The 1153433-nt window shown below is 42.4% G+C and overlaps 5 protein-coding genes and 3 long non-coding RNA genes across 33 annotated transcripts; 4 read left to right on the plus strand and 4 right to left on the minus strand.

Annotated features, from left to right (window-relative positions):
* Positions 1–177137: 177137 nt before the first annotated feature.
* EPHA6 (EPH receptor A6) lies at positions 177138–927339 on the plus strand. Of its 12 annotated transcripts, XM_053308757.1 has the most exons (19): positions 177143–178678; positions 259770–259834; positions 364698–365361; positions 538775–538930; positions 551224–551559; positions 677394–677518; positions 694225–694272; positions 694663–694825; positions 712628–712736; positions 718930–719000; positions 723568–723693; positions 731084–731269; positions 767713–767838; positions 785008–785069; positions 815441–815650; positions 884414–884563; positions 897164–897357; positions 909397–909546; positions 918334–927339. In XM_053308757.1, the coding sequence occupies exons 1-19, from the start codon at positions 178576–178578 to the stop codon at positions 918446–918448; spliced, it is 3159 nt and encodes a 1052-aa protein (XP_053164732.1). In that variant the 5' UTR covers positions 177143–178575; the 3' UTR covers positions 918449–927339. The 12 variants fall into 12 exon arrangements, with proteins under 12 accessions (XP_053164736.1, XP_053164742.1, XP_053164737.1 ...); XM_053308759.1 differs by lacking the exon at positions 767713–767838 and having other exon boundaries at positions 177144–178678; XM_053308758.1 differs by lacking the exon at positions 694225–694272 and having other exon boundaries at positions 177144–178678.
* LOC128350439 (uncharacterized) lies at positions 358203–366780 on the minus strand. Its single transcript, XR_008319326.1, has 3 exons — positions 366600–366780; positions 364749–364880; positions 358203–358682 (listed from the first exon to the last, which is right to left on the minus strand). It is a non-coding gene; the product is annotated as an uncharacterized LOC128350439 (long non-coding RNA).
* LOC128350438 (uncharacterized) lies at positions 405764–484193 on the minus strand. 6 transcript variants are annotated; one of them, XR_008319322.1, is made up of 10 exons: positions 483739–484129; positions 483531–483623; positions 420013–420139; positions 417947–418011; positions 412975–413036; positions 412249–412325; positions 411577–411661; positions 408826–408877; positions 408591–408726; positions 405764–405898 (listed from the first exon to the last, which is right to left on the minus strand). It is a non-coding gene; the product is annotated as an uncharacterized LOC128350438 (long non-coding RNA). The 6 variants fall into 6 exon arrangements; XR_008319323.1 differs by lacking the exons at positions 412249–412325; positions 483739–484129 and adding an exon at positions 484152–484193; XR_008319325.1 differs by lacking the exon at positions 412249–412325 and having other exon boundaries at positions 483887–484129.
* A 13046-nt stretch (positions 927340–940385) lies between the features above and the next one.
* On the plus strand, positions 940386–960711 carry ARL6 (ADP ribosylation factor like GTPase 6). 3 transcript variants are annotated; one of them, XM_053308773.1, is made up of 8 exons: positions 940386–940404; positions 941734–941903; positions 944701–944762; positions 946822–946890; positions 948036–948130; positions 952660–952789; positions 956566–956621; positions 960144–960711. In XM_053308773.1, exons 2-8 carry the CDS (start codon positions 941781–941783, stop codon positions 960167–960169), a joined length of 561 nt encoding a protein of 186 aa, XP_053164748.1. In that variant the 5' UTR covers positions 940386–940404; positions 941734–941780; the 3' UTR covers positions 960170–960711. The 3 variants fall into 3 exon arrangements, with proteins under 3 accessions (XP_053164748.1, XP_053164746.1, XP_053164747.1); XM_053308771.1 differs by lacking the exon at positions 940386–940404 and adding an exon at positions 940496–940772; XM_053308772.1 differs by lacking the exon at positions 940386–940404 and adding an exon at positions 940779–940945.
* A 7210-nt stretch (positions 960712–967921) lies between these two features.
* On the plus strand, positions 967922–1061037 carry CRYBG3 (crystallin beta-gamma domain containing 3). 2 transcript variants are annotated; one of them, XM_053308755.1, is made up of 22 exons: positions 967922–968064; positions 983911–983983; positions 987190–987611; positions 1002106–1006987; positions 1009641–1009688; positions 1010238–1010353; positions 1011779–1011923; positions 1013685–1013818; positions 1017287–1017401; positions 1025683–1025718; positions 1026868–1027001; positions 1030618–1030744; positions 1036036–1036178; positions 1036614–1036740; positions 1037684–1037716; positions 1042367–1042476; positions 1043876–1044002; positions 1046593–1046732; positions 1054881–1055004; positions 1055360–1055518; positions 1056925–1057084; positions 1058938–1061037. In XM_053308755.1, the coding sequence occupies exons 1-22, from the start codon at positions 967922–967924 to the stop codon at positions 1059024–1059026; spliced, it is 7587 nt and encodes a 2528-aa protein (XP_053164730.1). In that variant the 3' UTR covers positions 1059027–1061037. The 2 variants fall into 2 exon arrangements, with proteins under 2 accessions (XP_053164730.1, XP_053164731.1); XM_053308756.1 differs by lacking the exon at positions 967922–968064 and adding an exon at positions 968308–968335.
* A 4914-nt stretch (positions 1061038–1065951) lies between these two features.
* RIOX2 (ribosomal oxygenase 2) lies at positions 1065952–1084568 on the minus strand. Of its 4 annotated transcripts, none has more exons than XM_053311073.1 (10): positions 1084346–1084568; positions 1080708–1081140; positions 1076853–1076972; positions 1076452–1076580; positions 1075735–1075838; positions 1073184–1073286; positions 1071065–1071230; positions 1068745–1068833; positions 1068248–1068352; positions 1065952–1066687 (listed from the first exon to the last, which is right to left on the minus strand). In XM_053311073.1, the coding sequence occupies exons 2-10, from the start codon at positions 1081134–1081136 to the stop codon at positions 1066529–1066531; spliced, it is 1404 nt and encodes a 467-aa protein (XP_053167048.1). In that variant the 5' UTR covers positions 1081137–1081140; positions 1084346–1084568; the 3' UTR covers positions 1065952–1066528. The 4 variants fall into 4 exon arrangements, with proteins under 4 accessions (XP_053167048.1, XP_053167049.1, XP_053167046.1 ...); XM_053311074.1 differs by lacking the exon at positions 1084346–1084568 and adding an exon at positions 1083011–1083034; XM_053311071.1 differs by lacking the exon at positions 1084346–1084568 and adding an exon at positions 1082195–1082896.
* On the plus strand, positions 1083569–1105982 carry LOC128351493 (uncharacterized). 3 transcript variants are annotated; one of them, XR_008319802.1, is made up of 5 exons: positions 1083569–1085178; positions 1097438–1097545; positions 1099656–1099680; positions 1104033–1104125; positions 1105824–1105982. It is a non-coding gene; the product is annotated as an uncharacterized LOC128351493 (long non-coding RNA). The 3 variants fall into 3 exon arrangements; XR_008319801.1 differs by lacking the exon at positions 1099656–1099680 and adding an exon at positions 1101211–1101287; XR_008319800.1 differs by lacking the exon at positions 1099656–1099680.
* GABRR3 (gamma-aminobutyric acid type A receptor subunit rho3) lies at positions 1092919–1143334 on the minus strand. 2 transcript variants are annotated; one of them, XM_053311076.1, is made up of 9 exons: positions 1143158–1143334; positions 1126352–1126464; positions 1114566–1114633; positions 1110703–1110926; positions 1108154–1108236; positions 1105836–1105976; positions 1100417–1100569; positions 1097420–1097616; positions 1092919–1095927 (listed from the first exon to the last, which is right to left on the minus strand). In XM_053311076.1, the coding sequence occupies exons 1-9, from the start codon at positions 1143298–1143300 to the stop codon at positions 1095625–1095627; spliced, it is 1425 nt and encodes a 474-aa protein (XP_053167051.1). In that variant the 5' UTR covers positions 1143301–1143334; the 3' UTR covers positions 1092919–1095624. The 2 variants fall into 2 exon arrangements, with proteins under 2 accessions (XP_053167051.1, XP_053167052.1); XM_053311077.1 differs by lacking the exons at positions 1126352–1126464; positions 1143158–1143334 and adding an exon at positions 1114966–1114988.
* Between the last annotated feature and the right edge of the window lie 10099 nt (positions 1143335–1153433).

Here is a 1153433-nt window from a genome sequence, read left to right on the forward strand (position 1 = left end):
AGCTTCAGTGAGGGGGGGGGCATTTTAAAATCTTGTCTCTGGGCCCACTCCAACCTTGCTATGCCCCTAGTTGAGGAGGAAGCTCCTCCCTCATACTGGCTGTGATTGCCAGCTGGGGCATTCCTGCTTTCCAAAAGAAAGTCCATGCAGCCAGGTCCCCCTCACCTCTGCAATCTCCCTGGCTGTAATGGTGTTCCTGGCAGTTATGTCTGAATGCAGACAGGTAACCGTGTGGTGAGGGGAGAGTGGAACTGGCTGTGTTACATAAAAATGTGGTCTCTCTCTCTCTCTCTCTCTCTCTCAAGATTGCACATGGACTATCACTTAGTATCTTTTCCCCCCTCAATGGATTTGCAATCTAAACCAACCACCCACCCCCACCCTGGACCTATAACCCCATCCACATACTTAATAAATATGTCATGTGATATGAGAATTACCTAAAACTGGCAACAAAAAGCCTCCAGTTTCATAGTTTGACTCCTAGATAATCAGCCACTGCCACACTTTCCAATATACATTTAATTTCTCTCTTGAAATGGTATGGTAATTTCTCATTGCCTTTCTATCAGCAGGAAATTCAGTCGTACGGGTGGTATACCTCCTGTTCTTTGGTTTCATTAGCCGTCAGATTCTTGTAGGCTGTACTGGGCTCCGAAATATATCAGCCAGTATTAAATGTATTTTAAATGTTAATGGTTTAGCTCAGTAATAGTGTCACTGGCCTCTTCAAAGTCAGTGTAGAAGCTTCTTATCCAGACAGACCTTTATTTTATCAAGCTTTTAAAGACACAGAGCTATACAACACATTATATAATTTTCCATACTACACTTTGAATCTCTGTTCTGTTAACATAGGTTTTTCTAAGAGCAGACCCACATTTGATTAAACAAATGTGTACTTGAATGTTACACCTTCTGAAGAACTGAGACAGCCTCCAAATTGAAAGGGCACTACTACACACAGCCCTACTTCCTCTCCTGCTTACCTATACACCTCATACATCCATCATTCCATATCTCACAATTTCTGCTCTGGTGTTCCAGGCTGTGAGCGGGGCAGGGCTGTCTCTCATCAGAGCAGACTTCGTCACACAGTACAGGTGGCCCTCATTATTCGCGAGGCTTCTATTCCCACCTATTTCCACATATAATGAAACTGTGAATAAGGAGACCCTAACTCTGTGGGAATGGGGGGGGCAGGTTCCTAAGGACACTGAAGTGGTCTTGAAAAACACAAGAAAAAGAAGGGTGGAGCAGAAATAAGCACAGTACCATGCCCTTCAGCTCTCCAGCAATGCCCTCAAAACTTCCAAATCCTCAAAAAAAAAATTTTTTTTGAGCAGAAAAGAACCACAAAATGGCTCAGCACAATAAAATGGTGGCAGGAAATGATGTCAGCAGTCATTTCCAGCCACTTCAGAACTGAGGATTGGCTAAAATAATCCTATATTCACCTTGCAAATAAAAAGATCTGTATATGCGATACTGTGGGTGCCGGGACCTTGGGTAATGAGGGCCACCTGTATTTCCACACTCTATAGATCAGTCACCAGCAAATCTGGGAGCTATGCCAGTCCACAGCTGAAGGTTTGTGTAACTTCATAAGTGAAAGTCGAATAGAAAACCTCTGTTAAGGAGGTCTCTCAGCAGGGAACTTGCTTTCACCAGATATTCATCTTTCCTCCTCTTTTAAATCTATTAAATGTAAATCTCTTCTACAGATTTACATGGACATTCCCTTCATTATCTTTGTCTAACCTCTCCTTCTTACTAATTAGTCTTAATGGATTTTATGGCATTTTATTTTTTACAGGTCATTTTTTAACAAAAGCTGGAGCTGCTTATTTCTGTTTGCTTCAAAGACTACTACACCAGGCCAGACTCACTCAAAACAGATGGATCCACTCAATTGATACCAAAACAGCATCGTTCTTTTAATTTGTACTTGACTAAGCAGTCTAGTATATAATAAAGTAAGAATTGGCCCCATTATATAATACCTTGATTGTGTTGCTTTTATAAGTTGCTCTGAATAGAGCTTTCTGATCCTTTGAATGCAATTACCTATCAATGCAAGCAAGTTTAGAAGTGGCAACTTATTATTTGATACTCTCAGTTAATAAAGGTCCGGGTTACGTGTAATAGGAAACTGGAGGTTCCTTCATCTCCGGTTCCCAAAACTGGACATACAAACCAATTATAGTTAAACAAAAAAATGGACCCGTTTCCCTCCCCTAACTCCATTTGCCACCTTTGGTTTGTAGTAAGTTTTGCTGCCATAAACTGTATTTTGGCAGTGCTGGAGTTATGTCCAAACCTGGGAGTGCAGTTTGCCTTCACCACAAACCAGAGTTGAGGAAGGAAGCTCTTCCTTTGCCCTGGATGCTGTTGGCTGCATGGACTGTCCTTCAGGAAACCTGCACAGCTAGCTCTCCCACCTCTCTACAGTCTCAACCAATCAAAACTGCAGAGAGCCCCCAGAGCATTACATCCACTAGACGCGCAGTTCCATGTTATATGTGACCTGGCCACGGATTGAGTCGTTTGAAATGGTGTACTCTTTCAGCTTCCTGAACTCTATAACATTTTTTGTGCTTATCAATACACTTTTCAATTGTCTATCAATATCAATAAAATTGCTCAATAAAATAAAATGTTCAATAAACTTATCAATAAAATGTCCAGTTGCCCTTGTAATATCAGTGGCAATCAAATTTATTTATTTGTTTGTTTGTTTGTTTACGGTACAAGACCAAACATAATGTGCATACAACAAGCAGCAATAATACAATTATCAGAAGAAGAAAAAGAAAAAGAAAAAGAAAAGAATAACACATAAAACATATCAATTAAAATTAGTTTAAACAGTTCTTATTTTTATGTGCAGCTGCTATCAGTGGTAGTCAGATACACTCACATTTTTCATTTCAGAACCAGTCAAAAGTTGTGGACGTGAAGAGGTTGAAGAGATTTAATGCTGAATAAATTCCACTCAGTTTTAATTTAAAATTCAGGTAAAGGTCAGATTTTGATCACTGGCAATTACTGGCAATTAAATGTAGGCTTCAGGGTTAAGTTGCATCATGATTTCTTTGTCATGTATTCATAAGAATGTTTATAATAAAGTTTTACGAGTTTATTGTGAATTTCCTATCAGAGCAATAAGCAGCCTTCATTCCAAAGCAAAAATTGGCGCTAGCAGCTGTCACTTGGACAGTGAACAGCCACAAAAAGAGGGTATTTGGGGAACATTTAACTCGTGAAAAAATGTTCACATGCAAGCCTCATGGTAAGGCTGGAAAAGTGAAACAACCTAAAAATTTTACTTTGGAAGGATTGCAGTATATACCTATTCAGACATTATAAATGAAAACCACTGTACAATGGAGCCAGCATGGTGCAGTGGTTAAAGTGCTGGACTAGGACCGGGGAGACCCGAGTTCAAATCCCCTTTCAGCCATGATACTAGCTGGGTGACTCTGGGCCAGTCACTTCTCTCTCAGCCTAACCTACTTCACAAGGTTGTTGTGAGGAGTAACTTAAGTATGTAGTACACTACTCTGGGCTCTTTGGGGGAAGGGAGGGATATAAAATGTAATAAATAATAATAATGATGATGATGATGTTTCAGCACCTTAGTGAGTTGGAAGTTCTCCCCCAGTGCAGCACTCACCCCTTCCAGCTTGCCCACTCATGTCTGTATTTGTGTGAGGCGGGAAGCACCATAACCATGCCATGATAGCCAGTGCTTCCATGATTGGCAGCACTGGGCAATCCAGGAATTGCCAGAGATTTAATCAAGGTTTCCTTAGTGGCATGCTGAAGTGGTAACAGACCATATAAGAAGTGTAAGCAGTCAGGTCTGCATGAAGGCAGACAGGGGGCTGTTTCAGATAGTGATTTATTCTAACTTCAACACAAATTCTGACGGGAGATGTAACAAGCCTTCCATATGATGTCATGTAAGTTCTTAGTGCCATCTACAGCCAATAGATGAAAAAGCTATGTCTTTTTCTAGTATTAAAAACACACTGCTTTTCCATTGATTGCCAGCAGATCAATGGAATATGATGATCAACTTATGCATCATATTTGAACAGCATGTGGACAAGCTGTTACATCTTCCATCTGAATTTGTGCTGAAGATGGAATAAATCACTATCTGAAGATTCCAGGGTCAGAGTGCTGGTAGGTAACTAAGCCAGGGGCGTAGCAAGGTTGAAGTGGGCCCAGAGACCAGATTTTAAAATGGGGCCCCTCACAAAGTCCAGGGCCTCCGCACACCCCAGGCCCCCAAGGATTTAAGTCTGATATTTCAAAATAAGTATGCTGCCTAGAAATACATTTCACTGAATACACACACACACACACTTCACAATATATAGTGATATACATTGAGTACTATATATTTGTGCTACTTTTAATGCCTAGAACACACTAGAAAGATGAATTATTAAAATGGGACCCTCGCTACAGATTAGCAAAGGAGACTTTCAACCATGCAGTGTGAGCCTATGTATGTTTTCTCAGAATTTTGAACAAATTCAGTAAAGTTTGATTGCAGGAGGTTTTTCACAGGAGGCTTTTAAAGCCCTTTAACACACATCTCCTCCCGAATGGAGGTGCTGCATTCACATGTTGGCCAGATTGACCCTGAAGTCCCTGCGAATTATTGGGGAGCAGTTCACACACAAGAAAAATAAAATAAAATAAAAGCACCACACATGCTTCACAGTTCTCACTCAGACCTTCTGGGTTGCAAAACAACTTGAGCATAAGTGTATTTATAAATGAATGAATGAATAAGTAAATATAATATTGTTTGTTTCAGAATTTTTTATAATTTTCTGCCATGAAACAAGCCACTTATAGGATTTTTTAGATAGGTTTTTTTAAGCCAGCAAATTTTCCAAGCTGTTTTAAATTAAATATTCAGAGACTTCTCAGTCTCTCCCCCCCCTCCATATCAAAGCCCTAGGGCAAGCAGATCCCTATATATGGGCGGCGGAGGGGGTGACCACAAAAAGGAGTTCACATTCTACCTGGCAAATGCTGGGCTGGGCAGAGGGTCTGCTGCAGAGAGCTGTGGGGGCCACTCTGCCTGCCTGCCACCTCCTTCCTTGCTTGCTTGCTTGCTTGGGGCCTCCCTGCAAGCCTACTCCAGTTCAGGCTTCACTGAGGCCTACACGGATGCCTCCCTGGAAGACCCACCCACCCACCGATCAGCTGATTGGTGGGGAGAAAAGGAGCTCTTTGCAGGCAGCTTGTCTGCTGCTTAGATTGCCGGCCAGGAGGACAAGGAGAGAGGGCTAACAGGGCAAGTGGCTGAGGGGACCTGGGGCTGGGCAGGGGGCAATGGAAAGTCATGTGAGGTGTCTCTGGGGGGGGCAAGGCAGGGGCGGCCCCAGGCAACCGCCTCCCCTTGCCTAATTGTAGTTACGCCCCTGAACTAAGCATCAACCAAATGTTCATTTGAGAGACTAGTAATGCAGTCTTATATAAAGGAACAGGCTCTAGGACATTATAGTATAAGGTAAAATGCCATTGGTTCTGTGAATCACCTGATGCACTCACTGATTCAGTAGGTTTAATCTGTGTTTGGCAGCCAGCAGCTGCCTCAGTGGTACACAAGAACAGCAGACCACTGGCTTAATGTACTTGCAATGCCATCTTCTGATCAACTTCCTCAGTGTTGTAGGATGTGAAGACCTGGATTCTGGCTCCTAGCTTTTCTGGTTTGAGACCAGTGGCACTTTTAAAGCCTGTCTATTGACTCTTTTAGGCTGCAGGCTCTTTTAGGCTGTGTTCAAGCACACTTGCACACTATGAGACATGTTGAGGAAACACATACAGGATTGGGCTGTTAGTTGGACATCACATAACCATAACAAAATTATGAGGTTATTCACACAATCAAAAACTGTGTTCTACACAGGTTTGGGAGCTGAGTGTGCTCCCAATTATCTATTGTTAATTATGGCAGAGGCTTTTTCAAGGTTACAGGCCTGAGTCTCTCTCAGCCTTATCTTGGAGATGCCAGGAAGGGAACTTGGAACGTTCTTCATGCAAGCATGCAGATGCTCTTCCCAGAGTGGTCGCATCCCCTAAGGGAACATTTTACACTGCTCACACATGGATTATCCCATTCAAATGCAAACAATGGTAGACCCTGCTTAGCAAAGGGGACAATTCATGCTTGCTACCACAAGACTAGCTCTCCTCCCATACTCTACTCTACTGTTTTTGCAGTCATCCTCATGTTATATCTAAGGTGTAATTCAATCCCTAATACATGATCAAACTGTAGGTCACATTTCAGTCATTTTTAATCACCTGTATGGCACTGACCCCAAAATTTATAAAACAAGCCCTAGTAGTACTTTCCATAAATATATAAATAACATGTCCCAAAGATGTAATTTTCTTACAATCTGGACTTCCTGTTTGGTTTGAGCTATGGTGCAATATGCTGAAAAGAAAACAAGTCTTTAGAGATCACAAACAACCAATTTCACAGTACAAGCAGACATAAATAGAGCTGAATTCCCTTTCGCAATACACTATTCATCTTTGTGCTTCATTGAGTTCAAAGAAAAGCATTTTTCAGAGTTTAAGCAATTACGTTTATTTTTCCCCTCCTTCCCTAGAAAGGAAATTATCGCAAAAGCATGGGATTAGGAACCACCATGATATTGGAGGTATCTTCTGTGTATGAAATTTCAATTTAGCAAAGCATGTAAAACCCTAAAGGCAGTTAAGATGTAATATACTAAAACTATTTTGTTTTCACAGTATATTTATTTTGTATCATCATTGACCCAGGCTAGTTATGGAATTAAAATGGCCAAGCATTTGAGACATGTAGCAATGTTTGCTGCAGCCTGTCATGCTGATGATTTACTGGGCAAATTAGTCTACTTTAAAGGGATGTGTGCTTACAAAATGAATCCCAAAAGGCAGAGAGAAACTAGTACATGGACATGCTCGAAATTCAGATTAGAAACCTGACATTCCAATCTGACTGGGAGCTTTGAAATGGAAAGGAACCTGGAGGAGATTTTGAAGTAATAGCTTAATCATTTCCCTATAGCAAGCAATGCCATGTTAGCTAGGCTGAGTTTGAAGATTTCTGGCATCTTGAAGCAATACAAAATACATCTTGCAAATAGTTACTTCTCTGTTACCCACTATCCTATATCCGTCTAGTAATCCACATATCCCCATGTTTTCTTCTCCTCCTTCTTCTTGCATCCTAGATAGCTCTTACCAGGGAAGTTCCTTCCAGCCTTGTGGAGCTCTTCTAGAGCACAAGCAGTGCTCAGATGTCCTGTGGAGCAATAGCACATATGCAGAAGGACTGGGGGAGTTGTGTGCAGGTTCAGCATATCTCCGCAGAGCCTCCTTCCACACATGCTTTGTTAGTCAAGATGTCACTCACTGTTACATCTGTTACAGGCATCTGTTACATTCTTTTAAAACTAAAAATACTCTTGCTGTAGAAAATTTAAGCAAAAGATAACCCCAAAAGGAAAAAAAATATTGATCAACTTGGCTAGTCTGTGCATTCTGGTAAAGATCGTTTTCACAACACTTTCATTTCAGTCTTACTGTTCATACCAGTGTTACAGTTATACTTATTCTTATGAACATGCAACTGAAGTTATGTGGACCAAAAATGAAGTAAGATTACCTCTCCCAGCAGGGCCAGATTAAGCCAGTGCAGGGCCTGTAGCATATGTTATAAAGGGGCCCTAAATTTTTTTTTAAATGCACATAAATATTAAAACGTAAATTATTTACTTGCATAGTAAAGTAATTCAATTTTTTTCATTTGCTATATTTTGGAGTATGGGAGACCAAGCCACAAACTCACACTTACTACAACAACAGTGAACATTTATATACCGTTTTTCAATCAAAAATTTCAAAGTGATTTTCAATCAAAATTCTCAAAGTGAAAAATAAAGAGTGGATAGATGCTTCTCTGTCTCCGAAGGGCTCACACTCTAAAAAGAAAAATATGGTAGGCACCAGCAACAGCCACTGGACAGATGCTGTGCTGGGCCTTCTCTTAAAAGGGACATTTAGCAGAAAAGGGATATTTGATCTAATATGGACCAAATAAAACAGGTAAAGTTTTAACTTTAATTCCCAGTTGGAAGCCGGGCATGCGGGGCCCTCAAAAACGCGGGGCCCATAGCAAATACTACATTTGCTACTACGTTAATCCGCCTCTGTCTCCCAGCACTTTTCTGTAAGAGGCAGCAAATATCCTCTGCCGCTATCCAAATGTATTGTTACTGACTACACCAGAGCTGTAGGTCTTTATGTAAGTGTGTTCCCACAGCTAATGCCAGGAAAGGGAAAGGGCAAGGGCAGAATTCTGGTAGATGGCCAGATTTTCTGTGAATATTTGGCACAAAAAGTTCCCATATCTAATTGCAGATCTTTACAGATTTCATCCAGTGAGTTTTTCTGATCTTTAAGATACCTTTGGGGGAAACCTCTTTTGTAAAATCTATAGAGACATCAGTGCAATGCATAGAATTAGTTTTCTTCTGAATTCTTCTAGTTTAATAAACCAATATTTTTTCATTAAAGCCTGGGAGTTCAGTCTGTTTTCAATTTAATCAGGGATGCAAGAACCTGTACAAATTATTTTATCTATTTTGATTTTATCTAATACAATATTGACTGATGCTTTCTAATGTTTCAATGCTAAGTACACATTTTTGAAGCAAGTTCTGTTTAAATAAATTGGACATAAGTAGATAGATATTCTGGATAGGATATTCTGGATGGAACATTCTGGATAGAACAAATCAATCCAGAATTTTCACTCGAGCCACAGATGACCAGGCTCAAACTATCATACTCTGGACACATTATGTGAAAACCCAGCTCCCTTAATGCTGGGAAAATTTGAAGGAAATTAGAGAAGAGGATGACCATGCAGCAAGGTGGATGGACTCAATTGCGACAGCAATGAATGCACCACTGAGTGACCTTAAAGGCCAAGTTGAAGACAAATCATCCTGGAGAGAATTTATCTATGTGGCCCTTAAAGGTTTACACTGACTTGTCAGCACTTAATCAATCAATCAATCAATCAATCAATCAATCAAGTTAGAGATGTTCTTACTATTAAGGCATATTTAATTTATGTTGGGTCAGCTGATTCTTGCTCCTCAAATTTAGCATGGCTAGCTGAATTTCAGGCTGTACCAAGTCACATATAAAGTGAAATAAATAGAAAAAAGAATAAATCTATAAAATAAGCTTGATTCAAACTGACATCCAAGCTAATGAAGCACTTGTGCAAATGTGTTGTACTAGGGGAAAACTGTTAGGTTTGTACTAACACAGATTTTTAAAAACACAAACACGATTGTGCTTGCACAACAAGGTGTACAACCTATGGTAGACTCCTTAGATCTGGCAGGAGATCTTTGTGCAATAGCATCTCCATGACTTTTCACAGCTATGTGATCTCCTTGCACTTGTACAACTTTAGGAACATAGGAAGCTGCCATATACTTTAGGAACATAGGAAGCTGGTCTGGAATGCAAGCTTCAGACTTGGCATAACTAACTAGTGCAGCATCCTTGTGCTACCACAATGACCATTTGCAAGTGCACTATTATGATATCGGCCAATAAGATTAATAAAACATGCAATTAAACCATAAGAAAATGCATGTGTATAAAGAAACACAGCAATGGTTAATCATTAAAGACTTACTACAAGAGTATTCAAGGCAGTGTACAGTTCTGAATTATCACAGGAACATAGGAAGCTGTCTTCTATCGAGTCAGATTATTGGTCTATATAGCTCAGTATTGTTTTCACAGACTGGCAGCAGCTTCTTTGAGGTTGCAGGAAGGAATCTCTCTCAGCCCTATCTTTGAGAAACCAGGGAAGAAACTTGAAACCATCTGCTCTTCCCAGAGTGGCTTCATACCCTGAGGGGAATATCTTACATTCCTCATACTTCTAGTCTCCCATTCATATGCAACCAGGGTGGACCATGCTTAGCTAAGGGGACAAGTCATGCTTGCTACCAGAAAACCAGCTCTCTGCTCTTTTTCTGTCTCCCAACTTTGTCTGTTGCACAAACATTTCATTAGTCTGGATTTTAGCCACCATGAACACAATGATTTATTATTATTATCTTCTACTACTTCTTCATTTTCCCATTATCATTCCTCTTCCTCTTCAAAAAATAGCATTCAACACATACATGAAGATTTCCCACTTCATGCACTATAGTACTGGTTCAGGAATAATTCAAGGGTACTCAATATTTATGCCTGATATTAAATGAAATTTCAGAATCTGGTAGGTACAGATTATTACTGAACTGGGGCTTTCATAAAATCTAAATCAAAGCCAAACAAGTAGAAAAAGTGGCAAATTCCACGGCCTTTTTTATTTTATTGCATTTGTTTGTGATTGTTAGGGGTGTGCACACAGAAGTGGGTTTGGAGGTTATGTTCAAATTCAGACCAAATTTGAACTGAGCTCCTGGTCCACAAGCTGGTTCAGTGTGGAACCAGCTGGTGGTCCAGTCAGTTTGGTTGAACGTGATTGAACCAGTTCAACGCGGTTTGAGGGCTATGCTTGTAAAGGGTAATCCAGTGAGACTGAGGCAGTGAAGCAAAATGGAACCCTGCCTTTAAAAGGGTTCTAAGGGCATCTGGGGGCAGCCTTACCGGCTTCAGCGGTGGTGGCAATGCAGTGGTGGTGGCTCCTCTAAACCCTACCGGTACTCCACCCAGCAGCACAGACTGGCGGGGGCCAGGTTCTGGCCTCTGCGGAGGTGAAGAGTGAAAAATTTGTGTGCATTACCACACAAATTTGTATGTTCACACATATGGCCTCCATGCATATTTGGAGGTCACGAAAATGGCCCACATGGCTGGTGGGGGAGTACCAGTGGTGTTTAGAGGGGTTGCCTCACTGGTGCCAGTAAGGTGCCTTCTCGCTGCTCCCCTGGCCACCCTTATAACCCTTTTCAAGGCAGTGTTGCCCTTTGCTTCAAAGGGGGAATCCTCACTGGATTCCCATTTACAAGCAGAGCCCTCAAACTGGGTCGAAACGGTCTGTATCGGACTGGGCCCAGTCCAGTTCAAATTCAGACCAGCCACCTTTTTTTGAGACCTGTCCAGTTTGAATTGAACTCAGTTTGATTCAAACTGGTTCTACACACCTCTAATGATTGTGGCTTTATTCTTATGACTCAGAAAGGCAGCTCATAATTGTTATTGGAAAGACAGGATATAAATTACCTAACTAAATAAATGTTACTCACAAAATGTTGAAATTCCTGCACACGCCAAGCTCCATTAATGTGTTTTTGTTTTAGAATTATTTTTGGATGACAAAGCTATTAAACAGTTAAATAATTTAAAATGAATTCTTGTTCATATTCAACCACAGGGCATGTTCGTATTTATTTAATACAAAGTTCCCTGTATTTTAAACAGGTCTTCACAGTTTTCTGATAGATTATAGCTGTCTTTATTGTTCCATTGGCTCATTTAGCTACAAAGAAGACAACTCAAAAAAGGTTCTGTATGTGGGATATATTGATTGTACAAAAGCAGCATCTGAGAACAGGGTTTGCCTCTAGTTTCTGGCACAGTAGATAAAGCCGCAGGGCTTACTATAGGCTGAAATAACCAAATCATCAGACCATTCCCCCAAACAAAAGGAAAATCAATCTTCTTTTTGCTGAGTTCTCCTCAGGCCAAAATCTGTACTTCATGTATATTTGTTCAACTCCAGTGGAATTTGCACACAAATAATCTAAGGATCTCCCACCTTGGGGTGTGTGTGTGTGTGTCTTTATCACACCTGAATCTTAAGGGATAACATCTAAAGATGTGTAATATGTTCTGTCTGTTGACAGTTTTATTTCAAAAGGAGATTTCTTAAGCTCCTATCTGTGCTGGTCATCACTAGAGTTCAAGTGGATCATGCTGACCTAGTTTAACCTGAGATGTATTTCTTCTTGTTATGCCATGTCTCAAAGAAAATGGTTGTGAAAACACATAATAAAAAAGAGAGGTGAGGAATCGCTGTCATTTTACTTACGTTATGATCACATATTATCATTCCACTTATGTTATTTTCACCTATTTACTTAATATGTGAAACATTAAGCATGTCTATTAACAAAGCATTATAAAAGACTTTTTAAAACTATGGTCACAAAATTATTTTTCCTTTTTAAAATCTGAAGTGCCTATTTGGTCATATTTTTTGCAAAGTTGGCCTCACAAAAACCAATTTTATTCACACTAGGGGAAAAGGATTAGGGTTTGGTTTTTTGTCCCCAGACCCTAGCCCAAGAAGACACAGATACCAAGTGTTGGGTATAACTTTATTAATCAGTTAATTAATTGAGTAGCAGACTGTAGGAGGGGAACACTCCACAACCCCTGACAGTGAGGGCTTAACAAAGACTGGGTTCAGACTTCACAGTCCTACCCTGCGTTCTAAGTGGGCAACACACCCTGACTCCAGAAAGAAGCAGGTAAGAACCCGCTCCTGTCCCTTCATAGTCAACCCTGCAGGGGTCTGGACACTTCAAGGCTTTCACATCTCCTGGACCGCTGAGCCCTAGCATTTGTGAAGTCCTGAAGCCAGTTTCATGGCCAACCAGTGTCCCTCCGCCACAAAAACCACAAGGGAGTGATTGACCAATCAACCTCACTGATGTTAAATCCCCCTTGCTGACAATCCAGCCCGCACTGTCCCTGCCACCCAGGGAGGTTAGCCTAGCTTAACCTCCTGGCCCCAAGACTCTCCAACATCACAGGCCAAGTCCCATCCTCAAGTTGGATAGATAGAGGTTGCACCCCTCCACTGACAAGTGGACTCCATCCGGCCTGAACAATAAGGGGTGGGCATGAACTAGGCCTGGTTGTGCAATAACCGCCCCTCCAGAGGTTACCACAAGCCTCCCAATAGCAATGGAGGCTTTATGCCTAGCCCACTCAACCCCCCTTAAACTTTGAACCCCATGCCAGACATGGCACTGTAGCCACTCAGCCCAAACAATACAAACCCCGAGCATCCAAGTCCCCCAAACTCCAAAGTCCCAGGAGGCCTGATGGATGATGGAGAGCCCAGTCTGCTGACTCAAATCATTCTCCCACAAGTGAATAACCAGGACCTCGGGAGGGGGTCTCCTGGCTCCTGAGACTGGGAGCAACTGGTCCCAGAGCATCCCCCGCATCCCGAGCCAGTAAATACAGGCATGCTGACCCAAACCAAGTTGGGTACCGAACTGGGAGGTGCTGGCCCACTTGAAAGCCCAGAAGACCAACGGGTGGCCTCAGATAAGGACACGAACCAGAGCCACTGCCCCGCCAGCACCTGCCAAGAGAACATACAGTTGAAAAAACCAGCTGCTGCTGGGCATAAAGTGCCGAAGCGCACATATCACTAAACCCAGCTGCTGCTGGGCACCAGGCGCCTTAGCACACATAACACAGGAGCACCTTCAACTGCCAGTGCCTGATCCTACTAACTTCATTGTCTGGAAAACCAAGACAACTGGCCATGGTTGCTGCACCGATCTGAAATGAGTGCAGACTGAACTACTGTGCTGGTCCCCTAGAGAGGAGAGCACCCTCTTCAGCACAGACCACAACTGATACTGCATCAATGTGCCACCATCCATGTGCACAAAGAGGCAACCCTCAGCACTGGGTTTATTTTTATTGTTTATTTTATTGTTAAATTTATATACTGCCTTTCATTAAAGCAATCCCAAGGCGGTTTACAGCAAAAAAAAATTAACACAAGATGGTAAAAAAGACACAATTAAAATATCAAGTGGGGAAAAAATATTAAACATATCTGATTAAAAAATTAAAAACAAAAGCATAAAAGCAATAAAAACTATAAAGAGCAGCAGCAGAGAATCAAATAATGCCTGGGCAAAAAGCCAAGATTTTAAACTTTTTCTAAAAGCTGTGATGGAGACCAATGAGCGAATAGCCACTGGGAGAGCATTCCAGAGTCTGGGGGCAGCAACAAAGAAGGCCCTGTCCCGCGTGCACAACAACCGAGCCTCACTCATTGTTGGCACCCGGAACAGAGCCCCCTCAGATGACCTCGTCAAGCGGTCAGCAACCCTTGGAAGCAGGCGGTCACTCAGGTATCCCGGGCCCAAACTGTTTAGGGCTTTAAAGGTCAAAACCAGCACCTTGAATTGGACCCGGAAACAAACTGGTAGCCAGTGCAGCTCTTTCAAAATGGGTGTGATGTGCTCCCACCGGGCAGCTCCGGATAAAACCCTAGCTGCCGCATTTTGCACTAGCTGCAGTTTCCAGATGTTCTTCAAGGGCAGCCCCACGTAGAGCACATTACAGTAATACAGCCTTGACGTGACTAAGGCATGGGTAACTGTGGCCAGATCTGCCTTCTCGAGAAAGGGACGCAGCTGACACACTAGCCGAAGCCGTGCAAAGGCACCCCTGGCCACCGCCTCTACCTGAGCTTCCAAAAGCAGAGCCGGGTCCAGTAATACCCCCAAGCTGTGTACCTGCTCCTTCAAGGGGAGTGCAACCCCATCCAGAACTGGGAAAATCTCCTCATCCTGATCTCCTACTGACCAACAGTACCTCCATCTTGTCTGGATTCAATTTCAGTTTATTAGCCCACATCCAACCCATCATGGCCTCCAGCCCCCGATTCAGGACATCCACCGCCTCCTTAGGATCAGATGACAAGAAGAGATAGAGCTGAGTGTCATCTGCATATTGCTGACAACTCAGTCCAAGTCCCCAGATGACCTCTCCCAGCGGTTTCATGTAGATGTTAAACAGCATGGGGGACAAGACCGAACCCTGCGGGTCCCCACAGGCCAATGGCCATGGAGCCGAGCAGTAGTCCCCCAGCACCTCCTTCTGGACCCTCCCTCCAAGACAGGATTGGAACCACTGCAACACAGTACCTCCGATTCCCATACTCGAGAGGCGGCCCAGAAGGATACCATGGTGGATGGTATCGAACGCCGCCGAGAGGTCCAGCAGAACCAACAGGGACGCACTCCCCCTGTCTAGTTCCCGGCATAGCTCATCCACTAGAGCGACCAAGGCAGTCTCAGTCCCATATCCGGGGCGGAAGCCAGATTGAAAAGGGTCCAGATAATCCGTATCATCCAAGACCCTCTGTAGCTGGGATGCCACCACATGCTCTATCACCTTGTCCAAAAAGGGCAGGTTAGAGACCGGTCTATAGTTGTTCAGGTTGGAGGAATCAAGGGAGGGCTTTTTTAATAATGGTCTCACCATCACCTCCTTGAGGCACGATGGCATCTTGCCCTCCCTTAATAAGGCACTGATAATCATCTCCAACCATCTACCTGCCCCCTCCCTGGCAGCTTTTATTAGCCATGAAGGACAAGGGTCAAGAGCACACGATGTCACCCGCACACTGCCCAGGATCTTGTCCACATCCTCAGGCTGTACCAACTGAAAAGAATCCAATACAATAGGACCAGATGGTACCAGAGGCACATCTGCCGGAACTGCCAAAAAGTCCAAGTCAGCACGGATGTGAGCGACTTTATCCACAAAGTGACACGCAAACTGATCACAGCGGGCTGCGGATGGTTCCTCCCCCATTACCTATATGGTCAAGGTCATATAACACCAAAGTGCCGCTACAGGGCATAGCCCTGGAACTCTGACCGAAGCCAGCCTGACAATCTGTTCCCTCACCTTCTGGTCTGTCTTGGATGATCTCAGGAGCAGCTGCATCTCTTCATCCTTCAGAAGCAAGTCCCCAAATTGGAGACAATGCTCATGAGATGCACACCCACTGCTTGGCAGGACCGCACTAGGCCAAAAGGCGCCAAAGAAGGAGACCAGCATGACAGCCTGAAACAAAACCACATCCCATTCAAAACTGCAGGCAGATTGCAACCGCCCCACCATTGTGGCGACCAACTCAAATGTCAACTGCCGCCTCTGATCCCGACACTTAGGGAGCCTCCTAGCCAATCCTTCAAGCATGCAACACACCCGACAATCGCCGGTGCTGTCCCACACACCCCTGGCCTGAGCCTCGAAGGACAACGCTGACATGTACCCCACCAAGGTTGAAACTGCCCTACCTGCAGCATGTAAATGAACCAGAAACTGCATGATATTCATTCGTTCATTCATTCATTCATTCGATTTCTATACTGCCCTTCCAAAAATGGCTTAGGGTGGTTTACACTGAGAAATAACAAACAAATAAGATGGAACCCTGTCCCCGAAGGGCTCACAATATATGTGAGGGGGGGATATGTGAGGAGGGAATGGGCCCATCCTCAGACAGGCCCTTGCCCTGCCTAAAAACAACAAAAGCGGCTACCTTGGCAGAATAGCTAACCCTGGTACTGGGTGCTAACGAAGCCTCAATAGCCCGCTGGGCTTCTACTTGCCAAGCTGCCACAGGGCTTCTGGCATGGGATCTGGTTCCGGCAAAGACTCGGGCACCAGCTCCCTGAATCTGTCCACCTGAAAACTGTTGGAAATTCTCTGTGGTGAGAGAATCCCTTTCTCATTATAGCAGAGTGCACAGAGGCACAACACAGTGGTAGTTTAGTTAGCGATGCGTGTATGCTGAGAGTAAAGTAACTTGGAGCCAATTCATAGTTTCAAATCAATATATAAGGCATTTATTAAGGAACTCCATTCTAGATAGGAAAGTGAGGAGTTAGGATCTCTAATCTATCTATCTAGCTGGATGCAGATGGATTCTGCATCTTCTCTACACATATGGTGCCGGGAGAGAGGCTTGCCATGTTGCAACGTAGAAGGGCAGGTAGGAAGAAAGAGAGAGAAAGGAAGTTGATCCCTAAGAGTAGCAATCTACATTTCAAAGGGATAGTGTCAGAGCAGTGGAGAAGGGATGACCAATGTCTTGACCCTCTAGCCCTCTGACTTACTAGTCTGTCCTCCACTGTCTGAGACAAGAGACAGCACAAAGTCCTTTAACTTCCAACAAAGACAGGGCATCAGCAATGTCATTCTGCAGCCTGGGGACATGTCTGGCCACAAAAAGAATGTTAAAACTAAAACACCACAGCACAAAAACCGGAAGGAGGCCCATGACTCACTGGGAATGGGAGGTCTGGGCATTGACCACCTGAACAACTGCCTGGTTGTTGCACCAAAAATGCACGGTGGAGTTGGCCAGCTCTGCGGGCCAAGAAGTGCACAGCCACCGCAATGGGGAACAGCTCCAAAAAGGTGAGGTACTGAGTAATCCCCTTATCTATCCAGCTCGGCGGCCACTGGGCCGCACACCACTGGCCACAGAAATATACACCAAAACCCACACACCCCGCTGCATCAGAGTGCACCTGGAGCTCAGCTTCCAGGAGCTGCTCGCCCCTCCAGAAAAAACCCATTAAAGCCCCTAAGAAAAAACATCCAAACAGCCAAGTCCTCTCTAATGCGCACCGCGAGTTGCACTCTGTGGTGAGGCAACCAAAGGCCGGCCATCATATCACACAGGTGCCTCAAGAAGGCCTGGCCAGGGGCTACAACCCTACAGGTGAAATTAAGATGCCTAACCACTACCTACAGGTCACGGAGCGTAGCCTTACGCACACACCCCAGGGCCACCACCAACTCAAGCAAAGCCGCCAACTTCTCCCATGGCAAGTGGGAGCATCCTGCTACAGTATCTAGCTCAATCTCCAAAAAGGACAACCTGGTGGTGGGCCCCTCAGTTTTATCTTGCTCCAGGGGAACACCCAATTCCCGGGTCATCTGAACAAAACAGGCTAACAAATGCTGGCATTCAGAGGAGGCCACCCTTCCTACAAAAAAAAAAAAAAGAAAGAAAAGAAATAGTGCACCATGCACCACAAGCCAGCCCGTCTCCTTAAGGCCCACTCCAAAAATGTGTTGAAGGCCTCAAAGGAAGCACAAGAAACCGAACAACCCAGTTAACTTGAGCCCTATCAAAATAAAATTTACCAGCGAAGGAAAAACCCAGGAGGTCAAAGTCCACCGGACGCACTGGCAAGAGGCGAAAGGCAGACTCAATGTCACACTTTGCCAAAAGGGCAGCTACCCCACATGCACAGACCACCTGCACTGCCTCATCAAAAGAGGTGTACCGCACGGAACACAAATGATCAGGAATGCCATCATTAACAGAAGACCCCCATGGGTAAGATAGGTGATGAATAAGGCGATACTCTCCTGGGGCCTTCTTAGGGACCACCCCAAGAGGGGATACCCTTAAATTGGGAAAATGACGGGTGTCAAAGGGACCCAACACCCTATCAGGGACCCAGCACCCTACCGGCCGCTACCTCCTTGCCTATCTTCATCTCAACCACCTCTTCCATCCCCTCAACTGACTTCAAATTCCGAGCCATAAAAGCAGCTCACTTAGATTAAGACAGTATCCTAAAGCCGTCCAAAGAACCCCGACCTATGAAAACAGCCGCCCCCTGAGCGGGATAATCCCACAACCAAGACACCAGCACATGCAACTTAATTGGGCTGGGGCCCTTTTCCTGCAGGAGGGGAAGGGGGATTACCTTTCCTGCTGTTCCCTGGCCGATTCCTGTGGCCAGAGCTCCACCCTCTTGCACAGGGACAAGCTGAGCTTGGTTGCTTCACCCTGAACAGCCCACAGGCATGTTTAAACTTGCAGGCAATCCTAGCGCACCAGCCCCCATTGTTGAACTCCCAGCAGACCAGGTGGGGTTGAACCCACTGCTGGCCCCCACTGGACTGGGCCGTAATTGCAGAAGGCAATTCTGTAAGGGAACGTCCCATGGCAAAGCGGGATCCAAAGCCGCCTTCATGCCAAAATTTTCATTGTACCATGACTAGGCAGATCCAACAAAGTCAGACACCACCCAGTGAATGATGTCGAAATACTTTACTAACACCAGCCCCCTAGCAGGCTGTGCCCGCAAAAGCATTCCCATATAGGTAGTGTAACCCGAGAGCCAATTGTTCCATGTCTTTTCCACGGGCTTCCTCTAGGCAGCTTTGTGGTCTTTACAGGATTCAACCTCCTTGTGTTTAACCTCAGGTTCCCTAAACAGAAGGCTAAACATATCTATGTACTCCCTTTTCAAAATCTTCTCCTTGGTGGCGGACAATAGATGATCACCCAAGGGAAGCCCCACAGACCCGTAAGGGGAGTGCTGAGGGCACAGCAATACTCCCATCAGATAAAAGCCTGACACACACACACCCCCCCGTGGAACTTACCATAGGCGACGGACCTGGAACAGCTGAACCTCTCCAAACTTGCCCTACCACCTCTTATGTGCTAGTCAGGGCCCCTGGGATGCCAGGGAAAGCCCCTGGCTGACACCCCAAACCCAAAGGAAGGTATCGGCCAGGGATATGCGGGCTATGAACCGGTACCTTCTGCAGGCAGTGGTGTGGTGTGATCACCTAGCAACAAGGGCGCAGGACTGCTTCCACCACTGGGATCCACCGGTGCTAGTGAGATGGGTGTCGACACCTCTGATGGCACAGAAACAGGAAGATCGCCAGACTCCATCTGCAAAGGATCCTCCTCATCGACCAGGCCAGCAGGTGCAGCTCCACATTCCAGAGATGCTAACCTGTCAGTGACTTCAATAATTGTGCTTTAACAGCCCCCGCAAGTGCACTTCCCAAGCTGCAAAGGCACCCCGGATGGACCCGCACACTTATCTGAGGGATTCTTCTTAGCATACTACAGGGCCTCCATCCACTGAATGAGGCCCTAATTTGCACCATATCTGCCTCATCCTCATCAGAGGAAGAAGGCTGGGGTGCAGGTTGGTGCAGGGGCCTAGGAGGCTGGTCCCCAGTTTTTCCTCGGGCCTTCTTAGGGGGCAAGTATATATCATCCACAAGGCCAAAGCCAAAGGCAGGAGACTCCACAAGGCCGGAACACAGGCCCAAGCCAAACAAGCCCTGCCAAAGGCCTAGTCATTGGGCCCCAAAAGGCCCCAAAATTGCTCCCAAATCAAGCGGACACACACCCAGAGCAGAGTAGACACCCAGGTGCAAATTAGACCACCAGTAGCCCCCCAGACATGATCTGCCCGCAGATGGCCAGCAGGATGCCCCATCCAGACCCAGGCCCACCACCCAGGAAAGGCCAAATGTCCCCACCGGGGTTTGAAAGGCTACCTAGAAAGCCTGACAGGTCCCAACAGCCCAGATGCTGACCAGGCAAGGCCCAGCAGGCCCGCTGCACACCCCACCAGGGCTGTGTCCCTCCCTGGGTCCTCCTGGCACCCCCCCACTGGGCCGGAGCCCACTATCAAGGCACCACCATGCCGATAATGTCACCACCCCAACAACCCTCGCTGTAGCCAGGCTGAAGCCCCAATCCCCAGGTGCTCCCGCTCCACCACCACTGCCGATGCCGCCACCACCACCAATGCAGGCCAAGCTCCACCACTGCAATCACCATTGGCACAAAAGAGAAGCCCAAAGGCCGATCTCAGGAGGAGCTCCTGGTGAGCTCCTCCTCAACTGAAAGCCTGGCACCGACTGAAAGTTTAGGGCAGGGAGCAGCCGTAGCTGCTGCTCTAACCCTGCCCCATGAGAGGCCCCTGACCAATGGGAGGTCTTCCAGGGCTCATGCTAAGGCGGGGCTGGAACAAATCACCCTCCTTGCAGCATGAGGCTTTGGGAGGAGCATTTTTGTTGAAGTTATGACTTATTCCAAGCCTTTGGATGTTTCTTAAATCCTGCTAAATTAAACAGCATTTTTTTCTTAATGAAATTTGCAAAGGATTGAAGTCATTGACACTGAGAGCCAGTGTGGTGCTGTGGCTTGTGTGTTTCACTTGGCTATGAAAAACCCTGGTTTAAATCCCTGCTCAGCTGTGACGTTTACTTGGTAGCCTTGGGAAACTCATTATTTCATGGCCTAACTTTTCCCACAGGACTGTAGAGCTATTCTAAAGCTTAAAATGTATCTCTTTGCAGGAATAATAAAATGCACAAATAAAAATGGCCTCATGCACAGTGGGAATATTTCTACAATACAAATAATTTACAAATAATATATGAATATTTATTATTAAAATTCTTGGTTTTTAAATTATTAATGTTGCATCCCTGTCTCAAAATTGTTGGTTATTTTATGTTTGTTCTCCAGGTTTGAATTATTACTCCTCCAACAGTAATGATTTTGGATGCATGGGGAAAGGCTGTACATCAGTGGCAGAGCACATGCTTTGTATGAAATTGGCCCCAAATTCAATCCCTGACATCTCCAGATAGGATTGGGAAAGAGTGCTGCTTGAAACCCTAGAGAGTTGTTGCCAGTCAGTATAGACAATACTGAGCTAGTTGAACCAATATACTGATGGCTTCACACAACTACCAGCAACCTATAAGTGGGGGAAATGCCAAGAATATGTTGGGAATCAAGAATGTGTACTCCTGATGGACATGTGGTTGAACTCACCCAAGTCTGGTTCCCAAGATTCTCCACCCAAGATTCTCCTGACTTCCACTCAGCTTCCATTAGCAAGATTTGAAGTCAGGCAGAGAGCAGTAACAACAACAACAAATATTTATATACCGCTTTTCTACAAAAGTTTCCAAAGCAGATTACATAGAGAAATAATAAATAAAAAAGATGGCTCCCTGTCCCCAAAGGGCTCACAATCTAAAAAGAAACATAAGACAGACACCAGCAACAGTCACTGGAAGTACTGTGCTGGAGGTGGATAGAGCCAGTTACTCTCCCCCTGCTAAATAAAGAGAATCACCATGTTAAAAAGGTGACCCCTACTAACTTTGCCCAGTTAGTAGGGGTCAGCACTGGAACAAGACTGGGTGGATTCAGATGACACACCCGCTGGGATCCTTTGATATTTTCCTCACTTACAGATTTGCCAGCAGTCATGTGAAGGTGTGTAAGGCAGTTTTATAAGTGCAGGAAAAATCCAGTAGTTGATCCAATGGCTCTAGTGCGTACCCAAAGGTTTGAATGTATACATAGAATGTTACCACACAGACCTTCTCCAGTTTAATCAAGTGATGCCAAAAGCATTAAGTGTCCTTCTCAAGAGCACAGACCATTCCTTAACATGGGTCTGGTAGAGCACATTAAAATTTCACACCTGAACTCTGGAACAGAGATAAAGCACCATCCCGAAGAATATAATGACTCCTTTTCGATTTTTACTCCTTTTTCATCCTAGGAAAACAATTCAGTTCAAAAATTATATCTGACATCTTCAATGAACTTTAAAAACTCAGTTAATTTACTTCCCAACTCCTGGGAGGGGGGGGAATTCCATTCAGAGACAGCTTAAATTAAAAGCACACTTTAGCCCTCTTCATGAGTTATGCACATTGGGAAACACCTATATCGGGCAGCAGCGATATAGGAAGATGCTGAAAGGCATCATCTCATACTGTACAGGAGATGGCAGTGGTAAACTCCTCCTGTATTCTACCAAAGACAACCACAGGGCTCTGTGGGCACCAGGAGTTGACACTGACTCAACAGCACACTTTACCTTTTACCTTACGGTGGCAAAAGGAGCATTTCAAACGCAGTCCACAAAGAGAGATCCTTCCTATCACGTTCCCAATCAGTGTTTGTTCAATCTTCCCAATAAAAAAAATTCAATTAAACATTCTGGATGGCTTTTAATTGAAAACATTTAATTGAAAACATTTACCGGGATGTTTAAATGAAAATTTTATGACGGTTTTATGATGGTTAATTCTGTTGCCGAGTCCTTCTGTTTTCTTGCTATTTAATTTTATAATTAGATTCTTTTTTATTTTATGTTTCATTTTATTATAAACCACTTTCTATAATTGTATTTTTAGAACAACTGTGAAGCTGTTCTCATGTGCACCTAAACCAGGCTAGGGAAGCCCAGCCTGTGTTAAGCCGCTGGGATCAGGCATCAGGCCCAATCCTGGCAGGTCAGCACCTAGCCCAGCCTTTTAACCTGGCTTTTAGCCAGGCTTAAAAGCTCAAGCAAGCCCTTAACACAGGCTCCGGGATCATGTGTTTGCTGGGCCTGTGTTCAGCCCCAGTGGACACAGAGACCGGTGCCTAAAACGCCCATTCAGGGGGTGTCCTACAATGTACCATGTTGCATGGTGATATCCAGAGGCTAGGATGCATTGTCCCAGCCTCCAGAGCTCCACACTGCACCTCACAGCATGGATCATCTGGCAGCACCGTCCGCGCTCCCAGAAACATTTCAGCAATGGTCTGGGGGGGAAGGTGAATTGGACCAGCCTTCTCTCCCCTCTGCCCACCCAGTCATATGACTGGTCCTTGTATTTTATAAATAAAAAATAGGGCTATGCAAGTCAGATTGGGCATTTATGAAATGGTCCAATATTGTCCATTTGGGGGGGGGGGGTGTTGGTGATATTCCCGATTTGAAATAGGGAAGCCTATTTTGGGTTGAAGTTCTCTAACACGATTTGGGAAATCCCAAAGTATTTCAGAACTCCAAATAGAAGCAGGGGCCTACACTCCCCCGCCCGCCCCCCCATCATGGCTAGGGGGAAGAAAAAAAGACATATTATTTCTTGTTTACAAAGTCAGACAGGTGTTATTGACTGGTTTGTTTTATCCAGACATCGAGTCCTTCCGAAGGACCTGGGATGGCTGAATTTTATTATCAATATTGTTGTTGTTGTTGTTGTTGTTAATAATAATAATAATAATAATTCAATTTCTATACTGCCCTTCCAAAAATGGCTCAGGGCAGTTTACACAGAGAAATAATAAATAAATAAAATGGATCCCTGTCCCCAAAGGGATCGCAGTCTAAAAAGAAACATAAGATAGACACCCGCAACAGTCACTGGAGGTACTGTGCTGGGGGTGGATAGGGCCAGTTTCTCTCCCCTTGCTAAATAAAGAGGATAAACAGTTTTGCCATCTGTTTGTTCATCCGCCCACCTGCCTGCCCATGTATTTATTTTTTAAGTTTTCAAAAAGTTCTTAGCCAGTTATTTTACTGCAGAAGATTATCTGATTTTACATAATTTCCCCTGCCATTTCCAGATATGTCATTACTTTCCTCCCACAATTCCCTGGGACTACAATTTCTGGGTTATAATTTAAAAACAACAGATGGTCAAATTATCTTCTAAGATACACAGGGTCTGGCCATCCTTACCTACTTGTGGGGCAACTTTCTGAGCCCGCTGTCTAACCAGTTTTCATGGCAATTTTTTTTTAACTTTACCCATAGACTTCTATGGAGATTTTGCTGATAAAAAATCAGGTCCAGATTCTGACATTCTGAGGGTCCCAAGGACCGGAAATGTACATCTGTGGTTCCAGATGGGATTGGGTCTGATCCCATCCAATCTGAAATTTGTGATTGTGTACATGCCACCTAATGGTGCAATGGGGAAATGACTTGCCTACCAAGCATGAGGTTGCCGGTTCGAATCCTGACTGGTATGTAATCCCCTCTATTGGGAAGCAGCGATATAGGAAGATGCTGAGAGGCATCATCTCATACTGTGCAGGAGGAGGCAATGACAAACCCCTCCTCCTTTGTACAAAAGAAAAAACACAGGGTTCTGTGGGCACCAGGAGTCAACACCAACTCAATGGTACACTTTAGTTTACTTTACAGCCCTAATAAATAATACCATATTTATAAGTAGTGCCTGACATATCACACAAGTAACATTTTATGGTTGGCCAGTAACATTGCATGCACACAATTTGTGCAACTGTGCAAATTGTGCAACTGCAATAATTGTGCAAATGATGTTTCACAAAATTAATCCCATCATTTCAAATGAGCTTACTTTTGTGTAACATCATTTGTGCAATATTTTCAGTTGCACAAATTACATAATTACATAACTTGCACAGTTGCACAAATTACATAAATTACATAACTGAACTGACGTATCTTTGTACAGCATATCAATTAGTTTTTTATTTATATTTAAATAATATTTAAATATAAATATATAATACTCGCAGACAACAGGGAGAGGGGCACGGGTAACCATGCACAGCATTCATTGTAATATGATTTCTGAAGAGGATAAAACATTCCTTGCTTTCCCTCATGTCACTGGCTCGTATGCAGAGGGTTTAGAGCTGCAGTGCAATGATGCTAATAAGATTGATGCAGTGGGGAAATGCTTGACTAACAAGCAGAAGGTTGCCGGTTCGAATCCCTGCTGGTACTATATCGGGTAGCAGTGATATAGGAAGATGCCAAAAGGCATCATCTCATACTGCATGGGAGGAGGCAATGGTAAACCCCTCCTGTATTCTACCAAAGATAACCCCAGGGCTCTGGGGCGCTAGGACTTGAAATCGACTTGATGGCACACTTTACCTTTACCTTTAGTAACGCTTACCTAGATTCATCTGAGTCTGTATTATTAGTGTGCAGCTGCTGCAGAATTTCTCCTTTGAGAAGAATCCACTGTAACAAAAAGTTACAGTAAATGTGGTTTAAAAAGTGGTTCAAAAAGCTACAGTAAAAAATGCAGCTGCAGTACAAAATCCGTGACCTGAACTCAGCCCCAATACTGTCTGATCTTTTAATTAAAGAAGATTACCATACAGCTTTGCACATTCGTTCCTTCTCAATCACTTGCCAAATCCTTCCAAATCCAAGCTTTTCTATTTTAAGACCGTTTAGAGTCAGTGCAGCTTTGATTCACCATAGTGCCAGTCAGCCATTGTTGTCCCTTGCCCTATGAATGGCAGATGAATCGTGATTAAAACTCCAAACTCACAACTTTGAGATTTCATTTTTAAGTCAGCTCCTTTGAAAATGTCATGTGTACATGTGTTGCTGGAGCAAATGCAAACAATGTAGAAAATTGGATTTCTGTAAAAATGCCAGTAGGGCACATGGATGTCAGGAAGAATGACTACAGCAAGGGTGGATATAATAATTACTGTCAGCTTCACCTCTGCTAGGAAAGAGGAATTAAAACCTAGTTCTGCCATGTATGTTGTTCCACCATTTAGTCTAAAAGCACCCCGAGCCAATAGTATTTTTGAAAACAAGTAAAATTGTATCCCACAAGTTAAACTTTGGCATAACTAGCGAAGTTATTTAATGCATATACAAATACAAAAGAAGGAGAGGGGGAGGAATGGAGCATGGGTGGGTTCTCTTAACATCCCTGCAATCATCACCTTTAAGTGAGCAAAGGGCACCTTTTAATACAAATATGATGGATATTTATATACCGCTTTTCTACAGAAATCCCCAAAGCGGTTCACATAGATATAAACAATCAAATGAATGAATGAATAAAATGGCTCCCCAAAGGGCTCACAATCTTGAAAAGGAACATAAGAGGAGAGGAGAGCTGGTTGTGTGGTAGTAGGCATTTCTTGTCCCCTTAGCTAAGCAGGGTCTGCCTTGGTTGCATATGAATGGGAGACTTGATGTGTGAGCACTTTAAGATATCCCCCTTAGGCAGGGGCGTATCTAGAGTAGGGCAGGCAGGGCACATGCCCCAGGCATAACTTGAAGGGGGGGCGCCATTTTTTTAAATGGAAAAAAAATTAAATGGCCACCGAAAACAAAATGGCCACCATGCATGCTCAAATGACCTCTGCAAGGCCCTAGTATCTGGGGAAAGTCAAATTCTCCATTTATTTTTAACACTTATGTAATAGTGATGCTACAATGCATAGTAGAGAATTAGCCAGGCACTTCTGTTTAGTTTTCGAAGTACACCTCCATATAGTATTTGGGTATTTCATGAGCCCCAGCATACTGCAATTTGTACTTTTCCAGCATTTTTTGGTCTGGCTATGTCCACTGCTAAATAGTTTTTGAAATATTAAAAGATTAATGAGCTTAACTTGTATTTTTGAGCTGATATTATGGTAAAGTAATCTGAAAGATGGGTGTCAGATGTTTGGACAGGGGGCGCAATTTCAGTGCTTGCCCTAGGCGCTATTTTCCCTAGATACGCCTCTGCCCTTAGGGGATGGAGCTGCTCTGGGAAGAGCAGAAGGTTCCACATTCCCTCCCTCGCTTCTCCAAGATAGGGCTGAGAGAGATTCCTGCCTGCAACCCTGGAGAAGCTGCTGCCAGTCTGTGAAGACAATACTGAGCTAGATAGACCAATGGTCTGACTCAGTCTATGGCAGCTTCCTATGTTCCTATGTAAGATAGATACCAGCAACAGCCACTGGAGGGATGCTGTGTTAGGGATGGATAGGGTCAGTTGCTTCCCCCCTGCTAAATAAAGAGAATTCCCACTTTAAAAAGGTAACTCTTTGCTCAGTTAGCAGGGGTCTGAGCACTGAGCTCAGTTAGTAGGGGAAACTGAGCACAGGGGGACTGAGCACCACTTTTAAATTGGTGATTTTCTTATTTTTAGCATGAGGAACGCAATTGTCCCTATACAAGCCCTCCACTGGCTGTTGCTGCTTTCTAACACACACACACACACACGTGTGGAGGGGCAGGGAATGGTCTGTAGTTTTCTATGTAAACTGCTTTGAAAACATTTGTTGAAAAGCAGCATATAAATACTCTTCATAGTAGTAGGAGGAGGGAAAGATAATGGGGCAGTATGCCAGTTATGACCCCATGTGAGCCAAACATGGAAGAAGCCAATCCACAGATAGTGAAGGGTCATATCCTCATGACATCACCCCACCAGTTTGTCATACTGTCTCTCAGACTGACAAAGGGATGCCACAGCACCTTAGATTTTTATTTGTTTGTTTGTTGGATTTAAAATATCTATTTAAAATATTTATCAAATATTTATAATAATTCTAGCACATTACTGCTTGGGGTGGCTCACAACATTAATAATATAGATACAGCGTATAACAATAAGAAAACATTAAAAAAATTTGACCAGGCAAAAACTACATTTAAACATTACAAACTGTAAATGTTTCCAATTAAAAGTAAAAAGCTAAAAGCTAAGAAACCTTCCAGATATAAGCAGGCGATAAAACATTAGAATGCCTCTTTTAAAAGATGTGTCATTAATTAATTTAAAAAACAAAACAAAACACTGAGGGAGGAAGCATGGCAAAGCTCTTCCTGGAGTCTGTTCTAAAGTTGTGGGGCCACAGCTGAAGAAGCCCTGTCTCTAGTTTCTGCCAGCTGGATCTTTATTAGTGGCAGGGCCTGGGATTCCAAATGGAGGGCCCTGACAGGTTCATATGAGTGAATGTGGCACCCTGGCCCCAAGTTGTGTCAGGCTTTAAAGGTGAAGATTAGCACCTTGATCTAGCCCAGGAGCAGACTGATAACTACTGAAAGTGCCACAGGATGGCTGTAACACTCATGAAGTGCCCACAAGGGTGCCAATATGGGTGCTCACAAGCACCCTTGCAGTAGCATTCTGGGCCAGCTGATGCTTCTCAACTGTCTTCAAGGGCAGTCCCATGTAGAGAGCATGGCAATCATCCAATCTGGATGTCACGAAAACATGAGTGACTGTTTGAGTGCAGCAGGTCTGACTTCTCCAAGTAGGGTCATAACTGGCATTCCAGCCATAGCACTTCTACACATTGCTGCCATCTGCACCTCCAAGGACAGTGTGAAGTCCAGAAGCACCCCCAAGCTGTGAATTTTGTGTTTCAGGGAGAATGTGACCCTGTCCAAGACCAGATTTACCTCCCTACTTGGATGACCAGTTTTACCAACCCAGAGTACTTCCATCTGAGCGGGATTAAGTGTTTTCCCACACACACACCACTAATCCCTACCTTTTTGATTGCATTACATCGACATAAGGGGAGGAGGCATGTTCACCAAACACAGAAGTCCTCAGAGCACAGACTCACATTTTTTAAAACAAATATTTATATACCACTTTTCAATAAATATTTCCAAAGCGATTTACACAGAGAAATAATAAATAAATAAGATGGCTCCATGTCCCCAAAGGGCTCACAACCTAAAAAGAAATATAAAATAGACACCAACAATAGTCACTGGAGGTACTGTGCTGGGGGTAGATAGGGCCAATTACTCTCTCCCATTCCCTGGGGAACAGTGGTGGATCTGTTCCCCAAAGAATTAACGAGAGACATTTGCCTATGGCGGCAAAATTTCAGGGGCAGCAAATTTTGCCCCTCCTCAAATTTTGCCACCCCTCTCTGTGGGCAGTGGCTGCTGCAGCAAGGGTGGAGGGAGCAAGGAGGAAGTCCCCCTCTTTCACCTTATTTTTAAAAAAGGCAAACATTTTTTGTTTAAGGTAAAAGGGCAGCAAAAGCCTTTTTGCCTATGGGTGGCAAAAAGCTTAATCCACCCCTGCTGAGGAAGCAACACTTTCTTCAGGAGAACACTTTTTTTGCCAAGGAAGGAATTGGAACAAGCCACAAGGGTAGACACAAGTCCCCTCAGGAAACGGAAAATGCTGGCAGTTTACCACAGAAAGACACAAAATAGGAACCAGGAGAGGTAGGTTCAAGTCCAGGAAAGACCAAGGATAAACTCACATTTTGCATGACTGAACAGCAATAACCATGTCAGAAACAGAAGACGAGGGACATTCATGCCTCAAACCCATATAATCTAATTTGCAGAGCAGCTCTCTAACCAACCAATGACATGAGGATACAGAAGAAAGACACATCATACCATGGGGGCATATGTCATCTCCCTGCATTACCCTTTTTTCTATGTGCATGGACAAATGGTGACAGAGCTGAACTGTGAATGGGATTCCCCATTGGGAAAGGATGGAAAGAATTCCCCACAAGCAGGCACACCTGAGATACTACAGTTTCTCAGCCAATTAGAAGGAGCACTGCATCAGCCAATCAACTGGCTCTCACATCACATGGCTTGACTTTTGCTCTAGCCATCCTAGCTAGCCACACACATTCCAGCTGCTTGTTAACCCGGATATGTGCTTGCCACTCCCACCACAGGGGTTACAAAGCCCATAGGTCAGAGAAAGGTGCAATTGGCAGTTGCAGACCCTGAACTCAGGTAGCATGGGATACTTGCTCATTCCCTTTTAGAGGCCCTGCCTGAACAACTATGAAGCGGAATGGGGGCAAATGGATCTTTTGTGCTAATCCCTGATAACAAAATAACAACTGTGACAAAGTGAGCATACAAGATGGAAGAGCACCTGAAAGAACTGCATGTGTGTGGACTTGCCAACCATTCCGAAGGCTCCTGTGCCTTTGCAAACTGCATAACAAACAATAGCGTAGGAGGTGTTGTTGGGCAGGGGAGGATCCAGAGGCATAGTGGTGCAAGAGTAAAGTTCCACCCCCTGTGAATTAATGTTGAGTCTCTTGGAGATCGGCAGTAACAGAGAGTAAAAAAAAGGTTAACTTTTCTCCCAGCCCTATTGGTTCTCCTGGAATCTTGTGCTCCTCCCCCACCTGGAATTTGTAAGTAACTGTAGAGCCGAGGAAGCTGGCTGGTGATCTCCCTCCAAGAAGGAAAGTAACACATTTTGTAAAAACCAACCTTTGCTGTTTGTTTTGTTTGTGTGTGATTTGTTCCCCTTGGTCTACTGTGAGCTACTGTGTTGCTCCCCTCACAACTCCCATGAACCGTGTGTGTGTTGTACATGTGAGAGAATTCCTACGTGTGTGTGTGTGTGTGTGTGTGTGTGTGTGTGTGTGTGTGTGTGAAAGAGAGGGTTTTGAGCTTTAAAAACAACACACATTTTCGAAGTATGCCAAAACTGTTCTATTGCAAACTGACAAGAAAAACCCTCTCCATCCCAATAGCATACCTTCTTGTGAGCAAATTAGTCAGTGCAAAAGTAATAAAAGCTTTGAAAAGAATGGGAGGGGGAAAGAATGCTCTGACAAAATGAATCTGTTTTTGTTCCTGTATTTTGTTCCTTAAGATACACTGCTTATAGCTCTATTCTGGTGTCTGTGTGTGGGTCGCCGCCCTTATTAAAAATATTTTTATGCTGCTTTTTTTAGCAACAGTTCTCAAAATGGCTTAAATAGAAAAACATGAGAAAATGGTTCTCTTAACATATTTCCCCTTTTAAACATTACTATATATATATTTAATTCGTGTACCTGTCGCTAATCCCATGTTTGGCAGCTCTCACAAGTTTTCGTGAGCAGCTACCGGACTAGCGATGGGGACAGGGGAGAAAATAGGGATGGCTGCCACCAGGAGCAGGAGACAGTGGCCACTCGGAACAGAAGGAGGCAGCAGCCCGGCCAGCCCGAGGAGGCAGTGGCCCGGCCTGGCCAGCGGGAGGAAGTGGCCGCTTCCAGGAGTTGTTGACCCCACCATCCGCCTCCTCCACCACCACATCCCCATCGCGGCTCTGGCCATGGCTGTGCCTGCCACTACCCGTGCTGCCCGCCGCTGCCCGCAAGTGTAAGGAGCTCTCGGGCCAGCAAGCTTCCTGTCTCTGCTGCTCTGGAAACTGCCGCATCCAGCCCTGCTTCCCCCTGCACAGGCCTGAAGGGCAGGAAATTCAAAGAGACGTCAGAACAGGCTGAGGAACTAAGGAACTAAAGGAGTGATCACAAAACAGGTCCGAAAATTTTTCCAAAATACAAAACTTCATTTCTGAAATTGGGTCATTTCAATTTGGGTACAAAAATCTTCATTGTGTCATTTTCCATTTTCGTTAGGTGTACAAAATGTCTGAAAGTGCCATTTTTGGACACAAAACATTTTGTACCCGAATCAAAATGCACGCCCCTACAAACTAGTGGGGAGGAGACCGTTGGATATCTTTAAGAGAGCATGAAAGCGTTTAATTATCAAAATGTGTTTAGGCTGTGGGTCCAAGCCCTGGATCTTTTAAGTACCTAGTAACACCTCTGTAAGAGAGAGAGGAAGAGTGGTAGGATTGTCCATGCAACAATGGTATTGGCAGGTATGTTCAGAATTTCATATATATATATATATATATATATATATATATATATATATATATATATATTTCCCTGAGTGTATTTTAGTGTAAAAAGTAGTGAAATCAGCTAATTTAAATGGCAGCGCAGGGGTGTGTGAGAAAAGGAATTAGAGCAAGAGCAGAGAGGAGGAGGAAGACAGAAGGTGGTGTGAGGTGGTCTCAAGGCTATGTGTGGCTTCCTAGAGGTGCATCAGAATCTAATATGGCCCACCAGCAGATTTGAGTTTGACACCCCCTGGCATAGTGCACTTGCAAGAGAGAGAAAATCCAAGCCCCAATATTTTTATATTGGGGGGATCTTTTATGGGGTGGGAAATTCCTGTTGCACCCCTTGTCATTTCCTGCTGGATCTGCCCGTGTTGTTGGGGTTTTGCTGCAACTGTCAGTCATGGAGTTTGAAAAGCAGTAGAGACCTGTCTGCAACAAGTAGATTAGAAACTCCAAAGACATCAAGCTGAAATCACATTGGTCATGCTATGAACTTCCCTTGTGGTCTGCACAACCTGGACCATATGGAAAGTCCAGTCTTATGCATGGTTGGGAGCTTTCTTTAGAGAGCAAAGAGAGAAAGAGAGAGACTGGTCAGTGGCAGTCGGAAGAATATAAAGGTTTTGTATTCCTGCTTATATCACTGATCAAGATGCCTGCTTCCAAAGAGTGCTTCCACATACTCTATTAATAAGTTATTCTAGAGCAGTCCTCTGTGCTATCACAGCCTTCATGATTGACTGGGTCTTCATTTTGGAAAAGATTTATGGCTAGTTTGAAGTATGACAATAATTTATGGAGTTGTTTTGCCCTGGTTACATATATATATATATACACACTTCATAAGATCAAAGCTTTACAATATCCATGCAAATCAGATACATACGGTGGTAAAACATATCTTGCAACATCATCTTCCAGCAGACAGATGATTTTTTCTTTTTTAATACCAAGCAATAATGTTGAGAAACTATCAGCTGCCTAAGGAAAGTTGGACACCCATTTCCTATTAATGCTAGGTGGGATTGGACATCCAAATCCATTAGGGTGTCTGGAGAACTTCAGCCTTAATATTCATAGCTTGAACACTTCTGAAATTCATGTCAACTTCTGAACCTGCCTACAACTGTAAGTATAATTCTATAAGTAAATATTGTGAAAGGCTCTATGAATATATTTATTCCTAGTGATGCCATATAGAGCAATAGAACCTGATCCATTACAACAAAAACTGATGTAAGAAACACAGATCATGTGAAGAGAAGCACACACCAACAGACTGTGGGAATAAAAGACAGCATGGCTATAATTTATCTAGATTTTAAAAGTACCATTTTAGTAATATAATGTTATGATAGGTAGAGGAAATGGTGATGGAGGAAAACACATTATCAAATTATGTCAAATAAAGATGAAGTGGTATTCTCTGGAACCACATATTGATTGGTACTTAAACCAGCATTATTCAGCATATCAGTAAATGACCTAAGGGAGAATCAGATCCTTTCAGTAGCACAGATGACTCCATATCCCGTATCACAGATTACTAGTCTTAACACAGTATATTAAACTGTGTTCAAATTCCTCCTTTTAATTTGCTTACAGCTTCCTACAAATATTTAAAGAGGAGGGCATCCTTGAGTGTCTACCTAAACACAATTTTAAATTCTTGAAAAATCTGACAATATTTTTAGCATGAAGCAAACTGGAGGAAAAACTAAATATATGTTTTACAAATATAAATATTTTTGCATTCCCCCCACACTTCCAGTAATGTGGTTGTGACTTTACAGTTAAAATGTAGTTTTAAAATTACATTTTACTTAATTGCACATCTTTTTAAAATAAACCCATGCAGCATGTACCACAAAGCATGTCACATGAAAGGCACTCTTCTGAAGGCAATTTACCATGCTTGCTCAACCACATGTGCACCTTTGTTTTCAGATCAAAAGAATTGCTCAAAACCTAATTTGCAAGCACAAAATAACCAATGGTTTACAGTTGAAAAAAATCACAAGTTAGCCCAAAGCAGGGGTGTTGCTACACCCCACAAAGGATCTGGGGCCGGCCCAGACCATCATTTTCCTTTAAGTTTACTCTGGGAGTCCTGGGTGGCAGGATGATGGCAGCAGCAGAATTACCTTGATGGCAGCAGCAGAACAAAAAAAGCATGACAGTACCTAGCCTGCGAAAAGCTGGGAAGTGGCGCATGCGCATCCGCCACCACTTCCCTGCTCACTTTTGTTCATTGATCTCCTCTACAGTGCTTGGCTAGGACACCCTGTTACAAACCAGCACTGAGGTATGGATGGAAAGGAGAGTGAAGGCATACCTGTCCTTAATTACATGTAACCTTAATTACATAGTGTAGTGTAGTGTAGTGGTCAGCATAGTGTAATGGTTAGAGTGTTGGACTAGGACCAGGAAGACCTGCTTTTTCATCCCCATTCAACCATGAAACTCACTGGGTGACTCTGGGCCAGTCATGTATCTCTCAGCCTAACCTACCTCACAGGGTTGTTGTGAGGATAAAAATAACCATGTACACTGCTCTGAGCTCCTCGGAGAAAGAGCGGGATATAAATGTTGATGTTAATAATAATAATAAATAAATAAATAAATAAATAAATAAATGTATCATTGATTATATTGTATATAACAAAAAGAGAAGGAATAGAACTGCCCAGTGGAAGCAACATCAAGAACCTGGAAGAGAAAGAACATTACAAATACTTGGGCATACTCCAGGCTGATAATATTACACACACTGAAGTTAAAAGAAAAATTACAAGTGAATACATCAGGAGAGTTAGAAAAATCCCTAAGTCCAAACTCAATGGCGGGAACACCATACAAGCCATAAACACCGGGGCTATACCTGTTATCAGATACACTGCAGGAATAATAGACTGGACCCAGGCAGAGCTAGAGACGCTAGATGGTAAGACCAGGAAAATCATGACCATCAATCATGCTCTGCACCCCCGCAGTGATGTAGATAGTTTATACCTCCCTTGCAGCTCAGGTAGAAGAGGAATGCTGCAAGTACATCAAACAGTAGAGGAGGAGAAAAGAGGCCTTGAAGAATATATCAAGGACAGTGAAGAAGATGCACTTCAAATGGTCAATAACGAGAAACTATTCAAAATCAATCAAACAAAGGCCTACAAGAAAGAACAAGTCAAGAACCAAGCAGAAAAATGGAAAAAATAAGCCACTGCATGGTCAATATTTGCACAATATAAGTGGAAAATCAGACATCACCATGACCTGGCAATGGCTTAAGAAAGGCAACTTGAAGAAAGAAACAGAGGGTTTAATACTGGCTGCACAAGAACAGGCGCTAAGAACAAATGCAATAAGAGCAAAAGTTGAAAAATCAACAACAAACAGCAAGTGCCGTCTTTGTAAAGAAGCCGATGAAACCATGGACCACCTAATCAGCTGTTGTAAAAAGATCACACAGACTGACTACAAACAAAGGCATGACAAGGTAGCAGGGATGATACACTGGAACATCTGCAAAAAATACAAGCTACCTGTAGCCAAAAATTGGTGGGACCATAAAATTGAAAAAGTTGTAGAAAATGAAGATGCAAAAATATTATGGGATTTCTGACTACAAACAGACAAATATCTGCCACACAATACACCAGATATAACTGTAGTCAAGAAGAAAGAAAAACAAGTGAAAATATTCGACACAGCAATACCAGGAGATAGCAGAATAGAAGAAAAAGAAATAGAAAAAAATTAGAAAATACAAAGATCTACAAATTGAAATTGTGGCAGAAAAAGACCAAAATAATCCCAGTGGTAATTGGCACCCTAGGTGCAATCCCAGAACAACTTGAAGAGCACCTCAACACCACAGGGGCCACAGATATCACCACCAGTCAATTACCAAAAGCAACGTTACTTGGATCAGCCTATATTCTGCAATGATGTCTATAACAACAGCAACAACATTGACAATGAAATCCAGCCATCCCAGGTCCTTGGGAAGGACTCGATGTCTGGATAAAACAAACCAGTCAATAACAACTGTCTGACTGTGTAAATAAATAAATAAATAAATAATCCTTGATTATATTGTATCCTTGATCTTCCTCAATATCTACAGTTTTTATCTAGATCAGGTACACACACTGTGAGTTGTTTCATATCTGTCCTTAAGACTGCTGTGAGGAAGGCTAAGGGGGTCAATCTTACCAGAGTGACTTAAAGAGTCCTATCCTCAGGGTGCCAGAATTCCTTTTCAAGGGCTAAGCCAACAGTCAGTCAAGGTTAGCAGTGGGTTGCCCAAGGTAGTCAGGTATGCCCATATCAAGCCTATACAGGGACGGACTCAGCCTCAGAAACTCCATTCCAAGTTTCAGTGATTTAGCTCTAAGGTTCCGACAGTTTCCTGGTAGTACCCTGTTAACTTGCCAAAGAGGTACCTTTTAATGTGGTGATTCTCTTTATTTGGCAGTAGGGATGTGCGAATCGATTCGGATACAAATCGATTTGTACCCGAATCTAGCTGATTCGGGTGATTCAGAGACAAAACAAATCACCCCTGTGGTCCATTGGCTAGATTTGGGTACAAATTTGATTCGAATCGATTCGGGTTTCGGATCTGTCCTATTAATTTCCCCAGATTCCCAGCTTTCATTTTTTTTAAAAAGCTAAGCTCTAGCCCTTATGGAAGTGGAGTTATGGAGCAAAATGTGTGGTCACTATTTTTTAAGTGTTTGGATTCTTTGGTGTATAATAACTTTCACTCAATGAATCCTTATGAGGATTCATTACAAACCTTCATTTCTTCTATTCATTTTGACTGTCTTTTAGACAGTGCCGATTGTCAACTGCCATGTGCCAACTACACCCCGCTCCCACCCGCAAGGCAGTGAGGTACTACTCAGTTTAAGTTAAGTGCCTAATGGGTGGAGGCTACCACCCAAATTGCAGAGGAATTGGGCAAAGGGCTGGTTTTTGGTGAATTGTTGAAGGTTTAGTGTCTTTGAGGCAGATTTGGGGCATAAGGTGGGAACTGGGGTGGAAGAGTGTGGTGAGGTGGTAGTGCCTAATGGGTGGAGGCTACCACCCAAATTGCAGATGGATTGGGCAAAGGGCTGGTTTTTGGTGAACAGTTGAAGTTTACTCATCTTTAAGGTTTTTCCCTATAAGGTATAATGGAGGTTTCAGCAGCCCCATAAGTGCACTTGGAGGGCGCTGGGGTGGCCCAGAGTGAGTGGTGGTGTAGTGAACATAGGGTGCCAGCCACTCCCATGGGGTTGCTAACCCATGGGGTACAGGGCTCTGTTGTTTCTGAGGTGGTCTGAGTGTAGATTCTATGGTAGCAAATGAGAGTGGATTCATGGTTTGTATTGAAAATCTCATTTGCTACCAGAGAATCTACATTCAGAACACATCAGAAACAACAGAACCCTGAACCCCATGGGCTAGAAACCCATGGGGGTGGCTGGCACCCTCTGTTCACTACACCACCACTCACTCTGGGCCAACCCAGCACCCCACAAGTGCTGGGGAAATTAAAAGGACAGATCCGAAACCTGAATCGATTTGATTCGGATCGGCCGTGATCTGCATCCGAATCGAATTTGGGGTGATTTGGGTGGGTCAAATTCGTATCCAAATCAAATCAGGGCTGTTTCGATTCTGTTACAGATCGAAACACAGAAAATCCGAATTGCACACCCCTATTTGGCAGGGGGAGAGTAACTAGCCCTATCCACCCCCAGCACAGTACCTCCAGTGACTGTTGCTGGTTTCCTTTTAGATTGTGAGCCATTTGGGGACAGGGTTACATCTTATTTGCTTGTTATTTCTCTGTGTAAACCACCCTGAACCACTTATTGAAGGGCAGTATAGAAATTGAATTTTATTATTTTTTATTATTATTATTATTATTATTATTTAGATGCAGGAATTCACCCATAGCAACTCCCCCAATGACAAATAGGTATAGAAATCAAATTATTATTATTATTATTATTAATAATAATAATTATTATTATTATTATTATTAGTAGTAATATAATATAATTATATAATAAAATATATTATATTATATAATATATACATATATTATTAAAATAATATATTAATATAATATAATAATTAATATAGTTAGTAGCAGGTGGAGGAGGTGCTGGAAATAGAGGATGGTATTTGTGCCTCTGGTGTTCAGGCAAGTTCCTTTGTGTTCAACTGGAAGCTGTTTATTAGTTAATAAGTGTTGCATCACTTCATCTGCTATTCTTCCAGGTAATAATTTGAACATGGTTGGCAGGCAGGTTATCGGTCTCTAATTATTTGGAACTGCACCTTTTGCTGGGTCTTTCATGATGAGATGAGTTTTCCCAGTTGTTAGCCATTGTTCAATATCACCTCCTTGCAAAATGTGATGAACTGTTTTGATAGTTGTTTATGAAGACTTGTTAGGTGTTTAAGCCAAAAGCCATGCAGTTCATCGTCGCCTGGCGCAGTCCAATTTTTAATTTTCTTTGCTCTTTCACTTATTAATTCTGGTGTTATTATTAGATCTTGCATTTGTTGGTTACATTTTTTGACCTCTTTCATCCAGCCTGATTTTTTATTATAATCTATTGGATTGTCCCATAATTTCCCCCAGAATTGCACTGTTTTGCTTTATTTGGTGTTTCTACGTTTCTTGCAGTTTCTCTTTCTATGCTTTGGTAGAAACATCTCTGATTCGACTGGAATTGGAGATTCTGCCTGTGTTGTGTAATTCTGGCTTCGTATCTGCTAATTTTCTTTGACACTGCTGTTATTTGCTGCTTTATTATTTCCAGGACTTCTCTAATTTTCCTTGAATCTAGGTGGTATTTTTGGATCAGATACTGTTTGGTGTTTTAATTCTTCAGCTTCTTGTCTTTCATATCTTTCAATTTATTAGCATCTGATCTAAGCCTGGAGATTTAGGTGATGTACTACTTTCTTTTTTTACAGGTCCATTGATCTTATATCTGAGCTCTTGTGTTGTTATTGTTGCTGCACTGTACATTAGTTGGGTTGTTTCTTGCAAATTATTGGTTGTTATTTCTGCAAGTGCAGCATTGACATCTTTTAATGCCTGAGCAAGTTGTTTTTTGGCAACTGTTTTTAGAGCTGGAAGTCGAACCCTGGTGGTTGTTTGGTTCATGTGCTCAGTTATTTTTTGCTTTAGTTCTTGTTGCTTTTCTGTTAAATGGCATTTGGGTTTTTGAGGTGAAGACACAGGGGAGGTTGCCTGGTTTTAATTTTGAAACAGTTCAGCAACAATGGCATCCCCTATTTCCAACACAGGCGCGTAACACTGATAGGGCAAGGGGAGACAGTTGTCTGGGGGCCCCACTGCCTGGAGGGGCACCCCAGGGGCACCTCATGTGACTCCCCATTGCCCCCTGCCCAGCCCCATAGCCTCTCAGCCACTTGCCCTCTTCGCCGTCTCTCCTGCTTGTTCGGCTGGCCGCAATGGAAGCAGCAGGCAAGCTGCAAAGAGCTCCTTTTCTCCCGCCTCTCAGCTGATCGGTGGGTGGGCGGGGCTTCCACGGAGGCCTCCGTGTAGGCCGCAGTGAAGCCTGAACTCGAGTAGGGCCCAAGCCAGCCAGGAAGGAGGAGGCAGCCAGAGTGTTCTCTGCAGCAGAAGAACCCTTGCTGCCCTGCTTAACCCAGACCAGCATTTGCCAGGTAGAGTGTGAACTCCTTTTTGTGGTTACCTTTCCTGGCCCCCCCCATATAGGGATCTGCTTGCCATAGGGCTTGGATATGGGGAGGGGGACCGAGAAGTCTCTGAATATTTATTTTGAAACAGCTTGGAAAATTTGCTGACTTAAAAAAAACTATCTAAAAAGTCCTATAAGTGGCTTGTTTTATGGCAGAAAATTGCAAAAACTTCTGGAACAGTATTTTATTAATTTTATTTATTCATTCATTCATTTATAAATGCACTTATGTTCAAGTTGTTTTGCAACCCAGAAGGTCTGAGTGAGAACTGTGAAGCATGTGTGTTGCTTTTATTTTATTTTTCTTGTGTGTGAACTGCTCCCCAATAACTTGCAGGGACTTCAGGGTCAATCTGGCCAACATGTGAATGCAGCACCTCCATTCCAGAGGAGATGTGTCTTAAAGGGCTTTAAAAGCCTCCTGTGAAAAACCTCCTGCAATCAAACTTGACTGAATTTGTTCAGAATTCTGAGAAAACAAACATAGGTTCACCCTGCATGGTTGAAAGTCTCCTTTGCTAATCTGCAGCGAGGGGCCCATTTTAATAATTCATCTTTCTAGTGTGTTCTAGGCATTAAAAGTAATACAAATGTATAGTACTCAATGTATATCACTATATATTGTGACGTGTGTGTGTATTCAGTGAAATGTATTTGCAGGCAGCATACTTATTTTGGAATATCAGACTTAAATCCTTGGGGGCCTGGGGTGTGCGGAGGCCCTGGACTTTGGGGAGGGGGGCCCATTTTAAAATCTTGTCTCTGGGCCCACTCCAACCTTGCTACGCCCCTGTTCCAACACCTCCTCCACCTGCGCCTGAGCAACTTCTTCAGTTGGTGGTAATTCTTCTTCCATATCTTGAGCCTATGTTGCTCTTTGCAGTTCTTCCAGCTCAACTTCTGTGAATACATTATTTCCTTGTTGGCATTTTTCGTATATTTGTTCTGATTAAGCGACGTTTCTTCCAGTAACCTTGCAGTCTCCAGCCCTGTTTGCTCAAATGAAGATCCTGAGCCCTGTAGCCCACTTGCCACCAGATGTCCAGGGACTCCAGCATCTGGTGCGGTCCTTGTTGACCCGGGCGATGACTGATCCGGTATAGATTTATTAAAGTTACGTCTCACCATATTGTTGATGGGAGAGGCACTCTTCGTCTAGTTCCTCTGGTGAAACCTGTCCATTATGGCTGGACCTCTGGCAGAGCTCTCACCTTCCTCAGAGCATGCAAGCCCCACAACCATGCCAAGGTAGTGCCTCACTGGGGGTCTGTATTATTATTATTATCTCTTGTTTACACAGTCAGACAGGTGTTATTGACTGGTTTGTTTTATCCAGACATCGAGTCCTTCCCAAGGACCTGGGATGCCAGAATTTTATGGTCAATTGTTATAGATATCGTAGCAGAATATAGGCTGTTCCCAGTAAAGCTGCTTTTTGTAATTGGCTGGTGGTGATTTCGGTGACCCCTATGGTGTTGAGGTGCTCTTCAAGGATTTTGGAACTGCACCCAGGGTGCCAATTACCACTGGGATTATTTTGGTCTTTTTATGCCACAGCCTTTCAATTTCAATTTGTAGATCTTTGTATTTGGTGATTTTTTTTCTATTTCTTTTTCTTCTATTCTGCTATCCCCTGGTATTGCTATGTTGATTATTTTCACTTGTTTTTCTTTCTTCTCGACTACAGTTATATCTGGTGTATTGTGTGGCAGATGTTTGTCTGTTTGTAGTCGGAAGTCCCATAATATTTTTACATCTTCATTTTCTTCAACTTTTTCAATTTTATGGTCCCACCAATGCTTGGCTACAGGTAGCTTGTATTTTTTGCAGATGTTCCAGTGCATCATCCCTGCTACCTTGTCATGCCTTTGTTTGTAGTCAGTCTGTGCGATCTTTTTACAACAGCTGATTAGGTGGTCCACTGTTTCATCTGCTTCTTTACAAAGGCGGCACTTGCTGTTTGTTGTTGACTTTTCTACTTTTGCTCATATTGCATTTGTTCTTAGCGCCTGTTCTTGTGCAGCCAGTATTAAACCCTCTGTTTCTTTCTTCAAGTTGCCATTCTTAAGCCATTGCCAGGTCTTGGTGATGTCTGATTTTCCACTTATATTGTGCAAATATTGACCATGCAGTGGCTTATTTTTCCATTTTTCTGCTCGGTTCTTGACTTGTTCTTTCTTGTAGGCCTGCTTTCTTTCATTGGTGTTGAATAGTTTCACGTTATTGACAATTTGAAGTGCATCTTCTTCACTGTCCTTGATATATTCTTCAAGGCCTCTTTTCAACTACTCTACTGTTTGATGTACTTGCAGCATTCCTCTTCCTCTTCCACCTGAGCTGTGAGGGAGGTATAGCCTATCGACATCTCTGCGGGGGTGCAGAGCATGATTGATGGTCATGATTTTCCTGGTCTTACCATCTAGCGTCTCTAGCTCTGCCTGGGTCCAGTCTATTATTTCTGCAGTGTATCTGTTAACAGGTATAGCCCCGGTGTTTATGGCTTGTATGGTGTTCCCACCATTGAGTTTGGACTTGAGGATTTTTCTAACTCTCCTGATGTATTCACTTGCAATTTTTCTTTTAACTTCAGTGTGTGCAATGTTATCAGCCTGGAGAATGCCCAAGTATTTGTAATTTTCTTTCTCTTCCAGGTTCTTGATCTTGCTTCCATTGGGCAGTTCTATTCCTTCTGTTTTTCTTATTTTTCCTCTGTTCATTATTAATGCAGCACACTTGTCTAGTCCAAACTCCATTGCTATATCGCTACTGAATATACGGACAGTGTTTAGCAGTGATTCGATTTCTGACTGGGACTTTCAATACAACTTCAGATCGTCCATGTACAGCAGATGGTTGATTTTACGATGTTTTAGATGTTTGGTATCCGAGGCCTGTTTTGTTTAGTATTTGTGAAAGTGGGGTCATGGCGATTCCAAACAACAGAGGGGATAGTGAGTCCCCTTGGAAAATACCTCTTCTAATGCTAACCTGTCCAAGTGTCTATTATTATTATTATTATTATTATTATTATTATTATTATTGATTCAATTTATATACCACCCTTCCAAAAATGGCTCAGGGCGATTTACTCAGAAAACTAATAAATAAATAAGATGGATTCCTGTCCCCAAAGGGCTCACAATCTAAAAAGAAACATTAGATAGACACCAGCTTCCGTCACCGGTGCTGGGGATGGATTGGGCCAGTTACTCTCCCCCTTCTAATTAAAGAGAATCACCATGTTTAAAGGTGCCTCTTTGCCAAGTTAGCAGGGGTATTGAAGTCAACAAAGTCAACAACAGGGGTATTTAAGTCAACAAAGTGAGTATTTAGCTCACTATTTTATAATATCAAAAACATTCATTTTGCAGTGCCAGAAAAAAACTTGTTTTATGAGAAACAGAAAGCAGTTTCTATTAGCCTTTCTTTATGAAAAAAAGTCAATAATGATTGACTTTTTCTTCTAATTCTTTCTTTATCTCCTTCAATCAGTAGAGGAAATACTCATTCTGCTTGTTTGCTCTAGGCTAACCTTGTCATTACTGAAACTGATCACACAATAGATGCAGAGAGAAAAGGAGTTCTTTTGATATCATTTCAGTTCATAGGGTAAGTCTATAAACATTCCAGTAGTTAGCTGACTGTCAGATAATTTAGTAAAATTATGTTAACAGTGCAGTAAATAAATCAAACGTACATTCGGGAATAGCCAGAGTTCAATTATGGAGGCCAAATTTGGTGTGCAGAAGGTCCCAGGTTCAATCCTTGGCTTTGCTGCTTGAAACCTTGGAAATGGGATACAGCACAAGGGATCTGCTTCTTTTCACTGCAGTAATGTAGATGTTGCATGTGTGTTTTTGGACATTTTAAGGAGAAGCCAATTATTTAAGGCTTATGAATGAGAATGCCCTTTGTCTCTGTATTCCTTGCCCTAAAGTCAGCTACCTCAGCTCATTCCTAATTGGCCCCAGTCTCCTGGTTCGTTTCTAAATTAACTGCTTCGTTTCTAATTTATGATCTGCTCTAATACCTGGCATAGGTTTGGTCGTGATCTTTTTAGACTCCTCTCAAGAGGAGTTAAAATCAACCTTATCTTGATCAAGAATGTAGTCTCCACTTGTTTGTTATCAAACAGAATAAAAAATTAGGTCTTTTGATTTAAAAATATATGTTAGCAGGACTATAGCAGAAAAGAGGAGAAAACTATTCAGTAAGTACCCGCTGTTCCTCCAGTTTGCTAACAATGATAATGGATTTCCAGGAGATCCATGCAAGAATTAAAATGAGCCTTCCTTCCCCCTCCCCCATACAACTGTTAGTATATTGGAAATCTAAAACAGGTGTGTTTTACAGATGATGGCAGATGTCTGTAGCATCAGAAAAAAATCAGTTTCTCAGAAATACCCTTTCCACTTACATGATCTAGAAAGAAAGATAAAGAAAAGAAAACAATTGCTTTTTAAATTGTGGGAAATAGCTCTCATGTACATGCTCCTTCTGGAGCAAAACTGAAGCAATGCAACCTGCCCCCTGTCTCTGCCCAGACACAGGGAGAGGTGGAGGAGGTGATTAGGTCAGCAAGGAGGAGGGTCTGACAGAGCTGTCAGGTTTCTATATGAGTTACACCATGACAGCAGGGAAACTCCAGACCCAGTGGAACGCCATGCAACAACATCTCTCATTCATATCCTATATGTTTGGATTGCAGAAGACCATAATGCCAGTTGTTATTGCTACATAATTGAAGATGAAAAGAAAAATGTAAATTCCTATAATTAAGCAAATGTCACTGACCCATGAAACTTTTTTATAATATTGCTTCTTGGCCTGAGTCCTGCCCAGTAACCTGTTGACAAATAATTAACAGCATACAGTTCAATTGTTCATCCTCTGTGTCAGGCATAAGTTCTCTGTCTTGATCAGACTCTTTGATCAATAAAGTTCACGTTTCAAACATTTTCAAAGCAGAAGAAAATGGATAACATTAATCCAAATCTGAAAGACAATCTTTTGCATTTCAGCTTGATTTTAAAACCTTCCATTATGTTACCAACAGAGTAGTAATCAAGAGGACTTCTCACTTGGATCAGTGGAATTTTTCTCTCTCTAAGGCAATACTCCTAAGACCAAGAAATCTGAGACTTCTTGATCAGAATAGGAAAATCTTGCTTACCGAAGCAGTCTCTTGTGAGAGGGTCATTTAGATGCTCTGGAGCATATGAAAGCAACTCTGAGTGTAATTGCAATTCACTTTTAGATTGTATTACTTCTTCTTAGACCTTTGCCTTTTTGCTTAAGTATACTTTGTTTCAGACCCTTTGATATATTCATCAATGTTCATAAAAGTGACAATGCACAGTTTAAAAACCAACAGAAGAACAAATAGTATTTTTATTTACGTTTATTAGATGTTCTATTATTGATTATAATAATAATTATTAAAATAATAATAACATTAATTATTATTAATAATACAGGAACATTCCGTATAGATTTCAATCATCACAATAGAATCAGACCAAAAGAATCTGAGGGCAGATGCTAATCAACATGTTTAAATTTGTCTTCGTCTTAGAGATTCTTTGTAGTTTCAAAATCTATACTGGGGAATGGCAGCTAGCAGATGGAACATTTTAATCATGTTTATGGCAGTCTGAAAGTACTCTTTATGAGCATTTGGGTCTGTACTAAAACAGGAAATTTCTATCCTTCATATCATTATTATTAATTATTATTTATACAACACCATCCGTTCACAAGGCCCCTTACAGAGATACACAGGCAAACACAGATTCCTGATCCCAAGGGGGTTTACAATTTAAGACTGACAATAGGGAAAACAATAACAGGAGAAAGGGAAGGATGGGAAGAGACACAAGAGTGGAGAGGCAAGAATGGGGGCTATTTTATTTATTTTATTTTATTTTTATTTTATTTATCACATTTATATACCACCCTATATAAAATCTCAGGGCAGTTAATGATTTAATGCCAGTCAAATGCAAGTACATATATTTAGAGCATTATTTCAGCTGAGAAGGATGACTGAGAAGATTAGCCATATGTCCAATTCCATGGACTTTGAAAAGAGATTTGAAAGAAGGAGGTGACAGAACATTTATGTGCAGCGAGAGAATTTCCTGCATAGTGGGCAGCAAAGGAAAATGAGGGAATTGTGGGAATCCTGGCACTGTGAACTCTATATGGAAGGGTTTAGTCCTCCAGTAATGCATATAAATGGATCACACTATAAATGATCCACTATAAATGGATCGCACTCCAATGATTTCCAGGCTACTGTAGTTTCATGGACTTGATTAAAATGTTTGAGGACAGCACATCTGAGCATCCCTTCTTTCAGCTGCACAGGGATTCCTGGAGCTGTTTTTGTTAACATTATCTCTATTAAGCTTATCATGACATGCAAAGAACAATTAGTACTAAGGAGAGAAATGTACAGGTGAAACTCGGAAAATTAGAATATCGTGCAAAAGTCCATTAATTTCAGTAATGCAAATTAAAAGGTGAAACTGATATATGAGACAGACGCATTACATGCAAAGCGAGATAAGTCAAGCCTTAATTTGTTATAATTGTGATGATCATGGCGTACAGCTCATGAAAACCCCAAATCCACAATCCCAGAAAATTAGAATATTAAATGGAACCAAGAAGACAAGGATTGAAGAATAGAACATTATCGGACCTCTGAAAAGTATACAGTGTACTGTGCTTGATTGGCCAGCAAACTCGCCTGACCTGACCCCATAGAGAATCTATGGGGCATTGCCAAGAGAAGGATGAGAGACATGAGACCAAACAATGCAGAATTGCTGAAGGCCGCTAATGAAGCATTCTGGTCTTCCATAATACCTCATCAGTGCCACAGGCTGATAGCATCCATGCCACGCCGCATTGAGGCAGTAATTGCTGCAAAAGGGGCCCAAACCAAGTACTGAATACATATGCATGCTTATACTTTTCAGAGGTCCGATATTGTTCTATTCTTCAATCCTTGTCTTCTTGGTTCCATGTAATATTCTAATTTTCTGAGATTGTGGATTTGGGGTTTTCATGAGCTGTACACCATGATCATCACAATTATAACAAATTAAGGCTTGACTTATCTCGCTTTGCATGTAATGCATCTGTCTCATATATCAGTTTCACCTTTTAATTTGCATTACTGAAATTAATGGACTTTTGCACGATATTCTAATTTTCTGAGTTTCACCTGTATGTAATGTATCTAAAAGCTGCTTATTGGAAAGTAGTTTAGTGTATCATGACATTTAAGCTTTTGTAGGGTAAATGTGTGACTTTTTCCTATCTTCTCTACCTTACTGCCCAAAGCTTTAGTTTCTTATTCTTCCCTTGTTTACCACCAAACTGCTTCTCAGTTGGGATTTAATCTAGAGACCTGCTGCTTGTCTCCATTTCTGCTCTACTTATATATTTGTAAATAAACCAAGTTTTACAAAGGCACCTCTGAAGAGCAACTCCTCAGAGTAAGAACAGAAATGGGGGGAGGGAGGAGAGGAACAAAACCTTCCTTCACTCGTGCTTGGCAGTACTGCTGCTACCACCACCACCACTCTTCTTCTTGTGTGCTGGGGTGTGCCATGGGATGGGGGATGGAAGGAGGGGGGGGGATAAAAGCCTCATTGCTCCTCACATGCTGCTGTTCCTTTTTGTGTTGCTGCTGCAGCAAAAAGAGCAGGTGGCAGAGAAGGGTGGAGATCTTGAAGCCACTGTTATTGTTACTGTTGTTGATACTGCTCCTGGGGTAATTGGCAAACACTCCTGACCATTTGTTTATTTGTTTTTTTGACACATTTGTATACTGCCCAAAACACAAGTCTCTGGGCGGTTCACAACAAAACAATAAAAACAACAAATAAAAAGGTTAAAACTTTACAACAATATAGAATTTAAAATGTTAAAACTATTAAAAATCAAACAATTAAAACAGTTTCTAATTTAAAGTCCGGGTTAACAAATGTATCTTTGACTGCCTTTTAAAAAGTTGTAAGAGATGGGGAGGCTCTTATTTCAACAAGAAACGTGTTCCAAAGCCTTGGAGAAGGCCTGTCCCTGAGTAGCCACCAGACAAGCCAGTGGCAACTGCAGATGAACCTCTCCTAATTATCTCAATGGGCGGTGTGGTTCATAGCAAACTACATTTGGGCCTGGATGGAGCAGCTCATTTTCAGAATAAATTTGTGCAAAGCTTTGATTGCAAAAATGACTGACAGAAAGTTTGAAGTTCAAAAACAAAATCAGGTTTATTTAAGGGTTTCAGGTACAGGAAAGAAATCTTGATTAGCAAGCAACACAATATTAACTAACAAGGCTAATATATCACTAGGACTAAATTGAAGCTCATAAAGAGGCATTTTGGTTTGATGTCCAAATTAAATCCACTCCAGCATGACCAGAGAAATGGTCTTAGAGAACAGATTTGGATTTAAATAGAGAGAAGAAGAGGGGAGCCAGAGACTTTAGAGCAGAGATTAGTTATATCTAAGTCCATCCGGTGGGTTGTGTGGACCCTTGTATCTCAACTGATGTTGAGGCACCTCTTTCCTCTGGGACAGGCAGAAAGGCAGAAGGCAGGAGTGGGGACCCAAGTGCTACATGAGGATCCAAGAACCAGGCAAAATCCAAAGAGGGTCTGATCTTCGGAGATCAGTATATGGAGGCAGCCAAGCACGCTGCCCAGATGGGGCTTGGAAGCAGGGCTAATGTTGGAGATGACAAGCTGAACGGGAACGAGAGTCCAGGCTAAGCAAGATGGTGTAGCTAATGCCCAAACATGCACATGCAACAGGTGAATACAAGGAAGCGACTCACGGTTTAGTGGTCTCCAGGACTGAAATAGGCAGTGTCTTGCCCTGAGACAGAATGCTAACCATACATTCTATTGGAAAGGGTGAGAATGGTGATGAACAAAAGAATACATTGTGTCCAGTTCAAACCTTGCTGGTTATGCTTCTCCCAGTACAATGAGGTGAATAGGTTAAGGAACCTGTGTAGGCTGGAATGAAATGGGCACATCAGAGGGACCTTGGGAGTATCTAGGAATGTTTTAACAAGCCTGCTTCCTGTGTCCCGAGCCAGCTATTAACACTTGTGTTAGAGAAGAAGATGTGCCTGTTATCTCATTCATTCCTGCGAAGGTGATAAGCTTGGACTAATCCAATGTGCCAACATAGGGGGAGAGAGCATTTGGCTAATTCTTTAGAAGAATAGTGCTTAATTAACTCAGGTCTACTCTGGCTTCCTTACCTGGATTGGAATCAGGCAGGTGAGCAGGGGATAATTCTCCGGTAGTCATGGGTTAAACTAGAGCCACCAAGCTATGTGCCAAGTGACATACCCCATGAGTTAGCTCATATGAACCGAGTGGTGAATTTCCAATCCCCTGGGTTCAGAGAGGCAAAAATTGAAAATACAAGCCTGTAGCTCCAAAGCAGGTGTAGGGTGCTGTTGGGAGCCCCAAACAGGTGATTTGGATCATTTATCTCAGGTTGATTCAGTAAGTTATCCAAGGTATTTTCTATTTTTGGAGGGAAGAACTTGGCAAATGTCTGAGATAATTTGAGGAATGATCTCAGCACTCCACCCATCAAATCAGATTGCCTAATGCCTTTTCTATTTCCCATGGGGCATAATCATTAAGACTTTATAGTCAAAGATGAGGGTGGGTTTTCTGGCATTGTCAAAATCACAGAGTCTTCACTCCCATACAGAACAATTCCCTCCTCAGTCGATGATCCAGATTAGCTCCCCTACATTTTCCATTTGCCAAAATCAAAAGTAATGGGAAATTCAATCACAGACCCACATAGTCTCATTTAGTTTGTGGGATATAAATATAACAACAACAACAACAACAACAACCAAACATCTGCCACACAATAAACCAGATATAACTGTAGTCGAGAAGAAAGAAAAACAAGTCAAAATAATCGACATAGCAATACCAGGGGATAGCAGAATAGAAGAAAAAGAAATAGAAAAGATCACAAAATACAAAGATCTACAAACTGAAATTGAAAGGCTGTGGCAGAAAAAGACCAAAATAATCCCAGTGGTAATTGGTGCCTTGGGTGCAATTCCAAAAAACTTGAAGAGCACCTCAACACCATAGGAGCCACAGAAATCACCATCAGCCAGTTACAAAAAGCAACTTTAATGGGAACAGCCTATATTCTGCGATGATATCTATAATAACAGCAACAACATTGATAATAAAATTCAGCCATCCCAGGTCCTTGAGAAGGACTCGATGTCTGGATAAAACAAACCAGTCAATAACACCTGTCTGACTGTGTAAACAAGAAATAATAATAATACTTTTTTTAGGGAAGTGTTATCCCTTTGAAGTATCAGAAGAAATGCACAGCTTTTACTTGCAGAAACAACTGATCAGAATAATAGTTTTCACTGTCCTTGTGACAAAGATGAAATCGAGCACCATCAGGTGCTCTTCCCAAACCTTCATTATCTATTGCCCTCCCACACCTTTTGCACCTTAGAAAAACTGATGAGACATATGAGTTAATGACCAGTGAAACTGCTTATAATGCCAACATTTAAAGCATCATTTATCTCTGAATTATAGGCTATCAAAATATCAAAGGCAACTGACACCTAAGAGATTGTTCTGGCTTTCAGTAAACACAGGCAGACATAAAAAACCCAATGTGGCAATTATCCAGAGATGAACATGCATGTGTGAACTCATCCTTAATGCAATATAGCTGCTTGGCTCTCGTACCAAGCCTGAAATATTACTTCTTTGACTTTTGGGGTTAATCTCTTGAGTGTATATTTCTTGCTTTCTTTGACTGATAGATCTTTGAACCTCCTTTATAAACTTTAGAAATAATAAAACTTTGTGGGTAACAGTAAATCTGCTTGGCAGAGAGAAGAATGTGAAACAGCTGTCCCTCACAGAATGCACACACTCTCTCCCGCCCTCCCTCATCTCTCTCTCTCTCTCTCTCTCTCTCTCTCTCTCTATCTATCTATCTACATATACATATGTGTGTATGTGTGTAGTATATTCTGGATGACATTGACAGAGACTCTCTAAGGCTGAGGTGTCAAACTGCAGTCCTCCAGCTGTGGCTCTTGGCTGATCATAAGAACAGCTTCATTGGATAGCCTGCAAAGCAGGCTATTATCTAAGAGAGATGTCAGAAGTGTGTTTTGAGCCTCCTTATGTAGACCAGATCAGATAGTCAAGACATCTTGAGTTTGATGCCTTAAACTACCAGCCATCCTGAAGCTGGGTGGAGGGAAGGAAAGTGGTTATTTCATCATCAAAAGTGCACTTTGGTGAAGACCCAATCATTTGTCAGTAAGCTCTGGATACTGCATACTATTTGTACTATTACTGAGTACAAATGTCTTCATTACAGGCAAAGAAATAGTATATTGCCTGTCTGAATTTCAAGGGTTTTCAAAATATGCATATTCATTATTCCCCTCTTTTTATTGTTCTTGTTAATGATAATGGAAAAGTTCAATAAATTATAGATTTAAAAATCTGTATCAAGTTTTTAATGTTTCAACCAGGAATGAGGGTGTGTGGGGGAACCCTGAAGCAACTCTCTTCAGGAAACAGTTCTTTAAAATATTTTCTGCAGAAGAAATCAAAGGTAGATAAGCTGGGCGGGGGGAGGAAAATAAAAGAAAAACTACCACCATAAAAATGAAGAGAAAAACCATAAAGCTGCTAGTATAAAGGATTCCACATTGGGAAAATAATAAAAAGCTACTTAAGCAACAAAAAAGGAAACAAAGAAACCATTAGAGGAAAAGGGAAATGCTTAAAAAGCAGAAAATCGTGACTACACAATGTTGGAAAGTTCCTGGTGCATTAGTATGCTTCTGTTATCTGAACAACTGAGATAATTTTTGAATTTCTAGTTTTATGAGCAGGTTGGTATTCTTATTATATAAACTCCTATTATTGGGCCTTCCATCTACACAACAAAGCCAACCATTTCTGTATATAATCTGTCTGTTTTTGTTTAATGGAGTCAGTCTTTTAAAATCTGTTCATAGTATTATAGATTTTGGAAAACTATCTTTTGTTAGGCTTGCTAATACTGAGGATCATTTGTTGAGATTTCATCAATAGAAGCTAAGAAGAGAGGTTACTTACATGATAGCTTGGAAATCTCTCTCCAGCTTTTGGAATGTAATATTCATTAAAGATTGGGACAGGACACCCTCCAGCTACTGGGATAGGGGAGAAAAACCATTTGTAGCACTTTGAATTCAGAGAGGGGGAGAGAGAGATGAGGGTTTAGCTTGAGTTAGCTAAACTGAGAGGTAGTCTCAGAAGCACTAAAACAAATTGATCTCTGGAAATCTGATGCAGGGGAGCAGATATGCTGTCTACTTAAGAAGTATTGATTTGCTCCCCCTATGATCTCCTTGTGTATTTGTAAATAGATATTACAACAACAATACCATAAGTCAGCAGTGCTCTCTTATCCAAAGGATTCTAAAACTTGTAGTGTTGCCCCTGAATTTCCCACCACTCAGGGATGTGGAAAATGTGTATCAATAAGTTCCTGGAAAGAGAAGTTTCAGGGAAACTCAAGATACAGCTAACTGCAAATTGTAGAATGCCAGAAATGCCATTAACCACTGTCCATTTAATTACTTCACACTAGCACCACTCAATTCATACAGGGAAACATGTACATTTCACCTGTGAAATGTGTCCTTTCTTTGAATGGGAGGCCTACATATAAACAGTCTACAATACTAGTAGTTGTCATCGTCGTCCATTGGGCCACACAATAGTTTATGATACATGTGTACTTTAAAGATCAGTCAGTTGGGCAATTTCTCAGAATAAAGGAAACAATGAACTCCGGACTCCCTTTGCTCCCATCTGTCATGTGTCAGGCCTGTTCTTCTGAGCACTTCTGAGACTTAAAGGCTTTGGCTACTTTGGCTTCCAAAGTTCAGATATGGAGAACTGACTGGAGACTTTAGCTGGCTTGTAGTCAGTAGTGAGCATCATTTGGCAGCTGCTAAGGGTCCAGCAACATGAGAAGTCCCACTAATGATTCCTGAGATAACATCTACTTAAGAGGGCAGTTGTGCTGAAGCCACTGAAACTGGAACTTATTCTGGCCTTTAGCCTAAAAGCACTCCAACAGATAATCTCAGTCATTAGCTTTGGCAGGCAAAACAAAAAACAAAAAAAACTCTGCGCTTCCACTGAGGTCTTTATGAGTGGTGATCCAGACTAAAGTTACTGGTTTCCCCTATCCTTCCCAGAAGTTAGTGAAGGAAATGACTTGAGCCCTCAGCCTAGGAAACAAAAACAGATGAATGCATATGGAAAGGCACCTCTGTCTGGGGTCTCTTGGTACTAGTGCATGCATATTATACTTTGTCCACAATGTTTCTCACTCTTACCCTTTCTGCTCTGCTCATCTGGATGCCCAAATGTGTCTGAGCATTCAGCACTTGGCCAAGGATTCCACATTGCCCCTGGCAACTGTTGAGTTGCCAAGAACAGGAAAAGATTCTGTTGAAGGAGTTTTTAAATTAATATTTATACGTCTGGTTTTCGCTGCCTCAGTGTCTTTCTGCACAATTGCAGGCTCTAGTATGAGACTGTCAAAGGTGTCCAGGAGATATAAAGGCATGGAGGCATGGGGACAATTGAGCAAGGGGGGGACAACTGTCCCTCAGATGCCAGGGTCTGGGTGGGCCACCAAGGCACTCCTCACCCTCAGTCAGGGTACCCCCTTGACCCCTCCCATGCTCAGCCAGTGAATGAAGGGCTCAACAGCTGGGAGTGTGAGGTGCACCCCTTTCATTGAAACACTGTCTGGGCTGGGCTGGGGTGGAGAAGCCCAACCCATTAGCATTTCAATGAAACACTGACTGGGGAGGATAGGAGAGGGTGTGAATGGACCTTGTCCTGGGCAGTGGCCATACACCCTGCATCTAATGTCACATACAAGGAATGTAGCCATTCCTGGGGATGGGGCCAGTCAGTCCCTGAAGTTTCCCCAGTCAGTGATTCAATGAACTACTGGCCCATCCCCGGTAATGCCTATGCCCCCTGTGTCTGACATCAGATGCAGGGGGCGTGGCTTGGCACACAAAGCATGCACAATTAAAAATAGCAAGGGGGGGGAGCCGCTGGCAGGACTTTGTCCTCCAGCCACAGGCAAGCACCCTATGCCTCTGTATAGTCAAGTCATCTACACACTGGATTAGGGGTGTGTATTTATTCCAGAGTAAATGAAACAATAAACTGAAGTCAGGCCCACGCAGTTCAATGGTCAAAAATGCATTACTTATGAATAGGTATAAACCCTATTTGTACATATTTCTTGCACATATGGGGATGAGGGGCCATGTTCCCTGTAACAGGGAAGGCTGGGAATGACCATATTTGTAGCCAACAACATCTTAGAATCGCTGCTACAGTGAACACTGGAAAAGGGTTTTGCCAATAAATTACTTGCACTTTATAAGTAATTGAACTGGAAGCAACTTTAACTGAGAAACAAGAGTTTGGTATTTATTACTAACTAAAACATAGGCTAAGAAAACAATAGACAGACAAAGGGCTGGGTCATACATAAGGACCCGTGGTTCTGCACCCCCTCCACCTGCTTTCCAGACTACGCTCCAGAGGATCTCTGTATTACTGCCAAAATACAGTTTATGGCAGTGAAATTTACTGCAAACCAAAGGTGACAAATGGAGTTAGGGGAGGGAAACCATGGGTCCTTCTTTAAAAAAAAAAAATTGTTTGAACTGTAATTACCCGGATTCATATGTTCAGGTTTGGGAGACCGTTAGGCATGGTTCATCCCCCTCTTTCTGCATAAGAGACTATTAGGCTGGGTTCAAACATAATGGAAAATGGGAGGTCCCTTTACCTCCAGTTTCCCATTATGTATGAACTGGGCCTAACAGTCCCTTATGCAGAGAGAAGAAAAACCTCTCAGTGTGAATTCAAGGCAACAAGTGAGGAGCAGACAAAAAAACTGTGTCTCCATCCCTCAAGTATATGGATACATTCAAATAGAGAAGCATGCCCTGTAAAAAGAATTGAGACACTGAAGTCATTCACAAAATCAAAAACTGTGTTCTACCCAGGTTTGGGAGCCGCGTGTGCTCCCAGTTTTCAGTTGTATGGAAGCGAGATAGAAGAAACTCCTGGTTAGAAGTGATTGAGCCGTTTCTCATGCCAGGAGCATTGAGGGTCCAGGTGCCAGGATGCGCCCACCCATGTCATCCTGCCCCCTGGAGCTCCAATAATGCACCGCACGAGTGCATGGTGCATTTTGGGGATACCCCTGCCCTGAGTCTGCAAGCAGCAACGGCTGACACAGGATGAGGTTAGGAGAGCACTTGCTCTTCTAATCCCGTTTTGACGGGTGGCGCTGTAGGTGGGTTTACCGCTGTGGCACCACTGGGATCCAGCCTGATCCTGGCTGTTCACACATGTGTGTAAAACCAGGCTGGGTTTCCTTAGCCCAGTTTTGCATGTGCATGTGAACAGCCTCATTGTGTGGAAGCAAGGTAGGAGGGATACCTTGGTAGCTTTTAAGCCGACCGTGCTTTCACACAATCACTACTAACCAGGTTTTCTTCTTACCTTGCTTCCACACAACCAAAAATTGGGAGCACACACAGCTCCCAAACCAAATGTCTGTAGAAAATCCCAGGGGCCTTACCTTCTTCCTGCAACAGCAGAAAATTGCACATCTGCCTAGCTCATGCTACCAATTTCCTTTCCTACAGTGCCCAGGATGAAGTGTCATTCTTGGATACTGTGCCACAAAAATTGCAGCTTTCAATGAAGCTGCTATTTCCCCCTGTAGTGCCCCAGAACAACTCTTCATCCATGGCATTGTTTGTGGGGGTGGGGGGATGTGGTGGCTGCTGGGAAGCAGCTACACAATCACTACTGTCACAAGTGGCAACAAAAATGGGGAGTAAGGAAATAAATTACAGGCTAATGTAAGAATAACAAAATGCATGGAGACAATTAATGAAAACATTCTTGCACAAGTGCAACACCGGAGGATTACCTTTTGAGCTATGTGTATGGATTTAAATATCACTTTGGGAATGTCAGAAGTCAACTGCTTCAATCAGCTACAGGGCTATAAGTTTAGATGAGGTCATCACAGCTCTGAGCTCAGAGGAATCAATGCAGAGGCAGGGAGTAGAAATGATGGCATTTGTTGGCTCACCAATAACCCTCAGTTTTAATCTCTCTGTTCTGCCTTATCTTTTAAGAAGGATAAGGTAACATTGGTTGGATAATTGCAAAAGTGATGGGGAGAAAACTAAGAGGGAAATCATGAAGCCTATCATGAAAAAACATTTTCCAATTTCTAACTAGCTCTAATTCAAGGAAACTAAGATCAATAGTAATCAAGTCACTTTACCCTTGCAAAATAGACCATCACCTTGGCTTTCTAGGCTTGTATTAAGAACAACCAGTTATCCTAACAACAGTATCTAACATCAATAGGTGGCTGTAGTACTGAGTGGCCATTGAAAAGTGTCATTGAAAGTGTTGACTCAATCAGTGGCAACTGTGAAGAAGGCTAGTTGCTTACTTGGAATCATTAGGAAGGGGTGTGAAAATAAAACTGCCTTAATTATAATGCCTTTATACAAAACTATGGTGCAGCCACATTTGGAGTACTGCATGCAGTTCTGGCCACCATATCTTAAGAAGGACATTGTAGAATTGGAAAAGGTTCAGAAGAGGGCAACCAAGATGATCTAGATGAAGCCTAGAGCACCTTCCTTACAGGGCAAGGCTACCACACGTGGTGCTTCTTACTTTAGAAAAAAGATGACAGAGGGGAGACATGATAGAGGTCTATAAAATAATGCATGGTGTAGAGAAAGAGAAATTTTCTCCCTCTTGCGTAACATTAGAACCAGGATGCATCCCATGAAACTGATTGCCAAGAGAGTTAGGACAGACAAAAGGGAGTATAGCCATCCCTCACCAACCCCAAGGGTTACATTCTTACAAAAACCCGGGTTGGCAGATTTGCAGTTGGAGAGCAATAGGAATGAATGGGAAATGGGATTAGGGGAACCACGATTGTAAAAACACCTCAAAATCAAGGGTGGTGGTCAAAAATAGCCCCAAATCACCAAAAATCCTTTAATATCACCAATAGAGGAACGATCAATTGAATCTTGGGGAGTTCTTTAAAAACCCCTCTCCCCCCATCATTCAAATGCTCTTTAAGTCACCAAAAGCCACCAAAAGATTCAGCAAGGGTCCACAAAGAGGAATGAGCAGATTGAACTTCTGAACACGCCTCCCCATCACTAAAAGGCCTCATTAACTGTGGATTCTCAGGTTGTGTTTGGCAAGATCGGCCATAATTTCCCATTCACAGATACTTAAAACTGTGGTTGGTAAACCTGTGGTTGGAGAGGGATTACTGTACTTTTTCATATGATGTATAATCAGCCTATGGAATTCACTGACAAGATGTGGTGATGGCCAACAGCCTGGATGACTTTAAGAGGGGTTTAGATAAATCCATGGAGGACAGGTCTATCAATGGCTACTAGTCTGAGGGCTATAGGCCACTTTCAACCTCATAGGCAAGATGCCTCTAAATACCAGTTGCAGGGAAACAACAGCAGGCGAGAGGGCATGCACATGCCTCTTGGCTGTGGGCTTCCCAGAGGCATCTGGTGGACAACTGTGTGAAGCAGGATGCTGGACTAGATGGGCCTTGGGCCTCATCCAGCAGGGCTGTTCTTATGAGTCCTTCTGTTAACATTAAACCTCCCCTCAGGCGCGGCTTGTGAACTCTCCTCCGGGGTAGGCGGCGGGCGGCTTCTTTAAGGTAAATGGAGCTGGTGCTCCGTGCTGCCCAGCAGCCCCTGCAGTGGGGAATCGCCTCCGCCGCTCACCTGAACGCTGGCGGGGGCTCACCTCCGCAGGAGCCAGGTGAGTGGCGGAGGCGATTCCCCACTGGGGGGCTGCTGGGTGGCACGGAGCACCTGCTCAGTTTACCTTAAAGAAGCCCCCCCTGGAGGCGCGTTCACGCCACGCCTGCCACGCCTGCCTCCCCTTACACCTGTTCCTATGTATTTCCCAACATAGGAAGAGCTCTCCTGCTCAGACCAAAAGTTCATCAAGTCCTGTATTCTGTTTCCGAACTAAATGCCTTGGAGAAACTCATAAACAGGTTGTGAAAGGAGGAGCCCTTCCCTGCTGCTTGCTCCCTGCTGCTTGCTCACCAGCAACTTGTATTCAGAAGTCTGAACATGGAGTTACAAATGTAGCCAGTGATCAACTTTTCATCCATCCTCTTTTAAGGTCATCTAAGCCTGTGACCATCACCACATTCCACAGCAGTATGAATTCCATAATTTAACTGCTTAGTTAAGATAATTAACTATCTGATGTTGTTATTCTGACTTTTCTGAATATCATCCTAATCAGCTACAGTTCATAGTTCCAAACTATAGTATTATGGGAAAGGGAGAAAACTGTCCACTTTCCCCTCAACACGTATAATTTTATAAGCTTCATTATGTCTCCACCTTAGTCACCTTTTTCCTAAAGAGCTTCAAACTTTTTAGCTTTTCCTCATAAGCAAGGTGCTGCAGTCTTCATGTTAGTTGCCCCTTTCCCAGTTCTACAATGTCTTTTTTGAAATGTGGTGTCCTGTCGGGATATGCATTGTTCAAAAGATTAGACTGGGATCCAATTCTAATTAAGTGCATCAGTGTGCCAATGCACCAGGGGTGCCTGCATTGAATCCAGCCAATGTATTTGAGACTTTATCTGGCAAAGCTTTACCTGTGTACTTGAAAAGGATTCTGCCTTGATAGAGTTTAAAATCTCTACTTTCAGAGTTTAAAATCTCTACTTTCTTCTTCCACCAACCCATAATGCTCTGGGAGCATCATAACATTTCAGACTTTCACCAGTGCATTACTGAGGGTGGCCAAAAGAATCTGATGTTAACTGATCAGATATGAATTGAGGATCATTGAAATTCAACTTGTCAAGAAAAAAAAAACCTGCAGAAGAGTCAAATTATTAGGAACTGGCTGACTGAAATTGAATATGTATACTCACCCAAAGACATCCATAGAAAGGAAATCAGATGTTAATTTATTAATGAGCAGCTCTAAAATAAATACCTTGTGGAGAGGTAGAGTAGGGGCACTAGTTGGGGGAGGGGGACAGATGTGCTTAAGATGCATGCAGCCACATGGCATCTAGAAACAACCTGAGATGTGCTTACTTTATACTGAATGAGATGTAAGTGCTTTATTGTGGCTTGAAGCACCATCCATTTCAATGAGATCTAACTGTGCACTTTTCACTGCATTATGCACTTAATGAGAGAAAGCACTGATCAATAATTTTAAAAAAATATATCACTTTTCAATGATAGGAATCAACAATGACAGCATTTAAAGTTTCAAACACATAACTATTTTATGATACTTTTGTGAAAGTAAATCCTTGGCCACATTCACATGTAACATGAAACCACAGTTAAACAGGGCAGAGGTTGGAACTCCATTATGTCAAGCACAGTTTTTCAACAAATGTAACCCGTGATTTGTCTCAACAAACTCCAGTTTGAATTTTTCAGTTTCTAGTGAGTTTCACCGCTGTAACCTGAGCTTTTCTGGCAGCAGTGTTATATCCAAATGTGGATGGCACAATAACCATGGTTTTGTTCACTTTCTGGAATGGTAATCATAGAGACGGTGGTGCATACCCATGTGCAATCACACCTGCTCCATGCCTGCAGTGCTTCTCACTGGCTACCTCTCCGAGCACTCACTCCACCCCCATCTCCAATCCAACAAAAACAGTTGCCTGACAATAGGGATGCCGTGGCATCCCATCCCAAGCTTGTCAGGCTGTCAAATGGCAAAGTCACACAGGGACATGCCCTCTTCTCACTCTGTCCCTTGCTCCCTGCTCCTGGCAATCAGGAGAGAAAGGGGACGGGATGGCAAGACGTGCACTGCATGCTTTGCTCTCCAAAATGGAAGTTACAAAGATGTATGTTCACAAACACATGAACTCAAGATGGCAAAACCAGCAGGGCAACCCCATTAGAGTGCTGGGACGCAAATATATGGAAGGGTGGAGATATCCACGGTTGGGTTTAAAAGGCAGCCCCGCCCAGGAATTCATGAATGGCTCAAGTCTAACTTTTTTGTACAATGATGTTAGGGAAGGGGGCCCCAGCCCCTTCCCCTTGGGGGAACATGTCCTGTCCCTAGGCTTACTCATGAGAAGAGCTGGTTAACAGGATCAGCATTTCCCCAGTGAAAGGAGTAATTCCTCATATGTGATGAGGATGGATGCTGCACCTAAGTGGACCACTCACTCATGCAAGTGTAACGCCATGGGGATACCACCTCACAACTCATGAGAAAAACCATCTGTAGGGACAGAGATGTTGGGCAGAATCACTAATACTGTGTAGTGACATCCCTTCTCCCATGGACCACTCTCTCACACAAGTGTCAGTCCATGGGGGCCAGAGGGCATGTTGACACCTTACCCACAGTCTGGCGATGCAAGTGCTATGGAGCTTGCTGGGATGAGGCCTTGGCAGACCAGGAAGAGGGAGGGGTTCTCCTGCCCTGAAAATGGAGGATGCTGGACCACGGTTGGACCAACATCTGCAATGCGATTCACAGTTTGAAAAATCAATGGTGGATCCAGTAACCTCCAGTTTCACGTTACATGTGAATGTGGCACAATTACATGTGAATTACATGTGAATGTGTTGTTTAAAGGCTCTTTTTGAGGTTTGCATTAGAAAAGTTTGGGAAGATAATACATCATACATTTTTTTAAGAGCTTCTACCTATGATCATCAGAGCAAGTTTTAAGTCAAGAGCATGACATTTTTAAAAGGACATGTACGGAGATTCTGTAATTTCTGTCAAACCTTTAATGTGTTTTGCATGATAATGCTACCACAGAATTACTTGGCTTAGGGCCCAGAGTAATTATGTTTCTCAAACTGCTGTCTTAGCTTACTGCCAAAAGTGGCAAAGTAGGCATTTTCCCTCAGACAACACTGTTAATGAAAACTGTCAAAGTCCTTTCAACCCTCCTTATTTTGTTATACTTAAGTTGTCATTGCACTCGTAGATTTCTTCAACTCATGCTCTGAAAAAAAATCCATTGCTTGGCTGTACATTCATTCTTCATTCTTTTATGGCAACACAATGAAGAGTTTCAATTGACTCTGGATTGTTTCAGTTTAAAAATAATCCTTTCTGTAACTTTAAGGGGGAAAATCTGACAGTTTCTCTCAGTTTGGTGAAGATACAGGCCTATAATATTTCTTGCACTGCACTAAGCTGAATGGAAAGGTTAGTGGGGCAGAGTTTCATTTTGATTCTCTGGTTAACTATCTTTGGAAACAACATAAACTCAAGAGGTCAATGTCATAATGATCAAACATTTGTTTTTGCAAAAACTTCACCAAACCTTTGCACAACCCTCCTCTTCATAGGATTGTCAGATGTTTCTAATTTAAGAGACAATGGCTAACATACTGCACAACTTTATGCACACAATGGAATGTAAGGTTTGCACAGCTGTGCAAGAGAGCTGATGTGCAAGTTAGGGGTGTGCACAAGCCATTCGATGTAGAACTGGTTCATATCGAATCAAGCCGGTTCAGCAGTGTGATCGCAGACCAAACTGGGGCCTGTTCAGTTTGTGATTGAATCAAATCAAGCCTGGTTCAAGGGGACAGGTTCTACATCGAAGGGAGCTGGAAGGGAGGGCCGGTGAGAAAAGGAATGTTACCAAGCCACTTGTGCAAACCTCTGAGTTCTTGGGCAGTGCTGGGGAGGGGGCAAGTGGCAGTACTGGCAGCTGTGTTGGCCAGTAAGGAGAACTTTACATTACTTTTGTCACTCTCACCCCCCTCCCCCTGGCTCCCTTTGATGTAGAATCAATCTGCTTGAACCGGGCTTGGTTTGGTTTGATTGTAGACTGGTTTGCCGCCGCCCACCACCCCTTTGTAGATTTCCCCAACCCTTTACACTCAGCAGATTCCCCTTTACACATATAGCCAAACTGCTGAACAGCTTTGGTCAAATGGACTGGACTGGACTGGCCTGTCGGTTTGATTAAACCGGTTTGGCAGTGTGTAGTTTGGTTCGAATTGGATTCGGATTCAAACCAAACTATGAGTTCTGGTTTGTGTACATCCCTAGTGCAAGTATAAAAATTGCAGAGTTACACAGCAGTGTAGCCATGATATATAATGGCTGCACTGTTGCACATCTCTGTTTGCACAATTTTTGCACTTGCACATCAGCGCTCTTGTGCAGCTGCATAAATGTTACATTCTACCATGTGCATAATGTTGTGCAGTATGTCAATGCCTATCTTGTCCTTTTATTTTCAATAGGACTATTTTGAGTAATTTTCCTCATCATGTCAGCTAGCTATTTTATTTCAAGGTACTGTCCCTCTTTGAATTTAAGTTTTCCATAGTGTACAGATCCCTTTTGTAGATCATTACATTTCAATAGAGAATAATTAATTTCCCTTATTTCAAATCAAACACTCCTGAAATGAAATACTATAAAAAATAATCTGGCAGCTGAATTTACCAAACAAGAACAATGAATACTTAGTGAGATCATTAACACAATCAAAAACTGTATTCTATCCAAGTATGGGAGCTGTTTGTGCTCCCAATTTTGTGTGGAAGCAATGTAGGAGGAAAACCTGGGTAGAAGTGATTGTGTGGACTCAGGGCAGGAAGAAAACCTGGGTAGAAGTGATTGTGTGGACTCAGGGCAGGAAGAAAACCTGGGTAGCTTTTCCTTCTACCTTACTTCCACACAATCACTTCTATGAAGGTTTTCCTCTTATTTTGCTTCCACACAACCGAAAATTGGGAGCACACACAGCTCCCAAACCTGGGTAGAACACAGTGTTTGTGTGAATGGCCTCACTATGTACTCATGCATGCACATGCGCACACACATACACACACAGGGTATTCAGATAACGGAGGCGGCAGGAGGGCAAGTGGGGTGAAAGCTGTGCAAAACACAGCTCAGATCTCCAGAGGCCGGGACACATCGTCTTGCCCTCCACAAATCCCACAATGCACCACACGATGAGCACAGGGGTATCTCATGGCATACCCCTGTGAGATGGGCACTCTAGGTACCCATCTTGGTGAATACTTGGGCTTTACACTCTTGCGCCCTTAACCCTGGCTAACAGCCAGGCTTCAAAGTAACATTAGGCTGGGCAGGAGCACCAGCATCCGTGTGGATCCTGGTGCTTCACACACACAGCCTAACCCAGGCTAGGTGGCCCTTGCCTGGGTTAGAATGCACGTGAGTGAAGCCTCAAAGAATTCTGAATTACACCTTTTATTCTCTAGTACCTCTAGTAGGTTTGATTAAGTCAGGGTTGGTGTCAGGAACAGAGACCTCATTCTGTCATCACTTGAGCTATATTGTCAAGTAGTCCCTTCCAATGTGAATTAATATTTCAAGGGAAGACTAGCCTTCCAGAGCCTAATTGACTAGGGCGGGGGGGGGAGAGACTGCTTAGCATTACTGTAACTTGGCTTGTGATAAAAGCATATGTTTTTATTCTCTTTTCAGTACTACCTTTGCATATTTTAACACATAATAGTTTCCATTATCCATTAAGCATCATGCTCCCTATTTAGTTACAGAAATCATGCTACCACTATTTGTATAGTAGTAACTGACACTGCAAGCACATGATTCAATCTGCCAACCTGTTTGTAGACTAATATAGAAAAATAAGGAACATTCAAACTGACCAGGTATGCAGATTAAATTGATTGAGACCAAAGGAAGAAGCACTGGGGAACTATGCATATAAAGAAAGTTTAGCAAGCTTCACAACTAAACAATAAGGCCACATTCACACAAAATGGGAAATAAGAGCAAAAGGGGCCAGATGTTGCCAAGCCTGCATGTCAAAATATTTGCAACTGCGGTCCCAGTCTGAAAGCACCCCGAGGTTGTACTCCACAAACTCCAATTTGAGTTTCTGCCAACTTTAGGGGCGGGGGGGTCCCCTGGCCCCCACCGCCTGCTGATAACATCATCCAAGCCCTCAGGGCAGAACAGAATTGCTTGGATTGGCAGAAATTCAGCTTGTAGTGAATTTTGCTGCTCACACCCAAGGTTTGAGTTCCATGGGGTTACATGCGAATGCAGCACTGGAGGTTGCATTTGCTGTAACCATAGATAAGGGAGGAAGCTCCTCCCTCTCTCCAGCTGTGATTGGCTGTGCGAGCTGTCCTTCATGCAAGAAGGAAATCCACACAGCCAGTTCCCCTCCTTTCTGCAGTCTCCCTGACTGTAGCCTCCCTGCTCTCCATTACATCCTAATTCAAACAGGAGAGCGGGGTGGGGTGGGGAGTGGAAAGAGGCCTAAGGGTTGAGTCCACTATGTCTTATGAGAGAATGCAATGCAAATATAAAGTTGGCATTTTTCTGCCTGGGGCAGTCTTTTAGTGAGATGAGGTGAGATGGTTGCCTGAACCATCTTTCCTCCCTTTGCCACACTCCATCAGAGCAGCCATTAATTTGCAAATAGACATTCCAAGTAGGGTTGCCAACTAGGGGCCTTTATAGGGGACATATGAGGACCAAATGGGGTTTTGTTGTTGTTGTTGTTGTTGTTGTTGTTCTGCATTAGGAGGGATAGAGATTATTTTTGGGACCAAACTAAATTAATTAATTAATAATTTACTTACTTACTTAACATATTTCTGTACTGCCCCAAACTTACATCTCTGGGCTGTTCACAAGAAAACAAAAGAAATGACAACAGAAAAAGTTAAACCATTACAACAATTTTAAACAATATTTTAATTCAATGTTAAAACTAATAAAACAGTATTTAATTAAAAGCTTGGGTAAACAGCTGCATCTTTAAAGACTTCTTAAACATTGTCCAAGATGGGGAGGCTATTATTTCAGCAGGGAGCATGTTCCAAAGCTTCAGGGCAGCAGCAGAGAAGGCCCATCTCTAAGTAGCCACCAGACAGGCCAATGGCAACTGCAGATGAACCTTTCCTGATGATCCCAATAGGTGGTGGAGTTCATGACAAAGAAGATGTTCTCTTAAATATCCAGGACCCAAGCCATTTACGGCTTTATAGGTTATAATTAGCACCTTGTATTTTGCCCTGAAACGAATTGGCAGCCAGTGTAGCTCTTATTACATATGGGAGTAATATGGTCTCTCTGAGATGACCCAGAGACCAAACTGGCTGCCAAATTCTGGACCAACTGTAGTTTTTGTGTAGCCCCACATAGAGCATATTGCAGTAATCCAGTCTGGAGGTTACCAGTATATGTACCACTGTTCTGAAGTCATTTATTTCAAGAAATGGACACAGATGGTTTATCAGCCAAAGCTGATAAAAAGCACTTCTGGCCTCTGCCTCAACCTGGGACACAAGGGATAGGCTTGGATCCAGAAGCACCCCCAGACTGCACACCTGTTCCTTCTGGAGAAGTGTGACTCCATCCAGAACAGGCAGATCAAACTCATCTCCCGAGTTTTGACCCCGCACAATAAGTACTTCCATCTTATCTGAATTCAGTCTCAGTTTGTTACCCCTCATCCAGCCGAGCACCACCTTCAGGCAGGCATTTAGGGAGGTTATGCCCTCTCCCGATGATGTTGACATGGAGAAATAGATTCGGGTGTCATCAGCATACTGATAGCACCCTGCACCAAATCTCCTGATGGTCTCCCAGCAGTTTCATGTAGATGTTAAACAAAATCAGAGACAATATGGAAGCCTGAGGGACACCATACAAAAGCATTCCTTCAACGGCTGGTGCTGGTGTTACCTTGCATTTCTGTTTAGATTGTGAGCCCTTTGGGGACAAGGGAGCATATTCTTATTTATGTTTCTTTGACAACCACTGTGAAACTTTCTGTTGAAAAGCTGTATATATGTGTTTGTGGTTGTAGAGAACAGCAAGTGAGTGGGAAACCATGCAGGCACCACTGTGTCAGCATGCAAAGAGACTGGCTCAGCAGCTCGCTGGCTGCCCTGCCTCAAGCCATGAGGTGAAGTTGCTGGCCTAACTAGGGAGAGCAGCCTGGGTGAGGAGGACGGAGGACTGTGTGTGCGGTAAACCTAACCAGGAGATGAATTTACGGTTAAGAAGCAGGGGCCTTGGGATCTAAGCACATAAACCAGGCCTGCCCAGTTGTGGCCTCCCAGCTGTTTTGGGACTCCCATAATCCCCAGCTTCAGTGGCCAATAGCTAGGGATTATGTGGGTTGTAGGCCAACATCTGCAGGAGGGCTGCAGCTGAACAGGCCTGACATAGATAGTAGACTGAGCAGACATACAGCTCACTTGGTCATCAGCTTCACAGTGGTGAGCTGTATTTATTGCTGTATTTGTTGTCAAATTATCCAATTTTTTATATATATATATATATATATATATATATATATATATATATATATATATTTCACTTTTTTGGTGACGGATATCGTGATGGATTTTTTGGTGATTTGGTGATTTATTTGGTGATGGATATTTAACCATCTGGACCTGGCAGCCCTAATTCCAAGATGGTCCTCTTCTCCTCCCCGTTTTCCTTTTTCAAAGTGGCTGCACTGACTTGGCTCATAGATGAGTTACATTGTTACATTATATTTCAGTTACTTGGCCTTATCTGATATAATATACATCTATTTGGAAGCCTGGAATCAAACATGTGATATTATTCTCATTAATGAAAAAGCAACATCTTTTGAATTCTGGCCTTGACAGAAAGAAAGCCAGCTTCAGCTCATAGCACTGCAGCCAGGATGCCTCAAAGGAAACACAATAAGTTTCCCAAACATTGATACTGTATTATTTCAAGAACACAAGCCGTCAAATCCCCTTAATTCAACTCCATCAAAGACCTAGACAATGATGTTTCTTGTTTAAAAAATGATGGTGAGACACCTCTGCTGCATAAAAGGTTTTGGATAGTATGCACAGCTTTAGAGGCTGTTATGTTAAATGTGACATTATTCTGTTTCCAAGTCAAATGCTCATTTTAAAAAAATGTCCCTCCTCCCCAAATATATGAAACGGATCAAGTATTTCATGTTGTAGTCATTCATGGCCTATTTTGCCTATTTGGTCTTTTACCAAAAAACACCAGTTTAGTTTTACTATTATTAATAATAAGCTCTGTCTAGCAAAAAAATACCATATACTTTTAATAACCATCTGAAACCAATATGCATTATGGACAAAAGATTTTACCTGCTCATAACAATATTGGAACCTCAGAATCCTCCCAAAATCAAGGGTGGGGGGAAATCTTCAGAGATCTTTCCAATTGCCTAACATGTCCCACAGTGTCATGCAAGCAGTACAGAACCTCCTGCCCTACTCCTGTGGGGTTCTCAATCAGCCAGTGACAGTATGATTGCACAAGAGTAAGCAGTATCTGTTCTTCCCTCCTGAGCAGCACTGTCATAAAAATTTTTGACCTCTGCTAACTGGGCAAAGAGGCACCTTTTTAATGTGCTGATTCTCTTTATTTAGCAGGGGGAGAGTAATTGGCCCTCTCCACCCCCAGCACAATACATCCAGTTACTGTTGGTGGTGTCCATCTTATATTTCTTTTTAGATTGGGAGCCCTTTGGGGACAGGGAGCCATCTTCCTTCCTTCCTTCCTTCCTTCCTTCCTCCCTATTATTTCTCTAAACCACTTTGGAAACTTTTGTTGAAAAGCAGTATATATATATTTGTTTGTTTTCTTGTTTGAGAGCCTCATCACAGCATGGGCAATTCTGTACTGCCTGTGTTACGCTACGGGACATGTCAGCCAAAGGGTGCCAGAAGGCATCCCTTTTTGGACAGAATTTTGCTTGACAGTTGTCCATTTGATAACTCTCAAATTTGTTTTAGTATATTTGTGTTGATTTGTAACGAGAATCAGAAATCTTCTATCTATACTCATACGGAAGATTTTAGACCTAAGCATTTTCTGTCCACCAGATCAAAAGCTGTTAAATCCAAGCTTGCTGTTGTACTTTGAGATCAAATGACACAAACTGTCCTTTTTGAAATGTTGATTGCTCTTCTGATGTTTATTAGCTTACTCTTCCACCTTGCCAAGTAAATATCTAATATATATGTATTTTTAGAAGTCTTTATTACATTTTAAAAATAGATGAGGTTGATTAAACTGCAGTCCTACCCATTAGAGAATGTACTAGTACTGTGTATGAAGTGACATTGTTTTCCAAAACCGGAGCCCACCATGATGGGTTACATTTTAAAAGTTCTGGTGGTGACATGTCCCACCTCATTGTTTGGCCCTATGTGCATGTTTCCCCAAGCTTAATAGCAGCATTGGGGGTTTGGGGTGGGGGCAATTAATACAAATATGGTGAATATTTATATAATGCTTTTCAGCAAAAGTTCCCAAAGCGGTTTACATAGATATAAATAAATAAATAAAATGGCTCCCTATCCGCAAAGGACTCACAATCTTGAAAAGGCACATAAGATAGACACCAGCAACAGTCACTGGAGAGCTGCTGTGCTGGGGATGGATAAGGCCAGTTGCTCACCTGCTGCTAAATAAAGAGAATCACAACCTTAAAAAGGTGCCCCTTTGCTCAGCTACCAGGGGACTAACTGAGTTCTCTGCATAAGTTCAGAACCATGGTGTGTAGAGGGAGGAGTTTAACCTTTTCCATGCCATAGTCTGATCTGGATCTGCCACCACCTAAGCTGCTCTTTAAGCTTGAAAAACAAGCATGTAGGGCCAGACTATATGCTTAACAAGATAAAGGGACATAGGAAGCTGCCATATACTGAGTCAGACCAAAGGTCCATCTAGCTCAGTATTGTCTACACAGACTAGCAGCAGCTCCTCCAAGGTTGCAGGCAGGAATCTCTCTTAGCCCTCTCTTGGAGATGCCAGGGAGGGAACTTGGGACCTTCTGCTCTTCCCAGAGCAGTGGCTCCATCCCCTAAGGGGAAGATTTACAGTGCTCACACATCAAGTCTCCCATTCATATGCAACCAGGGTAGACCCTGCTTAGCTAAGTGGACAAGTCATGCTTGCTACCACAAGACCAGCTCTCCTTTCTCATATAGTTTGTCTCTTAGTATCCCCACATTGCAGGTAAAGGATGGTGGCTGAGGTGGTTTATCTAAGGCCATCTAGTAAAATTGTGGCTCAGGAGACATTTCAACCAGGGATGCCATTCAGTCTACAGTTCACTTCATAGACGCAGAGTAGCATCTACCCAGGAGCCAGTTTCTCTGATGGAAGCATTTGTTGCAGTTTGTTGCTACCATTGACATGATAAAGGGCTTGTGGTAGGGCAGGGAAAGACACTTCTATCATCTGTGGATTGCAAGTGTCAAGGGAGCATTTAGTCTGATGGCTGCAAACATCTTTGCTTCAGCTACAACAGCTATCTGATGGCATCTGCACGTCACCAGATCTCTAGAGGGAATGAGATATGGTGGATTGCATAGAAACTGTGAGACACCATTGTTTCTCCAGACATCTGGAGGAAAGGAGAAAGGCTTTGTTTACTAGAGCAACCAAATGCCCCTTCACACAAAGAACATTTGTCAGACTGTCTCAAGGAGAGAAAGCACTGCTGTGCTCATATTCAATCAGACTGGTATCAAGAAAGCCACAGGAGGTACAGTAGCTAGAGGCTGAGCATCTGTCTCGCATACAGCCAGAGTGCTAATTTTTTCCTTCCTTTTTAAAAAAAGAAGAGGAAGCATGTATTAATTTGGAAACAATTTACAGAGTAGTTTTCTTCCTCTCACCAGTACAGTAATTACCATCCTATACTCTGCATTGTTTAATAATACATCCCTTGGTTTTGGTCAACAAAGCCATTACTCTTTTCATTCCATACAGGCATTTCATAAACATTGTTTTCTTTTACAAAGCATTTGCTGGGCAAAATGAGACATTGCCCTAAGTATGATGTGCCTCAAGACAGCATCCCCATGTTGAGTTTCCCTTTCTCCATCTCAACATATTGTAGAAGACAATATTGGGACATCATCATCATCATCGTCATCATCATCATTCTGCCATATATTTTGTCATCTCCACTCCACATTACTGACTGACTATAGAAGGACTGTTGTGGGGCTGGGCAGCTGTATACCCTCTTGCCACCCCAGTCAGCATAATACCAGAAGTGGTCAGTGCACATGCATGAGTCACGCTTGTGCACGCACGCTGGCCACTTCCAGTATTATGCTGACCAGGGTGGCAAGAGGGTATACAGCCACCCCATGACAGCGGTTTTGGAAGCAGCACTGGAGGGGAAAATGTGGAGGGGGAGGTAAGGACACTTTTCCCGTGCCTTAAAGCTAACCTCCACACACATTCAAACCGGCTCGAACACTGGTTTTTCAAACCAGTTTGGCAGTCTGTGGATAGACTTTGAACCGGTTCGTGCTCATCCCTAGTCGTGTGCACTCTGTGAGTACAATTTTTTTCACCCATAGGGAACAAAGGGGAACTCAGAACACCCCATTGTTCCCCATGGGTAGGTCTTAGGGACACCAGTGTGGTAGGGTGTGATGGGTGCTACCTACTACAAAATAAATGGACAAGCAGGTGATTTTAAAAAAAAACACTTCCCCCCAAACCCCCATAGGATTCATTTCATAACGAATCGCCATTTTTGTTATGAAATGAATCCTATGGGGGTGTGGGGGGAAGTTTTTTTTAAAAAAAATTGCCTGCTTGTCCATTTATTTTGTAGTAGGTAGTACCCATCACACCCTACCACACAACTTACTGGTGTCCCTAAGACCTACCCATGGGGAACAATGGGGTGTTTGTTATGATGATTCGAACTTTGAACCGGTTCATGCTCATCCCTAGTCGTGTGCACTCTGTGAGTACAATTTTTTTCAGCTGTAGGGAACAATGGGGAACTCAGAACACCCCATTGTTCCCCATGGGTAGGTCTTAGGGACACCTGTAAGTTGTGTGGTAGGGTGTGATGGGTGCTACCTACTACAAAATAAATGGACAAGCAGGTGATTTAAAAAAAACAACTTCCCCCCAAACCCCCATAGGATTCATTTCATAATGAATCACAAAATCCTATTTGTGCACATCTCTAGTGATAAGCGGGAGATCACACCTACCGATGCTGGCCTCCTCTTATGATTACATGCACCGTTAACCTCATGGACCAACTCTTCCTTATTAGCTAGGATCAAGTCAAGGATAGCCAATCCCCTTGTTTCTCTCTTGGCCTTCTGAAAGAGGAAGTTGTTAGCAAGGCATGTGAGGAATTTGGTGGAAATTCGATGCTTAGCACAGTTTTTCTCCCAACAGATTATCTTGTTTTCCCAAAATATCTCTCCTTAGTATGGCGGTCTGTAAGAGCCTGTGCAGCGGGGAAATGACTTGCCTAGTGAGCAAGAGGTTTCTGGTTCAAATCCCCGCTGGTATGTTTCCCAGAATATGAGAAACACCTATATCGGGCAGCAGCGATATACGAAAGTGCTGAAAGGCATGATCTCACACTGATGGAGGAAGCAATGGTAAACCCCTCCTGTGTTCTATCAAAGAAAACCACATGGCTCTGTGGTCACCAGCAGTCGACACCTACTCAAGGGCGCAACTTTACCTTTACATTAAGATCCTGCAGTTATATGGTTGCCTTTATTTCCTTCACCATTTATTTTCAATGGGTGCTTTCCACTTGGCTACCATGGTCCAACTGTATTGTTTGTGTTCACATCTGAATTTATTTAAGCAACATTTCTGCATTTGTTAGGAAGTTCCATAGCAATCCACATTTTCATTGAAATGTAAATACTTGTAGACTGAATGTGGAAAGCTTTGTTATACTCCTTTTCACATTCTTTTAAAACTTGCCATTACAATGTATTGCAATTACAATAAGCAAGGAAAAGCAAACACCATTTTGAAAGAGTTTTACCTAGCAGCCTATTCCTATATTTTTTGCAATGCATAACAATAATTTTTCTGTAATTCATAAAGTGTAGATTAAACATAAGAAGAACATAAAAAACAGCCCCACTGGATCAGACCAAGGGTTCACCTAGTCCAACATCCTCTTTCCAGCTAGATGCTTCCAGGAAGCCTACAAGTCAAACACCAAGGCTTTATCATCTTTAGAAGCATACTTGTCGATTTTACATTAAAAGTAAATCTAGCTCTATGTTCAGTTTATAGGATACCCGCCGCTGCACTGGGTCATCAGCACTCATACTGCAAAAAGAGCCAGCTGAAGGTCACCAGTGCTCATTGTCTTAATCAAATGCATGCAGAAACAATTTGCAGATTGTTATTGGTAGCAATGTTTATTTAGGGTGGCATCAATTATATGGTGCTTTGAACAATAAGCACATCAGACTGGATTACATACTTTAAGTGGGGCTGCTTTTGAAAAGTAGTTCACAGACCACACAAGCTGCCGATCCATGTGACAGGGGTGCTTTCTGCCTCCACTAAACTTTAAACCCCACCAATGTGGCTTGTGAAGGCAGGACGTTTCCATGGCTTCAAAGGAATGTGTGTTCACATATCCACCAGTGGTGAGACGCAATAAATAAATAATAATAATGATGAGAGCACAGAAAGGGTTTTGGGTGGGCAAACTGTGTCCCACATATTAGATTTCTGAAATAGAAATGGCAGAGGGAGGCACTTTCAGGGGGGAAGGAGGCACTTGCCACCCCTGCCCCCCTCTGGAGCTGCCAATGCGAGTAGCAGCTGGTGTGAAAGCAGACACATAGGAAGCTGCCATATACTGAGTCAGACCATTGGTCTATCTAGCTTAGTATTGTCTTCACAGACTGGCAGCAGCTTCTCCAAGGTTGTAAGCAGGTATCTCTCTCAGCCCTATCTTGGAGAAACCAGGGAGGGAACTTGGGACCTTCTGCTTTTCCCAGAGCGGCTCCATCCCCTGAGGGGAATATCTTACAGTGCTCACACTTCTAGTCTCCCATTCATATGCAACCAGGGCAGACCCTGCTTAGCTAAGGGGACAAGTCATGCTTGCTACCACAAGACCAGCTCTCCTCTCCTCTTTAGTAGGCATGGTGCTGGCCTGCTTTCACAAGGTGCACCAGTAGAGAAGCAGTGATCATGCCTGTGGCATTGATGGTGGCAGGCTGCATGGAATGGGAGCCAGTGTTTGGAAGCTTCCACAAGATGCTGCAGCTAAAATGTTGACTAGACCATGTTTCTTCAATCTACTTTGGTTACCAGTCTATTTCCAGTTTAAAGTCCTGGTTATTGTTACTATGTTTATCAGAAGCTACATCTGAGATACAGGGAGCAGAGATCATCATTCCCTGATTAACACATCAGAATAAGACACAACTGCTAGTCATGTTTTGATAAATCACTGGGAAACAGTTAGTTCTACTGAAAATGGAGATGTTTCATAGCATAGGAACACAGGAAGCTGCCATATACCGAGTCAGAACATTGGTCTATCTATCAGTACTATCCACACAGACTGGCAGCAGCTTCTCCAAGGCTGCAGGCAGGAGTCTCTCTCAGCCCTATCCTGGAGATGCTGCCAGGAAGGGAACTTGGAACCTTCTGCATGCAGCATGATTATGGTCTGAACATCAGCAGCATTATAATTCACAACCAACATCTGAAAGGCTTGCATGGGGCTACGCTTGGTGAAACGCGTCCCTCCTCTGAGAAGAGATCATCATGTGAGTGTCTGATTCACAGTGGCTGAGATCCTTACTAACAAACTGCTTGCGATGGCTGTTGTACTAGCACCTAACTGTTGTACTAGCTACTTGCGCTAAGTTCGGAGCTTGCATTCCAGAGACTAGTGTTGTGCTTGCACAACATTTGTGCAACCGGCAGCATGCCTAATTTTATTTGTTTTAAAGGGAATGTTTGTGCAACAGCCCTCTAGCAGAAGAGTGCAATTTTTCAAATCCCCATTTTTTTAGTGCACTGTGTAAGCTTCTTGCACTACTGCAATTCTGCTCATTATACAAGTGCTTTGTTACACAGGATGTCAGCCAGTGAATCCCCACCTCCACCCCTGATGCAAACAATATTAGAAGACAGGAAGAACAGGCATGGCCCAGTTTCTGTGCTCTGTTGGCATGAGAACCTCTTGGGTGATGATCTTCATCACTCTTTGGGCATATAATGGGGCTAAGGGTGCATTTTGGGCCTCCATCTGCAGGAGTTATTAATAGGATCTATCTGGAAGGCCATAGACAAGCTCTCATAAACTGCTAATGTATCAGTGAATATATATGGAAACTGATGCATTAGAATTTCTCATCTTTGGGGGCAAACAATATGTATCCCTTGACCACTGATTTCAAATGGTATGAAGAATTTTGTGGTTCTCTTTTGTAGCCTCTCTGTGACAAATCTTTCTACAAAATAGTTATGAATGGCATGTACAATCTATCTGTTAGACACAAAGACAACATTTTGGTCTCTGTAACTTGAGGTGATAGTGCTGATAAAACTGGATAAATGCATTTTCTACAATGGATCCTCCAGAATTGAAGCTGAATTTCATTTTACATTGATTTTTATGGCTGTAATCATTTCTGACTCTCGAGAACCTAAGAAAGTTGAACAGAGTTACATTTTTTTTTTAACTTGTTGCTCAAGGAATGCCTCTAACTTGTCTGTGGGTTGGGCTGAGTAATTTTATTCCAGCCGGCATAACCTGAGATAGCATCTTTCTGTAAAAGTATATTTTAAATCCCATTTAGTCCTGGAAAGCACAGGAACAAAGATTTTGACCTCCATTATTTATAAACCCATTACAGAAGGTGCCTGTTCTTACTACAATGAAAGGGTTTTTTTAATAGACCTACATAGGGAACTGTAACAGGAATATAATTTAGCCAGATATGATGGAATAAATTAATACCAAATGCGGAGCTCCAAGACTGTATCCAACTCATGAGAAAACCATTCACACCTTACATTTATCAGCTGGCCCTATGAACTTGGCTTCTTGTTCAGAATGTGCTGGCTCAAAATCCCAGCTTCCAGTTCCTTGAGATGGAGATGCTGAGGGGTGTCCAATGCTGCTGGGATGCATGGGAACTCGTTTCCAGGGTCTTGTGGCCTGGTTTATTGAACCAGGAGGCACAGAAAACCAACATTTCCATGCATCCAAGCAGCAAGGGACACTCCCGAGTATGCTTACAAGCATCCTTAAGGATTAAGCCTCTGCTGTCACCAGTCAGTCCTCCACAATACTGCTTTATCTTCCCCACAAGGGTAAGATCTTTTGGAAAGAGAAGTGGGAAGAGGAGCTGGCTGTCATGGAGCTCATTACAGGCCAGATCTAAACTTGGGTGGGGTGGGGGGGGGGGCGTTGGACCTGGGACTTCCAAATAGGAGAACTTATTTCCAAATCTCCCATTCCAAATTTCAGTACTCACACTTGTTGCTACCCAAAAATCTTTCTGCATGGAAATGAGTCTGGGCTACTTTAATATGTGGAAGAAAGTCAAAATGTAGATCATGAGAATACTTCATGCTAATGCTGCACTTTCTTAAGGGTTCAAGGATACATGGTAACATAGCATGGTATGTATTGTGGCATTTGTCCACCCTTACCACTCCGGTCGCCAACAAGCCCACTGTGGAATGGCTGGAGAGATGGGAAATTGACATTGGCCCCATCTCCATGGCTACAGAAGCCAAGGAGAAGCAAATGAGCCAAGCCAAAATGGTCTTGGCCAGCTCTGACAGGGCCACAGTGGAGGAGAAAAAGTCTGGATGTTTCACAAGACTCTCTTTGAAGACTTTGGGTATGAGGAGCCTGCACCAGGTGACTTAAAGCCAGTTAAGTCACAGCCAAAGAAGACACACCAAATGCAGTTGGAGATTGGAGGCTTGCCCCAGAGAATGGAGGATGCAACAGGTAAACCTCCTTTTCTACTTATAGGTGAGGCCACAGGAGATAAAGAAAAACAAGGAGAAGATGTGGCTGGCAGGTACAGAGCTGCAGAGCTACCTGGAAACACACATCCCCACCGCAGATATAGGGTGAGAGCTCCAAAGGCCTACAAGGCAAAGTGGAACTGCACCAGTCATCTCACAGTAGCTGCAGCAGCCACTCAGGGAAGGCCCACAGGCAGATGTGCAGAAGCACTTTCCCACAGCAATCCCATTGCTGTGGTAAGATATGGGGTAGTCTTTACTGGAGTCCATGACACACAGTACTAGTTACTATGCAGCTCAGAAAAAAGCTTGAGCAAAGTCATTCAGCCTCTTTCAATGAGGTCACTCACAGTACTCCTATTTACAATTTGGGCCTTACATTTCAAAGTTAATCTCTCAGATCCAGAGGGAAGCACCCTTGTTTTTTATGTCCAGGTAGGCTTCTTGCTGATTGTACAAGGCAAGTTACTAGTTATTTTGAAATACTGTCCAAAACACTGAAAAAGAGTTGTTAATGTATCGTTCTTCATTTAGCCTGAACTCCAAATGTTTATAGGTATATAAATCTGAAGTGTGTTGCTGGATGCTCCATGAATTGTAAATGTAGATACTAAAACTAAGGGACATTGTGTCTTGCTTTATAAAGACACCAGTGACTAACAAGATCTTAGATCTAAACTGACCAGAGTAGTTCAAATAAACTAGTGTTGTATTTTAAAATGAGAGAGGGTTCCCCTGCTTTCAACCCCGCCACCCCATCTTAAAGAAAAGCCAGTAAACATCTGAAAAGAGAAGCAGAAACTAATTGGATATGAAGCATATAAAGCCAACTGGTATATGTATTTCTGTCTTCATGTCTGCCAAGCGGTAAATATCAAAATACAGTACAGACATAGTACAGGATTTTTTTAAAAAAAATCCCAGTCCTAAGCAAGGACCCAATTCCATATGTTGCCAATTTCTTAAAGCCATCATTGGAGAGCTGCCTCTGGATGCTCGTCCATCAGACAACAGTGTCCCAAGGCATACTTTGAGGGCAATGATACAGCCACTTATCTGAACCTCAGCACAACTAGATCTGTTCAATTGGGGGATGGGCAACACCATGTGAATAGCCTTGCCTGATGCCACAGGATGCAAATGTAAAAAACAGGCAACTACACCCTTTTGAAACTCACCACTTTACTCTGGCTCTCAATTGATGCCAGGGCGGTGGGGAGGGGAGTTGTACCTGCCACTGATGAGGTGGACACATCATGCTGTGAGTTGGGGCTATAGAAGCTAGCCCCACTTGATGTTGGCCCAGCTGGTCACCTTTGGGGTGAGTAGCAATTATCTCCAAAATGACCTCCATCTTTGTTGGGGATTGTTCTTTGCATCTCCCAAACTGGTGCATCTCACATGCACAGTGTTATTTAGTCATGGTTGCCTAACTAGAGCAGCCGCTGGTCACAATTGAACATAGGTACAAAGTGATAAGAACAGCCTTGCTCGATCACACCCAAGGTCCATCTACTTGTAGTCCAGCATCCTGTTTCACACAGTGGCCCACCAGATGTCTCTAAGAAGCCCACAGGCAGGATGGGGGCATGCTCTCTCTCCCTTGCTGTTGCTCCATGCAACTGGTATTTGGAAGGATCTTGTCTCGGAGACTGGAGGTGACCTATAACCACCAGACTAGTAGCCATTGATAGACCTGTCCTCCATGAATTTTTCTAAGCCCCCTTTAAAGCCACCCAAGGTGGTGGCCATCACCACATCCCATGGCAGAGAATTCCATAGATTAACTTCACACTGTATATAAAAATTACTTCCTTTTGTTACTCCTAAAATTCCTGGCTTTCAGTTACATGGGATGACCTTTGGTTCTACTGCTGTGAGAGAGGGTGAAAAATTTATCTCTGTCCACTCTTTCTATTCCATACATAATTTTATACACCTCTATCATGTCTCCCCATAGTTGCCTTTTTTTCTAAACTAAAAAGCCCCTTGCCTTATATGGAAGGTGCTCAAGGCCCCAGATCATCTTGGCTGCCCTCTTTTGCACCTTCTCCAGTTCTATAATGTCCTTTTTGATGTCTGGTGACCAGAATTGTACACAGTACTCCAAATGTGGCTTCACCATAGATTTGTATAAAGGCATGATAATATTAGCATTTTTATTTCCAATCCCCTTCCTAATGATCCCTAGCATGGAATTTGCATTTTTTTTTTAACCACTGCCGCACACTGAGTCTACACACTGAGAGCTACACTTGGTGGAGCTGTCCACCATGACCACAAGATCTCTCTCCTGGTCAGTCACTGACAGCTCAGATCCCATCAGTTGGGGATTTTCACCCCAACATGTATCACTTTACACTTGCTTATATTGAACTGCATTTGCCGTTTTGTTGCTCACTCCTCCAGATTGGAGAGATTGTTTTGGAACTACTCACAATCTATTTTGGATTGTGATTTGGATTTGGATTTGGATTTGGATTTGGACACAGCAACATCTTTGGTGAGCAACTAGAAGTTTTGTAACAGCTTCTCAGGGTTTGGGGACATGAGATGTCTGGGAATTTACCTTTTTTTGGCAATTTGCTTATACAATATGCTCAGGAAACCTGTCTTAACACAGACAACTGTGTGACATGAATAGCAGGCAGCAGGCAAATGACTGCTGCTGTTCTTGGACCTGGTTTGCATGCCTAGGAATGGGTACAAAATTGTACCCACACTCTATGCTATTGCCCAAGTTTTAACCTGTACAAAGCTGTCTCATCTCTTAGTCATTGGTCCAGGTGGAAAAGACTTTTTTGTGGTGTCATTCTGACTCTGGAATGCTCTCCTGGCTTCTGATTAGTTTTAAAGAGGCAAAGACTTTTGTATTTGCACTGGCTTTAGTGCTTTATTGGATGTTTCTATTTCTGAATTCTATCTGTGAATTTTCTCTACTGTTCTTACTGCTTCACTGTTGCTTTTATTGTTTAATGCTATATTTTCTAGAGTTCAATTTTACCTGTTCTGTAAGAACATAAGAAAAGCCTTGCTGGATCAGGCCCAAGAACTATGTATTCCAACATCCTGTTTAGCACCAGATGCCTGTGGGAGGCCCACAGGCAGGATCTGAGGGCATGCCGTCTCTCCTGCTGTTACTCCCCTGCAACTGGTATTCAGAGGCATCTTGCCTCTGAAGCTGGAGGTGGCCTATAGCCCTCAGACCAGTAGATATTTTACAGTTTTGTGAATCACCCTGAAAATTTCTGAAATCATATGATAGAGTATAATTATAAAAAATGAATAAATTAAATAAATGTAAGTGGAACTTAGCTACTGCAATGAATGGGACTTGATTATCTTGACCCATTTCAAACTGGCTTCAGGGCAGGCTGTTGGGTTGAGATGGCCGTGGTCGGCCTGATAGATGACCTTCATCAGGGAATTGACAGAGGCAGTGTGACTCTGCTGGTTCTTTTGGATCTCTCAGCGGCTTTCAATTAGGGATGTGCCAAAACACAATTTGGCTGTCCAAATCGCAGGCACCTCCCTTTAAATTTTAGGGCTTACACAGCCCCTTTAAAACAGAGTAGGTCTTTATTTCTCCTCTTCTTGCCACCATTGTTACCATCCCAGTGCTCCTCCCCAGCTATGGCCGTGCACCAGTGGGTGTCTCCCAGCTGCCCCTGTGCTGTGCCAGCACACAGGGGCAGCTGGGAGATGTCCCAACAGCACATGGGCATAGCTGTTGGGACATGGCGGCGAGTGGAGGAGGAGCAGGTACAGACCTGTTCTCCCTCATATTAAAGGAGCTGTATAAGTCCTTGAATGTAAAGGGAGGTGCCTCCATTTGGACAGCCACATTACATTTCAGCACATCTCTACTTTTGATACCATTGACCATAGTATTCTTCTAGATCTCCAGGTGATCTGGGGATAGGAGGCACTGTTTTACAGTGGTTCTGGTCCTATGTCTCAGATAGATGTCATATGGTGACACTTGGTGACACTTGCTCTTCAAAATGAGAGCTACTATATGGGGTGCCTCAGAGCTTCATTCTGTCACCAATGTTTCATAACATCTACATGAAACCGCTGGATGAGATCATCAGGGGATTTGGTGCTTGGTGTTATCAATATGCTGATGACATCTAAATCTGCATCTCCTTGTCATCAATAACAGGAAATGATACTACCCCTTAAATACTAGCCTGCCTACAAGCAGTAATGGGCTAGATGAGGGATAATAAATTGAAGCTAAGTGCAAGCAAGATGGAGGTGCTCATTGTTGGGGGGTCTTAATCTGCAAGACAGGATAGAACTTCATATTCTGGATGAGGTTATATTATCCCAGAAAAAACAGGTCTGAAACTTGGGAGTGCTCTTGGACCTGGGTCTCACTCTGGTACACCAGGTTGAGGCTGTGGCCAGGAGCACTTTTTATCCACTGTGATTGATTTATCAAAGCCACCCATCCCTTGAGGAGAATGACCTGAAAACAATGGTACACCAGCTGGTAACCTTCAGGTTGAACTACTACAATGGGCTTTATATAGGGCTGCCTTTCTACATGGTTCGGAAACTTCCATTAGTTGAAAATGTGGCAGCCAGATTGGCTTCTGGGGTATCCCAGAGAGACCACATTATGCCTGTTTTTAAATAGTTGCACTGGCTGATGTTTCCATCAAAAAATACGTTTCCAGGCAAAGTACAAAGTACTTGTTATTACCTTTAAAGCCCTGATTGGCTTAGGTCCAGGTTACCTAAGATAATTCCTTTCTCTACAAGATCCCCACTGCTGATTAAGATCATGAGGAGGGGTCCATTTTCATCTGGTGGTGACCTGGGATTGGGCCTTCTCAGTTGTTGTCCCTAGGTTGTGGAACACACTCCCCATGGATATAAAAGGATTATCTTCCTTGGAGGCATTCAGGGGAGCCCTAAAGACCCATCTTTTTAGCCTGGCTTTTAATGATATCTTAAGATTAAGATATCTAGACTTAAGATATCTAGCTTAAGACTAAACCAGGGATTCTCAACGTTGGGTCTCCTGATGTTATTGGACTTCAGCTCCCATAATCCCCAACCAAAGGCCACTGGGGCTGGGGATTATGGGATTTGAAGTCCAATAACATCTGGGGACCCAACATTGAGAATCCCTGGACTAAACTGATGACAATGGGTATAGCAACCAGCCTCAGAACTGACAATGAAGACACTGAAGTGGTGGATAGCTTCTGCCTTTTAGGATCGACTGTCAACAGTAAAGGATCCAGCAATCAAGAAATACACTGCAGACTAGCACTTGGTAGGGTTGCAATGAAGGCCTTGGAAAGCATATTTAGATATCATGATGTGTCTACACCTACAAAGATTAGAATTGTTCAGACAATTGCTTTTCCTGTGACACTCTATGGATGCGAAAGCTGGACTTTGAAGAAGCAAGACAGAAAAAGCAGTGATGCTTTTGAACTTTGGTGCTGGAGAAGACTTTTGAGGATACCATGGACAGCCAGGAAAACAAACAAGTGGATCATAGAACAAATCAACCCAGAATTTTCACTTAAGGCACAAATGGCCAGGCTCAAACTAGCATACTTCAGACACATTATGCGAAGACCCAGCTCCCTTGAGAAGTCCATAATGCTGGGAAAAGTTGAAGGAAAGAGAAGAAGAGAATGAGAACAGCAGCAAGGTTTATGGACTCAATCACAACAGCAATGAATGCACCACTGAGAGAGCTTAAAGGCTAAGTTGAAAACAGATCATCCTGGAAAGAATCTATCTATGTAGTTGCTAAGGGTCAACACTGACTTGACGGCAATCAATCAATCAATCAATCAATCAAGCTTTAGTTTTAATTTTAATGTTTTAATCTGGTTTAAATGTTTGCCTGCTTGCCTGCTTGCCTGCTTGCTTGTTAGTTACATTTGTATCCCACCCCATACAAAAGAGTCCCTGGGTGGTTCACAATTTAAATTGTTTATTATGTGTGTGTTTTTTAAATGTAAACTGCCCTGAGCCACATTAGGAAGGGTGGTATATAAATTGAATAACATGGTGTGATGTGACATGACATGACATTAACATAACATGTGGGCCATCTCGCCGCATGAATGCACTTGCTCCTTCTGAGCCCTACCCTAATTTTTTTCTTTCTGGTACCACAATGGAAAAAAGGCAGAGGGAACTGTTTAACCCTTTCCACTCCTGTTATTTTTCAGTTCAAAAATCACTCTTCCCAAATTGCATTTTCACCCAGAACAAACAAACAGAACAGGGAATATTGAAGAATCCTGTGTTTTGACCTCTGTAGTTTAAAAATCATCTTGAGGAGGGTGATATTGCAACCAAAAAAGACCCGGAGGTTAGGCAGCTTCTTTTCATGCACTCAGATGAAGCTTGCCCCATACTCCTTCAGGTTTTCAGAAATTGATTAATCAGTCACAGAACTCTGCATAATGTGATTTGAGCCACAGTAAGTTTATTTCTAGGAGTGCCACTCAGCTCCCATAAACTAAATAATAAAATGAAAGATATCTCGCAAAGATACACCAAGAAAAGAAATTTTATTATGGTAGGAGTAGCCAAAGGGGCTTATCCTTCTAAAACTTAAGAACACACATCTCCATCTGATTAATCTTGTGGTAGTAAGATTTAACCACATTAATAAAGCCTTGTTTCTAATGCTATTACTTCTTGGGGGAGGGTGTGTTATGTTTCTTTTATTAGTTGTACAGCACTTCTTGTATGAAACCCGTTAAAGAGTGCTTCTGTGGGCAGTCATTATAAGACAGTATTTGTTTTGCTCAAAGCAGAGAACATGATGAAATCTCTGTGAAAACTCTGGCTTATCCTGTGTTTGGGGATACAAAATGACTGCTACTTCAAGCCTCAGTCTCTTCAAGCATGTCAGAGAAGCCTAGCATACTAGATCTCTTAGAGTGCAACAGCCGCTGTGAGGGATATTCCAAAGGTATCTGCAAGAGCTGGGAAGTTTCCCATCAATGTTTATCACATAGAGTATATAGCAAGTTACAAGAATGAAAGCCAAGCATAAAAGAGAGCCAGAGATTTAACAAAGTGGGCAATCCCACAATCAAAACTGCAAAGCCCAACATTTTGTGTCCCAGTGTTTCTCAGAAGAAAGTAGATGTTGTTAATTTTCATTTTAAAATAGATCATTCAAACATGCCAGGCATTCAGAACTTCACTTACAAATACTAATTGTTTGCTCATTAACATACTCTAGCCGCATTTTTATTCACATAATCATTATAATTAAAGAGTAGCTAAATATGTTCTCAAGGAGTGTTTAAATTGAGTGGTAGTTTTAGTACACATAAGGATTGCTAAATTGTTCGTCTCTAAGTGAATTAATCTACACTATAAACCATAGATTAGGATTGCAAGGATACTCTAGTAAAAACACACTGAAATAGCTGAAGTCATCTCTTACTGCATTGATTACTATGGAAGGGTGATTAAACTACATTAATGTTTAATTAATCCATGGTAGACCACATAGAGATGCCTGCTAAACTATGGAGTCAAATAAAAAACCGGATCCATAGAAAGTAATGCTTCCTGGACTATTTATTCCGAAGTGCTTTTGTAACTTCTCTCAGTTTAGCAGTGTTAAATAAGTGAATGGGAGTTGCTCCATACAGGAATTTATTTCCTTAACGGTTGTGAGCATGTCCCAGATTCAAAGTGCATGCCACACTGTTTGCAGATGGCTAGAAGCAGGTGCACATTGGGTGAATCCAGATGGTGGTTTTGGATGACAAAAGAGATGGATGGCAATCCATTATCACTCATATGGAACCTGCAATATTCAATATCCAGTGAAAACTTTGACCATGAAAAGAAAAGAAAATATGCCAAACACATTTGATCTGCTGATACAAAATTCTGAACAAGATCTTCTACACATGCAATGCATTGATGGTCACAGAGTGCTGAGGTGGAAGAATAGACTACACCATTTCTAATAGTGAGTTCAGCAAGAGTCAGAGGAAGGTAAGCAGGAACACAGACAGCTTATTGTGGAGCTAGGTTCATTCAGGCTGCACACAAGACACCCAAGAGCAGCAAACTAAGATGTTCCTTCTGTTGCGATAACTGACATTTTTAATTGTCCTGCTGTCAGGTTGGGGTTTCCAGTCTGCTTTGGGTTTCCAGGCTGCTTTATCCTCTGAATGAACTGTTTGTGCTAAGGGGTAATGCCATATTTTTGAGGCACTATCTCAGATAATGCTGAGAATCTTCCTGGATTGCCAGCTGTTCTGAAGAGGGGTCCTTGGCATCAGAGGATGGGGTTAGGGCTGCCTACTCGGGCTATGCCAGTGAAGATGTCATTGCTTTCTGAGACTCTTTTCTGAGGATACTGCCTTCTGAGGATGGTTTCTGCACCCAGCCTTCTCTATCTTCTGTGTCTTTACACTGTGACTAGAGTTGAACTCCTGGACCATGGCATTGCAAACCCTAAATGGGGGATAAAATATGTGATCCACCATATAAATACATTTAAATACATTCCATTTGTGCATCATGAGTTCTAGCCCATCCCTCTAACATGAGAACCTTGTTCAGGTTTAAGACTGTGGTAGCTGCACCAGCAAGCCCCACTGCTCCAACAAACTCGTAAACCATGCTCCTCTGATCTCCAAGCATACAGCATGTGTCTGCAGACATAAGCATTACTCAGTAGAGATCTCCCCAAGAGGGAGAATGCCAGATACTCTTTATAAACAAATGCTATATGCATGTGAAGGGTGTGTGTGCTTAAGAGTGTATCGAGAGTGAGAGGGATGGGACATACCGGCTGTCCAGCCAGCTCTTTTACCTCGGGGAGCACTGCCAACAACCCACATAGCTTTTACCTGCTCCTCTGTAATGCCAGGTGGGTCCAAAATAAATCTGAACTCATCCATGATTTGATCTTGGATGAAGGGGCCGACCTAGTATATATTACCGAGACTTGGTTGGGGGAGGCTAGTGGTCCAGTTTGGTCCCAGCTTCTCCCTCGAGGATATTCTGTAGATGAGCAGGTGAGGGGACGTAGGCGGGGAGGTGGTGTGGCTGTGGTATATAAGGATAACATCTCCCTTACCAGGATCCCTGTCAGGGTATCAGACCATACTGAATGTGTGTACCTGAGTTTGGGGACCAGGGATAGATTGGGACTTCTGTTGGTGTACCAATCACCTCGCTGCCCAGCGGAATCCCTTACTGATCTCACAGACTTGGTCACGGAACTCGCGTTGGAGTCTCCCAGACTCTTGGTGCTGGGGGACTTCAATGTTCATTTTGGGACCAATCTGTCCGGGGCAGCTCAGGTGTTCATAGCGGCCATGACAACTATGTGGTCTCTGGACCGACGCATATTCAGGTCACATGCTTGACTTGGTATTTTACTCTGAGCAGGTGGTGTTCCGTGGGTAGGGACTCCTGTGATTTCCCCATTGTCATGGACGGACCACCATCTGGTTAAGGTTGGACTTACAACCACTTCCCACCTCTGCAGGGGCAAGGGGCCCATTAGAATGGTCTGCCCGAAGAGGTTATTGGATCCATTAAGATTCCAAGAAGCCTTGGAGGGATTTAATGTTGGCTTTGCTGGTGATCCTGTTGATGCCCTGGTTGAGAATTGGAAAAACTTGCTCACCAGCGCAGTAGACACGATTACTCTCAAGCGTCCCCTCCAACCCACTTCAAAATTGGCTCCTTGGTATTCAGAAGATCTATGGGGGCTGAAGCGTCAAGGTAGGCGACTAGAGTGCAAGTGGAGGAAGACAGATTGCGACATAGAGCACATCTAAAGATCTATGCTCAGGCAATACGTGTGGCAAAGAGGCGGTTCTTTTCTGCCCATATTTCCTCGGCAAATTCACATCCAGCAGAGTTGTTAAGGGTTGTGAGGGGATTAGTATCTGCCCCCGCTCCCTTCAACCAGAATTTCGAGTCATCAGTTACCCGCTGTGATGTGTTTAAAGAGTTTTTCGCAGATAAAATCTCTTGGATTCGGGCCAACCTAGATGGAGACTCCACAATTAATTTGATGTCTGAGCTGGAGGTTCCCAACGACTCCTCTTATGTGATTCAACTGGATCGGTTTCAGTTCGTGACTCCTGAGGATGTGGACAAGCTGCTTGGATCAGTGAGGCCTACCACTTGTTCTCTTGACCCTTGTCCAACATGGCTTGTTCGATCTAGCAGGGAGGTTGTTGTAAACAGCCTGGTGGATATCATAAATGCTTCTCTGAGGGAGGGCAGGATGCCTCCTTGTCTTAAGGAGGCAATCATTAGACCTCTTCTAAAGAAGCCTGCATTAGATCCCTCGGAGTTGAGCAATTATAGGCCTGTTTCCAACCTCCCATGGCTGGGCAAGGTAATTGAGAGGGTGGTGGCCTCTCAGCTCCAGGTGGCCTCTCAGCTCCAGGTTGTCTTGGAGGAAACTGATTATCTAGACGCATTTCAAACTGGTTTTCGGGCAGGCTATGGGGTAGAGACTGCCTTGGTCAGCTTGATGGATGATCTCCAATTGGCAATTGACAAAGGAAGTGTGACTCTGTTGGTACTTTTGGATCTCTCGGCGGCTTTCAATACTATTGACCATAGTATCCTTCTGGAACGTCTGAGGGTGTTGGGGGTGGGAGGCACTGTTTTACAGTGGTTCCACTCCTACCTCTCGGATAGATTCCAGATGGTGTCTATTGGAGACTGTTGCTCTTCAAAATCTGAGCTTAAGCATGGTGTCCCTCAAGGCTCCATACTTTCTCCATTGCTTTTTAACATCTACATGAAACCGCTGGGAGAGATCATCAGGGGATTTGGAGCTGGGTGTTACCAGTATGCTGATAATACCCAGATCTACTTCTCCATGTCAACTTCTTCAGGAGCTGGCATATCCTCCCTAAATGCCTGTCTGGAAGCAGTAATGGGCTGGATGAGGGAGAATAAACTGAATCCAGATAAGACGTAGGTATTTATTGTGCGGGGTCAGAACTCTAGAGACAATTTTGATCTGCCTGTTCTAGATGGGGTCACACTTCCCCAAAAGGAACAGGTTCGCAGTCTGGGAGTACTTCTGGATTCACACCTCTCCCTGGTTTCTCAGGTTGAAGTGGTGGCCAGGGGTGCTTTCTATCAGTTCTCTACAAAGTTCAGGAACATGTACACTTAAAAAAAAAAATCCTATCTTTTTGTGCTCCAGTTGCTCAAGCAATACATATTTGTTATTCTCTTTTCACAGAAATTCAGAGGAACAAGCTGTTACGAATGTCAGGTTGTATATATGTCGCACATTACATTTTCCCTGCCAAGCATATAGTCAACCATACATCTGAAAGCAAGAGAGAAGAGACTCAAAATCATGGAATATTGATGAAATTGGTTTAAGCATAAGTATGCCAGGTTGCTGTGGAGCCAATCGGATTTCCCAATCAGCGATTTGAGTATCCGTGACAGGGAAATTGTGACTGCCCTCGCCAAATACAACCCTCGCCAAATACAAGTATCGCAACCGTGACCTGAAGTTTGGTGAGTTTTTATTTTTACAGTTTGGGGGGATCATTTTCAGGGGTCAGGGGGCAATTTTGGGGAGTTTGGGTGATTTCCAGGTGTCTGGGGCAATTTGGGGGGTGTCATTTCCGGGGGTCAGGGGGACATTTCTGGGGGTCAGGAGCAGTGTTCCCTGTAACAGAGATTCCCAGATGTTGTTGACAGAATCCCAGAATCCTCAACCAATGGCCATTGCAGCTGGGGATTGTGGGAGCAATAGTCAACAACATCTGGAAATCCCTATTACAGGGAACACTGGTCAGGGGGTAATTTTAAGGGGTCAGGGGGTGATTATATCTATTTTTCACCTTATTTTCAGTCTTTCCAAGATTGCAGTTCCCCTAACCTCCTGTTTGTCATTGTTTTCAATGGCTCGTCTACCACAAATTCACCAACTGTGAGGTTTTCCGATAAAGAAACCCTTGCAGTTGGCAAGGGACAAGCCAGGGACAACTATACTGCTATTATTTCATCATTTCGTTTTTCAAAGCAACAGTAGAAACAACATCTTCTTCTTAGGATCCTGGCATCACTAGAAGACTGCCTTGATATGATTTGAGAAAGCCTTTTAAAAATTATTTCTATATGGAATTGTGGATTAAACTGTTTTACAAAAGATTCCTTACCAGGTTATCATTCATGCAAGCAGATTGTTTTTAGAAATGTCTTCACAAAAAAGTCATTGTAAAAAAAGTTGTTTATTGTATAGGAAAGTTTTATAAGGTCAAAAATATAGGCCCCAAGACAAGAAAAACAGTTAAAATGATTAAATGAGCCCACAGCCAGCACTTGGATATGGAGGCAAGGACTCAACTCCAGAGGAGAACATGTAAGGCAAGGGGAGGGAAAACCCCCAAATTCAAGGATGAGTCTCCTAAGTCTCATGTATACATTTATTGGTTGGCTTAATACATTCCTATACTGCCTTTTAAGATAAACACATTTTCAAGGTAATTAACAGTTTCAAAATGTACATAAAACAAGAACACAATGTAAAAAAGGAAAGAAATCACAAATTAAAATGGCAGCATAAAAGCATTAGGTTTTCACTTCCAGATTTGGAAGCTGTGTGTCATAATTGCAATGGGGCACAACTATCTTAACTGAAACTTTTCTGGCTATGATTGGCTGGATTGGAGGCAAAACCTTCCTAAGTTGACAGAAGGCACTTACCACCTGGCATCAGCAGTGAGACAAGTGTCTGATGCTGCTGCTGCTGCCCGCTTCCCCAAAGAATTATTTAACATTAAAAAGTAAGAGGACTGCCACAGTCATTGATGCTGCTTCAAGTGAGCTTGCCATCCTCTCATCTTCTCATGCCCCATCCTCTCATATTTCTGCTGGATCTTTGAGAAAGCTCCCTTCCCAACAAAATTGTTCCCCTCATCTCAGCTGTAGGCAAAAAAAGCAGTGAAAATAAGGAAGGAAATTTAAGGTAGCCCTGATACAGATCAGGTAAATTCAAGTTTGGTTCATGACAGAGGATACTCCTGGATACAACTTCTAGAAAAAGGTCAGGAAAGGTTGCACTGTGGGTGGTGTAGAATTATATGTCAAACAGGGTACAGAATCCAACAACTTAGAAAGGTTACAGGGATTCCTGCCCCTTCAACCCAGCAATAACACCAAATATTTCAGCCCCAGCCCTAGTCTATATGAAGGCAATTGAAATCACCTTCATATAGTGCTGCAATGATTTTGCCTCTCTGATTTCTAATACCATGTAATTTGACAAAGGTATATATTAATAAACTAATATCAATAATAGGAGGTTCTATTCATCTTAGTATTGCCAAAATGAGGGTTAAATACCAAATAATTGCTCTTTAACCAAACAGGGACAAGGTAGCAGAAAGGCATGCTCATACCTGTCACTGGCTTCAAGAGTGTGACAAAAAAGGAAAAAGCTTTTTGCAAACCTCTATCCATCAAACCAAATCATTGTTGTCTGCTGCTGTGTAAAAAATTGACTTTCTCTCTAAGCCAAACACATTCAAATCCCCTTGAAAGACCATTCGTTTTAGCTGACTGCTTCTCTCTAAAAAATTCCCTTGCACTCACAATGAAACAGATGCCAAATCAAGTAGGGTTGCCGAAACAAGAACCAATTTAGTTGCATTGGGTTGGACTTGAAAAGAGATCTATGTAAAACAGCTGGACAGAACATATGCAGGGAGGTTACATTGAAATAGAAGGTCCATTCACAGCTGAATTAACACTGTAGTGCTAAACTGTAAATGGGAAAGGATATTTCAAGAAGCAAGCACCAATTACTAAGTGGTGTACCAGGAACTGCAGCCACTATACTACACAAGCTACTTATGATGAATTCACTGCCCTCCCATTTGCATTCACAGTAATTGGCACAGAGATTCTCAGAGTCCGTGATCTACTTACTGTAAAGTGCTTTGGGAGCAATCTTATTTAATAGTGTGGTATAAATATATAATTGCCCCATGTGGCTTATGGATGTCAGCACCTAGTATTCAACAGAGCCTCCATCTTTGATTATCATGTGTTTTATGATTTATTTATTTATTTTGCCAGCTTCATACGTTATTTCAAATTTCAGAGCATTTCAGAGAGGGGTTGCTACAGCCCAGAAGGATCTGCACCAAGCATCACAGATCTCATTGCAGATTTTCATTCAAGATTTCCAATGTTTTTGGAATCTCTATGAAAGCTGCTCCTACTCTAAGGCATCCACTGAATTTTACTAGCCATAATGCATAAGTATGGTTGGAGACATCCTTCATTCTCTTTCAGCTGTAAGCTTAGTGCTGAATTGATCTGATTTTACATTCTGTTTTTTCCCAGGCTATTTTTAATCAATTCAATTTATCTTTTCTTTTTTATGGCACATTTTAAGGACAGATTGTGGGACTGTGATACAGTGCCTCATTCAAGGTGGTTCTGTGAATGCAGCTTCAAAGGAACATTTTTGTCTGATACAAGATGGGGTTTTTCTACTTTTAGTAGCAGAGCTGGAGAAAGGCGCGCGCGCACACACACACACACACACACACACACACACACAGACACACTGGCCTTTGACCAATAGACTTCTTTGACAGCAAGCGGAAAATGCTTCCAGCTCAGTAGTTTCATATCTAGTAGTGAATGTGTTATCCCAAGAGTTCAAATCTGAATTGTTGGCCTTCTGTTATTTGGCTTCACAGAATTGTTTGGCATAATTCAGGCCCTGACCAGAGTGAGACACAGAGATATTGGACATAGAGAGACAGAAGAAAAAGAAAAAGAAAAAGAAAAAGAAAGAGAGAGAGAAAGAGAGAGAGAGAGAGAGAGAGAGAGAGAGAGAGAGAGAATCAGTCTAATCTGTAGATTAGAGTGGATGATAGAAGAATGTCACCTGCCAAATGCCAAAAAGACATAATGGGGCTATTCACAAAAACAGCCCAACTCAGGCCAGGGCAGCCCAGCCTGAGTTGGGCTGCTCATGTGCAGTGCTGGAATCGCTCCCGATCCTGAAGCTTCCACCTCTGCTAGCCCGACTTTTAACCCTGGCCCTTAACCGGGGTTAGATGGCACGAGCACACCCTCAAGCCCAAGTCTGGGATTGTGTGTGTGTTCGGGCTTAAAATAGCCCAAGTGCACATGGAGTCAGGTGCCTAGAGCGCCTGACTCATGGGGATATCTGCCAATGCATTATGCTTGTCATGTGGTGCATTATGGGATTCCCGGAGGCCTGGACTCATTTTCACAGCCTCCAGAAACCAGGAGCAGTGTGGATCCTGTGAGCACACAACAGCACACCGAAGAACACCTTGATCATCTGGGAGGAAGGTAGGTTCGATCCTGCCTTCTCCTTTGCCCGCTCACCACACCCATGTTATCCTCATGAGAATGACCTTAATACATTATACTGGTAGCTAGGGGTGTGCACAAAGCATTTCACACACAACCAGAAGGGTGGAGAGTGGGTGCTTTGAAAGCAGGAAGTCAGGTATTACCTGCCCCTCCACCACTCCTCTGTTGCCCCCCGCCACCCCACCATGGTGCAGTCACTATTAAACAGCATGCCATGCAGCTGCAGGGCTGCTCCCAGCACCCCTCAGGGGCATTGGCGCATAAAGGGCATCTGTGCCTACACATATGCCATTTGCATGGTCAGCAACACCACGCTGACCATGGAAATGGCGTCCACACATGCACAGACACCATTTATGTGCCAATGCCACCTGCGGGCTGATGGGAGCAGCTCTGAACCTGAGTGGCACAGTGTTTAATACCAACAGCGCCACAGTGGGGTGGTGGGAGGTGGTGGAGGAGTGACGGAGGACTGGTGAGATTTGCCTTCCTCCTTTTAAAGCGTGCACTCACCCTCCACCAAAATGATTCAGCTGGGGCAGCTTGGAGTGTTTTGAGGCCTCAACTTAGAGGCGTCAAAACTAGGAATGTGTGAATTGATTTGACTCGGATCTGATCGATTTGAGTGATTTGGCCTCGAAACGAATCTGCCCAGTCACTCCTGGCCAAATTTGAGCTCAAAGAGTCTCCCCAGATTTGATTCAAATGGAATCAATATTTGAGTGTCCCTTATTAATTCCCCCAGATTTCCAGCTTTTGTTTGGGCGTGGGGGTGTGTGTCTAAGCTCTAGCCCTTGTAGAAGTGGAGTTATGGCCCCCAAAAGCCGTGTGGTGCTCCCTGCTTGAATAGGGTCTTTTCCAAGGCCCACTCCTTGCTGCTTATGAGGGGTGTGCATGTAACTGGTATGAACAGTTAGGTTCAAGACAAAACCAGACTTGAACAGAACAGGGCATGTTCAGTTTTGGCACCCTGTACATTCAGCTCATATCAAGCTAATCCAGGGGTCCTAACACACACACATTTTTTAAAAAAACCTCACTGCCTCCAATGGTGCTGTCTCAGCCACAAGGGGTCTCTGGCAGTTCCCCCTCCCCCACTGGCTTCTCCCCAGTCTCCAATCGGCCCAGTTCAGGCCATTTTAGTCTGTTTGGGGCCTGTTCTGGGCCTCTTCATGCTAATGGTGGCCACTTTGAAGGCCACTGTTCATGTGCACTGGCCATCTGCATGGCCAGGTCATGGCCCAGGCCATGCAGCTGGCCAGTGAGCATGTGTGGCCTCCAAAACAGCAACCACCAGCACAAAGATGCCCAGAACGGGCCAAAAACAAACTAAAATGGCCTGAACTGAGCCAACTGGAGACCAGGGGGAGGCCAGCGGGAACAGGGAGGGGGAACTGATGGAGAGCTCCCCACAGCTGCGACAGCATCTCCCCAGCAGCATTAAGTCTAAAAAATATTGTGTGTTAGACCCCCAGTATGGCCAGGGGGTGGCGGGGGTTGGCTTGGGTTTGAGCCGAACCGAGTCTAGTTCAGCTTGAGGACAAGCTGGGGGCAAGCCCTCGAGCCAGCCAAGTCCAACGTCGGACCAGCTCAAACTCAAGCCGGTTTGCATATCCCTGCTCCTTACTATCACCAACACACACACACACACACACACACACACACACACACACACACACCTGTTTCTGAATATCAGACAATCATCTGGAGCTGAATTCAAGACTATGCTGATCAAAGACCGAAATACAGACTATGCCTATGCCTGAATTCAAGACAGCATGAAGGCAATTTGTTAGAGAAAGCACAATTGGCACACTTCCCCCCTGTGAATAGAAGTGCTATATGCACTAATCTAGGTTATATGCCTAGATAAGGGGTTGTTTGGATCTCAACCATTGCTTTGCTGTAAGATTGAACTTCTTGTGAATTGCATTTTACTTCTGCTTTTAAGATAGTCTACTATTATGTTAGTATGAGATATTAAGTGCCTATAAGTGTGAAATAGTTTCTGACTGATATTTTTCATTTGGCATAGAAGGGTTTTATCCACATATATTAAAATGCTTGGAATGTAAATAACTCTCTTAGTAAAAATAGTTTTCTATTCCAAAATTACATTCACTATTTATGGCCAATGAAAATTATTGTACCGTGCAGTTCTGACTTAGTGTAAGTATATAACTTCTGTATTCATTTTCCTAATAGCTTATCTTCTCAATATTCTAGGGAAAAGAAATCATGTGGGTATCTTGGTTATTTATTTGATAGTCACTGCCTACTACTCCAGAATAAAAATTCTGTAAGCCTGCAATACTAAAAACACTTGCTAGGGTGTAAGGCTCATTGGACACATAAGGACTTACTTCTGAGTAAGCATGCATAGCAAGGTTTTGGGACATTTCCTAAAATCTGTAATTTATTTGAAATGAACCAAGCAAATATAATTTTACCGGCTAAATCACATTAACCTACTAATATCTGATTTAGTAATATCAGATATATTAACCTTGTAAATATCTGATATCTGTGCTATCCTCTAACTGCAGCTGAAAATGCAAAATGAACATATTGCCAAAGGGCTCTATAAAAAGTTAGAGTAAGCAGTTTATGCCATGATCCTTCCTGAGTTAGGTCCTCTGGGCTGAGCGAGATAAGATTACTCCTAAATCCTTTCTAAAGCCCCTTGAGCCCAAACATGCAATGAAAAAGTGACACTCTTCCATTAGTAGGAGCTCCTGCCAATGGGGTACTACTAGCACAAGGGGCATAAGTGGGTGGAATAGGTTGTGCCAAGGATGAATGAAGTTCTACCCAAGGCTCATCCCTGCCCATCAGTATGTTATAATGTTACTAGCAATTTTCAGCCCGTTAGATAAACGGGCGCTAGTAGACCACCCCCGCCCCCCCGAGTGCGGCCGCCAGCGGGCCCAGTCCTTCCCAGTCCGCCCCGCCACCTTCGGCCTCCCCTTTCTGGCTTCCCCCGCTGCCTCGGCCGTACCTATAGCTCCGCCGCCACCTCGCCCATACTCCCTTGGCGACAGGCCGCCGCCATCGGGGGCCAGTCGGCCAGCTGCCGCTGCCTCACCCGCACTTGTGCCGCCGCCATCGGGGCCAGTCGCCCGCCACGGCCACCGCCGCTTCACCCGCATTCTCGCTGGCGGCCGCCGCCGCCATCGGGGCCAGTCGCCCCGCCGCGGCCACTGCCACCTCTGGCCGAGGCCGTGGCTCCCCTGCCGCCTCGCCAGCACTCTTTTCTCGTTGGCGGTGGCCGCTTCTCCTAGGCCGCCGCTTCCCCTGTTCCAACATGGCCGCCCGTGTCTGGGCGGCCGTGTCTTTTTGGGCCGATCTGGGCATGCGCTCCGCGCATGCCCAGATCGGCCCAAAAAGACACGGGCAGCACGGCCGCACGCCGAAGGCTTTTATGGTATAGGATGCCCTGGCAATCCTGGGATTGTAGTAATTACCACTTAGGGATGTGCATGAAAACAGTTTTTCGGGTTCAGTTCTTCCTGCTACCACACCGGAGCCTAGATTGACTCGAATTCAAGCCAGTTTGGGCCCAGTTGGAGGGGGGCTTCCCTAAGTGGTATTTCTTAATAAATTGAAGTACTCACAATCTCACAGTTGCCCTGGAGGTGGCTGTGGTGGCAGCTGCAGTTGCTTGGGCGGGGGGCTATGGTGGACGTGGGTGGACTGTGGCAGCTCCCCCTACCATTGCTGGCCTCCCCTCAAGTCTCCCAGGGCAGCTTTTGCCCTGATTGGGCCCAGTTTGGACCTGTTTCATGAGAGTTTGAGTACTTCTGTGCATGCATGGAAGTCATTTTTTGGTAACCTTTGCACACATGTGTGGTCCATTTGCATGAGAGCAGGAGGGGTGTTCCAAATGCTCAGCATGGAAAGCAAGCATGGTGTACAAGTTAGAAAGTTGGAAAGGAACAGAGGAGTGTCAAATTCTGTTTTCCATTCAGCCATGAAGCTCAGTAAGTGACCTTGGGCCAGTCATCATCTTTTAGCCTAATCTCCCTCACAGGGTTGTAGAGAGGATAGAACTGGGGTGGGGAAGAACCATGTACACTGTCCTAAGCTCCTTGGAACAAGGGTTTTATATATATTTGCAAACTTTTTATAGCTGAGGCACCCTTTTACCCCTAAATTAGAACTGGAGGGATGGTTCACTCTTATACCTCAAGAGTTTGCTCATAGAATACATAAGAGTAAGAGCCCATCCTTGAGGTTTCTACAGGAATTGCTATTCTGGGAATGCTTCCTGATTGGAATGGTCAAGGCAAGATAAGTGACATGTCAGGCAGCCTAATCTAAGGATGACTAATTCTGTAGCATCTTGGTACTGGAAGTGATTCAGTGCTTAAATCACACTCAGTGCAGGATGACATAGGATGGTAGCTCACTAGTAGAGCACATGATTTGCATACAAAAGGTCCCAAGTTCAACCCCTGGCATTTCCAGGAAGTGCTAGGAAAAAATCCTATCTAGAAGATGGATCAAGGGTCTGTTTCAGTAGAAGGCAGCTTTTTTTGTTAATTACCCACCATCTCCCCAGTACAGGCTGGTATGTGGTCATTCTGCTTGCAGGGAGGACTATTTAATTACTTTGTTTTAATTGCTTTGCTTTGCATGACTGACTAACAGCCCTCTCACAGCACACTAGCATACCCCACACCGTTTGGGATTTACTGCTAGAACATAATGGCTGCCCCTTATCGGGGATTCTGCAGATCTACAGAAGTGTCCTGTGCTTTAGTGATTTGATCCTGTTCTGAAGTGTTGGGCAAGGAGGCAAAAGTCCTTTCTGGCCATTTTTTGAGACCTATGGAAAAACATTTCTGACCTACTTATAGATAAAAAGGCATCAGGCTCATCAGGGGCATAGCAAAGTTGGAATGGACCTCAAGCTCTCTAATTTTTCTCTCTGTGTGCGGAATGAGTTTTGTTCTGGGCGGACGTATCAAGGTAGTGTGCATACACATGCATTCAGAGTGGGGCCTTCCTGATTCAATCTGAGCAGGATCTAAAATTAACTGAGCAGACATCAAAAAACATTTGTGCGTGTGCATATGTTCATGACTTAGAGGGAACACTGACCTCAAGACATGAAGAGAAGATGGACTCTTACCCCCCCCCTTCTTCTATGGAGAACTGGAAGGGGAAGAGCAAAGCGCAAGCTGACATTCAGCTAATACTTGGCTGGTGGGCTCCCTCTCCCTCAGGGTCCCAGGGACACCCTGCCCCCCCCCATTCAATTATTTCTACTTGAGTTGCCATGGTGGAACTTTTTTCACCTACTTTCTACTGAGACATGTTTAGGCTCTAGGCCTGTTGTGGTTGCTAAGCTAATAAATAGTGTATTCTATAAATGTTTCACCTTTGTTGCACTCACTGTATTGGTTGCCAGTTTGCTTCTAGGTCCAAAGTGCTGGTTATCACCTATAAAACCCTTCAGAGTTTGACACCTGTGTACATTCAGGACTGCCTGTCCCATCCAACTTTGACCCACCCTGTGTGGTTGTCTCAGGTGGGTCTTCTCAGAGTTCCAGGCCCAGGGGAGGTATGTGGGACCCGGGCTTGTGGTTGGGCCTTCTCTGTTGACCCAACCACAATTCACCCAGCCTCCTGAGATTTGTAATGCCACATCCCTTGTGTCCTTTAAGAAGCTTTTGAAAACATATTTATTTTGCCGGGCTTTTAGGTGTGTTTGTGTTCCCCCTTTTTCTCTTGTTTTTGTTGTTGTTTTAATTTATGTAAACCCCCTTGAGTCTATGGAAGTCAGGCAGTCAATAAATTTTCTAAATAAATAAATAGATATATAGACAGATAAATAAATAAATATTCTCAGTCATATTTCAGATGAGTGCAGGCTTTGGGATGTTAAACCATTCATGGTGTTAAACCAAAGGGACCATTGCAGCAAAGGGTCATTCAGGGTTTGGGAGCCTGGGTGACTAGGAATAGAATCACTTTGGGGAGTGACTCAACTCACCCACTCATAAGCTTGGGAACCCTCGATGCAGAAAACTGTATGGCATGGAAGAAGTGAGAAGTTATCTGACTGCTTGCAACTCTAATCCTGGCTGTTTTCCCCAGAAGTGGGATATAGGCTGTGTCCCATGGTGGGAGGAGTGGCCCAGACTCCATCTTACTTACTTACTTACCTACTTATCTACTTACTTACTTATTTTCTGTGTAAACCACTTTGTAAACTTTTGTTGAAAAATGATACATAAATTGTTGTTGTTGTTGTTGTTGTTGTTAATAGAGTAAGTATTGTTAGCTTGTTGGCAGATTCTGTAGTCAGTTTAATAAAATTTGGCCTGAGTTCAATTTATCCTGCATGTCCTGTCTCATATTGAGATCTGGAGGCAATAGCGAATGTAGTGAGATAATTATATGGTCTGTTACTAGCAAAGTTTTTCTGTCAGGGTTCCAGAAGCCTCCCTGCTTATGTTCAATTCTCCAGACTTAGAGATCGGACTCCGAATATGTTCAGGAGCTTCACAGCATTGTGCACATGGGGACAGGTCACTTAGTGGCAATGGGCTAGTCATGCCTAGATTTGTCTACAATAGAGCAAATTGGAATGGGGAGCAGATGCACACCTTCCCTATATGGGAACCCCCTAAGTAGACCCCAGAAGTAACTCCAGGTTGAGTTAACTTGCTGTCAAGGCCATCCTGCACTCAGGGTTAACTGTCCTGGCTTTCCCTCTACTTACACAAAAAGATGCAGTGAGCTAATGTGTGAATTGGCTCAGCAAGAAGAGATAGATAAGCATGTTAAGGTAAATCCCTACCCCCCAATATCACAGGAGGTTGAGCAAGCAAGGAACCTAAAAGATGCACCCATCAAAAGAACCCAGATTAGATTACAAGACTTCATTCTTTATGCAGATCTCCTTCCTCATGTCTATACATTCGATTTCCCATGACAAAAATCCTTGGCATGCCTCCAGGATTCACACATTGTTACACTCAGGAAGAGTGATCAGCAACAATGCATTCTGTGCAGCTCCATCCTGGCATCCCTAATCAGAAGGAAAGGGCAAGAGGAATTTGCCCCCAATGCATGTTTTGGGATATAAAGTAGGTATACTCACTTCCAGGAGCCAGTGTGCTCCTGTTTCTACCCTCACTCATTGGATCCCATCTACACCACACACTTTGGAGTCACCAGAAGCTTGGGCGATCTAGTGCACACCCGCCATCACAACCGGGGGTGTCCAGTTTTTTTGTGCCACTTCCCAGATCAGTCCTCTTGCTGATCCATCCAGCTAGCCTAGCTGCCACAGTGAACTGGCCCCATGGAGGTACCCTCCTTGTGGGCACCTCTCCTTCTACTAATCTCTGCAACCCTCCTGCTTCCTACCATGCTGTTTTGGAGAAACGAGACTCTGCAGCCATCCCCAGAAACCTGAGCTCCTGTTGTCCAGATCAGGTGAAAGTGAACATTTGCCCTGCCACTGGGCCCTCTCTATCTCTTTCACAGATCTAAGCTACCCCATCTCTCTCTCTCGCAAGCCTCTTTCTCTTGCCTGCCTGAGAACGTACACAATTAGCATTTAAGCTAAAATGCCTCATTGTAGTTTCATTTAGAAATGTATTTTTGATAGATTGCTTTAACCACATTTCTTTCTTCTTTGTACCCCCACTACAATAAATATCTTCTTTTTATTTTGAAACTATAACCTTGTCCCAGTACAGTCATTTCTGGAGTGCAAAAATCTGCACAAATTGACTGATGTGGAGATGACCCCTTTTAGAGCTAATTCCCCCACAAAGCCTGAACATTGGGGTACTGACCAAACACTCCAGGGCAGTACCCAAGTTTCCCCCTAAAATTCTTCACTGATCACTAACATTGTTTCTAAAGGTTACTAATACAATTTTACCAATCAAAGATAGTCTTGCATTAGAGATATTTTTCAGGGACAAGTGTTTCAACCCCAAACAATGGACAAAATACATGGTTTGTAGGGCTCAGATATCATTATGGGGATTTTGCTGCCAACATAAACATCAGTGAGTGGCAATTTTGTCACTGACCTCTGTGGGCAAAGGATCAGGATGTGCCTAATTAAAACTGACAGTATCTATCAAAGCTAGTGAGCTTTAACAAGGCTTCTAGGGAATTGCCTAATTACTTGTGTGAAAAGGGAGTTAAAAGATATTTTTCATTCCATAGTGCCTCCTAAGAATGCTTCCATTGTGGTGCCATCATCTTCTGACTTATCTACAGAATGTTCTAGAACAGACCTGCTCAACTTAGGCTCCCCAGCTGTTTTTGGACAACAACTCCCATAAACCCCAGCCACAGTGGCCAATAGCCAGAGATTATGGGAGTTGTAGGCCAACATCTGCAGGAGGGCTGAAGTTGAGCAGCCCTGTTCTAGAACATCTCCAGTCCCTGCGATCCATAAAAAAGAAGAGCAGCATTATCAGAACTCCCTAGGTTGGTATTGCCAATCCACAGACAGCAAACAGGTTGAAGGTTTTGCCTTTCACACTGCCTACTGATGTTCAGAGCACTCAAGAATCTGATGCTGTTGCTGTTAAGTTGCCATCTAGGCCCTCAAAAGCAGGAGAGTGTGTGCAGGATCCTTATAACAAGACCAGGAGTCGGTCACTGTTGTTGCTTCTTCAACAGTGGGTAACTCTCCTCTCTTACTATGAGTCCAACACACACTCCACCCCCGGAGGCTTATGGATCCTGATGGATTCCTGACAGCTCTGGGGAGTTTCCTGCTGAGAGAGTGGATGATCCTGTTGATGCCCTGGTCTCCCTTTGGGATGAGGAAATGGGTCGTGTGATTGACATGGTCATACCTAGTTGCCCTCTCCTGACACGCTGACCGGCTCCCTGGTATACAGGTGACTTGCAGACAATGAAGCAGGCTGGTAGACAGCTTGAGTGTTGTTGGTGGAAAACTCAGAATGAATGTGACTGAACACAGGCTAGAGCCCATATTAGGGGCTATTCTATGGTGGTGATGGCAGCAAAGAAATCCTACTTTCCTGCCACCATTGCATCAGCTCAATGTCATCCAGCTGAGCTTTTTCAAGTGCTTTGGAGCTTCTTAGGTGAGGACCCCAAAGACCATCAAATGGAACCCTTGGCAGCCCGCTGTGACCAATTTGCAGATAAAATTGCCCATTCTACTTGGATACCAAGATTTTTGCAAAACTGGAACTGGATGTTGCCAATGCACCATCTGGTCTTCTTGTATTAGATGGTTTTCAGAATGTGTTGGCTGAGGAAGTGGACAGTCTGCTTGGAAGGTTGAGGTCTACTATGTGTTTCCTCGACACTTGCCCTTCATGGTTTGTGAAGGCTTCTAGGGAGGGACTGGGTCCATGGGTGGTGGGGGTGGTGAATGCCTCTCTAGAACAGGGAGTGGTCACCCCTTGCCTGAAGGAGGCAATCATTAGGCCCCTCCTTTAAAAAGTCCTCATGGACCCAGATGACTTAAATTACTTTTGACCAGTTTCAAACCTCCCCTTCTTGAACAAGGTGTTAGAGAGCGTTGCGGCGTCTCAGCTCCAGGCAGCCCTGGATGAATCTGATTACTTAGATCCTTTGCAGTCTGGCTTCCAACCTGGATATGGGACTAAAACTGCCTTGGTTGCCCTGGTGGATGACCTACACCAGGAGATAGACAGAGGGAGTGTAACTGTATTGATCCTCCTGGACCTCTCAGCGGCTTTTGATATCATCAACCATGGTATCCTCCTGGGATGTCTCTCTGGGTTGAGACCTGGGGGCACGGTTACATGGTGGCTCTGCTCCTAGTTGGAGGGTCATCAGGAACGCAGCCAGCCGAGCAGCAGCCTAGGTCCAGCCCCACCTGATGGCCCCTCTGTTGGTGTCCTGTGGACCCTGAACAACCCACCCCACCCTCGCCCGGGCTACCAGGAGACCTGAGCGCTTGCCAATCTTTTTCAAGAAGCATTTGCTGACTGAAAGCATCTATTCCCCTTTCTCTCCCTCAGAGAGGGAGAGAAAGGGAGAATAGATTCTTTCAGGCAGCAAACGCTGCCTGAAATGAAAAGGAAGGGCTCACTCGGGCTCTTCAGAGCTCAAGGCCACGACCCCTTTAATCATGACATCTGCGCAAAAGGGGCATGGCCTCAAAATCTGAAGAGCCTGAGTGAGCCCTTCCCTGTCATTTCTGAGGGAAAGAAAGGGGAATAGACGCTTTCAGGCAGCAAATGCTGCCTGAAAAAGTCAGTAAGCACTCGCTGGCTCCCGGTAGCCCGGGCAGGGGCAGGGGAGTTTGGGGCTCTTCTGGAGCCCAAGCCACGCCCCCTCAGGGGGCAGTAGCGGGTCCTACCATTGAGGCCCTGGGTTCTTTGAACCCTTTCGCACAATGGTGTCTTTGCCCCTGAGGATCATACTCAGAAAGTGGTACTGGAGGATGCCTGCTTCACCCCTTAGCCTTTGGCCTATGGGATGCCACAAGGACCTATTCTGTCCCCCATGCTGTTTAATATACATGAAACCCCTGGGAGAGGTCATCCATGGATGTGGGCTGCAGTGCCATCAATATGCTGATGACACCTAGCTCTACATATCTTTTAAGTCAGCAGACACCAGGGAGACAGTGGATGCTCTGAACAGGGGGTTGGAGGCTGTTCTGGACTGGATGGGGGCAAACAAGCTGAAACTTAATCCAGATAAGATGGAAGTGCTCTGGGTTGGTAGAACAGTTCATCTGAGTAATGAGGTAAATCTGGTCTTGGATGGGGTCACACTCCCTCTGAAAGACAAATTCTGCTGCTTGGGGGTGCTTCTTGACATGACGTTGTCCTTGGAGGCGCAGGTGGCGGTGGTGTGCAAAAGCTCCTTTTACCAACTACATCTGGTACACCAGCTGAGACACTACTTAGAGAAGTTGGAAGTCAGTCTTTCATGCATAGGTAACATTCAGATTGGATTACTGCAATGTGCTGTACTTGGGGCTGCCCTTGAAGACTGTTTGGAAGCTTCAGCTGGTTAGAATGCGGCTGCAAGGATGCTCGTGCGTGCAAGTCATTTCCTGAGTATCACACCCATCCTGCAGCAGCTTCTTTGGTTACCAGTCTGCTTCTGGGCTATATTCAAGGTGCTGGTCTTGAATTTTAAAGCTCTACATGGCCTGAGACCAGGGTACCTGTCAGACCACATTCACCCATATGAATCTGCCAGGGCCCTCCGCTCATTGTTTCAGGCCCTGCTCATTGCCCCACCACTGAGTTCTGGTTGGCGGGGACTAGAGACAGGGCCTTTTTGGTTGTGGCCCCTCGGCTTTGGAACGCTGTCCCTGAAGCGCTTCACCATGCTCCCTCCCTCAGTGTTTTTAAAAAAATCAACTAAACACATCTTTTTTAAAGAGGCTTTTAAATGCTCCATCTTTGGCTATATCTGGTAAGTTCTTTAGCTTTTTATAATTTTCAGATTTTAGCTTTTAAAATAACTTTTAATTTGAACCTAATGAGTGTGGTTTTAACCTGACTCCTTACTTTTTTGTTAATTTTATTACTTTTATTGTGCCTTGTATCTATTTTATTGTTGTGAGCCGCTCCGAGAAGTAGTGTACTGGAGGGGTGGTATATAAATATTTTAGATAGATAGATAGATAGATAGATAGATAGATAGATAGATAGATAGATAGATAAAAACACTTTCTGCCTCCTCCTTTTGTCAGCTACAGGAACATAGGAAGCTGCCACACGGAGACGGGCCTTCTCAATTGCTGCCCCGAGATTGTGGAATGCGCTCCCTGCTGAGATACGATCCTTCCCATCTCTAACTATTTTTAAAAAAAACATTTGAAGACCCATCTCTTCACCCAAGCTTTTTCAGCTTCTTAAATTTGTAGGTTTTAATTTTATGCTGTTTTTAAATTGTTAAACTGTTTTAACCTTTTATATTTGTTTTAATTGTTTTTCTGTCACTGTTAACCGCTCAGAGACGAAAGTTTGGGTGGTATATAAGTTAAACAAACAAACAAACAAACAAACAAACAAACAAATATATCAAGTCAGACCATTGGTCCATCTAGCTCAGTATTGTCTACACAGACTAGCAACAGCTTCTCCAAGTCTGCAGGCAGGAGTCTCTCTCAGCCCTATCTTGGAGATGCCAGTGAGGGAAGTCACATGTAGTCTCCCATTCAAATGCAAACCAGGGTGGACCCTGCTTAGCAAAGGACCCCGCTTACCACAAGACCAGCTCTCCTCCCAGGAGATGGGTAGCTCTTGGACAGCCTGAAAAAACCTTGTGGTAAGAGATAGCTTTAGGAAGGAGGTCCAAAGAGAAATATATTTGGAGGATAGCAGGGTCTTGCTGCTAGGTCTGTCCTTCTTTTGATTACTTCTATGCCTGTAGTTCAGGTAGTGCAGGATAAAGGAAACTCTAGGCATAATTGGCTCAACTACATTATCTGGAAAAGCTGCTCACATCTTTCTCCCTGCCGCCACCACAAACAGACACCTTGGTATTTTACAGGCTTCAGCTTCTATGCTGAAGTTATGTCCTCACAACATAAGAGGAAAAGATACAAAAACAAAGCTGTGTTGACATTTCCTAAATAACTGGATTATGAACCTATCAAACATACTTAATAAAATAAGGCTTCAGTCCAGAGGTCAGTTACAATTTATAGGTAACTGTGTGTAGGATTGTATCTTAAATGTGAGATTATTTTGCTAATAGTGTATATTTCATAATCAGTGCCCTATTTCTTATTCTTCAGTTAAAAGGGAGGTATTTTTTTCTTTTAGTCTTACCTGATTTTACTTTAGGATTTTAGTTTAGTTGGAAATTAATAGACTATATTGCACATGACTACACAGCTCTCTGTGAGTAATGAATAGATTTCAGAGCTGGAAAAAACTGCTACACTTAATCAGTGAATCAATTTCTTTCCCCCTTTTGTTATGGCAAAGATTAAACTAAGCGCTTACACTGGTGTAATTCCACTGGAATCAGTGGGACTATGCCAGCACAATGTCATTGCCCAGTAAAATACATGAGTCAACCTTTTTCAGACCATCGGTAAGAAGTACAGACCACACAAAGGCCATTCTGTTGGGTTTCTGAGAATTTTAAGAATTATTTATTTATTTATTTATTGTTAAATTTATATACCGCCTTTCATTAAAGCAATCCCAAGGCGGTTTACAGCAAAAAATTTAAACACAAGATGGGGGGAAAGACACAATTAAAATATTAAGTGGAAAAAATATTAAACAAATCTGATTAAAATTTTTTTTAAAAAAGCATAAAAGCAATACAGACTACCGTATAAAAAGCAGCAGCAGAGAATTTAAAAAAAATGCCTGGGCAAAAAGCCAAGATTTTACACATTTTCTAAAAGCTGTGATGGAGACCAAGGAGTGAATGGGCACTGAGAGAGCATTCCAGAGTCTGGAGCAGCAACAGAGAAGGCCCTGTCCCACATGCACGACAACTGAGCCTCCCTCATTGTTGGCACCTGTAGCAGAGCCCCCTCAGATGAACTTGTCAAGTGGGCAGCAACCCTTGGGAGCAGGTGGTCCCTCAGGTATCCTGGACCCAAACCGTTAAGGGCTTTAAAGGTCAAAACCAGCACCTTCAATTGGACCCGGAAACAAACTGGTAGCCAGTGCAGCTCTTTCAAAATGGGTGTGATGTGCTCACACCGGGCAGCTCTGGATAAAACCCTCGCTGCCGCATTTTGCACTAGCTGCAGTTTCTGGATATTCTTCAAGGGCAGCCCCACGAAGAGCGCATTACAGTAATCCAGCCTTGACGTGACTAAAGCATGGGTAACTGTGGCCAGATCTGCCTTCTCGAGAAAGGGACTCAGCTGGCACACTAGCCGAAGCCGTGCAAAGGTACCTCTGGCCATCGCCTCCACCTGAGCTTCCAAAAGCAGAGCCGGGTCCAGTAATAACCCCAAGCTGCGTACTTGCTCCTTCAAGAGGAGTGCAACCCCATCCAGAACCGGTAAAATCTCCTCATCCCGATTGGCTCTTCTACTGACCAACATTACCTCTGTCTTGTCCGGATTCAATTTCAGTTTATTAGCCCACATCCAACCCATCACGGCCTCCAGCCCCCGATTCAGGACATCCACCACCTCCCTAGGATCAGGTGACAAGGAGAGATAGAGCTGAGTGTCATCCGCATATTGCTGACAACTCAGTCCAAGTTCCCGGATGACCTCTCCCAGCGGTTTCATGTAGATGTTAAACAGCATGGGGGACAAAACCGAACCCTGCGGGACCCCACAGGCCAATGGCCACGGAGCCGAGCAGTAGTCCCCCATCACCACCTTCTGGACCCTCCCCCCAAGAAAGGACCGGAACCACTGCAACGCAGTACCTCCAATTCCCATACTCGAGAGGCAGACCAGAAGGATACTATGGTTGATGGTATTGAACGCCGCCAAAAGGTCCAGCAGAACCAACAGGGACACACTCCCCCTGTCTAGTTCCCGGCAAAGGTCATCCACTAAAGCGACCAAGGCAGTCTTAGTCCCATATCTGGGGCAGAAGCAAGATTGAAAAGGGTCCAGATAATTAGAAGAACTTAGTGTCCCAAAGATCTCCTCTTCTCTCCTCTCCTCTTCACATTTATATTCTGCTCTTCCTCCAAGAAGCCCAGAACAGTGAGCATGGATTATATTTATCCTCACAACTACTGTGAGGTTGAGAGAGAAATAGTTGAGAGAGAAATGACTGGCCCAGAGCCACCCAGTGAGTTTCATGGCTGAATAGGAATTTGCTTTATAGGCCATCAAAATGCTACATATAACACTACAGAACAGATTAGTTGTTTGCCTATTCATCTGACTACTCATTCATAAGCTTCCTACGAATATACATGTATATAGAAATATAGGCTCATCTAATTGTAAGTATGTTCATGTTGTTGAGTTTGTGCAGCACCTCAAAATAATACACGCCCATAACATAGCAATCAATTTCCCTTTTAACAAAGGTATGAAGATCAATATCCATTACTTGATGCTTCAGCTGTAGCTGCAGTATCTCCCTACAGTGCCTTTACCGCTCCCAAAAGCACTTATCATTGTGCTCAATCCTATTGGCAGATTATGTAATTTGATACTTCTGATATTTTACAAGCCAGTGCAATTACAATATCAGATATCCTTTGCCAGTAGATTCCTCCATAATGTCAAATACTATTTCACATGCAGAAAAAATGCAGCTGCTTCATTTGCCATAGAAACTGGAAGTCTTAAGAAAGTCACTAATGAGATTTTACTATGCCACTTGATCCTGCAGTCATATCAAAATCCCCTCCTCTATTCCAACTGTAAATCAACGTCAGTGAAAATTTCAGCCTTGTATATAGCCTGAGAAATGTATCAGCTTAGATTCATTCTTAGGGTTGGAGATGATCCTGTGTATGTCAGTGGCACTCATCAAAGATCAGTATAGGAGCATCTGCTATGAGAGTTAGGGATGTGCACAAATTGATTTTTTAAATTTGATTTGTGCCCCAAACAAATCACCCCTGATTTGTTTTGTGTCCAAATCTACCCCACCCCCAATGATCCCAGATTCGATTTGTATTTGCTTAGATTTGATTTGGATTCGGATCAATTCGGACCACTTAACAAGGTACTCAGGGCACCAAATTTTGGTGGTAGTTAGGTCCCCATGGATGCTACCTACCACCCAAATTTCAGGACGGTGGGACAATGTTTTTTAATTAATTAATTTAGTTTTTACTGATTTTAAACATTTCTGCCATAGGAAATAATGGGCATTCAACATTGCCATATTCTAACCCTTACACAGATCTCCAGATTTTATTTTATTTTTAAAGCTAAGCTCTAGGCCTAGTAGAAGTGGAGCTATGGAGCAAAATGTGTGGTCATTATGTTTCAAGTGTTTGGATTCTTTGGTGTCTAATAACTTTTCCTCATAATGAATCCCTATGAGGATTCATTGCACACCTTCATTTCTTCTGTTCGTTTTGACTGTCACTGCACAGTGCCATCTGACAACTGCCATGTGCCAACTACACCCCACCCACCCACATGCAAGGCAGTGGGGTATTCATTTTAATTTTTAGGAATATTGAAATCTTTAGATTCTTTGGTGTCGAAGAACTTTTCCTCATAATGAATCCCTATGAGGATTAATTATACGCCTTCATTTCTTCTGTTCATTTTGACTATCACTGGACAGTGCCAACTGTCAACTGCCATGTGTCGACTACATCCCCCGCACACACACTGGGGTATTCAAGTTATTTTTTAGGTATTTTTTGAAGTGTTTAGATTCTTTGGAGTCTTCATTACACACCTTCATTCTTTCTGTTCATTTTGACCCCACTGCTTTGCAGGTGGGGGTGGGGAATTAGTGGCATCCCATGTTCAAACTAGCCCGCAGTCCACAAGCCACTGGGTACTCAGTTTATAGTTTAGGAATTTTTGAGGTGTTTAGACTCTTTGGTGTGCAATGAATCCTCATAGGGATTCATTATAAGGAAAGGTTATTAGACATCAAAGAGCCTAAACACTTGGGAAAAACCCTAGAACATAAACTGAGTAGTACCCCACTGCCTTGCGGGTGGGAGTGGGGTGTAGCTGGCACATGGCAGTTGACAGTTGGCACTGTCATGGGAGATGAGTTGGTCTTGTGGTAGCAAGCATAACTTGCCCCCATAGCTAAGCAGGGTCCACTCTGTTTAAAAATGAATGGGAGACTAGAAGTGTGGGCACTGTAAGATATTCCCCTCAGGGGGTGGAGCCACTCAGAAGAACATCAGAAGGTTCCAAGTTCCCTCCCTGGCATCTCCAAGACAGGGTTAGAGAGATTCCTGCCTGCAACCTTGGAGAAGCCGCTGCCAGTCTGTGAAGACAATATTGAGCTAGATCACGCCTGCACAACATAAGGCCTTTTTTCTTGGCCCGCAGGGCCATTCTGCTTGCCCCCCGCCTCCCTCCTGACCCAAACTTCTGTGTATTTTTTTTAAAAAAAATCTTTCAATTTCTGCCGCCATGCAGCCGAGAGATGACTGCCGGGGGGTGAGCCAGGAGTAATATGTCTCTCCCCCACCCCGGCGGGGCAGTGGAGGCTCCCAGAGCAACACACGGCCTGCCATTTGGCCCCGTGTCTCTTCCCAACTGTGAGGTGTGCCTGTGCAGTGGAAAGATCATTGCAAGCAACGATCTTTCCACTGTGCAGGCGCACCTTGCAGTTGAGAAGAGACGCGGGGCCAAAGGGCAGGCCCGGCGTCACTCTGGGAGCTGCCGCCACCCCGCCAGGGGTGGGGTAGAGAAGGACTACTCCTGGCTCACACACACACACACCCCGCCATGCGGCAGCAGAAAGATAAAAGAAAAAGCACAGAGGTTGGGCAGGATGGGTTGGTTCCTGTCATGGAGCCTCAAACCCCCCCACCCTCTCTCTCTCTCTCTCTCTCTCTCTCTCTCTCCAAGCCTCCTGCCCCACCATTTTCCTCTTTCTTTCCTCTCCCCCTCTTTCTCTCTCTCTCTCTCCATCACTCTTTTTCAAGCCAAGCCTCCTGCCAAATCCTTTCCCCCTTTCTTCCCGCCTCTCCCTTCTCTCTCTCTCTTTCTCTCGCAAGACAAGCCTCCTTTCCCTCTTTCTTTCTCCATCTCCATTCTCTCTCTCTCTCTCCACCCCCACCCACCGCCACCCTCTGAAGCCAAGCCTCCTGTCCCATCCTTTCCCTCTTTCTTTCCCTGTCTCACTTCTGACTGAAGTGTAATCTTCTCATCCAAAATTATGAGGAAAACCTTCTCTAATTTTTTCCCTTACAAGTGCTCCATGTTTTAAATGTGGTGATTTTGGAGAGGTGGAAAGGGAGAACAATGCATTTTATTATGTATTTTGTACAGATTGTATTATATTTATTTTATTAGAATGAATTTTAATTCAATTTATATTATATTATATTATTTATTTATTTAACATATATTTATACCACCCAAACGTACGTCTCTGGGCGGTTTACAACAAGATAAAAACAAAGGTAAAACATTAGTTAAAAACAAAAACAAGAAATTTAAAACACAACAATTAAAAAAAAACACCAATATTCTAAAAGCAACATGAAAACAATCAAAACAATATCAGTTAAAAGCCTGGGTGATAGGGATGTGCGAACCGGTTCGGATCCGAACCGGTTCGGGTCCGAACCGGTTCCGGTTCGGAGGTTCGGATCGAACCGAACCACCCCTGGTTCGGTTCGAATCCGAACTGAACTGGGGGTGGTTCGTTTCGAACCGGTTCGGACCGGTTCGGATCGGTTCGGAAAGCTGAAAATTGGTCAGATGGTAGCTGGCACCCAGGGGTACCTGTCACCCAAACCCCAAAGCAATCGGACACTCGTACGATTTTTTATGAATTTTTGAAAAATATTTTTATTTTTCTCTCATAGGATATAATGGGACCCGAACCAGGCCATTATTTCTTATTGTGGAGCACTCATGGGTGCCAACAACCATGCAAACCCTGAAGCAATCAGACACCCCTATGATTTTTTATGAATATTTGAAATATTTTTAATTATTTTTCTCATTGAGTATAATGGGACCCGAACCAGTCCATATCCCCTGTTGTGGAGGACCTAGGAGCACAAAAGCAGGGTGGGTGGTAGACAGGCATGGGTGCCTACCACCCAAAAAATCTCAAGGCAATTGGACACTCCTCTGATTATTGGTGAATTGTTAAGTGTTTTTGAATTCCTCATAGAGAATAATTAGGATTGCAGCAAATGTATAGCTTCACGTCGGGGGGAAAGGGGTGTCGTAGAGTGCAGTGTGGTGGGTGGTAGTTCCTAGGGTGGGCAAGGAAGCTATCAGAATTATTTGAAAGGAATTGGGCAAAGAGGTGATTTTTAAGTGATTTTTGAAGTTTACGCGTCTTTAAGGTTTTTCCTCATAATAAGTTATAATGGAGCTTTCAGCAGCCCTATAAGTGCACATGGGGGTGCTGGGGTGGCCCAGAGCAAGTGGTGGTGTAGTGCACATAGGGTGCCAACCACCCCCATGGGTTTCTAACCCATGGGGTACAGGGATCTCTGGTAGGGGCACCCCCATGGGTACAGGGTTCTCTTGTTTCTGAGGTATTGAGTGTGGATTCTATGATAGCAAATGAGATTTTCAATGAGACACCATCAATCCACTCTAATATGCTATCATAGAATCCACACTCCGCCTCCTGCTTCTTCTCTGTGTGTGTGCTTAGTAGGGGTGTGCAATTTGGGATTTCGGGTGATTTGGCTCGGACCCGAACCGAATCACCCCCGTTCTGTTTTGTGCCCAAATCTGGGTCACCCGAATCACCCTTGATTTGGTTCGGATTCGGATTTAATCCAAATCCGAATCGATTCGGGGGGGTAAAAAGGGGCCCAGGGGCAAAATTTTGGGGTGGGGTGGTAGTGCCCAATGGGTAGAGTCTACCACCCCAATTTCAGGGGGATTGGGCAAAGGGCTGATTTTTGGTGAATTTTTAAAGTTTTAGTGACTTTGGGGCAGTTCGGGGGCATAGCATGGGATCTGGGCAAAAGGAGTGGGGTAGGGTGGTAGTGCCTAATGGGTGCAGGCTACCACCCCAATTTCAGGGGGATTGGGCAAAGGGCTGATTTTTGGTAAATTTCTGAAAATTTCATATCTTTGGGGCATATTGGGGCATATTGGGGCAGAAAGTGGGGCCTGGGGCAGAATAGTGGGGTGTGGTGGTAGTGCCTAATGGGTGGAGGCTACCACCCCAATTTCAGGGGGTTTGGACAAAGGGGTGGTTTTTTGAGAATTTTTGAAGTTTTAGTGACTTTGGGGCAGTTTGGGGGCAGAAAGTGGATCTGCCCCAAAATAGTGGGGTGGGGTGGTAGTGCCTAATGGGTGGAGGCTACCACCCCAATTTCAGGGGGATTGGGCAGAGGGCTGATTTTTTGAGAATTTTTGAAGTTTGGGTGTCTTTGGGGCAGATTGGGGGCAGAAAGTGGATCTGCCCCAAAGGAGTGGGGTGGGCTGGTAGATAGTGCCTAATGGGTGGAGGCTACCACCCATCCCCAATTTAAGAGTGATTGGGCAGAGGGGTGAATTATGGTGAATTTATTTGTATGAGGTTTGTCTTCATAAGGTGAAGTGTGCTAAATTGATTACTTCCTCATATTATTCATAGTAAAGGAATGTGAAAAAGTGAAAGTGGGGTCATGAGAGTTGTTTAATTGAAAAATATCTCATTTGCTATGATAGAATGAGAATTCACACCTTTTCTATTCACCATAATTCACCCCTCTGCCCAATCACTCTTAAATTGGGGATGGGTGGTAGCCTCCACCCATTAGGCACTATCTACCAGCCCACCCCACTCCTTTGGGGCAGATCCACTTTCTGCCCCCAATCTGCCCCAAAGACACCCAAACTTCAAAAATTCTCAAAAAATCAGCCCTCTGCCCAATCCCCCTGAAATTGGGGTGGTAGCCTCCACCCATTAGGCACTACCACCCCACCCCACTATTTTGGGGCATATCCACTTTCTGCCCCCAAACTGCCCCAAAGTCACTAAAACTTCAAAAATGCTCAAAAAATCACCCCTTTGTCCAAACCCCCTGAAATTGGGGTGGTAGCCTCCACCCATTAGGCACTACCACCATACCCCACTATTCTGCCCCCGCCCCCACTTTCTGCCCCAATATGCCCCAATCTGCCCCAAAGACATGAAATTTTCAGAAATTTACCAAAAATCAGCCCTTTGCCCAATCCCCCTGAAATTGGGGTGGTAGCCTGCAGCCATTAGGCACTACCACCCCACCCCACTCCTTTTGCCCAGATCCCATGCTATGCCCCCGAACTGCCCCAAAGTCACTAAAACTTTAAAAAATCGCCAAAAATCAGAGGAAGGTCCAATCGACTTGAAATTTGGGTGGCAGGTAGAACACAAGGTCCCCTTTCAAACCAGCTATTTTTGAGATCCGAACCGGTTCTGTTCGGATCCGAACCGGTTCGGATCCGAACCGAACCGGGGGGGTGGTTCGGCAAAACCAAAACCGAACCACCCTGGTCCGGTTCGGACCCGGTTCGGACCCGAACCGAACCGGGAGAACCGGTTTTATGCACATCCCTACTGGGTGAACAGATGTGTCTTTAAAGACTTTTTAAAAATTGTCAGAGATGGGGAGGCTCTTATTTAACTAGGGAGCACATTCCAAAGTCTCGGGGCAGCAACAGAGAAGGCCCATCCCTGAGTAGTCACCAGACAAGCCGGTGACAAATGCAGATGGGCCTCTCCTAATTAATTTAAGTTAATCTTGGCCTGCCAGAACTTCAAAAGTTACATTTTGATAAAAATTCATTTTGATTAATTTCACTTTAATTAATTGATTTATATTAAGTGTTATTTTAATAATCAGAACCTTAAAAATTGACCTTGGCCCCCATGAGCTAAATCAGGGTCGGTTTTGGCCCACCAGGTCATTTGAGTTGTGCACGCCTGAGCTAGATAGACCAATGGTCTGACTCAGTATATGGCAGCTTCCTATGTTCCTATGTTCCACTGTCCAAAAGACAGTCAAAATGAATAGAAGAAATGAAGGTGTGTAATGAATCCTCATAGGGATTCAGTGAGGGAAAGTTATTATACACCAAAGAATCAAAACACTTGAAAAATAGTGACCACACAATTTGTTCCATAACTCCACTTCTACAAGGGCAAGAGCTTAGCTTAAAAAAAAAAAAAGACAGCTGGGAATCTGGGGAAATTAATAGGAGGGATCTGAATCTCGAATCGATTTGAATCAAATCAGGCACATTTCGATTTGTATCCGAATCCAGCCAATGGAACACAGGGGTGATTTGTTTTGTCTCCAAATCACCTGAATCAGCTAGATTTGGGTACGAATCAATTTGTACCCAAATCAATTTGCACATCCCTAATGAGAGTAGCTTTCCAAGCATCCATAGCAGCACGTAGGAAGCATACCAGTAGAACATTCTCCATGTGGTATCTGAATGCCCATAACAAGTTTAGTACATAGCAACACATTGCAACTCAGCACTGACTGAGTAAAAATCACAGCTGCCGAGTGAGGATCATGCAGTAAGGATCATTAAAATAGCTGTTGATCTTGTTTGGGAGCACTAAGACTGAACCCACTCAACAATTGTGACCTGAATGTATTTGTTCCACATCTTAACAGTAATCATTTTGGCTCCAAACAATGAGAAGCGCAAAGCAAATGACAATGAGGAATAATGTTCATTTTAGAGCAGAGAGACCAGAAGGATATTCACACGAGCAGCCCAGCCTAGCCTAGCCTCCAAACCCTGCTTTTTATCTCAGCCTTTAGCTGAGGTTAAGGGCGTGAGCATGCCCTTAACTCCAGCATCAAGGTCCTCGTGAACACTTTGGCTGCTTGCAGCAAGAGCAGACACAGATATGGATGACCAGAGCATCCATCTCCCGGGGGAATGCCCCAATGCACCGTGCTCAATGTACAGTGTATTATGGGATTTCCAGAGGCCAGGACACATTGTCCTGGTGCTCATCTCCTGGGGGAATCCCCCAATGCACCACACTCATCACATGGTGTATTATGGGGTGCCCGGAGGCCCGAAGAAATTGTCCCGGCCTCCAAAAATCCATGCTACTTGGAGCAGCAAAAATCATCTGGGAGCATGAGATGCACTCCCAGCAGCATTCTGTTGATCATTTGGGGGGAGGGAGGTAAGTTAGCAAAGCTTTTTCCCCTGCCCACCTGCCCACACAATGATGTGCATACTCTTCAAGTTTCAAGTCCTCACTGTGCCACAAAGCTTAGTGGGTGATCCTGGACAAGTATTTATCTAACCTACCCCATAGGGTTGTTGTGAGAAGAAAGTGTGGAATATAGACACTGCCCTGAGCTTCTTATGGGAAGAACAGGATTCAGGGAAATCATCTAATAAAACAAAAAAGATTATGGCTGACACGCAGAGTAGTATTCCAAGGACAAAGCAGAAGGCTACAACCTGCAGGCAGAACCTTCCTGAGACACAGGTGATCCCTCATAAGAGCATCCTACATCACGGTGGGACAGACCCCACCCCCCACCCCCAGGATCCTTTGCCCTCCCTAATATACATATCCCTTCCTAGGGACTCATCATTTCCCCTTCCCTTTCCTAAGTAACAGGGAAATAGTGTCCCCCAACACACACACACACACACACACACACACACACACACACACACAGACTGATTGTGCTTGTGTGGGACTATTTTGGTGCAGGGCTCTTAGGAGGGCAGCAATACCATCACTGTCAGAAGAAGCGCTAGCATGGCATGGCATGGCATTTAAATGGATTTCAATGCCCTTTCCATGCCGAAGACAGGTGGAACACTCTGAAAATTCACGATTGTATTCAGCATGCCCCTTTCAATATTGTGGCCCATCACGGCTACTCTGCTAATGTGCTGACACTTTGCCCACAGTCTGGCCATGGAGCTTGCTGGGATCAGGCTTGGTGGCCGAGCAGCAGGGAGGGGCTCCCCTCTCCTGTAACTGGAGGTTGACAGACCGCGGTTGGACTGCAATGCGATTTTCAGTTCAAAATTGAAACCGCAGGTTTGCCAACCTCTGGTTTCATGTTAAATGTGAATACAGCCAATGTTACGTATTCAAGCTGATGTTAATTCAGCTGGGTCTGTGACATTTTAGAACAAAGGTGCAGAAGGTTTAAGCAGGGAAGTACAATGTATCTTCAAGTGCCTGGCTTTCCTTACAGGAATCAACTTACACAACTCTCCAAAGACAAGGCAATGGAAATGAAATTAGCAAGGAAATGTAAAGAGATTCATATTGGAAACAGTTCAAAGGCTCTGCCTTCCGCAGCCTCGGTGTTCTAACTTGTTTCCGGAGAGCTTTTCCTTTATAACACACTAGTCCTAAGTATATTTACTGCAATGTACATCTCATGGATTTCAGTGTGATACTTATATTTCCAAATTTATGTGCTTAGATCTGAGCTGAGGATTACTACTTTACTTTCAATACTCTGCTGATGACAATTTAGTTAATTGGCACACTTGCATGTTCTCTCTGCCCTGTTTAATGGCCTCTCCTTTCTGATTGTCCTTGCCTACTCTAAGTTTCAGTTGCTTTGAATTTTAAGAAGCATAACCCGCAGATTTTATCATCTTCCTTTCTTGTTTTAGGAATTTATTCTGGGTGAGTACCAAGAGTGTGCTGCCAGTATTACTCCTTGATCAATGGAGTGTCCCCAACCCAGCCCTTCATTTCTATATTACATTGTGTCAGCCAGAGGCTTAAACACATTGAAGTTTCTGCTGTGTTATTTTTCTTCATTCAGTATATCATCCCCAGAGAGCACCAGGGAATAAATAGATTTTGTGTCCAGGTGTTATGTCTGCATTGTGCACATATCAAGCTATTGCCATGCATCTAGGCACTGGAAGAATGTAATGGAGACACATGTGGGGTGCAATACCATGCTTTCATAATACCATTTTATTTCTTGGAAGACTTCGGAAACACTATTCAGAGTGTTGGCTCCCAGATGTGAGTAGAGATTCTTTCTTTGGTGGGGGGCAGAGTTAAAGATTAAGTACACTTGTAAACAGTGTCCTTTACTACAAAACATTCGGAATATCACATTTTAATCTGTACATGCATTATATAATAGTGAGTCCTTTCTCATGATAACTGAGAAGGGCTTAGCAGGTGGGCAGGGAGGAAGGTTTTGTTACCTTCCCTTCCCCACAGACAATCCATGGAGGGCACTGGGTGTGCAGATCACGCACCCAGATGATCCTCCATTACCTCCAGAAGCATGGAGGGTTAGGGGCTGTAATGCATTGTTCCACTTCCCCGCCCCCAGCTACCATAATGCACCACGCATATGCACGATGCATTGTGGATTCTCGCAGCACCGGCCATGAATCCTGCAGTCTGCCAGCCCCAGCAAGCAGCAAGGCAGACAATTGAAAAAATGGGGCTAAGGGAGTGCTTGCTCCCTTAACCACATTCAAGCTGCGGGCTCCACAGGCAGGTTTGCTGTGGTGGCAGCCACTTGCCTCCTGCAGCTTCTCATGAGTAGCCAAGAGCGGGCTTGGCTGCCTTCACCAATATCACCACTTGTGTGGTCAATACTGAACAAAGTTACTCTATTGTTTTAGGTAATGTTCTCAGAATCAGTTACTTACTTGCTAGCTAGTTGCCCTTCACTCATATTTATTAGTTGTCTTCATTTTCACATGGATAAATTCCCCATAATATAACAACATGCAGATGTTTTCAAGCAAAAAGTTCTCAAAGTGAAACATAGGAAGCTGCCATATACTGAGTCAGACCATAGGTCCATCTAGCTCAGTATTGTCTACACAGACTGGCCATGGCTTCTCCAAGGTTGGTTTACAAGTCGTTTACATAGCAAAAGACAAAAGGACATAGGAAGATAGGAAGCTGCTGTATACTGAGTCAGACCATTGGTCTATCTAGCTCAGTATTGTTTACACAAACTGGCAGCAGCTTCTCCAAGGTTGCAGGCAGGAATCTTTCTCAGCCCTATCTTGGAGAAACCAGAGAGGGAACTTGAAACCTTCTGCTCTTCCTAGAGTGGCCCCATCCCCTAAGGCGAATATCTTACAGTGCTCACATGTGGTCTCCCATTCAAATGTAACCAGGGCAGACCCTGCTTAGCTAGGGGTAGCATGCCTGCTACCACAAGACCAGATGAGGGAGCAAGCAACAACAATAACAACAGAAGTGCGTATTGAGGAATCCAGCCAGGACTGAGAAGCCAGTCAGAGGCCAGGATTGAAGCAAAAAAATCAGGACCAAGATGCAAGCCAGGACTCAGGACTGAAACCAGAAGTCAGAGCCAAGGAATCAAGCCAGAAACCAAGGCTGAGATGGAAGCCAGGAGTCAGGACCAAAGCCAGAATAACTCCTGCTAACTGAGCAAAGAGACACCTTTTAAAGTAGGGAGTCTCATATTTAGCAGGGGGAGAGCAATTGACCCTATGCAATCCCAGCATGGAATCTCTCCAATGGTTCTTGCTGGCATCTACCTTGTATTTCTTTTTCGATAGTGAGCCATTTTGGGACAGGAAACCACCTAATTCAACATTTATTTCCCGTAAACTGCTTTGAGAACTTGCTGTTGAAAAGTGGTATATAGACATTCGTAGTAGCAGTAGCAATAGTAGAATTCAGAATCTAAGAGTCAAGTCAGAAGTCAGGACCAAGAAGCAATCTAGGACTCAGGACCAAACCAAGAAATCGGACCAAGCCTGGATTTAGGAGTGAAGCCATAATTTACTATCCAGGGAGTCAAAGTAAAATTTGGGAAAACCCCAGCCCAAATAGGAAGCTCTTATTATAGAAGGAGCCAGACTGGGTGGGGTCAGTAAAGAGCCTGAGAGCCTTTTGACTCCATGTTGAAGTTTCTGGCTGTAGTTTTTGTAGCGCGTTATACCTTGCACAGGCACTTCCTGTTATCATAATGAAACAGTAAAAATGTACCCTCGCTGGTAAGGGGTTTGTTTGTTTTTAAATTGTACACAGTTATCAATGTTTTAATTTACTGGAAAGTTTTTTAAAAATCATTTATGTATAGTAACTGGTACATAACATACACCTTATATGGTAGTGCATAGTTATTATCAGATGGGATGTGCATCCCCCTGGGAGAGAGAGAGAGGTGATGGATACCTTTATTTTCTAAAAATACATCAAAAATTATGATGTTCCCAGCTCACTAAAACATTCATAGCAATGAACAAATAAATCGATAGCAAATATTAAGCTTTCCCCCCATGCATTTGCTATAACAATTTATTGAATGTTTAACAGCTCCACAGTGGAAGTCACACATGTTTTATTTAAGTAATAAATTATGGTTGTCAGTGTGCAGTGCATCTCATGTAAGGAAAGAGAGAGAAGTTGTGGAAATTTTACATCCTCCTTTCTCTTCACCTCTACTTGATAACTGAACCCAGTACTAAAAAAAGTTAAATTTTGCTGCAATAGGTTAATTGGTTGAATGAAAAGAATATTCTGATACCCAACACATTTGCTTGGAAGTGTGGCCTAGTGAATTCACTGGAATTTGCTTGTGAGTAAGTAATTTAAGAATGACAGCTTTATGGAGGTGTGGTTGAGGCAGGCATCCTGCTGAACAAATTCCACTGCAGAAGTGCTATGGACAATGCAAGAGGTGGCAACAAAGACGAAAATGTACTTGGAAGAATGAATACTATGCAGATCAAGGAAAATAACTTAAAGGATACTGGCTGACATCTTGACTATCAAAGTGCGTGCACAAGAAGGGACTACCAGAATGCCCTATGAACCTGCATGCAACTCCTGCAGTACCCATGCTCATGCGCTTCTTTGCAGCTTCCCAGTCCCACTGCATGCACACTGTTGCACAAGAGCCATTAGAGTGCAGAGCACTCCCCACATTCCAGAAGCACCCTGGAAGGTCGGAAACATCTCACTGCCCCTCAGCTACCTGTTTCTCATCTTACAGAGCACTTCTGTGTGGGAAGTGTGGCGAGTGGGCCAAACTCTAATGGCTCTTGTACAATAGCATGCATGCAGGGAGACCGGGGAGATGTGGGGATGCTCCCAGTGCACCTCCCCCTGAGTCCCCTTTTATACATGGACTTCATTAATCAGGATGTCAGCCACTAGGTACAATTCAGCTCACATTAAGCATGTTCTAAAGTCCTATTGATTCCATCAGAAGTGAGTTAAGCATGAGTTAGAGTGCTTAACTTCAACTGGATTGTGCCAACTGTTTTTTTCCACTTATGGTTTCAATAACCCTAATTCAGGTTCAATAATTGCCTACTTTGTCAAATGAGGGGAGCGGAATTATGAAGCTCTTTGCCATGTTGCAGTCTCTACTAAGCCTTACAGCAAGCTTCTCCCCCTCCCCTAATTACTTTAACTAGTCCAGGTACAGACATTGGGTCAAACTACAGGTGAGTGAAGGGGTTGAAGCTCCCCTCCCTGGATTTCCGAGCGAGAGGCAATCCCCCCCCCCGCCAAGTAGCATCAGCAAGCTCTCTTGCTGTCAAGTTCGTCAGTCCCTTGTTGTCTTTGCAGCAACTCAGCAAGTTCTTAGGAGGCAGGCTGCTTGCTTTGTTTGATAAGACAAGCAATAAAGCAAAGATAAGACAGAGAAAAGGACTTTCATCAGGCAGTGGGTAATATTGCCTGCAAAGAAACAATGGAGAAAGAGCCTGGAGGGAGTCAAAGAAAGATTAACAGGGCTGGTGGAATACATAAGAACAGCCCTGCTGGATCAGACCCAAGCCCTATCTAGTTCAGCATCATGTTTCACACAGTGGCCCACCAGATGCCTCTGAGAAGCTCACAGGCAAGAGGTGAGGGCATGTTCTCTCTCCCTTGCTGTTGCTTCCCTGCAACTGGTATTTAGAGGTATCTTCACTCTGAAGTCGAAGGCATTCCCTTGAGGCACAAATGACTTCACTCGAGGTCGACCAGGCTCAAACTATCATACTTTGGATACATTATGCATAGACCCAGCTCTCTTGAGAAGTCCATAATGCTGGGGAAAGTTAAAGGAAAGAGAAGAAGAGGATGACCAGCAGCAAGGTAGATGGTCTTGATTATGACAGCAATGAATGAACCACTGAAAGACTTTAAAGGCCAAGCTGAAAACAGATCATCCTGGAGAGAATCTATCTATGTGGTCACTAAGAGTTGGCACCTATTTGATGGCACTTAATCAATCAATCAATCACTCTGAAGTTGGAGGTGACCTATAGTCACCCGATTCGAGCCATTGATAGACCTGGCATCCATGAATTTGCCCAAGCCCCTGTTAAACCTATCCAAGCTAGTGGCCATCACCACATCCCATGGCAGAGAATTCCATAGATTAATTATGCACTGTGTAAAAAAGCTTTAGGACCTTTTTGTCAGTCCTAAATTTCCCGGCCTTCACTTTCATGGGATGATCCCTGGTTCTAGTGTTGGGAAAGAGGGAGAAAAATTTATCTCTGTCTATTCTCTCTACTCCATGCATAACTTTATACACTTCTATCATGTCCACCGTAGTTGCCTCTTTTCCAAATTAAAAAGCCCCAGATGCTGTAGTCTTGCCTTATAAGGAAGTTGTTCCAGCCCCCTGATCATTTTGGTTGCCCTCTTCTGCACTTTTTAGAGTTCTACAATGTCCTTCTTAAGATATAGTAACCAGGCTGCAAGCCCCCCATAACAGGGTTAACGGAATGCTCGCTCAGTTAACCTCATTTAAAGGGGAGGACATTTAGGCAGGCTTGCCACTGGGAGACATATGGTTCCTGTTGCAGCACACGAGCAGCAGAAACCGGGCTGGGCTCCCTTACCCTGGTTTCTGCAGCTCGTGTGAATCGCCTCAAAGAGTAGAGCTGGTCTTGTGGTAACAAACATGACTTGTCCCCTTTGCTAAGCAGGGTCCCCCCTGGTTGCATATGAATGGGAGACTCCATGTGTGAGTACTATAAGATATTAGGGGATGGAGCCACTCTGGGAGGAACATCTACATGTTCCAAATTGCCTCCCTGGCATCTCCAAGCTAGGGCTGAGAGATATTTCTGCCTGCAACCCTGGAGAAGCTGCTGCCATTCTGTGTAGACCAGAGATTCTCAACGTGTGGGTCCCCAGATGTAATTGGACTTCAACTCCCATAATTCCCAACCAAAGGCCGCTGGGGCTGGGGATTATGGGAGTTGAAGTCCAATAACATCTGGGGACCCACACGTTGAGAAACCCTGGTGTAGACAATGCTGAGCTAGATGGCCCTAATGAGTTATTGCTGGAGAATGGGCCTCTCCTAATAAGGGGGAAAGCCTGGGAAAACCCTCTGTAGTTAGCTACTCTTCAGTGCTTTGACTATAATGCATTTGTTTTAATTCATGTAAAAGGTTTATTGATTTTTATTTTAGATTGTGGGCTTCAATTTACAGACTGAAAAAATGTATTCAATTTTTTAAACTATGTGATCAATTGTTGATTAAGAGTGATTTCTGGAAATATAAATAATGAATGCATATAGATGAATACAGCTATGCCTATCCTGGGTTTAGTCATAGGAACACAGGAAGCTTCCTCATACTGATTCAGACAATTGGTCCACCTAGTTCAGTATTGTGTACACAGACTAGCAGCAGCCTCTCAAAGCTTAGGGTTAGTCCCCAACCCTAACTCTAACCAGGTCTGCCCTGGTTGCATATGATTGGGAGACTAGAAGTGTGAGCACTGAAAGATATTCCCAAGGGATGGTGCCACTCTGGTAAGAGCAGAAGTTTGGAAGTTCCCTTCCTGGCTTCTCCAAGATAGGGTTGAGAGAGATTCCTGCCTGCAACCTTGGAGAAGCTGCTGCCAGTCTGTGAAGACAATACTGAGCTTGATAGACCAATGGTCTGACTCAGTACATGGCCACTACCTATGTTCCTATGTAATGCTCCACTGTTATTCAAAGCAAAAAAATGATTATAAATTCCTATGAGGTTATGACCTGTTCTGGAATACTGTGCTGATGCTTATGGGGCACTGGGAAGTCCACCTAGTCTTCTTTCCATTCCTTTGCCCAGATTTCATGCAGGATAAAGACCAGATACCAGCCATCCCCGTGGTTTCTGATTTAGTCTCTTCTAAAACCTAATCCTGATTGCAGAGTGGATAATGGCATTAACAATTTGCAGCCTGAGCCAAACATCAGTAAAACCTGTGTTCAACCAATGAGCTTATTCACTATTTTTCAATATATATCTCAGATGTGAATATGCATATTCTCAGATAATTTTGCTTGCACATCTTAATGTGTGCTGTGGTTTTAAAAAATAATGAATTAGAAGACACCCTAACTATGAATCTCAGTTTTGAACCTCAAAAGGCAAGGCATTGGTGAAACATGACAAATGGGTGAACCAGTCAATGGTTTTGTATACAACCAATCAAATATGCCATGGGTTTTCTCTGATTAGTTTTATGCAAATAGTTGCTTCGACTTATGCAGAAAAAACTTTAAAGCTTTAATTCTTCCCTATACTACAACATTGTCAACCATGACTTTACTATTCTGCTAAATTATTTTGGCATGTGATTAATTACTTTAGTACATGCATGTATGTGTGTGCAAGACAGAAAGAGAGAGGAAAAGGCAAGGCAGGAGAGAGAGGGTGAGAGAGAGTGAGTATACACAAGTTATACATAAAGAATTGCTGAATACACACTCTTAAATATCATGATATTTAAAACCCTACATCGGGTATTTTTAAAAATCATGCATTTGAAATGTTATATACAAAGTGCATGTATAAAATGTAATTTTATACATGCATTTTGGAAATGCTAAATGATAACAGTTTTCTTCCTCCTGTACCTACAGAATAGTGAAATGATGTACCTACAATGTACTGCATAAAGTGTGCGTAAAAATAAAACAAATTAAACCTATAATAAGGTTAGAAATTATATCCTCCCCATGAAGACTTGAAGGCATATAAGTAACTAATTGCACAGTAGTAGCATTAATCTTAGGTAGAATCAGATATTAAAACATTGCCAATGTACTGCAGTAGTAAGGGCAAACTAGCTGTCCTTGCTCCACAGAAATGGTAGTCTCAGGGGTGTAACTATAATAGGGCAAGGGGAGACAGTTGTCTGGGGGCCCACTGCCTTGGGCCCCCACCCCGCAGAGGCAAGTCACATGACTGACTCCCCCAGCCACGTACCTGCCCAGGCTTCCTTCAGTTGTATTCATCCTCCAAAATTGATGTGAGTGTTAAGACCTGGAGCTACCAGAACAGCATGTCTTTCTCTAGTACCATTAAATGACTAGCATCGTCCACAATTTACAAAACCCTTTAAAAATAATTTAGGATGATGTTCTATTGTGACACATAGGAGATAGATAGATAGATAGATAGATAGATAGATAGATAGATAGATAGATAGATAGATAGATAGATACTTCGGCAGGTTTGGCTTTTTTAAAGCCAAACTTTGGGTTATGGCTCATTTGACCCACGAGTATACCCCTTAGGTTCTGGCAAACCTAGATAGATAGATAGATAGATAGATAGATAGATAGATAGATAGATAGATAGATAGATAGATAGATAGATAACCACCTTTCAGATGAGTTGGCCATTGAACTGCAGTCTGACAAGAATGCAAGAACTCCAAAAGAGTTCAGACATGACAGCAGGGAACTCAGTCTGACTATTGGAAGGTTCAGATTCCTGGGGAGCCCTGCTGTTGTGATTTGCTTTAGGTGTAACATCACTGCTAACTAGAGTTAAAGCTAAGATTCCCCTGTAAAAAGCTTTCAACCGCTTTCAAAGCTGGGTTTCAGACTCAAGTTAAGAAGTGACATCTGTTTAGCATTACTACTTAGCAAGAACCTGCAAGAGGTCCTGAACTCTTTACTATGGTTAGAAGATCAGGATTGTTACATCTGTACTGGATCAATTTCTGAGATCTGTGTTTTTGATGTAGTGGTCTGCTCATTTCCCCCTCTACACACACTTATATAGCAAACATGAGGAGCAGGAAGCAAGACTGCACCTACCAGAAACAGGATCATATCCATCAGATACAGCCTCACATCCGTGCATGCACTAGCTCCTAGCCTCCAATGTCTATGTATTTGGCAAAGTGTCTGAAAGGGATGATCATATGTGTACAGCTGTACACAGGTAGACTCTCCTCACTATATTTACTTAATTACTTACTTACTTGATTTATTAATTATTTATTATTTATTGATTTGATTTGTATTCCTTCCAAAATGGCTCAGGCGGTTTACAATTAAATGGCGGTTTACAATTAAAACACACCACTAAAACAGTAAAGAGCTAAAACAAATTAAAAAACAATATAACAATTTAAAAACATTTTAAAACAACAATTAAACAATTACAGTGATTAAAAACCCCAAAATTGGGTTTTGAATTTTAAAATAAACCAGAAATTAAAACCCCCACAATTGAAGAACCTGAGAAAGCTTGGGTGAAAAGAAGGGTTTTCAGGTGTTTTTTTGAAAATTGCCAGAGATGGGGAGGATTGTATCTCAGCAGAGAGTGCATTCCACAATCTCAGGGCAGTGACCTAGAAGGCAAGTTGACAGTAACTGGAGACAGACCTCCTCAGATGACCTCAATGGGCGGTGGGGCTCATAACAAAGAAGACGCTCTCTTAGGTACCCAGGGCCTAAGCTGTTTAGGGCTTTGTAATTTATAACTAGCACTTTGTATTTTGTCCAGAAACCTACTGGCAGCCAGTGTAACTCTATCAGTAAAGGAGTAACTTGGTCTCTCCGAGATGACCCAGAGACCCACATGGCTGCCGCATTCTGAACCAACTGAAGTTTCCGGACTATGTACAAAGGCAGCTCCACATAGAGCGCATTACAGAAGTCCAGTCTGGAGGTTACCAACAAATGTACTATGGTTTTGAGGTCATTGATCTCGAGAAACGGGCGCAGCTGGTGTATCAGCTGGAGCTGATAGAAAGCACCCCTGGCCACCACTTCAACCTGAGAAACCAGGGAGAGGTGTGGATCTAGAAGTACTCCCAGAATGCGAACCTGTTCCTTTTGGGGAAGTGTGACCCCATCGAGAACAGGCAGATCAAAATTGTCTCTAGAGTTCTGACCCCGCACAATAAGTACCTCCGGCTTATCTAGATACAGCTTCATTTTATTCTCCCTCATCCAGCCCATTACTTCCTGATGCTTCCAGACAGGCATTTAGGGAGGATATGCCAGCTCCTGAAGAGGTTGACATGGAGAAGTAGATCTGGGTGTCATCAGCATACTGGTAAGACCCAGCTCCAAATCCCCTGATGATCTCTCCCAGCGGTTTCATGTAGATGTTAAAAAGCATTGGAGAATGTACAGAGCCTTGAGGGACACCATACTTAAGCTCAGATTTTGAAGAGCAACAGTCTCCAATAGACACCATCTGGAATCTATCTGAGAGGTAGGAGCGGAACCACTGTAAAACAGTGCCTCCCACCCCCAACACCCTCAGACATTCCAGAAGGATACCATGGTCAATAGTATCGAAAGCTGCCGAGACATCCAAAAGGACCAACAGAGTCACACTTCCTCTGTCAATTGCCAATTGGAGATCATCCATCAGGCCGACCAAGGCAGTCTCCACCCCATAGCCTGCCCGAAAACCAGTTTGAAATGCGTCTAGATAATCAGTTTCCTCCAAGACAACCTGGAGCTGAGAGGCCACCTGGAGCTGAGAGGCCACCACGCTCTCAATTACCTTGCCCAGCCATGGGAGGTTGGAAACAGGCCTATAATTGCTCAACTCCGAGGGATCTAATGCAGGCTTCTTTAGAAGAGGTCTAATGATTGCCTCCTTAAGACAAGGAGGCATCCTGCCCTCCCTCAGAGAAGCATTTATGATATCCACCAGGCTGTTTACAACAACCTCCCTGCTAGATCGAACAAGCCATGTTGGACAAGGGTCAAGAGAACAAGTGGTAGGCCTCACCGATCCAAGCAGCTTGTCCACGTCCTCAGGAGTCACAGACTGAAACTGATCCAGTCAAATCACATAAGAGGAGTCATTGGGGACCTCCAGCTCAGACATCAAATTAATTGTGGAGTCTCCATCTAGGTCGGCCCGAATCCAAGAGATTTTATCTGCGAAAAACTCTTTAAACACATCACAGCGGGTAACTGATTACTCCAAATTCTGGTTTGGGGGGGGGGAGAGATACTAATCCCGACACAACCCTTAACAACTCCGCTGGATGTGAATTCGCAGAGGCAATACGGGCAGAAAAGAACCGCCTCTTTGCCGCACGTATTGCCTGAGCATAGATCTTTACATGTGCTCTATGTCGCAATCTGTCAGATTCGAGTCGAGTCTTCCTTCACTTGTGCTCTAGTCGCCTACCTTGCCATTTCAGCCCCCATAGATCTTCTGTATACCAAGGGGCCAATTTTGAAGCGGGTCGGAGGGGACGCTTGGGAGCAATTGTGTCTACTGCGCTGGTGAGCCAGTTGTTCCAATTCTCAACCAGGGCATCAACAGGATTACCAGCAAAGCCAACATTAAATCCCTCCAAGGCTTCTTGGAATCTTAATTGATCCAATAACCTCTTCAGGCAGACCATTCCAATGGGCCCCTCACCCCTGCCAAGGTGGGAAGTGGTTGTAAGTCCAACCTTAACCCGATGGTGGTCTGTCCATGACAATGGGGAAATCACAGGAGTCCCCACCCATGGAACACCACCCCGATCAGAGTAAAATACCAAATCAAGCGTGTAACCTGCAATATGCATCGGTCCAGAGACCTCTTGGGATAGGCCCAAAGTTATCATTGCTGCTATGAACTCCTGAGCTGCCCTGGACAGATTCGTCCCAAAATGAACATTGAAGTCCCCCAGCACCAAGAGTCTGGGAGACTCCAACGCGAGTTCCGCGACCAAGTCCATGAGCTCAGTAAGTGATTCCGCTGGGCAGCGGGGTGATCGGTACACCAACAGAAGTCCCAATCTATCCCTGGCCCCCAAACTCAAGGACACACATTCAGTAAGGTCCGATACCTTGACAGGGACCCTGGTAAGGGAGATGTTGCCCTTATAGACAACGGCCACCCCACCTCCCCGCCCACATCCCCTCACCTGTTCCTCTACAGAATATCCTGGAGGGAGAAGCTGGGACCAAACTGGACCACTAGCCTCCCCCAACCAAGTCTCGGTAATATATGGATGAGTTCAGATTTATTTTGGACTGACCTGGCATTACAGCGGAGCAGGGAAAAGCTATGTGGGTTGTTGGGAGTGCTCCCCGAGGTCAAAGACCTGGCAGGACAGCCAGAAGGGGAGACCGCTATTAAGTTTCTGGCTACCCTTCCCCTGGAACGGCCCGCTGACCTGCCAACATTACTTCTTTTATATACTACCCTTCCAATAATGGCTCAGTTATGATCCCCTTCCAACCCCTTCCAGCATGCCACTCAACATGTAAAGGACAGGGGTTGCCAGGCATGAGGAATGTTAGGGTCATGGTGGTCAGCAGTCCCAAGCATTCTTCCTTCCATACACTGGGGGTACATTTGGGAGTTGGGAACTTGTGAAAATCCCTTCCATTGTAGCTGCGCAGTTTTCAAGAGTGGTGGGAAAGGTTACTACCCCACCCCTCGTGAAAAATATGCAACTACTATGGTAGGGATGTTCACAAGTTCCCAACTCCCAAGTATTCCTTCAGTGTATGGAGGGAAGGATGATTGGGACTGCGGCCCATAAATAAAGATAAGAGCAAATAACCCAGAACAGTAAACATGGGTATGTTGGATTCTGGCTGACTGTGAGATTTGCCCATCTACTAGATGATGAGAACAGTATGTCTCTAGTCAAGTCTCATTTTTTATGAAAAAGCAAGTAAATAAATAAAGAACTTCTACAAGGGAAACGGCTTTAGGATGTGGAGCTATGTTGTGATATTCTTCACAGGCACTTACTGTTCTTATTCACTATTTTTAAAGCCAGACTTGTTATTAAAACAAGTACTAACTATCAATGAAAGCTTTCAGAAGCAGTTGGGAAAGATTATTGCCAAGGCTTTTGCAGGGAAAAATGATAGCCTAGTTCTCTCTTTCTCACACAATGCCTTAGTACAAGCACAATAGATTCTGAACAATGTTACTAGAACTACACGGCTCCCTACCATCGCTTGTTTTATTACTGTACGAAGTGTGATTGTCTGTAGGCTTCAGTCAAACCTCAAGGAAGTGGTTCTGTACAATAATCCTATTCAGAGACTCTCCATTCTTCTCTTTCATTTACATTTGAATGTACTGAACTTTATACTTTGCCATGCATCACTATTCATTGGATTAGATCATTTTGCCGGGAGAAGGAATAACCTCAGTACAAGCTGGAAACTTTTTATGTTAAAAAAAAAAAAGTTTCATATTTGAAGGAATTACAATTCTTCCCCACATCTCTTTTCTCATCTTTGGAACTAAATCTTCAGTTATTCATTATCTATAGCTCTTTCAGCAGTAGAGTTTGGGAAGAGAAGAAGATTTCCTATGTTCTTGGTTTAGTTCTATAGCGTTCAGCAGGGAATATGGGGACTGTTCTGTGAAAGGCCTTTTTATCAAGTCACTGGTAGTGGGCCAAAGCATATTGGTGCCTCAGGTACCAAAGACCACCACCCCTCATCATCTGCTTCCTTACCTGGCTGCATGGCTGGTGATGTATTATATATATGTTATACCAACAGGCAGGCAGGCAAATAGCTGGACTTCCTCTTCCTTGGATGCTGAATGTCAAAAGCAGAAAGGGAAGGAAGTGGTAGAGGAAGTATAAGAGGAGAGAGTGCTGCTCATAAATTAAGCTAAAGAGTATCATCTTCTCTTCTCTCTAACCGTAGCTCAAGACAGTGGGGTGCCTCAAGAGTTCACACACACACACACACACACACACACACCAGCACTCGCTTCAGGATGCTGCATGGAAGTCTGGCCCTTCCACCATCTGATTAACACGGGAAACCCACCTTAAATGCTACACATCCCAGACATGACCATTGTCTGTTCCTGTCAGTTATATGTACTGCACACATCTGGACTAAGGAGGATGTACAGGGCATTGAAATAATGCCCTGCCTCCCAAAGTGACATGCCTTCTATCTATCTATTTATCTATCTATCTATCTATGAGCCCCTGGTGGCGCAGTGGTAAAACTGCCGCCCTGTAACCAGAAGGTTGCAAGTTCGATCCTGACCAGGGGCTCAAGGTTGACTCAGCCTTCCATCCTTCCGAGGTCGGTAAAATGAGTACCCAGAATGTTGGGGGCAATATGCTAAAATCATTGTAAACTGCTTAGAGAGCTCCGGCTATAAAGCGGTATATAAATGTAAGTGCTATTGCTATTGCTATCTGAAACATTTTAATATACTGCCCACTCCGAAGACTCTGGGCAGTGTACAAAAGCTTACAGAGCAAGACAGCATTAAAATTACATTCTAAATTAAAAACTAATGTAACTAACAAAAAGAAAAAAACAAATGGGTAAACTACAGGGTAAAAGCCTGGTGAAAAAGAAAAGTCTTCAATAGAGATTTAAAAATCGACAAAGAAGGAGCTAAACTAATCTGAAGGGGAAGGGAGTTCAGAGAAGTGGAGCAGCAACCAAAAAGGCCCTTTCACGGGTCCTAGCACCCCGAACCTCTCGGAAATCAGGGACTGACAAAAGGGCCATTTGAGAAGATCTGACCGGACGGGATGTAACTGGATAGGAGAGGCGGGTCTGTAGGTAGACAGGCACCAAGCCCTGCAAGGCTCTGAAGGTCAAAACCAGGACCTTAAATTGAACTCGGAAGTGAATAGGCAACCAGTGCAATGACTTCAGGAGAGGTGTTACCCTGTCATATTTTCTGGCACCCATGAGTAGGCGAGCCACTGCATTCTGGACCTGTTGTAACTATCCGTTTGTTGGTCCTAGATTTCCTGGCAATCAATTTCATGGGATGACCCCTGGTTCTAGTGTTATGGGAGAGGGAGAGGAATTTCTCTCAATCTACTTTCTCCACACCATGCATGATTTTATAGACCTCTAACATGTCTCCCCACAATCATCTTTTTTCTAAACTAAAAAGTCCCAGGTGTTGTAGTCTTGCCTCATAAAAAAGGTGCTCTAGGCCCCTGATCATCTCGTTTGCCCTCTTCTGCACCTTTTCTAGTTCTACAATGTCCTTTTTTAGATGTGGTGACCAGAATCGTACACAGTACTCCAGGTATGGCAGAATCATCGTTTTGGATAAGGGCATTATAATATTAGCAGATTTATTTTCAATCCTCTTTCTAACGATCCCTTGCATAGAATTGGCCTTTTCCACAGCTGCCACACATTAAGTTGACACTTTCAATGATTATGTATAATGCATGTGGGCCACCCCAGCACCCCCAAGTGCAGTTATGGGGCTGCTGAAACCTCTATTCTTCCCTATGGAGAAAAACCTTAAAGCCCCTTGTGGGGTGCTGGGGTGGCCCAGAATGAGTGGTGGTCTAGTGCACAGAGGGTGCCAACCACCCCCATGGGTTGCTAACCCATGGGGTACTGGGTTCTGTTGTTTCTGAGGTGTTCTGAGTGTAGATTCTTTGGTACCATATTAGATTTTCCATGACAAACCATGAATCCACTCTCATTTGCTAACATTAAAGACACGTAAACTTCAAAAAATCACTTAAAAATCAGCCCTTTGCCCAGTTCCTTTCAAATAATTCTGATAGCTTCCTTTCCCCCCTTGGGCACTACCACCCACCACACTCTGCTCTAGGCCACCCCTTGGCCCCCAACATGAAGTTATACATTTGCTGACACCTCTATGCTTCTTTATGGAGAAAAACCTTAAAGACACGTAAACTTCAAAAATCACTTAAATATCAGCCTTTTGCCCAATTCCTTTCAAATAATTCTGATAGCTTCCTTGCCCACCTTGGGAACTACCACCCACCACACTCTGCTCTAGGACACCCCTTTCCCTCCGACGTGAAGCTATACATTTGCTGCAATCCTCATTATTCCCTATGAGGAATTCAAAAATACTTTAAAAATTCACCAATAATCAGAGGAGTGTCCAATTGCCTTGGGGTTTTGTGGGTGGTAGGCACCCCTGAGTTTGAACTGGTTCAAATTGAACTACTCCCTGTTTGGTTAGAATTCGAACCTGCAGCTTGAACCTGATGGCTGGTTTGTTTAGAATTCAAACCTTCGAACCACCCCGGTTCGAATTTGAACTGGTTCAAATTTGAACTGGTTTGCACATCCCTAAGCACAACCGCTTACTCAGCTGTACAAGATGCCAGCACCCATGTCTTGTCCCTCATGTTGTGGGCACAAACCTGCCCCCCGCCACATTTCACAAGCATGGCAGTAGCATTCTTGTAGGGCTAGTTCACATAAAATACCTGTGCATCTTTTTGGGGTTTTTTGCTCCAACAGAGCATCTGAACACATGAAAAACTTTAGTATTAACTGGGCCTTACCACAAGTACAGCCACAGCTCAATTGCAAATGAATTCTTTCTAGCCCCCATGAGCATTTGTGGCTGTCTCTGTAAGAGTGTAAATTCAAACTAATAGATTCTCTATTCAGCAGTGTAGTCACTGCTGAATAGTGGTGCAGGGGAAAATGCTTGACTAATAAGAAGCAGGTTGCTGGTTTGAATCCCCACTGGTACCTATATCGGGCAGCAGTGATATAGGAAGATCCTGAAAGGCATCATCTCATACTGTGTGGGAGATGGCAATGGTAAACTCCTCCTGTATTCTTCCAAAGAAAACCACAGGGCTCTGTGGGCACCAGGAGTCAAAATCGACTTCACGGCACACTTTACCTTTATTCAGAGGTGTACATAAAGTTCACAATGATATGGAGTATATAAGCAAGAATAAAAGCATTCCTACATGTTTTTGTAGGAATGAATAAACCCGAGTCTGATCAATTCCCAAAATGAAAATGTATTTCTCTTTGGGGATGCGAAGGGTCCTAGTATAATCAATCTAAACAATTATTGATCATATGATTATTATATCTTATACAGCAAAACAATTAATACTTTTCTTCTCTTGCTCTTCTTTCAGTTTGACCATATCTTTCTCAACACAACACCTTAGCTACAACCCAACTAGTGATGAGAAGAGATACTGTGCTTTATCACTCCTGCCCTTTAGGTGGCTAGTTCAGCCATATTTGTCCTGCCATTGAGGTGGGTAGGTTTTCTGGGCATGATCTCCTCTTATACTGATTAACTCAATTTTATTGTGCTGTTTTGATTACATCCTGTTTTCAATTATATTAGCTGCCTTGAGGCTATATGGCTACAATATGGCATACAAATAAAATACAAATAATTATGTATTACTGTGCTTAATGGCTTGATAAGACACTTGTAGGGAATAAACATTTTTTCTTCAGACTCTGCTGTATCGTCCCACATTTATTTGTTTATTTAAAATAAATATAAAATAAATAAACAAAAACATTAATGGACATATAATATACATTTCATTCATTCATTCATTCACTCACCCACTCACTCATTTCATTCAGTTTATACACCGCCCCTCCTGAAGTGCCTCAGGGTGGTTTAATTAAAACTAAAACACATAATAAAACAAAATAATAAAACATTTAAACCAGATTAAAATTAAAATGAGATATCCTTAAAAGCCAGGCTAAAAAGATGGGACTTTAACATACATGATTTTGCTAATCTTGTGTACAATCAATGGTACAGTGTCAAAGGAACTGTGAATGTTCAAGAAACATTCATCCTGCACAAAGTTGTTGTTTTTTTATGGAGAAACAGCAAAGTTTCTGAAATAATTTTTTTAGACATCTTGGATATATGTATAAACAATGGTGATATCCTTGAGGGAGAATTGCAAAGGATAGAGATAGTGGGTTTTCTGAGGAGAATGTTTGGCTTGGCCTTCAGCAAAGGTTTGAAAATTAAATTCTGTTTTCAGCCAAACAGGCAGAGAATCCTGCATTTGTAGTTACTGGAACCAAGGGAGTGGCTAGAGCTGTAGCCAAATAAGTGGCTGGAGTTCATCATAATAGACCTTTGAGATATAAACAGTTCTCTATAACTTTTTTGTGGATGCATCCAAAATGAGATGAAAAAGTATCACATGTTATGTTGAATGCTAGTAGAGCACTAAACTTCCTATACCATGCATTTTGTGTGCAATGCATTTTAAGGGCCTGTATCCAGTTTCACTTTAAAAAAAAACATGTTTGAGTGAAACTACATCCAGAGGTGCTCTTATCCCTGGACTTCAGGGCTGAAGTCCAGGGCCTCCACAGCCCCTGCTCCCCCCCCCCTTTAGTCATTTCCAAGTGGTTTGGTCGCCCAGTGGAGCAGAATTATGCTTAGTTTGCAGGGGAGGGGGGCCTCCAAAGACCTCTAGGTCCAGGCTCCAAAATTACCTAGGTGCACCTCTGACTACATCTGTACACTCGTACAGCCTAATGTCTGAATGGGGCTTCTGTGACTGGTTGGGTTTCCTCTGCCTGTCTCTCTGAGTGCTGGCAAGCCAATGATCGAAGAGAAAGAAAAATCACGAATTCTGATTGGCTTTTGAGCACTAATTATGCAAAGTGGGCAGTGAGTGATTATGCTAATTACTGTAGCTTGAGCATTGGAGACATAAGCCCCATTCAGATGCTATGGAATTCTCCTGCACTCATGCTTACTTGAAAAGCAGGAGGAAGTCCTGCCCCGCCGCTGTCACTCACCCCCTCAAGCCCAGCATTCCTACTTACCACACAGTTTGAAGGGGGAAGCACTCTAAATGGATCTTGATCCTGTGCTTCCCTTTTCAGACAAACGATGTGGTTGTAAGCATGAGTGCAGGAGTGCTCCATAATGTCTGACTTGGGCTATAGTGAACAATATTTTTGGAAGTGAAAGGAAACACAAGGAGCCAGAGGAAGTAAAGCCCTCTATTGGAAAGAAGTGGAAATGTCCACTCAATCTAATCACTGTCGGTCTGCAGCCCTTGGTCAAGGGTGCTGGTAGTTCCAAGTCCTGTCCCCTGCAGGGTCCCACACTCCAGTGGGGAAGCCTGGCTGTCCTCATTGAAGAGGTAGGAGGGGGTGAGTTGATGCAGGCCCCTGAACTGGGTTTATTCATCGTCCTTTCCAGAGTAAATGGAATACAGACCAGATTGCAGAGACTGTCCAGCGGCATCCACAAACTGCGCTAGCACAGGATCTACATGCCCCCTGGTTTCCATGAAGGTTTCCCCAATCCTTGGCACATTTGTATGCTGTGTGGCAGCAATAGGTGTGTATGAGGGCCCAGGATACACGGAGCTTGCAGCCACCTCTGGTGCCTTGGAAAGGGTTGCTGGCATCGATGGCAGGAACAGCACTGCCAGATAGAGAGGATGTAATCCCAAAAGGAGGGGTGGCGTGCTGTCACCCCAGGACCCAGGAACAGCTAGGAACCTTGACTGCCAAAGGAGGGGAAGTTGGGATGGCCGCATGGGACACCATGGAAATGGCTTCAGTTTATGCACAGGCAAGGGCGATGGAGGCAGCGGCCATTCCTGGAGAGGCAGTGGTCATGTTGGCTGCATGCAGAATGGGCCTGCTTATCCCCTGCACAGTATTAGGGGCAGCCATCTGGCTAGCCCTTGGCCAGTCCATGCTGTGGCCCCTTGGGTGACATCCCTCCTATCTAGTAGGACAGATGCCAGCGGGTCATAGTGGGCCATGGTCCTGGGCTCTACTCCAGAAAGCTTATTGTGTGAGGTCACCTCCTTAAATTTCTTTTTGAGGTGCTCCTTTGAGATGCTCTTTTTGCACTGGATCGCAGTGCATTTGTACCCACAGAACAACATCTGCTGGGAGCAGATGTAGTCTGGTGAGGGGCATTGATGTATAATGGGCCAACCCCCTCCAAAATTGCATTCAGGGTGCCGTAATCTCAAAGAGGAGGGGCCCTGTAGAGGTGCAGTGCTTCAATACTTTACAGCGGTATGTTGTGCACACCACTGTTTCTGCACAAACAGCTGCCAGTATGGCTTAAATGGTGTGACATGTGAAGTGGTGCATAGGTATACCAACTCAGTTGTCACCATCCACATCTTTCTTTTGTGTGTGTGTGTGTGGGGGGAATACCCAGTTCCTGTGGAAAGCAGCAGAAAGCCGGCAAACCCCAAACAGATAGTATCACTTTAAATATTCTAAATGCGGGGCCCTAGCATCACTGTTGCGAGGCAGAAGCAGGAAGAGGAAGGAGGATGGGGAGGGCATGGCCAGTTCCTGTGGAAAGCAGCAGAAAGCCGGCAAACCCCAAACAGATAGTATCACTTTAAATATTCTAAATGCGGGGCCCTAGCATCACTGTTGCCAGGCAGAAGCAGGAAGAAGAAGGAGGATGGGGAGGGTGTGGCGATTTCTCTGAGAGGTGGCCATCAAGAACCTCAGTGTGCATAGAGCTACCACATTCCTGGGTGGGTCTGGGCTACCCTCTCTATGATTGCAGTTGCAAAAACAGCATGAAACTGGTTATGGCGGCATCAGAGTTTGTATGTAACGCTGCCATCCCCAGACCTCAGGTTGGAGTGGCGAAACTCAATACAAACAGAAGGTTCATACTTGAGTTTCGTGAGGCAAACTACAGGTTGTTGCATACATTTGGACATACAGGAATTCCAACGTCTGCCCTATTTAATGACGGTTTCATGTTATGTGCAAATGCAGCCAGAGAAAACAAACAGAAGAAAGAAGAATAGATTGCATGTGGAGGGGAGACAGGGAAGAAGAGGGCAAACATAATGGGGGTGCTGTCCCACCTGTCCATAATAAGGGGCCTCCCTTGGACAGGGCAATGAGCCTCAGGCCTGTTATAGATCAAGTTATGATTGGCTGTAAAGTCTCTGCAGAAAGACCAGACACAGCCTTCCTAGAAGAGGGAAAGAGAAACAGGCAGGGGATTGGAGATCATTTCATAGAAGCTTGTCAAAGATCTGAAAGAAGGGATAAGAAAGGAATATTGAAGTCCTGAAGGGAAAAGGGAAAGAAGAAAGAACTGTGAGTAAGGGGAGACTTCGGGAAATAGCTGTTAGAGAAAACTTCATGCCTTAACAACCAGTAAGGAGAAGCCTTGGACAAGTTGACTAAAAAAAAAAAAAGTGGTGTCTTCATGATTCAGCTGCCAGTGGCAGCCTCATATTTCAGCAATGCCAACTTTCAGCAGCCTGGTAAGAAGAAAGAATTCCAGTCAAGATGTAGCTAAGCTCTGTGAGTGTTAAGTAGGTGCTGTGTTTAAAGTAATGTCCTTGGCTAGTTCTAGGCTTGTACTTTGTCTGCCTGGCCCACCACACATAAGAATGCACACTTATCACACACACGCACATCCTTCACCCTGCCTTGGCAATTGGAAAATCTCTCCCAAATCATGTGGTGGTGGGGTGATTGTTCTGAACTGTCCCTGTGATTGTGCTAGAAATACTAGTCTCAACTTGTATTTCTAGCATGTGAACGTATATTTCTAGCATGTTCAAACATATGACCCATCCTACACAATTAGGAAAAGGTGTCCTGGTGGGTCAGAAAAGGGGAAGGATGTGTGCTCTCATGGTGCATGCATGTCCTTATCACATGTGATGGGCTGGGTTGATGAAGTATAATTCTAACTGGCCCTATATTTAGTAGGGAAGTGACCTAATGCAAGGTTAATGCTAAATCCCTTCACTACTGTATTAAGGTAGATCTGATCCAATATATTTTTTAATTAGCATAAGCCTAATAGATTTTCTTTTTCATAAACCTTAATTATATTTTGGTCTGTTCTAAAAACAAAACAAAACTGGTCTCATTATCTTTCTATAATGCACCTAGAACAGAAGCAAGGATATAAGTAAAAAGGGTAAATCAACACAACATCCACAGACTGTCAGAGGCTGACATCATAAAACCCTGGTGATGTGTGCATGAAACACTGCAATCATACTTGAGCTGCTAGATGCAGGTCACACACACCACAGCACTCTTGAATGCTGCAAGTACTATTAATCTGCATGGGGAGTCCACATTTCACACAGAGATGGTATTGGCTGGATTAGGACAAATATGTGTGTTCCACTGAAATCAATAGAGTTGCAGTGACTTTATTTTCGCTGGATTGCATTTGCCGTCAGCAGCCACTTTATAAATCTTTTTAGCCCATGAAAGTTGCTTAAATTTATTATTTCATTTACAGATCTCGGAGAAGTTCCACATATGCACCATTTGTTATATAGTCCAAAGAAATTATTGGGCTTACATTTCTTCTGAAATTGCCCAAATTGTCAAGCTCATTTTCTTCGTCTGCTTTCAAAAATTTCTCGTGTGATGTATGGCTTGATAAGGGCTATGTACAAGAGCTTGTAGGATGCAAGCAATCCAGCATCATATTTAGCTTCTATATTAAATAATGGCACACTGATTGGTCCCTGGAGTAATTTACACCCATGGATTAAGTGTCAAGATTGAAAAATTGCACTTTAAATCATCTCATAGCTGTAGTGAGAAGGTTTAAGCTACAGCTCAGTCACTGCTCTCTTGAATACTATATTTAGTCACTCTGCATGGATTCAATAAACCGAGCCTGGGAATTGATGTGTAAATGATCTTTTTTTTTTTTCCCCCTCATGGGACTCATACCAAAATGTAGCAACTTTAATATAAAACAGAGCCCTGAAACCCTATTTCTTAAAGAAGACATTTGAGCACCTCCTTGCCTTAGAAGTGTACTATTAAATAGAATATTACATGGGCTTTTGTGATGGAAGCCAGTATAACATAAATATTATTTGTAGCAAATGTCTTTATGTGGAAAGGGAATAGATTGTTTAATATAGTCTCTTTGTAGCAGTCACCTGGCTGAAGTTATTCCTAGCGAGGAATTAATGCCACCATCCAGTATTGGAGAGTTATTTATTCATTTATTCAGATGTTTAGCTCAGCCTATTCCTTGTATCCAGGGCAGATCAAAAGTCTCTCATAAGTATAGAAATATTTGCTTATGCATCCCATTCTTTAAAATGTTCATTCTGGCCACTTGAAGTGAGCACTTTATTCTGAAGGACAGACAGACAGATTTACAAAAGGTGCTCAGGACAAGTTAATATTTTTAGGAGGAAGCTTTGCCATGAGGTGGGAAATGCCTGTAATCATTTTGTGGCCTCTTGTTCTCATATATTCACATATACAATAAAGCTGCTCCTTCCCCATGGCTCCCACCAAAGCAGGAGGGCATTGTTACATCCTGCTCTCCAGGAGATAAGACATGTTGGCAGTATCAGTGGCATGGCAGCAATGGAGCAAAGGGCCAGTCGGCAGCAGTCAGTGAGGTTATTTAAGCTAGCCGTTTGCTGTGTTGGCTCTCTTCATCAATTAGCTCAGTCCACCCTTCAGTGTAGGACCAGCTAGTGTAGGATTTTTTATCCCCACAATGATTGGCTATTGAAGGTGTTTTATTCACTTGGCTATGTCCCCCACCCTGCCCCTTCACTGCACATGGATGCTTTTAAGGGCACTTTGATAATTAGTCAATGATGTTGTAAATAGGGTAGTCCTGGTCACAATGGTAGGTCAATGCAGAGAGGATAACTTCAGAAGGGATGGTCTTCAGAAAGGATTATTGTAGCATTGTCATTGGTGAGCAACCAAAGGTACTATTATAGTGCAAAGGGTTTTGCTTTCATGGAACCAGCTTTCAGGGGTTTTGAGTCCACAGGGGTTTGTGAATTGGCCACTTTTGGGGATTTGTTTGTATCACCCACTCAGAGCTATAAGGCTTGGGACATAGTGACTCAGGCAAACCTCCCACAAGTACAGATAATTTGTGAGGCCCTGAAGGTGATTGCTACTGTTCTCTGGGCTTGGTTTCCTCATCTAAGAAAGGATGGAGGCAGGAATCGCTTTGGCTTAAACTTTCTCACCCTAGAAGTCATACCTGCACTACAACTGATTCCTTATGTTTCAGATAAAGGTTTAAATGTTGATTTAATAATTGTGGACCAAATTTAACATTCACATATCTCAACTCTTATTTGGGACCTCTTCGCAATTATATATGTATTTCAATTACTGAGAAATATATATCAACACTGAAAAATGTATTTCAATTACATGTAAAAACATGTAAATACTGAATTACATGTATCAATCATCATTTGGTTAGGTAGTATTCACTATACTATGATCATATAATGTACACTCACTCAGATATTGGGATTCTTGTGTGCCTTAAGCATACAGGTCAGTCATGGATTATTACTCTCTTCATGCTCTTGGTTTCCTAAACTGAAGGAAAGAGAAACCAAAAGGGCATGTAAGACCACCCCATTCCTAGTGCTTAGGTGTGTAAGCCACAAATCACTGAGATTTATGTCATTCTTGTGTGGGGCAAAGAATCCCAAAATGATGAATCCCAAAAATCTTGTAGGTTGTCTTGAAGTTGCCCACAACATTAGATGATGGCAGCTAAAGTGAAATGTGAGTGTAAACTCCAGGGGGCATGGACAGAATAATAAGTCTAGAATAAAGTGGGGGAAATCAAGAAGATCTTTTTAGAAACACTCTTCTAAATGCTTCCTTTGCCGTTCCTTCTGATAAACAGTCAGAAATGTGAGAGCACCACATTAAATGGGTCATTGTGTAGCCCAAATCCGTTTGCAGATTTTGTTATACGATCACTGGCATTTGTTTAAAGCTTTAACAGGAGTTGTTTGCTGATGAAATCAGTAATGGTGGCTCCAGGACAGCCTGCTCATCACTGATGGTATTCCCTAACATGTGCAGCCATATGGTTATGTGGGCCCTTTCTAGGCTGCACCCTGGAACAATAAGGCACAACAAACTTGGTCAGTGTGCCCTGCATTAACCAAGTGTGTCGCCTAGAAAATGTTTCAAAATCCCCTACAGTGTTCAGAGATTCCTTGATGGTGGGAATGTTGAAAACTGCTGGGTTATGCACTCCCCTGTGCCTCTACAATATCTTAGTGCTGGTCAGCAGCTTGTGGATATTGCTAAAAGGCAAACAGAGGTGGAAAAATCAATATTTTCAGACATTGTACTTTACACTATTTTCTAGAGCCATGGCTGACATCCTGACTAATGAAATATGCATGTTTTGAGGGACTGTGAGGGTGAGATGGGTTCATACAACTTCATACAACTCTCTCATTCCCCCTGCACAGAAACTGTTGCTGAAGGTCTGGATGTTGGTCATAGGTTATTAATTAAATTAAATATAATAATTAAACATGCATGGAAATCTATAATGTCCAGCAACTTATGTACACAAACGTTGGAAATGTTTCTGTGTCTTTCACCTGGATGCCAGATGCACTATTCACAGATACAGGGAGGACATTTTCTATTACCATTTTCCTATTTGGAGTCAATGATACCTCAGATATACTTTGTTCTTGTAAGAATTAGATGGGAGACCCCCGCCAATCTCAGATCATGTGGTGATGCTGTAACAATCAGCTCTGGCTAAATGATGTCACTCAAGGGAAAAAGCCAGTTCAGAATTAGGTCAAAGCTTCTCGTTGAGGAATCAACAAATATTCATAAAAAGCATCCACACCCACCCACACACATGCACGCATGTGCTCTCTCTCTCTCTCTCTCTCTCTCTCACACACACACACACACACACACTCACTCTTTGGCTTAGTCCCATTTACAGATAATTTTATCTTCATCTCAGCACATGGGGAATTTTGAAAATGTATGACCCTCCAACTTGTTTAAGGCTTGTTGCTTTTGTAGATAATTGAATATAATTCAGTGTGCCAGTATAATTAGTTCCCATACATTCTCACAGCTAGATACTTCAGCTGTGAGAATGTATGATACTATGATAGTTTAATTCAGCATCATATTTCAAGACTGCATTATCTCCTTTAGAAATCATCTCACAGAGATAGTTATTGTTTTGTGAATGGAGACATAATATATTCAAATTGCAAATGGTAAGAACAATCACACTAAGAGCTCCCATATTAAATGGAACAGAAGTGCTCTTTTCACTTCAGAACTTGCTAACAATATTCTTTTTCTTGTGCATGCAATTCTACCATCTTTCACCTCTTCAGCTGCTCTTTCCATATTTTAAGCCAGAAATGCAAATTATGCTCCTGTACTCTGCATTAGTCAAATTCTGTTTCTTATTTAGCTATAATCCCAGCTGAGAAAGAACAGTCATTTCAACATAATAATGATAGAATATTCCACCATCCATCTATTCATAGTATCAGAAATCAGAAGGTATTCAAGAGCAGGTATTTGTCTTAATTTGGCCAATGTTTGAAAGTTACACCAAGGAATTCGAAACAGTGAACATTCTCCAAAACTAGCATATAGTCAATCTGAAGGCTAAGAGCTGGCTCATTATCTCATGGCAATGTAAGATGGACAGTTATCCTGGGTGGAGATCCATTTGGAACCCCACTGAGCAGTCTAAATCTGTATGCGTGCCCCATAAGATGGGCCCTGCTCACTGGGGTTCCATATTCAACATATCTGAAGTACATTCCAAGTAATGGATTCTGTACTGATTTTTAACACAAGATGACTTACCAAACAGCAGTGTGGAATGGTCATCTGGTTCAGCTCTAAAAAATGTATTTTTATTTGCTTATTACTAAATAGTAATTCAGTAATATTCAGCATTGCCTAGGGCCTCACAGAGGCCATTTGAGCATGTGCAGTGGCCATTTTGTTTTCAGCGGCCATTTTTTAAATTTTAAGAAAATGGTGCCCCCCTTCAAGTGGCACCCAGGGCACGTGCCCTGCTTGCCCTACCCTAGATACGCCCCTGTCTGGATGTGCTCCCCATCTACCTTCTGGTGCAACTTCAAATGGCTAAAGGTCCTTTTGAAGTGTGACTGGAACTAAATTAGGATGAGGATCTTTGAATGCTGACAAAAGTGTTACAAAAAAACGTAGATGCATATAATATCACTTCTGTAGGAGAAGAATGCAGCTCAACTCCTATTAGCAGAGCAGAGCCAGTTTACAGAGAATTCAGCCAAGCAAGAGGTCTGGAGACTGTTCTTTAAGTTTGAAGGATTTATTTAGAAGTTATAAAAGAATAGGAAAGCTGAGCTTAAGGTTGAAGGAGGAGAGAGACTAAACCAACAGCCAGAGAGACAAAATGAAAACTAACACCGGAAGAACAAAGAGGGGAGGAGTCTAACACTTTTATCCATGACCCTAAACATGGAACTCCAGTGGTCACTATGAGACATTTCAGCTGCGAGCTGATGCTGCCAGGGTCCTAGCTCCAACAATTTCAATGTGTTATTCATCCAAAATAAAATAAAACCATGTATGAAGATGCAAGAACTAATATATCAGGTGACCTCAGTAGAGCAAACACAAACTTTTGCAATGAAAACAGCTTACCATAAAGTACAAATATAAAAATAATACTAAATTCTGAGGTAGCTTCTGCTTCACAAGCACCTCCCCCATAGCACCATGTAAGATTAAACTGATATATCCAAAATTGGCATGGCCTTATTTTGTCATTGCCATTTATTTCCTGCTCTAGGGATTTATTGTTACAAGATGTGATTTAGTGCCTGCAGGTGAGTCTTGTTATTAGTGACTGCCAATTTCATAATAATCATACTAGTGGAAAAGTAAGAATTTGAGTGTTGAGAAGTAACAGATATGAGCTATTTCCATTCATAAGAACAGGTTCAGCAATAAAGCCATGGATGAAAATTCTAATATATGGCCGCATTCACACAATCACAAGGATCCTGGTTAAAAGGTTAGTAAGGAGTAGTTAAGTCGAGTGGAGCTGATTGTTCAAACCCAGAATTTCAAAGCAATCCTGGTCACTGCTCCAGTTAACCAGCATTAACCACAAGAGACAACCAGAATTGAATCCTGGTTATTTATTCTTGTTAAATGCTGGTTAACTGGAGAGGTCTGACCAGGATTTCCTTGAAATTCTGGGTTCACACAATCAGCTCCGCTGAACTCGCTAATCCTGTTTAACTTTGTAACCAGAACCCTTGTGATTATATGAATCCAGATTTGATCACAAGTTAAAACAGCACTCCATTATGGAAGAATAGGAATGTGATTAGAACTTTACACAAATGCCTGGTTCAGACATGCCTGGTTCAGACATTTAACAGACCATTTAACAGTCTTTATGAAGTGGAGCCTACAGTCACATTTGTGTTAATTTGTATAATTTCCCCCATCAAAGAAATATATCCATTATTCAAACAGCACATCCTTATGGAAGAATAGCCGCATGAGCTGGCCTCTATAAGACTGGCAAGAGCCTCTGGGTAATGAAGGAGTGGAAGCGTGGATGCCTGATTTATGTAATTTTTTCCCTTCCAAAAGTATGTGTCTGAATCATGCATTCATAAGGAGCACCCATATCACAGATGACGTTAACTGTATGGTGGCAGGAATTTAGGTGGGCCTCTAAATCCCTAAGCCAGGCATACTGTACACTGGCTGTTCTTCAGGATATATTCTCTCTCATTAGGGAGAAAAGAAACAACACCATGAAACTTGAATGTGAAAGGTGTATCTTAGAACTTCACATTATTACATTACCTTGCTTTAAATTAGCCAGTGGAGGGACTGCAGACGAGCGGTAGCAGCATGCTCTATACATATTTACAAATATAAATGTCAGTCCTTCACATTCCAAGATAAAGTACAAATGAAATACTTCTATCTCTACCCCTTATTTCCAGCACAGAGAGAAACACACTGTTTATACTTAAAGTAATATCATCCTGTAAGTTCCACATTGTTTACTGCCTTTGCTCGTAGCATTCAGCTATTCCTCAGATGTAGAATTTATCCTTTCCCTGTTGATTTTCTTTTTAATAAATTCACATCCACCTCTGGCTATAGCATTAAAAAATCATGAGAAAGGAGTTTCAGCTATTTATAATCCAAGGCAAAAGTGCAAAGCATAGGTGTTAGAGTCTGGTGTAGCCTGTTCAATGTTTCAGCTACCAAGATGGAACTAAAGTGATTGAGCACCAACTATCTTATTAAGAATGCTGGCATTCCCTTTTCCAAAGTCTGCTTTCCGCTTCCCTTCGCTTCCCTTCCCTTCCCTTCCCTTCCCCATAATATCAATTCTCTTGAGAATGAGCTGAAACAATTTGAAGCTGGGGAAATGTACCTCCATATGCTCTTACACCGGTGAAAGTAGAAGAGCTTGCACTTCTCTCAAAAACCACATCTGCCCTTGTTCACTCCAGGACACTATTGTTTGGCAACAACCCTTCTCTACCCCTACATAGATGCCTGTAGTTTGATCTGACACAGGATTGCCAAATCAGGTGGAAGTTTGATTTGCATGCTTTCCCCCACTTTTTTGAGTGGAATGCTGGATTCAGTGTGAGTCTTGCTCATGCTGCAGACTATGTGTATAAGAGAGGGGAGGGACTTGCACACTTCCATTACTCTATTGCAACACTTCTCTAGACACAAATGTGTCTTTAGTGTCTACCGTTTATTGAATTCTTTGCCTTTGCAGAACCATCAAAGTCTATGCCTGAGGATATTCTAAAACACTTATATGATGGGGATAGGGCCAGTATGTCTGAAGGAGAATTTTCATGTAGAAATTTGTGTGACTTATCATAGAAATTCTAGGTAGAACACACTCAAACTCTCTGATGCATCTTTGCTCTACAGCTTCAAAGTATGTTAGTCAAATCCATATGTAGAAATCTAAGTATCGTTCTTACATTACGTTTCTATATTATATATTGCAACTAAAGCAGAGACTACAATGGCTAGGTTGGTAAGGCTGTGCAGATGGGATGGGATTTAAGTTTGATGTCCAGGGGGAGAAAGATTTCTGTATGATGTCACTGATTATTGCCTCAGTCCATCGTTCAGTAGGCAGACACTCCCTATGAAAATTGCCCCTATGGTGCCCAGAAGACATCCCATGTCCTCAAAGAAGGAAGTTGCATTGATGCATTTAAGCAGGGATAGGCAACCTTGAATCTCCAGCTCACCAGCCACAATTGTATGTATGCTTATTACTTTTTTATACATCTGTCATACTACATTTCCTATGCTTGGCACATGGGCAAAACACATGAATTGTACATAACATGCAAAGTGTGCATGGCACAAAATGCATTTTACCAGGTTAAAATTTCTGATACATTAAGAACAATATCTTCTTATATAGAATTTGAAACAGAAATGCACATAGTTTGAACTTTATCAAAAGTTCATCCAATATAATAACAGCTGTGCAAAGCTTGGGTCCTGAATGTCAGTTTGCTACATTCTGTAATAGAAGACCTGGGCAGACACATTCACGATAGCACTCCCGCAAAAGAAAGAATGGTAGTTGTGGGCCATGTGGTAGAATCTGAGTTGCACTCTGCCAAAGTAGATTTGTGTAGTTAGTTGTCTGAGGAGCCAAATTCACAAACAATCTGTTATGATGAATATTTAAATACTGTAGTGGGTTTGTGTATTATAGGACTGCTGGGCATGTGGGTAAACCTCTTAGTTATAGGTTAACAACTACATGCAAAAGCTTGAAATGAAAATTTCAAGCAATTTTCAACCACACCAATAAGTAGCAACATCCCAAGCTTTTGCATGGATTAACTGAATAGCATTACTTGACTTCTATGTTAGTCTAAAACTTCAGGACTCTCTTAAATGCTTTCATCAGAACTAGATTGCAGACCTGGTTCCACTGTGTTATAGGGCCTTACCTGAAGTTTTTCAGAGAATCTTCTGATTATCTGACTTCTTAACTGAAAAATCCAAATGATGTGTGCATTGACAGCAGTCAGCAATGTACAGGCCTGTTGCTTAAGCTCTTTAGGCCCTCCTTCTACTCTCTTTCTCTTAACTGGCAGGCCACCTATCAAGGCCTAGCAATTGCTTCTTTAAATTTGATTTTGGCCCATATGTGGCACAGCATATAAAGCCTTATCTTATGTCTGAACATTTTTAACATGTCATTTTACCATTTCTGAATAGTACCACATGAACAATTGGAAGATCAATTAAAAGATCTTTTTAAAAAGAAGACTTTAATACTAATCTATGACAGAAAAAGTTTTGAGTGGGTTTGGAACACACACACACACACACAAATGGACAAAAACAGGCTTTATCAGCAATGAGGCCTCTGGCATTCCTCAGAAAAATGCATGAGGTAAGCACTGCAGGGCAAATTAGCCCCAAAGTCATATAAGAAACTACCTGTAATGAAATAATTCTGATGATCATATATATTTTGCCAAGGCCACCTTCTTTCCAGCTTCTGTGCCCATTGTATAGTATATGATTGCCATCATCATACAGGATATGACAAAAGCTCTTGTGTATTCTTTCTCCCTAGCACCAAACTCTCCCAGATTAAAAGCCTAAGGCTCATTAAACAGGTGGGGAGGAGTACATTGCAGTAGAAATATTGCAGTTTGTCAGGACTGCCTCATCCCAGAGCAGAAACCTTTCTGTAAAACCTGCACACAATTACATTTTAATGATTTTATCTTGGCTCATTAGGAGAGCAGTCACCACAGAGACTTTAAGAATAATCATACAGATGGGCCAATGATACAGCTATGTAGTTCTGGAATAGAACTACAAAGTCAGAATTGTTAAAGGCAACAAGAATTAAAATATAAGTTTAGCATGGTCTGTGTCAATGGTCCCAAGTAACAACTCAACCTGCACCAAATAACAAGTTGTTCAGAATGAAGAGCCAGGATAATCAGTAGTTAAAGAGGACCAAAGACCTATCTGGTTGCTCAGGCCACCTGATCCTGGTGGATGGAAAGCTGAGGTATGCCAGCTGAATACCTGCTGGCCAATTGCAGAATGGCTGTGTCCCGCAGTCACAAGGAGTAACATGCACAAGCTCCAGAACATAGGAAGCTGTCTTATATTGAGTCAGACCACTGGTCCATCGAGCTCAGTTTTGTCTACACTGATGGCAGTGGCTCTTCAAGGTTTCGGGCAAGAGTCTTTCCCAGCCTACCTGCAGATGCCAGGGATTGAACCTAGGACCTTCCGTATGCAAAGCAGATGTTCTACTACAGAGTTCTGATCCCATTGCTTCTGCTGCCAAATCCCCTGGTTCAAGGTCCTCAATGCCTTTGTGAGGTTTATTGTGCTAAAGCAACATATTTTAGACTTATCATCACCATGGATATTTAATATCATTTTCTTTATATGGTGGGTCTGTTTGGCAAGCTCAATTTAAAGCTGTCTTTAAAACTGTAAATTTGCCTTCATGCATTTAATATCAAATGCCCTAAGAGCAGTTCACAGACAGATGTGAACAGATAGGTGTTTCCCCTGCTAACTGAGCAAAGAGACACTTCTTAAAAATGGTGATTTTTGTTATTGAGCAGGAAGAGATCAACTGGCCCTATCCAGTGCCAGCACAGCATCCCTCCAGTGGCTGTTGCTGGTGTATATCCTATGTTTCTTTTTGGATTGTGAGCCCTTTGGGGACAGAGATCCATCTTTTTTTCTTTCTTTAATTTCTCTATGTAAACTGCTTTGGGGACTTTTGTTGGAAAGTGATTTATACATATCCATAGTAGTAGATGTGAACTAATTTAAACAAGGAATCCTCTTTACAACTGGCCTTTGGAATGCACTCCCTGTTGAAATAAAATCCTCCCCATCTCTGACAATTTTAAAAAAGGCACTGAAAACACTTTTATTCACCCAGGCCTTTAATTAGATTTATAGATTTAATATTTAATAATAAATATTTTAATATTTTCAATATTAGGTTTTCAGTGTTTTCAATATGTTAAATGATTTTAATTGTTAATTGATTTGATGTTTTAAATGATTTTAATTGTAAACAGCCCAGAGAAGCATGTTTTGCCTGGTATAGAAATATCTTAAACAGATAGAAGGATAGATAGATAGATAGATAGATAGATAGATAGATACTATAATATATTCAATGGATAAAATAAAATCTTTTCAAGCTTTTCTTTTAAAAAATGCTATAAAATTGTTTATAAAACCCTATGAGCAGAACAGTGAAAATGTTTAATGTATTTAAATTGTACAGCTAAAACACAGGGATAATCAGAAGATGAGATAAATGGATTTGTTATTTACTTTGAGCTTCATTCCTTCTACTGAGTGAGCAGTAACTGCACATAGAAGACTCCGCATAAGGCATAATAGAGCCCTGTTACCTTTTTCACATTGGCTCTTGTACATACTGTGAGTCATCAAAGGGAATGGGAAGCTTGTGTACCCATCCCATATCCTAATTCAACCCACAACCTTTGCTTGCCAAGGAACACAAGCTCTGATTTCACATTCCTTGACCCAACAAAATGGGTAGGCCTGGACAGAAACAGGAACACACGTCCTGTACACAATTCCCATATTATAGGGGACTACCATTCCCCATAATGGCTGCTGAATATCTATTGGCTGGCAGCACAGGGGAGGGAGAAAAGGTACCAACGTCTTAAAACAAAATGTTAAGCATGTATACTCCAGAAGAGAATTTTCCTAAATAATCCTACTTTGCTAATATCAGATTACATAGTGGGTTTTTAATACATAGAAATAAAATCTGAATAAAGAAGATAGTGCAAAGAAAATGAAACCGGCTCTCTTTACTATTTGTGGTTGCCGCTTAGGGAGAAGTTAAATTAAGTACAGTCAGACAGTGGGACATTATAAACTAATAATAATGTTCTAATTCTCTTATCTAAAACATTATTACAGTATTGACAGTTGTACTACATGATATTCTTATTAGCAGAGGGCCCCATCTCTCCAGGGTCAACTGAAGATATCAAGGGAATGTCTACAGTAAATGCATTTTATTGACAAAAGCAAAACTGAAGGTTTCTAACCTATTATTTATTACACAAAATAAATATTTTAAAATAAAACACCGGGCTAAAAGTTCCAATGTTACACATGCCTTTTGCTTGAACAGCAAAGCAATTAAAAACAATTAAAATTGTTGATTAAAAACAGGTATTGTTTTTAATGTAAAAGTCAAAGCATTATAAATGGAAGAAAACAGTTTGGATCTATCCAAATCATATATGATTTCTCTGAACATATTTTAAAACTGTGATGTGTGCTCTGTGTATAAACAACTTGTCAAAGTTCACTGTCCCAAGTATGAATATGGTTAAACATGAAAATATTTTATGTACACAAACCTCCAAATGTGGTTCATTCAAAGGATATCTGCATTTAATATGAAGGGCCATTCATTTTATGCCTCTACTAGAAAATTTGAATGCAGTGTGTGTGTGTGTGTGTGTGTGTGTGTGTGTGAGAGAGAGAGAGAGAGAGAGAGAGAGAGCGCACACATAATGCAATCAATATTATTAACATTCATTTGAACACAATCTAAAGGAAATTTTACACACCTATATCCTGTTGAAATAGAATAATTTTAAACGCACAATTATTCATTTATTTCAATGCACTTTCTCCAGATTATGCTCAATATATCTGATTGCTTCAACTGGCTTGCATGCAATTTGTCAGTACATTATAATTTACAATTTCATAAGTAAATAAATTATCAAGTGCACAATGTTCAAGGGGCATAAATAATTGACAACCTGGAAATGGTGCAATAGGCATGCTCTTAGTGGAAAATATAAACTACTACAGTGTATCTTGAATACTTAATCAGTCTGTACTTAACAAATCAAAGTCCATTATTGAACTGTACTTATTATTTTATTATATTATATTATTTATTTATTTGATTTATATACCGCCCTTCCAAAATGGCTCAGGGCGGTTTACAGTTAAAACAAACCACTAAAACAGTAAAGAGCTAAAACAAATTAAAAGCAATATAACAACTAACAATTTAAAAACATTTTAAAAGAACAATTAAACCATTACAGTAATTAAAACCTCCGAAATCAGGTTTTAAATTTTAAAATAAACCAGATTTTAAAACCCCCCAAATTTAGGATGCTGAGTAAGCTTGGATGAAGAGATGGGTTTTCAGGTGTTTTTTGAAAATCGCCAGAGATGGGGAGTAATGCACTTATGCATGTTATTGTATTTTGGTTTGTAAAGGAAACCATGGCTTGACATATCAAAAACTTGTTCTTCATTTTGGAAACTCTTGTTTTGCAGAAGGCTAGAATCCATATTCATTTGTTGCATAATGGAACAAGCCTTTCTGTAACTCATCTTAAGTAGAGGAGATGTTGCAACATGACAATTCAAAAAACAAGCTGGACTAAATAAACACCATGATATAATCTTTGAGCAAATCTTCATACTTTGGTTAAATTCAGATCCCTTCAAATTAACTGATCATTTTGGCATAAATCAGATTTATGCAGATTTATGGAACAAAGCAATATTTTTATTTTATTATTTATTTAAAATATTTCTATACCACACAAAACTTGCATCTCTGCAATATATGTAAAAAAATAAACATGAAACAGCCTTATACTGAGTTAGCCAACTGGTCCATTTATCCTAGTACAATCAAATCTATCTGTAAGTAAGTAAGTAATAATTTATTATGGTCAATGACCAGTCAACATACACACCAAAAGATAAATCAGCATAAAACAAAACAAAATTAAAACAGTAAAACTAGATAACCAAACATCAAGTTATACAAAAATCTCAGTTACAACTACTCAGTTGTTCCCATCTCAGTTTACAGGCTGCTACATAAATACATACATGTGACTGCTGCATGTTGATCTGCCAAAAGATAGGAGATGTAATACTCTTCTGATTGACCAGGCCTATTTTTTTTTTAATGATTTGATTCAGATAGTACAAATGCCCCTATAGTAGGCACAGTGTAAAAGAACATGTAAGACAGCCTCAATGTCACCTGAACCACCTGGACATAACCAGTTCCTTAGCAGTATCCCCTTAAATCTGCCATCCAAAACAGCAGAAGGGAAGGCAAGGTATTAAACTGTGCCAGCAAAAAGGCTTTCTTCTGATTTTAGGTGGTCAAGTGAGTGAGGTATGTAGCTGGCCAGGGGTATTCTGAGAAACAATTTCAAGTCTGGTGATAACCAGCCTTAAATTCAATTGCTTTTCCATATCTGTCACATGCTGTTTAAGAATTTCTTTGGCAGCATCATGACCCAAAACCAATAAATATTGTGGCAAAATGCCATATCTGCCCAAATTGTCATAAAGGTTCTATTACTATCCATGGTCATTCCCTGTCTTACAACCTGAGATCTTTTTAACTAGAGTTACTGGAAACTGTACATGGAACTCTCATGAAAAATTTGTGCTAAATTACTGAGCTACGGCTCTCCTAGGGCCAACTGTGTTGTGCATGGCTATCTAGTTTGGGCACATGCAGTCAGAAAAATAGCCTTGCACAGATTAGCACGTCTTTCTTTCTTTCTTTCTTTCTTTCTTTCTTTCTTTCTTTCTTTCTTTCTTTCTTTCTTTCTTTCTTTCTTTCTGTTTTGTCTTAAAAGAATAGACTGACAACATTTAACATTGCCAATCCTGCTCTCTTTGAAACATTCTTAAAGTGGGGTGGGGAGTAGTATACTGCGATTTTCACAAAAGATCAGCAGCTAGGACTTTAATTAAATAAGCTACGTTAAGTTATATTGTGAATCATTCATCTTATTGGGGCAGAAGTTGGGGTGGGGGGACTAACCATCAAAAGTTGGTAATATTTACAGCAGTCTTACAGTCTAAAGGAAGTTACTTCCAAAAATAGGAAAAAAGAATTCTGCATGAAGACACTTGGTATATGTCTTCTGTAACAAGCTAAAGCTACTCTGAGAACAATGATTACTATTTCTGCCCACAGGCAAAGATCTATGAAGTGTGAAGGTGAGGCAAATAAAGAAAGAGTACAATACTCTAGAAGTCCAAGATTCATGAACAATTGTACTCTTTGTCCAGTGATTAAAATGTGAGGAGTCCCATACAATTGGTTGGATTTACTGGCTGATGGTGAAATTGAACTCTGGGCATGGTTTTGAGATTTAAAAGGGAACAGATGAAGTGATTTCTTCATTCCAGCCAGGATTTAGACTTGTTTATGATATCTTCAACTGGATCACCAGAAGGTATGAGCAGGGCATATAAAACTGTATTATAGTATGTCCAGCCTGAAATTGGTAGAGCCCTATGATGGAATTTACAGCAATAGAGGGACAAACAAATTGCCACTCCAATCAGTAGACTGGGATGGAATATTCTATGGCCAGCTATATATGCTGTAATAATTTATGCAACGGCCATTTTCATTGTGCTGTCAGCTAGATGGCCAGTCTTGGACCAAATATCCAGGAAGAATGTTTTGGCCATTGGTTGTAAATAAAGTATCTATCAGGAAGAGTGGCATGGCATGTTGTCTGCCTACTCAGCAACATTGCCCATTGGAGTCAGTGAAGAAGGTGGAATAAACCACCATTTGGAAATTGCTTTAGTTGGGCATTGCTAAAACTGGTCAATTTTGATCTGAACACAGCATATTTTATTTAGAAAATGGAGTGAGTGCTGCTTGCTCTTATAGTCCATCCTCTGCCCCGCCCCCCGCCCCCACAGACATATAAAATCAATCTGCTAACTCTTCTTTCCTGGGAAGAAAATGGGATAGGGATATGTGAACCAGCTCACCCTTGAGCTGGTTCAGCATTGAGCCAGTCCAGCTCAAGGTCAAGCTGAACACCACCCACCCACCCCGGCGGCTCAGGGCTGGTTCAGGGGTTCTACAGTTTTTTAAAAAACCTAAACCTTTTTTTTTTTGGTGGCCTCAAGGGGTGCTGCCGTGGCCACAGGGAGGTCTCTGTTGGTTCCCTTCCCCGCTCTGGCATCTCCCGCCCAGTCACTCCAGGCCCTTTCGGGCCATTTGGGGGCTGTTTCAGTCCATTTGGGGGCAATTCTGGCCCTTTCTGATGTTGCATCAGCCATTTTGGCAGCCACCATACTTACACCCTGGCTGTTTGCATGGCCGGGTGGCCATGGCCAGGACGCATACAAATAGCCACAGGGCAAAATGGCTGCCACCAGAGAGGGCCTGAGGCCATACAAAAAAAGTTAAAAATGGCCTTGGGGCGAATGAGGGTAGGCCGGTGGGGGGGGAGGGGGAACCGATCATGACACCCACCCCCATGGCTGCCAACAGCACCACCCAAGGGCCTCAGAGTTTAAAAACAAACAAACACCTCCCTGCCATCCTCGAAATGGGCCCAAACTGGCTTGAATTTGAGCAGAGTCGGACCCCTCATCCACAGGTGCCAAAACTGAACTTTCTCGGTTTTGTTTCGAGCCCAGTTCAGACTCGAACCAAACCCTAAAATGGGATTGATGGTAACACTGATGGTCTGGTAATGAAGACATTAAAATGAAAACACAGAGCTCTGTTTTCCAACGAAACCTTGCTCTGCTGGCAAAGTTCCTTTGTTGCTTATCCAGCATGTGCTGTAGCCTGGCTTAAAGTGAGAGGTAAGACAGTGAGTTCCTTACATTGTTTTGGCTGGGACCAATTGCCATTTGAGAGCCAGCATGGTGTAGTGGTTAGAGTGCTGGACTAGGACCGGGAGACCCGAGTTCAAATCCCCATTCAGCCATAAAACTAGCTGGGTAACTCTGGGACAGTCACTTCTCTCTCAGCCTAACCTACTTCACAGGGTTGTTGTGAAAGAGAAACTCAAGTATGTAGTACACCGCTCTGGGCTCCTTGGAGGAAGAGCGGGATATAAATGTAATAGTAATAATAATAATAATTTGGTTCTTCCTCTCCCAGAACCATCTCCAGTAATGACTATTCCATATGGTCATTATCACATATTATGCAAGAGTAAGTACCTATATTTTTCTCTTCTATCCTCTTCTTTTTCTATTTTTATTCTGTCTATTATATTCAAGTCTTTATTTTAAATTATAAACCACTGTTGAATATATTGGCTGAAAGACTGTATATTCATGTAGTAAGAAGTTAAGTAAGTAAGTAAGTAAGTAAGTAAATAGTCACACAAAACTAGATGCTATAAGAAAGAGGAAACTGATAAATGGAAAATAATATAAAAGGCATTCCTTAAGATATGTTGATCAAGACGCAGTTTCGGAAGTTGTTTCATCTGCTTATGTTGCAGTAAACACACATGAAAATTTGCATAAATAAAGCATGCTGTTAACAATTTCTATTATGCCTGATCTGATCATTTTAGGACACTATTGCTGTGTTCCCTTTATGATGGGCAGCTGCCAGCATCCAAAGCTTTAATGGAGCAGTGCTCCACAAGTGGAATATCCTTTCATTTATGGAAATGTATTACTTCATTTATTTGTGATCCATGCAAATATTTTTCTTGCCCTTTTTAATGTACAGGTACTTTTTCACATAGGCTGAGTGATTAGGGATCTTCCTGTGAAATTTAGCAAAACAGACAAGATTGATTCTGTTGCTTTACAATATTGAAAGAATTCAAAATGACCACAAAGCTGAACAAATGTATGCATGTACAAATATATATTCTGGAATAATAACATAAATGAGATTACAGCAGCATATAGTTAAATGAGTACACAAGCTTTAGAGCAATGGGTAATAACATTCCTTTCTTGCTTCACATGCTGAAATTCAGCCTAAATATAGAAATGAACCATTTGTCCATTGTCTGTTAATAATCTATTTGCTGCATGTGCCTTTCTGAGGCTCATGAATGAGACTCTTGGCTATACTAGTCCCTCTAGTGGTGTCCTGTATAAAGCCCACAATTATAAAGGCTTAGTTTTGTTTCACACGGAGAGTCCTATATTGCTGAAATCTATTCAACAAAAACATTGGCAAATATATGTATTCATATTCCAAGGAACCCTTTATAATTCTGGATACACAATGGTACCATAGCTTTTGTGTGCCTATAATAGGATGCATCATTCAGAGCAACAAGAGAGATAAAATATATTTTCTATACAATGTCTAAGGTATAATCAGGCAGATTAAAATGCTAGTCACAGAGCTTTTATTATTACTTTGGTAGCAGAATGGACGGTGCAACTAAAGCAAAGCTCCTGCATAGCCTCTAAAGGGTCATTTCAAAATAACTGTACAATTCAGTAAGGGACCAACACCAAATTTCCAGTAGCCACAATAAATATTCCTGATGATATAACAGGGAGAGTTCCCTTTGTAAGGTATATATCCTGAAGATAGTGATGCCCTGATTAGGCCCAGAAGTAGTAATATCACATAAACACAGAAACTAACGAATTGGATAGAATGAATTATGCCACTGAATATATAAATGGCATTCTTATTTCCATGCACAAAATGGCAGATGAATGTAACTGCCTGCAGGGAGAACACTTTTGAAATATTTTGATAATGTTACATCAGAATGTAACTCCTTTGCATATACTGCGGTACACACATATACCTCAACATGATTAGCCTCTTTGTTTTTAAAAAAACCAAAAAAACCCACCCTCCAACCCTTTTAAAAATCTATGTCTGTTTAGGGATGTGCACAAAAGGCAATTGGAGTAGCAAATCACAGCACATCGCCTGCACAATTACCATGGAGGGGAGCAGTACCATACCTGCTCCGCCACCGCTCTCCACCACAGGAAGTTAGTTGGCACTCCCTGCAGCTAGCATTGTGTGCTGGCAGGGCATCTCCCAGCACGATGCTAGCAGGTACATGGCCTCCGCACATGTCATGGTTGCTGACCACATGAATAGCTGCTGTGCATGCATGTAGGCCATGTCTGTGCCAGCATCACCTGAGGGCAGCTGGGAGTCGCCCCACTGGCACACGATGTTAGCTGTGGGGAGCACAGCTGAGCCTCCTGTGGCAGTGAGTAGCAAAGGAACAGATATGAACCTGCTCTCCTCCCTGTTAAAGGTGTGGGGAGTAGCTGCTATTCGCTACCCAAATCATATTTCGTGCACACCCCTACATCTGTTTCACATTTGTGCCACAGGTAAATTTGTACTCATGTTAGTGAATGTTATAGAGAACACTGATCTACAATAGCAATAGCAATAGCACTTACATTTATATACCGCTCTATAGCCGGAGCTCTCTAAGCGGTTTACAATGATTTTAGCATATTGCCCCCAACATTCTGGGTACTCATTTTACAAGTGAGCATCAAGAAGAAAAAATATATTTCCTACCAAATAAGAAAGCTTATGATCTGAAATATAGCACTTATATCATATGACTCACTGTTTTCAAGAGAAGTTCATCAAACATTTGCACAGTAAAAGCAAAGTTTTTAACAGAAGGCAAATGAAAGGACAGATTTTCTCTTGGGCTTTAGCTGTGGTTACACTACAAAATCCAGTCCATTCAGGGGGAAATGCTGAATTTATGTTGGTGGAATATTTAAAATGCAAATGATCAGTATTTATTTTCCATCAAATTTATCCCTGTGTCTCATGTCATAATACTTCACTCATTCATTCATGTTCAGTTCTGTAAATCAAGTTATTAAGTTTTACAGGGGGAGAGACCTCAAACTTAAAAAATCATGTGAAGACTAACTATTGAATAGCTAAGATCCGAACACTAGTCCATATATTTCATGTTCATTTGTTTTATTTTCTACACCATATTACTGCACTGTGGCATTGGACTATGACTGTTTGGCATTATTTCCTTATCCCAGTTTGATAGATAATGCCCACCTCTGCAATTCCACCTTGGCACCTCCTTGTATAATTGGCATCATCTTTTCCATGCATTATCAACTTTATTTTGTTTTCCATATCTGTATGTGAACACATGCCCTGTGGCTATACAAACTATACAGATAACATTCTCAACATATTGTGTATCCATCCTGTGGTTTAACAAGGTCAAATGCTGTCTTCTTCAATCACCTTCTCCATTGTGATTGAGAAGTCTATCCAAGTGTGTAATAATAGTCCAGATCAACAGTGAAGAAGGAGGAGCAGGAGGAGGAGGAGGAGGAGGAATTTAGGGATCCAAAAACAGTTGAAATCTCTTTTAATATGACCAGTATATTTTATTTATGCCTCCCCTTCTTGGTAGATTCTAGAGACCTGAAAAGCTGGCAACAAATTTAAATAACTTTTCCTTGGGATATATACTTCTTAGTTAAAACTTCAATGTTGAAGCCATATAAGGATAATTTAGTCTTTCCTTATTTTGTATGCTATTATGGATCAAAACAACTATATTGGTTTGGATTGTTGATATTAAGAAAGGAATGAAGATTTATATAAGATGAAGATTTGTATAAGAGCATGCACTGATACCAATAGCTTTAAAAATCCTCCCATGGTGGAAATATGGGATATGTTACTTGGACAGAGGTTAAGCCTCTTCATTGATTGACATTACAGAACTATAGAATAAAATTTTGTCTGACTGCCTCTTCATTTGCTCAAGTTTAGAGCAAGTGGACACTTTATCACAATGACAAGTTTAGTGATTTTTTTCCAACTTGGAAAAACACAATGACCATCATCCAGACTAACAAAGCACTAGTGCATTTTAGTCTCCAAATGAACCTGTGAAGTTGATAAACTTGTTAAGAAATGGTGGTAAATACTGTAAGGAAGAAAGGGCTACATACTAATGTATATAAATTAGTTGAGTTTTGATTTGAAAAGAATTTGCTTCAATGCTTATGAGCAAGAGATTTAGTAAAGTCAATCCATGATGACTTCGCAGGAAAATCTATAACATAATCAAACATTGTTCATTATGTTTGTCTTTGAAAAAAGTAGTATATAAATTGCTGTATCTTGTACAAAATCTTTAGCACAGACAATTTTAAATGCTAGGAGTGCCAAGTTGATCACACATATTTTTATATAAATAGGTGAGTTAGTAGTTGGTGTTATATCAAATCCTATTAAAATCCTATGAAATTTTATCTTTCAGATAACAGGTATAACACTGAGGTGATGCATCTGTTATATTGCTGAATTACCTGTATAAAGAATATTTAACTTATAGATCATTAATACTAAATATGTTTTGTAGTTGGCAAGGTTATATTAGCCAAGCATTGGAAATCATCTGTATTCTAGTTAATATGGAGCATCAGCATGCTGGAAATTCCGGAAATGGATAAACATCAAGATAGCAAGAAGAAACACATACAATGTATTCATTTCTGTCAAATGGTAGGTGGGTAGGAAATGGATTGCATTTTTTAATATATTGGAATATTTAATGTGATTATATAAAATTGAAAAACCAGTGATTGCCAGTATCAGAGGAGATAGCAGAGCAATGCATACTTGTAATGCATGCCTTTAAGTTATCTTCAACCACAGCTTCAACTTCCCTATTTCTGGCATTCAGTCTTAATTTTCTTGTAATTCAGACTCTAAATAATTAATATAGAATATAAATTGTTTATTTAACAGTGAGTATTGTTGTTACGCAGGAATCATTTCATTAAGCAGCTTTGATGGAACTATCAGAATATGATCCATTTCCCCTTTTCCTGTCCTACTATTGTCACTATTATGTTAGCAATTACATTAAAGCACGTGTGTCAGCTTCAGCTACTGCAAGCATGTTTAATATAAAATAATATTTTCTTAAGTAAAGATGGTTTCAATACAGATAATTTATAATGATGATGGACTATTAGAAACAAATAGTCTCTGTAAACTTGAATGGCAAGAAAACTACTAGGGATTTAAAATAATGGTCAATAGTCCAAATCCACATAACATGATATCAAGGAATAATTTAGGAAATTATGTGGGCCAATATTGCCTATACAGACAAAATTATATTACACTAAGATTGAGACTGCAATCCGGAACACACTTAGCTCAGAGTATATCTCATTAAACTCAGTGAGACATCCTTGATAAACATGGTTATGTTCAGACTGTCACAGACTATCCTAGATATAAAGCTTAACATGCACTCCACAACCAGAGGTTTTCCCCGTTCATTTGGGACAGATGCATGCACAGAGATTTCACGGATGTTAAAATTAAAACTAGATTAATTTATTTAAGTAGTAGATTATTTAACCAACATCTAAGTGCACAGTCCTCTGGGAGATTCTAATTCACAGGCTCCACTGAAACAAATGGATGTAATGCAATAGCACTGTGCCATTATGTTCCCTTGTATATCTCTACATTTCACTTACACAAGCACTGGGCTGTTGTGAAAATAATTGAGATGATAATTTGTGAATCAAGATCCCTTTAAGCTGAGTTCAAGCTATGGATGAGAAGCCAAAACCAGGCTTTTGCCTGGTTTGGTTCCACAACTGTGTTATAGTACATTATCCATGCTAAATGCTACTGAATGGAATCAGCCATGCATTTAGCAACTTGCTAGTCTAAATCCTTCTCCACATTGTTAGAATGCCTTCCAAACACAGCAAGGATTAGATAAAGGCCACCAACTTAAATACAGATGCAGCTTATCTGAAACAGAACCATTCAGGTAATTCTCCAGCCTGAGGTCTGAGGCAAATACCAGTGAAACTTACAGGTGAAACTCAGAAAATTAGAATATCGTGCAAAAGTCCATTAATTTCAGTAATGCAAATTAAAAGGTGAAACTGATATATGAGACAGACGCATTACATGCAAAGTGAGATAAGTCAAGCCTTAATTTGTTATAATTGTGATGATCATGGCGTACAGCTCATGAAAACCCCAAATCCACAATCTCAGAAAATTAGAATATTACATGGAACCAAGAAGACAAGGATTGAAGAATAGAACAATATCGGACCTCTGAAAAGTATAAGCATACATATGTATTCAGTACTTGGTTTGGGCCCCTTTTGCAGCAATTACTGCCTCAATGCGGCGTGGCATGGATGCTATCAGCCTGTGGCACTGATGAGGTATTATGGAAAACCAGGATGCTTCATTAGCAGCCTTCAGCAATTCTGCATTGTTTGGTCTCATGTCTTTCATCCTTCTCTTGGCAATGCCCCATAGATTCTCTATGGGGTCAGGTCAGGCGAGTTTGCTGGCCAATCAAGCACAGGACACTGTATACTTTTCAGAGGTCCGATATTGTTCTATTCTTCAATCCTTGTCTTCTTGGTTCCATGTAATATTCTAATTTTCTGGGATTGTGGATTTGGGGTTTTCATGAGCTGTACGCCATGATCATCACAATTATAACAAATTAAGGCTTGACTTATCTCGCTTTGCATGTAATGCGTCTGTCTCATATATCAGTTTCACCTTTTAATTTGCATTACTGAAATTAATGGACTTTTGCACGATATTCTAATTTTCCAAGTTTCACCTGTATGAGCAAAATAAACATCACATTCTTGGATAGAGGGACAACAATTGTAGTAGAGTTTGAAGGTCCTCAATTTTATTTTGTAACTATCTGGAACAATGGCCGACATTCAGAGTCATTCAGACTAACATTGCACTGGCAGAAGAACAGGTCCACCCTCAGGGAGGCACAGAGGCCTGCACAGGGAAGGGGGATTGGTGAAGATCGCCTCTCCCTCCATGCATGATGGAAAATGTTCTTCTACCAGTACCATTAGTCTGGATATCAGCCATTCTACTTTATGACATGGGCTTTCAGCAAAAGGAAACATTACATAGGAACATAGGAAGCTGCCATATATTGAGTCAGACTGGTCTATCTAGCTCAGTATTGTCTTCACAGACCAGCAGTGGCTTCACTAAGGTTGCAGGCAAAAATGTCTCTCAGCCCTATCTTGGAGAAGCCAGGGAGGGAACTTGGAACCTTCTGCTCTTCCCAGAGCAACTCCATCCTCGAAGGGGAATATCTTACAGTGTTCACACTTCACGTCTCCCATTCATATGCAACCAGGGCGGACCGTGCTTAGCTAAGAGGACAGGTCATGCTTGCTACCACAAGACCAGCTCTCCTCTGCATTCACATTCACACTTTCCATATTAATATTTTAAAAATTGCTATGGAGTTCTGGACTATTTTCCGGTTTGTGGAGGAAGGACTAAATGGGGAAACAGAAAGAATGCCAGTTTTTCCTTGTATGCCATGGCACTTTGTCATGATGCTATGACATTTTAGGTAATAACCAGGACACTGCAGTGGGCATAAATCTGTGCATTTGTGCTGATGAGGGGAAAAGACAGTTTCACTGGGTGCTATAGTGTGCCATCTGCATGTGAGGCTGTGTTCATCTGAGAAACACCATACCCTAAGAATGATGATGGTTATTTCTATTACTACTGTTTTAAACTTATTCCCCTACCTGTTAAGTTCAGGGCAGCTTGCAAAATGTAAAATGTTAGGCCTGAAACCTTTAATTAAGTGGTGAGGTTAATTAATTCAAGTTTAATTACAGATTTTAAAAACATACCAGTTAATTAATTGAGAAAGTTATCAGCTTTGTTTAAAAAAAAAGTCTTTTGATGTTTCAAGGGAAACTGCTGTTGGAGGGAGGAAAGGAGCAGAATGAAGTTCAAAAGAAGAAAATTTGCGTCCCTGCTAGCCATGTCAGCATCATTGGTATTGAAGCATCACTTCTGATAGGTCTAAAAAGTGTATATTGTACATGCGTTCAAATGTCTGTACAAATCTACATGTATATAACCTGAGCACAGGTTATAAATGCAAGGTACAGATAGGAAGTGTACTATACTGTGCATACGATGAATGTAATATGTAAATAACAGTATGTGCATACAGATCCATATGTGAATTTACTGTATGCAGATTGTACATGCATTGAACAAAATGTATGAATGGACTTGCGTCCCCATGCTACGTATGAAAAACATTTTCAAGCCCTAGAACTCCCAAGGCACAAATTGTATAAGCAGAACAGCACTTGTTGTGCACCACCCAGAGCTGCTGCATGGGGTGGTATAAAAGTGTAACAAATAAATAATAAATAAATAAATGAATACTAAGAAGGTGTAACTATAATGATGAAATATGCATATTCTACAACCCACATGTTTTCTCAAAGACCTCTTTTAATGCATAAAAATATAAAACATAAAACAGATGTCCAGAACTAGCAAACTTTTCGATGTAACACATCAGCTTCAGTGCTATACACAGTGCTATACGCTTTTAAATACAATAGCTAAGCATCATGACTCAGCAAACTGACAGCATAGCCAATCCTATTACAGTACCAAGGCCGGACAATCTTGTTACATATCTCATAATGAGAACATGAAAATAACAACCCTTGCTCAATAGACAATGAATTTCATCGCTTCCCTCATTTCCTCTTTTATATTTATAGTGGGACAAAGCTGTTGTATATACATTGCAAATAAATATCCATTCTATCTATCTATCTATCTATCTATCTATCTATCTATCTATCTATCTATCTAAAACTGCTTTGGAAACTTTTGTTGAAAAGTGATATATAAATATTTGCATTCATATTTGTATTGCTTCCTTTATCTTCTATTTTCTCACATCTGCCTCCACATCCAAAATAGATATCTTTGTATTCACTGTTTGATGTTTCTCTTTAGCATGCACTGCCCATGGTTTTATCCAATCTTTATGCTGTATATTTGCCAAATGCTCCTTGTATCATTTTATCAAGGGTCTACCTGTCTCCTCAATATAAAACTGCATGCATTCCATACAAACCATTTTATATGCCACCTCTTTGTTTGACACCATCTTTCATTGTTCTCACAAATTTGGCAATCCTCCATTTAACATTTGTTATCATATGGTCTTGACTTCACTAAATGCTTTCTCAAGGTCATAGGGGCTATACAAATTACATTAACTTCTAAAACTTTTTTCTTCAAAATCCACTGTGCCTCCCAATTAAACCTATCTATGACATATATCGTCTTAAATACCAGGACCCTTCTCTGAATTCAGGTCTCCTATACTCTTTTATTCAGAATCTATAACCACTGATTTTCACTATTTCCTCTTTCTTTCTAGATATTTTTATGTTCTGTCTTGATGATACCCCCATAGCTCTCTGTATCATACCTTTCAATGTCTGTACTTTTATCTCCTGTGGATGTGCTGACTTACTATTCATTATTATTTTCTTTTTAGTTGGTTTTATATACCACCATGTCTCAACTCGTATTTTTTATTAGTTAATTACCTTATTTACCTGAATCCATGATTAGGTTTTTTCCAAGGTATTTGCTGTTAGAATTTGGGGGTCATCTTAAATTCAGGGTCTTCTTCCTTCTGAATCAATACAGATATAGCTGGTATTTAATCTGTATGGAGCCATTGTAAATTCAAAGTCATCTTCTATTTATGTAAATATGGTAGTTAATTATTCGGTTATAAGCTGGACAAACAATTGGTTAAAACACCTTGCATCAGTTGACAGCCCTAAAAAAAACCCAAAAGGATAAATAATGACCAATCCCCTAATTATTCTCTGAGGTGCTTCACACAATCGGTGTGAAGGGTTCTGCTCTCCCCGCAGCCAAGCAGCTGCTCCTAGCTGGATGGCCAGATTGGCCGCCCAAATGACTGCCAGCTCCATCACAGAGCCGACAGGGGTGGCTCCCGGAAGTTCCGATGCCCTGTGCGAGAGTACAGGGCATCCTGGAGAGACCCCCAAGCCTAGGAGGCTGCTTGCAGCCTACCAGCAGGGTCTCCTCATGTGTTGCCATGGTGCAGAGCCGCACTGTGTTGACACACGATTAGAAAACCCAGGTTAGTGGAGCACTCGCTCCGCTACCCTGGGCTAAGGAGAGGGCTACTTTGGCGGGCTTGCCACCAGAGAACCACTGGGCTTGCTCGCGAGCCCGCTGGTTCTTACAATGGGGAAAAACCGGGCTGGTTTTTCTCCATCGTGAGAATAGTCTCTCTGCCACCAAATACTGAAATCTATGGTGCATTGGCATTTGGCATGCACGCACACACACCCCAGTGCAGTGTTGGTTTGGAACTCTTCAGAAGCATGGTGCTACACCAGTGCACTGAATGCTTTGTTAGTCAGGATATAAACACTGTCTGACATTATGCCTAATCCTGTTGAGGATGGGGGATTATTGTGGCACGACTGCTGAGAGCAGCACCACTGGGGAGGATGCAAGTAGTGCTACCAGCATTACCATGGTTTCTCCCATTGTGGTGAATCAGAGAAATTATGATAACTCTGGACTGAGAAATAAATCCTCTTAATAAAAAGCAACTTTTTTCTCATTTTGATGTGAACGTCTATCAGCTATTCTCCTACTGTGAACTTTATGATGACCTTTCCTCTCTTTATTTCAATGCATACATTATTTGCTGCTTTAAAAAAAGATTTTCTTTTGGAAAAGTATCCTTGCTATCAATAAATTATGCATACAACTGGAAGACAAATTTTGTAGATGTTGTTTTTGTATATCCTTTCCTACCTATCTTTTTAAAAAGGCAGTATTTTGTACTTTGTCCAAGAATGTATTTGCATCAATAAATTCCAATGTACATGGGGTTTTTTATTTGAAAGAGTAATTCCTGTATAAAAGGGTGACATTATGCATGTAACTAACAATATGTGGAAGATATAAAACTGACAAGATACGTAAAGGGCTTCTTTGTGTATTTATTTATTATAACCCCATATTCATTTATTCATTATAGTTTATTTCACTTTTTTGAGAAATATTATCTCCCAAAGTGACTCACTTCATAATAAAAATATCAATACATAGAATATATTGCAGCAGGATATCTCTCACTCAACTAAAAAATGAACTGATTTCTGTTCACCACCACCACCACCCAAGATCTTCTGGTTCACCTTCTGAGCCAATATGGCATTCATAAAAGTTCACCAACTTCCCATCAGCCTTCCAAACCCCACAAAATGTATCCTTTAGTCACTTTAGCCAGCATTGGAAGGCAGTGAACAGTGAGTAGTAGGTGGAGAAAAGTCCCTTCATTCATTCTCCTGTTGCCCTGGTCTACAGGGCACCAGAGATAAAGTATGAGGTGCAAGCGTTCCCCCCCCCCCATTAATCTTTTCCATTGTTGTAGCTGATGTGCTTGGTCCTCAATGGTAATGACAATGGCAGTAGCCCTTGCAAAACTGCAACTTGCAGAAGCCACTGAACCCCTCTTTCTGATGTTCTGAAGATTGAATGGATCTGGTCAGGATGAGGAGTGCAGAGGGAAAGAAACAAGCTACTTTTGCCATGTGCCTTACCTTTGGCATGCCATGCACAAGGGCAGGGATTTAGAAGGAACCTCTTTGCACCCACCACTTACTGCTTATTGCCCACTGCTGGTGGAGGACTGAGTAAAGGGCAATTTGGAAGGATTTGGAACTGGTGCGAAGAGGAAGGATTTTTCCAGACCTGAGCTTGGTGGCTCTGTAAGTTTACCCTCCCTTTCGAAGGGTCTTTTTGAGCCCACAAAGTTCATTTCCGTGCCCAAACTGAAAGAGCTTTGCTGATATCACTCCCTTTTTTCCAGTTCATGCTTCTCTCTGGGCATCCAACAACTTCACTGTGACCTTGTATGTCCAGGTCAAACTGTCATGTCTTCTCACATAAAAATCATTTCCAAGATGAACCAGCGTGGTGTAGTGGTTAGAGTGCTGGACTAGGACCAGGGAGAGTCGAGTTCAAATCCTCATTCAGCCTTGATACTTGCTGGGTGACTCTGGTCCAGTCACATCTCTCTCAGCCTAACCTACTTCACATGGATGTTGTGAGGAGAAACTTAAGTATGTAGTGCATTGCTCTGAGCTCCTTGGAGGAAGAGCGGGATATAAAATGTAGAATAAATAAAATAAATAAAATAAAATAAATATAATTCCAAGACGATATACAATATAACTCTCTCTCTCTCTCTCTCTCTCTCTCTCTCTCTCTCTCTCTCTCTCTATATATATATATATATATATATATATATATATACACATACAGTAATCACATACCAGTCTCTCTCTCTCTCTCTCTCTCTCTCTCTCTCTCTCTCTCCCTCCCGCCCCCCCCCCCCGAAATAGAGGATGGAGGTTAAAATTATTATAACAGAGATTCATACAATGATAAATCGGTAACAGATCACTTTCCCTAATAGAAAATATTAGAGATTTTGAGACTTCTAGTTGAAACAAAGATAACTAAGGCGTGACATGATGAAACTTCATAAATTATGAATCGTGTGAAGACTACTGAGAAAGTAAAAAAAAGGACTTGCTCTTTTTTAGAAGGACTAGGGGGCACCTGATGAAGAGAATTGGTAGTAGACTTGGAGCAGACAAAGGGAAAGAGGTCTTCTTGACTCCTGCAAACTTTGCCCACTTTGGAAACTTTTGTTGAAAAGTGGTATATAAATTGTTGTTGTTGTTCATATGATGCATATTTAATTCATGGATTCACCACATTTTGGAGAGGTTTCTGGATGCTTGAGGCAACCATCATTTCTTCTTTATGTGCTTGCAGAAGCTTCTTTCTAACCATGTTAAGGGCAAGATAAGATTGAATTAATACCATGGATTTGCTTTTGTGATGATGATTGTCTTCCTTACATGACAAATCAGAAACTGTTTATATCCCTGCCATTTTGGAGACTGGAAATTCTATGTATACAGATCTTTACAGTATAGATCTTAGCTTTTCTTAATTATTTTCACAGCACAGGATTTTGCTAGGGTTATAGGGTAAAACCACTGATTGAAGGCTTGCTTTCATTGGTATGTTGTGGTCACAGACACTTGCACAAGACGGCAATTTGAGTACAGTAATAACAAAAAAACAATTTTCTGTCATGATTGGACATATACTCTACGCAAGGGATTGCAATCATGCCTCACATTAGCACAGTGTCCTATGGGAAGAATTGCTTTTCTTTATTGCAAACAATCTCAGCATAGTGTGTAGACTCATTCGTGTCACATCACACCAAATAAGAAGATAATACAGGCACAACAAAAGGCAGAGTTATTGTTCAAACAGAACATTCATCTGTAGTGATGATAACCATGTCTGCTCCTGAGCCTGAAACACTTTCTTCATTATGCTTTAGCTGGATGAGGAGAAAGATATATGTAACTAGTATTTTGAAGCCCGTTATAATAACGGGCGCTAGCCTTTTCCTCTCCCCTTTACTGTTTTGTTTTTTTAAAATTCTGACGACGACTGTTTTGTTTTTTTAAAATTCTGACAACGACGCTGCCGCCGAAGTCCCACCCTCCCTCCCTCCCAACTTCCGAAACCACCTTTCCCCTCCCGTGACAGTTGAGAAAAGAAAGACCTAAATTGAAGAGGGAGAGAGGAGCTCGCAAGCAGCGCTCCTCCCTCTGCAAAGGCTCTGCCCGAACTGGCGCTTGGGGCGGAAAGGACGCCTCTTGCGTCCTTTCCGCCCCAAGCGCCAGTTCGGGCAGAGCCTTTGCAGAGGGAGGAGTGCTGCTTGCGAGCTCCGCTCTCCCTCTTCAATTTAGGTCTTTCTTTTCTGAACTGTCACGGGAGGGGTAAGGTGGTTTCGGAAGTTGGGAGGGAGGGAGGGTGGGACTTCGGCGGCGGCAGCATTTTTCTTCGGCCGCCACCCACCGCGGCCCGTGTCTCTGGCCGGGCCGGCCACCCAGGGCTCTGGCGGGCCCGCCACCCACCGCCGCCGCGGCTCCAGCAGGCCCACCACCGCCGCCCGCGGCTCCAGCCGGGCCCTCCGCTGCCCGGGGCCTCTCCCTTGTCACCGCGGCGTGTCCTCTGGCCAAGGCGGCGGCGGCCAGTGTCCCCCGGCGCCGGTCACCCGGCTTCTTCGGGGCGGCCGCTTCTGGCCCCCCAAGATGGCCACCGGGTGCCGGTGGCGTGTCTCCCTTGCTCTGTTCTGCGCATGCACTCCGCGCATGCGCAGAACAGGCCAGGGAGGCACGGACACACGCTTGGTGTCCGTCCACGGACGGACACCAAGCGTTTTATTATAGAGGATGGTAATAAGTCTGGTTTGCATTTCTTGTTATACTATGCCATGGTTTACAATCTCAGTGTTTTCTCATTTTCATCTGCAAGGCACCTATACAAGGAGGCAAGACGCCTCCTAATCTTAAGGAGGTGATTATTAGACCACTTTTAAAGAAAGCTGCATTGGATCCCTCAGAGTTAGCTAATTACAGACCTGTTTCTAACCTTCCATGGTTGGGCAAGGTGATTTAGCGGGTGGTGGCCTCTCAGCTCCAGGAAGTTTTGGATGATGCAGATTATCTAGACCCATTTCAAACTGTCTTTCGTGTGCGCTATGGGGTTGAGACTTCCTTGGTAGGCCTGATGGATGATCACCAACTGATTATCAACAGAGGGTGTGTGACTCTGCTGATCCATCTAGATCTCTCTGCGGACCTGAGAGATGGTTTAGATCTGCCTATTCTGGATGGGGTTACACTCCCCCTGAAAGATCAAGTACGTAACTTGGTAGTGCTCCTAGACCCAAAGCTCTCCCTGGTTTCTCAGGTTAAGCCGGTGGCCAGGTGCGCTTTTTATCAGCTTTGGCTGATACGTCAGCTACATCCATTTCAAGAAGTAAATGACTTTAAAACAGTGAAACATTTGCTGGCAATCTCCAGACATGACTACTGTAATGCGTTCTGTGTGGGGCTGCCTTTGTACATAGTCTGGAAACTACAATTGGTACAGAATGCGGCAGCCAGATTGGTCTCTGGGTTAACACAAAGGGTCCATATAACACCAGTTTTGAAAGAACCACACTGGTTACTGATATGTTTCCTGGTGAGATACAAAATGCTGGTTATTATCTATAAAGTCTTTAACGGTTTGGGCCCATGCTATTTAAGAGAGTGCCTCTTTGTCATTAACCCTTTTGCCTGTTACGATCTTCTGGAAAGGTGCAGTTACGGTTGCCACCAGCTCGTCTAGTGGCAACTCAGGATGAGGCTTTCTCTGCGGTTGCCCCAAGGATTTGGAATATGCTCCTTGCTGAAATAAGAGCGTCTCCTTCTCTGTTTGTTGTCAGGAAGACCTTCAAGATTCTCCTGTCCTTTCAAGCTTGTAATTAGAATTTTAATAATTTTAATAATTTGTTTTATATTGTTTTTATTGTGATTTTATGTGATTTTTAATATTAAAATTTGTATACAACCTAGAGATTTACATATCAAGAGGAATTTTAAAAATGATAAATAAATATGATAAATATACTGAAAGCTGGTGGTGTTGGTGGTGGTGGGGAGAATGGGAAACAAGCAGAAAGAATAAAATCTGTGATGCTATATACGCTCATGACAACCCATTACATAGCCCACACCAATAGATAGATAGATAGATAGATAGATAGATAGATAGATAGATAGATAGATAGATCCAGAATAACCCTAAATAAATAAACAACTACATGCTATATAATGGGATTAGGGATCAACTTTACAAATCCATCTGACATTATATTTAGATATGAAGCTCATTGGAGCAGAGAACCCTCCTCCTCCTCCTCCTCCTCCTCCTCTTCTCTTTTTGTTACTCTCTAAAATGCCATGAACACTGATTACACCACTAGTGTAATCAGATCCTCCAAGTTTCAGTATTCTTTCTGGAGCCAGGTGTTGAACTTCACCTTATATGGCAAAGATGAAATACAGAAAGATATGCACAGGTGTAGAAGCTGAATTGTGGTTTCATAAGACATTGCAGATGCTTACTGAAAGTAGAAACAGTATAACAACATGAGATTGTTAGATTCAAAAGGTTGGGAATTTACCCTTTGAATGCCATTTGAGGTTATTTTAACAAAGTCTGTACAAGTGTTTTGGGAATGGTGTGGCATAGATCCATTGTCCAAGTCTCCTTTCTGAAAACCTTGGTGAGCCACTGCCAATCAGTGTAAAAAATACTGATCAGATGAACCAATGCTCTGGCTCAGTGCACAGCAGCTTCATATGCTTGGGTGAGTGGGCAACAAAGTGGCAAATGCGGTTCAGTGTTGGCAAGTGTAAAGTGATGCACATTGGGACGAAAAACCCCAGCTTCAAGTATACACTGATGGGATCTGAGCTGTCAGTGACTGACCAGGAGAGGGATCTTGGGGTCGTGGTGGACAGCTGGTTGAAAGTGTCGACTCAATGTGCGGCAGCTGTGGAAAAGGCTAATTAATTCCATGCTAAGGATCATTAGGAAGGGGATTGGAAATAAAACGGCTTATATTATAATGCCCTTATACAAAACCATGGTGCCGCCACACCTGCAGTACTGTGTACAATTCTGGTCACAACATCTAAAAAAGGACATTGTAGAACTGGGAAAAGGTACAGAAGAGGGCAACCAAGATGATCAGGGGCCTAGAGCACCTTTCTTATGAGGCAAGGCTACAACACCTGGGGCTTTTTAGTTTAGAAAAAAGACTGCGGGGAGACATGATAGAGGTCTATAAAATCATGCATGGTGTGGAGAAAGTGGATAGAGAGAAATTCTTTTCCCTCTCACATCACTAGAACCGAGGTCATCCTATGAAATTGATTGCCAGGAAATCTAGGACCAACAAACGGAAGTACTTTTTCACACAACGCATAATCCACTTGTGGAATTCTCTGCCACAAGATGTGGTGACAGCCAACAACCTGGTTGGCTTTAAGAGGGGTTTGGAACGTCATGGAGGAGTTCCATGAAAAAAAGAAAGAAATGCACACTCCTATTAAGAACCTCTCCCTTGATTATTGTAGATATTTCCATTTTCCCACCTTTAGTATTGGTAATATCCATGCATTGGCTTGAATAACTGCAGAATCACAATGTTGTGTATTCCTGTTCTCACATTTTAAAAATCAATGGCTAACATCCAGACTAGGTTTTTCAGTGGTACTACCTAGGACATACTCTGAAAGAGTAAGAGCTACCCCTGCTAACTTGGCAAAGAGGCACCTTTTAATGAGGTGATTCTCTTTATTTAGCAGGGGGAGAATAACTGGCCCTATCCACCCCTAGCACAGTACTTCCAGTGACTGTTGCTGGTGTCTGTCTTGTGTTTCTTTTTAGATTGTGAGCCCTTTGGGGACAGGGAGCTATCATTTATTTTTTATTTCTCTATGTAAAGTGCCCTGAGCCATTTTTGGAAGGGTGGTTTAGAAATTGAATTAACAACAACAACAACAACAACAACTATCAGATGCTAATTGTGGATGTCTTTATTCTGGCAGCAGCTTTTCAGGCAGTCTGAAAACTGCCTGAAGTTGCAGGGAGGAATTTCTCTCTGTCTTATCCTGGAAATGCCAGGGAGAGAACTTGGAACCTTCTGCTCTTCCCAGAGCGGATCCATCCCCTAAGGGGAATATCTTACAGTGCTCACACATGTAGTCTCCCATTCATATGGAACCAGGGCAGACCCTGCTTAGCAAAGGGACAATTCATGCTTTCTACCACAAGACCAGTTCTCCCCTGAAATTCTACACATTCTTATTTGAATCCTAAGAACGACACTTCCTAGTTGGAGTTAATAAAGTAATCATTTGTCCTCCTATAGCAAGAGGCATTGTTTTCTTGTGGGGAGTTTTGAAGTAGATTCTAGGTTAGAATAGTTAAAATAGTTGGGAGTTTGTGCATGTAAAATGGAATAAAGACAACCACAATTAGCATCTTGTAGTTGTGATAAGAGAAATAAACTGTGTGTGTATTTAAATGCCAGGTTACTTGTCAAGAATTTTTCTTCCATCCATCTAGAGATCCTAGATGAGAGTGCAAAGATGAATTTGATCTCTAACCAACTGTCTACAGGTTAACAAGTAGGAAGGAACTATCACTGAGTGTAGGGGGTACTAAACTAGAATATACTTTAAATCAGACTATAAATAAGCTTAGATTTTAAAACATTAATTCAACTACATTGTAAATACATACTTTTTTCTGTATGAATTAGTTCTTATATTGCTTATAATCTTTATAATCCTTCAAATATAGAGCTATTCATATAAACACCAATATAATGACATTTCTCTTTAGTTTAATTTTCATAGTAATTTTTAAATATTGTCCACATATAATAATATGGAATTTGCAACTTCAGTTTTACCACCAAGATTTCTAACCAAGAAGAGGTTTATCTACCTTTGTAGCAGGTCTAATCTAAAACAGACACACAAACACACACACATCTTACCTTAGTTACAGGTGAAACTCAGAAAATTAGAATATCGTGCAAAAGTCCATTAATTTCAGTAATGCAAATTAAAAGGTGAAACTGATATATGAGACAGATGCATTACATGCAAAGCGAGATAAGTCAAGCCTTAATTTGTTATAATTGTGATGATCATGGTGTACAGCTCATGAAAACCCCAAATCCACAATCTCAGAAAATTAGAATATTACATGGAACCAAGAAGACAAGGATTGAAGAATAGAACAATATCGGACCTCTGAAAAGTATAAGCATGCATATGTATTCAGTACTTGGTTTGGGCCCCTTTTGCAGCAATTACTGCCTCAGTGCGGCGTGGCATGGATGCTATCAGCCTGTGGCACTGATGAGGTATTATGGAAGACCAGAATGCTTCATTAGCGGCCTTCAGCAATTCTGCATTGTTTGGTCTCATGTCTCTCATCCTTCTCTTGGCAATGCCCCATAGATTCTCTATGGGGTCAGGTCAGGCGAGTTTGCTGGCCAATCAAGCACAGTACACTGTATACTTTTCAGAGGTCCGATAATGTTCTATTCTTCAATCCTTGTCTTCTTGGTTCCATGTAATATTCTAATTTTCTGGGAATGTGGATTTGGGGTTTTCATGAGCTGTATGCCATGATCATCACAATTATAACAAATTAAGGCTTGACTTATCTCGCTTTGCATGTAATGCGTCTGGCTCATATATCAGTTTCACCTTTTAATTTGCATTACTGAAATTAATGGACTTTTGCACGATATTCTAATTTTCCGAGTTTCACCTGTATTCTCTTGGACTATGTTATGCTGTGTGTTTAATTATTCTCTTGAACTGTGTAATGCTGTGTGTTTTATTTCTTTCACAACTGAAAACAAGATATATGACCTTTCTGCCAAATGCCTTTTCTATCCCTAATGATGTATAACTCACATTCCTTGGTTAAACATGAAATTTGAAAATAACTAATATTGAACTCTTAATGATTTAACTGCACATAGAGTGGCTGACATCCAGACAAAGGTGCCCATGAATAGCCCCCCTTAAATTAATGGGACAAGTTAGTCATGACTAACTAGTTCCATTAATTACAATGCAGCTACTCATGAGTAATTTAGTCTGGATGTCAGCCAGGGACATGGCATTTTAAACTTTCTACAAAAACAGAGTGTGTAGTGGACTACTGAGAGTACATTGATTGTGTTTTATGAAGAGAAGATGTCAAATTATCAGCCTCATTCTTTTCTGCAACAGTTTTGTAAAGAATGTATATTTCAGGTACTATTCACTTTGTATACCAGATAAGATTGGCAGCTTTACCTTAAGATAGTGATGCAATGCAAGATAATTTTAAATTTTAAAAACATAGAAATTGGACTGAGATGCAATAGAATATGGTACATATGGAGGGGCCCCATTGAGGAAGGGTTCCATTGGCATATTAAATGAACAGTGAATTTTTAAATGCACTGATGCTCTTAAAAGTTATCACTGTTTTAGATTTAAACCATGTTCAGAAACTAAGACTAGGATTTTACATCCCATTAATACAGAGGAATGTACTTCTAAGTCAGTGGGTCTTAATATGGGATCTGCCAGATGTTGCTGAACTACAACTCCCAGCATGCTCCAGCCATAAATTGTGGCTGGGGATACTGGAAGTTGTACTTCAGCAACATCTGGTGGACCCTACATTAAGAACCACTGTTCTAAGTCAACAACGAGGATCAGTCTATGTGTGCTAAACTGTAGTGATAGCTTATTAAAATAAAATGTCAACTTTACTCCTTTTTAACATTATTTATTTCTTTTAGTTCTGTTAATTGATTTTTCAAAACTGTTACATATCATCAGCAACTCCTTCAGGAAAATGTTGTTATTCCTGAGTGTTATGTTGCTCTGGGTTTTTATTTATCTTTTTAAAGCAATACACTATTTTTAAACAGACGGTGCAGCTGGTTTGGATCACAGTGTCTTTTAATACCTGGGATATTGTCAAACTTCCAAGTAATCTCATTGCACATTACATCCTGAAGAATGCCTTACAAGACAACCTCAGAGAATTTTGATCTATACAGTATGGTAAGAAGAAGGGGGGGGGAACACGATTGTGCTCCCTCCAGATCTAGACAAGTTGCTGACAGAAGATTGCAGACAAAGCATGCTTCACAGCTGTTTCTTGACTAATAAATGGTTTATAAGCATGCCATCAATGTGTGCCAGTCGGCAAATTTGCTTTGTCTGAGTTTCTATACATTTTTAAAGCACAAAGGAAAAAAATAACTGAAAAGTTGAATAGTTTGAGAGCTCATCTTAGCTCAGCTCTGAGGACAGTTAATTAACATCAAAAGAATGTAATAAAACTTTTGTGTGTGACTGCCAAGAGCAGGTCTATGTGATTAAAGCTTTTCATTTGATTCTGTACTAATGAAATAAAGAATTTTGCAGTATATGTTTTAGTTTTGTACAGAATATAAAGTAGAATTAAAAATGGTCAGGGAAGATTGCCATTATTGTTTTTAACAATGTATAGAACTCTAGCCTGATTCTCACTTCTTCTTTTTTAAGTATACATGTTATAATTTTCCAAATTAACTCCACAATTACATTTGGAGATCATCAAGCTGACTTATAGTTTTTCCTTGTGTTTTCCTTGTGTTTTCCTTGTGGCCTTCATACTTGTGTTTCTTTTAAAAAGTCCTGAATGTGAAATATGTCTTTCTGTGTTTTTTTTAAAATAACTCAAATATTCTTGTATAACTATGAGGTTTTGAAGATTTTTGAGAAAGCTTATAGTTTGTATTGTATTGTAGTCATGGTTAAATGACTACATTTAACTATAAGTCACAAAAATATTCTACACATACAGAGATAATTAAAAGAAATAGAAATATTAGTACAATTTTCATGACTCAAAAATATGCAGGTGTGATCAGAGGCAATTAATCAGAAATGCTTCAACGAAAGAAAACGTAGCTAAGTTCTAATGTTAGTCATTTTCCCTGCACAGTTGCATGTTTGCTTCTTAAGTCTTCTAGAGTTCAAGGTTATTTGGAGTTCAGCCTCTACTCCGCTTGGTTGTGCAAACATATTTTTTTTGTGATATTGTCAATCACTTTTACTGTATCCTATGGCATGGCACGAGAATGTAAATATAGAAATAGATAAAGTTAGGGCCAGGATTTGTAGCTTGTTTTTTTAAGTAATCAGACCCTTTAATATTTTTTTTAAGTTCTGATTAAGTACAGCTAGATAATATTCTCAACTTTCTTTAAAAGATTCATGTAACAATTTTATCCAGAGGACATCCTATATGATATTTAATTAGACTACTTAAAACATGCAGATAGTAGCCCTGAATTTGGAGACTGATTCCAATGTTAGTGCAGCTATGTCTTTCAAAACAGAATAGGAAAAGCCATAGATAAGTGGTCATACACATGTATTTGGCTTGTGGACAGTACCAGGTTTAATCTCCACTTAAAAGAATCTCCAGTACCAGAGATGGGAGTCATATGACAAACCACTGCCTGAGACCTTGGAGATCTAATGCAAACTATTACAGCTTCATACTTCACTTATATATAAACAAGATATCTTATCAAAAGGTACATATTGAATGTGCTAAGGCAAACGTTCACATCTAAAAATCAAATGACGCTTTGGGTGCCCTTGTGTTTTCATTCAGTCTTAATAGAAAAGTTTGTCTTGTTGTAGCTGTAGCTGAATGGAAACTCTGCAGATATTCCACTGTCCTTGATCCTGGGTACCATCAGTTGTACTGCCATTCCTTTTTAAAGATAGACATTCAGTTCTCATTCACTGTATCCTTCTGCACTTTTCTATTATCTCATTCTCACTGCAATCTATGTTGCCTTATGCATTCTCCCATTGTTCTTTTGTATATATTTTTTCCACTTCAGCATATTAGTTTAACACATCTCCTTTGTTTTAAGCTTACCTGTCACAATACCTGTCATGTTGCTCAGAGACATGAGTTTGGGGCAGTATAAAAGTGTAATAAATAAATAAATAAATAAATAAATAAATAAATAAAATCATTGGGATTTATATGCCAGTTTTCATTTTAAAAAACCTCAACATTACCAAAGACCTCAAATTCATTTATATAACCCCAGTAATCCTTACCATGATCCTGTAAAATTTTCCTTTGCTATTATCCCCATATTACATAGAATCTGATTTATAATGAATCAAACCACTAATCCATCTAGGTCAGCAGCATTAATGGCATAGACTGGCAGCAGCTCTCCAGAGTTTCAGATAGGACTCTTTCCTAGTCCTATTTGCAGATGTCAGGGACCAAACACAGGACTTCCTGAATGCAGTGCATGTGCTCTCCCACTGAGCTATGGGGCTAAGACCACACAGTGAGTTCATGGCTGAAATGAGATTTTAACTGGAGACTTCTAGCTCATAGTGCATGGTCTTAATCCATAAAATCACATCACCTCGTTGGTCAACTTGCTTCTCATGTCCCTCTTTCTTCTGTGACACAGATGTACTGAAGAGTCCTAAATGCCCAGCACATTAAGAAGTCCCCATTAGATCCAATGGTCATTTGCCATTAATTTCACGTATTCTCTGAAGGTTTGTATTGATAAAGGAGACAAGTAGGACACAGAGAAAGAATGATTTCTGTATACACAAGTGAACTTAAAAGGGGAAAGTTTATTATGTTATTAATAAAACAGTTATTTGTATTTGAAAATTTGTATTATTTCACCTGCACTTAATCTGCACCGGTTTTTAAAGAGCGTGTAACCTTTTTACATTAATTGAGTTATAACTCAAAAAAGTAATGTTTAAATTAAGAGTACTCAAAAGGTAAGGAAGATACTCAAAGGCTTGTGAGCTTCTGAATCCTACAGAAATCAGAACCTTACAAGCCTTTGAGTACCTTTGTACTCTTCATCAGGCTAGACAGTGAGTGAAAGGATAAAGGGAAGGGGATGTTGGAACTGGCCAACAGTCTATAATCTGTAAATCTGAAAGATGGAATTTAGAGTACTTGATGCAGCCACTTAGATCAGCCTACCCACAAAGAGGCTGCTTGGATAAAGGAATTTGGGGGGAAATCCAAAATATGGAGGTAACACCCCCCCCCTTTTTGCTTCCTTTAAGCAGTCCTGTGTGTGCGTATTGAAACTGCCTGACACCGTCTACATTCTCTAAATTGAATTTTTAGATTTTACAAACTGCAGACTGTTGGGGTTTCTCCAACATGTCTCCTTTCCCTCCTCCATTGTCTTGCATACCATCTAGCCTGATGAACCTAGCCTGTGGGACTAAAATAAGTTCATTGTACATGCTTTGTTTCTTGTTGGTTGGTCCTAATAACAAAATTGCTTACTTTGAATTCTGGATACTTCTTCTAATTGACCTACAATATTGCAATTAGTATAGTTAAGTGTTCTGTTGTGGATGAGGGTAAGTGACATGTGGAAGTATATTCTTTCCCCATTTCCCTCCCACAACTTTGTCTCTTTCTCTCTCTCTTTTTTTTTAAAAAAATAAGGAAACGTCCAAAATGGCCTTAGCCTTGAACATTCTGAGTGAGAAAATAGGAACAGGAATCATTGCACAGAGAAGGAAGAAGCTTGTATTGGAGAGGGACAAAAAAGAAAAAAAAAAAAGAAAGAAAGCTAAAGATAACAAATTGCCACCTGTGCCCGAAGGATTACCAGTGTCCTTTTAATCTAATGCAATTTAAAAGTTTAGCCACAGACGCCCTCCAAGAGCAAAGTGGAGGGATCTCTTTGTTTTGTTTTTTTTTGTCTTGTCAACTAACCCCCTCTAGTGCTGAACAGGCTGCATTTGACCTGCGGGCTGCTCGCAGCTACTAGGCAGCTCTTTCCTCTGCCTTCTGCATCCACGTCCATACATACCGGTCTCACCTCTTCTCAAGAGAACAACTGAGGAGAAGGTGACAACAAGAGTCCGAGCTTTTTCATCGCTGGCTCCTCTTCCTTTCTCCCCTTCCATTCGCCCACATAAGGATCCAGTAGTGTTACTGTGTTTTCCCCCTCCCCCCTGTTTTGGCGGGGAAGGAAAGAGAGAGAGATTTCTGCAGCAAGCGGTGGCTGCTGCCTGGTATGGTTGCTGCTCGGAAAACCTCAGCAGCCCTCCTGCCGGCTCGGACGCCAGGTAACATCAAGCCTGCTTGTCTTGACCGAGGACTGGTTTACTCCAAAAAAGCAAGAAGAGAAGGCAGTCGTCAAGAGCGCGAGTCGAAGCTGATGGGAAGCCACGGAGATGTCGGTGGGCGCAAGGAAGACCAACCCAACGGAGTCTAATCTGCGACTGCTTGGCGTCCGGGAGCCACCGTCCCAGCCAAGGGGAGCCCGTCGCGGCGGCTGGGAAATCCTGCTTGGCAAGTTTTCTTGACGGCTCATCAGGAAACGGCGAGGAGCTGTCCAGCATTTCAGCACTTTCTCGCGGCGGAGAGAGACGCTGCCTTGGGAGGGACCTTCCCATCACCAAGGGCGGGAATTCTCTTTTCCGGGCGCTGTCCCTCATGGGCAGGCGGGGGGCCGGACACGCTGCAAGGGGGCTACCGGAGATGTTGCTCCCCAGGAGGCTGCTGCCGTTGTGGGCTTTTTTGCAAGAGGGCAGGCTGCTATTGAAAGGCTGAGCAAGGAAGCCAGAAGAAAGAAGGCAGCCAGGTGGGCGCCACCAGCAGCCTGCATAACCCGTCCCCCCCCCACCCCGCACCGCAAACACACACACACCGCCCGAGCCAGGGAAAGTTTGCCTGCTGAGCTCTTCACCTTCTCAGCAAGCTCTTCACCTTCCAGACGGTGCCCCTTGGCCTTTCTTGCTGCCGGGTCTCGCTCTTCTCAGGACGCCCTCCACTCCCCTACCCTACGGTGGATGAAACTGGTCCAGCTTTGGCAGCACCTGGTAACCTGGACCCTCCCTTCCCCTTGGGGCCTTGGGCATTGCCTCTTAGCCTGGAGGAGGAAGAGAACCTGAAGCCCCCACCCCCTCCCAGGGGCCAGGACGAGGGGCTCAAGCACCAGCCATGGGGAGCTATGAAATGAGGGGCTTCCTTTGGAAATTTAGTCTCATCTTCCCTCTGCTGACAGCATGTCCAGGTGGCTGCAGTCACATCTCTAGCAACCAAGGTAAAGGGAATTTGTTGGGTGGGTAAGGTAAATGATTGGGGGGGGGGGCTGGAGAATATTATTGAATGTGCAAAAATAATCAATGTGTTCCCTTTCTGAAGCTGCATGGTAGCTTCCGGGGAAAAGCAGTCCTCGTAGACATAACAGGATCACTGAATCTTCCTGACGGACTAACGGAAGCTTTGCTTCCTCTCCTCCATGAGTGTCAATTGACTTGCCCCACTTAGGTGACTGATGGGGAGGGAAGGCTTTGCATTATAATGCACTATGGAGAGGGAGGCAAGTTCAGATGGTAATTGCTGGATTCCCCAGGCCCCGGCCACAGTGGCAGGTCAATTATTCTAAGGTTGAAGAGTGATTTGAAGCTGTGCCACTGATTAGAAGCCTCGGTGAAACTTCAGAAGCACTCAATTTTTAGTTTACATAAATATCACGACTCTGGTTTTCCTCAGGTGAAAACTGTTCAGCAGAGCTTGAAAACAGACTATGAGCTTAAAACATTACTTCTTGATCAAAGGCATTTATGCTCTTTCCACAGGTTTCTTGTAGATGAGTGGGTGGATTTTGTAACTAAAAAAACCCAGAGGGGCTCTGTTTTAGTAGTGCAACCTGAATGGTAACCTGAAAGCCAGTGCCTCTGTGTTTCTTCTCATTATGCTGTTCTTCTCTCACCACTGTGCCAGTAAAGTGCCCTTATGTGGCCTCCTTCTGTCCCAAGACAGAAGTGAAACTTAGTTTCACTTCTGTCTTGGTAGTAATCTTTGGGTGGGATTCACAGGCTATCAGCATTGCTTCCACATATGCACAGGGCACATCTCTGAGTTCTTGCTGGAGCAGCTTCCAAGTCCACTGAAAAGTTACTTCAGAAAGTAACGAGAGCCCTCTGAAGTAGCCTCAAAAGCAACACAGTGTGGTAGTTGCATGGGGAAACCCAGGTATCCCCAGTGCACATGCACCATGCATATATATTTGAATGTGTATGGAAGTAGCAGTAGCAGGCCTTTATTTTCTGTGTCAAAATATACATATGGGCAATTGAGATTAAATATTAAGATATCTAAACAAGAGCTCTCACCATTGTTAACATATCACCATTATCAAAACAGAATGTTTCTGTTGTGCCAATTATTTCATATCTTTTGTCTCACTTCATACTTGCATTTAGGTAATACAGTAAGTTTTCCAATTTTACAGATGGGAAACTGAAGTTGAGAGGGGGCAATTTCTCATAGGGCACACAGTGAATTCATGGGTATTCAAAGATTGAACCAAGATATCCTAGAGCCTAATCAGGCATAATATGCCATAGAATATATTAATTCTCCCACAAAAATATCTCTGGATTTCCAAAATGGTTGAGATCAAAGCTTTTATGTGAACAGCTATGATGGCTGGGTGTGGTAAGCTTTCAAGTGGGCCTTGTGTTTCTCAGGAGATGTCTGAGCAAGTCAAAAGCTTGATATTCTACCCTGTCAATATAATTGGTCTCATGAAATGTATCGTATGAGCCATTCTGGATCCCACTTTTCTTTCTTTGGGGAGTCTCATGGAAGCCAGTCTTATACTACTTAGTGATCTGTGACCACTCATGCTGACAGGAAAATCCACAGGATGTCAACTGATGAACTCCTATTGATTTCTGGGAGTGTGGAATTCTGTGCTTACAGGGGACATTGGACAAAAAAATACAATCCTCAAAGCAAGGTTTTATTGGAAAAGCCTTCTTAGTTATTTGGCTATGTGTGAGGGTGTTGTAAAGAAACATGTAGTGTAGGTGGCAGAAAGAAATAATCTGTGCTGCTATTGGCAAGGTTAAGGACAGGATTTTTCTTCTAAAGCTCCCTGTTTCCAAAGATTTGTAATTGGACGAGCAAAGTTGATCTGGGCTGAAAACTAGAGAGCAAAGATATGGGTGTGTAATATATTTTTTGATCAAGAAGTATAAATATTAGACTTGGATTTCAAAACTAATTTAGTGTTCACATCAAGTATTCAGTCTTATAGGCTCTTGCTACGCAACATGGACTGAATGAATCCATAAATATCAAACAGCATAAGATTCTTGATCTGATACCATACTTGTAGTGAATGTCTGAGCCCATAGATGCTGCAATCTTAAATGTACTTCTTAATGTCTTATATTTTCTAAATGCATTTAGAACTGAGGCCTTACGCTTTGATGATAGGTGCATGATGCAAGTTGGCTGTGTTTTATTTACCATGCTTGGTTTTAAATTTTTTAACTCTCTGGCATCCTCTGTACAGTTAGTTTACACTAACATAGTGCTATGCCTAGCTGTCATAAAAGAAGTACAGTGACTAAGGAGCTAGGGCCTGATTCCTGGGTACCTGACTATACAATATACGTTAGCCTTTCAAGCAGTGCCTGTATTACTTTTGTGTTTAGTGCACCATCAATACCTTGCTATTTATTAAATGGGAGAAGGGCATTAATTTTTTTTTTTAAAGCAAGAAAAGCAAAATGATGGTGAAACCCACACATTGTGTGCTATGCAGCATCATGCTAGAGGTAGGAAATCTTTAAATTTTATATTTATATATATATATATATATATATATATATATATACACACACATACACACACAACACATACACATACACACACACACACACTCATATATATATATATATATAGAGAGAGAGAGAGAGAGAGGAGGGCATGCATTATTCATTATTGCAGGAAAAATTAGAAACAATTAAACTTATGCTTTGCACTTAAGCTTAACTGTTCTTTTCATGACATCATTTTAACATCTCAAATTAAAAAATGTGACAATTTTGCTCCTGAAATATCTGGGTCCATTAGAGCTTGCCCCATCTATATTTTTTTAAACTGAATGTTACCTATTTTTGCTATAGTCATTTGACTAAAGAATGTCTTGCAATAAATAGTAATTAAAAGGATAGTCCAGGTCATGTTAAAGACAACTTTGTATTCATTGCACACCTCTCTCTCTCTCTCTCTCTCTCTCTCTCTCTCTCTCTCTCTATATATATATATATATATATATATATATGAAATTCTACATGAAGCAAAAAACAACAACAACCAGACAATGTTTCTGGAGAGTATAGAGAGATGCAGTTGAAAAATGAACACAAAGCAGATTTTGATGACTATTAATACCTCTGGGTTTTGCTTTGTTTAAACATATTCAGCACACCTGATACAAACATTTTATATTTCTATATAGTCTGCTAAAGTGGTTGTTTAAATATAGCAGCAAGGTCACTGCTTCTAACTAATGTACGCTACATGGTTCATTAAAAAAATTGTTCCAAAATTTTTAATGTATGTAGTGCCTTATATACAGTATATAGCATGGACATGGCATTTTACAAAGTATGAGCGAACAAAACTGTGTTCCAAGGGGCTTACAATCTAGACATTTACACAAGGGAGACCTGAGAATGGGTGAGGGAAATTGAGACATTGGATAAACAAGGGAAGAACGTGATTATTTCAATTATATCATGAACACCAAGACTTAGTGTTCATAGATGACAATTCTGACTTATAATTCATGTTTTAGTCCAGAGAAGAGATGACCAACCTTGCATAGTCAACTTTTTAAAAAGGTAGAAACCCTGTGCACTTCAGATGCATTTTCTTCTCCATCGTCATCTTCATCATCATCATCAGAGTCATCTATACAATATTTTCAAGCATATGATAAACTTTATATCTTGTTCTCTTCTTAAATTGCTAGAATGGTGTGAACATTTCCACCCTCTGGTTCCATCCCACATTGTCCCACTAATGTTTATATATAGGAAATCATGTGCGACAGACTGGTTATTTGATTATCCCATACACCAGCATTTCTGTATGGAACACTTTTGACTGTAGTAGATAGGGGGTGGACTTTAAATCCAACCCTCCCCACAAATTCCTGTCCCCCCACCCAAATCCTTCCCACTATATTTTCCTTAATTCATTGCCAGCCTCTCTAGATAGAATAAGCCCTCTTAAATATGTATAGTAACCTGATATATCATAGGTATGGACAATCAAAGACCATATGTAACAGATAAAAAATAAAAGAAATAATTTTATTTACAGGACAATAATGAATGTATTTCAGATACTTGTATTGTTTCAGTTTCTTTAATATTCTTAGTGTTCTATAGGCAGAAGTAATTGCTTGTTTGTTAATGAAGCTCTCTCTTAATTAATCTTAAATCAAATTACCCTTCTCCTATTTCTATTATTTTCTATTGCTGCTCCAGCAAATTAACCATACTCTAAGCTTAACCTGCTCAAATTTTTGTGGAAAGGCTAAGTTACTCCTGGTCTGGCTTCAACACACTGGACACACATAGTTTGATTACCTCACAACATACCTGTTGAGGATGCAGCTGAGCCACTGCTTCCTGAAAGTGTTATCTCTCCTTACATAGGAACATAGGAAGCTGCCATATATTGAGTCAGACCATTGGTCTATCTAGCTTGGTATTGTCTTCACAGACTGGTAGCGGCTTCTCCAAGGTTGCAGGCAGGAATCTCTCTCAGCCCTATCTTGGAGAAGCCAGGGAGGGAACTTGAAACCTTCTGCTCTTCCCAGAGCGGCTCCATCCCCTGAGGGGAATATCTTCCAGTGCTCACATTTCTAGTCTCCCATTCACAAGGGTGGGCCCTGCTTAACTAAGGGGACATGTCATGCTTGCTACCACAAGACCAGCTCTCCTCTCCTTCTCTGCATGACCATGCATGGCCCACACTGCTTTCAGAAATAGTGGCACTGCTTTTAGTCAGACCCTGAAGACCCTGAAGAGGCATCTGGTGGGCCACTGTGGGAAACAGAATGTTGGACTAGATAGGCCTTGGGCCTGATCCAGCAGGACTCTTCTTATGTTCTTATATCAACTACTTCAGTCTTCCTTTCTCTCCTTCAACTCTCTGCCTTGCTTCTTCTTTCTTCTTCTTCCTTGGCTGACTTGTTCTGACTGTTCCTTTCACCTTGATGAATTTGACCAATTCTCTAGGAAAAACTAGCATAATATGTACTTTGGTCAGACTGGCCCACTAATCTACTTTTCTGGTTTTTTAGGCCTTGTTCCTATTGGCCTATATTGAGACTTCTAGATGGTCAGAAGAAATTATAATTAACCAAAGGTTGAACAGTCCACTTCTGTCCAACCACTTTGTGTGCCTTCTAATACCTCCAAATCACATACCTGTAGAGGTCCATTCTAGACACCTTACAGATGAGTACATAACAGCAAAGCAACCTTCCCCCCACTTTCTATCTCTGATAACTCAACTGCCCAACAATGTGACACCTTGGCTCAAGTTCACTTCAGCAATGTTAGCCAAATACACCCCCTCACCCTGATTACTTATCTTCTCCCACCCAGAACACACAGTTCAGTTACCACTATAATGTTTTTCATAATATTAAATTATATGCCAAAATAATAGGGGGTTTTCTCCAGTTACATAGCCTGTAATCATGTCATTGGCTATCTCACGGTATTACCTATGGTATAAACCTAGTTATGGTATAAACCTAGTTAATGGTATAAACCTAGTTAACAACATTGATATATGATGGAGATACAGGGAAGCAGTAATCAAGCTGCTCTAGTACCTGAAAAGCAAGCCAAAAGTACTAATTGCATCATCCTTATAATAACTGCCAGAACGTATTTCTATTACCATATAACAGTGGGCTGGGGATGATGGGAGCTGTAGTTCAGCAACATCTGGAGGATCCCAGTATGGGAAACACTGCCATATAACCCAGGAGAGGTGGGATATGAGTGAAAGAGAGGTTTATCTAAGGCCACCTAGTGGCCAACATCTTGATTTATGACATATGCATGCAACAAAGAAAACTCACTCATACAGTCATTGGGGACACAGTTTCAGGGATCACAGAGTACTTCAGAGAAAGGAGATCAGCAAAAATTGCCTCCCTTTTGTGTGTGGCTGCCCATTCTGTTTTACTCTGGAATGCATCAGATGTGCATGTGCCTCCTTTACTGAACAATGTGCTTCAGAAGTCAGGATGTCAACCAGCAAGGTCATAGCAGAGTTGATATTTGAATTAAAGACCTCCAAGCTTATTGTTCATGTGCTTAAACACCAAAGTATACAAATAATTGTTAAAAAAATAGCCTTTATATGATGATAGCTACATGCACTGTGGAAAGGAAAGGATCTTGATGTTATGTTTACCCTATAATAGATGCACCTAGTGGCAATGTTTAAATGAAGAAAAATTAGGATTTTCATATATTACTGTATGATAGAAAGATCAAAACAAGTTACCTCCAAGACCCTAGCAAAAACTTTCAGTTCTACTCTCATATATTACATCAGGAAGCTACATTGATGTCGGAGTATGAATTCCCTAAAAATATATGCGTAAAACAAACTTGGTGGAAAAGATCCTTAGGGTACCTACAGAAGCCAATGCCTTTTATTCCAGTCAAATTGGTCCAAATTAATTATCACCTCCTGAGTTTGAATTGACACTCAATATGGATTACTGTCACTACTATATCAATAGGCAGGTATTAGAAAGTGGTCCGTGTGCATGTGTTAGTGTGTGTGTGTGTGTGTTAGTGTGTGTGTGTGTGTGTGTGAGAGAGAGAGAGAGAGAGAGAGGTCATTTTACCGCTCTCTCATCATACTGTGTGTGGATCCAAAGCTGGTTTATCAATATCTCTGAGTACCAGTTAGTTGCAGGGGAGTAACAGCAGGAGAGAGGGTATGCCCTCAACTCCTGCCTGTAGGCTTCTAGTGGCATCTGATGGGCTACTGTGTGAAACAGGATGCTGGACTAGATGGGTCTTGGGTCTGATACAGCAGGGCTGTTCTTATGTCCTTAATGATTTGAGGCTGTGTTATCAAAGAAACAGACCTCATTTTTGTTTTTGTTTAATGATGTTACTCAGTAAAATGCCATGATGGAATAATAATAATAATAATAATAACAACAACAGTAACGATACCTATAACCATTGACAATATGCAACGATATCTATAACCATTGACAATAAAATTCTGGCATCCCAGGTCCTTGGGAAGGACTCGATGTCTGGATAAAACAAACCAGTCAATAACACCTGTCTGACTGTGTAAACAAGAAATGATAATAATAATAATAATAATGATGATGATGATGATGATGATGATGATGATGATGGTGAAGATGATGGTGGTTGCTGTTGCTGTTGCTGCTGTATGCTCTCATCATTATGCTCAAACCATTATTAATCATTAGTACAAAATGGCTACATTAACAGCACCCACTTTAAATATATGCCAGACAACTTTTGCTTTAAGATGATATGTAACTTTTTAAAGAAGAAACAAAACTGAAGCAAAATTCTTAGCCCTGAGGTGAAATAGTATAAAAAGGAACATTGCAGAGGTAGAGTCATTGACTGCATAAATTCCTATGAACAAGTACCAATTAATTATGTTTAATTGAAAACATGCATTTATAGTTTGTTTCTTGTGGAGTGAGCTAAAGTGAAATAAAACATTTCACTGTAATATTTCATAACATTAATTTTACCAATGCATTTGTTTAAGACAATAAGCAAAAAGTTGAATCATTTTTATTTGCAACGTACTCTATCAGATAGAATGAAATTTTGAACTTGGCTTTGTTATGAGTAGTCAATGACTTTCAATTAGAATTAGAATTAGAATTTAATTCAGTGATCATGTAAAAAGCTACACAGGAAAAATCTCCAGAGAAACAAATACATTGGGTGTGATCAAGAGAAAGGAATGACTTGTATCATGCTGAAATCAATGGGGTTTGTTCTCAAGTAACATTTTGTAGGGACCTGACATTAAGGCTCATTGATTTCAAAGGTGCTGTTCTTAACTTAAGAATGATATCATTTGAAATAATCTTATTAAGAATAAGAATATGTTATCAAAATTACTTGGGATTGTAGCCATGCAATGTGGATACTTTTTTCCATAGAGAGAGAGAGAAAGAGAGAGAGAGTCTGCACTTTATCTCTCATCTCTTCCTTCTCAAAAAAAATCATCCCCAGAACATGGAAATAGAATTCTAACGGACTACCAAACAAAAAACCAAAAACCAACCCATAGGCTGATTTGTTTTGTTTATTTAAAATTTGTATTCATGAGGTGGCAGCTTTTGGGTTCTGTGCTGTTCTAATCGAACGGAAGCTTTAATTCTTTAAATTTAGTTTCTGTGCTCTTCACTGGCTTTTCCTCCCTTGTAAATCAATGGATGGTGCCTTGTTCCATCTGTGGCAAGGCAGACTGAAACAATAGTATTGACAAGACAGTGAACTTTTCCATTCATCTTAATTGAGTGGTAACTTCAAAAATAAATTGTGACCGAGGTAAGGACTGGTCTCCACTATTGAAAAGATCTTGGACAGCCCCGATAATTGCTTACAGAACATTGCACACAAGCACTGCATCAAAAATCAACTTGAAATCAAGTCCTCCTGGGTCTGTGAGCTCTACTTGGAAATAGCTTTTTTTCCCCCAGTTCCATAGTTCTCTGCCATTAGTATTCAACCTATAGCCTAGCCATTGATGGGGTTAGATTTAGAACAGTAGATTTGTTGTAGTTCTTTATTTGACTTCCAGGTTCATAATATTTTTTGTCCTTTAATCTAAGGGGAAATATTTTTATACTCAAAGCCCCCCCCCCAAATTTCACAATTAGAACATGTAAAGGTAAACACGAAGTAAATATAGAATATTCACTTTACTTGCCAGACTTGTCTTGATTGCATAACTTGTTCCTTGATGGATGATTAAGATCTACAATGGTCTGAGGGAAAGGGTCACGAATGTTTTAAAAATGGTAATGATAACAGATGTAAATAAGCAAAATTATAGATGCTGGGGTCAACACTATGGGATTAAGACCTCTCCTGAATAAGGATGTTCCAGTCCTTTATAAATGAGAACTCACTGACAAACTGCATGAGGCAAGACTTTTCATATTTACATCTTTTGAAGTGCTAAATTGTAGCCAAGAGGATTAGAAACATTCTTTAAAATACAATTTAAAAAGCTAAATACTATAGCAGATTTGGCTTCACATTCTGTGTTCAACACACTATTGTAGCTGTGCTAGGACAGAACCAAAATGTGGAATTGTTTCACAAAATAATCCACTCCTTGTTAAACTCCCACATTTTGGCAATCATTTGGGAGGTCTGAGAAACAGAGCAAAAATGTTCTTCCTCCAAAAAGTATTTCCCTCACACTCATTTGGCTTTATGATGTCATTCAGTACTGTAAAATCTTCACACTGGCTAAATTATCCCTAAGTGGCTGGATCAGGTAGCCAGCAAGAAGAAGTGAAGAGCCTTCCTTTTTTTTTTTTTTTTTTTAAGCACCAAATTAGTAATTGCCAAGGACAGAGTAGGGGAGTAAAAAACCAAGTCAGGGTTTCAGGGCTACTTCTGGAGAACACTAGACATTCTAAGTCTGGGCCCATACAAGCAAAAAAGCATGCAGCCTGACTGCATAGGTTCCCAATGATTTTGCAAGCCTCAGGTAACTGCTTCTAGTTGCCTGGACCACTTCCAGGGAAAGGGAAAATTGGTTCAGGACACTAGTATAGCACCCATGCTTCCTATGCTTGTACGGTGCAGCATTAATCAGGATGCCGGCCATTATTTATATACATATATGAAGATGCTTTATACATAATCATTGGAAGTGTCGACTCAACGTGCGGCAGCTGTGGAAAAGGCCAATTCCATGCAAGGGATAATTAGAAAGAGGACTGAAAGTAAAACAGCTAATATTCTAATGCCCTTATACAAAACGATGATGCTGCCACACCTGGAGTACTGTGTACCATTCTGGTTAAGACATCTAAAGAAGGACATTGTAGAACTGGAAAAGGTGCAGAAGAGGACAACCAAGATGATCAGGGGCCTAGAGTACCTTTCTTATGAGGCAAGGCTACAACACATGGGGCTTTTTAGTTTAGAAAAAAGATGACTGCAGGGAGACATAAAATCATGCATGGTGTGGAGAAAGTGGATAGAGAGAAATTCTTCTCCCTCTCACATATCACTAGAACCAGGGGACATCCCATGAAATTGATTGCCAGCAAATGGAGGTACTTTCCCACAGAATGCATAATCAACTTGTGGAATTCTCTGCCGCAAGAGGTGGTGACAGCCAACAACCTGGATGGCTTTAAGTGGGGTTTGGATAACTTCATGGAGGTGAGGTCTATCAACAGCTACTAGTCGGAGGGCTGCAGGCCACCTCCAACCTTAAAGGCAGGATTCCTCTGAGTACCAGTTTCAGGGGAGTAACAGCAGGAAAGAGGGCATGCCCTCAACTCCTGCCTGTAGGCTTCCAGTGGCATCTGGTGGGCCACTGTGTGAAACCGGATGCTGTATTAGATGGGCCTTGGGCCTGACCCAGCAGGGCTGTTCTTATGTTCTTATAATCAGACCATTTCGTCAATCTTATTCATTATTGTATATTTTGATTGCTAGCAGGATTCCTGTTTTTCCCAAGCCTGCTTGGATGTGCCAGGGGTTAAACCTGGAACCTTTTGCTTACAAAGCGTGTGTTCTGCCTCTCCCATAACCTTTTGGGCTTCCTTGAAACTCATTTTTTTAAATGATTCCTACCCGACTGTGTGGCCAGGATGGCCAGCAAAGCCCACACTGTTCTCCAAGGTGAGAGGGAGGGATGCTGCTCGAAAGCCAAGTAAAGGCCTAGACTAGCACACTCAGAAACTGCTCACTTGCTCCACCCACCCAGACTATCCACCCAATCAGCAAGCCCTCCTCCCCCAAGCCTCATGCTTCAACTATGGCTGGGTGGGGCAATACTGCCATGCCTGAGACAAGCTCAAGCAGGTGGCAACATGGTCTATTGCATATATGATTAATATAAAGTGTTCTGTGGATAAGAGGGATGAATTCCTCCTATGACTATTCAGTGCATTTGGGCACTTTGCAAAATATGTACACTCTGGTCTTCCTCATTTGTGAAGATATTTCATTACAACAGTGATATAAAATTCTAAGGTCAAAGTTTAATTTCCTTTTCATTAGAATTAAACTTGCGTGGACCTCAGAACTCAAAATACAGGTTAAATAACCTTTCAGTTTAAGATTGTTGCTTTCAATCTGTGTCTGAGATATATCTTATCTCCTTAAAGGAGTTGCTAAAAGTAGAGAAATCACTGGGGAGCCTGCCACATATGTACACCACTGACAACATAAGCATTAGCAAAAACTTCCTGTTGCCAACAATGCAGGTGCCATCCATTTCCATCGGTGTAACGGATGATAGGAAATGACCATATGAACAGCTGTCTCATTAGGGGTTGGGAGATCTTGGCATGCAGTAATGGGTACATAGTCCATTCTCCACTGAGACTATACCAGTTTTAGGGTTTTGTCTTTTTACTTTAAAATAGTTGTTATTATTGGGGTAATTCTAAAGCCAGGTAAACTGTGTATGTTTACTTCAAGTGAGATCATATGATATAGAATTGAGTGGAGCAGAAAGTTTTGGTTCAAAAGAGGGTAGAAAGTAGGGATGTGCAAATTGATTCGTGTACGAATTGATTTGTACCTTAATCTAGCTGATTTGGGTGATTTGGAGACAAAACAAATCACTCTTGTGGTCCATTGGCTAGATTCGGGTACAAATCAAATCATGCCTGATTAAATTCAAATTGATTCGAGATTCGGATCCCTCCTATTAATTCCCCCAGATTCACAGCTTTCATTTTAAATGAAAGCTAAGCTCTAACCTTTGTAGAAGTGGAGTTATGGAGCAACGTGTGGTAACTATTTTTCAACTGTTTGGATTCTTCGGTGTATAATAACTTTCCTTCAATGAATCCCTATGAGGATTCATTACACACCTTCATTTCTTCTATTCATTTTGCCTGTCTTTTTGACATTGCCAACTGTCAACTGCCATGTGCCAACTAGACCCCCCTCCCAGCTGCAAGGCAGTGGGTTACTACTCAGTTTATGTTCTAGGACAGTTTATATTCTAGGCTCTTTGGTGTCTAATAACCTTTCCTCATAATGAATCCCTAGGAGGATTCATTATACACCAAGGAGTCTAAACACCTCAAAAATTCCTAAAATATAAACTGAGTACCCAGTGGCTTGTGGGTTGTGGGGTAGTTGGACCATGTGATGCCACTAATTCCCCACCCCCACCTGCAAAGCAGTGGGGTCAAAATGAACAGAAGAAATGAAGGTGTATAATGAAGACACCAAAGAATCTAAACATTTCAAAAATACCCAAAATAATACCCAAAAAATTAACTGAGTACCCCAGAGTGTGTGTGTGTGGGGGGGTGGTTGTTGTTGTTGTTGTTGACACATGGCAGTTGACAGTTGGCACTGTCCAATGATAGTCAAAATGAACAGAAGAAACGAAGGTGAATAATAAATCCTCATAAGGATTCATTATGGGTGGAAGTTATTAGAAACCAAAGAATCTAAACATTTCAATATTTCTAAAAATAAAAAGAGTACCCCACTGCCTTGCAGGTGGGGGGGGGGGGTTATAGTTGGCACATGGCAGTTGACAGTTGGCACTGTGCAGTGACATTCAAAATGAAGAGAAGAAATGAAGGTGTGCAATGAATCCTCATAGGGATTCATTATGAGGAAAAGTTATTATACACCAAAGCATCCAAACACTTGAAAAATAACTACTACACATTTTGCTCCATAACTCCACTTCTACAAGGGAGCTCAGCTTTCTTTTTTCTAAATGAAAGCTGGGGATCCATGTTAGGGTTAGGATATGGCAACTTTGAATCCCCATTGTTTCCTATGGCAGAAATGTTCAAAGTCAGTAAAAATGAAATAAATTCATTAAAAATCGGCCAAATGTCCCACTACCTTGAAATTTGGGTAGTAGGTGGTACCCATGGGGCCCTATACACCCCCCAAATTTTATGCCTCTAGGACCTTGATAAGTGTTCCAAATTGGTCTGAATCTGAATTGAATCAAAGCAAATACAAATTGAATCTTGGGTGATTTGCAGGTGGTAGATTTGGATACAAAACAAATCAGGGGTGATTTGTTTTGGGCAGAAATCAAATCAAAAAAATTGATTTGTGTACATCCCTAGTCGAAAACATTTTGTTCTCCTTTGAGTTCGTGCTGTTATCACATAACCAAATCTAATTGGTCCCTCATTGCATGAAATCACCACACTGGTTACATCATTCCTGAATGACCTATCCCTAGTGTTAAAATGACTTTCTTTTTATCTTCAGTACATGCTTGAATATAAATTATTCATAAGTGTTCTTAAATAATTTTTGTTTGAAACATCTGGACCTGGGTGTATTTGTTAATACTTTCAGTGCACGAATTCTGGTGTACTAATTTCCTCTGTCAACTTATGTAAAGGCACTGCATTGGAGCTAATTCATGAAGCCACATTTTGGAAACATAATGTGCCATTTTGTAAAAGCACTGTAGCTGGGATTATTTTTTAAAACAGAGGTTTGACCTGCATGCTTGAACTGATAGTGCTATTGCATTTATGTGAGAGATGCTAGGACCTGATCATGCAGTGACTCACATTTAGAGCTCTAAAGAAACCATTGATTTGTGTCAGAGTATCATCATTATTCTTCATTAGCATGAGGAGTCTCAATCTATCCCATCTGATGCATTAAGGAATATCTCCTCCACACTGTTAAGGGGCTTAAGTAGCAAACAGCTGCCGTTAGGGTTACCAGCTCCTGGCCCAAAGATGTCTCCCGTTCCTGTAACATATGAATGAAGGGATAAATTTGACAGTGTTGCAGCTTCTGAAACATTGCTCCATCTGTCTTCCTCTCCACAGGGACTCTACCATACTGTAGCGGAAGAAACCCTACCTGCCAACTTCTCCCTGCCTACAGATGTTAAAGGAGTAATGGTTCCCTTAGGGTCAGGAGTTTGCAGCCCAAGGCACCCTAGAAATTCTTACGATATGACCATTGCACTTCCCATGTCCCAAGTGGGGAGACTCAGGCAAATCATCTCTGTCACCAAGGCTTATATTTAAAATGTGAGTAATAGATGAAAGAGAGATCAACCACTTTCTCCTGCAGCTTTGATTCATGCCATATTTCCTGAGATGGAGCAAAGGGAGCTATACATTCCAGTTGCGCTGACTGCAGGTTCAGTGCACCTCATTCCCTTTTTCTTTCAGCTGAAGCCCTGCTATATGAGAGGAAAAGCTCTAAGTTGACATGAATAACAAATGCTCTGCAACGGAAGGTCCCCAATTCCTAGTAGAAGAAGTTCAGACTACCTAGCTACTCTGCTAGTTCATTTATGATTCATCTAATTAGTAGCTTTTTATTACTTACTGAAGTATATATAAAGTGATCCTGTGGCATATCTTACATGAACTTTCTTTGGTTGCCATTGGGCACTTTAGCACTGTGTGGGAAGCAACTCTTGTTAAAGGAGAGTGGTTTTTTTAGTATTGGTTTATCTTGTTGCCACCAAGGAAGACACAGCAGGCAAGATTCAGATATAAACAAGTTGTCACTTTATTCAAAAGCTCTTACTTAAAGCCTGCCTCTCTCTCTCTCTCTCTCTCTCTCTCTCTCTCTCTCTCTTTCATTCTTTCTTTTATTCTTTCTTTCTGTTTGGGTTCTCAAGGGACAAACATATCAAAAACAAACTGGAAAAGGGCTACAGATATAGGATACAATACACTCCTCATCTTTAGAAAAAGAATCATAATTAATTCAAAGCCAAAGGTAGCTACAAAACCTGAAATTTTCTAAACTGCCTCCTTTGTCTTATGCATCTTTCCATGGTTTAAAACACATCCTGAAGCAGTTGGAAGGCAGAACAGCTTCTGGAATGCTGATTTGTCCAGTGGCATAGGGAGCACATTGGCAGCTTCCCCATGGCGGCAGTGCACTTCCCCAGTCAACTCGGCCAGTCAGCTTCCCCATGGCAGCAGTACATCGCCTACGCTGGTGGTGATGGCACACATGATGGTGGCAGTGGGTGGCAGCCTCACCCCAGTGACAGTGTGTGCCTATCCCATATGGCACCATTGGGGATGGATAGGAAGTGTTGGTGGCTGAAGGAGTACACTGGTGGCGCAGTGGTAAAAGAGCCCCTGGTTAAGAGCCCCTGGTGGCGCAGTGGTAAAACTGCCGCCCTGTAACCAGAAGGTTACAAGTTCGATCCTGACCAGGGGCTCAAGGTTGACTCAGCCTTCCATCCTTCCGAGGTCGGTAAAATGAGTACCCAGAATGTTGGGGGCAATATGCTAAATCATTGTAAACTGCTTAGAGAGCTTCCAGCTATAGAGCGGTATATAAATGTAAGTGCTATTGCTATTGCTACACCACAGGGCATGATCCGCAGTGCAGAGCACTGCATGAGCGGGGGGAGAAACTCTGTCAATGAGTGAACAGCAGTCCCAGGGGTGAGCAAAGTAGCCCCAGAGGCAGGGCAGCATGGGTCCTTGGAACGCGTGCACCCGATAATAGCCCCAACCCTGGATTTGTCCTCCATCATTCATGTTTTGAGGGCTTTTTAGTTAAAAAGAGTAGCTAGCATGCTCTTCATATTCTTCTTCCGGGTCCTTAGCAAGTCATGAAATGTTCCATCCCCTCCCCCGATCTTTGAGGGCAGTGGAATCCCTTCATATCTACAATTCAGAATGGCCTTTTTGGAACTCTGTAACACAGTTTCAGTCAAATGAAGTCTCCAGATTCAAATCTGTGTTGTGTGGGTCTGTTTAATTACCTGCATCTTATTTATATTTCTCTTGTTTGTCATTGAGATATTCAAGAAATGTCACTTTCATGCTGGAGTGAGAGCTGGACAGGTACTTAGTCTTGCATGAACACTTTGCACCTGCTTGAAAGTTGTCATTAGGTGTAGAGGTGTCCTATAAACACAGAGTGACCTGGTTCACACAATCATCAAATTCAGAGTAGGAGGTAGACTACCCTGCTTTGCATGATCATGTCAGCTCACAAAAATTCCTCCAGCCCAGGTTGCTCAAAACAGGGTAATCCAGTTTTCCTACCCTGCTCTTAACCATGGTAGGAGGAGAAGAAAGATCTCCTCCTTGACTCTTTGATTGTGTGAAACCACTCACCCCTTCTCTACAGCTACTGGGTCCCAGGAGGCACAGAAACAATAAAGAGCTGTGGCTGGAGGGGCTGCCATCCATGGTCATGACACTCGGCAAAGCATACTTTATGATACTATAGCTGGTACAACTTCATCAAAGTTGGATCTGCCTCCTGCTCTTTTGTGGCCAGTCAGAGGGCAGTTGCTGTCATCATGAGGTTTTCCAGTGTGCTGCCAAAGCATGCTGGGAAGGCATGGAGTCCTCTGAGGACTTTCAATTCCTGATTTCAACAATGGATGCCTGTCATGACCCAGACTCAGAAAAGTCAGAGGAGGAGCGGGAAGATTTGGTTGGGAGAGCAGGCTCAGAAGCACAGCAGAAGGATTTGGCTGTGAGAACAGATTCTGAAGCTGAGGTGGAACGGCAGCAGACAGGGGAATCTGAACAGCTGGCAGAGATGAGGAGAGGAGACTGATCAGGAGGAAGGACTGATCAGAGGAGACTGATCAGGAGGAAGCTGGAATTTAACCTGTGTTAAAAAGACGTCTCAAGAGAAAGGTTCAGTGGGAGACACACAGGCGTAAGATCTCGCGGGACAGGGAATAGAAATGCTGAGTCAGGACAGCCTGATTGGCTGCCGGTTATCTCGAGCCCTATAACAAGCAAACGCTGTTCCTGAGACGGTACTGTCAGCAACATTGCCTACTGCAGACAGTGTTCCTTGTGCTTATAATTGTTCAACTTTTCTTGTTTCAGCCTGTCCTTGTTTTGTTCCTTCCTTGCTCCTTTATTTCAGTTATTGCTCAGATATCATAGAGGGGGGTACCTAGTTTAGTTTCAAGGGGACTTTATTTTGTTTCTACTATTTTATCTTTGAGAGTCATCCTTCGCTTTTGTCCATGCAGCTAAGCTGCTACTTTCTTATCTACAGAATTTCTATCTTGACTCACAGAAGTGGATCTGGAGGCGCCATAAATCCTGTTGGGTCAGCCATGCCAACATATTTACAACAATGCCATGCCTGACTTAATAATGTGTTTCCTGACTCAAACAGAAATTATGGTCATGTGCTGCTAAGGGTGTAGGAGGTTTTTAACCCACTCCTAAATGGTGGTGTAAACAGACCTATTGTCTCTCCTTAGGAATCTTCTCTTGATGCTAACAGTCAAAGTGTATAATCTCTTTTACCAATCTGTTTTTCTCCCATGCAGACCCTTTGTCTTGGATGGTACAAGGAAATGGTTTTGTGCTTGCCATTAAAGGAAATATTTCTGTGGACGTTAATCAAACTTATTATCTATCATAAAATGTTAAGGAACCCCTCCCTGACAAAATAAAAAATAAAGACATGATGCTTAATCTCTTTGAAATGTCTTTTGGAATACAGTGTCCCACACAAATTTTACATCCTTTTTAAGGAAATGGCACAAGGGAGCTATTTTAGTAGCAAATTGCTTTACAAACATGGAGTAGTATTCACGGAACCCAAGAAAATACAAAGGTTTTTATTTGTAGTCTGGCTATGGTAAATGAATAAATGACTTATTATATAAGGTAAGGTCAGTATGATTCTTTTGGGCATATCAGTGACCTTGATTAGGGATGTGCAGAACATTTTGCGGTCGGAACATTCCAACTATGAAACAGCTGTTCCGCATGCTTCAAGATCGAAACAGAATGCCCTTAAAATAAAGGACCTATTTCGAGCTGGAAACAGAACAACACAATTTCAATCAGAATAATTTGAGTGTTCCGATCACTATTTTGGAGGGCTGTTTTTCTCTTGCTGATTGGTTTACTGGCACTGGCTTCCGATTGGCTTGCGGCCTCCTTTCTTTGTGGCTGACTTGTTATCATCCCAATCAAATGTTGTCATGGGCAACTGTATCCCCATTGGCTGTGGGGAGCGAGGAGGGAGGCTGTGGAGAGCCCAAGGAAGGATTTGCAAAATTGTGTTGAGAGAGAGAGAGATTCCCTTTTACTGTGTGCATTTGCAGTTTTTTTTCAAGTCAGGGTTTTATTATTATTTCTTGTTTACACAGTCAGATAGGTGTTAATGACTGGTTTGTTTTATCCAGACATCGAGTCCTTCCCAAGGACCTGGGATGGCTGGATTTTGTTATCAATGTTGTTGCTGTTATTATAGATATCATCGCAGAATATAGGCTGTTAACAGTAAAGTGGTTTCTTGTCATTGGCTGATGGTGATTTCTGTGGCCCCTATGGTGTTGAAGTGCTCTTCAGGTTGTTTGGAATTGCACCTAGGATGCCAGTTACCACTGGGGTTATTTTGGTCTTTTTCTGCCACAGCCTTTCAATTTCAATTTGTAGATCTTTGTATTTTGTTTTTCCCCCCTATTTCTTTTTATTCTGTTCTGCTATCCCCTGGTATTGCTGTGTCGATTATTTTAACTTGTTCTTCTTTCTTCTCGACTACAGTTATATTTGGTGTATAATGTGGCAGATGTTTGTCTGTTTGTAGTCGGAAGTCCCATAATATTTGTGCATCTTCATTTTCTACAACTCTTTCAATTTTATGGTCCCACCGATTTTTGGCTACAGGTAGCTTGTATTTTTTGCAGATGTTCCAGTGTATCATCCTTGCTACCTTGTCATGCCTTTGTTTGTAGTCAGTCTGTGCGATCTTTTTACAACAACTGATTAGGTGGTCCACTGTTTCATCTGCTTCTTTACAAAGGCGGCACTTGCTGTTTGTTGTTGATTTTTCAACTTTTGCTCTTATTGCATTTGTTCTTAGTGCCTGTTCTTGTGCAGCCAGTATTAAACCCTCTGTTCCTTTCTTCAAGTTGCCATTCTTAAGCCATTGCCAGGTCTTGGTGATGTCTGATTTTCCACTTATATTGTGCAAATATTGACCATGCAGGGGCTTATTCTTCCATTTTTCTGCTCGGTACTTGACTTGTTCTTTCTTGTAGGCCTGCTTTGTTTCATTGGTGTTGAATAGTTTCTCGTTATTGACCATTTGAAGTGCATCTTCTTCACTGTCCTTGATATATTCTTCAAGGCCTCTTTTCTCTTCCTCTACTGTTTTATGGACTTGCAGCATTCCTCTTCCACCTGAGCTGCGAGGGAGGTATAGCCTATCTACATCACTGCGGGGGCGTAGAGCATGATTGATGGCCATTATTTTCCTGGACTTACGATCTAGCATCTCTAGCTCTGCCTGGGTCCAGTCTATTATTCCTGCAGTGTATCTGATAACAGGTATAGCCCAGGTGTTTATGGCTTGTATGGTGTTCCCACCATTGAGTTTGGACTTTAGGATTTTTCTAACTCTCCTGATGTATTCACTTACATTTTTTCTTTTAACTTCAGTGTGTGCAATGTTCAGCCTGGAGAATGCCCAAGTATTTGTAATGTTCTTTCTCTTCCGGGTTCTTGATGTTGCTACCATTGGGCAGTTCTATTCATTCTGTTTTTGTTATTTTTCCTCTGTTTATTATTAATGCAGCACACTTGTCTAGTCCAAACTCCATTGCTATATCGCTACTGAATATACAGACAGTGTTTAGCAGTGATTCGATTTCTGACTGGGACTTTCCATATAGTTTCATATCATCCATGTATAGCAGATGGTTTATTTTACTTGATGTTTTAGATCAGGGATTCTCAAACTTGGGTCCTCAGGTGTTATTGGACTTCAACTCCCATAATCCCCAGCCTCAGTGGCCTTTGGTTGGGGATTATGGGAGTTGAAGTCCAATAACACCTGAGGACCCAAGTTTGAGAATCACTGTTTTAGATGTTTGGTGTCCGAGGCCTGTTTTGTTTCGTATTTGTGAAAGTGGCATCATGGCAATTACAAACAACAGAGGGGATAGTGAGTCCCCTTGGAAAATGCCTCTTCTAATGCTAACCTGTCCATGTGTCTCACCACTGATTGTTAACTGTGTACTCCACATGCTCATTGCTTTTTTAAAATAAATATCTGAATGTTTTTGCTGACACCAGTTGTTTCTAAACATTTTAGTATCCATGCATGAGGCAATGAGTCGAAGGCTTTCTTGTTGTCAATCCATGCAACACTTAGATTGGTTTTTCTTCTCTTGCAATTTTCTAAAATCATTTTGTCAATCAGCAGCTGGTGTTTTGTGCCTCTGGTGTTCAGGCAAGTTTCTTTCTGTTCAACAGGAAGCTGCTTATTAGTTAATAAATGTTGCATTACTTTATCTGCTATTATTCCAGTTAATAATTTGAACATGGTTGACAGGCAGGTTATTGGTCTATAATTACTTGGAACTGTACCTTTTGCTGGGTCTTTCATGATGAGATGAGTTTTCCCAGTTCTTAGCCATTGTTCAATATCACCTCCCTGCAAAATGTGATTGAACTGTTTTGATAGTTGTTTATGAAGGCTTGTTAGGTGTTTAAGCCAAAAGCCATGCAGTTCATCGTCGCCTGGGGCAGTCCAATTTTTAATTTTCTTTTCTATTTCACTTATTAATTCTGGTGTTATTATTAGATCTTGCATTTGTTGGTTCATTTTTCAACCTCTTTTACCCAGCTTGCTTTTTTATTATAGTCTATTGGATTGTCCCATAATTTCCCCCAGAATTGCACTGTTTCTTCTTTATTTGGTGTTTCTATGTTTCTTGCAGCTTCTCCTTCTATGCTTTGGTAGAAACATCTCTGATTCGACTGGAATTGTCAGTCAGTCAGTCAGTCCTTTATTGCGGCCATAGACCAGTACATAGTTAAACATACATACTTACCAAAAAAACCTCAACATAATAAAACAGACAGATTATAACACAATACTGACAGGTTAAAATTAAGGCAGTTGTGGTGAACTCCAGATAGATCTTACTAAAAACCTTACTGAGCAGAGGAATTGGAGATTCTGCCTGTGTTGTGTAATTCTGGCATCGTATCTGCTAATCTTCTTTGACACTGCTGTTATTTGCTGTTTTATTATTTCCAGGACTTCTCTAATTTTCCTTGAATCTTGGTGGTATTTTTGGATCAGATACTGTTTGGTGTTTTCATTCTTCAGCTTCTTGTCTTTCATATCTTTCAATTTACTAGCATCTGATCTAAACCTGGTGATTTTATTTTCTAATCTAATCTTCCATTTAGGTGATGTACTACTTTCTTTTTTACAGGTCCACTGATCTTATATCCAAGCTCTTGTGTTGTTATTGTTGCTGCACTGTACATTATTTGGTTTGTTTCTTGCCAATTATTGGTTGTTGTTTCTGCGAGTGCAGCATTGACATCTTTTAATACCTGAGCAAGTTGTTTTTTGGCAACTGTTTTTAGAGCTGGAAGTTGAACCCTGGTGGTTGTTTGGTTCATGTGCTCAGTTATTTTTTGCTTTAGTCCTTGTTACTTTTCTGTTAAATGGCATTCGGGTTTTTGAGTTGGAGGCAAAAGGGAGGTTGCCTGGTTTTGATTCTGAAACAGTTCAGCAACAGTGGCATCCTCTATTTCCAATGCCTTCTCCACCTGCGCCTGAGCCACTTCTTCAGTTGGTGGTAATTCTTCTTCCATATCTTGAGCCTGTGTTGCTCTTTGCAGTTCTTCCAGCTCAACTTCAGCTCAAGTATTAACAGAAGTTGAGCTGGAAGAACTGCAAAGAGCAACACAGGCTCAAGATATGGAAGAAGAATTACCACCAACTGAAGAAGTGGCTCAGGCGCAGGTGGAGAAGGCATTGGAAATAGAGGATGCCACTGTTGCTGAACTGTTTCAAAATGCCTTTTTCGTAATCCTGAGAATCGCGGTTTTTGTTAATGTATGTGGCAATAATACACAGCTACTCTTTCATGTATTTACACTATTATGTGTGTCCAATTTGGGGGTATCTTTACCTGATTAGAATTTTTTGATTGTTGTCGTACTATATTCTCTCGACCTTATCATCCTGATAATGTTACTGTGCCTTACCATATTTGGCATACTCCAATGAGGCTTGCTCTTACGGATGATGTTCCTTGAAAAAGTTAATTACTACACTTCTTTAACAACATGATATAGTAATGTTCTGAAAAGCAGGATGATGATGCCGATGATCTGCAAGAGAAACAGAATTGCTAATAAATGTGACAATAATACATAGCTGATTTCTTTATGTGCTGATACTGGTTTGGGTGACCATTTAGTAGGTGTTTTCACCTGATTAGAATTTTTTAATTGGTATCAAACTATAAATTTGCTAACCTTGTGGCCTGTTAAGCAGTAAACGCTTTTCTTTCAGCAAGATGTAAAAGGAAAGGTTGCCTCTATAAAGATTGTAAATCTCAACAAGAGATAAGTGGGTATGTATTGTTTTATGTATAAGAGGGGAGGACAACGTTGATACTATTATGTTTACTTATGGAAACTCTTGACTGTGAGACTTGTCAGTTCTTATCTTACTGTTACAGAATTTATGAGTTCTCTGACGAAGGACCAACCAAAATGGGTTTAAGAATCCTGGGTTAACGCATAAGGACTTTTACAAGAACTCTCTCACAGGATCTTCTTCTATTTAGCAAGAAGTTTCAGCCTCTTTTGATGCTATATTTCTATACATGCATGCTCAGTCATCAGTATATCAACACCTCTATTTTATTTGGAAATTGCCATCTACATTGGAGCAATCATCATTCTACATATGGACTTATATACAGTTTGTAGTATTTTCATGTGTATATTCACTCCTTGCTATATTGTTGTCTTATTACTAGAGTTTAAATATTTGGCTACATGCATGTGCAGAATTTTTGTCAGACCATTGGTACTTGTTCCAGTTTACTGGATTATGATTGTTATGGTTTCATTCTAATATAGCATCTTGAATTTGTTTCACAGATATTATTGCCTCCTTCCCTCTATATGTATTTCTGGTTATTTTTCCAGTATTAGTAGAGGTTCCGCTACCGTTAGCTATTTTTTGAGTCTCTGAGCAATTACCTCTGCACGGTTTTTTTGCATCTTATCTCTCCTGTTTTTTGTGCATCCCGTTTTTTTGCTACTTATATCCACCTAGACACATGGGGAGAAGGATGAGGAGGAGTAGAGGGCAGTGAGTGGGGTAAGGTCCAACAGAACTTTTAGACCATTGACAGAGTTCTGCCTTAACAGCAATTCCAACTATTGGAGACTTCAGGCTTGCATGAAGGAACTCCATCCAACAGTTCCCAGTAAAGAGCAAATTGGGTCTGACATTTCCCAATACAGGGTAAATGTATTGAACATGACATGGTGCACAGCTCTAAGGTCTAACATCTGCAAACCCCATGCATGCTTCTTTGAGTTCCATGATTAAAGGAAGGTGTAATATAAATACAAGTAAGTAAATCTAGTGCTTCAAATTGTTGCAACTAATGCAGACTCTCACACATTTGTGGGAAGGTTTATTCTAAAAGGTTTATTCTCTATGAAAACTTCTCCAGGTGCTAACTCAAGGTCAGTGGCATCTCACCAGGTGGCAATAGACTTTATTAGGAGGAGTGCTCAGCACATGTAAGCATTGAGCACTTGTTGGTTTTGCACTGTTTTCCCAAAAGTGATAAAAATGTCCCCCCATAAACAAAGAGAGGCTTCCAAGGGAACCTCCCTCACACTCCTAAATGCCTTCTCACCAACAGTACACAGTTCTTTTTGACTCTTGACCACATGTTTTCCCTTCAGAATGCTTAGTAACTTCAAAACAATTTAACTGCTCTTTAGAAGGAAGGACTCTGCCATTACCTCTTCAGCTCCCCGCCCCCCACAGTTCCTACAATGCTGATCAACCTTTCCTCTTTATGCATCTTTCTTCTGACTCTGTGCTTCCTCCAATTTTTTCCAGGAATCCTTTACTTCTTCAGTCTCGTGTCTGAAGAACACAAGAGCCTTGCTGAATCAGGCCTAAGGCTTATTTAGTCCACCCTGTTTCCCACAGTGGCCAACCAGATGCCTCTGGGAAGCCCATAACCAAGAGATGAAGGCATGCCCCCTCTTCCACTATTGCTCCCCTGCAACTGGTATTTAGAGGCATCCTGCATCCTGCCTCTGAGCCTGGAGGTATCCAATAGCCATCAAGACTACCAGTCATTAATAGACTTGTTCTTTAAAATTTGTTCAAGCCCCCTTTAAAGCTGTTCAAGCTGATGACTATCACCACATCTCATGGCAGAGAATTCCATAGATTATGTGCTGTGTGGGGTGTGGGGGCACTTCTTTTTTGTCGGCCCTAAATTTCTTGTCAATCAGTGTCATGGGATGACTCCAGGTGTTAATATTGTGAGAGTGGAAGTGGGGGGAGATCTCTCTTCACAGTGTATACTTGTATTATGTGCTGGACTGGCTTTAGTAATTCCACATGAAGATATTCCATGTATGCTTAGAAGTACACTCTTCTATATTACTTCCTATGCTCAAAGTCGAAGACATAACAACAACAGAAATTATATAATTTAATGGCTTAAACTAAGCCCTTAATTCTAATGTCCTTGCAGCTTTTCTTATCTTTCACTACTTTCCTTATTTGTATCTCCAACTCCTCTTCCAGGCTTCTGTGACATCAAAACAGAGGGACTGGTAAATGTATTAGTGAACTGTGTTTACTGGTGAACTTACAATGAAGTTTAAATTGCATGCACCACAAAAAACACCACAAAAAAGAGGGTATTCTCACGATCACTGGAAAGCGGGCTAAGGGAGCTTAGCCCGCATTCCAGTCATTATGAGAACCAGCGGGCTCACAGGCGAGCCTGGTGTTTACCTGGTGGCTAACCCGCCAAAGTAGCCTCCCCTTAGGTAAGGTTAGTGGTGCAAGTGCTCCGCTAACCCTGGCTTCCTGATCATGTATTGCCACGGCGTGGCTCTGTGGAGTGGCAGCACATGAGGAGACCCCCAGCCGGGAGGCTGAAAGCAGCCTCCTGGGCTCAGGGGTCTCTCCAGAATGCCCCACGCACCCACGTGGGGCATTGTGGAACTTCTGGGAGCCGCATGGCCCCTGCTCCCTGCAGCCCCCGCCGACTCCATGATGGAGCCAGCAGTCACATGGACAGCTGATCCGGCCACCCAGGCCGCTGCCTTGATAATCTGTGGGGAGAGCAGGCTAAGCCTGCTCTCCCCGTAGAACTCCCTCCAGTGGGTCTCACTGAGCGTGAGACTAACCTCTGAAAGCGTTTTCAACTCTAAGCTTCAAAACAGCAGATTATCTTTAGTGGAACAGAACCTACATGCAAGAAGGTTAGGTGATGGTGGCACCAGAAAAAATATGTTGGTGGAACAGAAGGAATGAAGTACATTTCTAAGTCAGGGTGTGTCACACACATTCAATGTTTGAAAGAAATGTAATGGTCTGTTAGCACTCTCATTGTAAACACAAATGGAAGTGAGTCCATAGTAACTGCTCTTTATATACCTCTATGCTATATAATTCATGATAATAAATAAAAGCCCTTTTTTCAAGTTACCACAGGAGTCCAGAGATAGGTGGTTGGCAGGGGAACAAACCCTTCTGGATGCTTGCCATCTCTATATCATAAGCACTGCTTGTGAGTTTAAGCCTTAGACAGAGATTCTGAATTGCAAATGGAGTAACCCAAACCATTACCCCAGATTAAGGAATACTGGCCAACATCCTGACAAATGCACTTTGAAAGACTGTGGAAATGTGTGTGGGAGTCCTGATGCAATTTCCCAGTTCTCCTGTACATGTGCTGCCCATGCTGCAGAAGCAGCCTGTAAGATTGGAAACAAGTTGCTGAGGTTTTGTGTGTGTTTTCAAAAAACAAGATGAAGAAAGAATGAGATGTCAGCTTGTATTTTGTATGGGCCACACTGGAAAAGGAGTCTTTCACAGTAGAGCTCCTTTGTCACTGTCCGGTCTCAATTTATAGTCCAAAACAACAAAGGTGTGTAGAGTTTTTCATGTAGAAATGTAGTTGTCTGATCTGGCTGTGACACAGGAAATCTTGTCTGATACAGACATTTACATAAATTTTCTCCTAGCCGAAACCAACTTTAAGGTGACAGTAAGGTTGTAAAGAAAATTATCCAGAACACTCCATTAAATTTTACTTAAGATTTTATTATACACATAAATTGTTCAGAGACAGAAAGAGGAATGATCCACAGTTTTTACCCCTCCTGGGCCTTTGTAGAAAAATGCCTACAAGCCTGTAAAATTTCATATCATTAAAAAAAAAATCATTCCCTCTCAATTAAACCTCTTACCCAATTATTACTGTGAAATTACTGACAGTAAATTACGTTTTATCTTTATCAAAAAGAAGTGTTCCTTTTCATATATAGATAGATGGATTTTCATTATTAAAACAAGATTTCATCTGTAAAGTAAGGTTATCAAGGGTTATAGCTTTGCCAAGTGACTTATTTGCTGTATCATTTAAGAAATATTTGCCATATTATTTTAGAAATCTGCACTTTGCATTTCCTTTAATCAGGAAAATATGAATTCTGTCATTTTGTTATTTACTATGGTTGTTGAAAGTGTAGTATTTTATTATATTACAATGTGCATTGATCCCTACAGCGGTTTTGACTCCTCCCACCCGCACCCAACCAAAAGCAAAGAGAAAGAAGAAGGGGGGAAAATGAGCTCTCAGATATAGGATTCTTGAAAATTATAACCAGAAATGCTAACTTTTAGTGGCTGACATCCAGACAAAGGCTGTGCTAGTGCAAACACGTAACACTAATACAAGGATATTGCTCTAGCTAGTTCTACTAATCCAGGAGCATGTGTTCCGAACTACTGCTGCACGGATGAAGTCTGGGGCATGTTTCCTACTATAAAACCTCTTTCTCAGTCCATCTAGGTTGCAGGGAATGAGGCAAAGCTTTCTTCTATTAGGGGTGTGCATGGACTGGCTGGTCTGGTTCGGTTTGAGTCAAAACTGAAACCGAACCAGACCAGGCCTGTTCAGTCCAGCATCCCCTCAAAACCGCCCCCCAGTTCAGCTTGGTTTGGTCCAGGGTGTGTGTGTTCACGAGTTCTTTTTAAAATTTTATTTCTTCAAACTTACCCCCTCCAGGGGAGTTGTCTGAGGCGGCGGGGGTGTCTGTGGAGGTTCCCCCTCCCCTGCTGGCCTCCCTTAGTAAAAAAAATTGGCCACGCAGAGGCCCATTGCACAGGTGTGGCAGCCTCCAAAATGACTGGTGCGCCGGAGGGGAAGGCTGAAAACTGGCTGAAGAATGGCTGAATTGAATTTTTTTTAACTGGAGTGGGGCAGCAGGGGAGGTGGAACCTCCACAGATCCCCCCGCTGCTTTGGACAACTCCCTCAGAGAGGGTAAGTTTGAAAAATTAAAAATAAATTTTTAAAAGCTTGTGAGACCCCAAACTGGCCGGAGTGGGAGGGTTCGGTCCCGGGTCAGACCAAACAGGGGGTGGTTTGATTCGACCCTGAACAGTTGAATTGTACCAGTTCAACATCAAACATGTTCGACGTTGAACCTGTTTGTAATCGGCGGCACTCCTCCCAGCTACTTTTGCATGCCAGTGGTGCTCTCCCCCAGATGCCCTTGCACGATAATGGCATGCACATGGCTGCCACACATGCGCATGTCCATGTCATGCAAGGGCGGCTGGGGGAGAGTGCCGCTAGCCCACAAAGGTAGCTGGGAGGAGTGCTGCTGATCCAGGAAGTGGTGGTGAGTGACCGAAGAGCAGGTATGCACCCACTCTCTTCCATTTTAAAGGGGCGGGGGATGTGTTCCGAATCACATGTCGAATTGTGATTTGTGAACATCCCTGAGAGTGCAAGAGATCCAGCTTTGAGCATCTGCTGAGCTACACAACCTTGCATATGTGCATCATTGTCCCACTAGTTTAGAGTTAGTCTCTCCAATACTAACTTTGATACTGATACTAACTGTGGTACAAAAGTCTTCAGAGTTGTTTGTTCTTAATCATACAAACTATCGAGAAGTTTGCGAATAGATTTATTCACTGTAGCTAGAATAGCTCATACACTGGGAACGTAGGGCAAATCTGGATGTTTTTGCCTTCTGTGACCCTCCTGAAAGGTGCCTTACCCTTCATGAACCTGAAACACATTCTTGTGGGCTATACAAGAGACCCAAAACCATGTTGAGATTTCTTCAGGTTACATTAGGAACCATGATAACCATGGCCAGAGGTGGGGGCCTTATTGGTTGGGGAAAGTACAGCTTGTTTTGGAGCTCTGCCTTGGGATTCTATTGGCCAAACCAATGGTCTGCTTCCTCAGTGTTACATCTCATAGAGGCATCCCTTATTGTAACTCTGCAATACAAATAACAAGCCAGATTTCCAATTGTTCTTTAACAATTGTTTTTAAGGTTTTGAATTGTTTTAGCTGCTTTATTGTATTTTAGAAATTTTCACTCCCAATCATTGATTGATTTTAACTGTTTTATGATATTTGTGAACTGCCCTGAGCTATTCTGTAAGGGCGGTCTAGAAATCAAACAAATAAAGAATAAATAAATACATAAATAAACTTCCATATAATCTTAATTTGCCATGTAGTTTCAATGGAATGAGCTCCTGTTACTTTAGATAAGACATCTTCAGCCTAAATGGTCATTCTTTCCTCCCAGTCGTTGAGTAGAAACAGGTAATTGGAAATGGGCTGATATAAGAACAAACAATTTCCTCTGGGCGCTTTCCAGATTACCCACTATAACTGTAGTAAAATGCTTCGGCTCGGCAGGATCAAATTGAGAATGATCCTCAGAATCTACAATGGAAAATACAGCTACTTTTTTGCAATGGACATACAATGTTATAGCACTAAATCATAGCGATAAAATCCAAAACAAGGCACACAGAGGACAGCATATGAGAGTGGTGTCACAACACAGGAAGTACAGAAGCACACTTAGCAGATACATTTTGACACTGTTGTAGGAGTTAATTGGGAAAGTGCCCTGAAGACCCACTTCTTTCCTGTTTGTAGCCTCTCCTCTTTCGATAGTGGTAGCACTACTTATGTGAATCTAGTGAATGCTGCATTGTCTTTCATTATCCTTTTCATATACTGGAGCATGTTTAGGGTGAGCAAGCAAACATGAAGAGAGACCAGGACAGTGGCATTTGGTGGTGATGATCAATACCGGGCCAGTTGTGGGGGAGGGATTTCGCCTGGGCATCAAGCTCAAAGGGGGCCTCAAATTTATAAGTTGATTAATTTTTGGTGCCTTGTTTTGTTTTCAAGTGTCATCATTTTTTATTTTTCTTATGGCTAGGGGTCTCAAAAGCTGAAAGTGTCCTGGGACTATCTGGACATCTGAGAGTGCCTGGATTATGTGCATTGAGAATGCTATGTGAACAGATTATATCTGCATATAAACTATACACTCACAATGGGAACCATGAGAATTCAGGATCCCCCACACAAATAAGCCTACCTGCAGACAGTGTATAGGCACACAGGGATGTCATTTACATAATCAAAATCTGTGTTCAATCCAGGTTTGGGAGCTGTGTATGCTCCCAATTTTTGGTTGTGTGGAAGCAAAGAAGGAAACCTTGATTCCATATAATCACACCTACCCAGGTTTTCCTCCTACCTTGCTTCCACACAACCGAAAACTGGGAGTGCACACAGCTCCCAAACCCGGGTAGAACACAGTTTTTTGATTGTGTGAATGAGCTCAGAGCCACACAGCTTCCTGAAAATACCTAGTTTTGGAGATTGAGCCTGCTGCCATAATCACAATTCCTTCCCCTTGCACATGTGTTCACTCACTAGATACATTGTGTGAAAAGGCTTGTAAAAGGCACAAGTGAAAACATCATATAATTTTTCTCATCCTGCTAGCAGAAAATTAAAAAGCAAGACCAGTGTTACCTGGTACTGCCTTTTTTCTGTACCAATGAAGATTGGACAGTCAGCTTTATCTGTAACAAAACAAAGTGTGAAAGTAATATATACACATACAGAATACAGACAGTAAAATATATATTTGCAAAGAATCCTGCAGTCTCAATCCATTTTATGGTTTCTGTACCTAGAACAAAAGGGGGAAAGTCTCACATAGTAAACAGTATCAGTGGTGCATGTAATAAGTGATTTGCCATGGCTGAGGCCCTCTGGTTAGACTGAGGTTGCAGCTGTCATTTATATATTCTGAATGTTAACTGCTGTTTCCTAGGCATTCTAGGAGGTTTGCTGCTGCTGCTGCTGCTGCTGCTTAGATATTCCAACTGTTACCAAGAGCAATCTCTATTTTCTGGTCCCTATTTCTGGCATAATGTTTTATTTTACTTCTTCTTTTGGTTACCTGTTCTGTGTATGGGAAAATGGGTTACTCGCCACCTAGGTGGCCAGATTTGGCTTTAAAAAAGCCAAATTCTGGCTTATGGCCCATTTGACCCATGAGTATACCCCTTAGGTTCTGGCAACCTTGCTGGCCACCACAAGATTGAATTTGTAGTGTATTGAAAGGATTTTCCCAACAGCAGATTGGCCTACAAACCCATAGCCCTCTTTAAAGATAGTGAGTCGGGTCTCACGATCAGTGAGACCCAGTTTTGGAGTGTGTGTGGGGAGAGCAGGCTAAGCCCACTCTCCCCGCACATGAGCGGGGAAGGAGCCCTGGGCAGCCGGATCGGCCGCTCACACAATTGCCGGCTCTGTGACGGAGCTGGCGGGGCCTGAGGAGCTCAGGGGCAGCGTGGCCCCCAGAAGCTCCAGTATGCCCTGCGCAAGTGCGCAGGGCATACTGGGGAGACCCCTGGAGCCAGGAGGTAGCTTTTTGCCTCCCCTCCAGGGTCTACTCAGAAGGGAGCTACTCACAATTAGCAGCTACTCACAATCGGAAAGCCTGGGTTTGCGGAGCCTGGGTTTGCCCGGGTTTGCGAAAGCCCACAGCTACTCACGATTGGAAAGCCCGGGTTTGCGGAGCACTCACTCCGCAAACCCGGGCTTTGGGGAGGGCTAAAAAAGCAGGCTAGCCACTTGTAAGCCACTGGGCTCTCTTGGCTGATCGTGAGAATAGCCCCAATGGCTGACATCCAGACTAGTGTTGCATTGGTGCTACAGTTAGGCTATTCACATGATGAAGGAAAACAGGGCTAAGGGAACACAGCCTGGTTTTCCTCCATCGTGAGAACCACCAGGCTTGCAGGCGAGCCCGGTGGTTCAATGACGGCTAGCCTGCCAAAGTAGCCCTCCCCTTAAAGGAGGTTAGCGGAGTGAGTGCTTCTCTAACCCTGTTTTTATACAGGGTTTTAAAAAGGGGTAGGTTAACCCACTCCCCCTGTAGACCCACCTGAAGCTCTTCTCACTGATTGTGAGAAAAGCTTCAATGGCTGAAATACAACCAATGTATTTTAATCGCACATCCCTCAGGGACCAATTTTCAGGAGGAACAATGGACTTCCAAGAGAAGGGGAGATTGCTGGAAATTGTCCAATGATGCAAATTTGGTCTGGATGTCAGTCTCTGTTGCACCAGTGCAGTGAATCTAGGTAACAGCCATTATCTCTAAAGAGGATTGTGGGTCCTACATGTGTGGCATTGGCATGTCAACACAACATGCATCTGAATCATGAATCACTGCCGTGCTAGTGTTGTACATGCAGAGGACAGCAATCCAATTTAACATCTCACTAGCAGAGTGTAGGCCACATGGGTATGTTTATACTTTATGCTCTCAGCATTACTTTTGGCATCATTCAGCATATTGCAGGCTAGCAGGCAATATAGGATTCCTGCATATCCAGCCCTGATTCTTGTCACAAGAAAGGATTTGCAATCTACCCAATCCACATGGCCGGGGGGGGGGGGGAAGCAACCACAATAAATCCCAGACTCCGTGTCTCCTTTTTAGACAAGTTCTGCCTCCTGTGCTTCCAACTCCCCACATAAACAGAAATCAGGGAAAACTTTGTCTGTGAATGTTCCTACCCATGTATTGTGTAGTGTAATGATCGATGTGTGCAGAATACACCTATCCTGCATTTTCCACCAGGCTCTTTTAAAATCAGTCCACAATTTAGAACGCCACAGAGCTGTCAGTCACCTAGGCAGTTTTCAACCATTCTTCCCTATGCTTATGGTGCCCAGAAACATTTTCTTTTATAAGTCAGCCTCATTTACAGATGGCAGGCGAATTTAAATGTGCATATATTTTTAACTGATTAGAATAGATAATTGAGCAGTGGCCTTCTTTTATTTTTGTTCTGGAAGAGATGGCAAACATAGTACTGCATTTGCACAGAGAAAGCGGTGGTCATTTTTTCCATATATAGAAATAATTAATGTGGTAGACTGTACAAGCTGGAGAGCAGAATGATCCTGATTGTGTGTCTTGCTTCAATAAGTGTTAGCCGAGGAGCAAAGTCCGCCATGGCCTTTAAATCAATGTCTATTGAGAATGTATCTCTTTCTTAGAATCTGCCTCAAACTGCAGGTCTTTCATCTCGACCCCCTAGGAGTGAAAATGACCAGTTAAATGACTGTGAAGCCTATTACTGCTTCAAAGTTGAGAAGAATTTTTACATGCATTAGGAAGCCCCCAGCAGTCTCATTAACTGTATTTCAGGATTATTAAAACACTCTGCTGAGAGTAGGGACTGGCTTCCTGCCATAATCCCCGTGGATAGCACCATTCAGACTTGTAATATCTGGTAATGATCTTTGTATCTCAAAGTTTAAACACTTGAAAAGCTAGTCCGATTCAAGAGAACAAAAAAGAAAAGGGAAAATTAGATGAATGAAATGAAAATAGTCAGAAAGATTTGTAATTAGCATTTGGTTGAAGAATTGTGATTCTGTATTTCTAAACGTTTTAAATATATTTGGTGGCAAAAACCCAAAGCCAAAAAAACAAGGTTAGGTGCATTTTTTAAATACATAAGCAGATAATAAGGCTATGCACACGAGCAACCATTCCTCAGTTTAGGGAAGCCCTACCTGGGTAGGGCTGCTTGTGTGCAGCACCGGGGTCAGTCCAATCCCAGCACTGCATCCCCTGCAAGCCCAGGTTTTGTACCCAGGCTTTTACCTGGGTTAGGGCACAATTGCACCCTTTGCCCCATATATGGGGTCATGTGTATGCTCAGGCTGCACGCAGACTGAACATACACAGAGTTGTGTGCCCAGGCCGTCTGACTCCTGGGGGAATCCCCCAATGCACTGGGCTCATGGCCTGGTGCATTGTGGGATTCCTGGAGGCTGGGACAATAAGTTCCAGCCTCCAAAGATCTACACTGCACGGAGCAGCATGGATTGTGTGGGCGTGTGGTGCTGCACTGAAGAGGACGTTGGGGTCATTTGGGGGGGGAGGTAGGTTTCACCCTGCCTTCCCCCCACCCGCCCACCCGGTTGTGAGTATAGCCTCCATATGTCTTTAAAAACTGTGCATTTTACTGATTTGTTCAAGCAAATTTCTGGCACAATGGTCCTTGATACCTGGAAGCTAAAACGAATTCCCCCAATCCAAATTTTTGTGGGGGTCCAGTGTAACTTAGCTGCAACAAGTTCAGGAACAAGAGTGTCAAGCACATGATTTTCAGTGTTGGTGCATTGAAACATCCCATCATCACCTGCAGCCCATTTATGCATACTATGAATTTCTAGTATTTTAGGATATGTAAAGCTGCAAGCCACTAAACACTGTAGAAGATAAGATAATTGAATGCTATAGGCTGACCAAGCACATATTTTCAACACAAATTATCTCTTTTCAAAAAAAAAAAAAATCAACATTACTTTGAATTGAAAAAGTAATGAAAAAAGTAATACTAACCAAAGCACCTGGTTACTAACTGAACTCTTGATTATAAATTTATCTGACTAGTGTTACATTTACTCTAATGATAGCCTGGAGTCAGATGGTATCTACTTGCACACAATTGTTTTTATCGCGTTTACAGATCAATAACTCTGTCACTGAAGAAGTAATCCCCAAACCACAGAATTATAAATCAAATCCAAGCATTTTGTTCTCTTCTTTTAACTCTTTATTTTCAGTTATACAATGTAAAGTACAAACACCCACTGGCTGACATACCATGCAGGTTATTGACTGTGTTTAGTGCACCACTGCTGCATCTTCCTAATGGCAGATGCAAAAGTATACACTTGCAGAAATGCTGAAATTGTGAATAAGAGTTACACGATCATATGGCCATTATTTCTAAATAGCTGTGTGATCATGATACTCCCTTGTGCAATTTCAGCATTTCCATAAGGGTATGATTTAACACACTAAACATGTGCAGGAGCTGTATGGCATGTTAGCCAATATTATACATTTTGGCCGGGTTCAGATGTAACACAAAACCGGAGTTAACTGGGACAGAGGTTGGAACTCCAGTACATCCAAATTCGTGAAACTGTGGTTTGGTGCCAAAAGCAACCTGTGGTTTGCCCCACCACCTCCAATTTGAACTTTCGGTTTGCACAAAGGTTTGCTGCCAAGACCTCCAGTTTGGCTGCTGAAGCATTTTATCCAAACCTGGATCCAACCATAACCATGGCTTCGTGCTGATTTTCAAACCGCAGTCATACTCCTTCTGTCACCTTTACAGCTATAGAGTTGCCTGGCAACAAGGATGACACCACACTGCATCCCTGGCTTGTCAGCCATTCAAAAAGCACAGTCACACAGGGGCATTCCCTCTTCCCACTCTATCCATCACTCCATGAACCTGGCAAACAGGAGGGAAAGCAGATGGGATAACTGGATGGGCACAAACTGTTTTGCTCCCTGTGAAGGAAGTGACAATGATGTATGTTCACAAGCACAAACACTCCAGGGGCAACATAAGCAGGGCACCCTATCACAGCACCAGGAGCAGAACAAATGGCTGAGGGGGAGGTGGCCAGGTTTAAAACGCAAAAGGCAGCCCCAACTCTGGATTCTTGAGCCGCAAATTTCTATTTCTTGTACAAAAAGGTTGGAGAAGGGAAGCCCAGCCCCTTCCCTTGTGGTGTACCTGTGTGGTCCCTAGACTTACTCATGAGAAGGGCTGGGCAGCAGGACAGCATTGTCAACAATGAGAGGGGAGATCCCTCCTATGTGATAATGATGGGTGCTGATCATGAGCAGACCACTCACTCATGAGAGTGTAAGGCCATGGGGACATCCCCTCACAACTCATGAGTAGGACTATCAGTGGGGAGGGGAGATAATCGCCAAGCAAATTCTGTAATGATGCCTGACAGCAAAAGATCCCCTTCTCCACAAATAGCTCTCTCAAGAAAGTGACAGGGCTTTAAATTGAGCCAGGTTGCTCTATGGAGGAGAGCTGCCAGGATGGGTACCCTGGCAACCACTTTCCCTGTCTTGGCAACCCCCGCCAAAATAGTTGTCAAAGCATGCCCCCTGCCAGTCCATCCGCCCATGTGGACATGTGCATCCTTGCTTGTGCCCTGAAATGGAGACCCGCTCTCATGGGGTTGCTGGAAATTGAGGCTCCCCTCTCCCATGATTCTCTGCACTGGCAGATCTGGGTTTGCCCTTTAAATTTCTCTCTCTTTCCCTCTCCCGCCCCTCTAAATCTTGGATGCTGTTCTTGCCTTGTACACCGCCCTAAGTCTGTGGATTGGGCAGTATATTAAATCTATAAATAAAGAAAGACAGACAGACAGACAGCACCGTGTAATTTTTAATGGGAGCAAAGATCTTTCCAGGCATCAGCATCAATCTTCAGGTAGAACAACACTGTAGAACAGGTGTGGAGCTACCATTGGGTTGTTGTGTCCAAAGAAGATGTGGCACCTTACTTCTGGAGTAAACTTGCCCTCACTCACTTCAGCTAGGGATCATTAGGAAGGGGATTGGAAATAAAAATGTTAATATTATCATGACCTTATACAAATCTATAGTGTGGCCACATGTGGAGTATTGCATACAGTTCTGGTCACTGTATCTTAAGCAGAACATTGTAGAACTGGAAAAAGTACAGAAGAGGGCAGCCAAGATGATTAGGGGTCTGGAGCACTTGTGAGGCAAGACTATTGTATCTGGGACTCTTTAGTTTGGAAAAGAGGCAATGAAAAGAAGACCTGATAGAGGTGTGTAGAATTACGCATGAAAGTGGACTACACTAGAACTAGGGGTCATCCCGTGAAACTTATGGCCAGGAAATTTACGATTGACAAAAGGAAGTACTTTTTCACACAGCGCATAATTAATCCATAGAATTCTCTGCCATGGTATGCTGTGATGGCTGCTAGCTTGGGTGGCTTTAAAAGGGGCTTGGACAAATTCATGGAGGACAGGTATATAAACAGCTACTAGTCCGGTGACTATAGGCCACCTAAAGCATCAGAGGCAAGATGCCTTTAAATACCAGTTACAAGGGAGCAACAGCAGGAGAGAGGGCATGCCCTCAGCTCTTGCCTGTGTGGGCTTCCCAGAGGCATCTGGTGACCACTGTGTGAAACAAGATGCTAGACTAGATAGGCCTTGGCCTGATCCAGCAGGGCTGTTCTTATATTCTTATAATTAATAAAACAAATAAAACTATATAAAATGTAAAAATAATGAAATGAATTAAAAATAACTAAAAACAGTTAAAATCATATTTGAAATTGAAAGTCAAAAGGTTAAAACCCACCATATATAAGCTGTAGATAAAATATATATTAAAAAACCCATTTTCATATTTTGAAAACTATTGGAATATTTTCTAACTATTGGAAAAAATCTTTGAAAACTCTCCAGTAATAGCAAGCAAGAGAATTGACAACTGTACCTGCTTCTTCTGTTAGTTGTCCAGGTTCAAAACAGCTCACTGTATTGATAACCCTCAAAGGGCCTCCATGACAGAACTACAGTTGTTGGTGGTCACTGGGACTAGATACACCCTCATGGCTACATGTATTCAAGCAGGTAGCAGTTTTAAAATACGGTCCCATTCATGCACATGGGCACTTTTTCAACGGTCTGCATGTCAGGGCCATAATTGTTGAATTGACCCTAAACCAGACTAGAACAGACGTATCCAGCTGGACCCCATATTTTATTTTTACTTATTAGCACGCATGAAACATATACTACCACCATCTGGTTAAGGTTGGACTCACTGTCACACCCCACCTTTGCAGGGGCAAGGGGCCCATTAGAATGGTCTGCCCGAAAAGGTTATTGGATCCAATAGGTTCAAAGAAGCCTTGGAGGGATTTAGTGTTGGCTCTGCTGGTGATCCTGTTGATGCCCTGGTGGAGAACTGGAACAGAAGGCTCACCAGCGTCCTCTCCGACCCACTTCAAAATTGGCCCCTTGGTATATGGAAGAACTATGGGGGCTGAAGTCGTGAGGTAGATGACTGGAGCGCAAGTGGAGAAAGACTTGAATACGACAGATTACAACTTAGAGTACATTTGAAGATCTATGCTCTGGCAATACGGGCAGCAAAGAAGCGATTCTTTTCGGCCCGTATTACATGTGCAAGTTCACATCCAGCAGAGTTGTTCAGGGTTGTGAGAATGCCAGTGAGAATCAGGATTTGAATCAGCTGCATCCATTTCTTGAGATAAATGACTTCAAAACATTAGTACATCTGCCAGTCACCTCCAGACTTGAATCAGAATTTGGAACCATCTATTACCTACTGTGACTTGTTTAATGATTTTTGTGCGGATAAAATCTCTCGTATTTGGGCTGACTTGGATTTAGACCCCACAATTACTGCAGTGTCTGAATCGGAGGTGTCCAGTGACTCCTCGTATGTGGTTAGGCTGAATCAGTTTCAGTTTGCGATTCATGAGCATGTGGACAAGCTGCTTGGAGTGATGCGGCCTACCACCTGTTCTCTTGACCCTTGCCCAACATGGCTAATGTTATCTGGCAAGGAGGTTGTTGTAGAAGGCCTGGTAGAGATCATAAATGCTTCTCTGAGGGAGGGGAGGGCATCTCCTTGCCTTAAGGAGGCAATTATTAGACCACTTCTGAAGAAACCTGCCTTGGATTCCTCAGAGTTGAGCAACTATAGGTCTGTCTCCCACCTTCCATGGCTGGGCAATGTAAATGAGAGGGTGGTGGCCTCCCATCTCCAGGCAGTCTTGGATGAAACTGATTATCTAGACCCTTTTCAGACTGGCTTTCGGGTGGGCTATGGGGTTGAGACTGTCTTGGTCGGCCTGATGGATGATCTACAACTGGGAATTGACAGAGGAAGTGTGACTCTGTTGGTCCTTCTGGACCTCTCGGTGGCTTTCGATCAACCATAGTATCCTTCTGGAGCATCTGAGGGGGTTGCGGGTGGGAGGCACTGCTTTGCAGTGGTTCCCCTCTTACCTCTCAGGCAGATTCCAGATGGTGTCCCTTGGGGACTGTTGTTCTTCAAAAACTGGTACTCAGGTATGCAGTCTGGGGGTGCTTCTGGACACAAAACTCTCCCTGGTGTCCCAGGCTGAGGCAGTGGCCAGAGGTGCCTTTTATCAGCTTCAGCTGATATGCCAGCTGCATCCGTTTCTTGAGACAAATGACCTCAGAACAGTAGTACATCTGCTGGTCACCTCCAGACTTGACTACTGCAATGTGCGCTATGTGGGGCTGCCTTTGTACGTGGTCCGGAAACTGTAGTTAGTCCAGAATGCGGTAGCCAGGTTGGTATCTGGGTCATCTCGGAGAGACCATATTAATCCTATCTTAAAAGATCTACACTGGCTGCCGATAAGTTTCCATACAAAGTACAAGGTTTTGGTTATAACCTATAAAACCCTAAACAGCTTGGGCCCTGAGTATTTAAGAGAACGTCTTCTTTGCTATGAACCACACCACCCATTGAGATCATTTGGAGAGGTCTGTCTGCAGTTGCTACTGTCTCATCTGGTGGCTACCCAGGGACGGGCCTTCTCCACTGCTGCCCTGAGGCTTTGGAACACACTTCCTGCTGAAATAAGAGCCTCCCCATTTCTTACAACTTTTAAAAAGGCAGTCAAGACACATTTGTTCACCCAGGCTTTTAATTAGATATTGTTTTAATTGTGTTTTAATAGTTTTAACATTTTAAATTTTAATTGTTGAAATATTTTAATCTTTTTATTGGTTGGCTTTATTGTTTTGTTGTAAACTGCCCAGAGAACTTGGTTTTGGGTGGTATAAAAATGTGTTAAATAAATAAATAAATAAATATACATCAGCCACCACCTTTTGCTTTTGTTGCATGTTTTCCAAACTGAAAAGTGAGAGAGGTGTGGCATGTTGTCAAAATTCTCCAGCACTTAACGAATGCATTTATGCATTACTGTACTTATTTGTATTTATCACTCTGACAGGGCATGCATCTTGCTTGGAAGATATGCCTCCAGAAAAATATGCTCATTGAAACTGGTGACACAGATGGATATTTTGCGAGCAAGAAGACAGAATCAATAATAGATTAGGTTTGATTACATGTTGACATTTAGTACTAGGTATCCAGGCTGTTAAAATTTATTGACAACAGAAAATTTCTTCTCCTTATCTGCAATGATACTTTTATTCTTTGTTCAAATAGAGAACATGATTTGTAAAGGTTAATGCACATGCAATGATAAAACTCACAAGAAAAAAAAGTTCATCTAGTTCAAGATCCAGCTTGCTATAGAGATTCTATCATTACAAGGTATGTAGGAGGATATGCAGCCTTTGGGAAACATTTTGGAATGTAACTGAAGTTCTTGAGCCTGCTTGTTCTCTGACAATACAGTCACATTCCTGTCATTTATTTTATTTTGGTGAGAGTTTTCTTAACTGCTACCAATTTTAATATAAAGAAATGAGGCCATCAGTTTCCTATAGCCATTTTAATTTGCTACTCCTAGTGCTAAAAAATATACAAATAAATACTAGTTCAGAATGGGGCCACATAATACTAATAAATCTAAAAATAGAGCGTCCTTGGCCTCGATCTGCTCTACATTTGTATCCAGCCTATATTTGAAGCTTGCAGACTTCATTTTGCACCTTATGCTTTGACTCCTTAGGGTGAATTAACAAGACCAATTCCTACACTACAAAGTGACATTTTGACATAGCTCAGGTGAGCCCAAATGGGTTACAGTGTTGTGAATTTAAAACAGATTCAGATCACAGACCAACAAAAGTTCAGAAAATCTCTTTATTAAACCAAACTTTGATAGGGCTGTGGTTTGAATGCATGATGACTCGCTCCAAGGCAAGGGTTGACACTGATATTTACCATGAGATTAGGACTCTTTAGTTCTGTGCTCACAAGCACAACTGTTCAGCTATCTTGATAGACCCATAATCAGTAAGTTTAGTTTGTTAGAGATAAATCTGAATTGAATGTGTGCTTCTTCTGATGGGAAAAACTGATATGAGCATCTATTCAATCTTCTCAGAATGTTCGCTGTAATAAAATTTATCGCAGAATTCCAGCCTTGATAAAATGCAAAAGCAAAATATGCTTGCAAATTTAAATATTGCTCTTATCCACCTTTTATACAGTGTGCATGAGCAAAATTAACCCTTCCTGACTACAGCACTAGCAACGTTGAGAGAGTCTGGCATTACTGCTTCAGTATTGTGGGGAGCATTTCGATAGCCTGCATACACATTGCCCAAATGAATCTTCATATGTGCCTTCCAGTTTCTCTTGGCATGAAATTCAGTGCAACCCTGTACATTATGTTCCTGTGTTTTGTTCTTCTTTTGCTAGCAAGATGTGAAAAGGAATATATAAAAAGTATGTGAGGGCCAATTCATATGACCAACCTGCAGGTGTCCCTGACCGGGGAGCGGCAAGGGATTAAAACCAGATTTGCAACATGGTAAGGTGCCATGAGTGAAAATTATAAATGTTATATGTCAGTACGCCTCATATTTGGAAGGGTTGCAGTGGCATGCTAAGAGAGTTTTGAGTGGGATATTTCAGACATGTCATTTACTATGAAGCTTGTGCAACTGAGTTAGAGAAGGTACTTGTCTGTGCATCAGGCATCATGATGAAGCAGTGGGTTCCTGAATCCACCCTGACTAGAAATAGAACTTGAATCTCAATATTTACACACACAGGTGTGTGTGTGTGTGTGTGTGTGTGTGTGTGTGTGTGTTTAATTCAAATACTTCAATATGTATTTTTGCCCTTATCCTTCAGAGAGGTCAGATAATTTTTATGAGCAAACTAATATTCACATTCCTTTTCCAAGGGTTACATCAAATGTCAAATGTTCTAGGGCACTTAATACTTTTTCCTTGAAGATAATGGTTTACTAGAGTGATTGCCTTTTTTAAATCTTTGTAATTAGTCACTATGCAAAACACATTTTGCTGAAGCTGTGATGCTGCAAATATAGAATTTCTAAAGCATCCACTGTATTGTTGATGTAGCGTGCAGCATATATATTTGGCTTTGCTTTTGCAGCTCCTCAGCAGCACTCCAGAGATTCTTAGTGACATTCCCTTTGCCTCGCTGGGTTACATAAGAGGCACTTAAGGCTGAAGTGGACCTTTGGAGAATTACTTTGAACTGAGTCAGTCAAAGTGACATTACTTCATTTTCAAGAGTAGTGATGCAACACTTCTGCTGCACTCCACCTGCCTAATCATCCTTCCCCCAGACATATTCATTACAGGCCACTGGAAACCTCAGAAGAACTGCTTTCTTAGGCCACATTTGTCACAAATTCCCTTTTTAAAAAAAATGCATAACAGCAGGTTTTGTGGCTTCGAAGGAACTGAGGAGCCCAAAAATAGTTATTTAAAATTGTTATTTCAGCTCAGAGATGCTCAGGCTTCAAAATATCTAGGAGCTACATCTACAGAATACACAGCCTCTCTGCTTTTAGGGGCTGGATGGTTGGGTTAGCAAGAGTTCGGCAACCTCAGTCCTTGGGAACAGCACAATGTGGAATAGTTCTGGGTGATGCTGTACAAATTATTAACACTAAGGAAGAGGTTTTTTAATATATATCATAAGGAATTAAACTTTCTGGTGACTGGGCTGAGCACCCTCCACCTTCTAGAATTCTTAGTGTTGATGCCTTCCAGTGGCTGGCTGTTGTTTCTAGGGGAAATTCAGATAAGATGAAGGTGGATATCACTATGGGTGTGAAGCTTGACTGGAGAGATTAATCTAATCATGAGGCTCTGGTCTTCAAGTCCAATCAGTAGTGAGGAATAGATCTTACACTTGGACAGGGAGTTGGCCCTGTTGTGGAATTTCTTTAGTACCTTTAATTTTTCTGGGGACACTTCATAATATATGCATACCAAGCTTAGTTAATTTCCTTTGCATGTTCTCTTAGACATTGCATTCCAATCTCAGTATTTTGATGCTTGGTCTATTCGGGCACCTTATGTTCATGCTCAGGGTATGGGCAATCAGAGTGGCATTTCCTAGCCCTCTACAATCTCCTTAATGTCCTGAGAACACTTAAGAAATGCCTGACCAGAATAACCCATTTCCTTGAATCAGAGTAACGTATTCAGGCAGAAGTAATGTACTCAGGAAGAAGTGATTCAGCCAAAGTTCAGTATGGGGCTGCATTAGGAATAGATGGGCATGGCAACAAACTTGACAAGATGCACAGTTTCCTCTTTATGGGCTTCCCTCCTTCTTTGAGTCTAGAGTATGGCTTATAACTGGAATATACTAATATATACTAGAAGAATTTATTTTCTTTGTTGATTATTTCCAGCCTCACCCATGTCACAGTTAGTTCATTGGGACTGGCCTGTGCTTTCTTAGGCTTCCCAGCTAGGTGTATAGATTGTAGTTTATTTTCTTGTTCAGCTCTGTTGTTGATTACTCCATACAATTTGTTGTGGGAGGACCAGAATGAGGGGAAAACCTGAAGGGTCAGAAACCAGACAGATAACTTTGGACATGGAGACTTGTGACCATATAGGGAAGTTACAATTTATGGTGGACTGTCTGACACCTGGCTATAAAAGACTGAATAGTTGTTTTAGGGCTGATGGCAGCATACTTCTCCAGTTCATTACTCTCTCCAGACAAGATCCACCTTCCAAGCTGAAAACCAAATTTGGGAATTGTCTTCTCCAAATTGTGCTTGTGTGTGCCTTCTCACTTAGCTTGTTGTCCAGCTAGTTAATGAAGTTTAGATTATTATGGTCTGCACTAAGGTGAATACAACTAGCTTAAATAATTGTCATGCCTGATGTTCCTCAGCAAAGATTATGGTCTTGAATCCAATATCAATCAATCAATCAATCAATCAATCAATCAATCAATCAATTTATTGAGATCCATAGAATCCAATATATTTGAACTGGTTGTGTGTTTATACAAATATTTTTAACATATTGTTACCTGATGTGAAGGAACGAGGCCTAAACTCCCTCTCTTTGTATACAGGATTTTATGTTGCAATTGCCTTGCTTATTCACTGAAGCTCTTCTCACGATCAGCGAGAAGAGCTTCAGGTGGGTCTGCAGGGAGAGCAGATTATCTTATCCTTACCCCTGAGACGATGGCCAAGCTGTCATGATTACCAGCTCCATCACAGAGCCAGCTGGGGCAGCAGGGATCAGGGGCCTCCTGGCCCCAGGAAGTTCCAGAATGCCCCACACAAGTGCGCGGGGCATTCTGGGGAGCCCCTCAACACCAGGAGGCTTGTTGTAGCCTCCTGGCCATGGGTCTCCTCATGAGTCGCTGCATCACGGCTACTCATGATAAAAAGAAACAGGGTTAGCAGAGTGCTTGCTCCAAAAACCTCGTTTAAGGGGAGGGCTAGCCTGGTGATTCCTCACAATGGAGGAAAACCGGGCTGGTTTTCCTCCATTGTGTGGATAGCCTCATTGTGTTAAGAAAGCTATGCAGGGGTCAGATGTTCATTGTTCCTGTCCTACAGTTTGGTTTTGAAGAGAGAAGAGTTTGAATGTTTTTATTTTGGAGGGAAGTGGAGGTTTGATTTTATTAGGTATATTTTGAAAAATTGAGGGAACTTAAGTTGTGTTGATTGGATGGTTTTGAAAAATGGGAGAGAAGTTAGAGAATATAAAGAGGCTGCCTTCAGCAGAGTTTAGTGTGCAATTCAGGTTGGAGAACTGAAGAATCCAAGTGAAGAGTGCTGTACAAATTGGAGTCAGGAGGAGCTAGAGTCAGAGTGAAGATCAAGTGGACATCATAGCTGGAAAGAGTTGCAGAGCTGGAGTGGGAACATAGGAAGCTGCCATAAACTGAATCAGACCATTGGTCTATCTAGGTCAGTATTGTCTTCTCAGACTAGCAGCGGCTTCTTCGAGGTTGCAGGCAGGAATCCCTCTCAGCCCTATCTTGGAGAAGCCAGGTAAAAAAAGAACTGAAAAGAGTTGTGTGTCATTAGGTGGCTGGATAGCTAGAGTGTATTTGGATGAACAGCTGAAGTGGTGAGCCAAAAAACCTGTGGTTTCAGTTCATTTGTTTTTCTGTGATGTGCCACACTGTATGGCCAGATGCATGGCAGTACATCTGTCATCTTTGACATATGGTTGTTGAGAAACAACAACAATAATAGAATGCTATCAATATCTTGGTGATTTACAAGGTAACAGCAAGGTCCCATCCCTGAGGTACTTAAAATCTAAAATTTAACAGAGGGAGGCAAGAATAAACAGGGAAAGAATATGTTCTGATATATCACATATATAAGTGTTGGCCACGTTTGAGAGCTGATAATCCCCTGCTAACTTGGCAAAGAGGCACCTTTTAACATGATGATTCTCTTTATTTAGCAGGGGGAGAGTAACTGGCCCTATCCACCCCAGCACAGTACCTCCAGTGACTGTTGCTGGTATCTATCTTATGTTTCTTTTTAGATTGTGAGCCCTTTGGGGACACAGATCCATCTTATTTATTTATTATTTCTCTGTGTAAACTGCCCTGAGCCATTTTTGGAAGGGCAGTATAGAAATCGAATAAATAATAATAAAAATAATAATAAATGTGGCAAGTCATGAAGTCTATGGTCAAATCTCATTTAAGCCATGAACCCGCAATCTTTCTCCTCTAATACATTGGGATAATACAGAACTATAGTACAGGGATGATGTACAGACATACTTTTAACACATGAAATTCATTACATATATACTGAAACTGAAAACTTGGCCTCCATAGAGCAACAAGCCTGCAAATATGAAATATTTCTTTGTAATGTGCAACATAGTTTTTATCAGCTAGCACATAGGAACTATGTAGGATATAAGCAGCACAAAAGATATTACGCAAATTGTGTTTTAAAAGACACATTTGTCTTTTAGTAGAGGCATACATTATAGGGTGAAGGCTGATTGTCATTTTTAACAACAACATGATATCAGTCTGTGCACTAAAGAGAATAACATTTTCAAGGCTCCCAGTTGCTAGCATGTACTTCAGTTTGACAGCTTGGCCCAGCACCTGTAAAATGTGCATGCTGTTAAGGCTTGGTGTTTAATGTTGTAAATTATAAATGAATAGTGAGTGCAAAAAGTGACAGACTGGATCAGTTAAGAGATTATTGCAAAATAGAAGACATCACATTGCCTAGCATGCAGGCATTTACCTGCATACTAAATAATGAGTCTTTATACTAAATAATTAGTAAATCTACTAAAGCTTTTCAATTTTATTTGTTCCTATTGGGTGAACAAACATAGCTATAATGTTGGCTTTTTGTAATAGCTTACAGGAAACATATAATTAAATATAGTTTGGTAGCAAATATATAAATATTTGTTATGGTAGTAGTAGTGGTAGTACAGATACATGGATCTGAATGCACATACTGTTATTCTCATATTATGTTTAATGTGCATACAGCAGTAGACTTCCTCTCTGCATTTTAGGGAGCCTGTATCCAGGTTCATTTTTCAAATGAAAGTTGATCAGGCAAAAACTTGTGCATATGTAGAGACACTAGAATTTATTTATTTATTTATTTATTTATTTATTTATTTATTCATCATTTATTTATTTATTTATTTATTTGCATTTATATCCTGCTCTTCCTCTGAGGAGCTCAGAGCGGTGTACATGCTTATATTTATCCTCACAACCTGTGAGGTAGGTTAGGCACATATAGTGAATGCACATACTAAGGTCATTCACACAATCAAAAATTGTGTTCTACCCGGGTTTGGGAGCTGTGTGTACTCCCAATTTTTGATTGTGTGGAAGCAAGGTTAGAGGAAAACCTGGGTAGAAGTGATTGTGTGGAAGCAAGGTTAGAGGAAAACCTGGGTAGCTTTTTCTCTTACCTTGCTTCCACACAATCACTTCTACCCAGGTTTTCCTCTAAACTTGCTTCCACACAATCAAAAATTGGGAGTACACACAGCTCCCAAACCCGGGTAGAACACAGTTTTTGATTGTGTGAATGAACTCATAGTGTTATTTATTTTGCATATTTGTATACCTCACACTACCGAGTCTCTAGGCAGTTTACACCAATAAAACAAACCAAGAAATTTTAAAACAATTTAAACATATAAAACTTCAAATTAAAATAGCTTCCCATAAAAACTTCTAGATAGCTAACAAGCTTGGATGATGTGTCTTCAGCTGTTTCGTAAAAGCCAACAAGGATGGATAAGCTCTAATCTCAGCAGGAAATGTGTTTCCTAAGTTCTGGGGCAACTACAGAGAAGGTCACCGGACAACCCAGGGGCACCCTCAGACAAACTTCCCCTGATGTTTGAATCAGGCACTATTTTCTAGGGATGTGCAAACAGGTTCAGGGGTTCGTGGTTCACGGTTTTGGTTTGGGGGTTTGATGGTTCAAGGTTCAAACCAAGCCGCCCCCCCGTTCAGTGCAGACCCGGACCAAACCTCCCCCAAAGTTCAGGGGTTCACAGGTTGAATTTTTTTTACCTTATACTCCCCTCAGGGGATTTCCTGGAGGCGGCAGGGGGTGGTGTCCACGGAGGTTCCCCCTCCGGCCTTCTAAATCACCCCCTCGCCCCATTTGGGCACTCTTCAGCCGGGTTTTGGCCTTCTCCCGGCAGCCTGGCAGCCATGTTGGGGGCTTTGCACCTGCGCACATGGCCTCTGCATGGCGCCCAGCCCCCATGAAGGCTGAAAACCGGCCAAAGAGTGCCTGAACGGGGCGAGGGGGTGAGCGAAGAGCGGCCGAACAGGATGAGGGGGGTGATTTAGAAGGCCAGCAGGGGAGGAGGAACCTCTGCAAACCCCCTCCTCCCCCACCGCCACCTCCAGGAACTTCCCTGAGAGGAGCAGAAGGTGAAACAAAATCTTTAAACAATTTTCAGTATGTGAAGCCCCCAAACCCGAACCAAACAGGTGGAGGTTCAAGGGGGTGCTGGACCAAACTGGCCTGGTTGGATTTGAGGCCAGTTTGCCCTCAAACCAAACTGGGCCAGCTGGTTTTGTGCATACCTCCACTATTTTCTAAATCAGGCACTATTAGTAGTTGATGTATTATTTAAATAAGATGGATGCGTGAAGTCTGCAATCCTGTGTACACTCACCTGGAAGTTAGATGACTGATGCTGGGTTTTGCCCAGGACAGAATTGAGATTCCCAGTGTAGCAATAATGTCAATCTGGGTAACCAACATTCAAATGCAATTCCTGTGATTGTGAGAACTCACCCTTAGTGTATTTGTTCGTCAACTGAATGCTTAGTTATAAATCCAGCCTTGTGTGTATGTTGGGTTGCCAACCCTCCAGAATTGGCCTGGACTCTCAAATCTCCAGGAGTCTATTGAGAACAATCTTGGAGATGTTAATGGTGTTCTATTATCTTAACAAGGGGCTTATTGTTGAAACAATGTAACGTCATCATTGTTTCAGTCAAAGTTGGCAACTCTGTGTGTCTATTTTGAGTTGCTGGTCTGTCTATCTATCTATCTATCTGTCTGTCTGTCTGTCTGTCTATCTATCTATCTTTCTGTCTGTCTGTCTGTCACATTTGTACCACCTATAATCATCTCTCAGAACATTTCACAACTAATTAAAACATATGTAAACTTTATAATCAATAGTTAAAACAAATAAATTAAAATAAAAAATGGTTACCCAAAAATGTCTTACAACTCGTGATGGATCAGATTCAAAAACCTTGTGTGGAACAGAACTGTAAGTACCTTGAATCTGTATGAGATGGCATGTTATATTGGGCAAAGAGCAACCTTTGTTAGTATGTGAAATACAGGCCTACAGATATAGGAGGATGCTATATGTGTAGCAAGAAAGTTGGACAGATCACACAGGCCTAAAAACACAATGGGGCTATTCTCACGATTAACAAAAATCAGGCTAGGAGAGCCTAGCCCGATTTTTGTTAATCGTAAGAACCACCGGGTTCACAAGCGAGCCCGGTGGTTCTTGAGCGGCTAACACGCTCAAGTAGCCTGCCCCTTAGCCTGGGTTTGCAGAGCGAGCGCTCCGCAAATCCAGGCTATTTGCTCGTGAGCAGCCATGGCGCGGCTCCGTGCTGCAGCTACTCATGAGTAGACCCTCAACCCGAAGACGAAAAGCTGCCTCCCAGCTCCGGGGGTCTCCCCAGTATGCCCTGTTCACTCACGCAGGGCATACTGGGGCTTCGAGGTGCCGCACGGCCCCCGCTCCCCCCAGCCCCCGCTGGCTCCATTATGGAGCTGGCAATCATGTGGGCGGCCGATCTGGCTGCCCAGTGCTCCCTGCCCAGTCGTCTGTGGGAAGAGCGGGCTTAGCCCACTCTCCCCGCAGTTTCAGCGAAAGCGGGTCTCATGGATCGTGAGACCCGCCTCAGTGAGGTGAGTCTCACAATCAGTGAGACTTTCTGGGAAGGAGTTTGAGGGGAAAGCGGGCTCAGACAAGCAGGAAAACAGCCCTGGGTGGCCAGATCAGCCACTCACACAAGTGCCGGCTCTGTCACAGATCCGGTGGGGGCTGCAAGGATCGGGGGCTGTGCGGCTCCCAGAAGTTTAAGGCTGCCCTGCGCTAGTGCATGGGGCATCCTGGAGATACCCCCAGGGCCGGGAAGCTTGTTTCAGCCTCCCAGCAGGGGTTTCCTCATGTGTTGATGTGGCATGGAGCTGCGCCACAGCAACACATGATCGGAAAGATGGGGTTAGCAGAGTGCTCACTCTGCTAACCTCATATAAGGGGAGGAGGAATTAGGAGGGTTTGCTGCCAGAAGCCGCATGGCTTCCGTGGCAGCAGGCAATCCAGCAAAAGCGGGCTAGGCTCCCTTAGCCCGCTTTTGCCCGATCATGAAAATCCCCTCAACTGTTTTTTAATGCTTCAACTATGGTCTGCATTATTTCCACCCAACAGCTACAGCTCCCAGAAACCACATGAGATGCAGAGGTCCTAAAAGTATTAACACAGCACCTCCTGGCATACATAACAGAAAGCTGGAGCAGCATCTTGAATTGAACGAGATTCCTTTAGAAAAACGTGTGACAGAATTGCTGAAATATTATGGGACAAAAAACCTGCAGTATTTTAGATTATTTGATTTGTTCAGAGAAGCCTGCAAGCAAGTCATTTAAGAAAAAGTGAAAAATGTCCAATAATATTTATTACCAACCTCATAAACACATACTTATCATATGAGAAAGTTCACATTTCACAAGAGGCACCCAGAATACAACAATTAGTCTCCAGGTGGCCAAATTTGTGTAGCTGTTTGTAAGATCAGATATCACCTTTTTGGTTCAGACTTTTAATTTGTAAGTTATTTGTATTAACCATAAGGTTGCTGTAATCCACCAAGTACCACTAGATGGAATAGGTGGAGGGATAATAATATATTGATGAAGTAATATATTATTATCCAGTATGTGTAAACCTTGTTATTGTATCTGACCTCTGACCAAAATAAAGACTATTACTACTACTTTCATAGTTTGAGGCAGAATTTTAAAAAATCAGAATGCCATGATTTCAAGAAGGGCCTTCATGATGAATTAAGGGATAAGTTAGTATTATTATTATTTATTTACAGAGTCAGACAGGTGTTATTGACTGGTTTGTTTTATCCAGACATCAAGTCCTTCCCAAGGACCTGGGATGGCTGGATTTTATTGTCAATGTTGTTGCTGTTATAGATATCGTCACAGAATATAGGCTGTACACAGTAAAGTTGCTTTTTGTAGTTGGCTAATGGTGATTTCTGTGGCTCCTATGGTGTTGAAGTGCTCTTCAAGGTCTTTTGGAACTGCACCCAGGGCGCCAATTACCACTGGGATTATTTTGGTTTTTTTCTGCCACAGCCTTTCAATTTCAATTTGTAGATCTCTGTATTTGGTGATTTTTTTCTATTTCTTTTTCTTCTATTCTGCTATCCTGTGGTATTGCTATGTTGATTATTTTGACTTGTTTTTCTTTCTTCTCAACTACAGTGATATCTGGTGTATTGTGTGGCAGATGTTTGTCTGTTTGTAGTCGGAAGTCCCATAATATTTTTTCATCTTCATTTTCTTCAACTTTTTCAATTTTGTGGTCCCACCAATTCTTGACTACAGGTAGCTTGTATTTTTTGCAGATGTTCAAGTGTATCATCCCTGCTACCTTGTCATGCCTTTGTTTGTAGTCAGTCTGTGCAATCTTCTTACAACAGCTGATCAGGTGGTCCACTGTTTCATCTACTTCTTTACAAAGGCGGCAATCGCTGTTTGTTGTGGATTTTTCTACTTTTGCTCTTATTGCATTTGTTCTTACTGCCTGTTCTTGTGCAGCCAGTATTAAACCCTCTGTTTCTTTCTTCAAGTTGCCATTCTTACGCCATTGCCAGGTCTTGGTGATGTCTGATTTTCCACTTATATTGTGCATTATTATATTGTTTATTATTATTATTATTTACATTTTATATCTCACTCTTCCTCCAAGGAGCCCAGAGCAGTGTACTACACACTTAAGTTTCTCCTCACAACAACCCTGTGAAGTAGGTTAGGCTGAGAGAGAAGTGTCTGGCCCAGAGCCACCTAGCTAGTATCATGGCTGAATGGGGATTTGAACTCGGGTCTCCCCAGTCCTAGTCCAGCACTCTAACCACTACACCATAGCTGGCTATATAGTCTTCACTGTGAGAGTATACAGGAGATTATAGCTGAGGAAAATGTTGCTCATATAACCTGTAGAAATTGGAGTGGCAATGGAAATAGCTGCTAAGGATGCACTGTAGCTCTGAAGCAAGAGCTAGGGAAGAAATGTGAATGAACAAAATGGCCTACAGCTTGCTTCTAAGGAATTTAGATACTCGGTGAGCCACAATGGCATACGGTATATCATCACACCATAACACCCAGCCACCAAATTTGTGCAAACAGTGTAGCAAGCCCTGAAATGAAAGCAAATCCCTAAAATTAAAGCTGGTGAAGCTATTCTCATGACCAGGAGAAATCGGGCACCTAGCCCAATTTCTCCTGGGCGTCTGCTGCTACGGCAGCTGCGTGGCTCCCGGCAGCAAACCACCAAAAGTACCACTCCCCTTAAATGAGGTTAGTGGAGCTAGTGGTCCGCTAACCCCATTTGGTTGATTGTGTGCTGCTGTGGCGCGGCTTTGCGCCGCAGCAGCAACACATGAGGAGACCCCCGCCGAGAGGCTGCAAGCAGCCTCCCGGGCTTGGGGATCTCTCCAGGATGCTGCGTGGCACCCAATCCCTGCAGCTCCTGCCAGCTCCATGACAGAGCCAGCAGTCATGTGGACAGCCAATCCAGCCACCCCAGGGCTGCCCTTTGATTGTCTGCGGGGAGAACAGGCTAAGCCTGCTCTCCCCGCATACCTGAAAGAAGCTCTTCTCTCACCTCGTAAGAAGAGCTTCAAAATGTTTTATTAGCGTATTGCAATGTTTCGCAGGCCACTTGTGATGTTGATGTCAGAAACTGACATTCACACTTGGACTTATTAAAACCAGATTTGTGCATACAAATCAGCAATCAGCAACTTCATCAAGGATCTACAGGAGGGTGGGATGAGCCTCAAGTAGCTACAAGTAGATTAGACCGTGAACTAAACAAATGGTGTCCTGATATTTTCCCTAACCAGAAAGTTCTTTTGTCTTATTCTGTCCAGCTATAAGTATGTTCCAGAACATTTTGTCATCACAAGGTAGTGGATATAAACTGAATCCAAGACACTTCTGTCAGAAAGTGGTCCTGTTGATGAATGATTATGCACTTTCCCCAAGGGCAACGTACATGCCTTTTCTTTTTCCCCTTTTAATTTGACAACGAACCTCTAAGGGACGTTAGTACAGGTCGGGAATTCTTTATCCGGACTCCTGAAATCCGGAAAGCTTGGACACCACGCCGAGAGAGAGGAAAAAATGCTTGTAGCTTCCACCTCCTCCAGTTTGCAGGAGCAATCGCTTATGGCCCCTATGCTTACTGTTGTTGATTCCTCACTCATTCCCTCTCCTTTTAGTTCTTCCCCTCTGGCTTTGCTATCTGCCTTTTGTCTACTGCCTCTCAAGCTTCGCTCCCAGCAGGAGGGAAGGAAAGGAAAGGGGAGGAGGGGGTAAGACAAACAAAGGTGGTTTTTAAAAAAGGTATATATACACAAGAGTTTAGGAGATAACAGGGGCATACAGGAAACAGATGAGTAAAGATCTAGCAGAATAAATACGAACAAACAGGAATAGGTGAGAAGAGAAAGAGAGAAACGCTGGCTAGACTTCAGCAACTGATAAGAGCCCTCCTTCAGGGCGGAGCCAAGCCAGTTTTGTGAATGGGATTGCACTGCCACTCACACGCTTCTCAAGCCGGTCTGAGAGAGGGGAAGGAGGGGAGGCAGAAAGGAGTGCGATCCCATTGAGAGCGTCTGAGTGTTGTTTATAAAATCAAAGAGAGACTTTAAAGACAAAAACCATTGTTAATGAGGCAGATGACTCTGGAGGAAACATTCAAAAAAGCCATCCAGCAGAATGACTCCTCATCCAGAGAGGACCCACTACCTGGTCCCTCAACTGCTTCTGATGTTCCTTCTCACGATAATGAGATTGTTTTAATCTGAGTTTCATTTCCACTAAAATGCCATGTCTGAGTAAATGCAATGCTTATTTGATTATATACTTTAAATAAAACCTTAAAAAAAACAGTAATCTTTCATGCCCAAGAGGTCAGCAGGCCGTTGCAGGGGAAGGGAAATCAGAAACTTAATAGCTGTTTCCCCTTCCGGCTGCCCTGCCAGCTCTTTGACCTTGGGGAGCAGTGCCAACAACCCGCAGAACGTTGCCTTGCTCCTTTGTAATGCCAGGTCTGTCCAAAACAAATCTGAAGTAATCCATGACTTGATCAAGGATGATGGGGCTGATCTGGTGTGTATCACAGAGATTTGGTTAGGGGAGGCTGGAGGCCCAGTTTGGGCCCAGCTTCATCCTCCAGGGTACTCTGTAGAGGAGCAGGTAAGGGACTGTGGGTGGGAAGGTGGAGTAACTGTGGTCTTTAAGGATAATATCTCCCTTACCAGGATCCCTGTCAGAGTGTCTGATCATATTTAATGTGTGTACATATGCCTGGGGACCAGGGATAGATTGGGACTTCTGTTGGTGTACCGATCACCCTGCCACCCAACAGAATCCCTAACTGAGCTCGCAGACTTGGTCTCGAGTTTGGTGTTGGAGTCCCCCAAGTTTATGGTACTGGCGGACTTCAATATCCACTTTGGAACTGGGTTGTCTGGTGCAGCTCAGGAGTTCATAGCGGCCATGACAACTATGGGCCTATCCCAAGTGGTCTCTGGAACGACACATGTCATACTCTTGGTCATACTCTTGATCTGATCTTTCATTCTGATCAGGGTGGTGTTCCGTGGGTGGGGACTACTGTGAACTCCCCATTGTCATGGACAGACCACCATCTGGTTAAGGTCGGATTCACAGTTGCATCCCACCTCTGCAGGGGTGAAGGACCTATTAGAATGGTCTGTCCAAAAAAGTTATTGGATCCAATAGGATTCCAAGAAGCCTTGGTTGGATTTAATGTTGGCCCTGCCGGCGATCCGGTTGATGCCCTGGTGGAGAATTGGAATAATCTGCTCACCTGAGCAGTAGACATGAACGCTCCTAAGCATTCTCTCTGACCCGCTTCAAAAATGGCTCTTTGGTATACGGAAGACCTACAGGAGCTGAAGCGGCAAGGTAGACGACGGGAGCACAAGTGGAGGAAGACTCGACTCAAATCCAACAGATTACGACATAGAACACATTAAAAGATCTATGCTCTGGCTATATGCGCAGCGAAGAAATGTTTCTTTTCTGCCCATATTGCTTCCGCAGGCTCTTGTCCAGCAGAGATATTCAGGGTTGTGATGGGGCTAGTAGGGCCCCCTACACCCCTGAATCCAAATTGGGAACCATCAGTTGCCCTCTGTGATGCTTTTAATGAGTTTTTTGTGGACAAAGTCTCTCGTATTCGGGTTGATCTAGATTTAGACTCCACAGTTATCGCAGTGTCAGCAACTCCTCTTGTGTGGTTAGACTGGATCAATTTCAGTTTGTGACTCCTGAGGATGTGGACAAGCTGCTCGGAATGGTGTGTCCTACCACCTGTCTGCTTGATCCTTGCCCAACATGGCTTATACTATCTTGCAAGGGGGTTGTTGTGGAGAGCCTGGTGGCAATTATAAATACCTCTCTGAGGGAGGGCAGGATGCCTCCTTGTTTAAAGGAGAAAATTATTAGACCAATTCTTAAGAAGCATGCCTTGGACCCCTTGGAGTTTAATAGCTACAGGCCTGTTTCCAACCTCCCATGGTTGGGCAAGGTAATTAAGAGGGTGGTGGCCTCCCAGCTCCAGGAGGTCTTGGAGGAAACTGACTATCTAGACCCATTTCAAACTGGTTTTTGGGTAGGCTATGGGGTGGAGACTGCTTGGTCGGCCTGATGCATCTCCAATTGGGAATGGACAGAGGAAGTGTGACCCTGTTGGTCCTTTTGGATCTCTCGGCGGCTTTCTATACTATCGACCATAGTATCCTTCTGGACCATCTGAGAGCGTTGGGAGTGGGAGGCACTGCTTTGCAGTGGTTCTGCTCCTACCTTTCTGGCAGATTCCAGATGGTGTCTCTTGCAGACTATTGCTCTTCAAAATCTGAGCTTTTATATGGGGTCCCTCAGGGCTCCATACTGTCTCCAATGCTTTTTAATATCTACATGAAATCATTGGGAGAGATCAACCAGAGATTTGGTGCTGGGTGTTATCAGTATGCTGATGACACCCAAATCTATTTCTCCATGTCAACATCATCAGGAGAAGGCATATCCTTCCTGAATGCCTGCTTGGAAGCAGTAATGAGGTGGATGAGGGATAACAAACTGAGACTGAATCCAGACAAGACGGAGGTACTTATTTGCATGGTCATCACTCAGGAAGCAATATTGATCTACCTGTTCTAGATGGGGTCACACTTCCTCAGAAGGAACAGGTACGCAGCCTGGGAGTGCTTCTGGCTCCACACCTTTCCCTGGTTCCCCAGGTTGAGGCAGTGGCCAGAAGCGCTTTCTATCAGCTTCGGTTGATACGCCAGCTGTGTCCGTTTCTTGAGGTTCACTATCTCAAAACAGTAGTACACTTGCTGGTAACCTCCAGACTTGATTACTGCAATGCGCTCTATGTGGGGTTACCTTTGTACATTGTCCGGAAACTACAATTAGTACAAAATGCGGCAGCCAGGTTGGTCTCCGGGTCATCTCGAAGAGACCATATTACTCCTATATTACAGGAGTTGCACTGGCTGCCAATAAGTTTCCAGGCAAAATACAAAGTGCTGGTTATAACCTATAAAGCCCTAAACAGCTTAGGCCAATGGTACATAAGAGAGCGTCTTCTTCTGCATGATCCCCATCATCCACTACATACATCAGGGGAGGCTCGTCTGTGGCTACCTTCATGTCATTTGGTGGCCACCCAGGGATGGGCCTTCTCTGTTGTCGCCCTGAGACTTTGGAACGTGCTTCCCGTGGGAATACGAGTTTCCCCATCTCTAGCGGCTTTTAAAAAGTGCCTAAGGACTTATCTTTTTACCCAAGCCTTTTAGCTTTTTAGCTTTTCAACTTTTTAACTTTTAAAACTTTTGATTGTTTATTATTTGTTTTAAACTGTTTTTAGTATTTGTTTGTTGTGAACTGCCCTGAGACCTTGGGTTAGGGCGGTATAAAAATGTGCTAAATAAATAAATAAATAAATAAATATCTCATTTATGAAAATATTCTGAAATCTGAAAAAATCTGAAATCTGGAACACCTCTGGTCCCAAGCAGTCCAGATAAAGGATTCTCGACTTGTACGAGAGTCAATGAAAAACAAAGTCATCTGATGAGTCTCATGGCTGATGGAACTTGAAACTTTTTCCAGCCAAAGTCTACTAATATTACACTAACTGGCTCTTTCTAAATAGTTTACCCGATAATATTCTGCAAAAGGATGAATTCATAGCACTTCCTGCAAGATACCCCAAAGGTGCTTTATTGGTTTGCCATCCAGCATAGCTTCTGTGCCTTTAAAAGCTGCATGACAGGCAGGGACATAATAGCATAGCAGTTCTTGATAGACTGATGGGGAAAGCACCTGTGGAGTCTGAATTCAGTAATCAAGAGTCAACATGCAACACACCTGGAATCTTGTGTCATTTTTCCTGAGAGAAGGGAAGTATTGGTAGCTGTAAGCTTGCCTTAAGCAGAAAAAGGTAATTTAAAGGGTGAGTTGGAACCATTTCAGTAGTAGAGTCTGTCAGGCTGCCATTTTTGGCTTATTGGTTTTGAAACTCTGTGAAGTGCTTTAGGGATACTGTGAGCTCTACTGAGGATCCTAGGACCACCCAATGTCCATGGTGTTTGGAACCCCTGATTTAGTCAATCCTGTTCCATTTTCTCTGGCTTCTTTCCCAGTTGCTCCTACTTAGACAATTTTGTTCCTTTTTTAACCTCCCTTTCTACCAACATTATACAGCTTCTGCTTCTTAGTTCCTCTAACAGCTTTTTTCTATGCTCCCATTAGTAGCTATTTGTTTCCTCAGTTCTCGGCCTTCTCTCCCTGTGCTTTTTTTTTTAAAGCTTCTGTCTCCTCTAACCTAGTTTTGCCTTAGGTTTCTGTATCTCAGCCCGCTGCTGACTTGGTCACAATGCCTCTAAGCTTTCTCCCTTCAATTTTTCAATTTTCAATTTTCTCCCTTTAATTTATTTCTATATATAGAATATTTATGAATGCCTTATCAATTTAAAAAAAAACTCTAAGCAATGTACAAAAGCATAAAACAACAAACATAACATCATACAAGCAAACCAAACAACTTTAAAAATAACAGCCCATCAGCAGAGCTTTCTTCCCTCTTGGGTCCACTTCTCAATGAGCCTGTTCATTATCCCAGCACATCTCCTCCTGTATCTAGAGCCTTGGTGAGCTCTAGCCAACTACCCTCCAGCATTTCCCAGATGAAAATAAGGAAAGAAACATAGCCTTCCTATTCTCAGACATATACCACTTGAGCACCCCCACAACTGAAAATCATTCTCTGCCTGCTGTACATTATAATAATGGACTCTGCAGTAACATGACTCTGTGCTACCTTGAAACTCAAGCTGGTATAAAGTAAAGATGTGTTAATATGTTTAATCTCAGTGGACCTGGTTGCACTTTTTATAGAATAGCTGCATCCCAAACTCATTCAACATTTACTTTGGATAGGCAGTTGGGGAGAAATAGAAGGAAAGGTATCTCGTATTGGATAACTAAGAAAATAGCGACTTAGTTGAAAGTATCTACCAAGAAAATATCCACCACAGCCTGAAAATATCGACCACAGCAAATCACATGTGTGTGTTTTGGTACATGGATATTTGATTAACATATACTAGACAAATGTTCTGATAATATTATCAGGCCATGTGAATCCTGGCGCTGCCCCGCCACCGTGTGGTCGGCTGCTGGGGGAATGCCGCCACAGCAGAAAATGTGTTTCCCCAGCAGCCCAGAAAATGGAGCAGCAGTTGCGCAGGTAAGAACCTGCTGTACTCTCTTTTAAAAGTGCCACATGCCGCCCCCCCACCCCACGTGGCGCTACATTCGAACCACTGAACCGGTTCATGATTGGGCCGAATCAGAATGAACTGGTTCATCAACCATGAATTGGTTCATATTCGAACCAGTGCAAACACCTCATTTCATGCACATTCCTAATATTTGCATGCATGAGCACTAAATCCAAGGCTAAAGTTCCAGGGCAGGGAGTTAAATCCTCAAGTCTTGCAATCAAGTGCACATGTTACACAATTTTAAAAGGTATCCCTCAGATACCAAAACACAAAAATGGGCAGCAATTTACAGAAATTTACCAGAAATAGATAGCAGGGATTACCATCCCGTTAGTTCAGCTAATAGAGGAGGCAATTACATGGTGACACAACTGCCAAAAAAGTAGTGAAACTGCAACATAGATTGTACATTAATCATTATGGCACAATTATAAACTAACACTTTTACTCCTCAGCTGACATCTAGTATGACAAAGAATGTTTTGTCTAGGATATCTTGTTTCTGATCCACTTTCCTAACAGTGGCAGAGTTGAATTAAAACCAAAGTCCATTTCTGACCTGTATATTATTGAGATAATGATGAGAAAGATGAAACTGTTTGAGATACAGGACAGCTGTCATTGGTGATTGAGATAGTGGTGGCTAACCAGCTCCAGGCAGTTTTGGAGGAAACCGATTATCTAGACCCATTTCAAACTGGGTTTAGAGCAGGCTATGGGGTTGAGATGGCCTTGGTTGGCCTGATAGATGACCTTTATAAGGGAACTGACAGAGGGAGTGATTGTGTTCATTCTTTTGGGTTTCTCAGTGGTGTTCAATACCATCAACCATGGTATGTTCTGGATCGCCTGAGGGAGTTGGGGATAGGAGGCACTGCTTTGCAGTGGTTCTGCTCCTATATCTCAGGCAGATTCCAGATGGTGGAGCTTGGTGACAGTTCCTTTTCAAAATAGGAGCTATTATATGGAGTCCCTCAGGGGACATCTACATGAAACCGCTGGGTGAGGTCATCAGGAGATTTGGTGCAGTGTGTTATCAGTATGCTGATGTCACCAAAATCTGTTTCTCCTCCTCCTCCTCCTCCTCATCATCATCATCATGAAATGGCTTTCATTCCCTAAATGCCTGCCTATGGGCAGTAATGGGCTCGATGAGGGATAACAAATTGAAGCTGAACACAAGCAAGACGGAGGTGCTCATTGTTGGGGTTCAGAATTTGAGGGATGAGTTAGATCTTCCTGGGCTAGATGGGGTTACACTCCCCCAGAGGAACAGGTACACAGTTTGGGAGTCTTCTTGGATCTAGGCCTCACCCTGGTATCCCAGGTGGAGGCTATGGTCAAGAGCAAATTACATCAACTTTGGTTTATTCAACAGCTGCATCCATTCCTTGAAGAGAACGATTTCAAAACAGTGGTGCATCAGCTGGTAACCTCCAGGCTTGACTATGGCAATGCACTGAGACTGCCCTTGTACATAGTTCTGAGCTCAATCTGATCTTTAGCAATGCATTTCATAAGTCGTTTATATATTTTTCTCTTCTTTTTAAATTTTATTTACACGATGCATTGTTTGTATTTCTTGTATATTGGTCTACAACTGTAATAAATTTCTGATCTGTTCAGAATGCAAAAAAAATGCATAGTTTGGAAACTTCAGTTAGTTCAAAATGTGGCAGCCAGATTGGTCTCTGGACTGGGGCAACCCGGAGAGACCATCTTATGACTGCTGTCAGACAGTCATAACTGGTAGGTACAGGTCACCTTAGAGAGTGCCTTCTGTATGATCCCCATCACACATTGAGGTCATCCAGAGAGGTCTGTCTCCAGTTACCACCCGTACATGGGGTGGCGACTCAGAGCAGGGCCTTCTCCGTAGCTGCTCCTGCACTTCTGGCAGATATCCATAGTCTTGGCCCATTGTTGGCCTCCAAGAGAGCCCAAAGGCTTACTTATTGGGCCTGGCCTTCCAAGGTTTTAAAATTGTTTAAAAGTATTTTTAATTGGTTTTAAATGGCTCTGAACTGTTTTAGATTTGGTTTTATATTGTTTTGTTTGTTTTAAATGGTGTTTGTTGTATTTTACTGGTTGTGCATTGCCCAGAGCCTTTGGATAGGGCAGTATAGAAGTGTAAAAGATAGATAGATAGATAGATAGATAGATAGATGTTATAATAGCTCTGCAACTTAAGTTGTCATTTTCTTATTAAGTTCCACATCTAAGCCCCAAACAAACCTGAGAAGCAGTAGCATGTCTAAGGCCATTCAGCAAGTTCTCAGCAGAAAAATGATTTGTACTTCAGTGACCCGTATCCTACTGGATCCAGATTCACATAAGCCTCGCAGTGTGAAAATGGTGGAGCTATTCCCACGATCAGGCAAAATCAGGCTAGGGGAGCCTGGTCTGATTTTGCCTGATCATGGGAGCCACCAGGCTCGCAGGTGAGCCCGGTGGCTCCCAGGTGGTTAACCCACCTAAGAACCCCTCCCCTAAAACCGGGTTTGCGGAGCAAGCGCAAGGCATGCTGGAGCTTCCAGGAGCCAATCTGCCCCCACTCCTCCCAGCCCTCACCAGCTCCGTCACGGAGCCGGCAATTGTGTGGGCGGCCGATCCAGCCGCCCAGGGCTCCCTCCCTGATCATCTGCGGGGAGAGCGAGCTTAGCCCGCTCTCCCCGCCCTGCTGCACAAACTGGGTCTCACTGATTGTGAGACCCAGCTCAGTTTATTTTAATCTTGAGCTATTTTCACAAATCACATCATTTTCTGACTCTATAGTTCCTAATTTTTGATGACTAAAAAATAATAATCAGTCATTGCTCCCAGTCAAATGAATTATTTCATTCCCCCTGGTTACCACACTTGCTGACATATATGTATGTTACACACATGTGTACCTATGCTTTTGGGACAACTTGAGGGAAATTACTCAAACCGAGCTTAAACGTTTGGATAACAATAGACCACAGTCTAGATCAGCAGTAGGCAATCTTGACTCACCAGGTGCTGTTGAATCACAACTCCCATCAGCCCCACTCAAAATTTATTGTGGCTGAGGATAATGGGGGGTTGCAGCTCAACAACAGCTGAAGAATCACATTTGCCTACCTCTGGTCTAGACAGAGGCAAGGCAATATTAGCATACCTCAAAAGAGCAACAGAACAGAGGCAAGACTTTTGAAAAAAGATATTAAGGCTTTCCTCACGTGCAGCTGAGCCCAGGCTAGGGACACGCAGCCTGGGTTAGGCTGCACGTGAGAACCACCACCTAGCCCTGCTTCTTAGCCCAGCTCTTACCCAAGGTCAAGGGAGCAAACACTCACTTAACCCAGGCTACGGGCTCATGTGTGAACTGGATTACTACTTGTCCAGCAACACATAGAGACACGAGCCTAGAGTGCCCATCTCTTGGGGGAATCCTCCAATGCATTGCACGTGTTGCTCAGTGCACTGTGGGATTCATGGAGGCCAAGACAGCGAGTCCCGGCCTCTGTTTACCAGTGCTGCCAGAAGCAGCATAGAGATTAATCTATGCAATCCAAAATATGTTTTTTGTAAACCTTGGTAGACTTATGGTTGTACAGGGAGTGAACACAACTCCTGAATAAGAGAGAGAAAGACAGCAAGTGAGTGAAGGCTCTAATAGTGTCAGTTGATGGGCATTGGATTGTGGGCAGAAAAAGGAAGAGAAAGACAAAGAAAAAACAAGAAAGATACAGAAGAGCGGCTTTGATAACTATCCTCAATCTGCTTTTTATGCATAACACCAAAAGGGATTCACATGAAGCAATATTTAGGGATCCTAGCTACAGTGGTTTTGCCAAAGCAGTAGGCAAGAAAGAGCAGTGGTGTGCCAGCTTGACATGAACTTCTAAGATCTGTGGCACCCATGCCCACAGCTAGCAAAGAGGATCACTGGGTTTCCCAGGCAGTTGGTTGCAGAGTTTAGTCCACAGCAAGCAAATGCAAGGAATGGCCCTTCCTGAGTGATTCAAAGAGGCACTTCACACGATCGGTGTGAAGCGCTGGAGGGGGTTCTGTGGGGAGAGCGGGCTTAGCCCATTCTCCCCACAGATGATCAAGAGGCAGCCCGGATCGGCCAGATTGGCCGCCCACACGATTGCTGGCTCCATCACGGAGCCAGTGGGGGCTGCGGGTATCATGGGCTGCGTGGCCCCCGGAAGTTCCAGGATGCCCCGCATGAGCGCATGGGACATCCTGGAGAGACCCCCGAGCCCGGGAGGCTGTTTGCAGCCTCCTGATTGGGGGTCGAATTGTGTGTCGCGGTGAGCTGTGGCAACACACTAGGGATGTGCACGGAACCGCGGAGCTGCGGTCCGGCACTGGGGTAGGGGGTTCCAAATAACGGCGGGGGGGGGCTTTACTCACCCTCCCAAGAATGGTGCCGTATTTATGTGAGTAAGCGGGCGGCAAACCTCCCTGCCGCCCGCTTCATTCCCCCTCTCGGCGTTCCCTCCGTTCAAATTCTGAATTGGGCGGCAGGGTATCTCCCAGTCCCTGCCGCCCTCTTTGATGCCCCCACTCAGCTGGTGGCCGCCCCATTCAAGCCTTCAGGACCCCTGCCGGCCCGGCCCGGCCCGGCCCTTCCCTTCCCTTCCCATCCCATCACAAGGGGGACGAGCGGCAGAGCTCCCTGCCTTCCCCCTTGCTGGCTGCACTGCAAATGGCTTCTAAGAAGCCTTATTTGCGCATGCGTGCAAAAGAAGCCTTTTTCACACATGCGCGAAAAAGGCTTCTTAGAAGCCATTTGCAGTGCAGCCGGCAAGGGGGAAGGCAGGGAGTTCTGCCGCTCGTCCCCCTTGCGATGGGAAGGGAAGGGAAGGGCCGGGCCGGGCTGGGCCGGCAGGGGTCCTGAAGGCTTGAATGGGGCGGCCGCCAGCCGAGCGGGGGCATTAAAGAGGGCAGCAGGGACTGGGAGATACCCTGCCGCCCGATTCAGAATTTGAACGGAGGGAATGCCGAGAGGGGGAATGAAGCGGGCGGCAGGGAGGTATGCCACCCGCTTACTCACATAAATACGGCGCCATTCTTGGGAGGGTGAGTAAAGCCCCCCCCCGTACTCCTGTGGAACCCCCCACCCGAACCAAAACCACCCCGTGTCCGGACCGGTCTGGAAGCCTTTAGAATGGCCTCCGAACCGGTCCGTGCACATGACTACAACACACAAGCAAAAAGATGAGGTTAACGGAGCACCCGCTCTGTTAAGCTTGTCTAAGGGGAAGGGTAATTAGGCGGGCTAGATGGCTTGGGAGCACCTGGCTCGCCTGTGAGCCTGGTGGTTCCCATGATCCCTAGAAAGTGGGCTAAGCTCCCTTAGCCTGCTTTTCAGTGATCGTGAGAATAGCTTCAAAGATTTGCTCCAAGTCCAGGGAACTCTTATGCAGTCAAATAAGAGTTAACCCATGATGACCCCTGTGGCCTAGCCCTCTTGTTTTTTTATTTTGTTTTTGTTTTGTAAATAAGCCCTTGTAAATAGGGTTGTGCATTTTTTTCTGTTTTATTTTTGTCATGAATCCAAAACACCCCCATTTTGTTCTTTGTTCGAAACCAGCCAATCTGAAACACCCCAATTTTGTTCTTTGTTCAAAATTGCAAAATCTGAATCCAAAATGTTTTGGATTTTAAAAAATGGCCCCAGGGCAAAACTAGTGGGTTAGGGTGGCAGTGCCCAATGGGTGGAAGCTACCACCAAAATTTCAGAGGAATTGGGCAAAGGGCTGATTTTTGGTGAATTTCTGAAGTTTAAGTTTAAGTTTGAAGTTTGAGTTTGAAGTTTTTCCCATAGGGAATAATGGAGGTTTCAGCAAAAGTATAGCTTCACATCGGCAGGAAAGGGGTGGCCCAGAGCAGGTAGGGTGGATGGTAGTGGCCAGTGGGGGCAAGGAAGCTGCCAGAATTATTTCAAAGGAATTGGACAGAGGGCTGATTTTTAAATATTTAATGGTGTTTATGCATCTTTAAGGTTCTTCCCCATAGGGAATGATGGAGGTTTCAGCAGCCCCATAACTGCACTTGGGAGGCACTGGGGTGGCCCAGAGCAAATGGTGGCGTAGAGCCCATAGGGTGCCAACCACCCCCATGGGTTGTTAACCCATGGAGTACTGGGTTCTGTTGTTTCTGAGATGTTTTGAGTGTAGATTCTCTGGTAGCATATGAGAGTGGATTCATGCTTTGTCATTGAAAATCTCATATTCTACCAGAGAATCTACACTCAGAACACTTCAGAAACAACAGAACCTAGCACCTCATGGGTTAGCAACCCATCGGGGTGGTTGGCACCCTATTTTCACTACACCACCACTTGCTCTGGGCCACCTTGGTGCCCCCAAAGTGGAGTTACAGGGCTGCTGAAACCTTAAAGATGCGTAAACTTCAACAAATCACAAATAATCAGCCCTTTGCCCAATTCCTTTGGAATCTGGGTTGTGGCAGCCTGGCAAGCACCCATTGGGGCACTACCACTCAACCCACTCTTCTGCCCCTGAATCCATTTCCAGGCTGGCATGCAGTAGCCATAGCAGGCTGGGAGGCTGGGCTCAGGCTGGCAACAAGGCAGGTATAGGCAATGGCAACTTGAGGCATGCAATGCTGCAAACTAGTTCTCCCGCGCTCTCTCTCTTCAATGAGACAGTAAGGCAGAATAGCAACGACTAACTTACTGAATGTATTGAAATCCCCTCCTTGAACTCCCTCTCCACCCTTGCCGCTTCTTCGACCCTTCCCCTGGCCAATGTGGGGTCAGTAAAGAGTGTCAAGAGCCAAGAGAGCCAATGGGGAACAAGGAGGGAATCGTCGGCAGGTCAGCCCATGCTTTAGGACACCGATCGGAAGGCTGGAAGGGCGGGAAATTCAAAGAGATGTCAAACACAAAATGGAGACTGACTCAGAGATTGCCACAACATGGAGGTCTGAAACAACAAAACGTTTTGTAGCTTAAATAGGAACGTTTTGTTTTGTATAAAAAACTTTTGGATCTGGAAAATTGGTGTTTCTTTTTGTCTTACAAAACACCCGCAATAGGCTGTTTTGGGTACAAAATGTTTTGTATCTGAAAAGTTCAGCACATCCCTATTTGTAAATGAATTGTATTATTATTTGCATTGATTTTCCTAAAACATCATTTTTGCAAATGGATTGTGATTTTTAAAATGCTTGCAAAATCCCTGTTTTCAAGAAAAGCTGGTAGGATCAAATGTTCATGGCTTCTGCTCAAGCAAGATCCTGTTAAAGATTATGCAATGTACTGAGTTAATTTTGGACAATAAGGGAGCTTTGATTTAATTGGCTGCATTTTGTAAAATGGAAGGAACTGATTGGGTTGTTTTAAAATGGTTAGAGAAAAATTATGAATATATAGGAGACTGCTTTGGCAGACAGAAGAGAATCGGAAGTCACCGGTTGAAGATTGAAGAAGTTGTGATTTGGAAATCAGCAGTGAGAGTAGAGTTTTGGAAGTCAGATTTGGAGACCCCTGGGAGAAATCAGGAGAACAGTGCAGTTGGAGATCAGAAGTCAGAAAGCTGAAAGAACTGAGTACAGTCCAAGTGGAGGAGTTGAGGCCAGTCACAGCTCAAAAATAGCTTGCCCAGACTGAGAGAACCAATGCTGTGGCTGTAGAAAGAGCTGAAATCACAGAAGAACCAGGCTGGATTGAACCCCAGGCCTGTACTATGACCAGAACAAGAGAAGGAACATGCCAGTTGCTAAAGGCAGTGGTGCACCTAGGGGCCCAGACTGCTTCTGCCATGAGCTCCCCCCCGCAAGGCCCCCCTGCATTGGGGGGGGCCTCCTGCTGCCACCCCACCCTGCCCCACTGTGCCGAATCACCAAAATCTACCTTAATTTTAGCCACCAGTGTGTGTGACCGGGGGCGGGGTGGGTAGGTGGTGAGCCGTGCAGGCTTCCCCCGCCGCAATTACTTGTTTATCTTTAAAAGAAAAAAAATAGTAGGTTCTGTTTCCTTCATCCCACGGCTATTGAGCTTACCACTCTTCCAAAGTTTGTTTTTGCCACAGAGGTTTGAAAAGTTGTTGTGGTAGACTCAGCCTAGAGCACAAACTTCTACTTGGTGGCAGCAGTTAAACTAATAATTGTCAGGGAGAGCCATGTCTCGTAGGGGTGTGCAATTCGGATTTTCAGTGCTTTGATTAGGATCCGAACCGAAACACCCCTGTTCTGTTTTGTATCCGAATATTGCCCATCCGAATCACCCCTGATTCGATTCGGATCTGAATTAATCCGAATCTGAATCGATTCAGATTTAAAAAATGGGCCCTGGGGCCAAAAGAGTGGGGTGGGGTGGTAGTGCCCAATGGGTGGAGGCGACCACCCAAATTGCAGAGGGATTGGGCAAAGGGCTGATTTTTGGTGAATTTTTGAAGTTTTAGTGTCTTTGGGGAAGATTGGGGGCATAAGTGGGCTCTGGGCCAAAAGAATGGTGTGGTGTGGTAGTGCCTAATGGGTGGAGGCTACCACACCAATTGTAGAGTGATTGGGCAGAGGGCTGATTTTTGGTGAATTTCTGAAGTTTACGTGTTCCCCCCCCCATTAGGTATAATGAAGGGTATATTGCTTCATGTTGGGGGGAAAGGGGTGGCCTAGAGTGGTGTGGGGTTGGTGGTAGTGCCGGGTAGGGGCAAGGAAGCTACCTGAATTTTTTCAAAGGATTTGGGCAGAGGGCTGATTTTTGGTGAATTGTTGAAGTTTACGCGTCTTTAAGGTTTTTCCTCATAAGGTGGTATAATGGAGCTTTCAGCAGCCCCATAAGTGCACTTGGTGGGTGCTGGGGTGGCCCAAAGCGAGTGGTGGTGTAGTTCACATAGAGTGCCAACCACCCCCATGGGTTTCTAACCCATGGGGTACAGGGTTCTGTTGTTTCTGAGGTATTCTGAGTGTGGATTGAAGTCAATGGGATGCAAAAAGGCGGGAAATTAAAATAGACGTCATTGCTCAAAATGTAGGGGGGAGAAGAAGGCCACAAAATGGAGCTCCAAAACATCCGAATATTTCGGATCCCAAACGGGTGATTCGTTTCGGATCCGAAATTATTCGGATTTCTCTGAGGGTGGTTCGGTTCGGCTCCGAATCACCCGAAATTCACTGTTTCGGTTACAGATCATTCTGTACCCAAAACGTTTCGCATTAGGGATGCCTAATGTCTCGTGTTAGCAGCAGGGCAGATCCTCCAGACATGGTGGCAAAGTGGTGGGATAGACAGCTATTCCTTCACAAGCCCTCACTGAGAGTGACCCAAGAATTCTTAGTTCCAAGAATGTCCAGGGCAGTCTTGGGCAGGTCTCCTACACAAAGAACACTCAAGGATAGTGATTTCAGCTCATCTCAGTAGTTTTGGAACCCACAAAACAGTATTCCAAATTAGGGACTCAGTTGTCTAGTGATTCAGGTTAGATGAAAAGGCTTTGAGCACACTATGGATGCTCAGTTGGACAGACTTCTGGGAAGTAGAAGGCAGTTTGTGCCACAAACCTCCCAAAAGACTGTACCCAGGGGTTCAAGGACAGAGACATTTTGTAGGGTGTTGCCCTCTGCAAGATTCCAAAGGTGGGGGAAATGCAAAAGGGAATTTTCCAGAACAGGACCTAGAGGAAATGTGTGAATGTGACCACTGTTATCTAGATCTCAAAACAAGAAGGTTCTTTTGTGTCAAAACTAATTAGCTGACTGGACACTTGCCTTGATTGTATGATAGGGTGCAACTGTTCCAAGTTCCTAGGAATAATCTTTTGTTTAAGACTCCTGGCTTGCTTTCTTTAAACTCTGGCATCATTAGGTACTCAAGAAATTTCCCCAGAGGGTATGTCACCTTCCCTGAGGTAGCTTAGCACTAGTTTCAGATTCTATCTATCTATCTATCTATCTATCTATCTATCTATCTATCTATCTATCTATCTATCTATCACATTTATATACCACCCTATATAAAATCTCAGGGTGGTTTACAATTTAAACCAAAAGAGTGGTTTACAATTTAAACCAAATGGCAACTAAAACCTACACATATAAACAGATTAAAATTACCACAAATAAAACTTTACAACATCAAGTTTTAATGATGTTTTGCATGACATGGCAGTTTGACTTAACTTGGGATTTGCCTTCTCCATCTAATATAAAATGCCTATCTGTGCTTAGGATCCTGCTCAGCCTTGCTTGGGTTCAAGGCCTCGGTTCCAATGAGATGGGAGGAAGGCTGCCTAGTAGAAGGCTTAAATATTGTTCACTTTTACAAGTGACTGCTTACAAAGACATGTGCCCAATGCTTGTGTGCACTGATGCACATACTGAGCTCCAGCATGTGTGGGCCATGTAAAAAGAATGCTTTCCTCCACTGAAGTGAATGCAGAATCCCTTGATGGTTGAACAGTTTTGAATGCAGATTAGAAACTCCCTCTCCATAGCAAACAGATGAACTAGGAGTTTGCCTTAATCATGCACAAACTGGGACACATAAGGCCACCTCTGTTGAAAATCTATGAATTGTCTGTTAGTCTGCTGTGATTTATTCTTCCCCTGTCGCCTCCAGTTCCATTCCATTATAGTAGAAAATAGGAAGTTTATGCCCATAGTCACTCTTCCTCTTTCTGGTCTAATGTAAATTTTTAAATCCCTCTTATACTTTTTGTTATGCTTATAGATTAGGCGCTTTTGGAAAACAGGCAGCTATTTGTGGCTTCTGAATGTGTTCTGATTGTACTATTTACTTTGGGCAGAACAATTTGCACAGCGGTAAAAATTATAGTTAAAAATACTAACCCTAGGTAGGCATCTATTATACCCATTATCCCAGAAAGATTTCTATGCAAATATTGTCAAAGATTTCTGCATAGCAAGAGCATTTTTAAAGCCCTTAGAATTGTTTTGGTCCCTAGGAATGTATAAAAATGGCTATCAAAATGCCATCTAGTGAAAGGCAAAATAAAGAAAACTGCATTGTTAGGAAGTTTGTATTTTAAATTATTTAATTGCCTAACATGACATGCCAAAGAAGCAATAATTCCATTCAGTTGTGCAGTTTGCTTTATCATGCTTCAAGCCTTAGTTTTAACCACTGGTTGAAGAATAAATTGGCACCAAAGAACAAAATTTATGTGGAACCTTCTTGAGACACACTACTGTATTGAGAAAGGAAAGCTTTCCCATTCAGGCAAGTTAGCATCAGAAAGCCATATTCTAGCTACAAGGCTAGTTTACCAAGAACAAAGTCTATCTTGTTCCATAGAGAGGAAGAAGATGGTTAAGGACATATAGCTGAGACTACAATCTTATGCACATATTCTTTCTCAGACTCACCGCCCCCTGTGACAATACCACCCACCCCCAATTACAAAAATAACCACAGAGGCATATAATTTTTTAAAACTTTGGGGCTATTCTCACGATCAACAAAAATGGGGCTACGAGAGCTTAGCCCCATTTTTGTTGATCGTGTAAACCACTGGGCTCGTAGGCGAGCCCGGTGGTTTACGAGCGGGTCGCCTGCTCAAGTAGCCCTCCCTTTGCAGAGTGAGCGCACCGCAAACCTGGGCATTCTGATTGCGAGTAGCCGCGGCACAGCTACTCACGAGGAGACCCCAGAGGGGAGGGAAATAGCCACCTCCTGGCTCCAGGGGTCTTGCTGATTGGCCCCCACTCAACTCAGCCCCTGCTGGCTCCATCACAGAGCTGGCAATTATGTGGGCAGCCGATATGGCCACCCAGGGCTCCTGCAGTGATCGTCTGTGGGGAGAGCGGGCTTAGCCCGCTCTCCCCACAGGATTGGCAAAAGCGGGTCTTACTGATCGTGAGACCCACCTCTTTATGTTTCCAAAATTGAAAGAAAAAATACTAATGGAGTCATTGTTTATTTATTTATTATTTCTCTGTGTAAACCACCCTGAGCCATTTTTGGAAGGGCAGTATAGAAATCAAATAAATAAATAAATAAATAAATAAATAAATAAATAAATAAATAAAAATTGTAAAGTTATGAACTTCTGCATATGGGATCTTTCTTTCATCAATGAATACGCGCATGCATGCAAATGCAAAGTAAAAGTTATGACTGAGTCATTATGTATTCCTTTGCTATTAGTTAGAATGATTGTTCCAGACTTCTGGCCAAGCTATAGGTTTGAGTGTGGGGGTAAAAGAGCAGGTTGATTAAATGCACATCTGAAAAACCTCAGATCTGTCTAGGGTCAAAGGCTTAGTAAATAGAATGTGGGGCATGTACAAAATTCTTTTCTTTTGTTCCTGGGGTAACTTCTTCTGTTGACTGTGCTATGCATGGTGTTTTTGGATCCCTTTGGGGGATCTTAGAGGCTTTGGTTATAAAACATGCAATTTCCCAAGAAAATGAAAATGAGTTAAATAAAAATATTATTAAATGCAAAGTAGAGGCTTGGTAATGAGAGAACTTGAGGGTATTCCCACATTGTGCAGAATACACAAGATGGTTAATGTATCTGGGCTATAATACTTGGCCCCTGCTTATACTAGTTACTAGAGATGTTCACGAATTGTTATTTGCTATTTGATTCGACATCAAATCGCAAAAACTCAGATTGATTCCTCGAAACAGCCAGCCATTGCTGGCTAGTTCGATGAATCAAATCTTTTTTTTAGTGTGATTCGCCCATAGGGAACAATGGTGAACTCAAATCACCCCCTTATTCCCCATGGGTAGGTCCTAGGGACACCAAAGAGGGATGGGTGGTAGGGCATGATGGGTGCTACTTACCACTCAGCCCACAAAAGAAATGGTTAATTATACAATTTTTGATGTATTTTTTAAAACTTTCCCCCAAACCTCCATAGGATTCTTCATTTCAGGGTAATTTTATTCAAGGTTGAATATAAAATCACCGCCAATTTATCAGGAATTGATTTGTGCATTGATTTGAATTGCACAACTCTACTAATCACACACACATACACACACACATGCTATACTGAGGAGTGGGGAAGGCAAGAGGATAGAGGGGTATGAGGGATAGAGGCAACAATTTGGATTTGAATGAAATCAGGTACAGAGGGAAGGCAGTATCGATCCAGAAATCTGATAAGAGAGTGGAATGAAGAAGTACAGAAACCTGAACAGGTTATTCTGTGTGTTTGTTATTTGCTATGGCTAGCATTGAGGGCCCCATGGCATTCAGTTGTTGTTTCTCCCTGCCTGGAGAGGGTAGAGTCAGTTAGGTCTGTGGGAGGGACGACATTCCTGTGTCTCAGTTTGAAGCCAACTCAGGAGGTGAGCAAGCTTTTCTAAAGAGAACAACATCAAGCTTTCCCCCACTTCAAACTAACAGAAGGAGGGGAGATTTTAAGAGGCTGGTTTTTCTTTAAGGGAGAAGTCCTAGTCTGCCTGGATGGGGTAGAGTCAGCTAGGACTATGGGAGGCCTCACATTCCTTTGAGCCATATCCTGTAGAACTGGAAAAGATGCAGAAGAGTGCAACCAAGGTGATCGGGGCCTAGAGCACCTTTCTTATGAGGCAACCCTGGGGTTATCTAGTTTAGGGGGGAAAATCTGCAGAAAGACATGATAGAGGTCTATAAAATCATGGCTCATGTGGAAAAAGTGGTAGAGAGAAATACTTCTCACACTCACATAACACTAGAACCAGGGATTATCCCATGAAATTGATTGCCAGGAAATTTAGGACCAACAAATGGAAGTACTCTTTCACACAACACTTGTGCAATTCTCTGATACGAGATGTGGTGACAGCCAACAACCTGGAAGAAGGGTTTGGATAACTTCATGGAGGAGAGGTCTATCAATGGCTACTAGTTGGAGGGCTATAGGCCACCTCCAGCCTCAAAGGCAGGATGCCTCTGAGTAATAATAATAATAATAATAATTCAATTTCTATACCGCCCTTCCAATAATGGCTCAGGGTGGTTTACAAAGAGAAATAAATAAAGAGTACCAGTTGCAGGGGAGTAACAGCAGGAGAGAGGGCATGCCCTCAACCTCTGCCTGTAGGCTTCCAGCGGCATTTGGTGGGCCACTGTGTGAAACCGGATGTTGGAATAGATGGGCCTAGCCCGATTTTTGTTGATCATGTAAACCTGGCGAGCCTGGTGGTTTATGATTAGGTAACCCGCTCAAGTAGCCCTCCCTAAAGCCTGGGTTTGTGGAACGCGTGCTCTGCAAACCCGGGCTTTCTGATAATGAGTAGCCATGGTGCTGCTCTGTGCTGCGGCTCCTCATGAGGAGACCCCCATAGGGGAGGCGAAAAGCCGCCCCCTGGCTCCTGGGGTCTTGCCAGCATGCCCTGCGCACTCGCATTGAATGAAGCATTGCTCCATTTCCCCCTCTGCCAGACTGTCGCTGCCACACCGCCACCTACGCCTCCTCCCTTCCCCCCATCTGGGCCTCAGCCTCCTCCTCCTTTTCCAACTAGAGGAGGAGGGAGAGAGGAGGATGAATGGTGGTGGCGGCTCCCCTCTGGCAGCCCAGAGAGACCCAAGGTGGTGGCCTGGGGGCAGGGGAAGGAGGAAGCCAGAGGAGGATGGAGGGAGGAGGATGGGCAATGGCAGCTCCCCCCACCCAGCAGCCCAGAGAGACTGCAGGTGGAGTACAAAAAGGTTAAAAAAATTGGGAGAAGGTTTATCATACATTGTTCAGCTCCATCCTTTTGTACCCCAGGTTGATCTTCTGATGAGTGGTGCATGGGTCTCTCCATGGCCTCCCACTCTCATGAGAGAGTGGTCTGCTCTGGAGCAGCATCCATCATTATCACATAAGTGGAATATCTCATGTGACTGGAGTCAATACTGCTCCTGCTGGATGTCTCCACTTGTGAGTAGCACCAGATACTGCATGCTTTTACCCAAATCAAATCATCTTTATTACTGTCATAGACCTGCATAGAGTACAAGGCAAGAAATGAATTCCAAGCTTTAAAGGCGTGAAAGACATAAGAGGCATAAAGGATATAATTGTGAAACTATACGATTCTGGAAGTTATGCAACTGTAAAATTGTAAAATCAATAAAAATGTAAAAGTTATGAGAAACTGTAAAAAGTATACAGTAAAAGCTATGGGACCATAAAACTTTTGTGTGGTGCGTTTTAGGGAGCTGTGGTAGAGAGTGGTGAGTGTGCTGGAACTGTGCTATAAGGTTGGGCGCTGTGTCTGGTTTAGCAGAACCTGCTACCTGTCAATAGCCTATAGATTTTAGATGCTGCTGCACAGAACCTGACAATGTTATGTGTGATAGCGGGCTTAGTGTCTGAGAGCAGTAAAGATGTTAAAAATGGGCTTGAACATCCTTGATACTTGTATAGTAGCAATAGGATGAAGTTGGAGCGGATGTCTCTGTAGTACGAGCAAAGGATGAGGATGTGCACTGTTTTTTCAAGCTGCCCAGAGTTGCAGAGGCACTTGTCACTCCAAGGGTGGGATCTTTCTGTAACAGCCTTCCAGCACGGCTGAGAGAAGGGTGTGGCATCGGGCCAGCATGAAGGGCTTCCTGTAATTTGGAATTTCCAACTGTGTTAGGTATGCTGTGGGGGAGGCAGAGTATCTAAGTCCTTCACTGATGAGGAAGTCTGGGGTCCTGCCTAGATCAGTTTGACTCTTTATGTCCATTATGCACTGTTTGATAAATGCTTTGGCCTGATCGTATCCCTTGTCAAATAGGGAGATGCTTTTACCCAAGGTGAAGGAGCTGGGTCCCCCTTCCCCAACTTCACTGTACACAAAATAGAGCAGACATGTTCAAGAATTCCTGGGTGAGACTGCCTTTTAAACCTTACCCCAGTTATTTATTTATTTATTATTTATTTATTATTTATTGCATTTCTATACCACCGAGTATAGAAATCTCTAGGCACTGTACAAATTAAAACATAATATAAAAACATTTAAAATTCATAAGAACAGATAAAAATCACAGTAGATAGAAACACACATTAAAATTTAAAATTTCAATTTCAATAAAAAGCCTGAGAAAACAGATATGTCTTTAGGGTCCTCCTAAAAACAAACAGAGAAGGAGATGCTCTTATTTCAACCAGGAGCGCATTCCAAAGCCCTGGGGCAGCCACAGAGAAGTCTCGGTTCTAAGTAACCACCAAATGAGTTGGTGGCAACCACAACCGGACCTCTCCAGATGATCTTAATGGGCGACAGGGTTCATGATGGAGAAGGTGCTCTCTTAAGTACCCTGGACCTAAGCTGTTGAGGGCCTTATAGGTAATAACCAGCACTTTGTATTTCGTTCGGGGACATATCGGCAGCCAGTTCAGTTCTTTTAGAATTGGTGTTATATATGGTCCCTTCGGTTAAACCCAGAGACCAATCTGGCTGCCGCATTCTGAACCAATTGTAGCTTCCTAACTATGTACAAAGGCAGCCTCACGTAGAGTGCATTACAGTAGTCAAGCCTAGAGGTTACCAGCAGATGTACCACCATTTTAAGGTCATTTGTCTCCAGAAATGGACGTATCTGGTGTATCAGCCAAAGTTGATAAAAAACACTCCTGGCCACAGCCTCAACCTGAGAAACCAGGAATAGTTTGGGATCCAGGAACACTCCCAGACTACGAACCTGATCTTTTAGTGAGAGTGCAACCCCATCCAAAACAGGCAGATCTAAACCATCTCTCAGATCCTGACCCCTTACAGACAGTACCTCCATCTTGTTAGGATTCAACTTCAGCTTATCTCTCATCCAGCCCAATATCATCTCCAGGCAGGCACTTAGGGGTGGTCATGCCATTTCCTGATGAAGTTGGTATGGAGAAATAGATCTGGGTGTCATCAGCATGTTGATAGCATCCAAGATCAAACTTCCTGACTATCTCTCCCAGCGGTTTCATATAGACATTAAAAAGCATTGGAGACAGTATGGAGCATTGTGTAACCCCACACTTTAGTTCCCATTTTATTCCAAGCAACCCAGCAGGATAACATGGTCAATGGTATCGAAAGTCGCCAAGAGATCCAAAAGAATCAGCAGAGTTACACTTCCTCTCTCAGTTGCCAACTGGAGATCATCCATCAGGCCAACCAAGGTAGTCTCAACCCGATAGCCTACCTGAAAGCCAGTCTGGAAAGGATCTAAATGATCTGTGTCATCCAAAACTGCCTGGAGCTGAGAAGCAACCACTCCCTCAATCACTTTGCCCAACCAAGGGAGATTAGAGACAGGACTGTAATTAGCTAACTCTGAAGGATACAATGCAAGTTTTTTCAAATAAGGCCTAATAATAGCTTCCTTAAGACAAGGAGGCATCCTGGCCTCCCTCAGAGAAGCATTTATGATGTTTACAAGACCCTCTTTGATAATATGATTGCCAGATGAAATAAGCCAGGTTGGGCAAGGATCAGGAGAGCAGATGGTGGGGTGCACAGTCTGAAGCAGTTTGTCCACATCCTCAGAAGTAACTGAAAGCGATCCAATTCAATCCCACAAGAGGGGTTGCTGGGTACCTCTACTATAGACTCTGCAGTAAGTGTGGAGTCTAGTTCAGCATGAATACAAGATAAAAGCTGTTCAACACATTTCAGCAAGTAACAGACGGTTCCAAGTTTGAATTCAAGGCAGAGGGGGTACAAACTAGCCCCCTCACAACCCTAGACAACTCAGCCGGACGTGTACTTGTAGAAACAATGTGGGCAAAGAAGAACCGCTTCTTTGCCATCCACACTGCCATATCATAGATCCTCAAATAAGCTCTGTGTTGCAATCTGTCAGATTCACACTAAGTCTTCCTCCACTTGGGCTCTAGTCGTCTATCTCACCACTTCAACTCCCACAGTTTATTCAAATACCACGGGGCTGACTTTAAAGCAGGTCGGAGAGGACATTTAGGAGCGATTGTGTCTACTGCTCTAGTAAGTTCATTATTCCATACTTGCACCAGAGCATCAACAGAATCACTAGCAGAGCCAGCTTGAAACCCTTCCAAGGCTTCTTGGAATCCTATTGGATCCTGTTGGATCCAATAACCTTTTTGGGTGGACCAACCTAATGGGTCATTCATCCCTGCAGAGGTGGGTTGTGGCTGCAAGTCCTACCTTAACCAGATGGTGATCCATCCATGACAGTGGATGGATCATGACAGTGGATGGATTATATGGGATAGGCCCATATAACAGGGGTCCCCACCCACGGAACACCACCCTGATCAGAGCAGAGGACCAAGTCGAGTGTGTGACCAGCATCATGCATTGGTACAGAGACCACTTGGGATACGCCCATAGTCATCATGGCGACTATGAACTTTTGAGCTGCACCTGACAATCCATTCCTGAAATAGACACTGAAGTTTCCCACCAACAACAACCTGGTCCACTCCAATGCCAGCTCAGCAACCCGGTCCATCAGCTCAGATAGAGACTCTGTTGGACAACAGGGTAATCGGTATACCAACAGAAGTCCCAATCTATTCTTGGTCCCTTGACTTAGGAACACACATTCAGTATAGGCCAACTCTTTGACAGGGCTCCTGGTAAGGGAGATAGTATCCTTATAGACCACAGCCAACCCACCTCCCCGCCCACATTCTCTCATCTGCTCCACCACGGAGTAACCCATTGGGAGGAGCTGGGACCTGAGCTGAGAGGTATAGCTGTTCTGCCATATGTTATCTTTGCAGCAAACTAATTGGGTTGCCCAGTTTAGGGTGCCACCATGACTGCATGTGCTTATGAACAACATACTTCTTTATCAATTATTTTTTGGAGACCAAAACACATAGTGCCCATCTTGCCATCCCTTTTCTCTCCGGGTTGACAGAAGGGGGAACAAGAGACACAGTGGAAAGGGAGCTTTCCCAAAGTGACTTCCCTCTTTGACAGGCTTAGAAGCTTGGGATGAGACAACATGGCATCCCTGTTGTCAGGCACCAGCTTTAGGAGCATGGAGAAAGATGGTGGGGCAAGTGCTTAGAGAGGTGGCAAGCGAGAAGCATGGCAGGCATGGAGCAGATGCTTCCCTTGGTGGGTCTAGGCTGCTTTGTCTATGATTTCTATTCAAGAAACAGCACAAAACTGCAGCACCTGCCACATTCAAACCTCAGGTTGGAGCAGCAAAACTCGTTACAAACCAAAGGTTCCAATTGGAGTTTGGCAGGGAAAACCGAAGGTCACTTCTGCCACGAAACTACAGTTCCACACATTCAGATGTACATGATTTCTAATTTCTGCCCTATTCAACTCCAGTTTGGCATTAGGTGTGAATGGAGCCAATGTCTGAATAGGGCTCAAGTCATGTTTGTCGATGTAGTCTGTTTTATTTGTGAGGTTTGTGGCATTTTTATTGTTATTTTATTTTATTTTATGCTATTTACACACAGTCTACCAGACGTTATTAACTGGATTTGGTACTTTAATTATCGGGCCCTATCCAAGGGTCTAGGATAACCAAAGAAGAATTAAAGGCATTGCTGTAGTATTCGTGCTGTCCCGAGTAGTGTGGCCTTCTGTAGTAGATGTGTTGTAATTTTATTGATGCCCAAGGTGTCAAGATGGTGTTCAAGTTCTTTTGGTATTGCACCAAGGGCACCAGCAACTATTGACACCACTATTGTTTTCTTTTTCCAGAACCACTCAATTTCAATCTGAAGGTCCTTGTATTTAGTTATTTTCTCCAATTGTTTTTCATCGACTCATCTATCCCCTGGGATTGCAATATCAATTATCAGAACCCGATTCTTCTCTGTGACTGTCAGATCAGGTGTATTGTGCGCTAAATGCCTATCAGTTTATATTCGAAAATCTCAAAGGATTTTTGCCTCTTCAATTTTCTGTGTCCTTCTCAATCAAGAGAAGGATTAATTCTTGCTTCCTGGCAATTTGTATAAAAGTTCCAGTGGATCATTGCAGCAACATTGTTGTGTCTTTCCTTATACTCAGTCTACGCAATTTTCTTACAGCAACATACAAGGTGCTGTTATTACGCTATTTACACACAGTCTACCAGATGTTATTGACTGGATTTGGTACTTTAATTATTGGGCCCTTTCCAAGGGTCTAGGATAACTCAATGTCAAAACTATACAATCACAGAAAATTTAGCAATTATGATTTGTTTCTTTAAATCGAACCCATCGAAATGTGGATTCCAGAAAAGAATGTATGTAATTTGGAGATAAAAACATCTGAACTCAGAAATTATGGAACATTGATTCATAATGTGAAAGAAAGTATTTGCTGCTGCTGCTGCTGTTATTATTATTATTTCTTCAAAGGGCCTCCCTATGCACACATACATGGGAATATATCACAAGAAGTTTGTGGGAATTATTTTTGAACAAACATGCACTGAGTCTTTAAATCTATGGGCCTCCCTTTGTATACTGTACATCCCATTATGTATGTTGGCTTTCATTACCTGGGTGGAACTGAAATAACATTTTCAGCAATCTTGAGTTTGTGGAATACAGACTATAGTATCCAAACTCCAAGCTTTCTTCATTTTCAATCAAATCAAAATGGCTTTCATAGTTTTCACCCAGGGTTTACTTAGTGGTACTCTGTAGCCTCCTCTTTGGATTATGTAAATTAAAAGCACTTCCATGTGATGCTTGTCTTAGCTCTATAGTAAATAAGGGATAACTAACAAAAAATTAAGCATACCAACCCAATAAGGACACCAACACAAAATAGTGCCCTTTTATGTGAAGCTTATTACAACTGGACATCTTGTGTGTTCATAAGTCTTTGAAACCCAGTGGTCTTAGCTTGTATTTTTTCCAAGCTGATTCCTTTGTGATTTCATGTTCTGATTCTGTTACTTTTTGTTATTCCAACAATGCATACGAACTGCTAACAAACTTTCCCTGAAGAATAAGCAAATCAGAAAGTTACCACAGAGACTAGACTTTATGGTCACCAAATGCTGGTATTGAACTGTCATTTAAAAATTGGAAAAATACTAGGCACATAATGCACTATCTACAGAGGTTTACAGTTTTAATATAAATTGCTGAAGACAAAACTCACTGCCCTTGGGTCTTCCAAAAGTGAACTTTATTTTTCTCTATAGAGCAATTAAGCACTCTTTCAAAGTTCTATGAACTACCTAAAACTATGCTGGATGAATAATGCAAAATGAATGTTTGCACTTCTATTTGGAATTTAATTGCCTTTGCAGTTCAACAAAGTTTTTCTCTTTCTTCATTCACATTCGTGACTGCACCATTTTAAATTTACACAATAGGTATGATATGAGCAGAAAGTGTGTGGAACACCTGCATAGCAGGCAGCAATCTTTTGGTAAAGTTTTTCCCATCATTGTCTTTCCATGCCAGAAAAAGTTTCATAGTAATATTATACTACAAGTTATTACTGGATACATTTCTATCTTCCCGTTCCTCCAGGAGCTCAGGGTGATGTATGAAGTTCAAGTTTTGACTTAGACTACTAAACTCATGAGTGACTTAAGAAAGTAGTATTGTATATACCCGAATCCAAAACTAGGTATTTTACAAGTTATTTGATGTTGGAAATCAGGGGGTTATCAATTCAGAATTCAGAGAATTCTTGTTTTCAGATAAATACAGGTATAATCCATATTTTAACCTGTATTTCCTAAGGGTCATCTTAAATTTTGGTAAATACAATATTAAAGCTTTCCCCCATACAGTCTCTTTTGTGACTTGCATCTGAGTACTGAGTAGCATTTCTTTTAATTTATGTAGTTCCTGTTGCTCAAAATCAGAGGGCATGATCCAGACAAAATTAAAGCCCTTCTAAATTCCATTTATTTCAGTGACAGAGTTCCACATTGGTAAAATCAGTGAGAATTTACAGTGCTTAACCTTGACTAGATCTTATCCTGAATCCCTTTTTGATCCAAGGAGTTTATTTTATTGAGAACATATTCTTATAACAAGTATGATCCACAAGTTGGAGACTTAAGCAAATAAAAATGTAAAAACAGCATTCAATCCTGTGATTCATGTTACAGAATTACAAGATCAAAAACAATTCCATTAGATGGCACTAGAATAAATGCATATAATCAGTACTTTGCATGACAGTAAAAATGATTAACAAAAAACCAAGTCAATATGGTTAGTAGTGTATGTTTTTGCATAATAAAACACCTACAAATGAATATGCTATTTTCCTTACTATTCTTGGTGAAACTTGTGTCAAAGCCACTATCCTATAGAGTCAAAGTGCAATTGCTGAGAAAATAGGGTGTGTGCATAGTTGGGATTTGCATGAACCTTGGTTCATCCACTGGTTCAAAGCCAAACCAGTTTGGTGGGTTAAGCGTCGTGCACGGGGGTGGCAGCAAGCAGCAGCTTTGAAAGTGAGGATAGCAGATCCTTACCTGCTCCACTGCCATTCCATGCAGCTTCCTGCTGTAGCGGTGCGCCCCCCCCCCATCAGCCCACATGTGAACTGGTGCAACATTTCCTTGAGAGGGAGCCACAAGCTTCTCCCACTGGAAACCAGGTTTTGGCAAGTGGCACAGGAAGGTCCCATGCTGTTGAGCAGGCCTGCACAACATAAGGCCCAGGGCCAGATACGGCCCGCAGGGACTTTTTTGCTGGCCCCAAGACTGGCCCAAAGTATTGTGGTGCTCGAGCTGAGGTGCAAAATGCCGCCTTGCCCCATGGACCGGGTGGGGGTCAGCCCCCTTTCAAAACTGACCTTTGAAGGCATTGAAAGTGCATGGGGGACAAGGAAGAGAAAAGGTTGCTAGGAGCCTCCTCTTCCCTCCTCATGCTGTGAGTAACTAATACTTGCTCTCATTAATATTTTTAATAATTTATTTTAATGTAATCATTAATGTGCTGAAAATTTACCTCAGCCCCTGCCTACCAAGTCATGGTTGGTTCTGGCCCACCAGGGTATTTGTCTTGTGCACCCCTGCTGTAGAGGTTCTGATGTTGTTACGGGTAATATCAGAAGAGATCTTCAGTTATGTTAGGTCATGCTTGTTTGTTTTTTGCATGTTATGTTTGAATTCTTACTACAGAACATTGTCAAGGTTTGGGGTTTTTTTTGTCAGAAGCACTATGTATATTAAATTACTCAAGCAAATATAAGAAAGCCCTATTTTTATTAACAGGTGTACTGATACCCATAATAGGACTACTATACAGATATGAGAAAAGCTTTTTCTTTGAACTAAATTAAATTAGTATTTGTTAGCACTTTAATAACATCCTAATTATTATTATTTTTAATTTGTAGTTGTGTTGCTTGATACAACCACTGCAATTGGAGAACTAGGATGGAAAACCTATCCTCTAAATGGGGTAAGTCTCTGTCTCTCTGCTTACATTCTGATTATTGCGCTTTTTAGAATAAACCATGGGAAATGAATAGACAATATCCTAGTGAAACGGAGTCAGTGGCTTACATCCTGAATAATGAAGCATGTATGCTTCAAGGGACTGCAGAGGTGTGACTGGAGCACTTCTGCAGCTCCCACTTTCCCACTGTATACATGCCATGGCACTGAAGCCCTTAGAACCTGAAGTGCTCCTTGCAATCTGGAAGGGCTCTGTAAGATCAGAAACATGTCGCTGGCCCTCAGTGATGTGTTTTTCATCTTACAAAGCCCTTCCGGAGACCAGGGAGCACTCCAGATTCTAAGGGCTCTAGCATGACAGCATGCATACAGAAAGAAATGGGGAGTTGCACAAGGGCTCCTGTCACGTCCCTGCAGTCCTTCAAAGCCCACACAGAGGCTGTTCTCATGACTGCACCATAAGAGGGTAGCCTGAATTTTTTACCTGGCATTTGACCAAGGTTAAATGAACCTGTAGTTCATTTTACCTCAATAGGCGATCATGTGAATGATTAACCCCAGGTAAAAAGGCTTCCACCCGGTCTACCGGGGAAATCCTCTCGCTCACAGCTTTTGCCTTTGCTGCACTGCCGCTTGTGCGGGTGCATGGTGTGGTGAGGCAGATGCCGCCACTCATCTGCCGGGGAAGACAGCCGAGCTCCTGCTTTCCCTGCAGACCTCCCCAGTGGCAACATGAGGTCATGAGAATGATCACACTTAGTCAGAATGTCAGTCAGTGTACTCAATTCAATGCCCACACTCACACACACATGAAAAACAGAATTGAATGAGTAAAATGTTCATGGTTTGGGGGTTTTTTTACATCTGACTTTGTAGTGAATATCAGAGCAGAGCAGAAATCCACATGGTTAATATATGGTGACTTTGTGGTGAATGTCAGAACTGAGCAGAAATCCTGATAGTATATGGTGCATACAAAATAGCACAATATACAAACCATTTCTCAAGATTTCTCTTTTGAATACATATCCACCACTGAGTCAGCCATAAAATGTATATCTTCTTTTCCTATATATCTTATTTTTCTCCCCGTTTGTGAAATTGTTGGTTTACTGTTTTGATTGACAAAGTGCATATGAATAAAATCATATTCCCCCCTTGAATTTCATCTAGGCATTATTTGATGTTGAAGATATGAACATTATATATAGAGTTATCAGGGTTGCAAACAGCAATGAACTCTCTGCAGAAGAGTGTCCTATTGCTAGCTTTGAAAGTCATGTATCATGGCAATCGGAAAGTCTCAAGGTATGCTTGCAGCACTCAGCTCTTGGATTTTGTCCTGTGATATTATGCAACAATACAATATTAAATATGAAAATTGTTGCTGAGAGGTATTCTATAAAGCATCAGCTCTCACAGAAAAGCTAGTGAATGCGGGCTGTTTACCACATTTGGTTGTAAGTTGCTGTAGTGTTCTGTCTGGAAATGATACCAAAATGTGTGAATGTCATAGGTATGCAATAAACATAAAGAGTAATTCTATACATCTTGGAGGAGAAATTTTTACTATAGTAAAGTTGGTTAACTAGCTTTTAAAATAATAGTCCTCTGCATCATATCAGAATCATTTTTGGCTATGTAAAACATCTGACATTGCCTTTGTGGAGACATGCTGATTTATGTCCTACTCACGCTGGTCAGGTAATTTCAGACGTTCATTGTTATATGAGATAAGTTCTCGATGAAGTTCCTTTGTATGCCAGCATTGTTCTGATTTTCCAAAGTGCAATTCATTCATGGGAAGAACCCATATTCCTACCTCTCCATATGTGATCTCAGACTTTAGCATTGCCAGTGTGGCATAGGAAAGACATATGCACTAGTAGCATCCACACTCCATGGCAAGAAGTTTTCCTTAGAAATCTCTTGGAAGAAGCTTCTGGACTTGGAAGTCACAAGGGAGGAACTTTTGGAGAGAGAGAAATTAAGTCCATGTGCTTGCCTGTTCATAGTAGGGCTTTCAACCCTATGAGTTAATAGCTGGAAGTAATTTGTGTGGAATGATTTGGTGATTAAAACATAAACATGAGAACAGCTCTGAGTTCATAATTCAATATGGTGCCAGCAAAACAGAGAGAGAGGGATTTTTCCCCTGTTTGAAGTCATCCATTTTCAAGCGGCTACACTTCAAAGATCAGGTTATGCTTTCCACTTTGCCAGTTCACTTAACAGCACATTGAAGGAACTTGTATAGTTCCAACTTTTAATTAAGATGCAGTATATTTAAGCATTTAATCCATTTTATAGATTAGCTTCTTATTGCAAGAACTCTTTAAATTAAGATGTTCCTTTGCCAGTATATAATTTATTTTTGTGTGTTGGTATTGTCTTTTCATTGAGGAGTATTTGAACTCATATAGACAAGTATTGGACATAATCCACTAGGAGATTCTCCTACACAACTTCTGTGCTGCTCCCATTCAATTCACTAGCGTTCACACAGAACATCCTGGTGGATTGTGCCCATTGCACCCTAAAAGTGTTGTCTGTTATGCTTTGGGTTATTTTTTTTTTCTAGAAAGAAAGATATATTATCCTTTCTTGATACCATAACATACATTTTTAAAGTCTTTTTAGTGACTCATCCTTCAGGGACTTTAGGAACATTTTTTAATCTTAGCCTGTTTTCAAGTTTATGGATTACATTTTCCAAGGTTTTACAATCCGTTTTTCCCCCCTCAGGCAGTTTTTCCAGTCTATTAATAGATGCCATTTTACATTTTCTTTTGCAAGTTCTGTATCTTAGATTTTAAATTTTGAAATGCTTTTCTAGAGAAAACAAAGACAAACAAAATATGGGTGCAGACTGACAGCAAGCTGTACTTTCATTGATTATATTTATCTGCAGAATCCCTTTTAAAAACAGCAGAACTATAGCAGGCAAAAGACTCAGATTCTTAGAGTATGTCAGCTGAGTTCAGCACTGATGTATCTGGCATAGCAGGACCTATCAGGTTACTCCTCAGTCACTGAGGTTGTCCACAGATGGCACAGCTTGATGTATCAGAGTATGTTTTCTAGCATCATTTTTAAAAGGCCAGTGGGTTTCAATAATATGCCTAACCACAAGTGTGACTGATATAAGTACTACGAACTGTGCCAAAATACTGTCAAGTGTTTTGAAGCACGTAGCATCTAGAAAGGAAAAGAAAAATCTTATCTGAGAAAACCAGCTGTGTTGACCTCTTGCTCTAGGCTTATTTGACTGCAGTAGCAGAGTTTTTCCAATGTGCCTTCTGGTATATTTTTCATTGATCACTTGAATTCAACCAGCATATATGCAGTGAAGATTTTTATTTGTTTATGTTTAAATTATTTGTACTCTACACTCCCATCCACTATGGATCCACAAAGTGGCATACAATTTATTCATTATTCATATATTTTATTTTATTGAATTTCTATACTGCCTGATATAGAAATCTCTAGGTTTTGTACATATTAAAACATAATATAAAATATAAAACATTTACAATTCATAAAACAGATAAAAATCCCAATAGATAAAAGCACATTTAAATTTAAAATTTAAATTATGTTAAAAGCCTGGGAAAAGAGGTACATCTTCAGCGTCCTCCTAAAAACAAACAGAGAAGGTGATGCTCTTATTTCAGCAGGGAGTGCATTCTAAAGCCCTGGGGTAGCCACAGAAAAGGCCCCGTCCTGAGTTGCTACCAAATGAATTGGTGGCAACCTTAACCGGACCTCTCCAGATGACCTTAATAGGCAACAGGTTCATGACAAAGAAGGTGTTCCCTTAAGTACCCTGGACCCAAACCATTAAGGGCTTTATAGGTAATAACCAGCACTTTTATGAAGGAGAAGACTATCAATGGCTACTAGGTGTAAGGCTATAGGCCAGCCCCAAAGGCAGGATGCCTCTGAGTACCAGCCGCAGGGGAGTAACAGGAGGAGAGATGGCATGCCCTCAACTCCTGCCTGTGGCTTCCAGCAGCATCTGGTGGGCCACTGTGTGAAACAGGATGCTGGACTAGTTGGGCTTTGGGCCTGATCCAGCAGGGCTGTTTTTATGTTCTTGTGTGCTTTGTATTTCATTGGGAAATATATTGGCAGCCAGTGCAGTTCTTTTAGAATCAGTGTTATATGGTCACTTTGGGTAAACCCAGAGACCGTACAATGGAGTTAAAGATATCAAAACCATATTAAAAACCAGTATGTGAAAAATAAATATAAAGATAAAGATAAAAACAGCATATTTCTGTCAAATAATCCAGCAAACGTCCATGTTCACTCAGAAGTAAGTCATACACATGCAGATGCTCAAAGCCTTAGGCATTGTTTCTGTTAGTGATGTGGAATAAGGACTTTGTATATACATACAAAGAATAAAAGTTGTCACACATCCTGCTCTATATAGTGAGGCTGTTCTCATGAGCAGGCAAGTCAGGGCTTGGGCAGCTAAGCCTAGCCTTGGCTGCCCATAAAAACCTCCAGGAAGTGTGCACCTCCAGGCAGCACCTTGGCAACAAACCCAGCTAAAAAGCCAGGCTCTTAAATGAAGTTAAGGGAGCGAGTGCTCCCTTAAGCCCAATTAACTTGCCCATGTGTCAGCACTGGCTGCTTTCAGCCAGCACTGAAACACTGATGGGTGCTCATCCATCACTGGGCGATCCGTACAATTAACCAGGCATGCACACTGTGGGTTGTGGGATTCTTGGAGGCTGGGTCAATAGGTCTCAACCTCAAAGCAGGGCTGATTGTGTGGAAGCGCAGAGCGCACTCCCACAAGGCTTACAAGGATCATTGGGAGGAGGGGGAGGCAAGGTTTGGGAAGCTTTTCCACCGCGCTCCCAGTATGTTGTGTGAATGCTCCCAGTATCTGTCATTTTTTGTGCTAGGTGAGCCTCTTCTACTGAACTAGCCCATGGGGATGGTGAGTAGGTGTGCAGGGGCATTGTTTTCCTTCTGGGGAAAGTGCTAGGATGACTTACACTTCCCAGATGCCCCTACACATCTTCCCAGTGTCCTTGTGCACCTTCCCAGCCATCCTTGTGGGCTTCAGTTCTATGGAAGAAGCTCTGCTGGCACTGAAAATGTGTGGAGCTGATTGCTCACTGGAGGAGTGGTACCCATTTGTCAGAATTCGACATTCCAGTACCCAGAAATATCTAAATACAAATTACTATATCCTTTCATTCTTTTGGAAAAGAAAATTAGAGTAGATCCTCCTGCTTTCTTCTCCCATGAGTTTCAAAATGTTGTATTTCCAGATCCCATATCTTCACTGTCTCTCACTCCCAACATCTTTCCTTTCAGAAAACTGTCTTATCACCATTTTATCATGAGGCCCGCCCATTGGCTAAGGTAACCGGGGTGGTTGCCCCCAGCCCCATGCTTCCCCAGACCCCGCACTCTCTTGCCCACCCCAACCACCCAGCCCTTGCAACCTAGAAGCAGCAGTGCATCTGCTACTTGGATGAGGAGCACCCATGTGGACTGCAGGGAGACTTTCTCCTCCTCTCCCCACCTGTGGCTGCACACACTTTCTCCCTTAACCCTGTCCCCTGAGTGGCTGACACTTGGAGGAGATGTGTGTGGTCTCAGCCCAGGACTTGAAAGAACTCTGGTCACTCTTTCCTCCTGGCCGAGGATGCTAAACGTTCCACCAAGTCCCAGACCAACCTTTGAGCAGCAACACTACCGCTACTGGGCACTGGCGGGGGGTGGGGCAGGTTGTGGTGGGCAGGAATGTTCACACATGGTGTCTGAGGGACCCCCCAGACTCTGTCTCCCAAATGGCTGTTGCTCGGAAGGGGTGTGAGGGCCAGTCCGGGACTCAGAGGAACTCTCAGCACTCTCTCAAAGAGGCTGCCTGTAGAGGGGTCGGTGGTGTAGAGGGCAGGAACTCACTCCCTGGCACCTGCCTGGCACCCACCCTCCTGCCTCCCACCTGCTGTGGCCAGGAGGGTGCCCGGGCAGGTGACAGGGCAGTGGTGGTTCACTCTTCCCCTCAACCATCTCCTTATGAGGCCCTGCACATGCTGATTCATCCCCAGCCCTGTAGCCTCCTCAGGACAGTCCTGTAACTTCTTATTGTTGAATAAGGAAAGATGGTGGGGGGACATTCTTCGTGTAGTAAATCACTGTTTTAGAATTTCTGGGATGATGTATAAGGGCTTTGTTTTCTGTCTTGTGCTGCTTTGCTCAGTATTTCAAGCTACAGGTTTTCTCACATTTTCAATCATTTGTCAGTTTCTCACTATTATAAGCCTATAACAAAAGCCAGACTCAGTACAGTATTTGAAAAAAGTTAGCAGAGCTATTTCTCATGGGACATACTAAAATTAGAAGGCTGTTTCATGAAATGTGCATGTAGTGTGAGAGTTAATGTTGCCATTTCAGACTTTCCAAAAACAGGAGACCTTTCATGTAGATACTGAAACAAGAAAGAACCATTTTCATCTTTAGATAGTAAGAAAGTTTGAGAATGAGTGGCAAGCATTTGAATATAAGCAAATATCTGGCCATTCTAATGCAACAGTGGTACCTTGACCTACCTAAGCCCTGTCCACATGATTCCAGTCTAGGGGTGTGCAAGAACTGTGGTTCATGCACTGGTTCGAATATGAACTTGTTTGTGGTTTGGCGAACTGGTTTATCCTGGTTTGACTGATCCATGAATGGGTTCAGCAGTTCAGGTGAGGCACTGTTCCTTTAAAAGGCAGTAGTGCAGATCTTTATCTGCTTTTCTGCCACTCCATGCATCTTCATGCTGCAGTGGCACTTCCCCCAGCAACCCACACACAGTGCCGGCATGCACATGGCTTCCAGGGAAGGAGTCAACATATACCTCTCATGCTGCAACTATTATCTCAGCATTTTTCTCTGCCTTTCTGTGAATAATAAAAATATAGCAGGTCATGAGGCTCTACACACAATTGGTGTGTAGAGCCTAATAGGGTTCTGTGGGGAGAATGGGTCAAGCCCACTTTCCCCGCAGATGATCATCAGGCTAGCCCTGGGTGGTTGGATCGGCCATCCACACGACTACTGGCTCCATCACTGAGCCAGTAGAGGGCAGCAGGGATCGGGTGCTGCCCAGCCCCCAGAAGTCCCAGGATGCACCACACAAGACCCCCAAGGCCAGGAGACTTGCTGTTGCCTCCTAGTCAGGGGTCTACTTGTGGGTCGCTGCAGAGCTGAGCCATGGTGACTCATGATCAAATAAATAAGGTTAGCAGAGCGCTCACCCACTAAACTTGTTTAGTGGGGACAATTAAGTGGGCTAACTGCCAGGAGCTGCGTGGGGAAACCAGGATGAGCTCCCTTCACCCGGTTTCCTCTGTGCTTGTGAATAGCATCGATGTTTTCCAGGGATAGTGATGCTATGTGAGGAAAGCAGTGTCTGAGGATTTCTGCCTGTTTCACAGTTGTTAAAAACCCTGCCAAGCAAAGAGGTGGCAAACTAACTCTCACCACAGCTTCAAAAGTGATAGCTCTTTTCTCAGTGGATCAATTTGCAGTTTACATTCCTAAGGTTAGCTTTACAAGGAAAAGGGCAACAAACATTATTAATTTTTAAATGAATGCTCCTGAGACTGGCATCCACATGGTTCCACTATCAAGAGGGGAGGTTCTTGTGAATATTCCAGCTCATCAGTAAGCTGGGCTTGCCTTTTTTTTTTTTTTTAATATGCGCACCTGTGTCTAAAATAGCTAATTAGAGCACATCTGCATTGAACAGTCTAGTGTAAGCACCCCGGATTGTTTGGCTACAGCAGAACTCCTGAGAGCATGTAATCCCAGTGATTGCAGCTATTGTAAATGCTTCCTTGTCAGTTAGTAAGCTTCCGATGAAATTAACCACAGATGTAATTCACTTCAGAAACATATTCCACTCCCTAGTGAGCACTTCTGAGGTTTTGAATAATTTCCAGTTGCTGATTTATTTATTTTTTAAAAAGTTTGAGGAAAGAGTCTTTGGTTCTACATTTTTCACATTATACAAACCATTGTTTGGTATTGTTGGTTTGGAGAATGTGGGGGCTTGTTGTTTACTTCCAGCTGACATATGGCTTTGGTCTTTTCTTTCATAACGATCTACAGTGTATTTTTCACTCAGCACTGGAATATTTGTCTCCTCCTAACCCAATTTGATAATATGGTTAGGCTCTCTAGCATACATATTTTTTCTTGCATTGTTTATCTCATACCTGCCAGCTCACTAGCAGGGTTGTTTGTTTGTCTTTTTTGTAATACATGTTTGTGGCTTTTCAAGGCTTTTAAAGAATGCCCATTTGTATACTTCCACTTTCACTCTTGTCCAGTTCAGATTATACTTTACCAGCCAATGTTATTATAAAGGAGACATGCTAAGGGTGCACTCACCATGAAATCTTCCACAGATGCCCCAACATCCTACCACCATGTTCCTTTATTTTATTTTAATATATTTCTATACTGCCCCAAACTTGCATCTCTGGGCAGTTTACGATTACAAATTATTGCATGAGATGAGCTGTTATTTATTCATTATTTATTTGATTTATATACCTCCCTTCCAAAAAAAGGGAGCCAGCATGGTATAGTGGTTAGAGAGCTGGACTAGGACCAGGGAGACCCGAGTTCAGATCCCCATTCAGCCATGATACTTGCTGGGTGACTCTAGGCCAGTCACTTCTCTCTCAGCCTAACCTACTTCACAGGGTTGTTGTGATGAGAAACTTAAGTATTTAGTACACTGCTCTGGGCTCTTTGGAGGAAGAGTGGGATATAAATGAAACAAACAAACAAACAAATAAATAAATGGCTCAGAGTGGTTTACATTAAAAAAACAATTAAAATCAATTAACAGTTAAAATCAAAACTGTAAAAAAAGCATAAAATTAATTAACAGTTAAAACATTTTAACAGTTAAATACCCTGGAGAACCAGGCTGAATATTTACAGCAGTTAAAAACAATTTACAACAAATTAAAAACCCTGGAAGACCCGGCCAAACAGTTTTTGCCAGTTTTAAGGGCTCTCCGGAAGGCCAGCAATGAAGTCAGATTACAGATTTCTGCCGGGAGTGGATTCCACAGCCCTGGGGCAGCTACAGAGAAGTCCCGCCTCTGAGTTGCCACCAGATGAACCGGTGGTAACTGGAGACAGACCTCCCCAGATGACCTTAACGTGTGGTGGGGATCATGTAGAAGAAGGTGCTCTCTAAAATAACCTGGATTTTTCACCATAAAGAGATATGTCAGGAAAGTGTTGGAATGTCTGCACTTTCAGCACATCTCCTTTCTAGTCTCTGATTTCAGAAATGCCTCCTTAAGAGTTGTGCAGCCCTCAGGGAGATATTTTTGAACTCATAAAGTCCTCATCCTCTCCCTCCATTGCTGCTGCTTCTCCCTCCGTGCATGTTTGCCTACTCAGCAATGCTCTATTATGTGCTTCTGCATGGTTATTGCAGCCATGCTGTGCATTGCCACCTAACTAACACTGCACAGAATGTGAGCCAGAGTATGCATAGTTGTTTCAAAATAGTTCATGTATGATGTAATATCATTGCCCAGGAGTACCATTGCACAGGAGAACAAAAAAGAGTCTTGATGAAATCATATGTATAAGCATATCAAAATTGCTTTTTTGTTTTATCAGTGTATATCTGCAGTGTTTGAGAAAGGGAGAAATGCAAATAAGGTGCAGTGAGTTATATGTTTCAATTCTGGAACCACCTTTTAAATTCCCATACCTATATTGTTGTTTAGAAAAGTGGACGCAAACTCATGAGAAGATAAAGCACTAGAATGAGGGAAATGGTTGATGCCAAGTTAATATATCCACATACATTTCAGTATAGGAAGTGGTTGTTTATTATTTATTTATTTATTTATTTATTTATTTATTCTGTTTCTATACTGCCCTTCCAAAAATGGCTCAGGGTGGTTTACATAGAGAAATAACAAATAAATAAGATAGAACCCTGTCCCCAAAGGGCTCACAATCTAAAAAGAAACATAAGATAGAAACCAGCACTGGAGGTACTGTGCTGGGGGTGAACAGGGCCAGTTACTCTCCCCCTGCTAAATAAAGAGAATCACCACATTAAAAGCTGCCTCTTTGCCAAGTTAGCAGGGGGTTAATCATGTTCAATTCAAGATGTGCCCAGTATCTGAAAATATGTTGAAACATTTTCTATATCAGGATACACCTGGTCATCTTGCACAAGGCTGAAAGTTTGCACCATACTAGTGAAAAAATTGTCAGATTGAATGAAACTGCCTTGACTAAATTGTGCTTTCTGCTTGACTAAATTGTGAATTAAGATGAAAGTTTTTGCTAAATGGTTGGTTTTTGTGGTGGTCCAGGATACTTTACAATATGGGCTTTGCCGCTGCACATTAGCCCACGGAAGGATTCACAATCTCCTTGAAGCACTCTGAAGCTCTTCCCATCACATGTGGAGTGCGCTTGGAATCTTTGGCACCAGAGCTCTTTGTCTCTCATCCGCCATTGTGTGTGCTTCCTCAGGATTCGCTCTTCAGTTGTCCTAGGTTCCTGGGAAACAACAGTTAAATGGTTTGCTTACTTGGTTTTATTGGACTTTGGAACATTTTTTGGCTTCGTGTCTCAGTTTTATTTACCTTTCTTGGTCTAATGGACTCTAGAAAAGCATTCAAGTGGTGTTCCTCCTGCTGTGGGACCTTGCCCTCCTCCACTAGGTACAACCTTTGTCTCTTTTGCCTCAGACAGGACCACAACGTTTGCACCTGCAAGATTTGTTTATCCTTCTCAAAGCAAACTAAGAGGAGCAGGGAGTTAGGCTTGAGGGCCACTTTATACAAAACTGCTTTATGCCTTGTAACCCAAATACCTTTGACCCCGATACCCTGCTAACTTGACAAAGAGACACCTTTTAATGTGGTGTTTCTCTTTATTTAGCAGGGGGAGAGAGTAACTGGCCATATCCACCCCAGCACAGTACCTCCAGTGACTGTTGCTGGTGTCTATGTTAGGTTTCTTTTACATTGTGAGCCCTTTGGGGATAGGGAGCCATCTTATTTATTTATTATTTCTCTGTGTAAACCACCCCGAGCCATTTTTGGAAGGGCAGTACAGAAATCAAATGAATCATCATCATCTTCATCATCATCATTGATGTCGGTGCTGTTGAAGCTGAACTTGGCCTCAAAGTGTCCCCAGCAAAAGACTGTGCAAGGTGCTTTCAAAAAACCTTGGTATCTCCTGGCTCTGACTTCAAAGTCAACTTGCCCACTGTCCTCTAGGGATGTGCGAGATGGTTCACTTTGAGCCAGTCTCAACATCAAGCTGGCCCAGTTCTGGCAGTCTGTGTTTGAACTGGACCACTGGCAGTCTGTGTTCGAACTGGACCACTCTTGACTCTAAGAACTGGCTTGTGGGCCAGCTCGGAGCTAATACTTGTAAAGGGGGATCCAGCTGGTTTTCCCCTTTACAAGTAAAGGGGGATTTCCTCTCCTAATGGGGGTGGCAAAAAGGGAATGTTTATCATTAGTTTCCTGACAGCGGTGGCAGCAGTGGGGGCTCCTCCAACCCCCTGCCAGCCTCCCAAATGGCAGGCTGGGTCAGCTGTGGTCTGGTTCAGGCCTTCAGCTCACACACCCCTACTGTCGTCGCACATCCCTCCAGCTCATACCCTCCGGCTTTGGGTTCCCCCAGGCTTATTGTTTTGGGGGATTTCAATGTCCATGCTGAGACCCCCCTAGTGGGTGCGGCTCAGGACTTCATGGCCTCCATGGCAACCATGGGCCTGTCTCAGTTGGTATCGGGCCCTACCCACGTGGCGGGACACAATCTGGATCTGGTTTTTGCAGACCGGGAAATAAATGATCTGGAGGTGGGGGGATTTAAGATCACTCCTTTGTCATGGACAGATCATCATCTGGTGGGGTTTAGTTTGACTGCTCCGTCTGCCCTCTGCAGGGGTGGTGGGCCAATTAGGATGGTCCGCCCCCGGAGGCTTATGGATCCACTTGGATTCCAGACGGCCCTCGGGGAGTTTCCAGTGTCCAGAGCTGGTGACCCTGTCGAGGACCTGGTTGACCTCTGGAATGGAGAGATGGCCCGGGCTGTTGACACGGTTGCTCCTAAACGCCCTCTCCAGCTTGGTGGAGCCCAATCTGCTCCTTGGTTTTGCTCAGAGCTGAGGGTGATGAAGCAACTCGGACGACGGCTAGAACGACGCTGGAGGAAGAGTCGCCACGAATCCGACCGGACACGGGCTAGAGCCCATTTTAGGGACTATGACGTGGCGGTGGGGGCAGCGAAGAAATGCTTTTTCTCCGCCTCCATTGCGTCTGCTCAGTGCAGACAAACAGAGCTGTTTCGTGTGGTAAAAACCTTGCTCCACACATCCCCCCAGACAATGGGGGAGGAGTCATCTACAGCTCTTTGTGAACGGTTTGCCTGTCGCTTTGCAGATAAAGTTGCTAGCATCCATGCTGACCTCAGAGTTTTGGCAGTTCCGGCAGATGTGCCTCTGGTACCATCTGGTCCCGTTGTGTTGGATTCTTTTCAGTTGGTGCGGCCTGAGGATGTGGACAAGATCCTGGGCAGTGAGCAGGCGACTTTGTGCACTCTTGACCCTTGCCCTTCATGGCTAATAAAAGCTGCCAGGGAGGGGACAGTCAGATGGCTGGAGGTGATTGTTAATGCTTCATTAAGGGAGGGCAGGATGCCATCGTGCCTCAAGGAGGCGGTGGTAAGACCACTATTAAAAAACCCTCCCTTGATCCCTCCAACCTGGACAACTATAGACCTGTGTCTAACCTCCCCTTTCTGGGCAAGGTGATGGAGCGTGTGGTGGCGTCCCAGCTGCAGAGGGTCTTGGATGATATGGATTATCTGGACCCTTTTCAATCTGGATTCCACCCCGGGTATGGGACTGAGACTGCCTTGGTCGCTCTAGTGGATGACCTATGCCGGGAACTAGACAGGGGGAGTGCGTCCCTGTTGGTTCTGCTGGACCTCTTGGCAGCGTTCGATACCATCGAGCATGGTATCCTTCTGGGCCGCCTCTCGAGTATGGGAATCGGAGGCACTGCGTTGCAGTGGTTCTGGTCCTTTCTTGGGGGGAGGGTCCAGAAGGTGGTGCTGGGGGACTACTGCTCGGCTCCGTGGCCGTTGGCCTGTGGGGTCCCGCAGGAATCGATCTTGTGCCCCATGCTGTTTAACATTTACATGAAGCCACTGGGAGAGGTCATCCGGGGACTTGGACTGAGTTGTCAGCAATATGCGGATGACACTCAGCTCTATCTCTCCTTGTCATCTGATCCTAGGGAGGCGGTGGATGTCCTGAATCGGGGGCTGGAGGCCGTGATGGGTTGGATGTGGGCTAACAAACTGAAATTGAATCCAGATAAGATGGAGGTACTGTTGGTCAGTAGGAGAGCCAATCGGGATGAGGCAATTCTACCGCTTCTGGATGGGGTTGCACTCCCCTTGAAGGAGCAAGTATGCAGCTTGGGGGTACTACTGGACCCGGCTCTGCTTTTGGAAGCTCAGGTGGAGGCGGTGGCAAGGGGTGCCTTTGCACGGCTTCGGCTGGTGCGCCAGCTGCGTCCCTTTCTCGAGAAGGCAGATCTGGCCACGGTTACCCATGCCTTAGTCACGTTGCGGCTGGATTACTGTAACGCGCTCTACATGGGGCTGCCCTTGAAGAATATCCAGAAACTGCAGCTAGTGCAAAACGCGGCAGCGAGGGTTTTATCCGGAGCTGCCTGTTGGGAACATATCACCCCCATTTTGAAAGAGCTGCACTGGCTGCCGGTTCATTTCCGGGTCCAATTCAAGGTGCTGGTTTTGACCTTTAAAGCCCTAAACGGTTTGGGCCCGGGGTATATGAGGGACCGCCTGCTCCCAAGGGTTGCTGCCCGCCTGACGAGGACATCTGAGGGGGCACTTCTCCGGGTGCCGACAATGAGGGAGGCCAGGCTGTCATGCACTCGGGACAGGGCCTTCTCTGTTGCTGCTCCTAGACTCTGGAATGCTCTCCCAGTGGCCATTCGTTCCTCGGACTCCATCACGGCTTTTAGAAAGCTTGTAAAGACTTGGCTTTTTACCCAGGCTTTTACATAATTTTACTGCTGCTTCTGTGTGTTTTTATCTGTTGTATTGTTTTTATGGCTGTTTTTATGTTTTTAGCTTGATGTTTTTTATTGCTTTTTTATTGTATGTTTTAATTTTTGTAAACCGCCTTGGGGTTGTGTTTTTAATGAAAGGCGGTATAGAAATGTAAAAATAAATAAATAAAATACACCTCTACTGTCCTCTACAGCAACACCTCATGAACCTTGGTCATTGATACCGTTGACAACGTCTTAGGTTGAGTGCTGTCTCCATCCATGGTTCAGGTCATCCATTCTCACTCTCCTTCCTCCTTTCCGGAGATCACTGAGGCAGCTTCAACTATTCCTCCCTTGACATCAATCACCCAAGTCCCAACTCCAGCATCGCTCTTGACATCAACCACCATACCAGCTTCCTTACTCGGCCCCTCCAGAGTTCACACCTCTCTGCAGCTGTTCCTGATATCAACTATGTTGCAATCTAACTTGTTTACAGACCCACAGCTCCTGGCTTCCATCCTGACATTGCTGGCCTTTGTGTCTAATTTTTCATTGATATTGGCGATATCAAAGGACTTTCCTCTCCTGCATGATTTTGACTCCGTCCTAGGATCACCTATGACTACACCCTCCGACTCAACGTTTAAGGTCTTTTCCTCACAATCTCAACATCGATGAGTAGGCTAGGTCCAATACCCCACAAGTTCCTAAAACACTTCCTGCTTCCCCAGGGAAGGCAATACTCTCCTTCACATTACACAGCTAACCCCTGGAAGAAATGACAATGCTTTTCTCTTCCAGCCTATTCTCCTACTTACAGGAGAATAGTGGATTATTGGAGCTCTTGATTCTGGCTATATAAGGAGGATGGGAAGTATTCATTTAATGTACTTTCACTTTCTCTCTCTTTTCATTATGAGGAGTTCAGGCTTTGGAAATTCAGAAGTCTCAGGTTGACCACTAATTCTCAAAAACAAGCTTTTCCTTCTACCAGGTCCTCTCCTTTCAAGTGCCCTCTGGACTCTCCCCCTGTTCCACAGCCTCCAGCAGAACAGAACATAGACCTTAAATATAATTTTGGATCTTTGACAACAACAAAGACTTTGGGCAATCAGGTTGTCTGCTGTCTGGCCAATGAGGAAGAAGGCAGATGCTTGTTTCATTACAGGGAGTGTGATGTAATTTGCTAATTAATTAGCATGTCATCCAGGGTGGATTTGATTTAAATCAAACTGATTTAAATCACGATTTAAATCATGATTTAAATCACTAGCAGGGTGGATAAAAAAAAAATCTGATTTAAATAAAAAAATCTGATTTAAATTTTAAAAAATCCAATTTAAATTAAAAAAAATCCAATTTTTTGATTTAAATTGGATTTTTTTGATTTAAATCGGATTTTTTTGATTTTTATCCACCCTGCTAGTGATTTAAATCATGATTTAAATTGTGATTTAAATCAGTTTGATTTAAATCAAATCCACCCTGATGTCATCAAAGGTGGGAGTAGAGGAGAAAGGTGCTTGCATTTTTCAACGTATATACTGTATATGCATACATATAACCATATGTAATCACATTTTCTATCACATAAGGGGCTTCTATGCTGCTGACAACAACAACAATAACAACAACAACAGCTCCCAGTGAGGCACTACCTTGGCATGGTTGTGGGGCTTGCATGCTTTGAGGAAGGTGAGAGCTATGCCAGAGGTCCAACCATACTGGACAGGTCTCATCAGAGGAGCCAGATGATGAGTGCCTCTCCCATTAACAATATGGTAACTTTAAAAATATATACTGGATCGGTCATTGCCCGGGTCAACAAGGACGGCACCAGGTGTGGAGTCCCTGGACATCTGGTGGCAAGTGGGCTACAGGACTCAGGATCTTCAGTTGAGCAACCAGGGCTGAAGACTGCAGGGTTACTGGAAGAAACGTCGCTTAACCAGAAAAAATATACGAAAAATGCCGACAAGGAAATAATGATCTGCTATTACAAGTCTAGTCCAACTATAAGAGGTTATTTTAAAAGAATGCACCAAATTTGGAAAGAGAAGCATCCAGATACAGAAATAACAGAACAAAGGCTAGCAGACTAGAGAAGAGTCATAATTAAGAAATAAAGTATTCACGGAAGTTGAGCTGGAAGAACTGCAAAGAGCAACATAAGCTCAAGATATGGCAGAAGAATTACCACCAACTGAAGAAGTTGCTCAGGTGCAGGTGAAGGAGGAGTTGGAAATCGAGGATGCCACTGTTTCAAAATCAAAACTGTTTTTTGAACTGTTTCAAAATCAAAACCAGGCAACCTCCCCTTTGCCTCCACCTAAAAAACCTGAATGCCGTTTAACAGAAAAGCAACAAGAACTAAAGCAAAAAATAACTGAGCACATGAACCAAACAACCACCAGAGTTCGACTTCCAGCTCTAAAAACAGTTGCCAAAAAACAACTTGCTCAGGCATTAAAAGATGTCAATGCTGCACTCGCAGAAATAACAACCAAGAATTTGCAAGAAACAAACCAACTAATGTACAGTGCAGCAAAAATAGCGACACAGGAGCTCGGATATAAGATCAGTGGACCTGTAAAAATAAGAAGGTAGTACATAACCTAAATGGAAGATTAGATTAGAAAATACAATCTAATTAGATTTTAAGGCTTAGATCAGATGCTAGTAAACTGAAAGATATGAAAAACAAGAAGCTGAAGAATGAAAAGACCAAACAGTATCTGATCCAAAAATACCATCTAGATTCAAGGAAAATTAGAGAAGTCTTGGAAATAATAAAGCAGCAAATCACAGCAGTGTCAAAGAAGATTAGCAGATAGGAAGCCAGAATTACACAACACAGGCAGAACCTCCAATTCCACTAGAATCAGAGACATTTCTACCAAAGCATAGAAGGAGAAACTGCAAGAAACATAGAAACACCAAATAAAGAAGAAACAGTACAATTCTGGGGGAAATTATGGGACAGTCCAATAGATTATAATAAAAAAGCAGGCTGGGTAAAAGAGGTTGAAAAATGTAACCAACAAATGCAAGATCTAATAATAACACCAGAATTAATAAGTGAAAGAGAAAAGAAAATTAAAAATTGGACTGCCCCAGGTGACGATGAACTGCATGGCTTTTGACTTAAACACCTAACAAGCCTTCATAAACAACTATCAAAACAGTTCAATCACATTTTGCAAGGAGGTGATATTGAACAATGGCTAAGAACTGGGAAAAATCATCTCATCATGAAAGACCCAGAAAAATGTGCAGTTCCAAGTAATTATAGACCGATAACCTGCCTGCCAACCATGTTCAAATTATTAACTGGAATAATAGCTGATGAAGTAATGCAACACTTATTAACTAATAAGCAGCTTCCAGTTGAAGAGAAAGGAAATTGCCTGACTGACAAAATGATTTTAGAAAAATGCAAGAGAAGAAATGCAAATCTAAGTGTTTCATGGATTGACTACAAGAAGGCCTTCAACTCATTGCCTCATGCATGGATACTAAAATGTTTAGAAACAACTGGTGTCAGCAAAAACATTCAGATATTTATTTTTTAAAAAAGCAATGGGCATGTGGAGTACACTTTTAACATTCATTGCCGGGACACTTGTACAGATTAGCATTAGAACAGGCATTTTCCAAGGAGACTCGCTATCCCCTCTGTTGTTTGTAATTGCCATGACTCCACTTTCACAAATACTAAGCAAAACAGGCCCCGGATACCAAACATCTAAAACATCAAGTAAAATAAACCTCCTGCTCTATATGAACGATTTGAAGTTGTATGGAAAGTCCCAATCAGAAATTGAATCACTGCTAAACACTGTCTGTATATTCAGTAGCGATATAGCAATGGAGTTTGGACTAGACAAGTGTGCTGCATTAATAATGAACAGAGGAAAAATAACAAAAACAGAAGGAACAGAACTGCCCAATGGAAGCAAGGTCAAGAACCTGGAAGAGAAAGAACATTACAAATACTTGGGCATTCTCCAGGCTGATAACATTGCACACACTGAAGTTAAAAGAAAAATTGGAAGTGAATATATCAGGAGAGTTAGAAAAATCCTAAAGTCCAAACTCAATGGCGGGAACACCATATAAGCCATAACACCTGGGCTATACCTGTTATCAGATACACTGCAGGAATAATAGGCTGGACCCAGGCAGAGCTAGAGACGCTAGATCGTAAGACCAGGAAAATAATGACCATCAATCATGCTCTGCACCCCCGCAGTGATGTAGATAGGCTCTACCTCCCTCGCAGCTCAGGTGGAAGAGGAATGCTGCAAGTCGATCAAACAGTAGAGGAGGAGAAAAGAGGCCTTGAAGAATATATAAGGGACAGTGAAGAAGATGCACTTCAAATGGTCAATAATGAGAAACTATTCAACACCAATGAAAGAAAGCAGGCCTACAAGAAAGAACAAGCCAAGAACTGAGCAGAAAAATGGAAGAATAAGCCACTGCATGGCCAATATTTGCACAATATAAGTGGAAAATCAGACATCACCAAGACCTGGCAGTGGCTGAAGAATGGCAACTTGAAGAAAGAAACAGAGGGTTTAATACTGGCACAAGAGCAAGTTCTAAGAACAAATGCAATAAAAGCAAAAGTCGAAAAATCAACAACAAACAGCAAGTGCCACCTTTGTAAAGAAGCCGATAAAACCGTGGACCACCTAATCAGCTGTTGTAGAAAGTTCGCACAGACTGACTACAAACAAAGGCATGACAAGATAGCAGGGATGATACACTGAAACATCTGCAAAAATTACAAGCTACCTGTAGCCAAAAATTGGTGGGACCATAAAATTGAAAGAGTTGTAGAAAATGAAGATGCAAAAATATTATTGGCCTTCTGACTACAAACAAACATCTGCCACACAATACACCAGATATCACTGTAGTCGAGAAGAAAGAAAAACAAGTGAAAATAATCGACATAGAAATACCAGGGGATAGCAGAATAGGAAAAAAGAAAAAAGAAATAAATCACCAAATACAAAGACCTACAAATTGAAATTGAAAGGTTGTGGCAGAAGAAGACCAAAATAATCCCAGTGGTATTTGGCGCCCTAGGTGAAATTCCAAAAGACCTTGAGGTCTTTTCCTCAATTGAGGTCAACACCATAGGGGCCACAGAAATCACCATCAGCCAATTACAAAAAGCAACTTTACTGGGAACAGCCTATATTCTGCAACAATATCTATATTAATAACAGCAACAACATTGATAATAAAGTGCAGCCATCCCAGGTTCTTGGGAAGAACTCAATGTCTGGATAAAACAAACCAGTCAATAACACCTGTCTGACTGTGTAAACAAAAATAATAACAGAATTTATATACCAACAAGTATAAAAATCTATAGGCAGTATACAGAATTAAAATCATAAAACATAACACATTTTAAATTCATGAAATCATAATAGATAAAAACACATTAATAACATGTTAATTTTTTAAAAAAATATGGATTAGTAAATATCACTTTGGTTTGGATCTGTTGGAATTTTATACAGACTTTTAGCTGTTCTTTGAAAATTGCTGAGCTAGCTATGTGCTGAGAGAATTCTCAGCAAAAGAGAGGAAGTTCATATGCATGATCCAGATAATTAAGAAAACTACGGGGGAAACTGCCACTGCTCTAATGCTTAAAAAGGGATAGGATATTTAGATAATTTTCCCTCTGATTTAGAAGTCTTTTGATGCCCACCCATCAGTAGGTGACCGCCTACTAGTCCAGTCCAACCACCTACTCCATTTGAGCAGCCAGCTCAACTCCTCTGGAAGTTCCCTCTGTTCGCAGTTAACATCATTTAGATGATTACACTTCCATTTCCGAATCAGAGGATGTCTCTACACTAATGCATAACCCATCAGACCCTTTTCCTGATGATCATGTACCAAGCAATCCATCCAACTCTCCTATTGAGGAGACTAAATCTTATCATATACAGGTAACAGAGATAGCCAAAGTGCCGGGCCTGGAACCTAAATCACTGGCCCAAGAAGTCAGGGACTCTGTCTATGACTTAATGGCCTCTACATTTACTTCTCACTCTGCAGTTCTCCCGATGCTTCCTGTGTTAGTTCTACTAAGTCGGCATGGATAGCTCCATCCACTTCCACATCCACTTTGAAGTGCTTAGAGAATTTTACAGGGTGCAGGAGGAACGCTGTAAATTCCTGTTTAAATACCTTCCACCTAACTCAGTAGTGGACTGCACTATGGACAATAGGTCTGGGCAAAAACACTCTGCACCAATTGACAAGGAAGGCAGGTTGGTCACAATTTTTCTCCTCTTCTTCCCTTTCTATGAAATGAAGAACTATATAGCCTGTATGGCCAAGCATTACTCCATGTGGGAGAGCCTCAGAGATGACATAAATAATGCCCCTGAAGCAATCCAGACAAAATTTAGAAAACTACTTTTTAAATCAGCTGGTATCACATGTCAAAATCTAAGTACTAAAGAGAGGAGAGCTGGTCTTGTGGTAGCAAGAATGACTTGTCCCCTTAGCTAAGCAAGGTCCACCCTGGTTGCATATTAATGGGAGACTAGAACTGTGAGTACTGTCAGATATTCCCCTCAGGGGATGGAGCTGCTCTGGGAAGAGCAGAAGGTTTCAAGTTCTCTCCCTGGTTCCTCCTTATTTATTTATTTATTTGTTTATTTAAGATATTTCTATACCACCCAAAACATGCATCTCGGCGTGGTTTACAATTAAAATAATAAAAAACATTAAGTCAATTAACAATTAAAACCATTCAAAAGATTAAAAACATTTAAAACCCAGCATTAAAATTATTTAAAACTATATATCTAATTAAAAGCCTGGATAAATAAGTGTGTCTTCAGTGCCTTTTAAACTGTGGTCTGAGATGGGGTGGCACTTATTTCAACAGGGATCACATTCCAAAGTCCAGGGGCTGCAATGAAGAAGACCCATTCCCGAGTAGCCGCCAGATGGGTTAGCAGCCGCCGCAGTCGAACCTCTCCAGATGATCTTAGCAGGCGGTGGGGTTCAAGGAGAAGAAGACATTATCTTAAATACCTGGGGCCTAAGCTGTTTAGGGCTTTATAGGTAATGACCAGCACCTTGTATTTTGCCCGGAAACATATCGGTAGCCAGTGCAATTCCTTCAACACAGAGGTAATATGGTCTCACCTAGATGACCCAGAGACAAACCTGGCTGCTGCATTTTGTATATTGTACTTTTCAAACAATAAAAAATGCTTCAGGTTGCATTTTTTTAATCTTGTTATTCAGATAATCAGACATAATAAAAGTTAGTGTCTTGGGCTACGGTTTTGCGTCACAGTCAAAAGCATAATAGCAGTACTTCCAGTGACTGTTGCTGGTGTGTGTCTTATGTTTCTTTTTAGAATGTGAGCCCTTTGGGGACAGAGAGCCATTTTATTTGTTTGTTATTTCTCTTTGTAAAGCGCCCTGAGCCATTTTTGAAAGGGCGGTATAGAAATCAAATTAATAATAATAATAATAATAATAATAATAATAATAATAATAATAATAATAGTAATAATAATAATAGCAGCATATTTTAATGGACATCTTACAACACACCAAAAAGACAGGTTCTAATGGCATTGTTAATGGTACACATGGTGGTATATTTACTTCAACCTCAGTATTTATGTGCTGACACAGCAAGTTATAGGATAAGGATTGCTGTCCATTAGAAGGGCATAACAGAAGAAAAATAAGCAGGGCATTGTAAGGGCAGAAGGATTAATGGCCATTTAGTAGAACTTGACAATTTGAAGAATGGCTGCAGGACATTCATGCCTTGAAAATGTCTTGATTTTTAAATCAACTCATTTTCCCCCATGATGTTATAATAGGCACATTTAGCATTGATTATACATAGAAGGTATTCTTACAATCTGTGGAAAGCAGGCTAAGGGAGCTTAGTCCGCTTTCCACAGATCATGGGAACCACCAGGCTCGCAGGCAAGCCCGGTTTCCCCAAAGCGAGTAACCTGCTCAAATACCCCTCCCCTTAAATGGGGTTAGTGGAGCGAGTGCTCTGCTAACAACATTTTTTTGATCATGTATTGCCGTGGTGCAGCTCTGCGCCATGGCAACACATGAGGAGACCCCCAGGAAGGGGGTCTCTCCAGTATGCCCCGCGCACTCGCATGGGGCATCCTGGAACGTCCAGGGGGCATGCGGCCTCCGATTCCCACATCTCTCGCCAGCTCTGTGATGGAGTTGGAAATTGTGTGGGTGGCCGATCCAGCCACCCAGGGCTCTGCGGGTGATCCTCTGTGGGGACTAAGCCCGCTCTACCCGCGGACCGCATTTTGGCAAATCTTACTGATCGTGAGACTTGCCTCACTGAGTCAGTTTACATTAACTAGTAGCTCCTATGAGATTACTCTGTGGATATGTGGAGTCTTTATCAGGTTCTTAGTTGGACAGTGCCCATTATGAACCAGAACCTCTATGTGAGGGCTTTTCTTTTCTTTTCTTTTTTTTGGAGCTACTTTTATGAAAATTGTAGACAATGCCCTCATGAGGATTCAGGTTCACACAAAGGCACTTTATGCCAGAGCACTTCCTGGCCACAAGCCTGGTTTCCTTAAGTATTATTGTTATTAAAAACATTTATACCTTTTCATTGCACTACTGCTTGGGGCGGCTTACAACGTTAATAAAATAGATACAGTACAGAATTAAAAATTAATAAGGTTAAAAAAGTTAAAAGTTCAGGCTAAAACCACAATTAAAATAAGTTTTAAAAATTGAAATTGAAATTTATCAATGAAAAGTTAAACACTAAGAAACCTACCTACCAGATAATAGCAGATGATAAGATATTTTAAAACCTCTCTAAAAAGTTGCATCTTCAATTCTTTATTAAAAATACCGAGAGAAGGAATATGGTGAAGCTCTTCTGGGAGGGCGTTCCAAAGTCAAGGGGCCACAACCAAAAAGGCCCTTTACATACCCTTGAGCAATTTATGTGGAGGCTGCCACCTTATGTGTACTAGCCCAGGGTTTCTTAAACTTGGGAACCCAGAGGTTGTTGGACTATAACTCCCATCATCCTCAGCCACAAAGGCCATGTCTGGGGATGATGGGAGTTGTAGTCCAACAATATCTGGGGGCCTAAGGTTAAGAAACCCTGTACTAGCCAATACTTAACCATATCTTTCTAGAAGAAATATATAGTTAATATTAACATCATATTCCCAAAAAGAGGAAAACCCATATTGCTCAAGGCATTGCACAAAGTGATTGTGTACCCAAAAACTCTATAAGAAAGACAACATGAAAGAAGATAAGAATAAATTAAGTTGGAGAAGAGAAAGGCAGTTGTTTAAGGAGGTAATATTTTTACTCAAAACTACACACCTTTGTACAAAAATAATATTAAGACACACAAAAATGGAAAGAAGACAGTGGGGCTATTCTTACAATCACAAAAATCAGGCTAGGAAAATCCTAGCCCAATTTTTGTGATCATAAGAACCACCAGGCTCGCAGCCAAGCCCGGTGGTTCTGGAGCGACTAACCCGCTCCTGTAGTCTACCCCTTAGCCCAGGTTTACGGAGCGAGCGCTCCGCAAACCCGGGCTATCTGCTCGTGAGTAGCCACGGCGCAGCTCCACACCACAGCTACTTGTGGGTAGACCCCCGGCCGGGAGGCTTAAAAGCAGCCGCCCGGCTCAGAGGTCTCTCTAGTATGCCCTGTGCACTCGCGCAGGGCATACTGGGGCTTCCAGGGGACACAAGGCCCCCGAGCTCCCCAGCCCCCACCGGCTCCGTCTCGGAGCCGGCCATGGTGTGGGCAGCTGATCTGGCCACCAAGGGCTCCCTCCCCGCTCGTAAGCGGGGAAAGCGGGCTTAGCCCGCTCTTCCCGCTCACTTCCCAATATCGGGTCTCACATATCATGAGACCTGGTCTAGTGACCTAATTTGTGTGCTGTACTGGTCGTTGATCGAAATAAAAGCTGACTGACTGACTAATTTGTGTGCAAATTAATTGTGTTGAGAGCTGGTGTGGTATAGTGGTTAGAGTGCTGGACTAGGACCAGGGAGACCTGAGTTCAAATCCCCATTCAGCCATGAAACTAGCTCGGTGACTCTGGGCCAGTCACTTCTCTCTCAGCCTAACCTACTTCACAAGGTTGTTGTGAAAGAGAAACTCAAGTATGTAGTACACTGCTCTGGGCTCCTTGGAGGAAGAGCGGGATATAAATGTAATAACAACAACAACAACAACAGCTGGCCTCTCAGTGTCTTTAGTTAGGTGCATGTCCCACTGCAGAATTGTACCTAAGTGCACACTATAAATGGCTATATATTTAACCTGTGTTGCATTTTGATTCCTCTTCTGTCTTTATAGCTTTTCAATTCCTTTAATATTAATGTAATGTGACACATAATGAGGCTGTTCTTGCTCATAGCCTCACCAAGGCTAGGGAAGCCCAGCCTGGGTTAGGCTGTGCATGAGAACATCATCCGGGCCTCCGTTGCTCCATGCTACATGGTGCACCACAAACTGTCTGTGAGCATGGTCCGCACTCCTAGAACATTTATGCAATCAGCAGCGGGAAGGTGAGTTGGACCACCCTGCCCTGCTGCCCACCTGTCCAGCTGTGTGAATAGCCCCAATATGTTTGTAATAGTGGATACTATTTCTTTGTGAAAACAAGGCTAGTTGTTAAAAAAAAATAAATCAGTAATAATAGTTGGTTGGTAGACCAGTACATATAATATTCCTTGCTAATTTTCCAGCAGGATGACCTCTATCTAAGACTTCATGCTGGGAACCTATCATCTCCTTTCTTCCCGAATGACTGTTGCAATGCTTAGCATAAGGAACTCAGAAGGAGGTAAAATCTATGTAGAATACACATCGCTGGCTCAAGTATATTAGTTTAACTGTAATAGAGTGTATATTTAATGAGGTTTTTTTACTCTTTTCCCAACTTTTAATTTTTTCCCCTACTACTGAATTTGTTAAGCCTGTATTTGTGGCTCCTTTAATACCCTTCAGAAAGTACTGTTAAATATGATTTTTATTCACAGTGTACAAAAAACCACAGTGGGTGGCAGTGTATGTGATTGTTTAGAGCCTCGGATTCTTTAAAAAAGTCAAAATGTTAGTGAAGAATGTTTAAAAAGAATACCAGAACATTTCTATCAATTAAGACTGAAATCAGTGGGCAGCTGCCGATATATGTTAACCTCTTAGGCTATATACAGAAATTACATTTAAAAGTACTTGTTTTGTTTCTAAGTAGTCATCTGCAACTAAAAATTTCACAGACTAATGCAAAACAGTTGATGTTTGATTCCTGCCTCCATTACCTTTTTGTTCTCACTGACACCTTTGTCTTTTTAATTTATTGTCTTTCATCCTTTAAAAATCCTCCATGGATCCCTCACCTGTCCACTTTCTCTCTTTTGAATAGCACACCCCTGTAATAATTTGGGTTCCATACAAGGACAGGCACTGGAACACTTCTTTATTGCAGAGAAAATAAAAATAAACTGTGCTGAGTACAGCCTGCACAAACTGGTTCTAAGTGGAAAAAGCTCCACCTTCCCCATTGCTCTGTGTCAGGGACTATCTCAAAATTACAACAATCATAACATCCCCTTAATCCCTTATACTCTTAGTACTTCATCCAGATTTACTTAAATCTCTGCTTTTTAGGTCTCTACCCATTGTTCCCTTTCTCTCTCTTGGTTGACCAGCCTTTTCAACCTCCTTTCCATTCAGCTTTTTGGTCCTTAGTCTGCTTGTTTTCCCATAATCTACCTCTGCCATTCTATCTTCTTGCAGAACCTATACTTAGTTCAGTTCCTTACAAAAGCTGTTATATTCTGAAAGATTATTGCTGATCAAGTATGTTCAAACCATGGAGCTTTCAACTTTGCCCCCTAGTCTCCCAGAGATATTCCATGGATATCTTTGCTGTTCTGAATAACATATGCACTTTAGAGGTTCGTGGACTCCTCCTGCCCCCCACCCCCGGGAAAACCATTTACACAATGTAATGCATAGTATAGTGGTGAGCCCTGTAAGGAGCAGAGCCAGCCAACCAACTCACATGGTTGCACGCACTATTATGCATGCAAAGAAATGAACAATATTTCTGGTTGTGCCACAACTTCCATTCTGTTTTGCTTTCTTGGTGTGTGTGTGTGTGTGTGTGTGTGCACGTTCATGCACTGAGAATGGAGAAAGACTAAAGTTAGATATATAAGGCTGGGCCTGGCCTGTAGACCATCCTGGAAAGCCAAGATCCTAAATATGTTTTACTTATATTATACATTAGGCTTTGTCAATATATGCCTCACTCCTGCTCTAGTTGCACATTGATACACCTGACTGGTTGCACTAATTGTGGACTGACATGCTCGTACCATTGGGATAAATGTAGTGCTTACAGACATCCATGCTCAAATGCATATTCTGATAGACTTCAGCCCCCGCTCACCCAATAGTTTACACAAGACACTGTGCATGCTAGCTCCTTCTTGTACTTTCCAATGGAAACTAGGAATGCTTGGGATAATTGTACCAATGGAACAATGTTATCCTTGGCAGAAGTTAAACCTGGTGGTTTAACCCATCCCTACTGCTGATCAAGTATGTGCATTTTATTAGAAGTTGTCAAGTGAAAGGCTGGTATAAGTCAGAGACAATAATGATATTATACCTTTGCTTTATTGAAAACTGAATTAAGCACCTGTGAAGTACTGATCTAGTCTTAGAGTAAGAAGCAAGGATGTTAAATATTCTCTTACCCACTCACACTGGTCAATCAAGGATGGAGTCAATATCTTTCAAACACTCAACAATCATAATCACAAGATAACAAGATGAAGAAATGAGGATATTTTCTGTGGATGGCATGCATACATGTCCTATCCTATGCCATCCCATTCCCAAGGCCCCTTGGCCTATGGGAAAGGCTGAGGAGGGTAGGAGGAGTGCTGTGATGAGGTGGTGGGAAAGGAATTTCCCTTGTGAGAGCTTCCACATGCACTTTTTAGGATCCATCTGTGGCATTTCATTAAAAGCGATACATTAAGAGATATAAAATACGAGTTGGGGACATTCAAGGAATCAAATGTTGTGTATAACAAAGCCTCCATATTACAATAACAGAAGACTGTTGAGGTCAGGAATTAAATTAAAAGCTTCACTTCACCTAGCCCTGAACCTAAGCAGTATGGTACAATTGCCCCATAGTGCTGACTGCTGAGGAAGTGTTAAGAGAATAGGAAGCTGCCCTAGTACAGGAACTTGAGTGGTAGAGCATGGGATAGGAGGATATATGTGTCTCGCAGTGTTTTAGAGAGTTTGAGTGGCAAATTGGGGTCAAGGGATCTGGACAAAAAACAGATGAACTTTGAAACAGATCTCCGCTGCTGCCCCAGAGCTTTGGAACACGCTCCCTGCTGAAATGAGAGCCTCCCCATCTCTGACACCTTTTTAAAAGCCTTTAAAGACGCACCTATTCACCCAGGTTTTTAATTAAATATTGTTTTAACAGTTTTAACACTGTTTTATAATGTTGTTTTAAAATTTAAATTGTAATGTTTTAACTTTTACTATGTCATTTATTTTGTTTTAGCTACTGTTTTAAGTTTTCTGTTGTCATTTATTTTAACTAATGTTTTAACTTTTTGTTTGTTTGCTTGCTGTACACCACCCAGAGATGTGAGTTTTGGGTGGTACAGAAGTGTGTTAAATAAATAGAATAGAATAGAATAGAATAGAATAGAATAGTGCAGCTAACATTACAAGTAAATTTAGTTTTTAAAACTGAGATTTTTTTTCCTAAGAGTTCTCAGAAAATACCTGCAGTTCATGAACCACTTCCAAATCAAAAGGAGGGGAGCATCCATCATGAGTGAATATTGAGCTATTCACAGCTCAGTATGTGAATAGGATAGTGATGCTATAAAGTCAATTAGAGTTGGCTACATGGCAATATCAGAAAGGACAAACTGATATTAAGCCAGTTGAAACAGAGAACAAGAGAGGGCAATGTTAATGAACAGATGGACATCATTGCAGGCATTACCGATCTCTGAAAGGGCAGAGGCTTTTAAATGGTGTTATGAAAGTGAATAGCACTAGTTATATCAAAAGATCATGACCTTGTGTTTACTTATGGATCAAATAAATGGTTGACATTCCTGGAAGAAAATTTGGACGCTTTTGCCTGAGAGTCTCTTTCAGGGGTGTAGCAAGGTTGGAGTGGGCCCAGAGACAAGATTTTAAAATGGGTCCCCCTCCTCCCCCACTGAAGCTCAGCTCATGAAGTAAAGAAATCTTAAATGAGGCTGAATAGTGGTAACAAAAAGCAGAGTAAAATTTATTTATATATATATATATCCTATGTGCCAAAACAGAACATCATCCTAAATTATTGTGGACGATGCAAGTCATTTCATGGTACTAGAGAAAGATATGCGGTTCTGGTACCTCCAGGTCTTAACACTCACATCAGTTTCGGAGGATGAATACAACTGAAGGAAGCCCGGGCGGGTGTGCGGCTGGGGGAGTCAGTCATATGACTTGCCTCTGGGGGGACCCCCCAAGGCAGTGGGCCCCCAGACAACTGTCTCCCCTTGCCCTATTATAGTTACACCCCTGGTCTCTTTGTTCATGGCATGGAAGCAATGGCAATAGAGGATAAGCAAGTGAGTTGTGCTTCCTTTTAACATGCTTCTCTGGCCTCATATAAAGGGAGTACTTGCACATCTCCCCCCCACCCAGAAAAATGCAGACTGTTCAAATATGGGTACAGTCTTCACATCTTCATGGAGGGGAGACACATTTTCCAACTTTGCACAAAACGAAAGATTGTGGGAAAGAGTGTGTATGACTTGCCTATACATCTTTTTTTCAGCCATTCTGACTCATGTACAGACCGGTCAACTCTGTTTTCAATAGAACTAATGTGTATGTGCCCATTATTTTCACAGAATTTGTTTTGGATAATGAAATCTATTTTGAGGTCTGTGGACCCCCCAAATATTATATTTAGAAAATGGTTTAAAAATCAGATTTGTTCCAATATTTAACTGGTCAGAAAAATATAGTTTGTGTCTTTTTTAATATATTCACATATAACAATGAAAAAGACAGACAATGTAAGGAATAATAAATCTCAGATATCTGAGATCCCAGGAAAAGATGGGGAATGAGCTTGCCTCCAGAATATAAAACCAATGTTTATGGAAATTCAAGACACATAGTTAAGTATCTCTGTATATGCTCTTATGTCTTTTTAGAGGCTGAGGAAGTACCACTGACAGTAATTTTATTCAGCACCATTTTCTTAAAGCTATCAAGTGGAATAGTTGCATATCACTGCCTCAAAAATTGCCAAGTTTCCCCAGATATAGTGATTCAGGAGCAAAGTTCAAGCACACGTCATTAGAGAGTCTATTACTGACAAAAAGATTCAAACCCTCCTCCCAGACATGACTCTGTAACTTAAAGTCATGTGTCTGCTTATATTAAACGTAGCACTATATTGTTGCATATGTCAAGGTAGTCTGAAGAGCAATCAAATGGCAGACTGGAACCAGCATGGACCTACATATTTTCATTATCTCATCCATCCTCGCAGGTAAGTAAAATTTTCTTTTACAGAGGAGCTATTCCACACTTTATGCCCAAGGTCATAAAGTAAGTCTTAGATAAATCTTAGATAAGCAGCCTAGTCACTAGATAGCACTGGCTGTCTGAGAAACTACATCATTTTCCTTTAACATGTTGGCCTTTGTTTAGAATAGAATCATAACACAGTCAGAATAATTTAATATACTAAGAGAGAATTGGGCTTGAACTTGGCAGTCTAGCTTCAAGTATGACAACTTCTGTTTATTTTAAAATCACAACTTTCCTGTGTCCTGTACTTTTTAACTCAGAAAAGTTAAATTTTGTTTTGTTTTCTCTTTGATTTCTTTTTCTTCAGCCCATGAATTGGTGGCCCACTGTGTGAAACAGGATGCTGGACTAGATGGGCCTTGGGCCTGATCCAGCAGGGCTGTTCTTATGTTCCTAATCTCTGACTTGGAAAGGAGAGGGATGGAAGTCTGCCTAGCTCCCATCTTCCCCCTTCTCTGTCCTGGGCTACCCACTGGCCCTCTTGAGCTGGAAACAGCTCTTTTCTAGTAGCTTCTGTGTTCTCTCTCTCTCTCTCTCCCAGTGCAGCAAGCCATGTACATGTGCACAAGAGGCCTGTGGCCTCTTGTGAGACATCCAGAACTCTCATTGCTGTGGCATTGTGGCTGATGCTGGTTTTGGTCACCATGGTCAGCTAGCACTCTTCATGGCTCCTATGTCTTGTGTATGTACCCATGTGGAAGTTTTATTTTTTCTACGAGGGATAATAATTATCTTACCAATAATCACACTGTGGTGTCTTCACAAAAGTCTATCAGACAGAAGTTGTCCCTTCATGGTGGCTGTTTTATATTTTAAAAAAGCATATGAATCAATGAGGTCTCAGTTCAGTTCTTTGAAGTGCACCAATTCATTGCCATATTTGACTTTCTTTCTTACTTATTTTATATCCTCTAAAAATAGTATCTCATGTTCCACAGTTGTAGGAGAGCAGTAGAAGGGCTGCACATTTACAACCCCTGCAAACTGGGCAAAGAGGCACCTTTTAAATGTGGCGATTCTCTTTATTGAGCCGTGGGAGAGTAACTGGCCCTATCCACCTCCAGCACAGTATCTCCAGTGACTGTTGCTGGTGTCTGTCTTATGTTTCTTTTTAGATTGTGAGCCCTCTGGGGACAGGGAGCCATCTTCTCTCTCTCTCTCTCTCTCTCTCTCTGTAAAACCACTTTGGAAACTTTTGTTGAAAAGTGGTATATAAATATTTTGTTGTTGTTACAAAGAGGCAATGGAGAAGGCTTATTCTGTACTATGGTTGAAAACACACAAAGGTGGTGATGGGAGTGTTTTTTGCTTCTTTACCCTCCCTGAAAAAGTCCTCTTGGCTTTCAGAAATATGTCCCCTGAGGGCTGTGCAACCCTTAAATACACATTTCTTGAAGCCAAAAGGACTTTTTGAGAAAGTGGGGAGAAGCAAAAAAATGCTTCCTTCCCTGCCTCTGTGTGCACTCAGCTGCAGAGCAAGCCTTTTCCACAGCTACTCTGCAGCTTCCTTGAGAGGGCATAGCCTCCTCCTCCTCTTCCTCCTTTTTACCTTCCTATGGCTACAGAACTTGTAGGCCAGTGTCTCATATGTAAAACCCTTCCAATTAATTACCTTCACACTAAGAAATCTGACAGGTGACTTAAGGCTTACTGAGAAATGGAAGTCCCTCTTGGACCCATTCTAATGAGGGGATCTGGTCCCTGTCCCAGATTCATCCAGCCAATCTCAAGTTTTTTAGTTAATGTGAATAAGAAATATCAACTTGGTGAATTTCAACAAGTTAATAAGCACTGCAACTAACAGATTCATTTTAATGTTACACTTTGCACAACATGTTTGGATCTTTAAATACAATGCAAATGTTATAATTCTAAAGTGCAAATCCCGGAAGACATCTTAGTATTCGTTTTGGGCCCTATAAATATATAAAAACATTGTAAAGAACCCATTGTAATTACATAAGGGGGAAATGCTTTTTAGCTTCTGATTACTGATATAAACACTAAATCATTAAATACAAATTATGTCTGTTCATTGCACTGTCCTCCTTTGGGATCTTGTTGAATTAGAAATTGTAGCATATTTTTTAAAAAAAATATAAATTCAAATTTTGGCATAGTTCTAACAAATAGGGGAAGGGCAACATGAATCTGGGTAGATTACTTATTCACAAATCTGACATTGTATGTAGCACAAAGCATCTCAAGTAGTCACCAGGCAGAATAGTTGAAGAGCCTCAAACCATGAGAGCTGAATTCATGAACTATGTTAGGTGGTATATTAGTCTGGTTAAGCTACAGAAATATGTAAAGCCAAGTATGTTATGTAAAATATGAAATGTGTAAAGTGTAGTATAGTTCACAGAAGTAATAAATGTGTTGTCTGCTGTTGCAAACTACGTCACTGCAAGTGTTTGGATTGAAAAAGGAGGGGCAAGGTTCTATTGTACTCAGGCCTGGATCCAGTCTTATTTTTAGTAATCATTCGTGTTAGGAATGGAGTGTACACATATCAAGCTTGACATCATCCTGAATTGAGGGTGCTCAATGGTGGCTGATGCTTCAAACATATGGTTCTACTGAGCAATCTTGAACATGATTTTGCCTTTCTATCAACCTTCTCCAGGTGTTCAGATCTTTCCACAATTAGAAAACCCACCATGTTAGGAGGAGTCATCACCTCTGCCAACTACTTGAGATGACAGTAGTCAATTCAAAAGTGGGCAGCTTTTGACATCTGGATATAGCTGGCTGGCTGCCTTGTTGTGTATGGAAGGTTTTCATCTGAGTATTTGATAGTGGCCATGTGCCAATGCTGCACAGTGCCTAGACTGAGGCAGTTCCTGAATACATGCCCTATATGGAAATCATTTCTAATTTTTTTAATTGATGGTTGAAAGCTAGTCAGTTAATTAAAACTAAAAACACATCACTGGCTGTATTTATCCATGCCTCTCAAGTTGCTCTGTCTGTGGTCTGCTTCCCATGTCTTTTTTTAATTACTTTTGTTATGTTTTGCACAATATGCTCCTATTGTGATTTATATTGTCAAAAAGGACTAATAAAAAGGAAAGCACTGAACACATAATTTATGAGGACAACCAAATCAGCTTATTGCACCAGTAGACATGATTGTTTCCCTAATTAGGGCCTTCTTATGTTGAGAAATATGAGTATCCATTGCAAGCCATAATAGCTTAAAAGGTTGATGGAGTTCCTTTTTAACTTCAGCATAGCTAAAGTGATTGCTTTGGCTCTCTGTTTCATGTGGGATAGCTAAGGGGATTGACTTTAGCTCCCTGATTCTTGCCATGATGATTAAGGGGATTTGCTTAAATACCCCATTTCATGTGGTATAGCTACTGTAAAAGGATTAACTTTAGATCTCATTTTCATGTGGGATAGCTAAAGGGATTAGCTTTAGCTCCTCATTTCATGCCACAGTAACTAAGGGCATTTACTGGAGCTGCCCATTTAGTTACACTAAGAACTCTTGCCTTTTATAAATGCCTTGGTTTTTTTTCCTGCTAGTATCAGATAAAAAATAATCTGGTTGTATTTATATTTTTTACAGTTAGCACTGCATGGCACTTTATCTTGTATGAGAGTTTTAATTGTTAAGAGGTGAAAATAACCACCACCTTTTCTATATACTATGGATTTCAAAAAAGCCATACCACAGCTGTCCATTTTTAGCCTAATTATACATCTACACATTTCTGCCTTTTACCCTCTGTTCACCACCAGCTCATCTGCTGTCTTTCCTCCACTTCTATCTGCTGTGCAGCTGCAAATTTGACTTTATTTTCCCAAAGTTCTCTCCATCCATTCCTCTTCCAGTACATCTCTAACAAAGTCTGTTTTGACCCACTCTTCCTTACCTTAATTATTTATGTATCACCCTCCCACGTCCCTGCTATTTATTGTCCAGCAGTGAACCAAGCTCACACTTTATGTGTAATGTACCTACAGTCTGTGTACAGTACATGTACAGACCTATATATGCATACAGTTATCCAGACATTATGTTCAACATACAGATCTGCAGATTGATAGACAGATATAGTTATTCAGACATTATGGTCAACACATGTACAGTAGTACGCTTCCTATCAGTACCCAGCATTTGAAGTTATCAGGTTCACTTTTAAGATGAATGTGTATTCAGTCATTCACCCAGCAACATATACATGGTTAAGATCCTGACTGTCAAAGCAGGTGCAGATGTGAGCTAGTTGTGAAGCCATTTTTTTCTGTTCCATCTATGGTACTTTAAGCTTTTACTCTTGACTAAATAATGTATTTGAATATTTCTTTTCATATTCAAAATCTTTCATTCTTATTGAGCACTACCATACATGATACGGGATTCTGGTAAGTGTGGTAAACAAAAAATGATGCAAATTTGAGCAAAAATACCTGAGGGATATAGGAAGTGAAAAGTATTTTGATACTAGTATCAAAAATGTCCAAGAAAGTACTGCAATCTGTAGGTTGGATTCTGAATTTCATCCAAAGTGAAATAGAAGTCACAATTTCAAAGTTCCTACATATTCCAAGCATCCAAAAAATTACAAGTACAGTAAGGCTAAATGTCTTTCATTGCAATTAGTGAAATTGCTGGGAGAATTCTGCCTTCCCTAAATATGACTTACAGCATGGTCTATACATATTCATACTGCAGTGGTTCTCTGCAATAGCTGTATCACAGGGAAGACTGCACTTACATTTTCCATGTCAGTAAAGCTTTGTCATGCAAAGTTATGAGTCTTCTGTGTTCTACTCTGCACACTGATTTATTTCTTTTCACCACCATGACTATGCCATGACTCTTCCCCCGCCCCCTTTTCTCTCCTTGAGTTGTGGAGCATATTTTTTATTCTGGGCAGGTAATTCCTTTCTAAAATTAACTTCTCTCTCTTGCCTTTCATCTTTTTCTGATCTTGGCAGCTACATTAAGGATCTTTGATGTCAATACGGTTTACCCTTCTAGCAAAGCATAGGCTAATTGTTATTTGGCAACTACGTTTGCATGATGGTTGACTACCTGTTACTCTGTACTGTTAAACTGCTGCTCTTTTCATGAAGCCCCCATTTATTGTTACTCTCAATATTTTATTGCCTACTGCATTGTTGTTTTTGATTTTCATTTGTTCCATTGTGCTCACATTTAAAGCAATCTAGTTTCGACCCCCCTCTCCCCACCAGTTTTATCCACATGAAGGCAGACATTTGCTTCTATAGAGTTCCAGTGCTTATGGATATGCTTTTTGGTCCATTCATTGAGGCAATTTTTGCATAATTTTGCATAATAACAAATACTAGTGTTTTTCTTTAAATCTCTTTGAGTTCAGCTAACACAACCAATTCATCTCTAGTCCATGTACTGTTTACTGCTGGTACAGTATTCATTGCCTGCTTTGTCTTTTGGTCTTTTCTGACCTAAGATCTGTCAACATTAGTCTGTAACATGGAGCTTAGGGACCCAGCCAAGGTTAATATATGTCTGTGACAAAAGCACAATATTCTGGAGTATAAACACATCTTTCTGTCCCCGTATCTTAAAAATATGAGAGATTTATTTCATACCACACTTTGGAAAGAGCAGATTTTTTTGAGTCTATGGCTATGAAGTGACTACTTTTCAAAGTGTGCTATTACCAACTTCCCTTCCCCCCACACAAACACTTTTGAAATGGTTTAATATGTGCTTTTACTGAATTGATGTAAACTATCCCAGGCATATACTGGCCAAGGGCCATGTATTTTTAATAAATACTTTTTAACCTTTCAGCATTGTGCTACCATGCCAGCTGTGGAAACATTATCTGGATTCTCACATTAGATATGCCAAATCCCATCTTTCCTCCTGACAATACTGTAGTTCAAATGGTATATACAGGAAACCATTTCTGCTTCTTTAGTTAAACCAATTATCCTCCTTCTATCGCAACTGCATCACCTCTAATGGATGATGGTCCTTACCCCCTACCCCATCCTTGCATGAATGGACACTGGCCATACCTGATGGAAAAGGCCATGAACAGTCAAGGAAGAAAAAGTAAACAGCAGGAGCTTTAACAGACAGCAGCAGGCTTTACCATGGGTTTACTGTGAGGGTTTACTGTGTGCTCAAATTCGCCCCCAAAAACAGATGCAAAAAGTGGATTTTTTTTACCCATGACATAAATTGAGCTAGGCTCTAATGCACAATGGGAAGAGAGCTGGTCTTGTGGTAGCAAGCATGGCTTGTCCCCTTAGCTAATCAAGGCCCACCCTGGTTGTATATGAAAGGGAGATTAGAAGTGTGAGCACTGTAAGATATTCCCCTTAGGGGATGGAGTTGCTCTAGGAAGAGCAGAAGGTTCCAAGTTCCCTCCTTGGCATCTCCAAGACAGGGCTGAGAGAGATTCCTGCCTGCAATCTTGGAGAAGCCACTGCCAGTCTGTGAAAACAATACTGAGCAAGATGGACCTGTGGTCTGACTCAGTATATGGCAGCTCCCTATGTTCCTATGTAACCCAAATCGTGTGTGAAGTGCTTCTCAATATCTCACATGGACTTTGGCATGAATCTGGCCAATGTCTCTGGTGGAGAAGTGAGCTAAAAGTCCTGTCTGGGAATGCTCCAGGTAGCAAAGAAACTGTTAAAATAAAGGAATATCAACCTTAGCCTTGGCTCTAGTAGAGTAAAATTTCTCCACAAACTGGCACTGTTGATCTAGTTTCTCACTTAGGGGTGAAGCCACCATTGAGCAAATAGGTTCAAAGAACCCAGACTGCTGCCAATCAGGGGCCACACCCCTGCCTCTGATGTCAGATGCAGGGGGCATGGCTTTACTTGCAGAAGGGGTCGTGCACCAGCAGGCAGGCTCGGCGCCACTCTGCAGTAGTCCTCGGTGGGTGATCCGCCACGCCGCCGCTCGGCCCCCTACAGGCCATGCCAACGCCGCGGGCAACCCGCCACGCTGCCGCTCGGCCCACTACAGGCCATCGCCAATGCCGCGGGCGACCCGCCGCGCCGCCGCTCGGCCCGCTACAGGCCATCGCCAACGCCGCCGCCCGCCCGTCTGCCGCCGAATCACTGCCGAATCGCTGCCACCGCCGGCGATCTGCTGCCTGGGGGGCACCGCGCCGCCGCCAGGTATGTGGGGGCCGAGGGGGCGGCGGGGGGACACCATTTCAGGGCCGGCCAGCCTGGGGCGCCGTTTCCCCCTGATACGCCACTGCATGGCTGGGAGCTTTAAAGGCAGGGAGAGCAATCCTGGCCATACTGTGAACATGGCACTGGTTGTTATTTGCCCTGGGGAATGGCTTTGCTGGAAAAGAGGGCTGTGCACCCCATTTGGGAGCAAATACCAGCTAGGACCACATTCATAGCATGGCCAGGAACACTCTCTCTGCATTAAAGGCAGAGAGAGCAGCTCCTAGCCACACTGCAAAAGCAGGGCTGGATAGTATTTGTTCTCAAACAGAGCGTGTAGCCTGGTTTGCAAGTGAAGCCACGCCCCCTGAGTCTGATGTCAGATGCAGCAGCATCTGACATCAGATGCAGGGGGGATGCCGTGGCAGGAAGAACACAGGTCTCCAGCTGGCTTCCTCCACCACTGTTCACACTGGATCCTAGAATCTGCACTCACTGCCAGATCTATTGGTGGAAGACAAAGCAAGTAATAAAAACATAAGTAATAAAAACGGTGAAACAGGTTAAAGAGCGTAAAAGGGAATCAGGGTGGATAAGAGTTATTAAGAACTGCAGAAGCTTGGAAGTTTCTGAGAATAACCTTGCTTAGACATCGAAATGGCATATAATAAGAGCTCCTTGCTATGGTCAAGATTTATTAAAATATGATTCCAAGGAAAATTCAGTCAGTCATACAAAAGGAATTTGACATGTTGGTTGTGACAGCTCAGCTTGACATTGTAGGTTGAATCAATAAAAAATGAGTAAAGGCTTATGTAGTGCAATTTACCAGTGGAGAACATTTATATAATATAAGGAAAGGAGAAAGCTTTAACAGGAAAAATACTAATGCCATACAGTAGCAGATGAGACAAACAGTGGTAGTAAAAAGGCAGGATGAGCATTCACACATGTAAGGGATATTCCAATATTACTGTTTAACCCCAAATGAAATAAGTGAACATTTGTAACATATAGTGTAAACCATACTTGGTATACACCACTAATTAAATATACCTTGGCTTTAAAGGTGTATTCATTGGTTGCTGTGAACCCACAATGGTGCGTCTATGGGTCCTGGGTTTAGTTTTGCAAAAATATTTACAGAAGTTGCTAGAATAAACAAAAAAGAAGCAACCCATTTTCCAATGCATATGTGAATTTAAATAACATGTTTTTAAAAACAAACAAACAAATTTATCTAATCATGTATCTTATAACACACCAGTTTTTAAAAGGAACTGTTCTGGATTATAGGTTTTTAAATAAAGGAAAAGAAAATCCAAAGGCAAAAAATATTTAGGAGGTTTTTTTAATCTGATGGAACATAAAAAACAACCTCCTAAACATTTTTTCTTTGGATTTTCTTGGTTAGGAATTTCTTTTTATCTTTTAATGTGATAGAACACATTAAAATAGAAATGCCTAACAGCTATTGCTTTCATTGCTGGTTTCCTTTCACACTTTCTAACTGAACAAAGTGGGGGGAAATTCTGGGATCTATAACAACTGTTCGGGAATTTGCTGGTGAACATATCTCTCATCCCCTTACTTCGAACTAGGTTCACAAAAAAGGAGTCTGATCATTTTCTTATTCAAAACTGAATGGTCTCTGAACATTACTAAAGTGCCTTTTGTAAACTCATAAAATACCAAAGCAATCTTGCATAGCGCTCAGATAAACAGTACAGTTTCTGGGCTGTTTTCTTTTAAGGCAGCTGCAGATTCTGTAGCAAGTGAAAATATCTAATTAGAGACACTTCACCTATTTTCTTATGGCAGCCTTAGAGCAAGGTAAAGGTAAATAGGAAATAGCTTCATGCTCCAGAATCAAAGACCCACACTCATAGAACACAGACAATCTGCTGACTCAGAGTCTTTATATTAATATACAGGATCCTGATCTGTGCAAAAAGGATACAAACTTCAGAGCTATTTGAAAAACAAAGTAGGAGACTTCTGGTATCTAAGCAGTAGTTCAGTAACTTTAAGAGTTCAACAAGCACTGATGCAAATCAGTTGCTCTGAGTCATTGGTGATCACATGATCACATGATCACCAGGGCATTTTTCACACAAGGTTTTTTGCGCTCATCTCCTTCAGAATGGAGGTGTGCGTTCCCATATTGGCCAGATTTGCCCCAAGTCCCGGTAAGCTATCAGGGACTACTTCACACGATTCTGAGTTTTCATTGCATGTTAGAGTGTAGCCTGATTTATATCAAGGGTTTAAAAAAAAAATCCACTTTTTGCATTTGGTTTTTTTGGGTAACTTCAAAGTTGCAGTAAAACCTTGCAGTAAACTCATAGTAAAGCCTGATGTCTGAAAAATCTCCTGGGGTTAATGCCAAGTGACACATTGATTATAAATCTGCTCTGTTTGGTATATCCCTATTGTTAGGGAGTTATATGATATAATATTCAGTTAAAAATCACGAAGAAACAAGGTGCTATCTCACTTTCTTTGCTAGTGGAATTTATTTGCACATACGAAACAAAAAGAAGGAAAATGTCACATTATTGCAGAGATATCCACTAGAAGATCACTGGCATAGCTAGAAGAGAGGGGGGGCATGTTTACCCTTCTTCCCAGCGGCCTCTTGGAGTGAGGGAGATAATGAAGAAAATAGGGAGGTGTGGAGCTGGGGCCCCCTCAGGATTCTTTGAACCCATCTGCTCAATTATAGCTAGACCCCTGTTACTGGCAACTTGTCCTTGTGACAGTTAGTTCATCACATGCTAAACAGCAAAGCAAATCCCTCATGATACAGAGCATAAATTGGTTCCATCTAGACTTTAAGTGTGCTCTGAAACAAAATTGAGTTCCTCTGTGTGCAGGCTTTCCCCATTCACTTAAATGAAGAGGGCAGTTCCTCATGTGCCATCCTTAGTATACAAGGAACTACACTCTCCAGTGGGATATGTATGGGCCTTTGAACACCATGCTGAAAAAGGATCATTTGCCTAGGAAAAATATGTAGTTGACTGAAGGACTGTTCCAAAAGAGGGGCAGACTTGTTCTCTGCTCCCAAAGGGCAGGTCTTCGATATAAAGTGTGTTAAGTTACAGAAGGGGTGGTTTTGGTTGAACAATAGAAACAACTTCTTAACAATAAGAGCAGTTTGACAATGGAATCTCTTACTTAGTGGGGTGATGGGCTCTTTTTTCCTAGACATCTTCAAGCACAGACTGAAATGCTAGCTCCGGATTTGTTGGATTGAATAGGACAAGATGGCCTACAAGATCCATTTCAGCTCTGATTCTATAAATGACAGTTTTGAATTAATCTTGTCTGCAATTGTAACCCTAACCCTAACTCTAAGTTTAAAAGTGTAGTAGTTTGAAGTTTAAACTACTAAAGTTTAAAAGCTTAGTAGATGTGCTTAACTTTTGGCCAAAAGTCACCCTTTAAAAAAAATGTTGGTCCGTTTAAAAATAAGAATTCAGTTAGCTTAGGTTAGGTTAAAATTGGAAGTGTGTTGCAGATATAATTCATTAATCCTTTGTTCATCTGTACTGAAATACTTTTTTTGGAAATACTGTTTCATTGTTACATGAAGCTTCAGTAAGTCCACTGAACACATCTTTTCTTCCTCTAGGAAATGGTTACTTATGTAACCTAGAGATGATTCAGTAAGAAGTGCCTTTTGAAGTTGGTTAGAGACTGAGCTGTGCTCCATGTGATTTTGACTTTTGTAGATTAAAGGGATGCTGTTCTCTTGTGACATTACAATATTACCAGGTTAGAACTGTTTATTGAGTGAACAAAAAAAAAAGACAGTCAGCATCTGCAAGTCATGACTGCCTATAACTCTGTGAAGAAAGCTCCCATGAAGAAAGTTCTAATGTACCTTAAGCATGTGCATTGACTAATTTGTCTTCTTTAATGTATAGCCTGCTTAATGAAAAATAGTTAAGGTAAACAGCTGCCAGAATTTACAGGGATTAGAATCCCAGAAAAATATCGCAGTTCTATCACCTTTAAAAATTAATGATCTAAAAACTCTGGCAGCTACTAAAAACCTGCTATGCTGTTGACTTACATCAATAAGCATTATATATTCTCACAGAAGCAATCCTCACAATTGCTCCAGGAGGCTACCCACTTCTGCAGGGAGGAAGCTTGATCTAGTTTCATACTTAGTGCTTACCTCCCCACAGATGATCACTGCCTCTTCCCTGGGCAGCCGGATCAGCCGTCCACATGATTACCAGCTCTGTCCTGGAGCCAGTTGGGGCGGCAGGGATTGGAGGCCGGCTGGCCCCTGGAAGTCCCAGAAGTACATGGGGCATTCTGGAGAGCCTCCCGATGCCTGGAGGCCTGTTGCAGTCAACCAGTCAGGGGGTCTCCTCGTGGGTTGCCGTGATGCAGAGCCATGCTGTTGCAACTCACGATCAGGGGGATGGGGTTAGTGGAGCACTAGCTCTACTTACCTCATTTTAGGGGAGGAGGAATTAGGCAGGCTAGCAGCTGGGAGCTTCATGGCTCTCAGTGCTGCACCATGGAAAAATGGGCTGTCCTCCCTTAGCCCAGTTTTCTGCGGTCGTGAGAATAGCCTCAAAGTCTCTTAATTCTTGTGATTTATTTATGCTTTTGCAACAAACCATGATTTTTTTAACCATTCTGGGTAAGAACCATGCATGTGTGAGAATATGTAACCATTTATGTAGCTCTGACATTACAAATCAAGATGCAGTGCAATTACAATCAAAGCAAATAAGTGTGAAAACAGGGCCAGTTCAGGTAATACATCCATTGGTCCATCCTAAACATGTGGGCAAAGAGCTCATCTCTACCAGTGCTTTGCCCCCTATCTGCAGATTCATATAGTATTAATTTGCCCATTTAAGGATGAACTGGCCCCTGCATGATCAGGAGGTAACATGCCACGCGGGCATACATACATACATACATACATACATGTCAGTATGTATCCCTCACTTATTTTAAAATAAGTAACCCTCACTTATTTTAGAGGGTGGTTTTGGAGAATTGTTCGAACTGGCCCACAGCCTATTCTAAAGCAAGGAAGTGTAAATGATCAGGGGCAGGGTAACAGCTTTGCCATCTTTAGACTACAATGCCAACTGTCCTACCTTGGATGTATTTAGCTGATCCCTTGACCAACAGGGGCACATCAGGCCCTGTAAAACCCTTCCAAGCTGGTGTATCTGAGCAAAATGTTTGAGAAGTAACACAGACTTCTCCCATTCTGCCTCAATATCTATTGGTACCCAATTACATCTCGCTCTAACTGAAAACTCTGTCCCTAGTCCTCTGTTTCATCTGTCTCACCTGGTACCCAACCCTTGCCTTTCCTCAGTCATGCCTCTAGCCTTCCATGCCTCACTCATCCAAACTAACTTTCCTAATGTGGCCTATCTTGTCTCCTGGTCAAAACATGACAGATATAATATTGAAATGCAAGAGGAACAGCCAGATTTTCCATTTTTAAAAATGCTGTTCAAGATCAAGGAACAGGCATTTGCAAAGAATTCTATCAACAATTGTATATGAAGGGGGAAATCCCTAACCTCAAAAGCACAACACACACTGAAGTATTTAACAAGGAAATAACCCCAACTGAGTATTATTACTATCTAACTTTGGGGCCTCTACTAGATAGCAGCATTCTTTCTGAAGGGCTTTTTTCTTTTTATTGCAGCAGGTATGTTGCTAATGTTGTGATAGTTGGTTGTCTTGCTGTCTGCCTATCCTTAGCTGATGTGATAGAAGTGGAATATATCAAAGGCTTTGAAGATAATGATGCTATCCTCACACTTGCTCACACAGGCAGGTGTGGGGGGAGGCAGGGTCTGACTCATTTCTCCCCCACCCCTCGATGATCCAGAACATGCTGCTGGCTTACGCTCCCTGATGATCAATGCTGCTCTGTGCAGTGCAGATTTTTTGAGGCCAGAACTCATTTCCCCAGCCTCCAGATATCCCTCAATGCACTGTATGACAAGCAAAATGCATTGGGGGATACCCCCATGAGATGGGCACTCTAGGTGCTCACCTCTGTGTGAGCTCGGTCTGCAAGCAGCCCAAGTACACACAGGATCCTGGCGCTGGGGTTAAGGGTGCAATTGGTAAAGGCCAGGCTTCCAAGTAGGGTTAGGCAGGTGGGCAGTGCGGAGGTGCCCTAACCTGGGTTAGGCTGCTCACGAGAACAGCCTGAAAGTGTATTATCCCTATATTCTACTTAAGCTATTTTACAGCATTCCAACTACATATGTGAGTTTTTCACTGTTAAGTAAGTAGTCTTGAGTGCCAGGAATTGACCATAACATCAGCCTAAAGATCATCCTTCAAAAAAGATCAACATCCAAAGGAATGTTTTAGTTGCTTCTTAATATAAGACTGGTCAGAGAGCTCTCAGTACAGCTTCCATTCTGATCAGATTAATATAATATTGGGCTTAAGCTAGTAAACTGGGTAATTATAGCCTGAGCCAGTATTGCCTTGGCCATTAAATTGCTTGGTAGTCTTAGATGAGTCACTAGACTGGTTCACACAATCATCAAAATCAAGGGAATAGCAAGATGGCATTGGGAACAAAAATTACTGACTAAACCATCTGTCAGGATTTTCATCAATCATTTGGTCTTATCACTTCTATCGGTCAGATGGAGGTTAGTATGTGTGCGGGGCTCCGTCCTCCTCCTCGAGGTGTGAGTCTAGGGGGTCTTCAGACCCTGAAAAGTCTGGAAAACCCTGGATGAACATCTGGAGAGACCTTCCTGCAATCATCGGACCGAATGAAGAGAGGCTTTCACCGCCTAATTACCGACGACCTGCTCTTTTCTTCTTATCTTTACTAATAAATCTCTGAGATGTCCACGGCCGTGAGTTTGGCGGATTTACGTTGTTGCTGTTTTTTTTAATCTCTCTTTACTGAAAGCTTTTGCTTACTTATCACTATTTTTACTTTGCTGGAGATCTCAGCATTCCAATGCTAACAGCTTTCCGTTTTTGTCTTGAAGAATTTTTTGAAATGTCTGATATCCCAGCAATTACTTATTTCTTATTTTATTCTTGAACTTTAAATTACTCACAGCATTCGTTGGAGACTATTAAGGGGTTTTTCTTCTTCTCCCTATCTCTTCGTGAACTTCCCCTTCCCCCACTTCGAACCTTCCAGCAGAGAAGTATTTGCAATGGAGAAGAGGAATGGAGAAGATGACAGGCTTGGGCAGAAGAATGGCTTGTTTTTTATCTTTTGATTTGGTTTTTTTATCTTACCATTTTTGCAGAGCCACATATCCAGCCAGTTCATGTCTGTCTTACAAAGCCCTACTTGGACAAACTCTGTTTACCTGCTTTCTGGGAGGATTTGTCTTTGACTGCTCTGAAAAGTTCCATTTACAGTTCCCTCTGTTTGCATGTCTGACAAAGTGTTTTATGGCTGAATAATCACCCTTTCGTCATTAACTATCTACCCAAGCTCTGACTGGAGAAATGAAAGTGTTGGGACGGAGTTAGCTGAGACTGTGACTTTACTTTGAAGAATTCCATACCTCCTACTTGGCTGAGCTGGAGTGATGAAGATTTATAATAGAACAAACCTGAAAGTTTTAATTTTATTTGAAAGTTTACTCACTTCAGCTGTTTACTTTGTGTGTGTGTATTAACAGTACTACTTAGCTTTTAGCTGCTGTGAGGTCTATGCGGAAGGATTTCAATTGGAGAGATTTCTTTGCGCAGAAGCTTTTTCTTAGGTATTTCAAGGTTATAGTCCTGGCACTATTTGGTCTCTCCTGTATGAGAAAATGTCTCTGGACACAGTTTCTAAGATTTCACATTAACCCTTTGCTGGGTGAGCGAGTAGATTCTCAAAGCCTCAAAGATTTTAAATGTTGACTCCCACTTTTTTCTTTGATGCATTTCTCCTTCTCTTTGACTTTTCAAGATATGTGATTAATTCAAGGTTTACTTTATCTAAAGGTTTTAACTTTGAGTATAAGCATATATTGTACCTCATTAATTGGCTTGCCAATGTATTCCCTGTGTTCAATGCACTTTCTTAAATGTATTTCTGTATTGCTTTTCCTCTCCCCCCCTCCTTTTCCTACCAAACAATATTTAGGGAATTCCATACAGGGTCTAATATTGAAATAACCTCAGCACTTAAAGTCTTAACCTAAGGAGTTAACACGTATCAGCATGATTGAAACTGAATTATATGTGATTATTTTGGGTTTCGTTTGTATCTGTAACCCAGATAATACCAAGCCTTAATACTTGGCCCCTCAAGGCATTCCCTGTGTTAACTGTCCTTTATATTTTAAACAATAATATTTAGGGAGTTCTAAATTAGGTCCAATATGGGTAACAAGCTAATCAGGAATTAAGTTGCATTGTGGGAACCCGATGGTCTAATAGACCTAAGGAATTGTCACATATATCTTCCTGTTTTTTCTTTTTTAGGGACATAATGAGAATGTATTAAGAAAGGGGGATTTAGGGATGAATTGAGAATATCCTTGCAAACTTAATTCTTAGAAACAAAGTGTTGCAACAATGCAAACATATCCAAATATATGGAACAGGATTATTGGTTTTTCCTTACCACAGGACATTATAGTTTTAAAGGGATAAGAATGACAAGCAGCTGAAGGGTACTCTGTTTCTTCTATTAGTTTCAGTTTACTATTCCCTCCTCTTTTCCTACAGGTTTTTATTATGAATATCTGAATAATAATTATTATACTTAATAATAACACTTTGAGAAGTTTAGCTGAAAGCAAACAATTGGAAGCAAATTGTGAAGGATTAGATACATGTATACAGGGGATAATGTATTGCCATTTTTTTGCTCCCAGTTGTAGGTTACAAAGATCAGTCAAGGCTGAATTTAGTCCCCTCCATTTATCTCTCCAGTATGTTTATTTGGTTTTTATTACAGAGGAGTGGGACTACTAAAGGCTTAGCTGATCTTTGTTCATTATTTTACTATGGTTTTTGTATTCCAGTTTGCGACTGAATTTCATGAACTGGTGGATATGTGGCTTTGTATTTATAACACACATATTACTTCCGGTATGCCAGAATTAGCATTTTTTAACTCCTATTTTCCTCTCCATTGGATAATCTTGGTTGAAACCATTTTGCATATATAGTTGCCCAATAATTAACTGAATTTAGGGGGAATGTTCTGTGAGAGTTCTAAACTCTACTCCCTCTGATGATTAGGTTTTTAGTCGAGCCTACAAACATTAACAAGCCTTCTCTGTATAGCTGTTTGAATCTCCCACGGATTTTTTAGGAGGTAGCAGAATGGTTTTTGGAGGAGAGAGCTAGTATGAAGGGATTGAAGCAACTTAGGGTGTGATTTGAACACAGTGACATATAGAACTAACATATGTCTTGCCTGAGAGATCTTTCCCCTTTATTGTATGGATATTACAGTATTATAAATGGTACTGAAGTGTACTTAATAATGTATATTAGGATATATTTGAGACATATTTGAAGTACACCCAAAATTACATGTTTGTTTTTGAGCTCTTATGTAGGATTAATCTTTATTTAGATTCCTGTATTTGTTATCCATAACATTGAAATTCATTTGGAAGAGAACTGTTCAGCACCTTGCTGGTGAAGTCTGCTACTGCGGTTCCTATTGTAAACTGGTTATTCAGTTGGATAGAACAAGGCATTTAAAATTCTTTGAATTCATTTTCAGTTTGGCTAGAATCACGGATGACCTGTGATCATTCTAGATTGTCTCAGCCCAGCAGCTTAATATATAAGTTAATATATTATATCTCTCATTTAATGTTGATGGGATGGAAAAGGCTAGAAGATCCATGATTTGTTTAGGAAACTTCCTTTGTTGAGTATTGGAGAATAACATATTACAAAACATACTCTATTAAATATATACGTTACAAGACATAGTTATCCCACTTATTGAAAGTTCAAATAAATTTTGTTTCTTATTATTACTTATACAGGTCTTAATTCAGAAGTAGGACAAAATTAGAGAAAGGGGACTTATATTCCCCTCCCTATAGAATACAGAATCTTATCAATAATACCCAATATCATTTTTGTGTCTGTGATGCTCAAACCACAGCGTACTGGAGATGCTTTGCCCTGAGTTTGAAATAATTGTATGATATCTACTTTATATAGCATAGTTGGGTTGGCTCTCTCCTTCTCAAACCGTTTGATAGTGGGATGATCAATCACGTTGGGACAGACTTTTTCTTTTCTAATTTCCTGCAGTGGAGTTCAAGATTCTTTACTGATTGCTATTGATGCCTGATGCCTAGTTTAGGACCCTTTAGATTCAACTAACACTACTGTATTTTTCCTTCGTTTTGGTTTTGAAGGATAGACTTTGTATGTAAACTTGTTTGGTCTTGTTGGATTCTCAGAGATGTAACCTTTCTGTTTCTACTTGTAATACTAATAAAAGCATTTTAAAACAACAACAACAACAAAATCAAGGTAGGAGGCAGGCTGCTGTGGTTTGCATGATGATGTGTGCTCATAAGAATCCATCCGGCCCAGGATTATTCAGAGCAGGGCAACCCAGCTTTCCTGCTCTGCTCTTAACCAAAGTAGGAAGAGAAGAAAGATTGTCTGGTCATGCAGCCTACTCACCTCTTCTGCCGAGTCACTGGGACTCAGTAGATCTTACCTTGCATAGAAACAATAGAAAGCTGTGGCTACAGGGAGTGCCATCAACGGCACACTCTATGATTTTGTAGCTGAAGCTGCTTCAGCAGGGCTGTGTGTGCCTCCTGCTTTTTTGCAGCCAATCAGAGGGCAGCTGTTGATGTCATGAGACTTTCCAGTCTGTTGACAGTGCAAAGCATGCTGGAAAGGGATTCCAGGTCTTGGAGGATTTTCCACCTTTGCAGCTCCCAATTTCAACAATGGACACTGTCTCTTAACTGTGTTAAAACTGTCTTAACACTGACTCAGCTATGTGTTTACTGGGTTTGCTGACCCAAACAGAGGTTCTGCATGTGCTGCTAATGGGGTAGGAGCTCTCCCACCCACCCCCAAATGGTTGTGTGATGAGGCCAGTAGGAACAGTAATTACCTACTACATCAGGTTGTTGCAAAGATATATGTGATAGAGCCTACAATGTTCTTTGAAAATGAATGACGTCAGAGAAATTGTTGGTGAGCTCAGGACCTCTTGAAATTTTTCTTCTTGAGCAATGGTTTTGGCAGGAAAGGGCCACACTCCATGTATGCATGCATTGATGAAACATCTTATATGACCATTTTCTACTATAACTGTTGCTCAAAAGGCATTCTGAGGGTGACGGTTATAAAGAATAGAGGAATGACTCCCCAGGAGTCATATGGCAGTCCCCCCCCCCCGAATAGCCAAATTAACAACAAGTTAACCCCCTTGTAGACCATGTCAAGGGGCAACTACTAAAATATACTTTATTTTGATTTTCTTTTCTTTTTTTAACTTTGCCTCTCTGTTTGTGTGAATCCATACCTGTGTTCATTTTAAGAGTGAAACTGAGTACAGGTTCCTCAAATGCATGGCACAGTTAGGAAGGCTACTGCTGTACTGTTCCAATATAACCTGTTAATAACTGTACTTGTGTATGCTGCTCATAGATTGTTCAAGTGTTGAACATAATGTGTGGACAGGGCTTAGGCTAGCTGGGCTGCCACCTATCGTCCTCTTGGGAGCTGCTGTTAGTCCCATATTAACAAAGTTGCCAAACATATTTTCACATTTTGCTTCTGTTCTGTACAAAATAAACTGTATTTCTTTATTTTCAAAAGTTTTGGTCTCTGACTGTGATTTCTTTTTGGAGCACTCTAATGTGTCACAGCACTTTCTGATCCTTAAGTTACTTGCACTTGCAGATTTGATTCTGAGTAATTTTCCCAGTTTAACCTGGCATAGGTGCACACGTGTGTATAAAATATGGGTATGAACAGATGTTGTAAAATTGTCAGGGGGAGGACTTCCAAATTTTGCTTAATAGAGCAAATTAAGTCCAGTCTGGCTAAATCAGGAACCTGAAACCAGAAATAGTAAAGATTATCAGTTTTTCAGGGAACTATTTTCTTGCATCCACCATTTCTGCTGCCAAACAGGAACTTTTAAAAGTTCGATAGATGTGCACTTCCCTGGCCACCACTAGAATTGCAGTTCCTTCCCCTCCATAAGCTATGTTTAAATGTCAGCATGGCCTTGAAAATTATCTAATTGCTCTGAATAAATGCAGTCCGAGGAAAGCTTTTACCTGCCTCAGATTTCAGTTAATGCCTTTTACACTGTTAGAAGGAAGATATCACCATATCCTTTATAATGTGCATTATTTTTATCTGCAGAGTGGAGAAATTGAGGATTTACTGCTTTATTTGTTCTGCCATCCCATTACAGAGAGAATGGAGGATAAAATTCCTCCCTGAGCTGCCCAAAGGTCATGATTATAATCTTTCCCCTCTTCCGCACTAACTTTGGGTAAAGCAAGACAAAACTTTGTGGATGTCCATGGTCTTGACTGGATAATGTACTGATTTTATATTATTACCTTGCTTTAAAAAGTAATATTGTACAAACCTGTTAGGACTTATGTCGGAAACAAATACATTTAAATTGAATCTATACAATGTATTCAAATTGTCTTGCGGGGGGGCTTTTAATAAAGAAATTAATGACATTGTACAGTCTAACAAATACTTAATTCGCAATTTAAACGTTTATAAAAATATAATGTCTGGTTCTTCTGGGGACTTCCTTCCTTGCTTCTTTTGGTGTGGTTGCTGTTGTTTTTTCTGCTAAGGAGAAAATAACTCTGTTTTTGGCATACATTATTCTTTTTAATTGTAAAAGTTGTAACATATGAAATATGCCTCCAGCTCCTAACTTGAACATATCTTATTTAACAAGTGTACCCCTTTTTTAACAAGTGTACCCCTTCTGTTGTATCCCTTTAGCTCAGGTACCCCATAAAGATTGTGTGTGCATGTGCATGAATGTAAATGTTATAGTTATGAGACAGGCTACTCCAGTCACTGGTCTACATCCAGACTAAATTACTCATGAGTACTTCCACTGAAATAAACTTTCTGAAGTTACTTCCAGTTGAAGTAATCTTGTTTCATTCATTTCAGTAAGACTGCTTACTGAATGAGCAGCACATGGAAGCAGGAGAGCTCTGAGTAGCCCCTGGGAGCCCTGAAAGTACCAGTAGGCATTCTAATACCTCGGCCCTTGTTGGGAGCCCCCACCTTATAAAATAGTGTGATGAGTCAGGGCTTAATGAGTAAGGGGGTCTCATTTACACACATATACACACACATACATACACACACACGTAGAAAAGTTGGAAAATATTTGCCTATTGATTACTTTGAAGAGAGTTTGGAAAGTTTGGCATGACAGAGTATAGAAACTATTTCCCTTTAAGCTTTTTAAGGACGTGAGACTACTCCTTATCTTCCATTCCATCTCAGATCTCAGTTTTTCAGAATTATTGGTACTGAGGAAACGTGTGATAAATATTGCAAAAGCGACTGTATATCATTGGGTCAACCTTTTTTTGAGTGCAGTACTGTGCATGTTCTTGGGCAATGCACACAAATCTCTGATCTTGCACAGAATTGTGCTCATCCAATGAATATTCTCCCCCCCCTTCCCTCCTCCTGAGCAGTATGGACAGAAATTTGTACATCCAGCTACTGATTCCCCCCCTTTTTCAGTGTGCACAAGTTTCCATATCCAGTCAACCAAATAGTGATGCTGTTGGAAATTAAATTGAATACAACCAGATAAATGGGTCTGCTCCTTTGTATTTACAACATCCACATAGGAAATACTACCTGATTATTAGTGCTCTCCTATCTAAAGAAGCTCTTGAAAGTCAGTGCTGAAGTCCTGATACGTGTAGAACAGAATACGGAAAGGGAATTTTCATCCCTTTGGATCAATAACTGCAGCTCAGTAGGGAGGCTAAAGACACAACATTGCAGACCAATTTATTCTAGGGCAGAATTTGTTCCAGGATGAGGGTAGTCCTGTGCACTGAGCAAGACATACAATTCACAGAAGCCTGAAATAATTAATTTGATCTGCTCATCAAAAGCAAAGGCCTGCATTAGACCTTTAGAGGAAACTGATTCCTTGAAAAAAGAACCAGATGTGGCACACTTGACTGTACAGTGAGCAAAAGTGCTCATGGATTCTAAACCCAACCTATCACAGCAGCTGTGGTATTTGGCATCAGTAAGCAAAGAAGAAACTGAGAACTGTAAAACTGTAGAGGTTTACAGTACATCCAGGTAGGTCTAGACAGCAGTGTGTAAGTGGGGAAAATTAAGGTTACATTAAGGTCAGTATAAATCTAGCAACTTGAATCTTGAGAAGTCTTATGCAAACTTCCTAGAAAGAGGTCCAACAAAACCTTGATTTATTTCAGATTCCTAGACATACTTGCAATTTAAATATTAATACTTATCATATTAAAAATGCTTCATAGACACCAGTTCCATGTTCTTTAAGGCACCCCATGCAAAGTTGGTGGGTCCACAAAAAGCAGCTGAGATTTAATGAGTCTTTTGCATCATAGTGAGCTGGTAGCATATCCTGTGTCAGAATTTGGAATTCTTTGTACTTCTCTCTCTCTGTACCCTATATCTCTGTCTTTGTACCTCTCTCAAGATACCCTACCAAAATATCCTACCAAAAGCATGAACACCTGGGGGGACCCCCTCCAAATTGCAAAGGTTTTCTAGAAGAATCAGTAATAGAATATATTAAAATAATAATTTCTATACAGATTTTCATCAAACGATTCTATACAGAAGAATCACAATTCTTAATTACAGAGGCAATCCCATCAGACACAGAAAATATGTTTGATTATGACCTGCCTTGGGTGCTCTTGTAAGGATAAGCATAGTTTTATAAATACATAAAATAATAAGGCTTTACTTCTTTCCACATACCTGACACTCTCAAATAACTCTAGGAGGTTAGTGAAGCAAACTTCCCCAAATTTTTCATAAAATTTGTTCTTCTGTATGCTTCATCATTTTCCCTTTCTGCTCCCCACCAGTTTATCAGATCAGATCATCTTTAATTTCCTCATCATTTTTTTTAAATCGGTTTTTAAAAAAATATTTTTTAATTTAAAAAAATTTTAATTTTTTTAATATTTTTTAAAAATATTGGCTACTTTCCAATATTCTAGTACAGAAATTGAATCTAGTGATAAACTGCATAATTTTATTAGAAAATTAGTAGGTTAATGTTTAAGTTCTTTAATTGGATGCTGTTTGGCCCCAGTGGGATGCATCCAAAAAAAGTTAGTGAATGCCAATGAAGTTCTCAATCAACAAGTTAGTTGTGACTAACTTGTCCTCTTAATCAATTAAATGGAACTTAGTCGTGATTAATTTTCTTTTAATACAACCCAGTGATTGAAAATTTGAATTTCTCAAAAAGTCATTTAACCTCTTGTCATTCCGATTCTATTTGAAAAACTGGATCAGATTCCCTTCCTCAAGATGTTAATACAGGCATTGATATGCATTGCCTTACAATGGGTCAAATATATAGATATCTGAACTCTGGATAACTCTATAATAGTTAGATAACATCAAAACACAGTAAAACAATTTGTAATATTGTTATCTCTATAATTTAATAATTCATTATGCACAATTTGTGATCAAATCTCCACTGCAAATAAATCTCTAAGTGCTGTTTTATTAGTGTAATTAAACAAAAAGATAAGTTTAATTTTTTATACCTATCCAGCCATATTTGCCAATATTTGGAGATTTGTTGGATGGTTCCCTGCTATCCCCATATCCTGTGGAAACTCTAGGAGTTCCTATGTATTTTCAGCAGACTAACTTTTTTTGGTTGTTCAAGTGTTTTAAAATAAATTTCCACAAATACTTCAATGGAATGGAAAACTGGGCTAAAATAAACAAAATGAAATTCAGCTGAGACAAATGTCCTGTTATTTGGAGTAAAATAAAATAAAATGCACAAATATAGAGCTGGAGATGCTGGTTTTACAAAATCACATGTGAAAAGATACTTTGGATTGCAGTTGATCACAAACTGAATATGAGTCAGCAGCATTTATGCTGCAGCAAAAAAGGCTAATGTCATCTTTGGCTGCTTGAACAAAACCATCATTTTGAAGTCAGAAGAAGTAATAGCTCAATTTTATTCCTTACTGATCATACTTCATTTGGCATACTGGCTGACGTGCTGACTAATGAAACACTTGCAAAGTTGTGCTAGCACAAAAAGATCACATAATTGTGCTAAAACTGCAATTGCTATTACACAATTGCACAGAAATTTACAACCATTGAGATGTGTACAGTTGTGCACTATTGCAGAAATGCAAATTTGCTTGCAGTAGCACCACACTAGTCTGGAATACAAGCTCCAGATGTAGCACAAGTATCCAGAATAAGAGCCAGTGTGACTCTTTTCCAGAAGTGCTTCATTTGTCAGGATGTCAGCCACTTGTCCAGTTCTGGGCAACACACTTTTAAGATGTAGACAAGTTGGAACAGGTTCAAAAGACAGCAACAAAGATTGTCAGGGCACTGGAAAACAGGTCATATGAAGAAGGGTTAAAGGAACTGGGTATCTTTTAACCTGGAGAAGAGAAAACGGATCACATGGGAGCACTCTTCCAATACCTTGGACTATCACAGCAACGAGGACAAAGAAGTGAGGAATTACTGAAGGCTGGGTTTTAGTTGAGCGTGAAGATAAACTTCTTAATAGTAAGTTTAACAATGGCAAGGGGGCTCTCCCTTGCTTGAGGTCTTCAGGCAAAGACGGTACAGCCATTCCCACATCGAGCACAGATCTGTTATGATTTCCTACATCAAGTACAGATTACAGCCATTCCCACATCGAGCACGGATCTGTAATGATTTCCTACATCAAGTACAGATTAGGACCAGAGGCCTACAAGCCCCGTTCCAATTCTGTGATTCTCTGATAATTCTGACTATGGGATAAATCCCACACTTCTCTTAATTAATAATATGAGTGCAAAGAGTTTTTAAGGTGCTCCTTAAAATTTCCTTTTAAAACGATGTTTTGATAGTATTTATTATATGAAGTTATACAACAAATATTTGTACAAAGTCTAAAGCTACAGAAACATAAAATTTAAAAATACTGTATGATGAAATATCCTGTTTTAGTAGGCAAAGGAATAATTTGAAAATGCAATTTTGTTCTTTATACTTGTTCCTTACATTGTCAGTATGTCTTATGAATTATTATTTTTTACACCCTAGTGGGAACTCCTAAATTGCAATTTAAATATCAACTTGAAAATAGGAAATAAAGATGTTTTTAAAAGAATGTGGATGAATTTTTTAAAATGCCATATAAAAAGCAGTTTCAGAGTATTAAATATTGACACTATGTACAGCATAAACATGGCAACAAATATAAATTGTTAAGAGTACTAAATTTGTGGTATAATTTTTCAGTCCCTTCAACCACTTAATGGTAAACTCAGAGCCCAAAATGCATGTTATTTAAAGCATTTATGTGGTGTATCACATTCATTTGTTCTCTTTCATACAGTATTTATCCAGGGTAGGACATTGCAAGTATTTCTCACTGAAAAAAAGAATGTTTTTAAAGTCCAACTATTTCATCAGATTTTTTTTTTTAAAAAACAGTTTAAAAAATAACCCAGACAGACTCAGTCTACACATTGCAATTTTCTATGCTTGTGTATCATTTTGACACTGTCAAGTTATGTGGGTGAAAAAAAAAGTCTTTTAACCTATCCACCCTCCTGTGTTTGTTAATCCTTGCATGTTTTCATTTTCTCTTATCTTTTCTTTTTCTGTACTACCATAATGTGTGTTACTATTGTAGGATTCCTCACTATTGATTCTTTTGTTGGTTATAGATATAAATCTTCTTTCAGTTACTCTATTTTCTCTGTATAACTAGTTCTTTTCTGTGCATATGTGTGTGTGGGTGTTCATTCATTCTTACCTGGTTCTCTGCTGCTTTTAACCTAAGTAACAATATGTCAAACCTAATTTAATCTCGGTACAGGAAAAGAACTTTTTGCACTTTGCTGCTCCCTATGTTAATTGTGAACCCATGTTCCCTCTAAGGCATGCACATGTGTGCACACTCACACGTTTGTTGATGTCCACTCAGTTAAATTTATATCCTGCTCGGGTTGAATCAGGATGGCTCCACTCTGAATGCATGCATGCACACAGTGTCTTGATATTGATGTCCAGAACAAAACTCATTCTGCACACAGATGAAAAAAATTAGAGAAAGCACTGTTGTGAACCCTTCTGATTATGGCTGAGAGACAGTGCCTTTGTTGATGTCCATTTGAACTTCTGCATTTGCATAGAAATCAATAAAGGTACAGGAACAGTATATATGGATAAATGGTGCAGTAAATGCCTGGCCACAGCTTTATTAAAAATAACAATGTAGCAATATTTACCAAAAAAGCTTTATAAAGGAAGCTGGATGTCTCAAGTACTACCTTGCTATATCCTAGGGGAAATGGACTGAAATAGCTTCCTGCCTACGTTCCCCATGTCCTGTTTGGATCTAAGCTAGAGGATGCCAGCCTAGAACCCTCACTAATGAGAAGTTTAGTGAAGGTACCAAGGCAGACTCCAGATGCTTGGCTGAAGTCTGCCCCAGCTTCCCCACAAGATTGATGACCAGCTAGAGGTTGCCCTAATCTCTAGTCAACACCATCACGACTCCTCTCAAAGAAAGCTCAGGAACCCTACATCACCGCCTACCAGCCTTCCTTCCTTCCAGCTATGCTGTCAAGTTGCGATAAAGAATAGCAGGCTAAAATATCCCAGTGATTGTAAAAATGTATACACTCAATCAGAGTAGAAGTCAAAATTATTTCATGGACCCCATACAATGTCTGCAAAGCCTGCAGTGACCATACTAGGGAGGGCTCACAATCCCACCCTAATTCACTGCAGGGAAAACAGCATGACAGATTCATATATACTCTGCTTTCTTCTCACAAAAATATTGCAAGATGGCCTGTAATTGGGCAGAAATCACACAGCATCACCTAGCACATGTCCTTATTGTCTTGTTGCAAATAATTCCCTGCTTATGGTTTCCAGAGAGAATTACTTGTTCCATTGACTCTCTTTGGGAATCAAGCATTTTGCTTGTGTCAGAGTCATTCATAGGTCTAAAGGTGTTTGTAGATAAGAATATAAGAAGATATGCAGCATGGCTTGCTATTTGGAACTTTCCAGACACATAGAGCTTGCCTGGATTCTGTCCCTTTGCCTCACATAGGGAAGAAGCATGAATACACACAATATCCCACCCCACTTGCAGTACAGTCTTGCAACCACATTAGAGGTGTGCACAAAACCAGAAAACCCAATCTGGCTCAAATCGAACCGGACTTGGGCCAAACCAGATTCAGTTCAGTTTTGTGCACACTTGAGCGAGGCTGGAAATTGTAGCCATGACAAGTAGAGTCACCATGCAAGAGCCTCCTAATGATGAAGAGAAAGTTATGAATAAACCATTATCACTTTCAATTTAGTCTCTTTCTTATAAAATAGGTATAACTTTTTGTCATGTCACCTAAAATAGCGTTAGAAGATTGCAGGTTAATCTTACAGCAATCTTAATCTGTTTACCATGAACTGATTTTATTTATTTATTTATTTTAGCCTCTCCAATGCTGGAATTTTGGAGATTTCATTTTAATGGGTTTGGATATTAAAATTCAGCATACTGCAGCTAGACTAGTCTATCAATTTGACTAAAGCTTTTATTATTGCATTAAATTTTTAAATTAAAGATGGCAGATTTGAACTGCCATTTATGGATCAGCCATTTCAAGTTTATTGAATGTAAGTAATAAAGCATTCATAGCTAAATAAATTACCATTTGCTTGGATATAAAGAATCATGAAAGAAATATTGAACTACCCAATCTTACTTTGAGAGTTTCATTGATTCAAAACGGCTGTAGTATGGTATATCTTATTTAATTTGCTGCTCCCATTTTATTGCAAATAGACAATAACCAGAAAGTAAATGGGATACAACAGTCCTGAAACAGGAAATATATTTTGTTACATAATATAAATATATTGAGAGAATTATTGATCATAATAAAACAATGTGAGAAATACCTTGACAATTGGCATGCAACATTCAGCATTTTTAAGACTGCTAGGTCATTTTGGTGTGATTTTATTTATTGGTCATAATATAGACAAAGATAGTACCTGTGATGCTGTATTGAGCTATAATTTAAGTACATTTTCTTGAAACGCCTCTTTCTGTTGTGGCCTCTAGATATTGCTTTGGTAACAAATGCATTCCTAGTACACCCAAAACTATTTTACACACTTTTCAGAGGAGTACCTCCATCAGGGCCACTGAAGCTGGCATGGGAATAGTGGCAGCACCAGAATAAACCTTGGGGGTTGGGACAAAATGCATTATAGGTGGGTGAGCTGTGTCACACATATTAGATTTCTGAAACAGAAGTGGGGGGCATATGGGGACAGGCAAACTATTTATCTGAAGAGGCACTTGCCACCTTATCCCATCCCTGTATGGGAAGCCAGCATGTGATTCAGGCAATCTATGTGGGCGAGGAAAGTGAGAGGGATAATCCATCTACTGAAGGAGATTTTTTGTGAGAGATGTGTTTAGGATCCGTGTGCTAGCACTCTTGGGAATACAATGTAGAGCAAACAATTTAGCCAATTATAGGCACCAATTGCTACTAAGTATTTTCAGAGCTAGAAATCCAGCGAGAGCCCAGCACAAGGTGTTAAGAACCTCTTCCTTGATTTTTGTAAATATTTCTACCTACCCACCTTTGGTTTGGGTAATATCCATGCAGTGGCTTGAATAACTGCAGAATCATATTGTTGTGTATTCCTATTCTCACATTTTAAAAATATGAACATAACAGCCCTGCTGGATCAGGCCCAAGGCCCATCTACTCCAGCATCCTGTTTCGCACAGTGGCCCACCAGATGCCGCTGGAAGCCACAGGCAGGAGTTGAGGGTAGGCCCTCTCTTCTGCTGTTACTCCCCTGAAACTAGTACTCAGAGGCATCCTGCCTTTGAGGCTGGAGGTGGCCCACAGCCCTCCAACTAGCAGCCATTGATAGACCTCTCCTCTATGAAGTTATCCACACCCTTCTTAAAGCCATCCAGGTTGTTGGCTGTCACCTCATCTTGTTGGAGAGAATTCCACAAGTGGATTATGCATTGTGTGGAAAAGTACTTCCATTTGTTGTTCCTAGATTTCCCGGCAATCAATTTCATGGGATGACCCCTGGTTCTAGTGTTATGTGAGAGGGAGAATAATTTCTCTCTATCCACTTTCTCCACACCATGCATGATATTATAGATCTCTGTCATGTCTCCCCCCAGTCATCTTTTTTCTAAACTAAATAGCCCCAGGTGTTGTAGCCTTGCCTCATAAGAAAGATGCTCTAACGCCCCTGATCATCTTGGTCGCCCTCTTCTGGACCTTTTCCAGTTCTGCAATGTCCTTTTTTAGATGTGGTGACCAAAATTGTACACAGTATTCCAGGTGTGGTCGCTCCATAGTTTTGTATAAGGGCATGATAATATTAGCCATTGTATTTTCAATCCCCTTCATAATGATCCCTTGCATGGAATTGGCCTTTTTCACAGTTGCCGCAAAATGTTTGACTAACATCCAGACTAGGTTTTTCAGTGGTACTACTTAGGACTTACTCTGAAAGAGTAAGAGCTACCCCTGCTAACTTGGCAAAGAGGCACCTTTTAAAGTGGTGATTCTCTTTATTTAGCAGGGGGAGAGTAACTGGCCCTATCCTCCCACAGCACAGTACCTCCAGTGACTGTTGCTGGTGTCTGTCTTGTGTTTCTTTTTAGATTGTGAGTCCTTTGGGGACAGGGAGCCATCTTATTTATTTGTTATTTCTCTGTGTAAACCACCCTGAGCCATTTTTGGAAGTGTAGTATAGAAATTGAATGAATGAATGAGTGAATAATGACTACTCAATTTCTGTAGGTCAAAGTGCAAGCACTGGCCAGCCAATAATGTGGCAACTTTTTTTAAATTTAAAACTTTCCTTAACTTACAACTGGAGTATGACTTGTATCTGTGGACTTCCTGGTAATATATAGAACTAAAGCACTGTCTTTATAAATGATTTAGTCAGGATGCCTTGAGCCAACAGAAACTCTAGATCTCATTGCCTTTTAGCAAACAGTAATGGGTTTTTCAAATGTCCACAAACTGAAGAAATGTCCACGTATAGGGAAGCAAGAGGTAAGGTAATTAATGTTGTTGGTTAGTTTCCCTTATTAATGAAGTTTGCTTTACATTTTCAAACTTATTCAGAAAGTGAATCAGATTCTTATTAGAAAACACTGCCTTTTTGGATTAGGCCAAACCTTCCAGTCTGCTTTCCAGGCTAGTTTTCTCTTCTTGACCAAAACCATGTGGCAGGAAAAAATGGGATGGGTATCGAGGTCGGCAGCAAATCTGCAGAGGAGATAATCCTGCATCCCACTGTACACATGGTTTCACCCAACCTAGTTCGTTGCTCAGAAGGAAGCTAAAGGGTTGCCTTGGGTCCTGCGAGGCTGAAGGAATTTTCTACCTACTTGGTTGCATTGGCTTCTGCTGCTTGATCCAGGATGGAGGAGTGAGTGAATGAGGCTTCTTTAAACAATGGAGGCCTTTCAAAATAATGAATTCAAGTCATAGGACCATAATATACTATGACTGTATTGTCTGACACTACTGTAAAGTTAAGAACAGCCCTGCTGGATCAGGCATAAAGCCCTTCTAGTCCAGCATTCTTTTCCCCACAGTGGCCCACCAGATGCCTCTGAGAACCCCACAAGCTAGAGGTGAGGGCGTGCCCTCTCTCCTGCTGTTGCTTCTCTGCAACTGGTATTTAGAGGCATTTTGCCTCGGAAGCTGGCGTGGCCTATAGCCATCAGACTAGTAGCCATTGATAGACCAATCTCCATGAATTTGTCTAAACCCCTTTTAAAGCCATCCAAGCAGGTGGCCATCACCACATCCTGTGGCAGAGTATTCTATAATTATGTAGCTTAATTATGTACTGTGTGAAAAAGTATTTCCTTTTGTTCATCCTAAATTTCCTGTTGATCAGTTTTATGGGATAATCCCTAATTCTAGTGTCCCAGTTTGGTGGATGGGAAAGCAAAAGGGGGAGTGGCAAATTATTTTGCGGGGAGCACCTATTATCCCTAGCTACCCATTGGAATCATCCCTTGCATCCCTTAGACCTAATAGGAAGAAAGTCCTAGAAGAGATAAAAGAAAAATAGAATGTGGATCTTGAATCACAGATATCTTAAGCCCAGTGGCATAGTATACTGCAACACATTTCAAGATCCACACCAGATTTATGCCTTAAATTAATACTAGGGATGTGCACAGAACCGGCTGGCCTGTTTTGGTTCAGGTCTGGACTGGACTTGAACCTGACTGGACCAGTTCAGTCCAGCACCCCCTTGAACCCACTCCCAGTTTGGTCCGGTTCGGGGGGAGGTTGCAATTTATTTTTAAGTGGAAAATTTTTTTTTACCTTTCTCCCCTTCAGGGGAGTTCCTTAGGGCAGTGGGGGAGGATCTGTGGAGGTTCCCCCTGCCGTCCTCCGTAATCACCCTCTCTGGCCCACTTGGCCAGTTCTTCAGCCCACTCGGGCCTCTGTAGTTTGGCATGGCAGCCAAAATGGCGACCACCCCGCATGCGCAATTGGTCTCTGTGAGGCCCTGGGCCATGCCAGGCTTTGCAGAGGCCATTTGGGCTTGCATGGCAGCCACCATTTTGGCCACCACGCTGAACTACGGAGGCCTGAACAGGCAGAAGAACCAGCCAAACGGGCTGGAGGGGGTAATTACAGAGGCTGGTGGGGGAGGGGGAACCTCCACTGCCCCAAGGAATTCCCCTGAAGGGAAAAAGGTTAAATTGCGATCCCCCCAAACTGTCAACATTGAACTGGTTTGGGGTCAAAACTGTTTGCACATCCCTAATTAATACTGCAAAAAAAAAAAAAATGCTATGTTCACTTATTGATCAGCCACAAATATATTATCTTTAGAAATTTTGAAAAATTATTGTTGATGTGGCTCTGTAGGGATTAATACATGTCCCTGTATGTTCGCTGGAGAATAAGAGAAGAAAGAAGAGTTCTTCTCATGGTAAGAGTCAGCTTTTTGTTTCTTTTTGTCAGAGTATTCGTCCATCTAGCTCAGTATTGTCTAAAATACTCTGTCCTCCTGTCTCTCTGTGGCAGGCAGGATGGAAGGAAGGAAGTTATGTATTTTTCCAGTACCTTTTATGCTTTTCTAAAAAGTTTGTCCCAGTGGAGATCCTGTAGAGAGTGTGGGTGGTGGTATCAAAAAGAAAAAAAAGAGAAAAGGGATGAGAAAAGGGAATTGTTTCTGAATAAACTTTTAGTTAAGTCCATATAAGATTACTTTGTGTTTGTGAGGGTTAGCTCATTCTTTAAATATTAATACTGCTTATAAAAATACAATTAACAGAAAACATAGCTATAGGTGGCCCTTGTTATTCACGGGGGTTCCATTCTCACCTATAGGAACAAATACAGAAACAGGGGATATCAAAACTTTGTATCAATGGGAATTGGGGTAGGGGGTTCGGTATGGGGTAGTGTGCACAAAACTGGGTTGCCCAGTTCGCTGAACAGGCATGTTCGGTTTTGCCACCCCTGAACACAAACATCTGGTTCGATTTAGGTTTGGGCGTGGAGGGGGGTTTCATTAAAAAATTTTCCAGAGGTTCCCCTCCCCCTGCTGGCCTCCATTTAATTCCAAATCACCCAGTTCGGGCAGTCTTCAGCCTGTTCCTGGCCTGTCCTCAGTGGCGGCGGTCATTTTGGAGGCTGCAGCACAGAAGCGCCTGGATCAGGTGATGGTGAGTTTAATTAGATTTTTTAAAAAGTTTTTATTTTTAAAAAATGAACCTGAACTGGGCATTGTTCGGTCCGCGATTGGGCCAAACAGGGGCTAGTTCAGTTCAGGTGTAGTTCTACATGAAACCATAGAACTGGCCATGTTCAATGTTGAAAGGGTTTGAATTCGAACCCGTTCACACATCCCTAGGGTTAGGTTCCTAACAAAAACATAAAGGGTCAAAAAAGCAATGGGGGGCAGAAATAAGAGAAGAAAAGGATAGTGCCTTATTCTACAGGTCTCCAGCAATGCATCACCAAATCCCACAAATGGTCAATTATTTATTTATTTATTTATTTATTTATTTATTTATTTATTTATTTATTTAGAACATTTATACCTCACCCCTCCAGTACATTACTGCTTGGGTTGGCTCACAACATTCATAAAACAGTTACAATATAAAATCAGTCTCATAAACATAACCAAATTAAACAAGTTAAAAATCCAAGCTAAAACCACAATCAAAATTAGCTTTTAAAATTCCAAATTAAAACCTTAAAGCTAAAAACTAAGAATTATAAAACTAAAAACTAAAGAACCTACCAGATATACACAGCAGGTGAAACATTAAAAAGCCTCTTTTAAAAGATGTATTTTTAGTTGTTCTTTAAAAACACTGAGAGAGGGAGCATAGCCAAGCTCTTCAGGGAGGGCATTCCAAAGCCGAGGGGCCACAACCAAAAAGTCCCTGTCTCTAGTTCCCGCCAATTGGATCTCTGTTAATGGTGGGGTCATGAGCAAGGCCTGAGATGAAGAGCGGAGGGCCCTGGCAAGTTCATATGGGAGAATGCAGTCCAACAGGTACCCCTGCCCCAAGCTGTGTAGGGCTTTAAAGGTCAATACCAGCACCTTGAATCTAGCCCAGAAGTGGATTGGTAGTCAATGAAGCTGACTCAGGATTGGTGTAATACTTGTGAAGCAATTTGCACCCACAAGCATCCTTGCGACAGCATTCTGAACCAGTTGAAGCTTCCAAATTGTCTCCAAGGGCAGCCCTATGTAGAGCACATTGCAGTAGTCCAATCTGGATGTTACCAAAGCATGAGTGACTGAGGTCAGGTATGACTTCTCCAAGTATGGTCCCAGCTGTAGCTGGTAAAAGGCACTTCTGCACACCATTGTCACCTGTGCCTCCACGGACAGCGTTGGATCCAGAAGCACCCCCAAGCTGCAGACTTTGTTTTTCAGAGGGAGTGTGACCCTGTCCAAGACCAGATTTACCTCACTACTCAGATAATCAGTTTTACCAAAGCAGAGCACTTCTGTCTTATCTGGTTGTTGTTGTTTTTTAAATAGACACAAAATGGCTCTCTGCTAAAAAATAGCAGCTGGAAATGCCATTGGAAGTAATTTTCAGGTCATTTCCGGCTACTCTAAACCATGGATAGGTAAATTTCACCTTTTTCTCTACTGGCGGATAATGAAACTGGGTCTCTAAGACCCAATTGTGGCTATACAAAACCGCTGATATGGTGTTCACAGATAACAAGAGCCACCTGTATGCCAAAAAAATTCCATTTTAATTATTTGATAATAAAATATATTTAAAATCAAAGCTTACTGTAATAAGTATACAAATGCTCCTATTTTTAAAAGTTCTCTTCAGTAGATAATATTTCAACACAGAACTTGTCTTTTGAAATTATAGTTAAACGTTTTCAAAGAAGAGATCTTGAAAATGTGACAGTTGAGCACTCAGTAAATTAATTACTACTTGACCAGAACTATGACCTTCCTTCTGCGTGGGAAAGCTCAGGTGTACACGTGGAGCTTCAGATGGACAAAGACAATTGTTCAAGCTTTGGACTCAAGTGAATATCAAAACAGCAAGTTCTGTTAGGAAGGACTGAACCATAAAATGGACCAGACACCCAGACACTGGACCCCATTGCTGATCTGCATTCAGTTATCTACAGTTTATCTTGTGAAACTATTTGTTCTATATAAGGGGCAACAAGAGTTAAATTGTAGCACTGGCGATTTGGAGGCATTTTGGCAGAAACCTGTACTGGGGAAAGTGTTCTAGAAATGTGAGCAATGATAAATAGAATAGTTTACTTGGTGAGGATAAATATATTTCAAAAATCTCTCTGGAGTTTCCCTCCAAAGCAGGCTTCCAGGATCTTGCTCGCCATGCTCAATAACAAAAATGGGGATCACAAAAAATAATAGGAAGCAACCTGAAAATAAGTGATCAAAAAAGAGGAACAATGGTAGAATGGATAATCTACTAAGAATAACATTCTAATGTTACAGATGACCATGCAAGCTGCTCATAATAAATGTAATCACTATTCATCTTTAATTGTTCTTCAGTAATAAATATATATAATACAAAGTAATAATATTAACATAAGGAATAAGAAAGGAACATTGTTCCTTTCCATCCACCACATCACAGCTTCTGTTCATCAATGATTTGATTCAGCTTGGCAAACACAGAGACTTTGTGGTAGACTTTATCATGCCACTTGCTTCTATTTTATGACTATTCAAACACAGTTATTCTGGTGTTTTGTAGACCCCACTGTGATACCTGCTTCTGTTTCATTATTATTTGTTACCAGTAAAGATTTTGTATGATTACTATATTCTTGATTTGTTAATATTATTACTTTGTATTATATATATTTATTACTGAAGAGCAATTAAGGATGAATAGTGATTACATTTATTATGAGCAGCTTGCATGGTCATCTGTGACATTAGAACATTATTCTTAGTAGATTATCAATTCTACCATTGTTCCTCTTGGTTTAGGAGGTTTTTTGATCACTTATTTTCGGGTTGCCACCATGCTCACTATGCAAGGGAGCCAATGCTACCTGGCAAGTGTGTTGAGCCCAAATCTTTGTGCCAGCCTTGTTGCTGGAGAGGTGGAGCATTGTAATACCTGTCCCTTCCCTAGTTGTGGAGTTGGGAGGTTGATTAGCCACTGTGTGTCAAAGATACTTGAAATGCTTTGGTCTTCACCATGCTTTACTATTCAGGAATGGGAAAGAAGGCAAGAGCCCTTGGCTGCCACTCAGCTACCATGTCAGAATACCATGGCTGAGCAAAAGCCAAAAGGACAAGCATCACATTTTCCTGTTTTGGGAAGGTGAAGCAGAGGCATCTTTGGCTGCATTCAGTCATGGTGCCTGGTACACTTCAGCCAAGACCACATTCAGATGTAACAGAAAACCACAGTTAAAGGTGGCCAAGGTTTTGATTTGGAACTCCAGATTGTGCTAGGGATGTATGAATCAATTTGGGTACAAAACTGTTTGTACCTGAATCTAGCTGATTCAGGTGATTTGTAAAAACAAACAAACAACCAATTGCTCCTGTGCTCAATTGCCCAGATTCAGGTACAGAACAAATCACCCAGATTTGGACCTGAAAAAATTCAGAGATTCAGACCTCCATTTTGTGACCACAGTGGGTTGGGTGGTAGTGCCCAATGGGTGGAAGCTACCACCTAAATTTCAAAGAAATTGGGGAAAGGGGTGATTTTTAACAAGTTTGTGCATCTTTAAGCTTTTCCCCATAGGGAATAATGGGGATTTCAGCAGCCCCATAACTCCTTTGGGGGGGCACCAGAGTGGCCCAGAGAGGGTTGTTATGTGTGCTAGTTCCCAATGCGTGGAAGGAAGCTACCACACAAATTTCAAAGGTGGGGGGAAGGGGTGATTTTAAACAAATTTCTGAGGTTTGTGTGTCCTTAAGCTTTTTCCCATAGGGAGTAATAGGAATTTCAGCAGCCCCATAACTCCAAATGGGGGGCACCAGGGTAATCCAGAGTGGATTGTGATGTAGCACACTTGGGGTACCAGCCACCCTCAAAACTACAAGCCCATGGGGTACTGGGTTTTGTTGTTACAAAATCCACTATTTTGTTGATATTTGATTCTCTGGCCATTCATCATTTTGCTCCAAGATGATGAATGAACAAAGATGAATAAAGTATGCAAAATTTCGGAGCAAAAATGATGGATGAGCTAAGAATCCACTATCATTATTCATTCATCATCTTTGGTACAAAATGATGAATGACCAGAGAAGAGGGCAAAGGAGCATCCTTGGGCTGAGGTGGTGGTGGTGGTGCAGGGGGTACCCTGTACTAGAGGAGCTTTGAACTCTGTTCCTCCATCAGATTCTTCTGACTCCATTTCTGTCAGGGAGAGGTCAAAATTGGAGGGGGAGTCATGACACCAAGGGGCAGCTGAACAGGTCCCTGCTCCAAAGCAGAGAAGACAAGTGATGAGGGGATCCTTAGCTTCTGTTTGGCTGCAGTACCCAGCACACCTTGGCACCTTCCCTGCTTTGGAACAAGAAATGGAGCAGTGACCTCAATTAATCAGTTTCATTGCCCAGGACACCTCAGCCAAATTGCAGTCAAACAGGTACCTCTAGACCTCTCTTTCCACCTCCAAAGCAGGGACAGGAGGCAGAGGGACCTTGACACTCACTTGGGCTCAGCATCGAGGGTACTTCAGCTGAGTGGTAGCCAAAGGAGTATGCTTGCTGTCTCTCTTTCTCCTAGAGCAAGAAGGGATGATGGGGTGAGGGAATCTTTATTGGCTACTGCTCATCCAATCCAGCAAAGTGGAGAGCAGTCAGCCATTACTTTGGCTTCATAACCAAGGGCAGCTGAAAACTGGATCACTGCACCACCATTGTCTCAAGCTTATGCCACAGTATTACAGTCATGGGAAAAGTTGTATAGTGAACTTTTCTAGTCACATTCTTTTGTCTAGGATCCCATTTGGTACATTATTTTGGAGATGTTAAATCAGCTGACAATGATGATTCAATCAACAAAATCCTGCCCAGTGGTCATGTGGACAGCAGTGTAATGGAGCAAGACGTTTTCTTATTGGAGATAAGAAGAATGAATTAGGAAACTGTTCTGGGGATGCTGGGAGAGCTTTCTTTCCATGCAACAGACACTGGCATGAATCCAACCTTGCATAAGCAGAACCAAATACAGTATGTGCAATGTACACCTGCCTAATTGTGTCAATTCCTATTTCCCCCTGCAGGCTCTCATGCCACATACCATGCCATTCTCAAGTTCCCCTACCCTTCATGATTTCATGATACCTAAAATTAACTTACCTATAATGACTATTGCTTGTTAACTTATATCCTGATTTTCCATCTGATCAAGCACTTTACATATAACAGAGAAATTTTAATTTCAGTCAATAAACAACAGCAGCAAAACCAAAAGTTAAAAAGGCATCAATAAAATCCAACACCCTAAAAGCTAAAGAGCCAAAATCAAAAGTATAACAAAACAAGTCTAGTCATATAATTTGTTAGGCTTCTCATAAACATGAGTTTTCTTTATTTATGGAGAGCAAGTCTTTTCGAACTACAGTACTTGGTAGAATAGTGCAGTTATGGGTAGACTAAATACATTTTGCTTATGGGATTGAGCAGGGTGGATTTGATTTAAATCAAACTGATTTAAATCACGATTTAAATCATGATTTAAATCACTAGCAGGGTGGATAAAAATAAAAAAAATCCAATTTAAATTAAAAAAATCTGATTTAAATCAAAAAAATCGGATTTTTTTTATTTAAATCAGATTTTTTTTATTTAAATTGGATTTTTTTGATTTAAATCAGATTTTTTTTATTTTTATCCACCCTGCTAGTGATTTAAATTGTGATTTAAATCAGTTTGATTTAAATCAAATCCACCCTGGGATTGAGCCCATCAGAAACTATAATGGGTGAATTGGTTCTATGGCTCATTTTGTTTGAAATGTTATATACGTGTTTTACAGGAACAGGTTTGATCCTTTTTAAGAAAATCAGATATTCAAATGAATCATTTAAGTTTCATATTTTATTAATGCAAGTGCTGCTGTAAAATGCATATATATATATATATATATATATATATATATATATATATATATATGTAAAAATCTTAGAACAGTTCTTGTCTACTGTATGAAAATGGCCCTTTGCCCTTCTCTCATGAAATTGTGAGGTTATCCCTTGGCAGAAGAGAGCCTACAGCTTCTTACAAGAACAGCACTGAAAAATACCACTTTTGACTTGCCTTGTTTCTACGTCATAGGGTGTTGTGTGTGGGCGGGGGGAGGCATTTTCCCTTGGATCTCTGAGTGGCATGGGTGCTTCTGTGGGAAAGGGAGTTTTTTCTGAGACTTCAGCCATGACTGCATCCTCAGAAAAAAACTCAATATCCCAGAAGAACTTGTGGGACATAACTAAGGGCGTAGCTTAATGAAGGGGGGAGGGTCCATTTTAAACTGAAGCTGAGAAAGTGCATGTGTCCTCCCTCACTTCCAGAGGGAAGATAAAGCAACATGAAGCCCTGTCCTTATCCAGTAAAAGGTAAGAGTCAGCATGAGGAGAGGGCAGCACGGGGAGGGCTCCAAGAGACACGTTGAATCTATGATGGAGTTTAACAATGACAGCAGGAAGCCTCCCAACAGTTCTGAATGTCAGAAGCCCCTTGCTGTCATTGTGAAACTTCCTCTGATATTGGGCAGCATCCACACTTTTGACGGAGTAGTGCATGCTTGGCTTCATGAATGGAAAGAGAGTTCCACTTGCTCAGGGACTCCTTACCTGAATGCAGCTGTCTAGGGATGTGCACATTAGGTGTTCCATTCTAGGAGCACCAAACCGGTTCCGGCAACCGGTGTTCGAAACTGTTCCGAGGACAGGGGGTTTCTTTAAATGGCAGGGGAGGCACTGCCTGCCTACCTGCCAGCCCTCGACCTGCCATCCCCCCCCCCCCCGCCCACTGGCAGTCTTCCCAAAAGCAGGTGTGTTGGGATGCAGCATGCCTCCTTGCCTCCCAGAACAGCTTCGCCACACAAATCACCACACAAATGGTGTGTGTACGGCATGCACATGTCCGTCGGCCATTTGCATGGTGATGCTGGTCCGGGCTGCAAGGAGGCATACTGCAGCCCCAAACACCCACTTTTTGGAAGAGCGCCAGTGGGGAGAAAGTGGCAGGGTGGGGGCTAGCAAGTAGGCAGGCAGCACCTTCCCTGCCATTTAAAGCAAACCCCTCCAACCTCCCAGGAGTGCATGGAACCAGTTCCATGCACATCCCTACAGCTGTCCTCCTGTTCAAAGATAGAGCTTCTGTTGATGGTGCTGTGCTGTACCAAAGGTCTGGATGCTGCCCAATAGATCTCATACTCGTTTCCTGTACATATAGCAGTTAGAAGACTGAAGACCTGCCTTGTGAGAGGTGTAGAATCCTTGGGGTTACACATGTTGCTCATTTCAATGTGCAACAGCTGTGAGTGCTCCTGCTGCTGAACTTGTCAAGACTTCCGTAGCCATGCATTCTCTGTCTCCCTGAAAAAAGGTGATTAGTGCTTTCCAAAGGGATGGTGCTGGTCCTTTTTCTAGTAGAGGGTGGACTCTGTGTGCGCATACATGTATCAGGTGTTCACCCTCTGACAGAGCCACCCTGCTTCTCCTATACCCTTCCTATGGGGTTTCTCATCCCTGGAGTACTTCAGTTAGAGAGAGAAGGGGGTTCTGCCTCCCAATTCCTCCTCTTCCCAGTGCCTTGGTCCCTCAGCCTTGCTCCTCACTGGAAGCCCCAGACTGTCCCTTTAGGGCACATCTGCTTCTTCATTGGCATGATCCTGTACACAGGCTGCCTTTCAGACTAGTGTTACGCTAGTGCAATGAGAGACGTGCACTCTTAAGAGACATGTGTGGAGCACGTTAGGTTTCAGTGCTCTGAGATGTTGTGCAGCCACTAGTTGAAAATCTTCTCAGGACACATACAGGATTGTGCAATATAGTTCCACCAAGAACTAGCCTGGAATAGATATTCCTTTGAGTTGCATCCTTATGCTACTGAAACAGCAAGAACAAAACTAGTCTGAATGTCGGCCACCATTAGCAGAATCAAGTAGTAAAACTTTCCCCATTTTACCACTTCAGACATCAGGTAGTGTTAGACTACATGTTTAAATGGTTTCCCCTCAACTAGAAGAAAAGCATATCAAGAAGCATTCAGTCCAGCCACTTTCCTATCATGCTATTTTTGTCTGTGTATGGTGTTTTTAATGGGGAAATATACCATATACTTCCTACAGTTTAAAGTAGAACATTCCAAGAAAAGATTTGTCACATGATGCTTCTGCTTATCGTGCCTAACTTATTCTTTTAATTTCAATTGGATTTCCTTGAGTAAATTTAGTCAGGCTATCAGCCAGTTACTCCAGTTACATATTGGAATTTCAATTACCCAGAGGCCTGAAAGACTCCTAATCTTATTTTATTTTAAAGTTTAACTTTGGATTTGGATTTTTATAAGCATACTTGTTTTACAGATTGATTCAAGACACTGTAAGTATAATCTTGAGGGTAAAAATATATACACAAAAGTAATTTTTGAGTAAAAGGTCCTGCTCCTGTCTGAGAAGAGGAGCACTGAACAATAAGCAAAGGAAGGTCCCCAAATTGGTTTTATTTTCTTTCCACTTAGCTATCCTTCAACTTGACCTTCAGAGATAATTCTCATGGAGTTAAAAACAAAACTTTATTACCCGTGCCCAATAGACTAAAGGTTTTTGTTTTTTTTTTCCATTTTCATACCATGCTAATGATTTTCACCTCAGTGAATTTTAATTAAGGAGAAATAACTAGCTAGCTTGATAGCTCGTCACACTGATGTGTGACCATGTGAAGTCTACTTGTGAATATATACAGGTAGTGGAGATAGGAATTTGACCATTGCAAAGACAGAAGGATGCTATTTTTACTACAAGGAAAACACATAGCCTATCCACATTTCTCCAATTAAAATACCATTCAGTATTAATGGCCCCAGTGAGGAAAGTTAATGTAAGTTTAGGCAATCAGTTCAAGCTATTGGTTGTGGAAGACTGGGCATGTGAGGAGCAGCAGTAGCAACCACTCTGTATTGGGAAATATGCAGCCAGGATCAACTCCATGATTTATGGAATGGGAAGGCCGTTTCTGGAATAATTCATGGCATACTGTGTGATGGCATCTGAAAAGTGTAGAGTATTGGAAGTTTTAGCCGAACATTTTTATCTGGCAAGTATCAATAATTTTCATTTGTTTTGTAAGCATGGAAAGAATGACTTATAATTTCTTGATACAAGTCCTTCAAAATGTAGCCCATTTCCTAAAAATGTGTGTAAAATACATAAAAATATATGGATTTGCTTACAAGAGAACAAACTGACCTATTTTTTTAACCTACTGTTTGCTGTAAACAAGTTTGTGAAGTGGCTGTATCACTTCTACATCATTCCTCAAGGCTTGTTTTCCTTGATATCAAGAACTAGCAAGTAGCACCGCACAATTTCAGATTGAGCCTAAAATGAGTATATGAAAAGCACAAATGACATTTAAATACTTAATTTGATTATATTCTTATATTTTCATATCCCTTTCTATCAGCTTATTTTCAATTGTTTAGCAATATGTATCTTATGGATTGTTATACCATATGTATCTCATGCATTGTTACAAGATTAGACTTCAGACTTCTGTAAGGCATAATTAATTTATTGAATTTGTTACTAAAAACATAATGGCTACTAGCTATGATGGTTAAAAAAGGAATTAGATAAGTCAATGGAGAAATTGAGAAATCTATCAATGGTTGCTAGTCATGTTGGCTGTTGAACCTCCAGGTTCAGGAGCAATATGCTTAGTAAGACTTTGAAGGATCTGAAACTTTGAAGTAATGAGGGTTGGAGGAAGTAGGAGCAAATTTCCTTCATCTGAATGCAACTTTGATGTCAGGTAGATAGAATTAGAATAAATTAAATAATTCTTTTTCCATACAGGTTTAAATCAGCCCCAAATAATCTAGGGCAGTGGTTCCCAATCTGGGGGCCTCCAGATGTTGCTGAACTACAACGGGGGATGGTGAGAGTTGTGCTTCAGCAACATCTGGAGGCCCCCACATTGGGAACCACGAATCTGGGGGGAGACTAACATTTAGAATGATAAGGTTTTAGTAAGAATTCAGCTGCCTCCCAGAATTCCCATAAAAGATGCAAAGCCAGGCTTTTCCTGAATTCATTTTGCATTAAGCTAACTGAAGCATTGTTACACCATATACCACCTGGGAATTATTCGCACATGGCTTCATACTGTGGGATAAATGTTGAACGAACCCACTTCAAATCACACTCGTGGCATTGAGGGAAGCTGCTCCTCCCCTCTGCGCTTGGGTTTTGTTTTGATGCAAGTTCACATGTTTTCCTCTGTGTTCTCCTTCTAAATAATTGGTGGGGGGGGTACTAAAGAGCTACATCTGCATTTCTAAAGAGAGTATGCTTCTTATCATGCTAATGATTCAATGTCAATGCCTCTCCCTATTTGCTCCAGCATTTTCAGAAAAAGAGCTTAAAACCAGCATTTTTAAAACCCGGAAACACCTTGAGATAAGCTAGAATTTGCAAGACAAAGCCCGATTTTTGTGTGTAGTGGGTCCAAGGATCTCGAAGGGACTTCAGGGTAAGTTTGGCTGGTGTGTGAACGCACACATTCTCTTCTGAAGAAGATTCGGGGCAGAAGCCCTGTCTGTAAAGCCTCCAGTAGACAGGGAAAGCCATGATGGCTGCTGACTCACCATAACACAGGGATTTCAGAGTCGTATTCTTCAGTGTATCCCTCTACTGTTCCAATATCTCTTCTAAAAATCCTAACACCTAATATAGGAGTAGCACCTTGGCCTACCGCTCCTGGAATAATCCTTTCCCCTTCTCTTTTCCCCCTGAAAATTGTTGGAGGAGAGTCAGGTCTCAGCAGAGCAAAAATATTTCCAGCATTTGGAAGATGAATAAAACTACATATTTCAGCAGTTGCAAACTGTCATATGGAAGAGAGGGGTCCATACAAGTAGTGGGTTTGTTATTAAGCAATGGCTAGTAAACCAAGTCAAAATCTGTGGACTCCTGATCTAACTAAGTTATACAATGACCATGATGTGAGCACATAATATATTGTGCAAGTGGCCCATTGAAAAAATCAGGAATGTGAGAGGAAAATACTCAGAAAATAGGAGGGGAACCCAGAAGCCGGTATTTCTGCATCATTTTATTCCATATTAATGGAAGTTGCCATTACATCTTCTGTTAGTAATTTTGTCTGCATTTCAGTGCTCATTAGGAAAATACCACCTTCAAAAATACCACCTTTTGTGAGCTACTGCTGGCACAAATCTGGCCAAGTCATAATGTATGAACTGGTATTTTATGGTTTCATGCAGTGGGACAAACATTTCTAAGCCATCAACACACACCTCATCTGAAGAATGAGATTGCATATAAATGGAACATCAAGTAAACATTCTGCAGGTACTGGCTGATGCCCAGACTAACAAAGCACCAGTGATATGGGTGAAGTGCTTCTAATGCAGTATTAGTATTTGCAAGAGGGAATTTCTATGCTGCACAATCCACAGGGATATATATTTGGATGGTACAGAGTGCTTCTAGTGTTGTCAGCATTCACACACCCACATCCACACACACACACACACACACACCCCCCAAGCTGGAGCAGATTTAGTTGAACTCTTCAGAAGCACTTGTGCTTTTTTCATAGCACTGGTGCTTTGTTAGGCTGAATGTCAGCCACTGAGAAAAAGAAGAGAGGGGACGCCAGCAGGTTCCAGGAAAAATATGCTGCAAGTTTAAAGTATGTCACAAACTGTGAACTGTGATCCTTTTAGAGGTTGATTGACAGTGTCAAGACGACAAAGAAGAATTACCAGCATGAGAATAAGATTTCAGTGTGGCCAGGAAAAGCTTTAATTGAGATCTTAGAGCATTTGTGTTAGAGTCAAAATGTCAGTCACAAGAAAACAAATCTGTGTGGGAGTCTGTGAGAGAATAGAAGCTGTGAGTCACTATTTTTAGTTTACAGTTCTTAGCAGAGAAGCAAATGAAACATCAGCAAAAAAAAAAATGGTTCAGAGATTATTTTTCTGAACCAGAACTGAACCTAAACCTAAAATCTCTTAGTTGCCTTGAACCTGAGCAAGAACCTAACACCTAAGCACAAAGAGAAGTAACTCATAAGTGATTCAATATTTGCAATAAAATGAATCTCATCTTTTAATTTCATGATTTATTTTTCTGCTTGTTATCCAGTTTAATACATTTGTATTTAAAAATTAAAAAAATAATCATAAAAATATTTTCTCAAATTAAATATTTACCATATTAGTTTTATAGGTTTGATTGACTTATTGATTAAGTGCCATCAAGTCAGTGTCAACTCTTAGCGACCACATAGATAGATTCTCTCCAGGATGATCTGTCTTCAACTTGGCCTTTAAGGTCTCTCAGTGGTGCATTCATTGCTGGGAGATGGCACAACCATAAGATTTCAATTTTAAAAGATAGACAAACTAACACATATAAAGCTACATTCAGCTAAAAGGAAATTAGAGGGGTACTGATATCTGTATGTGGGAGACATATGATAACCTTCAGAATCAATACACATTGAGGGCACTAGGCAGAAATAGTAAGGCAGAGATAGAAGGTTACACTGTCAGACCAAAGGTGAAAAAGCTGTTTTTCACTGAAAAAGGCTGACTTTTAACATTGTATTGAATTGCAAAAAAAAAACTTTCACCAGACTTATCTAACATTTTAATATATTTTATTTATTAAACATTTATACAACCTGATCTAAATGATGTCAGGAGGTTCATATTTGTGTTTGTAAAGAATGTTTATAGTCTCAATCCAAAATTAAGCCCCTTTAGTTTCACAGCATGTGAGGAGGCATATGCAATTTTCACTCTCCTTCCTTTCCCCTTCAAACCCCTGTTCACTGCCAGAAATATGTCCCTGAGGGACCTTTTGGCTCTTTAGTATAAGGGTTCCATCTTGTCATTCCTTTGCTATGTAGATCACTTTGAGTATAATTTTTGTTGTTTAAAAGTAGTATACAATAGTCTCTTTTTGTGTTAAAAAAAACCACAACCCATCCAACAACTTTGTTTTTACATATTGTAAGCCCTTTTGGAAAAAGGGGTTATTTTATCATTCCTTTTGCTGCTGCTGCTACTGCTGCTGCTGCTACTACTACTACTGCTACTAAGTTGTAAAGTTGTGCGGTCAAGTTGGTGTTGACTCCTGGTTACCACAGAGCTATGTGGTTTTCTTTTGGTAGAATACCGGAAGGGTTTACCAATGCCATCTCCCATGTATGAGATGATGCCTTTAAGCACCTTCCTATATTGCTGTTGCCTGATATAGGAGTTTTCCATATTCTGGGGAAAACACCAGCGGGGATTTGAACCAACACTTTTCCTTGCTCCTCCTGCTCCCTAGGCAGGTTACTTCACCGCTGCACTGTTAAGTGGTTTCTACTATGAATATTTATATACCGCTCTTCAACTAAAGTTCAAAAAGCAGTTTACAAAGGAAAATACATAAATAAAATGGCCCCTGTCCCCAAAAAGCTCACAATCTGAAAGAAACATAAGGCACATACCAACAACAGCCACTGGAGGGATGCTGTGCTGGGGATGGATATGGCCAGTTGCTCTCCCCCTGCTAAAAATGTGCCTCTTTGCTCAGTTAACAGGGGGTAAGTTAACAGGGATATAGTTTGCTATGTAAACTATTTAGAGAACTATTTTTTAAAGTGGTATATAAATATTTTTAATAATCAAATTCTAATAAGCATTAATACTGCTGTTCTAGGCAGCCTGACTTCTTTGCGTTGAATCTGTTCTTCATAATGATTTGTTCCTTCATGCCCGCTCTAGGCTGCTATTTAACTACCATTTAATCACTTATGCTGCTGACATTTATTGATCACTGTGGGCATATTCGCTCATTAATTTTTTAGATGTATCCCAAAGACAGTATGAGTGTACAGCAAAAAATTAAAGAGTAAATGCAAATATTGTTTGCAGATACAGATATGCTCATCAGGGAACCAAGGTCGACTCACTCAGTGAAAGACCTACTGGTAAGTTTGCCCTGTATAATGTGTGAAATGGTCCCCTGCTAGATAATCATTCTGATGGTTTCAGTGGGCTGATGTCATCTTAACATTCTGTCGGCTTCTCTTAAATCTCCAAAGTTGGTGTGACCTGAGTTTGCCCTCTCTAACTACTGTGGTTTGTGACCTGAATTTTTCCTCAGGACACAACAGGACAGCCTAATTTATGCAGAAAGCTGGTGATGCTGATACACCTTCTGTTTTGCCTTTCTTATTAATGTTTTTGCTCTAGTATAGCCAGCTTATTTCCAGACAATATATACCTTTACTTAATAATGAAGCAAAGCTGTTCATATTAGCGCCTACTTTATCATACTCAAGAACAAGCAAAATTAGCATTGCTGGCTACAAGAGTTACTCCATGAAGTCGTTCACATGACCAGGTGGGTGGGGAAGGAAGGCTGGTTGAACTCACCTTCCCCCACAGACGAGTGATCTGGATCCTTTTGTTGCACCAGCCACACAGCTCTGTCGGGAGCTGCACAGAGCAACAGATGCTGGAACTCATTTTCCGGTCCTCTAGGCACAATGAACATGGAATCTTGGGGGGATTCCCCCATCAGATGGGCACTCTAGGCACCCGTCTCTGTTTCTCTTTGGCGACGAGCCAGGCTTGGGAGTGGGGTTAGGCTGGGCAGGAGCATGGGGATCCGTTTGTATCCTGGAACTCCACATGAGCAGCCTAGCCAGGCTAGGCTGCTTGTGAAAACAGCTTCTATGTGTTCTACTTGGCAAGAGTCTGGAAATGTGAAAAGCAAATTACATATCAGGTTACATATTATACAATAAGGCCTTTCACATGAGCATCTGGGGCAAATTTGGGGCAGGGTAGAATTCCTACCCTGTTCTTGACACAGCCCCTGTTTGACTTTGAAAGCTCAGCGTGTGTGCACATACTAAAGCTGCAACCTCTATTTTAGAATCTTGGAGTTGGATCCTCTGAGGAGCGAAAGAGCAATCCCAGAATGCAGTGTGCTGACTGGAGACTGGAAATCCCCATTACAGCATCAGCTGTAATGATTGGTCATGAGGGGGCTGGAGGCAGGACAGCCCTACCATTTGTGTTGGAAGCATAGGACCACAGAGGGTGCTTTGCAAAGCAGCACATACATCGATAGCAGACCTTCTGTCTATGCCATTTTCACAATCACAAAGATTATTGGACTGCTAGAAACAGTGAATGCACCCAGATGATCAACATTCCATGGTAGGACAGTTCCTCTGTTTGTCCTATATCAGTAAAAACCAAGGCACAAATTTGGGCTATCTACATTTGAACAAGCTGTGCTGGAGGCGTAACATAAAGATCTGCTACAATACATACTGTATTGAAGGACAATTTCCCCCATGTAAATAGAGCCCAGAGATTAATTTAAAAATATTTATATTAACACAACATATTGTTACCAAATGTTCCAGTTCTCACATGCTGGACTTAAATGATAGTGGAGGGTCTTTACGTGGATATTTTCTATAAAAATTTAATAAGGAATTTGTAGAAAATCTCAAACTGTAGAGAGAAAGTACATAAAACACAATTTGTTTCCAATATGATACTGTGACAAACTACATAAATTAAATAAACTGCTGTCAAAACAAAAAAATGTAGAACACCTTTCTGGTGCTCACTATATACAGATTACTTGAATTTGCTATTATCATGTACACAGCCAGTTTCCAGGCTACTTGTTTTATGTGTTGCTTAAAAAAATAATATTCAGATAAACACAAAGTTATTCCTCCCGTCCCTTCAAACTATTCATATTCTCAACTGTCTCTGTGTCTTATGACTTGCATGTTGTTGTATCTAGCATACCTTTGGGATGAAATAAACATTTAGTAACTTCCTAGTTGGCAGAAATTGTATTACCATGCTTTATCATTGTTAGTGATTTCCTTCCTCATCTCCCCAGTGCTAGCTAGTGTTTAATATTAAGGAGCAGTATAATGTTGAACATTTGTGTGATTAGCACTTCCCAAGTAATAATCAGCTGGGAGGTGGATGATGGAAATAAATGCAGGCATGTGACTGAACAGGAACTTGTCCTCCAGTCAGAAAGCCACATGCTTCATTACTGCACACAGGCTGCTTAAATCCCATTGAAGACAATGATACATGGACTCATTCAAATAGTAGTACAAGGAGTACTTGCATTAAGTAACTGCTTGCAAGATAGATCTGTTCATGTTAGCTTCAGAGCAGGAAGTGACATGATATTGGCTCTTTATGAATAGAAAATTGCAAACTGTTTTTCCTTTAAGAAGCAAGAAACAAAAAAATTTTTTGGCATTCTTGGGCCATTTCCTCTATAAATGAGCAGCTGCATGTACTAAAAAGTATGCTTGGCTCAAGTGGAATATGTATATTAAGTGGTGTATTAGGGTGGTGCATTTTGGTTTTTTTTCTGTTTTGTTTTTTGGCCGCATCCGAAACACCCTCATTTTGTTCTTTCTTCGAAACCAACCAATCTGAAACACCCCAATTTTGTTCTTTGAAATTGCACAATCTGAATCTGAAACATTTTGGCTTTTAAAAAATGGCCCCAGGGCAAAACTAGTGGGTGCAGGTGGTGGTGCCCTGTGGGTGGAAGCTACCACCCAAATTTCAGAGGAATTGGGCAAAGGACTGATTTTTGGTGAATTGTTGATGTTTAAGTTTTCCCCCATAGGGAATAATGGAGATTTAAGTAAGCTTTATGTCGGGGAGAAAGGGGTGGCCCAGAGCAGAGTAGGGTGGGTGGTAGTGCCCAGTGGGGGCAAGGAAGCTACCAGAATTATTTCAAAGGAATTGGGCAGAGGGCTGATTTTTAAAGATTTAATGGAGTTAACGCGTCTTTAAGGTTCTTCCCCATAGGGAATGATGGAGGTTTCAGCAGCTCCATAACTGCACATGTGGAGCACCAGGGTGGCACAGAGCTAGTGGTGATGTGGAGCACATAGGGTGTCAACCTCCCCCATGGGATGCTAACCCATGGGGTACTGTGTTCTGTTGTTTCTGAGATGTTTTGAGTGTACATTCTCAGGTAGCATATGAGAGTGGATTCATGGTTTGTTATTGAAAATCTCTATGTGCACTACACCACCACATGCTCTGGGCCACCCCAGTGCCCCCCTAGTGGAGTTATGGGCTGCTGAAACCTCCGTTATTCCCTATGGGGGAAAATCTTAAAAACGCATAAACTTCACCAAATCACAAATAATCAGCCCTTTGCCCAATTCCTTTGGAATCTGGGTTGTGGCAGCCTGGCAGGCACCCACTGGGGCACTACCACCCAACCCACTCTTCTGCCCCTGAATCTATTCCCAGCCTGGCATGCAGTAGCCATAGCAGGCTGGCAGGCAGGGCTCAGGCTGGCAACAAGGCAGGCATAGGCAATGGCATGGCATCATGGTAACTTGAGGCATGCAATGCAAACTAGTTCTCTCTTTCTTTCTTTCTCTCTCTCTTCAATGAGTCAGAAAGGCAGAATGGTGACTACGTTTCCTTAAAACCAAGGTGGCAAATCTGGAGAAGCTCAGAGAGACAGAGAGGCATGTGGACGAGACCTTCAGGGACATGATAGAGACATCCCACTCCAGGGCTGATAGCTCCTCTGCTGTCAGGGAGAATGAGGGTCTCAGGCAAGGAGGACATCGGTCTGATGAAGAGGGGAATGCTCCTTTAGAAGGGAATGGATGATGAGCCCATATCCTCTCACACAGGGGATACTCTTCTGGGGGGTGGGGGCCTCCTTGTAGTGGGTGATTCGATCATTAGAGGTATAGAGAGATGGGTTTGTGACCTGCGACTGCACGGTGACTTGCCTGCCTGGTGAGAAGGTTGCGGACATCACGCAGCATCTAGATAGGCTCTTAGGCAGTGCTGGGGAGGAGACAGCTGTTGTGGTGCATGTCGGCACCAGCGATGTGGGGAAATGTAGTTGGGAGGTCCTGGAAGCCAAATTTAGGCTGATAGGTAGCATATTGAAGTCCAGGACCCCCAAGGTAGCATTCTCAGAAATGCTACCTGTTTCATGCACAGGTACAGTGAGACAGGCAGAGCTGAGGGGTTTCAATGCGTGGAAGAGACGTTGGTGCCGGGAGGAGTGGTTTAGATTTGTTAGGCACTGGGATACATTTTGGGGCAAGCAAGGCCTGTACAAAAGGGATGGGCTACACTTGAACCAAGATGGAACCAGACTGCTGGCATTTAAAATAAAAAAGGTTGCAGAGCAGCTTTTAAAATGATGCCTGGGGAACAGCCGATGGGAGCTGGGCAGTATCCCGTGTGGCAAAAGCCATCCTTTAAAGTGCGAGGGTGCAAAGGATTCAGATAAAACAGAAGGGGACAGAGCAGTACCGCATAAAGAGCAGACGAGAGACTGTGCCAGCTCGTCAAAGAGTCAAAAGAAAGATAGCGTACATCAGGTGAGAGATTCAACATATAGGTGCTTATATGCCAATGCCAGAAGCCTGTTATCCCTGGATATAAACTCTGGACACTGTTATCCCTGGATATAAACTCTATAGAAAGGACAGGGAGGGGCACCTTGGAGGTGGAATAGCACTGTTTGTTAAAGAAGGCATAGAATCTAACAAGCTAAAAAACTTGGGTGGACTGGAGTCCTCCACAGAAACCCTGTGGGTGACAATACAAGGCCTGAAATGGAACATGCTACTGGGGACATGCTATCTCTCTCCTGATCAAAACGCTGACAGTGACTGGGAGTTGCAGCAGGAAATCAGGAAGGCATCAAGGAGAGGCAGGGCTGTAATCATGGGTGACTTTATTTACCCACACATAGACTGGGTAAATTCGCAGTCAGGTCATGACAAAGAGGTCAAATTTCTAGATATGCTAGATGACTGTGCCCTAGAACAGTTGGTCTTGGAACCGACCAGAGAGAAGTCAACCTTGGACTTAATTCTGAGTGGCACCCAGGACCTGGTGCGTGATGTCAGTGTTATCGACCCTTTAGGGAACAGTGACCATAGTGCCATCAAATTCAGCATACATGCAGGGAGAGAATCACCAAGGAAGTCTAACACAGACATTTTTAATTTCAGAAGAGGAAACTTTTCTAAAATGAGGAGTATGGTGAAAAGGAAGCTGAAGGGGAAAATCAGGAGAGTCACGTTGCTCCAGAGTGCATGGAGCTTACTCAAAACCACAATACTAGAAACCCAGTTAGATTGTATACCCAAAAAGAGGAAAGGTACCACTAAGTCCAGGAAGATGACAGCATGGCTAACGGGTACTGTCAAGGAAGCCATAAAAGGGAAGAAGACTTTCTTCTGAAATTGGAAGGCCTGTCCAAATGAAGAGAACAGAAAGGAACACAAACTCTGGCAAAAGAAATGCAAGGTGACAATAAGGGAGGCAAAAAAGAGTTTGAGGAACATTTAGCCAAAAGTATCAAGGGGAATAACAAAAACTTCTTTAAATACATAAGAAGCAGGAAACCTGCCAGGGAAGCACTTGGACCATTAGACAATGAGAGAGTGAAAGAGATTATTAAGGAGAATATGGAGGTTGCAGAGAAGCTGAATGAGTTCTTTGCGTCCGTCTTCACAGCAGAGGATACTGAGCATATACCTGTTCCTGAACCAGGCTTTTCGGGAATGGCAGCTGAAGAACTGAGCCAGATAGAAGTGACGAGAGATGATGTTCTAAACTCTGGAAAAACTGAAAACTAACATATCACCAGGGCTGGATCGCATCCATCCAAGAGTCCTCAAAGAACTCAAATGTGAAATTGCCAGCCTCCTTGCTAAAATATATAACTTATCCCTGCAGTCAGGTTCTGTACCAGAGGACTGTAAAGTAGCAAATGTAACACCGATTTTCAAGAAGGGATCCAGGGGTGATCTGGGATATTACAGGCCGGTATTACAGGAAGGGGATTGAAAATAAAACTGCTAATATTATAATGCCCTTATACAAAACTATGGTGCGGCCACACCTGGAGTACTGCGTACAGTTGTGGTCACCACATCCAAAAAAGGACATTTTAGAACTGGAAAAGGTGCAGAAGAGGGCAACCAAGATGATCAAGGGCCTGGAGCACCTTTCTTATGAGGCTAGGCTACAACACCTGGGGCTCTTTAGTTTAGAAAAAAGACGACTGCGGGGAGACATGATAGAGGTCTATAAAATCATGCATGGTGTGGAGAAAGTGGATAGAGAGAAATTCTTCTCCCTCTCCCATAACACTGGAACCAGGGGTCATCCCATGAAATTGATTGCCAGGAGATCTAGGACCAGCAAACTGAAGTACTTTTTCACACAATGCATAATCAACTTGTGGAATTCTCTGCTATGAGATGTGGTGACAGCTGTTGTGAACTACACCTGGTTTCGCACTCTGTACATGCTCAGAGGGAAAGAAGCAAAGTCACATCATACACAAACTGAATTGGTTCTTGGAGATAGTGACCATGTAGGATCTAGGTGTGCAAACAGAGATAGAGAGAGACACACTCAGAAAGTTCAATGGGCTTTATTATAAAAAGTTGCTCATCAGGACAAAATAAACACATGTTTCTGATTCAAAGTGTAGTGTAACGTGCCTAACTAACATATGTGTGTGCAATCAGTAATTACAGCTATCTAACAATCTAACAAATCCTAAATAAAACATTTAGAGAGAAGCAAAGAAAGAAGGAGGAGGGGGACTTAGGAAGGGGGTAGCAGTGATTAGTAGGAAGGAGGGAAGAGGGATCCAAGGCTTGTGAAGGCCGCGTATTACCAGGATCAGAGGCTTGAGAATGGTGAATCTTTCAGCTGAAGGAGAGAGGCTGTAGCTGGGAACAGCAACTTGGGAGCAGTGGTCTGGCTTCTGGTGGTCAAGCAGACAGTTTGCTCAGAGCGAGGCAGAGAGTGAAGGTACCATGGCTGGGTGAAGTCTTGACTTCTCACTGCGCAGTGGAAGTCACAGACAGTCCCTGTCCATGGACAGAGTTCCTGCTTGTTGCCCCGCGGCTTGGGCAGCAAACCTTTGGATTGCTCATGATCAGATCTTGCTTGTAGGCCAAAGACTGCCTGTAGACAAGAGACTGCCCATCCTCTGTCCAGTAAGCCTCATTCTTTATAGTTGTATCTTCCTTTGATCTCCCATCATCTTTCCTGGGTCCCAAAAGGTGACAACTTGCTGTTACCTTCTGGATAATGTCTTTTTAATTATTCAGGCAGTCCAGGGAAATCTTAATCCCATCTTCTATTAGCTGCTATCTTGAGGAGGGGACATTGCCCAAAGCCAATCTGCATCTCTGAGCTGCAAATGGGCATCTTCTCTTGTCCCAGATTTGCCAGCCTCATCCCATGTGGTGTTAAGGTGTTAGTAAAGTAAGAATTAAAGTCTCTTTGTTTGCATTTACCTATGTTGAATTTCTATAGAGAGCAATTGAGTATAGCAGAGCAATCATTGACAAAGTGTAACATAGACTTCTTGCAACAGGAAAGGGGAGATCAGCCCCTGGCCTCTTCCACAGACATTATCTGATAGTGAGTTACATTTTAGCATATTGATTAGCTCAGGCCTAGCCCTTGTGTTTCTGTGAGTGCCCATTTCACAAAACAATGCTGGATTGCCTCCTCTTTCACAGAGCAGTACATGAGGCAGTCCTGAGATCTGGGTGTCAGTTCACCTTGAGTTCAGGCATTTAATTGAACTCTTATAAAATGGAATCAGACACAGGCCTGCGTTCCATATAATTCTGGGCTGCTGGCTCTGGGTTTAATGTTGGGGTCAGGGGGGTGTCCCCAACACAGCCAACAACCTAGATGGCTTTAAGAGGGGTTTGGATAATTTCACAGAGGAGAGGTCTATTGATGGCTACTAGTCAGAGGGCTGTAGGCCACCTCCAGCCTTGGGGGCAGGGTGCCTCTGGGTGCCAGTTGCGAGGGAGTAACAGCAGGAGAGAGGGCATGCCCTCAACTCCTGCCTGTGGCTTCCAGCGGCATCTGGTGGGCCACTATGCGAAACGGCATGCTGGACTAGATGGGCCTTGGGCCTGATCCAGCAGGGCTGTTCTTATGTTCTTACTAACTTGCTGAATGAATTGAAAACCCCTCCTTGAACTCCCCCCACCCTTGCCCCTTTTTCGAACCTTTCCCTGACCAATGTGGGGTCAGTAAAGAGTGGCAAGAGGCAAAAGAGCCAATGGGGAACAAGGAGAGAATTGTCAGCAGGTTAGCCCATGCTTTAGGTCACCTATCAGAAGGCTAGAAGGGCAGGAAACTCAAGGAGATGTCAAACACAAAATGGAGACTGACTCAGAGATCGCCAAAAAATGGAGGTCCGAAACAACAAAACATTTTGTAGCTGAAACAGGGATGTTTTGTTTTGTATACAAAACTTTTGGATCTGGAAAATGGGTGTTTCGTTTTGTCTACAAAACACCCGAAACGGGCTGTTTTGGGTACTAAACATTTTGTACCTGAAACATTTCGCACATCCCTATGGACATTAAATAACTGCCATCAGTATATTTATACCCCAATACCTGATAACATTTCCCAGTGTGAAAACAATTGTACCCAAGTAACTGCCTGTGCGACTTAGGCCATATCTTTCTGTGTATGCAGAAAGGACAACGTACCCCAACACAAAATGATAGATACTAGCATTACCTGAGCAGAGCATCTGCACGCTAGTACTTTATTGGTCTCCTTGCCCCCCGCCACAGTCCCTGCTGTATTGCTCTGTGCATTAATTTCATAAACATTCAGTTTTTGATCTCTTGATTGCCTGATACAATAGTTAGTGAGTCAAATGATCTTACTAAGTTGACCATGACTAAAAAATGGAGGAAGGAGATGTCCTCAAACAACCTGTGGGGCGATGAAGCCTGTCATTTCAGTTAACACCTGACATGACCCAACATTGATCCCTGTCCTCAATCACACAGTCTGAAGGATATCTCTCTCTCTCTCTCTCTCTCTCTCTCTCTCTCTCTCTCTCTCTCTCTCTCTCTCCTTCCTCCCTCCCTCCCTCCCTCCTTCCCTTTGTTTCTCTCCCTCTTTCCTTTTCTCCTCCTTTCTCTTTCCTCCCCTCCCTTGTTTCTCTCTCTCTCTTCCCCGCTTCCTTCTTCCTTCCTCTCTTCCCTTGCCTTTTCTTCCTCTCTTCCCCTTCCCCTCTTTCTTCCTCTCTTCTCCTCCCTTTTCTCTCTCTCTCTCTCCTTTCTTCTCTCTTCCCCTCTTTCTCTCTCACTCTCCTCCTGGAGTCTCTTCTCTCCATATCCTCCAACGCACACTTCTTCTTGCCCCTCCCCTGGTCTTCAGCCACCTCCATGCCTTTCCACTGCACCCCCAACAGCAGGAACAGGGAGCCCACTTCAGCACCTAGAGAACAGCTCCAGCATGCACGGCCTTCTCCAACCAGGTCCTGGTACTTCTGCTCCCTCTGGAGGGGGCTGCAGGTGGAAGTCCTCCATCTCCAATTCTGCCTATCCTTTTTGGCTGCACTTCACTGCCAGTGCCAGCCAGTGAGCTGCCAAGAAGGTGCCCTTTCACGAGGCCGCATTGCCTCCTGAAATCAGCAACAAGAGGAGAGTGGCTGCTTGGGGCATGTGGGGAGGAGGTTGCTCTGGGAGCCTCCCCTGAACAAAGGAAGCTGCTGTGGCCACCGTTGGGAGCAGCTTTACCTTGAGGAGGGAGCGGAGTGTGTCCCTTTTTGTGGGGCTGCATTTAATGAGGCAGCCACCCTGTTCCGTCCTGCTCTGCCCTGCTCCATCACTTGGCCCATCTCCTCCTCAGGCACCTCTGGCGTTCCATGCTTTCTCTGGCCCCCCACCATCGCCTTCTCTCCCCACCACCACCTTCTCTTCTCCCCCCACTTCTCTTTCCCCCTCCTTCTCTCCCTGCTGCTTCTACCACCAGCCAGCTGCCACTTCCTCCTGCCACCTCCTCCCTCCCATCGCCAGCCAACATTGCTGTTTTCTCCCCCATCCCTGAACTCTCACAAGAGCTGCCACACATGGGATTAGCCACGGGTACATTTTAGAGAAATAAACATAAAGATATAATCTGAAAGTGCTGTTCAGTATATTTTAGTGTGCTATTTGTTTAACTTAGAGCAGGTTAGATTGAGAACTTGTTTCGCAGTGCTACCAGCAGCCAAGTAGTCAACAACATATGTTTGACTTCTGGTTGCTAGACTCTAAATTTCTTCTTCATTGCCAAAATTCTTAAAATCCATATTTTCTACAACTCAAGGTGTTCAAAAATTTAATGTCATAAAATCCCAAAAACCATTCTTACAGCTAAGGTTCATTCTTCCTTATCCATCGTGATGCTCAAATATTGGAAGCCAGCCCAGAGCACTTGATTCATCCAGCTAAAAACATCTGGGAGAACAGAGATATTAGTATTACCCTAATAAGTTTTCTACTCGTTCATTCATATGATAACATAGGTGAACATTACTTTGACCCTTGGGCCACAGGTAACACCAAAATCCATTAACTTTAATGATCCCATTGTGAGAAGTAAAAGCTCAAGATTTTAAGACTATAATATTCTGTAGCTCTTTGATCTAGTTTCCTTTTTATTATATGAAGTTAGGCATCTCATTACTGCACAGATCTTTTAACAAATAGAAGTACGAATTGCATTACATATTATTTTATCATGCAGACAAACTATCCACAGAGATTGAAAATGAAGTACTACTATTTCAAAGAATATCCTGAATGTGAAAATATCTAAGCACATTTAGTTGCATAGTATAAATGTGCTGAAAACTAACATTAACAGTTTTTTAAAAACCCTTTAAATTTGCAAAAATTTAAAAAGTGCAAAAACCCTGAAAATGGTTCCAGAGTTAAACCCTGATCCCCTGCTAACTTGGCAAAGAGGCTCCTTGTAGTGTGGTGATTCCCTTTTTTTAGCAGGGGGAGAGTAACTGGCCCTATCAGTACCTCCAGTGACTGTTGCTGGTGTCTATCATGTTTCTTTTTAGATTGTGAGCCCTCTGGGGACAGGGATCCATCTTATGTATATATGTATTATTTCTCTGTGTAAACTGCCCTGAGCCATTTTTGGAAGGGTGGTATACAGGTGAAACTCGGAAAATTAGTCTATCGTGCAAAAGTCCATTAATTTCAGTAATGCAAATTAAAAGGTGAAACTGATATATGAGACAGATGCATTACATGCAAAGCGAGATAAGTCAAGCCTTAATTTGTTATAATTGTGATGATCATGGCGTACAGCTCATGAAAACCCCAAATCCACAATCTCAGAAAATTAGAATATTACATGGAACCAAGAAGACAAGGATTGAAGAATAGAACAATATCGGACCTCTGAAAAGTATAAGCATGCATATGTATTCAGTACTTGGTTTGGGCACCTTTTGCAGCAATTACTGCCTCAATGCGGCGTGGCATGGATGCTATCAGCCTGTGGCACTGATGAAGTATTATGGAAGACCAGGATGCTTCATTAGCGGCCTTCAGCAATTCTGCATTGTTTGGTCTCATGTCTCTCATCCTTCTCTTGGCAATGCCCCATAGATTCTCTATGGGGTCAGGTCAGGCGAGTTTGCTGGCCAATCAAGCACAGTACACTGTATACTTTTCAGAGGTCCGATATTGTTCTATTCTTGTCTTACCACTGCGCCACCAGGGGCTCCTTTACAAATGGCTATCTTCCATCTCTTTTAATCTTCAAAGAAATGGTTCCATAACCTCTCAAATTACTTCATTCCATTGTTGAACCAGGAAGGTTAGAAGATTGTGGTGCTGCATTTAGATTCAAACTCAGGAATGGCATCTGATATAAGCCTAGAAGAGCTGTTAATAAATTGAGCATTTCATTCAAAATGTTTCACCTTGTTGTGAACATTTGAGTCTACCAACACACTTTAATTCATAAAACATTCATACTTTATTTAAGAAAAGAACAAAATAGTGCTGACTTCAGCTATAGTTATATAGAAAGTTTCCCATGCAGGCCAATAAATGTCAGTTTTGATGTTTCAGCAGAAGTTACACATCATGTTTAAATAATAGTTCTGACCCTGCCTTTGGGATATTGTCGCATGCAAAAGACAAGGAGGAAAATACAATTTAAATGCTATCTTTCTACATGTGCTACAATCAGACTCAGTACACACTACAATACTTGGCAGCAATACTGGGCAAGAATCCATCTGATTCAGATGACATTTTTGGCATTGCTTGCCAGAAACACTTACTCCTTTTCTTACCATTGAAAGTGCCCTTTTTTCATTTCATTTTTAATATATTTTTCTTTTTTTTGTTTGTTTAATTTTTATTCTGAGGCATTCATGGTAGCAAACATGCCCCATCATTTTTATCCTCATAATAACAATTTGAAGTAAATTACTCTTTGAGATTCAGTGGTCCAGAGTGACCTAGTAAGCTTGCTGGCTGAGTAAGCATTTCAATCTGGGTCTCTTCTACTTCTTTCGGCGGGGAGGCGGGGCAAGATGGCGATGAACTAACAGCCTATCTTCCAAGCTCCTGCCCAAGCCTGGACATTTCTCCATCCCAGGCACGCCATCTAAGGGGCTGACACCATCCAGGGGGAACAAAAGACTGCGAAATAGTCCCACCAGCAATCCCCCCCCCCCGATGAAGGAGCAGGGAAGGAGAGGAAGACCAAACAGCTGAGAATCGAAAACTTCCTCCCCCCAGCCGAGGCAGCGCCGGGTACTTCATTTGCTGTAAGTACCTCAAACAGATTTGCAGCCCTGACTACGACCCCCTCTGACAGACCAGCTCCTCGGGAGGTTAATAGCAACCCACCCACTCCCAAATCATCACACAGAAGAAGGAGAAAAGGGGCCCTTCCAAGAGAAAACCCATGCAGCACTAATGCTGACCAAGCAACTTGTCCACAGCCAGATGTCATCACATAACAGCTGAGTGACGTTTGCCTGATTGCTACCGAACGTCTTCTCCTGGTTCTAGGGCATCTAAACTAATTTTGGGGGCAAATAGAGACTCTAACTCAGGCTTTTGCCCAACTCACAGCTAAGTCCCAGCAAAAGGTTAACAACTCCGAGGACGTCATCACAGCCCTCCCCTCCTCCTCGGCAACTGAAACTCCTTATTGGATGCAAAGAGTCCTTCAACACAAACAAATCCTAATTTGTTTTCTTAGATGCGATGCCTTTTTATGGACTAATAAAACAAGGATTCTTACCTCGCTTTCCCAAATTTTAAACTCCCAAGTTTCTTCCTCAGAGATTGAACACTTCTATTTTCTGCTATCTCAGCTGGATCACAAAAGATTACTTTTAGAGTTTAAAGCATCCAGAGTACCTACCCAGTTACTTCACATTAAACACCTTTTGAGAACATATAAGATTACTCCTCAGCTTGTATTCAAAGATTTTGGCACTAGAGACTTATTCAACTGCTCAGGTAAAGTCAAATGCAAGAAATATGGCACCGCCTCGTCAATTCCAACATCAAGGTCACATTCCCAGCCTACTACTTCTGATAAGATGATGCCAACTCACCCAGCTGAATTGGCTAACTGTCAAACATGCAAGCAAGATGACCTGATGCAGCTTAAAAATAAACTGGCTGCCCTCCTCCAAAGACTGTATCCGGATAGACATGATGATGGTCATCTCAGCCCAACTTCAGACAAAGATACTGACCTAGATATCACTGACCCTATGGAAATTCAGTCAAGATCTACAATCAAAATACTCTTAAGGGTTAATCCAGCTGACTTCACCATTGACTTAGGGACAGAGAGTGACAGTGATCAATCCTCTTGCGCCCCCCTCCCCTAACAAACAGCCTAGCACAGCAAATGCAGAGGCCGCTAAAAGGATGAATTTATGTCCAGGAGTGATGTTGCCTACAGACCCACACTTTGACAGTGTCACTGCTCTTCTTGTCCCATACAGGCTGCTTACACCTCGTAGCACCCAGCCCTGCATTGCAAAGCCCTCCCCTGCTACGGATGCTGTGGAAATGACAATGGGTATGGAGGCAGCTCAGGAGAGGGAAGGGGAGTCCCCCCCTAGCAATAACCCAATATACAGAGACAACACAACAACCCCTCATAGGAGAAGTGCCTCCCACAGAACTGGAACAGGGAATTGACTTAACCCCATCCACTGAGGCTCAACCAGACAACGTGGAAGTCACTAAAGATGCCTCTCAAGACCCAGGCCCCCAGACCATCCCAGATGCTACAGAAGACATCACTACATTGGATGAAAGGCCCCAGACAATGGTGAACAGGACAATCAAGCCAACCCATCAGAGGTGGGGAACAAGGTGGCTTCTCCCTCCAGCCTGCCTGGGCTGGATCCAGATCACCTGGCCGATATGTTGCAAGAGACACCGGGCGCCCTAGTTGCTGATAGTCCAACACCAAATGCCCAATGATATTCATCAGACCAGTATAAAATTGCAATCCTAACATGGAATGTCAATGGCTGGCACGCATCTTCACTGACTATTTAGCCTCCCACAATAGTATACTGATACAGGAAACTTGGACTACTGGGGAGCTACTGCTCAATGGCTTCCACTCACATACCATTGGAGCTTTACCTGGGGCAGGTCATGGCAGATGCAAAGGAGGTCTGGGTGTACTCATTGCTGCAGCTCTACACGCAGCCTCCAGACTGCTCCCACCAATCAAACAATATGCAATGGCCATCGATGTGAATTGCTGATAAATATCTATCTCCCGCCCCAACGCAGAAAAACACAGTTTAGAACATTGTGGACTGAGCTAGAAAACTATGTAGCAGATCTCATCCACTCCAACCCCAATGCCTATGTGGTGCTAGGTGGTGACTTCAGTGCTAGGATGGGTCCAGATGACTCCACCTTATACTCCCAACAAAGGGCCTATCCACCCAGCCCCAGGGCTGATGCACTCCCTCTTAGCCACCTCTCTAAGGATCAAAAGTCAAACTACGCGGGTCTCCACTTGAGCCAACTGGCCATGAGACTTGACCTTTCCGTCTTGAACGGCTCATTTGAAAGTGACCACCCAGCTAAGTTCACCTTTCTCACCGGCACCAGAATGAGTCTGATCGACTACTTCATTATATCAGGGAGCCTGCTACCGCTAGTGTGTCATGGCTCAGACTTCAGAATCAGAAGAATCAGAGCAGGAGGACTCGCCTGCTAGTGAGCCACAGCAACAAGAATTGGCAGAGAAACCAGAATCTGGAGCTGAAGATTCTCAACAGCTGCCAGACTTAGTTTCTGATGAGGAAGAGCCTGGGATTTCCCCTGTATTGAGACGACGTATCAAGAGACAGGCTCAGTGGGACTCACGCAGGTGCAGGAGATCAGAAGAAAGAAAGCCAAACTGCTGACTCAGGGAAGCCTGATAGGTTGTTGGTTCTATGGAACCATATATATTCAACAGTCTCCATGGCTGAGTTGCTGTATGCAACTTCGCTGGCAGCTTATAGTGTGCTCTTGCATATTATATCTTTTCCGTGTTCCAGTTTGTCTTGTCTGTACTTCCCTGCTTTGTTCCCTTTATTCCTTGTTCTGTGTCCTTCGCTTGTTTCATTCCTTGTTTTGTCTTTTCCTTCCACTTATTACTCGGTTATTGTTAGAGGGGGGTACCTAGTTTCAGTTCAGGGGACTTTATTCATTTACTGTTTTCTTTGCGAGCCTTTTATTTTCCTTCATCCAGTTTCGTTGCTGCTTTCTGTTTACTTTCATGGGGTTGTAAATCCTGTAGGGTTAGCCGGGCTATCAGTTCACGACATAGTGGAGGGAGTGGAGGTTATTCCTAAATTTGAAAGTGACCATCTTCCTATCATGCTACTCCTAAAACCATTTATCCATCAGTCTCACATTGAGAGCCACTACGGGCCCACTATATCTGCAGTGGAGGGAGTACATTGCCACACCAAATGGCACTCGTGGCTTGCACTATATATCACGTCGTCAGTCGGCTACTCCCTGCTGAAAAACAACATTCGTCACTATATGTCGACAGCGTGCAGCCAAGTCCGGTCGAGACCCTGACACCTCTAACCCTTCATGGTGATTATCATTCTATATGGGCTCAGACAATTGAGATGAAATTAGCTACCCTGGGCCTTGCCCCTCTGTCCCTGATCAACATGGGATACGATCAGGCAAAAGCTATCATCAAACAGCGCATCACAGACACTGAGCGTCAAGTGGCTCTCAGCAGTGCCCCAAAGTTTTGTATAAGTGAGAAGCTTAGATATATGGCCTCTCCGGCAGCATACCTTTCTTTGGAAGCCCCAAACCACAGAAGGGTGTTCACTCTGGCCCGCTGCCATGGTCTGCCCTCAGCAGTAATAGAGGGTCAATACAGAAACATCCCGTACACAGAGCAATTATGCCCCTGAGGCTCAGAGCAAATTGAAACCACTGAGCATGTCCTTCTATACTGCCTGTTCTGCAGAGACATTCGTGCTGCCCTTATTTCTCCACTGCTGAACAAGCTTCCGGGGGAAACAAATCACTTCTTTATTCAATTGCTGCTATCTGACTCTAACCCTCATACCACAAAGATCATTGCCAAGTTCTGTGTGACTGCGACTGGCATCCAGAGAAAGATGATAGCTGATGGGCTCCCCCAATTTGAGTCCTGATAACACTCGCCTCCATATTAATTGCACCATGGCAATGCATAATATTTTATTAGATTAATGCAGTGTAACTTCACCATTTAGCGTATTTTAGGGTATTTTACCATTTAGTGTAATTCCGTGTAACTTTACCAGTTTTAGTAATAGTCCAATTTATGGCAACCATTATAGTTTTAACCTTTCTTAATTTTAATTCTAGCTTTTTACCACATATGAAATCATTTTTAGCTATTGTTTCTTTTTAGTGGCTTGTCTTCTTTTAAATTGTAATTATTTTAAATTTTAACCTTTTCACAATAGTTATCCTCATATTTGCAATTACCTCTATCAACACATAACATTTCTCCAGTATTACCTTCATTTAATGTGTAATTTTATGCTGGTCTCTGACCATAATAAAGCTTGATTCTGATTCTGATACTTCTTTCGGCTTGTACATAGCCCAAAGTGAGTTATTTTCTAAGAAAGTTAAGAGTCCTAAGTAACAGTGGTTGACATGTTGACATGATGAAGAAATTTGTGTCGGTTTTTTCCTTTTAATTTAAATGGGACTACTTTGAGAAATTTTCTACATCATGTCTGCAGTTGAAATTAATTAGGCTTATGTTAGTCATTAATGGTGCTTCAATCCCAAAGGCTGACATTCTGCACAAAGTAATATGGACAGTTCTGAACTACCCACACTGCCAGTAGTGGCCAGTGTGGGTGCTGCCAGGGGGGTGGTAAGAGGCAAATTAGTAGGTGCTTACCTCCATTCTGGCTGTACCTGCAAGCTTCTCCAAGCAGCAGTGCATCATCTGGCATTCCCTGTGGTGGGGGATTGGCCTTGCCACTCACCTGGCCACCAGCGATGGATCAGCTCCTCAGAAGGCAGGTGAGTGGCAGAGCTGATTCCCCACCACAGGAAGTGCTGGGTGATTAGCTGCTGCTCCAAGCAGCTTGTAGGCATGGCCAGTGTGGAGGTAAGCAACTACTAATTTATGCTTAAAGATGCCTCTTGCCACTGCCCTGTCGGCACTCGCACCAACCTCTTGCTGCCTCCAGCAACCAGCCTCCAGCGCCCGACCGTTTGGGAGGCAGGCAGATCTCTCACCACCATCCCCATTGCTCCTCCGCCACACAGCAGCAGCAGTAAAAGTTTTTTTAAAACCCAGATCCCCCGAATTCCTGGAAATCACCCCCTGACCCCCAGAAGCTACCCTCCCCAAACCTGCCAAAAAACCCACCAATCTTTTTTTTTTTTAAGCCTCTCCAAACTGTGAATACTTGGGTCGTGGTTTGCAAGGCGGTCACAGTTTCCCAGTTGCCAGGGGCGTATCTAGGGGCAGGGCAGGCAGGGCACGTGCCCCGGGCGCCACTTGAAGGGGGGCGCCATTTTTCTAAAATTTAAAAAAAAAATTAAAATGGCTGCTGAAAACAAAATGGCCACCGCGCATGCTCAAATGGCCTCTGTGAGGCCCTAGGCCATGCCAGGCCTCGCAGAGGCCATTTGAGCATGCACAGTCACCATTTTGTTTTCAGTGGCCATTTTAAAAAAATATTTTTTAAAAAATATGGCCACCGCACATGCTGAAATGGTCCCTGCGAGGCCCTAGAGGCCAGAGAGGGGCGGGGGAACCTTTGCAGATCCCCCCCCACAGCCTTTAGGAAGCCCCCCGAAGGAGCTACAGGTAATTTTTTTAAATTAATTTTTTTAAAAAAAAATTAAAAAATTCTAATGTTTTTAAAAAAATTTTTAAAAAATTAATATAATATAAGTCACTGTACACATATTCAGTTTGGCACTATGTACAGAGAATCAGATGGGTGTCAGATGTTTGGACAGGGGGCACAATTTCAGTGCTTGCCCTAGGCACTATTTTCCCTAGATACGCCTCTGCCAGTTGCAGATACTCACATCTGCGATTGGGAAACCCGCGATAGGTGAGGGATCACTGTACTCAGTACATAAACAAACAAGAATCATTTTTGCAACTTTTAGTTTTCAAGAAAATGAACTTTAAAAGTAGCCTAGCAGCAGGGTGATGTAATTATCAGCCCATTGGTTGATGTGATTATGACACCACAACTCTACTTATTCTGGAGGAAGCAGAGCAGTGATGTCATAATCATGTCAGCCAATGGGCTGATAGTCACATCACCCTGTTGCTAGGCTACTTTTAAAGTTCATTTTCTTGAAAACTAAAAATTGCAATAATGATTCTTGTTTCTTTATCTACTCAGTATGTGATTGAATGCAGTTTTGGGAGTGACAATGAAATCTGAGAGTTAAGAAAATACCCTGTTTTAGCTGATCTACTAGGCACTGATCTTTGCTTTGAACACCCCCTTTTCTCCTTCTATGCCCCTATTACTCCTCAGTAAAGTAACTCTTTGAGGCACTTCACACAAGCAGTGTGAAGCACCGAAAGGAAGTATGTGTGGAGAGCAGGTGTGACCCACTCTCCCCGCAGACGATCGCTTACCCTTCCTTGGATGGGCTGATCGCCTGCCCAGATGAGTGGCGGCTTCCCTGCAGCACTCTTGCACCTCGCTCCACTGCCCCGGGCATCAGGTGCAGGGAACCACTGCCTCATGCTGCCCCACCCCCCAGAGCCTCAATAATGTACTGCATAGTGCACAGTGCATTCCTGGGGGCCCCCCTCCCACCCCCAGTGTGTCAGCCACGGCTACAAGCAGCTGTGGCAGAAACATGATTACTTAGCTCAGATTTGGGGAGCACTCACATCCAAAACCTGTGTTAAGTGGTGATCTGCTTAAGAGGAGGAGCCCCGTGATTCCCAGCGGTTCTCATGCACAGCAAAAACCAGGCTGGGCTTCCCTAGCCCATGAAACAGATTAAAACCTTTGTCTCAGAGCAGCTCACATAAGTGGGGTGAGGGGAATCCTGAATCATCCCTGGTGAGCTGCCTGGCTAGGCTTCTCCTAAAACTAATCTATAATAGAACAGTATGCAAAGCACGCACACAAAGATATATAAGTTTCTAACACAAAAATCTGACTAACAAGCTGTTCCCTGTGCTGTATTCTCTTTCCCTTGAAAACACCTGATGAGAATCGAGCTTCCTGAAATCCTGTATCTCAAGGATCTGAAGTTATTCCATGAGAGAAACCTCCAAGCTGGCTTTGACCATGAGGGATCAAAAACTCCATGCCTCTCACTCAGCCTTTCTGCACAAACTTCTCTCCCACAAAGACTACCTTTCTTGTTCCCAGAATACCCAGGAACCGCTCTCTGGATCCCACCCACCTGGTATACTGATTGGCTGCCCTGGAGTTCACCAGCCTTTCAGTCAAGAGAAGGGTTCACTCCCTGTTAACTCTTTAGAGGGAGGGGAGGCTGATCACTACAGCCCAGTTTTCACTGCTCATGAGAATAGCTTCTTTGTTTTCAAAGCATGTGTCTACATTCTTTTTCCTTCCAGTTCATCCATATTGTGATCAACTTTCCCAAATACTTTAAGGTTAACATAGCTGTTTACTGGTCTGCATGCATTCAAATCTAATTTCCCCTACTTTAAGCAAAGCATAGTTATGAAGGGTGGCCGTTATCAAACTTCAGAGCCGAGTTGGTAACAAAGCTAGCAGGCAAAAAGACAGAGGCTGAAGAACCAGAATTGATGTATTGCTGCTGCTCATTTCTTCAGCTAATACAAACTCAGACTGTGGTCAGTGATTCTAGACAGAATGAGCCTTATCTAACTGATATGCTTCACTTCCAAAGTGAATCAATGCACATATTTCTCTGCATTTAATAGGGAAACATGCACTGTGGTGACATGTTCCCTTAGGCTTTTGCCCACCTGTCTCTAGTGATGTACTAGAGGCAGGTGGGCAAATGAGGTGGAGAGACATGTGAGGCTAGGGTCCAACAGGTGAGGCTAGGGCTCCTTGGATGTGGGGAGAAATGTAGCTATTGGCACCATTGCGCATCTCCCCACCCTCATGTCATTTGGCGCATTTGGTTGGCCCTTGCTCCAGGGGTCAGGATGAGTGTTGCTGGTTGTCCTAATGGAGGCTGAATAGGATTTTGTTTATTGTTTGCTTCCCAAAAGATTGGCTGTCTTGAGGCTTTTTTAACCTACTCCATCCTGTCCTTGTTAGCTTGTGTTAGATCACAGAGGGAAAGTTCAGTGCAAGCAGGGGATAGCTGTTGGGATTAACTGTTGGGCATCTTTGCCATTCTTTCGGGGAGGAGTGGTCAATAAGTCCTTAATGGCAGGTAACATGAGCACTGGTCATGTGTTAGCAAGCACAAATTGTACCCTTTGCTAAGTGGGGTACACCCTGGTTTCATTTGAATGGAAGACTACATGTGAGCTCTTTAAAATATTCCCGTTAGGGAATGGGGGCTTTCTGAGAAGAGCACCTGCATACTTGCATGCAGAAGGTTCCAGGTTCCCTCCCTGGTATCTCCAAGATAGGGCTGGAAGAGATTCCTGCCTGCAACCTTGGAGAAGCCACTGCCAGTCTGTGTAGAAGGTACTGAGCTAGATGGACCAATGGTCTGAATCAGTATATGGCAACTGCCTATGTTCCTATGTTCCACTGTGATTGAAATGCTCCCTACTTTGGCGACACCTCCCACCTCAAAGGCTGAATAACTTGGGTGATGTCTCTGAAATTCCCTGACCCCCTTCAGGATTGGCAAGGAAAAGCAGGGATCAGAATCCTTCTGATCTGCTGATCAGATCTGCACAACAGATTTTTGTCCAGATTTCAGCCAATAAAGTATTTGAGGGGAAAGAGTGCTTTGTAAACATTATAGATCTGTTTTTGCTGATAAATATCCTGAAGTGATGTTGTCATTTTTGTGGGAAGGCCAAAAAATAGTCCAGGGAAATGTCGCACATGAGCCTATGGTTTTTGTTATACCAGTCATATTACAGTTTAAATTAACTCTGTTTGTGACCTGTCTTCCATTCTTCTCTGGAGGCCAACATGTTTCACTGTATAATGTGGGTGATTCTCAGTCAATTGTGCTGCTGCAGTCATCTAAGGAACTACAGGCGGTCTTGCAAGAGTGCAAATACTTAACATTTTAAATACTTAAATTAAATACTTAATTTCCAATCTAAATAGTGCTTCTGGAATGCAAGTACATTTCAAGTATTTTTGCTCTTGCACAAAAGTGCAAGATTCTCAGTGGCTCTTTCGATGCCCACAGTAGTGTGGGTGGCTCAGAACTGCCTGTGGAACATGACAGTACACTACCATACATTAAAATGATTATATGATTAGCTATAGTGTTTATATTAGATCATCACTGCCCTGAATGTAATATAAATTATCCAAGTACAATAAATTCAACCCCTGTTTTATTCTTTGAAATTAGGCACCATTTAAATGCAGGGTCCTTGTTTTCCTCCTGAAGAAAGAGGATTTTCACGATTAACTACATTACTTAGAGCAGAATTCAAAGCCGATTTGAAGTTCAAACCAGATATTGATTCAAAGTGAATACTGAAGTAGTTTCAAGGAAACTTTCATATGAGGATGATAGTTTAACCTTTATGAGGAGAAAGAATTGCTTTGTAAAATTTAGCTTTAAAAGTAATTCCCTGCAGCAAGACAATGTACTGTGATTCAGCTGTTCAAATCTAAACTGTTGCAATTGCTGTTTTCTATTCTACTGCTTTACCAATAAATAAATAAATCTTTGTATCATTTTAATCAGACTTTTTGTACTTGCTGCAGATTTTTTTAAATTACATTTCTCATTGAAGCTATAATCATAAATACATTTTTAGCAGTCTTGTTTAATTCAGTTAGGACTTACTTTTTAATAAGCGTATTTAGGATTTGAATGTACATCTGTCCTCAACCAGGTCAATTCCAGAGGAATCCCCTTTGCTTTAAACAGGTCTAAACTAAACTGTCTGCAAATTGCAGTCTAGCACCCTTTTTCTGGGGGAAAATAGTTTAACAGCAATTACTTCAAAGATTCATTATTGCCATTGTGATATCCTGGATGAGATAAGTCAGGCCTGGCCCACCACCAGTGATAAGCCACTGCCCCTAGTCCTAACCCTATGCAGCACATTGATTTCCCCACACACTATCAATCTGCTCTTCTTACATTATCTCTCAACTTGACTCCACCCACCACATCATGCATGCCACACAACACAAACCGATTTAATTTCATCACCCAAGATGCACAGAGCATACTATGCACATTTTTTCTTCTAACCTCCATCTTCCCACCCACACTCTCCCATCTTCTCTTGTCAGCTGCTTCTCTCATTTGTCCAACTCTCTGCCTCTTCAGAAGGGAAGTGCTGTGAAAGGAAGTACAGAGGAATAAGGTGATGAACCATGAAAAGCAGCAGCTACCTGAAGCGGCCATCTCACATTGGTCATTATTGGACTGAACTGGGACTAGTGCAATTTTTTGTGATGGCTGCAATATGTCCAGTGTGGTTATGTGATTCTCCTTCTGCCTTCAGCCATGCCCAAACATCACAAGCACCATTTGCATTTGTGATGCAGAACAGCAGGCTTTCAGCGTTAAAAATGCCACTAGAGGAGTGGCAGCAATAAGCTTCCAGACAATAAAAAACATTTATCGATTCTCAGGAGGAAAAAATGGGACTTGCTTGCAACCCTTTGTATTAATGATAAACTGGTAAAAGGAACCCAGTGATGAAGACTTTTGAGTTGAAATGTGTTTGGTGAAAATCAATTTTATGGCATGTCCTACAAAAACAAAGTGGGTGGCCCACATGTTGTAATTATGAAGAGATTTTTCAATGTCAGTGACTTATATATTGCTAAAAATAGAACTGTATTTTGGATCATTATTGAGCATATCTTCTGCTGATCGATTATATAGATTGCTATATAAATATTAAGTAATGAATATATGTTTTGTATATTGTATCCTTGATTCTCTTTTATGCACATTTACAATATTTTTTAGATTAGATACACATTCTATTTTCTGTTTGTTTTCAGGGATACATCTGCCAACATGTTATCCCTAGTGCATCCAGGTGAATGCCCATATCATGTCAAAGGTTGGGTTGCAGTGTTCCCACAATGCAATGAAATCAGAATGATGCTCAGAGTACCCCATCTGAACAGTGCACAGCAAGTCTTAGTTTATAAATTAGGCTGAGCTAGGCTTTTTGGACACAGAAATTAGGCTGTATTAAGCTTTTTGGAGACACAAAATAAAAAAAATCCCTTGGATAAAATATTTCTATCAACTATATGCAGAAATGCATCCATAGGTTTTCTCCTATAAGGTGCCAATAACTGTATTTGGCCTACTTAGTTTTTAAGATGATCTTTTCCATTGTAATCTATGACAGTCTTCCAGTCTCTAATGAAAAATATAAACAATTACATAACTAGAATCAAAGAGCTTTAAGGACTGTCAACAATCATCTACAGTAGGCCGTCACCAGCAATGAGAGAGGTTATAGTGGCTGACATCTTGTAGTTCTATAAAGATGGAAGAAGCAAAGGGACTGTAATGCACCTGCAATGAAGCCTTGTTGCACAGCCTGCTGAGTGGGGAGCAATTTCCACTGCTCATCCCCTCCCTCCAGAACTTTTACTTCTAGGAATACAGGTGAAACTCGGAAAATTAGAATATCGTGCAAAAGTTCATTAATTTCAGTAATGCAAATTAAAAGGTGAAACTGATATATGAGACAGACGCATTACATGCAAAGCGAGATAAGTCAAGCCTTAATTTGTTATAATTGTGATGATCATGGCATACAGCTCATGAAAACCCCAAATCCACAATCTCAGAAAATTAGAATATTACATGGAACCAAGAAGTCAAGGATTGAAGAATAGAACAATATCGGACCTCTGAAAAGTATAAGCATGCATATGTATTCAGTACTTGGTTTGGGCCCCTTTTGCAGCAATTACTGCCTCAATGCGGCATGGCATGGATGCTATCAGCCTGTGGCACTGATGAGGTATTATAGAAGACCAGGATGCTTCATTAGCGGCCTTCAGCAATTCTGCATTGTTTGGTCTCATGTCTCTCATCCTTCTCTTGGCAATGCCCCATAGATTCTCTATGGGGTCAGGTCAGGCGAGTTTGCTGGCCAATCAAGCACAGTAGACTGTATACTTTTCAGAGGTCCGATATTGTTCTATTCTTCAATCCTTGTCTTCTTGGTTCCATGTAATATTCTAATTTTCTGGGATTGTGGATTTGGGGTTTTCATGAGCTGTATGCCATGATCATCACAATTATAACAAATTAAGGCTTGACTTATCTCACTTTGCATGTAATGCGTCTGTCTCATATATCAGTTTCACCTTTTAATTTGCATTACTGAAATTAATGGACTTTTGCACGATATTCTAATTTTCCGAGTTTCACCTGTATGTCCTTGAGCATTGAGTAGCCTTCAGGGAGATTTCTGGAAGTGAAAAAGTCATTCAGGAGGGAGGAGGCAAGTGGTAAAAACTCCTGCCCCCCTCTATCGCTACTGGGCTGTGCATTGCAGCTCCATGTCTGTCTCTTTGAAATACTGAAGTACTACTTTTGTGTTCATAGCACTACGAGACACAGACAGCAGCCACTGTAACTGAACCATTTCTGAAAAACATTGCCCAACTTTTCTTTTTAAAATAAGCAGCTGTCAGGGGGACTGTTCCTTTGTGTATTCCGTCTTGTATTCACAAGCCTATCCCTCAAACAAAATTCAGGAAAATGATGTAATTTATTAATGCTATCCTGGTGTGTATCAGTGCTAACTGGTGTGTGTGTGTGTGTGTGTGTGTGTGTGTGTGTGTGTGTGTGTGTGTGTGTGTGAACTTTGCCTCCTAAAGGCACAGTTTATATACATATGCTTCATTCATAAGCAACTCTGTATGTATTGGTTATTCAGTATAAAAGGTAACAAAATGGGAAAACAAAAAGTAGCAAATGAAACTTCACTGACTACTTCTTGATGCAGCTCATTCTTTGCTCAATTCCTTTTGCAGTATGAAACTTTTGCTAATAAAGAACCTACAACTTCTGTTCTTCAGTTGAAATCCATTGCTGTTCCCAGTAGCAAAGAAAAAAAAGTGGCATCAGTAAATTTATCACTTTCTTAAATATTTGACGATAGTTTCATCCTCCTTTATCTTCCTTTAGTGTCAGTTTAACACAATATTTTTCCAACATAAATCTTTCACTTTACATTTTATGGGTGTAAACATGTGTTAATCTAAAATCTTGGACACATCTACATTTCTTGGCAAATACAAAGAGAAAATGGCTGTCATGGGTGATTTCAGGAACTGACAAGGCATTCCTTGCTTTACCTAGGAGTTGTCTGAGGTTGAGCTAGCTATTTGTCACAGTTCCAGATGATCACAGAAAAGCAGGCCTTCAATATTTTCCTCATTTCCAAATGTGTTCCCCCTATGTGAATTTGCCTACTATCTCTCTAAGAAGAGTTACATTTGTCCTTCAGAAGTGATTCTGTAGAATAGAGAGTTTTTATTTCCATAGATATTAAGCAAAGTACGTTATCCACTGCTTTCAAACCAAGTCTGCTTTGTAAACCAAATAATATATTTCAGTGTTTTTTGTGTAGCTAACAATACCACACTCTTAAAACTAATCTGCCTAGTTTGATTTAGCAATCATGAAATAGATGTTTCAAGTATATGCAAAAAGAACAACAAATTAGTAGCTGCACTTTTAAGGATTGTGAATAGGGATGTGCATGAATCTATTCATTGCAATTTGATTCAATTCTGATTAAATGAGCCTGATTCAATTCAAGCTCGAATCTGCTGCCCTTGAATCTGGGTAAATTCAATTTGAATTTGATTCAATTTGAATTCAAATAAATTTCATGGCATTTTTGAGGGTTACGGGGCACCAAAGTGGCTTAGGTGGCAGGGCCCCATGGGTGCCAACTGCCACCTAACCCCCAAAGGAATCTCGCAAAGGGATGGAGTTTTAGGAATTTTATTTGTTATGGATTCTCGGTTGTGAAATCTTCACAGTGTGGATCTTGGTTACAAAATAACTTTTTCATAGAGATTCCCTATGAGGAAGCTATTTCACAACCAAGATTCCACACATAAAAAGTCCTAAAAATTCACCCCTGGCAGTGATGGCAGAAGCTTGGAAAGGACAAAATGGAGATCACTGGGGACAAAATGGAGGCTCAAATCACTAAACTGATTTGAGCTCAAATAGATGGTAATTCAGTTTGATCTTGAATCTGGTAAGCATCCTAAAGGGTGATTGGATTCGGGTTCAAATCATTTGAATCCCCCGTATTTGAGTCAAATCAATTTGGCCATGAATCACACATCCCTAATTGTGAACTCCTACTAGCAAAAAATGCACATTGAGTATAACTTGAATAAACTTTGAGTATCTGAACATATAATTTAGAGCTGCTAATTCTGAGTATGTTGGCAGCAGTGAGAGGGGGAAGCAGTATGAAACACATATTGCAGAGAACTACAAGAGTGCAGGACCATATTTGGCTCAGGTTAGCAGGCCTTGACAAGATCAAGAGTTAACAGGGCAGTGCTACATTTTTGTTTAGTTATGGCAATTGTGCGGGCTTTGAGTTAGGGTGAAATCATGCATGAGTTTGTGGGAATCATCTGCTTCATGATAATTCAACCCCTTGAATTAATGGTGAGCTAAATGGATTGCAGGGTAGAACTGTGAGATCAGTGTCCTCCAGACCTATGCTTTGGAACAACTAGGCTTCACTTTTTGAACTAGAATTTACACTGTCATCAGGGTCAGTCATCTGAGGCACTTGCCAAGGGCTAATTAGGATAGGAGTGCACTTTGGCAGCAACACTGGAGACCACCATCTTCCTGTACATATCATTCAATGTCCCCAGCCCTGCAGCACAACAATGGCAGCATTACATTATAGGTTAAAAAAAGACTGTGGCTGCCAATGCATCTGCCCATCCCCCTGCCACCACTAATGGGTCTTGCAAAGGCACTTGGCTGACTTGGCTGTACACACACACACACACACACACACACACACACACACACACAAACATTGCATAGAACACATTATTAGTTTGTTCACAGGACTGGGTGGGGTGGCGGACAGGCGGAGGGAGGCCTTGTTAAACTTACCTTCCCCCCTCAGATGGGCACTTGACCTTGCCGGGAGCGTGGACCACTCTCCCAAACAATCTGCACTGTGTGCGTGCAGCACAGAACTGCGGAGGCTGAGACAATGCATTGCAGCCTTCGGAGATCCCACCACTCAACATTCACGATGCACTGAGGGATTCCCCCAAGAGACAGGTGCTCTAGGTGCCCATGTCTGTGTGCAGCTGGGCTGGAAGCAGCCCATACTCGGACATGAGCAGATAGCCGGGGTTAAGGGAACACGTCCTCCCTTAACCTTGGCTAACAGCTGGGTTGAAAAGCCGGGCTAGGGAGTTCTGCCCTGTCAGGATTGGGCCCAATCCCAGTGGCTCTCATTTGCAGCCTAACCCAGGCTGGACCAGGGTATTAACAAATGAGAATCAAAATTTATTTTGAATGTAAAAATAAAATACTTTGTGCTATTTCTAATGTAAGAGATATTTCCAGAAAGCTAATAATTTTGATTTATTTTCCAATCCTGAATGTATGTACTTGGATGTAAATTTCACTGGTTTAAAAACTAGACTAATAGATTATTCATGGGTGGATCAGTAAGATAGCCCAGTCCTCAGTTGGCTATATTGCTGGGCTATATCAGTTTTTCATGGGAAACCACTTTGATTAAATTGCCCTGAAATGAAAAGAACAATCCTGGAATTTGCCATGGTAGGAAGGAGGCATGAAAACTAATAATCTCCTTGGAATTGTTATCTTGTAATGTTCACAAAGAGGTTGTTTTAGACAAATACCTTCCCATGTGAAACTGTGGTGATACAGCTAATGTCTGTGGAGGGAAGTATGTCATTCCCATTTTATTAATTGCTTCCTACTTACAAATAAATATGTTTATAATAATCATTAATAACTGGACAGAGCTGGATTATGAAAACAACTGTTTTTTAATACACAGCATCAAGTCTGCCTCCAAGATCTTAGGGCAATGCTGTACCTCTTCAAAAATAAATATAATCATTAAGACGACAATTCCTTCTATTCTAGTGGAAATTCTAATCTTCACTATCTTCCTCTGATATTTCTGTTTGTTCCTTGGCAATTCTGGTTTTAAACTAGTACACATTGACAACAAATTTGAACTATTTAAAAAATTAATTTCATTATAGTCTTTGCCTATAATCTGTACATGTATATAAGGGTTGTTTTTTCATGAAATGTCTTTTCTTTCCAGTGGGATGCCATAACAGAAATGGATGAATATAATCGCCCCATTCATACTTACCAGGTATGTAATGTCATGGAACCCAACCAAAACAACTGGCTTCGTTCAAATTGGATCTCCCGTGATGCAGCCCAGAAAATTTATGTGGAAATGAAGTTTACTCTGAGGGATTGCAACAGCATTCCATGGGTACTGGGAACATGCAAAGAAACATTTAACCTCTACTACCTGGAATCAGATGAATCCCATGGAATTAAATTCAAGCCAAATCAATACAGTAAAATTGATACTATTGCAGCTGATGAGAGTTTTACTCAGATGGATTTGGGTGATCGCATCCTGAAACTGAACACAGAAGTTCGTGAGGTGGGACCAATAAACAGGAAAGGATTTTTTCTTGCTTTTCAAGACATTGGTGCATGCATTGCTTTGGTCTCTGTCCGTGTTTACTACAAAAAGTGCCCTTTCACTGTTCGGAACTTGGCTATGTTTCCTGATACTATTCCAAGGGTTGATTCTTCCTCTTTAGTGGAAGTACGAGGCTCCTGTGTGAAAAGTGCTGAGGAACGGGACACTCCAAAATTATATTGTGGAGCAGACGGAGATTGGCTTGTGCCTTTAGGAAGATGTATCTGCAGTGTTGGGTATGAAGAAGTGGATGGCTCCTGCCACGGTAAGACAATTGTTCATTTGCATTCTAAGCAACTTTTGTTTGTAATTAATTACATAGGCTGCAATTCATTTTTTGTTGAACTTACTAGCCATAGACTTTTAAGAGGAGCTGCACTAAACTCCTGATCTAGTTTGCTGTTAAATGCTTCTCAAGGTATATTCAGTTAAGGGCTGTAGTTGACAAAGGATTTGCAAACAACGGGGGAAATAAAGTTGTTAGCATGAGTAAGACACTCATGGGGAAAACTTCATATTTTATTGTCAGTCATGAAGAATAAAGAATTTAAGTTCCTGTATAGATACCAATTAATTAGAAGTGCAATATATATGATGAGTTCAATGGAAAAGAAAGTATTTACTGCTGTGTGCCTACCAAATTTGGAATGACTACATAAGTAGAAACAATATCAACTATAAAGCCAACATATATTATATGTTTAAGTTGGGAGCAATACTCATACCTTAAAAAGAATACTAGTATTTTTTCTTGGAGAAACTAGAGATAATGATGGTACACTCCAGGTACTTGCTAGAGGAAATACACTGCAGTATGTAGATTTCTGCTGCTGAACAGTTTTGCTGGTAATAGTGGTTGCTCTGATTGTACATAAAATAGATTTTTCACTGTGAAACTTAGCAGAATGACAGGAGTATGTGGAAAAGGAAGATAATTATATATTTGTTGTATATTTGTGTGCTGGTTGATATGAATGTTGCCTCTTGCTAATGGTGAGAAGGGAATTAATTTTCTTCTCTAGAAAATACTTGCCGTTTATGGTTAAAGTTATGAAGAGTGAACAAAGGATTTGTATACTTCATTTATTAAAAATGAAGGGTAATTGTTGAAAGTTGTGGTTCATGGGACTTTTGTGTTCATGGAGCTGTGTTGCAGGTCATTGGAAATTTATGTTGTGATGTAGGGTGGATTCAGGAAACTATTTGGGCCTTTTGTTTTTCAATCAGCAAAGGAATATTCAAGCAGAACTAGATTTTCTGAAGAGCTACAATATACAATGGATGATGCTATCACCACACTCCAGCAAGCTAGGTTATTACAACTTGTGAGTAATGGCTGTGGAATCTGTCACACACTGGACCCATTCAAACAATTCCCAGTGCTTAGGAGCTGCAAAAGCAAAGACTCTTTGGATTATGGATAAGTGAATACTCAGATACAGATCCCTCTGATATCTCTATTACCTTTAGAGTCAAATGAAAACAAGATGAGAGGCACACTACCTTTGTGGTCTCCATCTTTTTCACCCATCGTTCTTTGTCTGAGTATACAAAGCCTAAGTTGGATGATGGAACAGTTTACATAGTTTTCATGTACGTAGGAAGGCCACTACACACTTGGAACCCTGGCATTCGAGTCATCATATGAGGAAACCGTAAGTGGATTCTTTTACTACGCTTGGTCTTCAATCTGGAAATGTGTAATATGAATACACTATTACCTTTTTTGGTGTAAGGGTTGCAGAATTCTTTAAAAACTAGAACATAGTCAGGAGCCATGTTACCTTAAGAACAGCTTATTTCAGTCTAATCCTCCCAAGCCCCTACCTCAGATAACGTTCTTTTTGGCCCACCTTTAAGTGAAATATTCTTGATGGGTACTAAAGATGGGACTTGTGCTGTGGTGTCAACCCACCTGTCAGGCTCCTTCTTTCACTGTTTTTAAATGGCAGTTGATCATCTCTTATTTTCACCTGGGTTTTGGATTGTACTTCCATTAGATCTGTGAAAATTCCGTCTGTTTCTAGGTTACTGCTTAAATATATTTTATTTGTATTGTATGTTTTTAAACTGTTTCTGTCATATATTTTTTTAAAACTGGCATTGTATATGAACAAGCTTTGCTGCTTTAATTGTTTTGTGTTGTGAGCTGCCTATTGTATTTATATCCAGCATAAGCGAAATAAATCATGAAAATAAATGAATGGGTTTGCTGTGAATTATGATCTAAATATCCAGTACTGGAAGCGAGTTCTCTTGTCCTGTGATTCTGTGTATGCTCTAAGCCTGTAGATTGGCTTTTTCTGTTTTCTGCAATACATTTGGATTGTATGTGTTCAGGAAGAGGATCAAACCTGCTGCTGAACAAGCAGTGCCTTAGCGGAAGCATAGTAAAATGTAGGAGTACCTGAAAGCATGTTTATTCAAGTATTTTATGTAATTGCTCAGGGAGTGGGAAATGAGTGTTTAAACATTTCATGTTATGACTATTTTAGTGTTTCCTCAGTTTGGCTCGCTGTAGGGATTAGTAGTTTTATAAATTATTCTCAAAGGTGAATGACATTTTCATACATCTGTACATCATTGAATGAACATTTCCGCTTGGCGCCACACTTGATGTGTTCCCAATTCAGCACAATACATTTATGTCCCTACGTGTGTGAATGATTCTGAGGGAAGCTGCAGGATTAAGAGCCCTAACAACAATTATAACAGAGAACAGCTCCTGTCTTCTGATTCACTTGTCAGCTTTCTATATAAGCAATAAATTGCTGTGCTATATCACAGACTTGAAAATCTGCCTGGAAATCTATGAAAAATGTGCACAGCAGCAGAGAACAGGATTAAGTGCTAGGCTGCCTGTGTTCTTTGGCTCTGATGTGGGAAACCAAAAAAGCATCAGCCCAGATTTGCTGTGCCTTGGGAAAGCCGTGTGTGTGTGTGTGTGTGTGTGTGTGGTGTGTGTGTGTGTGTAGGCATGCTGCACAATAAGGTGTATCTCATGTAACCTCAGACTTCTGACCAGGCGCGTAACAACGATAGGGCAAGGGGAGACAGTTGTCTGGGGGCCCCACTGCCTGGAGGGGCCCCCCAGAGGCACCTCACGTGACTCCCCATTGCCCCTGCCCAGCCCCAAGGCCCCTCAGCCACTTGCCCTGTTCGCCGTCTCTCCAGCTTGTTCTCCTGGCCGGCAATCCAGCAGCAGACAGGCTGCAAAGAGCTCCTTTTCTCCCGCCTCTCAGCTGATCGGCGGGTGGGCGGGGCTTCCACGGAGGCCTCCGTGTAGGCCGCAGTGAAGCCTGAACTCCAGTAGGGCCCAAGCCAGCCAGGAAGGAGGAGGCAGCCAGAGAGGCCTCCACTGTTCTCTGCAGCAGAAGACCCCCTGCTGCCAGGTAGAGTGTGAACTCCTTTTTGTGGTTACCTTCCCAACCCCCCCCCACCTGGATATATAGGGATCTGCTTGCCATAGGGCTTTGATATGGGGGGGAGGGACTGAGAAGTCTCTGAATATTTATTTTTAAACAGCTTGGAAAATTTGCTGGCTTAAAAAAAACTATCTAAAAAGTCCTATAAGTGGCTTGTTTCATGGCAGAAAATTACAAAAACTTCTGGAAGAAACAGTATTATATTTATTTTATTCATTCATTTATAAATGCACTTATGTTCAAGTTGTTTTGCAACCCAGAAGGTCTGAGTGAGAACTGTGAAGCATGTCTTCTGCTTTTATTTTATTTTATTTTTCTTGTGTGTGAACTGCTCCCCAATAACTTGCAGGGACTTCAGGGTAAATCTGGCCAACATGTGAATGCAGCACCTCTATTCCAGAGGAGATGTGTGTTAAAGGGCTTTAAAAGCCTCCTGTGAAAAACCTCCTGGAATCAAACTTGACTGAATTTGTTCAGAATTCTGAGAAAACAAACATAGGTTCACCCTGCATGGTTGAAAGTCTCCTTTGCTAATCTGCAGCGAGGGGCCCATTTTAATCATTCATCTTTCTAGTGTGTTCTAGGCATTAAAAGTAAAACAAATGTATAGTACTCAATGTATATCACTGTATATTGTGACGTGTGCGTGTGTGTATTCAGTGAAATGTATTTCCAGACAGCATACTTATTTTGGAATATCAGACTTAAATCCTTGGGGGCCTGGGGTGTGCGGAGGCCCTGGACTTTGAGTGGGGGGGCCCCATTTTAAAATCTTGTCTCTGGGCCCACTCCAACCTTGCTACGCCCCTGCTTCTGACACTATTCAGAAGCCACAATGCTACAGGTCTGATGCCATTAAAAGATGGTGGCTGACATCCAGACTATGTTGCACACACTGTATTATGTTTTGTGTGAGCAATCTCCTCTTCCCCCTGCAGCCCACTGTGCTTCACAAAAATATGTCCCTGAGGATTGTTAGAGTGAGTTTGTTTTGAATAAAGAGAAGAGAGTCTGTTTTTGAACAGTTGTCTTTATGCACAAATTCTATATTGGCATATATAAATGTATTGCTACAATAGTTTGAGATGATAATATATTTGGATCCTAATATTTGCTATTAGGATGTTTGCTATTAGGATATTTGCTATTAGCAAATAAATTTTGAACAATGCAGCATAAGAGATTTGCTGCATCATAAACCCAAACATGTATGACTGGGATGCAAGTGCTTTCCTTTTCTGGATATTCATAAAAATGGCATGATGTACCACATAGCTCAGATAAGTGGAAATGCAAAAATCAGTCTTACGTTCTGAAAATACCTATACCACCCATTTCACTCTAGCTGAAATGCTCAAATGAGTTGAGACATTATATGAATGTATAATATGCCATCATGATTTTGTGTAAATTGGTTTAAAAAGCAAATCTTTGATGTTGCAATTTTGTTTCCATTCACCCTGTAAGAAACAAAATGATTAATTAAAGACCATTTTTCATGTCATTTTTCCTGACAGAGGAACAGGAATCCTCAAGTTACTCCTTTATCTCAAGTGATCCAATATTAATTATGCATATAAGAGCATCTCATCAGAAGTATATTTGTTGAAGATATATATTAATTTTTCCCTTAAAGTTTTTGGACCTCTGACTTGGAATGGTATTCTTGTTTTGCAAAATTTGATGCAGGAAGTAGCATAAAAATCTATAATACCTATAAAAGTCATAACATAATTTTGATGGTCTGATATATCAATCATCCCTACCTAAGTACTGTTTGTCACTAATTCAGTTCCTGGTAGCTAAAGGCAGTTTTTATGGTTCACTAATAAAATAAATGAATATTTTATTTTAGTGTTGAGTAGTGAAGTACAATCCTGTTTTGCAAATCACTTGCTGTTATGGTGGTTGTAGCTACATTTCATTTAATGATCTCAAGAAAATGTGTGCAGATTGCTAAGTCAATGAGAGCATTCCAGCAGTTATAAACAAAGTAAGTTCAAATCCTTTGAACTTGTTTTGTCCAAACATTGGAAAATATCCTGAACAAAACTTCCATGAATGGTGCTTGTTATGCATGTGCAAGGGAAGGTAAATTTCTCGGGTCTTCTTTCCCTCTATAGCCCATGGAAATATGTCTTTGAGGTCTGCAGCTCTCAGGGATATTTTGTGGGGGACATGGGAGGCTGCAGAGTAAAGGGAAGTTCTGTGATCACCCCCGCCCCCTTGCATGAGCAGAATTTCTTCTATTTGTGGAAGTCTTCATCTGAATGTTGGCTAGCATTTGTAAACTATTTGCAAAATTCAGGAGTCTGTGTTCTATCAAATAGAATGTCATAGATTTTTGAAAAAAATTACAGTCTCTTTTCAGAACTCATCACCAGGACTTTTTTGAACTCTCCTTACCTGCTAAAGTAAATATCTGTGACATCCTGTCTAAGGAAGAATTAGAGCTACAGTAGTGCACCAGTGTAGCACCACTGCTTTGAAATCTAGACTAATGCTTCACTGGTGCTTACATAGTTGATTTGATTTGGCCTTGATTTTGAGAATTGAACCCGAATCAATTTGACCTGTGTGGGGTGGGTGGGAAGAGGAGAACCTCTGAATTACTATACTAAAAGGGGGGGGCAGTGCTGGGGTGCACTGAAAGTAAATAATGAATTACTGTCCTTTGCAGAGCCTGCAGCGTTGACCATGACCTCCGACCAGCAGTCACCAAACTCATGCAGCCACTGGCCGCTCCTGCGAAGAGATGCCCACCCCGATCATTTTTTTAACCCTCTCCACTACTCTGGCAGGAGCGGAGACTTATGGCTGGCTGTGGCTGCTGGGGAGGTGGTGATCAGACCCACCACCTGTCCCCACCAATGCAGAGTAGGCAGCAGGCAGCAGGGAGGCAGCGATGGGACCGCCATCCCAACCTGTAGCTGGTCTGGCCAGCACTAGCCTCCTTTAAATCTCCTATGCATAGGTGTGGGTAGGGCATTTAATGGGAAAGCCCTGTGTTCTTTTAATAGAACACTGGTGCTTTAGCGCAAAAGGTCCATGTGCACCCCTAGTCCTTAAAAGCATAAGAACAGCCCTGCTGAATCAGGCCCAAGGCCCATCTAGTCCAGCATCCTGTTTCACATAGTGGCCCACCAGATGCCTCTGGAAGACTACAGGCAGGAGTTGAGGGCATGCCTTCCCTCATGCTGTTACTCCCCTGCAACTGGTACTCAGAGGTATCCTGCCTCGGAGGCTGGAGGTCGCCTATAGCCCTCCAAATAGTAGCCAATGATAGACGTCTCCTCCATGAAGTTATCCAAACACCTTTTAAAGACATCCAGGTTGTTGGCTGTCACCACATCTTGTGGCAGAGAATTCCACAAGTTGATTATGTGTTGTGTGAAAAAGTACCTAAGTTTCCTGGTTCTAAGTTTCCTGGCAATCAATTTCATGGGATGACCCCTGGTTCTAGTGTTATGGGAGAGGGAAAAGAATTTATCTCTATCCACATCATGCATGATTTTATAGACCTCTATCATGTCTCCTCACAGTCATCTTTTTTCCTAACTGTATCACCCCAGATGTTGTAGCCTTGTCTCATAAGAAATGTGCTCTTGGCCCCTGACCATCTTGGTTGCCCTCTTCTGTACCTTTTCCAGTTCTACAGTGTCCTTATTTAGGTGTGGTAACCAGAATTGTACTCAGTACTCCAAGTGTGGCTGCACCATAGTTTTGTATAAGGGCATTATAATAACAATAACAATCCCAGCACCAACGTCTCATCCACACATTGAAACCCCTCAGCTCTGCCTATCTCACAGTATCTGCACATGGAACAGGTAAACATTTCTGAGAATGCTACCTTGGGGGTCTTAAACTTCAATACTCAATCTATCAGCCTAAATTTGGCTTCCAGGACCTCCTGGCTACATTTCTCTACATCGTTGGTGCCGATGTGCACCACAACAGCTGTCACCTCCCCAGCACTGCCTAACAGTCTATCTAGACACTGCATCATGGCTGCAAACTTCTCACCAGGCAGGCAAGTCACCGTATGGTCGACATACGGGTCACAAACCCATCTCTTTATACCTCTAATTATTGAATCGCCCGCTACAAGGAGGTCCCCACTCTCTGGAGGAGTATCCACTGTGCAAGAGGATATGGGCTCATCTTCCACGGAAGGGGTCCCTTCTAAAGGAGCATTTCCCTCTTCCTCAGACCAATGCCCTCCTTCCCTGAGACCTTCATTCTCCCTGACAGCAGAGGAGCTTTTAGCCCTGGAGTGGGATGCGTCTACCACATCCTTGAGGTTTTCATCCGCATGCCTCTCTTTCTGTCTTAGCTTCTCCAGATCTGCCACCTTGATCTCGAGGAAATAAACTTTGTCTCTGAGATCCAGGAGCTCCTTGCACCGAGTACACACCTATGACTTCTGCCCATGGAGCAAATAGTCATACATGTGACACTCTGTGCAATACACTGGGAAGTGCCCCCTCCTCCGTTGACTTTCTATCTTCATAAGTGTTGTGTTGTTGTTTTTTGACAGTTTACCATATTTAGAGATAGTTTATTAGAAGGATAGGTTTCAGCTGCATTGGTCAGCTATTTAACTGTCCAAACTGCCTTTCTCAAGAATCAGTATTTGTATGAGGAAGGGATTTGTACTTACCTTCTTATCTCCATGGGCTCCTTCTGATCACAGAGACTTGTTCCAGGCTCACCTATACACTTCCCACTAAACTCCCACAAAACTCAAATGCCCTGTTTGCTATCCCTGTTGGCTATGTGCTGTGCTCTCAGTACTTCACCTTTTATGTAGAGAGTAGGCTTCAAACAGGGACACAGGATGTGGCTCAAAGGAATTTGAGGCCTCCCACAGCCCTAGCTGACTCCACCCCCTCCAGGCAGGGAGAAACAAAGACTGGATGCCACAGGAGTTTGCTAGCCCTGACAAAGGCTAGCCCTGGCAAATAATAAACACAGAGACTAGGACTTATCCCTTAAAGAGAAACCAGCCCCTCAAAATCTCCCCTCCTCCTGTTAGTTAGTTTGAAGGGGGGAAAGGCTTGATGTTCTGTTTAGAAAAGCTTCCTCACCTCCTGAAGATGCTTCTACTCTTCCCAGAGTAGGCTTCAGACTGAGACACAGAATCCATGGCTTTGATCTACAGGTCAAGAAATTTTGTTGAAAAGGATCAAAGTCAAATGTTCTAAGTTCAAGATCAGCTAGACCTGAGTAGGGATGCACAAAATGATTCAAGCTCTCAACAGCCATTTCAAATGTTTCATGCTCAAAACAAAACTCAACCTTTTGGGGAAATTTTTTTTAAAAAGTTAAATATTGGCTACTTGCCCATTTTGTTTGTGGATTGAGTGGTAAGTAGCATCCATCATACCCTACCACCCAACCCACTTTGGTTTCCTTAGGAGCTACCCATGGGGAAAAATGGGGTGTTTCAAGTTCCCCATTATTCCCTATGGCTGAAACACTCAAAACGGACTCAAAATGTTTTGAGTGTGTTGATGAATTGTTTCAAGCTCAAAACAAAATGCAAAATCCATTTCTTGCACACCTCTACTATGAAACAAAATATCAACATGACCTCTCATCATCAGAACTTGCAGTAATTTCTATTTGAGCTATCGAGCTACTCCAATTTTACAAAATGTGTTAATTAACTTATAATTCGCTTCTTTGCCTGAAGTTCTAAGAAAAAAGATACCTAAATTAGAATTAACATCCAGAGTAGAATAATGTTTTAAAATGTTCAGCCTTCATATATGGCAATATGAAGCACCTTAATTTTTGTGTGTGTGAGGATATGCATTTAGAAAACTGATAGTTCTATTGTGCAGTACCCAAAGATCCAAAATTGTTTCTTTTGCACATTCTCAACGCAGGTAGTCTATTGTCCTTTCATAAGGTTTTCCTGTGTAGATTTATTTTAGCAGCCAAAGTTGGGTGCCCAAATAGAAAAGCTTGTCCTACGAAGACTGAGGAAATTATTACTATGACCAAACTTCATTCTCATATTTATCTCTCATTCTTATATTTATCAGAAATGCTCACATTCTCAGAAATTCTCAGACCATGGATGTCTTCCGTATTGCCTGCTATCCCTTCTTTTTCTATATTGAAATGGCTGGAAAGTGTGGGCAGGGTAAGAATTCAATTATCACCTCTCACTCATCCATGTACCCAGGGGTGGATTACGAATGAGGCAAGGGTAAGTGATGGCCTCCAGCAGTCTCTATGTCCTGGGACAGTCCATTATGGGCATCCTACCTTGCTCTCCATTACTTGGGCTTGTTGCCTCACCTGCCATGCTGTACCCTGCCCATAGGCGTAACTATAGGGGGGCAGTGGGGGCACGTGCCCCGGGTGCCACTTGGCAGGGGGTGCCAAAAAGTGCCCCCGCCAATTTGCCGGAAAATTTTTTTTTTTTTTAAATTTTTTTTTTTTTGTTCAGAGCAGTCCCCCTCCCCCGGTCCCGCCCCCCCCCCCCATTGGCATTGCTCATCCAGCACTGGGCGCTGCGGCATCTTCATAGTCCAAGTCTCTGACTCTCACTCCCCGGCGCGCCCCGCCGCCCCGCCACCAGTCGCGCATGCGTCGAGAGGAGGACACGCACCAGAGCAAACTTCCTGAACAACTCCCTCTTCTGAACAACTTCCTGAACGCCCGAACCAGTTCCCCTTTTTGCTCATTCAAGTCCTTCCTCCCCTATAATCTAACCACGTTTTAACTGAAAAGGTTCAGGGAGGGGGAGATGGGGGGATGTGGAACCTTGGGTTCCACATCCCCCCATCTCTCCCTTCATAGACTTTTTCACTATGTAATGCAAGCTAATTTAATTATATGTCATCATCAAAATGGATTAGCTGTTTCAGCCCATCAGGAAAGTCTAAACCTCCACCAATTTAATTAACCAGACTGAAAATCAGATGAACAGAGAATGTTTTAATGGAAGGTGGTATATAAATTTAACAATAAGTAAAACTATCATTAGGAGCAATTAGCGATTACTTAAACATTGGTGCTGCCAAGCAATTTGTAAATAAAACTAGAAGCCCTTTGAAAATAAGCTGGAATTAATTGTAGGTTGGGCAGGGGGTGAAAGTATATACTTCTAAACATTTATTGTTAAATTTATATACCACCTTTCATTAAAAACAACCCCAAAGTGGTTTGGTTTTAGTCATGGATTTTAATTTTAATTGCTCTTTTTGTCTATGTGATGAAGATTAGTTAAATCTGAGTGGTCTTAGGCAACCAATGTTGCATCTGAAATGCCATTTCATTTTTTATTGTCATAAATACTCTCCAACCAATTTAAATAGCAAAGGTGTATATTATTGCTTTATTCAATTGCAGGGAATCTCAAAAAAGCAGGATTTGCAACTAAGGCAGTGCACATCTTCTCTAAAATGGCCCTTTTATAGTTTTTCTAACTTTGAAATCATAACATAAAACAAAGCATAAATGCATAAATGCTTCCCCCTCCATTTGAAACCTTTTCTGGTGTAAATAGCGCGCGGTTTTGGAAAAGGGGAGTCTCTTTAACAGCCGGAGAATAAGGAGTCTTTAGCACTATCACCCTAGTCCCTCGAATTACTTTGGAGTCCTTGGTTTTCGTTTTGTTAAAATACAGTCACTCACAAGGGAAAGTCAGGAACAGAACCAGGGCGTGAGGGAGGGGCATCATAATCATAATAATCATCATTGCATCATAATTCTGATGTTTGAGATACAAGCCAACTTCACAGGGTTGTTGTGAGGAAAAACCTAAGTATGTAGTACATTTTGAAATTTTTGGTAATTTTTGTAATTTTTTAAATTTTTAAAATAAAAGTTTTCTGAAACGTGTGTCAGTCAGATGTATGTTGGGGGGGCGGCGGGGGGGGATGCGGCGGGGGGGGCGCAATTTCAGTGCTTGCCCCGGGCACCATTTTCCCTAGTTACACCTCTGACCCTGCCTTGCCACTCAGCGTTCCCTTCTGCTGCCACCTGTCGCTAGTGCAGTGCTAGACAGCTGGATGGTGGGTCTTTTTCTCATTTGCTTTCTCACTCTTTTGTAGAGCGAGAGAAAAGCTCTATACTGTGCAGAGATCAGCACACTGAAGAGCTATGCTGCACAGTGTTAAGTATACTGCACACAGTATACAGATTTTATTTCAACTCTAGCTTGAGCTATGGGCTTTGGAATTTAGGCACTCTGCAAGATAAGTACAGTAGTTATTTTTAAACAACAGTGCACTACATTTATATGCAAATGTCAGATGCCTGATAACACTGATGTTTGAAACAGATCTATAAAGCCTTGTGACAAGTTTGCTTCACACACTAACCATTTAAATTCAGTACATTTATATGCACAGCGTATAATAGCTACTACATATGTATAAAATCAACAGCTCACCCTAATAGGAAATTATCAAGGTCATAGCATCTACTTCTTTAGTGCCATCCTCATAAAAATTCAGACCCAAAGAAACATTTTAATAGCTTTGCATTTGGTGAAAAGAGGCACTGCAATATCAATATGTACATAGATTTTAATAATCTACTTAATACAGATCTGTATGAAGACAGAAAAAAACCCACCCATAATCTTATATTTTAAAATATCACTCACTATCACCTTGTGTGTGTGTTTACATGTTAAACTCAACGTGACATTTTGCTAATAATTTATACCGAATATGGATCTGTTTCTATAACTTCCTGTGAGTAGAATCTGGTGAAAATGACTGATTGTGACTCATGGTGTTTTGTTTTGGTGATATGGACCAATAAAAATGTTGCACTGATGGATGTCAATGCCCTTGTGCTGATAATCTCATGAGATATACATCGTCAGATAGTCAAAGATGTTAGGCAAGAAAGGTATGTTTGATGAAGATATTGGGACATTTTCTCAATGCCTCTATTAGTTTATGGCAGCATGGAGAAAATGCCTCAGTTCCTACGCTGGACTTAATTCAGGTGGTCTAGTAACTTGGCTTCAAAGCTAATCAATGTTCATACCTTCAATTTAACTGCAAGTGTCACTATAAGAAACTATTAACATTGCTATCTTATCATTTGCCATTAAGTTCGAAACATCGCACAGGATTTTCAAAATAACATTAGTAGATAAAAATCACATTCAGTTTATAGCTTTAATTTGGCTATTTTAACATGTATGAGCACACCCAGAGCTGGAAATGTAAACAAAATGGTTAAAAATTCCACAATAGAAAGCTGAACATCTACTTGGTTTTTGCATTAAATACAAATGTCATCGTAGGTATACACATTCAACAATAAAAAAGTTTGTGTTAAATTGTATATTTTTCCAGAGGAGTTTGGGGGGAGGGGATTTATGAATAAAACTTTGACCCATATTAGAGGTCATTCTGATGTTTCGGTAACTTTTCCTTCTGATAATGATTATGGATGCTATTGGACTATGCATCATTTTAATTAGAATTAACACTTTCATCTTGTCTATGAATACATATGTAAGATCAGCTTTAAAATATTTAACATGTGGGAATTCAGTCAAGCTGTCATAGCAAAATTAAGACATTTTACATACATAACAACTATTATATAATAAGTAAATTCCAAATAACTAAGCATTCATTGTTGGCATTTGGAGTGAAATCCTTCTGTGCATATATTCCCATGTCCTTTGGGAATTTATGCACACTTTGATCATTATCCCTTTGAAGTAACACTTCTTTAAAGAGAGACATTTCAAGTGCAGTCTTCAACTCTGTTAGATGTTTTACTGGTAGGTAGGAGACTTATTTTACATAATTTATTCTCTAGTTAGAAAGCATTTCCTAGTGAAAGCATACTGCAAATGTAAGTTTGAAATACTACCCATCTTTATCTCCTAGGAATATTTACTTTGTGGATTACACAGAAAGAGTTTGAAAGACCATCCTTATTAGGTTATCTGCCATCAATACAAGTTTGGTTCTTCTATGATATTCTCCAGTGTTATTACAAGCTTGTAGGCTTCTTCCAACATTATCTTAGATGTCATTTCCATTTCTAACGTAATCTATTGTTATAATGTAAATAAAGTCTTGGAGTCTTTGGCCAGGAGTGCTTTCTATCAGCTTTGACTGATTCGACAGCTGCGCCCATTCCTCAAAGAGGATGACCTCAAAACAGTGGTGCATCAGCTGGTAACCTCCCGGCTTGACTACTGCAATTCACTCCACGTGGGGCTGCCTTTGTACATAGTCCGGAAACTTCAGTTAGTTCAGAATGCAGCAGCCAGATTGGTCTCTGGGGCAACCCAGAGAGACCATATCATGCCAGTTTTGAAACAGTCACACTGGCTGCCGATATGTTTCCGGACAAAATATAAAGTGCTGGTTATTACCTTTAAAGCTGTTAATGGCTTAAGTCCGAGTTATCTAAGAGAGTGTCTTCTTCTACATGATCCCCACCGCATGTTAAGGTCATCTGAGGAGGTCCGTCTCCAGTTGCCACCGGTTCGTCTGGTGGTGACACAGAAGCGGGCCTTCTCTGTAGCTGCTCCTGGGCTGTCAAATGCACTCCCAGCAGAAATTCATAATTTGAGGTCACTGCTGTCCTTCAGGAGAGCCCTCTAAACCTATCTGTTTGGCCTGGCCTTCCAGGGTTTTAAATGATTAACTGTTTTAAATTGTTTTAAATAGTTGCCCTGATTTCCAGAGTTTTTATCTGTTTAATTGATTTTATTGTGTTTTAATAGTTTGATTTTAATTTTTAATTTGTTCTGTTTTTATCATCCTGTAAACTGCCCTGAGCCATTTTGGAAGGGCGGTATACAAAGCTAATAAATAAATAAACAAACAAATAAATAAATTTGAAAAAGTTCCTGGACAGTGATGAGGGGGGCAGCCTCTAGTTGTTTTGGGGCTACTTCAAATGATACCAATTCAGCAGAAATGAAGGAAGTGTGGCTCTGCCAAGAGCATGCCCCTCAGGACAATCTCCACAGACATCTTGACATTCTCCCAGCATGTCTCTTGATCACGTGTGGGGATCATTCATTTGAATGGCCCTTGAACACATGCAACAAATACATGCAACAAATACTAGCTACTAGTCTGATGGCTATAGGCCATCTTCAGCCTCAGAGGCAAGATACAGCTAATACCAGTTGCAGGGGAGCAATGGCAGGAGAGTGGGCAAGCCATCATGCCCTGCCTATGGGCTTCTCAGAGGCATCTGGTGGGCATCTGTATGAAACAAGATGCTGGACTAGACAGGCCTTAAGCCTGATCCAGCAGGGCTATTCTTATGTTCTTAAATACTTGTCTCCACAAGGAAGGAGGACAGCCTGGAGGAAATGCTCTTGGTGTGGCCTCACTTTCTTCACATGTGCTGGGCCGATATAGTTTGAACTGGCCCATCATGTGCTATCACAGTGGGTTGTGACAGATCTAACAAGGCCTTCCTATACGAAGTACTGAGAATGACTGGAGTACATGAAGGGCTGGCTTGAGCACCTACTGCCTGAGATGAACACCCATATCACATAGGGCATTTTGCCCCCACTCCATGTCCACTGCGTCCTGCCTGCTACTCACCACTGTCTAGCACAGTGCAAAGGTGTATGGATGGCCATTTTCTCAGTGCTAGGAGGGCCCTTTAGGAGAGATGGAGCATCCTCTTAGGGGCTCAAGGAGCACAAGAAGCACTGTGTATTCCTTGCAAGATGGTGCAGTGCCTTAAGAGGGCTCCAATTTCCCACCACATCTAGTGCTGGGCAAAGCACAGCACGGCACAGTGAGAATGGTTGTCTCCGCATAGTCCTAGAGCAGGGCTGCTCAACTTCAGCCCTCCTGCAGATGTTGGCCTACAACTCTCATAATCCCTGGCTATTGGCCACTGTGGCTGGGGATTATGGGAGTTATAGTCCAAAAACAGCTAGCGGGGCCTACGTTGAGCAGACCTGAGCTAGAGGGACTCTCCCTCTGAAAGCTTCACACAGGCCTAATCAGCTGCAGGAAATCCTGATCAAGAACAGCAAGGCATGAGGAGGGGGCAGGGGCACACTTAGAACCAGACCTAGAGGCCCAGGTAGAATCCTCTGCTGTGTGGGGCCGCTCAAAACATTACCTAGGGGCCCCCTCTGTGGCCTACCCACCCAACCTGACCCCACACCTGAAATGTCAGTGGGCTGGCTGTCATTTTGCCTCATTTGGAAATGGCATTGGCCTGGCCTGTCCAGTGGGGGTGCAGGCTCCAAATGTCTGCACTTTGAGGGGGGCCTCTCTAAGTGCTGGCGTCGTCGTCTGCATGGGCCGCCAGCGCATGTGTTGCTAGGCGGCGGGGCAGGCAGGTGGGGGGCCTCCAGTGGTGGCAGGGAGGCCATGCCACCATGTTGTGCAGCACCCAAAACAGAGAAGGAAAAGCACTGGGTGTGGTGCTCAGTCGGCCTCGCTGCCAGCCACAGTCGTGTACAAAAGTTTTTGTAGACAAAAAAAAAATGCCCATTTTCCAAATCCAAAAGTTTCGTACACAAAACAAAACGTCCTTGTTTCGGCTACAAAACGTTTTGTTGATTCGGACTTCCATTGTGGGGCGATCTCTGAGTCAGTCTCCATTTTGTGTTTGACATCTCTTTGAATTTCCCACCCTTCCAGCCTTCCAATAAGTGACCTAAAGCATGGGCTGACCTGCTGACAATTCCCTGTTTGATCCCCATTGGCTCTTTTGCCTCTTGCCACTCTTTACTGACCCCACATTGGCCAGGGGAAGGGTCGAAGAAGGGGCAAGGGTGGGGGGGGAGTTCAAGGAGGGGTTTTCAATTCATTCAACAAGTTAGTCACTCTTTCGCCATTCTGCCTTTCTGCCTCATTGAAGAGAGAGAGAGAGAACTAGTTTGCATTGCATAGGATGCCTCAAGTTGCCATGATGATGCCATGCCACTGCCTATGCCTGCCTGCCTGCCTTGTTGCCAGCCTGAGCCCAGCCTGTTATGGCTACTGCATGCCAGCCTGGGAATGGATTTATCTGCTGCATTGCTTTTTTGTTCCAGAAGAATTTTTTTTCACCCCCTTGAGAGATGCCATGCCATTGCCTATCCCTGCCTTGTTGCCTGCCTGAGCCCAACCTGTAGATTCTCTGGTAGCATATGAGATTTTCAATGACAAACCAGAATCTACCCTCAAAACATCTCAGAAACAACATAGGTTGGCACCCTATGTGTTCTACACCACCATTTGCTCTGGGCCACCCTGGTGCCCCTCCATCATTCCCTATGGGGAAGAAGCTTAAAGATGCATAAACTCCATTAAATATTTAAAAATCAGCCATCTGCCCAATTCTTTTGAAATAATTCTGGCAGCTTCCTTGCCCCCACTGGGAACTACCACCCACCCTACTCTGCTCTGGGCCACTCCCTTTCCCCCCAAATGTGAAGCTATACCTTTGCTGAAACCTCCATTATTCCCTATGGGGAAAAGCTTAAACTTCAAAAATTCACCAAAAATCAGTCCTTTGCCCAATTCCTCTGAAGTTTGGGTGGTAGTTTCCACCCATTGGGCACTACCACCCCCACTGACTAGTTTTGCCCCAGGGCCATTTTTTCAAATCCAAAACATTTCAGATTCGGATTTTGCAATTTCGAACAAAGAACAAAATTGCGGTGTGTCGGATTGGCTGATTTTGAACAATGAACAAAATGGGGGTGTCTCAGATTTGGGCCAAAAACAAAACAGAAAAAAACAAAACGCACAACCCTACTGTTCTTATGTTCTTATGATTTCATTATTACCTTTTTGCAATGCCATTGCTATTGTTCTTTTGTATATATACAACATGTACACAATTTCTCCTCTTCCTATGGTCTATTATTGTTGGGTTATCCTTTGTACTGTGGCTTCTTTATTTTGGGGAAGGAGGCCTTTTCCCCACCCACTGGTCTCCCATCCAAGGGACTGATTAAGTGCACACCTGCCTAGCTGAAGGAAATATTCTGAGAGCCTTGTTCTTGCCCCCTGTCCTCCCTTGTACCCAATTGTGCTGTATTTTATTTTGTTGCCTCAAATTCCATGGCTTCCCTAATACAGTATCAGTTTACATAGCCTGCAAATTGTGCTTCCCTGTGTGGTGAGCGCTAATGCTATCTGGCACTTGGGTTACATCCAATTGCACCTTCTGTGCAGCACTAGATCACCAGTTTGCATGTGGTTTCAGTGCCAGAGCCCAGCCGTGGAATTCATGAAGCAAGAATACATGGAAGTGCTCTTGAGCATGTGGCAGAGTGCAACTGCAGACAATACTCCCTGCACATCAAGAGACTAGAGGGAAGGACTAGGGTCTGGGTGGTGCAGTACTGAGTTCTGTTATATTGGGGTTTGGGGTCTTGGAGTGGCTAGGAGAGTCAGGTGTGAGAGAGTGTGTGATGGGTCTCCGAGAGAATCTGTTTCTTGCTTCAGGTGTTACAAACTCTTTTCTGGGTGTGTTTGTGTGGCGGGTGGCAATGGCTTGTACTCATTCCCTGCTTCTGTTCAAGCCAAACCCCTTCTCCATCAAATAACAAATCCGTCTCCCTCCCTCTCTCCTCTTTTTCTCCCTATCCTTCCTTTCTCTTTCTCTTAAATTCTTTATCCATTTTCATTTTCCCTTCCTTTCATCTCCCCCTTCATTCAAAATCTTTTTGGATCAGTTAAAAATTGGACTCCTGGGAAACAGAAGGGGGAGTGGGGGGAACATGTGGGTTGGGAATATGTTAAGTTGTTGCATCATGATGCAATGTTTCTGCTAATGCATATTTGCATAAATATAGCTGTTTTATATTCTTACATTCTTGTGAGTTCATTTGCTGTTTGTGCCCTCCACGTGTTTAAAAATAATTTGTGTCACAGTGTGTTTGTGTATGTGTGGGATGATGATGATGCTTTAACTTGCAGCAGCGGGGCGGGGGGGGGGCGGAACTCCAGAGGCCTTTAGGTGATGATGCTTAACTTGGGGAAGGGGGCTTCTGGGGGGGGAGAGAATTCAAAGGCCTTTAGGTCCAGACTCCCAAATCACCTAGGCGTGCCCCTGGGAGGGGATATTTAACCCTTTCTTCTCACATCACAGTCCTGATTACATTAAGACCCAAAACCTCCTATTAGCCCACTGGGGGAGCTCCCATTGGTGCCAATGGGAAGCACCAGCTGCTAAAAGCAGCTTCAAGGGTGTGTGATTTTTATGAGAACTGAAGCATGGGAGAAAAGGGTGAAATATTCCCTTGCTATGTGCTGCAGTCCTGTTCTTTATTGTACACCTCCTTACTCAGTGGTGCCAGCATGATGTAGTAGCCCTATCCACTGCTAGCCCAGTACTTCCAGTGTCTGTTGCTGGTGTCCATACCTTATGCTTCCTTTTAGAATGTGAGCCCTTTGGGGACAAGGATCCATCTTATTTATTTATTATTTCTCTATGTAATCTGCTTTGGAAACTTTTGTTGAAAAGTAGTATATAAATTGTTGTTGTTGTTGTTGTTGTTGTTTGTTGGTTCGAATGTTACACTGGGACCAGGCAGACCCTAGCTCAAATTCAGCCATAAAATTCTCGGCCTAACCTGTCTCACAGGCTCATTGTGATGATCAGCATAAGCATGTACACCATTCTGGGCTCCTTGGAGAAAGAGCAGGATATAAATATAATAAGACTGTTCACATATGCAGCCCCACCTGGGCTGCTTGGGTGAAGCACCAGGGCCAATCCTGGTGCTGCCCTGCTGGGGAGCCTGAAGTTCCCCCCTGGGCCTTTACCCAGGTAGAAGGGTGCAAGTGTGCCCTTCTCCCTGGGTCCCCAGTCGTGTGTGCTCAGGCTGCCTGCAGCCATTCCTGGCACGGTACATTGAGGGATGCTGGCGGACTTCCTCCTCCATCTCTCTGCTCTGCCACTTGCTGAGGCGCAGCTTGTATGCCATGTGAGCAGCAAAGCCTTCAAAGAAAATTGGATTGTGTGCAGGGAGGCAGGGAGGAATCTGCCTCCTCACCAACCTCCTCCCTGGCAAGCTTTTTCTGTCATGTGTCACACAAAAATGACGCCAAAGATTTCTTCAGTTTCTGCAAGAGCTCAATCTTATGTGCAAGCAGAACCATGATAATGGCTGTAGAAACTACATCTTGTAGGACTGCATGAGCTCTTGCACAGGTATTTGAGGACAGCATTAGCGAGTCCTTTCCACTCAGCATGTGTTAGCGACGACCTAGACTAGGCTTCTGCAGTATTCCAGTCCCATGCTGCTGTACTGTTGCCTTGCTTTAAAAGGTAGAGATAAAGTCTGCAAACACGATTTTAGAAATGTTTGCCCTATTGTCCCTTTTGCTCTAGTGCTTTAGTGCTTAAAATTGTTTTCAGTTGTTGTGTTAACAGACATCTTGGTTTATGGGTGCTGTTGTAGATTGGAAAACTAACAATAAACTCCTGCTTTTCCATAATATTTCTTGTAAGGATATAGAAGAAAGGATTCTCAGATCTATTTTTGCCAGTATATTTGTGGCATAGTAGACATTAATAAATGAAGGCAGTTGGGAACTCTTTTACAGGGGAAGCTGTTTATATTATTATTCCCATATAGCTGTGATTTTTTTAAATAAATAAAAAATCATCAGAAAATCCAAGGAATCACTATCATAATTATAACCATCACTTCTGCTGTGGCAACTGCTTCACACAAATGACTTCTTATATGAACAGGAGTCCACATGAATCAATATTGGTGGATATTGCATCAGATAAGTAATTCTGGAAGCCAGATTAAGAGATTGCATAAAAGAAGAAGGGAGAACAGATGGCACAGAAGAACTGTGTTTAGAGAGAAGGTGTCTTTGGATCTATTAAGATGATCTTTTGACAGTTGTAAAGTAGTGCCATTGGATCCAAAACAGTTATGCAAGATATAATATTTAAATACAGGAGAACCTCGTTATTCACGGAACCGCTATTCGCAGTTCCACAAGATGTCTCATTGACACCCATTTTCAGTATCTGTGGATATGAAAGACTTAAAACCCATGTATCCACAGTTCCTAGAGGGCCAGAAGTGACTGCAGAAGTCACTTCCAGCTGCCATTGTGTCTATCGGAGCCATTTTGTGGCTCATTTCTTGGGAAAAATTGTGAATCATTTTCCATGATTCTTCACAGTTTGGGGGGGAGGCATTTCAAGGCTTTGGGGTATACCTGGACACATCCTGGACACACGGAGCATTGTACAGTGCAATATTTCATGTTTTTTCAGTGGGTATTTTTGAACTTTTTAAGCACTTTTCCTCCTTCCTTGAATATAACCTACCATTTCCCATAGGAATAATGCTTTGTTATTTGTGGTTCTATTACACACGGTAGTAAGTAAGGAACAGAACCCTTGTGAATAATGAGCTTTTCCTGTACTGATTGTCAATAAACATTTTTAGAGAATCTGAGTATGCATTGAAATGGTACATAATGCCTGAAAACAGTTCACAAATATTATTTTGAGGCCTCCAGTCTCTTTTCGGATATTCAGAAGTTCCATAGACTATTATTACACCCTCAGCCTCTTGCTGAGGAACAGCATTGCCCTACCCATACCTTGAAGCTGCATGAGGCATCAGGTGGGGATCGGGCTGGAGTGTAGTGAAAGGTGTGACTTATTTAGGGTTTTCATTACTTCATTCATTCCATAGTAATACCTATTTTATATAATACTTGTACCCCTATTAGACCTTGGGTTATTTTTATTTGTTAAATGTATGTCCTTCTCAGTTCTGTGAGATGCAGGCTGGTTTATTATTTATTTATTTATCATATTTTTATACTGCCTGATATGTATATCTCATTTATAGGTGGTGGTGGTGATGAAATAATATAATTCAAAATAACAATAAAAATCAGCAATAAGGTTCATGTTTGCACCATAGATATAATACTGAGACGATCTTGTCACCTTTTTCATTTGTGGGCTAGAATCCAAACAACTGCACAATTATTTTCACTTTTCCCAAGGGCTTCTGTTTTTGTTTGTATATCTCAAACAGTAATCACCATAATGTAGAGCATGCTGCATCTGAAACTGAGAGAACCTTCAAAAGCAAATTGTGGTGTGATATGGGTGCTTGCTGTTCAAAGATGAAAAACTAAAAATCCCACCAAGACTGCCAGTCTCAATGACAAAATAAGCCTGGGCCACAATTATCATCATCTGCTACGCACTGCAAGCAGCTATCTTATCCCATGGCAAGTGTCATAAAGTTGAACTTTAGGTGTCATCGTTGTAAGGTTGAAACAAGGTGGCAATTTACAAATATCTGTCTTAAGTCGAATGCTTCCTGTACTAGTTCAGTTCCATGAATGCATGACCTGACAGATGGCTGGCACAGTCAACTTTGAAAGTTTTAAATATGTGGAACAGTGGGGCTGAATCTAGCCCTTTGGAAATTAGTCTCACTCACTTCTGGTCGATGAGGATGCATTGCATACTCATGTGCAGCAGACAGCAGTTTGTATTTGAATGATGGGTAAAGATCCATTTAAAACTGAATCAGGAATGATAAGCTTCACTGAAGAACTCTTAGTTCCTTACACATGTAAATATTAAAAACTAAGCAAATGCGTATTTCAAAACAGGAAATAATGAACTTTGGCAACTTAGTTTATTCCAGTGGATAAAGGTCTGTAGAGCAAGTACTGTTTTTGTTTCGTCATCAAATTAGAGGGTTCAGTATCCAAGGGTTCTTTGTGCCCCAGGGAAGCTTTGAGTGTGTGTTTCTTGGTGAACAACTCTCCGGGAATGTATGGTATGCACAGCACATTGATATGGCATGTCGGTCTGCTGTTTACCGGTGTGTGTGTGTGTGTGTGTGTGTGTGTGTGTGTGTGTGTGTGTCAAAAATCCTACTGGGATGTCAAGCCCCTTAGACTCAGATTCTGGCCAGTGAATGCCCAAATTAAATTTTGGCAGTATAACATAAAAATATGAAAGTAAAGCATCATCTATGACTTTTCCTATGGCTAACTGCCAAATAACTACTGTTTTGGGTTAAAAAAAAAAAAAGCCTAGGAGTATGAAAGATTCTGTTTTGATGCTTATGGAGAAAGCCTCTTCAAAAATTTCCTCTATTTTCTATAACCTTCCCCCCACTCCCTTTGCATTTAAACATAGAAAATATGTTGCATTGAAAACACAACAACTCCCTTAGGAAAGCATTCTAGCAGCAGTCAGTATTCAGTTATTCACCATGTGTCTGCTGTGAGAAATGTTTATCTCCCTTCTCCCTTAGGTAGCAATGGCTTTCTCTCTTCTAAAAGAATATCTACTGGTCAGTGTATTTCTAATTCTCTCAGAACAGACATTTGCATATCAAAGACTTGGTATGAGTAAACATACTTCATGGTTCCATATGTGATTTCATTCCCCATTGAGACCTAAAATAGGAACAGAGTGCTACTAGTGAGGAAATGTTTGTCCTTCAAGTCCATACTGCTTTTCCTTTGAATTTTACAGCAAGCTCTGGCACATTTTATTTGTTGCAAATACTTTTCAACCATCTCTTTTCACTTTAAACATGTCTAAATAAAATAAAGACTACAGAAGGAATGTCTCCTAACAAACCTTAAAAGCAACCCACTTTTTTTTTTTTTTTTTGCAAAGGAAGAAAACAATGTCTTACCTTGTTTCTTATTGTCACAAAATGTGTTGTTGATTTATTGGACTTGCAGGGACAATTTCAGTGATTAAAAAAATAAAAATAAATTAAATTTGTTGCTAAAATGAAATAGCACTTTAAAGCCCTCTATTCATTATTTCATATAGAAGATCCCCAAAATGTTCAAAAACAAAAAATTCTGGGACCCTTATTTTTCTGTTGCTTATTTTCCCCAGGCAATTATTTATTTTTTCATTTCATTTTTATTTTATTTAACATGTCTTTATGCTGCCCAAAACTCATGTCTCTGGGCAGTTTACAACAAGAATTAGAAGATCTAAACAATGTACTTAAGAACAAAAGTATGTAAGAATGATCCTGTAGGAGCCGTAGTGTCAAACTCAATGAAAAACAGTTTGATTGCAAAGTAAGCAATCCCCCAACATTGCTTTTAAATACACTAGTTCTCAACATGACCTGAATTGCTGAACTATTGACAATTAATTTTTGAAGCAGAAAGTTATTATTAAAAAAAATCACCACCCATCAGTCTTTCCACATGAGTGGAAATTTCTGGTGAGTTTATTGTGGGAAGCTTTCTTTTGAACACACTTGTCAGAACAAAAATTGATTATAATATGAATATGATATTAGAGAGGGTTTAATAATCCCTTCTCTAAAAGAAAAGGAGTCGGTCTAATGCTCATTCATATTTGTGTATTATTTAAATATATGAACTTGCAGTTTCTAGCACTGTGGAAATAACTTTTCCTTCTGCCCTAGTGAGCTTAATCTCAAGAGCTCTTAATCTCTTGTCGATACACACTGAAGGAACAGAAGTATAAGAAAATTGTTCAGATCAGCTAGCTGATCTACAGGAGCGAAGTCACATTTCATCATCAGTATAACCAAAAGTAGTAGAGGAATCAGTAACTGGAGATCCATTATGTTCCTTGTGCTTTATTGTCTCTTTCAGCTAAAGCTGATGCACCAGGAGTAGTAGATAGTAAACGTATCCTTCTCAACTTGCTAGATGTTTGTACTAAGGGCACAAAGTGGCAAGGGCAGTTAATAATTATCACACACACACACACACACAACACATGCCAGATATACCCAAACACATCTGATCTTTGCTTGATTTACTATTTCTTATCCACTAGCTCAGCACGAATCAGATTTCAAACGTCGTAAAGACAGCAAGGTTTTAGCCAATTTCAAACCATACAGATTCAGCAATATCCTTCTCTCTTCACCATGGCATGTAAATTCATTCAGCTCCACCCTTTTCCACAGATTTTAAGTTAGATGGCAGCTTCCACAGGGAAGGACTACAGAGGAAAGCAAGAGTTACATTAAGGATACACTTGAGATGTAACCACACTCAGAAGAGACATTTGGAACTTCCTAAGCTCACAAATCATCAGAATCCATAGGAAAGATGTATTGTGTTCTATAACCTCATTGCCCTCTAGTAGCACTTTTCCAGAAGGAGACCAGCTGTCACTGGCTAGGTTCCCATTAAACTGTTCAGTAGCAGCTGCAGACAGCACAACAAAGGCTTAATGGGGCTTTAAGTATTAATTCCCATTTTGATATTTTCTAGGATATCTTTCCCCCCGGCTAGGCTACCATGTCCAGATAGCAACATGCTCAGCCTTTTGACACACAACTGTGTGGAGGCAACTTCATGAAGCAAAATGTTGTGAAGCAGCTTTCTACTAGACTTGTAAATTGACTGGAAGAGAAAATGCTGCTATTTTTTAAATGCCTGGGATACCTGTTGCTGAACAAGATGGGGGAAAAGTGACTTTACCCCACTTGCAAACTTTAAACATTTTTATGTTTGAAAATATTCTTAATGTTCTTGAACATGTTTTGCCTCCTGTTTGATCTGTACCACAATTCACTACAATGTGTGCACATGGTGCTAGCCTACATGAGATGTGAAAAGGCTTCAGCCATAGCCAGGTATTGTGTGAGCTTCAGAACAGACTTCACCACCAAGATAGTAGCAGCAGCAGCAGCAGCAGCAGCAAGGAGAAGCCTGGCTTCTTCAATCCCAGGCCGCGTAGCTAGAAAATAGCGCCTAGGGCAAGCACAGCAATTGGGCCCCTGTCCAAACATTTGACACCCATCTTTCAGATAACTTTACCATAATATCAGCTCAAAAATACAAGTCAAGCTCATTAATCTTTTAATATTTCAAAAATTATTTAGCAGTGGATGTAGCCAGACCAAAAAATGCCAGAAAATGACAAATTTCAATATGCTGGGGCTCATGAAATACCCAAATACTATATGGAGGTGTAATTAGAAAACTAAACAGAAGTGCCTGTCTAATTCTCTACTATGCATTGTAGCATCACTATTACATAAGTTTTTAAAATCAATGGAGAATTTGACTTTTCCCAGATACTCTGAAAATAATTAAAGGATATGCAGAGTCAACTGTGTCACTGCTTGGAATATGTTCTAGTATTTCAGAAAGACAGTTTTCTAGTATTTCAGAAAGACAGAAAGACAGAGAAAGAGAGCAAGGAACTCCCAGTGGGCCTTAATACTAAGGATTTCACACTGATTGAAAGACAAACTCACCATTAATAGCCATATTATTAAGACATCACATTTAACTCACTTATCACAAGAAGCAAATTAAGAGAAAATGAATACAATCCTAGCTCATAAGCTTCAGCTCATTATTCACAAGCCCTGATTCTCTGTACTTAGTGCCAAACTAAATATGTGTACAGTGACTTATATATATATATATATATATATTTTTTTTTAAAAAAATTACCTGTAGCCCCTTTGGAGGGCTTCCTAAAGGCCATGGGGGATCTGCAAAGGTTCCCCCTCCCCCCACTGACCTCTAGGGCCTTGCAGGGACCATTTGAGGATGTGCGGTGGCCATTTTTAAAAATAAATTTTGTTTTTTTTAAAATGGCCACTGAAAGCAAATGGCTGCCGTGCATGCTCAAATGGCCTCTGTGAGTCCTGGCATGGCCTAGGGCCTCACAGAGGCCATTTGAGCATGCATTGTGGCCATTTTGTTTTCAGCGGCCTTTTTTTTTAAAAAAAATTTTTTAATGGTGCCCCCCTTCAAGTGGTGCCCAGGGTACGTGCCCAGCCTGCCCCACCCTAGATATGCCCCTAGTAGTTGGCATGGTGAGTGGTGGCACTGTAGTGATAGAGAGGAAGAGGAGGGGGTGGGTGATTACTCACAGTTGCATAGTGTGAGTGACTAATTTGTTTTGCTCATTCACTTACTTAGGATGAGGTAAGGCAAGGCAAGGAGTTGCATAGATAGGAGCTGCTGACAGTAATAGCAGAAGAACAATGGGTGAGCAGGCAGTGAGGGAAACTAACTACCGAGGTGAATCTCTGACCCAGACTGGCACCAGCAGAAGAAGGGTGATCTCAGCAACAGAGATAGTTGACAGTGTTGGCAATGGAGTTCCAGTGCATTGACCTTTTGCATGAACTATCCTAATGACCACTAGGGGCACTGGGAGTAAAGGTAGCTAGTGAGGGTCTCCTTGCCTGTCCCTGCAGTGCTTTCTTCTGCTCTATGACTCCTGCTTTGACTTCTGAGGTACTTCCTGTAGTGAGTCAGTCCTCTTCCTTTCCTCCTGGAGAGAAGATGGAAACATCTCTCTCTCTCTCCCTACCTATTCACTATGTAGCTTATAGACAGGAAAGGTCTTTCCTAACTCAAATCTAATTCATCAATAAATCTATTTAGTTTAGACTCTACAGTGACCTCGATGCATGTTACTTAAATAGCTGCAACAACTAAACTCTGCACTCTGCAATTAGTGGTAGCTTCCTTGGTGCTTTGCTAAATAATCACAAACCGCAACAGGCAGATGGGCTGTGCAAGTTTGAATCTGGTTAGGTTAGTCAGATGTGGTTTTCCTAGCGGTGTGCAAAAGACTGTCCGGAATGCTGGCAAGCAAGGTTATAGATGGAGGGAAAGCATGAGGCGCAACTTCTGCATTAAATTTGTGGGGAGGAAAAAGACACTTTGGGGGGAATTCAGTAAAGTAAGGGGGGAACTTCTCAAATGCTTAGGTGGCGATCTGGATCCTGCTGGTGCAGGAGAGTCCTCCCCTACTCAGAATTCCAGACATACAAATCCTATCCATGCACTAGAACAAATATCAGAACCAAGCTGACATTGGAACTAGAATTTTAGGACTTTTCTCCCACACATGTTTCTGGATGTATGCATGTTTGATATTTCATGGACTGATGGAAAGAATTGCAGGAGGAAAACTGTCTGGGGAAGGGTTAAATTGCTAAACCAGTCACTGCTTCTCCACTTCAAAGCAGACTCACTCTGCTGTTTTGCAATTGTATGGTGAAGGTCCATGTTTTGAAACATTGTGTTCTGCCCTAAGAAACAGTGTGGTAGATTGCAGGATGTCCCAAATTACAAGGAAAGCACCCTGGGAATAAGCAAGAAAAGGGCAGGCATAATTTATATTGATATGAATTTAGACAGTGAGTCTACCCCTGTACACAATCTTGTACACACAAGCCCTTTTGAAATTATGAAAACAGCTAGCAGTTCTTATGTATTCAAGAGGCAAATGGGCAGTGAGCTGAAAGAGATTCAGCCCCCTCTTCCCCAGCATAATCAGAGAATCTTAAAATACCTCTTTCATCCTGGAATCAACAATTGCGAAATACTAGCAGGACTATCATAGATTAAAGAAATTTTTTGAGAAACACATTAGCTTATTAGCCAGGTTAGTAAATACTAGCCGACCCACACAGAGCATCTGCACACAATTTGGGGCCAGCTTTCCCCCCCGCCCCACTCTCTCCTGCCCTCCCTCCCCCTCCTGCCCCACTCTCTGCTGCCCTCCCTCCCCGTCCAGCCCCACTCTATCCTGCCCTCCCTCCTCCCCCTCCCCCACTCTCTCTTGCCCTCCCCCTCCCCGCACTGAGTTCTGTACCTCCGCTGCCACAAAGGGTGGCCGAAAAGGGCCCCGCCGCCACTGCTCCTCCTCCCGGGTGGCGAACAGGAAAGTTTCGCTGCCTGGTTCCCTCCCGCCCCGGTCTCCCATGGGTGCCTTGCCTCCACGGGTGAGCTGGACCCACCGCCTGCCGCCACCTGGCTTCCGCAGGCGGGCTGGGCCTGCCGCCCGCCTGGCCTCCACGGACGAGGCCAGCCGCTGCCTGGCAGGCCCACCGCCTGGCCAAGTACCAACTCCGCGGCCCACCGCTTACCTCCGCAGTACACTCCCCCCATCTTCTGCCCCAGTCCACTCCCCTCCAGCCTTCTGCCCCAGTCCCCTCCCCCAAGCCTTCTGCCCCAGTTTGCTCCCTCCTCCGTTTCCCCCTCTTTCTCTTTTTCTCTCTCTCATTCATGCTTCCCCCCACCCACCCACCGCTTTTTAGCCTGCTTGTGTTTTCCCCACTGGCTGTTGCTGCCTCCTCCTTCCTCCAGTCCCTGGTGAGTCAGGCGGCCAAGCGTTCAGCCGGCTCCTTCCTGCACATCCCTCCCTCTAGCTAGCATCTTCCGAAGCGGCTAGCCATTTGTCTATGCCCAGCCAGGTTCCGCCGCTTTCTCTCCCCACAGCTTCCCCCTCCCTACTTCCCCAGTCCGTTCCTCTCCGCTTGCCCGCTTTCCTTCCTTTCCTTTCCTCTCCATGCAGCCACTTCCCTATGTGGCCAACCGCTGCCCAGCCAATCCGGCGCCTCCGCTGCCTAGCCAATCCGCTGGGTTGCCGGGACGCATCTCCACAGAGGCACGTCTGCGGGAATTAATATAATAGTTATGGATGTAAGTAAACAAGTCCCTGTGGGGCATTAGATATTGAGGTTATTCACACAAGAGTGCAAAACCGGTTTTGCATACCCATGTGAACCACCGGGATCATGGTGTAGTATATGTAAGTAGTGCTCCTGAAGTATGGGTGTGCTACTTTAAATATTTGTGTTCTTGCAGAAGACAGCTAAAGATTCCTTAGCAGCCTGCAGCACTGCATGGAGTTCAGAACTGCCAACATTTTGTTGTGCAATATGTCAGCCAGTAACTTTACAAAAGAATCACCTAAGATTAGTCCCAATATTTGAAGAATGACATGGACCAAGGCCAACAGGGTAATAATCAAGCAATTGTGAAAATATTGAAAGTTGCAAGAGATATGAGAGACTACAGAAATTGCTGTATTAAAAAAAAACAAATTAGGATGGCTGGTCAAGATAACCATTAATGGACAAGGTAACATTTACTGTTTATGCAAAAGGAGGAGGAGGAGGAGACCACCCCACCCCCCCAGCCATTCACCACAGCTGATTATTTAAGAATTCCAGAAATGCCTGATGCATGCATAGGACCTTGGAGAGAATTTTAAATAGTCCCTTTTAAACTGAAGTCATGGAAGAAAGCTTGCTGTGTTTGTGTGTTTTCTCCAGAGCAAAGATAGAGCAACTTGCAGCCTTTCCCCTGCTCCTAGCCACACAAAGATAAAGGTAGAAGAGGAAAGGACAGGCAAAGATGGGTCCAGCAAACCAGTCAGATCCCTGGTGTGACACACACAACATAATAGTTGGGAAGAGCCAACATGGGTGCTTCCTAACCATGCCCCTTTTGGATTGCATTGTATTGTGTAGGAATCTGACACTGGGGGCTGTGCAGAGGCCTAGTATTCTTTCCCTTGGTAAAAGATCAGTATCGGATGGAGGAACAGCAAGTAGTGTAGAAATTGCCAGATCCTATCATTGCCAGATCCTATCATTGGTTTTAGGAACCCATCGTGCAAGATGTCTGAACACCAAATACAAGTGAAATTGATTGAAGTCAGTGTTTAAGTTTAATTAACATTTAACAATGTTAATAGTAGTAAATTGTTGAACAATGTTAATAGTAGAGGTATGTGATCCAGGACTTACCAGCTTTTCTTTCTATTAGTTCCCAAAGTGGTTTACATTATTATAACTAACTAACCAATTAAATAAATAAATAAATAAAATGGCTCCCTATTCCCAAAGGGCTCATAATCTAAAAAAGAAACACCAGCAACAGCCACTGGAGAGATGCTGTGCTGTGGATGGATAGGGCCAGTTGCTCTCCTCCTGCTAAATAAATAGAAGTACCACTTTTAAAATGTGCCTCTTTGCTCACTTATCAGGCTTTAGTGCACTCTGCATTAAAATATGCAGAGTGCAAAACACTGGATGTAATTTACAGGCCAAAAAGCCCCCTGTCCTAAGATAGTGTTACTGGGCTGAATTTGTATATAATTGCACTAAGTGCAGACAAGGATATCCAAAAATTATGATTTTGTTATATACTGCAAGTATTTTGATAATTTCAGACAGCATCTAACAGTTTTATTTATTTTTAATGGCTTTGAATGTCTTCTAGTTCAATAACCAATCAGTGAAGGAAACTGCTTGAGCCACTTGTTTGAAAATTTCCAGTAAAGGAGACCCCACAAATGAATGAAATGGACTGTTCCAGTGTGGAACAGCTCTTACTGTTAGAGAACTCTTCCTAATGCGTAGCCTAAATTTTTATTCCTTTTAATTTCAACCCCTTGCTTCTACTCCTGCCTTTAAGAGCAACAGAGAACAAATCCACTCCTCCTGTATGTAAGACCTTCAGATATTTGAAGACAGGTACTGGATCATATCCCTCCTTTGTCTTAGGCTGACTCCATCTTCAAGGGAAATATTGCTTGGTGATGTGTTTTTGCATTTCCCTCCCTACCTTTGAAAATGGCTGTAGGAGTTTGATATGGTTCTACAGCTATTTTCAGTTCTGAAACAGGGGCATAACTAGGGTTGAGAGGGGACATGTTTGCCCCTCTCCCCAGCAACTCCTTACACACCCAGCCATGTCTCCACCATGTGACATCACACACAGGGGATGTGGCCACCACCCGGAAGGGCCAGCCCAGCCCAGCCCTCCTATCTCAGGAGCGACTCAGAGAACGAAGAAAATAGGGAGGGGGAGGGGGCGGGTGTCTCTCAGGAGCTGAGTGACTTGGGTTCTTTGAATCTGTTCACTCAATTATAGTCTGTCCCTGCTCTGAAACCTTTAATTGTGCATGTACCGTATTTCATTTTGATATGTCAGTGTTCCTTGGAGTTAGAGCATTACAAACCAACAAATAAAAATACTAACCCGGGCAGTAGTTAAACCAAGGGGCCCACTACAGTTTCTAGCCTTCATTGTGTCACCCTATATCGGAAGGCTGTCTGAAAATTTATACATCTGAAAATTTATACATCATCTATCTGTAGTAACTTGCCATCTCATGTTAATGTATGTTAATGTTTTACTCAACATGACTATTAATATTATTTAGTACAGTATTAGAGCAGGATTGTCTTGTTACATGGACTGCAAAAAAATGGTCTAGGGATTGCTGTTACCCTGATAAGTGGACAGTGCACATGTGGTCCAATCTAACATCCTACTTCTTTGCCTGAAAAAAACTCTGAAATGGGGGAAAGGATAGTAAATTTGTAAACTTGTATGGTAAACATTTACATATTGTATTACATATATTGTAAATTTGTATTTTGATTAATTGTCATGGCTTCTTCTAGAGAATCTTGCAAACAGTGGTTTTGTGAGGGTGCTTACAATATTGTTATAGTTCCCTAAGCCCTTCCCTGAACTAAAGTTACCAGTTTCCCCTGGTGACTGATGAATCTGTTTACTAGGGATGTGCAATTCGATTCAACCTCAAATCAATTTGGGTCAAATTTGGGGGTGATTCGGGGGTTTGGCCTCGAATCCAATCATCCTCAAAATAGAGCTCCATTTGGGGTCAAGGAGAATCACCCCCGATTCAACTGGAATCAATTTGGGTGATTCGAGTGCTGTTTTTCCAGGGAGAGCTGGTGTACCAATTGGGGACAGCAGGTAGACCAGACCTCCACTCCGGACTTTGAGCATCTGGAGGACATTGGAGGAGAAGGTTGATTCATCAAGGAAGCCAGCCATGCCAGCTATTTTGGACAAATCAATTCAAGCTTTTGCAATTTGATTCAAGCTTGAATTGCATCAAAAAAAAAAATTGTGCACACCCTTACTGTTTACCTCAGTATAGATGAACCCCATTATCTGTGGGCCACAATCTACTAGAAAATTCCCTGGTATGAATTCCATCAAAATGAATGAGAGATGCACAAGAGCACAATAACAGGAATGCAGATATAATTCAAGTTCATAAAGTGCAGGATGCTATCAGTATGCTGATGACACCCAAATCTATTTCTCCAAGTCAACCTCATCAGGAGAAGGCATAACCTCCCTAAATGCCTGCCTGGAGGCAGTAATGGGCTGGATGAGGGATAATAAACTGAGACTAAATCCAGATAAGATGGAGGTACCTATTGTGCGGGGTCAAAAAACTCAGGAGATGAGTTTGATCTGCCTGTTCTGGATGGGATCACACTTCCCCAGAAGGAACAGGTCTTCTTCATCATGAATTCCACTGCCTATTGAGATAATCAGGAGAGGTCCGTCTGCAGTTGCCACTGGCTCATCTGGTGGCTGCTCGGGGATGGACCTTCTCAGCTGCTTACCCGATGCTTTGGAACACACTCTCTGCTGAAATAAGAGCCTCCCCATCTCTGACAATTTTTTTAAAAATCTTTACAGACACATTTGTTCATTCAAGCTTTTAATTAAATACCATTTCAGTAGTTTTAACATTGTTTTAAAATACTGTTTTAAGGTTTTAAATTTTTTTAATGTATTGACTTCTTGTTGTCATTTATTGTAACCAATGTTTTATTTCTCTGTTGTCATTTACCTGTTTGACTTTTCTGTTTTTTTTTGTAAAAATATATTAAATAAATAAATAAATAAATAAATAAATAAATGCTTTATATCGGCTCCCCCCACCCCCAAAGTCCCATATCTTATTTAAGGATTCCCCACCAAATGGTAAAAACATTTACCACAGTACAAACATTCACCACAGTACTAGAAGCTTTCATTACCAATGTTGTGAATTTTGGTAATTCTCCAGAGGGCTGAATGCCAATGGCTTACATGACTTGCAGCACAATGTAGGCTGTGCTATGCCCACCTTCACCAGTGCAGGGCTATAACAGAAAGAGTAATACTGGTGTGCAAGAGAGCAGTACTGGTACTGCTGACCTGTGTGTTCATACATCGTTTGCTGCTTCCATTGGGAATAATGGAAGTAGCGTGAAATGTGCAGTTGCACAAGAGTTAGCCGTGCCAGTATTGCCTTCTTGCTCAGCAGGATCACCAAGTGTGTTAGAGTAGGGATTTGCACAGAACTGGTTCCATGCACACCCGAGAGAGTGGGGGGGGTCACTTTAAGGGACAGGGTAAGGTTCCTCCTACCTTTCCCTCCCTGCTCCACCACTTTCCCCTCCTCCAGCACTCGCTTAAACCACATGGGCGTGAGACTTCAGCGTCCCTGCTTGCAGCCACGTTCAGCATCGGCCAGCAGCCCCACACTCATGGTCCTGTACGCGCACATCTTCCATGAGAGTAGGGACACAGGGCAATGCTGAATGTAGCTGCAAGCGGGGATCCTGCAGTCCTGTGCCCACGTGGTTTAAATGGGCGCTGGAGGAGGGAAAGCATCTGGGCAGGAAGACAGGTAGGAGAAACCTTCCCTGTCCCTTAAAGCAACCCCTGCCTTTCGAACCAGCTCGAATGCCAGCTGATCGGACCAGTTCAGCACTCCAGAAAAGAAGCACCAAACCGGTTCTGTGCACATCCCTATGTTAAAGCCCCACAGTGGCATTGGTGGGCCTGGCATCGCCCATGTTATGCTGCGGAACATGTAAGCCACTCTGTAGCAGTTCAATTTTCCTTACAACCTGATGGTAACTATTGAGCAAGATATAGCCATTTTGCAAAGTATTTCACCTTGATATTTAATTTTAGTGTCTAAGGGTGAAAAAGGTCCCAATCTGGGACTGAAGAATTTTCCAAATCTGTGGATATTGATACACTTTATCACATAATTAAATTAATATGTGATATTTCACATATAAATTAAATCTTGTTACGGATGATAATACCATTCAAAAGGAAATTACAGTTTTTACTGATTCCCATAGATCGTGTCCGGATGTCCGTGACCTTTTCCTGTAGATTGTGTCCAGGATGGATTCAGATTAGAATCTATGTCTTTGATGCAAGTGGTGATATGGGTGGAGTAGTACTGCAGCTGAAATTGTATTCTTTTTCCCAGTCCAATGAGTACATATTCTCATTCCTCGGTATTCCTATTGTTTGTATTTGTTTCTTTGCACTAATAACAGTGTGAGTACTTGCTCTAACTTTAGATATTTTCCGTATTGTTCTTATTTATTAACTCTACTGATTAAAAACAATTTCAGGTATTTACCTTGGGACCTTTAGGTTCTGCTGCCATAATTTTCCTTTACACTCCTCCTCAGGGCTAAATGTCACAAAAGTGATTCTTCAGGCATTTGTCTGAAATCTTAATGTTCCTTATCTCCTTGTGATAAGAACCTTAGCATTGGGGGGAAATGATTTTCTTCTAGTTATTTCAACATAATACTTGACCTTTTATTTTTAATGGTAAATTTCCCCAGATACATGCTTCACACATACTTGGATTTGATTTTGATGTTTGATGAGTTTCTATCTACACTATCCACAGCGGTCTAGTTACTGGTTTCGTTGATTGTGAGGTTTACTGTTGGTATTAAGAGCATTTCCCCTGTGTTGCCAGTTTCTGTGATGACGTTTTCTTTCCTTAGCCAAAGCATTAATGTTTCATGTTTGCTCTTTACTTTTGTCATATGCAGCAGAGAAATCCGTCTACTATATTCTCATACTGGGTAACCTATAATCTACTTTTTTGCAAAGGACTATTCCAATTCCCTCTTAAGTTAAATGATGTCTTTTGGCTAATAACAATTGAAGTCAGGTCTGCTCTTTATAAATAATAAATGCAAGCTCATTTTAAGCTCATGGTTACATACTTTTAGTAAGTAGCAACATTTAAATGTTTATCTTTAAAAGATGCAGAGGTCATTCACATAATCAAAAACTGTGTTCTACCCAAGTTTGGGAGCTGGGTGTGCTCCTAATTTTCAGTTGTGTGGGAGCAAGGTAGGGGGAAAACCTGGGTAGTTTTCCCCCCTACCTTGCTTCCACACAACCAAAAATTGGAAGCACACACAACTCCCAAACCTGGGTAGAACACAATTTTTGATTGTGTGAATGACTTCACACTCTCTTTTAAACTGAAGTGGCTTGCTCACATCTTCAATATAGCCATCACCATTTTTTTAGTTGTAAACATACGTTATAAAATGACCGTGGCCATAGGCAGATATTAAGATAAAGGAGATACCACTAAAAATGAGAACCCCACTTTGTGTTTCAGCCTTTTCGCCCTCCATGTTTCATTTCCATATATGTGTCCTATTGTCAGCAACACAGTTTGGCCTGGAAATGCAATCACCCATGTGATTTCATGCCAAGTTAGTTTTCTGATCATGTCATGGCAGCCTGCACATATATCCATATCCACCCTATAGTGTAAATGATATATACAGTGATGCATGTGAAGGGATGCAAATTACAATCATGTGAGTAGACCTTCCCAATTGTAAAGTGTTTGTTGAGCAGCTTTGAAAATACTGGGCATGCATTTTAAATTAACCATGACAATTAAATACAAGTCCATTGATGTGGCTGAAATATACTGAAACCAAGTGGTAAGTTGTTCATACACATGACTTACCATCAGAGGCGTATCTAGGGAAAATAGTGCCTAGGGCAAACACTGAAATTGCGCCCCCTGTCCAAGCATCTGACACCCATCTTTGAGATAACTTTACCATAATATCAGCTGAAAAATACAAGTCAAGCTCGTTAATCTTTTAATATATCAAAAACTATTTAGCAGTGGACGTAGCCAGACCAAAAAATGCTGGAAAACTACACATTTCAGTATGCAGGGGCTCATGAAATATCCAAATACTATGTGGAGGTGTACTTGGAAAACTAAACAGAAGTGCCTGTCTAATTCTCTACTATGCATTGTAGCATCACCATTACATAAGTTTTAAAAATTAATGGAGAATTTGACTTTTCCCAGATACTCTGTAAATAACTAAAGGATATGTAGAGTCAACTGTGTCACTGCTTGGAATATATTCTAGTCTTTCAGAAAGACAGTTAAAATGAGAGAAAGAGAGCAAGAAACTCCCAGTGGGCCTTAATATTAAGGATTTCACACTGATTCAAAGACAAACTCACAATTAATAGCCATATTAGCCACCAGGAGCCCCTGGTGGCGCAGTGGTAAAACTGCCGTCCTGTAACCAGAAGGTTACAAGTTCGATCCTGACCAGGGGCTCAAGGTTGACTCAGCCTTCAATCCTTCCGAGGTCGGTAAAATGAGTACCCAGAATGTTGGGGGCAATATGCTAAATCATTGTAAACCGCTTAGAGAGCTCCGGGTATAGAGCGGTATATAAATGTAAGTGCTATTGCTATATTAGCAAGACATCACATTTATCACAAGAAGAAGAAGACATCACACTTATCACAAGAAGCAAAGTAAGAGCAAATGAATACAATCCTAGCTCATAAGCGTCAGCTCAGTATTCACAAGGCCTGCTTCTCTGTACATAGTGCCAATCTGAATATGTGTACAGTGTCTTATATTATTATTATTATTATTATTATTTTTACCCGTAGCCCCTTTGGGGGGCTTCCTAAAGTCTGGGGGGGTTGCAAAGGTTCCCCCTCACTCCGCTGGCCTCTAGGGCCTCGCAGGGACCATTTGAGCATGTGCAGTGCCCGTTTTTTAAAATATTCTCTTTTTTTTAAAAAAAGGCCACTGAAAACAAAATGGCCACCACGCATGCTCAAATGGCCTCTGCAAAGCCTGGCATGACCTAGGGCCTCACAGAGGCCATTTGAGCATGCATGGTGGCCATTTTGTTTTTGGCAGCCATTTTTTTTAAAAAAATTAATTTTACAAAATGGTGCCCCCCCCTCAAGTGGCGCCCAGGGCACGTGCCCTGCCTGCCCTACCCTAGATACTCCCCTGCTTACCATATGTATTTGTGTCATGAACACAGTTCTATAACTGGGACTTACATAGCACTCTTACTCATCAGTAGGTACAGACAATGGTGTGGAGGCTCCACACAAGTGTGACAGCAAATAGTGGATTTCTGGATAGAGACTTTTTGTACTCAGAAACTGAATGACGTATGATGATTCTATATCACGACAGATGCCTCTTGTATGTGAGGAAAAAGCAAGAAAGCTGATCTGGTGTACAAATCATCCTTCACTAGAGTGGGGCCAGAATGTCTTCCTGTGAACATGAGCTCTACAGTATTAAAAAAAAACCAATTGTGTGCACAGAAATGTAAACAATTTTTTAAAAAAAGAATTAGGATTTGAACATTCCTAATGGAAATGAGTGTGGTGTCAGTGCCTAGATCTGGTAAATTCGAACAGTGATGTAGGCATTTCTTTATGGAAAATAGCTGGATAGCGCAACAAGAATAATATTCATGGGGATATAAAATTCAGTGGAATGAAATTAAATATATTTCTTGATTTAATATTATATGTTCATATTTTGCTTCTTTTGAAGACCAAGGTATGGAATAGAATTTGTTAAATGCTTCAGCCCTATTGATTTTTTATTTCATTTATTCTATAATGTTAAAAATAACCTTGCTGATCAATTCTAATTGTTTTTTAGCAGTCCCAAGTTGTCACCAGAATGAAAATAATTTAATTTTAATTATGTCAAATCCTGCAGTGGCAATCTCAGGATATGTTTTTTTGTTTTTGTTTTTGTTTAACTTAAATGCTAGGAGAGTGATGTAGTTGTGTACCACAGAGAACAAGAAAAAGTAATTTGATTAACTACTGTTCCACATCTTGAAAAGCCTTTCACTAGCGCTGTACCTACAGAATTCTGAATTCCATTAGATTAAATAAGAAGTGATGAGAGTTAAAGCAGGGGATGTAACAAATATTATTCATCTAACCAGACAGAACCTCTGTAAATTATAGTTTATCATACTTTGATAACTATGTTCATTACTGTAGATCTGTAGAAATGTGGTTCAATGAAAGCAGTCCTTTAAAACACACATGCAAGAATGTGCTTTGTTCTCTTGTCTCTGGTAAACTAGACTAGGAGCTAATGCAGATGTTATACTTACCTAGATATAGGAGTAGACACAGAAACGGACAAGGGTCACCGTTGCCATGTGTGTTCTTCACTACGAATGATGCACATTGTTGTGTCACAAAGGAAGATGTTTTAAGGAGACACCCACCCCAATTTTCTCTTTCATGACTGCTTGATAAACTGCCCATAGTTAAGGGAAAAGTTATATAGGCTTTCCCCCCCGCCCTTTTGGGCTCAACCCTTTTTGAAGATGGTGTTGTTGCATACACCTCAGGTGAACATAGGACACCAGTACCTTAAGACTAGCAAGAGACAATGCCTAGACAGTCAAATTCAGGAGGTCTGTCAGCTGCATCAACTGCCCAAGTGGACAAATGACTGATAAATATGCCATGTTACACTAATGTGAATGGTCAGAATGCCACAGGGGATTCCTTGCATGCCGTATCATCATGGAATCCACAACATGCATTTCTTAGATGTACAGCAGGAGACTCAACAAGCATGTGGTATGCCTCACAAATGATTAGAAACATCATGTGAAAAGACTAGAAATCACAAGGTAAATGTGGAGACCCCTTACACTTATACAGAATGATCCTAGTTCACCTTTTTGCTGGAACCCTCAGGGTCAAACTAGACCTGCTTTTAAGAAGTGCTTTAGAACTCTTTCCCTCTGAGTCATTTTTCTACTGAATGTCATCTCCCAAAGCTGTTCTTTGCCCTTGAAGCAGCTACTTGCAGCAAATAGCCGCTTCAGGCAAATTGCTGCTTTGAGGTCAGTTTTCAGCAGGAAAATGCCATACAGGGGGGAAAGTTGACCTTCTCTTCCATGTGTGCCATAGTCCCAATCAAAATTGGGGCCTCCTGAAACTGCTGTTTTAAAAGACACAGCTTTCCGTTAGAAGCGCAGCTCCTTGTGTGTGCCAGCCCAGCCCTAAGAAGCTGCAACAACTTCAAGAAATGGCAGACAGAGAATAGTCTCTGACTCTGTACTCTATAAAGTTGGAGGTAGACCACTGACTTGACAACTTGTGGTTGTCAAGCCTGACCTGCTTGTAACTACTTGGCTAATCTAGCTTCCTGCTGTCACTGGCTGGACATGGAGAGCTCATCTGTTCTGTCCTCTTTTTACTGGATCAGCCTTAGTCATTTGTGCTCACTTGTGTTCCACCTCATGTCTGAAGGTCCCGTGAATGTCCGACAGTCATGCAGATGCTTATTTGGAATTGGACAGTTCCCTTTGTTTTGTTTGGCATGCACTGTGGGGTGATTTCACTCATCACAGACTATTGTTTTTGGCTAACATGCTGTGCAGCCGTAGGTACAGAGGTGTAACTAGGGAAAACGGCACCCAGGGCAAGCACTGAAATGGTGCCCCCCGCGCCCCCCCACCGCCCCCCCAACATACTACATTATACTTAGGTTTTTCCTCACAAGCGCCTGCCGCCGCCAAGCCAGGCCACTGACTGGCTGCCAGGCGCCAGCAAAGCAATGGGGGGGGCGCAGGCGGCGCGGAAGGGACCGCTCGTGGGGAAGGGGGCACCGACGCACTCCCTTGACTGCTGCAGCGCTCCTGCACTGAGCAGGAAACATTTGTATTAAAAAAATTTAAAAAAAAAAAATTAAAAAATTTGGTCATGGCGGCGCCCCCCACGTGACCAGAAAAGATGGTGCCCGGGGCACATGCCCCCCTGCCCCCCCTATAGTTACGCCTCTGCGTAGGTAGGTAGAAGGGTGGCACATTCACAGGGGCCCCTCAGCATCCATGAGGTGAAAACTTGTTGTGCAGTCAAGCAGGCATAGAGGAGGAGCCATTTTCATGTCTCTCTACTCCCTGCAAAAGTCTTTTTCATTTGCAAGAATATGTTCCTGAGGGCTGTGTGATTCCTGCAAGTGGAAGGGTCTTTTGCAATGATGGAGAGCTGTGAAAACTGCTCCTCCTCCCAAAATTTACAAAAAGCCTTCACTGCAGCAACACTAAAGCCCCCCTGTGAATATGCAGCCCTTCTTCCTCCCACCTCCTGCTGTGCAGCATGTGGGCCACTGTTTCACATCTCTGCTATGCCTCCAACATACTGTCCTCCTTACACTGAAAGTTTGTGTGTGTGGCCATAATCTGAAAACCTTCAAAACAATGAAGTCAAAATCCAATTTTCTCTTCTCTGGATATTATATTATTACTGAAAGGATAAGTAGTAAATCTACACTGTCAACTACTTGTGAATGTCAAATGTGATCTCTGCATCTAATTGTTGTCTTGTATTTTTTTTCAATACTGGATCATATCAATACTGGATCACCCTTGCATTCTACACATAAATTCAGCATTTCTCAGCTGAAGGGTATACATTTGTATGTTTCGAGGGAATATCATACCATATTAGCAGTAAAGAGAGGTAGCATGAGGCAAAATATATTTGTGGCCTGAGAACTAATTTTGTAAAAATGGCAATGATTGCTTTGTACTAGTTGTCAAATTGATTTTATTACTAAACTAACAATGAAATTTCTTATGAGGGGGGAAGATATCTCCTCTTGCAAGTACTGCCTTCTGTCAAAACTGTATTTTGATTGATGTGATCACAGAATTTGATGAATAGCCTAAATGACAGAACATTTGGGGTCATAAAAGTGGAGTAACACAGCTGCTATAAATACAAACCAATGCACCATATAGCTACCATGGTCACTCATCGTGTCTTGGTGATTTAATGCTTGCATATGACCTTGCCTTAGATTAGCTGCTTGGTGAATGCTGAGAAGTATTTAGCAATTCTCATGATGTATGACTTGAACTAGGTGAACATGGCATTAAGTTGTCAACAGCTTAACTTCCAAACCTTGAGAGTTCTTCTCCTCACTGTTTGCTTTGCATATGCGCAAAGGTGTGTGTGTGTGTGTGTGTGTGCACACGCGCATGCACGCACACATGTATCTACCCATTTTCAGCTCCCTGTCTAGCTTCTTCTCTTGCACTTTCTTCCATGTGAGGGTACCCCTTACTGCATATAGTAATATGGTTTCAGAGCGATGCATCCAAATGCAAACCAAGGTGAATCCTTAGCAAAGGGGACAATTCATGCACCCTATTGCAAGACCAGTCCTCCACCCCAAGATAGAGGATTCAAAGAGAGAGTTCAAAGGGGTGGCTCCAAATCCACCCCTGACTGTAATACTTAGTGGTGGACCATATTTTAACTTCATCTTCACTCTTGACACTGAAGGCAAAGTGGTGTTGTGGCTTTATTTTGAAAAAGATGCTCCTAGAAAGAGGTAGGGGTTTTAAACCTTATGGTCCTGGGAACAGCACAAAGTTTCGTGGGAATCATAGTATTTTCTACTTCTTCTACTACTACTGCTTAGATACCGCTTTTCAACAAAAGTTCTTAAAGCAGTTTACATAGAAAAATGTTCCCAAAGGGCTTATAATCTAAAAAGAAACAAAAGGTAGACAACAGCTAAGGGAGTGCAGAACCAGTTCAACCAATTCAAATTCTAACCAGACCACCACCACCTAAAAAGGTGGTCGGTCTGAGTTTGAACTAGACAGGACCCGGTCCAGACCGGTTCAATGGCTATGCTTGTAAAGGGGAATCTGGTGGGGATTTCCCTTTACAAGCAAAGTGGTGGGGGATCCTTTAAAAGTTGTAAAGGACAGCTGGAAGTGTGGCTGGGGTGGATGGTGAGAGGACATCTTACCGCCTTCAGTGATGGCAGCAGCAGCTCCTCTAAGCCTGGCAGTGTGGACCACCCAGTTCCACTGCCCATCTGCTCTGCTGGTGGGGAAGCAATGGTGGGGCTTAGAGGAACCACTGCCACTGCACTGCTGAAGCTGGTAAGGTGTCCTCTAGCTGCCCCCCTAGACACTCCCGGCTGATCTTACAACACTTTCAAAGGAAAACGCCACACCATTGCTTGTAAAGGGAAATTCTCACTGATTCTTCTTTACAGGCATAAGTTCAAGGCATAGCCCTTGAACCAGGTCAAACCAGGTCAACTGAACAGAACGGACTGCTTGGCAGTTCGATCTAACTGGCTTGTGGACTGAAGATTCCGTGCAAACCCCTAACACCAGCAACAACTACTGAAAGGATGCTGTGCTGGGATTGGAGAGGGGAAGTTGCACTCTAGGGATGTGCAAACCGGTTCAACATCAAACAGGTTCAACGTTGAGCCGGTTCAGTTCAATGGTTCAGGGTTGAACCCAACCACTCCCTGTTCGGTCCAGCCCCAGACTGAACACACACACACACACCCGACTGATCAGGGGTTCGCGAACGTGTTTCTATTTATTTCATTTCATTTTAAAAGTACCTTTACTCCCTTCAAGGGAGTTCCTTGAGGTGGCGGGGGGTCCACAGAGGTTCCCCCTCCCCCCGCCGGCCTCAATGCAGCCTGAACTAGCCCATTTGGCTTGCTCTTTGGCCCATTCAGGCCTTTTCCCTCTGCATGGTGGCCATTTTGGATGCCGCCGCAGCACCTGCACAATTTGCCTCTGAGAGGCATGTGTCATGCCAGCCCTCTCAGAGGCCAATTGCGCAGGCACAAAATGGCCATCACATGGAGGTGGAAGGCCCAAATGGGCTGAAGAGCCAGACGAATTGGCCAGTTCAGGCTGCATTGAGGCCGGCGGGTGGAGGGGGAACTTCTGCAGACTCCCCCCCCCCCGCCTCAAGGAACTAAATGGAGCCCCAAATGGAGTAAAGGTGGGGGGGATAATTTTTTAAAAGGTCCATGAAACCCCCCCCCCGACTGAACCAAACCGGGGGGGGGGCGGTTCGAGGAGGTACCGGACCGAACTGGCCCAGTCAGGTTCGAGTCTGGTCCAGATTCAAACCGAACCAGGCCAGCTGGTTCTGTGCACATCCCTATTGCTGTCCCCCTGCTTAATATAAGAGATCCACCACTTTAAAGATGACTCTTTGCTCCATTAGCAGAGCTAATAGCAGCCCAGAAAAGATGATGACTCTTACCCCCCCATACCTAAGAGACAGCCCCAGACCCTTCTCCACCACCACCAGACTACTTTGTACCTACAGACCGAGCCCCCACAGTCACACTAGATGCAGCCCCCAGAGAACCAGCCCCCATAGGACCCTTTAAGTGTAGTTCCTCGAGACATATCCCCAGCTTCCCATTTCCATGGGGAAGCCCCTGCAAGATCCCTTCAGCACAGACAAAGCCAGAGAGACCCTTCAAGACCAGCTCAGGAGCTAAAGCTTGGGTGCCAGACATTTGCCTCAAGATGGGACTACTCGAGAGGAGGACTAGCTGGGGTCTACTTGGGATTCACCTTGGCTTGAAGGAAAGGGTGTGGTCCTCTTGTAGCCAATATAAACTCCTTCCTGCTCCCGGGCCATTACTGGTAACAGCAGTTTGCTGCAGGAAGGCCTCTCTCCCTTTGACCAGCTCCCAGATCCTGAGCCCAGCTGTTCATGAAATTTTGGAGAAGTTTAATTATAAAAAATATTGATTTTCAAGTACATTTAAGGATGTTCTACATTCTCATATTTCGCTTTATAACTTACACTCAGTCTAACCACACTTTCTGTTCATTTTTCACTTCCTCTGCAGTGATACCTACATGAAAACATTCAAGAGATACAGCTTAAACATTTAATTAATTTATTAATTTAACACATTTTTATACCTCCCCATAAGCAAGTCCCTGGGTGGTTCACCATCTAAGAAAAACAACAATTAAAACATTAACACAATTAAAACAGTCTGAAAAACAGATAAAATCTCTAAAACCTAAAACTTTAAAACTATAAACTAAAAGTTGGACTAAACAGGTATGTTCTCAGTTTCAGTTATTAGTTCCTATACTTCATTATCATGATGGATAGGAACTAATTGTTCAAGATGTATCTCTTAAATGATACAGATACAGACTGTGTTACAGATATCACTGTGAATATAAATATGAAAGAGAAAGAGGAACTGAAAGTGTAGGTAAAAGGAGGATAAGTTATAAAGAGAAAATATATGAGATTGTAGAACATCTATATCAATAATATGGGGTGGAAGTGAAAGTCAGCACATTAATTCTAATTTCCATTATTACCATTATGAGTTAAAGTCAGTCTCACCTTCAATGTACTTTTAAACCAAAGGGTTGGTTTTTAAAAAAAAATCATTATGATTTTAATTCTTAGTGTGTGGACACAAAAGAGAGAGTACAGGCAAAATAGAAGACAACTGAGGCATATGAAAAGAGAGCAGTAAAGGAGAACATACATTTATTACAAAGAGATTCAAAGGAAATTTATAAGTACTACAACCCACAAGACTAATCTGAAGTCACAAGTATATCACATCAACCTTATAACAGAGATGAAGATACAACAAATCTTGAAATGAGAAAGATACATAAGAGCCCAAACCAGAATCTATTCTGATGGAGTAACAAGTAGACTTTTTAAAAAAAGTATTCCAGATATTAGTTGATGATTAAAGTTGTACCAGTATAAAAAAAGGAAAATTGTATTATTTATGCTTAAATAAGAATCAATGGGGCAATTATTTAAAAAGAAGGGGATATGATATATTGAGCAAGCTATGAATGCATTGAGGCTGTTCACATGAGCAGCCCTTCCCAGGTTTGGGCATCCCTACCTGCATAGGGCTGCTTGTGTGAACCACTGGGATTGAGACTGATCCTGGCTATGCCCTCCCCAGTAGCTTGGGATTTTTATCTGACTGTTTACCTAGATATAAGGGACCGAGTGTGCCATTTTACCTAGGTACTGAGTAAATGCAGCCCAAGCATACACAGAGTTGGGTGCCTAGAGTGCTGGACTCATGGCAGAATCCCTCAATGCACTGTGTTCATCGTGCAGTGCATTGTGGGATACCTGGAGGTCGGGACGCATTTTTCCTGGACTCCAGAACACTGCTCAGCTCGCAAAAGCACTGGTTGTGTGGGCTCATGAATCACCACATCAGATTTTCTGGGGAAGGGGAAGGTAGGTGCTACCCTGGCTCCCCCCTTGCCCTCCCCAGCACTTTCAAAGGTCATGTGAATGACCTCATTATCTCTTATAGGATTGTGCATTTTGGGTTTTTTTCTGTTTTGTTTTTGGCCCGAATCTGAAACACTTCCATTTTGTTCTTTGTTAGAAATCAGCCAATCCAAAACACCCCAATTTTGTTCTTTGTTTGAAATTGCAAAATCCGAATCCAAAATATTTTGGATTTTAAAAAATGGCCCTGGGGCAAAACTGGTGGGTGGGGGTGGTAGTGCCCAATGGGTGGAAGCTACCACCCACATTTCAGAGGAATTGGGCAAAGAGCTGGTTTTTGGTGAATTTTTGAAGTTTAAGATTTTTCCCATAGGGAATAATGGAGGTTTCAGCAAAAGTATAGCTTCAAGTTGGGAGGAAAGGGGTGGCCCAGAGCAGAGCTGGGTGGGTGGTAGTGCCCAGTGGGGGCAAGGAAGCTGCCAGAATTATTTCAAAGGATTGGGCAGAGGGCTGGTTTTTAAAGATTTAAAGGAGTTTACACATCTTTAAAGTTCTTCCCCATAGGGAATGATGGAGGTTTCAGCAGCTCCATAACTGCACTTGGGGGGCACTGGAGTGGCCCAGAGCGAGTGGTGGTGTAGAGCACAGAGGGTGCCAACCACGCCCATGGATTGCTAACCCATGGGGTACTGGGTTCTGTTGTTTCTGAGATGTTTTGAATGTAGATTATCTGGTAGCAGATGAGAGTGGATTAATGGTTGAAAATCTCAAATGCTACCAGAGAATCTACACTCAGAACACCTCAGAAACAGCAGAACCCAGCGCCCCATGGGTTAGCAACCCATGGGGGTTGTTGGCACCCTATGTGCACTACACTACCACTCGCTCTGGGCCACCCCAGTGCCCCCCAGGTGGAGTTAGGGGTCTGCTGAAACCTCCATTATTCCCTATGGGGAAAAACCTTAAAGATGCGTAAACTTCAACAATTTCTAAGAAACCAACCTTTTGCCCTATTCCTTTGGAATCTGAGTGGCAGTGGGCACCCATTGGGGCACTACCACCTGACCCACTCTTCTGACCCCAAAGCCCCCTTTCTGCCCCAAATCCACCCCAAATAGCATCAGCATCACACATCAACAACAACAGCAGAGCTTTGCAAAGAACCAGGCAGATTTCCAAAAGTCATTCACATCCACCCCCCCCCCCCGAAATGCAATTGATCTACACACAACAGTGTGAAACAACAACAATGAAATGCACACTGCCCCACGCAGTGTGCACACTGCCTCACTGGCCAATGAGGGTACATTTTACCTTTAAATTTCCTTAAAAGGAATAAGGAGGCAATTGCCAGCAGATCAGCCCATGATTTCACTGGCCAATCTTCAGGCTGGAAGGGCTGGAAATTCAAACAGATGTCAAAACTCAAAATGGAGACTGAAGGAGAAAGACTTTTCATGATTGCAAAATGGAGTTCCGAAACAGCCGAAACAACAAAACATTTTGGATCCAAAACAGGGACATTTTGTTTCGGCTACACAATTTTCTGTTTTGAACATTGGGTATTTTGTTTCGGCTACAAAACAACCAAAATGGCCTGTTTTGGGCACAAAACATTTTGGATCCAAAACAGGGACATTTTGTTTCGGCTACACAATTTTCTGTTTTGAGCATTGGGTATTTTGTTTCGGCTACAAAACAACCAAAATGGCCTGTTTTGGGCACAAAACATTTTGTATCCGAAATGAAACGCACACCCCTAATCTCTTCCTACCAGAAGCAACAAGTGCACTCCACACTTATGTATTGAATGCTGAATAAAAATCACTATATTTGCAAACACAAGATGGTGCTGGCCTGTTCTTGAAAGACCTGAAGTATAGCACTCCTGACCTTAATCCCATCTCTTCAAGATACTATAAGCTCATAGGTGCTGCTCAAGCAGACCAGTTGCTTTCCCCTGTCCCACCTTCCCCTCTTTTTCACCTTCAAGTATCGTCAGCGTTCTGTATTTCCTAGGAACACCGTCCATGCTCAGTCCTTCCTGGGCCATTCTGTATTTTCTGTATTCATTTAAAAGAAAAAATTGTGCAGAAACTTCCTACCTCCTTTCATTGCCCAGCTAATTTAGAGACCATTAGCTCAGTATAATATGGAATTATTATGAATAAATTTGACTGTATCATTGAATTTAAGATATATAAAACCTGTGTAAACAGGACAAATATGGCCCACCAGGTGCTTAATAATGCTCCTATATTCAGAGGCGTAACTAGGGAAAACAGCGCCCAGGGCAAACACTGAAATTGCGCCCCCCCATCTCATACTGTGTGGGAGGAGGCAATGGTAAACCCCTCCTGTACTCTACCAAAGACAACTTCAGGGCTCTGTGGTTGGCAGGAGTCAACACCAACTCGATGGTGCGCTCTCTCTCTCTCTCTCTCTCTCTCTATAGATATATATATATATATATATATAATTGCCATATGAAATAAAGTATTCTTACTTTGGAAACATTAGAAAAATACCTGTGTTATCAAGCAAACCATTAGAATAGTTTATTAGGATACTTAACAATTTAAGTGAAATAGTTAGAAATAGTTAAAAATTATAATATTTCCATGCAAAATTTTAAAAGAAGATGGCGAGAGCTCTTAAAGAAAAATAAATACTTTCAGCGATTTGTATTTTGGTAAGAAAACTCATTCTGACCTTGAGATTGCGTGCTAAATATATTACCTCGGAACGAAAGTGATGTGTTCTCATTACAGCATCTGGAAAGGAAAGAGGAAGGGGAAAACCGAGATGGAAAACTAGGGAAGGGGAAAACCGAGATGGAACTGTATCTGTCTCCATTTCAGAGTCATTAAAGTTCTACTGAACGGCTTGCTCAGTAATTTAAGAAAAAGGCTCCCTGTCATCATCATCATTAGTGATCAGCACCAACTCAGTCACCATTGAAGGGATCTGGGAGGCTCCATGCAGAGCTAGCCTCAGCAGCCAACATGTATATTATTTAATCAACTAGAAGTTGCTGGGAAAAGTTCTAGCGTACTTGAGCAGCGGAAGGAGGGGTGTCTCTGTGTGTGTGGCGGGGGGGGGGTTCCCAGTCAGCCACTTAAGATTTCACTAAGGGAGGGGGTGGAGACTCGGCTGCGGCAATCTCTGCTCCTCTGAAATGCCTTAACCCCCGGCAGGCAAGCAAGCAAGCCGCTCCCCAAAGAAGCGCCCCCCTCCGGGTTGCCATTGTGCAGACACACACACCTTGTTGTCCTTGTAATAATGTGATGAGTGCGACACAGATATAGCAGGCAGCTGGCGGCAGCAGCAACACAAACGCTCTGGGCTCTCCCACCCTGCCTTGTGGTCACCGCCGAGTCAACGCACGCAATGAAGAAGTCCACGTGCAGGCGGCGAGCTCTCTTCCCACTTGCCAGACACGCATGCGTGGCGTGTCCTCCTCCCTCCCGACACGCATGTGTGACTGGTGGCAGGGGGCGGCACCACGGGGCGGGGCGGGGAGTGAGCTCAGGCTAGCGGAGTGATATGAATGAAGGAGACGTTGACGACGATGCTGAAGAAAGAAGAGCAGCAAGCAGGCAGGCGGCTGCAGGCAGGCACTGTCTCTCTGCAATTTTAGGCGCCCGTGGCGCCCGGGGGGGGGCGCCAGGACCCGGGGAGGGGACTGCGCCTTGCGGACTGCCTGCTGTGCAGTGCGGACAAAAAAAAATTTTTCGCACCAAAAATTTTTTTTCACACACAAAATTTTTTTTTGTAAAAGGCAGGGGACCAGTGGGGGCACTTTTTTGCACCCCCTACCGAGTGGCGCCTGGGGCACGTGCCCCCCCTGCCCCCCCTATCGTTACGCCCATGCCTATATTTCCTTCTAGGCAGACAGCAAGAACAAGTGGTTTTCTGAGTCCCTGATGGACTGCTGGGTTTATGTGTTATGTCTTTGCGGACTCACCATATAGAGTAATATATATTCATATCAGAATTCATATATTTGAAGTAGTACTATGGTACCTGGTTTATCATGGCATGTGCTTAGGCGCATTTACCAGATTTCTGCCAAACAGCTTCCACTGTACAGGAAGCAATGTTTTGGAGTAACTGCTTGCTTGCTTGCTTGCTTGCTTGCTTGCTTGCTTGCTTGCTTGCTTGCTTGCTATAGTGGCTAATTAAGTAGCTATAGTGGATATTAAGTGATACCAAGTTAACACAGTCTGCCAAAGATGCATGATACAAAGGTTTTTAGGTAAAGGTGAAGTGTGCCATCAAGTCAGTGTTGACTCCTGGCGACCAGAGAGCCCTATGGTTGTCTCTGGTAGAATACAGGAGGAACTATTGCCATCTCCTGTGCAGTATGAGATGATGCCTTTCAGCATCTTCCTATATTGCTGCTGCCCAAAATAGGTGTATCCCATAGTGGGGATTCAAACCGGCAACCTCTGCCTTGCTTGTCAAGTCATTTCCCCACTACACCATTAGGTGGCTTCACAAAGGTTTTTAGGGACTTCATTACAGAATTTCCTCCTATTCCTTTGAGTTGGGAATTTTTTTCTGACAAACCTAGTTGTTAAAGCTATCTTTATCCCTGAAGACCCACAAGAAGCCAATCCAATTTGGGCATTCCCACTGGCTGTGGCAAAAGTGAAGGGCATCTGTTGCAGTTGGTGGATCCTGTTTTTTAACTTGGATTTTAAAAAACTAATGAGCCCTTTCTCATGAGCAGTGAGAAATGGCAAGAGGGCTAGCGGGGAGGAAGACTGAAAAAGCCTTAAAAAGCTTACCTCCCTGCAGACGATCCAGTCCTTTCCTTTGGGAAAATCACCAGCCCAGACTATTACCAGCTGTTGCCAATAGCTCCAAGGGTCAGGGTGTCGGATGCATTGCCCATGTTGCCCTGCCCCCTGGAGCTCCCATAATGGAGCTTCCATTATGGGGATCCATCCTCTCCTCTCCAAAGCCAGCTGGGAGCCCTGCAGTCTGCCAGCCCCAGCCAATCGGTAAATGGGGTTAGGAGAGCGCTCGCTCTCCTAACCTCATTTTGGATGGGGGCTTCATAGGCAGGTTTGCTGCAGCAGTGGGATTGGGTCCAGTCCCGGTGATACACATGTGCTTGCAAAACTGGGCTGGGCTTCCTTAGCCAAGTTTTGAATGCATGTGTGAATAGCTTCAATATATGCTCATATGCTGTGCAAAAATGGTACTACATTTCCACTTTACCTAAATTATTTGAAAGGCATATGTGTGCATAGAAACATGTGCCCAGAGAGCTGCTAAGTTTATTGTATGTTTTCAGACATGTTATATGCCCTTCAAATGATACAAATGTAGTCTACCTGGGGTGGAAACATGTGTGGTATAAATGGGACTTGAGAATGCAAGAATCGCCCTGCTAGATCAGACCATAGATTCAGTAATTCAGATCCTCAGTCCAGGTGCTTCTGAAAGCTCACAAGCCGGGTATGCAGTCAATAACATTCAGCCTTCAGCTGGGTGTGCTTCGGCACATCCAACTTCTTCGGATTGTGTTCATTGGCTGATATCCTGACTAATGCAGCATAGGTGTACCAGGAAGATGCTTTGTTACAAGGTCTGCAGGAGGTGTGTCATCTAACAACCTCCATAGGGGTGAAGCTATAATTGAGTGAAGGGGTTCAAAGAACCCTGGGGCCCCAGCTCCTAAGGGCCCCCCAGCTCCACACCTTACTATTTTTCTATTTTCTTCATTATCTCCCTCACTCCAAGAGGGGCAGACACAGACCCTCTCCCCTAGCTATGCCCCTGATCCTCCTTTTCTTTGTTTTGGGCCAAATGGGGGAAATCAGTGTCAAATGGTGCAGACCCATGAACAGTCATAAAAAATAGCTTAAGAGCTGTGCAGGAGAGGCAGCCATGACATGGATGCACTGGAAAGAAAGAGGGTGGAGATGTGACTTTGAAGAATTGCTTTACTGAAGGGTAATAGAGGTACAGAAAATGAAAACATGGCTGACCTAGTATACTGAGTTGCTATACTAGGAAGGGGGGTAGAGGTCAAAGGGTGAAAGAGAGAGAGAGAGAAGAGAAAAGCCATATGTCATATCCCCCTTGGTGGTGGTGATCTTTATCTCCAGGGAGCTCAAGCACAGAGCGAGTTCATGGGCATACCTGGCAGTGTGAGATGGCAAGATGTATGCTGGTGTACAGGTAGCAAGTGTGGCAGATGTGATAGCAGCAGCAAAAGCATAATCCCAGGTTCGAAGGGGGCTCTTTTAAGCAAAAATATGTCTGGAAGTTAGTGGGAGACTGACCGATGGTCCCCTTCAGCAGTTTCTTGATGACTTCAGGAATTATAGCTCCTGATAAGGCAAGAATATTGGTTATAATTAGGTTATGTCTGAGTGGTGCTTCCCTGTATACTCCATGAAGAGGATATTTTAAAAGAGAGAGAGAGAGAGAGAGAGAGAGAGATCACAGAGCAATCACTTGGTCACAGGAGGAGCAAATATCATAACTTCTGGCATGGACTTGCTCAATTCTGCTAACAATGGGAAGAGTTGAGTAGAGCTTGGCTCAACCTTGGGGATTCTTATCAAATAAAAGAAGGAAGAGAGCTGGCATTCCTTTCTCTTTTGTTCCTTAACGTTCAGACTTATCTGTTCCGTATTTCATCTGCTTATGCCATACTGCAATCAGGGAGGGTATTTCCTTGGGTTTGTGGCAGGTCTTTTGCAATGGACTTGAGTATTGCCTTTTTAGGAAGATCCTTTGTCAGAATGATCATTTACCTGGAATAAAGTCAGTGTTTCTCTTCCAAGCAATCATAGAGACAGAAAATGGTTGAGGCTTAAGTTTAGGAAGTACACTAAAGTACCCCAAAATGGTGAAGCGAGTGGGTCTGGTAACAGCATCCATGCTGTGAAAAGCTTTCCCCCTATCTGAGTGCATGGAATGATGTTTGCTGATCTTCCTCATCTTTGGAACTGGCCTGTTCCTTCCTAAAATATGTCTCTGAGGGTCACACTGCCCTCAGGGACATATTTTCCCTTTGAAGGCAGGGAAGTTCAGTGGAATCACCGTCACCCACCCACCTCACACACATGCATACACACACATGCTCCATAAGTAGTAGAGCTCTCTGGCTGCGTTAGCACTAGGCTCTCACTGCATGGATGCAGCTCTCTCCAGCCTCTCACCTTGATTATCGATCAGGATGTCAGCAGTTGTTCTTAAATGTAATATAGGAAGCTGCCCTTTGTTTCCAAGCCACATTGGGAATCTTTTTTCCTGCTCTAATGTAAGGTTAGGATTCATAGTTGTAACGTAATGTAATGTAATTAATGTAGTTAAGTAAAGCCAAATCTAAATCTAACAATAAGGAAAACTAGGGGAAGCTCCCAAGCATCAAACAACAGATATTCTGAAAAATGTCTATATAACCTCAAAGTTTTTCCTAATAAACAGTGATGAAAAGGTAATTGGGTTAAGATTTTTGTTCACATACTTTGGGCTTCAGGATCAATGCCAGGCAGCAAATTTCATTCAGTGGTTAGTTAATAATCATAATTGACCAATTTATCATTGATATATATATGGCTTTAATTTTAAAAAAATCTTATTCAACTATGGAGGTAAAAGGCAGGTATTACCATTTATAATTTCATAAGAAAATAACCACAGTAACCTAGTTCCTCACCTTGTAAAAGTAAAAATTGAAAGTGGCATGGATTGTTTTTACATCTACCATTGGCAGTGACTGTCCTATTAAGAAAAAGTATGGTGATAATTTAGCAAAGAACATGGCATACATAAAATGAAAATATTCTGTAGCATTTAATGTTTTGAATGGGAAATAGAGTAATAAAAATTAAATTGAAATTTGGTCTGTCTCCTTAATTGCTGTGCAATGCACAATAATTGATAGCTAAAGTTCTAATCATTTTAAATGTAATTACATTTAATGATTGTAATTGCCACTCATATAGTCTATCCTAATAGAGGTCTTATTCACAAAACTGTTATCTTCCTGTCATATAAAACTGTGAATTGAGAATTTACAACAGTTTATTCAGAATGGACTGCTAGCTCTGGTTATCAGAGGCCAGAATAACAGCAAGACAATAATGGTTGTGTTTTCATATTGTTTGATGCCTGCAGTTTTGTGCATGCACGGAACACTTAAGTAGAGCCAAATCTAAATTACTATGTGATTGTAATAAAGGGACAGCTGGCTCCAATTCTCAAAGTAATCTATTGTTCTGGTGGTGTGAATGAATTTGCACCAAAAGTCAGACCATTTGTCCAGTATTGTCTACAATGACTGGGTGCAGGTCACCAATGCTTTAGGCAGGAGTCTCTCTGACCTGGAGATGCCAGGGAGTGAACCTGGGACCTTCTTCATACAAGCATGCAGATGTTCCTCCACTGAAATATGGCCCCATCCCTGAAGGGAAATATCTTGCAGTGCTCACATCTAGTCACTCATCCAAATACAAACCAAGGAGGACCCTGCTTAGCAAAGAAGACAGTTCATGCTTGCTATCCCAAGACCAGCTCTCCTCTCTCACTGTCTCCCTCAGGCATTGTTTTGCAGCCTAACTTGCCTGTGTTCTAAGGATAAATTGACAAAAGAACCATGTACACCACTTTTGAAGACGTGTGGGATAAAAATACAAAAAAAAATTAAATCATACCTAGAGGGTTAGGGATTTACAATTTTGACAAGTTCTACATACATGCATATTGACGCATGTAATAAGTGGAAAAGCAGCCTGCTCTATCACAGTAATACCAGGGTACGCTAATGCTGTCCTTTGCCATACCTGGGCCTTCTACATCTATGTTAGTCCCAATGCAACGCGGCACCAACACACAGCACTGCATTGATATTAATCCTCTGGGCCATGTGCAAACACCACATGATGGTTGAATTTGAAGTCTGGACTGGGAGGGTTGAGGAGGAAACCAGGAGTGGGACAAACAGGCCAGGGACCAGCAACAATCTGAGAGTCAAAACAGAAGCTACAAATTGAAAGCCAGCAATCATATCAGGAACTGAGATCAATTTAATTGGTGTGTGTGTGTGTGTGTGTGCGCTGGCACTGTGCACAGGTGCTTGGAACAAGCACTGCCCCATCAGGAAGCTGCATGGGGCGCTGGAGAACAGGTAAGGAACAGCTCTCCTCTTTCTTAAAGCTCCCGCTCCCCACTCCCTGCTCCCCTCCCTGTGGCACCGAACCAGTGCTCAAGCCTTGGTGCATTCACATCCTTACTGTGTAGGAACAGTGTCTGAGAGCTCTATGTTTTAGTAAGGCCGTTGCACTTCAGCAATTTACTACATGGGGCAGTTGTATAAAGAGGCTATGGCTCCCAACCTCAACCCAGGCAGCTCCTAACATCTGGATTGGAAAATAATGGCAGAAGGCTTCTTAGTCGAGAAAATACAAAGGGCATTTTGCTGCAGATTTACATTTATGAGGCCAGTTAGATGTTTGTAAACTGCCCCATGGGCCCAGGAGCACAGTCATGTGAAGGAAGGAACATTTGACATGACATATTCATGGATATAGCGGCATCTTCCTAGCAGCTATTTGTGTGATCACTGTGGCATATTTTTCAGCTGCCATATGCATATGAACTGACAATGACAGTGGCAGATGTGACTGTAGCCACAGGGGTAAGATCAGCTGTTTCATGTGGAGTGATCTACAAACATCTGAACTGTAAGGCTATTTGAAAATTTCTTAACATTTGAAAACTTACTAGATGTCTGGCACTTCAGTCTCTTCTCTCTGAAATGGTAATTCGGTTTTCAATACACGTGGAACTTGAAGTTCAAGTCAGATTTCTTGTTTACCACTCAGCTCATTTTTGGGAAATCTTTATAACACTGTTACAAAAAAAAGAGTTGTGCTGTGGAGCAGTGCATGTAATAAGCCATTATATGTACAGAACATGTTAAAACAGATGAAGCCATATTTCAGTCCACTATTTTGGTGAATTGTGAATTGCCCTTAAGTCCTGTTGATTTAATTGTGCCATTTATTTTTCTCCCTGTTACCAAGTATTCATTGTCCTGGCCCCATGGTTAAAGGCACACTTGTGCCCTTAAAACCTGTCTAAAGGCGAGGGCAAAAGGTCAGGCTACCCATGCAGGCAGTGCAACACAGGTCGTAACCTGTTAATTCTGCACAAAAATTGCTTCCCCTCCCCTCCAAAAGTGTATGTAGACCCTGCAGGTGCCATTTCCTGCAGTGTGGACCCACAGCAGTTTTGTATGTGATTCTTTTGTGGGGAAGTAGAATAGAATTAAAGAGTTAAATTACCCTCTACCTCCATGCTGTGGTCCTGGTATAGAGTGTCCCCTACTATTGGAAGGTGAAGGCAAGCTCAAAGAAGACTATAATGCATTTAACATAATCAGGTTGTTCACATGACTGCTGGGGTTGGGGAGGGCAGGGGGAGGCAGGATCCTACCTTCCTCCATACAATCTGCTCCTCTTCAGGGTGCTTCCTCTCGCACGCCCCCATGACTGGCATGGTGGCCACCCGACATGGAATTGGGAAGAGGAAGTCCTCCCTCATCCCACAATGTATTGTGTGGGCAGTGGAGAGGCAGCCTGCTGCAATGCAGCAGGGCTTCTCTCCCTGGCCGAACTGCAGTTGGGGCTCTATGGCCGCCACTCCTGGTGGCCATTTTCAGAATCCCAATGGTGCACACGACCAAAATGTGAGGCCAGAGGGACTCCTTTTCCGTCCTACCTCACTTTTTGTCCAAGTAGTGGATCTGAGCTACCCGGGGTGGCAGCAGCAGGGGTGGGAGACCTCCTAGTCTCCCGGACAACATGGGCTGCTTGAGTAGGAGGGATTTTACCCAAGCAGTTGATGTCAATGGCCTTAATGTCTAGTTTGGCCCTTAACTGCTTGGAGTCAAGCGGTAAAGCTTTTCCTAGACTGAACCACTTCAGACTATAAGTGGAGAGTTGCATGTTTAGATGTATATCTGGGGAAAGGCTAAGTTGAACTTCCTCACTGCAATGACCATTCTATACGTGCAAATAAATTTTAAATGAGGTAACTTTCAAATATGTTGCTACCCATTTGGAGCCTTAATACTTAAGAAGAATTAACACTTGGCTCTGCTCAATGTAAAAACTGACCTTTTGTGAAGTTAGGACTGCATTCTTGGACAAAGATCAGTTAAAGGCAAAGCAATGAATAAAGAAAGAAAAATACAATTATTCTGAAGTAGCAATAAACATACTAGTCTGGTCTACTCAAGGGAGATCTTCTCATGCTTGCCTAAGTTTCTGAGTCATCAGCAACATAAGAAACAACTGCATCTAGTCTGTTACTGTTCATTCAGCTGTGCTATGACTGATAATACAGTATCTGAGAAAGTGCTTTTTATATATTTGTTGCTCATTTATTATAGGTTACAAGGAATAGCTCAAAGTCTGCAGTACAAGTAATTCTGGAAATGAATCTGGTACATGTATTTCAAGCTCTTTTCCTTCTTCATTGTTCAGCAATAATTTCTAGAAAAATGTGCTCAATAAAAGATGGATAATGCTTTTGATGCATTTAGGTATTTTGAAATGATCAGTGGTCTGAAAGTGTGACATTTTGCCCTATGTTTGTTCAATACTTAGTGGGGGAAGGAATTACTCTTCCACATGTCCATATCAGCCAGAATAATTTTTGTACAACAACTTTGCCTGTTACAGAGAGAGAGAGAGAGAGAGAGAGAGAGAGAGAGAGAGAGAGAGAGAGAGAATGATCTAAATTCTTTCCTGGGGAACAACATTAAACCTGAATTTTTAAAATAAACAATATTTTAACATAGAAGTTATTTCATTTAACATACGTACAAAAAAGATTACAACACCTTTATACATTATACTTATTATACTCTCTATAGTATTTTACTTAATCTATTCAGTAAGAAAGACTGTGGCTGTGTCCTTGGACAGCAGTCCAAGGACACAGCAGAAGCTGTGCCCTTGCATAGAGAGGTTGCTCTTAACACAGTCAGATACTCCTTGACCAGCACAGTGTGCATTCAGAGGGAAGAGGGAACAGTTTTCACATTTTCTTCCTGTCTCCAGAAAGGCTCTGGTGTGCATGGAACCATTTTTGGCAATTCGGTTCTAATTCAAAGTGAATTTTAAGTGACCCGCCAGTCTCCAAACTGGTTTGGTTGAAAAAGCCGGTGGTCCAGTCCATTCAATCAAAATGGGTCAAACTGGTTTGAACTGGTTCGAGGGGCTATGGTTGTAAAGGGGAATCTGGTGAGGATTCCCCTTTACAAAGGGGAATTCTTCCTTTAAAAGGCTTCTAAGTGCAGCTGGGAGGGGGGGCGGTGACAAGAGGGCACTTTACCAGGGGCAGTGCCACTGGCTCCTCTAAACCCCGGCACTCCCCCATCAGCATGGCCCGAGTAGCAGCGGCACAGTTCCAGCCTCTGCCGACGTGTGGAGGCCACACATCTCCTCTGCTTCTGCACAGGCCATGCTGCTGGAGGGAGCACCGGGGTTCAGAGGAGCTGCTGCCGGTGCCACCACCAGTAAGGTGCCTTCTTGCCACTGACCCCAGCCACCCTTAGAAAGATTTTAAAGGCAGGATTCCTCTTTGCTTGTAAAAGGGAATCAGCACTAGGTGTGTAAAGGGGAATCATTTTGGTAAACCAAATCAGACTTAGGTTTTAGCTGCTGTTTGTTTAAGTTGTAAACCACCCTGAGATTTGATATGGGGCAGTATATAAATGTTTTAAATGGGGAAAAATATTGATTATAAATATAATCAATATGATAAGTACAACCTAATATGCCTATTACATATAGGCATATTAGGGCATCACAGCAAATCTTCACAGTGTCCTGCTTACAAGAAGTTAAAATAACTATTTACATAATCACCCTCAGTTTCAGCAGAGGCCATGACTTGCATTAAATATCTCAATATTTGATTGAATAAGTGACATATTTTGTCAAAATCTACATAGGGTCTCAAATCGCTGTTAGCGTAACCAGTTTCATCCTGTTCCCAAATGTATGTAACCAAGACTGAACAAAAATGCATTGGTAAATGTGTATTTTCACATTAAGCATGTGTATTCCTATTACTTTCAGGACTCACATTAAACCTTTTTCTTAATATCCTTTAGTATTGAGTAGTAACATGCCCTTTCATTTCTGGACAATTTTATTTATTTATTTATTTATTTATTTATTTATTTGGCCAGGGAAGAGGTGAGACAATTTAGTAACTTGGCAACCACCATAACCACCCACAGCCATTTTTGAATTTATCTGGGAGTGGTTGGATGGTTTGTCTTAGTAACAATCTTACACAAACATACCCATAGAAAAATGACCAATCAAGTCAGCAGCTTAAGAGCAGTGATGGGCTTCCTAGAAATCCATTATATGAAGAGGCATATCTAGGGAAATAGCGCCTAGGGCAAGCACTAAAATTGCGCCCCTTGTCCAAACATCCAACACCCATCTTTCAGATAACTTTACCATAATATCAGCTGAAAAATACAAGTCAAGCTAGTTAATCTTTTAATATTTCAAAAACAATTTAGAAAACTACAAATTTCAGTATGCTGGGGCTCATGAAATACCCAAATACTATGTGGAGGTGTACTTGGAAAACTAATGTCTAATTTTCTACTATGCATTGTAGCATCACTATTACATAAGTTTTAAAAAGAAATGGAGAATTTGCCTTTTCCCTATTTACGCTGAAAATAATTAAAAGATATGCAGAGTAAACTGTGTCACTGCTTGGTATTCTAGTATTTCAGAAAGACAGTTAAAATGAGAGAAAGAGAGCAAGAAACTCCCAGTGGGCCTTAATACTAAGGATTTCACACTGATTGAAAGACAAATTCACCATTAATAGCCATATTATTAAAACATCACATTTAACTCACTTATCACAAGAAGCAAAGTAAGAGCAAATGAATACAATCCTAGCTCATAAGCTTCAGCTCATTATTCACAAGCCCTGATTCTCTGTACATAGTTCCAAACTGAATATGTGTACAGTGACTTATATTATATTAATTTTTTGAAAAAAAAATACCTGTAGCCCCTAAAGGCTGTGTAGTGGGTATGCAAAGGTTCCCACTCCCCTTGCTGGCCTCTAGGGCTTTGCAGGGACCATTTGAGCATGTGTGGTGGCCATATATATATGGCCACTGAAAACAAAATGGCTGCCACACATGCTCAAATGGCCTCTGCGAGGCCTGGCATGGGGGCCTCACAGAGGCCATTTGAGCATGCACAGTGGCCATTTTGTTTTCAGTGGCCATTTTTAAAAAAACAATTAATTTTAAAAATGGCACCCCCTTTCAAGTGGCGCCCAGGACACATGCCCTGCCTGCCCTACCCTAGATACGCTCCTGATTATATGCATGTTGTGTTGTCCTGCATAGTTATCGTGTCTTTCCTATCAGACAACCAGCCCTAATTTCCTTGTAAAGCAATAACTGGTGACTTGCATCACAACACTTCTTATTTCTCATGAACGCACCTCTAGGAAATATTTCTGGCTCTTTGCATTATCTACACAGTATGCTATTTGTGTTACTATTATTTAGAATATTCAGTGTCTATCCATATAGTGAGTTGATTCACCTAACTCGTGACCTGAAACAACCCGCCACTTTCAGCCCCAAGCCTCTCTTAAGCAAAATACTAGCAATCATCTTGAATTGTGCAGTAGCTTTCTGATGTGGACAAATGTCCCCCAGGGATCAGGGTTAGATAGCCCAATGCATTTTGCTTTCCTTGTCACCATAAGCAAGATTTGCACATGGGCTGGGTGGTTACATATTAGCCAGCTACACTGCAGCTACACAGCTAGAACCTGAAATATTAAATAGGTTACATTCATTTCACCAATCCATCTTCTTGTTTTGTTTCTGCTGCTATTTTTCATTTAAAGCAAGAAGATAACTGAAAAGAATTCCTGCAGTTAAACAATATGAAAGATAGAAGCCTCCCTTTCCACACATGGAACTACAAATGCTAGATAGAGATAAAGTGCTCTGCTAAAGACTACTTATAATCATGTGGTATTTTCCCCTTCGATATCACAAACATTCATGCCAATATCCTCTAAGGGTTGAACTAGATGTTATTTTAAGCATGAAATCTTAAAATAGCATGCTTGTTATGTATTTAGTAAATAATAGCTGGATTGGAGGCCCTTGAAGTTTGGGACCATGTGGCAGATCGAGCTCTCCACAGCTATTTGCTCTGGAGAAAAGCTCTTATTGGCACCAGCAGTAGCCTTTTTTCCAGGGCAAACACCTGCTGCAGTGTAGCCATCTAGATAGGGACCATGGAGGACAGATTGAACTAGCCTCCTACATGGCATGCTATGATCCAGCTACTGTTTACTGAATTACAAACAGTAGACTAATCCCAATAATGTACTTAAACCAGCATCTAATTTGACTCTAACTAACTATTTACCAGGAACAGTGGCTGTTTTCGGTTACCAATTCCTGTTTGACTTTGGAAGATTTGGGAGGTGCCATTTATAGTGTTAGTGTGTGTACTTGTGCACTAGAGTTGTGACTATCAGAGTCACCTCCCTTCTCCAAGTTTGAAGATAAGTATCTGATTCGGATGTATCTTGTCTCAAGTGCAGTGAAATTCATTTTGAACTGTAAACTGTATTATAGGGCCATTGTGCAATTTATAGTCTATTTTTTGACAGAAAGAAGGCTTATGAGATCACCATGGCCGCATGTATGTGATCATGTACCCCTTGTAAACGCTTGTGTTTACAGTCTGTTACAAATCAAATTTACAGCCATGAACAGGAGTCTAGGAGACCATGAAGGTGATATTTTTAGACCTGTGCTTTATCGGAATTCTGATATTGGAATTGACCCAAAATTGGCAATATCAGTAAAATCAGAATCAATTGCAATCCGATACCAGGAACCCGGTATTGTCCATGTTTAGGGAGGAGGAATTCTCTAAATAACCTTCCCTCCCTCTCGCACTATATTATAGGCACGGGCATTGCCTCAGAGTTGGGGGAGGAGGGAAGTATAGTCACTCCACTCCTTCGTCTATCAGTGGGAGCAAAGGTCTGAGCTCCTCTCTGGGAATCCACCAGACCAACAAACCCCATCCCTGCTGGTCGTCTCCTCTTCGGCAGCCCCTGACTTAAATAAAGCCCTACATTTAGGACACTCCTCCCCAGTTCCAGCTTGCTCCTTCTTCTCTGGCCAGGCGAGTGGATGGGCCACCCAATCCCTGGCCTCCCAAGGGGCCTTGTTCTCCAACTCCACCCCCTTCACTAGCATCTCCCCACAAGGCTGCAGCTGTGGAGCTAATATCATTGCTATTCCCTCTCCACCCTTCGGCTGCCTCTTGGGCTGCCCCACCCATCCCCCAGCAGCTGTTGCCCACCTCTCTGAGCCCTTCCTGACTTCTGCGAGGTGATTACTGGGGTTGTCCTGGCACCTGGAGCCCTCTGCTTCTCCCGGCACACTGCCGTTTGACTGGGTCAACCACCCTATCTCATGGAGGAGGGTAGGAAACCCCAAGAGGTATCATATTGGAATTATTGGAATTAGGGTTCTATCATCGGATTTCCAGTCCAACTTTTCCTCAGATTCAAAACAGAGACTTGTCATTCTGTACTATGTCTGTGCCTGTAGTTGAGAGAGTTCAGAACTTTCTGCAAAGCCATTCTGGAAAATAAAATGGGGAGCAAAAAAGAGGGTGGATATTTTTTTCTACAGGAAGGCAAAGGGTAGATTCCTCCACTTGAGGATAAATAATGGTCTCAGTGGGGGCTTAGGTTTTGGGGGATTTCTGCCATGAAACATGCCGCTTTTAGTAATTTTTAGACTTGTTTTAAAAATTCATCAAAAATCAAGTAATTGACCAATTTGCTTCATATCCAAAACACAGAGGTAATGCTTGCTCCCACCACATACTCTCTATTAGGGTGAGCTACTTTCTCCCCCTCCCCTTGGGTTTCCTGGACTGGGTAGAGCAGGAGACGCAGACAACCACCCTATCCAACTAGAATCACTAAAGAACTTCCACAGGACAGTGCAATTGATGACCCCCTAGGCTCCCAGGCTCATTAACATGGTGCTAGTGAACTTCCCTCCCCTTTCCCACAGCACTTTCCAAATCAGTCTTATGAAGAAAAAGAATCTCTCTTTTTTAATTTTCTGAATAACTTGATTGCTGAGAAAAACATAAGGGTTGGAAATAGGAAAACAAATAAATTTGTAGCATTCAAAGGCACATTCAGAACAAAAGAAAAACAACCTAACATAATGGGTCTGTTCACATGACTGTGTGTGGTCGAGCAGGCAGGGGGAAAGGCAGGGTTCAGCCTACTTTTCCCCCAGACTACAGCTTGTTGCAGCCCCAAAGGTGCGGAGCCTGTGCGCCCAATGACCAGCACGGCTAGGAGCAGTGCTCAAGGCAGCATGAGTAAACAGAGGGTGGGACTCACCCTGGCCTCCAGAGATCCCACAATGCACTGCACAACATGCACAATGCATTGGGGGGTTCTCTCAAGAGACTGGCACTCTGGCTCCCATCTCTGTGTGAAGCTGGACCAGAAGCAGCCCAGCTTGCAAACGAGAAAGCAGCCTGGGTTAAGGGCTAAAAAGACAGGCTTCGTGGTACTGGCCTACCAGGATTGGGCTTGATCCCAGCGGTTCTCAATGAGGCGAGTCTCACGATTGGTGAGACTTGCCCAGAGTGGGTTTGCGGGGAGAACGGGCTTAGCCTGCTCTCCCCACAGACGACCAGAGGGGTAGCCCTGGGTGTCCAGATCGGCCACCCACACAACTGCTGGCTCCGTCACGGAGCCGGCAGGGGCTTGGGAGTTCGGGGGCTGTGCGGCCCCCAGAAATTCCAGCATGCTGTGCGCGAGCGTACAGAGCATGCTGGAGAGACCTCTGAGCCGGGAGGCTGCTTTTTAGCCTCCTGGTCGGGGGTCTCCTCATGAGTTGCCGCAGCGCGGAGCTGCACCATAGCAACACATGATCTGGAAACCACGGTTAGTGGAGCACTTGCTCTGCTAACCTGGGATTAACCTGGGCTAAGGGGAGATCTTCGTAAGTGGGTTACCCGCTTTGAGGCAACCGGGCTCACCTGCGAGCCCGGTGGTTCTCATCTAGGTGGCCAGATTTGGCTTTTAAAAAGCCAAATTCTGGCTTACGGCCCATTTGACCCACGAGTATACCCCTTAGGTTCTGGCAACTCTGGCTCACGTTCTGCTAAAATCGGGCTAGCCCAATTTTAGCCGAGCGTGAGAATAGCCTCACTGTCTATATAAGAACTTTCTCCTTCTTTTAAGGAAGAAGGCAGTTCTCCCTTAAAGTATTTCTTAGACTGCTCCTTTCTCTTCAGCTTTCTCATTCCAGGCCTCCCACTGAAGACCTAAGGGAGAATGTGACCCCAGCCTTTTCTGGCTGCTCCCTATTCAGCTTCCAAGAGACTGAACACCAAAACAGAAAGTAACTCCAAACTCCTCCCTAAGATAGGGATTTGATTGGTTTTAGGTTGGGCCTGGCTGCCAGATGGGTTGCCAGATTTGAGGGGTATACTCATGTGCAGGTTCAACCCCTAGCTACCTGGTGGCTACAATGAGAACTTGCAGTTTATTCTAAAATATTAATATAAACTGCAGATTTTCTCCCCGAAGAAGAGGGAGAGTCTACAAGCTCAAAGCTCTTGCTAATAATGCTGAATAATGGTTTAACATTAGTTCTGAATTTGCCCTCCATGCTGTTGCTAGAAAGTCAGGTTTTGGGATAGCGCAGGAGCACCTCTCTCAATTCATTCCCAGTTCATTCCTTGAGCTTTTTGCCTTGCTCTTTGGCACAAATGGGCCATTAAGCAACAGAATGAGCTTGCTAGCATACCTTCAGGTTAAAGAGACTACAAGCTGGAAAAGGACCTGCCTGCCCCTCCTCTATAGGAGGTGAGTCTGCAAGTAGATCTGTCAAAGTGAATCGTTTGGGAGGAGATCCTCCAAAAGAGGCATTTGGAATGCCTCTTAGCAAAGAGCACTGAGATGGCTATGGATTCTGTTATCTTGCACAGCAACTCCTTGACCTCCAGGGTGGGATAGCCACCTGATTAAGTCAATAGTAGCCTCAGGGCACATTTTTTACTATAATTACCCTAGCCAGGCCACTATTGCCGCAGGCTCTGTTTGGACCCTGCAATCCTACATACTCTCACATGCTGCGAGATGTGGCTGCTGCTCCTCTGCTCTTTATCCCTGCTTCTATCCTTACACTTTACTCATGAGGAGGCTGTGGGCCCAGCCATTGCATGACCTAATGTGCCCAGGAAGGATAGGTAGTGCTAACTTCTCCAGCCATCTGTCTCTAAGCCTCCTCACCTCTTTGCTCCCCTCTCTGCTTTTCTGCATCCTTCCATTGCAAGCCTCTAAGCAGGCTCTGATTTGGAACTCTAGCCAAATTGCTGCAAGTTATTTATTTATTTATTTATTTATTTATTTATTTATTTAACCAAGACTCTCCTTTAGAACCCTAGCTAAATTATTGAATTGCCTTGCCTAACTAACCTTTTGCCTTCTGTAATCCCTATTTTTATCTTTAATAAAGCTTTTAAACTGCACCTATATTTCCCCATCCTTTCCAAATACACCAAACTTGCTTACATTGATACTGGAGCCAAACTGCTTCTCAACCCAAGCTAATTTCCCCACTTGAAGCCAAAAGCATAACTGAGGTGTCTAGCCAGCACCTCAGAGCACTTTCAGTAACAATGACTGACATCCAGTTGCGTCTCCCATAGTTATGTCCCTGAGGGTCCCACAATGTATTTTGTTGGAATCACTTCTCTGACATTGAATGTTGAACTTTGTCATTTTTCAGCACAGGCAGTGTTGCTATGGATGTTGGCCTTTGTACTGAAATATTTCTACAGCTGTACGGTAGGGATGTGGGAACCAGCTCAAGATCAAGCTGGTTTGCCATCAAACCAATTTGGCTCGAGGGTTCACCCTTGAGCCAGACCGGGCCTGGTTTAGCACAACCTCGGAGCCGGTCCACAGTTCAAAAAAAATTTTTTTAAGTAAACTCACCACCAGGTCTAGGTTAACTCTGCTGCCTCTAGGGGTGTGCTGCCATGGCTGTAGGGGGAATCTCTAAAGCTCCCCCCTCCCCCACTGGCTCTCCCAGGTCTTTAAGGCACTAGTCTGGCCCATTTTGGGGCCTTTCTGGCCCTCTCCCAGCTTGCGGTGGCCATTTTGAAGGCTGCCACTCATGGGCACGCAAATAGCTTATACGCATGCATGGTGGCCTTCAAAATGGCCACCATGAGCCAGGAGAAACCCGAAAAGGTCTGGAAACAGGCTGAACCAGCCCTGTAAAGACGGGAGGGCGGGGGGGGGGAACATTAGAGGCAGCAGAGTTAACCCAGACCCAGTGTTGAGTTAGATAGATAGATAGATAGATAGATAGATAGATAGATAGATAGATAGATAGATAGACACCCCAGACCAACTCGAACATGAGCCGAACTGGGAGAGGACAGGAGTGCACAAAACTGAACATGCCCTGTCCGGTTCAAGTCTGGTCTGCACGCAAACTGAACTGGGCAAACTGGTTTTGTTCAGACCCCTACTGTACAGTTGTACAATTATGAAACACATAATTAAGTATATCTCATTGTAAGCTGGTATATTGTACATCCAAACCTATATTGTAATAAAGATAAAATGGCCTACTCAGGGTGGGAATGGTAGGAATGGTTTCCTCCTAGTTTTAATTACTTATCTTTGCAAGTCAGTACAATTGCTGCTTCAAAAACAGAAATCTCTTCAGAGCTGTTAAGCTTTTCATTCCATTATCTATACTGCACTGCTTGCTCTTTCTTTTAACCACACATGCATTCTGTAACAAAAGGCATGTTGATAGCTCTTCTTTTCTGGAACATTTTATCATTCCACATCACAGTGCTTAAAATTCATTAGGTATGGAAGTGTGTATCTCTTAAGCATCACATGTTTCATTGCTCCATGTGTAATCTATTGCTTGAAAGTTATGCTTGCAGGTGATAGTAAAATAAAACATGACACTTTAAAGAAAATACTGAATTTAACAAAATCATTTTGAAGTTATGCTTTATTTGAGTTTCAAGTATGATTGCAGAGAAGCTTATGGGACTGATTTATATGTAAGGTGCAATTTATTGTTGCCTTAAATTAATTAAAAGCTGAGTAACATTCCTGAAATGTGTCCTGTTTGGAAAAACACAAGGACTGGGATCCAAAAGGCTGTTTTAGATGCATCAAGAGTTCAGGTGTGCCCTCTGAAACATTTAACATTTTTGCTTTGAATGACAGTCTGCTTGCTGCAGTCCTAATTACATATCATAATCTGCTTTTTGAATCTCGTTTCAAATCAAAAGAGATTTGCCTTGCAATGTGGCAGACTGGTATTTCTTTCAGAAGCAGAAGTCAAAGCTCCCTTCATCATTCAAAACAGTGGCTGACACCCAGACTAACACTGCGCTTGTGTAACAAGTAAAGACGCACACATGCAAGAAGTTCATGCAGCTGAGTGGATGCTCAAATGTTGCACTATCTCTTGTGGTCCTGCTCTGCTTGTACAAGCATTGCACAATAAGGATAGCAGATATCTTTGCATTATTGTATTGTAGCTTTGCATCATTACACATAGACTGAGGAAAAGGTTTAACAGCAGGAGGTGTGCCACAGGTTGTGCAAATACACCCTGTTGTACTGATGTGACACCAATCTCAAACACGAGCTCTGACTTGGTGGAACAACATCCGTTCAGCATTGTTCTGGATGTTAGCCACTGTTCTTTTAATTGACTGCAGTGGTTGCCAAGCCTCCCCCCACCAAGTTTGCCACACGTCCAAAACAGGACCTAGTGCCTAAGGAGAGGAAAGCCAGTCTTGCAGGAGCAAGCATGAATTGTTCCCTTTGCTCTGCTTTGGCTTGCATTTGGATGGGTGACTACATATGAGCACTGTAAGATATTCCATTTAGGGGATGGAGTCATAGCTCAGTGGAAGAGCATCGTGCATAACATCCCAGGTTCATTCCTTGGCATCTCCACGTAGGGCTGGAAGAGACTGCTGCCTGAAACTAGGGATGTACACAAAACAAGCTTTGCCAGTTTGGTTCAAATCCGAACCAGATTCAAACTGGCCCAGCCTGGCTCAGTTTATGTTCCAGTCAAACTAGTTCAAACCAGTTTGGAACTACTGGTAATGGGGTAGGGGAGCTTCCCTAAGTGTAAAGCAGATGGGAGGGGAGTCATTTAGTACTTAAAAGCCCAGTTGGTGGCAGCCATAGGGGGACAGTGGGAGGGGGCAGTGGCTCCTCTCCTCCTGTTCTGCCCTCTACCAGAGTAGCCAGTGGCAGCCTAGTTTGGGACTCTTGTGCACATGTGAATGTCATTTTAGTGACCCTTTCCCTCCTGCTTGCCAGGTGAGGGGAGCAAGGGGCAGAGTGGGAAGAGAGAATGCACCTGTGTGACTTGCCAGTTGACAAGGTGACAAGCTTGGGATGAGATGTGGTGGGAACCCTGTAGCTGGATATATGAAAGGAGGGGTGGGGCTGGTGCTCAGAGAGCAGCTGTGATCCTGGGCTGATCTAAGCTGCCATCTCTATGGTTGTGATTTGAAAATCAGCACAAAACCATGGTTATGGTGGCATCCAGGATTGGACGTAACATTTTGGTGGCCAAACTGGAAGTCTAGGTGGCAAACCTTTGTGAAAACTAAAGGTTTAAATTGGAGTTTGGTGAGTTCAAACTTCTGCCTCGTTTAACTCTGGTTTCATGTTATGTCTGAATTCAGCCACAGGAATATGTGGCTGCAATCCATATTATTAGAGATGTGCTGTCATGTTGATCCAACAGACATGTCAAATTGACATGCCCTCTGTTCCATGTTGTCAGATGGAGTTCTGCGTTGACATCAAGATCTTGACAATCAGAACCATTGGAAGGCCTACTGTCTTGGTGGCGGAACCCCATGGACACGTCTGCTTTTCCTGTCCTGCCCTCTGCTTTCCCTTCCTTTATCTGGGACCACATGGGGGCAGGAGCCAGGTTGTGCAATGCTTACTTTGCTTTGTAGAGAACATGCAAGCTTTGATTTAACAGGCACTCATCCACTCATTCTGTTGTAGGTCTCTGGAGGTAAGTTTGGCTCTGGAATTCATGTTTTTTTCTGAGGCTACAGGCAAGCTGAATGCTCCCTACAGAGTAAAAAGGACATAGCACAGCCTGTTTTGTGCCCCCTCCCCTGGTCTAAGATAAAGAAGAGAGGAAGAAGGGGAGGAGGAGAGGGTAGGATGTAGCCAACAGACATATTGAGTCTCTGATTAGCCCCAACCTGACACACATGGCATGATAGTCTCACTGTGGTCAGAATCCTACATTTTGGGCTATGCACAGGCCTACTTACTATTTATTTTAAAGTGAAACACCTATTATTTCCATCTTATAACCTGATTTGGTACATCAAGTGCACAACAGGGATTCTGATATAGCTGTACATACACAGCAGATATTCTGATGCTGGGACTGTGAACAATCTGTAAACACTGGCTGACATCCTGACTAACAATGCACTTGCACAACAAAGTTGCCTTAGTGCAACAAGATCATGTAGCTACACTAAATCGTCAAGATTTTTGGAGCTGTTTGCAAAATTTCCCTGAAAGCCATATTAGGTGTGCCACAGGTTGTGCACTTTGTGTGCAAACACAAACATATTGTGCTCTCAAAAGTTTCCAGTAGGGGTGTGTGAGCAAGCTTGGATCAAGCCAGACTTGACACCAAAACCAGCTCGGTTCAACACATTTTGGGTCAAACTGCACTGACCTTGGCCAGTCCGAGTTTGAACCCAAACGAGCCTGGTTTGAACCAAGCCATATCAGAGCTCTACTGGTAAAGGGGAATCTGGTGAAGATTCCCCTTTACCAGTAAAGGGGCAGGGGGGGGTCCCTAAACATAGAGCGGGCTGGGGGGGAGTCATTTAGTACTTACCTGCCCCATTGTCAGCAGTGATGGCAGTGTTGGTGGTGGCCGCTGGGGGCGGGGGGCAGAGGCTCCCTTCCCCTGCTGGCCTCCCCTAGAGTAGACAGGGCTTGGTCTTCTGTGCACACGTGGAGGCCATTTTAGTGAGGTGACTAAACATGCCCCGAGGTGACTATTGACTCAATCAGGTGACGATTGCACACCAGACAGCAGGGAGTCGCTTGCAAGACAACAGAGTCAATTGCAGGCTGGAGCTACAGTTGAGCAGGTGAGTCCAAATAACAGGTACTGCTCAGCACCAGGGGCCACCATCTTCTGCCTCCCCCCCACCCGCATCATTCCACACCATCTCACTGCTTCTGTAGCTTGTTCTAAGCTCTGCTTGGATGCTGACATCATAGTCCAGTGCTGATGCTAGGCTGTGATGTTTTTATAGTGCGCAGTAGTGAGACAAAACGTAGGAGCTGCTGCTCCTCAAAATTTAGGAGCCACTGCAGAGGCAGTGAACTAGTGGGGAACTGAAGGGGGTGGGGGGAGAGGCCTAGCAGGCAAGCAGTCGCCACAGTTGAGGATGTGGAAGTCAGGTGGAAGAAGAGGTGATCTGCCATGGAGGCAGCCTTGGGGCAGCAGCAGCTGGGGATAAAGGGGGCTGGTTGCGTGATTGTGGCACTGGCCACGTTCAGAACTCACTACACCAGTGATCAAAAGCCCTATTTAGACATTATGTTATGTACATACAGGTCTTTACACATGTGCATGATTTTGTGCATACAAATTGTGCATATGTTAAATCAAGATATTAATAGATAACTAGTATTGAAATGCTGTCACCCATGTGCAGCACTCCCATTTTAGAGCTTTCTTTGGTAACCATCACAAACACAATGTAATGTTTGAGTTGGCCTACAGACTAGAGCAGCTACCCAGCTTTGGCCATCCAGCTGTTGTTGGACTACAACTCCCATAATCACAAGCCACAGTAGCTAATGTTCAGGGATGAATGGAATTATACATCTCTAGGAGGCCTGAAATTGTGTACTGCTCTGGACTAGAGTGTAAACCTTCTATTCCATCTTTGACTTGTTAGTTTTGCACTATTTATCCTGCTTTGCACGAACTTGGGATTGCCATGAATGGCAATTATCTTTTCATGAAAGAACATCTCAGAGTCTTAATGAGTTCTAAATTTTGAATGGCTGATTGAGTATCTTGTCAGAAAGAGCTACTCACATGGAAAGGGGTTAAAAGGGGGTTAGGGCTCTAGTGAAATGCTCATGTTTTTCTGACCTTCTGTGAACAATTAGAACTGAAAATGCCCTATGAATATTTATAGAGCTGTTAATTAAATAGGTGAAAACATAGTCCTTGTAGTGTACTATTCTTATTGATGTTTACAGGTCTCAGACATTTCTACTTTTAAACCTTGTATGCGTTAAACAAAATGACAACACTGAGATTATTTCAGGGACTTAACTTTATCCTATGTCTCTAAAAATATCATTTCGTATTACAGACTTCCAAAAGGTGAATGGAATGTTAAGAGTTTTTTAGTCAACGGATACAAAATTCAGAAAATCGCATAGTGTGGCTTGATAAATATGTGAATACCATGAATAGCAAGCAGTTATGGATTCCCTTGAACAAAAATAATATTGTACAATAAGAGTGTATTCAAAGAAGAACAAACATGGAGCTGACACATGCAATCAGGACTGAGGGTCAGGGTCATTGTAAGCTGAAGTTTACAGTGGAAATGGCCAAGAGAGATATTAATGATATTATGCTATTTTCAGAAAATGGCAAGGAAAGTGTTGTTTTTAACTGTCTCCAGTTATAAAGTAGTCTCCAACATTAGACAGTAGATTGCTGGGACACCAGAAAGGTGGGAAAATGCCCCTTGCCACTGATATCAGAGCAACTCTTTGGGATCCATCTGACCCAGGAAAGCTGGAATTGTGGTAGCAAGCATGACTTATCCCCTTAAGCAAAGCAGGGTCTGCCCTAATTGCATACGAAAGGGAGACTAGAAGTGTTTGCACTGTAAGATATTCCCCTTAGGGGATGGAGATGCTCTGGGAAGAGCATCTATGTTCCAAGTTCCCTGCCTAGCATCTCCAAGACAGGGCTGAGAGAGATTCTTGCCTGCAACCTTGGAGAAGCTGCTGCCAGTATGTGAAGACAATACTGAGCTAGATGGACCTATGGTCTGACTCAGATTCCTATGTTCCTATGACCCTTACATGCTTTGTAAGGAGTGGCTCTCCTCACACTCCTTGCAAAGCTAACGAGGATGAAGAGGCAGCTGTTGGCAAACTTACCTCTTCCTCACCCCTGTACCTTTTTCAAAACTTGCAAGGGTCAGTTTTGAAAGGAGACTGGTCCCCACTCAGGGCCTGGGGCAAAGCATCATATAGTGCCTTGCCTCAGGCACTGCAGTACCTTGGGGTGCCCCTTAATGTTTCCAAAAATTAATAACAGAAATGCCTATATTATCTTATTTTACTAATATTGTACTTTTCTGTCCTTAAAATGTGTCTTCTCTTAAAAATCAGAATTACCTGCCAGATTTTGCTACCACTGAACTAAAAAAGAGTAATGGCAAAATGCAGCAAATTCCAGCAGAATGTCTGACCTTGCTGGATTTTTCTACCCAGTATCTTGTTGTCAGAGATATTATGTAATTAGTTACAAGCGTTCCCTGATTAGAATTTGATACTGCAGAGGTAAACATATTTTCATATCCACTGCATGTTAGTTGAAATATTGTCATCAACTGCAGGTAGGAGTGCCAGCCCTCTAAATTCTTTTTAAAAAATCTAATCTAATCTAATCTATCTATATAGCTATCAATCCAGGAATAGTTTCAGTGAGAGTACACAAACCTAGCTATAGAAATGTTTTATTATTTATTTTTATTTATTTATTCGATTTCTATACCGCCCTTCTCAAAAATGGCTCAGGACGGTTTACCCCTGAGACCTCCCTGAGAAATATGAAGTAGCTCTTCCATATATTTTACCAAACAATGGGTGGGGGAACTATCACATCCTATATACTTTATAAATCCAGATATTAAAGTGGGTACCTCTTATGAAATGTCTATTTTTCTTTCCTTAAAAAGTGTTTTTTCCCCATCAGTCTGGAAGTCTTAACTCCTGTGAGAAAACAGCTGTGTTGATTTAAATGATTCAACTAGCAAGCTGGTGCACTTCAGGATTCAACACTTGATTTCTTTTCTAGGAAAGATGCTACTTGTCTATATTTTTACTTTGATTAGGATCACATGGTTGCACATTGTAAAAATCATGTCAATTTAGGGATAATTCAGTGTGTGTGCACGTGTGTGTGTACGTGTTTGTGTGTACAGGCGCGTAACTATAATAGGGCAAGGGGAGACAGTTGTCTGCGGGCCCACTGCCTTGGGGGGCCCCCAGAGGCAAGTCACATGACTCACTCCCCAGCCACCCACCTGCCCGGGCTTCCTTCAGTTGTATTCATTCTCCGAAATTGATGTGAGTGTTAAGACCTAGAGCTACCAGAACAGCATGTTTTTCTCTAGTGCCATTAAATGACTTGCATCATTTGGTATTTTGATGACTTGAATCATAATGGTATTTTGTAAATGGTACAATTTACAAAACCTTTTAAAAAATAATTTAGGGTGGTGTTCTATGGTGGCACATAGGCTTTATATATTTATATATGAAATTTTACTATGCTTTTTGTTACCACTATTCAGCCTCTTTTAAGATTTCTTTACTTCATGAGCTGAGCTTCAGTGAGGAGGAGCATTTTCAAATCTTGTCTCTGGGCCCACTCCAACCTTGCTATGGCCCTGTATGTGTAAGCCTGCTATAGTGGAGTCTTTCGCTTTTCAGAAATTTTAAATTATTTTAAAATGTATTTTAAATATTCTTTTTATTTAAACCAAAGTGTTATGCTCTAAACATAACAATTTAGACTTTTGATTCCTCCAACATCTCAGAATAGTGCCTTCTCCTGATATTTGGATTTCCTTTCCTACTTCTCTTAAGGGTTGCCATGTTGCATCCTAGAGAACAAGTGTTTACATGGCAATATGTTGGTTCAGTATAAGACCAGGTAGCCATGGCCAGCTTCCATGTGTATTCTAAGGAATGCAATGCAGATAGAAATAAGCTCAGTTTTGTATGTGTGTGAATATCAGTTTGGTTTATGTCTTGCATTAAATTCTAGGCTTGGGATATTTTTAATCTTGATATTTCTATGGAGTATGAAGACTGATGTCAGGGGCATAGCTACGGGAGAGGGGACCCATGTTCACTCCTCTCCCAACAGCCCCTCGGAGTAAGGAAGATAATGAAGAAAATAGGGAGGGGTGGAGCTAGGGGTCCCAGGTTCTTTGAACCCAACCGCTCAATTATTTCTACACCCCTGACAGATGTAATAGTTTTAAGTGTGATAGAACTTAATATGGTATGTCCAACTTCACCCTATATAAACACATTGGACACGATCCATCTAAAGTTATGCACATTTAAGTCCCATTGATTCAATCTTTCCCACTGAAATCAATGGGACATGAAACTTTTTTTGCCATTAGAAATGTGATAAACGTGCATTGGGACTGTTTAAATAAGCCACCAGAAGAAAACCCTTTGTTATACATAGTCAGTGACCTGAAACTTTAGACTGTTGGCTGCTGGCTTGTTGATATGTTAATGTGAAGTAATTATTCCAGTGAATTGAAGCTGAAAGTCAACATGTATATTCATTAATTCAGTATAAGCACTCTTATTGTTAATCACAGTTGGGAGATCTATTTTCAGCAAGCAGATTGAGAACCTACCCACCATGCTTTGCCAACCATAACATTTGATCGCTTTTACTGTTATCTTTAAAAGTCCCAAGGAGGAAATATTTGTGATAATGTTTTTAAGCATTCCATATTGCAAAAATATTATTATAATAATATTGCATATCACTTGGTTTCAATCAAGAATGAATGCCATATTGCATTTATTATAAATGGCAGAGTGTAATTTCACACCACTGTACCATTTGGGGAATTATACTAAACACCAGAAAGAACAGTTCTCAATTTTGTAATCAGAAAACATTACTTTAATTAAACCTTTAATGCATTATGGATATTTTGTGCCTGCTTTGCATAGGGAAAAGCTATGATTTCAGGACTCATCTACATACACAAAGGTAAAGGGGTGGAGAACCTTGGTAACATTTATGAGTACATCATAATCTCCATTCTGCTAGAGAGCTCTAGATAATGTAGTGCTCTTGTTGATCTGCATTGGGCTGGCAATTTTCCCTAAATAAATTTATCATGCTGTGTTAGAAACAAATGTACAAAGATAAGGAAGCTTTCCATTTCTCTTCGCTTGTGTGGTCAAGCCCACCTATTTAATCTTTAGTGTCATAACAAGAAGTATAAGATGAGCCCTGCTGTATTGGACTATCTAGTCCAGCATCCTTTCCAGATGCCTCTGGGAAGGACTCAATCAGGAGATGGAGACATACTCCTTCTCCTGCCTTACAAGTAGCATTCAAAGGTGTCCTGAATGTGAGCCTGAAGATTGTGTATAACCATCAAGACTAGTAGCCACTGATCGACTTGTCACCTATGAATTTGTCTACTCTGCTTAAAGACATCAAAGCTAGAGGTCATCATCACATCATACAGTATAGTAGTGAATTCCATTGAGTAAATATGTGCTGCATGAAGAAGTACTTCCGTTCTAAATATCCTGCCAGATATTCTATTTATTGATTGATTGTTCAGTTTTTATACCGACTTTCATGAAGCATCCAAGGCAATTTACAGAAGTTAAAATACAACAAAATTCCATAAAAATCACATTTCAAACCTTGAAATCAGTTGAAAACTAAAAACCATCTCACACACACACACACACACACACACACACAACCTCACCACCACCACCCCCAAATGATAAATAGAAGCAAGAAAGTTGAGAAACCTGACAGCCTCTAAGGGGTAAAAGCCTGACCAAAAAAAGAGGTCTTTCCTTGTTTATTAAAAGCAGCCACAGATGTCAAAGAGCGGACATTCACTGGGAGAGCATTCTAGAGCCTGTGGACAACAACAGAAAAGGACCTGTCCTGCATGCATGACAATTTAGCCTCTCACAACATCAGCACATGGAGCAAAGGCCCCTCTGACAACCTTACTGGGAGGTCAGAAACTCTTGGGAGCAGGTATTCAAACTATTAAGGGCTTTAATGGTAATAACTAGCACTTTAAATTGGATCCAGAAACAAATTGGCAGCCAGTGCAGTTCTTTCAAAATAGATATAATATTCTCCAAGTGAGCAGTTCCGGAGAGAACCCTGGCACACCAACTGAAGTTTCAGAATATTCTTCAAGGGCAGCCACACATAAAGCACATTGCAGTAATCCAGCTGCAATGTGACTAAGGCATGGGTAACCATGGCCAGACCTGCTTCTCAAGAAAGGGATGCAACTGGCACACTAGCCTAAGTTTATCACAGTTTATCACTTCCACCTGAGCATCTAAAAGCAGAGCCGGGTCCTGCAACATCCTCAAGCTGTGCACTTGCTCTTTCAAAAGGAGTACAACCCCATCCAGAGCTGATTGAATCATCCTATCCTGATTGGCAGCACCTCCATTTTGTCTGGCTTTGGCCTCAGTTTGCTAGCCAACATCCAGCGCATCAACACCTCTAGCCTCCGGGTCAATACATCCACTGATTCCTTAGGATCTGATGTCAGGGAAAGGTAGAGCTGAGTTTCATCTGCATATTGATGTCACGTCAGCCAAAACTTCATAATGAGCTCTCCTAGCATTTTCATGTAGATGTTAAACAGCATGGGAGACAATACTGAGCCTTGCAGGACCCCATAGGCCAGAGGCCAAGCAGTCAAACAGAAGTCCTCCAGCACTACCTTCTGGAACCTCTCCTCAGGAAAGGACCGGAACCACTCCAATGCACCACCCCAAATCCCTATACCTGAGAGGCGGTGCAGAAGTATACTATAGTCAAATATCATGGTTTCATGAGTATCATGGTTATTATGAGAATTAGTTTCCAGGGATGACCCCTTGTACTAGCATTGTGAGAGAGGAAGAAAGAAATTTCTCTACACACTTTCTCCACATCACGCATATAGTATAAGCCTCAATCATGTTCTCCCTTTTTTCTAAATTGAAAATCCCCAAATGCCATAGCTCTTTCTCATAAGGAACAGGCTCCAGCCTTCCGGTCATTTTAGTTGCTTTTTCCAGGTCTACAATATATACCTTTGCTTTAAAATGATAATGCTGTGATATCAATATTGTCTTATTTTAAATAAAATAGCACCTAACTGGTGAACAAAGTGTGTACGTCACTGGTTGGGAGAGACCAACCCATGGTGCTTCATGTCCAGTGCTGCAGATGTCCCTTTGCATCCACATGCTTCTGATGTCAACACAAAGAGCGTGACTGGCATTGGGTCTAAAAGTGCTGCCCATCTCCCTCTAACAACTGATGAGTGCTTCATTCACTGACTGGATGAAGTGAGTGGTGCCTGAGAGGGTGAGGAGACTTCACCAGCAGCCCAGGAACATTTGTCACCCCTTGTTCAACAGTGGCTACACAAAGGAAGGAAAAACATCCAGAGATCACAAGCACAGTAGTGTCTCTGTTAGCAGTTTTCCAAGTGATTTCTAGTGGTCCCCACTGCACCATACCCCATGCCTGTTGCAAAAGTACCCTGACCCTCAGAAATCATTTTTCAGGTCATTAAAGGAGCTTCAGTAGGATGGAAGGGGTGGGAAGGGAAAGGTGAGCCAGGGCATATTGTGCCAGTGGTGCACTCTGGATGCTACCCAAGGTACATGTAAGGACAAGTTGGCATTAACAACTGTGTCATTAAGATTGTTTTTCAGTTAAAATTGATTGACTTGACTGAATCAATGGAGATTCTATTATTCTCATCATCTGTTGATGAGAACTCTTAGGCAGGGATTTCCAGTTTGCTTGTCACCTGAAAATAACGTCTGCAGTTCCAAAGATTCACATGCCCCATAGATACTTGGAGACTCCTTTAATTTGAATACCTACCTGTTACCAGAATCAAAGGCGACTTTGAATTTAAGACAGCCCCTTTGAAAAGTGGAGGTTAAATACAGGTTATACCTGCATTTACTAGAAAGGAACAGGACTGAGTTTGAGGCAACTTCCTGATTTCTGTAATCAAACAACTTGAGAAAAATCTAGTCTTGGATTCAGGTAAATACTGTAGTGGCTTCTGTCTGTTGCTGCTGCCACTGCTCCTGCCCACTGCTCCATTCTGATGCACGTCCCTCACCTGTGTGCGCCTCACCTCAGCCCTGGAAAGCCAAGGTTTCCTGCCAGCTGCCCTGGCCTCCACCCCTAGGACTCAGATGGCCTCTGTGCATGTGCAGACTCCTCACATGGGTGAGGCTCAGGGAACGCCGGCTTGCTGGGACCTGGGAGAAGGCGAGGTGAGGGGTGTGTGTGTCTGTGTATATGGGTCTCTCTGTGTGTGTCTGTGGCTGTGTGTGTGTGTGTGTGTGTGTGTGTGTGTGGCTGCAGTGCCTGTGTCTGGCACCATTGTCACGAAGCTCACTGGGTAGCCCTGGGCAGGTTCAGTGGCATAGTCAGGCTGCAGGTGGCTAAGGTACAAAATCTGGAGCACACCTGCCCCCCCCCCGCTAATTTGGTGACCACATCCTCCCCCTTCACTCATTGTTCACAGTACTTTTTCTTTTGTTTCCCATTACACCGCCAGTAATGCTGCTAAATGAAATGACCACTTGTGTGTATTCTGTATTCTTTATAGTCTGTTCAGGCTCTTCTAGTTTATGTTGCAACTCTGTAGAGTCTCTAGGAGCAGCACATTTATATGTGTTGGTTGTATCTCCATAGTGTCTAATCAGATTTCCCTTTTTAAAATGCCTGGAAATTTAGTACTTCAAAAACCATCGGTTTAAGATGAGAGAGTTAAGATGCTTTACATTTACACTCATGCCCTAAAAAGAATGTAAATTGCAAGTTAAGGTGTATATCTTAACTTCCATGCTGTGTAAGCTGTAACGACCTTGTACAGTCTGGTATATGATGATAGCTTTAGAAATAAGGTTCTATGCACCCACAATTTGCCTTGATCTTTCAGATGGACATTGGGCTGGGAAGAGATGCATCCAGGCAGACATTTAACAGGTGCAGTTTCCCTAATCACTTCCTAGAAATGCCCATGATGAACTTCTGCCTGTTGCATCTCTAATCAAGGCAACTTTACATGCAAAACTGCATTAATCACAATAGGTTTACAGTAGATTCTATTCTGTGTTAAGAGTGGAATTTAGAATCCTTTTTTACAGTCAGAGGCACTCTAACCCCTGGACCTTGGGGCCCCAATCCATGGCCTCCAAGGTTGGAGGGGCTCCATATGGCCAGGGGACCTTCCTGTAGCCTCCCCATGCCCGCCCTGCCATGCTGAACCTCCTCTGTGTGTTTTTTTAATTTCAGCTGCTGTGTGGCCAAGGTGTGGCTGCCAGAGGGTCAGCCAAGGAGTCCTTCCCTCCCCCAGGCAGTGGCAGCCAAAGCAATGCTGGGTTTGTCTGTTCGGCCCAGCATCTCTTGCTAACAGCAAGGCAGGTGTGCGCAGTTGAGAGCAATCATTGGAAGCAGACGCACCAGCCACTTCTGGTCTGACACTGACCGGGGCAACAAGAGGTTATGCTGCCACCCCATACCAGTGATTTTTGCACAACACCAGCAGGGGAAATGCAACTGAAGGGTGCGGGGAGAGCACCCTCCCCGCCCCTTAAAGGTAACCCCCACCAGACCACCAGACCGGTTCAGAGGTCTAGAAAAGGACTTCCGAATTGGATTGTACACATCCCTAACTCAGTGTAGAGAAAACAGAGCTAGATGGACCAATAGTCTGACTATGTAAGGCTCTCCACATGAGCAGTGTGGAGAGCCTGAATGGGGTTTGCGAGGAGAGCAGGCTTGACCCACTCTCCCCACACACTAGTAGGAGGCCCTCCCTGGGGGGCCGTATTGGCCACCCTGATGATTACTGGCAGAGGCGTATCTAGGGAAAATAGCGCCTAGGGCAAGCACTGAAATTGCACCCCCTGTCCAAACATCTGACAGCCATCTTTCAGATAACTTTGCCATAATTTCAGCTGAAAAATACAAGTCAGGCTCGTTAATCATTTAATATTTCAAAAACTATTTATCAGTGGACATAACCAGACCAAAAAATGCTGGAAAAGTACAAATTGCAGTATGCTGGGGCTCATGAAATACCCAAATACTATATGGAGGTGTACTTGGAAAACTAAACAGAAGTGCCTGGCTAATTCTCTACTATGCATTGTAGCATCACTATTACATAAGTGTTAAAAATAAATGGAGAATTTGACTTTCCCCAGATACTAGGGCCTTGCAGAGGCAATTTGAGCATGCATGGTGGCCAATTTGTTTTGGGTGGCCACTTAAAATTTTTTTCATTTTTAAAAATGGCGCCCCCCTTCAAGTGGCACCTGGGGCATGTGCCCTGCCTGCCCTACCCTAGATACACCCTGATTACTGGCTCTCTCATGGAGCCAGTTGGGCAGCAGGGTTAGAGAGTTCAGGGGCCTCCTGGCTCCCGGAAGTCCCAGAATGTACAGTGCAAGTGTATGGGGCATTCTGGGGAGCCCCCTGATGCCGGGAGGCTTGTTGAAGCCTCCTGGTCAGCTGGCTATTCGTGAGCCAGCACGGAGCCACCCTGCGGCGACACATGAGCAGTTAACTCAGGCACAGGAGGAGCGGGTACTCCTGTGCCCAAAACCCAGGTTAAGTGGTGGGCAACCCAAGAGGGTTTGCCGCTGCGCCATCAGGAGCCACGTGGCTCCCAGACGTTCTTAAGCAGTGAGAAGGGAGTCCAGCCCGGGCTAAGGGAGTCCAGCCCGGTTCCCACTGCACGTGGGAATAACCTCAGTAAAAAGCTGCTTCCTATGTTTCTAACTGGGCCATATTCCAATGTGCAGGTTCTACACAACAGTGTAAATCTTTATTCATTTCTATGTAACTGTTTGTACCATTAGTGGTATAAATGATCTGAGTCATTTAAATATAGTCAGCATTGAGTTTGCAGTTGCAAAATACAGTGTTACAATAAATCTCACATACTGTAGATACAGCTTAATTTGTTCTTGAACTTTTTAAGTATAAGTGATTCTCCTCAGTGTGTCTGTTCTCTGGAGTGCATATTGTTTTCATCCTATAGTAATTACTAAGAAGGCTGCTTTCAGTGAGACTTGTACTAAGGCAGCACTTTGAGGATTGGGCTGCCCATGACAGCATTTGAAGTGTTCTTTTCTAACCCAACCAAACCTAATGCTACGGTTTTCAATTACTTAGTCCGTAGCTTAATGAATCTTTCAGCTCATTTTAAGCCTGTTCCTGTGCCACCTGCTCCCAGCTGTGCTACCAGATTCCTTTGCACATCATAAGAATGCTAATGAGGGCATGGGCCAAGGTTTTTGTCAGGCTCTGGATAGTGAATATAGCCTAGATAACATTTTGCATTCCATTCCATATGAATAGCATTTGGGGGTGGCAGGGGGAGGGAGCTTTTTCAGTGAAAACTATTTCAAATCTATTAGTAAATGGAAATATTACCTGCCTTGGCAGCTTTGTTTTCCTCTAATAGATTCTTTGTATATTCAAATAAAAATGAGTATCACAATAGTTGGCCACAGTTTGTATTCACAAGTCTCTCTCATTAAGTCAGCAATCTGAAATGCAAGGATTTTTTCTTCTTCTTCCCAGCATCAGGGTTAATATAAATTAGATTACATTAGGATCAATTTAGCAACAAAATACAAATTGTTATGAGGAACTCATGCAGAAGACAACTGTATAGCCTGGGTATAACCTTGCAATTAGATTTGTATGGTTCTTTAAGCAGCTTTCAAAAGGTCAAATGGGGTTCCACACGCTTCCCCCCCCCCCCGCTTTTAAAGCATTGTTAACTGAAGAAGGAACCCCTGCTGCATTCAGTTACTAGTAGAGTGGTGTCATGAACAACGGCTTTGTATCTAACAGCATGTGTGCATACTAATTCAATGCATCAAATCCCTGGAACTATGCAGCCCCCAGGACCAACCTATATTGATCTCCAGCAGTCTTTATAACAGGTCAGCAGCATTGTGAAAACAGCATAGGTGATTAAGTTCATATAATATATTACGAGGATCAGCAGAATCTCTTGCACAGGGTATCATTTTAGGAAGATCCTGAATCTGCATGGAGATACTGAAGCACTCCTGGGTTACAACGGAAGTCCAGAACATTGGAACACTGCTGGACAAAATGGCAAGAGCTCTGTACACACTCAGAAGGGCTAATTGCCTTTTATAGCTGCTTCCCTCATAGACACAAAGACATCTTATATAGATTTAATTAAAGGTTTATTCAGAAACAACTTCATTTTCTCTTTCTTCTTTTCCTCCCTGACTCCACCTCTCCATATTCTCTACAGGATCCCCACTGGGGCAAACTTCTCAACAACACAACATAAAAGATTACTAGATAGAATGCAACAATGCCCTGCTGGGAGCTTCTGTGCTGGGGCAATAGGACGATGACCTAGTCCTTGCCACTAATCTAGTTTCCCAATCAGAACACCCTTTCCCCAGAGCTATTTGGGGAAAGATTTATAAAGAAAAATAAATAACATAGTATTATGATAACAGAAATAAAAGGAACAAAAAGACTCTCCCAGCTCCAATCCATTGCAGGATTTGGTTCTGATTACTATGAATGGCTTCAAACTGTGCTTTTGCCCTTAAGTGGCCAGTGTGCCTGGATCTGACAAAGGAATGCAGTACTAGAAACTATAAGTAGATAATATTCCTTAATGGACTGTAGAAACATGCCCCTGAGGGCTGCACAACCCTCAGAGATGTGTCCCTGTTGTCAGATACTGAGGTGCTTCACACGATTAGAGAGCAGCTTCAGCTGATTAGGCCTGCAGCCCTGATCAGCCAAATCGGCACTCACATGACTAGCGGCTCCGTCACAGAGCCGGAGGGGGCTGCGGGGATCGGGGACTGCGCAGCCCCGGGATGCCCCATGTGAGGCATTCTGGGGGGATCCCCGAGACCGGGAGGCTGCTTGTAGCCTCCCAATCAGGGATCTACTCATGTGTCTCTGCGCGCCACAGTAGCACACGAGCAAAAAACCAAGGCCAACGGAGTGCTCGCTCCATTAACCTTTTTTAAGGGGAGGGGGATTTTGGTGGGCTAGCCACCTTGGAACCACTGGGCTCTCCTGTGAGCCCGGTGGTTCCGACAATCACTGGAAAGCGGGCTAGGCTCCCTGAGCCCACTATCCAGTGATCGTGGGAATAGACTCAGTGCTTCCAGAGCAAGGAGAAAGTGGCACCCACACTTCAGAAGTGAGGAGGCTAGCACTGTTGTTAGGAGCACATGTGCACTGTTGGTATGTTATCCAGCACATTGGTTAAACAAATGGAGAAATGGAGGGAAGTTCGCTAATTCATATACAAATGTGCAAAGGATTATGTGAATTTATATTACCGTGTTTCCCCCAAAATAAGACAGTGTCTTATATTAATTTTAGCCCCCCAAAATGCACTAGGGCAATTAACGGTACATCAGAAATTACTGCTAGGTCTTACTTTCGGGGTAGGTCTTACTTTCGGGGAAACAGGGTATATAATGCAACATCTTATATTCTTGTTATATATTTATATTATATAATGAAACATGCTATATTCTTAACTGTTTGTGACACTGAGAGGCTCTTCTCACGATCGGTGAGAAGAGCCTCGCAGACGAGCAGACAGTCTGCTCTGGGTGGCTGCAGCAGCCACCCACATGACTGCGGGCTCCGTGACAGTGCTGGTGGGGGCTGGGAGGATTGGGGGTCATGCGGCCCCCAGAAGCTCTAGTATGCCCTGTGCGAGTGCACACGGCATGCTGGAGAGACCCCTGAGCCAGGAGGCTGCTTTTAAGCCTCCCGGTCAAGGGCCTCCTCATGAGTAGCCGTGGCACTGAGCTACTTAAGGCGTGGGTAGAACCCACCTGGAAGCCACTGGGCTCGTCTGCGAGACCGGTGGCTCACATGGTCAGACAAAATCGGGCTAGGGTCTCCTAGCCCAGTTTCGCCTGATCATCAGAATAGCCTCTGAGTGTTTCAGGATATATGTCTACAAACTTTCCATGTTTACAGTAGAAAACACCACTGCCATCCCAATATAGCCATGGCAAACATGATTGCTATGTGATGTTCAAAGTGGTTTTCCAGTTTAATCCCCCAAGATTACATTGGGGGGATTCAAGACATTCATTTGATGGCTTTTAAACAATCCCCTTCCTTCCTGACATACCTTGGGAAAGCATTGTAAGGCAAATTAAATATGAACTGTAACACAGTTTTAAAAATTTAAAAATTAAACTTTATTTTTTATTAAAACTAATGGATCCATTTATTAATGGATGCTATTAAAAGATCCATTGTAATAATAATTCCTAGGATCTGGGAGGTTTGTTTCTAGCTATTAGCAGTACATATGGAAATTTTATTGTCAATCCTTATTAAATTAAGATAGATGAGCAATTAATTAATAGAAGCCTAATGCTTCCATTAGTAAGAAAAACTCACTTTTTTCCTCATGAAAGGCCTTCTTGTTGTAAACATTTCTTTCTCATAGGCTGCAGAAGTTCTTTTCTTACAGCCAACTTTCACTTTTTATTGTACTTTGTTTTTCCTTTGCATCAAGAACCTTCATGTACACAAGAACATAGATGTGAAGAGATAAGAAGAGCAGCCTTGCTGGATCAGGCCCAAGGCCTATCCAGACCAGCATCCTATTTCACACAGTGATCCACCAGGTGCCTCTGAGAAGCCGACAGGCCAGAGGTGAGGGCATAACCTCTCTCTTGCTGCTGCTCACCTGCAACTGGTATTGAGAGGCATCTTTTCTCAGAGGCTGGAGGTGGCCTATAGCCACCAGACTAGTAGCCTTAGATAGACCTGTCCTCCATGAATTTGTCTAAGCCCCTTTTAAAGATAAGAAGCCCCTTTTACAGAGGGGTGAAAGGTTTAACCAAAAAAGAATTGTATACAAGCCTTTCAGGGCCAGCCTGTCTATGAGGCTCTTGCTTCAGGTCAGTGTCCTAGGGAGGTCAGAGAGGCCTTTGTTCGGGCCTCCTGCCCTCTAATGCCACAGTGCCTCCCAACTCAGTGGTGCCCCTTCTTCTCTGCTACATGCGACAGCACCCTCTCTGACAGAGCAGCCGGGGGTAGGCTTGTCTGCCCCCACCACTCAGCTGGTCACCACACATAGGTGGTGTCCAATTCATTGGTTGGCAAGTCAGCTGAATGTCATGCCGACCTCTCAGCTGGCCAGCATGCGTGAGTGGCAGCCTGCTAAGTGGTGGGGAAGGGCAACCTACTCCAGGTTGTTCCATCAGGGAGGCCACTGCCATTGCTTGGGGGGAAGGGGTGCCACCATGTTCCCATGGGGGCAGGGGAGAAGGGGCACTGTGCAGCCCCTCAAAGAAAGAATGGATTTATTATTACAGTCAGTGACCAGCAATTTTTAAAAAAGGAAAACAAAATTAAAGTAAAATCAAATCTAAAACAGGCCTGGGTAATAGAGTATCGAAATATATACATACAGAGATCTCAATTGCAATCAATCAACTGCTCCCGTATCAGTTTGCATGCTGCGGCACAGAATCTTGCTACCCCAGTTGTATTTGCTGTATACTGCTCTTCCAGAAGGAAGGAAGTATAATATACTCTTCTGATCGACCTGGCATGCTTTTTATAAGCGGTTCAACCCAGGCAATGAGAATATCCCTATAATACAAACAGTATAAAAACACATGTGAGATGGACTCAATTTTGACTCAAACCGCATGGACAATCATAGCTGGTTTCTGAGCGGTATTCTCTTATGGCCCCAGAAAGAGCCTGGAGGTGGCTCTGCTGACAGCTGCACATGGGTTTGAACTCATGTGCACAATTGCAGCTCTGTCCCTGCTTCAGTTAGTGAATTGGCAGAGACAGTAGACTATAGACAGCAGCTTGTACCCAAGGGTGCCTCCAGTGGCTGCCTCCACTCAGCACCTTAGCTGGGGACATGTCTGTATTATGCCCATTGCCACCACCATAGCTACGCCTCCTTTAGTCCCTCTCCTTGTCCTGCTCGTTTTCTTCCACCCCCTGGATAAAAAGGGAAAGGGGAATGGAGCAGGAGAGAAAGTGTGGAGGACAGTATTGTAATGGGCCATATGCTCTAGTCCACCGTTATATTTTCCTCCACACTTCCTCATCCCCTCTTTCTTCATAAAATCCCGAGAGCTGAAGCATCAGTAAAGGTAAAGTGTGCTGTCAAGTCAATGTTGACTCCTGGCACTCACAGAGCCCTGTGGTTTTCTTTTGGTAGAATACAGGAGGAGTTTACCATTGCCTCCTTCCATGTAGTATGAGATGATGCCTTTCAGCATCTTTCTATATTGCTGCTGCCTCATATAGGTGTTTCCCATAGTTTGGGAAACATAGCAGCGGGGATTCGAACCGGCAGCTTCTGCTTGTTAGTCAAGCATTTCCCCATTACGCCACTTAAGGTTAGTAGCAGCATTAATTTGCTTCCAAGGAATGGAAGAGTGTATATCAGGGCCGGCCCAAGGCTCAAGGGAGCCGCAGGCAAAGTCCACCCATGTGCCTCCCAGCCTCTTGGTCAAGCAAGGGAGAGAACGAGCACTCCCTGTAGCCCTCCCTTAGTCCTGGCCGCCACCTCTACCTGCTGCTTTTTCAGCAAGTAATAATCATGATACGGCATGATGCAGCAACTTTATTATAGATTGCCACAAAGTGATGGGCATGGTGGGTGCATGTTCCTCATTGCCTGCCCTCCTACCCTCTTTGCTGCCTTCTATGCCACCTCTACCTGTTTTGAAACAATTGCACTGGCTGCCGATATGTTTCCAGGCAAAATACAAAGTGCTGGTTATTACCTTTAAAGCCCTGAATGGCTTAGGTCTCGGATACCTTAGAGAGCACCTTCTTCTGCATGATCCCCACCATACATTAAGTTCATCTGAGGAGGTCTGTCTCCAGTTACTGCCAGTACGTCTGGTGGTGACTTAGAGGTGGGCCTTCTCTGTAGCTGCTCCTGAGCTGTGGAATGCACTCCCTGCAGAAATCCGTAATTTGAATTCATTATTGGCCTTCAGGAGAGCCCTCAAGATCTATCTGTTTGGCCTGGCCTTCCAGGGTTTTTAAATTGTTGTAATTGTTTTTAACTTCTTGTAACCTGGTTTTCTGGGGTTTTAAAATGTTTTGAATTTTTAACTGTAGATTGTTTTATGGTTTTTTATAGTCTGTTTTTAACTGTGAATTGATTTTAATTGTTTTGGTTTTTTTAATGTAAACCACCCTGAGCCATTTCTGGAAGGGTGGTATAGAAATCAAACCAAATCAATCAATCAATCAATACCTACTGCTTTTGTAGTGAGCTATGACATTGCATGGTAGCATCATTATAACTCTCTGTGAAAGTGGCAGGTGCAGCTGGATGTGGTGGCTGCAGGGAGGAGGGAGGGTGTGCAATGGGAGGCACCCAACTGCAAAGCATGCCCGCTAGCCCACCCACATGGGCAAAGGGTGCAGGCCAGCCCTGGGTCAGTTGTGATCCAGGCCATTGCCATCTCTACCTGCTTGGTGCCCTAGGCCAGGAATCCTCAACGTTGGGCCCCCAAATGTTAGTGGACTTCAACTCCCATAATTCCAAGCCCCAGTGGCCTTTGGTTGGAGATTATGGGAGTTGAAGTCCAATAACATCTGGGGGGCCCACGTTGAGGATCCCTGCCCTAGGCGACCACCTAGTTCATCTCGTGGGCAGGCCAGCCCTGGTGTATGTCACAACGGGAGGGAAGGGGAGGAGAGGGGAGGAGAGGGATGCACATGCTACCAGGTGATATTCTGTGTGGCAAAGTGCCACACAAGTAAAAGCTATATCTCAAGAAACTTATATTCTATATGCAAAAAAAATTTTAAACTGTGTATAAGGAAGTATGTTTATCCAGAAGCTTCATGCATGCTTTGCTGGATCAGGCTAAGGCTGGATCAGGCTAGTGCTGGATCAGGCTAAGGCTGTAATTATTATTATTATTTTTGTTACCTATACCTAAGTCATGCTGAAGTCAATGAGATTTGCCCATGAGTACAGATGGCAGGTTACATGAAATCATTAGGATTTTGCCACTGACTTGAATGAAATGTAAAAAATACATCCATAATTTAAAACTCAGAACAGCAAGCAACATTTTTTTTAAATAAAATGATATATTTTTCTTCCAGGATGACAGTAGTGGAAAGATTTTTCCCCCCCAGAGGCAATATAATTTGAAAAGTAAGTGGCATGTAAGCATTTCCTAATATTTAAAAACTATTCACAATTTAAATTGGCAGGTTTGGCACTAGACGTCTTTAAGAAGAATGGAGTAGACCAATAAGATAATGTCTACTTTGGACATTGTTAATGGGATATAACTGCAGATCAGGCTTATTTATCCATTATTTTTGAACATCAAAAAGGCAGTACCTTTATTTTACACATACACACCATTATTTACAAGTCACTTTAACTACACTTTGCAGAAGTCAAGAACAATCAATTTCAATATTATTATTAAGTAGGTTAGGCTGAGAGAGAAGTGACTGGCCCAGAGTCACCCAGAAAGTATCATGGCTGAATGTGGATTTGAACTCAGGTCTCTCCGGTTCTAGTCCAGCACTCTAACCACTACACCATGCTGGCTCAGGTATGTATAAGGATTTGCTTATCTAAATTTCAAGAACATGCATCAGCAGTGTTGTATCTGTTATACTTTTTGTTTTGATTATGCTATCATGCAGTGAGATTCTTATGATCACATAGAAAGTAAAGATCTATGGCCAACATCCTGACTAAAGCAGCACAGGTCTTCAGAAGTAACAGCAGCACTTCTTCACACAGTGAGAGTGATACATTAGGATGTCAGCCTATATTTATAATTGGCAGTTCCCAATATTCTGTCCCTTCTCCCAGTATTCTACCACATTCTTGCATGACCAAGAAACAACTTTGGATGGAACCAGGTAAAAGGGTGTAGTCTTGGTTCCTAATGACCGTACCCTGTTTCAAAGAACAAAATTGGGCGATTCTCACAATCGCCAAGAGCAGATGGGGGAGGGGGCAGGGAAAGCTCCAAAGAGCTTGCCTTCCCTGCAGACAATTGAAGGATTGGTAGTGGGAGCACAGAGCAGGGTGCATTGTGAGGATCCCCCAGCTGGTGCATGACCCCTTAACCTCATTTAAGAGACAGGCTTCCTAGGCAGGTTTGCTGCCAAGGTGCTGCCAGGAAATTTGAAAAGCATATTTAAAAAGCTATGCTCTGGCACTACAAGGAGCAAAGAAGCAGTTCTTTTCTGCTCGCATTGCTTCTGCATACTCACATCCAGCTGAGTTGTCTAGGGTTGTAAGGGGGCTAGTATGTGCCCCTCCCCCTTGAATTTGATCTTGGAACAATCAGTCACTTGCTGTGATGTTAAAATCTCTCGTATTCAGGCTGAACTGGACTGCACACTTACTGCACAGGCTATTGTAGAAATGCCCAGCAACTCCACTCATAGGATTAGATTGGATCACTTTCAGTTTGTGATTCTTGAGGATGTGGACAAACTGCTTCAGACTGTGAGTCCTACAACCTGTTCTCTTGATCCTTGCCCAACTTGGCTTATTTCACCTGATAAATGTATTATCAGAGAGGGTCTGGTAAATATCATAAGTGCTTCTCTGAGAGAAGGCAGGATGCCTCCTTGTCTTAAAGCTTTTTAAAAAAAGAAACCTCCATTGGACCCCTTGTTGTTGGCTAATTACTGACCCATTTCTAATCTTCCATGGTTGGGCAAGGTGACTGAGCAGGTGGTGGCCTCTCAGCTCCAGGCAGTTTTGGATGATATGGATTATCTAGACTTGTTCCAAACTGGCATTCGGGCTATGGGGTTGAGACTGCCTCGGTCAGCCTGATTGATGATCTCCAGTTGGCTGTCAATGGGGGAATGTGACTCTGCTGAAACTTTTGGGTCTCTCCTTGGCTTTCGATATCATCAACCATGATATTTTTTTGGGTCATTTGAGTGAGGTGGGATTGGGTGGCACTGATTTACAGTGGTTCCATTCCTACCTCTCTGGTAGATTCCAGATGGTGTCACTTGGAGACTGTTGCTCTGTGAAATGAGAACTAAAGTTTGAAGTTCCACAAGGCTCCATACTGTCTCCAATGCTTTTTAACATTTACATGAAACCGCTGGGAGAGATTATCTGGGGGTTTGGTGCAGGGTGTTATCAATATACTGATGACACCCAGATCTATTTCTCCATACCAACTTCATCTGGAAATAACATGACTTCCCTAAATGCCTGCCTGGAGGTGGTAATGGGCTGGATGAGGGATAACCAACTGAGGCTGAATCCAAGATGGAGGTACTGTCTGTGAGGGGTTAGGGGCTGAGAGATGGATACGATCTGCCTGTTCTGGATGGGATTACACTCCCCCTGACAGATCAGGTTTGTAGCTTGGGAGTGCTTCTAGATCCCAAACTCTCTCTGGTTTCTTAGGTTGAGGCAGGTCCCGGAGCACTTTTTATGAGCTTCAGCTGACATGTTAACTATGAACATTTCTGGAAGTACATGACCTTAAAACAGTAGTGCATATGCTGGTAACCTCTAGGCTTGACTACTGTAATGCACTCTAAGTGGGGCTGCCTTTGTACGTAGTCCAGAAGCTACAATTGGTACAGATTGCGGCAGCCAGACTGGTCTCGGGGCAACCCAAAGGGACCATATAACACTGATTTTGAAAGAATTGCACAGGCTGACGATATGTTTCTTGGTGAAATACAAAGTGCTGGTTATTACCTATAAAGCCCTCCACGGCTTGGGTCCAGGAAATGTAAGAAAGCACCTTCTTTGTCATGAACCCTGTTGCCTATTAAGATCATTGGAGAGGTCCGGTTAGGGATGTGCACAAAACTGGTTTGCCCAGTTCAGTTTGAATCTGTACCAAATTTGAATCAGACCAGGCATGTTCAGTTTTGGCAGCCCTTGGAAAGGGGTCCAGCTCAGTTCAAATTAGTATTGGCATGGGCCCAGTTCGACGGCGGGGGCATGTTTCATTTTTAGTTTTTAAAAACTTACTTACTGGTGGCTTTGGGGGGTGCTGCAGCAGCTTGTGGGAGTGGAGGTCTTTAGGATATACCCCCCTGCCAGCCTGCCCCCAGACTCCCATGGGCTGTTCTGGGCCATTTCGGGGCCCTTTTGGCCCTCTGAGAGCACACGGCAGTCATTTTTCAGGCCGATGTGCATGTATACAGGCCATTTGCATGGCTGTGTCAGCTACACAAATGGCCCATACACATGCATGGTAGCCTTGAAAATGGCCACCGTGCACTTGCAGAGGGCCAAAATGGCCCAAAATGGCTTGTGGGAGACAGGGGAGATGCCAACAAGGGGGACGCCGGAGACCTCCCCCCCCCCCCCCCGCCCACAGCCACCGCAGCAACCCTCGAAGGCTACCGCTGCCTCACCGAGTGATAAGTCACTTTTTGAAAAACTGAAAATGTAACACACACTTGCCTTTGAACTAGTGCCATAACGGCCCGAGAGATTCAGTCCAACCTCAGACTGAACTGTGTCAGGTTGAACCATTCAAACTGAGCCAGTTCAAATGCAAACCGATTCTAATTAGAACAAGTTCACACATCCCTAGGTCCTGTTATGGTTGCCGCTGGCTCATCTGGTGGCAACTCAGGATTGGGTTTTATTTGTGGCTGCCCCAGGACTTTGGAATATGCTTCCTGTTGAAATAAGCGCATTCCCTTCTCTGTTTGCTTTCAGGGGGACTCTCAAGATATACCTGATCTATCAGGCTTTTAAATGATTTTTAAAAAATCAGTTAATGTGTTTTTATCTGTGGCCTTGTTTTATTTGGTGAATTTTAACCATTTTATACTGTTTTTATATTTGCTGTATTTTTTTAAATCTGTACACTATCTAGAGATATATATATCAGGCGGTACAGAAATATGATAAGTAACTAAACAAAAAAATGGAGTTGGAGAAGGATCACAAGTCCTGGCTCTGCCCTTCACCTCCAGGCATTGATATGGTCTTCTGAACACATCTTACATGTGAACAAGCTTTACATGGATTGATTCTGTAGGAACAATCTCTACCCTACAAAAGTCAGAGCAGGGTCAGCAGGCATAACTCCAAATGTTGAAAATATGTGGGATTGGCTTAAGAGGGCTCTAGTTGCAGAATCTGGCCAGAGAACCGATCCAGTTCCTACCTAAAGGTATTTCTTTACTTTCTTCCATATCAGTGAATGGCTATCATGGGGGAAGGTAAAGCTCTGCTCTGGGAGAGAGCGTAAAGCTCTGCAGGGAGAAGAGAGAACCTGCATTCCACCACTCTGGTAGTCCAATTATTTGGGGGAGGTACAGTGTGTGTCTGGGTGCAGATTCACTGCAGTATATGGATCCTTATCTCTATATATACCCTTTCATCATAATGACCGGCATTTCACTGGTTTCACATGTGATATACTCTCAACTACATGAATAGTTTCAAATATTATTTTGGAATAAATTGCTTAAATTTATTTGTGGCAGGGGTGTGTGGTGGGGTAAACTACTTTGAGGACATCGCTCAGTTAGGCGGTATATAGATCAAATAAACAGGTATATATGGCCATTTTCCTTCTAGGCTTATAGCCTAGGTTGGGTGTAGTTATGCAAATCAGTTGCATGAATTCTGTGTAAAAAGGACAGCATGTGATTCAACACTCCACTACAATATTACAAGTGGGTTGCACTGTTACCAGGGTTGAAATACACATCAACAGACTGTTGATGTGTATCATTCTGCCTTTTTATGTATTTTTTATTAATTATTTTATTATTTGTTTATTTATTATGTTTATAAACCACTCCATCCGAAGGCTCTGAGTGGTGTACAACAAGTTTAAAAAGACACAAAAACACACACCATTTAAAACACAGTGCTCAAAATAATATAAAACCAATTTAAAACAATTCAAAACCATCTAAAACCAATTAAAATACTTAAAAAACAATTTAAAAACCTTGGAAGGCCAGGCCAAACAAGTAAGTTTTTAGGGCTCTCTTAAAGCCCAACAGGGGGCCTAAACTGCAGATATCTGCCAGGAGTACATTCCATAAGCCAGGAGCAACTACAGAAAAGGACCAGTTCCAAGTCGCCACCAGATGTACTGGTGGTGACTGGAGACAGACCTCTGCAGATGACCTCAATGTGAGATGGTGAACATACAGAAGAAGGCGCTCTCTAAGGTAGCCTGGAGACCTGGAGCACCCAAGCAAGGCATGGCGAGGTGTGAGTGGCCTGCAGGAGAGCCGCCGCTCATCTGGGTAGGCGATCTGCCCATCCAGTGGTGGGTGAATGCTAATACTGCAAGAGTGATTGCTGGACACCACCTTAATAGACTCTGCAGAAAAAGTGGAGTCCAAGTTGGACCGAATACAGGAGATTTTGTCCACAAAGAACCCATTAAAAGCACCGCAGCAGAACAAAGTCTCAAATACTTTACAATAGTTGACTAAATGTTTTATGAAGACAAGGTTCATAAAGAAAATGACATCATGCCTTTTTAATTGCACCATAATATCATCTGATAGCAAATGCAGAAGTGCTCCCTGGAACTGCAGAAGGCCCTCTGGACACACACACACACACACACACACTTCATTAGCAGCAGGAAGCCCCCCAGATTTTTTTTTAAGTTGTATTGTTCTAAAGCACTGTAAAATTTGAAAACATGAATTAAGGCTCAGGAAGTACAGTGTCTGATAAAACATAAACTTGAATTATACTTAAACAATCTCTCTCCCCCCACCCAACCCTGCCTTCTTTCTCTCTCTCTTCTCGGCGGTCTGTGGGAAGAGCGGGATTGCCCACCCCTCGCCACAGACAAGCACTCACCCATCGCTGGGCGGGTGGATCGCCCACCCCAATGGGCGGCAGCTCTCCTGCTGCAGCTGCAGCAGACATATGATTGCGAAGCCCAGTTTTGGGTCACAGTCACGCCCCAAACCTCTGTTAAGTGGCAGGCTATTTTAGAGGGCCCGCTGCCGGTGGGAGCTGTGCGGCTCCCAGTGGTTCTCACATGCAGCAGAAACCAGGCTGGGCTCCCTTTGCCCAGTTTCTGCTGCACATGTGAATAGCCTGCCTCTCACTCTTGCTCACTCTCAGTCTCTGAGGCAGTTCTCACGATCAGTGGGAACCGCCAGATAGGGTTATGCGGAGAGAGCGGGCTTAGCCCACAGACGATCCTCCAGTGTGCCCTGGGCGGCCGGATCAGCTGCCCACACAACTGCTGGCTACATTACGGAGCCGGTGGGGGCTTTGGAGATTGGGGGCCGTGCAGCCCCTGGAAGTTCCAGCATGCTCTGCGCAAGCGTGCAGAGCATGCTGGAGAGACCCCCCCGAGCTGGGAGGCTGCTTTTTAGTCTCCCAGTTGGGGGTCTCCTCGTGAGTTGCCGCAGCGCGGAGCCAGTCGCAGCAGTACATGATCTGTTAACCCCAGTTAGCAGAGCGCTCACTCCGGTAACATGGGCTACGGGGAGGGGTTCTTAGAGTGGTTTGCTGCCAGGAGCCGCTCAGCTCCCGTGGCAGCACACGACCGCCAAAAAGCGGGCTAGGCTCCCTTAGCCTGCTTTTTGGCGGTCGTGAGAATTGCCTCTCTGTCTCACTCTCTCTTTCTCGATAGATGTGTGTGTCACAATGAAGCAGCAATTATAGACTTCCTATCATATACAATTCCAGCATTTATTATTAATTTTCAATGTAAGAGGAATCTTGAATTCCCATTTCAGCTTTTATTTTCAGTTTTAACATAATAAGTAATATGTGCCACCATAGTTTTAATTGTTATGCCAAGTGGAGAGTGACAGCTGGGAAGCAATATGCAGAACATATTTGCATCTTCTATGAAATTACAAGTTTAAAAAAAATGAGGTCACCATGTTTTAAATTCTTTTTGAATCCTTTATTTCTCTTCCCTAGTATAAAAGAAATTTCTCTTTTTGATTTTTCTCCATAAATGTTCCAAATACATATAAACGTGGCAAAATACCTACTTGCACAATATTCAGACATGTTTTCCCTATATCCATTTAGGAAGAATCCTAAGTGGGCTCCACTGTGGGCTTCAGTGTAACCCTCTTCAAGTGGTTTAAAAGCACCACCGTAACTGTGCACAGTGGTGCAAATGGGTCAGCAGTCCTGTCCCCAACCTGTCACTCACAAATGCCACACTGCTATCGCTTAGAGGTGTTTGTCTGAACAGGAAAGTGACATATCCATGATGGTGGGCATTTCAGGGATCATGAGGCTGGAGTGATCCAGCCTCATAATCATGGAAACCATCACCATCACAGATACAGCATTTCCATGTGTAGACAAACGCTGCTCTAAGCTTGAGCAGTGCCATATTTGCCTGTGAGTGACAGGTCAGGGGCTTCACTTCCAATCCATTTGTGCCACTGTACACAGTTACCGTGGTGCTTTTAAATGTCTGAAGAGAGCTACAGTGGAGCCCACTTAGGGCTTTTCCTAAATGAGTACAGGAAAAACATGTCTGAATATTCTGCAAGTATTTTGCCAAGTTTTAATGTATTTGGAACATTTATGGGGGGAGGGGAGTATCATGAAAAAGCATTCTGTTTTATGCCAGCATCTGTTTATCCTCCTTGTTGTAGAAATGGCTTGGACACTGGTATGAATGACAAGTCAGACCAGACTAAACTCAGTTGCTCTCCTCCTGATTGAATTTGTATGAAATATAAAAACAGTGAAATTAATCACAACAAATGGCCCTTCAAGCAGCAGTGGTTAAAAATGATGGCTCTATTATCCTGCTACAGATAGCAGGAGAAACAGCATGGAGTCTTTTATTTACTTAGGGTGCAATTAACTACTTCTTCCCCAATTCTGCAGCTTTGGCTCAGCAAAATGTTCCTCATCCTGCTCACTAGGCTGCATGTATATTCGCAAAACTACAAATATATCCTTTCTAAGGAGTGGATAATCCATGAAGCTCATAAAATAGGTACACATACTTCTACTACCATTCCCTTCTTTAATAAAGCTTGACAGACTTAATGAAATATAATATTCAGGCATAACCGACTATAGGGGTGGGTGAACCAGGTGGTCACCAGGGTGTCTTCTTGAAGGGGTCACTGAGCTCAGTTTCATGGCTTGCTGTTTGTTGAATGTTTCTTGAAGGAGCCGGGGAGAAAGAAGTGGCAACACTGATAAACTAACCATGGCAGGGGGCATCAAAGTCACAGGCCAGCCCTGTCTACAGGCTTGAGATATGTCAATTCACAAAGGGGCCTATGATGTGCCCATTTAGTGATAACGGTAAAGTGTGCCATTGAGTCGATGTCGACTCCTGGCGACCACAGAGCCTTGTGGTTGTCTTTGGTAGGTAAGTCTCACTAAACTGAGCAGGGATTGATCCTAAGGACATGCTACTAAAATTGCAGCCTTAATTTATCATTTCTAGGAAGGTTGTCCTCTTCAAATCATGAACGGTTGCATGTCATTAGCTCTATTAGCTCTGTAAACCTGCATTCCCGCTACATGCCCTTAAATTCAGTTGAAACTAATGTACAGGTAAGTTAACCAATTTAGGCTATGGCCTTGAGTGGCCCTCATTTTAACACTGATAAGTATACTATGGAGACCTTGCTTTCCATTTTGAAAGCCTGTAAACATATTTAAAAATATCATGAATAAATACAACACTCCACTTTAAAAAAAAAAAAAAAGCAAAATGCATGAGATTTTTGATTATTACAGATTATAGTAGTGGCAATTGTTTGGTATAGTGAAGGGAACACATAGAGGCCAGTTCATATGTTACAGCAAACCATGGCTCCCTGCTCTTCATCTAGAAAGGGAACAGAGTGAAAGGCTGTTCTCATAAGCAGCCAAGCCCAGGCTAAGGCAGCTAAGCCTGGACTTGGCTACCCATCTTGCCAGGATCCATGCGGATCCCCATGGCACCATGGCACCAACCCCAGCACCAAAGTGCCTTCAACCAGGCTGCCCTTAACCCAAAGTGCCCTTAACCCAGTGCCCTTAACCTGGCGATTAGCTAAGGTTAAGGGCACAAACATGCCCATAACCTGGCTGCTGGGATAGTGTGTCAACAAGGGCTACTTGCAGTTCGTGCTGACACAGAGACAGGGGCCTAGAGTGCCCGTTCCCCAGGGGAATCCTTCAATGCACCACGCTTGGTGCACAGTGTACTGTGGTATACCCAGAGGCCAGGATAATGGGTCCCAGCATAAATGCAATCCTCCCTACTCTGAGCTGCAGGAAGCAGTGTGGATCATGCAGGAGAGTGCTCCACACTTCTACCAAGCACAGGATGATCGTCTAGGGGAAGGCGTGGTTTGCAAAGTCATTCAACACACCCAGTAGGTTGTGTGAATGGCCCCCTTATGTTGTTTGATGCAAAGCACTCTTTCCCATTTTGTCCAAATGTGTGGGGCTGTAATTTGTTCAGATCACTGGTTTGATATTGGCCTATCAATTTTTTGTAGCTTTTTAACAAACCACAGTCCCCCAAGTTCAGATGAAATGGGAGAATAGAGTTTGTATCAAACTGTAAAAGGAAGCTTTCCATTTCTTCCCTTCACATGCAACAACAAATCATTTTTCCCCATCTGAACCCAGTTACAAAGTCCTTTAAGATCTCAGCTCTTTCTTCCAATGAAGAAGGATTCCCTCCCCGCTGTTGTTTCTCAGGAATGATTACTATAATGAATAACACAACACAATATTGGAGAATACTCATACAATGAAAATTTTAATATTTTTTAAATTCCCTGAATGCAAGAAATTGTTTCCTTTTATTTACTGCTTAGTTCAGTAAATAGTATATTATTGGGACACATTCATGGCAGTGTATGGTCAGGAAGTACATGATGCTGCAATATTACTAAGCAGGGCTGGCTCAAGCTTTTGGAGGCCCCTCAGCAAACTGCCCCCCAGGGACTCCTGTCTACCTGGGTGAGCCCTGACTCTGTTGATCTGCAACCACTACACAAAGATTATGAGTATAGAGGCTATCTCAAGAGTCAGCAGTGAACGCTCCTGAAAGTCCTGGGCACTTAACAGCTGTCCAATAATGCTGACCTTGGATGCTGGTCCTGGTGACTGAGTGGGAAGCAACTTGGGAACAGAAACTGTATTTTTGATCATACAGGACTGACTGGAACAGAGATGCTCATTTGGGATGCAATATCAGCTTGGTTTTAGTTTGTGTTGCCTTTCCCACAAAAAAAGGTTTAGCAGCATGTTGCAATCAAGCCACCACTATGTTAAATCATGCTCTGTATGACTGGGATTCTTGCTGGAGTAATGACCTTTAAATTAAATGTGCTTATGGTTTAAGCTCCATTATATGTAGAGGTGACCCTTGTTATCCATGGTCCCAGAACCCATGGTTCCACATATCTGTGGATGGGTCTTCAAGACCAGGTTCCTTTATCAGCTAAAATCTGCCTATTCGTGGTTGCTGAGTAGCCAGAAATGACTTCCCATGTCACTTCCAGCCACATGTTACTTCACAGAGCCATTTTGAGGCTCTCTCTTTTAAAAAAAATGTTGGTGAATATTTGCCAAATGTTGGCTAATTTGGGGCTGGGGTGGGGCATTTCTGGAGCTCTGAGGCCCTAGAAAGCAAGGTACTGTGCATTTCTAGGCTTATTTCTCCCCCTTTCCAAATGTTTGGCTTGTTGTTAGGACCCTAGCCCCTAGATTCCCATAGGGGTGAGGTTTTTTTATTCACAGTTTTCGTACTTGTGATTATAGGCAAGAACTGAACCCCAACTAATAAAGAGGGCCAGCTGTACTAACTTGCTGCAGAAATATGCTGTGATTTGGTTAAAAATATATAACATATACAGACTATTATTTTATCTTATACTTTAGATATATAAATATATGAAACTGCCTTATTCAGTGTTAGACCACTGGTCTATCTAATTCAGTACTGTCAATACTAACTAACACTGGTTCTCCAGGGTTTCAGGCAAGAGTCTTTCTCCAAACAGAAGTCTTCTGCCTGGAGATACTGGAGATTGAAACTGGGACCTTCTGTAAAGCATGTGCTTCACTCGTGAGCTACAGGCATTTTAAAAGGTTAAATTAAACTAACATCCCAAGACCCTAGCAACAACAACAACCAAATTTCTTAGAAAATATCAGATAATTTAACTCCCAAATTGTAATGTTTTCCTTATTTTACCTGTCAAGTGTCTGCTTTACATGCAAAAGATACCAAATTTAATCTCTGACATCTCCATTTAAAAGAATCCTAGCTATCAGGACATCTGCCAGAGACCTTGAACAGCTCTGCTAATCAAAAAGGACAGTATTGAGCAAGGTGGACCAGTGCTCGGACTTACTTAAGGCAGCTTCATATGCTTATAATGTTACATTGGAAGTGCAGAATTGTTCTGTGCAGATCCCTCTACCCAAGTGATGCATAGGGAACCCTAGCATAACATTTGTAAGAATGAGGAAACATAGTGGGGGAATCATTTTGACCTTACAATAAGAAATCTCTACCAAAAAAGAAAAAGAAAAACATAACAAATAAACCCCACCTTTTAGAGCAAGTCATTAAACTGCCTAATAAATCAAACTGTGATGCTATATATTGAAAACACATTTTATCACAATATATGCAAGTTACCAACTTTTCAGAAGAGTAAGAACGTGTTTTTAAAATATATTTTAAAGGAAGCCTGCTATTGATAGTAGACATTAGTGAGAATAGCTTTGTCCTTGCCTTACATAGTGAAATAGTTTATATTCTTATACATATTTCATAACTATTTCATGTGTCAAATGTATATGGGCACTGTTATTCCAGAAGGCTGCTGCACTTTGTAGATTATTTTGATTATGAAAAAGAATACAACAGAAATCAGATTTTAAAAAGTGATATTTCCAAAAGTAGGGCATTTTCTGTCCTGATTAAATCAGAATTGTTAGTGTGAGTACTGAATGTTGATGTATTGAAGAATGCAGGCTGTCCTGACAAGCCATTCTATTAAAGTGGACACATTAGTGACACCATATATTTGAGATCTTGCCAATAGTAATTTGCTTAGGAAGTGAAATATGGGCTGTGGGCAATTTTAAGCAGGAAAGGGACAATGTTAAATAACCTCATAAATGACTTGTATTTTCTTGAGATACTAGGCTTGCAAAAGTTATTCTTCTGTCTCTTGTGAAAGATTATTTGAATGTGACCTGGATTCAAAGAACCATGCAATTTATTTATTTATTTATTTATTACAATTATATCCCATCCACTGTGCTCCTATATAACTAGCTCCATATATACAAAGGAAGTTTAGACTTCTGTTTTTCAAGCAGCAGTACACTATGCTCTTTTGAAATTGCAGTTTCATAAGCAGCCTGTGATATGGGATGGCGGGATAGGAAAAAGTCAAAACTTCCATGGGGCCCAATGAACATTCTGACTTGCCTGGAATAGCTCAGTGATTTCACCATGTATGCATGAGCAAATTAGAGCAGCCTCACCAGCCTTAGTGTCCCATTCTTTCCTGAACTTTACTTGTCATATCTTAAACAACGACAACAACAACAATCCTATGGATAACAACAACTGGATCAACCCATGAAGTATTCAGAGATCTGGACAAAGCTAAACATTGCAACTCTCTTTATGATGAAGAACATTCCTTCCAGGTTGTGGTGCTGACTTGAGCTGCCACTAAAATAAAGGGGCTGGCAGAACTTCAGAATTTATATGGAGCCAGATGAATGGGCTGCAATAGGGATGTGCATAAGCCAATTTGGCACCTCCTTTGGGAAGGGCCGAACCAGCTCGGGCACCCACAGCCAAAATGGTTCAATGGAACAGGGAGTGGTTCCCTTAAGGAGCAGTTAAGCAGGTCCTTACATGTTCCACTGCCACTCAGTCACCTTTCCAGGTCCATGTGTGCCAGCCATGTGCACGCTGATGCCATGTGCAGCCTGCAGGGAACAGTGCCACAGCTGTGTGTGGACTTTGCTCGAACGGGTGCTGTGCCCAGAAAAGTGGCGGAGTGGCAGCGGAGCAGGTAAGGCTTACCTGCCTACCTGCTCCTTAAGGTAACCACACTCCACCCTACCTGTACAAACAGTTCATGCGCATCCCTAGACTGCAATTTGCAGGGCCAAGTCAGTTGAGACTGGGTACATCAACATGTATTGTGGGAATGGGGGAGGTAAAGATGGGGCTTGATCCCTATTTGAATGTTATCAGAAAGGAGGTTGTACTCCCATATAGCCTGCTAAAGTACACCGGAAGTCCCACACAGCATGTCATTCACTCTTCCCCCCCACATCCAGTTACAACATTCATCTAAAGAGGTGAACACTGTAAGCATGAAGTTGGGCACTTCTGTGATCAGCAGGCTCAACCCTTACCAGCAATAATACACTAGGCCAAAACCCTCCACCGAACTGGCAGACCCATATGACCTTAGGGCCTGTTCACAAACATTTTCTAAGATCATCCCTGTAAACAAAGTAAAGAGGCACCTTTTAAAGTGGCGATTGCCTTTTATTTAGCAGGAGAACGGCAACTGTCACTATCCAGCTCCAGCACAACATTCCTCCAGTGGTTGTCTAGTAGCATACCTTCTGTTTCTTTTTAGATTGTCAGCCCTTTTGACACAGGGAACCATCTTAATTTTTATTATTTATTTTCTATGTAAACTGCTTTGGGAACTTTTGTTGAAAAGTAGTATATACATATTTGTAGTAGTAGTAGTAGCAGTAGTAAAAAGCATTAGTCTTTTAAGTGAATGTCTTCAAACATAGTTTATACCTATCATTACAGACAGCACACAGTTAATTCACTGTGCCTGATATACAGCACAAAGGGAAGAGTTTGCCTGATAATAAAGATTGCATCTGCTGTTTAACATCTGCAAACTAAATATATATATATATAATATATATTATTACTATATATTTAGTGGAAAATGTTCTAGATAGACATATATAAGACCTATACACATTCAAAAATGTCTCCCACACCAAAATTTGTCATGACAATGCAGAGGAAGAGCTATCTTGGAAATGTATACAGATAAAAAACAAACTGAATCTACTTAGTCTCTGAAAATCAATTCAAAGAGGCCTCTTAATATGTCTATTACTTTAATTAAAGTTCTTCTCAGTCCATAAATTATCTTTTTGCAACTTCAGTGGTTGCCAGCAATTGTCAGGAAGTAAGGAAGGCCAAAGTACCCTCCCAGAAGACCAAGGTTAATATACTCTGAGGACAAAAAGTCTTCCAGCTCATCAGCATTATATTATTGCAATCCATGTGTGGTTGCTTAATGCAGTACTGATAAGTTTAAGATTCTTAAACAAACACTACATCTTCCTCTTATGTTTAGGTATCTTGAATTATCATTTAATTGTGTCAGATTATGCAGTGGAAAACATATAGCAATGATGTTAGCCAGTCAAATTCAGTGATGATTTCCAATTGTTAGATTATTTCAGCTTTGCAAATAAGCCCACCAATTTACTCTTCCCCCCATAAAAAAATCTAGCCTCTCCTCCAAGACATATCAAAATTCCAGCTGCCTGTTTTGCATTTCAATACAGATTCGCAGAAAGTTGGAGGAAAAAATACATATAGAAGTGCTGGGAAAACCTGCCATTAGTGATATATTTTTCTCTGTCTGAGATTTTATTCTGTTTTTGTAAATGGTTGTCCGAAGCTCTGAGCTCATTGAAGATTTTTATAGCGGGGGAATGGAAAGAACCAAAGTATCCGTGTTCAGTTTCTGCCTTTGGAATAATTTCAAGCTCCATAGCAGAAACAAAAACAAAAACAAACATTGTGTGTAATTTGACACAGTGCTCATTTTTACTAGAAGGCCAAGGCCGAGCCTGGAATATGGGAGATAAATATATGTTGAGCTGCATCCAGACCAATTTTATGACATGCAATGCTAACATGCAGAGCTTTTTCTGATGCGCCGCTGCCCTCTGCTGTCTCCAATGGATAACACTGACGGTTCCCCAACTATCGGTGACATATTTTGTGAGGAGAGAATGGGAACAGCAGGGGTAAGAGGGGACCAGGAAAAATCACTGCACATGAATGGTGTTCTAACAGGCAGGCAACATTATTTGATTATTTGTTATATTTATATACCACTCAACTAACCAATGTCATTGAAATGATTATAAAATTACTTTGGCTGCTGCTTATTAACTTTGCCTTTGGACATGTTCAGAAAGCCTACCTGTCCCTCCCTCATTACTGAAAAATTGCATTTGAGGCCAAGCAACACATGTGCTGCTACTACTAGTAGTATACCTCACTCAGTGTGCTATGTATCCTAGGGCCGGCCCCACCTCTCACCTCACAACAGTTTTTAAATATAGACTGCAAGGTAGCTACATTTTGTAAGATAAAAAGTAAGTCAGAGACAAACTACACACAACTGGGTCTCACATAAAGTTTGACCTACTGGGGCATATAGAAACAAATTCCCTATCAGAGACAATGGGCAGGTTCTGATGACCCCAAAACAGTTGTAAATGCAATCTGAACCTCCCTGAGCCTGCACAAATGGGTATCTGCAGGACTTTTTCTAGGTTGGGGAGAGTGTTATGAGGGTGGTTTCTTAAATGCACTTATTTGAATTGATTTTATGGTTTTTATTCCTCTCAGTGTGTCCTTTATTTTGCTGCCACCATTTAAAGTCTCTGTATAAATATACAGGATCTCAGGATCTGTGTACATAAAGTTCTTCTGTTGAGATAACATGGTGTTGTAGGCATGGGGGTACAGACTAAGTTATTCACAGATTCCTTAAAGATGAAGATGAGTAAAATGGAAGTTTATGAATTATAACTTCTGACGTTAGTTCGATTATCTACTTGGAAAGTAGGGCTGTATACTTGCTTAGTTACAGGACTGTTCTTTTGACTGTTACAGACACTTTTCATTCAGTTCAGGCATATACAACTTTCATAAGAATCTTTAGGCTCATTTACACCTTCTATTCAACACTCGTACAACGGATGTACAGTGTACATGAAACGATGCACCCAGGCCAGGGAGCTCTTGTCCTCAGCTCCTGAAAAGACCAACAGCCTGAGACAACCTTTTATTAACATTCTGTAATTTGCTTCTTCTAATATTGTAAACTGCTTTGAGTGCCTTTGTCAAGGCAGAAAGGCGGTATAAAAATGTAGTAAATAAATCTATATATTTAATTCTCTTGGGACCATGCATGCTCAGGATTTGGCAGCGGAACTCTCGCGACACGCTGCAAGAGTATGGGACTGAGGGTTGGAAACGTCAGTTGGGGGTTGGAGGAGCCCGCCCGGAGGAGGAGGCCGAGGGGGTGCCGCTCTGGGAGCTGGGGGCGGCTAGCGAGGGGCAGCGAGAGAAGAAGAGGCTAGGAGAAGAGGAGAGGAGCCCGGCGGAGCGAGCGGTGGCAGCGGGCTAGCGAGGGGCAGTGAGAGGAGAAGAGGCGGCAGGCAGTTGAGCCGCGCCACCAAGAGGAGCCCAGCTGGGCGCGCGGCAGTGGCGGCGGGCTAGCAAGGGGCAGTGAGAGGAGAAGAGGCAGAGGGCGGTTGAGCCGTGCCGCAGAGAGGAGCCTGGCTGGGTGAGCAGCGGTGGCGGCGGGCTCCTGAAAATGGCTGGGCGCAGGCTGGCGAGCAACTGGGGCTGTTGTGGCGAGCATGGGGGCTGGGAGGGGGGAGAGCGGTGGAGGAGGCAGCGGGCCCTGCCAAAGGAGGTGGCCAGCGGGCGAAAATGAATGGTAATAGATTGGGGCAGAAGGTTGCAGGAAGCGGCAAGGAGAGACTAGTAGCGCAGATGCTGTGCACCGGTTCAGCTAGTAATAAATAATACACGGGTACATATGTGTACAAAGGTAGAGTCATTCATATATTATGTTGAATGCAGGTACAGAAATACACTTCCTATCTGTACCATGCATTTGAAGGGCCTATATCCAGGTTCACTTTTAAAATGAATACAGGTACAGTCATTCACACAAACACATGTACAAGTGTACAGGCATTTGTATACTCATACAGCATAATGTCTGAATCAGGCTTTTGTTTTTAAACTGTTTCTTTTCATAGCTCATACAGCTGATCCTCTTTAAACATGTGATACTCAAGACAATATTCTCCCCCACCCCCAGCCTCTCCATTAGGCTGTACATTAGACACTTTTACACAGTGAACTTTCAGTTCCAGCTGCTCACTTCAGCAACTGAACTTTGCTTTCTAAATGAACATGTTTAAACTGCCCCTTTTCTTCCCATTAGGGGTTTCCCAGTCTTGCCTGCAGGGCTTTTCTCCACCGGACTCATGAGTTTTTACACCTTTTTGCCCAGATAACATTCCAAATCTGAACAATCATATAGCATTAAACATTCTTTGAACATATGTAAAACCTCATCTCATCTCAGGGGGGAAAGGCTGCAATCCTATACCGACCTACCTGGGAATATACCCCATTGAATTCAGTGGGGCTGGCTTAATCCAGGGAGGGTAACTGCCTCCCCTTAACCCCTCTTCCAGACACTCATGCCTGCACATTCTCGCTTTCACCTCTCCTCACCTCCTCTACTTATGCACTAACATCTACATCACAATAGGTAAAAAGAGCTCTGTATAATCATCTAAAACCACAACTTTAACATACATATAAAAACTCTGGGTTTAGATCAGCTGTGGAGCTGTTATTTTACAGAATCAACAACAGATCCACTCCAATGTGGGAGCTATGCATTGGAGCTGAGAAGATGGTAGCAAGGAGGAAGAGGGAGTATGCAGGTTCAAGAGGATTAGAACCATGATTTATTGGGTCATCTGAACTGGACATATGACTTTCAAATTGATATAAATCTCAGCAGTGCCTCTTAATTCTAAAATTTACATACTTATTATGCAGTATGACAAGTATTAGGACAACATTTATAGGATGTTTTAAAAACTGGGTGTGTTTCATATGATAAATACCATATAATCATCATAATTAATAAACACTTCATTAAGGGAGGGCAAGATACCACCATGCCTCAAGCAGGCAATGGTAAGACCATTATATAAAAAGCTCTCCCTTGATCACTCCAACCTGGACAACTATAGACCTGTTTATAACCTTCCCTATTTGGGCAAGGTAATTGAGCATGTGGTGACATCCCAGCTATAGAGCGTCTTGGGTGATATGGATTGTCTAGACCCCTTTCAATCTGGCTTCCATTCTGGATATGGGACTGAAACTACCATGGTTGCTCTAGTGCAGGGATTCTCAACGTTGGGTCCCCAGATGTTATTGGAATTCAACTCCCATAATTCCCAACCAAAGGCCACTAAGGCTGGGGATTATGGGAGTTTAATAACATCGTGGGACTCAACGTTGAGAATCCCTGCTCTAGTGGATGACCTACACAAGGATCTTGGTAGTGGAGAGTGTGTCTCTATTGGTTCTTCTGGACCTTTCAACAGCATTCAATACCATTGACCATGGTATCCTTCTGGACCACCTCTCAAGTATAGGGATTGGAGGTATTGCTTTGGAACGGCTTTAGTCCATTCAGTAGGAGGTTTCAGAAAGTGTTGCTGGGGAACTAGTGCTTGGCTCCTTGGCCATTGTATTTATTATTATTTTTTATTATTATTTATTCAATTTCTATACTGCCCTTCCAAAATGGCTCAGGGTGGTTTACAATTAAAACAGAACAATTAAAATCAATTAACAATTAAAACAGCTATTATAAAACACCATAATGCAATAATTAAACAATCAGAACAATTAAAAAACCCTGAAAAACCAGGTTAAAACATTAAAAACCCTTTACAACAATTTAAAAGCCCTGGAAGGCCAGGCCAAACAGATAGGTTTTAAGTGCTCTCCTGAAGGTCAATAAAGAGTTCAGTTTATGGATTTCTGCAGGGAGTGCATTCCACAGTCCAGGAGCAGCTACAGAGAAGGCCTGTCTCTGAGTCGCCACCAGATGTACCAGTGGTAACTGGAGACAGACCTCCTCAGATGACCTTAATGTGCAGTGAGGATCATGCAGAAGAAGACACTCTCTAAGGTAACTTGGACTGAAACCATTCAGGGCTTAATAACTAGCACTTTGTTTTAGGTCTGAAAACATATTGGCAGCCAGTGCAGCTGTTTCAAAACAGGCATAGTATGGTCTCTCCAAGTTGCCCTGGAGACCAATCTGGCTGCCACATTTTGAACTAACTGAAGTTTCCTAGCTACATACAAAGGTATCCCCATGTAGAGCACATTGCAATAGTCAAGCCTGGAAGTTACCAGCTGGTGCACCACTATTTTGAGGGTGTACTCTTCAAGGAATAGATGCAGATGTCAAATCAGCCAAACCTGATAGAAATCACTCCTGGCCATGGCCTCCACCTGAGATACCAGAGTGAAGCCTGGGTCCAGGAGTACTCCGAAGCCCCATACCTGCTCCTTTTGTGGGAGTGTAACCCTATCCAGCACAGGGAGCTCTAACTCATCCCTCAGATTCGGAACCCCTACAATAAGCACCTCTGTCTTGCTTCGATTCAGTTTAAATTTGTTATCCCTCATGCAGCCCATTACGGCCTATAGGAAGGCATCTAGGGAATGAACACCAATTCCTGACGATGCAGATGAAAAGGAGAAGTAGATTTGGGTGTCATCAGCATACTGATAACACCCAGCACCAAATCTCCTGATGACCTCACCCAGTGGTTTCATGTAGATATTGAAAAGCATTGGTGACAGAACGGAGCCCCGAGGGACTCTATATAACAGCTCCTGTTTTGAGGAGCAACTGTCACCAAGATCCACCATCTGGAATCTACCCGAAAGATAGGAGCTGAACAACTGCAAAGCAGTGCCCTCATCTCCAACTCCCTCAGGCGATCCAGAAGGATACCATGGTCGATGGTACTGAACACCACTGAGAGATCCAAAAGACCTATCAGGCTGACCAAGACATCAGGCTGACCATCAGGCTGACCCATAGCCAGCTCTAAAGCCAGTTTGAAATGGGTCTAGATAATCAATTTTTTCACTAACTCCTAATTTCACTAATTCTTTCACTAACTCCTGACTTTTAACATTCTTGGGACAAGTCAGGAGAAGATGTAGATTTGTTTTGGGGAATGACAATAGAACAATAATCTGTTAACAGGAAATGAACTGAGACCCTGTTTACCTGGGACTGACCAAATATCTTGAGCTATAATTAAAAGACAATATCCAGAGGATAACAGGAATGGACACCTGTTGTGATCCAGAAGACTCAAATGGACATCAAAGAATTGAACCACTATAAGAAGGAGTCTCTGGACATGGCAGATTAGCAATCTTTTGCCTACAAGCAAGACTTGCTCATGAGCAATCAAAGGGTTTGCTGCCCAAGCCGCAGGGCTAGAGGCAGGAACTCTGTCCATGGACAGGAACTGTCTGTAACTTCTGCTGCGCAGTGAGAAGTCAAGACTTCCCCAGCCATGGTACGCTCACCCTCTGCCACGCTCTGAGCAAACTGCCTGCTTGACTGCTAGAAGATTGCATCGCTCCTAAGCTGCTGTTCCCAGCTACAGCCTCTCTCCTTCAGCTGAAAGCCCCACTGCTCTCAAGCCTCTGACCCTGGTAATATGCTGCTCCACAAGCCTTGGATCCCTCCATCCTTTCCCCTCCTTCTCCCTTCCCCTCTTCCCTCTACTAATTCCTGATCTCCCCAACCCATGCCAGTCCTAAACCTTCCTTACCCCCCTTTTCCACCTAAATCTGAATTATATTAGGCTCTAGGGAGATTGAACACACACACATATGTTAGTTAGGAACGCTGGGTGAATGGGGTTGCTGGCTAGGGTTATGATTTTTATTATTATTATTATTATTATTATTATTATTATTATTATTATTATTATTTCGATTTCTATACCGCCCTTCCAAAAAATAGCTCAGGGCGGTTTACAAAGAGAAACAATAAATAAATAAGATGGGTTGAAATATTGTTAGTAATACTGATAGATTGTTCTGTTTTCTGCTCAGTTAGATTGATGTTGTTATTCTTTTATACTCAATAAAGCCCATTGAATCATTTAGGATTGCTTTGGTCTCCTTTCTTCCTTGTGCCCAGATCCTACATGGTCACTGTATAAAATACCACTTTGTGACACTGGTTAAACAGGCCTAATTTTGTATGCTAGCTCATAAGCATATTTAGTATACAAATCAGGCCTGGTTCTCTACATATTGTCGGCCACCGCCCTCTCGATTACCTTGTCCAACCAAGGGAGATTGGAAATTGGCCTACAACTATCCATCGCTAAGGGGTCCAGGGAAGGCTTCATAAGTAGTGGTCTAACCATTGCCTCCTTCAAACATGGAGGCACCCTACCATCCCTCAGCGATGCATTTATGATATTAACTAGGCCATCTCCAACAATCTCCTTGCTAGGTAGAAGCAGCCAAGTTGGACAAAGATCCAGAGAACTAGTGGTAGGCTGCACTGCCCCAAGCAGATTACCCGCAATCTCAGGAGTCACAGATTGAAACCACTGCAAGAGGAATCGCTGGACACCTCCTTCATAGACCCTGCAGAAATAGTGGAGTCTAAGGAGTACAGGAGATTTTGTCCTCATAGAACCCATTAAAAGCGTCACAGCAGAACACCTCCAGAAACTGATTTGAAATAGAAGGAGCAGAAATTATACTCCTCACAACCCAGAATAGTTCTGCCAAATGCGAACCCGCAGGTGCAATGCACACTAACCAAAATCCCCCTTTTTGCCACAAGCACCACTACTGCATAAGCCTACAAATGAGTCCTATGCTTCATCCTGTCAAATTTGAGCTGAGTTCTCCTCCACTTGCATTCCAGTCATGGGCCACTTCAGCCCTCACAGCTCCTCAGTATACCAAAGGGCCATTTTTGAAGCAGGTCAGGATGGACACTTAGGAGCAATCATGTCTGCTGCCATGGTGAGTTCCCTATTCCAAGTTCCCACTAGGGCATCGACAGAATCACCAGCCACACCAACTTCAAAACCCTCCAAGGCCTTTTGGAAGCCTTTTTGGGCGGACCATCCTAATAGGTCCATCACACCTGCGGGGGTGGACTGTGGACATGAAACCAACCTTAACCAGGTAGTGGTCCATCCATGACAATGGGGAAACCACTGGATACCCCATCCACGGAACACCACCCTAATCTGAACAGAAGACCCAACTGAATGTGTGGCTGGCAATATGAGTTGGTTCAGAAAATAATTGGGATAGGCCCATACAGTAGCTGTCATGGCCGCTATGAACTCCTGAGCCACACCAGACAAGCTGGCCCCAAAGTGGATATTGAAGTCCCCCAGGACCAAAAGCCTGAGAGACTCCAACACCAACTCCGCGACCAGCTCTGTCAGCTCAGTTAGGGAGTCAGTAGGGTGAACAGTACATCCAAAGAATTGCCAATCTATCCCTAGTTTCCAGCCTCAGAAATACACACTCACTATAAGTCAACTGTCTCACAGGGGTCCTGGTAAGGGAGATGGTATTCTTATGGACCACAGCCACGCCACACACACCCTCCGCCCACTTCCCCTAGCCTGCTCCACAGCAGAGTAACCTGGAGGAAGAAGCTGAGCCAACACTGGACCACTCACCTCCCCCAGCCAGGTCTCAGTTATACATGCCAGGTCAGCTTCACGATCAAATCATGGACAATTTTGGTCTTATTCTGAACTGACCTGGCATTGCAGAGAAGCAAGGCCAGGTTCTGAGGGTAGTTGGAGCTGCCCCCCAAGGCATGAGAGTTCGCAAAGCAGTTGTAAGTGGAAACAGTTACTAAATTACTGTAATGGTAATTCCCCTGTAATGGCCAGCTACTCTACCAGTGCCAATTCTTTTATTTATTTCCCACCACTACAGCAATAGCCGCCCCAGAACTACTGGATGCACCTCCCCGCACCATCCCACTCAAGAGAGCCCAAACACATGTCTGCAAACAGGCCTGGCACAACTCAGTACAATAAAACTGCCAATAACCTCTAGCCCAAACCTCCACCCACCCACAACATAACCTCCCCGCAGTCCTCAGTCCCACTCCGAAGGCCCAACGCCAAAGGTTGGCCCCCTTTGATGGCCAGCTTTGGCGGCCACCTACAGGTGGCCCACCAGCTGCGCCACTGGCCATTCCTCAAGCATGCTTTCTAGAGATTTATGAGCCTTGAGCAGCCCAGCAGCCCCTCCTTTCATGAGAGACTGCTGAGCTAGAAACAGATGGGCTTTGGTCCTTTCAGGTTTTGTCCCCCATGCTGTTTAACAGCTGGGAGAGGTCTTCCAGAGACTTGGACTGAGTTGTTAGCAATATGCAGATGACACTCAGCTCTATCTCTCCTTATCATCTGATCCTAGGGAGGCAGTGGATGTCCTGAAGGCAGTGATTGCCTGGAAGCAGTGATGTTTGGATGTGGGCTAATAGATATTGAATCTGGGCAAGATGGAGGTGCTGTTCGTCAGTAGAAGAGCCAATTGGGATGAGGAGACTCGACCAGTTCTGGATGGGGTTGCACTCTCCTTGATAGAGCAGGTGCACAGCTTGGGGGTGTTGCTGGACCTGGCTCTGCTTTCGAAAGCACAGGTGGAGGTGATGGCGAGGGATGCCTCTACACAGCTTTGGCTAGTGTGTCAGCTACACACCTTTTTCGAGAAGGCAGATCTGGCCACAGTTGCCCATGGCTTAGTCACATCACAGCTGAATTACTGTAATGCACGCTACATGGGGCTGCCCTTGAAGAATATTCAGAAACTGCAGCTAGTGCAAAATGTGGTGGCTAGGATTTCAGGACCCAGAGTTTCCCACTGGGATCATATTACATCCATTTTGAAAGAGCTGCATTGGCTGCCAATTTGTTTCCGAGTCCAGTTCAAGGTGCTGGTTTTGACCTTTAAAGCCCTTAACAGTTTGGTCCCAAGATACCTGAGGGACCGCCTGTTCCCAAGGATTTCTTCCTGCTTGACAAGAGGCTCTAATCCGTATGCTGACAATGAGGGAGGCTCGACTGTCATGCACGTGGGATATAGCCTTCTCAGTTTTTGCTCCCAGACTTTGGATGCTCTCCGGGTGGGCATCTACTCCTCAGTCTCCATCACAGTTTTTGGAAAGGAAGTGAAATCTTGGCTTTTTACCCAGGCTTTTCTATGAGTGTTGTTTTTGTTGCTTCTGCTCTGTATTTTATGATCCTATTGTGTATGTTTTTAGAACTTTTAATTAGATTTGTATTTTAATATTCCAACTTAATATTTTTATTGTGTAACACTTTTATAGTCTTATATTGTTTTAAATGTTTTCTCAACCACCTTGAGATTCTTTTAATGAAAGGTGGTATAAAAGTTTAATGCTAAATACATACATACATACATACATACATACATACATGATAATGTCTTTTTAGCTACCTTGGAGACTTAGTTGACTGCTGGATTACAGTTTTTTAAATTAATACAGTGTCTGAAAAGCTATTGTCTGTACACAGCCAGAGTTAACTAAGGTTGACAACTGCTACCTTATAGCAGAATTCCACTTATGAGTTGTTGAAGCACCAGCTAAGTGGAGAAATGCTTGAAAGTAACTTGCTACTTCAAGAGAATAAGTAGCTGAAGTGCTGATTCAAACTTCTAGAGATACTTATTCAAACTGACTGGTCTTTAGAGGGCTTGATGAGAGGAACAGCGATAATGCCTTTTGTAGCAGTGTCAGCTGTTAGAACTTTGGCTGTGGTCTTGTCCCAGAAGTGCCAAGGTGCTACATGCACTGATTATGTCTGCTCTGGCATATTTGTTATTTAAGCTTCCACTAAGCATCATATCAAAATAAATTATCACACATCTGCACTTCAAAATGGATTCTAACCTTTGTTGTACACTCAGAACTTTCAAGTAAAAACTGGATTTGTGCAAGGGCTGCATAAAACTTAAGGGGAGTGTGTGTGTGTGTGTGTGTGTGTGTGTGTGTGTGTGTGTGTATGCACACCAGTATTGGTGAGAAACCCCAGATAACCCACTGAATGGAGCAGAACATAACACAGATACCTTATATCTGAAAATCCTGCTTATCATGACTGTTTAATTAAAACACTGTATGGCCGGGGTCAGAGGAAATATGAAACCAGAGGTCCCTTCACCTCCAGTTTTGCTAACCAAACATCTGAACCCAGGGAACTACAATTAAAGGGGGACATGGACCCACAGTTTCTCTCCGCAAACTCAATTTGTCACCTTCAGTTATCTTTAGGTTTTGTTGCCCCAACCTGGTTTGCCGGTGGCAGTGGTACATTAGAATGTGGTACCACTGTTAGCCTTTTCCCAAGCCAGAGTTGAGGGAGGAAGTTCCTCCCGCACTGGCTGCTATTGGCTGTGTGGGGTGTCTTTCAGGAAGGAAGGAAGCCCGCACAGCCAGATCCCCCACCTCTTTTCAGTCTCTTTAACTGCAGAGAGGCCCCTCTCCCCAACGTTTGAAGGAAGACTGGAGAGTGAGGAGGGGGGCTTGGAACCATGGGTCCATTAATGTGTGAACTGGGCCTATGTGAAAGATGTTACATACTCTTGATGTGAACTGCATACACAGCCATAGCTTTCATTTGAGTACTTCATGGAAACATGTTCATGGTCAAATATGCAAGCTACTGTTAAAAACTAAACAGCAGCTTCCCTCTTTGGCAGTGGAGTTGAATGTCAGAAATCATTTCAGTCATGAAATTTTATTTCAGCACTTTCAGTTGGGCTTTACTAGACATTAGATAGTTCTAAAAACCCTGCCAGTTTAAGACCTTAAGATAGCCTTAAGTGTTAAGGCGATCTCATTTTGGCTCAAGCTCCACAAAGCCGGGAAATGGGAACCTAAGGCTGATGCCTTAACAGACATGCCACGTGATCAGGAACGATGTTGAGCAATGTCACAAATTGTGCTTGCTTACAACTTGTCTTCCATGCACCCACACTTCTCCTTGGTCTTTGAGGCCGAAATGAAAATGGAGAGGATGGAGTACCTGGCGCCAGCAAAGATGACAAGTTGTAAGCAAACATAATTCGTGACACTGATCACATGGCACATCTGTTTAAGGCATCAGCTTTAGGTTCCAGTTTCCTGGCTTTGTCGAGCCTGAGCCAAAATGAGAAAGCTTTAATTCTGTTCTTAAATCAGCAGGTTTTTTTACTGTCTTATTTACGTGGTTTGTAAAAAGGAAATGTATCATTACAGTATTGACAATTCAGTACTCTCCTCTATGTCACATTTAGTGTTGATTCTAATCAACATTGTATAATATAATATAATATAATATAATATAATATAATATAATATAATGCAGTGGATTGCATTATATTTTATTTGTTTCTGAAACCATTGTAGGATATTCTTCATTACAGTGGTGTAGTGGAACCAGTGTGACAGGGGTGTAGCTATAATTGAGTGGGTGGTTCAAAGAACCCTGGGCCCAAATCTCCTGAGAGGCCCCCAGCTCCACCTCTCTCTATTTTCTTCATTATCTCCCTCACTCCGAAAGGCTGCCAGGGTGAACACAGCCCCCCCCCCCACAGATATGCCCCTGAAGTGTGATGTAGTGGTTAGAATGTTGTACTAGGATCACAAAGACCGGAGTTCAATTACCCATTCAGCCATTAAACTCAGTGGATGACTCCAGTCACTTCTCCCTCAGCCTAACTTACCTCACAGGGTTTCTGTAAAGGTAAACATAACCATGTGCATCGTTCTGGGCTCCTTGGGGGAAGAGTGGGATATGAATTTAAAAATAAATAAATAAGAAGAAAATATACTACATTATGTACAACAATATCTTGGAAGGTGCATATGGGGGCTATTTTGGTTAATAAAAATCTCCAGTGTGAGAGCCATTTCCCATCTCGATGCAGTGCTGTTCTTTTCCCAGTATTGGAGGGCAGAGGGGATGACTATAAGAATAACAGAGCCCTCTAAAGCCCCAGTACCAACTTGAAAGGCACATACAGAGTACTGAGAACATAAGAACAGCCCTGCTGGACCAGGCCCACCTATCTAGTCTAGCATCCTTTTTCACACAGTGGCCCACCAGATGCCCATGAAAAACCCACAGGCAAGAGATGAGGGCATGCCCTCTCTCTTGCTGTTGCTCCTTTTCAAGTGGTATTTAGAGGCATCTTGCCTCTGAGGCTAGAGGTGGCCTATAGTCACCAGAGTAGTGGCCATTATTAGACCTGTCCTCCATGAATTTGTCTAAGCCCCTTTAAAGCCATCCAACCTAGTGGCTATCACCACAACCCGTGGCATAGAATTCCATTGTTTGTTTGTTTGTTTGTTTTATCATATTTATATTATGCACTGTGTGAAAAGTTACTTCCTTTTCATTTATTCCGACCCTCTGTTTCCTGTCCATCAACCAGTTACCATGAGTACTAAGTTTACTCAAGAGCCTTTGGTGGAGAACATTGTCAAAAGCCTTTTGGAAATCCAAATATACTATGTTAACTGTATTGCCTTTATCAACATGCATGTTGACACTCTCAAAGAACTCCAAAAGGTTAGTGAGACAAGAGTTACCCTTGCAGAAGCCGTGCTGGTTCTCCTTCAGCAAGGCCCATATCCAGGGGGGATCTGGGAAACTACAAGCCAGTTACCTGGCACAGAAGGTAAGTTAACCAGCCTGTAGTTTCCTAGATCCCCACTGGGAGCAGAGTCTTCTTGAAAATGAGAGTTACATTAGCTACTTTCCAGTCCTCTGGTACAGCGCCTGATTGTAGGGACAAGTTATATATTTTTGCTAGGATCTGTTAGTGTTAGATTACAGTTATATCTGACTATAAAAAGTCTAACTATTATGTTCTCCTTAACTGCTCTGAAGAAACAGGATACTGGAGATAAATGTGGACCAGGGAGAGGGGAGACATAAGAACACACGTGTATGTGTAGTATGCTTTTCTCACTCTAGCAGCACTGTGACCTGAAAGTTGTAGCTGCAGATATTTATTCTTTTGCAGTGCTAGTATGTGATTCACATATTCTGAGCTATGCCTCACTAGTGTACCATGGGTGCGGGGGTGTGTGTGTGTGTGTGCTTTGAACATGAAACTACCAGAACAGAAGGCCCCATTTATCATTATTGCCAATATATGGGCAGTGACTTCATCCTGGGAATAGGAGCAGTAGCATCGTTGCAAATTCAGATGTGTAGGCACTCTCCAGGATAGCCCCCATAGCCCCACATCCCAACAGCCACACACACCACATAGATAGATGCAGTAATTGGAGATGGGGGGTTCTGTTACAAGAAGTCAAGGATAGTTTCCTAATCTGAAAAGCTTGAACCTCATGTGGTTATTCTTTCAGAAGAGCAGTGTTGGAATTATTTATTCCCAAGCCTTGCTTGGCCAGAGCTTAGCTACAGGGCTCAGATTTGTGTTCAGCTGTTTGCCCACTGTTTAGAAAATTAAGCACACACTCTAAGGGAAAAAATAAGCATTTTATTTAAGTTAAAAGGGCTAACTTAAAGAGTTTAAACAATTCAAGAATTTAGTCAGTGGCATTGCAAGCTCTGAAGGGGCCTGTGTGCAAGAATTGAATATGGTCCCCATCAGATAATTTCCCCATAGGGATCAGTGGGAAACTCAAAGAGATAAATAACTCCCGAATGGCTAGGCAGAAAGCTAGAACTCCCAGGATAGACTGGTATAATACACATACATATTTGTAGGGTAGATAGATACCACTCTCTCCCCAGTGCTGAAGGATGACACTTTGACTGCAGAGGTGCAGCCAAAGTGTCATCCTTCAGCACTGGGGAGAGATTGGTACCTATCTACATGTGGTACCTCTGCATGTGGTACCTCTGCATGGTAATTATGACATCACCTGTGGTTTCTCTATTATGATGTGCTCATTGTCTCCTTGGTGATGGCTAAAGCTCCAAGGTCAAGCTCAGTGCTGTGGATGATGCAGGAGAAGCAGCAGCATCTCAAAGGGGCAGCTTGGTTCTCCTCCTCCTATCCCAAGAATCGATGGGATAATCACAGTAAAGCATTGTGCTCCTTTTAAATATACAAATGAGTAGTAAGAAGCTGCCAAGTAAGAAGTATCTTTCTGTTCTAGAACAGGAATTTGTAATGGATGGAGGCGGTTTGAAACCAAACAATCCAGCAGATGAGGCAAGTATTTCAGCATTTCTAAATGCCTAATTATTTTACTTCCTTTCTTTGTTTGGCTTTGTAAATAACCTTTGCCAAGGCTTAGTACTAGAGACAGGAGGGGGAAAGATACTACACTGCCTGAAGACTAGACCATCTTGAATAGATAACCATAGATAAATTGAGAACAATACGACAACTTAGATTTTGGGAATCAAATCAAATAATAGATTCCAGCAAGTTTAACAAAATAAACTCATGGCATAGGAACCTATGTCATGAGTTTATTTTAACACACCCCTAACACACCCTTGCTACCTTGGCAAAGAGGCACCTTTTAACATGGTGATTCTCTTTTATTTAGCAGGGGGAGAGTAACTGGCCCTCTCCACCCCCAGCACAGTATCTCCAGTGACTGTTGCTGGTGTCTATCTGATATTTCTTTTTAGATTGTGAGCCCTTTGGGGACAGGGATCCATCTTATTTATTTGTTATTTCTCTGTGTAAACCGCCCTGAGCCATTTTTGGAAGGGCAGTTCAGAAATTAAATGAATAGATAGATAGATAGATAGATAGATAGATAGATAGATAGATAGATAGATAGGAAGCTGCCATATACTGAGTCAGACCATAGGTCCATCTAGCTCAGTACTGTCTACACAGACTGGCTGCGGCTTCTCCAAGGTTGCAGGCAGGTATCTCTCTCAGCCCTATCTTGGCAATGCCAGGGAGGGAACTTGGAACCTTCTGCTCTTCCCAGAACGGCTCCATCCCCTAAGGGGAATATCTTACAGTGCTCACACCTCGTCTCCCATTCATATGCAACCAGGGTAGAACCTGCTTAGCTAAGGGACAAGTCATGCTTGCTACCACAAGACCAGCTCTCTTCTCCACAAAAACTGTGACACAAGGTAAGTAATGATGCAAGGTAAGGAACATAAATTGTTGCACTGTTTCAGAAAAAGGGAAGTGAAAAGCTTCAGATATTAACATCACCAACAAGTAAGTACTTTACTGCTAAAAAAGCAGCTATTTGGTTTCTTTCCCAGATAATGAGAGGGAACACCATCACAACATGCTTTATGAGTAGGAAATGGTTTGGCTTGAAATTGCATGGTTTTATATCAGAAAGCAACAAACTCATAACAAAAAGTCTAGTGATACGCATCGTGGATTCACTCATTGATTTTTAATGATTTTTTTAAAAGGTTTAAAAACTCTTTAAAAGAGTTATAACTGCTTGTTTCATGGCAAAAAGTTACAAAATGTTCTGGTGTTTAATCTCCCACTCTGTCCATCATTCAAGCCTCATTTGGAGGAAACTGCTCCCCAGCACATTTTTATACTGCCCTAACCCAAGGTCTCAGGGCGGTTCACAACAAAGACTAGTGCTTCTAGTGGTGGCCCTTGTTTATTGCATGTTTGCTCAATTGTACAGATGTACAGAATGTTCTGAGCTCAATGTTTGCATTTGAAACACGCCATTGACTGTTGCGATACAAAATGGAACACCCTTCAAATCAAGGGCTCATTCTGTTGGAACAACTGGCTCTATCAGTTGTTCCGACAGAATTTTCTTGGCATTCGCATTCTGCGGAAATGCCCAGAATTTTCAGTCAGAACTGGTCAAGCCGGTTGTTACGATGGAACAAGCCTTTCATTTGAAGGGCATTCCATTTTGGAATGGAACACTCTCAATGGCCCATTTCAAGTGCAAACATTCTGAGCTCAGAACATTCTGCACATCTGTCAGGAACCTATCTTGACACTTCTCAAATCCAGATATGTGATTTTTAAAATATAATTTTATATCAGTTGTGTCACCACATTCATTGAATTTAATAGGTTATTACTTGCTTTTGCTGCCACCATATGATTATCCTGCTCTCAGTAAGTAACTTCTTGGTCATGTAGCCTCATGAGCACAGGATACAGTAGGTATATATCTTTAGTGCATATAAAACAAAGAATAAGGTGTAAAACAAATAAGAGCAAAATTATTATTTACTTAAGATATAATTAATGATCTCTGCAAAGCAGGGCACATAGACCTCATCTCACCATAATGTTACTAAATCAATCAACTGTGAGGCACCACACAGAGTGTTTTGACCTTTCTAAGTAAAATACTCCCATATGTTGAACAAATAACAAACAAACAAAAAGTGTTTTCGACTGTATCTGTGAATCTTGGTTTAACAACACAGACCTCCTATCTGTTTAACCAGGAGTTTTGACCCTGGGCACCTTTCTCTCTCAGGATTCCTATTCAGGCTTTTTACTCCAAACCCCAGATTACTGTCCACTGCTCTACTGGCCTGTTACAGTCTCTGAACATCAATTAGCCAAGCACCACACAGAATCTGAACAATTTTCCTCATTCAGTTATCCCCGTTCAGTCACCCACACAGAAACTCTGTCTCTGAGCTTTGTTCTCCTGTTATTAATTTGTCCTCCCTTCCTAACCAACTTACTAACTGTCCAATGGTCACCAACTGCCTCTTAGTCAAATCTTCCTCTCAACATTCCATGCATGGTTGCTGTGGCAACTCTTGCTCACTCTCTCTCTCTCTCTCTCCAGCATTTTGCATGTACATTTCTTCACAACATCCCTACTCAACTGTAGATCTGCCTTGTCACCAGTCCAAGTAGTCTTTGATCAAAGTCTAGCAACACAGAAAAACAATAATTGGCTGGTCAAGCCCTAAGCTAGAAACCCAATGTGATGTCCCAGTGTAAAGATTGATGTAATGACAATGACAGCTCCTAATGACAACCCTAAACTCCATGGTTCAGATTTGTATAGTCATTTTCCTTGAAGAGAGGTCTTGATTTCTCAGGGAAGGTCTCATTGTACTTTTTATTCTAGGCTCCTCCTTTTGTTAGTCTGAAGGCTCACCGTAGCCATGAGTGGTGAGGTGAAGGGGAGGAAGTCCTGCCCCGCTACATCACTAATCCCCACCTCCATCATTCATGGGTATGATGGGGCTTGTCTGTTGAGGGAAAACCCCGCTTTATGGCCAGACTCATGATTGCAAGGGTGCAACTAATGTCTGAAACAGCCTTCTGTGTTAGGCTATTACAGACTGGAAGTCGTCACCCATCTAAATTTCAAATATGTCATTTAAAATGTGTTTCAAGTTCTTTTAACTTCTGACATGATGATCATATTTTTGGTTTTGAGGTATTGTTGAGAAAAGGGGTTGCCACATAGTTTTTAAAACTCCAAGGTTTTAAAAAGCTTGAAGGTGACACAAGTAGCTCTAGTACTCCTATCAGTCCCAGTTTAAAGCATGTGTCATTCCTTGGCTAGGGGCCAAGACTGGCTATAGTTGGGAGGAACACTTCAGACATGGTGGATGAGAAGCAGTGGGCAAGAGGCAGCAGGAGTAGCCGCAGGCAGGCCAGAGTCAGAGAGCCAAGTACAGCAAGTGTGAGGGGCTGGGGTTGAGCACTAAGTGTAAACCTTGCAGCTAGATGCTTCAAGGGCAGCCCCATGTAGAGCCCATTGCAGTAGTCACAGAGATGACATGAATCACGAGGTCTGCTTTTTCCAGAATAGACACAGCTGAATGCAAAAGCACCCATGGTCACATTTGCTTCCTGGATATCCAGAAGCAAAGCTGGTTCTAGGAACACTCCCAAGCTGTGAACCTACTTCTTCAAGAGTAGTGCTACCCCTCCAGAACAGATTGACAACCTGCTCCTAGGTCAGTGGATCTTCTAACCAAGAGAACTTTTTTCTTGGGTTCCGTCTAGTTTGTTGAAGGGACGGGATGTACATGAACCAGGAGGTAAGGCACTGGAGAATGGCTCCTGCAAGACCTTCCTTGCAATAGCAAGGCAACGTCTGGAATTGAGAGTCTTTTTTCTGTCTTGACGCAGCCTGAAAAACTCATTCTAGATTTTGGCTGCTGCCCATAATCTTGTATAATATCTGGTATGATCTCCTAATTTGGTGAGTGACAACCTCATGAAATATCACTTCCAAATGGACTACCTAGAATTGAAGCTTGAGGAAGGAAGGCTAACGAAGGTTGAGGCAGGCACATGTAACGTGGTGATATGAAGTTCCTCAGTAAGGGACAAATTAAAGCCCACCATCATATGGTGAACCTGTTTCTGTCCTAAATGTCTCCTCTTGTGTTTGTAAAAGGCTATACAGGCAAGGGTCAGATGACTTACTCAAGATATAGAGAGAGAGAGAGAGAAAGAGAGAGAGAGAGAGAGAGAGAGAGAGAGAGAGAGAGAGAGAGAGAGAGAGAGTCAGATGACTTACTCAAGTTATATATTTATATATTTATATTTACACAAGTTATATTATATTATATTATATTATATTATATTATATTATATTATATTATATTATATGAGAACCAGCGTGATGTAGTGGTTAGAGTGCTGGACTAGGACCGGGGAGACCCGAGTTCAAATCCCCATTAGGCCATAATACTAGCTGGGTGACTCTGGGCCAGTCACTTCTCTCTCAGCCTAGCCTACTTCACAGGGTTGTTGTGAAAGAGAAACTTAAGTATGTAATACACCGCTCTGGGCTCCTTGGAGGAAGAGCGGGATATAAATGTAGTAGTAGTAGTAGTAGTAGTAGTAGTAATAATAATAATAATAATAATAATAATAATAATATTTAGTGAATAAACTGTACCAGTTCCCTTTTGCCCATCAGTCATAGGGAAATACAAGCCAGGTCATTCCTTCTAATTTCAACACTTCAAAGCTCCAATTGGCATCTTAAAAATAAAATAAATAAAAGAGTCCCAAGCTCTTCAGACTGGAAAAAATGTTTGTTTTGTTACTTCTTTTGGCAACAAAAGTGGGCACCTCTATCTCCCTGTGCAGTTAAATTGGGAAGTTCAGAAATTTCCCCCTCAGCAACTGTGAGGTTGCAGAATGTGTCAAATTCAAAATGACAACAGTAGCCTGTAGTGCTTCCACTTTCCACAATGTTTCTTCTTTATTTTGTGCCCCCCTGCTGTTGCTTTGACTGTCATACAGTAGCCACAGCAGGAAACAGAAATGAAAGCAACACACACACACAGACAGGTTGGATTCCCCTACTGGAGCAGCAGGAGGCAAAAGTGATAGGAATTATGTTGCCACTTACCCTCAGGCAAAGTATTAATATACAGAAATACAAACTTATGTTTGTCTCCCCTGTTAAAAGAAATAGTCTCAGACTTTAGATAACTAACTTTTGATAGTCTGAAAAAGCTGAACTGTTGTTACAGTTTACAAATATATTGCTGTGTGAGGTTATCAAAATAGGCGTATAGTGGGCAGAGGCTGAATTTGCTCATGGAGAAGCAGCAATGTCTCCCTAAGCTTCAAAAAGTGGCACTAAATGTCTTTTTTCAAAGACATTATATATACAAACATTCATATGAAAGCACTGTTATTGTCAAAGGAAGCATTTTGTTTGCTTTTTGAGACTATGGGCTCAAAAATGTGGCCAATTAGTCAGTCAGTAAAAAGACATGATGCTCAATGTTTATTTTATTATTTCCAAAATATCCTTAATAACAAATCTCCTGTATTTTTAGTATCTCTCTTTATCTTTTATCCAATGCACATCATATTATAGTATATGTTACAAGAAATGTTAGCAGTTTATGTTTATATTTACTGGTGATCCTTAAAAAATTTAAGTCAGTTATCTCACCTTTATTTTCATCATTTATTAGAAATGCTTGTTTAAAAGGGTACAGGAGTATCCCTTTAGTTAAGGCAAATAGCAAAAATAAAATAAAATAAAATAAAAAAGGTTCCACCATTATATGCCTCAAGATTCTATTGCTGATAATTATGACAACTGTTAAGCTAATAAATGTTGAGATAATAAACAAAATTCCTGCGGGTGTCATAGTGCAAATGTTTGAGATAGACCAGAAAGGGATAGAGTAGAACCAGGAGTAAAGCAGATGGAAACACCTAACAGCTAGTCAAAAAGGTCAAGTGACAGTAAGGGAGATAGCACATGTCAATGCCAGGTAAGAGATTCTGTGTATAGGGAGTTTATATACCAATACCAGAAGCCTCTGAACCAAGATGGGTGAGCTGGAGCGCTTGGTTGCTAATGAAAACATAGATATAGTAAGCATAACAGAAACCTGGTGAGAAACAGTGGGACATTGTTATCCCTGGGTACAAACTCCACAGAAAAGACAAGGAGGGGAGGATTGGGGGTGGAGTACCACTATATATTAAAGAAAGGATAGAATCCAACAACCTAGGAAGACCTGAGTCTTCCACAGAATCATTATGGGTGAGAACACGGAGACTGAAAGGAAATGTGTTACTAGGAATGTGCTATCACCCTCTGGATCAAAATGTTGAGAGTGACCTGGAGTTGGAGAAGCAAATTAGAGAAGAGTCAAAGAGAGACAGAGTTTTAATAATGGGTGACTTCAGTCACCCTCACATACTGTAGACTGGGCAAATTCATGTGTGGGTATTGACAGAGGACAAATTTCTAGACATGCTAAATGACTGTGCCTTAGAACAAATGGGTGCAGAACCAACCAGAGAGAAGGTGACCTTGCACTTAATCCTGAGTGGTGCCCAGGACCTGGTGTGAGATGTCAGAGTGTAGAACCATTGGGGAATAGTGACCATAGTGTGATCCAGCATTTCCTCTAACAGGGAATTCCCGATGTTGTTGACGACAACTCCAAGCATCCCCAGCTATGATGGCCTTTGGCTGGGAATTATGGGAGTTGTAGTCAACAACATCTGGGATTCACTGTTAGAGGGAACACTGGTGTGACCCAATTCAGCTTATATGCAAGTGGAGTATTGTCAAGGAAGTCCAGCACAGATGTGTTGGACTTCAGAATAGGAAACTTCTCAAAAATGTGGGAAATGATAAAAAGGAAGGTGACAGGGAAAGTTAGGAGCGTCAGATCATTCCAGAAAGCATGGAATTTCTTCAAAACCACAATAATAGAAGCTCAGTTGGAATGCATACCAAGAAAGAGAAAAAGTATCACTAAGTTCAGGAGGACACCAGCATGGCTAACATGCAGCATCAGGGAAGCTATAAAAGGGATGAAGACTACCTTTAGAAAATGGAAGTCCTGCCCAAATGACAAGAACAGAAAGGAACATAAATACTGGCAAAATAAATGCAAGGAGACAATAAGGGATGCAAAAAGAGAGTTTGAGGAGCATATAGCGAGAAGTGTCAAGGGGAATAACAAAAACTTCTTTAAATATATCAGAAACAGAAAACCTGCCAGGGAAGTGATTGGACAGATTATGAGGGTGTGTAAGTGATTATTGTGGAGGACAAGGAGATTGCAGAGAATCTGGATGAGTTCTTTGCATCTGTCTTCATGGCAGAAGATACTAACCATATACCCAGCTCTGCTTCTCAGGCTTGGAGGCTTAAGAACTGGGATAATTTGAGGTGACAAGAAAGGATGTTCTAAACTGTCTTGAGAAACTAAAAAACAAATCGGCAGGGTCAGAAGAAAACCACTCAAGAGTTCTGAAGGAACTCAAATGCGAAATTGCTGGTCTACCAGCAAAACCAGAGGACTGGAAAGTATCCAGTGTGACTCCAATTTTTAAAAAGGGATCCAGGGGGGATCTGGGAAATTACAGACCAGTAAGCTTAATTTTGGTGGTGGGTAAATTGATGGAAAGCATACTTAGGGACAAAATTGTTAAACACATAGAACAGGACTTGCTGAAGGAGAACTGCCATGGTTTCTGCAGGGGCACGTCTTGCCTCACTAACCTTTTGGAGTTCTTTGAGAGTGTCAACAGGCATGTGAATAAAGGTTTTCCAGTTGACACAGTATACTTGGACTTCCAGAAAGCTTTTGACAAATCTTAAAAGGCTCTTGAGCACTGTTCCCTCTAACAGAGAATTCCAGATGTTGTTCACTACAATTCCCAGCATCCCCAGCTGCAGTGGCCTTTGGCTTTGAATCGTGGTCATTGTAGTCAGCAGCATCTGGGAATCCTTGTTAGAGGGAACACTGGTCTGGAGTAAACTTAAACTTGCTTCTTCAGAATCCAGCTTTCACAGAGTGTCACGTGGAAAAATCATTGTCCGAATGATTCTAATCTTTGTAGGTGTAGACACATCACAGCACCTAAATATCCTTTCCAAGGCCTTAATTGCAACTCTACCACCCTCCATAACCCTACTCCGTGCATAATTTTATACACCTCGATCATGTCTCCCCTTAGTTGCCTCTTTCCCAAAGTAAAGAGCCCCAGATGTTGTAACCTAGCCTCATAAGGAACGTGTTCCAGCCCCCTGATCATCTTGGTTGCCCTCTTCTGCACCTTTTCAAGTTCTACAATATCCTTCTTAATATACAGTGACCAAAGCTGTCCACAGTACTCCAGATGTGGCCACACCATAGATTTGTATAAAGCCATTATAATATTAGCATTTTTATTTTCAACCCCATTCCTAAAGATTCCTAGCATGGAATTAGCCTTTTTCACAGCTACTGCGTGCTGAGTCGACACTTTCAATGAGCTGTCCACCACAACCCCAAGATTGCTCTCCTAGTCAGTCACCGACAGCTCAGATCCCATCAGCATATATGTGAAGCTGGGGTTCTTTGCCCCAATATGCATCACTTTACACTTGCTTACATTGAACTGCATTTGCCAACTTGTCACCCACTCCCCCAGTTTGGAAAGATCTTTTTGCAGGTCCTCACAATCTGTTTTGGATTTCACTACCCGAAATAGTTTAGTATCATCTACAAATTTGGCCACTTCACTGCTTACTCCAATTTTGGCATCATTTAAGAACAAGTTAAAGAGCACTGGTCCCAGTACAGATCCTTGGGGAACCCCACTTCTTCTAAGTGGTCTCTGTCCATCACACAGATGGGCTTTATGCCTGCATGAAGTAAACCTCTGGAACACTCACAAGCTAATCTTTTTCTGGCTGATAGGTGGATAGGCTCCTCCCCTTACAACTTGGTCACATGCTCCACATCCTCCTCCCCTTACACCATGGTCACATGCTCCACATCCTCAGTTCTTTTTTGTCCACCGAATAGGAAACTTCTCAGGGCACACTTTCAAGCTTTTCTGTGAAGACAAACATAGATATTTTATTTTTGTAATTATTCATTCTGGTCTCCAACTTCATATACTTCTCTTCTTTTAGTTTTGCATTATTTGTTTATTTTTCACGTATAGTCAATCTCTTATTCCTCCCATGTGAGAGGAATTACTATTTCTTTCCTCTGGTGTGTGGCCAGCAAGGTAACATTTAAACGTTGTACCCAGTGCCGGTCAGCCTTCCCCTCATCGGACGGCCATAGTCTATGCTTGTTCTGCCTGGGGGAAACCCACCTCACAGTGACTTGTTCTCACTGTCTAAAATTTTCAAAGCAAGCTCAGTGCAATAGAGCCTCTCGGTTACATCTTTACCTGTGGGGACATGCCTTGTCTGCCTCTACCGTGATGGAGCAAGCTTCTAGCGCTCCTCTGACACCTTCTATGGTAAGAGCTGTGTCTTCTGAAGTGGTGGCTGCGCCATTGGGAGGGCCTGGGACTCCTCTGGTGACTCCCTCTGACTCTGTTCTACTGCTCATGCCATCAATTCCACAGCCCTCTGCCCAGAAGACTTTGGGGCTATCGGATTCTTCGTGAGCATTGCCCCTCCAACAGCTCTGGGACTGCGAGCCTCACCCTGGCCAGTTCACCCGAACTCTCCTCTCAAGGGCGCAAAGAACACAAAAGGAAAAGAGACAGGGCTCACAATGCTTTGGCTCCGAAGCCAAAGAAAAGGAAAACGCTGGCAGCTGAGGTCTGAGCGCCAAGCAGATCAGCAGGCATGCGCAGAAGCCTCCTGTGGGGCCAAAGCTATCAGAGCCGGCTCCGAAGCCAGTGAAGTCGGCACGCAAACGGAAACATGGTGCCATGGCACTATCATTGGAGAATGAGCTCAGGATTGAGTCAGGACTGCCAGAGGCATCCCAGCAACCCTTGTTAGAACAGCCCATAGGGCAAGCGCTGCAGCCGCTCTCTCTCCAGCCCTGTTCATTGCGATGAGCCCACTGGTTGTCTGCCTAAAGGACTGGCTCTCAGGACAGGATGGGACTTTGTTTTGAGTCTGATGCAGACCCATGGTAGTCTGAGGACCCCGGGGAAGAGGACTACCCCCGGGAATTTGCATCTAGGAGGGCTGATTCACCACATCACTCCATTAGATATTATCCTTCCTATGACTATGATCATTATGAGGATAACTTTACTGACTGGAGCGACCCAGAAGGGAGTGAATACTCTAGTTACTATGATCCATATGAGACAAGCAACTACCACCCAGACCGGGACCAGGGTCATATGAGGTGTGCTTATACAAGCAGGCCCCATACATGACATAGGGACTGCAGGTCTAGATCCCGCTCTCCTTATCGGCCATGATCCAAAGTAACACAGCTGTCCAGAGGGCATTCACCTCCGCCCATGTGGCATCATTATGCCACCGTCAAAAAATGGATCAGGTTGTCTCCCAAACAAGGGAAGCCACGACTGCATCCCAATTAGCTTAGGCACCAATATGTGCCCATCCAGGATCAACACATGCTCCAATACCCTGGGTAGAGAACCTTAAACCGGACAAAGCCCCATCTCACTCTGCTAAACCTGTGGCTCTCCAGTCCATGGATGCTTTTTCCCCAGTTCCACTGGAGAAAATATTGGAGTCTTCGGACTCCTCATCGAATTCTGAATCAAAATCCAGTGCTTCCTCTTCAGACAAGTAGGCCTCAACCCCTAACCATCGAAATGGCAGTGATGTCAAGGCCCCCACCTCCCCTTCAGGAGACTTGAGGTTCTTTTCAGCCCAGGTATCTAAAATGGCCACGGCTCTTGGAATACAGTTGCAAGAAGAGGCCAAACCCTCCTCTAACTTTTTGATAGAGGGGGATTCATTAAAGACAGTGATGCTCCTGATCAATCAGGCTTTACTCGACATCATCATCATCATCATCATCATCATCATCATCATCATCATCATTATTATTATTATTATTTCTCAAAGCTTTTGGGGAAAGCCATCCTCAGTGCCCTTCTTTACTTCCAGAAAGGTAGCCAACATGTATAGAGTCAAAATGGAGGACTGTATGTTTCTACAAAAGCACACTGTTCCGAACTCTATAGTGGTTGAGGCGGCACAGGCAAAGTCTAGGAACAAGGCACTGTCCATCCCTGTGGACAGAGAAGGTCGCAGGCTAGATTCCATGGGCAATCGCCTGTATTCTAGTTCTACCGTGCAGATCAAGATTGCCAATTATCAAGCATTTATGTCAAGGTAGAACCACCTGCTATGCAGGCATGGCTCATGAACGTGCCTCCGGGGTGGCGGGGGGGTGGCGGGTGGCTTCTTTAAGGTAAATGGAGTCAGTGTTCCATGCTGCCCAGTAGCCCCTGTGGTGGGGAATCGCCTCCACCACTCACCTGGCTCCCTTGGAGGCGAGCCCCCGCCAGCGGCCAGGTGAGTGGCAGAGGCGATTCCCCGCTGCGGGGGCTGGGTGGCCCACTGCCTGCCCCCCTGGAGGAGAGTTCATGAGCCACACCTGCTGCTATGGGAGAAGCTGTCTACTCACCTGGACTCCCTCACCTGCTCACAAAGGGGGGATATCTTTGCCTTACAGAAGGAAGGATGCAAACAACTCTTACACACTTCCAGACACTCCACTGACTCTGCAGCTAGTTCCTTAACAGGTGCAGTTTTGCTACACAGACATGCATGGCTTTGGTCTTCAGGTTTGAACCCAGAGGCTCGGATATGGATTGAGCACCTTCCTTTTGATAGTCTGGCCTTGTTCAGAGGACAGACTAATGAAACAATTGAACGGGTGCAAAAGATGAGGAAAACCGTGAAATCCATGAGCTTCTCTTCATCTTCATCAAGTTCCAGATTTAATAGGCCTTTTTGCTCGCATCAACCTTTCCATTCCTGCTCGTCCGCACCTCAGACGTATGACCAACCATTTAGTCAACCCCGTTACAATCAATTCTATATGCAGTACAGGAAGCACCATTTCCCTACTAACAAACCCTTCCAGCCAAAGCTCAAGTCCACTACATTTCAAAAGTGATAATGACTACCCCTGGATAGGAACGCGTTGAAAGCCCTACCTGAATCACTGGGAGAGTATCACATCGGATGCCTGGACCATCGTTTGCCTACGCTATGCTATAGAATGGCCACCAGATTCGGGCAAGAGAATCACCCTTGTAACTGCTACCCTACAGGAGGAAATGGAACCCTCCTCCTAAAGGGAGTGATAGAGCATATTCCTGCCCACCTGGGGAACAGACTCTTATCCCCTTACTTCACCATTCCAAAAAGGGATGGTGGCCTAAGACCCATTTTGGATCTACATCTCCTGAATACTTATATAAAATACAAAAATCACAATTGACACCAACATGCCACATAAAATACTTAGGAGTCATTTTCAATTCAATGATGGCTACAGTGAGCTTTCCAGTAGATCGGGTTGGGTCTGGCGGATACAAGATATCTCAACAACGATGTGGAAGGGCCACTCATATGGCTCGAAATGTCCAGCGCATGTTAGGCCTCATGGCCACCACAACCGCTGTTCTTCCCATGGCCAGACAGCACATGCGACCACCACAACAATGGTTCCTAGATGCTTTTCAACCACTCACGGACCAGAATTCCAGAGTGTTGTGTATTCCAGCTCAGGTCCACAATGCCTGTACATGGTGGACTGTTCTACAAAACCTCAAACAATCCACCCCATTTACGAGGGCCTCTCCACAGGTGCAGCTGACGACAGATGCCACTGAGGACATGACAGACAACACTACGGAAAAGGTGTATATAAACCATCAGGATGAAACTGGATCCCACACCCTGGCATGGGGTGACATTTCATCAGGTGCATCTGTCTGCAGTACACATCAAAGGACACGACAATACCCTGGCAGACAATCTGAGCTGCACACGATCTTTGTCCCACAAATGGAGATTTGACCCCGGAGTCCCACAAGATGTTTTCCAACAATGGGGATCTCCACGAGTAGGCCTTTTTGCAAGCAAAATCAACTGCCAATGCCCTATCTACTATTCCAGGGCAGGAATGGGAACTGACTCCTGGGGAGATGCCTTTGTAATGACCTGATTGGGGATTTTCCTCTACCTGTTCCCTCCAGTCCCTTTTCTCCCAAGGGTCCTCCAGAAATTAGAGATAGAAAAGGCAAATTGCATCCTAGTGACACCCTGGTGGCCTTGTTGCCCTTGATTCCCTTGCCTCCTACAGATCTCCCAGGGTTGCTTCTTTCACCTTCCCCTCCTACCAACCTTGCTATCGCTTCAAGAGGGACAGATTGTTTATCTGTACATTCAAAGGTGATGCCTAACAGCCTGGTGGATCCAGATACCTGGGGAGTTGAGGGATGTTATAGCTGCATGCAGGAAACCCTCCACTTTGGTGTCATACAAAGCGAAATGGAGACGCTTTCCAGAAATCGTGAAACTGGAAGGTGGATCTGATCCCACCATGGCACCACTATCAATGGTCCTGTCATACTTGCTTCATCTAAAGAAGTCTGGACTCTCCAGTGTGAGTCCACCTGACTGTGATATCTGCCTTCCACACCATACCTAACTCCTGTCCTTCTCTATTCATCTTGCAGGAGGTTAAACAGTTTCTAAAAGGTTTGGCCCATCTCCACCCGGACGCACCCTCGCTGGCCCCTTCATTGGGCTTACTGCGGGTACTGTCGGTTCTTATGGTTAAACCCTTTGAGCCCATGGCGACATGCAGCCTGAGATTGTTAACCCTTAAAACCGTTTTTCTGGTCGTGATCACGTCAGCCAGGAGGGTGGGGGAGTTGAGGGCATTACGTTGTGATCCTCCTTATTTGTTATTTCAAAAGGACAAGGTTGTTTTGAGGGTTGATGTCTCTTTTCTCCCTAAGGTAGCGTCAACCTTTCATAGGTCGCAGGCGCTTTCCCTGCCAGTTTTCTTCGCTAACCCATTTTCAGATTTAGAACGTAGATGGGACACCTTAGATGTTAGAAGGGTGCTGGCCTTTTCTATATCTTTACTCCCTTCGGGGGAGTTCCTTGAAGCAGCAGGGGGTCATCAGTGGAGGTTCCCCCTCCCGCCACCAGCCTCAATGCAGCCTGAACCAACCCATCCCCCCTCGATGCAATGGCCATTTGGGATGCTGCTGTGCCTGCACAATTGGCCTCTGAGAGGCCTGGGTCATGCCAGGCCTCTCAAGAGGCCAATTGCGCAAGTGCGGCAGTGTCCAAAATGGCCTCTCAAACAAGCTGAAGAGTTGGCCGAACAGGCCTGTTTGGGCTGCATTGAGGCTGGCGGGGGGAGGAGGAACCTCCGTGGACACACACACACACACATCTGCCTCAAGGAACTCCCCTGAAAGGAGTAAAGGTACAGAATTTTTTTAAAAGAAAAAAACCAATATTTTTAAAAATAATGTTTTTTAAAAAATGTTCGCAAACCCCTGAACCATTGGGGGGTGTTCGGTCCGGGTCAGTAACCACTTCCGGGGTCAGACCAAACAGGGGGTGGTTCTGTTCGACCCCGGACTGTCAAACAGAACCGACTCAACACTGAACCTGTTTGATGTTGAGCCAGTTTGCACATCCCTAACCGATCCACACATGAACCAGTCCATTTATCCCATGACTGCTATGTTTTCTCAAGAGCCTTTGGTTGGGGACTTTGTCAAAAGCTTTTTTGAAATCCAAGTATACTGTGTCAGCCGATCACCTTTATCCACATGCCTGTAGATACTCTCAAAGAACTCCAAAATGTTAGTGAGGCAAGACTTGCCTTTGCAGAAGCCATGGTGTTTCTCCCTCAGCAAGGCCTTGTCTTCTATATGTTTAACAATTTTGTCCTTAAGTTTGTTTCCCAACATTTTACTTGGCGCCAAAGTTTAGCTGACTGGCCTATAATGTCCCAGGTCCCTCCAGAATCCCTTCTTGAAAATTGGAGTCAAATTGGTTACTTTCCAGACCTCTGGTACAGAGCCTGATTGTAGGCACAAGTTACATATTTTTTGCTAGTAAATCAGCAATTTCACATTTGAGTTCCTTCAGAATTCTTGGGTGGATGCCATTTGACCCTGGCAATTTGTTAATTTTTGGTTTTCCTAGACAGTTTAGAACATCTTCCCACGTCACCTCAAATTGGCCCAGTTCTTTAGCTGGTAAACCTGAAAAGCTCAATTCCAGAGAGGGTATATGGCCAAATCTAAACACTTAACAAATTTAAACACTAACTGCAATTCTTTACACACAAATAATCACAAAGAGACAGAACCTAACAAAGGACACACAGATCTGATGCACAAGTATAACAAACAGATTTGTGTCCTTCCGCCACAGCATAGTGATTGGCGGAGTAGCATGAAATGCTCCTTTCTTTGCCACTTCCCTCTGCCACTCAAGAGTCCTCTCCCTCAGAAACCACACCCATCAGACCTCTCTCTTTACATTTAAAGAAACACAAGCTAAAAGCATTGGATTTTTAAACATTTGTATTTTTCTCAAGTTTACCTCCTTAAAAAGACATGAAAATACACTAAAGAGCATGATTCTAGCAACTTTATTGAATCCTGGATGACAGTCCCACCAATGCAGACTTCATGTGTGCCAGATTTCATAACTGTATGCCCATCTTCCAGAAATATAAACAGGGGGAGGGGCATGCTATTACTCCTTTTCATGAGGGCAAAGTACAGAGTGGTCCACATGCTGGTGGAATGATGATACTAGAAGGGTCTTAGGTTTTCAGAAGTTTTTGTAAGGTTCTGGCTTGAAACAAGCCAGATTTCACCATTTTTAGCCATTTTAAACAAAAAATTCAGAAATTCACCAAAAAGCAGGGGATTGGCCAATTCTCTTCAAATTCACTACAGAAAGCCCTGAATCCTTTCCCCACTTGTGTGGCATGTTTCAAGGCTGTAGAACCAACTGGTGATGTTTGGTGATTTTTTTAAAATTTCCCTATTCAGCTATCTGAGGGAGGGATACAAATTTAACTCAGAATTCAGATTCAGATTATGAATACAATTTGATATCACCAGATCCCATAGAATCTGAATTTTATATTGTCAAATTAGGATTTGGCCAAATCCATATCCAAACCTTCTGAAAATGCACAGGCCTAATATATATAGCATACATATGGCATACATATAGCACATATACTGCAAATCTGTAGAGCACTGCTAACCTGACATACATAAAAAAGCTCATATGCTATATCTGCACTAGATTTTTCTCACAAACCTTAGGCTTTGATTCCTTTCTTATAATATGCATTCATTCTTCCCCACTCAAAAATTATTTCCTTTTGTCATGGTCAGATTATTGGCATGGAAGCTGTTACCTGAGGCACATCTGAGAGCATTGTTCATTTCTTAAAATGAACTCTCCTCTTGTTTGCTATAAAAAACCCCAACTATATGCAACTTTTCAATAACAAAATTCTCAAAACAAAACGACTTTTTGCTTTACATAGCTGTCAGTAGCCAGTCCTGTGAATGACTGGAGTGGGGTGTAGGGGTGAGGACAAGCAAACCAACTTCTTGCTTCTCCCAGCTTTTGGATTTTACTACTGCCATCAAAAGGAAATATGTTTTTTTTCCTTTGCTGCCTCGACCAAGCAACCCAAAATATTTTTGAGTTTCCAACTGGGTAGATTAGGATGGCAAATAAGCATGGGGTGGAGAATAAAACTCAAAGACCACAAGATATCTGAACAAAGTTATGTCGAAAAGAAAATATTAATCAAATTTATATTCTTTAAAATGGTTTCCTGAATATTTTCTTTAAAATAAAAAGCACACATATAATCAAAGGATAATAAATCAAAGAAGGATAAATGCATCCAACAATCCTATCTAACCTGCGTCCTTATTGCAGCCAGCCACACTAAGCATTCATTCTTACAGCCTCATTCTTACAGCCTTTACATAAAGCTTTCTCCTTCTGGCAACTCTAGAGTCTTCTTGCAATCTCTAACTAAAACCTTATTTCAAACTCTGCCTTAATGGGTACATCTAATGTACCCAATCAGGAGGGCATTCTTGGTTTCTGTTCTGCCAGAATTTTAGGCTTCATTTCCACCTTAAGTTACCAGAACCAGCATGGTGTAGTGGTTAGAGTGCTGGACTAGGACCAGGGAGACCCGAGTTCAAATCCCCATTCAGTCATAAAACTAGCTGGGTGACTCTGGGCCGGTCATGTATCTCTCAGCCTAACCTACTTCACAGGGTTGTTGTGAGGAGAAACTCAAGTATGTAGTACACCGCTCTGGGATCCTTGGAGGAAGAGCGTGATATAAATGTAAAAATAAATTAAAAATAAATAAAATTTCAGGGGTTAACCTTTTTAGTCTGTAGCTGATAAACAGGTGGGAAATCCATTTACTTTTCACCAGGCAGCTATTTAAAACCTTCAGTGTAACCAGAAGAAAATGCAAAATGAAGGACTTTGTTTCAGTCCTTCACAATATCAAAAGAAATATGTGGCAAAAGAAAAAAGAAACACCAGGCAGTAGCCAGCAACAGCTACTGAAGGCATAAATATACAAAAAGACAGCTCCCATTTCACAGTGTGCTCAGTTAGCAAGGGTCTCTGACGATAGTCACCAATAAAGACCCCAAAGTCTCCCCTCTTTTCATCAGAAATGGTGCCACAGTACAGTGATAAGTTCTGCTTCTCATGCTGGCAAAGCTACAAATATTTTATTGCTCTCACAGAGATGGCAATATAGCTACAATTTCCATCATTCATAATTAGGAATACCCATGATATTCTGAGGGGCAAGAAGTTTGAGAAATTGAAACTAGTGGTAGCAGGATAAGTGTGTTTAGCACAATAAGGATATCTGAGTTGATTCCACCATGAAGATTGTTGTCTACAGACCTATGATATAATTAACAGTATTCTATAACAGCACACTATTCTTGAACACATTAGGAATTCCTGTAGGAGCAAGCCTATATCTATATCTATATCTATATCTATATCTATATCTATATCTATATCTATATCTATATCTATATCTATACACACACATACTTACATACAGTACATACATAAATACATACATACATACATGTACACACACACACAGCCCTGCAAACAAATATGAATACTTCATAAAACATATAAAATGAATGAATGAATGAATTATTATTATTATTATTATTTTACGTTTTATATCCCGCTCTTCCTCCGAGGAGCCCAGAGCGGTGTACTACATACTTAAGTTTCTCCTCACAACAACCCTGTGAAGTAGGTTAGGCTGAGAGAGAAGTGACTGGCCCAGAGTCACCCAGCTAGTTTTATGGCTGAATGGGGATTTGAACTCGGGTCTCCCCGGTCCTAGTCTAACCATAACACCACACTGGCTCAATAAATAAAATACTCTTCTTGAGACTGCATATAGATATTTCAGATATGATTATTAATTTAATTTTGTATTAGATTCAAGACACTTACAATCTGTTCTACGGAACACTGGCTAGAAAAGATGTTTTGATTGTCAGTCCAGTTCATCCTTATTCCCCTATCTCTCTGAAATAGGTTCCTCACGATTTCCTCCGGAGGCACTTACTTGCTGCAATAGTTATATTTCCAGCCTATAGTGGGAAGTACAGTCATCCCTCACAAATCGTTCTGGGAAAACCTGGGTGAATTCATGGTTGGCGAGCCATTGAAATAAATGGCATACTGGGTTAGGGGAATCGCAGTTGTGAAAGGACTGCAAAATACAGTAAAAAATAGAAAAAAATCCCTCCAAATCTCCCCAAATCACCACAAGTCAATAAGAGGAGTGAAGGACAACCCCTGAAAATCACCCCCTGAGCACTAAAAACCGCAATCGCCCCCCACCAAAGTTTCCAAAATATATCAGCAAACTGTGGATACTTGGGTCACAGTTGGCTAGACCTGCCACAATTTCCCAGTCGCAGATACTCAAAACCATGATTGGCAAGGAAAGACTGTAGTTACTCACTGTTATTTGGTACTTAAAGGAAGCAAGAATGACCAAGAGAGCCAATAGAAGGATATTTTCATAGCATCTGAGATTTGGTAGTACTAGACTGTCCATATTTTTAAAAATGTCACTAGATATGATTGTCACTAGAAGGGTCTCATTTTATCTCATTGGAAATACTGACTCAGAAGCAATAACAAGGTTTTCTTACTGTAGCCAATAATGGTTTCAACATATCTTTTCATTGCTACAGTGCAGTAGCTAGAAGATCAAATATGATTTTTGGATTTGTATACAGAGAAATGTCCAGCCAAAGAAAATGAATGATTTAACTACTAGTATGTAACATCAATGAGATTGCTGCTGTCCACTCTCCAAGAAAGATAAGAATATATTGAAGTGGGGGAAATGTCATAGATTCACAATACTGATAACCAAGACTCAAATATATTTCTATCGCATGGGTGTCAGGGGATCTCTCTTTTCTACATATTGATGATGGCCACAATCCAGAACGGATATTTGACTTCAGTGGGCTTAAGCAAGCTTAACTCTATGTTGGAGTAGCCAATATGTTTAAGAAGAGACTTCATCAATCTGAACCTGTGCAAATCCTTCTGCAAAAGACCTCTGATATAACAGTTTCTTCTATTTTGCAGATAGAGGACTCATTTATACTACAGAACTAACCTGGGTTCACTATCATGTTTTACGCAAGGAACCCTGGGAAATGGGTTAAATGTTCTCTGTTTGACATTGCCAACCTGTTCACAGAACGATGAAGGTTTTCCTATGTATATTTTAAATTGTTTCAAAGCAGCTTCATTTATTTCTGTAACTGTCTGTGATCACTGCTGGTCTTTTTAAAAAGCTAGCAGGCTACTCTGGGTTCTCTTTGGATCAATGTATTCTTCTTTATATGATCTGAACATACTAGTGGCTTCATGTCCTGACATAAAGAAATGGCTCATAATAGCAAGAAGTGACTTCAGCTCTGTATTATTAATCAATATCATGATTGGCTTTTTATGAATAATCGCATCAATCTCATTCCCTTACTGTTCTGAGAACCTATTGAGCAATGCAACTAAACTCCTTTTGCCATTTCAAAGAGTGGGAAATATTTACATGCTTATTGGGTAAGCCACATATACTAGTTATATGTATGATCTTGGGGTATTAACATATCCAAATCAGTGAAATTTCTTTTAGAGGTATGTGGATCTCTGTAGTTTTATAGCAGACTGTCTTCCCAGGTTTTGTCATTTTCTATTAGCTTCAGAAAATGCAAATCCACAAACATGTTAAGCAGGCCTTGGATTCCACTTGCCTTTATGGGTCTTTTACCTCTGTTCATTTTTTCAGTTATGAAAAACTATATCTAGGATATGAAAAATGAGACATTCACATTTTCTACATATGCCTTAAAACATGTCAGGACTTATCTGAATCCTTTCTTGCCCACCTAAGGATTTTTTTTCATTATATGTAGTTCTTGTGTACTGGCAAAATGCATCCCTGTATCATTTTAAAATATTCTGTTCAGGAGGCTTGATTTCTGGCCCCACCAAGCAAGAATTGAATAGTAAGTAATAAAAGTCAGGTACAGTCTATTAGCCAAGTCCCAAAGAAGAAGATACTATCATTATTAATAGAGGTCTCATTATTCAGCTGGTGATAGCCTAGATTTCAAGACTGCAATTTAGCTTTCATGCCTTCAAAATTAACTTGTGAAAGAAAGGCACAGACATATCCTATGTGGGGGAGGAGAGGGCAGCATCGATCTTAAGACTAACAGATAGAGGCAAACTTACAACAGATTCTTGGAAAAATTGGTTTATTTGCAGAAACCCCATATTGCCTAACTTATTTCAAGTACAGCATACTCTTCATCAGAGCCAATGGTCACTTCTTAACTCCTGATTTTGTAGCATAGTTTCTCTATGAACAGGTAAGCCATGACTACAGCCTCTGATAAAGCATATGCTGGACATGAGACAAGTTAGGCAATTTGGAGTACTTCTATAAAAACATCTTTTTTCAAGCATGGAGCTACACAAGTCAAAACTTGTCCTTAAATCTGACTTGATCCATATAGACAATGGGGCTATTTACAGGACCATGCATAGGGTGGAGGGGGGGGGAGGCAGGGTTCAACCTATGTTCCACCAGTCAACTGCTCTGAGCCCCTGCAGCGCACAAGCCGTGCACCCAAATGACCAGCACAGCTGAGAGCAACACAGGTAAACAGAGGCTGGGACTCACTGTCCCGGCCTCTGAAAATCCCACAGTGTACTGTGTGCTCAGCGCAGTGCACTGGGGGATTCCTCCAGGGGGCAGGCACTCTAGGTGCCCGTCTCTGTGTCAGCACGATCACGGAAGCCAGATTAAGGGCATGTTTGCATTCTTAACCTCAACTAAGAGCCAGGCTTCGGCACTGGGTTTAGCCCCTCAGCACCTTCGGGATCCACACAGATCCTGATGGATCTCACAGGCCACCAAGCCTAGGCTTGGCTGCTCATGGGAACAGCCTCAGTGTCTGACAAAACTATGAATCTAGTACCCATAGGGCTTGCCGTTTCATTGCCTTTTCTCATCCAGTTTCCCAAAGTAACTGTAATCTAGGCTACATGTATCACTAGGTGACTGACGCTTCTGAAGGATCTAGAGTTTCCGGATTCTCATATTTGTGTTCCATGGCCAACTGAGACTCAGTTAATGAGCATTCAGGACAGGACTTTTCCTGTGGTAACACCCACACTTGGAATGTGTTCCCCTGGGGGGATTCTGCTGTCCTATCACTCTAGGCCTTTAGACATCTTTTGAACATACAACTCTTTCACTATGTTTTTGAGGTTAGGTTGATGGAGGCCTTTCTCTTGTTAAGTTCTCTAGTTCTTGTTATATTTTGCTTGTACTGATAATTGTGCTTGTTTTGGGAATTTTTATTTTGTTTTTAACTGATATTGTTAACTTATTTGAGGCTGTGTGCATGGAAAACAGTATACACATTTAATAAACAAGTAAAGTTGTGCCGTCGAATCGGTGTTGACTCCTGGTGACCACAGAGCCATGTGGTTGTCTTTGGTAGAATATAGGAGGGGTTTTCCATTGCCATCTCTCACACACTATGATGATGCCTTTCAGCATCTTCCTATATCACTGCTGCCTGATATAGGTGTTTCCCATAGTCTGGGAAACATACCAGCGGGGATTTGAACTGGCAACCTCAGGGTTGCTAGTCAAGTCATTTCCCCACTGCACCATTAGTACGGACCCACAATAAAATGTTGTGGTATGTCCCTGGCATTCATGTGTTACTTAAGCCTGTATCTGAATATGTTAGCAACAAAGAAAGGATTCTCTGCTCTAACTTGGGTCTTACTTCATATTTATTTATTTAAATTTAATTACTTTATATGCATTTTTCCTAGGTTTTTGTGGGTAAGGGTACTAATGCTCAGTCCAAGCTCTGTTTCATCCTAAAGTGTCAAAAGTTAATGGCTGGTAGTTAGTTTAATATTTTCATTAGTATTTGCTGAGGTTGTAGGGAGGGAAAGGGATTGTGGAATAGGTTATATCTAGTGGTGAATGATGTCCATTTATTGTGTAAGTGTGTGCATGTCCACACACATTCAATGCTCAACAGATTAACAGATTCAGTGCAACTCCTCTCCCATTCTTCAAGAGAATTCATATACATGCAGTTGTCTTTATGTTACATCTCCTAATGCTATTTCCCCACCCCTGCTCATTTTATAATTGTCATAATCAGTTTTCTTGCATTCTCTCATGCCACTGACTTAATTTTAAAAACCATTGTAGATTGAACATTAAAAATCTCTTTCATTGTAGGTTTTGCTGATTGCTTCCAGCTTTTTTACTATAGCACCTTTCAGTTTTGCTTTACAGTCTGTTCTCATATTATTCCATACTGAAAGGGTGTGGGACATATTTGACATTTCAAGCAGAAATTGAAACATCCTGTAAAATACAGTGGTAACCCTAAACCCTTAGGTAACTCTAAGCAGCTAAAACAGTGGGGATAATGCCAAGAAGAGTTTGATCCACTTCGTTTTCATTGTAGAAGACTCAATAGGTACATAAAATCATATCTTAAAAGTTTTATCATTTTTGAAGTTGCTATATACCAAAAAGGACAGGCTGATTTGCATATACAGTGCTTTGACAATGAGGCTATTCTCACGAGCGCCCAAAAGCGGGCTAAGGAAGCTTTGCCCGCTTTTGGCCGATCATGTGATGCAATGGGAGCTGCACGGCTACCAGCAGCAAACCTCACGAAGTACCCCTCCCCTTAGATGAGGTTAAATGAGGAGCGAGCGCTCATGTGTTGCCCATTTTTGCTCATGTGTTGCCGCAGCATGCAGCAACATATAAGTAGACCCCTGACCAGGAGGCTGCAAGCAGCCTCGGGGGTCTCTCCGGGATGCCCCACGTGCTCACGCGGGGCATCCTGGAACTTCCAGGGGCCGCCCAGCCCCTGATCCCCACAGCCCCCACTGGCTCCGTGATGGAGCCAGAAGTTATGTGGTTTCCAGGGCTGCCTTTGGATCATCTGCAGGGAGAGCGGGCTAAGCCCGCTCTCCCTGTAAAACCCCCTTATGGCTCTTTACACTAATTGTGTGAAGAGCCTTAATATGTTAGTATATACTTTTGATGTTAACGTAGGAAGTGCACACACATACATAACCCACTCCAATCTAGAAGTATTGCCAGATCCTAGCGATCTGAATCCTGGTGCCAGAGCCATGTAGAGTCCTCAGAAACAGGGCTGGATCTACCATGTCGATGAATCCCTGCATAGATCCACCACCTCAGTGATATTCAGAGAAGCCTTTCTCCTCAAAGCAAACATGCCATACTCTCCCCAGATGTCATGTTGTACTCTCCCTAAATGTCTCTTCCCTTCTGCCAGACATCATGCTATGGTTTGTTTATTTATGTATTTAAACTATATGCGTCCCACTTTTTGATGTTGTTGTTGTTGATGATGATGATGATGATTATGATGATGTTGATGATGATCTCGCTTCAGCTTCCTAAGGACCAGCAGTTGTTCCTCCCTGAGTTGTCTAGGGATGCCACCTCTCTACATTAGACACAACACAGAAATATATTAAAATTGACACCAAATTGTGGGGGCAGAGTTGTGGTTGGTGTCTGATGCTGGAAAAAGAATGGAAGCAGATCCTGGGTTTGCTAACCTGTAAAGCTAATGGATTCAAAATGTATAAAATGTAGCTTGTGGTTCATGTTCTACAGCAGTAAGGCATAGTTTAGGTTAAATTTATAGGAAGTAGGCTTGTTGTTGTCTTGCATCTTGTGTTGCAGCTTTGCTTGGGAAGCAGCTTCTGTCAGCATCTTGTCTTGTCAGCAGTGTGAATTTGTTAGGTTTCTAATGCTTCATATTTCATTAAATTAACCAATCGATGGGTAAAAGGATCAATGGGTTCAGCAGCAGCTGGATTAATCACAGAAGGAAAGGAAAGCTGCCAAATTCCATGCTGCCACTTAAATTGATTCTGCCAGACTTCTCTTGCTCAAGAAACTTCAGCTGTGGAGCAAGTAAAGTATTCTTATTTAGAAATTGTTTCAAAAATTGATATCTTGCATGTTTTCTTTTAATATATAGCTGACACTGATGTAAATAGAATCATATCTACACAAGGCTAGCAGACACAAGGTCTACAGTTCCAATGATCACAAACACATGTTCCCCTTCGTTGCCTTAGGATAGGGCTACCATATGGAAAGGAGGACAAGTCTTCTTAGCCTTTAAGAGATGCACAGAAGAGGGACTTCAAGCAGGGGCAGCTTGTCATGCAGGGGGAAGAAACTATGCTTGCTGAAATTCCCTCTTCTTGGCATCCCTTAATAGACCTGTCCTCTTTTCTATATGCAGCCCTTTGACGAATGAAAGCTCTGTACATGCTCAGGTTATGTATGGACTTCTTTCCCTATGTGTGACGATGGAACATGCATGGTCTTTGAGACTGCAGTTACTATATAATGGATGGATGGATGAGGTCACACAAATGGCCTCCATGCATCCACGGAGGTAATGCAAATTACCTTTCCACATTCACAGAGGCTGGAACCATGCTGCTGCTGCCATTGGAGGATCAGTAAGCACCTACTTTTAAAGATGCCTTCTCATTGCCACCCCCCAGCTGCCCTTAGAAGTATTTTAAAGGCAGGATTTCAATTTGCTTGTAAAGGGGCATCCTCACCAGATTCCTCTTTACAAGCATAGCCCCTCGGACTGTTGAAATGGTCCACAAAGGTCCAGGCTCCATCCAGTTCAATTGCAGGCCGAACTGCCTCTCCACGCAATTGTACCATCAAACCAACCTTGTTCATTTCAGCCTGGTACATACACACCCCTAACAATCAGCTGGTAAAAGGGAAACAGATATGGGACACCCAGATATGGAATTGAAAGTGCCTCCTCTGCTTTGTCTAGGTCAGCAGCTAAGAGTTTTAGTAAGGAGCATTCAGAAAGGAAAGTGATATGTAGGAGGACATCACAAACAAAAGGAGTTGAGACGAGATAGCCAGCAATGCTTAGCCTCATTATTGCCTTGTGCCAGCTCCTTAGCTATGATTTGTCTTGGGCAAATCTGGATGCTTCATGCCCCCACCCCAGGTTTCATATAGAGAACTATTCAGGTATAACTCTAAACTATGGTTTAACATAGGCCTGCCAAACATAAGATCCGTGGGGAATTTTTGCTGGCCCAAGGGATGGCCCAAAAAATTGTGGTACCTGAGATGAGGTGCAAAATTCTGCCTAGCCCTATGGATCTGGTGAGGGATAACAGCCCCCTTTCAAAATTAACTTTTGCAAGTTTGAAAAAGCTGGGGGAGCAGGGAGGAGGAAAGATTGCTAGCAGCCTAAATTCCCTCCTCATGCTGAGGCTAACTAATAATTGCTTTCATTAATATTTTTAATAATTAATTTAAATGTAATCATTCATGCACTGAAAATTTACCTCGGCTTCTGCACACCAAGCCATGGTTGGTTGGTTCTGGCCCACCAGGGTATTTGAGTTATACATACCTGGTTTACCATTATGAGCCTGAGCTTCAAAGTTACCTTTCTCTTCCTTGCTCTCTTCATTTTAGGTGACCAAATTCCTAATTTATATACATAGTATAGATTTCTGTTTCATTCAAACCTGGCAAACTGTGGCTGCATTTGCACATAATGCGGAACTGGAGTTAAAGGGGCCAGAGGTTGGGTTGCCAAACCTGCAAGTCTGAATGCATGCAACTCCAGTTCTGTGACATGACCTATTGGATGTTTCCATCTAGGAACTCCAGTCTGAACCCTCAGGTTGTAGTGCATTTTGTTGCCCCAACCCAAGGTTAAACGCAGACTGTGTGTCATCCGGATTCAAAATCACAGCCTGCAATGCCTGTGATCAGATTTGAGGGAGGAAGTTCCTCCCTTTCTCTAGCCCTGATTGGCTGTGCAGGCTTCATGAAACCTGCACTGCCAGTTCCCCCTCCTCTTTGGGGTCTCAACTTCAGGCTTCCTGCTCTCCATTTCATCCAAATTCAGAAAAAGTGGGTGGAGTGGGGAGCAGAACCGTGGGTCCATTGGACCCAAGGTTCCACATCATGTGTGAATGTGGCCTCTGTTTGTACAAACCAGGATCATACTGTGGCTTGCAATCTTGATCTGCAATATTTCTGTACCTGTACAGCACTTTCCTTTTTCAGGTCCCTTGTTCTTTAGCTGTTGTGTGGATATTGCTAGGCAAAGCAGGTGAGGAACTTTAGATTATGTCGTTGGGTGCCTGGAGCCTGTGCCTCCTCCTCCCAATTCGCTGTTTATTCTCTGTGATCAGTTACTCTAGCCTACAGAGATTGGTGCATGGACTTCATTCTGTTGCATTTATAAAGTTTTACAATGTTGTGTATATAATGATTCATTATTTACATGCAAGTAGAAGTTTTGTGTAGCTAAAATCAGGTTTCTGAAGTCAGGTCCAAGATCGTCATGCAAATACAGGGGTTGCTTTAAAATCTTTAATCAGTTCTTATTCCAGTTCATAGTTCAATATTTACTTTTTTAGCATCTTCAATAGATTTCACCACTAACTCCTTGTGGGTGTGTGGGTGTGGGTGTCTGTACTGTCTATACTGTGCAGTTCATGCTGAGAAAAGCATTGTGTCAGAGAGGCTCTCCACACGAGCAGGCAGTTAGCCCTGGGCAGCCAGATCAGCTGTCCACACGATTACTGGCTCGGTCGTGGACCCAGTTGGGGCAGTGGGGATCGGGTGCCCCCTGGCCCCCAGAAGTCCCAGAATGCCCCGCATGAGTGTTCAGGGCATTCTGGGGAGCCCCCCGATGCTGGGAGGCTTGTTGTTGCCTCCCTGTAGGGGGTCTCCTCATGAGTTGCCATGATGCAGAACTGTGCTGCGGTGACACACAATCAGGTAAATGTAGTTAGTGGAACGCGCACTCTGCTAACCTCATTGGGGGGTGCAATTACGCAGTCTTGGTGCTGGGAGCTGTGCGGCTCCTGTTGCAGCACACAACCTGCAGAAACTTGGCTGGGCTCCCTTACCTGGTTTCTGCGGGTCGTGAGCATAGCCTCATTGTCTCACTGGTCCTGTTCCTCATTGGTAAAGAATCTTGTACCCAATTATTTGCATTTAGTGGGATAGACATCAGTTCTCAATACAGACTTCAGGGACACATGGAGAGATTTATAAAATTATGCATGGAGTAAAGAGAGTGGACAGAGAGAAATTTCTCTCTCTCTCTCTCTCTCTCTCTCTCACACACACACACACACACACACACACACCCCTAGAATCCCATTAAACTGCTTGCTGGGCAGTTTAGGACCCAAAAGGAAGTGCTTTTTCACACAGTGAGGCTGTTCACATGAGCAGCCAAGCCCACGCTTGGGCTTGGTTGCCCATGTGAAGTGCCAGGATCTATCCCGATCCCAGGACTGCTTCAACCACAAGCCCTGGAATTTACCCCAGGCTTTAACCTGGGTTTAAGGTTGTGAGCACACCCTTAACTCCAGCTTTGGGGTGATGTGAGCCATTTTTGGAAGGGCAGTATATAAATCAAATTAAAAAATTAAGTAAATAAATGGGTGCGTGTGGGCTGCAGGCAGCCCACATGCACACAGAACCAGGTGGCAAGAGCGCCTGGCTGAGGGAGAATTCCTCAATGCACTGTCCTCCTGTCAAGATGCATTGAGGTATACCAGAGGACCTCCTCCTCCGAGTCCCTGCTCTGACAGCACTGCTTGTGTGATGCAGCAAGCAGCAGAGTGAAAGGGGGAGGGAGATAGGCTCCTGCCTGCCTCTGCACCAGACTCCCCCCCCCCAGGTGGCAAATTGGTTCATGTGTTTGACCTAATTGCATATTTAATCTATGGAATTCTTTGCCATAGGATGTGGTGAAGGGCACTAGCTTGGATGGCTTTAAAGGGGGCTTAGACAAATTCATCAAGGTCTATCAATGGCTACTAGTCTGGTGGCTATAGGCCAGGGATGGGGAACCTTGGCACTCCAGCTGTTTTTGGACTACAACTCCCATAATCCCCAGCCACAGAGGCCAATAGCTAGGGATTATGGGAATTGTAGGCCAACATCTGCAGGAGTGCCAAGGTTCCCCATCCCTGCTATAGGCCATCTCCAGCCTCTAAATACCACTTGCAAGGAAGCATCAGCAGGAGAGACGTCATGCCCTCACCTCTTGCCTGTGGGGTTCTCAGAGACATCTGGTGGACCACTGTGGGAAACAGGTTACTATTCTTATGGTCTTATAATCTTCAAAACTACTCAGTAGCTTATTTCTAACAAATCTAACAATAAAATAAAATTTCTCATATCTCACCTCCTGAACAGGTATTACATTTATTTTTAAGTTCTCACTCTTGTAAATATTCTTGTAGGATTTATTCAAGTTGATTGAATGATGTATATACAGATATTCAAAGCCTTGACCTTGATCAATGCTGATTATTAATGATATTTAAAAGGTTACCTGCTGTCCAAGCAATGCATTCACCCAATAAAAATCAGATTTCACATATCTCCGGCAGTTCTATTTTACATTTCTGCCAATTATAAAACAGTATAATGGATTTTGCCATGAAAACATGCAGCTTGGGAGAATAAATTGGAAAAAAATGCAGCTAGGAATAAATTCATCACTGAAAAGATCAGGAAGACAGAACAGTCTGTAGTTGTGCACAGAGTGTAAATATCGTGTGTGTGTGTGTGTGTGTGTGTGTGTGTGTGTGTGTGTGTCTCTTAAATGTACCCATCACTAATCCTATGTGTGGCAGCATTCAGATAGTGGTGGGGACAGGCGAACAGTAGCCAGCTGTTCAGCTGGGAGGGACAGAAAGAGGCAGCCAGGCCAGCCAGCGGGCAGTGAGGGAAAGCGGCAGCCAGGCCAACTAGCCAGCTGGTCAGGCAATGGGCAGGCAATGAAGGAAACAAGCACTGCCGGAGGGTGGTGAGAGAAAGTGGACTGGAGGGGGAGAACTGACTGGGGCTGAAGGGAGGGGGAGGAGAATGGACTGAGGCTGTAGAAGAAATGAAGATGGGAGAGAGAGACAGGGAGAACTAGGGGCGCTGATGCTCTGCACCGGATCAGCTAGTTGGTTGTTGTTTTCTTTTGTTTAATTCTTTCTCATTACTGGCAACAATGTGGCCTCTTCTGTGTTATATGTTCAATGGTGTCTCAGTGGAAGGAAGATGGCAAGCAAAAAACAATATAAAGAATCTCCAATATGCTTAGTATCAAACAGCTACTCCAGGAGTCCCTTTGGTCCCTGTGTTTTCTAGGCCTGTAGTCAGCAGGTTGCCAAAATCTTTCTCAAGGGCCTTGTAATAGCAACTAAAAGAAACTGCAACTGGATAATAAATGCCACATTGAATCAGAATTAATTCCGTAGTTATCAGGAACAAAATAAAGCAAAAACCACATTAATAAAACTGCATTGAACTGTCTATCAGCAAGTACTGTACTATAAACCTTTGCCTGTGGATATTTCACAGTAGTTAATTTGTAGTCAAGTAGTCTAGTTTCCACCTTATTGGCGTTTTAAAGAATAATTATGAGTTGTTGGATGTTAAATAACAGGTGGATTGTTCTATGTTTGTCAGAGCCTGATATAATATCTGATCTGGGAGACACCTAAGCACTAGGGATGTGCACAAATCATTTTTTTAAAAATTTGATTTGTGCCCAAAACAAATCACCCCTGATTTGATTTATATCCAAATCTACCCCTTCCAAATCACCCCAGATTTGATTTGTATTTGCTTTGATTCGATTTGGATTGAGACTGATCTGGATTCTGGACCACTTAACAAGGCCCTAGGGACACCAAATTTGGGTGGTGGGTAAGTGCCCATCGATGCTACCTACCACCCAAATTTCAAGGCAATGGACCACTTGTTTGATTTTTAATTATTATTTTTTAGTTTTTACTTATTTTGAACATTTTCACCATAGGAAACAACGGGGATTGGAAATTACCATATCCTAACCCTAACATGGATCCCCAACTTTCATTTTTTAAAAAAAAGGTAAGCTCTAGCCCTTGCAGAAGTGGAGTTATGGAGCAAAATGTGCGGTCATTATTTTTCAAGTGTTTGGATTCTTTGATGCATAATAACATTTCCTCATAATGAATCCCTATGAGGATTCATTGCACACCTTCATTTCTTCTGTTCATTTTGACTGACACTGGAGGGAGGGAATTAATAGGAGGGATCCAAATCTCAAATCGATTTGAATCAAATCATGCGCAATTCAATTTGTACCTGAATCTAGCCAATGAACCACAGGGGTGATTTTTTTTCCTCTCCAAATCACCCGAATCAGCAAGATTCAGGTACAAATAGATTTGTAACCAAATCCATTTGCACCCAAATCCATTTGCACATCCCTACTAAGCACAATATGCAATATCTATATGTTTAAAAATCTTAGGACGTATGTCACACTTCCCATGATACGTGGCACATCTTGTGAGAGTTGTCCAGAAGAGAGAGAGGGCACAGAGTAGGGCTGAGCGGCAGACAGAGGGGCACTTGCTGATGATGAGGAGGAGGAGGAGGGAGGGCCAAGGAGGAGGCAGAGCTGCGGCAACAAGGAAGAAAGAAAATACATTGAGCAGCAGCCCCCATCTCCCTGCCAAGACTCCTCATGAGGAGGATAGCTGGGGCAGAAGAGTGCACTGAGGGCTGTCCATGTAGGGGAAGGTTTCACCACCTCCGCTGCCATCTTGGATGGCAGGGGGCAGTTTAAGGGAGAGGAGGCGGAGCTTGATTGTCCGGAGAGGGGTGAGAGACAGAGAAGTAGGGCACAGATGTTCTGTGCAGGGCCAGTTAATATCATTTATTCATGTAACCATGACAGAAGTAATATGATCATCTATTTTGCCATTATTACCATTTGCATTATCAGTTTGGACAAAAGTTGGTGGTATGATATTACTAACAAAGCAGTGATGCAACATGTTTAGGGGCCATGTTTAGTTAGTTTTTGACATTGTCTATTTATTTATGTGTGTATTTATTTATCAATCATATTTCTATACCACATGATATGTACATCTCTAGGCAGTATACAAAAAGAAGGCCAGTGACTGCTAGAAATCCCATTGACAATACTGAAAGAGCTGGATGTTCCCAAGAACTAAATTTGGTTCCCCAGCTATGGTCTTCTTGGGACAATTTAATTGTGTTTAATTCTACTCTGTCAGTGAGGAACTACTCCCCAGTTGCAGGGAAGTAACAGCAGGAGAGAGGGCATGCCCTCAACTCCAGCCTGTGGCTTCCAGCAGCATCTGGTGGGCCACTGTGCGAAACAGGATGCTGGACTAGATGGGCCTTGGGCCTGATCCAGCAGGGCTGTTCTTATGTTCTACTATGCAGGCAGACTTCATTGGAAGTTTTGTGGATACTTACGGGTTGATCAATTGTGCCGATGATAACATGAAAGTTTTGCTAAGGTAGCAGTGCTATGCAGACCTGCTTGGGAGTAAGTCACCCTGAACTCAGTGGAAGTTGCTTCTAAGTGAATATGCATGGGATTGAACCGCAAGGTATGAATAACAATGTTGGTGTAAGACTAGCAGCTGCCCAAACTTTAAGAGAAAGGTAAACAACTCCAGAGATTGTGATCTAGCCATTCCATTTCAGGAATCTTTACATGATAGTAGACAAATGAGGTAGTATTGAAGGGATGACAAATGATTTCTTCTCCTTGAATGATGACAAATGATTTCTACTTCTATGTGTGCTACTTTCTCCTTTTATGTCCATATTTTTGGAATTTCTGATTGATTAGCTGAATTATAGAAGAAAAGTCTTGAAAACTCATACAGACATCACAGAATAGTGCAGCTCTGCTTTCACAGTTTTCAGGAAATTCCTACATGAGCTAATGAAGCAAAGTGGTGATTTTCTTATATTTAGAAGGGAGAGAACTGTCTACATTCAGACCCAGCACAGCAGCTAGGGATGTGTACGAAACCAGTTTGGAGGCTCTTTATGGGCTTCTGAACCAGTTTGAACAACTGGCGGATCCTGCGGTTCAAAAGTGGGGGATTACTTTAAGGGCAGGGGAGGGTGCACTTAACCCTCCCGCCACCTTCTCCCCACCGGCACTCCATTGTAAACCGGGCAGGCAGGGTGGCAGCTTACCTCCCTGCCACCCCATCCCCTCATCAGATGAGAAGTAAGCAGAAGTACCTGGTGCACATGCACACATCAGGCACATCCGTGTGCACAAAATGTGCATGCCTGACTTGCAAGCAATCACAGCGTGCACACTTGCGCTGGGTATTTCTGCTTACTTCCAGTCAGACGAGGGGATGGGGTGACAGGGAGGTACACTGCCGCCCTGATGGACCGGTTTACAATGGAGCACCTGCGGGAGGGGTAATTGCACCCTCCCCGCCCTTAAAGTCATCCCCCAGCCTTCAAACTTCCCTGCACCAGTTCCATGCACATCCCTAACAGCAGCCCTCAGCAGCGTGCTTTGGACCGGACTTCTTGGATGAAGTCCAGTCCTCAGCACTGGGAGGGAACCTCAGCTGTGAGGGGGCTCCCTACAGCTTCCCACTATGCTCCAGCTGTGATTGTCTCCACCACACAGGAGACAATCACAATTGTCTCCTCCACACAGGAGACAATCTCCTTATGCTCCTGCCACACCAATCTTTTTTTGTGTGCCATGTGTACACAGTGCAGCTGGGGGGTGGGAGCTGAGAGCCTCAGCTGAGCAGACCTCCATGGCAGTGGCGGCTAAGCCCATGGTCCTGGCCTGGACCTGGCCAGAGGTCTGAGCAAGTGAGCCGCTTCCACATGCCTGCACAGGGGAAGTCACGGACATCGCAAGCCTGTGATGTCACAGGCTTGTGATGCTCATGACTCACACTGCGCAGGCATGCAGAAGCGGCTCACCTGCCCAGGACTCCAGCCAGGCGCAGGCCAGGATCATTGGCTCAGCCACTGCCACCATGGAGGCTTGCTTAGCTGAGGCTCACAGCCACCACAACCACTGCACCACACACATGGCACACACAAAAGAAATTGATGTGGCGGGGGCAGTGGGGGCTGCAGGGAGGAGAGCTGGTCTTGTGGTAGCAAGCATGACTGTCCCTTTAGCTAAACAGGTTGCATTCTGGTTGCATATGAAAGGGCGACTAGAAGTGTGAGACCATCATAAGATATTTCCCTTCAGGGGATGGAGCCGCTCTGGGGAGAGCAGAACGTTCCAAATTCCCTCCCTGGCATCTCCAAGACAGGGCTGAGAGAGTTCCTGCCTGCAACCTCAGAAAAACATCAACATTAAATAGGAAAGACAGTGCATGAATGAGCAGGATCCCCACCTAGTTCCCTGAACATCTGCCTTGGGGGTTCACAACTGCATAAGAGGCCTAACAAGATCTAAGACAGAATAACAGACAAGATAACATTTAAAGATATAGAGCACTATGGAATAAAACTGTTTATGGCAATCCAATTAACATTCTGCTTTTTTCTAGACCAATTATGTTTCTGACATCCTATTTAACATGTGAAAAGTAGTCACTGGCATATTACATCAAAAGCTTTACACAGCATAAAATCACTTGCAAATGAATTGAACTGGATAATTAGTAAAAGTTCTATTTAATATATCTCAGAAAGCTCTACCAGCATAGCAAGTAATAATACCTAATGATGTATTATGTATTAAAACTGGCATCTGGTTTATTTATATCGATGACTGATGCTGAATTCAGCTCTGTCAGCTTAAGTGTCTGTACAAAGATATTTCTGATATAAGCAACAAATGCTAGACTTCATCAACACAAGGCTTGTAGAGTAGGTGCAATAACTGCCCAATGCAGCTGAGCATTAGATATCTTGATATCTGAAGATCCATGTACTCATAGGAGAAAACACGTCATACCTGATAAGAAATACACAAACCAACATCCAGACTAAGGAAGTGCCGGTGCAGCAAATCTGCTTTGGGAAAGGAGCAGTTTGACTTCACCCTGAAGCTGACTGTGACCCTTGGAACTATGTCTCTGAGGGTTATGCAGCCCACAGAGACATATTTTTTAGAGATCATAGCCAGCTTCAGAGCACAGGGGAGATCGACAAAAATCACCCCTATCTCTTCCAAGTATGTGTTGCATTTTTGCTGCACAACACTTCCTTAGTCTAGATGTCATCCACAGACATTCAAAGTAGAAAGTGTAGCATGTGAAGTGTTTTTCCCCGAGAATCAGAATGGAATCAACCCACATTTGATTCCACTTGGATTCCAATTCTTGTAGTAATTTCAGGACATATCCAACTTGGAATTTAGAAATGAATATAGAAGCTATCTGGGTGCCCGGGTAAACAGAGAGTTATCTAAATTTTTCTTTTTCCATCTCTTAAACTTGCAGAAGAAGCCTGTGGCAGATTTTTATTCCTCAGAGTAGGTTCTCCCTGGAGGATAGAGTCTTCAGGGAGTGTTCTGGTATCCACCAGATCAGCATTATTTATTCATTTTATTTTATTTAAAATATTTCTATACTGCCCAAAACCTGCATTTCTGGGTGGTTTACAATTAAAATCATTTAAAACATAATGCCAACAAGCTACTCACGATGGGCTTTGGCTCTATTATCACACATTGCTATTGGTTGGGGTGGGGGGTGGATTCATTGCACATCAGGAGAAGTTCAGTGATTGCAAAGTGCATCCAAAGTTTAATTTATCATTAAGAACTCCAATGTTCTTTTTACTAATTAAGTGAAACAGTGCCCTTTTATTCATCTTTGAATCTTTGATATTTGTTTAATTTGTTTATCAGCATTAGCCTGCTGATGAGCTGAGCTAGTGCAATTAAACTTGTAAGTAGATATGGGAATACAGGTCTATTTTGATACTTTTAATCTAATCCCATTGCAACCAATATGCATGTTCAATTTAATGCTGATGGTATGAGAAAGTATTGCAAAATATACATCTCTGGTTTTGAGCTTTGCCAACGATCATTCAGTAAACATTTGATTGTGAAGTAAAATCTTAATATTGCTCATAGTAGTAGAAGTGCACTATTGTATATAGAATAAAACATTTGAAATCGTATGTGGCCCAAGCATCCCATTGCAGTCAGCCTTCCTCTAAGGCAGCTTATGTTGTACAGTGGTGATTAGGATGTTGTTCTTTAAGCAGCAAAAAAATTCTAAGAGATAATTATGAATTCAAATACACTGAGTTAACGGAAATTAAAAGGTGTGTTCACTATTCCTATGGCTTTGTGAGATTGTTTTTTAGGTGAAAGCAACTCCCACTGCAGGTTTTGGGTGTTCTTGAATTCAAATGGTTTCAGAACACTACCAGCTTTAGATAAACTATCTTCAGAAATAAAACAAGAACCACATATCTCATTCCAGGTAGTTGCAATGAGTGAAGTCAATGGTCGCATTTGCATGTAATGGGGAAGTTGTAGGACCTGAGGTTTCCTTAAGATTATGTCCAGATGTGTGCAGCTCTGGTCCCATAAGTTGCGCAACCCAAGGTTTCACTTGGGAAACTCCAATTTGAGGCTTCAATTTCTGGTGAGTTTCGCTACTCAAAACTGAGGGTTTAGGGAGCCTCTCTGAATGCAGTACTGGATGCTGCATTCAGCTGGACAGGAGTTGAGGGAGGGAGCTTCTTTCTCTCTCCCTCCCCAATTGGCTGTAAGGGCTGTCCGAGCAAGAAGGAGGCCCGCACAGCCAGTTCCCCCTCCGCTCTGCAGTCTCACTGACTGCAGAGAGGACATTCTCCCTGTCCAAATGTGGACAGGAGAGTGGGGATGGGGGGGTACTATTTACTTCACTGTGTGACCAGTAATCACAACAAACAAAAGAAATTACAGAAATATTGATAAGTACAGGAAAATAAAACTAGGATTAGCTGGAGAAAACAGCACTCTCTGAGTTAATTCTACTTCCAGCTAAAGGCAGAAAAGCAAATTTTCAACAGACCTAAGGAGCCTTAGTATGGAACAACCTTTCTAAATTTCCCTATTAGAACATAAGAACATAAGAACAGCCCTGCTGGATCAGGCCAGGATAAAAATTAATAAAGGTGCATCTTCCCTGTTTGCCTCCATCCCTTGTAAAACTTGCACAATGAGGAAAGGTGTAGATGGACCAACATGTAACTTAAGGAGGAGTGGTTAGGTTAGGAGTGGAGAGGGGTGCTGTATGAGAGGGTTGACTCTCAAAGGCAGGCCCCACTTCTGCTTTGGAACATGCTTTCTCACTTTCCCACTTTGCTACTCCCAATCATTGTCACTTGCAGTTCTTTTAAAAACTGAGACAGTACTATTGCTAATTAAACTATCTACTCCTTTATTTTAATTGTATTTTAAAAATGCTCCCCCCCTTTTTTTTTTGGCATTTGCTCAGATACTGTTAATTGGATGTTCTTTGAAGGAGCAGGGTAGTCCTGTTCTGATTTCTCCAGTTGTGGCAATTTAAATAGCAAAAAGTGAAGCCCCCAAACTTCAGACTATGCCTGCTTAGAAAGGTGCTGTTCATGCCTATGATAAGCACTGAGGGGTTGGGGATGGGGTGGAGTGGGGTGGGGTGGAAGTGACAGTGGAATAAGGAAAGGTTCCTGACAAACCCACCTCCAATGTTCTGCAACACTCCATCCCTGATGCAAACAGAAAACGTCAGGATGAGCAAGCAAAAGGAGTGCTTGTGTGGAAACTTAGTTATGCTTCTATGGTTCAGCATAGGATTCAGTGGGAAGAAACAGGCCTAAAGACAAGTAACAAAGTAAGTTCCTGCAAATTCCAGGCTTCCATACTGAATGCTTCATTTTTATGATCAGGATTAAAAACTAGTTCTACTGCTGTAATTTCTGTTCTTGTGTTTCTTCTCATGCTACAGCATTTTTGAGTCAATAATCTCCTTGGAACAGCAGGAACCTGTTTTTAAATGCACCCTTATATCATGTACATTACTGTACCAGACAATGAAATATTTAATTTACCCTATCACTTGGTAAAAATGATATAGGTTTAATGGGCACATCTAAGTGGGGTCACATTATATGTTAGCAATTTACAAATTTAATCAAGCACTGATTACTAATCTGGCTATTAATAGATCAAGTAGAATGTTTTACTGATGTTCTTTCTATTTTCTAGCCAGGATTTATATTAAAATTCCTCCATACACATCTGCAATTTATCTCCACCTTGTACAAGCAAATAATATTGTGAAAGAAAAATAAATCCTGCTTCAATCTTTTTAAAATGAAGAGCTTGATCATCATGCCAAACCTCAGGTAAATGTAGCTGAGGGAGGTGTTTCTGATTGTCTGAATGTGTGAAGCTGCAGTTCCATCACCCAACCACGGCTCTGTTTTTGCCTCCGAGGCTGAATTTGAACCCTCGATATGTAGTGGTGCAGGTGAAACCAGAGGTTCTGAAGCACCATTGTGTCATCCGAATTCTGTGGCTGCTGTAACTTGGGTTTCATGAAGAAGCTCCTCCCACTACCATAAAGAGGAAGCACAGAAATGTATCCATTCTAGGGTGGCAGCATTTCTTGCTGGCTGTCTCAGGATGAATGCTCTACTTCTGTTGTCACCTCACTTCTCCTGCTTCTGCTTGGCAACAGGGATGCAGCCAGCTTTCCCCTGCTTGCTTTGGACTTGACATGTTTCTGAGCAAGTAAAGGATGGGAGGAAAAGACAAAGACAGCAGGAGAGAGTTCTCAAACATTATCATTTCAGTGTTCATGTTGAGACATAAAGCCCTACATACAGACATACATAAACAGAATTCTGTATTCATACTAGGGACGTGCGAACTGGTGAAGCAGGTTCGCCATCCAACTGGTCCGGTTCAAGGGCTCACCCTTGAGTTGGACCCAACCACCACCCCGGCCAGTTGGCTTGGGGCCAGTTTGGGGGTTCTAATTTAAAAAAAAAATACCTCATCACTGCAGTGGCCTGTGCATGGCTGTGGTGGCGGGGGGAGTGTCTCCACAGTCTCCCTCTCCCCAACAAATGGTTGTGGCCATTTTGGAGGCTGTCACACATGCTCCCTGGCCATTTGTCATGACGCAGGCCACACAAATTGCCAGGGAGCATATGTGGTGCCAGCACCCCCCCCCAAGGAACTGTGGCGGTGAGGTTAAATTTTTTTTCTTTAAGCTTAGGACCCACAAACTGCCTCAAATACAAGCCAGGCTGTTGCGGGGGGGGGAGCGGTTCAGTGACACAAAACTGAACATGCCCGGTTTGGTTCAAGTCTGGTTTGGACTCGAACTGAACCAGGCAAATCAGTTTCGTGCACACCTTTAACACACACAGCGGTTGCCTCGGTACCATCACTGAGGAGTCAGAGCAAGAGCAGAGAACTGCAGGCAATAAAATGAGTTTTCTGCAGATATACCTGGGAACATTTTTTCCCATCTCAATAGCAAGAAAGACAGCTGCTGAGTGATGAACGAGCACTCCATGTTTAAAGTGCAAAAGCCTCACATGCAGCTGGGCAAAATGTGAGTTCTGTTGAAGCAAATGCAGGAACACTACCACATGTCCTGTGGAACCCTACCTGTGGGCCCCGTGTTCTTGTTCATTTAATTAAAGAAGGACAATCTTCCTTTACATGCATGATGTATGTTTCTGTTAATGGCACTGATGCATTCACAGTAGGGCTTGTGTACAGGCATGTTCTGCGAGCCCCCCCAAAACAGGGGCAGGATCCCCAGGTCAACTCTACCTTTCACCAGTATAGGTGGGAAGAGAGGGATCTAATCCTCTCTTTCCAGGGGAAGGGAGGAGGGGGGCCCTTCCTCCACAACTGGGGAAGACAGTTTGTCTTTTCCAAGGGGATTTAAAGAGGACCCCTCAAAGAGGTATGCATGGTTTGAGTCTGTCAGATCATCCAGATTGGAACATATGTGCAGCAACGCTGCATGTGCATTCCCCCGAGGGAGATTCCATTTGCAGGTTGTAGGCTCCTTTACAATGACTGGAAATGGGTATGCACCACAGTTCCTGCTGAGGAGGTTCTGACGACTGGCCTTTCAAATCCAGGAAGCCTACACTATCAAGCCCCCTGCCCTGCTCTTTAAACTAGGGTGCGTTGAATCCAGATTAATCTTCCTGACCAAAAGTGACGTTCACCCAGCAATCAATGCTGAGAAGACACGATCGCACAGAGCACACCCCCTCTCACATCATAGCCAATAGTTGCCGGGTAATTGACACACTGATACAATGCCCACAGTCGGGCAATGTGAGTGAAATGGAGATTGCTGGGATAGAGCTTCAGCAGACTAGGAAGAGGGAGGAGTTATTCTGGCCAGCAGCGGGAGGTAACAAAACTGGAGTTGCTCAATCATCTGCAGCATGATTCTTGGTTCAAAAATTAACCAAGGGACAGATTTGTTTAACTGATCTTTGGCACTACATCTGAATGGGGCCTGTGCCATTCTCAACTGCCTTTGGGAAACATTCTAGCCATATCTTCATTAAATCAAATGAACACAGTAGTGCCTGTGAGCCCAGAGGGGCTTTATCCTAGTCACCCATGAATTAAAACGTATTATGATAAGCTAATAGTAGCTCCATCTTACTTATAACTGATAACACCCAGAAATGTAGCCGAATTATAACCTTTTGCAGGCAAGCTAGAAAGACAGAAAATGACACATCTTTGCATTGTCAAACATGCCGTGATCCTATTGCAACACACTCTTAATATGATTGTCTTGGAATAGTGTTTGGAAACTGCAGCCAAGATGCTGACAGAAGTTCTGTTATTCAGAGCATATGACCCCATTGCTCTTCTATCTACAGTGCCTTCCAGTCTGTTTCCAAGCCAAAGTACTAATTATCACCTAAAGCCCTAAAACTTTGCGTTTGGAATACTGCATGATCCTTCCCACTCTCTTGGATCAATTGCAGAAGCCCTGCTCTATGTCTCTTCCCTGCTTAATGTATAGCCTGTGGGTACGCAGGACAGGTTTACCTTGGTTGTAGAATCCAGACTTTGGAACTTCCTCTATCAAAAGGCCCATCTAGGCTCTTCTGTCTGATCTTTCTCAGAGGTTAGTGAGACCTTGAATTGTTCCCCCGAACAATCATTTTTATTTGGCTCTATGGTTGATGGTGTTTTTCGGTATTATTGTGCCTCTCCTTTTTAGCCTACTTTCCAGTAAGTTTATGAGATCACCCGGCATTTCCTGTGTCCATGTGTGTGTCCCACACTTCAATTTCACAATGCCTGAACCAATTTGAACTGAATCGTGTACAGTTGTAGGGACCCTTAGGGACATCCCAACAGTGTAGTTTGTGATGATGTCATCCACCCTGATTCAAGAAGGCAGATGCATAAACTTTTGAGGCACAAGTGGGCTAACTTGTGAATCGCCTAACCAATTTGAACCAAATTTGCTACAGCTGTAGGGGAACATGGGGAAACCTCAATGGCATAATTTGTGTTGATGTCATCCACTCCAATCCAAGATGGCAGATGGGTGAAAATTTGAGGCACAAGTGCACTAACTTGAGAACTGTCTAACCAATTAGGACCAAATTAGGTATAGTTGTATTGAGTGACACACAGGGACACCTCTATGGCATAGTTTGTGATGATATCACCCACCCCGATTGTAGATGACAGATGTTTAAACCTTTGAGGCTCAAGTAGGCTAACTTGTGAACCGATTAACCAATTTGAACCAAATTTGCTACATCTGTAGAGACACACAGGGTCACCTCAATTAGTTTGTGATGATGTCATCCACCCAGATTCAAGATGGCGGACACATAAGCTTTTGAGGTGCCAGTGGGCTAACCTGTGGACTTTCTAACTGATTTGAACCAATTTTTCTACAGCTGTAGGGACACATAGGGATGCCCCAATGGTGTAGTTTGTGATGATGTCATTCACCCCACCACATGATGTCATTCATGGTGAACGTGTGAACATTTGAGATGCAAGTGGGCTAACTTGTGGACTTTCTAACCGATTCAAAGTAAATGACGTACAGTTGTAGTGAGTGACACAGAGGAACACCTCAATGGCCTAATTTGTGGTGTCTTCCACCCCAGTTCAAGATGTTGGATTCGTAAACATTTGAGGCTCAATTGGGCTAACTTGTGAACTCCCTAACCAATTTGATCCAAATTTTGCTACAGCTGTAGGGGCACATGAGGAAACCTCAGTGCTCTTGTTTGTGATGATGTCATCCACCCTGATCCAAGGTGGCAGACATGTGAACTTTTGAGGTGCAAGTGCACTAACCTGAGGACTGTCTAACCGATATGGACCAAATTAGGTACAGTTGTAGTGAGCAACACACAGGGACACTTCAATGGTGTAGTGTGTAATTATGTCATCCACCTCAATCCAAGAAGCAGATGCATGAACATTTGAGGTGCAAGATATCTAACTTGTGTATCTTGATTTGAACCAAATTTAGTCCAGTTGTACAGATAGTGAACTGAAAGTAGGCAGATTAGTTCTTACTAGAACAACTTGTTACCATGATATTTTAATTGTATTTTTAATCTATGATTGTTTGCTGCTTTATCCATATGGGAAAGGTGTATGAGAGAGAATGAGAGAAGTGGCTGAGCATATATGTGTGTATATGTGTGCATATGTATGTATATGCAAAGCACCAAAACAGAAATATGCAGTGATGCTTAGAAATGTATATTGCACAGGAAGTCAGTTCAGACAGTATGTCACCAGGTCGCTCAAAAGTGTACGAGAGGAATATGAGAATACACATCTGTCTCCCTAATTAGCATGTCAGTGAAGCAGCACAATGGATGGGGGAAATGTGTCTACCCAAGACCCTCTTGCACACATTTGGGGATGACTGGTCAGTAAAAGCAGGGGGGCACATCCTCCCTTCCTGGCAAGAAAACAAAGGCTTTAGCAAGATAGAAGGGGAAACTTACAGCAGATGGAGAGAGCCAACTTCCTCTGAATCCCAGAAGTCAGCTTGCTTTGTCAACTCCTCTTCCCCATGCTGCAACCTCATGATTTGGCATACGAACTAGCATTCACTTTCAAGCTAGTCTGTCTTGTGATTGCTTGGGGGCAGCAGTACCATCGCCACACCAGAGGAATAAAAAAAGAGAAAATATATATGTGCTGTGGCAACCAGCATGTGTATTTTGCATTTTTTATTATTATTCCTTCAGAGTGGTGGTGATGTACCTGCCCCCAAGCAATCACAAAGCAGACTAGCTAGAATGCTAGTGTCAGTCTGCCCAATCACAAGGCTGCAGCAGGGGAGGAGGGGAGTGGAGAAGCAGACTGCAATCTTCTTTCTGAGTCTGAAGAAATCAAATGGGTTTTCCCCCTGTTGTCTGGTGAGTTTTTACTTTCCACCCCCTTGCACTCCTCAGTCTGTCCTTTGTTTCTGTCCCCTTGCCGCCTCCTGGGTTTATTTATTTATTCATTCCCTCTCTTCTATTCCCCAGCTTCTCCTTTGATTCTGTCCCCTTGGTTTATTTGTTTTTTATTTCTTCCCCCTACTTGCATACCCCAGCCTCTTCATTTCTATCCCTTTGCCTACTTCTGGAGGTTTCCCAGACTGGGGGCTTTACTGCGGGAAAAGTGGTGTAAGTTAGGATTTTAGGACAAAAGTATATAAAGTGAGTACAAGCATCAATAAACATGAACTGGAGTAAACTGGGCCTGTTCACATTGCTACCATTTACCACATATTAGGACAGGTATTCTTTTGTTGATTAACATTCATTCACTTATCCATCCTGCCTATGTCTAGTCAATAGGGTTGTAAAGGAGGTGGGAGTGTCCCGCCTCTTGCTTCTGATTGGGTCATTCACCTGTGACCAGGTGGTGAAGAGAATGCAGGAGTGTCTATGTGCATGCATACATGATGGCCCCCAAACCCCCATGTCATTTCCTGTCTTCTCTATTTATTTTGCCAGTGATCTTGTGCAACAGCAGCTGCATTGTGTAGTGGTGTACTTGTGGAAGAGCAACATGGGATTTTTAATTTAAAAAAAAAAAAATCCAAACTGGGGAAAGGAAAAGGAAAGGGGCTTTCCACTGTCCTTGCCCACCCCCCCACGCCCAGATGCCAGGAACAATTCTTATAAAAGGAACAGGAACTGGACATTGGTTTCCTGTGTGCCTGTGCAAGAACAACCCCAAATGTATATTTTTAAAGGGGTGGGGGACTGTACAGATCACAGCCACACTGAAAAGAGGCACATGATCTCCCTTTCCCCACATGCTCCCTAGAGAGCAAAAGCTGCTATGGATTTTGCAGTCTCTTGACCTTAGCCTTGTTCTTATGTGCTGTTGCAAGCATATTAGAACTCTAGGAAAAATAGTTGTTGTTTTTAAATTATACTAGTGGGCCCGGGCACAGAGCATCTGCGCCTCTAGTTGGGCCCAGCCATCCCCCCCATGCCCGCATGCCTGGCTTTCTGGCTGGCCAAGTGGCCACTCCCCACCCCCACCCCGCCATCCCCCCAGGCCAGGCTCTCCCACTGCTGCCAGCCAGGATAGGCTGGCCCACCGCTGCTTCCTCCATGCGGCTGGATCAAGGCCTGCTGCTGCCGCTGCCTCACCCCAGTAGGCGGGCCAGTGCCAGGCCATCCCACTACCACCTCCACCTCCTCCTCCCAGATGGTGGGGCTTTGCCCACCATCCGCCCGCTGTCCGCCCATCTCCTTGCTGCTGCCATTCTCCCTGCCACCGCCTCCTCTTCCTGGCCAGTGGGGCTTTGCCTGCCTCCCGGGCTTTGCTCACCAGCCCTCTGCCTCTTGGCCACTGTCATTATTTCTCTCCACTTCAATGCTGGAACTCTTGCGCGTTCTAGAGCATCTGTGCATTACTACTTGATTGCTCCCCTCAGCTCAGAAATCTCACCACCCTCACTTGAGTTGCACTCCTGCTCCTCCTCCATCCTGTTGCTTCTTTCTCCCTCACCCTTCTTGGTTGTGGCTGCAGCATTGCTGCTGCCTATTGACCAAGCTGCAGCCCCTATCCCCAGAGACCTCCTCACCCTTACCCGAGCCCCGCTCCTGCTCCTCCTCCCAGGAGCAGCAGCAGTGGTTGACCGGGCCATTCCTCGCTGCTGCCACCACCATGGCCGCTCATTCCGCTCAGGCCACTGACAGGCCCAGGCTCATCCCTTGCCTGCCTGCCTCCCTCCCTCTGACAATGGCCTTGGTAGCCCCAAACAGCAGCAGTGGTTGACTGAGCCCTTCCTTGCTGCTTGTGCTGTCATGGCCGCTCATTCCCCTCAGGCTGCTGACAGGCTCAGGCCCATCCCTTGCCCTTCCTTCTCTCTTTCTTCCCTCTCCCTTCATGTTTTTTCTCTCTGTGTGTCCCTCCCTGAGTTAACAGATTTTGTTCACCTTCTTTCCTCATCTAATTCACAGAACGGCATCCTCCTTCTCCTGAAAGGGCTCTTTCCTCCCTCACGACCCCTTTCTTTGCAGACCCCTGCCCACTATCCTATATAGATAGATAGATTCCTATCCTCAACAATCAATAACATCTTTCGAGCAGTAACAGTTGCGTTCCAACTGACCTTAACCATCACAGGGTTCTCCTCCTTATCTGCATATGGAATCCCCACTGCACAATCACCACAGTGCCACAGGCTGTGTCTTCGGTTTGTGCGTCTGTCTTATGAAGGCTCATCTATGCATAATTATATTACTATTAAAGCACATCCCATAATGTTTTATTCGGAGCGAGCAAGACCCTCCCCTGCAACATTGTTTTTAGAACATTTCCTTTTAGGCCAATTCCATCTTTAGACCAAAACAATATTTAGAGCTTCTTCCATGTGTTATGCTGTGACTACATTTGTATTCCTGATGGTTTGTTTTGGATTTTATTTATTTTTTAAATGCTGTTTATATCTTCATTTTAGCTGCTGTTTTGATATTTTGATATTGTAGCATGACATGTGAGTTGCTTCATTCTTGAACTGAAAGGTGGGAATAAATATTTTAATAGATAAATAAGTACAGTAAAATAAATGCTGGGGTTTTCCAAAATACTGGCATATGCTTTCAAATCTATTTATTTTATGTTATTTTTGTTATGGAATTTCATTAAACTTCACATTTGGAGTCTTCAGTACCAGTGAATATTTCCTTTTTTTCCAGGAAATAGGGCGCAGCAGCCAGACTAACTTACTCAATATTACTACTCAGGAGTTACTTTATTGGATTCCTTAATTTTAGTGGGACTATTCAGGATAATTTTAATTTGGATGCTGCCCAGGGACTGATTTCACCTCAAAAATAAAAGACATTAAAATAAAAACTCTTTGAATGAGAGAAGCAATATTAACGAAAAGCAAGATTATCATTACCCTATAGTAGCATAGAATGAAACAAAGGAGATATAAGTGAAATGAAATAAAGGAAATATAAGTGAAAGATACTTACAGACCCAACCCTACAGATGTTTGTCAAAAGTAATTTCAGTCACATTAAATTGAACTTACTGCATTATGTGCAGGATTGCAACCTTATGATATCTTCAAGCACACATTATAGGTCCCATCAAAAATAAATTGGACTTAAATGTGCTTTAAACTGTATTGCCCGTCTTTTATGAATTAGAAACCATGTATTTCATAAGTTTTTAAAAAGTTATTTTCCTGTTCTCCTGAACAATTTTGAAAGATTACTTTGTCAAATACAAGGGGCACAGAAGTCAAGGTATACAGTAAATAACTAGACTCCTCTTTGCCATTTTCTCTGACCTTTTCTATGACAAATGTGTCCCAGACCCTTTTAAGGAATCTAATTGTATCTCTGAGGTTTTTTTTAAATCCTGTTTCCAGCATACAACTGTGGAGCATGTCACACTGACCAAAAATGAGAAATAAATGTACAGTTCCCAAGCAATCATTTTGCTATGAGATGATAAAGATAATATACAAGAGGCCTAGAAAAATTGGGATTCACTTTTTAAAAAATGGTGTACAGGTCCCTTGCTGGAAACTCTTCTAAAGGGGATGCAATCAGATAAACATTTGCATGACTCTGGAACCTGGAGCTGGGGATGGTATAGAAAGTGCAGAAGAGGCAGATTGGGGTATCACTCACTCAGGCACCTAGTGACACCATGTCAATGGGATCCTCCCATACTGGATGACCCAGAAGAACCCCAATGAGTACCCTTGTCAATATCTAAGGGCCAAGACTTGCCAACATCCTTCAAGCTGGAGAAAACCTTTAAGGACCTCCCATCCAAAGTGGAGGTCTCCCAGTGCCTGAATAAGTGCCTGCAAAATCAGGCAAGGCCCCGTTAAAAAAAAAACATCGCCCTGCCTGGGCAGTAAGCTACAAAATCCAATAGTTTGCTGAGAAATACTATTGGGGCAGCATTCCCTTATTGTGGAATACCCAGCTCCTGCATTCTCCTGAAACTCTGGCCATTGTCCTGAAAGTTTGAGTCAACTGTTACCCTAGGAGTCAACTGTTCTCCAGGTTTGTTAATGATACTGCTCTTGGGATATTGGCAAATGACCCCTAACTAACTTTTGAGTTTGTGTGGGGAATCAGCAACCCTAGAGAGAGCTACTCATTGCAGAATAAATTTGTGCAAAGCTTTGGTCATGGAAATGACTGACAAAGAGTTGAAGTCAAATGCATTCAGGTTTATTTAGAGTTTAGGAGGGTGGAGCCAAGATGGTAACCAGTTAACAGCTCAACTCATGAGCTCCTGCCCCAAACTGGACTTTAACCCTGCGCTTCCTGGGCATGACTTCCTACCCCCAGGGGGAGGAAAAGATCTTGCAAGAGCCTGCCAGCAAGAGTCCTGCCAACAATAGTGGAGGACGGGTTGGAAAGAAGAAGCAAATGAAAATCAATGCTTTCCCCTCAGAGGCAGCAGCAGGAGATGCAAGCACTGTGTGTACCAAGAATAGATTTATAGCTCTGGGCACAGAATCTCCCTCCCTTTTAGTCAAGGAGGCTGCTTCATGCAAGCCGGCATCTCGGAAGGCAGCTATAAATCAAACTCTGATACTGTCTCATCAGAGGGCTGAGCAGGGAAGCTCCTAGAAACAGGGAGGAAGGGGTCCCATAGCTCCCGGCCACGCACCTCACCCCTCAACTGACCTTGTCACACAGCAGGTCAGTGATACCTGTTTAATTTCAGCTGAATCCTTAATAATTATCCTTGGCAGGTTGAACATCATTGCAGAAAAAATGGACAGTTTAAGACAGGCTTTTGAGCAATTCGTCGTAAAGAACCAACAGGGGGTTAAAAATACAGTTGATGTCATGAACTCCCAAACAGCCCTTCTTCCCCTTGCATCTGACTCACTCCCCACCCATAAGGCAACTTCAGGGCTTTCAGGAATGAACAGCTACCCAAGTTTCCAGAGAGCTCTGCAAACATCTCAGATTGTCCTTTAATTTCCAAGATATAATTATCACAACTTGGCTAGCCACCAGGCATTTATTAACTCACTGTCTTATCTCTCAAACTCACAGACAGAAACTATTGGATTAGTATCATACTACTATGAGACTTGTATTTTGGATGTTATATAAATGTGTTAAATACATACATACATACATACATACATACATACTACCTCCCCTCCAAACTGAATGTGAAAAAACTCCATCTAACCTTTCAAAATGTAGCAATGGAGTATGTGCTTGACACATTCCCTGCAAATTTACAACATTGTGACAAGCAGAGGTGTCCCCCCCAAAAAAAGCCTTTAAGAAACCTTATCTCTGGCCAAGAGATTCACAGCCCATCTGTCAAAGTATTTAACCCCAATCACAATAAATTATCTAGTCAAGACAAGACTCAACTAACTTTTTTCCACAGAGATGGCTTTTGCAGCCTCACAATCCCATCCATGATGAGATGCTCCAACTAAAAAATAAACTTACTGAAGTTATGCAAAACATAAGACCACAGCCAAGAATAAAAGGGGTCTCATGCCTATTATTTATTTATTTATTTATTTATTTATTTATTTATTTATTTGATTTTTATACCGCCCTTCCAAGCTGGCTCAGGGCGGTTTACAATTAAAAAACAGAAATCATTAAAAATAATTAGAACAGAAATACAAATATAAACACCAATTTAAAAATGTCTTAAAAAACAATTAAACTTTCAAAACAATTAAAACCCTGAAAACCAGGTTTACATTAAAACAATTAAAACTAATTAAAAAACCTGAAAGTCCAGACCAAACAGATGGGTTTTAAGGGCTCTCTTGAAGGTCAGTAAAGAATTAAGATTATGAATTTCTGCTGGGAGTGCATTTCACAGCCCAGGAGCAGCTACAGAGAAGGCCCGCCTTTGAGTCGCCACCAAACGAACCAGTGGTAACTGGAGACGGACCTCCCCAGATGACCTTAACGTGCGGTGGGGATCATGTAAAAGAAGGTGCTCTCTAAGATCTAGATGCCTAGCCTCAGACTCAAGAAGTGATTTGGATCTGGAACAGGATATGGAAATTCAGCTATCACGTGCAATCTCAAGACGCTCCAGCCCCTCAACTCCAAAATCAGATCATGCTTCAGACATGTGCAACGGGACCAACCTGATGGAGGTAACTCCTCCCCCCCACCATCAGACAGTGGCCTGACTCAGAGGACTCTGATGAGGAAGTGACTGGTTCACAGCTCCCTGAGGGGAGCCTCCTGTAGGAGGCTAAGGAGGAAGCCCCTTGGATGGAACACTCACCTGCTGCCAAACAGCAAGAGATTGCTGGAGAGCTGTTGCCATCTTCAGATGGGGAGGAGCCGGAACCAAGCAGCAGACCTGTGAGCCACGTGCAAGGCTGGAGAGAACACCAAAAGGAGCAGCATGTTGGCCATCGTAGAAGCAGCCAGTTGGCTGCAAAGTCTGACAAGGCTGGCATCTGAACTTGCAGGCTAAAGGCTGGCAGGGGTCTTAATTGGCTTCACCTAGTGTGGCACCTTGAGGAACTATAAAACCTGACCACTCCCTCTGCCTCACGCTGGTTTCAACTGACCACTTTGGCGTGCAGTTACAGCACCTTGTGTTGTGCACCTTATTCCTGATTACTCCTGTGTTCTTGACCCTTGGCCTGGTGATTGACTCATGACTAGCTTCGGCACCCCCTGGACTACAGACTGACAACCAACCCCTTTCCTAGAATTGACCCTTATTGGACTGGCCCCTGACTACAATTTATGGACTGACAGTTGCAAGGTGATACTTTCCTTTGACTTCACTTGCTACTAGTAAAAGCTTATCTTACACATTCCTGCGGCTGCTTGATTTATTGCGGAAGCGTGCACCTGTAACACCCCCCAGCTACTGAAAGTGCACCTGTTAGACTTTTATTCACAAACTGAAAGTGAAAGTGAAGGTGATAATGAAAGAGACAACCCTGGAACTCTGTCTCTCAGGCTTCCCCCTGGTTGCCTCCTAGATTCCGGTGCTCCTGCTCTACAAGATATATGCCCCAGAGGGCTTCTTGCTTCAGAGCCACACTTTGACAGTATTACTGCTCTTCTCTCCTCAGACAGATTGTCTGTGCCACGGGTCTTCTGCATCCTTCCCATGATGCCCCCTCATTCAACTCTGGCAGATATCTTCTACGATGGAAGAACTGATTCATACAAGCCCTTTGGCATTCAATGAGAATGAAGGGGAGAGCCATGCAGCACCCCACTCCCTGCCTACAGCATCTCCTCATCAAGAAGGCCCAGTGGCACAGCCCCACCCAAGGCCTTGAATCTGTGGAAGCGCCCACTGCCTTGCAGGGTCTGGGAACTGTTGTATCTTTGGACAGTGACTATCTCAAGAACATTAGCGAGCTGAGCACCTAAGGCAGCCTTCCCAAGCCAATGAGCACTCAGGTCTTCCCTGCTGACTTCTCTGTACTGGACCCTAGACAGCAGGCTTGTGTGAAGGACGTGTTGGACCAAATGAGTGCCTCACCAGTTCCCCGGGCCAGAAGGTTTGGTACTAGCAGATGCCCCCCCCCTCCCCATCATGGCAAGAGCTCCAGTCTCCCAGCTTGACTGCCGGAGATTTGCTGATACCTATACAGAGTTCTCCTGCTCAGAATTAAATTACCACCTCCAACCTGTGAAATGCTACATCCCACAGACCAGTATAAGATCAAGGTCCTGTCATGGAATGTGGCTGGGTTGTTCCGTTTCAGAGACCCAGACTCCACCAACTTCCTCTCCGAGTTTGATATAATCCTGGTGCCGGAAACCTGGACAGCGGATAATCTTATGCTTAATGGATACTACTCGAACAAAGTGGGGGCAACTCCTAGGAGAGGCTGAGGGGGACTTAAAGGTGGCCTGGAGATATTAGTCTCCACTACCCTGCATGCCACAACATCAGCCCTCACCCCGCTTAAACAAACTGCTATGGCTATTCTAATTCACCTGGGGCCCAGCTCACTGCTGGTCATCAATACATACTTCCCGCTACAGCATCGAAAACCTGAAATGAACTCTGTATATGTGGAATTCAAAGATTATACAGATGACTTTGTGCTGGCCCATCCTGAAGCACTGGCAGGCAGGTTTAAGCCTACCTTCCCCACAGATTATACAGACTGGCCACATGTGCACCGCACTGCCATGCACGTGATTGCCATGCCAGCAACTGGCGCAGTGTTCCGCAATGACCGCGGTGCATTTGGGGATTCCCCCAGGAGACCAGTGCTCTAGGTGCTCATCTCTGTGTCAGCGTGGGTTGCAAGCAGCCCACGCTGACACACAATCTTGGAGCCTGGTTTAACAATGCACTCGCTCCATTAACCCAGGCTAAGACCAGGCTTTGGTTCTGGGTTTGGTACCATGGTACTTCTGGGATCCACATGGAGCCCAGCGGTTTTCACAGGCAGCCAATCACAGGCCTGGCTGCCTAAGCCTGGGCTTAGCTGCTTGTGAGAACACCATCAATGTGTTTCCAGTGAGAGATCTGTCAGGGTCTTGCTGTGTAGGCATGCGAGGTTGTAAATCTAATTCCGTCTGCTAATTTGTGTGTGGATTAATGTCAGATACAGTACAATTACTATATGATACTGGATTTAGTTGTATTAAGAGCAGAGTTCCCTCTTTTCTTCCTGTTAGAGGACAATAATGTTGGATTCAGCACACTGAATGGTGTTTTCAGGACAGTATGCTACTTTCTTATGTTTCTCTGAAATACCTCTCAACTTTTATAAGTGTTAATAAACAAACAGTTGCAGAGATGCCACAGGTCTCTGGTGTTCTGTTTTCCAAACAAAAATGGTACTGTGAAGCAGTTCCTCAGCCTCTTTTCCTCACACTCCCCCAGCCCTGAAAATGTGCTGTTGAATGAGTGCAGAGGTTGCAGGAAAGGGAATGAAAGAAATCTGGGGGGTGGGGAGTACATTGCATCTTGTTTGCATCTTTATAACAAAGATTTAATAAGTCTCTTTCACATAGCTTTAAAGTTACTATAAAATACTTAATTGATTTAATTTGGGATATGCAATAGGTTGGTATAATTGGTGCTTCTCTGGTGTGAATTTGCATCAGCTCTGCTACCCACTTAAGTTATCTCTTCTTTTCTGTGCTGATAAACTTTTCAATAAGCTTTAAAAAGCCTTGGTTCTGGCAATATCTCTATAGAAAATCTTACATTTGCTGCATATATTCCATCTGAAGGTGAAACCTGCTACTGAAAATTGGCTGAACTCTGCCTCTGCACATGGGCACTGAGATGCTTATTTCAGATTCTGATTGCATATGCATTGGCCTGTAAAAAGAACTTGCTTATTTCTTTTCATCTTGAATCTGGCAATCAGCATTCTGCACAGTTCAATTATTCCTAGCCTGTGATTGTTTGGACTTTCTCAGCATGTTATCATATTATATCTATAAAGCACTGATTTTTATTTTAATGTATCCAGCAGTAACCATGATGGTCTCATTTTATGTTTGGCCTTGGGGTTTTTCAATAGTTCTGTAAAAATTAACCATAAAGTTTTTGCACTATCTGCCTTGCATGAGGGCATAACTGGATTATTAGCTATACTTACTTGGGCTGACTTTGTTGTAAAGTGAAATGATCTTATTTTCCAAAACGTGCTTTTCATATTATATTTGCCAATCAGGATATCAAGGCCATGCGTCGTTTCTGTATGCTAGAGTACTGGGAAAATATATTTGGAAATGTATGCTGTAGATAGCTTTAGAATATACAGTACACACAGAAGCAAGTTGCATGTTCTTAAGTTGTGGTATTTTGATGGCTATTTAATAAGAATTGCTTTCAAATACAGTTCCCTGTTTGGAACTTAAAACGTATTATTTATTTATTTTCATATTTTTATACCACCTGATGGTATAATCTCTAGATGGTGTACAAATTGTAATATTAAATATCACCGATTAAAATACATAAAACACAAGAAAACAATATAAAACAAATTATTAAAATCATTACAATTAATTCTAATTAAAAGTTTGTGAGAACAGGAGAGTCTTGAGGGTCCTCCTGAAAACAAACAGAGAAGGAGATGCTCTATTTCAGCAGAGAGCATATTCCAAAGCCCTGGGGCAGCCACAGAGAAAGCCCAGTCCTGAGTCGCCACCAGATGAGCTGGTGGCAACCATAACCGTATTAGATAGTTAAAAAAAAGAAAGAAAAACCCTGCTGGTTTAAGACCAGAGTTAAGGCTACCACATTTTGGTTCAAGCTTCACAAAGCCAGGATATTGGAATTATAGATGTGCCACATGATCAGTAATCATGTTGTGCAATGTCATGAATTGTGTTCACTTACAACATGCCCTCCATGCACCCACACTTTTCCTTGGTTTTGAGGCCCAAATCAAGATGGGGTGAATGGGATATCTGGAACCAGCAAAGATGTCCCACATTGCCCACTGAAGGCGAGTTGTAAGCAAGCACATTTTGTGACATTGCACAATATGGCACATCTGTTAAGGCATCAGCCTTAGGTTCCAGTTTCTTAATTGGAAGAAATTAAGATAAGAGATAAGAAAGGATGTGCAAGGGGAAGAAAAACATGCTGCAATTCTGGGAAGATTTACTCAGAAGTCATCCCCTACACTGCTCTAACTACCCACCTGACTTTCCCAATATGTCTCCCCTCCCCTCCTTCCCTGAGAGTTCACATTCCGTCACTAGCAGAATAGGCATTGCACCTGCAATTAAATCAGGTTGACTTCCCCTTCTGATGTCATAGAACTGGCAGAACATATCCACATTCTGACTGCAGTATCGAAACAGTAATGCTCTTCTTAACTTTGTCAGGACTTGCTAGCCATAGGCTTTAATGGTAAGGAAAACCTTAATAACTTTTGAACAAAAATTCCCCAAAACATTAAAATGCACTCCTCCTAGACAAGTATGACAAGAGTATGTCAGTCATTTCTACCAGGATTTGAAATAAATGTATGCTACACTGTTCTAAAGATTGGAGAAACAAGGACCAAAATGTCAATTTTCAGCATTTTACTTACTGTAACTGTGAAATCTTTTATCAGAGCTCGTTGAAATTAGGCACATGTGTAGACCTCATCAAGTAGAACATGCATGTGAATTCTCACATTATTACCTCAACCCATGTCATATTTATAAGTACTAGAATTCTGAAGCTTATAATGGTGGGACCTTTTTTCTTTTTGCTACTTGCCTTGACTAAGGTGGCACTCCCATGCCCATTTAATTGTTCCCCCTTAGCAAAGTCAATCCTTTGCAGACAAGAGACTTATAAACCATGATCTATAGAGTTCAGTTGGAACTTCATGCAACCATGTTGCCCTTAAAAAAAAAAAAAGTCAGGCCCTTGACTATGGTTGGTTTGACAAGAAGGGGCAACTCCTCTTCCTGAACAGCCAATTGATGGTACATCAGCTTTGTTTAAAATTTTATATGCACAATCCATCTTGTATCATTGTGTATATAAAATATGGAATCGCCCTGTGGGTGATTCCAGTTGGTGTCGATTGATGGTGAGTGTTCTGTGTCCTGGCCCCTTTCTTGTGGGGTAACACAGGGCTCAATCCTTGCTCCCATTTTCTTTAACATCTACATGAAGTCACTGGGCCTGGTCATCCATCAGTTTGGGGTACGTTTTCATCAGTATAGTGATGATACTCAGCTTTATATCTCTACCCCTGGCCAAACAAGTGATGCCGTCCATGTGCTGGCTCAGTGCCTAGAGGCTGTCAGGACTTGGATGGGCCAAAATAAGCTCAGCCTTAATCCTTCCAAGACCAAGTTGATCTTTTTTAATTTTCAGTCTGGCCAATTGCCATGTGTGAGTTTATCTCTTGACGGGGTTGTGCTTCCCTTGAGAGAGATGGTTCGTGATATGGGGGTCCTTCTGGAATTGTGGCTCCTGCTTGAATAGCAGGTGGGGGCTGTGGTCAAGGGTGCCTTTGCCCAGCTTTGGCTGTTATCCAGTTATGGCCTTTTCTTGACTGGCAGGCCCTGGCAACAGTAACTCATGCCTTTGTTATCTCTCGTTTGGATTACTGTAACACACTCTACCTAGGGTTGCCTTTGAAAATGATTTGGAAGCTTCAACTAGTCCAGAATACAGCGGCCCCCTCCTCATGTGTGGCCATAGATTTGATAGTGTCACACCTCTTTTATGGTCATTGCACTGGTTGCCTGTTCACTTCTGGGTCCAATTCATAGTGCTGGTTCTCACCTACAAAACCCTTATGAGCTTAGCACCTGTATATCTCGGCTGGTTGTATCCCATCCTGTGAAGTCTCCCCAACTGGCCCTCCTTAGTGTCCCGGGCCCCGGTGTAGTGCATGGTGCCTGGGCCCATAGGAGGGCCTTCTCTGTGGCCACCCCTATTCTTTGGAACACCCTCCACCCCACCCCCCGATTCATTCAGCCCCATCCTTAGTTGCTTTTAAGGCCCTTCTTAAGACCTACCTGTTTTGACAGGCATTTAATTTTTTTTTTTTTAAGGTTATTGGTATTGTTGTTCACCGCCTAGAGTCTTTGGAGAAGGCAGTATATAAGAAACTTTTAATAAATAAATAAATAAATAAATAAATAAATAAATAAATAAAAGTTACGTGTCAGGATCTTGCTTTCACATGTGTATATTCCCTAGCTGGATCACGGTGGCAGTGTTTTGTGAAAATCTGGTTACTTACAAATTTCAGATTGAGAATAAATTATTAGGCATATAAATACATGTAGTGTTGGTCTCAAAGTCTAATTAATTCCAGGAGTCCAGTCATGCTCAGACTGCTTCCACAGGAAGCATCTTATTAGAGATGCCTCTAAGAAGATCTTATTAGAGCATCAATGGTTCTCTGTGCGCATTCCACATCTTCATCATAGTATAAAATAAACTGAACATTGTATTGAACTGCTCTCAACTTTACAAAAGTTTATATCAAACTCTGATCTTTCTTAATGAATCCAGTTCATTAGTTATACATGTAAACACTGTATTAGCATTCTCTCTAGTGATGTTTCAAGAATGAGTAGAATTGGAACTATATACTATATCATGATCTCATGTATTGTTCTTGGAAACTTAATTTGAGAAATTAATTCACTGAAAAAGCAACTTTTCCTCTTTACAGAGATCCAATCCTTCCTTCATTTTATTATGGAAGGTTTCCTACAGTGTTTTTCTGTCTTTCTCTTGTGGATGCAGAACCTAAGTTATGGTGGCCCTACCCAAGATGCATGCCACCTGACCCTTCTGTACATTACTCTATTTTTCAGAGTAGTTTATGGAAAGATGGGCATTTGAAAACATCACACAAGTGCTTAGAGGCAAAATTACTGTAGCATCTTATTGATGTGTAGAAGCTGGTGGTGGGTGTGGTTCTAAACAGTGGGAAAGGGGAAAAGTGTCCTTTTCCATTACTTTCCTCCTGAAATATCCCTGTATAGTGCATGGAAAGGAAAGACTTCATGGCATGCATCTCCCAAACCCTAATCCTGCCCTTCTGGATCCTTACTATAAAATTTTAGGGTTTGAATGAGTCATTTTATTCTTTCCTCCTGTCTTTTATTTCAATAATATTAAAATATTATTCATCCTAACTGAGAAGCTCACACAACCTCTCCATCTTTTGATCCTTCCTCCACCCTGCTTCCCTAGGGCAAAACTGAGAGCTGCCCACAGAAAGTAGTGTAGCATGTCCCTACCTGTCCCCTCCCAGCCCAAAGAAGGTAAGGTGGCAGCAATGACAAGAGCCTACCTCCAGACAATGGGATTAGTTACTTTTCATCATTTTTCTTTTCTGAATGACCTTGACATTCCATCAGATCCTGAAAGCTCTCCAAGAGCGTATTTATTTTTCATTTTCATTTACAAAACTTATATGTTTCTACTCATTCAGGGAGTCCCCTGAATATGTAGGAACACTACTTTTTTGTGGGATGGTGGTAGTGGTGGTGGTGGTATATCATTTAGCTTCCAAATAGATAGCCAGCTGGGTTTGCTATTTTGGTATACATGAAGATGATAATAAAGATAGATTTACTTAACCATCTGTTCTCCCTTTTTTTTTCCCTTTCCCCCCCAGCATGCAGGTCAGGATTCTATAAAGCATTTGCTGGAAATATAAAGTGTTCCAAGTGCCCTCCACACAGCCAAACCTTTGTAGAAGCAACATCGGTGTGTCAGTGTGAAAAAGGTTACTTTCGGGCTGAGAAAGATCCACCAACTATGGCATGTACCCGTAAGTCTGATCCAAATTGGTGTTTGAAATTTTTCCCTTGTCTCTCTCATTATCTCTACAGCTAAAAATAGCACTTATTTTATATTCCTCTCACAAAAACTAAAAGCACGAGAGCTTGTTTTTGTTAATCAAGAATGCAAATCAGGTTTTCACTTAGTCCCAATGCTCCTTTAAATAAGTAAAAAATGTTCTTCAATCTAAATTGCTTTTTAAAACAAAGTCCTAGAAAAAGCATTACAAAAACTCTGTTATTCACATAATAGCCACCAATTTCAAACTTGAGTACCGCTATATATGACTGATATCCAGACTAAATTTCTCATGAGTACTCAAAGTTAATCATAATGAACTTGTCCCATTAATTTCAATAGGATGACTCATGAGTAATTTAGGGAGGCTATCAGTCTCTCTGGGTGTGTGTATGTGTAGGTATATATCTTGTATTCATTTGAGGTCATGTTACAATAAAAATGGTTTCTGACAACAAAACTGATATACCCTCCTTTTCTTGGAGTAGAACAGAATGTTATAGCTATATAACAAATATATTCCTGACATATTGGCATAAAAAATTAAGTATCCCAAAGAGAGGGGTGGGAAGCATATCATAAGTTATTTTGTGGCATATCTGAAATCTCTAGCATTTATATCCTAATTGCTTTTTTCCTAGTTATAAAACAAAAGTTATGGAAATGTATGAACATGCACAAAGGACGTACATGTACTGCAATATATCTGTAATGTGTGTATCTTGAAAATGCCCTTGAGAAGATAAATATCAGCCCTTTCCCACAGATCCAAATATAGGCGCATGAAATGGGGCTATAACATTATTGCTCAGGATCAAATGACCAATTAAATAAAAAGATCAAGCTATTCCAATTCCCATCAGCCATTCCTAAAGGCAGTCCTGGCTAGTTGAACGGTATAAAAATTCATCTGGAAGTTCCATTACAGAACCAAATATAGGGTTTGATAGTATCAGCAGAATATCTGACTTCTATAGAACCAAAAGTCTTAATACCCCAAATGAGGTCACTTGAAAGCATGGACCAGAAATTGCCTGTTGTGTAGGCTTTGTAAATAAATGGTCACTCCCAGAATCACACCCCGCATTGCCCATATCAAAGCAGCTCCATATCAAGGGGGCTAGGAGTTATCCTGCCTTCTTCTGGAACACACCATATGCCAGATAGTTTTGAATCCTTTATACTGACTTATTTGATGATAGTACTTATGCCATCATTCCACCACTGGCACCCTCGCATGTCCCCCAGCTGGAAGGTGGGTCTCATGACTTCACAGTCGCCCTTCCACCCCATGGCTCTCAGTGAGGTTTGCCAGCCTGCCTAATGGGTATACCTTCCGTGAGATATTGTTTGCAAGCTCTCATTGCATCTATTTGGCTGCATTGGTGAGGGGCAGGAAATCTCCTGTTCTGAGCCTAAATAAGTAATTCAGCTAGCCCTATCCCACACTCCTGTTTGCAGATGTACTGGGTCATGCTCTACGGCGCTCTCCAGATCTTCTGCCAGGTTGCAGAGGGCTTCTGGAGAAGGGTTAGCTGGCTCAATAAACTGGATACCCCAATTGGCAGTATGCAGGGCTTAGTCTCCTTATACCATGTCTAGCGATCATGTTACCCGACTGCCCTGCTTCCATCTATCTTCCCATCTAGTAAGGATGTGCAAAAAATTTCGGGCACAGAATGATCTGTGCCCGAAATGAGCAATTTCGGGTGATTCGGGGCTGAACCGAATCACCCCCAATGTCCCCTGATATTTTTCAGGCCCAAGCCAAATCACCCGAATTTCGGGCCTGAAAAATTTGGGTGATTCGGTTCATGGTTGATTTGGGGGGATTTTTTGAAGTTTTAGTGACTTTGGGGCAGTTCGGGGGCATAGCATGGGATCTGGGCAAAATGAGTGGGGTGGGGTGGTAGTGCCTAATGGCTGCAGGCTACCACCCCAATTTCAGGGGGATCGGGCAAAGGGCTGATTTTTGGGAAATTTCTGAAATTTTCATGTCTTTGGGGCAGATTGGGGCAGATTGGGGCAGAAAGTGGGGACTGGGGCAGAATAGTGGGGTGGGGTGGTAGTGCCTAATGGGTGGAGGCTACCACCCCAATTTCAGGGGGATTGGACAAAGGGCTGATTTTTTGAGAATTTTTGAAGTTTTAGTGACTTTGGGGCAGTTTGGGGGCAGAAAGTGGATCTGCCCCAAAAGAGTGGGGTGGGGTGGTAGTGCCTAATGGGTGGAGGCTACCACCCAAATTTCAGGGGGATTGGGCAGAGGGTTGATTTTTTGGGAATATTTGAAGTTTTGGAGTCTTGGGGCAGATTGGGGGTAGAAAGTGGATCTGCCCCAAAGGAGTGGGGTGGGCTGGTAGATAGTGCCTAATGGGTGAAGGCTACCACCCATCCCCAATTTCAGAGTGATTGGGCAGAGGGGTGAATTTTGGTGAATTTCTGAGGTTTGTCTTCATAAGGTGAAGTGTGCTAAATTGATTACTTCCTCATATTCATAGTAATTGAGAGTGTGAAAAAGTGAAAGTGGGGTCATGAGAGTTGTTTAATTGAAAAAAAAATCTCATTTGCTATGATAGAATGAGAATTCACACCTCAGAAGTTTTTTCTGAGGTGTGAATTCTCATTCTAGCATAGCAAATGAGATTTTTTTCAATTAAGCAACTCTCATGACCCCACTTTCACTTTTTCACACTCTCAGTTACTATGAATATGAGGAAGTAATCAATTTAGCACACTTCACCTTATGAAGACAAACCTCAGAAATTCACCAAAATTCACCCCTCTGCCCAGTCACTCTGAAATTGGGGACGGGTGGTAGCCTCCACCCATTAGGCACTATCTACCAGCCCACCCCACTCCTTTGCGGCAGATCCACTTTCTGCCCCCAATCTGCCCCAAGACACCAAAACTTCAAATATTCCCCAAAAATCAGCCCTCTGTCCAATCCCCCTGAAATTGGGGTGGTAGCCTCCACCCATTAGGCACTACCACCCCACCCCACTGTTTTGGGGCAGATCCACTTTCTGCCCCCAAACGGCCCCAAAGTCACTAAAACTTCAAAAATTCTCAAAAAATCAGCCCTTTGCCCGATCCCCCTGAAATTGGGGTGGTAGCCTGCACCCATTAGGCACTACCCCCCCACCCCACTCCTTTTGCCCAGATCCCATTCTATGCCCCCAAACTGCCCCAAAGTCACTAAAACTTCAAAAATTCCCCAAAAATCAGCCCTTTGCCCAATTCCCCTGAAATTGGGGTGGTAGACTCCACCCATTGGGCACTACCACCCCACCCCAAAGTTTTGCCCCTGGGCCCCTTTTCCCCCCTTAATCGATTCAGATTCGGATTCAGATTAAATCCAAATCCGAACCGAATCAAGGGTGATTTGGGTGGCCCATATTCGGGAACAAAACGGAACAGGGGTGATTTGGTTCGGGTCCCGAACCGAATCACCGAATACCCGAATTGCACACCCCTACCATCTAGGTCATTTTCTGCCTTTTAATACAGCAGTCCCCATTATTTGTTAGCATAGTGGGATACTGGATCCCTGCTAGGGATGAGAAGATTTCCTTCTTTCTGTTCCTTCGATATCAAGATTATTTCTGTGTGTGTTTAGTGAGGCACACAAGTGCACATGTGCATCGGTAAAACACTACACAAAAAATATGGATACAATTGTATATATGTTCATATAAAGATTGTGGGATTTTTTGCCTTATCAAGGTTCTTAAATATGTATTTATTATTTTATTTTTCAAATTTTTAGACTGTCCCAAACTTCTGTCTCTAGGCAGTTTACAACAACATGAAACAGATTAAAAATGAAAACCTTAACCACAATTTAAAAACACAGTCCAGTTTAAAAGGTTGGATAAAAAAATAAATCTTTAGAGACTTTAAAAAAGTTGTTAGAGATGGAGAGGCTCTTATTTCAGTAGGGAGTGCATTCCAGAGTCTCAGGGCAGCAACAGAGAAGGCCTGTCCCTGTGTAGCCACCAGACAAGCCAGTGGCAACTGCAGATGAACCTCTCCAATGCACAGATGGAAATTAATAATTAATAGTGGAGGAGAGGCCCAACTGCTGAAACCGTTACACTGGCTGCCGATATGTTTCCGGGCAAAATACAAAGTGCTGATTATTACCTTTAAAGCCCTGAACGGCTTGGGCCTGAGATATCTTAGAGAGTGCCTTCTTTTACATGAACCCCACCGCACATTAAGGTCATCTGAGGAAGTCCGTCTCCACTTACCACCGTTCGTTTGGTGGCGACTCAGAGGTGGGCCTTCTCTGTAGCTGCTCCCGGGCTATGGAATGCATTCCCAGCAGAAATTCATAATCTTAATTCCTTACTGACCTTCAAGAGAGCCCTTAAAACCCATCTGTTTGGCCTGGCCTTTCAGGATTTTTAATTTGTTTTAATTGTTTTAATGTTTGCCCTGGTTTTCAAGGGTTTTTAGCTGTTTAAATGTTTAATTGGTTTTATTCTGTTTATATAGTTTTGATTTGAATTGTTAACTGGTTTAACTTGTTTTTATTCTGTTGTAAACCACCCTGAGCCATTTTGGAAGGGCGGTATATAAATTGAATAGATAAACAAACAAACAAACAAACAAACAAACAAACTGAATTGAGCAAACTGTGAGGAGTGGCAACATTTACATGCACAGTGATCTGTATAAAATTTGGAAATTAAAAACAGTAATTGTGAACTCCGAAAGTATTAGTTCCACCTTGGGGAAAAGACTAACACCAATACTTAGAGAAAAACCAGATAAGGATATGTTGAAAAAAAATTTGCCACCAAGAGAAAAGTAAAACAAATCATTACATTGCTGCTGAATGCAGAAATGAAGACATGTGACACATCACTTGGATCTATGTAAGGCCACAACTTTATAAATTTGCTTATCTGCATGGCGTGTCCTACCTACCTGATCCTTTCCCCCTCCATGTGCCTAATGCCCCATAGGGTAGCACTTGGGAGACCCCACACTGACTCATGTCTCAAACAATCATACATTCTCCTCATGGCCCATTACAGCCAGTTGCCATTACACCTTAAAAAATGTTCAAGGGCTCTGTCACTGATTTTCCTGAACCCCAAGCAAATATTGGGGAAAGTTGGTCTGTCAAGTGAGAGCTATTGTATGGTGTCCCTCAGGGCTCCATCCTATCCCCAATGCTTTTTAACATCTACATAATACTGCTGGGTGAGATCATCAGGGGATTCGGTGTTATCAATATGCTGATGACACCCATATCTATTTACCCATGACATTGTCACCAGGAAATGACATATCTCCTAAATGCTTGCCTTCAAGCAGTAATAGGATGGATGAGGGATAATAAATGGAAGCTGAATCCAAACAAGATGGAGGTACTAAGATGGAGGACCCTTACTAATGGTGAGGGGTCATAATTTGAGGGGTGTGATAGAACTTCCTGTTCTGGGTGGGGTTCCACTTCTGCTAAAGGAGTGCTTTAGAGGGAGTGCTTCTGGACTTAGAATGGCTGTTGCATAGAAGGAGGAGTGGACTTGTTCTCTGTTGCTTTTGAGAGCAGAACTAGAACCAATTGGTTCAAATTGCAAGGAAGCAGATTTAGGCTAAACATGTCCTTACTGTAAGGCCTTTTTGACAGTGTAACACTCTGCCCCATTTAGTTTTCAAATGGAGGGTGGACAGCTGTCTGTCAGGTATGCTACAGCGGTTTCTTGCATTAAATAGGGGGTTGGAGTATAAGGCCTTCAACGTTCCTCTGACCACCTATGATTCTGTTAAAAAAGTGGATATTATACATATACTGGCCAGGAGTCAAAGCTACCACACAACAAGTTCTACATGCCCAGCAGAACTATGGTTTCTAAAACAGCAAAACAATTTTAAAATCCAAAATAAATTCAAAAGGAGTTTGAGGTATAGCGGGGAATCTGCTATTCAAAGGAAAATGACATAAAATTAGAAGTTCTCATTTGTGTCCAGTGTAGCTCTCTGGATTTGGTATATAATGCTTTTCTATACAAGATACTCTGCAGATATTAGTCTCCTACAACACAAAACTAGGCAAGTCATGATGCTTGCTATATGTAGTTGAAATACATTAATTTTAAAATCATCAGTGCATTTGCTTGCCTAAACAGAATATATGGTATGAGAAAATCCCTAAGTGTGCTGCACACAGATGTCTGCAAAAGGTTTATGGCTGCCAGTTTTTTCCAGTGTGACATATAATCTATGCATAATTTATAAGTGATAACAAAGCAATCAGACCACATTCATAAAAATCCCAATGACACATAATTTAGCAGAATCTGAGGATTAGAATTAATTGTCTCTCTTTGTTCCAAGTTCTAAATCTTAGTAAATGATTCACTGCATGTCATTACAGCTTAATATTTGCATGAAATCACAGTTTAGATGGCATAATTTAATGGCAATTAAAAACCTATTTAATCGTCATGCAAATTGGCATGAGGGCCCTTGAGTATGAAGGGTGTCTATTTCTCTAGTATCTACAGGCGGACAGTTATACACTTTTAAACACCCCTACCACAATTGGTACCAATTTTCCTATCCATAACAATATGAATGCACAATAAATCATATTTTTGTGATAAAGTGAGCATGCTGCTTCGTACAATGATTAACCATCATTTTAAAATGGCAAAAATAATTTCTGTACCATTTTTCTCTTCAGTATAGTTTTTCTCTTCAGATACCATCAATATAAAATCATACAGAGACAAACTAAATGATGATGATGATGATGATGATGATGATGATATTATACCAGCCACATCGCAATACTTGAACCTAGTATCATGCTGACCTTCTCAGTGGAGCCAAATGATGCTTTAAAGACTGAAGGCAGTTTATTTACACAATATATTTCTCATTCAGTGGCAGCTAGTGCTTGCTGGGATAGGAGGGGTGGTGAGCAAGGCAACATATGTCTTTAACATGTTAATAAGCCCCACCACTACAACTGCCTTGCCACTCAGCTGGCCAAGGCTAGCCAAGGCTATTTTGGAACTGAGCCCAGTAAAAATCTCAAATCTATACTAGGTTCAACCCTGAACTAGCTGAAATGCCTGTGCTCAGCCAGCAGGGCGGCAGCAGTGAGTCAGCAGTGAGTCAGCTGAGTGGCAAGGCTTATTACCACATTCAAGGCAAACTCTGACTTGCTTACCAGCCCTCTTGCCCCAGTGAACATCAGTTGCCCTGTTCTCATTCCTGCAAGTAGTTCCATCTCTAACGGAGTACATATGTATATGAGCAAGCAAACATTACCCCAGTCCAGCTGAGTGCATATGCAGAAGCAGGGTTTCGCATGTGTATTCCTAACTGGACATGGAATTGGGTATGCAGCTACGTACTGCATATGGTTCTGCTCTGAAAACTTTCATTGAAAAGCAGTATATTTATAAATGTTTGTTGTTGTAGTTTCCAACCTCTTGCAGCTGGGGTTGCACCCAAGCAATAATCTTTAAGTAACTAATATTCTGGCTATTGGCTATTCAGGAGTGAGGGGGGAGGAAGGTTAATGGGATTGTAGCTTCAGAAGAAGGTTTATGTATGCACATCTCCATCTGTTAGACGCACATTTCAGTGGACTAGAGTGAACAATTGCCAATCAGCAATCATGGATATAGTCAGTAGCAATAACTATGAACATGGTGGCCTGAGCAAGAATTATATTGTGAAACTTGGCCCTGAAGAATTAAAGTTACAGTCAACATCCCAATAGAGGTGGCCCTCATTATCTGCGGTTTTGGAATTTGCGGTTTTGCGTATCCATGTTTGGGCAATATATACCCAACCTCATTATCTGCTGTATGCAGTTTCATGTATCTGTGGTTTTCGGCAGCACAGTCCTGCCTTTACATGGTATAGTAAGTCCCAGAGACTCAGTTAGTCCCTGCTAACTGAGCAAAGAGGCACCCTTTTAAAGTGGTGATTCCCTTTATTTAGCGGGGGAGAGCAACTGGCCCTACCCAATCCTACCACAGCATCCCTCCAGTGGCCGTTGCTGGTGTCTATCTTATGGTTGGTTGGTTTTTAGATTGTGAGCCCTTTGGGGACGGGAAGCCATTTTTATTTATTTATTTTTATTTCTCTATGTAAACTGCTTTGGGGGCTTTTGTTGAAAAGTGGTATATAAATATTCATCTTGGTCATAGTAGTAGTGCTCTTGCTGCATTTGCATTGGTTTGTGAGAGGAGTTTTTTGAGAAGGAGGGTAGAGTGCTTTGGTCTTCATGTTTAGAGGTTTTTTGGCTTATAAAAGCCATTTTGGGTAGCATTTGGCAGCCTTGGGTGGCCTTTGGTATCCTTAGGGAGCCATTGGGAGCCTTTTTTGAGCCATTTCTGTGGAGCTTCTTGGAGCCACTTTATGGAGCCTCTTGCAGCATTGTGCTGCCCTCGTAAGATGCTAATTATCACTTTTATAAATTTTAACTTTGATGAAAATTTATTTTTAATTTTAAAATTCAAATTAAAAATGTTATTTGTGATAATTAAAGTACTGTATTATTTAATTTAAATTGGAAACTAAAATTCAATTTAAATTTAAAAAATAAACAGTGATTCTAATTATCCATTGGAAATTTATTCTCCTCTCACTCCCCAATTCTCGCACACTCCTCTATGTGTTTATTTGAAATGGATTTAGTTTTGTGCAGCCTCTTTGGCCAACCTACCAGCCAAACAGGCCAGGGGCTTGTACTACTAAGTGCTGGACTTCAACTGTGGGGTGAGAAAATGTCATGATTATGCATTGCTGGAGGAGCTGGAGAGTGGAAGATCTGAGGGGGCCGAGGTAGAGTGCTGTGCTCCATCCTTATTTCTGCTTTTACCCTGTCTTTTCAGAGATTTTTCAGTCATTTTCCTGGGCTCCAGAATCTAACCCCCTCACCACAGTTCCCATTGAATTAAGGTTTCATTATTTGCAGTTTCATTCTCCATTATTGTAGGCCAGAATGGAGCTCCCACAAGTAACAAGGTATAACACCTGTTATACATGTCACCCAAAATATCTATTACTTAACACTAATCACTCACATCATTGTGCTAATGATTTGAATGCTTTGACATCGCCTCAAATCTGGCAAAGCAGCAGTAAAACATTCCATGAAGCGTCACTGAAATAATCAATGATGGAAGGCAAACATTTGGAACATGTGATTCCATTGGTTTGGAATCTGCACTGGCTCCTGATCAAGTCCATTTAAGTTGCTGGTTAAAATTCTAAATGGCCTAAATGGCCATTTGGAGTATCTGAACAGTAAGGCTTATCTGTTCCCAAATGATCCTGTCCACCCACTAAGATCTACTGGGGAGGCTATGTTCCACATTCTTCTTCTATATGAAGGGAAACTGAAAGTTATTCAGGACAAGGCCTTCCCTGTGGTGGTGCCTATATGTGGTACCAAACATAAGTCTTAAGCTGAAGGCAGGGGTGCAGGTCCCCCTGCTAAGCATTTGAGGAGTTTCCCTTCTTTTTACTGAAGTCCTTCCTGCCAAACCTAACAACCTATATCTCCCCCTCCTCCCCAAAAAGAATATCTTTCCTCCGTCCAAAATAGGAGGTGCTCCTCTGAGAGGCTTTCCTGGCCCCTTACCTTTTAACCTTCCACAGGCTGGTGAAAATGGTTTTTTTGTTAGGTGCTTTTAGTTTGCTGTAATTGCTTGGTTTCTATTAGATTCTCTTGTTTATTTTATGATACTGCTCCTTTGTACTTTCAGTTGATTTTCCTGTTCTTCTTATAGCAATAGCAATAGCAATAGCACTTACATTTATATACCGCTCTATAGCCGGAGCTCTCTAAGCGGTTTACAATGATTTCAGCATATTGCCCCCCAACATTCTGGGTGCTCATTTTACCGACCTCGGAAGGATGGAAGGCTGAGTCAACCTTGAGCCCCTGGTCAGGATCGAACTTGTAACCTTCTGGTTACAGGGCAGCAGTTTTACCACTGTGCCACCAGGGGCTCTTATGATGTCTTATATACAGTATATATTGTGAACTGCTTTGAAGGTGAATGCTTTTTTTACTAAATAAAAAAATGTTCTTGTGGTAGTTTTTAAGACACCTTTTTGTTCATTTCAGCAGTGGCAGCCTGCTCTAAGAAGCTGGAGGGGCAGAAAATGAGCCCCAGCTGCTTGGGTACTGGCAGCTACTACAGATATGCACGGAACCATGGCAGGGTGGTTCAAAAGCGGCGGGGGGTGCCACTTTAAGAGTGGGGAAGGGTGCACTTACCCCTCCTGCCTCTTCCCCCCCTCCACTGGCACCCTTTGTTAAGAAAGCTGATCGGGGCAGCAGTATACCTCCCTGCCACCCTGTTGCCCCTGTTGGTCAGATATGGCCGGAAGCCCCCAATGCGCCTGCGAACCGTTTCCATAAAGAACCTCCGAACCAGTTCCATGCACATCCCTAGCAGCCACTAAGGCTATTTACACGCGTGTGCAAAACCAGGCTAAGGAAGCCCAGCCCAGTTTTGCACATGTGTGTGTACCGCCGAGATCGGGCCTTATCCTGGCGGCATCACGATAGCAAACCCACTTATGGAGCCTCCCTCTAAAATGAGGTTAAGGGAGCAAACTCTCCCTTAACCTAATTTTTTTTTTTTTTTGGCCCATCTGTCAGCCACAGTTGCAAGCAGCCATAGCTACCAGACGGCAGTGCTCTTGAGGAGGGGAGGGGGGTCCCCATAATGTGCCATGCACTTGCGTGGTGCATTACTGGAGCTCCAGGGGGCAGCAGCAGCCCAACCCTCAGAGCTACCAGGAGCAGCCAGCGCTCGTCTGGGTGGGTGATCCACCCACCCAAGGAACGGAAACTGCTCATGTGCAGGGAGGTAAGCTCTTCAGGGCTTCCTCCCTGCTAACCCTACTGCCCTTTCTTACTGGTCATGAGAAAGGGCTCACTCTCTCACTGCCTCTGGCCCTGCCCTGACTGTAATTGAGCTATTTGGGCTGGTCATTCATCTGGTAGGAAAGGGAAATCTTCAACCAAGCAAATAACCAGTTGTTTAATTTTCAAAAGAGTAACTGGCCTTATCCACCCCCAACAGTACTTCCAGTGACTGTTGCTGGTGTCTATCTGATGTTTCTTTTTAGAATGTGAGCCCTTTGGGGACAGGGTTCCATCTTATTTGTTTGTTATTTTCTGTGTAAACCGCTCTGAGCCATTTTTGGAAGGGTGGTATAGAAATCAAATTATTATTATTATTATTATTATTATTATTATTATTATTAATGTTTAATTGTTTTATTCTGTTTTTATAGTTTTGATTTTAATTGTTAACTGGTTTAAATTGTTCTTATTTTGTTGTAAACCACCCTGAGCCATTTTTGGAAGGGTGGTGTATAAATTGAATAAATAAAATAAATAACCCCACACAGCTCAGTTACTGCCAGGGTAGGGCCAGAACTGGAGCAGTTGGGTTGCATGTTATGCCCCTACAGGTTATTAGTTCAGGCTGTTGCTGCATCCCAATCATATTATGTTGTGAGCAGTTCCAATCATGTTATGTTGTGTGAGCAGGTTTTTGTAGGGTTTTTTTAAATAATTAGAGAGCATGCTTTTTCTAGAGACTGTCCTACGAGGCTCATCTTGAAACTGGAAATTATGTTGCTTATCTCAAATCTCACTTTGAGTCCTATTTTAAGCCTTTGTATACAACTTGAGTTCAGTTCTGATCCTGTCCTTAGGTTCTATGGACCACTTTTCATGTTCCATACAAGCAGTGAGAGAGGTACTATGAATGAGTTCCCTTCTTCCCATGCTTCTGTGACTTTTTTTAAAAAGGAAAAGATTTTTGGCCCTTGTGTTTAAGACATATATTTGGTACATTTAATTTGTCTCCATGAATTACAAATGAGTTTTTTCCCTGCATATTTCAAAATAATGGCTGACATGCTGACTAAGAGTGTTGGGGTGTGGCATGCATGCTGCCTCCACAACAGGGTTACACTGTGCATGTGGGGAAAACAGTTCTCACTTATTCCCCCTCCAAGTAGAAGTCTCTGTGTCCCAAAATTAGCTCCCTAGAGGCTGCACAACCCTCAGGGACATACTTATGGATCACAGGAGGTGCTTCTGGGTAGAGGGGGAATTGGAAAATATTGCTTCCCTTTGCAATGCAGCATAACTCTGCATTTCTATGGAGAGTATGCACATTGCACCTCTACAATATTAGTCAAGATGCCAGCCACTGTACACTAACTCTGGTACCAACTTGTTATTTTCCTTTTTCTTAGGTCCACCTTCTGCTCCAAGGAACGTTATTTTTAACATAAATGAAACCGCTCTCATGTTGGAATGGAGCCCACCAAGTGACACAGGAGGGAGAAAAGACCTCACCTATAGTGTTATTTGTAAGAAGTGTGGGTCTGATGCCAGTCAGTGTGAGATTTGTGGAGGAGGTATCCGATTCGTTCCAAGACATACTGGGCTAACCAATTCCTCAGTGACTGTGCTTGATTTTGTGGCCCATGTGAACTACACTTTTGAAATAGAAGCCATGAATGGAGTCTCCGAACTGAGTTTTTCACCCAAGCAATTTACAGCTATTACAGTTACCACGGACCAAGATGGTAAGTAAGATGTGCTATTTGATATCAGTTACAGCTTATTCTATAGGGTATAGTTAGTAGTACATGTTGTCAATTATTGAAAGAAAATATAAGCCAACAACCTGCAGATCATTTGTTCTTCTACTGTACTACTTTGGAAAATATTGTTTCAGAATAAGATAGGACTTCCTAGAAACTGTTCATTAAAACAGGACTGTCAAAATGTCATGGTGTAATACTGACAATAATGCATTATTGATGTATGCTTCATTTTTCTTTAGGTATAGCTGAAGTTTTATATTCCTTTCTATTTTATTGAGAAAATGGAACCTATGGACTTTACTGATACACTTAGGATTATTCTTGGGCAAATGCTATTATTTGCTTAGTAGCAATTCTTAAAAGATTTTGCCCTAAGTAAAAAGCCACCATTCCAACAAAGTTAATGGGAATATTTCCATAGATTTTAGTAAATTAGAACTACAGTCAGAGTCCCATGGTTGTGTGTATAAGAAACAGGGCTGATTCAGGTGTAACATGGAATCAAGTCTAGTCCCACATGAAAACCTTGAAGTTGAAGGGTGCATGCTCCCCTCTTCTCATGACCACACTAGGGATGTGTGGACAGGTTCGATCTGGCTTGGGGTTGAGCTGAACCATCCCCAGTTCAGCTCGACTCTGGACCAGAACCCCACCCCCCCAACCCTTTGGGGGGGGTTGTGGGCCTCTTTTTTAAAAAAATTAAACTTACCCCCTCTGTGGGGGTTCTCCAAGGCAGGTGGGGTCTTTGGAGATTCCCCCTCCTGCTGCTGGCCTTCCATACTTCCAAATATGGCCTGTTCAGTTTTCCCCCAGCACGACTGCCATTTTGGAGGCACCACACCTGCTCAATAGGCTTCAATGGGTCATGCCTCAATGGGTCATGCCAGGCCATGCAGAGGTCCATTGCGCAGGCACAACAACCTCCAAAATGGCCACCACACCAGGGGGGAAGGCCCGAATGGGCCTAAGAATGGCCTAACAGGCCCTAATTGGAAGGATGGAAGGCTGGCAGGGGGAAGGGAAACCTCTGAGGACAACCCCCGCCCCCGCTGCTGCCTTGGAGAACCCCCAGAGGGGGTAAGTTTAAAAAACATTTTAAAAAATACATTCACAAACAACCACCACCCCCAACCAAACCAAACTGTGGGGGTTCAAGTGGGGTACTCGACCAAACTAGCCCGGTCCAGTTCAGGTCTGGTTCAGACTCAAACTAAACCAGACCAGCGGGTTCCATGCACACGCCCAGTCCAGCCTTAGTCTTTACATATAGCAGACTAAGCCTCCCTTGGTTAAATTCACAACTTTCCAGACTGTTTCCAATGCCAGAGCATTTCAATTAGCTCTTCTAGCTGAATTCATAGTCGAACTAGTGCTTGACCAAAGTCCCATAATGAAGTATCAATATCTTTCCACTCCCTGGACAGTTCTTCTACACCATGTCAGCAACACAGATTAATATATACTGGCAACTGTTCGGGATTATTGTGTAAATGTGTATGGGCAGAGATGTATCTTGTTTTTATGATAGCAGGTAGTTACATATATCTTTTAACTCTGTCTGCTTTTTGTATAACTGTGTTGGTTTTCACTAGTTTATCTATTGAGGGGAAGGCCATGGTAATCTATGAGAGCCTGACAGTAAAACCTGAGTGTGTATGTTACATTACTAAAAATGCTACTGGTAAAGCTTCAAAAAATTTAAGGATCACTTTTCAGAGTCTCAGTCAGTTTATTTGGACATAAAGGGAGAAAAAGACATGGTGATAAATGAAATGGCAAGCTTCCATAAAACACGTTTATGAAGGTAACATCATTTTTGTTGGCTTAGAAACTATATACAGTAGAGTGATCATTGGAAACTATATATTTAAAAGATCAAAAGAAAATTAAAATGTCAATATTCTTGTGAAGAAAATTGATGGATGTTTCTGGCTGCTGAGAGAAATTTTGTATGAAGGCCAATACACATTCAAAAACTCTGGGCTACACGTAATATTTTACCAGTGAAATTTTAAAATGGATTGCTTTCTCTAAAAATCTAGGAACATAGAACATTAAGTGGCAAGTAAATTTAAATATAGTTGAAATGGCTATTGGAGTATTTCAGATATAAAATTAATTTGTGTAGAAAACACACATAAAACACCCCTGCCTGCTGTACCAGGGGAACCCAAATGGTGGTGGTGGAGAGACTTATGTATACTTTATTTAATTACCTTGCTTTTCTTTCCACTTATGTTTAAATTGTGTCACTTTTAAAGTTGTGGCTGATAGCCACACTAAATTACTCATGAGTAATCCCTTTGAAATGAATGGGGAAAGTCCATCATGACTAACTTGTCATATTGCTTTCAATGGGACTATGCATGAGTAATTTGGTTTGGATGTCAGCCATATCTTTTAGGAAAGTTGTTTCCAGTATGGATAATTTTGGAGATAGGTAGTAATAAGCTGGAGTTCTGAAAGGAGCAACAACAACAGGGAGGACAGTAAATGATAGACAGATAGATAGATAGATAGATAGATAGATAGATAGATAGATAGATAGATAGGATGGTTCCCTGCCCCCAGAAGGGGTCACAATCCTAAAAAGAAACACAGGGTAGACACCAGCAACAACCACTGGAGGGATGCTGTGCTGGGGTTGGATAGGGACAGTTGCTCTCCCCCTGCTAAATACCTGTATGTCAAGTGAAGCATGGGAAGTATATGGAGAGAATCACCATGTTAAAAGATGTCTCTTTGTTTAATTAATTAACATGTTTTTTCCCTTCAACTGACACTTAGCTGCTCTCAAAATTCTGTGCCTCCCTGGATAGGAAACAAGCATGCATTGCTTAAAACTCATTATGCCATTTTTGCATGTTTCTTTTATTTTTAATTTACAAATTAATATTTTTCTGTATAACAAATAATTTTGCCATTAGATGATGTCACTGTAGTTGATCATTACCTTGTTCATCAACTAATTTTTCTGACTTGTTATTCTTGGTCAGTATATAAGATGAGCACTACTGGTGTTCAAAGTTCTTCTGCAACGCAGAAGAATAAATTATTTTCTGGACAAGCCTGGTCTACTGATTATTTCTACTCCACTGTGGCAGGAAACATTGGAAACTTCATTTCACAGACATCCAGCAGCAAGGAGTGTCCATTTTCCCAGAAATATCCATGGGATGTTGTGATATGAAGTTTGAAATGCTTCCAGCATATTTGTCTGGGAAGTGTTTGAAACATATATTCCTAGCATCTCCGTGGTAATGGAGGGCATTGAGGCCTACCCTGCTACCTACCAATGTGCTCCAAACAGTAATTTTGGGGAAGAGACTTAGAATGAGGAAGAGCATGGGATTTGAGCTCAGGATGGGCCTGAGTTTAAACAAGTGTCATGAATCAGGAATCAGACCTCATATTATCCCAGGAGGAGTTTGAGGAGACAAAAGATGGAAGAAACTAGGTGCAAGAACCACCACCACCAAAGAAATTGTTTTAGAAGGTACCACTCAAGGAAGGAAGCCCCAGAAATTTGCACTACCATGACCTGATATTCTTCTCTGATTCAAAAGTCTTTTCTTCAGAGCTTACAGAAATGCAGGAACCTCTCCAGTTCTGCCAAACCAGGTACTTGAGAAATAGGCAAGGGTGTAGCCACTATTGGGCTACGCCCCTCATGGCCCTGACATGCCCCCCACCTCTGACATCAGATGCTGAGGGGCTGGTTTAGCTCCCGAGCGGAGCCACGCGGCCCCGTTTGGAAGTTAAATGGCTGTCACTGCATTTGCAGTGTGGCCAGGAGCGGATCTTCCCTGCCTTAAAGGCAGGGAGAGCCGCTTCTGGCCATGCTGCAAACGCAGCGCTGGCCCCGATCTAGCTCCTGAATGGGGCCATGTGGATGGAATGGGGCCTGAATGGGTCCATGAGTTAGATGGCCAGCGCTACGTTTGCAGCGTGGCCAGGAGAGGTTCTCCCTGCCTTTAGGCAGGGAAGAGCTGCTCCTGGCCGTGCTGCAAATGCAGCGCTGGCCTGAATCTAATGCCCGAAAGGGGCCCGACCCTGCCCCCCACATCTGACGTCAGATGCGGGGGTGTAGCTAACCCCAGCGTCTGACGTCAGATGTAGGGGTTGGTGCTGGACACGGGCTGCCACTGGTCTGGCTCCACTACTGGAAATAGGGCCTCTTTAAGCTAATCCCTGCAGGGTGGGTGAATCTGGAAACATTAGTGTCATGACAGCATCAGCTCTTTGCTGGAGCAACATCTTAAATTATTGTCTGGGAATGGCTTTATCCAGTCTGATCCTACCTTCTATCTAGTCTGCTCCTTTCTCCATGGTCCTATTCCTGCCCAGTGTCTCTGGTTTTGTTCCCTGCTTGGATTTTGTAGACATCTTTGCCAGACTCTGTCACTGGAACCACTATGGCCCCCAGTTTGGAACAGGATAAAAAGATAATTTGTGTGCAATCAGAATTAAACTCATATTAGCTCAGTTAAGATGAGCCCATAGCAAACTGAGCCAGGAGGAGCTTGCCCATAGTTAGCCGCATGCAAGTTACCACATTGTTACTGTCCATGAAATAATTGTCACGCAGCCCTCATGAACACATTTTTTGGGGGTAACAGCATTTCAAAGGGAAGATTTGAGAAAATTGCCCCTACCCCACATGAATGTCCAGGTGCTTTACTCTGGAACACCGAAAATGTGCATGTGCTTCCTTTGCTGTGCGTTCACTTTGTAAGTCAGGATGTTGACCAATATATGTGGAACATATTGATGAAAAGTATTGTATAGTATTGACATGTCTAGGAAATGAACACAAAGTTTTTAGGGAAATGGAGGGTTTTTAAAAAAAAGTTTCAGGTTCTTGTAATTTGACCTAGGATTATACAGAAATCTTTGGGAAGCTGATGTACTGAATCTCAAGAAGCTGTTGAAACTGTTTCACATCTCGAGTGTTTTCCTCTCAAAAATGAGCCACTTTGTACTATGTATTCCTGCCACTGCAAAGAACAAAATTAAAGTAATCAGGCTCAGTTCATTTAGTTGAAATCTTTAGCACACTGACTGATATAGTTAGAAGAGTCATTACTGAATAATCTAGCCTCAGTTCAGTACAAGATATTCCCAAGATAAGATTGTGACTTCAATATTGTAATTAGAAACCTTTGCCACAATACTTAATTGACTGACTGCTGAAATTCTTCAGTCACATTAGCAGCCTTCTGTTTTCAGAGTTTACCTAAACATTTCTGAAAGAAATTTCAATTAAACCACCATCTCTGGCGTTCTGAATTCATGACAAGCAAACTGAAGGCCTCTTTTCCTTTCCTAGCAAGAGGAATTAGTTTGGTCAAAAGCTGTAAAGGAAGACATTAATCATGGCCAGTCAGTCTGGAAAAATGGTGCTTGTAGGTGTCATGACTTTCACACAAACCTTTAGGGAGCATATTCAATTCTGCTGATGTTTGCTGTGGGGTCTTTAAAGCAATTATGCTCGTAACAGGTTGCTTCAATTCATTTGCTTCTTAAAATGTAGTTTCTTCATTATGCTACATAACCCCTTCTTCCTCTATACGTGTGTGTCTCTTCCATATGGATTTGCCCAGGGCTTTCAGTCCACTGACAGTTTTCATTTATATACTCTGATGGCATTAAGTTGTGCAGGTTGGAATAGTGTTGAAAGCAGATTTAAAATTACCTAAAGTTTTCATATTTTTGCAGCCTTTAGAAATCTATTTGCTTTATGGTTGAGTTATTCAACATAGTATTTCAAACAACATACACTCATCTACTCCTGGCCAGGTTTTATAATAAAGAAGGCTTGTCTTCCAGCTCCAGTTTTAGATTGAATTTTTGAATATGCATTCACACCTAGGTAAAATCCAGGTTTGCCTCCTAGGATACAGTAAGGGAGAGTATTTCTGTGAAAGGATTAACTTCACTTAAGAAATACACAGTGTACATACCATTTTGAAATGTGCATATCATGCTTTCCAGAATCTCAAGCAAAAGTTTACCTTGTTTTTTTTAATCACAATGAAACAGTATGCTAAAAGGTTATACAATATCAAAGATATGAGAGCTTTCCTTAAATACATATTAAAAAGCGACTGTATGACTGTTTTATCCTGAGGTAGACCCATTAAGTCGCAACTAGTCATTGGAGTATAGTCATATACTTGTTTATATAGTTAAAGAAGTAGCAACTGTCAAGGCTGTGCACACAACCATATGGGTAGGCAAAGGGTCCAACTCACCTTCCCCCCAGACAAGCAAGGGTATCCTGCTGGGGGTGCATCTCACACTCGTGGACGATCCGCACTGCTCCAAGCAGCGTGGATCTCCGGAGACCAGGACAATCCTTCTCGGCATCCGTATACCCCACAATTCACTGTGCAATGAGCACAGTGCATTGAGGGATACCCGCCACAAGTCTGGTGCTCTAGGTGCCCAATGGTGCATACTCAGGCTGCTTGCAGCCCGAGCACCCACATAACCCCGTTGCCAGGGTTAAGGGTGGGTGCACTTGTGCCCTTAACCGTGGCTAAAGGACGGGGCAAAAAGTAGGGTTAAGTGAGCAGGCTACTCAAGCCAGTGTTAGGCTGTTCATGTGAATAGGCTTGTTATCTGTTTGATATCATTTCACAGTAAGTTCTTCCATATTGTGAGCAGGCAGTCAGATACAAAAGCTAGCATCTGGCATAGTGTTAACTGTTTGGCTCTCTGAGACGGAACATAACTATTCCCCCTGTTCTCCCTGCCCTAACAAATCTATATAAGTAGTTATGCAGTATTTTAGTTCCCCTTCACTCCATTGCTCTTTGAGGAACTATGAAAACTATTCACTGTAAACTGGAATAACATTTTTTTATGAGAGCTAGCGATGCAAAGTTAAATTGCAAGAACAGATATAACTTACAAGTCTGTATCTGGGCAAAAAGGCATGTGTTTGTTCTTTGTTTCATCTCTGAGTCATATCTTAAAGCAGGTAATGGCATTACCACAATTTTCAGGCAAATATTCTATAAATATGCAACCAACCAAGAATCTTCAACTGGAAAAGTTGTGACCCCTGAATGAAGCATCTTCTGCCAGGAGGGCAGAAAGAAGAACTTAACCCAAATCTACTAGGGATGTGCAAACTGGTTCAAATTCGAACCGGTACGAATTTGAACTGATCCGGTTTTATGGTTCAGATTCAAACCAAACCAGCCATCAGGTTCGAGCTGCAGGTTCGAATGTGAACCAAATTGGGGGGGGGGGTTCAATTCAAACCGATTTGAACTGGTTTGAACCAATTCAAACCGATTTGAACTGGTTTGAACCAGTTCAAACCTCCAAAAGTGGTTGGGGTGGTAGCTAGCACCCAACCCCCAAAGCAATCGGACACTCGTATGATTTTTAATGAATTTTTAAATTTTATTTTTTTTCATAGGGTATAATGGGACTCGAAGCAGCCCATTATTCCCTATTGTGGAGCATTTATGGGTGCCAACAACCACCCAAACCCAGAAGCAATTGTACACTCCTACGTTTTTTTATGAATAGTTGAAATATTTTTAATTATTTTTCTCATAGGGTATAATGGGACTTGAACCAGCCCATTATCCCGTATTGTTGAGCACCTAGGGCCACAAAATTAGGGTGGGTGGTAGGCACCCAGGGGTGCCTACCACCCACAAAACCCCAAGGCAATCAGACACTCCTCCAATTATTGGTGAATTTTTAAAGTATTTTTAATTCCTCATAGGGAATAATGAGGATTCCAGCAAATGTATAGCTTCATGTCGGGGGGAAAGGGGTGGCCTGGAGTGGAGGGTGTTGGGTGGTAGTTCCCAAGGGGTGCAAGGAAGCTACCAGAATTATTTGAAAGGAATTGGGCAAAGCGCTGATATTTAAAGTTTATGTGTCATTAAGTTTCTTCTCCATAAGGAAAAATGAAGGTTTCAGCAGCCCCATAACTGCACTTGGGGGGTGCTAGGGTGGCCCAGAGCGAGTAGTGGTGTAGTGCACGGAGGGTTGCTAACCCATGGGGTACTGGTTTTTGTTGTTTCTGAGGTGTTTTGAGTGTAAATTATCTGGTAGCATATGAGATTTTCAATGACAAACCATGAATCCACTCTCATTTGCTACCAGACAATCTACACTCAGAACACCTCAGAAACATTAAAACCCAGTATCCCATGGGTAAGCAATCCTTGGGGGTGAGTTGGCACCCTCTGTCCACTACACCACCACTCGCTCTGGGCCAGTTTGAAATGGTTCGAATTTGAACCGAACCGTGTGTGTGTGTGTGTGTGTGTGTGTGTGTGTGTGTGTGTGTGATCAAAACCAAAACCGAACCTCCCCCTCCCAGTTCGATCCCGGTTTGAATTTGAACTGAACCAGGCAAACCAGTTTTGTGCACATCCCTAAAATCTACTGCTTGGTGAAGGAGATCTTCTGGTGCCATGTGAAAATATGACCCAACTGCCTCTTTAAATAGCTAGGATAAATAAGCAAAATTTGGGGCTCTAATTTTGACATTTATTTATTTTATAACAATTCTATATTCTGTGTGTTTTGTTAATACATTAACTTGGGGATTAATTAAACTGGTGTATTCTGATCTAGGTAGGTAGATTTTAAACATTCCAATAATATTTCCTTAACCCATGTTAATGTCTTGGTAATCTCAGACAAGCTACTGAGACAAGGGGAGTTGGGGATGGCAGAGATTCAAAGCCATAAAGTGGTGACGCTAAATCCTATCTCTCCCTCAATAGTTCTTCGAATCCTAGTGCTCTTTACCTCAGTGTGTGGTGGCAACTATTGATTATTTGGTGTTTGGGGGTGATTTAAGTGGAAAAGTTGTAGCAAGTAAAAGGCAACCATTTAATTCAGCTTTCTTAGTAATCTCCTGAGTTTCCAGGAAAAACAGACAGATAAGGACCCCCAAAGATGACACAATCTTCTCATACCCCATGGCAATCCTGCCTACAACCTTGGCTCCTCCACCATCCTCAGTCTTCCAAAGTTCTTTCATTCTCTTAATTAACTCTGCCCTTTCTCCCTTGTTCCTTACACCAGGTCACCTACATGATGCCTCCTTCAAATCAAATTACTTCTCAAAGCCCACTTGTTTTGTGAAGCATGACCTCCTAGTCCCTGTAGTCAGGGGCGTAGCTATAATTGAGCAGATGGGTTCAAAGTACTCGGGGGAGCCCAGGTCCTGAGGGCCCTCCAACTCCACCCTTCCCTATTTTCTTCAATATCTCCCACACTGCAGGGCCACCAGGGAGAAGGGTGAACACCGGCCCCCTCTCCCCTAGCTACACCGCAGCCTGTAGCCTATTGCAACTAACCCTTAGTATATGCACAAGAAACAACTACATATTCTTCCCCTGTTTAGCCTGTCTCCACTCCTCTCTCTGTCATCTGTCTTGTGTCTAGAGTGTGAAAGATGGGCAGTGACTTCTTATATGTTGTGAACATATGTTGTGAACATCATATGTACATGGATGTGCTATATAAGGTTCCCTTGAATCTTAAATACATGACTTGATTGTGTATATGTGTATGTATTTATTTGAGCTGTATTCAAGATCCAAAAGAACCTGGTTGAAGTTGGAAACATAATATAAGGACTCCGCTTTTGTGGAGTCCTTATGTTACAGGAGATCTTAAGGGTTAACTTGAACAGGAACACAATTCTGTTCCTTAGTGTTATCTAGTAGTTATGCTTCTAGCTAGAAAAACAGAAAAAGAATCAGGATGTTTTGAGAACTAAAGATCATAATAAGCAACTAACAAAGTTAGCTGTTTGCAGATTCTGCATTAGAATTAGGAAAATGATCATAGTCTTGGGAATGGATCATCATTATGTGTCAGGAGAAGTAATTAGATAATTAATTGAGTAATGTACTGTGGGTGTGATTGGTTAACCAGGAAGTTTTTCACATGGGGCTTTTAAAGTGCTTTAATTCACATCTCCTCTGGAATGGTGGGGGTGTGTTCACATATTGGCCAGATTTACCTCCAAATCCTTGCAATATATCGGGGAGCAGCTTACACACAATTGAGGTTTTTCACTGTGTATTAGAGTGTAGCCTGTTTTATAGCTGAGGTAAAAAATCCACTATTTGCATTGATCTGGGGGACAATTTCAAGTTCACAGAAAAGCCTCCCAGTAAAATTGCGGTATAGCCTGCTGGGTGTAAAAGTCCCAGATTATGTATGCAAATGTATTTTTGCTATACAAGTTATAATGGAAATGGATACTACATAAAGAAAGGAAGTCATGTTCTAGATTTTTTTATCCTATTATCAGTATTAGTGCAAAAGCCAACATTTGTCCATTTCTAAGTGAATAAAGAACAGAGTGTGACTTGTAAATCTATCTCTTGTGCAAAACCAATTAAAACGTGCAAAAAGAGGGTAAGGAAGGGTAATTTTCTTAGACGCACTGACCACCTTAGGATTTGGGTCAAGGAATAAAGTCTGCATTCAGTCCTTCCTTTCCTGATTTTATTTATTTTTAGTACAATTGTTGAATTGCATATTTAAGCCCTGCCTTTGATTAACAAATTAAGACCAATTATGCAATTCAAGGATCTGAAATGTGATAATGTAAGGTACTGTGCTGTCAAATTCTACTTTGGTACTTGACGATTTGGAAATTAAAGGTAATTTTCTTTTATTAATTCAAGTCAGGAGAAAAAATGGATTGATTCAGGTGGCTAGTTCATGTCTACTTTCAAAATTAGATTTTTTTAAACTTACATTAATTAAAGCTGACTTTCTGCTGAAGTTGAAAATCAATAAAAGGCTAATATTGTCTTAAAACACATGAAAATAGTTGTTCCATTTTTCAGCATTATTTTAGCTCAGAAAAACAATTCACGCTCTCTCTCTCTCTTCCTGAATGCTTGTTCATTCCCAGTCCAAAAAACTATTGCGATACCAAAAGTGCTCACTGAACTACTATAAAATCGAATATGACTGGTATAAATTAGTTGAGATTGTCAATGCCATATATCAGGCTGCTGTATATAGTTTAACAGAGCAGCCCCATGACATAGCTGTGAAGTAATAAAACATGCAGTAAGTATGACATTGCTGTAGTTATGAGAGGCACTTTCCAATAACTATGTGACCACAAACCCCTTTTTAGATGAGGTATTGGCAATCCTGATGGATAGCAATGAACAGCATGGTGCATGTGCAGAAGTAGTTTCTGAAACCACTTCTATATACAGATAATATTACTGGATATGATGCACACATGCAGAAGGCACTATAAATTTTTAAGAAATGAACCAAGAATGCAGGATTGTGCTCATAGGATCTTTGGTGGATGAAAGTGCTGAACACCTATTGTTGTAGATTGCAGAGATTAAATCATGGCACTTATTTTTCTTTCAGCCCCTCAAAATCCAGTAGCGCTGTTAACCATAAGGCTGGTTGTTACACATACTCGGATTCCTTGAATGAATTGTTTATTATCTTCCTTATGAAGAAGACAAAAGAGGCTTAGACAACCAGTTGGGAAACACAGAAGCCTAGTGGTATAGCCACCATTGAGTTGGAGGGAACAAATGTCCTTAGACTGCTGGCAATCGCACTGGCAATGTCCTTGCACCAGCCCCAGACGCAAGCCAATGCAGGGGACATGGCGGGCATCAGAGCACACATGCACCACTCATCACCACTCCTCTCCCAGTTGGCAAGCACTTTGTTTGCCAGCTTGGAGCAAGGGAGTGAAAAGAAGTACCAAGCTGGTGAAGGAACCTCTTGCTGATTGGCAGAGGGCTAAGGGTGGCACAGCTGTGGTCCGATGCCAGCCATGCCTACTCCATTGATGTGCTTCTGATGCCAGCACAAGGGGCATGTCCAACATCGGAACACAGAAATGCTATTCATCACCCTCTTGCAGAGATAGGCAGTGTCAAGGGGTGCAAAGGCAGCAACAGAGCCACCACCATCATTCCTCTGCCCTAACAGAAGCTGTATCCGCACATTATGTTCAACACTGATACATATATTCAAGGTGCACAGATCTGTATGCAGCTGCATTGCAGTACACTTGCTGTCTGTACCATACATTTGAGGGGCCTCTAGACAGGTACAGTCATTCATTTCAAAGTGAATAAAGGTACAGTCATTCACCTAAAAATATGTACAAGTATAAAGCTATCTGGACACAGGTACAACATAGTGTCTGGATAGGGCTATAGAGGCTTATCAAAGTATAAATTGAGCCTCTGGATGGATGTATAGAAATGTAATAGATAATAAATAAATAGCTTGGATAGAGTACATAGAGAGATGTGCTTCTTTTCACACAAATGCACACAATACTCAAAGTCATCCAATGGCAGAAGGTTCCATACAGAAAAAAGGATTTATATCTTCATACAATGCACAATTAATTTAAGTGAACTGAATAGGGAGCACCAAAAACAGCAGCAGAAGCCAGCGGATGCAAGAGACAAATTTATTCTGACTATTATTCTATCAAACAAAAGTCCCACTGCATTTTGAGCATGTGTTCTTTATGGGACAGAAGAAAGGGAGGTTGTGGCTAGTTTTGTTAGAAAATATTAATGTTATATTAATATTAAAATATTAATGGCAATATTTTCTGCTCTTTAACAAAGAGTACATGCTCAAAATATGTTGAACTGTTATTTGATTCTTTCGAACCAATTTATCTGTATCTGCTGTATTCTGTTACTGTTTTTAACATTAATTTAGGGAATTCATTACTATAAAATGTGTTAATGATCACTAGAGTTGATTCTTTGGTACAAAATGATTCTGAATGGATTCTTTGGTCATCATTCATTTTGCACCAAAGTATCCTCTCAGAACACCTCAAAAATTGAAAGTAATTACAAAACCCAGTACCCCATGGGCTTTTGGTTTGGGGGGTGGTTGGCACCCCATGTACACTACAACACAACCCACTTTGAACCATCCTGGCACCACCCACGGGGAGTAATGGTGCTGCCAGTCAATCCCCTTATGTAAGAAATCTTATGGAAGAAAAAATAAAACCACTTAAACTTCAATAATTTGTTAAAAAGACCCACCTCTTTAGCCGATTTCTTTGGGATTTGGGTGGTAGCTGCTACCCATTGGGCACTACCACCCAACCCACTGTGGCACTCCTAGGAGGCACCCACAGGCCAAAATGGGCACTCGTTTTCCCATTGTCCCCTATGGGTGGATGTAGCACACACCACATCCATTGTGTCCCCCTCTCCCCCCAACAGAAATGCAATTAATCTACACAACAGTGCAAAACAATGCCTATGCACCCCCCTGCCCACAAATGCAAAATAACAGCAGCAGCAACCAGCAAGCAAGTGCGATAGCGCAGAGTAGGACCAACATCAATTGCCCTCCATCCCCCAAGCATTTCATCAACAAGCAACTAACACAACACCACTACACATACACAAAGCTAAGACCTGTGTGTGCTACTTTGGCACCTGGCCTTAAGCAGAGTAAGTTCTGAATCTCTGGACACAAAACAGGGCTGGCAGTGACACAGCAAGGTTACCCACCCACACAAGCAGAAGAGTGATGACAACAACAGCACACATTGCAACAAAAAAACTTCTGCAACAGAACGGAGCCTGTGGCAACAACAGAACCTATTGTAATGCAAACAATGTAGTTTGAATAAAATGATGATGAACACAAGTCACAATATGACCTTATCTTCATTGCAAAGATGTCACACACAGAGAACCTATGTCCAGCCATGAGGTTACCTAAATACAGGTACAGGCATAGCAACAAACCAAGGCACTTGAATTAATTACATACATATACTGCTAGTGATTAGTGTTGGAGAAAAAACAACAACATATACCTGTGTGTGCTGTGCAAAAGGGTTAAGGTTTGGGTTTGGGTGATGTTTTTCCATGGCCTCAGAATGCTATGTCATCTGCATAACAGACAGGCTGGCACATGTGAGGGCACCAGCAGCAAGCTCATCATTGGCCATGGCTGGCGGGTGGTGGGGGTGGGTGAGTTAGTGGTGGGAGTGGGGAGGTGCATGTGTGTATGTGTTGCTTCAGTCACAGTCCTTTCATGGGGCAGGGAGGTAACCAGCCAAGCAAAGTTGCATACAAAAATTAAAGAAACAAGTGCAAAGCCATAATACAAATTCAAATAAAGAAATCAAATCATTGTCATCACATCGTATTCATCATATCAGCATCACTTAATCAATGGAATCAATTCATATCAGCATGCAAGCACTTCCCAGCAAAAGCAAACAAAAACCCTCCTGCCTGCCTGCACCACGACACCACAGCCTCTGATGTATGGATGCTGCTGGGCCATGACGCCAGTCGACCCACCACCATCATTACACACTTGTAAGTTACCAATCTGAAGCTTGGAAGGTGGGATTTTAAAAAAAGAATGCAGGCACACAAAATGGAGAGCAATAGAGATCACAACAAAATGGAGGTCCGAATCTCCTAATTTATTTGGGTCTGAATCTGGGCAATTTGATTTGGACCCAATTTTAGCCAATGGACCACAGGGGCAATTTGTTCTGTCTCCAAATCACCCAAATTGATTTGTATCTGAATTGATTCACACATCCCTAATGCAGGCTCACTGGCTGCATAGGACTCACCACTTTGTTGGTGCTTCTAGCAAAGGTAGAGGCAGCACCATGCAAATCTGCTGAACGTGACTCCCATTGGGTATGCTGGAGGTCAGGTGGAGCTGGGATAACATACAGTGAGGCGGGTCTCACAATCCAAGAGATCTGCCTGGGGAGGGTGAGTGGGGAGAACGGGCTTAGCCCGCTCTCCCTGCACACAAGCAGGGCGGCAGCCCTGGGTGGCTGGATTGACTGCCCACACGACTGCTGACTCCATGACAGAGCCGGCAGAGGCTGGGAGGATCGGTGGCTGTGTGGCCCCCGGAAGCTCCAGTATGTCTTGCGTGAGCACGCAGGGCATACTGGAGAGACCCCAGAGCCGAGAGGCTACTTTTAAGCCTCCCGGCTGGGGGTCTGCTCATGAGTAGTCACAGCGTGGAGCCATGCCATGGCTACTCACGATTTTTAAAACTGGGTTTAAGGTTTGGCGGGTTAACCGCTAGGAAGCCACAGGGCTCGCCTCCGAGCCCAGTGGCTCCTACAATCAGGTGAAATCGGGCTAGGCTCCCCTAGTCCAATTTCGCCTGATCGTGGGAATAGCCCCTGTGTCATTTGCAGAGATCCTCTTTGCCTTCACTAGAAGCACCATCAGAATGGTAAGAACCATGCAGCCAGCAAGCCCACATTTCTCTTGGGTGAGCAACTCACTGAGGCAAGTCACACAATCAGTGAGACTCTCTGGAAGAGGGTTTTCAGGGAGAGCTGGCTTAGCCCACTCTCCCCGCAGACAATCATTCAGTCTGCCCTGGGCGGCCAGATCAGCTCCCCACATGATTGCCAGCTCCATCACGGAGCCAGCAGGGGCTGCAGGGCTAGGGGGCCGCACATCCAGAATGCCCTGTGCAAGTGTGCGGGGCATTCTGGAGAGACCCCCCGGGCTGGGAGGCTTGTTTCAGCCTCCCGGCGGTGATCTCCTCATGTGTTCTTGTAGCACCATGCCACGGCAATACATGATCACAAAAATGGGGTTAGTAGAGCACTCGCACCGCTAACCCCATTTAAGGGGAGGGGTACAAAAGCAGGTCACCCGCTTTGGAGAAACCAAGCTCGCCTGCGAGCCTGGTGGTTCCCATGATCTGTGGAAAGCGGACTAAACTCCCTTCGCTTGATTTTTGGCTGATCATGAGAATCGCCTTGTGTTTTATGTAAGCCATTAACTGGGCAAACATACTAGACTAAAATATGTGTAAGTAATAATAGCCTCTTTTATCATAGAAATATAACACAATTATGATGCCAGCATTGTGGAAATTTTCTTTAACAAAAGTTATGAGATGATCATTGTTAATTCAACCTTCCCTATAAATGATATTAATTTATACTTCATTGTCTCTTGATGTTTTGCCATTATTCATATGCTTGATGGCATGACTTATACATTCTGGCAGAACATCAGGCATATCTATTCCAGATATCTCTCCAGCTTTTTCAAAGTGTTTTTTTATATTATGCCAAGGCTTTTGTGAAGGCCAGCATAAAATTATGCCATTTTTTACCATGGGACTTTGTTTCCAAACAAACCTCCTCTGCCTGCTATTTTCATTAAGAAAGTATGGATTTAAACACCTTTTTAAAAGAACAGCGTGTGCAATTATTTTCTTTAACAAAACATTTATTTTACAGCACCCATTTATTTAAATATTTGTGGAATGATTTTTTCAGGATGGGGTCATAATCCACAAGAAAATAAATGGGGTGATGGTGATGATGATGATGATGATGATGATGATGATGATGATGATGATATAGAAGTTGCAGTAGCAGCTGTCTACTTCTAGATCTCAAACTCCAGCTTGTGGCAGTAACAGAGGTTCTTTTAGCAATACTTCCTGATAAAAATAATTCATTACTTTTAGATTCACACTTTGCCAGTCCAGAGTTGACCTACAGGCCATTGTAAACTTGATGCTAGGCTTTTATAGTGTGTTCCAAATTGTGCTGCTGTTGAAAACCAAGTATACAACAGATGCAGAAAGCTACAGCCTATCTCCAGTGCTGTAGAATTTTTAGTGGGTTCCTTTGGGCACAAATCACTCTTTTGACCTATAGATGTCATTGCACATATAAGTGATTGCCATGTTTATATCTAATTATCACTTATAATTCATCATCCCTGACCAAAGGCATGATGGCTGTTCTGCTGTGCAATTCCCTTTCCTTTGCACATTTATGTGAACATCTTCTGGCCTCTTATTGTTGGGAAGGATTTTTAGTGACTGAATTTATTTGGGGATGTGCATAAAAGAGGTGGTAGCTTGTGATTGTGATCTTATTAGAGTCTGTAATTTTATAAAATTAATGGTAATGTTTTAATTTACACTGCTAACTTTATTCTTTATTGCTTTAAGTCCATTCTAACTTCTGTAATCTCTGTAAGGACAGGTTATTATACACATTTATGCCAGAAATATAGCTAAATCCAACCTATTTTGGACAATATTTGCAAATATGAGTGCTTAAAATTGCAAGCTTATTTAAACATTAAAATCAAACACTTTAACATTGTATTATGTTGCATTAAGCTCAAACCATAATGTGTTTACCCAAAAGGGGGCATGCCAGCTATATAATGGTTCATTCCTTGGAGTAACTTAAACATTATTACAAAAACTTTAATTCTGCCCCATGTGCATCTTTATTCATGAATCATAATGAGAGGCTTAATTATATGATTGAGTACTTCTGTTTCCCCACTGGTCCTGCAGTTGTTCAATAGGTCTTGTTCTTATCTTTTTCATGTTTGTTGCTATGTTTGCTGCATATCTTCTAGACCCTGGGAGTGAGGCACTGAATTAAACCTACTGTGCATAAGTAATATTTAGCAGATTGTGCCTCTTATGCTGCTTTTAAAATATGTTTTATAATATTTTGTTGCACCTGTTTCAGTTCAGTGATATGTAGCTGGCATTATGAACTGTAATGAGTGCTTTCAAAATATTGTAATATGTGCATATCATGCACATTTAATGAATCTATCCATGTAATGGAGTTTTCAAACTTGATTTGAGTCAGCCTCTAAGTTAAGGAGTGGATATCTCTTGAGCATTCCCCAAGTTAATTAACATGATAAACAAAATAATTAGCAGGTAGAGTTCATTCTCACCTCAGAGTGGAGGAGACAGACATTAAAATAAATGGAAATGGAAACTACTTAGATCCATCAGCAAATAACCCACAGAAATGTAGAAGGAAAATGAGTGTCCCACAGTACCAAACTTCACTCCTGTAGGAACTCTGATTCCTGGTCCTATCAGCAGAAAGAGGTAAGCTGAAAGAGGTATGTGATGCCTTCAGATGAATCTTTCAGGAACACTGAAAGTGGTCTCACTCCTCAGCTCCTCACTCCTCACTCCTCACTCCTCAGCTCAACTCCTCAGCTGTTGCAGAGAATGTAGGTCTTGGGACAGGATGTTATTATACCAGGGAAAATAATTTCTTAGAACACTGTGCCATTGCGCAAGGAAGAGAAGGCAATTTTCACTGATCTTCCCTTTCCTATGAAGCCCACTGTGCCTCCAAAAAATATGTCCTTGATACTTTGGGGAGGCACAGTGGACTTCAGAGGGAAGGATAGATTGGTATAAATCACCTTCCCAATGTGTGATATAGCATAGCGTTACTTGAGATGGCAACACTGGTGCACCAGTGAAGTGCTAATCTGGATGTCAACCAGACTTTTTAGAATTATGATCTGGTCCATATGCAAAAGTCCTTATTCACATCCATACAGATCTAGGTCAATTTCAGTATTTTAATTATTGGCAAACCTGTGGACAAAACTGTGAACAAAACTGATGGCCCTGTAAAGCTATTGACTCTGTCCTAGTTCCTCAGTTGCGCCATTTCTAGGCTGAGCACCTCATATAAAGATTCCCTGTTTGTTCTCAATGTTTGTTCTCAATCCTGCTAAATAGTGATTAATAACTCATAAACCATCAGATCCATGCAGAACTGTTTGATTGCACATTGCCACAGTCCCAGTGTTCATCGGTCCCAGCATAACAGGGGCAGAAGGAGACCAGCGGTGGCCCGGGTTCAGCCCACCACCGTGGCCCCCTAGCCCCACCCACCGCATCAGACCTAAGCATCTGACATCAGATGCAGGGGTTATAGTTAAGCCATGCCCCCTGAGTCTCAGACTGGTGAGACTTGCGCAGCCCCATTTATGAGAAAAATCTGGCCAGCGCTGCATTCACAGCATGGCTGGGAGTGGCTCTCCTAGCTTTTAAAAGGCAGAGAGAGCTGCTCCAACCATGCTGCGAAAGAAGCACTGGCCGTTTGTGAGTGAAATAATGCCCCTGCATCTGACATCAGATGCAGGGGCGTGGCTGGGGCACAATGTGCGGCCCCTGAAGCACAGTGGCCTGGGTTCTTTGAACCCATGCACACAATGGTGGCTCCACCCACGCTGCACATGATGGATCACATACCTGAACATGTGTGGGCAGTCTATAGTAAAGTGACCCATAAATTTGCACCCATGCATATAGCAACTCTCATCAAGCACATTTACAGTGAACAAAACAATCCAGGAGCAGAATCATATGTCCGTCAACCCAAAAGGTATGACATGGCAGGGCTCTCAGAACCAGTTGCAGTGCCTCACTCCTTGCACCCCCATAGCAACTGGCACGCAGAGGTAACTATTACCTGCACTACAGTGCCACTAGTGAAGGAGACTGGCACTGTGCTTTCGGTGCAGCAGGTACCAAGTGATACAAAGAGGCAGTAAGGTCTCGCCTGGCCCTGTAAAGCTACTGACTCTGTCCTAGTTCCTCAGTTGAGCAATTTCTAGGCTGAGCAGCTCATATAAAGATTCCCTGTTTATTCTCAATGAAACTGCCTGCAGGCCACCCACTCAAACACGGAGATGCAATCTATGCAAGCCAAACAGGTACATTGCAGATAACGCAAGGAAGTAAACTAAGTTGTCCATTATTTTTTAATATTCCATTTTTGTTGGAAGGGGACATTTCTTTCATTGCTAATTCATCTTACTCTTCTGCCAAGAATTACTTCCTTAGTTAAATGATATATTTCATTAATACCCAGTACCTTTTAAAAAATAAAATCAAATAGAAAACATGCCCTAAGAGAAATGAACTCTTCCATGGACGTCAGTTGGTAGAGATTTGGCCTGCTTCTCTTTTGATTAACTGCAGTCTGCCTTGGGCTTTTTTATTTCAAAATACACTCAAGGCAGACTTTAATGTCCTACCTATGCTCACCCTGAAGTGGCTTATTGCTGTAATGAAAATTTATTCTGTAGGGAAAGAAATTGTTTGGAACACCAAATACTTTATTTCAGGCCACTGGGATCTAACTACAATACATCCAGTTATAAAACAGCTTTTCATTGATTTAAGCAGTAGAATTCTTAACTCTAGTTTATTTTCCCTTTGATTTTTTAAAAAATCTATAACTGCCATAGCTTTTAAGACCTAAAATCATTGGCATGAGTGTTTAAATGACAAGTGATAAATTGAGGCTGCTGCTGGCGACATCAGACAAAACACAGACACCATGACTATGGCTCTAACCATCAGTGCATGCTTTATTTCAAATTTAGTGTGACAAATTAGTAAGGATCTTAATTGCTAGCTTGGAATAAATACTGTATTGCTGATTGGAGAAGGCATCATAACACTACTATTTACCTTTGCACCAACAAAATGTTTGACATCTTGTAAAAATGGGAAAGCACCAATAAAAGGCATTGTAATTGATGTGGTAGGTTTTTGCTGATTGTACATGCTTGTGGACATGCTAGCAGAAGTGACTCTCCTTTAAAAGTATAGTTGCCAATCTAGAAATAAATAAGTACATTGCACGATGCATCCTGGCATCTAGGTTGTGTGGGTTACTGTGGAGTCTGTGTATCTCTATCATTATTACTGACTAGATATTAGAGTTATTGCCGACTGTTCTTGTGGCAGCAAGAGCCAAGATGAACAATTGCTCTTTAAGCGAATGTGACCTTAAAGACCCAAAGGCATTGTAAATTACATACAGGTGGACCTTGATATTCACGGGGGTTCTGTTCCGCAACTCTACTGTGGATACGGAAACCACTAATATTGGATAATTGATCCCTATAGGATCGTGGGGGTTAGGTTCTAAAGTGGCCCAAAATAACCACAAAACAGCTGAAAATGGCCAAAAATTGGCTGATTTCCACTGGGGGGCCTCTTACCTTGCTCTGCTGCCCCCCCAAATTGTGATGTGCCCCCCAAATGGCCAAAAAGTGGCCCAAAATCATGTGGGGGGTTTCCAGGGTTTTTTTTTTGACAGGAGCCATTTTGTGGCTCCAGTCCCTAAATGGCAGCCAGAAATTACCTCTGCAGTCAGTTCCAGCCACCCCCGACCTGTGGATATGTGAGGTCAGTGTGTGTGTTTTCCCCATGTATGCCAAGGTAGGGTATCATTTTCCTGACTGCGGATATGCGAAACAGCAGATAACTAATCCACGAGTGAAGAGGTTTGCCTGTATCTTCTTAAGTATGCTCTCTCATACATTTTGCAGGCATCGTAAATGACATATCTTCTTAAGTACGCTCTCAAACATTTTGCCTTCTCATATTCAGAAGGCTCCAGGAAAATGGGGACCTCTTTGGAGGACTATGCAATAGTGTCTATGTATGCCCAGCTCAGAATGTTTTATCATCTAATAATAACTGGGTATATTGTTATGGATTTCTGATATCTTAACTATGCTAGGAGAGAAGAGGGGAAACCATTTTTACATCTTTTGACCATGGCTTCTGTGGTGCTTTTGGTTAAGCCATTCATTGATCCAGGCAAGCTTTTGAATAGGGCTTTAGTTACTTTTATTCGAGTCCTGGAGTAGAGGTGTGGCTAACAAACAGCCAGCAGCAAGAGCAATGAAAAGCAGTCTGTACTTGCCTCTTTGTAAATAATATCCATATCATTAAATTATTAATTTTCCTGATCCAACTCCACTGTCTTGTCCTTGCATACCACAAATCTTTCCTCCAGATTCTACAGCTTTCAGGATGAAAAGGTTACTTTTCCACCCTAGCCCTCTTCTGGTTCAACCCACATTTCACATTTTGTAGAAATATATCCACAACATCATTTATGTAAACCTGGGTCTGTTGACTTGCTATGCCACTTTTATTCACAGCACAAACTGCCAGATTTGCAACAATAATTAAAATATATTAGCTTAAATTCATGTGGATCCTTTTAGATCATAGTCAGACTGCCAAGGACTAAAAAGATGAAAACTCTTGATGACCAAGGATAGGGCAATAGAAATTCTTTTCTGCCACAACGCAAGATCAAGAGCAGCCATCTGCATCAGGTCAAGTACTGTGTGCAGAAAAAGGATGCTTGTTGAGATACCCTTATTTACATCCCTGTGTGGAATTCAGATAGCCAAACATGTTTATGGCACTGAATATGACATGAGTACCCAAGGAGAAAATATTCATGCTCCTCTTTCTCCCTTCACCAAATGATTTGTTTCTACAGCTTTCCTCGATATAGGAAAGATGGATCTCCTTCTGTTTTTATCCCAATTAGGACTTGGGAGTGTATTTCATATTACATATCAAGAATGATTTTGCTTCTAGTGTGTGTGCATTATATTTACTACCCATTCTATTTTGTTTCATATCTTGAAGCTACCATGTATTTCCATGGTATTATTTAAACAGGGTCTAGCTGCTGCCTGCTGCCCTGTGGCTTTGCCTTGATGCCTATCCATCCTGCTGCCTTGCTGCCTAGTTGCCCTGTTGTCTCACCCAGGTTCCCATGCTGCTCTGGACCGAGAGGAGACATTCACAAAGGAAGTGGTATGGAAGCATCACTTTTAGTTAAAGAGGAAATGTGAGGGAGCTCAATGCTCGAAGGGAAAGGCTTACAATTTTATCCTCAAAAGTGCCAGCTTTTCACCATTTGCCACTCAATGTGATTACTGCAAGATCAGTGCAATTACTGTGAGAACAGATTATCAAGGGCTGGCCAGAGAACCGCAGCAGCTGCTATTTCTCCATAAGAGACTACTGGATCTGGAGATGTGAGCTTTCAGCAATTGATGGGGTTGTTTTCCAAGGCAGCAAAGTGGTGATTCCATAGAGTCCCCAACATGACATGTTTCAGAAGATTCATGAAAAGTGGAGAGAGAGAGAGAGAGAGAGAGAGAGAGAGAGAGAGAGAGAGAGAGAGAGAGCATGGAATGGCATGTTTTGGCCAGGGATCAATTGAGATATTGCTAATACTGTAGAAAATTGCTCCACCTGTTTGAAGTATCAGCCATGCCAATAGCCTGAGCCCCTGAACCCATACCCCATGTCACAGGGTGCATATGAGAAAGTTGGCACCAATCTCTTAACATGGGATTAAACTACATATCTGATAGTTATGTATTATTATTCCTTATATCCTGAGATTTGCACTTTGTGCAGTACTAGCAGCTCATAAGTTATTGACACCTTGAAAGCAGTGTTTGCAAGGCAGGGAATTCCTCATGATATTATTAGTGACAATGTGCCCCAATATTTGAGTTTAGAGTTCAAACAGTTTGCTATGGAGTTGGACTTTCATCATACTACCTTTAGTCTGCATTACCCCCAGTGTAATGGTTTTGTGGAAAGATCCATTCAAACAGTAATAAATTTGCTGAGAAAAAACAAGGATGGTAGAGAAGACCTCTGTCAAGCACTTCTGGATTACCACAGGCCAATGACTACTCTGGACAATGGCTACTCCCCAGCTCAGCTGTTGATGGGCAAGAGGATATGCTCCATGCTGCCCATAGCTGATGCCCTACTGATGGTAATGATTATGGCAGTATAAGAGAGAGAAAGGAAGCCCTGAAACAATGTCAAAAACAGTACCTTGACAGGAGGGCCCTGGAACGTCCAGGACTAAAACCAGGAGACTGTGTTTGTATGAGGAACCATAGCTCCAAGGTTTGGACCAGCAAGGGCAGTATTAGACAGCTAGTTCTACCATGATCTTATTTGATTCAGATGGACCAAGGGAAACTTTATCGGCATAACCAGAAAGATCTTCAGTGACTACCAAAAGGATTTCTGTGTAGTCCTGGAAATGAACCTCAACATTGCTGTACATTAACTGGTTTGCTCAAAAGACCTCTCATTATGACAAGGGGGAGCAGCCACCCCAGCAATCCCAGCAGAGGGTGAAAGCCCAGTGACACTCATAGAAAGCTTCTAAAAAGTCTGACATAGGGCAGGGCTGTGGGTGGTAAAGACTCACTCCAGAGTGAAGTGCTGGTAACCTCTCCTCTGTACAAGTACTATAGGCAGACAGCTGCCCTGTTGTTGTTTGTTAATGGGGAAGATTTACTGATAGTTATAATTTTGAGATAGTCCCTGACGCAGAGCAACAGGGAAAGTAGAGCCTATTCCACTTAGAACCAGTTTGTGCAGACTGTATTCAGCACAGTTTAGTTTTATTCTCTTTGCAATAAAGAAGTGTTCTTTTCTTGTTCAAGTACCTGTCCTTGTGTGGAACCCAAATTATTAGACTTGCCTTCAGCAGTGGAGAGAGAGCATTCATGAAAGTGAGCTGGTACAGCTTTTATTCTCTTTATTGCTGTGTTGCTAAGCTGGCAACATGGAGAGAAGCTGGGACCAGAATGTTTGCTGCTTTCACCTTCATAAGAACATAAAAGCTGCCTTTCTGAATCACGTCCGAGATCCATCTAGTCCAGCATTCTGTTTTCCACAGTGGCCCACCAAATACCTCTGGGACAATGTCCACAGGCAAGAGCTGAAAGCATGCTCTCTCTCTCTCTCTCTCTCTCTCTCTCTCTCTCTCTCTCTCTCTCTCTCTCTCTCTTTTTCTCCCCTGCAATTGGTATTCAGAGGCATCTGGCCTCTAAGCCTGGAAGTAGCCTATAGTCATTAAAACTTGTAACCATTAATATACCTGTCTTCCATTAATTTGTCTAAGCCCCTTTTAAAGCCATCCAGAGCTGGTCGCCATCACCATATCCTGTGGCTGAGAGAACTCAATAAATTATGCTCTATGTGGGGGGAAAGCCTTCCTTTTGTCAGTCCTAAATTTCCTGGCAAACAGTTTCATGGGATGGCCCCTAGTTCTGGTGTCATGAGAGAGGGAGAAAAAATTCTATCAACTCTCTCTCTACACCATGCATAATTTTATAGACTTCTAACATGTCTCGCCTTACTCATCTTTGTTCTAAGCTAAAAAGCTCCAGGTGTTGTAGCCTTGTTTTGTAAGGAAGGTGCTCTAGGCCCCTGATCATCTTGGTTGTTCTCTTCTGCACCTTTGCCAGTTCTATAATGTCCTGTTTGAAATATTGTGGCCAGAACTGTACACAGTACAGGAGACCTTCGTTTTTCATTTTAAAAAAAACAAACAGTTTCTGTTATTCATGGGTGGGTCATTGATGGGTTTCTTTGTTCGCAGGCAAAAACATAGCCCTGTTTTCAGCTATTTGTGGTTTAGTTGGTTTTGTTGACCTGGTTTCATCATTCACGTGCTTAAAACTAGGGCTATTTTCAGTTATTTGTGGCTCAGTGTCATTTCTGGTGACCATTTTGTGACTCTTCCACCAAAAAACCCCACACACAAAACACCCCAAAATCTGATTATTTGTGGGCTGGAGTACATTGCTGGAGAGCAAGGTGATGTGCTTTACTTCTCTTATTTCTGTCCCTCCCCCACTTTTTAATGAGATTTGAGCACACTTAAGCGTGTTTAGGAACCTAACCACCCAATCCCTATAGGCTCAAGGTTTCTTTTTTCACAGTTTCCTCCTGTACCCCAAATGTGGCTGTATCATAGATTTGTATAAGGGCATTGTAATGGAATTGGCCTTTTTCACAGCTGCTGCACACTGAATCGATCCACATAGTAGATTGTGTCCACTACGATGCCAATATCCAATACCCAGCCAGACCCTCAAAAAGGTCAACCCTAGAAAAGCTCAGCCCCACAAACTCTCCCTTTCCTTCTGTTTGCTGGCTTACTTATTTATTTGGTTGCTTGCTTGAAAAAAGCCTGTTGCTGGAGGGAATAGGGAATAGTGGAGGAAGAGAAAGAACTCTCATAAGCTACCTCAGCCCCCTTGCAAGTTGCTTTCCTAAAATGAGACACTTCCAACACTACTCTGTTAAGCAGTGATAACTGAGCACTAGCCCACTCACCTTAAATTGGCTCAGAATATTGTCTTCAAAATCAGGAAATAAGTTAATTTTCCAAGACAAATTGAGACGCAGAAAATGCCACCCTCCCCTCCAACCCCCCCCCCCCAAAAAAACCATGTTTCCCTTTACCTACTAGTCACCAGCAGGACCAAGCGGGAGCAGGAGCAGCAACAAGTGAGAGTGGGGAGAGAAAAGGTTTCTTCTGTTCCCTCCTGTTGAGAAGCAGAAATTCAGCATTCAGAAATGCAGGAAGTGTTTCATAAAAAATTTCTTCCTCTACATCCAGCACCAGCAGTAAAGCTAAAGTTGTGGTGATTCCAGAGCCTCCCAGAATTTATGGGGCATGGGCTGTGTGTGATGTTGAGGTTCTCTCTAAAAGGACTCATACACATGTGTACAAAGTTGGGCTTGTTTTGTGAGGCCTGGAGCAGATTGTGTGTAGCCCACAGGCAGCCCTTAGTGACTCATGGCACTTGTCGTCTTTCCAAGGGCTGTGGGCATTGCAGAATAAATCTCTCCCCTCCCCACTCTCTCCCTGCTGTCATAGCTTCCACTCCTTGATGTAGGGGACCAGTAAGTAAAGGATGAGGGAGAGTGCACTTTTTAAGGGTGAGGGGGTTTTTTGGGTTACACTTATAGGGAAAAATCCAGTTCTCTAGGCAGAGAAGAGTTTGGGGAACTTGAAGAGCTCTCCTTTCCTTTGGAGTGAGCTTTTTATGTCCCAAAAAGTCTTTGCCAGGCCCAAATGTGGAACTTTCACAAACATCTCTTGTGTTAAGCCCAAATGTGGAACTCTTTAGTGTTAGGGCCTTTAATTAATTATGAGGGTAATGTAACATGTAATTTGGCCCTTATTGTTCTTGCCAGATTTGCATAAAGGCAGGGCTCCTATTTGATTATTTGATTAACTAAAATTGCCTGTTTCTTCTTTGGGAACTGAGTGCCAAAGGTCAGGGGCAGCCCAAGGTCCTGCAGCACTTGAGTCAAGAGGAAAATGCTTCCTTCCTCGATGCCCTTGGTTTGATGAATGGCACAGGGCGAGGGGGAGAGAAAAGGTTGCCAGCAGCTGCTTCTGCTCTCTTTGTGCTTCTTGCAAGCTTGCCAGGTGTGTAAGGAGAGGCACTCCTGGCAAAGATTGAGGAGCTGCAGGATACAGTCCCAATCACACACATGATCGGAGCTGCCAAGGTTAGATGGGGCTTTGGCCCTTTAACCTTAGTTAAAGGATGGGTTAAAAAACCAGGTAGCCCTGCTCTGGAGCAGCAATTCCACATGAGCCTTGCAATCCGGGTTTTTCTGCTCCTGATCTGCTGCAGCTGGTGATGAAAACAGTCTTTGTGAATATCACACTTGTGAATATCACACAATATATCACAAACATATTGTCTACTACACAACTGTTTTTTCATTTGGATTGATATTATCTGTAGCTTTACATTTCTATAATAGCTACTGAGGGTGGAAAAAAGAACAGTTGCTTATTTCTCTCTTTTTTAATACAATATACAGTATTAGATATATTTTGAGATTGTGATTTGTCCATAACCATTTTATAAAACTGCAATCATTTAAAGTAGCATCACTGACTAGAAGCTGTTCTTTTTATGTATATGAATTTTAAAAGATGTTTTATTTGACAGATTTTATAACCAAGGAAAGAGCCATATCTGTTAACAAAAATCTTTTCTTTGTGCATGACTATGGTATGGTATTTTAACAAATATATTCCTTCAGGGTTTTTAGTCCACAAAGAAAGCTGATGAGTAACAGTCCTTTGGAAACAAATAACGTTCAGCAGTATTATCTGATTGAAGTTTATGTTCAGAATTGCAAGTGGCAGCAAAAATCCAGCTCATACAGAGTTCTGCTCATGAAGTTGGCAGCCACACAGCTGTGATAGCACAGAGTTCTGCCCAAACTAAAGAAAATGTGTCTGCCTCAGGGTTAGTACTTCAAATGAATAGGAGTTAAAAGAAGCATTTTGAACCCATGTCCCAGGGAAGATATATTTCCTTTTAAGATCTTTTTGAAGAATCTTAACTGAGGATGGCCCAGATCTGTTGATGTTCACTTCTTGGGCTAGATTTTGTCACTGAACATGTCAAAAAAAGTATTGGCTTCTGGCTTTATATCTGTTTAATTTATGTAAACAGATCTCTTTAAAAATAGTTTACTTTCCAGGTCTAGTTCTGTCCCACAGGATGTCACAGAAAATATGGTTTTGTTGTCAGCTGCACAAGTAGGGTTGTGACAATCACTATGGGCTTTAAGGATGGTGTTCTAAAGAGAGCAGTAAGATCAAGGCTGCTGTTTAGTACTTATCCCACTCTTGGCAATGGCTTCTCAAGGCCAGGTGAGTGAGTGGGTCCACTAGTTCAGTTTCTTGGATTCAACTTCTCGGGGGGGGGGGTGGAATTGGAAAGATCAGTTTGCTGGGCAAAGTTAAGATCCTCAAGATCTGCACGGGCAGTCTTGAGCTTCATAAGATGCAAAGGGACTGACCATGGGCGGAGTCATCATTGAGCAAACGGATTCAAAAAACCTGGGCCACCATTGAACAGGGCTGCCGGAGCCCCCATTTGCATGTCACATGCAAAGGGGGCATGGCCCGATTGTCTGAAGGCCCGCCCCAGTCCTCCCCCACTAATTTCCAGGCAGCACTTGCTGCCTGACAGCTTTATTTCCTTTCCTCTCCCTTGGGAGAGGAAGGGAAATAAATACTGTCAGGGAGCAAACACTGCCTGAAATGAGATGGGGAGAGCTCGCTCTGGAGTCTCCGGAGCCTGAGCCATGCCTCTGTGAGTATGGCATCACACACATGGGCATCTCTGGTGGGGCCACTGGGTGGAGCTGAACACATGCCACTGTTCGGTTGGCTCCACCCCTGGGACTGACTGATAGTAATTTCCCTTGTTCTTAAAGTATTTGCAACAAATTGTCTTCCACAATTAACAAATGGGGCACATTTGTGGGAAAATGTGGAAACTGGACAATTCCAAGTTCTGCAGAACATTTGTTTTCTATTTCTGCTTGGAGAGACACTGGGGATTCCAGGGCATGTAAAAGCAGAAGTAGGTTTTATGCCTGTCAGGTTGTATAAAGGTAAAGTGTGCCAAGTCAGTGTTGACTCCTGGTGACCACAGAGCCCTGTGGTTTTCTTTGGTAGAATACAGGAGGGGTTTAGCACTGCCTCCTCCTGAGCAGTATGAGAGGTTGTATAACCTTATGTTATTCTTCATCGACAATAGTGAACTTTCTAAGTAGAGAGTAGATTCCAAAGGAAATGCTTTCTTGTTCAAGATAAGCATGTACCCAAGAACAGTAAAATCATATGTGGAATATTACGCAGGCATGGGAGTGCTTGTGTATGATAGATGGGGTGGTAAAATGGTATACCATCATGGGATAGAATCTAACAAGCTAGAAAACCTAGGTGGACTGGAGTCCTCCACAGAAACCCTGTGGGTGACGATACAAGGCCGGAAAGGGAACGTGCTACTGGGGACGTGCTATCGCCCTCCAGATCAAACTGCCGACAGTGACTGGGAGTTGGAGGAGGAAATCAGGGAGGCGTCAAGGAGAGGCAGGGCTGTAATTATGGGTGACTTTAATTACCCACACATAGACTGGGTAAATTCACATTCAAGTCAGGACAAAGAGGTCAGATTTCTAGATACGCTAAATGACTGTGCCCTAGAACAGTTGGTCATGGAACCAACCAGAGAGAAGGCGACCTTGGATCTAATTCTGAGTGACACCCAGGACCTGGTGCGTGACATCAGTGTCATTGACCCTTTAGGGAACAGTGACCACAGTGCCATCAAATTCAGCATACATGAGGGGAGAGAATCACCAAGGATGTCTAACACAGACATTTTGAATTTCAGAAGAGGAAACTTCTCAAAAATGAGGAGTATGGTGAAAGGAAAGCTGAGGGGGGAAATCAGGAGAGTCACTTCGCTCCAGAGTGCATGGAGTTTACTCAAAACCACAATACTAGAAGCCCAGTTAGATTGTATACCCAAAAGGAGGAAAGGTACCACTAAGTCCAGGAGGATGCCAGCATGGCTAACGGGTACCGTCAAGGAAGCCATAAAAGGGAAGAAGACTTCCTTCCGAAATTGGAAGGCCTGTCCAAATGAAGAGAACAAAAAGGAACACAAACTCTGGCAAAAGAAATGCAAAACACAAACTCTGGCAAAAGAAATGTGACAATAAGGGAAGCAAAAAGAGAGTTTGAGGAACATTTAGCCAAAAGTATCAAGGGGAATAACAAAATCTTCTTTAAGTTCATCAGAAGCAGGAAACCTGCCAGGGAGGCAGTTGGACCATTAGACAATGAGGTAGTGAAAGGGATTATTAAGGAGGATATGGAGGTTGCAGAGAAGCTGAATGAGTTCTTTGCATCTGTCTTCACAGCAGAGGATACTGAGCATATACCTGTTCCTGAACCAGGCTTTTTAGGGATGGAGGCTAGAGAGCTGAGTCAGATAGAAGTGACAAGGGATGATGTTCTAAACTGTCTGGAAAAACTGAAAGCTAACAAATCACCAGGGCCAGATGGCATCCATCCAAGAGCCCTTAAAGAACTCAAATGTGAAATTGCCGACCTCCTTGCTAAAATATTTAACTTATCCCTGAAATCGGGCTCTGTACCAGAGGACTGGAGAGTAGCAAATGTAACACCGATTTTCAAAAAGGGATCCAGGGGCGATCTGGGAAATTACAGGCCGGTTAGCCTAACGTCCGTTCCAGGCAAATTGATGGAAATCATCCTCATGGATACAATTGTAAAGCACCTAGAAGAACAGGCCCTGCTGGGAGTGAGCCAGCATGGCTTCTGCAAAGGTAAATCTTGCCTCACCAACCTTTGGGACTTCTTTGAGAGTGTCAACGAGTGTGTGGATCAAGGTGATTCAGTTGACATAGTCTACCTGGACTTCCAAAAAGCTTTTGACAAAGTTCCTCATCAAAGACTCCTGAGGAAACTTAGCAGTCATGGGATAAGGGGACAAGTACATGTGTGGATTGCTAACTGGTTGAAAGACAGGAAACGGAGGGTAGGTATAAATGGAGAGTTTTCACAATGGAGGGAAGTAAGAAGTGGGGTCCCCCAGGGATCTTTACTGGGGCCGGTGCTTTTTAATTTATTAATAAATGATCTAGAAGCAGGGGTAAGCAGTGATGTGGCCAGATTTGCAGATGATACCAAACTCTTCCGGGTAGTGAAATCCAAAACGGTTTGTGAGCAGCTCCAAAAGGATCTTTCCAAACTGGGGGAGTTGGCGACAAAATGGCAAATGCGGTTTAATGTTAGCAAGTGTAAAGTGATGCACATTGGGATGAAAAACCCCAACTTCAAGTATATGCTGATGGGATCCGAACTGTTGGTGACGGACCAGGAGAGGGATCTTGGGGTTGTGGTGGACAGCGCGTTGAAAGTGTCGACTCAATGTGCGGCAGCTGTGAAAAAGGCAAATTCAATGCTAGGGATCATTAGAAAGGGGATTGAAAATAAAACGGCTAACATTATAATGCCCTTATACAAAACTATGGTGCGACCACACTTGGAGTACTGCGTACAATTCTGGTCACCACATCTTAAAAAGGACATTGTTGAACTGGAGAAGGTAGAGAAGACTGCAACCAAGATGATCAGGGTCCTAGAGCACCTTTCTTACGAGGCAAGACTATAACACCTGGGGCTTTTTAGTTTAGAAAAAAGACGACTGCGGGGAGACATGATAGAGGTCTATAAAATCATGCATGGTGTGGAGAAAGTGGAGAGAGAGAAATTCTTTTCCCTCTCACACAGCACTAGAACCAGGGGTCACTCCATGAAATTGATTGCCAGGAGGTCTAGGACCAACAAATGGAAGTACTTTTTCACACAACGTGTGATCCACTTGTGGAACTCTCTGCCACAGGATGTGGTGACAGCCAACAACCTGGATGGCTTTAAGAGGGGTTTGGACGACTTCATGGAGCAGAGGTCTATCAATGGCTACTAGTTGGAGGGCTGTGGGCCACCTCCAGCCTCAAAGGCAGGATGCCTCTGAGAACCAGTTGCAGGGGAGTAATGGCAGGTGAGAGGGCATGCCCTCAACTCCTGCCTGTTGCTTCCAGCGGCATCTGGTGGGCCACTGTGTGTAACAGGATGCTGGACTAGATGGGCCTTGGGCCTGATCCAGCAGGGCTGTTCTTATGTAAGGGGACGTGGAAGGGAGTGAGTGGGCAGAGAGGTGAAGGAGAAGTAAACATCTTCTGTCCTTGTTACCCTGAAAACAGCTGTGAAAGGGGCTTCTGCCATGGCTGGCTGGGGAAATGTTTCCAAACTCCCAAAGAAGGAGGTCTTGAAAGGGTGACCATTACAGTTGAATGGTTTAACTCATGTCTCTGAGGTAAATATGAAAACAGGCTTCACTTCTTACCTCTGGTTGCTTCTGTTTTGTTCATTTTACCTCAGAACTTGTAGACCTCAGTACTCCTGTACAGCTTTTACCACCTTCCTGCCTTGTTCATCATTAGGGGGAAGGACTGCTGAGTTCTTTGTAAGAGGCAATGCGTTTAACAGTTGCAGGACATTTAACAGTTGCATGACACGCAGAAACTTAATGAGCCTATTCCCACGATCAGTGGAAAGCAGGCTAAGGGAGCCTAGGTGAGCCCAGTGGTTCCAAGACATCTAGCCCACCTAAATTTCCCTCCCCTTAAACGAAGTTAAATAGCCTTATTTTTTTGCTCGTGTGCCCCTGCGGTGCACAGCGACACACGAGTAGATGTCCAACCGGGAGGCTACAAGCAACCTCCCAGTCTCGGTGGTCTCCCCAGAATGCCCCATGCACTAATGCAGGGCATCCTAGGACTTCCGGGGGCCATGTGGCCCCAATCCCTGCAGCCCCCACCGGCTCCTTAACAGAGCCAGTAGTCGTGTGGGCAGCCAATAATCTGCGGGGACTGGGAGAGCAGGCTAAGCCCGGTAAGGAGCTTCACACTGATAGTGTGAAGTGCCTCACGAGGTGCAACTTTGACTAGCATATAAGAGTACAAGCAGCACCTGTTAATTTTCTGCCTGTTCTTCAGCTGCTTGACAGCCAGAACCGAAGTGAGTAATGGCCCCACTCTGGCCACCAGTGCCAGTCCTGCTCCAGCCCAAATCTGGTTGTCATTGCCACCACTGGCCCTGCTCTTAAATATTACTGTCACACTAATCCACAGATTTTTCTGTTCTCAGCCTACACAGGTAGTGGATTGTAGCATGGAGGACCTAGCCAAATTGTGTTTCCATGGTTATGATTGTTTAAGCCAGTACAATATCTCAGACTGGACATCATGTTTCATGGCATGAACATCATGGGCCATTGAATCTCCTCGCTTTTTGGAGCTCAGTTGGAGCTGCCATGCCCAAGGTTATTTGCTTTAACTGAATATGCTTTTAATCATAAAGCCTTAACAAGACATAGCAATCTTTAAAAACAGGCTGAAAGAATTTCACTCCAAGCTTCTGCATTTCCACTGTGTCCCCACTGTATCAAAACTGCTCATCTATCAGGACTGAGCCACTGGCAGCAGTTACGATTAAAGATATGTTGTGAACCAAGCCTGATTTTTTGTATATTAGATATGCCCCAAAGCTAGCATAGGAAATTAGGCTTGTCTTACCAGTGTCACAAAGTGACCAGTTCTTTGTATGGTGACCAGGTATATTCTAGGCTTGAAGGCAGAAAGTAGACCAAACACTCTCAAATAATTCAATGGGCTTTATTGAATACAAAAGATTGTCAGAGCAACAGCATCAATCTAACTAAGCAGAAAACAGCACAACCACATATAGCTACTAGTAATAATAATATCAGATCATTGTTCAATTATAGCTACTAGTAATATCAAAGTGGGGTTCATAACTACCACACGTATGTGGATGCATGTAAGGTCAGTATTAAATCTTTCTAAAAGCTAACATAAATCAGAGACAGAAGGAGAAAGGGCAAGGCAGGGAAGGCATTCACGAACAGGATGGCTGGAAGTCAGCAGTTAGTAGGGGAAGGAGAAAAGGGAAGAGGAGCAGGGACCAGGGGAGTGGAGACCAAGGCTGTAGAAGCAGCATATTTACTAGGTCCTGGTGTGGAACAGCAAGTATGCATAGCTTGGGTCCAATGCTTGGGAACAGAGTTCAAGCAAGCCTCATGCATCCATGTTGTATCTTGCTGGAAGTAGGTAGAAATCACTTTGATCTCTAGCCCAGCAGTAGGATCACAAGTGTTTTCTTGCCTGTGTCAGAAAGAACCTTCTGCCTTGTGGTTTAGCAACAGGCTTAAGAAATGAGCAGCTTTGCTTGTTAGGCAAAAGCTAGCTGACTGGCCATGTCTAATGTGGCTTCTTCTATACAGGCTGGTCCTTTTGATATGGCATATAGATTTCATTCAAGATGTCATGAATCTCAAAAGTGTCAAGTGCTGTTATCCTCTAGCTCCTGTCTCATCTCAGGATATCAGTCCCAGATATCAGCATCCTTCCTTAATCTCAAAGTGTTAATTGCTCATGACAATGTCTATTTGTCTGGGGAAATTGAGGGACATTGCCTGTGTGTCCCCAACTTCTGTTATCAGGATGTTCTATTGACATCCCCAAAACAAATCTGCATTTTCGGAGGACCATCTCCTGTGTGTCCCCAGTTTCTGTTGTCAGGGAGTAGCTGTTCTATTAACATCCACAAAATAAATCTGCATATCTAAGCTTTTCAGATGGGCATTCTCTTTTGTCCATAGACTTTCTGGTGTCTTGTCTCAAAGAATGTTAAAAGTCAAAGGTGTTAAGAAGGAAGAAGGAAAAGAGCCTAAACGATGTGTGTGAGACAGCAATTAGATCACTTCTTGGGTAAATCTACCCAGTAGTAATTCTAAAAACATTCCAAAGTAACAGCAAGAGGATATGTGTGAGACTGCTAAACAATGCTTCTAATTCAACACTGCAAATCTTCTGTCAGAGGAAATGCAAGATTAGCTTCTGGCTTCCCCGAAAGCCATTACTTGAGAGCAGAGTCCAAATAATTTGACTTGTCTCTCAGGAGTTGTCCATTCACTCATAGATCAGGCATCAACTGATTTCTTAATAGCTCAGAATCAGACACAGGCCTCGATTTCACATAATTTTGGATTGGTATCTCCGGGCCCAGTCTGTTAGCCAGGGTGGCCACAACAGATGAGCCAAGAGTCAGGAGCCAGTGGTGGGAGGGAACTGTTGCCCAAGGAGGAGGTATAGGCCTCCTGTTTATAAGGGCCCAGTGCCCAGACTGGGAGAGCAGAACCCAGCCAGGATCTGGGCACATGTATATCCCAAAAAATGCTCCAGACCCCTCACCACATGCACACCAATCCAAGGTGTTCCAGTTCTGTCTTGAGGACTCCTGATAACCTGGACCATTCATGAAATGAAATAAATATTATCATAAATGTTCTGGAATTAGGGTAAGGAACAAAATGGTCAAGTTTGCAGATTATATAAAATGATTCAGGGTTGTGAGAACTAAAATAGATAGTGAAGAGCTCCTAAAAATAACTGCAAACTGAGTGAACGGGGACCAAAACGGCAAGAGGTTGGCAGGTTAGGAACATGTAGCTTAATTACATGGAAGACGTTATACTGCAAGTGAATTCAAATTTTATTGGAAGCTGTTTATGGATATGCCTTTATATGTTCTCTGTTCTTGGTCATCTTGAGATATTTCTTCTCTCAGCACCTTTTGCCAGTGTGGTTGGATTATGTAGATTCAAATCACAGTGTTGGGGGCTGTTCCTTTGACACAGTTGAGAGTTCAACGAGATGGCCTTCTGTTCTGTTTTGGCTCTGTGATTCTGTGTGTTCCACATAAGTACTGCTGGGCAGCTATGATTTTCATTTGGACTTGTTGGAAATAGATTTGTCATTTGTCCTTATCTTTATGAAAAATTGATGTATTTGATCCTGACTGTTAAAAAAAATTACAGGATGAGATTCTTCATTACTGGCATTTTAAATAGAGGTATTTTGCAATGTCAATATATTTAGGAAGATTAATATTACTTCTTAACTTTTCCATTTGCTCCCCCGCCCACCTACCCACCTCACCCCCCACCAAAGAGGGACTAGATCAAGTTGCAGAAAAGACTTATTTGTTGCTTTAGTAAAGTAAACCCAAACAACTCAAACAAGTGCTCTCGAGGGGGCAGGAAAAATGAGCTAGCAGTAAGGAAGGTGGAAGAGAATGTGTAGCTGCTTCCTTAAGAAACTACTCACATGAACCTTTCAGTGTGGAGTGAGCTTGTCATTCAGAGCTGTCAACAGGATTTTCAATACCAAATTTGCACTCCTTCCCTCAACAGGCCTGGGCCTACATGTACTGCTCTGGGCTCATGGAAGAAAAATAGTATAAAAATCTAACCACACACACTTGCACACAAAGCAGTTCAGAGCCTAAGCAAGTTGCAAATCCCCTTGGAACTAATCAGATGCAGATTTTTTTACAGGATGGAAAGGGAAGCATTTATTCACACCTGAATAACAGAAGGAAGTTATTGTGGGATCTTCTTGGGGATTTTCAGTGAAGCCCTTACTGTGACAATTTAATGACACACTTTCAAGCTGAAATACTTTGTCCACATCAATTTTTCATATGTAAGGCAGGCACTGAGCAATTTCATATCTTTGAGCAAAGTGAAATGGAAAACTGCTGATTCTGTTCATTATGTCGCTTTTTATTTAGCACATTTTGGAGTGTGTTTATTTTGTGCTTTGAATGTATTCACTAGGTAGCTAAAGTCTAATCTGAATGAAAAGCAAAATGTTGCTCAACAAAATCACCCCTGCTTAATTTATCTTTATGAAATTTTAATTACCTTTGTACTTGACTCTCATATAAACAATCTCTTTATTTAAAATGAACAAATTCAATAACCTTTTTAAAGCAATGCAAATATTTCCCCCATCGGGCCAATAACTAGTGATGTCATTCATTTGTGGTATATACAGGAAATTAAAACCCATACAAGACTATCTTCCTTTTTTATTTTAATCACTACCAATATCATGCCAGAGCATACATTGCTTTGTTTGTTATGGCCCTATTTTCACAAGGTTCTAGTAGAACATGTTGTTTAAATTGAATTGTGGTTTCTTATTAGGAATCAGCACAATAATTAAACTAAGTTTTGTTTTCCTCTATTGTAGTTCACATAAAGTTGATATATTCTTAACAGAAGAATATATCTGTAAACTAAATTAGTCATGACTATGAAGCTCTTTTCATGATTGGTGAGAAGAGCTTCTTTCAGGTCTGCGGGGAGAGCGGGCTTAGCAGATGATCTGCGGGGAGAGCAGACAATCAAAAGGCAGCCCTGGCTGGCCGGATTGGCCACCCACACAACTGCCAGCTCCATCATGGAGCTGGCATGGGCTGCGGGTATCGGGGGCCACGTGGCCCCAGGAAGTTCCAGGATGCCCCGTGCAAGTATGTGCAGCATCCTGGAGAGACCCCCGAGCTGGGGGTCTACTTGTGTGTTGCCACGCACCATGACTACCTCTACTCATGTGTCACCGCATGCAGTCTACTCATGTGTCGCCGCACACCACGGCAACAAACAAGAAAAAAATGAGGTTAACGGAGCGCTCTCCGTTAACCTCATTTAAGGAGAGGGGGAATTAGGCAGGCTAGCCAACCTAGGAGCACCAGGCTCGCAGGTGAGCCCAGTGGTTCCCACGAACCCTGGAAAGCGGGCTAAGCTCCCTTGGCCCGCTTTCCAGTGATTGTGGGAATAGCCTCTATGTCTCATTGAAATTGTCATGACTATCCCCTGCTAACTTGGCAAAGAGGCACGTTTTAACGTGGTGATTCTCTTTATTTAGCAGGGGGAGAGTAACTGGCCCTATCCAACCCCAGCACAGCATCCCTCCAGTGACTGTTGCTGGTGTCTGTCTTATGTTTCTTTTTAGATTGCGTGCCCTTTGGGGACAGGGATCCATCTTATCTATTTGTTATTTCTCTGGCCCTGAGCCATTTTTGGAAGGGTGGTATAAAAATTGAATAAATAAATAAATAAATAAATAAATAAATAAATAGCTTATTTCATTGATTTCGGTAGTGCTTTGACTAAATAGTATTGTCTAGCATTACTTTTTCAGCAACCCATTAGTAAGCTTTTCATACTTGACTTTTTCTCTTTCTCACTTTCTGCCCTCCCCATCACTTAAACAAGTTGCTTCTAGGGATGTGCAAAAAATTTCGGGCACAGAACGATCTGTGCCCGAAACGAACAATTTCGGGTGATTCGGGGCCGAACCGAATCACCCCCGATGCCCCCCTCAACTTCTGAGGTGTGAATTCTCATTCTATCATAGCAAATGAGATTTTTTTCAATTAAACAACTCTCATGACCCCACTTTCACTTTTTCACACTTTCCTTTACTATGAATAATATGAGGAAGTAATCAATTTAGCACACTTCACCTTATGAAGACAAACCTCATACAAATAAATTCACCATAATTCACCCCTCTGCCCAATCACTCTGAAATTGGGGATGGGTGGTAGCCTCCAGCCATCAGGCACTATCTACCAGCCCACCCCACTCCTTTGGGGCAGATCCACTTTCTGCCCCCAATCTGCCCCAAAGACACCAAAACTTCAAAAATTCTCAAAAAATCAGCCCTCTGCCCAATCCCCCTGAAATTGGTGTGGTAGCCTCCACCCATGAGGCACTACCACCCCACCCCACTATTTTGGGGCAGATCCACTTTCTGCCCCCAAACTGCCCCAAAGTCACCAAAACTTCAAAAATTCTCAAAAAATCACCCCTTTGTCCAAACCCCCTGAAATTGGGGTGGTAGCCTGCACCCATTAGGCACTACCACCCCACCCCACTATTCTGCCCCAGCCCCCACTTTCTGCCCCAATATGCCCCAATCTGCCCCAAAGACATGAAATTTTCAGAAATTTACCAAAAATCAGCCCTTTGCCCAATCCCCCTGAAATTGGGGTGGTAGCCTGCACCCATTAGGCACTACCACCCCACCCCACTCCTTTTGCCCAAATCCCATGCTATGCCCCCGAACTGCCCCAAAGTCACTAAAACTTTAAAAATTCACAAAAAATCAGGACTTTGCCCAATCCCCCTGAAATTGGGGTGGTAGACTCTACCCATTGGGCACTACCACCCCACCCCAAAATTTTGCCCCTGGGCCCCTTTTTACCCCCCGAATCGATTCGGATTCGGATTCGGATTAAATCCGAATCCGAACCGAATCAAGGGTGATTCGGGTGACCCAGATTCGGGCACAAAACAGAACGGGGGTGATTCGGCTCGGGTCCGAGCCGAATCACCCGAAAATCCGAATTGCACACCCCTAGTTGCTTCCTAATCCTTCCCTTCCTCTCTGCTTACATAAAAAGAGGAGGAGAGATTTACAGCTTCCATTCATGGTTTGATTAAAACCATAATTCCCCATTTTGTCCAAATAAGAGAAATCGCGTTTTGTTCAAGCCTCAGGAAAACCAGGATCATATACAAAATGCTGATCAGTAACTTGTTTTACTTACAAGTGAACAAGTAACAAGTAACTTGTTTTTACTTACAAATAACAAGAAGTTATTAACACATTAAAGTAATAATTCCGGTATTATTTGTTATTTATTTTATTTATTTTATTTATATACCTTCTTGCTAGAGAGTTTTATTAAGCAATTATATTCACAACAGAATATCTAGTAAGCAAAGCTGATTCAGTGGAAGGTCACCTTAGCTTAAAATAAATTGTGGCCACTTCACAACAAGGAAATGAGAATGACACTCTAGTCCGCTGCTCTGCTTTTCTTCACTTTCTCTTCCGAAACAAGAAGGAGAGTGAAGACCTTCTTAAAATACATTGTGGCCGCTTCACAATAAGGAACTCTGGGGACTAGTTGTGACTAAGCAGCTGTTGTTGCCTTAAGTCATCTGCTGGGATGTGTTGTGTTTCACCTCCTCTCCCTTCCAGTGGGGAAATGCTTGACTAACAATCAGAAGGTTGCCAGTTTGAATCCCTGCTGCTACTATATCAGGCGGCAGTGATATAGGAAGATGCTGGAAGGCATCATCTCATACTGGAGGCAATGGTATCCTACCAAAGAAAACCACAGGGCTCTGTGGGCGCCAGGAGTCTAAATCGACTCGATGGCACACTTTCCCTTACCCTTCCAGGGTAAGCCTTCATTCCTCTCCCCCTCACATCACCACAAGGGTACACCTTGTTTCTTCTCTGTCTGGAGATGTTTTATGTGGATACCACCACTACTACTGCTGCAGCAGCTAGCTTTTCCATCTCAACTCTCCTTTTTGTTCCAGAAGAGGAAATGAGAATGACACTCTAGCCCGCCACTCTGCTCTTCTTCACTTTCTCTTCCCAAACAAGAAGGAGAGTGAAGACGTGTTGCCTGCCTGGCAGCACAGCTGGTTTAAGCCTACTGCAGGTACTGCAATTGCGGTGGTGGGGGACCTCAGGGCCAGATTAAGTGCTCTTGGTGAGCCCTTCCAAGTCCATTGTTTATATTACAATGCCTGGTGTTATGCTAATTGCCTCCTGCAAAGTCTGTTTATGTCTTAGGTGGTCTGCACTGTCTTCCCCAACTGCTGCAGACTTGGAGCATCCCCTACCAGTATCCCCTTCCCAAAACAATGTCCCAAGAAACAAGGCTGGGGAGAGTGGGGCTGGCTACTTGAGTGGCAGTAACCTCAAGAAATAAAACAAATAAAGAGTGGAGGAGGTTCCTGATTGCGCTCCCACCCACTTCAATGCTGGGCAACTTTTAAAATCAGTTTTTCTCGGCTGTTTGTTGCTTTGGAGTGAACTGAGAGCCATGTTTACTGTGGTCTGGTGGAGATGGGGATGGGGGGGGAGAGAAAATTATTTCAGTAAACAAAGGGGAAGATAGAAGGCAAATGAGACCTGTAATGTCTTTATGTGAGTGAGCTGAATTCAGCAAACAGAATGGGCTGGGGAAGAGAGACCTGTCTTGTCTTTATGGGTGTGAGCTGTGAGTGTAAGGAACAGACAGAAAGAAATATTGGTCTGCTCCTGGTTTTGAATGATCTGAAGACCTGTGATGTGTTGATGTGAGTGAGAAAGAAAGACAATTTGTCAGCAGCAGCAATGGGGCAGGAGGGGGGAGTGGAGCTGCCATTTTTAAATCTTTTCATCCAGCTATCTTCCCAAGGAAATGAGGGTTCTGATTTCTGTTTCCCTCTTCTATTCCTTCTCAGCTTATGTTTGGTAGAATGTGGTTTCTTACATTTATGAACTAGGAGTGGATTTTTCAGAAGCCAACTCAGCTAACATCCTGGTGCTTGTTTCCTGCTGAAAAGGAGTTTTAATCCAATTTTTCAATGTGTGTTTTGTTTTCTTTTTGCAGTGAAAGGGGTGATAACTCCTGCTTTGTTTCCTCACTAATAAAAGTTTATATTCTAATACAGAAGCTTCGTTCAGGCATTACACGTGGTGTCAGTACACATATGTATCCTTTTGTGTAAATAGCTATACATGAATTCATTTTAAAAGTGAACCTTGCACAGGCCCCCTCAAAGCCACAGGACAACTGTACAGGACAACTGTGAACAACGAACTGTTCAGACTTGTACATGCGTACAGTGATTTTATGTGTGTTGGACATACCATATGAGTAGGACTTGTGTTATGAAAGAAGTGTATTTGTCCACTTGTCTGAGAGTGGATAGATTTGAATAGTTTCTTTTCTAATTTCCGTCTTGTGCATGAGAGGTGTTTTGTTATAATGTTGTAACTTATTACAATGAAACAAATGCATGTTAAGATGCCACACAATTTAGTTATTTTTGCTTACTAATAAATAGTAAGCAAGTACTGGATAGGAGGAACAGTTTTACAGTGGTTCTGCTCCTATGTCTTGGGTAAATTTCAGATGGTGGCTCTTGGTGACGGTTGCTCTTCTAAATGGGAGCTACTCTATGAAGTCCCTCAGGACTTCATTCTATCACCAATGTTTTTTAACATCTACATGAAACAGCTGAACGAGATCATCAGGGGATTTGGTGCTGGGTGTTATCAATATGCTTATGATGTCCAGATCTATTTCTCCTTATCATCAATATCAGGAAATGCTTTTAGCCCCTTAAATGCCTGCCTACAAGCAGTAATGGGCTGAATGAGGGATAATAAACTGAAGCTGAATCCAAGCAAGATGGAGGTTTCATTGTTGTGCATCATAATCTGCAAGGTGGGATAGAACTTCCTGTTCTGGATGGGGTTACACTCCCCCAGAAAGAACAGTTATGTAGCTTTGTAGTGCTCTCGATCTCTGGTGCCTCAAGGTTGAGGATGTGGCCAGGAGTGCTTTTTACCAGCTACAATTGATTTAACAACTCCACACACTCCTTGAGGACAATGTCTTGAAAACAGTAGTACACCAGCTGGTAACCCCCAAGAAGCTGTTCTCACGAGTAGCCAAGACCAGGCTAGGGCAACTAAGCCTGGGTTTGGCTCCCAAACCTGTGGGAGCCAACGGGCTCCTGGCAGTGCCTCAGAAGCAAATCTGCCTAGGGAGTTCACCTCTTAAACAAAGTTAAAGCAATGAGCACCCCCCCCTTACTATGTTTTCCTGCCCATGTGCAGCACTGGCAGCTTTTAGCACTGACAAGCACCCTACCATGGCTGTGGGGATCCGCACAATGCACCACACTGCACACTTGTGCAATGCATTGTGGGATTTCCGGGGGCTGAAAATGATGTGTCTTAGCCCCCAAACTTCTACGCTGTCTGCGACAACTGGTGACCATCTGGTTGTGTGATCAGCACACCCAGCAAGGACTCAGCAATTGTCTACAGGGAGGTCAGTTTAAGCAGCATTCCCCACTGCCTGCCCATTAGCCCTCTCACAGGATTGTGACAAAGGGCCCCAGGTTGGACTACTGTGATGTGCTCTATGTAGGACTGCCTTTGTTTGTAGTTCAGAAACTTCAGTTAGTTCAAAATGTGGCAGGCAGATTGGTCTCTGGGGTATTCCGGGGAGACCACATTATGCCTGTTCTTAAACCGTTGCACTGGCTGCCAATATGTTTCCGGGCAAAGTACAAAGTCCTGGTTACTATCTTTAAGGCTTTGAATGGATTAGGACCAGGTTACCTGAGAGAGCACCTTTCTCTATAAAATCCACACTGTTCATTAGGATCAAAATGAGGGGTCCATCTTTGGGTGCCACGGGTTCATCTGGTGGTGACCTGGGATCGGACCTTCTCAGTTGTTGCCCATAAGTTGTGGAACTTGCTCTCCATGGATATGGGAGAATTATCTTCATTGGAGGCCTTCAGGAGATCCTTAAACCCTCCCCCCTTTTTTAAAGCCTGGCTTTTAATGCTATCTAGTTTTGAATTTAATTTTAATCTGGGCCAGTGTTTTGTTTTTTTTAAGTTTTATTATGTGTTTTGATTTTACTGTAAACCACCTTGAGCCACTTTAGGAAAGGCAGTATATAAATCGAATACATACATACATACATACTACTTATAGAAGGAGAGCTGGCCTTGTGGTCACAAGCATGAATTGTTCCCTTTGCTAAGCAGTGTTTGCATCTGAATGGGATACTACATTTGAGCACTGTAAGATATTCACCTTAGGGGCTGGGGCCACTCTGGGAAGAGCATTTGCATGGTTGCATACAGAAGGTTCCAAGTTCCCTGGCATCTCCCAATAGGGCTGAGAGAGACTCCTGCCCAACCTTGGAGAAGCCACTGCCAGTCCATGTAGACAATACTGAGCTAGATGGGGTAAATAGGGGTACAGGAAGGCCCAAGTTAGTTAGGCAAGGCAATAAAGCCTAACTGCTAGTTTCAACAAGAATCTCATTGAAGGTAATTTAGCTTAGAGTCCAAACTGCAGATTAAGACTTGCCGTAGAAAGCACTTAAAAGCAGGAGTAGAGGGAAGAGAAGGGGGTGAAGAGCCTCAGGGAGGCAGGAGGTTAGTTTTACCTATCCTTAGTCTGGTGGTGCATTCGGTGCACTTGCAGGTCTCCTTGCAGGAAAAAGCAGGAAGGCAGGAAGAAGAAAGGGTGCCAAACAAAAGACAAGAGTGGCTTGTGGAAGAGTACATGTAGATGTGAATAGCTAGACTTAAGGCTTATCTTGAGACATAGATGCCACTCCAGGTGCAAAGATATACAATTTGAGATTTTAAGGGGCTGCCTCCACTCTGGTCATTGACAGCCAATTAGGCTGTTGGGAAATGCTGCTCGTCTGGATTGTTGCAAAGAGTGCTAGTAATACTATCTTTCTTGTGAAAAGTGAGTGTTTTCTTCCCTTGAGGTGTACCTTTGAGGTAGGTCTACTTGCTGGGTGATTGCCTTCTCTTGAGATAAAGAGTGAAGTTGTGAATGGCCCTTTGCAGTCTTAATTATTATGACTTCAGGGTGCATTGCCCCCTGTTTTGCTCATGCCCCCTGTTTTGCTCATGCCCCCTGTTTTGCTCATGCCAAGCAACCAGCTGTGAGTCTTTGCAAAATATTGGCAGGTGAAGAGTTCATGATCCCATGAACTGAGGTATCCATAATGGAGACTATGAGCCCACAGTTCCAGTTGCATAGAGGGGTTTTCTCTGTGCTACCCTGAAATAGAGCTGTCTGGCAACACATGCTTTACTCTAAATTTAATACCATGTAATATATCTTATGATGCCTGTGCTAATACATTGAATGGGTTTTGTCTAGGATTTGTTTTACTTCAAAACTTTGAAATATAGATTACACCAGAGGTACCAATGCATGGAAACGTGAATTTTCAGTGCTCAAAGGAACAGAACAAATAGATGGATTTTCATTTAAACACAACCCATCACTTCAATAGCATCTTGGAAAGCCAGATACTAATAATATACTATATTGTGTAGATTAATTGGAACCTCTAAACATCTAAACATAATTTGAGGGTGTCTCATTTATCTTTTTGAATACTCTACATTAGGGTATATAATTTGTACCTAAAACCATGACAGACGAGTAACCAACCATTATTGTACATGTGTGATCTTCTCCTTCCCCTCTTCCTTCTTCTTATTCTCTCTCTCTCTCTCTCTCTCTCTCTCTCTCTCTCTCTCTCTCTCTCTCTCTCTCTCATTTCGTGGAATAGTATTCCAATTAAATTAACATTGTCTTACATCAGCAATGGTTGAAGCTTTTGGTTGTTTTTACTTAAATAGCAGCTGCAGAGATATGGCAATCAGGATTGGTGCCAAGGCATGAAATAAGTTCCCCTTGTACCATAATTCCACTAAAAAAAAAATGCACCCAAACTATTTGCCCTGAGAGGGAAGTCATTGCTGCCAATGGAAGTTTCCCTCGTGAGGTAAACAGCATGCGCAGGTTGTGATTTTTGTCAGGATGACAATGTGAAGGGTTATTTGACCATTAATATCCCTCTCCAAGCTGTGTAGTCCCAATCTCTTTCCCCCATAGAAACCAATGTATGTGGTCTACTACTACTACTATTTATATTCTGCTTTTCAACAGAAAGTTCTCAGAGTGGTTTACACAGAAAAAGAATAATAAGGAAGAAGTGGTTCCCAATCCTCAAAGGCTCATGATCTAAAAAGAAACACAAGGTAGACACCAGGAACAACTTGTTTAACGTTATGTGTAGTTTGGTTCTTAGTTTTCTTATGATGTATCTCTCCTGTATTGGGGAAGTAGTTCAGAAGGAGAGGACAGGCAGGCAGGCTCATACAAACACTCAGACGCCTATGGAATATTATTATATAATGGATCTACAGGTGAAACTCGGAAAATTAGAATATCGTGCAAAAGTCCATTAATTTCAGTAATGCAAATTAAAAGGTGAAACTGATATATGAGACAGACGCATTACATGCAAAGCGAGATACGTCAAGCCTTAATTTGTTATAATTGTGATGATCATGGCGTACAGCTCATGAAAACCCCAAATCCACAATCTCAGAAAATTAGAATATTAAATGGAACCAAGAAGACAAGGATTGAAGAATAGAACAATATCGGACCTCTGAAAAGTATAAGCATGCATATGTATTCAGTATTTGGTTTGGGCCCCTTTTGCAGCAATTACTGCCTCAATGCGGCGTGGCATGGATGCTATCAGCCTGTGGCACTGATGAGGTATTATGGAAGACCAGGATGCTTCATTAGCGGCCTTCAGCAATTCTGCATTGTTTGGTCTCATGTCTCTCATCCTTCTCTTGGCAATGCCCCATAGATTCTCTGTGGGGTCAGGTCAGGCGAGTTTGCTGGCCAATCAAGCACAGTACACTGTATACTTTTCAGAGGTCCGATAATGTTCTATTCTTCAATCCTTGTCTTCTTGGTTCCATGTAATATTCTAATTTTCTGGGATTGTGGATTTGGGGTTTTCATGAGCTGTATGCCATGATCATCACAATTATAACAAATTAAGGCTTGACTTATCTCTCTTTGCATGTAATGCGTCTGTCTCATATATCAGTTTCACCTTTTAATTTGCATTACTGAAATTAATGGACTTTTGCACGATATTCTAATTTTCCAAGTTTCACCTGTAATTCCTTGTGCCAGAGGCACTGTTAGCTTTGCTTCCATTACATTCATGTTGGATGTTTCTCTTCTGCGCTTAATAATTGCTAAGCATTAGCAAACACATTTATTTATGAAACAAAGTTTGGACACACTTCAGAATGCATCCAAGCTATTTTTCATGTTGAGCAGAAGCAGTCAACTTTTGAAGATCCTCTGTTTGTGTTCTCATTCATTTTTAAGATGAATGTTTCACATAAAAGAGAATACTATTTGAAGAGACAGAAGAGATCTACACTAAATTGCCAACATTCAGTGATATCTACAGGAGTCTGTTTCCCAGAATCCCAGCAAGTAATTTCAGTCAACAAACCCTTCTGATGATAAATCAGAACATTTAAAATAACTATGTGTCAAATAAATTTGCTATTTAAAGAAACTGAGAGTAGTAACAATATTTAGATCCTATTTATATGGATTTCTAACTGTTGACAAGAATTTCACATTGTGGCCAAATGAATGGTTGACATTTGCTACAATTACGGAGCCTTTTAGTGTCAATCATTAGCTCTACAAAGGTTAACACTTAATGACTGATCTTTTGTAGAAGCAAAAATCGACTAATATAAAAACATAATGCTGATTTTCTTTTTGCTTCCTTTGGAAAACACAATGGTTTTCTTTTCAAAAAAAAGTAACTCTCAGAATAAAGAGAGGCCATTTCTATTGTTAAATTTCTGTTTTCTGCTCTAATCCACTTCAGGTGATACTGATATTGCTACTGTAAAACTGTTCCAATTAATTTCATGTTCATTTCAGTTAATAATGTTCTCTCTAGTTTAAGTAACCCAGTGTAGTTTTCACCAATTTAGCAGGGTTGGGGACCAAAAACAACTGATGGTGTCATTTTGTATTCATATCTAAACACTGGTGGGTCAGACAGAAATCACCAGTAAAGCCTCTGCCTAACCTAATCATCATGCACTGAACTATCTGATGGAATTAGTATCATTCCTCAAATTTGGTCATATTTTTAACATATTCTTGGCAAGAAGAGGTTGGGGGAAAATTCATTTTAAGATGCAGCAAACTTTTAATATAAATTTTCTTACTTACCTGAGCTTTTTCTGTTAAATGTGATCAAACCTAGTATACCCACTAAATACTCAGAGTTATCTTTATACATGATTACCGCTGCTAGAATTCTGTATGCTGCCAACTGGAGGTCACAGATAATCCCGTCCTTGGATGATTGGCTTCAGCTGATATGGCAGCTCTTCCCATTCCTTGAAGAGAATGACCTCAAAACATTGGTGCATCATTTCGTAACCTCCAGGCTAGACTACTGCAATGAGTTCCATGTAGGGTTGCCTTTGTACTTAATCTGGAAACTTCAATTAGTCCAAAATGCAGCAGCCAGATTGGTCTCTGGAGTAACTAGGAGACGCCATATCATGCATGTTCTTAAACAGTTACACTGGCTGCCAGTATGTTTCTTGGCAAAATATAAAATGTTGATTCTCACCTTTAAAGCCCTGGATAGCTTATGCCCAGGTTACCTGAGAGAGTGCCTTACTCTGCAAAATCTGAACCACTCATTATGATCATCAGTAGAGGTCTGTCTTTGAGTGCCATCCGTTCATCTAGTGGTGACTTGGGATCAGGCTTTCTCAGTAGCCACTCTTAGGTTGTGGAATGCTCTCTAGGGATGTGCAATTCAATTTGCCCACAAATCAATTTGGGTGGAATCGGGGGAGATATGATTATTCTATCCAAAATCGATTCCCCCTGAAAACAGAGGGCAAGATTTAGGGTTGAATAGAATCACTCCCGTTTTGACCTGGATCAATTTGGGCACCATTTTGAGGTCCATTTGCTGGAATAATGGGCCTCAAAATGGCAATTCTTTCTGGAGAGAGATGGTCTACCAATTGGGATCAGCAGGTAGGCCAGCCTCCAAGGCAGGATAACACACTATGTCCAGAGTGGAGGGTTGGTCTACCTGCCGATCCCAGTTGGTAGACCACCTCTCCCCAGAAAACCAGGAGAGCTGGTCTACCAGTTGGGATCAGTGGGTAGACCAATCCTCCATGCCAGACTTAGCATGTCAGCCCACCTTGGAGGACAGGTCTACCTATGTAGACCTGTCCTCCGAGGTGGGCTGATGTGCCAAGTCCAGAATGGAGGATCGGTCTACCTCCCAACCCCAATTGGTAGAACTCCGGGGAGAGCTGGTTTATCAGTTGGGATCATCTGGTAGACCAACCCTCTGTGCCGGACTTAGCACGTAAGTCCACTTCGGATGACAGGTCTACTTGAATAAAACAGGCCTCAAAAAGGCACTTCTTTCCAGGGAGAGCTGGTCTACCAATTAGGATCAGAGGGTAGGCCAAGCCTCCAAGGTGGGCCGATACACTGTCTGGTGCAGAGGGTTGGTCTACCCTTGCCTGACTTAGAACGTTGGTCTACTCAGGTAGACCTGTCCTCTGAGGCAGGCTGATGCGCTAAGTCCGGAGCAAAGAATTGGTCTACTTGCCGATCTCAATTGGTAGACCAGCTCTCCTGGTTTTTCTGGGGAGAGCTGGTCTACCAATTGGGATTGGCAGGTAGACCAACCCTCTGCTCCAGACATAGCGTGTCAGCCTACAATGGAGGGCTACCCAATGACCCCAATTATTAAACCAGCTCTCCCCAGAAAGAAGCACCATTTTGAGGCCCATTTTCCCAGCAAAATGGGCCTTAGAATGGTGCCTGAATAATTTGGGGTTGAATTGGGGTTAATTCATCAAGGCAGCTGGCCATGCCACCTGCTTTTGACAAATCTATTTGGGCATCTGTGGTTCTATTCAAACTCAAATCGATTGACAGATTTTGACTAATAAATTTGGGTATCTGTGATTCGATTTGACTTCAAATCGAATGACAGATTTTGATTTATGAAAACTCCTAATGCATTCCCTATGGTTATAAGAGGCTTTGGAGGCCTTCATGAGAGCCCTAAAGACACATCATTTCAGCCTGGCTATTAATAATATTTAAATGGTTTTAGTGGTTTAAAATTAGTTTTGTATTAATATTTTTACTTGATTTGTTTTATGTTTTTTTTAACATTAAAATACCCAGGAATCCAACCCAGTCCTTTTATATTTTCTCCCTGAACAGGAGAATGCAGAGGCAGGATACAATGGCTGACATCCAAACTAACACTGGACAATAGCATGTAAATTAAAAAGTGCTGTCTCTGAGGGCTGCTGCACCCTCAGGTACATAATTTCAGAGGCAACAGAGAACGTAAGAACAGCCCTGCTGCATCAGGCCCAAGGCCCATCTAGTCCAGCATCCTGTTTCACACAGTGGCCCACCACATGCCACTGGAAGCCTACAGACAGGAGTTGAGGGCATGCCCTCACTCCTGCTGTTACTCCCCTGCAACTGGTACTCAGAGGCATCCTGCCTTTGAGACTGGAGGTGGCCTTAAGCCCTCCAACTAGTAGCCAATGACAGACCCCTCCTCCATGAAGTTATCCAAACCCCTCTTAAAGCCATCTAGGTTGTTGACTGTTACCACATCTTGTGGCAGAGAAATCCACAAGTTGATTATGCATTGTGTGAAACAGTACCTATGTTTGCTGGCCCTCAGTTTCCTGGCAATCAATTTCATGGGATGACCCTTAGTTCTAGTTTTGTGTGAGAAGGAGAAGAATTTCTCTCTATCCACACCATGGATGATATTATAGAACTCTATTATGTCTCCCTGCAGTCATCTTTTTTTCTAAACTAAATAGCTCCAGGTGTTGTAGCCTTGCCTCATAAGAAAGGTACTCTAGGCCCCTGACCATCTTGGTTGTACTCTTCTGCACCTTTTCCAGTTCTACAATGTCCTTCTTTAAATGTGGTGACCAGAATTGTATACAGTACTCCAGGTATGGCTGCAACATCATTTTGTATAAGGGCATTATAATTTTAGTCGTTTTATTTTCAGTTCCCTTCCTAATTATGCCTAGCATGGAATTGGCCTTTTTCAAAGCTGCTGCACATTGAGTTGACACTTTCAATGAGCTGTCCACCACAACCCCAAGATCCCTCTCCTGGTCAGTCACCAACAACTTAGATCCCATCCGCATATACTTGGGGTTTTTCGTCCCAATGTGCGTCCCTTTACACTTGCCATCACTGAACCACATTTGCCATTTTGTCACCCACTCATCCAGTTTGGAGAGATCCTTTTGGAGTTCCTCACAATCTGTTTTGGATTTCACTACCAGAAAGAGTTTGGTATCATCTGCAAATTTGGCCACCTTGCTGTTTGCCCATATTTCTAAATCATTTATGAATAACTAAAAAGCACCAGTCCCAGTACAGATCCCTGGGGGACCCCACTTCTTACTTCCCTTCATTGTGAAAACTCTCCATTTATACCTACCCTCTGTTTCCTGTTCTTCAACCAGTTAGCAATCCACACATGTACTTGTCCCCTTATCCCATGACTGCTAAGTTTTCTCAGGAGTCTTTGATGAGGAACTTTGTCGAAAGCATTTTGGAAGTCAAGGTATACTATGTCAACTGGTTCACCTTTATCCACACACTTGTTGACACTCTCAAATAACTCCAAAAGTTTTGTGAGACAAGATTTACTTTTGCAGAAGCCATGTTAGTTCTCTCCCAGCATGGCCTGTTCTTCTATGTGCTTTACAATTTTACTAGCCGACCCACACAGAGCATCTGTGCAATCTTTGGGGCTGGCTGTTCCCCCCTCCCTCCTGCCCCACTCTCCCCCTCCCTCCCGCTCCCTCCATCCCACCCCACTCTTTCCCCCTCCCCCTCCTTCCTGCCCCACTCTCTCTTGCCCACCTCCCCCTCCTGCCCCATTCTTTCTTGCCCCCTCCCTCCTGCCCCACTCTCTCCTGCCCTCCCTCCCCTCCCTCCTGCCTCACTCTCTCTTGCCTTCCCTCCCCATTCCTCCTGCCCCACTCTCTCTTGCCTTCCCTCCCCATTCCTCCTGCCCCACTCTTTCTTGCCTTCCCTTCCCATTCCTCCTGCCCCACTCTCTCTTGCCAGCCCTCCCTCCCCTCTCTCCCCCCACACCTGCACTGAGCATTTTACCTCACCAGGCGGCCATTTTTGGCCGGACCTCACTGCCGCCACAGGCCCTCCTTACCGGGTGGCAGGTGGCTGAAAAGGGCCCTGCTGCCACCGTTCTTCCTCCTGGGTGGCAAACAGGGAAGTCCTGCCGCCTGTTTCCCTCCTGCCCCGGCCTCCAATGGGCGCCAGGGCTGCGACCCCCCCACACACACACCGATTTCCCACTCACCCCCTTTCCCACCGCAGCCTCTCGCCCCCAGCAGCCAGGCTGCACTTTGCTGCCACCGCCTCCTCTCCCTTACCCGGGATGGCCTCGCCAGGCCAGGTTGTCCCGCCACTGCCTCCAGGTGGCCAGCCAAAGCCACCTCCTCAGGCCATTTTGGGGCCCGCCGCCATCCACTGCCATCCACCGCCATCCACTGCCGTTTCCCCCCCCCTCGAACTCTTGCCCAATGCCAGGAACTCTCGCGAGAGTTCCACCGCCAAATCCTGGGCACCCATGCCAGCTAAAAAAATTAAACATATAGATCTCTGAGGATGCTTTCCATCGATTTGCCTGGAATGGACATTAAGCTAACTGGCCTGTAATTTCTTGGATTGCCCCTGGATCCCTTTTTGAAAATCGATGTTAAATTTGCTACTTTCCAGTTTCCCGATATACAGAGCCTGATTGCAGGGATAAGTTGTATATTTTACCAAGGAGGTCAGCCATTTTACATTTGAGTTCTTTGAGGACTCTTGGATGGATGCCATCCATCACTGGCAATTTGCTAGTTTTCAGTTTTTCCGAACAGTTTCCAGAGGGCTTCAGAATGAAGGGTAGATCATTTTTAAAAAATGCTTCTGCCCACTACACTAGTCTGGATTGTGTCTGGATGCTGCTACACCAGCAAAGTGGTGGTCTAGATGTCTTCAAAACATATAGCTATTCTGCTTAATGTGGTACAGTATCCTTTGTCACATTCCAGTCAAAGTTCACACCTACAAAAAGTCAGAATTTTTGTTCTGCTTTCCAGCAATGACATTCCATAAAACAGACCAACTTTTGTTTTGCATAAAACAGTCCAACTATTTTGTCCTTTTTATAATGATAGCCGGTGCAGTCTTATTTCTCCCTTGCTATCACGCTTTCCCGACCAGACTGCTGAATTTTACACCACACTCCCCCTTGCAGATAAGAAACCTTCTTCCACCTACAAGGTTGCCAAATTTTGTGCAGCTGCTGTTAAGATCCGTCAAAAGCTAACTTCCAGCCCTTCTTTTTAGATGTTGTTGCATGAGGTTTCTATGTTGGTGTATTCTGTATGATTTACTTCCTATCTAAATGTAGTATCATCTGTTTGTATATACCGGTATAACTGATCAATGATAGTAATAACACTATTCAGTCCAACTTTAGTTCTTGACATTTGAACTGCCACACTTCCAGAGAATGATAGGATTAAATAGGAATTTTAAAGATTTCATTAATACATCTATTTATTATACCTTTAAAGATGCATAGGAGTGTGTTCCACAGCTTAAAACAAGTTCTGCAGGAGGTCTGCAGACCATCTGTTAGGTAATTGATACTATTTCCTATTGACCAAGTTAATGGTTAATAGCTAACAACTGCTACTAACTAATATAGCTAAATGGAACCTTCATATTTAGAAGCAGTATACCTCTCACTATGTAATTTTGGAGAAATTCAATGGGAAGAATGTTACAATAATCATGCAATATACTCTACACTATTTTTACAGTTTTGTGAATAGATACTCAGAGTATGTTAAAAGTGAAAAATTACAAAAAGACAGGTGTGGGGAAGAGCACTCTATTGGCATCAGTACAGTAATTTTTCTCATGGCCCTGCAATGCTATTCACTAAATGTGTTTCTACTTTAAGCATGTTGCAAGCCTACTTCTTATAATCCTCTCCCCAGAATCAGAATAGCAATTCAAATTATATGAATTTAATTCGGAGAACCATGCCATATGCATTCCTGATAGCTAATATCACACACACACACACACACACACACCCCATTTTAAAAGGTGTTTCCATATTCCTATATGCTTTACAGGGATTTTTCTATTTTCCCCTCCCCTGATTCAAACTTAATCTGGAGTAAATATGCACAGTTCTGTACTGTTAGACAACAGCTGAGGACTCAGAAAAGCCTCCGCATGCCAGCAATCTCTGATCTGAAGTTAGCCACACAGCTCAACTTGCTATGGTGGCTCAAGTGGTCCACACAATTTACTCAGTATAAGGGATATAGCAGGTCTCTGTATTTACATACAGAAAAGGAAGCTGCTGGAAAGAGTCTATGGCCATTTGAGATGTGATGTGATGTGATGTGTGCCAGGGCTTGATTACCCTGTTATAATGGAGACTTCAAGGGTTAGTAATGCAAGAAAGACTCGGCAGATACTCTGTTTTGGGAAACAACTCCTCTATTGACCCAAATGTTTTAACATATTTAAAGTGACAAGATTTTTAAAAATTGTATCCTTGGCCCAAAATAGGTCACGTACATGGAAAACCAGCTCCTTGGAGGTCAGTTTTCAAACTGCATGAAATCTGAAGTGATGTGGCACTTGTCACCTAGATGCTCCATGTCAAATGTCAGATAATTTGGATGACTGGGTTGTATTTTATGACAGAATATTCAGGACTTATAATGATAGAATGCAATTTTAAACCTCATATTAACTATACAGGAACTATTGTTCCACTATAGTAATTTTGTTTATAAAGTCTTGTTTATAAAGTTATATAAAATTATAACTTTATAAACTTTATTATATAATTCTGTTTATAAAGTCATTATAAAGTCAGGCTTAGGTCCGAGTTATCTTAGAGAGCGCCTTCTGCATAATCCCCACCGCATGTTAAGGCCATCTGAGGAGGTCCATCTTCAGTTACCACTAGCATGTCTGGTAGTGACTCAGAGACAGGCCTTCTCTGTAGCTGCTCCTGGGCTGTGAAATGCACTCCCAGCAGAAATCCATAATTTGAATTCATTATTGGTTTTCAGGAAAGCCCTGTTTGACCTGGCCTTCCAGGATTTTTTAATTGTTGTAAATGTTTGGTCTGGTCCTCCAGGGTTTTTAACTGTTTTACGTGTTAATTGGTTTTATGTTGTTCTTATAGGGTTTATTATTATTTATTTATTTACACAGTCAGACAGGTGTTATTGACTGGTTTGTTTTATCCAGACATCAAGTCCTTCCCAAGGACCTGGGATGGCTGAATTTTATTATCAATGTTGTTGCTGCTATTATAGATATCGTCGCAGAATATAGGCTGTTCCCAGTAAAGCTACTTTTTGTAACTGGCTGATGGTGATTTCTGTGGCCCCTATGTTGTTGTTGTTGTTGTTGTTAATTCAATTTCTATACTGCCCTTCCAAAAATGGCTCAGGGCGGTTTACACAGAGAAATAATAAATAAATAAGATGGGTCCCTGTCCCCAAAGGGCTCACAATCTAAAAAGAAACATCTGATAGACACCAGCAACAGTCACTGGAGGTCCTGTCCTGGGGGTGGATAGGACCAGTTACTCTCCCCCTGCTAAATAAAGAGAATCACCACATTAAAAGGTGCCTCTTTGCCAAGTTAGCAGGGGTTAGATATTAATTGATTTTAATTGTTTTAATTTTGATGTAAGTCACCCTGAGCCATTTCTGGAAGGGTGATATATAAGTTGAATGAATGAATGAATAAAATAAAATAAAATAAAATAAAATAAAATAAAATAAAATAAAAGTGCCTAATTCTGAATTCAGTTTCCTCCTGTCATGTTCTTATGAATGTAAAGTGGTAGCATACAGAATTTCATTTCTATTGGTTACTTATGATTATTCTGAGGCAAAAATGGGCCATTAATTTAAAAAAGGGAGAGGACCGCTTATTAAAATCATTAGATCACAGAAGGAGTATATGCCATTGAATATCATGGGAACATATTCAAAAGTGAAATAGAAAATATGAACTCTAGGAAAGATATCCTGCTATTGTTGAATCTGTTCTGGCCCAGAAATGTATTTCAATGAGATGTAGACTAAAGGACTAAAGGAAGATTGGTTCCCATCTTGGGAAAATGCAGGAGATGTAGGGCATGATGAAGTTAAGTAACATTCTGCATGTGTTGTTCAAAATGAATCCCAGTCCAAACCACACTGAAATATTGAATCTACTGATTAGTTCACAGTGCCTCTTTGCAAATTGTTCTGTTCAGTGCATCAGTACTGAGAGAGTGCACCACATTAGGAAAAATTAAAATCACTGATTAGTAGGGCTATGATGCTATGATTGATTATTCAAACTGATTAATCTTTTAAAATACCCTGTGTGTTGATTAAAATAATAGCCAAAATTAATGTGATTTAGCCCTCCCCAGCCAGACTGATGAATTTATAAGTGCAACTACACCAGAGTATAATTTCCTTTTACTGCAGGTTGTAGTAATCCACAGTATACAGTGCCATAAGAACATAACAACAGCCCTGCTGCAGCAGGCCCAAGGCCCATCCAGTCCACCATCGTATTTCACACAGTGGCCCACCAGATTCCACTGAGAAGCCCATGGGCAAGAGGTGAAGGCATGCCCTCTCTCTTGCTGTTGCTTCCCTGCAACTGGTACATAGGGACATAGGAAACTGCCATATACTGAGTCAGGCCATTGGTCTATCTAGCTCAGTATTGCCTTCACAGACTGGCAGCGGCTTCTCCAAGGTTGCAGGCAGGAATCTCTCTCAGCCCTATCCTGGAGATGCCAGGGAGGGAACTTGGAACTTCTGCTCTTCCCAGAGCGGCTCCATCCCCTAAGGGGAATATCTTACAGTGTTCACACATCAAGTCTCCCATTCATATGCAACCAGGGTGGACCCTGCTTAGCTATGGGGACAAGACATGCTCGCTACCACAAGACCAGGTTACTACCACAAGATCAGGTTTTGTGAACCTGGTATTTAGAGACATCTTGCCCTTGAGGCTGTAGATGGCCTATAGCTACCAGACTAGTAGCCACTGAACTGCTTTTTCTTTCCTATGCTGACTACAATAGAAAAGTTCATAGGATATGCATCTTGATGATGATTATTATTTTTGATTAAAATGGTGATCCATTATGTCATGAATTTTAAAAGGCTGTATTTTCTCAAACCTCACAGGTTTTGACCATGTTAAAAAATAAAGGTTCATTTTGAGTAGGCACTGAGGCTATTCTGACGATCAGGCAAAATCGGGCAAGGGGAGCCTAGCCCGATTTTGCCTGATCGTGTGAGCCACTGGACTTGCAGGCAATCCTGGTGGCTCCCAGGCGGTTAACCCGCCTAAGTACCCCTCCCCTAAAACCGGGTTTGCGGAGCGAGTGCTCCGCAGACCCAGGTTTTTTTTAATCGTGAGTAGCCGCGGTGCAGCTCCGCGCTGCGGCTACTCAAGAGCAGGGATGTGCATGGTCTGGACCGGTCCGGCACTGAGGGGGGTCTACCTTTAAGGGTGGGAGGTTAGAACTCCCCCCCCCGCCGCTCTTCCCCCTCCGGCGCTGTAGTTTTAAGCGAAGTTTTTGGGGCGGCAGCATTCCTCGCTGCCGCCCCTGCCCCCGTCATCGCCTGGAACTCTCCGTAATAGTAACACGCATGCGTGTGTGGCGGCGCGTGTGTGCATGGCAGGCGCGCACGTGCCGCCACACACGCATGCATGTTACTATTACAGAGAGTTCCAGGTGACGATGGGGGCAGGGGCGGCAGCGAGGAATGGTGCCGCCCCAAAAACTTCGCTTAAAACTACAGCGCCAGAGGGGGAAGAGCGGCGGGAGGGGTAAGTTCTACCCCCCTGCCCTTAAAGGTAGACCTCCCCTCGGTGCCGGACTGCCAGACCGGTGCGGCTTCGAACCGGTTCGGAGGCCTCCAACATGGCCTCCGGACCGGTTCGTGCACATCCCTACTCAAGAGGAGACACCCAGAGGGGAGGAAAAAAGCCACCTCCCAGCTCCAGGGGTCTCGCCAGCATGCCCTGCACACTCGTGCAGGGCATGCTGGAGCTTCCAGGGGCCCCAGCAACCACCAGCTCAGTCACGGAGCCAGCAATCATGTGGGTGGCCGATCCGGCCGCCCAGAGCTCCCGCCCTGCTCATGTGCAGGGAGAGCAGGCTTCGCCCGCTTTCCCTGCTCACTCTCCAAAACTGGGTCTCATTGATCGTGAGACCCGGTTTATTGTGTTTAGCACCTAAAATACCACATAGTATTGGCTTAAATGTGTATGTTGTCAGTAGATGCATCAACTAAATGTTTTTCCCATATCTAACTTCATTAATTTACATCATAAATTACACGTGATTTTACACATGGGGAAAATACAGCAGGTTTACACATAGGGAACGTGGTAAGTCAAATATTGTACACCTGCCTTTTGTTTAGTGGGATCTGCTTAAAGGATAAAATATCATTTGCATTTTCTTCCCATTAACAAGCCAATCCCTTGGTGACAAATGAAACCTTCAATACAATAAAATTTACATGAAACAAGCTGTCATATGAGAGCTATGTGGTTGGAATTGTGCCAGTCAATAATAGATTGCATTCCTTTGGTTAATTTATTAGCCACCTGTTCCCGAATTCCATTACAGCAGTACATTAAGAAGCTATCTTGAGAGTAGCTTTTGGGGTTTTGGACCTTTGGGGTATCTTTTCTTAATAACAATAACAATTAGAGAGGTGAGGTTAAAGAGCAGTAGGAAAAGTAAAATACCAAGGTACAACCTTTTTATTTAATATCAAAGCATTCCCTTAATTAATTTGGCTTTTTTCTTCCTTTGAAGTTAATAGTCTTTCTTGAAATGATAACATTGTTTCTCATTCGGGTAAAGAGGAAACTATTATGAAATAATAATTTAAAACCTATCTGTACTGTGCAGTACCATTTATAATTATATGATTTATATAGGTCCTTGTGAAGCCATAAAAAGGTTTGTTGAATTATGAAATATCATTTCCTCAGTTTACACAGAGAGCTGCAAAGAATAAAGGTATTGGACTTTTCTGTTTTGTGCACTTGGATTAATTCTTTCTTTTGTAAACCTGGTTACTATTAAGGGCCACACAAAAACCTTTACAGAAGCAAAGAAAAAAGATTCCAGAAAGTGGAAATAATTAGATACATTTGCAGGTGCAATCCACAGCCATTAACATTGATATTGCTGGAGATACTGCTCCTACATGCCATTGACTCTTAGCACCAGCAACCCAATTGACCACTAAGGGCATTAGTGGTACAGACAGCCACTAAGGGCATTCCTTCTCTGACCATGCTTTCTCCAATCTACTTCCCCTTTGTTAGACTGATAACCTTAGGTTTCATTCTCTCATCTAGGCCATTCCCAGACAGCGGCCTTAACCACAGAATTGAGTGGGGTAAAAGAAAGCAAGTTATGAGGTAATATATTAGCTGCATATAAGCAAAATAAAGACAATTCAAAGAAACCTGGGGACCGTTCACATAGGGCTGCTTTAATAGGGTTCCTGTCGGTTCCTTCCAAAATTTTCCCATGCACTGTTCATACCGTGCACCGTTCAAGTCAGTGTAGGGTGTACCACTCCCAGTGGTACTTTATGGTGACCATAAGAATATAAGTAGGCTTTTCTTAAAGCCTCACTTTTTGCTATTTTGTTTTAACATTTCCTTGGTGATCTGGTGGGACATTGTATGCACCCAGTCCATGCGGGTACAGGTGTATACAATGTTCCACAAGATCACCAAGCAAATATTTAAAAAAAGAACAAAATAACAAAATGGAGGGCTTTAAGAAAAGCCTACTTATGTTCACCATAAAGTACCACTGGGAGTCAGAGGCTTTTCAAAAGGGAAAAAGAGATAAATTTTATTAAAAGAGGAAAACAAAATGCACCATGGGGTGCATAGAACGATATTCTTCAAGATCACCAAGCAAATGTTTTTAAAAGGGGGGGGGAGTGAACTTTAAGAAGAGGTGCTCTATCAGCATGGCCCTCATACATCCCAGAAGAAACATTGGTGTATATTGGATATATCAAAGTATTTTGATAACATTTTACCATGGGAATAATGCAGACTAAGCTCCAATGTGCAGGGGAAAATCCAGATTGTGTATGGAGTGCTGCCCAATATCTCCCACAGACTTCAACGTAAATCCACTTGGTGCATGAACACACACCTGCCCTTCCTGTGGTGAAGCAAAGTAAAATCTCTGGCTGGGAACGGCCCTAAACTTCCATCTTCTCCCCTTTCCCCACTTTCTGTAAGTAGCTAGCAGGAGGCATGATAGGTCTTATCTATCTCCCTGATGGATTTCCCAAATAAATTACTTTATTTGGAATTTTTAACTCCATGTCTCCAGACAATATTAATTAGCAGTCCTCTCTTACCTGTGCACTTCCACTATAGCTGAGGCAGATAAAGAAATCTCCCCTCCTGAGCTCTCTAACAGAGATAAGGTTTGGGACTGATTTCAGTGCTAGGTAGATGTGCATAGATGTGGTAGATCTATTTTAAAAGACTTTTACGTGATTTGGAAAGTAAATATATGCAGTACATATTATGATCATATTTACATATGTTGTGGTATGGACTACTTAATTATACAAGTGTTATGATTACGGTTGCCACCGGCTCATCTGGTGGTGACTCAGGGTCAGGCCTTCCCTGTGGCTGCTATATATGTGAGCACTGTAAAGTATACCTCTTAGGGGATGGGGCTTCTCTGGGAAGAGCATCTGCATGCTTGCATGCATGAGGTTCCAAGTTCCCTCCCAGCATCTCCAGATAGGGCTAAGAGACTCCTGCCTGTAACCTTGCACAAGCCGCTGCCAGCCTGTACACACAATACTGAGCTATAAGGCAGCTTCAATGTTCCTTATGTTCCTATCAATGCACTCCGTGTCAAAATAATAGCTTCTCTATCTCTGATTGTTTTTAAAAAGATCCTTAAGACACCTGTTTTCCCAGGCTTTTAATTCAAGTTAATTTTAAACTTTTTAATTGTTTTATTCTGTGGAATTGTTTTACTTGTTTTAGTCTGGGGAGGGTTTTTGTTTTTGTTCTATGAAAGTGTTTTTAATTATTTGTTTTTGTTTTTATATTGCAACTGGATTGTGCCCACCACCTAGAGATGTATATATTAAGTGGTATATCAATTTAAATTAATTAATTAATTAATTAATTAATTAATTAATTAAATAAAACTAAAGCAGGTAAAAACTGTTGCAAAAGAGCAATGATAGCTATATTGTAGGAATTGTCACATAGAATAATAATCGCCACCAACAGTATGAAGCAGGGGGGCACAATTTTGAGCAGAAAATGGCTTTTGGGTTAATACTCTAAAGTAACACCAGGGAAGGCATTTGTTCAACAAAGGAAAGAAATGCATAAATCTTACTGCCTGCCTTTCCCCCCCCCCTGCAGTATCATCTTCATCTTTTCCCCTCACACACCAAACTGCTTTCCACCCAACCCCCACGGAGTTTCAGCTATATGTTTACCCCTGAAAACAAGTGACTGAAATTCCATATGGGGAGGAAGCAGGTTGGCAGGGTGAAGTAGCAACAGAAGGCTTTTAATCTTTACATACACACCCCAACAAATCTGAATACTGGCCAACATTCCCATCCTCACTGTGGAGGTGTGGTGTGCAAAGCACTTGCGCAGTAAGTAATACTTCAGGTAAAGAGGAAAACTACTATATGCAGCACTTGGTAATTCTGAGACCCTTTGAGACACTCTTTAACACATGCAAATATGCCTACAAGGGTTGCACAACCCTCAGGAACATATTTTCATGTGTGAAAGAGTGCTTCTTGGGGAAGGAGATATTGACGGAACTCGCCCCCACCCCACCCCACACCTGCACAGCAGGACTCTGGATTACCAAAAATTACATAAATAATTTGCGCGCAGTGCCTCCTTTCCATTAGTGAGACGGGATATCAAACATTTAATCCAACATAAAAATCTAAGCAATGGTATGCAAACAGAATTGGAATTTGGTCAAGTAAATTATTGTCTGATATGTTCTTTCAACATAATATTTTATCCTATGCTATTGACATTCCTAAGAGAGAAAGGTGGTAAACTCTCTTCCTATAGAATTGTTCAGTATTCTTGTATTGTACTATCATATGTCTGAAAGCTTATTACAATTAACTGGGATGCACAGGAGTTCTCGTTGTGTTGCATTCCTGTCACCATGGCTGTAATTATGTAGTATAACATAATACATTCATATTTGTGTCTGCTCCTTTTGCAATACCAATTGGCTGTGTTTCATGCCTGCAGAATTTTTCTAAACCGAATAATCCTGGTATTTGAATATGTGAATATTTCTTTTCTGTTAACAGCATTGAAATAACTGGTAAGGATGCTTTTTAGAAGCCCAATATAGTAATCCACATTTTCTTTTCTCATTTCTCTTACAATGGGATATAATAATCGTTTAAAACATTCTTTTTGGCCTCAAAATTCTGGCCTCAAAAACTCTATTATCTATATGGAAAAGACCACTTATAGTGAGACTTGACTTGAAACTATTTTAAAAGTCCTCAGCCAATTTTAATCTTTTGAAGGTAATAGTAGTTTAAAAAAATGAATATTTTTAGATTGCAAACCAAAAAAAGTAGTCTCCAGATGGAAACCAAATGGAGTATATGTGCTGTACACTACACTGTCATACTTAAGTGTTCCAACCTCTTTATCATATTCCTTTACAACTGAGCAGGAGGCCAACAAAACTGCATAACTGCAAAATTGCACTTTGAAGCCCATAAGGAAAGAACTATATTAAAAATGGACATTGACAAATTGAATCAGGCATGTTTTTTTCCAGTAAGGTTTTTCATAAAGGGTTTTTCAGTAGATTTGTTTGTCTACTTTTAATGCAGTCCTGTGGGTTATGGATTAATCCTATTAATGAAGGAAATTTATCAAGTACCAAACAGATGAAAGTTGACTGGCTGTAGCTATTTGTTCTCATACTACTGAAATAACCATTGTCAAGTTTTAAGAAAGCTGTGACCAGACCAAACATAGCCATGTATTTTAAAAGCCACCAGTTAAAGTGTTGTGTTCTTATTACACAGTAATGGAATAGATCTAACCAAGCTACTTGATTTGCAGTGATCCATTTAAGGTTAAAAATGTATGTGTATGTATGTGTTTAGACAGACAGGCAGATAGCTGCTCACTCACTCACTAACATGAAGCTCCCAGACCAAATCATATAAGATAGAAACATGCTGTTTTTGCAGGTAGGTTCCAGACCTTGCCCAGACTAGCAAAACAAGAAACAAAAAACCCTAACCCAGAAAAATTCATTACTTTATCAGAAAAACCAGAAAAATTCTCCCCTTGGAAAGCCTAGGGCATAGAGATAGACTAGACTCACAGAGAACCAAGACATTAAAATGCTTGCATTAGGTGTGCAATAGGGGTGTGTGCACAGATTGGTTTGATGGCAAAATGGCAAGCGATTCGATCACAAACCACTTCGAATTGCTTTGATTCAGTTTGTTGACCTGACTGCCCCAGCCAATGGGTTTGTCCGAACCAGTTTGGGGACCCATGGTTCAGTCTGAATTCAGTCCAAATTTGAACTGAATAGTGCCAATCAGTCTGTGCACACCCCTAAATTGGAAGCCCTCACTGACTGACTTACATGAAACTCCCAGTCCAACCCACAAAAGATAGAAGCATGTCATGCACTCACACAGGACAGGATGGCCTGTGTGCTCCTGCTGCCCTGCCCAGTTCCTGTCCTCCCACATGCCGCTCCCCTTAAGCCAAGGTCCATTCTCTTTCCTACTATGGAAGAAGATTTGCCCAGGAAAGATACCTAAGGTTACTGAGTGGCTTTCATGTTATGATTAATATTATGCTTTCATATTATGATTAAGATAAATGGTGCTTAAAATGAAAATTTTGACAGTACACTTATCACATAAATTAATTAGCACATTGAAGCTTTCCTAATCAGAATTTTTTTCACTACAGAGTTCAAAGCTTGTACTGTATTTAATGTTACTGTTGTTCCTATCAGTAGAACATATTTTAGTGTGATTGGTAGAATTCAGATGCTTCCCATGAAATGAAAAACACAGCCACTAGATATTTCATTGTAGCTCTATTGTACAGAAGATGACTCTGGGAAGTTATTGATGTGCTTATTTCCAGGATGAAGAGCCATGATTGCTGTATTGACTAACGACATATCAAAATAAACAGCTGAAACTGAGGCCTTCTCTTGAACTTCTGACAGTGACTTGATCCAAAATTTTTGCATATCTCTCGTGACTATACAGATCTATGTTTGCCAAGGTGTTAAAGTGATTTTCTGCTGTAAGCAATGGAACACATAAAAGCTCTTTGAGACTTATGTTGGCACTTAATTTTCCAGGAGCTGTTTAATTATCTGTATGTTGTATTTGGGTCAAGGATCATTCCATGGGACAGTCACATGCTTAAGATTTGTGCAGCCAAGTCCTATGCATGGTTTCTCAAAAGTAGGTCCATTAAGTTCAGAGGGACTCAGGGGTGTACTCACCCAATAATCAACATGGACAGCATTGCAGTCTGTGCGCATGTGCTCACACATGTGCTCACAGAGCATGTGCGCATGCTCACACATTTTTTTATGTCTGCTCAGTTAATTTTCGATCCCGCTCAGGTTTAAGAACATAAGAACAGCCCTGCTGGATCAGGCCCAAGGCCCATCTAGTCCAGCATCCTGTTTCACACAGTGGCCCACCACATGCTGCTAGAAGTCTACAGGCAAGAGTTGAGGGCATGCGGTTACTCCCTCCTGCTGTTACTTCCCTGCAACTGGTACTCAGACGCATCCTGCCTTTGAGGCTGGAGGTCGCCTATAGCCCTCCGACTAGTAGCCAGTGATAGACCTCTCCTCCATGAAGTTATCCAAACCCCTCCTAAGGCCATCGAGGTTGTTGGCTGTCACATCTTGTGGCAGAGAATTCCACAAGTTGATTATGCATTGTGTGAAACAGTACCTATGTTTGCTGGCCCTCGATTTCCTGGCAATCAATTTCATGGGATGACCCCTGGTTCCAGTTTCATGTGAGAGGGAGAATTTCTTTTTATCCACACCATGCATGATTTTATAGACCTCTATCATGTCTCCCCGTAGTCATCTTTTTTCTAAACTAAATAGCCCCAGGTGTTGTAGCCTTGCCTCATAAGAAAAGTACTCTAGGCCCCTGATCATCTTGGTTGCCCTCTTCTGCACCTTTTCCAGTTCAACAATGCCCTTTTTTAGATGTGGTGACCAGAATTGTATGCAATTCACTTTACACTTGCCATCACTGAACCGCATTTGCCATTTTGTCACCCATTCCCCCAGTTTGGAGAGATCCTTCTGGAGTTCTTCACAATCCATTTTGGATTTCACTATCCGAAAGAGTTTGGCATTATCTGCAAATTTGGCCACCTCACTGCTTAGGTTTAATCAGGAATGTCCCACTCTGAATGCATGCGCACACACACTGCCTTGATACTGCCATCCAGAACAAAACTCATTCTGCACACGGATGAAAAAAATTAGAGAGAACACTGAAGCCCAGCCTGGTTTAAGCTGCATGTGAGGACTGCTGGTATCAGGCCCAATCCTGGCAGGGCAGCCCCACCTAGCCCGGCTTTTTAGACTGGCTGTTACCTAAGGTTAAGGGAACAAGCTCTCTCTTAACCCAGGCTTGCTGCTCGTGTATCCATCTCTATTTGCCCCAGATAACGCATACATTACTAAAAGACACGGTCAGCAGTTCTGTCAAAAGCCAGGCAAATTTTGAAAATCGGGCTGTAAACTTGTGGCAGGTTTACTTTTATTTTATTTTATTTTATTTTATTTATATACTGCCTTTCCAAAAATGGCCCAGGGCAGTTTACTTAAAAATCTTATCCAAGCACTGGGATTGAACACTGCATAGGATTACAGACTGATTTTGAGTATTAGTATGTCAAATGTTTTTCTGTTTTCTTATAAATCTATTTCAGGAAGTCTTTAGACTCACACGGACTCTCTCATTCAAGTGGCACAACCCATGCTGTTACATCATAATTACAAATAAAACACCAAGTAGCCAAATAAAATATTAAAAATGTTATGTTTGAACAAACAAACATAAAAGAACCAAGCAGATACTTATTGCCCAATCCCAACACACACAGAAATAATAACAACTTCCCCTGACAGCAGATGGTGCTGACTGCATATCCCAGGGCAAAGAATTGCACGGAGTATGCTCGTCACCAAACAGCCCTGTTCTGCATACCTACCCTAAATAAGTGGGTAGGAAACAAGGCCTCCAATAAAGATCTAAGCATAGGAGTATGTCATATGACTAGCATGTCCTGTGTTAACACCAGCCCATATGACTCTATGTCTTGTCCTTCACCGTGCTTAATAACCATAGCCAGCTTCTCATAATACAGAGCAAGTGGTTCATGGCAAATTCTTCCCCCTTTAAATACCTCCTGAACCTTTTTTCTTTTTCTAATTCCTTAGTACAGGTATACACAAAAAGAGCTTTAAACCAGAGTCTTTCCTGGGGGGAAATCAGTCATCCAAATTTTATTATCTGTAGGCTGCAATTTTGAATGAAAGAAAATGAACAATGTGCTCTTACAGACGATCCTTTGAACCTCCTAATATCTGTCACATATTTAATTGTGTACTGAGTGCAATTGGGGGGAAATACAGTTTACTACAGCATTCATTCATGATTTCATGGGGAGTATATTTCTTAGCTAGCAAATAGAAATTCTCAAAGAAACATATTCAAAAATAAAAAGCACAACCCATACAAAGTGAAGCATTATTTATTAAGTCCCATTGATTTCAATTGGAAAAGTAAGAACATGCTTGACAGTTTCCTACTGAAATCAGTGGGAACTGTTTAACATTGGCTGGTTGGCAAAAGATTTTGTATTTAAGGGATGTAACTGGAAGAAAAGCTGTGTTCCTTTCTTTGTGCACGTGGATATCCAAAGTACTAGCTAGTTGTAAAAACAAAATTGTAGAGCAATGGTGAAAGGAGAGACAAGTTTCAGATAAGACAAAACAAATGTATTGATTTAATTGAAAAGATTTCATTGAAATTTAATTGAAAAAGTTTTCAACTTTTTCTCTCGCAGTTAGCACTCATTATTATTCCTTGAGCAAAATAATTCCCAAAGATACTAATTCACAAACAAAAAACATTGTAAAAAGACTGCCAATTGAGGGAAATCCTCTAAATTTATTACAGGGCTTTAAAAAATAAAAATCTACAAAACAATTTGGGCCTTGTTCACTGAACTGACTAACTCATGGGGGTAACAAACTGTACTTCCAGAATAAACCAAAAGCTGGAAAGTGTACACATATAATACATTACACCCCAATCTAGGGTTGTCAGGTCCAGATGGTGAAAACAGTAGATATCCATCACCAATATAGTGGAAATAGAGGACATTTTTCACACACACCCCAAAGTCTCCAAAATGTCTCCACTTTGCATAAAATTTGCATAAGTTAATTGGTATTATATATGCATATACTGATAAAAATTTGATAATTTGAAAATAAATACAGCTTTATCACTGTGAAGCAGATGATCAGGTGAGCTGTATGTCTGCTCTTTCAGCTGTCTCGGTCCATGTTCTTAAGGCTCCTGATTCTCCTGGTACATTCATCTCCTATTCATCTCCTGGTTAGGTTTACCCCACACACAGTCCTCCTCCCCATGGGTCATCCAGGCTGCTCTCCCCAGCCTGCCCAGCAGCTTTACCTCTTGGCTTGAGGCAGGGCAACCAGTTTGCTACTGAACCATAAGAACATAAGAATATAAGAACAGCCCTGCTGGATCAGGCCCGAGGCCCATCTAGTCCAGCATCCTGTTTCACACAGTGGTCCACCAGATGCCCCTGGAAGCCCCAGGCAGGAGTTGAGGGCATGCGCTCTCTCCTGCTGTTACTCCCCTGCAACTGGTACTCAGAGGCATCCAGCCTTTGAGGCTGGAGGTGGCCTTTAGCCCTCCAACTAGTAGCCGATGATAGACATCTCCTCCATGAAGTCATACAAACCCCTTTTAAAGCCATCCAGGTTGTTGGCTGTCACCACATCCTGTGGCAGAGAGTTCCACAAGTGGATCACGCATTGTGTGAAAAAGTACTTCCGTTTGTTGGTCCTAGACCTCCTGGCAATCAATTTCATGGAGTGACCCCTGGTTCTAGTGCTGTGTGAGAGGGAAAAGAATTTCTCTCTCTCCACTTTCTCCACACCATGCATGATTTTATAGACCTATATCATGTCTCCCCGCAGTCGTCTTTTTTCTAAACTAAAAAGCCCCAGGTGTTGTAGTCTTGCCTCATAAGAAAGGTGCTCTAGCCCCTGATCATCTTGGTAGCCCTCTTCTGTACCTTTTCCAGTTCTACAATGTCCTTCTTTAAATGTGATGACCAGAATTGTACGCAGTACTCCAGGTGTGGCCGCACCAAAGTTTTCTATAAGGGCATTATAATATCAGCAGTTTTATTTTCAATCCCCTTTCTAATGATCCCTAGCATGGAATTGGCATTTTCCACAGCTGCCCCACATTGAGTCAACACTTTCAACGCGCTGTCCACCATGACCCCAAGATCCCTCTCCTGGTCATTCACCAAAAGCTCAGATCCCATCAGCATATACTTGAAGTTGGGGGTTTTCATCCCAATGTGCATCACCTTACACTTGCTAACACTGAACCACATTTGCCACTTTGTCGCCCACTCCCCCAGTGTGGAAAGATCCTTTTGGAGCTCCTCACAATCCATTTTGGATTTCACTACCCGGAAGAGTTTGGTATCATCTGCAAATCTGGCCACCTCGTTGCTTACCCCTGCTTCTAGATCATTTATGAATAAATTAAAAAGCACCGGTCCCAGTTCAGATCCCTGGGGGACCCCACTTCTTACTTCCCACCATTGTGAAAACTCTCCATTTATACCTACCCTCTGTTTCCTGTCTTTCAACCAGTTAGCAATCCACACATGTACTTGTCCCCTTATCCCATGACTGCTAAGTTTCCTCAGGAGTCTTTGATGAGGAACTTTGTCAAAAGCTTTTTGGAAGTCCAGGTATACTATGGCAACTGGATCACCTTGATCCACACACTCGTTGACACTCTCAAAGAAGTCCAAAAGGTTGGTGAGGCAAGATTTACCTTTGCAGAAGCCATGCTGGCTCACTCCGAGCAGGGCCTGTTCTTCTAGGTGCTTTACAATTGTATCCATGAGGATGATTTCCATCAATTTGCCTTGAACGGACATTAGGCTAACTGGCCTGTAATATCCCGGATCGCCCCTGGATCCCTTTTTGCAAATCAGTGTTACATTTGCTACTCTCCAGTCCTCTGGTACAGAGCCCGATTTCAGGGATAAGTTAAATATTTTAGCAAGGAGGTCGGCAATTTCACATTTGAGTTCTTTGAGGACTCTTGGATGGATGCCATCCGGCCTGGTGATTTGTTTGTTTTCAGTTTTTCCAGACACTTTAGAACATCATTTATTTGTTGTATTTGTTGTATTGTTTTTATGCCTGTTTTTATATGTTTTTACACTTTTAACATGATGTTTTTATTGTCTTTTTATTGTATGTTTTTAACTTTTGTAAACTGCCTTGAGGTTATCTTTTTAACGAAAGGCGGTATATAAATGCAAAAATAAATAAATAAATAGATAGATAGATAGATAGATAGATAGATAGATAGATAGATAGATAGATAATCTCTTGTCACTTCTATCTGACTCAGCTCTCTAGCCTCCATCCCTAAAAAGCCTGGTTCAGGAACAGGTAGATACTCAGTATCCTCTGCCGTGAAGACAGACGCAAAGAACTCATTCAGCTTCTCTGCAACCTCCATATCCTCCTTAATAATCCCTTTCACTCCCTCATTGTCTAATGGTCCAACTGCCTCCCTGGCAGGTTTCCTGCTTCTGATGTACTTAAAGAAGTTTTTATTATTACCCTTGATACTTTTGGCTAAATGTTCCTCAAAATCTCTTTTTGCCTCCCTTATTGTCACCTTGCATTTCTTTTGCCAGAGTTTGTGTTCCTTTTTGTTCTCTTCATTTGGACAGGCCTTCCAAATTCAGAAGGAAGTCTTCTTCCCTTTTATGGCTTCCTTGACGGTACCCGTTAGCCATGCTGACATCTTCCTGGACTGAGTGGTACCTTTCCTCCTTTTGGGTATAAAATCTAACTGGGTTTCTAGTATTGTGGTTTTGAGTAAACTCCATGCATTCTGGAGCAAAATGACCCTCCTGGTTTTCCCTTTCAGCTTTCTTTTCACCATACTCCTCATTTTGGAGAAGTTTCCTCTTCTGAAATTCAAAATGTCTGTGTTAAACTTCCTTGGTGATTTTCTCCATGTATGCTGAATTTGATGGCACTGTGGTCACTGTTCCCTAGAGGGTCGATGACACTGACATCACGCACCAGGTCCTGGGTGCCGCTCAGAATTAGGTCCAAGGTTGCCTTCTCTCTGGTAGGTTCCAAGACCAACTGTTCTAGGGCACAGTCATTTAGCATATCTATAAATCTGACCTCTTTGTCATGACCTGAATGTGAATTTACCCAGTCTATGTGTGGGTAATTGAAGTCACCCATAATTACAGCCCTGCCTCTCCTTGACACCTCCCTGATTTCCTGCTGCAACTCCCAATCACTGTCAGCATTTTGATCCGGAGGGCGATAGCACGTCCCCAGTAGCACGTTCCCTTTCAGGCCTTGTATTGTCATCTACAGTGTTTCTGTGGAGGACTCCAGTACACCTAGGTTTTCTAGCTTGTTAGATTCTATACCATCTTTAACATGCATTGCTACCCCTCCTTCAAGGAGCCCCTCCCTGTCCTTTCTATAGAGTTTATACCCAGAGATAACAGTGTCCCACTGGTTCTCACTGTTCCACCATGTTTCTGTTATGCCCACTATATCTATTTCTGCGTTAGCAACCAAGCACTCCAGCTCACCCATCTTGGCTCGGAGGCTTCTGGCATTGGCATATAAGCACCTATACGCTGAGCCTCTCACCTGATGTATGCTATTCTTTTGACTCTTTGACCTGCACCGGCTCCCATCTGCTCTTTATGCGGCTCTGCTCTGTCTCCTTCTGTTATTATCTGAATACTTTGCACACTCACACTTTAAAGGATGGCTTTTGCCACACGCGATACTGCCCAGCTCCCATCGGCTGTTCCCCAGGCATCATTTTAAAAGCTGCTCTGCAACCTTTTTGATTTTAAGCGCCAGCAGTATGGTTTCATCTTGGTTGAAGTGCAACCCATCCCTTTTGTACAGGCCTTGCTTACCTCAAAATGTATCCCAGTGCCTAACAAATCTAAACCCCTCCTCCCCGCACCAATGTCTCATCCATGCATTGAAACCCCTCAGCTCTGCCTGTCTCAATGTACCTGCGCGTGGAACAGGTAGCATTTCTGAGAATGCAACCTTTGGGGTCCTGGACTTCAATACGCTACCTATCAGCCTAAATTTGGCTTCCAGGACCTCCCGACTACATTTCCCCACATTGTTGGTGCCGACGTGCACCACAGCAGCTGTCTCCTCCCCAGCACTGCCTACGAGCCTGTCTAGATGCTGCGTGATGTCTGCAACTTTCGCACCAGGCAGGCAAGTCACCGTGCGGTCAACACGCGGGTCACAAACCCATCTCTCTATACCTCTTATGATCGAATCATCCACTACAAGGAGGCCCCCACCCCCCAGAGGAGTATCCCCCGTGCAAGAGGATATGGGCTCATCATCCACGGAAGGAGTCCCTTCTAAAGGAGCATTTCCCTCTTCCTCAGACCGATGTCCTCCTTCCCGAGACCTTCATTCTCCCTGACAGCAGAGGAGCTACCAGCCCTGGAGTGGGATGCCTCTATCACATCCCTGAAGGTCTCGTCCACATACCTCTCTGTCTCTCTGAGCTTCTCCAGATCCGCCACCTTGGTCTCAAGGGAACGGATTTGTTCCCTGAGGGCCAGGAACTCCTCGCACCAAGCACACACCCATGACTTCTGCCCATGGGGCAAATAGTCATACATGTGGCACTCTGTGCAATACACTGGGAAGTGCCCCTTCCCCTGCTGACTTTCTATCTTCATGCTGTTTTTGTTGGCTGTTTACAGTATTTAGAGATAGTTTATTAGAAGTAGTTTATTTTTATTAGATAGTTTATTAGGATAGGTCTCAGCTGTAATGGTCAGCTATTTATCTGTCCAAACAGCCTTTCCCAAGAATATGAGGGATATGAGGGAGGGATTTGTACTTACATTCTCTTCTCCAACAGGCTCCTTGTGATCACAGGGGTTTGTTCCAGGCTCCCCCACACACTTCCTGCTAAACTTCTGCAAGACTCCTATGTCCTGTTTGCTATCCCTGTCCGCTATGCTCTGTTCACTATGCTCTCAGGCCTTCACCTCTTATGTAGAGTAGCCTTCCAACTCCAGCCTCTCTGCATCCTGACGCACTCGCTTGCTGTTCTCTACGACTACAAACATTTATATATGGCTTTTCAACAGAAGGTTTCACAGTGGTTTCCAAAGAAAAATAAATAATAAGATGCTCCTTGTCCCCAATGGGCTCATAATCTAAAATGAAACACAAGGTAACACCAACATCAGCCACTGAAGGAATTCTGTGCCGGGGTTGGATCGGGCCAGTTGCTCTCCCCATGATAAATAGAAAGGATTCACCACTTTAAAAGGTGCCTTTTTACTCAGTTAGCAGGGGTAGCTGCTAATTGAGTAAAGTTAGTTAGCCAACTGCTAACTTCTCACTGCTGCTGCTGCCGCCACCACCACATGAAGGATGCAAGCTGCCCCTGCCAGGCCCACCCATCCGTGCTCCTGCATCACGAGACTCTGCAACCTGCCACTGAAGCAGCACCTCCCCTCTGGCTTCCCCATTGGATGGATGGCCAGTAGGAAGGTGAAGAGAATGGATGGATGGTCAGAGGAGGAGAAACTGCTCATGAGAGCAAAGTGTTCTGAATGAACAAAATGTTCCAGCTGCTGTTGGACCAAGACCGGGAAGACCCAAGTTCAAATCCCCATTCAGCCATGAAACTCACTGGGTGACTCTGGGCCAGACACTTATCTATCAGCCTAACCTAACTCACAGGGTTGTTGTGAGGATAAAAATAAGCATGTACACCACTCTGAGCTCCTTGGAGAAAGAGCAGGATATAAATGTAATTAACAAACAAACAAATGCAAAAAAGTCATTTGGTCCCCAAAATAGTCACATCTCCTCTATAAAAGACCCTAGTTGGCAATCCTACCTCTATTACTAGAAAAGTCTGAAGGTAATAAAGATGTATGACTGTGAATGAAACATAGATGTGCAGCTGAACCATGGGCAGCGATCACAAGGGAGCACAAGTCTGAAGCCATGACTGGGAGAACCAGGAATACCGCAGGGGTCACATCAGGTAGACCAGTCAGTCACCAGGGTGTTTTCCAGACTACAAGATTTGCAACAGTTAATGTGTTGCAAACTGTGACAGAATAGTGCAACCGTTTCAAAATGAGAGCAAAGGGTTGTTTAATACTTCGTTGTAAGCTGGTGGCCATTCATATTTTTCATCTGCTGAAATGTATTTTCCAGGCAGGAATGTCCATATTCTCAATGAGATGCATTTATCTGCCCCTCCTCCTGCTCCATTTGGGCCAATGGAGTCGTGAGCGAAAGGGAATCCTGTGGCGAGCCTGGAAGGGGGGAAGAGAGGAACTGGTGCGCCTGGTTGTCGGTGGCCAGCAGCCCCTCAGCTCCCACGCCGGGGCTGCTGGGGGCAGCCGTAGCAGCAGCAGCAGCCTCCACCACTCCTCTTCAGTCAGTGCCCCAGGCAGAGCCTCACTAGTGTTGGGGAGCCTTGCGGTGGTGGTGGGGCACCTTTCTCCTCTCCACCCTCGCTGCTTCCCTCCTACCAGGCCGGATGGCGGCGGAGCGCCTCCAGAGAAATGAATAAATAAATATATATTTATTTATATTTGGCTATATATTTCAATGGGCTTCCTTTTAAGTAAGTGACTGTTTTCGCTCCCTGCCCTTTGCCTTGTAGTATTTATTATGTAACATATTTAACTGGCTTTCGGGTGGGCTATGGGGTGGAGACTGCCTTGATAGGTCTGATGGCTGATCTTCAATTGGGAATTGACAGGAATTGACAGAGAGAGTGTGACTCTGTCGGTCCTTTTGGATCTCTCGGTGGCTTTCGATACTATTGACCATAGTAGCCTTCTGGAATGTTTGAGGGGACTGAGGGTGAGAAGCACTGCTTGCAGTGGTTCCACTCTTACCTCATGGGTAGATTCCAGATGGTGTCTCTTGGAGACTGTTGTTCTTCCAAATCTGAACTTTCCTATGGTGTCCCTCAGGGCTCCATATTGTCTCAGATGCTGTTTAACATCTGCATGAAACTGCTGGGAGAGATCATCAGGAGATTTGGGGCAGGGTGTTATCAGTATGCGGATGACACCCACATCTATTTCTCCATGTCAACATCATCAGGAGAAGGCATAACCTCCCTAAATGCCTGCCTGGAGGCAGCAATGGGCTGGATGAGGGATAAAAAACTGAGACTGAATCCAGATAAGATGGAGGTACTTATTGTGTGGGGTTGTAACTCAGGAGACAATTTTGATCTGCTGGTTCTGGATGGGGTCATGCTCCCCCGGAAGGAACAGGTACGCACTCTGGGAGTCCTTCTGGATCTGAACATCTCCCTGGTGTCCCAGGTTGAGGCGGTGGGCAGAGGTGCTTTTTATCAGCTTCAGCTGATACACCAGCTGTATTTATTTCTTGAGAGATGAGTGACCTCAAAATGGTGGTACATGTGCTGGTAACCTCTAGGCTGGATTGCTGCAATGCGCTCTATGTGAGGCTACCTTTGTACATAGTCCAGAAACTGCAGTTGGTCCAGAATGTGGCGGCCAGGTTGGTCTCTGGGTCATCTCGGAGAGACCATATTACTCCTGTGCTGAAAGAACTACACTGGCTGCTGATATGTTTCCAGGCAAAATACAAGGTGCTAGTTGCTACCTATAAAGCCCTAAACAGGTTAGGCCCTGGGTATTTAAGAGAACGTCTTCGTTGCCATGAGTCCCACTGCCTGTTAAGAAATAATAAATAATAAATAATAATAAATATATCTGGAGTGGTTCATCTGCGGTTGCCGCCAACTCGTCTGGCAGCTACTCGGGAATGGGCTTTCTCCATTGCTGGTCCTGGATGGCAGCAGAGTGCTCCAGCGCTTGGAATGCACTCCCTGTTGAAATAAGAGCCTCCCCGTCTCTGCAACTTTTAAAAAGGCACTGAAAACACATAGCTGCTCTCCCCTCCCTTGAGTTGACAAGCTCAAGTTATGTTGGAAGTAAGCGGAGTAGGAGGGAGGTGTGTGGTTTGGGATTTGTGGGGAGGAAAGGAGAGAAAAGGTGAGATTCTTCCCAATTTGAACCTTCAGTCTGTAGTGAGTTCTGATGTTCCTACCTGTGGTTTCACACCAGCATCATGTCATCTGAAGGGTGCAGCTTCCCTAACTGGGGTTGAGGGCAGGAAGCTCCTCCCTCTCTCCAGCTGCAATTGGCTGCCGGGGCTGTCCTTAATGTCTGAAGGAAGCTCACGCAGCCAGTTCCCTCTCCCACACTGCCAGTTCCCCATTTTGGTCAGCTGGGAAGCATTTTGGTCGTCTGGGGGTTCCTGTTACGTGCGAAGGAGGCCAGAGAGTAATGAAAACCATAATTTAGATTACCACAATTCCCAAAGAAGCTTCTTCCTGACTTTTCTAACTGATGTTTCTGCATATACTTCTACATGTGTATTTTCCTTAAAAAGCAAACACTATGTTTTATACAACTGTTTATTCTAGTTTCTGCGTGAATGTGAATGTATTTATAGGCAGAAGTTGGGGGTAATTTTCTTCAACAAGGAAAACCAATTATCTCAGCGAAAAATGAATTACTAATGTATTGTTCTCATTTTTTAAAAGTAAATACACAGTTTTTCAGTGAATTTGCTTTTATATTTCTTAACAAAACCCATTGTCAAATTCTCTCCTGGGTCTATGCTCATAGGAAGTCATAGGAGCTGCTGTCACTTTACAAAAATAAATCACACAAATATCTTTTGTGCTACTGGTGTAGCAGAGTGGCTACAAGCCAATCAGGTTGTCCCCAATCCCCATTTTGAATCTTGCCTCTGCCATAAACTAACCATAGGCAAGCTGTGTTTCAGCCTCATTTTTTAAAATATTGGAATGATGATGATGATGATGATGATGATGATGATGATGATGATGATGATGTTATCTCTTACAGCAAGCCTTGGAAATCTTTATTTGGCTCTAGGAGCCAGCCCAAAAGTTTTGGAGCCAGACAATGGAAACTTGACAGACTTAGTGACAGATATGAAGAGGGTAAATAGACTTCTCTTGAATCCCTCTATGACAAAGATATTTAGAACAGAAACAGGACTGCCAATGCTTGAGACAAATTAAGATGTTATAAAATAATTCTTCCTTGGAATATCCTGGTTTAACCAGGTGCCATGGTTAAACCTCTAGGCACCATCACTACCTGGCACCAGTGATTTGTCATGCCCTGCCCTACAGTGCTGCTGTAAGGATTACAACATGACAGTGGGTGTGGAACAATCTAAAATGCCATATAAATGTTATGTAGTATTATCATATTTTATAATGAGAAATGTTATTATTGCTCAAAAGAGACCAACCTTGATGTACTTCCTTTCTATACGTGTGCCTTTGAAAATCGAATACTGGTGCTTTTGGTTTTCCTAATAAAATGACTGCATCATTGCTAGGGATGTCTAATGTTGCATTAGAAACATTATCCTACCATTCTAAACCATTTTTCTTTAAGTTCTCATTGGTACAGCTCCCATTGCTGCTGTCAGTGGTAAGGCTCAGATACTTGGAACTGAACTTATTGTGCAATCCTAGTAATGCTTACTTGAGAGTAAGTCCCCCTTGAACTCTGTGACACTTAACTTCTAAGAAAACAGATAGAGGATTGTCCTACAAAGACCAAACTCGAGAACACATGGGAGTTCCATTATTACAATTCTCATTTTTCTTTTCAGAAAAGCAGTGACCAGCTGGGCATGGTGGGCAGGCAGTTTGGAATGGGGCCAAGGAGGGAGGAAGCTTAATGGTTTCTTCCTGTGTCATCCCCAATCCAAATCTCTCCCTCCAAAGCTGCTCTTAGTGAAATGCTGTTCCTACTGATATTAGAGCTGCTCCATCCCTGTTGACTTTTAGGAAACAACTGAAAACACATCTCTTCAGTCAAGCTTTTTAGTTAGTTGGTGTTTTAATGGAAATTTTAATATGGGTTTTATATCTTTTAACTGTTAAATTCTTGGTTGGTTTTATGCTGTAAACTGCCTAGAGATTTCAGTAGTGGGCTGAATACAAATTTAATAAATAAATAAATGTTTCAGAGGAAAGGTTATGGGCACATAATGTTTACCTGTAATTTTTCCCCTCCAAGAGGTTTCCCAGACTGAGGGCTTCACAGCAGGGGGAAATGGTGTGAGTTAGTATTATATAAAGTGTGTATAAGTGTATATACATGTAAATCAGGGCTGTTCACATTGCTGCTTTGTGTGTTCTGTGTGTACTGCTGTGTGTGTATGTGCAAGGCGGCTTGCATGGCAATTAGGAGAGACTCATGTTTCATTTTTGTTGATACGCAGCACATTTTGGAACCTTTGCCTCTCTCATGTGCTGTGGTTGTGGGGTCCTTGCCAGCTCCCGCAACAGATACAAACAATGCACCCAGGAGGCAGGCAGAGGAGAAGAGGCACCATTCTTTGGGGGGGGGCATTCCCTACTGGGTTTTGAATGGCACACGCTTTGAGACACTGATGGCTTTTGCAGTTGTGCAGAAAGAGCACGAGGGGATGAGTGGCTTCATGGAGGAGGAGAGAGGAGGGTGAGAATCATGCTACTGGGGGCATAGAGAGATTTGGGAATGGAACTGTACAGGAAATGGCTGCAAACAAGCTGTTTGGTGGAGAGAAGAATTGTTGGGGTCCTGGCTGTTGTTTACCTTCTCAAACACTTTATCATGTGGGTCTCTCCTTATAGCTCCACAAAAGCACTGAAGTATCCCATGCAAACCTTTTCAACACTGCCCCAAAATACAACTCTTTAAAGATGCTTATACTACCATCAAGGGCCAATCATTAGGGAAAATGCCAAATGCTGGCTGTATGAACAGTAATCCATTGAAGTTGCTGTAAATCCCCTCCTCATCTGAACTGCCCCCAACCCATATAGTAGTGAAGCAGGAGTAAGTTGCCATTGAGAAGACCTCCATGCCAAATAGATACATCAGAGGATGATGTAGCATGGAGACAATGGGGTTAATTTCTCCCCTCCTCCTGCCTGCTATCAGACACCAAGGCTCCAAACCAAATCCCTTCATAGCTGCTTTTTGAAAAAGAAAAAGATGTCAGTTCCAGTCACAGATTTCCCACTTCATATCTAGTTTGGCCTTAATTGTGTTTAGATGTATTAGCATTAGAAAAAAATACTTTGCGCTCAACCTTAAAAAAACAAAAACCAGACTAGAATTATCTTCTTGCTGACCTTTTTATGGTCAGACCCCGATCTCTTGTAGTACTACCTCAAGTACCTTGATAGTTGTCTCAATGCCCTTGCTAAAGACTTAGATGTTCCTCTTGGAGATTGCAATAACAAATATGCTTGGAGGGATAGATAGATGGTTTTTCCTTTGATGTTTTGCCATTTTCCTGGGTTAATTGCTGCCCATGCCCATTTCTGTTTCTGCTCTTCCAGGTTTTGTGAGTTGCATCCCAAGAATCATAAGTACAAAGACACTTACAGATGTTGAATTTCCTTATGGAATTCCTTGCCATGGCATGTGGGGATGGCCACCAGGTTGATCAGCTTTAAAAGCAGCTTAAACAAATACATTAAAGACAGGTTTATCAATGGCTACTAGTCTGGTGGCTGTGGGTCACCTCCAGCCTCAGACAAGATGCCTCCCAATACCAGTTGCAGGGGAACAAAAGCAGGAGAGAGGGCATGCCCTCACCTCTTGACTAAGGGCTCCCCAGAGACATATGATGGGCCACTGTGTGAAACAGCATGCTGGGCTGTTCTTATGTTCCTATGTTCTTATGTGCATTCCCCAGCACCCTTGAAAAGCCAGTCATGAAGGTTGGAGGATACTTGGAAACAAAATTGGAGGGAGAATCCCTGGAACCAGATACAGGAATCCTGAAGATGGGGAGGATTGCTTGTGCAAGGTGTCTCCTCCCAGTTTCTGGGGATATCCCCTCCATGTTCCACCACCACCATGTCCATCCACATCCCATGTCATTCCTGAAGGGTCCCTTCACCCTCCAGGGTGACTTTTCAGGGAACCTGAATGCTGCAGTGGAGGCCAAGGGAAAGTTATCTTCCATACGTTTCCTTGCATTCCAGTACTTTGGATGCTACCCAATGACTGTCATCCATGTCACCTGCCTAGAGAAAGCTTTTGCCTTGTTTTCTATGATTACTTGAACTCTATCTTTATGTAAAGTTTAGAAGTGAGCGATGCCTGAGCACTGTGGTTTTCATGGTTTTCTCCTCTCATATTTGCTTTATACCCCAGAGCCTAATTCCTGCATTACAATTGTTTTGAGGAAATCAATTCACATTCACATCTCTATTTATTTGCTAATGGCGTTTTTGAAATTCATGTCTATGTGAATCAATTTCCGCAGCAAAAGCCGAATATTTTTTAAAGAAAGTATTGAACTCTGAGCTCTTCAAAGATAATAAATGTTACCTCATTTTGAGTTTATTGACCACATTCAGTTGAATAAAACTCCCACCAGGTTCGAAAAAGCTGCAGTCTATCTGTCATACTGCAAGTGCCATGGTTTGTTCAGTCATTAATGAAACAATTGACTCAGACTGGGATGGCTTGACACAATGATTTTGCTGGAGCTGGAGCAGGCAGCTGAATGAGAAATTCCATTTTGAAAGCTGGATGGCTTTTGGCTAGCTGTAAGTAATGCCCCCAAATGAGGACAGCAGCTGGCATGAAGTTTGCCTTTTTTTTATAGTGGGTCCCCCCACCACCGCCTCAATTTTTCTGATAAATAGCACTAAAAGAGATATGAATGTTAAACATGTTGTCTAATTCTAAAATGTAAAAATGAACCTCCTGCTTATTCAGCAGTCCATCTGTTGTGTTATATAATAGGGCTGGATACATTTTGTTAGATTTAAGCAGCATACTTACTGTAAGGAAGTATCTTTGAATTCAGTGGAACTTCCTTCTGACTAAATCTGTTTAGAACTGAAATGTCAGTAAATAAGTGTGTCGTTGTACTTAGAGAGCATTTGTTTATGTGCATATTGTGCTGTAAGTGATAGTTAGCTGGGTAACAATTGTTTTGTGAATTAATTACTGGTTGCTGGCAAAGAGGCACAGAGGCTCTGCTAATGCTTTTGATTGTTTTCTGAATGGGGGATATATAATTAGTAATCATAAGAATCACATATTGAACATAAGGGGAGGAAGTGAAGGTGACATGTTCTGTCCTCCTTATTCCTCCCTTGAAAAGCATGCCTGTGTTGGGTCTGTGTAAGAAGTAATTACAGAAGAAATTACAAGAAATTACTCACCTGTGCACTTTCCAGACTAGCTGCTCAACAGCAGCAAAATGCTTCCATTCAGGCAAATCGCATTTGAAATGTAAACAGCAGGGGGAGCAGTCTTGCAGAAACTAACAACCTGAAAAAACAGCAAACTTTTTACGGCACATAAACAACATCATAACACTATATCGCAGTGATTAAATTCAAAACAAGGCATTGGAAATGTGAACAGCACCCTGCTGTCAGCGTAGGGACTGTGGTGTCACAACACGGGAAGTATGGAAGCACACTTCAGAGATCCGCTGTGACCCCATTGCAGGATGTAATCTGGAAAGCACTCTGGTAAGTGAGTCCGAATGAGAAAGGTTTTAATAGTCTAGAAGATACATGTCCTAGTAAGAATGCTGAGCTACCTGAGTGTAGAGTTTCTAATCTCTTGGAGTTGATGTAACTTCTTGTTGACTTTTAGGAATGTCTTGCTATCTTCCTACACAGTAGATTTGTGTAAATAAAGCAATGATTATAAAGACACTATCAGCCTCCAGTAATCTTTATAGATTCAAGGCAGGATGCAAACCCCTATTTTCACCTATTGGAGAAGAAGGGACAATCAAGACAGTATAGTACTGTTGTTTGAAATGGGATGCTTTGACTTCTGCAAAGCATACTTCAGTTATGGGAGAAGACCTGGACTTGCAGTAGCAAGCATGAATTGTCTCCTTTGATGAGCATGGTCAGCCCTAGTTTGCATTTGAATGGAAGACTATGAAACGATCCTCATGATCGCTCTAGGAGGCAACCCGAAAGCGCTTACCTCCCCGCACACGATCGCTGCCACCTCCCTGGGTGGCCATATTGGCCACCCACACAATTACCAGCTCCGTCACAGAGCCGGTTGGAACGGCAGGGATCTGGGGGGCCACCCAGCCCCCAGAAGTCCCAGAATGCCCTGCATGAGTGCATGAAGCATTCTGGGGAGCCCCCCCCCCCACATGCCGGGAGGCTTGTTGTAGCCTCCCAGTCAGGGGGTCTCCTTGTGAGTCACTGCGACACGGAGCCACACTGTGGCAACTCACGATCAGGGGAATGTTTTAGGGGAGGGGGAATTAGGTGGGCTAGGAGCTGGAAGCCATGCGACTCCCGGTGCTGCACAGCACACAACCTTGGAAAACCGGCCTGGCCTTGCTTAGCCCAGTTTTCCGTGGTCGTGAGTATAGCCTCTACATGTGAGCATTGTAGGGTATTCCCCTTAAGGGACGGGGCACTCTGGGAAGAACATCTGCATACTTGCACGCAGAAGGTTACAAATTTAGGGCTGAAAGAAACTCCTGCCTATAACCTTGGAGAAGCCACTGCCAGTCTCTGTAGACAATACTGAACTAGATGGACCAATTGTCAGTATAAGGCAGCTTCCTATATCCCTATGTAACTAAGGCAGCAGAGGTAATTGTACCAGCAACAGTCTTTTAACAAGTTGTTCTAGTAAGAACTAATCAGCCTACTTTCCTTGCACTGTCTACAACTGGACTAAATTTGGTTCAGATCAAGGTTCACAAGTTAGATCTCTTGCACCACAAATGTTCATGCATCCACCATCTTGGATCAGGGTGGATGACATTATTACAAACTATACCATTGAGGTGTCCCTGTGTGTCACTCACTACAACTGCATCAAATTTGGTTCAAATGGGTTAGATAGTCCTCAAGTTAGTCCACTTGCGCCTCAAAGGTTCACACGTCCACCATCTTGGATCAGGGTGGATGACATCATCACAAACTATACCATTGGGACATTTCTATGTGTCCATACAGCTGTAGCAAATTTGGTTCAAATCAGTTAGACTGCCCACAAGTTAGTGCACTTGAGCCTCAAAGGTTTATGTGTCCACCATCTTGAATTGGGTTGGATGATATTGTCACAATCTGTGCCACTGAGGTGTCCCTATGTGTCCCTGTAGCTGTAGCAAATTTGGTTGAAATTGGTTAAGTGGTTCACAGGTTAGCCCACTTGCTCCTCAAATCTTTATGTGTCTGCCATCTTGGATCAGGGTGGGTGATATCATTACAAACTACACCGTTGAGGTGCCCCTATGTGTCCCTACAACTGTACCCAATTTGGTTCATATTGGTCCAGGTGTTGAGAAGTTGATGGTGGCGGGGACACATAGACACACAAACACAGAATGCTGGGTGATCTCATAAGCCTACTGGAAAGCAGGCTAAAAATGATCTAATTCTATATATCATGTTTTGAAACATTGGCCCAGTTTACACATGCATGCATATCACTTGATTTCTCATCATTAGTGCTCAATATTTTATAGTGCAGCAGAATGGAATGAATGAACTGAGTCAATAGAAATGCACTGTGTTTGATGTTCTTCCTGTGTTTCTCCATGGTATTTTTCAGTGGACAAAAAAAAAAAATTACTTCAGATTGAATTAAGGCCCTAATTAGCTGGGGTTCTGCACTTACACCTAAGTAACTACAGCTTCGTTCTATACTTGGCAAGTAGGTCTCAGTTGCTGTAATGCCTATTAGTTGCAATTCCCATAGAAAGAAAATTACAATCTCATATTACATCCTAGCTATATTTGTCATAGCAAAATACCTTTAAGTTACTATACCTCTAAGTCATTCTCCTTGGTACTGCCAAAACCTTTGCCTTATTATGTTAAAATGTTTATATTACATTAAAGTGGACTCAAGCATGGGAATAAGACAGAATGGTTGTGCATTGACAGTACTTCTTCAGAGTACAGAATATAAAATCCAATGAGGCCATTTTATAATAGAAACATTTTAAATGTAATAACAAAGACTTCAGGCAATACCATGCTTTCATGCATTTAAGGTTTTCAATTTTAAGGTATTTTTGCATATATATATGTACCATACCAGTTCTTTTGAGCTTGCAAAGAGGTATTTTGTGTTCAGCATCAGGTTTTTACTGTCTTTGCAGATTTCCACAACATTTTAAGATGGACTATATCACAGGTCTATAATTCTTTGTTCTCATTGGAAAGACAGTGTTCGTTTTCTTACTCTGAAAGAAAAATCTCTAATGACAAGATTATTGAGAACAGGAGTTGATTGAATCTGTCTTTCTGTACAGCACAAAGAAAATCGGACTGTACTATGTGTCCAATCTGTGATTGATTTGTTCAACCTTGTCACTCCAATTTGAGAATGTTTGTGTCATTGGGCCAATTAAATTACCATTATAGCATTACTTTTTATCCACAAAATGTCAAGATATCATAATCTGACCAGCTGTTGTTTATTCACTTTTACAAAGTCCATTGACTTCACAGGGCTTCCTGCAAGACCAACGTTCAGAGGATTTTGAATGGTCAGTAAACCCAAGCTCACCAAGTCTCACACAAACTAGGTCTCAAAAACAATGTATAAGATTCTAAATCATTGTCTAGACTTGGCCATTTCAGACTACAAGTGGGGTCTCACATGACTAACTGTTTTACAAATGGTTTCTGCACATAGAATATTAGATGTCAAGAAGAATGATCCTTGCCTATCCTAGAACATACTAGTGTCCTGTATTTCGTTACTTCTTTTTTTGTATGAAGAAGCATTCCACCAATAATGGGCACAGTTATAATTGAGCAAGGGCAGGGGAAAATGTCCCTGGAGAACTGAGGGTGGGTTGTGTGGTAGGGATGCACATGAACCTGTTCAGAGGTCTGGCAGTTTGGTGGGGAGGGTTACCTTTAAGGACCAGGGAGGGTGTTATTACCGCCGCCCCCCACACACACACTGCATCCCCCCCTCCCCCGCTGGTTGTGTGGCCAAAATCACTGGCGCAGGGCAAAAGCATACCCACACATGCACACCGGCCACTTCTGGTCTGATGCTGTCAAGTGCCGCCCCATGCCAGTGATTTTGCACACGGCACCGGAGGTTGAAATGTAGTGGTGGTAACACAGTTGCTATACTGTGTGACTGGATCAGGATAAGGAAGCCTCAATTTGGTTGTCTCACCAATGGGAATGCATTCCCGTTCTCTCCAACACCCATCCTCAAGAACAGTCTCACAACTTTTCACAAATATATGTGAAAAATTAATGAAAAGCAAGAGGGGGAAATGTTCACAAGACATGGAACATAGGAAGCTGCCATACACTGAGTCAGACCATTGGTTCTTCTTGCTTAGTACTGTTTACACAAACTAGCAGCAGCTTCTCCAAGGCTGCAGGCAGGAATTTCTCTCAGCCCTATCTTGCAAATGCCAGGGAAGGAACTTGTAACCTAAAAGCTCTTCCTAGAGCAGCTCCATCCCCTAAGGGGAATATCTTACAGTGTTCACACTTCTAGTCTACCTTTCATATGCAACCAGGGTGGACCCTGCTTAGCTAAGGGGACAAGTCATGCTTGCTACCACAAGACCAGCTCTTCCATTTCAGCTCGACTCTATAGTTAAATGATAATCGTACCACTTAGTGTTTGTAATGTAGTGTTTTAAGACCTAAATGTGAAATTGGCAACAACTAACACACTAATTACAAATAAGCAATAAAGCTCTATAAAACTTGGGCGTAGGTGGGTTACTGATTTTTATCACTGTAAAATATACATAAAATATAGCTCAATAAATAAATAACTTCTGCCAATACTCTGTTCATTCTCAAAACACACACACCTTTTTTAGCACCTTTTGGGCACTGTGCATTTAAAACCTATTTCCATTAAAAAGAGATGGGTCTGTCACTTGTTGCTTGAGATGACTGACCTCACATCACTTTGTCTCTAAACCTATTGATTTTCTTCCCCCTACGTTTTGACATTTCACATGATTTAATTTAAGATTCATCACTTTAGAAATGTCAAGTTTAAGGGTTGGTTCTTGTTGTTTGGATAGAGTAATTTTTGCAATCGTTTACTTATCTTTTTGAAACAGTAGGCAGGATGCATCAATGCTGAACTGGCTCTGCGCTGAGTCAATAGATTGTGTTTTCTTCCTTAGACTTTTCCAATATGTCCTTTTTTAAAAACAGAAAAGTTAATTGACTCAATTTTGAAGATATCAGTAACATCCCAAATAGATTTTCTGCATCTCACCATATTCTATCAACTAAGCAACTTTTAGCAAGAAACCTTTTATCCTATGTTCAGACAGAGACTGCGAGCAAGCCAGTAGGTGCCAAACACATCATTATGTACAGAAGTCAATGAGAGACATAATGGATTTCAACTCATTTCTTGAGTCCTGTTGACAGAATTTTATTTTCTTCTAGTGGAAAAAAGAAAGTGCTAGAGGCAACGTTTTTGTTATTCACTAAACAACTTAGACTGGGTGATAGTGATTAGCTCAAAGCCAGCCAGTGGGTGTCACAACTGAGTGGTGATTTAAATCTGGCTTAACATCTTCAGAAGCCACCTAATGGCACAGCAGGGAAGCAACCTGCCTAGAGAACAGGAGGCTGTTGGTTCGAATCCCCATGGATGTGTTTCCCAGACTATGGGAAACTCCTATATCAGACAGCAGCGATATAGGAAGGTTCTGAAATGCATCATCTCATACTGCACAGAGAAGGCAATGGTAAACCCCCCCTGTATTCTACCAAGAAAGCCACATGGCTCTGTGGTCACTTGGGGTCAACACTGACTCGATGGCACAATCTTTCCTTTCCTTCTAACATCTTCAGGATCAACACTGTTACTACTGCCCCTGAGGCCTGATTTAAACATGATAAGGCTGTGTGGAAAACATTTAACCATGTAGATGTTTCACACAACTCCCATAAAATGTTCTAACATTTCTGCATCTGCCAAGTAATCATTTGCAAGTCAGGTAGGATAAACATTGCTTGGCAGGACAGGGAATAAAATGGACTACTATGTTTAACAAATATGTTTGTGAGATTTTGGAGCACACAATGTTTCCTTTTTTGTATAAATAAACTGGCACAGGGGCTTAGTGAGGCATAGGTTGCCTGTGTTCTCATGGGCAGCTCCCATGGTGGCACGCACTCCCTGCCCTGCCCTGGTGGTGGCATGCTCCTGCAAACACCCTCTTCAACTACGCTTAATGCCGCCACTCCTGAGGTGCCAGGTCTGAAGAGGCACCAGAGTGTGGAGGGAGAGAGAGGCAGAAGTAGGGAAAAGAAGGGAAGGGAAGTGGGGAACATAGGAAGCTGCCATATACTGAGTCAGGCCATTGGTCTATCTAGCTCAGTATTGTCTACACAGACTGGCAGCGGCTTCTCCAAGGCTGCAGGCAGGAATCTCTCTCAGCCCTATCTTGGAGATGCCAGGGAGGGAACCTGGAACCTTCTGCTCTTCCCAGAGTGGCTCCTTCCCACTATGGAGGTGGAGGATAGTGTGGTGGGAGTGCAAGGATAGAAACAGGATCCGCCCCCCCCCCCCCCCGCATCACTACTGTTGCTCAGTAGAGCCTCCACGAGACTAAAAGAGCATGAGACACTGACAGCACACAGGGGAGGGGAGGAGGAAACAGTGCAGGCTCCCACGCACTGGCTTTCAGAAGCACCAAATGCATAGGGGAGGAGAGAAAACTAATCCACACACTGCTGGGGATGTAGGTGAAAGCTGGTAGAAGTGTGGCAGTGCACAGCACCAGGAGTGGCTGGTTAGCTGACTGGCTAGCTGGCCGGCTAGCTGGACAGCAAGGGAGGGGAGGGGAGCAAGGCAGCTCCCAGAGGTGAGCAAGGCAGCCCCGAGGCAGGGAGGGCATGTGTGCTTCACACACATCTGCTCAATTATAGCTCTTCCCCTGAACTGGCATGCTAAAAGTATCTTGACTAACTTGTTGCACTGTGGAACATGGACACTTCTGAATCATGCATGTCACGGCAGGCATGTAAAAAACTGTCCATGGTGTTGCACAATCTTGCTGTTGCGCTAATACTTAAACTTGTGCAATTTATATTTCCACAACACTACTGATATTATTACCAGTGTTATTAGCGTTGCAGTACTGCAATTGTGTAGGTTCAAATGTTAACACAAGAGCACTCTTGTGCATCACCCAGGCATTTTTTATACACTTGCTGTGGTACAGGTGGTTCAGTTCTGCCCTCGTTCCACTGTACAATGGAACAGTAGTTCTTATTCCTTCAGCCTTTTGTATTTCTGCACCACAGGAAAACAAACACTCAAGCCATTACTCTGGTGGAACATCTGATGAATATCTAGGGAAATTTTAAAAAGTAGTGACTGAATCCTATTAATTAACAACTGGTGCAACAAGAGGAGCACAAGTGTTTCTGAAAAATAACTAACTCAGCTCCATGGCTGAGTCCATTATGGGGCAAATTTCAATGACCTCTCCTTCCCTAAGAAGTGCCTTATACCACCCAAAAATAGCCCTGAGGATTGTACAGCCCTCAGAGACATATTTTGGGGTGACATATTTATTCATTTATTTATTTGCTTATTTATTTATTCGGTTTCTATACCGCCCTTCCAAAAATGGCTCAGGGCAGTTTACATAGAGGGCTTTTTAAAGTCCACTGCAATTGCTTTAATATTTGGGGGAAGAAAAGGTTGTTGAAATTCCACTCATCACCTGCCAGCATTGGTGCAGCATTAGTCTCTTCCCCAACAGCCAGGGTTTTTTTGCCCAGCAACTATATCTAGTTACCAAACTTCTGTGGTTGTGTTGCCACATGGCTCACCTACAATACTGGAGGAAGACTGGGGAGCTAGCTGAGAGGCAGGGGATTCTTTTTCCACCTGAGTCTTCCTGGCCTGAGCCAGGAGATTTGCCGAGCTGGCCTTGCCTCATCCCTTTGGCCTTGACCAGCAGAGAGGACTTGCTGCTGGAATTCCTTCTGCCAGCTTGAGCCACTGTCCTGATTGCCCTGATGAGCTGCAGCTGTGAGGGCCAGTTTCATCCGTTTCCTCCAGAGTCTATGTGAGTGGTGGGGTCTGGGGAGCTTGGCTCAAATGGACTGGGGAAAGCCAGAGGCGCAGCCACTGGCATGGCCGCCAGTAGGCCGGATGCCAAAGTGGGCTGGTCTTTAGTGCCAGGCCTTCAGTGTGGGACTGATTTCTGAGGGGAAGTTATGCTCAAGGTCTTCCAGTTTTAGTTTTAGTTTTTAGCCTACTTTCCAGTAGTCTTATGAGATCACCCGGCATTCTGTCTGTGTGTCCGTCCATGTGTCACCACCACCACTACTACCACCACCAACTTTGCAATGCCTAAACCAATATGAACCAAATCGGGCACAGTTGTAGGGACACATAAAGACACCTCAACAGCATAGTTTGTGATGATGCCATCCACTCCAATCCAAGATGGTGGACATGTAAACTTTTGAGGCACAAGTGGGCTAACTTGTGAACCGCCTAACTGATTTGAACCAAATTTGATACAGCTGTAGGGACACATAGGGATGCCCAAATGGTGTGGTGTGTGATGATGATGTCATCACTCTATATAGGGCTGCCTTTGTACATAGTTTGGAAACTTCAGTTAGTTCAAAATGCAGCAGCCAGTTTGGTCTCTGGAGTATCTCGGAGAGACCATATTATGTCTGATTTTGAACAGTTGCACTGGCTGCCAATACGTTTCCATGCAACGTACAAAGTGCTGATTATAACCTTTAAAGCCCTGAATGGCTTAGGTCCAGGTTACCTGAGAGAGCACCTTTCTCTACAAGATCCCCACTGCTTTTTAAGATTCTCAGGATGGGTCCATCTTCAGGTGCCACCAGTTCATCAGGTGGCCACCTGGGATCAGGCCTTCTCAGTTGTTGCACCTAGGTTGTGGAATGTGCTCCCCATGGATATAAGAGGATTGTCTTCCTTCAGGAGAGCCTTAAAGACCTAACTTTTTAGCCTAGTTTTTAGTGATATCTAGTTTTAATTTTAATTTAATCTGGTTTAAATGGTTTTTTTAAAAAATAAAATTAGTTTTATTATGTTTTTTTGGTTTTAATGTAAACTCCCATGAGCCACTTTAGGAAGGGAGGTATATGAATTGACTGACTGACTGACTGGTTATGTCATTTCCTACTCTAGCCAAATTTAGCACATCATACGACCTGAGTGTAGAATCTGGTTGTGGAACTGAAAAGTAGAATTATGCGGATAGAGCTCCCTATGGCAAGCTATTTATGTAACATTATTTACTGGGTTTCATGGAGCCCTTTCTCACGATCCTGAGAAAGGGCTCCAAGGTGCGAGGGGAGGAAGCCTTTAAAAGCTTACTTCCCCCGCAGATGTTCCATTCCTCTTTGCTGGGTGCATGGATTGCAAATCCAGATGATCCTCCACCACTGCCGGCAGCAGGGAGGTTTGGGGGCTGGGAGGCCCTCGAAACTCCCATAGTGCACCATGCAAGTGCGCAGTACATTGTGGGGATCACCCAGCACCGCCAGAGAACCCTGCAGTCTCCCAGCACCAGCTGCAAGCAGCCAGGGCTGGCAGACGCTTGAAAAATAAGGTTAAGGGAGTACCTTGCTCCCTTGACCTTGTTTTGAATGCAGGTTCTGGAGGCGGGTTTGCCATGAGGCTCCTGGAGGTTCTCATGCACTGGCAAAACCAGACTGGGCTTCCTTAGCCCAATTTTGCCTGTGGGTGAGAATAGCCCCAAGCTTTTGTGGATTAGTCCATGAAAGTTTATGCCTCAATCTCTTTGTAGTCTATTTTAAATAAAAGTGATACAAGACTCTTTGTTGCTTTTGCTATAAATATTTAGATGCACAAAATTATTCCATTAATCACATTGGATTTGGGCAGTTGTAATGTCTAATGGTTTCTTCTTGAAAGTCACCTACCTGCACAGTGTGTCTTAACTTTTAAGGTGGACTAGCAAGCAGCCTTCTGATTACATCATTCCTTTTCAAAAGTTATTGATGCCTTTAATTCCCATAGTGACGGTGCTCAGAGAAGTCTGAAGGATAAGGTGAAAGATTATCAATAACTAATGTGAGTAATTTTCCACCTGGTTTGATAACCTGTTTATGTCAGATGTGTTATTTTAACAATTGTTTTTATGAAATACAGTGCTTGTGACTTACAATTAGACAGTGTCTAGGATAGAAACCACCATTAATCAGAAAACTGTGGTGCTGCCAATAACAGCCCAGATTGTTCCTGAAGGGCCCTGAACTAGGAGGGGGATGTCCTCAAATAGACAGAAGCTATCTCAGTTTTGTCTGACCCAATTCTTATCCCTTTATGAGAATACCAAACACTGGTCAACATCCTAATGAAGCACCAGTATAATTGGTGCAGTATAACACACTACATTCTGGTGTAGTGTGTGTTCCCAGACAAATGTTGTCCCAGTGCTAGTATGTAGGGCCAGGAATCTCAGTCACCTTCTCTTCCTCTGGAAGCCCTCTGTATCACACAAAAATATGTCCCGGAGGGCCCTCGGGGACATATTTTCAGGTGGCACAGAGCAGTGGTGCTGATTTGGTTGATCACTGGTGCTCGTTAATCAGGATGCCAGCCACTGTTATATAGATGTATGTAACTATGAGTGTGTAAATGAAAGTGAGATTTCCCAACAAAGTTCTGTGTGCTTTGTGATCTGATGAACTGATTGTTATTCAGGAAAATTTGTGCTCCGGTTTCTGAATTGTGATTCTTAAATGTAGATTATGTAATTTATATCATAGTTTTGAAATCAATTTAATCTTCCTTTGAAACTGATGGGACTAATAATCAATTATTCCTCTGAGAATGATCATATCTAATCTCCCACTTCCACCTGCTCAGTATCCTAATTCCTTATTCACATACATGCTCTTTAGAAACTATGTCACCATGTACATGGTTCCAGTGCCGGCAACCCCGACCACTGCAGCCAAGCTCTCCTTAGCTGTTCACACCCTCCTCTTCATGGGTACAGGCAGCATTTGTCTGCAGAGACAAATGTTGTATATGTGGAGAGCAAGGGGTAGTGCATGGAGCACATTAATGTGTGGTGGAGTTTGCCAATGCATTCCTTGGTGGTGTAACCATATAAGGGCTAAATACCAGGTGATCAGGGTACAAGTGCCCAATGGTCACAGGTGTCCAGAAGCTGCCTGCCACCACCACCCTACTCTACGTCCACCATTCTCCATAATTACCAACCCAGCGCAATGTCGCTTCCCCATCTCAGTGAGACCAGACAGCCCCCTTAAAGCAGCCTGTTCTCCTGGCACTGGGGCAGTCCTGCATCACCAAGCCAGGCTGTGCCAGCTCAGTGACATCATCAGGCCACACTGACTGTCTGCCCTTCAGCTTCGTGTCAAAGGCAAGGGGCAGCAGGGCAGCAAAGGCAAGCGGCAGTGGTGAGGGCCACAAAGGCAGGTGGAGGTGGGGTGGTGGAGGCAGGGCAGGCTGTAAAGGCAGCCAACAGCTGGCAGGGGACTTGTCCCAGGGCTGCCTCCAATCTTGTCCCAGGGCCACTTCCAATTTTGCTATACTCCTGCTAAATACATATGATGCTGGACACATATGTAATATGAACTTTCTTCACTGGAATTGTGATAGTAATACTTCTCCAATACTTATGCCGCTGTGACTGATTGGGTCAATCAGTGCTCTAGGCTTCACTCATCTCATTTCACCTCAGCAGATTGATAGCACATGTACCTTGGCAATGCTGCTGCTTATTCCACTGAACTTTGTTCTATGGCATCTGCTGATTGTGGCAGATGCACACCAGTAAGAACAGAGCAGCTTCCTAAGCTTGATGAACTTTCAGACAGAGGGTTTGGTGAATGTCATCATAAATTATTGTTGCATTAACCATTGATGTAGGCATCTTTAAGAGGAGTGAGGTCTATGAATCAGTCCTCAGTGCAGAAGTGATATTTCATAAAATCTGTGTCTTTGAACTGTTCTTATATTTGTGATATCTTTGTGGCATTATGGTGTAATAAGTGCCTTATTGGTTTCCTGTAATACTCCTCTATGTAATGGGGGTGGTTTTTCCATTACATTTATATAATGCAAGTCCTCCTGAATTCTGCCTAAGCAAGCCAGAACACTGGGGCCTTAGTGCAACCAACATTCAGTCTTAGTGCCAAACCAGAATGACATTAAACACAAGATTGTCTACTATGGTGGTTATTTTTTTACTTTAAAATAACCACCACACCTGTCTGATTCAAGTCAGCAGAAGGTAGGGGTGTTTAACCACTTAAAACTGGGATGTTTTCCTTTTGAAAATTCCCCTCATGGCTGCTTTGGGCTCCAAAAGTGTTATTTGCTGCTATAGAACCTTTGGGATCCCATATGCATGAGGTTAAATGTTCCCCACCTTCCCACCATGGTCCTAGCCTGTATCAGGCCCAACTGTTACTTTAAAGTAAAAATAGACTAGACAGTGGTATGTTCACATACTAGGCAATGATATGTTCATGTCATGTCTATTTTGGCCCTTAAAGTGTCAAGAGACCAAGCCACAAATCAATTGTCCCAAATATTCACTCCAACATGGAAAGGAAGCAACAAGTGCTATTATGTTTCATGCCTGGAAGCGTTCTTATTCACCTCAAACTGAGTTGTGCAATTTATTTATAACATCCCATCCACACACTTTTTCCCTTGCATGTGAACGAGGCCCAGTTTGATTTACCAATTGTAACTCTGTCCTAGTACACAAATGCTGGAGAATGCAAACACATGCACAATGTGCGCAAACATATTCCCCAGTCTTCCTGTATCAGGAGAGCACCAGAATACTTCCTGTATCAGAAGAACACATACTTCCTGTATCAGGAGAGCACAGATACATATGGTCGTAACTTGTGGATTGGTATCATTGAGTTGATTGTGTGACTTCTTGTATAGCTACCTTGCTGTGATATGAGCATCAGTGTTCCATATATTACTATATGTAGACAGGTGAAGTACGTGGATAGTACTATGGTGTCCCAGATTTGTAGAACACTAAATTGCCATTTCATTGAGAAATAAACATTTATATCATTGTCTGTTGCTGATAGACAGATATATTTGATCTTGTTGCAGTATGCTTACTCCGTCACATAGTGATGGTGAGGTAGGTTGGACTACTGCAGCACACTCTACGTGGGGCTGCCCTTGAAGACAGTTTGGAAGCTTCAGCTGGTCCAGAACATTGCTGCAAGGATGCTCGTAGGTGCAAGTTACTCCATGAGTCTTACACCAATCCTGCGGCAGTTTCACTGGTTACCTGTCCACTTCCGGGCTATATTCAAGGTGCTGTTCTCGACCTTTAAAGCCCAACATTGCTTGAGGCTGGGGTACCTGTCGGACTAGATTTTTAAAATTTGTTTGTTCAATTTCTATACCGCCCTTCCAAAATGGCTCAGGGCAGTTTATATTAAAACAAAACAATTAAAATCAATTAGTAGTTAAAAACAGAGGTTGTAAAACACCATAAAACAATAGCAGTTAAAACATTCAAAACAGATAAAAAACCCTGAAAAAACAGGTTACAACGTTAAAACCATTTACAACATTTTAGAAACCCTGGAAAGCCAGGCCAAACAGATAGGTTTTGAGGGCTCTCTTGAAGGCCAGCAAAGAATTCAGATTATGGATTTCTGCCAGGAGTGCATTCCACAGCCCAGGAGCAGCTACAGAGAAGGTCCACCTCTGAGTTGTCACCAGGCGCACTGGTGGTAGTTGGAGATAAACCTCCTCAGATTACCTTAATGTGGGGTGAGGATCATGCAAAAGAAGCTGCTCTCTAAGGCAAGTTCATATTTGCCCATACGAACTTGCCCCCAGCGCCTTCTGTTTACCATATCAGGTGCTGCTCATGGCCCAGCCACTAACAGAGATCTGGTTGGTGAGGACTAGAGACAAGGCCTTCTCGGTTATGGCCTCTTGACTTTTAGAATGCCCTCCCAGAAGAGCTTTGCCATGCTCCATCCATCAGTGTTTTTAAAACAAACAATTAAAGACACATATTTTTAAAGAGGCTTTTTAAAATTCTATCTGCTGCTTATATCTGGTAAGTTTTTTAGTTTTTTTAATTCTTAGTTTTTTATTAATAACTTTAAATTATTTTTAAAGCGGTTTTAAATGTGGTTTTAACTTCTTCTTTTAGAAGCAAGGTAGGAAGAAAATCTGGGAAGATTTTCCTCCTACCTTGCTTCTACACAACCGAAAATTGAGAGCACATACAGCTCCAAAACCTAGGTAGAACACAGTTATTGATTATGTGAATAATCTCTTTATTGTATCTATTTTATTAATGTTGTAGCCACCCTGAGCAGTAGTGTACTGGAGAGGCGGGGAGAGAGAGATGGGGGTGGGGGTGGAGAGGGAGAGAGCTTGCACCAAGCCAAACTGTGTATGTGCACATTCATGAAATGCACACATGCTTCTTTTGGAGTACAAGTGAGCAGATTTCTGGTCTCCTCTCTTTCAGGACCATAATTCAGGAATGAAGGATGTCCTTCTAGAAGGCTGTTTTCTGAACTGAAACACTCAGATTTCTGAATGCTCTGTTACAATGTCATGTGTGACCTTGATAAAATTATTAATTTATTTCTAGCCTCAGCTGCTGATCTGTTGAAAGATATGGAAATCTAAAAAAGAATCTTCTGGTTAACAGCTTCCAACTTCTACATTCAAACTATGTATTTAAATTTTATTATTTTCTAGCAGATAGGTGGAAAATTTGATTTGGATCCATACAAAAATATGTTATAACCCTTTTGGCAGCCAATTCTCCTGTTAATATGATCTCAACTAGTGTTAGTACAATTTGGCTAGCTAAATCCTATTTAAAATGGCAATGGATTTTTCAGGCAACCAGTTTTAATTGGGCCATGTTAACGGCAAGAAGAGAAAGACAGCCTCTGGGACAAAACTGAAAGATGAGATGTCAGTGAAAGAGCTCCATACTGGCATGCACCATAGTTTCTCCTCAAGGGTAGTAATTTGAAGTAATGAGTAGTCCTTGTTGAATGACCTTCTACATCTGTTGCACTGCCTATCCAATCTGTAACTTGCTTTCCATCAATTGCACTCTTTGTACAATTAACTGTGCCATCAAAAGACCCTGAAAATGAACAGCACACTTTCTACATATGTTCATAGCTATTTAGCTCAGGACTGTGAGGGTGGCAGAAGTCCATTCAAAACCTTCTGCTTGTGCCAAAGTGCAATTTGTTGGTTGAAGAATGCATGCTGATAGAGTTGGAAAGGGATGGCACGGCTTGCTTGGTATACCACAGTGGTTCATAGAAAATGATTAGACATTAGAAAGCATGTCTGAGTCAACTTGCTGCTAGACTGCCACCTGGACTACACAGGGTGTGTAGAATGAAAAGTCCCCTTCACCACGAGCAGCTGCCAGCCCCTTTAACACTGCTTTAAAAAATAAATTTGCTGTCATGTTGACTACAAAGACAGATGACTGCTTTGGTGACCCAAATGTTTTATTCTTCATTTTTACTGATTTTGTTTTCATACTTGCTTTGCTTGTGTCCAAGTGCTTTATTTCCTTGGTTTGTTTTTTAATTTGAGCTGTTAGAAAAGAATATTTGAAGCTCCTTCTGTAAAATTGCATATTTATTAATCACAGCACAATCCTGCAAAGGTAGTCAACAGGACTGGAGTTGTAGTGAATTTTGAATACGAATCTGAAATCAAAGAGTAGTAAGCTAAGGCTCAAGTGGCATTCCATTAAGGCATTCCATTAATGCCAATGAAAGCAAGGTGATTCTGGTGGCAAAAAAAAGACCTACGTAAACTTGTTGCTATGAATTATTCTTTTTGAGACACTGACTGTTGTCATTCATTTGAGACAAAGACAATCTACATATGCTCAAAAGCACTGCCATTTTAGCTATCAACTCACATGTTTCAGGAGAAATCCTGGCACTGGAAAGAGATTTAGTGAATTTAGCTTCACTCCAGAAATATTTTGGGCCTTTGCTTCCCCAGAACTCTCCCTCTTCATCCCTAAGAAAACAAAAAGACAATAACCAAAGAGACAGCCATTATGCTGTGCCTGAGTTTAGATTTGTGTACATGCTTGGCTGTTTTTTGTTTTTGCTGTTGTTGTTTTTGGATGACTGTGCCTTCATTTAAAATGTAAACCTGTATACAGGCCCCTACAAATACAGAGTACAGATAGGAAGTGTTTGTTCAGCATAACATGTGATTAACTGTACCTGCATGCAGATCTGTACCTGAATACATTGCAAATTGTATGAGTATTGAACATGATGTGAGAATAGGGCTTAGATAAACTAAAGAAGCTGTTACTGTGTACTTCCTTTCTTCTGGTTTTCCAAAAATAAATATAAGATTTATTTATTTTTTAAGATGGAGGACTATGCATGAAAGAGGGAAGTCTTCAAGTGAAAAGAAAAATAATTTTCTTATGATAAGAAATATTAATCATGAATTATTGTTTTAGTGGGCTTATGTGTCAGTTAACACATGCACATCACATCATGGGGTGTCTTCTAAGCCTGATTATTATGTGTTATAAGCAATCGCCCTTCACCTGAACAACACTGTACTTCAAAACTTTGGATTTACAAATCACTAGAACATTGTTGTGACCAAAGCACTTTTCAGACATGGGGTGGGCGGTGGGGGGTGGGGAGGATGCTGCACTCATGTACAGTACCCCAGAGCATGCCCGGAAATCCTGCTGTGGCACTGAGAAGCATCACCCTCCTCCACACTCTCTCAAAGCTTACAGCATCTGTCTGAAGAGGCAAACACCATAAGCATGATAGCAGTTGCTTCCATGATTGGAAGGCTGGGACCTTCTAGCTATCTGAGCACAGATATAGATGTCTTCACAATGGCGTTAGCCAATTGACAAATACTGTAAACTTGGAGAGCACAGAGAGTGATGCTTTTCAATGCTGATCTGCCATGGCACGATTTCTGGGCACACTCTGGGGTGCTGTATGCATGTACAGGGTCCTACTTTTTCCTGAATAAGGCTCAGCCTCAAGTCAGATAGTTTAATCTATTGGCACCAAAATTTTTGACCATGCAGATAGGCACTGAGAAGTCTACTTGAACCCAAATTCAAAAACTGGCTTAGAGAGGTTTTTTCAGTGAACTTGAAATGAGTCTTAACTCTGAACCTAAAATATCACCATTGACTTGACCCTCAACTGGAACCAAAGCCCTAAACAGTGTGAAAACTGGTTCAGAATAAGTGGTTCAACCATCAGGAATTCAAAGATTCCTTATATGGAGAGTTGTGCCTATTTGTGCCTGCTATTTATAAAGGAATTTACATTTCCCAGTGAGCCATCTGAAAAGAAGAGGAGCAGTAGCGAGTGGCAGAAGCCTAGACTTCCACTCAAGTAGAAGCTTCTCAGCTACAGACTGTTTGTTTTCCAGCAGCAACAAGGCCTCATTAGACTCGGAGGCTGAAACTGTTTGCAAGCTTCTTTTATTGCCTTACTATTCATATTAAGCAGGATAAGCTCCTTTTTGCTAGAATAGGATTGAGTCATAGCTGAGAGAAGGGAGGTGATAGAGAGAGATAATTTATCTTATCTAAATAAAGATAAATTACCTTGATTTAGATAAAGCCCTAATAAGTTGGAGCAGGGAGAGGGATATGAAAACCTGATTAATAAATCACATTACTGTTTTATTTGAGGCCTTGCTGAGTGGGGGAGGATAGTTTCCTTCCCTTTGGGGTGGGAAAGCTTTTTCTGACATGAATACTCTAAAACTAGAGGATTCTTTCTTCCCAGAAACACAGAAAATCATTGCATACTGCTCCATTGATTATTTCAATTTAGTTTTTCAGGCCAAGTAATGTTATTAATAAAACCAAGGCCTAGGGACGGATCACATTTCCTAACTGTCCACAGAACAATAATCATGTTATACTGCTGTAGTGTGACTTTAGGGCAGAGGGTAGAAAAACAACATTAATTTGAATTATTTTCTTACAGATTTAATATAGTGATGAGTAAAGGTTAAAAAAAAATCCTCTGAGGAAATTATTAACATATGTTCATTTCTATTTGTAAAGTTGCTTGCCAAGAAGAACACTTCTACTTGTACAGTATGTAATTGTTTTGACAATAAATCATGCATCAAATTTGAAATGCCACATACAACAGAACCAGCCAAATATAGTGGCCAATAGAGATGTGTGAACTGGCTCAGTTCGAGCCAGGCTCAACATCAAACTGGCCTGGTTCAGGCGGTCTGAGTTCGAACCAGACTGGTCCTGGTTTAAACAGCCCCAGTTCAGACTGGTTTGGTGGTCTACTGGTAAAGGGGGATCCAGCGAGGATTCCCCTTTACCAGTAAAGGGGCAGGACAGCCTCTCTAACCCTAGAGGGGAGGGGAGGGGAGTCAGTTAGTACTTACAAGTACTATGAGTGGCATGGGGCAGTGAGGGGTGGTGGCTCCCCCCGCTACCAACCTCCCTCAGAGTGGCCAGGGCCACGGGCAGCCCGGTTCTGAACCTGGCCAAAGCCAGTCCAAACCAGGCCACCACCAGCCCTGGATGCTTTGGGGGAGGCTGGCGGAGGGAAGGGAGCTGCCAGCACACACACACACTGTGGCCACCACCAATAGTACTTTTAAGTACTAACTGATTTCCCTCCCACCCCTCTCTAGGCTTAGGGAAGACCCCTGCCCCTTAACTGGTAAAGGGGAATCCACACCAGATTCCCCTTTATTAGTAGACCACCAAACTTGTCCAAGAACCAGTTTGAACCAGTCCAGCGGTTGACCGGAACCAAAACTGAACCGACAAAACCAGTTATGTGCACATCCCTAGTGGAAAAAATCCAGACTAACAAAGTGCTTGTGTTGTTAATGCTGCACTGGTGCTACAGGAGAGAGGTGATTTTCATCAATCTCCTCTTCTCTCTGAAGCCCACTATGACTTCCAAAATTAGGCTGCATGTTCCTCAGGGACATATTCTTGGAAGTCACCATTGATTTCAGAGGAAAGGGAGATCAATGAAATTTTCAACCCCCAACCACCAATGTAGCTACTGAACCAGCCCTTCATTAGTTTCGACATCAGCCACTGTTTTTACACAAGAGAAGGAAAGGTTCTTCACATGATGGTGATTCATGCCTGCAATGCCAAAAGTTCAGTCTGGCCTCAGGCTAAAACCAACCCTCTCTAGATTATACAGAGAGCAAGATAATAAAAGTGAAAATTGATGCCATTACTTTTTCCGATGCTTGCCTTGAATTAGTAACAGTGAATGGTAGACCTTTCAAACTGATGGAAGATTTTGGTTCTCAAAAAATCCTTAATCTGCTTCTTGAAGGTTTTCACAGTAAACTATCAATAAATGCTGAAAATAGTTAAGACAAAGTTGCTCTGCTTGCATCCAGAAAGTATGATGAAATTAAGCAGGAGGTCATGGTGTTTATTTATCTGGGACCTGACTGTGCCCTCCAACAACTTGCTATGAAGCATATCACTGAGAGACACACTTCTGAACAACTAAAGGCCATGATTCTTATGGAATTTATCTGAAGGAGACTTACAGCATTACCATTAATAATGCTGCTACTGTGAGCAAATCTGTTAAGTACTTGATTGCAGATTAAGGAAAGGAATCAGAAGACAAAGATGATGGGAGTGAAAAAGAGGATGATGAGGATGTTGCCATTGCCTTGTGCAGGAAAGAAGGATATGTTATAAAACAAGTTGAGAAATTTCGTGACTGAAGAGACATAATTCAGCACGGCATTAATGCTCTTACTTGGCGAAGAGTCTACTGTTGTGCTCATACATTTCAACTAGCAGTTGAAAATGAAAAATAGTTCAATCAAGAAAATAGTGTGAACAGTACACGTCATTTGCAAAAGTTTAGAAATCCACTTTTAAAGGTAATTATGAAAAAACAAATTTAAAAAGTCAATAATAGATTATTCAACAAGGTAGCATTCTGCTTGGTATATGCTTAAAAGAATCTTAGAACTCAGGATTTTTTGTGAGGAAATGACTCCTTCAAATCAAGACCTTTATATGACTGATGACAAATGGAATGCTATTTAAAATATTTTAGAGGCATTCAAGCTTGCTAAACTAACAACAAAGATTGACATTCTAAATAATGCTGTGTGTGTACAGCCAAAATATACATGGCTGCAGTCGCTGTGTTCTCATTTCAGCCATGTGGGCAGTCATGCACAGGGCAGATTTTTGCTTATGTAGCCTTCTGTAAAAACACTCAGTGTCATGCACAAACATGTCACTGAGGACTGCACAACGCTCAGGAACCTGTTTGTGGGTTGCACAGAGCATTTCTGGCAGGTGGGAAATCAGCAAACTTGTTCCCCCATGTGTGGCCAGCAGTGGTCCCTCTAATTTTTTTCCATCTCTTTGCAGAATGAGTTTTGTTCTGGGTGGCAGTATCAAGGCAGTGTGTGCGCACGTGCATTCAGAGTGGGGCCTTCCTAAGTCAACCTGGGCAGGATCTAAAATTAACTGAGCGGACATCAGAAAAGTTGTGAACGTGCACAAGTGCACACGCCTTAGAGGGAACAGTGGTGGCCACCCATGTTGGTTGCACACAGGTGAACTGGGAACACAGCCACTGCAGCTGTGCAACCTTTGGCTGCACCTGCATAGCATTAGGCTGTCAATCAATGTTATTTCATCGGAACAACTCTCACTAGGTGACTTTTATGAAGCTTGGCTAAAGTGCCAATTTTACAAATCAATGTGTGTTCTTTTGTAAACACACTAGTAGCCTCAGTGAAGAAGTATAAGAAAGTGTTGCTGGCTAATGATTCTTTTTGATCCACATTTATTTTGACCCAAACTGCAACCTATTTCTTTCAGATGATGATGAAGAAAAAGCCAAACATTATTCAATTAGCATCAGGAATTTCTGAAATTAAACATAATTTCTCTTTGATTAGAAATGTTGAGCCACTCAGATGATGACCTTGTTCTATTTCTCAAAGCAAGAAGAAACAAGAAAGTTCATGAGCAAATGTATTGGTCATTTCCTGGAATCTTTTGTAGAAGATGAGCCTTGTTGTGACAAACAGCAAAATTTTCTTCAGTACTTGCAAAGATAAAAAATATAAATAACTATAATCATTTATCAAAAGTAGTGTTGCTGTTCCTGCTACGCATGTAAATGTAGAGAAAGTGTTGTCTGGGCTTGAATTCATTCTGTCAGCTCATGATCAAATATGATTGACACAATTCTGGAGGTTACTGTATACTATTAGTGCAAGCAAATAACATGTTTTTAAAAATTAGCTTTCATCTCATTCACTTTTACTTTTATCTTTTGGTTAATGTTATTTTGTTTGTTTATTATAGCCTATTGTCTATTTTGCTTGTGTTAAAATACCATTTAAATTCAACAATGATCATTTAAAAGCTAAATATTTTTTTCTCAAATTAATAGTTGTTATTGAACTCATTTTGTTGATTTACATTGCAAGGAGAATAATTTGATGTTATTTTGTCCGAAATGTATCCTGACCTAGCCCCTTCCCCAACTTAGCAATTCTGGAACTTGTACAATTGAAATTCCTGTGGGCAGCACTCCAAGTACCAAGATGTATCTCCAGTGCCACTCTGCACCTATAGACAGGCCTGATCAGGGTGGAAGTTAGCATGTGGATGGCCATCCTCTGCTACTGGCTCAGACTATCCTTTTGCCCAGCTGGTCTTGCCCCCATAACCCTCCATGATGATTAGCAATCTAGTTGGATTTGGACAGTCAAGACAAAAATAGCTACCCTGGGTCTTTCCCCCTTGACCTTGTTTCATATGGGCTATGACCAGGCGAAAGCCACCATCAAGCAGCACATTATAGACATTGTATTCTCATGACCAGGAGAAATTGAGCTAAGGGAGTCTAGCCCGTTTTCTCCTGGTCGTCTGCTGCCACGGGAGCCACGTGGCTCCTGGCAGCAAACCACCAAAAGTACCTCTCCCTTTAAATGAGGTTAGCGGACCTAGTGCTCTGCTAACCCCGACTGGTTGATCGTGTGCTGCTGTGGTGCGGCTCCATGCCACACCACAGCAACACATGAGGAGACCCCCACCGGGAGGCTGCAAGCAACCTCCCAGGCTTGGGGGTCTCTCCAGGATGCCCCGCACCCTCGTGTGGGGCATCCTGGGACTTCTGGGGGCCATGTGGCCCCTGATCCCTGCAACCCCTGCTGGCTCTGTGACAGAGCCGGCATTTGTGTGGGCAGACAATTCGGCCGCCCCAAGGCTGCCCCTTGATCGTCTGCAGGGAGAATGGGCTAAGCCTGCTCTCCCCGCAGACCCAACAAAAGCTCTTCTCACAGATCATGAGAAGAGCTTCATCGAGTGCCAAATCAATCTTAGCAGGGCCCTGAACTTTCATATCCTTGATGGGCTTAGATATTCTTCCTCTCCAGCAGCATTGTAAACTGCCCAGAGATGCAAGTTTTGGACAGTATAGAAATATTTTAAATAAAATAAATAAATAAAATATCTTACCCAGCTGGAGGTTCCAAAGCACAGAAGGGCATTCACTCTGGCTTACTGTCATGGCCTCCTTTCAGCAGTACTAGAAGGCCATTATAGAAGGACTCCATTTGCAGAGTGACTATTCCCCTGTGGCTCAGGGCAGATTGAAAAGATCGAGCATGTTCTCCTTTTCCTACAGACTGTTTGTCTGTAGAGACATTAGCACCTCTCTCATCCTTCCATTGCTATGCAAATATCTAGGACATTCGAGCCAATTCTACAGCTCCTTGCTGCTTTCTGACTTTAAGCCTGCCTTCACATATAGCGTTGCCAGGTTCTGTGTGGCAGCAACCAGCATTCATCAGTGGATAGTAGACAATGAGTCTTAACAGCCTTAGTCTTACCCTTGGTGACTCAGGGTGGGCTCTACACTTTGCTCACTCAATACTGATTCAATTCAAAGATTTATGCTCCTCCCTTTTTTTTTTACTGCTCCTTATAGCCTTATAGTCTGGTCATTATCCAGTTTTATTACTTAGGCTTTCATGTATTTCTGTCTTCTTATGTCTTTTAATCTTTTTACATCCATTGTATGCCCCCCTTTTTATGACTTTTGTTACTGATTTTTCGGGTCTGGTTTTGAAAACGGCTCACAGCCATCATGGTTTCTTATTTGTACCACTCATGGAAAAGCTGGTGTATGTGTGACAATTCTGCTGGATGGCTGATAATTATTGGTCTGTTCTTCTCATCATAATGTGTGCCAGCTTTTGAGCTGTTGCATTTTACATCACAGACATTTCAAATGCTCGGAAAGCATTGTGTTCCTTTGCCTCTTGGAAAGAAAGTGAAACTGTAAGCTTTGTGTGTTTACTGCCATTCTAGGTTTTTTCATTTCTCCTGTACACTGTTTAAATGTGTATTTTTCTGAACTGGAGCAAAAAATAATAATAATGAACTAATGAGTCTGGAAGAACACAGAGTACAGCAGGTAACTACAATCTACTGACATTGATAGTATAGTGATAAGGAAGAGAAGAAGGAATGGGCCCTCTAGATAAGGGAGAGCAGTTGCAAAGCTGGTGGTGTCCCAACATGGTCCATGAACCAGAGCACACAGATATGCTGGGGCCCTCAGGGGCACTGGGGCCTTTGGAGAAGTGTATCTGCAGGACCCTCATTTGCCTCCTCCCTGTGCCAGGCACCACGCTCCAACCCCACAAGCCGCCTTCTCCTCCTCTTTTTCCTCTCTGCTGCCTTCGGCCCCTATCGCTGGCCCTTGTGGTGCCAGTGGCAGAGGAACTAAACAGCATGCCCGGCGTGTGAAAATCAGCCGAGAACGGGTGTTGGGTGCACATGTGCCATTTCCTGGCTAGCTTTTCACACATGTGCAATGCTTAGTTCCTCTGCTGCCAGTGCCTAAGAGCTGGAGGCAGTGGCATAGGAGGTACAGGCAGTGGTGAAGGAGGTGATTAGTGTGCCTTGCTGGGCAGCAGCTCCAGCTCCTCTGTGGTAGGGATGGTGGCCCCTGTTGCCACCAACCAAAAATAAAATGTAAAACTGAGGAGGAGCTATGATCATTATTTGAACACAGGGCCCTGCTGAACTTGTGTCTGGCGAGGCCAGCTGTCCTTACCTCAGAGGATGGAGTGGTGAGGGGGCCAGAGGAGATAGGGATGTGTGGCAGCCGGGGAGAAGTGGAGGAAAGACTCTCAACAGGCAGAGACCTGGCTCCAGCGGAGGAGGGGCAGAACCCTGAAAGAGCCAAAGGGGAGGCGTGCGAGGATAACATCAGCAGCATGCCTCCCAAAGAGAGGGGGTCTGAGCAGGAGGAGGGAGAAGGAGGAGAGACCTTGGCAGCAGCTGCAAAGGGTAGACAATTACAGGGAATAAAGAGGGGTGTTGGCCTCATAAATGGGGGTGAGCGATGCATAGACTGTGAGGAGGCATATAAGGAGCCAGCCGGGGATGAGAGGCTGGCTGTTGGAGAGGGTCAGGGGCCTCCGGAGAGGGGCATACACAAGGAGCAAGCAGCCTGGGACAGAGGAGGCACAGGGTGATGCTCAACCCGCTCCCTGTCCCTGCTCTGAGGCCAGACCTGGTAAGCTTAGCCTGGCTTGTTAAAGGGGACAGGGATGTGTAGCCGGACACCTTGTTATTCAACTGAGGGAGGGTCTATATTGTCCAGCAAGTTAGACTGTGACAAAACCACAGCTTAATACACTTGTGTTTTATTTTCTTTAAGCTGTACAATATTCACAACTTATATCAGTGATCTTTACTGTTTGTTAAGCAGGGGCCACTTTGTCAATGCAAGAGGCATTCCCACTGTGCTGCACTTTCCCCAGCATGAGGGAAGGGCTTTTAAGAGAAATGGAGTCCTGTTGTGCCCCAGCAGCATCTTGGAAGGCCTACACAGAGTACTGGAAGTGTAGTCCTTCCCAGCAGTTTCCCCATAGAGCTCTGTGAAGAAAGCCCTGGGAAGGACTACACTTCCAAGAGTTCCCCTTTTCTTAAAGGAGCCCCAGTGACATTGGGCAAACCACAGCACTTAACAGTGGAAATGGTCACTTCCATGCAGTGCCAATGGGACTATAAGGTATATTCGGCTTCGACTGAAGCTTTGCACATGCATAATCATGTGCAAAGCTTCATGCCTAATTGCTCACGCCTAATAATTGCTCATGCCTAGTTGCTCATGCCTAATAAATAAATTAGTCAAGGTTGCTGAAAGCTGCCACTGACTCACAGGCCTTGTAATGAAAAACAGTGGCTTATATCCTTAAAATAAAATACAAGGGAATAGTTTATTTATAAGTCTAAGAATAGCCATATTATTTTAAGACTTCACAAAGTGTCAGTGGCTGGAATCTTGACTAATGCTGCTCTTGTGCTTCAGCTGGTAACCTCTATGCTCAATTGCCACAATGTGCTCTGTGTAGGGCTGCCAGTTTGTACATACTTCAGAAACTTCCATTAGTCCAAAATGCAGCAGCCTGATTAGTCTCTGGGGTAACTTGGAGAGATCATATCACGCCTGTTCTTAAATTGTTGCACTGGCTGCTGGTATGTTTCCAGGTGAAATATAAAGTGCTGGTTATCACCTTTAAAATTATCAATGGCTTAAGCCCAGGTTACAAGAGAGAACACCTTTCCCTGCAAGATCCCTGCCACTCATTAAGATAATCAGGAGAGGGCTGTCTTGGGTTGCCACCAGTTCATCTGGTGCCAATCTGGGATCAGGCCTTCTCAATTGTCACCTGTAGGTTGTAGAATGCTCTCCCCATGGGTATAAGTCGCTTATTATCTTCCAAGAAAGGCTTCCAAGAAAGGCATAAAGTCCCATCTTTTCAGCCTGGCTTTTACTAACATTTAAGTGGTTTTAAAAATGATTTTCATTTTAATATTTTAACTATTTTCATTTTATGTTAAATTTTAAAGGGTTTGGATTTTTGATGTAAGCTGCCATGAGCCAGTCTAGAATGGGCAGTATATTAAATAAATAAATACAGATGTGCAACTAGAAAAGGCACTTGTGAGGCACACAGGGGAGGGCAATTTTTCATCAATCCTCTATTCTCCCAAGAGATCCATGCTATCCAGAAGTTGGTGCCTGAGAGTTACACAGACAAGGGAAGCAGGGATCAGCAAAAATTGTCCCTGCAATTTTTGATGCACCCATGCTTCAGAAGTTCACACTGCACATTTGCTTCTTCTTCTTTTTTAGCTGCACATGAACATCATTAGTCTTTTCTGGGAAAAATCAGATTCCAGTGTGTGGCTATATGTTTTTAGGATGAAAGAAGCAAATCTTGATGCTTATCTTAATTGACCAGACATGATTTGACCTTAGTCTTTGCAATAGTCTTTAAAGAAAAACAGTGAATCAGTTCCCACAATGTTCATTCAAACCACTAAAAAGTTCTTTCCCTTCAAAGACTCTGTTCTCAATGTAGAGTTAAGAATACAGAATCAAAATGGTTTTCATACATTCATCTATTCATAGCTGAGAGCTTCTACTCAGGAGCTTTTTAAACATGAATTTCTCTGCAGTTCCAAAAGCATATTTTCACAGTTAGATGCCAGACATTTAGGTTGTACATTTCTATTCCCATATAACAGCCCTCACCCCACCCCACCCAAACACTAACATGTTCATACTTTCCAAGTTCAATACACACTAGCAAATTTGTGAAGTCCAATTTCATAGTAAGGCAGGATTAAATTGCTGTCAAAGTAGATCAATTTGGCAGGCTGGATCCAGCAAATCACCAACTCAGTACACAGCAGCACCAGCATAGTGAGAAAACAGTTAGTGGGCTGGCCAATTAAATAGATTCAGTTGAATAATACAATCTTCATGACCAGCCTAAAAGCATTGCTGCAGAACAAGTCACTTTATAATTACTGGACAACCACCACAGGAAGCTGAAACTGCAGGTGAAAAAGCTAGTGACCTACTTTTGTGTTGCAGTATAGAACATGTTATCACTAATTTTTTAAACTTCTGATTTGACTTCCTGCATTGTTCCTCATGTAGTGGTTCTAGCATGTGTGATGCCACAGGTAACAGTAAAGTGTGTCATCAAGTCAGTGTCAGCTCCTAGCGACCACAGAGCCCTGTGGTTGTCTTTGGTAGACTACAGGAGGGGTTTACAATTGCCATCTCCCGTGCAGTATGAGATGATGCCTTGCAGCTTCTTCCTATATTGCTGCTGCCCAATATAGGTGTTTCCCATAGTCTGGGAAACATACCAGCAGGGATTCAAACCAGCAACCTCTGGCCTGCAAGTCAAGTCATTTCCCTGCTGCGCCATTAGGTGATTCATTGATGATTGATTGATTAAGCACCGTCAAGTCAGTGTTGACTTTTAGCGACCATTAGGTAGTGCCACATAATTTACACTTCTAATATTTCTCAGTCCATAGTTGAGTGACAATCTCATGGCACTGTGGTATGAAACACCTGAATCAGTTGCTGTGCTATGAGAGCGCCACAGCTGTTACAGCACAAGAGTGACTTTCCAGCTGAGTTAACAGACTAGAACAGCAGTTACCAGCTCTGCAACCAAACTTACATTGGTCTATGTGAAATAAACAGTTGCCTCACCACTTAATTTGTGCATGCTGAGTCAATAATTTGTTGGGGAGGAGTGTGGTACAGCGCAATTAACAGAACTGTGGGAACTGACAGATTAAAAATTGTAGGAGGGGTTTCTACCACCAGAGGTGTCTGGGAAGAAGAACCTTTTTGTCCATATTAATGTGTATTAACCACAAGATGGCTGATGGAATCTGAAGCTCCTGATGCTCTATGTATTAACTTTGCAGTCTGTTAAATAAACTTTGTTAAGTTTCTCTCAGAAGAAGTAAGTTTTGTTCAATTGTGAAAACTAGAGGGACTGGGAGTGTGAATTCTCTCCTGCTAAACATAAGGTAAATACTGTAAGTTTTTACCGTACAGATCACTCACAGGAAAAGGACGCCTTCAGATCAGTCTCCCACCCCCACGTAACTGATGCTGGCAATACTGAATAAATCATTCAGTTGCTCACTTGTGGTATGGGAGCACCATATGCACAACTTAAGGTTAGATATGAGCTTCTCTCTACATACAATGGTTAATTATTGCTAATTAATAGATAATTACAACAGCAAATTATTGAGAAGTAGCTCATCTGAATTACTCCTCTACATGTTAACCAAATACTAGTTCAAACTAGGTTTTGGGTTGTGTGTAGAGTGGTGATTCATATGAAATTAACCCCCATGTGATAAAGGATCACACCAGGAAGACATTAAAAGTAAATGTAAAGTGTGCCGTCAAGTTGAGTCGGTGTCGACTCCTTGTGCCCACAGAGCCCTGTGGTTGACTTTGGTAGAATACAGGAGAGATTTACCATTGCCATCTCCCACGCAGTATGAGATTATGACTTTCAGCTTCTTCCTATATCGCTGCTGCCCAATATAGGTGTTTCCCATAGTCTGGGAAACATACCAGCAGGGATTCAAACCGGCAACCTCTGGTTTGCTAATCTAGTCATTTCCCCACTGCACCATTAGGTGGCTTTTAGGAAGCCATTAGGACATTCAAAAAAATCAGTTCAGGAGCCCTTTCATCACACCCACCTTTCAATTGCGTGAGCCAGAACAGTATCCAAACTGGCCCCATGGCCTCATTTGTCTCACAACCAGCCTTTGAAAAGTATGCACATCTCCCCATGAATGGCATCTTGTGGAAAATGGGCTGCTTCATATACAAATGTGTGTGCAATTCAATCAGTCTAAATGACTCTTCCATTTCTTTGGGGAGTAAGAAGGATCACATATCCTGGACAAATCTACATACAGTGTCTTTGCTCACACAAGTTAACATTCACGTCATGCCAAGTGCATGCTCTCCCAAGGCCCAGGTCCTGCCCTCCTGCAAAGGATGTTGCTATAGGCTCAGATTCTAAATGCCACTAAGAAGAACTTCACACAAACATGATGCTATGTAATATTCACAGCAGCAGTTCAGAATCTCCATCCACTGGGCCATTTCTACAGTGTCAGTGCAGCTACTTCAGTGTGAAAGTTCAAATAAAATAAAATCAATCAATCAATCAGTCAATCAAGTTATTCTGAAAGTAATCTAGGATTCTATAGTTTGTATATAGTTGGATGCTCTAGTAACAAAGGGGATTTTAAAAGAAAACAAAAAAAACCCCTAATACATCAATAATTCCAAATGAGTTTACAATTTTAGTTGTTTTGTTATTGTTTAAATACATTCTTATCCTTGGGATGTTTATGGATAATTCTTGTTTTATGTGCTGTAGTACTGAATCAAGATTTCATGATTAACTTGCCACCTCAGTACATAATGCAAGATTTATTAAGTAATAAGTCTCTTCATAGGAACACATATTGGCTTGTGGGCCATTTTTAATTCAGTAACATGGTAGCTGTTTTGCTGCAGAAGATACTTCAGGTGCCATTGAGTTCATTAAAAACAAGCCATCATAAGGAGTACAGATACAATTTCTTTTAAAAAACAACACCACCAATGTGTCAACTGTTCTCTGAATATAAATCTCAAAAGTTAATCACGGGCACATGCTTTAGGGTTTGTCATGTGATAATGAAAAATTCCCATAATGTAGTTTCTATATCTAGCTATGGATTGTTTATTCATAACTTCAAATGTGTCTGTGTCTGTCTGTGTGTGTGCATGCACACATACAAGAAAATACAGAATTCCAGTTGCCTGTGGTGGATCTCTGCAGTTTTAAAATTATTAATTGTAGAGATAACATAATGGAAAGTGAGATCAGATGGAGTAGAAATAAAGCACAAAGAGTATATAGGAGCTGAGTTTTGGTTTCACGTCCAAGGCCATTTCATTCATTAGCTGACATTCTGGCGGCCTTTTTTCCACCCCCACCCCACCACCCCTGCTCACTGAAGTAACAAGGACCAAAGTAAACATTAGGGGCAACCATGTGTCACATTATATACATTGCATTCCACTTGCGTGCAAGGCCCTCTCACTCTGCCTTTCCTCCCAGCTCGGCCTCCCCTCCCCCCCCCGATACTTCGCTGAGCTCTTCCTCCCTCCCCCGCTTGCCCTTTGCTCACTGTTCAGCAGCTGCTTTCCCCCGCCTGCCCAATGCTTTCTCATTCCTCCCCCCCCCCACTTGCTGCTCACTCTTGGCTCTCCCACCGCTTGCTGCTCTGCAATTGCTTCTGCCCCCTGCTTGACGCTTGCCCATTCCTCCTCCATCCCGTTCACCACTCGGCCATTGCTTTCCCCCACCTGCTCGCCCGTTCCTCCCCCCCCCCCGCCCCCGCTTGCCACTCACCCTTTGCCCTCACCCCCCGCTCGGCAGTTGCTTTCCCCATTTTTGTTTGGATTTGTCCCTGTTATTCTCTGTATATTTACCTTCTTGATAACTTGCAATATATAAGGATACCTTTTTGAAAATATCTATAATGTTGTTATTAATGGGGGGAAATCCCCAAACAGTCAAATTTCACCTTCATCATTATTTCTACAAAGCTTCTAGAAAGAGGAGCTGGCTTGAATAAATTCTATACTATGCTATGGTTCTGTGCTAATTATGCTGTCAAGATGGTGAATATTTCCAAATGCAGCTTGTAGATACTGGCTGACATCTTGACTAAGGAAGTGAGAACTAGCAAGAGGCTATTTCTGCAGCATGTACATTGGTACAGAGGGGCAATTTTCACTGATCTCCCCTGCACCTGGAAGTTTTTTATGCCTTCCAAAAAGGGCTGTGTGACTCTCATGGACATATTTTTGGAAAGCACAGAGGACTTCCAGAGGCAGTGAAGATCAACGAAAATCAATACCTCCACTTCCACACTACATATAGTAAACTAACAGAAAGTATTTCAAAATATATGTGTTGGGGAAATTTTTTGCAGTCTTTAAATTGATATGTGCATCTATATGTGCAAATTAGCAAGCGATTTTAAGTTAGAGTACCTCATCTTGCCATTTCTCAGTTATTCAGTAGGCTGTTGCCCGATTCAGACATTATACTGTATGAGTATACACATGTTTATGTGGATGACTCTACCTGTGTTAATTTAAAAAGTGAATCTGGATACAGGCCCTTCAAATGCATGGTACATTATGAAATGTACAGTACTTCAGCATAATGTGAATGTCTGTACAGGCAAACCTCACCATTCTCAGATTTGGCATCCATGGTTTTGCGTATCTGCAGTCAAGTAATTGACACCCAACCTTGGCATGTGCAGGGGTAGGTGGGAAGGTTAACAAAGGGTTGATTTCCTGTGGGTTACCCAGAAATGACCCCTGAAGTAATTTCTGGCCACCATTTTGGAGAAAGGAGCCATATTGTGGTTCATTTGTTTAAAAATAAGAAATAAAACTGCCATTTTCCACACAAAAACACTGGATTTGGGATGTTTGGGTGGCATTGCTGGACACCTGGAGACCCAGAGAGCACAGTATGGCACTGTTTTGTCATTTGTAAGGCCCCTTTTCACAGTTTCCCACCATTTTCAGATCTTCCAGGACTCCCATTGACTCAGTGACTTGCTATCCATGGTTAGATTATTCATGGTTGTAGCAGAGAATGGAAATTCCACAGATAATGGGATTTACCTCTGTATTGTACTCATAAGGTACAGATGTGTACCTTATGATACTAGAATCTTATGGGCTGTACCTTATGATACTAGACTTTTAGTTAAGTTGTGTTATGTGGAATATGATAAAGCCTTCTTTCTGTTATAGTTATTATAAACCCAGTGTCTTGCAATGGTTGCATTATCATAACAACCAGAATAATAGAGTTTTCCTAAACTATACTAGATGCTTTACAAAGTTTTAAAAAAGTTTTATGTATACCATAATATAGCAAGAGCAATTTGTTCATGGTAATTGCACATGGGAAGCTGACAGTAAGGTTTGCCCTTCATCTTGAAGAAGGTTGTGAGCCAGCTAAGAAAATTGAGGTGAGAATCCTGACTAATGAAGTATCAGTATAACTGGAGTAGCACCAATGTAATACCGCTGCTTCTGAAGAGTTCCCAACTAAAGTTGCACCAATGTGTGTGTGAATTTCTGTGACATCCCTTTCCCCTGGAAGCCATCTCTGTCACACAAAAATATGTCCCTGAGAGCTATGCAACCTCCAAGAAATATCTTTGGGTGGTGCAGTATGCTTCCTGGTAATGAGGAGGTAGTTGAAGTTTGCCCTACTGCTGAGTGAGCAGTGGACTTGAATTAGTTAAACATTTTAGAAACACCAGTGCTTTTCCTAGTCAGGATGTTACCAAGGAGCTCCAGGGGTGATTTAAGGGGGTGTGCATAGTCCGGTTCACCCGTGAATCAGTCCAACTGCGAACCAGGCTGGTTCAAGTGGTTCGAACACAAACTGGTTTGAGCTGGTTTATTGACCTGACTGGCCCAGCTGGTGGATTCAACCAAACTGGTTGAATCCAAAACCACTTTGTAGGAAAGGATCAAAGTCAAATGTTCTAAGTTCAAGATCCACTTGTCCTGAGTAGGGATCTGCAAAATGATTTGAGCTCAAAATGATTCAAGCTTGCAACAGCCATTTCAAATGCTTTGAGTTCAAAATGAAGCACCCTTAAAATAAAGGGCCTGTTTCAATCTCGAAATGAAACAATCCTGTTATGAGCTTGAATCATTTCAGGTATCTCAAGTGCCATTTTGGAGGGCTGTTTTTCCCTTGCTGATTGGTTTTTTGTCACTGGCTTCCAGTTGGCTTGCGATCTCCTTTTTTATTGGTTGACTTGTTATGAACCAGATCAAGTGTTGTCATGAGCAACTGTGCCCCCATTGGCTGGGACAAGGGAGTCGGTAGGAGAAACACAAAAGGAGGGAGTTTCAAATGTGTTTAAGGTTGTGGGAGGCAGAGGGCCCTTAGAACTTGCCTGTGGTCCATGAACCAGCTCAACCCAACTGACTGGGTGGTCCAGTCCATTTGACTGAACCAAGTCGAATGGGCTTGATGGTTTGAGGGACAATGATTGTAAAGGACAATGCTTTACAAGCAAATGGGGAGCCGTCACAAAAGGCTTCTAAAGGGTGGGGGCTGGTGAAAGGCAACTAGCAACAGTAGATGTAGATGAGAAGGTTCTTACCAACATGGGGACCACAGTAGTACCACTCCTTGCTGGCCAGCTGCCCCCACACTTACTGCCGCTGCAGAGCAGCAGCACGTCCTCCCTCTCTCCAGCAGCATGTGGTGACATGACCCAGCCCTTTATTTATTTCTTTACTTACTTACTTACTTATGAGGTGCTCTTCCACAAGAGCATCATTCTGGCAAAATGAGAATGGAGCTCCTTTGCAAGAGCACTATATCACCCTTACCAGAATGGTGATTTGTGCAAAAGCACCATTTGAGTTTGGGCAGAATAGCAATCATAATTATCATTTTTTAAAAAGTGAAAGGCGGGGTCACGTCGCCATGTATGTTGCGGGCTGCTGGGAAGAGTGAGCCTGCACCACTGCTCCACAGCAGCAGTGAGCGTGAGGTAGAGGTGTGCATGGAACAGAATCTAGTGGTTTGATTCAATTTCGAGCTGAATTTGAACCAGCCAACTGGCCAGTGAGACAGTTCAAGTCAAACTGAGCTCCGGTTTGGTCCAAGGGTTGGACCGGGCCAAAGTAGTTTGGAATCAGTTTGATTTGGCTCAAGGGGCATGCTTGTAAAGGGGAATCTGGTGAGGAGCAGTTCTTCACTGGAGAAGTAGTACCACTGGAGGAGCAGTACCATGAGGAGTAGTACCACAGCTGCCACTGCACATGTAAGTAGCTTCTCATCTACATCTACTGTTGTTAGTTGGTTGCCTCTTGCTGCCCTTCCCACTGCCCTTTAGAAGCCTTTTTTCTTCTTGTAAAGGGAAATCCTCACCAGATTTCTCTTTATAAACATTGCCCCTCAAACTGCCAAACCAGTCCACCACGAACCGGGCTCAATCCAGTCCAATCATGGACTGGCCAGCCTTCTTGAAAGCTGGTCCAGTTTACGATTGGACCATTTGAACCAGACCAGTTCATGTTGGACCAGTTCCTGCACACTCCTATCCGCTATGACTGTATGTCTCATCATAAACCTGAATAAAGATATAAAACAGAAGTTGCAACAAGATTCAGTTGTTTTCATAAATGAATATCTTCATGATTTATTCTAGAAAACAATATACATTCAGTTAAGTATTAATGATATTGTGGATTGCCATTGTTTGGCCTGGTCCAGAGAGCTGTGATACTCATATGTACACATGGATATCTCCACATGATTGGAGCCCATACACTTCACTGTGAAATGTGTACATGGAACTGATTCCTGGCAGAGAAATATCGTAAGTCCATTGGAGTGCCAATGGAACAGATCATTTGATCAGGGCATGTATATGTGACAATGTTTCAATATTTTGAGTTCTCTTGCTAAAAATGTAATGTCTTTTTTGCCGGGGGAAATCTTATTACTTTTCCTTGCAGACCTTTCAAAATAACAAATGAAATAAATAGTCTTGCAGTAGTGCACTGAAATAGCATTTTTTTCAGCACAAGACTGTGAATGACCTTAGACTCTATTTATTGCTCTATATGAGATAACGTTATACTTACTGTCAAACTTCATAGACATTGTAATCCAGTTATTGAAATCAAGGTTGAGGCATTTCATATAGGAATAATAGTGTTTTCTGGCAGCAAAGTAAGTACACATTTCTGCTGATAACCTCAGTAGTAAAGATGGAGTGTATGGCATTGCATAACACATTTTATAATTAGCAATGTTTGGTAATATTTATTTATGCCAGTGTCTTGTATTTCTTTTTAACCTATCTATATGTATATATTATGGAAACAAGATCTGCTTAATTTTTTTTGACCAAGTGAAGTTTTTAATGTATGTGCCTTTCCATCTTTCATTATCAGTGGTTCAGATGATCATCTGAAAATAGAAATAGAACATTATTGTACTATGTGTAAAGCAAAATTACTAGAAGAAGCAGTACTTATTTTATATTTTCCAACTGATTCCTATCAAATCTGTGAAAGGTTTTTGATAGACAGATATGTTAAAAATTATAGTGTTGACCAAAAATAAAATCTTTTAGTGTTGTGGTTTAGAAAAATGATTGCAGATGCCAAGAAATAAAAAAATCAAGAACTTCTTATCTGGGAGTAAAGTCATTTTTCAAACTTGCTGACTGACCATAACATTCCCAAACCTGAAGGAGCATCAAGGATATTAGACAACTTTCAGTCAGGACAAGAAGCAGGAGGATCGGGCAGCACAGGAAAAATATTGTTGGTGATATTTCCATGACAAATATGATGTATGCCTCTGCCCAAATTTAAATAGTTGGAAGAACTCAGTCTTACTTCCGATAGTGAGTATCAACTCTCACGACTATTGAGAGTGTGATGGACCACTTTTTCTCAGCGTGTGTTGGACCACTTTTTCTCAGCTTTAATATCAAATTGCCTGTGATGAACAGATGCTATGATTCTGAACAGGTATGGTGATTCTTCACCATTGGCCCTATGGGAGCTGGATAACTCAACCCACTTTTGGGAAGGTTTTTGGTAGCATGCCCAGTTGCTGTCTTGGTGGATTCCACATACACCTTATCCACAACAAACAATGCTTCAGAATATCCAAGTGGAGCAAATTGATGCTCCATAGCTATAAATAAAAAGGTATGAGGTTAAATTCATCCACAGGCAAACTCTAAAAGAAAGTAGCTGAAATAAAACTGAATGGTGACATAGCTAGGGGAGAGGGACCTGTATTCACCTCCCTTGCTCATCCACAGTGGTGTTCACGGACCTCACCTAGCTACCTGCCACCACTGTTGCTCCTGCCACCCACCTGCCAGGATCTGCCTGCTCCTGCAGCTGATGCCAGGAACCAGAAGTAGGAAGGTAGACAGATGGTGGTGGAGGAGGTGGACGGATGGTGGCGGAGGAAGTGGGTGGGTGGCAGAGGAGGAGAAGGTGAGTGGAAGGTGGAGAAGGCAGTGGGCAGATAGATGGGTGGTGGTAGGTGGGCAGCAGCAGGTGGAGCAGCCAGCCAGATGTGGAGGGGAAGGAGAGCCTGAAACCCGCAAGGGTGGCCAAGCTCATGTTCCAAGGACACCTTAGAGCACTGGTAGCTCCACCCCTGAAACTGTGTCTCCCATGGTGGCTGGAAATAACCTCAGAGGTCATTTCCAGCCACCCAAGATAGGTGGCGCTAGATAGCTGAGTTTTAACTCTTTTTGTACCAGTAGATATTGAAGTCTGCCCAATCGCAAATGTGCAAAACCATGAGTGCCTGGACCATGGGTAATGAGGGCCACCTATAGTTCCTCTGTAAGGAAGAAGAGGAGGTGCTAGGTCACTGCTAAATGTTGGAAATAATATAGTCAAACCTTGTTACTCGCAGGGGTTCTGTTCCTCATCTACTGCCACAAGTAACAAAAACATGAATAATGAGGCACTATGCCTATAGGAAGAGAGGGGATAGGCTCCAGAATGGACCAAAAAGGTGAAAAAATTGAAGAAAAACAGTGAAAAAACATGGGAGGGAAAGCAAAAATAATTGTTTACAACTGTTTACAACAGCATGCTCATATGTGCTCAGGAATGCCTCCCCCATCTGTTGAAGGCCCCCAAACCCACCCAAAAAAAATCATTGTGGGGGGTGGGTTTAAAGAAATGAGCCACAAAATGGCTCCTCCTAACAAAATAGCACCCAGAAGTGACCTCCACAGTCACTTCCAGCCTTCTAGGAACCATGGATACATGGGCTTTAACCCTTTCATATCCATGGATAATGACCTGGGTGTCATTATCCATGATTACGTGAAACCAGATATAGAGTCCATTTATAACAACCTGCTTGCCTGTATGCAAAATGATCCTTTTAGAATGTAGTTTTGTTATTCTGCCCATAAAACAAGGCAGAAGTCATGTTATTTATATATTTGTTTGTTATTTATTTATCTAACATATTTCTATACTGCCCAAAACCTAAATCTCTAGGCAGTTTACAACAAAACAAAATAAATGACAACCGAAAAGTTAAAAGATTAGTTAAAAATAAATAAATGACAACAGCAAAAATTAAAACATTAGTTAAAATAAATGTCAGCAGAAAAAGTTAAAATATTAAAACCATTTAAAATTTTAAAACAATGTTTTAAAACAATGTTAAAACTGTTAAAACAGTATTTAATTAAAAGCCTGGGAGAACAGATACATCTTTAAAGATTTTTTTAAAAATTGCCAGAGGTGGGGAGGCTCTTATTTCAGCAGGGAGTGCATTCCAAAGCTTCGGGGTAGCTGTAGAGAAGGCCCGTCCCCAAGTAGCCACCAGACAAGCCGGTAGCTACTGCAGACAGACCTCTCCTGATGATCTCAATGGGCAGTGGGGCTCATGACAAAGAAGATGTTCTCTTAAATAACCAGGGCTTAAGCTATTTAGAGTTTTATAGGTTCTAACCAGCACCTTGTATTTTGCCCAGAAACCTATCGGCAGCCAGGGTAGCTCTTTCAATACAGGAGTAATATGGTCTCTCTGAGATGACCCAAAAATCAACCTGACTGCCTCATTCTGGACCAGCTGACAAAGAGTACATACTACATACTGGACTACATACAAAGGCAGCCCAACATAGAGCGCATTGCAGTAATCCAGTCTGGCAGTTACCAGCATATGTACCACTGTTCTGAGGCTTGTCTTGTTACATTATGGCTTGTCTTGCTACCTTTGAACTCTAGACCTTCAGTGGCACTTTGTAGGGGTGGCAATTTTGCTACAGTGCAGAGGCGTAACGATGGGGGGCTGGGGGGGCACTGCCCCCGGCGCCATCTTTCCCGGTCACGTGGGGGGCGGCGCCATGACCCCTGCCGATCCCCAAAATTTTTTTAAATTTTTTTTAAAAAAATAATTTTTTAAAATAATGCTGGCCTGGGCTTGGTGGCAGGCACCGCGGCGGGCGCCAGTAGTTCAAAGACGAGCGACGCGAGGCCCTCTTGCCAGCCGGTCTCGTCACGCACGCACGAGTCGCGCTGCGCATGCGTGCGCGACGACGTCCCGTCTATCCTCCCAGCTCTGCTCGCCGGCCTTCTGCACGTGGTGCGGTCGCCGAGCGAGCGAGGAGGGCGTTGCTGGGGCTCGGGGAGCCTGCAGGCAGCAGGAGCAGGACCAAACTGACGCGTATTCGACGGCAGGATTCGGGAAACAGACGACGAGAGACGAGAGTCTCTCTTCATAATTTAAAGGTGTGTGTACTGTCTTAAAGTTTTCTGAGAAGGACGCAGCAGTGCGCTGCAAACCACCTTGGGTTCTGGTTTGTGGCTGTGGGTTCTGTGTTCCAACTTTTGGTTTGTGGGTTCTGGATTCCCCGCCCAGATGGGACGTGTGGGGGGGGAAGGGGGCGTGCAGGAGCAGGAAACGGGATCTCAGTGCGAACGGAGGCGCCTTGCAAACAAAGGGAGGGAACGAGAGGGAAGGAGCCCGTGGCTGGGGCGCCGAGATCTGGAGTCCTCCCTGCCCTCCCCAGGAGGCCAGGCGTGCCCTTTCTCTGCTGCGGCCCCTGCCCAGCACCCCAGCTGCATTTTAAAGTGGAGTGATTGCAGGCTGGAGGCGAAGCAGAGACCAGCAAGCCCAAACTTCCAAGAAGTTTCCCATCTGAGGCAGGAGACACCAACCTGGCTGTTGCGCCCGCCGATGCTGCTTTTGTGTTATGCTCATCTGCTTTTTGTGAGAAAGTGTATCCCTACCAGGATGGATCTGGCCCAAACTGCTTGGAAGTCGATCTCTCTGCTTGTTAAAAGGCGTGCTTGGCTAGAGCAGGAGAGCGGCTCCTTCGCCTGGATTCAGCCAGCACAGGCTCAAGAGGGGTGGGTTGCATTTGTTTTTGAAATGGGTTGACTGCCGCCTCCCCCCTAGTGGGGCGGGATCGCCCTTGCACTTGGGAAAGAGCGTTTGCCAGCACGTTGCCTTGGCATTTTCAGCTCCTTCCGCGCGGTTGTGTGGGTGCAAGCCCCTGGATTCCCCTAAAGGCAAAAGTGACTGCAAACATGCGCGCCGTGGGGTGGGATTCGCCGCTGCAAACAAAACTGCCCGCCCGCCTGATAGCCAAGGTGGTTGGAACTTGTGTCTTTTTGCTGGGTTGATCTTGGGACTGGGAGGTGTTTGGGGGCAATATCCAGCTCCCAGTCGCAAAGTGGCTTCATCAGGCTGGGTGCCGGAAAACCAACCGGCCCCCTAATGAAGCTTGTCTTTTCCCCCCATCCTGGGAACTGGCGCGAGCTGCGTGACCTGCATCCTTTTTCAGCAGCAAACTTCCTCGGCGCTCTTCCCTGAGGCTCCCGGTCATCTCTGATTATTCGTTCTTTAGGAGTGCTCTCGGGGAAACTTTGAGGTCACGTGGGCGTGTGAGGGAGTTTAAGCTAATTAACTAACCGCGATTTAGGGGGGAAAAGGAAAAGAGAAAAGAACAGAAAAAAGCTGGAGCGGGTAGGAGGACCCGAGGAGGAAAGATGTAAATTAATCTCCAAAAATAAACGTGAACAGCTCGGCAGTCTGTGATCAACCCAGTTCCCTTCCCCTTCCTCTTTTTAATAAGCGTTTTTGCTCTGCTACTAATCTCGCCACAGTTACTTAATTTTAATTTAATTCAGTCCATCACATCTCACCATGCTTGCATTTCTGGTGGCAGCTGGCATAGAGATTTTCCATAACCTTTAGAGGACTTGCATGGCCAGTTTGTATTCTACAGTCTTTGCATGAGGCTGTTACCATACTAGCATAGCATATCTGCTCTTAGTGCTCACTTTCAGTCCAATCCTTTTTTTTCCGTTTGGAAGGAAGGAGAGATTTCATTTGTGACTTATACCTCAGCATCAATTCTGTGGTGATACAATCTCAATGAAGCAAACAAATCTGAACCAAAGAAAACTTTATGGGAACTGCAGATGTTACCAATGTCACTAACTGGCTGTTTCACTCCTATTTCATTATTCACAGTCATCACTGAAACCAAGCTTGTGTCTGGTTGTATTGCATTTTTTAAGTCCTGTAAATCTATAATCCCATTTTCCTTTACAGACAAGTATGTGACTCGAAAGCCCTCAGCTTCCAGAACACGACATGAATCTAGCACACATTTGTGTTCGGTTTGTGTTGTAATTATGTGTTTCTTTCTGGATTTCATATTTTGCAGCTTCGGAGTACATAATACTTACAAAAAGAAATCAGTGTAAACCTAACCAACCACCAAACAACTGCCAAGTAGTTGCATTTAGGATAGGGTGTCAGATTTTTTTTTTAACAATTGCAGTATCAGAGTTGTAGTATGTAGTATCATACTACATACATATATAGTTTTTTCCTCACAACAACCCTGTGAAGTTGGCTTGTATCTCAGACATCAGAATTATGATGCAATGATGATACATACTACATAATACTTAGGTTTTTCCTCACAACAACCCTGTGAAGTTGGCTTGTACAAGCCAACTTCACAGGGTTGTTGTGAGGAAAAACCTAAGTATAATGTAGTATGTATCACCATTGCATCATAATTCTGATGTTTGAGATACAAGCCAACTTCACAGGGTTGTTGTGAGGAAAAAACACATGTGTGTCAGTCAGATGTATGTTGGGGGGGGCCGGGGGGCGCGACCGGGGGGGGCGCAATTTCAGTGCTTGCCCCGGGCGCCGTTTTCCCTAGTTACGCCTCTGCTGCAGTGGTATATGAAGAGGCTTTCTTTTCCTGGCATTGCCTTGGTATACATTCACATGCTCAGATACAGGAAGAAATAAAAACCAGTTGACAGGTATTATACTGCAGAAAGCCAAGGAGAGGTCAAACAACTTTTGAGAAACACCACTAGTGGTATGAAGATACGGCTAAGGAGTCAAATGGGTTCATGATCCAGAATGGATTAGCTGCAGTAGCTCTTTGGGCTCAAGTGGTCTAGATCACTAAGAACTGCTTCTTGAAATACATTTTGTACTGAGGTATGGATACAGAAGGCTGACAATTACATATCAGATTGGACAGGATCACTGTGTATAGTGACAACTCAGTATAAGTCTTTCTTGTTCTCACAGTGGTTGGTTCTACTGTGAGCTAATGCTTCTTGTGCCCTTTACTAAACAGATTAATACAGATTAATTATCATCACCTAAATTACGTAGCTATGATACCTAATGTGTATCCTGTTCTCACTCCACTCATAACAACACATTAAAGTGGGGGGAAATCCTCATTTACCATACTAATCACTCATTTGTCAATTAAAAGCTGTAGCTGAAATGTATTAAGGAGTAACTAATCTTAGATAAGTATCCTAATCTTGGATATATATACTAAATCAGCAAGCCCTGTCTGATAAACTACATCCTTCAGTGCTGACAATAATATTTAAAAATATATCAAGCTACTGACATCATATTGCCGTCAATTTTAGGAAGTTTTAGCAATTATACAAAGACAGCTATACTTTTTACATTTAATAATGGAGATATGGACCACCTGGAAGATTATATGCATGTTAATTAAACTCCTTGGAAACAAATCCCCAAACCATCCAAAACTTCTATAAGCAACATAGATTATTGTTAACAATCAGCTAGGAGTTATATGTAATAAATAACACTGTAATAAGCTCAAAGCCATGCATCCTTAAGGTCTCAGCTAGGATGCATATCTGTGACAGATTGTGAAATCATCCTCACTATTCATTCCTATCAAGCATTTTAAATTATTAAGACTGCAATCCTGTCTTGGGAGGAAGTTTCATGGAGCTAAACTTTGAATAAATATACATAGGATCAGGTTGCACATGCTATACGATAGTTTTAAAATTATGTGTTCCTCCAAAGGTTTCTTATAGCTGAATTTTAAAATAATGAGGCACTTCACATGATGAGTGTGAAGTGCCAGATGGAGTTGTGCCCGGCTGTGGCTCTGTTTAGGGCTCCAGGGGAAGGGGAGTGCCTTCCAGGGGTCCCTCCTCCCATCTTTCCACCAACCCCAAGTGTTAACAGAGTGCTCACTCCGTTAATCTCATATAGGGGTAGGGATGTTCACAAAACTGGTTTTCCCAGTTTGGTTCACATTCAAATCAGGTTCGAATCGGGAGAGGGAGGTTTGGTTTTGGTTTAGCTTGAACACCACTGGTTCAGTTTGAATTTGAACTGGTTTTAACCTCCCATAGTGGGCGGGGTGGTAGTTGGCACCCATGGGTGCTGACCACCCAACCTCCAAAGCAATCGGACACTCGTACGATTTTTTATGAATTTTTTCTTTTTTTTCTCTTTTTCTCATAGGGTATAATGGGACTCAAACCAGCCCATTATTCCCTATTGTGAAGCACCCATGGGTTCCAACTACCACCCAAACCCCAAAGCAATCGGACACTCCTACGATTTTTTATGAATTTTTGAAATATTTTTAATTATTTTACTCATAGGGTATAATGGGACTCAAACCAACACATTATCCCCTATTATGGAGCACCTAGGTGCACAAATGTGGGGTGGGTGGTATGCACCCAGGAGTGCCTATCACTCACCAAACCCCAAGGCAATCGGACAATCCTTCGATTATTGGTGAATTTTTAAATTATTTTTGAATTCCCCATAGAAAATAATGAGGATTCCAGCAAATGTATGGCTTCACATCGGGAGGCGTGGCCTAGAGCGGACTGTGGTGGGTGGTAGTGCCCAAGGGGGCAAGGAAGCTAACAGAATTATTTGAAAGGAATTGGGCAAAGGGCTGATTTTTAGGTGATTTTTGAAGTTTACACGTCTTTAAGGTTTTTCTCCATAGGGAACAATTGAGGTTTCAGCAGCCGCATAACTCCACATGGGGGGTGCTGGAGTGGCCCAGAGAAAGTGGTGGTGTAGTGCACAGAGGGTGCCAACCACCCCCATGGGTTGCTAACCCATGTGGTACTGGGTTTTGTTGTTTCTGAGATGTTATGAGTATAGATTCTCTGGTAGCAAATGAGAGAGGATACATGGTTTGCTTGTCATTGAAAATCTCATTTGCTACCAGAGAATCTACACTCATACCACCTCAGAAACAACAAAATTCAGTACCCTATGGGTTAGCAATGGGTTTCAAAAATTCATTTTAAAGAAGTACGAGTGTCCAATTGCTTTGGGGGTTGGATGGTAGGCACCCATGGGTGCCAACTACCACTCCACCCACTTTGGGAGGTTCTAACCAGTTCAAACAAGTTCAAACTCAACCCCCCAGTTCAGTTCGAATTCAAACCTGCAGCTCGAACCTAATGGGTGATTCGGTTCGAATTCAAACCATTGAACCGAACCAGTTTGAATTCGAACCGGTTTGCACATCCCTATTTAGGGGTGGGGTTTTTGGGTGGGCTAGCCTCCAGAGAACCACCAGGCTAGCCTGCAAGCCCGGTGGTCCTCACGATTGCTCAAAACCAGGCTGGGCTCCTGTAGCCAGGTTTTGAGCAATCATGTGAATAGCTTCCATGTTTGACTATTTGCAGGATGAGGTGAGGGAAAGAAAATGTTTGCATTTGAAAAGATTGTGTTAGATTTTTCTGTGGTGAAAGTTCACAGGTGGAAGGGTGTGTGAACTATATTTCTAGGGCAGCAGGACTGTTTCTGTTTGCTATGTGTGCTACAAATGTCTGCATTTTTAAATAAGTTTTAAAGAGCAGATCCTGGTCATCTTAGATTTTGCATTATTTCTTCCTTTAAAAGCTGCTATGAACTTTCCAGAACTGGAGGAAGGAGGAGCAGGAAAAATCACTAACTATATCTCATTCCCTTCCTTGACAGGGTAATTGGTTTGATGGATAAGGGGAATGCAATTTATATAATGTGACTTTGGCAAGGCCTTTGACAATTCCAGATGGCATTCTCAAAAGTAATTGGAGAATTGTGGGTTGGCAGATGGCTGCAGCAAGGTAACAAACTCCAGAGGGGTAGTTGTATTAGTCAGTTGCAGCAAAAACAGCCAAGAGTCTTGTGGTACCTTAAAGTCTAGCAGATTTATTTGGGACATTCACAAGAGCCCACTTCATAAGATGCATGAAGTATTATCCTCTGTTGGCAGATATACAGACATATATCTGGGTACAGAGAAAAGAAATGTACACAGCTAAAAGACTATGAAAGGGGTAGGGGGGTGTGTGTGTGTGTGTGTGTGTGTGTGTGTGTGTGTGTGTGTGTGTGTGTGTGTGTGTGTGTGTGTTACATTTCTGTGTAGAACCTAAGATATCCTGACTACTGAAGCGACATCCTGACTACTGAAGCAAAAACACAGTGGAAGGCTTTCCTATTTCTGCAGCACATGCATGGGGAAAGAGTGGTTATCACTGATCTCTGTCTGTAGAAGTGCTCTGTGCTTCTAAAAATATGACCCTGAGTGGGACATTTTCAGCCCTCAGGGACATTTTCAAAACACTTCTGCGGGCAGATGAGCTACAAGTCTCACCCATCCATGCTGTGGAAGTGAGGAAGGCTCTGGCTGCATTAGAAGCAGCCTCCTGTTGTGAAGATGCAATTCTCACTGCATTCTTACTTTGGTGGTTAGGATATCAGCCAGTGTGACCCTTTCACAACAGCCATGAGTCCCTGTCTATTGCAACAGCAGCAGTCATGGGCTCCTATACAATCTTTCTAGATGTGCTATGCTAATTTAACACATAGAATGTGTGCGGGGGGGGGGACCTAAACTCCCAGTTAAGACCTAATGAAATAGAACTGCATATACTGATAAATCCAAGTTCAGCAGTTTCACAGGGCAGACTCACTTTGAAGTCTTTGTGTTGAAATATGCTGATGTGACAGCAGATTACCCAAGGAGCTTGAAATGTTATACCACGGGTTTCTAAGTGCTGCCATTTTTTTAGGTTAGATTTGTATCTAGCTTCTTTCCACAACTAATATACTATGGGTAAAATAACATTTACCGCAGTGTAACATTTCAGAAACAGTGCATATGATCAAATCATAAAAGTATAGTTCTTCTTGGTTATTATTCATTCATTCATTCATTCATTTATTTAACACATGTGTATACCGCCCAAAACACAAGTCTCTGGGCAGTTTACAACAAAATAATAAAAACAACAAATTAAAAGATTAAAACATTACAATTAAAATAAATGTTAAAACTACTAAAAACACAATTGAAACAATCTATATATTTAATTCATTTCAGTGGAGAAAGCTGATCCATGTGTACTCCCCTTTATGTATGTGAACCTGCATCTTCAATTAGAATAAATTGGGCAGCCTGGGTGGGCAAAGATCAATATGTGCCTGCAACTTTAGACTGGAGGTGGGTGTCTTTTCATTTGGTCTGTAGGAAACTTGGGTCCTTTTTCACATCTCCTGTACAAGTCCTAGAGCCTTTTATATATGTGCTGTTGTGCTATATACATCTAGAATGAATATGAACAGATGCCATTTACTGTAACACTTGACAACCCTCTAGGAGGCATAATATTAATTCTTTTCGGCTGCAACAATTTTGCAGTAAAATGAAATATATAATGAACTTAATTTGGGCATTGGAATATAATAAAACACGTTGGCAAATATGTCAAAGGTTTTTCAGAATGGATTTAATGTTAATAACATTACTACTTTATGCTATCTATTTTGTTCCATTTTGTCTGAAAATTGCCAGTGATCCATTGACCATGTTCTTTGGTTATCGTCAAAGTTCCTCCACCTTATAATATTCCAACTCTGTTGCATTGTCTTTAACCCATAGTTATCCTTTTCCTTTTCAGCACCCTCCTTGATAGGTATGGTCAGGAAGGACTGGGCTTCCCAAAACAGCATTGCCCTCTCATGGCAAGAGCCTGATTTTCCTAATGGAGCCATTCTGGACTACGAGATCAAGTACTATGAGAAAGTAGGTCTTGAATAAAATGGAATAAAACCCTTAAAGCATCATGTTTTAACCCCTTTTTCATTTTTTTATAGATAAGCACACAGTATAGAATGTGTTAATTTTCATTTTGATTTTAAAGGCCTTATGATGTGTTAGAGTCCACTAGAATGACCACTCTGACCATTTTTGCCTGGATTTTGCACATGTGGAGTGATTGCACACACAACATCTACTTAACTCATGTAAGGCGGGGTGGGGAGAACCAGCTCCCAATCAGGGGTGCAGACAGAGGGAAAACTTGAGGCACAACTCCTCATTTAAGTGTGGCTGGGGAAGTCAGTAAAATGAAGAGGAAAACTCCTCAAATGCTGGGGGGAGGGGGGCAAGAGGATCTGCACTCCTGTTCCCAATTAAGTCCTAATGGAATACAATTGAACGTGTTGATAATTTCAAGTTCAGCAATTCAGCATCTTGAGGGTGACAGCCATGAACACTGATAAATGTGTGTAACTTCTTTGTGTACTGTTTGCATATATAGAGACTGCTAAAATATATGTATCAGGCATGCTGTTAGGGTGCTATAGTATTAATGCCATTGTTTACATTCTGGCAAAAATTATGGCTGATGAAAAAATGTCAATATTGCTGCATTGTTATTGAACAAATTTTGTTAAATGGGTGGTTACAAAAAAATAGCTGCTGTTACCATTGTGCTAATGATTACCCCCAGCATAACACGGTTTTGAATATTAGAAGTTGTGGCAGTTTGTAATCAGCTTGCCCAACCTTATATTTAGAGGGGTACAAAAAATTAAACATTCCTGTGCAAGAGCATGTACAGAGCTCCACAGAGAGAGAATGTTCTGTATACATAAAATGGCAGGACATTCCTCGGTATTGAACTAAATAAATAACCCCTTGCTTTCATGGAGCTTGGTGTGCACATCAAAGCCTTACAAAGCTTTGGATGTGACCATTGTTCATAAACACAACTTGCAGCCACATGTTTCTCAACCACACTAGGGAGGGGGAAAGTTCTTATTTAAAACATTGGTTATTATGCCTGGAGGCAAATGATCACTTGCAGAATATAACCCTCCCCAAAAGGACCTTTAAAACAGTTATCAGAATGGGCTGATCTTTAGAAATATAATAAAATCAGAACATAAAATTCATTCATCTTTCTGTTAAAATGCTGACCTTTCTACAAGAGAACCAATCACATGAATTCGCTCCATACACACTGTTATTGCTGGAAATGAATATACTCTTAGACTTAGAACCATTCTATTTGGGGTGTGTGTGTGTGTGTGTGTGTGTGTGTGTAAAGTTAAATAGTTGTGGGGGGCTCAAGGTTGGGATGACGGTGTGTAGAGTGGGAGCATTTAAAATGTTCCCATGTGTCAAAGTCCAAATAAAATTTTTACCACAAAGGTGCTATTAGCTCCTTAAGTGAAGCTTTGATTGATGTCAAGGGAAACTTCACTAATGGAGCTTATAGGCACTCGGGGATGTGTGGTTTTATGGAAACTGGTATATACTGGGCAATAAATATTGACTGGCCCTCCTGCAGCTGTTTTAAAAACAAACACATATGCAGGGCCAAACCACATATTTATCATAATATGCAGTTTGACCGTGGGTATATTCTAGAAGCAGTCATACATTGAGGGGTCATGTGGCTGAGCTCTATATCATTTTCTTTTTGTTCTAACTAAGGCTGCAGATTGACAATAGGTTTACCCCAGAGTGTTCAAGGTGGTATGACAGATCAGGAATTCTCAATGTTGCGGGCTTGAGTCCTCCCACAGTTGTGTTGTAGTCCCGCCCCACGATGTTGGGACTACAACCCCCACAAACCCCAGTGACAATTGCCAAAGCCAAAGGCCACTGTGGTTGGGAATTATTGAGGCTATAGGCCCAAGAACATCTGGTGACCCAAGGTTGGGAACCCCTTTAATAAACCCATCATTGCCCAAGGTGTGGACACTCATTCCATTTTTCTGTCACCTCTGGTAAACAGGTTTTGCACAGGCTTATATTGCTTTGAAAACCTGCAAAAACTGTTAACTAGAAACCAGTGGGGGGAATGAAAAATGTCTGCACCCAGGGTATTGATGTCACTATCATGCCAGTTTAATCTCTCTTAAAATTTTCCATCAGTCTACAGCCTAACATAGATCAAGACTGTGGCTGGCATCCTGTACGCACAACCATGTGCGTGTGTGCAGCACTAGCCCCTGGAGTTGTACAAGTATGGCATGGGAGGGGTACTTCCGCCCACCTCAGAAGCACCCTGTCACAGTGGAAAAACACATCTCTGAAGGTCAGGAACATATTTCTACTATTACAGTGTGCTTCTGGAGCACAGGGAGAGCACCAACAATAGTCCCACTCTTGCGCATGAGTACCTGTGATGTGTACACGTTGTTGTTAGAACAACGCACATAGAAGTAGGATGTGTGTAGCTGTTTGTTTGTTTTTTCATATTAGGCAATGCTGCTGTTTGGGGGCAATGGGTAAGATTAATTTAGAAACAAAGATTTTTTTTAAAAAAACCATCCTCAACAGCACAAACGTTTCTTGTGTTGTGATTTTTTTGTTCTTTTTTAAAAAGTTGAACACCAGCATACACTGATATAGTGAAAGACTCAAAACCATTATTGACTCAAAAACATAGTGTATGGGATATCTTTATTTTCTGCAAGTCTTACTAATGATTTTAAAGTGTCCTTCCTCACTGTTCTTTTCAGAGTAGTTGAGTTAACAGCCTATTATTATGTATTCCTTACTGAGCAGTTAATGGCTTTATAGTCTTTTTTAGAAATACACCTGCTGCTCATAAAAACATTTATGTTATAGCAGATATTTGAGTCAGTTGAAACATCTTGTATTTGCAGTGACCTTGTACAAACTATGTTGATCTTAATAACAGACCTGAGTTGAAATGATTTCTAAGTAAAACTGCCAAGTCTTTCTTCATGGGCAGGTAGATATTTGAGCATATATAGAATTAGTAATTGTACACTTATAATTTAGGAGTTATTCCCATATAAATACTCAATTCTGTTATCATATGCAAGTAGCTATGACTTCACTTTATTGCATCAAAGTTTGATGTTTCTAGGTCTGTTCCAGGCATTCATGTATGGAAGTCTTTTCCAGCAATTGCAAACTACTGAAAACTATTCTCTCACAGTTGTGCTTATATGAGTGATAGACAATAACAAAAATTAAAACAGATCCCCCCACCCCCGCCAAAAAAGTTTTTCAAATGTTTTAGGCAAGTTCCTGAAAATAAACCTTTAGAGTAGAATTCTCCATACCTGTACTGATGTCATACAGATTCAGATAACCATCCCCCCACCCTCATGTTTGGGTTGTGCCAGTCAAAAAATGATATACATGGTGAAACTTGGTGGATGGGTCTGAAGGTGGCTTCAGACATTATGTGGAGAGGAAGTATGAGTTCCTCTCTTTCATTTAGGTAACTTAAGTTCCTCTCACAATCACTCCCGACCCCTGGGCCTCTGCCAGTTTTGTGTAATTTATGCCATTCACCAAAGCTTTAGCTGGCTAATTAGTAGGGACAATTTTAATTAGTGAGGCTAAGAGCACAGTTTTATTTTAGGCTATTTTTGTTCTGGTATGTAAACACAAAAGGGAATGGAAAAGAAATTATTAAAGGTCTCTCCCCCCCCCCCAACAAGTGGTAACTTCTCTTTATTAAAGTGTAAATTACCTAGGACTTTCTTCAGTATCTCAAAAAGTAAAACTTTTTTTCCTTTTTATCTCAAAAAGTAAAAACTTTCCTCAGTATCTCAAAAAGTATCTGAAAGGCCCATGTACATTTTCCTCCACCCATCCAATTATCACTTTCCTCCCTTGTGGGTTGGGACAAGAGCCTTGTGGGACTAGATAAGTGTAAGGAAAGAGGGCTTGGATCATGTTCTGGATAATTGCCGGTGCATACCCTGCCTGAGAGATGGAGCAAACTGGGTTCCATTGAGCCCTACACCAATCCTTGACTACACAGCTGTATCCACACAGATGCACTTTTATCTACTATGGACCTTTGAATCATGCTGTATATCCTTTGCTATATCTTTTCATCCCCCTCTAAAACTGTTTTTGTTTCTAGATAATTGGAAAACCTGGACCTGTCATGAGCTGCCTATTCATATGAAGAGGTCAACCACGAGTCTAGATGTTTGCCCTTCAAACCTCTGGACTAATGAGACGCTTAGGAAGGAGGCTGATCTCTTCGTATGAATATTCTGAGATAAGATTAAGATAGTTTGCTCGTGACAGGTTGAGCCAGCTGTCAAGAGTGGCAATTTAACTGTGACTTCAATAAACAACAGATTGGGAAAACAGAATAGATTAGCTAATTTAGCGTAGTATGTTTTGTGCACTTTTAATTAAACATGTGGGGCCGATTTGAATGAGATGCTGGCTTCAGCACACATTCAGACCAGGGTCGCACTGAGAATGTATCTGCCCTGACATAACCAGAGGACATCCTGATATGCTCTTGGGGCATCCTTGAACCGTGTAAAGGGACAGTTCATCAATTCAGATCAACATCCCTCTTATGCAACGAGAGGCCATGAAAGCACATTAGGGGTTCCTCTGGTGACATCAGGTTGCACATGCTCTTGGCACAGCCCTCTTCAAATCATGTGTTTCTGCTGGCATCTTGTCCAAACGGGCCCCATGTATGGTTATAAAATTTGAAATTCTTTTTCCTATAATCTCACCCTTTGAACTTGTGCAAAGTATGTAAATCTTACTGTTTTTCTCAGCTGTTTTTCATCCCACATGTTGCATGGCTGGCCAGCAAGTATGAGCAAGTGGATATGAGATTTGAACTAAGAGGGCAATAGGGTGCTGATATTGTGAACAAAAGGTGGCTTACAGAAGTGTACATTATGAGTCATTCTATCCTGGCTCAGAATTCAGGAAATCTGCTCACAATCGTGAAGCCTTTCACTTTGTAGAAGACTAATTTAATTTAGCAGTTCTACTTCTGTGACAGTGCTTTAGAAGTTAAAAGCCTATTTTTCCAGTTCCTGCCAAACCTTATTTTCTTCCATAGTTTTCATAAAGTTATTTTCTGTGCCTCTGAGCTTCCCTCATCTCACAAGAAATGAATAAAATGTGGTGTCCATTATATTATGGCTGGCAACTTGTTTAGCACTGTGAGCTACACCAGAAGTGCATCATGTTTAGAGCGTCAGAGAAAATTTGAATGGTCTGACTGCATGTGGTTAATATTCATATGCTTCCCCCTCCCCCCCGAATATGTGGATTGGAAATTAAAATAGAATAACACTGCAGATATTTATTCTACAATATTCAGAAATAGTTATTCTTGAAAATGAAAACCAACTGAGCTGGCCCTTGAAAAATTTAAATATAATATAGTTTTAAAGAATAAATGAAGTATTGTTTTGGGCAAACTTTTGCTTTCTTGCTTATTTCCTACTCTTGATTATTACCGCATTTTCAATCTAATCATTGCAGTCATTAAGCCTAGGACCTGATCCCATCTTTCGCTGTACTGCAGTGCCTATAGCAGCATACTGTGCAAATCAAGTGGGTAGACCACACAACTGTATCCAGCTTGTTGACCTGTAATACAGTGGGACAGGTCCAACATTAGAGATCAACCAATTAGAGCACTCTCTGGGGTCCAGGGCCATCAAAAGACTAATGACTGCTCCCTGAGGCCCAGGTGAAAAAATATGGCAGCTGCCAAGAAGCACTCAAAACTGCTGTTCTCTCCACCACTAGCCCACCAAGGTAAGTCTTCCCCCAAAGTCCTATGGGGGCTTACTTTAATGGCAACCCAGTGTGCCTTTCGGCAGCCATGCTGCTAGCTTCTGCCAGCTTTGTTAACCTATAATGCAAAACTTTCTCATCATTTCATCTAGCGACACAATGGTAGGGACAAGGCAAGCACATTGCACTAAAGGTAAACAAAGATAGCAGTCACCTGTTCAGGTGCCAAAGAGCACTCTAGGCCACTGCTAAGGTAAGCCCACAAGTGTTTGGGGAAGGTTAAACTAGGTGGCAGTGATCCTACATGGGCCTACAAAGACCTGATGCCAACACTGTAATGGGGAAGCACAAAATCCAATGAATTGTCTTAAACCTCTGCTTCCACACACACAATATATCTGACCCTTTGGAATCTGCTGGCTGAAATTGCACTAGTGTTAGAGAAGCGGTTGGGTGAGATGCAGGGGGTTGCTAGTGGCTCTGCCTTTCCCTCCAGCTCCTTCCTACGGCCTTCCCCCAAATATTGAAGTACTTGTGCAAGAAAAAGGGACTGGAAAGGGACCGGTATTTAAGACCAAAGCAAGAGGAAGGGAAATCTGCCATCAATGCTGGGAACCGGAACCTGAGCTCTGCCGCTGCTTCATAGGAAACTATAGCAGTTGACTCTAAAAATGTACCTTGTTTTGATATGGAAGATGGGACTCCAGAATCTAATAGCTAGTTCAAACATATGTCTGTAGCCCTAAATTCCTTCCATGCAACTGCCCTTGGATATATGTATGCCTATACCTAAAGAAAAATTGTGCTGTATAAACTGGAGTTACATGCACTCATCACAGCAATGCACATTTCTTACAGAGACTGCATTGTGAACTTACATCTACGCTGAATTAGGAGTGGAAGGAAGGAGCATACCTACTCACCCCTACCTTTTTTTTTTTTTACTTAAGTGAAATTTACATAGCAAGCATACAGATGGGGTTGGGGTTGGTCTTGAAGAAGATAAGAGTATTTATTATATTGCTGCATTTTTCTTATTGGTCTTTATAGGCTACTTTTTGTGTTTTAATTAATTAAGCATGCTAAATGTAAGTGTTGTGGCTTTTCCAGCCCAAGATAAGACAGTTCCTGCCAAACCATTCTACTTTCAAACCCTTAGAAGTTATCTGCAGTAAATATGTAGTCCTACATAATTTACTATGAAAAAATAATCATCATAGTACCTTACATAAAGGGGGAATTTGAAGCACTAGAGTTTTGTATAAATAACATTGATAGTTGGCTCAATTCAGACAGCTGGCAAATCCAGTGAAGAATTAGGGCCCAAATTTCTAAGATCCCAGAGATTACACTTATAATGAAGCTGAATGCTCTCAAATCAATATCTGTGTTGTATGTTGTAGAAAGAAATTGTCATTATCTTCAGCATTGCTCTTTCTCCTTTTGTTCAATCTGGTACGATGCCACATTGGGAATTGGGATTAATGGGATCACTTGTTTTATTTTGGACCAGTTTCATAAACATACATAACATAGTATTTGACATATTGATTCTGAAGCTTTCATGTAGGAAAACAGGCATTACTAGGGCATTATGTGGCAGCTGAAAAAGTAGCAATCAATATTTGAGCCATTTCAGTATTTTCTAACATACACTTTCCACCTTGACTAACTCTGATTGCAGTCTGTTCTAAGGTTGATTTAATGCATCAGCCTAATCTTTCAGTGTTGTTGAACCTTGTAAATTAGATCTACCATGTCTTTAGCATAATTGGTCCTTAGAAATAATAGGTATACTTTTAAAATGTTCTAAGATGACACATCACCCATTTTGCAGGACATGAGAGACTATAAGCAGCACTGTCTTAATTTACATGATTTTTGTCTGCTCCCCATATCCACAAAAATAATCGTTGTTCCATCTTTTTTTTTTTGTCTTTTCTTTCAAGATCTATCATCCAGTTAAAGTGATGTTTCACTGCAAATGACTTCCTTCAGTTCTCTGTCTCTAATTCCCCCCATATCCTATTAGTAGTGACTAACATCCTGACATATGCAGCACTTATGGTGCATGAATAGGTAGCAGTAAAGGTAAAATCAAAGTGTGCCGTCAAGTCGATTCCGACTCTTGCCACCCACAGAGCCTCTTTGGTAGTATGTAGGAGGGGGTTACCATTGCCTCCTCCTGCACAGTATGAGATGATGCCTTTCAGCATCTTCAGTACTGCTGAAGGATTCCCAACTTATGCAGCACCAGTGCTCATGTGGGGGTGAAGGCAACACTGACTGACTGAAGCACAAAATGCCACTGGAAAAGAATGACTCAGAGGGCTGTGAGATCCTCAGGGACATATTTTCAGGTGGCACAGAGCACTTCTGGGGGAAGGGGATCACTGTTGCTGAACTAGTCAAACCCATGCACACACATAATTCTAATGTAGTATTAGGGTTTGGGCTACTTTTTCTAAAAGACTTGCTGTTAATCAAATATAAAACTTCCATCTTAATGTTAATGTAAGCAACTGCACTTATTTTCCAGATTAGATATAAATGTGAAGGAAGCAAGAGGCCAACATCCAGACTAATGAAGTGCAGGTGCTACATGAGAAGCTATGGTGCTACTGATGGCTTTGACACAGTACTGGCAATTGTACATGCAGGAGGACTTCTGATAAAATATGGGAGGAGAGCTGGTCTTGTGGTAGCAAGCATGAATTGTCCCCTTTGCTAATCAAGTCTGCCCTAGTTTGCATTTGAATGGAAGACATGTGTGAGCACTGTAAGATACTCCCTTCAGGGAATGGGGCTGCTCTGGGAAGAGCATCTGCATGCTTGCATACAGACTGTTCCAAGTTCCTTCCCTAGCATCGAAGATAGGGTTGAGAGATTCTTCTGCCTACAACCTTGGAGAAACTGCTGCCAGTCTGTGTAGACAATACTGAGCTAGATGGACCTATGGCCTGACTCAGGATAAGTCAGCTTCCTATGTTCCTAATCTCTGCTTCCCTCAGAAGGGAGGTCATTGAAATTTCCCCTCCATGTGTGCATGGGTGCTGCACAGTGGCGGATTAAATGAGAAGCAAAGTAGGCATTTGCCTACGGTGGCGAAATGTGAGGAGTGCCACTCTTCAATTTTTGCTGCCCCTCTCTGGAGGCGGGAGCAGCTGTAGTGAGGGGGGGATGAGGAGAAAGTCCCCCTACCCTTTTACCTTTTAAAATAACCACCGCTGTGCAATGGCAACCATAGCTGCAAGGAGGGGGCAAGGGAGAAGTTTCCCCTTTTGCCCTCTAAAGAATGCCACTGCCGGCCGTGGGTGGGGGGTGAAGAGGGGAGATTCTCCCCTTTTACCTTTGAAAAAGCCATGGTGCAGTGGGATGGAGGGGGAGGCTAGCTCCTTTCAGCTCCCCTCCTCCCAGGGGACTGCACGGGCCTCTCTGCTATGCAGCCCGTTTTCAGCCTTCAGCCGAGAGGTCATGCAGTCCCTTGGGAGGAGGGGAGCTGGAAGGAGCTTGCTGCCTCCCCCCATCCTGCCATACAGTGGCCTTTTCAAAGGTAAAAGGGGGAATTCTCCCCTTCTCGCCCCCCACCCACCTTCTCTCCCTGCAGCCACCGCAGCCACTCCCAACCCCACCACTGGCAGCGGCATTCTTTACAGGGCAAGGGGGAAATTTCCCCTCGCCCCCCGCCACCTGCAGCTACTGCTGCCACTGCACAGCAGTGGTTTTTTTAAATTAAAAAAAGGTAAAAGGGTGGGTTTTGCCTATGGGCAGCAAAAAGATTAATCCACCCCTGTTGCTGCATTAATCAGAAATTCAGCAGCAGCATTGGCACCTCTCACATAGTAGAGAATGTTTTGTGAGTCTGGATATCAACAAATACGATAAATATTTATTTATTTATTATTTATTGACATATTTTTATACCGCCCAAAACTTATGTCTCTGTAGTTAATATATGATTAACTATCCAAACACAATTCAATATTTTTTGCTCTGGAAAGGCATTGCAAACCATTTCAGTTATGGCACTCAGTCCTTCATAGTTTGCTTATCATAGCCACACATGAACACTTGGAAAGCATGTGTTACCTATGAAACAAAAGTTGTCAGGAGCAATTTACTTTAACTAGTGGATTAAAATAATTCCTTGTGGAAAGACCACTTGTAACTAATCAAATCTGCTGGACAGTCAGACATAAATTCTGATCATTATACTAATTATGGTTTCCACTCTTCCATGTGCTGTTTAGTTCATTTCACATTAAAACAGTCTTTTTGGGCAAGCCTAACTACAATTTTTACTAAAGAACCTCATTCCACTGTCTACCAAATTGAATTGCCACTCCTTTGCCCTTTCACTCTTTCTCATTGCGCTAACCACTTTCCCACTGTACCATGTTGTTTGAGTTCTCTGTAACCTCGTTCTTTATGCTCGTATTTATTATTATTATTATTATTATTATTATTATTATTATTATTATTAATTTCTTGTTTACACAGTCAGACAGGTGTTATTGACTGGTTTGTTTTATCCAGACATCGAGTACTTCCCAAAGACCTGGGATGGCTGAATTTTATTGTCAATTGTTATAGATATCGTCACAGAATATAAGCTGTTCCCAGTAAAGCTGCTTTTTGTAATTGGCTGATGGTGATTTCTGTGGCCCCTATGGTGTTGAGGTGCTCTTCAAGGTCTTTTGGAACTGCACCCAGGGCGCCAATGACCACTGGGATTATTTGGGTCTTTTTCTGCCACAGCCTTTCCATTTCAATTTGTAGATCTTTGTATTTGGTGATTTTTTCTATTTCTTTTTCTTCTATTCTGCTATCCCCTGGTATTGCTATGTCGATTATTTTGACTTGTTTTTCTTTCTTCTCAACTACAGTGATATCTGGTGTATTGTGTGGCAGATGTTTGTCTGTTTGTAGTCGGAAGTCCCATAATATTTTTACATCTTCATTTTCTTCAACTTTTTCAATTTTATGGTCCCACCAATGTTTGGCTACAGGTAGCTTGTATTTTTTGCAGATGTTCCAGTGTATCATCCCTGCTACCTTGTCATGCCTTTGTTTGTAGTCAGTCTGTGAAATGTTTTTACAACAGCTGATTAGGTGGTCCACTGTTTCATCTGCTTCTGTACAAAGGCGGCACTTGCTGTTTGTGGTGGATTTTTTGACTTTTGCTCTTATTGCAATTTCTTCTTAGTGCCTGTTCTTGTGCAGCCAGTATTAAACCCTCTGTTTCTTTCTTCAAGTTGCCATTCTTAAGCCATTGCCAGGTCTTGGTGATGTCTGATTTTCCACTTATATTGTGCAAATATTGACCATGCAGGGGCTTATTTTTCCATTTTTCTGCTCGGTTCTTGACTTGTTCTTTCTTGTAGGCCTGCTTTGTTTCACTGGTGTTGAATAGTTTCGCGTTCTTGACCATTTGAAGTGCATCTTCTTCACTGTCCTTGATATATTCTTGAAGGCCTCTTTTCTCCTGCTCTACTGTTTGATGGACTTGCAGCATTCCTCTTCCACCTGAGCTGCGAGGGAGGTATAGCCTATCGACATCACTGCGGGGGTGCAGAGCATGATTGATGGTCATGATTTTCCTGGTCTTATGATCCAGCGTCTCTAGCTCTGCCTGCGTCCAGTCTATTATTCCTGCAGTGTATCTGATAACAGGTATAGCCCAGGTGTTTATGCCTTGTATGGTGATCCCGCCATTGAGTTTGGACTTTAGGATCTTTCTGACTCTCCTGATGTATTCACCTCCTATTTTTCTTTTAACTTCAGTGTGTGCAATGTTATCAGCCTGGAGAATGCCCAAGTACTTGTAATGTTCTTTCTCTTCCAGGTTCTTGATCTTGCTTCCATTGGGCAGTTCTATTCCTTCTGTTTTTGTTATTTTTCCTCTGTTCATTATTAATGCAGCACACTTGTCTAGTCCAAACTCCATTGCTATATCGCTACTGAATATACAGACAGTGTTTAGCAGTGATTCGATTACTGACTGGGACTTTCCATACAACTTCAGATCGTCCATGTACAGCAGATGGTTGATTTTACTTGATGTTTTAGACGTTTGGTATCCGAGGCCTGTTTTGTTTAGTATTTGTGAAAGTGGGGTCATGGCGATTACAAACAACAGAGGGGATAGTGAGTCCCCTTGGAAAATACCTCTTCTAATGCTAACCTGTCCAAGTGCCTCGTCATTGATTGTTAACTGTGTACTCCACATGCTCATTGATTTTTTAATAAATATCTGGATGATTTTGCTGACACCAGTTTTTTCTAAACAGTTTAGTATGCATGTGTGAGGCAATGAATCGAAGGCTTTCTTGTAGTCAATCCATGCAACACTTAGATTGGTTTTTCTTCTCTTGCAATTTTCTAAAATCATTTTGTCAATCATGGATATGGACATTTTGTCAATCATGGACATCACTATCATCATCTTCATCATTATTATTATTATTATTTTCCATTTTCTATCCCACTCTTCCTCCAAGGAGCCCAGAGTGGTGCACTACATGCTTAGGTTTCTCCTTACAACAACCCTGTGAAGTAGGTTAGGCTGAGAGAGAAGTGAATGTCCGGGTCTCCCCGGTCCTAGCCCAGCACTCTAACCACTACACTACGCTGGCTCTTTTTCTTTGTAATTACTATTCTCATTTTACTATAATTACTATTCTCATTTTACTTTGATTTTCTCAGTGACAACAGCAGCAGGAACTGTCAGTTACAAGAGTTTCAGCAGGCATTAGTTCACACAGCTAGATTGTATTTTCCACTATTTCCTCAAGTATTGTAATTTTTCCTTTCTGTTTTCTCCATGTTACATGGAAGCACTTAATTCTTCCAGGCAACCCTTTGTAGCTGGAACCCTTGGTGATATGTCTGAACCTCTTGATTTTTTAAAAAAAAAATTCTCTGTTTTCTAGAATCTTACTTCAAGAAGTTATATTGCAAAAAGTTATATTGGCTTATTAAAATAGTTTACTTTCACAGAGCCAAATAATTATTGGTAAGGTATTCCTAAGGCATAGTGATATTCTTATCCACTTTGTACTACAGAAATATGTTTAACCCAAGGCTTGGTTCAGTATAAGTGTTTCTGTCATATCTCAAAATGAGAAAATAACTTTTATTAGCAATGAGGACAGGTGAGAGGAATGTATTATATTTAAATTATATGTGCTGTAAAAAAGATTATGGAAATGAATGCATTGTTGCACTCCTCTTTTAATAATTGCACTGGTGTCAAGCTAGGAGCAACAAGAGTTATGCATTATCGATAGGGTGAATTTCAAACCATTTTGGTTTCAGATTTGAATCCTTAAAGCTGCCTGAATAATGTTCTAGTAAGCCAAATTTGGTAATTCAAATAGTTCTTGTATTCTTTTGTTACTTTCTTTGGATCATGGTTCTAAAGGTGCCATTGTATATCTGTGTTCATCTTTTCTTTGTTTAAAGAGCCGCTATGGGAGGACAATTCTGATAGGAACCATGATGTGGGGTAACCCTTCGCCCCGCTATTCTGCAGTCATAATGAAAATCCCCCAGCTGCTATTTGTTTTGGAAGAGAAGCTGTCATTAGGGTTAATAGCTTTGTGAGTGGTTTTCATCAGAACCAGAGTACATGAAGAGAGCAGCTCTCTCCACACCATGGTCTTCATCTGGACTGAGGCTCTAATGCTGCTACTTTAGAAAAATAAAAGAAAGAAAGCAAAATGACACTTTTAGCATCATGTGTAGCTAGGCCCATTGTCACTGAAGTTAAGCAGTGGGACTAGTGTCTGTCTGCTAAATGAAGGCCTAAGGTAATAGGGCTATTCTCACAATGATAAACAGAGTAGAAGACATCTCCAACCCTAGTTCAGGAGCTACGCATGCTCCCATTTTCTGCTTGTGTGTGAGTAAAAACAAGATTGGTGAGGGTAGCAAGCATGACTTGTCCCCTAAGCAGGGTCCACCCTGGTTGCATATGAATGGAAGACTTGATGTGTGAGCGCTGCAAGATATTGCCCTCAGGGGATGAAGCTGCTTTGGGAAGAGCAGAAGGCTCCAAGTTCCCTCCCTGGCAGCATCTCCAAGATAGGGCTGAGACAGATTCCTGCCTGCAACCTTGGAGAAGCCACTGCCAGTCTGTGTAGACCAGGCATCCCCAAACTGCGGCCCTCCAGATGTTGCTGAACTACAACTTCCAGCATACCCAGCCACAAAAAATTGTCTCTAGGGATGCTGGGAGTTGTAGTTCAGTGACATCTGGAGGGCCGCAGTTTGGGGATGCCTGGTGTAGACAATACTGAGCGAGATGGACCTATGGTCTGATTCAGTATATGGTAGCTTCCTATGTTTCTATGATTGTTTTGAGGCTTGTTATTGGTCAGGGTGCTTCTGTACCCAGCTGTTTAATGAGGTAGGAGGGAAAGCCCTCCAAGCGAGCCTTGCAGTCAATCACTTCCTCCTCTCCAACCTTGTATTTCACTCACACATGAGCAGAAAACGAGAATGCACACAACTCTCAAACTAGGGTAGGAGGCATCTCCTACCCCATACATCATCATAAGAACAATCTTCGTGTTTTCATTTTTCCACCTTTTAAGGTGGGAATAAGCATTGTATTGGGTTTCAGGGAATTGTATGGTGTAGGTCACTGTGTTCCCATTACAAACATGCATGACTTTCAGCAGAGTCAGGTTACCCTTTTTGTTATTATGCCATCATCATAACACTTGTTGAGCAGGCAAAACCTAATTGGTTTTTAGGGAATACCATCTTATGATCTGTTTGCATCCTTTCTGTACTCCATTTATATGTACATAAATATTTTATATTTTCCTTGTTCAGTTTATATGTTGATTGCTATTGCAAAATGTAATAATATGCTGGAGATTTCATTAAAAAATAAATAGCAATAGCAACCTGAAGACACCCCATAGTACGGTTTTTCAAATTGCCTGCCTAAATTTGAATGATGAGCATCACAGATCATTTAAGGTCCCCCCCCCCACGACTTCATTTTCCCTGAACACCACAACTTAATCATATAGCAATTGTTATGTACATTTTGAGATAGTCCTACTGCACTATTCCTCCTGTGTAGTATTAAAAACTTTGCCTTATCATAAATCACTTAATTCCAATTATTGCGTTATAGGTATAGAGATAGATATAGATATAGATATAGATTGCACTGTATGAAAAGAAAGTTAGCCCAGCTGTGCGTACTGGATACTGCTTTGTGGTAAAAAATATGCACTATCCAAAAGCTTCAACCTTGCTAATGCAATAGAATTCATTTGCTCTGCCTTTTCCCAATAACATGTATTCAGAGAATCTGAGTTTATCCAGGTGAGCAGCTAAGAGCACCTTCTGCTAACTTAATACACCACACTTTTGAACATTGTTTTATCATATTACATATGCCCTGATATGTGAATGCTTATGGAAAATTCTATTTTGACTTGAATTATGGACCAGAGATTAGGTTATCACATTGAAGGTAACCGCAAGGCAAGGGAGAAAAATCAGGAAAGGACAATGGGCTTAGGGATGACAGGTGGAGAACTAGAAATATTATTCTTTCTTTGTTATTAAGTGTGTGAATTGCTTTGTCCTATCTGTGAATTCCTTGGAGTTTTGCAAAAGGTATTAATGTAATATGAAACTCATATGACACTCTGGCCAATTCAACTCAGGTTTGGGTTATTTAAACCTATATATTGCAATTGACTAAGCATGCCTAACTCCATGTTGTGTTGGGACATCTGGCTAAAGGTCTGAAGGACAACCAGATGAACAACTATCTTTTTTTAAAGCATCATTTTAAGAGATTCTGAACTGACAGTGGAGGACATAGGATAACTTAGAGCCACTTAATTTTTTCCCCCCAACAAAGGTGTAGGGGGAATACACCAGAGCGCAGTTCTATTTTACCTTGTGTGCAGTGGGCTTCAAGTGCATAATAAATGTAGCAAGATAGACACTTGCAAGATCTTCACATGTGATGGTGAGCATAGGTATGTGCTCCCCACCCCGCTAAAGCTGAAGAGAGAGAGCATCAGATGTAAAGTAACTTCCTAAATGCTTTAAGGCTGAGATGAAAGTTGTGTTAAGAATATTTTTGGCTCAAAATTTTGTTTGTTATTGGTTTGTTTGTTTGTTTGATTTCTATACCACCCTAAGCCTTTGTTTAACTAGGCGTCTTGTTGTTAACTCGCCACACTCTAGCAGTTGTGCTGGGCAGAAACCCATCCTCCGGAGTCTCTCCTCTGGTTCTCCTGGTGTGTGGGGTTTCAGCAGTGTGAGATTGCTTGGAGCCTGGGACATAGGGTCTTATCACCCTATCTCATCCCCTAAACTGTCCACCTTGTCCCCCAATTGGTGGGTATCTCAAACTCAGTGTCATGACATAAGAACTTAGGACGAGGAGGTCTAATCTAGTCTAAACTGTAGGAAGAGTAGGTCTAAACTGTCCACCCACATTGCCCTCACTCTGTGTGGCTTAATTATAATGCCCCATCTTCATGTAGCATTGTGATAAAGCTAATCATTCAATGCTTAAAATGATGAATGAGGGTAGGACAATGCATCCTACCCTCCATCCACAGCTTATTGGGAGGGAAATGGTGGCTACCAGGATTCCCAAATTTTAGTGTTGCTACTGCTATATTCTCTACCCACAACATATCCAAAATGCTATACCTGAACATTGTACAATGCAAAAAGGAAAGCAAAGTTTGGCAAGGCATTTCACCTCAACCTGAAAATACTGTATCTGAATTTAGCAAGAAATTGTTTTCTCCAAGAGTATTAGTGTGGACATTTTGTGTCCACTAACTTCACTAAGAATGAAAGGATATTAACAAACCAATGAGACAGTAGTATCCTGTTTCTGGTTTGCAGTTCTAAACTTTAAAGAGTTAATCTTCATTTTCTTTTACCCACAGGTCTACCCACGGATAGCGCCGGCATTTTGGCACTACCTGCGGGTAGAAGTGAGTAACGGGCATTTGAATACCATATCTATCATTATGCTTTATTACTACTTATTGAAATCCTAATTTTTCCATTCTGCAAAATAGATAGATACCATTTTAACTGTCATTTCCTTTGGATTTAGTCTTGTACTAATTTCATATTATTTTGATTCTAGTATAATTACTAACCCAATTTACAAGAACACAGTCTCACCATATGAAAGATAACACATCATTTCTTAAGATATATCTAAGCCAAGGTTGTGCAATATATCATTGTGATAACTTTCACCCCTCTAATGAACAAACACACTTTGACATTCATAAGAAATTTAGTTTTGAAAGATTGTTGTAGCACAGCTTTCACAACTCAACCTGACATCATTATTCCCCTTTTTTGTCCCCCAGGAGCATGAGCAACTAAGCTATTCCTCCACAAGGTCGAAGGCTCCAAGTGTTATCGTCACAGGCCTCAAGCCAGCCACCAAGTATATATTTCATATCAGAGTCAGAACTGCAACGGGATACAGCGGCTATAGCCAGAAGTTTGAATTTGAAACTGGAGATGAAAGTAAGTCTTAATTAAACACACAGAATGGTGGCATATATGACAGAAGCAGCATCTAAGATAGGTAGACATCAAGACTATTAATCCAGTCTAGACCCCATTGTTGCACCTGCATTGAGTTTTACAAACAGACACTTTAAATGTGCATTGTTTAAAAAGAAACCCTAACTTTCTAAAACTGACCTTATCCCGGAGTTTGAACTTTACTATACTTTACTTTTAACTTTTGAAGTTCATCCATCTTTGTTGTGACTGGTGAATTCCTATCTTGTCCTATTCACCTTTATACTTGTAAGTTGAAACACATATAGTATTTATGAAGTGCTTATGAAGCACATGTGCAACAAAGTAAGCACATGTATATTCGTTGTTTCCAGAGTAAAGCAGCATGGGCACTCAAATACAGGGTGACTTTTGCCAATCTCCCCTTAACTCAGAAATTCTCTGTGACCTCTGAAATTATGTCTCTGAGGACTGCATAACTTCTAAGTGTATACATGTTAAGACTGGAATAAAAATTGCATTAATGCACTGTAGATGCTCCTGCAATCAAAATGAACTGAGTTTTTAAAAAATGATAGCCTGGAGTTAAGTTCAGATGAATACTATATTACTAGGGTATAGGTCTTTAAAAATAGCTTAAATGTCTTCTAAAATGTGTGGGTTTCTTCTTGTTTATTTTCTTAAGGGTTGTATGGGAAATTTGTATGATGGCAAGCCATCCAAAATGCAGATAAAACATTGTGAATAGAGAAATTTGCTTAAAACTCATTTGTGCTTTAGTGAAGATATAACAGGAGAATTATAGACCTAAGAAGTAAAGCCAGAAAAACAATACTGTCCAATTAAAGGGTATAAGAGATACATGTGAGTTCCCGTAATGAACAAAGAACTGATGATGCATTTATGCAAGCCATAAGCACAATCAAGGGATGTAATTGAATGTGGAATTTTGGCCTGAAGTGACAATTGAAAGTTTTGGCTTTCCTTTCATTATATTCATTAAGCAGTTTTAGTATAATCATATAGTAGAATAACTTAAAAATAATAGTGTATTTAAACTTCAGTTTGAAAACATTGTGGATGCAGATAGTTACTGCAGACAATTCCTTGTGCCTATTGCTGCTGAAAAAAACTAAGCTTCTATAAGGCTTTATATGTTCTATTCATATTGCAAATTGAAACAAAAAGGATATTTAGAGTGGTCATAAGAATATGGGAATTTCCTTGCTTCCTTAAACCAAAGCTCATCTAACCTAGTCCTTTTTCTTCAACAAAGCCAAGTGCATATAAGAATCTGATAAAAAGTCCTCATTATGAGGTTATAGCTCCAGGTCCTCAGTTGCCATGACAAGGGTGTAGTTGAAGAACACGTTTGAGGGGCCAAAGGTATGGATGTAGTCAGAGCTGGGCTGAAGATCAAGTTCAAGAGAAGTAGAGGAATATAGGAAGTTGCTGTATACTGAATCCCACACTATTGGTCCATTTGGCTCAATATTGTCTACACTGACAGCCAGTGACTCTCCAGACAGGGATCTTCTCTGCAGAGTCACATTCCAGGGATTGAACCTGGGACATCCTACATGCAAAAGCATGTGCTCCACCACTGAGCTATGGTTCCCCCTGCCCCTGCCCCAAGGCAAGGCAAGGCAAGGCACGGTGCTAGGAATCTGCTGTGGCTACTTTTTGTGGCAAGTTGCTCAGGCTGATGAGCAACCTCTGAGACCAGAGCTTTATAGGTCCAAATGAACAGAGATTGGCTTGTAGGATCAGCTGACTATTACTCCCTAGATAATGATGCTAGATCATGCTGCTCTACGAGGTTTATTCTTCCAGGTGTATAGAAGAGGTAGAGCACTACTGACACAGGAAATTAGGCAATATATATATTGAACATTAGGAGCCCTGGTTTCAAACCACCATTCCTAAGCAAGTACAATGATACCACCCCATCTAGGATTTAGTGTTTGTGTAGGAACCACACATGCACAGCAATATGAGTCATATAGACACAGGTATATTTTTCTATGACTGATGGGGAGTTTCTACCAGATATACATATGGAGAATAGACATATATGTAGCAGTATTTATGTATTAAACTATTTCTCTCTCACTGCCAGCCAAGGACTCTTGAAGCAGCTAGCAACATTTCAAAATTATAAAACAATCAGAATATAAAATAGAAGTCATCGATTGACATGATCTGAATTTATTGGTAATTGTGTTGATGCTGCTGACTGAGTCTGTGTTATTATTTATGGCCTACATGATGGAAAATTACTCAAATTAGACCCACTGAAATTAGGCATTGCCTAACTTGTCCTTTTAATTTCAATGGAACTACTTTGAATAAATTTTGAAAGTAGTATACAAATATTAGTAGTACAATAGTAGTAGTCATTGTCGTCATCGTCAGCAGCAGCACCAACAAAAACAGCAATAAAATAAGATTCTTTTAAATGCTAAAGAGAGTAAAAAAGGTGTCACCTAAGTAAAAGCAGTCAGGATATACATGGCGAACAAAATGGACAGGGAATCGAAAGTCAAGGGAGCACAACAGACAAAGCCCTGCTTTACATGTCCACTTAAAAAGTGGTGCCACTCTAAGCAAGACCTCCAAAGAGGCTCTAACTGGATGATCAGGTTCAAATGGAAATTGATAGGCCTTCAAGTCCTCTGAGCCCAGGGGAGATATCTGTAGGGTAAAATCATCTTGTATAAAAGCATACTGAATACCAAGCACTTCATATGTAATGTACACTTTGCTCTGACAAATCCCCAAAGCATTGGGTTTACATGCTGCGCATATAATGCAGGCTTTTCAGAACCATCCACACCACTGCAGTTGTCTATGCCCATGCTGCTGCACAACAGGGTTCTTCTGCTACTACTTACCCTTGAGCAATTGCCTGTCACAACACAATTTGCACTGAGAACAATGCAAGAAGCGATGCAGTGTGCAATTGCGCACGAATAAGCAGTCACAGAGGAGCCCTTTTGCGCAGCAGCATTAGTGTGTTTGTTAGATGCCTGAAGTGGGAGTGGGCAGTTTGGAACAGCCTGCATTATATAAGCCATATATAATGTGCAGCATATAAGCCATTGCAATTGTAGATACTGTAGTATGCAGAAAAATCATGAACTTTCAAAGAGAAGTGTTATGTGTGAATGTGTGGAAGGGTTTTCACATCATCCATCCTAATTGTGTAATTGTGACTCATTCAAACAACACAGAGCTCAGTGTGTATGATCCAATGCTCAGTAATTTTTCTTTGATAAAGAATTCACTTGGTGGTAGACCAAGAACATAATGTGTAAACACAGATTTAGTCATTTGCGTCCCTAACAGATGGTTATCTTTTCTTCCCCATCCTGAGCAGAACCAGTAGTTCATAATTATTCTGTAGAGGCGGGGGGGTGGGAGTTCATACGAATTACATTATAAAGAAATATTTATCCTCAACTTATATTTTAAAAAGTTTAATATAACTTTAAAAGTAGTGATTAAACCATGTAGGCCAAAACCAAAATCAAGAACTACTGTAAGAACTAGTTAATCTGCAGCGAAGATAGTAAGGAATACAAAGCAGAATATAACGTGCTTCAGAAAGGGGCTTTTTACTATTTTCTAAAGCCTCTTAGTGGACAACCCCTGTGATATGGTTTCTCCAGTTTACTAGATGGAATGTAATCTGTGCTGCTTCAGTTATTTAGGATAAAATTAGAAGCATCATTATGAGGAGCAGCCCGAAATTTAGGAATGGTTATGAATGGTGGTGCGTGAAGCAGAGAGAGGACTGTCTGACCCTGCAGGAGTAATAAAAAAAGTTAATTAATCAAACAGGATGTAGTTTTTAGGTTATGTGACTAGTCAGAGACATAGTAGTGCATAAAATATCATTTGAAATCACCTCTAATCAATAACAGGCATGTGAGATTGGCTGAGATGTAGTCCCAAATAAAATTTGATTATGCTGAACTAGTGTGATGCCCACAAAATGGTGGCAATGTATATGGAAATGGGGCCATAAAATGGACAGTAACTAAGTGGCAAATGTAATCTGCAGCTGGCACGACCCACCTTTTCTTCTTCTCTTGCCCCTGTCCTCTATTTCTGTTTTCTCAAGTCCCGCACGACAACTCAGGGATGCTTCCTTACTAGGACGCTTCCAAAATATTCATCCTGAATTTCTCCCTTTTCCAAATTTCCTGGTCTTGTGACCCTGAGCCATTTTTTGAAGGGTGGTATAGAAATTGAATAAATAATAAATAAATAGTTAATAATTAATAATTAATAATTAATAATAATAACTCCCAGTCACTGTCAGCATGTTGATCAGGAGGGCGATACCACATCCCTAGTAGCACATTTCCTTTCAGGTCTTGTATTGACACCCACAGAGTTTCTGTGAAGGACTGTGGTCCTCCTACATTTTCAAACTTGTTAGATTCTATTCCTTCTTTAACATACGGTGCTACTCCACCCCCAATTTGCCTCTCCCTGTCCTTTCCAAAGAGTTTAAATCCAGGAATAACAGTGTCCCACTGGTTCTCACTGTTGCACCATGTGTCCGTTACGCCCCATGTATCTGTTTTTATTAGCAACCAAACACTCCAGCTCACCCATCTTGGCTTGGAGGCTTCTGGCATTGGCATATCAGCACCTATATGCTGAATCTCTTACCTGGTTTGTGCTATCTTTCTTATGGCCATTTGATCTCTTTGACAAGCTAGCACATCCTTCTGTCTGCTCTTTACCTGGTTCTACTCTGTCCCTTTCTGTTTTATCTGAAGCATTTACACCCTTACACCTTAAGGGATGGCATTTTCTGAGCTGGATACTGCCCAACTAAGTTAGTCATACTTAAGTCACTTTTGAATTAATGGACAAGTTAGTCATGCACTGGTTGGCTCACTGCAGACATGCCTGCCTGCTTGGCCACCAGCATCGCTGCCTCTCTACTCACTCCACAGGCAGGGAGCTGCCTGCCCTGTGGTCGTCATCGCAGCTGGTGCCACTTGGCTGGCTGGGAGCTCTGGAGCCTCCAAATGGGAAATTGCTGCCTGCCTCTTGCCTGCTCTGAGTCTTGGTGCCCCGGCCCAGCTGTGTCTCTAGAGCTCCGGCTGCCGTGTCACCTCGCAGCTCACTCCGCTTCCTCAAGCGTGGCTCAGTGGTCTGCTCAATGCCTGATGCCATCATGTGTGCGCACACACTGACTGCTCACTGAGGTGCGTGGGGATGGCCGGGTGGAAGTGGCTCATCAGGCTGCTCACTTGGCCAGGCCTGGCCCCACCACAGCCATGCATGGAACTGGATGAGCATGGGCTGGCTGCACTCAGCACTTAGCCCTTGGCCAGACCCAGGAGAAGACTGGGTGGGCCACAGGCAGGCTGCATCACCCCTTACAGCCCAGTTGCACTCACCACTGTGATGCCTGGTGTAACAACAGGCAGTGGCCATCCATGACATTAACACCAATGACATTATTGGGGGGCCCAAGGGCTGCTGTGGACCAGACCTCTGCCTGGAGGTCCGGCGGGAAAGGTGCTACTGGGTGTGAAATATGTTTCTTTGAAAAATTTGGAATATAGAACATTGCTATGGAACATTTATTGTTACCATGCTAACAGTATGCATCTGCAGAATGTTCAACTTGCAGTTTTTTCATAATTTCCTCATTTATTTCCGATTATATTAGCGATCTAATAGGATATTATAGCTAAAATGTTCCTAGAGAATTAAAAGAGACTAAATTACTGCAAAATGTTACTTTTAAAATCATCATTTCTCTCTCTATTGTTTTTAAGGACCCTGCAACCATCTGAACTGTTGACGGTTAATTCCTGACCATTTGAGTTCAATCCCTGAAGTTTGTAGCTATATGTCTTACAGCTGCTCCCTTTTATCTGTCCAGCTGTCTTTCTGTCACTTTCCTATCTTTCATTCTGCTGGAGGGTCTGCTGCCTGAAAGATGTCAAATTGCAATAACTAAACCATGTAGCTAACAGACAAAATTGAGCTAGTAATAGGGTGCCAGTTCACAGATGGCTGAATGTTCCACTTGTCACAGAAAAATCCTTGCACCCTTAAAATTAAGTTCAAGTCACCTTTTTTCATGCTTTACAGTAAAAGTGAGAGACACACAAAGCTTGTGCAAAAAGGAAAGGAATGCTGCTTGCTGGTGTTGCATACGGACTGATTAAGATAGCAAGCTGGTACTTCCAATCAGTTTTCTCACTGCTAGAGATGAATGTGATGTCTTCAAATTGCTGGTCTATGATTCAATGTGAAATGAAGTCTATTCATAATGTTTGTGTTCCCCAAATGAGGATAAATTTAAAAGCCTGTTTTTAATTGTCGTGTAAGCAGAGCTAACTTGCACAACTTGTGGCCTACTAAGCTGAGCACCTGCTTACCATGTACTGTGGCTGTAATGCGCTAGACATCTCAAACATACGAGTAATAGTGGAATTCCAGCACTTTGCTCTCTACTCTACGGTAGTTTGCTGGAGTAAGTAGCTGCATAAGTGACAGAAGGAGCTGCTGGCATGCTCTCTGTTGTGCTGATAGCATCTGTTTTGCTGCAGCAGCAGCACCAGCACAGATGGCAAGAGTGTGGAACTGCAGCTACAAACTCCGCAAGAGTCAAGGCACCCAAAGGAAAAGCAAGGTGTTGCCTGGTCCTATAAAGCTCCAGACTAAGCTTCATTCATCACTCTACACTGCTTGTTTGGGGTCAGACCACCGGCATTGACGACAATCCTCCTAGTTTACAGTCCCAGAAAGATGCCAGGCCTTCTTGGAGGAGTTTTATGAAGCTCCTAATGCACCACCATATCTTGCCACAGACTACAACCATATCTGGCCATGGATCTCTATGGAGTCACAAATTGTATAGGTCTAGGGTAGAGTGACAATATCCCTGCTAACTTGGCAAAGAGGCACCTTTTAACATACTGATTCTCTTTATTTAGCATGGGGAGAGTAACTAGCCTTACCTAGTACCTCCAGTGACTGTTGCTGGTTTCTGTCATGTTTCTTTTAGATTGTAAGCCCTCTGGGGACAGGGATTCATCTTATTTCTTTATTATTTTTCTCTGTAAACTGCCCTGAGCCATTTTTGGAAGGGCAGTGGAGAAATTGAATACTCATGACAGTAATAATAATAATTATTATTATTATTTCTTGTTTACACAGTCAGACAGGTGTTATTGACTGGTTTGTTTTATCCAGATATCGAGTCCTTCCCAAGGACCTGGGATGCCAGAACTTTATTGTCAATGGTTATAGATATCGTCGCAGAATATAGGCTGTTCCCAGTAAAGCTGCTTTTTATAATTGGCTGATGGTGATTTCTGTGGCCCCTATGGTGTTGAGGTGCTCTTCAAGGTCTTTTGGAACTGCACCCAGGGTGCCAATTACCACTGGGATTATTTGGGTCTTTTTCTGCCACAGCCTTTCCATTTCAATTTGTAGATCTTTGTATTTGGTGATTTTTTTCTATTTCTTTTTCTTCTATTCTGCTATCCCCTGGTATTGCTATGTCGATTATTTTGACTTGTGTTTCTTTCTTCTCGACTACAGTGATATCTGGTGTATTGTGTGGCAGATGTTTGTCTGTTTGTAGTCGGAAGTCCCATAATATTTTTACATCTTCATGTTCTTCAACTTTTTCAATTTTATGGTCCCACCAATGTTTGGCTACAGGTAGCTTGTATTTTTTGCAGATGTTCCAGTGTATCATCCCTGCTACCTTGTCATGCCTTTGTTTGTAGTCAGTCTGTGCGATCTTCTTACAACAGCTGATCAGGTGGTCCACTGTTTCATCTGCTTCTTTACAAAGGTGGCACTTGCTGTTTGTTGTGGATTTTTCTACTTTTGCTCTTATTGCATTTGTTCTTAGTGCCTGTTCTTGTGCAGCCAGTATTAAACCCTCTGTATCTTTCTTCAAGTTGCCATTCTTAAGCCATTGCCAGGTCTTGGTGATGTCTGATTTTCCACTTATATTGTGCAAATATTGACCATGCAGGGGCTTATTTTTCCATTTTTCTGCTCGGTTCTTGACTTGTTCTTTCTTGTAGGCCTGTTTTGTTTCATTGGTGTTGAATAGTTTCGCGTTCTTGACCATTTGAAGTGCATCTTCTTCACTGTCCCTTATATATTCTTGAAGGCCTCTTTTCTCCTCCTCTACTGTTTGATGGACTTGCAGCATTCCTCTTCCACCTGAGCTGGGAGGGACGTATAGCCTATTTGCATCACTGCGGGGGTGCAGAGCATGACTGATGGTCATGATTTTCCTGGTCTTACATTCTAGCATCTCTAGCTCTGCCTGGGTCCAGTCTATTATTCCTGCAATGTATCTAATAACAGGTATACCCCAGGTGTTTATGGCTTGTATGATGTTCCCGCCATTGAGTTTGGACTTGAGGATTTTTCTGACTCTCCTGATGTATTCACTTCCAATTTTTCTTTTAACTTCAGTGTGTGCGATGTTATCAGCCTGGGGAATGCCTAAGTATTTGTAAGGTTCTTTCTCTTCCAGGTTCTTGATCTTGCTTCCATTGGGCAGTTCTATTCCTTCTGTTTTTGTTATTTTCCCTCAGTTCATTATTAATGCAGCACACTTATCTAGTCTAAACTCCATTGCTATATCGCTACTGAATATACGGACAGTGTTTAGCAGTGATTCGATTTCTGACTGGGACTTTCCATACAACTTCAGATCGTCCATGTACAGCAGATGGTTGATTTTACTTGATGTTTTAGATGTTTGGTATCCGAGGCCTGTTTTGTAGTATTTGTGAAAGTGGGGTCATGGCGATTACAAACAACAGAGGGGATAGTGAGTCCCCTTGGAAAATACCTCTTCTAATGCTAACCTGTCCAAGTGCCTCGCCATTGATTGTTAACTGTGTACTCCACATGCTCATTGCTTTTTTAATAAATATCTGAATGTTTTTGCTGACACCAGTTGTTTCTAAACAGTTTAGTATCCATGTGTGAGGCAATGAATCGAAGGCTTTCTTGTAGTCAATCCATGCAACACTTAGATTTGTTTTTCTTCTCTTGCAGTTTTCTAAAATCATTTTGTCAATCAGCAGCTGGTCTTTTGTGCCTCTGGTGTTTGGGCAATTTCCTTTCTGTTCAACTGGAAGCTGTTTGTTAGTTAATAAGTGTTGCATCACTTCATCTGCTATTATTCCAGTTAATTATTTGAACATGGTTGGCAGGCAGGTTATCGGTCTATAATTACTTGGAACTGCACCTTTTGCTGGGTCTTTCATAATGAGATGAGTTTTCCCAGTTGTTAGCCATTGTTCAATATCACCGCCTTTCATAATGTGATTGAACTGTTTTGATAGTTGTTTATGAAGGCTTGTTAGGTGTTTAAGCCAGAAGCCATGCAGTTCATCGTCGCCTGGCCCAGTCCAATTTTTAATTTTCTTTGCTCTTTCACTTATTAATTCTGGTGTTATTATTAGATCTTGCATTTGTTGGTTACATTTTTTTGACCTCTTTCATCCAGCCTGCTTTTTTATTATAATCTATTGGGTTGTTCCATAATTTCCGCCAGAATTGCACTGTTTCTTCTTTATTTGGTGTTTCTACGTTTCTTGCAGTTTCTCCTTCTATGCTTTGGTAGAAACGTCTCTGATTCGACTGGAATTGGAGATTCTGCCTGTGTTGTGTAGTTCTGGCTTCATATCTGCTAATCTTCTTTGACTCTGCTGTTATTTGCTGCTTTATTATTTCCAGGACTTCTCTAATTTTCCTTGAATCTAGGTGGTATTTTTGGATCAGATCCTGTTTGGTGTTTTTATTCTTCAGCTTCTTGTCTTTCATATCTTTCAATTTACTAGCATCTGATCTAAGCCTGGAGATTTTATTTTCTAATCGAATCTTCCATTTAGGTGATGTACTGCTTTCTTTTTTTACAGGTCCACTGATCTTATATCCGAGCTCTTGTGTTGTTATTGTTGCTGCACTGTACATTAGTTGGTTTGTTTCTTGCAAATTATTGGTTGTTATTTCTGCAAGTGCAGCATTGACATCTTTTAATGCCTGAGCAAGTTGTTTTTTGGCAACTGTTTTTAGAGCGGGAAGTCGAACCCTGGTGGTTGTTTGGTTCATGTGCTCAGTTATTTTTTGCTTTAGTTCTTGTTGCTTTTCTGTTAAACGGCATTTGGGGTTTTGAGGTGAAGGCAAAGGGGAGGTTGCCTGGTTTTGATTTTGAAACAGTTCAGAAACGGTGGTATCCTCTATTTCCAACACCTGCTCCATCTGCGCCTGAGAAACTTCTTCAGTTGGTGGTAATTCTTCTTCCATATCTTGAGCCTGTGTTGCTCTTTGCAGTTCTTCCAGCTCAACTCCTGTGAATACTTTATTTCTTATTATGTATCTTCTCTGGTCTGCTAGCCCTGGTTCTGTTATTTCTGTATCTGGATGCTTCTCTTTCCAAATTTGGTACATTATTTTAAAATAACCTCTTCTAGTTGGACTAGACTTGTAATAGCAGATCATTATTTCCTTGTAGGCATTTTCTGTATATTTTTTTCGGTTAAACGACGTTTCTTCCAGAAACTTTGCTGTCTCCAGCCCTGGTTGCTCAACTGAAGATCCTGAGTCCTGTAGCCCACTTGCCACCAGATGTCCAGGGACTATAGCACCTGGCGCGGTCCTTGTTGACGCGGGCGATGACCGATCCGGTATAGATTTATTAAAGTTACGTCTCACCATATTGTTGATGGGAGAGGCACTCTTTGTCTGGCTCCTCTGGTGAGACGTGTCCAGTATGGTTGGACCTCCGGCATAGCTCTCACCTTCCTCAGAGCACACAAGCCCCACAACCACGCCAAGTTAGTGCCTCACTGGGGGTAATAATAATAATAATAATAATAATAATTATTATTATTATTATTATTATTATTATTATTATTAACAACAACCATCAATCATGCTCTGCACCCCGCAGTGATGAAGATAGGCTATACCTCCCTCGCAGCTCAGGTGGAAGGGGAATGCTGCAAGTCCATCAAACAGTAGAGGAGAAAAGAGGCCTTGAAAAATAGAAGAAAAAATGAAGAAGATGCACTTTAAATGGTCAACAATGAGAAATTATTAAACACCAATGAAACAAAGCAGGCCTACAAGAAAGAACAAGTAAAGAACCGAGCAGAAAAAAGGAAAAACAAGCCACTGCATGGTCAATATTTGCACGATATAAACAGAAAATCAAACATCACCAAAACCTGGCAGTGGCTCAAGACAGGCAACTTGAAGAAAGAAACAGAGGATTTAATACTGGCTGCACAAGAACAGGCACTAAGAACAGGCACTAAGAGCAAATGCAATAAGAGCAAATGTAGAAAAATCAACAGCAAATAGCAAGTGCTGCCTCTGGCACTAAGAACAAATGCAATAAGAGCAAAAGTCAAAAAATCAACAACAAATAGCAAGTGCCATCTCTGTAAAGAAGCAGATGAAACAGTGGACCACCTAATCAGCTGTTGTAAAAAGATAGCATAGACTGAATACAAACAAAGGCATGTTAAGGTATCAGCAATGATACACTGGAACATCTGCAAAAAATACAAGCTACCTGTAGCCAAAAATTGGTGGGGCCACAAAACTGAAGAAGTTGTAGAAAATGAACATGTAAAAATATTATGGGACTTTCAACTACAAACAGACAAACATCTGCCACACAATACACCAGATAGAACTGTAGTCGAGAAGAAAGAAAAACAAGTCAAAATAATCAACATAGCAATACCAGGGGATAGCAGAATAGAAGAAAAAGAAATAGAAAAAATCACCAAATACAAAGATCTACAGATCGAAATTGAAAGGCTATGGCAGAAGAAGACCAAAATAATCCCAGTAGTAAGTGGAACCCTAGGTGCAATTCCGAAACATCTTGAAGAGCACACCATAGGAGCCACAGAAATCACCATCAGCCAATTACAAAAAACAACTTTGCTGGGAACAGCCTACATTTTGCGGCGATACTTATTTTGCGGAAATGAAACAAACCAGTCAATAACACCTGTTTGATTGTGCAAACAAGAAATAATAATAATAAGGCTGATAATAATAATAAGGCAAAATAATTAATAATAATAAGGCTGATAACATTGCACACACTGAAGTTTAAAGAAAAATTGTAAGTTGATCCTCCCTGATCCAGCAGGGCTGTTCTTATGTTCTTATGTAAATAGGTTAAGTCCCAGTTCAGTATTATATGCACACTCTTGCAGGAGGAAAAGTGAAAAAAAGAGTTTTGAATGCTAACCTTTCTTTTTAGCCCAAAGAGCTAAGACGTGGTTTCCCTGATACAACAATAAATTATATACTACAATAAATTAAAATTAAAATAATCAGCTATTCCATCTTTTAGTTGCTGACAACTAAATAAATTCATGATGAGAAAAAATTACCAGGGTAAATTGATACTTCAGTAAAATCAGGCACAGAATGGAAGTAGTTCTGCTTACATCATCCCACACTGGGATTCTTTTCTCTCTGGCCTATTGGTTGTGCCCTGTAATTTGACACATATCTCTGTGCTTGTAGTTTAGGAATCAGCCATCATGATATTTGCAACTGTGATTTCAGTTGGAAAACCAGGTCCAATTCAGTAAAGGTCTGGTGACCCTCAACAATTGAGTCCCTTACACTGGGTAGCTCATGTGATCTATCTGTATCATGTGGTCTATCTGAATGTACATTCTTGTGTGGCCTTTTCAGGAACTCTTGATAGTCAATAAAAAATGAAAATTATTTAAGTCTGCACCATGTGTTACCTGATCTGCACAGGAGCGATTGGCTAGGCACTAATGCTTTTGGTCTAAATTGGGGGAATTGGCTTGATTAGAGTGCAGTTCTGACACAGCATCAATTTAAGCAATTCTGGTGTATTAGAAAGAGTGAGGAGACATAGTTTCAAAGCTTTATTTAGGGTAGAAATTGAGAGTTACCGAAGGCAAAAGAGTTTGGTTAGGAAATTCAATAATTTGGCTTCTAAAGGAGATGCAAGGAGATGAGGAGGCTCTGAGAGATGGCTGGGGGTGTTAATCTTACCTATACTTCCTAGGCACGTTCGTTGCGTGAAGGGCGATCTGGGACTTCTTTGGGAGTAGAGAGTGGGGTGAAGTAGGGAAGAAGAGTGAGAGGCAGCTGCTGCAGCTCACCTATATAAGAGTCCATTTTGGAGTAGAGTCCAAACAGAGTCCCAGACTCTGAAGCCATGTGGCTCATTTGAGGGCAAAAGTGCCCTGAGGAGGTTATTGATTCAATCAAATGGTCATCCCTCCCTGTAGCGCAGGGAAATTCTCGCAAAAACAAAAGTGTTCAGTGCTTGGATAGACTTAATCATTGCAAGTGTGTTCTCTCAGAGAACAGCAAATGCAAACTATGTAAATGTTCACATGTATGGTGCAAATGCAAATGTATGGTGCAAATGTTTGCTTACCCTCCCAAAACTAGGATGTTCAAGGTGCAGATGAAGAGTTATTGTTTACAATGAATGCCTCCTCCCTTATCTTTGCCAGCACTTCATTAAACGAACGAGAGGGGAAATGGCCATGTTTCCTCGTCCTACTGAGCATTCCAATTGGTATATCTTGGATGGGAGTATTTCATCGAGTGTTCCCTGTAAAAGGGATTCCCAGATGTTGTTGACTACAACTCCCATATTCCCCAGCCAAAGGCCACTGCAGCTAGAGAATGTGAGAGTTGTAGTCAACAACATCTGGGAATCCCTCTTACAGGGAACACTGATCTCATCCATGACAATTTCCTTTTGATGGGTCTTACTGGTAGGCTTGCTCCATAAAGGAGGAGTCAACAACCTCCTTTTACTGTCTTTTGAACCTTTAACCTGAAGTCATGTTGCCAAACTCTGTCTGTACTAATGACTGGTTTGTGCCAAGTGGCTTGAGCTTCATGGGGTGAAAACTTCACTGCAGGCTGATCATATAAAGGGGTGCCTTTTTGCATGACCCCAAAACACTTTTTCTGGCAGCACCCGCTCTAACAAATTGCAACTGTTCCAAGCCAATTTTACTTCTGACCAGAGGCAAAAAAAATTCTGCTTTGCTTTCATCTCTATGAACTAACCATAATCTCTAACTGCAGAAATTAAATGCTGAAGTATCAAGGTTCATATAATTAATTTGCTTTAAATATTATTAGAGAGATGTGCCTTGCTTAGTCTATCATAATATAAAAGTGCAAATCAGGAATCCACCTAAGAGTTTGAATATGCTTACTAAGATTTTTAGCTTTTTTTCCCCTCCTTGGAACAGCAGACACTACCACCCCATGGCTTTTTAAAATGCCCTAAGTTCTCAAGAAGTCTTCTGAGCAGGTGTAAAAGGCTGCTGTATGAAAAACACAAGTCCATAATTCTGCTTGGCACCTGAAGTTACTGGAATTGCACTTTTCATGATTTAGGCCTTGATAATTTTCTTTCTGTACTCACTGATTTCAATAGTCAAGAAAATCCTCTCCTTATCTAGAGAGAACTGCAGATTCTTCTCAGCTATAGATGATGGCATTGTGCACTCCGTTGTTATCATTTCCTTTTCTTTTTATTGCTTTAAAATGTCTTCTTCTTTATTGGCCACAGAAGCAGCTATTGGTTTTTCAAAGATTACATTCAATGTTTGGGCTGCATTCCTAAGAATATTATTTCTTGTTTACACAGTCAGACAGGTGTTATTGACTGGTTTGTTTTATCCAGACATCGAGTCCTTCCCAAGGACCTGGGATGCCAGAATTTTATTGTCAATTGCTATAGATATCGTCGCAGAATATAGGCTGTTCCCAGTAAAGCTGCTTTTTATAATTGGCTGATGGTGATTTCTGTGGCCCCTATGGTGTTGAGGTGCTCTTCAAGGTCTTTTGGAACTGCACCCAGGGCGCCAATGACCACTGGGATTATTTGGGTCTTTTTCTGCCACAGCCTTTCCATTTCAATTTGTAGATCTTTGTATTTGGTGATTTTTTCTATTTCTTTTTCTTCTATTCTGCTATCCCCTGGTATTGCTATGTCGATTATTTTGACTTGTGTTTCTTTCTTCTCGACTACAGTGATATCTGGTGTATTGTGTGGCAGATGTTTGTCTGTTTGTAGTTGGAAGTCCCATAATATTTTTACATCTTCATGTTCTTCAACTTTTTCAATTTTATGGTCCCACCAATGTTTGGCTACAGGTAGCTTGTATTTTTTGCAGATGTTCCAGTGTATCATCCCTGCTACCTTGTCATGCCTTTGTTTGTAGTCAGTCTGTGCGATCTTTTTACAACAGCTGATTAGGTGGTCCACTGTTTCATCTGCTTCTTTACAAAGGCGGCACTTGCTGTTTGTTGTGGCTTTTTCGACTTTTGCTCATATTGCATTTGTTCTTAGTGCCTGTTCTTGTGCAGCCAGTATTAAACCCTCTGTTTCTTTCTTCAAGTAACCATTCTTAAGCCATTGCCAGGTCTTGGTGATGTCTGATTTTCCACATATATTGTGCAAATATTGACCATGCAGTGGCTTCTCTTTCCATTTTTCTGCTCAGTTCTTGACTTGTTCTTTCTTGTAGGCCTGCTTTCTTTCATTGGTGTTGAATAGTTTCGCATTATTGACCTTTTGAAGTGCATCTTCTTCACTGTCCTTGATATATTCTTGAAGGCCTCTTTTCTCCTCCTCTACTGTTTGATGGACTTGCAGCATTCCTCTTCCACCTGAACTGCAAGGGAGGTATAGCCTATCGACATCACTGCGGGGGTGCAGAGCATGATTGATGGTCATGATTTTCCTGGTCTTACGATCTAGCGTCTCTAGCTCTGCCTGGGTCCAGTCTATTATTCCTGCAGTGTATCTAATAACAGGTATAGCCCAGGTGTTTATGGCTTGTATGGTGTTCCCGCCATTGAGTTTGGACTTGAGAATTTTTCTAACTCTCCTGATGTATTCACTTCCAATTTTTCTTTTAACTTCAGTGTGTGCGATGTTATCAGCCTGGAGAATGCGCAAGTATTTGTAATGTTATTTCTCTTCCAGGTTCTTGATCTTGCTTCCATTGGGCAGTTTTATTCCTTCTGTTTTTGTTGTTGTTAGCATAGTTACTTATGTCATATCATGTTTTGTTACGTTGAATTTTTCCAAGCCATTTGGACATTAAGGAGTGGGACATGATGTGAAATTTATTGCTTCAACAAAACTAACTCTTTAGTATTTGAGAGATTAGTTATTTAATATTTGATAAAGGGCTTCAGTGCCTCACTTATTGTATAATCACTCCACATGCTTGATTTGTCTGTGAACAGTTTATGATGAAGAACATGAAATGCACTATTGTCATTTACTGTCACAGCATACTAGAAGCTAGTGTCAAATGTATAATAATACTTTGCATTGCAAATTGGACATGAATTACTTCTGCATTCTAATCCAGCCTGCATTCTTCATTTCTAAAGTCCTAATTCAATTCTACTGAGTTTAGGAAATTAGAAACTAAGATAAATGTTAATGATTGCTGACTTTCTTTCTCTCTCTTTATACTGGTTGGAAGACTAAATTCTTATCTGGAATTTCTTGTTCTACATCCTTTAAAACCTTTGCTTCAATAATGCCATCAAATGCTTGGTATCTTGCGTTATCCTTATAATTACTGTCTTATAATTAATCATTAACTTAAAGTGGATTGTCCTTGTGAGAGTCTTTCCTTGTTTAAGAAAAACAAAGAAAGAAATTGGAAACCAAGGCCAGATTTATTGAGAAACCTTGTATAAATGGTTGGTGGATTATACTCTTATCTGCCTCTTTTTGCACCATAACAGTTAAAACATCACCCTGTGCACGATGTCTCTCCATCACTAGTATCCAAAAATTCACAGAGGCTCACCACATAGGCCCATTCAAGAGAGTCACTCTTATAACCCATAGGATTCAGTGTCATGGGCAACCTGCCTCCCTAAACCACCCAAAAGCTTCTGGCCAAGGCTCTTTGAGGCATTTAGATTTCCCCTAGCATTAACACAGCAGCTACCAACTACTGACTGAGGGCTGTCCTAAAACTACAGGATGCGATACCATTGTAATACCATTGATACTCTGGCAATCCAGTACTTAATTCTGAGGAACATAGCAATGATCAGTTACACCTTTTATATCACAGTTCTAGCCAACAAGCTTTACCATCCTCTTTTGAAAATCATAATGCTTCTCATGTTCTCTGTTCATTCAATAATTGTGTTTTTGTTTTCCATCTATACTTGTGCCACTACCAATCAATGAAAAGCAGTGACTCAGATTAATGGATTGATAGATTTGTTCAAATTTCTTCTCAGCCATAATGCTTGTCAGATCACTAGATCATAATGCAACCTACCTCACAAAACGGTTGTGAGAATAAAATGTACTCTAAAATGTTGTTGAAGTAATAAATGATGTAAATAATGTATAACTGAAAATGCCACAATTATATTCCATTATCTGTATGTTTACAAAGCAAACCCCACAAGCACTTCCCTGCCCCGTCAACATGTTGCCACCACCATTTTACTTCAGAAGCAAATTCTGTTTTCTGCTTTCACCACAACACCAATCAAATAATCAATGTATTGTTGTAAACTGCCCAGAGACTTGCGTTTTGGGCAGTATACAAATGTGTTAAATAAATAAAATAATAAAATAAATAATGACAGATTTCATTACTAATAACTGATGCATTTGGCTGGTAGACTGTTGTTGTTGTTGTTGTTGTTATATAAAACTGTTACTCAGACATTTATTTCTGTTTCTTTTTTCAGCTTCAGATATAGCCGCAGAACAGGGGCAGATTCTGGTCATTGCCACGGCTGCTGTCGGTGGATTCACTCTCCTAGTCATTCTCACTCTGTTCTTCCTCATCACTGGAAGGTAATTAACACTGGCACTGCACTTTACTCAGAGCAGTATCTTCTTTTGACATTTAAGAACATAGGAAACTGTCATATACTGAGTCAGACCATTGGTCTATCTAGCTCAATATTGTCTTCACAGACTGGCAGTGGCTTCTCCAAGGTTGCAGGCAGGAATCTCTCTCAGCCCTATCTTGGAGAAGCCAGGGAGGGAACTTGGAACCTTCTGCTCTTCCCAGAGCGGCTTCATCCCCTCAGGGGAATATCTTATAGTGCTCACACATCAAGTCTCCCATTCATATGCAACCAGGGCAGACCTTGCTTAGCTATGTGGACAAGTCATGCTTGCTACCACAAGACCAGATCTCCTCTCCATGGCAATTATGTGGTAATACATTGCAGTGTTCTGCCAGCACTGCAGAAACTGGGCTGCTTGATGGGAGCCAGCGAGGCCTGAATGAGGTGCAAGGCACCATTTACAACCCTCCATCCCTCTTTACCCCTTCAGAACCCATCAACAAGTTCTGAAAATAATGTAATTAGCAATCAGCAATAAAAGTAGATATCAATAAATTATCCTTATATACGATAAAGCTGCAGTCATTTGCAGACTTAATTGGGAGTGGGCCCCACTGAATTAAGTTACACTTGTTTCTGAGTAAATGTACGCAAGAGCATGCCATAAGTGTCACAATAACTGTAGTGAGCATTAGTATACTGAATTCCCTCCCTCTCTCCTTCTCTCTCTCTCTTTCTCTCTCTCTCTTTTAATAAATATCAGGCTCGATCTCAATAAATAATATATTCTTACTAGCAGAACTTGCATTTATTTCTCTAATTGCTTTCTGAAAGATCGATAGTACGATTATGCTTCACATCTGGGTCTTCAGAAAATGGGAAAATGACATGTTAAAATAAGCTTCTTATCTTGTTCATGTTACTTTGTTCCTTGATTGTACCTGTGTATGTGTGTGCGCTTGAAACCTATTTCATTTGATGCAATAGAGGGGGAAATAGGAGCGACTTAAGGAGCAAGAGAAGTCAGAGGCTGTACCAACAGCCTTGCCACCGTGTTGCAGGAGCAGTATTCTGGGCAGACTCCTAGTTGCTTGTTCAGTCATTTGCATCTTGGATATAGGAGCTCTAGGAATTGTAGCACTTCTGTAAAATGGAAAAACTATAATTCCCAGTGCTGTTGTGTCCGGCGTGCAACCATTACTGCATGCCTGTGTCACATATGGTGGGGAGGCAGACATCCCTCTGTTATCTTGCTGCCACTGCTGGAGCAACAAGAATGGTAGTTGGGAATGACGACATGGGAAGAATAAGCAGGTAGGGAGTTGTGGGGCAAATTGGTCATGATCCTAAAAATATCAATGGAGTGTGATAGAGTCTGAAACAGAGTTGGAAGTGGGATAGAGCTGTAGCTCAGACCACTTGATTTGTTTGCAGAAAATCTCACCCTGGCATCTCCAGGTGAGCCTGAGAGAAACCCTGTTGCCACTGCTGGTCTACAAGCCACTGCTGGTCTACATAGGCAGTTATGAGCTAGATGGGCCAATGGTTTGTCTCAATAGAAGGCTGTTTTCTATGTGTGTGCCCCTCTCAATGTTTCTGTGAATTGGATTCACAGGAAATGGGCTATTTTCCAAGTGGGGAGGGGTTTTTTCCCCATGCCCAAGCAGCCTGACTAGAAAGAGTTTATCCATCACTATTTTAAAAATTCTCCCAATTCCCATTCCCTGCGCTCCTTTTTTGCCCCAAGCCTTCATATATCCTGCTCACTCTGTGAGCCTAGTACCTGATTCTGTCTAGAACCTTAAATACTTAAATATAGACATAGCCATCCCTGTAAGAATTACTCTACCACTTTCTTGTGAAACCTGTCATGTGCTAGAGTAAACCCACATGACCAGTAAGAGTTAAGTTTTCATTTAAAATGACAAGTGTTAGTGCTAGAAACCAATTGTGACAAATTAAATGCCAAGGCTGTATGTAAATAGCTTCACTAATACACATCATGTCCAACAGATAAGACAAATGCAACCATCAAAGTCATAGACCTCTGAAAAGCTTGTTTGTGTGCCATAAGCAAATGATATTCTGTCACCTCAGTGTCTCTTTTAGGAGTTCAGTAGAGGAATGAGGTGGGGAAAGAAAGAAATATCTTTGGATTCTTTCTTATTTCATAAAAATGTATTGAAGAACATTGAGAACACTGGAAACTATTTTAGTTCTTTAACATATCCATATTGAATTGACTCCTGCAATTATATAAGGTATTAATTCCGTTTCTGAAGTCACCAGGATCAGACAGTACTCTTTTGAAATTATTCTTTGGAGTCAGAGCAAGCCAATTCAGAACAAACAGGGGCAGAGCCACCGTTGTACAAATGAGTTCAAAGAACCCGGGCCACCAATGGAAAGGGCCGCTGAAGCCCACAGGGGGTGTGGCTCGGGCTCCGGAAGAGCCCCGAGTGAACTCCCCCCACCCATGCCTAGGCCCCAAGCAAGCGCTCCGCTGTCCTTTCTGAAAGCATCTATTTCCCTGTCTCTCCCTCCAGCGAGGGAGAGAAAGGGAAATAGATGCATTCAGGCAGCAAGTGCTGCCTGAAATAACAGGGGAGAAATTACACAGGCTCTACAGAGCTCGAAGACACTCTGTGCAGGGGGCGTGGCCTCAAGCTCCAGAGAGCATGAGAGAGTTCTCCCCTGTCATTTCAGACAGTGCTCCAGGCACAGGGGAGTGCTCGCTCGGGGTCTAGACACGGGCGCGGGGAATTCTCTCAGGGCTCTTTCAGAGCCCAAGCCATGCCCCATGCTCCTAACGTCATGTGCACAGGATGTCACTAGAGGAGCCACCGAACGGGGCTAGACCCAGGCCGCTCTTCAGCTGGCTCCGGGCTTGAGAACAAATAGGCCATTTATTATAAGATTTGGAGCAAATCTGAGAGTGCTAGACTGAGATGATATCCTACAGATGTGTTCTGCCTCACTATTTAGAATTAGCAATTTGATGTACCATTGAATCACAAGGCTGCTGATGAGTCTATTCATATCAAACAGTCAAGCGGAGATAAGCACCTGCTGCTGTATTTGAGTGAACGATTATCTGCTAACAGCAAACAGTTCTGCCAAGTTTCAGACATGAATATGTAAGCATGAAAACTGCAAAACATTATGGGGGTAGATGGGATAAATTCCAGGGAACACAACATTTCTGTGTAGTGTGATAAATTGAAGAATTCTATATTTCTATACAATGCTGTGGGATTTTGCAAGCTTCATTGCAGTCTCACAATGACTGAGCTCTTAGGATGTCATGAGATGTTTAAGAACAGTCTAGCGACCAGAAGAATGAAGCTCTCAGATGTTCACAAACAATCCAGCTCCTCTGAAAGAAAGTGTTAATGTTTTAATTTAGTTTCATTTGTTTTATTGTATGAAATTATATGTTGTTTTAATTGACATTGTGAGTCATCTTGATTGTGGAAAGTATTGGGAAAGAATGAATGAATCTCTTGTGTGGCTTAGGTTGTGGGCAAGCATGTGGGTGGAGAGGTGCTGTGGCTGTGGTGTACAAGAACACTGTCTCCTTACCAGAATCCCTTTTGGGGAATTGTACCACATCAAGTGTCTGTACTGAAGCCTAGGAACCAAGGATAGATTGGGACTACTGTTGGCATACAGATCACCTTGTCGTTCAACGGAATTCCTAACTGAGCTGATGGAGCTGATTGCAGGGTTGGCATTGGAGTTGCCCAAACTGTTGGTGGGGGACCTCAATGTTCACTATGGGACTGGGTTATCAGGAGCAGCTCAGGAATTCGTAGCGACCATGACAACTATGGGCCTTTCCCAAATGCCTCTGGACCAATGCATGTTGCTGGTCACATTCTCAGTTTTGTCTTTTGCTCTGACCAGGGTGGTGTTCCATTAGTGGGGACTCATTTCCCCATTGTCATGGATAGACTACTATTTGGTTAAGGTAGGACTTGTAACCATCTTATAATGCCCTTATACAAATCTATGGTGCGGCCACACCTGGAGCACTGCACACAGTTCTGGTCATCGTATCTTCAGAAGGACATTGTAGAACTGAAACAGGTACAGAAAAAGGCAGCCAAAATGATCAGGGGCCTGGAGCACCTTCCTTGTGCAAAGCTACAGCATCTGGGGCTTTTTAGTTTGGAAAAGAGGCGACTACAGGGAGACATGATCAAGGTATATAAAATTCTGCATGGAGTAGAAAGAGTGGATAGAGAAATTGTTCTCCCTCTCATGCCACACTAGAACCAGGGGTCATCCCATGAATCTAAAGGTCAGGAAATTTAGGACCAACAAGAGGAAATACTTTTTCACACAAGGCATAATTAATCTATGGAATTCTTTGCCATGGGATGTGGTGAAGGTCATTAGTTTGGATGGCTTGAAAAGGGGCTTAGACAAATTCATGTATGACAAGTCTATCAATGGCTACTAGTCTGGTGGCTATAGGCCACCTCCAGCCTCAAAGGCACAATACCTCTCAATACTAGTTGCAGGGGAGCAACAGCAAGAGAGAGGGCATGCCCTCACCTCTTGTCTGTGGGCTCTCCAGAGTGTGAAACAGGATGCTGGACTAGATGGCCTTGGGCCTGATCCAGCAGGGCTGTTCTTATGTTCTGCAGGGCTCAACACTCTGAAGGGATGAATGATCCATTAGGTTGGCCCACCAATGAAGGTTATTGGATCCAATAGGATTCTAAGAAGCCTTGGAAGGGTTTCAAGTTGGCTCTGGTGATGATCCTGCATGTGCAAGGTAAGCCAGAAGCAGTCTGCGGTCTGCAGATAGCAGAGCCCACCTGTTCAGTCAGCTTGCAGGAGAGGAGGAGGAAGGAGCTAGAGCTCACCACTGCTGCCCGCACAACGGGCTTAGAAGTAAAAAAAAAAAGGGGGAGCACTGTGATTCTCCCCTCCTCGCCCCCTCACCCTCCCTACAACTTCATCCAGCCACCACCACTGCACCCCATCCCACGGCCAGCAATCTTTAGGGGCAAAAGGGAGAACTTTCCCCTCCCCCGGTTACCCCCACACACAAACACAGCTACTGCTGCGGTAGCGGCTTTTTTTCAAATCAAAGTAAAAGGGAACTTTCCCATCCCCACCCCACCCCGAGCCTTTTTTTCTTTAAAGGGTGGCAAAAGCCTTTTTGCCTATGGGTGGCAAAATGGTTAATCGGCCCCTGATGCTCTGGCAATATGTATGGCAAAGAAGCAATTCTTTTCTGCCGGCATTGCATCCACAAGTTCACTTTCAGTTGAGGTGTCTAGGGTTAGTACAAGGATTAGTATGAGCCCCCTCCCACTTGGATGCAAATTTGGAACCATTGGTTACCCACTTTTATCAGTTTGTTGTTTGTTTTAATGCTTTTAACATGGTATTAATTTTTAAATTATTGTAATGTTTTAACCTTTTTATTTGTTATTTATATTATTTTGTCATAAACCACCCAGAGACTTGCTTTTGGGGCAGTATACAAATATGTTAAGTAAGTAAGTAAGTAAATATTCAGGCTGAACTGGATTCTACCAGGGTAGAATATGTTATGGAGGTATCCAGGAACTCTTCTTATGCAGTCAGACTGGATCACTTTCCATTTGTGACTCCTGAGGATGTGAACATTAATCAGAAAGTCAGCTGACTTGTGTCTCAAGTGCAGAGCTTTATTTTTCCTCACAAGAGGGTATTTCATCCATTCACTTATCAGAGAGAAAAGCAAAGGGGCAGCAAAGGATACCAGGATGGTGGGGCCAGCCCTTCCCTCATGACCCAGTTTTGTGAATGAAGAATATGTAATAAATTGTGGCTGGCAATGATTAGAGTTGTAGTTCATCAACAACTCGAGTACCACAGGTTGGGAATCCCTGTACTAGAGTGTGACAGTTCCCTGGGAATAAACTCATTTATATAGCTAGAAAGCTACATTATTAAACATAAGGAATGTGCAAGGTACCCATTGCAGGTATGTGCCCATTGGATCTATTTTCATTTCAATGTTCATTTTACCACTACTCATACCAATTAGATTTTTTTTCTAATTGCTTGCTGTTTTTTCTAACTTCTCACTTCTATTAAATATAGTTTGTGTCAATTTAGATGTTAACACCAAAATAATCAGCATGTAATGATGTGGCATTTTAAAAAGTAATATGGTGTTCATTTTCTTAAAGGTGCCAATGGTATATAAAAGCAAAAATGAAGTCTGAAGAAAAACGAAGAACTCATTTGCAAAATGGACATTGTAAGCAACACTATCTATGATGTTTCCTATTTAACTAAAGATTGGCCACTATCTTTTTATCTGTGTTCATCTTTTTGTCTAACTGATACAAGCAATTGTATGTCCTCAAAGGGCTTTTCTTTTAAATATACACCTGCAGTACTTCACATGAACAGGAGAAGCTTCATTTACTTCAGTCTTGAGGAAAGCTCTGCAATCTCCACAAAATATTATCTAACGCTGAAGTTAACTGAGCAATACCTGATCACAGAGAGATTCATATGTAGACTGGAGCCTCTGCATATGCATAGAACTAAAGTGCACCCAAGACCTACTGAGCAGCATCCAAACTAATGCTGCCCTTATGCTAAAACATTGCATGTGTTTTTTTAAAAAACAACTTCTCCCATTCCACCCTGCCTTTCTACAAGGGCTTCCAAAAATATGTCCCAGAGGACCCCCAAGAACATACTTTGGGAGCATCAGAGGAGAGTGGGGAAAATCAGGAAAAATGTTACAAATGTGTAATGTTCTAATACAGGCAGCATTAATCTGAATGCTGCTCATTTGTCTTTTGTTAGGTATATTTATTCCAATGTACTTGTCTTAAGAAAAAGAGTTCCTGTCACTTTTTTGCACTTGGGGAAAAATACATTTCATCAACACTGAAGATGTGTTTATGAACTTCACCTGCTTCTCATTATGTTATTTTCTCTGAACTTTCCATGTTCTGCCAGCTGGGAACCATAGCATGCTTATTTGCTAAAAATTAATGTTTATCCTTTTACTGCAATATTTGCAGAATTTTCATAGTGGAATTGTTTCCCATAAAGAAAGAGTCGGAATGGATCACAGAGAAATTTGAAGTTGAGCATCAGTTTTTCACACACTTAGATTACTTTTCAGCATATGAAGTAACTTGTCATCATCATGTGTACTAATAGCAAAATCAGGTAATTAGGAAGCAAAATAGGGTCGTACAAAAATAAAATGGTACTACTTTCTGCATACTGGGGAGAACTCACTAGGTACACATAGGTCATTAGGTAGGTAATTAATTTATAACTATATAATTTTAAAAAACAGTTTTTAAAAGCCCAAATAAACTCCACTTCCAGGGCTTGTATGAGCTTTCAGAGCTTGTATGAGCTTATCTGACCATATGATATGTTGAGGAGATCTCAATAAGATACTGGCTTACATGTCCTGCAGTCTAACATGTACAGTACAGACACATCTGCACCACTGCATCATCCATTGTTGTTGTTACTGCTGCTGCTGCTGTTCCTGCATAAGAAGGCAGTGCAATCACTGCTAAGTCTTGCGTGATCGGACTTGGTGCCCTTCTTCAATTGTAATGGAAGTAGCATGTGATGTGCGATTGCAAAAGAGTCAGCACTGCCTGAACTGCCCTCTTGTGCAACAGTGTTGCTGGGTGATTTAAATCCCCACAGTTGTGTGTACAGATCTATGCTGCCTGCATTATTCTGTGGGACATGTAAGCCGCTAGATTCACGTCATTGTGTGAAGAGGGGGAAATTCCTGCCTTCGCTGCTAATTTTTCTTCTTATTTATTTATTTATTTACATTTATATCCCGCTTTTCCTCCAAGGAGCCCAGAGAGGTGTACTACATACTTGAGTTTCTCCTCACAACAACCCTGTGAAGTAGGTTAAGCTGAGAGAGAAGTGACTGGCCCAGAGTCACCCAGCTAGTATCATGGCTGAATTTGAACTCAGGTCTCCCTGGTCCTAGTCCAGCACTCTAACCACTATGCCACACTGGCTCCACCACGCTACACCACTACACCATGCTGGAGAAATGAAACATGCTACCTCCTCCCAGTCACTATGCTTAAATCATGGGTTTCCCCACTGTTTTCTATGGGCAGCTCTCACTTATGGGGGGGAGGAGGTCTAAAGGGCTGTGTTTGCACAAAGCCCTCCCATATGAACTGAACATCAGAAAAGGCCTGATAGTTATGAAACAAAAGTAAGACTATTGAGGAACGCTTAGTGGAGACCCAGTGGAAGAGAAAGAAAACAGAAACACTCTGATAAGCTGCCTTAAAGTGTTGGACTAGGACCAAGGAGACCTGAGTTCAAATCCTCATTCAGCCATGAAACTCACTGGGTGACTCTGAACCAGTCACTTCTATTTCAGCCTAAGTTTCCTCACAGGGTTGTTGTGAGGAGAAACATAACCATGCAGATCACTCTGGGCTAGTTGGAGGAATAGCAAGATATAAATGTACTAAATAAATAATCCCAGCTGAAGTGTCTCTTCCCTGCACCCTAGATTCCACTGTAGGGCTGTTGAAGAACCATCTTGCCCTGAGGGGAGAAGACACAACAGCCTGTCACATAAGCTCATGAAAGACAGTAGCATCCAAAAGTAGGCAAGCTGAGAAGGTATACCTATACCAACAAATAGCTGTGGCAAGCGTAGAAATCAGCTACTTCAAACAAAGCTTTTGAATGCATGCTTTATTGTACATCATCAGGCACTTTTTAATTGGAGAAGTATTAATAAATGCAGCAAAGAAAGGCAGAGTTGGTTTCAAATGGGACAGTTACCTCCTTCTCATCAAGAAATGAAGCAAGTATGGGTAGGGTGTGGGGGAAACTGTACTGCAGAGGTTGGGGGCTCACTGAGGAACTAGCTTCAAACCTTGCTAAATAGAATCATACACTTATGACCTAACAAAGCACCAGTTCTTCAGAAGGGTGCAGGGGCAGAGCTATAATTGGGCGAATGGGTTCAAAGAACCTGAGCCGTGCCCAATCAGGAGCCACCATTCACGGCCCTGACACGCCCCCCGCGTCTGACGTCAGACGCGGGGGGCGGTTATTTAGCTCCCAAGCGGGGGCTGCGCGGCCCCTTCAGGAGCTAAGACTGGTGCTGTGTTCGCAATGCAGCCCAGAAGCGGCTCTTCCCTGGAGGGAAGAGCCGCTCCTGGGCTGCGCTGCGAACGCAGCACCAGCCTTCATCTAGCTGCCAAAGGGGCCACACAGCCCGTTCAGCAGTTAAGCTGCTTCTCTCGAAGGGAGCCTCAAGGCTCCGTTCAGGAGCCAGACCATGCCCCGCCGCATCTGACGTCAGATGCGGGGGCATGGCTATCCCCCACGTCTGACGTCAGACGCAGGGGGTGGGGCTATCGGGGCGCCCACTGCGGCTGCACACGGGCCGTCGGCAGGCTAGCTACGCCCCTGGAAGCGTGCCTGAGTAATATGCAGCACCAGTGTTCACCAGTCATTACAATTTTGATGACCTCCTGGAAGGCCTCTTTGTCACCTGAAAATATATCCCTGAGGCCTATGCAACCCTCAGGAACATATTTTCAGGAGACAAAGAGGTTTTCCAGGGAAAGAGGAGGTCATCAAAATTCATTCCCCAAATGATCATTGCTTTGGAGTCAGAAACATCCACAGTACCGGCACATCTTATGAACACTGGCACTTCATTAGTCGGGATATCAGACATCGGATTTTAAAGAAAGGACCTTGGAGTCCAACCCCTTACTCAATGGAAATCTGTTTATATATTATACTATGGTTTTATCTATCTATCTGTCTATCTATCTATCTACCTATCTGTTTAATTTTTATACTTTCTTTCATTAAAACAATCTCAAGGCGGTTTACAAAACTTTTAAAACAATGTAAGACTATAAAACAGTTACACAATAAAAGTATTAAATTGGAATTAAAAATACAAATCTAATTAAAAATTTAAAAACCACACACAATAGGGCCATAAATACAGAGCAGCAGCAACAAAAACAGCATGCATAAAAACCATGATTTCACTTGCTTTCTGAAAACTGTGATGGAGCAGATGACCAAATTCGCAGCCAATGTAGCTCTTTCCAAATTAGTTTAATATCCCAGCAGGCAGCTCTGGATAAAATCCTAGCTGCTGCATATTGCATTAGCCGCAATTTCTGAATATTCTTCAAGGGCAGCTCCTTGTAAAGCCCGTTACAGTAATCCAGCTGTGATGTGACTAAGTCATGGGTAACCTTGCTAAGATCTGCCTGCTTGAAAAAGGGATGCAGCTGGCACACTAGCCATTTGGGTCTGGCAATACAGCATAGGGTATTTCACTCTCCCCCCCACCACACACTGTACTATTCAGATTGGATGCACCTCTTGCAGTCTTCCCCTATTTCCCCTCCCCCCACAACAGTTGCTTTGGCAGAAAAGAGAGGCTCAGACACAACCACTGACCCCTAAGGACTTTGAGTCCTTATGGTCGTTATAACCTTTTTATATATCTGCACCAAGTTCACAAAAACTGTTGTTTCAGAATATTTGGGGAACAGCCCTAATCAGGGTTTCTTGAAAGAATGTTCCATTAATGTTAATTGTACTTATTCATTTTTTTAAAAATGTAGAATTGCATTGTATGGCAGAATGTGGCAGCAAATTTCACCTTATGATTATGACTGTGCCTTTTCTTGACAATGCTAATTCTCACAAATTGCCCAATTTATATAATTATACTTTATTTTAATTTATTTTTCCAATGCTAACTTGTGTCCTGGATCATAGTTAACAAATTGAAAACTATCCTTTTGTTTTTACAGTGCGATTCCCAGGAACCAAAACATATATTGATCCAGACACATATGAAGACCCATCACTCGCTGTTCATGAATTTGCAAAGGAGATAGATCCATCACGAATTCGTATTGAGAGAGTTATTGGGGCAGGTAAAAATTATCATACTGATTTTACTAACCCAGTCATTTTGATACAGAAAAAAACTGACCAACCCCAACAAAGCCTGTATGGAAAACAAATATATTATACAGGTGAAACTCGGAAAATTAGAATATCGTGCAAAAGTCCATTAATTTCAGTAATGCAAATTAAAAGGTGAAACTGATATATGAGACAGACGCATTACATGCAAAGCGAGATACGTCAAGCCTTAATTTGTTATAATTGTGATGATCATGGCGTACAGCTCATGAAAACCCCAAATCCACAATCTCAGAAAATTAGAATATTAAATGGAACCAAGAAGACAAGGATTGAAGAATAGAACAATATCGGACCTCTGAAAAGTATAAGCATGCATATGTATTCAGTATTTGGTTTGGGCCCCTTTTGCAGCAATTACTGCCTCAATGCGGCGTGGCATGGATGCTATCAGCCTGTGGCACTGATGAGGTATTATGGAAGACCAGGATGCTTCATTAGCGGCCTTCAGCAATTCTGCATTGTTTGGTCTCATGTCTCTCATCCTTCTCTTGGCAATGCCCCATAGATTCTCTGTGGGGTCAGGTCAGGCGAGTTTGCTGGCCAATCAAGCACAGTACACTGTATACTTTTCAGAGGTCCGATAATGTTCTATTCTTCAATCCTTGTCTTCTTGGTTCCATGTAATATTCTAATTTTCTGGGATTGTGGATTTGGGGTTTTCATGAGCTGTATGCCATGATCATCACAATTATAACAAATTAAGGCTTGACTTATCTCTCTTTGCATGTAATGCGTCTGTCTCATATATCAGTTTCACCTTTTAATTTGCATTACTGAAATTAATGGACTTTTGCACGATATTCTAATTTTCCAAGTTTCACCTGTAGAACTGAATGTAGTTTTCTAATAACCCTAAGTTCTCTAAAGCAGAGGTTCACAACCTGGGGGACTCCAGATGTTGCTAAACTACAGCGCCCATCAGCTCCAGTTACAGATGAGGGAGTTGTCATTCAGCAATATCTGGAGAGGCCCCCAAGTTAGAAACCACTGCTCGAAGTATCACATACCTGTAATCTTCACATGCATGTTCATAGTTACGTGGATTGACTGAAAGGTTTCTAAGAAAAAGCTAGTTCAGATGATACTTGGTCTGATTCGCCCACCTTGGATGATAAAGACATGTATGTACCATTGTCAAGGTCTGGCCAAATGCCAGGGAAGTTCACGGCTTGGCTGAACGCTGTCGACTGAATGACGTACGTTGTTTTTCAGCAAGGAGTAGACGGCTGGTGACAGGATTTATAGTGGAAGCTGATAGCTCCCAGCTGGCAATAATTCACGGCTTATCAGCCTTCAGCAAGAGGCGTTTGCTCCTTCTAATAGATTCTAATTGCGTTCTGCGTTTAGTGCGCCTGCATTGTTGTGGTGTCAGTGTTTCATTGCCTACTTCTTCTTCCTATTGGTCTCTCACGCTTTCTGCTGACTCAGGGTGTTGTGCCTGCTATAAATCATTAGTTGGATCTACCACAGTTGTTTCATGAACGCTGACAGCCGGGCTCTGTCCCTCAGACACTCCTGACTCGGCTGGAAAGTTGACAGCTTCCCCTTCCTCTTCGCTGTCAGAGATCGAGGGCGTGACAACCATGAGTGCACATGTCCTTGTTCCTTCCCAGGATACCAGGGTGCACAGTTCGCATGGGAGCAAAGTTTGTCTGAACTGTGTTCCAATGTAAACAGAATACAATTGAACACAGTACAATTGCTGATAGTACAATGGATCACAGGAGAAAACAGTTCATCTTAACTACCCTTCTGCACACAGTACAAATGCTACTTTAAAGTTGTGTTTAAAGTATGAGTAGAGGGGTATTTCGAACAAACAATTAATGATTAATGATTAATTCCTAATCATTAATGTACCAACCATGATGTACCAGGAGCAGGGGATGACATGCATGTTCATGGCATGCATACTCTTTATCATACTGAAAAGGCTGATCAGACAACGTATAATCCAAATTGACCCTCCATTTGTGATCCAAAGGTCACCTTAGCCAGCTCACCGAGAAATGCTTGACTAACAAGCAGAAGGTTGCCAGTTCGAATCCCTGCTGGTATGTTTCCCAGATTATGGGAAACAACTATATCGGGCAGTAGTGCTATAGGAAGATGCTGAAAGGCATCAGCTCATACTGCGCAGGAGGAGGCAATGGCAAACCCCTCCTGTATTCTACCAAAAGAAAACCACAGGATTCTGTGGGTGCCAGGAGTCAAAATCGATTTGATGGCACACTTTACCTTTTTACCTTAAGATCCAAAATTTTGCCCTAGCGTAAAGAATTGGTATGTTTTCCCATCCACTCTACCCCTGTGATTGCACCCATGTATTTATACTCTTTGACATTTCAATTTCTGGATTTGGGAATGTTTGAGGGGGTTCTATCTATATAGATGCCATCTGTTATATAGATACAATTCCCATTGCTTTATTATATAAATGCCATTGGTTGTGGAATATGCTCCCCATGGATATAAGAGGATTGTCTTCGTTGGAGGCCTTCAGGAGAGCTGTAAAGACCCATCTTTTTAGCCTGGCTTTTGATGACAGTTTTAATGTTATTTAGTTTTAACTGTAATTCCAATCTGCTTTTGGTTGGTTTTTTATTTTAATTGTTAATTGATTTTAATTGGGTTTTAAAAAAAATTTTCATTTTAATGTAAACCCTCCTGAGCCACCTTTGGAAGAGTGGTATATAAATAAAATAAATAAAATAAATTTAATTGTATTCACTTTTTTCCTGTGAATATCTAGCAGTAGTCTAATCAGCATGTTCCCTGGAGAGAGAGATTGTCACTATTATTATTATTATTATTTTTACATTTATATCCCACTCTTCCTCCAAGGAGCCCAGAGCGGTGTACTACATACTTGAGCTTCTCTTTCACAACAACCCTGTGAAGTAGGTTAGGCTGAGAGAGAAGTGACTGGCCCAGAGTCACCCAGCTAGTTTTATGGCTGAATGGGGATTTGAACTCGGGTCTCCCCGGTCCTAGTCCAGCACTCTAACCACTACACCACGCTGGCTCTAGTAGATGATGTCAGAATTTCATTCTGTCACTCACAGAGTTGCCATTATATCTAACATGGGAAGTCCCTGTGCAGAATTGACTCTCTAGGGCACTTTAGAGAGTCTCTGCTGAAGGGTTTTAACTGGAAATTTCACATGGATCCAGAATGCTATGAAAATCCAGAATGCTGTGAAAATTAAGTGCAGAGCCACCAGCATGCCTTCTTGCTGATGTACATTTTTTTTCTGCATGAAATAATATAACAAGGGGGAAACATGTGTAATCCATTGAGATATCTATCTATCTCTCTATCTATCTATCATATTTTTATATCATCTGATATGTACATCTCTAGGTGGTGTACAAAACGTAAAACAATATAAAAAGTCACAGATTAAAATCCATGAAACATAATAAAAACAATTACATAAAGCAGTTACTAAAACAAATAATTAAACTTAATTCTAATTAAAAGCCTGTCAAAACAGGTGTCTTGAGGATCTTCCTGATAACAAAAAGGAAATGCTCTTATTTCAGCAGGGAGCATTTTTCAAAGTCCTGGGGCAGCCACAGAGAAAGCCTGGTCCCAGGTCGCCCCCAAACAAGCCAGCAGCAACCTTAACCAGACCTCTCCAGAAGATCATAACAGGCAGCAAGTTCATGACAAAGAAGGTGCTCTCTTAAATACCCTAACCCAAACCATTAAGGGCTTTATAGGTAATAATCAACACTTTATATTTTGTCTGGAAACATATCGACAGCCAGTGCAGTTCTTTTAAAATCGGTGTTATGTGGTCCCTTCATGTTGTCCCGGAGACCAGTCTGGCTGCTTCATTCTTTACCAATTGTAGTTTCTGGACTATGGACAAAGGTAGCCCCACGTAAAGTGCATTATAGTAGTCAAACCTGGATGTTACCAGCATATGTACCACTGTTTTAAAGTCATAATAATGCATCTTGCTACATGTTTGTACCTTCTGCTGTTTATTGAACTGTAATATAATAGAATAATCAACAACTGGAACACAGAGCAGTTTTCCACTTTGTATGTGACAAGACGTTCCTTTTAGATACCTTATGATCATAACAAATCACATTTTGCACTCTAATGAGCACTCTCTGGACTACAAAAATACCATGTAGAAGATAAGTCAAACCCAAAGTCATGTAAGGTTTCTGTTAACAAACGGGGAGGGGGGGGAACTTTTGCATATGAAAAATGAGAACAGCATAATGAGAATTTTAAAGAGTGCACTTTATTGTATCAACTATATAAAATATAGTTGCCACTGTGCATTGCTGCAGTTATGCAGTGCAAAATACACAAGAGAATTGTCATTCAAAATACACTATTCATCTTTTTCTTTTTATCTCCCCCCCTGCCCCTGTTTGAAATATAGATTAATACATGGTCATTCTGTAGAACAAGTGTATCATTTTAATTACTTAGAAATCACATTTCAAGTATCCCTCAGTTGGATAGGACACAAAGATTGAGCAATACAAAGCACAGCCATTTTCTCAGCAGTTGTGATTCGGGAAGCTATGTCCCCTCAGCACTGTCAATATAAAAAGCAATAACAAAATTAGTATGCGGGATTGAACTCTGGGCCATGGGAATGAACCAAGATATGGAAAGAGGCCTGACATTCTTGAGACATGTTCTGAGCCTACCTAGATGTGTTAAGAGTGCTGATTTTAGATTAGAAGTTGGGTCCCCTGCAGCTAATACCTTAACCTGGATATATGCTCTGAATTTTTGGATCTGGTTATACAGTATCTGTCCTTTATAAATCACAGTTCCAACCAGTTATTTAATGTTGATGTTGACAGATACTTATACCAGCTCCTGGCAGAACACGTTAAGCCAATTTGAGCCAACCTGATAGGACTTTCCCTACCCATCTGAGAATATATTATTACATAAAGGCTAAAGCCCTGTTCACACATGGAAAACAAAGGAACACTGTAACTGTGTACAGCACTCCAAAGCATGCCCTGATGTACCCCCCCCCCCGCCCGCCCAGCACTAATGTGTTGGAAAGCCTCGTCCTCACTGTGCTGCTCTAAAGAGGCATGACTCCAGGAGTCCCAGTGACCCAGTCTGCCAAATACGGAAATGCCCACATTCATGCTTGTGGCATTTGCTGCTTCAGACACCATAACTGTGAGTAGCAGAGTGCAGGTGAGGCTTCCCAGCACATCAGTGCAGGGGACAGGTGTGCTCTGGGATCCTGATACAGTGTCCCTTTTCTTTCTGTATGCGAACAGCTTAAGAGACCATAAAACATAGGTCTTACTGTCTTTGGATGGTAAGTGTGTGTCCTTTTCCTCTTCCTCCTTCGGAAACATCCTTGAATAATGCATGCAGAAGGTTTTTCACACAAGGCTCTACTGTATACTTTGGGGTAGGGAATCTGCTTTGCAGCAGATTCAAGGCATTTTAATTCCAGAGATTAGATAGACCATTAGCGTAGCCATTAGCACCTCCAACAACACCTTCAAAGAAAGCAGAAGCCCCAGAGGTGTTTTTTTCAAAAGCTCCTAGAAATAGAGGATTTTTTAATCCTGGACATAACTCCGGCTAAGCCAGAATTCACAGTCTCCCTTCAGAGAAAAACAAAGCCCTGTCTGTCCTGGTCCCTGATAGCCCGCATGAAGGTCAGGTTAAATCCAGCAAATATGTGGACTGGCACACTCCAGTCAGGAGTGGATGGTGGGCGTGGGGAGCCCTCTCTATAAAACCTCCAGGGGAGTTTTTTAACCTCACAGCATACCTCTCTGCCACTCCCAGGAACTGATAAACTGTTAAGGGATTTAGCAGGCAAAATTCCCTCTTTGTCTGCCCTCCTGATTCTTGGATGGTGGGTCCCCCCCACCACACTTTTCTTTTCACTTGGCACCTTAACACTCTGGTCAGCTGCTCTGTGCTCTCAGCATTCAACAAGATGCTAGAAGCACAAGTCCTCAAAATTCACAGAGTTGTTGGGGAAGAGTTAACACTTTATTTATTTTTTAATTTGCACTTGTGCTGTATATGCTTCTGAATGTGGGGATATCATGGGCATGTACAAATTACTAGCTTAATTTTATTTCCAAACTGATGAGCATTCAGCATCTTTCAAGATTAGAAGGTATGATATAGTAGAACTTGGACTTAATGTCTTGCCTCAAGAAGCTAGGCTATTTTACTTAATTCCACAATTCAAAAGGAACAGAGTAAGGAATGCTATGGACAAGATTTAAGAAGAACCATGGTAGCAACAATTTCTGCATTTATGTTACCACTCTAGCTGGAAATTTGCATAGCACTAAGCAATTCTTTATTTTTGCCCTCCTCTACTGGATTCAAAGAGGTTATTGCTAAAGAAGAAACTGTTGCTTAAAGGATCAGCAAAGTATGTTTATCTTTTATACCCATTTGGACTTGTGTGCTACAAGATGTATTCCTATGGTACAGCTTTATTCATACTTGTACTTCTAAGAACAACATAGTTTTAGCAAAAGGAATTAAGAGTTACAAAATGTCCACCACCAGAGAGGTTATTTATCTCAGGAATTAATATAGTGGAATTGTATAGCTGTATCAGCTAAATATACTGCTGAAATGTGAAACCTTTTGCTCCAGTGAAGAATGATTAAAGAAGCAGTGAAGAATGATTAAAGAAGAGGTAGCAGTGGGGGAAATCCCACAATAAAAAACAAATCTTTATTAGTCGTTCTGACAACTGTCAGGAGGAACTTCTATATTTCCTCTACCAACCCTTGCCAAGATTTGTAGTTGTGATAAGTGGCAGTTAAGCTTCAGCAATAGTTGATGGTGAAATCATATAATAGTAACAGCATGACTGGTGCAGAAGTGGTCAGGAGTCTGTCTATATGGGTGCCCAGTTAATCATTCACAGACTTTTGTCTACATCATTTTAATATGTTTATACACATGGGATGAAAGGACTCCTAAAGTCAGAAGTGCAGCTGTTTGTACTTATTCAGGCATTTTATTTATTTACTTGTTTATTTATTTATTCATTCATCCAACAAATTTCTATGCCACCCAAAACCTACGTCTCTGGGCAGTTTACAATAAAGACACAATTAAAACAAAATTTAAACATTAAAACAATTTTAAACTTAAAACAAGTTAAAAGTATCAAAACTGTAAATCTAATTAAAAGCCTGGGTGAACAGTTGTGTCTTGACTGACTTTTTAAAAGTTGTCAGAGATGGAAACTTTTATTTCAACATATTGATACAGTTATGATAAAATGACATGATAAAGGCTTAAAAATATAAATTGCTGACAGACAATTCTGCTTTTCATTTCAGGTGAATTTGGAGAAGTGTGTAGTGGCCGCCTGAAGACGCCTGGTAAAAGGGAGATTCCTGTTGCCATTAAAACTCTGAAAGGTGGTTATGTGGACAGACAGAGACGGGACTTCTTACGAGAAGCTAGTATCATGGGACAATTTGACCACCCAAATATCATCCGCCTTGAAGGAGTTGTTACAAAAAGTAAGTGGTTCTGGAGGGTTAGTTGGTTGTTTATATTATTGTTGCATGTGCATCAATCCAGCTAGGAAAATTCATATACAGATATAGGTCCACCTGTAGTTCTGCTTAAGAGGGGACAGTGTGCACAAATGGGTGTTCTGCAATGCTCTGATTATTGCATTGCAAGGGTGCAAACGAGGGAAGGTTTGGAGAGCATCTCCTCACAAAAAAATTTAGGAGAGAGGAAAGACATTCTCAGGGAAGGGAGAAATATTTGGGGGATTTAAGATATGAGTTATTAGGGTTGGCGACGAAAGTTCAGTAAAACGAGGAAGGAACTTCTCAGATGCTTAGAGGGGGATCAGTACCTCTGCTGCTTTGCAACCATATGTGTAATACCAGACGTCTATTTGGCATTTACACACTCTCAGATCTTAGGATTTAGGACATTGTTTTACAGGTGATATAAATGTTTCCATATTGGTTATGATCAGCTATTCAAAAATAAGTTCTATAATATCATTGAAAATAATGGCTGACATGTTGTTCAACAGTGTACTGGTGGAATCCAGAAATTTGCACAAGTGCAAGAAGATAGCATAGCAGTTGTGTTCTGCTAACTGCTCTTGTGAAAGTGCACAGAATGCATGCCGTGTTAGCGCTGGCTTATTCTTGTGCTGTCACATTTGAACAAGTGGAAACTCTTGTCAGCAATGCAAGCTCTTGTGTAGCAGAACTCTCCTGAGCATGTTGCATTGTTGTAATGTCCTTCCATGACTGTAATGTGGCAGAACATGTCGGCCACTGAGTGATAAAAGTCAGAATTCTCCATAGCATTGTGAAGGAGGTAAAATAAATTTCTTTATATACATTTTGTATAATTTATGCAATATCTTCACTTTTTATACTCTGCTGTCTAACAAAAGATACAATTTACTGACAATGCAACAACTGAGTGATTTTCATTGTGGGAGCATATTCATATTCATTATTATAGATGGTGTCTTGAATATTACAATAGGCTTCTGAAGAGGTAGCATGGATTTGCAAAACAAAATGAAATAATGTGATGACTTGCTCAAGATGTTGTAGTATTTAGTTAATTGCACAGAGTAGGGAAGGATGCACTATAGACTGGTGCCATACACAGTAGCAAGCTAGTTATTGGCAATAGTGTGACCATCCAGCCTACTGTGCATGGAATCCCAAATAATCAGCAAAATAATTCAGAAAAACCTGTCCTCACAGAAAATTGCATATTTTTTCCCCTGTTGTTGCCTTTTTTCAGGATGAAAATATCCATGCTAATATTTGGGGAGGTTCCACACACCCCTACATCTACTGTAGGACTGCTCAACTTTGGCCCTCTGATGTTTTTGGAGGGCCAAGGTTTGGAGGGTTATATTATTGACCACAGCTGTCAATAGTCTATTTCGTAGTCCAACATCTGCAAGAGGGCCAAAGTAGTGCAGCCCTGATCTACTGTCACAAACAAGTAGGCGGCTGTTTAAGGCAGATGTCAAACTGTACATATGTGGATTTTTTTTAAAAAAAGACACATTTTTAATTTAATAACAAGTGTTATATAGGATGCATGATCAAGACAAAGTTCTAGCTATCAACATCAAATCAGGTTTGCTGATTTGTGATGCTTCCTTATGTCCGTTACTATTTTAAAGCATATTCAAAGCTTCTGGAAAATGTGTTGACAGAAAGAAATATCTTCATCTCACTGCAGTATGAATAAGCCTTCCTTTTTAAACTTTTTTTTTAATTCTTAAATATGAAATACAAGGGATAATATTGTATCACCGCTGAATATGACAAAAATGCAAATAAAGAAAATGACAATCTAAACAAATATCATGTCTAATAATAATGGTTTCCAGAATCTGTATCTATCTGCCTTATTACTATCTGTCTTAGAATATGAGCTTGTCTTACTCATAGTGCTTGGTAGCATTACAAAGTGAGCAATGTTTTCTCCAGAATTGCTCCAGCTCAGATAATAATCTGTGGGCTGTAACTCAGCAATAAAGCATCCGCTCTGCATGCAGAAGGTCTCAGGTTCATTCCCTGGTATCTCCAGATAGGGCTTAGAGAGACTCCTGCCTGAAACCTCCTGGAGAACTGCTGCCAGTCAGTGAAGACCAGGGATACACAACTTTGACCCTCCAGCAACTGTTGGACTACAACTCCATCATCAGTGGCCAATAGTCAAGGATGGTGGGAGTTGTTGACAAACATCTACAGGAGGGCTGAAGTTGTTTAAACAATACTGTACTGAGTCAGATGGACTAATAGTATGACTTGATATATAGAAGCTTCCCATGTCCCTAAGCCCTTTTAATATTTATTTATTTATTTATTTATTTATTTATTTATTTACACAGTCAGACAGGTGTTATTGACTGGTTTGTTTTATCCAGAAATCGAATCCTTCCCAAGGGCCTGGGATGGCTGAATTTTATTGTATTATTATTATTATTATTATTATTATTATTATTATTATTATTATTATTTTACACAGTCAGACAGGCATTATTGACTGGTTTGTTTTATCCAGACATCGAGTCCTTCCCAAGGACCTGGGATGCCAGAATTTTATTGTCAATGTTGTTGCTGTTGTTATAGATACTGTCGCAGAATATAGGCTGTTCCCAGTAAAGCTGCTTTTTGTAACTGGCTGATGGTGATGGTGATGGTGATGGTGATGGTGATGGTGATGGTGATGGTGATGGTGATGATGATGACATTTATATCCCGCTCTTCCTCCAAGGAGCCCAGAGCGGTGTACTACATACTTAAGCTTCTCTTTCACAACAACCCTGTGAAGTAGGCTAGGCTGAGAGAGAAGTGACTGGCCCAGAGTCACCCAGCTAGTTTCATGGCTGAATGGAGATTTGAACTTGGGTCTCTCGGGTCCTATTCCAGCACTCTAACCACTACACAATTTAAAAACAATTTTAAAATACAAATATTTATATGATGCTCCCATACTAGCAATCTAGTTTGTAAGTCATCTGAGAATGACCCTTGTAATTAACAACTCTACTCTGGCACAGATGCTCAGAACCAATAAACAGGTCAGTCTTTCAACAGTCTTGTACCAAATCCATCCAGCAGAAATATTAATGGTTCCTGCCATCGCATAAGTGCTGCTACTTGACTGTATTGTGTTTGGCACTCTTAGAGATGCTAGAACAATTTGCAGATTGCTGTATGTTTCCAGGGCGTGTCTTTCCCCACTCCTGTTGCCATGTGTTGTTTTCCTTCTAACAGTCATAGGTGTTTTTTACTTTAAGGCTCCCAACAAATCCAGCCTGCTTTTTCTTCAACTGCTTTCCCAGTTCTCACTAGCCCTACCCCCTTATCCCAGTCCTCTAGGCTTTGTCCTTAAAGGAACAGTCTCACATCCTCACACTGCTCCTTGAGCTCTGTTGCTGCTTGCTCTGTTCCTACTATGCAAAGAAGCATGTCAATGAACTCCCTGAAGTGTCCTTCAGGGACTTCATTGACATGCTTCTTTGCACGTAACATTCAAACCTGCCCTCTATAATTTGAATTGAGATCAATGCTTTCTTCTACCGATAGCCCGATTGTAGTGGGACTTTAAGTACTATTCAGTCAAATTCATTCAAATCAATATCCTAGAATAGCTTCTTGACTCTCTCTTTGTTCTACCAACAGTCACTGCTCATACCTTTCCCCATTGTATTAAAGTTCAGTTTCAGTTCTTTCTGATGGGAAGAGTGTAATCTTATTGTGGTATTTTGGGAAAATCTGTTTACACATTTACATATTATAAGTGGAAAGCAGCCGCCAGCAGGAACAAGACTAGCCCCGAGGCAGAAGTAATATAGTCCAGTATCTGAAAATCCCCCTAAGGCTGCTTCTCCACAGGAAGGAAAATCTCTCCTTCTTCTCTTGTTCCAGATCTCAGGAGAGTCAAATCCCATATCCTCCCTCCGGGCTCTGTCTGGAGTCTTCTTTTTTCCCCATTTAAATAATAATAATCATCATCATCATCATCATTATATCCTATAGGCCTTGCTTGCCATTGAAGGTCTATTATATTAATGAAATGCTCATTTACCTGTGAATAGCTCTGGTATGCAGAGAAAGTTGGTGCTTCCATCCTACTCATCTTAGACCTAGCCAAGCCATAACCATGCCTTATATGACTTACTGTTGGGTTCTAGAATTCATAAATTATTACTATTAGAATGAATTTGTTAGATTGCAAATTGCCACACAGTTTTTATTATAAATAATTAGTATTTCCCCCATTTGATTCCCTCACAAAATACCCTCAGCGTAATTATTGTCTTTGGAATATTTAGAATATTTAGAATAGGCAGAAAAAAACATTTTCTGTATATTTTCTCATAATAAATTGTCTAGAATGAAGACAATCCTCATCATGGCTTTGAGGTGATATCACATGCTGGGGGCCGGCACAGCCTTTCCAATCCTCTTCGCATGCTGTTGCACTAGAGGGTGAAACTTCCCAGCTCTGTCAATGCTTTAGAAGTACTCTGTAAGAGAGGAAACACATCGCTGAGGGTCAGCAGCATGTTTCCTCTCTTATAGGGTGTTTCAAGAGTATGGGCAGAGCTGGGAGGTTTCACCCTGTGGTGCAGCAGGAGGCACAGGGAATTGTGGGAGTTGTGCAGGGGCTTTCATCATGTCCCTACAGAGCCTCCTAACATAAACGCTTTGTTAGGATATCAGCCACTGAGGACTATCTTCCAGATAAATATGCTTGGGATTGCAGCATTAAACTGATAACAACAAAACATATTTGTCTCTCAAAGATGAGCCTGATGCGCAGACCAATTCACTGGCCTATTTACTCTAATAACAATTCTGTATTGGTCAATTTTTGTAGGATCTTGATTATAAATTTAATAGATCTAGAAACTTCAATGATTGCAATGATTTCAATCACTAGATTAAAGCATTCATTGATTAATTGGTATAGGCATTTTAATTTCTAAAAGCATTTTAAAAAACCTATTATGTTTAAAAGGCTTTGCATATTTGAACACTGCAGAGCTATAATGCTTACAAATTATAAGCTATTCCTAGAAGTTAAAATAAATAAAACTTTCGGTAAAGGGAACAAACAACAAATAGAATAATTGTGTGATCTTAGTATCTAATAAACATACAATTTTCAAGAAATTCATCACCTTGCTACCCATTTCTTGATCTAACACAGTTAGTTAGCTGTATCATTTCTGTGATCTTTCATACCTTTTTCAGACAATCATTAGTTGTAGATTGTCCATTATCCTTCTGCTATGCACAATTTTTTGGTTCAAAGACAATTTGTAACCAATTTAATATCACAGCATTCAATTCAACTCTTTAAATAATTTAACAGGAACTCTACAATTTTCTACTTAATTTTATACTTTTTCCTACTTAATTTTATACTCTTCCCTGATATTTCCTAATAAGGTAGTATAAACACTATACAATCTAAACAATTTGCTAGATTATTTTGCATTTCCTGCATCTTGCATGTTCTAACATGCATTTTCTGTAATTAATATAGTCTCAGATAAAAGTGAAATCCCATACAAGCATAGCAAAATAACAATATTATGCCAAACTATTTGCATATATCTTGTGATACAGCAAGATTTAGATTATTTCCCCATTTAGTTTGATATGGATGAATTGTCAGAGTACCCTGCTCCATTATCTCCTTATACATAACTTAGTGGATCATTTAACGTTTTCTTGTAACAGAAACTTCTAAAAACTGAATCTAGGTACTACTGCACCATATTTCAGGATTAAAGTTATATTTGAAAATACTGATAGAAGGGACCTCATCTCTTGTTATCCTAGCTACCACTTCTTTATAAAACAGATTAGATATCATTTCTGAGTCTCATGAACATCCGTCCCCCCAAAAAATCTATATTGGAAGTGTTTCGGAACACTTAGATCCACAATCTTCTCGCTGTAGATAACCAAAGAAAGAGCTTTATTTTGGCTATACATTTTCCATCTCTGCAGAATTTCATAGTTAATTGGGTTTCCTGATTTTTTTTTCTTTTAGAAGTATTGTCTGAAACCAACATACAGCATAGAGGAGATTTTTATCTCTGTTTTTTCTAATGCTAACAACTGGTGTGCAGAGTAAGAAAGCTCTTAATTCCTCAGGGACCTACATCCAAATTGCTCAGGCGAAGGGGAGATTGGCAAATAGCTCACAAACACACATACACTGTGCTGTATTACCGTGCTGTAGTAGCACAGCAGTAATGTGCAACACTACTCTGGAACACAGAAGCAGTGCCCACACAGTACCACCATTTTTCACAAACTGCTGGTGCTTCATTAGTCTGCATGTCAGCCATTATCTTGTAATACACTGAGTTCTCTCTGGTTGCTTCCAACATGGTTGCATTGTAACAAGCTGCTTAATTCTATGAGGACACATTTTAATTGGTGAGGCCGGTGTGTGTGTGTGTGTGTGTGTGTGTGTGTGTGTTTGCTATTGTGTTGCTATATTTGTTACAGCAAATATATAACGGAATATAGTAGAAGGAAAAATTCAGTATTAGACAGTATTTTCCTTCTAACTTTGTGATAGTTTTTGTTTATTATAAGTTTTTTTCATATTCCAGAATATCAACAAGGGACGAGGTTTTGGTTATAAGCAAATTTATTTAGATTAATTAGATTAATTAAAAGGCAGAAAATTAATTAATCCTTAATGGGCCATTAGCTATAAAATGTAAAACTTTATTTTTAAAATTGTTCCACCAAAGATGTTCAGTTTGGTTCTGTAAGGATACTAAAGACTGAGCTGTTTCTGAACAGCAATTTCAATACCATTGCAATACAGTGTCACTAGCCTATGGGATAATTATCAGATAGAATGTGAGAACAAACGCACTGAGACATACACCACCACAAGTGTTTAATGAATCACTTTTTGAAGATGAGAATCAGAGCTTATTGCCTAGGCACACACTTTCTCCTCTGTGAGCCATAAAGTGATAACCATTGCCTATGCCTATATATATTGCTTCAGTCACAATGTTTTTACCTATTGACCAAAGGGGAAAAACCAAATTACTTGATTGCAATAAATCTATCCATTCATTAATTATTGATGAATGAAACAAAAATCACAGATTATATCAGTCTATCTATCTATCTATCTATCTATCTATCTAGTTTTTTTCGTATTTCAGGAAAGTAAATATTCACACACACACACACACACACACACACACACACACACACACACACTGTATTATGTAATTTCCTACTCTGGCTTACACTGGACCTATTTCAACTATTCTGTCTCACTGGAGATGAATTCTAACAGTGGTTTCCCATATAGCCCAGTTTGCTTTTTAGTAATTCCGAAAGTTCAGATTCTAAAGTATTTTGATGTACTTGAAGCAGACATCTGTAGAGTGAAAGCTTTCAGGGATGCAGCTTCACCTTTAGAATTACTTTGTTGCATGTTGTGGCCACCTTGGTTATGCCATTTACACAAAGTATATGCCCTGAAATTCACACAACAGTTATTCAATACAAGAACAAAAGCAAGATTTCACTCACACTGGTTTTGCTTCAGAAACAGTATTGATTTTGTGGGTTTTAGTTAAGAAAAAAAAGGACTCATTTGTTTTATTTAAAATCCATTGGCTGATGTGCTTGTTGGGAGTGCAGAGGAAGCCTGTGTTTTTGTTTGAGGTCAATCTGCTTTAGTGATTGCTTTCTTTCATCCTGCCTTTGGAAGTGTAAGTGCCAATTCTGGATTTCACACTGAGCTTATTTGGCTGAATTTAAAACTATCTGGAATGGCAGCCTTTCCAAAATGGGTGTATAGGAACATGCACCTGGATCAAATGTTGACAAAGCCAGTGGAAAATTCCATTCACCTGAATAGGAAAATAAGGACATGTTGGCAGGTATGGAATTCTTCCAGGGGTAAGGTATTAATTTGACTTCCAATTTGCATCAGATACTGATGCAATGTTTCATGAGCCCTGAAAAACCCTCATTCAAAAGAATCTTTGCAGCTAGTTTCTTTTTGCTCAAAAGATATCTAACTCATGAAAAGGCATTTGCTAAGCAATAGTTTCTTTCAGAATCACCATTTTCCAAATTAAAAGGTTATTCAGACTCATCTATGCGGATTCTTTTGAAAAACTGATATTCATTATTAGAGCAAGATAAGTACCATTCTCCATAAAGATTTAAATCTATTGACCCAGACATGGAGACTGAGGAATAGCAATTTGGAAGTCAGGTTTACCTTTTATTTCTGTATGCAGTACATTTATACAACAATGGATATAGCTTTGTGTATAATTATGAAGATGAGGAAGCATTTCTTCCATATGTTGTGCTGTGATGATTTTCGGTTGGATAGTTTGAACTGTTTTACTCAGCCAAGCAGAATACATGAAGTCCTCAGTGTTTTGATTGCAGGTCCTTGTTAAGATACTGTTTATTCCACTGGTCTTTAGGATGAAAATGAAGAGGTCAGTACATATTGCCTGGCATAGTATGAAAGCAAAGAAACAGCAAGATCCTGCCTTGCATTATACACTGAGTCACTTTTAATTGCAGATCTCTTTTCTCATTACAAATGTGTCGGCCATTGACATTTGTGATTCCTTATTCTTCTTTTTACTTGAGCAAGGTACATCAGAATAAATCAGAAGCAGGAAACCTGCCAGGGAGGCAGTTGGACCATTAGACAATGAGGGAGTGAAAGGGATTATTAAGGAGGATATGGAAGTTGCAAAGAAGCAAAATGAGTTCTTTGTGTCCGTCTTCCCGGCAGAGGATACTGAGCATATACCTCTTCCTGAACCAGGCTTTTCATGGATGGAGGCTAAAGAAATGAGTCAGATAGAAGTGACAAGAGATGATGTTCTAAACTGTCTGGAAAAACTGAAAACTAGCAAATCATCAGGGCCGGATGGCATCCATCCAAGAGTCCTCAAAGAACTCAAATGTGAAATTGTTGACCTCCTTGTTAAAATATTTTACTTACCCCTGCAATCAGGCTCTGTTCCAGAGGACTGGAAGGTAGCAAATCTAAGACTGCTTTTCAAAGAGGGTTCTGGGCCAATCAGAGGTGATCGGAGGGATCCAGGAGCGATCGGATAGTTGGAGGGCTATAGGCCACCTCCAGCCTCAGGCAGGAGGCCTCTGAGTACCAGTTGCAAGGGAGTAACAGCAAGAGGGAGGGCATGCCCTCAACTCCTGCCTATAGGCTTCCAGCGGCATCTGGTGGGCCACTGTGTGAAACAGGATGCTGGACTAGATGGGCCTTGGGCCTGATCCAGCAGGGCTGTTCTTATGTTCTTAAGGACATTATGTTCTAAGATTTGAGCTCCTAGGATAATGCATTGTTTCTCCAGCTTGTTAACAGGCTGAAACCATTGCACCCAGATCCCCACTAAAGACTGGACAGGGATTTATGGATGAAACTAGGATCACTTTATCCAGATTCCAACACCACAACCAATTTGAGGTTGCCCAAATGATAAGACAAATGAGGACCATGAAATGGTGGCCACTGTCAAAGTAATCACCCTGCACAGGCTGCAATGGGCACATAATTTCCCCATTAGGATAGTGTTCCCTGGGGAAAGAAGTCCCAGACTCCCCCAGATGTACAAGTACCTGCACTGGATGAAGCACTCTCTCCATCCCCTTTTTCACCTCCCCCGGACTGCAGCCCAGCACTGTTCCCACGAGTTAAGCGAACTCTGGGCATTCCCTGCCTCAGCAGAAGTTATACTAGATGACCCAGCCTCAGCGGGTAGTGCCACCAGTGACTGTGCCACTGGCACACCTGCCCAATAGGACAGCGGGTACCCCACCCCACACCCCTGCTGCATGCAGCCACCACGGTGAAAAGGCCAGCCATTGTGGGTGCTCGCTCCCCAGACTGTTATCTGCATCCAGCGCGTTCAGCTGCGGGGATTCCAAAGGATCCCCAGGCTGGTCATGAGGTACAACCCAATTGGCAGGTCCTTCCAATGCAGCAACCCGGGCCTGAAACTCCTGGAAAAGGGCAGCCTTTTGTTTATCAACAGCATCTTTCCCATGCTTCTTACCCCACTTTGACCTAGAATGCTCTCCCCCATTCGACTCCAGGCTCTTCTGTTTTTTCCAGTGCCAGGATCGTGGACAGCATGGCAGCCAATGCCAACTGCCCCTCATCCTCGGAAGACGAAGACAAAGATGGTTTGGTGTTCATAGGCTTCTCCCTCTTTGGTGTAGGGGCCTTCCCTTTTCCTTTCCTTTCCCCCTCTCCTCTTAGGCGCCATAGCCCAAGGACCACTGCAGTAGGCCACACACGCCAGAAACTGCTGCAGAGCCAATTAATAATATGCCCAGCAATAATGCCCAGCAAAACCCAACAAGTGGCAGACAGGGCTCCCTACAATCAGCCAAGAGACAAGAATACAAGGCCTCACCTCCTGCCCAATGCATTAACCCTTAAAAAAAACCCATAGGTGACAGGGTACCTAACAACCCAGAAAATTGGAAAAACGGGGGAGGGGGGGATCTCCCAACTGTTCAAATCCAACCCAGCCCTCAAGCCAGCACAACCCACTGATAAATCCTCTCACTATGAACAAACTAGGGCACTTTAATAAACAGGGAAGATAAAACCAAGGGTGAGGGATGCCAAAAAATAGGCACCTTACTAGCCTAAGGGCCCAGGAATCTAGCCAATCCATCTGCTGATTGCCACCCAAAATGATGCCTCTGCATCTGGCCGAACAGCCACCAAACTGAAGCCCGCAGGGCAAATGCTCCCAGCCATTCTGGTGCCTCCCTGTATGGTTCTCTCACCACTCTCGGAGGCAACACAGTCACATGCTCACTGCTCCTAAGGCATCCCCAACCCTTGCCGCCACAAAGCTCTTTCTCTGCCGGCCCCATGCTGAAACAAACCCCCAGGCCGAGCAGAGCAGCTATCCCAGCAACCATCTCAGCCGCTACTGAGAGCAAGACTGAGCGGGTAGCCAATGTGCCACCACTCACAACAGTGTGCCAGCTGATTGACAGCAAGCACCACATATCCCAGGGAGGCAGGCTACATGCAAGCCCTGTCTCCAGAAGAGACAGGTGCAAAGTCCGCCCCCTCCCCCAGCCAACGGGCATTGGGATTGAACAAGGTTACAGTCAATTCAGAATTGAGGGCCAAATTGCAAGTGACACAGGAAAACTATACTCCCCCCTCCACCACCCCCACCCCCACCACCCCGCTGCAGGGCCTAATTTGAGTTTGAGGAAATTACTCTTCAACTGCTGCTGCTTTGACTCAGAACCTCCCACAGCTGCTTTTAAGCAAAAATAAAACATCATGGCTGACTTTCAGACTAGCAAAGCACCAGTGCTATAGGAGAAGCACTGGTGCTTGAGGAGTTCAGCTGTGTCAGCCCCAGTGCTCATGCAGTAGTGAATACATTTGTACAACCTCTTCTTCACCCAGAAGCTCACTGTGCCACCCAAAAATATGTCCCTGTGGCTTGCATAGTTCTCAGGGACATATCTTCAAGAGGCACAGAGTCCTTCTGAAGGAAAGGAACATGGTTTAAATTTGCCCCCTTCCCAAGCTGCAGTGTTAGTTTGGAACTCTTCAAAGCACTGGTGCTACACTGGTGCTTCATTAGTCTGGATTTCAGCCCATGTGACTGGATAACAGATTTCCCACAATACACTAAGTTTGGCCTGGACCTAGGCAGGTGATCAAGTTACCTAATGTGAACTGGGGGGAGCCATGATAGGCTAGGTAAAGTGGCAGATATTTATCTCCACCTAGTGGGAGATCTGAGCTAGGCAGAATTATAAGGAACTATAAGGAAAGACAGACAATGATCCAGGTCTCACAATCAGTGAAACCCAGTTTGTAAGAGCAGGGCAGGAGCCCTGGGAGGCTGGATCAGCCGGCCACATGACTGCCGGCTCCGTGCAGGAGCCGGCGGTTCAGGGGCTGCACGGCCCCCGGAAGCTCCAGTATGCCCTGTGTGAGCATAGGGCATACCGGAATTTCCAGAGCTTCCTGGAGCTTCCGGAGCTTCCAAAATCATGTTTGCACTCGCTCCGCAAACCCGGTTTAAGGGGTGGGCTACTTGAGCAGCTTACCCGTTCAAGAACCACCGGGCTCGCAGCCAAGCCCGGTGGTTCTCACAATTGTAGAAAATCATGTTAATAGCCTCAGTGTGAATCAGAGAAACAAGATTGAGTTTTGGGTAGGGTTGCCATATTCAAGCTTCCCAAATCTGGATGGCCTAAGCTGCATTTTCTCTGGCTTTAAGGTGGCTCTGGTTCTCCCTTGCCTTGCTCCCTGCAGCAGTGGAGCAAGGCAAGGCAGAGCCAGAGCCACCTTAAGCCACATTAGGAGCCAATGGCAGGAGGCAAAGCCACTGAACCTTCCTTTCTTTCCCTTCCTTCTCTGCCCTCCCATGTGATCAGATCCAGAGTAAAATCCAGGCAAACTGAGCGGCACATTTTAAATGTGACCTTGGGTTAGGGCGGTATAAAAATGTGCTAAATAAATAAATAAATAAAAATAAATCTGGTAAATCCAAGTAGAATTTAGCAGCCGGGTGAAGGAGCCAAAATCTGGGGGCCACCCTAAATTCCAGGGGACATGCCAAGGCTAGTTTTGGGGAGGCTGGAACGGCAAATGTGGGAGAGAAAGAGGACCTTGCGGTGCTTTCTTTCTGGAGAGCTGATGTAATTTGTTGCTTCTTGTAGAAATGTACTGATGCTCAACTTGTATATTTGTAAATAACCAAATATTATAAAGACACGATAAGCCTCCAATGATCTGTTCTCCAAAAGAAGCCAGTATCTAAGTAATACTGTACATTTGCTGTTCAGGGAAGTGGGGAGAATGCATAACAATATTTATTAAAAGGAGACTACCCTATATTTTTGCTACCACACTGATAGCAAATTACCATTATGGTCACAGTAATGTCATGGCACCCACTGCATTGTTGTGGTACTTAGAGGGGTGGCCCACAGTACTGTGGTGCCTGAAGCAAGGCACCAAATGATGCCTTGCCCCACTCCCTGCTAGAGGCCAGCCCTCTTCAAATTTCATCCTTGTAAGCTGTGAAAATGGCACAGAGGGACAAGTGGGAGGGAAAGTTGGCAGCAGCCTCCTCTTTTCTCCTCGTGCATCTTAGGAGCTTTGTGAAGGTTGTGAGAAGAGCACAGCTTGCCATGGTCAGATCAGTCCAAAAGAACTGCTCCAATGCAGGGGACATCTTTCCGCTCTGTTAGCAGTCCAGTAATCTGTCACATGAGGCAGTTCTCCTGATGGAAGGGCATGGGTACTTACATAAGATCACCAGAAAACAATACACAAGAACAAATTTGAGATAAATGGTACCAACCAATGGAAAGTCAGTAGCCTTGCACTATTTTCATTTTGGTCCCATGATTTTGTTTTCCTTTGAATGCTTTGCTAGCTCCTCATAGTGCAACTCCATTGTAGGACTGCACTAAGGTTTGCTGTGAAAAATCAATAGTTAAGATTCTTAGTAGGGGATCCAAACTGAGAACCATGAAATTTAAAATGTAACCTTTGTAATACAAATATAGAGAAGACAAAACTAAATTATTTGGCCACAAGGAAATGTCATTATACCTTGATAATTGCTCATCAAGGTAGCAAGTGCTGATAGATAATAATTAAAGAATGGTATTGCAACAGCTGCATGGTTGTTAACTGACAATATACTGTGTTGCACCTGCATTACAAGAGATTAATTGGCTCCCCATTTGTTTCTAGTCTCAATTTAAAGTGCTGGTGCTAACTCTTTAAGTCTAAATGGCTTAGATTTTTGTGTTAAGATTTACTGGAGTCCTGCTCCAGTTGCTTATACTTATAATGAGCATGGCTTTTGTAGTGATGGTATATTCCATTAGAGGGGCATTTTGCTGGCTTTCTCTTTGTATTTTGGAAGCTGATTAAAATACTTTTATTCTTCAGGGCCTTTGAAATGGCTTGGTAGCAACCTGGATTTTTTAATCTGTGTTTAGTTTTTAGTTTTGTTTTTAGTTCTGTTTTTATGCTGCTCTAGTATGTCCTACTTTTTTCTGTGTAGAGAATGCTAATATGGTTAAATGGGAGGTTCACACAGTTTAAGAAAATATCCCTGTGTGCTGAATCAAGTGGAAAAAACATACTGAAATCCCTAAAGGATTGGGATGGTACTGATGGTATTTGTGTATCACCAGTGCACAACATTACGATTCTAATGTTTGATATTTCAAGAGGCAACAGATAAATGGCATCACACCAAGAAAGATGCCACATTTTGATTATATAAACTATCCCTTAGTTCTCTTTTGACATGGTTAATAAAGAATATGCAAACAATTGACTTCTCATAATTTTGCTTTTTGACTTTCTCAGTTGTGCTTTCCCTTTCCTCTGCCAATAGAGCATTACTTGACATATAATCTTTGTTTCCCATGGTTTTTGGTTTTGATTTTTAAAGAAGAATACAAAACGTTAATCAGATTGTTACTGCTGCATCTCATTCACTTCTACTAGAAATGTAATATCCTCTGCATGATCTAGGCATTACATTATTAAAAAGCAAGATCAGGTGATTTAAGCTATTATTTTTGTTTTACAAAACCATGCTCTAAGTTTTTTTTAATGTGTGATGTGAAAATAGCTGGAAAAATATATAACACTTTTTACACATTTTATGTATTTAGCACTGACTTCTGCTTTTAAAATGGTCAAAAATTAAAAAAAAATCTTCAATCAAAATATCAGTGCATTCGCTACTTTTTCTTTCTTTCTTTCTTTCTTTCTTTTATGGCAAGGTGTTTTAACACATCAGAAATTTATGCCAAAAACATGAATATCCTGGAATGTTCTGGCTTCAGAACCAGAGACCTTGGAACTGGAGACCCCAGAACCAATATTTTAACCTGAGTTCCCCAAAGAACTGACTTCTCCCAAGCGAAGTACCTCTCATTTTCCCAAGCCTGCACACCAGTTTCAGTCTCTCTGACTTCCAGTCAGGAAAGTGGAGCCTAGGAAAGGTTGTCTGAACCTAGATCTGTTTAAGACTTCATTCCACCTCTGGCCTTTGCTGAAGCAAGTTACTGTATTTATCTGAATCCAAGAGTAGGTTTTCCCCCAAGTACTTTGATGTTAGAAATCAGTAGTCCTCTTAATTTCAGAGCCCACTTCCTTTTGGGTAAATAATCTTGTATTTAACACCTATTTTTTAAGGGGCTCATCTTAAATTCAGAGTCCTCTTGTATTTGGGTAAATCCGGTACTCACTTGGAGTTCCCAAGTATTCTGTGACCCTGATCTTCAGCTGCGGTACAACATATGTCACAGTATTCTGGAAAATATATGTAATCTGGGTTGAGAAGGGAGAGGAGCCCTATTCAGAGTTCTCCTGAATGCATATACTGGTGGGAGTGCAAATGCACCCACTCATGGCTCTTGCCTTTGCCCTCTTTGGTTTTAACAGTCACGTAACACAGCCCTGTAATGTCTGCTTGCTAAAAATGTAACAAAGTGAATTGGCTCTCAGTGAAGGGGTCAATGAGTGATTGACTACTGCTGCTGTGACCATGATATGAAGAAGAGTGAATTTAATTGTGGGGGTCATGAGAGTCTTCAAATACTCTCAATGCCTCATTAATTTGTGCAGCTTCTATTGAATGCCCTCTTCCATTCCTACAATGGCCATCATCAGTTCCCGCTTGAGAACTGGTTAGATTCTACACATGCAAAAGATGGTCACTTTTTTTCCTCATTGCTTTTTTGAATGCTGGTATTTCCCTGGCAAAAAGGGAAAGTTTTCCTTTTGTAGCATTGTCAAGAAAAACAGAATGAAAGGATGTTGTATCAACAATCCTTTCAAAATCGTGACCTTTTTTAAAGGAAGTATAAAATCCACATGTGTGCACTAGAATTACATGGTGTCGCTGCAAGTAATCCTGTTTCCTCATATCATATGTTGAGCTTTTTTGGGCTGTAAAATTAGTGTTGCCAACTAGAGACTTTTATAGAGGACATGAAACTATTTTGGCGACCAAACAACTTTTTTTGCATTTGTTGTGGTGTCCAAAGTTCTGGGGAGGAGCTGGAACATTGTGTTCGCTCAGAACACTTTGCTCTCATCATTCATTCATTCATTCATTCAATTTCTATACCGCCCTTCCAAAAATGGCTCAGGGCAGTTTACACAGAGAAATAATAAATAAATAAGATGGATCCCTGTCCCCAAAGGGCTCACAATCTAAAAAAAACCCCACAAGATAGACATCAGCAACAGCCACTGGAGGAATGCTGTGGTGGGAGTGGATAGGGCTTATGAGCAGCTTCTGTTCCTCTGTCTCCATCCCCTGCTGACATCCTACTGACCATCCATCCAATGGTGAGGCCAGAGGGGAGGTTCTGCTTCAGTGGCAGATTGCTGAGCCACGTGATGCAGGTGCATGAATAGGTGGGCCTGGCAGGTGCAGCTTGCTTACTTCATGTGGTGGTGGTGGTGGTGGCTGCAGCAGTGAGAAGTTAGCAGTTAGCTAACTAACTTTAGTCCATTTGCAGCAACTCCTCCTAACTGAGTAAAAAAGCACCATTTAAAATGGTGGATCTGTTCTATTTATCATGGGGAGAGCAACTGGCCCTATCCAGCCCCCACACAAAATCCTTTCAGTGGCCCATGCTGATGTTACCCTGTGTTTATTTTTAGACTGTGAGGCCTTTGGGGACAGGGGAGCATCTTATTATTTATTTTTCTGTGCTAACTACTGTGAAACCTTCTGTTGAAAAGTGCTATATAAATGTTTGTAGTCTCCAAGCAAGTGGGAGACTGTGCATGCACAACCGCACCAGCATACAAAAAGGTTGGCTTGGTAGCTAGCTGGCTGTCCTGCCTTGAACCAAGCAGTTAAGTTGCTGGCCTGGCTGGGGAAAGTAGGCTGGGTGGCCTGTGGGGAGGAGGACAGAGGACTGTGAGAAACCTAAGCTGAAGATGCATTTATGGTTAAGAAGCAAAGGGTAAACTCTGCACCTAGACAACAGACTGAGCTTTCTCAGCTTCCTAAATTTTTAGGTTTAAATTTCTGGTTTATTTTTAAATTGTTAAATTGTTTTCAGTTTTTGTATAGGTTTTTAACTTGTTTTATGCTATTGTTAACCACCAAGAGATGAAAGTTTGGGGTGGTGTACAAATCTGATATAAATAAATAAATAAATAAATAAATAAATAAATAAATAAATAAATAGCAAATATACTGTCTCCAATGCTCTTTAACATCTAAATGAAACTGCTGGGGGAAATTATCAGGAGGTTTGGTGCTGGGTGTTATCAATATGCTGATGACACCCAGATCTACTTGTCCATGCCAACCTCATCAAGAAATGGCATATCTTCCCTAAATGCCTGCCTGGAGGCAGTAATGGGATGGATGAGGGATAACAAACTGAAGTTGAATCCAAATAAGATGGAGGTACTGACTGTGGACAGCCACCTTAAGTGGCACAGCAGGGAAATGCTGGACTAACAAGCAGAAGGTTGCTGGTTCGAATCACCACCAGTACTATATTGGGCAGCAGCAATATAGGAACATGCTGAAAGGTATCATCTCATACTGCGCAGGAGGAGGCAATAGTAAACCCCTCCTGTATTCTACCAAAGAAAACCACAGGGCTCTGTGGGCACCAGGAGTCTAAATCAACTTGATGACACACTTTACCTTTACTGACTGTGGGGGAACAGGACCCGAGAGATGGTTTAGATCTGCCTGTACTGGATGGGGTTACACTCCCCCTGAATGACAGACTGAATGAGAAAGCTGGAAGCTAGTGGCACCTTTTATGGATGTCTCTCTCTCAACCTGATGTAATTGATGCGGTCTTATGGGAATGCTCTGCTGTAGTCCATCTAATTTTTAGCTTGTATTTTTGTAAATCAAATATTACCTACATCATAAACTGATCTCTCCGCCAAGGGAAACTAGAACTCAAAGTAACACTGGACCCCTGGAACTTCTCACCACTCATGGAGTTGAAGTGGGGAGCACATAACAATGCTCCTTGTGATAAAGTCAAGTCAAGTCAAGTTTTATTTACGGTCCTAGACCAAACAATCCATGCATGCAAACAGCAGAACAATTTATAGAAAACTCTATAGGTTCTCATTATACATCTTAAAAGCAATATAACAAAATTTGGCTACGGAGTTAAAATTTAAAACATTTTCATCAGAAAGTAAGAATTTAACAAGTTGTTCAGCAGATCGATCTGTCTGTTTACAGACCAGAGGTAAAATTAAGTGCTCCCTTGGTTGCCTATGTAATTTACAGGATAATAGAATATGCTCAATAGATTCTATTTCCCCACTGCCGCATCTGCAGTAGCGTTCTTCCAAGGGAACACCACTGTATCTCCCGGCTAATAATGCAGAGGGAAAAGAATTTGTTCTTGCCCTTGTAAATGCCCACCGGAATTTGCTGATTGTAATATGGGACAAATAATTTGCTGGTGAAAGTTCTTACTCTAGTTCTTACTCCTTTATAGAATTCTGTCAAAGAGGCCCGGTTATTTTGCAATTCAATATCTGTCAAACGCTGTTTTACTATTCTTTTTGCATTTGACAAGTCTAACTCCAGCAGTTGTTCAGGGTCTATTCCTAGAGCAGCAAGCTTTTTACTAACTACAGTGCACCACTGCGGTTGTGGGTTTAACGATAGAAACTGAGGAATTAGGCCCACCGGGTGTAGGTGGACTCTCAACCAAAAGTAAATAATTAAAAGCCAGGCACGAGATTTGATCTTTATGAGGCCGGCCTCCATGCGCAGTGTTACATTTGAGGTGCATCTTGTAGTCCCAAAGATAGCTCTCAAAAATCCGGATTGAATTCTTTCTAGCATGTCAAAGTTCGCATAAGGTCCCAGTTGGATCCCGTATAAGAGCTGAGGGATAACCTTTGCTGAATACAGTTTTAAAGCCGCAGGAATGAAACCTGCTCCCTGTGTTCTGAAAAATCTGTTAATTGCCACCACACTGTGTTTTGCTGAGTCAGCTACCATTCTCATATGTGCCACTTTCCCAGCATTTTGTTGAAAAACCACCCCAAGATATTTTATTTGATTGACCTGTTCTAATTTGTGTCCATCCAAGGTCCATGTAAATATCCTTGGTTTATTTTTAAAGCACATAATTTTGGATTTATTATAATTGATTGTCAAGTGTTCCTCTTGGCAATAAGATGTTAGAACATCTAAAGCTCTTTTGAGCCCGCCCCTGGTTTGAGATGAAATAACTGCGTCATCCGCATACATCAGGATCGGGATCTTTTTGTTGGCTAATTTAGGTGCGTGGATATCAACATTTTGCCCCCGATTAATCAGATTGTTAATGTACAGATTGAATAAATAAGGGGCCAACGCACACCCTTGCCGCACACCTTTCTCTGTTGGAATTGAATTGGTGAAACTGCTGGCAGTGTCCAAATGTACTCTTAAAGAGGAGTTCTCATGGAGCTTGATGAGCAATAATAAAAGCCTTTGATCTATAGATGTACTAGCCAATTTAGTCCATAGTAGACTCCTTGAAATTGAGTCAAAGGCCATTTTAAGGTCCACGAAAGCGGCGAACAGTGGTCCTTTATGGACCCTAACTTGTTTGTCCACAAGTTGTTGTAAAATTAAGCAATGGTCCATAACCAATCTATTCGGTCTAAAACCTGCTTGCTCATCATGGATTATATGCTCCTGCTCCATCCAAGAGCAAAGTTTTACACACAGATGTTTGGCGTACAATTTACTTATTATATTCAAAAGGCTAATTGGCCGGTAGTTAAAGGGATCCTCCCTATTGCCTCTTTTATAGATCGGGACCACCATGGCTGAGCCCCACTCCTGAGGGAATTGTGCAGTTTGGTCTATATAGGTGAACAAAAGAGCCAGTGCTGGGGCCCACCAGTCTATATCAGCCTTTAATAGTTCTGGAGGGATGTAATCGTTCCCGGGTGCTTTTCCACCCTTCAGCTGCATAATTAGTTGTTCCACCTCATAGGTGGAGACACATTGTGTTCCGGCTTCCACTTCCGGCTTCTGGCTCCCTCCCAGTCTCATCACCGTCTTGTGAGCTGTATTTTAATCTTTTTAATCTTTTAAAGACTTATTTGTGGTTTTAATCCTCCTTAACAGTATTGCTGTAAACATTAGCAAATTGGGGTTGCTGAGGAGGCTGGACTCTGAAGAAGACTGTAATATCAGGCTGAAATACGAAGTTTGAAGTTGACCGGCTGGCAGACAGCCTGCTACCGGGGGTGCCATGCTCGATGAGGTGGACGGTGGATGGCTGAATAAGATTTGGGACTGTTTAAAAGTTGACCTTGACAGCATATGACCAATAGAGGAGATAATTAAACAGCAAGTATGAAGCGAGGCCAAACAATGAGAAAGAAGTGCACTAAAAGGAAGATAACTGGTAATAAGAAACGCTCCATATCTAACAAGAAACAGCTGCACGATTCTCTAGCTGAAGTCAAACTAACTACAGCGTATACGCAAACAAAGCTAGATTCCTTTCTTATGAAGCAGACACCAGTACGTATGTTAAACGAGATAAATGAGATCAATCCAGGAAATAGAAATGTTAACAGATTTGAGGATTCCTTGAATTTGTCTGTCTCTGGGATCTCAATTCCTTCATCACTTACGCCCCCCGCACAGGCGAATCCACTGGCTGGGAATGGTACCACTGAAGTGGATACAATGCTAAAGAACCTGGCAGCAGCTGACTCAGCCTCCGATCCCAATCTAAAATCCTTTATTTTAATGATTGAAACCTTGTTGTGCCTATTTCACAGATTTTCTACAGTAAATGTGAAACTGGATAAGATTAATGAACAAGTAAATCAATTGAATAACATTACAAGGCAAATTAAACCCATTGCTACTGCTGAAGCATGTTCTCAGACAGTACTCACTGGTGCAGATACCACTTGCTGCTCCCCAATAGCTGATGATTTGTTTGCTAAACCTGGTGTAGGGCATATTTTCCAACCCTGCCAGAGTGAACTCATTATCATTCTGGATGGACATAATGCTTGTCGCTAGGATAAAGTGCATAATATCAAAAAATCTTTGGCGCAGCTGCTGGGTTTTGAGGAGGAATCTGTGGACCTTAAGAAATTTGAGAGGCAGCATAGAAGGAATCCCCTCGTGCTGAAGTTACTACTATCCTTTGAAAATGATCTAATTCCTGCATCCTTGGCAAGGATGAGGAAATTTCTGCATAAGTGGAGAATCTTCCCTAAAAGAGTATTTTCTAAACCCTCAATTGCGACTCCTTTGGACAAATATTTTGTTCAGGTTAAACAGCATAGGATGGGGAAATCTACTTCAAAATCTGTAGATAAGCAATCCCAAGTTTGTCCATCCTCTACATCTATAGCAACGGAGACAACAGGAGATCTTGAGTACCTAACAGGACCTTGGGATGTTTCCCAACTGATTACGCTATCCTTAATAGAATGCTCAACTGGAGACAGCAGGAACTTCAATAACTCTACTGTCCGCTGCCCCAAACGTACCTATGTACCTACTAGATCTAAAGATGCAGTCTGTTCTACGAGTTACGAAACAGTGAATAGGCTGAGCTCCCCTTTGAGAGAGGGAAGTACACAACTTACTCCCTATTCAGAACAACACAGCGGAACTCAATACCATCCTCATTCTGAAATCACCAACCCTAGGAACGATCCATCACAACCTGGTGGTTATTTAACAACTACACCAAGGAAAATACAACCCCTTGTGGCTGAGGATAAACTGGGCATAACATCCTCAGCCACTAAACGAGCACCCATTAAAACACTGGATCCTGGTAAGTTTATTCCAGCGATACCACTATCATCTGACCCACATTTGGATGAGTTTTATGCATTGATTTCAACCAATAACTCAACCCAAATAGAAGCGCTGAGTGCAATTAACAGGAATTCAACTGGACAGCCTAATAGTCCCTTGGATAATGCTTCTATGGAATTACTATCTCCGCTTATAGAGCATTCATTTCAATTCAACTCTGTTCTACTTCAATCTCCATCCAAACTGGGTTTGAGGGACTGGCTCGCTGAAGGAGAAGAAACTTTGGTGGAACGAGACACTGTCGGGGACACTGCCAGGCAAAACTGACATCCTATTCCACACCTGGCTTGTCAATCCGCTACAATAATCGTCTGGAATATTCATGGTTGGGGCTCTAAACTTTTAGATTGTGACCTCCTGAACTTTCTCTCTAAGTTTGACATCATAATCTTACAGGAGACATGGTGGTTAGGTGAAATAAAGCTCAAAAATTATATTTCCTACACGAGGCCAGCTCTGGCTAGTAAGAAGGCTGGTAGACCATTGGGAGGCCTTGGTATACTTATTACCTCACGCTTTAATGCGCAGGTGGTGAAGGTATCTTGTCCTGGGGAGTGGGCTATGGCTATACTGGTCTCTGATCATAAAACCAGCTTTCTGTGTGTAAACTTATATGTCCCAACACAGAGTTGCATCTCACAGACGGAGGCACTCTGGGGAGAAATTGAACAATACATCTTTAAGCTCATAGATGAATACCCTAATACGCCTCTGATTATAGCTGGAGATTGCAACGCAGACTAGGTCACAATGACGTCTCACTTTATGGAAGTTTTTCTTTGTGGCCCCCATTGGATGAGTTAGAACTTGGTTTATCTAATCGTGTTTCTCTAGACTCAACGTGCAATTTTGCGGGGCTATGTTTAGCCCGAATGGCTAACAAACTGGACTTATTAATTCTGAATGGCACTGCGTCTGGGGATTGCCCAGGAAAATTTACCTTCCAACGGGGCACTAATCAATCTACTATTGATTATGTATTAGTTTCTAGAGATGTATTTGAAGCAATAGCCAGATTTAAGATCATAGCTAGGCCAGAAAGTGACCATTATCCTTTATTATTAAATTACACCTTCATGAAGCAAGATATGAGTTCTAGAGTTATGCCCTTTACACAACAGGCCACTGATGGGACTCCCAGAATCAAATGGAATTCCCAAATTAATCAAGTTTTCTCCGAATGGTTTAACTCGAAGAACGGAGAATCACTTAAGGAAGGGCTGCTGGATGCACTGATTAAAAGAGACCAAAATGCCCATATTCTTGAAAAGTATGAGGTTCTCACAAGATCAATTAAATCTCTACTAACTAAAGATCATCACGCCAAACCTAAAAAGAAAACTGGCCATACCAAAAAGTGGTTTGACCAAGAATGCATAAGGACAAAAAAGCATCTTGTCATGCTCTCAAAATATGCTATTCTCTGCCCGTCTACCCATACACATTTAGAACTGTCTAAAAAGAAAAAGGAGTATAAAGCTCTTCTTAGAACTAAGAAATCGATTGCAACTCAAAAGGAATGGCTATCTTTGATAGAAGCAGCTAGGAAAAATGATTTAATAAATTTTTGGAAGCTGATTTCATTATCCCAAAATAAGGTAAACTCTGAACAGGCCTGTCCAATTGCCCCTGAATTATGGGAATCACATTTTCGGAAACTTTATAGCAACCACACATTTAAACCCCAGATTGACCTACATATAGATACTTTACCTTGTGATAAACATTTTAGGAAGCATTGTTACATGTCTCCAACCCCACTTTTCCAAAGATGTTTCATATTACAAAAAAATCCCATTAAACCCTGATAAACCAGATAATAAATGCACAACGCTGTTTTGGGTCCATGACATGGAAGGGTGAAGTGATGCATAACACTACAACAAACATATTTATATCTGAATACTGTGGCTTTTAAGATAAGATTGACTTGTAAATCAATGTGCTATAAGTTAGTGTTTAATTTGTTTTTTAAAAATGAAGCTGGAGTCTTAGCCTATATAAAACCAATTCATAACAAGTGAGGTATAGTGTGTGTGTGTGTGTGTGTGTGTGTGTGTGTGTGTGTGTGTGTGTGTGTGAAGGATGAGTGCTGCAAATACAGACAAAAACTGGTACATATTTGGGAATTGTACATGAGTCTAGAAAGCATCATTGGACCTTGCCTAAAAAAAATTAGTAATATAGCAGGTGCTGATCAGCATCAAGACTGTGGCACTTAACCTTTTCTTCCAGGCTGAATTCCTAACAGTCCATGCTGTTATAGGCCCCAGGGGAGATGCTTACACTGTCACCAGTGTAGTGGAAAATAGACAGGAAAAGGATTAAATCCCACCTTTCTCAGCCATGGCCCCAGTCTGGATCCACCATAGCTAAAAAAAAACCATGGAAGATCCTATTCATTGATCACCCACATCACATCCAGGTTGGTCCTTAGTGTTTTGTTTTCCTTCCACTGCTTGTGAAACCTGTTCCTGATTCCCCTCCACATATATTATTTATTTATTTATTTGATTTGATTTGATTTGATTTGTAAACCACCCTTCCAAAACAGCTCAGGGTGGTTTATGTAAATGTATATGCCAAATGCATATGTTTATATATGGATTATATATAGTTATATATATACATATACCAAACTCTATTTTAAGTTTCCATTCAGATATGTGTTTTATCAAATATCATTTTGACAGAAACAGGCCAATGTTTGTAGAGTCTGCAAAGTAAATCACACAAAATGACTTTGTGCCAACACTAGGATGAATGGTAAGACCTTATTTGTTTATTTGTTTGTTTGTTTGTTTGTTTGATTGATTTCTATACCGCCCTTCCAAAAATGGCTCAGGGCGGTTTACACAGAGAAATAACAAACAAGATGGCTCCCTGTCCCCAAAGGGCTCACAATCTAAAAAGAAACATCAGATAGACACCAGCAACAGTCACTGGAGGTACTGTGCTGGGGGTGGATAGGGCCAGTTACTCTCCCCCTGCTAAATAAAGAGAATAACCACATTAAAAGGTGATTCTTTTACACCACTTTGCCAAGTTAGCAGGGCCAAGTTAGCATATGTCATACTTGTTTTATAGTGCTGGTATTGTAATAATATGGAGAATGTAAACTTTTGATATAGTAGTAAACTCCACAATTTTATGAAGACTAAAACTGATCTACCACTATACAGAAGCAGCCAGGTGCTATTGTACAGTAATAGTTTTTATCCAGAAAAATCATACTTGTAATTACTCTGAGGAATCCATTAATGAGGTCATTATCAATAATGCACACCACTGCCAAAAAACACTTGCTTAAATGAAAGTCGTGAATCTTTTTAATGGCATTACTTGATCCTTAAAACTGAATCTCCCACTCACTCTTCTCATTATGAACTGGCAAAGCTGAGCAAGATTTAACTGCAGAACACTGCAATAACATTATCTAGACTGCATCATTAGATACACCCAAGATAATACATACACACAGTTATCAAGGACTGTTCTACCTCCTGAGAGAAAAATTTTTATACATGATGCTGAGAAATTGCATTAAGATGCTTAATTATAGGAATGCACCAGTAGGTACCCCTGCTAACTTGGCAAAGAGGCACCTTTTAACATGGCGATTCTATTTATTTAACAGGGGAGAGTAACTGGCCCTATCCACCCCCAGCACAGGACCTCCAGTGACTGTTGCTGGTGTCTGGCTTATGTTTCTTTTTAGATCGTGAAACCTTTGGGGACAGGGATCCATCTTATTTGTTTATTATTTCTCTGTGTAAACCGCCCTGAGCCATTTTTGGAAGGGCAGTATAGAAATTGAATAAAATAAATAATAATAGGTACATACACATGCTGCAAAGCTGTTGTGTTTAAGTGAATTGCAGCATGTATACAAGAAGTATTCAAGGCCAGACTCTACTATCACTTGAGACCAATTCACATGAGATTTCTGCTTGTGATCTTGTGAACTTGACTTCATTTATTAGGTTTAGGTCAGATACTGTCTCTTAGCCATAGGCAGACAAGAAATCAAAACACTAGCTTCTTTGTCTCTCAGGACCAACAAATGCACTAAATGCTCTGTCTGGGACTAATTTCTGTTTCTCAGTTCCTGATAGTATGGGAGAGTTGGCCTTAAGAATTCCAGGCTCCTCTGAGTGGTGAGGTGCACATTCCTGCCTCAGAACTAAGCCCCAGCCATTCTTTTCTTGTTCATCACCTGCAGCTTCCCTGCAGACCTAAGTTACGAATGATTGTTCTACTTGATATCTCACTTTGGCTACAGCGCTATGCTTTACTCTTATGACTAGCACTGAGTATGAGGCCTCCTGTTTCAGAACATGTGTAGTGGTCATGTTTCAGGAGCAAATGTGTTTTCAGCTATACATGCATTGTATACAGCAAGTGACTGAATATTGCCCTTTCTTTATTCTTGTATAAGTCAGTGAGAGCTACACATAACCCAAATCTGTAGAAAAGAGTGTCATAGAAACTGTTGTGATACACAGAAGTTTTCTAGTCTGTACTCTGGAATGTCTGCCATCTGATAACTCTATTCTGCCTTGATAAGAATCAGGGCTCAGGGACCCATGGCCAATCCTTGAGTCCACAGGGCTCATTTGGGGGGTACCGGGCACAAGTCCACTGAGCCATTAATACCTTCTCTTCCCAATGGAAATGTCCCCATTTGTGGATAGGTAGTATGAGTGGCAAAGCCACACCATACAAGAGATTAACTGTGCTGCTGCCTCTGCCCACCCTCTGCCACTGTGAAGTGGTTTCCTCCCAGAGCCTTCTGCAGTGATGCCTAGAGATGCAGTTTTGACTTCCCCCTACTCACTCTGCACCTCAGTGACTGAGACAGAATGCTGTGGCAACTTCTTCTCCTCTTCCCATCCTCCAAGGGTGAGCAGAAGGTAGAGTTGCTGCCACCATCTCCTACATTCCACCTCACTTTTGTGAAGGGGAGAGTGAAGGGAACCATCCATCCATCATTCGGTGGCTGTCCCTCTCTATCCAGGTATATTTGAGGGGAAAGGCTGAGCATCAGGATAGGGAAGCCAGTGGGCAGCAGGTGGGCTGGTGCACAGCTTTTTCCCATTGCCTCCAGAAATTTGGCACTACCCCTAAGCAGAATTCATGGTAAGGCCCACAATTCTTTCTTAGTGTAACAGCTTCTCTTAATTTCATCCAAGTTTTGTATTATGCATAATTTACTTCCTAATATTCCATTTATAACATGAAATAAAAAGTCTGGACATCCTCTGACATCTCAGGGAACCTATGGAAGTTGTCTATGCCTCCATTATCTTATCTAGCAATTTCAAGGCTTTCAGCTGTCATAACTGATAACATGTATCTATTTCTTATGGGAATATCCAATTATGAAATTGATTGCTGTTGTTTTCTTTGTTATGCTAGCACCTGCACAGAAAAAGCTAGCATGGCACTGGAACAATCAATTCTCAAACTGGGAAACCACTAAAAATATTCAGCCTTAGCTGCGACAAATGTGCATGTAGATTTTATGGGTTGATTCCCCTGATGGCTGGCTTCGTGGCAACTGCTGCTTATGCTTGTTTCAACCCACCTTGTTGCATGGAAGCCAACAGTCTCACACAGCCCAGAGCAGAGGTTTCGCTACAATTGAGCAAATAGGCTCAAATAACCCGGGCCCCCAGGCTCCTGAGGGCCCCTCAACTCCACCCCTCCTTATGTTCTTCATTATCTCCCTCACACCAATGGGCCGCCAGAGAGAAGGGTTAACATGGGCTCCCTCTTCCCTAGCTACACCTCTGGCCCAGAGCACAAAATTTAGCACACTTTGACTTTTTATGTGCCTCTCTGATAAAGTCCTGTCAGGCCTGCATCAGTAGCTTGCCCATAATTGCCTATGAAACACTGCAAGTTGAGGGGAGGAAATCATTGTATTGGTGGTACTGAAGATCATCCCTAAATGATTTCATGCATAGCAAAGTAAAAGTAAAACCTCCCTGAATTGAAGGATCAGTGGCCAAATTGGTCCAAATCACCTCCAATTTGAATCTTTTAATAAAATGTATTTCTTCCTTAAATATTTCCCCACCCATTGTTTCCCCCAGTGAGAAAATATTGCCTCCAAGGGAAGTGCATTTAAAACTCTGCCACTTAAAGAGCAATTTGGAGTGCCATCACACTCACATCACCACTGCTTCTTGCTCCTACCAGATGTAGCTTTTGCTCATTAAATGGTCTGACAGGCTACTGATAATATAAATTTGTGTTTTATGTGTACAGCAAGAGGTAGGGCTAATGAGTGCATCAGCCTGAAGTGGGGCTTTCTAGTATGCTCTCATGGAGGTTGTCCTGGGGTTCAGTCTCCAAGCTAACTATAACACCTGAATAGGGTTTAGGTTTTGGAAAGGTCAGTGATTTATTATTCATTTATATTTTTCTAAGTATTCTTAGGCCCAGCACAAGACCTTTTTGTTGTTGTTGTTGTTGTTATACCTAAGTAAACTTAGAAATATACAAATGAATGATGAACGATGTTTTATCTGAATTTTCTTCCAGGGATTTTTCTACATTTCGGTTAATCACTACAAAATTACATCCCATGAAGATTAAGGAATGTGTTTATTTCCTGATTATAATGAGAGGCAGGTGTTGTCTGTCTCCAAGGAGCAAGCATGCAGCTCCTTCTGAAAATAATGGAAATGTGAGGCAAAGTTAGCAAAATACATTATTAAGCTTTCTGGCAAGGTACTTCTTCATATTTGTAGCACATACCCCACCTGCTATGGAGGCACAAGTATACCTCAGCTGAAAGCATACCTCTGGAACTAGTACTTCCTCAAGTAATTATATACAGCCATTTTTGAACTTTTCAATTTCTTTGAAAAACATAAGGTATATTAAGGCTGATACATGGAGCTTCTACTGATTTTTCCAAACAGCTAAAGGTCATCACATAAACACCAACCTGAGGGACATTTCAGCATACAGTAGGATTTGAAGTACACAGCATTTTTGTTAATAAAAGTTAATATTTTTAAATTCTTCAATTAACTTTGATTTTTGTTCAGTCTGAGGGTTCATATAAAAGTTTCTCATAGTTGCTACAGCCCTGTAGAGCACAGTTTCTCAACCACCAGTCCCTGGACCGCTGCTGGTCCCTGAAGGGTTGAATGCCAGTCCCTGACTGGGTGTCAACAACCCCCCCACACACACACAAACAACTGCAATCAAGGCACTCACTTCCTCAATTTTGCACATGGCATGGAAGAGGGAGAGGAGGAGTATCATGGAGGCACGGGACCCTGCTTCCGCCTTCCCTCCACGTGCTGCTGAGATCTTCCTACAGCTATCTTTATCTTTACAACTTCAAACTATATGTGGTGTGGGGGCATCAAGGAAAAGGTATGGCAGTGGGCGCCACTTGAAGGGCTGCTGGTTCTTGCATGCTCATTATTTGCAGCTAAAGGTTGATTGATTGAAACCCAGCTGTCTGTTGCGGCCAAGGCGCCTTGAGAGGAAACCCTGTTTCCCTCTTGCATCGGTGGGGTGTTGTGGTCCCTCGGCCTCCTGTAACCACCTGGTCTGTACCCCCGGTGGAAGACAGCGGTCCCCTTTGTGACTTCACCAGGAGGTGGAACCTCTGGCTGGGATCATGCCGTGGTGAGGGCTAAGCAGTGGAGGGAGGGAGGAGGGCCGCCTTGGCTCGGGCTTTACAGAAAGGGAGTGCAAGTGGAACTTCCTCGGGGAGGGGGAGCAAGCACACGTACCAAGGAGGGCTAAGAGGCAGAGGGAGGCGGCGTGGTGTGGGGGAGAGGCAAGAGACCATTTTGTGCATTCATGCAAAGGGGTCATTGGATGAATGGGACTGGAATGAAGTGATCCTGGGGATTTGATGCCCAGTGCGGTTCGTGTCCGATCCCAACCGATTTAAAACCAGCTGCCTGTTGCAGCCAAGGCACCTTGAGAGGGAACGCCATTTCCCTCTTGCATTGGTGGGGTGTTGTGGTCCCTCGGCCCCCTATAACCCCCTGGTCTGCACCGCCGGTGGAAGACGGCAGTCCCCTTTATGACCTCGCCAGGAGGGGGACAAAATCTCTGGCCGGGATCATGCCATGGTGAGGGTTAAGCAGCGGAGGGAGGGAGGAGGGCTGCCTTGGCTTGCCTTGGCTTGCCTTGCAGCAACACACAGGCAGCATGTGGGACAGCGTGAGCTGCGTGGCCCCAAAGACAGGCTGGTGTGATTGGTGCATGCAGGGGAGTTGGGAGGGGGCACAGAAGCGTGTGCTGTTCAAGAGAATGGGGGAACACCTGCTACACTCTGGTGCGCAAGCACGGCGGCAGCAGCTCTTGGACCCACGACCTTCCGAGCGTGGTCCGGTGCACCATTGCCTCGCCCACCCTGAACAATGCCTCATCTCCACAGCGAGGAAGACGAGCCATCCACCACTACAACGCCCCGCGCCCCCTGCCATCTCAGAATTTCCCCCTTCCCTTTAACACCAGGTCCCCACCGCTCTTCTTCACGTTTTCTTTCACCGTTTAAAAAACCCATTCCCAGTGCCTACCACGTAACTGTTTTTAAGGAGTTTTGGAGGAGCTGCGCGGGTTTCATGAGGTCCGCCTCACAAAGTGCCCAATTAAGAGCAGGATCCAGATCAAACCAGGTGATCATGACCAAGCAGCATTGACACAAATGAGAGATTACTAAAATAATTTCAGTGGGTGGTCCTGACTAACATGGTCTGGATCCGGCCCTGCGACTACACAACTCCGGCTAAAACTCCACCTCCATCAGGAGAGGATTAAACTGTAGACTTCGGGCTCTACTGACAACTTGCCCAGCTCTCCTCTCCTCACCTCCTTTTTGCTTTGCTTGACATCCAGCCTGATGAGTTTTGGGGAATTCAAAAACTTGCTTGTATGTTGGTTTCGTAGTTTTTGAATTTTTCTAATGGCCCAACATCCCCTCTCCATTGAGTAATCACAAGCACCCCCACCCCGCACATACTGGAGACATATTGGAGACATGTTTGTTCACCCAGGCTTTTAGATTCAGGGGTTCTCAACCTTGTGTCCTCGGATGTTGGTGGACTTCAACTCCCATAATCCCCAGTCATAATGGCCAAATGCCATTGTGGTTGGGGGTTATGGGAATTTAAGTCCACCAACATCTGGGGACCCAAGATTGAGAACCCTTAATATTCCATGTTTGCAAAAGATTCCAAATTTAATGATTTTAATGCTTATATTATTTTAATTGTAAACTGCCCAGAGATACAAGTTTTGGGCAGTATAGAAGTCTGATAGATAGATAGATAGATAGATAGATAGATAGATAGATAGATAGATAGATAGATAGACTTAAACTTGAAACCCCTTTACTAACTGCTGGTCTGGGAAACTGCACATGAAGAATGTAGCGGTCCTTGAGACTCTGCACGAGGAATTTAGCAGTCCTTGACTCCAAAAAGGTTGAGAAACACTGCTGTAGAGTATGGCTTGATAGATAACATTAACAAAAAGAAAGACACAATTTGTTTTATCCTAATATTATATTGGTTTTAAAGTATAGTTTAAAGTGTTGGGTTTAAAATGTTGGTTTTAAAGATAGAAGATACTTAGGATTATAGACACTTTTACAGCTTTCTTCCCCTTTCTTCCCTTTTCCCTTTGTGTTTTTTCATAAAAAGCCAAAGCAGGAATAACTTAATGGCCTGGATGTAAATCCACATGTACAATAATTAAGTCTTAGCAAAAATGTGGACCAACATATTAATACATTTCAATATGTTTCTTGCCTCTCCAGATTTTTTACTCTGTTTTTACACACACTAGCAGGCTTCTGTAGAACTAGGCAGCACAAATCCATGCTCTGTCCAGATGCAAAAGAAGGGTCTTAGCCTGATTTTCTCAGAATCACCTGCTGGCCAGCTTTTGCTTTCCATCAAGAAATGATTACTATTTTTCTGGAGAATCATAGTTCAGACAATTTCTGAAATTATTCTTAGTAGTAGTGTGATTTTTATTAGTCTATAATTATCTAGGCACTTTCAAAAGGTAAAAATTGATACTTGCTGTATCAGTCCATCAATGATTATAGGAGGGAGGCCCCACACTTTACCCAAAGGACCTGGATAATTAGGAAGGAACAATTATATAAATAGGAAAGATTAGATTTCTCTCCTTGCATGGATTATTAATGTCTCTCAGAGGCTCTTCTAGCCTCCCCCGCCACAAAAAAAAAACCCAGTACCCCATGGGTTAGCAACCCATGGGGGTGGTTGGCACCATCTGTGCACTACACCACCACTCATTCTGGGCCACCCCAGCACCCCACAAGTGACTTTAAGGTTTTTCTCCATAGGGAAGAATGGAGGTTTCAGCAGCCCCATAACTGCACTTGGAGGGTGCTAGGGTGGCTCGGAGCGAGGGTTCCAACCACCCTCATGGGCTGGTAACCCACAGGGCAGGCGCGGCTCGTGAATGTGCCTGTGGGGGGGTGGCAGGCAGCTTCTTTAAGGTAAACGGAGCCGGTGCTCCGTGCCGCCCAGCAGCCCCTGCAGTGGGGCTGAGAAGCTCAGTTCCAGAGTGGATATATGGTCAGTATCCTCCACCATGAAGACAGATGCAAATAACTCATTCAACTTCTCTGCAATCTCCTTATCCTCCTTAATAATCCCTTTCACACCTTCATTAAAGCATATATTAAGCAAGGACAGGTATTCTTTTTAACAGCTCCCTCATAATTATAGATATCCCATCTATCCAAGTCTACCACTTTCTTAAGAAGAACTCTTCCAGTATTTGTGTAATAAAAATGAAGAACTTGGCTCATTTTATTTTCTAGCCCAATCAATCCCCCAAAGCTACCAATTAGATGCAATGATTGAGGAATAAACTTCTTCACATACATCTGTGCCAAACAAGCAGCGTTTGCAAAGTTCCACGTCATTACTCATGATGCCTCTTATCATTTTTTCCTGCCTGTTTTAGGTTGCAAACAAGTCTACACCTAAATCAAAAGGAATTGGTGACAGGAACTTATCTTAGGAACATAGAAGCTGCCTTATACTTAGTCAGAACATTGGTCCATCTAGCTCAGTATTGTCTACTCTGACTGGCAGCAGCTCCTAAAGGTTTCAGGCAGGAGTCTCTCCCAGCCCTACCTGGAGATGTCTGGGAGTAAACTTTGGACCCTGTGCATGCAAGCATGTAGCTTCTCTTCCACTGAGCTATAGTCCCATCATCTAAATGGAATATCTTAGAGCATGCACATGGCATCTAGCATTAAAATGCAAACCAAGGCAGACCCTGTTTAGCAAAGGGAACAATTCATGCTTGCTTCCTCTCTCTCTCTCTCTCTCTCTCTCTCTCTCTCTCTCTCTCTCTCTCTCTCTCTCTATATATATATATATATATATATACACACACACACACACACATTATATATCAGGCAGTATCTAAATACAATAGATAAGTAAGTAAATCTTCTACCCTCCAAAGCAGAAAGAATACTTGGAACTGTTTTGAAAGGTGTTGTTTCTAAACAGACACACACAAACACTTCTTTTGTCCAAGGTCTGATCCAGGTTATCTATCCTTGTTAAATGTGGTTTAATCCCAGCAATTTGACCAGGATTGCCCCAGGAAATCTATGTTCTCACAACCAGCTCCATGGGGCTCAGCAATCTTTAACCAGGATTGTAGTAATTGTGGGCATAGCAAATATTAATGAGAATTTGCTCCAATTTTAGTCTTTGCTTTCTCAGCATTAATCCCATTTCAATACTGAGCACTGAGATTACAGTTGCTCTTTGCAACCTATAGGGGTGATTCTCTCGATCAACAAAAATCGGGCTAGGAGAGCCTAGCCCGATTTTTGTTGGTCAAAAGAACCACCGGGCTCGCAGCCCTGCTAAAAAGCAGGTTTGCGGAGTGAGCGCTCCAGCAAACCTGCTTTTTAGGCTCATGGGTAGCCATGGCATGGCTTTGTGCTGCTCCTACTCATGAGTAGACCCCCAGCCAGGAGGTGAAAAGCCACCTCCTGGCTCCGGGGGTCTCCCCGATATGCCCTGCGCACTCGCGCAGGGCATACTGAGGCTTGCGGGGGCCGCGCGACCCCCATCCCCTGCTGGCTCCGTCACAGAGCCGGCCATCATGTGGGCGGCTGATCCGGCCACCCAGGGCTCCCTGCCCGCTCGTCTGCGGGGAGAGCGGGTCTCCCTGCAGTTTTTACAAAAGCAGGTCTCATGGATCATGAGACCCGCCTCATAGTCTACTATGATTGATAGAGCCAGGTCTCATGATCAGTGAGAATCGGTTCCTGAGAGTGCGCGGGGAGAGAGGTGTTAAGCCCGCTGTCCCCACACACGAACAGAGAAGGAGCCTGGGTGGCCGGATCGGCTGCCCACACGATTGCCAGCTCCGTGATGGAGCCGGCAGGGGCTGGGAAGCTCGGGGATGTGCGAGTGTGCAGGGCATACTGGAAATTGAAATTGCAAAATCTGAATCCAAAACATTTTGGATTTTAAAAAATGGCCCCATGGAAAAACTAGTGGGTGGGGGTGGTAGTGCCCAATGGGTGGAAACTACCACCCAAATTTCAGAGGAATTGGGCAAAGGGCTGGATTTTGGTGAATTTTTGAAGTATAGGATTTTTCCCAAAGGGAAGAATTGAGGTTTTATCAAAAGTCTAGCTTCATGTTGGGGGGAAAGGGGTGGCCCAGAGCAGAGTAGGGTGGGTGGTAGTGCCCAGTGGGGGCAAGGAAGCTGCCAGAATTATTTCAAAGGAATTGGGCAGAAGGCTGATTTTTAAAGATGTAATGGATTTTGCGTGTCTGTAAAGTTCTTCCCCATAGGGAATGATGGACCTCCATAATTCCTCCCCCATAACTGCACTTGGGGGGCACCAGGGTGGCCCAGAGCAAGTGGTGGTGTAGACCACATAGGGTGCCAACCACCCCCATGGGTTGCTAACCCATGGGGTACTGGGTTCTGTTGTTTCTGAGATGTTTTGAGTGTAGATTCAGATTCTCTGGTAGCATATGAGAGTGGATTCATAGTTTGTCTTTGAAAATCTATTATGCTACCAGAGAATCTACACTCAGAACACCTCCGAAACAACATAGCCCAGCAACCCATGGGGGCGGCTGGCACCCTATGTGCACTACACCACCACTCACTCCCGGCCACCCCAGTGCCCCCCAGGTGGAGTTATGGGTCTGCTGAAACCTCCATTATTCCCTGGGGGGGACCTTAAAGAAGCGTAAACTTCCAACAATTCCTAAGAAATCAGCCCTTTGCCCTATTCCTTTGGAATCTGGGTTGTGGCAGGCACCCCTTGGGGCACTCCCACCCAACCCACTGTTGTGCCCCTCAGGCCCTCTTTCTGCCCCGAATCTGCCCCAAAGACATTTCAACTTCAGAAATTCTTTAAAAATCAGCCCGTTCCCCAATTCCTTTGGAATCTGGGTGGCAGCAGGCACCCATTGGGGCACTACCACCGGAACCACTCTTCTGCCCCTAAAGCCCCCTTTCTGCCCCCAATCCACCCCAAATAACATCAACATCGCACATCAACAACAGCAGAGCTTTGGAAAAAATCAGGCAGATTTCCAAAGGTCATGCATATCCACATCCCCCCTGCCCAAAATGCAATTGATCTACACACAACAGTGTGAAACAACAACAATGAAATGCACACTGCCCCACTGGCCAATGAGGGTAAATGCACACTGCCCCACTGGCCAATGAGGGTAAAATTTACCCTTAAATTTGCTTAAAAGGAATAAGGAGGCAATTGCCAGCAGATCAGACCATGCTTTCGCTGGCTAATCTGCAGGCTGGAAGGGCTGGAAATTCAAACAGATGTCAAAACTAAAAATGGAAACTGAAGGAGAAAGACTTTCTGTGATTGCAAAATGGAGTTCCAAAACAGCCGAAACAACAAAACATTTTGTATCCGAAACAGGGACGTTTTGTTTTGGCTACAAAATTTTCTGTTTTGCGCACTGGGTGTTTTGTTTTGGATACAAAACAGCCAAAATGGCCTGTTTTATTCACAAAACGTTTTGTATCCAAAACGAAACGCACATCCCTAGTCTGCTCTGGTTCCAACTGCTGTATTCATCTGTGTGCTGGGCTTGCAGACCCAAACAGAGGTTCTTCTTATCTGTGGGGAGTAGCATATCTTTCCCCCAAAACCGCCTCCCATATGATCATCAATATTCTATACCCTAGTAGGTATTGAGTTTGGGGAAAGAGTTTGGGGGAATGTAAAGAGCTGATTTAAATTCTCTGATCTCACACTTGGAGTTGGAATGTATGTCATTCATTGTCTCTCATCTGTAGATAACATTTCTATGTTTGGCCTCCATCAGCTGTTAATTTTGGGCTTCATAAGCTTACCAGCTGACCATAATTGGTTACAAATTAATATTTAACAATATTTTTGCAGGCTCTCTTTTTCAGCAATTAAAATAACTGCCTGTATATTTAATGACCATTTTTATCTTTTATAAGGATCCTTCCCGACCATTGGGGTGCAGTCTCTTTGCCCAAGATTCCTGAGGGAAGGATTTTTAAATAGCATTCCAGCCCCACATCCTCTGTCAGCAGGAGGATCTTTGCCCCCCAGGATTTCCACTGGTAGGTACTCCATGTGAAACTTCAAAGCACCAGTTCTTAGGGAACGTTTATTCTTGGAACCAAAATAAGGAATACAGTTCATTTATGTTGCTTATACATTTTGTTACACAAAATACTTGCTATTTCTCTCATGTATTCTTTTAAGTGCATGTTATATAAGATCTAACATAATCTTAAAAGAAATTAAGGTTATATCACAGTCAGCAAAAGTTGTAATTTAACAGGGATGTTGTAAAATCCAAATAAGTAAAATGAAAGGAATTTTTTAGATACTCAGATTTAAACAAACAAACAAAAACAAAAAAAACCACCTGAGATGGGAGAACGGGAATATGCTAGATATACACTAGAGTAGGTAGCATGCTAGATATACCTTTGAGTATAATATAGCAGTATGCAGCAATGTGTTATAGAATATTCTTAGCATTTGCACAGGGTTGCACAGGTGTAAAAATGTGTTTGGTGTCTGTTATGATATTGATATTTAGTAAGGTCAATTGGTCCACACCAGAGACGGGGCTGTAGCAGCCAGGAGAGCATCTCTTTTACATGCAGAAGTGCCTGGATCAATCCCTGGCAGCTCCAGGTAGAACTAGAAAAGACTTCTGCTGTAAACCTTGGAGAGCCACTGCCAGGCAGTGTAGACACCACTGAGCAAGATAGACCAATCATCTGACTCGGTATACAGCAGCTTACTATATTCCTATGTTCCAGTGTCAAGGACTTAAGGAACATGGATGTAGCTTTACAAATGATTACATAATAATGTACATGATGAAAATGTATTGCTCTACTTTCTAGTGGAACACAATTTAAAAAGAATCCAAATTTCCATGTGCACCTGAGAGCTCATTATTCTTCTGTAGTACAAATGAACTATTTTTATACAGTATAAATTGACAATTAAGAAAAGATTGAATTAACAAATACTTGCTAGAAAAATTATACAGTGACTACCATATGGGAGTGATTATTCATTCTGAAACTCAAGTACAATTTGCAGGATTCCAGTACAAAGAAAATTAGCCTTTATAAGGTTTTCTTGATCAAATCTGTTTATCCTTACTCTAATGTGCATTTTTAAACTGAAACATCATTAATTCTTTCCCATTGGTAATATTTATGCAATAAAAATGCAGAATACAGCATTGTATGTTTTAATAATAAATGCACATTGCCTGGAACAATAAGATGAAATGCTGCTTTTACTTCTGCATTTGTAAGAGTGAATAGCTAATACGTCATTTTAAACTGACTCTTTTCAAGCTGATTCAGGAAGATTAATCTGCCCACAAACACACATAGGTTACATACATGGTTTACCCACTTGAATCTGATCTTGCATGTGCACATTGATGCTGCTAGGGAGACATAAAACCCTCATCAAATACTTGGCTACCTGGGGTATTCCTGAACCTAGGAAGAGATAATCAGCACTGTCAGCAATGACACTGGCCGCATTTGCACATAACACAGAACCACAGTTGAATAGGCCTGTGGTTCTGCGGATGTTATGCCTGAATATGGGGAACTGCAGTCGGGCACGGTGACAAAACTGAGGGTTCAGGATTGGAACTCCAATCTGAATCCTAGGGTTGTAGTGAGTTTTGTTGCCACAACCCGAGGTTCCAGGCATTCTGTTGTACATCCGAATTTGGAACTGCAGGCTGCTGGCCATGGAACTGGAGTTGAAGGTGAAAGCCTAAACTCTGGCGTGATTGGCTGTGTGAACTGTCCTTCAGAAAAGAAGGAAGACCGCACAGCCAGGCCCCCACCCCCACCTCTCTGCAGTATCTCTGACAGCAGAGAGACAGCTCTCCTGAATGTCTTAATTTGGATGGGAGAGCAGGGGGAGGGGGTGTGAAACATGTGAATGCGGCCACTGTCCATTGGCAATCTGTTTGTAGTGATCACCTAACCCAGGGTTTCCCAAACCTGTGGTACTCCAAATGTTGCTGAACTTCAACTCCAATGATGGGAGCAACATCTAAGTACCACAGGTAACCTGACCTAAATGAAGACACCCTCTGCCCTCCTTACCCCCAAACAGGAGATCAATACTTTCAGAGCAAATAGTGCCCATCATCTGTTCAGGGGGAATACTGAATAAAGATCATACTACAGTGGGAACACAACTGGCTGCTGGCTGTGAAGATTTTTAGATTAAGGCCGTTATATATGCTGAAAGTTAGGTCCTATGGAGGATGATCATTAACTAAGTAGCTATTAGCACCATTTTTCATTTCTCTCTCCCTCTCTCTCTCCAAAACAAAATCATTTTTGTCCAGGGGAGCAATCCCTGCTAATTTTGTCTTTCTTTTTTATTTTTATTTATGGTTTTATTCCTCTATGATTTTATTCTATTAAGATGGTCTGGTATGGTTATACTGTATTTTATTTGTTGTTTTTTAAACTATATTTCAATTATAGTAATTATGTGAAGGTTGCGAACATCACGTGGCATCTAGATAAGCTGCTAGGCAGTGCTGGCAAGATGCCTCTAAATACCAGTTGCAGGGAAGCAACAGCAGGAGAGAGGGCATGCCCTCAGTTCTTGCCTGTGGGCTTCTCAGAGGAACCTGGTGGGCCACTGTGTGAAACAGGACTCCAGACTAGATAGGCCTTGGGCCTGATCCAGCAGGGCTGTTCTTATGTTCACCATACAAAATATCTTCCCAGCACACTGGCCTACTAGAGGAGGAAGAGATGAAAGAGAATTTGCATGTGCCAAGTCGGGCAGCCTCAGTGAGTGGCACTGCTAAGAAGAGAGTGCATCTTTGCTAAGCAGTTGCTTACTACTACTCTGCAAAGAGTTTCTATAATGTGGCAGTCAGCAGAGCCTTAGCCCACTCTCCTCGCAGACAATCAGGCCTGCAGCCCTGGTCAGTACATGACTACTGGCTCCATCACGGATCTGGTGGGGGCTGCGGGGCTTGGGGGCTATGCAATCCCCCAGAATTCCCAGGATGCCCCACGCAAGTGTGTGGGACAATCTGGGGGGAACCCCCAAGACCGGGAGGCTACTTGTAGCCGCCTAGCCAGGGGTCTACTTGTGTGTTGCCATGCGCCACAGCGGCACACATGCAAAAAAAAAAAGGATAACAGAGCGCTTGCTCCATTAACCTTGTTTAAGGGGAGGGGGGTTTAGGCAGGCTAGCCACCTTAGAACCACCAGGCTCGCCCACTAGCCTGGTGGTTCCAACGATCACTGGAAAGCGGGCTAGGCTCCATTAGCCCTCTTTCCAGTGACCGTGAGAATAGGCTCAGTGTCTGAGAATACCACCTCCCTTGGCTTTATTAAAACACAGGACATGCATGTTACTTCCAAGCCATTGAGGCGCTTCACACGACATGTGTGAAGCACCAGGAGGGTTTGTGCAGGGAGATGAGCAGCCTCCAAGCCACACGAGTAGCCTCCAAGCCCTGGGCGACCGGATTGGCTGCCCACATGACTGCTGGCTCCATCACTGAGCTGGTGGGGGCTGCGGGGATCGGGAGTCACCCGGCCCCGAGAAGTTCCAGGATGCCCTGCGCAAGCATGGGGGACATTCTGGAGAGACCCCCTGAGACCAGGAGGCTGGCTGCAGTCTCCCAGTCAGGGATCTACTCATGAGTTAACGCGCGCCGCAGCAGCACACAAGTAAAAAAAGAGGGTTAACAGAGCACTCAGTCCATTAACCTCATTTAAGGGGTGGCGGGATTAGGTGCGCTAGTCTCCTTGGAACCACAAGGCCTACCCACAAGCCCAGTAGTTTCAACGATCAGTAGAAAGCAGGCTAGGTTCCCTTAGCCCACTTTCTACTGATCATGGGAATAACTTCAGCAACTTTCTAGTCTATAAGGCTATTTTCATGCGCAGCCTAACCCAGGCTAGGGAAGCTGAGCCTTATGCTGCATGTTATGCTGCATGTGAGAACTGTCGGGATCTGGCCTGATCTCAGTGGGGCAGCATTGCCTAGCCCTGTTTTTAAACTCAGCTCTTAGCTAGGATTCTGGGATTATGTGTTGGCTGGGACTGTGTTTAGCCCCAGTGGGCACAGAGATGGGTGCCTAAAATGCCTGTCTCCTGGGGAAATCCCCCTATGCATCATGTATGTCATGTGGTGCATTGTGGGAAGCTTAACCAGCCTTTCCGCCATCCGCTCACCGCTCTGCCACCCAGTTGTGTGAAAGACCTCTATATGCTCATAGCAGTTAAACAGGCGTTTGACCAATATGCTCCATACTCGCTACTGATGTTTGCTGATTTATACACATTACCCAAATATCTGTAGAACATTTACAGAAAACAATGGTTTTGAGATGTAACAGACCAAAGCTTGAGAAAAACAGGCAAATTACTCTTCCTGGGTATTATCTGCACAGCTATAATTGCTGCACAGCTTTCATGCTGGATGCTTCTGTCTTGTTTTTATATTCTGTTTTCTTCCCGCTCTATAATAGATTTTAAATTCTGTTTTACTTTGTTATGTGTTAAGCCTTTTTGTTTTATTTTGTTCTTTGTACATCACATCCATTTATATGTGTCTACATAACTGGAAAACTGAGCTGAAACAATGCTTAATATTTTTGAAATTTCAGCTCAAAATACACACTGTAACACTAGAAGTTCTGCTTGTAGTTTTGCATAACATTCATATGCAAAGAAATGAACAAAAAATAGGAACTGGTAATTGAATTAATGACCGCTTTGCCTGTGCCAAAGTTTTTACTCCCAGCTTTTGTTTCTATTGTATGTGAGGTCTGCTTTGATTTGTCCTCTTAAACAGGCTCCCCCAACCTGCGGCCCTCCAAATGTTGCTGAACTACAATTCCCATCATCTCAAACACAATAAGTTGTAGCTGAGGGTGATGGGAATTGTAGTTCAGCAACATCTGGAGGCCCACAGTCTGGCAAGCCTGCTCTTAATGAAGAGATACAAGTCAGGCTCTTCCTGTTTCTTCACCCTTTCCTAAAGGGTTACTGATACCATCCCTCCTTCTTGATGTCACAGACATATGATATAGTGTCCTTCATGATCCAAACATGATGACCTTAATGATGTACATACCTCACAACCTTCAAGTTTTTTATATGCCATGTTTCTTCCATAATGAAATTCAAGGCAACATATGTGTGTACCAAAGCCATCACCCATCCAAGGCACTGGCCAGAACTAGACGTCAAGTTTGATGCATCAGGTTCTTCAAATGAGAGCCTGAGATCCTTTTATTCTGCAAAACTACACCTTAATCCAAAGGACAGATAAGGAGCTCCTAAGCTTGCAACCTACTGGCATCCCTCCCTGGTTTGGTGTGTCCACCTGCCATAATCCTGCTCTTTCAGTCTGAGCATCCATTTATTTATTTATTTATTTATTTATTTAGGGTAGGGGACTAATAAAATACTGAGCCCTTCCCCAGAGTATGGTGTCCTTAGACCCAGGGCACAATGAGAACTCTATCTCTGCCTCTTTCCTTCAATGCAGCCTTTACACCATCCTGCTTTATGACACACCACCAACTTTCTCCTGCCCACTTTTCTCCTTCTACTCCATTCTCTTATCTGAAAAGCATGTTTCAAGGGATAAGTCTCAGAATCTTTTGTACTGTTCTATCTGACAGTGATCTCTGTATTACCATTGTGAAGTGGACAGATAGGGAAATTATGTTGAGAGAGCTTATATGCCCGTATTGCTTTGTTTTACCCCAGCCCTTTGAATGACACAGAAATGTGATCAATTCTGCATCAAAGTTCTATTCCTGACTCACTAAAACTAGGGATAACTTAAATTCTCTTTCCCAGGGAAGAAAAAGCTCTTTGATACATAATTAAAACAGGATTACTGAATTTCAGAAATACCCAATTTGAACATGTATCATGCAGGGCCAGAACACACTTTTTGCCATGAATATACTGCCAAGAACAGCTTCCCTGTGATGACTGATGCTCCCAGTCCATGTAGTGGATGTATCCCTCATCTTCTCCAATCGTTCCTAAATCTATGTGACCATAATGTTTGGAAGTACTTACCAACTGAATTGTGGCCATCACATTGTGAGTTTTTATTCTTTAAAAACTGTGGTCCCTGGGATTGTGGATCAGGGTTATGGAGGCTTACAATATGATGTTGCCATCATTAAAGTTCCAAATATTAAGGCAGGAAGGAAATCAAATTCCATGGAAAGGAGTATTTGGTGGAATCTCCATGGCTTGGATCCTCACTTCTGTGAGTGAAATTATATGAATGGAATGGAACTTTTTTTATCTCTCTCTTTCCATTGCAGTTCTTTGCACCCCTGAAAAGCTGCTTCTAGAGAGTGGGGAACTCTCTAGAACAGCATGGCATGTGATCAAGAGAAATGCAACTGGAAAATAAATTTGTCAAAAATTGAGTACTCTTTCTCTTTGTGGGAGCAGAATTGCCTGCTTCAACAATGTCATATTTGAAACCAAGCCAATATGTGCCCCATTTCTCAAATAGAATCTGCAACTTTCAACTGGTATTAATTGCTTACATGCGCTTGGTATAAGGGAAATTAGAAGGGAATTATTTGACCAGATATATTTTAGAATAACTAAAATCCAGAGGCTTAGAACATCCTTCCATTTTAATGGAAGATGGATAGCTTAAAATGTCATGAGATGTAATCCATAGTTAAGAATGCCAAATTACCTTAAATTAGACATTAAAACCCACATTGTACAGTACTTATGACCAATATTTTCAATGTGAAACAGGTATGTCTACCTTGCTCTAGATTCCTAGAACTAAAGGCTTTGGAAGTGTACACTCAACAGAAGCAGAAAAGGAAACCTGTTACTTATTAAGATATTAGAGGAGGCCATAGAGCTTTTATTTCAGCACTGTGCACACACACATGGCTGTTGCTGAATGGAAACTGATAGTCCACCAGGAAACTGCTGCATGACCTACTACTGGAGCTCAGCACATTCTAGTTTATAAGAATAGCTGGAAAAAAATGCAATATTTCTTTGTCATATTTTTATACCACCTTATAGGTACATCTCTAGGCAGTGTACAAAATTTAAAACACAATATAAAAGAGTAAAAGCATTACAATTCCACAAAGAATAATAAAAACAATCTCATAAAATAAACAGGTTATTAAAATTAATTCAAGTTAATCGCCTGTGAAAACAGGTGCAAGGGTCTGCCTAAAAACAAACAGAGAAGGAGATGTTCTTATTTCAATAGGGAGCATACTCCAAAGCCCCGAGGTAGTCTAAGAGAAAACCCGGCCCCAAGCCACCACCAAACAAGCCAGTGGTAGCCATAATGAGACCTCTCCAAATGATCTTAATAGGCAGCAGTATTCATGACAAAGGAGGCTCTCTCTTAAATACCCTGGGCCCAAGCCATTAAGATCTTTTTATGTAATAACCAGCACTTTGTATTTCTCCCAGAAATGTATCAGCAGCCAGTGCTGTTCTTTTAATATTGGTGTTATGTGGTCTCTTCAGGTTGTCCCAGAGAACAGTCTGGCTGCTGCATTCTTTACCAATTGTAGTTTCTGGACTACATACAAAGGCAGCCCCACAAAGGGTGGTGAAAATCAGTAGTAAAACCTGGAAGTTACCAGCCTATGTACCACAGTTTTAAGGCCATTTACCTCCATAAATGGACCTAGCTGACCTATCAGCCAAAGCTGATAAAAAGCACTCCTGGCCACTATCTCAACCTAAGAAACCAGAGATAATTTTGGGTCCAGAAACACTTCCAAGCTACGTACCTGATCTTTCAGGGGGAGTGTAACCCCATCCAGAATAGGCGGATCTAAACCATCTCTCGGGTCCCAACTCCCAACAATCAGTTACTCCGTCTTATCTGTATTCAACATCAGTTTGTTATCCCTCATCCAGCCCATTACCACCTCCAGGCAGGCATTTAGGGAAGATATGCCATTGCCTGATAAATGGCATCAGATAAATTATGGTATCTGTTTTATTTGAAGTTCTGAATTATTTATTTTATTTATATACTGCCTTTCTGTACAAGCAGCCAAAAGCAGTGCAGAATAGAGCTCCTTGCACACCCCCACAACTTCTGCCAATTGAGCAGATATTCATACATGCAACACTCTGTGTAATACACCGGGAAGCACCCCTACCCTCCTGGCTTTCTATCTTCATGACTGGTTTTGTTGGCAGTTTAGAGTATTTAGAGATTGTTTGTTTGAAAGTTAGGTCTTAACTGAAGTTGTCAGCTATTCAACAGTTTAAGCCTTCTTTCCCGATAATAAAAAAGAAGGAATAGTACTTACCTTCTTTTCCCACTGAGCTCCATGTAATCAAAAGAGGCTCCTTTCAAGCTGTCCTGCACACTTCCCCACAAAACTCCTATGATACCTGTTTGCAAATTCCTATTCGCTTATCTATGATCGCTAATTTCCCTGGCCGCCTACTCTTATGTACTTCAAACTGAGGTAACCAGGATCAACAGGAATATGGCCCCTTCCACCATGTGTGTCTCACCTCAGCCCTAGCTAGCTCCTCCACTGTCTCTCTTCAAGCAAAAGAGAAACTGAAACTGAAAGCCACACAGCCACCAAAACAAGCTCTGGCAAAAAAAATAAGCCCTGGCAAAAAACAAACACCAACACACACACTGGGACTTCTCCCCTAAAGAGATACCAGCCCCTCAAAATCCCCAGTACTCTATTCTCTACACTTCCACTTCCTTCCCCCTTTTCAGAGCCAGGAAATTTGAAGAAGGGAATAGACTACAGGGGAGATGCTCTATAGAACACTTCCTTCTCCACTTCCTCTCCTTTTTTACAGCCAGCCCAGCAGTGGATGCAAAGGAAGGGGGTGGAGGAAGGCATATGCCAAGTAAGTCAGCAATGCCTATTGTTCCCACTGCAAAGTAAGAAGGACCTGGTGGAATGCACTGAATGCACTCAGTGGAATTGCCACTGAGTCATGGCAATGGTGACTACTGCCATCCCTGTGAAGAAAAATGAGAAGAATGTGTGAGTAAGAGTAGTTAAGTGGTGGCAGAACCTGTCTCAGGCATGCTGAGGTCTGTCTTGTGACAATCTGCAGCAATATACAAATTAGTAGACAGGAAGTGAAAGCTCCAGTGGTGACCAGAAATAGGGTGTTTTGTTGCCGTGGTGTAGTGTATTTGGAATGTAATTTTCTGAGAAGCTCACCTGGCACTGATGTATTTTCAGCAGCATGCACACGCCTTTTTTATTTGTATAAGCATTCCAGCATGTTGTGTAGCTGGTTTTAATTGTGCTTTCTTTTCATGCTTCTATTGAATAATCTGCTGCTTCTGTGATTTTATATCTGAATGTCTATTGTTTTTGTTTATTTTGATTGTATGCTGGCCTGGGAGCTCTTTGTGAAGGGCAGCTTATAAATGTATTCAAAAAATTAAAAAGTACAGTATATGATAGAGGGAGAAGAAGTATCAGTCACACAGAGGATAGTGGAGCAAAGTAAGGACCAGCCTTGTTGAGTTCAGGAGGCACATAGTCTACAAGGCTGGCAGTGGCTAGGAAAGTGTGTTCTATCCAGCTCAAGAAAACCTAGTTTCTATCCTCCCTGCTGCAGAGGCCCTAATACAGGGGCATAACTATCATAGGGCAGGGGGAGACAGTTGTCTGGGGGCCCACTGCCTTGGGGGCCCCCCCAGAGGCAAGTCACGTGACTGACTCCCCCAGCCGCACACCCACCCGGGCTTCCTTCAGATGTATTCATCCTCCGAAATTTATTTGAGTGTTAAGACCTGGAGCTACTAGAACAGCAGGGGTGGGGGGCATTTTAAAATCTTGTCTCTGGGCCCACTCCAACCTTGCTACACCCCTGCCCTAATACTAAACCAATAAGCAGTACGCAATGGTGGCCCAAGGTACAGTAGCACCTGAAAAGAGGTGCTAAATACTGCCCTGCTCCATGTCTCTGGTGGGACCAGCCTCCTTGCAGAACTGACCCTTGCGAACACTGAAAGTGGTACAAGGGGCAGGATGAGGAAAGAAACCTTGGAGTTGTGAAATCAGAAGCTATAGAGAAAAGGAATGGAATACAAGTCATTTTGTAAATGAGCAGTCTAGCCATGAAACTTTATAGTCTGGTGAAATACATTCAGCACTCAACCATTTGGAAAAAACATGGGGGGGGGGACATTTGGAAAAACATTTTGGAACATTTTTCCATTTGGAAAAACATGGGAAGCTTTACAAGCTGGAAAACACATCAAGCTTCATTGTACATGAAAAAGTGTGGTAGAAAAAAATTATACCTCCTTGTGTAACACAGATGACCAAGAAACCATATTTCCTCCATCCAAGCGGTAGAAAACACTTCTATTATAAGCAAGCCTTTTGTACTTATCCACTCCTAGCCCCCACCCCTGTTTTTAACAAGAATTGTCTTGCACACCAGGGCATGCTCACTGTAATAAGGTCATTCCGGGACAAATACAGGAGTAAACTGCACATGTTCCACAGCTGAAAAGAAAACATCTTCTTAGCTGGCCTTCTGCTTCCAGTTACTCTCCATAGGGGCAACATGGGCAGGGCAGGCATTCATACCACCCTATTAACATTGTTTCAGCCTTCCGTAATCTGAGTATCTGGTAGCTAGCCAGGCAATTTTAGTCTGTTAGGTAGTAAAAAAATGGGGGGTGGGGGAGAGAGCTAATAAATATTGTGTGCCTTAATTCCATTATGTTATTCCCTAAGCAGACATTGAACATTTTGTTGTAAACACAAACTGCAGAGAGGGGTGTGCACTGAATATATTCTTCTTTTTGGAAGATTAATTTTATACTTTAAACGTTCACTAACACATGGGCTTTGCTTCAGTATTTGAAACTATGACAGGAGGCAACACTCTATATATTTTGTCATTGATATGGTACTTTATATTCTCATCCCTATTCATCATTCTACCATTAAATTAAATTACATGCTGCCAAGATTCTGTGCTGCAGTAAAAATTAGAAGCAAAGTTAAGAATAAATATTATATGAATTGTAAATAAAAGAGCTTTTTAAAAGGACATGATTCTGAATGGTATTTGATAGGTTTAACATTATTTCTTTGTAATGCATTGGGCACAATCCATCCAAAATTAAGCAATTTGAAGTCCCATTAATTTCACATGCTTAACTCACTCCATTCAATTCAGAATTTCAAAATGCTTCTCTTCGGCGGTGGTGGCGGGGGGGGGGGAATTGTGCTTATCCAGTGCAATTGTTTCCATATTTACTTAGAATTTACTTAGAAGTAAGTCCCATTATTTTCAGAAGGGCTTATTGTTTTGTAAGTATGTTTAGAATTGCAGCCTAGGTTACAAATGTTCTGAAGCTAAAGCTGTTAAATAAATATTAGTTATATTGCATCTGTAAAGGCTTTATCAACCAGTTTCTCTTACTCAGTTTTTCGTTCTCTAATCTGAATTATTACTGTTGTTGTTATTATTACTCAGATTTAATGGAGAATGCATGCATTTAACTCTGCATGCACACTACAGGGAAGGGGTGATTTCAGGAACATATTTTTAGGACTCATAGTTGGTTTTAGAAGGAAAGAGAGATAAATAACAATCTCACACAAACAACCAATAGTGTATGCACACTTTGTTAGTCTGCATGTCAGCCATTCTTCTTCTTCTTATTTAATCATCATCATCAACAAAAACAACTGATTTCATTTGTACTCTTCCAATGAGCTCAGAGTGGTAAAGGCAGATGTGACCGATGTAACTACTTTACTTTATCTTCACAGCAACCCTGCAAGGTAAATTAGGTTGAGAGAGTGACTGGTCCAAGGTCACCCAGTGAACTTGATGGCTGAGTGGGGATTTGATCTCCCTGGCCAATACTCTAACCAATATAGCTCATGGACTCTCCACACAATAAGAATCACACAGTACAAGTAACATAAATCAGACCACTAATAAAAGAGCCAATAAGTTGCATTGTTCTCCATGGTGATTTTATAAGGAGCAGTCTCATGATTCTTGGTTCTTGAAGAAAAAGAATTGTACAGCCAGGTACATTGCTTGCATTACACAATGGATGTTAGATGCGCTGCAACAGGCTGTGTTGTTCTATAAGGCACTCAGGAGCAATAATTTAAGCAAGAGTTATTACTGTCATCCTGCCCATTGTTCAAATGGTTAATTGCACCAACATTAGTCCTGTAGGTTACAGCTGTAACTCATCTTTTTGGCCAGGTGCAGATGAAGAAGAAGTAATGTGGATAACAGAGAAAGCAGCAAAAATACAAACAGGACAGATGTAAGGAAAGAGAATGTAATATATAGGGCTGCAGGGGAATCGCAGAAGTAGGACACCATATACAGTAGGGCATTCTGATTGGCTCCAGCCTTCATACTGTTAGTCCACATTCCCAGCTGGAGACCCTCACCACACGGGACCTTGTTACTAACTCCTGATTTTTTACAGAAGTTCATGCAGCCTACTTTTGCATCCAAGCCTCCCTACAGCCTGGGCTCTTCCTTAACGTTGGAAGTTTTGACAGAGAAAGTCTTGCCTCATAAGAGCTGAGTGTATGAAAAATTGTTTTTATTCTTTTTCCTTCAACAGTCCCTGAGCGGACTCTTCATTCATGATGCTGCATATCATCTTCACTCACACTTCTATATTTTAATTTATGCTGACATCTCTACCAACCCCTTTCTGACTGCTCTTGCAGTGCCTGCTCCTTTTCTGTTCTCTCCAAAATATTTTCATTGAGAAAGCTGGTGGCTACTTATACATTTTTAAATAGTAGCAAATCCAATACCATATGAAATCATTACATTACATTAAATGATCAAATCATAAAATAGCTTTCTGCTTTCTATTTCTACTATTGTAAGCCCTCTTCATAGATTCACTGAATGAGTTGAGAGGGGGGGGTTGAAGTGCCAACTGTTCCTGCTGTACAACTGCATGCTATCACTAGACTATAAGAATAGAACTTATGTGAGTCCAACTATACATCCTCCACACAGCAAAGGACCTTATTTTTCAAGGTTTCTGGTCATATCAGAGCCCTGTTCCAGCATTCAGTACAAGGCTGCAAGCATGTTGGGAGTCCCACGCTCACCCTTTCAACCATGATCTTCATGCCTACCATGGCATTATTTCTGAACATAGAACAGGGTGGAATCCCACAGTCACCTCTTCAGATGAGCACCATGGTAAGCATAAAGATCATGGCCAGGATGGTGAGTGAAAAGCGGGAGGTAGGATTTCTGGCCCATTTGCAGTACAGTGGTGTTGACTGAATGTCTGAATAGGGCTTAACACAGCCCTACATGCACATAGCTGTTGCATAGAGGCTCTGTTCACACCATCTGCTGGTATGCACATAGAATGAGGGCTAGGCCTGCAATCACCTCCTCCAAGCGATCTTTCAGAGAACATGTGATTTGCATTTGTGTGCGGACAAGGCTTTTCTTTCCTCTTATTCTGATAGTAAAGGAGAAGGACTAGAATTATAGCATTGGGAGGGACATTATAGCCCACGCAGGCCAACCCATTGGCCTGACTACAGCATCCCCAACACATGGCTGTTCAGCAAGGGATAGCCCATCACTTTCCTAATTGCATTGTTAAACTACTCTTCTGATAAGAGGTTTCTCCTAAATGTTCTGTCAAACATCTGTATACCCCAGTGTAATTTAATCACAGAAAATCTGCTCTTGCTCCTGCCCTCTTGGGAGCAAAAATTCCTCCTATTATCTTTGGCCTCTTTTCTGTGACAACCATTCAAGTATTTGAAGAGTGCTCTCATGTCCACCCTCAGTCTTCTTTTCTTCAGACTAGAACATACCTAGTTTCTTCAACCTTCCTCATTGGGTTTGTTTCCAGACCCTTGACTATCTTCACTGTCCTCTTCTGAGCCCATTCCAGTTTGCCCACATCCTTCTTAAAGTGTGGAACCCAGAAAGGGCACAGTACTTCAGATGAAGTCTAACTAGTATGAAATAAAGTGGAACCATTTTGTTTTGTGACTTGGAAACTGTGTTTTGCCTTAAGATGCAAACACAGTAAGCATGAAGAGTGCAGCCGGGTGTGTGTGTGGCTGATGTGCCAGATTCTCACTGAGGGTGAGACTTCCAGAACTGCTTGGAAAGCTGTAAGCGTATACATGGGGATTTAATTTAAAGTAGGGCAGGGCAGGAGCTGTGCCCTTGCAGTGAAGGCTGCTCTGAGCTCTGAAAGGAGAGCTGGTCTTGTGGTAGCAAGCATGACTTGTCCCCATAGCTAAGCAGGGTCTGCCCTGGTTACATATGAATGGGAGACTTGATGTGTGAGCACTGCAAGATATTCCCCTCAGGGGATGGAGCCACTCTGGGAAGAGCAGAAGGTTCCAAGTTCCCTCCCTAGCTTCTCTAAGATAGGGCTCAGAGAGATTCCTTCCTGCAACCTTGGAGAAGCTGCTGCCAGTCTGTGAAGACAATACTGAGCTAGATAGACCAATAGTCTGACTAAGTATATGACAGCTTTCCTATGTTTCCTAAAGGCTGATCAGGCAAAGAGCTTGCACACAGGGGCGGGGGGGGACAATATTTGCTGGTTTCCCCTCCCTCCAAAAGTGCTCTTTGTCTTCAACAAATATGTCCCCAAAAATGAAAAACAAATAATATGCAAAATATATGCAAGGTTCTCAGAAAATACTCATGTTCTTTGTCCTTTTTATCCTTTTATCTGCTGTTCATTTCAAACAGAACTAATACAGGCATTTCCACAAAACGTGTTTGTTATTTTATTAAATTCTTCCTAGTCTTACATACAAGAATATTCATTACAGTAGTCCTGCATATATTATTCACTCCTTTGTATTATTAACATTACCTAAATCACATCTGATGGGATGCCCTGATTAGCATGTAAATTGAACCATTTTGCCTCAGTAGTTTTGAAGTGATGGCTTACTCCTGCACACAAACAGCAAAGGCTTGTCGAGTAAATACAGAAGCTAAAATTAGTACCAGAATGACTTGGATGTATTTGTGACAAACATGGAATGTTAATTATATATTCTAAACCAATGTATATCATGTTGTAAAGAGAGGACCCGGAGCCTGAAGTGGCAAGCAACATAATCCTTAGCAGTTTACATATTGTTTTCTCCTAGTCAGGCAGCTTGCAGAGTTAGATCTGCTCAGCTTAGAACCATCACTTAGAACTGACTTGATGCTTTGTCATTTCATTAATTAACTCTTGATAATACACCAAAATGTTTGAAATGTCTGTATAAACATGTGTTATGCCTGCATTTCCATTGCATATTATGGATGGATGCGCTGTATGTAGTGATCTATCTGAGAGGAGTGAACACCAAACACTGGAGCTCTGCAATTGGACCTCTCAACATAATTTTCTTCCTGTAAAGTAGAGGGTAATCGGGATCAGGGTCACAAGGTAGGAGGGGTCCCATGCTTAATCTTCTACAAATGACCCCACAAGTTTGCTATTAGCCATGGAGAGGGAAACTATATAGAGAAAGCCATTTGCTATTAGCCATTATAGGGAAACTATAGAGAAAAAAATTGTGGAGGGGGAAACTTTATAAGAACAATTTTCTATGCTTAATCTACAAGTCATCCCACCTCAGGTTGACATGGAAGGGAACACTTACTGGTACAAATTGTGTCCATATGGGCCCCCATAGACCTGATCCAAATCACCTTAGCCTCCATGGCTGCTTCTGCAAGAAGAAAATAATATTGGGGATTCCAGTCACAGATTCCCAATGTAATGTGCAATTTGGCCCCGGAACATACAAATAATCACTGATGTTACAGTATGCAGGTGATGAGCATGCATGTTTTAACCAGCCTTTAGGCACAGATAATGATGCTTAGCGTAACTACAATACAATGCCATTACTTTCAAAGTAGACTTCTGTGAAAGGATCACATGCTTCTGAGCTGTGCTTTTGGTTCCAGGTAATATTATTCAAAACAATGAGTAAAAGGACTTACAAATAACAAACATGAAGGACTACAAAAGCTAAGAAAACCAAATTGTGGAACATGCATCCAAAATGCCTGTGTCAGTTAAGTGAAAATACTTAATTGGCATATTTTTTCAGTTATATATTGAAAAAAGAGATTTTGAATCTGAGTTTATACAGAATTATATATTGATACTCTCTGACTTCCTTTAGTGTTTTTAGAATAATTATTCATATATTCTAAGCTAGAACAGTAACTTATTGAAGTCAATAATGCCAACAGATTCCCATGGGCTTCATATCTTTCCCCACTGGTTTCCACCAGTATGGGTACCGTATCTAGTGTAAATGATGACATTAAAAGACTTTGCTTATCATTTGGATTTGAGAAACTGAGATACAGTCCCAATTAAGCAATGGCAATCCCTACATTTATGTTTGAGACTGTAAAGCCCACCAGTTTGCAATGTAGTAACTTTTGGAGCATTCATAAGGAACTATTCCATATAGTTTCCCACAATAAATTGGTGTGGTAAAACCATTAGTCCTAATCCAGATCGCTTTAAGCACCACAAAGTGAGAAAGGTTTTTAATTATCACCTCTAGAAGATTCCCAGCACCAAGAGAGTTGCTTGGAATATCCTCCCTCTCCTCGCCCCGAAAAAAGAATAGTGTTCAGAGAGGCAACAGTTCGGTCTACAGTATACACACTCATCATCCAAACCAGCATACTGTGTCATTGTACATGCAACACCCTCCACTACATTTTCAATAGAGAACATAGTTACTGCCATTTACTGAGTCAGACCATGGACCCCTCTTAGTCAGTATTATTGTCCCTGGCAGCAGATCTCCACAGATCTCAGACAGGGGTCTTTCTCATGTTGCCTGGAGATGCCAGGGATTGAACCTGGAACGTTATGCTAAGAGAAGATCTACCCCTTAGCTATAGCCCTGTCCCCACTACTTTTTCAAGTCCACAGGACAGTGGAGGCTCGAAATATTAGATTCCAATTTGAGCCATTAAAAACAAAGAAAATCAAATGAATGCCTTCTTTAATCTACCAACATGACCAAGCGAAATATGGCTTAGAAATAATAGAACAATGAGGTGCTACAGTGGAGGATTAGAATATGAGCAACATATTTTACTAATGCAAATAATCTTTTCCTAACAGCTGGAAATATAACAAACCCTTAATATACCTATAATCCTAACACGTTCCTTTGCTGTCTTTGCAGGCAGACCAGTAATGATTGTGGTTGAATACATGGAGAATGGATCCCTTGACTCCTTTCTACGGGTGAGGTGTCATTTTCACAGGACATTTGAATAAGAAGCCATTCTAAGTAAAGATTCTAAATCATTTATCATAAATTAATTTTACATAATGTTATTCATGGATTTTTAGTTGAAGAGAAGCATTTTCCCCAGGGTGCATTTCTTAGGTACAGTGATACATTAAGCATCGCTGGTAAAAAAGATTTAAACTTAAGAATATAATTGATTTCTTCAAAAGTTCAGTTGCCATATTTAGCAAAATGTATTTAGTGTTGTTAAGAACAAAAGATAAATTGAAATGCAAATACTTTGCTATGTAGAGCTTGCTCATTTTGCTCAGTTTAAAAAAAAAACCCGGCCAACCTGTGCAATGTCGGCATTTCTGACCCGCCAGGATTGCTGCACACATGAAAACCAGTCCTGGCCCTGCTGTGCAAGTACACAGTTACACAACTGTTTAAAACAGTACATGGGCACTTCCACATCACTACTTCAATTGGAAACACATGCACAACAGTGCCAGTGGGTTGGAAACGCTGACATTGCCTGGCACAACTTATCAGCCATTGTTCTTAGGTTTGTTTGTGCTTTTGAAAGGGAAGTGTAGAACAGCTTCAGTAATTGATGTATAATTATTTATATTTATTTGCATTTAAGTAATTAAGAACCAGTGAAGTAACCAGACAGTAACCTTGTTAAGATCGATGGCTGAATCTGTAAATGAATGTAGAAAACATGGCCTGGGGATGGCAGAAGAATTTAAAAAGAACAGCCCTGCTGGATCAGGCCCAAGGTCTATGTCAGGCATCCCCAAACTGCGGCCCTCCAGATGTTGCTGAACTACAACTTCCAGCATACCCAGCCACAAAAAATTGTGTCTAGGGATGCTGGGAGTTGTAGTCCAGCAACATCTGGAGGGCCGCAGTTTGGGGATGCCTGGTCTATGTAGTCCAGCAACCTGTTTTCCACAGTGGCCCACCAGATGCCTCTGGGAAGCCCAAAGGCCTGCCCTCACTTCTGCTGCTGCTCCCCTGCAACTAGTATATAGAGTCATCCTGTCTGAGACTGGAGGTGGACCTGTTAATATTCATACCAGACATGTCCCCTACATAACTAATGCTCCAATATTTTAGATGTGCATAGTTACAACAGTGCAGAGAGTGGTCTGTGCTGACATAATTATAGTTATGTTATATGCAAAGAAGGCTCGCACATTTGACCTGCTATGCATTCTGTAGTTATCATGCCCTGGGTATCAGACATGTATGTTTGAGCCAATGCAGCTCTTTCATAGCGCCAGGACGGTGCAGTAGCAGCCAGTGAGGACAGCATCCCTGGGGGCCAGCAGCATGGCCCTGGACTCTGCATGTGTGTGGAGCCTCTGTGCACATGAAGAGGCCAGGGCCACACTGCCAGCCCTCAGGGATGCTGGGCGGGGCACCACGGCCCCGCATGGGATCCCCGGCAGAGCTCTGCTGCTTGAGGCAGCTTGCATGTAAGCACCTGTTAATTTATTTTTAAAGACACCTCTCATGCCCCCTGCCAACCGGTGCTGTTTCCACTGGCGACTATTGGGATGGTGCATGGGTCACTTATCTGGTGCCCAGGTCATGAAACATTGCCATTCTACTTCTTTATTCTCTCATGTAGTAACTTTGAGTACCACTGCTACTCCAAGCCACTCTGGTGCAGTGGTTAGAGTGTTCAGCTATGATCAGAGAAACCAGGGTCACTCTTATCAGTCATGACCACGTTCCTTTGTCAGTCATGAAGCTCATTGGTGACCTGGGACCTGTAACTCTCAGGATAAGAGCAGTGTTATTGGAAGGGTAAAAATGTGACCATGTGTGCTTTCCTGAGCTCTTTAGAGGAAGAATGGGATAAAAACATAATAAATAGTGGCTGACATTCAGAACAAAGAAGCATTGATGCAGTAAGAGAGCAGCCTAACAGAATTTCCAAACTAATTGCACTAGTGAATCTGGGAAAGGGCAATTTTTGACACCCTCCCCATCCTCAGGAAGCCCTCTGTGCCACCTGGAAATATGTCTCCAATATGCCTCACACCTATTTTGGGGTGGCATAGAGGGCTTCCTAGGGCAGGAGAGGGCATAAAAAACATCCCCTTCCTTCCCCAGTGCATCAGTGCAATCTGTTTGGAAGTTCTGTCAGGTTGTAGGAGTGTGCACACAACTGGGTTGTCCGGTTTGGTTTGAGTCCAAACTGGACTTGGACTGGGCATGTTTGGTTCTGTGCACCTCCAAACACACACCCCTGGTCGGTTTGGGTTCAGGGGTTCTTTTTAAAAAATAATAATTTTTTTTTAAGTAATAAAGCTCACCACCTCCCACTCTGGGGACTTCTCTGTGGCTGGGGGGCGGAGGGTCTCCAGAGGTTCCCCCTTCCCCTGCCAGCCTCCATTTAGCTTCCATTTAATCACAAAAAGCCATGCAGAGGCCCACTGAGCATGCATTGTGGCCTCCAAAACCGCCCAAACTGGGCTATTTGTGGCTAAATGGAGGCCGTCAGGAGGAGGGGAAACCTCTGAAGAGCCACACACACACCATGGCCATGGAGAAGCCACTGGAGCGGGAGTTGGTGAGTTTTATTACTTTTTTGAAAAGTTTTTTTTTTAATTTAAAAAAAAAATACAAACCCCTGAACCCAAACCAGGGGGTTGTTTGGTTTGAGATCGGGCAAAACAGGGGCTGTTTCAGTTTGGGGGTGTTTGCTATCGAACCATTGAACCAGCCATGTTTGATGTTGTATAGGTTCGAAATCAAACCCGTTCACACATCCCTAACAGGCTGCTCTCTCACTGCACTGGTGCTTCATTGCTCTGAATGTCAACCAATAACAACCATAAACGAATCCCCCAAACCTGATGATATTGTTCATTGCTGGTGCAGAATTACTTAATGGCACTGCAACAACATAGCAGTCTTTGTGCCAAGTCTTACACCCTTTATGCTGTTAAACAATTAGGAAACCCAGAAAAATAGTGGTTAGAACTACCTTGTACATAATGTGAATGGCTTTCTGGGGACTATTTACAAATTGGTTGAAACCAATTTAAACAATTTAAACATTGGTCCCCAAAGTCATCTTTTTACATGTGGCACCAAGAATATGGATCACCTGTAGGCAACACAATTAGAATCTTTGCTTCCTCACTGACACGGAAATGACTTAGGTCAGATTTTACAAGGCAGTGGAGAGGTGTTTGTAAGCAGCATGCAAATAGCTCAGCTACAGATTAGATTCTCTGTCTGTCAGACTCTTAGTAAGCACTGTGCCTGCAGGCTGTTGCCATTATAAGGATAAGATGCAATTATGTGCCATCAGTTCTTCGGTAACACCATACACCAAATAGTTGCATAGTTTTTACCTGTAGCCTTAAATATGCATAGAAGCAGGAGCAGGAGACTCAATGAGACAATGTAGGACTCCTCAGGAAAATTCTTGAAAAGAGTGGGGACAGGGCTGTAGCTCAGCAGAGCATCTGATTTGCATGCAGAAGGTCCCGGGTTCAATCTCTGGCTTCTCCAGGTAGGGCTGGGAAACACTCTGTCCTGTCTGAACCTTGGACATCCACTGCCAGTCAGGAGTAGGAAGTACTGGGTTATATGTATAAGCCTCCTATCTACCTAGTTGCTCATTTCTTTGGGACATTATTCTTATTAGGTACCTCCAGCTCCTCTATAAAGGAACCAACTTGGGCCAGAGGCGTGAGCCCCTTTGGCCAAGTGGAGAACCAGAGGACTGCAGAAATTAGAGGGATTACAGAACAGGAACACTGATAACAGCTCTCCTCATACCTGCCTGGGGTTTTTAGCAGCTATATCGAGCCTACCAGATTAGCGTATTGCCTCTGTTTTAAAAGGAGAGAGTTTTTATTTCTGTTAAAGTGCTGCTCTTCTCAATATGTGTCTGAGGGGGCATGTTATTTTGGAATAGGCCCTTCCAATTGAGGTTGTCCTTGGCAGAGAGCGATATGGCGGTGCGGGTAGGACAGGACAGGTGAGGGGAAGGTGTGTGGGCTATATTAAAGTAATCGTGCCCTCCGGTCCTTCTTCCACCCAAACAGACCCCAGTAACTCTCACAGCAGCCCATCTTGCCTGAAGCTGGTACTATTAAATGCCAGGTCCATAAATACAAAAACCGCTGCCATCTAGGAGGTAACCCTGGATGAGCATGTGGACCGGATGTGCATTAAAGAGACCTGGTTGGATGAGGGGAGAGATGTAAATCTCTCCCAGCTGTGACCACCAGGTTTCCGGATGCAGCATCAGCCAAGGCAGGGTGGGCGAGGAGGTGGGGTTGCCCTGGTTCATCGGGAGACCATTCTCCTTCACTGTTCACCGGTCATACCAGTTCAAGTGCCTGCATGCAGTGATGGGATCACGAGACAAGGTTGGGATTCTGATGATAAACCGGCCACCCCACTGTCTAACAGTCTCCCTGCCTGAGCTGCTTGAGGTGGTCTCGGATGTGGCATTGAGGACCCCATAGCTGTTAGTTCTGGGGGACTTTGGTGTCCATGCTGAGACTACTTTGTCTGGTGCAGCTCAGGACTTCATGTCCTCCACGATGACCATGGGCCTGTCTCAACTAATTTCTGGTCCCATACATGTGGCAGGCCATACGCTTGACTTAGTCCTTGGGTCAATGATGGTCAGTGGTGCTCCATGGATAGTCCTGGAGGCTTCAATACCGTTATCACGGACAGATCACTATCTGGTGAAGATTGAACTGAGGGTGAACCCAAAACACCTCTGCGGGGATGGGAGACCGGTTAGGATGGTCTGCCCTTGGAGGCTTATGGATTCCTAATGGGTTCCTGAAAGCTCTGGGTGAGTTCCCTGCTGAGAGAGTGGACAATCCTGTTGATGGCCTGGTCTCCCTCTGGTATGAGGAGATGGGTCGGGCGATTGACACAGTTGCACCTAGGCATCCTCTCTCAATGCACTGAGCCCAAGCGACTCTCTGGTATACAGGTGAGTTGCGGACAATGAAGCAGGCTAGTAGATGGCTTGAGCATCATTGGCAGAAAACTCAGAATGAATGTGAGCCAGCACAGGCTAGAGCCCATATTAGGGCCTACTCTATGGCAGTGATGGCAGCGAAGAAATCCTACTTTTCCACCACCATTACTTCTGCTCAATGTCATGCAGAGGAGCTTTTCCAAGTGGTTCGGGGCCTCCTAGGTGAGGACCCCAAAGACCATCAAACAGAACCATCAACAGCCCGCTGTGACCAATTTGCATTACATTTTGTGGATAAAATTGCTCGTATCCATTCTGACTTGGAATCTAAGATTTACATGGTGCCAGAACTGAATGTTGCCAATGCACCATCTGGTCCTGTTATATTGGATGGTTTTCAGACTGTGTTGCCTGAGGAAGTGGACAGGCTGCTTGGAAGGCTGAGGCCTACCACGTGCTTGCTCGACCCTTCTAGAAAGGGACTGGGTCCATGGGTGGTGGGGGTTGTGAATTCCTCTCTAAGGCAGGGGATGGTGCCCCCTCAGCTGAAGGAGGCAGTCAGCAGGCCCCTCCTAAAAAAGCCCTCATTGGACCCAGATGATCTGAATAACTTCCAGTTTCTAACCTCCCCTTCTTTGGCAAGGTGTTTGAGAGCATAGTGGCATCTCAGCTCCAGGCTGCCCTGGATGAATCTGATTACTTAGATCCTTTCCAGTCTGGCTTCCGACCTGGATATGGGATGGAAACTGCCTTGGTCACCCTGGTGGATGACCTATGCTGGGAGATGGAATGTGACTCTGTTGATTCTCCTGGACTTCTCAGCCACTTTTGATACTATCAACCATGGTATCCTTCTGGGATGTCTCTCTGGATTGGCACTTGGGGGCACAGTTATACAGTGGCTCCACTCCTACTTTGGGGATTGTACTCAGAAGGTGGTGCTGGGGGATGCTTGTTCCACCCCTTGGTCTTTGGCCTAGTGGTGCCACAGGGATCTATTCTGTCCTCCATGCTGTTTAATATCTACATGAAACCTCTAGGAGAGGTCATCCGTAGGTGTGGGCTGCGGTGCCATCAGTATGTTGATGACACCCAGCTCTACCTATCTTTTAGGTCAGCAGAAACCAAGGAGGCAATGGATGCTCTGAACCATGATTTGGAGGCTGTTCTGGACTGGATGGGGGCAAACAAGCTGAAACGTAATCCAGATAAGACGGAAGTCCTCTGGGTTGGTAAAACTTATTATCTGAGTAGTGAGGTAAATCTGGTCTTGGACAGGGTTACATTTTCTCTGAAAAACAAAGTCTTCAGCTTGGTATATTTATATACCACTTTGCAACAAATAAAGTTCTCAGAATGGTTTGCACAGCATTCCTGGCAAGAGAAAACTGAATCATTTTTGCAAGCATTTGCAAATGACTGTGAGATCATTTTGGTCTTGCTGGCACTCAAAAGAATGTTTACGGAGTATAACATGGTTGCAGTTTGCATACATGTTGATATAGTACATTTAGTGCATAAGACATTTAGTACATAAGAGGTGACATCAAAGGTTATTTTAAAGTATTGGTGGAAAGGTGAGTTAGCAGACATCCAAGATGACACTGGTGAAGCAGAAAGGGAAGAAAGACAGCTTGACAATTTATGAAAAGATAAGAAATAAATGAAGAGTGATGAGTGACTAAAATCAATTGCAAGAAGCCTGAGCAATAAAAGGGCCTGCAAGACAAAGAAGTGAGTTATATAGCAAATAGAAAGGCAAAAAGAGAGAAATTGTAGAACTCATTGTTTAAATATATTCGATTATGTATATGGTTGGAAAGACAGGGAGAAAGTGGTGAGGCTGGATGTGTGTACTACTCTTAAAAGTTCTATTCACTACGTAATAAATGTACTTGCAACATACCTTTCAAAAATCTATGTTGATACTTCATTACAAATGCTATCATTTTCACCCCCTCTTCACAATTGATTTTGCAACTGTATGTGGAAGAATTGCTTTCTCATTTTTCTTTTGTTGGATATTCAGCATTGGCAAGAATTCTGAAGTATATTGACTTCCCTAATATCATTTTCTAAAACACAGCATTTTAAGTGTTTATTAGCAAAATGGTGGAGTCATGAAAGAGTAGTAGTATTCACAATAGTACATATTCTTTCAGGCATATTCATTCCCCCGGAATTATATGCTGATATACATTGTTTTTTCTTGCCTCCGTTGTGGTTTATCAGTTCAAATGTCTTTTGATATGGTTTTGAGATTGTATTCAGCATCTGAAAGGAATGTAGATAATTCATCTCAATAGCAGTTAATAATTAGCAGAGCAAAAGACTGAAAGTGCTAGATTTAAAAAGAAATCAGTTCACTTATTTTTTAAAAATGTTTTTGTTCTGTCAGTTACTTGATGACTAAACTTTGAAATGCCTTTGTGAGTGTACAAAAAAGTACTTTATCTCTAAACCATAATAAAATGTTACATTTACAGGGATTTTTTAATGTAGTGATCTCAAAGGACTTAATAAAGTCAGTATTTCTTCATATGTAAGAATGCCTTTTTATAGCTTTGAGCACTTGTATAGAAATGCATAAAAGGTAAAGACAAAAGATTTTTTTAAACCATGTAAAAAATATGCTTCAACATTTCAAACGTCTTCAACATCTTTCCAAAATTTCTTCCAAATAAATCAGTGGTTTGTTGCCATGACTTGATGAGCCTGATTACATTGCCTCAAATAAAGCATATTTAGCTAATAATGTTAACTCTAGAAAATAAGCTGACTCTTCCTAGGGCAAAGAACAGGTAATCATTCCATATTTTACACCCTTTCCCCTTCTCTTGTGTTCCCAGTTTAAAAGTCAATAAGGCTCTCCACATGAGCAGTGTAGAAAGCCTTAGAGGGTTCTGCAGGGAGAGCGGGATTGACCTGCTCTCCCCACAGGCAAGCACTCTGCCCTCCCTGGGCGGTCGGATCAGCCGCCCACACGATTACCAGCTCTGTCAAGGAGCTGGTAGAAGCGGCGGGGATCGGGGGGCACCTGGTCCCCGGAAGTCCCAGGATGCCCCGCACAAGTGTGTGGGGCATTGGGGGGAGACCCCCAACACTAGGAGGCTGGTTGCTGCCACCTGGTCGGGGGTCTCCTCATGAGTCACCATGGTGCGGAGCCATGCTGCTTTGACTCATGAACAAGAAAATGAGATTCACGTAGTGCTCGGTCCACTAACCTCATTTTAGAGGAGGGGGGATTAAGTGGGCTAGCCACCAGACCCGCCTATGAGCCCAGTGATTCTCACAACCTCTGGAAAGTGGGCTGGGCTCCCTTAGACCGCTTTCCAGCAGTCGTGAGAATAGCCTCAGAGTATATTCAGATGGGGGCAAACTGTCTCTCACATAGTGAACCTCCCTAAGCAGAAGCATTTCTGTATATGCACTGTACTCAGAAGTATCACATTTCAATAAGATTTGCATCGAAGTACTTATGGATTATAATTTTATTTAATATTGCAATTTAAGGTTCTATTATCTATCTAGTATTCTTGTTTATGTAGGTATTGTTTATGTAGATTTTGTGCAGATGGAAAGGTTTTGTTTATGTAGGTATTGTGCAGATGGAAACGTTTGCCTTTAACAACTGCACAACAGATATTCAACAGAAGTTTTACCTATTGAATTCTGACTGTTATTTGCAAGCCAGACAACATGCCTCAGGGCAGTAGGGAAAGATATTAGGGAATCCCCTGAGTGCACAGTATGCTCTCCAATTCAGAAAGAGGACAGGAGGGATTGCTGAGGCAAAGAGGAAAAGGCTAAAATTGAGAATTAGTATTAATCAAAAAGGATGGGGGTAACTTCACCTATAAACAACCCGATGTCTTTTTACTCTGCATTCCACCTGGAACAAATAACTACCATTTTAGTTAGACATGTTTTCCTCTCTGACTTTCTGCATTAAAACCTTTGGAGACTTTGAATTTCCTTGGAGAGTTAAGGTTCATGTCAGCCTAGAAGGGTGCAGATCCACCCTGCTAAGCATTTGAAGAGTTCTCCCTTCCTTTTACTGAACTCGCTCCCCACAGGTAACCTTTTTGCCTCCCCACAAAATATCTTTCCTCTCTCACAACTGCTAAACTGTGTGTTTATCTCCCCAAGTTAAAACTTTTTCCTTCCCACCACAAATAATTTTAAGTGAGGAGCTGCTTCTCAAGCTTTCCCTCTATCTGAACCCCTGGCCTAGAAGGTAGGCTTCTGAAGGAGTATTCTGAAGCAAGAGGAGAGAATCTTGAACTGCAGGTGTACTCAGGGAGAAAGTCCCTAGATTTCAGTTTGGAATCTTATTCCAAACTGGCAGCAGCTGAAGTTTCCCCCTGCTCCACTTTTCTTCCCTGTTACCATCCAAGCTTGTTTCTCTTCCACCCTCCCAAAGCAGAACGTACCAAGCATTTAGAAAGGAGTCATCTGGACTTTTGATGATACACTGTTTAGACTGGTCTGTCTGAATCTTAGCAGAGACTGGAAGAAGTGATCTTGCCTGACTGAGACTGGGGCAGAACATACCAAGTCATTTTTCAGCAAAGGGAGTAAAACACTTGCTCATAAACCATTCTGCTTGAGTCCCAGCTGCTGCCAAGACAAGCATTATTGCACTCTAACATGGATGTCTGCCGCCCGAGTGGGAAAGGGGAAAAGGTTGTCAGTGCTGTTTTCTGGATAAGCAAATGGCCGCCTATGTGCCTATGTGCTTACCAACTAGGCCAATGCAAAGTTGCACATATGGTGTTCTGGCAGACTTGCCACAGCATGATAATTATTTTTCATGAGTATTGCACTCTTGCAGACAGATGTGCTAGTAGAGCATTAATATATAAACACAGTTGTGATCTGTGGTCTGGTTCACACATGCAGGAATATCATATGATTACTTGATGGTTGGCAGCTAAATGTGTGAATAGATTCTACTGAAAAGTGTTGTGAGTCATTCCGGGTCATCTGAATCTTATCTGCGGTGTTAGATCTGTGATGGTTTTTCCATCCATGTTGTCATAATTTATATGCATGTGTGAACCAACCCTGCTTTTCCTAAAGCAACTTCATTCAGGATTCAGTCATTCTCAGCCTTGGGTCCCCAGATGTTGTTGGACTTTAGCTCCCATAATCCCCAGCCCCAGTAGCCTTTGGTTGGGGATTATGGGAGTTGAAGTCCAATAACATCTGGGGACTCAAGGTTGAGAATCTCTGGTCTCACAAGCCATGGCCAAGGAGATCATCTGCACACACCCAGCTAGATTGCCTGACTATCCCAAATCTCTTTTAGTACAGATAGAAGGCAATACATCTTGACCCAGAAGGAGGAGTATTTCTGGGCAATGCTTGGAAGTATTCTGAAAATGGGGCAATACTTAGAAGGTCAGTCAATGCTTTCAGTGGAGAAAGGACTTCCCATTAGCTAGGCAAAAGATAAGGGATTGCTTTCCACATTATAAACATGAGGAACCCGAGGTACTAAAATATGCAGTGAAATTTCTGAATTGCGCATAAAGTTGAAGAGAAAGCTAAAAAAAATTCTTTTTAGCTTTAGAAACATTGATTCAAATACAGTGCAAGGATCTGCATTCAAGAGCAGGGCACCCGCACAGCTTCCGGCCGTCTGAAAACTGCATTCACTGCTGGGAAGTCTCTGTGGTTCCTAAGAATAGCATTAGCATTTAGCGACAGCACTCCTGCATTCCTGCTCTTATGCAGAAGAGAGGGCATCCCACTCTTGACCCAGTGAATTAGTTGTGCTGTATGTGAATCACTATTAGTTAGCTTTTTACCTAACATTTTATATCCATGTTTTTTTTTTAAGTCATCTATTTAGAGAGCTTTTAATTTATGTATTTACTTAAAATAAATTAAAAACCACTGGGTGAGGTCATCAGGAGATTTGGTGCAGGGTGTTATCAGTATGCTGATGACACCCAAATCTATTTCTCCTTATCATCATCATCTTCTTCATCATCAGGTAATGGCATTCACTCTCTAAATGCCTGCTTACGGGCAGCAATGGGCTAGACGAGGGATAACAAATTGAGGCTGAATCCAAGCAAGACGAAGGTGCTCATTGTGGGGGATCGGAATTTAAGGGATGAGTTAGATCTTCCTGTGCTGGATGGGGTTACAATCCTCCAGAAGGAACAAGTATGCAGCTTGGGAGTGCTCTTGGATCCAGACCTCACCATGGTATCTCAGGTGGAGGCTATGGCCAGGAGTGCTTTCTATCAGCTTCGCCTGATTCAGCAGCTGCGTCCATCCCTTGAAAAGAACGATCTCAAGACAGTGGTGCATCAGCTGGTAACCTCCAGGCTCGACTACTGCAATGAGCTCTATGTGGGGCTGCCTTTGTACATAGTTCAGAAACTTCAGTTAGTCCAAAATGCAGCAGCCAGATTGGTCTCTGGGGTAACCTGGAGAGACCATATTATGCCTGTCTTAAAACAGCTGCACTGGCTGCCGATATGTTTCCAGGCGAAATACAAAGTGCTGGTTATTACTTTTAAAGCCCTGAACGGCTTGGGTCTGGGTTACCTTAGAGAACGCCTTCTTCGGTATGATTCCAATCGCTCGTTGAGGTCATCTGGAGAGGTCCATCTCCAGTTGCCACCGGTACGTCTGGTGGCAACTCAGAACTGGGCCTTTTCAGCAGCTGCTCCTGGTCTATAGAATGCACTCCTGGCAGATATCCACAGTTTAGGCTCACTGTTGGCCTTTAAGAGAGCCCTAAAAACCTATTTATTTGGTCTGGCCTTCCAAGGCTTATAAAGTGTTGTTGTTTTTTAAAGTATTTTAATTGGTTTTAGTTTTAATCATTTTTGAATTGTTTTTATATGGTTTTTAGCATTGTTTTAACTGTGGGTTTTATGTCTTTTTAAAAGTTGTTGTACACTGCCCAGAGCCTCTGGATGGGGCGGTTTATAAATGCAATAAATAAATAATAAAATAATAAAATAATAAAAGATTTCTATGCTGCCTGCACAAAGTGCTCCCCAAATGCAATGAGTACAGGAGGGTTAAACAATACACAAATAAAATATCAAAAACTAATTTAAAACAAAGCAAACTAAAAGAAAAACAAAAATCCAGGCTAGCCAAAGTAGCAGTGATAAACAAGAACTAAAAATGGTCAGAACAGTTTTCATATGATATACACTTAAAGCCTTCATTTTCCCACTGGCTGTTGCAAATTATTTCAGAGTCAAGTTGCAACAACCCATAGCCATAACTTCAGAACTGGGTATTCAGATGTGTTCACATATCTGTCTGCAGAAAAGTAAGTGTGTGTGTGTGTGTGTGTGTGTGTATCTATACCTATACCTATATCTATCACACACACAAACACACACACACACAAACACGGTATACTGGTAGAACTGTAGCTGAATTTTCGGATTAATAAATGGTTCAAGTTTTCATTATATTTTATTTATTTATTTACATTTTATATCCCACTCTTCCTCCAAGGAGCCCACAGTGGTGTACTACATACTTAGGTTTCTCCTCACAACAACCCTGTGAAGTAGGTTAGGCTGAGAGAGAAGTGACTGACCCAGAGTCACCCAGCAAGTATCATGGCTGAATGGGGATTTGAACTCGGGTCTCCCCGGTCCTAGTCCAGCACTCTAACCACTACACCACGTTGGCTCATGTATTAGTTACATTGTTGTCTTGCTTTTTTGGATCTTATGTAACAAGTTAGTTTAGTTAGTATTCACGTATTCTATTTTCCCATTCTTTTGTTGTAGGTACATTCTCTGCTGTGCAGTATTGAGCATGAAGCATCCTTGCTGCTTAGATCATATAAAATATTCAATTCTTGGTAGATACTAATTAGGTTTTTAAAAACAGTTTAATTAATAGGTTCTGATTTCACATACTGTATATGTTTGTTGCACTTTGAATTACATTCCTAATCTTTTACCACTACCAGAATTTCTGAATATTAACAGGACTAATTCTTGAAGGAACATTGTATTCCTCTTTGACAGAATGGCTACCTTATCTGGCATTTTATCTCAAGATAAAAATCAAGGAACCCTGAATAACATATTTGAGAAACATAATAAACTACTGTAGAAAGAGCTCCTTTTATTGTAAAGATGCACTCTGAGCTTTATATTGTAAGGCATCATAACGTTACACAGTTTCATTCTGTGGCACACAGAATTCTGTGCTGCACCAGACATTATGGCAGAATAAAAGTCCAGTGCTTATTACCAAACTTGAATCCCTAAAGGCAAGTCCAAGACAGGCCAAAGGAGGCAAGTGAAAATGTCAGAAATGCTCTTCAGTGAAACAGCCATTATATAATTCCCAGTACAGCCCTGCCATTAACCTCATCCTTCCCATCAAATAGAGGTTAGGTGCTGCAGTAGAAGTCCATGTTAAATAATACTGAGGAAAGCAGAGAGAGTTCCATAAAATGAAGCCTTAAAGTGTGTGCTATAAATCCATCTCACATAGTCTCTTAGTCAGAGTTCATTTTGGGTAGAGGGTGCCCAGAATCCACTGCAAAATTTAATGGTCCCCATCTTTTTGTCTGCTGTAGGAGATGCTAAAAATGAACACACACTCTCTCTTACGCAGAATGCACAGATGTAGTTTCTTTCCCCTTGTGCTCTAAACAGCTGCTGCAGCAAAAGAGCAGAATTTTTCCTTTTATTTTTGCTCTTAGATCTTTTCAAAAACATTTTCTTTTTTTATTTGGAAAGAGTCATAACATAGGATTCTACTTTGATTAGGTTCAGAGTAACTAATTTTTTTTTCCTATCGCAAGCTAAGGACAGACAACAGACTTTTCACAGAAATAAAAATTGTACAGTTGAGACAGTGTTATTCATGGTATGCACACTCAGCTCACTGTGGCCTCTGTTCACTATTTATTATTATTATTTATTTAGTTGATTTGTATACCGCCCTTCCAAAATGGCTCAGGGCAGTTTACAATTAAAACAAACCACTAAAACAGTAAAGAGCTAAAACAAATTTAAAAACAACATAATTTACAATTTAAAAACATTTTAAAACAACAATTAAACAATTACAGTGATTAAAAACCCTAAAATCGGGTTTTGAATTTTAAAATAGACCAAATATTTAAAAAACCCAAATTTAGGAAGCTGAGAAAGCTTGGGTGAACAGATGGGTTTTCAGGTGTTTTTTGAAAATTGCCAGAGATGGAGAGGATCGTATCTCAGCAGGGAGCGCATTGCACAATCTCAGGGCAGCGACCAAGAAGGCCTGTCTCTATGTAGCCACCAAACGTGTCGGCAGTAACTGGAGACGGACCTCCTCAGATGACCTCAATGGGTGGTGGGGCTCGTAGTGAAGAAGAAGCTCTCTTAGATACCCAGGGCCTACGCCGTTTAGGGCTTTATAAGTTATAACTAGCACTTTGTATTTTGTCCAGAAACTTACTGGCAGCCAGTGTAGCTCCATCAGTAAAGGAGTAACATGGTCTCTCCGAGATGACTCAGAGACCAACCTGGCTGCTGCGTTCTGAACCAACTGACGTTTCCGGACTACGTACAAAGGCAGCCCCACATAGAGTGCATTACAAAAGTCAAGTCTGGAAGTTACCATTACCGCTTCCAGGCAGGCATTTAGGGAGGATATGCCAGCTCCTGATGATGTTGACGTGGAGAAGTAGATTTGGGTGTCATCAGCATACTGGTAACACCCAGCTCCAAATCCCCTGATGATCTCTCCCAGCGGTTTCATGTAGATGTTAAAAAGCATTGGAGAAAGTACGGAGCCTTGAGGGACACCATACTTAAGCTCAGATTTTGAAGAGCAACAGTCTCCAATCGACACCATCTGGAATCTGTCCGAGAGGTAGAACCACTGTAAAACAGTGCCCCCCACCCCCAACCCCCTCAGATGTTCCAGAAGGATACTATGGTCGATAGTATCAAAAGCCGCCGAGAGATCCAAAAGGACCAACAGAATCACACTTCCTCTGTCAATTGCCAATTGGAGAACATCCATCAGGCCGACCAAAGCAGTCTCCACCCCATAGCCCACCCAAAAACCAGTTTGAAATGGGTCTAGATAATCAGTTTCCTCCAAGACCGCCTGGAGCTGAGAGGCCACCACCCTCTCAATTACCTTGCCCAGCCATGGGAGGTTAGAAACAGGCCTATAATTGCTCAGCTCTGAGGGATCTAATGCAGGCTTCTTGCATTAATGCACTATTCTCTGTAGTGCTTCAAAAATCTGCGAAACTTGTTTTATCAAAGATGGGCATGTGAACAAACTGAGGTTCATACACAGGTTTGGTGCTGAACTGGTTCAGCTGAGCAGTGAGCAACACCTTTTAAAGGGAGTGTAGCAGGTCTTACCTGCTCTCCACCCACCCATGCAGTGCTGAACCGGTCTGGCCCGCTCCAGCAGTGCCTTGGAGTCCAGAACCAGTTCGGCCCATCCCTAATCAGGTTCATGCACATCCCAAATCAGATACGACAGTGAAAGAAAATAAATGTGTGTACATCACAGTTGAATGCTAGCAGTGTGTTACTTTCAACACCCCTACTTTCATCTCTCTTCAAAGCCTTCCCCACCCCCCAGTGTCATCAGTCCCCTCAACTCCATGAGGGGATTGAGGCCAAGGCCCTATTTCACAGTTCTTGGTGGTGTATTTGTTTTCTCCTAGTACTCTATTATAAACCAATTTGAAAGAAAGAAAGAAAGAAAGAAAGAAAGAAAGAAAGAAAGAAAGAAAGAAAGAAAGAAAATGATAAAAAGCAATCATGTCAGTGTGGCCATGTGTTCACAGTGGGCATCATGGAATCAGGGTTTAAAGTTTCAGTTGATGACAAACACTTAAACCAGATGATCCAACATGAGCTTGACTGACATACAGAGCAAGGATGCATTGATGTGAGAGAGCAGCCTAACATAACTTCTTAACTAACTGTACCAATGCAGCAAGGAAGCAGAAATTTTGGACATTCTCCCCTTGCCCAGGAAGCTGTCCATGTCACTCAAAAATATACCCCTGGAACTCTAGCACAGAAGACTTCCCGGGGAAGGGGAGAGTGTAAAAAATTGTTGCTTCACTGCACTGGTGCAGTTAGCTGAAAAGTTATGTTAGGCCCGGTTCACACATACAATGTAGCAGTTTTGCTGCCGAAGCATTACACCCAAAGACAGACTCATCCCTAACGGCAGTTGTGCCCATTTCCAAACTCCAGCCATAGAGGAGGAGGCACAGACCTGCCCAAGGACATAGCTGCTCCATGCCTTTGGCACTTCTCGCTGGCAGCCACTCGGAAAACCAGCCCCATCCCTACCGCACAGCTATATCGTTTCCAGGCTACAGGGAAACTACATGCCCCATCCTGGACCAGCCATCCTGTCAAGCCACTCAGCCACTCGGGGCAGGCAGTCATGGGTATCCACAAGCACAAACACACAAAGTGGAAGCACAAGCAGGAGAACAAGGTGGGAAGTCAAGCATAGACCCAAGCAGGGAAGCTGGAGCAGCCAAGTTCTATTGTTGACAAAGAAAGGATAGGGAAGGAGTGGGGGGTTCCTGCTCCTTACTCATGAGAAGAACCATCCAAGGAAGAGGTCAGAATTATCCTGTGTTGCATCTAGATATTGCCCTGCCATTACAGACCAGGACTGCTCTCTCATGAGAGTGGCAGGCCATGGAGGCACATATGCAGACCAGAGTGTTGCTGATGAGCAGCCAGGATACTATGTCCCTGTAAGCCCCAAGGAAGGGTGCACCAGCAACACCTTTCCCGGTCTCGGTGAATGGTAGACTGCAGGATTACAAGCACTCACCTGGTAGTCAGGTTGCCCCACAGCACATATGCATGGATTTCTCTGCCCACCATGCCCACGAGGCTTGGCAAGGATTTCTGGAAATGCCATCTCCCTTCTCCCAGGGTTCCCAGCAGTGGCTGCTCTACATACACTGCAACAATGGCCCTGGCCCGGGAATTCTGAATGACTGGAAGGGTCCGCTTGGCAGCCCACTGCCCACACCGTCCATGCAAATGGTTTGTGTGGGTGTGCTCTTAACGGAATCTGAAAGTGGGGCCCAGCCACTTCCTGGGGGAGGGGGTTGACAACCCCTTTTTATTCATGAACAAGGCCTTGGTCACTCCTCATCAAAATATGATGATGTGTATGGCGACAAAATGGCCACCCAGACTATGCCCGCTCACGAGAGTGTCAGTCTATGGGTGCTCTAAGTTGAGCTGCATTGGGATCCAATGGACAGGGATGTCCCAGAGACTGTTTTCCTGCTCACTGAGGTGGTAGCCAAGGTGCCAGGGAAACCAGCCCCCTGCCCAGCCTCCTGCACCTGCGCACAGGTGCACTGTTGCCAGCAGCCCCAGCAGTCCACCCAGCTGCCCCAGGGTTGGGGGAAGAGAGGAAAGTGGTTTCTCCCGCGATTCCCCACGCCCACTCATCTGCATGTGGTGCACAGATGTACCAGTCTTGGGGACTTTAAAACTTTAGTGAATGTGCTGTCCTGTTGGCCCACTCCATGTGCACAACCAGGCTATAGAACATGGGGTGCGGGGATGTCCTCTGGGGTGCAAGAGTCAGTGTAGTGTAGTGGTTAGAATGTTGGACTAGGACTGGGAAGACCTGAGTTTGAATCCCCATTCAACTGTGAAACTCACTGGATGGCTCTGGGCCAGTCATGTATCTCTCAGCCTAATCTACCTCACAGGGTTGTTGTGAGGATAAAAATAACCATGAGCTCCTTGGAGGGAAAGCAGGATATAAGTGTAAAAATAAAAATAAAAATTCTGAAGAGGGATTAGCAGGGAGGGAAGTTTTATTTTTCTTCTATTTTTCACCAAGGATAGTTGGCCCCACTAGAGCAGGGGCCCCTTGGATTTCCTGGTGGTTTAGTGGCTGGCTCAGCTTGTGAGCTCACAGTCCGTGGGTGGGGATAATGCCTTAATAGGCTCAGGCATATCCCCAATAGACTGGCCCTCTCTTTAGATTGTTAGCCCACTGGGCAGCAATCTCCTTGCAGCAGCTTAGTGATAAGTCTGGCTGGAGTGCTCTCCTCATGACATCTTCACTGGTCATGGTGGGACAGACACCACTACCCCAGCATTCTTTGCCCTGCTCCATCTGCATACCCCATTCTGGTGAATGTGGGTTCTACCCTCCTGTCCAGCAAAGAAAGCAGATTCTACCCCCACCACCCCCATGCCCCCAATCCCTCCAAGGATGGGAGTTTGTGTGATGCTATCAGTGCAGGCCCACTTGAGGGGGGTGCCGTGGCTGGTAGAAGTAGTGCTGGCATTGCAGGGCATTTAAACAGCTTTCGGTGCACTTCCCCTGCCATGGGAGGGCGGGGTGCTCTGAAAATGCACAATCTCACTCCGCACGCCCTGCTAAAGATCGTAGCCTATCATGGCCAAGCGGTTGACATGGTGACACAGTTTGGCCACAGAGCTGGTTGGGATCAGGCTGGGAGGTTGAGCGGCAGGGTGGGGCTCCTCTCTCCCTCCACACCAATTAGGCTAACAGTGGTTAGTTGTATATCTGCAGAATGAAAGAGTTCATAATTTTAACTCCAGTTAGTGTTAACTGCTGTTAATGTGTGCATCTGAAGCTGGCCTTAGACTCTTCTCTCACTAGTGCATCCTTGCTCTGTGTGTCATCCCATGTCTTTAGCAAACATTTGTCTCTTTATAATTACAGTACTGGATGAAGCCATTTGATGATATGGCTATTTGTAGTAGTGTGGAGTAGTAAGAAAGCACCAATAATGTGTAAACTCAGCTTCAGATTCTCAGGACTCCACAGCCCTATTCGCACATACTGTTGTTCACACATAATGCTCAACTATGTACACTTCCTATCTATATCCTGATTTAAGGGGGGCCTTTAAAGTATGAGGTTCACTTTAAAGTATGTACAGCCATTTACACACACACACAGAGAGAGAAAAGTCCATGTAGATAGCTATCTATAGGTGTGTGCACAAAACCAGAAAACCAGGTTCAGTTTGAGTAGAACCAGACTTGAACCAAACTGGATCCATCCCGTTCTGTGCACACTAGAGCTGGGCAAGATCCAGTTCTGGTCCAAATGCCTCAGGCTCAGCTCAGGGGGGTAAAAAATTATTTTTAGAACAAATATGATGGACTTAATGCCATCACCAAGCTCTGGGGGTGATGTCATGCATACAGGGGTAACCTGATGTTCCCCCTCCCACCACCACCACCCCAACTGTTTTTGGCCCATTTAGAGCCATTTTTAGCCTGTTACAGGCCTCTCTGTAGTGCCAGCGACCATTTTGGAGGCCACCGCACATGCCCAATTGCCATGGGTCATGACCTGGCCATGCAGATGGCCATTGGACATGAGCAGCTACCTCCAAAATGGCCACTACCACTGCAGAGAGGCCTGTAACAGGCTGAAAATGGCCTGAAGGGCCAAAAATGGCCCATAATGGGCTGAAAATGACCGCCGGCAGTGCGGGGAGAGGACATCAGAAGATGCCCCCCCCCCGGCAGCCATGACAGCACCCCTTGGAGCCAAGAATGGTTGTAAGTCCACCATTTTTGTTCTTAAAAAAAACAGCAAACTGACCCTGGACCAGACCGGTAGGTTCAGCTTGATTTCAAGCCAAACCAGACCCGGTCTGGCTCAAGAGTGAGACCTTGAGCTAGGCCAGTTCAGTGTTGTAGTGGCTCAAGGTCGAGCCTTGTCCACACATTCCTATATGTATGTGTAACATGATGTCTGAATAATCGAGCCCCTATGGTGCTCTGTAGAACAATTTATTTATTATTTATGTATTTATTAATTTATTCAATTTCTATACCGCCCTTCCAAAAATGGCTCACGGTTGATGGCTCACACAGAGAAATAATAAATAAATAAGATGGATCCCTGTCCCCAAAGGGCTCACAATCTAAAAAGAAACATAAGAGAGACACCAGCAACAGTCACGGGAAGTACTGTACTGGGGGTGGATAGGGCCAGTTACTCTCCCCCTGCTAAAGAAAGAGAATCACCACGTTAAAAGTTGCCTCTTTGCCAAGTTAGCAGGTGTTATCAATGCTATTTAGTTTTTTGTACTCTTTCTCCCCACGTTATACTGTCACCTGGCATGAATTATATGCCATAGCACACTTTAATACCCATCCAGCCAGTTCCAGCCCATCAAACATATATTGTAAACTGTTAGGTTCTTCATATGCACACATGCATCCATTTTGTTGTCCCAGGCAGGGGTCAAAACCTCTTTGGATTGGAGGTCTGGCTGCATTTGGCTTGATGGGTTACATGTTGTGCAGGCCTAGTTTATATTGTCTTTAACTCAACTGAGTAGTTCTGAATGTTCTGGAAAGAATACATTCTCTACTCTCAGTGCTGTTATACTGAGCAGGGTATTGATTTTTCTTTTATTTAATGGCCAATCCAGGCTGTAGGCCTGATTGAATCTGTGGAGTCTTGAAATTAAACTATGAAACAAAAGTTATTTGTCTGTCTGTCTGTCTATCTATCTACACACACACACACACACAACAGCACCTCACCTCTTTTAACTGAACTGTATTTGAGGAATTTGGCCTACCTTTGTTTCATCAATTATTATTTAATTCTAATCTATCTAACACTTGGTTATGGAGAGAGAGGGAACACATTTTTGGTTGTTATTTCCTCAGTAAATAGCTCTTAATCTTGAGTGATCCAAGTATTGAAACCAAAATATAGGAAACATGAGTATCAGTCTAAAGAAGCAGGGGTAAATGGAAGTACACAAACATGATTAAGCTCTATTCTCTGGAGGGCTTCTAACTGTTCAAATGCAGAAATGCTAATATTAATTACCATAAGCCCTATTATGTTCATGTTCACTGTTATAACATCTGAGAGAACTATTTTGGGCTCTCTCTTGGGCTTCCTCATGCAGAGACAGCCCTGTTGACATACAGAGAAATGTGGATTGGCTGACATGAGGCACCGTGTTATGGAGCCGTAATGCTGTACCTGGGACTGCTGCGAACTTCTAAGCAGCCCCGACGCTGCTCTGAATGAGTGGTTTCACAAGCAGTGCTACCACAGTTTCCCCCTTGGTTGTGAATGGGGAAACCAACCTGTAGTAGCACTCCTTGCACAATTGCTTTTTCAGAGTAGCATCACAGCTCCTTAGGAATCCACAGCAGCCCTGAGGTGCAGTGCTGCAGCTCCACAACAATAAGCATCATGTCAGCCACTGTTTATTAGAGGCAGAGATGCAGCTGTTTCTATTAACATATGTGTGGTACTGCACAAGCCTGGAACATGGCCTTAGTAGATGGTACTGGCTCTCATTATACTGGCTATGCTTGAATCAAGGTAGCCCTTTCCATGGAGCCGTAGCTCAGTGGGAGCGCATTTGCTTTGCATGCATAGGCTCAGTACCTGGCATCTCCAGGTAGGGCATAGAGAGATTCCTGTCTGAATCCCTGAAGACAGCAATACTGAGCAAGATGGATCAATGGCCTGACTTATTATATGGCAGCATCCTATTCCCATGCCAGGCAGGCAACATGACAAGCAATAACAAAAAGAGAGGAGACAACAGCAAAAGGAAGTAAGAAAATTCAGTGACATATTCAGATTGCTGGGAAGATTATCTGTTTCACCCAAAACACTGCAATAAAACATGCCTGTACCTGACATTTTGAGCAATGAAGCTCTTTCTCAGAGGTAGTAATATGTATTCTGTGTTCTAGTGTCTAATATTCTTCTCTTTGTGGATCTTTCTAGCACCTTGGGGTTATCTTTGTTTTTTCTTGGTAACATGAGAAGCCTAAGTGAATAGGGAGAAACCCACACTGTGGCTTCTCCCATTCCAGCATCACCCTTCTGGAAGCTGAAGTCACACTAGCATTGGAAGTAGCCAAAGCATGGAAGTGTGAGCTCTGTAAGATATTCCCCTCAGGGGATGGAGCCGCTCAGGGGATGGAGCCGCTCTGGGAAGAGCAGAAGGTTCCAAGTTCCCTCCCTGGCTTCTCCAAGATAGGACAAGATTTTTTTTATTGAACCAACAAACTACCAAAGCATACAGTAAGTTGCCAAAGCACAATTATATACAAAGTGGTTGTTTGTACATGATATATCTACAAAGATTTACACACAAGGATTTGGAAACCCACAAGGTTATGAAATATATGGAGGTAGTACTGTAACTCGGGGGGTGGGGGATTTCAAGGCACATCAGGTAATCGGGGGGGGGGGTTACGTCTGACGTCCATTTCCACAATTTGCCCCATTGCTGTTTAGAAGAGATACTCTTGTCTTTTTGCACATAACCATACAAACTTTTCCAGAAGAGATTTACTGTCTCTGCCAGTCTGTGAAGACAACACTGAGCTAGATAGACCAATGGTCTGACTCAGTATATGGCAGCTTCCTATGTTTCTGTGGAACCTTCCCACATGGTCCAAGAGCTACAGCAGCTCATACACCTCCAATGTGCTGTGAAAAGTATCTTGAAGCTATTCTACAGATTACTCAGAATGAGGCAGTAGAATTCTGGACTGTACCACTGCAGAAAATAGGAGAGAGGGATGATATTCTGCAATGCTTATGCACATAAAGAGCTTCCTGAATATACAGAACCATAAAACAAGGAGGGTCTGCTAAAGCTTTCTCCCAAATGTGCAGGTTTCCTCATTATGCCTAATGTTGCTCTTAATTTGTTATGGCAGCCTACCAAGGTTTCCAATAAACATCATGAAAAACACCATGAATTAACAGTCTCAAATGTATCGTATGCAAATACGTCAACTCAGCTATTATGTTTGTGTCCAAAAAAGAGTTTAGTGCAGATTAAGAATCGTATGGCCTATTTTAAGAACCATGCCTTTATATACCAGAAATGTTAGTCTCTAAGAACTCCTCTCCCTTCCCTTGATTCTCTCATAACAGTTAGAAGGAGTGCATAGGTAAAGTAATGTATAGCTTGCTGAAATCTGAATGCTGTGCAGAACTGATTCTCTTTTATTTCTCCAAAATAAAAATTTGAGGTGAGATTTGTAGCTTTCACTCAGACATTGTTTTTCTTTTCTTTTTTCTTTGTAAAATGGTTGCATCTCTGACTCTTTAAAAGCAAAACTGGTGCAGAATGGAAAACTTCCACTGGAGAGACTTTATTTATTGCCTGCAATATTCCGCCTGCAGTGTTCTGTAACTGGACTGGAATATTTCTTGAGTCAGATTTTTCAAACAGCATCAGATGCTGAATATAAACAATTTCTTTCATTTGTGTTAGATGGACAGCATAAATGTGCAACCACCCAGGCATTAGATATACCTTTGGCTGTCAAGGATACTTTATTTGGCAAAGCTATTAAAGGCTGTTTAGAATTTGATGGAACAGTGCTTTGGATATATTCACTGTGGTATGAATTGTTGGCAAGGCTGATAAACAACCTCAGCAGCCAACTGGGAATTGTATCAACAGTACTTCTTATTTTAACCCCCGAGAGTCAGAACTAAGCCCTAGATAACAACCTCACATCTCTTAGGCACTTGATAGAAACAATTTTGTATCCTCTTGAGACAGATAGATAAAACAATAAAGGAGAGAAACTTGCCAGAGGATATCTGTATACAAGGATGTCAAAATATGTATCTGTTCTGAGTGTATTTGCATAGACATTCAAGTATATTAACAAAAGCTGTTAAGCATAGCACAGGATAAGTTCTAACAGAATCACAGTTTAAATGATTTGAAGACTGAAGGAAATCCTGGTTCATGCCTGGAAAAAAGAGTCTTTTTGCCTGTAGCTGAAGCCTGATAGGTCTGTGGTTTGTAGGGTGCTAACCCTCCAGGAAAGGCCTGGCGTCTCCAGAAATTGACATAAATGTCCAGGAGATCATTGAAAGCAATCCTAGAATTTGAATGACAATGTTGTGGAAAATAGAGGTGGGCGGGGTGGAATTGAGGGGGAAATCTGCAGAAATAACGTGTCAGAATTGGCAATGCTAGTGGTTTGTATATTTCTGAAGCGATTTAAATAACAGAAATCAGGACTGTGTCTGTACTGCATTTCCCCAGAAGTGCAGAAAGAATGCAAAATTGTGTCATTGAGTGCCAAATTCAGCTTCTTGAGAAACTCAGCTTTCTTAATTTCTTTTTTAAAAAGCAACTTTCTAGTATCTACGGCTGCAGAGATATGCTCAAAAGTATATATGCAAGGCCTGCTAAAATCTCAGAAGCCACAAGTGTTGCTAATATGAAGATGTCCAGTGACTGGATGACACGTTTTAGTGCCCATCTTTCCTTGCACATCCTCATGACTTGCAAAACTAGAATAAATTATGCAAAGTTGTAAATTACAAAATGAATTATGCAAAATAAGAGTAAATTGTGAACATGTGCATAATTTATACAGATTGCAGAATTCAGCTTTTATGCGAAGTTTTATTCTTCTTTTTTAGCACACACAGAGCTTTGGCTGAAAATCCAAATTGCCCTGTAGATACGTTGGCACAGTAAGACTGGCCATTTGGGAAGATATTAAAAATGATGCTAGAATGGAACCCTGCTGCAGAACAGTGTTTTGAGGCCTGCTGGAATTCCTTTGCATCACATTTAGAACTGTTCCCTTCTCAGCAATAAGTCCATAGCTGGCTATTCTCAATGTGTTTAAGAATACGGAACCTTTTCTTTCTCTCTTCTTTCTTGATTGTAGTTACCAGAGTTTGTTCTGAAGTCAACACTAGTATTTTTTTAAAAAAAGTCACTGGTAAGGATGTACTCTGTATGCCTAGCTTAAGGCCACACGACATGTTATGTGCAAATGCATGTCACTGCAGCCCCATGGCCCTTTTTAAACTGAAAAGCCACTTTGGGAGTAACATAAGAAACTGAGAGCAGAGAACTGGCAGGAAGGAAAAGGTATTTAGACTTTCCCCCACCAAATCTTGTTTCCCCACTCTACTCCAGCAGCTTTTGCTACTCATAGGGTGTCAATGTGCATTAAGACAAATTGCAGTGCAATCCTAGGCGTGTTTACTCAGAAGTAATGAACCACCGAGTCCCCTAGTAAATCAGCAGCCTTAGTAGTCTTCCTCAGACTTCAGCAAAACTGCTACTGTTTTTGATAATTATTCTTACCTGGTAGGGAATTGATTACAAATACTAATTTGCCACATAACCTGAGGAGCAGTGTGGAATGTAAAACTCAAGACAAAATAATTGTGGTGTTTGGGGAAACAGCATCATTTAAAGCAGAGACAGAGCTACCATTGTGTGGCCTTGTGCAAATAATATGGGCCTCCAAGGGCCCATCCAGGGAGGTGGACTAACAGGGGAAGATGCCACAGTGACAGAACCTGTCATTCACTGCTTCCGTGGCTGCCTCACCAGCTCGCTCTGCCATTTGCTGCCTGCCACCTCCACTGTGCCCCCTCTTCTTACCTTCCTCCCACTCCTGGTCTCCATGGCCTGACTAAACCCTGCAGGCACTGGTATCATTATATTGCACCGCAGTGGACTGGCTTCCCTTTGCTGGCTCCGGTGACTGTGGTGGTTAGTGGGGCCGTGGAGGCTAGCAGAAGTTGTGAATGAGACAGGGAGCTGCAGTGGTGGGTCTCTCCCCTGCCCCCCGCCCAAAAAATTTGGACACGGGCTACCACCAACGTTACTATGCCAATGATTGAAAGATAAGAATTACTAAGAAGTCAGTGTTGAGAAGCTTTGCAGAATATGTAAGTGATTAAAGAGAAGGTTGGAAGGGATAGGCCAGGAAAAAATGGAATTTCTTCAAAATGTGGCTGTAATATGAAATTATGTGGAAAGCCAAGTGTGGGAGAAGCAAAGGCAGCATTTGAAAAAAGAACATATAGTTTAAGGACAGTAGGATCATATTATTTACTGTATATAGGTAGGTGTGAAACTCTGAAATGTAATGCATTACATTTAATGCATTTTTTAAATGTAGTGTAATAGTAATAGCAAATATAGGGTTTAGGTTGCAAAAGACAAATGACAAAAGACAAAAGAATGGCAGGACAGTTAAAAAAACACCTAAGAAAATAACTAAGATCTGGCTACCTAACTAGTGCTTAGGGAACAGAGACCAAGGCTATATTTATATGTAACTTAGAACCGAGGGTCCAATGGACCTGTGGTTCCACCACCCACAGTGCACTTAGCTGTCTGCATTCAGACAAAAATGGACAGGAACCAAATTGCAACCAGGGAGAATGCAGAGAGGAGGGGAAACTGTGTGGGCTTCCTTCTTTCATGAAGGACAGCCCTGACAGCCAATCACAGCCAGAGAGAGGGAGGAGCTTCTGCCCTCAACTCTGGTTAAAGTGAGCACAGCCTGCAGCTCAGCATTCAGATGTAATGCTGGTGGCTGCAAACCTCAGGTAGGAGCAGTGAAACTCACTACAACCCTAGGCTTCAAACTGGAGTTTGCAAAGGGAAACCTTGGGTTGCTTTTCTCACAGGACTGGGGTTTCACGAATTTGGACATACCAGAAAGTCACCCTCAGGCTCCTTCACCTCTGGTTTCCTGTTATATGCAAATGCAGCTCAATTGAAGTAGAACTGTGCCATCTAAGTCACTAACTATTTCATCTAACAAAGATAAGGCTCCAGCTGTCAACTATCCCCTGACTGCTGTGGCTGCTTGACTCTTCCCTCATTTATGATAAGGGAAACAACATGCTGGTACTGTGTCAGGCTGCTGGTGAAAGCAGCAATTCTTCCCATTGTGCACAGAGGAGGGAGTGAAAGGGGGTGATCCTCAAGCCCCCCAACAAACCATGATTTAGTGTTACATCTTAAATGGGCTAAGTCTAAGAAGTGTAAGTGCATAAATGTTATATTCTCTCTCCTCCCTGCAAACATTTTTGTTTTGTTTTGTTTGTTTGTTTTTGCTGCCAGAAATATGTCCTTGATTATCATGCAGCCCTCAGGGACATTTCTGGTAGCCCAAAGGACTTGTCCAAAGAGGATCGAAAAGCAAAAAAACCCCTCCTCATTCCTCTCCCCCTGCACAGGGCTGTGAAACAAGCCTTCAGCACAGCTAGGCTCCAGTCTCTCTGCAAGGGCATGAGCCTTTCTTCTGCCCCCATACTGCTATGCAGCATGTACATCATAATATAAACAAAAAGACAATCTAAGATCAAAATGTAGTGACACAGAAATTAAATCACCTCCAAAAAAACCTGTTAGAAATGTATTTCAAATCCTACAAATAACTATAGGCAAGATCTCACGTTCTGTGGAGATCAGGAAGAAAGTCTCTAAGAGTTTATCTCAAAAAACTGATGAGGTTTATGGGCAGCTGGTCACTTGACACATTTCAGGAAATTTTCATCAAGAACCAATTTTCACACAGAGCTTCAGCAATCCATATAATATAGTCCATAGATGATATATATATGCTTGGACAAGTACAATACAAATCTTGCCGCTTCCTAGTGCTGGCAAAACTGGACTGCTTCTCACTGGAATGTGTCACAAAGCACATTCTGTAATATTATAAAAGATAATGTTACACCATCTCTTTCTGTAACTTTAATACGAACAGTATGAAGTAGGGATGTGCACGAATGGATTTTGTGATTCATTTCAAGCTTGAAACAAATTGCAAAAACCTCAAATCAATACATTGAATCAGTGGCCAAAGCTCAAATTGATTTACACATCTCTAGTACATAAGAGCATAAGAACAGCCCTGCTGGATCAGGCCCAAGGCCCATCTAGTCCAGCATCCTGTTTCGCACAGTGGCCCACCAGATGCTGCTGGAAGCCACAGGCAGGAGTTGAGGGCATGCCCTCTCTCCTGCTGTTACTCCCCCGCAACTGGTACCCAGAGGCACCCCGCCCCCAAGGCTGGAGGTGGCCTACAGCCCTCCGACTAGTAGCCATTGATAGACCTCTCCTCCATGAAGTTATCCAAACCCCTCTTAAAGCCATCCAGGTTGTTGGCTATCACCACATCTTATGGCAGAGAATTCCACAAGCTGATTATGTGTTGTGTGAAAAAGTACTTCCGTTTGCTGGTCCTAGATTTCCTGGCAATCAATTATGATTTATGATTTAACTTAAGTGGCCTTCATAATGTTCCATAATATTGTGAATTTTGTATGTAAAATAAACAACAGCTCTTTCAGTGTGATAATTTATTAACAAAACAATTTCTTATATTTGCTTAAACATTTTTAAAATCATGATTTAATTTCTAGTATTGTTTATATTAAAGGCAATCTTTGGCCAATATTTAACCATAAATGGAATAGTAATTTGAGGACCTAATAATACTGATGTTTTTCCTCTTCGAGTTATCTTTCCATCATTATTTCCATGGAAACTTCTTATATAGGTAACCTTAGAGAAGAGTATGCCCATTGTCCCTCACCCCAGTTTCTTACAGATTCACTTTTACTTAAAGATTATTGTCACAGAAAAAGAGAAGACTTCTATTTTTCATTCATGTGTTTTGACAGTCTTATATGACAGACATAGTAATTTATTTCTAAGAACTTGGTTGTATAACAGATTTTAAATGCTGATAAGATTGCTTTAGGATTGGTTGATAGAAACTGAGCTGTAAACATTGTGGATTGATCAACTGCTTTATTCAAGAAGGATGAAGTCTTAACACTAGTGTGCAGGGGCTGAGGAAGTTGCATGGCTTGACAGGAAATACACCACATTTGACTGATGTGGTGGTCTACATGCAGAGCATGTACATGCCCTCTAGATTAATGTGTGAGCTAGAACTAGTTTTCCCCAATGAGCATTAACTAGCTCCTTCTGTCACTCTGACACAAACAAGTACTCCTTGAGCCCTTTCTCATGATCGGGAGAAAGGCCTCAAAAGGGACGAGGGGAGGAAGCCTCAGAATGCTTACCTCCACCAGAGATGATCTCCCTGACATTCCTGGGAGGCGGATTGCCCCCCTCTCAGACGACTGTAGGCTGCTCCCAGCATCATGGAGGTTTGGGGGCCAGGATGCCCCTGGAACTCCCGTAATGTGTGGTGCATTATGGGGAGCCTCCTGATGCAGGCTAGGAGGCTACTCATGTGTAGGTGCCGCACAGCCTTGTGTGACACCAACACACCATCAGTTAGCCAGGGGTAAGAGCACACTCATGCCCTTAAACTTGGCTAACAGCCAGAGCTCTGTACAGGTTTGCTGCCGCATTACCACTGGGAGCCACGCTGCTCTCAGTGGCTCACGTGCACAGCAAAGACCAGGATTGGCTGCCTAAGACAGGTCTTTGTTGCACATGTGAACTTGTATTGTTTGTTTATATAAGAATTCATGTCAGTTCCATGCTGTATAGCTTTTTCAAACAATTGTAAGACCAATCTGTTAGTTCCTTCTCTATGCTCATCATGCCTTTCTAACAAGAGGGGCTGCAAAAGTACATACTAGGGCTGGTCAGATATATTATCTGGGAACAGTAGAGTCTATTGTCTTTTATGCCAGTGAGTCCCCCTTCCACAAGCTACTGTCTGATCATTTCTCATCCACCCCAAGCTCACACAGGGCACACTCCGCCACCTCTGCTGTATTAGCCAAAGGAGCAATGCAGGGTAAAGGAACCTCTCCAATTTCCAGTCTCAGCATGGGCCTTTGTGTGAAATTGGATTGTTCCACTCATGGTCACACACATAAATTGAAGGACAGAGAAAAGCAGATGCTAGAGAAATGTCAAGCCTACATCCTTATGTGCATAAGGCATTCTGTTCCAGATGACCATTGGAGTGACTGAAGTGATCCATTGGAGTGATAGAAACATTGAAGAACCCAACATGTTTTTGAGTGGAGGGAGGAGAGTCCATAAAAAGAGCAAAGGTGACATACAGTAATGGGCAAGGATTTCAATGTGCAATGAAAGGGAAAATACCCCCCCCCCCGACGGCTAACTTGGAAAGAAGGCACCTTTTAATGTGGTGATTCTCTTTATTTAGCAGGGTGAGAGTAACTGGCCCTATCCACCCCCAACACAGTACCTCCAGTGACTCTTGCTGGTGTCTGTCTTATGTTTCTTTTTAGACTGTGAGCCCTTTGGGGACAGAGATCCATCTTATTTATTCATTATTTCTCTGTGTAAATCACCCTGAGCCATTTTTGGAAGGGCGATCTAGAAATCAGTCAATCAAAATAAGACAATTGGTAAAATTGTCTTTACAATTTATTACATAATTGGTAAATGTCAAAGAAATATTGTCAGAGTGCCAAACTATAGGAGGCCAAAAAGCAGTGGGAACACCACAGGGATTTGCCTGGATTAGGAAGGTGTGGTTGAGCTACATATAGTTAAGCATACTTTTAAAAACTGTAAATTGAAGTAACTTGAATTAGATCAACAAAACTTGGAAACGGAGATCTACTCAAGCTGACACTCTACTTTCCTTGCAGAAACACGATGGCCACTTCACAGTCATCCAACTGGTTGGAATGTTACGTGGAATTGCATCTGGCATGAAATATCTCTCAGATATGGGCTATGTACATCGAGACTTGGCAGCTCGGAATATTTTGGTCAACAGTAACCTCATGTGTAAAGTCTCTGATTTTGGATTATCACGGGTATTAGAGGATGATCCTGAAGCAGCTTATACAACAAGTGTAAGTTTATTTTCTCTAATATGAAAAGGGTATTGATTTGGGAATAGGTATTTGCAGAAATAAACCAATAAAAAGGAAGACACCATGATACTGTGTGGCTACAGCTTATCAGCAATATAGTTGTCACATGACTTTGTACAGGTATTAGGGTGGCATGCCAGACCTGTCTGTGGAGGACTGCCCATACTGCTCCTGCCACAAATGTCTCCCACCCTCTTACTGAATCTAGGCTGCCTAAGAGCTCCAGACAACCTAACAGCTAAGCAGGCCCAAGACAAACTGCAGGGCCAATCAGGAGCTGCTCAGCTGTGGCCCATCCCATGGAGGGGGGGGCGGGGTCCAGAGCAAATGTATGCATGTGCAGGGATCCAGCCATGAGCCTCGTGGTGAGGGACATAGTCATTCTGCCTCCTTTGCTGTGCCCCTTCATCAGGTTCTCAGAGCCCAGCACAGAGTCTCTTCACTAGGTGGAAAGATTGCAAGAGAGAAAGCAAGCCCTCCATCTAGTCAACTGGCTGCAAGCCGAGCTGAGAGAGTGTGAGGAAGGACACTGGCTGGGCCAGCCTCTCCTCCCTCAGCCCTACGGGTGCCTATGTCCCTGCCAATTTTACCCATATCGTAGCTGGGCCACCCTCTCCTTCCTTACCTGCTGCATGCTGGTCTTGTCCCCAGCCACACAGCACTGTCTTAACTTCTAGGCAGGCTGCGCTGAGACATTAAAGTACAGCTCCACTATGGCTGGAGAGGGAGGACTCACTCACCTGCTGGTGCTCTCCACTTTAACACTCCTTTGCAGCCTGCTAGGATGTAAAGCAGAGTTGCATGAAAGGGAAGAGATGGAGAATCAGCTACCTTGGCGGAGGGCGCAGCCATGGGTCTCCAGATTGGACGGGGTTCTGGGAAGCCACCCCAATTTGCCCTAAAGGACGAATCAGGCTGGTGATTGGCCCAGCTGGTGATTGGCCCCATCCTGTGCCAAAAGACTGGATTCCTCCTTGCAAGTCCCCATTTACAAATGGTCAGCATCTTTACCAACTGCCTGGTTGCCTCAGTCTCCCTGAACCCCTTGCTAAATACTGTTTATTGAGCTAATGCCAAATACTATTTATTTAGCTAAAGCTAAATACTGGCATATCATTTTATTTCCCCCACTAAGTTATGACAAATAAAATCAACTCTAAAAAATGTACCCCAAGTGGGACAGAAACAGCCGTGCTTATCAGCCATAGCAGAAGTTTTTTATTTTAAAAAAAAAAAAACCCTCTTGCCCCCCATAAAGTATCACTGTTCTCAACCTGGGGAACTTCCAGACGAAAAGGTCGTGGGTGGGTGAGCCTAGTTGTGCTTGTTCCTGCCCAACCCTCTCACCCACACAGCTGACAGGCTGAATATATAGGTCAGCTTCCTGCTTTTCATCCACACCTCCAATTCTCACAAGAAGTTGGCCTAATGTGGCCAATCCAATTAGTCTGCTCTTCTCGGTCCACTCTGCAAAAAAACCAACAACAACAACAACAACCCTCCCTGCAATATTCAGATGAGACAGCGCCTTCTTCATCTTTTTTCTTTTTTCCCCCTTTTATACTCATTTTCCCCTTATTTACTGGTATGTGGATAACTGTTGGGTTGGCTGGCTGGTTTTTGTATTAGCTATCTTTGTGTCTTGGATATCTTTGCCATAAAATTTGATGTTTCAAATGCCATCTTCCTTTTTGAGTAAGTTGCATTCAAAGTAACTACTTTTCTATCGAAGAAACTACATTTCTGTCTTCATTTTTGTGGACCGCAGTTCCCAGTCACCTGAATTTATGTGTAGGTTTGAGAATTTTATTTCATTTTTGAACTGAATAAACCTATTGTCTTGATATTATTACTTCATGTCCCACAGTCAGTATAATAACATAACAGTGAAAATCTTGTATTTCTATTCTTTAGGCATGGTTAGTTTTATTTCAGAGATATTTTGAATCTGGAAATTTGGAATGACCTGAGCATGATGATGTTCATGAATATGTATCCCAGCTCAATGTTTTCCTTCAGTTCACCTTGGTTCTGTTTGTTTAATTACCACCCAGTAACTTATGTAATGACATTTTAATTCATTTTTTAAATAAGGCGGCACACTGTTCTGCAGAAAATTGATCTTGGCCACAGATACACATAAAAATTTTATGGAAATGCACTTTAGCATTACCCAAATCCTTGCAACAGAGTTTATAACAAAGATCTATTTTCATAACTGCTCTGTTTATGGTAATTCCATTTGTTCCATTAGGATTGAAGCACAGAGAATAGTGAAGCCTCACAACTTCTGGTGTTACACATGCTTACTTTCAGTGGATTTTACTCATGTGCCACTTAATTCAGGAGAGCAGATAAGTGCCCTGATCCAGTGATTTCATATGATCATGTGAACTTGGTGCTCTCAATTTATCTCCCAAACCTGGAAGGGCTTTCCTGTTAGGGATGTGCACCAAGTGTTTCATGCACATTTGGGGCAGCGGAGAGCAGGCACTTTAATAGGAGGAGGGCAGGTCTTACCTTCCATCCCCTCACCAGAGAGCTAGGGATGTGTGAACCTGCTTGAGATCGACCTCGAGCCGAACACCCCGGGCCAGCTTGGAGCCTGTATGAGTTTCAAAAAAAAAAATTAAAAACACACCGTTGGGTCCGTACTACCGGGGGGCGGGGTTTGCCGCAATGGGGGGGGGGTCTCTAAAGCGACAGCCTCCCCACAGTCTTTAGGGGGTTGGTTTGGCCCATTTTCAGGCCTTTCTGGCCCTTTCCCGGCTTGCGGTGGTCATTTTGAAGGCTGCCATACATGCATATAAGCTATTTGTGTGCCCAGGCCCCAAAATAGGTTAAACTGGCCCTGTAAAGACCAGAGGAGGCTGGCAGGGGAGGGGGAAGCTTTAGAGACACTCCCCGTGGCTGCAGCAACACACACACATACAGGCGCATCCTCTACTTCCGGGTACTTCCTGTAAACATAGCAAAGGGGGCAGCAGGGAGGTATGCTGCTGCCCCATGGGATGTTTAAGGAACCGAGCACCGACAGGGGAAATAGCAAGGGGGAAGTGCATCCTCCCCACCCTTAAAGCTGCACACACACCCTGTTGTCGAACCAGCAGAATCAGCTGTCGTTCAAACTGGTTCGGAGGCCCATAAAGGGCCTCCGAACTGGTTCCATGTGCATCCCTACCTTCAGGTTCTGGAAGCTTTATGAGCAGAGGGAGAGCTGTGGGGACAGAGACAGCTGCTGAAGTGAACTATTGGTCCAGCAGGGTGTGAGTGTCAGGAGGCAACTTATATAGGCTGTTGCTCTAAAGCTGTGTATTCCTTATTAATACAGGCAGCTGTGCTTGGACTCTTTGATTCTGATGAGTCCCTTTACACTCGAGTAAACCCTTCTGTGATAGGGCCTGACCTAGCCACAAGCCAAGCACTCTTCTGCTGCTTTTGCAGTTCTGCCCTGGCTTTTCAGCAGCCACTGGTGTGGCTGCTGGCCCTTATTTATTTATTATTATTTATTTACTTATTTGATTTATATACTGCCCTTCCAAAATGGCTCAGGGCAGTTTACAACAGGATAAAAACAATTATAACCAGTTAACAATTAAAAGCAAATCTATAAAAACAGAATAAAACCAATTAAACATTCAAATAGCTAAAAACCCTAGAAAACCAGGGCAACTATTTAAAACAATTTAAAACAGCTTATAGCAGTTTAGAAACCCTGGAAGGCCAGACCAAACAAACAGGTCTTAAGGGCTCTCCTGAAAGACAGGAATGAAGTCAAATTACGGATCTCTGCCTGTAGTGCATTCCATAGCCCAGGAGCAGCTACAGAGAAGGCCCGCCTCTGAGTTGCCACCGGACAAACCGGTGGTAACTGGAGACGGACCTCCTCAGATGACCTTAACGTGCGGTGGGGATCATGCCGAAGAAGGCACTCTCTAAGATAACTCGGACCTAAGCCGTTCAGGGCTTTAAAGGTGATAACCAGCACTTTGTATTTTGCCCAGAAACATATTGGTAGCCAGTGTAACTGTTTCAAGACAGGCATAATATGGTCTCTCCAGGTTGCCCCAGAGACCAATCTGGCTGCCGCATTTTTAACTAACTGAAGTTTCCGAACTACATACAAAGGCAGCCCCACATAGAGGGCATTGCAATAGTCAAGCTGAGAAGTTACCAGCTGATGCACCACTGTTTTGAGGTCATTCTCTTGAAGGAATTGGTGCAGCTGTCAAATCAGCCAAAGCTGATAGAAAGCACTCCTGGCCATGGCCTCCACCTGAGATACCAGGGTGAGGCCTGGGTCTGGGAGTACTCCCAACCTCTGTACCTGCTCCTTCCGGGGGATTGTAACCCCATCCAGAACAGGAAGACCTAACTCACCCCTCAGATTCTGAGCTCCCACAATGAGCACCTCCATCTTGCTTGGATTCAGCTTCAATTTGTTCTCCAGCCCATTACTGCCTGTAGGCAGGCATTTCAAGAATGAGTGCCATTTCTTGAAGATGAAAAGGAGAAGTAGATTTGGGTGTCATCAGCATACTGATAACACCCAGCACCAAATCTCCTGATGACCTCACCCAGCGGTCTCATCTAGATATTGAAAAGCATTGGAGCCCTTGGGGACTCCATATAACAGCTTCTGTTTTGAGGAGCAACTGTCACTAAGCTCCACCATCTGGAATCATCCCGAGAGATAGGAACAGAATGACTGCAAAGCAGTGCCCTCTATCCCCAGCTCCCCCAGGCTATCCAGTAGGATACCATGGTCGATGGTATCGAACGCCACCAAGAGATCCAGAAGAACCACCAGAGTCACACTCCCTCTGTCAGTTCCCCAGTAAAAGTCTTCAATCAGGGCAACAAAGGCTGTCTCAACCCCATAGCCAGCTCTAAAGCCAATTTGACATGGGTCTAGATCATCAGTTTCCTCTCAAACTGTCTGGAGCTGGTTGGCCACTACCCTCTCAATCACTTTGCCCAACCAAAGGAGATTGGAGATTGGCCTGTAACTATCCATTGCTAAGGGGTCCAGGGAAGGCTTCTTAAAGAGTGGTCTAACCATTGCCTCCTTCAGATAAAGAGGCACCCTCCCTCAGCGATGCATTTATGATATTAACTAGGCAGGGCTGGACTGGGGGCACTGAGAGGACGGTGGAATGTATGTGGGGAGGGCACCAGGTTTTGAGCAGAATTGATAATTAAGTGTGGGAGTATTCACTGCTGCCAAGTATGGCACAGTGCAGGGGTGCCCCCACGGATGGGGCACACTGGGAATATGCCCTGTTGCCCTGTGGGCCAGTCTGAGCCTGTAACTAAGACACCTCCAACAATCTCCCTGCAAGACAGAAGCAGCCAGGTCGGGCAAGGATCCAGAGAACAGGTGGTAGGCCACACCGCCCCAAGCAGCTTGTCCGTATCCTCGGGAGTCAGGAGAGTTTGCCTTGCTAATTTGGCAAAGAGGCACCCTAACCCCAGTGACTGTTGCTGGTGTCTATCTTACATTTCTTTTTAGATTTTGAGCCCTTTGGGGACAGGGATTCATCTTATTTATTTATTATTATTATTTATTTATTATTATTATGATAGATAGATAGATAGATAGATAGATAGATAGATAGATAGATAGATAGATAGATAGAAACTGATCCAATCTAATACTGCAAGAGGGATTGTTCAACACCTCCTCCATAGACTTTGCAGAAATAGTGGAGTCCAAGTCAGCCCGAATACAGGAGATCTTGTTCACAAAGAACCCATTCAAAGTGTCACAGCAGAATGACCCTGGGGACTGATTTGAAGTAGAAGGAGCAGAGATTAAACTCCTCACAACCCAGGATAACTCTGCTGAGCGTGAACCTGCAGTCACAATGCACACAAACCAAAATCTCTTTTTCGCTGCATGCACCGCCATCGCATAAGTCTTCAAATGGATCACATGCTACATCCTGTCAGATTCCAGCCGAGTTCTCCTTCACTTGCGCTCTAATCGCCTACCTTATTTCATGGCTCTTATTATGCTGAGCCCGGAGCCAGCCCCTTGGAGTATCCTGTTGACATCAGTTTTCCTGCTTTCATCCCAAGGGTCTGAGAGGTGTTGAGGGCTGGAGATTCCCCCACCCTGAGGTGTGCAAAAGGTTTGAATTTGAACTGGCTCGACACTGAACATGCCAAGTTCAAGGGTTTTTCATCGAGCTAGCCTTGAACTGAACCTGCCCCTGTTTGGCTCAATCTCAAGCCAAACATCCCCGGCCAGTTTGGGGGTTCTACTTAAAATAATAATAATTTAACTGAAACTCACCGCCTTCGGGGGCACTGCCGTGGCTGCGGGGGCTCTCCGGAGAGTCTCACTCCCCCTCCAGCCTTCCCCAGGGTCATTTACAGCCCAGTTCGTGTAGTTTTCAGCACGTTCTGGGCCTCTGTGTAGTTGTGGTGGCCATTTTGGAGGCCGCCACACATGTGTAATGGGCCTCTCCTTGACCGGGTCATGACTGCAACCAGGTCCATCAGCTCAGTTAGAGATTCTGTTGGGCAACAGGGTGATCAGTACACCACCAGAGGTCCCAGTCTATCCTTGGTCTCTATGCTTAAGTACACACATTCAGTATAGGCCTATTCCCTGACAATGATCCTGATGGTGTTGTGGCTGTGATCTTGTAAACCACACCACCTCCTCATCTACATCCTCTCACCTGCTCCACCACAAAGTATCCCACCAGGACAAGGTGAAACCAGACCAGTCCCACCTCTAGCCTCTCCAAACAAGGTCTCTGTAATGCATACCAGATCGGCTCTTTCATCCACAATCAGGTCATGAATGATCTCAAATTTATTTATATTTTATTTATAATGACATGTCTATTTTATGAGCAGGAAAGAAATCTTATAGGGATGTTCAAGCTGGCTCGCTTTGAGCTGGGATCACTATCAAGCCAGCGCAGTTTGGGTGGTCCTAGTTTGAAGCATATACCCCCCCCAAAGGGGGTGCTGGTTCAGATTCTAAACAGACCAACCACCGGTTCAAAGCACTGGCTCATGGACCGGCTCAGGGGGTATACTTGTAAAGGGGAATCCAGCGAGGATTCCCTTTTACAAGTAAAGGGCATTCTCAGTAAATGTGGGGTGGGAGGGTGGGAGAAAGGCTTCCTTTTACCTTTAAAATGCAGGCTCCGGGATGGCAGGATGGTGGCAGCAGTGGTGGGGGCTCCTCTAATCCTCCTACTGGCCTCTCAAATGACATCCCAGGCTGGCTGCGGCCCAGTTCAGGCCTCTGTTCATGCATGGAGGCCATTTATGTCACCACTGTTATAAATTCCACCATTGATGTAAATTGATTTTAAAACAAAATTCCCCTTTACAAGTATATACCCTGAGCCAGTCCACAAGTCGGGTCGGCCCGGTTCGGTGTTTGAACTGGACCAGACCCAGTTTAGCTGAACCTAAGCCCAGACTAGGCCAGGTTGGTCGAATCCAGTCCAGATTTGAACCAAGCCTGACAAACGGCTTGCATACTCCTAAACTCTTAACAGAACGAAAAATAATGAAGAAGTTAATGAAGGAAAAGAATGCAGTATTGATTGGCCTTCTCTGGCTACCACTTGGCTCCTCTGGACAATTGCATCTTCCAGACTGAGCAAAGACATTCAAGTATATTGAGTCAATGCTTTATATACAACTCTAGTATATTCACTAAGGTGTTTGCTTTCTAAAATCCAAACTATCAGGGTGCCTTTTCGTTATTTCTTAAACTTCCATAGACCACTGTAAATAATTCCTTTCGTATGTTGTTTATAATAAGAACGTTGTCCTCCTGTCTATTTATCCTATTTCTTTAGAACCCAGAATGTGTTCATGCGCCTAATATTTCTGTAGAAATAAGAGATAATTCTCTGCTGGATGTCACTGAAGGCAAGGCTTGTAGCAACCTATAATTTTAAAACAAAAAAGAAAGAATTACAACCTAGTAACATTTTACCTGTGGCATTTGTGTGTCAGGAATGGATAAGGAAACATCCAAGATAACAGAAGGGCCTGGATTTTTTTCTTCATCAAAACAATATTTTAGTTTATACTGAATGTTGCCAGGACAACAGCTATAAACACAATGACATATCTATTTTATGAGCAGGAAGGAGCTCTTATCAGTACAAAAAAGAGTACAAGCTCTTGAACCTTTCTTGGTTTATCAAAACTTCTAGGAAGTAGATTAATTTCCTCTGTCACCGTGTTTTGATACATCCACAAAGAATAAGATGAATAGAGGAATGGTTCATATAGTCACCAAACTGAGTATGCTCTTTGTGTAGTGGGAAAGCAAACATTTGTTTGTTTAACTTTTATTTAATTTGTATACCCATTTTTAGCCAGATCATTGTCTGAGCCTCCTACGGAACACGTGTTATTGATATACATGCATTTTTGAGCCTGATTCACATGATTCTTACCCGTGAAAAGAACTGAGAAGGAACCATAAATCAGGAGCATATGTGTATAACCGGTATCACATATTATATTGAATGTTCAGTGAGAGATTATACTGGCACAGTTTTGCCAGTATAGTTAAGATAAGGAGTGTTTTCAACATTCTGCTATCATAAGCCCTGAACATTCTGTTGCTTATAAAGTCAAAGGTTTCCACCGAATCGCTCTGAAATAGTTCACACATCAACCAGGTGGCAAGAGACACCTCGCACCTTGGAATTTGGTGCAAATCTGTTGCAAAATGGCTAAGATACGGCACTTTTAAGTTTTTAGCTCCTAACAAGAGGTTTCAAAGTTTGGGCAGCCTTTTTTCATCACAAATAATCTATATTTTAAAATGTTTTATGTCTTTTTAGCTTTCCCCCAAAATTCAGGTCCATACAGGACTAGTGCCTTTTGCTAGTTTGAAAAACATCAATCTAGTTATTTTTGAGTAATTACTGTTTGAAATCTCCATAACAGCAGGGAAAATAACTAAGGGAAAGTTAGCTAAGAGCATAACTCAGTCTGCCCACTGAGAATTCTGAAGCCAAAGTGGAAGGAACAAGTCATGGCAATTTCTAGCAAGTGATTTCCTGGTTCTGAACATAGGTGCCTGATAAGGACAGTCTATGACCGCTCTGGCACTTGTATAATTAAACAACCATTCCTCCCCCTCCCTTTCCTTTCATGGGAAAACAATGGAAAGATCCTTTTAAAAATGTGGCAGAAAACAATGTAAAAATCCTGTGAGGTAAACGCACCAGCACCCCACCCAGCATACAGATTATTCTTAAAGAATCTGACATTAGCAAAAACATCCCACAGGGCATAAGATCTGTTAGTATATTTAAAACAAGTTGTACTGGTAAGAACTAATCTGCCTACTTTACTTTCACTTTCCCTACAACTGGACTAAATTTGTCCCGAATCAGTTAGGCAGTCCACAAGTTAGCCCACTTGCACTTCAAACGTTCATGCATCCACCATCTTGAAGTTGGGTGGATGACATCATCACAAACTACGCTGTTGAGGTGTCCCTATGTGTCCCTACAACTATACTCAATTTGGTTCATATTGGTCCAGGCACTGCGTAGTTGATGTGGGGGTGGGGGGCACACACACACACACACACACACACACATAATGCCAGGTGGTCTCATAGGCCTACTGGAAAGTAGGCTAAGAAAAAAATGCCAATAATCCATCCTTTCCTACCCTTTAGAGAATACAGCAAGAAAGAGAGTGACTGACATAATGAGGAACATTACCCAAAGTTATCTTACCAAAATTAAAAGAACATGTTAAGGAATGCCTAATGTCCTTTTAATTTGAATGAGACTACTTTGAGTAAGACATTATCCTATGAGCCATTAACCATTAAGTGGAGGCCTGAGGCTTAAAGGGAAGACATCTACTCCATCTATGCTTAGAAGCTACGTCACCTGCGCAGAACTTTTAAAATATACTACTTTCGGAAAAGAAACAGACACTAATAAGGATCATTAATGTTGGAAGTAAAGGACTTTGCGCTGTCTCTTTGCCTCAGACAGTGGAGGACAGACTAGTAAGTCAGGGGGCTAGAAGGTCAAAGACATTTGGTCATCACTTCCTGCTGCTCTGATGCTATCCCTTTGAAATGTAGATTGCTAATCTTAGGGGATTCAACTTCCTTCTTCCTCCTCTCTCTTCCTACCTGGCTGTTGACCTTGCAACATGGCAAGTCTCTTGCCCTGCACCATATGTGCAGAGAAGATGGTGAATCCATCTGCATCCATTTAGATAGATAGATTAGAGATCCTAAATCCTCACTTTCCTATCTAGAATGGAGTTCCTTAATAAATACCTTTTATATTGATTTGAAACTAGCAATTGGCTCCAAGTTACTTTACTCTTAGCACACATGCATGCATAACTAAATCCGCTGTGTTTGTGCCTCTGTGCACTCTGCTATATTGAAAAAGGGATTCTCTCACCACAGAGAATTTCCAACAGGTTATGGGCTCCAGCCAGTTATGGGAGCAGTATTTTGAGCTGCGTGTGCTGCAACTAGATAGTTAGGTTTGTTCCAGGAGATCCATTGAGATCTAGCGTGGACACTTTGAATTGCTAATCTACAGCAACTGCCTTTTGGAGCCGGTGAGCATGGCTGCATACCTGGAGGGAAAACTCAGGCTTACCATCCTGGAAGCGGATAATTACTTGGAATGGAAGACTCGACTGAAGATTGCACTGAAAGCAGAGGGACTCCACCAAGTTACTGAGGAAGACCCGCCGCCAGATGGAACCTCGGATGCTGAGAAAAAGGAGAAGGAACTCTGGCTAATTAAGGACCGAAAATCACAAGCGATGATTGCAGCTTCCGTGAGTAAAACTTTCCTTTATGCTATTTGTGATCTTGGAACCTCAAAGGAGATGCTAAACAAGCTAGATTCTATGCATATGAGGAAAGGATGGGCATACACGTTTAATTTACGCCGAAAATTGCAAGATCTTCAATATAAAGATGGGGACTGTTTCTCTACTTTTATTGGGACTTTGGAAGATTTCTTTTTTCAATTTAGACAAGCAGGAGAGGAATTTACAGAGAGTCAAAAGCTGGAGACTCTGTTCTTGAGCTTGCCTGCTTCCTATAGCACTATAATTGGGCAATTGGAAACCCACACCAATCTAAACTTTGAAAAGGCTGTAGAAACATTGTCTTCGGAGGCAAACCGAAGAAACCTTTTAAACTCACGCTATGAAAGTGAACTGGCTAGCAACTTTGCTCTTAAAGCAACAATTGATCATTCCAGACGTAACCCGAGATGGGGAGGGAATGCTGGAGGAAATGCTGCAAGAGGGAACCGCATGGGCACCTCACATTTGCATACAAAGAGAGCCGATTACACCAGAGAAACTCAGCCCAGAGAGAGAGGTCACATGACCGCCAGTGCTGAAATGAGGTCAGCTGGAAACAAAGCCTTCAGGTGTTTCCTATGTAACGAATTTGGCCACCGGGTGGCGCATTGTCCCAAGAATCAGACCAGGAGGTCTGGGAATATCAGTCAAACAAAGGAGAATGAAAATAGAGATTCCAAGTATACAGACAGACATTTCAACAAGAACTATAGTGTTAATTTAATGAAAAATAATGAAAAGCTGATTTTAGATTCTGGGTCATCTGTCCATATTTCTAAAAATCTAAGTTTCTATACTGAACTGTTTGATATTCCTGAAGAGACTGTTTATTTGGGCAATAATACTACAATTAAAGCAAAGAAAAAGGGCGAAGGAATTTTATATTGCAAATTGCTGGATGGATCTGTTAAACCATTTTTTCTGAGAGATGTTTTGTATATCCCTGAATTCTCAAGCTCCTTGATTTCAATATCCAAGCTAGAGCAACAAGGCTGTGAATTGTATATTAAAAATGGACAATGTGTTGTTACCCAGAATGGAAAAGTTTGCCTTGTGGGCTCGGAATTTCAAGGTCTTTATCATGTGGAAGAGCAATTTACAGACAGAGAAAGACCAGCCCAGTCCAGACCTGAGGCATACCAGCCTAATGTAATGAACCTAGCCAAGTTGTGTCAGCATGGAAACTGCTTACAATTATGGCACAGAAGACTAGGACACAGAAGTTTTGAATCAATTCAAAACATGAAGGAACAGGGATTAGCTAATGGCATTGATTTTGTACCATGTGACACTGTAACTAACTGTGTTTCTTGTCTCGAGTTCAAAGCAGTAAACAAGCCATTCCCAAAGCAGAGTGAAAGGAAGACGAAAGGACCCTTGGATCTGATCCACAGTGACATATCTGGACCACTACCAGCAACCATAGGTAATCATAAATATTTTCTAACTATAACAGATGATTTCTCAAGATACACGTGTGTTTATTTACTGAAGGAAAAATCAGAGATGCTGGAGAAATTAAAACAATATGTGGCGATGGCAAGCAACAAATTTGGCTGGAAGCCAAAGATCCTGCGCACAGACAATGGAGGAGAATACATGTCCAATGCTACACAGCAGTTCTTGAGAGAACATGGAATCGTGCATCAAACTACGGTGCCTTACTGCCCGCCCCAAAATGGAATCGCAGAAAGAATGAACAGAACTCTACTGGACATGGTAAGATGCATGCTTGCTGACGCACACCTCCCACAGAAATTCTGGGGAGAAGGCATCATGACTCCTACATACATACACAACAGAATGAACACAAAACCTATTGAAACAACACCTTATGAACTTTGGCATGGTCATAAGCCGTCCCTGACGCACCTGCGTGTCTTTGGAAGCACGGCTTACTCATACATCCCAAAGGAAAAAAGGACTAAGTTAGGGCCTAGGGCCACAAAAGGGATTTTTGTAGGCTACGCAGCACAATCCAAAGCCTACAGAATTCTGGATCCTGACACCAACAGGATAACCATAAGCAGAGCAGTGTGTTTTGAAGAGGATGAAAGAGCTACACCTTCAGAGGGGGCCTACACTGAAGCAAGCAACCAGACCAAGCACCCTGATGACTGGATTATGCTTCCTGATCTCAGAGGAACTGAGGAGGAGGAGGAGACAGCAGATCCAGATCCAACCACACTTGACACAGAGACCCCCAGCGATCCACCAGACGCACCTGAGGTGATAGAAGAGACCACAGAGGGTGAGGTGAGGCGATCAACGCGCTCAAACAGAGGTGTTCCAGCTCCGAGGCTGTCCTACCTCGCAAGAACAGCGGAACAACCAGAACCTTCATCATGGGAGGAAATATCCCAGCTACCACAACCAGAAGCCCAGAAGTGGAAACAGGCTGCAATTGAAGAGCTTGAGGCTCTACAGAAAAACAAAACCTGGACTCTTACTAAGTTACCACAAGGAAGAAAAGTTATTGGCTGCAAATGGGTTTTCAAACTCAAACATGATGCTGATGGTGAGATTCAGCGCTACAAAGCCAGATTAGTAGCAAAAGGATATTCACAAAAATATGGAGAAGATTATGATGAAACCTTTGCACCAGTGGTTAAACATACCACAGTAAGGACTCTGTTAAGTATTGCTGCTAGCAAAGGAATGCATGTTGAGCACCTAGACGTGAAAACTGCATTCTTGCATGGTGAACTGGAAGAGGACATTTACATGCAACAACCACCAGGTTTCTTACAGGAAGGCAAAGAGGACTATGTATGCAAACTGCAAAAGAGCATTTATGGTTTAAAACAAGCTGCCAGAGCATGGAATATAAAACTGAATGATATGCTGCTTCAAGCAAACTTCAAAAGAAGTGAAGCTGATCCCTGCCTGTACACGAGATGCAGAGATGGGAAATGGACTTACATTTTGGCGTATGTTGATGATTTGATTTTTGCCTATGAAAATCCAGATGACAGCAAGGAAATAATGGATCATCTGAACAAAGAAGTGGAAGTCAAGCAACTTGGCAACATTGCACACTACTTGGGCATTCAAGTACAAAGAGAGAAAGATGGAAGTTTCCTGATCAACCAAGAACAGAAAATTAAAGACTTGATAAACTTGCTCAGACTGGAAAATGCAAATCCTACACCAACTCCAATGGAAGTGAACTACATAAAGCAAGAAGATCAAACTGAGCCACTATCTGACAACCATAGATATCGTGAAGCATTGGGTAAGCTTTTATACATTAGTACACTCACTAGGCCAGATATTAGTACAGCAGTTGGTTTACTTTGTAGAAAGACTGCATCACCAACAGTCAAGGACTGGAATGCAATGAAAAGACTTGTTAGGTACCTAAAGGGTACTGCACACTTTAAGCTCAAGCTGCCAGCTAATAGTGAACCAAAACTAGAAGCATACGTAGATGCAGACTGGGGTGGAGATATAACAGACAGGAAATCCACCAGTGGTCACATAATTTTCTATGGAGATGGAGCGATAAGCTGGTCAAGCAGAAAACAAGACATAGTAGCATCATCAACCACTGAAGCTGAATATGTATCAGCTGCACAGGGCTGTCACGAGATACAATGGCTGTGTCAACTACTGAAGGACCTAGGTACAGAGGTACCACAGCCCATACCAGTGTATGAAGACAACCAAAGCTGCATTCAACTCTCCAAACAAGAAGATGTAAAGAGGAGTACCAGACATATTGATGTGAAGTACCATGTAGTGAGAAGTCTGCAGAAAGATGGACTAATCAAGTTGCTCTACTGCCCGACAAATGAAATGCTTGCAGACTTACTCACTAAGCCACTACCAAGACCCTGCTTTGAAAAGCTGAGAGAGAAAATGAATATTGTGAACTGAGTCACGAGACAACGAGAGGGGGTGTTGGAAGTAAAGGACTTTGCGCTGTCTCTTTGCCTCAGACAGTGGAGGACAGACTAGTAAGTCAGGGGGCTAGAAGGTCAAAGACATTTGGTCATCACTTCCTGCTGCTCTGATGCTATCCCTTTGAAATGTAGATTGCTAATCTTAGGGGATTCAACTTCCTTCTTCCTCCTCTCTCTTCCTACCTGGCTGTTGACCTTGCAACATGGCAAGTCTCTTGCCCTGCACCATATGTGCAGAGAAGATGGTGAATCCATCTGCATCCATTTAGATAGATAGATTAGAGATCCTAAATCCTCACTTTCCTATCTAGAATGGAGTTCCTTAATAAATACCTTTTATATTGATTTGAAACTAGCAATTGGCTCCAAGTTACTTTACTCTTAGCACACATGCATGCATAACTAAATCCGCTGTGTTTGTGCCTCTGTGCACTCTGCTATATTGAAAAAGGGATTCTCTCACCACAGAGAATTTCCAACAATTAAAACATGCCACAACTTTATTAAAAGAGGAAGAGCTAAGGCCAGAAGAGCTCATATGCGCTCCTCAGAGCTCTACTGTAGCCAGAGAACAGACCCTGAAAAGGTAGCGAGAGGGCTGTTGCTAAATGCCTGTGTGTCCTGAGTGAAGGAAGGAGAAAAAGAAGATATAAGGCCTCCTATAAGTTTCCATCCCTTAAAAGAGTCGTGGTTTCAAGAATGGGGGGGGCTTTTGTTCTCTAGAAAGGAGGCTCATAAAGCCGAGTATGAGTTTGAGTTCACATGATTATATTAGTTGGTAGGTAATTTATAGAACTCCAATCAAAACAGAACTTTGAAGATTTTACCATTTGGATCCTGATCACTCTGTTGGGCTGAGAGGAGTGTTGCCAAGTGTGCAGACTTAAAATATCCCTTAATAACTATGTGTAGAAAAGGAGATGGGTGCTACTAAAATGAGGGTAGTATTCTGTGAAGGTCAGTTATGTGCCCAGCCCAGTTATTGAGGCCTACAATGCTATTAGTCTGGAGAGGCATGGGGAGTGTCAAACCAGGCTTAAGATACTATGGTACCCTCCAAAGAATACTGATCAAAATCAGCAGTTTTCCAGTAGAAATGAAAATTTAGCCTCCACTTACAGAGAGAGCTTCTATGGTGGAAAAAACTCCTACCATAGGAGTTACTCCTTTCCTTATTTATTTATTTACTTACTTACTTACTTACTTACTTACTTATTCATTCATTCAGTCATTCATTCAGTTTCTATACCGCCCTTCCAAAAATGGCTCAGCATGGTTTACACAGAGAAACAACAAATAAATAAGATGGATCCCTGTCCCCAAAGGGCTCACAGTCTAAAAAGAAACATAAGACAGACACCAGCAACAGTCACTGGAGGTCCTGTGCTGGGGGTGGATAGGGCCAGTTACTCTCCACCTGCTAAATAAAGAGAATCACCACGTTAAAAGGTGTCTCTTTGCCAAGTTAGCAGGGGTAGTCACTGTTCTGTTCTTATGTCACTGTTCTGCTAATATAACTGAGATGGGGGAGTTGTTTCAGCATTTTTACATTATAAGCCTTGAATATTCTCTTGGTGATCAAATCTAAATTTTTCTGCACTGCCTGAAAGCTTACAGGCATCAACTAGGGGACACCCACCCTTTCAAATCTTGGGTAGAAAGTGGCTAAGATGTAGCAGTTAAAAAACTGACCCTTAAACTCTAGAAAACAAGTGTTGGCTACTAGGGCTGTTCATTGGATACTGCGATCCCAATGAATCTCTGGTGCAGTTCATTATTATTATCATCATCATCATCATCATCATTACATTCCCAATACTGGGAGGGCCTCTTCTGCGGGAAGCAGAGCCCAAGGAGCTGAGAATTCATACAGGGACATTGAGAAAGTACATGGGGACATTTGGGGAGTGTACTTCCTCTCAGTGTTATTTCCATGGCTGCGATGGAGTGGTGTATGAACTTAAGAGGGGATGAAAGGACGTGGCAACAAGTTGTAGAAGAGAACTCAAGCTAAGGTGAATGCTTATGAGGAAGTACAAGCTGGTGGCAAGCTAACAGGGGTCCTTACAAGCTACATGAGGAAGTGGAGGCAGGTTGATGAATGGACTTGTGAAAGCACGTATGGCAGCAATGAGGTGGCAATTGTACTTACCAGGAAATGCAAAGTGGAAGTGAGATGACTGGGACCTTGTGGTGCTATTTAGGGTGCTGGCAGACTGCCTTTGAACACAAAGGTTTTACATCAGATGTATACTGCATAAGAATGGGAAGACTCCATTTAACCAGCATGGGTAAGCTCTTCCCCATAGTGTCTAATCAGATTTTCGTTTTTTAAATGCCTGGAAATTCAGTAATTCAAAAACCTTCAGTTTTAGAGGAGTGACGGCAGCAGGATCAGGGCAGCTGGAGTGGCCTCAGTCCAAAAATAGGTCGCCACCCTTTAAATCCCTGCTCAAAAGAGAAAAACATTAAACTGCTAGATAGAGTTAAACTGCTGTATCTAAGCCATTTCCCAACAAACCTTCACCAGATTTGCAGGGGAGGTGACTCTTGTCACCTCATGAATGTGTGCTTATGGCCAGACAGGTCAGACAGATAGTTTTGATTTTATAAGCAGCAGAATGTTCAGGGCTTATAATGGTGAAAACACTCTCCAGCTTAACAATCATGCCAGTATAATGCTGTGCTAGAGGACATTTTCTAGATTTACCTACATGTCTATTGTTCTATTAAATATAGGCTTCAGAAGATCATTAATATCACTATTTATATAACATATACAAAAATTATTCAATTAATCTGAACTAATTGCTTTTGCAAACATTTGTGGCATGAAAACAGCACAAAAGCCATCTCTGATGATAAAGTCATGACCATTTTTAAGTTGTTGGTTTTAATTAAACTGTGAAGCTTTCTTAAAGAACTGCTTTCTGTTGTATTAATGCTAACAAACAAACTTTATGCAGGGAATTCTTTAGTGGACTGGGTCTGAATAAGGAAAGGAATCAACAATGCGATACTGTTAGGAACCAGTACGTGGACAGACAGTATACTACCCGCAAAAAAAAATGTAGTGGGTATTAGCCACTGACATGAGGACAGCTTATAAGGGAAATGGTTAAAGCAATTGATCTCTTCCAAGCCTACATTTGAAAAAAGACTGTGGGCTGTCCCCATTAGTGGGGACAGTTGACACTAAGGTGTCTCACAAGGATGTGTACTCAAGTACCTGACTGTAGAGATAAACAAACTGTTTGTATAAACCAGCCCACATTCAGTATTAAAAATGCTAAAGTAGAAATATACAGAAAACAGTGGAGAACTATGGCCATCTCCCTAGAGGCTGACCCAAACCAGCTTTAGTCACTCACAGTTATGTTTGAGTAGTTGTGCCACACTAGTGGGTGGAGTTCTATATACACATGCATGTTCAATTTAAATGAATTTGGTGGTTCTCCACATTAAGAGGCACATTCAATTTACAGCCATGGTTCTAGATTCAACACAATTATGCAGGTCTGCTTCCATGTTGATCTTGTATCTGGATTAGGGTGTCTCTTTGATCATAATTGCATGGTTCTTGGGATTGTGGCTGTCTCTGATCTGACTGGTGGATATTTTATAAACACAACATTATGAATGAAAGATTGTGTTTTTTATCCTCTATAATAAAACCCTTGGTGTCCATCCGTGGACGGACACCAAGCGTGTGTCCATGCCTCCCTGGCCTGTTCTGCGCATGCGCAGAGCGCATGCCCAGAACAGAGCAAGGGAGACACGACCACCGGCACCCGGTGGCCATCTTGGGCGGCCAGAAGCGGCCGCCCCAAAGAAGCCGGGTGAGTGGCGCCGGGGGACACTGGCCGCCACTGCCTTGGCCAGAGGACACGCCGCGGTGACAAGGGAGAGGCCCCGGGCAGCGGAGGGCCCGGCCGGAGCTGCGGGTGGTGGTGGTGGGTGGCGGACCTGCCGGAGCCCTGGGTGGCCGGCCCAGCCGGAGACATGGGCCGTGGTGGGTGGCGGGAGGGGGAATGGTGGCAGAGGTCTAGACCGGCCCAGGGAGACGGAGGCCGGGACCGGGGGCCGAACGAAGGCCGAAGAAAACTAAAAGTAAAAATGCTGCCGCTGCCGCCGAAGTCCCACCCTCCCTCCCTCCCAACTTCCGAAACCACCTTACCCCGGCCCGTGACAGTTGAGCAAAGGATGACCTAAATTGAAGAGGGAGAGAGGAGCTCGCAAGCAGTGCTTCTCCCTCTGCAAAGGCTCTGCCCGAACTGGCGCTTGGGGCAGAAAGGACGCAAGAGGCGTCCTTTCCGCCCCAAGCACCAGTTCGGAAAGAGGCTTTGCAGAGGGAGGAGCACTGCTTGCGAGCTCCTCTCTCCCTCTTCAAATTAGGTCATCCTTTGCTCAACTGTCACGGGCCGGGGTAAGGTGGTTTCGGAAGTTGGGAGGGAGGGAGGGTGGGACTTCGGCGGCAACGGCAGCGTCAGTATTTTTAAAAAAAAACAGTAAAGGGGAGAGGAAAAGGCTAGCGCCCGTTATTTTAACGGGCTTCAAAATACTAGTATACTAATAATTTAGCACTGAGTTATATAACTCCAAAAGGTAAAAAGGTAAATCCCCTGCTAAATGGGCAAAGAGGCACCTTTTACCATGGTGATTCTCCTTATTTAGGAGGGGGAGAGTAACTGACCCTATTCACCCCCAGCACAGTACTTCCAGTGACAGTTGCTGGTGTGTGTCTTAAGTTTCTTTTTAGAATGTGAGCCCTTTGGGGACAGGGAACCATCTTATTTGCTTGTTATTTCTCTTTGTAAACCGCCCTGAGCCATTTTTGGAAGGGCAGTATAGAAATCGAGTTATTATTATTTCTTGTTTACACAGTCAGACAGGTGTTATTGACTGGTTTGTTTTATCCAGACATCGAGTCCTTCCCAAAGACCTGGGATGCCAGAATTTTATTGTCAATTGTTATAGATATCGTCGCAGAATATAGGCTGTTCCCAGTAAAGCTGCTTTTTGTAATTGGCTGATGGTGATTTCTGTGGCCCCTATGGTGTTGAGGTGCTCTTCAAGGTCTTTTGGAACTGCACCCAGGGCGCCAATTACCGCTGGGATTATTTTGGTCTTTTTCTGCCACAGCCTTTCCATTTCAATTTGTAGATCTTTGTATTTGGTGATTTTTTCTATTTCTTTTTCTTCTATTCTGCTATCCCCTGGTATTGCTATGTCGGTTATTTTCACTTATTTTTCTTTCTTCTCGACTACAGTGATATCTAGTGTATTGTGTGGCAGATGTTTGTCTGTTTGTAGTTGGAAGTCCCATAATATTTTTACATCTTCATGTTCTTCAACTTTTTCAATTTTATGGTCCCACCAATTCTTGGCAACAGGTAGGTTGTATTTTTTGCAGATGTTCCAGTGTATCATCCCTGCTACCTTGTCATGCCTTTGTTTGTAGCAATCTTCTTACAACAGCTGATCAGGTGGTCCACTGTTTCATCTGCTTCTGTACAAAGGCGGCACTTGCTGTTTGTTGTGGATTTTTCAACTTTTGCTCTTATTGCATTTGTTCTTAGTGCCTGTTCTTGTGCAGCCAGTATTAAACCCTCTGTTTCTTTCTTCAAGTTGCCATTCTTAAGCCATTGCCAGGTCTTGGTGATGTCTGATTTTCCACTTATATTGTGTAAATATTGACCATGCAGGGGCTTATTTCTCCATTTTTCTGCTCGGTTCTTGACTTGTTCTTCCTTGTAGGCCTGTTTTGTTTCATTGGTGTTGAATAGTTTCGCGTTCTTGACCATTTGAAGTGCATCTTCTTCACTGTTGTTGTTATTATTATTATTATTATTATTATTATTATTATTATTAAATTGCAAAGGTAAATTGCAACATTTTAATACTATTGAATACATAATAATAAAATAAATACCTCCGAAAGTGAAATTATTATTTGGAGGATAACTAATTTATATGGCACATCATGTTTGGCAAAACTGTTATCATAAATTTATATAAGTATTATAAAGTTAGGTATACGTTAGAAATAGCCTAAGTATGCTGATAATTGAAATGAAAGCAAGCAGGGCATAGGAGAAATTTTATCATCTTAGCAAAGAAATTGTTCTTGGTATTAAAGTTTATAGAGCAAAAATAGAATCTATATTTTTATAGAGAGCTGAATTATGAAATATCGATATACAAGTATGTAATGTGCAAAAAGTCAATATGTTATTTAACCTTTGCAAACTTCTGTCCCAAGGGCCAAGATAAATGCAGACACCAGTGGCTTATGAATCTTGTCACTAGAACCCAACTCAGAAGGATTAATAATTGCTTAAAAATAACAACTAACTTACCAAGCAGATGGGCAAAGATATATTTGACGGATGCCAATTAGTGTCCAAATCTGAATCATTGAATAAAATTATGTTAAATGCAACCCAAAAGATGAATTGGGATGACATTATTTCCATCCATATAAATAAATCAAAGGTTTATTGTTATTAGCATGCTGGATGAAATATCAGTTATAAATTTGCCACTAACTGCCCTCTTCTTTAAGTATTCTTTCACTTTGGGATGTTATCTCACAATTGTCATGAATTGACGTAAAGAGAAATCATTACTCATTTATAGTTTCTCCAGAAGATGTAACACATTTCACAGCTTTCTCACTTAATTATTTGTACTCAGCTTGTATTCTAATCCAAAATTCAGGAAGAGACATCATTGTAAACTTAAAGCAGTCTGAAAGCAGTACACCAACATCTTTGAAGCATGAAGAGGGGACAGGGAGACAGGAGCGAACAACCACCTGGCTTATCTGCTGCTTACAATGCTGAGCACAGGCACAGCAGTGGGGCACTTCTTTGGCCAACAGGCCAGAAGAGAGTTCCCTTTTGGGAAACGCACAATGAAGAGCTCATTTCCCAAGCGGGAACTCTCTCCCCACCTGTTGACCAAAGAAGCGCCGCTTTTGTACCTGTCCTCAATGGAAAGACATCCATTGCCCAAGTAAAGAGGATTGGATACTTACAGTGTTAGAGTTGGCAGAAATGGCAAAGCTAACAGCATTATTAAGAAATATATTTGAAGTATTTAAAAGGGAGTGGGACCCTCTTCTTGTTTACCTAAAAACATATTATAAAATGGATTTCTATCAGGCTTTTGAGTGGTAACAAAAATGTTTTTTAAATGCCCTAGAGCTGATTTTCGTACTATTTATCAGGGGGAGAACGATTAAATTACAGGCAAGACTTGGGTATTGTAACTGATACTTGTTCTAATGATGAGATGGAAGTCCTTGTGTGGTTTTGTTTGTTTGTTTGTTTGTTTTTTGTTTGTTTTGTTTGTGTGTGTTTTCTTTCTTTTTCTTTGTGTGTGTATATATATATCTTATGTTGTAGAAAATTTGAATAAAAAGTATTTTAAAAAGAAAAAGGGGGGAAAAAGAAACTGTGTCTGGTGTGGAGGTGGAATTGGTGGCTACTGACTTGATGTCATTCGATCAGTCAATCATTCAATAAACTGGGACTGAGATTTCCCCTTACTCTGTCCCAGCCCTTGCCTTAGGAACGTTTATCAAGATCCTGTATCCTTGAACATGCAGGAAGTTACTGAAATGTAAATAATATGGCCAGAGACATAGCAAGTGGGTCCTGGGACAAAAAGTGAAGATGGAGCTGTAATGAACTGCCATTGGAGGGCATTATGCAAATGTGGTTGGAACCTTGGTGGGTTGGGTTTGGTCAGGTACAGTTTCAAAGAGGAGTTTCTGTGAAAGTGCTTTCATTTAAAGGTTAAGGAGTACCTTGAAACAAGTAACGTGTAACCTTGTAACACGAGCAAGTTCAATGCCCTACAACAGCCTTGTAGAGAGAAACAAAAACCTCATAAATATTCATTTGAAATAAATTTTATTCTTGTTTGTTTCTTTTTGAATCTTTGGTCTGTGTGATGTCTACCACTTCCCTACTCACACCAAGCAAAGCTATGCTTACCAGCACAGTAAGGGTATTCACACAACCACATGGGCGGGTGCACAGGTGGGAGGAAAGCTGTTCCAAACTTACCTTCCCCCCTCCCCCCAGACAACAGCAAAAATGTTGCTGGGAGTGTTGACCGTGCTCCCAGTCAATCTGCACTCTGCCAAGCAATGTGGATCTCTGGAGGCCGGGATGGCATATCCTGGCCTCCGGGAATCCCACAATGCACCATGCGCCAAATGCGGTGCATTGGGGAACTACCCTGTCAGATGGGTGCTCTAGGTGCCTATCTGTGTGTGCAGCCTGAGGAGACACATGATTTGAACTTTCTTGCTAGAGAGTTCTCTAGCAATGGTTATTGCCCTTTTCAACGGAAATCAAATAGGTTTTTTAAAGTTTTGTTTGATATTAAAATGAGAGTTTTATCAGCTAAATTATGTTGGTGTTTATCTTAGCAATTTTAATGGCTGGCATGCTCTGCCATTAAATGCCTTAGGAAAGTGGAGCAAGATCTTTGCTCTTGCTATGAGTGGGTAAATTAGCTGGCTTGCAAGCTTGTCTTACAGGGCAGAGCACGGGGATGGGGACAGGTATGCTATTTTCACTTTTCTCCCCTCCCCATTAATAGTCCTGTTCACTTGTAGAAATATGTCTCTGAGGACTGCACAGATTAAGTGGTTACATGAAGACATACCTATGTAGAATTATTTAGTGGACAAAAGTATATTCTCTCCGTGTTTTTAAAGCAATGGGGAAAATGACAGAGTTAAAATCTCACATGGTTATATGTTAAACAAGTGCAGAATACAGTATCAGAAACTAGAGGCCACATTGTGCTTTCAGATTTTTCACTAGGCTTACTGGGTGTGAAAAAGACATATATTTAAAGTGTCCTCAAACTGTTCGAACATATATTCTCTACTCTGAAGAGTACTCCAGAATATAGCAAGTGTATGTGGAAATGTGCTGTAACTAAAACACTTCCACCACACTTTAGAATATATACACTCTTATTCAGATTTTCCCATTTAAACTCCAATTGTCATTTTCAATTTTTGCTATCAGCATAGCATATCCAAATACAAAATACATGTTCACTTGAACATATCTAATGCCTTCTATCTAAGAATATATCTAAGGCCTTCTATCCCACAAAACCCTACAAGTTTCATATTCCTAAATCAAGTGAAATTGGACCAGTCAAATGTATTACTCTGGGTGTTCATATGTCTTCCAACAATTGGAGGAAGAAGTAAAATGTATTATTTCAGACATATGAATGAATTTGTCATTCAATTAAATTCTGTAAATGATCTCTAATTTTTCTCTGGAGTCCTTGTAATGAAATTGTATTTATAATTTTTATTCATTCATAATGCTGCTCCCCACTGCAGTATGCAGCTTGATGAGGGAGCAGGGCTGTGCTCGCAGCCCATGAGATGGGCACGAGGCTGCCATCTTGGTTCCCATGCCACGTGTTGTGGGCCAGCCAATGGGAGCTCAGGAGTGGCTGCATAAGCGGCCAACTCTGAGTCACTTGCTCTCAGATGCTTCAGAGTGAGCACTCCTCCCTCCCATCCCGCTTGACCGTGCAGTGAGGGCTGCCTGGTCACCCTTGGGGGGCCATGTAGGAATTTTTTGGGTCACGCCTGATTGGCCTTGATGTGATCTTTTTTAACCTAATTCTCATTGAAATTGATTATAGGGTTGTCATTTGCATGTTTGGTCACTTTGCCAGTGTGTGCGGGTCGATATAGATTCTCTTGAACAGTGTCTGACTAGAGGACACTTAGTGGGGTACCCGCCAGTGTTCCCTCTAACAGAGATTTCCAGAAGTTGTTGACTACAAATCCCATGATCTCCAAGCAAAAGCCATTGCAGTAGGGGATTCTGGGAGTTGTAGTCAGCAAAATCTGGGAAACTCTATTAGAGGCAACACTGTTATGCCTTGTTGCAGATTATGTAATATTAACTAACAAAAGTGACCCTCGTTCATCCAGTCATGCATGTCTTGTCTTTATTGGGCCTGGGTTTGCAATTTAAGGTTAGACATAATGTGAAATGTTTATATTAGTCTGACATTTTGTGCCCTCTCTACAGAATACAGTTAGAGATTTGAGACACAGTGAGTAAGCAAAATTATTGTCTACAGTCCAACACTCAGGCTCTTTGAAATCAATGAGGTCATTCACACAATCAGAAATTGTGTCACCCGGGTTTGGGAGCTATGTGTGCACCCAATTTTTGGTTGTGTGGAAGCAAGGTAAGATGAAAACCTGAGTAGAAGTGAATGTGTGGAAGCAAGATAGGAGGAAAAGGTACCCAGGTTTTCCTCCTACCTTGCTTCCACACAACCAAAATTTAAGAGCACACACAGCTCCCAAACCTGGGTAGAACACAGTTTTTAATTGTATGAATGACCTCAATGGCTGACATTCAGAGCAAGGATGCAAAGATGTAGTGAGAGAGCAGCCTAACAAAACTTTCGGTTAGTCTAACTGTACCAAGCAGCAGGCAAGTGGTAATTTTTCCTCCCTTTCTTCAAGAAGCAGCTGCACAACCCTCAGTGCATTTTCAGAAGCACAGGAGGCTCCCCTGGAAGGGGAGGGTGTCGAAAATTGTTGCTTCCCTACAACACCACTGCAGTTAGTTGGGAAGATCTGTTCATCTGCTCTTGCTGGACTGGTGCATAGTCAGCCAGCCCATGGGTTATAGCGTGAGATTGTGTTCGACTGGAGCCTGCTGGTTTAGAGTTATTTTTCTTTAAATAAATCTGCCCCAAATATCACAGTTTGGTCTGTCTGTCTGTCTTGTCTGTCTGTCTGTCTGTCTGGGTAAATAATGTTTAATATTTTTGCTGCTGAACTTTGTCTCTTGTATTGTCAGAGTATTTATGAATGGATGTCATTCATTGCCTTTGACTGCCCCTCTGTGGCTGAACTGGATTTGTACTAAAACTTGTAATAATATCTGGCTATCTTTTGACATTGTTAACAAGATTCTCATTATTCTTAGTCTCTGCTGGCAAATATAAAACCTACTTCCTACTATGTAAATTAGGTACTGAGTTACTTTAAGAAAAATAACGAATATCATACACACACAAAGACTAATTATTCCGCTATTCTGTATTTCAACTTGTTTAAAAAGTTAAGACCAATTTCCACTTATCAAAATTATCACTTTCTCATGGTTCCTTATAAATCTGTTCCTTATATCACTGATAAGTTGATTGGCTGCTGTAATATGAGTAATCTTCTTCTTACAATTTTCTTCATGTATCCTTCTCTGGAGAACAATTACAACTGAAATCGAACTGAAATTCGATTACAACTGAAATAAGAGCAAAATTAAATAGTCATCAATAAGTTCAGACTTTACTATTTATCCAAAGTAGCTTTTGGATAAATAGTTGCATTATTGCATTAAATGAGTAACTTTAATTCATAAACTGGTAAACTTTAATACTTTAAAAACCCTCTACTGACCAGCCCTTAAGTTCTTCTATTAATAGAAGCCTCACTGGGATTGAAAGTGCCTGGAAAATGGAGGGAAACTACATTTCTGGCTAATTAGACCCTGGGTATGCCTGAAGCACAGATGAATAATTCTTTTTCGGCCTTGTTTTCGGGGCTCTTGACAAGACTATGTGCATTCTATGTATCTGCTGTCATTTCTGACTACCTGCCACTTTACTCTTCTCAGTATCAATAAATCACCCATATACTTGTCATCACTCTTCATTTTGAAAATTATGCTGTCATAGTGCTTGCTCTGCACTTTTGCTGAACAGCTTCCTGTTTGAAATTTATTTTCATTTTAACAGATAACATTGTAACAATCATTCCATTTCCCTCTGTTGGGGCTGAATGCCTAGATTCTGTGTGTTGATTTGCAAAAGGCTGGGTGTGGTAGAGGTCATGCTTCATTGCAGGAGGTCGTGGTGTTCAGAAGTTTTGTCCTTTCATTTGTGATTCTATTATCCATTTTAAACTTTATAGCTTTCTCATGGAGGCCACTGAACAGTATGATGATGAACCTACCCCTTACCATGTGGATTACGTCAATCAAGAGAAATATGTTTCTGGGCAAAATACATAGTGCTGGTCATCACCTTTAAAGCCTTGAATGGCTTAGGTCTGGGTTACTTTAGAGAGCACCTTCTACTGTATGATCCCCATTGCATGTTGAGGTTATTTGGAGAGGTCCATCTCCAGTTACCACCGGCATGTCTAGTGGTGACATGTGGCAGTTGTGGCACCAGGAAAAAAATTGAGGGGGCTGCACAGAAGGCACAAAGTGCATTTATGGTTGGGCAAGCTGTGTCCCACACAGATTTCTGAAACAAAATGCTGGGCAGATGGGGGGAACTAATTATATAAGGAGTTGCCTCCCTTCCCACCTCCCTGGAGCTGCCCTTGGCATGTGGAGACTTTTCACACAATATGGGTGGTCCATGTGATGAAAAACCTACAAATGGTTTGCCCCCTCCCACAATATGGAGCCGTATGGAAATCTTTTTCAACAGCCCCTCTACAAGAGGGCCTTAATATTTAAATAATCTCTAAGATACATCCATGGACTTGAGAATGGCATCAGCAGATGATCCATAAACAGATGAGTCTGCTTTTGTTAAAACAAAAATAAGTTTTTTGTTATTTTTGTTATAATTATTTGTTATAAAAATAAGTTTTATGGGTTAACACACCACTTTCTCTGCCAAAAAAGCAGCTCAGCCAGGCAGGTTTGTTTCTGGAGTGATACAGTCATCAGGTTTACATGAACCAAAGCACTGTTATTGTTGAAGAGGTTCGTGAGAATACAGGGGACACAGGGATGTAGCTGAAGAACAACCCTCAGAAAACCTCTTCCCTTTTTCTGAATCTGTCATCTTTTCTTCTTCTCAAGGCCATTTCACATTAAGTGATAGTCAGATTTTGAAGGCATTTTAAGATGTGTGCTTGCTTATTTTACTGCAGAACCCTCTGAGACTCTTTGTGATAGAGGGCCAGTTACAAGGTATTTGAACCATTTGCATCTCACCTGCTAAGCCTATGTTGAAGTTAGCTTTAGCTCTACGTCCAGGGGTGTAGGAATGTTAGAGTGGACCCTGGGACAAAGTGTAAAGATGGGCCTCTGCCTCCCCCTTGCCTTGTTGGCTTCTTTATAGACGCAGAAGGGGAGAATGAAGAGCAAGGTGTTGCTCAGCTGGCAGGCCACTCACTTCAGGGGTCCAGGGACATTTTAGGAGAGCTGGTCTTGTGGTAGCAAGCATGGCTTGTCCCCATAGCTAAGCAGGGTCTGCCCTGGTTGCATCTGAATGGGAGACTTGATGTGTGAGCACTGCAAGATATTCCCCTCGGGATGGAGCTGCTCTGAGAAGTGCAGAAGGTTCCAAGTTCCCTCCCTGGCTTCTCCAAGATAGGGCTGAGAGAGATTCCTGCCTGCAACCTTGGAGAAGCCACTGCCAGTCTGTGAAGACAATACTGAGCTAGATAGACCAATGGTCTGACTCAGTATATGGCAGTTTCCTATGTTCCTATGTCTCCTTCCCCCTGTTCAATTATAGTAACTGATACCCCTGCTTAAAAGTAAAGTTGTGCTGTTGAGCTGCTGTTGACTCCTGGCGACCACCTGCTTTAGTCATTTGAATAATGAGGTTGACATCTCTGGATTAGCCTTTTCTTAGCAGAAATTTAGAGTGGTGGTTTGGAGGTGGGGTGTTTTTTTTTGGGGGGGGGGTTAGTGATTGTCTTCTTTTCTTACTTTTCTCCCTCCTTTTCTGCTCCTTTTTAAAAATTCCTTTTCATGTTGCCTTGTTTGTATTGCAAGCCGGAGGGCAAAGTTTGTCTGGTTTTATCTTTTGCTCAGAGCCTGTTCTTTGTATGCCTTATAAGGCACACAATATAATGTACATTGTGTTTCTTATAATAAACTTTATTATGACAATAATAATTAACCCACTTTTATTCACTACCAAATCTGATATACTGCAGTATAAATGAAATGTAAACTGCACAATATGTAAATGAAATGTAAAATTACATTAGTTTAGAAAATGTACCAGACGCCCAGGAAATGAATCCTACACAACTGGATTCTCTATTAGTCCTGAAGTTAGCATAATTATTAGTGTTGATTTTAGTATCAATAACACCAACGTAAGTGATTACCAGAAGCAGTCCTAATAGCTTGATTATTTGTACTGTAGAGTGGCAATACTTGAGTATAAATTGGCTTTCATTTAAGAAAACATACAAACACTCTGTAACACTTTCAAATATCAGTCATTCAGAAACTGCCAAACGGAGCTGGAACATACATGGATTAGCAACAAGGGTTCCAAGAACAAAGCCTGCAATCCTGCACAGAGTTAGGTTGAAAATCCCATGGAAATCAATGGAATGTTAGCAGTCTGAGAAAATGATTCCAACCAAAGAAATTAGAATCATCCAATTTTAAAATTGGAAAGTACCTTAAAGGTCTTCTAGGCCAACCTCCTGCTCAGTGCAGGCAACTGCTACAACATCCCTGAGAGATGGCTGCCCAACCACTGTTTGAAAACCTCCAGCCAAAGTAGAGCCTACCACTGCATGAGGCACACAGTCCCACTGTTAAGCAGCTCTTACAGTTAAGGAGTTCTGTCTAGCCAAAAGCTGCTTCCTTGTAATTTTAACCCGTTGGTTTTCATCCTGCCCTCAGGAACTGCAGAGAGCAAGTCCCCTGTTTCAGCCCTATTGGCTATCATATCTCCTCTTAATCTTCTCTTATCCAGGCTAAGCATACCCAGCACCTTCAACCATTCTTCACAGAACTTGGTTTCCAGGCACCATCTTCTTTGCAAACTTGTTTGCAAAACTAAAGAAATTTCACCTCTTTATTGCAAGATCTCTTTATTCTAATGCATAAGGGATCAGTATTTGTATCTCATGACTGCTAAATTTGCTCAAGAACCAGCAAGGGACATTATTTATTTGTTTGTTAGTTAGTTTGTTTGTTTATTACATTTGTATACCACCCAAAAAGCAAGTCTCTAGGCAGTTTACAACAAAACAATAAAAACAAATAAAAAGGTTAAAACATGACAACAATTTAAAATGTTAAAACTATTAAAAACACAATTAACACATTGTCAAAAGCTTTTTGAAAATTCAGGTATATGAAGTCATTGGGTCACTTCTATCCTCATGCTTCTTAATACTCTCAATTAACTCAAAACATTAGTGAGGCAGGACTTCTTTTTGCAGGATTTATCATCAGACTGGCTAGTTCTTCTAGATGTATAATTTTATCTTTAATAATGCTTTTCTAATGCTTTTTAACTGCCTGTAGTTTCCTGGATCCCCCCAGATCCATATTAAAATTGCTGGCCAACATGATGCACAGTATATCATTAATGGTGCACTCCGTGCTAAGGCTGGTGCGGACGTGCAAGGGGCAGACCCAGCACTGCTGAGAATAAGCAGTTGTGCAACTTATGCCTGGCTGCTGCAGTTATTCCCAGTGTGATAAATGAAAATAAGTGCAGCAGTGCTGCTTGCACGGCCATGCATTCTCAAGAGCATTGGGGTTGCCTTATGCAGCTGCTGCAGCCCCCCCACAGAGCACACTGTTGCCAGTACACTGCGCATCATGTCAGTCAGTGTTATATTTGCTACTTTCCAATCCTCTGGAATGGAGGCTGATTTTAGGGGGTAATTATACAAGTTATATGTTTTCTAGAAAGTTGAGTTTTTTTAGTGTGAAGAATGCTGTGAAAGTTGGCTTCAGTTTTCTTGTCCTCTCTGCTTAATAATGCAAACTTAATCTTCGGTGACTTCATATTAAGAATACTCTGCCACTTGTAGTGGTGCCAGGTTGGAGCCATCCAAAACCTGAGATTCAAGAGGCAGGGCCTGATGATGTCACAAGGCAGGGCCTGATGATGTCAGATAGTTGCTACTGCTGAATGACCAAAATAATCTGGTACTCGAGTGAGCCCCACACCTCAGCAAAGGGAAGGGAAGGGCAAAAAATAGGGGAGAGGGAGTTCCTAATTTGGGAGAGGAAATTTGCAATATTTTCTTTTTTAGAATGAGAGTGAAATACTGCTTAAAGTAGAATTTTAAAATAAAATTGTTACAGTCAGCTACTGTAACAATACCAGAAGTATGGTCCTTCTGCTACCATACTGTTCCACCTACAGGCCAGTTGGAAGTCCAGACATGGAGTGGCATGCCAGGAGCACACACTCAACTTTGCAGGGAGAGAAACAGAAAATAGGTGAGGTTGATTGATTGATTGATTGATTGATTAAGTGCTGTCAAATCGGTGTCGACTCTTAGCAACCACATAGATAGATTCTCTCCATGATGATCTGTCTTTAACTTGGCCTTTAAGGTCTCTCAGTGGTGCATGCACTGTTGTAATCGAGTCCATCCACCTTGCTGCTGGTCACCCTCTTCTTCTCTTTCCTTCAACTTTCTGCAGCATTATAGACTTCTCAAGAGAGCTGGGTCTTCACATAATGTGTTTGAAGTATGATAGCTTGAGCCTGGTCATTTGTGCCTCCAGTGAAAATTCTGGATTGATTTGTTCTATGATCCATTGGTTTGTTTTCCTGGCTGTCCATGGTATCCTCAAAAGTCTTCTCCAGCACCAAAGTTCAAAAGCATCAAAGCTTTTTCTATCTTGTTTCTTCAAAGTCCAGCTTTTGCATCCATAGAACGTCACGGGAAAAACCATTGTCCGAACAATTCTAATCTTTGTAGGTGGAGACATGTCACAGCATCTAAATATCCTTTCCAAGCCCTTCACTGCAAACCTATGAAGTGCTAGTCTGTGGCGTATTCCTTGACTGTTGGATCCTTTACTGTTGATGGTCGATCCTAAAAGGCAGAAGCTATCCACCACTTCAATGTCTTCATTGCCAATTCTAAGGCTAGTTGCTGTACCCGTTGTCATTAGTTTAGTCTTCTTTACATTTAGTCGTAGTCCCATTTTTTCACTGTGCTCCTTGACTTTCATTACTAGAGCTTGCAGATCATCTGCATTCTCAGCTATCAGAGTGGTGTCATCAACGTAGCACAGGTTATTGACTTTTCTTCCTCCAACTTTAAAGCCATGCTCATCTTCTTCCAATCCAGCTTCCCTCAGTATATGTTCAGCATATAAATTGAATAAAGAAGGAGAGAGTATACAGCCTTGTCTTACTCCTCTGCTGATCTGGAACCAGACTCTTTCACCATGTTCTGTCTGGACTGTGGCTTCCTGTCCTGTGTATACTGTAGATTTCTCATGAGAACAATGAGATGTTCTTGGACACCCATTTTCCTAAGGATATTCCACAATTTGACATGGTCAATGCAAGAGAAGGCTTTTCTGTAGTCAATAAAGCACATATTGACTTCTTCCTGGTATTCTTTGGCCTTCTCAATTATCCAGCATGCATCAGCAATGATGTCTCTTGTTCTTCAGCCTTTTCTGGAACCAGCTTGAACATCTGGCATTCCCTTTCCATGTAGGGTTCTAATCTGCATTGGATGATCCTGAGCATTATTTTGCTAGCATGTAAAATTAAGGATATTATGCGATGGTTTGTACAATCTGTTAAGTCTCCTTTCTTTTGTATGGGTATGTAGACTGACCTCTTCCAATCTGTTGGCCACTATGTTGTTCTCCAAATTTGCTAGCAGAATATCTTCTAGAGTATCTTGGATATTAACGTCCCTGCTGTACAGATTTTCAGTATACTCTTTCCATCTCTGTTTGATCTTCTCTGAATCAGTTATTATCTGTCCTTTGGCATCCCTTACCTAACCAATTTGAGGTTGGAACCTCCCTCTGAGTTCAGAGATCTTTTGGAAAACTTTCCTTGTTTTTCCGTGTTTATTTTCATCCTCAAGGTCTTTACAGAGGTCATTGTAGTATTGCTCCTTGTCTCTTCTAACAGCTTTCTGAAATTCCCTATTAAGTTCCTTCCTGAGGTCCTTATCTTTTTTTACTTTGGCTTCTTTCCTCTTCTGGGTAATTTCCACCATCTGTTCTGACATCAATTTTGCGTTCTTCTGTTTCTTGGTCTTTGGCAGTCTCTTTTCACATTCATCCTTAACAACTTCTTCAACTTCATTCCACAGTTCCTCTGGTTCCCTCTCAATGAGGTTCAGAACTTCAAAGTGGTTCCTGATGTTCTCCTTGAAAATGATGGGTACATTCTCAAGATCAGGAATTCTCAACGTTGGGTCCCCAAATGTTATTGGACTTCAACTCCCATAATCCCCAGCCGCAGTCACCTTTGGTAGGGGATTATGGGAGTTGAAGTCCAATAACATCTGGGGACCCAACGTTGAGAATCCCTGCTCAAGATCATATTGTGGAAGCTGGATAGCTTTGTTTTTCTGCTTTAGCTTGACTTGGAACTTGCACATGAGCAGTTCATGATCGGTTCCATAGTCAATCCCTGGCCATGTCTTTGCTGTTATAATTGAGCTCTTCCACCTCGTTGCACCAATAATGTAATCATTTTGATTTCTGTGTACTCCATCTGGTGATGTCCATGTGTATAGGTGCCACTTTGGTTGTTTGAAGAATGTGTTAGCAATGAAGAGATCATTGGCTTGGCAGAAACTAATAATTCGTTCTCGTGCTTCGTTTCTGTTTCCTAGGCCATATCGGGAGACTGTGTTTTCCTCCTTACCTCTTCCAACTTTGGCATTCCAGTCTCCAACCACCAGCATCACATCTTGCTTGAATGTTCTATCAATTTCAGGCTGGACTTGAGCATAAAACTCATCAACTTCCTCTTCTTCTGCTTCAGTTGTTGGGGCGTAGACTTGAAGAACTATCATGTTAAAGGGTTGTCTATGAAATCTAATTGATATTAGTCGGTCACTGACCACATTGTACCCAAGTACTGTCATTGCTATATCCTTCCTGACTATGAAAGCAACACCGTTCCTTCTTTGGTTTTCATGTCCTGAGTAGTAAACGTTATGATTTTCTGACTGAAAGTGTCCCATTCCAATCCATTTTAATTCACTGATGCCCAAGATGTCAATCTGCAATCGTTTCATTTCATCTTTCACTGTGTCGAGCTTTCCCATATTCATGCTTATTACATTCCACATTCCCATTGTAATTCTGTCTTTGCAGCTTCAGATTTTCTTTTCCTGCACGGCAACATCAGCTGCTAGATGTCCAAAAGGCTTTAGTCTAACCACGTCATAAACACCATCGGTACTCTGAGAGATCCTCAGCTCTTCCTCAGTAGCATGTTGAGTACCATCTGACCTGAGGGGCCCATCATCTGGCACTACATCAACAATCATTCCATTTTGTCTATCCATGTGGTTTTCTTGGTAAAATACAGGAGTCATTTTCCATTGCCTTCTCCCATACAGTATTAAATGATGCCTTTGTTGTCATCACTGAAGCGATCGTCCGCCTGCAGCACCTTCCTATATCGCTGCTGCCCAATATAGGTGCGTGCTTGCTTTAGCTGGACAGCTGGGATGACCTGTGTGCTTTGGGTGACCCTACTGGGAATATACCTCCGGGCGTACTTCGCTTATCCCTCCCAGGAACACCCTCCCCTTCCCCACTATGATGAGGCAGCATAGCAGCCGGACTTGCGGGGGGGGGGGATAGCCGAGGTTAGTCTTCAAAAAATGAGTCTGAAATCTAATATCTGGCAATCTTGCTGGACAAACTGAGGAAGACCAGAGTCCCTGGCCAAAAACCTGAGTCTGGCTACCCTAGCCACTCCCATAGTGATAGAAAGCAAATTCAAGATGCTTATAATGTCAGTGGCTAAAACATAGAAATGCCCCATTGTGTAATACTGTACTGAAAATAGCTAACGATAGGAAAAGAGTGAAATCTTATCCTTGTGTTCATTGTAAATTATTAAATAAAAGTAATGTATGCTGTGCATACAAAGTTCCTTTTTAAAGCCTTTTCTAAATGGGTTATACCAAAAGCAATGGCTCAAGGAAGAATCCTCCTCATAAAGTATTTAAAAGTCTTGCTGCTCGCTCCTTGAAATAAATATTTGGAATCCATTAAGTTAATACATGGATTTTGTCTTTTAAAAAAAAAAGCAGCTTACTTCCTACTGATTGTACATCCCAGCCAACATTAGAGGGAAATTAACATATTTCTCATGCACTAAAAGGAAAATGGCTGTTTTGCTTGTATTTTGATAAGTTATATTATATATTTCCAATGGTAAGTTACATATTTGCATCTATATCATGGAAAAATAAATCCTATTTAATATGCATGTGTCCAAACATTCAGTGATTTCAGTGAGACCATTAGTAAGACTATAATATTGGGGTGTTAGTCCATATGTTCTTATACAGGAGACGGTGCCTTTGGTCTTACAGCAATTACTCTGTTGTCAGCATATGGGAATTATGGTTTTAAGGTCTAAGGTAAGGACAACTGATTTTTCTAAAGTGGCCTAATTTTTGCAGCAAACCCTTGAAAAATGGGCCATATATCCAAAGGAAAGCCCAGTCACAAAACTACCTCAACCCCATGGCAACTGCAGTTTTCAGTTAACCCAGGAGTTCTCAAACTTGGAACTGCAAATGTTGTTGGACTACTAATCCCATCATCCAAAAGGCCATTGTGGCTGTGGTTGATGAGAGTTGTAGTCCAACAATATCTGCAACTCCAAATTTGAGGTCCCTTGGGTTTTTTCATGCTGACATTTAACCATGCTCAGCATTGTTGCTGATCACACAAATAGCTGCTGTGAATGCACAGAGGTCATGTGCATGCTGCCGCCATGTGAGGGCAGCTGGGAGGAGTGCCGCTGGCACATGATGGCATCTGGGGGGGCACACCGCCACTACTGGAAGCTGCGGCGAGTGCCAGAGGAGCAGGTGCGGACCTGCTCTCCTCCCTTTTAAAGGTGCCAGGCTGTTATTCGAATCAGTTAATGCATCACATTTTGTGCACATTCCTACTAGTCAGAACACACAGTGGGGAGCATCACATAAACAGGGAAACATACAAATGGTTTCCATAGGTTTCCAGATAGCTATAGATTCTATCTCTTTCCTTGAAGAATAAAATTATTTGTGACTAGAGACATCCGAAAAGAGAGGTAGTGCGATAGCTTCCCCTCCAAATGGCATAGGTGGAAATAAATAAATGGCAGGGCATAGGTGCAGTCCAGTGCTATCAAGATCTGTGGAACACTGCAGTAGAAGCTATCTGCAGAGTTGCCAGGGACAGCAACTGACAAGAGGATATGAGTTTGCTTACCTTTGAAATTATCAGAGAGCAGTGTGTACCAATGGTGAATTAATTAATCAAGGTTGTTTTAACTACTCTGAAAGGTTTATGAATGAGGAGAGCCCAGGAGGAGGCATACGGATGCTAGCTGAATTTAACACCAATTGACGATGCAAAGAAAGGAAGACTGAATGAGGAAAGGCACCTCTACCAGCTCAGGCAGTTGGAATATAGGCTGTCAAAGAGGCTGTGTCAGGATTGGTAGACTCTGTCCAAGTTCAGGACTTGGGATGGCTTTGGTATAATGAGTACATACTGGGTTTTAGCAGGATTAGACCAACAGAATGGCCCCATGGAGAAGGCTTAGGCAGTTTAGCCTAATGACATCCCAGAGACAGAAAATAAACTAGATGTGACATTAATCAAGTTGTTTGTCCTTGCATTTTCATTTTTTCTTTGTTAAATAGCAGCTGCAGGGAGAGACATCAGCAGTGCTGGTGGGAGATTTAACCCTTTACCCCCATTGCAGTCCCAGTCCTGATCTCGCCCCCCTACTGCTATTTAACCAAAAACAAAAATAAATTGCAAGTACAATTGATGCGATTGGCATGCCCCAGCATCTAGGAAGGGGTACAAACCTGTCTAAACCCCAGTGGTTATATATGTTAGGTAATGCTGAACAAAACTATTTCAGATGTACTTGCATTGGCTAAAAAACTGAATTATTTTTAGTGTCTGGTGAAAAGAAGCACAAGAGAAATGTTGTAGCTGCTATAAATACCGTATGGAAAAAGAAAAGGTGTAAACAAGCTATGTGGTAAAACATGTTTGTTTTACATATTTGTTTCGATAGATATTTGTGCATCTGGAAAAGGATCTGTGTGGATCCTTGGAGGGTATTCAGTGTCTGGATTCTTTCACTTCAGCGAAAGTGGCCAGCTCTGTCTCTAGTTTACACACATTCATTTGGCTGTCTGTCGAGGTCCATCAGCTATACAGCTATGCCACAGAGGGCGCTCTACAAGCAATTGGGAGCAATGCCTTTGCAGAGTCGAGTGCACAGGAGACCTCTACAGACATCTGAATGGAAAAGGAAAACACAGTGGCTGACATTCTCTTCACCGGTGTGGCGAGAGAGCAGTCTGACAGAACCCTAACTAACTGCACTAGTGCAACTGGAAGTGGCAATTTTTAACACCCGTCCCTTCTCCAGGAACCCCTTTGTGCCACCCAAATATATGTCCCTGAGGGAAGGATCTGAAAATATGTCCTTGGCATGGAGGACTTCCTGGAGAAGAGGAGGGTATAAAAATTGCCACTATTCTGCTGCACTAGCACAGTTAGTAAGTTCTTTTAGGCTGCTCCCTCACTGCACCAGTATTTCCTTGCTCTGAATGTCAGCCACAAACTGCTTCCCGTAACACTTATTCAGTGTCTTCAGATACTGAATGCCCCAAACGGCTCCTGTATTTTCAGATTAGAGTGCAAGACTAAATACATATCTTCTCAGCACTTTAGCGTTTCTTATAGTTAATTTAAATGCATGATGACAAAATGCATGATGACAATGATGTCAACAAACATTAGCCCAATGAATTTGCTGAGTTATTTTTTATAGTTTAAAAGTTAGAGTTTTTCACATAGACATCATATTTAATTGAATGGAAAGATTATTACTCGCAAAAATGATTCCTGCAGTGCTTCAAAGCATTCTAGAGTTCCTCTTCTGTCTGTGATAGAGGGGAAAAGATGAACAGGACAAGTGGTTTCTCAGCACAGTGTAGCCGGGCTTTCAGATTTTGCCTTATATAATAATGCTTTTAACAAATAAAAGATGCAGGACCTGCATCTATTCCCTCACAGGACAAAAGCAGCTGAGAGGGGGCAATTTTGCCTGGAAAACAGATGGAGAGAAAAGGGTTAATTTGCCACTCTCTATCTCCCTCCACCTATTCCTCAAATTTACAGGCTGCATTCACATGTAACACGAAACCAGAGGTGAAGGGGCCTCCAGTTTAATATCCGAACATCTGAATGCCGGCAACTGAAGTTAAGAAATAAAATGTACTCAAGGTTAACCTCTGCAGATAGTGGTTTGTACCATAGCTTTGTAGTGAGGTTCACCGCCTGGACCTCTGGTTCCGCAGTGCCAACATTCCGTCTAAACCCCCTTCTAAATTGGCAAAGAGGCACCTTTTAACGTGGTGATTCTCTTTATTTAGCAGGGGGAGAGTAATTGGCCCTATCCACCCACAGCACAGTACCTCCAGTGACTGCTGCTGGAGTCCGTCTTATGTTTCTTTTTAGATTGTGAGCCTTTTGGGGGCAGAGATCCATCTTATTTATTTATTATTTCTCTGTGTAAACCACCCTGAGCCATTTTTGGAAGTGTGGTCTAGAAATTGAATAAATAATAATAAATAATAAATAAACTGGCACCACAGTCTGGTTGCTTTGCAACGAAAGTGAGGGAGGAAGCTCCTCCCTCGTTCCAGCTGCTATTACCTGCCGGGGCTGTCCTTCAGTAAAGAAGAAAGCCCAGGCAACAGGTTCCCCCTCCTCTCTGCAGTCAGTGGGACTGCAGAGAGGGAGCTATCCTGAATGTTTGGATTCAGAAGGGAAAATTTGGAATATGAATTCATGTTACGTGCAAATGTGGCCTGTAAGTGTGAGAAATGGGAGCGAAAGAACAGCAAATAATGTGTTTCATGCAAATGTAGCCATAGTCTCCTGTCCTGAGGCTTCTTTTAGTTTTAAAAAACAGTGAGAAGAAAGTTATATGCAACTGTGTTTCACTTCAAGTTTTGGCCTAAGAATCTTAAAAATGAGCAGAAGTACTGGGCTCTTTCCAAGTGGCATTTTTAAATAGCTCTTCCCAGGTAGCATTTTTAAGTAGTTTTCGCTCAGATCCATTTGTCTACTTCTTTTTTAAAACAACCACTGCCTATAATGAGTAATTATTAGGATACCACTTCATTGATCAAAGCAGTAGCAGTAGCTTTGTCCTTTGCCTACATGGTAGAAATGGCACCGTGTGTTCTATAATAGCTCTGTTGCTTGTATGAAAAGAATCTCAGCTGTAGAACAATGACTTTGGGGAGTTCGGAATGGCTTCAAGGGACTGTGACAATGATGATTATATATACAGTAAAGACTGGAAAGAACTGTAAGAGTTGCTTGGGGATAGTGTTGCAAGCACACTTCCTCCACTTCTGACATTGTATTGCTTGTTTAGCTCCTGTAAACCATTTAAGAGGGGCAGTGGTGGGTAATCAGTATCTCTGAATGTCAAACTCAAACCTTGGGCTATTTTGCCAGTGCTTCCCTCAAGTGGGAGTTGTGGTTATTACTTCTATTGCCATGAAACATTTACATAGCAGTAACACCCTGTAACGGTTCCTGCCCAGTGGGTTTACAAAATAAATAACACTGTCAGAAAACAAAGCTCAACAGGGAGGCACAGTTTGATGGAGCAGAAATAACAGCAAGCTGTGGGAGAGTTAACTGTGGTAGACAGCACTAAAGGTGACCCAGGAAAGGCTTTGTAGTTTTTTTTGGGGGGGGCAACTTAAAGGAAGAAAAGGTGGTGGTTTGACTAAGAGAGTGTGTGCTAGCATAGAAGAAGGGATAGTGATTCACTGCAAGAAAAGAAACAAATATGGTGAGTAATACATTAGTTCCCCCAGGGTGGAGGAGGAAAGAAAGAAAATAATAAAGCCATATTGAAAGCAGCAATATTTTTGCACAATTTGCTTCTGAAATCTGTGCAATGGAGGGACACACTCCACAACCAGAGTCATGTTTGTGCTTCAGTTAAGAACATAAGAACAGCCCTGCTGGATCAGGTCCAAGGCCCATCTAGTCCAGCATTCTGTTTCGCACAGTGGCCCACCAGATGCTGCTGGAAGCCACAGGCAGGAGTTGATGGCATGCCCTCTCTCCTGCTCTTACTCCCCTGCAACTGGTACTCAGAGGCATCCTGCCTTTGAGGCTGGAGGTGGCCTGTAGCCCTCTGACTAGTAGCCATTAATAGATCTCTCCTCCATGCAGTTATCCAAACCCCTCTTAAAGCGATCCAGGTTGTTGGCTGTCACCACATCCTGTGGCAGCGAGTTCCACAAGTGGATCACGCGTTATATGAAACAATACTTCCGTTTGTTGGTCCTAGATCTCCTGGCAATCAATTTCATGGAGTGAACCCTGGTTATAGAGTTGTGTGAGAGGGAAAAGAATTTCTCTCTCCACTTTCTCCACACCATGCATGATTTTATAGACCTCTATCATGTCTCCCCGCAGTCGTCTTTTTTCTAAACTAAAAAGCCCCAGGTGTTGTAGTCTTGCCTCATAAGAAAGGTGCTCTAGGCCCCTGATCATCTTGGTTGTCCTCTTCTGTACCTTCTCCAGTTCTATAATGTCCTTTTTAAGATGTGGTGACCAGAATTGTATGCAGTACTCCAAGTGTGGTCGCACCATAGTTTTGTATAAGGGCATTATAATATTAGCAGTTATTTTCAATCCCCTTCCTAATGCTCAAAAATGCAAACTTTCACTTTACTTTTACTTTTACTTTTACTTTTACTTTTCTTTTACTTTACTTTTACTTTACTTTTACTTTACTTTTTTCATCACTAAGGAAATACAAGAATCCTTTGAACATGTTTCATCTGTGGTGGAGGGACTGAGATAACAATAGCCTGCTCTGACATCCAAGCATGGGATTTTCTGTTTGCATTGGCGTCTACACAGATAGTCTCCAATGAGTGTAAGATGAAACCACATGATTTATACACTTCAGTTTTTTAGAAGTATAGATCAAACAAATCCAGGGGCATAGCAAGGTTGGAGTGGGCCTAGAGACAAGATTTTAAAATGGGCCCCACCCCTCACTGAAGCTCAGCTTATGAAGTAAAGAAATCTTAAATGAGGCTGTTTTGTAAATTGTGGACGATGCAAGTCATTTAATGGCACTAGAGAAAGACATGCTGTTCTGGTAGCTCCAGGTCTTAACACTCATATCAATTTCGGAGGATGAATACAACTGAGGAAAGCCCGGGCGAGTGCGCAGCTGGGGGAGTCAGTCATGTGACTTGCCTCTGGGGCCCCCCCAAGACAGTGGGACCCCAGACAACTGTCTTCACTTTCCCTATTATAGTTACGCCCCTGCACAAATCTAGTTATGCACACTGAGCGCTCAATATATGTAGGCACATATGCAAATGTTAAGTCCAATGAGAGAACATTAGGTGGAAACAGTGTACCATGGGGACAGGAAGCAAGTATTCCAGTTCCCCTACCAGACTACAGATTGAATGTCTGCCCAAATTGCGTCCAAACCAATTGTGATAGTTCTGGACACCAGTCTCCTGACACTTTTCTTGGCCATTGTTCCACTCCTACTCATTATTTGAACATCTTCATAGTCTTCTTTTAGATTGCTCTATAATCATGAAATTGCATTGTGCACCATTCACCTCGGTAACTTTGTCAATGGGAGGAAGCATAGTTCATTGGCTCTTTTGTAAATTCTTTCTGCTTGGCAGTTTTAAAAGATTTTAGGTATCAGGATATCAAAGATCTCTGCTCAAGGCCCTGGAGGGCCACTGAGAGTCAGATTAGAAAATACTGGACTATTGGTTTGATTCTGTGGAAGGCAGCTCAAATCCTAACTACAATTTATGTAAGCAGAAGCTTCGCCTAGATACTTGGGGAGGGTCCATGGCTCAGTGGTAGAGTACACAATATGCAAACAGATGCATAATAAGTAAATAATATGCAAACAGATCTTCCCATGTTAAATATCTGGCATCTCCAAGCCGAGTGGGAGAGCTGTCGCCAGTCAGTGTAGAAAATTCTGAGCTAAATGGTCCAACTCAGCATCAGTTCATATGTTTATATTTCACAATCTAGATCCCAGGTACTTCATGATTCCTATCTCCCTTCAGCAAACTGAATCAAATTTTGGATCCAAATTATCAGAGACGTCTGGGTGCAAATTCTTCAGATTATTATTATTTTTTTAAACAAAACAAAACCTAATTCTACAACTCTGAGCAAAGGAAGCATGTATGCACAGCAGAAGCGTAGCGTCCATTGAGCAAATGAGTTCAAAGAACCTGGGCCTCCATGCTTCAGGGGCTGCACCTGGCAGCCCAGCCACACTTCTGAATCTGATGGGGGCAGGGGGCGTAGCCACATTAGCAAATGGGGCAGCATGCCCCATTTGGAAGTAAAATTCAGCCAGCATGGAAAGTAAAATTTGCAGTGTGGCTGGGATGGTTTCTCCCTGCATGAAAAGGCAGGGAGAGGCATTTCCGGCCAGGCTGGAAGCCTAGCAGTGGCTGAAACTTCTCAAAAATGGAGCCTACAAGCCGGGATAAGACATCCTGGCCAAACTGCAAATGCAGCGCTGGTCGAATTTTACTTCTAAAAGTGGTGCATGGCCCCTTTTGCTAATGTGGCCACACACATCAGATGCAGGGGTATCTGACATCAGGCACAGGGGGCATGGGGGGGGCACTGGTGGCAGGCTGGACAGGGGCTGCCGGTGTCTTCGCTATTCCAATGATGCACAGATAACATGAAACAAATCATTCCCAGGCAGTCATGAAGAAATGGAATGAAAAATGACAGGAGTGCATGTCTGGCCACATTCTAAGAAGAAATCAATGAAGATATATAGAATTTATTTAGAGTAATAACTTAAGACATAATAAAGCAAACTGAAGATTAGATGTGCCAAGGACTTTAATTGCAGAAAAATAATTTTGTTTTTTTAAGGAGTTCCATAAACTGTTCTTTGTACTTAGATAAACTTATGGGAAATAAGATATAAAACTAAGTGATACAAAGGTTACTGTTCCTTTGGAGTGGAAAATCATTACACCAGTGCTTTCTGTAAGGTTTCATGTAAATTGGGGACATTTGGAGAACAATACAAAAACAGTCTTGTTTTCTGACACAGAGTTTATCATGGTACATTTGGTGTGAATGCTATGAATCTCAAGAAGGCAACTTCAATCCACAGTTCTTTAACAGTCCATTGATCAAAAATCCAGTGTCCCCATTTCGTATGCCTAAAGTCAGCCAGTGCTTTCTTCTGTTTCAGCAAGTGCCCAGAAATATCACATCTTGTTAAATGCCTTGAATTATTTATGATATAAAAGGCCTTCAAAAGTGCAGGACTGAAAAATTGTCATTTAATTTTTCATCTTCTTCTTGTGTTTGTTTACGTTGACCTCCCTTTAAGATTTGCTAAAACAACTAGGTTACTGGCCAGGATCTGCTTTTCAATCAATGTTACACTTGACAGTGTCTGAATACTCAAAGACTGAAGGGTGGTTCAGCTATTTAGCTGGCATAACGTGTGTAATGTGTCATGTGGACCATGCCCAGGTCTGGAGAAACTAGATAAAAACATAAGAAACAGACCAATGGAAGGAGACTAATAGAGTCCAGCATCTTGTTTCCCATAGTGGCCAACCACTTGCCTCTTGGGAAGGTTACAAGCAGGAGACTAAGGCATTTTTCCTCTGCCACCACTGCTCCCCTAAAACAAGTATTCAGAAGCTTACTGCCCCTGAACCTGGACCATCACATGGCCATCACAACTAGTAACCACTTAAAGACATCTCCTCCATGAATTTGTCTAATCCCCTTTATTTGGCCAACTGAATTAGTGCCCATCACCCAGGGCATAGCTACAAGAACAGCAGGTGGGGGGGGGGCGGACTGACATTATCAAATGGTCATTATCTGACAATTACTTGCTGCAAACCTCTGAGCAAACAATTACCCCTTCCCTCAGTGCTCAACTTTTCCAGAGTGGCCATCAGAAACAAGCTTATCTTACACCACAACATTCCTGGGAAGTACAGACACTGTCAAAACTGGAGTAAAAACCACTCTCATTGTTTCAGTTTTGCATAGTACAGACATAACCCCACCCTGTTTTTGTCATGCTTGTTCTCAAGTATTTTCACTAATTTTTAGGAGTTGTCGTCTCTAAGCCTGCAGCCATTAATACAGATGTTTGAGGAGGAAGCTATATAGTCCTCTGTAGAGGCAGTCCTCTATACATGGCTTCCTATGTAGTGATTTAGTAAGTGAGTGACTTAGTAAGACCTCAGCCAGTCTCCTTTCATGTACTCTTTGTTACCGGCTGAGCTTATTCTGCCTGCTCCCAGAAGCCTCCCTGCTTGCAGCTGTATCTCCAGGCTTGGAGATTGCACTTTTGCTATGCTCAGGAGGTGCACCACAATGTGAGCTCCCAGTTTATGTTATACATGGGGACAAGTCGCTTAGTTGGCAGTGGATTGGTCATCCCTAGATTTGGCTGTAAGCCCCACAAATTGGAAAGGGAATTACATCCACACTCCCTTGTTATGTGAGGGGGCATGGCTAAGCAGACTCCAGAACTAGCTATGGCAAGAGTTTGGCAGCCTTCAAGATCATTTCAAGCTTGGAATAAAATCTAAACTCCCCTCTTCCTCTTGCAAGAGAGATAACACCTGTTGTTAACAAAGCACTCAAGCCAGGGAGCTAAGGCAGATAAGACAGCAGACTCCATTACAATAGGGATGAGTCAGTGATACAACTTTGAAAAGGTACCCATCAAAACCTTTGATAGGATTATTGGGAAGCCTTTCCCAGCACAGGATATTCTTTGAATGCACCTGCAGACTCTGATTTTCATTTAATCAGCCTTGAATACCATAGGCGATTCACACACCCTCATACCCAGGAGGGAAGATCAGACAATGCATTTCAAAAAGGTTGTCTGGGCTCCCCTGATCAGCAGAGCAGGACAAAAGATAAGTGCCCTCAAGGCACCTTTTGGGATATAAGTATCCCTAACTGACCCAGTGTGACCCAGTGTGCTTCCTTGTGTAATTACACCTGGGACTCCCACTGAGAAACATCTCAGTGTTCCCTTGTGCCTCTCACTCTGGACCCCATCAGACTGCAACAAGAAACTCCAGCAGACCACCTTAGTGTTCCCCCTCTCCATGGACAGGTGATATAGCCTCTTGCCCGGCTTCTTCATAGCAGAACCTATCCCTTTCTCTTATTTCTGAAATCTTGCCACTGTCTTAAAGTGCCTCTCTAGCCCACCTGGGAATTTACACATAATTTGGAACTTTAAGTTAAATGTGCCTTACAATTTTTAAACATAATTGCATTGCTTTTACGTTAGGACCACCTAGTAAATTATATTTCTTACAATAAACTCCTTTTTGATTTAATTCAAACCTCTCTCTCAAGCCGATTTTCTTGAGTTAATATGCTTGCACAAATTAAGGCTGATTGGAACTGTCTCCCCTTTTGAGCTAAATTCCCCACAGTCGCCCGAACTGGGGGTGCCAACCAAACACCCTCGAGGCAGTTTCATGAACATCTTGTATAAACTGTCCCCTTAAGCCATGTGGCTGTGGGTAGGGATGGGTTGACGATAGTACAAGAGTGAAGAGAAAGCTGTGCTTGGGGAGGAAAGGTTGGGCTTGAGGGCGGGGCAAGGGGAAAAACCTGGGAAAGATGTTTGTAAAATACATAAGGTCAAAAATCCTGAATAAAAAAGAAGAGAGGGGAGAAAGCTGTGCACTTGCTTATAGGGCTGGCTAGGGAGTATTTAGCTCTTTCAGAGACTGTGGAGCGTCCTTCACAGTTCACATGGGGACCTGTTCTGAGGCCAGTTAAACAGCCTCAGAAATTGTGTGTGTGTCTGCATAGTTGCCTATATTTTAATAAAAAGTGCTGCCTTGTCAAGAAGGAACTTTCAGTGAAAATGGATGAAAATTCAGCTCAGACCTAGTCAAAATGGATTTTTTTTAAAAAAAATCCGTTATTGCTAACATAACCCATATAAACACCACATCTGTGGAGGTTATCCATGATGTTCCTTGCCTAATGCAGCACATGCTGTGCTACTCAGTTCAAAGCAGAGGTACTGATGGAAGATGCAAGGACGACCAAATAGCTCAGTGCTTTTTTGTTCACTTCATGCAAGTGAAATCAAACAGCTTTGACATCCTAGTTGAATGCTCACTCTAGAGATCTGGGGAAGGGGTCCTCCCAGCGGGTGGGTAGGTGCGTGGGTGTGTGTGTGTATATAAAATGAAAAGCAACAGGCATGGAGAACAACTGGTTTGATGGCAAGCTTTATTTTGTGACTGCCTTCAATAGCACTGATGTTATGTGTAGAAAAGCTAGGTTGCTTGTTGTGTTTTAAAGTGGTACATGCTTTATTCATTCATTCATTCCACTCTTCATCCAAGGTGTACATAGAGTGGTGTACAGAGTTAAGTTTCTCCTCACAACAACAACCCTGTGAGGTAGGTTAGGCTGAGAGAGAAGCGATTGGCCCAGAGTCACCCAGCAAGTATCATGGCTGAATGGGGATTTGAACTCGGGGCTCCCCAGCCCTAGTCCAACACTCTAACCACTATACCACACTGGCTATACATATGAAGAAAGTCCCATGGAAATAGTATTGGGCTAGAGCCTGGAAGGCTCTGTTTCCAGTGAAAAAGAAATATTAATATTCTTGCAGAGATCATACAAAACTATAGTGCATAAGAATTGCACCATGGAGCAAGCTTCACATGTACAGCATTTCTAAAAGCAGCTGCCTGCGCTGTTCAATAAGTTGCTTCCAAAATATGGTACAGTTTTGAGAATGACATCTGATACAGGCAGCACTAAAAGATGCCATATCAATGGAAGAGGGGGAATGGAGAAGCCACACTGAGTTCACCTGCAATATTCTTTGGATTCCAGCCTAAAAATGGGAGAAAGGTGACTGGAAGATGGCTGTGGGGTAAGGAGTTCTTATATGGCTTCTACGCTCCACTCTCCTCTGGGTGGGAGAAGGGTCATAAGAACATAAGAACAGCCCTGCTGGATCAGGCCCAAGGCCCATCTAGTCCAGCATCCTGTTTCGCACAGTGGCCCAACAGATGCTGCTGGAAGCCACAGACAGGAGTTGAGGGTGTGCCCTCTCACCTGCCATTACTCCCCTGCAACTGGTACTCAGAGGCATCCTACCTTTGAGGCTGGAGGTGGCCCACAGCCCTCCAACTAGTAGCCATTGATAGACCTCTCCTCCATGAAGTCATCCAAACCCCTCTTAAAGCCATCCAGGTTGTTGGCTGTCACGACATCTTTTGGCAGAGAATTCCACAAGTGGATTATGCGTTGTGTAAAAAAGTACTTCCGTTTGTTGGTCCTAGACCTCTTGGCAATCAATTTCATGGAGTGACCCCTGGTTCTAGTGTTGTATGATAGGGAAAAGAATCTCTCTCTCTCCACTTTCTCCACACCATGCATGATTTTATAGACCTCTATCATGTCTCCCCGCAGTCGTCTTTTTTCTAAACTAAAAAGCCCCAGGGGTTGTAGTCTTGCCTCATAAGAAAGGTGCTCTAGGCCCCTGATCATCTTGGTTGCCCTCTTCTGCACCTTCTCCAGTTCTACAATGTCCTTTTTAAGATGTGGTGACCAGAATTGTACGCAGTACTCCAAGTGTGGTCGGACCATAGTTTTGTATAAGGGCATTATAATGTTAGCCGTTTTATTTTCAATCCCCTTTCTAATGATCCCTAGCATGGAATTTGCCTTTTTCACAGCTGCCGCACATTGAGTCAACACTTTCAACGGTCTGCAGGAAATATATATTCTGCACCTGGCCAGACTGCCTGATTGGTGTGGGTATGAGACACACCAATTGGGCTTCAGATATCTTGGCCTTTATTAGAGTGGGCTGCAGCCAGAGGAGCAGCCGCTGGGGCAGCCACAGAGAAAGCCCAGTCCTGGGTTGCCACCAAACGAGCTGGTGGCAACTGTCACTGGACCTCCCCAGAAGATCGTAACAGGCGGCAGGAATTATGACAAAGGAGGCGCTCTCTCAAATAGCCTGGACCCAAGCCATTAAGGGCTTTTTGTCAGCAGCCAGTGCAGTTCTTTTAGAACCAGTGTTATGTGGTTCCTTCATGTTGTCCCAGAGACCTATCTGGTTGCCGCATTCTGTACCAATTGTAGATTCCGGACTATGTACAAAGGCAGCCCTACATAGAGTGCACTACAGTAGTCAGGCCTAGAGGTTACCAGCATATTTACCACTGTTTTAAGGTCATTCACCTCTAGAAATGGACGAAGCTGACATATCAGCCAAAGCTGATAAAAAGCGCTCCTGGCCACCATCTCAACCTGAGGAACCATGGAGAGCTTTGGATCCAGGAGCACTCCCAAGCTACGTACCTGCTCTTTCAGGGGAAATGTAACCCCGTTCAGAACAGGCATATCTAAACCATATCTCGGATCCTGTCCCCCCACAGTCAGTGCCTCCATCTTATTTGGATTCAACTTCAGTTTGTTATCCCTCATCCAGCCCATTACTGCCTCCAGGCAGGCATTTAGGGAAGATATGCCATTTTCTGATGAGGTCAGAATGGAGAAGTAAATCTGGGTGTCATCAGCATATTGGTAACACCCAGCACCAAATCTCCTGATGATCTCTCCCAGCGGTTTCATGTAGATGTTAACAACAATAGTATGGAGCCCTGTGGGATGCCACACTTCAGTTCTCGCCACCCAAGACAGTGCCAGACAGTGCCACCCAATCCGACCTCCCTCAGGTGGTCCAGAAGGATACCATTCTAAATGGTATCGAAAGCCGTAGAGAGATCCAAAATGACCATCAGAGTCACACTCCCTCTGTCGATAGCCAGTTGGAGATCATCCATCAGGCAGACTAAGGCAGTCTTGACCCCACATCCCACACGAAAGCTAGTTTGAAATGGGTCTACATAATCTGCATCATCCAAAACTGCCAGGAGCTGAGAGGCCACCACCTGCTCAACCCCCTGCCCAACCATGGAAGATTAGAAACAGGTCTGTAATTAGCTAACACTGAGAGATCCAGCGTAGCTTTCTTCAAGAGCGGTCTAATAATAGCCTCCTTAAGACAAGAAGGCATCCTGCCCTCCCTCAGAGAAGCATTAATAATATTAACCAGACCCTCCCTGATAATATGATTATCCAATGCAATAAGCCAAGTTGGGCAAGGGTCAAGAGAACAGGTTGTAGGGCACGCAGTCCAAAGCAGTTTGTCCACTTCCTCAGGAGTCACAAACTGAAAATGATCCAATCTAATCCCATAAGAGGAGATGCTGGACACCTCCACAGTAGATTCTGAAGTAATTGTGGAATCCAGCTCAGCCCGAATCTGAGAGATTTTATCCACAAAAAAGTCGTTAAAGACGTCACAGTGAGTGACTGATGGTTCCAAGTTTAAATTCAAGGGTGAGGGGTAATACTAGCCCCCTCACAACCCTTGACAACTCAGCTGGACATGAATTTGCAGAAGCAATGTGGGCAGAAAAGAACTGCTTCTTTGCCACGCATACTGCCAGAGCATAGTTCTTCAAATGTGCTCTGTGTTGTGCCTGATCAGGCTCACACCAAGTCTTCCTCCACTTGTGCTCTAATCGTCTACCTCGCCACTTCAGATCCTGTAACTCATCCAAATACCATGGGGCTGTCTTTAAAGCAAGTCAGAGAGGACGCTCTGGAGCTATTGTGTCTGCTGCTCTAGTAAGTTCATTATTCCATCTTTGTACCAGAGCATCAACAGAATCGTTAGTAGAGCCAACCCTAAACCCCTCCAAGGCTTCTTGGAATCCTATTGGATCCAATAACCTTTTTGGGCGGACCAATCTAATAGGTCCTTCACCCCTGCAGAGGTCATTGCTGTAAGTTCTACCTCAAGCAGATGGTGATCCGTCCATGACAATGAGGAGATGAGATGACAGGAGTCCCCACCCATGGAACACCTCCCTGATTGGAGCAAAAGACCAAATCGAGCATGTGACCAGCATCATGTGTCAGACCAGAGACCAATTGGAATAGGCCGGTTGGAATAGGCTTCCTGCTGAAATAAGAGCATCTCCTTCTCTGTTTGTTTTCAGGAAGAACCTCAAGACCCTCCTGTTCTCTCAGGCTTTTAATTAGAATTAATTTTAATAATTTTAAAAACTTGTTTTAATAATTTTATTATATTGTTTTTATTGTCATGTATTTTAATTTCTGACCTTTAAATATTTTAAATTTTGTACACCACCTAGATAGATAGATAGATAGATAGATAGATAGATAGATAGATAGATAGATAGATAGATCAGGCAGTATAAAAATATGATAAATAAATAATAAATAAATAAAAATGCCTTAGAAGGGATAAGGAAGGAGCAGCTTCATATTCCCATGAATCTCACTCTACATTAATCTGTCTTCCCATACTTCATTCTAGAATTGCCTTTACTAGGCAACAATATTTCATTTTAATTTACTTGAGAGTGAGACTGTAGCCTACAAATCAGCAAGTTTTCTCACATGACAGCCAGATCTGAAGCTCTTTCTGTGTGTGAGCAGATGAGAATTCCTAGTCTGTAATGAATGCTTGTATTGTAAATTCTCTTTAGTTTACCTTTTCTCTATTATTTATCTGAGTTTCTGTGCAGATTCTCAGGAACCACAGAAATTAGTATCCTATTCATCTAGCAAAGCACAAGCTGACTTGTTGGCATCTCCAAAAATCTTAAAAGTCAGCCCCTTTTCATTATAGTCAACACATTAACAGTGGTTAGTGAACTAAGGAGAAATGGAGGACATATGCTTCTTTTATAGCACACAGAATGGGCTCCCCACAGAAATGACACTTGGACGATTAGGTAGAATGTCCATATAATCCCATCACTGACAATTGCTTCTACCCCAGGACAACAGTAATACCAATTTGGATGTAATTTAGCCAGATGGACACATTTTATTTACATGAGGCTTGGATGCTAGGAGCAGTATTCCTTATTAAAATCCATTACAAGAGGTTTTCTCCCTATGAACCTGTATCTCAAATGAAGTGCTTATGCTAATCTAAGTAGTGTTCAATTAACACACAAAAATAATGAAAATAGCCGTTGTTGAAATACTCTGAGCTGTCCCAAATCAAAAGGGAAAACATCTACAAGGAAAACATATTTCTGGAGATTTGGCACGTTTCCACTCTTTTCTGTGTTTTTGTATGAATATGTTTGAAGAATACCAAAAGTGGCATAATTCTGCACATAACACTGACACTATATGAATAATATGATTTACTATGAAAAAAACGCTACTTCAAAATACATAAAATATGTGACATGTTCCACAGTTTAATGCTAGTGATGCAGACCCGACCCCCCACCCCCACCCCGCACCCCGCACCGCTGCAAGGCTCTAAAACACTCGGCAACATGGCTGCATAAAAGGGCTGTTCTGGCACAGCTTATCCTTTTGTGATCACAGATCACGTAGCACTTGTATTGCTACACGCACTTGTAAAGCAAGTTCTGCACAACCTGCAAGTGCACAAGGGTGGACTGCACCAGAGCAGCCCTCTTGTGTGGCAGCATCAAGTGTTTTAAAGTACCGCAGTGGCACAGACAGGTCTACTGTGCCCACATTACACTGCAGAATATGTCAGCCACTAGATGTGGCACTCCAGAAGCTGGGGGGAGGATACCTAGCTCCCACAATTCACCATGTGAGCAGTGCAGTACATTATGGAAATTCCTGAGGCTAGGTCACTCTTTCTCCTGGCCTCTATGGTTGCAATAGCTGCCGGCAGCCCAAATGCCATGCACCCATGAATACGAATATGACTGATATTTATCAACTGCCTTGAGCCATTTTTGGAAGGGCGGTCTATAAATCAAATAAATAAAACTTTTCATCAAAAGTTCCAAAAGCAGCTTACACAGATGATAATGATGATAATTAATAATAATTAATAATGAATAATGAATAAAACATGAATAATATTTTTTTTAAAAAACCCACACAGTTGAGCAATGGAGAAGGAGAGCGCAAGTGCACCCTCCTACCTCACTTTTAGCCCAGGTACAAAACCTGTACTACCCAGGTGAGAAATGCTGAGATCAGGACTAATCCCAGCAGTTCTCACAACCAACCCTACCCAGGTAAAAAAGGGAACCTGCATTTTTCGAAGGCCTCCCGTGGAGGGCTTCCTCAGAAGCATGCACCAAACTGCTGCACTGAAAATGTCAACAATTCTAGCCACCATGTGCGTGGCTGGGGTGTGGGGATGAGCTGAGCAGGCCTCCCCCACCCCCGTGGCAGTGGCAGCAGGCAGAGCAGACTGGCCACTGGGCCTGACCATTTGGCCCAGTGGCCCTTGAGAACTGCAAGGTGCTCCATCACTCCTGCACAGTTAGACTAAAGTGTCATAAGCCCCGATGTCACGGGTTTGCAACACTCTATGCTTGTCTTTGTTGCAGTCCTTCAGCTTGCTTCCCAAGGTAAACATTCCCTGTCAGTCAGTAGGATGTTTTTGCATCACAGCACCACCTTAATTTCAAACCGTACTTCTCTGGCTTGCTTGAGATGTGTTGCCAGAAGGGCAGAGGCAGATTAAGGGATAGGCAGAGTAGGCATCTGCCTACAGTGGCAGATTGACTAGGGGCGGCAAATTTTGGTCTGAGACCTGACTCCAACAAGAGCAAAGAAGGACACATGCAGAACACAAGCCTCAAGTCAGATCACTTTTTTCTTTTTAAAAGAATTGTTTACACTTAAGTGTGTAGTACACCACTTTGGGCTCCTTGGAGGAAGAGCAGGATATAAAATGTAAAAAATAAAATAATAAAAATAATACAGACTCACAGTGACAGTTTGAATTTCGTAGCACGGCAGCTGCAGCAACACTACAGGAGATCTGTCTGTGGGCAGGGAAGCAAGTAGCCTTCAGGCTGCAAAGAAGTAGCTTAGCTAGGGGGATGGATGGCAACCTGCTAGCTAGCTTGCCCTCCAATCAGCTTCTGGTGTGAGAGAGAAATTTGTTGGTCCATCAGTTCTTGGAGGTGCATAAATCCACAGATTCTGAAAATCCACAGCCAGCAGAGGATGGGGGGAAAGGCTTGCAGATTAGAAAATGTTAATTAATATTAATTAATATAATATTAAGGCAGTGCCTCCACCCACCCCAGAAATTTTAGGCAATGCTTTTGCTGTTTGCCCTTCTTCCTCTCAAGGCTTCACGAGAATGGGAAACCTCAGCCCATCTCCTTCCCTCCATGGTGCTGTACTTGGAAAAAGCCACAACTTGATTGCATTTTGCATTGTGATAATCTGAGTCCTTTGGGATATTTCTGTTGCTCTCTGGTGTCTTTACAGTTTTTAAGTAGTGGACAGTGGGCAAATCCTTCCACTAGTACTACTGTTTCTTCGGTTCTACTCCCTTCTGCCATCCATGACTCAAATGAATCGCAGAGCGGGAGGGGGAACCACCAGTGATGGAAGAGCCAAGTGGGCAGGGACAGCTTGGAGGTGACGTGGAGGGAGGACAGGCTGGCTGCAGAAGGAAGCCCTCCGAGTCCCTGCCGGGCTGCCCAGGGCTGCGGGCAGTGCTGCCTGCCACCGACTCGCGCTATTGCTGAGGGGTCCATGACCAGGCTCAGGCAGGCAGGGAGAACAAACAGCAAGCCTGCCGGCAACCACTCTCACGAGGGGTGGGAGAGGAGGAGCAAGAGGAGGCCGAGATGAGGCAGCGCTGGCACTGCCCGACCGGCCCAATTTCATTTCAGTGTATGTTGTAATTAAGTTTGACTCAGTTCTTCAGTGTACGTGTTATAAACATGACGACATGACTCGGCGGGAAGACGGGGAGGGCGGCAAATCCTTGCTTGCTGTGGGTGGCAAAAAGGCTAATCCGCCTCTGCAGAAGGAACAGCACCTTGGAAACCCAACAGCTGCTCATTAAGTGCTGGTCAGACCCAGGAATGTAGCTGTGCTGCTGCTGCTGCACAAACAAGGCCCAGATTTCTCTAATGGTTGCCAGCATGGCAATCACTCTTCTCTCCTGTCTTGCGTCTTTGTCATTGAATCTTAAATTACTTGTGGTGTCCTCAAATGATTTCAGATGCATCAGGGCACAGAAATAGGAGGGCCCCTGAGGTATTGCCCACATGAAGCACACCAGCCAGGACTAGCAGGCCAAGAAGCACTTTTGGTTCTGTTAGGTCACGATGCTTCCATCAGAACATAGGAAGCTGTTGCCTAATTAGTCACACAGCTGGTCCATCTACAATAGCATTGTCTGCTCTGACTGGCAGTGGCTCTCCAGGAGTTCAGGCAGCATTTTGATTCCTCCCTCAGGATTCATGAAGGTCTCCGCCCACCTTTCACATACTCAAGGTCTCAAATTGCAAGGGGACCTTGCTTCACTCACTGCTCCTCCTGCCAGACTAAACTCCTCTTAGTCTGGCCTCTCATTGGAGGACCCAGAATCCTCTTCACCACTTCTCACCTCATCGCTGATCTGTGCTTCCTTAAATATATCTATTTCACCCACACTTCCCTTCAAAGGCCTCCCACTTCCTTCTCTCTTTCCTGTCTCCATCCCTGTCCTCTGATTAACCTTTTTGTCCATCCTTCTTTCACTGTTTACCAAGCCTAACTCCTCATATCCCAGGCCATCTCAGGTGTCAGAAGCCCCATCTCATCACCATTGTACACACCAGCTGCTACACCAGCATTTTCTTGCCCCTGCTATTGCCTGGCTCCCTTCCATCACTTGATCAACACCATTCACTCTGGCCAGGCTTCACAGTATGTCAGGACCCCACACTGATGTCTCCTGATGTTGCTCTCCTGTTTTTTGGTTGAGTAGGACACAGGGTACAGTGTGAGGGACTCATGGTGTCTCTGATTGTTCCACATGCTATCCCTGTGTGCTTATGTATGATGGCATTGGGTCAGTGATGGACATTTTGCCATTTCTGCTCGTCAGGTAATCCATTATCTTGGCACCTTCACTGGCAGGTGAGTGAGTGAGGTTCAGTGAACTGCTCGATGCCACACATCCATCTCTACATCTTCTTGCTCTCACCACCTGGAATCAAGCTACAACCCCTCACTTCTGGGCTGTATCCCACTAAGAGAAATGGGAAAAGACCGGAGATGTACTGTGGATGGTTGATCCATTGATGCCAGGCTTACTGAAGCTGACATGTTGTGGTTGCTGTTGTTGTGATCCTTTATGCCTTATTCTGCTGGCTAAAATAGATGCATCTGTGAAGTCAGATGCTTCTAAATGTCACCCCCCAAATACCAGGTCTGGCATTGTGGGAGGGGCTGGTTTTATCTTCCCGAACTGAAGAGCATAGAATTCTGCACTCTGCAGTCCCTCAGACTATTTTTCAGACACTATCATCTTTCAAGGTCAATTGAGCTTGCAAGGGGAAGCAAAACTGAAGATTCCAAAGAGAAACAGGGAGTTCTCTCTCAAATGGCTCTAAATGGGCCTGGGAAAGAAACCACTCCACCATAGAAAGTCTATTCATTTCTGGGTGATGTTTCTTCCAATTGACTTACAATGGAAATGGGATAGAAAATATCCCACTATAGAAAGTCCGTTCATTTTGGTGTAGCTTTCTACCCTGTGTCATATTTTGATTAATAACATAAATATCATAACTGGTGAGGGGACACACCTGTGGATATATCATATACCAGAGTGCAAGTGAGAGCTTGGCAACAAGAGCATAGCTGAGAGTGCAGTGGTTTGCTTGTTTAGAACATAAGAACAGCCCTGCTGGATCAGGCCCAAGGCCCATCTAGTCCAGCATCCTGTTGGCCCACTAGATGCTGCTGGAAGCCTACAGGAAGGAGTTGAGGGCATGCCCTCTCTCCTGCTGTTACTCCACCACAACTGGTACTCAGAGGCATCCTGCCTTTGAGGCTGGAGGTGGCCTATAGCCCTCCAACTAGTAGCCGATGACAGACATCTCCTTCATGAAGTTATCCAAACGACTCTTAAAGCCATCCAGGTTGTTGGCTGTCACCACATCTTTTGGCAGAGAATTCCACAAGTGGATTATGCGTTGTGTGAAAAAGTACCTACATTTGCTGGTCCTCAATTTCCCGGCAATCAATTTCATGGGATGACCCCTGGTTCTAGTGTTATGCGAGAGGGAGAATAATTATCCACTTTCTCCACACCATGCATGATTTTATAGACCTCTATCATGTATCCCCTAGTCGTCTTCTTTCTAAACTAAAAAGCCCCAGGTGTTGTAGTCTTGCCTCATAAGAAAGGTGCTCTAGGCCCCTGATCATCTTGGTTGCCCTCTTCTGCACCATTTCTAGTTCAACAATGTCCTTTTTCAGATGTGGTGACCAGAATTGTACGCAGTACTCCAGGTGTGGCTGCACCATAGTTTTGTATAAGGGCATTATAATATTAGCAGTTTTATTTCCAACCCCCTTCCTAATGATCCCTGGCATAGAATTGGCCTTTTTCACAGCTGCCCCACATTGAGTCGACACTTTCAGCAAGCTGTCCACCACAACCCCAAGATCCCTCTCCTGGTCAGTCACCTACACCTCAGATCCCATCAACATATACTTGAAGTTGGGGGTTTTCGTCCCAATGTGTGTCACTTTACACTTGCCAGCATTGAATCGCATTTGCCGTTTTGTCGCCTACTCCCCTAATTTGGAGAGATCCTTTTGGAGCTCCTCACAATCCAATTTGGATTTCACTACCTGAAAGAGTTTTGTATCATCTGCAGATTTGGCCACCTTGCTGCTTATCCCTACTTCTATATCATTTATGAATAAATTAAAAAGCACCGGTCCCAGTACAGATCCCTGGGGGACCCCACTTCTTACTTCCCTCCATTGTGAAAATTCTCCATTTATCCCTACCCTATCTATCCCAAAATCCAGATGATGGTTAAAGAAGCCTTTGTATGGCTAGATGCTTTGGGGGGAAGAGCACTGTAGGTTTACAGTGTCTTTTTTTACACTTTTTAAAAAATGCAGATATGTGGGTGTAGCAACAAGCACACATGTTCACACAGCATCAAGCACTGTTCGTACAGTAATCAGCCCATTCCCCCTAAAATGCAACTTGCTCTCTCAGCACTGCAAGTACCAAACTACATTCCCAGCCTCTCTAGCAGTGACCAGGTCTACCTTTTAAAAACCCACTGATTACAGGCATGACTTCAATGGAGGTCCTTTGCAGTCCAAATATATTTGAGGTGACTGAGAGCAAAGATGTTTTAAGGACTTCTTACTGCGGCCACTTGCTACAACCATGACAGTCCTCAACAACTAGCAGTCTCCAATATGCTTCACTTGAAGGCAATTTCTTTCTTTTTTTCAAATTCGATTTTGATTGATTTTAACAATAATAATATTGTCATTCATTACAATATACACAAAAGTGGACTTCCCGCACACCTCTCTTCGTGAATCATCGGCTATAGAGTTTACCCTTGCTATAATAATAATTCAAAACATAAATTTAAACACTTACAAACACAGTTAATCTACCCAACCTGCAGTTTTTTACTAAATTTAATTTCAAACCCTGTTGTAAAGTCCATAGCAGGGAAATTATCCTTTAGATACAACAAGAATGGTTTCCAATCTTCTTTGAAGCCTTCCAAATTTTGATCTCTTATCAGTGTTGTAAGTTGTGCCATCTCCGCATATTCCAAAATTTTTATCAGCCAATCCTCTTTTGAAGGCAGTTCATTACTCTTCCATTTCTGTGCATATATAATTCTGGCCGCCACTTGAAGGCAATTTCTTCACTCAGAATACCGTGTTGCTGTATTATGAAAACATCCCTAAAGATCCATTTCTCTCTGGATAGTATGAGCCAATGTTGAATGCTACTTAAGCTTGGTTGTTCTGAGAATGTTCCATAATATATCGTTAAAGAAGCACATAATATATTATAGAATGCAATAAAACTACTTCTGAGCAAGATATGTCCTTGTCATTATGTTATCATCACCCCAGTTAATAATTTAATTTGATATATATCAGGGAGCAATGATCAAATAGTGCATTACTCAAAGAATTATACATTTGTAGAAAGTGGAAGGAGAGTTGGCTGATTTATAGGGCAAAAGATAGCTTGATCCTGGATTGGTGTATGCTTATATTTTACAGCATCCCAAGGTGCAGAAAAAAAAGTTCTGTTGGGAGGCCCATGCAGAACTCTAGCAAAGGGCATTATATTAACTGCTTTCTCAGGTGGTGTAAATCAGACCAGTCTCCACAGATCTCTGCAGCATACATTGATTTACAGCAGCAGATAATATAGCTAATATAGCAGTATTGGAATGATAAGAGAGAACAGACTAAAAGTTGCTCTGTGCCTCTCATTCAAAACTTGACAAAGGATCAGTTCTACATGGTTATGTGAAATAAATTCTAATTGTACTTCCATGGCAAACTATTAATCATGGTCACCCTATTACACAGCAATTTGCAAGTGAAGTACTGCTGTGATCTAAAGTGTGTACCACTTTGTAAATATGAAAGTACCTATCAAACAAGTATCAGAGAATGTTTGTGACTTGACAGCTTCTAATTACTAAAGTCAGACTAGATGTGACATGAGAGTTCTGTTACTGGAACACCCCCCACATTTTTTTTCTATTTCAAAAAACAGCCAGGGGGCCAATTTGGATTGGGGCCATAGTGCAGGGAGGAAGTTGATCTAACCTTCTACCCTTATGCCTCAACCCCGGTCCAGATTGTTGCCTTACAAAGCTGCAAAAGGAAACCTTAACAGACAAATTGTGTCTGTAAATTTCCCCCTCAGTGAAAATGTTCCCCTTATAGCTTCAGATAGTCAGTCAATTAGAGAAGTCAATTAGGTTTGTGGTCATGGTGTGTCCACAGTTAGGATTAGATTACCCTCACCCACAGCTGTATTCCAGATTGGGGGGCCCATTCATTTTTTGACATAGAAAAATAATGGAAAGTTCTGATCACAGAATTCCCACTTCACTTCTAGTCTGGCTGTTAAATGTGACCAACATCAGTGGCCTCTAATTTATATACATTGCATCTATATAAATCTATACAACAATTCCTTCTAATAATTTAATTCTATTGTTTTAATGTTGTTCTGAGACATACTGATCTGTTATAGGAAACATGGCACTTCTTCAACACGTTGGTATGGCCTAATCTGCAAACCATTGATTTAGACTGTTCATTGATGAAGAACAATGAACTCTAAGGAACAGTTGGCCATTCCAAGCACCTAGAATGAGAATCAAGCCTACTATGGGCTGAAACTGGTTTGCCCAGGCATTGGGGCCATTCACACGATTAGCAAAAAAAGGGCTAGGAGAGTCTAGCCCAATTTTCGCAATATGTGAGAACCACCGGGCTCAGCTATGAGCCTGGTGGTTCCAGAGCGGGTAACCCGCTCGGGAACCCCTGGTAAAAAAAACCAGGTTTGCAGAGCGAGTGCTCTGCAAACCTGGTTTTTAGAATCGTGAGTAGCCACAGTGCGACTTTGCGCCATACCTACTCATGAGTAGACCCCCAGCCGGGAGGCTTAAAAGTTGCCTCCCGGCTCAGGGGTCTCCCCAGTATGCCCTGTGTGCTCACGCAGGGTATACTGGGGATTGTGGGGGCCACGCAGCCCCTGAGCTCCCCAGCCCCCACCGGCTCTGTCAGGGAGCCGGCAATCGTGTGGGTGGCCAATCCGGCTACCCAGGGCTCCCTCCCCTCTCACCCTGCAGAATCAGGTCTCACGGATCGTGAGACCCGACTCATTGTCTAGCAAAGCATGTACAAGGATTGCTGGAAAGCAGCAGCTTCTCATTTGGGTAATTTGACTGGTGTTGCTGTGAATCTGTGTTGCCTGTACCAGATCGTGAGAAGTAATATACTCTATTCTGTGCTGGTCAGACCTCGCTTAATTTCTGAGCATCACGTTTTAAGGACATTGATAAACTGGAATGGGTTCAGAGGGTGGCAAAAAATATGGTAAGGGGTCTAGAAACTAAATTTAACAGTTAACAGAGTTTGGGATGTTTATCCTGGAGAAGACTGAGGGAGATATAATAGCTGTCTTCAAATATCTGAAGAGCTATCATGTAGGAGGAAGAGTGGAATTGTTCTCCATTGCTCCTGTGGGAGGGACTAGAACCAATGGGCTGAAACTGTAAGGAAGCAGATTCATTAGGAGGAACTTCCTAATAGTAAGAGCTGTTCAACAGTGGAGCAGTCGTGCAATGGTTTGCTAAAGGTTTTCTAACAGAGGTTGGACAGCGTTACGACACATGCTTCATACACATGCGTGCTGCGGTTTCTTTACAGCCAGGGCTAGCCTGCGCGCGCACATGGAAACCATACAAAGGGAAGAACACAAGCTTCTGATGCAAAATAATAGTTATTTATTAACCAACAATCAAGATACACATTCTAATTTGGGGAATCAGTGCACTAGCTACCTAACTGTAATGGCAGCAAATTCCAGTGCTGACATGGGGAAACTGGTAGAGCAAACTCGCTTATGAGAACTGTTCTCTCAGAAGACAATACATTCCAACACTGCAACTGAAATGAATGGACCATTAAAGACGAGACCCCTAACAAGTCTCCTTGGTGTTGAACTAGCTGCTACCTTAGCAATGCTATGTGGGGAGGGTTCTAAGACAGGCAGAGTGTTAATTAACATGGAGGGCAGCAAATCAGAAAAGATTTGCCAATGTAGCACATTGTACATAGCACAATGTAGCACAGTTACATCTAGATGAGGCAGGCGGAAAGTGGTGGGAGGAGGCTAAGCCTGGCCAAAAGAGGAGAGCAGCTAGGCTGGGCTCCTAGTTTCACTATGACTTGAGTAAATAGAGGGGCTCCCAGTGAGATCTGGGGGTTCTCCCTAATTTGATAAAAGATAGATAAGAGAAAATAAAGAATTATAGCCTAACATGGACAGCTATAGAAAGGGGCTTTGTATTTACCTGTCCTGCAGCTTTTCCTAGGCTCAGAGCTCTGAAACGGAAGGACCTCCTGGCAAGGGGAGATTCTGGACATCTAATTTGTGGTTTTCAATGGGGTAGAGGTGCCTACAAGCAAAGTCATTTCAGAAACTGTGATTTTAACTCAGAGAGTCTCAGCATGAGAATCTCTTGGACTCATCCACAGAATGTGCTCTCCCCCTCTGGGTTTCAGTGGGGTGGATGGTCTGAGTTAGTGGTTTCAGCTCAGAAGTGGGCAACGTCAGTCCCTGGGATCAGCTCAAAGGGCGATATGGAGCCCTCTAGATGCTGAAGGGCTGAACTCACTCTTGGAGGGGGTTTTATACCCTGTTTTCAGGGAGAAAAGCTCTAATTCTCATATTGGAATTGCTCAAAGGTGGAATTCACTCTGGGTGTGAGACTTTGCCTCCCAAGTCAATTTCAGGTGATTTACTCAGTAAGTAGGTGAAGAGGATCTTATCACATAGACAGGAAGATTGCTTCAGGGAGGGAAGCTTAATATGTGCTCTTCCTAATGATTGGATATCCTGAGATGGCTCTGTCATCGTATGTATGCCAATCTGGTTACTTTGCTTCCAGGGTCTTCCCAAGTCTGCTCATTTGCTCAGAGACTTGTTCAATCCTTTTGATTAAAAAAATTCCTGAGGGGAGAGGTACACTGTTGTTGAAACCTCCTCTCACCTATCACTTGCTCTGTTTGGTTTGGTTTGTCTCTGGTATTGCCAACAGCAGACCTGCAAAGGTCTTGGTTGGTACCACTTGGGAGACCCATAAACATAAACAACTTGGGAGACCCATAAGTTTGGGCTGAAAAGCAGGGGTTGCTTCCTAGCAACAGCCTTCTCTCAGAAATGCTGTACTAGTTGCATGCTCTGACAGGGGAATGTTGGACTAGAAGACCCCCAAAGTCTTTTCCAGTTCTAAAATCCGATGATTCCATTAATCTGTACTGTGAGGTACAATCTAAATGTTTTAGATTTTGAGCCTTTTTGGGACAGGGAACCATTTGATTTCTTTTTTATGAAAACCCTTTTCAATTTTCTGTTGAAAACTAGCATGCATAATAATAAATAAATAAATAAATAAATAATAATAATAAAATAAAATGTTACTATAGAAGATCCACCAGATAAATGTGCTGATCTGACCATAAATTAATCCTTGTTTCCTTATTCACATTAATATTAAATTTGCACAAGTTGAGTAACCTCAAGGATTAAGCCCTTTTAGGTGATCAGTTTCATTAAATTGTTTACAAACTTCACTGAAAGAGCCAGCACACAATCTGAAAGTGATGTTACTACCAATTCAGTTATTCATCTTGGTAGAAAGAGAAATGCTTCAGTAGTGTCATTTTTTAAAGAATTGTCATGTAACATAGTTTCCAAATGATGACTGATAAAAGAAAAACATACTTCTGAAATTTAATTTTCAAAATATATGTAGTTTGCCACTGTTTCAGTTAAATCACCTACAGGAAGATGTTGCATCCATTTTTCATAGTTACATTTAACTCTTTAAATGTTTATTCTAGCCAGGTTTGCAGATAAGTGAGAATTCCTTAGCGGCAGAGGAGCATAAAGAGTAATATAAATAAATACAGCAGGTAGGACTAGAGCAGATAGATCTGACTAACTACAGATGGCTTCAGTGTGGGGAAAAGAACCACAAACAATGTATTGAAGTAGTTCCAGCCTTCAAACAAGCCCTTCATGACAATTATCTAGTGCTGAAGGATGCATCAGATGTTACAAGAATACGAATACAATGAATATTTATATACCACTTTTCAACAAAAGTTCCCAAAGTGGTTTAAAGGTAAAGTGTGCCGTTGAGTCGGTGTCGACTCCTTTTTCTTTTTCTTTGGTAGAATACAGGAGGGGTTTACCATTGCCATCTCCTGCGCAGTATGAGATGATGCCTTTCGGCATCTTCCTATATCGCTGCTGCCTGATATAGGTGCTTCCCATAGTGTAGGAAGCATACCAGCAGGGATTCAAACCAGCAAACTCATGCTTGCTAGGCAAGTCATTTCCCGCTGCGCCATTAGGTGGCTTCCAAAGTGGTTTACAAAGATATAAATACATAAATGAAATTGCATATAGATAGATAGATATAGATATAGATATAGATATGAATAAGACACCAACAACAGCCATTGGAAGGATGGATGTTAGATGTGCTGGGGATGGATGGGTCTAGTTGCTCTCCCCCTGCTAAATAAAGAGAACTGCCATTTTAAAAGGGTGCCTCTTTGCTCTGTTAGCAGGGGCTAACAAGAAAGTGGCAATAGAGAATGTGTGAATGATTGCCATAATCTTTCCACACTTCTGGGTATTGTGTAATGGGGAACTTACCCATCTTTTTCATGGGCAAGATCTGTGGGCTGTAGCCACAATGGAAGCACATGCATTTCACAGCTTAACTGTGCTGATGGTGTGCAGATGGACAAGCTCTGATAAGTTAACCAAAGCAACAAATCATAGAAGCATCCATTTCGTCTATTGCTACAGCACTTGTTTCCTTAAATAAGATCTGTATTTGGGGTAGGAAGTGTTAGAACTGTAGTTTGGGGTTACAGAAAGTGTGGCTCTTAGAACCCGAAAAACTTAGTGTTAACTGTGTTCATGTCTTTAGGACAATGTGCCTGTTTCCAGCTCAGAAGACTTGTGGGTTTCTGTCTTAAATGTTTCATTACAACAGTGGTCCTGCTGCAACAATATGTTGCACTGAGTGAATGATCTGACACTCACTCACTCATTAGATAAGGGGGTTGTGGAAACACATGCTGGCATCTGGTCTCAGAGCTTCAATAAAGAATAATTCAGTAGGCAGCAGACGAAAACAGGCGACATCATAAGCATTTGAATAGTAACTCTACTGCTGTGTTATAGCAGGAAATCCAAATTAGCATTTCCCTGAGCTCATTATAAATGTAAGAATCAAGGTAAAAATGCAATGTGGGTTCAAAGGATTAAAAAATGCTTGTTCATGTAAAAGTCCGACTGTATGATGACACAGTCTGGATCTATTTGCTACAGAAATTACATATTGATAAGAATTGATATTTATTTTAATTTGGTGATGCAGCACTTTGTTTAGAACAATACTGTTAATAGATATTTGTCATTGTATCAGTATTATCAGAAGGAAACGCCTAGCAGGGCTAGAGGGTTTTTTTTATTATTATTATTACTTTCATCAGGCAATGAAGTATTATTGTAGCTGTGCTGAAACAAATGTGCCCTTCTATTATTCATAAACAGATATGACTTAGTCTCAGTTTTCACATTGCTCTACAGGAAGTGTAAAGGATTTCTTGCATAAAAGTATACTTTACAAAAGTAATTAAGTAATGAAATTTCCCATTCCTGTGCATATATTGGCTTTCATAAAAGATGTACTGTCTGTATGAATATTAACAATGTAATTTCCTTTAGCCATTAGGAGTAACATAAGAGATTGTCTTATGTCACACCAGTAAATGTCATCCACAGAAGAAATGTACCTCTGTGCATCTTGTTTGCCATTCCTATTTTTATTTTTGTTTTCTCTGTTTTGCCATTCCTATTTTTATTTTTTATTTTCCTACCAAAGGAAAATTATCCAGGAACAATATATGTAAAGTGAATAATAGTAAAGTATAATAGTAAACAGTATAGACTAGGAACATTCTTCAAAAAGTCAATGACAGTACAATCCTATGTTTGTTTACCCAGAAGTAAGTCTCAGTGTCTTTAATAGGACTTCCACCCTAGTAAAAATTTAGAAACAACTTAGAATTGAATTTAGAATTGCTAGCCTAGTTAGCAGTGCTTCCAAGTAACTGAACTGGAGTGCAGACATGCCCTTGAACTGTTGTGAAGCAGCAACACTAAAGTAGGAAAAGAAAGGGGAAAGCAGACGAGGATCCCTAAAGCATCTGCATTGCCCTCATTTCTTGGCTATTATTTGCCTGGGGACTATGAAGGTGCATCCCACCAATACCCAGTAGTCTCAATAACTTCCCCTCTGCCAATTTGAGTATCCTTCAGATACCCGATGACTCTTATAAATTGCTTCCCTTGTGGTGGGTAGTGTTTTGCCATAGGATGGGTACCATACAGTGATTAACTACTCTCTTCGGATTGTAATAAAGGATTGTTTATTGTGGGGGAAATTAAGAAGAAATATTTAAACAGGATAATTAGAAAATTTGTTTTTGAAACTAGGTGGGGGAAAACAGGACTGAAGGAGTTGTCTAATTAAACAGGGCTTAGCCCAAAGCCCTGATCCAGCCTCCTTTTCTCTACCCCAGTAACACTCACACACTGAGGCAGCATCAAAATATAAGGGATCTCCCCCCCCCCCCTTTAACTTGACTCTAATTGTTGTTGGGAAGCATTGGAAAGTTGGGCACCAGGAATTCTGCTGCAGCTGAACAGCTACTGTCCTGGGTCTTTACCTTGACTTCTGTCTCAAGTGCAAAGTCTGGTCCTCCACTCTGTCACTGGCCAGTTAAATTTAACTATTAGGCTCCTTTACAATGACATATCTTCACTAGCCAGCTGCTCCCTTAGCTGTTAGGCGTCCAAGGGTGCAATAGCTAAGCTCCTTATGCAAGGTGCTCAGACCAAACACTCACCTCTTGGGCAGAGGCATCCTTCCTGCTCTTCCTTAACTTTCTTAGTGACCAGCTCTTAAATGTCTGCACCTCTCTTCAGTGACCAACATTATGAGTAATCCTAATGGCAATCATGGAATTTGCAGTTCTATTATAGAGAACCGGTGGTTGTGCTAGCAGTGTTACCATATTTATCCCCATTTTTGCAAGTGGGGAAACCTGAGGTAAGATTGCTAGCAGAACTGCTTATTCTCTACAGCTGCAACACTACTTCCAGGTCTGCAGCAGCCATTACTGTTAGGATTGCGTATCATGGCGGCCAGTATTTTCAGGATAAACCTATACCACATATATCAGTCTCACGGGATTTTCTCTCATGTGTTTGAAGAATCAGAGTTTGTTTATAGCCTGTCAAATAATTTAGGAAAATGTTAAAATGAGAACTTAATTATGGCAAATATTAAAGGTAATAATTGCAGTCCTGTTCAGTCTGTTTTGTTTGTTCTGTTTTTGCAGTTGGCACTCTTCCTGCAATGTTTCATAAGCATTTAGATGTTATTAAAGATGTCACAATATGTGGTGTGATTAATGACATGAGTGTTAAAAAAAACATAAAATGTCTCAAATGCTTTTGGTATTTAATTATGATACTGTTCTAGCAATGTCATATTAGTAGATGAAATTGCAGGGAGTTAGTGGATGAAATGGAAGATAAGTCTGTCTGTCTGTCTGTCTGTCTGTCTATGCTAATAGTCCTCTCCAGACCTTCTTTATTGCATAAATAAAAACATAAGAGAACTACAACAGAGAACAAACATTTCAACATAAACACGTCAGCTCCAGTGTTGAAACCAGTAACACACAGCTTTGCTTTCTAAATACTAGCAAAGAGAAACACAATGGAGGAGGAGGGTAAGACAGCAAATTCCTTCATACACCCTTTAATGACCTATATACCAATTTATTTCCGTTCTTCCGTGCTATTAACTTCAAGTTTCAGTTGGTCTATATATAATGCTTCCTTTATCTTTCTTTTAAGTGTGCCATGTTCTGACTCCAAAATGCATACTTTGAGTGGCATTGTTATTCCATTATGTTTATTTTTCATATGTGTCAACCATGGTCTTTCCCTGTTTATGTATTTAGAATCTGCTAGATGGTCTTTAAATCTGGTAAATAAATGTCTTCCAGTTTCCCCTATATAACATTCACCACTATAGTGAACAGCCCCTCCTCACCCCCTAAAGAGTAAACCAGAAGTGAACCCTGTCTTGACTGACAGGCTGGTGAACTCCAGAGCTCAGCTAATCAGCACACCAGGTGAGTGGGACCTAGAGAGCCAAGAGGATGAAGAGAAGGTCCCTTTGTTAGAAGGAATCAGGCTGGGGGTGAGAGCAGGACGTATGTCATGGAGGATGGCTGCAGATCCTTGAGAGACAGGATTGCTGGAGGCTTGATTCTCATCAGGTGGTGGGTGAATTTTCAAGGAAAAGGAGATTCAGTCTAGGGGAAAGTTTGTTTAGTCAGACTGTGCATTAGATGTTTGTTTGTTTTCGTGTGCTTTGCATATCCCTGAAATGGTTCTATTGTTGTTTACCTGTAACATAACTAGGCTAAGCCTGTGCCCATCCAGCTAGGGCATCACAAAAGACTCTGTAAGCTTTTTAAATGTGCTTTTGTATTTCCTTACATCCATGTTATTTGCAACTGGGTAACCATGATTTTTAAAGTCTGCCATCCCAACATCATCTGGGGTGCTTTTTGAAGTATTCTTGTAACCTGCTGAGTATTCCTTTTACTTGTAACTAAAAACTGAGAGAGCATCAGATGGAAGCTGTCTGTAGAATTCTGAATAAATTTGTTGTTTGTTTGCAATTTTAACAAGCCTCTTTGAGTGGATTTTTAACTCAGGAAAGTGGGGCCGGAAGAGTTTTTTCTGGTGCATCAGGCCTAATTATGTTCACCAGTTCTGCCAGTTTTCTCACCACATGTAAGCTTACACGTGGAACGTTTTTGTACTTTTCCAATAGCAAAAGAAGGAGAGTTTCCCTGGGATTCCCACCCAAGCCCAGCAGTGGGGTGGGGGGGGTCAAAGTGTCAATAATTGGGTGGTGGTGGCAGCCTATAAAGAGACGGGAAAGTTTTGGAGAGAAGCCTTCTTTTGGAAAGCATGGAGGGGATGATTCAGCATTTTTCTTCCCCTTACTTGGTCTTGCTCTGAGACAAAGACTAGTAATCTGCTACTGCCACATTCTACACAAGATTTTATAAACAATCCCCTTCCATTTACAACTACCTTCCCCATTTTCACAGACTGGGGAGGCTTTAATTTCACACTTTTTGTCTTATAATCTTGATCTTACTAACTGTCACTTTAAAGTCTTGGCTGTTTGGCATACCACATTGGCCTTGATCCCATATTTTCTTAGACTTCTCTGGCACTGCCTAATAAAATTATATGAAATAAAGGGGATCTTCAGGACTGGCAATCCTCCTACATATTTTGTCCCCGCTGATCTTAAGGGGAATTTATACCTATTAAGATCTGCTAGATTCTAGCTCATTCTGTGGCCTGCCCTCTATGTTCCTGGGAATAAACTTCAGCTGCCTTTTTAACAATATTGTGTAGAATGTGGTGAATGCTATATAGGAAAAACTGGAAGACATTTTGTTACCAGAGTTAAAGAACATCTAGCAGATTCTAAATACATAAACAGGGAAAGACCATGGTCGACACATATGAAAAATAAACCTAATGGAATAACAATGCCACTCAAAGTATGCATTTTGGAGTCAGAACATGGCACACTTAAAAGAAAGATAAGGGAAGCATTATATATAGACCAACTGAAACTTGAAGTTAATAGCAAGAAAGAACGGAAATAAATTGGTATATAGGTCATTAAAGGGTGTATGAAGGAATTTGCTGTCTTACCCTCCTCCTTCATTGTGTTTCTTTTTGCGAGTATTATGGCAAAGCTGGGTGTTATTGGTTCCCCCCCTCCCTCTACTATGTGCTAACTAGATTGACTGGGGAGAGTTAAGATATAAGAATGCAGATTTTAAACAGTGGAACATTGAACACTGAAGCTGATGTGTTTACGTTGAAATGTTTGTTCTCTGTTGCAGTTCTCTTGTTTTTATTTACGCTATAAAGGTCTGGAGAGGAGTAATGTTGCAGATCCATCATGCATATTGCATTGCCTTTATATCATTCATATATATGCTGTGTGTGTTTATGTGTGTGTTCCTCAGATTATTTCATGAGGAATAAAATCTATACACCGAGGATTTTTCAACATGTTTTCCAGGGTGGAAAAATTCCCATAAGATGGACAGCTCCTGAAGCTATAGCCTACAGGAAATTTTCTTCAGCCAGTGATACATGGAGTTATGGGATTGTCATGTGGGAAGTGATGTCATATGGAGAAAGACCATATTGGGAGATGTCTAACCAGGATGTAAGTATTTCCAGGCAAAAACTTTATTCATAAAAATAGATGTTGTCTAAAATGATTCACTAACGTGAGAAACTACTCAAAGTAATCCCATTGAAATTAGAAGGACATTTTAGGCATTACCTAATTTGCCCTTTTAATTTCAATGAGATTATTTTGACCACTTTTTCTCATCATGTGAGCCCTTGTCTTTAGTACACTGGTTATTGCCTTGTTGAACATAATATATTCAGGGCAAGGTCTATACCATTCCAAAATTACCATGCCAAACTCCACTATTGTGAATGGGGTAAAACATATAGGCCAAATTCAAAAGTAACACAAAACCAGAGTTAAAAGGGGAAGCAGCTGGAACTCCATTACTTTCAAATTCGTGACACTGCAGTTTTGAGCTGAAAGCAACCTGCAGTTTGCCTCACCAAATTCCAATTTGAACCTTCAGTTTGCTGTAAGTTTCACTGCTGAGACCAAGGTCTGACCGCTGAAGCATTACGTCCAATCCCAGACATCGCCATAACCATGGTTTTGTGCCGATGAAACTGCAATCATGAGTCGGCAGCGCAGACCTGCCCAGGACCATGCCCACTCTATGACTGTGGGGCTTCTCACTGGCCACCTCTCCGAGCACCAGACCCACCCCTCCTGACACTTATCCAGCTATGGAGTTTCCCGACAACAGGGACACTGCCACATCCCATCCCAAGCTTGTCAGCCTGTCAAGTGGCAAAGTCTCACAGAGGAATTCCCTCTTCCCACTCTGTCCCTTGTCACCCCATCACAGTGCTGGGAGGGAAACAAATAGCTGGAGGCGTACCCAGGGTCCGGCTTAAAAGGCAGCCTCAACCAGGGATTCTTGAGCAGCCAAGTTCAATTTTTTTTCCACAGAACTGTTAGGGAAGGGGGCCCCAGCTCCTTTCTCTTGGAGTTTGAGGTCCCTAAGCTTACTCATGAAAAGAGATGGGCAACAGGGTCGGCATTGTCATCCCTAATAAGGGAGACTCCTCCTCTGTGATAATGATAGATGCTGACCTGGGATGGACAGCGCTCACTCAAGAGAGTGTCTGGTGTTAGAACCAAGGAAGGGCATTTTTCTATGATCAGGTTCTTATTGCTCTAGGGGAAAGAGGCAGTTCCTGAGGGTCCCACAAGTTTAGCCAGGGCCTGAATCTCATTGGCACCCAGAGGCTTATATGGTGTAATCTCTTCGGTCTCCACAAGTGGATTATTTATTCATTTATTCGATTTATATACCACCCTTCCAAAATGGCTCAGGGAGGTTTGCAGCAGAATAAAAACAATTAAAACCAATTAACAATTAAAATCAAAATGATAAAAACAGAATAAAACCAATTAAACATTCAAACAGCTAAAAACCCAGGAAAACCAGAGCAAACTTTTAAACAATTTAAAATTATTTACAGCAGTTTAAAAACCCTGGAAGGCCAGGCCAAACAAATAGGTTTTAAGAGCTCTCCTGAAATTACTCTCCTGAAAGACAGTAATGAACTCAAATTATGGATTTCTGCCGGGACTGCATTCCATAGCCCAGGAGCGGCTATAGAGAAGGCCTGCCTCTGAGTCACCACCAGATGAACCGGTGGTAACTGGAGACAGACCTCCTCAGATGACCTTAATGTGTGGTGGGGATCATACAGAAGAAGGCGCTCTCTAAGATAAATTGGACCTAATCCATGCAGCGCTTTAAAGGTAATAACCAGCACTTTGTCTTTCGCCAGGAAACATATCTGCAGCCAGTGTAACTGTTTCAAGACAGGCATAATATGGTCTATCCAGGTTGCCCCAGAGACCAATCTGGATGCTGCATTTTGAACTGAAGTTTCCAAACTATGAACAAAGGCAGCCCCATGTAGAGTGCATTGCAATAGTCAATCCTGGAGGTTAAAATCTGATGCACCACTGTTTTGAGGTCATTCTCTTCAAGGAATGGGCACAGCTGTTGAATCAGCCGAAGCTGATAGAAAGCACTCCTGGTCATGGCCTCCACCTGAGATACCACGGTGAGGCCTGGGTCCAGGAGTACTCTCAAGCTCCCAGGTGATCCAGAAGGATACCATAGTTGATGGTATCGAATGCTGCCAAGAAATCTAGAAGAACCAGCAGAGTCGCACTCCCTCTGCTGGTTCCCAGTAAAGGTCATCCATCAGGCCGACCAAGGCTGTCTCAACCCCATAGCCAGCTCTAAAGCCAGTTTGAAATGGGTCTAGATAATCAGTTTCCTCCAAAACTGCCTGGAGCTGGTTGGCCACCACCCTCTCATTCACCTTGCCCAATCAAGGGAGATTGGAGATTGGCCTGTAAATATCCATCACTAAGGGGTTCAGGGAAGGCTTCTTAAGGAGCAGTCTAACCATTGCCTCCTTCAGACAAGGAGGCACCCTACCCTCTCTCAGCGATGTATTTATGATATTAACTAGGCCACCTCCAACGATCTCCCTGCTAGATAGAAGTAGCCAAGTCAGGCAAGGATTCAGAGAACAGGTGGTAGGCCGCACCACCCAAAGCAGCTTGTCCACATCCTTGGGAGTCACAGATTGAAACTGATCCAACCTAACACTGCAAGAAGGATTGCTGGACACCTCCGCCATAGACCTTGCACAAATAGTGGAGTCCAAGTCTGCCCAAATACTGGAAATCTTGTTCACAAAGAACCCATTAAAAGCATCACAGCAGAATGACCCTGGGGACTAATTTTAAGTAGTAGGAACAGAGACTAAACTCCTCACAACCCGGGATACCTCTGCTGAGCGCAAACCTACAGTCGCAATGCGCACAGACCAAAATCTCTTTTTCGCTGCACGCACCGCTATCTCATAAGTCTTCAAATGGGTCACATGCTGCATCCTGTCTGATTCGAACCGAGTTCTCCTCCACTTGCATTCTAGTCGCCTACCCAACCGCTTCAGCCCCTGCAACTCCTCAGTATACCAAGGGGCCATTTTTGAAGCAGGTCAGAAGGGACGCTTAGGAGCAATCATGTCTACTGCCCTGATGAGTTCCCTGTTCCAGGTTCCCACCAGAGTATTGATAGAATCACCGGCCGCACCAATATCAAAATCCTCCAAGGCCTTTTGAAATCCTACTGGGTCCAGCAGCCTTTTTGGACGGACCATCCTAATTTGTCCACCACCCCTGAAAGGGTGGATTGTGGCTGTGAAACCAACCTTAACCAGGTAGTGGTCTGTCCATGACAATGTGGAAACCACCGGATCCCCCAACCATGGAACACCCCCCTGATCTGAATAAAAGACCAAATAGATTGCATGGCCGTCAACATGAGTTGGTTCAGAAACTAAATGGGATAGGCCCATAGTTGTCATGGCCGCTATGAACTCCTGAGCCGCACCAGACAAGCCAGCCCAAAAGTGAATGTTGAAGTCCCCCAACACCAAAAGTCTAGAAGACTCCAACATCAACTCCATGACCAGCTCGGACAGCTCAGTTAGGGAGTCAGTTGGGTAGCGGGGTGGATGGTACACCAACAGAATCTCCAATCTATCCCTTGTTCCCAGCCTCAAAAATATGCACTCAGTATAAGTCAACTGTCTCACAGGGGCCCTGGTAAGGGAAATGGTATTCTTATGGACCACAGCCACTCCACCCCCTGCCCGCTTCCCCTAGCTTGCTCCATGACAGAGTAACCTGGTGGGAGAGGCTGAGCCCACACTGGACCACTCACCTCCCCCAAGAGTTATACATGCCAGGTCTCAGTTATACATGCCAGGTCTCAGTTATACATGCCAGGTCAGCTCACTCATCCACGATCAAATCGTGGACAATTTCAGTCTTATTCTGAACTGACTCGGCATTCAAGAGGAGCAAGGCCAGACTCTGTGGGTCGTTGGAGCTGCTCCCCAAGGCCTGAGAGTTGACAAAGCAGTTGGAAGTACAAACAGTTACTAAATTACTGATTTCCCTTCCCCTGTAATGGCCAGCTGCTCTGCCAGTACCAATTCTTCTATTCCCCACCACTACAGTAATAGCTGCCCCATAAATGCCGGGAGCATTTATGAGAGTCCAAACACATATTTACAAAAGGCCTGGCACAACACAACCCCCCAGCCATCAGTCCCACCCTTAAAGGCCTGGCCCCAAAGGCCTGCCCCCTTTGGAGAGCCTCCTTGTTTTTAAGCCTGCAAGCCCCGAAAGCAGCTCCCAGGACAAGAGACAGGTGGTGCAGTTCAACAATCTGGGAGGCTGGCAGCCAGCCAGCTGGATCTTGGCAACAGACGAGGCTGCTCCCTGTCTAGGCTGGAGTTTCCACAGGAGGCAAAGGGGCCATTTGGTGAGTCTTGCATCCCCCCTGTTACCTTCCCATTTGTGGGAGTAAGTGGGATTAGTGGGAGTACAGTGTGGAGGGGGGTGGCATCTCTGCAAACTGCTTCAAAAGGTGATGAATTTTCTCTACCATAAGTGCCCTTCTTTTATGTGGGATCATGTTCTAATTCCATATTAGCACCTCTCTCAATATCTTCAAGACTTTAGAAGAAAGTCTCTGCCTCCCAGGGCCCTTTTGTGCCCCCCAATAAGTCTGTCAATTTGGTGCCTCCTACAGATTTCCTCATAATCTTTGTTTTAGTCAAAGCACATACAGGTTTGAGTTCCCCTTCCTCTGATCCTTCGTTTTGCATAGAGAACATCTGATCAATGATTTCCCATTTTTCATCAACTGCCCCCCCTCCCAGGCGGGTAAGGTGGAGGCAAAGGAGCATGCACATCCCTCTGAGCATCGAACACTTAGTGTGTGAATCAACACTAGTGACAGTAGCAATTACAGTGGACTGCACCCATAACTGTTTGGTTAATTTATTTATTTTAGAATGATCCAAATCAGATTGTTTCCAGTCCTTCTCCTCACGCTTCAAAATCAAATTAAAAGCAGTTTCGGCATCCTTCCCCTTTTTCGCCAAAATTTCCATATCTCCTTCCATTTTTAAAATCTTCCCTTCCAACCTTTTTATAGTTACATCTTTCTGAAGGCAAACCTGAGTCAGGCTCAGGATCTGGCCGGATAAGGAAGAGTTTTGACTGGAAATTTTACTATATAACATCTTCTGACCATCAGACTGTGATTTGAATTCCTGAAATTTTGTCTGGGCTGCTTGTGATTGACTATGCAGTTTATGGACCTCTGTTTCCAAAGCATTAGAGACCAAGTATAAACCCCAAGACACACCCGTTTATTTGTTTGTTTCTGGAAAGGGCGTTTCCCCCTGCTTTCTCAATTGATCAAACTGAGCCTGTAGATCTGATGAAGCCTTAGGCCCCTCGAAAACGTGCTCAGTCCATGGTTTGAGCCTTTGCTTTTTAAATATGTTAACAATGGGGCGTCTGTCTCTGTGGCTAAGGCAGGTCCCTGATCCATTATGAGAGAGCTTCAAATCCCTGAGGCTAATGTGCCACAAGAACCAGGAGTCCAACAAAGGTCCTAACCGCCCCCCCCACCTGCCCTTAAGCAGAATCACAGTTCCCTGAAACAGCCCAGTGAGCCTATACCAAGCAGGCACCAGTCCCCTCAGAACCACTCAGTAAGCACATGAAAAATAGCCAGTAAACATGTGAAACAAACAAACATCCCAAACAATCACACTAAGCAAACATTCCAAACAAAAGAAGCTCCAAATTCCTTTCCTACCAAAAAGGTCCAGAAAATAGAAGGAACCCCTATCAACAAGAGGACCACCACAAGAACATCACTAAAAGTGCTCAAAAAGTCCTCCCAGCAAACAGGCATGAGGCATGAGGGAACCGAGGCCATAAAGAAACACAAAAGTCTAACCCCTCCCGTGGTAATGATCTAAGGTCTTTCTCTCTTCTCTTGGTTTCTTCCCCTCTAGTAGAGGGAGATCTAGTAGAGGTAGAAGGTGGAAGAAATCCCTGAACCAAGAGAAGAGAGAGAAAGAAAATCAGGGCCCCCAATAGCCCCATGTGTTCCAGAAGCCTGGAGGGTCTGGGCAAAATGGCTTGGCATTAATATCTAAGAGGTTGGGACATCAAAATTCCCTCTTCCTAAAGGGGAAAAGAGCATTCAGAAGTCTAGGTACTTTGCCTTTTGCTTGGCTTGTTCTGCTCCTCCACAACCCATGAAAACACAGAGAGGAATGATTAAAAAACTAACAGCCTTTATTCTCACCCAAATCTTGACAGCCTTTAGCAAACAACTGTATGAGACAATTTCAGAGTTCAGGCACCAAGTTCTTGGCATCGATTAGAAATTGGCTGTCTGGAAATTGAAAGCTAACTACCTTCACACCTTTCCCCTTCCTGTCTCCCTCCCTTCTCTCTTTTCTATGGTTTCTTGAAGTTGTTGTTCCTTGAAGATATGTCCCTTTGTTCTCTCATCCTCCGCCCTTATATCCTGTCTTAGAGTCACCCACTCAATTCTGTCTCCTTGTTTGTCTCAATAATCATTGGACAGAAGAATTCGGACCACTGATAACCTACAACCTAATTTGTCACCCCTTTGTGGCCTATAAATCAATTGGTCAAGCATATTGTGAGCAGAATTTGCACAGTTGATACCTGCAAAATCTGTATCTAGGTGTTTTTAATGAAACTACCTGTAGCACAGCTGCATCATACAGATCTTTCTGTGGTTTATGCTCATCCTGTCAAACCACCTTTGAAGTAGAACTCAGGCTAAACTGGGAAAGTTGAAGGTGCACTTGGTCAAGCCCTTTGATGTACCCCCGAAATGACACCCTTTGACATTTGTAAACTGTTTGAAACTTCTTAAAAAACAGATCATAGTGGAGACAGCAGTGAGGGCATGTTGCTGCCATCATAGGCCCAAAAGCCTATTTTTTCCTAAAACCATTGTCAAGCAGACTGGTCAACCTCGCCATAAAAAAAGTCCTTCCTGGGGTCTAGCACTGGCCATGGAGACAGCCCCTCACAACTCTTGAGAAGAACCATCAGGGGGGAGAGAGTTGCCGAGCAGAATCACTAATAATGTGTGATGACAAAACAACCTCTTCTCCCACGGACAGCTCTCTCAGGAGAGTGTCAGGCCATTGGGGCTCTATATCGAGCAAGGTTGCTCATGGATACCCTAGCCACCAATCTCCCTGTCTTGGCAACTGCTGCCAAGTCACTGTGAAAGTGTGCACCCTGCCAGCCTGTCCACCCATGTGGACCTGTGTAACCTTGCTTGTGCCTCAAAACAGTGACCCTGCTCTCCTGGGGTCCCTGGAAATTGGAGCTCCCCTCTCCTGCAATTCCCTGTGCCAGCAGATCTGCATAACGGCACAACCCCAGACCAAACTCAGCAATTTTGAATGGGTGTAAAGATCCATCCACACACCCAGTGTTGCCCCCATCCTCACACACGGCCAGGGTTTGACACATGGAGCATCAAAATCTCCTTTGGGTGCATGCAGGGCTTCACAGGGAAGGTGGGGTTGCAGTACTTCTGTCTTTTTCTGTGGAGAGTTGGGAGCCCCACACAAGTGGGGGCCTCTTTATTGAGTTGGCTCAACTTGTGAGCATGCAGTCCAATGGAAAACCTAGGGATTAAAACCCCATGGTCCTCTCCAGTAAGCTGGCCCTCTCATGAGAGGGATAGCCCACCAGCAGCAAGCTGCCAGTGGAACAGGAGTGTAGTTTGGTCTGCATGGACTGCTTTAAGGAGCTGATCCATCGCAACAACTTCCCAGGTCACGGTGGGACAGGCTCACCACCCCCTGGATCCTTTGCCCTCCCTCACATGCATATCCCCCCTCCTAAGAAGTGTTCATGTTCCCTTCCCTTTCTTAACAGAGAAATAGTACCCTCCAACCCCCATTGTGCTTATGTGGGACTATTTTAGTTTAGAGCTCTTAGGAGGGCAGTAGTGCCATCACCGTCTGAAGAAGCTCTAGCATGGCATGGCATTTAAATGGCAGGCGGGCCACTCCAAAAATGCATGATTGTGCTCGGCATGCCCCCTTCAAGTTCATGGCCAATTGCCGCCACTCCCCTGATGTGCTGGCACTTTGCCCACAGTCTGGCCATGGAGCTTGCTGGGATCAACCTTGGTGGCCAAGGAGCAGGGAGGGGCTCCCCTCTCCTGGAACCAGAGATTGATGGACTGTAGTTGGACAAACACCTGCAGTGTGATTTAAAGTTTAAAATTGAAACTACGGGTTTTCCAATCTCCGGTTTCGTGTTACATCTGAATTCAGCCAATGATTCTCATATGAACTGCACCTGTTTTGGACTATGGCCATTACATATGATTATGCAAGAGTTCACATAACTCTTGCTCTCAGCAGAGCAGGAAAGCAGAGCACATTTCAGCGAGATAGCGGAAAGACAGGTGGCAGAAAATGTAAAGTATGTTGGAAGCAGAGTTATCCTTTTTCTGCATTTTGCTGCAGCTATTCGCTGTTCAGCTTTGGACCTCAGTTTCCACTGTACATATTCAGGGCCACTTGGCTTTCATATAGAAACAGCTACTATCTCTGAATATAACCTTGATTCATTACTTAGAAAGCAGTAGAGAACACTGGATATTCATTTGGCAAGTCCTGAAGCTTATTTAATTTATTGTCAGATAGATAGATAGATAGATAGATAGATACACACACACACACACACACATATACATATACACAAACAGAGTACATCAGTTCAGTTTCAGCTGTTTTCAGTGATATCAACGGCTGACATAATATGCAGCCTGCCGCCTCCATAAGAAATCACTGCAGGGCTCTTGCAGACTTCAAAAGAAACTCCCATACTGCCCTGAGAATTGCAGAAGCTGCAATTCCACAGGTTTCTCCTTTGAGGACAAAGGGCAAAGAGGAGGCAGATTTGGAGCTTCCTTTGAAATCCACAAGAGCCTTGCAGTGGATCCTTATGAAGGCAGTAGGCTGCGTGATATGTCAGCCAATATAGGGAGGGAAACCAATCCCTTTCTGGCAAAGAGAATCACCAGCTAAATACTACTTTAAGTGTGTGAATGAGGATTTCAGATTATGTTGAACTCACTGTGACTTAAACATAGAGCATAAATTTTACACATTATTTATTTTAATATTCATTTTATTACTCCAGTATAACAAATGTTACTTGTTCAAGCAGATCACTGTTTTATGATTGTATTCACTCAAACCTGTAGTAGTGCTGATTAATGCACACTTATGGTGTGTGGCAGACAGAAATGCTCATTAATTGTGGCTGTTTCACAGTATTTCATATCGTATTGCTTAATTAATAGCATCAGCTAGGCTATTGAACTTTCAGTGGAAACTATCATGCTGATGGTGAAACTGGGAGACTTGTTCAATAAATATAGAATTGAATATTTGTGTAATTCAATAAAGTTGCTATGTACAACAGCTATGAGTGAATTGCTTAATTGAGAGAGTTTAAGTACCCCCTTTTTATACAAAATCCTGGAAGTTTTAACTACAAATTCTTCTCCAGGGCTTTTTCACAGCATTCACCATGTCTCCCCCAGATTTCTACTAACCATTTCCACCCCAAAGTCAGACTTTTCTTTCATGTGATGCTTAAACTGGAGCAGGTCTGGGATACTGACTCTTAGAATGTTGTTCCAAAGTCTCAAGTAGCCATTCCCCTAAAGTCAGTAATGCTACAGGGTGACAAGGCAGGCATATGGGATATCTTTGAGTTGCAGTCTTATACCAGTCTAGAACATTTGACCAAAATAGTTATAGAGATTACAGAGAAGGCAAAAAGTAACTTACCAGCAAGAGGTTGCCGATTCGAATCCCCGCTGATTCGCAAGGGCAAGAGGTTGCCAGTTCGAATGCCCACTGGTATGCTTCCCAGACTATTGGGCAGCAGCAATATAGGAAGATGCTGAAAGGCATCATCTCATACTACATGGGAGATGGCAATGATAAACCCCTCCTGTATTTTACCAAAGACAGGCACAGGGCTCTGTGGTCACCACGAGTCAACACCGACTCAACAACACAACTTTAACACAACCTTAAAGCTTGCTATCTGGAAATGTTCCAAGCAATATGTATAGGACAAGCAGCTTGGAAATTTTTTTGCTGTTTCCTGAAATATGATGAAGTCCACAGGCTTTCATGACATTTTCAGGTATCCAAATGGAGATCATAGGAACATAGGAAGCTGCCATATACTAAGTCAGACCATTGGTCCATCTAGCTCAGTATTGTCTACACAGACTGGCAGCGGCTTCTCCAAGGTTGCAGGCAGGAATCCCTCGCAGCCCTATCTTGGAGATGCCAGGGAAGGAACTTGGAGCCTAGATGCTCTTCCCAGAGTGGCTCCATCCCCTAAGGGGAATATCTTACAGTGCTCACATGTGGTCTCCCATTTAAATGCAACCAGGGTGGAGCCTGCTTAGCTAAGGGGACAAGTCATGTTTGCTACCACAAGACCAGCTCTCCTCTCCTAGATCAGTTGCACTTGTACACAAAAACCTAGTAAATGGGGACAATAGATCACATCCAGCAGCACAATAAGGCACATGGAATTTCATTATCACCACTTACATATCCCAGGGCATCAGTGGGCTCCTGCACTATGCACTGTTTATCTGACAGTTGGGCTGGGCTGTTTCATTGAAATCACTCCAGAGTAAGTACAACTGACATCATATTCTTAGGGTATAAAGTACTTTAGTATTGCACACATGCTCTGAGTCTAAGAATGCCTGATTTGAAGTAACATGTTTTGCAGCATTAGGAGGGTGGAGCAAGAGATGCACCCTCACAGAGAGGCAGATGTAGAGCTCAGCCAAAGGTGCAGGGAGGGCACCTTCCTCCAAAATTACTTTTTGGCTTGATGACCTTTATTTCTGGAAGCCAAAAGGTACACTTGGGGGAAGGGGAGGGCAGCGAAAATCATCCCCTTCTCTCCCACTATACATGCTCGGCCATGGGACAGGCCTTTGGCTGAGCACCACAGAAGAGCCTCCATGAGGGTGCAGCTCTTGCTCCACCCTCCTAATGCTGTGCAACACGTGGCCCAATGTGTATTTCTTTTCATCAAAGCAAAAGTAATGGATAGAGAAAAATCCGCTATCCCAAAGGCACTCATAATCTAAAAAGAAACATAGGGGAGACAACTAGTGAAGTGCCCGGTCCAGTCCAGAGGCCATTCTATAGGCCTCTGGACCGGTCCGGGGATGGGCGGTTCGGGTTTGGAAGGATATGGGTGGGGGGTTCCATTAAAGGTGGGGAAGGGTTTACTTACCCCTCCCACCGCTTTCCAACTCTGGCGGCCATATTTAGTATAGCAATGGGGCGGCAGGATACCTCCCTGCCGCCCCTTTCCTCACTTGACTGCAGCCTTTTGCAGTCAAGTGGGGAAAGAGGCAGCAGGGAGGTATCCTGCCGTCCCAATTGCTACAGCGCAAAAGGGTTTTTAAAGCCTTTTGCAAGCAAGCAGGGAAAGGGGCGGCAGGGAGGTATCCTGCCACCCCGATTGCTACAGCGCAGAAGGCTTTTAAAAGCCTTTTGTTAGCAAGCTGGGAAAGGGGCGGCAGGGAGGTATCCTGCCGCCCCATTGCTATAGTAAATACGGCGCCAGAGTTGGAAAATGGCGGGAGAGGTAAGTAAACCCTCCCCCGCCCTTAATGGAACCCCCCACCCCAGTGCCGGACCACAGCTCCACGGTTCCGTGCACACCCCTTGAGACAACAGCAACAATCCCTGGGATGGATACTATGCTGGGATGAATAGTAACCGTTGCTGTACTACTAAATATAACTGCTACTTTAAAAGATACCTTTTTGTCCAGTTGGCAGGGGCCATTCTGTATAGACTGCTAACATCCATAAGAACAGCCCTGCTGGATCATGCCCAAGGCCCATCCAGTCCAGCATTCTGTTTCACACAGTGACCCACCAGATGCCGCTGGAAGCCACAGCATTGTGAGCGTACTATAGGGACATAGGAAGCTGCCATATACTGAGTCAGACCATTGTTCTATCTAGCTCAGTGTTGCCTTCACAGCCTGGCAGCAGCTTCTCCAAGGTTGCAGGCAGGAATCTTTCTCAGCCCTATCTTGGAGAAGCCAGGGAGGGAACTTGAAACCTTCTGCTTTTCCCAGAGTGGCTCCATCCCCTGAGGAGAGTATCTTACAGTGCTCACACTTCTATTCTCCCATTCATATGCAACCAGGGTGGACCCTGCTTAGCTAAGGGGACAAGTCATGCTTGCTACAAGACCAGCTCCGCAAGACCAGAGGGCAGTTTTCACCCATCTCCCCTTTCCTCTGAAGCCCACTGTGCTTCCAGAAAATATATCCCTGAGAGTCACTTGACCCTCAGGGACCTATTTTTGGGAGGCACAGTGGGCTTTATAGGAAAGCAGAGATTGGCAAAAATGGTACATGTGCAGCAGTCTGGAAGTCAGCCAGTATGATTAACATTCAGAGCACTTTCCAGTAGTTATCATCTGTGAGGTAGCTGCTTATTTATTGCCTCAACCTTTTTGCAGAAAACCAGAAATCAGACCTGTAGGGGATCATTTCTTATTTGGTTTCCATGTCAATCTAGGTCTAAACCCAAGATGTTAGTTAGGATTTGTATTCTTGGCTTTAGCTGGTATTTGCAAATATAAAGTAACACCACTTTGCCTCATTTTCTTCCCTCTTTAGGTCATTCTGTCCATAGAAGAAGGTTACAGGCTTCCAGCTCCCATGGGCTGCCCAGCTTCTCTCCACCAGCTAATGCTTCATTGCTGGCAAAAGGAGAGAAATCACCGGCCAAAGTTCACTGACATTGTCAGCTTCCTAGACAAATTGATTCGCAACCCCTCTTCTCTCCATACCCTAGTGGAGGATGTACTTGTGTAAGTCATGCTTTGGTGTGCCTTTTCTGTGACAGTTATAAACCCCATCAGACAGTGTCATGTTAATCACAAAACTGCACAAAAGGATGGTTTCTCTATGAAAGGTGATAGGCAGGGATACAGTGTGACCATGAATCAGCGGCAGATGCACAGAAGCAATTTCTTTGACCATTCCACATAGTTAGTAATGTATATATCCTTAATTTCTATTGGAGTTACATGCCTATAGTTCTTTGAAGGATTACAATTTGGGACAGGCCTGGTTCTAAATTATTTACACAGAGGAAGTTTTCATTTTGTAATAGTGGGTTTGTTTTTTGTTTGTAATTTATTTGTAAATTTCATGTATACATGCCGATATCCTAACGCTGCATTTGCACAACAAAGTTACATACAACTAAGGAATTACAAAATTAAAGTTACTTTCAATCTTTCTAGTCATGTATAAGTCGATATTACTGTATCAATGAAATTAAGAAATGGCAACCAGCACCCTAAAAAGTAATTTCTGAAATATGGATACACTGAAACCTTAACTGATGGCATTATTTTGTCTTGGATCAGTGGCTAACATCCAGGCTAACACTGCACTAGTGTGAACATCTTGCACTAGCTAGTTCCACTACATCAGGAGCTTGTGCTCCAGACTAGTGTTGCACCAGTGTGCTTGTGCAACTTGTGCACTTCTTGATGTGAAACCTTTTTCTCAGTTCATATACGTTGCAGGCAATGATGCAAAGCAATTCTCTTTTCTTGTTGCACAAACGCAATACTTGTATAAGTGGACAAAAGTGCAAGTGATTAAGCAACTTTGAACATCCTTTCAGCTATGTCACCTTCTTCCATGTGTGCATCTTTGTTCATTGCACGAATGAAGCATTAGTCTTGATGGCAGCCATTTTTTTCATACTCTATCAAACTGTTCGATTGGGGATTGTCGTTACCTCTTCCGATTTTTAGCAACTGTAAACTTAGCTGTAGTCAATAACAATATAATAAGTTCCTTAATTAGAACTTGTTCCCATATTATTTAGTTAAATTATTTCTGGTGGGAAAACAACCCTGGTAATTTTTTAAAATAAATTCAGAGGCGTAACTATAGGGGGGGCAGGGGGGGCACGTGCCCCGGGCGCCATGTTTTCTGGTCACATGGGGGGCGCCGACATGACCAAAAAAATTTTTAAATTTTTTTTTTAAATTTTTTGTTAATACAAATGTTTCCTGCTCAGTGCAGCAGCGCTGCAGCAGTCAAGGGAGCGCGTCGGCAGCCCATCCCCCATGAGCGGTCCCTTCCGCGCCGCCCGCGGCCCCCCCCCATTGCTTTGCTGGCGCCTGGTGGCCAGTCAGTGGCCTGGCTTGGCGGCGGCGGCGGGCACTTGTGAGGAAAAACCTAAGTATAATATAGTATGTTGTGGCGCGGGGGGGCGCCATTTCAGTGCTTGCCCCGGGCACCATTTTCCCTAGTTACGGCTCTGAATAAATTGAATATAATTCGATGCCAAACCTTTTGAATTTTAGGCCATTTTAATTGTCATGGACAGATCACTATCTGGTGAGGATAGGCCGGAGGATGGACCCAATATGCCTCTGCGGGGGTGGGGGGGCAGTTAGGATGGTCCGCCCTCAAAGGCTTATGGATACTAAGGGATTCCTGACGGCTCTGGGGGATTTTCTGGCTGAGAGAGAGCGGGCAATCCTGTTGATGCCCTGATCTCCCTCTGGTATGAGAAGATGGGTTGGGCGATTAACATGGTCATGCCTAGGTGGCCACTTCCTGACCCATCAAGTCAAAGCGACTCCCTAGTATACAGGTGAGTTGCGGACGATGAAGCAGGGTGGAAGACTGCTTGAGCATCGTTGGCAGAAAACACTAAATAAATGTGACTGAACACAGGCTAGACCCCATCAGTGTTCCCTCTAAGGCGTGCCCATGTGCATGTGCTCACACATTTTTAAATATCTGCTCAGTTAATTTTAGATCCCGCTCAGGTTGAAGACCCCATTCTGAATGCATGTGCGCAGATACTGCCTTGATACTGCCGCCCAGAATAAAACTCATTCCACACAGAGATTTTAAAAAAATTAGAGGACATTCAACCCCACATTAGGGCCTATTCTACGGTGGTGATGGCAGCAAAGAAATCCTACTTTTCCACCACCAGTCATCCAGCAGAGCCTTTTTGAGTGGTTTGGGGTCTCCTATGTGAGGGCCCCAAAAACTATCAGACAGAATCCTCAGCAGGCAGCTATGATCAATTTGCCTTATTGCTCATATCCATTATGACTCAAATGCTAAGGTTTTTGCGGCACCAGAACTGGATGTCACCAGTGCGCCATCTGGTCTTGTTATATTGGATGGTTTTCAGACTGAGGAGGCTGTGTTGCCTGACAGGCTGCTTGGAAGGCTGAGGCCTACCATACGTGTGCTTGATTTTTGCCCTTCATGGTTGGTGAAGGCTGCTAGGGAGAGACTGGGTCTACCAGTGGCAGGGTGGTGAATGCTTCTTTGAAGCTGGGGGTGGTACCGCCTCAGCTGAAGGAGGCAGTAATTAGGCCCCTCCTAAAAAAGCAAACGCCTCTTGGGCCCAGGTAACTTAAAGAACTTTCGACAAGTTTCTAAACTCCCCTTTTGGGGCAGGGTGTTGGAGCGTGTGGTAGTGTCTCAGCTTACTTAGATCCCTTCCAGTCTGATTTCTAGCCTGGTTTCCAACAGAAACTGCCCTGGTCGCCCTGGAGGATGACCTACACCAGTAGATAGACAGAGAGAGTGTAACTCTGTTGATTATCTGTGACCTCTCAGGGGCTTTCGATACCATCGACCATGATATCCTTCTGAGTCCAGTGGTGGCTGGTGACTCCTGGGACTGTTTGGGCACCAGGCAGGACAGGCATAGGGGGAGAGCCAAAGTGGACAGCACCAACTACCTCTTCCCATATATTCCTGCCCATCCCTTAAGATCATTAGAGCAGGATCTGCTTTGGGTCCTACTACCTTGGAGGCACAGTTAGTAGGCATGCAGCTGAGAGACTTATCTATAATAGTACCCAGGCTATGGAACTTGCAACCTTAAAGATTTTATTTTTATTTATTTAATTTTATTTACATACTGCCCTTCCAAAAATGGCTCAGGGCAGTTCTGTTTTGCTCTGTTTTGCTCCGTTTTTCATGGAGTTTTGACAGAAGGTTAGGATCTCCCTGTTTTGCCTAGTCTATGATTTGCTGAGTCCTTCTCTTTTTTCTGATGCTTCAGATTATTATTATTTTAAATGGTGCTTGTTGTAAAATTGCATTGCCTTGTTATGTGTTGTTTGTGAGCTTTGTGAAGCAGATCTCAGTGCTTCCAAGTTTCATTAAATTTTACCAGATGTATGCATTAAAAGGTGCATGGGTATAAACAGACATTGTTCAATGCAGGTGGAATTCTTTGCCATAGCATGGTATGGAATAAGTGAATTAAAAAGAATTGTGTGGTTCAAGCCTTGATATGCCAGGGGAAGAGATGAGCTTTGGATTTGAAGCCCTTAGGCATGCTATGCCATAAATTGATGAAGAACAAAACAAAAAACCTTGGAATTCTGGAGTAGCATCACTCCATCTCATTGGTGAACAATATGTTCCACAGGGATATAACTCTGATGGTTACATCTCTACATATGTATCTCTACATAGAGATACATAGCATATCTCTACATATGCTTAATAAGAGCCCCTGGTGGCGCAGTGGTAAAACTGCCGCCCTGTAACCAGAAGGTTACAAGTTCGATCCTGACCAGGGGCTCAAGGTTGACTCAGCCTTCCATCCTTCCGAGGTCGGTAAAATGAGTACCCAGAATGTTGGGGGCAATATGCTAAATCATTGTAAACCACTTAGAGAGTTCCGGCTATAAAGCAGTATATAAATGTAAGTGCTAAGTGCTATTAATAACTCATCTCTTAAAAAGCAATTTGATTATTGGCATTTGTGGAAACCATGCCATACACTGATAACCTGAGGTTTTGTGTAAATTGTAAAAATATAACTCAACTATGTAATCTCTTCAAGAGATTCCTGTGAGTTTATATGCAGATTCAACACATTCAGTCTGCCCTAGAATAATTATCTCCACAAAATAGTGTAGATGTACATCAATATGTACTTGTGGCATAGTCAATTGTTCTACACAAAATACACTATCACTATTTCAAGTCTCTCAGATCAAATTTTCATGGATGCAAGTTGATTTGTATCTGGAATTAATCATATATCTAATAGGTCTAAAAACATTATTTTGACAAAATTAAGTGAAGTCTCAATATATGTGCCTAGGCTATCATTGTTTGATAACTTTAAAAAAAACCCTTCATTTATTGATCTGTAATGATATTAGACAACCATCATGCAGCAGTCATACACAGTACTGTAGGCATGCAGTAGTATAACCAGGAGGGAACTTATGATAAAGATGTCTATTAATAACAAGGTAGCACTATTAGAAAAATGACCGTTGCACTAACTTTTCTTGTGTAGTCTCAAAGTGCTAGTAGGTCTTTACATCTTGAAAACATAAAGAGAACATGACGTGTTTATCTGGGACAATGATAATTGAATCCTGTGCCATCTAACTTAAAGTTAATATTGAAGCTTGCAAATGTAAAGACTTTGATGACCAAATATGAGTCTTTCGCCTCCCATCACATTTCCCATATTTCTGTGCCATTTAGCAATATAATTATATTGTTTAGAAACCCATTTAACAAGTAAAAACAATGGCTGACATAACACTGCACTGCAGGGCTACTGCACCCTTCAAAGGCTGGGCTGTGCAAAATGTGTGATTGTGCAACCAGCACTTCTGCAAGTTTCACCATTGTCCCACTTGTGAAAAACTTGTGGAAGTGCTGAATGTGCAACCACCCATTTTGCTCAGCCCAATGCTGCCTCTGAAGGGTGCAGTAGCACCATAGGACATATTACAGAAACACAACACTGTACATCATGTAATCCAAATTATATAATTTTGAAATCAGACCTTTATAATGAAATAATCAAAGTTTCAAACTCTCTTCATTGTCCTGGTATTTGTTGTAGAATAGTTGTGAAATTTAAGAGTTTGCACATTTTAAAATATTCAAACCGGGTTACACTGCCATATGACATGCTTTTCCTCACATTTTATAGAGATATAGCTATTGCCTTAGATAGCATTTGATTAAAAATGATTAACTTTGTTTCCAAACTAAAATGCCTTGTAGAATAAGCTAGTTTAAAATATTTATTTATCTATAGATATATCCTATCTATAAACAGGAAACAGAGGGTAGGTATAAATGGAGAGTTTTCGCAATGGAGGGAAGTAAGAAGTGGGGACCCCCAGGGATCTGTACTGGGACTGGTGCTTTTTAATTTATTAATCAATGATCTAGAAGCAGAGGTAAGCAACGAGGTGGCCAAATTTGCAGATGATACCAAACTCTTTCGGGAAGTGAAATCCATAACTGATTGTGAAGAGCTCCAAAAGGATCTCTCCAAACTGTGTGAGTGGGCGACAAAGTGGCAAATGTGGTTCAGTGTTGGCAAGTATAAAGTGATGCACATTGGGACGAAGAACCCCAACTTCAAGTATATGCTGATGGGATCTGAGCTGTTTGATGGTGACTGACCAGGAGAGGGATCTTGGTGTCATGGTGGACAGCTCGTTGAAAGTGTCAACTCAATGTGGGGCAGCTGTAAAAAAAAGGCCAATTCCATGCTAGGTATCATTAGGAAAGGGATTGAAAATAAAACTGCTAATATTATAATGCCGTTATACAAAACTATGGTGTGGCCACACCTGAAGTACTGCATACAATTCTGGTCACCACATCTAAAAAAGGACATTGTAGAACTGGAAGAGGTGCAGAAGAGGGCAACCAAGATGATCAAGGGCCTAGAGCACCTTTCTTATGAGGCAAGGCTACAACACCTAGGACTATTTAGTTTAGAAAAAAGACGACTGCGGGGATACATGATAGAAGTCTATAAAACCATGCATGGTGTGGAGAAAGTGGAGAGAGAGAAATTCTTCTCCCTCTCACATAACATTAGAACCAGGGATCATCCCATGAAATTGATTGCCAGGAAATCTAGGACCAGCAAACGGAAGTACTTTTTCATACAACGCATAATCAACTTGTGGAATTCTCTGCCACGAGATGTGGTCACAGCAGCAACCTGGATGGCTTTAAGAGGGGTTTGGATAACTTCATGAAGGAGAGGTCTATTAACAGCTACTAGTCGGAGGGCTGTAGGCCACCTCCAGCCTCGAAGGCAGGGTGCCTCTGGGTACCAGTTGCAGGGGAGTAACAGCAGGATAGAGGGCATGCCCTCAACTCCTGCCTGTGGTTTCCAGTGGCATCTGGTGGGCTACTGTGTGAAATGGGATGCTGGACTAGATGAGCCTTGGGCCTGATCCAGCAAAGCTGTTCTTATGTTCTTATCTATCTATTTATCTATCATATTTTTATACTGCCTGATATGCATATCTCTAGGCAGTGTACAAAATTTAAAATATTTAAAAGTCACTAATTAAAATACATGACAATAAAACCATATAACAAAATTATTAAAATGAGTTTTAAAAATTATTAAAATTAATTCTAATTAAAAGCCTGAGAGAACGGGAAGGTCTTGAAGCTCTTCCTGAAAATAAACAGAGAAGGAGATGTTCTGCTTATTCCAAAGCCCTGGGGCAGTCACAGAGAAAGCCAGGTCCTGGGTCGCCATCAAACGAGACGGTGGCAACCGTAACTGGACCTCCCCAGAAGATTGTAACAGGTGGCAGGGATTATGACAAGGCACTCTCTCAAATAGCCTGGACCCAAGCCATTAAGGCTTTATATTGGCAGCCAGTGCAGTTCTTTTAGAACTGGTGTTATGGGGTCCCTTCGTGTTGTCCCAGAGACCTATCTGGCTGCCACATTCTGTACCCATTGTAGTTTCCAGATGATGTACAAAGGCATCCCCACATAGAGCACATTACAGTAGTCAAGCCTGGAGGTTACCAGTTTGATAAATAAATAAATAAATAAATAAATAAAATATGTACCACTGTTTTAAGGTCATTCACCTCTAGAAATGGATGTAGCGGATATATCAGCCGAAGCTGATAGAAAGCGCTCCTGGCCACCGCCACAACCTGAGGAACCAGGGAGAGCTTTGGGTCCAGGAGCACTCCCAAGCTACAGAGCTGATCTTTCTAGGGGGGGTGAAAACCCATCCAGAACAGGCAGATCGAAACCATCTTTCGGGTCCTGCCCCCCCACCCGCCAGCCAGTACCTCTTTCTTTTTAAATTCAGCTTCAGTTTGTTATCCCTCATGCAGCCCATTACTGCTTCCAGGCAGGCATTTAGGGAAGATATGAAATTTCTTGATGAGGTCGGCATGGAGAAGTAAATCTGGTGTCATCAGCATACTGATAACACTCAGCACCAAACCTCCTGATGATCTCTCCCAGTGGTTTCATGTAGATGTTTTAAAGCACTGGAGACAGTATGGAGCCTTGTGGGACTCCGTACTTCAGTTCTCGCTTAGCAGAGCAACAGTCTCCAAGAGACACCATCTGGAATCTGCCAGAGAGGTAGGAGCAGAACCACTGTAAAACAGTGCCACCTAATCCCACCTCCCTCAGGTGGTCCAGAAGGATACCATGGTCAATGTTATAGAAAGCCGCAGAGAGATCCAAAAGGACCATCAGAGTCACACTCCCTCTGTCGATAGCCAGTTGGAGATCATCCATCAGGCAAACCAAGGCAGTCTTGACCCCACATCCCACACGAAAGCCAGTTCGAAATGGGTCTAGATAATCTGCATCATCCAAAACTGCCATGAACTGAGAGGCCACCACCTGCTCAACCACCTTGCCCAACCATGGGAGATTAGAAACAGGTCTGTAATTAGCTAACTCTGAGGGATCCAGAGTAGCTGTCTTCAAGAGTGGTCTAATAATAGCCTCCCTAAGACAAGAAGGCATCCTGCCCTCCCTCAGAGAAGCATTAATAATATTAACCAGACCCTCCCTGATAATATGATTATCCGATGCAATAAGCCAAGTTGGGCAAGGGTCAAGAGAACAGGTTGTAGGACGCACAGTCCGAAGCAGTTTGTCCTCAGGAGTCACAAACTGAAAATGATCCAATCTAATCCCATAAGAGGAGTTGCTGGGCACCTCCACTATAGACTCTGCAGTAACTGTGAAATCCAGCTCGGCCCGAATCTAAGAGATTTTGTCTACAATGAAGTCATTAAAGACGTCACAGCAAGTGACTGATACTTGCAAGTTTAAATTCAAGGGGGAGGGTGTACATACAAGCCCCCTCACCACCCTAGTCAACTCAGCTGGACATGAATTTGCAGAAGCAATCCAGGCAGAAAAGAACTGCTTCTTTGCTGCCTGTACTGCCAGAGCATAGGTCAGAGCAAAATATTGTTTTTGACCCAAGATTATTGAATGAGAACATATAGCAGAGAGGAAATATAGATGATGCTAACTTTTCACTCTACTTGTCCCAACTTGTAAAGTTAGTTAAAGTTTATTATGATTGTAGAAAACATGATTGTAGAAAACATGTAAAGCTAAAGAAGGAAAAGATTTTTTTTTGCAAGTTCTTTTTTTAATTAATTTTAACAATAGCAATATTGTATACACACATAAAAGATGGACTTCCCGCTCACATTTCTTCGTGAATCATCAACTATAAAATTTACCCTTGCTATAATAATAATTCAAAACATAAGATCAAGCCCTTACAAACATAATTAAACTAACCAACCTGCGATTTATACTAAATTTCAAACCCTGCTGTCAAGTCCATAGTAGGGAAGTAATTTTTTAAATACAACAAAAATGGTTTCCAATCTTCTTTAAAACATTCCAAGTTTTGATCTCTTAATAGTGCTGTAAGTTTTGCCATCTCCACATATTCCAAAATTTTTATCAGCCAGTCTTCTTTTGAAGGCAGTTCACTAGACTTCAATTTCTGTGCATATATAATTCTAGCTGCCGTAGAGGCATACATAAAAAATGTTAAATTGGTTGTAGAAATAGCTCCTTGTGTTATTCCCAGCAGGAAGGATTCTGGCTTCTTAGGAAATGTCATTTTAAATATTTTCTTTAGTTCATTATATAGCATATCCCAATAGGCTTTAGCCTTCCCACAGGTCCACCACATGTGAAAAAATGTGCCTTCAGAATGTCCACACTTCCAACATTTGTTTGAAACATTTTTATACATTAAAGCCAGTTTTTTTTGGTGTCAGATACCATCTATACATCATTTTATAATAGTTTTCTTTGATAGCATAACATGCAGTAAATTTTAAATCCTTTTTCCATAACTTTTCCCAGGCTAAGAAGGAAAAGAAGTCTTAATTAATTCACTATCACAAGTTTGAGATGATTGCCAGTTTCTTTTCTTAAAAGAGTAATTGCGAAATGTACTCTATGCCTTCTTAGAATTTCCATTATTTGTAATATTTGCCATAGCTGACAGGCATCAGAATACAGCTGAAGATCAAGTATCCCAAGATCTCCTTATTGTAAATTTGTAAACTGCCTTGGGTTTGTTTTACTGAAAGGTGGTATACAAATTTAACAATAAATAAAAAGAAAACATACATACAGTACATACATACATACATACATACATATTATTAATTTTCATTGTCCTATAAGCATCCTTGCTTTTTTTTAAACCTCAAACAAAATTGTCAGTTACTCTTTGACAACTAGATAATAAAACAGAAGGAATTTTAATTGCAAGACTTTGAATTAAAAGAGAATTCAAGGGAGAATTAACTTGCTAATTTCTGTTTTCCCAACAGCCAAGATAAATTGAAATTTTGACCACAGCAGCAGATCTCTTTTGAGAGATCTTGCTTTAATAGACCACAGCTATTAAAAGGTTTTGAATAATTATGTAGAACTTGAGATGCAGAATTTGAGGAAAGTGCCCCTAAAGATCTTAGTTTTTTTAGACTGGAAATTAACTTGTAAATTTCCAAAATATTCTTTTAAAGACTGAGACAGAATGAATTCTGATTTGGAAGAGCTGATGTTAAAACCCAATACCTTTTATACTGCAAATAGGATCTGTCAAAATATAGAACAATGGCTCACATATTGCACAGAGAAATGTGGAGAGATCTGTCCACCCTGCTGTGGAGATAGGCTGCTCGATTTCTACTAAGTGTTGCATACGTGCAGTTGCAACTCTACTTCCATTGGGAATAAAGAAAGTAGCATGGCAGCTGTGATTGTGGAATGCTCAATAGGAACCGAATAGCCCTCCTCTGCAGCAGCATAAACATGTTTTGTAGAGCCTCAGATAAGTGTGGCCAGCCTCTCTCGCTGTCCACATTTGCCTGCGTGATGTGAGTCACCATCATCTGCAAAAAAGGCTGTTGACATGTAATGTTTTCTCTTTCTTCACACCTTTAAGTCCTTGGTTACTATTAATCACCTCTGCCAGTGTTTTCACTGAGATGCCAATAATCATGGAGGCAATGGACATTCCTGTCTTGTTTCTCTGCATATAGAAAATTTTTGAGAACTATAGTTTTTTGAGAACTATATTTTTGAGAACTGTCTGATAACACTAAAGGGGCAAGACCAGCCGGAAAGATGACCAGGCTTAACCAAAATTTAATTATGCAAAACCATACTTTTGCTTTCAGAGTGGTGACACCTGCTTCCCTATGAAGGACAGCATTTGCTGTACCCCTGGCTACCTGAAAAATAGCCCTCAGGAATTTGGTTTGTACTGTTTCAAGCTGAGAGAAATTTTCCAGAGGACTGATCTGCGCCCCATAAAGAATTTGGGGATATACCTTGGCCTTCAGCAATTTTATAGCCACTGGTATGAAAAAGGCACCCCTAGAGTAATAGAAGGACTTAATCATATTTGCCATCTGTTGAGCACCTTGGGAAATATAATCAAGATGGGCTTTACGTGTTCCAGTTTGGTGGAATACTACCCCCAAATACTTAAAAACATTAACCTATTCAATATTATGCCAGTTTATTGTCCATTTAAAGATTTTGGGGTGCTTTGAAAACACCATTATCTTGGTCTTAGAATAATTGATCTCTAAAGCCTCCTTCTCAGTATACTTACCTAAGGAGGTCAAAGCACATCTTCTCAAGAATGTATCCACCCGCTAGTCAATCAAAAATCTTTTGGGCACTGAGAAACAAGAGCATTAATTGTCATTCATTCACTGTGCTGAAAATTGGTTATGATCAGAGTTCTTCAAATGTTATTTTGCAATTCTTTCATTGGAGTAAATCAGTACCAGTCGGTAGGATTAAAATATCACGCTTTATTTATTTATTTCTATACCACCCAAAACTTGCATCTCTGGGCAGTTTAACATTAAAATCATATAAACATTAAAATAATTAACATTAAAATCATTTAAAACCCCACATTATAAGTATTAAAACTATAGATCTAATGAAAAGCCTGGGTGAACAAATATGTATTCAGGGCCTTTTGAGGAGTGCATTCCAAAGCCCAGGGGCAGCAATGGAGAAGGCTGTCCCTGAGTAGCCACCAGACAAGCTGGTGGCAACTGTAGACGTACCTCTCCAGAAGATCTCAACAGGTGACGGTACTCATGGCTCTATGATTGAGTCTTGGTGGCAGGATGAATGCAAATAATGTTGCGTCCTGATTTAGCAAGGGAATAGTGGGCATGTTTTCAAATAAGCTGAAAATGGCTTTAAGTTACTGAAATCATGATTGAATAACTCTAGAAAGTCATTAAAAAAAAACAAATTCCAGTTGTAAATATGACTACATCTTTACATTAGTCTCTGAACTTTACTACATGGCTCATAAGACTCATTTCTAGTATATATTTTATGTATTTATTTATGTAGCACATTTTAATACCACCCCATATTTAAGTTCCTGGGCAGTTCACATAACACAAATATGCTTTCAGAAAATTAAGTCATTCATGTATTGGAGTATATTCTTTCTTGTCCCTTATTTATGTGTTTTGCATTTGTTCCCTTAGAATGCCAGATTCACCTGGTGAAGTTCCTGAATATCCTTTCTATGTATCAGTCAGTGATTGGCTGGACTCAATAAAAATGGGCCAATACAAAAACAACTTCATGGCAGCAGGGTATACAACTATGGATCTTGTTTCAAGAATGAGTATTGAGTAAGTACCCTATCAGATTGCTCTAGAGAAGTACTGTCTTCCCCATACCTATAAAACCAGAAACATTTTTTTCATGTTTCACTTCTCAAGATTACTTCATTCCCACATGAATTTCTAATAATACTTAGCATCTGTATAGAGTTTTTGAATTCAAAGTGCTACACGTGAATTATCTTGTTATCCTTACAACAACCCTGTACGGCAAATAAATGTTATAAATGTTAAATGTTATATAATGTTAACATTAAAAAATGTTAAATGTAATGGCGGCTGGAGAGCTAAGCCTGAAAAGGAATGGCTTGCCTATGGTCACCTAATGAGCTCATGGCAGAGGCAAGATTTAAAACAGGAAAATCCAGATTCGTAGCTCAGCCTTTTAGCTACTACACTACACTACACTTCTAGGGCAAACATTTTTATTCTGTCTATTCAAAATCTACATTGCAGTTAGCACTTGATCCTGTTCTACTGAAGTCAACAGATATTTTGGTTTATATATGACATTGACGTAGTTAGTTGTCCCCTGCTAACTGAGGGGACAGTTTGCTCAGTTAGTCCCCTGCTAACTGAGCAAAGAGGCACCTTTTAAAAGTGGTGGTTCTCTTTATTTAGCAGGGGGAGAGTAACTGGCCCTATCCATCCCCAGCAGAGCATCCCTCCATTGGCTGTTGCTGGTGTCTGTCTTGTGTTTCTTTTTTAGATTGTGATCCCTTTGGGGACAGGGAGCCATCGTGTGTGTGTGTGTGTGTGTGTGTGTGTGTGTGTGTGTGTATACACCGCTTTGGGATTTTTGTTGAAAAGAGGTATATAAATATTTGTCGTATTCGTATTTTGGCTTCTATGACACTGGTTACAACTGACTCCTCTGTGGGAAAGTAATGTTACACCTCCTCCACACTCCAGAGGTGCTCCAAGTTGTAGTTTTATTTGAAGTCTGGCTCCACAAGGAGGAGAACTCATTAGTATCATTGGTAGTATCATTGTTTATTTTCAAATATACAAGTTGAGCATTAGAAGGAGCTGAAATAGCAGAGAATTCCTACGTCAGTAACAAATTATGTCAGTTCCATCAAGGTGCTTTAAGTCCCTCCTCAGCTTCTCCATTTTGATTTCTCCAAATCTCAGTGTCTATCTCTCTCTCTCTGTCTCACCCAGAAACTGCCTTTCTGTCTCAACCTGCTGCTTTTGTTCTTTTTGCACTCACACATCAGCCGTTTCCATCAGGTGGAGGTACGTTCCATCTTACAAGCCTCTGATGGCTTCCCTCATCTTCTAGAGAAATCTCCCATTGAGAATACTCCAAGACAATCTCTCAACCATTAACTCACCTTAGGCACATCAGCCGGCCACCTGAACTACTGGCCTAAGAAAGCCATGGCTGGCCAGTATCCACGACCACAAACTTTTATCAAACCCCTCCTCAAAAGAAAGATGTCTGCCCTCAGAAAGGACTAATAGCTACTCCTGTAAGAGAAAAGAAACAAACAGTTTAACAAAGAGATTAAAACTTGTTTTTTAAAAAGCTCGGTTAGCTAAAATAGTCTTCTTCACCAATTTGAAGAATAGATAAGAGTACTTATCACTAAGTTGAAGTTACAGATAAGAGTAAACTGTTTCCCTTGTTTTCAATTCCTCTTCAGACCATCAGAATTTAGCAATATAAAAAGATAAGATTAAAATAAGTCTTACAGTCCCCCAGGCTTTTTGCCTTCTTTCTTGTTCACCAGAAAAAAGTTAGCCTCAGCTAGCTCAGCTAGAACTCAGCCTTAGTTCCCTCCTCCCACACTTCATCCCTCACTTAACAAATTTCTATGATTTAAAGAGGGGTTTTTTGACATGGTTAAAGCAAAACTATATGAATTCCACTTTAAATTCATATAGTGCAGACTCCTGTCTGGTCTCCCTTATACCCAGACCGCTGGAGTCTTCAAAATGCTCTGGCCAATCCCATCGAAGCTTGACTCCTTTAAAACTCCTTTAAAACTATTAGTTAGTGCCACTTCAGCCTGCTTACCCCATTGGTCATGGGGTAATTGGTTTCAATATCTGTTGCAGTATGAGGCTTAGGAGTTATTTGTTTATGAATAGACTGGAAGTAAAAACAATAAAAAGCAGCCAGCCCAATAACCACTAACTTCTATCAAGGATTGTTTTCAGTGTGACACTCTTTGCTCTCACTACTGTAAAGTAGTTTCAGTTTTGGCATTTCTTTATGCAAGTGTGCAGTGACTCTGGCTGCTGGACAAACCAGATCTTCATGCTGACAAAATGCAAATTCAAGTCACAATGCTTCTTAATAAAACAAGTTGTTCTAGTAAGAAGTAATCAGCCTACTTTCCTTTCACTGTCTCTACAACTGGACTAAATTTGGTTCAAATCAAGGTCCACAAATTAGAACTCTTGCACCTCAAATGTTCATGTGTCCACCATCTTGGATCGGGGTGGATAACATCATTGCAAAGTACACCACTGAGGAGTCCCTGTGTGTCACTCACTACAACTATAACAAATTTGGTCCAAATAGGTTAGACAGTCCTCAAGTTAGTGCACTTGTGCCTCAAAGGTTCACATGTCCACCATCTTTGATTGGGGTGGATGATATCATCACAAACTACACCATTGAAGCATCCCTATGTGTCCATACAGATGTAGCAAATTTGGTTCAAATCAGTTAGATTGTCCACAAGTTAGTGCACTTGCGCCTCAAAAGTTTGAACTGGTTGGATGACATTGTCACATCTATGCCACTAAGGTGTCCCTACAGCTGTAGCAAATTTGGTTCAAATCGGTTAAGCAGTTCACAAGTTAGCCCACTTGCCCCTCCAAAGTTTATATGTCTGCCATCTTGAATTGAGGTGGATGATATCATTACTAACTTACACCATTGAGGTGTCCCTTCAGCTGCAGCAATTTTGGTTCAAATCAGTTAAGCAGTTCACAAGTTAGCCCACTTACACCTCAAAAGTTTACGTGTCCTCCATCTTGAATTGGTGTGGATGACATCATCACAGGCTATGCCATTGAGGTGTCTCTGTGTGTTACTCACTGCAGCTGTACCCAATTTGGTTCAAATGGGCTAGGCAGTCCACAAATTAGCCCGGTTGCACCCCAGATGTTCACACGGCCGCCATTTTGAATTGGAGTGGATGACATCAACACACACCACGCCATTTGGGCATCCCTTCTAGGGACGTATAGCTGTAGCAAATTTGGTTCAAATTGGTTAGGTGGTTCACAAGTTAACCCACTTGCACCTCAAAAGTTCAAGCATCTGCCACTAAAAATGATGAAAAAACCCTCTCTTTCTTTCTCCTGCTACTTTGGAAGTTGGTCTGAAGTTGGGTCAGACCAACTGATGTGCCTTAGATTACCTTCTGTAGAACTGGAAGCTCCCACAAGTTATCTGTGGGAAGCACAGAGAAGCACAAGGAAACAGGAATGGTGCAGTAGAAGCTTATTAAAGAGAAGATCCAGTCCCTGACGTATTTCAAGTAAAACTCTTCTTCTTGTGAAGTAGTTTACAAGGCAGAATACTCAACTTGTAAGCAGCTTCTTCCCCTGCATAGGTTTTTACTGGAAAAACTTTGGGATAGACTCTTTAATAAATTTCTACTGCACCGTTCCTGTTTCCTTCTTTCCCTGGCGTGGTGCTTTCCCCTCCTGTGTGTTTCTATATTACACAGGACCAGCTGGGCCAATCTGCTTAAGCTAGAAGGCTAACATCTCATTTTCTATCCATCTTCCTATCAGTTTATACAAGTCATAATCTCAACCCAAGGCAGACAGATTTTCCACCCTCCTTTGCTCCCATAAATTACATGTTTCTGGCTTATTCCCACTGTTAGACTTGCCTCTGGGGTGCACCAACCATAGGAACCTGATCACTCCAACTAAGGCCTTCACTGAGCATACAGGAAGGAACAAAATCTAAAAGGAATTCTTTCCTCACCCAACTCTTGAGATGGTGGCTGATCTCCTCATGGCCCACAGACTTGAAGTTTTTTCTCCTGCATGTTCTCTTCACCTTCAGACTGTAGTTTGCCTCTCTTCATGACACTTCCAGGTATAGCTGCACATTATCCCCCCCCCCCGCCCCGGCGCTGCCCAGTTCTGAAGGTTTCTTTCAACCTTTCACTCTCATCACTGCTTGCAGCCTGATCAGGTGAAACCTCCTGGTTCTCCACTACTGAATACAAAACTGACTGTGCATCTACCGCATGCATCTCCTCAGCCACTCCTTAATGGGAACTGTGCTGCTGGGCTTCTGAGACATGCTTGAACCTTTACAGGCTTAGCATCTGAACAAGCAGATCTCTCACCTCCTCCTGTTGAGACTCCAAACCCTGCGTAGGCTGCATCTGAGAGTTCTCTAGTTCTCTAGAAGACTTTGAGGTCTTCTTTCTGATGCTGTGAGGTCTCAGTTTGCTGCTGGGATTTGACCTTGGGTTTTGCTTCAATTTGCTGTTGGAATAGCTTTAATTGCTTTAGGAGAGCTGCTATTTCTTCCCCTACCTTGGCTCAGTCACACCAGCTCACGATTTCTCACCAAGCAAATATTATCCTATACCAGTATTGCACACATTCCTTACTTTCCTGAGTGGTGAGAAGTTACAGGAGTCCAGAAGTACTTGGATTCTGCCTTTTTATGAAGGAGGTCACTGTTAGTGGTGTGCATCGAACCGACGCCTGCCAGTTCAAAGGTGGGGGATCTCTTTAAGGATGGGCGAGGGTGCTCTTACCCCTCGCACCTCATTTCCCCACTGGCACTTTCAAAATGGTCTGGTGGGGCAGCAGCATACCATCTTGACACCCCAGTGCCTCCTTGGACCGGAAGTGACCAGAAGTTGCCACTGTAAACATGCATACGCGCAGCAGCAACTTCCAGTCCGAGAAGGCACCAGGGCGGCAAGGAGGAGGTATGCTGCCACCCCGTCAGACCATTTTAAAAGGCAGCACCAGTGGGGGATATGTGGTGAGAGGGGTAAGAGCACCCTCCCCTGACCTTAAAGAGATCCCCCCCACCTTCGAACCAGCAGAACCCATAAAGGGCCTCCGAACTGGTTCCATGTACATCCCTAATCTCTGTAAGCTAATAGAGTCTTTGTATTCTTTGGTTAATATACAGATGAATATTTATACAGATGTTGAACACTAGATGGAATTGAAATACCAGAGCACTCCCACAAGTCAGCAACAAATTACATCCGTTCTTAGACATGCTGCACTCTAAAGTGTTTCAACTTTCTCCTATCTTCTCCATTTCAATCTCTTCAAAATGCAGCCTCTGCTCTGTCTCTCTCTCTCTCTGTTTCACCCAGAAGCTGCCTGCCTGCCCCCAAGCTGCTTCTTTTGTTCCTTTCACACTCACACATCAGCCTATCCCATCAGGTGAAGGAAACATGCCATCTTACAAGCCTCTGGTGAAAGCCCCCATCTTCTAGGAAAGTCCTATGATGGACTTGATGGAGCATCGACCTTTTGCACCGACTATCCTAATGACCACTAGCAGCATTGGGAGTAGAGGTAGTTAGTGAGGGTATCCTTACCTGTCCTTGCTTGCCTCTGCTCTATGACCCCTGCTTTGACTCCTCAAGTCCTTCCTGTAGTGAGTCTGTCAGTCCTCTTCCTTTCCTCTTAAAGAGAAGATGGAAACTTCTCTCTCTCTCCCTACCTATTCATTATGTAGCTGATAGATAAGATAGGTCTTTGCTATCTCAAATGTACTTCACCAGTAAATCAATTTAGTTTAGACTCTACAGCAATATCCATGTGTGTTCCTTAAATAGCTGCAACAACTAAACTCTGTACTCTGTAACTGGAATGGTAGCTTCCTTGGACTTTGCTAAATAATCACAAACCCCAACATATTACATTTACATTTTTTTTTTCAGGGCAATCATATTCAGGGCAATCATATTTTCATATTCCAGGGCAATCTCCAACCCATTAGTTCGCTTTGTCATTAGCTAATCTCTTGAACTTTTAGCCTAACAAAGCAAAGGCCTTATTTTATAACCCCAAAGTTGTTGTTTTTTAATGTATAGCTTTCTATTGTAAATACATACCTAATCTTCAAATACATTTTAAATGGGGTGGAAGCAGGGGACTAACAGAAGGCCTATTATAAATGATACTGATTGTCCTGCAGTATGGAGTTTCACTAGATGGCTTTTAGCTCCCTACCAGCTTCATGGGCAGATTTTGGCCCTTATACCAAAGCAGCTCTAATATTCTGTGAATGAGAATTGGAAAATTGGCATATATGAAACACTGCTTTTTCCATTGAAATATTTTCACTAATGCATATTTATGGTTGATTGTTCTCTGTTTTGTTCCATCTGATCAAAGGAACTGAGCAACAGTTAACCCTCAACCTTATTCCTTTGGATGTTACAATAGTTGGATGTAAATACCCGAGTGATTAATGCATTCCATGTTCACGTTTCCACTGTAATGTGAAAAGCAAGGAATTTTGTATTTCAGCCCTACATGAGTTGCACACGTCTGACACCCACACCACTCATCAATGCACAACTTCTCTCTTTTCATGTCACATCAGCAACTAGAAAAGCTGATATGTGAGTTTAGTATTGTGGTTGACAATGTCCTGATTAAAGGACTTTGATGAAATTCAAGTTTCTAATCTATTCAAAGGCCAGAAGTGGAGCTTTTTAATTTTCTATTTATTAATAACAGAAACAATATGGGATAGAATTTCCCCAAATGCCCACCCTTTTTATCATGGGGCGGGGGAGATGTACAGTGATGTAGCTGCAGATTCAGAAGTGCAGGCACTCTCCATGACAGCCCCCATGGCCATGCCTACCCCAACAGCCAGAGAAACCGAGATGTAGTGGCACTCCTTCCCTACACGTCCCCACTCCACTACACCCCTGATGATGTAGAACTACCTTTTTAAAATATAACACCAGCAACAGTCTAGATCAGCCTTGGAAAAAAATATCATCAACAGAAAGGAGAAACCACTCAGAGGCAGCATGTTACCATAGCCCAGTGCTATTTTTTTTCCATCCAGTGAAACACAACAGGATGCTCTCACTCTCTCTCTCTCTCTCTCTCTCTCTCTCTCTCTCACACACACACACACACACACACACACACACACACGTCAACCTCATCCTCATCAGATGTTAAGAACCTGGGATGCTATACTCAAGTACAGCATCTATGAGACTGCATTCTGAAGCCCCACTCCCTGTGCTCATGTGCTCAGAAGCACCAACATCCCTCTGCTTACAGTTACAGCATTTATCTGCATAGACCCGTGCTGTATTAGTGGTCAGATTCTTCCCATGATGCAGACCACTGATATATGCCCCAGTGCTCCAGTCATAGAAAGAAACTGATTACGAGTATGGGGTTTGTCTCTGCAAACAAATGCTCAGTTCAGTTCAGTTTATTTACGGTCACTGACAAGAGAAATACAGCTGAAACAGTAACAATAGCTGATCCAGCTATTCCTAGACCTCATGGAGTCCAGCTATACCGATACACTCTTACTTTGAATTCTAATGGCAGAGAGACAGAATTTAGCAACTGAATAAGTAATTTTGTTATCGCTATCATATAAAATATAGCAAACATAGAATTCATCCAGGAATGCTAGGAGGGGCACTATTATTTCATAGCAAGTGTCCCTGCAAACAAATGCTGTAACTATGGACAGTCGGGGTGGGGAGGGTTGCTTCTGAGTACATCACCATAGCGGTAGGACTAGAGCATACACTCTCGAGGATGCTGTACATTAGTACAGTTTTTATAGCATCTGAAGAGGGCTTCTGTATTCACTAAAAGAGAGCGTGCACAGATGTAGCAGTTGCACAGCACACACATAGCAGTTTGATCACTATCACTTAGGGAAAAGCTGCTCAACTTTGACCCTCCAGCTGTTGTTAGACTACAACTTCTATGATCCCTAGCAACAGTTGCCAGTAGTCAGAGGTGTTGGGAACTGTAGTCCAACAATAGATGGAGGGCCAAAGTTCTGCAGCCCTGATTAGGGCAATTTTAAATCACCCCAAGCAACAAGGCAAGCGTTTAATTACATGGCTGGTCTAGAAGTCTCTTTAGACACTCAGTAGTCTGTCCAGTTTCTATTTATGCTACACAGAATTACAGGCACTGGCTGACATTCTAACAAAGTGCACGCAGTAGGAAGCTCTGTGGGAATGCAGTGGGCACCTGCACACAACTCCCCCAGTTCTCCTACATGCACACTGTCGTGGAAGCGGGCAAAACCTCTCAGCTTTTCCCACACTGCAGAAGTGATCTGTAGTATGCTGATGCTGTGCTTCTGGAGCATGGGAAGAGCTGGGAAGTTTCATCTGGTCCCACAACAGTGTATGAAGAGAACTGGGGTGGCAGACAACCTGCAACCTGATAGGTCCTGGCAGAGCCTCCTTCCGTGTGCACATTGTTAGTCAAGATGTCAGCCACTGAGCAGCTCAGGAACTACCCTATAGGACTACTTAAATTCATTATGACTACTAAATGCAATTTAGTCTAAATGCTGTCCACTGTTACAAGGAGGCACTTTGAAGAGCTTAGTCAAACCTATTGGCTTTTCATTTGGGTTTTCCTGGACCTCTTCAGTTTCTCAGCTGACAATGTACCCACATTCTTAATCATGAATGCTTTCAGGCAGCAGTGCAAATATTTCTTCAATTTAAAGACAAAACTGAAAACATGTAAAACAATTTGAGTTTTATATGTATTATTTGTTACATGTGTCAGAGTGAACCCTAAACTTATTTTTTTTTCTTACAGTGACATTAGAAGAATTGGTGTTGTACTTATTGGACACCAGAGACGAATAGTGAGCAGTTTACAGACTTTGCGATTACACATGATGCACATACAGGAGAAAGGATTTCATGTATGAAAGTTCTAGAAGCGACTGTGTTTTGTGCCTCAGCATTTCTAAAATGGAAGATACTCTAATTCCTTCTTTCTGCTCTTCCCAGCTTCAAGAACTGCAACCTCCTATTCATACTATAAAAACATGTTTATGTTAATACTTCCAACTTGGAATTTTTAATCACACTGCATAGATCCTCCCTCAATTAACTACCAATAACATCTTGGCCCACTGCAAGACTGTTGCTGCACACTGGCAGCTCAGCATAACTCTGTATGACAGTAAAGTATTTGGAAAACTTTCACTGACTTCTTTGAAAGTTAAAGCCTTCTTGGGTTGGAGTGGCTACCTTTTTGATGTATTAGAGTTTGACGGTAGATTTAAAAAAGTAATTGACATTTCTTTCATGTTTTGTGACCATTTAGCTTCCAATATAAAATGTGCAATCAAGAGAAAGAGTTTGACATAAATATTTATTTTATTGTTAACTAAATCCCAAATGTATGGGTACTGTTACATTTACTTTGTACTAGTTGGATTGCTAGTATGCTGGTATGGAAGTTGTTATAATTCTTGGTGAGAATGAGCTATGACAACTTATAGTGAATACTTGTGGTGTGTGAACAGGCTAACGTGGATGATTAGAGAGGATGATGGGCCATCACATTTTTGTGGTGCTTTGTGTTTACATTTATTTGCTTGGACTTCAGGTTTCTTTACCCTACATAGTTCAGAGTAACTTGCATATTTAATTATGACTAATTTTAGAGTTACTCATTTCTTAATCTTCTCTATATGCCTCTACTACATACTGAATTATTCCCAGAAAAGTTGGTTAAGCAACATGCAATATATTATTGTCAGCTATTCTGCAAAATGCAGCTATGCAGACTTTATACATTATGAATTTATACTTATGCTGCAAAACCATTTGCTAATTGTGCACAAGGAAATTCTTCATTGACCATAGTTTTATTATAGCATATTTATCTTCTATAGGCCAGCCAATTTTTTTATTTGGGGGAAAAAATTAAAAATTATTTTCCCCTAAATATAGTTACATAAAAAATAGCAATTTTATTCCAGTGTTTTCAGTCTTGGGGATATTTTCAGTTTCTCCTTGCTTGGGTGGGGGGGAGTTTTCTTATTTGTACAGGAGAGTACTCTAGTGATGATGTCACTCACACTTGAGAACCCTCATGGCATTTATCCATTAATAGCCAATGGCTCTCCTCAATTAATCAGCACAGTGTGCTAGACTGTGCAAGAATGTGACCTAGAGAGAAGAAAGAGCAGTGCTGAGAAATGTTGCCCATTTGAGAGGTAAACCAGGCTGATATACAGAGTAATTAAAGTAATTAATCAGGTGGTGCTCATTAACTTGGCCATCGTAATTGATTTAGTCCTTCCAGTTATAACTTTTAATAGCCATATTATATACCTGAAAGAAAATGCTCTAAGATATCTGTACCTGCACAAAACCTTCATAGATCTACTGGGCTACATCTTCCAAACTCTGCACGGGATATATGCTGCTATGTACCAGAAATGAGCACATCTGCATGCTCTGAAAGCCATGCACAACCACACATATGTCACATGTAGGGACAGCACAATGCATTGATACAGTTATGTCAAGCAACACTATAATCGAGCATTTCTGATTTTCGCTTTAAGGGTAGATAGAGGCAGGTCCTAAACAAGAGTGATTTAAAATGAATTAACCAAACAAAAGTTTCACAATCACTACAGTCTTATTAACAGTTTAAAGGCTGAAAATTGTGTTTGTGACAGACATTGAAATATGGTCCTAGATGGCTGATTCTTCTGTATATTTTCAGTATAGTTGGTGGTGTACTACATAACTGTGCCACATTTAGAGTACTTTTTGTTTAAAACTTCTTAGGCCCTTTAAACAAACAAAAAGGGTTTTCTAAAGATATGGAATGGAATCAGTGAAAATGTTTTGATTATAACTGTACCACAACATTGTCCACGGATGCCAATATTTTTAGCATCCTTTGTAAGTTTGGAATTTAATCCAAACGTTCCAAGTTACCTTCATGCATGCAAGCACTCCCATTCAGTGTGCCAGGTCTTGTTTGCAGGATTGGAAGAAACATGCTTTGCTTCATTATTTCTAAAAATATTCATTTGAATGTTTGTGGGGGGTGGTTTGGATTGCTCTTATCTCTAATGGGAAAGCAGCCATACAAACTGTAATTTTAAAGAAATCCAGTCTTGTGTATAAAAGACGCCTTTCCTTTTCTGTTAAGCTTTTCCACTTGCCTGTCATAGCTTTGGTGCTCATCCTAATGCCAGTCCTGCAAGTTTGCCAATAACCTTTTGAAGCTCTATTGAAACACTGCAACTGAACTTGAAGACTGGTTCACACAAACAAGAGTCCACTTGTAAAGCAACTATGAATAGGCTTCTTTTTGGTGCAAACTACTTGTGTGCAGCTGCTCGCTACACAGATCCACCATGCTACCACAATCCACCATTTAATTTGTATTATTATTTACTTTTCTATGTAAACTGCTTTGAGGACTTTGTTGAAAAGCGGTATATAAATATTCATATTCATATTCATAGTCATGTTTGTGATACCACAGTGCACATCACCTGATCTTCAGGGCAAACAGCTAGACATGGCTTGGTTCCTAAGTGAAACAGTCTCCACGTGACTCATTTTTACATTGTTAGCATGTGGCTGTTTGTTTGAAAGAACATTCTACGATGTTATGGAAGTGCCAAAAGCCATGTGGCAGGTAAACCACTTACAGAGACTGGCTTAACAAACAGGTAATATTTTTGACCTGTGTTGTTAACATTGTTATAGCTAGCTAAATCTAGCAAAGTATATCCCTATGAACACAACAAAGGGTGATAAAATACACTCATTATTTGCAGTTTAATCTTGGATATAGCTGATATGGTTCCCGAGCTGAATGTGCAGCGACGTCTGCATTCAGCAGATATCACTGTTTTTGACATTCAAAGGGAACTTGCATAGAAGTGTCTGCATCAACAACCTGAGCATTTCCCTCCTCAGAGTTCCACTTTGAACATCACAAGAGGCAGCAGCATCTGAATGCAGACATGACTGTAGCTTGGTGCATTATTTGGCAACACCTGAAACCACTAGAATAATGAGAGATTGGATATTAATTATTTTCTAATTAGTATCTATAGTCACTCACAATGGACTAGAACTATATGGCCAAGCTGTTCCTCACATGTGTACATTTCCATTAGTATGGCTGAAAAGAGGCATGTTGTGCATTGCCAGACTAGTTACAGTATATGGTCAATTTGTTTCCAGATGTATCACTCTATGGAAAATATATTTTCAATAGAAAAAGGTAGAAAAAGATCACAGTATAAACATTTATTAAATATATTTTTATAATAATAATCATCTAAAGAAAAAGGAAAGGAATGGAATGGAAGTTCTTTTAGTAACTATCTTGGGTTGTTGTTTTTAACCCCTTTAAAATTTTCTCCTGTATTTTCTTGATGTCTGTGGACAGGTTTTGAGTTTGTTTGGTTCTCTGCACCCCACCCCACCCCACCACACCCCCGTTTTATTGTGGAACATTTTCTTAATAATGTACTTATTAAAAATACAATTTCCACATGTTAGAAGCTGCATTTGGGGAGGGTTTCCCCCACTTAAAGTTTGTTCTCTCATACAGAATGATCTTCCCATGAGAGAACAAACTTTGATGTGTTGACAGAGTTCCACGCTTCCCTGTTTTCTTCATTCTTCACTCCAAGGGGCCGCTAGGGATTGGTGTGAACACAGGCCCCCTCTCCTTTTGCTATGCCCCTGTTCTGTATGTACAAGTGTTATTCGTCATAATTATGTGCACATATCCATAAGATCTAGGTGGACCTTAAATATACATAAAAGCTGCTTCTCCTCTTCTATTCAAATTGGTTCTCTTCAGTTTAAACCTGTTTTGCTTTAGCAATTTGGCAGACATTAGAACAGGGGAAAGACACTAATGTGATAAATTAAAATAGATTGGCTGACATCCTTCCTGACTAAAATATTCAATGGAAGTCCTATTGAAATTATGTTGTCCTTTAGAGTAACTGATGAGTAACCTAGTCGGGATATCAGCCATTGTGAGCATAGGGGAGTGTTATTTTATCTATCACAGAAGGACAGGCCCTGGCTTAAAGGCATTGTACTCTGTGAGCACCTAAAATTCCTGATTAAATAATTTCGATACTTGACAGTCTGCCCAAAAGGACAAAGTTGAAATTATCAACAGGCTAGATAGTATCATACACTTATTTCTCCTATAAATAGAGAATGCTTAATTTTTCCTGCTTTGAAACTCTTCAGTGCTATCATGGTATGGTGGGGTGGGGAGACGAGACAGATTATCTTGATCTGGACCAAAAAATATCTTTGAAGTGTGTATTGTTTTTAAGAAACTAACTGTGGGGGGATAGTTTATCATCCTTCTATTAGAAATTATTATAATGTTTGAAAACATGATGGGACCCAAAAAAAGGCTTCAGAGCCTGATTTTCATTCTTGGCACATGCACAGGCAGCAAGAGAGGCCTAGGAAGTATAGCAAATTTGTGCATGCCTCCCATTTCCTAGTCTGCTCCCTCCACCACTCTGTCAACTTACATTGAACATTGGAGCTTGAGTGACTTCACTGTGCGTGTGTTTGGCAGGGGGCGGGGCGCTGCATGGGGATGTAGGAAGCATGCATTCCAGATACACCATCTGGACTGACCTGGTATATTTCTGCACAGGTATCTATGCATTTACAGTGAGAGGGGGAAATAGGGCCCTTCCTAGCCCTATAGGCAACCTCCATGCTTGGGTGCTACACCTGCATGGAGAAGGAATTTTCCCAAATGTCCTTTGATGTTTGAAGGTTCACAATCCAACATAAGTGTGCCAAAGCCCATTGATTTCACTGGGTCTAGGACTGCTTAAGTCTGTACTGGATTGTGGTTCTTGAAAGTTGTGATAAAATTAGAAGAGAAGTAATGAGCTTTTCTCTTTCATGACCATTCTTCCCAGTTGTACTTTTTAAAGGGCCAGTTAGGGCCATGGCACATGCCTTTGAGCATAAGTAGTAAAAGGGGTATCCCACAGCATGTCTTATTGTCCATTTGCAATAGAAGATAGAGCATAATCTGGCTTGGATCTAAAGAACTGTGCTCATGGCAAAGGGCTTTCCCAACCCCTACTCTCTATGGCAGCCATCCCCTGAAATGTTACTCTTGAGTTTCAGGCTGATGTATGGAACATGGGGAGCTGCAGCAGGAGAGAAGAACCACCTTGCGCTAGTGGAAGTGGCTTTCACTAGTGCAAGAGCAGCTTTGGGTCCAAACCTGCACAATCAGATCTGATCATATGTATTCTTCCCACATCATATGCATATGCAGCCATTTGGCCCTCAGCCATTTGGCCTTTCCACTGATATAAAAAAGATAAAGTTGCCTGTGTTTTGCCCAAAGGAAGCCTGGCTGTATAGATCTGTGCTAGCTGCAGCTAGTACTGTTTGCAAACTAAAGTAGCATCTGAGTGATGCCAAGTGTAGCAGAATTAGTCAGGTCTGACCACCAGATCCAGACAAGGAAAGATTGTGCAAGGTTATGCAGGTATTCTATTTATATCAATGGGATTTATCCTTTTCTCCCACACCATAGATATTTTCTTTCCCCTCCACCATCTTCCATGGCTACCTTTTGTGCATATGAAATCAAATCCAGAAGGATGATCAATGCATGAAAGCCCTTGCTAGATCAGGGTGAATAGTTTTAGGAACAGTTGCATCCATCAGCTAATCCAATTAATTATGTATACCTGGTTTGTGTCTTTAAAGCAATGATCCAAAACGCTTAAAGAAGCATTGGAATGTTCCTATACACTCCAATAAGACTTCAGTCTTATGTAGATATCTTCAAGGTCATTTCATATATTTTCAATAAAGTCAAATATCTAATTTTTTAATCTTAAAATAACTTCCAATTTATAAAAACAACAACTGAGAAATAATCACAGACAGATGACCTGGCACATAAGAATGGCTTGCTTTCTTATTTCCTAGTGCCAAATAAAACTAACTAAATTAAAAGTATTTTAAAATGAGATTCCCTACCATTATGATTTAATTTGAGCTATTTATTCAAGTGCTACCAAGATTGACTGAATCATGAATAGGTGGAGTTTACACCCATGAAAAATGATAGAACTAGAGAAACAGGTGAAAAAACAGCCAAGTATGGCCTTTTATTTTACTGTATTCTCAGTTGTGGTCTGATAGGAAGCTCTTCTTTCCCCTGCTTAAAATACATTATCAAAATACAAAAAATAATTATTATTAAGTGTTAGTACTGCATAACCTCAAACAAATCAGTAATGTAGGCATGTGTTTAAATACAATTATTCTAAATACTAGAAAAGCTTCATTAACTATTAAAACCAAGACAAACAACACCATGAAAACAGCAGGTATCTATTTGTTCAGGATGTTCTGCACCACCATCTTTGGGTCTTCCCATTTCAGCTTCTGTTCAAACAAGCATACTACCCCACTTTTTATAAATGTATGGAGTTGTGTGGTTTTTTTTTTAAACTGAATCAAAACTCAGGATGTTGAAAGTTTTATAATAAAAATATTAATCCATAATCATATTATGCTTCCTACTCTATCTTGTTCTGCTGTGTCCCAAATTTTTCTCATTATCTTATATTTACAAAATTGCAAATGGCCTATGAACCTTCTGTTCACATTGCCTGTACAACATTTTAATCCATGGGGAGGTATGCAAATTTCCAGCTCAGAAAGAAGTGAACACCACAAGAAGAGTGAATGAAGGTCGCAAAGTTGTACCTTCTGTTTCGAAAGTGGATTATGTCGTACTGGTAAACAGGGAAGAAAAGTTGAAGCAATGGTCAGAATAAAGGGAGCTCACTGCAGGACTAATGACAGTAAGCAATTCATGATTGCCCCAGCACTAGTCCCAAATGTACTGAGCTCTGAAATACTGTGCTAAAAGTGCGGGGGGGGGGGGGGACCTCAAGCCTCACCTCTCTGGGGAAAGGCTAGCTTGCCATGAAAGCAGTATCACTCTGAGGCCGAGTCATGCCACTATGGCAATGCTAAGAAGTGGTGTGGTAAGCCCCTTGCTACTGCTGGGCATGATGTGGCAATGAAAACAGATGCCAGAGATAATGTGTTCTGGGAAAGTCCTGAAAGGATTGGTGAATGTTGCTGAAAGGAAAGCAATCCTAGGGAGTGGTGGGATGGAGTCACTGGGAATGATTCTGCCTCCTTTCCAATAAAAGAATCCACAGAAATATGTTTTCCAGTAATTGTCTCTCAGGATGGCACAGGGATCAAGTCCTTATGAGTCTTAGGCCCGAAGCCTTCCCAGGCCCCTCCTCCAAAGAGGAGTATGGGACCTCGGCCATTATAACACAAAAGCCAATGTCAGAATAAAAAGGTCGTGGTAGAACCATATTAGATGTGCCTAGCTCTAAGAAAAGATGTGGTCTTTAAAGTCACTTCTGGAGCTTTGTCTACTCTTCCTGTCTCTTCTTTCCAGAACAGATTAGTGCACATGTGATTCACAGTTCAATTACATTATCAATAAACAATTGATATGCATGACTCTATGAGTTATAAAGCACATGCACTGAAGCAACTCTATCTGCAAACTTCTTATATTGAAATGAGCTCTACTCTCTTCAGGAGAACTAATTTGCAAGTAAATGGCTTGAGATCACAGCTTTAAATCTACACATGTTCTTGCCTACAACTTACACTTGAAGATAAGGCCCACTGATTTCAGTGGAGTTTATTTTCCAGTACTGAGGCTTGAAACTATTACTGCTACAACAAAATGTTAAAATACAATACCTATCCTAAAATATTCACGTTTTATAGCAAGTTCATATATCAGAAATTTCTGAAGGTCCAACTAGTTACTGTAACTTATTTACTTAAACAGGAATACTTCTGGACTCCAAATAAGAGATGTTCAAATATTTTATTCTTAATCATTTAAAAGCACTCTAATAAGTACTTTATAATTCTTATTCAGCCTTACCAACACTTAAGAGGCTAGTCGTTAATGTACCCCTTTTTCAGTTAGAGGAACTAATGCTCAAAGTGACTTACCCAAACTAAATAGGTAGTGCAGTGCTCAGCTAAAACTTCTCTTGCATCCAAAATATTAATATACTCTTATATATTCTATACAGCACAATTAAGAGCCAATGTCCTTGACACTGGCTCTCAAAGACATTGTCTCTTAAATATTCTGTATAGTGTTTTTCATGAAAGTAAAAGACAATGCCAAGTTGTGTGAAATGGTAATGGAAATATAGTTATTTTCCTTTTTAAAGAGATATCTCCCATTCCTATTCCATTTGCACTTTCTTTTGTTAAGTTACAATAATAAAGCAGGAATAATTGTTAAAAATAAAGCCTATCATATTGATCTGCAATCCTAAAGGGAAATGTGGTAATTTTCCTACTTAAATTAGAAATGAAGTAATCCACATTTACTTGAGAGGTGGTATTATTTTTGTCATTTGAGATCTACTATGATATTATGATGTTCCATGTAAATTTTCATGTGTTGGCATGCCTATAAGTTAGTAGTGTAATAAAATGTTCAGCTCTCATAACTAGGGCGTTTTAAGGTGAATTGCATTCATATGCCATCTATTTGCAGAAAGAATATGGGGTTTGGCAAAGCTACATGCTGAGCAACATAATAAGATATTTGTACAAAGTACAAGTTACTGATGATTATTGTATTTTATTTTTCTATGATTTCCTAAGAGGCATTATCAGGTCTTACAGATGGAGTAAGCCTGTTTATTAAGATATTTATTAGCAAATAAAAGTACAGTACTGGTGATTATTTCTGAGTTGAAGTTTTTTGTTTCACCTAAATATATGCAGGATATGCATGAAGTACAAGAAGTTCATATGTGACCAGTTATTTTTGCATATCCACACTGAGAACAAAATGGAGCATGCATTAGTGAGAACAAAGATAACTCGGCTGCTACAGCAACCTAGCACCAGATCATGCCAAAGCAAGTTCCTTGATAAGGGCATCTCACTTACTGTTTTATTATATGACAACCAGAAGAGTTTATTTTGCTCTTTAAAAGCAGCAGTGTTGGGTCAAAGCACAGCCAGAGAGCCCCATGCTTGGATCTGCTGCCTGCAGTTCCCTCTGTCTCACACAATGTCAGGATGTGAACCATAAGGTTAGTACTGTAGCTCTGCCACTGACCTTCCTCTCTTGTGCTGGCAGTTTAAAAGGGAACAGAGTCTCAAGGGATGGGGTGTTTTGTCCCCCCCCCCTTGTGAGATAGAGGTGATAACCTCCATTTTTCTCTAGCTCCTTTTAGGTAAAGGGAAGAGAGACTACAAATGTAATAAGGACTCCTAATCCTAAGCATTCTCATCAGGTGTAAGTCAAAGAGAATTGTACAGGGAAAGTAGGGGGAAAGCTAGCTAAGGACAGGCTTTATTTGATTTAAAACAAATTGATTTAAATCACAATTTAAATCATGATTTAAATCACTTCCGAGGACTCAGTTATAATGATTTAAATCACTAGTCTGATGATTAAATAGAATACTTTTTCTAGTAAAAGTACATTCTTGTTGTGTAATATAACCGTAATGCATATTCAGAAATAGATGTAGGTTTCATTTTTTGAAGGTAGATACACACTATAATAGGCACACGATTCTCATAATGCTGTTTCATTCAGGCAACCAGGCCTTTCATTTCATTGTTGCACTGTTTGCATTTTGCACACATGCTTGTACAGGTACAGGAATTTCATTAAAATATTCCCAAATGGGGTCTGTTTTACGGCCTGCTGCCATGACAGGTGCTTCCCTTCTATAACGGATACACAACAAAAAAGTTTTTTCGGGGCTGCTGTAATATGTTCTGTTCACTTTTGTTCTCCCTTTCTATTCCCCTCCCCTATCCCTTTCATTTATATTCAGACTCATCCTCCTCGTTAAAATCTATTCCACTCCCTCCCCAAATCCTCTGTTCATTTATTGATCTTTTCTTTGCAGTTTTAGTGGGGGAGGGCAAGGCCTTGACTGTGTGTGTGTGTGTGTGTGTGTGTGTGTGTGTGTGTGTGTGTGTGTGCTGCGTGTACATCACCTGCAGAATAGGATTGATCAGGTTTGTTATCTCTCATCCCCATATACGGCTGTTAATATGTTAACAGAATATAATTAGAAGTTATGATTAGTATTCATGATGATATATTTGACCTAGGTTCTTTTTTAATGATTTAAAAAAAAAATTAAAATCCAACTTAAAATTTAAAAATCTGATTTAAATTTAAAAATCCTATTTTTTCCCCTAAACCATCAATTTTTATCAACCCTGGCTAAGAATGACAAGAACTTTTCTGGTTGATCCTATTGGCTTTAAAAATCTCACAACAAACAGAAATTTGACAGATGGAGATGTAGAGAACAGCTTCTCTTTTTGAATTCCTACTAGCATTAGGTTTGGAAGGTACAGGATACAATTTACAGGTTCCTTTTATTGCAGTGCTTTGACAGCATCATATTTTCTACCTCCCAAAACAGCCATATGTCACAGGTTAAAAAAAAACTCAGGGGGGAGGACAGATCACCTGTGTGTTTAAAAGCTTGCAACAGGCAGAAATCCCACAAGTACAGCCCTCTCCATCACAGAAATACAACACTGGGGCTGCAGCACCTGTTAAATACTTGCCTACTTATGCTTACAGCCCTTTAAAGCATAGGATATGCCCTCTTATTGAAGCCCAACACTGTAATATCACAGAATATTCCAAAGAACATTCAGTGGATCTTTGTACTCTCATATAAAACCTCTGCTTCACTTCTGACAGGATGTGAATATCAATCACACCCCTTAGGTTACAATCCTATACATAGAAGTAAGAAGTTCTATTGAATTCAGTGGGACTTGATAAATATGCTGCTACTACCTGCTCAATCACCACTCTAAGTGGTGCAGCAGAGAGAGAGGATGGGGCTCAGTCCCCACCAATGCACCACCCACTGGGAGAGGCACAGCAGAGAAGCAGTTGTTACCTCTTTTACTCACTCACCTGCACTTTCCCTGTGGCCAAAAGCACAGTGGTGAGAATTGGACCCAGTGAGCTCAATGTACCACCCTCTCAAGGAGGGAAGAGCAAGCAGAGATGACAGCTGGTCCTGCAAGTAGCTACAGCTTTCTCTCACTTTGCTGCTTGTTCACTCTGTGAGGGAGAGAACATATTGCAGCCTTGCCCTGGTGGTGGTGGTGGTGGTTGCTGTTCTTCTTTCCCTTCTCCTTCTCTTTCGCTTTCAGGATCATGGATAGCAGGCCAAGAAACGCCACCTACTGGCCATCAGTTAACCTTCTCCTATTAAAGGGAAATGTGTGCACTGGAGTTGGTGTTGACTCCTGGCGACCACAGAGCAATATGGTTTTCTTTGGTAGAATACAGGAAGGGTTTACCATTGCCTCCTCCCACGTAGTATGAGATGATGCCTTTCAGCATCTTCCTATATTGCTGCTGCTTGATATAGGTGTTTCCCATAGTCTGGGAAACATACCAGTGGGGATTCAAACCAGCAACCTCTTGCTCCCTAGGCAAGTTGCTTCTCCGCTGTGCCATTAGGTGGATAACTGTCTCCTATTACAATCATTTATATAGGTCAGTAGCATGCAAAATATTTCCACAGTGCTCTGATCACTGAATCTCAAAGCTTCCTATTCTGGAAGGCAGCCTCTAAATTCAAGCCTTCGACACCCAAGCTCTGCAACTCAGCAAACAGCATCTCTCATTCAAAAACAAAAGCCAAACAGTCCTAAAGGACATGATTTACCATTTTCCTCCAATACAGACCTCACACAGTTCGGAATCAAGCCTATTATAGACAGATTACTCCATAGGGAACAATGCCCTGTCAAAACATGGAGGTGGAACAGGGCCACCTGTTTTGCCCAGCTTCTTTGATCAAAGAACTGAAAATCTTCCAATCTCAATCAGTTAGAGTAAAGTGTGCTTCCAGTTGTAACGTCTTCCCAGCGCTTTTGCCAGACCCTCTTAAGCTCTCACTTAACCCAGCTCTTGACCTCAAAGGAGGTCAGAGGGTTCTCAACATCAATATTATCATGCCCCAACACCTCTTTAGTTGCCAAACTGGCCATCTCATTACCATGTGTATACCCATATGAGTTGGTATCCAGGAAAATCTAACCAGGAACCTTCATGAATGCAACTCAGCATAATAAGGCACAGATTTCATTCACTAGGGAGACTTACACTCCAATGCTGTATCGCCAAGCAGTCCAACAGAGAATCTGACAATCATATCTAGGGGTGTGCACGAACGATTCATGCCGAGCCAGTTTGATCACAGATTGAACCTGGGGTGGTTCGGTCCATGATCAAACTAAACCAGGTCCAGTTCAGGTGAATCGGTTTGGGTGAACCATTTCAGCATGATAAAGGGGCCGGTTGGGGTCGGCAAGCGAGTAAGGAAGGTGCTTATCTGGCCAGTGTGGCTGCCAGTCCTTAATAACCTCAATTATAAAGGCCACAAATTTTTCCTTTGGTACAACCATTAATCCTGAATCCTTCCCTCAGGAGGGACAGGAGTGAAAACAGGGGATTCAGCACCTGTTTGCTGCTTTTTGTAACACTTGGCCGCAACAGTATATAACATCCCATTTCACCCTTATGCATTAAATCTCCCAGGCCAGCTAGGCACTCCACATGCCCTAAAATGGAAGCTATGGTCCCCCCACAATTACAGCAGACTAGGGGCTAAGATCCAGTGCACTGATCAAAAGGATGTGGCCCTCTGCACCTCCCACATTGTATCCAACTCCAACATACAGCTGCCACATGCCCAAAATTCTGACACTGGTAACATCTGAGGGAGGTAATGTAGGGGCACATCTGGAACATCTGAACACCAATAACTCATTCTGGGAGCTCTTGCCCTTTCGTACGAAAGTACACAGAGAAAGAGGGACAAGTCTCCCCATCCCACATGAAAGACAGCTGCCTAACATCAAGAACTAACATCAAGAACCCCCAGCACTTTTTGAATATCACTCTCAAAGAGTCCAAGTGGAAACCCTTGTGCTGGTCTGTGACTGTAATCATCCCTAGAAACCAAGGAAACTGACACAAAACTTAATTCTTCTCAATTCTTCCCCAAAGAATTGAGCCGCAGCAACGTCTCCATCTGCTCCTTATTCTTACATTCAACCAGCATACCCTCCTCCTTGCATCCGCCTGGCTCACACAATCTCCCCAACTAACTTTTTCAGCCACTCTGCCAACTTCTATGGATTCACTTCACCAATCTTCACATCCTTCCCCACCACTTTGATCCCTATAAACAAACCTTGCCGTATCCCTTCCCTCTGGGCTCTCATTCCACCAGCCACCACATCCGACAGATGAATCCTAGTCTTTTTAGCCTGAGCCCCCTCTCATACACCTCAACGGAATCCTCTCCCCCACCCTTACTTTCCTGACACCACCATCCCATTGTCTTATTCGCCATCCATTTTACCAACTCCCTGCTCCTCCTGACCAGTCTTCCAGAGTCCCCTTCTTAAGAAATCTCACCTCACCCCCTAGTCACAAACCTCACTTCTTCTCCCCTTTCTCCCACCTACTCTTCCCCTCTGCTCTGTATCCACCACCATCAGCCACCTCCTTGCCTTTCTTCCTGCTGTGCTACTGATCTGTCTCAGGACAGCACTGCAGGGAGGACTGTGCTAGTTAAAAACAAACAAACCAAAGCATCCCATCACTTGCCAGCCCTCTCCATCTCAAAGGCTCTACCTGGTTGCTTTGGGAGGTGATGTGGAAGATTGGGTCCAGCAGAACTGACCAGAATGACTGTGGAAGTCCTGGCTGCTTTTTTAGGAGCAGTCGCCACCTCTACTTATTCACTCTCTTTCTCTTCTCTGGCCTACCTGGCCCTGGGTAGGTAGGATTAGGCACAATCCTCATTAATGTGCCACCCAGGGCCAGGGGTGAAAGGATGGTGAACAACCACCCGCTCTATGTTTCACACCTGTGCTCTCGCTCTGGACAATGTAGTGGTAGGGCTCGCATCCAGTGGGCCCAATCCTCCCTGACCAGAGAGGGTAGGCAAGTTGGCAGATGCAGCATCTCGCTCGCTCTAGGCAGTGCCTTTGAGCATCTAATCTACCACCTCTGCCCACTTGCTCTCCCTTTCTCTCTTGGCAGTGCAGTGAGGAGGATTGGACTGATAAGGGAGTGAATAGGATAATGTGTGTGGGGGGGTCACCAAAGGCATGTTGCACATCTCCTAGCTAAGGACACAAGTATTAGGGAGGAGGAGAATGTGCAGACTTTCAAGACCAGTGCAGTCTCCAGGCATTTTCCTTTTCCCTCTCAGTGAAGGACATGGGGGCTAAGGGGAACATGCATGGTAGGGGTGAAGGACTCAAATATTTTCACTCATGGGCAAGCCTGGGCCCCTGGAAAATGTAGGCAAGCAGGCTTTTGTGAGCCCAAATTGGGGTATGATCTAGGTTTTTAAATGTTTTAAGTAGATTTTTTTTTTAAGCTGGCCTTTGCTACAGTGGGATATATGATGATAGGGACTCCTTCAAGTGAGGGTATGAAGACCAAATTTTTAGACAACCTAAAATTACTCATTTTCTTCCAAAAAGGTAATATAGAAAGGAAAATGGTGCCATGGACCTGAACCCACCATCACACCAAGCAAAGCTCAGAGGACACAGCATCACCCTGGACACCGGGTCCCCTGGAAACAGCCAAACAATCTGGCCCCAGGGCTCCCTTCTGGAAGCTTTCTGTATCACCAGCCACATCAGGACAGAGTGAGTAAAGCTCTGAGGATGGGGGAACCAAAGAGACACTTGTTCCTGAGGAGCCTCCACCTGTGCCATGCCCTGAGGATACTCCATTGCTCATATCTGCTGATTCAGAGGACGACCTTGACCCTCTTCCATTGTCTGAAGAATCAACTCCTCTCCATAGGAGCTGTGGTTAAGGAATAGAGTTTAGCCTCTTTAAACAGCTGACGTCTCTGGAAGTGAGGGTGGAAGTAGACTGTAACCAGCAGCCAAACTATATGAGCTCAGTCTGTAGTGAGCAGTTGCTGAAGCAACATTGTTGACAAAGAGCCTGTTTGTTGTTCCTAGTTGGTCTTGATTTCTGGCTTCTGGCCCTTGGCTTCCCTTGACCATGCCCATGTCTGCTGTGTGCTGGTCTGTATAGACTCCTGGCTTCTGGCCCTTGGCTTTCCTTGACCACGCTCTTTGCCCCTGTGTGCTTCTTTATATCAGCTCCTGGCTATTGAACCATGGTTCCCATGGACTATGCCTTATGTCTCTTCCTGAGTGGTTCTCTCAGCTCCAGACCATCACCACAGCACAGAACATGATAAATGGAACTCAAAGAGGAGATTCTCACGATCCACCAAAAGCGGGCTAAGGGAGCCTAGCCTGCTTTGGGTGGATTATGTGCTGCCACGGGAGCCGCATGGCTCCCGGCAGCAAACCCTCTTAATTCCCTCTCCCCTTAGATGAGGTTAGCAGAGCGAGCGCTATTTGAGTCTATTTGATTGTGTGTTGCTGAGGCACAGCTCCATGCTGCGGCAACACATGAGGAGACCCTCGCCAGGAGGCTGAAACAAGCCTCCTCGCCCTGGGGGTCTCTCCAGGATGCCCCGTGCACTTGCGTGGGGCATCCTGGGACTTCTGGGGGCTGCACAGCCCCCAATCTCCTTAGCCCCTGCCAGCTCCATGACGGAGCTGGCAGTTGTGTGGGCGGTTGATCTGGCCGCCCTGGGCTGTCTGGGGACCGTCTGCGGGGAGAGTGGGCTAAACCCGCTCTCCCTGCAAACCCTCTGAAAGTGGGTCTCACCAACTGTGAGACTCGCCTCAAGTTCTAGTCCTAGAATGGTCTTCAAGACTTTAATGGTTGTCCAAGGACTTAGTCTCTGGGAATGGTGGCCTAGATCTAGCAGTAGAACTTGCATTAGTTGATGATGATTCTAAGTAGCATATAACAAGGTCACAAGCAGTGGTCTTGTGTTGAAAGAAAACCTGCTGGAGCACCTGAAAGATATTTTCCCCAAAAGGCTGACAGATCCAATAGAGGATTTTTTGTTCACAGTCCTGAAGACTGTCAAACTCTGAGCACAAAATACTTGGACTCATCTTACCCCAACAAGTTGGGAACCCTTGGGCACACAATCCAAAATGGCCAGTGGGCCACTGGTAAGATGGATGTCACTTTCCTGCTTTGTCATTTAGCATTGATTAAAAACAGAGTGCAGAGAGCTATTGATAGCACTGACTTATTTGGAAACAAGGACAAGTAAGGTAAGGTATGTGTGGTGGGTGCAGAGCTAAGACCAAACAACTAGGAGGTAAGATGTCTTTGCAATATCTTCCACAGAAAAGTCTTTAAGAAGAAAATTTCCTTTGCTGGAATAAACTTTAAAAGGAAGGAAGTCATTAATAAGAAATGCAAAAATGTTAAAACTTCAGCTTGTCCCACTAATTCTTGTAAGATGGACTGCAAGATATTGTTCACATTCTGAGAGGAAAGTACCAATGGAGCAAAAGCTAGGGTAGGTAGAGAGCCAGCATGGTGTAGTGGTTAGAGTGCTGGACTAGGACCGGGGAGACCCGAGTTCAAATCCCCATTCAGCCATGAAACTAGCTGGGTGACTCTGGGCCAGTCACTTCTCTCTCAGCCTAACCTACTTCACAGGGTTGTTGTGAAAGAGAAACTCAAGCATGTAGTACACTGCTCTGGGCTCCTTGGAGGAAGAGTGGGATAAAAACATAAAAATTAATAGTAATAATAATATTCAGAAGAAAAGTGAAAAATGAAAGAATCTAAAGCAATCAGGAGCAGTGATAAACCTCTAATGTATCAAATCATCAGAGATAGGCAGTATCTAAAATACAAGTATTTAAAATATGTATTTTCAATACTTTTGTATTTTGTATCTAAAATACATTTCAGAAAAGTATTTTGCATCAAAAATACATTTGCTCAGGTATTTTGTATTTTTAAAATACATTGCCGAAACCAATGTATTACATCTCAGCCAATCACTGCTTTGCTTTCTTGCTTCAGAACTGCCTTTTAACTGCAAGCAGTCAATCCATTGGCTTCCAAGCATCGTTGTATGTGTGCTCTCATTCTCCCTCTCTGGCCCCTGAAGTTTGCAGAGCCTTACTCAGCTGCTGACTGGCCAGCCAGTCAAGTTTAAAAACCTAAGGGGAAAGGGGTGTTTTGCAGAGTAGCTTACAAATATCTCCGTGTCTGTGTCCCCTAAAGTTTACTGTGGCTGCCTAATGGTAGCAAATTTCTTTCCTCTCTGTGAAACAAAGGATTTGTCTGAAATTTATATCTAGAGAGCTTTGTGTTCAGATTGCTGGAGGGCACGCAAAGTGCTCAGTGATTCTCATGATCCCTGAAAGTGAAGTGATTCTCATGATCCCTGAAAGCGGGGTGGGGGGGGGATGTGGGGGCAAGGCTGCTTTTAACTCATGTCCCCCCTCCCACCAATAACAAAGCCTCAGAATGTCAGAATGTCTCCTGTGTGCCCGGATGAGCAGAGCTCCATGGGAGAACAGAGCACCAAGTTATATGCTGCCGGAATCCATTGTTCCAGCCACCACAATGCACTGTGTGGTGCATAATGCACCACAACGCACTATCTCCCCATTTCTGTGTTTCACACGATACCCAGAAAGTGGGTTGAGTATGCTCGCACCCTTAACCTCATCTAACAGCCAGATTGAGTAAAGGGGTCAGGCTGTGCAGGCGTGCCGGGATCTGTGAGGATCCTGACACACCAGCCTAACCCAGTATGCGCTGTTCTAGCCTGGGTTAGGCTGTTTGTGAGAACAGCCTCAGTATCACTGTGGAACACATAAAACCATGCAGGATGGTTATCCCATTGTCCAGCTATTTTTAAGATATAATACAAGGTGGACATCAAGTGGTCCCATGGAAGAGTTATTTTCTTTTGCTGGGATGATTCACAGCCCCAGAAGACACCAAGAATTTTGTATTTTGTATCTAAAATACATTTGCGCAATTATTTTGTATCAAATACTTTTTAGAAGTATTTTGCCCATCTCTAGTGGAGGGCAGTTCTTAGCTCTCTAAGTTCTCCAGCTTGCTCTGTCTCCACTGTCACCATGTTGATGTCCAAAAACTCTGTCAAACTTCTCCGAGGTAAGAAGGTGAGGAGTAAAACTTGGGTTGAGATCCAGCCAGGACACAGGAGAGGGAACCCCTTCTGAGGGCCACTCTAGAAGACCTTTACTGCAGTTTTGTGAATGCTAGCGGCACAGCCACCAGAGGAGCTGAAGTAGAGAAATCTCCAGAAGGGGTCCCTTCATCTGTGGTTCAAGTGTTAAATAAATAAATGTGTTAAATAATAAATAAGTGGATCCCAGTCCTTTGACTTCTTAACTTCTAACATCCAAGGGGTTATGGGGCCAGAATCTATTGACCTTTTTTGCTAACTTTAGAGGAAAAGTGGAAAGATTAGAGTACACAAGGAAACACACTTTCTTCAATCAAACCTTTATCTCTTTAGTTAAATCGATTCTTCAACAGGTTTGATCCCTTAGAACAAAAGAACAGCCATGCTGGATCACATCCTGTTTCACACCGTGGCCCACCAGATGCTGCTGGAAGCCTACAGGCAGGAGTTGAGGGCATGACCTCTCTCTACTGCTGTTACTCACCTGCAACTGGTACTCAGAGGCATCCTGGCTCTGGGCTGGAGTTGGCCTATAGCCCCCCTGAATTGTAATTGTTGATAGACCTCTCCTCCAGGAAGTTATCCAAACCCCCTTAAAGCCATCCAGGTAGCTGGCTGTCACCACATCTTGTGGCAGAGAATTCCACAAGTGGATTATGCATTGCATGAAAAAGCACCTACGTTTGCTGGTCCTCAATTTCCTGGCAAACAATTTCATGGGATGATCCCTGGTTCTAATGTTATGTGAGAGGGAGAAGAATTTATCTCTATCCACTTTCTCCACGCCATGCATGGTTTTATAGACTTCTATCATGTATCCCCACAGTCATCTTTTTTCTAAACTAAATAGCCCCAGGTGTTGTAGCCTTGCCTCATAAGAAAGGTGCTCTAGGCCCCTGATCATCTTGGTTGCCCTCTTCTGCACCATTTCCAGTTCTACAATGTCCTTTTTTAGATCTGGTGACCAGAATTGTTCGCAATATTCCAGGTGTGGCCGCACCATAGTTTTGTATAAGGACATTATAATATTAGCAGTTTTATTTTCAATCCCTTTCCTAACGATCCCTAGCATGAAATTGGCCTTTTTTACAGCTGCCACACATTGAGTTGACACTTTCAACGAGCTGCCCACCACGACCCCAAGATCCCTCTCCTGGTCAGTCACCATCAAACAGCTCAGATCCCATCAGCATATACTTGAAGTTGGGGTTCTTCGTCCCAATGTGCATCACTTTACACTTGCCAACGTTGAACTGCATTTGCCACTTTGTCGCCCACTCACCCAACTTGGAGAAATCCTTTTGGAGCTCCTCACAATCTTTTTTGGATTTCACTACCCAAAAGAGTTTGATATCATCTGCAAATTTGGCCACCTCGCTGCTTACCCCTGCTTCTAGATCATTTATGAATAATTTAAAATTAATTATGAATAATTTAAAAAGCACCAGTCCCAGTACAGATCCCTGGAGGACCCCACTTCTTACTTCCCTCCATTGTGAGAACTCTCCATTTATACCTACCCTCTGTTTCCTGTCTTTCAACCAGTTAGCAATCCACACATGTACTTGTCCCCTTATCCCATGACTGCTAAGTTTTCTTAGGAATCTTTGATGAGGAACTTTGTCAAATGTTTTTTGGAAGTCCAGGTATACTGTGTCAACTGGATAGGTCTGTTGTTCTATGTGCTTTACAATTTTATTGAGGATGCTTTCCATCAATTTGCCTAGAATGGACGTTAAGCTAACCGGCCTGTAATTTCCCAGATCGCCCCTGGATCCCTTTTTTAAAATCAGTGTTATATTTGCTACTTTCCAGTCCTCCAGTACAGAGCCTGATTGCAAGGATAAGTTAATATATTTTAGCAAGGAGGTCGGCAATTTCACATCTGAGTTCTTTGAGGACTCTTGGATGGATGCCATCTGGCCATGGCAATTTGCTACTTTTTAGTTTTCCCAGACAGTTTAGAACATCATCTCTTCTCACTTCTATCTGACTCAGTTCTTTAGCCTCCATCCCCAAAAAGCCTGGTTCAAGAACAGGTATATGCTCAGTATCCTCTGCCATAAAGATGGACACAAAGCTTCTTTGCAACCTCCATATCCTCCTTCATAATCCCTTTCATTCCCTCATTGTCTAAGGGTCCAACCGCCTACCTGCAGGTTTCCTGCTTCTGATGTATTTAAAGAAGTTTTTGTTATTTCCCTTGATGCTTTTAGCTAAATGTTCCTCAAACTCTCTTTTTGCCTCCCTTATTGTCACCTTGCATTTCTTTTGCCAGAGTTTGTGTTCCTTTTTGTTCTCTTCATTTGGACAGGCCTTCCCATTTTGGAAGGAAGTCTTCTTCCTTTTTATTGCTTCCTTGCCTTTACCCGTTAGCCACGTTGACATCCTCCTGGACTTAGTGGTACTTTTCCTCCTTTGGGGTATACAGTCTAACTGGGCTTCTAGTATTGTGGTTTTGAGTAAACTCCATGCATTCTGGAGTGAAGTGACTCTCCTAGTTTTCCCTTTCAGCTTTCTTTTCACCATCCTCCTCCTTTTGGAGAAGTTTCCTTTTCTGAAATTCAAAGTGTCTGTGTTAGACTTCCTTGGTGATTCTCTCCCCACATGTATCCTGAATTTGATCACACTATGGTCACTGTTCCCTAAAGGGTCAATGACACTGACATCACGGACCAGGTCCTGGGTGCCACTCAGGAATAAGTCCAAGGTTGCCTTCACTCTGGTTGGTTCCAAGACCAACTGTTCCAGGGAACAGTCATTAAGCGTATCTAGAAATCTGACCTCTTTGTCATGACCTGACTGTGAATTTACCCAGTCTATACATAGGCAATTTAAGTAATCCATTATTACTGTCCTGCCTCTCTTAACACCTCCCTGATTTCCTGCTGCAACTCCCAGTCACTGTCAGCATTTTGATCTGGAGGGTGATAGCACATCTTAACTGACTACAGTGTTGGTTTACCCTCATTTTTGAAGCAATGAGGGACCTTTTCATTAGTAGAGCATTTAAACATGTATGTATTTGAGTTTGTATTTTGGGGATATCTAAATTGGCTATAGAGATTGAAATTTACATCTTTTGGCTTCTAAACTTCAAAATCTATGAGACTGATAAGGAAGAAGTCCATAAAGTATAGTATCAAAAATACAATTAATCAAGACATCACTGAATCTTTCAGTTCTCCCACAATGAGTACTAGAAGCAGAAGGTGAGACTGGAGAAAGAACAGCATTAGTTTTAGAAGATAGCAAGATCCTATGAGCTCATAATTTATCAAATAAGTAAATATTGCTAACCTTGGTGAGAAATGTAACACTCCGCCCCCACCACAAGCTAATCTTGTCAACGTTGGGAATGGGGAATAATAGTATGCAAGGAACCAAGAATTAGGACCTTCCTCCCTCCCTGCCCCAATAAGTATATCTTCCCCAACTGGCAGGAAAGAGAAAATATAGAAGGACCCAAGAAAAGAGGCCCCACCACACACAATCTTGCTAAAGTTGCTGGGAAATAAATTAACACTAGCAGCCAATAACAGCAGCCCCTGAAATTAAATTTTGCCAAAGCTGATGTTACGGAAAATCAAGACACGTGAAACCACCCTAACTTCCAGCAAACGCTCTTCACGCTTCCTAACAGACATCAGGTGGGTGATAGCCTCATAACTAGGGCTTCATAGGACCTCGCCTCGCTCCGCCCTCCTCCTCTCCTGTGACTGGCTGAGGCTCAAGCTTGGCCCGCCTCCTCCCCGCCCTGACTGACAGACTCGGCAACAAGATACATGCTCTCGCTGTGTTTCAGCTAGGACTTTTCTTTGTTGCCGAACCCGTCTGTCAGGCAGAGAGAAAGGTGGGCTGAGCCCGAGTGCTTTGTCAGCCAGTCAGAAGAAGAGGGCGATGAGGAGGGAAGCGATGTTTCTGGCTCCCGCTCCTCCTCTGTTCTGGAGAGGAGCAACGCTCGTTGCTACGGAAGCCGAGACGAGTCCTCTGATCTGCAGCCAACAGCAGCGCACCAGTAAGTGGCGGTGGGAGTGCTCTCGCTCAGCTGCGGCGGCGGCATGGCGCTCCCCTTCCCCTGGCCGGCTGACCTGGTCAGAGGAAGAGGGATCCGCTTGCGGCCGTAGCTGTTGCGGGGCTGCAAAGCAGAGGCTTATCCTTGAGGCAGAGCGCCGCTGGGCTCCAGCACGGGTAGGGCCCTGGGTGACTGAGAATGTCATCTATAGACCCCACATTTGAAGATACAGTACTTGCAGAGCGGCATCATTGAACACTGTTTATCGCACTAGATACTGTTAGGTAGTGTATGGCTCAGGCTCCTTTAATTGGCCAGGAAAGATCCGTTACTGAGCGTTAGGCAGTGAGTGCTGTGTATGGCTTGACTTTACTGTTCCTCGAGGCAGCTCATTTTTATGTTTTCAAGAAATTATTATTGTCCCACTATGTAGGCATTTCCGGTACAAGTTAATTATTTGCCCTGTTCTCTGCTTGTCCGTGTTGTGAATTAAACTGAAAGGTGGAAACTGGGGATCTGTGAACAGAAGATCCTATCCCAAAGGATCAGGTTGACCAGATAATTGTAGATGAAACTTTTCCCATCACGGTTCTGGACACTGATGTTCTTACTTACTGTCATTGTTCTAAGCTTTGACTATATTGAACAAAGTAATTACTGCCTGTTGTAAAATCTTATTTGTTGCAAATAAGTTCACTAACCTGGTTGTGCTGAATTCTGTGAATCATAACACCACCTTTATCCACTGGATAGGAAACTGTGCTTTAGTCAGACTGACATGTATGTAGCCTATCTGCTTTGGTTTCAAGCATCTTGCAAATAATCAGCTTACCTTCTCATTACTTATATTAACCAACCTGCTATAATGCTGTTTGAAGCCATCTTATGCCAGAGTTTCTCTCCTAAATGCTTTAAGATCTTTGTCTTCATGTCCATCTACAATAACTGCAACTATTTTAAATAGGCATATTCACAAACTACGGGTGTTGACTGTGCCATTTGATCAAAATTATGGGACTATTTGACAAGCTGGCTGGCTGGCTTGGCCTGAAGAAGAAAGAAGTTCATGTTTTGTGCCTTGGTTTGGATAATAGTGGCAAAACAACAATTATCAATAAGCTGAAGCCGTCGAATGTAAGTAACTTTTTTAGCATGTTGCCAGACTTTTATTAAGAGAAACTTGTGGAAAGCTCAATCTTGTTACAAACTGAATACTACAGGGCTTGACAAATGCTAGAGTAGGACATTCAGAAGCAGTTATTAAACAAAATATTTATTTGTCTCAGGCAACCCTGTTTCTGTTCTAAGTATGTTACTTGTAAAATAAAGAGAAGCCCATTTACCACCACCTTCTACTATAATAATTATTTATTACATTTTTATACCACCCCATCCATGGCCCAAAATGTTAGGAGCCAGACAGTGGACACTTGGGCTGGCTTCTAGATCAAAAGAAAACTTGTAAAAGCCTAGAATACTGAATTTCAAGACAACAATCACCCATATGCATTATTCTCCACTTTATTTTTGTGTTAAGCTTTTGACATGCTTTATAGTAAAAATGAACAAAACTAATGATAATGGAAGTTGTCTCTAGACAGTCCTACTGTGTGTGATATAGCAGTGCAATGAAGTCAAAAGAAGTGTCCTTGTGTTTAATATATAAAAGCATAGTATAGACCTCAGAAATGGAACTAAAAAAACATATTTAGCTAATCGGAGGATACACTAAAGAAATAGTCCACTTTAAATCTCTGATAATTGAAATCTAATATGAGGCATGTATAATTTAGTTTTAAATAGCATAGTTTTTGCTATGACCTGTCAGCTGATTTCTAGCTTGGCTAAACCGTTGCTAGCTAACAAGGAAATGAATGATGTGTGTATTTGTTGTACGTGTGTGTGTGTGTGTGTGTGTGTGTGCGTGCGTGCATAAACACACACATGTTTCTGCTAAACTCTAAGCTTTACCTTAAATAGCTTTTCTTTAAATAGTAGCTAGCTTTAAGTACAGTGCAGGAAGACATTAATTAAGGCTTTTGTAGTGTTATGCTGTGCCATTCCATTACTTTGAGGTGGTATTGAAAGAGCCTTTTCTTTAATGTGAGTTAACAACAAAATTATATATTTGGTTGTTTATATAAAGGGTCATGTTAAACACAGGAAGCTGCCATATACCAAGTCAGACCACTGGTCCATCTAGCTCAGTATTGTCTACACAGACTGGCAGTGGCTTCTCCAGAGTGGCAAGCATGAATCTCTCTCAGCCCTATCTGGAGATATCAGGGAGGGAGCTTGGAACCTTCTGCAGGTGCTCTTCCCAGAGTACTAACAGTGCTCATGTGTAAGCTCTGCATGTACTACAGGGCTTCTGAACTTCCTTTCCAAAAGTGTCCCCATTTTCTGTGCCACGCAATAAATTCTTCATGAAATCTGGGGAAACTTTAGGAGTAGTACCCATCAGGTACAGATGCAGAGTGGGGATGGGGAGAACTGAGGAAACTTCTGTTCATACATAGAAATGTTGGAAATGTGTCCAACATTTCCAGAAGTTTCTTATCTCCACATATTTAGAAGCTAAGGTAAGATAGCCTTCTGGAAAATCTGCAGAGATAATGCAGTTGGTATTGGGACAATATTTGATCCCTGGCTTGTTGAGGAACAGGCAACATATTTCAGTGTTTCTCGATCCAATAATCCAACTTCCAGTTAGTGGTAAGTAAAATACAAATGTTAAGAACTGCCATATACTTTCTATTTAATCCCTATGTCTTCCATTCTATGGGCAGCAGCCTTCATTGAAGCACCATTGAAATCAATGATACAGGCTTGTTATGACTAACTTAAGTCTCATTAATTACAAAGGGACTTGATCTGCATGCTGCCTTATGTGTTCTGAAAAGCTTGTATACCTTTGCAACATCTCTAGTTTGTCTGAATAGGCATTAGTCCTACTATCCTATTTTCTGAACAAACACAGAAACAACATACTGAATTACATATTTGTTAATGCACAGTGGAAATACTACTACTACTACTACTACCACCAAACCTTAGTGTAGCACTTTAAAACATTCAGAGCACATCACATTATCTCAGTGGTCCTAACAACAACCCTGTTAGGTAGACAGTAGTATTTCCATATTGCAAGGGCACTGAGGTTGAAAGTACTTTATGTGAATATAATTAAATAAGGCATGGTTCAAAAGTACCACTTTTTTCTTTTTAAAGAACTATATGAGCTTCCTATTCAAGAGGTACAATAGAGGAGTACCCAAAATTAACAAGGTTAATTTTTAAAAAGAGAAAATATGCCATGGAAAACCACTGTAAATGTCTCTTGAATCGGGTGGCTCATCAACGTTATGCCCCTAATGCTACCCAATATCAATCATGATAGTTGCATAACCACGTTATAGTCCTCAATCATGTTGACACTGCTTGCTCTTGGAGGAGGAAGAATTGGGTTTCCCCAGCAATCACAATTTGAAGTTTGGGTGCTGAAAACTGATTTCACTGTAGCAGAAATAAAAGGAAAATCTCTGTATCTTTCCCCTGCTATAAAATAATTGTATGTTTGTTATTACTCCAAAAACTGACTATCCATTCAAGCCTTAATACCAATGGATGAATTAAAAATGAATTGGAATATAGCTTATTGATTTGAGTTCAGAGCATATGAAAAAAGCCTACATAGTTGCTAAATAATCTGAGATAGGGAATTCTAAAATAACAAGCTTTCTCCATTATTTACAAACACTGGGATATTTACTTGTTCCTTTCAGCTTTCATGCAAATTATAATTTTTTTGTTGTATGAAACTATCTGAAATTGAGAATTCAATTTGTTAACTTGGATCTGGAGAGTGTGAGAGTTGGTGTACTAAAACTGAACATGGATTTGTTTTTAAGACAAATTTTCTCTTGTGAAGGCTCAAACTCAAGATATTGTTCCAACAATAGGATTCAGTATAGAGAAATTCAAGACATCCAGGTAAGATGCTGGATAGATAATTATGTATTCGTTTTTCTGCTGGATTGTATTAGCTGTAACATTTGTTTTGTCGTATATCCATGCTATGCTTTCTCTAGTTGTTTGTCATTCTGCAATGTATGTTTTAAGGGAGCCACAACTTACCAAAATTTGGGAGCTCTTATAGCAGTAGTGTTCTGTGAGGGTAACTTGAAAAGAAATTATTGCCATTTCAGTTCTTTCCAAGTCTTTATTAAAGTACATTTTAATGGTATTTCCATCCTTGCTCAAAAGAAAATATTGGGCAGGATCTAAAAAGCTACTTTAGCAGCTGGTTTAGTCATAACAAACCATGGCTTATCCTAAACACAAGCTTTGGACTCGCACACTCACCCTTCCCCACCCCCCGCTTTCATGTGCTAAGTGAAGATGTCCATTTGCAGCTTTCTTAAATATGGGGAACAGTAGTTTGTTCAGCCCACAGTTAAATAATGACTCAGTATTGTAACTGCACTACCGATTGCTCTAGTCTTGAATAAATAATAGGCCTCACTACTAGAGGCCTTATTTAACTAGAGGTTAAATAAAGAAGTTTTACTGTAAGAATTAACACATCAGGAGCTTCTGATACAATCAGCCATATTACAGTTAACTGTCTCTCATACATGACAGATAGTTCTTTTCAGACTCCTTTTGGTTTATAAATCCTTTCTTCCATGATTAACCTTTCTCCCCCTATAGTACTGTTAAAAGCACTTTACTGCACTCTGGATAACAAATAAGGATCAGCATGGGCAGGGCCTTTTGTGGGATCCCATCCAAAGTATGGTTCAGTAAATGATCAGATCGATTCTTTTCATTTAAGGCAATAAAACTAATTAGTTTATAACCCCAAGATTAAAAAAAAATTGTCATCAGTATTTTGGGTTATTACATTGAAACAGGATGCAGTGGGAAGGAATTGTGTGGGTGGGATGAATATTCAAATGAATATTCTTCCCCTGGGTCTCTTGGAACCTTAAAAAGGCCTTGAATGGGGGAGGGGGTGAGTCCAAGGCTGATGCCAGCTTGTGTTCTTAAAATCAAAACTTCTTAACATCAAAACGTAACATCTGAAGTGGACCCAGCTGTATCCTGGACATACCCAGTGAGATTGTTGGCTTTGAACAGCAAACCCTTATGCCATACCAAAAAATGGATATGCCATTTTGAATTAAAGACTTTCAGTTCTTTAAAATTTTAAGGTTTTCAGGTGATTTTTAAATTGTTAAATTGTTTTAAGTTTTTGTATATATTTTAACTTGTTTTATGTTTTTAACTGCCCAGAGACGAAAGTTTGGGGCGGTGTAAAAATTTGATGGATGGACAGATAAAAATCAAAAGTCTCTCTAGCTGAAAATACCATGTAACATGGAGTCTACCTTTCAAGGAACTTAAGTTCAAAGCTCCTGTGGTCGCATAAAACGTTAGGTTATTGTTAGGCAGTGTTTTAGATTTGGGGCATTGTTACAGCTGTGCTGATTTGAAAGTATAGTTGGAAATGTGCAGTTGTTGAAGGGATGCTTATAGTAAATCTAGAATTCTGCATTGAAACAAGCCAAATGACCATGACCAATCTCACAATTCCTATTGCACATTTTGGGGCTATATGTAGAATTTAAAATCTCTGGCTAATGTTAAAACACTGGAAGGTTGCAAAGAAGCTAAGGCGAGGTCAAGTGTTGTACTAGTCCCAGAGAAATAATCAAGAGTAAATGGCAGAGGTTTTAAGAGTCTATAAACACTGTGTGTTGATTTCAATATCTTGACACCCTGACCCAAATCAGCATAATTATTTGCAAGCAAGTCTTAATTGAGCTCACTGGGACTTACTAGACAACATGATTTAAGAAAATTTAGACTTAAATTGTATTAAAATTTGCATTATTTGTCAAGTAGTCTGGATAATCTGATTCTGTACAAGAGTACATGGAAGTAAGTCCTCCTGTATTCATTGGACTTACTCCCATGTACATGTGCATAGGATTGCAGCCATAAATGCATTTCAGTTCCAACTTTATTTTTTACTGTCTCTTTATAGTTTGTCATTCACTGTGTTTGATATGTCGGGTCAAGGTAGATACAGAAATCTTTGGGAACACTACTACAAGTAAGTAACTTTTTACTGTAGCTAATGCTGTTTGTAGTATTTGAACATATTTAAAGTTTAATCTCTAACAATGTCTACATGAACTCTATGAAGATGATAGAAGGGTGGTATAGAAATCGAATTGATAATGATGATGATGATCTACACAATTTAGTTTAAACATTAAAAAAAAAAAAAAACCTTCCAGGTTTTGGTGTTATCCATTGTGTACTTTGTGAAGGAAGTGTTTCTGTGCAGAGACATGATGCTCATAATAGCTGTGCATGCTCCAGTTGTTTTTTTTTTAAGTTTATAGTATCAGTATTACACATAATAAAAAGTACACAGTGAAAAGTGATAGTATGAGATGGTATAAGAGAAGAACAGTAACATACCAGTAAAGATACTGTATTAGACTATTGTGATTTTCTCTTTTTTTGTGTGTAAAGAGATGAAAAATATTTCTATCACAACACTTTGGGCAAATGAAAATCTAGAATTCAGAGAGGACTCAGCTGATGTCTTCCTTGTTTTATGGAATGATGCAAGATAGAATTACAAAGGGTAATGGAAGACTACTGTGGGAGAACTCCAGACATTTTGCTTGATTACTGGAGAAAATCTAGTTGAGTTCATTGGTACTGGCTGACATCCTAACAAAGCGCACATGTGAAGAGGGACTGCAAGGACATGACTGGGGCCTCTGCTCAACCTCCCCAGTCCCTCTTAGCACACACGGCTCTGCCCATGCTCTGAAAGAGAGGAAACACACCCCACAGTCCCTCTTTATGTGTGTGCTTCATTAGACAGGATGCCAGCTGTTGTCTCTGGGAATTGGCTTCAGCTTGACTATTGACCACCTAGCTTTCTTGATTCTTGACCCAGCTGATTCTTTTTTAAAAAGCATCATTTTATTTTTGTGTAATAAAGAGGTCTTGGGGGAAGAATATAGAGATGTATTTGTAAAACAACAAATTATGCCAACTTTTAAAAGTTGCCTAAGTTCCAGAATACATACATAAGAAAATTATTTTGTTAGTCTGGAAGGAATTGCATCTAGCTAGTATATCAACACATTACATTGAATTAGGTTTGTAACTTTTTGATTGATTGATTCATGGTTTTAGGAGCTTATAATTTGCCTCCCTGCTTTCTATATTGTACAGAGAAGGCCAGGCCATTATTTTTGTCATTGATAGCAGTGACAAACTAAGAATGGTTGTGGCTAAAGAAGAACTTGATACCCTCCTGAATCATCCAGGTGAGAAGATGCTTTATCATTCACTCAGCCTGTCTTCAGAGTAGAACAATTCTTTTATTGGTAACTCTGCATTTGTATATATAACTCCCCCTTCCTTTTTTGAGTAGGTACTCGAATACAGATGTGAGATCTTTTGATACATTTTCATGCTTAATAGACTTACCACAGCTTTGTTTAGTAAAAATTATGCCAATTTAATCTAGGGATGTAAGAACAAATGTCAAAAAAACCACAACTAAACTTACACATATCATAAGCTTTTGAAAACTCAGAATTTCCCTCAGTTTCTCAATTTAATGGACTGAACAGTTTTATATTGTATTTACATGGACATTGATGCTTGACTTGAAGAACATTCCCTTAACTGATACTTTTTCAGATGTCCTTTGATTATCTTCCTCTCATTAGCAAGGTCCACAGTTTTGATTAAGTGCCGTCAAGTCGGTGTCAGCCCTTAGCGTCCACATCGATGCTCTCCAGGATGATCTGTCTTCAACTTAGCCTTTAAGGTGGTGCATTCATTGCTGTCGTAATCAAGTCATCCACCTTGCTGCTGTTCATCCTCCTCTTTCCTTCAGTTTTTCACAGCATTATGGACTTCTCAAGGGAGCTGGGTTTTCACATAATGTGTCCGAAGTATGATAGTTTGAGCCTGGTCACTGGTGCCTCGAGTGAAAATTCTGGTTTGATTTGTTGTATGATCCACAGTTTTAGCTTCCTAAATTTCTGTGCCTCTACTGAGTGGCATAAGTTTTATAACAAACTGTGATTTAACCTTAGGAATTTTGACATATTTCATTCTTATGAATGAAAATACATTGGCTGATGTCCTGACTAAGCACACATGTTGGAAGACTGGCAGGGATGCAGCCGGGGCCTGTGCACAGCTCATCCAGTCCCTCTGTGCCCAGAGGGTCAGGGAGAGTTGTATGTGGACCCCAGTCACATACCTGCAATCCCTCTTTATGTGTGTGCTTGGTTAGGCAAGATGTCAGTGATGATTCTTGAAAAGTTACCATCTTGCATAGATATCCAGTCTTGAATCACTCAATCTCCTCCAACACAAGCTTATGAAAGAAACTTCATTTTTAAAAAACTTTCTTTTATAAGCCTGTGTTGGAGATTGAGTGATGCAAGACTGGATATCTATGCAAGACGGTAACTTTTCAAGAACTCTCACTGACATCTTGACTAATCCAGATAAGACAGAGGCACTTATTCTGCGAGGTCAGAACTTGGGAGATGATTTTGAGCTGCCTGTTCTGGATGGGGTCACACTTCCCCAGAAAGAACAGGTATACCATCTGGGGGTGCTTCTGGATCCCAATCTCTCTCTGGTGCCCCAGGTTGAGTCGGCAGCCAGAGGTGCCTTCTTCCGGCTTCGGCTGATATGCCAGCTGCGTCCATTTCCTGAGATCAATGACCTCAAAACCGTGGTACGTATGCTGGTAATCTCCAGACTTGACTACTGCAATGCACTCTATGTGGGGCTGTTTTTGTACGTAGACTGGAAACTGCAGTTGATACAGAATGCAGCAACCAGGTTGGTCTCTGGGTCATCTCCAAGAGAACACATTACCCCTGTATTGAAAAAACCACACTGGCTACTAATAAGTTTCCAGATAAAATACAAGGTGCTGGCTGTAACCTATAAAGCCCTAAATGACTTGGGCCCTGAGTATTTAAGAGAATGTCGTCGTCTTCATGATTCCCACTGCCCGTTAAGATTATCTAGAGAGGTCCGTCTACAGTTGCCACCGACTTGTCTGGTGGCTACTCGTGGATGGGCTTTCTCTGTTGCTGCCCTGAAGCTTTGGAATGTGCTCCCTGTTGAAATAAGAGCCTCCTCATTCTTTTAAAAACATTTAAAAAGTCAGTCAAGACAAATCTGTTCCCCCAGGCTTTTAATTAATTAGATTTACTGTTTTAGTATTTTTAAGCTTGTTTTAAGTTTTAAATTGTTTTAATGTTTAAATTTTGTTTTTACTGTAAACCGTTCAGAGACGTAAGTTTTGGGCGGTATAGAAATTTGGTAAATACATATTTCCATCATGCTGAGGTAACTTTACATAAAGTTTAAACCTTTTAGAACAATGAATAATGTTCTTCAAATATGAGAGGTGTTGGCTTTAAATTAGTTGATATCGGGATTTCTTAATTTGCTTATTAATGGCTAGCATTTAGTAGCTAGGGACCTAGCACTCCTATTCAAGAGATCATTCAGGTAGAAATATGCTGAACCCCAAAGCTTTGGCACAGGGTACACATGATCCATACTGTGAGACAATATAGAATACAGATTTTGTGTGTGTGTGTGCCCACATGTGTTGCGTTCTATGAACATAGACTGTATATATGGCAGCAAGATTCTTAAACATGTTGAGGTTGGGAAGAGCCTCATCTCTCCCTCACTGCTCCCATGCATTCTTTTCTACCTGATTGCATATCTGAACAGGTTTTGTGTCTTGGCACAAAGACTTGCTAGAACTTATTTGAAGACAGTGGTAAGATCATTAAACATATCTTCTGGTGGTGATATTTCATTAGTGTATTATTTGGTCAAGAAAAATAATTTTGAACATTCAAAGGTTTGCCTCATCTTTCCATTTGTTATGAATTATGTGAGTGTTTAGACATTACTTCATGGTATCACCTATTTGTATGGTGAGATTGGAAGATGACCTTGAACTTGCCTACTCTAGCACCACTCTCAGTCTCCTCCCAACATGCATACATGCTTGGAGTAACTGGAAAGTTATTTAGTATCCAGAGACAATGGAAATAGCACATTCAAATAGCATAGGATTAGTTCAGGTATTCACTTCTAGTCATGGTAAGGGAAGTAGGGGGAAAGGCACATGCATAAAGTCTACTTTGATCTCACTATACCTACAAATACGGAGGACAGGTAGGAAGTAATGTCCAATTCCTATAGTGCAAGAGTAGCAAGGGAGCAGTCTCTCTACCCCCGCCCGACATTACATGGAAAAGATGACGATAAAATGGATAATTAACCTATTCTAAATGAAGTGTAAATCTTTCTACTACTACTACCACTAAGACTGACAACAGAACACTGTTATTTATATTTTAATGTTGGTCATATGTACACTCATTGATAGTGTTGTTTGATTCCACCATTAGTGATAACTTCTTTGAGGTTAGAAGGGTTAATACAAATCATGAAATTAGGTGGTATTAGTTGTATAGAATGTTTATGATAGAGTTGTCTTATTTCTATTCCTCCATGTTTAGGACAGGCTTTACTTTGGGTTTTAGCTTGTTCACATTTTAGTGACTTTTTCCAGCTCTGGATTATATCCTGGACTATCTTCACTACTATCCTTAAGTGCGCCTTCTTTTTATCAGTGATAACCACCTTAAGAACATAGGAAGCTGCCTTATACCAAGTCAGACCATTGGTCCTCTAGCTCAATATTGTCTACACAGGCTGGCAGGAGCCTCTCTCATCCCTATCTTGGAGATGCTGTCAGGGAGGGAACTTGGAACCTTCTGCATGCAGCTCTTCCCAGAGCAGCCCCATTCCCTGAGGGGAATATCTTGCAGTGTTCACACATCTCCCATTCAAATGCAAACCAGGGCAGATCTTGCTTAGCAAAGGGACAACTCATGCTTTCTACAAGACCAGCTTTCCTCCTTAACAGCAAGCACTGTTCTCTTTACAAAGGCTTACTGTCAAGATCTTGGGAAACAGAATCTAGGGCAACACAATGGTATTGCTTTCTTGTAGAGATTTTTGTCAACCATTTAGGGCCCATTGTTATATTAGTAAAGGTAAAGTGTGCTGTCGAGTCAGTGTCGACTCCTGGCAACCACAGAGCCCTGTGGTTGTCTTTGGTAGAATACAGTACTGTTACTTCCCTTGCTGCTCAGGTTATAGAGGGCTGTTTATGTGGCTATTCCTACTCCCGTTTCATTCCTTCCCAGAAACAGGGCAATGCTGGAATGGGAAGTAACCATCTTGATGTTCCCTCTTCCTTTATCTTGAGGTTCTTATGTTTGTAAAGTTTATTAGGACTATGCCATGTTGCAGCACCATGTGGCAGTGGGCCCTTAGACGTAATGCATCTTCTAACCAAGCATTAATTTATGCTAGGACTCATACCCAAAATCTGTGTTCAGTACTAAAGCTAGGTCCTACAGTATGTATATTACTGATAATAAAGTTTTCACTGTTCATGTGCCAGACTTTGAACTCCATCTCCTGCTGTTGCTGTGCTTAATTGAGAGTTGCTTGATGAGACCTTTATCTGAATAGGAAGTAAATAGGACTTTGCTTTCATTATAAACAGTCTGTACCTGCAGCCTTAAATATATAACATGAGTGTAGGGAGGGTTACATCGAGAGGACTACTAAAACATGCACCTGAGGCTCCATGACTCAAGAGTGTGCATTTTGGTAGGAGACAGCCTTCAGTGAAAAGTGAGTGATGTATTAGCTTTTCTCCTCAAAATTTGTTACTTATAGATGGTGCCTGGTTTAACAAAATATTGTGTTGCTCTTCTAGATATTAAACATCGGCGAATCCCAATTTTATTCTTTGCTAACAAGATGGACCTCAGGAATGCTGTGTCATCAGTAAAAGTCTCTCAGTTGTTGTCCTTAGAGAACATCAAAGACAAGCCATGGCATATCTGGTAAAGCACCATTTCTTGTTGCATTTAATGAGATTTGGAAATATTTAAAAAAAATATTGGCCAACGTATTGCATGGTGAAACATGGGTGGCTCTGTACCACTGCAAGCACCTTTTTGTGTTCTTGAGCAAGAATGCTCTTGTACGACTATATAAACAGTCGCACCGGCACTTCCTCAATGCTACTTATGCCGGCTTACATGGTGCGCAGCGAACCGTGCATCCAAGAGTAATGTGGCTTGCTGTTTCCAGGGCACTCACCAGTCCATCTGAGCTGCTAGTGACAGTGGGAGGGGCTCTGTGCAAACGATGCTGTGTTACATTACTGCTGTGACACACTCCCATCATTTGCAATGAGAGTCGTCACAGCATTGTTCGCACTGAGCCTCTCCCGTTTTCATTAGGAGCATGGGTGCCACGGAATTGGGGAGCCCGCATTCCTCTTGGATGTTTACATTCCATCCCTTGTGGCATGTAAACCAGTGTAAGTAGCATTGTGGAAGTGCGACTCATCTGTCTATGTATTTGCATGAGAGCACCTGCATTGTTATAGTTGCTAACAGCAGCACAGGCAGTTCAGAACTGTTCATGTTTCACTTTACAATATGGCCACTAACTTTTGTAGCATTGACAGTTCTGCTTTTTTAAATAACAAAATGTTGGATGACTGATCTCTAGTTAAAGGAAGAGATCAGTCATCCAACCTTTCGTTATTTAATAATCTCTGTTTAGTTAGTTAAATGGAGATTATTAGAAGTAAACATGCTGAGTTAAAGGGAATCTTTATTTGCGAGGACAAACTCGGATGCCAAAAATGAGCTTTAATCAGCCTCCTGTTTTTGCAAGGCTGTGGAATAATGGTATATTACTGTTGGAGTAAAGTGCACCCTACTTCCAACCTATAATCAATAACTTCTGTACTTTCTGAAAATTAGTAGATTCTAAAAGACTTCTGCCTTGGACAGTTGTACAAGTGCAAACAGTGCCCTGTACATCTTCAAAGTGACTGTTTTCCTTAAGTTGATCATAAACAAGAAAAACACTTTGCCTTCATGCCCATTTTGCTATACTGATCTTGTTGGGGATACAAGAAATGTCATCGATTCTGAAAATCTACAGCTCTCAAGCCATGAACAGGATGGCAGTATTGTGCTGAAGAACCATGACTTTTCATGTACAAAAAAGTGTTAGCTGGGCTTTTGTGATGACAAATACAATTTTATAAATTTAAACTGTACTAACCTCTTTGTAGTAACCAAATCAATAATACTTTTATTATCATCACTGATAATGTGAGATTTTAATGTCACAACCAAACTTCTTGTGGCTTTTTCTTTTGTAGCTCCTACGGGTACAACATTTGGGGTAGCTTTCTTGGAAGTGGTGGTCATAGGGGAACTGACCCGACCCTATTACTTTCTTCTCCCTGTCAGCCTTCTGAAAATATTCCTTATGCCTGTGCAAACAAAATAGTTTAGGATGGATCAACATATGCTATGATATGTGGATCATATATCAATAGATGGCTTTCTTTCAGGCCAGAGGGTTAGCAGAAGGAGGCTCTGGGGCATTTCTACCTCTTTGGTCCAATGAAACAGGAACTTTTAGTTCCTTTTAGCTACTAAAAAATTATCTCATATATGAGTAGCATAATTTCAGCTTTAAGGACCAGGAGAGCTGGTCTTGTGGTAGCAAGCATGACTTGTCCCCATAGCTAAGCAGGGTCTGCCCTGGTTGCATATGAATGGGAGACTTGATGTGTTAGCACTGCAAGATATTCCCCTCAGGGGATGAAGCCACTCTGGGAAGAGCAGAAGGTTTCAAGTTCCCTCCCTGGCTTCTCCAAGCTAAGGCTGAGAGAGATTCCTGCCTGCAACCTTGGAGAAGCCACTGTCAGTCTGTGAAGACAATACTAAGCTAGATAGACCAATGGTCTGACTCAGTATATGGCAGTTTCCTATGTTCCTAAGCACTAACAAGTGAATCAACACGTTGCCAAGCAGCCAAATGGCATATACTTTGGTCACGCTAACATCTGCCAGTCCTGTTCTGTACCATTTGTCCAAATATGCTGACATCAGGAATAAGATTTAAAAATATCTTGTAAAAGCAACATATTTATTTATTTATTTATTACACTTTTATATCGCCCCACACTCATGTCTCTGGGCAGTTCACAATGATAAAACACATTTAAAAACACATATAAAAACAATTAAAAACTAACAATTTAAAAATCAGTGACAGAATTAAAAACCTATACATTATTAAGAAGCTGAAAAAGCCTGAGTAAAAAGATGGGCTATTAAATATTTTTTTAAATTGTCATGTGCCCAGAAGTTTAGAAAGAAATTTATTAAGCAAAGGGTGGTACCTAGAAAAGGAGGTATGAGAAAGCAGGGACCAAGGAAAGGAAAAGTGTACCAGAATCTGTTACATGCCTAAGAGAGAAGCAGGAAATGGAAAGCAATGAAAGAAAGGTGGCGGGGCAGATGAGGCAGCCAAGGAAAGGAGGAATCGTAGGCTAAAGGCAAGAAGAATAGGACAGTGGAAAAGGAAGGGAACTTGGGAGTCAGTACCCATTTTTTCAGGGGTATAGATGTTCCCCTCCAAGCATTTGAGGATTCCCCCTTCCACTAACTCCCCTGTCAAACCTAATAACCCATATCCCCCCAAAAAGTTTCATCTCCTCCTCACTGAAAAAATGTACCATATTTACCAGAATACAATGATTCTGAATTTAAGATGAGCCCATTAAAAATAGAGACTAAATATAGGTTTATACCCTTATTTATCCAAAAGGAAGATGACTCCCTGATTTCTAAAATGAAAGAACTTGGGGAAAACCTAGTTTTGAATTCAGCTAACTACAGTAAATGAGGAATCACTCATCAAGCTCTCTCTGTCTGCATCCATTTACTGCTTCACCTCCTTGAAATTCCCCAGTTTCCTTGCACAGTTCCACCATTTAGTGGGAATCTAATTTTTTTTTTAATGCAGAAATGTTTTAGGCTGCTTTTTAACTAAAAATTACTTCCCAAAGAAAGTAACAAGAATAAAAACAACTTATGGGGGGGAAATCCTAACAAAAAATCATAAGCAACAGAATCAAACAGCTAAAAGTATTAAACACAAAAGCAGAGTAAAAACCAGATCTAATAAAACACTGGAATAAAATCAGATTACATTTCTGGATACTGAACAAAATAAAACTGACTGTGAAATGCCTTGGTGAATTTTTTTTTTTTTAAAGTCCTGACCTGGCTGCTAAAACTTAAAAGTGAGATGACCAGGCAGGCAAGTGTCTCTGAGGTGTGTGTGCCACAGCCAGGCTACCACCACCAAAAAGCTCTTTTCTTGGTTGTCACTTGCCTTGTGTCTGAAGGCAAAGTTGCATGGAGGAGGGCCTTGGTTCTTTGGACCAAGCAGTTACCTGCCCCTTCTTCACTTCATTGGCTGCCACTTGGGGAGAAGGGCGTGGAAACTTAGAGCATAAGGAAGTCATAACATACATTTTGTCTTACTACAGTTACCAAGGAGAGAGGAAGAGGCAATGCACAGTTGCTGCTCTTTGCAACAGCCACATATCTCTCATATTGCCTCATGAGGAATAATACTTCATACTTTTGAATGTTCAGAACACTTTGCACTAATCACTTTGTCATAGTTTTGGTCTTGGTACACTAACAGACTGTTCTGAATAAATTGCTCTTAAAATGTGATTACTTCTCTCATTGTCTGTATGTAGACTGTTAATATATGTGTTCTCCATTTTTAGTGCTAGTGATGCTCTTAAAGGAGAAGGATTACAGGAAGGTGTAGACTGGCTTCAAGGTAGGCTTCATTATATTTTGCCTTACCTATTTCCCTTTTTCATCTTTACCATTTTAATTTCACCATTTCATTTGGCTTTATTTCTACCTATTTCTGCTATCAGACCAAATTACGCAGTAAGTATCTATATCAGACCCATTGAATTGAGTCCCTTATTTGGATTCTTATTTATTAATCATTCTGGAAAAGAGATCTCCCTTTAAAACTTAGATTTAATTTAAGCAAATATACAAAGAATAATTCAATTCCTAAAAGGCATAAATGAATTGATTAAAGCCACTTTTAGAAGTAGTCGCTGACATTCAGACGTCTCTTGAGCCAATTCGTTTGGGTTTTCTGTTGCATGTGGAGTGATTTTCAGCTGTGTTTTTCCTCTCGTTCCTCTGCAGCTACCTGTGCTCCTGAAACAATGTCCCTGAGGGTTCCACAACCCTCACTACATTTACATTTAATATAAATATAAATTGCTGGAAACTGCCCCGGTGCATTAGTGCAGGTTTAGTCTGGATATTGGCCAGTGTTTGTGCTCAGGGCACAATAATATGGAATATACAGGAGAACCCTGTTATTCACGGGGTTCCATTCCATGGAGGTGCTATAGATACTGAATCCGCGAATACGGGGCATTAGAGCAATGGGAATTGGTGGGGAAGGGCTAGCTTCCCGCATGCAAAATATTGGCCCCAAATCATGGATTTGCCCCATTCTTGCTCCACATCGCCTCCAGATGTCCTCCCCCCAAAGTGCCCTATCACACTAAAACCTGGCCAAAAATAGTGGTATGTATGTATTTACTTGATTTATATACTGCCCTTCCAAAAATGGCTTTATTTTTCATCAAAATAAAAACAATTAAAATCAATTAACAGTTGATTTTTGCCCCAGTTTCAGCCATAAAATGGCTCCAAATCACTCCAGCAATCAAAATGGTGGCCCAAAATGACTTCAGAGGTCATTTCCAGCCACCTTGACCTGCAGATATGCTGCTTTATCCCTTTAGTAACGTTTTTATCTTGGCACGCTTGAATGAGCTGCCCTCAGGTCTCCTAGAGGGTCACTATCTCAGTATTCCTTTTGCCCAATGGTTATGCCCGTGCTAGTCAGGAGCAGTTGAGACAATTGATCATATGTTGCTTCAGTTTGTTTGTTTATTTTACATTTATATTCCGCTCTTCCTCTAAGGAGCCCAGGGTGGTGTACTACATACTTAAAAGTTTCTCCTCACAACAACCCTGTGAAATAGGTTAGGTTGAGAGAAATATGACTGGCCCAGAGTCACCCAGCTAGTATCATGGCTGAATAGGGATTTGAACTCAGGTCTCCCCAGTCCTAGTCCAGCGCTCTAACCACCACACCACACTGGCTTTGGTTAGCCAAGGATAGCCTAGGAGATTTGGCTAGCACTATTGTCACCTACTTTGTTTAGATTCCCAGGTCGGCCATCGGCTTTCTATGTGTGTCTCCTTTTGTCCAACAGTGATATTAATATTTCCACTAAGGTGGCAAAACTTTTGCTACATTGCAAGCTGTGTAAGGAAGCAATTGGTAAAACCATGAGTGTCGATTGTACTATATATTATGTTGTAAATGGTGTTTTGTAAGAGAATCATGATTGCTGGAGTTTACTACTTATCTATTATGTTTTTTTGTCTGGTCAATGACTGAAATAAAGATTCAATTCCAACTCCCGCCCCTCCCCGTATACCGAGGTTGGGTGCTCATTACCCAGCCGCAGAAACACAAATCCGCAAGTGCTGGACCCGTGAATAGCGAGGTCGTCCTGTATGTTCCATATTTGTGCTTAGTTGCACACTTACAATGGCATGGCAAGTATGCCTCAGTCTTCCATATACATTTTGGTATATATGTTATAAATGGAGAAAAAGACTGGGCAGTATGTAAAAAATATCTTTAGGAAATATGGAAGTTTATATGCAGGACATACCAGAGAAGCCTTGAAATAACTAAACAATATCTAGATCTTTTTGTTTGATAACTGGACTTAGTACCACTTTAAATTGTAGTTTGGGGAACTAATCTCATTGGGTGAATGAATCTTGACGAATTTTCTAGATTTAGAAGTAGAATGTAGCATAGAAAAGCCCTCTTTGCTATCCACCTTGAACCCTTAGGGCAATTTTCTCTCATCATTCTGTTTTGAGTAGAAGAATCATTGTCATTGTCCTATAGCAAATGTCAGTGTATGTAGTTTAAAGTGGCCATCATTTTAACAACGCTCTTTAGAAATGCTGGTGTGTTGAAATATATTTAAAATGCTGGCCTCATTTTATTATTTTAAATACACCACTAGATGTCAGCAGGGACCCAAAGTTGAGAAGCAGAGAGAAGGCTTGGAAGGTGCTATTTATGATTCCAGCTACACCAATACCCAAGGCTAAAAACTTTAGTGTTTGCTTCCTAGGAATCTTGGAATACAATCTCTGGAACAGTGTGTTGACAATTTCTAGGTCTATAATTCAGAAATGTACATTCCATATATCTGTGTGTGGAAGGGAGGAAAGGATTTTTCCTTTTTGGCAGCCTACCACTATTTCTCCCTTAAACTTCTTAACACTTAATGAAGTCATTCACATAACCTAAAACTGTGTTCTACCTGGGTTTCGGAGCTGTTTGATCTCCCAATTTTTGGTTGTATGGGAGCAAGGTAGGAGAAAAACTTGGGTAGCTTTTCCAAATACCATGCTTCTACACAATCATTTCTACCCAGGTTTAGCCTGCTTGCCCATTTCTTTTGTGGTTTGGGTGGCAGGTAGCACCCATCATGCCCTACCACCAAACCCACTCTGGTGTCCCTAGGAGCTACCCATGGGGAACAATGGGGGGTTTCAAGTTTCCCCACTGTTCCCTATGGCTGATACACTCAAAACATTTTGAGTTTTGTTCTGTCAAAACATCCGGTTCAACCGCTGTTTCAACAAAATCTTTCAGCCATCTGTGTTTTGTTTCGAGCTTGAAACCAAGTGCAAGATCCATTTTGTGCACATCCCTAGTGCACAGCACTGCAGACATGTTTTTTAGACACCCACAGTGGTGCAAATGATTTTGAACCATCCATGACTTACATGCACAGCATATCAAACATTGAGATTAATAGGATTTATGATGATGATTAGGTGCTTAGTCATGACTAATTCAGTCTAGATCCTTCCCTGTGGTTAGTTCTTTGCATCCAAATCACAGCTTGCAACTGCACTTCAAGATGTGGTTTGGAGACCTAGGTGTTTTCAACCTGGGCCACATTGCAAACTATGATTAGCAAAAACCAGGGGTGGGAGTGGAAGAGGGCGTGCATGCCTCTAACCAATGGATTAGTTTTACATCTGAACTGAGCTGAAGATGTACAAACACTTCTGTGAGGGAGCAATGGTTTCAGCAAACATAAACATTTCACTTACCACCTAGTTCTCTAAAATTGTTCGGAAGCCTTAGTAATACTGAAATTCTTTAGATAACATAAGTAAATAAAAACATTATTTTAATATGAATGTTTGTCTTTACTAGATCAGATCCAAGTAATGAAGACCTGAAAAGTCAATAAGCTATGCAACTTTGTAAAAAGATCATTTGTAGATGTATATGATGAGCTGTGAAGATGAAGACTTTTTTTTAGGTCTATTTGTTCTTTCTGTTGGCTTTTATAAAAGCTCATGTAAAATATTTTTTGTAAGAAAACATCGTAACTCATACATACATTCATGAAATTGACCAAAAATTTTGCTGTGGTTGGACAATGTTAAAATCACTGTACATAAATCTAAAAATTCTGGTGTTTTTATGTAGAAACCCAAGAAGATAAATCTTAAAGCTGCAGTAATGTGATTCCCTGATCATTCCCAGTAGTATAGAGAGAAACACACATTGTGTTTCTAAGAGAACTTATACTTTAGCCAGAATTTAATAATTTTATCTTGCACAGACACCAGGTATCCCATTTAATTCATTAATGCCATTTCTGAAGATATATCAGTGTTTATATAAGCAGTTGTGGATGTTTGAATAATTTGTTATTGAATTGTGTTCTGTAACAGATGAAACAATCTTTTGATAAATAAAATACTGGATATGATTATATTGGGTTTTGTTTGTTCTAAGATGACACATGGAATGGCATACCAAAATATGTGATAAACATTTAGCTGAACTTTAAAGTCCCCTTTTTATTTTAAATGTTGAGTGAATTCTATTTTTGTGTTTATATTTTAAACATACTGGGGATTGAGCAGTACATGGTTACTATTTCATATGAATATAGAATCTGGAGTTCTCAAATTTTACAGCAATCTTGGTTATGCCATGGCAATCTAAGAATTAAGTAATTGAAGCAATCATACAGTCAGTTCTGTGGCCACAGTACCTTCTTCAATAGACCTCTAAAATATAGTACATAAGATGTATTGACAAAATCATCTGTACAATAGACCTTTTTAAACTTTATTTTGTTTGAAAAGGTCTAGTGCACAGATGATTTTGTGAACACACTTTACATACAGTATTTTAAAGGTCTAGTGAACTTAGTTATCACAGAACCGATTCCTTTCATTGCTCAGTTCTATATGGATTTCCCTTCCCTGACTTGTGCAGCAGGAAAATCAGTTGCCTGAATCCACACTAAAAGCCATAAGAGAGCTAGCTGTGGAGACAATAACACAAATCTTATATAACGCTTCTTTGTAATCTTTTGTTGACTATGAATGTCTGTTCAAGTAGTTTCTGATCACCATACCTTCATTCACTTTTGCCTAAATGTTGTTTCTAGATATGGCAGCAAAGTTCAATGGCAACACTGCTTGTGCTGATGTGTGAGCTGTAATCCATTCCTGCAGCCTGCGTACATACACATGTATGTACATACACCCCGTACTGTTAAGCTAATGGCTTGTGTCCTTAGTCTACATAGTAGCTCGGAAAGAAGGTCACTAGAGCTCTGTCAGTGTTGCATTTTCTGTCCCCAACATTTCATCTGTGCAATGGGTGAATAATAGATAGGATGCTGACTAAGCTTGCCCCGCCATGGTCACTTCCCTGTCATGCCCGTTCCAGGCTTGCACTATGTAACTGCTTCAGTTCAAATGTGCAGCACAGTTGTATGGTGTAAATATTGTGTATTGGTGCACCACAACTTTCAGTTAGCTGAGAAAATGAAACTAGCTGTTTCGCTGCATTTGGCTAGCTAATGTGTGCACTAGTACAAGATACTTACTGGACTTGGTTGTGATCCTATCCTGCTCACATGGCCATAAGGAAAAATATATGCTGTCATACACTCCTAATGTATCGATGTGCTTTCTGTGTGAAGTATATTTTGGAAGAACAGTGCTTGTCTTACACTGGCTGACGTCCTAAGGGAGCAGATGCACCCCAGAAAGACACCCACACTGCAGAAGTTTTACAGAGTACTAGACTAGGGATGTGTGAATCTATTTGGGTACAAATCATTTTTGAACCCGAAACTAGCTGATTCTTCTGGTGATTTGGAGACAATGAACCTGTGGTCCATTGGCTAGATTTGGGTCCAAATCGAATTACGCCTGATTAGATTCGAATCAATTTGAGATTTGGATTCCTCCTAATAACTCCCCCAGATTTCCAGCTTTCATTTAAAAACAAAACACTAAGCTCTAGCCCTTGTAGAAGTGGAGTTATGGAGCAAAATGTGTGGTCACTATTTTTCAAGTGTCTGGATTCTTTGGTGTATAAATTTTCCTCAATGAATTCCTATGAGTATTCATTATACACCTTCATTTCTTCTATTCATTTTGACTGTCTTTGGACAGTGTCAACTTCCATGTGCCAACTACACCCCCACTCCCACCCGCAAGGCAGTGGGGTACTATGCAATTTATGTTCTAGGAATCTTTTCAAGTGTTTAGACTCTTTGGTGTCTAATAATCTTTCCTCATAATGAATCCCTATGAGGATTCATTACACACCAAAGAGTCTAAACACATCAACAATTCCTAAAATATAAACAGAACCCAGTGGATTGCGGTTTGGGGGGTATTTGGCACATTGTATGCCACTAATCCCGCCCCTTGCAAAGCAGTAGGGTCAAAATGAACAGAAGAAATGAAGGTGTGCAATGAATACTCATAGGGATTTACTTGAGAAAACATTATCAAAGAATCCAAACACTTGAAAAATAATGACCGCACATTTTGCTCCGTAACTCCACTTCTACAAAGATTAGAGCATAGCTTTTCTTTTTTTAAAAGAAAGCTGGGGATCCATGTTAGGGTTAGGATAGGGCGACTTTGAGTCCCCATTATTTCCAAAGGCAGAAATATACAAAATCAGTAAAAACTAAAAATAAATAAATTAAAAATCAACCACTGCCTTAAAATTTGGATGGTAGGTGGTGCCCATAGGGACCTACCTACCACCCACATTAGTTATCCCTAGAACCTTTATAAGTGGTCCAATTCAATTTGGATTTGGCGGGACAGATTCAGACACAACAAATCAGGCATGATCTGATTTGGGCACAAATTGAATTTTTAAAAATTGATTTGTGGACATCCCTACTAGACTGTGACATGGGAAAGGGCAAATTTCTCTGATCCTGCTTCCTCTGGAAATGCCCAGCACCGGCTGAAAATATATCCCTGAAAATGACATCAGGGATAGATGTTTGGGTGGTATAGGGCATTTCCAGAGGAAGCACAAATTGGACAAACGCCGCCTCCTTCCCATGCTTCAAACTGTGCAGCTTTAAATAAAGCTCTCTGTAGTACGGGTACAGTGGCAAGTCGCCTTCCTTAGTTTGGGAAGCCAAATTACATAGTTAGTTGGCCACTTGCTTTTTTTCCTGGATTTGTTTAAGCATAATTCTAGGATATAACAATGCTGCTTTTTAGGTGATTAAAAATGACAAAGCACATCTTGTTACAATGCTTGAGTATAAAGCACCGTAAATTTAAATCAATTTTAACCAGTTTAATTGCATGGTTCCCAATCAAACTCTAGTAATTGACTTCCCAAGTGATATCTTTTATGCCTAAATTCTCAGTGCCTGCTAAAAACTACAATTCCCATGGCAGCTTGTTCTAGTGCTGCACTATGCCTTCCTTAAAGCGTGGACAGTCTTGTACTCTTGCACAAGAACACAAATACTTTTTTGGAGCCCACCCATGCTCCAGAAGTGTTCTAGTAGAGTGGAAGCATGTTGTGTGACTATCAATGACATGTTTCTTCTCTAAGAGAGCACCTCCAGAGCAGAGACAAGTTCCAGAAAGATTTATACTCTTGAGCAGGGTTTCTTAATCCTGGGCCCCCAGATGTTGTTGGACTACAACTCCCATCCTCAACAACAAAGGCCATGTCTGGGGATGATGGGAGTTGTAGTCCAACAACATCTGGGGGCCCAAGGTTAAGAAACCCTGCTCTTGAGCAAGAACTTGTGCCACAATCTGTTTTTGCCCATCAATTTGGTGGGAGATGGAATAAATCTAGGCACATCCACCCTCACTTTCTCAAACACCTAATTGCTGGGATGTTAGTTTTTATGTCTCCCTTTCCACAGCATCTAGTTGTACATGGGGTCTCTATTCTACTTATGTGTATGGAAATAGCCCTTATGCAGGGTGAGCCTGGATTGGTGAACCTGTGTTTAGTGAGACATTCTCATAAGTTTACAAACTTGCAGTACTTGAGTAGCATTTTCTGATTTTTAAACTCTTGGTGGATAAAAATGGTTTTGATACTAAATTATAGTGCTTTCTTTGGTGCTATATATTTTATTCAAAATAGGTAAAAGGAAAACCAAAATGTATTTTGTCAGAGAGCAATGGACTCTTAAAAGGATGTTTTCCCATTCAGCTTCAGGCAAACAACTTAATAAAACATTGCAAAGGTCCCAAGTGAGATGAAAATTTTTTTTAAAAACCCACAGAATTATTTAATTTCACCATCTGTTCGTACTGAACAGCAATCAGCCAGGAGGTCTCCCCATGTGTGCAAACCATTCTAGTCTGAATGGCAGCAGAAAATAACAGCTTGTCATGTGAGTTCAGTGTTCTTTGTCATTTGAGAGACTGACTCCAGTGAAAACTTTAGTATGATGAGTTTAAAGCATACGATACATCCCTATGCTCTCTGTTTCGTACCACTTTTATAGGCTTGCTGGCTGCCTTGGGCCTTATATTATTACATCATATTCTCCACACGTGGTAACTTAAGGTCTCATTACCATCTGCTTGATTTGCTTGTATTACCATGATTCTTAATGTGGACAGCTGTGTTCAGAGACCATTGCCACCTGCCACATATCCACTTATATGGAAAACATGAATGGATGCTCGATACCAAAATTTATATTGCTACATCTGCTTTAATCTCAGTCTTTTTGTTGTTTGATGATATTCTGGGGCACCACGCACATTTTGCCCACTCTTTATTTTTATTTCTAACACCTCCCTCCAGATTTGCTCATATGCACTTATGCTTTAAATGCTTTGAAACATCCAGATTTTGAATACAAAGAGAGTTTAGCTGTCCACATGTGAATAATGAATCTATTTCTAGTTAGTGGTGTTGTGATGTCCTTCATTTTTTAAAAAAATGTATCCCACAATTCTTGTTACTGATCCAGTGTTGCTAGCAGCAAATATATATATTTGCTGATACACACACACATCCACCAAAAAAACAACCATAGAAACCTGTAAATCTTAAAAAAAAAAAAAATCAGAACAGCAGCAAAATAAAAAGCCCATCAGACTCTGAGTATGGGTCACACCCCCTTCAAAACACTTGAACTTAATTTTTTTTTCCAGATGAGCACTCAAGGAAAGGAATAGTCAAACAGGGTCTGATTAGCGACACAAAGGCTTTTCTTTTTTTAATGTATCCACTTGGGCGGGTTGGGGTCAAGGTTGGATCAGGCCCCAATAGTCCTCAGTTAGGTTAGAACGTTGTCATGCCCCTCAATATTTTGCCCTTAAAAATATATTTTTTTTAATTCAAAAGGAACATGAAGTATTTGGGACTGATATCTTCAAATTATTCCAGGGTACAGTTAAAGGACTACTGCCCTATCTATGTGTCAAATTGTGATGCATGTACCTTAAAAGCAGAATTGCTGCTCTCTGCATGGCAATATTGTTTTTGGTGGTGTTTTTTGTTTTAACACAATGATGAGACAAGGAAAACCACTCTCCAGTCCCAAAATTGGGTTTGTGTGCAAACTGTTTCCACATGAGAGACTGGAGTCTGATTACTTTGTTCCTGGGCCAGCAGCAAGATTACTGGCTTATGTTGCCTTGAAATGACCTTTCTAAGTAATGTGCAGTACACTAACAAAATTTGGATACAGCAGCAGCATCCTCTAACTGCCTGAACTAGTGTATGCTTTATAGGATTATTAAGATATTTAAGTTCATTTATACAGACATAATTGTAAACTGCCCCACAGATTGAAATTTGGAACAGTATACACATTTGGGGGGACATAAAAATCGTAAATACTAATTAGCTGGGTCTGCTACACCTTAGAGTTTAAGATTTTGGAGATAATGGATCAGTTAGACAGCTGCAGTAGTAACAGGGTGCCAAAAAGCAAGGCCACAAATTGTTGTGAGTGGGAAATGACAGTGAATGCTTTTCAAAGCTCTATTTATAATCAAAACACCTCTGATTAAAGCTTCATAAAACAATGCTGTTTGGGAGGGGTTGATGTCATGGACTGTATGGGTGTAGTCACTGCATATAGGCTATTTACAATAACCAAGGAAGTAAAATACACATTTAAAAAACCACAAAACCTTGCTACTGTCACTCTAGCAGCACTACACATAAATATATTTGCAAATCTAAAAAGCTGTACTTCATTCAGAATAGTGTGGATCTAAAGAACTATATGCTTAGTTATTTATGGCCAGTGGAGGTTCTGACATCAGCCCTTCCCCACTGCCCCATACATAGTACAGCAAAATTTCATAAATGATGTGTGATACGACATGGAGGTCTGCAGATAAAGGAAAAAATACACACTCCATAGTATGTGTGCCTAAAGTTTTGGGAGCACTTCAAGTAGCTCACTGGTTCCAGTCTAGAATGACTGTATACCACTTTGGGTATGATCCACCCAAAGCTGCAGGCAGGAATCTCTCTCAGACCTATCTTGGAGATGCCAGGGAGGGAACCTTGGACCTCATATGGTCTTCTCAAAGCAGCCCCATCCCCTAAGGGGAACATCTTACAGTGCTCACACATGTAGTCTCCCATTCAAATGCAAACCAGGGCAGACCCTGCTTAGCAAAGGAGTAAACAAGCATGGGATTATCACACTGCAAAGCTGCAGTTCTACATTTTGAGGAACTAAATTTACTTCTGACTGAATGAACATGCCTATGTTAAAAGGCTTCAGGGCAGGAGGAAACATCTTGGTTGACAACAGAATAATACTCGAGGGTAATGAAGACAGATAGTCCTCCTGCCTGTGTTCGAAGGCTTCTGACTTGTAACAGGATCACACCCTTCTTGAGGCGCATTGTGTTGGCAGGAAGAAAAGGAAATCAGAAAGAAGTTTTGTGGCATAAGCTTTCCTGGGCGGATGAAGCGGGCTTTGTCTACATAAGCTTATATCACATGCTGCTAACCTGTTAAGTCTTCCAGATACTACATAAGGGTCCCTTGTGTTTTTGCTACAATAGACGGCGACTTCTATTATGCACAAGGACGAAGAAGTCAAGTTTTTAACATGTCAGCTTAACGGGTTAAACAGGAGACGTTTGGGCGCTCGCCCACAAGTTCCAGAGCGAAGCGGCGTCGCCTTTCGCGCAGCAGTTGAAAAACCTACACACGCCTATTGGTAGTTACTGTTTATCTGCTGAGGGAAGGCGAAACTCGACCAACCTGAACTTCTTGGCTGAATCGAGCGAGGGAGGAGGCGGGAATGTCATGCCTGCCCAGCCCCTGGACAAGGCGCGCAGCAGCCCACCCACGCTTCCGCTATCTTCGGATAGGGCGGGCTGTGTGAAAGAAGGCGCCGTGCGGGAAGTTGCCTTGGCTCCGCCTCGTGGGCCGGAGGGAGGGAACCCTGCCGCCTTTCCTGCCTTCATGGGCGGGAAGAGGAGGAGGAGTCAGTGGCTGGCTGCTTGCTTGCTTCTGCGGTGCTTCCCCTTGCCCGTCCGTCCCGCTGGAGTAATGGACTAGAAACTTAGAGAGGCTTCTGCTCAGCGGAGCGCGGGAAGGACCGGGCGAGGGCTCCGTCCCCCAGCCGTCTGTCGTTCCTCGCAAGCGATAAGAGAGAAGCAGCTTCCCGTCCCCTTTCGCGGCTGGAGATGTCCGGCGGGAGTAGCCGGAGGAGAACCGGCGCTTCCTGGCACAGCAGCTTCTCCCGACTCTTTACTAGGAGCCCATCCAAGGAGCAGCAAGAAGGGGCTAAAGCAGCCCAGCAGCAGCAGCAGCAGCAGGGAGCACGCAGGTAGGGAAAGGGCGCAGGGAAGCCCTTGTGGGCGGGGGAGCAACCCCGTTTGTTCCTCTTTAGCTGAAGTTGCTTTCCTTCTCTGTGCCTCGCGCCTCTGTCCTTTCTTTGAGAAGGGGGTTTCTCTCCCCGCCCCCGGCCGCCTTGTGCTGTCCTCTCGCTACTTCTCTGTCACTGCACTTTCTCTGTGTCGCTTCCCAATATAATGGGGAAACAGTCGTCCGCTTTGGGAACAGGCTGGGGAAGTCCTGCGTGACCAAGGGCGGCAGAGGTATTTGCAGGTCGTGCAACGCGGCCAAGTGGCGTGACGGAGAAATTTCTCAGCATTTTGTGAGCGAACGGCAGATCGACCAAAGGAAAGCTACCTGGGTCTCGCACAAGTCTAGTGGCTCGGCTTCCCTTTTATGGTCCCTTTCCCACTCAGATTGTTTCAAGGCTATTTTTTAATCTAGGCTTCCAAGCAATTTCTTATATCTGAAGCGCAGAACTTGCCAAAGCTGCTCTGAGAGCACGAAGTACTTCAGTTTAATGTCTAAAAGTCTTTTTAAAGGAGTTAAGAAGCCTTTACACTGCACATAAGGTGTCCCCTGCAGTAAGTGAGACTCGGTGACAGATGTGACAACAAAAGCAAGTGAATTAGAGGGCATGGTAGAGTGAATGATGTCTTCCATATCACTATGATACTGCAGCAGTTAAGAATGAATAAGTACAATTTGCCGTTGTCGATATTCCTTATGGGGTGTCCTTAAAGTGATGTTCCTAGAGAGGCAAATATGCTTCCCCCCTCCTTTCACCTTCCAGGTAGGCAATTGGGGCAAAGCACTAAACCTGAAAGGGTGACTGTTAAAGCAAAAAGCATTCATCTGTGTTTTTATTGGAGGATAGCTCTTCTCAAAACACTGGACATGCTCTTAGCAACGGATTACTGAGTTAACTTGACATTGGTATAGAAGTTTAATAAATAAATAAATTTTAATATTGGTATCCAGACTCTGTTATGCTAGCCCTATTATAGACCTCCTGACAAGCCCACACAGCATTGTCCATTGAAATTGTGCAACTTCTACTGGGTATGTAATAGAAAATAATATGTGAAATTTACTTCAGTGGTCCAAATAAGCATTCCCTCTAAGGTGTGCGTGTGTGTACGCGCTCACAATTTTTTGGGTGTCTGCTCAGTTAATTTTCGATCCCGCTCAGGCTGAATCAAGAAGGCCTCATTCCGAATGTACATGCGCACACACTGCCTTGATACTGCCACTCATAACAAAACTCATTCTGCACACAGATGAAAAAAACTAGAGAGAACACTAGTCCAGATTTAAGAGAAACCTAACTCAGATACCTGAATGGTTGTTGTGCCTTTGGGTATTCACACTAACATTTATTATTTAACTTTATTTATTTATTTATTTATTTATTTATTTATTTAACATATTTGCATACCACCCAAAACGCAAGTCTCTGGGCGGTTTACAACAAAACAGTAAAAACAACAAGTAAAAAGGTTAAAACATTACAACAATTTAAAACATAAAACCATGTTAAGACTATTAGAAATCATCAAACTATTAAAACAGTATCAAATTAAAAGCCTGGGTTAACAAATGTGTCTTGACTGCCTTTTAAAAAGTTGTAAGAGATGGGGAGGCTCTTATTTTAGGAGCAAGTGTGTTCCAAAGCCTTGAGTCAGCAATAAAGAAGGCCTGTCTACGAATAGTCACCAGACGAGCCGGTGGCAACTGCAGATGATCTCAATGGATGGTCTAGTTCATAGCAAAGAAGACATTCTCTTAATACCCAGCGCCCAAGCTGTTTAGGGCTTTATAAGTTATAACCAAGACCTTGTATTTTGCCTGAAAACTTATAAGCAACCAGTGTAGATCTTTTATGATAGGAGGATATGGTCGCTCCGTGATAACCCAGAGACCAGCTTGACTGGACCAACTTCAGTTTCTGGACTATATACAAAGGCAGCCCCACATAGAGCACATTGCAGTAGTCAATTCTGGAGATGACCAGCAGATGTACTATTGTTCTGAGGTCACTTATCTCAAGAAATGTGTGCAGCTGGCATATCGGCCGAAGCTGATAGAAGGCACCTCTGGCCACTGCCTTAATCTGGGACACCAGGGAGAGGTTTGTGTCCAGAAGAACCCCTGACCTGTTCCTTCTGGAGAAGTGTGACCCCATCCAGAACAGGCAGATCAAAATCATCTCCTGAGTTTCAACCCTGCACAATAAGTACCTCTGTCTAATCTGGATTCAGTCTCAGTTTATCTCTTATCCAGCCCATCACCCCCTCTAGGCAGGCATTTAGGGAGGTTATGCCTTCTCCTGATGATGACAGGAGAAAAAGATTTGGGTGTCATCAGCATACTGATAACACCCTACACCAAATCTCCTGATGATCTCTCCCAGCAGTTTCATGTAGACGTTAAACAACATCGGAGACAATACAGAGCTCTGAGGGACACCATACAAAAGTTCAGATTTTTGAAGAACAGTAGCTGAGGGACACCATCTGGAATCTGCTGAGAGATAGGAGTGAAACCACTGCTAAGCACTACCTCCCACCCCCAACCACCACCACCCCCAGATGCTCCAGAAGGATACTATGGTTGATAGTATCGAAAGCAGCTGAGAGGTCCAACACACTCTCTCTGTCAGTTCCCAACTGGAGATCATCCATCAGGCCCACCAAGGCAGCCTCCTCCCCATAGCTCACCAGAAAGCCAGTCTGAAACTGGTCTAGATAATCAGTTTCATCCAAGACTGCCTGGAGTTGGGAGGCCACCACCCTCTCAGTTACCTTGCCCAACTACGGAAGGTTGGAGATAGGCCTATAGTTGCTTAACTCTGAGGGATCCAATGCAGGCTTCATCAAAAGAGGTCTAATAATTGCCTCCTTAAGGCAAGGAGGCATCCTGCCCTCCCTCAGAGAAGCATTTATGATCTCTACTAGGCCTTCTACAACAACCCCCTGGCAGATAACATAAGTCATGTCGGGCAAGGGTCAAGAGAACAGGTCGTAGGCCACATTGTTCCACGTAGCTTGTCCACATCCTCACGAGTCACAAACTGGAACTGATCTAGCCTGACCACATAAGAGGAGTCGCTGGACATCTCCAATTCAGACATTGGAAAAAACTGTGGGGTCTAAATCTGTCAGCCCAAATATGAGATATTGTATCCACAAAAAACTCATTAAACATGTCACAGCGGGTAATAGATGGTTCCAAGTTCTGATTCAAGGGAGGAGGAGCACTTACTAGCCCTATCACAACCCTGAACAGCTCCACTGGACATGAACTTGTGTACGCAATACGGGCTGAAAAGAATTGCTTCTTTGCCACCCATGTTACCAGAGCATAGATCTTCAAATGTATTCTATGTTGTAATCTGTTGGTTTCGAATCAAGTCTTCCTGCACTTGTGTTTCAGTTGTCTACCTCGCTACTTCAACCCCATAGTTCTTCCATATATCAAGGGGGCAATTTTGAAGCCTGTTGGACAGGACGCTTAGGAGTGATCATGTCTACTGCCCTGGTGAGTTTGCTGTTCCAATTCTCCACCAGGGCATCAGCAGGATCACCTGCAGAGCCAACACTAAATCCCTCCAAGTCTTCTTGGAACCCTACTGGATCCAATAACCTTCTCGAGTGGGCCCCTCGCCCCTGCAAAGATGGGGTGTGACTGTAAGTCCAACTTTGACCAGATAGTGGTCCTTCCATGACAATGGGAAAATCACAGGAGTCCCCACCCATGGAACACCACCCTGATCAGAGTGAAAGACCAGACCAAGCGTGCAACCAGCAATGTCTGTTGGTCCCGAGAACCCTTGGGATATGCTCATAGTTGTCATGGCTGCTATGAACTTCTGAGCTGCCCCGGACAAACCGGTCCCAAAGTGGACATTGAAGTCCCCCAGCACCACAAGCCTGGGGGATTCTGACGCCAAACCAATATCATTTAGGGACTCCATTGGACAGCGGGGCAATCAGTACACCAACTGACACGAGTACACCAGTCTATCCCTGGTCCCCAAACTTAAGTACACACATTCAATATGGTCTGACACCTCAACAGAGATCTTGGTAAGGGAAATATTGTTCTTATAGACCACAGCCATTCCACCTCCCTGCCTACGTCCCCATACCTGCTGTTCAACAGAGTACCCTGGAAGGAGAAGCTGGGACCACACTGGGCCACAACTCTCCTCCAACCAAGTCTCTGTAATACATACCAGGTCTGCCCCTTCATCCAGAATCAAATTATGGATGGTTTCTGACTTATTCTGGGCAGACCTGGCATTACAGAGGAGCAAGGTGAGGGAGGTTGGCATTGCTCTCCAAGGTCAAAGAGATGGCTGGACAGTCGGAAGGGTAAACAGCTAATAGATTTCTGACTTCCCTTCCCCTGTAACGATTTGCTGACCTGCCAACTTTACTTCTTCTCTTCCCCACCACCACCCGAATAGTCACCCCATAGTCAGTGGACATGCCCCCTGTCTCCCTATCGCCAGACAAACCAAGACACAGCTGAAACACCCAGGACCTAATAATACTACTATAATACTACCTGGCCCTCACCCTCATCCCCCGAAGCAGCTCCCCAAAAGGGGCAACCCACTTTGGTATCACTTCACCAGTGGCTACTCTGCCAGTGGCTGGCCTGCCACCACAGGGCAGCAGCCCTTTTATAAGCTCAGAAAGATGACTAGTTGGGGCAGATGGTCCTCAAGAACTGCTGCTGACTTACTCCCGCTGGCCTCGATCCCACACAGACTCACCCACAGGGCAGCAGCCACAGGGCCATACGAGCTGGCATTAAACTCATCTGTTAAGTTCTGTGGGACATGTGCAGATCTCCCTCACTGAATTTGGGTGCATATCTTATTGCTATCAGGAACAAATACAAGAAGTTTTGCACCATACTACATAAGACTACTCGGTAGTGGGGAGTGTTAGATGGTTTTGAGTAGTTTCTGGCTGTGACTTTCCTTGGTAAAAATGCAGCCTAGTACATGAATTGCTGGAGTGAGTGACACAGTAGAAACCAGTGACTGCTGAATTATTATTATTAGTATTATTATTATTATTTGCAAGCCTGAGGATTACTGAGGAAAGTGTTAAGACAATATGTGCAGTGTTAACGAGCCTTTTGCAGTGTTGTAAGAGTATCATTTGATTTGGATTATGTTAGAGTTCACTGTATAAGCTCGGATGTGGTCAGCACTTGTCACATACTGTTATACTTGTAATATATGACTGATTATGTGGTGTTCGTGCATTGTCAAGTGTGCATGTGACAATGTTATATTTAAAACAGAATGTTAAAAACTGTATGCAGATTTAAGAACTGGTGCATTAGTATCATTTCTGTAGGACCAATTATAACTTTTTAACATCACCCTTTGTTAATATTGGCTTATATTTAGCTCAACCGTTAGGTCCATTAACTAATGCACTGATTGTTTGACACTTATGATCAAATTTAAATGCTGGCCTTCATTTCTTGCTGCCGTTGTCTCTTCCTCTCCTCCCTTCTTTTGTTTTCTCTATTGTCTGTTTTCGATTGTAAGCTCTTCAGAAGCAGAGACCTGCTTATTTGTTCCTTTTAAACTCTGTAATGCACCTTGTACATTGATGTGCTGTATAAATATAAATATATAAATAACAATAATGATCATGATAATCCACAACCATAGACTAATTCAACTGAAATTTGTTTTCATTTAAAAGCATATTTAAATAGTCCATGGTTGCTGTTGGAATAACATAAATTATTAGTGTCCTGTACTAACTGAGCAAAGAGGCACCTTTTAAAAGTGGTGATTCTCTTTATTTATCAGGAGGAGAGCAACTGGCCATATCCATCTCCACTACAGTATCCCTCCAGTGGCTGTTGCTGGTGTCGATCTTACGTTTCTTTTTTAGATTGTGAGTCCTTTGGGGACAGGGAGCCATATTTATTTATTTATAAATAGGTTAAGCACTTTGGGAACTTTTGTTGAAGAACAGTATATAAATATTTGTTGTATAAATATTGGTCTACCTGTGGACAATATAGGGTGGGAAACAGATAATCCAATGGTGAGAAGAAGTAGCAGGCCGGAGTTTAAGAGTGATCAGTACAATTTCTCACCAACTCCATGGAGCCAACAGGAAAAAGGAACCAGTAGTAATTCTGCTTTAGCAGATCCAAGATTGGAAAAGATCAATACTTTCTGTAAGCCAGTTTGAGATTTTTACAAAAGGCAACAAGCAAACATTGGCCCATGTGTCCCACACAGCATTAGGAGAGTGGACCAAGAGTTGCACCCTTGCAGGGAGGCTGCTGTGGAGCTCAACCAAAAGGTAGTCCTGCAGCCAAATGTGCACAGAGGGGAAGAGAGGAGTTATTTTCAGTACCACACAGCCCTCGGGAAATTTTTCTGGAAGCCAAGAAGTGCTTTTGGAGGGAGAGACACCTGCAAAAATGGCTCTTCCCACTGCATATGCGTAGCTGAGGGACAAGCCTTTGGCCGGTTTCCTCACAGCCTCTGCAAGGGTACAGCTCTTAAGTGGTCCTCCTAATGCTGCAGACATGTCAGCCATTGTGTATAAATATGATGCCTGTTATCTCCTTGAAATTAAGGAGCTGATTCTTGTACATGACAATGGCAATAGCAAGTAGTAATTTCTTTTCAGATAACTCTTTAATTATTTTGAAATGTGTTTCAGGATTTTGGTTACCACTGTTTTATAGTGGAAACAAAATTGCTTCATGCTGTTTAGAAGTATTGCTGAATTTACTTTTTTGTTGTACAGGCCCTTGTTATCCGCAAGGGTTCTGTTCTCAGCTACAACCACAGATAATGAGATCTTGAATGGATGGGAAATGGGGGTGGGGGTTAGTTCTTGGAGATCAAAAATGGTCAGAAAACAGCTTTAAAAGGCAGAAATAACAATGAATGACCACGAGAGAGATCTTGGGGTCATGGTGGACAGCTCATTGAAAGTGTTAACTCAGCGCTGTTTTTTAAAAAAAAGTTAAATTCCATGCTAGGGATCATTAGGAAGGGGATTGAAAATAAAAATGCTAATATTATCATGCCCTTATACAAATCTATGGTGCAACAGTTTTGGTCACCATATCTTAAGAACTGGGAAAGGTGCAGAAGAGGGCAACCAAGATGATCAAGGGCTTGGAGCGCCTTCCTTATGAGGCAGTTCTACAGCATCTGGGGCTCCTTACTTTGGAAAAGAGGCAACTAATAGGAGACATGATTGAGGTGTATAAAATTATGCATGGAGTGGAGAGAGTGAACAGAGATAATTTTTTCTCCCTCTCTCACAACATTAGAGCCAGAGGTCACCCCATGAAACTAAAGGTCGGGAAGTTTACGACTGAAGAAGTACTTTTCCCAACAGCACATAGTTAATCTATGGAATTCTTTGCCATGGGATGTGGTAATGGCACTAGCTTGGATGGCTTTAAAAGGGGCTTAGACAAATTCATGGAGGACAGGTCTATTAATGGCTACTAGTCTGGTGGCTATAGGCTACCTCTAGCTTCAGAGGCATGATGCGTTCTCAATACCATTTGCAGGGGAGCAACAGCAAGAGAGAGGGCATGTCCTCACCTCTTGCCTGTATGCTCTCCAGAGGCATCTGGTGGGCCACTGTGTGAAACAGGATGCTGGCCTAGATGGGCCTCGGGCCTGATGCAGCAGGGCTGTTATTATGTTCTCAAGAGCAATAACGTACTGTGCCATGCTTTCCAGATCTCCATTCTCTCCAGAGCTGCCCAGCAATGCCTCCCCAACCCCTATTTTTGCCACTTTTCAATGAAAAATCACCGAGGCTGGGAGGTGGTTGAACAAAAGAGCCACAAAATGGCCCCATTCAGCAAAATGGTGGCTGGAAATATGACCTCAGAGGTAATTTCCGGCCACCTAGGAACTGCGGATAGCCAAATTTCAACTATTTTTAGATCAGTTGATAATGAGGCCGGGTGTACATGGCTGACCATGGATACACGAAACTGCAGGTTCTGGGAACATCTATAACAGGCCGCCTGTATAGGCTTCACTTTAGATATCATTCTTCACTCCATACATATCACAGACACTTTAAACTGTTGGAGCTATGTATATGTGGAAACATGGGTCAGTATTTTCTGGGTATTAAGGTCAATACTTTGTTTTCAAATTCTTGCTGGTTATTGCTGATGCTTTGCGATTTTTATTGTTTAAACTTCATCATAGTGAAATACTCCCGAATGTGTTGTGTTAAAGCACTGCACATATGTACCAGCAGCATTACTTCTAATTTGAAAAGCATGTTGGAAATTCCTTTGACCTATTTGTCTAATGCATAGTCTGTATTAATATTAGTTGCTATGTTTGACAGATGCTAGGAGAAAAAATTCAGTGTAATCTGCTATAATCCAGATGCTCGGTATATTGATTCACAGCTCTACACAAAAAACTAAAATTCTGCTGTTCATGTCAATCAGATGTTGAGAATATTGTTTACTTTGAATTATGTTGGTCAATATTATTTATTTTTAATGTTGGAATTGAAATTTGGTCATTGAGTTTCGAGCAGTTCATAGCCTATAGGAAAGTTCTGAGTGGGTATAAAGGTGTGTATTTTTCTTTAAATTGTCCTAGCAATGACTCAACTGTATTCAAACATGATTTTTAATTAGATAGTGAAAGTCTAGACTTCTTTGTCTAGAATTTAGAAAGCATTTTGCACAAACAACACTTATATAAGCAAAATCTTACACTTGCAAAACTTGTGATAAGAAATGAAGGCATCCAACATGTTCAGGTAGCTTCAAAGGTTAAGTAAATAAAGAAAATCTGGCACTTATTTTTTTCTGGATTGCTTCTGTAAATCAAAGATGTCCAGCTGCCGGTGAGACATTGCATGTAGCAGTATATTAGCATAGTCAGTTGCTGGTCCTTGGGTCCACTCTTCTTCTTCTCCCTGCAAGCTAAGAAATGGCCAGACTCCTTAGCCTCGAGTTATTGTTCGCCCTAGACAGCTTTAGGAGAGAGGTACACATGGCAAAGTAATTGCTTTGTGTACACAGATGGTAACTACTCTTGATAAGTTACCACAGATTACATTAGTGTGTTTGTAAGTGAGTGAGGCAATGCACACTTTCCCCTGCCATTGTACTGGAGTGAGACATTCTATCCAGGTGTTGCACTATTAAAATATAGTGCACAAAATATATATTATTGCACTATAAAATATAGCTTTTTTAGCAGTCATAGTTTCTAATGTAGAATTTCAAGTATTATCCCCAGCTTTTCAGGGTTTTTTTCCTTTTCCATGTGTAGAGCTGCTTCAGCACATTTCACTTTATTTAGCTCACTCCTCAGTAAGATCAAGTTTTTCCAGAATTTCTTCTGCAATAACTTCTCATTAAATTTTGGGCTTTGGGGGAGATGAAATGAAAGTGAGGTATATGGTATAATGTCTCAACATGAATCCAAAACGTGAAATGCCCAGGGATAAAATCTACGTGCGATATATACTTGTGTACAAACAAACAAACAAACAATAAATAAATAAATGATCAAAGTTAACAATGTAAAATTGTTTCATAATGTTCAAATGATTTTAAGGAAAGCTTTTAGAGGTACCATACCTAGAAAAACCACAATAGTGTGGTATAAAGCTCTGAGGAAACTCAACAGTTCAGCCACTCACTTGACCTTTTAGGGTCAATATTAAGGTTTGAATATTCCTAGAACATACATTAGGAACCATTTCGTAAAGTTAACATAATCAGAGGACTTTAAAATGCTCTAGGGAGGAGTTTTCTTCAAAACATGTGCAAATGTGCTGAAATTAAGGGCACTTCCCATAGAAGTTGCCCTTACTATGCATTCTTAATTCCATGTATACGCCAGCTGGTATATATGTACCCATTCTGCACTAACTTGTCATTGAAATCTCTGTCCCTTAGTCTTCCATCAGTCCTTCAACCTTGTCCCACTCATGTAACTAAATTTACCATACACCTACCTATATTCGGGGCAGTTCCTTGCAGGGCTAAAAATATACTGTTGTCCATCATCAATCTTGTAATGACTTTGTCCTACACGGTCTTGAAATGTCCAAACCTAGTTTATAGAGCCCTTATCTTCCTGTCTTGCTCCTCCCGTATAATTCTGTTGCCAACACCAATATATCTCTGTTCTTCTGCCAGTGTTCTGTTTCCTTCTGCATTCCAAGCATTTATGCCCAACATTGCAAACAAATCTTTGTGTACCTAATGTGGGTGGGGTGCTTTAATAAAGGAAGAGAAGGGATGGGCTTTTTCTTTATGCTTCCAAGTAATTGTTAGGAAGAATAAAGAGGGAAATGCATGTGGTCAAATGCTTGGGCAGCCTTTGAAGAGTAGACTATGTGTTAAGTTACAGAGAAAGTTGGGGGGGAAACCGTGAGTTACGTGGCCAAACTGACTTCCTTCTGCATATTGTCATTAGATCTGATATTTTGTGTGGGGTTTTTTTTGTTAATTTTAATCTCATTTCACACCCTAAATCAACCTTACAAAGGCGGGTTCATATGACTTGCATTTTAGTAGGAAAATTTCAGACTATTTTAGACTAGTTTGACCCTGTCATCTTCTTGAAAATATGTAAATTTATATTAATAAACATACAGATGGCCTTAAACTTTCTGTGCCTGATAGCTCTCATGCTGTAATTTTAGTCTTGAAAAGTGGACATTTCTTTTGCAGAAGTCATTTTCACTATAGTAATATTTCGGTTGTTTTTGTTATCTCAGTGAGTACAGGTTTCCCAAACATTGTTTGCTGGTTAGTGGGACTGTAGGGCCACTTGCCAAGAAGAATTGGCAGGTTGAGGAGTTGGCCTAGTTGGCCTTTCCCCTGCCTGCCCTGCCCCACAGCTTTTTGTCCCTCAACTGAGTCTTTTTCAGGTCCTAGACCTGGCTGGAAGGAAGGAAAGGAAATACAAACAGCTACGCAAAGAGCAGAGGATAATCAATAGGCAGGTGATGGGTTAAGCATTTTCTCACTGATTCATTTCTGCAAATGCCTCTCTCCACATCAGCGTTACAAGGCAAATACTGTGTTAAGAAACCATATATATATATTTGATTCATAACATGTGGTCCCAGAACAAACGCTTGTCTGAGTGTACAGTACTTGTGATGGTTAGGTCAGTTAGCCCAAGGTTTTAAAACATGAATTTCTGGCTATGTGCCTCCCCTTCCTGCATTCTACATCTTCACTTGGTACATCCACCTCTTGCACCCCTCTGCCATACAACGTCTTTCCTCCTGCCCAGTATCTCTGCACACACTTTCATATCCCAAGACTGCAACCTTACAGCTTCTATTTCTATGTCACTTCATTTTGCCTAAAACAACTAGGCTTGCAACTGTGCTTTTAGGGCCTCCCTTTCAATGCTTCCAAGTTCCAGTGGAATTGCAATGCAGGAAGCTTGGGAACACCCAAGTACCTGTTTGTAGTACTATTACTCCTGATAAATAAAGAGTTTTCTGTTATTCCTCCCCTGCCCGCTCCCAAGGTCAAGAAAATCAGAATTGAGCAATATTGTGACTCCGTGGAAATTAATGCTTATTGCTTTTAAAACATAAGATTTCATAATCTGCCATCTGCTTTGTTAGTTGCATGATGTGAAATTATTACATGAGAAATAAACTTTAAATTTATTGGATTAAAACAGATTTTACAAAAGAATTCGCTCTTTCCCAGCAACCTTCAAAATCTTTCAGCTTATATCTCATTTGTAAGATCCTGGTTCTAGAGCATGAAATACATTGGGAGACATAAATTCTTGTCCTGGTTCTTTCCTGACTGAATAATTGAGCAAGTAACTTAAAGCTTTGCACTTCAAAAATCAAAATATCATCTGCTTGGTCAAAAAATGGAAGGATTTATTGGGTAGTTTCCTTAACTGTAATGGACCCAGGAGTTCATGTTGATTGTAGAAAATATTCAAGCATCGTTTGAGAGAGAGCACAGGTTACCCTCTTAAGCTTTTAACAATGTTGGGCTGTGTCTCAAATTAGATTAGAGAAAGACGTTCTAAGGTTCTGCCCGGGTCCTTATGAGCATTATTTGGTCACGTTAATTTTGATTCATAAAGATGCCATTCCATAAAGTAAAGTGTGCCGTCGAGTCGATGTAGATTTCTGGCCACCACAGGGCCCTGTGGTTGTCTTTGGTAGAATACAGGAGGAGTTTACCATTGCCATCTCCCGTGCAGTATGAGATGATGCCTTTCAGCATCTTCCTGTATTGCTGCTGCCCAGTATAGGTGTTTCCCATAGGCAGTGGGGATTCAAACCAGCAACCTCTGGCTTGCTAGTCTAGTCATTTCCCTGCTGTGCCATTAGGTGGCCCATGCCATTCCATACTAGGTACTAATGTGATAGAATCATTGCCTTTGGTTGTAACTTATTAAGTGCAGCCTTAGGAATGTGATTGATAAAAGTTAAATAATAATTATAGGAATATTCATTTTGGTTCTGTATCTGTTGACAAGCCATCTACGTGGGAATCTTCTCCGGGCATGCTAAGATCTAGCTTAAAGTAAAATGTGCCGTAAAGTCGGTTTCAACTCCTGGCACCCACAGATCCCTGTGGTTTTCTTTTGGTAGAATACAGGAAGGGTTTACCATTGCTGCCTCCCATGCAGTAAGAGACAATGCCTTTCAGCATCTTCTTATATTGCTGCAGCCCAATATAGTACCAGCGGGGATTTGAACTGGCAACCTTCTGCTTGTTAGTCAAGCACTTCCCCACTGCACCATTAGGTGGCTTAAGATCTAGTTTACTGAACTTGAAAATTAGTAACAGAGATTTTGGAACAACCACGGAAATACTTTACAGAAGAATTGTTGTTGTTGATGTCTTCAGTGAGAAACTGAGGCTGTGTGATGATAAACCTTTTTGTATATGTTGGCTGACATCCGGCCTAATGATGTAACTGTACAACAGAGGTAGGGAGACTTTCACTAATCTCACTTTCCCTCTGAAGCTGACTAGGACTCCTGAAAATGGATGGGTTGGTTATGAGTTTCTTCTCTTAACAGAGCGTTCTAGAGGGCAGGCAGAACTAGGAAGTTTTACTCACTTGCACAACACTTTGAATGGAGGAAGACTTGGGAAGTTGCTTGCAGGCCCCTATCACACCCCTGCAGTCCATCCTCATGTGTGCACTTTGTTAGGATGTCAGCCAATGTGTAGCATGTTTTTTATGGTTCCTTATCAGTAAAGGGGCTTTTCTGAAACTGGGCTGCTCTTATAGTGCATTCTATTAGCTGTTCCCTGCATTGCAGAGCAGGGCCTTTTAGTTGTCCTCTAAGAAAAGAAATAATCCTTAATATCCTGATTTTCTCTCTTAAAAATAAACACATTCCAGTATTTGCAGATGTTGCACATGTGGAACATTTTGTGACAGAAGCTGTGAACTTTTAATTCTCCTCCCCCCAATTGTACTGCAAATGATAATCTAGGTCACGAAGGCCCTTTTCAGCAATAACTTGCCTGTTCTCCAGTCCTAAATATAATGTTGGCGTCAACAGTTGTAGGCTTATTGTTTTCTGTTCTGGAAAGTAGCTTCATTTAACTGGAAAAAGTACAGTTTGAGAATAAACAGCTTGATAGTTATTTTTTCTGCAGAGATGGGTCTTGGATTTAAAACTATTTATTTACTTTCTGTGAGTCATCTAATAACACATTCAGGGCCTTGTAAAAATAGTGGCCAAAATCCAACATACAATTGTGTGCACTTAAATCCTGCTGAAATAAACTGTGATTTAAATACACTTGACAGCTCTTGATTGCAGTCAGTGTAGATTACCTGACAGCTCAGTTCTCAAGTGTTTTTCTAGCACAAGGCCCATTCATGAAAACAGGAACTGTGTTGGTGTAGCTATTGATAATGAGTTACAAATGAGGAGAAAATGCAACAAAATTATTTAGATTTGCTGTTAATTTGTTTTATAGTCTAAAATTTTCCTCTGCATCTCTCTGTAAATCTTCCTATTTCCATCTCTCCTTAAAAAAAAAAAACATTTAGCTGTTTCTAACTATATTTTTAGAATCTGAAATAATTCTGGCTAGTTTTTTCTTTTCATTTTGAACATTACTTCTTAGAATATGGAAAAGATCAACTGCCTTCATTTGAGCTACATTCTGTAGCTTATCCTCATAAAACTTTATCCGCATAAAACATTCCGAGGCTAACATCTAGACTAAATTACTCAGCAGAAGTCCTATTAAAATTAATTAGTCCTTTAGAGTAACTTGTGAGAAGTACTATTGTGTAACTTAATCTGGATTAGAGATGGGCAGAATGTTCTGCGGTAGGAAAATTCCACCTTGAAATGGGCTGTTTCAAGCATTCTGAGCTCAAAATGGAACACCCTTAAAAAGGGGGGGGGGCTGTTTCGAGCAGAATGACCCATTCTGAGGTGGAATCCAAAATCACACTTGAAATGGGTCTGAAAATACTGCCTTGGAATGGGGTTGTTTTGTTGGGACAACCAGCTCAATCAGTTGGTCCGGCGGAACATTCCATGTATTTTAAAATCTGTTCCGAGCTTGGAACAGAATGCAAAATGTGTTTCGTGCACACTCCCAATCTAGATGTCAGTCATAGGATTGCAGCCAGTGCTGCAATCCTATGAACATTTGGAAGTAAGTCCTAATGAATAAATTGAACCTCAGTTTAATGTGTATAGGATCTGGCTGCATGTCTGAGCCTTTTTGGCAACAACAGTATCGGGATTCATGAACTAAATGAGATCTAACTGTCACTAAGTGAAAGTGGAACAGATTTACAATATTAAGTGAATCACATTGCATGCTTTTTACTCTGACTTATTGTTTATGTTTAAGTAAACATAAATGCTCATGGTGGTTTATGTTTGAATAAACTGCTCTTGTAAAGGATTCAAGCTTATTCTTGTGTTAATAATAATTTGCAGTAGAACGAGCTAGCAGAGATATCATTTTCCAGTACACCCTGGGAAAGGAAAAGTTATATGTCATTGTAAGTGGGCTGACTAGTCTTTGCATATTATGTTTACATGTCATCAATCGTCAAGAAAAAAATATCGTTTTGCATGAAAACACTTTCCATTTCTGTCTTGCATATCATGGAATTCATGTGTAAATTGTAATATATATTAATAATTGTAAATTGTAATTATATGGCTTTGTCCTGTGTGTAGCAAGTGTGCATGCTGGAAAGCCATGATCAATAACAGTTTTTCCTAAGCTCAAGTATGCATCAAAAACCTTCTATATTTAACTGCTTTCCATGTCTGCATCTGGTAATGTGTGAAACAGCTGCAAACTGAATAGAAAGAAAAAGGGTGAAATGTGACGTAGGGATGTGCACGGAACCAGCAGGGGCCGGTTCGAAGGCGAAGGTGGAACTGCCCAGTGTTCAAACCTTTTTAGAGGCCCGTAAAAGGGCCCCCGAACAGGTTCATGCACATCCCTATTGTGAGACAAGGATCGTTAAAACAATTCTGAGTCTGTATTAGGAAGGTGCTCACTAGCAAAAGGCAATGCAAAAAGGAGACGCATTGGTGATTCAAAATGGGATTTGCTAAAGAAGTGTGCTTCATTTTGAAAGGAGGGATCTGAAATTAGAAAACAATGTTATTTAGCCAAAATGGGGGAACTGTTTAGGCAGAGGGAGTGATGTGATGACCGAAATGGTTAATAATTTAAAAAAAAAAAAAAAAAAAGTAAAGAGAGTTGATGCCTATACCAGGTTCCAGAACTGGTCCAAATAAATTAACACTTACAAAATTTCTCTCTCTTTCAGCTTTGAAGCTAAGGAAGATGTCAGCATAGTATGTCAGAGAAAAGACAGCAACCCTCTTCCAGAGCTATTAAAGGTATGGTCTTCATTTTTATAATTTTATTTTATCCAATATTGCTTGCTTCCATTTAATTCCTTAGTATTTGAAAAGTCATGATAAAACCAAACTACACACATTTAAGCGTGTGCATGAGTAAATACACAAGAGGATGCTTCTTTCAATGTTGAATAGGTAGCCATTTATCACAGAAAACATTAGGCCATTATGGAACAGTAGCAAACGATCAGTCTTAGAAAGGGTGACCAGATGGGAGATGACTGGCTAGGAAGGACCTAAGCAGAGAATCCAGATTAGATTAAAATGCCTCTGTAGATCCAAAGGTATGACATTTGTTGGTATATTTGTTGCTGCAGATATTTGAATCAGTGAAAACATTAAATGCATCCTTGCTTGACAGCCTCATCCTCTTAAAATATTATGGTGCTGCCTTCCATGGGTTTAAGCACACATGAGGGTGACTGACAGAGCATAAGTTTAACAATATCTTACCATATCTTTTGTTGGATCAATTAGCTTGTTGCAAGTACTCACTGCATTGTTCTTCAGGCACAGGGGTTCATAGATACAGTAAACTGGCATGCTGATTTTCACAGTTGCAGAACTACAGAATAGCATGTATCAGTGTTACTACAGGAGCATCCTGTGTGTTGTGTGGGTCAAGTTCATCCGGCTGTTCTTCCTTGTCAGTTCAAATCGTATTGTATAACTGGCTATTCACTCCTGTCAGATGAGCTGCAATAGAGATGGTTCACTGGTAGTTTAAATTCCTTTAGAATTATACATAGATAATTGTATAATTATCTGTGATCCACAGTGCCTATCATACCCCAGCCCCATCTGTCTCAATAATGTTAGAGTTTTATGTGACACCATTGTGGTGTGTCTGACACTAGAGAGTAATCTTAGAGGAGTGGTACCAATGTTTCAAGCAAGTTGCCTCATAATGCCAATGCAACAGTGCGTTTGTCCTTTGGAACACGCTTTCCGGGAGGTTCGGTTAGCCCTTTGGGGGTATTCCAGGTGCTGGCAAAGACCCACCTTTTTTTAGCTCTTCCCGAATTTGTTTAATTTTTACTTTCATTTTCTCCCTTCTTGTCTGGCACTCTTCTGTGTTTTATTGTAAGGTTTTAAAATTTTAATTGTTACAAGTTACTTTGAAAGAAAGGTGAGCTTTACGTTTTTAAATGGCTAAATTGAATAAAACTAGTCATGTCACAGCTGATGTGTCTCATTCTAAATGCTTCTTAGCTATTGGATGGCTTGGGCTTTAAATTAAGTAATCGCTAGAGGAAAGAAACCATGAGTTGGTCCTTAGTGGAGACCAAAATAAAATAAAATTCACCCATGAGGGAACTTGAACATAATTCTGGATAGTTGAAAACCTCAAGGCATAAATTACTAAAGAACATATTCATGAATCTTTTCTTTGCACTCGTACACAGTGGTCTCTTCTTTCATCTTTATTAGAAAAATAGTATATTAATCTACATTTTAATTGTTAAATGTATGGAATGGCTATACTAAAATACTTAATTCTTTTAAACATATTTTCAAACGTATTCCCAATGATGAATGATAATCATATTTATTTATTTTACATATTTTTATACCATATTTTAATATCTTATCCAGCTGAGTTTGTAGCAACTTGTATGTAGCACATTAGCTGCCCCTAAACATTTTATTTGCTGCAACCAAGGTCTTGTCACAGTTCAGTTGTCTTCAACATGACACTTCCTGGTTAGCTATTTTAAAATAGCACTCAGTATGCCATACAACTCTATTCTATTCTATTTTTTCAAACAGAAACCTGTCTGAGTAGTTAATGAAATAGTATGGCATAGATAGATATGATGGGCCTCATCTACTGAACAATAAAAAATTATACACTTGTGGAAATGTACTACCTGAAATATATATTCAGTCTTGAATCCACAGATCTTAAAAGTGTTTTCATCAGTTAAGAATGCATGCTCCAGGTTAATTTAAACATTAGCATGATACAACATGTCTATCTTAAAAGTCACAAAATATGGAACTGCAATACATCTCAAGAATTTGGTCCAAAGAACTGTGAGTGAAATAAAAATAGCTGCTAGCATAATTGCAGAACTGGCTTGCACTATGCAAGAGCTTCCTCAAGAGTTTATGCAGTGCTATAAAATCCATTGATACTGAAAAACTATCTGGTTTTTAAAATGAAAGCAGCCCTTGAGGCATCTTTCTTATAAGCCTACAGTAAAAGAACTAGTTTCTACCACTGATGGAATCCGAAAGGCATCTGGTCAGTATGACTCATGTTAAAATGTTTCAGCCAAAGCCCTTACATTAAAACTGTCTACTGTGTATATAATGTAGTATACACAGAGTGCATTCCAATTCACTTATTAGACAACCAGTGGCTGACATGATGCTCAGCATTACTGGTAGAACTCTGCTCTCCAGGGCTGCCTTAGAGTCAGAGATCCGCCCCAACACTGTTAAGAATGAGTGCTTGCAGCACTTGCACAGTTTCTCCTTTCTCACACAGTGTAGGTCATCCTGTACTATGGGTTGTGTTCCTGAACTTTCTCCTATAGTTAGGGCTTGTTTGAAGTAGAAAGGTCAGCCTTCTCTCCCAGCAGGCAGTGGAAGCAGGACCCTCCCAGTCCTGTCTTGCTCCTAGCAAAAGGTCTACGAGAGAGCTCTTGTGCCCCTGCCTCTGGCTGACTATAGCCTTCTAAACTGTGGAAGAGCTGCTAGTGCAACCACCCATTCTTAACAGGGGCATATCTAGGGTGGGGCAGGCAGGGCACGTGCCACTTGAAGGGGGCGCCATTTTTAAATTTTTTTTATTTTTAAAAATGGCCACTGAAAACAAAATGGAAAACAAAAAGTGTCATACCTGTACTGGTGCACGTAATGTCAGCCAGAGTGTTGTAGTGGATGGAGTTAGACTTCAGTCAGGAAGATGCATGTTCAGAATCTCATTCAGCCATGAAGTTCACTTGGGTCACCAAGAGTTGGTGATCTTGGGCAGTCATCAACTCTCATCCTAATCTATGTCATATGTTTATTACAAGGATAAAATGTGGAATGTTCCAAGTACATTGTCTGACTTTCATTGGAGGAAGGGCAAGATGCAAGTACATTTGATAAGCAAAATAAATTCTATATAGTATGACAGTGACTAGTTTCTCTCTCACCATTTTTAATGAAAACCTCTGTTTCGTTTCTCATAGATTTCAGTCTGTGAAAATAAGAACCTCTCAACAGAGGAGCTGAGTAGGTCCACCACTCAGGAGGAATTAAAGAAAGCGAATAGTCTTCCTAGTTTGGCTCATGAGGGCAAGTCTGCCAACAATGACAGACAGATCAAGGAAGGATTTTTCCAGTATCTTGGGAGTTTATTTGGTATTGCTTCAAAATCATCCTGGAAAGAAACTGAGCAGTCATCTCTTAGACAGAGAACTGGGAACGACTTTGCAAGTCCTGCTAGTCACCATGAAAGTGGACACATTGAGCCTCCCGTACCAGAAATATTTGTCATTTCAACTCCTGGAAGTACACAGGGAGAATCAAATAAAGATGAAGAGACTAACGTAGTTAAAAGTTCCACTTCTGGCTCACAAGAAGCACAGGAACAACCTGTTGGAGCATCAGCGTAAGTTCAAATGTAATGTCTAAAAAGGTGTGTTCTTATTTGTGACCACAGGATCTCTAGAGCCAGTTATGTTCAGTGTTATGAATGTTAAGATCTCATGGGTCTACATTTTGTCAGTATCCTTCAGGACTGAAAGATGGCCACTTTACAGAAATACTACTATAACTCTGAGCTATACTATACTAGAATTTCCTATTAGAAATATCACCCTGGATGCAAAACCATGCAGCAACAGCAGTCAAATGTTATTTATTGTGGCTAATACGTGCTTCACTATAGTAAGGGTCAGTGGAGATCACAGCTTTTATTTTATTCCCACAATAATGGATTACTGCTGGCAGTTATCACAGTAACTTACGATAGTTTCTTATATTTTAAGCAGTCACTCTGAGATTAACTCATGCTAGGTTTTTGCATATGCATATATGTGATGCAAAAAGCAAAGTCACGTCACCTTCTATTATGAAATGTCAAACCTGTGCAAAGGTTTGAGACTTGGAAAATTTTCTTTCTGCTTTTGACTTGATGGCTATGATTTCCCATACTATGCTCTTCTATAGTCTTGGAGAATGTTCTACAAAGACTAAAGAAGAGTGATAAAGTATCATTTTGGGGGTGATAGGGTGGGAAGCCCAGAAGGTTGTAGGCAAAATGTTTAACTGTCCCAGAATAGCACTGAATATCAAAACTATCACAAAAGGACTACACAGGTTTCACATTTCATCTTAGAAGTTGGTATGACATTGCTTTTTCTGTCACACTAACACTGTATATGCAAAAATGTATCATGAGTAAATCTCAGAGTGACTGCTTAAGAGTATAGAAGCATGATACCTGCACATACAGGCAAACCTTGGCATTCGCAGACCTGACACCTGCGGTTTTGTGTTTCCACAGTCTGGTAGTTGGCCCATGACATTTTATTGGCATATGTGATAGAAATTGACAAGAAAGGAGTCAATTTTCATGTATATGCGGGTCAGGGTGGGCAGAAATGTCCTATGAGGTCATTTCTGTTGGCCATTTTCTGACTAGGAGCCATTATGTGACTTGTTTGGACAAAATGAAGCTCCAAAAAACAATTTTTTTCATGAAAAAAAACCCCTAGATTTTGGCACTTGCTGGAGGCCCGCGGACCTCCAGCAAGCCTGTGGACCTCTGGACTGTAGGGCACTTTATTTCACACACACACACACCACTTTTGTCTGCAGTTTTCAACCCTCCAGGGAACCTAAACCCCGCAATGGCATTGCCCTCATTACTTGGTATTTGCGGTTTCCTTATCTGTGGTAATGGCGAAGAACAGAACCCCCGCAAATACCATTCCTATATCACTCTGTATGATTCAAGCATGTATTAAGGAATTATGATTGATTCAACCCTACAGTAATCTTAACTATTTTTCAAGCACAGGACCCTGTGGCAAAAAACTAAAAATGTGAGAGCCATTTCCCATCATGCTGATGACCTCTGAACAGTACTGGGCTTTTCTTAGTTCTGGGAGGGCCCTTTATGGGAAATAGAGCCCTTTCTTGAGCTCTAGAAGGAAAGTACTGGGAAGGGCTACACTTCCCAGCACTCTGTGCACACTATCAAGATGGTGCAGGGGCTCAAGAGGGCTCCGTTTCCCTTCAAGGAGCCCCACTGGCACTGGGCAAGGCACAGCACTGCACAGTAAGAATGGTAAGAGCCTCCTCATCTGTGGCAACTTTTTAAAAGTCTCTAGAGACACTTTTTTCGCCACCCAAGCTTAACTAGACTTGCGGTTTTAAATTGTTTTAAGGTTTTATTTCTGTTTTAATTTGTGTTGTGTTGTAAACCACCCAGAGACGGAAGTTTGGGGCAGTGCACAAATAAAATAAAAATATGAATAAATAAGTAAATAAAATAGTCTCCACATGGTGCCAGGTAGACTGTGCAGAGTATTCAGCTTTGGCCAAAGTTTCACACAGCCCCAATAAACAATTAGTCGGGGAGCCACACTTAGGGATGGTGGGGGACTGCCACTGGTCCTTGGTCCTCACAGTGAAGAACACTGTCCTAATCTATACAATCCAGATGATAATGTGTAACACAAGCAAGCTAATATTCACCATGCTGGAGGGCACGGAATATATTTACTAAAATCAATCCAGGGAGGGCCAAAGAAACAAAGTAGCCATAGCTTCTGTAATTAGCAGATAAAATTCTTTCAGGAACTTAGCCACTTTGAGTTGCTTAGAAAATAAAGGTTTACACATTCTTGACATTTAACTGAAGGCAGTTGTCTTGTTACCCCATCGGCATTACTTGTTACCCCATCGGCATTGCATAATCTACTAGGACTGAGCCATGGCAATTGAGAGAGAACTGCTTTAGTTGAGTTTCTGTTCATTTGCTCTAGGCCAGGGATTCCCAGTGTTGGGTCCCCAGATGTTATTGGACTTCAGCTCCCATAATCCCCAACCAAAGGCCACTGGGGCAGGGGATTATGGGAGTTGAAGTCCAATAACATCTGGAGACCCAATGTTGAGAACCCCTGCTCTAGGCAATCAGTCACAACTGGAAGACATTTAACCTCTCTCTCTCTCTCTCTCTCTCTCCTTATGTCACACCTGATTGAATGCCAGAGGCGCTCCTACCTCTGGACCATGGGGCGCTGGCCTGTGGCCTCCTAGGTCTGGTGGGACTTCCAAAGGTCTGCAGGGGCCTCCTGCAACCACTTCACACCTCCACGCTCACCCCGCTCCAGCACTGTGGTGGCATTCGTTGTGGGGAGGTTGGGGGGACAAGGAGGGTAAAGTTTCCCTTTACCTAGATCTTTACCTGGGGGGAGGGTGGGATGGGACATGGCAGTGGTGGCTGCAGGGACAGGGGGCAAGGAGGGGGGAGTTCCCCCTGTTACCATCCAGGATGGGAGGAGGTGGCCTCTTTCCAGCTCTGTTCCCTCCTCTCAAGTGACTGGATGGGTGTCTCTGCTTCCTCCATGTGGAGGAAGGCCAGAAACGGTCTGCACAGCAGAGATGCAAGAGACTGCCCAAAGATCTCTGTAAAGGCAAACTTGCCGCCCATCACCCTCCTCCCTGCAGCTAGTGCTGTTGCCGTGCAGCGGCGTTCTGGGGTTTTTTTACAGTGTAAAAGCGGGGGGAACTTCCTCCTCACATACTCCCACCATCGCAAGAGGTGGCCTCTGAAGCCCTTCAGGTCCTGGGTGTACCACTGTTGAATGCCAAAGGCCCAGATCTTTATCATGCTGAACTTCAATTCTCCAATAGCTATTTACCTAACTTTCGCGACAGTATCCAGATTGAAACTCAGTAGGAAGTTAAGATGATAATGCCCTTTTCCAGTGTCTAGGTTAGCAGGAGTACACTCAGTAGGAAAAAAATAACTTCACACTCTCTTGCTGTCTTCAGGCCAATATTCTGCTAAATGCTGGTCATTTGCTACAACTAATAAACAACAAACCGATCTGGATTAACATCCTTTTAATGTTTCGTTTCATCTCATCTCATTATATTCTTTGTGCACATACTTTACGTACAAACTGCATTAGTTGCAGAATGTATTTCTCTACATTTGTCCATGTTTCTACTTGTTTATCTTTGCATTTTCAGCTGCTGCTGTTCTCAAAAAAAAAAAAAAAGCATTAGATGGCAAAACATTACTTTCTCCCAGTTTCCTTTTCCCATAAATAAATCAATTAAATGGAACTTGGTTCTTATTCATAAATAGAAATAAGGGAGCGGAAATCCTGACTAGCCTGTTCTTGATTCTGTGTTTTAGGCTGTGAGATCACTGAGCTGGAGGTTTATTACACATGGCTTTATGCCTCGGGGTATCTGAAGAGTGAATCTGCTTCGCAGCAGATTCGCAAGATGTTTACTTCAGGGGATTAAAATGACAGTCCACATAGCTGTCGTCTTCTGCCTGCACTCCCTGGCAGATCTTTTTATTGTGCATTCATACCTCCGTGGTCCAGGTTTTTCCTCCAACCAATCACAAATCACAGCACAGAGGAAGAGAGCTTTTTAAAAATAGCAATAGTTAGACCTCTTCTTAAGAAAAGGAGGCAATAGTTAGAACACTTCTTAAGAAGCCTTCCCAGGATCCCTCAGCGATGGATAGTTATAGGCCAATCTCCAATCTCCCCTGGTTGGGCAAGGTAATCGAGAGAGTGTGGCTAACCAGCTCCAGGCAGTTTTAGAGGAAACTGATTATCTAGACCCATTTCAAACTGGCTTTAGAACGGGCTGTGGAGTTGAGACAGCCTTGGTTGGCCTGATGGATGACCTTTACCGGGGTATCAACAGAGGGAGTTTGACTCTGTTGGTCCTCTTGGATCTCTCGGCAGCGTTCGATACCATCAACCATGGTACCTTCCTGGGTCGCCTGGGGGAGTTGGGAATAGGGGCACTGCTTTGCAGTGGTTCCATTCCTATCTCTCAAGTAGATCCCAGATGGTGGAGCTTGATGACAGTCGATCCTCAAAGCAGGAGCTGTTATATTGAGTTCCTCAGGGCTCCATTCTGTCACCAATGCTTTTCAATATCTACATGAAACCGCTGGGTGAGGTCATCAGGAGATTTGATGCTGAGTGTTATCAGTATGCTGATGATACCCAAATCTACTTCTCCCTTCCTTCTTCAGGAAATGGCACTCAACATAGGAACACACTCATTCTCTAAATGCCTGCCTACAGGCAGTAATGGGCTGGATGAGGGATAACAAATTGAAGCTGAATCCAAGCAAGACGGAGGTGCTCATTGTGGGGGCTCAGAATCTGAGGGGTGTGTTAAATCTTCCTGTGCTGGATGGGGTTACACTCCCTCAGAAGGAGCAGGTGCACAGCTTGGGAGTACTCCTGGACCCAGGCCTCACCCTGGTTTTTCAGGTGGAGGCCATGGCCAAGAGTGCTTTATATCAGCTTCGGCTGATTTGACAGCTGTGCCCATTCCTTGAAGAGGATGACCTCAAAACAGTGGTGCATCAGCTGGTAACCTCCTGGCTTGACTGTTGCAATGCGCTCTACGTGGGGCTGCCTTTGTACGTAGTTCGGAAACTTCAATTAGTTCAGAATGTGGCAGCCAGATTGGTCTCTGGGGTAAACCGGAGAGACCATATTACGCCTGTTTTGAAACGGTTGCACTGGCTGCCAATATGTTTCCGGGCAAAATACAAAGTGCTGGTTATTACCTTTAAAGCTCTGAATGGCTTGGGCTCGAGATATCTTAGAGAGCGCCTTCTTCTGCATGATCCCCACCGCACGTTAAGGTCATCTGAGGAGGTCCGTCTCCAGTTACCACCGGTTCGTTTGGTGGCGGCTCAGAGACAGGCCTTCTCTATAGCTGCTCCTGGACTGTGGAATGCACTCCCGGCAGAAATCCGTAATTTGAATTCTCTATTAGCCTTCAGGACAGCCCTTAAAATGTATTTGTTTGGCCTGGCTTTCCAGGGTTTTTAAATCTGTTTTAATATTTTAACCCGGTTTCGGGGGGTTTAATTACTGCAATTGTTTAATTCTTGTTTTGAAATGTTTTTAAATTGTTAATTAATGTTATATTGTTTTTAATTTTCGTTTTAGCTCTTTATTGTTTTAGTGGTTTGTAGACCAGCATAACAAGTTGCAAAACAGCTGGATCAAACGGCAGGATGCTTAACCTTTCCTTTTGTGAGTGACTGCCCTCATCACATGATGTTTACTCCCCCCCACCAACACACCTAATGGACTCTATTTGTTCCATTTTTAACACTTTAAAACATTTTTTTTACTTTTAAAGCAGCCCCGGAGCAGCAGTGGCGGAGCAAGATGGCAGCGAGAGCCGCTCTCCCACCTCCCAAATGATGAAAGGAAGCTGCTCTGGGGCAGGGCCACAGTGGCTGGAGCGGTCAGCGTGCCGGCAAGTGGTGCAACAGGGCAGCAGTGGAGGGACTGACTCGTAGGAGTCTCTAGAGCACTCACCCCTGCCAGCCACTGACTGTCCAGGAGGGAGGGTGAAGATCTCCCTCCCTCAGCCCTGTCTGCCTCCAAATGAGGCAGATGGGCTGATTTCAGGCTCCTGTGCATGCGCACACACACACAGAAGCCTGAAATTGGCCCACCTGCCTCATTTGGAGGCAGACAGGGCCGAGGATGGGAGCTCTTCGCCCTCCCTCCCTCCCAGCTCTTTCCTCCTGGACAGTCGGTGGCTGGTGGCCGTGGCCGTGAGTGCTCTAGAGATTCCAAGTCAGTCCACCACTGCCCTTTCGCACCACTCACCAGCATGCCGCCCGCCCCAGCCACCCTTGCCCTGCCCCAGAGCAGCTTCCCTTCATCGTTTGGGAGGCGGGAGAGCTGATCTTACTGCCACCCCACTCTGCTGCTGCTGAACAGTGGCTTTAAACGTTTTAATAAAAACCCACAAAAATCCACCCCTAGGTGGCCATGGCCCCACCCCCACCATTCCTGCCCTGATTTCTGCCAATGCAGTGTTGTGTTCACACACACACACACACACACACACACACACACACACACACACACTGCTTGCAATTGCAAATCACTTAGAGCAGACCATACCCTAAACAGCTGTCAAACTCCCCTTCATTATGTTTTGAAAAGCACGGATTTACTAGCATGACCAACACAAACATAACAGAGAAAACTGTGGGGCATAACAGAAGCCCTGGTTTGTTTTTCAAAAGCCTCTGAAACTAGAAGATTTTTAAAAAACCGGACATATTTCAGGCTAAACCAGAATTCACAGCCTCCTTTCAGAGAAAATCAAAGTCCTGTCTGTCCTTGTCCCTGATAGCCCGCAGGGATGTCGGGGTAAATCCAGCTAATATGTGGACTGGCACACTCCAATCAGGATTTGATTCACAATAAAAACCCTGTGTGAAAAGCCTCCTGTTGAATCTGATTTTTTGCAACCTGAAGGATTGGAGCTTTATATCGGTCTAAATGGCTTCTCTTCATTCATACAAGATTTGTTTGGCTCAGGGAATGGAAAAAGTTTCAGCTTTCTTTTTAGAGCAGTATAGTTGTAGCATTGTAATCATTAGGTTATTGTGGCATCCTTTGCACCTACAGATCAACTGGGACAGCAGACTGTATAGGATGCTGATGTTGTGGCAGTAAAATTAAATTATATTAAGTCAAGATTAGTAAATCTTCCAGTCATTTAATTCTGAAGATTGCAGTGAGCTTTAGGAATAAATTAGTTAACTTATTTTACATACATATTATGCAAGATTTAGTTAATGACTTTATATTGTAGTATACAGTTTTCCGTCTGGAGAACCCTGAGGTCCTTTTAGAGGCTTTTTCTGAATGAGAGTTTGCCCACCACTATGAACTTTCTCTTGCAATGTGCAGTTGTATATTAGTGTTTCAAAGCATTTGAGTGCACACCTATCTTAGTATCATACAAAGTGATTATAACAGGCCCTTCTGGGTTTCCATGTAAGCAGTAGTCTTATTCAGATTGTATGTTGTACAAGTTTACAGATATCTGTAGATCATACAGATATTTGGGTGAATTACTCATTTTAAAAGACTCTGCAAATGCATGGTGCAGATAGGAAATGTACTGCTATACCTGTGTTCAACATAACATGCAAATAACTGTACCTGTGTACAGCTGAATGTGTGTTGAACATAACATGTAATTAGGACTGGTGTATGCCACAGAATATGTTCCAGAATTCCCTCTCCCAGGTGGTTGTTAGATAGTAAGGAAAGGGTTCTAAAATTTTGAAAGTCTTTTGACAAGTACTCTTGGAGCAGAAACAAAGTGGCATTGAAATTGAGCTCTGTATTGTGAATGCTATAAGAGCTTAGGCAGAATATTGGAGTGTTTTGCTCTTATAAGCAAAATGTTGTTAACATTATCGGAAGTGGATCAGTGTTGTGCTTTTCCATTTAGTTCATCTCTTGAAAATGCAGTACTCTGGTCCTGCCACACCCAATGTAGCTAAGTACATAGCTAAGTTAAAACATTATGGAGCTGCAATTCTGATCATTTGAACAAACTTCTTGGAACACAAGTACTTATTGCATTTGACTGCCAAGTATGGAAATTAGTTTGGCAACCTCGCATGCCACATTAGTTTGGGATTTATGTCTGAGTGACTTTCATACCATGTTGATGAGAGTGTAGTTCAAGTTATTATTTATTCCAAAAGTTCATATAACATTTCTGCTAGTGTTGTGATATAAACAAACTTACTGAAGATGTAAACTAAATCCTTTAGTTTTAATCAGTTATAGCAAACTGATTGGTTAACTAAAAAGACAGATGAAAATAACCGAAGCATTCTTGTGTGAGAGAAAGAAGAAAAGACAAAGCAGGAAAAGAAGAGGGATGATGTGGAATTGGGACATATGGAGAAGAGGGAGTTTAATATTTGCATAAACTTCTGCTATGCTCTTTTAGGGCACAACACCAAAATCTATCTGTTATGAGGTATGATTCCAATAGAAATGTAGCTCTCTTGATTATAAATCTTGACATATTTGGGATCTCCTTTACTGTTTTACTGTTGCTCAGTCACTGTTGCATAGAGACTACCATTTTTTATCAAGAATGGTGTCTCCTTCCATTTGATGGGCCCTCCCTATGGATAGCTTCTACGGAAGATAAACATTTCTCCCTAGCATCCAACTTTCATTCCAGGTTTGGTGCCAGAATGCCACTGAAACATAATTAAGCAGGCACAGGGATTTGCAGTCACATTGAGCAGTTCCCTGTTAGTACTTTTACGACTCCATGTTCTTTCCTTTGAGGATCTTGAAGAGGGCAAGAATGTCACACATGCCTGCCACTTTCTTTTTATGATGATGTGGTTGTAGGCTTTGGTGAAGGTGAATGTTTAATTACCTATGTTTTTGTCTTGGGGAGATTGCAGCTTTTATTTATATATTTGTTATATATGTAGTTTGCCTTTCAGTTCTTTATGGATCCTCAAAGCAGCTACATTTCTGCACTATGGAAGAATCGCTGTGGAAAGTATCTGGAAAACCTGTGATCTAGAGCTGGTGAAAGTCAAACTACTATAAGTGTGGGTGTTTGTAATAAAAGGTTCCATATATTTGTTTCTAATAATTTTTGCTAACTTCCTGTGGTGGCATTCTCCATACATTTAAGATGAATTTTAAAATATTAAGGCTTGTTTTAAGCTAATATGCAATTAGAGGAGGATAGGAGAGCTGAAGCAAGTAACTGTGTAATAGTAACTCTACACTATGGGGGGGGGGTGGTAGTAGGAGACTTTTCTTTACAATCTAGGCATTTAAAATAACTAATACGACTCCAACGCCCTTTAACAACCATTACTGACAAAACAAGGAAATAAAACTACTGTGTGACTTGTACAGATGGAGGTTAATTTCTCAGCCCATTGGAGAACTTGCTTTTGTAAGAGAGTCAATTTTCCAGGCCTTGAGCCAAGGAAGATGGAATTCATGAGTTCAGCCGGCAGCATGTTTGCAGGGGACAAAGGATATAGGCCACAATATCCCTTGAGCAAACTCAGCTGGCTGATATACAGAAGCAGTTACCCATGACAAATGTTTTGCACTTTTTTAAGGCATTGTTAGTACAATGGCGTATTAGTTAAATAATTGTATAGTAGCCATAATGTGTTGGAGAACATTTTTCATAGTATAATTATAAAAAAAACCCTGCTAACTTGGCAAAGAGGCACCTTTTAACGTGGTGATTCTTTTATTTAGCAGCGGGAGAGTAACTGGCCCTGTCCACCCCCAGCACAGTACCTCCAGTGACTGTTGCGGGTATCTATCTTATGTTTCTTTTTAGACTGTGAGCCCTTTGGGGACAGGGATCCATCTTATTTATTTATTATTTATTATTTCTCTGTGTAAACTGCCCTGAGCCATTTTTGGAAGGGTGGTATAGAAATTGAATAAATAAATGAATAAATAACTCCTGGAAGATAAGTGAATATGATGGACAGCTACCAGGAAAAGTTTAGTGCTATATGCAGGTGTATTTCCTCAGAACCTGGGATACAAAAAACCCAGCTGCACATCAAATGCTTTTGTTAAGTAATTAGTACATGTAAAAAACGTAAATGTTTAGCAGTTGCATACCATATATCTTGTAACTGTTTCATTCCAGTAACTTGAGAGGGATGTTGGATGGCCTTATAGGGATCAGGAAATATGAGTGACGTGTGCACTTCTTTGTAATGTTTAAAATGGAACCTCTGTATCTATGCACTTCTGCAGTGTAGAAGTGCTGCTGAAACAAAGTTTCGTGCATTCCACTGCAGGAGATACACAAACTCCATGTTAAATGTTATAAAAAAGCAAGAATAACAAGTGTGGTTTACATAAACCAAAAATATTTTTCATTTAACTTGTATTCATATTTTCGCTGATAAATTTTAATTATTTTTTATTTATCTAAAACATTTGTATACCGCCCAAAACGCAAGTCTCTGGGCAGTTTACAACAAAACAATAAAAACAGATAAAAAGATTAGAACATTACAACAATTAAAATTTAACACGTTAAAACTATTAAACACACAATTAAAACAATATCTAATTAAAAGGCTGGGTGAACAAATGCATCTTGGCTGCTGTTTTAAAAGTTGTAAGAGATGGGGAAGCTCTTATTTCAGCAGGAAGTGTGTTCCAAAGCCTTGGGGCAGCAATGGAGAAGGCCCGTTCCTGAGTAGCCACCAGATGAGCCAGTGGCAACTGCAGACAAACCTCTCCAGATGATCTCAATGGGTGGTGTGGTTCATAGCAAAGAAGGCATTCTCTTAAATACCTGAGGCCCAAGCTGTTTAGAGTTTTATAGGTTAAACTTGCTACAAAGGGAATTTTTCCAAATTTCTGAATACCCTAAATGGCTGTACCTTAGAACAGTTAGTCATAGAACCAGCAGGAGGGGAAGGTGACCCTGGACTTAATGCTATGTGGCACTCAAGTTCTGATGCAAGATGTGTTATTGAAACAGTTTGGGAAAAGTGGCTTACATACAGCACAGTGAGCTGCACATCTAATGCGAGCTCACTGGCTGTGTGAGACTCGCTATTCCATCCATGCTCCTTGTTAAAGTGGAAGAGATTCTAAATGAATGATGCAGTGTGCCATCACAGCTTCGCCTGACTCCCAGCACTCCCAGTGGAGTAGGGAGGATGCACATGGTAAGATGGTTTCCCTCCTTGGTTCACCGACTAGAGCTGTGCTAAAGAGCTCTTCCTAAAATACTAAAATCCTACCAATTAGCTGTTCTAGTGAAGAAATATATGGAGCATGACTCCTGCCGCCACCACCTTGACCACTGATTGGCAGAAAACTAGCATTTTTAAAGCTAATAGCCATGCATTCTGTGTGTAAAATATTTGAGGTGTAAACATACAAACAACTCAAGGCAGACATAAGCACAAGGTTCCGTCTATAATCTGGTTTGTTACTCACCTTGTTATGTAAATATTATGAAAAATATTTTTGATTTATGTAAACCACGCTTTCTATTCCTGCTTTTTTATAATGTTTAACATGGAGTTTGTGTAACTCCCATCTGCAGTGAAATGCACAAAGCTTTGTTTCAACTGCACCTACATTGCAACTGCATGAGTACACAGATACAGAAGTTCCATTTTAAACATTACAAAGAAGTGCACACGTCACTTGTATTTCCTGATCCCTATAAGGCCATCCAACATCACTCTTTACATAATGTAAAACTTACGTAATGTAGAACTGCAGATTCAGGATATCCCACTACTAAGTGAAACATAACTGCAGATTAGGTCCTTGAAATCAATGTCTTCTGTATGCTTTTATCTAGTGGGGTGTTTGTTTCCTTCTACAAATGAACAAGTATGCAGTTCTATTTCATTGTACTAAACTGTGATGTAAAGCAGGGGTAGGGAACCTTGACTCTCCAACTGCTGTTGAACAACTCCATCATTCCCAGCCACAATTTGTTTATTAAATTGTGTCTGGGAATGATGGGATTTGTAGTTCAACAGCAGCTGAAGAGCCAAGGTTCCTTATTCCTGATCCACAGAAATGTGTTCTGAATGTGGGAAAAGATTTTCACGCACACAGCAGCTATTTTTCCCCATGCAAGCAGTTTGCACAATGAAAATCAATTTCTGAAACATTATTGCACATACACAAGACATTTCATATGGCGAATTATTCTCCTGAGTGCCTTGTATTGCATAGTTACATCTCTAAGGCCTGCATAGAAAAGTTTTATTGTGCACTTAGCTGCCTGAATCATGAGCTATACTGTGGTTATGAAAATCTAGAAAGTGTGACGCTGAAGGTCCTGCCATTTAAATTAATGAATGATACCTTCATAGCTTGTTTTGGGGTTTTTTTAAGATTATAAATCACTTTGAGGACCCTTGATGCTGGAAGGTGTGGGATTAAAATGATTTTAATTTTAAAAAAATTAAAAATCTATTTTTTCAAAGTTAGATCTTCTGTTGACAAATTATGTAGTAAAATCATTGTATTTGAATAGTGTATATTCAGTAAACTGTATGACTCAAAAGCATTTATTACTGCCTTTTTTGTTATACCTTTCTTTAGCTCAGTTTTGTAAGGTCAGTTAACAATAACTGGATGTAGGTTATACAAACTTTCAACAATGGTATTTGTTTTGTATTCTAAAGCATCTGAGTCAGTCAGTCATAGTCAGAGCTTTCTCTGTGATCAGGATTTTCCATGCCATGACATAGTGGTGGCCCTACCACATCTAGGTATGCCTTGGTCTGTCTTTGGCTGTAAATTGTTCTGGACGTCTACCTTCTCTGTTTTCCCAGTCCTTGCTGCTCCGTAGCAAAAACTTCCCAAATAGCCTTGGGCTTTATGGAGAGCTTGTCATTAATGTCACAAGAGAAATATAAATAACATATATAAATAATAACAGAAAAGTGAGACTAGAATTGTTGTTTAGAGTAAGGATGAATTTCCTTACTCTTTCTGATCATCATATTTCTTGTATTTTTATATATCTTAGTTGAGACTTGAATAATTTAATGTAAAAGCTGCTGAGAACAATAATATCAAAAAGCTCATCCTTTGTTTTTGCATCATCTCATTTTATATGCATTAATTCTCCCCCCAAATGTTAGCCTTTTGGCATTTGTATTATGATCCTCCCAGGGATGACAAAACATTGGCCATAGAAGATTTACTATCCGATGAGCTTGAAGTGGGTAGACAGATGGAGCTATTGGAATATATAATCTGCTTTCTTTTTCTCCAAAGAGTAAGAATGCCACCTGAATAATATGCAGATAATCTATCCCTGCTACATTTGTATAGCTCTCATTAGCATTAACTATGCTTTCAAAGTGTATATACAAAAATAATTTATATTTATTTTGGATCCTCTTAGGTCTAGACCGTATTTAGCCTTATAAAACACATCTTTATCTTGAGTGAGAGATTTACTGGCTTTAATTCATGTACCAAGTGACATTGAGCCTTATTGGAACTGTATAGGTGTTTGTTTAATGTTTACATTCAGATGTCAAGTATCCATAAAAGGAAAATAACAGTTCACCCATAGCCCCCCTAGAGCTGATTCACATAACACTGCTAATGTGTCATGGTATAAGTCACTGAGCTCATGGAGAGTGCTTATATAGTTCCTAAATGGTCATCTGATAGTTTCAGTGCAGGGCAGGCCCAGATTGTAGCATAATGCATGACACTTCTGAACATGGCTTATGTTCTGTACACATGGTAAGTCCTCTGATTAATCCATGCTGAAGCAGTTAACATTTACCACAGCTCCTTAACTGCCATCCTTTCATGTTTTCAAATGGTCATAGTGAAGCAGGAACGAACCCAGGAACGAACCTCCCTCATTGGGGTCAAGGGTACCCCGATACTTCAATAGATGAAATGGTCTTGTATATCGGAGGGTATTGTGTGATGGGGTGCTGAGTAATGTGCATGCATGTTTGAACTGACCACCAGTGAAATGAGAGGATTAATATTCTGAAGTAATAGCAATTACAGTAAGGGGGAGGTTTTTTGTAGACACATAGTCAATACATCCTTCTAACTTAAAATGTCAGTGAATCATAAACATGTGTACACATAGGCTGTATCCTACATCTGACCAGGCCCTGCAGCTCTTTTTAATTCCAAAAGAATAGGCTCCTCAAACTATGCCTGAGGTTCAGTGGTAGCATATTATTCAAAACTGCTACATAAGTAATTGAAAAGCATGGAGACTTTGCAGAATGTTATGACTTGGTGTGTATAAAAAGTGAACTTTATGATTTTATACATGTATGTTTATATACCTATATCTTTTATTTGCTAGGATAAAGTGTACTTTAGGTGTTTTGGGTGGTGAGTAGAAATTAAGTGGATTATTCTACTTTAGATATTTTAAGTAAAAAAGAGACCAGTGCCTATTGTGCTAATGTCTTTGTCCCTATTTTAAAGTATAAAATTGCATATCTATAGCTTTACATGTTTGGAAACCTTTACTAATGTGCCAATATCTTTTTCTTCTTCTTCCAGAAAAACAGAATGTGAGCTGGTTGCACCCGCAGTTACTTATGCAACTTACCGAGGCTCTGCAAGAATTAAGCAGTTGATCAAGAAGCAAGCAGAACTGGAACAAGCAAAAGAAATTCCAACCAGTATTAATGGTCCTAATGTCAAAAACAAAAAAAATCAGACTGAAACCCTTCCAAACTTAGAAAGTATTGCAATAAAAAGAGGATCCTCATTAAAGAGGAATTCAAAACCTGAAACTAATAATGACAAAAAAGATACACAAGCAAACATCTATTTGGCAGAAAGAGACTTGGAAAAGAATTATCAGGATGTCTTGGGTAGCACTGAACACAAGGATCTGAAGAACAACATTACCTTGTTGACAGATATGGAAATCATCAAAAATTGCATTGAAGAACTAGTTTCTGTGAAACATGTATCAGTTTCCAACACACCAGAAGTTAATAGGAACCTTCTGTTAGAGCCAGTATTATTGCCAAAGGAAAGCAATTCTAGTTCCCAGAATATAGATCCTGTTAGAATGGGTTCAGCAGATAGCAGATTGGTTGAAAAGGGAGAGGAGATGTTAGGGGAAATACAAATGCAGCTTCAGACAAACAATGCTACCATTGTTGGCCTTCAAAAAGAAATGCATTTTTGTGCTTTTTCTAACACAGAAACAAAAGAGATAATGCATAGTGAGTTTTTATCTCATCCCAAAGCGGAGTCTGGTATTAATGAGCAGCAGTTGCTACAAGATAAATGTTCCTGTGATCATTGGTCTGAGGACAAGTTCCAAATAAAAACAGGCGGCCAGACAGCATATTTGAATAGCACTGTGGGGACTGTGCAGCCAGGTAGAAATAAAGTAAGCAGAAATGAAGATTCAGACACACACACGGTGACATGTGTACCTCCTTATGAAGAAGTGCTGTTGGATGTGGAACACAGCAAAGCCAGTAAAGTGATATCAAGAGCTGATCTGCCTACTTCAGCCCAATTCACAGAAACTGTTCAAGATGTTGACATACTCTGTGAAAGTAGTCCAAAAAATGAAGACGTCACAGAGTTAGTGGTACCTAGAGGTATACAAAACAGTCCTAATTGCACCACGATTTCTGAAATTGGTACTAAGAAATGTATCATGGAGAACAGCACTGTGCCTTCAATTGAAGTTGACTATGTTGAAACGACAAAAGCTTTACCTGATGCTACCGAAATAAAGAGTGCCAGTACTACTACGTCATCAGTTAAATATGAAAATGCGAAGTCCCACTTGATATGTGCTTCCTTAGAAACTGAATATGCCAGCACTGACAAAGCACCACCTGTGGATGGTATTTCTTTTATCCTTGAAGCTAAAGATGGCAGCTGCCTTCATCATACCCATACAGATCAGGATGAGAGTCTGGTCAAAACATCCAATTTCGATATTTCTCTTCCTCTCCTTGAAAACAAAAATCCTCTTGAATTGGAAAAAACAAAGCTTATAAACAACACAGAATCTGCCACAATGGCCAAACATATTCCTTCACTTCTTAAAAATACAGAAACCTTTATGGCTAAGAGTCCAGTTGTATCTGCAGAAAATAATGATCTGTTAGTCCATGAAATGAGAAATCACTCTGAAGAGAAGACAGCTCTGGCTTCTTTTGAAATTAAAGAGGTCAGCACAATTACTCTAGCTCCTCCTACTTCTCCTTCTGAAGATGAGTGCTTGCCCAAGGGTTCCCCTCCTGCTGTGAAACCAGACAATAACTGTTCTGCAATTCTTTCTTCTTCAGTATTTGCTTTGGCCAATAATTCTTTCGTCTTTGAAGATAATATCAGTTTGGATAATATGACTAAACTAGTGCCTAATTCTGAAGATGAGAGTCTGTTGGATATACCAGGTTTGTTGTCTGATAAACAGGAAGCCACTAACCGAGCTGGGAGATCCATAAGTGTAATTGCTTCTGCAGGGGCTGATTATATCAAAATATGTTCCTCTGTCTCTACATGTGAAAATATGCAAGCTGTAAAAAAGAAAGAGGTCTTTGGACATTGGGATCCTCTTTCTGCTGCTGATTTTGGGAGTGTGGATTCTGAATCTTTCCTGGAATCTGGAGAAGTCCTTGAAATTAAGGTTCCCTCTGGCCCTCCTGAAATGGCTAATATTAGGACTGGGACTTTGCCATGCTCTGAAGAAACGAAAGATACAGCTCTGTCATGTTCCATGCGCTCTGGGATCAGCCTGGTAAAAGAGAATCTTCCTTTTCCTACAGTAGACTGTGTATTCACTTGCAAGCCTGTTTCCCCTACTACTGCTTGCTCTAAAATTACTGCAAAATGTTCTCCTGTCTGTGAAATAATAGATGTTGCCTTGAATAACATTGATTCGCTTCCTTTTAATTCTGAAGTTAACAAGGGCAAGATTTCACCAGAATATGAATCCAGTAGGCCGCTCTTTGGATCAATATCTGAAACTGTTTGTCAAGCTCCGTTTTTGACCCCAGTTGCCTATAATGTGGAAGATATAGAACCAGTAAAGATGGTACTTGACGTGGCCCTCACTGCAGAGGAGGAAAAGGAACACAGCAGTGCCTTGGGGCAAGCAAATCGTCACTACCTTGCTGCTGCTACTTCAGAAACCCCTGTTGAAATAGATGCTCAAGCAATTACTGCTTTGTTTACAAAATCAAGCAGCCAGTTTTCTGAGGAAGCACTGAAAGATGTTGAAACAGGAAAGCAAGTACAAATTAAATCCCAAGTCTTAACTGTTTTGTTTAAAAAGGCTGATGAAATAGTTGATGCAGTTCTGCACTTAGCCACAGAAGAAATAAGATCAAAGCAAGCAGCTGGTGTCTGCCAGACTAATAACATTAAGGACAGTTTATTAGGAACCAGCCTTCAAAAAGATCAGAAAACTCAAAAGATGCTGCCTGAATCAAAAGAAATCCAGTTAAGGAACTCATCATTAAAACATTATAGTGAGAGTTGTATTGGAAAGCTTCCTAAAAGTAAAAGGAAAGATATAGTTGGCACAGATAATCAAGATGAAAAGATACAGTTTGACATTGTGGATAAAATTGACCTAGATAGTTCAATAGCACTAAAAGCTAAAGAAATAATTGATGATGTTATTAATGCAGCCAAGCAAAAACTGGCATGTGATCAACAGGAGGAACATCTGGGTAAGGACCTTTCTCAAAGTATGGCCCTCGGATCTAAGACTGAAGCATCAGAGAGACTGACGGCTGATGGTGAATTGACAGCTAAACTTCCCAAAATAATAGAGGCACCCTTGCATTTAAATCCATTATCCCAGGCAGTTACACACAATGTAATGTGCAAGCATGAAGTAACAAATTCCTCATCACCCTTGTATGTTAATAGTAAAGATGACAGTGGTGGGGTACCAAATGTGCTTGCATACCAAATTAGAGGTGAATTGTCTGATTCCAGAGATAGGATAGAAACCAGTACTGCTGAAATAGGTAATGGCAAAAACAGTAAAGGTATCAGTGAAACTACACATGTGGCAGATGATGCTGACAGTACAACTAAATATCATTTATATGCAGTAAATGGAGAGGCTGTTATGACTGAAGAACAATTACCATCATGCCCAACTGTGCCAGCAAATGTGCCATCCTTTAACTCAAATGTTAATGTGCATATCTGTCTTTCTAGCAAGTCTAAAGGTGAATGTGATATTTTAGGTAAACTTGGAAGTAGTGTAGGGAGAGAGCTGCCTCAATGCATCTGCAAAGAGGTTGAGGTTGCTGCAGTGGTAACAGAGGAACCGCATGAAAAGTGTTATGAAATAGACAGTGAAATGGGCTATGACAAAATGAAGGAAGCTTGTGCAATACCACAGGATACAAATGGATTGAGTCCCCAGTTCAGTATTTCTGAATCCTCTGTAATGAACAATTCAGCAAAGATCGACTTGAACGCAGATTTTGCCTGTGAAGAAGCAGCCCTCACTCGACCAGGTTTAGCTATGTCAGATGTGCTCAAGGAAAATTACTTAGAAAATCTTGATGGAGAGAACTCCCCAAAGTGGTTTGCTGCTTCTCCACCAAAGGAATGGGGATGTAATTCTTCATTTACTATTTTGTATGAAGGCGCTCTTCAAGACGAAAGCTTTACCTTTTCAACAGAAAAACCAGAGCATCCCTTTTCACCGCTTCCTGACCTTTCCCCGGACAATATCCAGCATCTTCTGGTGTGTGAAACGGCCAAAAGCAAATTTGCGTCTGTCCAGCCTTATGAAGAAAGCAGCCAATTAAATGAGATTCTGGACAACACTTGTTCAGAATCATTTATGGCAGTGGAGGCAAAGCGATGCAGAGTTTATCCCTTCTCTTTATCGCCAATATATGAAGATGATAGCTCACAAGAGGACTTACTGTCCACTGATGTCTCACCAGGGTGTCCTAGTGAAAAATCAAGAGATGGCAGTAACTATTCCTTGTCTGTCTTATCACTTCTGCAGTCAGTGTCTGAACGGTTAAAAACTAATAACCACTGCTGTGAAGAGGAAGAGGAACTTGCAGAAGAAGACAGATTGGAGTATGAAAAAGAAGTGTGCATTCCCAGTCACTTGTTGGAAAATTCAAGCACTGAAATCTCAGAAAACATTCATGAGAGAAATTGGCTTTCCAGACACTCAAAAATTTTTTCCAGTGAAGCATGTAGCTCAGAAAAGGCCTTATCTTTTAGTTCCATACAGTCAGCTTCGTCTGATCCAAGTCTGACCCTAGTCACAAAGCCCTTTTCCAAAAGTTTATACTATGACTATTTGCAAAGTGCAAGAAGTTACTCTGGTGATAAGGGAACCAGATTTGGAAGCCATTTGTTGCCAAGAGATCAGCAGCCAGAAGATGATGATTTGCAACAATTGTCAGCATTTCAAGTGGTAAGGTGCTTTCCATTAATTGTATGTGTGTAATTAATCTGTTGCCAGCATTGATGTGTTTTTCTCATGACTAACTTGGATATTTCATTGTTGGATTTTTAAACTAATTTTAATATCATTATTAAGGATATGTTCTATAACAAAGCTGAAGGAACAGGAATGAATGAACATTGTGAAGACAGAGGACTTTTTTTGTTTAATGGAGTATTGTCCCATGAGATATTTCAGGGGAAGAAAGATGAACATGATTTTGTTACACCCTTATATGAACTCTTACAAGTCACCCAGTGTGGAGAAGATCCCATTACGTATTCGACAGGAAAGGAGACATATTGGACGAGTTCTCATAATCAATGTGATGTCAGTTTGACAGAAATCTGTGCACGCAATCCTGCAGAGCATGTCATGTGAACTCAGGATTTTTCTGTGATCTCTAGTTGACAACGCAGCAACACGATGTGGAACTAAGATCTTTATTTGGAATCTGAAGTCAGCTTTCCCATATCTAGGAACATAGGAAACTGCCATATACTGAGTCAGACCATTGGTCTATCTAGCTCAGTATTGTCTTCACAGACTGGCAGTGGCTTCTCCAAGGTTGCAGGCAGGAATTTCTCTCAGCCCTATCTTGGAGAAGCCAGGGAGGGAACTTGAAACCTTCTGCTCTTCCCAGAGCAGCTTCATCCCCTGAGGGGAATATCTTGCAGTGCTCACACATCAAGTCTCCCATTCAGATGCAACCAGGGCAGACACTGCTTAGCTATGGGGACAAGTCATGCTTGCTACCACAAGACCAGCTCTCCTCTCCTTGGATTGGCACATTGCTGAAAAATCCTAGGTTGACATGACGTGCTCTGCAAGAGTGTGCATGCTGGGGACTTCAGATTCTCATCAAAACTGCATCACATTAATTGTGTGAACCAGTCACAATTATTTCTGCTAAATGAAATGCGAAAGCACATCCATCTCTTTCCTGCCTGGTTTCTCCTGGCACACTGTACAAGGAGGTGGGGAGCTTCATGTATGATTCTTATAAAGGGGCAAGGGTGCTCTTGGTAGCTAGAGTATTGTCATTTGAGTTCCCAGTGTTCTTAGCAAAGAATATGTACTAAGCAGGCTGGTGCTGCAGTATTCCCTGAAAGACTATACAATATGTGAACATGCATATTCATGTTTTTATATTTGCTGCTTTAAAGGTGTCTGTATCTCCTTCTGTTGAATGATTTGAAGATAGTAATACGAAGTGCCATTTAGGTCCCAGTGAAAGGAAACAAAAAGTGGCAACATTTCTCTGTCTTATCTCCAATCACCTTTAGTATTTTTAATGAAGTCTCAACGTTTATTCCTTCAGAGGGTGCAGTGTATTAAGACTGTAAGCTTTAAGCTTTAAGACACTTTTAGCCTGCTTTCCAGTAGGCTTATAAGATCACCCGGCATTCTGTGTGTGTGTCCCCTAGACCAGCCTGGACCAATGTGAACCAAATTGGGTACAGTTGTAGGGACACCTCAACGGCATTGTTTGTGATAATATCATCCACCCTGATCCAATATGGTAGACACATAAACTTATGAGGCGCAAGTGGGCTAACCTTTAAACTGCTTAAACCATTTAAACCAAATTAGGTACAGTTGTAGTGAGTGACACATAGGGACACCTCGATGGTGTAGTTTGTGATGATGTCATCCACCCTGATCCAAGATAGTGGGCGAATGAACAGTTGAGGTGCAAGAGACCTAACCTGTGGACCTCTATTTGAACCAAATTTAGTCCAGTTGTAGAGACAGTGAAAAGAAAGGAAGCTGATTCGTTCTTACTAGAACAACTTTTTATTGCATAAATCAACCATACTGAAACACTTTTAACATGGTCTCCACCTACCTTATGTGTACTGATCTTCACTATTAGTGAAAAGTACTCTTGTTTAATGATGCAAGTTAAAAGAGAATCTCAATCATATTAACACAATGCCTGAATGTTAAGTTATTAACAAAGATACACAGGAAGCTGCCTTATACAGATTCAGACCATTGGTCCATCTAGCTCAGTATTGTCTACACAGACTGGCAGCGGCTTCTCCAAGGCTGCAGGCAGGAGTGTCTCTCTAGCCCTATTTTGGAGATGCCAGAGAGGGAATCTTCAGTATGCAGATGTTCTTCTCAGAGCAGCCCCATCCCCTAAGGGGAATACCTTAGGGTGCTGACACATGTAGTGTCCCATTCATATGCAAACCAGGCTGGACCCTACTTAGCAAAAGGTGCAATTCATGCTTGCTACCACAAGACCAGCTCTCCATTAATGGTTGAAGACTGGAAAACAGGATGTAGCTTAAATTTTAGAAGGTGATGTTCACTTGGGTATATTTGCCCACCTCCTTTCCCCAAGCTCCTGTACATCCCTGCAGCTAATTCCATCCCTAGCCTGAGGGAACTAGACTTCACTGTGGCCAAGGAATTCTGATTGATTGCCCTCTTCCTTGTCATTGATCCTAGTATGGATGTTTCACAAGAAATGCAGCATTGCTTCCTCCTTACCCATCCCATTGTACCCCTTTCCCTAATTTGAGAATAATTGACACAAAGACTTAATAGGTTAAAATATGTCTTGTTGGATTATTGTAGCACTGAAATAATTTTCTCCTCATTTTAATTTCAGCATCCTCTTGATAAGGATAGATTCAAATGGAATCCTAGGCCAGGAAAAGTAAGTGAGTTCTTTTTCACTGTATGTGACTATGAGGTTTTGAATATTTTGCTACAAATATTTTCAGAAGGCAGAATCATTGAAAGAGGCCATTGAGTATGACAAAAAAAATCATATCTTTCTACTTTTGCCTGGTTAAATTAATATGGTTGTTGAAGATGTTGTTTAGTTGATGATAGGAGGTGCCTGTGACTCTGCCACTCAGAACACAACTGATCTCGGAAGCAGGGTTGTACCTGGTTAGTATTTGGATGAGATATAGGCGGAAAATTGCATTCTAGCTTAACACTGATTTTGTCCCATTTAAACCAGTGGCATTACATGTGTGCAAATGGTGTGTGTGTTCTCCTTTTAGATTACTGTGGTTTACGTTGCACCTCTGAACCCTTACTTGGGAGTAAAGCACACTTGCATAAGAACTTAAAACCTCTATTCAACTAAAGACAATGAGCAGAATGTGTGTACATTTTTAGATCTGTGTAATTCAGATAAGAATAATAGAAATAGAATGTGTTGGCCTTAGCTTAAGACCATTGCATGATGTTTCAGATGGTTATTTCTGATGATCCTGGCAACAAAAATAAACATGAGATTTACCATGATGTGCTAGATGCTACAGCCTGGGTGTTTGCAAAAGCAGCATTGATCCGAGTTGTTAGAGGATGGTAAGAAACACATACTTTGTACTTATGCCATCAGTCTGAGCTGTTGTATTTACTAACACCACTGCTTGGAGATCTAATGAAACTGAACATTAGGAGGTGAACATAGCACAAAAAATGAGTGGAGTTTTTTTAATTCTGCGAGTTTTAAAGCCGAAGGAAATTCTTTTTGGAATACAGGCAGAGATTTTGATTACTTTCCTGAAACCTGATATTTGATCATAGTTCGCATCAACATAAGATGTGTTATAAGTGTACTGCATATCCCAAGGCAAATAAAATTTATGATTACACTTTATTAACTACTATTTTGGTTTTAAAAGCATAATATAACTTTTTATTATGCAGTAAATATGCACTTGCTCAGATATCGGAGATGAGAACGGAGATCCAAATATTTTCCCCCAAAGAAGCATTTCTTTGGTGAAGAAATTACATTTTCCTAGCACTCCAGCATCACATTTGCTTCTAGGGGGAAATGCAGTTTTCCTGTCTGCTAGGACACGGGTCTTGAGTTTCATGATCGTGGGATGAATGGTTGCATGGGCATCATCGACACTTGTTGGGAAGTCCCTGTGGCATCACTTCTAATGACCAGATGTCACCCACCTGGCTCTTGTGCCGGTTTGTAAACTTCTAAATATGTATAACTTTTTAACTCACATTTTAAAGACTGTTTCCCACAGTATCAAGTCATGTACATCCACAGGCATTTCGATAAAATATATTGCCTATCATCCTAACAAAGCGTGGGCATTCCTAACATCAGCACCCACACAGCACTAGCCCGCAGGTCTCTGTGATTTCTGAAGTGTGAACTCTCTCGTACAAGAGTGCAAATACTTTTCGGAGCTTGCCTGCAATCCAGAACTACTCTGTTAGAGCGTAAACACATCACTTGACCCTCGGCAATGTGTTTTTGCTCTAACAGAGTGCTGGCAAGCTCCAAAAACCATTTGTGCTCTTCCACAAGTGTGCGAGGGCACTTCAGAAAGCGCATTGACCAGCGCAGAGACTAGCACTGTGTGGGTACTGATGTTATGAGCGCCCATGCACTCTTAGTCAGAACGTCGTCACCCGTTATATGTATACTCTTGCATGCATATTTCCTATTAGCTCCAAACATTAATTCAGAGAGTTACAAATAAAACCATTACCCTTTTTTAAAAAAAAAACCTGATTTGCAAAAATGAATTTATAAAAGTGTGTGTGTGTGTGTGTGTGTATACACACACAGCCCATACATACCTGTGCACCAGAGAGAGAGAGCGCAAGCGTGTGTGTACAAATCCCGCTGTTGGAATTAAATACAACACTGCTTTATATCATGAATGCTGAGAACATACAATTGTTTCTACTAGTATTGGTGCTGTGTTAGACACTCCTGGTCAGAATAGTTACAATCCTGTTTTGGTTTTATTAATATAGCTGGATTCTGTATGAGAAACCAAACTTGCAAGGTCAGAAATATGCTCTAGAAGAAGGAGAAAAGGTGCTGAATAATATCTGGAATCCACACAGTGAGAAACATCAAGAAAACTTCACTATTGGTTCAATTAGACAAGTTGAGAAGGTGAGTACTTTACTGTTAATTATGAGAAACAGACACTGGTTGACAATAGGAGGAAAATTACTTCAAAGTAGTCTCATTGAAATTAAAGACAACTAGGGCAGTGTCTGAATTTCAGTAGGACTACTCTGAGTAGTTTTCCTCATGTCAGCAACTGTTATGCAATGCTAACCTTTTGCATAACCTTTCGCAATGCTAACCTTTTCTTGTTGCCTTTTACCTTTTTAATATGCTACAGTTTCCTAGCTAATGAAATTCCATGCTGCTTATAGAAGCCCCAAAGCCTCAAGTACTTTCTTCAGCCTTTTAGTACCACTTTTCCTTTTTCTATCTCCTGGGCTTCTTTTTCAGTCTTGCCCTGATCAAGCCTCTGCCAACCTACTTACTTTCTTCAAATTAGATATTATTATTGTTATTGTTCTCATATCAATAAATAAAATTTATTTACCAAATAAATAAATAGAATAAATTAATAATATGTGCCAGCTCTTTAAAAACAAGCATGCAGATCAATGATAACTTTGTTAAATACAGTGTGACAATGAGTGCTTGGGATTTTAAAGCCAGTCAAGCATTTTATCATCATTTGAGTTTGATGTTTGATAACTGGGATAATGCTACACTAGTAAATTATAAGAATACAGCTTATGAGAACAAGGTAAGTATGCTGTATGGTCAAATGAGAGATACGGTGAAAATATGATAGAAAATGAAAACTATTTATTTATTTATTTATTTGTTTTATTTCTCTGTGTAAACCACCCTGAGCTATTTTTGGAAGGGCGGTATAGAAATCGAAATAATAATAATAATAATAATAACAACCACCCCCAGTGAGGCACTACCTTGGCGATATCTATAACAACTGACAATAAAATTCAGCCATCCCAGGTCCTTGGGAAGGACTCGATGTCTGGATAAAACAAACCAGTCAATAACACCTGTCTGACTGTGTAAACAAGAAATAATAATAATAAAAATACTGAGGGAACTCCCTCCTAACCAGGGTTAAGGGAGTAAGTGCTCCCTTAACTCCATTTACATGATCATGTGTTAGCACCGGCTGCTGCAACACTGACGGGTGCCTGCCCATCACTGTGGATTCCTCATAAAGTACTGCACACTCACACCATCATGGGATTTCCAGTGGTCGGAACAATGAGTCCCAGCCTCAGAGCAATCCACACTGCATGGGGCAGGGCTGATTGTGTGGAAGCACGCTCCCCCCAGGAAAATAATGCTAATTTGGGGAGAAGGCAAGGCTTGGGAAGCCTTCCTGCCCCCACCAACCTGGTAGGTCGTGTGAATGGCCCAATCTCTTCTGTTTAAAAAGGAAAACTCAGCTGTATGTTTCTAGTGGAACTGACTTGTTTGGCTTATGAACGGTATGCATTGCAGTGACTGTTGTTCTGCTCTGTTGCTGATATGGTGCTCTTGTGTTAAAATGTGTGAAATTAAAAATAACTTTCATGCAATGTTTACTTCTGCTGGGCAGGATACAGATTAGGTTAGTTATAACTAAGTACATTGAAATATATGAGACAGGTTAGCTATGATTAACTGAAATCCCATTAATTTCAATGAGACTTAGTCACAACTGTATCCTGCATCCTACCTACTTCTTTATTGATTTTGTGTCATATAATTTTATGAACCCAGAGGGTTCTAAGGAGCCATGTTTGTAGTAAGAAAAGGTAAATTCTATCCAAATACACATAGTCCTGTTCATCAAATGTTGTTCTTACCATCTGGTTTGCTTTTCAGAATTGTAGCATTCCTGAGATTGAACTTTACCCACAAGCTGGCACTGATCAATTTCCTATCTACACTCAGAGTTCAGTTGCTAATTTGGAAGAACTGGGAGTCCAGAATCCTACTCTTTCCGTGAAAGCAGGCATGTAAGTACAGGTGGCCCTCTTTATCTGTGGTTTTTGCGCTTGTGGTTTTGTGTATCTGCAGTTGGGCAACATGTACCCGACCTCATTATCCGCAGTATGCCGTTTGCTTATCTGCGGTTTTTGGCAGCAGAGTTCTGCCCTTACATGATCATGTTCTTGCTGCACATGTTCATGGGTTGTGAGAGGAGTTTGGAGGAGGACAGTGGAGTGCTTTGGTCTGCATGTTTAGAATTTTTTGTGCTTCTAAAAGCACAATGGCCATTTTGGATAGTATTTGGAATCGTTACAGAGCCATTAGGGGCTTGAAAGTGTTATTGCTCTGGAGCTTTTGGAGACTTTTGGGAGCCATTTCTATGGAGCCTTTTGGTAAGATGCTAATTATCACTTTTATAAACTTAATTTAGTATATGTGCTGCCGAAGTGAGCTATCTTTTATCAGATCATGACGATAAGATCTCTTATGCAGTTGCCAAGTTTTGCCTAATAGCTAGCAGAATTCGTAAGACCATGTTATGTACCTGAACAATTAAGTATCACTATCTATTGAGGATAACTGTTATATAATGACTCGGTTTCCCCTTAATATGTTTAATGTTTTTAGGAACTTTTAGGTATCTTATGTATTTTTATTTTTGTTTTTCTGTATTTGTTGGGCAGTGTCTGAAATAAATATTACTACTACTAAATTTAATTTTAATTTTGAAGAAATTTTATTTTTATTTAAAATCTTTTTAACAAATTACAGTACATATTTAATCTAAATTGCAATTAAAATTGAATTTAAATTAAAAATTGATTTTATTTATCCATTGAAAATTTATTCTCTCAGTCCTTGATTCTCACACACTATGTGTGTGTTTACTTGAATTGGATTTAATTTTGTACTACTTCTTAGGCCAATTTACCAACCAATTGGGCCAAGGGGCTTGTGCTGCCAAGTGCTGGACTATGCATGTGCTATGGACTCTGCATGATTACACATTACTGGAAAAGCTGGGGGCATTGATGGAGGAGTGGGAGAGAGGGGAAGAGCTGAGGTGGCCAAGGCAGAGTGCTGTGCTTCATCCTTATTTCTGCTTTTACCCTGTCTTTTTGGTGATTTTTCGGTCATTTTCCTGGGCTCCGGAACCTAAACCCCCAGTTCCTATTTACTTAAGGTTTCATTATCTGTGGCTGTAGGCAAGAATAGAATCCCTTCAAATAATGAGGGCCACCTGTACCAACTTTATTTTATTTATATCAGTTTCTGAGCCTGTGAAATGATGTAGCAAGTAAAACAGCAGCAATCAATAGTTGTTGGCTGCTTTCATAAGGCTGGAGGAGGAGGTTTAGGTTCCTAGATTGAATAAAAAGGGCAAAAAGTCCCCCAAAATGTGAAAAAGGCAAAAAATAAATAAATCACACTACTGTATCATGCTCTGTGGAGTTTCATTGTGCCCTCCATGTGCCCTGCAGTGCCCCCCAAAACCATCCAAAAATGTCCACAAAATGCCTCCTGCTTACATGGTGCTTAGAAATGCTTATAAAATGGGGGCAGGATGTGACCAGTGTTCCTTCTAACAGGGATTAAAGGTTCAGCATAGAATTTTACACTACAAAAAATAACATCTTTATGAAGTAACTGGATTTCTACAAGACTTTCCTTGAGCCACCAATGAGGGAGAGATCAGTTTAACAAGAATCAACTTTGTTTGCTAAGATGGTTCCTGTATCTGTTAAAACTAGGCTGCACCAGTAGGGATGTGCATGAACTGGTTTGGTCGTCTTTTTCCGGACCAGTTCGGTGGTGGCGGGATTACCTTTAAGGAGCAGGGAAGGTGCCCTTACCCACCCCACCCACCCCAGCACTGCCGCCAGAACTGCTGGTGTGGGGCTGCTGCGTACCTCCTTGCAGCTCCGGTCAGTGTCAAACCAGAAGTGCCCCACACGCACCGGGCACTTCCGGTTTGCCACTGACCAGGGCTGCAAGGAGGTACGCAGCAGCCCCACACCAGCAGTTTTGGTGACAGCGCGGGCAGTGGAAACACGGCTGGCACCCTCCCTGCTCCTTACAGGTAACCTATCACCACCACCGAACTGTCTGACCGATCGTTTGTACACATCGCTATGCACCAGTGGTTCACAACATGAACAGTTCAGAACAAAAGGAGGCTTTCAGGGCCTTCAAATGTTCCCCCAAATGCTTGTGTATGTATATCTTATATCAGTTCACTACTCCTCTTCACATTTGCATCTGCACTATTCAAAAGCAAAATAAGTTCACTGTCATACTGAAGTCACTTTTCTAGCATAATGATGCTATGGCACTATGTAACCAATCTAATTTGGCTTCATGATGATGTCACAGATGCATTGCCCTTGCTGTGAAAGGGTGTTGGGAAGGGGAAATGTTGTGAAATAGGTTTTGTCCCTTTTTTCCAGTCTCCCCACACCCCTCCAAAAGAATAGATTGAAAGAGGTGGCACTTTTATCCCAGCAGTGAACATGTTTGCAAAATGTCCCCTCCCCTCTTTGAGCTCAGCCCTAAATACAACTGGTCATATTGTCCAAAGCTGGATTGTAACTCACTTGCTGTTGCTACATTTAAGAGTAGCAAGAATAAAATTCCTTGAATTCTCTGAAAAGAGAAACTTTGGCCCTTTGAATCTATATGAACCAGAGTCAAAACTCCTGGCTCTTTTAAATTTTTGTCAGTACTGCTAGCTGTAAAGTAGCTCAGTCGTATGCAGGGTAATAGGACTACTAGTTCTTTAAAGGGCCCAAACAGTAAAAAGTATAGATTATTTTCTAGTGGTCAAACCAAGACAGTGGTTAATAACTATGATGGCTGAATCAAATCCCTGTGTTCTGGAACAGTATAACTCTGAATATCAGAGGTTTAGGATAAATAATAGGAGAGCGTTATCTCCTTTATGCCTTGCTTTTTGGATTTCCCAACATCTTTCTAGGAACCCTAACCCTGCTAAATGAGCAAAGAGGCACCTTTTTAAAGTTGTGATTCTCTTTATTTAGCAGAGGGAGAGCAACTGGCCCTATCCAACCCCAGCACAGCACACCTCCAGTGGCTGTTGCTGTTGTCTTATGTTTCCTTTTTAGACTGTGAGCCCTTTGGGGACAGGGAGCCATTTAATTTATTTATTTCTGTATGGAACTTTGTTTGAAAAGTGGTATATAAATATTCATTGTATTCATCATATTCATTTTAAAAACATGATGCTGGACAGAACACTCTGTTTGTTTAGACCAGGCCTGCTCAACTTCGGCCCTCCTGCAGATGTTGGCCTACAATTCCCATAATCCCTGGCTATTGGCTGCTGTGGCTGAGAATTATGGGAGTTGTAGTCCAAAAACAGCTGGGGGGGCCTAAGTTGAGCAGGCCTGGTTTAGATCAATGGTCTTTTTATGAGAATTTGCACACAAATCTTCTAATTATTTTAATTGGATCAATTTTTCTCCTCATTCTTATAGATGGCTTGCCTATTCAGATGTTAATTACAAAGGAGAGGTGATGGTTTTGGAAGAAAATCACAGCCCAGGTGAAATTTCAGCAGCTGATGTAAAATCCTTTCGTCCATTGAAAATGGTGAGGAAGCAAAGATTTTCTAAACAATTTTATACGAGTTCATTCTCTCCTTCCACACTCTTACATCTGAATCTGTTCCATGCCTGAATACCAGCAGTGACTGAGATGAGGTAGAGCATGGATCTGTATCAGTAGACTATATTAAGCGTCCTGAAATGAGTAATTAAGTTAACAATTTGGTCTGGAACCTCTCTAGGTTGTAACAAAAATTCAGTGACTTCATCAGGAGAAATATGTTTGCCTGGAGGCTTTACAGACAGGGCTTCTACCCCTAATCTCCTCCAGAAGAGAGTGTGTGCATTCACATACCAGCCAAACCTATCCTGAAGTCCCTTCGAGATCCTTGGACGCAATCCACACACAAATCGCACTTTGTCTTGCAAATTCTAGTTTATCTCGGGTTGTAAAAATGCTGGTTTTAAGCTACTTTTTCTGAAAACGCCGAAGCAAATACTGGGAGGCACTGACGTGGAATCATTAGCATGATGATAAGGATACACTCTTTAGAAATGAAGATGTAGCTCTTTAGTACTCTTCTCCCCACCAATTGGCTAGAAGGAAAATACGGATAAAAACATGTGAACTTGCATCAAAAGCACACCCGAGAGCAGAAGGGAGGGGCTGCTTCCCTCAATGCTGTGAGTGTGATTTGAAGTGGCTTCGCTCAACACTTACCCTGCAGCATGAAGCCATGTCTGAATATCTCCCTGGTGCTCCTGAAATGATTAGAACTGATTAGAAGAGATGTGTAAAATCTTCACCCAAAGTTTTTCTTAAGAGAAGAAATTAGTAGTCATCCCATTTACTCTGCACTATAAAGCATCCTGAAGGCTGGCATGATGCACAGCATACCATAGGCAGTTCTTTTGCAGGCATCTAAAACAATCATTATTTCCAGTGGCTGTAGCATCACACAAGCAAAACTGTGCAATTTTACATACAAGAGTGCCCTTGTGCAACAGTGCTGGCGTTGTTTTAGACATCTGCATGAGTATGGGGTGTGCGCATCATGTCAGCCTAGAAATAGTCATTCTTTTTACTTAGAGTGATAAAGCATTACATATAATATGTGAAGCAGATAGCTTTTAACATTTCTACAAGTTTTAAAGAAGGCACAAAATGGAATTGTCTACCCACCTATTCCTTTTGGATTAAACAGAATCTAGTACATCACATGCTCTGTGTATACTTTGCCTCTGTTTGAAGTCCCTCTGCCTCAAAAATCATGTTTACAAAAGGAGCACTTTTCACAGGAGGCTAAAATGTTCAGGCATTGGGAATGTTGTCTTCCATTGTTTCAGCATGTTGAAGAATTTAAAATTATTTTAGAACAATTTTGCACATACAAACATGGCTCTCATTTTGGGATCCCTGTTTGTTGTAGTTTTTAAAGCCACTGTTTGATAGCATGAGTGAAGAGAGAATATGAATATGACAAATAGTGTTATACAACTTTTTAACAAAAGCTCCCAAAGCGGTTTACATAGAAATAAATAAAATGGCTCCCTGTCCACAAAGGGCTCACAGTCTAAAAAAGAAACATAAGATGGACACCAGCAACAGCCCCTGGAGGGATGCTGTGCTTGGGTTGGATAGGGCCAGTTGCTCTCCCCCTGCTCAGTAAAGAGAATCACCACTTTAAAAAGGTGCCTCTTTGCTCAGTGAGCGGGGGCAGGGGTATTCACACCGAGCATATTTGGCTTTTATATAAGTAATTTTAGATGTTAGAGAACAAATTACCTTATTCAGCCATGAAGCTTATCAATCCTTTTGTAATTGTAATTGAGCACAGACTAGAGCTGGCTGTAATTAATGAATTGCAGATCTGGTTCGAGATCCGTCGATGTTCATAAGAATGGGTTCTGCGCCTGCGCAGGAACCCCACGGTATCCATGCCTGAGCTCGTCGAAGCGCCCAAGCCACGCCCCCACGCTGCTGCGTGCTATATAAGGCGCGGCTCAGGCGCGTAGTCCCTCAGTTCTTTTCCGACCGCCTTGTGTCCTGGACCTGCGGTCCGTGCCTCTTCGTCTAGTTCCTCGGTTGTTCATCTATCCTCTTGACTCAGACTGGAAATATCGGAATTCTCTGGCTCTACTTACAGAACGGCTTTCGGAAATCTCTGGCTCTCGTTTTGGACTGGCTTCGGTGACTTCTGGCGAACGGACGCGGAACGGCTTCGACCTTGCTATGGCTGACGGAAAAAAAAAAAAAAAAATCTTTCAAATGGTGTGAAGGCTGCAGGGCTAAGTTACCCTCCAAGGACCTTCATGACCTCTGCCTTTTGTGCCTTGGTGAGGAGCATAACGTCTCCTCGTGTAAAATCTGTCTGTCTTTCTCGAAACAGACTCGAAAGAATCGGGCTCTTCGCCTCCGTGCGGCGATTTACGATGAAGTTTTGAGCCCATCTACACCGGGCACTCCTCGACCGTCGACATCTAAGGCGCCAAAGCCTTCTTCGACGTCGAGCAGAGAAAAAACCTCTGACATAATTCCCGCCAAAACGTCGTCTATGTCGACAAGCGCCTCGACTTCAGATAGACACTCGACACTCGAAAAGAAGACGTCATCAAAGAGCTCAGGCTCTTCTACCTCGAAGCCCTCACATCACTCCAAAGACCGTGATAAGGCTTCGAAACATCGACATGATGACCTCTCAACTCCGACTGACTCCAAACGTCGAAAGACTCACGAGAGCCCGCGGAGACACACACCATCTCCCTCTGCGGCGCAGTCATCAGAATCGAGGTCGAGACCTTCGACGTCAACTGACTTCGCAGTACAGACGGTGATTCTGGAGGAGCTACCCGTTTCCTCGACACCGATAGTTATCGACGTGGATGCCCCTTCGACGCATTCTCCCGTTACCGGCATGTCGACGTTGAGAGTGCTCGATACCGAACCACATCAACTGACTACGTCGAACCCTGTTTTCAACGCCGGACGAGTTTTGCCCGACGACGAACAGGCTTCGAACCTTCAGCGATCTCCACGAGCTTCGATACCGACAACAAGAACTCTCTCACCAGCTCCAACGCCTTTGGCTTCGTCTGCCTCTCCATCGACACCACAAGCCTCAGCCTTTGCGCCGTCCACCTTGCACACTCCAGTCCTGTCAACATCGATGCAAGTAACCCCTCGATATCGACCACCGATACCGACTTTCCAGATGGTGGATGTCAATGCCGAAGAATCTCTCCCAGCAGCAACCCGATCTCTTCTGTCTCTCCTGGACTCGACGTCGAGCGGCCGCTCGACATTTACCGGCTTCCCTTCAGTGGGCGTTGAAGCCGAGGGAGGAACACCTACCTTGTCTCATCCTCCAGCTCCACCATCCTCCAACTTGCCACACACTCCTTGGCACTCCTGTGGTTATAGACACCCTTCCTTAGGGGTCTCTTCTCCAGCTGGTCCCTACAGAGATGGCGTTAACCTACCCTGGAGACAAGTAGCACCTGCTCATCCCTTTGCAACTTTTGCGACAATTGCGACCCAAACGTGTGGCTCCATGAACAACCATTGCGCCACACAGACTTCACCACTCCACCTTAAGTCTACATCTACACAGACAAGTCTCCTAAAACTACAAAGTAATTCAGCCACGCAAACGGATCCTCACGGTGCTGAAGACGCTCAACTGCAGCCTGCCTCTCCCTCAGAACACTACGGCTCCTCTGACTTTGAGTCCGACCCTGAGGACACCAGTTCCATTGTGGAACCACCTACGGCTGTGGCACCGGTAACTTATGTTTCACCAAATGATGAAATGAAAGCATACCACAAACAGATTCGGGCCATGGCTGATGCTCTTGGTCTAGATATCCAGTCACAGTTGGCAACTATCGAGGACCCAGTATATAAATTTATGCTGAAGACTCAAATGACAGCCCCAGTTGCCCTTCCAATGTTACCAGTAATTACAAGGGCTGCGAAATGCGCTTGGGAAGTCCTCCACACTTCCACCCCGACGTCAAAGAAATTGGAAAGTCTCTATAGAATTCAAGATAGGGATAACGACTATCTGCTCAAACACCCGGCGCCAAACTCTCTAGTAATAGATTGTGCCACGGCGTCTAAGTCTGGCAAGAGGTACACAGTCCCTCCTGATAAGGAAGGTAGAAAACTGGACCTATTGGGAAGGAAGATCTATTCAACCTCTTGCCTTTCTATTAAGGTAGCAAACTATGCGGCCTGCACGACAATGTACACTCATGGTCTCTGGGAACAGTTGGAGAAAGATTTGGACTGCCTATCCTTAGAAGACTTTAAAGCTAAATTCCACCAAGTCTTAGAGAACTCTGGAGACCTAACACGCAGACAACTCAGCATAGCCAAACATCTAGCTGAGAGCGAATCTCGGGCAATGGCGGCAGCAATAACCCTGAGAAGACACGCTTGGCTGCGGTCTACGGGACTCCAAATGGATATGAGAGAAAGAATAGAAGGATTACCATTTGATGGTACTGGCCTTTTCAGTGAAACAACTGACTCCACTATGGAGCAGTTGAAGAAATCGAAATTCACTGCAAAACCTTTCAGCTCGCATCCTTCGACCTCTTCCTCAACATCAACGTACAGGAACAACTATGGAAAATTCAAACCTTCCTACAGGTCACAAGACAGGCGTGACTTTAGGAAGCCCTACTCGTCTTACCAACGTCGCCCGTTCTATAATAAGAAAAGGGCTCCTCAATCACAGCGAGCGAAGCCACAAGAACCCCAAAAGCGTCTTTGAAACTGTGGACTGCCCATCGACACCAACCTCCCTACCGTCTCCATACACCCCCCCTTCCCTGCCAGCGGGGGCCTCTCCACCAGCACTGACGGATCTCTCCATCCTTCCGTCCCTGCCAACGATCAAACTGGCAAGCCATGCCCCCGCATGGCACAGCATAACATCGGACCGGTGGGTCCTGAAGATTATCACATATGGTTACGCAATAGAATTCAGGACTCTTCCACACTTCACGGGGGTGAGATGCACTCCCTCCTCGAGGCTGCTTCTGCAGGAGGTGAAGGAGCTTCTGGAAAAGGGGGCTATTGCCCCGGTGTCATGGGCAGACAGGCTAACGGGGTTCTATTCACACTATTTTCAGATCCCCAAGAGGGATGGGGGGATCCGTCCCATCATGGACCTCCGTTGTCTGAACAAGTTTATCCACGCCAAAAAGTTCCGTATGATGGCGTTGCAACAGATCCTCCCACTACTCCAGGGGGAAAAGTGGCTTGCGACGCTGGATCTCAGGGACGCCTATTTTCATATCAATATACGTCCCGACCACCGCAAATATCTACGTTTCACTGTCGGCGACAAAGTGTTTCAGTACAATGTATTGCCCTTCGGACTGTCCACCGCTCCGAGGGTTTTTACAAAATGTATGGCGGCAGTGATTGCCCATCTAAGAACCAGGGGTGTATCGGTCTACCCTTACCTGGACGACTGGCTCCTAACTGCAGAAGTCAAAGACGAGTTAGTTTTGCACATCCAATATGTAGTGAACCTACTTCACGATTTGGGCATCGAGATAAACTGGAAAAAATCGCATCTGGAACCATCACCTATAATCTCCTACATAGGGGCAATCCTAGACACAACACAACAAAGAGCTTTTCTCCCAGAGGAGAGATTCAACTGCATCCTGAACCAAATCTCCGAGTTTCAAGATCATCCCCTACAGCCAGCCCGTATGATTCAACGTCTGTTGGGCCTTATGTCAGCTTGCAATACAGTAATCTATTATGCGAGACTCAAGATGAGAAAGCTCCAACTCTGGTTTCTTTCAGTATTTCGTCCAATCAGAGACAGTCAATCAAAGCGCCTTCTACTTCCCCCGGATGTACTCCGGTCGCTCTCCTGGTGGACCAAGCGGAAGAACCTACTCGAGGGAGTACCCTTTCGATCCCCCTCCCCTTCGGTTTGGATGGCGACGGATGCCTCGCTCCAGGGCTGGGGGGCCCATTGCGACAACCACAAAATTCAAGGGAAGTGGTCCCCTCAACGTGCCAAATTGCACATCAACTTCCTAGAGCTTCTGGCTGTTTTTCAAGCACTACAGTCATTCTTACCTGTCCTTCAAGGGAAAATTGTTCAGATCCACCTCGACAACACAACCGCCCAGGCATATATAAACCGCCAGGGAGGGACGGTCTCCCGGAGTCTGTGTGCTCTCAGTGTTCAAATGTGGCACTGGTGTATTCTACACCGCATTTACCCCAAGGCTGTTCACATCAAGGGCCTGGACAACACCCTGGCAGACGACCTGAGCAGAGTCTTCTTGCAGGACCGTCAGCACGAATGGGAACTCCGCACGGATGTGATAACTCCCTTCTTCAACCGGTGGATGAGGCCCTCAGTGGACCTCTTTGCTTGCTCAGAGAACACGAAATGCGATCGCTTCTGTTCAAGGGCGGGCCACGACAGTCTGTCTCTCGGAGATGCTTTTCAGTTGGATTGGTCCCTAGAGACACCTTACATGTTTCCCCCCCTGCCATTGATACACAGAGTGGTAGCTTGTCTTCTCTGCAATCCAACCAACTGCATCCTAGTGACTCCATGGTGGCCAAGGCAACCTTGGTTTCCGCAAGTACGCAGACTGGCGAAGAACTGCTACAAGCACCTACCTTCCTACCAGGATCTCCTCACTCAAGACGGAGGTCTCGTCCTGCACCCGGACGTCAAAACCCTCCATCTAACAGTGTGGAAGATAGTCTGCTGACTCATATCCTACTCAACCAGCGCAAGGAATCTACGCGCCGCAACTACAAGCGCAAGTGGGACCGTTTTAGGTCATATGCACGCTCCAAGGGATTCCTTCCTAAACGAGCCTCAGTCCGGGAGGTTCTACGATACCTTACGTCTTTGAAAGCAAAAGGCCTGGCCAACGTGTCTTTGAGAGTCCATTTATCTGCCTTGTCCGCATACCATCCGGGCAGTGACAACTCTACACTGTTCTCGCACCCATTGAGCAAGGCCTTCCTGAAAGGCCTGTCAAATGTGTACCCTACAATCAGAAAGCCAGTAGAACCATGGAGTTTATCGCTGGTTCTTTCGTCACTGACTCAGGCTCCCTTTGAGCCCATGGCTACGTCCTCCCTTAAACATCTCTCTTGGAAGACAAGCTTCCTGATTGCTATCACAACAGCAAGACGTGTGAGTGAACTGGCGGCTCTCAGGGTGGACCCCCCTTATACTTTATTTCAACCAGACAAAGTCCGCATGCGTTTAGACTCTACTTTCCTACCAAAAGTTGTATCCGACTTCCACTTGAACCAGGATATCATCTTACCTACATTCTTTGGGAACCCTACTTCTGCTCTGGAGCGCTCGTTACATGCTCTAGACGTGCGCCGTGCGCTCCTATACTACATAGACAGCACAAAACCCTTTAGGCTCTCTACTCGTCTATTCATATCGTATAAAGGGCCAAGGAAAGGATCCCCAATCTCGAGACAAAGATTGTCCAGATGGCTGGTAGAGCTTATTCTCCTGACATATCATCTACAAGGCAAATCACCTCCAGAAGCCATTAAAGCCCACTCCACCAGGGCTGAAGCTTCCTCTGCTGCACACCTCTCTGGGGTCTCGTTCAGGGATATCTGTAAGGCCGCAACTTGGTCTTCGGAGTCTCCCTTTATTAAGCACTACGCCATAGATGTACGCTCTGCGGCAGAGGCCACCTTTGGGAGAAGTGTTTTGAAACAGGTGTTGTTGTGACTACTGCTCCCTCCTCCTACTGGAGCTTGCTAAACACCCATTCTTATGAACATCGACGGATCTCGAACCAGATAAACAGGTTGCTCACCTGTAACTGATGATCTGGTAGAGATCCGTCGATATTCATAAGACCCTCCCAACCTTCCCCTCTGCAGTAGTGCTACTTCTATGTGCGTATAGGTGTGTGGCTTCTATCCTCTTCAGGATATTCCCCCTTTTTAATGGATGAACTTACCTAATTTAAACAAAACAAAAAAGAAGGAAAGACTTTAGATGATCGTCCTCCACGGCGGTCGTCCAAGAACTGAGGGACTACGCGCCTGAGCCGCGCCTTATATAGCACGCAGCAGCGTGGGGGCGTGGCTTGGGCGCTTCGACGAGCTCAGGCATGGATACCGTGGGGTTCCTGCGCAGGCGCAGAACCCATTCTTATGAATATCGACGGATCTCTACCAGATCATCAGTTACAGGTGAGCAACCTGTTTTTAGACTTGCATAAAATTAATGGAAATCAAAATGTGCATCCGGATTTTGCATCGTGTTTTTTAAAAATCTTGTTCTACATTTTAGGGTGGCCTAAAGGTACAGATGCCTATGAATATTAAGGTGAGTACTGAATATGTTAACTGTAAATTAATCTGTTAGGGAAGGAAGTCAGCGGCTTGAAATCCTGGTTTTCAGAGTTTTTAAAGCTCTGAAAACCAGGCTTGATTCAGATATCCACCAGAACCATGATTTAATCTTGATTCCATGCAACAGCTTTGGGCATGTGAACACTCTGCCCCTGCTTTGTACATGAGGAAAGGCAGGCTTCTACTTCCAGTTCTTTCTCTCCTCATGAATGTGCTTGAGGGGATGTTGTGCAGAATCAAGATTAAACTGTGGTTTCACATGACATCTGAATCAAGCCAATACCACCTGTCTACCCTTTCTCCTTTGGACCAGCCAGTTGATGATCATCTGAACTGGGTCTTTTTGTGCTAGAGAAATTATTCACTTTCAGGACACACAGTAGGGCATATGATGCAAGAAACAATCTCTCCTTGTTAACTAAATCTTTCTTCAAATTCCTCCTTCTTTTGGAAAACTCTTGAATTGTGCAATAGTAGAAAACACAGAAAAGTTGAGGGTATTACTCTATTCCAATTTTTGCGGTTCCTTTTTAAAAATAATAGGGTTGGAACAGATCAGAAGTAGTGCAGATGGATCACCTGCTTAAAGAAGTCTCTGTCTCTGACAAGTACTTCACAATTGAGGCCTGTATTCTAGAACACAGTGCTCCATTAGCAAAAGAGAGCAAATACAATGCAGTGTACCTATAGAGAAGAACTGATATAATTTTGAGTCAAGGCAGTCACTCACTTCAGATGGTTTGTTTGTTATGAGCGCATTCCTCTTCATACACAAGGGGATGAGATTGAAATTTTCCTTCAACAGCTAATTACAAGCTGCAGTTTCCTGTTACATCTGACCTTGGGAAACTGCAGCTTGTTACAAACCGAAAATGAAGCTTCCTATCTCCTTCTTTTCTCTTGCACACAAAGAGACCTTGTGTTTAAAAAACACAAGGTGGCAAAGGGGAGAGCACATGAGCCCAAGGCTCATACCAGCTCATGAATGTAACAACAAACTGTTACATCTGAACCAGGCTCCACTGCAGGCAATTAAAAAAACAACAGCTTCACAGAATATCTTGCAAGTAGTTCTAAGATCTGGAGATGTATTTTGAAGACCCAAATCTTTCACATTCTGCAGTTGATGATATATGAGAAACCACACTTTGGAGGATGGTGTAAAGAACTTTCTGAAAATGTTGACTGTGTTCCAACACTCTTCAGAAATGCTGATGATTTCCAGGGAATTGGATCAGTACATGTCATTGGTGGAATGTAAGTATGATTCAGTTTCCACTTTCAAACTTCCTTCTTAGAACTATTGCAGGCAAAAAAGCTCCCATATTCTATCTATTGTTCTAATGACATGGGAAACCCCATTTTATCTATCCCTAGGCTCTGGTCAAAATCGCAACCATAATCATTAGCAGTTTAATTTTTCATTAATACTGATGTCTGCACCTGTTCATTCTTTTGAAGAGAGTGTGGAGTCATAGCCCAAGGTGGCAAAGGTTAACATGAGGAAACTCAAGATTCCCTTTTCCTCTCATGCTTGTTTTCATCTCCCCAACCCCCTTCTGTCCCATGTCTGAACTGCTTGTTATGCAGTGCTCATCTGTGTGCTACCATAGTACTACTTTTAGCAATGTGCTGTTGGGAAAAGAATGAGAAGAAAATACATATATCTCTGAACATTTATAGGTTCATGTATTCCTGTGATTGTATTTTCACTATTCCATGCTTAAGAATGTGACATTAAGGCAACATAGTAGAACTCTAGTATAACTTTGATATTACTGTTATCTATTATTATTATTTATTCGATTTCTATACCGCCCTTCCAAAAATAGCTCAGGGTGGTTTACACAAATAAATAATAAATAAGTAAGATGGATCCCTGTCCCCAAAGGGCTCACAATCTAAAAGAAACATAAGAAATAGACCAGCAACAATCACTGAAGGTATTGTGCTGGTGGTGAATAGGGCCATATTGCTTCCTAGTCTTCCACAATACTGCTTGAGCTAGCTCACAAAAACAAAACCATTAAATAGTATAAAATTAATTAAAATTAACTAAAACAGAACCCAGTTAAAATTAGCTTTAGGGACTGGTTGTTTTTTAAACAAAAACCAAAACCACTAGATACAAGCTGCAGTAAGACACTGGAACCTTGATGTCTTTTCATCTCAGTAATGTAGATAACCTCTCTTTGACCCATTCTGCCATACAGTATCTGTCATTTGAACACACAGGACTGATCTTCCTCACTAAGATATCAGTAGTGTTGTTGGTCTGTGACTCAAATTCCTTTCAGAACCTCAAACAGTACACAAAATAAAATATTTGGGATCAGGCAAAGCTTTCTGTGAAATATTTCTTCTGGGCTTTAAGTTTGTGCACAAGCACACACCATAAACCTTAAATGACATTGTAGAATAGATATTGTGGTAAACCCTAAATCTTAAAAGTAGTAATTCTCTCATTTGTGGCTTTTCTTCTTCTTTTATTTCAGTAAGTCCCACTACAGAGGTAACTTAAAACATATGGTACTGACAAAAAAAATAATAATCCATTCATCGTTGCCAGATTTTATCCCTAGCAGGATTTATTCACCAATAATAATAAAGATTCCCTTTAATCAATTTAGCTATTATTGCTTTCAGTGCATACATTTTACTTATAAACTTAACCACACAATTTTTCACATGGTGATTCAGGAAAAGACATTGATTTCATTGCTTTATGTATGAGTGAGTGAAGTGGGAGTGACTGAAGATTGTGAATACTTTGGATTGTTTTCTCATAACTTTTGCTATGCAAACAGCTTTGAGAACATTTTGTTGAAAAACAGTGGCTGATATCCTGACTAAGGAAGTACCAGTACAGTGAGAGAATAAAAATAACAGCACTTACAGAGGGGAGTACTGATTTTTTTTACAGCCTCCCCTTCCCCAGGAAGTCCTGGGTGCCACTTCAAAAATATGTTCCTGAAGACTGCCCTCAGAGGCATATTTTTAGGTGGCACACAGGGTATCCTGAAGAGCGGGAAGTCCAAAATCCCCCCACCATGTGCTGCTAGTTTGGAAGAACTGTTCTGATCCTCTCACTGCAATGGCACTTACTTAGTCAAGATGTCAATCAGTGTATACATATTTTTGATACCTCATGATAATTTAATGATTGGGGACATATGCCCTAATTGCCCTAATAATATGTCTGACTTAGCATTTCATTTTTGTATATCAAAAGTGTGCTGCCCCCACCTAATAATTGCCAGTGTACTTAAGTGGCACAGCGGGGAAATGCTTGACTAACAAGCAGAAGGTTGCTGGTTCGAATCCCTGCTTGTATTATTTAGGGCAGCAGCGATATAGGAAGATACTGAAAGGCATCGGCTCATACTGTGCGGGAGAAGGCAATGGTAAGCCTTGCCTGTATTCTACCAAAGAAAACCACGGGGCTCTGTGGGCGCCAGGAGTCAAAATCGACTTGACGGCACACTTTACCTTTTACATATAAATAAGGAACTGGAGGTATATCCTTCCAAATAAACTTTGGGCCTACAGCACTGGTACATCATGCCCAACAACTCGCCCTACCATCATGTCCAATCCAATGCTTTGTTTTTGTACATGATCATATTAAGCATGCGGATAGCCAATATATGTATAATTTTGCACATAGTCCCTGCCCACATCAGGAGCCCACACCTGCCTAGAGCCCACAGTCCAGTAGCTTGCCTGATATATGTCAGTTACAAAGCCTGCACCCAGCTGCTCCTCTGCACATTACTAGTGATTGTAAACCCAACTCACCACACTTGCTGCTTGCCAAGAAGAAAACTGGTGAGGGGGCTGCTGCTTCTTTCAGAGGGAAGAAGGGTAAGAGAGCATTTCAGCTTGTGTGAGTTAGGGATCCTCTAAAAATTCTCCAGTTTTCCCCCAGGATACAGTAATTAAGAAACTGAGCATGTATAATCCCAAAGTAAACTTTGGGCCATCTGAAATATCCTCAGAGCAGTTCACATGAGCCTTACTCACTTTACTTCTCAAAACTAGGCCACCCAGTGAGCCTCATGACAGAGTGGGAATTTCAACCCAGATCTTATTGCTCCTTATTCTGTATGCATTATTACACATTGGTAGTAATTCTGGATGGCAATCATTATTCTGCTTGCCTTGACTCTTGCAAATATTTTGCCACCAAGATAACTTGCATTTGTTCATGAGTCCACATTCACATATCTGCCATCATGGAAAATTAAACTGCCCTGAGCCATTTTTGGAAGGGTGGTATAGAAATTGAATGAATGAATGAATGAAAAATTATTGCTGCAGCATTAATGCCACAGATTGAGCATGTCTGTCCAACTTAATGTTGTAGCTGCATGGTCCAGGAATACATATAAATTTCAAAATCTTCCATGTATGTGTGTGTATTCCTGGGAACCTATTGCACATCCAGGACTAATATTGGAATCTGAAAGTTTTTCACACCCAGCTTTTAGTTCGCATCCCCTCCGAAATGGAAGTCTGAGTTTACATATCAGCTAAATTTACCCCGAAGTCCCTGCGAGTTACCGAAGAGCACTTCACTCACAATTCAGGTTTTTCATTGTGCGTTAGAATGTAGCCTGATTTTTATATCTGGGTTAAAAATAAATCCACTTTTTGCATCGAATTTTGGGGGCAACTTCAAACTTGCAGTAAAAGTCTCACAGTATAGCCTACTGTCTGGGAAAGCTCCTGGTATGACACTTAATATGATATATATGGTTGATATAAATTTCAAGGTATGACACTTAATATGACTGTTATATTTGTAACATTCATTTGTAACTATTGCTAAGTATATCCATCACTTTTTCATTGCGCTTTGTGACTAATGCAGATGGGTTGCTTATGAGAAAGAACGATATAAAGGCCAACAATACCTGCTAGAGGAAGGAGAGTATGAAGATTGGCAATCATGGGGTGGAGTGAACAGTATCCTGCTGTCTTTTCGATTTCTGCAGGCTGTAAGTACTGCTAGTTTGAAAACTGGCTTTCCTTCCAACCTTTTATTTTACCATTTCATTGGAACTGAATGTGAATGATTAAATAGGCACAGATATTATTTTTCACAATTCTGTGAAATCTGGGAACAAAGAGGTTGGTTATTTTGAACTTCTGCTGCCTCTGCAAATCATCCTGTTTTTCTTTACACTTCTCATTTACTTCTTGGTCATATCTAGCATACTGACATTCCATCCACATGTGTCTGATTAAAGCATTTCATCAGATAAGTTCACAAATATGTGAACATATTTAAGAGAACACCTTTTTCATTATGAACCCTGCCGCCTATTAAGATCTTCAGGGGGATTAGAGCTGCTCCATCCCTGTTGACCTTTAGGAAGCAATTGAAGACAATCTCTTCAGCCAAGCTTTTTAGATACTTTAATTTTAACTTTTACGTGTTAAATTTTTAAAAATTTGTTTTAATGTTGCAAATTGCCTAGAGACTTTGGTTGTGGGCGATATACAAACATGCTAAGTATTTATAAACTTATGGGAGTTGTGAAATAGCTTGTATTAATATTCATTATTATGGGGTTTCACATGAGAGTTTGCATCCATTGTTCTTTTTCATGAGTAGTGATCTGCTCTATACTAAACTTTTAATACCCTTTCTCTTGTAGGAAATCTGTTTCCCTTTCATGGTTTCTTTTGGTGTCATCTTAAATAGTTCAGAACAAATTTTCAAGAGACTAAAGGTCATTTAGACTGTATATAGTCAGTGGCTGACATCCTCATCTGCTTGTGGAAGGCTGTCACCTAGTCCAAGGCTGCACAACTTTAGCCCTCCTGAAGATATTGGGCTGCAATTGATGGAATAGTCCCATCATCCCTGACTACTGGCCACTGTGGTTGGGGATAATGGAAGTTTTAATACAACTGTGGCTGGAGGGCCAAGTTGTGCAGCCCTGCACTAGGGCAAAGCCGTTCTTCTAGCTCCTCATGCCAAGTCTGGAGCTTGCCTTCTAGACTAGTGTTGTGCTACTGCAAGCATGGTTACACAACAGTTGGGCTACCTGCAGCACACCTCATTAGCTGTAAAGGGCATTCTTGCTCAAGAGCGCTATAGCACAGGCCCATGAACCCTCAGTTTTTAGCAGAACTATGTGGTATTTTTACGCTAGAGCACCTTTGCTTGATATGCAAGCACTTCATTAGGATGTCAGCCAGTCAAAGCATTTACTACTCTGTTGTTCTTCCGTAGATTAATATAATTAAGCTTATATCCTAATAATACTAGAAAATAGACATAACCTTAATTTTTACTGCTAGCTGAAAGGGGATGATACTAGCTGCCAGATGGTTCAATCTTTGCCTCCATTGTAATCTATTAAATATTCTAATTCCAATCTATAGGTCAAATTTGTAGTCAGAACTAGCTGACCTGGCGCAGAGCATCTGTGCGCCCCTAGTTCTTCTTTTCTCTCCTCCCCATCTTCATTTCTTTCTCCCCCTGCCCCCAGCCTGTTCTCTCTTGGCCAGGCTGCTTCTCCTCGCTGGCCGCCTGCCACTTCTCCTCGCCGGCCACCTGGTGGCGGCCACTTCCCCTGCACAGCCAGCTGGCCTGGTGGCAGCAGCTCCCCCTGTACAACCAGCTGGCCTGCCGCTTCTTCTCTGTGGCCGGCCAGCCTGTCACGCCACTTCTCCCATCCCCATTGCTAATCGGCAGCTCTCTCATGAGAGCTGCCACACACATGATTAGCAACCGTACATTTAAGAGAATTAAATATATAGATAGGCCTTTTGCAGGAAGCCTATTCTCCAGCATGATGTTTGTGCAAAATGTTCACATCTAGCACCAGAGCACCTACTGCTTATTCCATGGCTCTGACTGAAGCCTTGAGGCCAGGCAAGTTACTCTGGACAGATTGTTGCAGTTTTCTATATATAGGAGTGTGTGTGTATGTACAGATATGTATGCCTAGGGTACCTTCTAACTAGTAAACAAAATAAGCAAAGAGCACCGTTGTTTAAACCAGGACTACACAACTTTGGCCCTCCAGCTGCAACTCCGATCATCCCTCACTATTGGTCACGGTGGCTGGAGATTACGGGAGTTGTAGTCTGCAGGGCCAAAACAGCTTCAGGGCCAAAGCTGTAAAGTCCTGGTTTAATATTTTTCAGAGAATTGATTTAGTCCTGCTGAGGAGTGATTGAGCATTGGTAACAAGGACATAAGCAAACTTCATGCACTAGAATTCTAATCCAGAAAGGACAATCCACGGGTAGAAGCAAACTGGTGCGTGCATATCAGAAATCCCAAGCCGAAACTGCATGCACACACCAATGAGGAAGGCTATTACTTTCAGTTGGGCTCCCATTAATTTGTGCACTTGACCGTGCATTCCTGTCCACCTTTAGATATGAATAGGGATATGATGAAAACAATGTACATACCATTGAAAGCAATGCAGTGTGCATAGACTACTTCCAGATTTGGATGTATGTTTAGACATACATGTTTGGATGTATGTTTAGACCCATGATTCCTGATAGGGGGATGGAAGCCTGCTTTTGTGAACAGTTTGCCTTCTCTGGATTGAGATATAGGATTCCTGTGTACTACAAAAGCATCATAATATAGAATATTGAAAGGTATGGCTGTGTTGTCAGCAGAAGATTTAAGTTCTCCTGGAAATGAATTTCTGAATGTCCTGGTTGCCTTGTCAGCAGCTGCGCAGGGAAACCAGTCTAATGGGAGACTCGTGAGAGAAAACACTTATTTGTGCTGTGTATGGTTCTTTTTGAAGACAGTTTGACATACCAATTTTTCTTGCAAAGCATGAGAAGATATGAGTCCATGAGCTAAACCTGACCTACTAAAGATTTCTCAAATGTGTGAATTAAGTACCTGCATTGTAAGGCTGTTAATGCAGTCCTTTATAGGGATGCACACGAAATGGATTTTGCTTTTGTTTTGAGCTCAAAACAAAATGCAGATGGTTGAAATGTTTTGTTGAAGTGGTCGACCTGGCTGTTTAAATGGAACAAAACTCAAACGTTTCACATATTTGGACCATAGGGAACAATGGGGAAACTCGAACCTCCCCATTGTTCCCCATGGTTAGCTCCTAAGGACACCAGAGTGGGTTGGGTGGCAGGGCATGATGGGTGCTACCTACCACCCAGCCCACAAAAGAAATGGGCAAGCAGGGTGATTTAAAACAAATGTTTAACCTTCCTCCCAAACTGCCATAGATCCTATGGAGGTTTTGGGGAAAGGTTAAGAATGTGTTTAATATCGAGGAGCTACCCATGGAGAACAATTGGATGTTTCGAGTTGCTCCATTGTTCCCTATGGCCAGAACAAGCTGCACTCACAGAGTGCATGCACACTAGTTTTGCACTGCAATTTGTAATGCATTTTGCAACCCTGTCTTGAAAACACTGCAGAAGCACATAGTAAAAGGTAATCTGTCCCTCCCAACACAGAACATGCATTTCAAACACAGTCCAAAAATGAACAAAAAAGAATCGCTGACTCAGAATCCACTGCCAGTAACAGTGCCTGCACTGCAGTAACATTGACATTAGTTGCTCTCTCACACACAATTATGACTCCTTACTTCCTAGCATTGCAACAACATTGCAGCACCCTTAGCAGCAAGCATAGCCATAAGCTCAACTAGAGCAACTTCCTCCTTTGGATTTCCCCCAGACAGTTGCCCATGACAACTTTGATTTGTATTATAACAAGCCAACCAAGAAACAAGGAGGTCACAAGCCAAGCAGAAGCCAGTGCCAGAAAACCAATTAGCAAGGAAAAAAATAGGCCTCCAAAATGATGCTCAGAATGTTGAAACGTTTAGACTTGAAACGGGGTTTTGTTCTGAGCGTGAAACAGGCCCTTTATTTAAAAATCATTTTGTTTCAAGTTCAAGACACTTGAAACAGCTCATTTTTGAGTAGAAACGTTTCAACATCAAACCATTTTGCACGCCCTAGTCCTTTTGTATAATGATAAAATATGGTTGCAATCCCATTATCACTCTTCAAGCATAGATCCATAATATCAATTGGATTTTGGCAAGTAAGTACCTTTAGGATTGTGCCTAAGCTTAATTTCCTCTGTAATCAGAATCTTAATATTTTGACGGTTGGATCCAAACAAAGGAAGAAGAATACCACCTGGGAATAAAGTTTGTCTTTCTCACTAGCAATGTCAAAATCCAATGCTGGCTTGAGCAAGTGTGCTGATTGAGTTGGTGTTGGCCATGCCTCCTCATGCTGGCCATGCCCCTGGCTAGACTGTGTGCTTTCTTTCTTGCTCTCTTCCCTCTACTGCATGAGAATGGATGCCTCTAGGTGGAACAAGGGGGAGACAGGAAGGGGAGACAGCTCTCTTCACTGCCCTCCCTTTCCTCACACAGGATAAGCAGACTGCTTAACCTTCTGGGCAGCCAGGCATATAAACCAGAGATCAGCTCCCTGCCAATCTCCAGTTTAAATGCCCAGCAAGTTAAACCACCCAGTTATCCTGTGTGTGGAAATGGAGAGGGGCAAACTGTTGGGAGGGGTGAATGAGATGAGGTGAGGTGACTCCACAGACAGATGCCTGAACTCACCGGCTGAGGGCTCAGGTGCCACCTGAGCTCCCCACCTCACCTCATTAATGAGCCACCCTTAACCAAATCTGTATAGTATAAACCTTTCTTCTTTCATATATATTTCAAGAATACAGCAAGCTTGAGATCTACAAAACTTATGTATAAAGGCTCTGTCTAAAATATACATCATGTTAAAAAAAAAATCAAGGATGGGGAGAGAATATTGTCGGGTTATATTGCCCAACATTTCCTGGTCATTGATATATATGTTTTCTTTGGATAGGTGTTTTCATTGCAATAATGAACATAATAAAATGGCTCAAGGCCCTAGTCAAAGAAATTCTGTATGTCAAAACTGTGTCAGAATTGCCTGGATAACCTGATGAAAAAATTGTCCTTATTCCAAAACTGTTCTAAATCCCTATGTAATTTTTGATGGCCGACATCCACACTAAGACTGTGCTAGTGCTGCCTTGACCCTCATGAGCCCTCAGGGACATAAATTTGAGAGGCATAGTGAGCCTCTCAAAGAGGAAAGGGAAAATAGGTTCAAATCACCCCTCTCCCACAGCACCAGTGCAGCATTAGTCTGGATGTCGGCCATAGAATTCTTCTGCCACATGATTAAATAACACCTTTGTGTTTTATGTAAAAACAGATAAACTTGCATCAAATATTTTCTAATTTTAAGTTTTAAATTACAGGACTTTATGGAATCTAAAATCACGCTTTTTGAAATGGATGAGGAAAATGGAAAGTTGCTGGAGATTGTCAATCAAGAAATTCCTGATTTGGAACAGGCTGGATTTGGTTTAGTGACAAGATCAGTTAGTGTGAAGTGTGGGGTGTAAGTTCCATTTCGATTTTTGTGAAGTGAAAAATGTGTGGGTGACTTGATGCGCAGTATTCCATTGCCCAACTGCAGAGTCCCCAGGTAGCATCAGGGCTACTTAGAATAAGTGGTTGTACTACCAGGGCTTCCACAGTTTTCCCCATTGTAGTGGAAGCAATCACTCATTCTGAGCAGCCCTGACACTGCCTTGGGACTCCGCAGCAAGCCTGGAGTGGAGTGTTAGGGCAATGGAAGACTATTCATCATGTCAGCCAGTAAATATAATAAGTAATATTAAAACACGGGATATGCATTTTCAATGCCTCTTTCATCCATTTTCATTGAAGCATTTGAAAATTCTTGAGCATTTTTTCCCCCATTATTAGTATAAATTTAACTAGCTGGCTTATGTATTTGTGCCTCAGAACTCCTCTTGTGTATCATTTCTAGATGGGTTGCCTATGAGCAGAAGTACTTTTGTGGAGAACAATATATATTGGAGAAAGGAAAATATAAATGTTTTTTTGATTGGGGAGGATCCAGTGAAACGATCATGTCAATCCGTCCCATTAAGTTGGTGAGTTATTAGTTGGTGGGAAATGGCATACCACACTAAAAATGAAGTATATTGTTTTAATTATGGTGATATACAATAAAGTGAATCCTTCTTAAAAAGAAAACAAAACCCTCTTATCACAGTCTAAGCTGAGGCACTACGAATGCTCCATATAAACTGCGAGAAGGACTTCTCCTTACATGCATAGGGTTCTGGGCTAGTTTCCTGTTTTTAAACTTATTTAAAGGTTTTTCTATTGTGTTAAAACAGTACAGAATATTGTGGCATCTTAAAGACTAACAAAGTTAACTCTAAAGACTAATGTTGCATAAAGTTTCACCAAAAAAACTATACTACAAAAAAAATTGAGTCTTTAAAGTGCCCCAAGACTCTTTGGTGTGTTTTGTTGCTCCAAACCAATATAGCTGCCCCTGTTGTACTGGAGGGTTTGTTGTAAGGAGGGTTTTTGTTTCAGTTTATCTGAGGTACCATAAAATTGAAGAAAGCCACCACAAGCTAGATGTGTTCTGATCTACTGAAATTTCAGAGGAGAATAACAAAAATTTACAGAACTTTAAAACTATACAGCCCTTGATCATTAAAACAGTCCTTAGGATACAAAACAAAAAGAAATGATGTACACATCCTGTTGCCAGGCGATATAGAACTCCAAAGGTGGCTTTTTATCTGTTGCTTTTGGCCAGAAGAAATTAAGTTATTTTGTTGATTTGACCAACGAACACTTCCATAAAGATAATCTGTCTAATGTTGAAACCTCCCTTATTGTAGACAGGACAACTCAACACAGTGTGGGGGTAAAGCAGAGGAGGATATACCATCCACATTTTATGTATACTGTATCTACAAAGTCTCTTTCACTTTGTAAGTGAAAAACAAAGTTGAGTGTCTTTGATTAATTGATAGGTTCTTAATATGTGTTCTATATATTATTTCTTTTTTGCAGGAGCCATTGGGAAATCATGAACCCACACACTGGGTAAGTTCTTAAAAGATAACATAATTTCTAGCAGTCAGTTCCCCACCTAAAATTCTTCTGTTGGGTTGCTGGATTTTTGTAAACTTCTTCCCAGTAATTTTTTATAAGATTTTGTAAGTTTACGTTTAGGGCCTAATCTAAACTAGAGTTAACCATTATTTTCAGTGGTATTTAAATAATGACTGGCATGATGCACAGCCCTCCATTGCCAGATTGAGGTGTGCAAGAAGCCTTCAGCATCCCTATGCTGAAAGCTTCTTTCTGTGGACCAGGCATAGAGTGGGAGGGGGAAGCTATTTCTACATATCTCTCTTCCATTCAGAAGTCCTTTACAATTGTATAATTGTATCCCCTGCTAACTGGGCAAAGAGGCACCTTTTACCGTGGTGATTCTCTTTATTTAGCAGGGGGAGAGTAATTGGTCCTATCCACCCCCAGCACAGTACTTCCAGTGACTGTTGCTGGTGTCTAACTTGTGTTTGTTTGTTTTAGAATGTGAGCCCTTTGGGGACAGGGAGCCATCTTATTTATTTATTATTTCTCTGTGTAAACCACCCTGAGCCATTTTTGGAAGGGCAGTATAGAAATTGAATTATTGATGATAATAATAATAATAAATATAAACTTGTTCCTGAGGATCACGCAATACAATTGTATAAGAAGCTGAGTGGGAGCTCAAAGTTGTTCAGTCTCTTGCTCTTTTGATCCATTTGTGCAACTATTACGTTTGTGCAAATGGATAGCAGATAGTTTTGCATTATTCCCTGAAACATAAATGGACTGATGCAAAGGTTTCATAACAGGAAGCATGCCACAGATTCTGCCAGCGCACTCTGTTGCACGACTGTAATGCAAGTCTAGAAAGCAAGCTTCCAGCTTTAGTGGAACTAGTTACTGCAACATCCTTGCACCATTAGACTATGGGTCAGGCATTGTGTTGTGGCAGAACTACAAAGTACCAAAGTCATGGAGGTCAGAACATTAAAGAAAGCATATTGGGAAACTAAGCTAAATCAAAATGCCCCAAAATTCATTCTGTACTTCATTAGTTATTGGACAAGTTAGAAATGTTGCACACTATTTAATCCAACAGTAGTTAAAACACAACATTATCAAGATCTCCTAATTTGAGACTAATCTTGTGCTATACTCTTCTTTTCACAAGGTGTTTTCATTGCCTCTTCCTGGATACTGGGCTGTGCCCACCCTTTTAAATCCCTATGTAAGGCATAGTCACTATGCTTTACATAAACATAGTGTAAATACATAGTAAAATACAGGAACAAATCACTCCTGTGTTTTACCAAGAAAACCACATGGGTAGACAAAATCGAATGATTGTCAATGTAGAGCCGGATGATGGGCCTCTCAGGTTGGATGGTACTCATCATGCTACTGAGGAAGAGCCAAGGATCTCTGAGTACCGATGGTGTTTATGACGCAGTTAGAATAAAGCCTTTTGGACGTCTAGCAGCTGATGTTGCCGTGTGGGAAAACAAAATCCGAAGCTGCAAAGACAGAATTACACTGGGAACGTGGAATGTAAGAAGCATGAATATGGGAAAGCTTGACAGAGTGAAAGATGAAATGAATCGACTACAGAGTAATGTCATGGACTAGAATGGGACACTCAGTCAGAAAATCATATCATTTACTACTTAGGACACGAAAACCAAAGAAGGAATAGTGTTGCTTTCATAGTCAGGAAGGATATAGCAATGACAGTACGGGTAAAATGTGGCCAGTGACCGACTAATATCCATTAGATTTTGTGGACAACTCTTTAACATGACAGTTCTTCAAGTCTATGCCCCAACAACTGATGCAGAAGAAGAGGAAGTTGATGAGTTTTATGCTCAAGTTCAGTCTGAAATTGACAGAATATGCAAGTAAGTTGCGATGCTGGTGGCTGGAGACTGGAATGCCAAAGTTGGAAAAGGTAAGGAGGAAAACACAGTCTCCCGATATGGCCTAGGAAACAGAAATGAAGCAGGAGAACGAATTATTAGTTCCTGCCAAGCCAATGATCTCTTCATTGCTAACACATTCTTCAAACTACCAAAGTGGTGCCTGTACACATGTACACATGGACATCACCAGATGGAGTACACAGAAATCAAATTGATTAGTTATTGGTGCAATGAGGTGGAAGAGCTCAGTTATAACAGCAAAGACATGGCCAGGGTCCGATTGTGGAACTGATCACGAACTGCTCATGTGCAAGTTCCAAAACAAGCTAAAGCAGAAAAACAAAGCTATCCAGCTTCCACAATATCATCTTGAGAATGTACCCACTATTTCCAAGGAGAACATCAGGAACCACTTTGAAGTTCTGAACCTCACTGATAGGGAACCAGAGGAATTGTGGAATGAAATCAAAGAAGTTGTTAAGGATGGATGTGAAAAGAGACTGCCAAAGACCAAGAAACAGAAGAAAGCAAAATGGATGTCAGAACAGATGGTGGAAATTTCCCAGAAGAGGAGAGAAGCCAAAGTCGAGAAAGATAAAGACCTAAGGAAGGAACTTAATAGGGAATTTCAGAAAGCTGTTAGAAGAGACAAGGAGCAATACTACAATGACATCTTTAAAGACCTTGAGGATGAAAATAAACACGGAAAAACAAGGAAAGTTTTCCAAAAGATCTCTGAACTCAAAGGGAGGTTCAAACGTCGAATTGGTATGTTAAGGGATGCCAAAGGACAGATAATAACTGACTCAGAGAAAAATCAAACAGAGATGGAAGGAGTATACTGAAAATCTGTACAGCAGGGTCATCAATATCCAAGATACACTAGAAGATATTCCTTACTTGCAAGAACCTCTTGTATGGGAAGATGAAGTTAGATCAGCACTCTGGTCATTACCAAGTCAGAAGGCTACAGGAATTGATGGAATAGCTACAGAAATATGGCAGGCAACAGAAGAAGAATCAGTCAAGGCTCTAACCAAACTGTGCCAGCAATTTTGGAGAACAACACAGTGGCTAATAGATAGGAAGAGGTCAGTTTACATACCCATTCCAAAGAAAGGAGACCTAACATTGTGCAAACCATCGCACAATATCCTTAATTTCACATGCTAGCAAAATAATGCTTAGGATCATCCAATGCAGATTAGAGCCCTACATGGAAAGGGAAATGCCGGATGTTCAAGCTGGTTTCAGAAAAGGCCGAGGAACAAGAGACATCATTGCTGATGCACGCTGGATAACTGATAAAGCCAAAGAATACCAGAAAGAAGTCTATATGTGCTTTATTGACTACATAAAAGCCTTTGATTGTGTCAACCATGTCAAGTTGTAGAATATCCTTAGGAAAATGTGCATCCCAGAACATCTCATTGTTCTCATGAGAAACCTATACACAAGACAGGAAGCCACAGTCCAGACAGAACATGGTGAAACAGACTGGTTCCAGATGGGCAAAGGAGTAAGACAAGGCTGTATACTTTCTCCTTCTTGATTCAATTTATATGCGGAATGTATACTGAGAGAAGCTGGATAGGAAGAAGATGAGCGTGGTTTTAAAGTTGGAGGAAGAAACATCAATAAACTGCGCTACACGGATGACGCCACTCAGATAGCTGAGAATGCAGATGATCTGCAAGCTCTAGTAATTAAATTCAAGGAGCACAGTGAAAAAAATGGGACTGAGACTAAATGTAAAGAAGACTAAACTAATGACAATGGGTACAGTAACCAGCCTCAGAATTGACAATGAAGCCATTGAAGTGGTGGATAGCTTCTGCCTTTCAGGATCAACCATCAACAGTAAAGGATCCAACAGTCAAGGAATATGCCACAGACTAGCACTTGGTAGGGTTGCAATGAAGGGCTTGGAAAGGATCTTTAGATGCCATGACGTGTCTACACCTACAAAGATTAGAATCGTTTGGACAGTGGTTTCCCCCGTGATACTCTATGGATGTGAAAGCTGGACTTTGAAGAAGCAAGATAGAAAAAGAATTGATGCTTTTGAACTTTGATGTTGGAGATGATTTTTGAGGATACCATGGACAGCCAGGAAAACAGACAAATGGATCATAGAACAAATCAATCCAGAATTTTCACTGGAGGCGCAAATGACCAGGCTCAAACTATCATACTTAGAACACATTATGCGAAGACCCAGCTCCCTTGAGAAGTCTATAATGCTGGGGAAAGTTGAAGGAAAGAGAAGAGGATGGCCAGCAGAAAGGTGGATGGACTCGATTTACGACAGAAATGAATGCACGACTGAGAGACCTTGAAGGCCAAGCTGAAGATACATCATGCTGGAGAGAATCCATCTATGTGGTCATTAAGAGACTGCACTTAATCAATCAATCAATCAATCAAGGCATAGTCACAACTTTCTAGTTGCTCTTGCTCCCTTACCCATTAGGGTAGGTGCCAAATAGTGTTCTGTATCTGTAGCAAGCAAGGCAGGTTGTATGCCAACACTTTTATGTTGACCAATCTGGCACAAAACTACATGTATAAGGAAAATGTTGTCTTTAAATATAACTTTTGTTCCTCTTTAAATCATCAGAATGTATAGTTAGAGCAGCATTCCCTGTCACAACAGCTGCTTATAACAATATAGACACTCATTTTCTAGCTGCTGGTGGTGGTGGTTGTTAGTATATTATTATTATTTTGCTTTTTCCAGCTTAAAGCTTTCAGTAAAACACATTTCCAGGGCAAATGTATAGACTTTACAACTGAAGTTGCTGAATTTACATCATTCACACCCTGCTCTTTTAAAGTTCTACGGGGATGGTGAGTTGATTTATTCATTATCATTTCTAAAGCAGCTTAAATAACACATATCAGGCGGATCTGTGTACAGACGGTTTTCCACGGTTCCGTCAAAATTGGGACTGACCGGCTGGTCCGCGAATTGAAGCAGCTATGTGTATGTGTTAAAGTTGCTTTTAATAAAGGGGTTAAAACTTAGGGCATCCGGTGAGGGTGGCGCCGGGGGGGGAGGGGAGGCGGCAAGAGCAAGGCACCTTTTAAAGAGTAAATGAGAGGGTGCTGGCAGCTTACTGGTCTGCTACCGCTCCTGTAAGTTGCAGCTGCAACAGCACTCCCCCCAGCAGCCCAGTGGTGGCTGGGCGGCTGGCCTGGTACTAATACACCTGGTCTCTGAGGCCAGTTGATTGAATGCTGGGCCCACTACCTTGAGACTGTGCTACTGTGGGGAGTGCTGCTGCAGCTTCCAGAAACGGTACCAGACCAGTACCAGCACCTTCTCGTTTACTTCTAAAGATGGCTCACCCCATCCCACCCTAAGTTTTATTACCTTTATTAAAAGCAACTTTTGACATTCCCATAGCCACTCGAACTGGCAAATGAGTCCACCATGAACTGGGCAAGGATTCGGTTCTATCTCGGACCATTCTGCCTTTCCTGAAAGCCAGTCCAGTTTGCAATCGAACCATGAAACCAGCCTAGTTTGCAGCAGACCGATTCATTATAGAACTGTTTGTGCACACCCCTATCTGTAGGCGGTGTACACAATTTAAAACAACAAATATAAAACAGAGTAAAAACAATTAGAATTATAAGAATAAAAAATTAAAACAATTTCATGGGATAAAAACAAACAGTTTTAACTGAAATTAATTTTAAATCCTTAGGGAAAAGGTGTGTTTTGAGAGTCTTCCTAAAAGCAAACAGAGATGGAGATGCTCTTATTTTGACAGGGAGCATATTCCAAACCCCCAGGACAGCCACAGAGAAGGCCCAGTCCTGAATTGCCACCAAATGAGCCAGTGGCAACTATAACCAGACCTCTCCAAATGATCAAAGAACTTACTGCTTTCAGAATTTTATGGTCCTATTTGTTTTGAAACTGCCTTGATATTGCCTCACTTTTAAGATGAAAAGAGCTACCGGTAATTACACTCTTATGGAGACTTTACACAATTATTTGTAACATGTTGCGAAAAATAGCTTGTGTAAGCCTCCCATTCATGACCACTAATGCCAAGTTTAAGTATATGCATTATCAACCATGTCTTTATTTTCTGTTTCTGCATCACCAGATTCTTTCTGTTAATGCTTGTAATACCTGAAAATGAAATTAATGCTTGTTTTCTGATTTAAAAATTACTTATTTTTGAAAACATAATTAATATTCCCCTATAACTTTTTCTTGGGCTTATTTTTTCAGTTGGCTACTACATTACCAGGGAGAAACTGCAGATAATCAGTGTGTGCTGGAAGAAGACCTCTACACTGACCTTGCTTCCTGTGGCTGTCCAGCAGCCACAGTCAAGTCCCTTAAGCCTATTGAATATGTAAGGACTATTTCCATAGCCAGTCATATTCCGGAGAAGCCTATTACATTTCAGAAATAAATATTCACAGAGACTAGTGGTATTGTCACCTTGACCCAGAGACTTGATTTTGTTAGTAATTAGGCCAACATCCTGATTAAGCATGCAGCTGCACACCATGAAGAAACCAGCCCGCTGCAGAGCCCTTCCTTAGCTCACGCAAGGGGTGTGTGTAATTTTCACTGTTCTCTCTTGCGGCCATAAGAGGAGCTCCCTGCACCCATTTAAAAAATATGTTCCTGAGGGTTGCACAGCCCTAAGAACGTTCAGGGAAGAGATAATCAGGTGGCCCAGGGCACTTCTGGATGAAGGAAAGAGTGGTGAAAACTGCCTTTCCCCTTGCACAATAGACACCATGGAGCTAAGGAATCTTCCTGCAGTGGACATTAGGGATGGGCCCAGACCGGTCCGGAGGCCATTCAAAAAGCCTCTGGACCGGTCCGGTTCGGGTGGGGGGGTACCTTTAAGAGCGGCGGGAGGGTTTACTTACCTCTCCCGCTGCTTTCCCGCTTGGTGCCGTAATGCTTAGAGCAATTGGGGCGGCAGGACACCTCCCTGCCGCCCCTTCCCCGACGTTGCTTGGAAAAATGCCAGCAGACTGCTGGGCATTTTTTTCAAGCAACGTCAGGGAAGGGGCGGCAGGGAGGTGTCCTGCCGCCCCAATTGCTCTAAGCATTACAGCGCCCCACCCCAGTGCCGGACCGCAGTTGGCGGTTCCGTGTACACCCCTAGTGGACACTCTTCTTCCTGATGCACATGGCTGCATACGTAATCAGGATATCAGCCACTGATATCAGAGGAAGACAAGTCTATCTAAAAAGACTTTGATCTTACCTAAAAAGCAATCCAATGAAGTATTTACACAACCGTACAATAGAGGACTGAAATAACAGGATTTGGTCACACTGATCTTGGGGAGCTCATGGCATTTGGAGAAACATGGGTAGAGTCCTGTTCTAAACTGGGGTGTTTAGCAAAAAAAAAAAAAAAATCACCTATGTAAGAGTTCCTTGCATTTTAAACAGGTAGTAATTTAAAAGTCAAAGGTATTAAACTTCTGTGGAGCACTACAAGTCTGGCTGGAGTAGTTGCTGACCTACTCCTCATCTGACTGTCCTTAATCCATACTTAATCTGACTGCACATAGTATGTTCCTAGAGTGTACTTAATCCTCCCTCTGCCCTCTGAAGAGACATTTTTCTGAGCCTCATGTTTGTTTTACTGTGTCATTTTGCTCTCATTAAATTCACTGCAAGAATCTGGCTAATTTGAAATGTATTGGAACATTTAATAACTGCCAGCAAGATTGGCAATGCTAAGAACATTATGTAGTGTGCTCAGGGGGCTTCAGGGCAGGAAATAAAGACCTTTGTGCAAGAAGAAACTTGTCCAGATTTTATATCCAAATAATGTTCAGTTTAGCACTTGCTGTTCTAGAAAGCTGTTTTTGGTAACACTGTTAAATGTTGATCCAAACATTCAGGAACATAACAATGATTAGCAGTTGATTTACTTCTGTGCACAATGGTTTTGAGCCTCTGTTTATAGAAATTTATGTTAACACTCATTTTTGAAATGGCTCCTTTGCACACATGGTCAAAGGTAATTGGTTTTGAGCAAGCACAACTGTTTTCAAATACTCCAGTCTGTGGCCCAGTTCAGCTGAAGTATTTAAGACTATGTGGTACCATCAAAGGGAAATGGGATAAAAGTGGTTTAAACCCAAGTATTTGGGGTACAACCGGTTTGATGATAGGCTCCTAGGTATTTATAGCATTGTTGGCGTGGAAGGAATTTTAAACATAACTTTACCAATCCCTTGGAAATAAGCCAGAGTTAATTACATTTAATCTATCCCTGACGGATATCTGTTTAACGTATTAACTTCCAATTATGAGGAATCCTCTCTGGAAGCTACTTTATTAATCTTATCCATTCAATCAAACTTGATTCATAGTAGTCATCGTCGTAGTAATTTGGCTTGCATTGTTTGGATATGTACATCGCTTCTGAATTCTGAGCATAGTTATATGAAGAAACATGGTGGAATGAGGTATACTTCTGCTGTATAGAATATCTAGTTTGTAGGAGTTCAAGAAATCATTCTGTGAAGGTGTGTGAGAGAATGCTCTAGTGTAGACATAACACATTATAAGCACTAACTGATTTGTTGTCTTTACACTTCGGTTAGGATGCTAGATAACAGCTATTTTTATTTGTCGATGGGATTTGTTTTCCTTCTGATTATTACCATTGTTATTTTATGTATTCATTTTATCCATACTTTTCTGTAAAGTTTTAAATTGTATTTGCTGATCTTTGATCGTTGATAGTAATAAACTAAACTTTACCTTAGTAAAGATTCCAGAAATGCAGTGCAACCATAGTTTAACTCGCCCAATTAAACCCTGTCCCTTTAAAGGTGTATATAGGGAGAAAACAGTAAGACCGGCTCATTGCCTTGCAAGCAGAGAGGCTGGAGAAGTGAGGAAAATGCCTTAATCACCACTTGCTCAGTGCAGATATTACCCAACCTTTCTCTCCTTTGTAGGTTTTTGCTGAGCCATTCATCAGCCTTTTTGCTTTGGACAATTGTGAAGGCAGAGAGCTGCACTTGCAAGAAGCTTCCAGTTCAGTTCTAAATAAGGATCTGCACTTTCTTACCCAGTCTGTATGGGTGAGAAGTGGATTGTAAGTATCATATCACTTGGTAGAATAAAGTAACAATTTTGAGAATGAAATTCCTTTATTATCTTTACATCCACAAGTATTTTCTGCTTTCCCCTCTTTGTGCATATTTAGCTGAGGACAAATGGTAATAATTTTTCCAAGTAGTCCCAAATGATGAGAGTGGCTCCCATACCACACCATATGGCTCCCTTTTAATTTAATTTAATTTAATTCGATTTCTATACTGCCTTTCCAAAAATGGCTCAGAGCGGTTTACAGAGAGAAAGAATAAATAAATAAGATACTACACAGTGAGCAGTCAGTCTAAGCAATAGGCGTGCTTACTGCTGCTGAGCCAATTTAAGCACCACTTTTGCAACTTGCTCAGTCTGGAAGGCTCCGTGCCTGTTAAGGAGTGCATCCTCCTGCTTCTGCTGCTATTCCATTGAGAATAATGGGAGTAGCAGCGGGAGTGCAAGGATGCACTCTTTAGGAGGCATGGAGCCTCCCTGCCTTTGCAAGCTGTGTTGGCGGAGCTTAAAGTGCTGCAGAAGCAGCAAGCACGCCTGTCACTTAGACAGGGGGCTTGCTGTGCAGTATATGAGCCAGTGGGTGGTGTCAATGCATTGTGAGTTCCTCTGATTGGTAGCTCCCAGGCAATCTTCTCAACCTTTCCAGGGCCAAATGAAATTTTAATGAGAGTTCAGAGACAGAAGGGACCTTTAATCTTCTAATCCATCCCCACACTCAGAGCAGGAAACTGCTACAAAGGTCCATGACTGGAGTTTCTAGAATCTCTTTTCTTTTTCAAAAATCTGTGCAGGGCCCCCTATAGCGGCAGGGGATTGTTTCCATGCCGATTCCCTGGGCAAATCTCCATATGTTCCCCAAGCTATTAGCCGTGTAAAGGTAGCACCTGCTTCCCCTTTTCCTGTGCCTTAGCTTCGATCCAAATCAGAGCAGCAGCTTTTTGAAAAAGAAAAAGCTGCCAGGAGCTTCAGCTGCAGAACTCCCACTCTACATGTAATTTGGTGCTCTGCTCTAGGTAGACCATTTCTAGAGGATTTAGGCTGCTGGGTCCTGCCGAAAATATAAACTGTGAGTGAATGACGTAGTTAAAATCCAGTGGACATCTTATATACAAGAAACCAGTAAATATTATCCTGAAATTCCATATTCTAGTGGTTAAAACCTATTTTTCAGTGAATCTCTGTGTCTTTCCTCTCTATAAGTAAACTTTGACATTAGGGCAATGGACCAGATTTTTACCAAGAATTTGGAGATTTCTAATGAGCTGCTGTTGAGAGTCTTGCTTCCATAAGGATAAAATCTATAGGCAGCAGCCACTGCTTTCATGGATTGGTGTTTTATCAGCAGAAGCTAGTCTGAATGCTGCCCTGTATCTCTTGTGTGAATGCTGCCCTGTATCTCGATGAAGTTTTTATCCCCTTTTCACTTAGGTGGTGTATTATAGTTTGGTTGTGTTGGATATCATGTACCCCTTAGGATAACTGTGCCAAGAAGTGACCTCTGTGTTCACCTCTAGATAGCTGTAAGCCTGCCTTTAAGCAGTGCTGGAAATAAAACATCTACTATGGTTTAATTGCAGCATGCCTCTATGCTTCTTTTGTTTCTACGAGGCACACATCCTCCTATATAATAAAACCCTAGGGTATCTGCGTCTGTGTCTCTGGGAGGTGTTCTGCGCATGCGTGGCTGTGCTTGCAGCCTGATTGGCTGGCGCGCACGGACGGAGAACAGTGGCGGCGGTGGCCATGGCCGCTGGTGGGCCTGGCCTGGCAGCGACGGGGAAAGGCAGAGGAGCCGAGGCGGTGGGCCTGGCCGGGCAAGGCGAGGAGGCGGCGGGGGAAGCCGGGCGAGGCGGTGGCGGGCCCGGGTGGTGACGAGCTGGCTCCTGGCGGCCGAGCTGGCCCGCGGTGGGGACCACCCGGCGCCACTGCCGCCGCCGCCAGTTGCCGGAGGAGGCCCGAAGGAGGTGAGGCGGGGCGCAGGCGGCCAGGCTTGGCTCGCTCTTCCTTCTCTTCGGGGGGTGGGGAGGAGCCCCATTGCCGCTGCGCGAGGCTTGCTCCCGAAGAGAGCGGGCTGCTGGGGGCGTCAAGGCCTCTGTCTCCCCCTGGGGGGGTGAGAGGGGACACAGCAACGGTTCTTCTAGTGCCCGTTATTGTAACAGGCCTAATGTGACTAGTATACTAATAATTATTTATATATGCACACTGCAAACATATGAAATATATATGTACTGGAGTACCACCTTTTGAAATAATGAAGGGTATTTTGCAAGCAAAATAAGAGGGGAGGAAACACAAATTACGGTCTGTAACCGCTCAAGTGTCTAACTTAAAAAACAGGAAGTATCTTCTTTTATGATAGATTTGAAAGAAAAATATTGAGAACTTGTTTTACATTAAAGGCAGGTGTCCACCAGCTGTAGATTCTAGATGGAAGATCTCTGATTTCTTGAAGTGCAGTTGTAGTATCTCTCAGTTCTGAGTATTTCTATCAATAGAACTTAAGAGTCTTACTGTGCCTTGAAGATGGACTTCTAAGTTACAGATGCAGGCTGACATATGGCACAATGATACATCAGCCTAGTAATATTGCATAATTGATGTTACACATGAGTAAATGCTATGTTTTCAATGGGCCTGCTTTTACTAAATGTCATTTGTGCAAATTTTGCATTTTTATTTTATTGTTTTTTGTTAAATTTATATACCGCCTTTCATTAAAAACAATCCCAAGGCGGTTTAAAAAAGTTAAAAAACATATAATAAAACATGACAGTTAATAGTATTAAGCTAAAAATATAACTAATCTGATTTAAAAAATATAAAATACAAACATAAATACCATACACAGATAAAAACATACAGAAGCAGCAATAAAAAAATCATGTAAAGGCCTAGATAAGAAACCAAGATTTAACAAGCTTTCTAAAAACTGTGATGGAGTCCAAGGAGCAAATGACCACTGGGAGAGCATTTCAAAGTCTGGGGACAGCAACAGAAAAGGCCCTGTCCCACGTACACGACAACCAAGCCTCCCTCACTGTCGAAACCCGGAGCAGAGCCCCCTCAGATGATCTCGTCAAGCGGACAGCAACCCTTGGGAGAAGGCGGTCCCTCATGTATCCCGGGCCCAAACTCTTAAGGGCCTTAAAGGTCAAAACCAACACCTTAAATTGGACCCAGAAAAGAACTGGCAGCCAGTGCAACTCTTTCAGAATGGGTGTGATGTGCTCCCACCAGGCAGCTCCAGATAAAACCCTAGCTGCCACGTTTTGTACAAGCAGCAGTTTCCGGATATTCTTCAAGGGCAGCCCTCCGTAGAGCGTGTTACAGTAATCCAGCCGTTACGTGACTAAGGCATGGTTAACTGTGGCCAGATCTGTCTTCTCAAGAAAGGGACGCAGCCGAAGCCGTGCAAAGGCACTGCTGGCCACTGCTTCCACCTGAGATTCCAGGGTCCAGTAATACCCCCAAGCTGCGTACTTGCTCCTTCAAGGGGAGTGCAACCCCATCTAGAACAGATAGAATCATCTCATCCCGATTGGCTCTCCTACTGATCAACATTATCTCCATCTTGTCCAGATTCAGTCTCAGTTTATTAACCCACATCCAGCCCATCACAGCCTCCAGTCCCCAATTCAGGATATCCACCGCCTCCCTAGGATCAGGTGACAATCGGGCATTTACGTAACTTGTACAACTTGCATGCATGCAAGGCACGTCACATAGCCACAGGCTACACTATAGAAAACCATATGCCTCAAGAAAGATTTAAAAGCAAGTAGTGATAGACAGAAATGGAGAAATCTCCCATTTCAAAAAGGTAAAAATCAAATGTCTGTGGGACATATGCCAGGCATTGGAAACAGCTAAAAGAGTTTGGAACTTAGAACTCTCAGATACATTTTCTTTGGAGTTAAATTACATTTGGAACAAATATTATTCCACATTAAAGTTGTTTGTATCTCCTCTGCTGTTCTCTGGTGTTTTTGACTTCTACATGTGTTGAGTTGCTAAGGGGGCCTGTTGGCAAGACTTTTCTACCTGCAGGGTAGGAAACATCCAAATTGCTGCCCAGAGTTCTTAAAATAACAGGCAGCCCATCTGAACTGGAAGTGATGCTTTATGTCACCTGCACATGTTTGGCATAATGCAACTTGGGTTTTGTTTGTTTCATTAAAACTGAGGTTGCTATTGGTCTAAAAAGGCTATTCTAGAAGACCAGTTTGACGCCTTACAAAAGCATCCCTTCAAGAGGTACAAGTTGGTTTGTTTCTTACTGCTAAAAGTATCCTAACAATTCCAATACAAAATAGCACATCAGCTATATGAAGCGTGTTGGACTAATATTTTAGAAGGATTCTCTGTCAAGGAGACATTTGTTATAGTGAACCTTCCCAAGGACCTGGGATGCCAGAATTTTATTGTCAATGTTGTTGCTGTTGTTATAGATATCGTTGCAGAATATAGGCCAGGGATGGGGAACCTTGGCACTCCAGCTGTTGTTGAACTACAACTCCCATCATCCCCAGCCACAATTATTGCAGCTGGGGATGGTGGGAGTTGTAGTTCAAAAACAGCTGGAGTGCCAAGGTTCCCCATCCCTGTGGCTGTTCCCAGTAAAGCTGCTTTTTGTAATTGGCTGATGGTGATTTCTGTGGCCCCTATGGTGTTGAGGTGCTCTTCAAGGTCTTTTGGAACTGCACCCAGGGCACGAATTACCACTGGGATTATTTTGATCTTTTTCTGCCACAGCCTTTCAATTTCAATTTCAATTTGTAGAGCTTTGTATTTGGTGATTTTTTCTATTTCTTTTTCTTCTATTCTGCTATCCCCTGGTATTGCTAGTCGATTATTTTAACTTGTTTTTCTTTCTTCTCTACTACAGTTATATCTGGTGTATTGTGTGGCAGATGTTTGTCTGTTTGTAGTCAGAAGTCCCATAATATTTTTACATCTTCATTTTCTTCAACTCTTTCAATTTTATGGTCCCACCAATGTTTGGCTACAGGTAGTTTGTATTTTTTGCAGATGTTCCAGTGTAACATCCCTGCTACCTTGTCCTGCCTTTGTTTGTAGTCAGTCTGTGCGATCTTTTTACAACAGCTGATTAGGTGCTCCACTTTTTCATCTGCTTCTTTACAAAGGCAGCACTTGCTGGCTATTGTTGATTTTTCTACTTTTGCTCTTATTGCATTTGTTCTTAGTGCCTGTTCTTGTGCAGCCAGTATTAAACCCTCTGTTTCTTTCTTCAAGTTGCCATTCTTAAGCCATTGCCAGGTCTTGGTGATGTCTGATTTTCCACTTATATAGTGCAAATATTGACCATGCAGGGGCTTATTTCTCCATTTTTCTGCCTGGTTCTTGACTTGTTCTTTCTTGTAGGCCTGCTTTGTTTCATTGGTGCTGAATAGTTTCTCATTATTGACCATTTTAAGTGCATCTTCTTCACTGTCCTTGATATATTCTTCAAGGCCTCTTTTCTCCTCCTCCTACTGTTTGATGGACTTGCAGCATTCCTCTTCCACCTGAGCTGCAAGGGAGGTATAGCCTATCTACATCACTGCGGGGGTGCATAGCATGATTGATGGTCATGATTTTCCTGGTCTTACCATCTAGCGTCTCTAGCTCTGCCTGGGTCCAGTCTATTATTCCTGCAGTGTATCTGATAACAGGTATAGCCCAGGTGCTTATGGCTTGTATGGTGTTCCCGCCATTGAGTTTGGACTTGAGGATTTTCTAACTCTCCTGATGTATTCACTTCCCATTTTTCTTTTAACTTCAGTGTGTGCAATGTTATCAGCCTGGAGAATGCCCAAGTATTTGTAATGTTCTTTCTCTTCCAGGTTCTTGGTGTTGCTTCCATTGGGCAGTTCTATTCCTTCTGTGTTAGTTATTTTCCCTCTGTTCATTATTAATGCAGCACACTTGTCTAGTCCAAACTCCATTGCTATATTGCTACTGAATATACGGACAGTGTTCAGCAGTGATTCGATTTCTGGCTGGGACTTTCCATACAACTTCAGATCGTTCATGTACAGCAGATGGTTTATATGACTTGATGTTTGGTATCAGAGGCCTGTTTTGTTTAGTATTTGTGAAAGTTAAGTCATGGTGATTACAAACAACAGAGGGGATAGTGAGTCCCCTTGGAAAATACCTCTTCTAATGCTAACCTGTCCAAGTGTCTCGCCATTGATTGTTAACTGTGTACTCCACATGCTCACTGCTTTTTTAATAAATATCTGAATGTTTTTGCTGACACCAGTTGTTTCTAAACATTTTAGTATCCATGTGTGAGGCAATGAGTCAAAGGCTTTCTTGTAATCAATCCATGCAACACTTAGATTTGTTTTTCTTCTCTTGCAATTTTCTAAAATCACTTTGTCAATCAGCAGCTGGTCTTTTGTGCCTCTGGTGTTTGGGCAATTTCCTTTCTGTTCAACTGGAAGCTGTTTGTTAGTTAATAAGTGTTGCATCACTTCATCTGCTATTATTCCAGTTAATAATTTGAACATAGTTGACAGGCAGGTTATTGGTCTATAATTACTTGGAACTGCACCTTTTGCTGGGTCTTTCATGATGAGATGAGTTTTCCCAGTTGTTAGCCATTGTTCAATATCACCTCCTTGCAAAATGTAATTGAACTGTTTTGATAGTTGTTTATGAAGGCTTGTTAGGTGTTTAAGCCAAAAGCCATGCAGTTCATCGTCGCCTGGCACAGTCCAATTATTAATTTTCTTTGCTCTTTCACTTATTAATTCTGGTGTTATTATTAGATCTTGCATTTGTCGGTTACATTTTTTGACCTCTTTCATCCAGCCTGCTTTTTTATTATAATCTATTTATAATTTCCCCCAGAATTGCACTGTTTCTTCTTTATTTGGTGTTTCTAGGTTTCTTGCAGTTTCTCCTTCTATGCTTTGATAGAAACGTCTCTGATTCGACTGGAATTGGAGATTCTGCCTGTGTTGTGTAATTCTGGCTTCATACCTGCTAATCTTCTTTGACACTGCTGTTATTTGCTGCTTTATTATTTCCAGGACTTCTCTAACTTTCCTTGAATCTAGGTGGTATTTTTGGATGAGATACTGTTTGGTATTTTCATTCTTCAGCTTCTTGTCTTTCATATCTTTTCAATTTACTAGCATCTGATCTAAGCCTGGCGAATTTGTTTTCTTATCTAATCTTCCATTTAGGTGATGTACTACTTTCTCTTTTTTACAGGTCCACTGATCTTATATCTGAGCTCTTGTGTTGTTATTGTTGCTGCACTGTACATTAGTTGGTTTGTTTCTTGCAAATTATTGGTTGTTATTTCTGCAAGTGTAGCATTGACTTCTTTTAATGCCTGAGCAAGTTGTTTTTTGGCAACTGTTTTTAGAGCTGGAAGTCGAACCCTGGTGGTTGTTTGGTTCATGTGCTCAGTTATTTTTTTGCTTTAGTTCTTGTTGCTTTTCTGTTAAACGGCATTCAGGTTTTTGAGGTGAAGGCAAAGGGGAGGTTGCCTGGTTTTGATTTTGAAACAGTTCAGCAACAGTGGCATCCTCTATTTCCAACACCTCCTCCACCTGGGCCTGAGCAGCTTCTTCAGTTGGTGGTAATTCTTCTTCCATATCTTGAGCCTGTGTTGCTCTTTGCAGTTCTTCCAGCTCAACTCCTGTGAATACTTTATTTCTTATTATGAATCTTCTCTGGTCTGCTAGCCTTTGTTCTGTTATTTCTGTATCTAGATGCTTCTGTTTCCAAATTTGGTACATTCTTTTTAAATAACCTCTTCTGGTTGGACTAGGCTTGTAATAGCAGATCATTATTTCCTTGTTGGCATTTTTTGTATATTTTTTTCCGGTTAAGTGACGTTTCTTCAAGTAAACTTGCAGTCTTATATTCAATTTCTAGACCACCCTTCCAAAAATGGCTCAGGGCAGTTTACACAGAGAAAATTCTTTTTCAGTCCCTTCCACACCTCCAGTTTTGTGGCTTTGTTCAGATGTTCAATTGTTCTCTTGAATCAATGGTCAGATCTTCACTTGGAGTGTAGTTCTATCATGGGAAGCATAAGAGGCTTTTAGAGGTAGAAGTATCCCTTAGATTTTGTAAAGTTGGTATATTAACGTAGTTTGTCTTCTATTTGAACCAGGTGGATTGCATATGAAGGAAGTAATTTCTTAGGGAAACAACTTCTTCTCAAACCCAGCAGGATTTCAAACTGGACTCAATTAAGTGGCTGGAAAGTAATTGGCTCCATTCGACCTGTAAAGCAGGTACTGTAGCAAAATTATCTTAAAATAGTTGCCTTTTTCTTCCAGGATGATACTGAGATTTTATTTTTTTAAAAAAAAAATCTTAATCCTAAATTTTCTGAAGTTACTGTTTTTCTGATTAATGGATTTTGGACAAGGTTCAGTTCTTGCATACGTGTAAAGGACTAAGCTTCAACTTGCTATTAATTGTAGAAGTCCTAACAGTTTTAATATTATAGCAGGGGAGTGAAGCACAAATAGATGTCTTGAGTGCTATCATGGGGGCACAGGGAGAGTAATATTTATCTATGAAAATTTATAATAGATATTTATGCTTCTACATGAAGTATGAAATTATTTTTCTTTTTTATTTCAGCCAGCAGTATACTTCAGAATAAAGAACAGATCCCAAGACAAATACATAACAGTTGCAGGAAATCTAATGGATGCAAGAGCTGCATCTGTATGTCTTGCCCCATTAAATGGCAAGAATACTCAGATCTGGCGGTACAATTGTGGACTCATCAAATCCAAGGTGTTCTACTGTGTTGATGTTGCAATGTTGTTTCACACTGATGTTGCAGTGTTGTTTCTTGTGGTGTTTTTAAAGACTGGTCACCTTTGCACACTGAGAGTAAGGGTTTGACTTGAGATAGATAAACGTAGGAGGGAAGGAGGACAGTCAGCTCTTCCACTGCCTGCCCATTCTTCTCATTAAGGAAGAACTGAAGATGGCTGGTCTACCAGTTCTACCATCTACCAGCTGCTTTTTCGCTAGCCTAGATTCCAAACCTATATTTCTGATTCATTCTCAAATTAATGTTTCCGGTTTGTTCTGAATAAGGCTTTAAACTACAAATTAAAATGGAAACTAGGTCATGTTTTATAAAAGCACGTAAAGAGCCCTCTTTGTCACATATGGAGAAATTGTTTTGTTTTTAGAACAGCCTTCAAAGAACAAATTGTTTGTCTTCTGTATCTTTTTCAAGTTCAGTTGCATTTGTTCTAAATGGGATACATTCACTTTAATGAATGTCTTCCTGGGGTAAGACCCCTTCTACAATGTTACCCCGATGTTTCACATTGCTGGGATGTGCTAATTTGTATCTGAATTCTCAGGCAGCTTTTACCAATAACAAACAAAGCCACTATTCTGTACCTCCTGGAGGGACACTCTTATATGACATTACTTAGATTGGTCTTTAGGTGGATGTAAGGCTAGAACTGTGGAATAAGTAAAGCTATTACATAGGAAATGTCTTTCCCATATTCAAGGAATACCTAGAAATCACTGTGTATTTAATGGAGTAGTTGTCATGATAACTTGCACACTTCTCAGTGAATCTATTGTCTGTCTTGGTGGTATAATTGGTAGAACTCTTCTTGTATCTTTAGATCTTTTCAGATCCCCTCCATGTGTGTATGTTCTCTAGGCATGAAAAGGAGGAGGGGTAGTGGGAGCATGCCTCAACATTGCCTCACCCTGCTAGTTCCATCCATTTTAAAATAGATTTTCATAGACTTTTAAAAGTCTAAAAAGGGGTATTATACATGGACAGTTAGCTATACGCATGTGGGCACTGTACAAAATCAAGAACTCAGCATAAGAACGTTAATTCGCCCTGAGCCTTTTGGAAGGGCGGTATAAAAGTTTTATTAATAATAATAATAATAATAATAATAATAGCAGCATATGCATGCGCTGCTGAACACATGAAGCCACTCATTTTCAGACCTCCTGGCTAACATACAGGAGGCAGGGCACAGAGCCAGAGTGTGTGGCCTTGTTTCACATGTCTAATTTACATGTGGAGGGAATATCTGAAAGCAGTTTCTATGTCTTGTTTCTCTCTTCAAGAATATCACTGCCAGAAATGTATAAATCTTTTAAAACACATTTTCTCTCCCCTCCCCCCCCCCCCACCTCTCCTTCATATCTAGGTTAATGATGCTTGTCTCGATGTTATTGGCGGCAGAGATGCACCAGGAGCTAAAGTAGCATTATGGGTAGAACATGGGAAGCCAAGACAGAAGTGGACGCTCAACAAGGATGGGACCATCAATTCATATCTCAGTGATCAGCTTGTTCTGGATATTAAAGGTATTAACCAAAAGCTTGAGTTTCATTTAGTTGTTCCTCACTCCCTTTTCAAAGTGATTTTAAACTAACTTTTAAACTAGTTAGGTGAGTCAGCAACCATCAAGTTTACCTGGAATAATTTAGAAAGTGCATGTGTATGAGAACACTTAGGTATGCCTAATCTTCCTGATTAGGGCATTGGAATATTTTCTCTCATCTTGCCAAATATATATCAGTAGCTAAAATTAATGGCTGATCTACAGTTCAGTGCCCACCAATCCAAGAGTGGGGTACGCAGTTCATTCTATGCCTCTCCAAACGGCATCCATGCTGCTAACAACTTCAGAGGCTTCATTACTCCTAACAATTGGGAATAATGGTAGGCTTGTCACTGCAGCAAGGATGCAATTGTTAGTAGTGCAATCTCGTTAGCAGCATGGATGCGATCTAGGGAGGCACAAAACAAGAGCAGCCTGCTTATGGATCAGCAGGGTTCTGTTCTGTGTGTAAGCCACTATACTATTTATTATTTTGCTATGCAAGTAATAGCTGCACTTGCCGTAGATATGCCATGCAATTAAATAGATTTCTTTGTGTATGATGATAAAAGCTTGGGTAACTTTTTTTTTATGAACGCTCCTCTTCTGGTTAAGTAGCTACAAGACTGTTCTGAGGTCATGTATTTTATAGCAGTGATTATACTATGTTTAGCTGGCAGTAGGGGAGGGGGACTACCAGAGATGCTGTTTTGAGTAAGCCACACTTGCCTGAATCTACTTGTGTTTGTATCTGTTGGTCTTTTGATTCCAGATTGCCAGCACCGCATTAGGATATCTAGCTTTTATTTAAAAAATGCATTCATTGGTGTTTAATATCAGGGGGCTGTATCTGAGAACCTATTCTGTGAACAGAGGAAATTCTGTTCATGTAAGGAGGGGGAAGGGCCATCGTCACTGATCTCCCTTAAAATTTTGCTGGAAGTTCCCCAACCCAGGGGAGCATGAGGGGGCTGCAAACAGAAGGAGAGATTTCTAAAAATTACAGCCCACCTATCTTTTTTTAATAGGTCCTCCAAGCTGGCTACATAGAAAAATAATGAGAAGATGGTTCCCTGTAGCCAAAGGGCTCACAGTCTAAAAACCATTCTCAGGATACAGCCCAGAGTTAGGATTTCTGTGGAGGCCTGTGACATACAAATGTATCCGCAGCTTTGAAGCAATCTACCCATTCCTTCCTACCATAAAGGGAAAACTTTAGGGCAAGTCATAATTATTTGCATGCTGAAAACTACCCTATGCCAGCTAGAAAAGCAAGAGAAAATATAAGGGAGAGAAAGGGGAACATGAGCCAAAAGGTTCTGCCCTGGATAGCTAAAGTAGCTGACCCCTACTGTGAGAACATCGAATAAATAAGTTGTGACTGACTGATTCTGGATCTCTCTAATTGTTGCTGGCTTCTTTTCAGTATAGCTCCTATGCAAAAGGAGGTTACAAAAAGCAGCGGGCATAATGTGCACTGATGCTGCAGATGCACCAGGAACTCACCGATTGATGTTGGAGACAAGTGGTGGTGCAAGCAGTGCTGCCACAGTTACTCCATTGTGCAACCACTTGTCCTCAACAGCATCAGGGCTGCCTTATGCATCTGCAGCAGCTCCAGTGTTGCTGAGTTACTGCGCATCATGTCAGCCACTATTTTTGTTAAGCACGTATCAGAATGTTTTTAGAAATCTGTCAGTAAAGTGTTACATTTTAAAAGTACAGCACATACACTTCATTATACAAAGCAATTCATAAATGCAGGTAATAATTAGTGTGCATTATCAATCTGACTCTTTCAAACTTCTTATATATTCTTATATCTTCTTATTTTAGGAGGATATTATTATGACAGAAACTACATTATTGTGAACCAGCGAGAGACCAGTGAATACACACAAAGATGGGACTTTGAAATATTGTGAACTCAACTCACCACTTTAAAGACACTTAAAAATATGAACCAATGTGGGCTGAAAACTCTGAACTAACTACTGAAGTTGCATAGCACTGGAGTGTATTATAGAATCTGCCAGACTTTGCCATCTTATTTGGCACAATGTGTTTAAATACATTAAGTATTTAAATAGGCAGTGGAAAATCAATCCTGTGTTTTCTAGTACTTTGCTAAATTAGAGCAGTGGAGTAATCAGTACAATGTCTTATTAGCCAGTATCCAATATGAGATGTTACAGTGTTGACTCTCTGCTTATTAATGGTGTGTTCCTGTAAATTTTTCTAGTACACCAATTTTCTCAGTATTTAAGAGCTAGTGAGGACAGCTTGAAATACTTCGAGCTGAGAGGTTTTTCCTATCCTTCCGTCTGCAGTTCTTAAAAACTGTACATGGAAGCTTAATCAATTATTGCACTACATTAAGTCTAGATATCTCACACTTTTGGAAATTCAAGTGGTTTGCCTCAGGTAAGTTTTTATCATTGTGCATCACACTCACCATGTTTTCGGTATCAGAACTATTAAGCTATGCAAGGTAGTCTCAAACATTGTAAAAAAAATGGTTGCAGTTTTTATGATTTTTTTTTTATAGTATATGCAAAAGCCATTCATACTTTCAAGAACTCCAGTAGAAGTTAGTGAGACTTGGTCCATCTCCTCTTCCACCTTCAGTGATTATAGGCATTGCAGGCACCATTTAAAACACTAATTTACTGTATAATTTTAACACCATAACAAAGAGGTGTGCTTCTTGTAGCTGTTTGCCCCAGTCCAAAGCACCATGGGTAGAGCAGTCAAGTCTGCATAGGTGGATCTCTTTTTAAAAGTTCAAGATTCCACTACCATCTGTTTTGGCAGGTAAAACTGAATCCAGCCCCCTTCTTGCAAGCAGCATAATTAATGGTGTACTGTGCAACAATATTGGAAATAATGGCTGCCAATTGCAGAGTTTTGTCTGAGATTCTTGCATTTAGTGCAGTAGTGTTGCACAACTGCGTAAATGTTACATTGCAATGTGCATGTAACATTGCATAATATGTTAGCCAGTTTTTTTAAAAAGGTGTTTCATACGTGCATCAACAGCTGTAGTATTGGAAATGGCAATCTCATGCTCAGGGCCTCTTTGCACGAGCAGTTCCCTATCCACTGAGGATATGCACCCAGAAGTTGGACTGTGTAGTGCCCCAAGTTGGATCATGGAAGTTATGTCCATTTTCATAAAAAGTATGCAATTTCAGAAATGAATGAGAGAGGTTAACAAGCTAAAACCAAAAAGATTCAAGACTAGATTTATCACTTTCTACAGCTGTACAGGTTTCTTTTGCTCAAAAGTCAAAGAAGATAAAGCTGCAAACTACCACCAGGAAAGAGCAGAAACTTGGGAAATCTCTATTTTTATATGAAGATATGGCATTTTTAATAAATAAATCTACCGAAGAGCTTGGTCCATAACTCAGCTGCACCACACAGGCAGCCACAAACCAGGTAATCCTAGGCATGTGAATTCTGGAAATATAGATTCCCACATGTCAAGCATGCAATAACTACAGCCATTGTTTGTAATCGATAAGGCACCCAAAGCTTGTGGGTACTACCCGCAAGCTTTGTAATAGCTCCTATCAGTTACAGCAGTATCATGCAGTTGCACAGTCCGTGAACTTTGCAGATTCCAGAGCATAGGTACAACTAGACTTTCTAGAGCTAAGGCGATCCTGTGAGATGCAGCACTGCAGAGATATGTGACTTGTACCCTAATTGCACTTTAGAATGTAAAATAAATTGATAATGTATTTACTTTTGCATTTGTAACTTTTTAATGTAACTAGAATCTTCAAAAATTTTCATCTGAAGCACTTGTTTGAAAAGACAGGTCTCTTTCTGTATTATAAAGTAACAAATGTCTTTTCAATATGTTAATAATCCAGCTCTTTTAAAATGTGTGCTTTCAAGCCTAAGTACAATACAGTCAACCTCAAATAAGGAGATCTCATCTGGTGTATCAGTGTTACGTAACTAAGCAAAGTAGACTCCTGGGGCACTATGCAGTTGTACTACAGGCATAGCTCCCACACACAGAGAGAAGATCCTATAAGATGGAGTAGAGTTCTGTTTCACTGCTTCCTCTGCACATGCATGCAGGCACCACTGTGGGCCAGTATGTGGGGATCAACATCCAGATCTCCCCCTCCACTTACTGCAAGTCACTAGTGTTCTGTAGCACCAGTAACCTGAACCAGGCATAGCCTTGATGATGTAGGCTGTTTAAAATAAGCCCTTTGGAGCTTATGGCAATTGCTGAATCCACAGTGGGGCTACATCATGCTTAGGATCAAGTGAAATTTTGTGCTTGGGACACTATGTATGTATAGTATATTGTATGCATAGTTGCATAGGTAGTGTTTTTTCTTCTTTCATTTTGTACTCACCCCAAATGCAGTAATTTGTATAAGTAATGTGGCAAAGGACAGTTTCTTTTAAAGAAAAACTCCTTACAATCAAAACACCAGTGATCATGTTTTGTCCAAAAGTGACCTTATATCATTATACTTAATTCTCTTAGCCAGCCACCAGCCATGCGTAGGGATGTGGCAAGGCTATGCGTGCCGGTGAGGGAGGCACCTGATGGGCTGGGCGCCATTTGGCTGCTGTTCACTGGACTCATGGCAGCAAGAAGAAGCAGGCGAGGCGGCAACAGGCCCAGCCAAGTTGGGGAGGAGATGGCGGCAGGCCCAGCCACCGCCGCGGGGAGGCAGTGAGCCCGGCCGTGGCAGAGAGGTGGTGGCAGCGGGCCCAGCCGCGGTGGAGAGGCGGCAGCAGCGGGACCGGCCGCCATGGTGAGGAGGCAGCGGCAGAAGGGGAGGGGACAGGCCGGCTTGAAAGCTGGCAAGAAACTGGGGGGGGGGGTGCGGGCAGGCGTCAGAGATGCCCAGGGGAAGAGGGTGCAGAAATTCTTAGCTAGCCACCAGCCATGCGTAGGGATGTGGCAAGGCACCTGATTGGCTGGGCGCCGGTTGGCTGCTGTTCGCCAGACTCATGGCAGCGAGAAGCAGGTGAGGCGGTGATGGGCCCAGCCAAGTTGTGGAGGCGGCGGCGGGCCGGGCCGTGGCAGGGAGATGGCGGCGGGCCCGGAAGCGGCGGCAGGGAAGCGGCGGCAGGGAGGTGGCGGCGGCGACCTGGCCATGGGGGGAGACAGTAGTGGGCCCAACCGTGGCAGGGAGGGGGGATGGCGGGCCCAGCCGCAGTGGGGAGGCAGTGGCAGAAGGGGAAGGGACGGGACGGCTTGAAAGGGGGGGGAGTGGGACGGGCGGGCAGGGGAAGAGGGCGCAGATGTTCTGCACCGGGTCTGCTAGTAAACATATTGTACATAAATGTGACACTACTTTGTGCCACTGGATTAAAAAACATCAACATACGAATGTTTCATTTGCAACTGGCTTTTAACTGAATCTCAAATGCTAATAGCCAACACCCACAGAGTCTTACTGTGTGTTTAGAAATGTGATCCACACGTTCAGAACAATATACACTGCCCAGAGCCCTGGAGGGGGCGGTTTATAAATGTAATACATAAATAAATAATCCTGGAATTAAACAACAGAACAGTGCTCTGCACTGTAAGGCCCGGAGGCCCCTTCAAGCCTATGTGCAGCCCTCTGACTAATGTAAAACTGAGGTGGAAGCTGAATATTTTCCACCGTCCCTCTGGCACCATGAGATCACCATTCTCACCATTTAGGGCTGTGCCTCTTGAGCCCCTCCACCATCTTGGAACTTGTGCATGGAGTTCTGGAAGTGTAGATCTTCCCAGCACTTTCCCCATAGAGTGCCTAAGAAGGGGATTAATTTCTCTCAAGGGCCCTTCTAGCACTGAAAAAAGTGCAGCACTGTGAAGAGGCTCTCACAGTGGGCCTGGTTTGCCAAGGTGGGCCCCATTTGAAAAATAGTGAAGATCACTGCTGCAGGGCATACTTATAGAATAGTGCTGTGCACAGCCTGATAGCCGTTCAGGCCATTCTTGCATCTGCACATAATGCAGGGGGCTGGATGGATCACATAAAGCTGATGATCAGTATCAACTTGATGCACTGGGGTGGGGTGGCACTTATTTAACAACGATTTGGCTTCTCTGAAGAAATCAGCAGCCTTTTGGGCAGCTGCAGTAAAGCTTCTTTTTCTTCCCTGGTCGTACTCTAATGCACCAGGAAAGCAACCATTGTCATGTGTCCTTTTTCCTGAGTGGGTGGGAGGGTGGAATGGCTGTGCCCTTTAACTGAGTGTGGCCAGGTATCCTGGGAAGCTCCTTTAGTCCATGTCTGTCAGTCAAAGAAATAACCCAGAGGTTATATAGAAGGGATGTGCACAAATCATAAAAACATAAGAACAGCCCTGCTGGATCAGGCCCAAGGCCCATCTAGTCCAGCATCCCGTTTTGCACAGTGGCCCACCAGATGCCGCTGGAAGCCACAGGCAGGAGTTGAGGGCATGCCCTCCCTCCTGCTCTTACTCCCCTGCAACTGGTACTCAGAGGTATCCTGCCTTTTGAGGCTGGAGGTGGTCCACATCCCTCCGACTAGTAGCCATTGATAGACCTCTCCTCCATGAAGTCATCCAAACCCCTCTTAAAGCCATCCAGGCTGTTGGCTGTCACCACATCCTGTGGCAGAGAGTACCACAAGTGGATCACGTGTTGTGTGAAAAAGTACTTCCATTTGTTGGTCCTAGACCTCCTGACAATCAATTTTTTTTAATTTGATTTGTGCCCAAAATAAATCACCCCGATTTGTTTTGTATCCAAATCTATCCCCTCCTAATCATCCCAGATTCGATTTGTATTTACTTTGATTCTATTCTGATTTGGACCACTTAACAAGGTCCTGGGGGCACCAAATTTGGGTGGTGGGTAGTTGCCCATGAGTGCCACCTACCACCCAGGTTTCAAGGTAGTGGGACACTTGGTTGATGTTTAATGGGGTTTTTTTTAGCTTTTACTGATTTTGAACATTTCCGCCATAAGAAACAATGAGGATTTGAACTTGCCATATCCTGACCCTAACATGGATTTCCAGCTTCCATTTAAAAAAAATAAAAACTAAGCTCTAGCCCTTGTAGAAGTGGAGTTATGGAGCAAAACGTGCCGTCATTATTTTTCAAGTGTTTGGATTCTTTGGTGTATAATAACTTTTCCTCATAATGAATCCCTATGAGGAGTCATTGCACACCTTCATTTCTTCTGTTCATTTTGACTGTCACTGGACAGTGCGAACTGTCAACTGCCATGTGCCAACTACACCCACCCACCCCCACCTGCAAGGCAGTGGGGTACTCAGTTTAATTTTTAGGAATATTGAAATATTTAGATTCTTTGATATCTAATAACTTTTCCTCATAATGAATCCCTATATTTATTTATTTATTTAGTATACCGCCCAAACTTTCATCTCTGGGAGGATTCATTATACACCTTTGTTTCTTCTGTCCATTTTGACTATCATTGGACAGTGCCAACTGTGAACTACACCCTCCCCCCCCCCCCACACACACACTCACACACAGGGGTACTGTTTATTTTTATGTATTTTGAAGTGTTTAGATGCTTTGGTGTCTTCATTGCACACTTTCATTTCTTCTGTTCATTTTGACCCCACTGCTTTGTAGGTGGGGGTGAGGAATTAGTGGCATCACATGGTCCAACTACCCCCCAACCCACAAACCACTGGGTACTCAGTTTATATTTTCTGATTTTTTGAGGTGTTCAGACTCTTTGGTGTGTAATGAATCCTCAGGGATTCATTATGAGGAAAGATTATTAGACACCAAAGAGCCTAAATACTTGAAAAAAATCCTAGAACATAAACTGAGTAGTACCCCACTGTCTTGCAGATGGGAGTGGGGTGTAGTTGGTACATGGCAGTTGACACTTGGCACTGTGGAAAAGACAGTCAAAATGAATAGAAGAAATGAAGGTGTATAGTGAATCCTCATAGGGATTCATTGAGGGAAAGTTATTATACACCAAAGAATCCAAACACTCGAAAAATAGTGACCAGACATTTTGCTCCATAACTCTACTTCTACAAGGGCTAAAGCTTAGCTTTTTTAAAAAATGAAAGCTGGGGATCTGGGGGGATTAATAGGAGGGATCTAAATCTCAAATCAATTCGAATCTAATCAGGCACGATTTGATGTGTACCCGAATCTAGCTAATGGGCCACAGGGGTGATCTGTTTTGTCTCCAAATCACTTGAATCAGCTAGATTCGGGTACAAATCAATTTGCACATCCCTATTTTATAGCAAGTTATATGATGAAAAGAAACGGCATGCTTGTAGAAATCTGATCTCTACAATTAGCTGGATCAAACCAAATCCAAGACCAGCATTTGGGTAGGAGCAAGAGATTCATTTAGTTAGCTTACAACTTTGAAGTGTGTTCTAGGTTCTGAAGTTGAAATCTACAGCAGGCTGAAGTACTCCTTACAGTGGAATTATTCTGAAACTGGTTCAGGCAAGAGGCCTTAACCTTAGGAATGATGGAGGGTATGGTTGTAGTATTTTTAGCTCCTCCCCTCAAATTATGGAGAGAGAAACTGCTCCAAACTGCTTTTGATACATGTGAAGGTGGTCTTGCACAGAGATTTGCTTCATACAAGAAGGTTTCTCATGTTTTTGCAAGAGACAATATCAATTATGCATTAGCCTGCTTTACTATGTTATACCTTGAATAGTAACTCCTAGATAGTTCAGCATGATTTGTCATAGATTGAGAAATATTGTGTAAGACACTTCCCCCACCTGCATCTTAATCTTCATTATACAAAGCATTTTCTTGGCATGAATGTAGGTCAGTTATACCATGACACTTCCTTTACTAATATTTTCCTTTGAGGAGATCATATATGGCAGAGGGGAGAGGGCAGAGCTTTATTCAAAAAAGTGAGTTTTATACAATTCCTAAAGTAATTAAATGCACATTTTACCAAGCAGAAAGAAAATAAAATGTATGAGAATATAGGAATGTGGGGTCTATAACTTTAATCTAGTCTAGCTTCATACCTTACAAAATAGGGCATACAACTCCATTTCCATGGTCTAACTGTCTTTTTCACTTACATAAGGCCCATGCAGAGGTTTTACAACTTGGTGTATGCTCTTAATCAAGCAGTGTCATCCTCATTTTTTAGACATGATTATTGTTCAGTTCATAAAATAAACCCTGAGACTATCTGGCATTTTGGAACATACAATCAAATATCTTTCATGTTTTTTCTACATGTACAAGAAGTATATGTAAGAAGAGCCTTTGACTATCTAAGAGGTTATTTCAGCCTTCCAACACAATGACTAACATAAGTGCTTAATTTTGGCTGGAGCATGTATTGTCCCTTTTATGTCAATAGAGAGATGTAAATATATTCTTCTTTAACTCTCCCACTGAAATCTAAGAATGCTTCAGCTTTGGCTGGATTATGCCTTTAGATGACTTCAATTAGCCATTCACTCCACAATGATAATACCAAGTTCTCTTTCTCTGCATCTGATACAAGATTCAGTTCCTTGACGCAGATAGTATCACAATTCCAAATTTGCTTCAGCGCATCCATATGAGAGACAGGAAATCGTAATCCCCGAGTCTTTATAAAAAAGAAAAAAGTGTTAGATGAAATTGAACGAAGCATCTATATAATTAACTCTTAGCCGGACTAGCCAGATGCGTGGAGGAACTCTCGCAAGAGCACGCAAGAGTTCCAGCATTGAAGTGGAGAGAAATAATGGCGGCAGCGAGGAGAGGTGGGTGGGCGGCTGGAGGAGGAGGGGGCCGTCCGGCGGGAGGCAGCGGCGAGAAATAATGGCAGTGGTGAGGAGGTGAGTGGACGGTGGGCGAAGCCCCGCCGGCCTGAGGAGGAGATGGGAGGTGGCAGGGAGAAATAATGGTGGTGAGGAGGTGGGCAGGCAGCGGGCGAAGCAGGTTTGGGGGGGGGGGCGCTACGGCTGGCCCCAACTAGCACACAGATGCTCTGTGCAGGGTCAGCTAGTTAAATATATTTTACAAAGTACTATGCCAATGTATAACCTTGGCCTACTAACGATTGCTCTTATGCAGATGAACATCATTCACCATAAACATTCATTACAAATGTCTATGCTAACTAGAAGTTGTGCATGAGGGCCCAATCAGATTGAGGCCCTTGCTGCAGCGTTATGATCAGAGCAAACCTAGTGTCTTAAGGTTTTAATAATTGTTCTATCACCACAGGATAGGAATGGGCCATCCTGGTGCAGGTAATTACTGTAGAAACTATTGGTGTGTCCTGGTCATTCCATCCCACAGTGTGTATGAACAGTAAGGAAAAGTCGTGCCTGCTTTCATGCATATGAAAACAGAGACAGTATCATCTTGGCTATATGTGAAATTCCAAAGTATACTGTTGGATAGAGACCACACAGCCTTTAAATCCAGAACTGACTTGTCACATGGCTCACTTAAAATAAATATTTTTTTAAACCTGCCCACTATGGGGAAACGTACATTAAAAAAGTTCCTTGGTACATTGACATAAAACAATCAAACAATTTGATTATACATGTAAGTTGATCTTGCTCTATCAACTAACTAAAATCCTTTCATGTTGGTCTCAGGGCAGACAAAAGGATTCTGCAACTACACTGAATCTGCAGATATACGACTTAAGAGAAAAAACAGGGTTGCAAATTATCTTTACTCCCAGGGTGGGGGGAGGCAGCTTTGTGTATGAATATTTGCTGAGATACAAGAGCACATAATGACGAGCTCACTTTTCTGAAATATAACCAACACATGCAAGAAAGAAAGCGTATGTTCTATGTTTGTTATTCTCAACCCTTTTGTATTCACTTCTGGAAGGGAGGATAATAAAAAATAAACTCTTAAAAGCCAGCTGAGTGAGGCAACATTTACAACCCAATACCTTTACATCTGGGACAAGCTTTAAATAGTTTTGGTTTACATTAGCTAGACTAATATTAGCACATACCAGAAATAATGCTTCCAAAAAGCACAAAGCTTTATAAAGCAGCAGGCATGCACCCTCTCTAAAAAGGAGAGAACACTAATGAATTTTAAGCTTTATTTTGTTGGCCATCAGAAAATAAAATGGTTTTGCAAAACAATACCTTTAGCTCTTGCCAAAAAAACAATATCCTGAAAAACCAACCTCTGGAATTCCTTCCTCACTCACGTCTTCATCCCCCATCATGTGGGCTTGCCTTTTGTTCTTTAAAGAGTGATAAACATAAACCATTTCTTTGTGCGTATCATCCTGAGAAACAAGAACAACAAAGTTGTAACTATCAGTTAAACAACAGAAGAGTACTTCAGTTCAAAAATAATCTCTCTCCTCCATAGTTATGGTTCATCCAGACACCACATCATTCACCCCTTTTGTGGGTAGTTTTACCAAAGTTGTTAAGTGAATTCCTGAACTAAGGCCAGCATTGGGTATATTTATTTTAAAAAAATTCAAGCTTAGCTATTAAAACTCCAGAATGTGAACTGGTTCCCTTTACTCAAAGCAACAGTGTCACTATAATGCCATGACAAATCCTCATGTGCTGTGGGATGCAACTAAGATGTCTAAAAATAGCACACATTCAATGTGACACAGAAAGCAACACTGAAAGCCAGTCTCTGAGGCACTTCCTCTGTACTCACCAAGGGGTTGTCTTCTGGTTCCACTGTAATTACTATGTAGTCTTTAAACTGTAACCTGATTATGCTGTTTACTTTTGGTAGTGTTCCACCTATTCAGGGAAGAGTGATCACATTACCTCAGAGAAACAGCCAGACAACCTTTGCTGCTTCTGTCTCTCAACTAAAAGCTTGTCCAGATGTTACTGCAGCTGGCTAACGCCTGTTATTAACTGATTACATAAGTGGTCTAGTTGTACAAGTAGCACAGCATCTGAAGGAAGACTTATGGAAAATCGCAGGGACTATTTCCAAAAGAGCTGCTGAGATCTTCCATGGACAGCCTTTTCAGACCTTAACTGAAATATGAAAAATAAAGGTGTTGTGATCAGACTCCCCTCCCGCTAAAGAGTTAACTGGAAGTGAACCTTATCTTGACTGACAGGCTGGTGAACTCCAGGGTTCAGCACACCAGGTAGGTGGGACCTAGAGAGCTGTTGCCAGGGAGAGATCTTTGTTAGAGAAGAAGCTAGGCGGGAGGTGCACAGGAGGACATGTGGCCATGGAGGTTGGTTACAGGAGAATAACTCTGCAGATCCTTGAAAGACGGGAGGGCAGGAAGCTTGAATTCTTACCTGGAGTTTGGTGAGTTCAAGGGGGAAGGGAAGGTTAGTCTAGGGGAAAGTTTGTTTAGTCAGACTTTGCGTCAGGGAAGTTATATTTCTTTGGTGAATGTGTTTTGCACATTCCTGATACTATTTTATTATAGTTTATCTGCAACTTAATTAAAATAAGAAACAGTAGCCTACACCCATCCTACCTAGGGTGTTGCAAAAGGCTCTATAAACATTTAAGCATGTATAAAGACAACCTATTTTTGTAACTTACTAAATACTTTTAACTGAATTTAAAAGCTGAGAAAGTCTCAGACAGAAGCAGTCTGTAGTAATTGAATAAAACTGGGTTTTTTAGTTCTTTTCTTTTTGCAAGCCTCTCCAAGTTGGTTTTTAACTCAGGAGGGCGGGGGGCAAATGGGTGAAAACACAACCTCAAATGGACAGAAACTATCAGTTTTCTCACCATGTGCAGGCTTGTACGTGGAAGATTTTTGTACTTAACCAATAGCAAAATAAAGAGAGTTTTCCCTGGGATTCCACTCCAAGCCCAGGGAGGTTCAAGCTCTGTTGATAAGAGGGGTGATGGCAGCAGCATTTTGAACCTACTGATAATACAGGATAGTTTTAGGAGAAGCCTAGCCAAGCAGCTCAGCAGGGATGATGCAGCATGTCTTTCCCTCACGTGAGCTTGCTCTGAGGCAGAGGCTTTAATCCACTACAAAAGGCTTCTGACATGCAATGTCCGGGGCTGTGCATGGGTCGAACCATTTGCCTGATAATGATCCAGGCTATTCTTGCATTGCATGTACGACATAGGGAATGATCTAGATCGCGTCGAGCCAATAATCGCTAACGGCTTGATGCATCTGAATTGGGGTGTGGGGGTGTGTGTGTTTACCTTTTAATGAAGGGCCAGTGTCTCTGAAGAAACTGGCTGCCTTTTGGAAAGCTGCAGCAGCCGTGTTTGAAACTACTGCCTTTCCTTCTCTGGTCCCACCCTATATTGTGCTAGGAAAGGACACAATATCATAATATTGTCCTTTCCTAGTGCATTATTGGGCAAGACCAGGGCAAGACTGGTGGCAATTTGAAACACCACGAGGGCAGCCACCCAGAAGGCAGCCAATTTCTTCAGAGAAGCCAGATCTTCATTAAAAGGCCTTTGATAAAATACCATTATGATTCAGTATTGTATCCAATAGTCTACCAATATCGGAGATAGGACTTGCATTGCCTCAGACCTCATTATTGGTCTGATGCAATGCACAGCACTAGTAATATCAGCACTAGCTTTTTGCACCTTTCTACTAGGGATGAGCCCAGACCGGTCCGGAGGCCATTCTGAAGGCCTCCGGATCGGTCCGGACATGAGGACAGTCCGGTGGTCCGTCATGTCTCTGTGACGCGCATGTTCTTTTTGAAGCCTTTTGCCAACAACTGGGGGAAGGGACGGCAGGGAGCTATCCTGCCGCCCCAAAAGCTTTTCGAAACGAACATGCCAGCAGGGGAAATGCGGGGGGGGGGAGTACACCCTCCTCCGCCCTTAAAGAGCCCCCCACACCAGTGCCGGACCGCAGCTCCGCGGTTCCGTGCACATCCCTATTTTCTACATGTTACCTTCTCTATGAGGTTGTGTAAACTTAATTGGTATATAATACTGCTATATCTATGGAACAAAATATTTTTCCGCCCTCTACAACAAGCACCCACAATAAACTAAATGTCACCTGGAGGCAAAGAGTCCAAGCTAGTTCCTGAGAAGGGAGGCAATCTGTTCATAATAAAATCTTTTTTCATGTCAGATGATTTCAGTTCTCTGCCATTTTCCAGACGGTCTGCAAGGCATCTCAGGAAGCCACTTAATTGTTTGGATGAATCAGACAAATCTACCTTCTGAAGAAAGACAACAAAGAGCATCCATGCTAACAATTGGAAACAAGACCCTAGGTTCCTAGAAAAAATGGTCCAGAATTCTACAGGCAAGGGACTCCCAACCTGTGATACTCCAGATGTTGCTGAACTACAACTGAATGAATTGTAGCTGGGGATGCTGGGAGCAGTAGTTCAGCAACATCTGGAGTACCACCAGTTGGGAACCCCTGCTCCAGGCATTACAGATACTAATGGCCAAGCTACTTTGAAACCTGAGGTTCTAGAACAAAAATGTAAAGAGAAGTCACTTCTGATACTAGCAAGCATTCCTTTGAACCTTTGTTTCTACAAAATAAGGTTTAGGAAGGCAAGACTGACCAAGCTACATATATTCAAATGCTACACTGAAAATACACTGGGTGACATAGAGCTCACAATGTGCATTTCTCTCACATATAGCATTATCTGCTTATCATCAGGAATATGACTATCAAATCACAAGTGATAGATGCATTGTAGTTATTCTAACATGTTGTAACCTAAATTGAAAATGCTGGGTTCAACTCCCCATTGGGAGCTCAGTGGAAGAGCATCTGCTCTGCATGCAAAAGGTCCCAGGCTCAATCCCCAGTATCTATTGGTAGAGCTGGAAAGATTCCTGCCTGAAACCTTGGAGAGCCATTGCCAGTCAGTGTAAACCAGGGCTGCAGAACTTCAGCCCTCCAGCTGTTTTGGACTACAGCTCCCATAATCCCTAGCCACAGTGGTCAATAGTCAGGTATGACGGGAATTTTAGTCCAATATCCACAGGAGGGCCAGAGTTCTACAGTCCTAGCATAGAGAATATCAAGCAAGATGGACCACAAGATGTGGTGACAGCCAACAAACTGGATGGCTTTAAGAAAGGTTTGGATGACTTCATGGAGGAGAGGTCTATCAACGGCTACTATTCGGAGGGCTATAAGCCTCCTCCAGCCTCAAAGGCAGGATGCCTGTGAGTACCTGTTGCAGGGGAGTAACAGCAGGAGAGATGGCATGCCCTCAACTCCTGCTTGTGGATTCCAGCGGCATCTGGTAGGCCACTGTGCAAAACAGGATGCTGGACTAAATGGGCCTTGGGCCTGATCCAGCAGGGCTGTTCTTATGACCAATGGTCTGACTCGGTATGAAGCAGCTTTCTGTTTTCATAGCTCCTCCATATGACTATATTCTTGGAATTAGCTGAGAAATAATAAGATTTGAAAGCCATGTATTTGAGCTTGCTTTCTACATATTCTAAGCCTTTAATATTTGTCACTCTTGGCACAATCTTGAAGGCTAGAAAATTAGATATCTTTATTAAAAGTTCTCTAACAAAACTCTGCAGGTACCTTACAAGCCATAAGCTGTGTACCCATGATCAAAAACATTAGACTTTCTATTGTTATTTCAGCGCAAAATGTATATTATGCTTTATTTCAGATGATCAAGCAAGAAAAATAATGCTGTTCACATAGGAAAAATGTGGGAGAATGTCAGGACTTGCCAATGTGCTGGTTTTACCCATAAGATAGTTTTTAAAAGACCTTCACAAGTTTATAAGATCTGCTGCTAAGAAACAAGGCCAAACACCTCTTTCGAGTATAACTTTTAAAAACTCCTTAAATGGCGCAGTGAGGAAATGCTTGACTAACAAGCAGAAGGTTGCTGAATCCCTGCTGGCAAGGGATTGCCAATCAAGCAGCAGCAATATAGGAAGATGCTGAAAGGCATCATCTCATACTATGCAGGAGGCGGCAATGGTAAACCCCTCCTGTATTCTACCAAAGAAAACCACAGGGCTCTGTGGGTGTCAGGAGTCAAAATCGCCTTGATGGCACACTTTACCTTTAATGGAGATCAAGGGAGTTATTCTGTGCTTAAAATTGAGGCTATGAACTTTTCCTCTGAGAGCAGGTATACCCTACATGATTTTACCCCACAGAGTATCTTTACCATCAGTAACTGCCTTGGTATACTCTTCCGAAACTCAACATCATCTTTTGCTGTATCCAAAACAAGTCCGGGAAACACATCCAACAAGAAATCTCTCCAAGAGCTGTTGCATAGAAAACAAGTCAAAAGGTACTAAATCCAGAGTAATGTTTCTTGTCAGGAATAAAAACACAAAAACAAACTGCAAGAGAGTCAAACTGACTGCCTATCTAGCCCAGCATCCTTACAATGGCTTGTTTAAATTGCTCGACCACAGTTACACAACTTTGGCCCTCCAGCAGATGCTGGACTACAATTCACATAATTCCAGACTATTGGCCACTGTGGCTGGGGATGATGGGAGTTGTAGTCCAAGGGCCAAAGTTCTACAGCCCTGCTCTAAACTAACAAAGATTACACAGGCACACCAGTTATGTATTCCTGTCTTGGATGACCACTACAAATATTTTAATGACTCAGGGCAACCTCAGCAGACACATGAAAAGGACCACCATCTCTCATTTGTACCTGCCCAGTCTCTAAGAACTGCTTTGAAGGCCTTCCTCTAGTTGTCCTGCCATCAGAGGTTAGGCAGGTGACAACTGAGGAGACAACTTTTTTACTAGTGATGGATGTCACATTAATGGGAACCTCTTCCCACACAAGTGGATGGATAATGAACACTGGTGTCCTTGAGATGTCAGATTAAAAGACCCTTTAATTCTTCAAGGCTTTTAATTGAATGGTCTTCCCCCTTTTTTTACATCTATCTGCTGCTTTTATCTGATTATTGTTTTAGCCGGATTGTTAATTACTAGTGGTGTGCACGGAACCAGTCCGGGGCCATAGAAAAGGCCTCTGGACCGGTCCTGAATTCCGGTGGTCCAGCAGGGTGGGGGAGTGTGTCTTTAAGGGGGGGTAGTACTTACCCCCACACACACTGCTGGTGTTTCTAAAATCGTTCTTGGGGCAGCAGAGTTCCTCCCTGCCGCCCCTGCCCCCGCCGTCATCTGAAAGCATAAAACTAGAAAGAGCTGGCAGCGCGCATGCGCCCTTTGCGACACGCGCACTCGTCTCCGCCGCTGGCAAGCGCGTGCACACTGCCAACTCTTTCTAGTTTTACGCTTTTCAGACAATGATGGGGGTAGGGGCAGCAGGGAGGAACTCTGCCGCCCCAAGAACGATTTTAGAAACACCAGCGCCGGAGTGGGAAGAGCGGGGGGGGGGAGTACTACCACCACAACCCCTTAAAGACACACTCCCCCAGTGTCAGACCACGCTTCTGTGGTTCCGTGCACATCCCTATTAATTACAAGCAGCTTTGATTTTTTTTTTTTTTTAACATAGAAAATACAACTTCATTAACTGGTAATATTCCTAGCTTTCATAGCTCATTTTTTAAAACAGTTGTAGTATTCCTCATTACTTTACGTGTGTTTTTAGTTCCAAAGGTCAGTCATGCCCTGTGTTAGGGGTATTTAGATTTCTATCCCACCTGTCTGCAATGCAGTACAAACTGGTTAGCAATAACAATTCATACATAAAATACATATCACAAAATGCACTAAAAATACAAAACATTAAAGCTATACTAATTAGCAGAAAAGATCACAAATTCCACTTTTGGTTATTTTAAATGTAATGTGTCAGTGTTTTAATGGTTTTTAGATTGTGAACCGCCCAGGGACTTTTTTGTATGAGGCAGTATAGAAATGCAATCAATCAATCAATGTTGGATTAATTTCATTACCATTTTATTTATTTATTTATTTATTTATTTATTTATTTATTTATTATTTCTCTCTGTTAACCGCTTTGGAAACATTTGTTGAAAAGCAGTATATAAATTGTTGTTGCCTGTTCTTTTTTTCTAAAACTGGAAAGAGCAAAACATTCCCCAAACACCACAATAAATAAATAAAGTTGAGACTACCTACATGCCACACGTGTAACAGTAATTGATCCACTATCATTTTCACAGATTTTTTTGATATTTGTCAATGTTGGCTTATAATTACTTTAAGAATCTTGAACTCATTAATTCAGAAGACTGGAAGAAGAAGGATCACCTACTTCCACATGACCCTGCCCATGTACTACGGTGACCTTCATGGACAGATGACTGGTTAATTGACCAGATTGCCAATCCTATGTAAAGGCTGTGCTTCCAATGACAACTTTTCATATCCCATGCACTGACAGAGCTGGTGGCTAAGGGCGGGCAACCCCTCAAGGGCTGCCCTACACAGAATATAATATAGCAAAAGCACAGATCAGCATGGCAAGATCCTAGCTTTCCCCCCAAAATTGTATAACCTACACGGCAGATATAAATTGATAAAAGCTGATCTATAAACCACAGCAACCTGCGTACCAAACAGCAAGACACCAGAGTTGCAAATCCGTGTTGATGGGCCAACAACCAAATCAACTGCAGGCATATTTAAGCCCTCCAGTGCACAAGATATAATATGGAACACATACTTCAGTCTGTTCACTTGGCATGCAGTTTTGGCCAGTACAGAACCACTGACAAGAAAACTATACTAAGAAGGTAATGCAGGATGCTTACTTGTTCTGGCAAGTGCTGATGGTCACATGGGTAGAATGAGATACCCCAGGAGGTGTGTCAGCTTGATGAATGGTTCCTCTTGGGAAATATAGAAAATCTCCTGGCTTGAAGCAGGGTGGGGAGAGAATGAGAACGAGTCAGACAAAATAATTATTTTGACTTTAAGGGTTATATTGCTGTACTTGCAAAGGAGAGAAAAATTACTTGCTCAACAAACAGCTAAATATACTATTTTGCCATGTCACAATAACCCTCCCAATTTCATGCAGAGCTGTACTGCAAAATCACTTCAACCAGTAACAAAACTAAATCTACTGTATTGTGACTATTCTTCATGGCAATGTGTATATTTACAGGCTATCCCTGGGGTTTAACAATGGATAGATAAAAGGCTGCCAACTGACCAAAAATTTACAACACTGTCTGAATTTAACAAGCCCTCAGAATGCCTGCCACCGCATCACAACTCCACCAGCCCAGTACACACCCTCCCATTCTCTTAGTATACGAGAGGATCATAAGAAGCTGGTAAAGTGAGTGGAAGCAGAGGAGCAGAATCCCTGTCAAGCAAGATAACTAATCCCTCCCTCTACAATCTAGAAAGGACAGACAAGTTTCCTCACCTGCACTGAAGAAATTATATTGAATTCTAAGAGAAACCTACCCTTCTCTATAGGTCAACTATGAACTGAAGGGTTATGTATTAAATACTAGTACCTTTAATAAGAAGTCATATGTTGCAGTCCCGATTCTGTCTTCAGGTTCAGCATTGTATTCTTGAGCCAGATGTACAGTAGGTTGGTAGAGCTGCCAGTGCTTCTCTCCTTCCAGCTGTAGGATAAAGACCTACAAGGACCACAAGTCAATGAGCATCAAGAATTACAACAGATCCTCAGACCTTCAGCTAACCTAAGAAACAAAAGAACTTGTTTCAAGTTAGTTCTTTATTTTAAAAATATCCTCATCAGTTGTGCATTTTATTTAATAGAGACAGAATCTACATATATATGCACCATTTGTTATGGGGAAACAATAATTATTTACAAAAATTCACTTTATTTCTACCCTTAAAAACAATTGTGACCAGGAAAATTCTAGGCAATTGTGTGTCTTCTTACCTCAACATCATCATAGTGTGGCGGCAAGCCTTGGGAGCCCGGAGGAGTAATGTAAATATTTGATCCAACCAAGGAGCCAAAGTAGCACTCCAACTTCTCCTGGATTCTCCAGAGCTCATCCTTTAATTAAATTAAAGAAAAAGACAATAGGAGAATAGGGAAGAAAGAGTTAGCTGTGCTAAAGCATCTACTCCTTCTCTTCTCAACTCTTTCTCTGCTTGTGCACGGTGTCCGCTGACATATTAAAACATACCCCTGATACATACATTACTTTGAAAACATGTCAGCAAGCTAGGCACAAATTTGATTATATCATATCAACTCAACGACAAAAGAAACAAGAAGTAACCACCAGACATGAAGTTAAAGAGAAGCCAAAATTTCCTCCTTATGCCTCATCCAATAAAGGTGGCTTAAATTGTGTGTGTGTGTTGTGATTTCATGTGTTTTAATGCTGTGTTTAACAGCATTAAAATGTTGAATAAAAACACATATGCCTCCATAGCAGAGGTATCATGGGTTTTTCTCAGAAGGAATTTGTACTTCTTGTCTTCTTTTTAATTGCTCCTCCCCTTCTTTACTCATAATGGCCCCCAATACAAATTGTGGTACAGGGGCATCTACCACAGGAATTAAGCTTGTCAAGGAAAGGGATGACCGGTTTATGGGGAAAGGGGGAGGCCCAATCAGCAAGCATGGTGGCATGAACGAGGGGAGGGGACGGTACTGAGGGAGATGAAGTAGAGGTGGATGGGAACACCTTTTCATCTAATCCTTGGTCGTGCACAGGAATTTCCAGTGCGGTTACTGCCTTAATGGTTCTCCTAGCCTTTGCCATCAAAATTTCAAAGCCAGCGGCTTGAAACAGTCTATTGGAACTAGAGGGCAGAGTACCAGTCTCCTCGTCAGAATTTCCCCATCCTCTGACTCAGAGGAAGTCATTAGACAAGGGAGGTTGAGTGGGTGGAGGAGCCATCAGAACTGGGTTCTAGGGAATGGGGTGTGGATTGGTGGAGGGTTGGGTAGGGGAGTTGTCCTTTGGTGGGGGTCTTTTGGGAGTAATCTCAGAAGAAGAAGAGAAAGAAGGCTCTGCTTTCCTTTTGCAATGGCAGGGCACTCTAGGAATAAAGCATCCCCTTTCCCCAACAGGAATGGCCTTGCAGACTGGACTAGAGTCAAGGGAAGACGAAAGGAAGGGTTTGGAAAGGGCCCTGGAGTGTCAAGGAGGGATAGCAGGAGGGGCAGAGGGAATGAAAGGGAGGAGGGAGTGAAACTCCTTTGCAATAAATTCTTTTAACCAAGAGGAGATATCTCTAAGATGGGAAGGCTAGTTTGGAGAGTAAGTCCCATGCCAGTGCTATTCACGGTTACCAGGACTGCTGGGTTGGTTCTAAGTTGCTACCCCTCACTAGGTGTCTTTGGCATTGCTGGCTGGACGGGGCGGGGGGGGTTACCGGTTCCCCCTCCCCCAAGATGGAGCCAGATAGTAAAATCATAGGCGGTAGAATGCTTTAATGGCACCCATAGAATGGCACCCACCCCAGCCGCTTTAGTCTTTGCATTCTTGTGGACGAGTAGGCACGGATACGACAAGGCTGCCGTTGCTAGCAGATTGCTTGCATTAAGAGACATTCACTCAGCTGAGTGATCAGGAGTTTGTTTTTCTTTTTCATGGCTTAGAAGGCAACTGTGGAGTGGTTGGCAGCGAGTGTTTTCTTTCCTTTTTGGCCTTCTTGTGGCTCTTGGCTGGCTCTACGTTAACTGCCAGGGCAGAAGAGTTAGGAGCTATCGCATCCATTTCAGTTGGAGCAGCAGAAGGAGACCACTTCTGTTTGGCTATAGGTTGAAATAAGTGGGGAATCAGGGCCTCTGAGGGTGGACCCTCTGACACAGAGCCCAGTAGGGCTTCGGCTGCTTGAGCTTGGTCCATGAGAGAAACAAAGATGAAAGCAAACAAACAAAGATGAAAGCAAACAAACAAAACACCAATTAGATCAAATTGCAAACTTTAAAAAGTTGTTTAGAATTTGTTTAACAAGAATTGTGACTCCCTTCCCACCCACACACACAGGAAAGGAAAGTGGAGGGAGTAGGAGAAGGGAAGACAGAAGGACTAGTCTTAATACTACCAAATTGATGAGCTCTCTCTATATGCTGTTGCCTGAAGCAAGATGAGACAGGAACTGGGGCTTTGGGGCTCCACCTACAGCTGAAAGGAAATCTGCTGCATTAATATCCCATCTGTTCCTGAAACATGCTGGGTACACAAGCCTATATCCAAGGATGGGCTCCAATTACAGTGGGGAAAAACAATTTTCTCTCCACAAAGAGTGAAACCTTCCTGAAGCAGCTAGCGCACCGGTTACAAAGGAAATGAGAGGAATAGGTTCTTTCCCACATAAAATAATGACAGGCCATGAGCGCAAGATGGCAAGACTGAGAGTGCCTCAAGGAGCTTGTGACTCTTCTGCACAGGCTTCTGCACATGCATACAACCCAGTTATGAAGGACCATGGATCTCCTTAAAGATCAATTAGTTATGGGACAGCTAACAGAGTTTATTATAAAGAGGATTATCAATACAGGTGGCCCTCATCAATTGGGGTTCCATTCTTGGCTACAACTACGGTTAACGAAACTGTGGATAACAAGACCTTAAGTCAATGGGAATTGGGAGGGTTAAGTTCCTGGAGATTAAAAGGGGGGGCAAAAACAGCAATTAAAAAGCAGAAATAAGTGAAATGAAATATTGTGCCATGCTCTCCAGGTGTCCAGCAATGCCTCCAAAACCTGAATTCCACAGATTTTCCATGAAAAATCATGGTGGTAATTTTTTTTTAAAACCAAGAGCTACAAAATGCCTTCTTTCAGCAAAATGGTGGCTGGAAATGACCTCAGAGGTCATTTCCGACCATCCAGGATAGGTGAATTTTAACTATTTTTGTATCCGCAAATAATGAGGTTGGGTCTCAATTTCCTGACCGCTGATATGCAAAACTGCAGGTGCCGAGACCACAAACACACCTGTACAAACTCACCCTTCTGCATTTAAATAGGCAATAATGACAGAACAAAACCCTGTCTACAGGGTTTTCCTATAGAGCATTCAATTTGACCAATCATCATTTTAGATCAGTCCAGGCTGGTCCATCCAACAGAAGTAAATTGTTTGGTTGCGAAGCTGTGGTTGCATGCATTCAGACATCACACCAAACTGGAGTTACAGGTTTGCCAGTAACCTGTAACTACGGTTTCGTGCAATGTCTGAATGCAGCCATTGAGTTGTTTTCAGAATAATATATTGTTGTCTAAACCTGGGTTGTGTGGACTCTGGCTGCACAATGTCTGTAAGTCCCAAGCCAGACAGTTATAAGCTGTTGAAGCTGTGTCTAAGCCTGGTCAGTGGCTTTAGATTAGTCTTCAACTGGTGGCAGCCTGCCTCAAAGAAGCAGCATGCTCCTAGATTGGGATCAGAGCAATCCCTCTACTGAGGGTATATCCCAAGAAAGCATAGAGTAACCCTGTTTCGTCCCATACCTTGACCCCTCATGATTTGTCAACATCCTCTACCTCAGCTGTACATCTTTCTATAGAATTGGTAAACTGTCTACAGATGTGTTGATTCTGCATAGTTCAATGAGTTGAACTCAAAATTCCCATAATAATATCACATAGATTAACTGTGTATCTAGTAGGCCTAAATACAGAATACAACATGGGAAGAGAGACTATGGCTTCTCACAATCAGTTTAGAAGTAACAGAGCCACTTGCGCTGAACTCAGGTGGAGGACAAGCCCACACCAGCAGTCAAAAATTACCATTGCAAAAAAACACAAAAAAGTGCTGAATCTTACCTTAAATCTCTGTGGCTGATGAAACTGTATTGTAGCCTTTTTCTGATCAAAGTCTTTCTTCAGTTCCACATAGCTGACTTTGCCATCTTTGTTAAAAATCTTTTTTTTCCCATTCACACATCTGCAGACATTAACGTCCCTTCCATAATATAAACCCTGGTTGACCAAGGCTTTCAGGTCACTCAACTGAAACAGAGACCGATAATATGACGCCACAGAGGGGTCATTCCTCTGAAGGAGCAGTGGTTTCTTCTCCCAGTATTCTCTCCAAAATTCATCTTGTTTGATAGGAAAGATCAAGCTCTCAAATACATTCTCTGGGTGATCATGTTTCATTAGTAAAGGACGACATGTATCTGTTTTTGCTTGTTTGCATGGTACATGTTGTTCTTTCTGAGTTCCAGCCCGTCTCCCTCCTTTCTTGGGCATGATCCTGGATATGTAACAAAGAAATTAAACAGCCTGATCTTTTACATGTTTACTCAGAAGTCCCAATGGGACTTATTCATATGTGTGCATTGGAGTGCAGGCTATTTTGGGGTTGTCCCTGTGAACTTAAAAGGCTGACATGAGCAACATTCTGTCTGCATTGTAACTGAATGTGTGTACAATTGCACAGCAGTACTCTTGTGCAAAATGCAAGTAGTACACAAACACAGTTGTTGGATGAATGGCCATATATATCACAGTATAAAAATATGTAAAATAAAATAAATAAATATTGCAGAATTGTGTTTGTGTGATTCTTGCGTTTTGCACAAGCACAAAATTGCTTGTGCACTACATGCATGTTCCATTACATGCAGGGCTGCTCAACTTCAGCCCTCCTGCAGATATTGGCCAACAGTTCCTATAATCCCTGGCTACTGGTCACTGTGGCTGGGGATTATGGGAACTGTAGTTCAAAATCAGCAAGGGGGCCTATGATGAGCAGGCCTACATTACAAGGTAGACAGAACATCACAGAGTATGTCAGCCAGAGGGACTTACCTGTGTGTAAACTTGCTTAGGATCAGGCTGCACAACCTAAGACTGCAATCCAATGCCCAATTTCTAGACAGCATATCAATTTCTGGGGCTTATGGCTAAACAAGTAGGACAGGCTGCATTGCCACAAACCGTAGCTAGTTAGAGCTGCATCTCACTTAAATTAATGGGACTCCAAATAATGGGTTTCATCCAGACTAAAACCCACACAGGAGGAACACCTTTACTCATGCAAAAAAGTGGAAAGCAAATATCCCCCACCCTTTCCTCTGCAGCTCCTTGTACCTGCTGAAATACGTCTCTGAGGGTCCGCCAACCCCAAGAACCTGTGCCCACTGAAAATAGGAAGCTGCAGAAGGGGGGGGGAATCGGCAAAAACCACTCCTCCCCATATGCACAAAATAAGTGTTCTGCTCACATAAGTCTTTGTCTGTATGCTGCCCATTATATTTAAGACTGAAGTGTAAGTCAGTAACCTCTGCATGTTACCCCAAAATTACCTGAGCCATAGGATAGGAAAAGTAACTGCAACTCCATGAGGGATATACTCCGTCCATACATTCTCCACAGATGAAAATGGCATGCAGAATGATGTACATGTACATTTGAATCAGTCTTAGCTGGGCTTTTGCTACAAGTGTTAGCAAGAACTCCTGCTACAAACTCACCACTACAATGCAGACTATTCTAGGTCTGGTGGGTGATCTGGAAAAACTGAAATGGCATCTCAGCAGGGTCACCCCAGCTCCTCAAGCTCCATTATCAAATTGAATGCTTGTTGGTTGTGAGCTAAAGCTTTTAAAACGCTGCTGTCTGATTTCCTTAGATCCCATGACATTTTCTGTGACAATGGTAATTGCCTAGTGTCCTCAATCCACCTTCCTATTCTCTCTGCTGGGAGAGAACGGTCCTTTAGCAGCTGGTTTCAGCCACTGAGGTTCCATAAACAATGCCACAGAAACACATCATGTTAAACATTCTGAGGTGTTTTTTTAAAAAAACAAGGAGCTCAAGAATATTATGCATACGTCACCATCATGCCATTTAACAACCTGTCCTCCCTTGGGTTAGGGAAGTTAATTCATAAAGCATGAGTTCTCTTTCCTGTCTGCTACATCTTAAACTAAATATTTTAATAGATACCACTTTATGCCCTCCCGAGTTCAAACCTACTTAAGAGTTTCAGGAAAGCAGTGCTGAAAGAAACAGGCAGATGCAAATATGAACCGGGGGGGGGGGGGGGGCAGAAGAATGTTGTTCATTCCATACATTTGGGAAGTGCCAATTCATAACAATGGAAAGTGAAAAATATGCACCTTTGATCTGTCTTTGGAAATGTTCTGAAATAAGCAACACCAATTACTATTATTAAAGGAAATACAGAGTTTTGAAATATAGATTAACATTTTCCAAAATTAATAGCACTAATAGCATTTGTACAGCACCTTTGAGCATTCCATATTTATTTATTTAACATATTTTTGTACTGCCCAAAACTTACATCTCTGGGCAGTTTAAAAAAGAATCACTACTCTATACATATTCTATACATCCACCACCCAGAGTCATTTGGATGGGGTGTTATATAAATGTAAGTAAGTAAATAAATAAATAGGAAGTAAGCCTCATTGTGTTCAATGGTTCTTACTCTATTAAGCAGGTTTAGGATTGCAGGCTATACCATTGGGTACATTATTTCAATAATGCTTACAAAAATGCTTAAGGATTGTTATTTTCCTTATACTGCAGATGGGAGGCGGAAAAAGAATACCCGTAGGAGGCCACGTGGGCAATTCATACTCAGGGGGGGTGTACTAGGGGGGCGCACAGGCACTGGAGCACCGGTACTTCCGGCTTCTCTGGTGTTGGGCTGGGCATGGCCAGGGAGACTGTCATGGAGAGCGCCTGCACTTCTGAATTTGCAACCTCCACATCACTACGGATACTTGAACTGAGATTTGAAACAGGGTGCGCTAAATATGTGCCTTTATGTCAGCAGGGTAGCCCCCAGTCGCAAACAACACTGCTCATCTCCATGGTGACGAGATCATTGTTAAGGCGGCAACCACTTGTCCACGGGAAAGACGCTGCAGTTGGGAGAACCCTTAATGGGAGGCGCGCTCTCCCACACCCAACCTGTAGACATTCTTGTCAGATTATTTCAGTAACGCACATTTCGGCCCTTTAAAAAAAAAATGAAGGGGGTGGTAGTAGCTAAAAAAAAACGCATCAAAGAGGGCGGAGGACGACGAACTAGGAAGCTCTGGAGCTAGACAACTACAAGGACGAAGTTCGAAGGGAAAGTCTGAGCTTTGCATCACGCTGAGAAGCAAGATGACGGGCATACACGAGGGCATGGCAGACAAAGGGGTGAGGGGCGGGGAGAAAGCTGCATTAGGAATGGCTGGGTGATACTACACGTTGCTCCGCTGTTGCCCTGAGAAGCCCTAGTTCTGTGGTGGTGGTGCTGGAGGAGGAGGCGGCGCTAAGAGATACCCTGCCCCCAAAGAGCATTGTTCCCTCTCTCTACGAGGGGGCGGGAGGACGCCTAGGAGCGAGCGGGCGGCCTTGGCGGGGGGGGGGGCGCACGCAGATGTTCCTGGGAGCCGAACAGCTGCTCGTTTGCTCACTCGCACGCGCTTTATACCGACCTGCCCAGGGAACAAGGCTCCTTCGACACCGGGAGCGACACGTGGACTACAGCGTGAGCAGCAGAAGCTGCTCCTCTGCGCTTCCTGAAGGGCGGAGAAGGGGCGGGAAGGAGGAGGGTCTGACCTGTTCCTCCCTCCCGCTCCGCTTTCTGCTGTTTAACGTACTTGTTGCTTTTGCTCTCCTACTAAATGGACCCAGAGGGGCTGTCTTTAGCACCAACCAGTTACCAGTATAGAGCCTCTTATATGCCCTGAAGCTTGACTTGAAATGGCCATGGACTCTGCTTTTCGCACTTAGGTCATGGTCATTTGACCCAGTGTTTACATTTGTCGTGTCAGCACACGCGTGCACACTTGCTCCCTGAGGATAACTTTTCGTGTATCTACTGAAATGCGCTATAGTCCACCACGAAACCTAAAGCCTCAATAAATCTATGCTATTTAAGGTGCCACACGTCGTGACGAGATGGGTATTTATTTCCCATAGGGCTCTTGTAACTACTACAGTTTATGATATGCAGGAACTCAACAGGTGGAGATAGAGAGAGGAGGTGGAGAGAATCCTTCCCATTGTACGGACTGAGGGCGGAGACTCCTGGGAGTGTTTACCTGTTCCTCAAATGTGATCACAGTACCACATTAAAGCCGGAAGGGGAAGTGTAGCTATAAAAATTTCAGCATGTCAAAAATGCAACCATAGAGTTTATTTGTTGACACAGATATCGACAAATCCAAGTACCTGACAGGTTTCCAGACCAGTTGCAATTTGCTGGTGAGGCTAGGAAAACTGTAAACTGGAATGTGCTGGGATGCTACTGAACTTGCAAAATCTGGTAAGAGAATTAAGAAAAGAACAGAAACAGGTGCCTTCCAGAAACTGCAATCTGCCACCACACCACACACGTGTTTCTGAAGGAAATTTTCAGTCCAGCGGAACAACAGAATCTGAACGGATTTGCTGTTTCTGAGGAGCGAGGGCACATCAGAACACATATACCCGCCAGGATTCAATATGCAAGCATTAAGGGGAGTGCCCCATTACTTAGGGGGAGTGCCCCCATGCTCTGAGCTCCTTGGAGGAAGAGCAGGATATAAATTTAAATCAATCAATCAATCAATGAAATTAAGATGAATAGCGACAAAAAAAGCTTTCCTATTATAAGCCTCTAAATTCTATTGCTGATAAATTATGACAACTGTTGAGCTAATAACTTGAAACTTGGCATGCATAGTCTACTTGACTAGGTCTACAACTGTGCTTAATTTCAAAGCAATCTGATAAAAAGCTGCCACAGCTACAGACATTATCTAGGCTTAACATATTTCTTTATAATTTGTTGGAAATGACTCGGATGGAGCTGCAAATGAGCAACTGTGTGTTCAGTGAACATGCCCCACTACTAGGGGGTGTTGTGCCCAAATTCCCTACATAAATCATAATTTCTATTTATTACATTTATCCATTTATTACATTTATATACCACCCCATCCAAACGGCTCTGGGCGGTGCACATCGGTAAAAACAAAACTTGTGAATCGGTCATTTTAAAAACAATCAATACAAAACTGTTTTTGAAACAGTTTAAAGCCATTAACAATCAAAACATTTAAAACAGTTTAAAAACCCTGGATGGCCAGGCCAAACAGGTAAGTTTTAAGGGCCCTCTTGAAGGCCACCAATGAATTCAAACTATGGATTTCCACCAGTAGTGTATTCCACAGCCCAAGGGCAGCTACAGAGAAGGTCCACCTCTGAGTAGTCACCAGACATACTGGTGGTAACTGGAGGCAGACCTCCTCAGATGATCTTAACGTGCGGTGAGACTCATGCAAAAAAAGGTGCTCTCTAAGATAATTGATTCATAGGAAACAATGGGAAACTAAATAATAATAAATCGCAAATGACTGGGCACATTTCACATGATGTTACTACATGATTATAGAATTAAATGTGTGGACGTTCAAGGAGCTCATTCTATCTGTTGATTTTTAATGACGTTTTTAAAAAATAAATTCATTAAAAATAAACAGGTGGACTGATCTCCTTGGACTTCCACACATTGAATGCTACCATCATCATATTCTACCCCCGTATGAATTTGAGAACTTCCTGACCAGCTATTCTGGAATGATGGGTGCAAAAAATGAGGGTACTACTCTTTTTATATGAAGGCAAGGGGCAGTTTCCTCCAAATGAGGCTTGAATAATGGACAGAGTGGAGAACTAAATTCCAGGACTTTTTGTAACAATGAAACAAAGCAGTTATGACACTTCTAAACAATTTTAGAAACTTAAAAATTCATTAAAAATCAATGAGTGAACCAGGGGCATACCGTAAAAAAGAGAAAGGAAGACAAATGTCTCCTGGCCCACAGCACTCCTCAGAGCCTCCAAGGCCAGTCCTTGCCCTCTCTCCACAGACAGGGCCGGTGGCAGGAAGGGAAGAGGCACCCATGCCAGAGACGAGTGTGGCGAAAGAGCAGAGCTGCCCGTACTGGAGACTTTGTTATCTCTCTTTCTGTGTGTTTCCTCCTCCCTGCTCCCTTGAAAACAGGTGAGTGAGGTGAGGCAGAAGCCTTGCGCAGAATGTTGTGTGTCGCCATCTCCAGGCTGCAGCTCGCCTTGCCCTTCCCTCTGTACTTGCTTGGGTGCCTCGCAGGCCGGGAAAGAAAGTCCAGGTTCCTGCGCAAGCTGAGGGAGGAGGAGGAGGCAGCAGCACTCATGCTTTTATTTTTTATTCTACATGTCCTTGTGGAGGAAGGAAACCTCTCGCCTCCTTCCCTTCAACTACTCCTGAGGACTCCTCCCTCCCTCCCCCAGCTCCTTTTCTTGAGGGCCACATAGGGATGTGCACAGAACCACGGAGGTCTCCCTTTAAGGGGGGGTTTCACTTACCCCTCCTGCTGCTCCCCCCCCCCCCGCTGGTGCTCCATTTTGCCAAAAAGTTTTGAGGGCAGTATTGTTCCTCCCTGCCTCCCCTGACCCCGTTGTTGTCCGGAAATACCAGAAGTAACAGTTGTGCATATGCCTGCCACCGTGCACACCCACTGCGCTCGCCTGCCATGCACGTCGCACGTTGCATGTGCACGCTGCATGCATGACGTGCACACGCAATGTGCAACGGGTGTACGCATGCTGCGGCGAGCACATGCGCAACAGCTACTTCCAGTATTTTCAGACAACGGGGGCAGGGGCGGCAGGGGGGAATGCTGCCATCCCAAAAACTTTTCCACAAAATGGAGCGCCAGCAGGGGGAAAGTGGTGGGAGGGGTAAGTGCAACCCCCCTTTAAAGGGAGACACTCCCCCCCCCCGCGTCGGGCCACCGGACCAGCCCACATTCAAACCGGTTCATAGGCCTCTATAATGGCCTCTGGACCAGTCCGCGCACATCCCTACAACATTGCTCCTCGCCCCCCAGGTGTTTTTCTTCTGCAGGGACCTTCTGTCCCATCCCGTCCCCTCACTGCTGCTGCTGCTGCTGCTGCTGCTGCTGCTTTCTCAGCTCTTTCTCTCCCCCATCCCTGAGGCAGGCAGGGCTGGCACAAGTATATTGTTGCTTCAGGCAGCTGATGGCACTAAGTGTGTGTGTGTGTGTGTGTGTGTGTGTGTGTGTGTGTGTGTAATGATAATTATAATAAGCTCGTAAGAAGATGCAGACTACTTTCTGTTTACATCCCCTCCCCTCCCCCACCCCTCCAAGTAAATTATAGTTGTAGGAGATTTGGAATACATGAACTCAATCGGACATAAGGAGGGTTAAGGAATGGTGGTGAGGAGATGTAGAATGTAACTTGTGCTTTAAAGTGATCGAAAAGTGGTATGCAAATCTAACAAACCACTCTACAAGTCTTGTGGCACCTTGGATATTAAAGCTTTTTGGAGGGGAGCATAGGCTTTTTGTGGACTAGATCCCAAACGAAACCTTTGGGACTCTTGGGTTTCTTTGCTGCTAGAAGGTAAAACAATGAGTGGCCTCAAAGAAGGCTGCAACCCTAAGCAAACTTACTCAGAACAGCCTCTATAACTTACTCAGAAGTAAATACCATCACCACCACCCCCGTACAAAGGGAGACCGTGAGAACAGAGGAAGAGATGTTGTCGCTTAGAGATGACGGAATTCGTACTAAATGCTCCTTTACAAGAGGACAGGAGGGAGGTGGAATTTGCCTCCTGATTAAGGGGAACGTGTTGTCTGAGGCTGATTTTTAGAAAAGAAACAGCAAGGAAGTTAGGGAGGGGAATCAGAGCAGTTAAAGATGATATGATGTGAAATGTTTCGGTTCAAAAGGATATGGATATTTTATATGCCCTTTTTGATATTAACACTGAATTTTGTCTGCATTTTTATTGATCATATTACTGTTCATTTTAAATGAACAAATAAAAAATAATTGTTTGGTGTGTGTTTTAAACCCACCATGCTACAGCCCAGACAAAAATTGTTAAGCTTGGAACAGAAGCTTCCTTTAGAACCCACAGAAGGGAAGGAGAGCTGGTCTTGTGGTAGCAAGCATGAATTGCTCTCTTTTATTTCACAAAGCTGATACTGTTGTATTATTTGGCTCTGCTGTTGTTTACACCTTGTAACTGTAGTCTCCTATCCTCTGTTAATCTGCTGCACTCTATTACATTATATAGTGTCTTTAATGTTCTTCTGCAACAGAGACATGGGGCCAGGAGGAGAGGAAGGCAGCAAGGGGCCCATTTTAAAATCTTGTCTCTGGGCCCACTCCAATCTTGGTACACCCCTGGAGTGAACCAATATTCTTGAAAGTCCACACACTTAATGCTATCATCATGAGATATCATTAAATATTTAATTCAACTTAATACCATCTCAAATGTCAGAGCTTCATGCTCAGTTATTAATCATTTTGAGTTTCCCATTGATACCTATGGGGAAGTTATCCAATTGGACTCATGTTCAATTCTTGCAACACAGGCCCCTTCAGAGCTTGCCACACAGCTGAAATGACTGATGTACTCTGTTCAGGCTTGCCTACGAAGAGTACCTTTTAGTGGTTTTGAGCAGTGATTTAAAAATTATTAAAGTTTTCATGTGCCATTAAAGTCTATGGCTGGTGAAGTTATTCTGATCATGACCAGTATGGCAATAAAGCCAGAATGCTGACACGCTTTTCCAGTACTCTGCAAGGGGAGCTAGCTAATGGATGCTATTGTGAATGCAATGCCATTACTGATGGGATATGAATTTTCAGGGGAAGGGGAGGCATGAAATGGTTAGATGAGAAAAGCCTCAGTCTGAGTCTCTCTCTCTCTCTCTCTCTCTCTCTCTCTCTCTCACACACACACACACACTTACACACTTACTTAACTGTGTCTAAGTAAAAAGATAAAGAATATATTAGTTCAAGCCTCTGTTCATAAAGGCTTACATTTGAGGAAGTCTTCACAGGATTGCATCATCCCTTTTCTTCCCCCTCCCCACTGGTCTGTCAGGCAGAGAGTGATGCAGGCTCAGACTGGCCCACAGGGCAACAGGGCATATTCCCGGTGTGCCCCAGCTGTGTGGCGCCCCTGCGCCCCAACTCCCACCCTTCATTACCTATTCTGCTCAAAACTCGGCGCCCTCTCCACATACATTCCACTGCCCTCTCAGTGCCTCCAGTCCGGCCCTGGAGTGATGCCCTCTTCCCTCAAAATTACCTCACAGTTGACAGGGTCCAGTTGCCCACCCCCGACTGCCAGAATGCTGACAGGAAAACTGCCCTTGACTTCCACAATTCCAAGCTCACAAACTTCTCTTGGCTATCTCTTACATAAGAACATAGGAACAGCCCTGCTTGATCAGGCCCAAGGCCCATCGAGTCCAGCATCCTGTTTCACACAGTGGTCCACCAGATGCCGCTGGAAGCCTACAGCAGGAGTTGAGAGCATGCCCTCCCTCCTGCTGTTACTCCCCTGCAACTGGTACTCAGAGGCATCCTGCCTTTGAGGCTGGAGGTGGCCTACAGCCCTCCGACTAGTAGCCATCAATAGACCTCTCCTCCATGAAGTTTTCCAAACCCCTCTTAAAGCCATCCGGGTTGTTGGCTGTCACCACATCTTGTGGCCGAGAATTCCACAAGTGGATTATGCGTTGTGTGAAAAAGTACTTCCGTTTGCTGGTCCGGCAATCAATTTCATGGAATGACCCCTGGTTCTAGTGTTATGTGAGAGGGAGAAGACCTTGTTAGGGTGGGGGGCTAGTCTTTGTTTTTACAGTGGGAAAAACCCATAGGTCAGTGGTCTTCATGATTTTTGAATATTGAAAAAACATTTATTTAAAACTTACCCAAAAAATCACACACACACACAAACCTCCCCACTGCCCCCCAAAAACCTCACATGTGAGAGCCACTTCCCACCTACATACAGTGCTGTGCTTTTTCCAGCATGGAGAAGGGGGAACTTTAAGAGTAACAGATCCCTTAAGGAGCCCCAGTGCCATCTATGAAGGTGCACACTGAATGCTGAGAAGTATAGTCTTTCCCCCCAGAGTTTTATGGCAAAAGTCCTGGGATGTACTACACTTCCCAGCCTTCTGTGTGTACCTCCCCAGATATTGCTGTACATACTGTAGTATATCGCAATGATGACTGTAACACTCTACTTAATGCAGGATATACTACCACTGTTTAAGAAATATATAAAATATAATGCAATTCTTTAGAATCAGCACTAGATGTTACTTTGGGCAAGGATATTGGACTGTCAACACTAATGATAAATTTCCTTTTCAAGAACCACAGGCATCTGATGGTCAAAAAACCTGCTGGTTTAAGACCAGAATTAAGGCTATCTCATTTTGGTTCAAACTCCACAAAGCTGGGAAATGGGAACCTAAGGCTGGTGCCTTAACAGATGTGCTACATGACAGTAATGATGTTGGGCAATGTCACACATTATATGCTCACCCTGCATGTATCCACACTTTCCTTGGTCTTTGAGGTCCAACTCAAGATGGGGAGGATTGAGTGCCCGATACTAGCGAAGATGCCTCACATTGTCTGGGTGCATGGAGGGCAAGTTGTAGCATTGCCCAATATCACTGCTGATCACATGGCATGTCTGTTAAGGCATTAGCCTTAGGTTCCCAATTCCCAGTTTTGTGGAGTTCGAACCAAAATGAGGTGGCCTTAACTCTGCTCTAAAACTAGCAGGTTTTTTGACCATCATCAGCACAATCACAGCCATTGTGCCTCAAAATTAGCAGTTTAACCATTAACTGTTTATCCTGAAGCATAATGAATGTGACTGTGCTGTTGTGGTGCATTTTATATGACTTTCTAACATGATCAGCCCCTAAGTGCATCATAATTTCTTCCCATTATTCTGTTTGATTATTTTTAAAAATTATATCCCTCCAGTGTAATACTGCTCAGCTCAGCTCACAATAATAATGGACAATAAAACAGATACAGTAAAGCAAAATTAATATAAAATTAACAATAAAATAAAACTGGAATCAAATTGAAAACAAATGTATGAAAATTTTAAAAAACCTAGATACAGGCAGAAAGTTTAAAAGCATTTCTGAAAAAGTTGTTTTTCTTAAAAACCCTAAGAGAGAGACCATGGCAAAGTCTTCCAGGAGGGCATTCCAGAGGCAAAGAGCTTGGACAACAACCAAAAAACCCTGTCTCTGGTCCTCGCCAATCAAATCACTGGGAATATGTATAAAAACTACAGTAGATAAATTTTGGGAGAGAAGAACCTGTCCAAGTATCTATTCCATCTGTGAGACTTTGTGCAGAGTGGGCTTCACCAGCTTTTCCAAATTCATATTTGAAACAGCAATCCTCCCCACACTTAACCATCATAAAGGGTTCAATGATGGACTGATCATTGGGTCCAGGTTGCTTAAGAGAGCACCTCCTTTGTCATGAACTCTGCTGCCTATTAAGATAATCTGGGGAGGTCTGGTTATGGTTGCCACCGGCTCGTCTGGTGGTGACTCGGGACCAGGCCTTCTCTGTGGCTGCCCCAGGGCTTTGGAATGCACTGCCTATCAAAATAAGAGCTTTTCCATATCTGATTGCTTTTTAAAAGAGTCTAAAGACACACCAGTTTTCTCAGGCTTTTAATTAAAACCAATTTTAAACTTTTATTCTGTGAAATTTTTTTTAATGGTTTTTATTCTGTTTTTATATTGTATTTTGGATTATGTACACTGCCTAGGGAATCACCTTAAGTGGTGCAGTGGGGAAATGCTTGACTAACAAGTAGAAGGTTGCTGGTTTGAATCCCTGCTGGTATGTTTCCCAGACTATGGGAAACACCTATATCGGGCTGCAGCAATATAGAAAGATGCTGAAAGCCATCATCTCATACTGGGCAATGGTAAACCCTTCCTGTATTCTGTCAAAGAAAACCACAGGGCTCTCTGGGCACCAGGAGTCGAAATCAACTTGACAGCACACTTTACTTTTTACACTGCCTAGAGATACATATATCAAGCAGTATATAAATATGATAGATAGAGAGATCAATATGAAAATATATATCCAAAATAATACTGTTTTTAAGCTCCTTTATTTTAACCCACTAGTGACATGTAATTATGATATTTTTCACCAACTGGTTGCTCCATTTGCATACTGAATTGATTGCAAAATTATAAAATGTTAATCAGAGATTGCAAGCTATAACATCACTTACTCTTGAGCAGCTCCATTATAGTCAAAGTGATTTCTCCAGTGATTGTGATACAGTGATTGCAATCAAGAATAAATAGGGAATACAACAATAAATAGTTTGGGTTAACATTACAGGTAATTTTATTCTGATTTTCTAAAATATATATTATTAATAGTATACATGGGATCCTTAACTTGTACCAAAAGATAGCCCATGCAAAATTCCAACATGTTAAAACAAAGGGAGAGCTTCGTGATTTCTTAAACATACATGCCTCTATGTAACGTTTTACACCTGAAGTTCACAAAGTATTAAGTCCTGGACATCTTCTCCATTCTGTTAAAGTCATGACTTTAGAGCACAGCTAGACAAAGTGATAAGAGACCTATGCATGGATTCACCTCTTTAAAAAAACAAAAAAGCAAATACAGCTATGGGGGGTGATTCGTTTGTGAACATAGCCTTGGGAAAGGGGGGCAGTTTTCCTAATTGAAATCTCAGCCTCTGCTGCTGGGTAAAACATACAAGTAACTGCCATTTATAAAAACTGTGAAGGATCCATTTATGGATCTCCTGCCATCTTGTCTAGTTGCACCCTTATATAGGACATATATCCATCACAGTGGGAGAGTGCCTGTGTTCAAGAGCTAAACTTGATGAGTCATTCATTCACATATCTTTCCCTAGATGTTTTTCTCCACCCTCAAAAAAACAGCCAAGATGCAATACTGTGTAGAAAAATAGCCAGATGGGAAACAGTTAAGTAGTCGCTATACCGTCACTCCACTGTCAAACTCACAGCCTCCAGTTTTCATTGCTTAAAAATCCAGGCGAAAGATACAATACAAGCAATTAGAGTCATTTATAGTTTGGGTGTGCTGCGCTCCTACGCATACTTACTTGGAAGTATGTCCCACTCAAAATAGTGGAACTTACTTCTGAACAAGCATACATAGGGCTGGGTCGTAAAGCTATCATTCTGAACTACCAGCAATTTTTGATAGACATTGTATTAATTGAAATTAGCTTTTATTATTTGAATGCATTGGACTGTCAAACAGAATTGTGTTTATATCAGTTGTCATTTCAGATATAATTTCCACCAAAATGTGTGTCCTTTACAACTCTTGTGGTACTTGACATATACTTGATATAAAAATCCTGGCCAACATAAGGTCATCCATATGGCAATGGTGCCTTGTTCAGCTGAGAGAGCACAGAGGGGGAAGCAGTTTTTGCTTCTCTCCCCTGCCTCCAAGAGTCCTTTCCACTTGCAGGAATATCACATAGTCATAATGGAAAGGGCTTTTGGAGGGAGGAGACAGGAGAGAGAAAGAAAAATCACTCCTCTTCTCCCCCACCCCCTCTATAATTACTCAGCTGCATAATGTGCCATTGCTGCAGGGACACTGGAGGCTCCCTGTGGATCTACTGCTGATCTACTGCAGTGCATCACATTCTGATGCACTACTGATCTACTGCTGTGCATCATGTTAGCCACTGTTATGTGCTAATTCCATAATGTGCATCTTCTAATGCTTGAACAGAATATTTAGTTAGCTAGTTTAGTCTGGCCTAAATTATGTGTGTCAGCCCAGGGCCAAGCCAGATGTAATGCAGGAGATCTGTGGTCAGGACCTTGTGTGTGTTTTAGAAAATAAAGAAAGAAATAGTGTTTGCAAGGAGGGGTGTAATTTAGATTGAGGCCATGGCATTGGGTTAAGTCATTCCTTCCCCCCACCCCAAGCCATTTTCCTGATCCAAATTGCCCCACACGAGTACCTATAAATACTCTGCTGGGCAAAGAGAGAATATTCACAGGGATTTATTGGCTCCAAGAAGGCAATTCAAAGCAGGAAAACGATATGGAGAAAAGGGCTACCTACCCATGCCCAGTACTGTGGCCCCAATGTGAACTGCCTCCCTACTCAACTACTATTAATATTTTTAAATCGCCAGGCTCCCACACGTGTCTGATTTGGCCCTCACTCAGTTATATAATTGTTTTGTTATGTAATTATGTCCATCATTACAACCAGTTTCTAAACCACTTGACAAACAGAATTCCCTCCTTGGGGAAAAAATCCAAGAACAAAGGTTTTTCATGCATGCGAGTGTGCATGTAATTACTTTAGGAATGTATGAAGTTAAGAATGGGATCATTTGGAGAAACCCTTGGTGCTGTTTACATTATGCTAGTCTGCATCACAGATGGGTGTGTGTGTGGAAACCTAGGGAGGATTAAGCTGCTGCATGCTTCAAGAGTAGCTACCATTGACAGCTTTAGAAATTATTTTGTAAATCTATTTAGCATAATTGTAGGAAGTCCCATGATTGCTAATGCTGTGTGTTGCTCTAGAAACAGAAGTGTCATACATGCAAATCAGGTTTTTAAAAATCCTGCTTATCATGATTTAGAAATAAAACTGTAGATAACATGAGAAACCCAGAATTATTGAGGCTTTCTTTTTAATTAATAGCTTTTGCACTGAGAGAAAATAAATCATCCCTTTGTTATTGGAATCACTTCTTTAGACTCTAAATAATCTCCAGTATTGATTGTGGCTTGTGTGAATGTTTGTTTTACAAACATACACTTCTAGTATGCTAAAATGCATCAGCTATAGTTCTTTACAGTCATATATACAAACCCCAGTAAAAAAAGTTGAATACAATATAAACAGTAGGAAATATAATCCTGGAATATGTGTCGATGGCATGATTGTTCTGCAAAATAATCCTGCCCACATTTCCTTTCAAGGATCTCTTCCTTTTTATGCGAGTTGCATCTAGATTGGCAATACTGGGTGCTCGCCCTCGTGTTGAACTCTCTTCGGAATGGACTGAAAAAGTGGCCATATCAATGTCAGTGTCTGTGTCATGATAACAGCCATCGAAGGCCATTGCTTGCACCGCATCAATATTATACAATCCAGCAGCCTAGAAGCGAAAGAAATTGTTAGATGGGCCTGTATAACAGTGCAATTTCAGAGACTTTATCAACAGCAAGGGCATTTTCACAAGTGAGTGAAAATGCATTGCTTCTGACCAGAGGCATATCTAGGGAAAATAGCGCCTAGGGCAAGCATTGAAATTGCGCCCCCTCTCCAGACATCTGACACCCATCTTTCAGATAACTTTACCATAATATCAGCGGAAAAATACAAGTCTGAAGGTCACATACAAGTCACATATCTGAATATGTGTACAGTGACTTACATTATATATATATATTTAATTACCTGTAGCCCCTTTGGGGGGCTTCCTAAAGGCTGGGGGGGTCTGCAAAGGTTCCCCCTCCCCCCTGCTGGCCTCTAGGGCTTCACAGGGACCATTTAAGCATGTGCGGTGGCCATTTAAAAAAAACATTTTTTAAAAAACATGGCAGCTTAAAACAAAATGGCCACCACGAATGCTCAAATGGCCTCTGTGAGGCCTGGTATGGCCTAGGGCCTCAGAGAGGCCATTTGAGCATGCGCAGAGGCCATTTTGTTTTCGGCAGCCTTTTTTTAAAATTAATTTTAAGAAATGGCACCCTCCTTCAAGTGGCGCCCAGGGCACGTGGCCTGCCTGCCCCACCCTAGATACTCCCCTGCTTCTGACTATTAATGTGGGAGAAGGGATTTGTGAAATAGCCCCACCCAAGGGTCAAGAATTCACCTCTGGATGAATTCTTGACTCTTCAGTTCAAGGTTAGGGGAGAGCCCCTAAATACCTAACTGCTCAATAGATGACACAGCACAGACATCACAGAGAAGAACATAAGAACAGCCATGCTGGATCAGGCTCAAGGCCCATTCAGTCCAACATCCTGTTTCCCACAGTGGCCTACCAGATGCCTCTGAGAAGCCCACAGGCAAGAGAGGATGACATGCCCTCTCTCCTGCTGTCCCCCCCCCCCCCGCAACTGGTATTTAGAGGCATCTTGCCTCTGAGGCTGGAGGTGGCCTACCATCATCAAGACTACTAGCCTCTGATAGACCTGTCCTCCATGAATTTGTCTAAGTCCCTTTTTAAGCCATCCAGGCTGGTGGCCATCACCACATCCCATGACAGAGAATTCCATAGGTCATTCACAGAGCAAGAACAGAACACTGTACACAATTTACATGAAGGTATCTGTGAGCCTATTTGGATTATACACCATCCTCCCGGCCCACCATATGCAATAAGGACATGCATGCTTCATGAGCACACACACCTCATGAACACACGTACTCCCCGCTCACCCAGTGTGCAGGGCCACCTCTTCCTAATTGTGAAGTGGAGGTTTGGACAAAGTGCCACTCATGTGATAAGGAGAGGCACATTGAGGCAGGGGGAAGGATGTAGATACTTCCAAGGCATACACATATTTATCACGTCTGGTGGGCTGGGCAGACAGAGTATAGTCCAAACTGACCCAGTGTCTAGAATACATGCACACTTATACCTTTCCTCTCTTTTTCAGCTGTTTTCGTTCTTCCACTGTGGTGAGATAATTAACAGCTGCATATTCAATGACAGATAGGAAGACAAAGAGAAAACTGATCCATAAGTATACATCCACGGCTTTTATGTAAGACACCTGAGGCATTGAGGCACTTACTCCTGTGATTATGGTTGACATTGTCAGCACGGTAGTTATACCTGACAAGAGGGGAGGCAAGATCAAAGGGCAACATCAATTAACTTTTGCACTGCTAGAATATGCAGAATAATACTAGCTATAAGTACAAATAGTGAGTATAAATAATTGAACTGAACAGCCTGTGTTTGTGATATTGTGATGCAAGATTCCAACTAACTTCTAACATTCATTGGAAACCCCAGTGGCTTTCCCCAAGTCTTCTGTGCTACTCTCCTGAAAACACTGGAATATGACCTGAGCAACCAGATGACTACCGCTATCTTTCAACTTGGAAATTATTCCCTAGCACAGCCCTATTCTCATTCATGCAGCATGAAGAGTCAAGGAAATACTGTCATCCCAATGTTGGGGGACCAGATTTAATGCCAGGCTTGGGGAAATCCCAAAGGAAGGTGCCATGGAGAGCAAACTAGTTTACCTCTTTCAAGTTTCTTATAAGTCCTCCTGTTAGCTTTTGGAACAGAAATAATACTAGGGATTAAAATTTCAAAATTATGAAGTTTGAAATATTATGAAATCCAGCATGCTGTACTCATAGGTACAGCAATTCAGACTAGGTAAACTAGCTTTAGCATTAATACTTTCTTTATGGAAATATCTCTCTGCAAATCTGTCTGTCTGAAATACTCCCCTGGCACAGGCAGGGAAAGCTGAGAGGAAAACAGGGAGATTTTTTCAAAGATTTGAAGCCAGTTAAAGACAAAAGCAAACTCCGCTCATTATTCAAAGGTATCACCCATCTTTAGACCATGAGGCTCTCCCAACAAGCAGTGTGGAGAGCCGGATGGGGTTAGGCGGGGAAAGTGGGCTTGACCCGCTCTCTCCACACATGAGCACTCAGCACGCCCTGGGCAGCCGGATCGGCCACCCACATGATTACCGGCTTGTCACGGAGCCAGTAGGGGCAGCGGGGATCAGGGGGAATCCTGACCCCCAGAATTCCGAGTATGTCCCGCACAAGTGCACAGGGCATGCTGGGGAAACCCCCCCCCCCCGCCAGGAGGCTTGTTGGAACCCCTAGTCGGGGGTCTCCTCATGAGTCGCTGCAGCACAGAGCTGCACCATGGTGACTTGTGATCGAAAAAATGGGGTTAGCGGAGTGCTCGCTTCGCTAACCTCGTTTAAGGGTGGGGGCATTTAAGGAGATTTGCTTTCGGGTGCTGCGTAGCTCCTGCTGCAGCACACGACCTCCCAAAACCGGGCTGGGCTCCCTTAGCCCGCTTTTGGGAGGTCATGAGAATAGCCTCCATGTGTCATACACACTTCTATTTGGTGGGCATCACTAACATAAGGATGAGCTACGACTGAACAGGAATGAAGGGAGGAAGAGAAGGAGGCAGATGAAGTAAAGGTGCAGATGAGGCAGCAATATCTAGTGTTCCAAGGTAGGAAGGAAGGGGAGAGAGGGAGAGAGGCTAAAGGAGAGAAAGTTGGGGCAAAGTGTGTTAGGGAGCAGAAGATGGGACTGGCACTCACCCATTCACTTTCCTACTTCTACGCTCATAGCCACATACATAACATACCTACCATTTGTTTGGAATATTGCTAGTATTTCATATAAAACTCTACAGTACTTCTTTTAAAGAAGTGTTTAAGATAATGCATGTTAGTTTTTCATTTTAAAAGCATGAGTCTTTGATTTTAAAAAAAACCCCAAATATCATATGCTTTTGATATTTTAACCTACACTTTTTAGGTACTCTTAAGAAAGAAACAAGACACTTAGCATCTGGAAACATTCCTCTGTTAGGAAAGTAATGGATAGTCAATCATTCATTTTTAAATCATCAGTAATTAAACATGGCCTATGAGCGGCTAGGCTGAAACAGTGAGTTACAGAATAGGGCATAAATATCAATTAAAGACAATGGTCTTTAACTTCAGCCATATTGACCTTTGGAGAGAAAACATAGAAAAGGGTCAATACTTACTGACACAGTGAATAATTTAAGAAAGAGATATATGGATTATTTGTTGGCTTCTTAAAATGTATCCTTCTCTCTTTCATATACTGCTTACATGACGATTATCAAGACAGAGGTCGCCGTTTTGAATCCCCACTGGTATGTTTCCCAGACTATAGGAAACACCTATATCAGGCAGCAGCAATATAGGAAGATGCTGAAAGGCATCATCTCATACTGCATGGGAGAAGGCAATGGTAAACCCCTCCTGTATTCTACCAATGACAACCACAGGGCTCTGTGGTCTAATTTTAAGATAAAATTCATTATCTTAAATGTCAGGTGTTTAAAGAAAATCACTAATACGTTTCAGACCATGTACTAGCAAGATGCTCGCAAAATGGTGGGAATGTGCCTGAAAACTGAGTTGTAGAGATGACTGGGCCTGAGAGAGTACCAGCCTCAACATCCATTCCCAGTAGTTTTTACTCAAGTCTTTGTCTTCACTCTGTCTTTTAGCTCCATCTCTCCTCTCTGTCCTTTGGAAATCTAGCCATTACTCACTGCCTCATTCTCTCCTGGATGGCTAAATCTAGTATTCTCCAAAATACATACAAATGTGGGTTTTTAAATCATTTTTAAATTTTGTTTAAAAATTCAGGATGGTATCCTGTTACAGGATGGTACTCCATGCTAAGCAAGAGCAAACAAAGGCTAAATTTGTTTTACCAAAGATGTGAGATGTGTTATATAACACAGGAACAATGGTATAATCACATTTCTCTGCTATTTATCTATAGACATGCAGCTTCTATAAATTAATTAGAAGGCCAATAAAACCAAATAACTAACATGTGTTTGTAACCATATTAAAATATTTTTAATGAAAAGTTACCTAGCGATACTCTAGCAGGAACAGCCCTTCGGTCAATCCAAAATGAAACCCATGACAACATCACCATGAGCATGGATGGGAAGTAGGATTGTAGGACAAAAAAGAAAATATGCCTCCTCAGGGCAAAGTTTATGAAAAGTCGATTGTACCAACCTGTTGAAAGTTGAAAACATGTTTGTGAAAATCTACTGTATACTTTCATTATCTGTTCACTAAACCTTGCCTCACTAGGAACACAAACTTCTCATGTAACCCACTATAGGGTTAAAGGGTAGTCTATGAAAGAAATATATTTCTTTCTTTCATAGAGTGTCCTTTAATCCTACTTTGCAACAGGAATCAGATGAAGGCCCTCATTTATTATTTGAGTTTATATTCTAATGCTACACTTCACTTTCTCTAGTCCTGATTCCCTTTACTTAAATCTTCTCACATACCTCTTAGAGTTGAGATACGCCATTTTAAAATACAGTGGCTGACATACCACACAAGGGTACATCAGCCCAGCAATGTTGCAAGTATACAAGTTGTTGGAAATGCACAAATGATGTTACACAAGAGCAATCCCATTCTTCTCAATGGGCTTATTTTTGTGTAACATGCCCACATTTTTTGTGTTTGCACAACTTGGATACATGTAACTCTGCTGGGCTGACATACCCTGGCACAGTATGTCAGCCACTGTGGCTAAGATCCCAAGAGCTGCTTTAGGCATGCCCAAAGGCTTGTGCAGATCCAGTGAGATTTTTGACTCATTCCAGCAGATCACCATATTTTACTATATATTTCTATAGCTCCCCCAGGTTGAAAAGCAGTTGAACTCCTTGGATTAACTGAATTAGACACATAGCTCTCAATCTTGCCTATACAGGTATGTATGACAGAATTACTTCATATACATGGCAAAACCAAATGGAGAACAATGCCATAGATGCAGAATTGAATATACACATTATTTTAGCTACTACTGTATGATCTGTCACACTTGTGTGTCCTGTTTAAGCATGGCAGTTTTGCTAAGAGTTAGTGGGTGCAGCAGGAATGAGTAACCTTAATGAGGCTTTTAGGAGGTCTGGATCTTTATTTATGTGATTATATTATTTATATACTGCCTCAAACAAGCAGCCTCTAGGTGATGAACTAAAGTTCAGAACAGCCCTTAAAAGAACAATTAAAACATCAGCACGACAATTAAAACACAGATTTAAACACCTCCAAATGCCTAAGTGAAAAGATGAGTTTACATGGCCATTTATTTATCATTAAATTTTTATACTGCCTTTAAATAAAACAACATTAAGGCAGTTTACAAAATACTTAAAACAATATAAGACTATAGAACAGTTACACAATAAAACTTTTTATTTGGAATATAAAAATACAAATCTAATTAAAAGTTTAAAAAACATACACAATAGGTCTATAAAATACAGAGCAGCAGCAACAAAAACACTCATATAAAAGCCTGAGTAAAAAACCAGGATTTCACTTGCTTTCTAAAAACTGTGATAGAGACTGAGGAGCGGATGCTCACCGAGAGAGCATTTCAAAGTCAGGGCAATAACTGAGAAGGCCCTGTCCCATGTGTGACAGTCAAGCCACCCTCATTGTCAGCATGCAGAACAGAGCTCCCTCCAATGACCTTATCAAGTGGGCAAAAACCCTTGGGAGCAGGCAGTCCCTCAGGTATCCAGGGCTCAAACCCTTAAGGGCTTTAAGGGGCAAAAACAGCACTTTGAACTGGAGCTGGAAACAAATTGGCAGTCAATGTAGCTCTTTCAAAAGGCCTACTGAGAAGTCAGACCCATAATCTCATCAGAGAGTTCCATAACTCAGGAGCAGCTGTTAAGAAGACCACAAACAGGTGGCAGCTGTATTCAGACTTCTCCAATCAATCTTAAGTGGCAAGGTCCATATAGAAGAAGGTGTCTTCTTAAATAAGCATTTTCTTAAGAAGCAGCGGCCTAGATATGTCAGACTGGACCCTGGAACAAAAAGTGAAGATGGGCCCTTAGACCACCCCTCCCACCACCTTCTTCTGCTCCCCACGTCAACTGTGTCTTTGCTGCAGAACTGTAAAGACATAACAAAAAACAGCACAGCAGACCCTTACACTCCTATGCAAACACACTCTCTACACACAGAAACACTTTCAGAAACATTGTTTAACATATATACCTACTACGACTAGTAAAGTGTGCCTTCAAATCGATTTCGATTCCTTGCGCCCACAGAGCCTTGTGGTTTTCTTGTAGAATATAGGAGGCATTTACCATTGCCTCCTCCCGCTCAGTATGAGATTATGCCTTTCAGCATCTTCCTACATCGCTGCTGCCCGATATAGGTTTTTCCCATAGTCTCTGGGAAACAGACCAGTGGGGATTTGAACTGGCAACCTATTACCTCATATATTCATACATCAACACCACCACTTTGGAGAGAATGATCCAGCAGGTGGACCCATTTCCTTCAGGAGCCATTTTGTTCCTCCCTCTTCCCCCGCCCCCATTACAGTTACACCCCTGTTAAGAAGGTATTATCTTGAAGGTGTTCTCTTTATTAGCACAGAAACGAGCCAACGGAACATATGTGCCTTTTTCAACACACTTCTTCTTTGTAAACTCTGTATATCATATTCCTATTAACAAAATGTTCCCATTTCTAAAATACAGTACTACAGCAGTGTAGAACCACCTAATGGCACAGTGGGGAAATGACTTGACTAGCAAGCCAGAGGCTGCTGGTTCAAATCCCTGCTGGTATGTTTCCCAGACTATGGGAAACACCTATATCGGGCAGCAGCGATATAGGAAGATGCTGAAAGGCATCATCTCATACTGCACAACAGGAGGCAATGGTAAACCCCTTCTGTATTCCAACAAAGACGACCACAGGGCACACTGACTCAACAGCACGCTTTCTCTTACAGCAATGTAGAAGGAAGAATACCACTTGTAGTGAAATGTGATCCTACCAAGGGGGAGGGCCAAAGGCCTGATAGAGAGTGGGTGTGTTAAGCAAGCAGTGTATGTGTTTTTGCTTTTGTTCTGGAGACCTGTTCTGGAGCAGTATTAAAACAATAAAGAAGCTGTCCCTGTTTCAACTGAGTCCTCACATCGTTACCTTTATTATTCCTATCAAGAAAACCATGAAAGCATGGGAAGTGGGGTTGTGGGGAGGGGGTGACCATTACCCAAGTACAGGGTGAACAAGAAGCAAAGAACATGCAAGATTAATACTCCTGTTTGTGTGAAAAAGCTTCTGGGCTATTTAATAACAATAAGTTATATATATTTGTTGTTATTCCTCACCAGCTACACTGTTTTACTGCTAAACCATGCTTCATAGAGAAGACAGTGCCACCTAGTGAACCATCTTCACAGTTTTGCCGCAATCGCATGACAGATAGCTAATTTAGAGGAAGAAAAATACAGTTACAAAAAGGGAACCCGCTATTATGGTGGAAATTACATTATGTTATTGTGAAATGACTAACAATCATTCTGAAGTTATCTATCTCCTATATATTTCCATCCTAGGGCTGTTTATTGTTAGCTGGAGTTTATATAGATGCAATCATATCTGCCAACTTTAATGGAAACTATGCTTCTGTCAGGTCTCAAGGCACCTGGGCTGAGAAGACAAAGAATGATTCCAACAGTGGTCAAGACAGGCCTCAGAGGTCTAAAGGAACGCCACCTATAACAGGGTTGGTTTTAATACACAACCCCCTTTATGGTTCTCCTAAACTGACTCACAGGGCACTCGTCGGCACAGGCCCTTGTCGGTAACTGGCCCCTCATCCTCGGCCAGTCCACCTTTATATAGCTCTAGGCAGTCTTGGCAAATCTTGCAAGATCTAGGACTGAAACGAGATCCCAAAAGAGTCCCCGCAGACCACATGAGACCTCACATCCGGATACTTTTCTCTGCCGGGGCGATCCTGGGCCGAAATCGCACAATACAAGGTTGCCATCATCCCCAATTCAGGATGGTGGGTGGGGCACATGGCCAACACCAGAGTGAGTTCCCCTGCTTTCTCCCACTCCACACCCGCTTTTTCCTGACAACTTCTTAACAGCTGTTTCTTCTCCTATTAATTCAGATTACAAATATCAACTAATTTTCTAGTTAAGTATTAGAACCAGCTAATGTAAAATAGTGTCAATCTTATGTCAGATCCTTTCCTCTATTATAGCAACCACTACAGCAAAAGGTACATTTTTAATTAATTATATTGAGGAAGCATTCCTGAAAATGTACTGGCATGTCTTTAAGGCTTTTCAAGGTGTGTAAAAGTGTTATAAAAGTCATCATATTTGATATGGTATCCCCTCTAACTCACTAATCAACCTTGCTCACTACAGGATAGCCTCATTAACATGGTTTGGTTTGTAATTATTATAGTATCACCCACAAACACTGCGAAGTAATTTGAGCCAGGGCTCACCAGAGTTTAGTACCAGAACTTGCATTCAGTGCCATGAATACAAGCCCAGGGACATGTTAAATAGTGATAAAGAAGATAATTTGTCTAAGCAAGTGAAGAGTAGTTTTCCGTGATCACTGAGTAACGCAACCAGTTGTAGAGATTTGGAGAATTTGTGTTTCTCAAACAGAAAGAAATTCCTCATTCTGCATGACAAACATCTTTTGAAATGTAGAGAGTTTCATAATCTATTGTGACGTGGTATGGGGATCTATCAAAGGGAAAAAGGGGGAAGTCAACAATTAAAATGGGCATATCTATGCCCGGGACATACCGAAAGCAGATCTTGGGATTCTGGCATCAATATATAGTTCTAAAATTTGTGAGATAATAGTAGCACAACATAGTGACTTTATGCCTTTTTCTTATATATTATACTGCAATATAGAAGCATTAAAAATTACAGTCCTTTTACAATTCCCTTCTAGTTTTCTATGGCTGCACTATATGTTCATCTGCTTTATTAAAAAATTGTTAATTCACAGAGCTGCTAACCGGCCCACTACTTGCAACTTTTCTGCTACAATTCTTTACCAGCAGCAAGCCACTTTTGCTCCTGGTGGGTTCCAGATGTATCTGAAAAAATGACCCGGGGGGTGAGAGGGTTTTAAAAATTGTGATTGGGGAGAGGTTAAGATCACTTGATCTGCACATTATATTTGTCCATGTAAGCAAGCACTGCAGGGCATCTGGGACCATTCATGTGAGCAAAAGATTTACTGTCTGAAATGGCACTAGACCTTTTATTTATGAAATAAAAGGTGTACATCATATAGAGAAATGAATAAGAGAATGTGGAAGCTGAAGTTGAAATACTTTCACTTTTTTGAAGAGCTAGTTTCCTTCACAGCAACCATATTACTGAATGCTATTATTGGTTAAGAGTAAAATAAATGTATGTTATTATCTGTCACCTAGGCACAGGTGTACCTGTACTGCTATAGAATGCTAGTCCACTAGAAGCACTGAATTCTTCAATGAAGAACTGGGAAAGGGAAATGTGCTCATCTGTGCTGAGTGATTCATTGCCATGCTTCCAATACAGCATTAAGTCTTCTTCATTGTAGGCATCTGTGAGGCAATAAAAAAAGTAACAAACTGTCACCTGCCTGTGACTCTTATTCACTGAACATGCACACAAACACTGTCATTCATATTACTTTAGAAATAAGTTGAGAACAACAGACAGTGGCTGACATGATGATGAAAATTACTCAAAAGTGGTCTCATCTATCTATCTATCTATCTATCTATCTATCTATCTATCTATTTATTTCACTAAGATGGTCCATGCGAGGATGAAGAGAGATGTGTCGCGGAAATCTCATGAGAGCCGCGGAACTCTCACAAGGAACTCTCGCGGAGAAGCAGGGGGAGAAGCAAACTGGCCCAGAAGGTTGTGGGGCAGGTGGTGAGGGGGTTCGGATTAGGAGGAAGTTGGCGGCCGATGGGCGAACATGCCGCCGGGCTGAGGAGGAGGCAGCGGCAGGCCCTGGTCTGGCCGCCAGGAGGTGTAGTAGAAAGCGTGGGGTGGGGTGGGGAGAAGCACCCGCTGGGGAAGGAAAGCGCTTCTGGTGGGCGGGGAGGGAAAGGTGAGAGGAGGTGGGTGGCGACAGGGGAAGAAAAGCACAGCGACAAACTAGCAGTGACAATGCTATGCACCGAGTCTGCTAGTTGAAATTAAAAGGACAAGTAGGCAATGTCATAGGAACACAGGAAGCTGCCATATACTGAGTCAGACCATTGGTCTATCTTGCTCAGTATTGTCTTCACAGACTGGCAGTGGCTTCTCCAAGCTTGCAGGCAGGAATCTTTCTCAGCCCTATCTTGGAGATGGTGCCAAGGAGGGAAATTGGAACCTTCTGCTCTTCCCAGAGCGGCTCCATCCCCTGAGGGGAATCTCTTACAGTGCTCACACTTCTAGTCTCCCTTTCATATGCAACCAGGGCAGACCCTGCTTAGCTAAGTGAACAAGTCATGCTTGCTACCACAAGACCAGCTCTCCTCTCCATCGTCATTTTAATTTATGTAAACTGCTTCGAGTCAAAGGAAGTCAGGTGGTCAATAGATTTGCTAAATATATAAATAAATAAAATATAGCATTCTGCACTTTCCAATTTCTTCACATAGACTATCTCAGCAATCCTCCTGGCAGCCCTGTAGGAGAGGCCAGCAATACGGTTTCCATATCTGAAAGGCTTGTTTAAGGCCTCTCAGTGAGTTCATGGCCAAGACGAGATCTGAACCTTCCAGATATCAGCTCATTTTCTTCCCCACTCTGCAAAGGTTACGTGGCATCGCCTTAATGCATTTGCTTCCCAGACTGTTTGCAACAAAGAGGAACCTAATTCACATCGTGGTACACTGCAGATTTAACTTATGGAAAAGATACTCGCCAGTTAAAACTCAAACAAACAATCTCACATGTAAACAAGAAGAAATAAATAAATCAGCAAACATCCAGCATTCCATAGTGCAGAATCGGATTACCTTGGAAGAAGGGTGTGATAAAAATAAATAAATAGCATCCAAGTTATGCAAAAGGCAATCAGACATGAAATGGCACAGCTGTTCAATATATATATTTCTGTTTGCTTAAGCAGAACGTGGAATGTTATTCCATAACAGAGGGTATCTTCAAAAGTTTTTGAATACTCCCATGATCTTAAGAGGATCGATGCTAGTTCACAGTATTCCTAAGACTATCCAGGGGTGTAGCAAGGTTGGAGTGGGCCCAGAGACAAGATTTTTAAATGGCCCCTCTCACTGAAGCTCAGCTCATGAAGTAAAGAAATCTTAAACGAGGCTGAATTGTGGTAACAAAAAGCACAGTAAAATTTATATATTTTATATAAATGTATAAAATATAAATGTGTGTGTGTGTGCGTGTGTGTGTGTGTGTCACAATAGAACACCATCATAAATTATTTTTAAAAGGTTTTGTAAATTGTGGACGATACAAGTCATTTAATGGTACTAGAGAAAGACATGCTGTTCTGGTAGCTCCAGGTCTTAATACTCACATCAATTTTGGAGAATGAATACAACTGAAGGAAGCCCGGGTGAGTGCGTGGGGGGGGGGGAGTCAGTCATGTAACTTTCCTCTGGGGGTTCCCCAAGGCAGTGGGCCCCCAGACAACTGTCTCCCCTTGCCCTATTATAGTTACGCCCCTGAGACTATCTTTTATAAATCCTATTTAAAAACAGCACATAGGATATATATAGTATCAAATCAGAGCCATACTTACAGCTTTCCAATTCTAGAGAGCAGTTTTGAGTGTCAAGTGGGAACCTACTGAAGTCCATGAAGCACAGAGCTGAAACTGTTATCCTGTGAAAAAGGCAATACAGAAAAAAACAAGGGGTAAGCTTTACAGTTCATAATAAAGTGTTTGATGTACTTGAGGGTATTATGCTCAATGAATGAGGGATTTCAAAGCTTCAGATACTTATTCCTTGGACAAGACTAATGGCATATTTTGCATTATGGTTTAATCCAGAAAAGTAGAAATATGATCTATGAATATTCATGAGGGAATCAGTTTCTCTCTTCTCTCATAATCCTATAGGCAGCAGGCCTCTTTCATTAAGGATCATTGGGGAGGAGAATTTGGCGCTAAGAATTTGAAAAAAAAATCATGTGTTCTTGAAACCTCTTTTCATGACCACTTCCTAATTCCAGAAACTGAGGGAAAACATCTGCATGCTGGCTTCTGCTGCCAGGGACATCCCTGATAGGAACCATTCAAGAACAATTCTCACCTGATGTGGTATGGCATACCTGATGTGGTATGGCGAGGGGCGCTAGGTGGATTCTAATTCTTGCAAATTTTCTGCAAAGAGGTAGGGTATCTCTGCAGTGGACAGAGACCCTTTCCTGCTCTGCACTCTCACAACACTCCAATTCTTCACTATCTATTTATATAATATATTCATATATATATTGGAAACTGGTATACAGCTGTCATGAATTACAGCTCATCCAACCCCCCAAAAACCACCCTCAGGAAGGTCCAATCCTAACTGGGACTGTGGTGTGCAGGGAGGTTAATTATCCTCCCTCACCAAAATCTTACCAAAAAGCTGTTATTTGCCCCCATAGCACCTGCTTTAGGATCAAGTCCTCATTACAGCTGTTTTATGTGAAATAAAAAATGGCCAATATCCTTTTTAACTGTCAACCCCCATGCACCAGGAAGAAGTGTCTGGCTGCAGAGAGCTTCGTGAGCTACACAACACCAATGACACAATAGAGGCTACTTTTACTGATCTCTCCTTCTTGCTCTGCAAGAGGTGCTCTGCACCACCCAAAAATATGTCCCTGAGGACTGTGCAACTGTATTTCCCCATATTTTGGGGTGGTGCAGGGCACTTCCTGGGGAAGGAGAAATCATCAAAAATCATGCCCTCTCCTTGTGTGATCAGTGCTGCGGAGCTCAGGAATCTCTGCACAGCAGGGACGCTTCTTTCCAAGATGCAGGCACAAGGTTAGGCAGGATATTGGCTGGTGTTTCCAGGTTTACCTTTCTTAACAATGCAAATTGGGTACATTAGGACTCTAAGACAATAGTTCTAAGACTTCCTGTATCAGTATCTAACTGTTTGAGATGATGTGTGCCAACACTAGATGACATGATACTAGCCACATCAGTAAATGCAAGAGCACACAACCTACATAGATAGTGGATTCTTGTTTCTTAATAATGCCTTTTATTGAAATTTTATGTACTGTATTTATTTTAGTTTTTTAATTGTGTGTCTCTTTATTTTTACTGCTGTAAACAAAGAATGATATATAGAGCTTTAACTAGCCTTGTTCAAATTCTTAAGTTCTTGCAGTTACAGTACTAGCTAACATCCAGATTAATGCTGCAGACCCACTACAGAGACAGCAGAGGGGTAATATTCACTGACCTCCCCTTCCCCTCAAAGCCCACTGTGCCTCCCAAAAATATGTGCCTGAGGGTTGGTAGCCCCAACATTAAGGTTACATTCAAACTCAGTGCAGTATTCTCATACTATAACAGTAATATTTAGCATTTAGGAGTGTGGTGTGTATTTGTGAGGAAAGAGGCAGGCCCTTTGGTGGCTTAGACTGGAAAAACTGTTCAGGAGGAATAGTTAACCATTACCCACAAAGCTGCTAGTTCAGTCCAATTTGAAAGGGACCCCCAACTGCTTTATATAGACATAAAAATATCAGGATCCAGTCATGTATCTCCTATCACACATAGTTTGGCCTTTATTCATGCTTACAACAACCCTTTATATTAAGTCAGTATTTATATTGCAGGTAGGCTAAGAGATTTTACTTTGTTGAAGGTTACCTAGTGAGTTCATGACTGAAGTGAATTTGATCTACAGCTTTCTGGCTCAACACTCAGCCAATATCCTATATCAGGGTTTCTTAACCTTGGGCCCCCAGATATTGTTGGAATACAACTCCCATCATCCACAGATATGGCCTTTGTGGCTGAGGTTGATGGGAGTTGTAGTCCAAAAACATCTGGGGGCCCAAGGTTAAGAAACCCTGTCCTATACTACTGGCTTCATATCTCATATATTGCTGTAAACTCATGATGTCAGGAATAAAAAATTGTAATTATTTGGCTGAAAATCAGTACAGGCTGACAAAAAATATGGCTCTACAGTTTCAAAGCATCATGTGAATAGACAAATGCCTGTTATTTGTAAGTGTATTTGTACATAGCTCAATACATTAATGTGCCTCTTGGTATTCCTCCCACTTTTGCACTTGCTTTCCTGTGACTATACCGTACAAGGACATTGTGCTTACCGTAAGCTGAAGAGTACGTTTCCGTCTGGATAGACACGTAACATAACGTTCTCCATAGTTGTGTCATGAATGAAAGATCTTTTGGAGTGCACAAAAAATATATCAGGTACCCAGATCTTTTTTATTAGTCTTCCATCAAAGGTCATGCTTCTGTTTCTAGTGCTAGGAAATGAGAGTCTCTCATCTTTCCAGTAATGTCTGAGGTATAAAGTCATTGTGAAATCCTTTATGTAAAGGAAATACAAAGGAAATTAAGAGGGAGATAAAAGGAAAACTTCAGGCATGAATTCATCAGTTTAATATTATGTGCAGAAGTAGCTGCCACAGCTAAAGACATGGAGCTGGTTTTGTTCAGCTTTATTTGGCTCTCACTTGCAAAACTTAATGTTTAACAGTCTTCGTCCATATTCATCCCTTCCTAGCCGCTCAGGGCATCTAGGGGGAGAGGGTGGACAGGCATGTCTCCCCCACCTAGCTTGCACAGCAGTGGGAACAAAGGGCTGGTGTTCAGGGGAGGGCGGATGCATCCCATTTTTGTGATCTGCCAGGGGCATCATTCAGCAGAGCAGGTTCTAGGTCTGGCACGTCCTCCCTCCACCTTCATGCCCACATGGTGTGTGTGCAGTGCCCATTTCTTGCCCCCTTGAAAAAAACCATCCATGGTTTTTAGGGGACTATAATCCTCTTTCTCCTACCAGAGTGTGTGCTCTCTATCTCGCCCATGAACCAAGTGCAATGGACATTGGTTTTCTGCTCCCGCTCCGCCCGCCACCACGGGAGTGTGTGCTTGGCTCTAGGGATGTGCAAACAGGTTCGACCCTGAACCTCCATATTTTTGTGCGGCGGCCATTTTGCCTGCCACTGCGCATGCACAAATGAGGCCTGGCATGGCGGCTTGCACCTGTGAGGCCTGGCATGGCGGCTTTTTTTTTAAATGGCCACCGCATATGCACAAATGGCTGCCACACAAAAATACAGAGGCCCAAACAGGCCGAATAAAGAGCCAGAACAGGCCGCAGCAGTGATGACCGAGGCTGGCGGGGGGAGGGGGAACCTTCACGGACCCCTCCCCTGCAGCCTAGAGGAAGCCCCCCAAAGGGACTAAAGGTTAAAAAAAACCCTTTAAACATTTTTTTAAATTGCAACACCCACCCACCCCCAACTGAACCAGGGGTGCCAGACCAAACTGGTCCTGTCAGGTTCTGGTCCAGACTCAAACCGAACCAGGCAGCCAGTTCCGTGCACATCCCTACTTGGCTCGCCCCCACCCACCGTGCAAATGGTGGCTAGAATTATTTTAAAGATCAGCGGTTTTGCCTTGTGGCAGCAGCAACAGCGGGAGGGGCCTCATGGTGGCAGTGGGGCAGGGGGAGCTTGGGGCCCCAGGGTGCAGCAGCTGCCCTTGGGGAGGCTGCAAGTTTCTTGGCAGTCTCCTGGAGATTCAAGGGGTTGATAGCGTGCTCAACAGCAGCCATCTAAGCAGCCCAGAGACATTTGGCAGCCCTCTCCTCCACTGCCCATGCCCTGGATGAGAACTGGTCGGAGGAAAGGAGCTAGGTGCTGCCAAAGTACGACATCATCATCATCATCATCATCATCATCATTATTTTTATTATTATTAATAATTCGATTTCTATACCGCCCTTCCAGAAATGGCTCAGGGCAGTTTACACAGAGAAATAATAAATAAATAAGATGGCTCCTGTCCCCAAAGGGCTCACATTCTAAAAAACACACACAAGATAGACACTAGCAACAGTGACTGGAGGTACTGTGCTGGGGGTGGATAGGGCCATCACCTGGAGATTTATGGAGGATGCTGACGAGTGGGACAAAGAGTGCCTTGGGGAAAGCTTCAGGATGTCCCAGGCCACCTTCAACTACCTGGCAAGTGAGATGGAGCCTGTGCTCACCGTGCAATCTCAACATGGAAGAGGCTCGCCATAACTATTTATAAGCTGGCCTCCAACATGAACTACTGAACCTCAGCAACCTGTTTGCAATTGGCAGGTCCACCATAAGCGAGATAGCCAGGGAAGTGATAAACCTCCTGGTGTTAATATGCACAAAGGACATGATACATGTGGGCTGCCCTGGCTATATAGATGGGACACACATTGAGATTTAAGGGGGCCCTGGATGGCACGATGAGTATTTCAAGTGAAAGCACTAATACACCATGAACCTGAAAGGTGTGGTGAACTTGATGGGTCAGTTCATGAACATCTATGCCAGGGTTTCAGGCAGAAGCCATGACACAGCCCTTTTCCAGACCTTCCCATTTGTCTTCAAGCTCCACAGAGATATCTGGGTGAACACTGACCCTTTCCAGGTGGGTGGGCAAATGGTGAAGCCGGTGATATTCAGGGACCAGAGATACAGCCTGCAGGATTGGATAGTCACCCCCCTTCACACACCCAGAGATGCCCTGGAGAAATATTTCAACCACAGGCACAGCAGCGTGAGGATTGTGGTGGAGAAGGTGTTCGGGAGGCTGAAGGCATGGTAGCACGCTCACTACACCTTGCTGCATGTGGAGGAGGATCTTGTGCACAAATTGATCATGGCCTGCTGCACCCTCCACAAAACCTGTGAGACCAGGGGAGACAAACTGCTGGAGGAGCTTGTGGTGGGGAGGGCAACAGACAGTTTTGGGGTTTGGATGGGGAAGGGAAGGACATGGGATCACCTTGCAAGTGGTGGAGAAGGTGACAAGTTGTTTGTGGGGTTGGATGAAGCAGGGGACGCAATGTGATACACCTTGGGGGTTGCGGATAGGCGTATGGATGCATTCAAGGGTTGGATGGGGCTAGGAGTGAGATGGGATTCCCCACCCCACATCAATACTCTGCCTGTATGGCATGGGCTAGACTGGGGGGTTGCTTTTGCTCAGTCTTGATGTGTGTGGCCCCGTGGATCCCTGGGTGCTCAGAGCGAGGGGGAAATGAGTTATTTGGCAAATGTGGTGAGGGGATAGCAAGTGCCCCTAACTCTGACACTGCTCACATGACATGCAGTAGAATGCATGGCACTTTTTTGTTTGTTTGTTTGTTTATTTCATTTAATATCCCGCTCTTCCTCCAAGGAGCCCAGAGCGGTGTACTACATACTTAAGTTTCTCTTTCACAACAACCCTGTGAAGCGGGTTAGGCTGAGAGAGACGTGACTGGCCCAGAGTCACCCAGCTAGTATCATGGCTGAATAGGGATTTGAACTCAGGTCTCCCCGGTCCTAGTCCAGCACTCTAACCACTACACCACGCTGGCTCTCAACAGCGCCCCAAACATGACCATCCTACCCCCACCCATGAGGACTATCAAGTATTTGCCCCGTGATCCACTGTTCTGCTGCAAATTTATTAATACAACATAGCTGGGAGTACAGTGAGGAAGGAATTAAGCCATCATTGGCCTAAGGAAGCCAGCTGGCAAAGCTGGAGCTAGCTGAGCCCAAACAACACCCCCCCTTCAAGATCGTAGGCAATTGCAGCTGCTCCACTGGCGTGCTAATGCTTTGCCCACAGTCTGGCCATGGAGCTTGCTGGGATCTGCCTCGGTGGCCGAGCAGCAAGGAGAGGATACCCGCTCCTGGAACTGCAGGTTGCTGGACTGCGGTTGGACCTATATCTGCAATGTGGGTTACAGTTTGAAATTGAAACCATGGGTTCACCAACCTCTGGTTTTGTGTTAAGTCTGAATCTGGTTATAGTGAATTTAGGTAAGCAAAGTTTGAATAATGTGGGTTTCCATCACACTCCTTATTGAAGTCTGAACCCACATTTATTATCTTTTTCCATCTGTTTCCTAATAATTTCTATTGCCATCCAGGATATGACTGCTTTAGTTAAATGATGAAAGACTTACCATATCAACTTCTGAAATGCTATCAATGCTTTCTACTTGGACGTCAATACCCACTGGTATTGGTGATCCTTTAAAAGAGCAGAGAAAACAAATGTAATGAAAAAGCAAGTTAACAATACACTTAGTTGGGTTTTTTAAAAGAGAGGTAAAATGAACACCATAGACCTGACTACATGAATTTCTTGAAGCTATCTTAAACAGTTTAAAATAGCTGTGTTCCTACAAAACCCCTTTACAGCAGGGACTTTCCCAGATGGTAGGCTTAACCACAGGATTACACGACTACTCATTAGACGCATAGAAGCTGCATCCTGAAGCTGAAATAACTAGCAGAACCTGCGCAGAGCTTATGCACACCAGTACTTGATTGTTCCCCTCAGTCTCTCCACAGCCCCCTCACCTGAGCCTTGCTCCTGCTCCTCAACCTCCTCCATTCCATTGCTTTCAACATGCCATTCTCAAAACTCTGGCATCCATGTGTCATTCAGCCCCTCGCTCCTACTCCAGTAGCCTCCAACTTCCCCTTCCTCCTCCTTTTTTAAGTCTCTCTCCATTTATTTTCCCCCTTTCATTTACTCTCCCTCCCTCTCATCCTCTCCTTTCTTTCTTACACTCTGCCCTTCCCTTCTTTTGCTCTCTCTCTCTCTCCTCCCCTTTCTGTTCCCATCTTTTCTTCTTCTTCTCCCTTCTTCATTTCTTTTTCTCTCTCCCTTGTGTTGGTGTAAGTACTGAGAGAGGAAGGCAGTTGGCATGATGGCATTCTCGCGCTCCACTGCTCTCCTCAAGCCCCTGTAATCCCTCCTCTATTGAGTGTGAGGAAAGGGCCATGTGCTTTTGTTTTGGGACCTTGCCACCGTTCAGTCTGAGGGAGAGTCAGCACAGATGTGTACCTCCACTTATCAGCCGCGTGGCTCTCACTCCCTTGAGTGTGGCATTTTTTGGAGGGGAGGTGTTTCACTCCTTGCTGCTGCCATCACCCTGTCTCTTCCTGACTTCTTGCCCAGCTCTGCCTTTTCTCCTTCTCCATAGATTATGGAGAACCCTGCTGACTGCTCTCCTCAAGCCCCAGTAATCCCCCTCCCTTGAGTGTGTGTGGAGTGCCATGAGCTTTTGTTTTGGGGACTTACTGTTCAGTCTGAGGAAGAATCAGCACAGACATGTTCCACCACTTTTCACCCTCACTGCTCTCGCTCCCTTGAGTGTGGCGTGTGTGTGTGTTTTCCCACTCCTTGCTGCTGTCACCGGCCAGTCTCTTCCTGTCTTCTTGCTCAGCTTCTCCTTCTCCCCATCTCCAAAGACTACAGAGAAACCCACTGGCCTCAGTAGTTCCACCCACACATGCCCCAATTGGTTAAGCACTGCATGGGCAAAGCTTGCCCTGTACCACCTAAGGCTTTTATAGATAGATAGATTCTGGAGGCATTCGCATGGGGCTGCTTGGATGTGGCGTCCCTGCCATTCCTTTTGAATTTTCCCCATAGATCATTCATACTAGTTGCTTGCAGGTCTTTCTCTGGCCCATGGCTTTCTACAGTAGGCCGGATACCATGCTTCCTTCCCCCGCTAATGCGCATGTGTGGTGTGTGCTTCCAAAAACTTTCATTTCAATGAATAAAAATAATTTGAGAAAATATTTTAAACTTGTTTTTTAAACAAGTTTAAAAAAAAGATCACCCAGCTGGCGGCCTTCCCTCCCTCCATCCTGTCCACCCTCCTGGCTAGATAGCAACTGCAGAGGAGATGGGGAGAGCAAGCCAAGCCAAGCCAGGCAGGTGGGCAGAGAAGCACAGAGGTGGGCTGGCAGTTCCTTTTTTCTTTCTCTTTTATTTGAGGCCCCCCCCCCAGTGGTCAGTGGTCTTATGGAAAACCACCAACTTGCCAAAGATGGTGGTTTTGTGGAGGACCACCAGCATAGTAAAGGTGTTCCTCAAGATCACCCAGCAATTTTTTTAAAAATGCAAAGAAATAAGTCACCACTCTATCACTATGGCCCCACTGTAAATCTCAGAAGAAATATCAGGGTAATTTGAAGTATCCCAAAAAGCTGCCGTAGGAAGTGGAACTTTTTAGCATGGTGATAATTCAAGCTAAGCTCCAATGCAGAGGAAAAACCCCAAATCATGCATGGAGTGCTCCCCAATACCTCGCAGGAACTTTGAGTCAAATCCCTCCAATGTTTGAACGCACACCCACCACTCCCAGAGAAATCTGAAGTAAATGTGCCCTCTGGGAAAGCCCCAGGATTAAATCAAGCTATGTACTATATGCAAACACACCATACAGCAGTACAACAGTCTCTGCTTTTCTTGAAAGCTTCAGGAAATAGCTATTGAGAGCAAAAGGACGGGGAAAGGCAAAGCTAAGGGTTAACCTTTCCCCAGCTGCTGTCGTTGTGCATTAAATGGCCATATTCTGAAGCATTCTTTATTAGAAGTAGGGACTGTGGTGCTACTGTAGCACATAGAAAGGGCAGGTGTGCTTCCACATGCCCTCTAAAGCAATGGAGAATTCTGGATTTCAGAGGTCACTCCAAAGTTTTATGAAGTTATCAAGCTTTGGAGCCATCATTGAAATTGCTTTGGAGAACATACTGAAGCAGACTAGTGCACAAACGCTTCTCCACATCACTGACCCTGCTAATAATTTTCTAGAAATATTTTGCCAGAGCTTGCATGTATGTAATGTGTGTGTGTGCGGGGGGCGGGGGGGGAGTGGTAACACACATTCAGATATTTAAACCTAAGTGGGCGTGGGGGATAACTTGTAGGTCATACTATGGTCCACATGAGAGGTGGGGTGCTGGGGAATTTGGCATAAAAGGGCAAAGGAAAGCCAGAGGTGCAGGTGCCAAGTGGCTGGGCCTTTGGTGTGGGACTGAGAGGAAGTTATGTTCAAGGTCTTCCAGTTTTAGTTTTAAGTTGTTTGTTTGTTTGTTTGTTTGTTCTAGTGGTTTGTGCCAGGCTGCTCACAGGGATGTGTCTGGGCTCTCTTGTTAATGGTAGAGCAGGGGGCGGGTTCGATGAAATTGGGGCGGCTATTTCAGAAGTGGTGGAAATAGAGGATTGGGTATTGGCAGAACAGCATACCATTACAGGGGAAGGGAGTCCAGTATTTTAATTGCTGTTTTCTCTTCCAGCTGCCCTGTCAACTCTCATAAGAACATAAGAACAGCCCTGCTGGATCAGGCCCAAGGCCCATCTAGTCCAGCATCCTGTTTCACACAGTGGCCCACCAGATGTGGCAGGAAGCCACAGAGGAGTTGAGGGTGTGCCCTCTCACTTGCCATTACTCCCCTGCAACTGGTACTCAGAGGCATCCTGCCTCTCAGGCCTCGGGGAGTAGTTCTGACTCCTCACAGAACCTAACCATGCTCCCTTGTAATGCCAGGTCAGTGGAGTGGCTGTGGTCCATAAGAACAATATCTCCCTTACCTGGATCCCTCTGAGAATTCCCTGTGAGAATTCTCTCTTATATTGAGTGTGTGTACCTTAGGTTGGGAACTTGGGATAGATTGGGAATTCTGTTGGTGTACCATCCACCCCGGTGCCTAACAAACTCTCTAAGTGAGCTGACTGAGCTGGTTGCTGAGTTGGTGTTGGAGTCGAGCAATTTCAACTGTGTTGGTGCTGAGCAATTTATTTATTTATTGGAAACATTTAATATACTGCCCACTCCGAAGACTCTGGGCAGTGTACAAAAACATGCAAAGCAAGACAACATTAACATTACGTTCTAAATTAAAAACTAAAGTAACTAACAAAAAGAAAAACACAAATAGGTAAACTACAGGGCAAAAGCCTGGTGAAAAATAAAAGTCTTCAATAGAGATTTAAAAATCAGTAAGGAAGGGGCTAAATGAATCTGAAAGGAGTTCCAGAGAAGTGGGGCAGCAACCGAAAAGGCCCTTTCACGGGTCCTAGCACCCCAAACCTCTTTAAAATCAGGGACCGACAAAAGGGCCATCTGAGATGATCTGACCGGATGGGATGTAACTGGATGGGAGAGGAGGGTCTGTAGGTAGACAGCCACCAAACCCCACAAGGCTCTGAAGGTCAAAACCAGGACCTTAAATTGAACTCGGAAGTGAATAGGCAACCAGTGTAATGACTGCAGGAGAGGTATTACCCTGTCATATTTTCTGGCACCCATGAGTAGGCGAGTAGGTGTTGCATTTGGACCCGTTGTAGCTTCCCGATCGTCCTCAAAGGTAACCCTAGATACAGAGCATTACAATAATCTAAGCGGGAGATAACAAGGGCATGGGTCACTGTCATTAATGCCTGCCAATCAAGGTAAGGGCATAATTGGCGAATCAGATGAAGCTGGGCAAAAGTACTTCCGGCCTCAGCCTCCACCCGCTGTTCAAGCAGGAGGTGTGTGAGTCCAAAAGGACCCTCAAATCACGAACAAGCTCCTCTGGGGGCAGCACCACCCCATCTAAAACAAGATTCACATCCGGCTCTTGGCCGGTACGAGGGCTGAGTAAAAGTAGTTCAGTCTTAGTGGGATTCAGTCTGAGCTTATTTTGATTCATCCAGACCTCAACAGCTTCCAGGCATTTCAACGATCCCTCTTGCGATATTAGATTGGATTTGTTTCAGTTTGTAAATCCTGAGGATATGGGAAAGCTGCTTGGATCACCATGAGCGACCACCTGTTCTTTGATCTTTGCCCAATATGGCTGATTTCATCTTGTGGAAAGCTAGCCTAGCTGATATCAGTAATACCTCACTGAGGGAGGGCAGGAAGCCACCTTTGTTTGAAGGAGGCAATGGTTAGGCCTCTTCCTAAGGATCCTGCTCTGGGGCCCTTGGTGATGGATAATTATATAGGCCAGTCTCCAACCTCCCATGGTTGGGTAAGATGATTGAGAGGGTGGTGACTGAACAGCTCCCAGCAGTCTTGGAGGAAACTGATTATCTAGACCCATTTCAAACTTGCTTTAGGGTGCGCTATCGGGTTGAGATGGCCTTGGTCGACCTGACAGATTACCTTCACCACGGAATTCAGAGAGGGAATATGACTCTGCTGGTTCTTTTGGATCTCTCTCCTTCTGGATCGCCTGAAGGAATTGGGGATACAAGGCACTGTTTTCAGTGGTTCCGTTCCTATGTCTCAGGTAGTTTTCAGATGGTGACACTTGGTGATAGTTGCTCTTCAAAATGGGAGCTGTTATTTGGAGTCCCTCAGGGCTATTCTGTCACCAATGCTTTTTAACACCTACATGAAACCACTGGGTGCATCAGGGGATTTGGTGCTGGGTGTTATCAATATGCAGATGACACCAAAATCTTCTTCTCCCTGTCATCAATATCAGGAAATGGAATCTGAATCCAAACAAGACAGAGGTGCTCATTGTTGGGAGTTGTAATCTGTAAGATGGGATAGAACTTCCTGTTCTGGAAGAGGTTACACTCTCCCAGAAAGAACAGGTTCGTAGCTTGGGAGTTCTCTTGGACTCAGGTCTCACCATAGTGCCTCAGTTAAGGCAGTGGCCAGGAGTGCTTTTTACCAGCTGCAACTGATTCAACAACTTTACCCATTCCTTAAGAAGAATGACCTGAAAACAGTGGTACACCATCTGATAACTTCCAGGCTGGACTACTGCAATGTGCTCTATGTAGGGCTGCCATTGTACGTGGTTTCGAAACTTCAGTTAGTCCAAAATGCGGCAGCCAGATTGGTCTCTGGGGTATCCCAGAGAGACCACATTATGCCTGTTCTTAAACAGTTGTACTGGCTGCCAATATGTTTCCAGGCAAAGTACAAAGTGCTGGTTGTTACCTTTAAAGCCCTGAATGGCTTAAGGTCTAGGTTACCTGAGAGCACCTTCTCTGCAAAATCCCCACTGCTAATTAAGATCATCAGGAGGGGTCCGTCTTCAGATGCCACCAGTTCATCTGGTGGCGACTTGGGATTAGGCCTTCTCAGTTGTGGCCCCTAGGTAGTGGAACGTGCTCCCCGTGGATATAAGAGGATTATCTTGCTTGGAGGCCTTCAGGAGAGCCTTAAAGACCTATCTTTTTAGCCTGATGTTTAATGTTTTAATGAATTTTGATCTGGTTTAGATTTTTTAAAAATTGTTTTATTATGTGTTTTTGATTTTAATGTAAATTGCCCTGAGCCATTTTAGGATGGGCGCTATATAAATTGAATGAATGAATGAATGTGTATATCCCCTCTTCCACAGCCTTCCACAACAGACCTTTTTTCAACATTTTATTTTTTACTGATGTTGCATATATCCAGGTATTTTAAAATATGCTTTCTACCCTCTGGTGAAATATTCATATGTAGCTATTATATTAGTGCAAGGCTGCACAACTTCGGCCCTCCAGCTGTTGCTGGACTACAACTCCCATCATCCCCAGCCACAGTGGTCAATACTCAGGAATGATGGGAGCTGTAAGTCCAACATCTGCAGTTGTGCAGCCCTGCATTAGTTGTATGATTTTTAGCCCAAACAATTAACAAACACTATATTCAGTCTTCAAAACTGAGAGAACTGCCCATTTTTGGTGGCAGCTCTATGTAGTTCTACCCAGAGATGTAGAATGATCAACTAAAAGAGAAGGAAAATTGGGATTGCCCCCCCCCCACTACACACACACACACACACACACACACACATATACACGTTCTTAAGAAAGCAACTGAAATGTGTCATTGCTGGATTTTGCTAATGGGAGAGTGAAAACTGAAAATGTTCATGAAAAACCAAACATATCAACACAAAAACTACACAGTCTTGAGGCACCTCAAAGACTAGCACATTTATTGTTGCACAAGTGGCGCAACAGGGAAATGCTTGACTAACAAGCAGAAGGTTGCTGGTTCTAATCCCTGCTGCTACTATATTGGAAGCAGCGATACAGGAAGATGCTGAAAGGCATCATCTCATACTGCATGGGCGATGGCAATGATAAACCCCTCCTGTATTCTATCAAAGAAAACCACAGGGCTCTGTGGGCGCCAGGAGTCAAAATCAACTTGACGGCACACTTTACCTTTAAGCGTTTATAGGCAACAGCCCACTTTATTTGATGCATGCAATGTACTCATTTGGCAGGTATAAACATACATTGGTCAAATATATTAAAATACAGTATTTAAAATAGGATGCATAAACTGTTTCCCCTCAATAATATAAACACAACAGAAGCAAGTACCACATCCAAATGTGTATTTTTTTCAAAAGAAAAATCTTTATCATAATCTATATCAGGCCAAGTTGAAGACAGATCACCCTGAAGAGAATCTATTTATGTGGTCACTAAGAGCCGACACCAACTTTATGGCTCTTAATCAATCAATCAATATCAGTCCTAATCAAAATTTTCCTCAAGATACGTTCTCACCCATAGGCTATGCTTGGTGGTTTTGAACGTCCTGGTATATGTTCCACCAAATGCCAATGTTCATAAATAATTCTCCTGATTTCATAGGCCAAATGTGAATATTCCATATGCCAAAACAAATTCTCACTGAAGGATTTTGAACTACCTTCCCTAATTATGTCCTGCCTAGATTTGTGCCTATCACATAGGTTAGGAATTTGGTGTGTGTGGTGGTGGGGGAGGGGGACACAGAATGTTCAGAACCACCAAGCATAGCCTATAGTATAGGGACTATAGCAGAATACTTCCCTTGAGGAACATTTTGATTAGGGCTGGTATAGGTTACGAGAAGTGTTTTTCTTTTGTGCTCAGATGTGGTACCTTGCTCCTGTTGTGTCCATATTCTTAAGGGAAAGCAGCGTATGCATCCTGTCTTTAATTCTTTTTTTATTCTAATGTAGCACTCAGATGTCATGTATGTGCTGTTGGGGACAGAGAAGAAAAGTGTAGAGTTAGGCCATGTGACCAGGAAATGAAGAAGGCCCTTTCTCTGACAATTCTATGTCACTTCTATGTATATTAACTTATATCAGATCAGATATATCTGAATGTATATAAAACAAGATATAGCTTAAATGTATATAAGACAAGTACAGTGACAATTCACAGCAGCAAGAATTGGTGTGATAACACATCTCCCTAGCTTTGCTATCTTTGTCATTCAACTTCAAAACTGGGAAATGCAAACAGTTTAAGGACCACTTGTGAAAAAATCCTTAGTCCCTTGTGTCAAAAGCTGCAGACTCTTAAACCATCAAGTGAAATTCTGTTCTTTTTTTTCTCCTTTTTTTTTGGTCTAGTCCAACAAAAGGATAGAAAAAGGATAGAAAAGCAGATTTTGTTATGAAACAGAATAAGCTTAATAGCTGCTGGCATATTTCCCACAACTCATCATTTTGGAAAGTGATTTGTAAACAATATTTTGAAGATCTGTACAGTAAATCCAGTAATGCTCATGTTTACTTAAAATGGAATTCCTAGCATCCAAAATGTATCAAGAGAAACATCATCTGCAGTTTAGCGCTCAGAATCAAACACATACAGAACAAAAATGCAAATGATTTCAAAACAATCAACAAACTCAAAGAACCCCTTCTACACAGAGACTATTCCCTTCATGTTATTGATGGCAAAATCCATTGGGCATCTATATTCTCCAGAGAATTTCTCCTCCACAGACACAGGAAAATGTCAAAAAAGAACACCATAACCCTTTTGTGTTATATTTCCAAACACCACCAGGTAATTAAGGAAAACCCACCTCTGGTAACCAACTTGAATACCTGTTACAGCCATTAGCAAGCCTCCTTTCATTACCTTCTGTCAATCTCCAGATCAACATATGTTTCTAGGGAGAGGTGAGATGAAAAATACATATTTATAGGCAAACTGAAACTACCCTTTTAAAGAAACTACCCATCAACAATATTGTACCACATCATTCTGAATCCAGTTGCTGCATCACCTGCACAATATCTATATATTTAATTCTCCTGGGTGTGCCTTTGGAACGTGCGTCCTGGCAGCCCAGCTGATTGGCTGGGCTGCGGGGGCGCCTGATTGGTCCTGGCGCACCCAGGAGAATTGCCTGGCTGGGCGGCTGCGGAGGCAAGGCGGCGGGCCAGGCCACGCCGGCGGCGGCACTCTTGGGCCCGGCCGCGGCGGCACTGGCGCTACTAGGGGCACAGATGCTATGCGCCCGGTCAGCTAGTACATTATGAATGCAAGTATTCTAGATGCCACCTCCAGTACAGTGGCAAAAAAGTACAGACCACAAATCAAAATCATGAAATCACAAATCAAAATCATGGCAAAGAAGCTCAAACAACCCATCTCAAAACTTTATCATTCTGATGACAACAACCTCTCTGATATGGAAATACTTCTTACAGAGAAACCATCAAAGCCAAAGATACTTCTGATCCATGGATAATACGTAACCATCCATGGCCTTAATCTGGAGAACCCTCCTTAATATTATAAACATATAAGAAGAGCTGCGGTGCATCTGACCAAAGGCCCATTCAATCTTTCTCATAGTAGCTAGTCAGAGCTTCTGGGAAGCTCATAAGCAGGAGGCAAAAGCATTCCCCACTCCCATCACTTAATACTGCAACTGTGGGATACGTTTGAGGAATTATTCCCCTGCTTAAGAGAATTCAGCTTGTTTCCATAGTTTGGAAAGGTGTCAATAGCTGCATATGGATATTATGTACGTTTTAAAGCAGGCCATATACAGATGGTGACTTTTGCTGGTCAATGACTGAATAAACTTATATCTATCCATCTATCTACAGATGGTGACATTTTAAAATCTCAGCCATTTAAGCAAGGGCTCTTTAAAGATGGGAAACAATTATTGACACTCATCTCATTACTAAGTGGGGGAAACTAACACACACACACACACACACACACACACACACTTTCAGCTGGGTTCTCTGAAACATACAATATACACAAGTGTTTAAATATGCCCATATATCTTTCACACCGTATGTTAGTTATAGGAACAATAATTTTCGCACCAATAGAGCCACATCAAGCGATGCCTGTTATGAAAAGGGTGGAGTTTCCCTCAATAATCAACACAGAACACATTAAAAATAACTGAATAACTCTAGTGGTTAATACCTGACTGTTTTTCAAATTAATTCAGTTGTGTCAATTTGACATAATTAGGAATTGAATGTTGCCTTAAATATCTCTAAACACATTTGCTAAATTCCAGTAACTTGCTAATTGGTACTATATTATCACATTTCAGTAGATATGCTAGAGGCTTCAGAGAAAGCATTCTGTCTAATACTAAGGATTTTTTTTTTTTTAAGGGAGAGTTGAGCCTGAATAATTCAGAGTACTCCTGAATATTTGCTAGTCCTTTGTCCCGTATTGTTTTGTGTTTAAACAGGATTGACTCTAGTTTGGGAGAAGCAAAGAGGTGGCAAAGAATTTTTCTGTGTGAGCAAGGATTTCACTATACATTCTGCATTTATAGAGGTAAGGAAATAAATGTTAGTTTATTTATCTTATTAAGAAAGCTTGCTTGACATTTTCAAACTTATTCACAAAATGGATCAGGTTCCTCTTAGAAAATACTATCTTTTGGGATTAGGCCAAAGCTTCCCGTCTGCTTTCCAGGCTCCTTTTCTTTTCCTGTCCAAAACTATGTGGCAGGAAAAAGCCACATGGGAATTATTTGCACTTGGCTTCAGGCTTTGGGGTTGAGTGAAGCCCCTTCTAAGTACACTTGCAGCATTGAGGGAAGCAGCCCCTCCCCTTTGCTCTTGGTTTTCTTTCGAAACAAGTCCACATGGCAGGTGTCAGTGTTTTCCTTCTAGGCAATGGGGGGCGGGGGGGGGGGAGAGGTCCCTGCACAGATAGATCTGCATTTGTAAAGAGAGTATCCTTCTTATCATGCTAATGATTTGACATCAGTGCTTCTCCCATTTGCTCTGGCATTTTTAGAAAAAGTAGCTTAAAACCAGCATTTTAAAAACCCGGACATACGTAGAGATTAGCTAGAATTCGCATCACAGATAGGTTTGACATTTCATAATAGAAGGTGACGTGACTTTACTTTCAAGGTTTCAAGTTTCCTCCCTGGCTTCTCCAAGATAGGACTGAGAGAGATTCCTGCCTGCAACCTTGGAGAAGCCGCTGCCAGTCTGTGAAGACAATACTGAGCTAAATGGACCTATGGTCTGACTCAGTATATGGCAGCTTCCTATGCTCCTATACCAGACTGCACTGGCTTTTGCTGCTTGTTCAGGGTAGAACAATGTTCAGAGTAGTTCAGGGTAGAATGAAACTTCTTTAAACAATGAAAGGCCTTTAAAAATAATTAATTCAAGTTATAGGACCATAATATACACTCTGACTGCGTTGCCTGACACTTTGCTATACAGTTCCAGTCTGGTGGATGTGGGAGCAGAAGGAAATATATTTTGGGGAGCACCCAGCTACCCAGTGGAGTCATGCCAGTGTTTGCATCTTGAAGGAAGAGGAGACACAGTTCAGTCATGCTTCAAATAATGGTCGCTGTACCCAGGTACAACATCCAGGAGAGTGAGCTAGCAAGCCCCACCCCACCCCTCCTCCATGATGTCTCTGCATACAGCGTTTGAGGAAATAAACGCTGTATTCAGAGAGAGATTATCTCCAAGGGTGCGGAGTTTGTCTCTTCAACTGTACTCTGAGTTGGGGACAATGTAGTTGGGGAGATTACAGAGGGTGTCAGTGTGGGAACAGGACAGGCATGCTATTAGATACTGGACCTGAACCACAAGTGAACAGGGATTTTGTTAGCCGAGAGCTGAGAAGCTTAATGAACAGAGAGAACAAAACAATCAGCTACCAGCATGGAAAAGCAAGTGCCACTGCTCTTACCTCCAAAGCCAGGTCTCATTGCAAAATCGTGGTCCTCTATGCGGAGAAGTTGCTCGGATTTCATGGGCCGCACTTTGGTGCTGTCTAATTTCCTCATCTTAATTTCTCGCTTGCTGCATTAACAAATAAAATTAGCCATCATTTTGAATATATACCTCAACACTTAGTGCTAGTGAGAATTCAGGGCGGCTTACAAAGTTAAAAAATAACACCAGTATTAAAATGAAGTAAAGTGCTCTCAAAAACCCCATTCAGACTTTGTAAAAGAAGGCCCACTGTAACCATGTACAGCAGTGCAAACAAATCAGAAGTCCCAGCCCTGACCTGTCAGTCATCAGCACTCCCTGCTGCTCACCTTAGAGTGGGGTGGGGTGGATACTTCGGTGTCCATGTGATTGCAATAGGGTGCTATCTTATTCAGACAAATCCTGCTCAAAGCATCAGGGGCAGGGACTGATGGGGCAGGAGCAGGGCAAGCAGGGCCCCACTATTTTAACCCCCATTTCAAATAACTGGAAGGGGGCCCTGCACTGGCTGTTTTGCCCCAGGCCCTGCACCCCACCAAGGCTCTCTAAGGACAGCCCTGGTTGGGGGTGGGAATACGGATGTACCCAAAGCACGGTTTGAGCACTTTTAGGAAAATTCGGAAGGGAACTTTTTTTAAAAAAAGGAGAGCAAGTGCTTACCTGCTCTCCACTGCCCCTTCCAGCTTTCTGCTGGGGTAGTGTGCATCCCAAAAAGCTTCACATGGCATCAGCACGCACATGCACAGATGCCATGTGTGTGCTGACAGCACACTGGGCCTTTGGGGATGCACAGCACCCCAGCATGCAGGAAACTAGAAGGGGCAGGTAAGAGGAGAGGAGAGCAGGTAAGTACCTGCTCTCTTTTCTCTTAAAGGTCCCTTCCTAGTTTTCCTAAAAGTGCTTGAGCCACACTTTGAACCATGGTTCGGGCACATCCCTAGGTGGGACTTTTGACCCATTTGCACTGCTGTAGCGGCACTTAAAAAAAAAGTCTGAATGGGACTAAGAATATCACTAAAACAGAACTCATTCAGATTATACCCTATGAAAACTGCAGACTAAGTTTACTCTAGAGGTGATTCATATATTTAGAAATACACTGATAACAGGTGAAGAAACCAGAATTCTAGAAAGCTCAATCGAATTGTCATAAACCCCAAACCTGACACAGAGAACTCTCAGGATGAAGTGATCATGAGCCCTGAGCCTGAATGCCTGTCCCCATAAAACCTACATTATGGGGTACAGAGGACCCCCAGGTTGAAGCAGAATCTGAGGGGCCTCCACCTCTAACACCAGGGTCCCCTGTACCCACTGACACTCCCCCACAACGTTCCCCTACCCTTGTCCTCTGACTCAGAGAATGAGGTAGAGGCACCACAATCCCCACCAGCAACTGCACATCTCCACTGTAGCCAGCACCAGGAGCTTTTTCAGACAGCGACTTTACCACAACTTTACTTTGGGATGGAGGGTGTGTGTTCACATATCGGCCAGATTTACCCCGAAGTCCATACAATATTTCAGAGAGTACTACACACACAATTTGGGTTTTCCCTTCCATATTGGAACCTAGCCCAATTTATGTCCATAGTGAAAAACAAAACCCCCTCTTTTTTTGCGTTGGTGTATCTGTTACAGTGCAGGCCTGATTTATATACTAAATATGCTCATTAGCTAGCATACAAAATTAGGCCTGCCTCATAGTGTCACCAAGTGACTAAGTTCTTTTATATAGTGACCATGTAGGATCTGGGTGCAAGGAAGAAAGGAGATCAAGCCAATCCTAAATGATTCAATGGGCTTTATTGAGTATAAAAGAATAACAACATCAATCAAGCTGAGCAGAAAGCAGAACATCCTATAACAGTATTACTAACAGTATTTCAACCCTAGCCAGCAACAATATTCACCCAGTGTTCCTAACTAACATGTGTGTGTGTATTTAAATCTTTCTAGAGCCTAATACAATTCAGATATAGATGGAAAAGGTGGGGGGTAAGGAAGGCTGAGGGCTGACATGGTTTGGGGAGATCAGGAATTAGTAGAGGGAAAGGGGGGAAAGGAGAAGAAGGGGAAGGGATGAAGGGATCCAAGGCTTGTAGGGGCAGCATATTACCAGGATCAGAGGCTTTGAGAGTGGAGGATCTTTCAGCTGAAGGAGCGAGGCTTTTGGCTGGAGACAGGAGCTTTTGGATCAAGCATGCAGTTTGCTCAGAGCACGGCTGAGAATCAGAGCACCATGGCTGGGGAAGTCTTGACTTCTCATTGCTCAGTAGAAGTCACAGACAGCTCCTGTCCATGGACAGAGTTCCTGCTTGTTGCCCCGCGGCTTAGCAGCAAACTGGGATTGCTCGTGAGCAGATCTTGCATGTAGGCACAAGATTGCTAACTCTCTGTCCAGTAGCCTCATTCTTTATAGTTGTATTTTCCTTTGATCTCTCATAAAGTCTATTCAAATCTCATCTTTTCTTGGGTCCCCAAAAAGGGGTGACAATGCTGTTACCTTCTGGATAATGTCTTTTAATTATTCAGGATATTGGCCAGTCCAGAGAAATCTGAATCCCATCTTCTGTAAGCTGTGAGCTTAGAAAGGGAGGGGGGGGGAACAATGACCAAAGCAAATCTGCAGATTTGCCAGCCTGACCCCAAAAAGGTGTTAAAGTGTTAGTAAAGTAAGAATTATAGTCTATAGGTGTTTTCTTTGTATGCATCTACCTATGTTGAATTTCTATAGAGAGCAATTGAGTCAATCATTGACAAGGATTAACATGGACTTCTTGCAACAGGAGAGGGGAGATCAGCCTCTGGCCTCTTCCACAGACATTATCTGGTAGTGAGTCACATTTTAGCATTTGGATTGTTCAGGCCTGGCTTTTGTACTCCCTTGAGTACCCATTTCACAATACAATGCTGGAATGCCTCTTCCCTCACAGACCAGTTGAGATCTGGGGTGTCAATTCACCCTGAGTCCAGGTATTATTTCCTATCTTAATAAAATAGAACCAGACACAGGCCTGAATTCCACATACTTCTGGGTTGGTACCTTAAAGTCTAAGGTTGGGGTACATGTGCCCGTACATGTGCCCCAACATATCCTTACGCCCTGAACTCACAGTAAAGCCTTGCAGTAAACCCACGGTAAAGCCTGCTGTCTGAAAAAGCTCCTGGGAAACAGGGCACAGGCCCTTTAAAGCCTGGGACATTACAGGCCTGAGTGGGGTTACATCCAGGCCTGTAAACAGCCTAAAAAATATTGTTTGGGGATGTGTGTCTGCAGAAGTCAGGGGAGGCAGGTAATAAAATGTTCTCTGGCTGCTACTTAAGGCTTCAGTTGGCCTCTGCTCCTTGCAGGAGCTATTTTGTTTGTGGGTGTGCTCTGGTTCCTAGTTTTTTGCTTTGTTATCACCTGGCTTCTGATGTCCTGTTTGATTCCAGCTTAGCTCACCTGTGTTGACTGATTCCCTAGCTTCTGAACCCCCCACTTGTGTTTAATTCTGTCTTAGCTCACTACCTCAGCCATTACCTGGCTTTCGACCTCTTGCTTGGATTTTACTCTGGACTACTGTTGCCCAACAGGTGCTTCTTGCCTCTACATTGCCTGGTGGATGGCTTTGTTATACACCTGCCCTGCCCAACATGACAGGAATTTGCAAATGCTGCATGTAAAACATTACTGTCTGGGAATTATTCAGTATAACAAAACAATTCAAGTTTCTCTACACCCGAAAGAGGTGTGGATAAAATCCTATTCATTGGACATGATTGCCATCATCAATTCCTAGAGCTCATTCTGACATTACTTTTGTGGTGAGAGAGAAATGGCAGAGCAGTCCAGCTTCTTTCAGCACTGCTCAGATAATGCCAAAGCCCTGGACTCTGTGAGAGAAGTCCCCAAAATAACTGCTTTCATGCCAGTGCTGTTCCTTCTACAACAAACTGGGGCAATGCTCCCATGGGAAGGAGCTGTGTTATAGGCTCCTCCCACAAGCCCCAACTCAGGCCTTCCTGCAGCCATGTGAAAACAATAACTAAGGAGGCCGCCACAAAAGGGACAGCGCCCAACAGAGCCAAAACTCTTCTGACCTCCCTGTAATTGAAGCACTTGCTCTGATATTACTCAAACAGCTGTGTTTTGGTGGTTCACATAGCATGTCTTAATATCTTCTTGGGCTTTGCGGAATAAGTTGGAGCCATACTTTCTGATTTAGTATGGCTCCAAATTATTCTGCAAAGCCAAAGTTGATGTCAATATGTCTCTATTGTATCAATACGATAGCCAGCGTGGTGTAGTGGTTAGAGTGCTGGACTAGGACCGGGGAGACCCAAGTTCAAATCCCTATTCAGCCATGATACTAGCTGGGTGACTCTGGGCCAGTCACTTCTCTCTCAGCCTAACCTACTTCACAGGGTTGTTGTGAAGAGAAACCTAAGTATGTAGTACACCGTTCTGGGCTCCTTGGAGGAAGAGCGGGATATAAAATGTATGTATGTATAAATAAATAAATAAAAATACATCTCTATGTCTAGGTGGCCAGATTTGGCTTTAAAAAAGCCAAATTCTGGCTTACGGCCCATTTGACTCACAAGTATACCCCTTAGGTTCTGGCACATCTCTAAATGTCTAACAGGACATTTATTTCTTTTCAATTTATAGTGGTAAATATGTAAACAGAAATGCTGGCACCTGATAGTCACTCTCTCTCTCTCAAAAGCATTGCCCTCTAATCTCAGGTATAAATAGGCTGGGTGTAGGGTAGCCACCTAATGGTGCAGCAGGAAATAAATTGACTAGCAAGCCAGAGGTTGCCGGTTCAAATCCCCGCTAAACATCTATATCAGGCAGCAGCAATATAGGAAGATGCTGAAAGGCATCATCTCATACTGCATGGGAGGAGGCAATGATAAATCCCTCCTGTATTCTACCAAAGACTACCACAAGGCTCTGTGGTCACCAGGAGTTGACACCAACTCAACAGCACACTTTACCTTTACTTTAGTGGTAAAGGAACTACACTTTGTACAAGCTCCGATACACTCCTGCACTCTCTTCAGATAGAAATGGTGATGATGATGAAAACAATGACAAAGATAAAAATGACTAAATCCTGGTTTCAAGGTAATCATTATTATTAAAATACATTATTAAAATATTTAAATACAGCTTTTCAATAAATACTCTCAAAGTAATGTATGCAGCAAAAAGTATGAGAAAATTATTCCCTGTCCCAATAGGTCTCTCTCTCTCTCTCTCTCTCTCTCTCTCTCTCTCTCTCTCACACACACACACACACACACACACACACACACACACACACACACCCCACACCACCACCACCCATTGGAGAGATGTTATACTGGACTAAACAGAGACTCTAATGTCTCCCTGCACAATAATGAAGATTGCTAATGGAATACAAACGAGGAATATTTATATACCACTTTTCAACATGAGTTTCCAAAGTGGTTTACATAGATATAAATAAATAAATAAATTAAATGGCTCCTTATCCCCAAAGGGCTCACAATCTAAAAAAGAAACATAAGATAGACACCAGCCACAGCCACTGGAACGATGCTGTGCTGGGGATGGGTAGGGTCATCTGCTCTCCCCCTGCTAAATAGAGAGAATTGCCACTTTAAAAAGGTGCTGCTTTGCTCAGTTAGCAGGGGAATCAGCAATTCTCAGCCAAAGAAAATCTTCAGTGGGAAGAAGGAGAAAGACTTCCAGGATGAAACCGTTAGTCATGGCCATATTTTCATAGGGACAGAATAATCAGATTGGATGCAAGATCTTAATGGGAGCACGAAAGAACAGTCAAACTGTTATCTATGGATGCACAGGAACATAGGAAGCTGCCATATACTGAGTCAGACCATAGGTCCATCTCACTCAGTATTGTCTACAGAGACTGGCAGCGGCTTCTCCAAGGTTGCAGGCAGGAATCCCTCTCAGCCCTATCTTGGAGACGCCAGGGACTGAACTTGGAGCCTAGATGCTCTTCCTAGAGTGGCTCCATCCTCTAAGGGGAATATCTTACAGCGCTCACACTTCTAGTCTCCCTTTCATATGCAACCAGGGCGGATCCTGCTTAGCTTAAGAGGACAAGTCATGCTTGCTATTATTATTTTTTATTATTATTATTATTTTACATTTATATCCCGCTCTTCCTCCAAGGAGCCCAGAGCGGTGTCTTAAATACTTGAGTTTCTCTTTCACAACAACCCTGTGAAGTAAGTTAGGCTGAGAGAGAAGTGACTGGCCCAGAGTCACCCAGCTAGTTTCATGGCTGAATGGGGGTTTGAACTCGGGTCTCCCCGGTCCTAGTCCAGCACTCTAACCACTACACCACACTGGCTTTCTTGCTACCACAAGACCAGCTTGTGAAATGCCAAATGGTAAATCGATCTTCAGGGCACATGTGGCCCTACTGTCAGGCACTTACTCCACACTTCTAAGGCCCAGTAATCTTACAATTGTTGAACCCAGTTGCCAATCTGAAGTGTGCAACTCAAGAAGCTGGAAAGTAGCTTCTCAAACCACACCACTGAGAATGAGGCCTACACACTACTGAGGCTAGAAAAAGAGCATGGAACAACACCACAACAGGCTCCCGTCTCCCGATACCGAGTGAAAGGAACCCAGTCTCCTTGCTCTGCACTGGAATTTGATTTTGCCACCTGTGTCAGGGCAGCACAGTAGGTACTGGCTTCAACACAAAAAGCAGGACTTCCTTATGCAGCACAGGGAAACCACACACTGACTGAACTCTGTCTGAGTAGAGAAGGGGACAGGCCCATCATATATTATTATATTTTTTTTAATTTGATTTTTAATTGACCCAGAAAGATTCCCAGAATGGCTTATCCCAAAAAGTAAAATACAATGGGCAGCACGACTCCCCATACTGCTGCCTTTGAATTAAGACATTTTGCATGTGCAACAATTTTTACCAAGGACCCCTTTCTTCTGCTGCTCTCCGGGAACCCCTGAAAAAATGTCTCTGAGGACTGGGGACACTAAGGGACATTTATTGGAGGCAGCAGAGGGAAAGGGAGCTCAGCAACAATCGCCATGGGCAGCGATAATCTACATGTTGCCCAATGACATTAGGGCTGCTTCCATCCCTTCAACACATGACATTGCACTGAGACAGCACACCAGAGACCTCAGTTCTCATTAGGCCATTGTGGCTGTTCCCATTGCGGCTGTTCCCATTGCCTTCCACCTTATTGCCCTTCTTTGACTGCTGGCAACTGGGTGGTCTATTGCTTGACCTCATGCTCATCCTTTGGGCTACAGGTCGTTCAGTTTCCAAGGGCAAAGAGGGAAGTGCAACAGCTGTGTCTCAGGTGAGCTACTAAGAAGCGGCAGAGTTGGATATTTGCCTGTATGTTCCATTTCCTGGCTTTATGCTGCTTATTCTTTTCCTCACCCAGAACTCCTCAGATCCACATAGCAGGCCCACAGCTGCTAATCTGCCATTATAGCTTTCTCTGCCTAGGCTTTGTACCATGGGGATTTCTGTTTTCGGAGCTTTGCCCTGCTTTGTTTGCACAGGATGTCACATTAGCTGTTATAGGAGATAGGAGTTTCACCACAAAAGCAACAATAGAATCTCAGAATGGAATCCACAATGGAATAATGTTTACTAATTCCATTAATATGCCATTTACTTCCAAATAAAGGTGTTTAGGATCATCGCTTAAAGGTGTTAATGCTGAGGAAATACCACAGTACTCTTCACACATTAGGTCCTGTGTAAGCACGAAAAGCTAGAAAAGTGGTTTTTTGCCTCAGTGTAATACCCACAAAATTCCTCTTGGTATATTCTATATGCATGTAATGGATTTCAGAGAGGGGAAATAGCTTTGTTATGTCATGAGTGTCTTCTCTAATAGGTATGAGTCTCTAATAGGCATCCTTGATGCAACTGAACATTTACTGTGCATCTGGAAAGCTGTTGGAGTTTGATTAGTAGCTTTCAATTTCTGTCTACAACTTCCAAACACTTCCATATTGCCTGGCTCTTAAAATTTTCCAATTAATTTAAATGGTGCTTGGTCAGGAGACTTTCCTAGAGAATTGTGTCCTTATAATATTACTATCAATCCAATCATTTGCTAGCTATGTCGCATGAGATCCTTTACATGCTCACCCACAAAAGGTCACTCCTGATCACATGTCACTGAGTGTTAATATAATGAGTACTGTATTTAGAAATTGATTTCTTTATTATGGCTCCAACTTCAGAGTATTTAGTTTACGTAATCAGATCTGCTGTGGCTCTTTTAGAGAAAAATTATGAATGGCCTCACCATTTTGGCTTACCACTGAAGTCAGAGGAAGTTGTGGCTGATCCACATTTCCACATTTATTACAGGTGGTAAAAATGGACTTTAAAGACTCTGTTGTGATGCCTGTAGCATTATTGTTACTTAACTTACTGATATGTGTAAAATTAGGATATATTACTAAATAAGGTCTTTGTGAGGGAGCTGATTTCACTCATGTTATCATGTACTATGAATAAAATCCATGTAGCCATGCTTGTGTCCTACGGAAATAAATGGGGCTTCCGTTTTCTTACTTCAACTACTTTTCTGACTGAACTATTTGTCTTTTAAAGATTGATTAAATCATGGTGAAGAAAGATATGACAGTGTTTGTCAGTTCAGAAAACACCTTGTGGATACGAACTATCAAGTACACTCTCATATCTTCTGTTACTAAATGCAGTTCAGTACTGCTTTGGATTTGGTTTGCTGAAATTAAAAATTGGCAGTACCTGTGAATGGGATTGTTTTTTGACATGTGGTAGTGGCATGAATTGCTGAGAAGATCACAGGACAACACGGTACTTCAGATTCATAGGTGCTTACTTCAAAGTTTTAGATACCTGTATAACTTGTCCATTGAGATTTTCTAGTTCTGGGTAGAACCTCTAAAGTAAATTAGAGGATTGTTTTGCTCTCTGTTATCAGCTTGTACCAACAAACTATAACTACGTTTAATAGTAAATCAAGTATGTTTGTTTGTATATTTGTAGATATGGAAGATGCGATGAAGCACATCATACCTCAAGCCCTGTATCTCTGTATGTACGTGCCATAGCTTCTGCCAGAGGGGGAGGGGGGAGTTCACTGGGGTGAATCCTTGGGATTCACATTAGGCTTCTGCCATCCACTTTATTTTGACATGGGAAAACCCACTCTCCATATAAGGGAGAGGTACCCCACACTGTGGGGTAAACTGGCAAAACCCTCCCTCGAAGGGACTGAGCATTCCTAGGCCTCCAGAGGAATGTGACTAAGGCAGACTCCAAATGAAAAGTAGCACACTTCACCAACAAGGGTTTATTATTAGATTAAAAGAGAAACAACAGTAGGCAATAAGAACAATTGTCCCTTAAAAAAACAGATTGTAAGAGAGAGTTTTCATTAACCAGGCAACTCAGATTCAAGCAATACAATACAGGAAAATAACTTCCCCCACACGTCCAACTGAACTGGTCCCTATCTTATTACTCACAAGCAGGGATCTTCCTGCTGTTTCCAGACTCCAGGCTGTGGCCTTCTCATTTCCCCAGCTGCTTCCTCAGGGGACTCTTGGGACAGACCAAACAGAAGAAAGCTTTCCTCTTCTTCTGCTGGTGGCTGTGTGTGCAGTTCCTAACCAGTCTTCTAGATTGGTCCTTCTGTTTTGATTTTCCCAGGCTTTTCCACTTATTAGGAAAAGCCCACCTTTCCCAGCAGTTGCTCTAAGTCAGGCCTGCTCAACTTCGGCCCTCCTGCAGATGTTGGCCTACAACTCCCATAATCCCTGGCTATTGGCCCCTGTGGCTGGGGCTTATGGGAGTTGTAGTCCAAAAACAGCTGGGGGGCCTAAGTTGAGCAGGCCTGCTCTAAGTGAAGCCTAGTTCTCCCTCAGATCCTTCCCATCACTATAGTACACTATGAGAGTTTTAAGAGCTGCTTACAAAAATGCAGACAATCTAAGAATTCAGAGTTTTTAACAAATGAGAGGACTACTGTAGTAGATATGTTTCAGTAGCAGTATAGGAAGCTGCCTCATACCAAGTCAGACTATTGGTCCATCTAGCTTTGTAATCTAAAAACATGAAAGTCACAAAGGTACAGATTGTTCAGAAGTGTAGTATAAAGTGCATTCTATACTGAATATATTACAGAAAAATGGAACACAATAAAATATGCGGATGAAAGCTCCATGCTTGAATCCGCTGGACAGATAATCACACAAAAGAACACATTCTCCAAGAACATGAAGCTGAAGTATAAACCCCAAACAGAAATTAAAAAATGATAATGAAAACAAATAAGTGCCACTTTCATCATTGATTAGGTAGCTAAGTTGCAAGCTGGCATAGTATTGATTGGAAAGGTACAATACTGCAGCAGCAAAAAGTTAGATATCTCATTGTCAGAGGTATGGTTGATGTGAAATTTTAAAATTGCTTCATGTTCCTCACTGCCATTGTGTAATCTCCTATTCTTATTACATCTTCATAGCCTTCTGGATTTGTCTGCAATGGTTTAATTGTGGCTCAGGGCCCTGGTGCTTCCCTGCAGAGCTGTGCCCCAACATGAATGTGAGGTGATGTCCAAAGTTGTACATTAGTTTTATATAAAGAATGTTATATAACATTATATAACATTTATATTAAACTCTCTAAAACTAAGAGTTTGATGCATGTGCCACACATGTGGATACCACAATATGTTTATTAAAATGGGCTGGTGTCAAAAAATGTAACGTGTTAACATCCAAAGCATGTTGTTCTTTATTGTAGGAAACAGACCAGAAAAATAATCTCTCACATGTACTTTTGTTAATGCTTTAAAATCTTCTTTGCAAGAGAATGCAGACAAACACTTTGGGAGAGAGGACTGGGTTACACTATTACACCAGCGGAAGTTGTAATTTAGAAATAACATTTTCACATGGTGTTATTTTCTTTTAAAAGGCTACACATTATTTAACAATCTGGTTCTAGTTTGGTGCCTGCTAAAAGGAGTTTCCTCTACAGTTAAGAAGGTGACTGAAGAAAAGTCAAATCTTTGTAAACAAACAAGCAAACAAAACCCTCCACTAAAGAGTTTTCCCTAAAAAGAATCATAGGGGAATAAGTATGTTTGGCTCTTCTAACAGTAATACTGCTTAGTAGCTGCTAGCCTATTCACTGAAATAATGCATTGGTGGGTACCAAAATGTGCATAGTAGATAATTTCTCAAAAGCAATCTCTCTCTCTCTCTGGCTTGCTTTTCCATAGATTTGATTTGAACTGGCTTATACCTATATACATCGAACTTTGGATATCTCTTTTTCTTCCCCTTCTTTCTGCAGAGGTGTCAATGCATCTCTCCTGTAGATCTCATGAGAAATAATACAAGTATTCATATTAATTAGCTGACTGAATGAACAAACTTCTGCTGGAACTGCTTACAATGTGAAGGGTTAGTTCAGTTATAAACTTTCCTATTTTCTGGCAGCAGCAGTGTGCTAAAGTCATGCACACAAGTGAGGAGGTCAAGGGGATGTGAGCATGGCTCTGATGGAGAGTGCTTGCTCCTTCTCTTTCCAACTGAAGTCTTGCCATTATCAATTGCATTGAATCAGCACATCATATTGTGCTGTGCTGATCCCTCTGATGATCATTTATTTATTTATTTAATTGACATATTTTTATACCGCCCAAAACTTACGTCTCTGGGCGGTTTACAACCAAATAAAAACAAAGGTAAAACATTAGTTAAAAACACAAACAAGAAATTGAAAACACAATTTAAAATTTTTAAAAAACAATGTTCTAAAAACAACACTAAAACAATTAACACAATATCAGTTAAAAGCCTGGCTGAATAGATGTGTCTTCAATGACTTCTTTAAAATTGTCAGAAATGGGGAGGCTCTTATTTAACTAGGGAGCACATTCCAAAGCCTCGGGGCAGCAACGGAGAAGGCCCGTCCCTGAGTAGCCACCAGACGAGCTGGTGGCAAATGCAGACGGACCTCTCCTGATGATCTCAATGGGCGGTGGGGTTCATGACGAAGAAGATGTTCTCTTAAATACCCAGGGCCCAAGCTGTTTAGGGTCTTATAAGTTATGACCAGCACCTTGTATTTTGCCCGGAAACATATCAGCAGCCAGCGTAACTCCTTCAATATGGGAGTAATATGGTCTCTCCTAGATGACCCAGAGATGAGCCTGGCTGCCGCATTCTGAGCCAACTTAGTTTCCGGACTATGTACAAGGGCAACCCCACATAGAGCGCATTGCAGTAATCCAGTCTGGAGGTTACCAGCAGATGTACCACTGTTTTGAGGTCATCTGTCTCAAGAAACAGACACAGTTGGCGTATCAGCTGAAGCTGATAGAAGGCACCTCTGGCCACTGCCTCAGCCTGGGACACCAGGGAGAGACTTGGATCCAGAAACACCTCTAGAGTGCGTACCTGTTCCTTCTGGGGAAGTGTGACCCCATCCAGAACAGGCAGATCAAAATAGTTTCTCAAGTTTCGACCCCGCACAATGAGTACCTCTGTCTTAACTGGATTCAGTCACAGTTCATTATCCCTCATCCAGCCCATTACTGCCTTCGGACAGGCATTTAAGGAAGTTATGCCTTCTCCTGACGATGTTGACATGGAGAAGTAGATTTGAGTGTCATCAACATACTGAATACACCCTGCACCAAATCTCCTGATGATCTCTCCCAGCGGTTTCATGTAGATGTTAAACAACATTGGAGACAATACGGAGCCGTGAGGGTCGCCATACAAAAGTTGAGATTTTGAAGAACAAGTCTCCAATGGACATCATATGGAACCTGCCCGAGAGGTAGGAACGGAACCACTGCAGAGCAGTGCCTCCCACTCCTAACCCCCTCAGACGCTCCAGAAGGATACTATGGTCGATAGTATCGAAAGCCGCCAAGAGGACCAACAGAGTCACACTTCCTCTGTCCATTCCCAGTTGGAGATCATCTATCAGGCCAACCAAGGCAGTCTCCACCCCATAGCCAGCCTGGAAGCCAGTTTGAAATGGGTCTAGATAATCTGTTTCCTCCAAGACTGTCTGGAGTTGGGAGGCCACCACCCTCTCAGTTACCTTGCCCAGCCACTGAAGGTTGGAGACAGGCCTGTAGTTACTCAGCTCTGAGGGATCCAAAGTAGGCTTCTTCAGAAGCGGTCTAATAATTGCCTCCTTAAGACTAGGAGGCATCCTACCTTCCCTCAGAGACACATTTATAATCTCTACCAGGCCTTCTACAACAACCCCCTGCCAGATAGTATAAGCCATGTCGAGCAAGGTTCAAGAGCACAAGTGGTGGGCCGCACAGTTCCAATCAGCTTGTCCACATCCTCAGGAGTCACAAACTGGAACTGATCCAACCTAACCACATAAGATGAGTCACTGGATACCTCCACATCAGACACTGAAGTAATTGTGGGGACGGAGTCTAAGTCCGCCCGAATACGAGAGATTTTGTCCACAAAGAATTCATTAAACACATCACAGTGGGTGGTAGATGGTTCCAGATTCCGATTCAAGGGAGGAGGGGCACATACTAGCCCTCTCACAACCCTGGACAACTCTGCCGGATGTGAACTTGCGGATGCAATAGGGACAGAAAAGAATCGCTTCTTTGCCACATGTATCGCCTGAGCATTATTCTTCAAATGAGCTCTATGCTGTAATCTGTCGGATTCAAGCCGAGTCTTTCTCCACCTGCACTCCAGTCATCTACCTCACTGCTTCAGCTCCCGTAGTTCTTCGGTATACCAAGGGCCCAATTTTGAAGCGGGTTGGAGAGGACGCTTAGGAGCGATCATGTCTACCTCCCTGGTGAGTTTGTTGTTCCAATTCTCCACCAAGGCATCAACAGGATTGTTGGCAGAACCAACACTAAATTCCTCCAAGGCTTCTTAAAATCCTATAGATCCAATAACCTTCTCGGGCGGACCATCCTAATAGGTCCCTCGCCCCTGCGAAGGTGTGGTGTGACTGTGAGTCCAACCTTAACCAGATGGTGGTCCGTCCATGACAATGGGGAAATCACAGGAGTCCCCACCCATGGAACACCACCCTGGTCAGAGTGAAAGACCAAATCAAGTGTGTGACCTGCAATGTGCATCGGTCCCGAGACCACTTGAGATAGGCCCATAGTCATCATGGCTGCTAAGAACTCCTGACCCGCCCCAGACAAATTGGGCCCGAAATGAACATTGAAGTCCCCCAGCACCACAAGCCTGGGAGACTCTAACACCAAACCTGAGACCAAGTCCGTCAGCTCAGTTAGGGACTCTGTTGAGCAGCGGGGCAATCGGTACACCAACAGAAGTCCCAGTCTATCCCTGGTCCCCAAACTTAAGTACACACATTCAATATGGTCCGACACTCTAACAGGGATCCTGGTAAGGGAGATATTATTCTTATAGACCACAGCCACTCCACCTCCCCGCCTGTGGTCCCTCACCTGCTCCTCAACAGAGTACCATGGAGGGAGAAGCTGGGACCACACTGGGCCCCCAGCCTCCCCCAACCAGGTCTCCGTAAAACATACCAGGTCGGCACCTTCATCCAGGATTAAATCATGGATGGTTTCTGATTTGTTCCGGACCAACCTGGCATTACAGAGGAGCAAGGTGAGGTTTCAAGGGTGATCGGCACTGCTCCCCAAGGTCAGAGAGCTGGCAGGACAGCCAGAAGAGGAAATAGCTATTAGATTTGTATGTCCCCTCCCCCTGTAATGACCCATTGACCTGCCAACGTTACTTCTTCAGTTTCCCACCACCACCAGGATAGCCGCCCCACAGTCAGTGGACACGCCCCCTGTCTCCCCATCTCCAGGCAAGTCCAGATACATTCTAAAAGATCCTCACCCAGGACTAATTAAAATAATTAATTGCTACTTGATACAGACTAGTAGGATCAGCACGAGGCTTAGCAGTTGTAGCATGAAACTAGCAATGGTAGTACTGCCTCCTATGCTAATATGGTACCTCTTCTTCTTGGTATTTCATGTTCTTGTTTTGCTGCTGTCACTACTGGGGGGGGGGATTGCCTTTTGTAAATGCCCTAAATCTGAGAGTACTGTGGCTTATTTATTTATTATTTGATATTCAGCCCAAGCCTATGCATGATTACTCAGAATTAAAACTTACTGAGTTAAAATGGGCCTTACTTCCAAGTAGAATTGTAGCCTTATATAGGAAGGTCTATGGGGAGGGGGGGGGAATACTACATAACATTTGATGCCTGGAGATTTTGCTATACATTCTTCACCGAAATAGAAACTTGAAGAAAGGCAGGCTATGCTTAAACCATTCCTACTACTGTGCTCTAGTTCAGTATCAGAACTGTCAAAGGGAACTCTTATATGAACAAAATATTGGACCAATTGCTGAGAAAAATCAAATTTGTGGCAAAACAAGATAGAAACAAGGATGACAGTATATAAATATTGCTAATAATAATTTTTTAAAAAGTAGTCTGCTGAGAACATCTGGAATCATTACAGGCTACCAAGTCACAGTTTCCTCAAGGACCTCAATTATTATATAAGTTTCTCTTGCACGCACTTGCATTTCTTAAACTCTATCCATCCAATCCAGAGCTGCAATTACACAGAAACGTGTGTGCCAGTTGCCACATGTATGGAACCTCCTTCTTACAAACAGATATTTAGGACTATGTCTCATATCGGGCAGCAGCAATATAGTAAAGATGCTGAAAGGCATCATCTCCTACTGTGTGGGAGATTGCAATGGTAAACCCCTCCTGTATTCTACCAAAGACAACCAAACCTACACCGACTCAATGGAACACTCTATTTTTACTGTCTCCCTCCCCTAGAGGTGCTCAGCACTGCCAGTAATGACATATCCCACCTGCAGCAGTCTTTTGAAGGAAATCTGGGGAAAGAAGGGCCATAGAAGCAAGTTACTGTATATAGGAATGGGTTCCAGCAAGCTAAATCCTCTTGTATAATTCTGATTCATTTTGGTAGGGTTGTTGATGAGACCAGGAGATTGTGCCCTATAGCTGCAATTCGTAGCAAAACCTCCATGAAGTTCATGGACAACTAGAAATGGAATAAAATATATTAATGAGCTTAAGGGCTGGGATTCATAAATGCTGGTAAATTGATACCACACATTAAAGCGCAGCTAACTATATTCCAAAGGCAAACCTTCTGTAAGATGATTAAAATAAGATTTTAGTCTGATAAATAAAACCCCTAATTATATTTTCCTTCTTATGTTTTAAAAAACCCCACCCCATAACAGCTACTATTATATTGCTGTTTAGGATAACAAATAAGATGGAACTTTGAGATGAATTTCAGATTCTTTCACAAGGAAGAAATTAAACTTTAAAACTCTTTCTTGCAGTTTACATCTTTTTTTTTTACAGTTCATTTTTCTATTTTAAGTACAATATTCTATAGTTATTTTAATGGATTGCTATACAATATGCATGTGTGCACACAGACACACACACTTTACATAAAATAATAATAAAAGATGTAACACATTTGAGAAAGAAAATTTTACTAACTTGGGTTCTGTTACTGCTTTTGCTGGGTTTTGGTTTTGTAGGAGTGCTTGGTCCCTTCCCTTTCTTTTACTCTATTTGTACTATATGGACATTAAAACAACCCTTCAGCTCAAACCAGAAGTAAGTCATTCTTGGGATGGTGACAGACACACATAAACAAAGTGGCAGCCATGATGCCCAGTGTACATCTTACTCACCTGTTATGTCTTTTCACGAATGACCTTTGAGGATGATGGTGGTGGTGGTGGTGGTGATAATGATGGTGATGATCACTGTGACTGATTAAAAGAGCTGTCGGCCAGATACACATGAAGAGCAACAGTTTTATTGCAAGGACCATGTCTTCCAATCCCAGGAATAAAAAATGATTCAATCAGCCCACATTAGTAACCTTCATTCTTTTGCTCCGATTATTAAGAAACATCATAAAATAAAGAGGATGCAAATAATATGAAGCATTGCAGATTACAAGAGGCAAAAGCATGCCAGCTTTCATCGTTCTTCAGCCTATCTTCTTATTCCTGCAGTTTAAGAATTCCTTAAAATCCACATCTTGTGGTTTTGCTGTCCAGATACTGCAATTTTACCTTTAGAAATCTAACAATATATGTGGCTTATTCCCATTTTCATCCATACTTGCATTGTTTCTGGGTGCATTCCTATCCAGTGCTTTATCACCCACTCTTCGATGGAGCCCTTGCACAGACAAAAGAGTGATGTCAAACATTTAATCCCCTTAATCCCTCACGACACCATGTTAAAAAACAAAAACTCTCATTACCCTATAAAAGTCTGTGATTAATGAGAAAAAGTCAGGAAATTAATCTTACTTACTGCATATGTAGAAAATCATTTCGAGCATATAATAAAAAATGCTTAAATTGGGTAAGTAGCATTTTTGCTTCACAGATTGTACAATTATTACTCGCCACATTGTGGGGTAACTAGCATCTCCCTTGACTGGGAAAACTTGCAGGTGTCAGTGTATTTGGCATTTCATCTGAAACTTGAAAATATAAAAAAGATTTCTGAAAATGATGTAAGGCAAAACTGTTGATAAGATATGAGAATTTGTTTCTGTTTGTAGAAATATTTTCTGTTGATGAAAAGGGAATTAAGGTTTGTGATGCCACAGAAAAGAGCAGCATTTCTAATTAAATGACAATGCATTCATGAAATAATCTAGGAGGAATACGGTCTTCAGTTCATTCAGTTCATTCCATTTGAAACATTTTAAAGCTTTCATTTAATACAGCCCAACATTTCAAGTCAGATACATCCTTTGATACAACAGAGTAGCATTTTCAAGAAGCTCCAGTGAAGTGGTAAAGCACGTTTTGTATTTATAGGGGCCTAGGTTCAGTCCCCAGCATCTCTAGTTATAAAGGCATTGGGGTAGCAGGGCTGGGACATAAAGTGAAATCGTAGTGAAATGCAGTAGAGGGTGGAACTCCGTTACATCCGAATGCGTGCAACCGTGGTTTCAAGCTGAAAGTGACCCGCAGTTTGCCTCACCAAACTCCAATTTGAACCCTCACTTTGCACTCTTTGCCGCCAAAACCAGAGGTTTGGCCACCAAAGCATTACATCTAAACATGGATGGCACCATAACTGCAGTTCTGTGCAGTTTTTGGAACCTCAATCACAATCACAGAGATGGTGGTGCAGAACCACCTGGGATCATGCCCACTCCATGGCTGTGGTGCTTCTTGCTGGCCACCTCTCTGAGCACTCGCCTCTCCTATTCCAATCCTAAACTTGTCAGCCCGTCAAGTAGCAAAGTCACATCAGGGCATTCCCTCTTCCCACTCTGTCCCCTTGCTCCACCCTCCTGGCAAGCAGGAGGGAAAGGGGACAGTATAGGCAGTAAGTGCTTTGCTCCCCAAAAGTGAAGCGATGATGTATGTTCACAAGCACAAACACTCCAGGTGATAACATAAGCAGGGCATCCCATTACAGCACCATGACAGGAACAAATGGCAGGGCAGGGATACACGGGGTCAGGTTCAAAAGGCAGCCCCAATCAGGGATTCTTGAACAGCCAATTTCTATTCTTTGCACACATAAGTTGGGGAGGGGGCCCTCGGCGGTTTCCCTTGGAGGTACCTGTGTGGTCCCTAGGCTTACTCAAGGGCCTGGCACAGGGGCGTAACGATAGGGGGGCAGGGGGGCACGTGCCCTGGGCGCCACTCTGGGAGGGGGCACAGCGCGATGCCCCAGAAAAGCTCCACCACCACCAAAAAAATTTTTTTTCCAAAACATTCTGGGCGGCGGAGGGTGGCGGGGGTGGCTGGCGGGCGCTCCCACTGGCTGGCAGGAAAGGCGGCCAGCCGCCTGCCCACACTCGCACTCCTTCAAAGAGCGCATGCCTGACCACGTGGAAGTTCGAGTGCTGCAGGAGCCAGCGGCGCCCTCAGCAGCGGAACGTCTGCCTCCCGTGAGTAGGGCAGGCGCCTGCATGCTAGTCCGAATTGCTGAATTGCCCTCCTCGTCCCCTCTGAAGAGTCCAGCAGGTGCTCCTGTGCTGCTTGAATCGCCTTCCCCTCCTTTGGAAGCAGCAGAGCCATTGACCGGGGTCGAGAAGGAGCAGCAGTTTGGGGGGAATAAGTGAGTCCTCCCATCGATCAAACTCAGGGGATCTTACTGCCGCTGAATAAGCACAGCAGGCTTGGGTCGCATGATCTCCCGGTACTTCCCGTTCACTGGCCCCAAACCTCGCATCTCTCACAGGATATTTCCCACAAAAAAGAGTTTGGGCTAGCAAGAGCCGCCCAGCCCCTTGCTGGCCGAAGAACTGCTCACGGTTTTGTGGCCCTCTCTTTGCTGCCATCTGCAGCGCTCTCCTGCCCTTTCCTCCTGCGCTTCTCTGGAAAGGAAACAATCAAATGCCTAACTTATCCTTTTAGTTTCGATGGGAATGCTTTGAGTGGCAGCCTGGCAGCCACTGAGTTTAACGGGACTTATCCCTCAGAAGTGTGATGTTTAGGACTGCAGCCCACATTAATCGGTATGGAGAAGTGCGTGCATGCGTGCGTGCGTGCGTGTGTGTGTGTGAGAGAGAGAGAGAGAGAGAGATCCTTGATCAGGATACAAGTAACGATTTACAAGTTCACAAAGATAAACTTCGTAAGGTTCACGTCCCTAGAACAAAGGCGAGAAGACCATGACGATCTTTTTTTTAACTCCTTTTGCGAGAGGGTGTCCTCGGTTTAAAATCCCCACCACCAGCATCGGAAAGTAACATAGAGATAGAGAGCTAGCAGCTACCAAGCATGACTTGTCCCCTGGTTGCATGTGAATGGGAGAAGTGTGAGTACTGTAAGATAGTCCCCTCAGGGGATTTTTCTCAGGAGGGATGGGAGTATGTGTCATGCCCTCTCCCTTTCCTGCTCCTCTTCTGACACCACGGGCGGGGAGAGCTGGGGGTGACTGCACACCCGCAACCAGCACAGTGGGAAGAAGCACCGATGTTCGCTTTGTGGGACGGCTAGTTTCTGGGTGCGGCTGGAGACAAGGCAAGCAGAGAAGAGGGGCAGGGGGGAGGGAGCCAGTCTAGTAGAAGATGCCTTCCAGCATCTTCTTTGGTAATAATCGGGGGGGGCAGCAGGTTTGAAAGCAGGTCGCTTGTCAAGGGACTACTGGACTGTGGATAGAGAGCTAGCAACTACCGAGCAAGCTTACAGGTCACCTGGCAAAGGATCCACACTCCATTCCTGAAATGCAGTTCAACTCAGGAATGGGGTTGAAGTGCAGGTGACTAGCTGAAATGAGTCCTTATTTTCATTACTGTTGTGGCTTTTAGGATGAAATCATAAAATCATGGACAAATGAGCTACTGACAGAATTCTACACTCATACCACTGTAAATGAGAGGAGAGCTGGTCTTGTGGCAGCAAGCATGACTTGACCCCATAGCGAAGCAGAGTCTGTCCTGGTTGCATCTGAATGGGAGACTAGAAGTGTGAGCACGGAAGATATTCCCCTCTGGAGATGGAGCCGCTCTGGGAAGAGCATCTAGGTTTCAAGTTCCCTCCCTGGCTTCTCCAAGATAGGACAAGATTTATTTATTTTTATAGGACAAGATTTTTTTATTGAACCAACAAACTACCAAAGCATACAGTATGTTTCCAAAGCACAATTATATACAAAGTGCTTGTTTGTACATCATATATCAGTCAGATGTATGTGGGGGGGGGCGCAATTTCAGTGCTTGCCCTAGGCACCGTTTTCCCTAGTTACGCCTCTGGCCTGGCAGCAGGAACAGCACTGCCAACACAGAGGAGAGATTCCTCATATGTGATGGTGACAAATGCTGATCCCGAGGGGACCGTTCACTCATGAGAGTGTAGGGCCATGGGGACACCCCCTCACAACTCATGAGAAGAACCATCTGTGGGGACAGGGGTGTCGGGCAGAATCACTAATAATGTGCAATGACAATCCCCCTTCTCCCATGGATTGCTCTCTCACGAGAGTGTGTTAGGCCATGGGGGACAGATGGCAGATGCTGCCTAGCCAGGTTGCTCTATACAAGCAAGCTGTGAGAACGGGTACCCTGTCAATAGCTCTCCCTGTCTTGACGACTGCTGCCAAGCTGCCAAAGCATGCCCTCTTCTAGCCCGCCCGCCCACCTGGACATGTCTACCCTTGCATCTGCCCCGAAACTTCAACCCCAGTCTGCTGGGGTTGCTGGAAATTGGGGCACCCTTTTCCCACAATTCCCCACTACAGTAGATCTGCATACAGTGCAGTGCCAGCCTAATCCCAGGAATTTTGAATTAAAGAACCATCCCTGCACCTGGTGTTCCCCCGTCCACACACACGATCATGCTCTGGCACATGGAGCATCACAATCTCCTCTGGGGCCATGCAAGGCTTCCCAGGGGAGGAGGAGATTGCAGTGCAAAGGTTATATCATTAACTAGAGAGAGTGGGGGCCCCAAAGAAGTGGGCCCCCCTTTGTTGTGTTAGCTCAACTCATGAGCATGCAATCTGATGGAAGATCAAGGGTGTTCTACCCTATGGTCCTCCCCAATAGAATGGCCTTCTCATGAGAGTACTAGTCCACCAGCAGCAAGCTGCCAGGACAGCAGGAGTGTAGTTTGGTCTGCATGGACTGCTTTGCCAGGGTAAGCCCCTTGAAAAAACATTTTAGATCATGGTGGGTCAGACCCCACCACCCCTGATCCTTTGCCCTCCCTCATATACACATCTCCTCCTAGGATGTCCTGGAGCACCTTCCTCCAGGAATCACCTTCCTCCTGAATCCTCCTAGAGCACCTTCCTTATGAGGCTAGGCTACAGCATCTTTACCTTGGAAAAGAGGCAACTAAGGGGAGACATGATCGAGGTGTATAAAATTATGCATGGAGTGTAGAGGGTGGATAGAGAGAAATTTCTCTCTCACACACAACACTAGAACCAGGGGTCATCCCATGAAACTGAAGGTCGGGAAATTTAGGACCGACCAGAGGAAATACTTCTTCACACAGCGCATAATTAATCTATGGAATTCTCTGCCATGAGATGTGGTGGTGGCCACCAGCTTGGAGAACTTTAAAAGGGGTTTAGACAAATTCATGGAGAACAGGTCTATCAATGGCTACTAGTCTGGTGGCTTTGGGCCACCTCCAGCCTCAGAAACATGATGCCTCAATACCAGCTGCAGAAGAGCAAGAGCAGGAAAGAGGGCATGCACATACCTCTTGCCTGTGGGCTCCCCAGAGGCAACTGATGGGCCACTGTGTGAAACAGGATGCCAGACTAGAAAGGCATTGGGCCTGATCCAGCAGGGCTGTTCTTAAACCATCATGTTCCATTCCCTTTGCTGAGTAACAGGGAAACAGTACCCCACAGACTCCCCCGCCAAAAAAAAACCCCATGCTTGTGTGGGACAGTTGTGTTGCTGTGCTCTTAGGAGGGAGGCAGTGCAATTGCTATCAGAATAAGTGCTGGTATTACATGGCCTCTTTCCATGTTGAGGGCAGGTGGGCATTCCAAAAAGGCAAGATCATGCTTGCATGCCCCCTTTAAGATCAAGGTCAATGGCAGCCATCTAGTGACATGCCGACACCTTGCCCACAGTCTGGCAATGCAAGCGCTATGGAGCTTGCTGGCATTGGCTTCAGCAAATCAGGAAGAGGGAGGGGCTCCCCTCTCTTGAAACCAGAGGTTGCTGGACTGTGGTTGGACAAATGTCTGTGATGTGCTTTATGAATTGAAATTGAAACTGCGGGTTCTTCAACCTCTGGTTTTGCGTTACATGTGAATGTGGCTTGAGAGTGATGTTTGGTTCTGTTTACAGACAGAGCTTGAAAGGCTCATTTCTTAAATTTAATTATGCTAGGCACTTTATTAAATGTAGCTCTTAATGGAAATCACTATAAAAACCTTTCAGATTACAAACATGGGTACTTTATTAAATTGCTTTGGAGTATCCCAACCGGCTTTTCTTTCACTACTGCATTCTGTGCTGGTAAATTCAGTTTGCTCCTCCAGCAAGTGCTTGGACTCCATAATGAGTCCAGAATGAATTAGGGACTGACTATTACATCACCTATTGGAAATTGCCTATTGCATCACTATGACAAGTTCCTATTGTGACAGTGACATCCAAGCAGTTTGAGACCTGAACATTGGTATACTGTGGTCATCTAAGGACTAGATTCTACAACTGTAGAGTTTGCACAGATCAGCAGGAACCACGGAAAGAGCAGTCTTCTAAGGAAAAACCAAAACAAACATTTTTAAACTCAGACATCAGGCTGTCAATTGATGCTTGATTCCATCAATTATACTGATTTGTGGGGAGTGAGATATACTTTCATAAACCTCAGAATTGGCTTTCCCTGACACTGGAGCAAGTAGAAATTGAACTCCTAATTTTTGCAGGCACGAAACTAAAGTAATACAAACCATTTCAGAAAAGTTTAACTATTGTATAGTTAATACAATATAGAGAGTCTCCCCACCCCCCACCCACCCTCCAACTGAGCAAGGCCATTCTTCTTGGGGCATGCACTGATGTGGACCAAGTAATGAAAAATTAGAAATTACAGCTATGGCCAGCAGCAAATCATGCTGGAACGTTTTACATTCATCATGCTCAAAAGAGCAGCTGCTGACAACTTCACCTTATTAGTGATTGCCCAGTTCACATGTTACAATTTTCCATGTGAGCTAGTGCCTGAAGAAGGTCAGAAGTGTCTGTGTGGAGGAAAAAGAACATGCTATGTGAACCAGCCCCCAGCTTTGATACTGCCAGAGGTTTAAATTAAGCATCACAGTTTTATCAACAGTCCAGATAGGAAATTGGACATGGTAATCAGCAGACTGATTCTGTTATAGATCATTTTCTTTTTCTTCTGGAGAGAAAATGGTACCAGCATATTATGAAAAGCAGAATATAATATCATTATAAATTGCCATTAAGAAAACAGATTAATCTTTCTGTTGTAATTATTCCTAAGAGAAGTGTTCTATGATGAGAAATAAAAGCAAGTTAATGGACAATGCTTATAAATGAGATTGTCATTGGTAATTCTTCTTTTCCTCCAGCATAAACAATTAAAATTGAACATCTGGCTTTGTGCTGCCATTAAAATGTTTTCTTAACTTTATCCTTTCACTTTTTACCCATGCAAAGCTCATAATGCTTAGCTTTTAAGGATGACATAATAGACGGTGGTATTCCTGCAAATTGAAATAGTAGAACAAAACATCCACATTTGAGTGTAGGGTGGAAAAATAAAGACAGAAATTCTTTTTACAAATAAGTACTTGGTTTAGATTCTGGAAAGTGTTTGATGGAACTGGATTTTTTTGGTCTGGATTGCCACTGAATTATTGGGACTGATTCCAACTCTGTTTGTAATTCTACAGAATGTGTTCCGGGTTCTAGTTCATACAGAATTGGGGTTTTGTAGAGCCTGACAGGTGGATGGTGAGGAATGGGGAGGACCCAATGAGGCTCTGCATATGAGTAGTGTATAGAGCCTGGGAGGGTTCGGTGGGGAGAACGGGCTTAGTCGGGAACCCCTGGGTGGCCGAATTGGCCGCCCACTACTACCAGCTCCATCATGGAGCCGATGGGGGCTGCAGGGATCGGGGGCTGCCTGGCTCCCAGAAGTCCCAGGATGCCTCACACAAATGTGTTGGGTATTCTAGGGGGACCTCCAAGGCTGGGAGGCTTTTTGTTCCACCGTGGAAATACCGGCCTGCTCATGAGCCCGATGGTTCTGACAATCACTAGAAAGCGGCCTAGGCTCCCATAGCCTGCTTTCTAGTGATCATGGGAATAGGCTCAATGTATGTTGAACAGGTGAAGTTGCTTGCACAAAAGCCCTTAGTGCAAACTAAAGAGGCCAGGGACTGAATCTGGAACTTTTGGAATGCAAAGTATGTGATCTACCACTGAGCTAAGGCATCTGGTTGCAAATAAAATGAAGGAATACCAAGAAACTGAGAATGTATCAGCATACCCTTACAAGAAGGCTCTTGCACACATTGTCCCCATGTTACAGTTTTCTTCACAGAGACAGTTTGTGCAGCAAACCCATCACTCCCTTTGAGAGATCCACGATGACAATCTTTGAGTACAGTGGCTGACATCCAGCACACCAATAGAGGGCAGAGCAAGAGCTGTGCCCTCCCAGCCAAAGGCTTGTCAAGCAGCAGAGCACACCTGTGGGGAGCAGGGGCAGGGGGGCGGGTGTGATTTTTTTAGCTCTTCATAGAGGCCATAACTTTGTGTAAATCACCTAGAGAAATGTTGCTAGGGGCAGACTGAAGGAAGGATTTTAGAGAGCGCCTGAAATGGACCAGCCAGGACAGAAAGCTGTCACATCTCAGAATGCAGAGTTTGGCTTCTCTGATCCTCTGGGCTTCTAAGAATGATCTGTTATCTTTTCAGCTTCATCCAATGCTTAACCTTTGTATTTGTGGAAACAAACCAAATATGACAAAGACACCATCAGTCTGCAGTGACTCTCCTTCCAAAGCGTGAGTGTAGCTACAGTAGTGCCTAGTAGTACACATGCAGTATCTACCTCAACCTGTGCTCTACCAATGTTGGTAGCTGCACCATACTCCCTCCTCCTCAGGGGTGTAACAAGGGGAGACAGTTGTCTGGGGGCCCCTCAGAGGAAAGTCACATGACTGACTCCCCCAGCCGCGCACCTGCCCGGGCTTCCTTCAGTTGTATTCATCCTCCGAAATTGATGTGAGTGTTAAGACCTGGAGCTACTAGAACAGCATGTCTTTCTCCAGTACCATTAAATGGCTCTCATCATCCACAATTTACAAAACCTTTTTAAAAATAATTTAGGATGATGTTCTATTGTGGCACAAAAGAGAAAGAGAGAGAGAGAAAGAGGTATATATGTATATGTATATGTTACCCAGGCTTTTACATGATTGTTTTCTACTGCGGCTTCTCTGTGTTTCTATTTGTTGTATTTGTTGTGTTGTTTTTATGCCTGTTTTTATATGTTTTTGTACTTTTAATATGATGTTTTTATTGTGTTTTTATTGTATGTTTTTAACTTTTGTAAACCGCCTTGGGGTTATCTTTTTAATGAAAGGCGGTATATAAATGCAAAAATAAATAAATAAATAAAATACACACACATATACATACATATACACACATACATACATACACACACACACATACACATATGCATATACACACTATGCTTTTTGTTACCACTATTCAGCCTCATTTAAGATTTCTTTACTTCATGAGCTGAGCTTCAGTGAGGGGGGGCCATTTAAAAATCTTGTCTCTGGGCCCACTCCAGCCTTGCTACGCCCCTGCTCCTCCTGTTTACTTACACAGTGTTGCTTGCAGAAACCATGCACAGACAGAATCAGACTTCATTTTTCTACCTTTCAGTCTATCAGTTTTAGTTCTGTTAGCAGGCAGCCTGGTTCTCCCCCTGCCCCCTTTCTTTTATCCACATCAGGAACCAGAGGCTTGCCACAGGCACACAGCCAGCAGTAGAATAAAGTGTCTGACTCCTCAGAGGAAGAGAGAAAAATCTGGTCTCAAATAGGGTCAAATGTAGTTAAGTGTACCAGGAGTCTGACCAGTGGAAACTCCACCAGGAAATGGGAAGCTCTCCCACTGCTGAGCCATTTTGCACCCCAAGGGAAGCCCAAGTTATGATGGCCAAAGAAAAGGTTAATGATCCACAAACATTCAAAGCCACTAGGAGCCTGAGTCAAGGCGCTTCAAGATGTAACCAACCTCAGGAACCCTCTTCAGGAACAATATCAGCCTTTTGTCCTAATCATCATCTGAATTTTATATTATATTGATTATTTATTTATTTACACAGTCAGACAGGTGTCATTGACTGGTTTGTTTTATCCAGACATCAAGTCCTTTCCAAGGACCTGGGATGGCTGAATTTTATTGTCAATGTTGTTGCTGTTGTTACAGATATCGTCGCAGAATATAGGCTATTCCCA

The sequence above is a fragment of the Hemicordylus capensis genome, chromosome 3 (genome assembly GCF_027244095.1).
Source record: "Hemicordylus capensis ecotype Gifberg chromosome 3, rHemCap1.1.pri, whole genome shotgun sequence".
NCBI lineage: Eukaryota > Metazoa > Chordata > Lepidosauria > Squamata > Cordylidae > Hemicordylus > Hemicordylus capensis.

Bases quoted from the DNA above. Each gene is read 5' to 3' on its own strand.
- RIOX2 (XM_053311071.1), bottom strand. From the start codon at position 1,082,277: ATGCCATTTTCATCTGTGGAGAATGTATGGACGGAGTATATCCCTCAT. The intron at 1,071,231-1,073,183 runs GTAAAGATACTC...GTCTTTCTTCAG, and splicing joins TACCAAGGCAGTTACTGATG to AAGGTAGATTTGTCTGATTC. The intron at 1,066,688-1,068,247 runs GTTGGTTTTTCA...TTTTTTATAAAG, and splicing joins GTGAGGAAGGAATTCCAGAG to ACTCGGGGATTACGATTTCC.
- CRYBG3 (XM_053308755.1), top strand. From the start codon at position 967,922: ATGTCCGGCGGGAGTAGCCGGAGGAGAACCGGCGCTTCCTGGCACAGC. The intron at 1,036,179-1,036,613 runs GTAAGTTCCATT...TATCATTTCTAG, and splicing joins GTTAGTGTGAAGTGTGGGGT to ATGGGTTGCCTATGAGCAGA. The intron at 1,042,477-1,043,875 runs GTGAGTTGATTT...TTATTTTTTCAG, and splicing joins TTTAAAGTTCTACGGGGATG to TTGGCTACTACATTACCAGG.
- GABRR3 (XM_053311076.1), bottom strand. From the start codon at position 1,143,300: ATGGTCCTTGCAATAAAACTGTTGCTCTTCATGTGTATCTGGCCGACA. The intron at 1,126,465-1,143,157 runs GTGAGTAAGATG...TTGTTAATGCAG, and splicing joins TTCGTGAAAAGACATAACAG to CAAGCGAGAAATTAAGATGA. The intron at 1,100,570-1,105,835 runs GTACACCTGTGC...AACTTTCAACAG, and splicing joins AGCATTCTATAGCAGTACAG to GTTGGTACAATCGACTTTTC.
- ARL6 (XM_053308773.1), top strand. From the start codon at position 941,781: ATGGGACTATTTGACAAGCTGGCTGGCTGGCTTGGCCTGAAGAAGAAA. The intron at 944,763-946,821 runs GTAAGATGCTGG...GTCTCTTTATAG, and splicing joins GAGAAATTCAAGACATCCAG to TTTGTCATTCACTGTGTTTG. The intron at 956,622-960,143 runs GTAGGCTTCATT...TGTCTTTACTAG, and splicing joins AGGTGTAGACTGGCTTCAAG to ATCAGATCCAAGTAATGAAG.
- EPHA6 (XM_053308757.1), top strand. From the start codon at position 178,576: ATGGGGAGCTATGAAATGAGGGGCTTCCTTTGGAAATTTAGTCTCATC. The intron at 365,362-538,774 runs GTAAGACAATTG...TTTCCCCCCCAG, and splicing joins AGTGGATGGCTCCTGCCACG to CATGCAGGTCAGGATTCTAT. The intron at 694,273-694,662 runs GTGAGTAACGGG...TTTGTCCCCCAG, and splicing joins GGCACTACCTGCGGGTAGAA to GAGCATGAGCAACTAAGCTA.